This window comes from Vipera berus (assembly GCF_964194415.1).
Source record: "Vipera berus genome assembly, chromosome: 3".
In the NCBI taxonomy this organism is placed as follows: domain Eukaryota; kingdom Metazoa; phylum Chordata; class Lepidosauria; order Squamata; family Viperidae; genus Vipera; species Vipera berus.
In genome coordinates this window covers 22483728-23630832 of record NC_138204.1, presented here as the reverse complement: position 1 = coordinate 23630832, position 1147105 = coordinate 22483728, and the positions used below count along the sequence as shown (strand labels likewise).

General features: G+C 38.5%; 6 protein-coding genes across 30 annotated transcripts; 4 read left to right on the top strand and 2 right to left on the bottom strand.

Moving 5' to 3' along the window:
• The first annotated feature begins 4004 nt into the window (after positions 1–4004).
• Positions 4005–25997, top strand: SLC2A10 (solute carrier family 2 member 10). The gene is made up of 5 exons (XM_081322175.1): positions 4005–4440; positions 14314–15696; positions 23361–23483; positions 25145–25280; positions 25416–25997. Exons 1-5 carry the CDS (start codon positions 4437–4439, stop codon positions 25513–25515), a joined length of 1746 nt encoding a protein of 581 aa, XP_081178301.1. The 5' UTR covers positions 4005–4436; the 3' UTR covers positions 25516–25997.
• Positions 25998–184130: 158133 nt separating this feature from the next.
• Positions 184131–311670, top strand: EYA2 (EYA transcriptional coactivator and phosphatase 2). 9 transcript variants are annotated; one of them, XM_081322131.1, is made up of 17 exons: positions 184657–184797; positions 222749–222803; positions 236108–236226; positions 240982–241030; positions 242811–242953; positions 248325–248441; positions 268575–268642; positions 270715–270892; positions 271502–271626; positions 273175–273258; positions 286641–286730; positions 295597–295655; positions 297763–297923; positions 299483–299597; positions 303332–303453; positions 307239–307339; positions 310425–311670. In XM_081322131.1, the coding sequence occupies exons 3-17, from the start codon at positions 236118–236120 to the stop codon at positions 310503–310505; spliced, it is 1602 nt and encodes a 533-aa protein (XP_081178257.1). In that variant the 5' UTR covers positions 184657–184797; positions 222749–222803; positions 236108–236117; the 3' UTR covers positions 310506–311670. The 9 variants fall into 9 exon arrangements, 8 of the variants coding, with proteins under 8 accessions (XP_081178255.1, XP_081178254.1, XP_081178258.1 ...); XM_081322129.1 differs by lacking the exons at positions 184657–184797; positions 222749–222803 and adding an exon at positions 184131–184234; XR_014025723.1 differs by lacking the exon at positions 222749–222803 and having other exon boundaries at positions 184569–184797; positions 303332–303341; positions 307245–307339.
• Positions 311671–326605: 14935 nt separating this feature from the next.
• ZMYND8 (zinc finger MYND-type containing 8) lies at positions 326606–431610 on the bottom strand. Of its 6 annotated transcripts, XM_081323902.1 has the most exons (23): positions 431452–431610; positions 425756–425828; positions 388448–388518; positions 378321–378469; positions 364554–364772; positions 362060–362173; positions 361103–361195; positions 359859–359946; positions 358602–358657; positions 357543–357620; positions 355202–355317; positions 353511–353992; positions 350486–350626; positions 349810–349962; positions 348969–349466; positions 343491–343868; positions 342271–342461; positions 340669–340749; positions 338336–338414; positions 337687–337926; positions 337430–337587; positions 335897–335986; positions 326606–327989 (listed from the first exon to the last, which is right to left on the bottom strand). In XM_081323902.1, exons 2-23 carry the CDS (start codon positions 425761–425763, stop codon positions 327888–327890), a joined length of 3585 nt encoding a protein of 1194 aa, XP_081180028.1. In that variant the 5' UTR covers positions 425764–425828; positions 431452–431610; the 3' UTR covers positions 326606–327887. The 6 variants fall into 6 exon arrangements, with proteins under 6 accessions (XP_081180028.1, XP_081180027.1, XP_081180030.1 ...); XM_081323901.1 differs by lacking the exons at positions 425756–425828; positions 431452–431610 and adding an exon at positions 408459–408519; XM_081323904.1 differs by lacking the exons at positions 335897–335986; positions 425756–425828; positions 431452–431610 and adding an exon at positions 408459–408519.
• Positions 431611–431806: 196 nt separating this feature from the next.
• LOC308666027 (translocating chain-associated membrane protein 1-like 1) lies at positions 431807–473776 on the top strand. The gene is made up of 11 exons (XM_081324485.1): positions 431807–432055; positions 439960–440020; positions 440445–440563; positions 456149–456265; positions 456359–456417; positions 457183–457267; positions 457649–457719; positions 458272–458376; positions 461536–461679; positions 462608–462765; positions 470170–473776. Exons 1-11 carry the CDS (start codon positions 431936–431938, stop codon positions 470241–470243), a joined length of 1113 nt encoding a protein of 370 aa, XP_081180611.1. The 5' UTR covers positions 431807–431935; the 3' UTR covers positions 470244–473776.
• Positions 473777–499480: 25704 nt separating this feature from the next.
• NCOA3 (nuclear receptor coactivator 3) lies at positions 499481–609926 on the top strand. 9 transcript variants are annotated; one of them, XM_081326040.1, is made up of 24 exons: positions 499556–499611; positions 524503–524546; positions 565618–565669; positions 565928–566025; positions 578427–578528; positions 579616–579788; positions 580915–581015; positions 585749–585923; positions 587011–587199; positions 587332–587433; positions 588603–588740; positions 589600–589747; positions 591467–591852; positions 592142–592998; positions 593631–593769; positions 594089–594283; positions 594909–595145; positions 597179–597305; positions 601476–601647; positions 602776–603075; positions 603721–603825; positions 604412–604637; positions 605819–605993; positions 606672–609926. In XM_081326040.1, the coding sequence occupies exons 5-24, from the start codon at positions 578437–578439 to the stop codon at positions 606862–606864; spliced, it is 4230 nt and encodes a 1409-aa protein (XP_081182166.1). In that variant the 5' UTR covers positions 499556–499611; positions 524503–524546; positions 565618–565669; positions 565928–566025; positions 578427–578436; the 3' UTR covers positions 606865–609926. The 9 variants fall into 9 exon arrangements, 8 of the variants coding, with proteins under 8 accessions (XP_081182172.1, XP_081182171.1, XP_081182170.1 ...); XR_014026208.1 differs by lacking the exons at positions 565618–565669; positions 565928–566025 and having other exon boundaries at positions 499481–499611; positions 606672–608213; positions 608523–609926; XM_081326046.1 differs by lacking the exons at positions 565618–565669; positions 565928–566025 and having other exon boundaries at positions 499481–499611; positions 606672–606813; positions 608523–609926.
• A 4958-nt stretch (positions 609927–614884) lies between these two features.
• Positions 614885–922848, bottom strand: SULF2 (sulfatase 2). 4 transcript variants are annotated; one of them, XM_081325671.1, is made up of 22 exons: positions 922646–922848; positions 785837–785977; positions 707823–708068; positions 697693–697932; positions 680568–680719; positions 677803–677972; positions 672807–672957; positions 670307–670482; positions 663808–663936; positions 662549–662614; positions 660351–660480; positions 645768–645975; positions 629576–629837; positions 628086–628182; positions 626626–626720; positions 622647–622706; positions 621161–621330; positions 620937–621079; positions 619283–619406; positions 618462–618492; positions 617989–618045; positions 615916–616144 (listed from the first exon to the last, which is right to left on the bottom strand). In XM_081325671.1, the coding sequence occupies exons 3-22, from the start codon at positions 708013–708015 to the stop codon at positions 616114–616116; spliced, it is 2685 nt and encodes an 894-aa protein (XP_081181797.1). In that variant the 5' UTR covers positions 708016–708068; positions 785837–785977; positions 922646–922848; the 3' UTR covers positions 615916–616113. The 4 variants fall into 4 exon arrangements, with proteins under 4 accessions (XP_081181796.1, XP_081181797.1, XP_081181795.1 ...); XM_081325670.1 differs by lacking the exons at positions 615916–616144; positions 785837–785977; positions 922646–922848 and adding exons at positions 614885–615904; positions 726523–726924; XM_081325669.1 differs by lacking the exons at positions 785837–785977; positions 922646–922848 and adding an exon at positions 726523–726924.
• Positions 922849–1147105: the final 224257 nt, after the last annotated feature.

The following is a 1147105-nucleotide window of genomic DNA, read 5'->3' as shown; positions in this document are numbered from 1 at the left end:
GGCTGTGCAAGACCTCAGATTTGAAGGGGAAAAGATGCTTCAGTGTGCAAAAGATCCATAGCTGATCCTTGTCTACAACCACTAAATGTAAATACATCTTTTCTTGGGATCATCCTACAGTTGCAGACGGCAGCCATGTGATCTAGAAGATTCAGCAGCTTTAAGCAATTGCCAACAGATCTTAATCAGCACACACTGAAGCACCTTTTTCTGTGTGCATCAGAGTGCCTTTCTTTGTCTATTTTAAATATGTTTTAAAGCTTCACTGGGTATTTTAAGAATAAATTATCCACTTCATATTATTCCATGGATAATTGTATCATATATCTTAATGCTGTCCCCCTTTAATAGCGGTTCTTAGAAACTAAAGAGTTGCAAATGTTCTAGCCTAGTACATATAGTATTTCTTTGTAATAACTGTGTCATGTATTTATCAAGCTTGGCCAAGGAAGGCTGAAATTACTCATTACTGTAACTCTTACGTTTAAATGCCTCTCCAGTTCTTTCGTTGTAATGGCTGCTTCACAAATGGGTTGCTAACATTAACATGATTCCTTGGGGCAGCGGGGGGGGGGGGAACACCTTCAGTATATCTTCTGAGTCTCCATTCTCTAAGCAAGATCATCCCCATAGTGTAGCTGTGGCTTATATAGCAAACCACAATGAAACAAATCATGACTTGGCATTTTGAATCAAGACTTCAACTACAATTCAAATCAAGGAAGCATAGTTACTCTCCAGCAGAATATATATATTCTACTTTTCTCTAATTACCATTCAGAGATAAGACATATGCATCCATCCTGATTAAAACACACAGATGCGTGTGCACACACGTTACTTGTTATGCACAGTATTGTATACTGTGACCACTACTGGTAAAGGGTTTGGGAAGTGACATGTTTGCATGTTTGTTTGATTTCTATAGCTGCCCATCTTGGCAAACAACTTGGGCAGGTCACAATTCCAAGTTGGAATTCTGTTCAGGCTAATAACAATTTGAAAGTTTAGATCAGAGGTGGGAAACTATGGCCCATTTATGACTTGTGGACTTCAACTCTCAGAATTCCTGAACCAGCCAATTTTGGGGAATTGAAGTCCACAAGTCATAAAAGGGCCTTAGCTTCCCACCCCTGATTTAGATTTAATTCCAGGCAACTTTGGGTACAATCAGGAAACACCAGCAGAGTATTGTTATGTCAAATTGACTTAAGTGGCTGAATTCACATGTATCATAAAGTCAGAACTTCGTTCTGACCAGTCAGCTAGCTACAAAAGGCCTTCTAAGGTCACCTGAACACCCATGTTGGATTGTGGTTTACTTGTTTGGGAGCAATTATATAAGAGATGAATGGGTGCAATGCAATATGGGAAGGTTTCTGGATTTAAAGTTAATGTACAAAAAACTAAAATTGTGGCCAAAAACATGACAGCATCGCAAAAGACCCTTTTAGAAGGGTTAACTGGATTTGAGATTGTCAAAAGGGTCAAATATTTGGGGGTGCTTTTGTCGCCCTCTAATACAAAATTATATAAAAATAATTATGAAAAATTATGGGGAAAAATCCAAAAAGAAATGGAGAGTTGGGAAACATTGCAATTGTCTTTGTTGGGGCGAATCGCAGCAGTAAAAATGAACGTCCTGCCTAAATTCTTGTTTTTATTCCAAATGATACCGATTCTTAAGAAAGATTCTAACTTGGAAGAATGGCAGAGAGGTATCAATAAATTTGTTTGGGCAGGGAAAAGGCCACGAGTCAAACTTAAGATCATGCAGGATACTCGTGAAAGAGGTGGTCTTAAAATGCCTAATCTTAAATTATATTATGAAGCTGCTGCGTTAGTAGGTATAAGTGATTGGATTAATTTGACACAAGAGAGATTATTAAATCTTGAGGGCCACGACCTGTTGTTTGGCTGGCATGCATATTTGTTGTATGATAAGAAGGTAGATAATGTGTTTAGAGTGCATATTTTAAGACAGGCATTGCTGAGAGTTTGGAAGAAGTACAGACATAAGCTAGACTGCAAGATACCATTGTGGGCAATTCCAAAACACGCAATAGAAAATATACATGCTGGTTTCAAACATGATGTGACTACATACAAGGAGATTCTAAATTTGGAAAGAAATGTCTGGTGTTTGAAACCATATAGTCTCTTGCGAGATGAGAAGATTGTTCAGAATTGGTTTCAATATACTCAGCTACGGGCCAGGTGGAAAGAAGATCAGAAAAATGGTTTTACAATGACTGATGAAAATCTGATAAAGCAAATCAGAAATCAGGGTCCAGCACATATTAAACGGATATATCTTGCATTGATAGAGATTGACTCAGAAACAGAACTTGTTAAAGATTGTATGATAAAATGGGCCCAAAATATTCAAGAAGCTATTACAATGGACACGTGGGAAAAGATTTGGGTGAGGAATGTAAAATTTACACAAGCTCAAAATCTAAGAGAGAACTTTTATAAAATGTTTTATAGATGGCATTTAGATCCTAAAAAGCTTACAAGCATGTATCCGAATTATCAACCAAAATGTTGGAGGTGTGGTGATGAAGATGCAACATATTTTCATGTATGGTGGACTTGTAAAAAGGTTAAGGCCTTCTGGATAAAAATTTGGTGGAATATGCAGAAGATTTTCAAGCAAAGGATAAAGTTTTGTCCGCAATTCTTCTTGTTGGGAATAATTACAGATGCTACGGTTGTGGACACTAAGCTGATGTTGAATTTAATTACGGCAGCAAGACTCTTAATAGGTCAGTATTGGAAGAAAGAGGAATTGCCGACTATAGAAGAATGGACTTTAAAGGTTTCCGACCTGGCAGAGATGGCAAAGATTTCGGCTTACTTGAAAGATCACTCGCAAGAACGTTATATTATGGAATGGAGAAAATGGGTTGAGTACATCCAGAACAAATATAGGGTTAAGAAGTTTCATGTAGCATTTGAATAAGTCTTCCTTCGCTTTTTCTTTCTTTATTTCCTTTTTTTTTCTTTTTTTCTTTTCTATATATATTTAATATCATTAAGGTTTGTATTATCCTGTATAAGCTAGAGAGTGATGGATTTTAGAGTTTATGGTTGTTAGTATATGGTTGTTTATGATTGTTTTTTTTCTATACCTTGTATTTAGCTCTGGGAAGTGGGGGGGGAGGGGGAGGGGTAGGGAGGGAGAGAGAGGGGAGGGGGAGGGGGGACTCTTAAAGATAAACTGTATGTTAAAACTTTTCAATAAAAAAAAAGAGATGAATGGGTGCGTTTCCCACTCTTAAAACTGACCACAACCTCCCCTGTCAAGTGTAAATCACCCCTCCCCAATCAGCCTTTTTGCTGCCAAAGTTAAGAGCAATCATGGTGCTCTTAGAAGGCCACGGCTGGACGCCATGGAATCTCTGTGGACGTTGGTCACCTTATCCTGCGTTAAGCCAACTTGCGATTCATTTCCTACTCCTTTAATGTGCTGAATGGAGCCATTGCAGTTTATAAAGAGTGCCTATTAGACACGAAATCACGGGTGAGAAAGTATGGCTTTAGAGTGAAACAGAAATCAAGCAGCTACCCAGGTGCCAAAGCCGCTTTTCACGATACTTGGCTCTTCCTAACAATCGGTAGTTGACTTCGCAGACCAGAACCGGCGGCGTTTAGTCTACGCCAGCGTTTCCCAACCTTAGGAACTTGAAGATGCGTGGACTTCAACTCCCAGAATTCCCCAGCCAGCTATGCTGGCTGGGGAATTCTGGGAGTTGAAGTCCACGCATCTTCAAGTTCCTAAGGTTGGGAAACGCTGGTCTACGCAACATCTCCGGAATGGGACGGGATCCAGCACACCTGAGCGAGGGGGCCCGTTCTGCTGGTCTCCCTGCTTTCCCGGATCCCACCCGAGCCACCCAGGCCCTGGAAGAACGATCGAGATCGCGCGCCTCTTTCCCCAGCGCCGCTGATCCATTTCCCGTTTCTGCGAGGGGTTCCCCCTCCCCGCCGCAGTAAGTAGGCAGGTCCGGAGCAACGTGGCGCTCTTCAGTCCCGTCTGCCGACGACGAAAAGGGGGAAAAAAACAACCCCCCCCCCCCAAGACCCAAACTTCTGTGCGCTTTAGGGAAAGTTAAGTTCTCGCGGGCCTGCAGCTTCCCGGGGCTTCCGAAGGAGCGACATTTCTGCTTCTGCGGCGGTGCGAGAGCATCCAGGATGCGATCCTGGAAAATCGAGAGCTTTGCCCCGGGGGCCTCCCAGCCGCGAGCCCCCCCTAGCGTCGGAATGCTGGACGTCTCTTCATTCTCGGCGCTAAAGCCCGTAGCTGGGAAGCGCTTAAATTGAGATTTCGATCCCTGGGGGCTGCCGGGCCGGGCTGGGCTTTCTGTTTTCGTCCGCTCTCGAATTGGGAAGTAAACTTTTTGGGGGGAGCCGCGTACGCCACTTCCATCAGCATGGGTGAGTTCCTTGCAGGGAACGGGCAAGCGGGGCGGGGGGGGGACTTCTCTCTCTCTGGATGGATTCGGTTGGTTCTTTGTAGGGATGGAGGGAGAGAATGCAGAGTTGACTTTTCCTGTAAATTAAAACAATTAGCCCAGGGGTCTTCAAACTTGGCCCTTTTATGACTTGTGGACTTCAACTCCCAGAATTCCTCAGCCAGCTTTGCTGGCTGAGGAATTCTGGGAGTTGAAGTCCACAAGTCATAAAAGGGCCAAGTTTGAAGACCCCTGAATTAGCCTTTGCAGTTGGCTTCTCTGCTCCCAAATCTCTGTCCTGTGTTCTCAGTTGTTTTCCTCTGCTAGAGTAATGAGTTAATATCCTATATATGTGTCTATATCGTGCTTTGCCAAACGCTTTTAAAATTATCTCAAGAAAAAGTGGTTCTTTATCTTGGATTACACTATTAGGTTTAGGAGCAGAAGCACTAATTTAGGCATCTTCTGTCTGATGCCCCTTGGAAGCATTGAGTTATAGCTGACCAGGGATTATAGGAGTTGAGGTCAAATCGCCAGATTGGGGGAACTGGCTTCACTGAAAGGCAGGAATTCCATTATTAAGAGTGGCGATGGCGCTCACTTTCCTAATCAAGCTGCATTCTTTTACCCTCTCACAGTGCAGAGTTGATAGGATTGGGTCGCAATGCCACAGTCCATTGTGAACCTAAGCAAGTAGTTCATCAGACTGCTGTCTAAGACTTGTTTATAGTTCTCTTGGCGCAATCAGCAAACTTATCAACTTGCCAACTACATTTTAGCCCAGCGTATTCTGTGAACGGATCCCATGGGATTAATTTACATTTCAGTATATTGTGCAATTCCAAAAAATTGGTTTCATGGAATAATTTATAAGAAGGCAGGGCATGAGAATATAGTCTGCCTCTGATATTCAGATGGCCTTTTGTTGTCATTCATTAATAAATGTTACATGCTGGCTCAAGAATAAGACCTGCTCTATCAAATGGGTTTTGTTTACATGGAAGGCAAGTCCGTTCCTAATCTTTCATCATCTACAGAATGAAACACCTTGCCAGTTATTTCCCCAATTAAATGTGGCCCCTAGTTTAGTCTACCTCTCTAGCACAAATATGCTAATATCAGGAAAACATTTAGTACAACCATTAATGATAGTTCAGTTTGAAATCAATTTGCTCCTGTGTATCAGTTTTCAAATTTTATTTCTGTTAAAAATTCACATGGCTTTCTATCCTTTTTATAATAGGATGGTGAGGTGCTGGGCAGGGGGAGAAATTGAAAGTACTTCAAAGAATACAGGATTGCAACTGTTGACACAATTTTCAATTTTGATGTTTGAAGGTTAAAGTTCACGGATTACACCAGGCCTTGGTTGTTGAATAAGGTAGGATGGCCCAGTTCACATGTAAACTGCAAAATCATAGTTTTCAAACTTCATTGAGCTAACTCTAACCCAAGCAAACCACATACATGACCCTTAGGTAAAGGAGAAAAAAGTACTTCTTTTTATTCAGTTACCCTCAATCTTTGTAACAGATTGGGCTATAAACTCAATTATAAAATAAATAAAATCTGAAAGCTTTTCAATAGGCATAGAGAAGGGAAACAGCTGTTTTAATGAATAATAGAGGCATTGTGCTTGCATCAGGTCTGAACATTTCTTCCAAAACATGTTTGAAACATGCCTTAACACTGTTATGTCTGTTCCTTTGTTTCTGCTTTGAGCAATTTCTGGATTAACATATGAATTTACATATATGTATACCACAACTCTATTATATATCCCATGACTGATCTGTCCAATCTCTAGCTCCAAACCTTCTGGTTACTTTATTTATTAAAAGTTGCAATATTCAGTCTCTGAGCTGTTATTCCTAATTCCAGGAATATACACTCCATTAAGTGTTTCAATTCGTTCCTGCATTCAGACATTTATTTTACAAGTCTTGTGTACAGTTCCAACTCTAGGTAGATGATGATAATAAACCAGCACAATAAACTAGATAATCAATAAACTGAGTCAGTTTAATACAGCACTTAAGGTTCTGAATTAGAAACCATAAGACTGTGACTTCTAATCCATCCTTATGCATAACAACCATATAGGATTAGGTGACTTTGGGCCAGTCTCCATATCTCTCCCCCCCCTCTCTCTCTCCTCCGTTCACCGTAAAAGATTGCTGTGGTGAAAAAAGGACGAGGGAGAATTGCACAAAATAAAGGTGGATAAAAATAAATATGTAATAAATCTTTAATCATAAAAATAAAGCAACTAAAGTTTTAAAAAGTAATTAGATTCAGCCATTAACAAAAGGGAAGGAAACAGCAAACATGGCTAAGAGTTCTTATCTTTAGTTTTTCTTGTCAGTCTACGTGTTGCATACTAAGTTTAGAACTTAATGTATTTAAATATAGGCCTAGTCCTTCACGAGTTACGGTCCAGTTGTCTCAGTCCAAAGCTGGAAGTAATTTTTGTAGAAATGAATGCTCCAGCAGACCAAGAAATCTTTCATATGGAAAAAATAATGCAACAATGAAAGTTCTGCTCATTTATTTTCTCTGGTCTACATGTTGTCAATTTGGGGAGGGCAGAAGCAAAGTTCGACACTGAAAGTCTACTAACAATATGAAGAGATGCTATACAAGAATAAGGTTTTTAACAGGAATTTTAGTAGCTGAGATTTAAGTTTGGGGCTGTTGGGGACGAGAGAGTATTTAAGAATTAGACTAAGACATGAACTCCTAGAAAGCCCAGTGACTCTCCTGCCAATTGAACCGTCACCTCATATACAATTTACCAGGTTACTGGTATCCTCACCTGAGTTCTCATCTACTTTTTTAATAAATTAACTGATTGGAAACTAATCATGGAACAACTTGTCTCCAGATGTGGCTACTCCAGCACTGGAGGTTTTTAGCAATAGCAATAGCATTTAGACTTATATGCTGCTTCATGGTGCATTATAGTCCTCTCTAAGCAGTTTACAGAGTCAGCATATTGCCCCCAACAATCTGGGTCCCCCTTTTACCGATCTCAGAAGGATGGAAGGCTGAGTCAACCTTGAGCTGGTGAGAATCGAACTGCTGGCAGTCAGCAGAATTAGCCTACAATAATGCATTCTATCCACTGCTTCATGATGGCTCTTTAAGAAGAGATTGGACAACCATCTGTCTGAAGTGGTACAGGGTTTCCTGCTTGAGCATGGGGGGTTGGACTAGAAGATCTCCAAGATCTCTTGTTATTCTGTTATTACTTATTTTTATTACTCTATTATTATCATTATAAAGTCTGTAATTTTGTTGTTCTGTTATTCTCAGCTGTCTCAATTACAACTCACCACCTTTGGAAACTTCTTTCTCCAAAGATGTGTTTATGATGTTGTTATCTTCCTGGTAATGAGTAAATGTTCCCCAAGCTAGAAGAATGGAACCAAATCTGACCAAAGGACTGAATCCTCTCCCTCCATATACTTGGCTGATATAATGTGAACAGAGGGCTTTTTGGAAGAGAAACCCCCTGGGGTATCTGCAGGGAAATAAAATAAACATGAGCCCTTTTTCACATGCATCACAATAGAATAGAATAGAATAGAATAGAATAGAATAGAATAGAATAGAATAGAATAGAATAGAATAGAATAGAATAGAATAGAATAGAATAGAGACTTCTGGTTTTGTGCCTGTAGTGCATGGCCGTGCGAGAGCAGACCTCTGCTCCCCATGGCTAGTTTCATCCTGCCAGGGGGACCCTAGATGGGTCTGAAGTTGCCCTGAAGAGGTGACCGTGAAGAAAGGGCAGTCACTTCATTTGATCCAGGGGAAGCCCTCCAAACCCGACAGGAGAAAAGCTAGCCGCATGCCAGCGTCTAACCCTAACCCTAACCTGCAGCCAAAGTCCAAGAGCACTGACCAGAACAAAGGTGAACAGCGTGCTTGGAATTGGTGAGAGTATTTGATCTTCTCTCCCTTATTTTGCAACTAAGTCCCTGGAAAAGATCCCCAATACAAAAAACCTCTGAAAGTAAAGGGAGGGGACATATTCCCATTCCCCCATAGACAGCAGCGGCGAATTAACATTTAAGGAAGAAAGAAACATATTGAAATTAAATTTAAAATACTACAATCTGATCAAACTTAGAAACTAAAACAAACTGCTAAGTTTATATTCTAAAGGATTTTGATGAAATTATAAAAAAGAAAAACAATAAGAACTTCTTACCTGAAAGAGCTGAAAAACAAATTTTGCTGACATTTAGTGGACAATTAGAATATAGCACATTAAAGACAACGCCCAGAAATAAAAAAAAAATCTGTTCCCATGAACTCTAATAACCTTTAAGAAGATAGTTGCCAGGGAACAAAGAAGAGATTGTACACTGGGCCAGCTATAAGATTAGAAAGTGTTTGAAGGAAAATAAATATTTTGATTGTGGCCTAAACTTATGAATTGTCTAAAAACTTTTATTTGTGACTAATTTTTGAGAGGGAAAGTTGCAGGAAGGATTTAAGGTGGCTAAATATATTGAATCACAATTCTGACTGGTTGACAATTGACTCCTGAAAGAAAGAATTGTTATAAAAATTGATTTTACTGAAACCTTGACAATTGAAAATTACAGTGGATTATAAAAATTATATATAAAGACAAGAACTATACAAAATTGGACTGTTTGGATTTTGAGTTCTCACCAGCTTGACAAGGCTAATTACAGAGACTATGGCACTTATGACAGATTACTCAAAATGGGGAGACAACATAGATATGACATATTCATCAAAAATGATAGAAAGCTACACTTAATATCTATTCTTGAAGGATTCAGCCGGAAAGATCAAAGACCTCTAGAAGCAACATTTCAAGACAAGACAAATACTTTTGAAGAAGAAATTTATGCAATGCTACAACAGATACAAATCACAATAGCTCTAAACCACGAGGAGATTAAACACAACTTTGATAACATAAATGAATACACTTCTAATTTAAATCTACAATCAAAAAACATTCAAAGAATGATGGTAAAGAATGAACAAAGAAATCAGATAACGGAATGTGAACTAGAAAAAAATGACTTAATTGGCAAAGTCACAAATGAAGGGAATTATAACTTAATACAAACAAGAAAAATCTCACAAGATTTGGATACAACAATAAATATGGAAAAGATACCTTATGCATTAGAACATCAAAATAAACCTGAGAAGAAAGAAGACTTAACAAAATGGACACTGCTAGGAGAATCACTGTTTTGGGAGACAAAAAGCATATATCTTACGTATTATGTGTCCTCTACACCTAACAACAACTACAAAAATACAAGAACTGTTTGACAAGTCAAAAATACTAATTTGGAAAACAATTTGGCAAAGGAAGAAGATTAGAGACGGGCTTAAGAGACTCGACTCGCCCTACCAGATGGAATATTATATGAGCAAACACTTGTTTGAATATGGCTAAATAAACAAATAACTGGCTATAAAGGGGCTTTAGAATAAGTGGGATAAGAGATATAAGTAATATGGTATTTTTTGATAAGATACAAAATGTAAAAATATTGGGATGATGAAAGTGAAGGAAAAGTTTGAACTTTAAAGACAAATTAAATTTGAAAAGATTTAGGATTAAGGAATGATTGAAATATTGAGGGGAAATTAGATTTAATAAGAACTTTGAAAAAAGGATATATACTGATTTAATTAATTTTTACAAATAGAAGTGAAATATAAATTGATTAAAAAAGATGTTATAGGTAGATTTTATGATAGATAAGTAGTATAGTATTTCTATAATATATGAAATGTGAAAATACTGAGATGATATATTTAAGTGGAAAATTTGGATATTTAGATGTTAATTATTGAGAAAATTATGATTGATAAGAATTGTTTGAATATTATGGAGAAATTGAGTTTAAACAAGATTTATGAAAATAAGATATATGGTGAATCAGTAAGATGACTTTTATGAAAATAACGTAAGTTGATAAGAAAAAAATGCTATATATGGATGCTATTGTTGGTATAAATATAGAAGAATCAGGGCTTTGATTGCACAGTCCCGGCCAACTTGATTTTTTCTGCCATTCCCTCTGATGCCCCTATAAGGCCCTCACTTCTTTCTTCCATGCTTTCTTATAATTTCAGTCAGCAATTCTATACCAGTATTTCTCAACCTTGGCCCCTTTAAGTCACATAGACATCAATATGTTGGCTGGGGAATTCTGGGAGTTGAAATCTATGTATCTTAAATTGGCCAAGGTTGAGTAACACTCCTATGGACACTTAGCGGGGAGTAAATCCCAGTACTTGTATCTCAGGGTAGGTATGTACAGAACAGAGAAATGCAGGCCTGGCTGCAAAGACACCATCAGCGCGGAGAGTCCTGGCTACAAGGTAATTGGGTACGGGGTGCATGGGGCAGCTCCACATCCCCACCCCTACCCTAGCTTGATTTTTAGGTGTGTGCCTTGCCCCACAAAAATCAAACTAGGGCTTATTTTCAGGGTAGGCCTTACTTTTGGAAAAACACGGTAGTTGTTTCTAATAATAAAGTTTCTATTTAATGCATAGTAAAATTGAAAGCAGCTTGGGCAGCTATACAAATGGTAGGGTTTTTCAACATAATATTAGAAGGGGAAAGCCAATAAAGGTGATGCACTAAAGGTAGCATAATAAATGCATTTTTAAGATATGTTTATTATTTTTATTTATTTACTTATTAAGTTTGCCGCACATATTTATTTATTAGTTGAATTTATATACTGCCCTATTCCCGAAGGATGCTCATTTCTTCAATTAACAAAAAAGTCAAACAAAATTATCTAGTTCCGTAAAACTAGATAATGTTAAAATACCTGCTTCCTTAACCTTTGATAGAAAAAAATGAAGATATGCAAAAAAAAAAAGGTATCACTTCATTGTTGAAAATTGGGTATAGCTTTATGCATCTAGTGTATAATGCTTTAAAAAATTCAAGGAGCACCCATAAAATATAGTATGATAAGTTAATTGATGATGCCAAATGTGTAAAAGACTGGTATAATCATAACCATTGGGTGTGCTAGCTGAAGTCTCTGGTATAAGAATTTTAGATCAACAAGTTGACAGTCTGGAAAGCATCTGGTTGCAATTCTTTGATGTGATTTCCAGCTGGACAAGTACATTCGTGCTGTGGTTCATGTTTATAGGATGTTTACTTGTCTGAATATTTTTTTAAAAAAAACCCTACCATGTTGAGTTGAAAAAGCAAGATTACTTTCCAGCTTCTTGGTTTTCTATTACTAAAAGATCCAGTTTGATCTAATGGATAAGGCACCAGGCAAGAAAGTGGGAGAGCCCGAGTTCTAATTCTACCTTAGCCATGAAAGTCTGCTGGGTGTCCTTGCGCCAGTATCTTTTAGCCCAACCCACCTCACAGGTTTGTTATTTTGGAGAAAATAGGAGGAGGAAAGTGTGATGGATATGTTTGCTGCCTTGATTTGTTTGAAAAAATAAATCAAGGATAAAAACAAACAAATTAATTTGTGAGATATGCTTGAAAACAAATATACATAATGTTGGGCTGTAAAGATTGGGTCTAGATCAAGTCAATTGCTCTAGTTCCAGCATACTGAATGTTAAAAGTTAGTTATTGCAGTGTTTCTGCTTATTGCATGCAGGACAGTCAGAATAGAGTTTGGATCCAGAATTAAATTATTTTGTGAATGAAAAATAATGTTTTATAAATATTCTCTCTAAAACAGAAACCTTGATTCACTAAACAGAGTCCTCTGGTACTGTGACATTCATTAGTATGACACTAACATGTCAGTGGCTGTTAGCATGCTAATAGGACCTGAGGTGTTATGTTATACTGTTCATAATAACGTATAGTACACATTGCCCTGCTGGATTGGGCACCTATCCCATCTAGCCTAGCAATCTGTTCTCTTAATGACCAACCAGCTACCCAAGGAAGCCCCCCTAATTTCCAGCAAATGGCTTTCACAGGCAATAACACTGTTTTACAATCTGCTGCTAAGGAATTTGAAATTCAACTTCTGCACAACACTAAGGGTACATCCATCACAGAGACTAGAAGGTTAGACCAAATCTACAAATATTCCCACTCAGCCCTGAAGTTTGCCAGGAGACAGTTCTTGTCTCTCTGCCCAGCCTATTTTACAAGATGGTTGTGAAATAAAATGAATGGTTACAGTGACCGCATGTCCTTCAGATTTACTTAAATTTCAAACATTCACATTTATCTTTTATTTTGGTCATTTAACTTTTATCATATAAATGGTACCACTTAATGCCCAAGCTTTCACATTCATGTGAAAAAAATAGGAAACTGAATTCTTTTTTAAAAATAAATGTACATATATCTTTGATTTTAAATATTTTAATATGCATTTTTGTAGCTTTTCTTGGTTTGCTCTTGAACTTTCCCTTATAAAGCAAACATAAGCAATGAATAGTTTTTATCTTCATGAACCTCTTTCAGATTTGCCCTTTTTCAGGCTTGTCCTTGTTTTCCCCAAGAAAATATGTTCACTATAATTATGGTGAGATAATTGCTACTTTCTACTTTTACAAGAAGGTCACAGTATAAATAAATGGTAAATACAGATTTGTAGTTATACAGAAGGAATCCCTTCAGAGCAAAATATGCACCCAAGTAATATATCCTTGTTTTTCCTTAATATGTTGTTATGCTTATTTTGATATAAGAAATGCTGCATGTTATCATAATCTAGGTACATGTCTATGGAGATTCTTAGTCATTCAGATCATGGTTGTCATGCTTTTTTCTCTTTGAAGTTGTTTTGCTTCTCATCCAAGAAGCTTCTTCAGCTCCGACTGGATGGTGGGGAATGGAAGGATTTATATTTGCAGACAGCTGGTCATTTGCATTCTTTTAATGAGTTGTTGATGCCATCTGGAGGTTTATCTGTGTTGTCAGGGTCACCTGAGTGGTGCAAATGGATGTGGAGCTTTCTTGGAATTGTTGAAAGGACTTATGTTGTAGACTGAAGATAGATGATGTTGTATCCCTCCCTCTCTGTTGAGAAAAGGCTGTTCAGTTTTGACATAGATGGCCTCTTTGACCCCTCTTTCAAAACAGCGGTCCTCTCTGTTCAAAATGGGACAATCTAGGTACAATTTCAGGTTCAGATTGAGGCCTAGAAAACTTCAAAACTCAACTTTATTTATTTTTAATAATTTGAAAATAACGGCCACATTTCCAGGAACCAATGGGATGTTCAAAATACGTTGCACAGGAGAATGTATTAAATCTGGTTACGGTACTGTTTTCTGCCCTAGCAGGTTTTCCATGTTTTTCAACATTGAGTCATATTTCTGTGACTCTTGCAAAACTCTTGTTTTACTGGGCTGTGACATAGGTTCTCCTAACACCACTCTTCCCCGCAAAAGAGTATTTTGCATTTCAGAAAATTCTGCCATTTCTGACCTCAGAACATTGACATTCAGATTACCTTTAGTAGATAGGGGAGATAGGTAGGATCTTAAAAAATCACAATATCATTATATGAACATGCTGATGTATTGGAGACTATTATTCCTGGATTGACTTTATATTTAAAACAATATTAACAAAGTTAGCTTTAAAATGTGATGTAGTTTATAACAGGGGTCTGCAACCTTGACAACTTTAAGACTTGTGGACTTCAGTTTTCAGAATTCCTCAGCCAGCATAGCTGGCTGAGGAATTCTGGGAGCTAAAGTCCACAAGTCTTAAAGCTGTCAAGGTTGCAGACTCCTGGTTTATAACATTGAAGTTATTCCTTGTAAGCTATACCAACTTAAAGAAGAAGTTCTCTCAGATCTCACTGTTGTTCTTATTCTCAACTTCCAGGACAAGCATTGTTCATCCTCCTGTTGACATCAGCAATCTCACTCCTTGGAGGACTGATCTTTGGATATGAACTTGGAATCATCTCAGGAGCACTGTTGCAGCTGCAGGTGGTTTTCCATCTTCGTTGTATTGAACAAGAAGTCCTCGTGAGTGCCTTACTCATTGGAGCTCTCATAGCTTCTTTGGTTGGAGGAATCTTTATTGACCGGCAGGGAAGACGGAAAGCAATATTGGTCAGCAATGCTGTTTTGTTGTGTGGCAGTCTCATCCTGACACTTGCTAGGTCACTTATTTGGCTGGTGGGTGGGCGACTGACTGTAGGTTTTGCCATTTCTTTATCATCTATGGCATGCTGTATATATGTCTCTGAAATGGTGGCTGCCCATCAGCGAGGGCTATTGGTATCCCTCTATGAAGCTGGCATCACCATGGGCATCTTACTTTCATATGCACTGAATTATATCTTTACTGACACACCTGAGGGATGGCGATACATGTTTGGCTTGGTTATTGCCCTGGCAGTCATCCAGTTTGTCAGCATCCTGTTCCTCCCCAACAACTCCAGGACTTTCAAGGTACACTACAGTGTGACTCATAGTAACCTCATTCAACCTTCTAAGAATGAAGATGGTGAAGACATAATATTGCCACGCCCCATGGAGAAGAATTATTCCCTTGTAGATCTTTTCAGATCAAAGGACAATATGAGAAACAGGACTTTCATTGGCCTAGGATTGGTCCTCTTTCAGCAGTTCACTGGACAGCCCAATGCCCTCTATTATGCATCTACTATTTTCCGTTCTGTGGGATTTCAGACGGATTCCTCTGCTATCCTCGCCTCTGTTGGTCTAGGGGTGATGAAGGTTATTGCAACTCTGTTTGCCATGTTTTTTGCAGATAAGGTTGGCCGAAGGGTGTTGTTGATGGCTGGATGTTTGGTGATGGCTTTTTCAGTTATGATTATTGGCCTGGTCAGCTGCTCTGTTCCGTTAGATATGGTTAAAGACTGTGAAACACTCATAGATTCAAACAATACTTCCTTCGGTTCACCTCATCTCCACATAAATTCAGTGTCTCCCCAACCAGATGCTTCCTATTTCTTATTGACGAAAGATACCAGTGAAATACAAGTGGAATCAACTTTTGCTGCCGTGAGACCAGCAGTCAAAACGCTTACCAATAATAAAAGTAGGGGGGAAAGGGCAACCATTACATTAGAAAATGAGCAAACCCATTTTCTCACCCAGCCAGTGGAAGAAAAAGAAAGGGATACCAATTCTTCAATCAGTGGGGCATCTTCCAAGGGACACATGCTCCTAAACTGGATTACACTCCTGAGCTTGATGGCCTTTGTAAGTGCATTCTCAATTGGATTTGGACCAAGTAAGTATCTTCCTGGTTTCGTATTTCTTATCCTAGGTCCCTCTTACATAAATGGACCTCTCTATGCATGGATGTGATTTGAGTCTTACTAAGTAGTTTGTTATGTTTGTTTGTTGGGCTTCTGTGCTGCCCAATCGGTTTGGCTCTGAAATGACCTACAATTACTCCTTACAGTATTATAATTAGAATATAGTTGTGTATGCCATAATGGAATAAGTGCAGTAAGACCTTTGATTCACAAATCTATACATGCAAACCATAAATGCATTTGTGGTTTCAGCAGGAGTTCCTATTCTTCATTAGAATACTCCATAATAAAAAGAGTCAGGAATGGGGGAAAAGAGTGTTCATTTTTAAAAAAAAAATAAGCCAGGAAAAGAACTGTTAATTTTCAGACATTAGCCCCCTTAATTATATTTTATAGGGCTTATTCCGGCTAAACATGAATAGGTTTCTGAGTGGATAATCTTCTGATCTTCCATAGCCACTTCACTTCAGAGCTGATTTTAGACCAGGATAGCAGTCTTGTGGCCAGGAGCTTCATTTAGAAACAAAATAAAAATGAAACCCTTGGCTTCCAAAGGCCACAAGGTTTATGGCAGGTAACATGAGAAGTTTGGGGAGAGGGTTATATTAAAATTACATTACTCTGCAGAAAGACAAGCAGCAAGTTTGTCCAATTCCCATTCTGGATATATTTTGGGAACTGAAAGAAGTTGGGATGGGACACATAATGAATCCATGGTTTATGCAGCTATTCTTGGACTACTGCTCTATCTCACTTTAAACTGGACATGCTAACGACAAGCTTTCTCCTATGCTTTGCAGCTAAGCTAAGTGTCTAGTTTTGTTCCATTCAGTTACTGGAGTTCTACACACACACACACACACACACACACACACACACACACACACACACACACACTCTTTCTGAAAGAGTTCCTTTTACCTATCTGTTCCAGGAAGTAAGCACTGTGTTAAAATGTTATTTACATACCCAGTTAAGCAAACATAACTATGGAAAACATACATTTGCCAATTTATAATGCTACAGTTTGCAAATAAAACGTCAATATTATCAGTTGAGGCATTAATACTAGAAACAGTAACCCCAACATATTTTGTATGCCTGCTTCAAATACTTAGAAGTTACCTGAACGAAAGAGGAACCTGTATTGGCCAGTTAGAAGCCCTAGAAAAGATTATTTAATCAGGTGAGGTTTGCATTTGATTAAAAGAACAGTATTATTTTAAGAAAAGTTGAAGATCAGACTAGCTGGTTTTTATTGACTGACAATTTAATTGATTAATGTGATTTCTGAGTATTACTACTCTTCCTTTCAGAAGCAAACAGAATGGTTTACAAAAATTTTAAAAACAGTCTTAAATAAAGCTGTCATAATAAAACCAGAAATGTTTAAAAACCAATAAATACAAACTTTCAAACAAATTTAGTTTTTAAAAAAGGAATAAAAACACTGGTCATCTTACAGTGAATCTATTCCTAGAGTAATTGTTATCTCATAAATTGTTGGGTGAATAGACATGTCTACAATTATTTTGGGAAAGATAACATAGGAATCAGCTGAACATCTTTTTGAAGTTCCATAATTGGAATGCTATAACTTAAGTACTATAAGTGCTGCTACAAGGCCTTGAACTGATCTCATGGGTGGAACCACAAATAGGGCTTTTATCTTCATTATTTGGGCCAAGAAATCCCACAAAGGAATTGATATAAATTTCAGTTAATGAATCTTATATTGACTTGTACAATATTTTATACTATTTGTCAGTTCTTCCATCTTTCCCTCGATGCCTCACTGGCATCCTGCCATCAATAGCTAAGAGGGAGAGAGGGAATAAATGGGCAATAAGCATGTATTGAGCTAGTGCTGGAAAATTGGGAGGAAGGATTGACAGTTGGGGAAGAATAGGGATGCTTTAAACCAGTGTGCCAATCTTCAAGGACAATGAGAGGCCAAAGATGCTTTGGAATGGAATGCCGATTGCTCCAAGCACTGAACACTCCCAAAGCACCTAGCCATTCACCCATTGTCTGGAAATGGACCGGTCAAAGGGGGGAGGGTCAGATTGAGAGGAAAAGCTGTATGCTTTTGCGCAGGAAATTTAGTTCTAGTCTGGCTTTACTGCAACCAGCACCCCTTAGCAAAAGAGCCTATCACTTCAAACCCAATGGAGTCAAGGGTCTTTCTTTCCTTAGAGGCCATCCAGCTGGGGTAGGCCTGACACTGTTCATTAATTCAACCATTTACCATGGTCAGTTTGTTGATCTTTCTCTTGGTAATTTCCTTTGAAAGGAAGCAGGATATTCATGTACTTGACAAAGCAGCCTTTAATCCACAGGTGCACTCTGGTATAATGCATTCATTGGCCCAGCCTTGTTACTGGTGTTCTCTAGAAGAGGGCTGTCAAACTGCTGGCCCGCAGGCAGGTTGCATCATATGGAGGCCACACCCACCCCAGCTCCGGCAATGCAAAAAAAGTCATGATAAGTTGTGACACGTCACGTGACGTGGCAAGTTGGACACCCGTGCTGTTGTGTATGGTTTTGGGTTACAACATAGCAACAGTGCTATTTATACCACCAGGCGGCGCTGTACCGGGACTGATGTGGATTGGGCTATTTTTTCGGCGGGAATACCAGGTTCAAATGGATTGGCCAGGTGGATACCTGGCCAGGTATATATAAGGACTCAAGTAACCCCAATCCCCAGTACAGTCCTACCCACAATAAAGAGCTGCTATGCTGTACCCTGTGGCCTGGCGTCTTCCATGCGGTCTAAAACCCACTACACAATAGTGGCGACAAGGGTGGGATGCTGCTTCTCTCAGAGCTGAAGTCACTAGGGTCAGAGAAAGAGGCATCTTTCCCCAACTCCTTCACCTAAGCAGATTCCACAGGACCGGACACGCCATGGCACAGTTCGGCCAAATTCTGGCGTTTGACATTCGCCATCCCAAGAGATGGGCTTCACACCTGAGCCAGGTCAAAGGGTTCCTACGGGCCAACCGGATCACTGACGACAATAAAAAAGCAGCAGTTCTGACCTGCATGAGCGGGCCAGCGATCCATGATCTGGCCATCAGCCTGTTCACACCAGAAGCGATCGAGACTGTAAAGTATAAGGACTTTGCAGAGAAGCTAAATGCACATTTCAAACCGCGAATGTCAGAACTGGCTTGGCGAGGCCAGTTCGAACAGCGTTTCCAATAGCCAGGAGAGTCAGCCACTGAATTCATTGCAGCCCTGAGAGAGGCCGCTTGCCTGTGCAAATTCAGCAACTTAGAAGAACGGCTTCACGATCACCTGGTGTGTGGTCTCGGAGACAAAAAACTACAACAACACCTATACGCCAGACCCGACATCACACTCCAAGATGCTCAAGATGAGATCTTGGCTAACGAGGCCACTGCAGGAGCAATTCGTGCAACCCATCATTCCCAACCCAGCAGCCCAGGAGGAGCCGTCCGTTGTGGGGAAGCTGCGAACAGCGGGAGCAGTGAAGTGAGTGAGGAGGCAGAGATTGATGCTGTACATCAAAGACAACTGCAGCGCGACAATCAAGGAAATCAGCAGAAGCCAACAATGGCCAGCAAATGCAACAAATGTATCGGCTGCAGTTGCAGAGATTCCGCCCCAAAATGTGCTGGCTGCGGGGGGAATCATGCGAGAGCGGTTTGCAAATTCTGAACTGCGAAATGTTGGGCATGCGGCAAGACAGGACACATCGCAGCCGTTTGCCAGAATCACTCCCAGGACAGCCTGCACGAACTGCAACCGATGGTCATGTCGCTGACAGGTATTAAGACCCCCCCCCCAGCACATCACCACCATTTTTTTTGAGACCCAGAGGGCCGTTTCCCACATGGGAATCAACCGGCTAATCACTGCCAAAATTAAACTAGAGGTCCGTTTGCAAGGTGTACCTTGCAAGATGGAGCTCGACTCTGGCTCTGCTATCTCAATAATTTCTTATGAAATGTTTAAAACTGTTTGCGGCTGGAGCAAGCGGTGGCCTCGACTGAGACCTACCAGTTTAAAGTTAACTGATTTTCAACATGCCCCGGTAAAAATTAGGGGGGAGACTACTCTATCAGTGGGTTTTCTCTGGGCACTTGGATGTTCTCGTGGCCGAGGGCCGGAGGACTAGTTTAGTGGGGTTAGATTGGTTTGAGGCTCTGGGTATAGGGATCTCGGGAATCCATAGCACCCAGGCCAGAAGCCTCGAATCCGTCTGCAAAACGTTTGCAGACGTATTCGACGGAAAATTAGGCAGGTACAACGGGCCCCCCATTAAATTTAAATTGAACCCAAATGTGCTACCTATGAGAATTAAACCCCGGAGAGTTCCCTTCATCCTCAAGCACAAGATTGAGAATGAATTGGATAAGTTAGTAGAGCAGGGGGTGTTGGAACCGGTAGAAGGGGGAGAGTGGGAGACCCCCATTGTCACCCCATTGAAAGCTAATGGGGAGGTGAGAATTTGTGCGGATTATAAGGCTTCGGTAAACCAGGTCCTCAATCCGCACACTTACCTGGTTCCAGCGATCAGCCACATCCTCTCCTCCTTACAGGGTGGCGCCATCTTTGCAAAGCTAGACCTCGCGCAGGTGTACCAGCAACTCCCGGTTACCAGGGAGACAGCTGACACTCAGACAATTGTAATACACAGAGGAGCTTTCAGAGTTAACCGTTTACAGTTCGGTGTCTCTGTAGCTCCAGGAATTTTTCAGGAGGTGATGGAGAGGACTCTGAAGGGCATTCTGGGGGTATGCCCTTACTTTGATGATGTCCTCATTGCTGGGGATTCAGAAGAAGTACTGGCTGAAAGGTTACGGGCAGTTTTAAGTAGGTTTCGTGCTGCAGGACTCAAACTTAAGAAGGACAAATGTCAAATTGGGGTTGCATCCATAGAATTTTTAGGGTTCAGGATCGATGCCAAAGGGATCCATCCCACTGACTCCAAGGTAAGGGCAATAAAAATGGCCCCCACACCCAAGAACAAAGCAGAGTTGCAAGCTTTTCTGGGCTTGCTTAATTTCTATCATGCATTCTTGCCACACAAAGCAGCCATTTATTTTATTTATTTTATTTTTTATTTTATTACATTTATATCCCGCCCTTCTCCGAAGACTCAGGGCGGCTTACAAGCTGAGCCTTTACACAGACTATTAGACAAGAAAGCTATTTGGACCTGGACCAGGGTTCATGAGCAGAGTTTTCAAGCCCTTAAAGAACTACTATCCAGTAATTCCACTGTCACTCATTTCATAGAGAAAAAGCCCATCTGCATTGCGTGTGACACTTCTCCCTATGGAGTGGGTGCAGTTTTAAATCACTTAGAAGAGAATGGAGAACAAAAACCTATTGCCTATTATTCCAGGACACTGCCAGGACAATCCAAGTGCTCAGGGGTCTCTTTGCCACGCATGGCCTTCCTGATGTGTTGGTCTCGGATAAAGGCCCACAATTCACCTCTGTTGAATTCCAGGATTTCATGAAGGCCAACTTGATTAGGCACGTCACATCTGCGCCCTTTCACCCATCGACCAATGGATTAGCAGAATGCATGGTGAGAACAACAAAAGACGCTTTGAAGCGCATCATCAGTGGGGACTGGCATCATAGGTTGGCTCAGTTCCTACTGGCTCAACATTCCACACCTTGCACAGCAACAGGGAAGAGCCCAGCTGAACTGCGTTGGAGCAGACGGCTCATCACCAAGCTGGACAGGCTACACCCTGACAGGGTGGCTGCAAAGACAGTGCAACCCAACCCAACTAGGGAACTAAACACAGGTGAACTAGTCTGGGCCAGGAACTATGGGCCAGGACATGCGTGGATTCCTGGCTTGGTGGTTGACAGAACAGGGCCCTTGTCCTACATTGTAGGGGTGGAGGGGGACCGTCCGATCCAATGACACATAGACCAAGTTAGGAGACGGGTTCCTGAAAGGCCACTGGAAAAAAATCAACAGGAGAGCCATTCCTCGCAACCAACAGACCAACATGAAGAACCTGAGCTGGTGGAAGACTTCAGGGACCCAGAACTGTTCCTGGAGAGACTGGGTCAGCACAGACAACAACCACCTCAGGACATTCAGGACAATCCAGCCGCAAGATCTGACCAGGGGACGAGTCAACACGAGAAGCCCAACCAAGCCATATCCACTGACCCTGCTGTCCAAGTCAAAGGATGATGACCTAAGGCAGTCATCACGGGCAAATAGGCCTCCAGCCTATCTGACTGACTATGTTTATTTTATATTTAAATTTATATACTGCCCTATTCCCGTAGGACTCAGGGCGGTTTACAGGGAAAATTAAAAGTTAAAATACATCATATACAATTAAAAACGATTAAAACTAAGATTAAATTAATCCCTGAACTTAACTAAAACCCCATTAATTAAAAATTAAAACCCCTCATGTTAGGTCATGAGGGGGCGGAATGGCACGGTAGGATTGACATGTAATGGTTAAATTGTACTCAATGTATTTTAGTGTGTAGTTGTTGTGTGAATCATTATTGTTTGTTCTTAAAAGGGAACAGGTGTTGTGTATGGTTTTGGGTTACAACATAGCAACAGCGTTACTTATACCACCAGGTGGCGCTGTACCGGGACTGATGCGGATTGGGCTATTTTTTCAGCGGGAATACCAGGTTCAAATGGATTGGCCAGGTGGATACCTGGCCAGGTATATATAAGGACTCAGGTAACCCCAAATCCCCAGTACAGTCCTACCCACAATAAAGAGCTGCTATGCTGTACCCTGTGGCCTGGCGTCTTCCATGCGGTCTAAAACCCACTACACAATACGTGTTCTAGAAGATGGATTAGAACTGTACCTCCCAGAATTTCTAGCCATTGGGGTCCTGCTTAGTTTTTAAAGTTACATGTATTTACTAATAATGCACCTAGTAATATGATTTTCCAGAATGAAGAGCAAAGATAAAATCTCCCCTAACTGGAATTGACATCTGAAGACTACCTGTCCTTGTCCATATTGTTTTATTACCAGTGTGATGGAAGTTATTTTGCATTACCTTTTAATATGTTTCATTAGTTCCCAGTCCACTCCAGGAATTGAATTTACTTACAAACTACTTACTCTGCTCAGCTTCTTTAGGATGAGCCAAATTCATCTAGGTACTGCAACCTATTGTAACAAGTAATGGAGAAGCTTCTTTTTTTGTTTTTTGTTTTAATTCTTCCATTCACTTCACCATTCAGTGAAAATGTCTGTCTTGTCCACTCGCAATCCATATACCTAGAATTTTCTAAACAGTATATTATCTATCTTTCCAATGTTTCTTGTAAAAAAGTAATATGCATGTCCAAATATGTATTTCATATGTGAGTTTAAAAGTCTGTTTAGGAGCAAGAGTAGTAGTGGTAGTAATCATTATAATAATAATAATAATAATCCTCAGTATGTCTCTTCATATCTTAGCTAGTTATTGAAGGATTCATTGTGTTTAACTGAAACTTCTGAATAATTGCATCTTCCAACTCAACAGTTCAAGCTTTCTTTCTATAATCCCATTCTAGTTTCTTCTTACGGTTGTACAAAATGTTGCTTATGATTTATTAATTTCTCCTGCCTAATTCCACACGCTTTCCTTTCTCCTCCTGCAGTGACATGGCTGGTCCTCAGTGAGATCTATCCAGCTAGCATACGAGGAAGAGCTTTTGCGTTCTGCAATAGTTTCAACTGGGCTGCCAATTTACTGATCAGTCTTACATTCCTTGACCTCATTGGTATGTATAATATTGGCTTGTTGTTGACATTCTTTGCTGCTGATAATCATAGCGGAGCTGATAATAGGGTGTATTTAGACCAGTGTTTGTCAATCTCAACAGGTATAAGATGTATGGACTTCAACTCCCAGAATTGGGAATTCTGGGAGTTGAAGTTCATATGCCTTAAAGTTGCTGAGGTTGAGAAACTGATCTAGACCCAACAAAGGGTCACTGCCTTTGTTTGAGGATCTTGTCTCCTATTTATTATATCATTTCTGGAGTCACGATCAGCCATATATAGTCGCTAGAATGTTAAATTTAGACTGAAGGAAGCCAGACTCAAATCTCTGCCAAAGCAGAAAACTCAGTTCAAGGCAGTCTTAGTCTACTCTAAGCCAGAAGTCATGGTGCTTCTCATGATTTTTATGGATGGACAAAATTAACATTTAAAAGAAGATAACATAATGGTGTTATTAGAAGGAAAAAAAATCCAAAATCCATAGCTAGATAATGTATTTATTAGACAATATGGTATTTTCTTAACAAAAGAGCAAACAAATGTTTATATGCTCCAGAACTCAGCATCAGAGGAGATAATAGGCTGCAGAAGAAGGGGGGAAATCCAAAATTACACCAGATGTTGTGGTTTGCCATTTAGTGTCATTCACAAAAGTGGGATTGCAGACTGAATGTATTAAGTCACTAGTTACTATTAAACTAAAAAATTACAACTAGTAGTCTGAAACGAAGAAACAGCTGTTGACTCAGACTTATGCAACCCCAGGTCTGAATTTTAAAAAGCCAGTTGTTTCCTATTACAATAATAAAGACAATTCTGAAGCTAATATGAAGCTACTTTTGAAGCTCACTTGAAAAAGTAAGATTATAATCTATCTGATTTTATGAGGTCGATGGAGATTGTCAATCATCCAGGTCATGGTTGAAGAAGAAACTATAGAAGCAAAACATTTTCAAAGAACTAAAAAAACCAAGAAAATCCAGTTGGCTTTTAGGAAAGCATCTTTCAAAAAGTATCTTTGGAAAGGTTGTATTTCTTCAGTTAATTTAGCTAGTTTAGACATTTTTTCTTTCAGAAGTTTTTAGAATTATTTTTGTGTTTGGGTAATATTTTAAAATATTATCAAAATATTTCAAGTATTGCCAAATATTTTAATCCCAGAAATATTATGTCAGCACTCATTTGTAGCCCAGATATGTATTAGCCTGTGTGTCATAGAGAAAAGCCATCTGGTTCTGCTGTTAATAGTAAAACCCATCCGAAAAGTATTTATGGCAATTGTCCATCTCCAAGATACTAAAGGTGGAGAAATACTGCAAAACCATGCTGTTAATGTTTTTAAAACCTTTTAATTATTGTTACTACCTCATCCTTGAGAATGTTTGCAATCAAAATGCTATAAAATGATCATTTTAACTCAATTTAATTAAAATGACTGGCACCTTTTACTATGCACCCATTATTGAAATAATGTCCAGATGAAACTTCTGATCTTGCTGAATGCATGAGTCTAATAAAATGTAAATTTACTTTTGAAAGGAAATTTTACAGCTCCTTTTAAGTAGCCTTTGGTAAGCTCCTGATTTTATGATAGCCTTTATCTATCCCAGCAAATGTGGCATTATGTCATATGTTGATTTTGTAATGTTTCTCTATACAGATGTCATCGGCTTGTCATGGACCTTCCTTTTCTATGGACTGGTAGGATTGGCGGCTGCAGTATTTATTTATTTATTTGTACCAGAAACCAAAGGACAGTCTCTGGAAGAGATAGATCATCAGTTCTCAAAAAAGCGGTATGTCCTAGAGGGCTTTGGCTACAATAGTTGTCACTGCTAACATTGAACAATGCAGAAGTATTTTGCCCATATCATAGATAATTTGAAGCAGGGCATGGTAAATCCATATTGATCTCTTCCTTGTTTTGGCAGGTTGCTGCAAAGGAATATATGCTGGCACAAACTATGGAACAGAAGAGAAATTTATACACGTGTTCGGTATCAAAGAATAGACCATTCTAATACTTCCTGAAAAAGGAGCCATAATTCATGACATGACACCATGGTTACCTATATCATGCTGGAAGTTTTATGGTGACTTTGCCAAAGGAAGAAATTCATGAAAATCTTGTATTTATGTATTTAGAATAGAATAGAATAGAATAGAATAGAATAGAATAGAATAGAATAGAATAGAATAGAATAGAATAGAATAAGAGTTGGATACTTTTATATATTTTATAAATATTTTATAAATAAAGTATACTTGAGCCTATTTGATTGGATAGTTTGATATGAAGTACTATTTTTTTCAACTTGATGGATTTTGGAGGAGATGCATTTGTATCTCCAATACCATTTTTTGGAGAAAACCTCCTCCCTCATCTATTTTCCAATCCCTCTTTCAGTTATGGGTGAGTAGCATCCTCCCTCTCCAGACAATCCATTGTGATCTGATTATGCAGCTAAAGAGTAAGGAAATGCTGATTTTTTAAAAGAAATCAGACAGTAGAATGTCAGAAAAAAATCACAAAAAATTATAGAATCATCTCATTGCTTGCATAGGCCACATCTGATCAACACTGTGATTATATTTTTAATTTCCATAGAAACAAAAATAAACACTAACTTCACTTTGCTCTGCATTCCATCTCAAAATGAGCTATTATTACCACTTAAATATAAAAAAAGAGTTCCTGCACTTTTTAAATTCATTTCTGACTAATGTAAAACATTAACCAGCCTGCCAAATGTATTTCACTATATTACTTTGTGAGTGAAGGAGTGGCTTAGATAGTTATGCAATCAGGATGAAATGGTGCAGCTCAAATTATGGTTTATAGCAGCCAGCATGCAGCATGGTGACAGAACTTAGCAAAGTCCTGGTTTTGTCTTTTGCTGTTTGGTCTATTCTTAGCATCCCTGGTCAATCCATGGGGCCAGGTAACTCTAGTGTGTGAGATGCTACTGATTCTGGACCCTCTAAATCTATTGAAGTAGGATAATTTATTTTAACATATAAATCTGGCAGTCATCATGTAGGATTTTATGTTTATTTTATGATTTACATTTCACTGCTTTCTATTTCTGGTGAACTTTTATTTGTAATTAGATTGGAGAAGGTTGATGAGGATTTCTTTGCATCTCTAAGGGATCGATTCTCCTCCTCCTTCTGTACTAAAATGTACAGAATCATTTTATGGTGTTTATGGGTAAATAATAAAAGCAAGCTGTATTGGCTGTCATCCCCAAGCAGTTCAATAGCTTGCACTTTTAGAAACTCACTCTATGAATAAAGAAAAAGGGTGGTGACAGCCTATTTCAGTGTCTAAATTCTATGCTTCTTGGCATATTTTACAGAAAAATTGAGACACATTAAAAAATCTCCCTCTTCGGTTACCTATTGACTAGCAATGGGATACAAATTAAAGGTGAAAAGCTAGCCCAAAATTACTTTGGGAAGAAGTGAATGCACACCTTCATTAAAAATGGTTTTTCTAGCTAGAACAGAAGCTGAAGAAAACATGATAACTGGATGATACAGCCCTAGAGAAGGAACAGCAATCAGTGGAGAAGTTGAAATTGTTGCCATTTCATCCATCCCTCAGAATGACCAATTTAAGCCACTTTTAACAACATAATTTGGTTCAAATACATTCTCTGTTAAAATTGCAATCAACTAAGTAGCCTTTATCATACAGGGAACATAACCAATGATAATATCAGAAAGAAGCAATTGGCATGCATCTAGAATTCAAACTTTAAGAAAGCAGAACATTCTTTTGTGATTTAAGCATATGTGGGAGGTGAAGTACCCTTTTTGTTACAGATGTTAACAGAAGCATTCATTTGCCATGAACTTCAAAAAATAACTATGAATACACAAAAAATGGGATCTGAGAGGAAGTGGCAGCTATCTTGTATCCAGTATTTTTAAATAAAAAAATCAAAAGCAACTGGAAGATTTCCCAGGGGGATAATATCAGCCTTGGTTGGGATTTTTTTTAAAATCCCATTTATATCCCGCCCTTCTCCGAAGACTCAGGGCGGCTTACAATTTAAAGCACAAATCTATGTGCTTAGCAATAGCCTTCATTCTATGTATACTATGCCTGCTTATTATTAGGGCTTTCGCCCCCCCCCCCCCAAGCGGCATTATTACAACGTTTATTGCCCCCAACAATCTGGGTCCTCATTTTACCTAGCTCGGAAGGATGGAAGGCTGAGTCAACCTTGAGCCTGGTGGGATGCGAACCTGCACTAATTGCAGGCAGCTGGTGTTACTTAAGGAGGCATTAGCCCACTGCTCCACCAAGGAATTGTGTTTTAGAATTTATTTTTCTAAAACCCAGAAATCTGCTGGGTGCAGATTTCTAAGATAAGGTTCAGGTTCTTTTTGTCATTCTACTTTCTATGTTATAATCTCTGCCACAAAGCTTAACTTCGGTTGTTGTGTCCGGTCAGGCGACAGATAACACGGAGACGGTTCAGGGTTTAGACTGTTTATTTTAGCTGCACGTGGTAGAACTGAACCCACATGGCCCTGTGTTGCTTATATGTCCGGCAAGCGCCGGACACTAGCCAATCCGCCGACTGGAATCTCCCGCCTTGCCTCAGGCACCCAACCCGGTGTCCAGGAATTCCAACCGGCTGGATTAGCCAATCACGAGGCTGTGCAGTTGTGTACAGAACACCCCTTCCCCCCAATTGTGAACCCCCTAATACCCAGGTCTCCAAGGTCTCTTTGATTATTTCCTTACATAGTCGCTTAGATATGCCGGAGGTCTATGTTCTCTGACAGGGTATCTCCCTGGTGGACTGTCCAGCCTAGTCTCTCTCTCCTGGATTGGCCTTGTGGGCTGTTGCAACTCCCCCCTCTGCTGGTGCCCCGCTGGTTGCGATGTTCCTGTGGGATCCCTTGGCACTGTCTCTGTGGCTGGCTCTGTAGGCTCTGACCCCCTTGTAGTGGACCTTGGTGATCCGGCCTCTGTTGGTCCGGCCCTGCCCATTGGGTTACGTTGGGGTGTAGACGTTGTATATGGGAGTGGTTCGTAGTGTGTGTGGCTTTGCGACGGCTGAGTCTCTCTGGGTGCCGGTGGGGTGTTCTCAGGGGCTTTTTTCCTGAGTTGGTCAATGTGTCTCCTGACCTGGCATTCCCCTTCCCCCTCTATGATGTACGATAGCGGCCCCAGCTTGTCTATTACCACTCCCTGTGTCCACTTATCCCGTTGGCCGTAGTTCCTGGCCCACACTAAATCCCCAATGCTTAATGATCTGGCCAAGCAGTCCTGTTCAGTTTCAGCTGTTATCTGGGTTATCTGTTATCCTATCTGGGTGGAGTCTATCTAATTTGGTTGTCAGTCTCCTGCCCCACCTCATTTCTGCTGGGCTTTTCCCAGTTGCTGTGCACGGTGTTGTGTGCTGTGCCAGCAAAAACTGGGCCAGTCTTTGGTGCCAGTCCCCAACAATAATCCTGCGCAGTGCGTCTTTGGTTGTCCTCACGTTCCTTTCTGCCAATCCGTTGCTGGAGGGGTGGAAGGGTGCCGATGTTGCGTGCCTAATCCAGTTGGCCTTGAGGAAATCCTGAAATTCAGTAGATGTGAATTGAGGGCCATTGTCAGATACAACTACATCAGGTAACCCATGAGTGGCAAAGAGTCCCCTCAGGACCTGTATTGTCTTTGCTGATGTCATGCTCTTAACAGGCACTATCTCTAACCACCGGGAATAGCTGTCTACTACTATTAAGAATGTCTGACCCTGGAAAGGCCCCGCATAATCTATATGTATTCAGGACCAGGGGTTGTGTGTCGCCTCCCACCTGTGTACTGGTGTGTGGGCTTGTTCTGGCCTTGACTTCTGGCATTGATAACACCCTGCTACCCTTTCCTCGATTGCCTTGTCTAACCCTGGCCACCACAGGTGACTCCTGGCCAGAGCTTTCATGCGTACGATACCCGGATGCCCTTCGTGTAATTCGCAGATGACCTTGTCTCTAAGTTTCTCTGGCACTATTACCCTGTTCCCCCATAGTAACCCTAAGTGTGATGACATTTCATCCCTTCTCCTGAAATACGGCTGGAATTGTGGATCTGGGCTTTCCCTTGACCACCCCCCTTGGACCCATGCTGCTACTCTGCTTAGTACGGGATCCTTGCTGGTGGCACTGGCAATATCTTTGGCTGTTAGTGGGCATTCTGGGAGTTCTTGTAATGTGAGGATTTGTCCCACTGGTGCTGGGTCTGTGTCTGTGTCAGGTAGGGGTAGCCTGCTTAAGGCATCTGCATGGCGCATTTCTTTCCCCGGTCTGTAATTGATGGAAAATGTATATGCTGATAGGAATATTGACCATCTCAGCATCCTTGGTGACATTATCTGGGGGGTCTGTTTGTCAGTTCGGGGCCTCTCTCGGTGATTTGTGCAGTTGCGGTGGTGGTGGTCTCCTGGGACGGTCAGCGCCTTCCGATCGGGTTGTCCTCACCGGGATTTTTCCGAATCTCCAGGTGATCTCATCGATGTCCGTCTCCCACGGGTAGTCCTCCACCCCACCGTCCACAAGGCACTCTTGGTTGATGGCTCCCGCTGCGCCATTGCTGTTGTGGGGGGGGGTCGCGTTGCCCCGTGGCTTCGTAAGTGAGTAGTTCGTCCAGAACTTCTTGTACGTTTCCCGTGGGCTTTGCGATGATTCTGTTTTGCAATTGTTCATCGCGTAGCCCTAGGACCACTCTGTCCCTAATTCGCACCTCCAGATTGTCATATTTACAACGGAGTGCGGCTTCCCTCACTGCAGCCATGAATTCTGTTATGGATTCCCCCGGCTTCTGGTTCCTTTTCTCGAAGATTCTTCTCCAGAAAAGCTCCGATCGTTTGGGGGTGAAGTGCTCTTTGAGTTTCGCTAAGAGCTCGGCATATGACACACTGGCAACTGCGGCCGGCTGGCACAAGCCAACGGCGGCCCGGTAAACCGGTGTACCGCTGATTGTCAGTAGTGCGGCAGCCTTCTTCCGGTCTTCGGTTATGCCGTTCACTAACATGTACCCCTCGACCTGGCTGACGTACTCCTCCCAGTCTTCCAGGTGTCGGGTCGAATTCTCTCACCGAGCCGACTTGAGCCATTCTTGCTTCCCGTCCGTGATTCTGTGCCGCTGGGCTGAAGACTCGTTGTGCTGCTGATGGCTATTTGAATTTCCCGCTCCGCGCGCTTCCTGCTCACGCGTCCTTTTCTCCGCTGTTCTGCCGCAATCCCATCCTCGTCGCCACTGTTGTGTCCGGTCAGGTGACAGATAACACGGAGACGGTTCAGGGTTTAGACTGTTTATTTTAGCTGCACGTGGTAGAACTGAACCCACATGGCCCTGTGTTGCTTATATGTCTGGCAAGCGCCGGACGCTAGCCAATCCGCCGACTGGAATCTCCCGCCTTGCCGGCTGGATTAGCCAATCACGAGGCTGTGCAGTTGTGTACAGAACATCGGTTATTAAGGGAAATGCAATGTTATGCAAACTCCGTATTCAAAGTTTTACTATATTTCTGAGTAAAAGTGACAAAAGGAATAATCTGAGAAAAAAGAATGCTGCTTTCTATACTGAAAGCCTCTTTTGGGTGATTCTGCAGAAATTGAAAAGCAGTGGTGACTTTACAAGGCAACTTTTTGCTTTTTTGGCTTGTGACACATGGAATACTCATCTCCCGCCCTTTCATATCCCACATTTAAGGCATAGGACATACTTAATGTATAATTTACTATGAAACTTTTTTATTTCATGCAGGGTAGGGAATCTAAACCTTCTAGATGTCCTGAGCAGTTCTGAGCATCTCTCATTATTAACCATGCTGGCTGGGCTTCTGGAAACATCTGAAAGATCATGTTTCCCACCTCTACTTTAAATACATCAGATGCAAAAGAGAACCAGAATGTTATGCAGTTCTTATTTCCTAATTAATGAAAAGTTGTAAGAGAGATACTTTTAAAATTTGGATTCCTTTTAAATGAGTAATCCCTGAAATATATGATCCTTCTGTAATACTTTATTCGTAAGAACAGATGTAGAGTTAAAGAGCAATATTTAGAATAATGCTTTTTTTAGGTACTGATAAATATTTATTTATTTAAATTAATTTACATGGCTCCTCACATTACGCTAATGATTTAAGGTGACCTCTACCCCATCCTCTGTGAACTGGAAGAAATCATCTGAAGCTCTGTAGCCACCAATCATGTGCAATCATGTAATTAAGGAGGCAAGAAAATTGGGGGAAACCTCTTTAGCAGAGCTAGTGGATGCAACACTAGACTGCAAAGAGAGACAGCTGAACAGTGCCTCCTTTGTTACTATTGAAATGCTTTTTATTAGTGGAGTATCAATGGATGCCATCCTAAGGCATCCACATTCCAAACAGATTGCTATACATCTCAAGCATTACTTTCAAGGAATAATATATCTACTACACTTCCTAACTCATTAATTTGAAATTTCCTTAATAAAAATATACAGCCTTTACTGGTTTGGTACAATTAGCACTCTATCCACATTGTTCAGGCAAAATATTGGTAAAATAGCCTAATGCATAGTGGATTAATTCAAGATGAAGATTTCAACTCCATTCTTCTGATCACTGGTCTGCTTCTAGTAAGCAACTAGAAAGCGTAATCAACTTTTTCTCTCAGGGACAAAAGAACGGTACCTATTGTACATTTGACTTTTGGGTGATTAAGCACATTCTCTAAGATTGGGAAACCAAGATTGTTTTGGACTTTGTTTCTTTTGTTAATGAATTTACTGGAAGTTGGTATGATTTAGTGGACAGAGAGTTAGATTATAATAGGTTCAAACTGTCTACCAGTAATAAGCATGAATGATAATTCACAGGATTCATACAAAGGTTGCCTTATAAGGAAAAAGTATATTGCAAATATATTAGAGTATTCTTAATATATTGGGAATTCAGCAGGCATAACGTATGATTCTACTATGTATTTAATATGGCACTACTATGTATTTAATAAGGCACAAAGCCATGCCTTAATAATTATTACTGATTAGGTAAAGGTAAAGGTTCCCCTGCACATGCGTGCTAGTCGTTTCCGACTCTGGGGGCCGGTGCTCATCTCCGTTTCAAAGCCGAAGAGCCAGCGCTTGTCCGAGGACGTCTCCGTGGTCATGTGGCCGGCATGACTAGACACCAAAGGAGCACGGAATGCTGTTACCTTCCCACCGTAGTGGTCCCTATTTTTCTACTTGCATTTTTTATGTGCTTTCGAACTGCTAGGTTGGCAGAAGCTGGGACGAGTAACGCGCTCACTCTGTTACGCAGCACTCAGGATTCAACCCGCCAAACTGCCGACCATCTGATCGACAAGCTCAGCGTCCTAACCCACCGAGCCACCGCGTCCCTTTTATTACTGATTACATCATCCCAATTGGTTTTAGTTCATTTGGTAGCATTTTGAACTGGAGTGCAATCTGAGGTTACTAATCTCAGTTTAGATGAAAACCAACTCTGGGTTTCCCAAGATGTTACACCCTAAGAATTCTTTTACTGAAGGACTGAGACTTCCCTTAGGTTGCCCAAAATGTAATGAAAATAGTGAAGTAGGATGTGAAAAGTACATTCGAAAGGAGTTCCGGAATGGAATGTGGGGAAGAACACGAAAGGAGTGAAATAAATTTCTGCTAATTCTCAGAGGCAAATGATATCAAGAAGAAAGTGAATGAAAGATTAGGATACAAGACCCTTGACAGCCTGGTGGGAGAGTTTGTGTTGTTATAAATATCCTTTGGAACAATGCATTGAAGTTATTGTTGTTTTGGTCGTGACTCCTGGTCAAAAGAACAATTACAATGTATAATATTATTTTTATCTTGATTTGTATTGTTTGTTTTAATTCCAATTACTTATTGGGGAGTAATATACATGCTCAGAGTTGACTGACTGGAATGGCTTATAAGCACTATAAATAATTAAACAAGCAAACGATTTCAAGCATCACACTAATCCCAAAGTAATTAGACATGCTCTAGCATGTTGTGTAAATCAGGTTTGCTTGTTTTAGAATTACACATTTAATTCCCTTATCCTTTGACAGAACAAATCAACCCATATTTCTCACTCGACACACAAATGACCAGACTGAAAGTATCCTACTTTGGACCACTATGCAAAGACCCAGATCTTTGGGGGGAAAAACCTAATAGCTAGAAGGAAAGTGAAGAACGAGAGTGGCCAGCAGCAAGGTGGATGGACTCAGTTACAGAAATGATGAAACCAGGTTAGGGAGAGACAGAGAAAAATCTATGTGTTGTTTGAAAATGATTCAACAACGTATCAAATCTATCTGTAATGGCAGGTAGCAATATTTTAAAGGTTTGCATCTCAGCAAAAGTCTCACAACTGCATCTGATACTGTTCCTCCTTCTTTCATAACTTGGGAAATTTTTCCTAATTCCTGACTGAATGTAATTCTGTATCCTCTTTCCAATTTTCCCTGGTCCCTACAGAAGTATATATGGTTGCTATAGAAGTAACAATCATGATAAGGAGCAGTCAGTGAAAGCACTATCAATGGTCCAACTGTATTGTCCTAAGCACAATAAAGTGGTAAAAAGCAGGTCTTGAAAGTGTGATTGCAATTTACTTGGAGTCCCTGATCTGAGTTGCAAAAACTGTGGGTAACCAGTAGACCAGAGTTGATAGCAGCCACTATACACCTGACTATGTGAGGACATCACTCAAGCTGGTTGCTTATTGAAACAAGCAAGATGCATTATTTAAAAACTTCCACTAGATGGCTCTTGGGGATTAAAGAATCACATCCTTTGCAATTCACTTTAAAAGGCTGATTTTCTTTTGTCTGTTCAAAAGAAGCAAACAAATACCGTATCTTCTGTTAGGAAGTGAGTTTTTGCCCTAGCACAATTTCCTATGTTTATAATAAGGCCTAAAACAGCATTTCATTAAGTGCTGATTTTCCCAAAAAGCTCCAAAAATGACTTTCTAAATTAAGATCAAGAGTCATGGTAAGAAGCTATACGTGATATTTTCCAAGAGGGTTGTTTGTGTATATGTCTGAATGTGCTTATGAAAAAGCAGCATATACTTAATGTTAGATGTCATTGCCCTACTTTTTCAACACAAAATCTCAGGGTTGCAAATGAAAAAAGAAGAAGACAGAAACAAGTGTAAGAAATTGGTGAATAGATTTGAAATTTGGAAACCAGAAGCAAGGAGCATCTAATCCAGTTTTCTCAACTCACCATGCTGGCTGGGGAATTCTGGGAATTGAGGTCCAGCAATCTTAAAGTTGCCAAGATTGAGAAAGACTGATCTAGTCTCAGAAGCTTGGAAAGATGTCAATTTTGAAGCAGGGAAGAGAAGACTTCCGTTCCCATTATGTTGCCTGAAGTAACACAGGCATTTCCTAGTCTGGCACCCCTGGAGTTACAATCTCAAGCCTCCAATGCAAACTCCCTTTGCAAGTCAACCTTATAATAGGAGCATTTACCAATTACATGTAGTTCTCAACTTATGACCAGTATCTTAGTAACTGTTCAATCAATCAGTCCAACAAGGGGGACTCACAACCCAGATTTGAAGTTTCAATGGTCTATCCCTGTCTGCAGTCACATGACCAAACTTTGAGCACTCAGCAACTTGGCAGCATTTATGGCTGTTTGTAGCATCCTACTTGTCAGTGTTTTATGACAGTTTTGCACTTCCAGTTTTCAGTAAAACCGTGACCATAGCAAACCATTGATTATTAAAGATTGCAGAGTTCATTTAACCATCGCAAAAAGCATAGTAAAATAAGGTTGACCACTGACCATTATAACATATAACCCCGTTACAGTCGTAGGTCTAGAACTATCTGTATTCAGAAAAGAGATAAAATTCTCCACTGAATGTGTCCAGGCAGTGGTTAGACCAACCATCCATTGGAGTTGCCTTAATTTGGATTTCTGCATTGAAAAATGGTTATTGGGAGCCTCCCTATTAAACATTTCCATGAAGTAGCCAACCTTTGAACCACAAGTTGGCTAATTTACATTTTAGCTTAGAGTTTTATACAAATCCAGCCTGTGCAATCTGATTACAGTTCTGGATGTCATGAAAAAAGAATCAGTTAAAGCATGTTTGTTACCATAGGTAAGCTATCATATGTGGGAATATAGTCATAGTGAGTTCTTAACCTTATATCTTAAAAAAGATAATAGCTATTTTTTCTGTTTAGCTAGATTCTATATTGTATTTGAACTTTCTCATATGACAGGTAGCTAATGAGACAACTGTACAACAATCCAAAACAGAGGAGAGGATAAAAAGGAACAACTCGAACTAATTATAAGTTTATCTAAGTTTGAGCAGAAGTCAGACAGATTTTTTACATTTTTTTCCCTAAAGGCTGAGTTTTTCAGCATATGACAAACACTTTTTTCCCCCTGCCAGATATATTTGAAGAGGATACTTGAAAAAAGCAAGATCGTAAGACCCTTAGACTTATTACACAGTTGTTTGGGTCTCAGCCAACATTTTGTAACAGACAGTAATAATCAAAATGATAATTTAATAATAGACAGAGGTAAGTAATAATTTTAGTTCAGTTTCCTTCAGTTTCCGCTCCCAAAGTAGTTTTCAAAATGGGGTCCAGGGAGATCCCTTTGGGGCAGGAAAGCCGGAAACTGTTATGTGAGAAAAGATCAATTCTCACCAGACATCTGTTTGCTTAAGAAAGGGAACCAAGCAACATTCTTTCTGCTATATCCAAACCCTGAGCTGGTTGCTTAGCGAAGAGACATCTTTTGTAGTCTGGGGTCCTTCAGATATAATGGAACTGCAACTTCAAAACTGGCTGTTTGTGAATTTGGGGAGTTGTAATCCCCACACATCTGGAGGGCATTAAATTAGAGAAGACAGAGGTTGAGCAAATCTGTTGGGTTATTTAAAAAAAATGATGTAGATCTCATTTTGAAGAATATTTCTATTCGATGAAAAACGTCCCTGGTTTCCTTTATACAGTATAGGAACTGTAGCAGAATTATTGACATATAAACCCAGTTAAGGTTAAAGGTGAGAACATAGGAGTATCTGAGGGGGATCAGAAAAGTAAAGATGGTGGTTTCAGTTACATGTTCAAGGCCCTGCCCCTTTTGTATAGTCATTAGCATCACATGCATGTTTAAAGGGGCAGAGCTTCCATTTTGTGGTTGATACTACACGTGTCTTCTCTATTCTCAAATTATACCCAAGGACCACAAGAGAGGAAGCAAATCAGGACCAAGCTGAGGTTAATACAATGGATTTTTATGTGTGGCAGCTGAACCAGCCAGCAAACCACACTCTCTGATGTCAAAGTGCTGATCATGATATCTAGTTTGGTAATCAAACATTTGCAAGAAGAGAACCAGGCTGAGTGAATACTAAGATCTCACTATCTTAACTGTGAGTTACACATGCTCTCCATTCTTGCCGCACAGCAAAGTATAGGCCTTGTTTAGCATCTGTTCATGGTTATGAGTGACAGTGATGAAAAAGTAACCAGTCCTCATATTTATTATTTATTTATCTATCTATTTATTTATTTATTTATTTATTTATTTATTTAATTTATATACCGCCCTTCTCCCGAAGGACTCAGGGTGGTGAACATATTGATGATCTTTCCAGTCTGTAAAGCAAAGGAACGAAGAAAAAAGATCATAAACACAGTCACAGTTTCATTTAGTGACTGTTTCACTTAATGACTGAGTTTCAGATCCCAATTGTGGTCATTAAATGGGAACCAACTGTATCTCATTTGGGAAGTTTACAATAGGATCCAGTGGCTTTTGTTGGTCCTTGTTTCAGTATTTAAAATAATTCATGTCCATATTGAGGAAAAATCATGAAACAAAGCCCATTTGAGAACAGAAAGGACATTTTATTTAGGGAAATCTTAACAAAAAGGAAATTTTAAAAAATTGAAATGATACACAAAATAGCTATTAGTAAGCTTTGATGAAGATGGTAGAGGACAGGAAGGCCTGGAGGAACGTTGTCCATGGGGTCGCGATGGGTCGGACACAACTTCGCAACTAACAACAACAACAACAACAACAACAAAGCTTTGATACTGGATACTAATTTAAAATTCTAAATCATTAAATTTCAATCAAATCCCTCACTGCTGTATGCATGAATCATACTCCAATGAACCTAGTTACACCGAGAAGGGGGATATTGTTGCGCTTGATGTATGCTTTTCTCCTTCTGTCCATCTCCTGTGTAGTTATGTACAGGATTATATCTTTGTCCTACTGAGGGATTACTAATGCATGTCATTCACTTGGTATGCAGGCAAAAATAATGAAGGAAGAAAGTCTGCTGGCAGATTTTGGAAATGGTTTTAAAAATGTGGTTCCCTTCTAAGAGAATATATAGACGACCTTTTTTGGTGAGAACAGATACCCTTCCTTCCAGGAAAAGTCATATGTAGTTGTGGCCACTGCAACCCACAACCTGCTATCTTTCCTCACACCTGAAATATATTAGCAATCAGAACACGTATACATTTTTCTCCCCAATAGGGTGGAAATCTTTGTACAATTGGGGAAGGATGTCGGAGGATGGCCTGCATAAAGATTTTCTGTTACAAATAAATCTTCAATTGATTTTTTTTTTAAAAAAAATCCTTTTTCTTTGTTTTCCCAGCCAAATACTTCCTAGGGAAAGATTTTTAACATCTTTTGAGCTGCAGTTCAACATCTGTCTATATCAGAAGGCTATAGTAATAGGGTTTGAAGTCAAATCCAAAACCTCACCAGGGAACAATATATGAAGCATTAGCACTCATCCCACTCCTAACTTCAGTCAGAGTTTCCTTCCCTTCCTTTCTCCTTCAAATTTGTGTCATTGCCTCCACCTATGCTATTTTTTTACATTATGGAGACAGGATATAACATACATCAGCCCATGAAGACCAAAGCTTGGGAAACTCCATTACATTCATTACAATAAAGTATGTAATTCCAGACATGAGCAGGGTCTAAAACTGTTGAAATAATCTTGGTGCATGTCGAGATGTAGAAATGCAAATGACTCCCAGATTGTAATGTTAATGGTTGCATAAGATTGTGTTGCAGGCTAACTATCCCTACCAAATAATCATTCCCATTTTAATCCTGCCTTACTTCCAAATCTTCTCTTTGAGATCAAGAGCTGTGGTGGTACAGTGATTGGAACACAGTACTTCAGGCTAACTCACTGCTTACTGTCAGGAGTTCAGTTCTGACCAGCTCAAGGTTGACTCAGCCTTCCATCCTTCCAAGGTTGGTAAAATGAGGATCCAGATTGTTGGGGGCAATTAAGCTGACTCTGTAAACTGCTTAGAGAGAGCTATAAAGCACTATGAAGTGGTATATAAAACTAGGTGCTATTAATATTAGCAGCAGGGTGTTCTTTGCACTTGAAACCATTTTTTCATGAATAATGCCTGTATCTGGAAAGATTATCAAAGCTGTGATGTGGCAAAGAAAATATAGCCATACAGCACCAGCTTTAGTGTTGTAAAGATGTTACAACCACAATTGACTTACAACCATAATTGAGGCTAAAATTTATGTTGCTAAGTGAAACATTTGTTAAGTGAGTTTGCCCTATTTTACAATTTTTCTTTTCACAGTTGTTAAGTGAGTAATTGCATTTGTCAAGTTAGTAACATGTTAAGTTAACATTGTTAAATGAATCTGGCTTCTTCCATTGACTTTGCTTGTCAGAAGGTCAAAAGGCTGATCACATGACTCCAGGACACTGCAACCGTCATAAATATGAGTCAGTTGCCAAGATTCTGAATTTTAGTCATATAATAATGGAGATGCTACAATGGTCGTAAGTGTGAAAAACGAGAAGTCATTTTTCAAGTGCCGTTGTAACTTTGAACAGTCACTAAATGAACTGTTATAAGTCGAGAACTACCTGTATGTTCTTCAGGAACAAGTCAGCCGAGTATAAAGTTAATGTTTCCAAGATTAATTGCGGGCATGGGAGATTATAGCAAAGAATTAACAGAGCATTGCAGTGAATGACTGATATAAAATCCTTTTGTCAATCATGTTTGACAACCTAATGGCATCCCTCAAAGGCTTGAGAGCTGAAATGCAAAAATGAGGGAGGGCAAAGGGAATTCAAATAAATTGTATGCCAAGATTTTTGCAAGCATTCCTGAAAAATCATTGAAAGACAATTTCATTGGCCCATGCTTCCAATTTGATCATAGAACTTCTTCACATTATTCATTTGATTTTTCATTTAAAGACATGATTTACAGGGGATTAATCATCTCATATTTAAAATATTTGATTAGGCCTAGGAGAGTGAAAAATAGATATTAAGTAGCTGATATAGCTCAGCTACCTTAAGGGGATGCACTTTCAACAAAAAAGGGTGTTATGTACAAATATACATGAAACAAAAAATGTGAGAGAAAATTAAATCACAGGCTGTATAAATGAAAATGAAAACATACATAATGGAGAATTCCTATTTGGTTGGTTGTTTATATTCCATGGAACATTTTACAGTTTATGAATCTTCTTTAACACCATTAGGGGGAGCCCTAACATCTTCAGACACCAAGACAAAGTAAAAATAATAAAATACAGTAATATCAATTACTGTGGGCTTTCTCAAATGCAAGTTTTCTTGTTCAGATATTTATGATAATTCTCCAGGCTGTTTACTCTTATGCCTATGTAACTGAAAATCTAAGTATTTTTCCTGGTTGCTTTCAGATAAGCAAGAGAATGTGTTCCTTACTGAATGCATAATTCTTAGTATTGGTTGGATAGAATCATAACATTTTGGTGTGAAAGCTCCACATGGACCATTTTGGCCGGTGTCACCTGTTTCAGCATTTCTCCCTTGAAAAGTAGCATATCATGCTCATTTTCTATAACAGGATAAGCAAATATTCTTACTACTTTATAGAAGCTGACTACTGAAGATTGTGACGGTAGGAATAATAATAGAGATGAAATTGTGTAACAAAAGGAGCAGATGATGAGGATCACCTTCCATGCTTTTTAATTTGGATTTACTGAAGACAGCTGCTGTTTGTATGGTGGTAGAACTCGACTGTGAGTGATCCAGGAAGCGGTCTCTGAAGAGGCCATTGAAGGAAGAGAGTCTTTGGCAAGAGTCCAGATCATGCAGTCATTTGGAATTAAGTACTAACATATGACAAGGTTAAAGGTGGAACCAGGAAATTTAGGAAATAAGGATGGCATATTTTACACAGGAAAGAATGAAGATGAGAAACGTGGAGAAATTAAGGGAAATACAGAGACTAAAAAATAGAAGTGGCAAGCTAAGGATGTGGCCCAGATGCATGTGAATGTCCAGACCTGGCTCACTTGGTAGGGATGAAAAGGTAGGCAAGGCTCAAAAATTGAAGGAAGTCACACATTTCTAAGTCTCCAGGAGGAAAAAAAGTGAAGTTGAGTGTCCCTAAGGCCAATGGGAAAGAAAGAGAGGGATCAAACCGTATGTATGCATATTCCTCTCTCTTAAGTCAAAACAAAACAATCTTTGTGTTTCTTTTACAACTGCTTGTGAATTTGATGGAGAATTTATGAAGATTTAAACAAATAAACAAACAAACATTTCCCTTTGCAAAAAATATCTGGAGCACCAGGTAAGTGTCTGAATAAGCAGACTGCATCCTGTGATTTGAGAAATTTGCAAGCTTTATACAGTTCAAACAACAACAACAATTTTTCAGAACTACAGCCAAACAGGATAGGCTAGAGCAGGGGTAGGCAACCTTGGCTCTTTTATGACTCGTGGACTTCAACTCCCAGAATGAGCTGGCTCAGGAATTCTGGGAGTTGAAGTCCATGAATCATAAAAGAGCCAAAGTTGCCTACAGCTGGGCTAGAGAATAACATGGTTTTCACAATAACAAGCTATAACAATACTAGACAGCAATACAAAATGGTCATAACAAAAAGTACATTTCCTTGGCTCCACCTGGTTGTTAGGAAACATGTATTCATAAAATGTTCCTTGTGTAATGTATTGGGATTTCTTTGTTAAGGGAACACCACGTGGTATTTGCTGGAAGGCTGTTTGAGCAGGGAAGCTAGCTAACGGCTCCCAGCTCCTCAGACAACCCATCTCCAGCGCTGCTATTGGTTGCCCCTAGGGCAGCAATAGGTTGCTTCAAACCTATTGGCCGCCGCCTAGGGGCCAGGGTATAAATTGCTGCATCTGCAAGCCCAGTTCTCTAGTTCAGATCCTGCAAGCAATAAACCATGATCTTGCTGAACTCACTCGCCTTGTCTTCATTCCTGCAGAATGAACCCAGTACACATCACTGGAGACGAAGGTGGGATTCTGCTTCTCCATCAAAGCTGAAAGTCACTAGGGGAGAGGCAGCGCACGCTTGGCGGGAAAAGCAAATTCCCTCCGCACAGTCAGCTAGCTCAGCCACGCTAGCGACCATGCACTCAGAGGACCAGTCCCTGGGCAACAGAGGAGCAGGATTCAAAGACGCTGAGAACCAGCCACGAAGACCAGCAGAATGCCTAAGGTCGGAAAGCTGAGAGAATTCAACATCAAGCAGCCAGAAGAGTGGCCCTCATACGTGTCCCAGGTCAAGAACTACCTTCGAGCAAACCAGGTCTCTGAGGTCAGACTGAAGGCTGCCACGCTACTCTGTGTGTGCGGCCCAGCAATGTTCGACTTGGCCAAAAACCTGTTCGAGCCAATGCTGCTGGAGTCCGTATCTTACGCAGACTTGAAAAAGAAGCTCGGAGAACATTTCCAACCAAAGATGTCAGTGATTGCATGGCGCTACACCTTCGAGCAGAGAATACAGCAAATGGGTGAGACTGCATCCGAATACATCACGGCCTTGAAGCAGGCCGCACGCCTGTGCCAGTTCTCCGACGTCGAGGAGAGATTACGGGACCAGCTTGTCTGCGGCCTTCGCAACCGTAAGCTGCAGCAGAAGCTTTTCACCCATGAGGTCCTATCATTTTCAGATGCACAGAAGGAAGTCATGGCGGACAAAGCCACCGGCAGGGCTGTAAGAGCCATTCAGCCAGCCAAAACGGTGCAACGCGAAGAAGCCGTCCACCTCAAGGACACCAAGCACACAGAAGACCCCAAAGAAAACACAGAAGTCAACAAATTACACAGACAGCCCGACCATCAGCGTCGCAGCAACAAACAGCAAGAGACTACTTACAAGACAGATTCTCTTACCTAGATGTCCAGGTTGTGGCGGCCACCACGTTTGAACTGTAGGTTCTGGACAGCCACGTGCCAGGCCTGCAGGAAGACTGGCCACATTGCATCCGTCTGCAGAGGTCGCCAGAGGGATCGGCCAGTGAATCACCAGTTGGAAGATCTGACCAGGAGAGGTAGTGTGGCCCCAGGGCCGTACAGTGTGGGGTTTTGCTCCAGCCGCAGGAGCGTTTGCCATACTGGGGCCCGCCGCCCAATTAAGCCCAAGTATAGGCTTCAGGTGGAGCTGCAAGGGGTCCCCTGTAAGATGGAGCTGGACACAGAATCTGCCATTTCTATTATTTCCCTTGAAACGTTTAATTTCATTTGCAGTTGCAGTAAGAAATGGGCCAAGCTGAGGCCCTGACATCATTCTAACTGATTTTCAGAATGCCAGAGTTGCAGTCAAGGGTGAAGCCATTCTAACCATTAAATTTAAGGGGTTTTCAGGGCACCTGGATGTTGTCGTAGTAGGGGGCCAGAGAACGAGCCTAATTGGGCTCGATTGGTTTGATGCGCTAGGCATCCAGGTAACTGGAATCAACCAGACACAAGTCACGAGTCTTGCGACAATATGCGAGGAATTCACAGATGTATTTGATTCAGCTCTGGGAACATACACGGGCCCGCCCATAGCATTCAAGCTAGACCCAAATGTAGTGCCAGTCAGGATTAAGCCTCAGAGGGTCCCATTTGCCCTCAAGCACAAAATAGACACTGAATTAGATAAACTTGTGGAACAGGGCATTTTGCAACCAGTAGATGGTGGGGAGTGGGAAACCCCTATTGTAACATCACTAAAAGCCAACGGGGAAGTCAGAATCTGTGCAGATCATAAATGCACAATTAACCCGGCCCTCAAACAACACACATACCCAGTCCCAGTGGTAAGCCACATCCTGGCATCCTTGCAGGGTGGCACCATTTTTGCAAAATTAGATTTGGCTCAAGCCTATCAGCAACTGCCAGTTGATGAGGCCATGGCCGCAGCACAAACAATCGTAACCCACGGGGGGCATTTAAAGTAAAGCGCCTGCAATTTGGAGTCAGTGTAGCCCCGGGAATTTTTCAGGGCATCATGGAATGTACACTCAAGGGCATTCCAGGGGTCTGCCCCTATTTTGATGACATGCTTATTGCCGGAGAACCCACTGAGGGGCTAGCAAGGAGGCTTAGAGCTGTCCTGCAAAGGCTGCAAGAAGCAGGCCTCAAACTTAAAAAGAGTAAGTGCAGTATTGGGGTTCCCTTAACTGAATTCTTGGGGTTTTGCATTGATGCTGATGGCATCCACCCCGCTGAGTCTAAAGTAAAAGCCATTCAGATGGCACCTAGCCCTAAAACAAAAGGAGAGCTACAGGCATTCTTGGGCCTCCTTAATTTTTACCATGTGTTCCTTCCTAACAAGGCCACAGTGGCGGAGCCACTTCACAGGCTCTTAGATAAAAATGCTTCTTGGAAGTGGACTAGCATCCATGAAAAAAGTTTTCAGGAACTGAAGTCACTTCTGTCAGTCAGTTCCACCATCACTCATTTCAAGGAGTCTAAACTAGTTTGCTTAGCATGTGACGCGTCCCCATACGGGGTGGGTGATCTTGATTCTATCCCTCTGTTAATGCAGCCTAGCACTGTGTTGGCTTTTTTGGCAGCTGCAGCACACTTTTGGCTCATATTTAAGTGATTGTCCACTAGGACTCTGAGATCCCTCTCACAGTTACTACTATCGAGCAAGGTACCACCTATACTATACCTGTGCATTTGATTTTTCCTGCCTAAATGCAGAACCTTACTTTTTTCACAATTGAATTTCATTTTGTTAGATAGTGCCCAGTGTTCGAGTCTGTCCAGATCCTCCTGTATTTTAAGCCTATCTTCTGGAGTATTGGCTATTCCTGCCAGCTTGGTGTCATCTGCAAATTTGATGAGTTCCCCATCTATCCCCTCATCCAAATCGTTGATGAAGATGTTGAAGAGCACTGGGCCCAGAACAGAGCCCTGGGGCACCCCACTACACACTTCCTTCCATGTAGATGCAGTTCCATTGAGGACCACACGCTGAGTACGGCCTGTCAGCCAGCTACGAATCCATCTGGTGGTGATGCTAACTAACCCACATTTTTCTATCTTATCAAGTAGTAGGTTGTGATCTACTTTATCAAATGCCTTACTGAAATCCAAGTAAATTATATCTACAGCATTCCTCTGGTCCACTAGATTTGTCACTTGGTCAAAGAATGCAATAAGGTTTGTCTGGCACGATCTGTTTTTGACAAACCCATGTTGGCTTTTAGTGATAACTTTGTTCGCATCAAGGTGTTTGCTGATTTGTTGTTTGATTATCTTTTCCAGAATCTTCCAAGGTATTGAGGTCAGGCTGATAGGTCTGTAGTTTCCTGGATCTATTTTTTTCCCTTTTTTGAAGATGGGAACTACATCAGCTCTCTTCCAGTCCTCTGATAGTTCCCCAGTGCTCCAGGATCTTTGAAAAATATAGTTCAGTGGTTCTGAGATCACGTCTGCCAATTCCTTGAGAACCTTGGGGTGTAATCCATCTGGTCCTGGTGATTTGAACTCGTCTAGGCTGGACAGGTGCTCACGTACCATTTTCTTTTCTATCTTAACTTGCATTTCTATTCTGTTTTTTATGGCACTGGTTTTGGTAGGTTGGACTGTTTTTTCCCTTTGTGTAAAGACAGATGCAAAAAACGAGTTAAATAGTTCTGCTTTCTCCCTGTTGCTTGTCACCTTGTTGCCACTTTCCCCCACTAATGGACCAATCATTTCCTTAACTTTTTTCTTGATTCTTATATGTTGAAAGAAGCTTTTTTTGTTATTTTTGACTTTGGTCGCAAGCCTTAGTTCATTTTGAGCCTTAGCTTCCCTCACTTCACCTTTGCAGGCACGGGCTGTTTGCTGATATTCTGCCTTAGTTATGTGCCCCTCTTTCCACTTATACTTGTCCTTTTTATCTTTCAGTTTATCAGAGAGTTCTTTATGCAACCATGCTGGTTTCTTTTGAAAGCTGTTATTTTTCTTCTTTGTTGGTATTGTGCTAGACTGGGCCTTTATTATCTCACTTTTCAAAATTTCCCAAGCTTCTTGAGTTGTTTTCCCCTTTAGGATTCTCATCCATGGAATTCTTCCCAAGGTCTCTCTAAGTTTATTGAAATTAGCTCTTTTAAAGTCCAAGATTCTAGTTTGGCTGTATTCTATTGCTTGTGCTTCCATAATGTTGAATTCCAATATTGCGTGATCACTTCCCCCCAAGGTTCCTGTGGCTTTGACACTTTCTATCATTTCATCTCTGTTAGTGAGAATTAAATCCAATATGGCTAATCCCCTAGTTCCCTTCTCTACTTTTTGGGAGAGAAAGTTGTCTGCTAGGTTTGTCAGGAATCTGTTAGATCTTCCACTTGGTGCAGAATTTGTCTCCCAGTTGATATCAGGGTAATTAAAGTCCCCCATTACTATTGTGATGCGCTTCCTACATACCTTAGTTAACTGACTAGCAAAAAGTTCATCTATTTCCTCTGTTTGGTTGGGCAGCCTATAGTATACACCTATGGCAATGTCATTTTTTCCCCTTTTATATTGACCCAAATACATTCAAGTTTACAGTTTTCATCATTGTTGCGCTCTATTTCTGTAGAGATAAAGTTATTTCTTATATATAGAGCAACTCCACCTCCTCTTTTGTTTAGTCTATTTCTTTTAAATAATTTAAATCCCTCTAGCTGTGTGTTCCATTTGTGGGTTTCGTCCCACCATGTTTCTGTAATGGCAACAATATCATATCCGCCCTCATTTACCTGAATTTCTAGTTCACCCTGCTTACTGTTCATACTCTAAACAGAGGGTCTTGGCAGATGCCATGCAAGGGGCTAACCCTATTCAAAGTTTTCCAGCACTTTGGCATCTGGCATCGAAACAAACTAATTTTTGTATCAGGTCAGTTATAATTTTTTATGGAATCTGGACTCATCCAGTTTACTTTCCACTGGGATTTTACATCAAGTTAGCATAGTGCAGCTGCTAGGCAAGTACCAGTGTGGGGTTCCTGGATTTAAGCCTTAAATTAAGGTTTAAACCCAGTCAAAATAAGGTAGTTTTAAGCACTTCATGAGAAGAAGGTGAGGACTTTCTGCATCCTTGTAGTATTCAAAAAGGACTGCCATCTACCCTAACCGTAATCCTAACCCTAACCATATTTTTTTCTGTCTCTAGCCTTCAAAGGCCATATGGTTTTGCCTTCTTTGATTCTCTGCTCCACTACAGCATCTTTTTGTGTTTCTTTGTGCAATTGTAAATAAGGCACAGATCCCTTGTCAAGTGACTAGCCATATAGAACTGATGAAGATAATGGAAAAAATAAATAATTTCTTCCATCAATTCTACTTAGATTTTCACATTCTTATTTTTCCGTTCTTCTTTTTAAGGTTTGAAATACTAGTCCCCACCAGTGGGTCAGGAATGGTTTCTGTAGCTTTTCAGCTTGGCATATTTTATTTTCCAAATCAAACGTTATTATTTCTAATGTGGTTCCTTCTGACTGAATCTGGATGGAAAATAATAATATTAAGACTATTCCAAGAAGGTTGGGATCTTCTGGCTAGCTGCCAGAATGAGAGGGGGAAAAAAACTGAACTCAAACATAACATTTGATTCTTTTTTCATCTGATGAGCCTGGGAATAATTTAGGTAAATAGGAAAAAAAAGTGAGAAGTATTTGGCCCAATGGGAAAAAAATTACAAAGAGAAGAAAAACTTTGAAAAGATAGGATTTTTCCCCACTTACTTCACAGGGTTTACTATAGCTTCTAATTTCAACTGAGTTGTTAGGAAAGCTCCAGATTTGTGGCATGTGACAGACTCAATACAGCTGAGTCTATGGAACATAAAATTATAATTCTACATGCCATACTTGGATTGTGCAAACTTTGAAAAGGCATGACCAGATGAGAAGCCCTTTTTTCAACCAACTCTTCAAATGGATCAGAGACATAGAATTGGATCAGGTGCCTTTGAATCACTTCAGAGAAATCTAATAATGCTTCAGAGGTTTGATTGATTTTTTTGGTGCTTCTTTTATTTGCATAATCTCAAAGATAACAGCTTTCCATCTACATATCAACCAAAGTTTGGAGTTGGTTGGATTGTTTGGTGGACTCTTTGATACTGACATGAGTGGCCAGTTCATGCATCTTATCACCTCTGCAAAGGGGTAAATCAAACAGATGGACCAAGAATATTGTTTTGCTCTTTGTGTTCCCAACTTATTAATGGCCTTGGAAGGAGGAAGATTCAGATTTGTCATCTTGCTTATTTATATCTCCTTAGTTCTTCTTTATGTGATCCTTTGTCTTTTCTAAAACCATCACTTTAACCCCCAGTATATTTTTCTGACATATAGCATGACTCTTGTTATCATCTGTCCTGATGTTTGTGTCATCTTCATCATGTTAATGCAACTGAAATAGTATGCTTACTAATAAATTATTGCATTTATTATTGGAGACCATTTATTTACAATGTAGGCAATTTGATATGCAGGCATGATAACACATAGAGTAGACACTTCTCAGACTTAAAAACTTTTTTTCTTTTGAATAAATCACACATCATTTCTAAAGGAGGTTAATCATGTCAATAAATTGTAACCACAAGCCTGCCAGTCTGGAAAAAGAATTAAAAGACAACAGTTACTTAATGTCTTCTAGAAACTTTTTAAAACTAGACTAGGACACCTTCCGCATTAGTTGAGCACAAATTTATCCATAGACCAACTTACTGTGCTTTATTTCCTCATCCCTGTATATCTTCTTTAGGTGCAAGAAAGTATTTCACATGTGTAGAGAATTAGTTAGGAAAACCTGCTCTTGTTACTCATTCAGCCTATTCAGGCAAGCAATGTACAGTAGTTCAAGCAAACCCTCATATATACTCAAAAACTATCTTTACTCACTTTTGACATACATCAATGTTTTTGTGTTTCCTTTATCAAAATGCAAGTAAACTGAAATCAGATGATGCAGCTGGAAGACGTTTTAACCAGGATTTGCAAATACAGTTTTGGGTGACTGCATATGGCCCTCTAGCTAGAGGTAATTCAGCAATGAGACCACTTTGTCTTCAGTTGTGAAACATAGCTTCTAATTGACTACTTTACACTTCAGCAGTTTGAGATCAGCAACAATGCCTTCCAATCCATTAGCCCAATAATCCCTTTCCAATCCCATCTGAGCATTCTCATGATTACTATGGATAGAGATATAAAAAGGACTGGTACTTCATCAGCATCTATTACTGAGGTTACCATTATCGATAAAGCTCCTTCAAATTGCTCTGGTTGAGGACAATGTGCACCAGCCCTATGGGTTCCATTGTCCTTATAGACTAGAATAGAGCTGGAAGGGACCTTGAAGGTCTTCTAGTCCACCACCACCACCACCCCCGCTCAAGCACAAGAATCTATACCATCTCAGAAAAGTGACTCTCCAGTCTCTTCTTAAAAACCTCCAGTGATGGAAGGCCCACAATTTCTGAAGGCAAGCTTTCCACTGTTAATTGCCCTCACTGTTAGGAAGTTTCTCCTTAATTCCATGTTGCTTCTCTCTTTGATCAGTTTCCCACTATTGTTTCTTGTCCTGCCCTCTGGTGCTTTGGAGAATAATTTGACCCCCTCTTCTTTGTGGCAGCCTCTCAGATACTGGAATACTGCTATCATGTCACCCCTATTTCTTCTTTTCTTTAGATTAGCCAAATCCAAGTCCTGCAGCCGTTCTTCGTATGTTTTAGTCTCCAGGCCTTGGATCATCTTAATTGCTCTTCTCTGAACTTTTTCCAAGGTCTCAACATCTTTTTTGTGGTATGGTGACCAAATTTGGTTGCAGTATTCCTGGTGTGGTCTCACTAGTACTAATTAGTACTAAGCGGTACTAATACTTCATGTGATCCTGATTCTATGCCTCTGTTTATACAACCCAGGATTGTATTAGCCTTTTTGGCTGCTGCTGCACATTGCTGATTCATAGTCAAGTGGTCGTCCACTAGGACTCAAAGGCTATTGTTTTTGAGCCAGGTCTCACCTAATCTGTACTTATATCTTTGATTTTTCCTGCCTAAATGTAAAACTTTGCTTTTCTCCACATTAAAACTCATTTTGTTAGACAGAGCCCTTTGTTCAGGTTTTTGAATCCTGAGCTTATCTTCTGGGGTGTTGGCTATTCCTGCCAGTTTAGTAGTACTCCACTGTCTTACTCCTCTCCATGTGGATGTATTACCATTGAGGACTACTCGTTTGTCAGCCAGCTACAAATCCATCTGGTGGTGATGTTGTCTATTCCACATTTTTCTAGTTTACCAAGCAATAGATTGTGGTCTACTTTGTTGAATGCCTTACTGAAATCTAAGTATACTATGTCCACAGTGTTTCGCTGCTCTACTAATTTGGTCACTTTATCAAAGAATGAAATAAAATTGGTTTGGCATGATCTGTTTTTGACAAACTCATGCTGGCTACTGGTTATAAGTTTGCTTGCTTCTAGTTGTTTGCAGATCTGTTTTTTTATTATCTTTTCCAGGATCTTCCCAAGTATTGATATTAAACTGATTGGTCTGTAGTTTCCTGGGTCTGTTTCTTTTCCTTTTTTGAAGGAAACACATCAGCCTTTTTCCAATCCTCAGATACTTCCCCGGTGCTCCAGGATTTTTTAAAGATATGGTGCAATGGTTCTGAGATAACATCTGCCAGCTCCTTCAGAACTCTGGGATGTAATCTGTCAGATCTTGATGATTTATATTTGTCAAGGTCGGATAGGTGTTCTCTTAACATTTTTTTATGCATGGAGGTAGTTGATATTTTTTCAAGCATTCAAAACAGTGTGAATTGTACATCTTAAAGAGAAAGTTGGAAGAAATATATTAAACTGTTGTTCCCTTCTCACCTGTTTATTTGCAGAAAGAACCAATTCTGTCATTCTTCAGCTTGGCACCTGAAGGGTCTTTTTGGATATGATACAAAGATACCTGGAGGATGCTGGATAGAAGGAAGGCTGCCATACACCATAGAGTTTGAGAATCTGATTTGCCAAGGTTTTTTTTTATTTTATTTTTTATTTTAATTCCATTTATATTCCGCCCTTCTCCGAAGACTCAGGGCGGCTTACAAGCTTAGCAGTAGGTTGTGAATTTCATGGAGATTCTCCGTGGATTTAGGGGATTTTCTTCAATTTAGAGAGCTACCTTCCACACCCAGAAGACAGCACATGGGTTGGTTATGTGCTTGTTCCCCGTCCAGTTTATATCTCCCTTACAGGTATAAATTACAACCTTTTAAAATACCCAGGTATAGCTACAAAGGTATAGCTACAAAGTCCTCCGCCAAAGAATTGAGGCCTTTGAACTGTGGTGCTGGAGAAGACTCCTGCGAGTCCCTTGGACCGCAAGGCGATCAAACCGGTCAGTCCTAGAGGAGATCAATCCTGACTGCTCTTTAGAAGGCCAGATCCTGAAGCTAAAACTCAAGTACTTTGGCCACCTAATGAGAAGGAAGGACTCACTGGAGAAGAGCCTAATGCTGGGAAAGATCGAGGGCAATAGAAGAAGGGGACGACAGAGAATGAGGTGGCTGGATGGAGTCACTGAAGCAGTAGGCGTGAGCTTAAATGGACTCCAGAAGATGGTAGAGGACAGGAAGGCCTGGAGGAATGTTGTCCATAGGGTCGCGATGGGTCGGACACGACTTCGCAGCTAACAACAACAAGAAAATACCCAAAGAAGACTGAAGCTATTGAGAACACACACCTAAAGCATCATCTGAAACAGCCCAAAGAGATAGTTCAAGGTGATACACTACAGGTGAAACTCAAAAAATTAGAATATCGTACAAAAGTTCATTTATTTCAGTAATGCAACTTAAAAGGGAAAACTAATATATGAGATAGACTCATTACATGCAAAGCAAGATAGTTCAAGCTGTGATTTGTCATAATTGTGATGATTATGGCGTACAGCTCATGAAAACCCCAAATCCACAATCTCAGAAAATTAGAATATTACATGCAATCAATAAAACAAGGAGTGTACATAGAACAATATCAGACCTATGAAAAGTATAAGCATGCATATGTACTCAGTACTTGGTCTGGGCCCCTTTTGCAGCAATTACTGCCTCAATGCGGCGTGGCATGGAAGCTATCAGTCTGTGGTACTGCTGAGGTGTTATGGAAGACCAGGATGCTTCAATAGCGGCCTTCAGCTCTTCTGCATTGTTCGGTCTCATGTCTCTCATCTTCCTCTTGGCAATGCCCCATAGATTCTCTATGGGGTTCAGGTCAGGCGAGTTTGCTGGCCAATCAAGCACAGTAATCCCACGGTCATTGAACCAGGTTTTGGTGCTTTTGGCAGTGTGGGCAGGTGCCAAGTCCTGCTGGAAAATGAAGTCAGCATCCCCATAAAGCTCGTCTGTGGAAGGAAGCATGAAGTGCTCCAAAATCTCCTGGTAGACGGCTGCGTTGACCCTGGACTTAATGAAGCACAGTGGACCAACACCAGCAGATGACATGGCTCCCCAAATCAACACAGACTGTGGAAACTTCACACTGGACTTCAAGCATCTTGCAGTTTGTGCCTCTCCATTCTTCCTCCAGACTCTGGGTCCTTGGTTTCCAAATGAGATGCAAAAGTTGCTCTCTTCAGAAAAGAAGACTTTGGACCACTGAGCAACAGACCAGCTCTGTTTTTCTTTAGGCCAGGTAAGACACTTCTGATGTTGTTTGTTGTTCAGGAGTGGCTTGACAAGAGGAATACGATATTTGAAGCCCATGTCCAGGATCCGTCTGTGTGTGGTGGCTCTTGATGCACTGACTCCAGCCTCAGTCCACTCCTTGTGAAAGTCCCCAACACTTTTGAATGGCCTTTTCCTGACAATCCTCTCCAGGCTGCGGTCATCCCTGCTGCTTGTGCACCTTTTTCTTCCACACTTTTCCCTTCCACATAACTTTCTATTAATGTGCTTTGATACAGCACTTTGGGAACATCCAACGTCTTTTGCAATTACCTTTTGAGGCTTTCCCTCCTTATGGAGGGTATCAGTGATGGTTTTCTGCACAACTGTCAGGTCAGCAGTCTTCCCCATGATTGTGATTCCTACTGAACCAGACTGAGAGACCATTTAAAGGCTCAGGAACCCTTTGCAGGTGTTATGGCTTAATTAGCTGATTAGAGTGGGACACTTTGAGCCTAGAATATTGCACCTTTTCACAATATTATGATTTTCTGAGATTGTGGATTTGGGGTTTTCATGAGCTGTACGCCATAATCATCACAATTATGACAAATCATGGCTTGAACTATCTTGCTTTGCATGTAATGAGTCTATCTCATATATTAGTTTCCCCTTTTAAGTTGCATTACTGAAATAAATGAACTTTTGCACGATATTCTAATTTTTCGAGTTTCACCTGTATGCTTTCTGTGGATAATGAATGGTCTATGAATGGAGAAGTTGGCAAATGGCTGCATAGCATTACTTTTAAAATTATAATGAACACAAAACATTATGTTATGTAACAGTTTTCAACCCTGCATAACAGCTATATAAACTAAAAATATTCTACTACAAAAGTCCTCAGTTGTATCACCTAATCTGTGCAATCTACAATGCTCTTACCGCTTTTAAGCAAGGGATTCAAATGTGTCACTAAATAACCTGTTGCCCTCCATTAATCACAAACTTTGCTGTTATGAGTTATTTGGGAAATAAAAATCAAATTACCTGGGTGATCATGCAAGGATAAGGTGTTTTCAAACCCAACAAATTGGGCCAAACTGGTGATGAATTGTAATGGTAGTTGGTAATGAATTGTAATGGTAGCTTATGTCTCCCCTGAGTGCTAATAAGCCATAAAATGCCCCATTGACAGAAAAGCTGTTGAGTAACTCTGAGTAATAAACAGCCCTCAACGATTCATGACATCAGTGTAAGTGTAGCTGCATTAGATGGCACAGTCTTTTTGGAAGAGAAATATTTTGCTCAGTTACTCATTTCTCACATACTTTTGTTTACATTCATGCATGGCTCTATGCTATGGTTACAATAAGAAGGTTCTTCTAATATAAAAATGAAGAAACCTAAGCAAAACTAACAAAAGAGGAGCAAAGGAAAAAGAAAGGAAAAAGATAAACATGAAATGAACAAAACAGGAATTATAACAAAAACAATCATATTTTTTTAAAAAAATATCATTTTTCTTTAATATAAAAGTCTAAATTATGCATTGATACAAATTATTACAACTCAAATTTTAAATACTGAGTTAAAACAACACTAGCCAGAAGCACAATCACGCTTTCTGTTCAATCATGCCTTTCTGTGAAAACAAAACTCATTTAAAGACTGCAAGTTGATGAGCTTCACTGAACCAAAATTTACAAATGGATTCAGAAAATATTTTTAGGACTGCAGTATCACCTTCTTGGCTGTAGTGCAGCCATGATTTATCCCAAGTTCTTCATAAATTGATACATTAAATGCAGACCATTTAAAGATGTAAGTATGTTTCATAAAATAAAATAAAATAAAATAAACATCTTTAATGCAGCAAAAATACTTTTTGGGATTTATCAGAGTCCTCAAAGAATGCTCAATGAAGTTTGGCTGTCATCCTTTTATTTTATTTTATTTTTATTTTATTTTAATTCCATTTATATCCCGCCCTTCTCCGAAGACTCAGGGCGGCTTGCAAGCTTAGCAGTAGCCTTCATTCTATGTATATGCCTGCTTATTAGGGCTTTCATACACCCCCCAAGCGGCATTATTACAAAGTCAGCTTAATTGCCCCCAACAATCTGGGTCCTCATTTTACCTACCTCGGAAGGATGGAAGGCTGAGTCAACCTTGAGCCTGGTGGGATGCGAACCTGCACTAATTGCAGGCAGCTGGTGTTACTTAAGGAGGCATTAGCCCACTGCTCCACCAAGGCTTTTATGCTGGAATATATTTTAAGGAATTCTTGTGCTTCTTGGTTGGTTGTGCCTAAGAGCAGTTCCTTGCTGAATAAATATTAAGAACCAGATTTTTGGTAGAAGCAAGACTCAAAGAGATTAGCATGTTGTTTGGAACAATGTTAAGGTCTAGAATGCATTCTATTAGAATTACAGCATTTCTACTAGAAAGGTGCTATGATAGAGAAAGCATCCTTGCTAGGTGCCATCAGATGACATTTATTTATTTATTTATTTATTTATTTATGTATTTATTTATTTATTTTATTAAATTTCTATACCACCCTTCTCCCAAAGGACTCAGGGCGGTGTACAGGGCAATAAAATGCAACATACAAAAGTTAAAAAGAAAATTAAATTAATTAGCCCTAACAATAGATAGATTAAAATAAACTCAAACCCTTAGCCCAGGCCGGCCTGTTCAAACAACCAAGTCTTCAGGTCACGGCGGAAAGATCGAAGGTTGGGAGCCGTCCAGAATATGCCCACTTTGTTGGCTCATATGGGGATGGAAAGATATTGTGTGAGAAAAGTAGTCCCTCAGATAACCATTAAGTGAGGCAAAGCATGCAGCCACAAAAGAAAGAGCCTTTTCAGAGGTGTTCCCCATTTGTAGAATACCCTCTAAAAGAAATTCACCTGGCATCAATTTTATGGCTATTTCAGTCCTGGGTAAAAATTTCCCTTAAATTGTTTGCTCAAACTATATCTTTATCCCATATAAAAACAGTCATTTTTAAAAAAATAATCAGTGGGATTCAGATATATGAACAACTGGTTCTCTGTGTAGAAGTCCATTGTGGGCCTGGGCAACAAAAAAATAGCTACTGGTTCTGCTGAACTGATGCACAGTGGCTGAATCCCACCACCGATTTTAGTAAATGGTGAGCAGAATTATATTAATTATTGTCACCATTCAGAAACCTGGATATTGTTGAATTTATCCAAATCTCTTGATATTATGATAAGACAAATATATATCTCCAAATGTAGTGCCAGTTACAAATTATTTTCTATATGGTCATGCCTCTTATAACGAATGAGTGAAGGTTTAAATATCTTGGGCAAATCTGTAATAAAATGCTATCTTTACCTGTATAGACATTAGGTTTTCTGAAACAGTAGTGCATATATTTGGAATTAATTATTATCTAGTCAGGAAATTTATTATGTTTCAGTTTTTGAAGGTATCAGGTAAATATACATTAACATAAACCTCAGTTTGATGAATGATTTCAGCAATTATTTTGGCAGTGCTATAGAAATATTTTGACATTGTCTTCTTCAATGATATTTTTTTTCCAATTTCTAGTCTATGAAGAGCCCACAAATTCACAACTAGACCCCTATGCCTGTGTTAACCAAGGCCGACCTTAGTTAGGTTCTGAGATTAGGCAAAGTCAGCTTGGTGTTGCCAATTGCTGAGGCTTTTAGTTTCTACATTTGTATTATTTTGAGTCACCGTCCCTGGAAAAGAAGGATGGGCAACTCAAGTGTGGTCAACCTCAAATTCCTTTCCTACACTGTCTAAACTTCTCTGATCATTCCTGCCAAATATGAATGCATGATTTAATGCTATTTTATGGAAAACATGGTAACCCTAGTTAGTAAAACAGATTTTAAATTATGTAAATATTTTTTACATAACCCTCTCTCTCAAAACTCAGTAAAAATTTTGGCTCCACCCTTATGCATCATTGCTCCACCCACTGTGGCTAATTACAACCACCTACTGGAGCCTCAAATAGTTTCCGTAAAAGAATATTTAAGTTACAGGAGTGAAAGATCCTTTTAGTTTTTATGATGGCTCAAGAGGAGATTTAATGTGAGTGTCCTATGGACAAGAAGGGGAAAGTGTATATTAAAATAGGGGAATGGTGGCCGAGTGGTTAAGATGCTGGACTTGTCAACCATAAAGTTGGTAGTTTGAGACCAAAGACCACATGATGGAGTGAGCTTCCATTACTTGCCCCAGTTCCTGCCAACCTAGCAGTTTGAAAGCATGTAAATGCAAGTAGATAAATTGGTACGACTTCAGTGGGAAGGTAACAGCATTCTGTGTACCTTCAGCATATAGTCATGGCAGCCATTTGACCACAGAAGCATCTTATGTCAATGCTGGCTCTTCAGCTGTGAATTAGAGAGGAGCACCACCCCTTAAAGTCAGACCTAACTTGCAAGGAAATCCTTTGCCTTTATATATTCGAACAATGAACAGGTAATAATGTAAAATTGGGAAATTTAGTTGATTTTGCATATTTCATTAAGAGGCTTCTGATTTATTCTACAAATCAAGGCCGGGGGTAGCTTAAGAGGCCCAGTAGACTTCAGATGATGCATGTATGCACAAGACTTTTCTGCAAAGAAGTACCACATAGATTTAAAATCTAGACCCGTAGTTGATCATTCCAATTTCTTCTGCATGAATAAACATTGAAGAATTCACTGATCTGACCTCAAGCAGTGTGCTCCTTTAGATCCTGCTTTGTTTTCAAACATCACAGGCAAATTCCAAGTGGGACAATCTCTTGATAATCTGGCTTTGAACTGAAGGAGTGTGAATTGAAAATACTGGGGAAGAAATGGGAGGGGCAGAAATCTTGACATTTGAAGTTAGATATGAACGTTGCCTTTGAGAAACGTAGCATTAAAACAACAAAATCTTTCAAACTTTTGCACTGCAGGAGCCATTGGCTTATTTTCCCTGTTTTCTTGACAATGCGCCAATACTGAACACTCTAACTGCACTTTGAAAAAAAACACTCATGACAGCTCATTTGTTTAACTTGGTTCAGCTTTAAAGTTCTGATGAAGCTTAATCTTCTGACCTGTGTTTATCTTGGCTCTGGATGTCTTTTCACACAGGCACTTCCTATCCTTTCTAATCTTCTCTGCTGGGGGAAAATGTGTTTTAGGGAGCAGAGTTGGAAAAAGAAGCCACCTAACTATGTGGTGAGAGAGAACCACAGCATATGTACTTGTCAAGTAAGTGAAAGAAAAGAAACTTTATATGTGACTAGATTAGAAGAAGCCATGAAAAGGGGAGTTTGCCACTGCAGAAGCTGCTAGTAGAAAAATGCATCCAGGATTCAGTATATTTTTAAAGCTTAATGCCTCTGAAACAGTTGGTTTTCCCCAGCTTTGGCTCTTGTGTCCATCCTCCATGGCTGAAGGTACTATTGATGATGAAATACAGTCTAAACTGACTATGCAACCAACCAAAATAATAATGGCTCTTCACAGAAAGTAATTGCGTTAACTTTGTCTTAGCTTTCATTGTGGACTTACTATTTATTTGTTCTGCCCCCGGCATCTTTTGGGACTACCATTCTGGCATGGAAAGCAAAGACCAAGTGCAGCTTTTTGCTCAAAGAAAATAATGCACACTTTTGTGCTGAACAATCCATGTTAATCAGTGGGCTTTATAAGCAGATACTCTTATGATGAATCCATCTTATGATAGCCTGGAAGATAGCTGATCCAAAAACACCTTTGGGAATCCAGATATCTTTATCTCCAGTCCAACTTTGATATAATTTATGGCAATAAGTTCCAGGTGTTTTGGATTCTAATTCTAATCATCTCTACCAGCAGGCATGATGGGCTTGCTTGTTGGACATAACAGGACTTAGAATACATTTGATATTCATAAGTTGAGAAGGACCAATCTATGATTTTCCACTTTCTGTCAGTTCAAGAAGGGAAAAGAAGTCTAGGCATCCATTTCTTTTTCAGAAACTGGGAAAACTTAATGGAAAACAGGAGAATTACTTTGGTTTTGGACTCAGCTCTTTGGGAAGCATGACAGAATGTTACAAGGCTGAATCCCCTTCTCTCTCCTTATCTATCCAACTGGGGAGTTTTAGCCCTTTTAGCACGGACTTCTCTTTGGGCCCAGCTCTGTGAAAACTCCTAATTCTGTAAAGGTAGTTTTGATCTTCCTCCCCACTCTTGCTCTCAAAAAAAATGTTCCAATTATAAAATGGAAGATGTAACTGTGTAACTACAAAGTGTGGTGTGTTCAGAAGTTTTTTTAGGAGTAATGCTTTTCTAAAGTCCCAGTAACCACAGGAGGTGGGAGTGGCAAGAGAAGGCAAATGAAGGCAATATTGTGCTGTTGCATAAACTCTGTCCCTTTTGTACATGTGTCATGACATTACACGCATGCTAGAAAAGGATAGTACTGTTTCATAATGCCACGACACTTTTGTATCATTTTGATAAAGCCTCTGATCCTAGGAATGTCTCTAAAAAAAGATAGGAAAAAGTCATGTTATTTGGGAAGACAGTTGCAGTGAGGGATGCTATTTTATGTATGATGTTTTGGCTTTAGCCAGTAAATCAAAAAGTATCAGAAACTGAACCCACCTCCTAATGACCCATGATGGAATTATAAAGATACAATCATTTGTTTTCATCAGTTCTGAATTTATACTGTATAGATGGGATTTTGTAATCAAGCTTTTTAAAAAAAACAAATTGGAATATGTTGGAATCTCTCGGTACGGGATAGCAAAATTATGGAGCATAACCCAGTAGAAAACAGATGCTTTTAAAATGACATATTTGTGTATTTTTGCAAATAGTGAAAGAGGACCAAATTAAAACTTTTGCTCTTTGGAAAAAAACTGATTTTGATACAATTAGAATTCAATGATTATACTGAAAACATCCAAGCTTCCTCTTTCCAAGAGTTCATCTTAATTACGGTTTTGTCTAATAGGACTGCAACTGCAAAGCTTAAAATACTCTGTGAAGCATTTTCAAAGGAACCCTGAGGTTCTCTAGGGTATTTATTCTGCCTGATAGTTGGGATCATTGCCATCACTCTGCTTCTTGGAGCAATAGGCATAAAATGCAGCCAAACTACTTATTAAAGCTGTGGTGGCAGAGTGGTTAGAATGCAGTACTGCAGGCTACTTCTGCTGGCTGCCAGCAATTCGGCAGTTTGATTCGCATGGGCTCAAGGTTGACTCAGCCTCCCATCCTTCTGAGCTCAGTAAAATGAGCGGGTCAGTGAATGAGCCTGATTGGGCTCGATTGGTTTGATGCACTAGGCATCCAAGTAACCAGAATCAACTGAATGCAAGTCACGAGTCTAGCAACAGTATGCAAGAAATTTGCAGATGTGTTTGACTCAGGTTGGGGGACGTACACTGGTCCGCCAATAACATTTAAACTAGATCCTACTATAGTGCCGGTCAGGACTAAACCTCGTAGAGTGCCATTTGCTTTTAAACACAATATAGATGCTGAACTAGATAAACTCGTAGAACAGGGGGTACTTCAGCCGGTAGATGGGGGTGAATGGGAGACCGCAATCATCATGCCACTAAAAGTCCGAGTCCCTTCGGAGAGGGGCGGTATATAAATCCAAATAAATAAATAAATAAATAAAAGCCAATGGGGAGGTCAGAATCTATGCTGATTACAAATGCACAATTAATCGTGCACTCAAACAGAATGTGTACCTGGTACCAGTAGTGAGCCACATTCTGGCGTCCTTGCAAGGTGGTACAATTTTTGCAAAATTAGACTTGGCTCAGGCCTATCAACAGCTTCCTGTGGACAAGGCAACAGCCACGGCACAGACAATTGTAACCCACAGGGTGGCCTTTAAAGTAAAACACCTGCAATTTGAGGTCAGCGTAGCCCCTGGCATTTTTCAAGGCATTATGGAGTGAATGCTCAAGGGCATTCTGGGGCTTTGCCCCTATTTTGATGATGTGTTCATTGCTGGTGAGTCCACTGAGGTGCTGGCAAGGAGGCTTAGAGCCGTCCTCCAAAGGCTGCACAAAGCAGGCCTTAAGCTTAAGAAGAATAAGTGTAGTATTGGAGTCCCTTCAACTGAGTTCTTGGGTTTCTGTATTGATGCCAATGGCATCCACCCTGCTGAGTCAAAAGTGAAAGCCATTCAGATGGCACCCAGCCCCAAAATGAAGGGAGAGCTTCAGGCATTCCTAGGCCTCCTAAATTTTTACCATGCATTCCTTCCTAACAAGGCCGCAGTGGCAGAGCCGCTACACTGGCTCTTGGACAAAAATACTGTGTGGAAGTGGCCCTATTGTCCGTCAGTTCTACAATCACTCACTTTAAGGAATTGATGCTGGTATGCCTTGTGTGTGACGCGTCCCCATACAGGGTGGGGGCCGGTCTAAGTCACTTGGAGAGCGATGGGACTCAAGCCCTGATTGCTTTTTATTCCAGGACACTGTCCTCCACAGAGCGTAATTATGCACAAATTGATAAGGAGGCATTGGCCATAGTAGCTGGAGTAAAAAAATTCCATGACTACTTGTATGGCAGGGACTTCACGGTCTTCACAGACCATAAACCGCTATTGGGGTTATTCACTACAGACAGACAGACACCCCACATCTTATCCCCTAGAATGTTAAGATGGTCCATTTTTTATTGGCTTACAGCTTTAAGCTAATTAACAAACCCGGCAAGGATATGGGCCATGCAGATGGCCTAAGCAGGCTTCCACTGCCTCAAATCGAGCCAGATCCGGCCCCAGCAGACCACGTTTTGTCCATTCAGAACTTGCCAGAGTTTTGCCTCCACGCAGGGGACATAGCCGCAGAAATGGCAGCAGACAAGACTCTAAGTAGAGTGCTTTCTTGGGTCCACATGGGGTGGCTAGAAAAAAGCCCTGGACCTGAGTTTCAGAGCTTACTTCACAAGGAGAAACGAGCTCTCAGCTCATAAGGGTTGTATTCTATGGCGGAACAGGGTCATTGTTCCCACCTCATTAAGGGACAGGGTATTGCAATCGCTTCATGAAGGTCATCTAGGTATTGTTCGTATGAAAGCTTTGGCATGAAGCTATTTATGGTGGCCAGGATTAGATAAAGCCATTGAAGCTCAAGTACACGGGTGTTACACGTGTCAGCAGTCTAGGCCTGAAATGCAGCATATTCCTGTCCATAGATGGGAGGAGACACTCCCCCCTGGTCGAGGATCCATATAGACTTTGCTGGGCCCTTTCAGGGACAGCTATTTCTTATAGTGGTCAACAGCCACACTAAATGGCTGGAAGTTATACCAATCACAAATATGACTACTGCTAGGACCATCCAGGTGCTTAGGAAACTCTTTGCAATGCACGGGCTACTGGACGTCTTAGTGTCCAATAAGGTAAAGGTAAGGTAAAGGTTCTCCCGCACATGCGTGCTAGTCATTTCCAACTCTAGGGGCCGGTGCTCATCTCCGTTTCAAAGCCGAAGAGCCAGCACTTGTCCGAGGATGTCTCCGTGGTCATGTGGCCAGCATGACTAGATGCCAAAGGCGCACGGAATGCTGTTACCTTCCCACCAGAGTGGTCTCTATTTTTCTACTTGCATTTTTACGTGCTTTCGAACTGCTAGGTTGGCAGAAGCTGGGACGAGTAACAGGTGCTCACTCTGTTACGTGGCACTCGGGATTTGACCCGCCAAACTGCCAACCTTCTGATCGACAAGCTCAGCGTCCTAACCCACTGAGCCACCACGTCCCTATAATGGGGCCCAATAATGGGGCCCAATTCACTGTGGCAGAATTTCAGGCTTTTCTGAGGGCAAACCTCATTAGGCATGCAACATCGGCTCCATTGCATCCATCTAGTAATGGGCAAGCCGAATGAATGGTGCACACTACGAAAGAATCACTGAAGCGCAAAGTGACTGGGGACTGGCACCACAGACTGGCCGACTTTTTGCTGTGCCAACATTCCACACCATGCACGGCAATGGACAAAAGCCCAGCAGAGCTGCGCTGGGGAAGGCAACTAATCATGAAACTGGACAGGTTGCACCCAAACTGGGTGGCAGCAGAGGCCTCTCACCCAAGACCCCCAAGGGGGTTGCAAGTGGGCGATGGGGTGTGGGCCCGGAACTATGGGCATGGGAACTTGTGGGTGCCAGGGAAAATCACTAAAACATTGGGCCCTCTCTCATATGAAGTGGGCCTAGAGGGAGGGCGAGTTGTCTGTCGCCACATCAATCAGCTTAGAAAGCATTTTCCAGAACAGTCACAAAGTGAGGACTTCATCCCAGGTCCCATCCACGAACCTCAAACTGGCAGCCAGGCTGAACAATCCACATGCTCTGAGGTCCCAAGCAGTCAGAGTAACAGGGAGGTGGTCATAGAGTGGCAAAGCCCGGGAGTGCAACATGGGGCCCCTGATGGAGAAAGTCAACCAGAACACTACAGCCGCTGTGCTAACTCTGCAGAAGGATTAGACTCTGGGGTGGGCCGACCTGGAATGGTCGGCCAGACAATTCTGAGTCAGCCAGACTCACTTGAACTCATGGACCCTGATCTACCCAGCCCGGCGGGGCAAGCTGGTAGACCGGGAAATGCCCGGGTCTCCCAGGCATTCCACAAGGGTTCGCAAGCCTCCTGCGTATTTACAAGATTTTGTTCCAAAATAACTGAGCTATAATGTTGTATGTGTCATTGAATTGCTACTAGCCAGGAGAGCCTCTGTATTAGCAAAATACGGAAAGACGTGTACTTTTTGCATACTACTATTGTATCTCTGTAAACCTTGTAATTGCTGTAATCATTCCCTTTGTTATTATAATATGTGTACATTCTAGGGGGGAGGGGTGTAATGTATTGGTTTTTGTCTTACTAAAGAGTATCATGTGGAGTTAATGGCTGGAAGGTTGTTTAAGAAGGGAAACTGGCTAAAGGCTCCCAGCTCCTCAGACAACCCGTCTCCAGCAGCGCCATTGGCTGCTTCTAGGGCGGCAATAAGTTGCTTTAAATCTATTGGCCACCACCTAGAGGCCAGGGTATAAATAGCTGCATTCACAGCCCTGTTTATCAGTTCAGTTCCTGTAAGCAAATAAAGAATGATTCTTGCTGAACTCACTCACCTCATCTCTTCAATCAAGCAAAGAACCCAGTATATAACACATGACTTAATGGAACTTCTTCCCTATTGTTTGTAATAGTGCTGCTCAAGTATACTAAAAATAGATGCAATGCACTGGATGTTCACTTGCATAAATGTAAACTGGCCTTAGAGTTCAAGGGAAAATACATCATTTATAATCTGTGTACCTATCTATATCAGATACTATCATTGAAAAAAATGCATTTTTTCCCATATTCTAACATTTATCATCATGTAAAATTGAAACATTTAGTAGATCTTTTGTGTAAGAATTGCTTTCAATTATTATGGGGAGGACAACAAAAGGCCTTGGGTAGGGTAGGTGCATGTTATGTAGGATAGGCAGGTGAATGAGGAAGGTGCTACAAAGTACTGATGCATAGAATTAAGGAGAAACTTCCTAACTGAGGACAATTAATCAGTGGAACGGCTTGCCTTCAGAAGTTGTACATGCTTCATTACTGTAGGTTTTTAGAAAAGACTGGACAACCACCTGTCTGAAATAATATGGGTCTCTTGCTTGAGCAGAGGGTTGGACCAGAAGTTCTCCAAGAAACCTTCCCGCTCTATTCTGATTGATTGATTGATTGATTGATTGAGGCTCCTCAATCAATCTGGAGAAAAAGCAGCAGAAGCAACATATTGAAGCTACTTGTGACTTTCCATGCCAGCTTCCCCATTGATTTTGTTTGTGGGAAAGGTCACAAATGGGGATCACATGACCATGGCTCACTGCAATGTCACAAAGATGAGCTGGGCACCCAAGTTGATGGGAGGAAAGTAGAATATTTACTTCAGCAAAAATAGTGATTCCTTTAGCAAAAATACTGATTTTTCTGTATTTTGACTGTGCTGGAAAACATTATTTCAGTGAGTTCCAGAACTCTAGAAAACATAGTACATTACACCAAGCATATTGAGTTTATTTTCCTACTACATCAGGAAGCTCAGGTATTGAAATATTTGCATTCATATAAATTGATTTAAATCAATTTGGTTAGTTTTACCACTTAATGAATTAAACACAGTATTGTTTATTATCTCCTCCTGCCTAACATCTCAATTTGTCTCTGGTGACTATCCATAGTGATTCTAAAGATATTCAAGTGATTTCTTTGATCCTATCCACCCAGCTTATTTGCTGGCATTCCAGAAGGCCACATAGCAACAGAACATATCTTATCTCATTAGTATAAGCATCCTCTGAAGAACATATTGTAAATTATAAAGTATAGTATTAATTAACATCTCTCCTTTTTTCAAGAGCCAAGGTGGCTTACCCAGGAGGATATCTATTTTATTTCCACATAAAATCCTGTGAAGTAAGCTTGGCTAAGAGAAAATGAGTGATGTTCCATGTTGAGGATAGACTAGAACCTGGGTCTTTCTAATCTGAGTGCAACGAGTGAACTGTTACCCCACATTGTTTCTCATAAAAGGAAATCCTGCATGATTTCATTATTAAGTACTTTGCAGACTAATAAATGCAAAAAGGTTTTCTCATGAAAACTCACTACAAGAAAGGTTCACTGAGAAGAAGACTTCTGCTCTTGCACACTTGGAATCTTGTAAATAAAAGTGCTGCCTTATAGTGGGTGAGGTCATTGTCCCAACTATTTTGGTATTTGTTTTGCTTCTCAAGAACTTTCTCAAGGTCTCCCACTGAATGTTTTTCAGACCCTGCAACCTTAGATCTTTTAATTGTCTAGAGATGCCATGGATGGGGTACTTCTACAGGGAAGAATATGCCCTATCAGTAAGATATCTGTTGAACAGCAGCCACAATAAATAAACAATTTATATCTGCATCTCCTCTTCTCACCACTTATCTATAATCAATTACCCACTTCTAATCTACACCATCAGCAGGTGATGAACTAATCAAAGGGAACAATGTGATCTTTTAAAGCACCTTGATAGTGCATAATTTGCACTTTGCTTTGTAAAACGATAATGTTCCCTCTGAATCAGAAAGGGTGCCAGAGAAAGTCATGATTTAATATTATTGTTTACGGTCACCTACACTTCTTTTTTTCCTGGCCCATGACAGCATGATATGGGATACTGCAGGAGAGGGCATAGTGCAGCAAATCAATTGCAAGCTGCAGTGCTATGGCTATTAGTGAACAAGCAGACCATGACCTTATGAAAGTCTTTTGCATGCCTCCTTGCCTCTGGAAAGCATCAAGGCAGTTATCTTCTTTTGGAGTCTAAAATATCAGTAGCTCCAAAGTCGCAGAGAAAAGAAAGGGAATGAACTCAAGTTAGCAGCATGAAATATCACATCAGAGCATCTTCTGGCAGAATATTTGTATCGTTCTTTAAGCCTTCCATTTATCTAAGCCAAGAACTTTCTGCAGTCAGCCCATTCACCTTGTCCTGATTGTGGATGGGCTGCGGTGAGATGGAGAGGGGAGGAAAGATTGGGGAAAGGAAAGAGAGAGAGAGACAGCAAACCATTGAGTTTCTGTTTACTCCATTTCTTGATTAAACTTTAAAAAGTACAGAACTGGGAAAGGCCACAGAATAACACCATAATGATAGCATGATCAGACCCTGCAGAATTAAACAGAAGCTGGATAAACAGAAGTGCTGCCCTGCAGACAGCATTAGAAATCTGTCAGTGAGCTGGCCTGGCCTTCCTGTTTGTGTTTGTGAAGACACCTCTCTCCCACTCTTGACTGCATTGTGTCCTTGCCAAGTGATGGTGTTTGGTGACAGATGGCTTTTGGGGAAAAGGCCAATGTCTGCCAAAACAGCTAAGCGATAGCCATAGGCAAGCATCAATTTTCTGCAAAGGTAGATTTCAAATCCAAAGAACTGAGATATTTTACAAGTTAACTTGATGTTATAGCAGATGAGTTTTTTCCAGGGACAGTTGGTGGCATGAACTAAATAAGCAATAAAAGCACAAAAATTGTGCTGAAATAGAATTATGATAATTCCCTACTAGCTTTAATTTAAGATCAAAGTTAGAAGAAAACTGCTGCTGAAAAGAACCCCTGAGCTGCAAGCCCTTCTGTTCTCCACAAATATTTCTTGGATCTTTGCAGGGGAATAGCAACCATGTTTTGAGCGTGAAGCTCTATTTAAAACGCAGCTGAAGCAAAGGTTCAAAACAGAGACAGGAAAATCAATGCAGATACATTGAATTGTCCCCATTCCCAATAGTTCATGTTTCCTTAGCTTTTTTGGTCTGGTCTTTCAAGCACAATCACAATCTTTAGATATTACAAAAATTGAACATTTATGGAACGGTGGGCAGCATGACTCAAGATTCAGATCTATCATTTGCTTAACAAAAGAAAAAAAAGAAGCTAAGGGAGGGTAGACAGATTTTCTTGGATTTTCCTGTAGTGATGTTAAAGATACTACATTATTAAAGTATTACAATTTATTACAAGGGTTTGTATTATACTAATTGATCCTATGATAGATACTTTAAAAAGCAAGAAAAACTGTTGAAAAGCACATTGCAAACTTTCTATGATTATTGAATTGGAGTATCAGAAAAAGCATTTAAATGGCAATTTACTCAGATCACAAAAACTAAAATATTGCAAAGCCAACAGAAGCTTAGCTTAGTTCTTTTGGTGATTTAACCATTTCTTCTTGAAAATTATACACAAAATTATTTTATTAACCTTAAGCATTATTTTAAAGTAAGAATTGGCAAATGACAATCCATCTGTCATTTATATTAAACACAAGCAAAATATTTATAATGCATCATTTTCACTTACAGATCTGGCAAGACAAAAATATAATGACTGCATACAGTCTGACTTTATCAACTATGTTTATATAGAAATCTGTATATATTTAACAGGTAACACAATCAGGTAACCTCAGGTAATTAGCAGTTAGAATATTTGCTAAACAAAACACAACTGAGTCCAGTTCCAATTATTATAAGGGATGAGGTGCAAAACAGTACTTTTCCAGGCAGTTTTAAAAACTGGAATTGCTTAGAAGCTATAAAAGCCTCCATGATAAAATACAGGAAACCAAGCAAGTCCAAGCTGCCATTTGTCCACTGAGGCTGTTTGTCAGTTCTGGTGGTATCTTTTGAAAATATTGTTCCTCCGGGAGTAGGACCAGGCCTAAGAGACCTCCACATAGATTGAAGAAGGCCGTGGCCAGGAAGATTGTTGCCCAGAACAAATGGTGTTCTAGTTGTGTTCCTACCTGCAGTGGAAGCATCTATTAATAATGAGTAGTGTTCTTGCACTACGCATTGAACTGTTACTATTCAGCTTTCCTTTAAAGACCTCTTATTTTAAAAAACACTGGAAAACTAGTCGGTACAAAATTCAGAGCCCTGCCTCTTAAAAGACACTACATGCCAGGAATGCATTATACTGCAAACCTATTCATAAGCATTGCTTATGAATAGGTTTGCAGCTGTAAAGTAAAATTCTGGCTTTGACTAATGAAAAGGCTGAAGTAATTTCAGAACTGCCATCTCCAAGTAGAATGATCTCATTTGACACAGAGACATTGCTTGGGATTCCTTACATGGGTGAAGCTAAGGGAAATTTAATTTAATTTAATTTAATTTATTATCATTTCTATACCGCCCTTCTCCCGAAGGACTCAGGGCGGTGTACAGGGCAAGAATAAAACACAGAAATTTACAAAAATTAAAAGATAATTAAATGCATGCCCGATTAAAATACAATTGATACATAGTAAAAACCCCAATAAGAATGATAAAAAACCCCACCAATCCCCCCTCAGGCCAGGCCGGCTTGCTCGAACAAGTATGTTTTCAGATCGCGGCGAAAGGAGCGCAGATCGGGCGCCGTCCGGAGCTCAACCGGTAACTGGTTCCATAGCTCCGGGGCGCCCACAGAGAAGGATCTCCCCCTGGGGGCCACCAGACGGCATTCTCTGACCAGTGGCACCCTGAGGAGGCCCTCTCTGTGGGAACGCACAGGGCGCAGGGAGCTTGATGCCGGCAGCAGATGTTCCCTGAGGTACTCCGGCCCCATGCCATGGAGGGCTTTGAACACCATTACTAGCACCTTGAATCTCACCCGGAAGACAACTGGCAACCAATGCAGCTCACGGAGCAGAGGTGTCACGTGGGAGTATCGGGAGACTCCCAACACAACTCTCGCGGCTGCATTCTGTACCAGTTGGAGCCTCCGGGTGGTCCTCAAGGGAAGCCCCATGTAGAGAGCGTTGCAGTAGTCTAGACGAGAGGTCACGAGCGCGTGAGTGACCGTGCATAAATCATCCCGGCTTAGATAGGGCCGCAACTGGCGCACCAGGCGAACCTGGGCGAAAGCCCCCCTAGTCACGGCCACCATGTGATCTTCCAAGGTAAGCCGCGAATCTAGGAGGACTCCCAAGTTGCGAGCCCTATCTACGGGGGGTAATAATTCACCCCCCATAGAAAGAGATGGAATATCCGAATAGACCCGGGATGAAGGTATGCAAAGCCACTCGGTCTTGTCGGGGTTGAGTTGAAGTCTGTTCCTCCCCATCCAGACCCGAACCGCCTCCAGGCAACGGGACATCACGTTGAGGGCATCACTGGGGTGGTTTGGGGTAGAAAGAAAAAGCTGGGTATCATCAGCGTACTGATGATACCCAACTCCAAAGCCACGAATGATCTCACCCAGCGGTTTCATATAGATGTTGAACAGGAGAGGCGAGAGGACCGACCCCTGAGGAACTCCACAAACGAGAGACCTCGCGGTCGACCTCTGCCCTCCTGTCAACACCGACTGTGAGCGTCCCTGGAGATAGGAGGAGAACCACTGTAAAACCGTGCCTCCCACTCCCAATCCCCTGAGACGCCGCAGCAGGATACCATGGTCGATGGTATCGAAAGCCGCTGAGAGGTCTAATAGGACTAGAACAGAGGAATGACCCCTGTCCCGAGCCCTCCAGAGATCATTCACCAGCGCGACCAATGCCGTCTCCGTGCTGTGCCCGGGCCTGAAACCCGATTGGTACGGGTCTAGATAATCCGCTTCATCCAGGACCAAAGGGAGCTGATGCGCCACCACACTCTCAACAACCTTCGCAAGAAAGCGAAGGTTGGAGACCGGACGAAAGTTGTTCAATACAGCTGGGTCCAAGGCAGGCTTCCTGAGGAGGGGCCTCACCACCGCCTCTTTCAAGACGGCAGGGAAGCTACCCTCACTCAAAGAAGCTGATATAACTGCCTGGAACCAGCTGCGTGTCCTCTCCCGGGCTGCATAAACCAGCCAGGAAGGGCACGGGTCCAATAAACATGTGGTGGAGCTCAGTCTCCCCATAATCCTGTCCACTTCCTCCGGAGTCACAGAATCAAACTCCTCCCAAGTGATATCGACAAGACCACCCGCGTCCTGATCGCCAGACTCTGCCCAGTCGGAGTCCAGACCGGTCCGAATCCGAGTGATTTTGTCTGACAGATAATTGTTAAACTCCTCGGCACGACCCTGCAAGGGTTCCTCCCTCACCTCCTGATTAAGGAGGGAGCGAGTCACCCTAAACAGAGCGGCCGGGCGATTATCTGCGGACGCGATAAGGGTAGCGAAGTGATTAGACCTCGCCACCCTTATCGCAGCGAGATAAGACCTAATATGGGTTCTTAGTCGCAATCGGTCGGATTCGGATCGGCTGGACCTCCAACCGCTCTCTAGGCCCCGTCTCCGGCGCTTCATCTCCCGGAGCTCCGCGGAGAACCATGGAGTTCGACGGGATCTGCATCGGGTCAGGGGCCGCAAGGGTACAACTCGGTCAAGAGCCTCAGTGGCTGCCCTTTCCCAAGCTTCCACTAAGGCATCTGCCGAGCTGTGAGCAAGGGAGGCAGGTGGGGACCCCAGCGCTGCCTGGAATCTCGCGGAATCCATTAAGCGTCTGGGGCGGTACCATCTAACTGGTTCCACACACCCACGGCGGGGGGTGGCAAAATGGAAGACCAGCCGCAGGAGATGATGATCGGTCCATGACAGGGGCATAATAATTGGGGAGCCCCCACCAAGATCATCTAACCACCGACAAGATAAGAAAACTAGGTCAAGGGTGTGGCCTCCCTCATGAGTCGGTCCTGAAATTACTTGCGTCAGGTCCATGGCCGTCATGGAAGCCATGAACTCCCGAGCCAACTCAGATGATCCTCCCAGAGATGGTAGATTGAAGTCCCCCAAAACTATAAGTTTCGGGAACTCAACCACCAACCCAGAGAGGACATCAAGAAGCTCAGGCAGGGCTGCTGCTGCGTGACTAGGCGAAAGGTACACCAGCAGGAAGCCCAACTGCGCACCAGGGCCGCATCTCAAGAAGAGAGACTCACACCCGACTATCTGCGGAACGGTGGCCTCCCGCGGAGCTAAGGTCTCCCTCATAACAACAGCCACTCCCCCACCCCTACCCTGAGCCCGAGGCCGGTGTAGCACCCGGAAACCTGGTGGGCAGAGATCAGCCAGAGGAATACCGCCCTCTGGGCCCAACCAAGTCTCCGTGATGCAAGCCAGGTCCGCCTGCTCACCCTCGACCAAGTCACGGACGAGAGGAGCTTTATTAACGACAGACCTGGCATTCAGGTACACCAGCCGGAGCTCAGGAGGCTGCACATCCTCACTCCCGGGACCTCGGGGTAGAACAAGAGGGTCGGAACGCCTCACCGCTTGCAAGTAGCGGAGAGGCCTTCCCTGAGGTCGATACGGCCCTCTGTTCCTGCACCTGCTGCCATTCCCTAACGTCGTGGGAATAGGCATTCCCACGACTTGCCCTGGAGCTCCGGGGGCGACCGACCCCCGCTCCTCCCCTCCGCGATCAATCCCGGCCCTGGCCTGAACAGTGGTTGCTGGACTGCCCCCCATATCCGAACAACCAAAAGAAGTTCCCACCCCCCTCCCTAACCTCCTAAAAAATTTAACCAAAAAACTAACCAGGGGCCTCCTATTTGGCTTATATCGGAGGCCCCTACCCATGCCCAGCCATCTCTCAGGGTCCCAACACTCGGGCCCTTCATCAAGAGGAGGTGTAAAAAGTAAGGCGGGTCGCTCCCAGGATGGGGGGGCCCCCCTGAGAGCGTATAAGGTCGTGCTCGAATAAGTCAGACGCATGATCTTAACAAGTCCGACAAAAAACAGCAAGGCATACCAGATCAACATGGGAGGATCTCAAAATAAATAAATCGAAGGCAAATGACCAGAGAGCCAGCCCAGCTCCACTGCCACTGGAGCTGGGAAATCCTGGGACAGATCGAATCCCGCCCTCTCACGGCGGTCAAAGCCGGGGGGCAACCTGGTACATACAAACCGGGGGAGCAATACCCCCCAGAGCTCTCACCTCTGGGAGGCAGCAGATGTAAAAAACTTAACCACTCTCCCACAGTGGTTACAACCCGGGCCTTCTATTATAGGGGAGGGGGGAGAAGGGGAGGGAGTTAGAGCAAAGAATCTATGAAATACATCAAGATTAATAAGCCGGCATGGTCACAAAATGGTAGGAGAGATTCTGGTTACATAAGTCACTTCCATGTTGCAAAAAAGACTGGATGATAGTCAGTCAAGAAGGGAAACCACAACATGGTCCAATGATTTTCTGGCGGCGCAGAGATTAAGTTTTGCCTCACAAATGTCCGAGGCAACAGCGTCCGCGTTCCACCACCAGGCCAGGTCACCATATCAGAGAGGCCCACTCCCTTCACCGTCAGCCATCTCGGAAACCAGCTAAACGACGTCTCCACCACTCCAGCATTTTCACGCCCCCGCCGCTCCAAGCCGCGATTCATAGTCATTCCAGCGACACGCGGCTCCCCAAGCAGCAGGAAGGCGTTCCGGAGCATCACCGAGCTGTAAACAATTAATCCGGGCATCACAGATCTCAGGAACACCACCAGGCTCCGTAGAAGGGGTCTCGGGACCTCCGTTGCACAAACGGTCAGCCGGTCGGAGCCACGCTAAGCGGAGCTTCAGCAAAAAATCAAGGTCTTTCCAGGCGCCTCAGCAGCCTCCGCAGTCTCCCTCGGGGCTCCGCCCAGCTCCTCCGCCTCCAACAGCCTCCATCGGAGTTCGCCGGGTCCCTGCGGAAATGAGGTGAGGAGGAGATACTTCAGTTTCCTGGCTTCCCTACTATGAAATAGCCTTCCACTGGAAGCTTTGCTTGTCTGGTTCTGATGCTTTTTGGAAGCAAATTAAGATGAAGCATTTCTATTTAGTAGTCTTCCAAATTTAGTTATGATGATACACAGTGCTTTTTTTGTAAAAGAAAAAGGTGGCGGAACTCATACATTGCATACAACCCGCCTTGCCTACTCTACAAGGTTCCATCCAAAAAAGGTGCCGGAACTCCGTTCTGAGCATTCTATGAGGAAAAAAAGCCCTGATGATACAATCTTGTGGGGAGATTTGTCATACTTCTCTATTTTTAATGATATGTTGGTTTATTTTTTATTGTTATTCTTTTGTACTGTGGTTGTTTTATGTCTTTCTTTGTGTCCTGCCAAGAGTCTTATGATTGCAGAACACTGAGAGCATCCTGTCATACAGCATCACAGTCTGGTTTGGAAGCATCACTGCTTCAGACAGGAAGGTGGTTCAGAGAGTGGTGAGGATGACCGAAAAGTTCATTGGCAGTTCCCTCCCTCCCATCCAGGACACAGCACAGAAACATTGCTTGAGCAGGGTCCGTAAGATTATCTGAGACACTACACATCCTCTTCACGACCTGTTTTCCTTGTTACCTTCTGGGAGGAGGCTTTGTGGTATCTATTATGTCGTGGGCTCTGATGAGCAGGAACAAGAACACACAGAGGAGTACAGACAAACACATACTTTATTTAAGCAGAAACTGTACTGAGAGATTGGAGTCACCCTGCCTCAATATATAGCCAGGCCCTATGGTATTAACCAATCGGATTGAAGCTATACTTGCCGCCCAAAGTTGACCAATAGCAGGACTGGAGACGTCCTGTCTGAGTTGCTGGAGAACCATTAGTTCTCCAGCAAACACGTGGTGATATTCCAAAAGCCCAGTACATAACAGTATCCATAGCAGAACATTCAGATTCAGCCATAGTTTCATTCCATACAGCATTAACCTTGTGAACTCTCAAGCTTCCTCCTTCCATCATATATTCAAGATGGACAGTATTTAATATTTATTTGTTATGTATATGTTGTATATAGTATGTTTAGGTATGTGTCATGTATGTCACTTTGACAGTGGGCAACTAAATTTCATTTTTGATGTGTGCCATTGTGCCCACAGTAAAAAAATGACAATAAAGGTTAAAAACAAAAACAAAAAAACATGCATACTTTAATAATACATACAGTATTTCCAATAAATTCGGACAACAATGTTTTCTGTTGCTCCCCCCGTACCAAGTCAAAAGCCAAAGTCAAACCAGTTTAAACAACCACATTCTACTTATATGGAGAACCAGTCCAGCTCTTCCATATTAACATAATGTGATCTTAATTCTTAGATGACTAGGTTTGCATGAATTGAAAGTTCAAGATTTTCTTCAAATGTACCCCTCATACATCATATGAGCCTTGGTGGAGCAGTGGGCTAATGCCTTCTTAAGTAACACCAGCTGCTTGCAATTATTGCAGGTTCGTATCCCACCAGGCTCAAGGTTGACTCAGCCTTCCATCCTTCTGAGGTAGGTAAAATGAGGACCCAGATTGTTGGGGGCAATAAGCTGACTTTGTAATAATGCCACGGGGGGGGGCGAAAGCCCTAATAAGCAGGCATATACATAGAATGAAGGCTATTGCTAAGCACATTTGATTTGTGCTTAGATTGTAAGCTGCCCTGAGTCTTCGGAGAAGGGCGGGATATAAATGGGATTAAAATAAAAGTAAAAAAATAAAAATATTGTATTAGCCTAAAGATGAGGTGATGGATCATTCTTAACAAGAGCTGGAAGGGACCTTGGAGATCCAAAACCCCCTGCTCAAGCAGGAGACTGTATACCATTCCAGACAAGTGGCGGTCCAGTCTCTTCTTAAAAGCCTCCAGTGATGGAGCATCCACAACCTCTGAAGGCAAGCTGTTCCACTGGTTAGGTGTTCTCACTGTTAGGAAACTTCTCCTTAGTTCTAGGTTGCTTCTCTCCTTGATTAGTTTCCATCCATTGTTTCTTGTCTTGCCTTTTGGTGCTTTGGAAAATAGCTGACCACCTCTTCTTTGTGGCAGTACTTCAAATAACAGAATACTACTATCATGTCATCCCCATGCTGGGTCAGGAATTCTGGGAGTTGAAGTCCACGCTTCATAAAAGAGCCAAGGTTGCCTACCCTTGCCCTAGTCCTTCTTTTCACTAGATTAGACATACCCAATTCCTGCAACCATTCTTCATATGTTTTAGCCTCCAGCCCTCTAATCATCTTTGTTACTCTTTTCTGCACTTTTTCCAATGTCTCAACTTCTTTTTTACAATATGGTGACCAAAAGTGGATGCAGTATTCTAAGTGTGATATTACTAAGGCTTTATAAAGTGGTACTAATATTTAAACATGATCTTGATTCTATCCCTCCTATATTGCATTATTTTATATCAATCTTGTCAGATTGAGCTATTCAGGAAAATGCCTGACTGCTAGAGTAGTTTTGCAAATGTGTCTTTGGCATGCATTGCTTTGTGAAAATCCAGTTATCATGCATGGATCATCAACCATCCACCATCAAAATTTAAACCTGACATTTTAGAGGGAGAAAAACATCTTCCAGAACATTTCTCTCTGCAACCAGATTTTCCACTGTTCAAAAATCAAGTTATCCTCATTTAGTTTTACCTTGTTTACTACCATCCAGCCTTCATCTATCCTGTTTCTAAAATTTAGGCCTTCAATTTATTTGCAATCTTTGGGGAAAGAAACAGGGTGATAGTAGATATATAGCCAGCTGATAAATGTAAGTAATTGTATCACACCACTTTATTGTATCATACCTGTTTGCTAAACTGTAAGCCACACAGATAGTAGTTGGAAGAAATATATGTGAATCTTAAAGTTATTATCTTTCTGAGTACTCTCCAGGAAATGCAGCCATGAATATAAATCACTTAATGACTGGTCAGAGCCATGTCCATTTTTGAGCTATTTCCAGTTCCTCTATCCTTCAGCTCAAGAGCCATTTACATTTCACCACTTTCCTAATAGATCCTGTATGGCCGGCAATTGAAACCTAACACAGAGAAGCAAGGGGCAGCAACAGGTCCCTCAGGAATCATAGTCCCAGGCTTGATTAGGGAGATGATGACACATAAATAGCTTGAGTTAGGACTTGCCAAAACAGGCAGACAAACAGAGGAAATGTGTATGAATTGTGCACCTTTCCTGGCAAGGAAACTATTTCAACAACTGTTCTGCATCTCTAGATCCAGGCTTACTGTATCTGCTTGCCATCATTTGACTTGCATTACTGAAAATCTTGCATTAGTGATACGACTGTGCAACTCTCGTGTTTTGGAAGATCCCCTACTATCACTTAGTTTCCCTACAAAAACTGAACCTGTCAGCCATGATTTATCAATGTGCCTCCCTTTAGAGTTGCTTTGGGCAGTAGCACTCAAAATGTGAAGAGAGCCTTGTTTCAGAAACATGAAATCTTGTCTCCAAAATACCTTGATGTCCCTAATCACATAAACCAAGAAGCAGAACACTGATACTCCAGTAGAATGGAAAATATAATATAATGCCATAATCCTGGGATTGTTTCCCCCCCCCCATTTTATAACATTTGAATTGGGAAATTGCAATGAGTATGCCAGAGATTTAACTTAATTGCCTTTAATTTACCTACTTCCGAATTTAAGAAGACAAATATATCATTAAGGCCCAATTATAATAAGGAAACTAGCATGAGCTAGGCAGATTTCATATCAAAACAGAAAAAACTGAATTTACCTTTTAATTAATCTACGTTTCAAATATCGCAATCTGCATGAGGACTGAGGGATAAATCTGATGTTGACAGATCTGCCCCAACTTAAACATTTAGGAAAGAAAGACCCTCGATTCCATTTGATTGAAGTGATAAGTTCTTTTACTAAAGTTAAGTGGTTGCAGTGAAAGTAAAGCTAGATCTGAATATCCCTGCACAAAGGTTATACTTTCCCCCCTTTCCTTGGCCCTCCCCCTTGACCAGTCCATCAGTGTCCAATAGTATGCATTTTCGATGTTTTGGAAACAGCTCAGATGTTTGGCACCTCTCACTGCAGTTTCTCATTCAATTCCCAGGCCAGGTGTCCTTGGCAGCTGGTTTGTTCTGATTTGGCACCTCTGGTTCTTGTCAACATGTCTCACCTCCTGCCATTTGTCTTCTCCTTCCCAGGCCCACATATTACTATCCCAAATTCCTCGCTTCCCTTGTGATTTATGGCAGGATGCCAGCTACACAAAGAAGCTGAAGATGGCAGAGGGGAAATTCCATTCATTTTCATGTAATTATCTTCATTATATCTGCAACTACATGCTTGTGTTGAGTGGATATATACCCATACAATCATATACAAGAGAATAATACAATTGTATTATTTGCAGATGACACCAAACTGGCAGGAGTAGCCAACACCCCAGAAGACAAACTCAGGATCCAAAAAAGATCTTGACAAACTTGAACTTGAACAATGGGCCCTATCCAACAAAATGAGTTTCAACGTAGAGAAAAGCAAAGTTTTATATTTAGGCAGGAAAAATCAAAGGTACAAGTACAGACTGGGCAAGACGTGGCTTAAAAACAGTAACTGTGACAGGGACCTTGGAGTCCTAGCGGACGATCACTTGACTATGAGCCAGTAGTGTGCAGCAGCCACCAAAAAAGCGAATACAATCCTGGGTTGTATAAACAGAGGCATAAAATCAAGATCACACAAAGTATTAGTACCACTTTATAAAACCCTAGTAACACCACACCTGGAATACTGCAGCCAATTTTGGTTACCATATCACAAAAAGATGTTGAGAGTTTGGAAAAAATTCAGAGAAGCGCAACTAAGATGATCAAAGGCCTGGAGACTAAAACATATGAAGAACGGCTGCGGGACTTGGGTTTGGCTAGTCTAAAGAAAAGAAGAAATAGGGGAGAAATGATAGCAGTATTCCAGTATTTGAGGGCTGCCACAAAGAAGAGGGGGTCACGTTATTCACCAAAGCACCAGATTGCAGGACAAGAAACAATGGTTGGAAATTGATCAAAGAGAGAAGCAACCTAAAATTAAGGAGAAACTTTCTGAAAGTGAGGACAATTAACCAGTGGAAGAGCTTGCCTCCAGAAATCGTGGGTGCTCCATCACTGGAGATTTTTAAGAAGAGGCTAGACAGCCACTTGTCTGAGATGGTATAGGTTCTGCTGCTTGAGCAGGGGGCTGGACTAGAAGACCTCCAAGGTCCCTTCCAGCTATATTCTATTCCAGCCTAAACAACTTGCTATCATCACAAAACTCTTGAATTCATATACAATGTGTATATGTATTTCTTGTTCTCCTTGATCTACAGTAATGTATTGTAAAGACAAATATCTTAATAGTTCTATAGCTTATTTGAGGTATAGGAATACATTTGGATATATTTTATTTTATTGTTTTGTGTACTGTATTCTATTAGTATATTTCTATTTTTATTACATCAGCTGTCCAGTGTTCCTTAAGCAGCCATGTAAATCTACCAACAACTAACTCTGCTTTTCATAAAATAAAAAGTGTACAGAAAAGAAATGCCTAAAAAATTCCATAGATTAATTTATAGGAAATGATTGCTTCAGTACACATTTAAGAGGTAAGCAAAATTTCTTGTAATTTATGCTGGGGAGATGTATTTTAAAAAATACATTTACAAATAAAATTATTTTTCTACCAGCTTTGGTCCTTCTGATATCTGACTTCTTTCCACAAGAATTCTTATTATTTCATTTGTATCTCCATCAGTGCTAAAAAAAGTTATTTTACACAAAAATATTTGAATAGGAAGCAGCACAATTAAATTATAATTAGAAGTGTGGTGTAACAATTAAGATGTTGAAGTGGCACAATTTTGATATCTGTAGGTATAAACACATCATGGCATTTGTAAGGTATTCATGCTGCTCTACTAAGTGCTAGCCTCGGAGTATTTCTTTTACTGTTGATGGTTGATCCTAAAAGGCAGAAGCTGTCCACCACTTTGATAACTTCATTGTCAATTCTAAAACCAATAAATATAGCAAGGATCAATACAGTAGAGCTGAGTATAATCAGCATAGTTGAGCACCAAAACTTCAGAAGCCTTTTCCCAGATTTATAGAAACAAAATCAATCAAAATAGTCAGTAGTATCATATTTTTCCTATCCTGTTTCCAGCAAGGCCATCCACTTAGGCAACTAAAGTTGTCAGAATTGCATATCTGAACTAAAGCTCTGAAATGTCCATCTGTCTGTCTTTCTGTCTGTCCATCTATCCATCTATCTATCCATCCATGCATGCATCCATGCGTGCATCCATGCATCTATCCATCCATCCATCCTTCTATATTATCTATCTATCTATCTATCTATCTATCTATCTGTCTGTCTGTCTGTCTGTCTGTCTGTCTGTCTGTCTGTCTGTCTGTCTGTCTGTATATGTATATATATGTATGTATGTATGTATATTGTTCATTTTGCTTTCAGTAAGGGGCAAACAGGGCACTGCTCTCCTTGATCCTACATGCTATGAATACCATTCTTCAAGCGGTCATGACATCTTGCCATAATCCTCTGTGTATCCATTTTATCCTCATTCAATATTCACTGACTTGTGCATGAATGGTTTTTCCCTGGTTTATTATTTGTACATCAGTCTGTACAGGCATGAAAACAATCTTTTGCACTCTACCCAGATCCCATCTCCATGTCCCCACCCCCCTAAAAAAATCAGTGCAAACAGAATTTTGATCCTTCCATGACAGAAAATTAAATATTATCCTAAACCAGAATGTAATAGGCTGGAGATTTCTGAAATACTATTTTCTATGATGTGGGCCTTTTTTGGCATCCACATTATTGTTTCACTGGACCTAATTATTAACATTCTCTCATTCCACACTGTTCACATAAACAAGTACACATTTTTGTATGTGTGAATAAAAGTTTAGATTTGGGCAAGCTCTACTCTTGTGTTTTGAAGTGAAGGAGTCAGAATATTATAGACATGCAGCTGAAAATGCTCCAAAAAGAACAAAACACATCAGGGCTGTTTATGAAAACTACGCCAACAAGGAACAGGCTTTTAAAAAACCAGACAACCTGAAGATTCACTTAAACGGGAGCTGGACAGCATTTCTTTTGTTCACTGCCAGCCCAGCCAGTCTCTGCCTTGTCACTCAACTTTTTCATTTTCATGTTTGCTTCCAGTTTATTCCTTCCAAAAATCTTGCCTTAGGCCAGGAAAAATTGAAACAAGGAGCCAAGATTCCTTCTTTCTCCCCCTTCTTGGTTATGGTCCTTTATGAAGACCAGTGAAAAGTTGGCAAAGATGGATATTTTGTTCGGCTCCTTCTAGGCTTTGAAGTTTCGTAAAGTTTTGCAAGAAGTCTCGCCTTCCACTCACATCTGCTTTCCATGAAGCTCTCTGATTACACTTAAGTTATGCCATTATTCAGAGTTTTCAAGAGAGGCATTGAATAAATAAAGCAGGGATATTTGGGGAAAGCACAAATATGAATTGCATCATTGGTGGAATAAACTGTGGATTTCTGGCGACTATCTATCTGGGAAAGGATTGCACCATGATAATACGAGGCTGAAATAATTCTGAAATCTAGGCATCAACTAGAAAAATCTATGTGGGTGAGTGGGAAGGGACTACAAACCTTGATTGGATTATAATACAATGACTATTATATCTGCATAACTGAAAGCTGAAAATATAATGTTTCATAATAAAATTAAGGAATCAGATAAAGCTTCACAGGGTCAATTGCATGACATTGGAGCTGATAAGACATCATAACATAGCTAGCAAGATAATAGATCTCACCAGTGAAGAACAGCCAAAATATTTATTCTGCAAATAGGAGGCCATGAATGTCTCATGCCAAGGCTTTTGTAGTTATATGATTTAGACAACAGGTTTGAACAATGTCTGCTCCCTATTATTTATAATGAAAGAAAGGAGGATAATGACATTCATGCTGCTGAATTTGGTGCTATTATATTAGAGATTCACAAACCATTCCACCAGAATGATTTTTGTGCCAATTGTAATATTTCATAAAAATTGACACCATATGTATGAATGTTAGCTTTCTAAAAGATGGGAGAGGAGAGGATTGGAGAAAAGAGGGAAGGGAAGGGAAGGAGAGGGGAGGGGAAGAGAGGAGAGAGGAGAGGAAAGATGTATAGGGAAGATCCATAGTTGAGAAGCTAAGCACAAACTTTGGTTCTAAGATCAATATTCTGCATCTTCCGGTGAAAGTAAAAACATACAATCTTGGAATGATATCATAAATCACTATATGTTAGGTAATAGTGAATCTGTCAATTTCAGTCTCTAATCCCTGGATATGTCAATTTCATTGCATAATTGCATAATTTCTTGTTTTTAAATCATAATAAAATTTGTATTATTTTGGCGCACCTTCATTTGGTGCATATACGTTTTCATTTGCATTATTGTACTAAATAAAATAATTTACTAATGAGCACTCTTTTATAAAAAAAAATTACAAAAAGAATTACAAAAAAATTGTAATTTCTTTTGTAAAAATTTACAAACTTTTATTTAAAAAATTTAATTTTTCATAAAATTTTGTAAATTTTTACAAAAGAAATTGTAATTTTTAAATTTTTCATAAAGGTTTGTAAAAAATATAAAGCATTTTTGTAAATTATTTCAATAAATACATCATTTTTATGCATACATTCCTCCTGTATGCGTATCAGTGTCACTATATGCAAATCAAACCATGAACTGCAAATTTCAGATAATAACTAAGGTTTGGTACCTGTATTGGTTCTAACATATTAACAAATCAGTTTCTCCACACATCCCTACTGTACACTACTGTAATCTAAAAACGTGTTGCCCAACTTGGTAGGAGGGAACTTCCTTTCTCTCTCCCAAAGACTGAATATCATCTCAGTCAGAGATGATATAGTGGATGTAATGAAATAATATTAAATAGCAATAGCACTTAGACTTATATACCGCATCATAGTGCTTTACAGCCCTCTCTAAATGATTCACAGAGTCAGCCTATTGCCCCCAACAATCTGGGTCCTCATTTTGCCCACCTTGGAAGGATGGAAAGCTGTGTCAGCTTGAGCCAATGAGGATTGAAACGCTGGCTGTCAGCAGAAGTAGCCCGCAGTACTGCATTCTAACCACTGCGCCATCACAGCTCTTAATGCCAAGTTTAATTTTATTTGTCTGTAAGGTTAAGTTAAACCTACTTATAGTCAGAATAATATTTTCCTGATCAGCTACTTTTTTATTAGGCCATTTTGAAGGCAATTCCCCCTTTTTATTGGAGAGTCAGAAAATTCAAGTTTATTTCTGCCTTCAGTGCACTTAATTTAATTACAGTTTCTTGTTCTGAAATAAGATTCAAGTATTGGATACAGGATTTTGATATGCTATATTTAAAGGAATAGTCAGAGAGAGAGAGAGAGAGAGAGAGAGAGAGAGAGAGAGAGAGAGAGAGAGAGAGAGAGAGAGAGAGAGAGAGAGAGGAAGCGGGTAGTGACAGCAGTGTAAACTCCAAGATACAGTTACCAATAGTTTTCAACAATCTCAATTTCTTTTTAGGCAGATGTCAAGATTCAGAACAAAATCAACTGAATAACAAAAAGTGAGATAGATATCTTCCTATAACATCTCAGTTAGCCAATTAATATCCCTTGGAGGCCACATTTAGTGAAAGGAAATGAAAACAACAATGACACAGATCTTTTTAGGTACTATTCCAGAGAGCAACGGTTGTTGAGAACAGTGTTAACTGCAAGAAGTTGCAGTTAATACTATAGTTTAAACTACTATTTAAGAAAAACAGATGAGCCCAGCAAAACGACTGTGTGATAGCTTGAATAAAAAGTCCCACTATTAGTTAGCCTGGACTGCCCATTATCCATTAACTTATGAATGAATTTTCACCAGAAAATAAGGAGTAAATCAATATCTATGGGTTTTTTTCCTGACAAAAGTTCATTTTGCAAGTGGGTTTTTTTTCTTATTCCCTCCATCTTGTTCACATCAATATTGCAAAGTTGCTAAATTCTTCCTTAATCTTTCATTCCGTGCATTTGTAAATATCCTGATTGTATTCTCTTGATTGACAGAATTAGAATGGATTTAGTAGGGATTACAGAAAGGAATGATGAATAGGCATTTCCATGGTCAATAACCCTGTAATAAAAATACAGTTTTGCCCTAACTATGTAATCTAATTAACAGGGCTGTTTATATATTGAACATTTTAAAAAGAATTCTTAATAAAAAGAAACTTAAAAATACAGACGCTTTAAATGGAGTGAACGTATAGATTTTCAAAATAAGCCTTTGGGAATCTCCCTATTAGTTTTAAAAATAAATATTACTCTGCTTTAATTCTGACCATTATTACAGAATTTACAGGGAAATTGTATTGCGGTCTCAAAATTCAGGATTAAGAAAGCCTGATTCTGTGATTGAATAGTCATAGTAAAAATGTGTTGATTTGCATATATTTACTTGTACAATTTACCATTTATTTTTTTCTAAAGATCATGTTATTTTTTTTCCTTTTCTTCTTCTTCATCCTCTTCTTACAAGGATTGGGGAAATGGAAAACAGTATTGGGGAAGTAACAGTGTTAAAAAAAATGTAATAGAAGCAAAAAGACAGGTATGACCTAGTTTATAAAGCAGACAATCATACTCCGAACTGGGTATTTTCAACTGGGAATTGTCATTCATAACTGTTAACTTCTCTTGAATACTACTAGAAAAAGACATCCTGAACATTACCCTAATCTATGTATTCACATCCACTGCCTACTAGAAAGGTTGAGAATTACTGATCCAAAATTACACAGTGATCTTCATGATTTAAACCTGATCCACCACTTCAGTGACTCCACATGTTTCAACTATGTAGCCATCTTGGCTCCAACATATAGCAAGAACTTTGGTAGTACATGCCCGTCAGACTACTTTCTTTTCCTACCTGTAGTCTTACAGCTTCTTCTTCCTTCTTTCCCCCCTCCAAGGGCTTATGAAAAATGTGAATGAAGAGAAAGAAAGAAAGAAAGAAAGAAAGAAAGAAAGAAAGAAAGAAAGAAAGAAAGAAAGAAAGAAAGAAAGAAAGAAAGAAAGAAAGAAAGAAAGAAAGATCATTGATCAGCAGTTTGATCAGCCATTCCTTAATTTCAACAACCTGTTGAAACTCCAGAGCAGAAAATTAGAACACCTTAAGTTCTGATCTCATTCAAACTATCAAGATCAGAGGAAGTCTTGTATCATACATGGTGTGGATTTGATTATTTATATTTTTCCAATTTCAGATGTGGCTTATTTTGTTCTAATCCATTTCTGCATAATTTAGTACAGAATAGTGTACACAATTTGAAGAAACCTGAATGAACTTTCAGATATAAAAACAATTTCAATGCACTTTTCTGATCAATGTGTGTTTATAAAGATAGGTTATCAAGATATTTTTAAATATCTTGTTTAAATATACTTTTTAAATAACATTTTGATACAGTCGGGTTTTTTTCAGCTGTAAAATTCACTAAAAAAAGCAAAATTCAAAAGATAATTATGTTTCAATCCTCTCATTAGTCTGGGAGATACAGATCAGGCCAGTTTGTTTCAGAATTCAGAAAGATCAAATTACCCAAGCATCTTTAGTGCAGAAAGATCAGTGTCAACTGTGGGCATCAGAATATACCCTGAAGAGAAAGTAAGATTGAAAGTTATGGCTGAAAAATTACTTAAATGCAGACTATTACACGTAAGCAATTAGACAAGCTAAAAATCTTCTACTGAAGCCCTTTAGCTTAATTTATTTATATTTGTAAAAGGAACCAGAAAGAACATATGTCTGTGTAAATTTTAACCCATGAATGTTGAATTTATGTCTACTTTTTCTTCTTTTTTTACTATATTTGGCTGTATGAATATTCTTTAAAGATATACTGGCAAGGGTTGCCAAGGACTAACTTTCAAGTAAACATAAAGCATATGGATTAAAATGTGCATACTTTAGCATTAGAACGTTTTTTAAATAACCTTTTAGAAAACATTGTCAAATGTGGGTTTTAGAGGAATATTTTTGATGTTGTATGTATATATAGTACTAGGAATCAGGATTACTGAAGAATATAGCCACACATTCTTCAGTTGCTAATGAAAGTCAGTAAAAAAATCAAAACTTTTAACAATAGATCCACCTATATTATTTACAATCATAGCCAATCTTCACTACATATTATGATATCAGGGAAGTTGATGCTTGCATATTTTTGGGAAAAGGCATTCAAAAAACTGGAGCTATAAAAAACAGTCCTCTCTTGTACTGAAGTATTTCCCACCAAGAATCTTGAATTTAGGCTAAAAATAGGCAATCCATGCAGCTTTTTCAGGACCAGTCTTTACATGGCTCCTGACAACTGTCCTTGTTAGTATCCCAGTAGCAGCTTTGTGATCCAATTATAATTTCTAGATCATGTTCAGACAAATTACATTGCAGTGATCCAATCTTGAGATTACCAGTTTGGTCAATATGGCCAAACTATTTCTATACTGGAATCATTATAGCTATTATACCACCTATAGTTCCTATACCAGTACTAGACTAGGACAGAAAAAAGCCAATGATCTCCATTCTCAACCATGGAAATGTGGCAGGTGATTCCAGGCTATCCATTCTCTCTCCATTCACAGGTAAGCTGCATTCACTATCAAACATGTAAGATCCACTCCCCCTGCTGCCTCCCCCAGCGGCTTAAAGTACCTTTGTAAGAAAACAAAGAAAACATTCATAGCAGGCTAAATTCCTTCTGAGCGGGAAGACCTGTGGCCAGTAAACCAAATTGATTCTGTTCACTAACCAAATCTCATTCATAGCATGGCAAGCACGCTAAACTAGTAGAAAGGTATAAATAATAATAAGGTCACACTGATGGCTTTATTAAAAAAAACATTCCAACATCATGTTGTAATTTACACCATGTCTGCCTGTTTCTTTGTCTTGCCTTTGCAATGTAGTAGGCCAAGAGTATATACAGTGAGCTATAGTTCTGCCTTTGTTCAGGGCCACTCAGCAAAGTGCCAATGCGTTGTTGGGAGTCCAATACATACTGTGTGATTATGTTGTATCTTCAAAGTAATTTGATTGTTTTAGGTGAAGCAGCTTTGGGCCACTTCATTTCACAAGGTTATTGCTGTGGAAATAAGATGGAGATCAGTTTCCATATAAGTTACCTAGAACTCCCATTAACATATAAATAAATAAACTGTGCTATGGCATCATTGCCCACACAGGCCACCTAAGGCCCAGGAGCAAATTTGGATCAAAGTTTACCTCCAAAAATGTCCTTCAGTCAGAAGTTATAGAATAAGGATCTCCAACCCCTGGGCCATGGCCCATTTGGAACTGGCCATGTGAGCAGTGGGCTAGCATGTGCATGCGCGCATGCAGCTCCATTTGTGAGAGCAGTGGACACCTGTGTGTGCGCAGTTCCATTTGCATGAGGAAAGGGCGAGCATGCCCGCTGCTTATGCAAATAAACTTGCACACATGCATGCACATACCACCACTCACACAGATCCATCCCCTACCCCCACCAGTCTGCCAAGCAAGAAAAGTTGGGGACTGCTTTTATAGAGCCTGTTTTTACAGAGATTGTGTTTTGCTAGGATTTTATTTTTTACAATGAATGTTACACTCTGTATGTTAATTACATATTTTTTAAAAAATCATGATGTCAACACTATGGCGAGGGCCAAAATAAATATAAAAACAAAAAGACAATTCATGCATATCACTGCACAGCAGAGAACAGAAGCAGAAAAATATTTCAAAGCAGACCTGCAGAAATGTAACCAAAGTTAAGGACTGAGTTTTGACCTACAGCTTCTATGGAATTATTTCTTCATTGTTTTAAGGCTGGGAGAAGGGACTTGTTTGTTTATTTTTCATGGTATGCTTTTGAATTATTCTCCAGAATTTACTATATTCACAAATCATCCCTTCTCATAGGATTCTAGAATTACATTTTAGCTTCACAGATTTCCTGGTAAATAGACTGATTGGAGTTAGGATTTGAGTCTCAATCTCGTATGGCTTTCTCTAATCATTGCAATACATTTTACAAACCTAATTTTGTCTCTAATAGATCTAATATATTGCCACCCTAAGTCCCTTGTTTGAGATGGGCAGTTATACTGAATGAATGAATGAATGAATGAATGAATGAATGAATGAATGAATGAATGAATGAATGAGTAAGTAAGTAAGTAAGTAAGTAAGTAAGTAAGTAAGTAAATAAATAAATAAATAAATAAATAAATAAATACATCTCATCACTCCCAATGTATACAAAGCCTTTTCAGTTAACATTTCAACATTTCTACCTAAAGTACATTCAGTTAACATTACATATTTCTACATATAAGACACTCAGGCAGAAACCAGGAGACTCTGAGATCTAGTGCCAGCTGCAGACTACTTATCTACTGATTTTGGAGATTGTTCTTTTACTGCATATGACCGAAATCATCTCTTAAATTCTCAGTCATCCATTTCATGGTTGTCCCATAGTTGCTTTTTCAAAAGGCAATTGGACTTGGTTTTTCCTTGAAAAAAAAATCCTCTCAGCAATTCCAAGAAGGTCCCATGCCCAATTGCATTATTCAGGTGACTCTGAGCACACAGAAAAACTTCTAAGTGGCCTCAGCGACTTTCAGAGAAAGTGCTAACAACCAGATGACCGCAAGGAATATAAATCCTTCCATCCTCCATCATTCAGTCAGAACTGAAGAAGCTTCTTAGATGAGAAGCAAAACATCTTCAAGGAAAAACAAAGTCCAGTTGCCTTTTGAAAAAGCATCTTTGGGACAATGGCCATGCAGGATGGGAAATTGTGTGAGTTGAAATTCATATGTACCTAGGGTAGGAAAGGCTGTTCCAGGGACCCTTGATCTGGTAGACCAGTTTCTATTTTGAGGTTGGGCCACATTTGAAAAAATATTTTAATTAATAAATAATACTTTAATTGTATTAAATTATAATTTTAAATTTTAAATATTAAATCTCCTTTGTATAGGATCTCTCAGGACTTGTGTATGACCTCTCAGGGCTTTCTCAGTGATAGACTGTAAAACTCCCAAGTATAATAATTCTATTTCTATTATTTTGTTGTTGTTATTGTGTTTGTTGTTGGCTAGTGAAAATATTTTACCCATGTTAGCTTTTGTTGACATGTAACCATAGTAGTTTTGAATCTGATAAATGCTAATATTATTTTCTTATTGGAACGATAACATCTTCATTGATTAATTTCATGTGTTAACTATAATTTAAATTATAATCATAATAGTGTGACTATGTGTCTATTATTGTCAATCATTGCCACATTTAATAAGTACAAAAACAACACCTTATTCATAAATGTCTGCACAGTATGCAGTTTGTGCTTAATGGGGTAGAATTGTTCAACTGTGCAATGTAAGGATGTCTGTACTTTTCTTTTGGTGTCTTTGTGTGTGCAAGGAAAGATGGGAGAGGTAGAATAGCTATGTATCATAGCTGGTTGCTTAAGGGATCTTCAAATCACCTAGCAAGTAGAACAAATATGCCCATTTGCCAATAAATGGCAATACGTTGAAGTAACATCATGCTTTTTCAGAATCAGAAAGATGAGCTTATTTTTTCTGAAGAATTGATTGATCTACTAACATCATGGTGCCAGTTATAAAGACTCTGAAAGCAGTTGACCATTGCACAGCTTCTGAACAACCATCTGTTGGTTCGATTGTGTTCAAGAATAACAAAAACCTCAGCTGTTTTAATGGTAGGCAAAAAGGTCAGATTATTGACCTGTGCTTCAGGGATATCGGTTACTATTCAATGTCAACATTCCCTACTGACCAACGCAGCCTTCCTTACTCTTTCTAAATTTAGCAATTGATGAAAAGGTCTTTCCTTTACATTTAAAGATACAGTATGTAGCTTAAAGCAAACAAATGAACCAGCACAATAACAAAATACGAGTTGGATTTAATGGTATTTTAGAGATGATCTCATATTTACAATGTACTATGTACAGGATTAGTGTTGGTTCAGTTAGTATTTGTTCAATATGCATATAATCTTAGAGTTTATAATGCATATAATGACTGTTAGAATACAGATATCACTTCTTACCACCATGCTCAAAGCAATTAAAAATTAAAACCCCAATATAATTAGCAGTTATGTCTCCATATAATATCATTTCCCTTGTGGGAAATGCAGAAAAATAATGAATTCTAAGAAGTCTTAGAATTAAAATAATTAAGAGTGGAAAATGAGTTGATTTTCTTTGGTTTATTTTGAAAGAAAGAAAGAAAGGCAGAAGGAGGACAAATATTCCTTTTCTTAAAAAGAAATCCTTTTAGATATTATGTGTTCCTCAACAACCTCAACAGGTGGCAGCTTCTGACTGAATTTCTTTCACTCAGAAACTATGCTAGCTAAGGCTTGGTTAGCACTTGGATAAGAAGCCCCCAGGAAATACCAGGGCTATAGGTTAGACTGAGAAGTCAAAAACCCATTTCAGTAGAAGGCTGTGGCAAATATTTTCGGTACTATTACTGAAAAACCCACAAATATATGTCCATGAAGTCACCAGGAGTCCAGCTCAGCTCATATCTCTTTCATCCTTCCTTCTCCTCTATCGCTTTGAGTGATTTTTTTTTCTTTTTCAAGGAATAATCAGAAGTGATTCCCAAATCATATAATGAAAGAAGCATAAAATGATCAAAGTGCTGTTTTTACAGTACACAACAAATCAATTTTATTTACATGAAGTCAATGCCGATTGTCCTCAACTTATGTTGGCAGTGGGGTTGGAAATACTGAAATGGTCATAAAGTAGGACAACATCACTTAGTAAAGACAATCTCTGCAGTCCTGATTTCCACTGTTAACCAATGGTCATAAGGTTAGGCAACATCCTGCCGTTTCCATAACCAAAATCAGTGGGGAAGCCTGCAGGAAGTAGCAACTCCCAGGAAGAAAGGAAAGTAAGTGGTTGCTGCCAGATAGGGAGTTAAAGAGTGTGCAGGGATATGTGGGAGGCATGGTGAGGGTTAAGGGGTGCATAGGATTGCAGCATGGGTCAGAGAAAGAGTGTGAGAATGTGCGGGTCTTCATGAGTCATCAGTACAAACCAGTTGCTAAGTGCCCAGATCCCAATTATGTGATCACGAGAATGCAAGGATAGACAGAACTTTGAGAAGTGGTTTTAACCACCATTTATTCTTTGAAAGGTGATTGAATGAAGGGTCCTATGGGTCAAGGACTACCTTTAGAGAATGAAGGCAGTGTAGCCATGATTAGTCACTTTGATGATTTCAACCAATTAAAAATTACATGTAATAATAAGATGAGGAACTAAAAAGCCTCTTGTTGTGGGTGAAGAAGGAGAGTGCAAAAGTTGGCTTAAAACTTAACATTAAGAAAACCAAGATCATGGCATCCGGCCCTCTCAGTTCCTGGCAAATAGATGGGGAAGAAATGGAGGTAGTGACAGATTTTATTTTCCTGGGCTCCAAGATCACCACAGACAGGGACTGCAGCCAAGAAATTAAAAGACCCTTGCTTCTGGGGAGGAAAGCCATGGCAAATCTAGTCAGCATACTAAAAAGCAGAGACATCACCGTGCCAACAAAAGTGCGTATAGTCAAAGCTATGGTCTTCCCAGTTGCAATGTATGGCTGTGAAAGTTGGACCATAAGAAAGGCTGAGCGCCAAAGAATTGAGGCCTTTGAACTATGATGCTGGAGAAGACTCCTGCGAGTCCCTTGGACTGCAAGGCGATCAAACCAGTCAGTCCTAGAGGAGATCAACCCTGACTACTCTTTAGAAGGCTAGGTCCTGAAGTTGAAACTCAAATACTTTGGCCACCTAATGAGAAGGAAGGACTCATGGAGAAGAGCCTACTGCTGGGAAAGGTTGAGGGCAAGAGAAGAAGGGGACGACAGAGAATGAGGTGGCTGGATGAAGTCACTGAAGCAGTAGGTGTGAGCTTAAATGGACTTCAGAAGATGGTAGAGGACAGGAAGGCCTGGAGGAACGTTGTCCATAGGGTTGCGATGGGTCGGACACGACTTCGCAACTAACAACAACAATAATAAGATGAAAGCTGCCATATATATATACTACCAAATTCATCTGTGATATGATATCACTGAAACAAATGAAGTCACTTAAAACCACATGAGACTTGCAAGGGTAGTAAATGGCTTTGAATATTTGACACATGTAAAACCAAGTAGACTGGAGACTTAAACCTATAAAGAACAGTTGCTGGAATTGGGTATGTTTAGTTTAATGAAGAGAAGAACAAGGGGGGACATGATAGCAGTGTTCCAATATCTCAGGGGTTGCCACAAAGAAGAGGGAGTCAAGCTGTTCTCTAAAGCACCTGAAGGCAAGATAAGAAGCAACGGATGGAAACTAACCAAAGAGAGAAGCAACCTACGGAGAAATTTCTTGACAGTTAAAACAATTAATCAGTGGAACAACCTGTCTGATATGTTCCATTTTCTTTAAAAGCTGAGATGACAGTTCATTAGGTTAAAATTATAACAGTAAAATGTAATGGAGATATATTAGGAACAGTTCAAAACAGTTACCATGTTTTGAAGCGTGCTAATGACTTCAGCCTATTTTTTCTTCTTTCTTTCTTTCTTTCTTTCTTTCTTTCTTTCTTTCTTTCTTTCTTTCTTTCTTTCTTTCTTTCTTTCTTTCTTTCTTTCTTTCTTTCTTTCTTTCTTCAAATTTCTGAACCACCGATGTGCCTCAAAGAACTCTTTTTCCATTTTATTGTATTTCTGAGCTATTCAACTAATGAGGCTCAATGACTCAGTGATTAAAGACACTGAGCTTGTCAACCGGAAAACTTGCAGCCTGGGTTTGAGACTGAATGCTGCACAGCAGGGTGAGCTCTCATTACTTGTCTCAGCTCCTGCCCACCTAGCAGTTCAAAAGCATGCAAATGGGAGTAGATAAATAGATACCACTTTGGTGGGAAGGTAACAGCATTCTGTGCGCCTTTGGCATATAGCCAGGCTGGCCACATGACCATGAAAATAACTTTGGACAACCTTGGCTCCCCTTGTAAGAAAAGGAGGTGAGTACTGCCCCTTAGAGTTGGATATGACTAGACAGGGAAAACCTTTATCTTTACACTACTCAACTGCTAAACAATTTAATTTAAAAGTAAAAAGTAAACCATCTACAATAAAAAAGCAGCACAATACAGTAAAATAGACAATAAATTGTGACACATAATTTGTAATAAAACACTCAGCATAATATGCACATTTCTAATTTGAGCCAGTATACATTACAAGCCTTTTTACTCATATTCACCCTCCACAAAGCCCCTACATAAATCAGAAAATGTTAGATAGATTAATATGCTGCTTCAACCTAAGATCATTTCCAAACTAGCATAAGTTACAATCTTACATATTCAGATTTGTTTTGGGGTGGGGGGAGGAGAAGGATAGGAAGAAAAATAAAACCCAAACCATTATTCTAGGTCTTGACATCATGATGAATTATACCTTTTGGCTTTGTTTATCCACCTGTGGAAAAGTATGAGAGAACCAGAAGCAACCGGGCTATGAGCTAAAATACACTGTTTTGCATACATATAAATATAGCCAGCATACCTCAGGCGAGAATAAAATAATATCTTCCTCCTAGCTTTAGAGGAAAGAAGGGATACAAATAGCCTTGAAAGTATGTGCAGATATCTTTTCTGGGATAGGGCAGAATATCTGGTACCTCCCTGAGCTGGCTCATTCACAAGAAGACAGCTGAAAGATGATGCTAAAGGGAGGGAATGTCATTCAATACCATCTAGTGCAATATGCAGTCCATAATCCTTGTTTGGACCTGTCCTTCAGCATTTTGCCAATAGAAACGATTTATGAGAATAGCCTACTTGAACAAGCAGCAACTGGTTCAGTTTCTCTTCTGAAATGAGAACAAGGCTAAAGGATTTTTCCTCCTCTCTCCTTTTGGAAATCTAGATAAAATCTGCAAAACACTACATGGCTAAGTGAGAAAGTTTGGCTTCTGCAAGACATTTTTTACATTCCCACATGTCTCAAATGTCCACAACTTAAGCATAAACAGAATCAGTGGAGATTAAAAGATCCCAAAGCCTGTATTCTACTTGTCTTTGTTCAAAACAAAGAACCAAGAAACCACCACTAAGAATTCTGGCTTTGTGCCTTTTTTTTTTTTTTTTTGCGGGAGGGGAGGTCACCTCTCTTTGGATATTAGCCAAATTACTCGGGGCACAGGAAGTATTCAGTTCATATCTGATGAAAAAAAGCACCAAGAAAAAAAATTGTCAAGAAGTTTAAATAATGCTGGGTTTTCTTCCTCTGTGCTCACTAGAATTGAGAGGGATCCAAGTGCATTTCCTGATTTCACTGCATTTCTGAATCAAATCTCAATCTTTCATTAACATCTGTGCTTCAGTTCTTCTTTCTTAGGGAGTGTGATGCAACCCACTGGCTCTTTAAGAAATGGACTACAATCACTTTTTCTACTTGAGGCTCCAGCAGTGAGAGTTCCAGTTGTTGGTTTTGTTATATTAATACAATCAGTAATAGTTTATCTACCTGTTTATAGTGAAATATATAAAGTATCTGCACATACTTTCAAGGCTATTTGTATCCCTTCTTTCTTCTAAAGCTAGGAGGAAGATATTATTTTATTCTCACCTGAGGTATGCTGGCTATATTTATATGTATGCAGAACAGTGTATTTTAGCTCATAGCCCAGTTGCTTCTGGTTCTCTCCTACTTTTCCATAAACACAGCCAAAAGGTATAGTTTATAATTGAGAATCTGCAGGCCAACACCCCTAAATCAGAATTAGAACACTGTGATAAGAAGGTTTATAAATGACAAAAATCAAGATCTGAATCCTCACTCATGTTATATTGTCTGCTATGATTTATTCTTGATTTTGCTAAACATCTTTCAATTTTATGAGCAGGATCATATTGCCATAACAAATGAAAACCTAAGACAAAAGCTAGCACAAAGTATATCTCATTTGCAGCAAACAAGGAACTGATTCATAAAGTCAGTGACTCAAACTTTATGCCAGAATTGCAGTGTTGAAGAAGATCAACACAGCTGATGGTCCAGGATAAGATACAGCAAGATAATCTTTATTGTCATTTTTTACTGTGGGCACAAGGGCACACATCAAAAATGAAATTTAGTTGCCCGCTCTTTGTAGTTTGTACTTAGCAATACCACTCAGAATTATATATTGCTCCATAGTGCTTTATGCCCTTCCTAAGTGGTTTTCAGAATCAACATATTGCCCCCAACAATCTGGGTCCTCATTTTACTGACTTCAGAAGGCTGGAAGGTTAAGTCAACCTTGAACTGGTGAGAATGAACTGCTGGCAGTCAGCAGAATTAGCCTGCAATACTGCATTTTAACCATTGTCCCACCACAGGTGCTTGAATGTCAGCATGGGCCTAAACCAAGGGTATCAAACTGCCAGCCTTCAGGCCGGATGCATCACGTGGAAGCTGCGCCCACCCCATTGCGGGCAGTGGTAAAACAGTCCCGATACGTTGCGCGACGTCACGTGACATCGCAAGTTTGACATGTCTGGTCTAAACCAATATTTCCAAAACAAAAACAAAAAGCCATTTGTCTTGCTGAATTGGGGGGGGGGTGGCAATTCTATGCTTGAACACATTCTCTGTTTTAAGAGTAGTTCCAAGCCCCAAAAGTTATAATTCGATCTATGTAGCCTAGAGAGGTGTTCTACAAGGCTAAACTGATCTTTATAAACCATCAGAGGCTTTAAAATTCAATTCAATTCAATAGAATTTGATCAAACAAAGAAGTGAGGGCCGAGTAGTGTAATGTAATAGTAATAAAGTTGGAAGGAACCTTGGAGGTCATGTAGTCCAACCCCCTGCTCAGGCAGGAAACCCTATACCATTTCAGACAAATGGCTGTCCAGTCTCTTCTTAAAAACGTCCAGTATTGGAGCATTCGATTCATTCATTCCGGAGGCAGGTCATTCCACTGATTAACTGTTCTAACTGTCAGGAAATTTCTCCTTAGTTCTGGGTAGCTTCTCTCTTTGGTTAGTTTCCATCCATTGCTTCTTGTCCTGCCTTCAGGTGATTTGAAGAATAGGTTGACTCTCTCTTCTTTGTGGCAACCCCTGAGATATTGTCACCCCTAGTCCTTCTGTACATTAAAGTAGACCAGGGGTAGGCAACCTTGGCTCTTTTATGACTCATGGACTTCAACTCCCAGAATTCCTGAGCCAGGGGTTGCCTACCCCTGAACTAAAGGTAAAGGTAAAGGTAAAGGTTCCCCCGCACATGCGTGCTAGTCGTTTCCGACTCTAGGGGCCGGTGCTCATCTCCGTTTCAAAGCCGAAGAGCCAGCGCTTGTCCGAGGACGTCTCCGTGGTCATGTGGCCGGCATGACTAGACACCAAAGGCGCACGGAACGCTGTTACCTTCCCACCGTAATGGTCCCTATTTTTCTACTTGCATTTTTACATGCTTTCGAACTGCTAGGTTGGCAGAAGCTGGGACGAGTAACAGGCGCTCACTCTGTTACGCGGCACTCGGGATTCGACCCGCCAAACTGCCGACCTTCTGATCGACAAGCTCAGCGTCCTAACCCACTGAGCCACCGCGTCCCTTACCCCTGAACTAGACATACCCAATTCCAGCAACTGTTCCTTATATGTCCCCTAATCATCTTTGTTGCTCTTCTCTGTATTCTTTCTAGAATCTCAACATCTTTTTTATATCATGGTGACCAAAACTGGATGCCTTAACATGTCACGTGATCTTGATTCTATCCCTCTGTTCACAAATACTGTGAAATTTCTTATTGTCCACATTTCTTCTGGCTCCTGTGAGTCTGAAAAACACCTGTGATTTACTCCTTTGCTTTTGCTGCTGGGGTTGTATAGACTTCAGATATTTATGTATTTATGTTTGTCTTAAAACTGTTATAATTGCTTTTGAATATTGTAACTTTCTAAATATAGTTTGGTTAGCTGCATTGGGGAGTTTTTCTGGTGGAACATCAGCTTAATCAGAAGAGTTTTTTAAATTTCAACTGCATGTTCATTCTTTAGAAGAGAGTAGCAGCATCTTAGCCGAGATTTGCTGGTATGTCACAACAGACAGCAGCAGCTAGCAGATCTTGGCCAGTCTCAAAAAAAATTAAGGAGTGTGGAGTTTCATTAACGAATGGAAGACCACTGGGAAAGGCCAAGTGTGTAGATTAGACCAGGAAGCTGGAAAAAAAACATTCCAGAAAAGACTGTTCATATTATGCTGGGAAAGCTGGCCGTATCCATGATGGGCCAAGGTGGATTAGAATGGGACATTTATTTATTTAGATACTGTATAGGGCTGCCCATTTTACTTACTAATTCTGAGTGACTTTTTTTTTTATTAAAGAGTTTTACAATATTTTACAATATATCCCCAAATCCCTCCCACCCCAACCCCCCCACTTCCCAGAGCTAAATACAGGATTATAGTTACAACAATCATATTCTAAATAAAAATTTACACAATATACAATCAACCAAATTCGTACTGCGCTTTAACTCTCTCTTAGCATAACTACTAACAATAACAATATCCCACTAAATTCTACTCATAAGCTAAATGGAACTTTTTGGTCCCATATTTGTTTTCAATATAATTTATCCATCTCCTCCAAACTGAAATATATCTCTCCTGTGAGTGATCCTTTAAATAAGCAGAAATCTTGGATATTTCTGCAAGATTAGAAACTTTAAACACCCATTCTTCTACCGTGGGCAGATTGTCCTTCTTCCAATATTGTCCCACCAGTAACCGTGCTGCCGTTATCATATTCAACATCAGATTAGTCTCTTTGACATCACAATTTACAACAATACCCAGTAAGAACAATTGCGGGGAAAACTTTATCTTCCTCTTAAAAATCTTTTGAATGTTCCACCAAATTTTAATCCAGAAGGCTTTTATGTTTCTACAAGTCCACCACATGTGGAAATAGGTAGCTTCTAAGCTACCACACCTCCAACACTTAGACTGCAGATTAGGATACATGTTGGACAACTTCTTGGGATCCAGATGCCATCTATAAAACATTTTGTAAAAATTTTCTCTTAAATTTTGAGCCTGGGTAAATTTAATATTTCTAACCCAAATTATCTCCCAGGTGTCCAACGAGATTGGTTCCTGAATATTTTGTGCCCATTTTACCATGCAATCTTTAACCAATTCCGTTTCCGAATCCAATTCAATTAAAGCATTATATATCCTCTTTATATGTGCACATTTTGAATCTCTAATTTGCTTTACTAAATTTTGATCTGTAATTGTGATACCAACCTTTTGATCTGACTTCCACCTAGCTTTCAATTGGGTATATTGAAACCAAGAGTAATTTATGTTTTCTTGTCTTAACTCCTCTGCTGATTTAAATTGCCAATCATTCCCTTGCAATTTGAGTAGTTCCTTATAAGAAACCATATCCATACTCACTCCCATAGATACACCCTCTATCGCGTGTCCAGGAATTCCCCAAATTGGTATTTTATAATTTAACTTATTATAGTACTTTTTCCAGACACGCAGTAAAGCACTTCTAAGAATATGGGATTTAAAAGCCCTGTCTACCTTCTTATCATAAAGCAAGTATGCATGCCATCCATATACCAAATCCCATCCCTCAAGATGAAGTATTCTCTTGTTAGTTAAATTAAGCCAATCACTAACCCAGGTCAAAGCAGCCGCATCATAGTACAATTTCAAATTCGGCGCCTTGAGTCCCCCTCTTTCCCTGGCATCCTGTAAAATCTTGAATTTAACTCTTGGTTTTTTCCCCGCCCAGATAAATTTGTTAATACCCTTCTGCCATTGATCAAGGTTGGCATCCTTTTTCAGTATAGGTATCATCTGAAACAGAAAGAGGAACTTTGGTAGAACATTCATTTTAACAACTGCAATTCTTCCCAGTAGTGATAATTGTAATTTTTTCCAATTATTTAAGTCCCTTTGTACCTTCAACCATAGTGTTTCATAATTATTCTTATACAATTTTACATTTGAGGCTGCAATATGCACTCCTAGATATTTAACCTTCTTCACTATTTCAAAACCTGTTAAGTTAGATAACATATCCCTTTCACTCGTAGATAAATTCTTGAATAATATCTTAGTTTTATTACTGTTCACCTTAAACCCAGAAACCTTACCATACTGAGTTATAATTTCCATCAAGTCTACAACCGACTGTAGCGGTTGGGATACTGTCACAACCAAGTCATCAGCAAAAGCTCTCAGTCTATAATCATTCTGTTTTATTTTAATTCCCTTTATCAAAGAGGACTCTCGAATTTTAATTAGTAAAATCTCTAATGTTAAAACAAACAATAATGGTGATAGGGGGCAGCCCTGCCTTGTACCTTTTTCAATTCTAAAAGTCTCTGTTAGTCCCCCATTAACTATAATTTGTGCAGTTTGTTGTTGATATATAGCTTTAATAGCATGTAGAAAACCTTCTCCAAAATTCATCTCCTCAACAACTCTTAATAAAAACTGCCAATTCAATTGGTCAAAGGCTTTCTCTGCATCCAAAAATATCAGTGCTGCGGAGACTTGGTTGTTCTTATCCAAATATTCAAGCAAGTTAACAATTTGTCTTACATTATTTTTCATATACCTCCCAGATATAAATCCCGATTGGTCACTATGAATCATTTGTTTCAAAACTTGCATTAATCTATTAGCCAATACTTTCGCAAAGATCTTATAATCTGTATTTAAGAGGGATATAGGTCTATAATTTTTAGGTTGGGTAAGATCTTGATCCTCCTTTGGGATCAACGATACAAAAGCTGTCCTCCATGATGGAGGAACTGCGCCTCCAGTCTGAATTTCATTAAACAAAATCTTTAAGGGTTCAATCATTTCAGGCAGCAACTTTTTATAATAAATTGCTGTTAATCCATCTGTTCCTGGAGTTTTGCCCAATTTCAACTGTTTAATAGCTAAAGAAATTTCTTCTGGTGTAATTGGGCAATTCATCTCAAGTTGTTGTTCTTGTGAAAGTCTTGGGAAATGAGCTCCCTGTAGATACTTATCTATATCTAGAGCTTGTATATTCTCTTTAGAATATAATTTCGAGTAAAAATCTAGGAAACTCCTCTTAATCAAATTTTGTTGGTAGACTTCTTTTCCTTTATATTCTATTTTGTCTATAGTACGTAATTTCTGTTTCTTCCTTAATTGATAAGCCACCCATCTACCAGGCTTGTTGGCGTTACAGAAAGTATTGTGTTTGGCATAACGCAAATTAGTTGCTACTTGATCAGCCAATAGCATATTAAATTGTTCTTTCAATAAATGTATTGAGATCTTTAAATTATTATCCAATGGATTCAAAATAAACTTTTTCTCTTTAATTTTAATCTCTTCCTCAATATCTAAACGTTTTTGCACTTGCTTACGCCTATAAGCATTATTCATATAAATCAAAACCCCTCTCATATAGGCCTTACTAGCATCCCAAACCATTTCCATCGAAGTACTTTTATGCATATTCGTGACAAAAAATTCTTTCATATGTTCTCTACATTTCTGCAAGAACAAGTCATTTGTAAATAAGTTCTCATTCAGCCTCCAGGATCTCCTACTAGTGTCTTCAGTAAAGAGCTCCAGCCAAACAGGACTATGGTCAGACATTGTCCTAGGGAAAATCTTAACATTCTTAACCGAGGAGGAAAGGTCAGTAGTAATAAAAATGAAGTCAATCCTGGAAAAAGATTTGTGTCTATCCGAAAAAAAAGTAAAATCCCTGTCTCTCATATTCCTTTCCCGCCATACATCTCTTAATTCCAGATCTTCCTTCAGATCAAAAAAGGCTTTAGGCAATTTTGAGTTACAAAGGGTTTTAGAAGACCCCTTCTTGTCTTCAGATGGCACCAAGACCCCATTCCAATCCCCCATCATAATAACAGATTTGTAATCCAGTTCAATTAGCCTTTGGTGTAAGAATTTAAATTTTTTTTGCTGTTGTTGATTTGGAGCATATAATCCAATAAGAAGAACTTTCTTTCCTTGTAATATTAATTCAATACTAACATATCTCCCTTGCTTATCTGATTCAATCAACCTTGCCGAAAAGTCTTTTCTTAAGTAAATAACCACTCCAGCCTTCTTGTCCGGAGCAGAAGATGCAAAATATGTTCCCAATCGGGAATTAGTCAAATATTTTTGATCTCTTAATGCAATATGTGTCTCTTGTAAACAAACAACGTCATTTTTATGTTGTTTCAAATAAAAAAATACTTTCTTTCTTTTCTGTGGTGAATTTAGCCCGTTAACATTCCATGTCAGGAACTTCACCATCTCTGGTGACCATAAGCCTTTGGAACATGGCCTGAAGATCAGCTGTTGCTCTCTTAGGACGTGCTCCTCCCACGGGCTCTAAAACAGTCGCATCTTGCGTGGCTGAACCAGTTGCAGACTTCTGTTTTTGTTCCTTTTCCATACGCTTATGTGCAGCTCTTGTCATCCTCTGTTTTTTTGGATCTTCCTTTAATATCAAATTCTGCTCTATGGCCTCCGGTTTCTGGATCTCCTCAGGGGGCAGTAACATTGCCTCTTCACTCAATTGTTTATCATCTTGTCTAGCTTCTGTTCTCTTAATTCGGGGAGATGGTGGTAAACCTGCTTTCAGGACCTTAGTGTAGAAATCTTTTGCTTTTAAGATTGTATCCAGTCTGTATCTGGTCCCTGCATAATTTACCACAATCCCAATAGGAATTTCCCATCTGAACTGGACTTGTCGTTTCTTAAGCTCATCAGACAAAAAGGCAAAGTCTTTCCTCTTTCCAAGAATTTTTGAAGGTATCTCCTTTAAGATCATAATATCTTGGCCTGCAATCTGGAATTTTTCCCGATAAAAGGCCTGGATAATAGAATTTCTAGTTGATCTCCTGGAAAAATAGATCACTACATCTCTAGGTAGACTTTTTTGCCTAGCAATCCAGGAGTTAACTCTAAATATCTTATCCATTTCCTTAAGTAATTCTTCAGGTTCCCATTTCAAAACAGGAGCCACTGCTTGTGCTATTTCCCATTCCAGATTTTCTTTAGGATTCTCTTTGAGGCCTCTAATACGCAAAGCAAACTCCATGCTCTTATACTCTAATATAATGACCTCATCCCCTGTTCTGTCAATCTTGGCCTCTGCTCTATCAACCTTCTGCTCAGCATCAGTAATTTTATTTTCCAAGTTCTGCACATACTCCATAACTGAGTCCACACGAGCATCCAGGCGTTCTATATGTGCTGCTAAGCCCTGGAGTGCAAGCACTATATCTTCCCTCATCTGGTTGTTTTGATTCTTTATTTCTTGTTGCAGAACTTGCGTTGACTGCGTCACAACTTGCTGGATGTCTGTCAGTGTAAATGCAGGAGGTGGGGGAGAGGGTGGTTGTACTGTAGGTTTCATCGAAGTCTGCCCTGCAGTTTGTGGCATAGGTGAGGAGATAGCGTTCTTAGAAAGCGGGGGCCCTCCCCCACGTTTCGCAGCCATCTCTTAAGTTTCAATTTCCTCTGTCACCCAGCAGAATCAAAGTTCAGGAAGAAAAGGGGGGAAAAAAGTAACAATTCTCCCAGAGTTTTTAACTTTCAATAAGAAGAATAGGGAACAGGCTTTCAAATACACAAAATCAAATACACAAAATCCAATACTGAATAGAGTCAATTGCGAGTTGTGTCTCTTGCTTTGTAGCAAAATATAACACTTTTCAAACACAGTCACTTCACACAGGAGAGAAAGACTCCAGCGCCATTTTCACTCCATTTCACACTTGAAGCTTGAAGAAGATAATGAAACTGAGTTAAAGTTAAGATCCAGTTTAAAAATCCAGATCTTCCTGCTTTGCTCTGCCTGCTTTTCAAAATACTCACAGTCCTCTCTAAGCAGCAGGTGCAGTTGTCGCGTCTTGTTCCACTCCTTTTGGAGCGAAGACGTCCTGGGAGCGGAGAAAGCCTGGGCTCCGAGGGAGCTCACCCTTTTATCCCCCAAACTACTTGGGAGGATCGTATGGGGGCTCTACCTCTATCCAGGCAGGCTCGCCTCTCCCTCTTCTCCCGAAGAAGAAGCTCCAGTGCCGCGGAACAGCTGGTTTTGCTGCCTCCGGGCGTTTTGACGCTTCCCAGGATCGGGCGGCTTCAGAACGCTGCCATTCGAAGCGGCAGTGCTGCCGGAAGTCCCCGAACATCAGCTTAGAAATACTTTCAGCAGTGTATAAATGATTATATTTAAAGAGAAAAGATTTGTAAAAATAATGAAGCACACAGGGGCCTTGAAGCTTCCCATCCGGAACTGATTTCTGGATAGTCAAATGAGTAGAAGCTGGGTTCCTTAGTCCACTGTCATCCATGACAGTTTATAATTCTTGTTAAATTAGCACTTGTTTCTATATTTGCATGTGGTCACATGTGTTAAAATATGCACAATTTTATGACAATAATTGTTTGCTTTGGGATTGATGTATTTCCTTTTTTTCCACCCAGCAGAAGTGGCCACTTTCAAAAAAGTTGTTTTAATTCTTTGTACAGGCCAACACTGAGCACAGTCCATTTTAAAAGCAGTATGTACTCCAATGCATAAAAGATGGAATGCTTCTTTTTAAAATGGTAAAAGCCATTTCCAATTTTTATAGCTTTACAAAAAAAGTTTTTGCCGCTTTTTAATTATAGGTGTATTTTTGATTAAAATATTACATTGCAGTCTTTTACACCAGCAGCCCCCAACCTTTCTGGCTCCGTGGACTGTCAGCAGCAGCAATGGCAGTGGGGAGAAAGGGTGGTTTTGCATGTGTGCTCGCTGCTTGCACAAATGGAGCTTCAAGTGCTTGCCTACCACATGGCAGCATGGTTCCTACAGGGCCACGGACCAGTACCAATCTATAGACTGGGGGTTGGGAACCTGTTGTGTACTGGGTTCATTGTGCTGGAATGAAGATGAGGTGAGTGAGTTCAGCAAAGATCATGGTTTATTGCTTGCAGGATCTGAACTAGAGAACAAGACTGCAGCTGCAGTAATTTATACCCTGGCCCCTAGGCGGTGGCCAATAGGTTTGAAGCAACCTATTGCCACCTAGGGGCAACCAATGGCAGCGCTAGAGATGGGTTGTCTGAGATGTTGGGAGCCATTAGCTAGCTCCCTGCTCCAGCCGTTACCACGTGGTGTTAACAAGCAAGCCCAATACATAACACCCCTCCCCCCTTAGAATGAACATCATTATAACAACAGTAGAAAGTAATTACAGCAATACACTTTAAAAAGACTTAACACTGGTGTGAATAGGTTCCACCTAGCAGCACAATAAAGTACTTACACATTATAGCTCCATTGTCCATTACAATCTTGTAGGTCAGCATTAAATACAAGGGTATATACAACATTATAGTTTTATTATTTCAGTACAAAATCTTGCAGATAAGCAGGAGGTTTGCGTGGCCTTGTGGAATGCCTGGGGGATCCAGGCATGTCCTGGCCTACCAGCTTGCCCGCCAGGCTGGGTAGACCAGTGTCTCTTAGTTCAAGTGATTCAGAGTGGCTCGGTGCTCTCTGGCTGGCCTTTCCAGGTTGGCCCACCCCAGAGTCAGTTTGTTCAGCAGAGTTAGCGCAGTGGCTGTAGCCATCAGGTTGGCTTTCTCTGTCAGGGGACCCATGTTGCACGTTCGAGCTCCCCTCCTCTATGGCCAACTCCTCATTGCTTGGGCTGTGTGAGCCTTCAGGCACTATGCATGGGCCGGCCTGGCTGGCGGTTTGTGGATCTTGGTAAGGACTAGTGACGAAGTCCTCGCTTTGTGGCCATTCTGGGAAACGCTTCCTAAGCTGATTGATGTGGCGCCAGACAACTCGCCCACCCTCCAGCCCCACTTCATAAGAGAGGGGGCCTGATGTTTTACTAATTTTTCCAGGCACCCACAACTTCCCATGCCCATAGTTCCTTGCCCACACCCCATCGCCCACTTGCAGCCCTCTCGGGGGTTTGGGGCATGAAGCTTCTGCTGCCACCCTATCTGGATGCAACCTGTCCAGTTTCATGATCAGTCACCTCCCCCAGCGCAGCTCTGCTAGGCTTTTCCCTGTAGCTGTGCAGAGCATGAAATGCTGGCAAAGTAAAAAATCTGCCAATCTGTGATGCCAGTCCCCTGTCACTATACGCTTCAGTGACTCTTTTGTGGTCCAGACTATGTGTTCAGCTTGACCATTAGAAGAAGGGTGAAACAGGGCCGACGTTGCATGCCTGATGAGGTTTGCTCTCAGGAATGCCTGAAATTCCGCCGCTGTAAATTGGGCTCCATTGTCAGATACTAGCAACCCATGTGTGGCAAAGAGTTTCCTAAGCACCTGAATGGTCCTAGCAGTAGTCATGTTAGTAACTGGAATTACTTCAAGCCATTTAGAGTGGCTGTCGACCACTATAAGGAAGAGCTGTGCCTGAAAGGAGTGTGAGTCTCCTCCCACCTGTGAACTGGAGCGTGCGGCATTTCAGGCCTTGATTGTTGGCATGTGTAACATCCATGCACTTGGGCTTCAATGGCCTTGTCTAAACCTGGCCACCATAAGTAGCTTCTAGCTAAAGCTTTCATATGGACAATACCTGGATGACCTTCATGCAATGATTATAAGACCCTGTCTCTTAGTGAGGTGGGGACTATGACCCTGTTCCCCCATAGGATGCAACCCTTGTGAGCTGATAGCTTGTGTCTTCTAGTAAAATAACTCTGAAATTCAGGGCCTGGGCTTTTATCCAGCCACTCTGTGTGTACCCAAGAAAGCACTCTACTTAGTATCTTATTAGCTGCTGTTTCTGCAACTATGTCCCCAGCGTGGAGGGGAAACTCTGGCAAGTCCTGAATGGACAATATGCAGACTGCTGGGGCTGGATCTGGTTCGATTTGTGGCAGTAGAAGCCTGCTCAGGCCATCTGCATGGCCCATTTCTTTGCTAGGTTTGTGAATCAGCTTAAACGTGTACGCTGATAAAAAAAATAGACCATCTCAGCATTCTAGGGGATAATATATGGGGTGTCTGTTTGTCTGTGGTGAATAACCCCAGTAGTGGTTTGTGGTCTGTGAAGACCGTGAAGTCCCTGCCATACAAGTAGTCATGGAATTTTTTAACTCCAGCTACCATGGCCAATGCCTCTTTATCAATTTGAGCGTAGTTACGCTCAGCAGGGGACAGTGTCCTTGAATAAAATGCAATGGGAATTTGGGTTACATCTTTCTCTAAGTGACTCAAGACTGCACCCACCCCATATGGGGATGCATCACATGCTAAGCAGACTGGTTTAGACTCTCTGAAATGAGTGATAGTGGAACTGACCGACAGAAGTGCTTTCAGGTCCTGAAAACGTTTTTCGTGAATGCTGGTCCACTTCCAAGAAGCTTTTTTATCTAAGAGCCTGTGAAGCAGCTCTGCCACTGTGGCCTTGTTAGGAAGGAACGCGTGGTAGAAGTTGAGGAGGCCCAAGAATGCTTGCAGCTCTCCTTTTGTTTTAGGGCTAAGTGCCATCTGAATGGCCTTCACTTTGGACTCAGCTGGGTGGATGCCATTAGCATCAATGTGAAACCCCAAAAATTCAGTTGAGGGAACCCCAATACTGCATTTGCTCTTTTTTAGTTTGAGGCCTGCTTCACGCAGCCTCTGCAAGACGGCTCTGAGCCTCCTTGCTAGCACCTCTGTGGACTCCCCGGCAATAAGCATGTCGTCAAAATAGGGGCAAACCCCTGGAATGCCTTTGAGTGTGCGTTCCATGATTCCCTGAAAAATGCCCGGGGGTACACTGACCCCAAATTGCAAGCGCTTTACTCTGAAAGCCCCCCTGTGGGTCACAATTGTCTGTGCTGCGGCTGTGGCCTCATCAACAGGTAGTTGCTGATAGGCCTGCGCCAAATCTAATTTCACAACAGTGGTGCCACCCTGCAAAGATGCCAGGATGTGGCTCACCACTGGGACTGGGTATGAGTGCTGTTTAAGGGCCCGGTTAATTGTGCATTTATAATCTGCGCATATTCTGACTTCCCCGTTGGCTTTAAGTGGTGTTACAATAGGAGTTTCCCACTCCCCACCATCTACTGGTTGCAAAACGCCCTGTTTCACAAGCTTCTCTAGTTCCGTGTCTATTTTGTGCTTGAGGGCAAAGAGGACCCTGCGAGGCTTAATCCTGATGGGAACCAAGTTTGGGTCTAGTTTGAATGCTATTGGCGGGCCCATGTAAGTTCTTAGGGCTGAATCAAATATGTCTGCGAAGTCCTCACAAACTGATGCTAGACTCACGACTTGTGTCCGGTTGATACTGGTTACTTGGATGCCTAGTGCATCAAACCAATCGAGCCCAATTAGGCTCATTTTCTGGCCCCCTACTACGACAACATTCAGGTGCCCTGAAAACCCCTTAAATTTAACGGCCAAGGTGGCTTCACCCTTGACTACGACTTTTGCGTTCTGAAAATCTGGTAAAAGTATGTCAGAGGGCCTCAGCTTGGCCCATCTCCTACTGCAACTGCACACGAAATTAAATGTGTCCAGAGAAATAATGAAAACGGCGGAGCCTGTGTTAAGCTCCATCTTACAGGGGACCTTGCAGTTCCACCTGAAGTCTATACTTGGGTTTAAGGGGGCATTGGGCCCCGGTACAGCAGATACTTCTACGGCTTGAGCAAAGCCCCATGCTGAATGGCCCCGGGGCCCCAGTACCTCTCCTGGTCAGATCTTCCGACTGGCGATTCAATGACCGGTCCCTCTGGCAACCTCTGCAAACTGATGCAATGTGAGAGATTTTTCCAAGGCCTGGCACGTGGCTGTCTGGAACCTGCAGTCTGAGCGTTGGTGGCGGCTGCCACAACCTGGACATCTAGGCAAGAGATCTGCCTTGTAAGTAGCCTCTTGCTACTTGCTGCTGCGGAGCTGATGGTTGGGTTGTCTGTGCAACTTTTTGACTTTGGCATCTTCTTCGGAATCCTCAGTGAGTTCTGCGTCCTCGTGGTAGATGGCTTCTTCACGTTGCATCATTCTGGTGGGCTGGATTGTTCGGATGGCTCCACCGGCAGCTTTGTCTGCCATGACTTCATTCTGGGCATCTGCGAACGACAGGATCTCTCTGGCAAAAAGTTCATGGCATGGGTCCGGAATACCTCAGGGAGCACCTGCGGCCGGCATCAACTTCCCTCCGCCCAGTGCGCTCCCACAGAGAGGGCCTCCTCAGCGTGCCACCGGTCAAAGAATGTTGAATGGTGGCCCCCAGGGGGAGGGCATTCTCTGTGGGCGCGCCAGATTTATGGAACCATCTTCCGGTCGAGCTCCGGATGGCGCCCGACCTTCGCTCCTTCCGGCGCGATCTAGAGACCTATCTGTTCGAACAAGCCGGCCTGGCCTGATGGGTGATGGGTTTGGGTTTTATTCCTTTTTATGTATTTTAACTTATTGTTATAGTTTTTGGGCATCTTGTTTAATCTCTTTTAATTTTTGTATTCTTGTCTTTTAACATGTATTGCCCTGTTCACCGCCCTGAGTCCTTCGGGAGAAGGGCAGTATACAAATAAATTATTATTATTATTATTATTATTATTATTATTATTATTATTATTATTATTATTATTATTATTATTATTATTATTATTATTATTATTATTATTATTATTATTATTATTATTATTCTGCTGAAGCTCTCTGTTGCGGAGGCCGCAGATGAGCCGGTCTCAAAGTCGCTCTTCGACGTCTGAAAATCGACACAGGCATACAGCCTGCCTCAAGGCCACAATGCGGTCTTTCCCGGCTGCTGTATTCATTGTTCGAAGGTGTAGTGCCATGCAATCACCATGCAATCACCAACCCAGTGATGCCCTCGATGTGATGTCCCGTTGCCTGGAAGCGGTACAGATTTGGATGGGAAAGAACAGGCTCTGGCTCAACCCAGCCAAGACTGAGTGGCTTTATGTACCGACATCTCGTTTAGTCCAAGAGGTTCCATCTTTGATTATAGGAGGAGAGATGTTACCTCCCGTTGATAGAGCACGCAACCTGGGCGTCCTCCTGGATTCACGAATCGGTTTTGAAGATCATATTGGAGTCATGGCTAGGGGGGCATTTGCCCAGATTCGCCTGGTACACCAGTTGCGCCCCTTTCTGGACCGAGATGCCCTACGTACAGTCACCCACGCACTCGTTACCTCCCGTATAGACTACTGCAATGCTCTCTACATGGGGCTGCCCTTGAAGACCACCCAGAAGCTTCAACTGGTGCAGAGTGCAGCTGCACGGATAGTGATGGGAGCACCCCGATACTCCCATATTACACCCCTCCTGCGTGAGCTGCATTGGCTACTGGTTGCCCTCCGGGTGAGATTTAAGGTGCTGGTACTTACCTTTAAAGCCCTACATGGCTTAGGCCCGGGATACTTGCAGGACCATCTGCTGCCGGGAACGAATTCCCATCGCCCAGTACGCTCACACAGAGAAGGCCTCCTCAGGGTACCGTCGGCTAGACAATGTCGGCTTGCGACCCCCAGGGGAAGAGCCTTCTCTGTGGGAGCGCCAGCCCTGTGGAACCAACTCCCCCATGAGCTTTGGATGGCCCAAGATCTCCAGTCCTTTTGCCGCGGCCTCAAAACACTCCTTTTCCACCTGGCTGACCTGGACTGACAGGGATTTTAATTATGTTTACAATTTTAACTCTAATCTTTAATTTATTTCAATTTTAAATTTTAATTTACTGTACAGAGACCTTTAATTTTTGTTGTTGTTAGCTGCCCTGAGTCCCTCGGGAGATAGGGCGGGATATAAGTCCAATAAATAAATAAATAAATAAATAAATAAATAAATAAATAAATAAATAAATAAATAAATAAATAAATATCTTTGGTTGGAAGTGTTCTCCAAGCTTCTTCTTCAGTTCGCCGTAGGAGACAGATTCTAATGGCATGGGCGCAAACAGGTTTTCAGCCAGATCGAAAGTCGCTGGGCTGCACACACAAAGCAGTGTGGCGGCCTTCAGTCCGTCCTCTGTGACCTGGTTCACCTGAAGGTAGTTCTCGACCTGGGACACGTACGAGGGCCATCCTTCTGGTTGCTTGATGTCGAATTCTCGCAGCCTTCCGACTTTGGGCATTCTGCTGGTCTTTGTGGCTGGATATCAGAATCTTCGAATCCTGCCTCTCCGTTTCCCAGAGACTGGTCCTCTGAGTGCGTGGTCGCTAGCGTGGCTTAGCTAGCTGACCGTGGGGGGGGGGAATTTGCTTTTCCCGCCAGGCGTGCGCTGCCTCTCCCCTAGTGACTTTCAGCTTTGATGGAAAAGCAGGATCCCACCCTCGTCGCCAGTGTTGTGTACTGGGTTCGTTGTGCAGGAATGAAGACGAGGCGAGTGAGTTCAGCAAAGATCATGGTTTATTGCTTGCAGGATTTGAACTAGAGAACAGGGCTGCAGCTGCAATAATTTATACCCTGGCCCCTAGACGGCGGCCAATAGGTTTGAAGCAACCTATTGCCGCCTAGGGGCAACCAATGGCAGCGCTAGAGATGGGTTGTCTGAGAGGTTGGGAGCCGTTAGCTAGCTCCCTGCTCCAGCCATTACCACATGGTGTTAACAAGCAAGCCCAATACATTACAGAACCTGTTGTATACAAGTATCTGGGAGTAAGTATCGTAGAACGTGATGGCTTTGCATAGTGACATAACCATTAAGAAGTTAGCTGAGCACTTACAATTGAGCTTTTAGATCGGTGTTTTTCAAATCTGGCAACTTTAAGAGGTATGGAACTGCTGCTAAGTTTGAAAAACACTGTATGAGATGAATCAATCTAATGTAGAAAGCTGTATAAGATGAATCAATCTAATGTAGAAAGCAAGGAATAATGGATCCCAAAATGGGATTTGCAGGCAGTATAAAATAAGATCATCACAGGGGGGGAAAAACCTTGCTTGCTTTCTATTTCACTTTATAGTAAACAAAATCACAAGCCGTGGGGTTATTCTGAACCTCAAATCCAAAGAATTAAAAACAAAATGTGAAGGCCTAAGGAGAAAGGCCATTCAGTAGAACAGCAGCAAAGGCCTTTTCTTCTAATCTCATACATTTGGAGACTTGGGGGTTAATACTGTCTTTTAGGTTTCCACCCGTAATTGGATCCTTTGTATGTGCTTTCTGCTGTAGGAATCAACTTAACATTGACATCCTCGTAAAAATTTCCATTAGACTGAGGATAGAATGCTTGCTAAGGCACTGCATGGCTTTGCAATTGATTCACTGAATGGAATCTTATCTAAAATCTTTTTATTTTATGCTATTATAGACATGGGGGAACAATTCTTTTTTTAAAAAAACATATGTACACACTTCACTGTTTTCTTAATGCACAGTGCTATTTGAAAATGGCCTTCCAATTGCTTAAAGAAATGGTCTTTCCTGTTTCCACTATTTTGTTTCATGTTACCAGTAATTGAAAATGGTCTCATTTGTTATGGAATCACACACCTATATTGACACCTTAAATTCAGTTCAGAATCTTTATGTTTCATCAAAGATGAACCAACTACTCTCTAAGACGAATGTTATGGAAGAACACTCTAGCTTTTATAAAAATGGAATTTACAGAACTATAAAAACATAGAAATAAAAAAAACTTGTGTGATGAAATCAAACTACTTAAGAAAGCTGGGGCAGAACTACGTCATATAAAATACCCTCAAATCATTCTACTGACATTATTTTGCTTCACAATAAATGTTTCCACCCCTCTGGCTGTTTTTATAATGGCTCTCTTGTGCTAAGATACATGACTAAAATCTAAAAGGCTTAAGTCTTGATTGAATCGTGTCATTTTTATTAGCATTAGTAGAAACACTTCCATAAAAAGTTTTCTACCACCCTGTTTTCTCTCTGGAACATTCCAAATGAATGTAGCCTTAGAAGTTTCCATAAAAAAATCCGCAGCATTTTTAAAATTTCAGAAGTTTGCAAAATGCTAAGCCAAGCTAGAATTTTTGACTTTTTTATTTTATTTTGTTTTTATTTGCAAGCATTACAAATAAATACCTTTTTTTCTTCCTCTATCCATTCCTCTTTTTTCCCCAAGGATTCTTGAACTTTATATAAGCTACAACTACTTGCTTAGTCTTGCCCCTTTTCCTTATATATAGAGTTTACATGATTTTCAACATAACTGAAAAGAGTACAGTTGGTGAGAGAAAAGGATGTTCAACAGGAGTAGGATAAAAATAAGGCCAGAGAAATTATAAGAGTTTTGACTCTTGTCTCAGTGGATTTACAGACCAATCTCAAAAATAATCCTACTGATGGGATTTCTGATCAGGCACGGGATACCTCGAGGACCACCTGCTGCCGGCGTCAACTCCCCTCCGCCCTGTGCGTGCCCACAGAGAGGGCCTCCTCAGGGTGCCTCCGGTCAGGGAATGTCGACTGGTGGCCCCCAGGGGGAGGGCCTTCTCTGTGGGCGCTCTGGCGTTATGGAACCAACTGCCGGTTGAGCTCCGGATGGCATCGGACCTTCGCTCCTTCCGGCGCGGGCTGAAGACCCACTTATTTGAACTAGCTGGTCTGGCCTGATGGGGAACATTAGGGTTTTTTAATGGGTTTTTTACTGTTTTTATTGTTATTGTATTTTAATTGGGCATTTGTTTAATCTCTTTTTAATTTTTGTATTGTTATTTATATATGCCCTGTTAACTGCCCTGAGTCCTTCGGGAGAAGGGCGGTATAGAAATTGAATAATTAAATTAAAAAAAAATTAAAAATAACCACAGAATAGTCATGGACAGGAATCTGGTTTATGCATTCATTGGATCACTGTTGGTATGGTTTGTTCTGGAATGCCTTGGAAATCCAAAACAAATGCTTAAAGGCATCAGAGAAGTTGTTGCTTTTTGTTCAGTGATAACAAGCTATGTCATCATTAGCATATAGCTTTAATTACATTGGAAATATTACATTAAACTATTTTATATATTTAGATTTCAGAGGAAGATTCTTTACTCTTGAAATCTCCCATCAACTTATTGTGGCTCAGATTCTTGGGCCAAATCCAATTAGACATTGCAAACTTCATTTCCACTGAAATGCAATCAATTGTAACTTATTTTCAAATCACACAGCTTTCTCTAATTGTTAGCACCAGCCTCTCCTGAATAGATGGTTAAGCAAATTAGACTATCTTGGATATGAAAATTGCCTATTTAGGTTGGCAGCTTTTTGCACTGCTGATGAGGTTGTTTGAGCTAATGGGATAATGAAAACGCAAAGCAGATTTACCTTTCTTAATAAGAAGGAAAGATAATGAACTAAAATTAAAAATGAAACTCTCATGTGATATAATGACAAGATTTCCTTCTTTTTCTAAAAAAAAGTAGCAACATTTGAAAAATTAGGGCTTTGTTTTATTTTTAAATCCAGAGCCTTGTGCCGTAAAGCACTGCTTTGTTTTCTTAGTTGATCTTGCTGTGTGGTGTCAGGTAAGGTTTACTTTGTATGGGATTGAGCTGATGGTTGAATATAATATTTAAATTCTGTTTTGTTAGTCCTCATCTCAGCAGGCCAAAGCACCTGGCTGACCATTTTGGTTGGGTGCCAAATATGGTGGAAAACAGTCTAGTTAAATGGAATGGTAGTAGGGAAATCCAGAGCTGCAGGCCAACCTAGCTGAAAAATCATTCTGGAAGAATTTGGTACCCTACAGTAGAAAACCATTGTTGCCAAAAGAATTACATGGCTTGTTTCCATAAAGTCACCAGGTATTGAGCTAAATGTGAAGGAAATAAATCTTACTTTTAAAGATAGCATCTTGTTCTATCTCTTGAGTCCAGCTAATGCAGAAAGCCCTTTGCTTTGTTCAACTCCTACTCTCTTGCTGTTATCATACTGTAAATGACTTGCTTCTATAAGAACACTTAACATATCTGAAAGAAATACTCTTAGATTACTTTTGCTTGACTTATTCAGAAGTAGTAAATGCTATCATGACATTGTATGTCTGAACCAAATGACCTATGATGGAAAATACCTAACTGACTTCTTCACAACATTTGCCAAATCATTGAGAAAAAACTGATGAGTCTTCTTGAACATTCTTTGTTTTCTTTCTGTCTTCATATATGAAATGAAGTTGGCTTCATAGCTTAGTGCTGATCCAATGTGACAACTCAGTTAATCTAGGAACTGAAAACTCTTTGTGCTTTTCATGTGAGTATTCATTGTGATGAAATTTTCACCAAATTCATCAGGGTAGCAGCTTCCATTGACATTAAATTTTCCTTCCAGTATAAAGAACAGCTTGAGAGATAACTTATGTTTTATATGTGATCTTGGGATACATTTTGTTTGAGGCATATACTTCAGACTAAGTATGTACATACATACATACATACATGCACATATATTGAAATAAGTAAATGAAATGTTTTCATTAAACTGTAAGAAATTAACTTTCCCGTTTCTATTCTAATTTCAACATCTGTTCTTGCACCCCAGGTGTCAAACTCACCACATCACATGACCTGTCACGACATATCGTGACTTTTTTTGCATTGCCGGAGCTATGGTGGGCACGGCCTCTGTTTGATGCAACCGGCCAACGGGCCGGCAGTTTGACACCCCTGATTTACAGTATACCAAAATAAGATTTCCCTTAGCTGAGTGCAAATGCTAGGCTATATAGAGAATTTCATTCAGAAATGTAACTTTTATAGACTTGTTATGATTTACCCCTGATTCTAAACAAATGGAGAGAAGTTTTCCCTTTTTTAAATAACTGTACAGTTTTAAATTATGTTTAAGCTACTAACATTCTTCCCTCTGTTAGAATAATTGCTGTAGCATAGCCCTTTTTTTGTCCTTTGAAGGATCAAGCTTACTTGATAATTGGAGGTTGACTACTTTTAATTTTCCATGACTGCCTATAATCTACAGGATCTCTTTTGAGATGTGCAGCTACTGTAGTACTTTTTTAGGCAGACACAGAACATTTATTTTATGTACCATATTTATATTAGACATCACTAGGGAGGAAATAAGTTCATATATATTTATAGAAAACATCAATAGCCTCAATTTTCAGTGCTCAGTAGCTTTTGGCTGACACTTCTGAATGGAACTTCTGATGTGTACATATTTTTGGTGATGGAAGCCAATGGCACAGGTCAATATTATCTCCCAAAGGATGCTAAAATTAAAGGATGAAAGATAAAGGATTTTTTTTTGAAAGATGCATCCCAGTCTGGAAGAAGATAAGATGATATTGAAAAGTTTTAAAGTTTACATTAAAATATGTCAGCCTTTTGGTACATTATTCTCCAGAAACATGCATTACAGTTGGTAAAAAAAAAGTAATCTACACAATTTTTGCAGACAGTTTTTCCTAATATATTTTATATGTTGCTTTTTATACAAAATGTTGTAGAAATTTTGAACTTAGGAAAATGCATTGTAAAAATCCATAAACTATGACTTTCAAATAATTACTGGATTACAGTTCCTCTGTTTATTTAAAAAATGTGAAATCAGATGCAATCACATTCAACTACAAACTAAATGAATTTCTTTGCAGCTTGCTGAACATATTTTAACGTATAAACAATCTCTAGAGTTATGTCTGATACTCCCATGCCTATCATTTAAAAGGTGTTTATTAATAAGAAATGTAGCCAGACCGGCATCAATGCAAAAGAAAATATTTCTCTAGTAAAGACCTCTGCTAGGAAAATAGCAAAACTTACCATGAGGCTTATTCTTAGGCTACTATAGGAAGGCAACTTTATTTCTCCCAAGTGTTTTACTACATTAACTAATATTCACAGCAGAAATAGAAAACTATACATAATGGAATACAGGTAGTCCTCGACTTACAACAAATTCATTTAGTCAGTGCTTCTTTTTTTTGTAAAAAAAAAAGGTGCCAGAACTCACGCACAGCTTTGATGGACTGGCGGAAGCCTCTAGCATGCCGCATCCCACTCCAGTTGAAAGCCCTTTATGGAGCGGGGGGGGACCACTTTAGGGAGCTTCCAAAGCGCAGATCACGTGAGCAGCATCAGCTGATGGATGCCATTGCCGCAGCTTTTGAGAGGGCACTTGTTCGGAGCCAGGATGTCTTCTGCCACCTCGTCCTCCTCCGCCTCTGATGACAGAGGCTTCCTCCGGAGCCAGAGTGATCAAGGCAGTGGCGGCGCTGCTGTTTTAGGAGCACACCTGGTCCCTCGAAGAGATTTGCTCCAGGAGCCCATCCTTGTCCCTGGCAGCCAGCGCGGGGATAAGGACAGGTGGCAGAGGCGGGGGGAACCCCATGAACCAAGCCAGAGAAGAGGATTTGCTTTCAGGACTGTGGAATGTTTCCGGGTCGACCTTCGATGCCTCCGATTTCCCCAGGCACCTTCCTTTCACCGAGCCAGAGCTTTACTTGCACTGGCGGCTTAGAAGGAACCGGTTCTTCTCTTCAAAAAAAGGTGCCGGAACGCATTCTATGACAAAAAAAGCACTTAGTGACCATTCGAAGTTACAATGGCACTGGGAAAAGTGACTTATGACCAATTTTCACACTTCCTATGGTCACGTGATCAGAATTCAGACGCTTGGCAACTGACTCATGTTTATGACCATTGCAGTGTCCCAGGGTCACGTGATCCCCTTTTGCGACCGTCTAACAAGCAAAGTCAATGGGTAAACCAGATTCTCTTAACAACCATGGTACTAACTTAACAACTGCAGTGATTCACTTAACTGTGGCAAGAAAGGTCATAAAATGGAGCCAAACTCATGTAACAAATGCCTCACTTAGCAACAGAAATTTTGGGCTCAATTGTGGTCATAATTCAAGGACTACCTGTATAGAATCCAATCAGGCCTGCACCTGGCATAAATAGCTGCTGTAAACCTACTACTGGTTCTCCACCTCTCACTTCACTGAAGCCAGGACAAGACACTGTGAATGAGTGACTATTGTACAGTAGTTGCCATACATGTAACTGTACTTATAATTCTGAGAACAATGCCTTGAATCCAGACATAGTCATACTTAGAGTGGGCTGAAGATTAATGTTTCCCATTGATGTCAATAGACATGCTTTGGCCTTGAGTCCAACCCTGTGAATCTAGAATTAATTTCTCTCAAATGTGTTTTTGCACAGATAAACAAGCCTTCATCTGTCAAATTTCACTTTCAAGAAAAAGAAAGAACTTAAGAAAGCAGATTTCTGGATCTTGCTTTTGTAGATAAAAGCAAATGTAGAGAATTTCCTTTCCCCCTCTCATGTCATCTTTTCTCATTCTTCTCTTCCCATATGCCCATCGGCCCCCCTCCCCATTCCTAGGTCACTGTCTAGACAAAGATCTCTTGGGGCGAACTAAGAAGGGAATAGGAAAAGAAAATAGAAAAAAACCATGAAACTCAAGCTAACAATGATCAGATTTGTGATAATGCTAAATTCAATAATGATGATCCAGCCTATTCAGGAAACTGTTTTACACTAGCTGATCTTGGCAGATGTCTGGAGTGAGAAAATTGCCCTATATTTTTATTAAACTATGTTTCCAGGTTTACTAGAACAATTATTTTTCTCTCCTGATATCCAGTGTATTCAGCTTTGATTATTGAAGCAAACAGGTTTGTTCTTACCTAGCACCTGCCCTTCCCATCAACTCTTCCTTATAATTAGAGAGAACAAAAGCGTATTAAAGACCTACATCATAACATCGGCCTTTAAAAGGTTGCTAAGCTAAAAGGTGCTTCCAGGTGTTATGTCACAAAGGGATAACAAAGCAATCAGTCTGTTGCAACAATTGTTAAAGCGTTCTCTTAGGGCTGATTTATATTTTATATAACAAGTGTGTTTGCCATATGTGCATTTGTGTTTGCAAAGCTAATCCTTTGAAAATGCCATTGTCCCAATCTTGTTGCCCATATTAAGGCTCTGAACAAACATTTGTTGATCTCAAAAATTATCTTACATGCACCGTACATAAACAAATGTGCAATTGAAATTATTAAAATAATTATATGACATGACCTTTTAAGTGTAGATTGCCCTCTCCCCAAATCTAGTTTAATTATAAACAGATGTTCTCATTGCTAGTGATGATACTTGAGAACTCCTTGACTAACCAAAGTAGGTTCAATAAATAATATTTTATACAGGGCAAAATAATCTATTTAAAACAAAACAAAAAAAGTAGATTTGAAACCTATTGCCCTAAATTCTTTTAACATACAGGAGCGTCCCCTTCAGAATGTAAGCTAACATTAGAAATGAGAAACAATTTAGGAGTTATAAATAATATTACTATATATGTAAGGCTGCAAATTACTACAGACGTCCCTTAAAAGTGATGGTTTTTGACATACAATTTACCAATTCTATGAAAGTATTTCCTGGCTGTCCATATTTGGGTACCCAAGACATTCTACAACTGTAGATCATTGTAAACTAAAAATATCATATGGAAAATAAAGCAAAGATCAAACTATAATATGTATTCTAGGCATATATTTGGCTTCTGTGCAGGGACATGTGAGTCTCACTTCCTTAAAGGCAGTAAAGTGGAAGTATATTTAACAATGTGATGGCATATAGATATATTTTAATCTGCTTTTCATATTCATAGTATATTATATGATCAATCATTTTAATCATGATACTCTGAATTTGGAATGCTAAATTGTAGGTTTAGCTCCTCTCCTGAAAGACAACAAATGAGACATGGATACAGCTGTGAGGAACTTATTCATTTCTTTATATTTATTGGCCACCCAACTCCAGTGGACTCAGAGGGGAGGCAGCAGGTTTACAAAAATCTCAGTGAACTTCAGTTTTTCCCCCTTATAAATATAAATCATTTTCTTCCATGCATTCCATTGCAGGAAAGAAGTAGGGGCACCTGGCATTCTAGGTGGTCAATCAGTTGAACTACAGGTAGTCCTCAACATACAACCATTTGTTTAGTGAACATTTGAAGTTACAACCCCATTAAAAAAAAGTGACTTACAACCGGTACTCCCAGTCAACAATGGTTGCAGCATCCCCATGGCCACGTGATCAAAATTCAGGCACTTGGCACCAGCATGTATTTATGACAGTCACAGCATCCCAGGGTCACGTGACTGCCATTTATGACTTTTCCAGCCACCCTCCAACAAGCAAAGTCAATGGGGGAAACCAGATTCACTTAACAACTGGGGCAAAAAAAGTTCATAAAATTGGCTGTGACTCATTTAACAACTGCCTGGCTTAGCAATGCAAATTCTGATCTCAATTGTGGTCATAGGTCAAGGAGTATTTATATACAGGAAGTGAAACAGAAGCAGTTAGCAACCCAGTTGCAAGTGAAAATCGTAGATTTTCCTGCACAAGAGCTTCCATACTGTATCCAGGGAAGGATTACTGGCTGAGGCACACAAGTACAGTGGAGGAGCCACTAGTTCTGCATATGTCATGTTATCATAAATTATTTATTATTGTCCCTTGTTTCAGTGCTTGTGTTACTTTTCATGAATTATTTCACTATTTCAAACTGATAGGTAAAGGTAAAGGTAAAGGTTCCCCCGCACATGCATGCTAGTCGTTTCCAACTCTAGGAGCCAGTGCTTATCTCTGTTTCAAAGCCGAAGAGCCAGCACTTGTCCGAGGACGTCTCCATGGTCGTGTGGCCGGCATGACTAGACGCCAAAGGCGAACGGAACGCTGTTACCTTCCCACCGTAGTGGTCTCTATTTTTCTACTTGCATTTTTACGTGCTTTTGAACTGCTAGGTTGGCAGAAGCTGGGACGAGTAACAGGCGCTCACTCTGTTACACAGCACTCGGGATTCGACCCGCCAAACTGCCAACCTTCTGCTCGACAAGCTCAGTGTCCTAACCCACTGAGCCACTGCGTCCCTGATATTCTGCTTCAAACTGATATTCTGCTTCAAACCCCGCCCCCCCATAAATGGCACGCAACTCAAAGAAATGAATGAAAATAACACCCATTAAAATACAATAGAAAATCATGTTCAAATGTATCAAAAGCACACACAACAAACATGTATTTAGTTGCTAGCTTGACTACATATAAAATACAGAGTTCCAAAGCTGGAAGCAGGCAAGGAAGTCCAGTGGTCAGTGATCTGATGACATAATTCCTCTGCCTCAGCTTTTATTAGTGACCCTCTTGCCATCATTTAAATTTGTTAGACACCCAACCCATTTAGTTCCTCACTATTCATGAGGTCATTTCTGCCCCCAAGAGCTGTTGCCTTACACATTCATTCATTTGGAATGTTTTTCATTAAAGAAGGAGCAGTTAGCCAAAAGAGAATAAACCACCCATGTTTCTGTTGCAATACAAAGTTCATATGTTATCACTTGCCCCCATTGACTCCTTCATTAACATGAACAAGTTAAGCTTTGCAAAAATTCAACAGTAAACGAAGCAGGCTTGGCAACAGATCTTTTTTAAAAGACATTTACTATTTACCTTTGTAACTGATGGCAGTATAAAGTTTCCTGGGACTGGGCAACATAATTGCTTACTTCAACTGTGAAAATTATTGCTGCCAGTGAAGGGCAGCATCCACATGCAGTACCAATCTCTCAGTACAGTGAATATTCATATACACCAGCTCAGAAAGATTTTCATTTATCACTTCTCCATCCCACTGGAAGAGGAGAATTAATGGAGAAGCAATTGACATTGGAAGAATGGGATATAAGAATGTAATCAGAGTGGATGGGGCAGCAGAAAAGTCTGTGGAGAAAGTCAGAGAAGAAGGAAGTTGGAAAAGATAGTGAAGAACTCATAAACAACTGACAATCAGTACAACTACTAGACAGGAGGATCAGAGAACTTAATTCAGAATCATCTCTTAGACCAGCTTGGTCTCATGCATTGTCTGGTTTTAAGAACTGATGGAATTTATTAGTGGCTCTGCACCTGCTTGTTTGAATCATTACAAACCTGGTTTTTCTGTTCAAATTGTTGGATTTCTGCAGGATTAATGGTTAATCTGTTTTCCCACAAGCAGAAGCTTTTACCTCACCTTCTTCTGGGTTCAAGCAAGCCATTCTTTATTCTCCCCAACTTCTGCCCTACCCCATAGACTTGTTGCAGGCAATAGCTAGAATGTATCTTGGCCTCTTCCCATTAAAAGCAATGAATCTTTCTATCTGAAAACTGATCCTTTAATATAGTAATTACTTTAAAAATAAATCCTTGAATCAGAACTGAATCTGATTTTTATAATAATAATAATAATAATAATAATAATAATAATAATAATAATAAGAAGAAGAAGAAGAAGAAGAAGAAGAAGAAGAAGAAGAAGAAGAAGAAGAAGAAGAAGTAGTAGTAGTAGTAGTAGTAGTTGGAAGGGACCTTGGAGGTCATCTACTCCAACCCCCTGCTCAGGCAGGAAACCCTATACCATTTCAGGCAAATGGCTGTCCAGTCTCTTCTTAAAAACCTCCAGTGTTGGAGCATTCACCACCTCTGGAGGCAGGTTGTTCCACTGGTTAATTGTTCTCACTGTCAGGAAACTTCTCCTTAGTTCTAGGTTGCTTCTCTCCTTGATTAGTTTCCATCCATTGCTTCTTGTCCTGCCTTCAGGCGCTTTGGAGAATAGCTTGCCTCCCTCTTCTTTGTGGCAGCCCCTGAGATATAGGCCTGCCCTTAGCAGGAGTCTAGACAAGGAGCTTGAGACCCTAGAGTTTGCTGAAGAAGATTTTTTTAAAATTCTGTCTCACCTAGAATATTTATTGTTTTATTAGATTGCCTTATTATTTTACAATATTGTGTACATTGTTTTGAGGTTATAGAAATTAAAATATACAAGAATTCTATAAATATTAAAATGAAGACTTTGGGAAAGCAGCAAGGGACATTGCATAAAAACACACATTCAATTGTTTCTTTGCTCTTCCACCACAGCACTGCATCTGCAACTCTTTCCCACTGTTTTCTCATTGACCATTTTATTAACTATTCCAGTTGATACCTATGATAGTCCAGTTTTAACCTCAACCAGTATCTTCTAAGAATAGGTTAAGGCAGAATATATCATGGAAGGTCCAATGCATTTTGTACATCATGTCGTTTAAAAACATGCTTCCCCTCCAAGAAATATCTACCCATTTTTTAACATCTCAGATAAGCTGGTTCTGTTAATTTTAACTTGCTTTAAGACTTCTCCCTATGAACAAGCATTTTTTCCTTGGCTTTCAGAGCTTTAAGTCTTTGATTAATGGATGGATGACCTTCAACCTAGGGGACCAGTGGAAGTCCATTTTGTGTTCCTTTTATTTGGAAGAGATTGAAGCATCAATTCTGAGTTAAAGGTGGAGTTTGATTGGCAAATAAACAACTATAAAGTACAATAAATTCTACTGAAGAGCTTCAGTCAAAACATCCCAATGAACAGCTAATGCTGCCACAATTAAGTCCAGATGTCTCTGAAATGTCTGGCATAACTTGTTGACTTGCCAAATAAGGAACAGACTAATCTAGAGGAGAGTCCTGATGCATCTTACAGGAAGAGCTGTGAAATGCAAATTTGCTTCAATCTAAAGTCACCATTTGCTTCAGCTGTCCCCCTTGCAAGAAAACAAGGTGCAAAAGTTTTTCCATTGTTCATCAATAATACCTTCATCTATGCAAGTGAATACCATAGCTAAACTGAGGGTATTATAAGTGGTTGGGCATGGATGGGTATGCACAGGTGCAAGTGAAGGTGCAAGTATAATTATTATATACACAACAATGGGAGATCACAACTGCCAGTTTTTAGCTGGTGTTGGCCTTCGTGCACATCAAGTTCTTCCCAAGAACTGAAGATTTCATAATGTATATCAGTGTAGTATATTTGCAGATCCAAGCAATAAGGCCTTTTGTAATGGACAAATGAAAATTTTATCAATATGCAGATTTTTTAAGTGCTGTTCAAGTTTTTTTTTGTATGGCTCCTATATGCCAATAACCACTGGGACCACCAAGGCCAGTTTATGTCATAATCTTTCAACTTCCATTTTCATCTTGATACTTTTTGATCTTCCCCAATTCTTTGTCTTCTGTTTTACTATTCCCTGGTATTGCCACAGGAATTATCCACACTTTCTTCTTTTTCAATCACAGTTAAATCTGGTGTGTTATGAGCCAAGACTTGATCAGTCTGTATTTGGAAATCCCAATATATTTCAGTCTGCTCATCCTCAACTACTTTTTTAAGTATATGTTCCCACCAATTTTTCATTACTGGCACATGGTAATTTTTACAGATGTTCCAGTGAATCATTTTGACGCCATGTTATATTATTGTTTATAATCAGTTTGTGCAAATTTTTGCATGAGCTGAGTATACTGTATGATAGGCTTTTTCTCCTGCTTCTTCGCACATCTGCATTTAGAGTTATTATTTAAATATATATGCTGTCTGACTCCCAGTAAAGACCATACATGTACATTTTTTTCAGTTTGTGTTTTGTATGGCAAAACATTGATTTGGAATCTGGAATCTGGAAAAGTAACTTTTGTGACTTTATCTTCTTGATATCTTGCAATCATCCCATTTTGAGCAAGTCTGTTCTGAAGAAGAAAGATTACCATGCTGCCATCTGTTTCCCACAAATCAGCATGACTGACCTGCTTTTAGATAGATTTAACTACATTCTAAAACTCATGAGCCGATTTCAGGGATGGTGAGGTGAACATGGTATCATATCTGGAAAAACTTTTTCTTACTTAAGTTACATTTGCCAGATGGCACATTCAACCATGAACCATCCCTATGGACAGTACAAATGAGAGTAATTCTTTTTATTTCATAACATTTTAATTTTATCCCTTGACTGTCAGTCATCAGAAGCCTATCTAGATGTTGGAAAATTCAAATGGGGAATTTTATAGCAATTTTATCTTCATTCAGTATGTTTTTACTGACTATTGTACACTGCTCACCCACAGTCACTTTATTATGAAATGGGCAGCTATATAAATGTGATTAATAAGTAAATATTTCAAGGATAGGATTGCATTGTTAGTTGTTTTTATGTAGATTAGAAAATAATAATTTTATATATATATATATATATATATATATATATATATATATATATATATATATATATATATATATATATATGTGTGTGTGTGTGTGTGTGTGTGTGTGTGTGTGTGTGTGTCTGTGTGTCTGTGTGTCTGTGTGTCTGTGTGTCTGTGTGTCTGTGTGTCTGTGTGTGTGTGTCTCTGTGTCTCTGTGTCTCTGTGTGTGTGTATACACACTGTAAACATACTTATACTCTCTCACACACTCAAATCTGAATTTGACAACAGAATTAACTGTTAAAGGACATTGGGAAGACTGAAGTAGAATTCAGAAGTAAATGGGGAATGATAACTTAAGAGTTAATGAAAATAAATGAGAAAATCCCCTCTGATCCCTTATAATCCTCATGGTTTGAGTGCAGCTGTCAATCATTAGCAGAAACTCTTTTCTAAAAAAAATTTCCCAATGAGTAAGGTATTTTAAATACACACACATTTTCCAGCAGAAATATGTTGGCAAGAAAATTTCCAGTTTCAATGGGGGGAGGGGGGAATCTGACTAAAATCTGATGCATATATTGAAAAAACTATCGTATTTCTTTTTGCAAGTGCAACAGTTTAGATTGTCTATTTAAGCTCATTTTCTTTTTTCAACTATAACAAGAGTAAATGTATGTATGTATGTCTATGTATGAATGTATGTATGTATTCTGACTTACAACAGACATATACAATGCTATTGGTACAAGCAATGATTCCATAAAGTATAAACTCATGTATTTTAACACACCATGTACAGAAAAGAACAGATTATAAAATCTTAAACATTATTTATTTATTTATTTGTTTGTTTAAATTTATATACCGCCCTTTCCTGAAGGACTCAGGGCGGTTTACAGGGTATTTAAAAGAAAATCAATACAAAAGTTAAAAACAAATTAAAAAAGATTAAATGAGACCCTGAAAAAAACAAAAACCCAGTTAAAATTAAAAATTAAAAAAATTCTAATCCTATTGAGAAAATTAGACATAGGAAATTATTTTAGTTAAAGTATAAACATTTATTTTAGTATAAAAATCAATGTTGGGCCTGCACAAAAGACTAATCTGCCAGATATGTTAATAACAGTTTATGGATACATAATCACATAATAAAATATATATGAACACATTACTGGTAGGCTATATAACCTGATGCTTTCTGATCTCTTCTTGTAGGTGCTGTCATCTACCTCATTAGGCATCAATCCAGCACAGCAAGTTGCAGCATTCTTCTGGACTCCATTGATCTGGAAAAAGCAGTATCAAACCTGAAGAAAAACCACCAGGAAATCCCAGAATGGCAGGTTAGATTGTGAAGCCTAGAAAAATAACTTCCATGCTATTGTAATCATAAATTCTATTACTATTGTTAAGGAAAGTACATGGACCAAAAGTGAGCTTGATTCAAGAAGACTTACCTTTACCATTCCTATATAACAGTTACCTGTCCCCCTGGATTTGGTATTTTCTGTTGCTAACAGTCATGTTTTTCTTTATTACTTTTAGTTACTACTGATATCCAGTGCTTTTTTTGTAAAAGAAAAAGGTGCCGGAACTCACACATGTCATACAACCCGCCTTGCCTACCCTACAAGGTTCCATCCAAAAAAGGTGCCGGAACTCCGTTCTGAGCGTTCTATTTTCCAACAACCCACGTCCCCTCCAGTCTGCGGAAAAACCTCTCTTCATCGAACCGGTCCCTGATGCCCCAAAGGTTGGAGGCCGCTGGCTTAAAGTACCTCAAAAATAAAAATATTTTCCTACTCAATATTTTTTAAAACAAAATAATGCTAATTTTTAAAACGTTAAAAGAAACATATAAAATGGGTTAGCAGGAAACCATTTAAATTTCAAAAATGGTGAGAATCTTACAGGATTTCTATAGACTTACACTAAAAGCTTCATATGTATTTGCCTTAGAATCTTGTGAAATCTCAGGCAAGAACAGTGAATTCTCATGACCGGCGACCTCAGCTATTTCAATATTTTTAAAAATAATTTATACTTTTTATTTAATTTGGAATAACTTTTGATGCTATTTACAAAATATTAATGCTTTGTTATCCATGGGCCCTACATTGCTTACTCTGGAACAAAGTAAGTATACATAAATTTATACAAAACATATACAAAATAAGAGCATTAAACAATTTTGACCAGGTCCTCTGCTATTCTTTTGATGATCGCATTCCTTAATGGAACTGCTTCAACATACCAAATGACATAGTCACAGACAACACTGAAATGGTATAGGGCCTCCCCATTGCCGGCAATGGGGAAAAAGTCGCGATATGTCGCACGACGTCACATGACATTGTGAATTTGACATGCCTGGCTTACAATATCCATAGCTACTTTAGAAAAGGGAATGGAGACTAAAGTTACTCTTTCCAAAGGAATTTTGTTGTGTTCCCCTTTTGACTTTACCAACTGACACACAAGGCTGGTTTTACAATATTGGGCCCCTCTCCACAGTTCCCTGGCCAATATAACCTATATAAAATTCTGTAAGTGGTCCTATCTCTACCCATATGTCGGAATCCACAATTTCCCCTCAAATCCCTCCCATATGGATGTTGTGGCTCCAAACACTTATCAATTCTGACCCCAATTGATTGCATCTCTTGCCCCCCAAAAGCTGCCCACTCCCATTTTAAAATAAAAAGCAGGAAAAATCAAAGATATAAGTACAGATTAGATGAGGCCTGGCTCAAAAACAGTAAGTGTGAGAGGGACCTTGGAGTCCTAGAAGACAATCACTTGACTATGAGCCAGCAGTGTACAGCAGCAGCCAAAAAAGCCAATACAATCCTGGGTTGTATAAACAGAGGCATAGAATCAAGATCATGCAAAGTATTGGTATCACTTTATAAAACCCTAGTAAGGCCACACCTGGAATACTGCAACCAGTTTTGATCACCATACTACAAAAAGGATGTTGAGACTTTGGAAAAAGTTCAGAGAAGAGCAAGTAAAATGATCAAAGGACTGAAGACTAAAACATATTTATTTATTTATGAAGAACGGCTGCGGGACTTGAGTTTGGCGAGTCTAAAGAAAAAAAGGAATAGGAGTGACATGATAAGCAGTATTCCAATACTTGAGGGGCTGCCACAAAGAAGAAGGTGTCAAATTATTCTCCAAAGCACCAGAGGGCAGGACAAGAAACAATGGTTAAAAACTGATCAAAGAAAGAAGCAACCTGGAATTAAGGAAAAATTTCCTAACAGTGAGGACAATTAACCAGTGGAACAGCTTGGCTCCAGAAATCATGGATGCTCCATCACTGGAAGTTTTTAAGAAGAGATTAGACAGTCACTTGTCTGAGATGATATAGTTTCTCCTGCTTGAGCAGGGGGCTGGACTGAAGACCTCCAAGGTGCCTTCCAGTTCTATTCTATTCTAATATTAACAAGTTAAATTCTATGGAGATGCTTTGCAATATTTCTAGCTCAAAGAAGAAGCAAATGCTGCAGTGACTGGTTGAGTGATGTTATTTATTTATTTATTTATTTATTTATTTATTTATTTATTTATTTATTTATTTATTTATTTATTTAATGAAATGGAAATATTCTATAGAATCAATCGGGACAACTAACAGATAACATTAGTACACAAAGTTATTTAAATAGATAAGTAAAGTAGGGTAAAAAGGATTAAGAATTAAGGCCCTTTGTAAAAGGTGATTTAGGGAAAAAATAGTTAGATACAGTAGATAATATATTTAAAAGTCTGTTTGTTCGTGGCTGTAAATACCCATGGCTGATTTTGTTCTTCTTTTGGCTTTCCCTTCTCACTTTAGGTTGACTTGTAAATAAATCCCTCCTGCCTTCTACCCCAAACTTTGGAGTGTAAAAGAGAACCTGTCTGCTGGTGCTATGGCCTGCAGGCAGGATTAAAGTGTTAGCTCAGTGTCTATCAATCTGTCACTTAAACATTTACCAAACTGCTGACCACTTCCATTGAAAGACCATTAAACAGGGATTAGGCTTTTTCCTGGGTTAAAATGCTAGGAATGTCACACCCCTGCCAGTTCAGTTTATGTGCAGGAAGAATTGAAATTATATGTTTATTGACTCCTTGGTTCTATCCTCTTGTTTGCATTGTCAACTTTCCACTTCCCAAAGTGATATCCAATTACGTCTTACTCTTTAAAGCTTCAGGCAAGACCGACACAATTTGTGACTTGACAACAAGACAAATTCAGTCTACCAGACCTGAATTGTGGCTTGTCAGATACTTGCCAGATATGGAAGCAGAAGAAATAAACTATGGTCTGTTGTCCATGAACAGGAGCTGCATTTGGCTTGGTGGATTAATAGTTAAGCCTATATGTAAGCCTCTGTTGAAATAGGGTGAATACAGTATTCCCACATGCAGTTTGTATCAGACAAAAATACCAATTTGCAAAGAATTCTAGGTAACATAATATGGCAGTGTCACCACATTCTAAATAGCATCCATGAGACCCCCAAACTAAATAGGAATTTATTATTAAGGTAAAAGAGTCCCTGCGGATTTTACTCTGCTAGTTATTGCCAACTACAAGGGGCGGTGCTCAACTTTGTTTCAAGGCCATTGAGCCAGCGCTGTCTGAAGACATTTCCATGGTCATCTGGCCAGCATATGCCATCACAGAGTGCTGCTGTTTTTTCACCAAAGTGGTACCTATTTATCTACTTGCATTTGCACAGTTTCAAACTGCTAGGTTGGCAGGAGCTGGCGCAAAGATGGGAGCTCACGCCATCACATGGAGCTCAGGTCTCAAACCCGGGCTGCCAGTTTACCATGCAACAAGCCCAGTGTATTAACCACTGAGCCACCACAGCACCCTAATTAACAATTATTGGATGTATTAAATTAAAAATACCTGCTATAGTTAATATATTAATAATCCCCCAAATCTCAAACTATTGGTGATCTTGCAAGAATCAGAACCATTTAAAAACAATATAAAAGCAACATACACAGCAGCCAAGGAACTGAACCAGTTGAGACAAAACAATAAGCACATCACAGGTTCCCTCTAATATTCTAACCCCCATGCCTGGGAACGTATCCATGTCTTAAGTAAGTCTAATACGTTTTGTCCATCTCTAATTTCTATTATCATTGAGGAAATACAAATTGTAGTTCCAGGAGAAAGAGGATTTCCAACTGAAAAGAGACCTGATTAATTTCACCTGATACTTTAAAAAGGCTTTTATTCTAAAACAATTGAAATAAGCTTTTGATCAGGTGGGCATTCAACTTGCAATTTATTTTGCGATCAGTTTCATAGCTTATATTTCAAGTAGGAAAACTATTATCATAGGACAGGGGTGTCAAACTGCCGGCCCGCTGGCCAGAACGTCACAGAGAAACCGCGCCCATCCCATTGCCGGCAATGGGAAAAAGTTCCGATACGTCGCACGACGTCATGTGATGTCGCGAGTTTGACATGTCTGTCATAGGTGCTTAGGTTTGGGGGGAAAAAACTGGCTTCTCTACCAGCATTTGGAGACAATACAATTCTCTCTCTATATATATATCTACAGAAAAATAAACTCCATTGAATATAATGAGGCTTAATTCTAGACAGGCAGGTACGGATTTGCTTTTTGATTACTTTTGCAACTTGGTCTATTTCTGGCATGTATTCTGGCTATTGTTTGTCTTTTTTTATAAATATATATTAAATTTCACACTACTTTTTAAGCCACAGTGAAGCCCACAAAACTTCACTATAATGTGGGACAACAGCCTTTTGATAAATAAAAATGATGATGGTTTACAATACATGTAAAGTATTTGAAAGTTGTGCTTTGCAAAGCACGTTGGTTGACCAAAGGAACCTACTTTTGAAATATTAAAGTGGCCACATCACTTACAAGGCTTCCATGGCAGAAGGCACCATGCCTGATTGTTTTCTGTTATACAGCTTTTCCTTGTTCCCTGGGTCTCTGGGAACTCACTTTCCTCACTTTCCTTTAAAAAGCCCATGGGAAAAATCACTTCATGATTAAACTCTTAAAGATTTTATTGAAGCATGAAAAGCCAAGCTGATTGCAGGCTAGTGGAAGGATGGCAGTATCATGAATGACAGGACATTCACATCTACCTCTTGGCTAATTAGTGGAAAACCATCACATTCCATCCATCAAATTCTGTCTTCCTTTAAAAGAAATTCCAAAAGCAAATTTAAAGTGCAGAATAATCTTTCTTTACAATGCTAATTTTAATTATGAAACTTTAACAGAAATCTTTGGTCTGGCTCTTATAAGTAAGGTAATACGTTTTTTAAAAGAGACAGGGGAGCTGTCTCTTTGGAAAGATTACAAGTATTAGGAGTCTGGGTGTAATCCACTGTTACTTGAAGATACGTAGTGGCACCTGATTTTTGTATTTCAGATCTTGTAAAGGTAATACCTCCTCATTTCCTTAACTTACCCTCAGCTCTTTAATCTGATTGTCTATTTAATTTAAAGCAGTTCTTTGCTTTTGAATCTCTGCCTCCTGTTACATCAGATTTGGATACCTTACAGTGGAAGCCAAAAACACATTTACCACATTGTAGAAGCAAAGAACAAAAATAAAGAAATTTCTTAAACCATTCTTTTTTAAAAAAAACACCTCATTCCAATGTATATGATCTGCCCCAACTGAAAAAATAAGTAAAATATGCATGCAGCAAAGACAATATTGGGAGAGGGAAAAGCATTCAGCAGCTCAGCAAAACAGAAGAGTTTTAAAACTGTCAGAATGGCTGTTACATGGGGGTGGGGGATATTCAGAGTCATTCTGGTATTTGATCAATTTCATACCCTTGACCTGCTTCACTGATGGATGTTATCAAGTGAAAGTGATCCAAGTAAATAGTACAAGATCTCTTCTTCCTCCCATATGTCAAACTTTATTTCCTTGGTTAAACAAGAAGCCCCCACATTAGCTTTTTAGAAACTATTTTATTTTATTTTATTTTATTTTATTTTATTTTATTTTATTTTATTTTATTTTAGTTTTTAGTTTAGTTTAGTTTAGTTTAGTTTAGTTTAGTTTAGTTTAGTTTAGTTTAGTTTAGTTTAGTTTAGTTTAGTTTAGATCAAAATCTGCTTCAGGCTGGCATCCTAACTGAACTTCTTCTATTTATTTAAGAAATTTATATAGCTATCCAACTTACACTTAGGTGACTTTTAACATTATATATCATTGAGCAAGTGCAAAATGTACAACTCAGTTAGAATTCTCTATAGTACACTGTACAGAGCAGCTCTATTGGATGGAACATTTTCACACACTTATTGTTACTAAAAAATATTTAAACAGTTGTGCAGTGCTTTGCTCTCTTGAAGTTGCTTGATGCACTCAGGAGCAACTGTCACTAGCTGACTAAAAAGTGTTGCATTTGGGTTCTAGATTTGCATTTGTATGTACTTCAAAGCACCTTCTGGGAACTGAAGTGCTATGGTGACAATTATTAATTTGTGGATTAATCCCACTAAAATTTGAGGAATTAAGCTGACTAGATTTCTAAAATGAAAAATTATACAAAGCCAACAATTTGTGTTAAGAACAAGAAAGCACAGTCAGAGGCCATAGGAATGTGCAAGCCCTTCTCCCAAATCCTATGTACAGCTTCAGTCCTGTTCCAAGAATTATAATCAAATTATCATTTTCAATATGAGCAAATGGGAAAGAAAAAAATGTAATACATTGAAAATAATTCCGTTCAATTTAATGTAGTTAAATCAGTGTTCGCAATGTTTATATACTAGAATTGGTTCTGTCATTTCAGTGTACAAGCATAGCACTTACACAATGCTGTTTTAGAGGAACCACGTTGACATGTGCAATCCAAACCTGGATGTAGATATTTTTTTCAGTAGGGTGAGCTGAGTAGGAATCCATCTAATTTTATTGTGTAAAATTTATGACACTGTTAAACCTGTTTCTTTCACAGTTTTTGTTTGTTGATTTGTTTTTATTACTTGTGAAGACTTGAATTCCTGAGTGAAGACCTGAATTCATGAATACAAATAACATAGCATAAATCATATGAAGGGAAGTTCACAAGTAGTATATTGTGATCCTACAAAGTCCCATGAAATAGGCTTGATTTACATAATACATAAAAGTTGAACAGATGTTTGCTTTTTTCAATACAAAAGTTTAAAAGACACTTAAGTATATTTGATGAATCTGCCTATAAATGTTAATTTTATGCGGTTGCTATGCTTGGCACTTTCTTTTTAAATATTTTCTGATTTGCATGTACTCACCTTGTCTATTTTATCTTGAAAAAATATCTGCTGGGAGGAAACAGCTGATCATCAGCTTAAACGTTCATAATACTAGCCAAACATTTCAGCTTAAAGGTTCATAATACTAATTTTGAAAAATGTACAGTATTGATGATATGCATTTGTTTATGGTATCCAAAGGATTCCCACATATTATGAAAACCTTTGCCATCTTCTTCTGTAAAGCAATGGCATAGCATAAAACTCTTATAATTAATAGTATTACATTGCCAAATCCTGTTTAGCACCCAAGTGTGCTTTTGAATGAAAAATGTAATCATTTTCATATTTGATATGAAAGCAGATAAGAATTTATATTTTTCATTAGTTATATTGGGTAGGCAAAAAAAAATGAATGCTACATGTCGTGAAAATTTTAACTATTGCCTCACTCCTCTGTGCTAGCTAAAAATATCTCCCAACATCAAATGCAAGTAGAAAATGTTGCCATTATTTCCATTTCTATTTGCATCCCTTTAGTTCTAAATAGATACATAATCTCATGAAGAAAAATGTCAGCCTCCAATTAAGGAAGGTATGTGGTACTTGTCTTTAAAACAATCATTACTTTGGACTTTCTTAGAAATTCAAATCCATGAATTATTTCAGGCATGAGTTAGGTTAGATTTGTTACCTTGCAAAAGCCATTAATGGGAGTGAAAAGAGAGTTTGCAGGAGCTGGAGGGAAGACTGGCAACATTACTCAGAAAGATTCTCATGTAACATTTTTTACTATATTCACATATTCGCATAATAATAATAATAATAATAATAATAATAATAATAATAATAATAATAATAATAATAATAATAATAATAATAATTTTATTTGTATACCGCCCTTCTCCCGAAGGACTCAGGGCGGTGAACAGGGCAAACATATAAAAATACAAAACTACAAATATTAAAAAGATTAAACAAAGTGCCCAAAACTAACAACAATAAGTTAAAATGCACTAAAACAATATTAAAATCCAAACCCATCACCCATCAGGCCAGGCCAGCTTGTTCGAACAAGTAGGTCTTCAGATCGCGTCGGAAGGAGCGAAGGTCGGGCGCCATCCGGAGCTCAACCGGCAAACGGTTGCACAAATCCGGCGCACCCACAGAGAAGGACCTCCCCCTGGGGGCCACCAGACGACATTCTCTGATCGGTGGCACCCTGAGGAGGCCCTCTCTGTGGGAGCGCACAGGGCAGAAGGAAGTTGATCCCGGCAGCAGGTGATCCCTAAGGTATGCCATGTAGGGCTTTAAAGACCATTACCAGCACCTTGAATCTCACCCGGAAGACAACTGGGAGCCAATGCAGCTCACGGAGCAGAGGTGTAACATGGGAATGTCACCATTGCTAGGTAAGAGTAAATGCCATGTAGAGCAATTCATCAAGACTTGAGCTGGTTCTTTACCGATAGGTATCCTTTAGAGTCTTTATCCTTCAAATAGTGAAGACTGGATAAATGTTGACAAACTAGCCTCAAAAATTGTAACGCATCCATGGAACCAAAGCTGCAAGAGAATGAAAACAGTCTGAAAACCTACAGCATATATACAATTAACAGGAGCTTCCTTTTCAAACTTGATTCTCCCTAAGTCACTTTTCAAATCATCAGTGTCAGTGGAAGGGTTTGCTACCATAAGGTTTCTACTTCTTTTTGTCCAGCATTTAATTAAATTATCCCATAATGAAATCTTTCCCTAATGAACCAGTTCTGAATAATTTAGTAGCTATTGAAGCCATTCTAGGAGTCTCATCAATTATGTATCGGTACAACACCAGGCACTTCCAATCAATTCCTCTCTTTTTTTCTTCCTACAAATCCCACTTATGATTTGCTTCATTAAAAGCAACTTTGGGCTTTATTGTCCAAGGTTAGAACATTGATGCATGATGTCAAGGGCCTACCAAGAGATTATGGATTAATTTGTGCAAAACAGAGAGAGAGAGAGACCAATTTTAACAGTTCTATGTCTAGTTAAATGTATCAGTATGCAAGGTTTATCTTAGAAAGTTATCTATATAGAAAGATATATTTTGTATTTATGTGAATTACTTTCTTCTCACACATTAAAACACAAAGCTGTTAAATGTCCAGATATTGACAAATTCATTTAAAATATGTTTGCATGGAAGTTCTTTGTTTATACTTCTTGTCAGATGTTTTTAATTTATATTATGATTTGGAGTCTAACTTTTTAAATGTACATGTTCACTTTCAAGGAACAGGTTTCGCCTGGTTTTCCCTTCAGGCCTGCAGAAAGTGCAGCACTTTTAAGGGAGAAAGTCAGTGTGATCAGTTGTTGGTATTGTTACATTGTCTAAAGATCATTACAATCCCTTGCTTAGTTTACTCACTGTGCCCTACTAGACTGTATCTCACTGTTTTGAGTCCTTCAGGACTTAATGTGGACATCTTGAGACAGTGGCAATCCGTCTCAGTATGTTCCCACTACAATTAATCCTATGTATTGATTTGACATCCCATTCCTTGCTAAAAAAAATTATGCTCAGAAAACTATTGTTGAGAGTTTGTTCCTTCTATAATCAACATCTTCGTCAATGATTTGGATGAGAGGATAGATGGGGAACTCATCAAATTTGCAGATGACACTAAGCTGGAAGGAATAGCCAACGCTCCAGAAGATAAGCTTAAGATACAGGAGGATCTGGACAGACTTGAACATTGAGCACTATCTAACAAAATGAAATTCAATGGTGAAAAAAGTAAGGTTCTACATTTAGGCAAGAAAAACCAAATGCACAGGTATAGTAGGTAGTACCTTGCTCAATAATAGCAACTTTGAGAGGGATCTCGGAGTCCTAGTGGACAATCACTTAAATATGAGCCAGCAGTGTGCTGCAGCTGCCAAAAAAGCCAACACAGTGCTAGGCTGCATTAACAGAGGGATAGAATCAAGATCACATGAAGTGTTAATACCATTTTACAATGCCTTGGTAAGGCCACACATGGAATACTGCATCCAGTTTTGGTCACCACGATGTAAAAAAGATGTTGAGACTCTGGAAAGAGTACAGAGAAGAGCAACAAAGTTGATTAGGGGACTGGAGGCTAAAACATATAAGGAACAGTGGCTGGAATTGGGAATGTTTAGTCTAATGAAGAGCAAGACGAGGGGTGACATGATAGCAGTGTTCCAATATTTGAGGGGCTGCCATAAAGAAGAGGGAGTCAAGCTATTCTCCAAAGTAAGAAGCAGGACAAGAAGCAATGGATGGAAACTAACCAAAGAGAGAAGCAACCTAGAACTATGGAGACAGAACAATTAATCAGTGGAAAAACCTGCCTCCAGAAGCAGTGAAGGCTCCAACACTGGAAGCTTTTAAGAAGAGACTGGACAGCCATTTGTCTGAAATGGTATAGGGTTTCCTGCCTGAGCAGGCAGTTGGACTAGATTAACTCCAAAATCCCTTCCAACTTATTATTATTATTATTATTATTATTATTATTATTATTATTATTATTATTATTATTATTATTATTAATAATAATAATACTAATAAAGTAATAGCTTCCATGCTGTTAATATAATTCTGCAGTTTATGAAAGAGCAGCCTATTTTTGCCTGCTCACTTTTGAATGAACTATTTCTTTCCTTTCTTTCCTAGTTCTTTCTAGTCACTTGCAGAAATCTTCCATATTTTACAGGAAATAAGAAGGGAGTCAAGAAAAAAGAAAAAAACACAGTTGCTATACTGTAACTGATCTTTTCTTGGGTATTCAAGGCATGATGGATCAGACATCAGAACATTTTAATTACCTTTAAGAAAACCTAGCCGAACGTGTATAACATAGACTATGTATGGAGTTTTGCTTTATTGTGAGACCTTATTTCATTTACTGCTGAGGAATTTAAATAACCCAGCCTCTGATTTGGTAGATCTCCATAAAGGTATTATATCTATGCTGTACAGGTAGCCCTTGTCTTACAACCATTTGTTTAGTGATCATTCAAAGTTACAATGATACTGAAAAGGTTATTTATGACCAGTCCTCACATTTACAACCATCGCAGAATCCTTTGGGCACTTGGCAACCAGCATGTATTTCATAGCCAACTTCCAACAAGCAAAGTCAATGGGAGAAGTCAGATTCCCTGTAGCTGAAACAACTGCAGTGATTCACTTAACAATGGTTACAATCAAGTTTGTAAAATTGGGCACAAGTCACTCAACAAATATCCTGCTTAGTAATAGAAATTCTTATTCCAGTTGTGGTCATAAGCTGAAGACTACCTGTATTTAAATTGTCTTGAATAAAAGATTAATACAGAGGCAGTCCATATGGCTATATATTCAATTCTTAGGCACCATTGTTCCTTTTGTTGTATTGTGTGATGTTGTGTGGTGTATTCCTTATTAAAAATGTGCGCACACCTCAATCCCTCTGCATTGTCTTTTATGCATACCTTTAAGCCCATTGTGTTCTCCCTACCTTAAACTCTCATTATACTTCATCCTTAATCTACTAAAAAGTTTTAATTTTCATCTATTTGAAAAGAAAGGGAAAATTTGCTGCAATGTAGAACACTCTGAATGCTTTGAGCTGCAAAAATTTGGACAACCACTAGATGGAAGCAAAGAATTTGATATTTCTATATTTGTCTGCTGCCATCTAGTAGTTTTTTGGAATTTTGCAACCTGGATCTGATAGCTCTACTATGAAGTGATGTCACTAGTCTTAGGTAATATGGTTGCAGTGAAATTGAATTACCCCTCCTTGTCTCCCATGGCCAGTTGCCAGAAGACTTTCTGCTAGGATTATGTGTCAACATCACCACTATGTTATTAGCTCTGCTGGAAATGTGAGAGATCAGTGAGATTAGATTTGTCCTTTAAAAAAAGCCTGAAAAACAAGTCTCAGAGCAAATCAGAGTAAAGAAACTTGAGGGCTGGTGGGGGGACTGAGGGATGTTTATCATCGGTATTCAGATACCTTCACTTCACACTGTGGAGAGTTGTGTGGATCACAACACACTACAAAAACCTCACCACAAAACAGCTCTTCACACAGTGGTTACCATCTGGGTATAGGTAGTCCTTGTCTTACAACCACAATTGGGACCCTAGTGCCAGGGGTCTGCAACCTTGACAACTTTAAGACTTGTGCTGGCTGAGGAATTCTGGGATCTGAAGTCCACAAGTCTTAAAGTTGTCAAGGTTGCAGACCCCTGACCTAAGCAATGAGGCCATTAAATGAGTTGTGCCTCATTTTGCAACCTTTTTTGTTGCAGTTGTTAAGTGAATCTGGCCTTCCTCTATTGATTTCACTGGTCAGAATACCCCTGGGAAGGTCGGACTATTGCAACCATTGCAAATACATGCTCTTGAACTTTGATCACATGACTGTGACGACACTGCAATGGTCTTAAGTGTGAGGACTGATTGAAAGTCACTGTTTTTCAGCACTGTCCTAACTTTGAACAGTCATTAAACAAATGCAAGTAAGCCAAAGACTGCCTGTATCTGAGTGTTTGCAGTGACATAAAACATAATTCATAATGAATTCTATGTAAGTCATCAGTAGATTCATACCTGTGCTGGTAGGAGCTACAGAGCTGGCCCAGAGTTCATTCACTATTTCAAAAGAAGGTTTATTGATTTCCAGCAAGAGCTCATGTACTGCTTTCTATACAAACTATTTCTTCCACACCCAATAAATTAAGAACAGAACAAAAATGGTTCTTTGGCATGCTTGTATTTTTGGCATAATATTTTTTTCTTATGTGGGGATATTCCACATTAAAACCAATTAGGAAGACTAATAAATATATATCCTATTCTTTAAAGAAGAAAAAGCCTAAACTCAGTTACACCTGCCCATTAACTAGAGCAGTACAATGTTTTCTAGCAAACTACATAGAATAATGCTAAGCTTTTTAATGTCCTTTTGGACTAAATCCCAAGAGTGAATGTCTCATTAGCTCTCGTTTGAGACAGGTTAGCACCTGCTAATATCTATGTCAAATAAATTAGCTTACGTCAGCTGCTACTCACATTTAAGGGTCTGTCCCTTTGAGACCTTAGTTTTCCCTCCTTATCCAGGCCTATGCAGATGGTTGTCACCCAACAGCTGTCTCCTGAATTAGTGGCCCATGGGCAGGACAATGCATGCAGTATGCTAAGTTGATCAGGTTGTGTATGGCGTTTACTCAGAGCTCTACACCTGTGCTGTACAGATGGCAAAATGTGGTCGTTGCTCCCAGATATGTGGTGGGGGATGGAAGAGAGCCCAGCTTTTTAGCATTTCTATTTGTCAGAGGAATAATCAAAGCTGGAAGGTATAGAATGTACAAGGCAGGCTTGAATGTTTTGGAAAACCAACTGAAGTAAAAGAAAAGCATCTGTTTTGTTTACATATACTGTATGATAAAACGGTTACTTTTTCAGGGGCGAAAAATACCAAAACATAGATCAGCAAATTTTATGAGTATATGGAATAAAACAACTAACCCTAATTAAGAGGTTTTTTTGGCTGTTGGGGTGTTTTTTTTGTACTAATATTAATGTGTTAGTATGGTATTAATAATCAGTGTCTGGTGCTTGTTTTGTGCTGGTTTTTGCCATCATTTTTCTTTGTACGTTGGAGTCTTCTAGATCATTTTTCTTTGTACGTTGGAGTCTTCTAGATTAATTAAGGACTCACTTCTGATATCTGTAAGCTCCTATGAAATCTCTGATGGAAATCTGAGGAAATCTGATCTGTCATCCCAATCTTCAAGGGATAGTTATTCAGAATATATTTAATGAAAAATAGATTGGGCTAGGGTCTACAAAGCATGGCAGTTTTATCTTTTGGAGAAAAATATGATAATTAACCGCTCCACAAAAGAGCTCTCTCTCTCTATTGGATTAGCAAATTAATTTGTTTTATTTTTAATTTTTAGAAGGAAAGAATCCTACCTAGTTCCTGTCTAACGATCCAAGCTGAAAATGGGCATTTAGGCTTTAATTTAGAATTGGAATTGCCAGTAAAGCATCTGCTCTTCCTATTAGGAAGTTTTCCTGACATTAAACCTGGAATCTGCTTTCCTGTAACTTAAAACCATTATTCCTTGTCCTCTTCTCTGGGGGGACAGAGACCAAGACTTGATCTTCTTATATGTGATATTTTTTTCAGATTCTATTATACAGCCTCTCAGTTTCTCTTCTAAACGCTTTTCCAATTCCTGCCATTTCTTTTGACAAGACAGCTTCTCCTTTAATGAGACTTCTTGCTGCCTTTCTCTTCACCTAGTCCAGTTTCTCTGAGTGAAACAGGATCATGTATTTCAGATGGACCAATATAAAACAAGGTGAATAATTACTTCCTATGATAAGGAAATGACCATAACATTGGTTCTGTTGATGCATCTGTAGCGCCACCCCCATAGGGAATGCTTAAGTCCGAGCACCCCCCAACCTCCCCTCCAAATGGCCACCAGCCCAAAGAGGTCTCTCACGTTGGCGCCTCTGCCTAACAGGGCATGTAACATGGGGGTATTCAGTCACGATCTGCAGCCACGCACATGGGGCGGTGATGGTTGCTCTCTCTCGACAGTGACTCACTTGGGATGATGGTGGTTGATTTCAGGCAATAAGAACTTAAAGGGAAGATGGTAGTCAATCTTTAATGACAACAACTTGCCCAGAACGATGTTAATCAGCCTCTGTTGACGGCATCTTGCCTAAAACAATGGCAATCAGTCTCTGGTGACAGCAACTTGCCTAAAGCAATGGTAGCTAGTCTGGTGGCAGCAACTTGCCCAGTACAATGTTAATCCGTCTTTGATGACAACAACTTGCCTAGAACGATGCCAACCAATCTCTAGTGCTAGCAGAGGCCTCCCTTGTCCATTCTCCTCACCCCTCTCTGATCTCACTCCATGTAATCCCTTTTTATCTCCCCCAGCTGATCCTATAAAGAAAAACCCCTTACCTCCCACTAAAAGATGTATGTCAAACTCTTCCCTAACTCTCCCTCTGCCTAACTTACTCCAACAAGGGAAAGGAATTTAAACTCCCCAAACTACACTCTCTCCCTCTCTTTGTCGGGCCTGCCCGCAATGAAAGAGAAAGAAACAATAAAACTTCACCTTGCCCCATCTCTCACTCTCTTTCTGCCTGGCCTGCTTCAAGCAAACAGCTCCAACCAGCCACTCTCACCCTTTCTCTCTCTGTCTGGCCTGCTTCAGGCAAACAGCTCCAGCAAGCTCTCTCTCTGCCTGGCTTGCTTCCAGCAAACAGCTCCAGCAACTACTCTCACCCTCTATCCCTCCCTGATTGGCCTGCTTCAAGCAAACAGCTCCAGCAAGCTCTCTCTCTGCCTGGCCTGCTTCAAGCAAACAGCTCCAGAAACTACTCTCACTCTCTCTATCACTCCCCCTTTCGTCCAGCTTGCCCGTAATGAAGCAAAAAAAGCAAACACAAAAACCCCAGCTTCTTACTCTCTCTTTGATCAGCTGGCTCAGAATGGCAAGCTCCACCAAGCCTTCTCTCTTCCTCCTCTTCCATCGCTTCCTCCTTCTTTTTCTTCCCTCCTCCAAGCCACGCCCCGCCACCAGACCCATGGCAGCTGCTGGAGCTCCTCATCTTCCTGCCTAATTGGCAGGGCCACTGCAAAGCCTCTCAGCTGGCCCCATTCTCACCCCAACTCTGCTACACATCCTAAGGTTATATTTTCCTTTTTGGTGACACACCACTCAACCAGTAACCAACTGTTATTCCAAAATCTTTTCCACAAATATTTATTATTTGTCTTCAGATTCTACCAACAATTCCAAAAAGCATTTTTGTCTTAGTATCCAAACTGAAGATTGAAGTAGTAACAGGGATTTTTTTTTTCTTTCTTTCTTTCTGTAAAGCACATATTCTATTTGGCTGCGACATCTGTCATCCCTTTAATTACCAGGATTGATTGGGTTTATCTGGCTGGTTAGGTAGATATTTCTCCCTCACCTCTCCCTGTGCATCCATCCTGAATCTTTGCTCTTGTGGAAAGAGGATGACCATTCTCCGCATGAGAAATGTGTTGTGATTCAGGGTCAGCCTGTGGGTTCGGCAGTTGGGTCGGATGACTCAGAGGAGGAGGGGGGGTGTTGAAGACCTTGCTGAGGGGGTTGAAGACCTTGCTGAGGGGGTTGAAGATCTTGCTGATGAGAGCCCTCAGCCAGGCCCCTCCCACTTGGTCACCACGGTGACCCAGCTGTGTGAGCCTGACAGCGTGGATGAAGATGACCCACAGCTGGCCCTGTTCAAGGACGCCTGACGCAGGAGGCAGTCAATTAGGAGTAGACAGAGGAAGGCAATGGGGCTTCTCGGAAGGAGGCAGAGAGAAGCCACGCCCTGAACTCTATATAAGGGGAATGTGTGGGGAGGGCTGGTTTGCTGAAGGCAACCGCTTGGATAGTTCGTGTTTCTTAAAGCTCCGGTTTCTTGGTTCGTGTCTTGTTTGTTTTTGTAGTAATAAATTTGGCAGGCGTAATTCCAGCCTCTTGCCTTATTGTAAAAGGGGTTGTCCCTGCCTTTTCTGCAGGGCCGGTAGCAGGCTGGTACAGAACAAAATGTACCATTCTCAGGGCAATATATTGTTCCTTGGTATAGATGATACCAAAGTACCAACTGTACTTTGCTATATATAATAATGCTAGACTCCCAAAACATACCATGTTATGCAAGCTACAGAAGGCTATCAAATTAAGTGAAAACATTTGCTTGCTGAGAAATTAGGCAATAAGCATTGTGCTCACTTCAATAGACAAACTGGTTTCCATGACTGCATGAGCTTATCCCTCTATGGAATTCCAGATTGGTTGACTTTTCTTCAAGAAAAACCTTCATGTGTCAAGAACTGCAAAAGAGGGACTTCAGGTAAAGAAGCAACTGGAATTAGTTGGCAAAAAGCACAAGAAAAAAACCCCAAACCAAACTAAGGAGATTCATAAATATTTCCTTCACTTAATGCCTGCTGCAACACTTTAGCAAAGTCTTGCTTAATGCAATAAATGGACATCATTAATGCCATTAACTATCTATTGATTAAAATCAGCTTGCCTTTTATAATTAAACTTATATCTGAAAGGCCTAGTCAGGGGTCTTCAAACTCGGCCCTTTTATGACTCATGGACATCAACTCCCAGAATTCCTCAGCCAGGCACACTGGCTGAGGAATTCTGGGAGTTGAAGTCCATGAGTCATAAAAGGGCTGAGTTTGAAGACCTGCTATTGCTTAAATATTAACATTTTGGCTGCACATACGGTTTTGTTCTTATATTCAGGTAGTCCTTGAACTTACAACAGTTCATTTAGTGATGGTTCACTTTTACAACAGCACTGAAAAAAGTGACTTATGACTGTTTTCACACTTCAACCATTGCAGAATTCCCATGATCACATGATCAAAATTCAGATGCTTGGCAAGTGGTTCATATTTAAGACGGTTGCAGTGTCCTAGAGTCATGTGATCAGCCTTTGTGACCTTCTGACAAGCAAAGTCAATGGGGAAGTCAGATTCACTTAATAACCATATTACTAATTTAATAAATGCAATGATTCACTTAACTACTGAGGCAAGAAAAGTTGTAAAATGGGGCAAACTCACTTAACAAATGTTTCACTTAGCAAAATAAATTTTGGGCTCAATTGTGGTTGTAACTCAAGGACTACTTGCAGTGGCGTAGCGTGGGGGGTGCAGGGGGGGCCGGCCGCACCGGGCGCAACATCTGGGGGGGCGCCCATTAAGCTCGCCGGAGGGGGACGATTCTGCTTCACCGAGGGTCGGAGGAGCGAGCGAGTGGGCGGAGCATAGAAAGCAACCGCATTCGCTGCGCCCAGCTAGAGCGGGATCCCGTCCTCTCGCGGCTGCGGATCGCCTCCTTTCTCGGGTGGGGGTGGGGAGGCTTGGCGGCGTCTCGCCTCCCTCTCTTTCTCCCGCCGCGGCTCTCCTCCGCTTGGCTCTCAACCTGCAAGCCCGCCCCCCCCGACCCAGCTCCCGCCCCCGTCTCCTCCTTTCCCGGAGGTAAAGGTAACAACTGCAGCCGCCGCACCTGCGGCTGCTTGCTGCTCCTCCTCCTCCTTCTCCTCCTCCTCCTGCCGTATTGACTCTCTGTGGCCACTCGGTTCCCCCTGCAGGAGGCGATCAGGACGCCCCCCCGACACACGTCGCCAGCAGCGAGAGTTTCCAGCCAGTCCGGCGAATCTTTGGGGCGAGGTGCCAAAGAGAAGGAGGCGGCTTGGCTTGGATAAGCAGCGTCTGGGCAGAAAATAGGTCAGGCGCCACAGCAAGTATGAACTCCTGGGGTTCAGCCTAAGCAGGCAAAGCTGCAGGGTGGGTTGGTTGGCTTTTCCGGCTTTGGAATAACCTTGGGAAGCTGAGGCATTGTAAGTTGGAAGTCATTGTTTGTTGCCTAACATGTTGGGTCACCCCACACCACATACTAAGCCATAAACCGTGGTTGGTATCCAGGGTTTAGGACAAGATGGAGAAAACTAGCCAATTGTGGGATCATAAATCTTGATGAAGCCCATCATCGCTCCATGTGATGTATGCACTCAATCTACAAACGTAGTCCAAACCTATTCACATCTGTTGTAAGGTCATTCTCTTGTGGGGTTTATCTTGACATCCACTAAGAGTGGAACAAACATGCCCCATTAACCATTTTCAACGCCATGTCCTCTCTTTGTCTCATCCTAAATCACAGCTGAGGCACCTTAAAGTTGCCTTGTTTCAGTTTTAAACTAGCATTTTCCCTCTTCTCCAGAGACCCTTTTTTGCCTTGAACCTAACTCAAGGGTAGGCAACCTTGGCTCTTTTATGACTCATGGACTTCAACTCCCAGAATTCCTGAGCTAGTGGAAGAGACTCGAGTGCTAAAATCCACGGGTTAGGGGGCGCAAATTACTTGCCTTGCCCCGGGTGCTGACAACCCACGCTACGCCACTGACTACTTGTAATTTAATAGCATGAGGACAATGTGTATTCTATCTGCTGAATGGGTCAAAAGAAACATGGAATTCTTTAGAAACTCTGTTTGCTGAAGTATTCAATCTCATATGATGGAGAATATTTGAAAAGAGAGAGACACAAAGGTTTGTAAGCGCCATCCGTAGTATGTCACTGTGGTTCAGTATATTCAGTATATTGTAATAGGATTTCCATGTGGTTGAAATAATTTACTATCAGGAAGGAAACGATAACATGTATTTCCTCCTTCCATCACACATACAAAAACACAAACATACATATCTATACAAAGTACTACTACTTCATACGTCACATACACTGTTAAGTGAGTTTAAACATCTGACTAGAGCTAAGATTCATGTGTTTAATTGTTTCCCCTGTGTTATCATTACAAGCACTCCTCATTTAGCTACTGCCTCATTTAGAGACTGATTGCAGGTACAATATCAGTGAAAAAGTAACTTCAACCAATCTTCCCATTTACAACCTTCAAAAGTCTAAAACATGAGCCAACAATGAGCTGTAGCAGCCAAAAAAGCTAATACAATCCTTAGTTGTATAAACAGAGGCACAGAATCAAAATCACCTGGAATACTGCATCCAGTTTTGGTCATTACATTATAAAAAAGACGTTGAGACTTTGGGAAAAGTGCAAAGAAGAGCAACTAAGATGATTAAAGGCCTAGAGACAAAAACATATGAAGAACGGTTGCAGGAATTGGCCAGTCTAGAGAAAAGGTATGGCCAATCTAGAGAAAAGAAGGACTAGGTGTCAGGTCCCCTTCAAGTGCCCTGCCATTTTTTGAATGGAGGAGGAGGAAGCTCTGGGGGAACATTCTTTGCATGTTTTTGCTTTTGCTGTAACCATGTGGGAATTAGGGAGGGAGATCGTCTTCGGAGATGGGATAGACTCCCTCCCAGTTCTAGCCTGACTCCAAGGCTGCTGCACCCTGAGGATGACCTGCTATCTCTCCTGTACCTCAGCATTCTCAAAACAAACTTGCACCACTGTATTGTCTGCCAGTGGACTGGCCAGGGGGCTTGGGTTTCAAAATGGGAAGAATACCTTGATGATTTGCACGGAAACATTAGATTCCGCCTGACCTTATTGGAACCACTGTTTCTCAGTAAAAGTTACTTTGATTAACCTCTTGATGTCAAGAGTTGTGCTTTCATGAGAGGACTAGTTGGGGCAGGTCCTTACACTAGGAGTGACATGATAGCACTATTCCAGTGTTTGAGGGGCTGCCAAAAAGAAGAGAGGCTTAACCTATTTTCCAAAGCACTAGAAGGCAAGACAAGAAACAATGGATGTAAACTAATCAAGGAGAGAAGCAACTAGAACTTCCCAATTGTGAGAACAATTAACCAGTGAAACAGCTTGTTAATTATTAACTGTGAGAACAATTAACCAGTGAAACAGCTTGCCTTCAGAGGCTGTGGGTGCTTCATCACTGAGGTTTAAAAAAAAAGATTGGACCTCCACCTATCTGAAAGGGTATAGAATCTCCTTCTTGAGCAGGAGGTTGGACTAGAAGACCTCCAAGGTCTCTTCCAGCTCTATTCTAATTAAATTAAGTCAGTAAAGCAAAGGAATGCTCAAAGCACCGTTGCTATTTCACTTACTTAACAATATAACTTCTGGTTCCAGTTATGATTGAGGGTATCTATATTTGTGAAAGGGACGCGGTGGCTCAGTGGGTCAGGACGCTGAGCTTGTCGATCAGAAGGTCGGCAGTTTGGCGGGTCGAATCCCGAGTGCCGCGTAACAGAGTGAGCGCCTGTTACTTGTCCCAGCTTCTGCCAACCTAGCAGTTCGAAAGCATGTAAAAATGCAAGTAGAAAAATAGGGACCACTACGGTGGGAAGGTAACAGCGTTCCGTGCGCCTTTGGCGTCTAGTCATGCCGGCCACATGACCACGGAGACGTCCTCGGACAAGCGCTGGCTCTTCGGCTTTGAAACGGAGATGAGCACCGGCCCCTAGAGTCAGAAACGACTAGCACGCATGTGCGGGGGAACCTTTACCTTTACCTTTATATTTGTGAAATAGGGTCCATTACTACATTACCTATGAGTGAGTGAAATAGAGTGAGACAATACACAGTGGATCTGTGTTTTTCTTTCTAGGGAGACCTGGAATATCTGGAAAATTATTAAGTCATATTTTAGTCTATATGTTCTTGTATGGCTCTTCATAAAGTAAGAAACTGAACAGAATTTGGTTCAGTAATATATACAGTAGAAACTGCTTTACACTGATCAAAGATATAGGTATAGTCTCTGTTCTATATAAAACCTCCAGAATCAAATTTGGTATCTCAGTCTATTCCGCTGCTGTCTTTAACTTGTTTTTGTGTCTGCAGAGACAGCTCATTCCCATGAATCTGTGCTAAGTCAGTTGGCTGCCTTTGAGGCATGCTGAACTTCTTAGAAAAACTCTTAACGTTGCAATTGGTCTCAGTTTTTATTATATTAAAACAGAAGGCAATAAATCTGGGAGTTCCTGAGATAACCAAAGGCTCATAGAAATGTTCAGAAATAAAACTAGAGGTGACCCCACTGTTATTGATAAAGTGTGAATGTTAAGGAAGTTGCCTTAATTTTCATTAACAAACATATTTTTTCATAATTAAGACTAACATTTCTAAAATGTAATGTTTAACTTTTAAAGGTTGTGATGTTTCAGAACCACAATGCAAAATAGTTCTTCCAGTCCATGTTGTTTCTTGTCTTTAAAAAAAAACCTTTCTATCTTGTAAAATGGTAAATTATCTGATAATACCTGCAAGTTGATATTTTAGTATTATTAAGAAAAATATAATAAAAATATAATAAAGTACAAAAGTTAAACTGTTGTGGTGTTTCAGATCCACAATGCAAAATAGTTCTTCCAGACTATGTTGCTTTATTGCAGGGGTGTCAAACTCAATTTCATTGAGGGCCGCATCAGCATTGCGGTTGCCCTCAAGGGGCCGGCTGGGCGTGGTCTACTGGGTGGGCGTGGCCTACTGGGTGAGCGTGGCTAGAGTGGGTATGGCCTACTGAGTGGGCGTGGCCAGCTCTACATCGTTCGCATCAAGGGTGCCTATGGGGGCCTGGGCAGGAGTGGGACAGATCTGGGGGTCTCTGGCAGAAGGAGGGTCTCTGGGCCAAGGCCAAGGCAGTGGGGGCCGTTCCCTCACTGTTTCCAGGATGGCTTCGCGGGCCACATGAAACCACTTTGCGGGCCGCATCTGGCCCCCGGGACTTGTGTTTGACATGTCTGCTTTATTGTATCAAAAAACCTTTCCATAATTATCTGTTAATATCTACGTTGAAATTAACAGCACTGATAGTTTTAATAATATTAAGAAAAATATAGTTAAAATATAATAAAAGACAAAAGTTAAACATTGTATAGAAACCCCTTTTGCTCAGTTATTTTGGAGATCAGAAAGAAAAATGCAATTATAACAATGTACTTCAAATAAGTAAAATTGCAGGTCATAAGAAATTGAAATTAAATGTTTAAATAGAAACATTTATCATTGTAAATGCAAACAGGTTGTTCTTTTGTCACATGATTACTCACTTCAACATGGGGTCTATTCTTAGGGTTTTTCAGATCTGTCATAATTTCCTTCAACTTTTACTTTTATAGCTGTGTCATTAAATGCACATTGGATTGTTACAGCCAAAATGTTTAAAACAGATGTGGCTGTTAAAGTTACATTATGAATTTTACAACCTAAGGTTTTTTATGACACTGAACTCCAAGCCACAAAAACCAAACTGGGGGTTGAAATGGGCTGTCTTGCAGTGACATATTACTGCACCACCAAAAACATAAAAGCAATCAATGTGAGATCTACCATCCACTGCAAATAAATGTAGGTGGAAATTATTCAAAATTAAGAAGCTAATGAATAGGCAAGAATGAGACATGTATTGAAGCTATATTTTTGACTCCTCAAAATCCCATCTTTTTTGGTATAGACCAAATCCTGTTTCTTGGATTTTAATTTTTATAGAGTTTCCTTTGCCAAATAGTTTGAGTGATAGTATCTACATTTAATACCTAAATCAAATTATAAAATTTCCCCGCTTTCAGTTGGAACTGCTGAAAATATCCATTGCTTTCCCCTCTTCCCAGCTTACAAAAGACTAAAAGAAAGAAAAAGAGGTTACCTCATGTTGCTGCAAATTCTTCACTTACAAATCTGTTTTATGTTAGAATGCCTGACTTTCAGAGATGCATTTAAAGAGCGATGGGATTGTATTTAACCCCACCATAAATTTACTTCCTATGTAACTTCCTTTAATAGAGATATTATAGCACAGCATTTTTTAAAGTTCATAAAGAAATGTGGGAGCACATTCAGTTTCATGCTGTGCAGCATTCATGCTCCATAACATTTCTTTATCTTCAGACTCAATTATGGTGTCTGCACTCTAGTGATTTTAATTGCTGAGGAATTATTTGTGCTAACATTTTATTCTCATGCAATTGTTCATTGGTAGTCACATGTCTGGCATATTTAAACCATTTTTATTACAAAAAGGGGATAAAAGCCAAGAACACTAGCAACTTCTTACATTTTCAAAATTAGTAGCATTATTTTCCTTGGGAAGACAAATACCTATTAGACTTCACTCCTGCGAGTATCTCTCCCACCAGGATACATACGAGTGAAAAAACACCAATTTGCTCTTAGCAATATCAAACCAAAATCTGTTTACACACCTACTTGATCATCAGTAAATCAATACTGTACTGGTTTTTGTCCTGTTATTGAGCAATTCCTTCCAAATAATTCCTTCTGAGTTAATCCAATTTAATGACATGGAAGAAATATTTCAAAGCCAGTTTTGCAAACTAAACATTCCAACCCCAACCCTAATCATAATTTCCTCTTGTTTCTAATATGGGGAAACATTCACATATGCAATTTTTCATTTACAACTTACAGTACAGTACATTTTGAGAAAAAATAGACTGGATTTTTGTATTGCATATAGAGTTCAGTACTAAACTGGTGGACTTTTATGTATGTCTCAATAAATTCATTCCCAGAGCTTGCTTTATTCATCTTTTCTGTGTCATTAGAGATATGCAGTATGTATTGTGTTGGTTTGTGATGGCTGGAGATTAAACTAGATAACAGGAGATTTAAATATTATGGTGCTTTGCTTTTTGTTTTAATCTGGCTGTTATATGCAAAGAACATATTTTACAGTTAATTTATATGATGATCATGATCATGATGACATTGAGTCCTAATATTAGGTTATGAGAGAAGTAAAAAGAAAAGAAAGCAAAAATATGTGTGAATCAATTTCTTAATGTAAATAGAACTACTAAATTGGATTTTATATATAAATATTTGTTCCAATGTTGAAACTGTATTTTAATAAAAGTAAATATAACTTCAAATTAAGTTTGACTCCTAATGACTGAAACCATTCCATTTTCTTGGAAGCAATTCAGTAATTGCTGAAATGAGATGCGGGGATATTAGCCAGGCTTTAAGAAGCCTTAAAATAATACTAACAATGACCTGAACCTATTTTTCTCACTATTATGAATTTGGTTTCAGCCCTTTGGTTGTTGGGAAAGGAACTCATCGGGTATAAGATACATCAGAGAGAATAGGACATAACCTCAGGGACAGAATCGTGGAATGTCTGCATAAAGCCATAGCAGCACTCACGTTGAAATCCTACACTGACAAATAGGCTTGCCCTATTCTTCTATCAAACCCCATCCAATCCCAGTCTGGAGACATTGCTTTGAAAAGCTACTCTAATGGAACTCCCTGAGAGAAGCCTGCAAAAATAAAAAAGGCAGCCTGAAAAACTCTACTGCAGGAATACATAAGCCCTATATTCTCCTATTCCTTCTTGGCTATGACAAGCAAGAATGGGCCTTTTCTTGAGAGGAAACTCAAGTGTCATAGTAAGAATACCAATTATCTCCCAAAGTTTTATCTCACCAAGTTTCTATTTAAAAAGAAAGGTGCAGTTGGAGAAAAAAATTACAAGGAAAAAATAAGAATCAATTGCAGACAATGAGCTAACAAATAAATATATAATCTCTTAGATCTTTGCTTAGTAACTAGTTCATTGTTTGGGACTATAGATGTGTTTACATCCTTGTTGCTTCTGTACTTAACTGCATTATCTGCTAATTCTTATTTCTAAAATTCCATAGTCTAAACTATTATATTTTATTTTATAAAAGTTATCTTTTGTGAAAAGTTATGTTCAAGTCAGTGCTATCATTTTCAAATTACCAAATCAAGGAGTATTGCAAGGAGTATAGCATTTTATTGTGTTGACAAATATTTACTAAATTTACTTTTTTTTAGGAGTGCTGAGAAATTTATTATGATGGAGTTCTAAAAATCTGCATTAAATGCTTTGTTGTGACCAGAGCTTGCTTTGATTATACAATTGATCTCTACCTTGTGAACTTTGGCTCTATGAAATGGCAAGAAAATCGTATATAAAATATTAGGAGACCATGGATGCTCTAAAGATGAAGTCTTGCTATGTTAAAAAAGTGAGATAAAAATTCACAGTGATTGAATTCAAGCAGCATGTGAAACGCTAACCTCAGACTGACAAAATGTGATGGTTCTGTTCATATAAAATGCTATGCCCAAACCACTAAAACATAATATGATTTAACATGTTTGACATGGTCTGCTTTAACAGCATATTAAAACAATGTCCCACAATGTAAAACAAATGCTAGGCTAAATTCTACTCAATTCCCTTTTATCCTAGTCTGTCATCCACTGTGATAGTGTCATTTTTCATCCAAGCTTATGACAGAATGTTGAAATTCAGAGAAGGAGAGTACAATGCCAAGACATTACAGTAGAGATATCCAAGTTGTGGGAAAGTAGAAAGTGTGAGGGGAAAAACCCCTCAAAACAATTCAGTCTTGATGTTGTTAGATGTAGGTTGAAGTAGAGAGGGGTTGTGACAGGCTTTCCAGATTCTGTTACAATACTCTAATTGCATTAAGCTAGGTGCTGAGACTTCTAGTAACTATTGTTTCCTGGCTTGCTAATCTTGACTGGCTAACAAAGCTTTATATATGACCAACATTATCACTGATATGTAAATTAAAGAATTAGTTGAGATGGAGGTTTTGCTGCACTGGATCTTTCTTCCCCAAGATATTTGTTTATATACATATGATCAAAAGATAAATGGCTACAGAAATGTAGGAGAAATGACTACATTGGGATGGATAAAAAGAAGGAAAATTAACAAGGAACATAGCTATCTGTTGAAAAGGTATGTGACCTGTCTCCAACTGGAAAATTACATTTTCCAAAGTGGCATCATGTACATCTATGCCCAAATGATGCAAATTAACATCTGTAAATTATTTGCATCAGGACATGACTGAGATAAGTTACATAATACATGTTATTTGCATAGTGAATCATGATGTCCATGAAATCTTTCTGGCTTCTACCAGATGTCTTTCAGCTGGAAAGGTATATTAAAATGAGAGGAAATTATATTGGCTATAACATCCTTTTTCTCACTATCCATTGCTTTTGCAAAATTGTGCCTTTTCTGCAGCATCTCCTTCATAGTTTATTTTCTCACAAATGACAAACACAAAGCCTTGCAGGTGGACAGATCACAATTCTTCTATTAGCCCAGTAGTAGTCTGCTACTGACAATTCAGCTTTCCTTCCCACTCCAACCAGTAGCAGTATTAATGCCTTTTGCCATCCCAGGAGTTGGAGACAGGTCATTCTGCTTTATTCAACACATCCATCAATCTTGCATGTGCACTTTTACCTTTGACTCCACATAAAAATTTAGTATTGTTAGCAAATGTAGAAGAGCCACCCAGCCATGTTATGACATATGGTTACAAAACATTCAATCCTCACTTAGCTCCTGATTATTTCATTCTGATTTTATCAGTATGTTTTCTCACAATATGTAAATTCTACTCTTCTTCATTAGTGATAGAGAAACGTGGCCTAATTTATACCCACATTACCATCTCAATAAACTCATAGTTTAGGTCAGTCATCCCTTCCTTGAGTTGCACATAGAAAGTCTTTGGCATACTCCAAAGTATGTCCTAACATTGTTGGAATTCTACATTTATGCTTCTCCATTGTAATCCTATTTCTTTTCTATATGTTTGTTGTAAAAACAACCAGCAGCTATGACAGAACATAGCAGTATTGCAATTGGTGGTGGAAACTTCGATAGGTTTTAGGGAAACAACTGTCTGCTTTCCAGCAATAGCAATAGTACCTAGATTTATATAGTGCTTCATAGTGCTTTATACAGTAGAACTCTCCAAGTGGTTTACAGGTTCAGCATATTGCTCCCAACAGTCGGGGTCCTCATTTTACCAACCTAGGAAGGATAGAAGACTGAGTCAACCTTGAGGTGGTCAGGACCAAACTTTTGCAAGTGGGCAGAGTTAGCCTTCAATATTGCATTCTAACCACAACACCACCATGGCTTTTCCAGGGTAACGAATATGTATTTACTATCTGAAAGAAGATTGGAAATGGGAGGTGGGAGGGTGGGAGATGTTGACAAAAATATAGTTTGTCCAAGAAGACTAAGGAACATATTTCTAAGATGTATTGAACATTGAAAAATCAAATGGAGATGTAGATAGCAGATGAAACTTACAGTATGATTGTCAGTTCTAGATTTGGTCTACACAACTATAAAATTGTGTAACTTTTTTCTACCACACAGTTATCCTTAACATTTCTTGCACACATGCATAGACACAGATATACATATACACACACAGAGTGCTTTTTTTGTAAAAGAAAAAGGTGCCGGAACTCACACATGTCATACAACCCGCCTTGCCTACCCTACAAGGTTCCATCCAAAAAAGGTGCCGGAACTCCGTTCTGAGCGTTCTATGACAAAAAAAGCCCTGCACACACAACTAAAACAGAGGAGAAATTATTCTCAGTGCCATGATTTTAAAAAAGCAAGCAATTAATGCCTTTTACATTAATATGTTGTTCTAATCCATGATTGGTTGAATAAATCTCTATTATCTCAATTTGCTTGACACAAAGCATAAACCATGCTTCTCAAATCACAGTGACTGGAATTTATTTATTTATTTATTTAACAAATTTATATGGCTGCCCAACTCACACACAGTGACTACAGATGGATCACAACATTAAAAACCCACAGTATAAAAACCCTATTATCACCATGCCCATATCTTAAGAAAAAACATGGGTAACTTGAGATTTCAAGGAAATGCAGATATTTTTTTTGCAGCTCTAAAGTTTCATAATTGCTGGAAAACAGGGGCACACATTCCAAAAACTTTGAACATGAAAATATAGTATATTTTTAAAACTTATTATAATCTTTAAAAGTAAAATAATAATAATAATAAGTTGGAAGGGACCTTGTAGGTCATCTAGTCCAACTCCCTGCTCAGGCAGGAAACCCTATACCATTTCAGGAAAATGGCTGTCCAGTCTCTTCTTAAAAACTTCCAGTGTTGGAGCATTCACCGCTTCTGGAGGCAGGTTGTTCCACTGGTTAATTGTTCTAACTTTCAGGAAGTTTCTCCTTAGTTCTAGGTTGCTTCTCTCCTTGACTAGTTTCCATCCATTGCTTCTTGTCCTGCTTTCAGGTGCTTTGGAGAATAGCTTGACTCCCTCTTCTTTATGGCAGCCCCTCAAATATTGGAACACTGCTATCATGTCACCCCTCACTCTTCTCTTCGTTAAACTACACATACCCAATTCCAGCAACCGTTCCCTATATGTTTTAGCCTCCAGTCCCCCAATCATCTTTGTTGCTCTTCTCTGTATCCTTTCTAGAGTCTCGACATCTTTTTTACATCGTGGTGACCAAAACTGGATGCAGTATTCCAGGTGTGGCCTTACCAAAGCATTGTAAAGTGATATTAGTACTTCACTTGATCTTGATTCTATCCCTCTGTTAATGCAGCCTAGCACTGTGTTGGCTTTTTTGGCAGCTGCAGCACACTGCTGGCTCATATTGAAGTGATTGTCTACTAGGACTCCAAGATCCCTCTCACAGTTACTACTATTGAGCAAGGTACCACCTATACTATACCTGTGCATTTGATTTTTCCTGCCTAAATGTAGAACCTTACTTTTTTCACCATTGAATTTCATTTTGTTAGATAGTGCCCAGTGTTCGAGTCTGTCCAGATCCTCCTGTATTTTAAGCCTATCTTCTGGAGTGTTGGCTATTCCTGCCAGCTTGGTGTCATCTGCAAATTTGATGAGTTCCCCATCTATCCCCTCATCCAAATCGTTGATGAAGATGTTGAAGAGCACTGGGCCCAGAACGGAGCCCTGGGGCACCCCACTACACACTTCCTTCCATATAGATGCAGTTCCATTGAGGACCACACGCTGAGTATGGCCTGTCAGCCAGCAACGAATCCATCTGGTGGTGATGCTATCTAACCCACATTTTTCTATCTTATCAAGTAGTAGGTTGTGATCTACTTTATCAAATGCCTTACTGAAGTCCAAGTAAATTATATCTACAGCATTCCTCTGGTCCACTAATTTTGTCACTTGGTCAAAGAATGCAATAAGATTTGTCTGGCATGATCTGTTTTTGACAAACCCATGTTGGCTTTTAGTGATGACTTTGTTTGCATCTAGGTGTTCGCTTATTTATTTTTATTTATCGTATGGCTGGTCACACACAGAATTAAAAGCACTTCATATTTACAAGTTAGAACAGTTAAAACATTTTTTTAAAAAAAGAAGCAATTATAAAACCTATTCCTGCACTCAAGTGTCTCAATCATGGGAAAAATAGAAAATCAGATTCTGATGACATCATATGTGATAATTGCATTACTGTTTTGCCCTCTGTGGGCTCTGGCATCTAAAAAATATTTACTGGAACACCCAATCATCAGAACATCATCCAGCCTTGAGCTAAGGCAAAACTGAGGAAACTTCAGTTTCTTAGTTTGATTATGAATCCAGCAACATCTGTGTCCCACCCGCACTATGTTTAGAATATATATTTAAATTCATTTCCTGCAGAAAATAAATCATGTATAATCATGTCCTGATAATGAGGGATATCCTTGAAAGATCCTGGGAATTTAGAACCCATGAATAAATCATTAAATAAATGTATCCATAATAGGTTGCTAATTATAGATGAATTTAACTCATTTTTCCTTGATGAAATATATGGATCTCAGCAGTGAGTAGATTCTGTTTGCTATTTAGAAATTGACTTAAGATTTTCATAATGACTCCCTCATTTGCAACTAACCATAGTATGACTCTCACCTTTACTCATCCACAGCCCATGCATGAAACTTAAGTCACCTTTAGCTTTTCTGGTGTTAAAGCATTGTTTTCTTTTAAATCAGGAGTGTCAAACTGCTGGCCCGCAGGCTGCTTGCATCATACGGAGGCCGCGCCCACCCCAGCTCTGGCAATGCAAAAAGTTGTGATATGTCGCAACACATCATATGATGTGGCGAGTTTGACACCCATGCTTTAAGTCAACAACCAGTAACAATTTGAAATCTGATTGCTATTCGTACCATGGGCAGTCCACTCTGGTGACCCATACAGAACAGGATCAGCCTGGCTTTAGGCCAATTTAGATTAGGGTGGGCACATCTCCAGACTCTGGTCTCCAAGTACTTAAACTAACTTTGAATCTTCCCCCCGCCATGTGGAAAGGGCTGGAACAAGTGCCAGATGTTGAAAAAGGCTTATGAGGTCCCTCATTTTGAAAGAGTTTTCTTGCTTTACAAGTGCAGACTTAGTACGGGCACACACCCTTCAATAGTTTTCATGCATTTTTTTCTACTACTACTACGCTGAAAAGCTGTGTTCTTCTTAGCTTTTTCAAATTCTACAGCTGGGCAAGTTGGTTCAGTAAGCTTGTGAAAGTGTGGAGTTAACAGTGTATTGAATTCATACTTTTCTGAGAACAAAAGCCAAAGGGTTTGACTATCTTTTAAAATTCGTCCACAGCAACACAGGAAAGAGGATGGTTTAAGACTTCTGTCTAAAACTTGTCATCTTCCCAAGTCCATCCATCTATGCAACATGGATGGCTGGGTACTGGCTGATGATTTCCCATCAGCTGAGAATATTCTAGATGCTTAACAAGTTATTTTGTTTAACACAGAGTGCATTAATAAAATCAAGATCCCACCCTTTGATAGAAAGCCAAAACATTGGGACCAAATACAATACCCCAGCTCATCATGGGACAACTTGCTGCTGGACAATTCAACAATTCAATTCAAGTATTTAAACTAATTAAAAATATTTTAATTTTTGTCATTCTCATTTTATTTTGTCCCTTCTTTTGCTTTTTTCTTTAATGATTCTGTTCCACCATTTCTTCAATATTAGTGTATTAACTCTTGTCCTGCAGCAAATTGTCCATAGCAAATTGACCATGGCAAGTTGGCTGAGTAAGTTGGCCATGCTGAGTTGGCCACGCCAAGCCAGCTTACTTTTCTGTTGGTGAAGCTAACAGAATTGGTGAAAAGCAGTTTAATCAGGGAGCTTGGAAAAACGCTCCAAAACCAATGGGTTCGGAGCATTTGTGTGATCCCACTTAAAGCAATATTTCTTGAGTATCATTTTTCCCTCTTCAAGTCATTCAACAATAGTATTTCATTCAACATGAGTGATATATGGAAGAAAATAAAAGGTATTTTCTGGGTGCTAGTTGGGTAAGAAGTTGGAGGATGAAGTTCAGAGTTGAGAAGTTCAATCAATTGTAATTCATAAATGTTTCCAAACCCAAACAGAAACCCAAGATGCCATTTGCATCAGTAATGACTTAATTTATGGCAGATGCAAAAAAGGAAAGAAGAAAAAGACCTTTTATTTCTTCTTCCGTTCATATTGTAATTTCAAAGAGAAAAAAAATTCAAGAGTGTTTTCTTGTCTTGCTATTCCCTTCAGGGATAAGCATCCATACTTAGATGTTCTGTTGAGAGCAACTGTAGATTGAATAGTGTTTAGCAGATTTTCTGTAAAGCTGTTGTTTTCATTTCAAGCTTTCATATACTGTATACTTTTCTAATATTGTAGCCAAAACACAGCACATTGCACAAAAAAAGAAATGGTGTCAATCTTTGCTGCAACTATGGTAACAGAATGGCAGGGTTGTAACAGAGATTGGCTAAGTCAGTAGGAAGGACAGTAGACTGAGAGCTTCTGAAACAGCCAGCTTTAAGAACACGTTTGGATCTGAGAGCTAAATACATGCTGCTTTTACTATACACATAAGATCAGTGTTTCTTAGCCTTGGCAACTTGAAGAAGTGTGGGTTCAGCTGTCAGAATTCTGAGAGTTGAAGTCAAGTCCACATCGCTTCAAGTTGCCAAAGTTGAGAAGCACTACATTAGATATATTTTGACAGATCTTCTGTATCTAATTGTGTTAGTAACTTGGAGGTGAATTGGAAATCTACCACAGGATTTCTCATTGTGATATTTGCTGGGATGCTTGTGGTTCATTTAAAAATAATGCTGACTCCTCATATAGATATTTGTTTTGGAGTTTTCAATTTGGCTGAGTTTATGGACAAGTTGATTATAATGGAGAGGAAGGAGGACAAAAAAAAATCTTGCACAATAATCCCCAAGAAAACATTTGCTCATATCCTGCCTTTTTGTTTCATCTTGACTAAATTACACATATTGCTTCTTAGGACTTAGCAGTTTTCCTTTAAAAAACCATATAAAAAAGAATAAATGAGGGCAGGATTTTCCTTCAGCTATCCCTCCTCTATTATTTTCACATTTTCCCCAGAAGCTTTAATTGACATGACAAGGAGGAAAAACTGTTTATGTTTTTAGGTTTCTTTAATATAATGAGACCTAATAGGCATTCTGTGTTAATGGGAATCTCATAACCAGCACAGTCTCATATATGAGAAAGTGATTGTAATGGCAGATATTCAGAATCTCACACAAGAGTCATAATGGTAAAATATACACCAAGCAAGCTTTGGACTTCTTTCTACTGATTCCATACTGCTGTTAAAGCAGAGCAGGAGCATCCACAGATAAGACCAAAAAGTACAAGATGGCAACTGTGACGTGTGATTGAAACCTTGCCTTCTTTTTATGTGCATCTGCATTATACATGTAAAAAAGGTGGGAGTTTGATCATGTAGTTGTGGCCACTTTCTTGATTTTTTTTATTCTCTTTCCCTGGATGCCCTTGATTGAAAGCCATTTCTGCTTGTCTCAGGAGCAACTAGCACACATTCCTACTAGAGGACTTCAACACAGCAACCAAGAGAAGTTCCTGTGTTTTGAAGCTGCAAATCAATGCTGTATTCTTCTCTTGAGAGAATGAAATGGATTATATTGCATTATCTTTCTCCCCATTTTCAGCAGCAATTGTTAAAAATACACAAGCACATGTGCATTTACCAAAACATATCCCCCTATGTGCATAGCACCTCTTGAGTATAGTAGATACCAGAATCATTTTGAAAGTACTCAATTCATTTCATAATAGATAGCCAATTGATCGCATAGTTCACAGTAATCACAGTAATAAGCAGCATGGAGTAAGGAACATATATCTTTTATTTATTCATCAGATTTATTTATTTGTCATATTTCTATGGTTGCCTATTTCACAAACAAATAATTCTGCAAGGTGTACAACAAAAATCTATATATACAAAGCAAGTGAATAGCATTATGCTTTTATGCCCTTGGTTTTCTATTGCTTTCGATGTCAGTTTAAAAATTAAAAGCTAGAAGAAAATGAGAATGTATTTCAAAGTGTCTACTGAGAACTTGGCTATTACATAAATGTATTTTGTTTTGTTCTGAGATGAGCAAATAATTAGGGTAAGCAATCATCGTTGCCAGTAAATGTGTTATCAGGTCTTGTGACTCTCTGTGGGATCTACACATTAACATAGTGCAACATTTCTGAAAAACAGTTTTGATGGCTTTGTACAGTGAAAGTCAAAACCAGAACGCCAAACACTTTTCAGCAATTTCTCTTGCATGACCAGAGGTGTAGATTTTATGAGCATGTTGTAAAAAAAGAACTCTCCAATTTGCAAGTGGTATGATGGGTCACAGTAGGGAAGAAAAGTTGAAAATGTTTTTCAAATGAATTAAACAGTATACCTGTGAGAATAATTTTCTGTTTCACGCAGAGATTGTATATGCTCTGATGGCTTTAGTGAATTAAGTATATTATTTGAAATATTTCTTGGAAGCATAGCGTTTATATCCTAGCAGGAATTTCAGAACTGCTAAACATTACGCAACATTTAACATAAAATGCACCAATGTGAAAGGTTTATGCATAGGAACTTTTAACGCTTTACGTGTTGCTCAGGAGGTTGGCATAACATGGATAATACACACAGCATACATTTACACAAAGTGTTTCATAATTCTTTGTACAGACCAGATACATTTGTTCTTCCCTTGCAGTATACATTTCTTTCATTATTTATACCAGGGGTGTCAAACTGCCAGGCCGCAGGCCGGTTGCATCATATGGAGGCTGCGCCCCCCCCCCAGCTCCAGCAATGCAAAACAAGTTGTGATACGTCGTGACACATCAAGTGACATGGCAAGTTTGACACCCGTGATTTACACCATCTCCCAAATACAGTGCAGAAATGCAATATTACTACATCTTGTGATACCTTGTATTTAACTTGTGTTTTTCCCCCTGCCATGTAAAGATAAGATGAGACGAGACGAGACGAGATGAGACAAGACAAGACAAGACAAGACAAGATAATCTTTATTGTTATTTTTTACTGTGGGCACAATGGAAAAAATGAAATTTAGTTGCCCGCTCTCAAAGTGAAACACATACATGACACACACCTAAAACATACTATATACAACATATGTATAGACTCATATCCCTACATATACATAACAATAAAATATTAAATACTGTCCATCTTGAATATACAATGGAAGGAGGAAGTCGGAGAGTTCGCAAGGTTAATGCTGTATGGAATGAAACTATGGTTGAATCTGGATGTTCTCCTACGGATACCATGAAGCTTCCTCCTAGAAGGTAACAAGGAAAACAGGTTGTGGATGAATAGTGTCCCAGATAATCTTACGGACCCTGTTCAAACAATGCTTCTGTGCTATGTTCTGGATGGGAGGGAGGGAACTTCCAATGATCTTTTCAGCTTAGATATATGCTTCTGCCATTGTTAAATGGTGCATCAGTTGTCAAAAGAGATATTGTTTAAAATAAAAATAACATTCACAGAAATTCTCCCCAAAAATCACAGCAGTACTTTCTCCATATTAACGTATCTTTGTAGCTTCATTTCAAGTTTAACATAATTGTTTTGAAATAACATACACTCTGAATTGTCATGTGATACCTGGGACCTTATTCTCAATCTTAAAACCTGTTTTATTCATCAACTCAGTTTGATCTTGTAATTTCATACTTTTTTAACATATTTGTCTTCTGTTTATTAATCTTAAAACCTACTAGTGTCAAGCACTGGGGAAATCAGGAGATTCAGGCAGTTCATGTGGTATAAAGGTTTATTACAAGCTTAAGCTCTCTACAAGAGTCTGACCTACTAATGATCAAAGGAAATAAGTGGGAGTTAAGAAGAAATTCAAAGTGGGCTGGACTTAGATCTCTTTTGGACACATAGGGACTCAAGACTGATGACAGGCTTAACCCCTCCCTCATGCTCAACCGACATCTAGTGCACCAAATTCTTTTTAATTTACCCATTAATTTCATTTGCCTTTAAATGATCTTCAAGAACCAACACCAAGTTATCTGCAAGTGCTCTTGATTTATAAATCTCTTTAATCTTTATGCTCCCAATCCTCTCATTCTGGTTTATTTCTGTATTCAATATTTTAAGAACTAAAATAAACAGGAGAGGGGACAGTGTCAAGTACCTTGTCTTGTTTCTTTTAGTATCTCACATGGTTGGTTAGATCTTCATTAGTAATTAGTTGTGTTTTCTGTGAAGTATAAATCATGATATCCTGCATTTTCTAAGCAGATTACATTATTTTGTTCCAAAAATCACTTTTTCCAAGATATCACACTGATGTTCTTGTTAGTTGCAAAGTTGTGTCCGACCCATTGCAACCCCATGGACAACGTTCCTCCAGGCCTTCCTGTCCTCTACCATCTTCTGAAATCCATTTGAGCTCACACCTGCTGCTTCAGTGACTCCATCCAGCCACCTCATTCTCTGTCATCCCCTTCTCTTGTCTTCAATCTTTCCCAGCATTAGAATCTTCTCCAGTGAGTCCTTCCTTCTCATTAGGTGGCCAAAGTATCTGAGTTTCAACTTCAGGATCTGGCCTTCTAAAGAGCAGTCAGGGTTGATCTCCTCTAGGACTGACCGGTTTGATCGCCTTGCAGTCCAAGGGACTTGCAGGAGTCTTCTCCAGCACTGTAGTTCAAAGGCTTCAATTCTTTGGCACTCAGTCTTTCTTATGGTCCAACTTTCACAGCCATACATTGCAACTGGGAAGGCTAGAGTCATGACTATATGCACTTTTGTTGACAGGATGATGTCTCTGCTTTTTAGTGTGCTGTCTAGATTTGCCATGGCTTTCCTCCCTAGGAGCAAGTGTCTTTTAATTTCTTGGCTGCAGTCCCCATCTTCAGTTATCTTGGAGCCCAGGAAAATAAAATTTGTCACTACTTCTATTTCGTCCCCATCTATTTGCCAGGAATTGAGAGGGCTGGATGCCATGATCTTGGTTTTCTTAATGTTAAGTTTCAACCCAACTTTTGCACTCTCCTTCTTCACCTGCAACAAGAGGCTCTTTAGTTCCTCTTCACTTTCTGCTATTAGAGTGGTATCATCTGCATATCTTAGGTTGTTGATATTTCTCCCGGCAATCTTAATTCCAACTTTTGATTCATCTAGCCCTGCCTTTCTCATGATGTGCTCTGCATATAAGTTAAATAGGCAGGGTGATAGTATACAGCCTTGCTGGACTCCTTTCCAAATTTTGAACCAATCAGTGGTTCCGTGTCCAGTTCTCACTGCTGTTTCTTGACCTGCATATAGATTTCTCAAGAGACAAATAAGATGGTCTAGTATTCCCATCTCTTTAAGAACTTGCCACAGTTTGTTGTGATCCACAATCAAAGGCTTTAGCATAGTCAATGAAGCAGAAGTAGATGTTTTCTGGAACTCCCTAGCTTTCTCCTTGATCTAGCGTATGTTGGCAATTTTATCTCTAGTTCCTCTGCCTCTTCAAAATCCTTGGTGGAGCAGTGGGCTAATGCCTCCTTAAGTAATACCAGCTGCCTGCAATTAGTGCAGGTTCACATCCCACCAGGCTCAAGGTTGACTCAGCCTTCCATCCTTCCGAGGTAGGTAAAATGAGGACCCAGATTGTTGGGGGCAATTAAGCTGGCTTTGTAATATTGCCGCTTGGGGGTGTGTGAAAGCCCTAATAAGCAGGCATATACATAGAATGAAGGCTACTGCTAAGCTTGTAAGCCGCCCTGAGTCTTCGGAGAAGGGCGGGATATAAATGGAATTAAAAAAAAATCCTGCCATTACGTCTGGTAGTTCTCAATCCACATACTGCTGGAGTCTAGCTTGTAGGATTTTAAGCATAACTTTACTAGCATGTGAAATGAGTGCAATGGTGCGATAGTTTGAACATTCTTTGGCACCGCCTTTCTTTGGAATTGGAATGTAAACTGATCTTTTCCATTCCTGTGGCCACTGTTGAGTTTTCCAAATTTGCTGGCAAATTGAGTGTAGCACTTTTACTGCATCGTCTTTTAAGATTTTTTTTTTTTTTTTTTTTTTTTTATTGAAAAGTTTTAAAAATACAGTTTTCCTTTAAAAAACCCCCTTCCCCCTCCCTACCTCCCCTCCCTACCTCCCCCCTTCCCCCCCCTCCCCCCCTCCCTCCTCCCCCCCCACCTCCCCCTAACCCCCCTCCCCCCCCCGGACTTCCCAGAGCTAAATACAAGGTATATATATATAAAAAGGCAATCATAAACAACCATATACTAACAACTATAAATTCTAAAATCCATCACTCTCTAACTTATATAGGATCAAACAAAACTTAGCATTATTAAATATATATAGAAGACAAAATAAAAAAAGAAAAAAGAAAACGAAAGAAGACTTATTCAAATGCTAGATAAAACTTCTTGACCCTATACTTATTCTGGATAAACTCAATCCATTTTCTCCATTCCATAATATAATGTTCTTGCGAGTAATCTTTCAAATAGGCCGAAATCTTCGCCATCTCTGCCAAGTCGGAAACCTTTAAAATCCACTCTTGTATAGTCGGCAGTTCCTCTTTCTTCCAATATTGACCTATCAAAAGTCTTGCTGCCGTAACTAAATTCAGCATCAACTTAGAGTCCACAACTGTAGCGTCAACAATTATTCCCAACAAAAAAAATTGCGGACAAAACTTTATCCTCCGTTTAAAAATCTTCTGCATATTCCACCAGACTTTTATCCAAAAAGCCTTGACCTTTTTACATGTCCACCATATGTGAAAATATGTTGCCTCTTCATCACCACACCTCCAACATTTAGGCTGATAATTCGGATACATACTTGCAAGCTTTTTAGGATCTAGATGCCATCTATAAAACATTTTGTAAAAGTTCTCTCTTAAACTTTGAGCTTGAGTGAATTTTACATTCCTCACCCAGATCTTTTCCCACGTGTCCATTGTAATAACTTCCTGAATGTTTTGGGCCCATTTTATCATACAATCCTTAACAAGCTCTGTTTCTGAATCGATCTCTATCAATGCAAGATATATCCGTTTAATATGTGCTGGTCCTTGATTTCTAATTTGCTTTATCAAATTTTCATCAGTCGTTGCAAATCCATTTTTTTGGTCTTCTTTCCACCTGGCCTGTAACTGAATATATTGAAACCAAGTCTGAACAACCTTCTCTTCTCGCAAGAAACTATATGATTTCAAGCACCAAATATTCCTTTCCAAACTTAAAATTTCCTTGTAAGTAGTCTCATCATGTTTGAAACCAGCATGTATATTTTCCCCCATAAAAATAAAGGATTTATAATCCAACTGGGTAAGCTTTGTATGAAGTAAACTAAAAAAGTCAGCTTGTTGTTGATTTGGAGCATATAATCCAACTAAAAGCGTCTTTTTACCTTCAAACAACAGCTCGATCATAACATATCTTCCATGCTTATCTGCTTCAATTAGGTCCGCTGTTAAGGCACTTTTAACATAAACAACCACTCCATTTTTCTTATTCTCTGCAGAAGCAACAAATTGCGTACCCAGCCTCGAGTTCAATAAATACTTTTGATCCAAAACTCTAATATGCGTTTCTTGCAGGCATATAACATCTATCTTAAATTGTTTTAAATATTGAAAAACTTTCTTCCTCTTCTGCGGTGAGTTTAGTCCATTAACATTCCAGGTTAAAAATTTAGTTGCCATGTATATCCTCGAAAAGCTCTTGGACCACAGCTTTGATAGGACTGGTTACTTTAGGCCGTGCTCCTCCCACAGCTTGGCTATGAATGCGATGTGAAGAATCTGAAGACTTTTGCTGATCTTGTTCTTTTATTTTCTTTGCTCGTTTTAAAGCAGCACGCGTCACTCTTTGCTCTCTAGGATCATCCAAAGAGATTGTAGCTTGATCTCCTCCAGCACCATTTTCCTCTGTTTCCTCCTCTTGTTGTTCTTCTTCTCCAGATCCCTTTCCAGCTTCCAAGAGCGTTAATGAGGTTGCTTTTAAGACATTATTGTAGAAATCACGTGCTTGTTTCACAGTAGTCAGCCTATACCTTTTACCTTCATACATCACCATCAGCCCCTCTGGAATCTCCCATCTGAACCTTATATCTCTTTGCTTGAGCTCTTGCACAAGAAATGTATAGTCCTTTCTTCCCCTTAAAATCCTTGGAGGAATTTCTTTTAAAACCAAGACTTCTTGTTCAGCAATCACAACCTTAACATCATAGGCAGCTTGTATAACTTGATCTCTAATTTCTCTTTTTGCAAAATAAACCACCACATCTCTAGGCAACTTTCTCTGTCTGGCAATCCATGAATTCACCCGAAACACTTTATCCATAGCTGCTCTTATTTCAGATGCTGGCTGGTTCAATACCCCTTCGAGAGCCTCAGAGATCAGCTGCTTTAAATCTTCTTTAACATTCTCTTTTAAGCCTCTAATTCTGACAGCAAACTGCATCTGGTAATGTTGGGCATGGCTTAACTCCCTTTCCAACTTGCCTCTTTCAATTTCATTCTCCCGTGCTTTTACTTCTAGTATAGCATTCCTTTGAGCCAAATCATCCACTTTTTCATCTAAATCTTCCACACATTCCGCCACTTTATGCACTGAAGTCAAAATGTCTACCTTCATCACGCTGTACTTCTGTTCCATCCTCTCTTCCATTCTTTCCTCAAATTTCTCCAATTTCTCCTCCATCTGTGCAAATTTATCAGCAATTGATTGATTAATTGATTCCAAAAGTACCTGGGCATGTTTATCCAAGGCATCTCGCAAATCCTTCGATGTCAGCACTTCAGGAGGGTGCAATGCCTGTAGTGATGATTGTTGCACCGGCGAGGATCCTCCACTCCGAAGAGTTTTAGAGGGAGGTTTAGCCGCCATCTTTTAATCCTCAATTATGACGCACTTTCAATTAAAGTTTAAAAAGTCCAACAAGTTAGAGAGTACAGTAAAATAGTCCTCTTCACCTTTTCCTCTTGTACCGCTCTGCCTGCTCCTTTAAATCATAGTCCTTTCATCAGGCAGGGCTGGTTCGCAGACGCCTGGCTCTGCTCCAGGAAGTTCGGAGCAGAGACGACGGCCAGCTGGGAGCAACCCAGGCTTCGGGGGAGTTCGATCCTTCAGCCGCCCAAGCTCAAAGCTCAGGCGGCCTCGGAGAACTCTACCCCTACCTGGGGCCTCACCCCCTCCTCTTCTCCCGAGGAGGGGGCTTCAATTTCGCCCGAACAGCTGATCGGCGCTGTTTCAGGCAAAAAAACAAACAGCTGAGCCGCGGGCAGCCAGGGGAGGCTGTCTTCAGCGCCGCGCCGCCAGCGGAAGTCCCGTCTTTTAAGATTTTGAATAGCTCAGCTGGAATACTGTCACCTCCACTAGTTTGGTTGTTGCTCAGCTTTCCTAAGGCCCACTTCACTTCACATTCTAGGATATCTGGCTCAAGGTCAGACACCTCATTGTGGTTATCAGGGATCTTAAGCTCGTTCTTGTATAGTTCTTCTGTGTAATTTTGCCATCTCTTCTGCCTCTGGTCCTCCCTATTCTATTCTATTTCTTTGCACTGTTCATTTAAGAAGGCATTCTTATCTCTTCTAGCTATTATCTGGAATTTTACATTCAATTGGGTGTATCTTTCTTTTACTCCCTTGCCTTTCGCTTCCCTCCTTTCCTCAGCTATTTGCAAAGCTTCCTCTAACAGCCATTTTGCTTTCTTGCATTTCTCTTTCTTTGGGATGGTTTTAGTTGCTACCTCTTGTACAATGTTGAGAACCTCTGTCCATAGTTCTTTAGGCACTCTGTTTATCAGATCTAATTCCTTAAATCTATTTGTCACCTCTACTGTATATTCATCAGGGATATGATTTAATTCATACCTGAGTGGCCTAGTGCTTTTCCCTACTTTCTTCAGTTTAAGCCTAAATTTTGCAACGAGAAGCTCGTGGTCTGAGCCACAGTCAGTTCCTGGTCTTGTTTTTACTGACTGTATAGAGCTTCTCCATCTTTGGCTGCATAGCACATAGTCAATCTGATTTCTGTGTTGACCGTCTGGTGATGTCCATGTGTAGAGCTGTCTCTTGGGTTGTTGGAAAAGAGTGTGTGCTATGACCATCGTATTCTCTTGACAAAATTCTATCAGCCTGTGCCCTGCTTTATTTTGTACTCCAAGGCCAAACTTGCCTGTTATTCTGGTTATCTTTTGGCTTCCTACTTTAGCATTCCAATCCCCCATGATGATAAGGACATCATTTTTTGGTGTTAGTTCTATAAGGTGCTGTAGGGCTTCATAGAACCGGTCAATTTCATCCTCTTCAGCACCAGTGGTTGGGGCATAGACATGGACTACTGTGATATTGAATAGTTTACCTTGGATTCGAACTGAGATCATTCTGTCATTTTGGGGATTGTATCCCAGTATTGCTTTTCCTACTCTTTAATTGACTATGAAGGCTACTCCATTTCTTCTGAGGGATTCTTGCCCGCAGTAGTATACCTGATGGTCATCTGAATTAAATTCACCCATTCCTATCCATTTTAGTTTGCTGATTCCTAAGATGTCAATGTTCAGTCTTGTCATCTCTTGTTTGACCACGTCCAGCTTTCCTTGATTCATGGATCTTACATTCCAAGTTCCTATGGAGAAAAAATCTTTATAGCATCGAACTTTCCTTTCACCACCAGATACATCCACAGCTGAGCGTCCTTTCGGCTTTAGCCCAGTCGCTTCATTCTTTCTGGCGCTACTAGTACTAGCCCTCTGCTCTTCCCCAGTAGCATATTGGACACCTTCCAACCTGAGGGGCTCATCTTCCAGCATCATATCTTTTTTTCCTTTTGGTACTGTCCATGGGGTTTTCATGGCAAAGATACTGGAGTGGGTTGCCATTTCCTTCTCCAGTGGATCACGTTTTGTCAGAACTCTGTGCTATGACTTGTCCATCTTGGGTGGCCCTGCACAGCATAGCTTATAGCTTCATTGAATTACACAAGCCCCTTCACTAAGAAAAGGCAGTAATCCATTAAGGGGATCATACTGATAGATATTATTATTGAAATCTTTTGCACAGCCTCATTAGAACCACTGGCAACTCCATGCTTGCCAAACAGAAACAGAAGCTGCCATAATATAAGGTTACAAAAATAAGGGTCTTATCTGCTGAAAGATGGTGAGATACATATAACTTGAAGTAGGTGGGAAAGAGGTGAAGAGGGTGCAACTATCTAATGAATCAAGCTACCTAATGCTTTGGCTTTTTCTCATACAATATGCTTCAGTTCAGAGTTTAATCTATTAAGAGAACACTAAAAAAGAGTCAATTGACACAGTCAGTTAACCCCATAGGGGTTAAATTTAACTCAAACAGACCCAATCACACACAGAGTTTTAAACTAACTCTACTCAATCAGTTGCATTGTAGAAACACGCATAAAACTGATTCATTTTCTTTACCTATGGTAGCTATCCAAGTCAAAGAATTGGAGATTTTAAAAAAGGCTGGAAATGAAATGTTGCCCATTGACAAACCATTAACAAACTCACTGCCTCCTGAGACTGAGAATTATTATATTGTGCCTTTGTATCACTGTTGATTTCTGGCAACTGGGCAAATCGCTGTAGTTTTCTTGGAAATATTTTTGGAAGTGGTTTGGAAGCCATTTCCCCCTTCCTAGGGGGAGAGAGTATGATTGGCCCAAGGTCATCCAACTTTGTGCCTAAGGTGGCTGGGTTTGTGCCTAAGGTACAACTAGGACTCAGGATCTCCCTGTTTCTAGTATATACCATACTCTTCCATGTATACAGATCTAGTATATGAGCATCTTGCAGGTAAGAAGGGCCAAATAGTTTAGTTTAGTTTAGTTTATTAGACTTATATACCGCCCTTCTCCCATAGGACTCAGGGCGGTTCATGTTAGATGTTTTTGTGCCAGCCATGGCAGTTCCCCAAAAAGGTCATCAGATGGGAGCAAAGAGGCATCTTTGCTCCCACTGGTGGGTCAGGGGTCCCCGGCCCCTGCAGCCCCATTGGAGAGAGTTAATTGGTAAGGGAGGGGCTGAGAAACCCCATAAAAACCTCTGCTCAGGGGCTGCTCTCGTGTGCTCTCTTTGTTCTCTCTTCTGCTTGCTTGCCTGCTGATCCATGAGCTCAATCCAGGCATGGATGCCTCCATGCCAGGGAACTCTTTCTATTTACTTTATCGTTAAATAAAGCTTTGACTGATTGCATCCCTGCGTGCTGCCTTTTACTTGGAAGCACCTTAACGAACCATCGACCTCGTGAGGCCATCTCACAGTTCACAAGGTTTTTTAAAAGAAACAATACTACAATTACAAAAGTTAAAACAATTAAAATGATTATATTAAACCTTGAATATAAAAAACCTAGTTAAAACCAGTTAAAACCCCAAATAATACCCTCAGTCCAGGCCAGAAAGCTCAAAGAGCCAGGTCTTCAGGTCCCGGCGGAATGAACGGAGGTCAGGGGCAGTCCTAAGCTCTACAGGCAGCTGGTTCCAAAGGGCCGGCGCACCCACAGAGAAGGCCCTCCCCCTGGATATTGTCCGCCGGCAATCTCTTACTGGCGGTACCCTGAGAAGACCCTCCCTGTGGGAGCGCACAGGACGAAGGGATCTTGATGCCGGCAGCAGGTGCTCCCTCAAATATCCCGGACCCAAGCCATTTAGGGCTTTATAGGTCATCACCAGCACCTTGAATCTCACCCAGAGGGCAACCGGGAGCCAATGCAGCTCGCGGAGCAGAGGTGTTATGTGGGAGTATCGGGAAACCCCCATCACAACCCACGTGGCCACATTCTGCACCAGCTGAAGCCTCCGGGTGGTCCTCAAGGGCAGCCCCATGTAGAGAGCGTTGCAGTAGTCCAATCGGGAGGTCACGAGCGCATGAGTGACTGTGCGTAGGGCATCTTGGTCCAGATAGGGCCACAACTGGCGCACCAGGCGAACCTGGGCAAAGGCCCCCCTAGTCATGGCTCCTATATGGTCTTCAAAACTGAGCCGCGAATCCAGGAGGACACCCAAGTTGCGTGCCCTATCGACGGGGGGCAACACCTCACCCCCCCATCATTAAAGATGGAATAGGCTGGTTAGTCCGAGATGCCGGTATGCACAGCCACTCAGTCTTGGCAGGATTGAAACAAAGCCTGTTTCTTTCCATCCAGACCCGGACCGCCTCCAGGCAACGGGACATCACGGCGAGGGCATCACTGGGTTGGTTCGGGGTGGAGAAAAAAATTTGGGTATCATCTCTATCATCCATATTCTGTGTGGAACAGTCTGTTTATGTGCATCAGTGCACATGAAGAATTCTTTCCCCATTCTGTTTGCAAGTACTACAGCTGAGCTGCTAATTTTGTATTCTGGGACCACCAGTATACAGCCATATGCTCATGGACCATCTAGAAATGCCACTCAACAAGAAGTGAGAGAAATCTTGGACTGAAGGCAGCGCTTTTCCACAATTACCTATATATTGTAGAATACATTGCCTTCAGAAGTATATTGTCTGATCTTTAAGGTAGGCCGTGGCAGAAAACAGATTCCACACATTTGACTAAAACTGTACTTTATTGACATAGACCAGAACAACAGAATTTTGAAAGACTGACCGAGTCCCTTCTCCACCCCCTTATATTGTAATCAATTAGGGAGGCATCAGTCTTAGTTCCTTCTGTTTTCTTTGCTTCTTGGGCTTAAAGCATGTTTAAACAACCTTTGTCTCTATGTCATTTCCCTAAGGATATTGTTTTGGGTATCTACATAAACTGAGCTCTGGCTTTTCTGATGTTTGAGAAGATATTTTAGAACCATTCTTTGTCATTTTTGCTCATAACAAGGTACTATGATAACTTTGGCATTTTAATATGAATTAGAGAGCTTAGTTCCCATTTTGTTTGGTACTGTGCACCACCAAGAATCTGTCAACTGAGATGGTACGGTATATAAATATGGTTGAAGGAAGAAAGAGTGAATCGGTATTCATCCTGGCAGCATTATTGCAATGTGCAGGCATTTTAAACAACGGCTTGCTCCCTCTGCCTTTTCATAGTATTCTAGTCATGATCAGTCCATTTAGTGACAAATGCTTTCTTAAAATCTCACACAAGGAAGCAAAAAAAAAACCACAACTTTTTTCTCCTGCTAGAAGAGATATAAAATTACACATCAAGTTCTTGATTTAGATGTAATTATACTGACAATGAGGAATAATCTGATCTAACAAAGAGGCTGAAAGAGAAAGAAAAGAACAAGAAACCTTCTCCATTATTATCATCAAATGAACGGGATTAGCTACAATCCATTGTCTTCCTACCTCATATTTGAAAGATATTTGCTCTCTCAGCTAAGGATTCCAAACCTGTAAATTTTAATAATGACATAGACAGCCTAAGGGGACAAATTACTTGCCTTTATTCAACATGCTTCAGTGCTTTCAAGGCATAGGTCTGCAGGGGAACAAAAATAATACTTTCCTTAGTAGGCTTGGAGGGAGCTTTTCAAAAACAAGCAATACCAAGATATGAGTAAAGTTCATCTTAGGAGCAACATGAGGACAACAGGCTGGGAAATTGCATCACCTTGGTGGAAAATGATCAAGAACAGAGTTGACTTTGGGAAAAGGATTTTGCAGAAAATTTGGTATTTTTCCCATTGCATTGACAAACACTCTGGATTTCCAAGAAAAGAAACAAAAACATATTGTAAGCCCAGTCCCAAAAGACAGTTTGTGTCCTGTGCATGAACTTTGTGGGTATCTTAGAATTTGAGCTCAAAGCTTTCTGGTCAAATCACTGGTGGCTTTTGCAGTAAGTACTGTGCCCCCTGCTCCTATGGATTTTTACTCAGCAATAAATTGCACTGAGTTGAGTGTGAACTGAATTGTGTGAATTGAAATGAATGGATGAATTTTGAAGGGTTAGGGTTAGGGGAGTTTATTAAAAACTTCCAAAGTGAAGACTCTGTAAGGAAGGGAAAAAAATTAAATGCCCTCTCCCCTATCCTGATGTTTTAAAACAGTCCAGCCTTCTAGGTACTTACTTTCTATATATCCCAAACCATGTGCTTTAATAGTTCTTTCTTAGTTCCTTCTCCTATCATGTTTGGACTCATTTCTCAAATTATATTCCTTGATCCTTAATGGAATTTTTCCAGATCCATATCAAATAATGAGAATGGAGTCTTCTCTGGTTTCATTATAACTGAAACTAATATTTTATTTATAAACATGTCTATAATTTTGAATGGATTCTTGAAAACCATGTAGGAATGGCTAAAGCTGGATTACAACTCCTCTTATATTTATGTTATGTAACTATTTAAATTACTAAAAATGTGGATTGGGTTGTAAATGGAATATTGCTAAGGTCCACTGTACTCCACATTCAGAGCTTCTTGGTCAATTCACTAGCGCACTTTTCATGAGCTATTGATGGCTGTGCGGAGCTAGGAAAGACTTATTGTGCTGCCAGGTACAGGAGTCTAATATCTTCTAAATCTGATGGGACTGCAACTTCCAGCCAGCTTGACCACAGCACCCAGTCCTGCAGGGAGGAGGAATTAAGCATACAGTTAGCCTGGAGTCACTGCACAACTACAGAAGGACTAGAACTGACCTCCTCCCACCAAGTTTCTTGTAGCCTTATCTAATTGTTGCCAAGAGTAGGCTGCCAGACTGGGGAGATTCTTGTATTAAAGGCAGAACATAATGAAGTAGTTAGCTTGCCCTCTGCACCTGTGGGTCTGGTTGTTCATGCTGACAACCACTTACAAGTTTTTGCTCTTTTAATTTTCCTAAAAGGAAAAGATGAGGGATGGCAGAAGCAGATCTCAATGTGCAAGAATGGGGAACCTCCATCCAAAGTATCTTAAATGGGTTGAAACAAAGGAAGAATTACTACACTTTCTTCTATAGCCTCAACAATCTGAGCAACCTTTCTAAAAACAAATATTAACTTCTGTAAGTATGGCATATGGTATGAGCCAATCCACCCCACCAAATGACACGTTTTCAATATAGGTTAACTAGGCCAACATTCATCTCACGATTATTTTTTATAAATGTTGAACAAGAGCATAATTAATATAATTTATCTCAGTTGCTGAAAGGAGAAGTACCTCATGCTTCAGGAATGAATCAGAACAGTCACAAAACCACTCCACCACATATTAAACAGTTTTTCAGTTTGTGATATTACTTACCACAACTCTATTGGTGACATATTAAGCCAAGGATGAAATACCTTTTAGAGATCAAGAAAAAATTTAAAAGTTTAGCTCGTTTTAGAACTGCAATGAGTGAGAAAAATAATGTAAAATAGGCAGGGCCAAGAGATCCATATTGATGTTAAGGCTATTTTAGCATTAATAGTGTCTATATTTCTATTTTTGAAATTGGGGGAAAGCATGATTTTTCTGCATTTGTAGTTACATGTTCCAGGAAATGTAGAAAAAGAGGTTCAGGAGACTAGAAAACTTTCATTGCATGGATGGAAATGCCCTTTTGACTTTTGGGGGGCACACCCCACCCCTTCCAGATGCCCTGAAGGAGTGCATATAATTCTGACGTTTCATGCTTCTGAATACTCCAGCTGCTCACTTTGTGCAATCAATCATGTTGAATTCACTAAGAATCATTACAAAATCTTTCTTATTAAAAAAAAGTTTTGTGAGAAATGGATTTCCCATTAAAACAACAAACTTCTACAACGGTCAGACAATTTACTGCAATTTGGCTCTCTGTTTTAAAAGTGAAGATAATGCAAGCAGAAACTATGTGCAGCTGTTCAGAATTGACACTGTTTCCTAGGCAAAGATTCTAAAGAGTTTCCAGTCCTTTAGAATAATAAAAATGATGAACAGCCTTCTGCTCTGTGAACCAAGCGTTTTGAAGTGTAACCTGCTACTTGTAATATAGACACTACTTCATGACCTGTATTATATTTACAATCTGGCTCACTGCAAGTTGCCCTGTTGGGCAAGGTGGGAGGGGAAGGCAAGTATAGAACCAATAGAATGAAATTAATGGCTAGATTGAAGCAATTATTTTTAAAAGCACAGTTGGTAATGCCTTTTGCAGACCTTTTTGAGAAGCTGCACTCTGGATTTTTAAAACATGTTTTTAAAATACCACGAATTGCATGTCCTATTGTTGAGGTTCAACAAACAGAGTGTGACAACTTTAATTCTTGTCATAAAAATATCGTAGCATTGATCTGATTTCTTTGGATGGTTTTAAGTGAAAAGAGGACACACATTTCAGCATTCTTTCAAAGGAAGTCTCTGAGGGCTTATGGAATTTTGCAATAGAATTTATTTATACAGGCTGGGCATTGGATGAATCATATTTAAATAATTCAGCTCCAAAATATAACAGTGATAGAAAATCTGTAGCTTTCTAGATACTGCTAGTCTTCCATAAGTCTATTTGGAATGGCCACTGAGGAAACATACTTTAATTATACTTACATTGATTATAATTTATACATTTACATAATATATATGTACTTGATTATAATTTAGTTTATAGACTAAACTTTAATTTTGAAAGTGGTATTCCCATTGAATGCCAAAGTTACATTTATATGGCTTTCTGTTTTACTATTTGTGACATGCATCAAACTTTAAAACATAATTGATCCACCTTCCCCAGCTTGATGTCCTTCAGTTGTCTTAGGACTGCAGTTCCTTGCATACCTAGCCAAAAATTTCAGAACACACCAGAAACAGTTTTTTGATAATGTTAATCTAGATCAATGTTTCCCAACCTTGACAACTTTCAGATGTAGGGAACTCATTCCCCAGCCAGACTGGGAAACACCATAATCTCTATTGATCGGCAGTAGTTAAACAGAACGGGCCTAGATTATACGTTCCCTCAAGAACACTCTGACACTGGCACTCTATCATCTTCTCTACAATGTTTCTTAAAAGTTGGAGACTGGGCAAGTCCTGATAAACTATCAAATCCAGAACTGGCTTCTGGATGATAGGGCTCAGAAGCATTCTTGGTAGTAAAGATTGCACTTGATGCTTTCACTGTGCTGCAACATAATTATTTCCCTTTTTTTTTTCTTCCTTAAGTAAAAATAAAATCAGATAGAACAGGGAGGAGTCTGGTGAATCCAAAGAGAGGTAGATGTAGGCAAAACATTGGGAACTAAACAACTCCTTAAAAATAATACTTGGAAGGACTTCAGGATCAAGCTGGAAGAGACATTTCCTTATCTATTGACTTGCAAAGGGATGAATAGGGACTTGTTTATGATATGTATTCTCTATAAACTCTTGGCAAACATTAACCAGAAAGAAGGTTCTCTCAGGATTTTGTAGAGAAACAATACCAATCTGACTACTGATAGCTGCATATTTATGAAACATACATATTCTGAAATTGGCTCTATATTGGTTTTCTTTCAAACCAGCCCAGGAATAACATTTTAGCTTTATGAACCTATCTGTAAGCTGTATAAAGGAAAAGAGAACACATTCATCACTCAGTAATTTTAAAAATGCAGGTGTCTGATGGGTTTTCTGTTAAAAATGGGGGAGGTGTCCCCAAGTCTGAAGGAAAGCATCAATATTATCAATAGCTATGGAATCTTCCTCTCAAATTACTTTTTACTCCCTCATTATACTAAGTTTTAATAGCTAACATACATTTTGCTTATGAGCTACAAATGTTCTGAACAGTAAAAAGCCAATTAATGCAGTTCTTAGTCATTTCTCTTTACTGACTCACTGAACTCATCTCACTGTTTATGTATGTTTAATGCGACCTTCTCCAAAGTGGTGGTCTCTGTATATTTTGGACCTGCAAATGGCTGTACTTAGTTGAATATTTTATAGCTAGATCAATTTCGTAAGAAGTAATAATACTAAAATCAAGCATGCATGAGGACCTTATAAAATCCATTGTGGGAATCAGTTCAGAAGTGAAAGGGAAGAGTTTAGCACACATTGAAGTAATTATAGTGTCCTCCTTTACAGAGGGTGAGGAGTAAGGTGGCTTGAGTGTTTGGGATGCTGGGGAGAAGGTTAGCATTTGAGACTCACGTTTGAGAACTGAGAGCTATGTGGGACAGGGTTGATGTCACTGGCTAATGCTTTCAACCAGGAAGCACCTCAGTGCTTCTGACATGAGTGTATACAAAGGGTGGTTTTGTAACTGAAGATGTAAATTATTTAATCCAAGCCCATTGTAAAGGTAGAAACACAATAGAACTTCGACCTTGAGATTTCCCATTCATGAACGGCAATTTCACTGCAGACTAAGAAGAAACACAGGACATTTGGTGAGCTTCATTTTTGCCAGGGAATATATCATGCTTCTGTTTAAATGACAGGAATAATTTTTGCACCTACATCTATCTCGTTAGCATCAATTTTTTTAAGAAAATTTCTTCCAAGCTGGATGCTATACATTTTATAAGCAAACAATAAAAAAATGTCCCAACCCTGTTGTTTTGCATTTTTGTTAATAGCATTAAAAAATAAAATCCAGCCACATCTATTTGTCTTTTTCTCTTATTTACACACACACACACACACACACACACACACACTTAATTTGTACCACAAATATTACCCATATAAATGTGTAATGAATGATGATATCTCTACATGATACATGAACCATCCGGCCAATTTATGAGTATGTTGGTAGTTTGTGAGCTTAATCCTTTTCCTGTGTGACAGTTGACTGTATGCATTTCTCTTCCTAACATCTAGAATATCCTTTAGACAATGTGTTCTTTTGAGAGAACAGCCACCAGGGATTAGTTTTTCCTTTTCTTTTTTTTTCTAGGAGAGAATAAAAAGCAAGCCAGACTGGCAGATACATGACCCATCCTAGATATTGTAATATGAATGAGTAGGTCTTAGACTGTACTGAATATTTTCACACATGTGTACCTCATGTACAACTTGCATCTGATATTTAAAGAGAGGCAGGAGGGCCTATGAAAATGAGCACACTGGGATTTAAAGCCTATGCTGATATATTGTTCACTTTTTTATGTTTAGGTTTCTCACTTACAAGTCCACAAGATCCAATACTTTGACCAACATGTCAAAAACCATGTCACACCATTGCAATGTACGTTCCAGCCTTTTCCTATGCATATGTGATATCACCATATACATGCAAAAAGGCCAATGTTTGTAACACATCAACACAACACTGCTTCCATCACCAGCTTCTTTGGACTCCTATAAACAACTGTTATGGGGAAATATACAAGAACAAATGGAAGGTGATACAATAAAGGAAATTGAACGGCATGTTAAATATGGTTGGCAGACATTCAGCAACCTAATTTTCAAGAACAACTGCCCCCTGTGCCCGAAGAGAAAAGTTTTCGATCAGTGTGTGCCAGTGAAACATGGACACTAACCTCACAATAAATACAAATGCTATGAGTGGCACAAAGAACCATGGAAAGATACATGCTCGGCATTACAAGACAAGATAGTAAGACCTACACATGGATTAGAGAACAAACAAAAGTATACAATCAAGAGAGTAAAGGAATTGAAATGAAAATGGGTTGGTCACAAAGCAAGAACTGATGGCAGGTGGACCAAGGCAGCATAGAATGGATCCCACTTGATAAAAAGTGTACACAAAAGAGACAAGATTGATCAACAACATCAGCAAGTATTGTGGACCCAACTGGCAAAAGAAAGCTCAGGACCGTATTGGTTGGAACCATGCGGAAGAGGCCTTCATCCTGTAGTGGATAGACAATGCCTAAATGATGATGATGATGATGATGATGATGATGATGATGATGATGATGATGATGATGCAAGAACAAAAATGACATTTACTTGACAATCTTTGGGAAAACTCTCTTGTGCCTATGTTTGAAACCCCAACAGCACATTTTTATCTTATGGCTTCCCAGAGTCCCACAAGGGCATTAAAGGGAAGATAGTAAGCACCAATTAACGAAACTGGAAGCTGTTATGCACTCTCTCCTTCTATATCTTTTTGATCTCTTAGCCTGGATTAGTTTCCTCTCCTTGCACTTAGCAGCCCTTTTTGCGAAGTGGTTAAGGATTGGTGTACCAACCTGTTTTTAAATCCTCAGCACATACCTGCCAAGAGCTGCCACTTCAGATATGTAATTGAAGAAGAAAGGCAAAGTTACAGCCTGAACAACTGTAGACATAAGCAGCCTGTTATGAAGGATTACTGTACAATTATTTTAATCCAGTGCTTTAAAATGAGACCTGTTGGATGAAAGAAGCCTTCCCAGACATCACATTTTCTCTTCTCCTGTACAATTTTCCACTGCCTGTCACTGCAGAGCCACGTGGTCCCAAAGGACAATTTTTCCCCTTTATGTTTTTAAATTAAAATACTTACCCTTATCACCAGGTATATTCTGGTGAAAATGTGTTTCAGGAATATTCATCTGGACTACCATTTGCAAAGTCTACACCAAGCCTATTGCCAAAGCTATAGGGCCAGCATTATAAACAAAAGTCTGGGCTGAATTTTAGCTTCTGCTTAGGCAGATGCTCTCTGCCCATACCAGTTCACTTAAATCTTGCTAAATATCATTTTGCCCAGTGGTCTGGATGTGAAGGCTGAACTCCCTGATGAGCAAGCTAAATTTGCCAACATGCAAAATGAGGACTTGCTAATCTGCAAATGTTAATTCATTTCTAACAATTGAAGGAATAAAATGGCTTATTGCCTGAAAGTAAAGCTGGGTTTTTAAAAACTTGGATTGAGCATGTAGAAGCAGATGACTAAAATCCAGCTGATGTCAGTTCAAGGAGGAATAGATTAGTGCTAAATACAAAAAAGAAACAGCAAAAACTCTTCTGGTCTTTAAATCTCCATATATTATATTAGTTTCAAATCTATTATAGTACCAGGAATTGAACTCATGAGCCATTGCATTTTAAGGGATGATATATATTGTGTTAGCCTTAGGAGCTATCCATATCCTGGTGCTCAGTAAAGTTACAAGAGGGAAGATTTAGAATGTATGTTTAGAATGGTATATACAGACCTTCCTCTTAAGCTCTCAGACCAGAGAGATATAGATGGGACATGACCTCATGTAGATGTTTTTACAGTATAAGACTTCAATATCCCCTCATATAAGTCATGGGGGGGATTCTTGTTTTAACACAGGTAAATATCCCGTGTGGTATTTTACACAGACACTTGCACGCACGCAGGTACACAAAACCAGTTTTGACCTGTTCAGGACTCATAAAGCATGCAGTCATATGACTCCATGAATTCAATTCCCAGTAGAGAGTCTGAATTCTATAGAAAGATCCATAGCTACACAAATGGAGATAAGAGTAATAGAAAATATGACTTCTGCCCCACCCACCCCCCACCCCAATTCCCAAGGGCTCCTGGCTTGTCTTTGCAATTTTTTATTTGTCTCCTAAATTCTGTGATCCTCTTTAGCATAAAATTATGGCTCAAAGCATGGTTAATGTATTTCAGCCAGCAAAAAAGATTACTCACTGTTCCAGAAAGGTTTTTCTAGGAAAGTTAAAGAACTGGCATTCTTATAGGATTATTACACAACAGGGTTTACAAGACCTTTAGACTAATTTCCAAAGTAGCTGCAAATAATGAGCAATCTTTCTCAGGTACCGGTTTAAGGATCAGGTAAAAACACACAGCTGTTTCTTATGCCTGAGCTAAAGTGCTATCCAGCAACCCTTTAGGCGGCAGAAAATTATACTAACATTAAGTACTTGCCCTGTATTGACAACAACAAAGTTCCCTGTCTCTCTTTTATACCCTGCAAATTAATTGTAAACAAAAAGCAATTTGTTAAAGCTACCAATGACCTTGAATGGTGTTCCAAGAAGCAACAACTCCATAATATATCATGCAGCAGACATTCTAGTTTACATGCTATCTGACTGGAAGACAAAAATGCCTTTTTATGAGAATAAGGGCACCTGGAAACGATATTCTTCAGTACACTATTGATAGAAGCAAGTGGTGGGAATGCATCTCACTTTCTAGAGAACAGTCCTCTTTTAGAGACATCCTTTATTCAACATAAAGATGTTGAGACTCTCAAAAGAGTGCACAGAAGAGCAGCAAAAATGATTAGGGGACTGGAGGGAAAAACATATGAAGAATGTTTGCAGGAAATGAAAAGGAAGACTAGGGGTGAGATGATAGCAGTGTTCAACTATCTAAGGAGTTGTCACAAAGAAGGTGTCATCCTATTCTTCAAAGCACCTGAAGGCATGACAAGAAGCAATGGATGGAAACTAAGCAAGGAGAGATGCAATCTAGAACCAAGGAGGATTTTCCTGACAGTTAGAACAATTAATTAGTGAAACAACTTTCCTCCAACACTAGCGGTTTTTAAGAAGAGATTGGACAGCCATTTTTCTGAAATGATATAGGGTTTCCTGACCAAGCAGAGAGTTGGACTAGATGACCTCCAAGGTCCCTTCCAACTCTGTTAATTCTGTTATTTCAGTTTTTCTTCATCTTGGTATCCCTTGAATGAGTGGACTTCAATTCTTGATAATTGTCACATTACTGAGTGTTGTAAGCCACCTCCCAGCAAGCTCCAAAACTAGGTAAGTGGCTGTTCTGTCTGATCAAAGCTGAATTAGGAGAACCATAAGAAGGAAAAATTAAAGGTCTCAAAGTTGCTCATCAATCCCATCTATTAAACAGAGTGAAGTACATAACTAACCTGCTTACAATCTTCACTTTTCCTTTCGCATGTATGTATGTGTGCGCCTTCAAGTCAGTTTGGCTTCTGGTAACTACTTGAAGAAATCCCTGGAGATTTCTTGGCAAGAGTTTTCAGGACTGGTTTATTGCATCCTTCCTAGAATGAGGGAAAGTGATCGGGCCACCAACTTTGTTCAAGAACTCATGATTGTCTGTTTTTTATCCAATGCCTTAAACCACTACACAAAACCTGCCCCCTATTTTCCTTTTACCTTATAGTAATTATTAAGATGTTGCATGAATAGAAAACCTTCAGATTTGTTTTGCTTTGTACCAGCACATCTTTCTGCTTTTAATTAAAGTAACCTCACTTTTTTCAGACTTCAAACAGAAAAGGCTGTACTGCCATAACTGTATGTGAATTAAGCTGTTTCTATTCTATATATTTTAACAGGGCACATATAACCAACTGATATAGTTATATTCAGGGCTTTTTTCCTAAACAAAAAAAAGGTGCCGGAACTCTCATCTTGGCGGGCGCAGGAGGCGGGGGGGCGGCACTGCTGCGATCACGGGCGCGAGGGGTGTTAGCGTCGGGCTGCTACCCGGGGCCGGAGCCGGCACAGCTGGTGCTGTGGGAGCAGTGGGGCCCGCTCTATACGGTGGGGCTGCGCAGGGCAGGCAGTGGAGGTGGTGTGGGCCAGGCGATGCAGGGCAGCCACTTAGGTGCGCAGGGCGAGGCGATAGTGGCGCAGGTCCAGCACTGGGTAGGCCACCAGCCTGGCTGACACGGGTGAGCACAAGGAAAATTGCACATGGACTCTGCAGAACCCACCTCCCACTCCTTGTCCTCTCTTACTTACCTAGTTGAGATGGTGTAGTTAGGCAGCACGGAGGGATGCAAAGTTCCTGCCAACTCACCTTCACTGCAGACAACTTGCCGGTGCAAAATTTGCCGGTCAGGTCTTTTTGGTGCACTTAGCAGCAATTCCTATTGGCTTTTGAAAGCCAATAGGCTTTTGAAAGCCAATAGAGGGAGTAGCATAGCTTGTGCAAAAGCTTTTTTTTGTGCAAAAAAAAAAGGTGCCGGAACGCCATTCTGAGCGTTCTGTGAGAAAAAAAGCCCTGGTTATATTAGAGTTCGTTCACATATAGGCTATGTACAAAAAATAATACTTAATTTCAACAAACTTCAGGTGTCAGTTGAATTTTTAAGAATGCAGTTCCAAACAATACTTACCCCCACTCTTTAACAGCACATTTAAAAAACAATCAAGATTTCAGAAAATGTAAATCTTATCATTATACGATATAGAGTAGCATTGTGCAATGATCTGGATCTGAACGGGATACTTTCGAATGGATGTCAACAGCTAGGTTAGTTGTCAACAACTAGGTTAAAATTTGCATCTTTTTCTAGAAATATTTGTCTGATTTAAGGAGATGCTCAATTGCCAGATGTCATATGAATGTTCCCAATCTCCTTTTACCAATGAAATCCAGATTCATGGATCATGGATCATAATTTAGATGCAATTCTGGTAATAAAAAGCAGTAATAACACTGCAGGATCCAAATTGGGTCGGTCACTGGGACAAGAGGTTTAGTCTTCTGAGCTTTCGGACTTCTTGTTCTGGAGCCCCCATCCTCAGGGAACTTCTCTCTAGCAGAATGTGTGCTGTTCTGTGTATATTATTTATAGTGCCAGATTGGATCCTGCAACATTATCCTGGGGCACATATATTCACTTTCATCGATAGTAACACTACTTCTAAGAATTGAACACTGGCCTCAATTGTGGATTTCTTGACTCACTGTGATTGGGTTCACATATCACAATATGCCATAATGATAGAGCGTGATGGCTCATACAGTTAGAATGCTGGACTGAAAATTGGCAGGCTTGTGTTCGAGACGTGGTGCTGTGGCTGGGCTGGGTGACCTCCCATCACACATTCCAGCTCTTGCCAACCCAGCAGTTTGAAAGTGGGTGACTACAAGTAGATAGATGAGTACTTCAGGGCAACTTAACAGGGATATGAAAGGAGCCTCTAACTTGGCATCCCCTGGGCAACGGTGATGTCACTATTCAATCCTTTCAACCCAGAAGCCCTTCAGTGCTCCCGACACAAATACAGTAATAATATCACACAAACAGCTTTGGTTTTGCCTTAGTGTGTTTTGTGAAGCCAGCAATTGTAAATGTGAAAAGCATAGTTTATGGTTTTGCATTATATATGAATCAGGCCACTATTATTGGTTGTCTACAAATTATGGTTAAAATGAATTCAACTTTATAGAACAATGTGTTCAACAGTCACTATTGCAAAAGAAATTTTTGCAAGAATTTGTGTAGAAATGATGAAGCGAGGATTATGCCAAAATATAAGTAAAATGCTGGCCAACCTCTTAGTGGATGATGCTAGGGGCTTACTTTCTTTTGGGGCACATTTGGGATTCAAATGTGGGATAACAAATGATAGCAAAACCAGCTGCCTGATTAAAACTAAGTTTGCATTGCATTATTAGAAGCTGAAAGGAAAACTTGAGGAGGGCTGATTTTAGGTTTTGAATTCAGATGCTTCTTTGTGGTTACTTTTTTTCTAAAAGAGATTTCCATATTCTATGTTCAACTGCTGCTTCTTGTAACAATATTTTTATTTTATTTCATTTTTAGGCATCATGACTTCTTGGAAAGATGTATATGAAGCAGAAAGGATTGCAACTAAAGAAATGCCATTATCATTTCTTACAAAGCCTAACACTTTAAGAACTGTGAGCCTGTTCATCAAGAATGCTAACAGATCTAGATATCTTAATATGTTATGGATAAAAATGCCAAACCCATCTGAACATTGGCTGACTGTGCAATGATCCATAATAATAATGTGTACAGCAAGGATGAACATTGTTCTCAAAAAGACAAACAAACAAAAATGTTTGGCGTATGGAACTTGAATAAACATATGATACTTATTCAAGCATCACCATGTATCCAATTCAGTGATTCAAAAACATTAAATTACTTTGAATCCTGAGAAGGAAGGCAATATAGAAAATTTGAAATAAACAATAAAATAAAATAAAAACAACGTATTCAAGGGGTTGAGTCCAAATGTCCATCTATTTTTCTTGGGAACAATACAGATATTATTGGCTACCACCTTCTTCTAGAGGTGTTTAATTTCCCAGACTAGGCAACAGCTCTGGGATTTTCTGGTACTGTCCCACACTAGTATCAGCTAAGTCCGATCCTCCTTATTTTAAGCCTGTAACCTCATATGACATCTCAGTTTCTCTTAATGACAGCTTCAGTTTCATAAAGCAGTGCTTCTCAATCTCGGCAACATAACTGGATTTCAGCAAAATGTATGGATTTCATCTCCCAGAATTTCCCAGCTATCATGTATATAGGTATATACATATGTTGTATATACATGTTGTATAGTTGTATACATGTTGTATATAGGAGGTTTACATGTGTCATGTATGTGTACACTTTTGAGAGCAGGAAACAGAATTTCATTTTCAATGTGTGCCAGTGTGCCAACAGTAAAAATGACAATAAAGGTTATCTATTTCCTATTTCCTATCATGCTAGCTAAGGAATTCTTGGAATTGAAATCCACAAATCTTAAACCTTGCTAAGATTGAAAAACACTGGCAAAAAGGAAGGTATACTATATACCGGTAAATTATATACCACAACTGGACAATATTAACTACTACTGCCATTTTTAGATGTAAAGGGATTTCATTACACTTATTTGTACAGACCACATGTGGGATTGCAGTATAAATTGTGGAACTTAATAGTGTAATTATCTCTGCTGCAATGAAAATATGCTAAACACAGGTGACTATTACATCATGAGATGTGCTTTTCTCCAAAACTGATATTCAGCACTTTAATAGCATTAAATACTACAATATTTATATTATTAACACCTGAAGCCACCTTTCTACATTTTTAAAAAGTTAAATATTTCGTTACTGGACTGGAAAAAGACAAAAAGAATGTAATGCTTTTGAACTTAGGTGTTGAAGATGACTCTTGAGAACACTAAGGACAGCCAAGAAAACAAAAGGATCATTGAACAAATCACCCAGAATTTTTATTTGAGGCATAAATAATCAGGTTAATTATCATACTTTGGCCACATTATGCAAAGGCCTAATGTGAGGAAAGGTGGAAGCGAATACATTATAGTAATAATAAGCTATATCCTGTACACATGTTACAAAACTAAATCCCACTGATTTCAACAGGGCTTATTCCCATATCATCTGTATAAATAATATGGTCTTCATATTATGGTTTCTGCAGTCTTCAGAGGTTGCGACTTTCAAATTTGAAGAACTGACTCCCATGCGCTTTCAAATACTGGGCCAAATTTGGATGGGTCCCGCTCTACACGCGAGGCTACCCAAGTTAATTCAGAAAGGAGCGGATCTGCGTTAGAGGCGCACGGAGCGAGTCCAGCGGAGCGTTCGTCCACCCCTCCGAAGCTCTCGTGTTTCTTGCGCGAGGTAATCGCCCAGAGAAGCCGCTTCGGGTTACAACACAGCGAAAGGTAACTGGAGATGATCCGCATGTGAGCAAACTCACCAGGGGACCCTTGTTGCCCCCCCCCCCGGCTTTCCGTCCCCTCCACCCCGAAACCCTTAATTGCAAGACGCCTTCCCATTGACCGAGGTCTCCTTTTCTTTCCTCTGCCTTCCTCTGCCTCCTCCTCCTCCCTTGTACACCTACTATCCACTTTTATGCTTCCTTAGACCCTCCCGCCCCCGCCCCGACGGTTCCCTTCCAGCGGCCGCAGACTCTCGCCTTCGGGGTGCGCGCGAAAGCCGCTGATCTTTAGGTGAAGGGCAAGCTAAGGGCAGGGCGGCAGCATCTCGGTCCTAAATGGGCATGTGCAGAGCTCGCGCGCACATGCTCACTGGGACCTCGTGAGGACTTCGGAGGGCACGTTTCTCGAAGGGAAAGCGAATCGCGCCTTTGCCGGCTGCGGACTTTCAAGCCCGAGAGCGGCGGCGGCGGCGGCTGCCTTTTAACGCCGGCAGGCTCGTTCCTTCGCTCGAGCGCCGGCGGAGTCGGGGAGCTCGGCGGCGCCTAGACGCTCAGTAGCAAACTGTGGTGAGTGGACGGGACTCGGGAGCCCCCCTCCCCGCTTCCCTCCATCCCTGTCTGTCCCTCCGACGCCGCTTTTTCTGGTTCAGGTCCTGGATTTTGAGAAGCGCCTCCGGGCAGCGATCGGCGGGTTGCGCGCAAAGGGGCACCGGGCGAGCGCACTTGTCGAAAGGGCTGGCGGGCGAGGTGGTGGTCAAGCCTGCGGAACAGCTCCCGGCCGAAGGACTCGGGGGTCTGCGGGCCTTTTTCTGCTCTGGTGACGGTATGCGCGTTTGATCCTCCGCAGGGAGATTATTTTGCGTGTCTTTTGACTTGGGGAGGGGGGTTGTTAGTTTAGGTCTGGTGTGGTTCCCGTCCCGTCTTTTGCAGAAGAAGGGGCTTTTTTTCCCCTTCATGCCGCCGATTCTTCTGGTCAGCCCTAGAGCCTGGCCCCAAAAATGCCCATCCAAACTTAAACGAGTGGTGCGTCCCAGGTTGCGTTGGAGATTTTTAAGGGGGCTGCCAGATCAGCAAGCGAATGGTGGTGAATTACCACGGTTCCTTCCCCTATCTTGTATGCTTTTCAGAAAGTTTTATTAATTTTGTTAGTCATTTGTTTAGCAAATCAACTGATGGGTTAACCCTGTGTCACTCTTTTGAATATTTTCCAAAATGTGAAAAAAAAATCCAAGTGAACGCTTTTTCCTGGGTAGATTTTGTTTGTTTGTTTTCACTATGGAAAGATTTCTCAGCATTTTGGATGGGTTTGCAGAAGATATAATAAACCAGTTGTATTACTTTGAGTAGGTGAATATTGAACCTTAGTCCATATTCATTTCTTTCATATTAAGGTATGGAGGATTTCTTGTGGAGCATGCATTATGAAAAGCTATGTGTTTGTGTGTGTGTGTATGTGTGAGAAAATTGCCAGTTTAAGAACTATATATACTTTTGATGGAACAGATATTCAGTGTATTTGCCATGTAGATAATTGACATTACTTTCCTGTCAATCTTTAGCAGATCAATGTCCATAATATTCCTCTTTTTATATTCTGGATGAAGTGTTTTGAGTAAGTAAATTATTGAAAGCTCAGTAATGGCCTTGTAATTTTAACACCACTTTAATTTTAAAGAGTGAATATTATTGAAGCTATAAATGTGGCCTTGGGCATCTGCTTGAAGTTTTTAATGTATGAACTCTAGCATCTACTTCAAAGAACCCCAGGAAAAGAACATTTCTCTTTAAAATATGAAAGTAAAATTGGAAGTGAATGGCAGCTTGCCCGTGTATTACAGTTATCAGCAAAACACAGATGTTTTTTGTGGTATAAACTATGAATTTTATTTTACCTTAGGGTCTGATATTTTAATCTGTGTTTAGTGTTAAAATAATTTTTGCTCAAAGCATAAAAAGAATATTGAGTTTTTTGGGATCCTATTCCAAATCAAATTCAGTTTGGGATTCAGGTTTGTTTAGAAGATGTGACAAAACCTCCCTAAAAGAAGGTTTCATTAGAAATCAGAAGTTGATTTGTTTTTTGGAAAAGAAAAATCAGTACAGTGTTACACATTTTTGAGTGTGATACTAAATACTGGTCCCCAAAGAAAGGCTCCCGTAAGAAATTAGTCATCTACAGGTTGTGTTGGCTAACAAATATTTTTAGATTAATAAATTTGAATTGACTATCCTGTTTGCCTCAAAATTAATAGGGAAGAATCTGAAGCACTGCTTTTCACATCTGGGTTTAGATACTTTTATGTGCTGATCTTGTTTAAACATAATAATAGTCAAATAGTATATTCTAGATCTAGTTTCTCTGGATAGTTTTACGTTGTGTAGTTGGTTGATTTTCTTCAACGTATGCTGTACCGCTTATGCTGTACTGTTGGCACACTTTATTTTCTTCACCTTCTTGTTTTTAAATCTATAATTCTGCATATATCTGTTTTGAAATTGTTAAACATTTATTTCTTTTTCTTCTTAATAATCTCTGTACCTAAGTGTCATAAGTTCCATTTATAGTTTACCTTGAGACCTCAATTGTTAACAAGCGATAATATATGTTCAGGATGTGTGCTGTGAACACTTAATGTGTTGCACAACTGAACTTCAGAGACATCATAAATCAGCTATGCACAACTGCTATATTTCAAAGTGCTGTGTTGTTCAGTTTCACCATATTTCCCTTCTTGCTATTAAATTTCTAAAATACAGTGCTGACTGCAGGAATCTTTACCAGAATACCAAAATTGCTTCTCCAAACTGCATTAGAATGATTCTGTATTCACAAATGAGCATGAATGTATTTACTATATTGTCCCAAGAGTATAAAGAGAAAATGCTAAATGCTTGAAAGGTTTGTGCATCAGCCCTCTGGACAAAATATTTTTAAAATTTGCACTGGCCAATTTATAATTAGTGTGATAATTGAGAAATATTCTAGAAAAGTTAATGTTGATCAAGTCTACTATGCTGTGCAAATTGCATCATTAGATCTTTAGCTGACCTGGTCATGTGTGTTATCTGTACACAGCCAAAGATATCAAACCACAAAGTGGTTTGGTGATGTCACAATGTATCCATTCCATATCCCTAATATCCACATGCATTAAATAGAGATGGAATCTAACACAGAATTGATAAATCTGAAAAAGACTTCTCATATTATTTAATAGTCAACTTCATCTTCTCTCACACTGACTTTTCTTGGACTGTCTTCTGTTCCTCACTGCCATGTCTTCCGTGACAAAAATCACCCAGTTGCTTATATAACAAGGCTTAGATAAACAAGGTTTATTGCTTAGTGCTCCAAATGTCCATTGGTTCAAATAGAAAGCATTTTCTTATCTGGGCTGTTATAGGAATGATAATTATACCCTATAAAAAAGAAAGTGTTCCTTCTAACTTCCTTGACTACATTCCTCACATCAAATATAAACGGAATTAAAATAAAAATGAATAAAAAAAATTCCCCCTGCAGGGCCATTGGTTTAGTTAATGGGAAAAACCCTGTAACTGGGACCAGTGGACATTCAGACATTTCGCAGAGAGATTCATCCATTCATGCCAAGAAACATTCCCTTAAATCCATTAAGGTTTATAGCATAGACATTAGTATCTGAGATCTGCCCTCTCTCCTTACAGTCACTAGTTAATTTCTTTGTGATCTGATTATAATGCCCATTAAACCTCTCCCACACTTTTTAAAAAGATGTGCAGTGTCTTCTACTGGTGAAACCTGAAAATATTGTAGATTAATCTTTCCTATAATCTCCTTGTGCAGTAAATTCACAAGCATCTTAATAAGAAGTTTGTTGACAGAATTTTATTTGGAAGGAACACAGTGTTTCCAAGATATTTTGAAATTAAAGAATGTAATTGCATCCATGAGCAATATGTTTCCGTCCCTATGATATGTTATATTAGTAAGTATAAATGAGATTATTCAGAGTAATGCTACAAGTGAAACTTAGTCAAAACATGTATTTTTATGTCCCATTAAATTCAATGAAATAGTTAAGAAAACATTTAACTCCTTCCTATTAAATTCAGTACAGTTAGTTTATGCCTTCTGTTTTAAAAATACAAGTATAAAATATAAGCAGATTTTTAAAAAAACAGTTTTATTTTGAGGAAAATCATAAGTAGTGATTTATTGTTGATTTAATTTGGCGTTTTGTAAAAGAATACTCAAAATTCCATCTTCTAATTTGGGTGGATAAATGGAATAATAGAAAATATGTAGGTGCTGTATTTTATTGTTTTATTAGTTACACTTTTTAAAAATACTTGATTTTCATGATAAGTATATTTTGCCCTATAAAATCACAAACACATTCTATCAAGCACATATTATTTCACTTCTAGCTTTGCTCCTTCCTTTCATTTTACAGCTGAAAATGTAAATAAATACGACAAGAAGGGGTATATCCTCTAAAATGTATTTCATAATCATTTATTTTCTTTTTTCCTTATCTTTTTTGTTGAAAAGAGAGTGCCCACTGAGTAGGAATAAGATTGGGAACTAAACAAACACAAAGCAATTAACAGAAGAGAACTGCCCTTTTCTCTTTCACCTTTTTTCTTTCCTCCTTTTTCTTTCTGAAACAAAGTCTTCCCAGGCCTGCTTGATCCTTGTTTACAATTATTACTTCAAAGTTCCATTAATCAAACTGTGAAGATGCTGCTATATATAAAATCTTTATTTATAGATTTTAATGCTTCTAATGATCTTTAACAAACACCCTGTTTTAGGTGAGGTGTGGATAAATCCCACAATTAAGTGACTCAGTACAGCACCTTGATGACCGTGCCTCAGGGGCTTAAAGCAGTGACCAGTTGCAGGAAGGCTTGTGGGAGGGCAATATTGCAAGGAAATGAAGAAAAAGAACTTTTTGAGAAGTAGTTTCTTTCTTAAGAACAAGAGCGTTTAAAAAATAAAGGCTGGCTGTACAAAGAGAACCTAATTGAACTCTGTTGCATGGATGTAAATAAAATCTTTATGTTCACCAGTAGGTGTGAATGACACCACTATAACTTTGATAACTTCAAAGCATAATTACTTAATAATAATCCAGTAACATTTAATAGGGACAGATGAAGAATATGGAGGAGGTGAACTAGAGGAGGTGAACTAGAATATGGAGGAGGTGAATATGGAGGAGGTGAACTAGGAATTTGTAACTAGAGTTACAAATATATGCTACTAACTTCTGCTTTGAATATATGAGATGGGTTCTATAGCTTTTGTTGATTATATAACTTTTGCCATAATTGTGCCATTAACTTATGCTAAAGAGACTTCTAATTATGCTAATTTCAATAGATTGTTAACAATAAAAGATGGCAGAGGAAAAACTGTACTGAAAATTATCATAATTGGATAGAGTTTCATTGGTGACCATATTTAAATTTTAAATGTATTCAAAATTGGATAAACCAATCTCCACTCCATTCATCTAGTGAGTATATGCAGTTTTGATTTGTTTCTGTTGAATAACTATTTACTGTACAGCATTTTATTCTTCTTTATTATTCCCTTATAAGCAGCATACAAGAGAAAGAAGCAGTTTTATATAAAGAGAGCAATTAATGCTATAATTTTGTTAAGTTATGGATTTATTAGTGTTTTTTTCTCAATGTTAAACGTTTTGACTCAAATAGATTCTAAATGATTAGTTTCTACTATAGTAAAGACCTGTAGAACAAGTTGCTATCCTGTTCGCATTTTTGTGCTTTAGTTTTTGAAAATGGATACAATCCAGTGAAAGTAATGGATTTTAATAACAACTGAATTAACAGGCATTTAATTGACAAAAATAAACAGTACTGTATACTGCATGATTGCAAAGCTTTCAACTGTAGATACAAATTATATTACAGCCGTAGCAGGATGGTATGCATCTGAATACTATTATATTAATTTGCTTTTAAAGTACCCAGTAGTTTGCTAGATTCTACCCAGTTCTCTTAACTTCTGCTCTAGTAAAAATGGTTATAATTTCCTTACTAGTCTAGATACAGTTTTAAAAGCTGTTAGTCTAGTATAGCTACATTAATATGAAGAACATAATCTCTTATTTTTCTGCAGAGCACAGAATATGAAGATTGGTCCTGTTATTAAATTACCATCACTAGTATATTTAATTCTTGAAGACTATTTAATTAATATCAACAGTGCTACTGTTTCATTTTGTACATGTTCTAATGGATAGGAAAAAGCTAAAAGAAATATTTTGCTTATCCCTGGCCCGTTAACTTTACACATTTGTTGTTCTAAACAGCTAAGCCAGTTGTCTTTTCTGTTCATCCATGCATGCTGCAAAAACATTTCATCAACTGCTGCACGTGCCCCCAGAAATTGCTTGCTATGGTCTTGACATGTGTCTATTCATTTCAGTAAAAAATGTACAGAAAGAGTTCCTAGCAGAAATATACTATAATAAGTTGTGGTTTTACAATTTGGGTCCAAAAAGCCTTAGATGTTGATCTAAAAATAGGTTTTGTCTTTTTTATACAAAGTATCTTATTTGTATCAGATTTGCTTTTGGCATTAGCAAAATTAGGTTTTGCATGCGGTGAGGTGGGATGTACATATAACAATAAATAACAAAAATGCAACTTGCAAACCCAGTAGAATACAAATCAAGCACGTTAAAAAAAACATAGCATATCATTATTTAGAACAATGAGATTTGAACAATCTTACAAAGCCCCTAAATAGCCCCTGAATGTTCTTAGCTTCACTTGACATTGGACATATTAGGGTAAGTGTAACTATATATTCACATCCCACAGATAATTCACTCAATCTGAATAGATACACAATGATCTGTTAAAAGGATAAGAGTGGGTGATACCTATTAAAATCACCAAGGAGTTGTTCTCTTGACCAGAACTGTGAGCATGCAAAATCCTTCTTTTTATGCTACTGATAACTCTCTTGAAAAGATACAAAACTTATTAGCAATACTGTGGAATAATACAAGCCTTTGCTTTTATCATAACATTTAAAGTACAGATAGTCCTTACTGCCACAATTGAGCCCAAACTTTCTGTTGCTAAGTGAGATAATTGTTTAATGAGTTTTGCCCTATTTTATAACCTTTCTTGCCACAATTATATGTTTACATTTTTAAAATTTACACAGTGAAAAATCTACAGAGGTGCAGGATTTTTGAAAATTTCATAAATATTTCAAAAAGAAGTCAACACAAAAGAAAAAACCCATTAAAACTGTTTAAATCATTTTTAAATATCTTGTTTCCCATATATTTAATTTTTTTTCTTTTTTCTTTCAGTGGAAAGTAACTTTATATCTTTTCATTCTTTTTCCATTGCTACAGGCTATAAGATTGTGTGTATCACTTCATTAAAATACATACAAACCAATTCCTGTAGATTAAAATCCATATGTTTTTTCAAAAAGTAGTTCTATGTTGTGGTCTTGAAATTTGATCTTAATATTAATTTAACAAAATGTTTGTAGAGTATGTTTGTAGAATCAGACCTTGTGGGCTTAATTGCTTGATTTATACTTATTTCAGAATAAATGTATAAATGTATAAGGCTGAAATGCACTGAAAGTCACTTTACAGTTTTTCAAAGGATGAAAGTGTAAGATACTTTTTTAGAGAAAGCTAAATTTAAATGTGAACTGGTTCTTTTACAATGTGTTTGTGAAGTTCTTTTTTAAGTTGCTGAAAATTTTGGAGGTGTGTATAGAACAAGCAAATACAGCATGTTATATACATGTAATGTACAAAAAGTCAGGCATTATAGACAATTTATTGTATAAATTACATTAAATGTTAGAATTGTTTGCCAATTTCTTTTAAATGCTTGTTATATGATATTTGAGCATTCTTAAGCACAATAACATTTTTTCTTTAAAACTTTAGTTAATAAAATTAATAAAATATAATGTGATTGGTCTATATGGCCTGACTTCATATATTTTAAATATAATTATATGCAGTAGGCTCCTTCTGTACATACAAAACAAAGAATCTTGCTGAGCTTGCATGTTTTTAAAAATATATCATGAGGAACTGCTTGTTTGTCTAAGAAATTGAATCCTAATTAAAACCATTTCAATAAAACAGAGAACATGAATTAATTATATAATTCAAAAGTGAAGTAGTTTTTTTAAGTTAAAGTCTATGAAATTATATTGTCTTTTGTTAATTGGTGTCCTTGGTTAGAATAGAACAGCTTTAATAATTATGTTTGATTGGGAAACTTTGTGACTTTTCTAGAAATAAGTACTATTATTAAATAGTGCAAAATCTTTGTGAAGATGAAATAATTTAAACACTTAGATGTGCATAAGAGAGCTTGAAAAAAAGTTGGGAAGAAAACATGATTCAGTTGTGTATACAGAGATAGATAGATAGATAGATAGATAGATAGATAGATAGATAGATAGATAGATAGATAGATAGATAGATGACACACAAACACATATATACAGAATATCAGTTTTTGATTTGGAGATGATGCTATCCTAGATCTTCCTTGATTGGCTGAATAAAAATAATTTTAGTCTTTCTTTGGAGTTGATTTCTTGGCATGGTCTATCTGGTGGGTTTGACAATCTGTCATGTCTGATAATGGAAGTCAACTATATTTTTAACCATGTCTTATCTGGGCAAGGTTCAAATTTCATATCTGTTTTACAGAATGTTTGTTGCATTAGAAGTGCAAGAATCTGGTTATTATTATGGGTTATAGAAGAAAAACATGTTGGTCCAGCATTCTTCAAGACTGGGGGGGGAAGAAAAATTTGAGAATGACTTGATTATGGTCCCTGGCAAGTGGTCCTTCACAATCCCAGAGTTGCTGAGGGTAAAGAGAGAACCATCATTAATTTTGAAATGCAAGAGATAAATACCTGCAAAGGTAAACTCAGAACAATGAAAAAAGTTGTCCTGCTATTAGCTGCTTTTGTAATGACTGAGAGAAGATCACTTTCCCAAGATCATCCAGGGTCTTTTTAACTTTAGGACAGGAAAAAAATGTGGCAGGATGGATGGGGCTGCCTTGTTAAAATGCTCACCTTATTTTCATCCAAGGAACCAATTGAACTCACTTGCTAAGAGTTAATATAGTGAGTAAGTACCTACACATTGTAAAACAAACATTTATTTTATTTATTGATTTATTCATTGATTAAAAAAAAATATGGACAGCTTCCCAACTCAAACCATGTGACTCTGTTTGCCTTACAAGAAAAGGATAAACAATCAAATCAATAATAGTCAACCTGGCTTATATTCCAGGATGACTTAGACCAAATTTTAAAAAAATGTTCACAAAAGACAGGTTAAATATTAGGGCTGTATAGATTTGAAAATTAGTCAAAGAAGTGCTTTAATGGACCTTGCACAATGTATCTTTTGGTTATTCTTTAAAGCAGCAATATCTTTTTTTTCACACTTCTTTGGACTAAGCCTCATTTTCTGGTGACTGCATATAGGCATGTCTGTATAACTTTCTTGGCAATGTCTCAGAATTGGCTTAAATTGACTTCTGGGTTGTTGACATCCCAGTCTTGCCTATATAAATCTATAGGCTGAGGGAAGATGATCTTTTAGGCATTTTGGCTATGGTGGGGTCCTGATTTACTTTTTAAAATTTTGTTGGCTATGTTTACCATTTATATTTTACCTTTCTAACTATGTTTTACCATTTATATTGTGCTTTCCTACCCTCCCAAGATATCTAACAGTTTTGAAAAAAATAAAGAGAAAGAGATGCAAGTTAAAAGAATACATAAAACCTAATGCAGCACCACTATCTCCATTTTCTTCCAGTACATTGTGTTTCATACAGCCTGCCCTAGTAGGTACCCCAATTCTTATGAGTAGTTTTGGGGGAGATTGTTTTGTTTATTAGAATTAGAATGTCAAGGCAAAATATCTGGCAAAGATCATCCTTTAATGGGGAAGTAAATCAGAAAATCAAGGTGGTGAACATGACCACATGATCAAAGCATGCATTACAGACATAAAAAAAGATGATGGGGCTTTTATTATGTGTCTACCATCTTGACCTCTTTTAGGTATCAGATCCCCATGATATGAAGCAGTATCATTTCCATTTTTTCAATTTTCTCATAACAGCAGTAGCATTTAGACATATATAGCCCCATAGCGCTTTATAGGCAGTTTACAATGTGGAAGCATTATTTGCACATTGCCCCCAACAATCTGGGTCTTCATTTTACTGATCTCAGAAGGATGGAAGGCTGAATCAAGCTTGAGCTCTGTCAGGATGGATCTTAGGCTGAGGGCAGACTTTGTCTGCAATACTGCATTTTAACCACTGCGCCACCAGGATTCACCCTGTAGAGTAATTGGACAGAAAGAAGGTGGGCCAGAATCATCAGCTGAACTTTCATAACTAAAGATGGACTTATTCCGGGATCACTGTAATCCTGTTTCTAAACACTAGACCCACAGTAGGAAGAGAAGCTAAGGAAGGCTCTTTGGCTAAGTAAAGATCCCACTTGTCCTTCTCAGGATCCAACTGCCTCTCTTTATTTCTAATAATATTTTCTCAAACCCAAGAATGCTATTTCGTCCTCATCAGGAAGGATATTGCATGCTCGTGTAATCTTGCCTTCCAGTTGTATACTGACATCTGTCATGTTCATTAAAATGACATTCCCATTTCAATTGCAGGCATGTGAGCTACGTGCCTCTGTCACAGGATACGACTCATTATAGACACATAGTGTAGCTATGATCTGGCCTAAAAATGGACTCTGCCACTGAGCAAGATAATTTTTTTTTATAAAAAGACAGATCTATTCAACCAATTACTTGACTTTTTTATCAAAATTGTTCTTCCCTGTGTTGCTTCTCTGATTTCCTTACAATAGCAACAGTTCCCTATTTGGTGATCAGTCTCAACTAGAATTAAATTCACACCTCATTGGTCCTCCAACCACATTGGGTTGACATCTTACACCTGCTTCTTCATGACAGAAATGTGTTCTTCCTTCTTTTGCTCGGCATCTCCAGTTACAAATATTAGTCCAAAGCCCAGTTTAGGGAGGGATACCAGCTATCCGTTGCTGGAACTCTGTATGGGTTGCATTCAGCTGGTGGGAAATATGACCATGTCTTATGCAGACAACAAAAGTAGATAGAAAGCCATTGGACAACTCCATATAATATTAACTGTGATATAATATCCCAGGAATGACTTGTGGGATTGTTAAGTATCCTTCCTCTTATTCTCCTCTGATTGTAAACAGGAAGGAAACATTTTGCTTTTGTTATAATGTTATAATTCAGAACTAATCAAGTTGCATTGCGATCACCAAGGAATGATGAGTTCCTGTAACTGCTCGAACAGATACTTGATGGCCAATTCTCAGGAATGTTGTAGTAGTGAATTCCTGCACTAGCAGTAGGTTGGACTAGATATTTCACCAAGTTTCCTTCCAAACTGTCTCTATGATTTAAATTATGTTTCACCCTAATTAACTAGTGTTAGAAGACATTGCCACTTCACATTTTATTCTAAACTGAAATTTTCCATCTGTGCAGCGAAATAGGTCTGAGTGCGACATTTAAAAATGTCTGGCAATGTGAAGGCATTAGTTATCCTGAGCAATCTCTTCATCTGGATATCTATGGAGATTCTCAATCATCCAGGTCATAGTTATCCCAAAGGTGCTTTTTCACAAGGTAACTGGACTTGCTTGTTTTTCTTTGAAGATGTTTTGCTTCTCATCCAAGAAGCTTCTTCTTTTTAAGGTAAAATATAGTATTCCTTCGCGGTGGCTCAGTGGGTTAGGACGCTGAGCTTGTCGATCAGAAGGTCGGCAGTTTGGCGGGTCGAATCCCGAGTGCCGCGTAACAGAGTGAGCGCCTGTTACTCGTCCCAGCTTCTGCCCACCTAGCAGTTCGAAAGCACGTAAAAATGCAAGTAGAAAAATATGGACCACTCCGGTGGGAAGGTAACAGCGTTCCGTGCGCCTTTGGCGTCTAGTCATGCCGGCCACATGACCACGGAGACGTCCTCGGACAGACGCTGGCTCTTCGGCTATGAAACGGAGATGAGCACCGGCCCCTAGAGTCGGAAACGACTAGCACGCATGTGCGGGGGAACCTTTACCTTTACCTTTTTATAGTATTCCTTGCTTCAGTTTTGACTCTTCCCCCCCCCCCAGGCAGTTGGGCTGAGAGAAAATGATTGTCTGAAAGTCTCCAAGTGGGTTTCCTTTGTGGCTTTGATGCTGGGTCTCTGTGCACTGAAGTCTAGCCTATTAACAGCTGTTTATTCCTCTAGCTTCTTACATAATTTTAGGTCCCCTGGCATGGTCAGTGGCATTCCTCATTAATTGGGAATTCAGCATTTTGTTCTACAAGAATAAGCAAGCTGCCAAGAATCACTGTGAGATGGGCAATCATATAAATTTTATTAAAATAAATAAATAAGTGTAAGGATGCAATAAGCATGATTCTTTGCAGCTTGATTTTAACGTGAGGCATATAAAAGAAACAGCCAGGATCATATTAAATGAGTGCCAGTTTATTTCAACAGCAGCATTTGCAAACCAACATGGTGGGTACTTGGTATAGGAGCACTGCATTTGCAAAGGCTGGCAACCCACGTATGCCAACTGCTGAACTCCTTGGAGAAATAGTAGGATAAAAAAAAATACAATCTTTAAGACTGAGTCACTGTATACATCGCCCTTGGGGGTGGGGTGGGGGGTTCATTTACATGTCAAGTGCCAAATGAGGACTGATAAAAATAATTCAGTGAAATTAAGTGTTCAATAAGCTGTAGATTTCTTAAATAGGGTGTGCGTGGCATAACATGCTTAGTTACAGTTCTTGATGCTTCTTCCTCATCTCTCATTGCTCATTATGCTTGCATAATTCATGTATATATGCTGCATCTTCCTCTTAGAATTGAATGACATGATCTTCCTTGATTATGTACAAGCAACCATTGAGAAGAGGGGATCATATTCATGCGATGTATAGATAATTTAGTAGAGTCCTATTCTATTCTATTCTATTCTATTCTATTCTATTCTATTCTATTCTATTCTATTCTATTCTATTCTATTCTATTCTATTCTATTCTATTCTATTCTATTCTATTAGAACCTCAGATTACCTAACTGCAAGAAACTTTTCACTGTAATGAAAATCATATTATAACTTGGCTTTTGATAATACTCCCAGTTTATTTTTCCAAATTTCTGTCAGCAGCTGCCTTAGAAGGATAGAACAGTTGTAATAAATGAAACATTTTGGCAAGAAAGATGGAAATTCTTGTTCTAACCAAGGTTTAGAGGCTGTTGTCATCTGTATGGTTTATTTTAAAATACTGCTACCTGGCATAAGCACTTTTTACTTCCTGGTGAAGCCTGGATTAATAACGCTCATTTATGGTTTTTATAAAAGTTTGCAAGTGCATGGAAAGTAAAGCAACATTTATTATTCAAAATGAGAAAAGAATATTCTTTTGCTCAAAGGTAGCTTTATGACATGATCATCATGTAGCCAAATATGGCAGAAATATAAGATATATTTTGTTATCAGAAGTAAAGACAGTGTATTCTTTTATCCCTCCAAATCAGTTTTCTAGCCGTGATAAACAACCATGGAATATAAATCTTACAAACTATGATCAAAATGGCTAGCAATCAGAGGTTATTCAAATTGCGCTCCAAAATCCTGGCAAGCATCAAATTGTTTACTCTTGATACTGTATAAAGGTAAAGGTTCCCCCGCACATGCGTGCTAGTCGTTTCCAACTCTAGGGGCTGGTGCTCATCTCTGTTTCAAAGCCGAAGAGCCAGCACTTGTCCGAGGATGTCTCCGTGGTCATGTGGCCGGCATGACTAGACACCAAAGGCGCACGGAACGCTGTTACCTTCCCACCGTAGTGGTCCATATTTTTCTACTTCCGTTTTTACGTGCTTTCGAACTGCTAGGTTGGCAGAAGCTGGGACGAGTAACAGGTGCTCACTCTGTTACGCGGCACACGGGATTCGACCCACCAAACTGCCGACCATCTGATCGACAAGCTCAGCGTCCTAACCCACTGAGCCACCGCGTCCCTCTTGATACTGTATACAGAACATGTATTTGTTTCTGGGATCCATAACGTAGCAATTCCATGCATAAAGGTTGAATATAAGTATTTTAAATAATTATAAATATACAATACATTACTTCTGAGAACAAATGGATTATCAGACTGGTTGTTAAATGATATAGCTTATCTTGTAACAGACATTATCATAAAAGAAGCAATTCGCTCTATTTAAAAAATTCAAAGGATGTCTTATACTAAGAAAGTGCTACCATATTCCTTACATGCTTATAGTAAATGTAAAGGTAAAGGTAAAGGTTCCCCTGCACATGCATGCTAGTCGTTTCCGACTCTAGGGGCCGGTGCTCATCTCCGTTTCAAAGCCGAAGAGCCAGCGCTTGTCCGAGGACATCTCCATGGTCATGTGGCCAGCATGACTAGACGCCAGAGGTGCACGGAACGCTGTTACCTTCCCACCGTAGTGGTCCCTATTTTTCTACTTGCATTTTTACGTGCTTTTGAACTGCTAGGTTGGCAGAAGCTGGGTCGAGTAACAGGCACTCACTCTGTTACGCGGCACTTGGGATTCGACCCGCCAAACTGCCGACCTTCTGATCGACAAGCTCAGCGTCCTAACCCACTGAGCCACCGCGTTCCATGTGCCTTTGGCATCTAGACAAGCCGGCCACATGACCATGGAGATGTCCTCGGACAAACGCTGGCTCTTCGGCTTTGAAACGGAGATGAGCACCGGCCCCTAGAGTCGGAAACGACTAGCACGCATGTGCGGGGGAACCTTTACCTTTATAGTAAATGTAGCAGCCAATAAAAATGTATTCTGTGATTTATCATTGATAAAGTATTAATTTGATGCAATTTCTTAATTGGACAACAGAATTTACTCTTCCTTGTAGTAAAGTCAATGAATATGAACCCAGGTAGTCATCAGTGAGAATGATGCAATCTGCTGTACCCTACATGCATGAAATTTTGGGCAGTAGTTCCAAGAGATTTTTGAAACATGCCACCAATATCATTTTTAATACACAAAAGAGAAAACTATTACTTACCACAGCATAATAATGTTAACTGCATTTAATGTTAATGACATAGAATGCAAATTGCAATTGCAAATGAAAATAAGTCAAGCTTAATTTTTTTGCATCTTTTGTGGATTGCATCCTAGCAGTCAGTCAAAAGCTAAGTATGAGCCTTATGGAAAAAGTGGCCAGTTCTCCTGGACGCACTTCTCTTAGAATTTGTTCTGTCAATGATAATTGGTAGATAAACAATTTGGAGGGCTGAGGACACATTTGGGATTTTGAGTAATGTGTTGTAATCATGCACAAAACGGAGACTTGGTTACTTGCAACATGGCTACTCTGGTGGTGTGATCACTCATCAGAATGCAAATGGAGCTTTCTGGAGAAATGGAATGTTCTCTCTTCATGGAGTTCCAACGCTTTGATGCTAATAGACCCTTGCTACTCATGCTAAAGATGCTTGACTCCTGTATTATGCTTTTAATTAAAAGAATCTTTAAGTCAGGTGGGATAGTGAGCTTTGTGAGTACCAAGGTGTTGTTTTTTTTAGGGATGTGTTATTAGTTAATATAATAGGAAAATAGAGCCATCAGGATAAGAGAGAAAAACTGAATTTATAGTTCCTTTTTAATTACAGTATATTTAAACTTTTCTCTGGAATCACCTGTGTTCCCCCAAACTTCCCTTCTCTTCATGTTCTTTACTTGCCTACTTAACTACTTATTTATCTTTTAAATGGGAGAAAATATCTGTAGCTCAGGTTGTAGATGTTGTCTATCTGGAAATGCAAATTGCAGCCAGCCATTTAACCTTAGGATATATTGTCATCTTATACGAACTGACTATGATTAAGGACTAAGAAACAGATAGGTACAAATATTATCCAGCAAGCTTAGGACAGGATGGTGAATTTTTAGGTGAGATCAAAGGTAAACTAAATGACAGCTAAATGAATGGTTTTACACCTCTTTTTTGTTCTAAGGAGACAGTGTAATCACTGTCAATATTATTAATTAATGTTATTAGAAAAGAGCCCAGGGGCTTCTCTTTGCTGTCATAAAAAAGGCAGTAATTGTTCCAGAGTGTAGCCATCAATTTATACCTTTGGAGACTCTCGAGGGGTATGAACTAGATAACTGTGAGATGAAGTCAACAAATTAAAAATTAGTCAAAATGTAATATGTTGCCTGGCAAAATGCATTCCAGGTACAAATGAAACAAACTGATTGGTTTCTTCTCTGGATGATGTGCATTGAAGATACCAGGATTCTCTATATTGCCATTTAGTTTCTTCACTAGGTTCACTGCAATATTTCTTAAATTCATAGAGGAAATTTAATTTTGTAATATTGATTGAATAATCTCAGTTTAATATGTTTACTGTCACTATGATGTATTGGAGCATTGTTGTTGTTGTTTGCAACAAAACAACAAAACCTCTAGAAACATGTATCCATGAATTGAATTTTTGTCGTGTTTTCTTAGGGAATTCTGAATCTTATGTTTGATATCCACATTGTATGTGTTCACTGCAGAAATATCAATATTATTCAGGAATCACAGTGGTTACATACAATGAAACAACTTACAGGGAGCCAGTCTTAGGCTGAAATAATACTGAGACCAAACTGTTTTTAGATATAATTATAAATATTTTTATGGTAGAATTCTGGGAAGTTCTGTTTCTTATTGAGGGTGAAAGGGTTTAATGTTTCCCAATATTCTGTGTGTAATAAACTTGCACAGTAAACTTGCTTTTATGGAACCCATGATGCAAACTTTCCTTGTAGGGGACCAAATTTGGGTTGTGACTTATGTCATATCAGATAAATTATTACAAAATTTGTGTCATTTGCATGAAGTATTATATAAATCCCTACAGTGTCATACTCACTGCCTCAATAGACTTTCCTCCATAATAGTTTTCCCATTCCCCTGGTTACTCTGTTAAACGTTTTCCCTACACATCAATGATAAGAGTAGAGTTCAGTCTTATTCCATGGTATGCTTCAACAAAGAAAAGAATAAAAGAAAAAATACATCAAAGGAGTATTAACATGAAATAGACATTCAGAAATGATATGTTGTACCGGCATTCTGCTATGGAGATCTCTTTAAGGTCATTGAACACCTGTTTGTGTGTATGCTCTATTTAAATGTTAGGGAGCATCTGTTTGTTGTTCTATGTATTTGAGGTCTTACAGTACATAAAACATTTTCCCTTCTTTCTATGTGTTAACATATTCATAGTCTGAAAGAAGGCTTAATTTAACCTGATACTGTTTAGGCATTCGATACATTGAAGACTCTGTTTAACTTGAATGTTGGGTTTTGATGATGATCTCCATATTTTTTCTCATTGGCGTTGAAATAGGTGTTGAAAACATATTTCTTCTTCTTGTGCCATATACATTACGAAAGTTGGCGATCCTGGTTTTATCAGCAGCCACACATAAACATTTAGATGCACCATTTTGTCTACACCAATATCTTCTGTGGGTTAGGAATTGATGCCAATGTGCTTTGCAGAAAGCAAAATAAAAGAGTTTATGATGAGATCAGTGTTAACTCTTGAACAGGCATTCAGAATTTCTTAAGAAGGCTACAGTGGCAAGAATTTACCTTTAAGCAAACTACAAGATAAGGTCTGTGGCCTCCATATATATTCAGTCAGCTGAGAGGAGTATGGCTATATCTCCATGGACAACAAAATGGAAAAAGTCAATACATACAGTGTATTCATAAAAGAAAAATTGAGCCTTTTTTGTCTTGTCAAAAATATCCTGATAAGACGAGTATGCCTTTAAATGGAGGAATTATCAAAAGAGAGTTGCAAACTCTCTCTGGGAGAAATGTGGGAATATGCGCTGAGTAGAATATAATCTGGCTAGAAACCTGCAGAGAAAAATGAATTGAAAAGACATAAGTAAAAAAATAAATCCCTGTTCTATAATATTTATTCACAGTTAGGGTGGAAAGAGCCCTCTTTTTTCTGATGCTTGATCTATATTCTCCACAGTGGTTTTCTTTTTTATATGCACAATGGGAATTGCAGACTTTTTAATCAAGCTGCTGTAGAAAAATGTTGTCTTTATATTCACTGGGGAAGACGGTAATAAATTAAAACGGCTTCCATTAGTCTCCTTACTACTTAGCTCAGCCACTTAAAATTGCTTTGGACTCTGCCCTCATTTGACCTTTTCAACTTGGCTCAGATGTTACTCCTTTCCAAAACACAGCAGTACTATCAGAGTCCTCAGAACTTGCTTTTGTTTAACAAAGTCACAAATCAACATGGGGGAACAAGAGAGAGTAGTGGTGAGGAAATATAAAAACTGAGAGAATTTGGAGTTCAAAACGTTGATTACAACTTGATTGGCTGATTATAGCTGCAGATATTTCTGTCTGAAGCAATACATTAAATGTGGAAGTTGTGTGATATATGTATGTGTGTGAGTGTGTGTGTGTATGCATTTTTTTGTATTTATCATTGTATGCTTCATATCTTTAAATACCGGTAATATATAAAGCAGGTTGCAATCAGGTTAGAAGAAAAATATATAAATATAATATTTGAAGTATTACTAGGCAAAATGAGGACCCAGATTGTTGAGGGAAATTTGCTGAATCTGTAAACTGCTTAGAGAGGGCTATAAAGCACTACGAAGAAGGATATAAGTCTAAGTGCTATTGCTAGTACAAAAATGATGAAAAGACGTGCTATAAAATAATGTTTAAAATTATGCAAGCTCACAATTATTTGTCAGGGCAGATACGATCAAGCTAAAATTATCCTACCTTCAGACCCATTATATGAAGACCTAGTTCTCTGGAAAAAGCTCTTCTTTGGTACCTAATTTTTCTATCATAAAAAATACTACCAGTCTACAATACTTTTTAAAGAAGAAATTACAAAATACAGCTTTCCAACTTCCAGCTTCAAAGGAAGTGTGAAATAGTGATCCCCTGCAAAAACTAACTTCTGCTCAGTTACTGATTTCCACTAATACTAATAGTTCCTGCTAATCCTGCTCAGGATGAAGTCAAGTACTCTACTGCAAGTAGCTGTTGTAACTGTAGAAATGCTTCTGAACAACTACAAGTTGAGTTCATTTCAAAGAGGTTGGACTATACTCCTATGAGGAGGAATGGAGTTTGGAAAGAAAACACAGACTACATTGTTCACTATTTTCATTTTAAGGTGTTAAATATCTCTTGCACTCACTTTAAAATATGAGATGAAGGTAGCATGCCAAGCAGAGCCTTATAGATGTTCCAAGCCATATTCACTAGATAATGTAGGTATAGAAAGTTCAGGAACTTTCTACTATGGATGTCTGTTTGTTTAAATAGAATTATTTAAATGGCTTAAATGGTGCAATAACCAGAAGATGGCTGCTTCTAACAATTTTAGGAGGCCAAGTAAAATAGTTTGTAAATCTGAATTCTGATAAATGAGTTATCATAGCACAGATACATATTATTGGTGACAAGTATCCTTAATCCTCAATTTAACAACCACAATTGAGCCCAATATTCCCATCTCTAATCAGCCCCTTGCTGAGTTTTGCCCTATTTTATTACCTTTCTTGCCATGGTTATCAAATGTATCACTGCAGTTGTTAAGATACTAACATGGTTATTAAGTGAATTTGACTTCTCCATTGACTTTGCTTTCAGACGGTTGCAAAAGACGTTCACATGACCATGAGACACTGCAACCATCATCAATACATTCCATTTGCCAAGGGTCCAAATTTTGATCACATGACCATGGGGATGCTGCAATGGTCATAAGTGGGAAATATGAGCATAAGTCACTTTTCAGTGCCGTTGCGATTTCAAATAGTCACTGAACGAATGATCGTTAAGTCGAGGACCTGTATGGTAATTGACTTCTAGATTTTGCAATTACTTACAGTTTTGGGATTCCAAACATAGGATGTTTTTCTCTGCCACAACCCTTGGTTGCATTTGCGACCAGGAAACAAAACTTTTTCCCCAGTAATGTCAGTATTGCAATCTGGTAACATTTTTAATGAGAAGGACCATTATAGTTAAAAATTAGCATGCTAGAAGAAGTCTTTGGAGATGGAAGCACTGTACAAACTATTTTGTAGGTATCTGATGGTTCAGTGGTCAGCAGACAAAACTGAAAATGCAGTAGATCTCAAATTGCTGGTAGAAAACCAAAATACAGATAGTCTTTTACTTACAGCCGTTTGTTCAGTGACTGTTCATAATTACAATGGTGCTGAATGAAGGGACTTACTGGCTTGTGCCTGAAGTTATAGTCATTGCAGCATCCTGTGGTCACATGAAGAAACGTAAGGTACCTGGCAGCCTATCCACAGTTATGACAGAAGGGGCACTGCAATTCCCTCCACCCACCTTTATTCTTGCAATCTCAGCTGGCCTTGGCCAGCTAGGCAGCCCACCAGCAAAGCATCCCCCTTACTTTTGTGGTTTTTCTTCAGTTGCTGATAGGCATGTCCAGCCTATATGAAGTGACCTTCCTACCAAGGCCACCTTGTGCAAGTCTCCAAGTAGGCTCCATTATCACAATCCTTCAGAAACCTACTCCAAATTGCTTAATTAGGGGAGTGCAAGAACTGGTTGTTATCTGAAGTCTTGTGATTCTTTGGAAGTCTCTTTCTCTATTGGGACATTGAGAAATTCTGAAGCTATGTATAAAGCTTGATTTCTGTATTCCGTATTAGGAATCATTGCTGTGATGGTATGTACCATCAGTCTCATTCTTAAGTCAGATTCCTGCAAAACATTATTACCTATCAGAGACAGACTTGGTATGCTTAAAAGAAAAAAAAACTGTTAATGAGAACTTATAGAAAGGCTTTATCTGCCCCACCCCTCCACCTCAACCACATTTCTCTTACTTTTTGCTGAAGAAGAAATAACATCCCACAAGTTTATGTTGGCCAGTTTTTGTACTATATAGCCATTTAGAATTATTGTTTTCTGATTTCTTGGAATGACTGTATGAGGCATACATTTTGATATTAGAAAGGCTTTCAATCTGTTTTGATTGAAAAGGGAAAATACTTAGCTATTTCAGTAGAAATTTGAACATGCTAAAGATAAGAACATGCTTTCATTCAACTTATGAATCATATTTTTATGAGCTTCTAGATCATCTTTTATTAGGTGTTTGGGTAAATTGGTCATTTACTGAGGATTCTGTAGTCCACACTAGACAAGCCTTTAATGCCTTTGTGATTATGATGGATACACTCAGACATTTTATTTATTTATTTATTTATTTATTTATTTATTTATTTATTTATTTATTTATTTATTTATTTATTTTTGGGACTTATATGCCGCCCTATCTCCCGAAGGACTCATTTTGCAATATTTAAAATTATCCACTTTCTTTTCTGTGATTTTTGGACATTTTAAGGGGAGAAACCAAGCTTATGTTTCTCTTTGACATCACCAACAAACCAGGTAAACTGTTATATTTGTGCTTTCCACAGATCCATTTGCACGTGGTTTATTTGAACTTTTTTTAAAAAAAGAAACCCTGTTCCATCATGTGTAATGGTTGTAGTTGACTTGTTCCTGACATGGTGTTTGGTCTACTACTGAAACAGCGCGTCTGTTTGTTCCACTTTCCTGAAGTCACAATCTGCTCAATCTCATTTCTGACAGTGCCACAAATTCACGGCATATATTTTGGAAAACTCTGTTGCACCTACTGTAACCAAAGCTCCACCTGTTCTCTGCCACATAGCCGGATGGAGGAAACAGGAGGAAAAATGTCACTTTAGAGCAATAACTTCATTGGTATGTAAACTACCAACCAATTAGCCTGATCCTTCACCAGTGACTGGATTCATTTATAATATCTCAGTTATTATGCTTCTGCTCAGATATCACTATTTCACACCACCTACAGGTACCACCTGCTCCTACTGCCAAATCCTTCCTGACCTCCTCCATATTCTCCAGGAACTAAGCTTCTTAGCATCTTTTCAAAGGTTAGTAGGATTGTGCTAAGGACTCCTACAATCACTCTAGAGGACCTTCCCATTTTTGTTAGGACCATATTTGTTTTTTTACCAGATTTTTCCCTTAACTGATATGCTGAATGCCATGTTTAATTAAATCATTGCCTATAATTAAATCGATCTGAGTTTCCAGTTAGATTGAAAACACCAGCTTTTCCACTAGTTCTTCTTGACTACCCTCCCCCATATATTAGCATAGTGGTTTTCAACCTTGAGAATCGGTAGGCAGAATCCTTCAAATCCAAAAACATGAACCATCTTACTCTCCCTTGAATCTGCAGCCTGTTAAAAAGTGCTGTATTACAATAGTTTTGTTCTTATAGAAATGTCTAGTTTACTACTCTCTCAGCCAGCAGCCTCCAACCTTTCTGGATATGGCAGCAGTGGCAGGGGGGGGAGAGGATGGTTTTGTGTGCGTGCCTGCTACTTGCACTAATGGATCTTCGCATGCTCATGTGCTCGCCCGCTGCTTGGGCGGCCCAGTTCCCCACAGACCATGGACCAGATCCAGACCGTAGACCAGGGGTTGGGGACCCCTGCTTTAAGCGGTTTACAGAGTCAGCATTTTGCCTCCAACAATCTGGATCCTCATTTTACCAACCTCAAAAGGATGAAAGGCCGGTGTGGTTGGATACAACTTAAAATTCTGTGAAGATTAAAACAAAGCAATTTTCAGTACAGTACAGATGATTCCTTCTGCTGTTATCCAGCAAGCTCAGCTGTTGGACAACTGCCAGTAACTGAATTTAGAAAACTCCTTTGAAGGTGAAACTCATTAAAATTTTATAGAAAAAAAATAGGAATGGAGGAAAAAAGGAAAAGGTGGTAAAAGGAAACTTCAAGCCTAAGAATAGAGGGGAGAAAACAAATGATGCTGAAAACAAATGAACGCTAAAGCTGCTTTTGAATTGATTCCAGGTGACCTCATGGAAACAGGGAAGAGAAATAGTTGATTGCCCATTCGGTGTTATTGGAACTCTTCAATAAAAAATACAGAAACAACACAAATGATTTATGAATGCCTTTACAGTACAGCTTGAATTATGATTCAAACAATTCTATAAAAGCATTTAATTCAGTATGATTCATAATTCAAATAATAGTATTCATAAATATAAATTGTGTGTAATTGTTATTAATTAAATTGTATTATATATTATAGAAAGCCTTATAACAACTCAGTATCAATCCCATTTTATACAGGAAAAAAATCTGTATGTAGTCTTGCATACTAAGAAGCCATTCTGATACTCTCCAGATGTTTTGGACAATTTTCACAATCTTCTGCCTTTGGCAGTGCTGACTGAGGCTGATGGAAGTTGAATGTCTGAAAGTTATCAGGTTGCCTACCTCTGCTACTAGATATACCCTGCTGAATTCAGTAACCCATTCTGCTGAAAACACATAGGATTGGTATGGGTAGTTCAACAGTGTTATCATAAATCCTTCAATATACATTGATCTCTAAAAAGAAAGAATAGTGGCCATAGATACAGTATAATCAATGTCTTTTTTAAAAAAAATATTCTGCAGTATTAAATTGAATCTTTGCCTCCAATTGATTAGTTATAGATATCTATTTGATTGTTTCTGTTTCTAATTTTTCCATTGTGATGAAGGTTCTTTTAGTTGTTCATTGTTATTGTTGTTGTTGTATAACCAGGCGGGTTATAAGAACGGTTAAATAAATAAATGCTCCATACTGTAATATATTATCTCTACAGTCCTTCTAAAACTCTATATATTTCATTGGTAATATTATTCCTTTAGGAGGATTATGATGGATTAAGTTACTTTATTCAAGCTCACCTGGAAAGTGTATGAACTGAGGCAAACTAAGAGCATGTTTGCACTCATGCTCTTAGCCACTATATTTCCTAGTAGAATATAATAGAGAACTTGATATAGGAGCTCCTGAATTTCATTCAAAAATTTAATTTTATTGTTTGACATCCAGAATAAACAAAGAACCAAAGAATATTTCAGATGTTGTATACTGCTCTAGCTTTAAGGCATCCAGCATTCATTTTATGTTCTGGAAGAAGTTGGATAACTCTATATAAATTTCTCCATAAATCCACTGAACTGTGAGCCAACCACTTAATTTTTAATATCAGGCCCCCTACCTTCTCTCTCAGCAATATATTAGTCAGTGCCAGTGAATTCTACACCTAATGTTTCACCCAGCACTGGACAGATCTTGATAGAGCTGATTTGTCATGCTTCATAATGTATAATATTAATTTAAACAGAAATAGGACTCTTGTTTCTTTTTGGCTCAGGAAAGTTCTGCACTATTGTAGTACATTTTAAATTATATAGAATGGAAGTAAAGAAGAAATAAAGTATTGCAAAAAGAACAAGAAAGATAAAGATAATTTGGGTGAGTTGGGATGACCCAATAAATCAAAACTAGTTGATTTTTTTCCTAGAAAGTTGAGTTAACTCAACTGTGTGGTTACCCTGCATTGTGTTGGTGAACCCTCAAAGTTGAATAGCTAATTGAATACACCACAGTGTTGTGTGCTTGCATTAACAGAGGTGTTAATTCATAATGTAAATATAACACCAGTTTTATCATTTTAGATACATATTCAGAGGGCTATGATTACAGAAGTATTCAAAAACAGGGCAAAAGCGGCTTCCGGTTTGCGCGCACGGCACTTCCGGACGTGCAGGAACAGTCTGTTTCCTGCCGTCTGTTTCTTTCTTTTTTGGAGGACCCTGAAAAGGGTCAAAAATCACCCTGGAGGGGCGATTACCGAGAGAAGGACTTCCCTGTGATCGTGGAAAGGCGGCAGCCCTCCGCTGGAATCCAGGATCATCTCCTTGGGCCTGAAGAAGAAGAGACCGTCCATAAAGATGGCCGATCACTAAGCCGCTGCCTGCCAAAAGCCAAAATTACTACCTAGCACTAAGAAGCAATCTGGAGGACCAGGGTGAGCTTTTACCTTTCCTATTCCCTTAACCATCTTCTTGCGGGACTTTCCTGAAAATCTCCTTCCCCATTTTTTGAGAAAATGGCGAATATCTATTTTGGGAACAAATCTTAAAGCCTCAAAGCTACCAAAGAAATTCAATTAATTCAGCAAAGAATTTAAGCAATTTCATCTGTATTTACTAAAAAGCTTCTATTTGTTGCTTGGGATCCACTATCCTATCCTCTTTCTAAGCTGTAAATTAAAGAAAAAAATTGGACTAATCCTACAAAAGTTCTATATTAATTTGGAAAAGAAAAAGAAAAAAAAATCTTACATTGCATGTTATTGATGACATCTTGTGGCGAAACCTGGTACAGCAAGTAAATTTTCTTTTTCTGTTGTGAGAGCTGACTGAATAACAGAGCTGTCCTTGAAACAATGCTTAAAGATAAGTGTGGGAACACCTGGCACTGAATACAACTCTTCAGGAGGTGGAAAATCTGTGACTATTATTAAAACAGCCTCCATGGAAGATTTAACTGCAAACAACAATAAAATGGATGAATATATCCTACCACTTGATTATAATAAACTGATACTGGACACAATCTTGGCAATGACAGAGCAAATTAAAGCCAAACTTCAAGGAAAATCTGACAACTTAAAGCCACCAAATCAAATTCTGACTGTAAATGAGGAAAAGATTAGGCCCGGGATACTTGCAGGACCATCTGCTACCGGGAACGAATTCCCATCGCCCAGTACGCTCACACAGAGAAGGCCTCCTCAGGGTACCGTCGGCTAGACAATGTCAGCTGGCGAACCCCAGGGGAAGGGCCTTCTCTGTGGGAGCGCCAGTCCTATGGAATCAGCTCCCCCCTGAGCTTCGGATGGCCCAAGATCTCCAGTCCTTTCGCCGCGGCCTCAAAACACTCCTTTTCCACCTGGCTGACCTGGACTGACAGGCATTTTAATTATGTTTACAATTTTTAATTTATTTTTAATTTTTAATTTTAATTTATTGCACAGATGACTTTAATTTTAATTTTATCTTAATTTCTGTACTTATTATATGTTATTGTTGTTAGCCACCCTGAGTCCTTCGGGAGATAGGGCGGGATATAAGTCCCATTAATAAATAAATAAATAAATAAAATAAATAAAACCAAATAGAAGAAGTGGAAACTAACACTAAAATAGGAGATTTCAAAGAACAACTACAAAACTTACAAGCCAAAAAGCAACAGCATCTGAAGAAAACAACACCAAGAGTGAAGACACTAAAGGCCTTCAAATACACTATATTGAGAATTCAATTGATCAAATGACAACCATAATACCAGTTACTACTTTCTACCTAACCCAGATAGAATTGGAAGAACAAAAAGATTTGACTGATTTAATGACAATTATATCAACCACCAAAAACTGAATTATTAAAGCAAAAATACAATGGTTACAAAGGGGACATTTTCCTTGCAAAAGTGACATTTGGATACGCTCCTTGGATTCAAATAAGGGGTATAGGAAGAAAGGATACTACATTTGAGGATTTAAAGATGCCAAGAGGGAAGCATGATTGGCACAAAAGGAAGGCAAGAGTTAGATTTAAAAAACTGGACTTGTTTCTCTTGGGATTCCTAAAGATAGACTATAAAAATATCTTTCTATAGATTAACGGGAATCTCTAAAAAATATCACTGATTTTACATTTAGCTTTTAGATCTGTAAAGGAAAACAAAAGTAAGCTTTTAGAATATAACTCCGAACTATATTATAGAATTTGGAATGATATATCAAAAGATAGTATTTTAATAATTGATGTATGGTCAAGATGACTTATAGAATATTCAGTGGTTACTTTTGAACTATAATATAGAATCTAGAATTTTATATATAAAAGATAGTATTTTAATGTTGAACGGTTAAGGCAAAAAATATTTCTAATAACTGGTGATTTGTTAAGATGAAAACTAGACTTTAATGGTAAAACATAAAAATGTTTTGTAATGAACAATATAAGTTTTGTAGACAAAAGAATTATTTTTTATTGAAATAGGGAATTGTGGGTTACCCCAAATTAAGCTTTTTCCTATATACTATAGGCTATGCTAGAATATCTTATTGCAATTAGATAAAATTTAAAAACAGGATATTGATATGTATTACTGAAAATATATTTTAAATTTTGTTGATTGACTAGGTGATAACTAGAAGTGTACTAACTTGCTTATTTTGACTATGTAATCACTAAGGGAATTAGAGAGGGCATTTCTGTTGATGTAACCTGAACTATTTACAACTGATTATTTCTTATTTTAAATACCCAACCACCATATTGTTTCACAAGTACATGTCTATGTAAATATTAAAAAATCAATAAAACTTGTTTATAAAAAACAGGGCAAAAGCAAGGTTAGTAACATTCATTTGCATAATATATCTTGAATCTAAATTTACTTACGCTTAGAATATGATTAAAGGACCGTAGCTTAAGAGGACAAGGCTATTTCAATGTAGATGTTCTGCAGAGTTTGAAAGGAGCACTTGATTCTTGTATTCCTACAACATAGTGCATGAATTCTGCTCTGTTGCATATCTGACTCAGTTGATGTATTGTTAAAACTGCTGAAACTAATAGCAGAAGGGAGGACATGGCTGTTTCCCTTTTGGGGAAACTCGTTTTTCACCCATCTGTTCTTGAGAAACATGTCCAAAAAGGGTAAGCTTGCTTGACAGCTTTGTTGTTCCATCTCAGTAGCCCCGAAAGAAGGAAAAGATATAAAACTGACAAGTGTTTTGTCAATTTCTGTCATTATTTCCTGGTGTAATGAGGTAGCCTCTAGTTTATTTGATTAATTGATCAACACTCCCCATCACATATAAGTGACTCTGAGTGGCTTGCAAGTAAAAAAAATGTCCCATTTCCCAGTCTTCAAAAGGTTGTGTGAAGACGCACGCACTGTGCAAAGAAGGAGAGCAAAGGCAAGAGAAGAGTAGTTTCATATAGAGGCCAGTTTGAATTAAAAACTGGACAAGTTACACCTAAGTTTGGCATGATCCAGATTTATCATCATGATGTAGTCCAATCATTGATTGACAGTATCATTCCAGCCTGTGTGCTGGGTCAGTATGAGAAAAATTGGGAATACTGTAGCATGAACTAGTAACATGGCCCAAATACCCCAAACAACTAGCAATAAATTTTAAAGTAGGTTTTAATGAAAATGAAATATTATCTTCAATTACATGGAGCATTGTCCTGGGAGTGAGACTTACATTACAGTTTACTCTTTTGAGAGTCCAGTAATATTACCCTAATTGGAAGCTGCACCATATATGAATGAATTCCACATGTGTGGCAGAACATTTCCAATGCTTGAAATGGGTCATTGATTCTTACTTGAGTCCTGTGCCAGCAAACAAGCAATATAAGCTGTGATTCTCTTAACCTCAGGAATTTTTGATAGCTATAGTTACCTGATTCCATTTTAGCTCTGAAGCTAAGTGCTGAAAACTTTTCTTCATCTCCACTGAAATGCTTGCTTTTTTAGTTCAGATTTATGTAGAAAGCAAGCCAGGAAACATTTCTTTTATTATTCATTTGAAGCACCATCTCTCGTTGTCTTGCAAAAGAGGACATACCTTACAAAAATGGAATTATGTCAAGCACAGGTGTATTTTAAAAACAAAGAGCTTTTTATTTCCTTCTATGCCGTCATAGTCAGTTAATTAAAACTTGTTATAACAAATTGACTTTGTTTTTTTAAATTTAAATAAGCCCTACTTTTCAGAAATCTTTCTGTGCCAAGAAATAAAAAAAGCATTTTATGTCCCACAGAATCCAGTACTGAGGACATGCAGTTGACTCAGACTTGACTAAAGAGTAGAAATGAATTATTTCCAAACATGGAACAGACTTCTCCCCAAAGGAGAATCTGTCACTCTTCATGTGGTGCTATCTTCAGGCAATGGAAACAGCCTGAAATTCCATTGCAACCATAAATATGTTCAATTGGCAGTTCAACAGCAAGCATACCAACTAAGTGTTCCGTTTAGCAGAACTTTAAAAGAAATCCACAGAAAGAAAATCCTGTAAGGACAAAACTATTAATAGAAGGCAATGAGTAATCAGGAGACGCAGGAGTTTGCGGTCCCTGCTGCAGTGGACTCCTACAGGCTTTTCACATTAAGGTTTGATGGATGATTGCATATAGTTCAGACACTCAAGCTGAATAAATATAAGATAGTGGCTTTGAGCATAATGTCAGAGGCATCTTTTCATACTTATTCAGTTGCTACCTATTTCAGTAAACCTTACTTCATTAATTGTCCTTCCATTTGTGCAAAACTCCCAAATAAAATGGATGTGTTAACCTGATTGACTTGACAGACTTTATATTTTATGATCTATTAAAATTCTCCTTTTTCTAAAAGGAGAAAATTGTGGTCCCATTCTCTCTAGTGACATCAATGCCACATCTAAATATTTCTGAGTTCCTTTCCTTCCAACCTCCCCCAAAAAGTTTTGAAAAGATCCAGACTGCAAAATTGACCGTACCTATTGTAGAGCCCTGTTGCCTATGGAATCTAGAATCAGATTACAATGAAAATAAAGTTAAATTGATTTTGATCATATTAAGGAAATTTGATTAGTCAGTGCTTTTATAACCGATAAGTATCATTTTTTTTATTATGTGCCATCTAATCAGTTTCAGCATTTAAAACCAAATAGATAAATGCTCGCCATGATGATGATCCTTCAGGTCTTTCAGTTATATACCCATCATCGCTGTAATTGAATCCATCACCTTGATTCTGGTCTTCCTCTTATTCTTTCATTCATCTTTTCCAGCATTATAGTTTTCTCAAGGGAGTTGATTCTTTGCATAATGTGTTCAAATTAGGATAAACTTCAACATCTTCATTGTCAAAACTTTTAACCAAGACTAACATATCTAGCCTGCAAAACTCAGGACAACTGCTAGATAGTAGGGAAGGGACATAAAGTCCTTATCTGACAGTTCTGTTTAAAGTTCTGTTTTTTTTCCTCTGTAAGGATTTGGCTTAATGAGTGCTTTTTAGGCATGATGTCATTTTTTTTAAATTTAAGAACTATATTACTGAAAAGTAAATTCTCACCACTGCTGCCCCTAATTTTATAGATAACAAGCATGCAAAAGTCAAGTAGAAACTTTTACTGTATGCATTCCACTGAGATAGATAGAATCTCTGCAGAAACAACAATTTAACATTTTCAGTCATTTTGGTAAAGTCTTGGCATAAAACACTTCTATTAAATTGTGCTCCAAAGTATAAAAAACAAGTTGCAAAAATTTGCTAACTCAGTACAAATTGTTAATAGTTTTAATGTTTTATGGTTTCTGAAATTTTAAAATTTACATAGTAATGGGAGAAACATCAGACCACACCTATTGGTAGTGTTTACAAATTCATTTCAGAAAAAAATGCTCATTTTCAGATATAACGTCAAGCATGCAGCTGCTTACATGATTCATAAAGGAAAATCTGGCTGTGCCTAACTCGTGTGCCCCATTTTCCCCTTTCCCATATATTTTTTTAAAAAAAATTTTTAAAGGCACAGAAACTCATTTCACTTGCAACAACAGGCTTGATATTTGTTTTTAAGTTGTGCAGTACTGGCTGAATGCTAGTCAAATCTGGATGGGGAAGGAATTGACTTTGACTTAACCCTGGCAAGACAAAGTGGCTTTGGGTTTTTGCCCCCCTTCCCCAGTCCAGATGATATTTCATCTTTGATTCTGGATCCAATATGTATCTTTGAAGGAGCAGGTAGAAACCATGCCTTAGCCCCCTCTCATTTGGATTACTGCAATGCACTTTACATGGGACTGCCCTTGAAGACCATTTGGAAGTTACAGCTGGTCCAAATGTGGCAGTATGCATACTGTTGGATGCTCTTAGGTTTACCCATGTAAAACCTCTTTGGCATAAGCTGCACTCTTTCAGTTTCCTTCCAAGTGCAATTCAAGATGCTGGTTATTATCCTTACACCTGTGACACAAGGCCAGGTTATCTGTCAGGCTGACTTTTCTTAAAGATATCTCCTGCCCTACCTGATTAGATAGGATAAGTCTGCTTCTAGTCTCTTCCCTTAAACATTGCCATCTTGTGGGATCTAGGAAGATGCCTTTTCCATGGCAGTCCCTGCCCTATGTTACACTCTTACCCCAGATGTTTGGCAGGCCTCAACTCTCCTAGCCTTCCGAAAAGCTTTGAAAACCTGACTTGTCCCTCAAACGCTGGGATAGGATGAGATGACTCCACATTGCAAGTTTAACTTGGGGCCAGGTTTTTGTTCCTTGTTTTTAATATTTATGGCTTTAATAGATTTAATATGGTTTTATGCTATTTTATTACCAATACTGTTTTAATTCTTGATCGGGAGCCACCCAGAGTTTGCTATAAGAAGGGCAGCTATATAAATGTTTTCAATAAATAAGCAAATATGCATTAGGTATACTAACTCTGTTTACATATTTCAGGAAGTTATGGGGAGCTTGAACTGCTTGTTGTGTTTATGATTCATATCAAACTTGAGTTTACCATTCTGAAATGGCCTCATTCATTGTTTGAACGTACAATTTTGGTTATTCTTCCACTGTGAGTTCCCAGAATCTCTTGTTTGGCTGCTAAAGTGCCTCACTTTTTCACATGAAGATTTCAGACCTACAATTTAGGGTATGAATTAAATCAGCAGTGAGTGTTATAAAGTCTGTGGGTTAATTCCAGTCTGTTGAGGCTTTTTTGCCCAACCACATACTCCTGTGAGATCTCTATACAGTGCTGCCTATTTAGAGGAGAAAAGCCTGAGAACATGGAAGAATGCCACAATTGGGTCATGTTGTTGTCTCATCTAGTTCAGTGTTGTCTATGCTGGCCTCTAACACATTTGAAAGACATTAGTGTGGAGAAAGCGGGTTTATGCAGAGAGGCATTGAAATCTCTCCAGAGTTTCAAGTAAGAATTTTCCCCCTAATAAGGAAATCTGGGGTCTTTTACAAGTAAATCTGGCTTTCTGCTTCTAATGTATTCCTTCCTGTTAATACCTTAGGTTGGTCAGAATAATTCATTTCAAAACACATATAGCCCCTTTTTATGTTTCTATAAAAGTTTCATGTTGCTTTGTCAGACAATGTAATATCAAAACCAAGCCCCAATAGTGATATATACAAGAACAACAAAATGAAAATATAATAGCTGCCTTAAGAAGACTAAGTTAACAATCAAACTGTAGCCACTCTCATGGGTTATTGCAGTAGAATTAAGAAGATTTGATTATTCTTAAAATGTATCTAGCACCTTTAGGGAGTATGTTTTGCAAGAAAAAACTTGTTGTCCATAATGCTCAAGAAGGCATCTGAAGACATAGGTATTTGAAATGGAATTCCAGTTAACTTACATGGAAGGGGTGCATTATACTGATGAGGCTCTCCCAAAATTATCAGAGATGATGGTTCAGTGATCTTGCAACCATCTATTTAACTATACTAGTTTTTTCCTGGCCAGATTTTAAACTGCAGCTCTTGAAATTCAAATCCACAATAACTTGAAGTGAGTCATCTGAAGAACTGAGTCTCATTGCTCATAACTAGACCTTTCTTCCCTTTGGGAGAATAAATAAACAAATAAATAAATAATCTGAAAATGTTCCATTCCAGTGTTTTGCTTTTTAATTCTTGTCCCATAGGAAACAGCCCAGTCTATTAAGTTATTTGTTGTTTTCCACTTTTGTTTTTTCTGGTACTTTCACACAACTGATCGCACTCCTTACTACAACTATCCTTGAGATACCAAGAACTGCAGCACTCCTTTGACCTAGTTCAAAGGGAATCACAACAATTACCATTCTGCCAGCACTTTTTGCTCCTTACTCTGTGTTTCCTGGGTAATTTCAGAAAAACAAAAACTGGTTGTTGTAAGCTTATAATGGTCTCTAGATCAATATCCTTGAGAGATAGGAGGAAAAAGAACAGAGCAGCCATGAAGCCAATTGAAAGCTACTGTCTCCAAAGATTCAGCTTCAAAACTGATCATGATTTTTTAAAATAATTTTTCCCAAACTGACACTGATCAGGAAGCTAATCAGCTCAGCTACTCAACAAAAATAACAGCATGAAAATATAGTACCATAATCCTGATCTAAGGACAGGGACATATGGAAGAACCTTAAGGAATCTTTGATTGTTGACTTTGGAAGTAAATGCTTCAAAGGCACCTGGAAGGTGACTACATTAGGAAAGGATGCAGTATAATCTATTCTATTACCAGAAATATTCCTTAGATTTCCTGAGGTGGTGGAACCTCCAACTAGACAGGAAGGAGGTGTTAAGAGAGAGACAAGCTTAGAACCCTTGCACTGCAGAAAGTGGAACAGGCTTGACCTCCCCCAGAATCCCTGAAACCTTATCTGACCTTTCCCAAAGAGAACACTATCAGTCTGGTAAGATTCTTGTAACATAGGTGACCAGCAGTAAAGCTTCTGTCTGAGACTATTCATAAGTGGTTCTGGTTGCTTGTGCCTCCCTACTTCTAAGAGGTTTTATTTTCTTCCTTTGGTTGTGTATTAATTCAAAGTAGAGTTTAATACGTTTATTAAAAAAATAAATCCAGAATATAAGAGATGCCTGTATTAAATTGTGTTTCTCTATTCAGGAGTAGCAGGAACTTTGTTTAATACGTTTATTAAAAAAATAAATCCAGAATATAAGAGATGCCTGTATTAAATTGTGTTTCTCTATTCAGGAGTAGCAGGAACTTTGTATGCTGGTCACAAACAAGTTCAAGTAATACTTCAAAAACGTTTCGCTGTGCAGTTGTTCAGTTACTTCTATGAAGTAACACGGGTGGTTTGCTGGAGCCTCAGACTGCTTCATTAGCCCCCCCCAACCTTTTCTGATATAATCTCTGAATTATTGCCAAATCTATAAACGTTGCCTAAGCCCTGATAAATACCATATTTCTTAAACCTGAAAACTTCATTATAATTAGTAAAAAAAAATATATTTGTGGCACTATTGAAAGATCCAGCAATTTCTTCCTTCCTGGAGGATAAAGATCTTTCAAAGTAAGATCCAGTGAGATCATATTTTTTTTCAAAGCACTTTGCTCACCTTCACTTCCACTTTCCGTGGAATTAATTCACCATATTGGTACCCCAGCACAGTGGGATTTCACTCTTCTAAAATTCAATTTCAGTCCAATTTTCACCTTTTCCACCCTGTTTAAGGATTAGTTACAATGTACTAAGCCAGATTCCAAAGCCAACTCTCCTTCCCAACCCACCAAGTTTTTCTGATTACAGAAGTGCTGGTTCAAGAGAATATGGGGAAGGTGGAAGGGTAGAGTTTATTTCCTTTTTGTTGATTTAAGGTGGGGTTTTTTTACATTTTATTCATCAGTGTATAAATTACATACATGAAAATGGTAAACACAGCAACAGCCAAAGCCATGCAGCAATAAAATAATACATAATACAGTCTAATAAAGCATACAATTACACCTGCAAATGCAATTAATTACAATACAGTTATGATTGTATTCTAGAGCTCCATAACTCTTAAATCTCGAAGAGCTTCTGGAACAGCCAAGTTTTTACAAGCTTCCAGAAGCCAGAACAGTCAAGGGACAACCTGTTTCAGAGGAAGGGAGCCCCATGGAGAATACCTGCTTAAGGATCATTCCTGTGATCCCTTTCAATAGGTGAGGATCCTCAACAGGCATTAAGTATGTCCTTGGATTTGGCATGCAGAATCTGTGCACAAAATACTTTGAAGATACCCAGGATCTGAGCCAAGTAAGGTTTATAGGTGGTAGCACTTTGAGTTGCCTATGAAAATCTATCAGTAGCAAGGGCAGCTCCTGCAGCACTGGGTTTACATGGCAGTATGAAGCCTGGCCAATGAGCATTTTGACCACTTTGCATTAGTTATCAATGCCTACCTGTGCAGGTACATGTTTTCACCTTGCTTATCTAGCAGAAGAATTACTTGCTGAGGTAGGGTAGGAATTATCATTGCACCAATAAGATCTTAGTTTTGCTAGAATCCATTCCCTGACCTGAATAAAGCCCAGAGAGACATAGCACAGAAATTGAATGACTGAGCAGATTAATAATCTCTAAAAGCATTTGCTTTTTAAATCCTTACTGTCAGAAGTGACTGATATTTATAATTATTCTTAAAGGGCTATGCTTCATTTATGACACAGTGAATTGTTTCAAAGATAACGTTGTATCACAGTGCTGAGTGTTCTTACAATGAGCCGTAGAGAATTAGAGGTTTGCTTGCATTTCCTCCCTACTCTTGAATGATTGCTTCTATTTTTATCCTAACCATTGCTTCTTATCCAAAAGAAAAATAATTCTAGTTGCTCAGAGCATTCAGGCCCTTTTAGATGTTTATTGGTTGCAATGGCTGGGTGGAAATGAGGACAGGTGTTTGGAAGCAGTAGGAATAAAAGCCTTGTTTCCATGGTCAGACTATAAAAGTGAACTGTCAAGGCTGGTAAGAAGGTGGAGAAGGGGAATCTGAAGTCATCCTCTCCTGTTTTGCATCCTCGGGAGGAATCCTGTGCACAAACAATGATGTCACCACCTCTCACAAATGATGATGCAGTTAGCTCTGCATCATGCCACTAACTAGGGCAACCCTAACCCTTCATCATTTTATGTCATCTTCCTATCCTCACTTCCCCTTGTTCTTTGTGGACTGGGCACAGCTGCCAAAGAAACATGAGGTGCCAAGCTGTGAATAATGTTTTAATTATGGTGAAATAATTTGAAACCTGATCAACAAAGCTGCCCTTTTCCTATTACCCATATTTAAGAATAAGCATGTAATACTCAAACCTGAAGCCAGTTGAAAGATTCCTGGAACAGCTTCTCCCCCAAAGATAAGGATGGCGCCTTCTCTCCTCGGGTTCCGGAAAGCTTTGAAAATCTGGCTTTGATTCCAGGTCTGGCATTGATGTTTATGATTTTTTTAAGGCCTCTGTTTTGTTTTGTTTTGTTTGTTTTGTTGATTTTGTTGTTTATTGGATCATTTTAATCTGGGCTGTCTGTCTGATTTAATGCTTGTAACTGTTTTCATTTCTTTTTTTTCCTAATTTTGAACACCACCCACAGTCCCAGAGTTGGGTGGCTAAAAAATTTAACTAAATAAAATAATCCCAGTGATCACTCTCTTAAGGGGAAGAGTGAAGGAGAATACATACATTCAGAACTATCTGCATCTTGTTCTTTTAACAGTAAACTAAACTAAGACTATGGTTTTAACAGCATTTCCAAGCAATTCCAAAATTTATAAAAATTTGGTATGATGTATACCACAGGTGGTTGGAAATATACCTTAAGTTAGTGGAGATAGATAGATTGTAACCACTAATGGTATACTGGTTCCAGTTAATGATATATGGAAGAACAAGGGCAGACTTATAATGAAATAAGATTTGTCTTAACATAAGCTGAAATCAGGGGTGAGCAACATTTCTTTGCCTTAGGCACTGTAATGTTTCCTCTCAACCAGCTGGCCAGAGGCCTTTCAGTGATGTGGTAACAACACCAGGAGTTGTGGAGGTCAGACATTTTTGTCTCATTTTGAATGTGTTTGGGGATTTTAAGGATAAGAATAGGAGTTATTCACCTCCCAAAAAAACATGTGAACCAGAAAATACATCTTCTGTAATTTGAGAACCAATAATAATTATAATAATCTCTTTTCTTTAAGACTAAAAGTTCCACATCTACATCTTTGGATGTCATTAAAAGCTAATCATTTATCTAATAAGGAGTAAGTTTAATATTTATTATTAAATTTGTTTGCCACCCATCTGCCTGTGAGGCAACTCTGGCTCAAAACATTAATAGCAATAAAACCATGTATGTATGTATGTATGTATGTATGTATGTATGTATGTACTGTATAAAATCAAGATAAAAATGCAGTTAATATGTTACTTCATGAAAGTTAGTGAAAAAGGCTGAACTTGAAAAAAACAACTTTGCTTTATAAAGAAGTGTCTTCCTTGTTGCCCCACAGAAATAAATGGCAATTGAGTTCTTTTGCCCATTTGTAAGAATAAGTGGTAATGAAAAAGGAGGGAACAGGTACCACAATACATGTGAACATCTCTGTTTCAGTTGCCAGGACCTTGCTTTGCCCAACTTAGCTGATGTGGTATAAAAGGCAAGGAAAACACATCAACTTTATTTTCAAAATGACTCTGGCCCCCACTTATGAAGTGTTTTATTTTATTTATTATCACAGAAAAAAGTGTAACCTGGAATGATAGGCAACATCCTGAAAATGTAAGGGTGATGGTGAGAATCATTTGCATCAGATAGTCTTCTGATTAATTAATGTTTTCTGATTATATACACTGTGATTGTCGTTTTGTGACAGTGCAGTATTCCCTGGCTGGGTCCTTGTTGCAAATAAGCTAGACCAGTGTTTCTTAAACTTCTTTCTCTCACAAACTCTCCCCACTTTTAAAAATTATGTACCCCAAAAGCTTCTGGTTCTATGGGTTCTATTCATCAATACTTTACTCTATAAAAAAATAAAAAATTCATTCACTTGCTGCTGCCACTTCTCATGATTGTTTGGTTGTATTTTAATATTGTAGTATTTTTCACTATTGGCTGACATATAATTTTGATTTTGCATACCCCTAAGACAGTCTTCAGGGGCACGCACCACACTTTGAAAAACCCTGATCTAGAGGTTGGTTAGCAGAGACACCCCAAAAAATGGACTTTTCACCTGTATTCCATGTCCCCATCCCACCCAATGTTATTGTCACATATTTAGGTTCTGTTTAATAGACTCACCTTTCCTACTCCCCAAACATAATTTTCTTTGTTAATTTTATTTTTAGATGATGCATGACATATAGTGCCTAATGTCCCAAAGGTGCTTTTTCGAGAGGCACCTGGACTTTTTGCTTCTTATTCAAGAAGCTTCTTCAGAACTGGTTTGGATAAGAAGCGAAATGTCTTCAAAGAAAAACAAAGTCCAGGTGCCTCTTGAAAAAGCACCTTTGGGACATCCATGACCTGGATGACTGAGAATCTCCAGAGACATAACGCTTCAAGTTTTCAGCCAGTTTCATTCTAGCTCATTGTTTAAAATATACACAAAGTAGCTTAGATACATCCAGCATGGAATATCTATTTGAATTTTTATACTAGTGCTTATTGAGGATAATGTCAAGGTTTTATTTTCTAATCTTGTTCTTTCACTCCTCTCATTTCTTTTACACATTAATTTAATCTGGAGAAATTCATTGAAATGAATCCTGCGGCATTCTTGAGGAATTCTGAAAAAGTGCTGAGACTGTTTTTCCAACTTTCTGCTCCTTCTTCCTGTTGTAGGATCTGTTGCTGACCCTGAGTACTGAATATGGCATTAACAATGGAGTTCTCAAAGGTTAAAAAAACCACCTGATTTGGTCATATAAATAATAGACAGTTAATGCTCATGGTCTCAGGGGAAACAGCTTGGGGAGAAAAATATTTTGCAATTAGATATATATTTCGTTCTTGTAAAGGGAGCCTATTTCCAGCTTTGGCATGGTTTTGCTTTTTTAAAAAAACCACCATAAAGGAATAGCTTCTAAAAACCTATCTGAGGAATAAGTCAAACTTTACATGATAGATGTTTACATGGCACCTACATACACAAATAGGGACAGTTCACTGCTCAGTGTGAGATCCAAAATTCGGTAACTTTCTCCAAATTAGGATGAGAAGGACTTCTATGTGAAATGCTGAAGAACTGCCAGCAGCCACTGTCTACAGTTGCCTTACCATATCTGAAATATAGGAAAGGAAGGAAGTTAACAAAATGATCTGGACCTAGATTCCCAAACTGTTCATTTGCAGCTACTTCTGTTTGTATATTTAGGGCAACCGATTTTGGGGGGTTATCTGAGGTTAGCTGTCCCCACCCAACCTTCAAGTCAAGCTCAGCTGCTAATGAGACATCTATGTAGTCTACTTGGCAGTGTTATGAGTTGTTTACCTTTGGGGGAAAACATTCTTTCAGCTTTGTAGTCTGGCCTAAAACTCAGCTGTTCTTTGGAAATCTCCCATCAAATGTCTATTCAGGCTTGGCCCTTAAACTACCAAGGTCTCATCCGCCGTATTCAAGATTTCAGTGATTTTATGTGCATTTCTATAGCCATCTGTGATAAAATATCCTGGTATATGTATTTAAAAATTATTTGCATATAATTGTTTTCATTTTCATCCAAAGAAGTCAAGGTAGAATGAATGTTTTCTATGTTTCCCTATTATTTGATCCTCATAGTGAGGCTAGATTAAGCTGAAGAAATGTCAACTGGCATGTTTCATGGCTGAAACAGGACTTTCCATGATAAATACTAATTAAAATTAAAATTATGCAAGCCTGATGGTTAAAATAAAGGAAATGTACTATATGCAATGATCTTTGTATAATGTTGCTTCCTTGACTTCAAAGCATATGTATCATTCATTTATCTCTGTCCAGAAAAAAAAGTCTTTGAATATCTCACATTAAAGTGAGAAATTGAAGGGATATTTCCTGTAAAACTTTCCATTGAAGAATCCATCATAGACTATTTAAAATTCTATTATAATTTACTTTTCATACCATGATAAAGATAGTTAAAGCCTTAAAAATTTAAGCACTCCAATCTGTATTCTTGTAAGAACTCCATAATTCCAGCATCCCAGTTAAGTGGTCAGTAGTTAAAACCTCTAATGTGAGAGAGGGCATTATATTCAGAGTCCAATTCATGGTCACAGTATTCCTGTCAAATCAAAACATATTATTGATTTGGTAATTTGATCCTGTTAGTTTGGGTCTTGGAATCAGAAAACAAATCTACTCCATCAACTATGATAGACATTCAGATATTTAGAGATGTTTATAATAAATATGCACTTCTTATATCTTCTCAATTGTCTCTTCCCTAGATTAGATTCTTTCAGTTCCTTTAGGTTTTCCTTGTTTTCTGTGGATTTCTTGTTATAATTGTTGCGGATCTTTGGATATATACAAGTTCAATTCTACCTTTCTTAAATTAGAATAACCAAAACTGCATAGATTAGTTTTTTTAAGATTTCATCAGGGTCAAATAAAGACATACCTGAGATCTTATGTTCTGGATACAATCCTCTGCCTTAATGTTTACAAAGAAATTTTTGGTAACTTCAAAATTTAGGGCCCTTCTTTGTCAGTCCCTAAATAAACTGCCACCTGAAATTAGAATTTGAAGTTGGTTTCCTAGTTTCCATTAGTTAGACGAGTATAGAGATAGCATCTAGGTTTGGGCATTAGTTTATTAGTTTAGTTAAATGCCACGTCTTCCTCATGGTGAGCATTATATCATCAATAAAAAAATGTTGAAGATTGCATAAGCCAGATGTTATTAATGCAGTATTCATAGATACCAAGGCATGTATACATTAAATGTAATGTAAAGCCAGATGACCCTAACTTTAACATTGTTTGTTTGTTTATTGCATAATACATCCCTATTCTGGAAGATTCTAGTCAATGTATAGCAATATGCAAAGTAAACATATATACTTATACCACTCAGAAATCAAATACAAATATGAATGTTTCTACTCAGGACCATTAGTTAATTATTTTTAAAACAATTTAATATTTTAATTTTAAAATTAATTTTAATTAGTTTTTAATTAGTCAGACTCTTGCAAAATCCCTTGAGATTTTTTCATCTGAAATTTTGTGAGATTTTAGAGCTTGAAAAAATATTTTACTTATATTTTGGTACTGTGCCACAAACTATTAATAAAAATAAAATGATAGGCTGATACCATTATATACTCAAGGTAGCATAGATGGGATCACATCTCATTCTCACAAACAAGAACCTTGAAAGCTAGATTGAATAGAGAAACAAATTGTTAGATTTGTTCCTGTTGATGTACTTTTCACAAATAAGTATTTCCATTCTAGAAATACTGGAAATTCTTCTGAATATGACCAGGAATTGATGGAGCCTAGAATTGTATAAACCTTTTTAACTGACGTATTATACTGCTGACTCATGTTCAGTTTGTTGTGGTCTGTTGCTATTTACTTGTAAGAATTATTCTGATCTCTTTTTCTTTGTTTTTTTTGGGGGGGGAGTTTGCATGAAAAAATTCAACGAATGCATAAGAAATATATTTTAAGCTTCATTGAGTTGTGCTTTAATATTAGTAGCTTGGGTTGGTAATTGGGTTGTTGGTTTGATCTCTGAGCTTGGCAATTTGGCTGTAGCCAAATCTCCAAGCTCAGAGATCAAACCAACAACCCATATTTTAAGCTTCAAAGTGATTCTTTCCCTTTTTAAAATTGCTTTAGTGGCCTATTTAAAATGATATTCTCCAATAAATATATCAGAATAACTTATGGTAAACTATTGTTTAGAACCCACATTACTTTAGTAAAAAGCAATAGTTACCATCTATGTAACTCTCTCCTACTCTTCCTGTTTGGATTAGAGAGGGTGTAACTAATAAGCTCAGTAATTAAAAACGGACCAAATTTAGGGTTACAGGGCACGACTGTTATTTTTTGTAAAAAAATACTCACCCAATCAAAATTACTAGTGTAGTTAGAGAAAACCTACAGCCCAATCATTCATATATGAAGTAGGTCCTATTGAAATCAGTGGGAATTACTGATTGATTGATTGATTGATTGATTGATTGATTACCAGCTTCCTCAACCTTTTGGTCATTCTGGGTCTTCTGATGTACAACAGGTTGGGAGAAAGTTGACTATAACATGCAGCCCACTAATTTGGGGCTAAAATCTTAAAACTTGGAATTTTGGAGTACAACTCTTGAACTATTCTGGCAAGGAAATATAGTATTTAGGATATTTGATATCTAAAACTGAATCAGAAGCTACTAATCTGGCCCCTTTTTCTCTACAAACCATGATTTACCAAGCATAGTTGGATAATTCATATAACATGCTAACCAGAATTTATGGTTTATTGTAATCTGTGAGCCAAGCCGCAGTTTTCTCAAACTGGCAGCTGTAGTAATTTGTAATAATAGAAAAATAATTAAGGAGTAAAAATGCTGGAGCCATTTAGAGGGATTTTGGAAGAAGAATTAGAATTTTCTATGAATTTTCTGAATTGAAGGCAAACTTCTAATGACTGCTCCCTCCCATGATTAAAATGTGTGGTACTCAATAGAAAATTCCTAGGGATTACAGAAACAGAGTTGGAAGAGACCATTTATGCCATCAAGTTCAACTCAGGGTAAGGATCTAAAGATTGAGATGGCTTTGAGTTTCTACAGCCAAGGAAGTGAGCATCACCTTCCTGGAAATAGTTTCCACTGCCAAACTGCTCTCTCTGTTAGGAAGTTTTATTAGATATCAGCTCTCTGATATCTAATAAAAATTTGCCACCCTGTAACATAAATGTATTATTCTGGATTCCTCCTTTCTTCTACACAAGATCCTTTAAGGAATTTGAAGAAGTGCTATCATATTCACAGGAACACGGTGGCTCAGTGGGTTAGGACGCTGAGCTTGTCGATCAGAAGATCGGCAGTTTGGCGGGTCGAATCCCAAGTGCCGTGTAGCAGAGTGAGCGCCTGTTACCCGTCCCAGCTTCTGCCAACCTAGCAGTTCGAAAGCACGTAAAAATGCAAGTAGAAAAATAGGGACCACTGCGGTGGGAAGGTAACAGCGTTCCGTGTGCCTTTGGCGTCTAGTCATGCTGGCCACATGACTACGGAGACGTCCTCGGACAAGCGCTGGCTCTTCGGCTTTGAAACGGAGATGAGCACCGGCCCCTAGAGTCGGAAACGACTAGCACGCATGTGCGGGGGAACCTTTACCTTTATCATATTCACCTTAGTCTGTGCTTCACAAAACCAGACATGCCCAGGTTCTTCAGTTTCTCTTCATGGGTCTTAGTTTCCAGTACCCTTATCATCATCATGGCCCTTCTCTGAACCTTTTCCTATTTCTCTGAAACCTTAAAATGTGACACCCAAAATTGGACACAGGAATTGAGGTGGCATCTGACCAAGGCAGAATCAAGCAAACCAATTTATTTCCCATATTTTGGAAATTATACTTCTTTTGATAAAGCCTAAAAATTCATATGTTGTTTTTTTGCAGCTACATCTCCCTGCTGGCTCATATACAGTTTGTAATCAACTACTATTCCAAGAACTTTTTGCAAAAGCTCTTACCAAGCCAAGCATTCCTCATGATATATCTCAATATTTGATTTTTCATTTCTTAAATAAAGAATCTGGGACTTTTATCTGTAAAATTTCCCTTTGTCATTTTTAGCCCATTCTTCTGACTACAGTACCAAGATTTTATTTTGTTCTTGTAGAGTGTTACCTATAAAATGGCAATATTATGCTATTTGCTAATCTGGTAAGGATTCTCACCACTTTTCATCCAAATCATTAGGACTGATCCTAATGTCATCATTTATGTTTCTTTGCAATTTGATGAGGAATCATAGATGGCCCTCTTGGGGTAGCCACTTATAAGATATCTGTTTAATTGTCATGCCATCAAGCCCACACTTAATTAATTTTGCTAATCAGCATTCCTTTGATAAATGTTTTGCCAAAGTAAAGATATCTTAGCCTGGCAAGATTTGATCTTGACAAATCATTGCTAACCTGGTAATTAGTGTACTATTTTCAAGCAGCTTACAGATCTTTGTGATTTGCCCTCAAATTTTCCCAGATATTTATTACTCTATATGTTGTCTCAATATTGATCTTAAAGTGGTTTATAATTTGTTCCCTCATTTTTAAGATATGGACAGTATTTGCTATCCTTCAATAATCAAGCACAGGATAATATAGCCAGACCATTTCTTCAGTACCTTCAAGTGTAGTTCATATGACCACATAAGATTTTGTTAGAAAAGACGAACAAAAACAGCAGTTGAGAAGTCCTGTCTTTTTGTTACTCAACTTTGGACATATCTAAGGATATCCTTTTTGTTACTCTTAGCAGATTTGGTTAACTTCAGCTTATTTTGAGTTTGAATACTCAGTACTATCTCAGCGTTCCTAAGTTACTGAGTTTTACTTTTGTTTCGTGACCTCTTCCCATTTCTTTCATCTGTCTTTTTGGGTTTTCAGATCTTTCTCAGTTTTTACATAGTTCTTCATTTTTCATACTCACAGTTTGCAATAGTGCTTTTAACATCTCTTCCTTAAGGAAGCCCATCTTGATCTACTTTTTATATTAACTTCTCCTGCCCATGGATCTTATTTATCATTATTCTGAATTTGTGTTTTTAACTATGTTCTTTTTTACTTTCCTTAAGAACTCTAACACTACAAGGTCACTTCACTCGCTATTTTTGCTACAGTACTTTTTACTTTAGTCACTAAATCTTCCCTATTGATTACTATTAGGTCAAAGACAGCTGATTCACTTGTATCTTCCATCAACTCTGGACATAACATTGTTAGCACACAAAAATCCAGAATATTTAATCGGGATGCTGTCTACAGTGTTGTAAAGTTCATTCTTGCACAGTTTACCAGTTCTCACTGTTTTCAACAGCACATGTACAAGTCCTCCCTTTGAGAAATGTGTATAATGTTACAATGCATATATAAAAGAGGCAGGACTTGTGTAATGATATAATGATATATATATATATATATATATATATATATATATATATATATATATATATATATATATATATATATATATATATATATATATATATATATATATATATATATATATATATATATATATATATATATATATATATATATATATATATATATATATATATATATATATATATAAAGTTTTTTAAAAAATTATGTATGATTTGAAAGCTGTTCCTGTTCTGATGTTTGTAATTATTATAGCTCTGGCACTGAAATAACCAAAAGATCAGTTCTATCACCAGTCAGCTCTATCTGAATTGCAAGATATAAAATAATTTAAATATATATTACTCACTTCAAATGTATTAATTTTCTTGGTAAATATCATAGGCTGACCTTTAATAATGGCACCACAATATATTTACTAATCTCACAAAGTTTTGTAGTATTTAAAGAAATAATGTTTGGGAAATGTTTGAGATTAATTTCCAGTTCCGTTGTTGACTCTGTGTGACCTGGGAACAGGGTATTTCTAGGCAGTATTCTAGAGCCAAAGGCTAATCATTTTGTACTTGCATATAAATTATGTAGCTTAATGAATCTAAATGAAACTAGATAGCAGAATGCATCTGAATTCAATTAACTACAAACATAATTGTTCGCAATGGGATATATACTCATATCTACCACTTTACATTTTATGTAACTGTTCATTGTTAATTTCCACAGTAACTTAAATCAAGAGGGTTCATATTTTGACTCACTTTACTCCATCAAAGTGTTTACCGTTATTGTGTAGGTTCTGCTAATGCAGCTTTCTCTATTCTGGTACCTCACATATATGTTGGACACCTGTCCCCATAATTCCCAGCAAGGTTGGGGAAAATTGTAATACCAGATCTTCAGTTTTAAATTAGAATCTGATTTCAGAGCATTTATAGACAATTGTGCTCTCAACACACATGACAGCATGCTTGATTAAGTACCAATCAAAAAACATAATTGGAAATAGACTCTGGGGGCATTTTAATACTCCTTTCTTGAATTACATTGCTACTTGTGACTTTAATTACATTATATGCCTGTGGATTCAATGGATGCAGATAGAACTGTAATCCATTTGGAGTTTTGTACAATTATAGGCTGCGTGTGATGAATGCATTGGAGAGTACCGGTATTTTTATGTAGGGTAAGTTGTTGGTTATGTTAAATTCTTCTTTGAAAACTTGGAAGCATGGCCATTACCTTAAAAATCTACAGTATATTGCTGAACATAAGCAGCAGCTTTTCTGAAGGGCAAGAGCTATCAGAGTGAGGAGGGATGGGATTAAGAGCCACTTTCCATCCTGCAATCCAGAATCTAGTTGTCCTCTTTCTGAGTTTTCTTGTAAAGAGACACTTGACCATTCATAAGCATGAGATGCAAGAACAGACAGAGAAGTTGCCTCTCTTTTGCACTAAATGAAAATGTCTTAATGCTGGGCTTTCACAAATGCCGACATAATTAACGTTATCACAGCTTAGGAAGTTGCCATTTACCAAGCCAGGCCATTGATCCTTCTAGTCTGATATTAACTATGCTGGCAGAGTCTCTCCAAGGCTGATTTCCTGACTGTGTCTGTTGATGCAGAAATATTAAACTTGCTTTCTTGGAAAAAGGGCACACTGTGTCCATTTCAGATCAAGCCATATGCTAGGGGAAAACAGCAAATTATACTTCTCTTATTACATATATTAGCAAGCAGAGGCTTCCTTCTATAGGTTAGGTGAGCTACTCTCATATACTGCATCCCTTAAGTCAGTGACTTTAACCTCAGTAACTTGCTCTCCCCTTTGTCATTTCCTATGGTCATTGCCATGCCATCTGTTACCTTTCTATGCTGTATCTTTATCTCACAGCCTAGGTAGTCATCTGCAGCTTAGGTAGCTGAACAAAGGCCCACAAGGGTAAATCAAAAGGTGAGCTGGTTCAGGGCCTACTTGGAACCTTCCATATGCTTTTAATCCATTAGCAGCAGTAGGAACCTTTTGAAGTTGCTCTCCTCCCTTTCCCACTTCCCAGCTGTCAGCTCCTAAGTTCTGCTCCTTTGCACTGCTGGGGAGTACTCTTCTAAAAGCACAGTCATGCTTTTGCCTTAATGTTGCAGCCCCAGGGGATCTAGAGTGACGACAGGTCTAACAAATGGTGCAATCTGCTCTGTACAGCTGTAAAACAGAACATTAGATGGGATGGGTTATGGAGGGTGGGGAGGATACATATTTTCCTGTACTGCTTCAATTAAATATATCTGTATGACTGCAGTGAAGATTCCTGAAGTCGACAATGCAAAATAAAGAGATCCACAAACAATGAATTAATTTTTCTATGGGCAGAATTGCTGCTGAAGTCTAGTTAAGAAATAGATAGTTCTTCATATGAAGTTACTTATGTAGCCTATATTGAATTTTGGACCTTTTTTAAAAAAAAACACGAAATATCTCTTCAAACATGCAGAGTGATGCTTTTCATTGTGGTTGAGTAGGTAGTTACTAGAAGATGCAGTATATTTTTTGAGATTGAGAGTCTGGAGAGAACAAAGTTCTCAGGCTAGTGTGTGTGTGTGTATGTATCTCCTTCATTTTCATCATACATTTATCTCAGTAATATAAAGAAGAAATCTGGATAGGTTAAGAAATTATTAATTTGTCTCTCATACTAAAAAAGGCCATTGCAATTTCAGTATGAAGTGTAACAGTGCAAGAGGAGAGGAGAAACTACAACATTTGTCCCCATCACATGATATGACCAAAGTCTTTTTTTTTATTTAAAAAGTTTTACAATACATTTTGACTTTAATCCCCCCTCCCCCACCCCCACCCAACCCTCCCTATCCCTTCCCCCCATTCCCTCCTCCCCCCCCCACTTCCCAGAGCTAAATACAGGGTATAAAATCAAAAAACAAACATAAGCACCCCTATGTTATCAGCAATAAACTATTAATTCTATCTCCCTCTAGCTCATGTAAAATGTATACAAACAATATTAATATTACAAATAAAGTAAAAAAGAAAAACAGATCCCAGTCCTTATTCATATTAATTTCAAAAAAAAACAAAGAAAAAAACAAACTTTCACCTACTATTTACATTCTCCAACCTTTCTCTAATTTCTAAACAAATTCTCAGTTACGCGCCAAAAGCGCCTATCTATTAACCTTAATAATCTCCAACCAAACTAAACCATAATCAAAAATAATTCTTGCATGTATCACGCCAAATGTCTCGCAGTTCCAAGTCATCCTTGAGTTCAAATAAAAAGAGTAAAAAAAAGGTTTAAGCAGTCTGTAAGACAACTTGTTGTTAATTAGGAGCTTGCATACCCATTCTTAGTTCAACACATACTTTTAGTCCATAACCCTAATATACTTTTCTAACAAGCAAATAACATCCATCTTAAATTGTGTTAAATATTAAAAAAAAACTTTCTTTCTCCTCTATGATAAATTTAATCCATTAACATTCTAATTTAAAAATTTAATCAGCAATCTTCGCGGCGCCGAAGACAGCCGCCTTCGGGCTGTCCGCTCCGCAGCTGTGTTTTTCCATCGTAAACAGCGTCGATCAGCTGTTTAGATGGATTTGAAGCCCCCTCCTCGGGAGAAGAGGAGGGGGTGAGGCCCCAGGTAGGGGTTGAGCTCTCCGGGGCCGCCTGAGCTGAGAGTTTGGGCGGCTGAAGGATTGAGCCCCCCCCGAAGCCTGGGTTGCTCCGAGCTGCGCAGCGCCCCTGCTCCGGGATTTATGGAGCAGAGCCAGGCGTTAGCAACCACCCCTGCCAAAAGGAAATACTTTTGATTATCAAGATGCAGGCAGAGCGGTACAGGAGGTCAAGGTGATGTGGACTCTTATCTTTACTCTCTAGCTCAATGGATTTTATAGCTTTAAAGTGAAAGTGTGCAATAAGTGAAACTGGGGGAAGATGGCGGCTAAAACTTCTAAAGCTCTTCGGAGTGCGGGGTCTTCCCTGGTGCAACAGACCTCATTGCAAGCTTTGCTTCCTCCTGCACCTCCTCCGGCATTGACGCTTAAGGATTTACAAGATGCTCTTGGAAAGCATTCACAATTGATGTCTGACATGATGGATGAAAAGTTGAAAAAGTTGGAGGAGAAAATGGAGAAATTGGAGAAGAAGATGGAAGAGAAGTTTAGAGCAATGAGGGTGGACATGTTGTCTATGATTGAATCTGTAGCTGAATGTGTGCAACAGCTGGATGTAAAAGTGAAGGATCTCAGTCAAAAGAACTCTATATTAGAAGCAAAGGTATTAGAAAATGAAAATATAAGGGATAAAATGGACGGAGAATTGAGCCTTGCTCAGTATCATCAGATGCAGTATGCTATTAGAATCAGGGGTTTAAAGGAGAACTGTAAAGAAGATTTAAAGCAGCTGATTTCTGAGGTTCTGGAAGGGGTATTGGGCCAGCCAGCATCTGAAATTGAGGGAAATATGGACAAAATTTTTCGTGTAAATTCATGGATTGCAAGACAAAGGAAGTTACCCAGAGATGTGGTGGTCTATTTTACAGAGAGAGTAATTAGAGATGAAGTCATTCAAGCTGCTTATGATACTAAACTGGTAGTGGCTGAGCAAGAAGTCTTGGTTTTAAAAGAGATTCCTCCGAAGATTTTAAGGAGAAGGAAAGATTTTGCATTTCTAGTACAGGAACTTAAGAAATGTGATATTAAGTTTAGATGGGAGATTCCAGTTGGACTGGTGGTGACGCATGAAGGTAAAAGACATCGTCTAGTTACTGTGGCCCAGGCACGTGATTTTTATAGCAATGTGTTAAAAGCAACCCCCCTATCATTTTTGGAAGCTGTAAAGGGATACGGCGAGGGAAAGCTTCAAGATGTTGCAGACAGACAGATAGAGGACAATGGTGTTGGAGGGGATCAAGATACAGTTTCATCGGATGTTGCAGGAGGCCAGAGGATGACGCGTGCCGCCCTAAGAAGAGCGAGACGAGAGCAAGAGCAAGACCAGCAGATAGTTATGGAATCTCCAAAGTGTACTTACAGTGAAGCTGTGGGAGGGGCGCGGTCCAAAGACGTTTTTGGGGTCATGACAGACGTGCTCCAAAAGCTTTGGGGCGATATGACCAAAGTCTTGTCCTCTGTTTGCTATGCCATACTGGTCCTTTATTCTGCAGAAGTAGACCTGAGTGGGATGCAGCTAATACCATAATTGCTTTAGCAATATGCTGTTGTCTGTAGAGATTTTTTTCTATATAATTTGGGCTTTGCATGAGTGACTTCCTTGATGCTCAGTTATGTGGATGGTGAAAGGGAGGAATGTATACTGATTTTCTACAACTGTATAAGCATCTTCAGTGCTCAAACCTGAGCTGATTTTTTTTCCCAAATGACTTTGTAGGAAACATGTTGTTCTCAGTAATCCCTTTGTCTCTTACTTAATTGCAGATGTGTTAATCAAATTTCTGAGGAACTATGCATCCTTTTGAGCTATCAGAGTTTTTAAAATAATCAACAAAACTTGAGATATCTGAAAAACTCAAGCAGTAAATATTAATATGTATTTTTAAGATATGAGAGCCAGTTTGATTTAGTGGTTAAAGCATCCAACTAGAAAATTGGAGATGTGAGTTCTAGGCACAAAGCCATCTGAATGACTTGGGCCAGCCACTTTCTCTCAGTCCTAGGAAGGAGGCAATGGCAAACCACTTCTGAAAAACCCTTGCTTAAGAAAACTGCAGGTAATTGTCCAAGCAGTTTTCAAGAATCAGACACAATTCAATGAAAGAAAAAAAACATTAAAATCTGCTTGTCTCCTTGTAAGAAAATTATAAATGTTATAAGGAGACATAATTTGTCGAGATTGGGGGCAGGGGAGTTGATGGATTGAATTTAAAGAACCCTTCTCTTTCTCTAATACTGATTGCATTTAGAGTAGCTTGGATAGTAGTTAGGCAACAATAGAGGAATAGACTAATTCAGTAATTAAAATGAATATATCAAATGTAGATTCATAAAGAGTAAAAACCTTGGTGATTTACATGGTCATGACTTATTTCTTGATAAAATTATAAAAATGATTTCCAGTCTTATCTCCTGGGAGATTTTGCAGTTTTTGGTCTCTCCTTCAAGGAAGTTCAGTGACTTTTGTACCTAGTTGGGCTTTTTTCAGATCACCCAGGAATGCTGTTGACTTTACTAAATATTTCAGCAGCTTCACCAAATTTGCAAAGCATCATTACTTAGTGTTAGCATGGGAATTTGTTCAGATCCATCCCTGAAAATGCTGCATGTTGTGTAGATCCCATTTACTATTTTTTGAAGAAAAATATGATGAAAGCCAATCAGTTAACATTAGAAATTGTGTCTAATTGACTTGACATTAAATGTCTTGATCACAGAAAGAATTTTTTTAAGGGAGAGTCTAGTACAGTATTTCTCAACCTTGGGAACTTTAAGATGAGTGGACTTCAACTTCCAGAATTCCCCAGCAAGTACGAATGTCCACCCATCTTAAAGTTACCAAGGTTGACCAACACTGGTTTATTTGTTTAAACCCAATTCTACAAAAAATAAAGTCTTCTTAAATCATATTCATCCCAGTAATAAATTGATTGGGCATGTTAACCTGGATCTTTCCCATTTAATGATCTCCTCTTTTTAAATCCTCCATAACAGCAGTGCTCTTAAGAACTTGTTTAAAACTGTGTGATGACTTGCAGTCTTCTCTAGATAAAATCATGTGCATTGGAAAACGATGGTAATACTAGAAACTGTGCCTTGCTCCTTGTGGTATTTAAGCAATACATAAATGTAATCATCTGATGGCAAAATCCAGGATGTACAGGAAAATATTTAATCAAATATAGCTGTAATCTCCGAGGAAAGTTAGTGCTTGATTTTTAATTCAGCATTTTCCCTTGGACGAAAACTTTTTTCGTGAATGTTGTTTATGTAGAATTTATATGAAGGCTGGGTTTAAGTAATCAGCTTTAATATGTGTATTCCTAGGGAAAAAAGTGGAGTCATTAGCAAGCGTGCATAATTAATGAATAAATTATCTGGGTTCCCCCCCCTTTTGATTTCCTCCAGGTATAAGGAAATGCTAGATCTAGTGACACCACCCAGCTTGACTGTAAATAAAGAGTATCCTGACATTTTGAAGCTTAACCTTTCTAACACTTATGCTACGGTTCCAGATGACATAGAAGGTAAGTTGACAGTTCTCCTTCAACTTCAGATGCCTAGCTGTGACTGCATAGATAGGGTTGTAAAAGGCAGAATGAACAAGCATATGGCCTAGGTTTGTATCAGTCTTTTTCTTTGAAGTAGGAAAAAAACCATTTCTGCGGATTGTTCCTAATTGTGGTTCTTTTCTGAATGAATAAGGTGTATAGAAGATGCTCTACTTTTTGATTGCGTGGAAGATCTTTATTATTCCAAGTCCAGCTCCTTCTCACCCCAAAAGCATTTCAGCTTTTCTAATTTATAGACCATTGGGTAAGAAGCTCTAGATAAAGCAGAGATATAGCTGGTCAGAATTGAGAATACTAGGTTGAGATCAAAGAGGAGTTCAAGACTGGCTTTTGTTTGGTTGTTGGTTTTAGGGCAGTTAAAGGACAAAGCAGAAAATGTCTGAGGAAATATTTTTATTTAAATGTAAAAATAATGAGATTTAATATGCCTGCTATGAGTAATTGAAAGCCTCTTGTAGTATTGCATTTCTAATGTCAACATTAGCTCAAAGTTATTTCGGTTATTATCTGATGTTAGAAAAGTAGCAGATTTTAAGAATGCATTTATTCTTGTTGGTTACTCTGATTTTGGCCTTGGGCTTTGTATGCTCTAGCAGTCTCTAAAAAGAATGGTACTTTAATTTCCAGTCTTCCCTGCTTTAAATATTGTTCCTAATTTTTATTTGGGGAAGATTCAGAGGATGCCTTAAACATTATTCCAAGTTGCTCCAGTTTCAGTTCTCCTGCTACGTGTTTCTGCATTTAGAGTATGAGTATACATAATCAAAATTGACTGTTACACATTTGCAAGTAAATCCATAAATACACTTCATCTTGCCAGTTCATTTGCTTCAGTATATCCCATGCATGTGAATATTCTAAAATGTTGAATGTGTTTGGATTTCAGTTGTTCCATTACATTCATAGAAACCCATTATAAAATGAAATCTTATACAATATTACTGTTTTTGGTCGTGCATAATTTAGAGGCGATATGGACAGAAGAAAGAATGGTGCAATGGTCTTTTGAGTGATTCCTGTCTATTGCAGGATGTACTGATGCTGCTCTTATAATGTGGCTTTTTTGAAAGATCAGGAATCCAAGGCTGACAGTGTTATAATTACTTTTCATTCTCTTTCTTTCACACACGCATACACAATCTTCTTTCCAAACTGCGGTCTGAAGTTTCATGCTTGGCAAGTGTTAAGATACATTCTTTTGGCATTTGAGGTTAGGCAATGGAAATTTATCTGCCTTACTTACCCCAATTCCCATTTTCTGTCTTCACTTGGACAGTATGAAAAAATAATGGGGGTAGGAAAAGAAGATGGAATGTTAAATCTGTTTTTTAAATTATTGGCAAATGATGTTGCTGGACAAGTTTTTGCTAATAGAGTTCTAGCTATTGTTTGCTGGAATTAAAAGTCCAGCTATCTGCCTATTGAAAGGGAGATGATAGAAGCTCCTTGCTTGTTAAGTAGAATGATTAATTTTTGGTGTGCAAATATGTCTAATCCTGCAACCATAATATATTAGACAGAAACTGGATCACAATCTTGCTTGTAGATTTGAAAATATGAATAATTTTGAGCAGGCATTGTCTTGTAAATTGCTGCCATGACTTCTACAGTAATGTGTTTTGTCCTTTCCCCCCCGAAAGAAAGTCCAAAGCTAGCTTATCTGATGAGACTACAATTCTAACCTTATTCAATTTCCATCTTTGTGCATCAGTAAGCCATTACTTGGAGATCCTGGATCATAGATAGATACAATAGTTGTACTTTTAATACTGGCAACATGGCATCGGTTGCTGAAATGCATGAGTAAATCTCACTGGATCAAATGAGAAATAAATATTTCCAGATGAACTAGTCACCTATCTTCCAGATTTATTTTTTGATCTATTTCAGTCCCTTGGACTTACAAGAGCAATAGAAGTTAGAGTTACCTTGTAATGGCATCAAAAAGAAAGCTGGCTCAGAGAAAAAAATTTGTACCATCAGTGAGATAATATTATTGAAATGGAAAAACTGTAAGCTAAACTTTCATAATTAGCATCTATTACAAGTGGCTTTTTAAAAAAATTAGTAGGTTTAAAATAATATTTGATAATCTGAAATTCCAAAGAACTTTTTAGTTATTTTTATTTTGTTTCCTTTTAAAAAAGAAAACATCAATATGTTCAAATTTAGCTTGTAAGAGAATACGAACTTTCATCCCGGTACTTATAAATCAGGTATTCCTTGGCAGAGAGGGGAAGGTAATTTAAAGCAAAAAGGAACCTTAAAAAATAGTTGGTTGAAATTGTGCTTCCTGGATTGAAGGAAAGATTAAAGCAGAAATCCAGAAAAAAATATTAAATGGTGGAATAATTAAAAGGAAATATCTGGAGAAAGTAGAAAACTGTCCATGCTAATAAGATTCCTTATATTAGCATTAGTTGTGTTGAGCCTTAATATATCAAAATGCTAATTTACCATATTAAGCACATTCTTATTCATTTAATATTTGCAAAACAAAGGCAGCTTGTAAATGGAAGGCTATTGTAAATGGGATATCCATTATCAGTTAATTAGTCTGCTAATTAGCATTTTGAAGAAAGTAAACAGTCCAATTTAAAAATGCAATTGAGATCAAACTATAGTAGAGTTACAAGTTGCTTAGGAATCGAGCTCTCTTTATGTTTTGCTTTTGTTTGCTGCTTTGACAAAGCAATCACCATTTTATTTCAACTGCCTTATCTTCTGCCTTCAAAAGGTAGCAAGACATGAGAAAAGTGAAGCGAACTCAGAGTGATGTAATAATCTGAGAGAGAATTATTTTTACATTGCAACACACATAACTGATCAACGAGGGATTTCAAGAATGAATACCTGCAATCAGACTGGTTAATGGAAATTATACATTGTGCCTTGCCAATGCTGAGATATAGTTTGAGTTGGCCTTGCAAAAAAGATAGCGGGAATCATCATCATCATCCTTAATCTAAAGCAGATTTCTTTGTATATTTTTAGATACAGATTTACAGTGACCTGAATTATTTGCAAAGAAAATTTTTGATGGAGAGGTGAAATGGCTGAGAATATTAAAAGCCTCACTTCCAACCATTTAAAAGCTTAAATGGTTATCTCACTGTTTTAGCAATACATTTTCAAACATGTCTTCATCCATGCCAACTGGAGACTTTGTTTTGTTTGGGAAACACAAGAGAGGAGAGGGGAAGGGACCTTATTTTTAGTTTTTTATTGATTTTTAATGTTTCAGATTATTCTGAGAGTGGTTGAAAACTAGGAGCCTTATTTGGTTGCAGTGTGCTTAACTGTTGTGAATAAGTATTGAAGCTGTTCCCAACAACTTACAGCTTTCTGAGAGCCCCATCTTGCTTTAACATCTGAATGACAAAACTATAAGCCATATATATGGATTACAGAATGATGACAATGATGCTATCCTGTCAAACCTGACTCGACTCCATAGTTGCCTGCAACTACTTTCATTCGCAGCTTTGCCAAATAGTGAGGGGAGGAGGGTGGTAAATTCCTAAGGACAGGGGAGGCTATGGAATGCAAGTGAACCTTCTGTTGTCCCAGAGACGTTATCAACCAAGGCCAAGTCATGAAGAATGTTTGACCGGAGCAGACAGATTTTCCCAAAGCAAAAGAACTGAACTCAGTTGGTGAACTATGAACTGCGGGTGGCCCAGAGAGGAAAAGGGGAGTTACCTATGTGAGTTTTTGTGGGGAAATCCCAGAACTGACTTTGCTTCTGCTGTGCCTAGGTGCATTTTCCAATAAAGCTACACTCTTGGTCAAGCTAAAGAGCCAGGAGCTTCTTTAGTTGAAAGTGCCAAATGCGATGGTTGACATATCCTATCCTATCTGTGCCTGAGCTGGAAATTAGATCATACCAACTAGCTTTTGGCAATTATCTTGGCTGTTGACAATGTAAGAAAAGAGCCTTCAGATTTAGTACTACTTGAGTGACATCTATTGTGCCCAGAAAATGAATGTAGGTTTATGCATGGTGACTCTTCTTTAGTATCAGTACAAAGTACAAGGTGTGTAGGGCAGACGATCACTTGATATTGTCTTAATCATATGTTGGTACAACACATGAGTGCTTTGTCTATGGTATCTTCAAATTAGAATTGAAAAATTTAATTAAAACAAACTTTTGAAATAAAACTATAAACTAATGACTATTGTCCATTTTATCTTACAACAATCTAACAAAATTGTTTGGTTTTCTGAATGGTTAAGGTAGAGATGCCAAAAAAGATATTGAACAATTTCCTAAGAATTGTTCAGTGTATTTGTTAATAGCTCTTAATTCTGTCATGCTAGACTTTTCTAGGCCAGAGATGGATATTTTCAAACCCTTGAGGGATAAGTAAAGTCTAATGGTTTGATATCTCTTTGAGAATGCTGATGACTTTGTTTCCTCATTTTACTAAATAACTTATCTAAATGTTCTACTGCCATTAAAATGTCCCCTTCAAAGAACAGTGCACTTATCCATTGTCTCTCATTTGAGTACTAATACTTTCTTTAGCTGGATCCAGATATGTTGTATTAACATATCCCATAACCTTGAGAACAATTATGAATGTGATTATTATTTATGTACTGCAGTTATTCACAGATCTTGGCAAGCAATTAACAGAATAGTATTTCATTGGCATTAATATACAGGTAGTTGATGGCATTAACTGTACTAATTTTGTTTTATAGGCAACAGGAAATCTGCACCTCAACATTCTTTTCATCTCTACACTACCAAGTAAGAGAGCTACATTGAATGATTGCTGTGAGAATAAATCATTTGTTTTTAGGAATTGTCAGCCAATTATAGAAATATTCCACTGTGATATGAAGTACATTTTCTTTACACATTTCTTCTGATTTCTCTGAGATTAATTCTGAGTAGAAATGATAAGTTGATGCTAATCAGTATAAGCATAAATAAATGAATATATATATACATACACACACACAAACACGCAGAGAGAGAGAGAGATTCTAAAGGCAAATTATTATTTTGATAATGTGTACATATCACAGCAAATATTAAATCACAAGAAGCATTTGGCCTTTATTGACAAACAGTCTTCCTTTATCTGTTGACTATTCAATAGGTTGGGATAAGAATCCCCAGAATTTTTAGTCTCATTATAGTTTGATGATGTATGCTGGAAGTTAGGGGGAATTGCAGTCTGGTGTGTGTAATTGGCATCAAATTGTAAAAGAGTACAAAAGTACAAAATATGATGTCATCTGCCATGTGTTTAAACTAATTCAGATTACTTAGCAATATTATTCTATTATTGAATTAAATGTACCCAAATTTCGTTTCAAGCTTTCATAGGTTAGTCAAGCAAATGTTGTAGCACCTAATCATTTTTATGAGGGGTTGGTCCAAACTTTCTTAAATGAAGCAGTAGTAATATCACTACTGATTTGGACATCTCCATTTATAAGCCTAGAGTCGGTGTCAAATTTTGAGCATTTAATTATTTATTTATTTTATTTTATTTTTATTTTAATTCCATTTATATCCCGCCCTTCTCCGAAGACTCAGGGCGGCTTACAAGCTTAGCAGTATTACTGACCAAATCTACCGGTATGTTCTTTGGAAGAAACTGATATTTATTTCTGAATCCATTTTGGTTAGGGGTCACAGCTGGTTATGGCAGAATTGACTGCTCTGCGAGAGAAGTAAAGGAATGATATCTTGCTGATTTTCTTTGACCTTCGGTAGCTTTGATATAATTGAACCAGCTGTCTTTTTTGGATAGGTCATGACACAATTGCTTTGTAGGAGTTCCATTCTAATTGGATGTTTTTAGAAGGCAACTCTGTGTGCTTTGACTTTAGCATACATAAATCCCATCGTCTGTTTAAAATCCATCAGGAATTGCTGCATGAAATCATTCAGAGTATGAAGGGCATTACCATCAGCATCTTTTTTTTCATCCTATCCTCTGCTTTATGTGTCTTTGTTTTTGATAGAATTCTACTCACCTGTGGTAATGACTATTAGACCGAAGCACTGTCAGGCAAAACCAAGATATTGCTAATACTTGGTGGTGATCCTATAACCGTCGCTATTATGGCCTTTATGGCACAAAGTTCCTTTTGGACAGTTTTGATTGATATTCCAATCACAACATTTTTCTAGAGTTGGAAAGCTGAATTACCTCAGTGGATTGTAATAGAGCTGCCTCTGAGAGTGCAGGCTACAGTGCAAAATATAGATCTGAAATTTCAAAAGATTGTAATAGAATTACTGGTGTAATACCAAACATAAAATGTTTATCCAGAGGAAAGGTGGCCATGAATTTAAAATAACACCCTTTCCGAAACAGAAAATTAGATTAAAGAATTTTTTTTTAAAAAAATCTCTCTTAACTCTCCGTTACTATTTTTACAGAAAATATATACATTATTTGAGGGAGGAAAAACTAGTTTTCCTTTCCAATACATGCATTAACTATTCATATCATCCCATAGTCATTGCCAAAAGTGATCAACTGATGTAATTTTCTATCTTTCTTAATTAGACATTATCCCCATATAGTAACAGTTCCATCCTTTGCAACAATGGCTACTTATGGGCAGACTCAGTACACTGCAGGCCTCCAGCAAACTGCTGCTTATACTGCATATCCACCAACTGGACAACCATATGGAATACCTTCCTATTGTAAGTAGTGTACAGGTTAATAAGAAAAACTTGGCTTTCTTAATTGTTTTCATTACAATTTAATTTACGATTATCTGGATTGATATAGTTGAACTGCATCAAGTCTGTAAGTCTAACTCATCAATATCTCTTGAATTGGAAAAACAAAAGATTACTGCAGTGAGTTATTGAGAAGACTATCTCAGAAAAGTACCTGAATGGTTTAGTTCAGGATTTTTCATACAAAGGAACTTGTTCTCAAAACAATTAATTGAGTGATATAAAACTGGTAATAAAACAAAACTTGTGATTGTTGTAATTTATTCATTTTAATTTAATTAAAATTTAATTTAATTGGAGTCATTTGATTTTTCCCTCTATTTCTTATGGATCTTCCTCAAGTTCTTATGGAAACCTAGAATTCCACAAACCCAGTTTGAAAAGTCCTGCTTTAGTTGATGCAAGATTCAGCAGCTAAGCTGCTCACCAATTCATGACACCAGAGTCATATTTTGTCTGTCTTAAAATATTATATATACAATATTGTTGCCAATACTTGTACCACTTCAGTAGAAAATTGGGAACAGCTCTGATGCCCACCCAAAGCTCTATTATATTTTACATTTGCCTATTTCCCTTGGGGCAAAATTGCAGAGAGTAGGTACTTGCTTTGAATCTCTGCCTAGGTTTGCCTTCAGAAGTGGTGGGTGCTTCATTAATGGAATTTTTTAAGAAAAGTCCGGACAACCATTTGTCTGAAATGATGTAGGGTTTCCACTTGAGCATGGGGTTGGACTAGGTCCCTTCCAGAATATGACCCTAGTATCATGAGTTGGTGGTCAGCTTAGCTGCTGAAACATGTATCAACTAAAGCAGGATTTTTCAAACTGGGTTTGTGGAATTCTGGCTTTCCATGAGAATTTGATGGGGATCCATAAGAAATAGAGGGGAAAATCAAATAACCCCAATATATAAATTAGCATAAATAAATTACAACAATCACAAGTTTTGTTTTATTACCAGTTTTACATTACTCAATTAATTGTTCTGAGAACAAGTTCCAGTGTATGAAAAATCCTGAACTAAACCATTCAGATACTCTTCTGAGATAGCCTTCTTAATAACTCACTGCAGTAATCTTTTGGTTTTCCAATTCAAGAGATAATGATGCAGTTAGACTTACAGACTTGATGCAGTTCAATTACTTCTATCCAGATAATTGTAAATTAAAATTCTCCAGAGTGTAAAGAGCATGGTATGTGTGTTAAAGCAAAATAACTGGCCCAAAGGTTGGTCTGTGCAAATAACTATATTGATCCACTCAATTTCCTATGTATATGCAAGTAACTCTGCATATGTTATTCTTCCTCACCAACCTAAAGTGATTGTAGGCTTACACTGACTGAATGAGTCACACAACATAAGTCAGCATGTTCATTTTATATACTGTTCCAAGACCTAGACCGTAAAAGTTTCCTGATACTGAATCTAAATTTAAATTGCCAACCCAGTTCAGTTTCAGTTTATTTTGGCATGACTGGTTTTGTGGTAAATTATAGGTAGCAATATCAGATTCCAGAAATTCAAAATGGATTGCTACACATACTAACCCACTGCATTGCTTCTTAATTAATCTTATATACACATTTAGGTTTTTTAAGACATCCTTTAAAGATTTTGTAATTTTTTCACAGTGGTTGCCCTTAATCAGTTCTTCAACATTCTAGGTCAGCATTCATATATACGTAATTTAAAAGAATAGAAATAAGGAGCTATTATTATAATTGAACAGTGCAAAGATAAAGTTAATTATTAAATGTATGTTATGACTCATGACACATTATATTCTTTTTTTAATCAAGCATGAAATAAAATGTAATACTTGGCCATGAGAGAGGTTCAAACATCGAACATTTTTGTAATCTGCCGAGGCTTTTTTATGCAAGTGTTTGACATGTTTAATTCCTCACCCTTGAAATTCTGTACTTTCTTCTCACAGAGCTTACATAGACATATATTCTATAGGAACTCTTTAAGGTAAAGGTAAAGGTTCCCCTGCACATGCGTGCTAGTCGTTTCCAACTCTAGGGGCCGGTGTTCATCTCCGTTTCAAAGCCGAAGAGCCAGCGCTTGTCCGAGGACGTCTCCGTGGTCATGTGGCCGGCATGACTAAACGCCAAAGGCGCACGGAACGCTGTTACCTTCCCACCGTAGTGGTCCCTATTTTTCTACTTGCATTTTTACGTGCTTTCAAACTGCTAGGTTGGCAGAAACTGGGATGAGTAACAGGCGCTCACTCTGTTACGCGGCACTCGGGATTCGACCCGCCAAACTGCCGACCTTCTGATCGACAAGCTCAGCGTCCTAACCCACAGAGCCACCGCGTCCCTTTTAGGAACTCTTTATGATCCATCATATATCCTGGATTATGATTTTTGAAACATAATAAATTGACACTGACTTTTAAAAGATACATAACTTTAAAAATTTAAATGAGTTCCTGGTCAACTAAATGAGTAAGAGAATTTAAAATCAGTTCATAAACAACCTAGTGGACGATCACTTGACTATGAGCCAGTAGTGTGCAGCAGCAGCCAAAAAAAGTTAACCCTAGTAAGACCACACCTGGAATACTTCAGCCAATTTTGGTCACCATATCACAAAAAGGATGTTGAGAGTTTGGAAAAAATTTAGAGAAGAGCAACCAAGATGATTAAAGGCCTGGAGATTAAAACATACGAAGAACGGCTCCAGGGCTTGGGTTTGGAAGAAATAAGGGAGACATGATAGCAGTATTCCAGTATTTGAGGGGCTGCCACCAAGAAGAGGGGGTCACGTTATTCATCAAAGCACCAGAGGGCAGGACAAGAAACAATGGTTGGAAACTGATCAAAGAGAGAAGCAATCTGGAATTAAGGAGAAACTTCCTGAAAGTGAGGATAATTAACCAGTGGAACAGCTTGCCTCCAGAAATCGTTGGCGCTCCATCACTGGAGATTTTTAAGAAGAGGCTAGACAGTCACTTGTCTGAGATGGTATAAGTTCTCCTGCTTGAGCAGGGGGCTGGACTAGAAGACCTCTAAGGTCCCTTCCAGCTCTATTTTATTCAATCTTTCTACAGTGGAAAAACAGGACTATTTTAACAGGATTATAAAAACAGGATTATTTTAATTGTGGTGTCTTGAGAATTTTTTTTCCCTGGAATCATACTTATATACTATATGTAAGGTTATATTAGCTGGATAAAAGCCAAGAAAAACACTAATCAGTTGTTATTAACAGCAAGTGAAAAGTAGTCTTTTGGTGGCTAACTGGTGTCTTTGGTCCATTATGTTTTTTAAAAAAAAAATATTTATCTATTTATTTATTTATTGCATTTGTAGAGCACCACCATCCCAAAGGACTTGCAGTGGTCCACAAAGATATGTAGTTAGGGCCATCTGCCTGTCAGGTCTGCATTGTTGTTACATACCCTATAAAGGTAAAGGTAAAGGTTCCCCCGCACATGCGTGCTAGTCGTTTCCGACTCTAGGGGCCGGTGCTCATCTCCGTTTCAAAGCCGAAGAGCCAGCGCTTGTCCGAAGACGTCTCCGTGGTCATGTGGCCGGCATGACTACACGCCAGAGGCGCACGGAACACTGTTACCTTCCCACCGTAGTGGTCCCTATTTTTCTACTTGCATTTTTACGTGCTTTCGAACTGCTAGGTTGGCAGAAGCTGGGACGAGTAACAGGCGCTCACTCTGTTACGCGGCACTCGGGATTTGACCCGCCAAACTGCCGACTTTCTGATCGACAAGCTCAGCGTCCTAACCCACTGAGCCACCGCGTCCCTCCTTACATACCCTATAGATTACCTATTTACATCTTCTGTACAATAATCTCTCTTCTTTTCCCCCCTCCCTCTTCATTACACCCACCATGCAATTCTGTACATTCTGAAAAATCCCACCTGGCAGGCAACCAAGAACAATGAAGTACTATTCTTTTTTGGCTAAAAAATAAAACTATCCCAAGTTCCTAGACAAAACGGAGAACTATGTGGAAATTAATTTGGTGCCAAGTTATTTCTTTGTCTGAAACAGGCTTCCAGAAAGCATCTGTCACTGAAGATTAATTGTGGTCAAGCCTATAATGTGTTGAGTGTTCTGCATTCAAGTTGCCGATTGCAATCAGAATATAAATGTCAGGGAAACAAAAACATTTCTTCCTACCATATACCCTCAAAAGTCCAGTTCAGATACCAACAATTATGGAGTCGGCAGTAGTAACTTATAATCACTCATGGTTGCTCAAACAAATTAGCTTGTTTTTGGCATGGGAAGTTTGTTTATTTAAAAGATTTCTATAGCTGCCAATGTTATGGCAACTCACAAACAATAATCAAGTAGTAAAAACAGTAAAGAGTATAAAAGCCAATGAAAAACCTCCTGGTGCCCAAATGCAACATATCTAGAATAATATTTAGAGCTTCCCTGAGCCCCAGACTCATACTACCCCAAGCTTTGTGGGAAAGCCAGGCCTTTACAGATTTCTGGAAGGCCAGGAGGATAAGGTGCCAGATCTGGAGGGCAGGGAGGGTGTTTCAAAGGGAAGAGTTATGTACCATGAAGGTGTGCTATCTAGGCCATGCTAGGTGGCAACATTTAAGGGATAGGATGCAGAGAATGCCCATATCTAGTACAACAGACAGATGTTCTCATGAGGAGATGATTTTGCAAATAACAAGGTTGTGTGCCATTGTTATCCCATGAAGAAATTTGCTCCAATTTTTAAATAGCTGCAAGAGGCAACCATCAGTGTTATTGGGCAGACACTCAGCTTGCAGTGGGCTCTCTTCTATTTTAAAGGTGAAATGTGATTCATATGGTGTTCTCCATACATTTCTGGCTTCCCCCTGCAATTAATGTCTACAAGCTAAATGTTGTACAAAAATTTCTAATTCTGTTGAAAGGCCATTAATAGAACCTTCCTTATTATCTGAGACAGGGGTGTCAAACTGCCGGCCCACGGGCCAGATGCATCATGGCAAAACCGCGCCCACCCCATTGCCGGCAGTGGAGAAAAAGTCACGATACATCACGACACGTCACGTGACGTTGCGAGTTTGACACCCCTGGACTAAGATATGAATAAGAGTTGGAATTCAAATTGCCCCCTGCCTTTGAACAATTCTACCTACAGTTTTCCTTCCCTTTCTTATCCAGAAAATGTTGTCATATTTCCCTTTATTTTGGAAATTGTTCCATCTTCTGCTGGATGAATTAGAGGTGGGGGAGAAACACTAAAATAGGAACAAACACGACTGAAAATGATCTTAGTGCATCAAATATTTGTGCATGCTTCGTATCAGCTTCCTGTTAATATATATTCCTTCTTCTTTGTCTCCTAAGCCATCAAAACAGAAGATAGCCTGAGCCATTCACCTGGTCAGAGTGGGTTTCTTAGCTATGGATCCAGCTTCAGCACGGCAGCATCAGGCCAGACACCTTATGCTTACCAAATGCATGGTTAGTATTCAAAATCTGTTGCAGCTAAGAACAGTTACAGGAGTATCAATGTGTCTTACTTGAGCATTCTTCTTTGTTTTGTTGGAACAATTTTTTTAAACAGCATACAGAAAGACATTGCAACTTTGTGCTGCACAGAAATGCCTACTCTGTATTGCAGGGGTAATAAACAGTGCTCACTGACATTCAATTAAAGCATTATTTGTTTTAAAAAAGTAAAAGATCTACATTTTGCAAAATTGGTAAAATGTTATAAAATCATTATGTTCTTGCCTGAAGGCCCAAAACATTTGAGCTATTTCAGCTCTGTCTCATACACAAACACACACACTATAGACACACACGAACACACACACACACACACGTGTGTGCACACGAATATGCTATATGTGACTGAACAGATACAGATATAGTCATATAAAATCATGTTGTTTCCTGAAAAAATTGCTGCTTCTGTTACATTGTTTCTCATAGTTATTTGCTCAACATTTTTAGAATACAAATTGCATTTAAAGAAGAGTGAATGTCCATTTAGGTCATTATATTTAAATCCCCATTTGTACATAATTCTTTATTCATAGATATTAAATACTTTTGCACCCTGAATATATATCAGCATGCTGCCTGTACTGTAGATCCTACTTATGGGATGCAGTCAGCAGCATGTTAGGTTGAATGGTGGTCTCTGGCTTAGAGAGCCTAGCTTATAAGGAATAGCATGAACAATTTTGGGGTGGAACTGGAGTGTGGTTGTGCTTATGGCATATTCACCAGGATGTATTAAAACTGACTATTATCTAACCTTAAAGTTAGAAATAAAGAAGATGAATTAATGAAAGAAAAATATGTCATGTGCCTGATTTAAGATGGAATAGAACTGAACTAGCAGTCTGATCTTGTGACATTGGATAAATAAATATATCCCAATAAACTTAATTATGAGTAAAAGGGCTAAAGTGTATATCAGCAAAATATAAATTGGTGCCTTCTATATTATTATGGGTACATCTCAAAATAGGAGTCCATAAATTGGCAATATACTAATCTCCAATGAATGGTGATATCAGAAGACCTAGAGATGAGTTTTGAGGAAAATTATGGAATGAATGTAGTCCATAGACAAAAAATATTCTAACTCAGGGGTGTCAAACTCAATTTCATTGAGGGCCGCATCAGCATTGCGGTTGCCCTCAAGGAGCCGGGTGGGTATGGCCAGGGTGGGCGTGGCCTACTGGGTGGGCATGGCTAGAGTGCGTATGGCCTACTGGGTGGGCATGGCCAGCTCTACAATGTTCGCATCAAGGGTGCCTATGGGGGCCTGGGCAGGAGTGGGACAGATCTGAGGGTCTCTGGCAGAAGGAGGGTCTCTGGGCCAGGGCCAAGGCAGTGGGGGCCGTTCCCTCACTGTTTCCAGGATGGCTTCGCGGGCCACATGAAACCACTTTGCGGGCCAGATCCGGCCCCCGGGTCTTGTGTTTGACATGTCTGTTCTAACTGGTGACCTGAAGTTGATGACTGAGATGAGTGAATATGGAAAAAGAATGAATGAGGATGGTGACTGATAGGTAACTGCTTAGAAATAATGGGGTAAAATGTGGTTTCAGCATATGTCTATTCATATATATACATGCTAAAGCAATGAATATAAATCTAAGATAGTTTTGATTATATACGAAGAAAGACTGACAGAATTAGTGAAGAATGCAAGGACAATGAGAGTTTCTAAATCTGGAATGGGCCATTGTTTGGGGCATTGTCACAGAGAAATTTTGAGAAAAACTGGATGTGAGGTAAAAAAGAGAAGCAATAAAATAAAAGTGAAAGTAGAATGCAGTAAAAGAAATTAGTGTACCATTCTTATATAATAATAATTTTGTTGCACTGTCATCAACCCACTTTAAGTCTTGGATATCATGAGCTTTCGCTTTCTGAATTTCTCAACTGTACGCATGAATCTGATTTCACAATTTTTCAAATTCTAGCCTCTAATATAAATTTTTCCCACCAGTTTAAGTAGATTCTCATTTACTCAAAGGTTTTCAATAGTTGGTATATGGTGCTCTGGCTTCTATGCTGCTAATCCTGGTTTGATTATTGGATTCTGTGAAGCAGGAGACCCGATATGTGTGTGGCAAACCTATGGTATGCATGTCAGAGACGGCATACAGAGCCCTCTCTGTGGGCACGCATGCCATCACCCCAGCTCCCCTCCCCCCACGGCACCCTCCTCACCAGCAGCCCCCGGGAGGAGAGTCACCCCCAAGCATGGCCCGCACAGAACAATGCAGCCAAAGATATGGCAGCCGGGCAGCAGAGACAAGACTCCGCCCTCACGCCCTGTCGCATGTAGATGATGCTGCGGGGCATGGGTGGAGGGCATGACTGCCATGGCGCTGCAGTGCCGCCTGGGCAATCTGCTGCAGTGGGCCGTAGAGGTGGTAGGTGGCCCGGCGGGACGGGAGTGGGGTGGGGTGGGGGTGAGGCGGCAGGGCAGGGTGGGATGGTTTTGGGGCATCTTGTCTAAAAGGTTTGCCATCACTGCCCTATACCATTTCAGACAAGTGACTGTCCAGTCTCTACTTAAAAACCTCCAGTGATGAAGCACCCACAACCTCTCAGTTCTGACACCAACTTCATTCCAAACACCCCACTACTCTTGTCCTAAACAATCTCATCTTTTTTGTGAAAATGTGAGTGATGAACATTGTTTTCCACATAGAGGTAATCTTCATTGAGGAATTAAGTTGGGAAACCCTTCAGTTATTTTCCTTAACATTAAAAGAATCAAAGACAGCTGCAATCATGGGTAGAATAGAGCTGGGCAACCAGAGCAAAATGTTTTACATGGTCTAAGCAGCCTTCTTCAAACCACTGCCTTCCAGCCTGGTGGACAATAACTCCTACTGGTGAGAATTTAATCATATGGGAGACTGTCATATAGGAAGGATTGTTATTCATGATGAAAAGCATCCACAGGAATTAATCTTAGAACAAATAGCAATGGTTCTCAAATTAAATAATTATGGTCATAGACTAGCATAAGAAATGGCTCTATTTTGGCAAAGGTCAATTTTTCATCTTCTCTTTTTAAACCTTGGGAAATTGTATTCTGAGCAATATGTTATTTGTTTTATTTTATTTTATTTCATTTATGTATCATAGGGTTCCAACCAATAAATCAGCCAATCGTAATTAGGAATAGAAATTGCTGTTTCCAGCTTTCTTTGATCAGAAACCTATGCACATAGGAGCAAAGGCAACAGTTTATTATGAAAAACAAATGGAAAAGACTGGCTTGGCCTCAACTGAGATGTTAATAGTCTTTCAGAATAGGTAGGATTATCTTCCAAGCAGGGGCAAATGTCCTGGACAAAAGTAAGGGTTCTCAGCATTTGTATCCTGAAAGGCTTCCAAAGTTTTCCTGAACAGCATTTCAGTGGAAAACTCAAAAAGATTGTTGTATCTTTTCATCCTATCTGTTGACCACTTGAAACATCTGGCTGGCATCTGACTGGCCTTAAAAAAGGGTGCCAGACAAAATGACCTTTGCTCTGATGCCATCTGACACTATTAGAGCTATTCCTTACCTAGTTCTGCTGACTCACAGTTGATAACTAGACAAATATGAAGGGGCTCTTATAGTTTTGCAAACCTGATTCCTGATTCAGCAAACCTGAAATGTTCGGATGAATTACGAAACACCATTCTGATTAACTCATTTACACTTGGCCTTATTTAAATATCCTGAAGTTTGGGTTCACTGTCACTTTTATCTCCTGTTCCTATCTGTATTACATAGGCTTGGTGCTCAAAACAAAAAAAAATAGGTGAAGGTTCTCCCACCAAATTTAATTATCCGTTCCAGTGAATTCAAAACTGTACACCAATCGCTGCCACTGCCTCTGAATGTTATACTCACAACAGTCCTGTAACAGAGGCTGAGACTCAGAGAAATCCATTCAATATCATCCTTTTGTCTGGGTGGGGTTTTGAATATATTGCCGCAATCTCCCCATCAGAAAAAAATATGTATTTGGTCATGATCTATTTTAACACCCAAGAGTGGATACCTGGTAGAACTGCCAGCCTAGAAATGCAGATCCTAAGTACATTATATGGATATAGAAACTCACTCATAAATACAGGTTGTCCTCAACTTATGACTGGTTGCTCAGTGACCTTCTGAAGTTACGACAGACCTCCCCAAAAGTACTTATGACACAATTTCGAAGTTCTAGTGAACACAAACACACACACACACACACCACAGTCATGTGATTGGCATATTGGACTCTTGGCAACTAGCTTACCTTTATGGCCACTTCCTGTATCATATAACTGTGTTTTTCAATTATGGCTGCAAGATGAGGATTACTTGTAAAATAAATCTGCGCTGCCAATAGCAGTGGAACTTCAGCTGCCAGAATTCACCTCCTTCAGAGCATAATGGCTAGAAATGATACAAGGTTTTGTCTCCCTGAATTTTATAATTAATTACTTGAGTTGGGCGAAACTGTTCAGCCACTTAGGGAGCCTTGGTGGAGCAGTGGGCTAATGCCTCCTTAAGTAACACCAGCTGCCTGCAATTAGTGCAGGTTCGCATCCCACCAGGCTCAAGGTTGACTCAGCCTTCCATCCTTCCGAGGTAGGTAAAATGAGGACCCAGATTGTTGGGGGCAATTAAGCTGACTTTGTAATAATGCCGCTTGGGGGGTGTATGAAAGCCCTAATAAGCAGGCATATACATAGAATGAAGGCTACTGCTAAGCTTGTAAGCCGCCCTGAGTCTTCGGAGAAGGGCGGGATATAAATGGAATTAAAATAAAATAAATAAAAAATAAAAATACTTTGGGATTAAACCATAATACTCTTGTCTGTCATTAGAACGTGTTTTTTTTTAAACTGAAAAGCAAGAGTTAAATTCCTAATCCTATACTTACCAAAAAAAAAAAAAGGACAAATGCTTTGCAAGATTCCTATGCCCATTACAGACTGAGACTTTAGGGCAGGGGTGTCAAACTCAATTTCATTGAGGGCCGCATCAGCATTGCGGTTGCCCTTAGGGGACAACCAGGGTGGGCGTGGCCTACTGGGTGGGCGTGGCCAGAGTGCGTATGGCCTACTAGGTGGGCGTGGCCAGCTCTATATCGTTGGCATCATGGGGGCCTGGGCAGGAGTGGGACAGATCTGAGGGTCTCTGGCAGAAGGAGGGTCTCTGGGCCAGGGCCAAGGCAGTGGGGGCCGTTCCCTCACTGTTTCCAGGATGGCTTCGCGGGCCGCATGAAACCACTTCGCGGGCCGAATCCGGCCCCCGGGCCTTGTGTTTGACATGTCTGATTTAGGGTATTATGATATCTTTGGGGGCAACAGACTGGGGGAGATACCTTTATGACAGTTTTTGAAAGTTAATTTATGAGCACTTCAAAATAAAACTGGTGCTATTTCTAAAAGAATAAGGGTATACCGTTAGTCCTCAGCTTATGACCATAATTGAGCCCAACATTCCTGTTGCTAAGCGAGACATTTGCTAAGTGAGTTTTGCCCCATTTTATGACTTTTCTGATTCTAAGGGAATTACTGCGATTGTTAAAGTGAATCTTGTTGTTAAGTGAATCTGGCTTCCCCATTGACTTTGTTTATCAGAACGTCGCAAAAGAGGATCACATGACCACGGGACACTGCAACCATCATAAATATGAGCCAGTTGCCAAGTGCCTGCATTTTTATCACATGACCACGGGGAATGCTGCCATGGTGTGAAAAACAGTCCTAAATCACTTTTTTCAGTACCGTTGTAACTTCGAACTTTCACTAAGTGAACGGTTGTAAGTGGAGGATTACTTGTACTGTTTCATATCTTAGAGCTCACCTCCACACCATGATTTGTGTGCATGCTAGAGCTAAGCACCTTTCCTCTTTTTTTCAGCACTTAAACAACTTAAATTCAGGATTGGCAGTTTTAGGATTTATACTAAGGCCCTACCCAAAAATTACCTAGAACAAGGCCTGTTGAGGCAACTACCAGAAAATCAAAACTGGAGAGCTCTCCAGTTCACTCGGTGAGGGAGGTTTTCACAGTACCAGTGGCACATACAATTCCCACTTTGTGCATCCGGGCACAAAAACCCATAGCTGAAATGATCCAGAGTGATTATTTTCCTTGCCTATGGATATTCTCAGTTATCTAGGTCATGGTTGTCCCAAAGCTGCTTTTTCAAAAGGCCAACTGGACTTTGTTTTTCCTTGAAGATGTTTCACTTCTCATCCAAGAAGCCTCTTGGATGAGAAGTTAAACATCCTCAAGAAAAGAAAAGTTCAGTTGCCTTTTGCGTGAGCATATACATTCATAAAGTAATTTTAAGGGTGGAATACTACCCAGAGACTCAAAATTCTTTTCCAGCAAAAACAAATTAATCTCAGCTGCTTAAAAGAAGAAAGAGTCCACCCAACCATGTTTTTTTAATGTCTTTAAAAAAGCTCTTTATCTCTGGACATTATTTACCTTTCCAAAGTGCTGATGAAAGCTCTTCATGGGATGCTCAGAACATTTCCTTCCTTCTTTTGAGGAATGTGCTTTTAGAGCTTTCCCACACTTCATACACCTGGGAGGGCAGGCTGCCGTTTTTGTTTCCCTCCCTTCTATTCCCCAACTTTCACAAGCCTCTTAAAGGAAAATAAGCACTTTCCCCCCATGCATCTTGTAAGGCCCCATTGCCTTACATTAATGGTCTTGTTGGCTATACAGCAGAGTGCCTTGATCTAACAGAGCGGAACAGCTGCAAATGCAGTCCAGCCTCCCCCCCAGCCCCTCCCCCCATGCTTTTCAATTCCAATTGAGGTGTTCCTTATACTTGACTCTGCAACCAAAGAAAGAGATGAATTCCCTTGGATCTTCTGGCATTCCTCATAACAAGTAACCTGGTCTCCTTTCACTGGCTGCCTGGACATGCTTATTCTGCTGGCAACTTTTAAATACTGGAGTTGTGTCAGAAAGGACCACTCAAATTACTAGGGGCCTAGAGCATAGAGGCAATCCCAATAATAGAATCTAGAGCTCTTTAACTTAGAGGGAGGTTAATGTGATAGAGGCAGGGCTTTTTTTCTCATAGAACGCTCAGAACGGAGTTCCGGCACCTTTTTTGGATGGAACCTTGTAGGGTAGGCAAGGCGGGTTGTATGACACGTGTGAGTTCCGGCACCTTTTTCTTTTACAAAAAAAGCACTGGATAGAGGTATATAAAATTGTGCATGGCAACACAGTTTTGGCCTTGTGATTTATCAGACTCTTTAGATTCTTGCAGTATAGTGAATTATAAACTTACAGTGATCTGTACCGGAGCTGAGAAGTGATTAGTCTTTTGTCTTATGACAGGTGGAATTGGATGTCTTTTTGCTATACACCATATACCGTACTTGGAGTTGTATCAAAGAAATTGATGTAGAAAAGGACAACAGCTACTTGTTCTTTTCTATAAACTCAGGGATTTCTCAGGGTAAAATGACATATGTGGCAGTTTTCATGCTAATGCTTATGGAACAGTTGCATAAGCAGGAAATCATCTTAGTTTCACTCCTCTCAGAGAATGGTTATGTATGATTAAAAACTACCCTCTTTTGAATCAGAAAGTATCAGTCCTATATTTTGATTCAAGCATTTTTTTAAAAAAAAAGTTGGCATAAATGGCACAATGGAAGGGAAAGTAACTCAGAGTCTCCTGTAAGAGATATTTGTGCATTTTATAGTTTTTGCACAGAATTGCATGTAAATAGGAAGATAAGCATAATATTTTATTTTATTAGAGGGATCCACTTTCTTTTTTCCTAAATATATTTTAATAACTCCTGGGGCAAAAAGAATTAGAAAAACCAGATCATGCCCTTTACACACATGAGGCAGTTAGCAGTGCATGTTGCTGAAATATGCCAGCATGTTATGTAACTGTGATACTGTTTACTGACAAACCAATACAGCATCATCAAACTACTTTTCTGTGCTGATTGCATGCCCTAAGCAAGCAAATCTCAAAGGATTTAACTAATGCTGGCATGAGAATCCCTTTCGTTTACTAATCTGAATGGATAGATACCTTCAGTGTGGTAATATCAGTTGGTAGGAAACTTGTGTAAGAAAACAGATCTGCATTTTTGTTTTCCTTAAATGTTCTAGCTAGCTTCTGGTCAGAAGCAGTGGGAATAGAATACTGGATTAGAGATCCTTTGATCCAATAGGGATCTTCTTTGGTATGTTTCTGACTTCAACAAGGTGTTACAGGGCTGCTCCATGACACATACTTTCCAGTTCTTCATCCTTCCAAAGCAATGTTTCTAATCTGGACAACTTCAGATGTGTGGGCTTGATATTATCATTCCTGAGAATTCTGGAGTTTTTATTCATTCATTTATTTAGTAAATTTATAACCCACCCATCTCACTGTCGAGCAACATCACAAAAACAAAAATATAAAAACATTAAAATGTTTAAAACATTAAAATTAACCAAACTGAGTAATCTAGGAATCAAATACCAATGGAGTGGAGGTTAGGGTATTCTCAGTCCCATAACCACCTCCAGCATCAGAATCCCAATTGGCCAATTGGTTTTGACCCCACAGGGATGGAGTAGATCTCACCTCAAAGGGCACAATGCTTCAGAGGGCAGGAGCCATAGCAGACAGAGTCTCTTCCTGGAACCTGCCAGGTACAATTCCGTGGCCCTTGGAATCTGCAGCATTCCCCTTCTGCCACAGTGAGTGGGATGAGTCAATCCCACTGGAATTTGCCATGACTGGGAAATACTGCTGCAAAGCATATTGGACCATTACTATTTTCATTCTTGTCCATCTCAGGATGCTGATAGTGGGCAGGGAATACTTGCCAGCTGGTCAATGGCAGATTGCAAAAATACTCATATTAATTTCTTGGTCCTTTAGCTATGCACCTCAGAGTAACAAAAATGTTCTCACTTTATGCAGAAAGGGCAAAATGAAATTGCTTGCTTCTCCTCTGTCCTTCCTCCCAGTTTGGCGGTTTGTAAAACATCTCAACTGTTAGTACAAGGAGAAAGGATTTATGTTCCTCCAATATATAAATCCCATTAGAAGCTGTGATGATAGCATAACACTAAGGTTTGCAGTCAGTGATTTTTGTCAGTTGCTGCAACTCTGTAGATTGCAGTTTAGAGTGACTGTGTGTTGGGTGGGGAAAGGAAAATAATGGCTTGTTTGAACTCAAAGGCTGGAAGCAGTTCAGGAATTAAATGCACAGGGCAAATGAAACCTGTGTGTGTGTTTTTTCTCCTTCAAAATGCAGAAACTGAATGACTAGAAGGATTAAGATTTGCTTAGCTGATAAGGTTGCTTATAAAATCTGTTAGAGATTTCCAAGTTCAAGTAAGGAGAGGTGGAGGAGTCAAGAATTCTCCCAAACTCTTTTGCAAGTTGAATTGCTCTACAACCTTGCACATGAGTCAGAAGATAATCAGCTCAGCTTCCTGAGGAAAATGAGATTGTAATAATGTGGCATTGGTGTGGCTTTGAAACTGGGTCATCCAGAGGAGCCCAAGGTCAGAGTATGCTAGCAGGATGGCATTTCTGGTGAGTATCTAGATCAGCTTTCCACACCCTTGTGCCTTTGAATGGTAATTATTTCTGATAATGAGAAGTTGCAGTCCAACACATCTGGAAGGCAGTAAGTTGTGGAAGGCAGATCTACTTTTTTTTTGGCTTGGGGAAGATGAAGGTCAAAGAAGATCAGTCAAGTTCTCACTTCCAGGAAAGAAATGGAGAACTGAAAACAGTTCCACTGAGGGTAGAGTGGACAACAATAGGGGAATGAAGAGCCAGTGAAATGACTGGCTCTTCAGGATTTCTCTCCAGGCAAGGAGAGGACTTGGGATCACCCCCAAGTGTTCCAGAAGTTGCTACTCATAGTGGGTTTAGCACTCTGTGAGACAAGGAAACACTGTCTTGGCCCAAGCTGTAGTAAGCACTTTTATGGAAACATGGTTTAGATACTTACTTTTCTAACCACGTTTGGAAATTCCTTGTTAACTGCTTTTTAGCTGTTAAGAACTTTTGGAATGACAAGTTTTACAGCACTGGATGAGTTTCCTCCAGTCCTTAGCAAAAGAAGTTTTAAATATATGTTTAAAGACTTTTTTTAAAAAAAAACCTGGAATAAACAGGAAAAGATTGTTAAAATTTTGATTTTTAGAAAGTTACAAATAAAGAATCCAAATGGATTTGAAATAAGACTTTGAAATTAATTACCGTATAATGATCCTTCCTGTGAAAAAATGCTGTTGTTTTAAATTCTTTTTTAAAATAAACATGAGAAGATGGGACTTCATGACATAAAAAGAATTCAAATGCTAGGACATTATTAAAAGGAATTAAAAATTAAGACTGTTCCCAGTAAAAGGAAAGAATATAACATTGGATTATATGATCATGGTTAAAATAGATATGTTGTTATCTCTTATAACCCTTAATGGATTTTTGCTGACATCAGGACTGAAATGACAAGGGTTTAAGGATTTGTTTGCAGATAAGAGATTGGATTTATGGGAAGAAGAAATCATTTATTCTCTCAGTTACTAATGGAAATGAATTACTAAAATAGTTAATTCTTGTGATGAAGGGAGAAGTAATTTGTATATTTCTGTTCTTTTTCTCTGTGATATTTTTATTTTCTCTTTTTTATTTTTTGTACTTATTTTTTCTTTTTATTTTATTTGCCTTAGTTTGTATTAGTTTTTATCTTTTTAATTATAATGCTTAGTAAAATTGCTATTGCTATCAATTGATTTCTGTACCCACAAGAATACAAAACAAAGAAACCCACATTGATGAGCTTCTGTGGCTTGTGGAATACAGATTGCTTAAACTTGGATACTGAGCATAAATCTTCTTTTACATGTTAAAGTATGGATGACAGTATTTATTGTACATATTAGTGGTGGTGATTTAGATGTCTCATTGACACAGCCTTTGGTATTTGTTACAATATTCCTTCGGGGGGCCTCTGAAACTTGCTTTTGCGGTACAATTTTCAGTACTTTCTCAAGAAATGTAAATTACTCTGCATTGTAAAGCTTAGCTAGATCTAGCATTGTGGAAAATACAGGAGATGGAGAGGCGGTGTTTGGCAAACTGTCACTGCAATGCTTCAGCTTCATAAAACTAAAACCTAACATAGAAATGTAGTTGTCCCTTTTCTCCCAAGCTTCTCTCACAGCTGGTTTGCATTAGGTGCAGTTTAAGACTGCGGACAGAGTTATGCATCACATCAGCATGAATGCAAGAGAGGCCTCTGCTCAGGACAGCCTTGCAGGAATAGCAAAGGCTGCTTTTTTCAAGACCTACCAAACATGAGGTTTCCTGTGCTAAATGTGCTATGATTTAAAAACCAGTGTGATATGATAGAATAAGGGAAATACACCAGCCAGGAAATGAAAAGGAATGCTGTGGTCCTGTCTAAAGGAAAAGCCTGTTTTAGACACCTCTAGGTTTGTCATTGCCTTTTCTGTGGCAGCCCCTGCCCTGGGGAACAAGATCCAGATGGCCTGCACTGCTCTTGTTAAAAAGATCTGTAAAGATCTAGTTTATCACCTGGGCCTTTGGCAAGTGAGAGTGACAACCCTCACTGCATCACACTTTCCATCTTTTTTTTCTTTATGTTTTATTGCAATTTCTTTTATTGATGTGAGACGCCCAGAGTTGTTGAGAGTTGGGTGGCTTACAATTTTTTGTAAATTATTATTTATTAGGGACAATGCTGTCTTTATTGCATATGATGCCACCCAAGAATATAGTCTGACTATTGACTGCAAAGGAACATTTGACCAATGCCGAAATTACAAGTTCTGTATTATGAGTACTGATACTCATTTAATGACCAATAAGCAACCATTTGAAGTTACTACAATACTGAACAAATGGCATTTATGACCAGCCCATGCAGTTGTAGCCATCACAGCATCCCCACAATCACATGATCATGATTTGGGTATTCAGCGCAGGGTAGTAATCCATGGTGATAAAATCAGCATTTGCTACCATTTCTACTGGCTTTCAACAAGCAAAATCAGTGGGGAAACCAGCAGGAAGTCAGAAAAGATGACCATATGACACTGTGGATTCACTTAACAATACTGGGTTGGCAATACCCAGTATTGTTGGCAATACCAGGTTTCCCTGAAAATAAGACCTGGTCTTTTTTTTCCTCCAAAAGAGGCACCAGGTCTCATTTTTGGAGGATGTCTTACCTGCTTACCTTAGAATCACCACCGCCAAGCCTCCCATGCCCCGACATGTGTCGCGTCGCTGCCTGAGTTCTTCTGTGACCACTTGTGGCTGGATGCCGCATGGCCCATTGTGTGGCTCATCACACCAGTGCCGCTGCTCTAGTTTTGGGGTGAGGCACATACGTAAAATTCAAGCTAGGGTGCGGTTGGAGCTGCCCCATGTACTCAGCACCCACTTAAGACCACTGCAACCAGGCCTCCCATGCTCTCATACCTGTTGTGCTGCTGCCTGAGTTCTGCAACCAGAGGCCACAAGGCGCTTTGCACCGATGCTGACACTCATGGCTGGACGCCGTGTGGTGCTTTGCGCCGGTGCCGCTGCTTGCAGCAGGCCGTGTGGTGCATCAAGCTGGTGCTGCTGCTCATGCATGCCACAGCAGCACCAGCACAATGCGCCACACAGCAAGTGGCCGCAAGCGGCCACAGAACAACTCAGACAGCAGCACGACACGTGTCAGGGTGCAGGAGGACTGGCTGCAGCAGTCTAAAGTAAACGAGTGGGGAAGATGGGGCAGCTTCACCCCCCACTCTAGCTTTTTTTAATGCATGTGCCTCTTCCCAAAACTAGAACTTATTTTGAGGGTAGGGCTTATATTAGGTGCACGTGTAAAAATCAAGTTAGGTCTTATTTTTGGGATAGGTCTTATCGGGAAAACACAGCCGCATCACAATTATATGATGTGGACACATCTGTGTCAGCGATGGACATTCTGGTCCCAATTAGCATAGTTCAGCAAGGGCTAACTGTAGTTTAATATCATTATGTGTAAACAAGTTGATATTGCAATTTGTTATTAAATAATACTTTTAAAACAAAATGCCAAGGATATATGGACAAGAAAGGGGTGCTTTGTTTTGTTTTTACAAAATTATATGTGAATTTAACATCCACCAATAACTGGCTTGTGCAATAATCTCGTCCCACTGTTATTCCCATGTTTATTTATCCTTTTGCTTCCCTTTCTAAGTAGTCCCACTGAAGTCTTCCATGTGGAAGGAATTGTGGGAATTTACGTCCATAGGTCAGAAAGGGAACATAGTTGCCCCCTCCTGTTGTATTGAGTTCAGGTAAAGCTCAAATAAATCTTAATCTGAAATCCCATCTAGAAAACCTGTTTATTGTTGTGTAATGTGGTTTCCTGGGATAGTGTATATGTAAATGGAAATATGTGCATAAATGAGAGCTAATCATGAGCATGAACATGTGATCAAGACTTAAAATATTTCTCTTTCTGCTGCATCTCTTAAGATTCCGAATTCGAATTAAATTCAAACTATATCACAAAGCATTAGCTGAAGTGTTTGGAACTTATGGAAAAGGAATTCTGCATTTAGTCTAAAATGAGCAGCTGCCTCTTGTTCATACATTTGACCAGAATGGAGTGCAGTGATAGCCAAAAGAAAAATACATGTGTAAAACTTCTCACATGTGAAATTCATCTTTTCTCTTAAACACCAAGAACCTTGAACCAATACATTATGGGAAAGGAAACAATTTCCATTACAGAATTTAATTATCTAGAATGGCTTCCAAGCTGGCAACTGCAATAAGCTGAATCCTGAGACATAATAACCTAAATATACCAGGGAAACAGACACCTCAAAATGTATTACACCTTCCTTTTGCCATAACTTTTTCAAACTGTTTTTAAATTAGGAAACATATCATAGGACAAGCTGAAACTATAAATTATGGCCCACAGAATCAACCACACGTATATGGGAAGCCAGAATCTGGACAAGAATCCATATCATGCTACCTCTGTTCTTGGGAATCTATTATAGGTACTATGACCAATAAAGCCAGTTTGGTGTAATGGTTAAGGCATCAGGCTAGAAACCAGAAGACTAAAATTTAATTAGTAGATTAGTAGTTTTCCACAGAGACTCAAACAAAATAAGAATTTTACATGAATTTAAAAAGCAATTATTATATATTTTAAAATAGTGATTATAGTGAACAATGAGCATTAATTGTATCAGATTTGGGTTATAACATTAAACATCTTGTTGTGCTTGCTTATTTCAATATATAACTCATACTGAAAAGAAATGCATTGATATTGGAGGAACTTCTGTAGATTGTAAATGTAGCAGTTTTCCTACTAGCAAACTAACAGCATTGGCCAGTGGAAAATTTTAGACTATTAGCAATTGCTCAAATTTCAATGACATGTACCCAGGCATGAGTGCATAGACAATACCTTGGCTGCAACATTTTTAAAGCATATTAAAATATTTAAAGTTGAAACTTGCTTAGCCATACTTACTTTTCTGAAATCCAATTCTCTCATGCTTGACAGCCTTTCTCTACTGCTATGCTGAAGTGCCCTACATCCATACTTGAGCTGGCAGAAAGCTTGTAAGAGCACGTACGTGACTGGCCAAATCCAAATGCCAAATACCGCTTCAGTTACCTCTCTTTCAGGTCACTGCAAACATGTCAATAGTGGGTGACAAAATCAAGGACAGGTCAGCAACTTTCTCTGTAGGGGCCAGAGGCCATTGCTGCCTTTCTCATTTCCAGAGAATTTGTGGCTCCACCCACACCAAGGTAGTTGGTGAAGCCAGTGTCAACATGGCTGTCTGAGGAGGTAGCAAGTGCTCTCTCCGTCTCTCTTGTGTGATGGGTAAATGTCTTTTGGGCAGCTCACCAGTTGGATGATTTCAGGTGAAAGGTTGAAAAAAGATTGCTTTTATATTAGGGCAGTTATGTTGAAATTACATGTAAACTTGCAAATCCAGTATGATTAAAACAGAGAGAAAAGATCTAGTTGCACCCTTAGAATCTGAACAAAGAACTACATTTTGGGGGACAATTAGGAAAAAAAATCAGATTTCCACTAATGAGCTGCTACTTTTTATAATATTTATATAAAAAGAATATTAAGAAAGCAGAAGAAAGAGTGTTAGTCCTAGTGAATGAGTGGAAACAGGTAGAATACTTGAGCCGGGCATCTGATTTTTGCCAAGCACAAGTACATGAAAGAAATGGTAACGTCAAGAGCCCAAATGAAGGAAAAACTTTTCAAACTTTATGTAGTATAAAATAGCATGTGTGTTGATGCATCTTTTGAAAAAGACTTGATTCAAAGTATGATAAGTAGCTCTCCATCTGGTTCCACTTTTAAAATTATTTGTTCATTTAACTAGAGCTACAGTACAATATTGAGTACAGCTGGAACTTGATGATCACTGATTAACTGTACCTTCAAATATAATTATTAAATTGCTTATTGATGAGGGTATTATATATCTTGATTAAAGTACCTCATTAACTGATTATAAGAATGTATATTGGCTGATTTTTTTAAAAAGTAACTTTTCTAGCTTAGGGCATCTTTTTATATGCTAAATATATTATGCATAGAAACAATGTAACTTCCCAGCATTTAAACATTTGCATAGCATTGAAGGCTCATTTTATATCTAGCAGTTTAGTTTTATTGGGTTGGCAGAGTTTTTCTTCAGTATTTTAACAGATTGGGTGGTCAAAAGGGTCTTCAGGCTATTGTTGAAGTAGAGCCACATCTGTGGTTCAACGATGGGCACACATTTTAAAAAACATGAAAGAAATTGCAAATGGAATCAGTTTCTCATGAAAGGATGCAGATTATTTCATTCATGGGCTTACTAATGGTTGCTCTTATATATTCAGATGTCTCATTTCACAATCCATCATTAGGAAAGTCCATAGAGCAAGGTCAATTTTGAGTGTTCCTACTGAGCACCTACCAGTACTGAATATCCAAAGAGCTGTTCTCCTCTAATATCTAAGTTGTTTTATTACCAGCTAAATGTTCTCTGTGTTACCTGTGAATGAGGGCATTGTGACATTTTAGCAGCTGATTTGATTGAACACAGATGTGAACTATGCTCCATGTGGAGAAGATCCAGAAGGTAAAGATCTTGGCGTGCGGTTCTCATTTTAAAGGAATACATATGATTGAATGGAAGCCGAATGTCCCAGACCCACCACCAGAATAGGTGAATAAATGTATCATTTACCCATCTGCCCTTCCTGTTGCAAAGGTCAGAAGCACTAAAAATTAGTAAAGAGTCTGAGCAGCTTTGTAGGCATACTGTTTATGGAGAGCTACCACACAGGCATCAATTTGCATTAGACTTACACAAGCAACTTGTACATTTTCCCCCCTGTACAGGTTTCACATCAGACATTCCAAAAAGTGCCACCAGCCAGAAGTTAACTTCCTTTAGATGGATGTGCAATCCTTCAATAATTTCAGGAGCTATTCTGAAAAATGTAACTGTTCTGAAGTTTGTATAATTATTAAAAACAGCTAGGCCAAAAAGAAAGAAGACCAACAATCAAGGGCAGTATCTCTGGAAAGAAACAAAAATTGTAAGCAGAGAGACATATTTCCATTTTCAGTTAGGTTATTCGGATACCATGCTAAGCCATCCTTTGTTTTAAATATTATTTCCTATACTGCTGGGTTAGGAAGTGTTTTTTTCTAATTTTATGACAACAAAATCTCCCTTTCTGTAACTTAAGTTATTCCCACAATCTGGGATGATAAAAAACTCATCAAGTGAGAATCCTTCAAGGATTACAACATTTAAAAAGTTTAAAAATCCATCATATAATAAAATTGTTTTTAAAAACCCTAGCCCATTCCCTATGGCAGCAACAATACAATCAGATTTGTATACAAATAATACAATCTGATTATATGTACGTGCATGTATGAGTGTGTATGTTTACAGGGGGGGTGTATTATTTTGAGAGCAGGCATCAGAATTTCATTTTTTTAATGTGTGCCAGTGTATTTACAGAAAAAAGTGACAATAAAGGTTATCTTATCTTAAAATAGCCACTTGATTAAGTCCTATTTCCATTTGTGGTCTCCAGGCCTGCTGACAAAGCTACATTTTGAGGGCTTTTCAGAAAAACAGCGGGCGGGGGGAAACATTGTACCTTGGGGGGAATCATGTTCCATAATGGCAAGGCCACCACCAAGAAGGCCATTTTTTCTGGTTCCACCAGATGACAATCGCTAATCTATGGGACCCATAACATGCTCTGCTTCCCATCCTGGTGGGCTGAATAGATGTAATATGATAAATACCGGTAAGTAAATCAGAACAATATTAGGTCAACCCATAATAAAAACAACAGAAAACAGTAAGTTTTACTTTTTCTCCAGCTGGTCTGTTTTGCCTGTTTATCATTTGTATTGGTTTTGAAAATTCCAACATGAAATATAGTAGGCTTTAAAAGACAAATAGAAAACATTTTGAATGCAAACAGTACTGACTTTGTACTAGCACGTTTCATGTATTTTAGTATGTAAATCATTGGTTTAAGTCCAAGGGATGTCTATTTAGTCAAGGTAAGCTCTGAAGGCATTACAGGAGCTACCACAATTCTGACCTGATAGTTCAATAATTATGCAAGTTCTTTTGAAGCACTCATCAAAGTGTCTTTGTTCTTTCCTACTGCTTGGAAGATCTCTCATAATTTGTAAATGAAGTGTGTCCAAAAGTATTTAAGGAAGTAAGGCTTTTTATGAATTATATGTCTATAAGACTAGACAGAGGTTTTGAGTGTGATATAATCTCTTGACCCCCAAGCCATTCATCTCACAACTAGAGACAAAAACTCAATTCCTGTGGTCTCCTCATGAGAAGTAACTATGCAAAGCACAAGTGGACAATTTCCTAACTCTCCTTTTCTGGAGACAATTTTGTCAGCCAGAACCTGCCACCTGGCCACTGATCTTGGATAGACTCACAGGGACATTTAATCCGCTATAGGCCCTCACCCCGAAGCCCCCCAAATCCTGTTTAATTCCCATTCCATTGGAAGTCATTGCCTACTTAAACTCTCTCTCTACTGTTATAAGTTATTTAGTTCTGCACTGAAAAAGAGATTCTTTGTTCCTTCAACCAAAACTAGGACAGCTGCTGTAGTTTTTTAAAAAATCCTGTTTTTCATCTTTAGGGAAATATTTTACTTGATTTTTTTTTCTGGTGGAACCAAATAAACTACTATTTTGCCTCCGTTGTGTTGTCTTCAGTTTATCTAGCCCAGCTCTCTGAATATACAAGATTTTTCTTTCAGGTGCTGAGCATGCTTAGACACTATTTTGTTTACTTGTTTCTTTGTTTGTTTTTCACAAAGGTTTGAAAATACAAAGTTGTTCACGGTTAAATAATGTCTGTGATTTATCTCCTGGACATGAATTGTTCAATAAGAGTTTCAAGAACTTTTGGAGGAGATAATGGGTTTGGCTTCCACCCTAAGGCAGATTCCATGTTGAACGATATTAGCTCTTGACCCAGCCTCTGCTTTTAATCCACCCCACCTCCTTGTAAAAAAAAAAAAAAGTTTTTAAAAGCCAGATGTGATGGCAAATTAGTTCTGGAAGCAGATTCTCTTCCTTGAGTGGTTTGATTTGGTTGTGGGCTGAGATTTATTTCTCCCTGTATGTACTTTTGTGACTGTCTGTATTTGGCGAGCTGCAGTTTGTTCAGCTGTCCATTCTCCTGCTTAATCTGGGGTCTTAAAATAAAAACAAACAAGCGGATATTCAGAAAAAGGACACAGCATGGAGACATCAAGAAGTATTTGTTCCTGCACTTTAGCTAAGAGAAAACTTCACTGGTCCCATGCACTGATTCTCTCCTATGGTTAAAAGAGCTGGCCGTCTCTGCAATTAAAAGAAAACTGCATCAGGGGATGTATTGTTTGAGTTCTAGTTACCCAAAATAAAGCCAGCTAATTCATGCTCAATACACAGCCAGGGATCCAGAACAAAATTCAGGAACAGTAGAAAGCTTTGCCTTAGTAACAAAGTGTAATGTGTAAAAACCATCAGAGACTTCCAATGTGTTTCTGTACATATGAGTATTATGAGTTCTAATTTTGTTCACTCCAATACATTTTTAATAAAAGGAACCCACAAAATGTTGAAGTTTCTGAATTTTAGCATAACCATGCACAGAAGCAAACCTGCCACAGGGATGTAGAACATCCCCTTTATTACTTATGTACAAATCAAATTTGTAATATTGAAAGTAGCAACAGAGGCATAGCCTCTGAGAATCATTCCTTCATTTGCCACCCTCTGAAAAATGATTTCCTATTTCTGGGATCAGCAGGCTGTTTTTATGAAGAGTTTCGAAGCTATGTAGGAGAGATGCAGGAAATCCTCATATGAGTTTCAAATAATTAAAATTCAAATGACTGAAATTCAGGATAGGTCTTGAGATCACCTTGTCTTATACTGTATCAGTAGGTAATTTAGTTAGCCATATCTAAGAGGCATATAAATGTTTATTATATCCAGAAAACACTAAGTTCAACCTCAGCTTTTCCACTTGCTTTTTTTAAAGGTAGTAGGTAGTGAGTAAGACTGAATTCTTAAAATAATGCTAGCTAGAGTGGACAATCATGGGCTCAGCCTGCTCTTTTTGTGATAAAGTTTATAGCAGCAGATTCCTAAGAGCGGAAACGGGTGAGTGACATATAACCCTAGGGCCAAAAAGAATCTCTTTTCTGGGAAATTGGAACTGTTTTTCACTCTTTTAATACATGGAAATTATAATGTAAGCCCTACAAAAGGCTAAACATAATTTAAAATAAAAATAACAATGAACCAAACCAATTTTACATGTCTCATGTAAACATGTCTCATTTACCAAGAATTCACAGGCTCTCCAAGGTTTAACTTCACCCCTGGCCACAAGTCCTGATCTAAAATTTTCCTTTCTGTTTGTCAGATGGTCCATCAAATCTGTTTAGATTGTTCCTACTAATGTATCATTTATCTTCTCATTTGTTTTTTCTCTGCTTTTTTGGCTAGGTACCTCAGGGATCTACCAGGGACCTAATAGCCTGACGGGTTCTGCAGGGTTCAGCACAGTGCACCAGGTACAACTTCAGTTTTTTTCAAGTATGAAAAGATGGTTCTTTTGTATTGAAAATATTTACAAGCTTCCTTTCCTTTCCAGTCTCTTAAGTTGCTATCAACTAGTCACTAGGAAAATGAATGATAAAATATCTTAGATTATTCAGCTCAGCAAAGTCAAGCAAATTCAATTGGTGAAAACGACAGAAAACTAGCAACATATTAAAACTTACGTATACATTGTTGGTCCAAGAACAGGCTCCAGACTTTCTTTTAAAAGATTGACAGGTTGAAAGAGATGAAGATAGTTCTTCTGGCAACTTGGTCCTAAGCCAATATGAACTTACCAGCACTTGAATGTGGTCCTAGAAACACACTGCCAACCTGTGTAATAATAGAATTGGTGTAATAAAACAATTGCAGATTCTGGTCACTTTACTCCCATCACGATCTGGATTGCACTAGTTGAACTTCCTGATAAAATTTAATAAACTGTCTTTATATTATTAGAGCTGTTGTAACTAAGATAAAGCTTCTTCTACTCTGAATAGGAGCAAAAGATCAGCCAGAACAGATGTCGTCATTTCTATCTGAATTTTCAGATCAGTATGAGTTTCAAATTAGTATCAAACCTAAGTGATCAAACTGTACACTTAGCACTGTAGAAAGAATGCAGTTGCATTTAACAGTATTACAGTATTAGAGATCTCTGTCTGAAGTCGTCTACAGTACAGTGATTCTGTTTGACTTAATAAAAATTATTTCTTTGGTCTTATGCATATATCAGTTCAAAGGGTCATAACTCTATGGACAGAAGGTAGAAATGTGTAATGATTATATACATGTTAATAAAACTGAAATCAAAATCTCTTGCTGGTTCTGTTCTCCTTATCAATAGCTCTGTGTAGTAGTTGTTAATATGAGTGACAAACAGAGCTCTGAAAAGTTCTGTAAATCAAACATTGAGACAAGTCATCTAGTATCACCTTCTAGAAGTCATTGTTCAGGAAGGACTGGAGCCATGATAAAATGAAAGTTGACATTACCATACTTCCTTAAGATTTTGTGATTCAGATAATAATTTATCATATCTTGATATTTGGAGACCAAAACATGCAGCATGCCTGTAGACACTCACAGAGCTCAATAGCTTGACCGAAGAGTTAGCAACAATTGCTCTCAAAATTACTTCCTTCTCTTTCCCCTCCCTCCACGTCCATCTTTCCTTTACCTTCTCTTCCTACTCTGGCCAGCCTTGGTCCTTGGTCAACATTCAGTTGCAATGATGAAAGCATTTTACACACACTACTGTATGAACAGCTTAAAAAGAAAAACGAGCAGTTTCCATCATCATATAAAATTGTTTCTTTGCCATGCTTGGCTTTAGTTGGTTGGTTTTGTTTTGCTTTTGTTTTTGTTTTTTAAGCTTTAATGTATCACATGGCAACTTTTCTGAATATGAAACAGGGAGGGAAGATGATTTTCCTGATTTTGTTTTCCTTTTACCAACTACGTTTTGTGTATGTTCACTCTTGTATGTGTAAATCATATCTATAAATAAATGGTTTTGTAAATACATTATATTTAGAAAGGCTATATGACTGCTGGTTAAGTTGATGTAGTCCACATATGAAATCACTTCTCTCTTTTTTTTCTTCACACAAATGCTGAAATGAACATTCAAGGCTAAATTCAAGTTCTATGGGACATAGAAATGTTTAACAATTACACTCTTAAATTCCTTTTTCATAAGCTTTGACAACAGTTTCCTCCTGGGCGGAAGGGGGTGGGAGATTTAGTCCACGGAAGACTAATTAAAAAGATGATTTCAAGAAGAAGACCTCTGCCTGATCTCTAGATCTGAGTGAGCAATCACCAGCCCATGGGCTGAATACATTTCAGCATCCTAGATACATTTTTGCACACACCCCATACAGAGTGCCAGCTGATCTGTGAATTTGTAGTTCAGCTATGAGAGATGACTGAATAGAATTTCTAAAAATCTGTTTCATAAATGCACAATTTTTATATATTGGCTATGTACCGGTTGTTTTGCTTGTATAGAATAATTAGAATTATGTCTCTTTTTTCAAAGGAGTATTCTTCCTATCCCAGCTTCACCCAAAGCCAGTATTCACAGTATTACAACTCTTCCTACAGTTCATCATATATGTCTCCAAATAACATTAGCCCATCGAACATCCCAACATCACCTTATTCTCTCCAAGAGTCATCACACAACGTTAGCAGTCAGAGCACTGAATCACTTCCTGGTAAGGGCTTCAAACTAGAAATGTATTTTTCATTATTGATACTGTAGTGTAGATTAATCTCTTAAACCATAATTTCAACCAGGGCTTTGGTGCAGATCCTATTTTTAGGGGCACGCAGGACTTAATTTTGCTATTAAGAATAACTATACGCAAAAGATTTTTGTTTGTAACATTTGTTTGTGATTTTTTTAAAAAGGTAGAAAAATTATATTTAGTTTACTTTGTAATTTTCCCTAAAACAATAATTGCTGTATTTCTGTACATATTAATATATAATAATATTATTTGGAAACCTTACAACAGTCTCAGTATTATGGTTGAACTGCAGTAATGGTGATACCAGGCTAACATTACAAAGTATAAACAAAGCCTTGGTCATTCACTAATAATTATTCTATACTTAGAAATAATAGGAAGAGCTAAAGAATTGGCAAAAAATATGACTTTTTTATCCCTTTCAACAGAGAAAAAAATCAGAAATATTTTACAAACTTACGTCTCTAATTTATGCTGTTGGAATGAATGTTGCTTTGCTATTTTCGGCACTTTGTTGAAACAGCCTAAGAACAATAACTTAGGATGTTACTTTAAGTCAGATTCCTGTTATAGGTGAATATACAACACCTGTAAAAAGCATAGAATCTGACCGGCAGCATAGAGGGACCGATGGAAAACTACGAGGACGATCAAAAAGAAGCAGTGATCCATCCCCAGCAGGAGACACTGATATTGAGGTAAGAATAATGTTTTTTTCTTACTCCTTTCTTTGGTGTTTAAATCTGGCATCTCCAACATGTTATTGTGAGGCACTAATGTGATCCCAGATTCTTCATTATGCTGACTAGGTTCACTGACCCACCTGAATTTTAATTTTTCTGAAACCTTCCTTTAACTCCAGAGATGAAAAACTAGCATGTTGCAAAGCAAAGTGGCCTTCTCCAGCATCAGCTTCACTTCCAAGAATGCTTGTGGGACCTTTCTTTAAAAATGCTACAGTCCAATGCTTGCTTTAGAACTGCCCAAGAAAAAAATGTTAGAGAAAACCAGAGGTAGAATTGTCCTTGGGGGCGATGGGGAGGTATGGCAGGTAGCATTTTGGGAAATCAATGCTTCATAATTGCTTATGTCCCTATGGCAGCTGTTTTGTGAATGGGCATGTGTCCTCCCCACTTTTGGAAGAACACCCACAACCATATTATTAAGATTTATATTTGCCCACCAGCTTAAAAAGTTAGAGATTTTGCCTGAAATAAAATGTAATACTGTGAGTGATGAATGCCGAGAACAGGGCAGTGAATGCCTGGTTTATGAGGAACCATTGAAGGTGGTTGAACATGTTTAGGAAAGAAAAAGGTGAAGAGTCACATAGTAGTTGTCTTCACATGTCTGAAGGGCTCTCATAGAGAAAGGGAGGTAGATTATTCAGCATTGTCCAAATGTCTATAACATTCCCAATCTTCAAAAACCCAAAGAAAATATGAATAACTTTATAAAAATAAAGGCCAATTTATCTTTTTCTGGGCAGCTGGCCATTTATTTTCAATGAAATATTTCTAGAGTGACTTGGCATTAGAGAGTTATGCTTTGCTTTATATCATGCTAATATTACAATTGAAAAGGAATTTATGAAAAGGATAGTGGCAAACATCAAATGAGATGCTTATTAACTTTGGGGAGACCATTGCATTGCAATGGGATTCCAAACATATTTGACGGCAGCCTTGTCTTCATCTTTCTATTTTAAATGAAAGAGAAGGGAATGCATCTAATCTAAGCCTCAATTGGTTTTAAAAAGTAATACATTATTTATTGATGTGACACTCAATATTCAAAGAGGCTAATCCTTTAAAATAGTCACAGTGAAAACCAGAGGGAAAGTGAATGAAAAATAGTCAAGGAAAAAAGTGAAAATTTCAGAAGCATTGGTGCAGTTATAATAGTATATTGGGACTAGGAAATTGTTCTAACTACTTCAAAGAAAAGGGTGCTTTTGTTTGTTTGGCCTTAGATTTTGGAACAGTTTAAAATAAATAAGGGAGGCATCTCAAGGAAGCATTCTTCTGGGACTCTGACAGCAAGAGGAAGCTGGGACGGCAAGAAAAAAGGGTGAAATATTTTAGGAACAGGAAGTTTTCAAATAGCTGAGGTAATGCCCCACATAAGCATGATCACTGAGAGGAAACAAGGAGGTTCTTATTTACATAGTTATTTAATTCAAAATTAGTATATTTCTACCAGTAATTGGTATATTTTTTTTCTCTATCTTTCCACTCCTATGACAGCGTGTGTTTGTATGGGACTTGGATGAGACGATAATTATTTTTCACTCCTTACTCACGGGAACTTTTGCCTCCAGATATGGGAAGGTACTGTTGAGTTCACTTGTGTTATTTTCCAATGTTATTGTTTATTCATTGAGAATTGTAAGAGTAAAGGCATCAGAATCCTAACCAATGTTACTCATCTATATCAGTGAAGACTCTCAGTCATCCAGGTTGTCTGAAAGTTCAGTTATGGCAACTGAACTTACTTTAACAATGCACTTATACTTAAGAGTTGTATTTGAAAAGTCAAGTTCATAGTTTGAACTTAGTACTGGATTCCCCTTTAAACAAGAATACCTGGATGTCAGCAATGAACAGGAACATTTGTTTTTTTTATTTATTTAATTAATTATTAAATTATGCCCCCATCTCGCTGATACAGCAACTCTGGCTTATAATATGATAAAAAGTAAAAAAAAAAAGTCGGACAATTAAAATAGAGGAATTAAATTAAAAAAGCTAAAAAGAAAATGAGATGATGGGTAGCCTGGGTGTGGGCATCTTTTCTACCCAGTCAACCACCCCCAATGTAGCAGACCCTAGTTGGGGTCCCAGATGAAGCAGAAGAACCAAATTTTCAGAGTGTGTGGGGCGAACTTCTCTGCCAACAGGAGAAGGTATTTCTGCATCACTTTTTTGAAATGCCTAAAGTTATCCTTTGTAATGCTAAGGAGGTTGGACATGTTTCTAAATGTACAATCTCTACAAGTTTCCTTTCAATTTTATAGAAGAACTCATTCCGCACCCATCCAACTATTCCGCACCTATCCAACATTACAGTGAGGCATATTAAAAATATAACTCAAGTTAAAAATTATTACACTTTTGTCACTTTTAGAATCTTCCTGCAAAGATTTACCAACATGTCTAAAAACTGTTTCACAATTGTTTGTTTTTGAAAATTGGATGTTGACAACATTGTGTAACTTCAGGCATATTCTTTGCTCCCATATATCAGGTGCAAACTTGGTTTTGCCACAAAATAATTGCATTTTTCCATGCAACATTTAACTAGAGGGTTTCTCTGCAAATATTATAATGTGCATAATTCACAGATTTTGCACCTCTGCAAGCTCCACAAATTACCTAGAAAAAATAACAGAACTCTAAAGTAAGCAGGTATTAACTTGTAGAAAACTTTTTTTAACCAATAAAAAAAATAAGCTTGTATTCTTTTGATATTAGATCATGTTGCTTCTTTCATGTGGTATGGAGAAGGCTGTATTTGCCATTTATTAGAATGGGATTACTAACTTGGCAGTTATTTAAATAGACTTGACTATTGTAGCAATGACTGCAGAAATAAGATTTGACATCATTTTATGATTCTACCAGCTGCTGTTAACTTTATGATGGCTACAACAATCAGGATAAGTAAACCAAAGCTTAGATATATTGCCCTCTTTAAAGTTTGAACTCATGTAAAAAGATCCAAAATGTCGATGATACAGAAACTTTCTGAAGCCTCCTTTCTAAACGCTCCAGCAACAGCTACAAATGAACTACTGGATATTATGCATTTTGTTTAATATAAGTACAAGTATTTCTTGACTTATGTTCACAATTGGGACAGGAATTAATTTATTTAAAATATTTATATTGCTGCCCATCTTGTAACCAATTCTGGGAAGCCCAATCAAAAATCTGAGTCATTAAGTAAAACAGTCATTAAGTGAGATTTCACATGACCGTTTCTCTCAAAACCCGCAATTCCAGCACCCAATTGTGATTAAGTTATGTGGTCATCTAGGCCAGGGGTATCAAACTGCTGGCCTGCAGGCCGGACGCATCGTGACGAAACTGCGCCCACCCCATTGCCGGCAATGGGGAAAAAGCTCTGATACGTCGCACAACATCATGTGACATCGCAAGTTTGACATGTCTGATCTAGGCAGATGGAGTTTGAGATAAGGAGTGTGTTGATGCCTCAGGAGAGTGGAGGAGACCAGCATTAAGCTCATTTCATGGAAGTGACACATGAATGTTTTACTGGATAAAATTTTTTGAAGAGCTAAGGGGAAGTTCTGCTTTTGGATCCAATAGGCAAATCTCATGTCAAGCTTTTCCATTAGAACTTATTAGGCAATAAGTACTAGGAAATTGTTTTCACACAAAACGACCTGGTAAAGATTATGCAATCCATTTTAATCACTCTATTGAAAAGCAATATTTCTTCAGACAGGTTGTTAATGAGAAAAAAATAAAGTCAAGGTAAAAGATTTACATAATGATAGAAAAACAGAGTTAAGGCAGAAATAAATATGCAAAGGTAAGAAATGAATATAGCAAGCACTATGTTCTGCAGGAGATAATTAGCTATCAGTCTTAGAGTGTAATCAAAAGGAAAAAAACATGAAAGACTTTGAAAAAACTTCTTATGTAGTGATTTTTCTCCCCCATACAAATAACTGCATGCACTCACCTTCCCTTTGCTAATTGTGGAAACAATGAACTTATATTAGTTGTGCTAGTTCTCATACTCTATACTCAGTAGGTTTCCCATGCAAATCTTGCAATATACGGTAATCCATCATTAATTACACATGACAGGCATTAGTTCCCCAGTTGCAAAACCAGTGTATATTAAAACAAAATCTCTGGACAACTGAGGTCAGCACAAGATCTGCGAACACCTGGTGTATTTTGACATTGTTCTAAGGTTGTCTTCTTTTCGCTTTTCTAGCTTTTTGATCTCAACAGGTGGTCTAGAAATGGGAAAGTACATTACGCTAATATTTTTTTGGTACTAAGCAGCAGAAAAGGAAACATAATCAGAATGAAGTAATGATTTTCCATGGGAGAAAAAAATCACCTACTAGCTTTTAAAATAGTTTTTCATGTCCATAAGAGACTTTCATTGCTGGAATTTATCTCTTGTTCATATCCTGAGCTCTTTTGTTCTAGAATTACTTTACATGAAAGTTCTAGAAACTTCTGAAGTTTTACCTGGCAGATATTTCATAGTTAGTGATGAGCCACTAACTTCACATATATTAGTGGTGTGCTGAGAATGCAGAAAGGCAGGATAATAATCAAGTGGTATTAAAATAATCAAGTGGTATTAAATAACTCAGTTATTGTTTGCTGCCATATTGTATGGTTTCAATCAAAATTGGCAATTTGTGGACTTTCCAAAGTCTTGCAATACATGGGATATGCCCCAAAGTACAGATTTTAGCTTGTTTCTTTAAGGTATGGCATATATGTACATTGAAGATTGGTTCTGCCAGTCTGGGCCCTTATGAGGGGGCTGACAGTGCTTAAGGGCTCCTATTCTCATCAGTACAATGAGACCAGCTGTCAGAACTTGGTCTCTCATTGGCCGGCTTTTGAGCCTGTTTGGTACTAGTACTCTGTGTCCAATTTCATGGGAAAGCTATACTGGGCCTTTAATCACCCATGCTGGTGCTTTGGGCTTTGCTTAGGCCAGGGGTAGGCAAGCTCGACTCTTTTATGACTCATGGACTTCAACTCCCAGAATTCCTGAGCCAGCCAGCTGGCTCAGGAATTCTGGGAGTTGAAGTCCATGAGTCATAAAAGAGCCGAGCTTGCCTACCCCTGGCTTAGGCTATCACTGTCATCAACATTCTATTTTACCACCAACATTCCCTTCCATTGTCTATGAATTGCTTGGTGTCTTCTTTGAAACTTCAGCTCTCAGCTTCTTCTGTCTTCTTTCTTGGCTTTTTCCTAACTCTTCCCTCCTTTTGGTCTTCTCCCTCAATGATGCACAACCAAGCCCCTTTTAAAAGACAGGCTTGCAAATTTGAAAGAGTAGGGGCCTGTGGAAAAAAAACGGAAAGGAAAGATGAAGGCATGGGCATTTTCCACCAGTACCTACCCTTCTCTTTATAAATGCTGAAAGTAGAATAACAGAGTTGGAAGGGACTTTGGAGGACTTCTAGTCCAACCCCCTGCTCAGGCAGCAAACCCTATACCATTTCAGACAAATGGTTGTCCAATCTCTTGTTAAAAACTTCCAGTGTTGGAGCATTCACAACTTCTGGAGGCAAGTTGTCGTACTGATTAATTGTTCTGTCAGGAAATTTCTCCTTAGTTCTAGGTTGCTTCTCTTTTTGGTTAGCTTTTGTCCATTGCTTCTTGTCTTGCCTTCAGGTGCCTGACTCCTGAAAGAATACCTTGACTCCCTTTTCTTTGTGTCAACTCCTGAGATATTGGAACACTGCTATCGTGTCACCTCTAGTCCTTCTCTTCATTAAACTAGACATACCCAATTCCCAAGTTTCTCAGCAATAGCAGCACTTGTCTACACCTAAGCAGTCTTCAGGCTAGATTGGAAAGATAGAAGCAAGAAGTCCAAGAGCCATAACAGAGAGGTTCTGCCACCTATATAGTAAATACCCTATACAGTCTTTTTTGTTATATTCTTACCAGGCATGTATTTGAACTTGACAAAGTAGTTGTCAACGCTTCTAACATTGAATGTTATTGCTTGACAAGAGATGAAGAAGTAGCCGTTTCATATGTTAAACTTGTGTATTGCTTTAAGACGTGTATTGTTTTAGTTTAAGGTTAGGAGGGGTAATGAGTAGGATTGCACTTTTCAAGGCCATTTTTCTCCCTAAAGAAGATAAGGCTTTGGCGGTCTTCTAACGGAAGGGAAACTGATTTTTTAAATTAATTGGAGAATATGATTAATGACAAAATTAGAAAGGTGGAGAATTGTGTTTTAATATATTGTGCAAGGGGCGGAGATTTCAGATTCCAGCTTCCTTCGAGCAAACATTGCTGGTGTATTAGGCTAATAAAGGACTTTTAAGGTAAACAATGCCTCAGAGTCACTTGAAAAGCCCATACTTTGGGAACTTGACAGTAGTGCCTTTTTGTGAACTGTATGAGTTAAGAATACAGTTATATTATGAATAATTACTTTCTTAAACACCCTTTTCAAATACTTGTTTTCCTATAATATACTTTACTCAAAAGATAAAGCAGGATGGAATACAATTTGTCACTGGATCATTCATGAAAAATTCTCATAAAAATTAGCAGAGCTGAGATTTAATATAATTTTAATGTAAGACAAAAGTAATTTTGTCTTAAAATTAATACCTTACCCCAAAAGCAGTTGAAATGTTGTTTGTACTTTTACTAGCTAAAACTTTACTTTTACTATTTTTGTACTAGGAAGAAGTAAAAACTGGCACTTAAAAAGTTAATTGTAGAGGGTCAGAGCCACTTGTTTGGTTTGTAAAGGTTCTCATTGCTTGAGTTCAGATCAACTATCTGCTTCTCCCTTGACCTCTGTTAGCCAATTTGGGTATTCTTTGCTTTGTTTGGGAATTTGCCTAATAAGTATGGGCCCCATCAGTGCTGTACAGGCATCTGAAGAGCCCTCTATTCCTTTGACAAACATGAGGCAAAGTGCTTAAGAGCATCTGTTTATTTTATTTCTTTAATGAGAAAACCCTCACTCTTCCTGGTTCAGCTGTGTTTATTTACATTTTGTTACTCGTGTGCACTGGGTACCTTGGAATATTAAAAGCCACTGGAGCCTATGATGAGACACCCTTCTTGAAAAATGAAAGTTAGAAGGGAAAAGGGCAGAACAAGCCCTTCAAAAGAAAGACACAATTCTTTGGAATTCTCTCAAATAGATTATAAAAACAAATAAGCTTTAATTCATAAGTGGATGGATTAACTCAATATGAATGAAATTTGGAAAGGTTTTTTTTAGGAAGATGGAAATATTTGCTTAAGGCAGATGGAAGCTGAATCATATATTCAGTGCTAAATAATGAAAGCATACAATGAATGCAGGCAGCTTCAAGAACATTTTGTCATTTGCTGTGAGGGTACAGCAAGAGAACTGGAATAGTGTGTGCTATGACTGTGGAGCAATCTGGAATCTAAGACAAAAGTATGATTTCGCGCATGCATGAGCACCTCTTTGGCACCTTGGTGAGCCTTGGTGGAGCAGTGGGCTAATGCCTCCTTAAGTAACACCAGCTGCCTGCAATTAGTGCAGGTTCGCATCCCACCAGGCTCAAGGTTGACTCAGCCTTCCATCCTTCCGAGGTAGGTAAAATGAGGACCCAGATTGTTGGGGGCAATAAGCTGACTTTGTATTAATGCCGCTTGGGGGGGGCGAAAGCCCTAATAAGCAGGCATATACATAGAATGAAGGCTACTGCTAAGTTTGTAAGCCGCCCTGAGTCTTTGGAGAAGGGCGGGATATAAATGGAATTAAAATAAAATAAAAATAAATAAATAAATAAACCTCACATGAACATTTTAATCCAAATGCATCTCTAGCATTGTTTGGCCAATGCACTGTCCCAGAAAAAGATGGAGCTGTTTTATGTTTCAGACACATGTTCATCCTCTTCACATTTTATTTCTCAAATCTGGCTCTTCAAATCAAGAGATACAAATATTAGGGCAACCTTGATGTTTGGATCTCTTGATTTAAAAAAAGTATGGAAAAAACTTAAAAAAGGAAATGTTAGAATATGCAGGTAGTCCTCAACATACGACCACAACTGAACCCAAAATTTATGTTGCTAACTGAGAAATTTGTTAAGTGAGATTTGCTCCATTTTACGACTTTTCTTGCCACATTTGTTAAGTGAATCACCGAAGTTATTAAATTGGTAACATGGTTGTTAAGTGAATCTGGTTTTCACATTAACTTTGCTTGTTAGAAGGTTGCAAAAGGTGATCACATGACCCCAGGACACTGCAACTGTCATACAGTAACTGTTAGTCACTTGTTAAGTATCTGAATGTAAATTACGTGACTGTGGGGATGCTGCAACGGTCATAAGTGTGAAAAATAGTCATAAGTCACTTTTTTCAGTGTCATTGTAACTTTGAATTGTCACTAAGTGAACTGTTGTAAGTCGAGGACTATCTTTATTTGTCTTTCATGGGTTGACATGAAAGTAGAGAAGGCAAGGCATGATAATTAGAGTCGTTGCTGTTATCTCCATTACTGATGATTAAAATACAAGTTTTCATTTGTAAATCCTATCTCTTCAACAGGATTTTCTTACTTAGTCTTTTCTTCCTTGCCATCTCCCAGGCCCAGGTTTACTTTTAGCAGCTGTTGTAAAATCCACAATGAGTAGTTGATGAAATTATCTTTGAAAATATGTGGATTAAAAATTATTAATAACATAGGGATTGCCTTTTCAAATAGTGTGCTTTTTGTGTTCCTTTTGTGGCCAGTGTGCAGAGATGCACATGGGCTACTTTCCCCCCTCTTTGGAGCTCTACTCACAAGTGAAAAGACTGGCTGAATAAAGATACACCTTCGTATATGTCTGAAGGTCTCTCCTCCCTTGCACCTAGCCGGGATACAAACGTGCCCTGCCAATATTTTGTCACAGCTGTGTCTCCTAAGAGGAGATGCAGTTCCAGACTGTGAGCAGAGAAGTCTAAAGTCACCCTCAGCTACATCAGAATTAATAGAGTTTTTTCTCCTTTACTCTACCACTGTCCAAGGGCAACCTCAGCTTGTATAAAATCTGTTGGACTGTTACCAGCAAAAGAAATCAGTGGATAAATACAAAATTGTAGAAGCAGAATAGGAATAAGGAACGGGAGTGACAAATTTCTTAGTATTAGTTTTGTTAGTTTCACATTTATTTAAATAAATATAGGTGACTCTAGGCAGTTTACATATTAGAGCCAAAATAAATAAGAAAATAAGAATAGTCTAAATGACCAAACTATGAACAACAGTATCCAATGGGGCATTCAGGAAAAGAAGAAAATGAAGCCCAATCATGATCACATGTCAGAAATCCAATAAGACAGTATGAATTATAAATAAATAAACCCACCAGACCCAGGGCATGTTAAAAGATTTTTTAAAGATCTGCAAGATCACAACAGGGTTGGGACCCAATAGACTTCAAGGGAGAAGAGCCACTGGGATGTTTTCTGCCAACTCAAGGATGGTTGGGTAGGCCTCCAATTAAGGGTGGAAAATGCCTAACAAAAACAGACAAGCCCTTTTCTTCATGCATATTGATTAGATTAGATTTACTAGAGCTGTCTAATCCGAGAAAGTCGCTGGGTGGCTTAGAGGGCATAATTAAAACCAGAACTAAAACATCTTGATTGGACTACCCACAGCATTCTCAACATTCAAAAACCGACTCAGCAGGGACAGGCCTGGAAGTGGGATTTGTACCTATCTTGAGAGAGGCAGGATTTATACATATCAGAGGGAAGGGTTTGCAACAGAAAAGACATGGAACATTTCAATGACAGGAGTTGAAGGGCATCTACTCTGCTGGAAGGCACCAGATATGCAATAGAATAGTGATTCGCAGCCTGTGGTACACAGATACCTAGGGGGCCACAATGTCATAGGAAGTGCACAAAGTCTTGAAGAACTGTTATGATTTAAATCTTTTTTTTTTTATTGAAAAGTTTTAAAATACAGTTTTCCTTTAGAAAACCCCCCTTCCCCCTCCCTCCTCCCCTCCCTACCTCCCCCCTATCCCCCCCTCCCCCTCTCCCTCCTCCCTCCCCTGCCTCCCCCCCTACTTCCCCTCCTCCCCCCCTCCCCCCCCCCGACTTCCCAGAGCAAAATACAAGGTATATATCTAAAAAGCAATCATAAACAATCATATACTAACAATTATAAACTCTAAAATCCATCACTCTCTAGCTTATATAGAGTAAACCAATCCTTAATAATACTAAATATGTATAAAGAACTAAAATAAAAGAAAACTAGCGTCATTCCCATCTATGTTCTTCCACAATTCACTATTTCCTAAACATATTCTCATTTACACATCACAAGCACCTATCCCTATTAACCTCTCTAGCCAAAATAGGCTATAATAGATAGTTCTTACACAAATTAACCCACATTAACCCACAAAACTTTCTTGCTCTTCCTCTGAAGTAAATTGTCCATTAATTCCAAATTAAAGATTCTGTTACCATACATATCATCCCAAAACTCTTAAAAACACAACTACCACTTGACTATCAGTATGTTGTGGAAGTTCCATAGATTTCTACTGGTCCTATTTTCTTATCTTTTTTAAGCGTTTTAAGGCAGCACGCGTCACCCTCTGTTCTCTAGGATCATCCAAAAGAGTTGCAGCTTGATCTCCTCCTGTACCATTCTCGTCTATCTGTCCATCTTCATCCTCTTGATGTTCTCCTTCTCCAGATCCCTCTGCAGCTTCCAAAAGTGTTGATGGGGTTGCTTTTAAGACATTGTTGTAAAATTCATGCGCTTGCTTCACAGTACCCAAACAGTACCTTTTGCCTTCATACATGAAGCTCAACCCAGCTGGGATCTCCCATCTGAACCTTATATCTCTTTGCTTGAGCTCTTGCACAAGAAATATAAAGTCCTTCCTTCTCTTTAAAATCTTTGGAGGAATTTCTTTTAGAACCAAAACTTCTTGACCAGCAATCACAACTTTAGTATCATAGGCAGCTTGTATAACTTCATCTCTAATTTCCCTTTTTACAAAATAAACCACCACATCTCTAGGCAACTTTCTCTGTTTAGCAATCCACGAGTTCACACGAAACACTTTGTCCATGCCTTGTTTTATTTCAGATGCTGGATGGTTCAATACCACCTCAAAAGCCTCAGAAACCAGCTGCTTTAAATCTTCCTTAATATTCTCTTTTAGGCCTCTAATTCTAACAGCAAACTGCATCTGGTAAAATTGAGCCAGACTCAGTTCGCTATCCATTTTGTCTTTTAAATCTTCAATTTCCAATACTTTTGCTTCTAATATAGCATTCTTTTGAGTCAGTTCTTCCACTTTGTCATCCAGCACCTCCACACATTTAGCTACTTTATGCACTGAGGACAAAATGTCTACCTTCATCTCTCTGAGTTTCTGTTCCATCCTTTCTTCCATTCTCTGCTCCAATTTCTCCAATTTCTCCTCCATCTGTGCAAATTTAACACCCATTGACTCCAAAATTAACTGGGTATGTTTTTCAAGATCCTTCGATGTCAATACATCTGGAGAATGCAACGCCTGCAGTAATGATTGTTGTTGCACCGGAGAATTTCCAGCACTCCGAAAAGTTCTAGGGGGAGGTTTAGACGCCATCTTTTACTTACAATTGTGACGCACTTTCACTTTAAGTTTTAAGCAAAGTCCATCAAGCTCGAGAGTAAAATAAAATAATCCTCTTCATCTCTTCATCTTTCCCTCTTGTACTGCTCTGCCTGCTCTTTTCCTTTCATAGTCTCTCCTTCAAGCAGGGATGGTCGCAGACGCCTGGCTCTGCTCCATGAAGTCCGGAGCAGAGACGCTAGCCAGCTGGGAGCAGCCCAGGCTGCGGGGGAGTTCGATCCTTCAGCCGCCCAAGCTCCAAGCTCAGGCGGCCCCGGAGAACTCAACCCCTACCTGGGGGCTCACCCCCTCCTCTTCTCCCGAGGAGGGGGCTTCAAATTCGCCCGAACAGCTGATCGGCGCTGTTTCGGGCGAAAAATCACACAGCTGAGCGGCGGGCAGCCCGGGAAGGCTGTCTCCGGCGCCGCGGAGCCACCGGAAGTCTTGTTATGATTTAAATCTTGAGTGAAGTCTTGGTGGGCTGTGGCCATGGGCCGTGGCCACAAAAGGTATTTAAAGGGGCTCTGTGGTGAAGAAAAGGTGGAGAACCACTGCAATAGAAGATACAAGCACTCTTGTATATAGCATTTTCTTCCATTCAGTCTGAGGCAATAGTGTTTGGCATAACTGGGAGGAAAAACACCATACATATTCCTAAGGCAGCAAAAAGACTTTATTTTGTCTCATTAAGCCACCCTGCTATATAAATGGTTGCCTCAATTTTTGGTAATTTATATAAAACAATTGGTATGATTTTTTTAAAAAATCTATTTTAAACATTTGAAAGTATACTGCATTTTCCGTTCTTCTGTATACAAGAATCTTATATTAATCCTGTGTATGCCTGTGCCTCCTGGCAACCATTGATTTGCCATTATATGAATTTGTTTTATGAAAAGATTCATGAATGCTTATTAAAAAAAACAGTTGTCAAAAGAGACCCAGTCTGACTCTTTTATTGACATAAATGATTCCCTTAAGCAACATTTTAAAATAAATAATTAGAGAAGAATGGAACAAACGGTATGGTGGAGAGAGGTAGAATTTGTTCTGGAACTCAAACAAACTATACTAAGTGGTATAATTGCTTTCTTATATTCTCATCAAGGCATAACACTCAGACAACTAAAGAATAAAGCTAGCCTATCCTCACTCAGGCATGTGGCACACTCTCTTTTCTCCCCCTCCCAATCTCCTTTCTTTCTAGTTAATACAAGCAAACAAACTGGTTCCATTTCCAAGTAATTAAACCAAATTAAAACCATTAAACTCTTTGGTGACAACTTTATTATTAAAAGCTAACCACAAAGATGAGATTTAACTTGGAGGGCCTTGCATTGTGTAGTAATCTGCCTTTCACCTTTGGCTGACACCTCCAAGAGATAACCCCCCTCTCCCTGTAGAATGGAAATCTGACAAATACACTTAATTAATGCTTTCTTCCTGGTGGAACAGTCATTATTTGTTCATGGCATCAGCAAGTACTTGGCAGGAAGGTAGAAAAGTCTGATTGTTTCAATACAAGAGTAGCTGGTGCTTGCAGCTTTTTGTGTGTGTGTGTGTATGTGTGTGTGTGTGTGTGTGTGGCTTGTTTTTTGAAAAGCAAAAGAGATGTAGAAGTTCATGACACAAACATTTGGAATGTCAGATGAATTGACACCTGGGTAAGATGGAAGAGCACTCAAGCCCTGCCCGTTCACAAATGGCAGCATACAAGTCTTAACAGTTTACCACTTAAAACCTAAGCCTAACTGCGAATGATTTGGAAGGAGAGACTGAAAAGACAAAGGGTGACTTGCGTTTGAGAGATTGCCAAAGATAAATTTGCCTTCAACTTCCTGTTACCATTTCAGCAAGGGCTCTACTGGTGACGATGGAGGAAGGGGAGTTGGGGAAGAATTGCAAGCAGAAATCCAGCCAAATTTATAGGGGCAGACAGTTGAAAAAAATGGAGAGAGAAATCACTAAATACATTTTTAAAACAAGTCTAAGGAAATGTTTGTTTGTTGTCTGTTTTCAAAATAAAACTAAGAGCCAGTGTTTCAGAGCCTGAAGTGAATTTTATTTTGGGACAGTGAGTTTCATAGTCATGCTAATAAACACAAGGAAGGAACTCCAACAGAGTGTAGCAAACAGTCCTTTCATGCACTCACATTCCTTAGTTCACATTCACCTTCATCTGTGCAAGGGTCTTTCAGTGAGTGGAACAATTTTTCTTTTTTTTTTCAGTAAAAAGGAGCTTCAGGAACTTAATAAATGTTCCCATTCAAGCTAGCATCAAACAGATTATTCTGTTCAAAGCTTTAACTCTGAATATTTATTACAGACCAAAACACAGATTGTGGAGGATAAACTAAGTGGGACCACATGTGTAAATCTCTGGCAATAATCTTTCCTATCTACCACCATCCTGATCAGTATTGAGGTCACAAAGTGTGACATCAGTACTACTTGACTTTCATGGTGATGTTGCATTTTTTGAAGATAGAAAAGCAGGTTGAGCTGCCCATAGATTCCATTGCATTTTATTTGCACCTGTATCTGTATGGTGATCCTCTAATAAGATCAAAATCATATTTTTAATATCACAACAACCTTCAACATTAACGGTGATTTGAACCTCTTCTTCTGATCTTAATGTCTATCGTTAAAATTATTGCTTTGGAAAATAAGAAAATGAATTAGGATTCCTATGAGAATGAGCAGTGCAGAGATGGTACTGTGGATTCTATATGAAAAAGTAATAGGGTCACACAAAATCAGGGCTTTTTTTCTCATAGAATGCTCAGAACGGAGTTCCGGCACCTTTTTTGGATGGAACCTTGTAGGATAGGCAAGGCGGGTTGTATGACATGTGTGAGTTCCGGCACCTTTTTCTTTTACAAAAAAAGCACTGCACAAAATTATTCAGATGAGCTCATCACAAAGCAAGTGAAGCTACTACTTAAAGTGGTTAGGCCTATTCTCACTACATGGAATTATTTTTGAAACAAGGGTCCTGAACCCTTGATCAGGGCTCAAGCATTTCTCTTGATTAGTTTTGTACACCCATAATAATTACTGATAACACCCAGCAAAACATAACTTCTTATGTACAACTTCTAGCTTATAGGCATATAGGATGAGATTTTTATCACAAACAAGGATATGCAAGGTTTGCAAAACTTTTAGAAGTGTTTCAGATGTGTGAACACAATCACACTTATAGCCTATTCATCAAAATAATCCTTCTACAGCAGAAATTGTCCTTTCAGAATTAAAGCCCATAATATTTACTTTTCTGAACTTTCACTCTGAGAGTCAAAACTGATTGGTAGAAAAACATAAATAGCTTTTATTTTTCCCCAATAGGACACTACTACGTCAGTTCGGATAGGCCTTATGATGGAAGAAATGATTTTCAATCTTGCAGATACACATCTGTTCTTTAATGACCTGGAGGTAGGTACTAATTTTGTTTCATTTTATTTCTTCTATCGTCTAACTGGGAATTATGAAAACTGGAGGGCATTAGATCGGAGGTGCTGGCTCAAACAATTATCATTTGCTTCTTCCTTTTATCAAGAGAAGCAAAAAATTCTAAATAAGGTTCAACTTAATCACAGCCTGAGGCTTCTCCACCGAGGACTACTTTGAAGGTTGCAGATGATTCTTGGTTTATGTCCCATGTACCAAAGTGAGGAAAAGAAAACTAAAGCAGATTTGCATAAATTTTTGCTTCAGTAATCTTCCTGTTACATAATACAAGTATGGAAGTCACTAAGCTAGTTAATAATAATAATCAAATGGAGATAATTATCACAAGAACTGCAGTGAAGGTGCTTCCTCTTATTTGGCATGTTTGCTTTTTTGTTTCATTTAGTAACAATATTAACAATTTTACTGCTTCACATCTAGGCATTTGCTGTTTCTAAATAAATCTTGCACCATCAAACCCATCTAAAGAACAACATATCTGTGGAGTCCTTGGTGCTGTTTTCTTGCAGATGTTTCATTACCTGACTGGGTAACATCATCAGTTCATTGATTAGTGCACTGATGATGTTACCTAGTGGGGTAATGAAACGTCTGCAAGTAAACAACCCAGCTCAAGAGAGCATCAAAGACTCCACAGTTCAACCCTGAACTACACATATTCTCTTCTATTAGAATAATATATCTATTATGAATACCATAGCAACCATGCAAACAAAATTATCACACTCCCAAATTCTAATATAGTTAGAGAGAGAAAAAGTTGTCTTCCCTCCACTTAATTCATTTCCACATAATAGGAAATTTTTATTTTTTATTTTTTTATTTTAATTCCATTTATATCCCGCCCTTCTCCGAAGACTCAGGGCGGCTTACAAGCTTAGCAGTAGCCTTCATTCTATGTATATGCCTGCTTATTAGGGCTTTCACACACACCCCAAGCGGCATTATTACAAAGTCAGCTTAATTGCCCCCAACAGTCTGGGTCCTCATTTTACCTACCTCGGAAGGATGTAAGGCTGAGTCAACCTTAAGCCTGGTGGGATGCGAACCTGCACTAATTGCAGGCAGCTGGTGTTACTTAAGGAGGCATTAGCCCACTGCTCCACCAAGGCTCTTTAGGATTATGACTTGTGGTATATAGTTCAAGACTGCATATTTTCTCTGTAAATTATGCAAACTGCATACCTTATGTAAACATTAGTTGATCTGGTCATTCAGCAGACATCAGCTCTGTTCATTCATAGTACAGGCACAAAACCAGGTCTTTAAGGTCTTATAAAAGGCCTTCAGGGTTGGGAGCCAAAGAGAGAATTTCCACAAAGTGGGTACTACAGCAAAAATAGCACATCTTCTATGGGGTGGGTGGGGAGAGAAAGAGAGATTTAATGACCCCTCAGCAGCACCTGCACAGCAAGTTACACTAGTCCAAATGCAAGGTGACAAAAGCCTGTGACTATTGCTAGCATATATGCAGTAAATCAGCCCCAGCTGAAGTTGAGTAAAGGCTTGCATGTGTTCCTATATTAGGAGACATAGGTCAAAGAGACCCTCCAGAACAGAGGTCTGCTTCTTCAGGAGAGTGCACCATCATCCAGAACCAGATAAAACTATCCTGATACCAGATTGTATCTGGATTAGTAAGCACGCCATCTTTCTGGCATTATATTTAAGTTTAGTACTTCCCATAGAGTCCCTCACAATCGTAGACACCAAGTGAGAACTTCCATCAGATTACCTGTTTGGCCACGGATGGAGATAAAAGCTTGAGTGTTATCAGGATAATTTTAAATATGCTCTTTCTTTCTTTCTATTTTACCATTCTGAGGACTGAAGACAATTTTAAAATACTTTAGACTGTTATAGTGTTTTACTAGATTAAATAATAGCTAAAGTTTAAAATGTTAAGCACAAAATTTAACATCTGTGAGCTATGTATTAAAAAATCTGGGCATTTCTAGTATAATGACTCATGTGGCAAACTGGGTCCTCTGACTAAAATAAATGTGCTATACACAACCACAGAATAAAGTTACAGAGCTAAAATTATACTTAGTTTAGTTTACTAAGCTGAATGGAGCAGTTTGCGTTGTGTTGTGGTTGAAATATCCGTGAATAACATAGCATCCTTTTCAACAGGTAACCAAAGAAAATAGACAACTTTATAACATCAATTTATTTTCATAAATATTTATATTGCACCCATAATTATTAGATTCTACTTATTAATAGTAATTTCCACCTATTAATACTTTTAAGTCAAAATTCTGAGTATTTTCAAAGTAAAATATATGCAAAGGTCCCAGTGTGTGATTTTTATTAGCATTCACACAGTATAATAATAGTATACACAGTATAATAATACAGTTAATTCAGTTCAATTGGGTTATTTCATGATGGAAATGAGTGTGCAGATTTTCCCAAAACATGTGGTTTATTAATTCAGTCATTTTAAAAAAGTTTAAATAGAAACTATGAAGACCCTTGATCAGGATTGTGCTAAATGGGGGGAAAAAACTGAACCCCCCCCTCTCTCTCTCTCTCTCTCTCACACACACACACACACACACACACACACACACACTACAGCATACAGAAATCATGGGAAGGAAGAGAGACCTATTGGTCCTGATGTAACTGCACTGCCCCTGTCTGGAGAATTTTTTTTTCCATTATATAGGGGTTATTCTGGGAGTTGAAGTCCATACATCTTAAAGCTGCCAAGATTGAGAAGAGAATATTTCATCCCCTCTCTTTGAATTATAGCTCCATTCCTAATTGTGTCGCCTTAGTGACTGCTATTTATAGTTAATAAAAGATGTACAGTTGCAAGAAAAAGTATGTGAACCCTTTGGGATTACGTGGAGTTTTGCATGAATTGGCCATAAAATGCGCTCTAAATGTCATGTAAGTCACAACAATAGAAAAACACAGTCTGCTTAAAATAATACTACACAAACATTAGCTGTTGTCATGTTTTAATTCAGACATGTCAAACACAAGGCCCGGGGGCCGGATCCGGCCCGTGAAGTGGTTTCATGTGGCCCGCGAAGCCATCCTGGAAACTGAGGGAACGGCCCCCACTGCCTTGGCCTTGGCCCAGATACCCTCCTTCTGCCAGAGACCCTCAGATCTGTCCCACTCCTGCCCAGGCCCACATAGGCACCCTTGATGCGAATGATGTAGAGCTGGCCACGCCCACCCAGTAGGCCACACCCACCCTGGCCATACCCACTCGGCCCCCTGAGGGCAACCGCAATGCTGATGCGGCCCTCAGTGAAATTGAGTTTGACACCCCTGTTTTAATTGAACATAAGATGGAAACATTCACAGTGCAGGGTGGAAAAAGTATGTGAACCTTTGGACTTAATAACTGGTTGACCCTCCTTTGGCAGCAATAACCTCAACCAAACATTTCCTGTAGTTGCAGATCAGACCTGCACAACGATCTGAAGTAATTTTGGACCACTCCTCTTCACAAAACTGTTTCAGTGTAGCAATATTCTTGGGATGTCTGGTGTGAATCGCTCTCTTAAGGTCATGCCACAGCATTTCAATCGGGTTGAGGTCAGGACTCTGACTGGGCCACTCCAGAAGGTGTATTCTGTTCTGTTGAAGCCATTGTTTTGTTGAATTACTTGTATGCTTTGGGTCATTGTCCTGTTGCATCACCCATCCTCTGCGGAGCTTCAGTCGGCGGACAGATGGTCGTACGTTTTCCTGCAAAATGTCCTGATAAACTCTGGAATTCATTTTCCCATCAATGACAACAAATCTGGCCAGGCCCTGAGGCAGCAAAGCAGCTTCAAACCATGATGCTCCCTCCACCATGTTTTACAGTGGGGATGAGGTTTTGATGTTGGTGTGCTGTGCCTTTTTTTCTCCACACATAGTGTTGTGTGTTTTTCCCAAACAACTCAATTTTGGTTTCATCTGTCCACAGTATATTTTGCCAGTAGTGCTGTGGAACATCCAGGTGCTCTTTTGGAAACTTCAAACGTGCTGCAATATTTTTTTGGACAGCAATGGCTTCCTCCGTGGTGTCCTCCCATGTACTCCATTGTTGTTTAATGTTTTCCTTACAGTATTGTAGATGTGTCAACAAAAATGTTAGCATGTGCCAGAGATTTCTGTAGGTCTTTAGCTGACACTCTAGGATTCTTCTTTACCTCATTAAGCATTATGCACTGTGCTCTTGCAGTCATTTTTACAGGACGACCACGCCTAGCGAGAGTAGCAACAGTGCTAAACTTTCTCCATTTGTAGACAGTCTGTCTTACCGTGGACACATGAACATCAAGGCTTTTGGAGATACTTTTGTAACTCCAGCGTCATGCAAGTCAACAATTCTTGATTGTAGGTCTTCTGAGAGCTCTTTTCTGTGAGGCATGGTTCACATCAGACAGTGCTTCTTGAAACCAGTAAACCCAAAACAGGTGTGTGTTTTTAAAAGGCAGGATGGCTGTCAGCAACACATCCAATATCATCACACTGATTGGAGTCAAGGTTGGCTCACTCCTGGCTCCAATTAGCTCTTGGAGAAGTCATTAGGCTAGGGGTTCACATACCTATTCCACCCTGTACTGTGAATGTTTCCATCTTATGTTCAATTAAAACATGACAACAGCTAATGTTTGTGTAGTATTATTTTAAGCAGACTGTTTTTCTATTGTTGTGACTTACATGACGTTTAGAGCGCATTTTATGGCCAATTCATGCAAAACTCCACGTAATCCCAAAGGGTTCACATACTTTTTCTTGCAACTGTATATCATATTATTTGGCCCTTAATTCCATGCTAATTAGAGGCTTAAATCAAAGATAATTTGGCTCAGAGCTTGTGATTTTGGATACTAAAACACCAGGGGCAGTAGAAATTGGACAAATACATATCTTCTGATCAATGAGGATCTACAATTCTTTAATTGCAAATATCAAAAGGTTAAAAAAAAGTCCTTTTTTCCCATTTCAGCGAAGAGCCAGTTTGGTCTAGTGTCTAAGGCACCAGGCTAGAAACTAGGAGACTCGGAATTCTAGTCCTGCCTTAAGTATGAAAGCCAGCTGGGTGACTTTGGGCGACTCACTCTTTCTCCACCTCATAGGGTTGTTGTCCAGGAAAACAGGAGGAGGAAGAAGTATTATGTGTGTTTGCTTCCTTAAGTTTAATGTAATAAAGGTGGCATAAAAATCTAATAAATAAATAAATTGCTTATCAGTAAAAGACATGGACATTAATTAAAAAGTTGTGCGTCAGAATCTCATCTCCTTTTTTCTTGTCTGTGTCAAAAGAATGTAAAATTCCCCCCCCCAAAAAAAACCCTCTCATTTCTCACCTCTTAAAAATATCACAGGGAGTGTTTTGAGGCCACGGCGAAAGGACTGGAGATCTGGGGCCATCTGAAGCTCAGGGGGGAGCTGGTTCCATAGGGCTGGCGCTCCCACAGAGAAGGCTCTCCCCCTGGGGGTCGCTAGCCGACATTGTCTAGCCGACGGTACCCTGAGGAGGCCTTCTCTGTGTGAGCGTACTGGGCGATGGGAAGTTGTTCCATTCATACTGAAGTTCCTCAAATTCTGAGCCAGGGAAGTAGTCAACAGTCCCAGTTCATCTGTTTGGCAGTTCTACCGGAGGAAATATTTGGTGAAAACCGATGCCCAAATTCTGGTTACAGTGGATCTCTCAGGATTCAAACTGGATGAGATGTAGGAGACAGCATAGACAGAAATACGTGGGCTAAAACTGAAGGAGAACAGAGCATTTGATCAGAGTATTAAAGGACATGGAAGTTTTTTTGTTTGTTTTTTGAGGGTCATTTTACTGAGCAAAAGTGCTTTCCCCATCAGCTTGCTTTTACTCCTAAAGGATAAATGTATATTTACCTAGAGGAAGAAATGCTTCTGGGAACTTTTGATCAGAGGAAATGGTGAGAGTTCATTAGACTGGTAGACCTGCACTATAATCTAAAAATAAAACAGTGCATTAGATGCTCTGAAGTCCATCAAATCTGGCCTAAAGCAGGAAAGATTTTTGAAAGAAGAGAATACTAAGCATGAAATACGTCACACCACCATCAAGTGGTTTAGGAAGGGATGCACAACTGATTTTATCCCACAAGCACAGTTGTATATTAGTATGTATGAAAGAATTATACGATTGTATGATGGGGATAAGAGGCATCAGATTAGGTTTTCCATCCAGCTCAGATGGCAACATAATCTTTTGTTGTTTCAGTTGTACAGGAAGTTCCTTCAAATATAATCTCAACTTGGTTTTGTATTTTTTTAAATCCCAGTTGACATATTAACTATTTCATTAGTTAAATCAGTTTGCCTCATTGGAATAAACTGTGTTTTAGTTAAAAACAATACTTTAAATCAGGGCTGGAGAACCGACCCATTAATTCTTTGTAGGTCCCCCCTCCCCCTCCCCAGTACTTCCCAATTCTGCAAAAGAAATTCAACAACATATTGGTCTTGTTTTGGTGGTGTGGGGTTTTTTTAGTTCTTTTGACTTTTTTACCTCTGGAAATTTCATCCTTTGGGATTTCTGCAGATTAAAGTTATTTGAATTTGAATTCAAATCCTTTGGGATTGAAACAGCCTAGAAATAATGTTAAGTAAATAAAATTAATAAAACTTAAGTAGGGATCTCTGATCATATTATATAATGGTGTATTTGCTTATGTCTGCACATCTAATGTTTTGTTAAGTCCAGTAAATTATTTAACTAGCAAATACAAAATTTACTGTTTGTGATTGATACCATTGAAATCATTCTGATGCTTGTTAGTTGAATCCACAGTTTTATGGTTTTCTTCTTTCAAAATGTTGATTTGAACCTGATAAATTATTTGAATTTGGTTAACCTATGATTCCTCCTTATTGATAAAATCCAAGGTTTTATCTGAGTATACGCTCTCTCTTGTTGAGTTACTTTCATTAATTCACATTTGATTACCCAATGAAATGCTTTAAATATTAAGACATAGTAACACATGCTTTGGGAGACCACAAGTAGTATCTGTGGTCTTAACTGCCCACGTGGCCAGCATGAGGTCCACTAATCAAATAATTCTGTAAGATCTTAGCATATCAACCAAAGCTAACAGATGTGAATCCTGCACGTGGAAATAACTTATTACCACTCTATATTTGAGAAAAACTTGAGCTTTACATTCAGTCACCCAGATGTTCACTTCTTCCTGCCTTCCTCAACAAGTCTCAAAAGCAAAATCTGCAAGAATGAAAAATTAGTCTGGTAACATAGTAATGGAGTAAAACTATGATCTGCTTACTTACCTTGTCCAGTTTTGCTGTCTTTTGCCCAGTAACATGATAGTATCAATCAGCAGTGGACTATGAGGTAGTGTCTCACCAAGTGTCATGGTACTTTATTAAGTCAGAAATGTGATCGCTACTTTTGTCAAATTTTAGCATAGAGAACAGTTCATTCACAAATGAAAAAAACAGATCTTCCTCAAATACCTTTCCCCTGACCGAGCTGTGCTGCTCAGAGCAACTGAAGTTGAGTGGGCTGCGACAATATTGTTTCAATGTGGCTTACATATTTCATATGAATGGTTGTGAATGGTTTTATCATTTTGGAAAGCCTGGGAGCGTGATTATAGAAATGTGCTTTTAATTGTCTCAAAAGTGCTTTTAATTCCATTTTGTCAGGCCAGGTTTGTACAGTCAGCCCTGACTTAATATGCAGCCTGAATGAGATTGAGGAAGAAAGGAACTATAGATATAACAATCAGTATAGAATTGCTGTGTCAGATTTGCTGTGACTTAATATGCAGCCTGAAAGAGATTGAGGAAGGAAGGAACTATAGATATAACAATCAGTATGGAATTGCTGTGTCAGATTTGCCCACAGCAAAAACATTTTTATCTTTTAAAGTGTGTGGTAGAACTAAAGTGAATTTTGAGTTTTTAACACAGAGAATTCTCTAAGTCTTAAAATGTTTCTAAGAAAGTCCAACAAGGTGCACATGTAAAAGTACACCGTTTCTCTGAATTAGAAATTGTATGTATATGCATATACAGTATAGTACAAGTAGTCCTAACTTACCAACTGCTGTTGGAACTGGCAACTCTGTTGCTAAGCAATGGAATCATAAAGTGAAAATCACATGACTGTGCCTGACTTACAATGTTAATTCATCAGTTCTGGCTGAGACTGTTAAGTGAATCATTAGGGGTCATTAGGTCTGATATCACCTGACCATGACTTGCAACTTCTTGAAGTCTTTTCCATTGACTTCGCTTCTCAGAAGCCAGCTGTGAAGGTAGCAACCATCAGAAATACATACCTGTTGCCAAGTGCCTTAATTGCAATCATGTGACTTGTAGGGATACTGAGATGGCTGCAGTTTCAAGGACTGGTCATAAAACATCTTTTTCAACAGTGTTGTAACTTGGGTCATTGAATGAGTAGTCAGTAAGCAAGGACTACCTATAACGGCAGTTCTAGCATCATAATTTCTGTTCTATCCCTATTCTCATTCTTTAGCATGTTATGTGGACTCACCCACTTGGGCTTGTAAAACTGTGTTTTATATAGAACATTTATATTTAAGTTATTTTATTTATTTTCTTGTTCTTTTATTGCATGGAATGAATAGAAAACAAGTGACTTTATTGTATATGAGAATTATTGAGTTTAACCATATAACATTACAGAAATGCTGAATCTAAATGCTGCTTGAAATCTGATTACTGTAATCGGAACAGAAATCTTCTCTCGGCATAGCTTCTATTGCATTAAAACACTCCATTGTTGTTTTTCATAATGCAATATTTGTTTCCTGACTATTTCTGGAATGATTTTCAGGACTGTGACCAGATACACATAGATGATGTATCGTCAGATGACAATGGACAAGATTTAAGGTAAGACATTCCAGTCTTGAAGAATTCAGTGTTACTAGCCTTATATACAGTATTCCTGCCAGGAAGAAAAGTCATGGCATAAATTCATGTTGGGAAATCTTTTGTTTTTGAATATTAGAATTTCTATATTGTGATAAGAAAATTGTTATATTGTGGTCAACAGTGAATTGGTTCAGAAGTGAAATGAATATATCCCTTATATTTTGACTAATCCTCTAGAGTTTGAAAAGCTAAGCAGAATTAGATGATTAATTCTGATAGGAGCCCATCAGGAAATGCCAGCACTACAAACTAGACTAGAAATGTTTTTAAAAAATCCCAGAAGAAGGCAATGACAAACTACTTACATATTGTTTCCCCAGTAAAATGTACAGAATCTCCATAAAATTAGCAGGAGTCAAATGTGACTTGAAGATTTGAGTAAAATGACTATTTGTTTTATTTTATTTATTTTTATTTTATTTTATTGGATTTATATACCGCCCTTTCCCGAAGGACTCAGGGCGGTTTACAGGGTATTTAAAACAAAAATCGATACAAAAGTTAAAAACAATTTAAAAAGATTAATCAAATCCCTGTAAAAAATAAAAACCCCAATTAAAATTCTCAGCCTGGGCCAGAAAGCTCAAAGAGCCAGGTCTTCAGGTCCCGGACGAAGGTCGGGGGCAGTCCTAAGCTCTGTGGGCAGCTGGTTCCAGAGGGCAGGCGCACCCACAGAGAAGGCCCTCCCCCTGGGTGTTATCCGCCGGCAATCTTTTACCGGCGGCACCCTGAGAAGGCCCTCCCTGTGGGAGCGCACAGGACGAAGGGAACTTGATGCTGGCAGCAGGTGTTCCCTTAGATATCCCGGACCCAAGCCATTTAGGGCTTTATAGGTCATCACCAGCACCTTGAATCTCACCCGGAGGGCAACCGGAAGCCATTTGCTTTTAGTGTGGGTCATATAATGGGAATATTTAAAAAATAGGACTAAAGAGTCAACAACATTGGGACTACTGCGCAATTAACCTTCATTTTTCAAAGCTCAAGACTTGAGCAAGAGTTTTTGAAAACTCATATTTCACTGGCCTTGCACAAAACAACTTACCGTATATACTTGAGTATAAGCCGAATTTTTCAGCCCACTTTTTGGGCTGAAAAATTCCACTTCGGCTTATACTCCAGTCAACGAAAAAAATCTTACCGAGGACTTGTGCGCGGCCGAGGCTTTGGTGCTTCCGGGATCGCGCGCACCTTTCCCAAGCCACCGCCGTCCAGAGACCTGCCGAAGTTTGGGGAGGTTTGGGGAGGTGCGCGCCTCCCCAAACCTCCCCAAACTTCGGCAGGTCTCCGGACGGCAGCGGCTTGGGAAAGGTGCGCGCGATCCTGGAAGCACCGAAGCCTCGGCCGCGCGCAAGTCCTCGGTAAGCTCCAGGCGGTCACTTGCTTCGCGTCTCCTGAGGGAAGGGGGGGCGACTGGAGCGGGCGTGTTTCCTCGCCTGCTGGGCGCCGCGATTTGCCCGGGGAACGCGCGGGCCCCGGATGGCAGCGTGGAGCGAGGAAGCGGACAGCCAGGGCTTCCCCGAGAGCCGCGGCCACACAGAGTATTCCTGTGTATTCAGGCTTGCAAAATGGCGGATCGAGCCTCTGCTGGCGGCAGAGGCTTGCAGAGCGCGGATCCAGCCGGCGGCGGAGGCTTGCAGAACGGCGGATCGGCTTATACTCGAGTCAATAACTTTTTCCAGTTTTGGGGGGTGAAATTGGGGGTCTCGGCTTATACTTGAGTCGGCTTATACTCAAGTATATACGGTACTAGTAAACTGGAATCTTTGTCTTATTGTTTCTTTTTGTCAAATTTGGAAATCTGAGAAGCTTACTGAAGATTTGATACCCTGTACCTACAGTGCATTATGGTACATCTGTTGACAGCTACATCGCTGGCAAAGACAGAACAGCTAGGAGAGAGATGGGAAGGGAAAAACAGCATGAGATTTTTTTTCCTCCTCCGTCCTTAACTTGGCAACGTGTCTTAATTTCTCTTCATTTGTCTTTGCTAGTTTCTCAATCCTAATGGAAAATTAGGTTATTATTTTCACTTCTTCCCCTTCTCTTCCTTCCTTTGCCACAGCACATATAATTTCTCAGCAGATGGTTTTCACAGTTCAAATGCTGGATCAAATCTCTGTCTGGGCTCCGGAGTTCACGGGGGAGTTGATTGGATGAGGAAATTAGCATTCCGCTACCGGAGGGTGAAAGAACTCTACAACACCTACAAAAACAATGTTGGTGGTAAGTGTCTCCTCAACCCATCAGGGAAGTCAGCTTCTCATCTCCCTAAGAATCTGCTTTTCTGTTCTTTAGAGCAAATCAAAGAACACTACGTAATTTAGAGAGAGATGGAAATATCAAAGGAGAAAAATCTTTTATGAATGTCTACTTTTCCTGTGATTCATCTAGTAGAATCAGTGGATTTTTATCATGCTTTCTGTGGTTTGAATATTGGATTGGATTGAAACTAAAGGCTCATGGCTCTCTATTGTGCCTTTTCTTATAAGTTGAAAATGGAGAGATTTAGTGTCTTGAGAAACACTACAAAGTTTTGATTGACCAACACACTGATTGAGCTAGCTAACACAGTACAATGGATAAGTTCACTGAACATGGTTAAACACAATATGTGAACTAGTTCTTAACATTCCCGTTTCTTAAAAAATGGATAAAGCTCTCTGTGTAAGACCTTGAAGATCTTTTTTATTTTCATTGATATTGTTTGTAAAACAATGTAAACTGCTACGATCTTAAAAAATTGTAGATAGTGTACAAAGAATAACAGCAATGAGACAGATAAAATCATATTAAAATTAAATTGTTAAATATTATATTAACAGTTAAACTAAATTGTCTCTTTTTGGTTATACACCAGCATATCAAACTAAAATTATATTAACAATTTCATACCAGTGGCAATAATTCCCACCAATCAGAGGAAAACACCATCGTGGGTTATATTAACAATATCATAGAATACATAACATGGGAAGTAATTATTCCACTTTGTTCTGCCTTGGGCAGATCTCACTTGCAATACTATGTCCAGTTCTGGCACCATGGGCAGTTACAAAGTTGAGCAACTTCTGAGGAGGATGAAGGATCTGGAAAGCAAGTGCTATGAGATGGTTAAATGATCTGGGTAATGTTTAGTCTACACAAAAGACAACTGAGACAAAATATGATAGCAGTCTCCAGCTATCTTAAGACTTGTCTCATAGAAAAGGGAAGGGTGTTATTCTCTGTTTCCCCAAGAACAAACCCTAACAAATGGGCTAAACCGCCAAAAAAGGAGATTCAGCCTAAATATGAGGAAGAATCTCGTGACTGTACAAAGTGTAATCCAGTGAAACAGACTGCCACATTTAATTGTGAGTGCTGCTTTGCTAGATGGTCATCTGTCAGCTAGTCTAATGGATCCTGCACTCAGCCAGAGGTTGGACTAAGGTCACTTAAATTGTATGATCATTATCAAGTATGACTATGCATATATAGATGTAATCCTTGCTTCCTCTCTTTATCAGTGCCATTGTGGGACTTCAGCAAATCACCTCCAAAGTGGATGCTACAGACAGGAATATTATTCCCGTGATCAATTTTATTTCCATTACTGTATTACTCTTGAGATAATTTTTATTTTTAGCCTGTTTTAATTTTAACATTATTAACGTTGGATGACTGGGCCTTTTCCTTTTGAGCTCAAGTTTTCTGGTTCATTCCAACCTGTGATTCCAGGCTTTGCAGAAGCCGTGTACAAGAGATTCCCATGGAACTAGCTACACATATTGCTTCCTTTGTAGGTTTAATAGGAGCTCCTAAGAGGGAAACCTGGCTGCAGTTAAGAGCAGAACTGGAAGCACTCACTGATCTCTGGCTAACACATGCTTTGAAAGCATTGGATTTGATACATTCCCGGTAAGAGTGGCTTAACAAGTTGTTCCCAGGCTGCAAAAGTTTCACTTCTCTCCTGTGTTCTCCAAAGGCACATTAATTTCAAGGACATCTTCATCCAAATTTATGGACATGGGTGGAGGAACTAGTTCCAAAGGTCCCATTCCTGGCTCATTACTTTCCACTTTCTGTGAAAAGCAGGAAAAGAAATAAAAGAAACTGGCTACCCCAACAGGAACACAGTGTCAATGCTATTGAAGTTTTACACCGTTGATATCCCCATTGTGTAATTAACTATGACATATTTCAGTTTCAGACTAGTTTGAGTTCTACAAATTACACAGAGAGAAAAACATTGAAAAGTCTAGTCACTACTACCTGTGTTAATCACTGATTTCATTTGTTGTTGTTGTTAGCTGCGAAGTCGTGTCCGACCCATCGCGACCCTATGGACAATGTTCCTCCAGGCCTTCCTGTCCTCTACCATCTTCTGGAGTCCATTTAAGCTCACGCCTACAGCTTCAGTGACTCCATCCAGCCACCTCATTCTCTGTCGTCCCCTTCTTCTATTGCCCTCGATCTTTCCCAGCATTAGGCTCTTCTCCAGTGAGTCCTTCTTTCTCATTAGGTGGCCAAAGTATTTGAGTTTTAGCTTCAGGATCTGGCCTTCTAAAGAGCAGTCAGGGTTTATCTCCTCTAGGACTGACCGGTTTGATCGCCTTGCAGTCCAAGGGACTCGCAGGAGTCTTCTCCAGCACCATAGTTCAAAGGCCTCAATTCTTTGGTGCTCAGCCTTTCTTATGGTCCAACTTTCACTGCCATACATTGCAACTGGGAAGACCATAGCCTTGACTATACGCACTTTTGTTGACAGGGTGATGTCTCTGCTTTTTAGTGTGCTGTCTAGATTTGCCATGGCTTTCCTCCCCAGGAGCAAGCGTCTTTTAATTTCTTGGCTACAGTCCCCATCTGCAGTGATCTTGGAGCCCAGGAAAATAAAATCTGTCACTACCTCCATTTCTTCCCCATCTATTTGCCAGGAATTGAGAGGGCCAGATGCCATGATCTTGGTTTTCTTAATGTTAAGTTTCAACCCAAGTTTTGCACTCTCCTTCTTCACCCGCAACAAGAGGCTCTTTAGTTCTTCTTCACTTTCTGCCATTAGAGTGGTATCATCTGCGTATCTTAGGTTGTTGATATTTCTTCCGGCAATCTTAATTCCAACTTTTGATTCATCTAGCCCTGCCTTTCTCATGATGTGCTCTGCATATAAGTTAAATAGGCAGGGTGACAGTATACAGCCTTGCCGGACTCCTTTCCCAATTTTGAACCAATCAGTGGTTCCGTGTCCAGTTCTCACTGTTGCTTCTTGACCCGCATATAGGTTTCTCAAGAGACAAATAAGATGGTCTGGTACTCCCATCTCTTTAAGAACTTGCCACAGTTTGTTATGATCCACACAATCAAAGGCTTTAGCATAGTCAATGAAGCAGAAGTAGATGTTTTTCTGGAACTCCCTAGCTTTCTCCATGATCCAGCGTATGTTGGCAATTTGATCTCTAGTTCCTCTGCCTCTTCGAAATCCTGCCTGTACTTCTGGTAGTTCTCGATCCACATACTGCTGAAGTCTAGCTTGTAGGATTTTAAGCATGACTTTACTAGCATGAGAAATGAGTGCAATGGTGCGATAGTTTGAACATTCTTTGGCACTGCCTTTCTTTGGAATTGGAATGTAAACTGATCTTTTCCAATCCTGTGGCCACTGTTGAGTTTTCCAAATTTGCTGGCAAATTGAGTGTAGCACTTTTACTGCACTGTCTTTTAAGATTTTGAATAGCTCAGCTGGAATACTGTCACCTCCACTAGCTTTGTTGTTGCTCAGCTTTTCTAAGGCCCACTTCACTTCACATTCTAGGATGTCTGGCTCGAGGTCAGTGACCAACTCATTGTGATTATCTGGGACGTTAAGCTCATTCTTGTATAGTTCTTCTGTGTAATTTTGCCACCTCTTCTTAATCTCTTCTGCCTCTGTTAGGTCCCTGCCATTTTGGTCCTTTATCATGCCCATTTTTGCATTAAACGTTCCCTTCATCTCTCCAATTTTCTTGAAAAGATCTCTGGTCCTCCCTATTCTATTGTTTTCTTCTATTTCTTTGCACTGTTCATTTAAGAAGGCATTCTTATCTCTTCTAGCTATTCTCTGGAATTCTGCATTCAATTGGGCATATCTATGTTTTTCTCCCTTGCCTTTTGCTTCCCTCCTTTCCTCAGCTATTTGCAAAGCTTCCTCAGACAGCCATTTTGCTTTCTTGCATTTCTTTTTCTTTGGGATGGTTTTGGTTGCTACCTGTTGTACAATGTCGCGAACCTCTGTCCATAGTTCTTCAGGCACTCTGTCTATCAGATCTAATTCCTTAAATCTATTTGTCACCTCTACTGTATATTCAACAGGGATATGATTTAATTCATACCTGACTGGCCTAGTGCTTTTCCCTACTTTCTTCAGTTTAAGCTTAAACTTTGCAAGGAGAAGCTCATGATCTGAGCCACAGTCAGCTCCTGGTCTTGTTTTTACTGACTGTATATGCTTCTCCATCTTTGGCTGCAGAGCATATAGTCAATCTGATTTCTGTGTTGACCGTCTGGTGATGTCCATGTGTAGAGCCGTCTCTTGGGTTGTTGGAAAAGAGTGTTTGCTATGACCATCGTATTCTCTTGACAAAATTCTATCAGCCTGTGCCCTGCTTCATTTTGTACTCCAAGGCCAAACTTGCCTGTTATTCCAGTTATCTTTTGGCTTCCTACTTTAGCATTCCAATCCCCCATGATGATAAGGACATCATTTTTTGGTGTTAGTTCTATAAGGTGCTGTAGGGCTTCATAGAACTGGTCAATTTCATCCTCTTCAGCACTGGTGGTTGGGGCATAGACTTGGACTACTGTGATATTGAATGGTTTGCCTTGGATTCGAACTGAGATCATTCTGTCATTTTGAGGATTGTATCCCAGTATTGCTTTTCCTACTCTTTTATTGACTATGAAGGCTACTCCATTTCTTCTGAGGGATTCTTGCCCGCAGTAGTATACCTGATGGTCATCTGAATTAAATTCACCCATTCCTGTCCATTTTAGTTCGCTGATACCTAAGATGTCGATGTTCAGTCTTGTCATCTCTTGTTTGACCACGTCCAGCTTTCCTTGATTCATGGATCTTACATTCCAGGTTCCTATGGAGAAAAAATCTTTACAGCATCGGACTTTCCTTTCACCACCAGACACATCCACAGCTGAGCGTCCTTTCGGCTTTGGCCCAGTCGCTTCATTCTTTCTGGCGCTACTAGTACTAGCCCTCTGCTCTTCCCCAGTAGCATATTGGACGCCTTCCGACCTGAGGGGCTCATCTTCCAGCGTCATATCGTTTTGCCTTTTGGTACTGTCCATAGGGTTTTCATGGCAAAGATACTGGAGTGGGTTGCCATTTCCTTCTCCAGTGGATCACGTTTTGTCAGAACTCTCAGCTATGACCTGTCCGTCTTGGGTGGCCCTGCACGGCATAGCTCATAGCTTCATTGAATTACGCAAGCCCCTTCGCCACGACAAGGCAGTAATCCATGAAGGGGACTGATTTCATGGGACTTAACAAACCTTACATGCTATTTCATTTAATATAAGATACCGTAGAAAAACAAAAGTGCTTGTTCCAGAAAGGAAAAGGCACACTGTAACCGATTTTTTTGATGCTGCTTCCTGTCCTGCAGGCCTAACTGTGTAAATGTTTTGGTGACTACAACTCAGCTTATCCCAGCACTTGCAAAAGTTCTGTTGTATGGACTAGGTGTTGTCTTCCCCATCGAAAATATTTATAGTGCAACCAAGACAGGTAAGAACAGTCTAGGGAAAATACAGGTTTGTAACTATTGTTTTATTAATATTCAACATTGGACTGTCAATAGTAATTTGATTTTAAAATTATAGGAACAATGACATCCATTCTCTTGCATAATTTAAATCCCACCTCAAGTACTATATCCTGGTATTACAGGTTCAAAGAAGGGCAATGAAAATGATCGTGGATCTGAAAACCTGTGAGAGAACTGGATATGTTCAGCCATGAGTACTGCTGATTGTTCAGAGATTTATTTTATTTTATTCGATTTAGGCACTGTCCATACTGTTCCTGGGCACTGTACAATAAAAGCTAATAAAATACAAAACAATATAGTACATTAACAAAGGAATAAAAAAGGAAATAAAGAATGGATAGTAAATCCCGCTAACAACCTTTACAGCCCCAGACATTTCCATCACAGGTTCAACTAACCTAACTCAAGGCTTGAGAGAAGATCCAGATTCCCTCTCTCTCAATATATGCATTTGGGATATAGTTCTCTGAGTACAAGAAGGCCAGAATCTATTCTCTACTGTTCCAAAGTGCAAGATGTAAAATAATAGTCCTTTTACTAGTTACTGGATAGTTGGTAAAAGCTAATAATATGAGCAATGGAATCAATTATTTAAAATAGTACAGGTAGTCCTCGACTTCTAACAGTTTGTTTAGTAACTGTTCAAAGTTACAACGGCACTGTAAAATGTGACTTATGACCGTTTTTCATAGTTACGACTTTGCAGCATCCCCATGATCATATGATCAAAATTTGGATTCTTGACCACTGGTTCATATTTATGACCTTTTTCCCAGGAACATGTGATCACCTTTTATGACCTTCTGACAAGCGAAGTCAATGCGGAAGATTCACTTAACAACCAGGTTACTAATTTATGAACTGCAGTGATTCTCTTAACAACTGTGGCAATAAAAGTTGTAAAATGGGGCAAAACTCAGTTAAAAATGTCTTACTTAACAACAGATATTTTGGGCTCAATTATAGTCTTAGGTTGAGGACTACCTGTATTGGATTCTGATGTCTTGAAGGCTTTCTAGCACAGTGCAGATAAGTATTTGTTGATGGTTCTTAATCAGGCTACCTGAATGAAATTGGTATTAGTGATAGTCCCTTTTACCCAGATGATTTGGGAATTTATTGTTCTAGTTATGCAGATGCAGATTTTCAAAATTATTACACAACACTTCATTATCATTATACAATTTAGATACCTCTAGCCAATGGCGCAGAGCTTGCAGTTGGCGAGCCAGAAACCGGTGCAGGACGGCGGGAGGGTGAGGGTGGCAGACAGGCCGAGGCAGCGGCAGGCATCGCAGGCCAGGCACTCCAGGGCGGCTATGTAGGCGCACAGGGCAAGGAGGCAGCGGCATAGATCCCGCACCAGGTAGGCCACCAGCTGGCCCAGCCCGTGGAAACTCAGCCACCCGCCATGCCCCACCTCCGGAGGCCGAAGCCGCCCTGCCAGCGCTGCCTTCGCCTGCCCCGTGCAGCCCCACTGTCTAGAGCAGGCCCCATGACTCCCACAGCACCAGCCGCAATGCACACAGATGGTGCAGAGCTTGCAGTTGCCGAGCCAGATGCTGGGGTGGGGTGGCAGGAGGGCGCGGGTGGCGGACAGGCCGAGGCGGCAGCAGGCATTGCAAGCCAGGCACTCCAGGGTGACCACATAGGTGCACAGGGCAAGGCGGCAACAGCGCAGGTCCAGCACCGGGTAGGCCACCAGCTGGTCCAGCCCATGGAAGGTCAGCCGCCCGCCATGCCCCATGCGTGCCACCTCCACGCCCAGTGCCTGCAGCCACCCTGCCAGACCCATGTAGAACGGGCCCTGCAGCTGCCACAGCACCATGGCGTTGCCGTTCCCGTCTCCTCCAGGTATCTTCAGGACTACCGTTAAAAAGAGGTGGAGAGGGAAATCGTGTCCACCAGGGTGGACTTGACAAATGCGAGTTATTTGAGGAGGGGGTCTCTTTGCCACTGGGTTTTCTCCTTCTGACTTGTGGTCAGCCTGGCTGACACGAGGTGAGCACGAGGCAGGCGCGCACATGTTTTCCGTGCTTTGGTGCCAGGCTCTCCATGCCGCAGTGCGGCATGGAGAGTCTGGCTGATATGGGTGAGCACGAGGCAGGAGTGCACATGGACTCGCTTTTTCAGCAGGTCAGAATTAAGTGCTGCTCCCCACCTCCCACTCCTGGTCCTCTCTTACTTACAACTAGGAGATGGTGTAGTTAGGTAGCAGGGAGGGGTGCAAAGTTCCTGCCAACTCGCCTTTGTTGCAGACAACTTGCATGTGCAATGTTTGCCAGCTGGGTCTTTTGGCGCGCTCAGCAGCAATTCCTATTGTCTTTCAAAAGCCAATAGAGGGAGTAGCACAACTTTTGCAAAAGTTGAAAAAATCCATCAAAAAAAGGTGCCAGAACTCCGTTCTGAGCGTTCTATGGAAAAAAAAAGCCCTGCCTCTAGCAGGGCTTATAATGGTGGGACTCAGAGTTGTTACTTTTGCTGTCCCTTTGTAGAGACTCCATTATTTGCTCAGGCTTAAGATAGTATAAAAAAGCAGCAGTTCATATGGATGATAGTTATATCAGACAGAGATAAATAATGTGGCATAGCTAATTGCTCTCATTTTGGATGAAAATATGACTAACAATAAGTAATACATAGAATAACAGTTTCAATCCACAGTTTGTTTAATTGGTTAGTAAATAATTGGATTGTAATTTATGTACAGAAATATTGACAGGGCTGTGTATCAAAGGTTTTATTTGAATCTTCTTTTACAAGCAATATCTATCTTAGAGCGTCTCTTCTTCCTCTCATTTCCATTTGTATTTTATTATGGAAATATATGGGATCCCATCCTTTGATGCAATGAAAATAGATGCATGAGCCCATCCCTGAAAACTCATGGAAAGAACAAACAGTTGCTCTAGAAATTTATTTATGTATTTTATTTATCTTCCGCCTTTATTTTTACAAGTAACTTAAGGCACCTACCTCCTCCTATTTTACTTACAACAATCCTGTGAAATGAAATTGAGCCAAGACTGACCCAAGACTAGCTTTCATGGTTGGGGGGACTTTAACTCACTGACGCTTGCTTTCTAGTCTAGTGCCTTAACCCTTAGACCAGGGGTCCCCAACCCCTGGTGCATGGACCGGCACTGGTCCGCAGCATGCCAGCAAGTGGGCAAAGCCCACATGCAGGCAGCACATGAAACCACGTCCCCTCTGGTCCACGGAAAAACCTTTCTCCGTGGAACTGGTCCCTGGTGCCCAAAAGGTTGGGGGCCACTGCCTTAGACCAAACTGGCTCTTTTTGTCAGAATAGAAAGGCTGATATACATTATTATTTTATTATTATTATTATTATTATTATTATTATTATTATTATTATTATTATTATTATTATTATTATTATTATTATTAATTTAATTTGTATACCGCCCTTCTCCCGAAGGACTCAGGGCGGTGAACAGGGCAATACATAATAAAAACAAGATACAAAAATTAAAAATTATTAAAAAGTAATTAAACAGCAATGCCCGTAATAAATTAGTACAGATTAAAAGTTAAGACCAATTTATAAAACCCAACCCCATCCCATCAGGCCAGGCCAGCTTGTTCAAAAAGGTGGGTTTTAAGATCGCGCCGGAATAATTAATAATTAATGAATGAAGCAATCAAAGAAATAAAATCAAGGCTTAGTTTTAGCTCTCAATTCTGTTGCAAGGATATTTAATGCTTGTCCTTTCTTATACAGGGAAAGAAAGCTGTTTTGAAAGGATAATGCAGAGGTTCGGGAGGAAAGCTGTGTACATTGTAATAGGAGATGGTGTTGAAGAGGAACAGGGGGCCAAAAAGGTATAGTTTTCCTGCTTAGAATTTCAGTTTATTTAAAAAAAAAGAATAACTTACCTGAAATAAGACAAAAATTCCTTCTCCTTTCTAAGGTATTTGGAAATATTCAATTTTTCAAGTTTGAAAATCCAATAAAGCATTCTAACCAATCTCCGACTGTATATCCTGCTTTCATTTCCCTTGGCATTTATTGAAGCCTTTCCAACAATTTCTGCCTGTTACAGATACTACTCTTGATTAACAGCACCATTGTTGAATACATAAGGTGCAAGATGTATAACCTGTCTTTGCTCATTTCTGCTGCATGATTACACTTCTAAAAGCAAGTGGGAAGGACGATTAAATATAGCACCATGAAATGGAAGCTAGCAAAGTAATTTCATAAGACATTAGTTTTCTCTAGTATGCATTATTTTCTTTCTTTTTTCTTTTAACTTATCTGCAGTAACTGAAAAATAACACAAATGGAGACTGAATTTGTGTAACAATACACACACATACACACACATGCAGAAAAAAAATTCATATAACACAAATGTAAATATCCAACCATGATTGGCAGCAATTTCCACAAAAATAAAACAGATGAATGGTGGATGGTCAGAGTATCAGTGGAGGACATAGTTGGACAGCATGATGGAGGTCCAAGATCTGATCTTCTAATTTTTGAGATGCTAGAAAGTGAAATAACTTTCACAGGGCAAACAGTACCAAAGGAAAGATTTGGATCACTAGTAAAGTACCGGGTAGAAAACTAGAAGAAAAAATTGATACTGTTGGACTTTGGTTCACTCAGTTCACTTCTATTAGAATAAAGAGAAGGAAGGAAGTTATAGAGAAAAAGAGAAGAGCAATTACTTTTCCTTCTCATCCCTCAATTTCAGTCCATCTCCATATTGTTATGAGACCCTGAGAGCTCAGGAAAACTCATTCCTTTGGTGGTCTAATGATCCACAGCTCTATACCATTTTGAAACTCTGCACCAATCTCTTGGGACCCCTTTCTCCCATTTCTAGTTTTCTCTATACCAGATGTGTAGATTTCACTTTCCTCAGTTTTCTGTCTTTGGCCACAACAGTGTTTTACGATCCAGGCATTTCTCAAGCAAATGTAGTGGTTCACCAAGAGTTAAAGAAGGTCTACAAGGGATAGATGAAAAGTGGATGATAAGAGTGAGGCCTCAGACGGCTTCTTTGGACTTCAGAAAGCAACTGGGTCAGTGCACATGATTGCATCAAAGGCCACCAGGCCTTAACAGAAGAGTTAAGCAATACCTTTTGCAAGTCTGCTCCAAGAGGCCCCTTTGCTGGTGTCGCCTGCTTTAAGCCTCCTTCCCATTAACAGGAAAGCATTCTTCACTGGATCTGTCAGGGCCTTTGATTGATAGTGATCATTAGCACGGTGGCTACACACCTGAGCTTTATAAACCCATGGGAAGGGAGGGCACCTTTCACTGCCTCCCCAGCAGCACTGATGGTATCTCAGCCTGAGTGAGTCATTTCTCTTCACCTGTCGCCCCTATGATAAATTGATAGCAACTAAGTAGCAGGTGTGGCTGAACTGCCAACATCTCCTCTTTTCAGAGAAATTAAAATAGATATTTTAAAGAGAAACAAAGCCACATGGAAACAGCAGATGAGTGTATGGATGAGATTCACCCTCTTTTTTTTTAAGCAAAAGCTGTTTTCTAATCATTCTTTTTATGTTATCACTCACCAATTTCATCTAACAGATTATATGAAATTATTTCGTCTTACCACCACCATCTACATCAGAGATCCACGTACCTGAGCAGAGATTTGATTTTCCTCAGTCTAAGTTGAACATTCTTCTTTCTGTCTAACTAGTTTCCCACTTTTTATGAATTAATGCATTGTTATGCAGTGGCAGCTCAGGTCAACGAACAAGAATAAACTGATTAATTGACATGAAAATTCTGTGGTTCAGTCATGAGTAAGCTGGCTTTAGACTTGCTTTAAATGGTGCATCCATTGCTGAAATTGACACAAAATTCAGTTTTGAATTGTCCTGAGACAATAAATTCCTTCGTTTTTAATAAGTAGATAATATTAGTGTGCATCAACTGGCCCTTGCATAATAAAGTACAACATGTACATGTAGAGTACAACAATTGGACCAGTATTTTTCAACTTGTTGTTAACTACATGTGCTAAGATTATTGCTACCAAAATTCAGTTATGAACCCTGGATGCTGTAAATCCAGTACCTCTGGAAGACATCAGATTAGGGAAGGCTGGTTTTTATCCCTATGCAACAAGCATATAACAGGTCAAAGCTAATATATAGTTAGATCTACACATTGCTTAAATGGTTTGTGATTTATCTACCTAGCACTGAAAGAGGTGAAACAAAATGCAATACACACTACTTGTTTAGGAAAACTGAAAGCTGAAAACAAAAATGAAACAGTTGTTTGCCAAAGTTCTGTATTTTGATAATAGGTTCCAATTGGTCTCCTGTACCTTACTTTGAAATTGTAGTAGAAGGGTCAAGTGTTTTCCAGGTAGATTGGAACAAATGTTGGTGTACGTATTTAGGACATATTCTCTTTGAAGTTAAAAACAGCTTGATCCTTCTGCATTTGGCTTTCTCAAAATGTCTACAAAACAAGAAATCAAGGCCATCTTACAATATATTTACCCTTACCCCAAAAGATAGCAATTTGCAATTTGGTATTAGAATTCTCTACTTTTTTGTCTTAGGTACCAAAATGCAGCTCTGATGCATGTAGTAGGAACCTTTTCAACCTGACCTGTTTCACATGGGGCTCAACAGTAGAGGAAACATTTCTGAAATCACTGAGGGATATGTTGTATGAATGGGATCTGAGAAAATAGTTTCATTGTCTTTTTATAGATCATTAAAGTAATTCATGACAATTGGTCTTGTTTCCTTCCACACACACCTCTGTACATTATTATTTTCTGTTTCTCAGATTGCCTTACAATAATCATGTAATTCCACATGATTTAAGTTTGATTATTATATTAAGATTATGACTATTTGACTAATCAGTCAGAAAACATATTCTGAACTTCTTTCTTCTTTTTAAAATGCATTGTTTTAGCACAACATGCCTTTCTGGAGGATCTCCTGCCATGCTGATCTCGAGGCTCTACGGCATGCACTTGAGCTAGAATATTTGTAGCAAATCCAGATGTATCTGCAGCAGCCTTCTGATCACTGAAGACGCCATCTATTTTATTGGCATTTTATGCTATCCATTTCTGGAATGGAGAACCTTCAAATGAAAAAACCTGCATCAGAAGCTCAGAATATTCACATCCTCTTTTGAACAATGGAGGAAAAGCATTGAAATTTCTTAAAAGCTGGATGCTTATAACTGAATGGAACTTTTGCATTGTACATAGCTCCTAGGCATGCAGAAGACCAGCTGTTGGTTTATTTGATAGTGGTTTTTTTCTTTCTTTAATAAATGGATAAAAGTTGGGAAGACATGACATGGAGTTTCTACACAAATAGGCTGGACAGTTATCAGTCTGAATCAGTTTCTGAAGGGGGAAAAAAGATTGAAATGTGTGGGTTGTTTTTTTTTTGTATTTTTAATTTATGAACTAATACTATTACTCCAATGTTAAGCTCAATATTTGTGTTTGTATCTACTGGGTTGGATGGACTCAGCCCTTTCTAATTTAATATCTTTTTTCTCCAGGGTAAACTTTGGGGGGGACAATCATAATAGTGTACATTTGAAATGAGCACATTTGGGATTGTCAGTCTAAGAAGTAGAGCTAGTTATAGAGAACAGTGGCATGTAGTCTTCACACATGCCTACATAGGCTACCACCTGATTTTCTCATGTTTGAGAGGAGAAATTACCTTATGGTGAGCGAATGGCAATAAAACTATGTTTACAATATAGGGCTAAATGTTGAGTTTTTGATATGGGTTACTGATTTTCTAGTTTTTTCCTCTGGAGAAATCCTTGTAAAGGTCTGCTTAAATATAGCCAGTAATTCCATAATAATTGTTTAAACAATGATGTAAATTTTAAAACCAAAGGTTTTCTAGAGTTGTTTGGGGTTTAGAATCTCTACCATCTAAATCTTGAGCGAGCTCCCATACTTTCAAGAATTCTGTAAAAAAAAATCATCTAGTGCAGAGTTCCCCAAACTTTCCAGCTTTCCTGACGAATGGGGGAGGGGAGAGGGGATGGTTCCACATACACACACATGCAGCTCCATTTGCATAAGCAGTAGGGATGCTTGCCCACTGCTCATGCAAGTGGGGATGCAGGTGCATGCACATCCCGCCACTTATGCATCCCGGTTCCAAATGGCTCACAGTCCAGTATTGTGCCACGACCTATGATCTAATGCAGCTTTTCCCATTAATATAACAGCAGTAACTGAAAAAAGTGTCAGGCAATTCCCTTCTATAGTTTTAGAAAAAAAGGAAGCTATATATTAAATGGAAAATAAATGCTAGAACACCAAATACTTTATTCAGATATTAAAACAAAGTCTATTTAACCAAGTCTTATTTCTTCAATAACTAATCAGAAGTCTCTTCTGTGACAGAAGACCATGCATGCTTTTCTTTTTTGGAACCATGCTAAAAGAAGTAGCCTCTTATGGAAGCACCAGCATAGATTCAATTATTCAACTCAACACTTCTAAGTTAAAAATGCATGGAATGTGTTCTATTAGCAATAGCAATAGTACTTAAACTTATATACCACTTATATACCATTCGTAGCTGGCTGACAGGCCGTACTCAGCGTGTGGTCCTCCATGGAACTGCATCTACATGGAAGGAAGTGTGTAGTAGGGTGCCCCAGGGCTCTGTTCTGGGCCCAGTGCTCTTCAATATTTTCATTAACGATTTGGATGAGGGGATAGATGGGGAACTCATCAAATTTGCAGATGACACCAAGCTGGCAGGAATAGCCAACACTCCAGAAGATAGGCTTAAAATACAGGAGGATCTGGACAGACTCGAACACTGGGCGCTATCTAACAAAATGAAATTCAATGGTGAAAAAAGTCAGGTTCTACATTTAGGCAGGAAAAATCAAATGCACAGGTATAGTATAGGTGGTACCTTGCTCAATAGTAGTAACTGTGAGGGGGACCTCGGAGTCCTAGTAGACGATCACTTCAATATGAGCCAGCAGTGTGCTGCAGCTGCCAAAAAAGCCAACACAGTGCTAGGCTTCATTAACAGAGGGATAGAATCAAGATCAAGTGAAGTACCAATACCACTTTACAATGCTTTGGTAAGGCCACACCTGGAATACTGCATCCAGTTTTGGTCACCACAATGTAAAAAAGATGTTGAGACTCTAGAAAGGGTACAGAGAAGAACAACAAAGATGATTGGGGGAATGGAGGCTGGAATTGGGTATGTGTAGTTTAACGAAGAGAAGTGACATGATAGCAGTGTTCCAATATCTCAGGTGCTGCCACAAAGAAGAGGGAGTTAAGCTATTCTCCAAAGCACCTGAAAGCAGGATAAGAAGCAATGGATGGAAACTAGTCAAGGAGAGAAACAACCTAGAACTAAGGAGAAACTTCCTGACAGTTAGAACAATTAACCAGTGGAACAACCTGCCTCCCAAAGTGGTGAATGCTCCAACACTGGAAGTTTTTAAGAAGAGACTGGACAGCCATTTGCCTGAAATGGTATAGGGTTTCCTGCCTGAGCAGGGGGTTGGACTAGATGACCTCCAAGATCCCTTCCAACATCATCATCATCATCATCATCATCATCATCATCATCATCATTATTATTATTATTATTATTATTATTATTATTATTATTATTATTATTTTATTACTTCATAGTGCTTTATAGCACATTCTAAGTGGTTTTACAGAGTCAGCATATTTCCCCCAACAATCTGGGTCATCATTTTACCCATCTTGGAAGGCTGAGTCAACCTTGAGCTAGTCAGGATCAATCTCCTGGCAGTGAGCAGTGAGTTAGACTGCAATACGGCATTCTAACCAGCTCTTGCCATACATTAACCTTGCTACTGTACTTGAGTTTTCAGTACTTAATTGGCTAGAGATGATTTGCACACTCCATAGTGTTAGCTAGATCTACCTTGCCTCGAGGATGGCAATTAAAGTATTATTCTGTGTGGGATTTCTCCATCACTCACTATAGTTTACTGCAGCATCCCACAATCTTGTTTCCTCCAGATGTATTGAAATAGTAACTCCCAAAATTTGCAGCAAGCATTGTTAACATACTGTATCTGGAAAATATTTATCCAGTTAAACTTAACATAATTCACTATTATTTCCATATTATCCTCTGTTCGAGACTAAAAATTTGAAATTTTTTTTGTTGGAGAAGTAAAAGAAGAAAACTTGAGTTACTCCAAGCATCAACAGGTGGAGTCAGCTATGCCATTTCTTTGGGAATTATCAGGTTTTGGGAACCCGGTTTTACTGAAGACAGGACAATGACATTAAAGAATAATTATATGAGTTGAACAGCATACAAGTTTAATAAATTATTATTTTACTATGGGGAAAAAAACACTTCCAATGGGGTTTGAGCTGTTAGAGAAAAGATTTGGGAGACCTTTCAATACTGATACTGGGTGATCACTATGATAAAAGATCCAAGTATTCTCCCTGACATGAATTTAGCAGAGTTATTCAAAACACTTGACACAGTTGGATAAGAATCTGCATATTAGAAGGAGGCCCTCTGGGACAATGAAAATGATCACAGAGATACAAATCCTTCTCTACAAGAAAAGATTAGAACATTTGTAGCTCTAGTTTGTGGGGGGAGGAAGCAATTTGTGGAAGGGGAATGTGAAGGTGTATAAAGAAAATGAGCATGATATAGAAGAAGTAGACAAGAAAATGTTTTTCCCCATCTCAGAGTAAGACCAGGAGTTATCCTATGAAGCTGATTGGAAGAAAGGATGAATAGTTTGCACATAACATAATCTATGGAATCCATTGCCATAGGATATGGTGATGGTCACTAACTAACTTGGATGACTTTAAAATGGTACTGGATACATTCATGGAGGGCAGATTTATCAAGGGCCATTGGGGATGGTATCTTTGTTATTTTCTGGTGTTTTGTTTTTCTGCAGGGGGTGGGTGGGTTGGAGAAGAACCATCTTCCAACTACCAGTTGTATGGGAACAATGATAAGAGACAGTTGTGTCTCTGTTGTAGCATGGGTGACTGTGTGGAGACAATGAAGAGACAGCATTGTACGAAATGCCTTTATTGATTACAAGCTGGAACTACTTACCCCCCCACCTCTGGTGCCCCTTATAGTTACTGCAACCCCAGAAGCCAGCCAACCCGGTTGCCCCGTGTTCCCACCGGCCAGGTGACACCCAACCCGGTGCCTTATATTTCCCGCCGGCCAGGATGACCAATCAGGCCGCCTAACCAATGCCACCTGATGTTAAGGTGGCATACACAACACCCCTTCCCCCCAATGCGAACACTACTACTCTAAATTCTAACTACTCCTTGTAAGCCACTCCCCTTCAAGACCTCACATAGTCCTTCAGGTATTCCAGGGGTTTGTGAATCCTAACCAGGTACCTTCCCAGATTCTTCCCAACCACTACTGCACTACACTGAGATGCTTCTACAGATGTTGGCTGACCCGCCCCCTTGTGTCTGTTCTATGTTAAGCTCCAGCTGAGGCCGTTCCTCTGGTACAGAGTCATTGTTGGCTTCCATTGGCACTGTTGGCATTGTTTTTGTAGGTGTTGGCCTTGCTGCTTGATGAGCTGCTTCCGGCAGTGGTGGTTCCGAATGATCTTGGAACGGTTTTACCCGCCGTCCCTTGGGCTTCTGCTGTGTATAGCCTTCTTGTTGTTGTTGTTGAAGTTGCGGGAGGTTCTCCGGTGCCCTCTTTCTAAGCTGGTCAATATGTCTTCTTACCAGCCGGTCCCCTTCCCCCAACAACGTATGACAACGGCCCAATTTTGTCCACCACCACCCCTTGCATCCACTTCTCTCCCACCCCGCAGTTTCTGGTCCACACTAAGTCCCCTACAGATAATGTCCTGGCTGTGTTGGGCTGTTCTGTCTCAGCGGCCACTCTGTCTGGGTGAAGTCTGTCCAATCTAGTTATCAATCTCCTTCCCCAGCGCAACTCAGCTGGGCTCTTACCTGTCACTGTGCATGGTGTAGTGTGTTGAGCCAACAAGAATTGCACTAGTCTCTGATGCCAATCACCAGCTATAATTCTTCGCAGTGCGTCTTTTGTAGATCTTACATTTCTCTCAGCCAAGCCATTACTGGACGGGTGGAAAGGTGCAGCCATTGTGTGTCTAATAGAGTTGGCCTTGAGGAAGTCCTGGAATTCGGTAGATGTAAATTGAGGGCCATTATCAGATACGATTACATCACGTAACCCATGTGTGGCAAAGAGCCCCCTCAGCACCCGTATGGTCTTAGCGGACGTCATACTTTTCACAGGAACCACCTCTAACCACCTAGAGTAGCTGTCAACAACCACTAAGAACAATTGTCCTTGGAAAGGCCCAGCGTAGTCAATGTAAACCCTGGACCATGGGTTGTGAGTGGTTTCCCACCTGTGCACCGGGGTATGTGGTTGCTCCAGTCTGGATTTCTGACATTGATAGCACCCCGCAACCTGTTGTTCAATGGCTTTATCCAGACCAGGCCACCACACATGACCTAGCAAGGGCTTTCATGTGCACAATTCCCGGGTGATCCTCATGCAGATCCCTTAAAACCCTATTTCTGAGTTTGTCTGGCACTATCACTCTGTTTCCCCATAACAGACATCCTTTGTGTGAAGACATTTCGTTCCTCCTCACAAAGTATGCCTGAAATTGTGGCCCCGAATTTTTTCTTGCCAGCCTGATTGTACCCACATTGCCACTCTGCTGAGCACTGAATCACTTGTTGTGCCCACTGCAATGTCCTTTGCCGTGAGTGGGCATTCAGGGAGTTCTTGTAGTGCTAAGATTTGGCCTACTGGTGCAGGATCTGGTTCTGTTACTGGTAATGGCAATCTGCTTAAAGCGTCTGCATGACCCATCTCCTTACCAGGTCTGTAAACCATTTTATATGCATATGCAGAGAGGAATATTGACCAGCGTAACATCCTTGGGGACATTATTTGTGGTGTTTGTCTGTCAGTTGTAAATAGCCCTAGCAATGGTTTGTGATCAGTGAAAATGGTAAACTCTCTCCCATATAGATAATCGTGGAATTTTTTAACACCTGCCACAATTGCCAACGCTTCCTTATCAATTTGAGCGTAATTCCTCTCTGCCCTAGACAATGTTCTGGAATAATATGCAATGGGTTTCTGTTCCCCATTTGCTTCCAGATGGCTGATTACAGCACCCACCCCATAAGGGGATGTATCACACGCTATACAGATTGGTTTATCCTCAATGAAATGTGTTACTGTAGAGTCACTAGACAGCAACTGTTTGAGGTTCTCAAAACTCTTTCAATGGACCTCCTTCCAAACCCATGGTGTTTTTTTATCAAGTAATCTGTGTAAGGGTTCGGCTATTGCAGCCTTATGTGGCAGGAATGTGTGGTAAAAATTTATTAACCCCAAGAATGCCTGCAGTTCAGCCTTATTCTTTGGGGCTGGGGCCAGTGTGATTGCTTTGATTTTTGAATCAGTGGGGTGAATACCCAGAGCATCAATTCTGTAGCCCAAGAACTCTGTGGATGTCACACCAATGGAGCATTTCTCCCTTTTAGCTTCAGGCCAGCTGCTCTAAACCTTTCAAGTACAGCCTCTAGCCTGTTAGCCAAAATTTTCTCATCCTCCCCTGCAATTAACACGTCATCAAAATAAGGGCAAACCCCAGGTATACCTTTTAAAGTTCTCTCCATCACTTCTTGGAAGATACCTGGGGCTGCTGCTATGCCAAATTGCAATCTGTTGACTCGGAACGCCCCCTTGTGGGTAACTATCGATTGAGCCTCTGCAGCCTCTTTACTTACAGCTAATTGCTGATACGCCTGCACTAAGTCCAACTTAGCAAAGATGGCGCCCTTCTGTATCACGGAGAGGACATGTTTCACCATCAGGACGGGGTAAGCATGCGGATTCAAGGCCCTATTTAATGTGGCCTTGTAATCAGCACAGATCCTAATTTCCCCGTTGGATTTGAGGGGGGTGACGATGGGTGTTTCCCAGGGCCCCCCTTCCACCGGTTCTAACACTCCCTGGCCTACTAACTTTTCCAGTTTGCTCTCAATTTTCTGTTTGAGAGTGAAGGGGACTCTCCTAGCCTTAATTCTAATGGGGAGTACCTCTGGATTTAAGTTAAATTTGATTGGGGGCCCCTTGTACTTGCCCAATGTCCCATCGAATACATCTGCAAATATTTTGCAAACATATTAGAGATTTTTGGTTTGAATTGAATTTATTCCCCCCAACCAGATTCCTAGTGCCCCGAACCAATTTAACCCTACTAAACTAGCTCTCCTCCCTTCAGTTACCAGCAGTTCCAATGGGCCTTTAAAATTCTTAAAACAAACTTCTACGGTTGCCTTACCTTTAATTTTGATTGGGGCCCGTTGGAAATCTGTTAACTGAATCAGGGTGGGGTTTAGGTGGATCCGGCGGCCACTCTTTTCCTCAATTGTGGACAATGCTTCCCCCAAAATTATTGAAACCAAAGCCCCCGAATCGATCTCCATCTTGCAAGGAATTCCTTGCAACCGGACATCGATTCTAACTTTAGGACCTAAAATTTGGTTGATTGTGGCATGGCCTGCAGATCTCACCCCCCCTCCCCAGTTAGAAGTACATGCCTGAGGCCAAAGGGGCTCGGTGCCGTGGTGCAAAGGGTTTTCGGTACCTGGTGCCCACGCTTCTAAGTCGTGGAGGCTGTCCTGGACCTGGCTCCTGCAAATAGCCTGGATGTGGCCCAACTTGCCACAGTTCCGACACTTTTCATTGCGGAGTCTGCACGATGCTCGGGAATGGGTTCCCCCGCAACTGCTGCACCTCTGCTCCGTGTCTCTGCGCCTGTTGTTCGCGTCTCTCTGGAATCTGGTAGTTGTGCTTGTTGTTGGTCTCCTTTGTCTGTCTGCGGTCTCTCGGTGGTCATTTCTAATGGGTGTCCTCTCAAATCTCTGCGCGACTTCATCTATCTCCGTCTCAACATCGTAGTCTCCCACCCCACCGTCCACAAGGCTTTCTTGGTGGATAGAACCGCTCGCACCATTGCTATTGTGGGGGGAGTCGCGTTGGTCGGTTGACTCGTGCGTCATTAGGTCATCCAGGACTTCTTGTAGAGTCCCGGTGGGCTTCGCAATGATCTTGTTCTGTAGCCATTCATCTCGGAGCCCTAGGACCACTCTATTGCGAATCCGGACATCTAAGTCATCATACTTGCAGTGGCATGCGGCTTCTCGCATGCCTGCCACAAAATCGGTGAGGGATTCGCCCAGTCGCTGGTTCTGTCCCTCGAATATTCGCCTCCAAAAGAGCTCGAAGCGTTTGGGCATGAAGTGTTGGCTCAGTCTTTTATTTAGCTCTGCGTATGACATTGAGGTGACCCCATCCGGTTGGCACAGTCCCACAGCTATTCGGTAAACCGCCGATCCACTGAGGGACAATAGAGCCACTGCTTTCTTATGGTCCTTGGTGACGCCATTGATGAGCAAATATCCTTCAACTTGCCCTACATGATTCTCCCAATCTTCAGGGTGGCGGGTATCGAATTCCCTCACGATTCCTAACTTCGCCATTTTCGTTCCGGCTTTTCAAATTTTCCCGCAGTGCGCAGCCATCTTTCTGCCTTCAGTGGCAGACGCTATTCAGCTTTCCGGGGTCCTATTTAAAGCGCTTCACGGAATCCCACCTTCATCACCACTGTTGTAGCGTGGGTGACCGCGTGGAGACAATGAAGAGACAGCATTGTACGTAATGCCTTTATTGATTACAAGCTGGAACTACTTACCCCCCACCTCTGGTGCCCCTTATAGTTACTGCAACCCCAGGAGCCAGCCAACCCGGTTGCCCCATGTTCCCACCGGCCAGGTGACACCCAACCCAGTGCCTTATATTTCCCGCCAGCCAGGATGACCAATCAGGCCGCCTAACCAATGCCACCTGTTGTTAAGGTGGCATACACAACAGTCTCCATCCTCTGCTTGTGAGTACTCCATAGTCAATGGCTGGGCACTGTACAAAAAAATATGCTGGGCTAAGATGGGCTTTGCAGTTTGGTAAGACTTTTCTCAGTTTTTACCAGTTTTACAGAAGTGCTCAATTACTAAAATCTTTAAAATTAAGCATATATTATTGCTCTGCTTTTGATTTCCTACTTTTAAGATGCTCAGCTATAGTTCCCACCAATCCTATGCAGCTTTAGTTAATCATGAGAAATGTTTGGAACAAATATGCAGTAACATTTACAGAGCATCAGATTTCTCACCCAAATTCTGAATTTTATATTATGATTAAGAAATATTTGTGTTGCAAATTACCTATCTTGCATACAGTTGAATTAAAATCTGTAAAGACATCTTCCCTTTACTAGTTGCATATTAACAGTTAATTTAAGAGCTCAGGTTTCAGAAGAATTCACTGCAGGGATGAGAGGATGGCAAGTGATCAGCTGGACTTTCTGCTTGGACTTTGTTAGGCAGACTCTTCTTTTTGCTACTGTTTTGTTACTTGGTCTCTCTCTATTCAGCATTAGTCCCATAGTTTTATAGAAGATCAAAGCCAGCCTTAGGGAAAGATTATTGCTTTGCTCAGTAAATTGAAAATGCCCATTATCTGAAATAATGACTTTTTGCAGCAAACAGAAAAGCACCTGGTAGTTGAATTATAAAAGAATTAATTTATTATCAATTCTGTCTGCCATTACATTAAAAAGATTGTATAAGAAATTATATAAGAGATTATATAAGAAATTATGTGTATTCAAGGCTCCTCAATATTTATTTATTTATTTTATTTATTTATTTGTTTTTATAAACCGCCCTTCTCCCGAGGGACTCGGGGCGGTGTACAGAGTAAGGTAGGCAAACATAATGAAACAGTACTGAAAAACAATAATCAAAACAAACTGGGACCCCAATTAGAGCTATCAGGCCAGGCCGGACTGCTGGAACAGGTAAGTCTTTAAGTCGCGCCGGAAGGTGCGGAGGTCGGGGGCCATCCGGATTTCAGTTGGTAAGCAGTTCCAGAGGGCTGGCGCACCCACTGAGAATGCCCTCCCCCTGGGGGCCACCAGCCGAGATTCCTTGAGCGGTGGCACCCTGAGGAGGCCCTCTCTGTGGGAGCGCACAGGGCGGTGGGGTGTTGACATTGGCAGAAGGTGCTCCCGTAGGTAGTCCGGACCCATGCCATGTAGGGCTTTGTATGTCATTGTTAGCACCTTGAACTTCACTCGGAAGGCAACCGGAAGCCGGTGCAGCGCACGGAGGAGAGGTGTGATATGGGAGTTCAACTTGCCCAAAAGTTTGTGCCCTAATCACAAGATATGTGTTTAAAAATGATATAAACAAATAACAGGCTTATATGAAGCATTATGGATGCCATTGGATGAAATCTGGGCAATGAAATGAATTGCACTAACTCTTGTTGGTTTCTTGTGACTTTGTCCTGGATAGCAATTCCAATTCTCTGGAGATTCGTAAAGAGTGATGCAGCACCTAATATTGTTTTGCTTTATTTTTAAAGTGCAGTGATCACATTTCCCAAACCATGATTCATGGGGAAAATTATAAGAACTAGCCCAGACTTGCATGTTTGTGTTTTGTCCTGGAAGCTATAATTCAGCTGGTGGCAGAAAGATGTGAAGATTGATCTCCTGGAAGGGTGTGACTATCTGTTCCTCTCTCCTTTTCCTAGCAACACAGATGCCAAGGGGACTGCAGCCAGAAAGCTATAATTATAAAGGAATAAATTGCTCTTGACAAGATGCATCTTGCAATGCTGCAAGGCAAGCCGTTTCCAAGGGAATGAACTCTCAGCACTTTCCCCCTTCTGCTCCAAGAGTGCTTTGCTGCCCCAGCCCTTTTCTCCCTTGTGCTCCATGGGAGTGCCCTCTGCAGTTATCCTTTGTGGTAGAAAAGATACAGGCAAAAGCCATAAATCAGGCAGATGTCTTGTGCAAGCATGGATGTGATCATGGCTGCCTATCTCCTTGGTAGAGCACAAACCGAAGAAAGTTGCCTTGAGTGATATTAAGAATTGGATAATCCAGGGGTCTGCAACCTTGACAACTTTAAGACTTGTGGACTTCAGTTCCCAGAATTCCTCAGCCAGCATAGCTGAAGTCCACAAGTCTTAAAGTTGTCATGGTTGCAGACCCCTGGGGTAATCCACTTTGGAATAGTTTGGGAGAAAGCTGTTCATGATTCTCTAGATTCAATGATCTTGAAAATGGTTAAATCATATAGTAAGTTAAATGCATAGAGAGAAAATAATTCAATGGATGAACTGTCACTTTGAGGTGAAGGATCTGCTTAGCCAGATGTGTTCTGGGAGAAACTAGACAACCATCTGTTGGGGATACTTTAATCTGGATTTCTTAATGGAGCAGGAGACGAGATCTGACCAAGACAATAGCCACAATAGTAAAATCGAAGCTCTACTTGTTTCTTATGGGTTGTGTATTACTATTAAGCAAAAAGACTTATAAAATAATATGTCAGCTTTTGAGTTCTCCATGATTCTTTATCAGGTAAGATATTAAAAATCGGGAAAAAAGTAGAAAGAAGCTGAAAATTTAAATATTTCAGCTATAATGTCATCAGTTCAAAATTAATCTCAAAATTATGATCTCAAAATGCTCTAAAACTTCAATTAATCTAGTAAAGATATTGCCTCTTTAGAATTGTGATTTTGGACTTCTAATCTGAAAAAAAATAGTCTGAACATTATTGTTCAGAGATAAAGTGGTCTCTCCCGCAGATCCTGAAAACTCAAAGGCCATCAACGCCCAATCTTGTTTTCTGCCAGAATCTTAGCCTGAGAACAAAACACAAAGTTTCTATGTCCATATTGCTGAAACATAATTTTGAGTGGCATACAGATAATTCTCGACTTACGAACACAACTTTGACTGAATTTCTGTTGATAAGCAAGGCAGTTGCTAAGCAAGTTATACCCAATTGTATGACTTTTTTTAACCAAAGTTGTTAAGCAAATCACTGCAATTGTTAAGCGAATCAGAAGGTCATTAAGCAAATCCAGCTTCCCACACTGACTTTGCTTGTCAGAAGCCAGCTAGGAAGGTTGCAGATCACAATCTCAAGAACACAGGATGCTGCCACTGTCATAAATACAAATACACAAGTGCAAAGTGCCTGAAATTTGGTCACATGAATACGAGGGCCGTGCATAAGTCACCTTTTCAGTCCTGTTGTAACTTGGAATGGTTGCTAAATGAATGGAAGTAATTCAAGGACCATCTGTACTTGGAAAAGGGAATTAAGACAAGTCATAATTAGTAATATCTAGTGGCGGTGGAGAACAATTCTTAAACTGCACAAGCCCTCCTCAGGGTGCATTGAATAGAGGCTGAGAACTGAGAATGACATACGCCCAGTGACAAACTATCATGAGTTGAGGAACATGCAAAAGCAGCACAAAGCAGATGTACTTCATTTTTAAAAGTCATGAAAATTAGTCATAGTGGCTGAGGAATTCTGAAAGTTCATTTTATTACTCCAGAGGTTGGGCAACACTGTTAGATCACACCTTGCACATGCCCTTAGTGCTAATTTTCTAATCTTCCCAAATGTGAACACACGAGGGCAGCAAATTCTAACAATTCACTCTGAGCCAGCAGGATTCTTCACCTTGATCTACATTACAATATGTTTTGTTTTGCACTAGGGCAGCAGGTGTAGGCAACCTCGGCTCTTTTAGGACTCATGGACTTCAACTCCCAGAATTCCTGAGTCAGCTACCCCTGCACTAGGGCATAACAGGCTATTTTCTTCATCCACCCAAGGGGAAATTGAAACAGCCAACACAGAAAATGATTTCTCTTGAAAAACATGATTTCCTGCTTCTTATATGGGAGACTGTATTTCCCCAAAATATAGACCATAGTATTTTATTTATTTAGCATATGGCATATCATACATGAATTAGCAATATATATTAACATTTCACCTAGATTAGTAAAACACAATAAATATGTTTAAAAGACTATAGTAAATGTGCTGTATTTGCGAAGAGACTCAAGATTCATTGTTTGGAATGACAGATTAATGTGATTAAACAGTATTTCTCAGTCTCAGCAACTTTAAGATATGTGGACTTCAACTCCCAAAATTCCCCAGCTAGCCATGCTGGCATATCTTAACATTGCTAAACTGGCTGGTTGGGGAATTCTGGGAATGGAGGTCCACATATCTTAAAATTGCTAAGCTTGAGAAACACTGATCTAGAAAAATTTAAAATTTCACCGGCAGAATCCTAGAATCCCTACCTTTGTATTGCAATTGTCTGGCACCAATTAGGCTCAACTCTCAAGGTGCCCAGACCTGTCCTGATGCACCCATCAGTGCCTCATGAGAAAACATGAAGGCAGTGGTGGGATTCAAATATGTGAACAACCGGTTCTGTGTGTGGATGCCATTCTGGGCTTGGGCAACAAAAAATTAGCTACAGGTTCTGCAGAAGTGGTGTGAACCAGCTGAATCCCACCATTGCATGGTAAAGGTAAAGGTAAAGGTTACCCCGCACATGCGTGCTAGTCGTTTCCGACTCTAGGGGCCGGTGCTCATCTCCGTTTCAAAGCCGAAGAGCCAGCGCTTGTCCAAGGACATCTCCGTGGTCATGTGGCCAGCATGACTAGATGCCAAAGGCACACGGAACGCTGTTACCTTCCCACCGGAGTGGTCCCTATATTTCTACTTGCATTTTTACGTGCTTTCGAACTGCTAGGTTGGCAGAAGCTGGGACGAGTAACAGGCGCTCACTCTGTTACGCGGCACTCGGGATTCGACCCGCCAAACTGCCGACCTTCTGATCGACAAGCTCAGCGTCCTAACCCACTGAGCCACCGCGTCCCTTACCATTGCATGAAGGTCCATTAAATCCTTCTGATCAAAACCCACAAATACAAACTTAACAAACTTGCTCTATCTTGTACATGGGGAAGATTTTGGTAAAACATTTCCGTGTGAAATCAAGGGAACCAAACCACTAAATATTTTAAAAAGAATTCTATCCACAGGAGATTGTAAAGGGGAACGTAAGGATAAAAGCGGAAGCATGTCATCCTGCTGCATGCATTGTGATGTTACACTCACGTGTGAAATGGGCAGAACTTGAGGCACAATGGAGGAAACATTGCTTTCATATTTTCATGAAAGCAACAAGATATTGTGGATGCTCAGTTTCAAATGAAATCAGGCTAGCTCAGTGATGAACCTTTTAGGATGAGTAGCAAAAATTCATAAAATATCTAACTTGGCTCTGCTGGCATCCCCAAACAAAAGATAAACAAATCTTTCATATTCATTCATTTTTTTAAAAAAATACAGTCCAATCACCCTTGTGATCCCCAAGATCTGCTGTTTACATTGAGACAGTGTTCTCTTTCTGCTGACAGGCACTTGTGGTCTACCTGAGGCTGTTCTTAAGTCATACAAACCTTTGTCCTTGAAGCAGCTTTAAATAATGTTCTTCTGCAACCTTTGCAGCCTCTATAAACCAGGTGAAAGCAGACATTTTATGCAGTTTTCGGAGGTTCCGGAGAACATGGAAGAGCACAGCCTTGCACAACTTCTAGAAAGTCTGGAAGTTGTGTGAAAGCATATCCCATTACTGTGTAGCCTTGGCAGCCTTCAAAAATTGTGCAAGAACAAGGCATGCCTTTGAGAAGATTTGTTGCTGTTATTGGTAAACGCTTTATGTCACCAAATACACAGATCGTCACCTCTGGCTTGTGTATCATAGGTTTGCCATCACTGGCCTAGCTAAACTAGTGAATCAGTACCTCCTTAATAAACTCTTAAATTTTGTCACAAATTCTGAGTTCATAACAAGGAAACTGTTGCGGCTTCTGTTTGGCCATGGCTTTTGTCTTTTGCTTTCCTTCAAACTGTTCTTCATTCTTGAAAACTAGTCATTATCAAATCAACAAGAGCCAAAAACTAAAATTGTTCCATTTTTTCCCTGGGATAACTTTTAGCTTCTGTCTCAGTTATGCTGAACAATGTGATCTAAATTTATCCGTTACTGATAACATTGAGCAATTTAATTCCCACCCTTTGTGTTAACAGAATTATAGAGGAGGGGCTTTTGCTGTGGGGTGGGAAGAAATAAAAGCAAAATCCAGGTCACTCAGCATGAGGTTAATATAATTAATTGACTTCTAGACAATTGCGGTTGCGACTCTAGGCAACTTTAGAGTATAGAGAATTAGGAATTGCAGAGTCCACAAGTACACATCATGGTAAAGATCTGGCAGCAAATATCTGACAAGTCCCAATATAGGATTAAACTAGTCGTGTACTGTCTCCAGGTGGTTTAAGTAAAAATACCACACAGAATATACACTGCGTGAATGATACACAGAAAACAAAATATAATGTAAAATTTGAGCTTTAAGTAAAATGGACATACATGTAGGTTGTTACTGTTAAGGAAACTACCTGGACATATCCCATAGTATTTAAATGAGCTTCACTTTGACATTTTACTAGACTAATTTTCGTTAAATTTCATCTCATGGGTAATAAATGACTTCTGCTTTAAAACTGAAGCTTTTCTAGTGATATGTCAACTTCTATTTCTCTCTACAGTATTTGGAAAAGCAACGAACAGCTGAACATAGTAAATTTCTTATCTTTTTTTCTTAATCGATTTATGTGTCATCAGGTCAACGATGACTCTTAGCGACCACATAGACTTTCTTCATGATGATCTGTCCCTAATCTTTAGGTATTCTAATAGTGCACCAATCGTTACTGTTACTGAGTAGTTTCTTAAATCAGTACAGCATTTGCAAACAGAAAAAAACATCTTATTTTCTTTAATAAAATAGTTTTCTGTATTTAATGACACGGGGAGGATATAGTGCTTTGAGGGTTCTTCTCACTAACCATCTGAGAGTAGTTAATTCAGAAGCTAGGATGAGAATACAAATGCAACAAAGAGAAGCTTGAAAGATACGTGTTCCAGCCTGTCACAAAAAAATAGTAATCTAGTCTTATGTTTTATTTAAAAAGAACCCAAAGAACCCAGACAAAAATGGAAGCCCCATAGTTTAGTGTGCCACCTGTTTTAGTCACAAAGAAACACAATAAGCAAAAAAGATATTTAGTTTAATACAAATTTTATACAAAGAAAATGTGAAAAAATACTTCCATATGCTAAAAGCAATTATGCTTCACAAATAAGGCCAGCTAGGCTATCTTTGACACAACTGCAATTCACAAATAGTCTGCTCTTGATTTTTTTTCCTGTTCATTTTTGTTTTCTTTTCTCTAATGTGCATACTAGCTGGAGACTGTACAGACTGCATTCTTTATAAACAATGGGAGAAATCAATTATGACTAAAATGTACAACAAAATGTACTGGAATGATATCATACAATTAAATTTGCTCATATACATACATCATCTTGCTTTGTTCAATGCTTTTGTTTACACAACATACAAAATGATACTACAGTATAAGTGTAACAGACAGTGTTTTCATGGATTACTTTCTCTCTCATACTGTACTGCTTCATGCTCACATAAAAACATAAAAAAATCCCATAATACATGCTCTAGCCCAGCATCAATGTCTTTTGCCCATTTTTCCAAGTGACCTGCCCATTTCTTATTCTTGTGTTCCCTTTTTCCAAAGTCCTCCAGAAAAGCTTGTATGGATATGTATGTGTGTGTAAACCCAGTAGGAAGGATATCTCCCAAATCCACTTGTGTCCAAAATATTTGATTACTGTATTGCCAACTGCTATTAAGGTTCTTGTTTCCTTTTCCTTAGTATTAACAAAACTTTATTTTTTGTAAACATTCTCTCTCACATTAAATACGCTACACAAAATTTGCTGTTTAATGTACTTGAGATCCAAAGATTGAAAATTATTTTTTTAAAAAATTGCCAGTACTAATTTCAGTTGCACACCCAAAGCATTGTCTTCTTTTCCAAATACTCCAGATCTTTTCTTCTTTAAACTCTACAGAGGAAGAACGGTTTCTATGTGCAACTGTCATTCCCAGAAGATCATTCCTCTTGATGACATTTGTGGCAAGCCTGATTTAGTCTTTCCTTCACAAATTTCCAACATGTGCTAAAGTCAGTACAAATATAAAAAAGGGATGGCACTCTTAATGTCATCCACATATTGTACATAATTTACAACAGTATAGATTTATCATCAATTTTATCAGTCCTGTGGCTTTTTAAAGCCAACACTAATGCTTTACATTAATGTAGTGTAGTTAACTGCTTTGTACACATGTACAAAAGTAAAAGTCTCAACCTTTGAGGTTAATCCAAAAAACTGTAGGCATTTTTTCACATTTCTAATGAAGAGATTATTCTTCTTCCAACAGTTGCCTGGTCTCCTTTATTAGCAGTTAGACTCTTCGTACTTGGACAGGCATGGTCGTTTGAACGTACTGAACTCCTGTTCTCATTGCCACGGTCCCAGCTGTAGGACTTACTACTACCGGAATGGTCTGCAGATTTAAAGCAAAAAGATACATCATTTCAGAAATGCAGAACTCTGTCATGCAAAAAGCCCAAACAGGCTATCATCAAAGACTTCATAACACACCGCTATTGTAAACTACTTCTGTAATGATACAAGACAGAGTATTTATTGCTAGTGTTTTGTTCCACAATATGCATTCTCAAGCCTGCAAATAAATATTTTTCAATATATTTACAAGTAATTCATTAACAATAAGACACAATGGAGCAGGTGTTTAATGTTTTGAAGATATCAACATGCTGACATTTAATGAAGAACAATGCCCTATCCACTATTTAAATAATACTTTTAAAACTCAGACAAAATAAAAATAGGCCTTCAAGAGATCAAAATCAAACGCTATTAATTCATATGTGTGTTAGACAAATAGTTACACTGGTTGTCAGGACTATTTTATAATTCCAGAAATTATTTACTGGAAGTACTTCCAAAATAAAAAATGCCAACATGGGAGTATATAATCATAATTTCAATGGTAACTTGTGTGCATAATATAGAAAATGATGTAAAAAGCAGTTGTTCAACAGAGGTTATCAACTACAATATTTAAATGCAACCTATATCAATACAGATTTTCATTTTGGTTCAGTAATTATGTAATTCAATAATTCAAACTGATGGTTAGTCAAACATTTTTTATTCATTTGATTTATGTTTTTCTTATTCATCAAACTTTGCATAGCCACAGCAAAAGAATTTAAAAATAATCCTGACAGATCACAAAAATGTCACTCAGTCAGGTATAATACACTAATTCAAAGTATTTTTATAAATAGTATCAATTCACTGAATTAGTGGCCTGCCATTTATCCATCTGAATAGTCATTGATAATTCCATCCCCCAAAATTTCACCATTTTTTCTTACAGTTACAACCAAACTAGATTTGGAATAAACACTTTTGTCTATTTTGTTATGCTGCAGCCTGATTCTACAGTTGTTGAAATTCATTTTTTCTCATTAATCTACACTCATAATGACAAAGTGAAAATAGAAGTTTAGAAATGTCTAAATTTATTAAAAAGAAAAAACTGAAATATCACATTGGCATAAATATTCAGACCCTTTGCAACAACACTTGAAATTTAGCTCAGGTGCCTCCCATTTCTCTTGATCATTGCTGACATGTTTCTATACCTTGATTGGAGTCGACCTGTGGTAAATTAAATTGATTGGACAAGATTTGGAAAGGCACACACCTCTCTATACAAGGCCTCACAGCCTTCTAAGGAACAGATACTCTGGTCTGCTGAAACCAAGTTTGAATTCTAAACGTTATGTCTGGAGAAAACCAGGCACCGCTCATCACCTGCCCATTATCATCCCAACAGTGAAGCATGGTGGTGGCAGCATCATGCTGTAGGGGTGTTTTTCAGCAGTAGGGACTGGAAGACCAGTCAGGGTTTAGGAAAGCCTTAATGGAGCGCAATACAGGGATATCCTCAATGAAAACCTGTTCCACAGTGCTCAGGATCTCAGACGGGGCTGAAGGTTCATTTTCCAATATGACAAAGAGTAAACAGCCAAGATAACACAGGAGTGGCTTAGGGACAACTCTGTGAATATCCTAGAGTGGCCCAGCCAGAGCCCTGATTTGAACCTACTGAGTATCTCTGGAGGGACCTGAAAATCCCCCAGTCCAGGGGTTCAAAGCTTGTTGCGTCATACCCAAAAAAGACCCGAGGCTGTAATTGCTACCAAAGGTACTTCAACAAAGTACTGAGTGAAGGGTCTGAATATTTATGCCAATGTGATATTTCAAGTTTTTTCTTTTTTAATAAATTTAGAGACATTTCTAAAATTCTGCTTTCACTTTGTCATTAACGGGTACTGAGTGTAGATTAATGAAAAAATGAATTTCAACTACAGAATCAGGCTGCAGCACAACAAAATGGACAAAAGTGAAGGAGGGGGTCTGAATACTTTCTGAATGCACTGTGTATGTGTGTGTGCGCATATATGTACGCATGCACACATACACACACTATTAGAACTACTTTTTATTCTTCAACACCTCTCAGACAAAGATGTGTTTTTGAGGACTGCAAAATATTTCAAAACCAAAACTTTTCTAGCTTTTAAGTTGAAACTGTTGGACTGTTCTGACTATAATAAAAATGTTTCACTTTAACTAAATGTGGATCAGCCTGTTTCAAAGTCTGAATCTGAAATATTTACATATCTTTACTGTTCCCTATTCTTGCTGCTGGCAGAACTGAATTAGAAGAGTAGAGTTTCCTTATATATATTATAAATAAAATTCTTTTCTTCATTCTGAGAAGTGCAATGGAGATGAGCCCACATGATAAGTTTATCAGCAAACTCAATGTGCATTCCATAATTCTAGGAGTATACAACTAAAATCAATAAAATATTTTTAGTATCTACAGAAAAATAATTCATGAATTTGGGCATGCCATGGAGCATATGAATATCAATATTATGATGACATACATAAGAGTAAATGTATATGCTGTATATTTGGAACTACCAGTGAGAGATACATGTTGATATCAGCCAAGGTCTCTCTACCAAATTATTTTATTTACAAGAAAGTACAGTTCTTGTCTACAGTCATGGTCAAAATTGTTGGCACCCCAGAAATTTTTCCAGAAAATCAAGTATTTCTCACAGAAAAGTATTGCAGGAACACATGTTATGCTATACACAGGTTTATTCCCTTTGTGTGTATTGGAACACAACAAAAAGGGAGGGGAAAAAGCAAATTGGACATAATGTCAAACCAAACTCCAAAAATGGGCTGGACAAAATTATTGGCACCCTTTCAAAATTGTGGATAAACAAGATTGTTTCAAGCATGTGATGCTCCTTTAAACTCACCTGGGGCAAGTAACAGGTGTGGGCAATATAAAAATCACACCTGAAAGCAGATAAAAAGGAGAGTTCACTTAGTCTTTGCATTGTGTGTCTGTGTGTGTCACACTAAGCATGGACAACAGAAAGAGGAGAAGAGAACTGTCTGAGGACTTGAGAACCAAAATTGTGGACAACAATCTCAAGGTTACAAGTCCATCTCCAGAGATCTAGATTTGCCTTTGTCCACAGTGCGCAACAATATCAAGAAGTTTGCAACCCATGGCACTGTAGCTAATCTCCCTGGTCGTGGACGGAAGAGACAAATTGATGAAAGGTTGCAACGCAGGATAGTCCGGATGGTGGATAAGCAGCCCCAAACAAGTTCCAAAGGAATGCAAGCTGTCCTGCAGGCTCAGGGAGCATCAGTGTCAGCGCGAACTATCCGTCGACATTTAAATGAAATGAAACGCTATGGCAGGAGACCCAGGAGGACCCCACTGCTGACACAGACACATAAAAAAGCAAGACTACAGTTTGCCAAAATGTACTTAAGTAAGCCAAAATCCTTCTGGGAAAACATCTTGTGGACAGATGAGACCAAGGCACAGCTTTTTGGTAAAGCACATCATTCTACTGTTTACCGAAAACAAAATGAGGCCTACAAAGAAAAGAACACAGTACCTACAGTGAAATATGGTGGAGGTTCAATGATGTTTTGGGGTTGTTTTGCTGCCTCTGGCACTGGGTGCCTTGAATGTGTGCAAGGCATCATGAAATCTGAGGATTACCAAAGGATTTTGGGTCGCACTGTAGAGCCCAGTGTCAGAAAGCTGGGTTTGCGTCCGAGATCTTGGGTCTTCCAGCAGGACAATGACCCCCAAACATACGTCAAAAAGCACCCAGAAATGGCTGGCAAGAAAGCGCTGGAGAGTTCTGAAGTGGCCAGCAATGAGTCCAGATCTGAATTCCATTGAACACCTGTGGAGAGATCTTAAATTGCTGTTGGGAAAAGGCGCCCTTCCAATAAGAGAGACCGGGAGCAGTTTGCAAAGAAAGAGTGGTCCAAAATTCCGGGTGAGAGGTGTAAGAAGCTTATTGATGGTTATAGGAAGCGACTGATTTCAGTTATTTTTTCCAAAGGGTGTGCAACCAAATATTAAGGGTAATTTTGTCCAGCCCATTTTTGGAGTTTTGTTTGACATTATGTCCAATTTGCTTTTTTTCCTCCCTTTTTTGTTGTGTTCCAATACACACAAAGGGAATAAACCTGTGTATAGCAAAACATGTGTTCCTGCAATACTTTTCTGTGAGAAATACTTGATTTTCTGGAAAAATTTCTGGGGTGCCAACAATTTCGGCCATGACTGTATATTCACACCTGCACTCCTGTTCCTTCCATAGCAAAAGGTGGAAGCTGTCACATGGCTTCCTTGGTATGCCAGACATAGATAGTCTTCAGATTATGACAGCAATGGGAACTGGAATTTCTGTCGCTCAGAAATGCAGTCGTAAAGCATGACAGCACATGACTGTGTCACTTTTCCTGCAATCACAATTGCTGACATTAAGTGAGACCACACAGTTCATTAAGCAAGGACTGCAACCTCTGACTTTCTAGTGACTTTCTTTTTGAATTTGCTTGTGGGAAGCAAGCAGGTTGACCATAGTTCATTGTGATGTCGTAACTGTGAGCTGGGTGCCTGGATCATGACCATGTGACTGAGGGGATGCTGCGATGGCCACAACTCCAGGGACCAATCATAACTACCATTTGTTCAGCACATTGTTAAGTTTGAACAGTCACTTAATGAGTGGTCATAACCTGAGGACTGCCTGTATTGTGATATGATTTGGTATCTAGGGCATTTACAACCCCTCAAAGATTGGGAGTTACTACTGTACAGGATATGGATAAATCATATTATGATATGAAGAGGTTTATCAGGGTAATGCTTTTATTTTAAAGGCATTACTCTCTACTTATTGAAGGTTGTCCTTTGTACATTGCAACAAAAGCAGATAGAATGTGATACACTATAATGGAAGGATACTGCAGTTTCAGCACCATAAGCATGTGAGATAAACTGCAATTCACAAAGGAGAAAGTCCAAAATCAAACCTGACTGTTAAATGCAACTATTTTATCAATGAAAAATGGTGACCTGATTGTCAAACAAGGCCAGCAATGCAAAGCAAAACATATCTGCTAAATAAATTATTTTGATTTGAGTTTATATAACATGGTAGACTTAATATAGTTGGCTAGACTGAATTGGTGCATTCCTTATCCCAGTCAGTCTGGTCAACAACTGAGTTAAGAAAATAAACAAGTAAGCATGAACAGGTAGTCTAACAATAGTTAAGTTACTGACTAATTGTAAATTGCTAACTTATGACAATCAGTGCTGAAAAAGGAGCTATGACCTTGAAGTTGCTGCCACTGCAGCGTCCTTGTGCCCATGGGATCACAGTTTGGATGCTTGGCAACTGATGTATGCTTATGATGTTGCAGCATCTTGTGGTCATGTGATTGCCATTACAACTTTCACAGTTAGCTTCTGACAAGCAAAGTCAATGGAGGAACCACCAGGAAACTGCAAGTTATGATCATGTGATATTGCACTTAATGACCAGATGTTGGCATGGTCATAGGACATTATATAATGATTGTGCTGTTTAGCAATGGAATTGTTAATTGCAATTGTGGTTGGTAAATTAGGTCTACCTATAGAACAAACACAAACTTTAGTTGAAGAATGCTGCATATTATCATTTTCCAATCATAGTATAAAGCAGGTCAAATTTCAAGTTCTCAGTACAGGATATTTCCAATCGTCAGCCATCACCCCCTCCCATAGTTCCTGAGAGATTTCATTATTTCTCTGGATTCCTTTGTTAAGCATGAAAAGATTTTGGGAATAGAGAAGCATCAGCTAAAAAACTGAATGAAGTTCATGCTTATTATGGAACAAAGACATAATTCAATGATAGGCAACCTCTTGGGTTAATGTGGAATCTGATAGGATATTTGTTCTCTGATAGGGCTAAAATATTTTTTTATTTCTGGAGGACTGGGGTTTTCTGAATCTTAAAACAACTGTTTTGTCCTTACCATCAATGTCATCAAAATGCAAAACAGCCTACATCATACAACTCTGACACTTTCCAACACTCCCTGAATAATAGATGGAACATAAACCAAATTGTAACCCTGGCCTAACCTTAAACTAAGAGCATCATTGCCCATGTCAAAGGACATTTCCAAATATTCTATTATGTCTCTATCTACCTTTTAAACCACTGATTGACCAAATTTCTTGGATATACCAAAAAAAGTACTAGCAATTTAAAGTATTCAGAATATTTAAGAAATTAATCAATGGTAAAATTCAATGCACAGCGTTAGTGGTTAGTAGGAAGCACAGATGATCTTAGTGGATGGTGGGAATCTTGTAGGAGGAAGCATTCTGTAATGTGACCTAGGACCAATCCATGTAAGGCATTCAAATAATATGTAATACTTTGTACTATACCTAGAAATTAACTGACACCCAATGTATCACAGAAAGCCATGGAAAGTTCCAATTCCAAATTCAGAGACTGAGGGTTAATTAAGGGTATTAATTAAACATTCATTTATTAATTTTAATTGTCCCACAACTATACAAGAATATTTAGATACGATGTATGCAACAAAGTATCACTTTCTTCTGAATAAACTGCTACAGTACAGACTCTCAAATGACCTCTATGTTGTGCCTTACTGGTGTTATAACAGTGTTAGTGTTCTAGCCATCTTACTTTCTTCTTCATTCCACGATGCTCTTCCATGAGCTACATATTATGATGGGACTTTAAAAATGGAAGATGGTCTTCATGCAGTTTTGTCTACCACTCTAGTAAATTCCCATTTCTAGAACCCAATCAGGCATTATCTGAATTGCCTGCAGAATCTATTTTAAAACACTGTTATGACTCCTTGGAAAAACCAGTAGATCCAAAAAACTGTTTGGAAATGCAAGCTGACTTTGTCCTCCACTTCTACACAGATGGAGAGTGACTGCAAGTTCATTCATGACAATGGGGCATGATATGGGAATTCACCCATGAACCATTCTTTCAGCTGAATAAAAAACCAACTGAGTGTGACCAGCATTCTGATTTGCCCCTAAGATCCAAAGTCATAAATGTCACAGCTGCTGTGAATTCCTGAGTCATACCAGATAGCCCAGGCTGAAATTGATGCGGAAGTCTCCTAGCACCTAGAATTCTATAAGCCACTTAAGACTTACTTAAGTGATTGGGTAAGTATATAAACAAATCAGTGAATTAGCTAATGAGGTGGTTGTTATACACAACCACATTTCCTCTCCATCTAACTCAGAAATCCCCAACCTTTCCAGCTTGGTGGCCCAGCCTAGGGATGTGTGTGTATGTGAATGGCAGGCACATGTGTGTGCACACACTCCACTCATGTGACAACAAAGTTGCCAGGTTAGCTAGAAAAAGAGACTAATTGCTAATTTCACTTTCTATCTAATAACATATTGATTTGCAACTTCTACCTTCTTATTCCCTACCACCATCAAAATACTAGTCCTCTTGACAAAACCCTTGCCACCAAGTTCATTACCCATTACTGGCCCCTAACACTTCTTAACCAAGCAATTAATTAGAGCACAAGACAATTTCTAAGTTTAATGCAATTTTGAAATTTAAAAGGGTTTGTTGTTTTTTTTTACAAAGGAAGAATTGTCTGAATGTGCAATCATTTTTACACAAAACACAGCAGCTGAAGAATAGCATAGCTTTTCCTAAACTGCTTCAGAAAGTATGATAGAAATATAGAATTTAAAATCAATAAATAAAACTTGAATCTTTTATTGTCCTCTATGACAATGTATGGTGTAAAAGAAATGGAAATGTATAGCAAAATAAAGCATTTTGCACAGCAAATTGAGTTAAGACCAGTGAATTCATATTGTGGTAACACAGGAGAAAGCCCATCCTCCCTCCAAAATAAATGAGCTGTTTCAATGCCAAAAGCAGTACTTACAATTGTGGGTTGAGTAGTTGGTATATAGGTAGTGGTCTGCGGTACCTGGACCAACTTTATAGGCTGGCTGCTTGTCACACCTGTTGCTATCTGCAGAGACAGCACAGGTAACCAGAGTGAAAGGTTCAGTTTTTATGTCAATGTCACCTATTTATTAACATGGTTTTGGCTTTAGATCTTGCTTTTCATAAATGGAAGGACTCCCTCTGACTGCTAGGGGAAGAGGGGAAATGATTTTTATAGATTCCTCCTCTCTGCTGCATCAAAAGCCCCCATCAATCTGCTATGGGGGACAAAGAAGTGTCGAGAGATCTTCGTGAAGCATGAGAGATAGGGCTAGATATTGTGATAGATGAGAATCAGCTAAAAATTGTCTTCTACCCATTTTTTTTGTCCTTAGTGAAATATGCTCACAATTTTTTCCCCATTTGTGAAACCAAACTCTGGATTTAACCCATACAAATGTCAGTGCTTGGCATAAAAAACCCTTCCATTTTAATGAATTCACAGGTTATATTTTTATAAATAAAAGCAAAATTTAAAATATGAAAGTGAGCAATGCATACAATTTGATGTTTCAAACAAATATAACAATTATGTGAATGCAATTTGAGATTTCCAAAGCAGAATATTTCATGATAAGAAGCTTATCACAGAGCACAGTACAACTACAAGTAACTGGGTAGCTATTTAGCCATTCCTTGTTAAGATATATAGTATTTTTCAGTGTATTGAATACTAAATATGCTCTGGTCCATCCTTTCTTCTTCTCTAAAAGGCACTAGACCTATGACTTTTTTTCCTTAGAATAAAGCAAAGCAATTAAATTATATAGTTTTGTAAGAGATACCAACTTCTTGAGGTTGAAACCCATATAAAATCTCATGATAAAAGAGTTTCATTTTTTTCAACAGAATGTACTATTGTGCTTTAAGAAAAACTAATAGGGATACAAGAATGGATAGAAAACAGAAATGTACTTATTAATAAAGTTTTAGTTTATTGTAACCGCTAGTATTGTTTTAAAAAGAAAGCAAGGACCCAGTTTTGACCCATACAAGATAAAGAATAATAATAGTTATCTATATAGGGTTAGCAATTCTAGTGTCTGTTATTCTGCAGAAGAGTCAGGATACTGAATTAAGCAAAGATGTGGATAAATATTTTCAAAACTCAGTTTTCAGTTCTTGACAAAAGAACTGGGACATGATACCATACACATTCCACATTTCAAAATAAGAGAAGACCGAGGGATATTTGTGATGAACCTGAGCAGTCACTACACCCCCAAGTGGGTGGAGCCAGGGCAAAATCACCTGAGAATTCATCATATTATGCGATGAAAAAAAATATGGTAACACATACAAGATTAGATACATCCTGAATCCTTAAGAACTAACTCTGTAAAGGTAAAATTTATTCCCTTTAAGGTATTTCACCAGCCCTCAATAAAATAAAATAAAATAACATGTATTGCTTTGTACAGCTTTGAAAATAAACCTTAAAGGATGCACCAAAGGAGGACATACTTACCGTAACACTTTCCTTGCTTTTTTCCACAGCTGCCTCTTTTTCTTTTGGAGCACTGGTTGTTTCTGTAGGTGCAGGCTGTGCACTGGAACCAGGTTGGGATGTTTTGTTTAATGTTTCTGAACTAACTTCACTATCTGTCTCTTGCTGTGTTGCAGTAGCTAAAATTAAAACCAAGCAAATTTAAAAATGGAGGTCATATTCATTCACAAATAGATTGAAAGATAAATAATGTAATCATAGAAACACTAGCCAATTACCTGATTGTGTACAAGATTTCATATGTTCTGGCCAATGAGCTTGTTGGCAAGGATAGTCACAATAGCTGGTATTCCAGCAACAGTAAAAAATGGCCTCTTTTTTGCAGTTGGCACACCACTGCTTCTTTTTGGTCTCATCCACAGCTTGCTGCTTTTCCAATTCCAGTTGTTTCTTCACTTCTGCAATTAAACGATCTCTTTCTTGCTCTAAGCTTTGTCGCATTTCAGCCATTGTGAGTTCTAGGTAACAGATGAACAGCATGTAATCTAACAGTACATAAATAGCTGATCTGTAAGTAATAATGGTACACTACCTTAAAGGGAATAAAACACACTAATTTATTACAATCAAGGTCGACAAATTTGCATTATAATGTGTATACTTATATATGTAAGCTTATTGTATAAGGTCGTAAGAACTTCCATGTTTTTTATTTTTGAACCGATCCACTATTTTTAGGTGTCATTCAAGAAATAATTACCAATCAATTTAAGAGGTTTATTGGCTATCATGATGATGTACTGTGACAACTGAGCTGGACCACTATAATTGATTATACATATGAAAAACAGATCAGCACAGATGTTCCATTACATACCAGACTTTGAACCACAAAAATATTTAACAAAAATATTGATATTTTTATACCCAGATTATGTTTCATTTCTGAGAGCTCTTGCTGATGTAACCACTGAAGCTTTTCAATTTCAATTCTCAGACGACGAATCTGAAATATTAAAAAACAGTAACAACAGGAATGTCAGTCAAAATAGAATAAAATCCTTCTTTCTCTTCTATCCCCACATTTATTACTTAGGGGGACTCTTTAAATCAGATCTGGGTGATAGGGAAGAAGGAGTGAGAGAGACCATGAATGGAAATCCAACTGCACTGGATGAAAATCTTTATTTAGAAACTAATCACTCTTATGAAAAGATATCTCAGAATAAATATGCTTTCTATAAACTAGGCAAAATAAATAATGCACCTACTCTTTCTCCTAGTGGAACAGAAAGAAAGGGCAAATGTGCATGAACCAAAAGGTGAAATAAAGCTCTTCCCAAAGATATATACTTGTTTCTCCTGCCTTATAGTAGATACTATCCCTCTCAACTCAAATTTTAAGTTGTATTGTATTGTATTCACTACACAATCCGATATAATGATATTGTGAATTAAGTACTTCCAAACGTCAGCTGGATCTTAGATAATTTGTACAATAAATAGGCTGTGCTATCTTTTCTGGTAGAGGTACTAGAAAAATCTTTTAAAACTGAATTTGCTGTACCAGTTATGAAGCAGTGTTATTATATTGTTACTTTTGGCATAGAAGTTCTTATCCATATGAGATAAATTCTTTATTTTACTGTGCTCTCTCATGCACATAACACCCAATTAATAATTTCAAGAGTTGACATAAGAACAGAGACAGGAACAAAATGTTTAAAATAGGGATGTGCAACTTTCATCAAGCCAAGGGCCATACTTGGCTATTATATTATTTCTCAACCTTCTAGTTCGCTCCAGCATAGATTACTCTGAATGGCTTACAAGACTTCATACTTAAGGTGAAAAAACATAACAAAAGCACCACCTCCAGGTAACATACATTTAATCTGCAATATACCTGAAAACATATGACACTGTTCTTTTCAGGAGCAGTGATAAGCCTTCCATTCCAGATGTTAATGGCCCTCCAAAATGTTAGTAAGACAGGCCTGGTAATTTATGGAGGAGAACTTCCCCAAGACGGGGTAATGTTCACAGTCAGAGTAGCAACTGCTCAGCAAGGCCTGGCCTTCCTTTTGGATTTCATTGGATAGATGCATTCCGTATGAAGTAGAGTATTGTTAGGCAATAAAGAGCTTTAAAGTTTGTTACCAACACATTCAATTGCAGAAGGCCAGTGTAGCTCCTGCTGCAGAGGCATTATATAAACAAACTAAGCTGAACTTGTTACTATCTACACTATGACATTCTGGACTGAACTTTCTGGATGGTTAAGGATAGCCCTCTGTAAAACCAGATAGAACAGCCCGTTATGTGCCAAGGCTTGCACTCCCAAGTCAAACACATACAATGGACTATTCAGTTAATATGGCTGCTCCCCACATATTTAAGTATCTCCCTTTCTATCACATTAAAATTTTATTGATTACAATTCTGGAGAGAGTCTAGAGCAGACATGTCAAACTTGCGACCTTGCACAACGTATCAGGAGAGTTTTGCCATTGCCAGCAATGGGGTGGGCGTGTCCGGCCTGCAGGCTGCCAGTTCGACATCTCTGGTCTAGAGATTATAATCAAGACTTTTTAAAGAACTGCCACTGGTCCTCAAGCCGTAGGGCTATTCTGCTGATTTAGCACACACATTAAATTTTAAGGGTAAGATTTTTAATTACAACTTAAATGCAGCTTCAAAGAGCAGCTTACAAAAACCTATCTAGCAAGAGAACAAAAACAATATATCAAAATATATTACAAAAACCTAAGTATTACAATACATTCCAAGCTAGAGGAATATCAAACTCCAAATTCATACCATAGCAGGGTGTATCTCCATTTGTCACACTTCTACCTTATAACCAGATTTTAACAGCTTTCCAGACAGCTAGAAGTGAGAGAGCCAGTCCAATCTCAGGGAGGGATAGGAAGCAATGCTGTTCTAAAGAAGAGGGGTCAACCCTTTAGGAGAGGTACCCAAAGACAGCCCAGTCTACTAGATCTAATTGGATGAGCAAAAACCATTGGAAATAGTGGTTCCAAAGACATCCTGGTCACAAATCATGTACAGTTTTATTAGTAATATATAGGACCTTGAACTGAATCTGGAAAGTAATTAATAATATATAGCAGTTATGAGAGTTGAAGTAGGAATAATTAGTGGCATATATCACTACTCAAGCAACTGTCTTCTTGATCAGTAGTAGCTTCTTGGTGACTTTCAAGGGCAGCCCCATGTAGACAGTAAAGAATACTAACCTCAGCAATTGTGCTTCCAGTAGTATTTTTTGAAAGGTCATTATATATTTCAGTCATTGTTCCTTTTATAGCATCCATCATCTGTTTAAAAGAAAAAATATAGAATTAAACATTTATTTACTGGGAAGAGCTCCCTCAGTTTTGTTTACACCAGATATATGAAAAGGATACTAGGATATAAAATGGTTATTACAGATTTCATACTTTACATTAATTTACCATTCCAGAGTTAAATGCTACTCTCAAGCAACTGAGCCTGTTGAAGAGCAATGAATATATTCCCATCCCCAAATTTAAAGCACAAACATTTGTTTAAGCAGGATCCTCCTCACTTCCAAGCTTACCACTGCTTTCGCTTGATAAACAAAAGTAGCAGCTCCATCTCCAGCAGCTACTAGCAATGTATTCCATGGAAAACCACCTGGCATTGCACCTTAACTTCTGTTCACAAAATTATAGAGAAGAATTGGCGAAAGTAGACACTATAATCTCTTTGCTTGGTTTAAAATCTGTATCTGGGTATCATGCCTTTTATATTCAAGTAGGTAATACATAACCCAGGTCAGAGGGAAGATTAAAACATTATATACTTTTCTCTTGCTCTTCAAGTGAAGAAATCTAGATAACTTGGGGGTTATCATTCACTTTGCATTCTAAACCTTTTTTCCTCAATGCTATAATCTAACCTCTATGAAAGACTACATATCAATTCTGCAATAAGACTTTGAATTAGCTTTGAACATTCGAACTTGCATGTTCCTAGGAAGGACATATGCAAGGGAAATTTGACATCAATCCACTGTTCTATGGGGACCAGTTTAAAATCTCACCATAACATGTTATTTGTGTCAATGGGATAGGTATGTGCTGAAAGAGAAGGTGAACTAAGCTGAGTGAGCATGTGTGTGTCTGTGTATACATATTAAGTAAATGAGATAGAGGGGGAATGGAAAGGATCTGTGTCTGCTCTAGGCAAATGAAAGCAGGAAAGTAGGCCTGCCATGAAAGGCCTTGTCCACAGTTGTTGTATTTATATGGATCTTTGACCATAAAATAAATCCTCCATCCATCTTCTAATGTATCTAATGACACACACATAAATAGCATAGATAGATTTAATAGGGAGAACTAATTAACCTATGTTGTGCATAAAAATGTAAAAAAAGGATTTATTTGAAACAAGTTTTACTCCTGGTGACTTTACAGACATGTCCATATAGTTATTTTCAACAACAATATGGAATCCCTTTTTGTTTGTCTGTTAACTTCTTAGTATAGTCTACCCGAGATCTCCAATGCAAGTATTAACCGCGCCTAACCCCATTTAGTTTCTCAGCCTAACAATGGCTGGCCAGGTTATTTTGGCTAATTTTCCCTTCTATTCTTATCTAAAAAACATAGAACAGGGGAAAAAATTACACATCTTCTGGGTGTACGTTAGGAGCCAACTTTAAATGTTGCTGTTAAATTCTTCTGCGATTTCAAATGTTAATCCTAATCCATGAAAATAGTGAAAATAATCAAGGAATGATGAACACTTTGTACATGTTAAAAATGCATTAACTGAAATCAGGCATTAAATACACTTTTTTAAAAGCTTACTTTACTAGTATACTTAGCAATATCTGCAGCCACATCTGCTGAAGCTGTTGCTATTGGCAAGTCTGTATTAACTGAAGATGAAAGTGTATTTGCTGATCCAGAACTGGTTACTATAGAAACAGGCTGAGTGCTTGTAACCAGGGTGATAGTTGACGTTGAAGTACTCTGAGTAATTTCTTTTTGCTGTACAGCTGGAATACAAAACAAATCTGAAAATGAGTTACTATATATTTCAAAGCATTTAGAAAATTAAAAACAAACCACCTCTGCTTAGTTACTAGAACTATACGATTTAATTTGTGGATGATATTATTAACAGAAAGCCTTAAAATCAGACAGGAACATAAGACATATTTTCGTGAGTACTCATCCTGATTTTATCAATTGTAAAATGCCCTCTAGGGATTCACACATTAATAAGGCATTATGTTTATTAGGACCAGCTAGAACATTACAAAATCATTTAAAAGGTTTCAGTGTAAAACCAAAGTGGCAGTGGAAAAAAGGAGGTGGTGGGTCCAAAGACTGCAGTTTTTAAAGTTCTTAAAACAAAATACAGGCAATATTAAGTAGATTTAAGTAAATTTGTTTTATTATATCCTATGTATCATAATATACACTATTATATCATAAATATTCAAGTTATGTGAAAAACTGCCAATACAAATACAATAACTGTTCCTTAATATACAATATGAACTCAAGCAGTTATTCAGAGATTTATTTAAAGAGAGTTCAGCCCACGATCAAAAAAGGAGATAGAGAGATCCAGTTTTTTCTTTCTCCTGCAATCTTTTTTTTTTCTTTCAAAATGTCGCTGTGAAGGGCTCAGGAATGATTTGTGAAAAGAGGATGGTCAGCAAAAACAACGACTTCATCCTGCATAAGGGAAACATCTGCTGGTTCCAAAAGACTTTCATATTTGAGAAGAAATTTTCCTTTTATAGGCTGGCCTATCTAGATTCAACTTATCACAAACAACAGTGTTGTTATCATAACAACCTGTGTTCTTATCTAATTTTGATGTTAAATCTATTAGGTTAATTGAATCATCAATAAAAAGACTGGACATTTCATATTCCAACTGAAAGGCTTCTTACTATATACAGTGGTGGAAAGTTTGGTGATTTCCTCATTTTTGTGCAATTCATATTTGAGGTCTGGGCACAACTACCGCGAATGGATTGCAATGAGCAGACATTAGGAAAGGTGGGCAATACCTTTCACTGCTTGTCTTGTCTGGTATCTTGTTCCTTGGGAAGACTGAGGCTGCTGCTGATGATGATTCTGCTGCTGCTGCTGCTGCTGTTGCTGCCTTTGCACCTTTTGCATATGCCATTTCTGGGAAGAAGTCTGAAATTTGTTTGAAGAATTCCATACTACCCGCTGCACAGCTGGGACGGTTTCCTTTGGTAGGAGAGGTCTCTGCTTTTTTACTGGACTGCCAGTAGCTGCAGCTGGAGTGCTGACAGCAGAAGCAGCACTTGTCGTAGCTGTAACACCGGCTGGGGGTGTCTGGGATGCTGATCGAGTAAGCACGTGTGTTTCAACTGGAGGCTGACTGTTGACACTTGAAGGAACTGGGGTTTTTGCTGCAGCTAACCAGGTAAAAAAGCAAGAACAAAGATTTATTGGAAATTCACTGTTAGAAGGGAGTATGATAAAACATTGATTTCCAAGCATTTGATTCTTTGTTATCAAGTGAAAGTCTACTGTTTTAGATTTAGAAAGAAATTTACAAGGGTTTGCAAAAGCATTATTTCACCCACAAGTACAATTAAATGGAAGTAAATAGCTACCGTATTTTTCGGACCATAAGACGCACTTTTTCCCAAAAAAAAGTGGGGGGGGGGAAACGAGGTGCGTCTTATGGTCCGAAGGTAAGCGAAAACTTTTGTCTCCCATTCAGTCAACGCCATCAGCTCCATTGGAGAGATGTGATTGAATGAAGATGTGGAATTCTCCGCCCCTCCCCACGCGCGCCCATTTTCTTCCTTTTACTTTGCCGCTAAAGAAATAGTTTTTGCTAAACTAAACCTCATAGGCCAAATCCCAATAATTCTCCGGTTTCGTATTGCTGGCGACTTGCCCCAGCAAAGCCGTGAGGAGTTGTCTCTGCAGGTTTCTCGGCGAAATTTATTGGAAGTGATTTCCCATTTGCAAGAGTAATAATTGTTTGAAATTGCTTTGGTGTCTTAGAAAACCTATTCAGGGAAAAGAAACTATTGGTACCTTAAATTTTGGCCAGCAGCTGAAGTGCGTTCAAAACCCCTGCAAGAAAGCAGCTTCTCATCCTGGCAGGGTGGGGGAAGGGCGGCAAATAAGTTCTTTGTTTCTAATGCATCTTTTCTTCCTTTCCCCCCCCCCGAGCACTTCGCCCCCCCCCACATTCCTCGCCTCTCCTCCTTCCTCGGCTCTCAACGCAGCCCTGCTGCGTATACACGTGCACCGAGACACACAACCCACTGGGTGGAGGGTGAGGGTGGGGAAGCCGGCACACTGAGCTGCCGACCAGCCAATAGAAATGCAGGTTCCTGACGCGGCGAGGGCAGGGTGCGTAGAGAAAGAATCATGAGGGTGGTTCTCGTGCCGCGGGACAAGTGGGCGTTCGAGGAGAGCTACCGGTAATTCACACGTTTGCGGGCTCCCAGCGGAAAAGAGCAAGACGGATTCTTTCTTTCTTTTTCTTTCTTTCTTTCTTTCTTTCTTTCTTTCCTTCTTTCTTTTTCTTTCTTTCTCTCTCTCTTCCTTCCTTTCTTCCTTCCTTCCTTTCACTCTCTCCCTTCTTTCCTTCCTTCCACTCTCATTCTCTCTCTTCCTTCCTTCCTTTGTTCCTTCCTTTCACTCTCTCTCTCTCTTCCTTCCTTCCTTTCACTCTCTCTCTCTCTCTCCCTTCCTTCCTTCCTTCCTTTCTTCCTTCCTTTCACTCTCTCTCTCAAAAAATGTCGCATTAGCAATGCCATAGATGGAACTGAAGATAATGTCATATATGAAGATAGCGAAGAAAGCGATATAGGTGATTGTGAGCAACAGAGCTTCATAAATTCTGACACTAGTGATGATAAGTTTTTAGGGTTTCCAGGAAACTAGAAAAGTGCTTGAGCCTCTAAGTCTTTCCTCATTTGTTAATGGAAATGATGATGGTTCTTAACACCACTGTTGAGTTTACGCTGTTAAACATTACGGTATTTTGCTTTATTATAATAAATATTTTAGTATACTGGTACTATTTGGTTCAGAATTTTTTTTCTTGTTTTCCTGCTCTAAAAACTGGGTGCGTCTTATGGTCAGGTGCATCTTATGGTCCGAAAAATACGGTATATATAATTTGCTTTGGAGTTTCAACTTTTTGTTTTGACATTTCACTACTGTACTCCTCGAGTAAACCTCTGGTCCCAGTGACTGATCCAGATTGGTTCTTGCAAGAAAAGTTATGTCCAAATTTGCATAATACTATGTAGACCTTGAGTTATAATCACAATTGAGCCCAAAATTTATGTTGCGAAGTGAGACATTTGTTAAATGAGTTTGGCCCATTTTACAACTTTTCTTGCCACAATGATTAAATGAATCACTGCATTTGTTAAGTTAGTAACATGGTTGTTAAGTGAATCTGGCTTCCCCACTGACTGCTTATCAAAGGAAGTGCAATTCTTAAAATATTTTTTAACCTACCTTTATTGGTTTTTTATAATTAATTCAATGTGGCAAACATAATGTTCCTTCTTTTCCCCACAACAACAATCTGGTGAGATAGGTTGGACTGAGAGAATGATTGGCCCAAAGTCACTCATCCAGTTTTTCATGCTTAGAGTAGGACTAGAACTCAGTCTCCTGGTTTCTAAGCCAGCGCTTAATCACTGTACCAATTATAATATGCTTCTTACGCTTCTTAGATTTTAAGAGAAAAATGTGATTCAAAAATGTCTTAGAAAAGTGAGAATAGCTGAAGGATAACCATAAAAAAATCTTTCAATTCCATTCTATTCTTCTTATGGTAAGCAATTTATAAAATGCAACCAATATTTCCTTGACACTATTTGGATTAAACAGTCAAAATTTCCTGCTTGCATATGGCAAATAACTATCAAAAGTATGGATTCCTTATGTTAACACAAGAGGTAAATTCTGTCACACATACAAACACACACATACTCCCGCCCTGAATACATTTGAGCCTTATCAAGTCTTTCCTAGGCAAATCTGCTAGTCTGGGAAGATTCCTGTGAAATTAGTATACAGAATATTAAAGTAGCTAGTTTGGATTCTACAAGTTCAAATTGCATGAATTGACCCCATGGGCTTTCTTACCAATCTCCAAGCAAATAGACTTCTCCCTTGCAATCTTGTTTAAAGAGAATCAAATGCTTAGAAGATCCCATTCTATTAACTCCACCTTCTTTAAAAAATATTTCTAAACTAAAAAGTGGGTTTAATCAGAACTGACATTTGTGGCTGTGAATCAATATGTATATTTACTTATTTTAGGGATAGCACTGCTATATTTCTTTAGGTGTACTTCTCTGTGTCTCACATGTATTGTGCCAGTCAGTGGCTAACTGGCCAGAGTTGCCTATTAGCAAGAGTCAAAGATATATATTGCCATACCTCTATAATGGTTTTTACTGTAAAATCAGGATCAGCTTGATAGAATAACAATTAGGGCCTCAACTCAATTTCCAAAACATTTTAAAGAAATGCTGCGTTGTATTTCCAAGAATGTGTTTGAAATGTTATGAAATCATGAAAGATATACTTTGCTTGTGGTAATTCTCTTTAATAGTTAGTTATAAAGCAGTTCTTTGTTTAGGATTTTCTGTGCACACAAACTATCCTTGATTACTTTATTATGTAACATCTATACAGCTTTGTGGTTCTTGCTGTTGCCATTACTGGGGCAAGTGACCAGTAATTGGCTGTAACCTGCTAGCTCTGAATTCATAAAATTATTATTTGGATCCTTTCCAGTTTGTTGGTTTGCTAAGTAATTTTTTAGCCATGAGAATGTCAATGCCGCTTGGGGGTGTGTGTGAAAGCCCTAATAAGCAGGCATATACATAGAATGAAGGCTACTGCTATGTTTGTAAGCCGCCCTGAGTCTTCGGAGAAGGGCGGGATATAAATGGAATTAAAATAAAATAAAATAAATAAATTGAGAAGTATGGGAATTTTTTTCTGACTGGAAATCCAAAGTGAGCCAAGTCCCACTACTGTACTGCAATATTGGGAAATTGATGTAACTTATTTTCTTTACCCTCTCCATATATTTGGTTTAATGACTCCAGCTTCTTTTCTTGACTCATTCTGAAAAATGAGCCAGAGTCGCTTGTTTGAGTAACACCTAAACAAGCCACAGTAGGAACAGTTTATAGTTTCTAAATCATGCCCATTTATTGAATACTACAGTACAGTTAGGTTTTCTACACCACTTCACCCAATTGGCCTATACTGTTTCCCTTTTCACATAATTCCCCTCTCTAATGCCTTTTTCTTTTTTCTTTTCCTACACAGATAGTCCATGATTAACTACAGTAACTGGAATCAGAATTGCTAAGTTATGTAGTTGTAAAGTACAACATGATATGGTCACATTTATAAATGATGGCAAATTCTACAGTTCCCATTGCGTTTCTTATATAAAGATCACATATTGTTAAGTGAGGACCTCCTCGCAACTTCCTACCAGCTTCTAAAAAGGAAAGTCAGTGGGAAAACTGGCAAGAAGTTGCAAGTCCCAGGCACTTTACAAGGAGGTTGGTAGGAAGCTAATTGGCTGCAGCCCAGTGAGGGAGGGTGCCTGGGCGCCTGGCGAGGTACAGGTGGGTGCAATGCAATGCAAGCATAGCAGGGCTGATGGAGTGTGTGTAGTGCGAGCACAGTGGAACCAAGGGAAGGCATGCAGGTGGCTGGCAAGGCATAGGGGGGGGTGGCTGCTGCTTAGGTGAAAGAAGCAATGGGTGCAAGGGTGGCAGACAACATGCCATGGGATATTGGGGCAAGGCACCAGAACTGTGGAATTGGAGTATAGCTGGCAAGATGTGGCCAGACATGGCTGTTGCCAGAAAGAGGGTGCAGTTCGCCAGCAAGGTGTCGTCCAAGTGTAGAGGGGCTGGTGTGTGTGTGTGCAGGTGGCTAGTGAGGCACAGCACAAACGCAACAATAGTGGGTCAGGGTGCAAGCAACCCCAGAGCCACAGTGTGGCAAATCCCAAGAGTCTCATGCATGGCTGGGATAGTTAGAGCAGTGATGGAGAGGCGGACAAAGATGACTAGGGGATAAGTGGCCATCATAAATGTGGGCTGGCTGGCTTGAATTTTTATCCTGTGACTATGAGGGCACTGCAATTGGCTGGAAATCTATTTTTTCAGTGCCATCATAACTTTGAACAGTCACTGAACAAATGGACTTTAAAGAAGTAACATTTTTTATATTCCCCAAGTTTTTTTTCCTTGCATATTTTTGTACTGAAAGACATCTTTGGATTATCTTGAGTTTTCCAACTCCTTAAACATAAGTTTCTCTTATGTAAAAGTCATATAGTTTTGGTTGCAGAAAATAACATAACAGCTCAATTTTTAAATAGTTTTCATCAGTGTAGAAATACAAAAAAAATTCTTTCATTAAGGGCTTTCGGGACAGCTCTGAAAGTGGTATTCAGTATTTTCATGATCAAAAAAAAAAATGTTAAAGTATCCTACCTTCTTGTTTAGGAGGTGATTCCTTGGCTTCTTTTTTGTTTTTTCGTCCCTCACGACCACACTGGTCTTCACCTAGGTCAATAACTAGCTCATTTTCTGAATCAGAATCTAGACCAAGATGCACTGTTGGAGAGTCCGTCTCCTCTTTAGTTTTCAGTTTTTCCTTCGTAGGATGTGACAAATTTTTCACTTTTTCTGAAAGCTCTTTATCAGAGTCTACTTTTGCCTTCTCTTTGGCAGGGCTATTTATTTTCTCGACTTCTGAGCTTGTACTTTTAATTTCCTCTTTTTCTTCTGTTGGTGTTGGTGGCTTTAATTTTTTTTTCACAACTAAAGATTCTTTATCATTTCTTATACCTTCTTTTTCTTCTTCTTCCTGATCATTTTTGGACTTCTGTTCATCATCACTGATATATTCACTATCACTGGAGTCTGACTTTTCAGAATCCTCTGAGTCACTATGCTCTACTGCAACATCTTCAGATATTTCATTGATTCCTAATCATAAAAAATAAACAATTTTTTACCCCATTTATTTCCAATAGCTTATAGTTTAAAGATAAAGCCATGTGAATCAGTGAACATGCATATCACAGATCTATTCATAGCAGACCACTGATTTTAAATCTTACAAAAATTCTGTGAAAGAAAATCTTTCATATTTTAATACTGTATGAAAGTACCATTTGCTTGTTCAAAAATCAGAATACAAAGGGTTCTGAATCCTGGCTTTTTTGGATAAAGGGCTAATACTCCATTATCAACTATATTTATGAAGTATTGGTAAAAAGAATGTTTCTCAGTGCTTATACAATCAATCATATCAGATGCATACGGATACCTAGTTGTGCTTTACAGCTCTCTATTGTTTTGTCAAGATTCAGCTGGAATCTGCTGCGAATTTGTCGTTTTGGTGAAATCAGTGGCACAGGAGTAGACTGCTGCTGGACAGATTCACTCAACTCTTTCAGATCCATTTCAGCTTTACTACGATCTAGAATATTAAGTTAAAATATTTCCATTAAGTAATTGAATTTAAGCAATCACAAACTAATTTAATTACCTTTATTAAATATTATTGATTACTACTGCAAATATTGGATGTACGGTTATAAACTTATAATAGATTATTTTAGGACAGGACAGAAATAGATAATAATTATGCATTTAATTATGGATTAAGATAGTACCTAATCAACACTCCTGAGCATTTCTTGTGCTAGTGAATAAATACTGAATAGGACACAAACAATTCTTGGCTAAGTTGATACCAAAGTTCCATATACTAGTATAATATAGTTGGTCCAATCTTAAATCAGTGCTCTCACAAAAATCAGCCATCATATTTAAGTAAAACTGATCAATTTTTTTCAGTGGCACTTATTGCATTTAGGCTGAAAACCAAGAGAATATTAATCCAAAATTTAGTATCAGCACTTGCAGGCAGGTGTGTCCTCTAATTACCACTATTATATATAAATCTCACATCCATTACTGCACGGACAACTTTATTTTACCAAGATTAAGATTAAGAATGCTGCCTGGAGTAGATGTTCTTTCTTGCTTTGCAGCTGTAGGAGTTGATGGTTGAGGAGAGAAAGGTTTGGGACTACCCGACAGGCTTCCAGTTTGGCCTGTCCTTGTTGGTGCTGGAGAAGCTGAAAAAGAATGTAATTGACACAAAGTAAATTTCAACTATAAACTGAGGTTATTTAGGCAGAGATAAAGGTCAAGTCCGTCTGTGTAACTTGATTCCCCTTATTTTTTTGAATAGTAACTCTCTATAAAGTATCACAAAGTGCTTTTGAAACTGAGAGCAAACACTTTCTCCCATGAAGGAAACAGGCAATAAGGTACCTATGAAAAATCAATTGAAAAAACATAGATAAGGGACATGCAAAAGTAGTTCTTTCGTATGTTGGCCATGGAGTCAAAATTAAATGATCTAATGTCAGAAAAGAAATAAGAAGCAAGATATAAAAGTAGTGAGAAACTTCTTCAAGACTTCCAATAAAACATGCATTTATAACCACTCTCTCTAACTCTTATCACTTTTTAAAATTCATTTAACCAATATTCAGGGGAAACTGAACATAGAGGGAATGCTTATATAAATCAAGAATTATATAAAATATGAATTTGTTAACTCTTTCATTTTAGAACAGGAATATTTAGTTTTGGAATTCTTTCCTTTTTCTATCCATTTAAATTTCTAATTTTTCTTGCAGTAAATTTCATAATTAATTAAATATGAACCTTATTTAATAATTAACCATATTTAATGGTTATTTTTTCTTAAAATAGCTAATTCAAAGCAAAAAGACTCTTGAGGCATGATTAATTCTGGATGACTACTGCTCTATGTCTATGTAGTTTCTTTGGTGTCATTGCTATCTTCAGGGATTTTTCAATATCCAATCTACCCTATGGTGCTGGTATTTCCTCATGGTCTTTCACGCAAGTGGCATCTAAGGTCAGATCATTCTTAGCTTTTGAGGGATGATCCAAGAACATTTATATGCTGTCACTTAATTACTCAGTAACTACTTAATTACTTATTAACCAAGACAATTCAGATATAATGACTGGCAAAAATAAATCATATTCTAACTGACTCCTTTGGTATCAAGCTAAGCAAAAAATGTAGGATAACATTTATGTTATAAAATACGTTTTAATATGCTGTTTAGCCTTTAAATGCAAAGCCATGAGTAATCTTTTGTTTTTTACATCACTTCTTCTAATGCAATCTAATGTGGTTAGTACAAACTGTTGTGGCTAAATAATAGTCAATTTGAAATAAGGAAAAATTTATCTACAGAGACCAGGAGAATGATCAGGTCTGCAAAATAACAATAATAATGTGAAAAATCTATCTGAAGGCATTAGGTGAGAAAAGACAAGCTAACAAGAACCACCCAGGCAGTCATAAGCAAAAGCCATGAAGCATTGAATGACAAGACTCAAAAAAATCCTGGCTGATCAATTTTTTTCTCAACAGAACATATATTACAAACCATTATACTAGGAATATTTGAATGAAAATAAGTACTGCATATATTCCCAATACTTTTATTTTCTTTCCATAGAATATCTATGAAATATAAATGAAATGTGAGCAGGAGTTCAAAATTCGGTGGGATATTCAATCCTCTTAAGATTTTTATGACTGTGTGTGTGTGTGTGTGTGTGTGTGTACATATAACAGGAATATCATAAATATACTAAAGGACAATTTAGAACCTCAATGTCATTGTTCAAACAAATGAGGCACAATTTATTTTGTTCAGTTCTATTTAAAAAGTGTTATTAAAGCAAGAATGCATAACAAATAAAAAGAAATTATTCTGAAAAGTTTAAAATGTGCTTTCCATAGGTGAACTGCTAAATAACAGAACAAAAATAATTATTTTTTAAAAGGTACAAAGTACAAAGATATCTAGACTGGATCCAAATGAAGTAACATTTACTTCTTTGCTCTATATCAGAAACAGCCGTACATCAATATTTAGGTGGTCTTCTGATGTTATTTGTCATTCACCTAAGGAATTCAGTGCAAATTAGTATGTTAAGGATAATGCTTGATATAGAATAGCTGAGCTTTCCAAATGGATTATAATAATTATAGCTGGCTTATAATAGTTTATTCTGGTTAATTGTAACATTTGGCAAGCATTGATTTTTAAAAAAGAAAGCAAATTCTGAGTTTGTTCAAGATCATATTATTTTTTATCTGTGGCCCAAATTTCCAAAAACATAAAATGTTAGATATAGTGCTGCTGACATAAATAATCCTGAAACAATAAATTGATTAATTTTGTCTTAATATTTTTGCCTATGACTGTAAGTCAAATCTTGTTTCAGAAAGATAAGTACTTTTTTCCTATAACCCCAAGAAAAATGTACAAAAACCTATTATCTACTTATCATTTCAGTATTCTCTGAACTCTGATTCTGTTTCATTATAATTTAGCAGCTGAGGACAACCAGAAATTATTTTTTATTTTAGAATACTAAGTTCTTTTAAATTAGGGGTGTGATCCACAATGATGTAATATGATATAAATCTGCAAAGCACTAAGCAGCCACCTTGCTGAAAAATTATTGAGTGTATAGGTTATTAATGGGAGTGAAAGTCCAATTAACCCTGAAGACTACGAAGCATTTTTGTATGTACTAGTTTGCTTGATCCAAATAACCATATCATGCTCCTCCTCTTGTATGAAGCCCCTCTAATGTAATATCCTTTGTTCAATAACTCATGGCTCTTCCCTACATTACAAATTCTTCCCAGGTGACTGACCTATCACAATTTACCCTGTTATTAGTGTGGGAGACAACCTTTATGCCTCTACCCTACTCTTATAATTGGTCCCAAGAACATTGGATAGACGCTTAGGAACACTGCCGCACCTGAGTCTAGTAACACATCCTATAAAGTATTAGACAAACTTTCCTTCTAGTTTTATAAAATTCCCTGCACTGGTTGATGTTAAAGTTCAAATACCATTTGATGCAGCAATTTTGTTTCTGTATTCTTACCTGTACTTTTATCAATAAAATCCATGGACTCTTCACTTGCACTAAAGTGACTAGAGGTTGCTTTTTTCTCTCCATCCTGTTCACCATCAGATCCAGTGTGTACTGATGAATTTGTACTCATTGGTGAACGTGGCATGTCTGTTAGGGAAATTCTTCGTCCAGTACTGCTACTTAGCATAGGTTTGCTCATTAAAATCTTGGGTGATGCTGTCATATCAAAATTAAGTTTGATTTTCTCTTGTTTATCTGTCTTAGCAGTTCCAGCTCCAGGATTTGAAGGGTCTAACAACATTTGGTACTGATTGTTGGGAGTATATGGTGTCCGGAAAGGTGCATAATTAAATACGCCAAACTTTCTACGAATGTTCTCCACATAAACCTCCATCTCTTGCATTGCACTGTTGAATATGCTTTTAGTCTTTTTCACAGAAAAAGGAATTTCTTTAGACATGAGGTAGCAATTATTTACTGGAACCCAGGCTCTGCAAATAAGACAGTAAAAGAAACCATATAAATGGTACCTAATTTTTATTTCATTGTAAAAAGCAATTCTTACACATTTCAATGGGTATTTGATACATGCTTAAGGTAGAAAGTTTATTTAGCACCTACTTGTAAACTGAAAGGTCAATTTAATCAGTCTCCAGCAAAAAATAATAGTTCTAGAAATACATCTTTCAAAACAATTCATTAAAAAAATCAATTAAGGAAATTCAAAATCCGACCTTCAAATATCAGGTGATGTGCAAAAGACTATATATTGCAATTCAAATTTCTTAAACTGAATGTGATACAATAACAAAGAAATAACTGTTAACTTCAGAGTTATTCTTTTATTGCACAGCAAATCATTTTGCAATATTATGCTTACATTATCATTTAGTCCACTCTATATATGTGGTGATTCCTTAGGACTAAGTTGATCAACCAAATACTATTAGTATATATAAATAATTCCTTTTACTGTTACATTTGGTGGCCACCTCATACTGACCAACAGGCCAGTAAAAGAAGATCCCACCATAATAAATATAAACATTTCTACATATTTGAGGATACTGCTCAAAATCCAGGAAAAAAATTACTTTCTTCATAAAAATAAAAACCCACATTTTAATTTGCTCTCTTCATGAAATCTATGTATACGTAAAGTTTCCTGTTAAAATAAAGAACACTAGAAATAGTTAGAAATCCTATAATTGTATCAAAGAAACAATAGCAGTGAACAAAAAGGCTTTTTCTGTCACTTGAACAAATATCATATCTTTCAAACCATGTGGGATAAATCCTTCCCTCATGATTTACACTGAGGTTTAGAGCTTTTATGTAGCCAGCCCTGAAAATTCTTCCTTTTTACAGCACTCAAATTAACAGTCCACCATGACCATTTCTGAACAAAAATTCCTTTTACAAATCCTAACTACAATGGACTTTCTAATTCATAATTCTGTCATGTTTGGTTACGTAAACATCAGTTACCAAATCTGACTAAATGTATCCCCTTCAATGGACAAAATTATGTTATCTTTTTAGATTTTTTAAAACGAGTTCTCCCAATGTGCTTCTTATATTCTGTACAAAAAAATCACTATTTGCAGAATGTTAACATTTTAACTAATGCAGCTACCACCTAATCATTCACCAAAAAGGAATGATCTGAATTATTCCATCATTTTTTGATTAATTCCCACCTGTCATGTTGACCAAAGAAACGAGCATCAACTTGACCATCTTTATCTCTCAGTGCTTTAGCCGGCCAGAATGGGAAACCCTTGAGTTTAGCCCAAACCAATGGGTGTGGATTGCTCTAGAGGAAAGTGCATAGTGACCACATGGTGAGAAAACTATTTTAAGCCATGCATTATTTTTTAACTGCTGACATGCAAGACAATAGTTATTTATATGACTGAGATTGTAAAAATGTCTCAAATTTACAACTTTAAATGAAGTCATTCTTTGTCCAGCTACTGTATGGCTTTGAGAGGTTTCCTATCTTATTAAAACTATTTTTGTCTTCTTTTAAAACCTGTTCTCTCTGTAGCAATTAGTTGCCAGTGATCTTTTGCCTCATTCTGATTACTGAAAGATAACTTCAGAACAATAATTCAAACATCGAATCAATTTAAACTAATCTGTACAGGTAGTCCATCCTCAAAATACAATATTCATAATTTTAATTAAAAATCAGAATATTACCATTGCAATACTTTAGGAAAACACTTACATTTGGGCAGTGTAAATAATGCTTCTATATAAAAAGGTAAAGGTTCCCCCGCACATGCGTGCTAGTCGTTTCCAACTCTAGGGGCCGGTGCTCATCTCCGTTTCAAAGCCGAAGAGCCAGCGCTTGTCCGAGGACATCTCCGTGGTCATGTGGCCGGCATGACTAGACGCCAAAAGGCGCACAGAACGCTGTTACCTTCCCACCGTAGTGGTCCCTATTTTTCTACTTGCATTTTTACGTGCTTTCGAACTGCTAGGTTGGCAGAAGCTGGGACGAGTAACAGGCGCTCACTCTGTTGTGCGGCACTCGGGATTCGACCCGCGAAACTGCCGACCTTCTGATCGACAAGCTCTCTCTTTTCACAGAAACATAGAAAACTGATGGCAGAAAAAGATCTAGATCTGCCTATGAGTTTGTTTTTTAATTAATTAATTAATTAAGATTAGTTATTTAAATTATCTTTATATTTTATTTATTTTTATTTTTTATTTTTCTGGATGATGGACATCTGTTTATCACAAGCATTTTTAAACTCAGTTACTGATGATTAACTTACTACCTCCTCTGGAAGTTGGTCCCAAGCTTACATTAGTCTTTCTGTGAAGTAATTTTTTCTAATATTACTTTTGAAGTTCCCCTCATCAGTTTGAAGTTAAATGTAAGTATAGTATTGTTATTTTAGCTTTTGTAAAATATAGAATGTAATGTAGCCCACCACACATAGATATAATATATAGTTTATAATAATAAAATAAGAATAATAAAATCTGTTGTGGATTTTTTAGTTTAAAGGCACCATATTTTATATTATGATGTGATGATTAACTGTAATGTGTTACTGTTTCAATTTTTTTTAATTCCATGTCTATGCTAGTTATAAGCACAAAAGAAATAAAACATCTACTATCGCTACTTAAAATACATGCATATATGCATATGTCACATCATTATGCTATCACTCCCAAATAATTCCCCTACTAAACAAGCAGTCTCCAGTTTAAGAGCAAGGTTCTGTTCCCAAAGTCTGTTCTTAAATCAAATTTGTATACAAGTTGGAACATTATTATTGTATATTGCTGTATAAGTAGTACTGAGTAATGAATTTCAACCACTGCATATTTAACTTGAATCATTATGTTTAACTTGAAATCTGATACAATAGGCTCTGTTCTTAACTATGGGTGTCCTTTACCAAGAGTGTTCTTAACAAAGGGATTTGGTGTATATTCTCCAAACCATAAGAAATCCAGAGATCCATTGTGTAATTAAATCTAATGCTGTATAGAAAAAAAGTAATGGCTTCTGAGATTTGATTTTTAAAAAACTGGTTGTTAGTAGATTTCAAGAGTTTCAAAAAAATTATATTTGAATGCATTGAGGCTTCAATGTTTCATTACAGGTGACAAAGTAGGGATGAGACAATGGAAGAGGCTTTATCTCAGAGCTGAATTGTGATTCTAGTATTTATGTAACAACTTCACTTAAGGTTTGTCTTACCCATTAAAATATATGTCCATTTGCTCATTTATTAAATTATTATTCTATTTAAACCTGAATAATAGTGCCAGATGATTTTAGGATTTGGAACTATTAACCAAATCTAGATCACTTATATTTTCCATCAGAGGTGCTTGAATGAAGGAAAGACTAACTATTCAATTTCTATTATCAATCAGCGGCAATGTGTGGGTTTGGGGCAAAAACAGAAGATTTTTTATTTAAAGCAGTATGCATAAAAATGAAATTCACTGCGCTTCTATATATGCTATTTATCATTTAATATCCCCCCCCCTTCCTTTTTTACTTACACAAGGTTCACAAAACCAATTTTCTCGTTTTTGGCAAGCAGCTAAATAACATTCTGGACATACTTCAATTTCATTCATCTGTAAAAACAAACATGAACTATTATGGAGTTGGAGCATAAGATTAAATGTATTTACAATTCTATTCAATCCTGCAATCAAGAGTAACATGGCAGTCATTTATAATTTTCTACTCCAAATAATTATTTTGCCCGTGTGCATTCAGGAATTTATGCATACTAATTTTTGCTGCTTCATAAGATTCAACATCAGCCTTTTATTATACAGTAAACAAAGACAATATATAAATAAATGAAAGTATGAAAACATTGTGCTTGATAGCAACACATAGTTTTGCATAAGAAAATCTTAATTTAAGCAATAAATTTAAACGATGCTGGCATATTGAGTTTTTATAAGATCATTAGACTTTTTATGCATGGCATACAATTTGCCTTTATCTGTTGATGGAACAATATTTATCAGCAGAATCTGTTAAGAATTCTTAAAGGATTATTTTGTGAAGATTTTGGAGGAGAGCAGAAGGAAAAAGGCTGCAGATTTCCACTACATGTTGAAAAAGTCAATGTACTTTAGACATAGCCTGTTATCTTAATAAATACTTTCAAAGGTATTTTCAATTTGGCAATGCCAATTCTAGATCCATATCTTTCAAAACAGATTTTTATAAAGTTAGTATGTTTGAGTAATGCTATAACAAAATTACTGAAAATAATCTAGTCTGATTTATATATAATCTGAAATTATAATTTGATATTTATGACTTCAATTAGTTAGTCTATATGCTTAATAGGCACAAGTATTCCATATATGTCTATGCAGAAATACTTTATTTATAGACTTTGTTCTTTTAGATACATGAGTAGAGGATTGCAATCTAAAAACTGGAATACAGATTATTCAGTTCCTGAAATTTTGAAATTCTACTTCATTTTATGTAATAAAAATACTCAAACTATGATTTCTAGTTTTCTTAGCATTACATAAAATTGTTGGTTAAATTAGTATAATAAAAATAAATGCTAACTTGGAAATACATACCTCATGTTCACAGATTTTAATTATGACTTTTGCTGTTTGTGTCAATTTGTGATTTCCTGGGGAAACAGGGAAATACAGATGTCTAATTAAATCTGTTACAAAAGATGCTTATTATTTGTATTATCTAGAGTGTAAACATATTCAGTTTGACATGCATGTTTCAAAAGGCGAAATTAATTAAATATAAATCTTGAATCTAGCCAGTAGAAATGGCAAGTCATAAAAGTAAATCATTCGTAAATCCAGATGTAATAGAGCCACATTTCACAAGTATTCATTCTTATTGAACTTATAATTATTAGGTAATGTTTTCTTTAGTGTTACCTTGTAGCATTCCCAGAGAAATCATTTTGAATGCACCTTTTCAACCCAATTTTAAAAGAACATATCTTAATAGTTATCACACCTGATTTTATTATTTAGATTTGCAAATGATAGCATTATTGTAAAGGAGATATAAAATATTTCAGTTTATACATTAATATAAGGCACACACAGGATTAATCTCAATATAAAACCTCAATGTGAAAAAGCTATTTTCAAAGACCTGTTTATAGAATCTCAACTAAAAATAATAAATATTTATTGTCCCATCTTATCTAAAAGATTCTTAAATTGAAAGAGAGAATGGAAAGGGATACATTTAACTCTTAGGGCTGTATTCAACTTGTTTCCTTCTACTGATAGAGGATTTTATGATGTGGGGAAAAACAGATTGATTTGGGAAAGTTTTGCATCCCAAAAGCCTATTCTTTTTCGGGAGGGGGGAGGGGGGAACGTGAGGAAAACACACTACTTTCATTACTAAATATTTGAAAAGATTTGTGTTCTTTCTACTTGAAACTTTTGGGCCATTTACTTCCATTTATTGTATAAAAATTAATTGCAAGTTTTCCTTGCTTATTGACTGCCTTGTTTAATGACTATTCAAAGTTAGAGGAATGCTGAATAAGTAACATTACAATTGGTCCTTGCATTTATGAACTTTACAGCTTCCCCAGGGTTACATGATCACCATATGTGGATTTCACAGCCAGATTCTGACAAGAAAAGTCAACAGAGAAACCAGCAATAAAATCACAAGTTATGGTCACACGATACCTCATTTAATGACAACAGAAGTGAAGTCACAAGTTTGTCAGGTTGACATGACATCTTCCTTAATGACCGCATCTCTTACTAGTGGAGTTACTGGTCCCAATTGTGGTCATTAAGTGAGGACTATCTGTACCTTCAAGGAAATACGCATATACATACCCCCATTGTAAATAATGCAATTGTGCAAAATCCATTTGGCATCAGCCAGAAAGGCTTCAGTGCAACCATACATCTTCTTTTTAACATTCTGAAAAAGATAATATAAACATTGTATTAAAATGAGGAAATAATATATAAATCCAGAAGCTATCTACTATATCTAATTTTCTTAATACTTTTATTCCAAATAAATGAATGGAAAGATTTCAATTGAAATAATCATGAACTGGGAGTAGACGTTAGATTCAGGAATGAGTTTTCAAAAAGTTAGATATTATAAACCTCAATATAATCAATTAGGTGCCATTTTGGCTACCAACGTTGTTGGAATATAATTACAGCATATCAAATATAATTACTGAAACTTGACCAAATTATAGGAATTTTGAAACATATTGTTATGGTCATTTCTTTCTTATACATGAAAATCTACTTTGAACATGGAACAGAGTACCATAATACACTTGAGGAAAAAAAGAATCACACATACTTTCTTTTTAAATTATGTCACTTAAAATATAAAAATGTTCACAGGTAGCCAGCCTCAAAATTGATTCTATGAAACAGATATTTGAATGCCCTCTATAGTTAAATTAAATTAGGCAATTACTCTTTGCCTCTCCCACTCTTAGAAACTTTGCATGCACTTATTTCCAAAACGTAATAAAAGCAGAATGCTCTTTGATAAAAGCAAAAATGATATACTTCTTGAAACTAAACAACTAACTGCCCCTAGGTTAAAGGTTCTAAGAATGTTTGTCCTGCAAAAGAGACAACTGTGGGGACATATCACAATAATTAAGAAGACTTCCACATACAGCAAGAAGTGGACATTCTCTATTGCCCCATAAGGCAGGACCAGAACCAATGGATTGGTATAAGAAAGGAAATTGAGGCTAGATGTCAAAGGAATATTTTTTTATTTATACAATCTGTCAACCAGTGGTATAAGTTGCTACAGGAAGTGATTGAGTCCCCTTTGGAAGAGATCCTTACTAAGGTCTTGATCATTAGTCAGAGATGTCCAAACAGAACCTCCAAATCTAACCCAAAGGGGTTAGATTAAATGAACAGTAAACTAAGCTCCCTTCCAACTCCATATTTTCACTTAATGAACTTCACACATTTGAAAGAGTCCTTATTTATCACATCAACAAAATCTTCACTGTTTCTGTGAGAGATAAATTGAAAAAAATTAACAATGATCTCATAAAGCGGAATAATCTCCTTCCTGTCTTACAAACCTTTTCTAACGTACAAAGGTCCATTGGATGAAAGATGTATTCTGCATAATCTGGATGCTGGTCCAGTGAAACTGGCTTTTGAAATGGCTCTGTCTGTTTCAATAAACACAAAACAATTACAGTTACAATATAAATCTTTCTAGAAACAACTATATTGCTTAAAAACAAATAATGTGTCAAAACCAGGGTGATTATGTTTGCAATCTAGCTAATCAATCAAATTGAGCAAGAATCATTTATTTAAATTTAATCAGGTAAAAGCTTGAAAATCAGACTTCAATATTATAATCACTAGGCATTCACTAGTCTCAATTCATGGCCAAATGAGAACTTACTGCACAGGTAGTCTGCTCTTAAGAACTAGCCAGTTCAAAATTACAAAAGCACTGAAAGTTACTTTTCAACCAGTCCTGAGACATATGACTGTTACAGCATAGCAAAGTTACATGATGATGACCATGTTGCCAGTCCCAATTATGGTTGTTAAGTGAGGACTCCCTATAATTGTCACATGTTCATATATGTATTACAAAATTAATGCAACTTTAACACATTCATATTTAGAGTCTCTCCCAGGTCTATATCTATGTGTTTTAAAACATTGTTTTAAAACAATGTTTAAACAATTTAAAACAATGTTTTAAAACATTGACAAACAAACAGCAGACAATGCTCTTCCTCTTCATCTTGGTCAAGCCAATTTTAACTGAATTTTAAATTTATTTATTTATTATTTATTATTTATTTTTTAATGTTTTATATGGTATTTTTACTGAATAAAGTATAGGCTGTCTAGAATTGCCTCAGCAAGATGAGCAGCAGGATAGATAGATGATAGAGACAGACAGACATTGTACAATGTTAACACATACTATATAACTAGATATCTAAAGACAATTTATTTTCAAACAAGCAATAATACACAGAAGAGTCAAATATCAACAGATATCTTCTTACCCCTGGCTGTTTCATTTTTTGTAGTGCAAACTTGAGCAAGTAGGATAGCTGTTCAATAGTGAGCATTGTCATAGCTTTACTCTGTGTTTCTATGCATTCTGCTACAGTAATTTTCTAAAAATAAAAATCAAAAATACTGAAAATTCTTAATAATAATTTTTACATGCAAAAGCAAACACTGAAATTTATTTTACATTATGTGGAATTATGAATACCAGATATCCATGTTCATGAAAATACTGTGTTATTTCTCCAGGGTGGAGCGTAGATGTTTTGTACATGGATGCGTCTGACCAATATGAAAAAGCTAAGTAGGGTCTCATCTAGTTAGTATTTGGATGGCAGACCACTAGGAAAACTTAAAACAGTCTATAAAACAGACTGGGAAATCAAGAGTGACAAGCTACTTGTTTATTCTTGGCAATAAAACTACAGGGATGATCCATCACAAATCTAGCATGACTGGAAGCAGGCAGGCTTCACATTCACTTCATTATCTTCCTGACTGATTTTAAAGGCCCATAAGGCAATGAATTATATATACTGAGATGCATAGCCTTAATCTATATTTGATTATGTTGAAATCAGTGGAACTACTACCTCCTTAAATCTTAGTAGTTTCAATGAATATTTTAAGAGTGATCACGTCTGGATCTAATCAACTTATTATCCCAATCTAACTTTCTTTCTTGAGCATGTCCATGGCCTAGAATTCTTCATTGTTTGTTTTTGGTAAGTGGAAGATACAACATGTACAAAATAAATACAATACATATAAAACTGAATTTAAAATAAGGTAGCATAGTTGTCTATATAAAGTGGAAGAAAATGCTTGATTGGCAATATCAATTCTTTGACTCATGTCTCACAGCATATAAACTTAAACAGAAATCAGGGTCCAGCACATATCAAACGGATATATCTTGCATTGATAGAGATTGACTCAGAAACAGAACTTGTTAAGGATTGTATGATAAAATGGGCCCAAAATATTCAAGAAGTTATTACAATGGACACGTGGGAAAAGATTTGGGTGAGGAATGTAAAATTTACACAAGCTCAAAATCTAAGAGAGAACTTTTATAAAATGTTTTATAGATGGCATTTAGATCCTAAAAAGCTTGCAAGCATGTATCCGAATTATCAACCAAAATGTTGGAGGTGTGGTGATGAAGATGCAACATATTTTCATGTATGGTGGACTTGTAAAAAGGTTAAGGCCTTCTGGATAAAAATTTGGTGGAATATGCAGAAGATTTTCAAGCAAAGGATAAAGTTTTGTCCGCAACTCTTCTTGTTGGGAATAATTACAGATACTACGGTTGTGGACACTAAGCTGATGTTGAATTTAATCACGGCAGCAAGACTTTTAATAGGTCAGTATTGGAAGAAAGAGGAACTGCCGACTATAGAAGAATGGACTTTAAAGGTTTCCGACCTGGCAGAGATGGCAAAGATCTCGGCTTACTTGAAAGATCACTCGCAAGAACGTTATATTATGGAATGGAGAAAATGGGTTGAGTATATCCAGAACAAATATAGGGTTAAGAAGTTTCATGTAGCATTTGAATAAGTCTTCCTTCGCTTTTTCTTTCTTTATTTCCTTTTTTCCTTTCTTTTTTCTTTTCTATATATATTTAATATCATTAAGATTTGTATTATCCTGTATAAGCTAGAGAGTGATGGATTTTAGAGTTTATGGTTGTTAGTATATGGTTGTTTATGATTGTTTTTCTTTTCTATACCTTGTATTTAGCTCTGGGAAGTCGGGGGGGGGGAGGGGGGGAGGGGGAGGGAGGGAGAGGGGAGGGGGAGGGGGGACTGTTAAAGAAAAACTGTATGTTAAAACTTTTCAATAAAAAAAAAAACTTAAACAGTCGATAAATACAAGAACCCTAAATGTATTTTTTCTAAAATAACCCTATTTATTTTTAAAGATAGTGGCAACAGCAGATTTTGTATGAGGCAAATTATTAGTCATATCTAGCATGTTTTGAGAAAATCTATTATGTTGTTCTCTGTTCACATTCCTTATAATCTTACAAACTCAACAACTTAAACTTGTCTTTTAAATGGTTATTTTAAATGTTCTGGAAACTACTTTTTTCTGAAATGTTTTCACACTGTACAATATACACTTAATACACAAAATGAATATTTTCAAAATAAAATTATGAAAATGCCAGAGTAAATCATTTTATCATGATAGCATGTAATCTTAATATCCTATCCTCTGCTTTCTCATTCACATGCTGCCCTTCTCCATGGTATCTGACAAAGCAAATCCAATGAGCCTAAAAAATAAATTGTGAATAAAAACCAACATCATAACAAAACATAAAACTGCTAAATATGGTAAAGGCCTTAATTTGTATGATTATTTACATTTAGCTATCTTTTCAAGACATGACTACACAGTCAAAGTCAATGATAAGAGAACCATTTTCTAGAAAGTGAGAAATTAGGAGCAGGGAAACAAATATGGGCCTCATACCTCACATTCTGGGCAAAACCAATCCCCCTCTGGCTCCGCTGTCAGTTTCAGACACTTAGCGTGATAAACCCGAGGGCAGAGTTCACAGCAGAGGACTTGGCCTTCCCGATGACAAACCCAGCAATAGAAATCATTCCGTCCATCCTGCGGTACAACATCAACAGGGTCTGTGGTGAGTGGCTGCTTCATATAGTAAAACGGACCATGTCTTAGTTCTGACTGAAATGTAGGCAAGAAAGACAGGTTTGGTTTCAAAACAAATTTGTATTTTAAAATTAAAATAAGCAAATATGACCAATCAGCCCCCACCTAATGTTTATGTAGTTCCAACTCTCATTCAGCACACCACGAGTTTTTGAAAACAAAGCTTATATTCACTAAAGTAAATACTTTTTTTCCAAATCAGATCCACTGGATCTTCAACTAGAAGCAAATTACATGAACCATTATTCATTTGCTTAGAAATTTTGCGGCATTTTAAAAAATAATCAGTATTTAGGGATAGATGAAGAGGTCTTTATTCTTTATACTATGTAGAATTGATCTGGATCAGAAACTTCTATAACTGACCACACGTATAATTAAATTTCCTCTCAATGTGAAAAGTGGCCACTGGAAAAAGATGGAGCCAGCGGTTGTGAGATGGATTGAAATAATTATTTCAAAGCAACGTTCACAATGAATCTTCTTTTAAAATATTTACTGAGACTAAAGCTAGTTACAAGAATATTGCAGCTGAACTATTTTTCTCTGAGAACTGATTTATCCCATAATACATTAGGAAAGAGACTTTCTTAATTTCTTCCTAATTTCTTTCCTGAGAACTGGCAAGGAAACGATTTTTTTCAAGGATAAAAGGAATAACTTTCAGCTGGCTGTCTGCACAACCATCTCCACTCTCCTTATCTGTGAACTGGCAAGGAAGCAATTTTTTTCAAGGATAACAGGAATAACTTTCAGCTGGCTGTTTGCACAACCATCTACAGCCTCCTTATCTGTGCACCCAATCTTACAAATATATTAAATCCAGACTACGTGTGTGTGTGTGTGTGTGAGAGAGAGAGAGAGAGAGAGAGAGAGAGAGAGAGAGAGAGAGAGAAAGTGACATGTGCTATTCCATTGAAAATAGGAAAATACAACTGTTTTTCCAAACAGTATGCATAATTAGGTAATGTTTTAAATCTAACAACCTCTATTACAGAAATCCAGAAAGCCCAAGCTGTATAATTTATTTAGCTGATTTATCATTCATGTTTCTATAAGTAAAACTCTTTTACCAAAGGAATTGCACAGTTAGATGAATTGCTAACATATATCATAAGCACATAATAATGATACATTGGCTTCCTTTTAAAAGACAAAATATATTTAGAATTAGTTCTGTTAAGAGAACATAATTATATTGAATACTACAGTATTGAGAAATTTGTTTTGTTTCAAGGAACAATTGAAGAATCGCTACAGTATCACTTACTTCCTATTAACAATAAGGTAAAGGTAAAGGTTCCCCCGCACATGCGTGCTAGTCGTTTCCGACTCTAGGGGCCGGTGCTCATCTCCGTTTCAAAGCCGAAGAGCCAGCGCTTGTCCCAGGACGTCTCCGTGGTCATGTGGCCGGCATGACTAGACACCAAAGGCGCACGGAACGCTGTTACCTTCCCACCGTAGTGGTCCCTATTTTTCTACTTGCATTTTTACGTGCTTTCGAACTGCTAGGTTGGCAGAAGCTGGGACGAGTAACAGGTGCTCACTCTGCTACACGGCACTCGGGATTCGACCCGCCAAACTGCCGACCATCTGATCGACAAGCTCAGCGTCCTAACACACTGAGCCACTCAATATTGGCTGAGATGAAATGAGCCTTTAAGTTTTAGTTTCTTAACCACGGTTCCTTAGAGACACCACAGGAGGCCGTTTGCCTCGAAGAAGGCTATGCCACAAATCCTAGTTTCCAAACCACAGTGGCTGAGTTCAGGTGGGGGGGGCAAGTTAGTAAACCTAACTCTGGTGGATTCAATTAACTGAGTTTCTCTGTTCTCTGCTAAGTGTCAAAAATTAACCAAGGTTCAAACCCAAGGAGCCGAGTTTAAACAAAGAGGTGCAGGGATGGATGAAGTGGCTAGAGTTGTACATATACATAGAATGAACGCTATTGCTAAGCACATTGATTTGTGCTTTAAATTGTAAGCCGCCCTGAGTCTTCGGAGAAGGGCGGGATATAAATGGTATTAAATTAAAATTTTAAAAAAAATAAATTTAGCCAAGTTAATAGCTCAACATAATTGGTAAGACTGTCCCCTCAAATACACTTTTTACTTACAATCCTTTCCAGAAGTACTCTGACAGCTACTCTATCATCTACTGAAAGATAGCCCAAGTGTGAATACTGTATGCAGCAATGTCTTGCACCATTATTTTAAACTCTAGATTTATACAGTTTGCCTACAATGTAAAAATCTATAATCTGTTATAATTTAGCTTATAGTGATCTGGCAGAAATGGATAAATCTATAGGTACCGTAGTACCTTCTGATAAAATGAGGACCTGCATTTCAGATAAATTGGATGTGTTCTGTTGACAGTAAAATGACTTTTTGAGTCATTTTTTTTTAAATGCCCTCCCTTTACTCTTAGCATCTTTTTTTAGAGATAATCTGAACTCAAGGTTCCAGCTTGATCACGCAATATTTTTATGTATTTATTTATTCAATTTCTGCAGATGCCCATCTCAGTCAATGATTCTGGTTGGCTTACAATTTAAAAAAATATTACAATTAAAACGCTAAAAACATTTTAAAACAATAAAATAAAAAAATAAAAACATCATACATACATACACACACACACACACACAAATAAAATTTGGTATTTGCGGAAATAACCCGACCTTCACTCCTTCCAATGCGACCTAAAAACCTATCTGTTTGAACAATCTGGCCTGGTCTGATGGGTTTTGTTTTAATTATTGTTTTAATGTAATTTATCTTCTGCATTTGGGCACTAGGGTTTAATTTGTTTTCAATTTCTGTATTTGGGCATTTTGATATTTATGTCCCTGTTCACCGCCCTGAGTCCTTCGGGAGAAGGGCGGTATACAAATCAAATCAAATAAATAAAAATAAATAAAACCCGTCTTCTAGGTCTCATGATTTGACACCCTTTGGCTGACAGGATCTGCAGCATGTCCACTCTGCTAAATCGGGTTGAACCCTTGGAAAAAGAGGTACCCCAGTCCCAAGGTATATAGAGCTTTAAACGTGACAACCACCACTTTGAATTGCACCTGGTATACCAGTAACCAATGCAGCTCAGGCAGAAGTGGTACTATATGGGCTGTACATCTGGCACTCTTTACTATCTATGCAGCCATATTCTGCACTAGAAGAAGATTCTGAATGTTCTTCAGGGACAGCCCCATGTAGAGTGTGTTACAGTAGTCTAAATGAGAGGTTACAAGGGCATGAATTACTGTGAGCAGGGCCTCCTGGTCCAGATATGGGTGCCACTTGCACACCACCCAAAGATGTGCAAAGGCTCTCCTAGCCATGCCTGCCACCTGCTCTTTAAGCAGGAGTGGTAGTTCAGGAGGGCACCAGATTGCACACAGGGTTTGTCTCGGGTAGTGTAACCCCATCCAGAACTAAACATGACAGAACCTTGTCTCCTTGTCCCAATACTCACAGCCACTCCATTTTGCCAGAGTTGAGTCGGAGTTTGTATCACCCATCCAGTCACCCAAAGCCTCCAGATACTGGGATAGGACATCCACAGCATCTCTCAAAGGCCCTGGGATAGAGATATAAAGCTGGGTATCATCAGCATATTAATATCTCATCCCAAATCAATGGATCACCTCAACAGCGGCCTCATGTAAATACTAAATAGAAGGGGAGAGAAAACAGAACCCTGAGGAAGGAGGAAAACTATCACAATACAGTGCCACACACCTTCAATTCCTGAAACCAGTCCAGAAAGATATCATGATCAATGGTATTGAACACCGCTGAGAGGTCCAGAAGAGCCAGGATGGATGCACTACCTCCATCTCGCTCCTGCCAGAGATCATCCATGAGTACAATCAATGCCTTCTCAGTCCCAAACCCCAGTGTGAACCCCAACTGAAAGGTGTCTAGACAATCCATCTCATTCAGGGTTTTATGAAGATGTTATGTGACCAGTCTCTCCACCAGCTTGCCTAGAAAAAGGAGATTGGAGAACGAACGAAAGCTGTCAGGACAACCTGGGCCAAGTGATGGTCCTTTGAGGAGGGGGCCCACCATTGCTTCTTTAAAAGTTAATTCTTAAGGAATTGCCTATCACTTAGACCCACACAGATTTAATTAGCTAAGAGGAGCACGGATTTAACACACAAGTGGCTGAACTACCGTGTTTCCCTGAAAATAAGACCTACCCCCAAAATAAGATTTGGGGGGTTGGGGTGTGTATAAGCCCTACTCTGAAAATAAGCCCTACTTATTTGCTAAGACATGAGATGAAGCGGGGGGAGGAGGAGCTGCCCCATGCACCCCAAACCCGCTTACTGTGCTGCGGGGTTCCTGCTGCTGCCACAAGGCATGACATGCTGCCGTTGCCATTGCAAGATGCATCCCACTGTTGCCGCCACTGCAAAGCACATCTTGCTACCATGAGGTGCATCGCGCCACCGTGGTGTGTTACACTGTTGCCACCACGGCAAGGTGCGTCCCGCCATTGCCCCTACCAGCATGAGGATGTGTCTTATGGTGGCAATGGCAACAGCAGCAGGACGCACCTCACGACAGCAGCGTCTGCAGCACGGCAAGCCTCGTGATGGCGCAATGCACCTTACTGCTGTGCTGCTGTGGCAGTGGCAGTAGTCCTGCGGCATGGTAAGTGGGTGTGGGGTGCATGGGGCAGCTCCTGGAAAAAAAATAAGATATCCCCCCCAAAATAAGACCTAATGCCTCTTTTGGAGGACAAAAAATTATAAGGCCGGGTCTTATTTTCGAAAAAACACAGTAGCAGCTGAGCAGGTTCTGTCCACTTCCTAAGGTTCCATGGGCTCAAACTATGCGTGACATAGGACCCACCACCTCCATTTATTTTGTTACAAAGCTAGAGTCCAACATTGAACAAATATGACCGACTTTGCATAGCATATTCTTCACAGTGACACTTTAGATGAAACTCAGTATTGTTCCCTCCGCAGAGCAACCAAGTCACCCAAATACAGCCACTGGGCAACAAGGGCAGAGAAATAGTTATATTTCACCACCCCAACTGCCACAAGGTAGGTCCTAATAATGGCTCTGGTTCATGTGCAGCATATAGTTTATTATTATTTTCAAGTTAGTCTGACACATATCGTCTTCTACCCAAAAACAAATGAAAGTCATAAAATTAATACAGAATAAGCAGTAGGTGGAAGGAATATCCACGAAGGAAAGAAAAAGTGGGAAATTAGGCAGAAATGAGGTCAGGAAAATAACAAGAAAGGAAAGAAAAGGAAAGAGAATAAATAATGCTATTTAAGCATTAGGAAAAGGATTACATTTACCAAACAGCTTATCTGAAGCATCAACTAATCTCCCCAGCTAATCTTCCAATGCATCCATACTTTTCCATAGCCATTTGCACCATTTGGTCATTTCTTTCTTATCTGTGCTTTCAACTATGTAAATCTCCTCCAAGTGTATTAAAACCATTTTAAGAAAAAAAATCTTTCTTGTACATGCTGTATACTGATAGACATAGCCCAAATATCTGGCTAATAACCTCTTTAATTTCTTTCATCTTATAAATTATCCAATCAAATAAATAGGGTTATTATTATTCTGCTCACTTTGAGAATTTTATTACTATATTAAATTATTCTGCTGCAGTACTACTGAGATTCTGTTCTTAACTTGGAACTACCAGTACAGTTTATACCAGATACCTAAAATTTAATTAAAGAATTGCTTTACCCATGATAATCCGAACAGTTAACAGCAATTAAGTGGTTGGAATGTAAAAGTTCAAAAAAAAAACCACTCTTAACCACAAGCAATATTTTTACTGTCATTAAAGGAAATCAAGTTCCATCCACAATACGCAGTAACTTATATTTGGAGGTTTTCTTTAAATGATTATGAATTTGTTGCAGAGAAATCCTAAAGCTGCTTGAAGATTAATTGTGAAGAGTTTTCAAGGAAAAATATCCCTCAAATTTTTTAAACTAGATAACAGATATCAGAATCAATGGGGACATAATTGGATCACTGTTCAAAAATATGGTGTTGGATACTTTTTATTTTGCTAAGATAATCACTCTAAACAAGCTCTTGGATGATCTAACTGCTATTAATTGCCAATGGTAGCCTTGCATTCATAGTCACTAATGAATACTCACAAGAGATTTAAAATTCTGGACCTCAGAATTTCATAGAAATAGCAGGCTTTGCACTGGCATCCAATAAGACTCCATTTCAAGTCCATAACTTCTTTATGGCTTAGCTCTTCCAGTACTTTCAGGACTGCCTTTTCAAAGTGCAATCTAATTAATCCATTATGGTCATTATGTGAGCAGTTGCTCAGTCTCTCATTTTCAGTAGCATTTATGGCCATTTGCAGCATATTGGGGTCATGTGACTGTGCTTTACATTTTTGCCAAAAATTGTTTTTTTGGGGAAAAAAGCCCCACGGTGAACAATTGGTTTGCTTAATGACTGGACATTTGCTTAACAACCGTCACAAAAAAGGGGCGTCAGTCACATGATGACCTGTTTTACAATCATCACAACTTATGATCATAATGGGCAGGTTCCATTATGGTCGTAAGTTGAGGACTACCTGAATTACTTTTTAAAGGATAGTAACCTTACACTCACATATCAGGTGGACAAATTATCTTAAGTCACAGAATTATGCAAAACTTTTAATTTGATATGCTGTTTTATTTTCCTATTGTTCCCCCACTCCATAACAAATTGCTATATTAAACTAATTCTTTTTTAATGTAAAAGTTGCCCAAAGACTGGACAGTTGGTAAAGCTATTTGAATTTGAGTGAGGATATATTCCAACCTCCCACTATCATTTCATTAGCACATGAAATTCCTTTTACATATATATATATATGTAAATCATATACAAGCAGAAAATGTACACATTAAGATTAATAATGCTTTTAGGAAATAATACAATAAAATATAATCCTAGCAAAAATAATCTTTAGACTGTCATTATTTTTATCATATGGCATTCCAAAATATGGTAGAACTTCTAAAAACGTACTCTGAAATAACTAGCAATAGTGGAGAATAGAAAACTGATAAAACTTTGATAGAAGCCTTGATCAAGCAGCAGTAAAATAAAATGGTCCAATTTTATTCCAATTAAAAGAAACTCCTAATTAGTCTTTAGAGGGTTCCTCATTCACATTATCTTCAGCAAAATTAAAAGATCACACCTGAGATTTGACATATTCAGCTTTTCAAGTAAGAAAACAAGATAGAAACAGTATCCAACATCTCTTACATACTTCCAGTCTTTTTAACGCAATGTAATCATCTAATAAATTGCATGATTGTTTAAATTGCTACAATCCCAATACCTAAAATTATATTGGATTAAGTTTAAAATGAACCTTGGGAAATCTGTTCAACATTACTATTGTTTTATGTTTCATCTCAAAATAAATGACTATATTAGCCACTGGAAGTAGGCAGATGTTATCTTCATTGAAAGATGTATCAGATGTGGACATTGTAACTGATATCTTTAAGTTACCTTTCTATATGCTTTAGGGACTGCCACTGAAAAGTGTCCAGAAATTTCAGCTGATGCAAAATCCAGCAGCCAGAGAGTTAAGTAAAACATGTTATTGAGATATTATCTGCTCATACAAAGAATCATATTGGCTTAAAAAATACTTCTGGGTGCAATTCAGATAGTAATCTTGATTACCTTTAAGCATTCAATCAGTGCTGCTAGTGCCTGTAACATGGCCAACTTGTTTTTTTTTTAAATCTTTTTTTTAAAAAGTCTCTTGTATCTCCTGCCAATTTTTTAAGTTTATCTAATGGAAATAAGAGGGCACCTTTTTAACTGTGAAAAATTCAATCTGAAGATGACTATAAATAAAACTGACAAAGAGATATTTTTTTTCAAATGTATGGTACCATACAGAGTATCATGTAAGGAGTTGCAATCGTTGGACTTCAAAAATGCTGTAAAGCTATAATATGATGAAAAATGTAACTAAAGTATAGACCCCAAAAATATTATGCAAAAAGGTTGCAATGTTCCAGACAAGCTTAGAAAGAGAAATAAAAATAAATAAGGACAAGATGACACAATAGTGTAGACTTATGAGTTGGGTAGTTAAAAGACTGAAACATTTTTCCTTTTTTTTGTAATATTAAAATTTGAGAACTAATGAAGATAAATGTGACAGATAACAGGTAGTATTAATCTGACTAGGTTAATGTCATTATTTATTTAATAAATTTATATGTCCACCCATCTTACAAACATGATTCTAGGGAACTAACAAAGTAGAATAAAAAGCAAGAAAAATATTGGAAACAACATAAATAAAATAGCTGAGAATTATCATGACATCACACTTTCAGTGTAACAATGACCAAGAAACGGGTTCAGCCATACTATTAGGGTTCCAGGCTTGATGGCAAAACCAGGTTTTTAATTCCCTGTGAAAAGCCAGCAGGATTGGGGCTAGTCTAATCTCTGGGGGAATAAAATCCCACCTCGTCCCACTTCATCGTGCCCTTCCCACATGTCCTTAGATTTTAAAGGTTGAATTTATTTATATTTTAATGTATATTTGTAAACATATTTTAATGACTGTAATCCACCCTTATTGTAAGGTGGGCAACCAATAAATTTTAGGAATAAATAAAAAATACCTCTTACTGGATCTAACTGGATGGGTAGACACCATCAGGAAGAGACAATCTCAAGTAGGTAGGTCCCGTAAATTATTTTTAGTTTTCCTTGTTGTTTTGCATAGCTTTCAAATGCTATGGGCATGATTCATAAAGACTAGCATATAAATATTGCATAAACAATAGTTACCCGACATTAGTGGACAATGGAGACTTCCCATGGCAAATTTTAACTTTATACTACAAGTTGCAATTATTATATGCTGCTCCTTCCATGACACTCTTTTTAAAAATATCAGTAATAGTGTACTATGAAGAACTAATTCATCATATTCCGGCACATATGAAAACACCAGCTCCTTTGGTAAGTCTATAATGTTGGGAAGGCTGGAAGGAGTCACCTTTGGCCAGATGGGTGGCATACAAGTTTGATAAATAAATAAAGGAAAGAGAAGAGGACAATGATCAGCAGCAAGATGGTTGGCACTCAATTACAGTGATAATGAGTGTATTGTTAGAAGGACCCGAAGAGTCAACTTGGGGACAGTTTGTTCTGGAGCCTATGGAGTCACTAAAAATCAATACCAATTTGATGGTACACAATTAAGCAGAGAATTAAGAGTCGTTTGATTTCCAAATGTACCCAAAAGTTTTTCCCAGAAAATCCCAATTTGCTGTGAAATAAAGTATATGGCATCTACCATTCTTTAGTTCATATGGTGCACACTTTGGGCAAAGGTTGAGGTATTCTTTGGTGAAAAGTTGAGGGGCACTAATACTTTTGGCTGTACCTGAACCTCACCATATATGGATCCACATACAAAACCAGATGGGCAAAGCATCACTGTAACAGTTAGGTTTCATGGTGGGGACACTGTTGCTTGTTTCAGAGCAGAAACAGCATCACTAGTACATCCAGGGCTTGACAGCTGGCAGGGGAAGGAACATTTTGCATTTCTCAGGATTGGGATATTTTTCAGATTTTCTGAGGACACATCAAAGAAATAAAGTGGACCTGTGCAGAGAACTGGATTTGAAAAACAAAATATCTTTTGGTTCATGAATGTAAGTACAAGTACCACCTGTTGGAAATATCTTAAGCCAAATGTGCATTTACCAGGGATTGCATACTACGTTTTGGAGGGCAGGCACCAAACTTAGGAAAAGATGCAGATGTGTTATGGTGTTCTCAAGAAGTGACGTATAATGTACCAAACATATTCTATCCTCTGAAGCCAGGTATCTGTATAGTTCTAGAATGAAAGAGCCCTTGAGTCCACCTGATCCTATAACAGTTTATTTGTTGATCCACAGCCTTAAAAATTATAGATGATCCAACAATGGTGCTCAATTTTTCTACTAGGGCACCAAGTAACTAGTTCAGCTCTCTTGCCCAATATTTTAATATTAGTTTAATATTAGTTCTACTATAACAAGTAACATATGCAGCTTCAGAATGGCTTTATTAATTCATTCAGAATAAAATACTACCCTTAGCTGATTGGATTGCAAAAATGTAAAAATCTTGATCTGAGTTTAAATTAAAAATCTATACTTGCATTTTTGCAAAATCATTGATCATTTTTATTGTCCAGCAATGACCCTGAGGCTAACCAAAATGAATATTGCACATACATTCTTGATAGTTATTGCTAATGTGTGTTGAAGTATAGTGAACTACGAACATATTGAACTTTTGTATTACGGTACTTTATTTTGTACACTATCTAGATCATTAGAGTGATAACTTTATTTAAAAAACTTACCATATGCAATAGCATTCCTCCTAAAATCCACACAGATCCAATCTTAATATAACTACCTCCTAAAGTCCACACAGATCCAATCTTAATATAACTACCTAACTTTTTCAGCAGAACCAGGGGCAGGGTAATTTGTGATCTCCCCCCAGGTTCTGATATTGATTTTAGCCAACTTGTTTTATAAGTTGCAAAATTGCTGTGTTAACTCTAATGTGGGCTAATATTTTTACTGTTATTGTCAGACTGTTTTAATTTCTATTAACTTAATTTTAATGCTTTTAAGGAGGATTTAAAAATCCAATTCATTCAATGAAGCAGTCTCCTTAGTAGTGATAGCCAAGAGCTGATGCTGAAAACGGCAAAAGGGCTGTTTTAAAATTTTATTAATAAAGCTACTATGTTTCCCCAAAAGTAAGGCCTACACCAACAATAAACCCTAGCTTAATTTTTGGGGGCGGGCCTAATATAAACCCTATCCCAAAACTAAGCCCTAGTTTTAGAGCGAGGCACAAACCTAAAAATCAAGCTAGGGCGCGGGTGGGGGTGTGGAGCTGCCCCACCCGCCCCACACCCACTTACCTTGCAGTCAGGCCTCTCCTTGCCGGCCCTCTTCTTCTTCTGAGGCTCTTCTGCAGCCAGGCCTGCATTTCTCAGTCACAGGGCTTTCCGGAAGGCCTGTGCAGCCAAGAACCGAGCTATGGATTCAATCCATAGCTCAGTTCTGCAAGGCCTCAGCAGCTGAGCACCAAGCTATGGATTGAATCCATAGCTCAGTACTCGGCTACTTAGGCCTTCTGGAAAGACCTGACTGCAAAATGCAGGCCCGAATGAATGCATTCATTCATTCTGGTCCAGAAGAAGTGGACCAGCTGGGTGGGGCTGTTGGTGCCAGAGGTGAGGAAATGCCTACTCTAAAAATAAGACCTGGTGCCTCTTTTGGAGGCAATAATAATAACAACAACAACAACACCCGGTCTTATTTTTGGGGAAACATGGTAGATGGCAGATAGATTTAAGATTTTATAATTGTACAGTATTTTCATTTTGATTATAAATTTTTCATGGTATGTACTAGCTTTGTTCCTTTTATATATTTTTAACTGCTGCTTAATTCTAATATATTTATTTTTATTGTGGTTGGTTTGTGCCATGGTGATTGTACACATTGTAAATAAACCCGTTACATTCCTGTCTGTTGCCTAGTTTCTATGGCAACTGAGACAGTTTGAAAGTCAAAGAAATAAGCATTTTAGCATGCTTTAGCATCATGCTAGATCATGAACCATATATAACAATTGCAATATTCATATGACACACTAGCAATTCATACATAATTTATGTATAACATATATTTTTGGACTAAGTCTCCTCATATCTTGCTATTGATTATATTTATGAAAACTGAAGTTCTTCAAGATTTAAAGGACATCACATTCCCCAGCCTTGTTTTATGACATAGCAATTGAAGTGATAGAGCACAAACTGTTCTAATAATTAAGTTAAATATAAACCAGTGGTGAATATATTACTATACACATAAACATTGCTTAATAAACCTGATTTTTATAAATCAACTTTATAAAGCAATTTTTATCAACGCAATACAGTTATTACTATGGAAATTCCATTCCATTATTCTGAAAATTCTGTTCTACTGTTTTCTTTCAACTTAAATAATTAACAATTTAGAATAGGATAATGCAGAACTCTGTCCAAGGTTGACTGATTAGCCTGGAACTACGTATTTAGCTGAGTAAATAACAATTGTCAGCAATTCTAATATCTCACTGAATCCCCTTGCTAAGCTTATTAACAAAGTAACTTTGTTATATACTGAATGCATTATTATAAATATAAAATTTACTAAAAGAGCACTGTAGAACATTACTACAGATATTAACCAAATATATGCTAATCTTTAGATTAAGATATATTTCTTCAAATGATGGTTAGATTTTACATTTTACAGTTTTAGATTTTACTTCTACACGTTTGCCATAAATCATACTGCTCCAGAACTGCCCAGATCTTGCCTACAGAAAAGTCTCTTGGTAGAGCATCCTTGAAGGTGACTGCTCTCTTAGACTATATGGCATGAAAGCTTTGATAGGGGGAATCTGGCCATTAGTTCTGAGAATTCTAAGTTGAATAATAATTAAGGCTCATTTTGCAGGGGAGATGGGTAGCATAATAATTTAATAAATTAAAGCAGGTACAAAGAGAAATAGCAATATGGGCTTCTCTCTTTAGGAAGTTGGAGCCTTGGCCTGCTTCACTGTTTTTTGAATCTGGCTTTCTGCTATATACTACCTACTAGAACTGTTTTTGGTTTACTGACTTATGATAGGAATCAGAGGGACAAAAAAGATCCTGGGCAGCTACTAGTCCAAAATGGATGTGATGGAGCATACTTCTGAATGATGAACAAGAGTAGTAACAATAGCGCTTAGACTAACGTACCACTTCACAGTGCTTTGTAGCCGGCTCTAAGCGATTTACAGAGTCAGCATATTGCCCCCAACAGTCTGAGTCATTTTACCAATCTCGCAAGGATGAAAGGCTGAGTCAACTTTGAGCCGGTGAGAATCAAACTGCTGGCAGTCAGCAGAATTAGTTTGCAATACTGCATTCTAACCACTGCACCACCACGGCTCTTCAATTAATGTTTGGCAGATTTTACATTTAAAGGAGGAACCCTATCCAGATATCTTGCTTTAGGGTTTTCAGAGTCCAGCTGACACTCAGGAAGCAGAATTATTGGACAGATAAGTCTATAGTTTGATCCAGAAGGTTCTTATAATGCAATTTGTTTGTTCTGCTGCTGAGTTGTTCTCTGTCCCTCTCTCTATTCTATCTATTTATGTAGGTGTGTGTGTGTGTGTGTGTGTGTGTGTGTGTCTACTCCATCTATATGTGTGTGTTTGTGTATATACTGTATGTATTTACTTATTTTTGCAAAATTTACTTATTTTTACAAAAAAAAATCTTAGTTGAATGAAAAATTAGAAATCAAGAAGCAACTTTGCTCTTACACATTACTGTCAAAGACATACTAGAGCATTTAGATACTATCACAATTTCATTTACAACATTGCTGTTCAACATACAACATTGCTACATAGTCACGACTTCTATTACCTGTTCTTTATTATTGCTGTTCAATAAGCCAGGTTTCTTTTTCTTTTTAATTGGGCTTGTTGATGAATCTTCAGGGGAATGACCATTAGAAGAGTGTGGTGGACTTGGAAACTTCCTTTTTTGAGCTGTACGTTCAGCAGAGCCAGGATCTTTTTAAAAAGATTAAAGAATTACAACACTGAAAAATTATAGGATATTATTACACTTGCACTTTTTAGTAATGGACACAACAGCATTTACTTTTGGAAATTTAAAAGTGAAATGGATTTTAAAAATGGTTTTAATTAAGAATCTGTATGTCATTTTTCCAAACAGAAATCTTGTGCCAAAAAATCCGTACATAAATTAATAGCAAACTAGTGATATCTAAAAATACATCCAACTCAGTAGAATATATTTGTCAAAGACCCATTAGCAGAAGCAACAAAAATAAAATGAATTAAACACCATGGTGCAACATATACATAAAATGTTAAAATTAAGCTTAAAAGGCCAGAGAAAGGTTAAAAAGTAATCCTAGAACTGAATTGACATCTGAATAAATGCTCTGAGAAGGATATTCCAAAGCAGAGCGCTCATGGAGTTTTCATTTTCACGTTCAGATTTAACTTTATTTGTAATGTGAAAAACATTGTTTCCCTAATATACTGCATCCAAATGTAGCAAAAAAAAAAACCTGGGTAAAAATTTACCTCTCCATTTTATCTATTATCCAGCTGTAATTAAGAAGCCAAGAAAAATTAGAAAAAATATGAAACTGAAGTTAAGAGTAGAGTTATATTACTTTAAAGTTCTATACAGTTTCCAATAACAGTATGGGCCTAGTGAAGGGGATATATAAAATCCAGCATCACTGTTAAACACAACTGTGAAAAATCAATAGCTTAAAATAAGTTGTGTTTTTTTAAAGCATTTTAGTTCTGCCACTGATATAAAAGCAAGTGCTCTAGAAAGGTTCTACTGCCAATATAAAGCATGCCCAGAAATCTTAAATTAATTTTAAGGTTACATATTCACATGCAAATTTTTCAGTAGTGTGTGTATGTCAGTTATCACATCAACTCACATCATATCTATGTTTATGTTAATCATAAAATATATCTGCTGACTCTTTCCCCAACTAGTATGGCTAGCCAACAATCAGTGCTGACTTAAACTGTTGCTTAAATTCAAGATACATGAACTATACAGCCAAAATTAAACAGAGATTGTATGAAACAGGCTGGTTTAAAGCTACATTCATTGGTCAACTGAGATCAGGAAAGGTGTACCTCCTAAGTTGGATGAGAGTAAGCCTTATGTGAACAAGCAATAGCAGTATAAAAGCCATAGCAATTGGGGACGAGTCAGAAGCATAAACAGGCACATGCCTTGTTTAAGTATAAACATGATATATAAAAGTACCAAAACACCTAACATCAGCTTCTATTTTAATTAAATAGCTAAGAGCAGTTTCACAACACTAAAATAACTTAAAAACACTAAACAAAACACAGTAACTTCATGAAACTTTATTAATGCAGGTAAATTATTAGAATTCTGATACTGTCCAGTGTAATAATTCTTCATCTAGAATGTTTCCTCAAAATACTCCTCATAATATTCCATTTTAAATTATTATTCCCACATCGTGGTGTTCCTAGACCAGGGGTAGGCAACCTTGGCTCTTTTGTGACTCGTGGACTTCAACTCCCAGAATTCCTGAGCCAGCATGGTTCAGTTTGGAAACCTCTCCCTTTCCCCTCAGCATTGCTGGCTCAGGAATTCTGGGAGTTGAAGTCCACGAGTCATAAAAGAGCCAAGGTTGCCTACCCCTGTCCTAGACAATTAGTTTTATTACTACGAACAAAGATTAATGACCAGCAACCCTTCATCTGTAAATTTAAGAGTTGCAAAAACTACATACAAATCTTTACTCTTTGCCCAATTTAAAATTGTAAACAATTAGGCCAGCGGGCCTCTTGTGGAACTGGAACAACAAGTTCTGAATCCTTTTCCATAAGTAAAAAAAAATGACTGGATTTTTTTTAGTTTATGTGTTTCTAAACCACAATATTCCCCAACACCTTATTATGTTAGTAACATGTGGAGTAATGTAAATACAGTAATCAAAATGCATTAAATGAATAATATGTATTTTTCATAATATGTATTTTTTTTTCAAACAGAAAAGAATACTGTGCTCTGGGAATTCAGTCCATATCCTGGACCAGCCCATTTGAAACATAACAAAATCCCACATGTGAAAGAGTTACAACCATTCCAAATAAATGAAATAATGTGGCTAAAAACAGATTTCTTGCCTATAAAAATCTGGATGGCCACTAAACGAAAAATCTAGCTACCGTATTTTCCGGCGTATAAGACAACTGGGCGTATAAGACGACCCCCTACATTTCCTGTTAAATTATAGGGTTTGGGCTATACTCGCCGTATAAGACTACCCCTCTTCCAACACACACCAAATAAAAATTAAAAAACATCTGATTTGATTTTAATATGGTAATTTTAATTCAAATGCTTGACATGCAGATACTTAGTAGGAAAACTGTCACTTATAAACATAAGGCTGTTTGTCATCAAACATGTAAACATAAAACAGTGCAAGTGGATTAAACTTAATAATAATAATAATAATTATTATTATTATTATTATTATTAATAATAATAATAATAATAATATATTATTATTATTATTATTATTATTAATAATAATAATAATAATAATAATAATAATAATAATAATAATAATAATAATAATAATAATGTTGGAAGGGACCTTGGAGGTCATCTAGTCCAACCCCCTGCTAAGGCAGGAAACCCTATACCATTTCAGACAAATGGCTGTCCAGTCTCTTCTTAAAAACTTCCAGTGTTGGAGCATTCACCACTTTGGGAGGCAGGTGGTTCCACTGGTTAATTGTTCTAACTGTCAGGAAGTTTCTCCTTAGTTCTAGGTTGCTTCTCTCCTTGACTAGTTTCCATCCATTGCTTCTTGTCCTGCTTTCAGGTGCTTTGGAGAATAGCTTGGCTCCCTCTTCTTTGTGGCAGCCCCTGAGATATTGGATCACTGCTGTCATGTTACCCCTCACCCTTCTCTTCGTTAAACTACACATACCCAATTCCAGCAACCGTTCCCTATTTTCCTAATTCACTTTTTCACTTTTCCTAATTCACTCTAAAGCTTTCCCTGCGCAGAGCCTTAAGTAACACCAGCTGCCTGCAATTAGTGCAGGTTCGCATCCCACCAGGCTCAAGGTTGACTCAGCCTTCCATCCTTCCGAGGTAGGTAAAATGAGGACCCAGATTGTTGGGGGCAATAAGCTGACTTTGTAATAATGCTGCTGGGGGGGGGGGAAAGCCCTAATAAGCAGGCATATACATAGAATGAAGGCTATTGCTAAGCACATTGATTTGTGCTTTAAATTGTAAGCCGCCCTGAGTCTTCGGAGAAGGGCGGGATATAAATGGGATTAAAAAAAAAGACCAAATGGGAGATCCGCTCCAGGTTTTCCAGCCAGCCCGCCCAGTTCCTGAGTCAAATATGTCCTTAGAGCTAAGCAGCTGCTCTGGCTGCGGCATTCCCCACCTGCCTTTCAAGTTGGGATAAATTACAGCTGCTCTTCAACTTTAGAAGGAAAGAAGCCCAGACCCCAGCCTGTAAAAAATCACAGACTGCAGCTTCTTCTCCAATTGGTCCCGCTTTCCCTGCGCAGACTAAATGGAAGATCCGCTCCAGGTTTTCCAGCCAGCTCTGTCCCTAAAGTACGACCCCTGACTTTTGAGAAGATTTTCATGGGTTAAAAAGTCATCTTATACGACGGAAAATACGGTAGTTGCTGCTGGTTAACAATTATTCCATTTTTTAAGAGTCCAGATGTGGTAGACTTCCTCTTAGTTTTCTGTCAACTAAAAAAATAATTTGCTCTGGATAGTATCTTAATTAAAAAGATTAAGAGGAGGGATAAACTGCATTCATCTGGCACATAAGACACAACCTGTTCAATCAATTACCTCTTCCATGGCAGAATATACAAAATAAATTCTAATTAGTCTACTAGGGCTACTTTAAAACAATGCTTTAAAGCAAAACTTCAATCTCTTAATTTGCTTGTTGTCCACCTAATCTTGAAGCCCTCAACTCTTTACATATGTAAGATTCAACTACAGATTACATTCCCTCCACCATGGCTGGTTTTTACAAACAAGTAAAAAGGAAAATAATAGCCGTTTCTTTCTGTTTGTGAAGAGGAATCAATTAGTAAAAGGAAAGAAAAACCTTGGAAACATACCAAAGACACCCGTCTCTGCCTGGCTGTCAGCATTCACATCTTGAATGAAATTGCCTTACATTATTTACAGTACACAGTGTAGCACAGAACAAAAAGTTATTCATGAATCCTACAGGCAGGATCAGAAAAGTAACTTTACATTTGAAGTGCAAAACAAAAACTGCAGCAGACAAAAAAAAACCTCATATAGGTTCAAGCATGCTCCTGTAGCAAAGTGCACCATGGCTTATATCAATTGTGCACAATAGCATGAATAGAGACTAAATACATACACATAAACACACAATTCTATGATTACTAACTTAACTAGCAAAGTAGTTTTTACATTTTTAAACACATTTTAAACACTCCACAAACGGCTAAAAAAATAATGTTGTACAATGACCATAAGGTAGATGTCCCCAACCTTGGCCACGTTATGACTTGTGGACTTCAACTCCCAGAATTCCTCAGCCAGCCATGCGGGTTGAGGAATTCTGGGAGTTCAAGTCCACAAGTCATAAAATGGCCAAAGTTGGGGACCCTGCCATAAGGAAAAACAAATGGCACCAAAGCCCAAACCTGCAAGAATCTACCCAATTCAAGCAAGCCATCAACACAGAAGGGGGGGGGAAAGGAAGATAAATTATTTTTAATTCGTTTTGATAATTGAATTATCATTTTATCTTTACTCACTAGTTAGATGAGTGGCTATAAAAATGTTTAATTTGAACTGACCAAAAGCAGGGCATAAAGGCTTCTGATTTCAAGATCCAGAGGTTCCTGACAATGTACAGAGCTTCTATTCCAAGTCCAATACCCAAAAAATGGACACCAGCCAGAAGGGGGGCAGGAGGGGTCTAGTTGGTGTCAAAAGTACTGGGATGAAATCCAGAGCATCCAGGAATTTATCAGTAAGATAGCACCCAAAATGAGAATGTTTGAGGCAGCAGTAAACATGGGAGGAATATAAAGAAGAGGAAGTGCTATGGCAAGACAAGACCCTGCATAGGACGTAACTTTGCAGATCACTGAGGTGGTTAACACTGAAAAATCTATCAGTGACTGAAAAGCACTGGGCAAAAAAATAACACTTGATTATAGCAGCACAATAACAGGCACTAAGAATTAGATCCATACAACAGGGATCTACCACGACAGAACCCGAGATGCAGATTGTGCAGAATACATGGAATACATGGTGGCAATGCGTAAGATGCAAGCAGGAACAATACAGACTGAATAGCAAAATCTAGGAGCCAGCATTGTATGTAAAAACATCAGCACAGTGTATGGACTAGACCAGGGGTAGGCAACCTTGGCTCTTTTATGACTCGTGGACTTCCAACTCCCAGAATCCTGCTGGCTCAGGAATTCTGGGAGTTGACCTCCATGAGTCATAAAAGAGCCAAGGTTGCCTACCCCTGGACTAGACCCTCCAAGTCCAGATGGGAGATTCCGCAGAAGGACATGGAGAATAAAAGGGTTAAGATCCTGAGGGACTTCCAGATCCAGGCAGATTTTGATCTATCAACCAGACACCGTGGTAATAAATCAGAAAACGACAGTGGTGATAATGTAAAAGTGTCAAGGGACAGCAACATCAGGAAGAAAAGAGTATAAGAAACTGAGAAGAATCAGAGAGGAACTAGAAAAGATGTGGAAAGTAAAGGCCTAAGCAGTCCTAGTCATGGTAGGAGCACTTGGGGCAACGGCTCCTACACTGGCAGAATGGCTTCAACTGGGATTCCTACATTCAGACATCCATAGCTTAGCTTTCTTACATTTCTCTTTTCATTTCTCTATATGTATTCATTAAGTCCACCTCTCAACTTTACCAATTCTTCTACACCTATTACATCCTCCTTCTCTCTTTTAATTACAGGGATGCAGGGTGTCTATTTTTTATTTATTTCATTATAATTTATGCTCTTTGATTCTATAATTTAGAAACTGAATGCAGGTGACCAAATATTGAGATTAAAAAAACTGCATATCAAGTTAGAAAATAACTGTAACCATGCAACTGGTTCTTAGCTATAGTTCTCCCTCCCACAATAATAATTATGGCCTACCTTACAGAGTTATTATTAAAACTTTATTGTTTGCCTAAGGCAGGGGTAGGCAACCTCGGCTCTTTTATGACTCATGGACTTCAACTCCCAGAATTCCTGAGCCAGCCAAGCTGGCTCAGGAATTCTGGGAGTTGAAGTCCATGAGTCATAAAAGAGCCGAGGTTGCCTATTCCTGGCCTAAGGGAATAGTTAGAGCAGCCATTTCGTTTCCATTTTTTAAAAATACAGTATTGCAACAATAAGCACATTTCATTATCTAACTAGCAGAAATCAACTCTTAAATCTTCTAATTTTCTATACACGGTATATAATGAACCACCAAAAGACTGAAAGTAAGTTATAATATGGATTACCGGTATGTTCTGCAATGCAGAACTTTGACTTTCAATCTAGGAAGAAAAACTAGCATAAGTTGAACCTCAATCACTACGAACAACTGAGGTAGATACCTTCTCTTCCTCAAATATAGAGATGAACCATATGCATTAAATCCATTAATATACTATCATGGTCATATGATTGTGATTTGCAACCTTCTGTGCCAGCTTCTAGCAAGCAAAGTCAATGGGAAAGTTGCTAGTTATCGTTACGCAAGGTTCTTCCTTAAGGACCCACACAGGACTGCAGTAACTGCAGTTAGCAGCATTTGTATTCTTTTGATTAATAAATGTCTGTTAACAACGGGAGTTTCTAATCATTAGCATCATTAAGGCTATTATACCTGTATTATAACCAAATAGAAGGCAGAAGAAAAGGAAAAAGCAGAAGAAACGAGAGCTGAATGTGAATAAATTCAAGAGAGGTTTTACGATATATTATTTCCAGATGGCAATCAAGAATTCTTAGATCATTGAATCAAGTTTAATAGTTAAGTAGTAAAGTTTCATAAAAACAGTAGATCTTAGAAGTTTTGTGGCAAAAAGCATAAAGTATAAATTGGATATAATTTAAGCAACAATAGAGAAAGTCAATGAGAAACAGGAAAAAAAAGAAGCTCAGACTGATAAAATTCAATCAGTGTAGTTCATACTATACACTAGGATTCAAGTGCAATTCAATAGCAATATTTATGAAACAGAGATTATACAGAACTTTAAAAAAAAACAAAAATAATCTGCAGTAAATACAGGAAATTGAAAACCAATGTGAACATGCTTAATAGTAGTTCTTCAAATATTTATCTGTCTGGGTTTTTTGTTTTTGTTTTTGCAGATATCCTTATACAAATGGTTCTATTAAATGGTTCTTCTGTGAGGAAGTCTGCAAACCATTCTGATAATCATGCTTTCTGGAATACTAAACATGTTAAAATGAAGCTGCCCTATCGACATAAAATAGTATAGCACAGCAAACATCAAGGACAATAGTATTTGACTTTTGGATAAAGAAACAGAACAATAAAACAATATTCTGAGTCAAAAATCTGTATTTTTAATTGTTTTATCTTAGTATCAGATTTTCTAAGCTGCCAGAGTTCTGTTGGAATAGATGATCATAATAAATGTAATGACACAACTGAATAAATGAATAGAGAGAAACTGATATCTAGATGCAATACCCAATGAAAGGCAGTATGGTTGTCACTTCAAGGACAGACTGTAAGTCACTTTTTCCAACCATCTTCAAACTTCAACAAATGGTCGTGAGTCAAGGTCTATTTTTAGATCCTTATTGGACAAAAGATTCAAAGTCTTCCAAACAGCAAAAAGCATTGATATGCAAAGCTTTGATAGTACTATAATGTACGCCCCAATTCCTATTAAAGATTTATCTATGGTTACAAAGCAATTTGCCAGCAGGTGGAGCCAAAACAGTCAACTGATGCACTTTATCCTCTTCATGAACTTCTTTTTCTTCCTATTAAGGGTAAAGCCAGAATTTTGAGAATGTGTTGGGTTTCCTTAAATAGTTCCTAAGTAAAATCCTGGCCACAGGGAAGAATAGAGAAGAATTTGCAAAAGTCGAAACTACTGTTGATGATATTACAATGGATGGTGCTGTAAATGGATTGACTCAGAAGACATGTAAGGCAATGTGCTTATTGATGAATGGTATTTCAAATTAGCCCTCAGTATGTAGAGGCATTTGCTAGTTCCAGTGCTGTTGAATATGACACATATGCTCTTAGGGTTCTTAAGTTGAAAGTTCTGTTATGACACACTACTCTGTAAAGTTCTGGAAATGAAGACACAAAAACGAAATATGTAGTTATCTAATGAAGGTAACTTATTTCTCCAATTTCATTTCTTGTGGAGAACAGCCTTTATAGTCATAAATTGCCAAAGTGTATGTCAAAGAGATGGATAACAGAACAAGAATTGTTCAAACAGAAATTTAACCCCTGTCCAGAAAACAATAATAACATTCAGACCACGTTTGCTTCATGAAGAGAATAAATGCTATTTCAACAGCAATAAAAAAGAACTGAAGAGAATTATGGTTAAGTCCTAGAAGCATACAATGTGAGATACTATTTTCTAGCATAACACGCTAAAACTTCTGCACATAAGAAAACATATGTCACAAAGAAGTGGGGAATTTTTCTGCATGACTTCAAGATAGAGAAATACATGACTTTGGCATTTCTGGTGATCTCCAGATGTATTAGACTACAATCACCAACATTCTTAGTAAGCATAATGGGAGTTATAATACAAAACACGAGAAGGCAATAGGTTTACAGAGGTTAAGCTAAGACGGGGGGGAAAGGAACTATAGCAAGAGAATTGTTATAGCAAAACATGACCTGACCAAAAGCAAAGATGTACAATGAGAAATAATATACAAAATATTGTGAATTAGTATGTTTGTGAACCATAGTTAATGGTATATATCTAGTCAAATGTGCCTTAAGTATTAGTGTGTTTCAGGAAATTAGTACAGATAGTTCTCAACTTACAACCACAATTGAGCCCAAGATTTCTGTTGCTAAGTGAAACAAGTGTTAAGTGAGTTTTGCCCTGCCTTAGTTGTTAAGAGAATCATTGCAGTTGATAAGTTAGTACTTGGTTGTTAAATGAATCTGGCTTCCCCACTGACTGTGCTTGTTAGAAGATCACAAACGGTGATCACATGAGCTTGGGACACAGCAACAGTCATAAATATGAACCAGTTATCAAGCATCTGAATTTTGATCACTGATCATGGGGATGCTGCAAAGATCATAACTGTAAAAAATGGTCATAAGTCAATTTTTCAGTGCCGTTCTAACTTTGAACAGTCACTAAATGAATTGTTTGTAAGTCAAAGACTACCTGTATAAGGAAAGGCAAAATAAAACTTTTAAAAATACAGCAATAGCAATCACACTTAGACTTATATATATATTGCTCCACAGTGCTTTACCGCACTCTCTGAGCGGTTTACAAATGCCAGCATATTCCCTCCAACAATTTAGGTCCTCATTTTACTGACCTCAGAAGAACGGATTTGAGTCAACTTGAGCCGGTCAGGATCAAACTTGTGGCTGTGGATAGAGTTAATTACAATACTGCATTCTAACCACTGTGCCACCACGGCTTTTCAAATTTGCCTTATTAACTTTCAGTAAAATAATATACAAAATAAGCTCATTACATATTCAGACTGAATTATTTACAAGAGCAAAGGAAAAACTAATTAACTATATAGATGTTATTAAGCAATACTCAAGTTTTTTATTGGCATCGAAAGCCTCAAGGAATAAAAGAATTATTAGCTGATAGTTGTAAGAAATAGGGACAAAACTGTTTTTATCCTTAGAACAAGTAGAAATGTATGTTTAAAATATGTTTTTACACACCTTTGGATCGAGTGGAGATATCCATCCCTTCCACTACGTCCTGCTCTGCTTTTATTTCTTCTTCAGCCAAGCTGTAAGAGTACAGAGATTTTGATGTTCACATATTTATATTGATTACAGTTTAGAAATGAAAAAGACAAAACAATAAGTACTGTAACATGATCTAGCTTTCCTTGTGTTGCTTTCAGTGATGTTATGATTTATAAGTATGAATAGCCTGATAAACATGTCTAATTCCCAATACATATTGGCTACCATTATCATAACTCTAGGAGAGATGATGAGGTCAATGCTATCACTGTGCTGATAACATCAAAATCTATTTGTTGTAAAATTTTCAGGAAATAGTCTATCTCCTTTGAATAATTAAATATTAAATTGCATAATGGATAATACATCGAAGCTGAAATCAGATGATATGCATGTGCTCATTTATAAGGGCAGAATTCCAGAGAAATTATAATGTTGCCCATACCCATGCGTGCTGGATGTCTTTGGGATAGTTATTCTATGTCAACCAGCCTACTGCACAGGATTATTGTGGGGAAAACAGAAGGAGGAAGCATTATATATGTCATGTTGAGCTATATAAAATAAGAGGCAGAAAATAAATTCAAATCCCATTAATGTATACTTAAAGCTTGCCTATTTCGTGCCAACATATGTTCTTTTACACTTGCTCATATTAAACTCTATTTGCCATTCTGAAACACATTTACCCAGTCAGAAAGTATCTTTTGGAGCTTTTCAATTTAGTTTTACTATCTTGAACATCAAAAAACACGGTCACTTTATCATTCAGCCCAAACTCTAGATAATTGTTATATAATTCAAGAACACCATTGAAATTCTGTGGTTACTTCTTTCAATATTTAAATTTACACAAAAGTACTGCCCAAAGATATTTAAATTTAGAATCAAAGATTTACCATCAGCTTATCAGGTATTAGGAGCCAAGGACTTGACAGCACAAGGAAACAATAGCCAATGATTTAATAGCAGCCATCGACACCAAGTCAACAACTAAAAAGCCACACACAATCAGGCACCACATAAATACAACACATAAAATAGCTCAAAGCAGCGAGAGGTTCTCTGAGGATGGGCTTCAGTGTGAGTCTGAAAGCAACTAAACCTCTGGACACAGTGACTGACCCAGATTGGATCCTGCAACATTATCCTGGGACATGTATATTTTCCTTCATTTATTAGAATCATAGAATTCTAGTACTGGAAGGAGCCATTTAGGCCAACAAGTTCAAACCCTTGATTGGTACAAGAATTCAAATTAAAACATCCTATTCTAAATTAAAGACAGAGGTTTTAATGTAAGGGGTTAGTTAGATCACTCATCTGAATAGTTAATATCAAATTATTACTGCTGCAAAACTTTTCCTAACATTCAGTCAGAATCTGTCTTCCTGTAACTTAAATTCTGTGTGTCCTGCATTATGGAATGAAAAAAAAACCTTACTATGTGACATCCTTTCAGCTATTTGATGACCATCATACCCTCCAAATCATCTGTCTTTTTGAAGGTTAAACACACTCAGCTCATTCAGTTGCATTTCACACTTGATTTCAAGTCCCTTGATAATATTCATTGCCCTTTTGTGAACTTTTTTAACATCTCATACGTATAAAGAACAAGATACAATATTTGAGCTGGGGTCTAACAAAAACCTAGCATAATAGAATAATTTGCAATAGTGGTGAATATCTGTAGCTCGGGTGTAGGATGAGGGTGAAGGCTCATTGTCTGAGCTTGTGGGTTGGTTCCCAAAAGTTTCATTACCAGGATAGCTAACTCCACTGAAGATGTTACCTAGCCTGGTAACGAAATTTTCAGAAACCAATCCACAAGCTCGGAAAATGAACCTTCACCCTCATAATAAAATAATTATTTCCTATGGAAATTACAGTTTCCATGATACAGTCTAAAACCACCAGGTTCAGGTGGCTCTCACTCTGATGATGTTCCAGAAGTCTTTAAAATGTAGCTCTTAGGACAGGGTGGCTATGGAGCCACTATGAACCGTGTTTTATGGTATATGGACTGGTATATGATTATTAATTATTGATTTCTGTTTTTAATATAACCTGCCCAGTCTTGTTCTAAAATCAGGTGGCCTCAAAATTCAATAAATAATAACGATAACAGCAACAACTTTATTTTCTTGGAGCCAATCACATTGCTGGTTTTAAATAAGCTTTTACAGATACAATTATCAAGTCAGGTTTCCCCTTCTTATAGCTTAAGAATTTGATTTTTTTGCATCCTTAAGCAAATTTTGCACCGACATTTTAAAATTCATTGTTACTTGCAAAATTATCAAGATCATTTTGAAATTTGCTTAGGATATTGGCTATCCCTCTCAAATTAGATCTTCTGCAAGTCTGAAAATTATTTTCTCTGCCTCCTAATAAAAATATTTAACAACAGAGCACCAGGAACTGTTCCTTGCAGTACACTAATTAGTATATCTTGGTGATGACCTTTGAGAAGCACTTTTTGAGTACTGTTTCAGAGCCAGTTATTTTTCCGCTCATTCCAACCAGTCCACAATTCAGCACCTTGCTAATCAGCATGTCATGAGGCGTTTTTTCAAAACATTTCACTGAATTTTTGGAATTGGCAAGATTTTTCTTGACAAACCCAGGATGTGTTCTGTCTGTGTTATTAACAAATTGTTTTTATGGTGCTTACAAATTGATTTCTTAAGATTTGAAGCTTCACAGGTATCGATGTCAGACTGACAGCTCTGTTACTTGCTGGATCTTCCTTTACCCCTTTTTTTTGAAGACAGAGAGAACATCATCTCTCCTCCAGTCATCTGGAGTCATCCATTCATCTACACTATCTATTGTGTAAAAATCCATAAATCTAAATTGAAAAACAAATAAAAAAGAAATTTTCATCTTTAGCAACCTGCCTTCCAGATCAATAGTTTAAACTTAACAAAATAGCTAGAAATATCAAGTATTAATTGATACTGAAGGTTTGGGGAAGCTCAAGTATTAGAAAACATAATTGGAAAATGTCTATGTGGCTGATAAGGCTGTCTAAATGTCATGAAAAGAAACATTTACACAGTAAAGTGATTAAAAACACAGAAGTAACACATAGCAGGTATATTAAAAATCATGTCATAAAAACTAATTTGCTGCATTTAATAAAAAAACAGACTTCTCTATTTAGGATCAGTGAGCTGAATGTTTCTGGAAAGCTCAAAATAAGTATGTCTGTACATCTGCTATGGCTTCATAAATTATAGCTTATTATTTTCCCGCTTTAAGGAAAATCAACTTTAAGATGTTCAATTTCCCCTTCATATATAATGGAGAACTCAAAGCTATCATAACCAGGACTTTTACACAAAAGCTGGTTCTGGAAAAAAGTAAAACAATGGTTAAGAGAATAGACGCTTTCTATAATTCTGGGAAACCATAATTCTGAAAGTCCAAACAAACTCCCAATATAACAGCAAGGACAAATACGGTTTTGTTTTCATTACCCTTTCTAATATGTTCTTAATCATTACTGCTAATAAACTATCTATTATAATCCCCATTTTTGTAGAAACAGCATATAAAATGACTGAAGTATTATATACACTGTATTAGAATTATTTTGCTTAGAGCAGGGGTCCCCAACCCTGAGGCCTGTTAGGAACAAAGCCACACAGCTGAAGGTGAGCAGCACGCGAGCGAGCAAAACTGAAGCCATCCTTCCTCCCCACCCCCGCCCCATCCATGAAAGATTGTCTTCCATGAACCAGGTCGCTGGTACCAAAAGGTTGGGGACAGCTGGCTTAGAGAATACCATATTACAACTGAATTCATTATTACCTCACTTGGTATTCTGTAATCAAAGGAACACTCAGGTTCTTTTGGAAAGTACGTAGTTTGTTTCACATTTTATCATCCCACATAAAATAATTTTATTTGCATTTTTAAACAATTATGAGATTGTTCGTGAGTATATTAAATTATAAACACTATCAATCTAATAGAGAATCATGGGGGGAGTAGATTATGGAAGGTAAAAAAATGTTTCTAAGAGGTTACTGGTTTGTATCGGCCTCCAAACTTCTTGTTTGCAGAATCTATGTACTAGCATTATTTTACCGTGTGTGTGATATATTCTAAATTAATTTCTGATATATCTAAATGTTTTTTTAAAATAGTAAGTGTGCTTTGGAAAGGGGGACTGATATAATTAATCTACTCCTTTTTAACCTCCTACAGTGTTCAAAATTATGAAAATTCTTATGTTTCAAAAAGAGCCATTCAATTCTTTTCAAGAGATAATACATATCATTTTCAACTATCAAAACAAAGACTTCATAATAGAACCAAATGAATGCAAGACCAGAATTGGTTTCACATCTATCTTATCTTTGGTAAATAAGTTGACTAGAGCCAAAGGAGGTACAAATGGGTTACCATGCTCTCCAATATACGTGTGGGGGCGGGGATATGGTTAGCATAATGCAGAGGTTCCCAACCTTTTGGGCACCAGGGACCGGTTCCATGAAGAGAGGTTTTTCCGTGGACTGGAGGATGCATCATGGGTTTCTGTGCTGCCTGCATCCCGTGGATGGGGCTTTGCTTGTTGTGTGGATCGATTGGTGGCATGCTGCGGCCCGGTACTGGTCCACGGACCGGTGGTTGGGGACCCCTGGCATAGTGGATATAGTGTTACCTTTGATGTAAGACAGAATTCCCCAACCTTTTGGGCACCAGGGACCGGTTCCGTGGAGAGAGGTTTTTCCATGGACCGGAGAGTATGTAGTTTTGTGTGCTGCCTGCATCTCGCAGATGGGCTTTGCTTGTTTGTGCAGACCTGTTACTGGTATGCTGCGGACCAGTACTGGTCCACAGACTGGGGGTTGGGGACCCCTGATGTCAGAGACCAAGATTAGAATCCTGGCTGGTCTTTGGGCAAAGGTTCTCTAACGCTTACCTGCAAACCTGCAAATGCTGGGGACTAAAACAATCTAATGATAAATGGGCTACTGGAACAAACCATACATAAAAAAGATAAGAGAACTCAGAAGTGATGAAATGCTACTACAACAGTAAACCTAATTGTAGGGGATATATGAAATATATGAGGGAATTATGAATCAACAGAAGGCTTATATCCACACTAACTCAGAAACAGCTAGTTACTCAACCCTTCAACAAAGTGAAGTGAAGAGGAAGTGCTGGGGTCCTTGGTGTTCTCTGAGCTTGGTTGTTTTCTTGCAGATATTTTATTGTCAAACTAGGCAACATCATTAGTGTTAGTTAGGAATGGGGTTTGCTCTCATTTTATATTCTAATACCTTGCCCTGTCAGTGTTAATAGGAATGGTTTTCCATAGGACTTCCCACAGAGAGCCAAGAAAGAATCAGATAAACTATCATACCATAGACCATTTGTGGAGTTCCTCAGGGGTCGGTTCTCTCGCCCCTCCTGTTCAACATCTATATGAAGCCGCTGGGTGAGATCATTCGTGGTTTCGGGGTGGGGTATCATCAGTACGCTGATGATACCCAACTTTTTCTTTCCACCCCGAACCAACCCAGCGATGCCCTCGCCGTGATGTCCCGGTGCCTGGAGGCGGTCCAGGTCTGGATGGGGAGAAACAGGCTTTGTCTCAATCCCGCCAAGACTGAGTGGATGTGCATATCGGCATCTCGGGTCAACCAGACTATTCCATCTCTAACGATGGGGGGTGAGGTGTTACCCCCCGTTGATAGGGCTCGCAACTTGGGCGTCCTCCTGGATTCACGACTCAATTTTGAAGATCATATAGGAGCCATGACTAGGGGGGCTTTTGCCCAGGTTCGCCTGGTGCGCCAGTTGCGACCCTATCTGGACCGAGATGCCCTACGCACAGTCACTCATGCGCTCGTGACCTCCCGTTTGGACTACTGCAACGCTCTCTACATGGGGCTGCCCTTGAGGACCACTCGGAGGCTTCAACTGGTGCAGAATGCGGCCGCGCGAGTTGTGATGGGGGTCTCCCGATACTCCCACGTAACACCTCTACTCCGCGAGCTGCATTGGCTTCCGGTTGCCCTCCGGGTGAAATTCAAGGTGCTGGTGATGACCTATAAAGCCCTACATGGCTTGGGTCCGGGATATCTAAGGGAACACCTGCTGCCGGCATCAAGTTCCCTTCGTCCAGTGCACTCCCACAGGGAGGGTCTTCTCAGGGTGCCACCGGTAAGAGATTGCCGGCGGGTAACACCCAGGGATAGGGCCTTCTCAGTGGGGGCGCCTGCCCTTTGGAACCAGCTGCCAGTGGAGCTGAGGACTGCCCCCGACCTCCGTTCATTCCGCCGGGGCCTGAAGACCTGGCTCTTCGAGCTCTCTGGCCCAGGCTGAGGATTAATTTATTTTAATTGGGGTTTTATTTATACAGGGATAAATTTAATCTTTTTTAAACTTGGTTTTTAACTTTTGTATTTTTGGTTTTTAATTACCCTGTAAACCGCCCTGAGTCCTCCGGGAAAGGGCGGTATATAAATGTAATAAAATAAATAAATAAATAGACCAGAAAATGAGAACAAACCCAATTACAAAAAGAAAGTCCAAGCTATTCTTCACCCTACCAGCAGACAAATGCTGACTCACTGTTATCATGGACAGATCACAATTTATATAAAAAGCAAAGGAATTAGTACAAGACAAACTTACATCCCAGTGAACACCAATCCAATGCAAAAACTAGAGAATGGATCAAGAGAATTCTTAGCAACCTCTCCAAGAAAGGTAAAATCACCAAACCAGTGGCGGATGAAAAGTAGCGAACTGTCCTCCCATGCTTCCACGGATGTCCCAAAATGCACAAGCCAGATATACTTCTCCATCCAAATGTATCATTACTACTGGACCCCAACATACAACATCACCAAAGAATTAACAAAAAAGTTTGGACACTTCACAGAGGGAAGCAAATAATTAACTCCCCACTACACTGCTTCCAATCAAAGATGTGATCATAAAGATGAAATCAGGATCTCACTTGATGTCACAGAACCTTTTACATCCATAGGCCCAGAATTAGCCAAAGAATCCATGGCAGCACAACACACCAGACCTAACCAAATATATCAAAATTTAAATACCTAGAATCATTGATCTTATCAATCTTTGCCTAACTAACACACTTTCAGTTCAATGGACAACTATAGCCACATATCAAAGGAACACCCATGGCATCACCACTTTCAGGACTAATAGCAAAGACTATAATGCAATGCTTAAAATCAATAGCAATCCCATACATACAATTAAAGTATGGATCCGGTATGCAGATAACATCTTTGCATAAAGAACCAACTAGAGAACACAGACAAAACCATCAACATTTTCAAAGGAATAAAAATTCACAAGGGAAGGAAAAACAAAACACACTATCCTTCCTGGATATCTCCACCAGCAAAGGCAGTGATGACAAATTATAAACACAACTCTTATCATAAAACTACCCGTACCAATCAGGTGTGCCACTACTACTGAACATCAGAAAAAGAAATAGATCATCTACACATCTTCCAAAAAACGGATATCCACCTAACTTTATCAAAATGTGGCTGACTACTCAATTCAATATAGCCACAACCAATGCAAGCTGTAAAAAAGATAACACTGCCATATATTAAAAACTTCTCAGAAATCTCCAACTTATTACAACCACATGGCATCACCATAGTATGCAAACCAATTAAAGCCCTCCAAAACATCCTGTCAGTGATGGCGAACCTTTTAGAGACCGAGTGCCCAAACTGCAACCCAAAACCCACTTATGTATCATCGGGTACTGGGTGGGCGTGGCCCATTGGGTGGACATGGCTGCAATGGTAATGGCAGACTGGGTGGGACTAAAAGGTTCAATCAATCAATTCCAACTTTGCGAGATCTTTTTTTTCCCCCGCAAGAAGTTGAAATAGATTGAACTTTTTTTTTTTGCACACGGTGGCGGAAGCCTAAAGAGAAAAGGTTTTATAAAACCCAACTGAAGGCCTAGGACTGGGACAACAGCGGCTGTGCCCACAGAAAGGGCTCTGTGTCCCACCTGTGGCACCCGTGCCATAGGTTCACCACCACGATCCTAAGTAAACCAAAAGACCCAGCAGCCCTAGAAGGAAAAACGGAAGTCATCTACACTATACAGTATGAGGACTGCAACAGCCACTATTTGGACAAACAGGCAGAAGACTAGCCTTCCAAGAGCCTTGGTGGAGCAGTGGGCTAATGCCTCCTTAAGTAACACCAGCTGCCTGCAATTAGTGCAGGTTCGCATCCCACCAGGCTCAAGGTTGACTCAGCCTTCCATCCTTCCGAGGTAGGTAAAATGAGGACCCAGATTGTTGGGGGCAATTTAGCTGACTTTGTAATAATGCCGCTTGGGGTGTGTGTGAAAGCCCTAATAAGCAGGCATATACATAGAATGAAGGCTACTGCTAAGCTTGTAAGCCGCCCTGAGTCTTCAGAGAAGGGCGGGATATAAATGGAATTAAAAAAAAGCACATCCAGTAACATCAACTAGCAGTCAGAAGACATGATGAAAACTTCTTAATGTCACAACACATGGACAGACGTAAATATAATTTTAACTATGAGCATCCTAAATCAAGCAATGTCCAAAAACACTAGATAATTCCTGGAAGCCTGGCACTCAGCCAAATTGGCCATCAACAAGCACAAACATAATAAACAACAAACATACCATTCAAAAAAGACAATCCAAAAAGAAAACAAAAAGGCCAAAACACCTCCTTACCAGTAATCAACACCAAAGGAGCAGAAAGTAACACCAAGATTAACATTAGACCAACAATCAAGAAGCAAACAATACCCCAATCAAGGAACTGCTAAATAAGCTAACAGTAAACAACAGCCCAATTAATTAAGAAACTACCAAAACACTTCCACTGACAGGGTAAGGCACTACAGATAATTCTTGATTTATGACCAAAATTTCTATGCTAAGCAAGGGAGTTGTTAAGTGAGTTGCACCTCATTTCATGACCTTTTTTACCACAGTTGTTAAGCAAATCACTGCAGTTGTTAAGTGAATCATGCGATCATTAAACAAACTTGGCTTCCCCCTTTGACTTATTGCTTGTTGGAAGATTACAAATGTAATCAATCACATGACCTGAGAACAGTGTAAATGTCATAAATACATGCCAGTTGCCAAGTGACTGAAGTTTAATCACATAACCATGTGGGGATGCTGAAACAACCATACATGTGAGAACCAGTCGTAAATCACTTTTTCCAGTGCCATTGTAACTTCAAATGGTCACTAAACAAATGGTTGTAAGTTGAGGACTACCTATAGAACATAAAATTCTACATTTAGGCAAGAAAAACAAAATGCACAGGTACAGTATAGGACGGTGCTACCTTGCTCAGTAGTAGTAACTGTGAGAGGGATCTCGGAGTCAAAGATTCCTCATCAAGGAGATGTATCTTTTCAAAGAAGATGGTCAAGATCTATTCTTTCCTGATCCTAGTATTAATACTGGTTTGTAAAGCCTTAGTATAAGACCACACCTAGAATACTGCATCCAATTTTGGTCACCATACTACAAAAAAGATGTTGAGACCTTGTAAAAAGTTCAGAGAAGAGCAACTAAAATGATCAAAGGCCTGGAGACTAAAATATATGAAGACCGGTTTGGCTAGTCTAAAGAAAAGAAGAAACGGGCAATATGAGAGCAGTGTTCCAGTATTTGAAGCGCTGCCACAAAGAAGAGGGCGTCAAACTATTCTCCAAAGCACCAAAGATAAAAAAAATAATGGTTGGAAACTGACCAAAGAGAGAAGCAACCTGGAATTAAGGAGAAACTTCTTAACAGTAAGGACAATTAACCAGTAGAACAGCTTGCCTTCAGAAATCGTGGCGCTCCTTCGCTGGAGGTTTTTAAGAAGAGATTAGACAGTCACTTGTCTGAAATGGTATAGGTTCTCCTGCTCGAGCAGGGGGCTGGACTAGAAGACCTCCAAGGTTCCTTCCAGCTCTATTCTATTCTAAAGAAAATACATCTGAAGATGCCAGTAGAGCCCTCACGACAATCCCTACTACCACCATAAATCTATGCAATAAACTGATATATGCTACAGTTGCTTTAATCTTGGGGAGATGTTACACAACCAGAAGAACAGCAGAACATAATCCCCCTGGAAAATGAGATTGGAGACTAAAATCAGGACAACTTGGAGAGAAGTTAGTCAGCTGGTAGAACTACAGAATGGTGTAAAGATTAAGGATAAGCCTTGGCTACTGAAAAAAATAGAATGTCCTGACTCTATCTGAAGCCAGAGAGATTGCTAAACTAAGGCTCACAGCATTGAGACTAAGGACACACAGGCTAAGGCACAGGTCTGCAACCCGCGGCTCCGGAGCCGCATGTGGCTCCCAGTCCTCTGCCATGTGCAGTCCAAAAAAAAAAAGTGGGACTAAAAAAGTTCAACCAATCAATTCAAATATGCAGGGTAGGTCCATATCTCGCCTTGGCTCCACTCTTCAGTCAAATCCTGTTCTGCGCATGTGTGCATGTACGCGCATGTGCACACATTTTTTGCGGCTCCCAGTTTTTCCTTTTGTGAGGGAACCGGTTCCGAGTGGCTCTTTCACTGTTTCAGGTTGCTGACCCCTGGGCTAAGGAGACACAATGGAGAACCAGAGGTTATGAAGATAAATGCCCTGTGTATTCCCAACACAGTGTACTTCCAAAGTGTACTCCCAACACAGTAACAACTAAAGAGAAACCGAACAGTACTGGAAGAATGTATGGGAGAAAGAAAAGACACATAACAACAGTGCAAAATGGCTGAAAGATCTGAGACAGATCACAATACTCTCCCAGAACAGGAACCAGTCACCATCATAGTGGCAGATATCCAACAGCAAGTCAAAAACATGAACAGTTGGATAGTATCTGGCCCGGACATGATCCACACTTACTAAAGAAACTAACAGCACTGCATGAATGCCTAGCAGCACAGATGAACCAGCTGCTGGCAGCAGGATTCCCACCCAAACTGGCAAACACAAGGAAGAACAGTGCTGTTAATGAAAAAACCTTGTGAGAAAACACCACTATTCATATACCACCAAATAACCTACCTCACAACATGGAAAGTGCTGACAGGTTGATTTCAAGCTGTATGCTAAGAGTGAATCAGACATCAACTCGCCTGTGTCAGTGGAGACATTGGGATGTCATTTGAATTGAAGAATTGTGACCGGATGATATACAAAAGAGGCAATAAAATTAAGGCTAATGGGATGAAACTATCAGCAGGCCACACAGCAGACATATGTGGCTTGCTGGTAGTTACAAGTACCTAGGTATCCCACAGTCACAAAGAAGACAGCAACATCCAAGTACCAACAAGGACAGGGGTGTCAAACTCAATTTCATTGAGGGCTGCATCAGCATTGCAGTTGCCCTCGGGGGGCCGGCTGGGTGTGGCCAGGGTGGGCGTGGCCCACTGGGTGGTCGTGGCTGGAGTGCGTATGGCCTACTGGGTGGGAATGGCCAGCTCTACATCATTTGTGTCAAGGGTGCCTATGGGGGCCTGGGCAGGAGTGGGACAGATCTGAGGGTCTCTGGCAGAAGGAGATGGGACCAGGGAAGTGCCCAGGCATGGTCCACCGGAGGAGCCTCACTGTTCCTCTCAGGCCATGGGGGGGGGACTGGACAGTGGCGTGGAGGTCAAATGCCTAGCCCAGCCCTCAAGCACCCACGGCACCAAGCCCACCCCCACTTCCCCAAGGGGGGTGCCCAGCTGCATTTACCTCCTCCTCCTCCTCAAGGCTGCTGCTGCTGTGCTTGCTCTCCTTAGCCAGGTTCCTCATGATGGGTACGAGGGCAAAATCAAGAGGGAGGCCCATTCCCTCTCCATGTGAGGAGACCTGGCTTTGTATCCAAAGCTTCCTTACCAATAGGGAGACCCCCCAGCATAGGCCAGGAGGAGGGGGCAAGGGGATGGTGAAAGGGCAGCAGGGCAGGACTAAGGTAGGACTTCCCTGAGACCTTCCCTCTCCTTCCTTCCTTCCAAAGAACAGAGTGGTGGGAAAATATTTGAGATGAGGGAGGGAGAAAAACAGGCAAGAAACACAGCTGGGGAAGTGTCATCCTTCGTGACGAATGAAGAAATGCACCATTGCCTGGAAATGGCCAGCACATGGCCCTCGCCTACTTCACATATACGGCTTGGTGGGCTCTATGGGAGGGGATGTCATGAGCAGCGTGAGAGTCGATGTTACCTGCACAATGCTGCCCAGCCCCTAGCCTGCCCGGTTTTGGCAGGTAGTGGGGTGCTCTACTCACAGTGCCGAGAGGCTGAGCCGGGTGGCATGAATCTAAAGAGAAGCACAATGCTGCCCAACCCCTAGCCTGCCCGAAGTAGGTAGGGCCATGTGCTGGCCACTTCCAGGCAATGGTGCATTTCTTCATTCCTCACAAAGGGTGATACCTCCCCGGCATGCGCCGAGGGGGCAGTGCTGACACGGCATGGGCCGGTCCCTCGCTGTTTTCAGATGGCCTTGTGGAGCTAAGACTGAATGTATTTCAACATAGATGACCACCACAAAATTGTACATTGGCTCCCGGCCAGCCACAGCCAGGGCCAAGACAGCGGGGGCCGTTCCCTTACTGTTTCCAGGATGGCTTCGCGGGCCGCATCCGGGCCCCGGGCCTTGTGTTTGACATGTCTGAACAAGGATAAAACAATTCCTGAAGAGTCAGTTCAATGGGAAGAACAAGATCCACACTATCAACACGCATGCCCTACCAGCCATTAGATACCCTGCCTGTATAGTGAGCTGACCAAAGGGAGACAGAGACTGAAGACTCAGAAGCTCCCCACAATGTGTGGAGGTTTCCACCTCCCAGAAATTGCACATCAGCTACAAGATGGGCTGCTGAGAGAATGGCTGCGACAGCAGCAGACTTGGGAGGAAGATCAAGCAGAAAAGTGCCATGGCAAAACAAGACAAGACCCCGCATTGGATATATCTCAAATAGCTAAGGCAGCCAACATTAGGAAACCCTGGATTGGGTTCGACTGAAAGATCCTGAGACGCTGATCATAGCAGCCCAAAAACAGCTACTAACAGATCCATAAAAGCACACTATATAGAATCAAGGGTACAGACTGTGCAGAAAGGCCTTAGAGACAGTCCATATAGAGGCAGATTATAAGATGCAGGCAGGAACAGGATACACTGAAATGGCATAACCAAGTCTGGCATTGTATACAGGAAGATAGGCACAGTGTGTGAGCTGGACCCTACCAAGTCAGATAGGAGATTCCACAGAAGGCCATGGAGAATAAGAGGACTATGTTCCTGTGAAACTTCCAGATTCCAGATGGACAGATCCAGGCAGGTACCAAGCAATCAACTAGACAGCATTATAGAAAGAAGACACAGAAGAACTGCTAAGTGACAGCAACATTAGGAAGAAAGAATATGAAAAGCCGGAGAAGTATCAAGGCCTAAATGAGGAACTACAAAGGATGTGGAAAGTAAAAGTAAAAGTAACTCCAAAGCTGGGACAATGGCACCAACAGGTTCCAGGAATTTATATTCAATATAAATTCAATAAACATCCAAATCTCTCTCTCCAGAGGTGTGCAGTGCTACCATCAGCTAAGACACTGCAGAGGACCCCCAAACTTTCAGATATATGGTTCAGGACCTCAGACTGAGGAAACACATACCATTCATAGGAGTGAGAAGGAATTGCATCTATCTAATTATTATTCCAAATTAGATCAAAGAAATTTTGGAAACCATGTAGAACAAGGGATGAGATGCAATAGAATGCAGAGAAAAATGGAGAAATATCTTTTTCTTTTGAGCAAGATACTGTTGAATTAAATGGTTTCTTCAAATATACTTCATTGTAACTGAACATTATGTAACAGGATGTTACATGTTGTTTATCATATAGATTTTAAGGCTAGGTAAAACTTGCATTTTGACTGTGGTAAACAAATATTGGCTTTTTGTTTAGAGAGAAAAGAAACAGAAATTAAGATATGTATAACTCACACATTGTACATAGTTTTTGCAATTTATTCTTTCCAATTAAAATTTCCAAAATGTTAAACCATTTGAAAAGCAAGGTTCAAACTTAAAAGTGTTTGTGCTAGGCTTTGATATGCAATAAAGGAGTTCCACAAGGATATAAAACTATTTTTCTGTATGAAGCTATCATTGGAAAATTCTGTAACTAAGGTTTATTTTATGGCTTGAAATAAATTTTCTAAGAAAACTAGATAAAACAAAAGTTAGAAACAATGCAAAAATATTTTGAAATATCAGAAAAAAATAGGAAAATACTTTACTTTTGAAGAATTTCATAAATTCAATAAAATTTTTGTTTCTGCCTAAACCACCATAGCATATTTTTTATTTTATTTATTTTAATTCCATTTATATCCCGCCCTTCTCCGAAGACTTTCACTGATGGCAATGAAAGATGGATAGATATTCAGAATATCCATGCAGAAGATTAATATTTGTTTAGGGTAACTTGTTCTTTCTAGATTCAGTAGATTTCAAGTGTGTGCTTTCCATCCATCATAATTTATTTATAATCTGTCCCAAAAATATTTTAAAAGGGAAAAAACATTTCCCAAATAACTGCACTTTAATATTATTTGCAGTACTTTTTCTTAGCAGAAAGTAAATATTAAAAGACCAGAAGGATTAAAGGATCAAAGTGCATCATCTTGATATCTCCCATATTGTAAAGTTTTTCTTCCAATTGTAATAGCCTTTAAAATGCAGTTAAGAAAGTAATTGTTTGGGATTGTACATATATACTATTAAATCTGGTAAACACCTGTAATACATATATTAATATTACAAAGAACATTTACCTTGTTTTCTAATACTGTATGATTTTCTTGAGAAGGCAGACATAAATGTTTATATTAGTAAACTTTTGCCAAATACAATATGAAGTGACTTGAATTTATATTCACCCCCAAACTTATCTCTGAATTTATCAAGTGCGGTAAAAAAAAAAAACCCTGCCCCCAAAGCCTCAAATCTTAAGAATGAAACAAATTTCTTGCACAAAGACTTTAGACCTTTGCTAAATAAAAATTTTCCATACTCTTTTTCAGATGACATCTAGGTACTGAATGATACAAATGAACCCAAGTATCAAAAATGTTTGCAGTGTATATTTTATATAACTAAAATATTCTTTATTGGTAAGGAATTGTGGTTTGCTTTTTAAAAAAACTTGTATTTTTCACAAACAAAATACTGTATGTTAAGGACCACTCTTTACTGCAACATCATTATATAATGAAGAACACCTATGCTTTCACTAATCTAATTATAAAGAGAAAAAGTTGTAAATGAACTGCTACACTTGACATTTAGATAAGAAATCCAAAGATAGAAAACAACCAGACAATACTGGCCATAATGTAGTCTCACTAATGAAATAACTTACTATCAAGACACATACATTTGGGCAAAATCTTTTTTAAATAAAAACAATGCTCAACCCTCTAAGAACTAGACTTCAATTTTATCTTCAAAATAACTGATGCTTCTACAGTACAAGTAGCAAGCATATAATAAAATGTTTAAAACTGCATTTCATAAAACTGAGATATTATTTTGCTTGTCATAACTGAATAAAGAGCATCTGTGTATAAGCACTCACCTATAACAGTCTCTTACTCATCGGTAGCTATGCTATTTATGCAGGATTCCTAAAATGGCGTCTGACAGCACTGCATTGCCTCATTCCTATACAGAGGCTAAAATGGTAGCAATTTATTCAATAACTGACCATTTTTAAGCAGTAAGATTTTTAAATAGCAAAATATATTACAAGATGATAAAATATCCCCCAATAGTAAACTAAAATGCCCAAGAGTAATTTGTTAAGGAAATCCTTAGATTCTAAGAACTGATTCTTTTCCAATTACCCTGCAAAGCCTAGTGTATTTTAAGATTAAAATAACTACTGATCTGGTGAAAGTGAAAGGAACTAAATGCTGTATGATAAGATTTAAGATATTTATTTTTAAATATAAGAAGTGTACAATAATGTTCACAAATATCAGAATTCATCAAGCAATTATGTATCAACACTTGGCTAACAAATAGCAACACTTCAATCCCTGGAGAAAGGGGAGTGTTTAAGTCAAATGTTATCATAGAAAGGAACTACACAATCCCAAAATATAGCTTGTTTTAACAAATCTTCTAACTTTGTAACCAATTCTTAGGTAGTGTCACAAATGTTACCTTAAAGCTTCTGATCATGTTTTAAATAAATGTATGAAATACTGTAATTCCTAGGGTTGATTCTTACAATTGTTAATAGCAGTCTGTAGCAAAAGGTATTAAAATCTGCAGTATGTAGCAGTCTGTAGAAGAGATAAAATTCTGAACCCCTCACTCTCAATCCCCAATCTGATTACATATTATAATTTATATTGCTAAACTGTCCCATAATGCTGAGATGCTATGTAGGATTTTAATCTGCCACTCTTCACCCATCATACTCTAGGGCACTGACATTACTTACTGCTTACTACTATTATATGCCTGCAAGGTGGCACCTGCTTTACAATAAGTTGAATTTCTTGCCAAGAATAAAACAAATGTTTTATTGAAGAGATACAAAAGTGATATTGAATGGTATTAATGAGATTTTATTTCTATACATACACACAATACAACATGCATGCATACACACAAGCACACAAACAAGTGTCTCTCTCTGTGTGTGTATACACTAAACACTGCAACCTGGGTTATCTTACAATAAAGAGAACTGATGTGTAATAAATGAAGATTATGCAAAATGTTAAATTTACAAACAGTATTTGTAGTGAAAATGTGCCAGAAACTTCTAAAAAGTTCTTCCAAAATCAACAAAGTAGAAGTGTTAGTGTGTGTGCATGTGCACATGGGTGATGGAGGGAAGGGAGACAGTAGGATATTTGTTTTGAGGTTCACAACACTGTAAACAGCCTTCTAGAAATACAAGTTATTTTACCCATTTCTATTTGGTTCTCAAATAATCTGCACACTGATTGAAAGGCATGTGCATTTTAACTCATTGTTTTAATGAGTTTACATGTTGCTATCTGTGCTATGTTATTGGAATATTTAATTTAAAAAGAGTGTGGGGGCTAAATTATAATGGTAAATTGAATTTATGTTGACCAAAATAAATAAATAAAAAGCAATATTGTGCCAAAATAATTATTTCAAAGGAGCATATATCAGCTATGTTATTCAGTGAAATTACAATCAATATTTAAATGCTCTAGTTCAGTTCTGTTAGGACAGGAGACTAAGTGTTCATCTAATTATATAGTCACTGTTGCTACAGCAAACCTGCATCATCTTGCTTAAAGCAGAGTGTGATTCTATGCATACCATTCTTAAATGTGACAAACCATAAGAAATCAAAGGTGATTAATGTTAAAAGCATACAATTATGGAACACTTGAGCTTGGCTCAGTTTCTGTACTTAAAATGGAACAAAGATGGGAGAAATTTCTGGAAGGCCTTTCTCAGCCTTGCTATAATATCTGTCAATCTTTAACCTATTCTGTTTTTATTGGTCAGGCTTTCAACAGAGCAACATGATTGGGCTGATCCGGGAACAACACTGCTGTCTCTCCTTGCCTCAAACATCTTGCTGCAATGCAGACATTTATATATTGTGAACTAAGAAAGAATTAGTGTTCAAATAATTTAAAGGGGTGAACTTCGGGGAATTTATGATGCTGTGTTTCATTATGTGCACAGGGATAGTCCATTCAAATAGGCTTTCCTTTGTCAGCAATAGCTCTGGAGATGCAGATCTTGAGACACATCTTTCTTCAATAAAACCTAAGGGAGCCATTTTAATTCAAGCATTCTGAGTTCAGCTCACTTTCCTCCTGTTCCTTCATAAGACAGCATTTTCTCCTGTTAAGATTCCACACCCAGCTGCTAGTGTGTAATGCACTTCTGCAAATACTGTATATGTGTCTGGCCACAATTTTGACAACCAAAGCAGTAAAATGTATTTCTCAACTATATCTTGGTACCATTTATATATATAAATCAGCTCTATAACAGAGAAAAACTGGGTAAGTAACTTTAACTCCTACAGAAACAGATTGCAGGGGGAGGGGAGAGGAAATATAGTGATTAGGCATTTTTAATGATTTGAAGGATCCACTTTAAAACCATCCATAAACCTGAGTTAAAGACAATAGCAAAAGGGATACAACAACTAGATTACAGTTTATCAAGTCCATGATATCCCTGAATAAGCTGTGACAAGGAATTATTTCTCAAGACTTATTTGTGCCAGAGCACAAGCTGGATTGCTACAAAATGGTACACAAATTGAATATACAACAATCTGCAATGTGAGAAAATGTCTACTGCAAAAACTGTTAGATGAGACATGCATATAAAATATCTTAGTTTTAGATTTTAAACATCAGTAACTGGAAGTTATTCTAAAACCAAAAGTCATATAAGGTAATAAAAAGGCATAGGTAACTGAAGGATAACCATATAACAATGTAGTAAGATTACTTTGCTGAAAACTAGCACATTCATCACTCAAAAGCCAGAGGAAGTATGAATTGGGCTTTAATCTGCAAATGCATTAATTAAGAGCCCATGTGAACAAAGAATAAGCAGAATGTTGTTCTCATAAGAAAACAGGAAGTTTATATTTCAAGTATAACAGAATATTGTGGAAAAATAAAATAAAATTGGCACACAGTTTTTAATAAATTTTGAAAAAACCAACATTTGGTTTAGTTAATTAGCAAAAGAAAAAAGAAATCCCCTGGATGTATTACATTTATCCTGTTAAAAGCAAAAGATTAAAAACTACTTAAATTTATTAGAGAATAGCAGACAAGTTTTACTTACCAAACATTCAAGCAATCATCTCATTTCCCCCAATAAATAAGATACAACAAGCTGGGAGATTTGGGATTGACCAAAAGGAAATTTTTGAAATAATTACGTAGCATCATGCCAAAAACCAGAAAAGCCCAAAAAGAAGAGAAAAAAATGAACATGTAATACTCTCATGAACCACACATGATTTTTTATCACTCCACCTCAGAGAACTCAGCCTGTTACATTGCAAAACAAAAAAAGCAGTTAAGTCCATTAGGTTTTTTTGTATTACAGAAAAGGTAGATAACAGTTCAAAAAAGTGATGTCTTTAAATAAATAAGGAACTGAAACAGATGCATAGCTATGTCTGATAGTTTCAGACCTAGACCTTAACTATTTCTGAAATCTACAATAAGAAAATCATTTTTAAAGAGACAGTTTTAAGGGAATATACTTCTCCCAGAAAAATACACACACCCTGCTTCTACAATCCTCCTGTAAGAAAGTATCCATTTTAAGTTAATGTAAAACTGCACAAAAACATGATGCAATAGCACTCCACTACTTAGGCCCAGTATCTGCAATCTGCCATTATTACTATTTACTGCAGGCTAAGTGGCTAAAAATCCCATATTTTATCAGGGGTAACTTAGATTAGCTCTTATTTTTACTGTTTGAAAAGGTAAACTTGCCTGTTCTGCTGTCTGCCATTATCCCTGCTTGTCTCCCTGTAGGGCAGTTAAATGCATCTGCTCCCTAGCTTCCATTTTCTCTTCATCAGGCATGTGACACAACAGACAATAGTGCAGGCAAACTGCTCAGACACAGAAAGCTGCTTTGGAAGAGCAGTACCTTGACAAACTCTAAAACCACCATCCCCTTGTGAAGAATATGTATGCAAACGTTTTGCCAGTCTGTAAAATAAAGCTATGGCTAATGGCTACTAAACCATGTGACCCAAGAAAGCAATTTTAAACATTTTCAACTTAATAAAGTGCTGTGGGGTGAGTTTTGCGCAACAGATCACAGAGAATCACACTGTTAAGCCACAACTCATAGGTTTCAGAGAAAAAAATGTAAAAAAGCAAAGCTTACCTCTGTGGATGCATTGTTAACACAGTGTTATGTCAATACTTATAAAACATGGAGGACAGGCTCTCAGTACTCAGACAGAAAGGGCTTGGCACTTCAGCTTGATGATCTGTCTCCCTAATAAAAGCTAATCCTGGATTGGCTACTTTGGAAAATCTGAATGTAAAGCTTCAGGGGATTGGCTGAAACACTTCCTGAGCGATTATCTTTGTGCAGCTCTGGCAAGCAGGAGCCATCCTGTGCACAGAGAAGACACAGGCTAAACTAGGCCTGTTTTAGTAAAAGAAACTTAAAAGGAAAGCCATACATACACAAATTCCTTGCAGAAAACAGATTTTCAAACAGAAGAAAGTGAATGCCAAGTGGCAGACTAAAAGACTCTCTCAAACCACATCTGTTGCTTTTGCTTGAGGCTTTAATAACCTGCAGGATTTCCCAGGTCACAAAAGCTGTCCTCTAGAAGCAATTCAGAAAGAAAACAAGAATGCCCTGATAGTAAGTGAAAAAATGTTTTGAAACAATACATGTTTGCAGCACAATGTATGTAGTTATGTGCTATAGTTATCTAAGATCTATGTTGCTCAAAAAGCACATTTGATTCTTCCAATTATATAAGACTGGTGAACTGTGAGAATTCACATTGTGAATTTTAACCCCCACACGTATGCATTGAATTGAAGTGGGAACTCTTTTCCTAATCAGCTGCAGTGCTATCTTCCTAACAGAATAGATGCAAAAAATACATTTTTCAGTAGCATGGTGTTTGATGTTTTCACAAATTTCTCTTATCCTTCAGTCTTCTAAATTTGCCAGTTAAACAACAATCTCACCTGCTTCTTAATCTGCTGCAGCTTCTTAACCATTAACCCTATCACACTCAGCTCTTTTTAGGAGGAGGACGTATGAAGAGCCGATTTTCAGTGTGTGGGAAAATACCAGTGCTCTTTTCACACAGGGAAGAACAATGAAGTATAATGTAAATGTAGCAAATTTCATCTAGTTGTTAAATGAAGATAAAAGAAGGAAGATAACTTTGAACTGTGGCCATTTCTTAAGCAAGGAGAAACATTGAGATATTTTAGTTCTCTCAAGCGCCTTGTATTTCAGCTTACAGTATTTACCACAGGCCTACACTGCTAAGCTGCAGAAGAAAAAAAACATGTACATTTATGTTGACTTTTGGTTATATTTACAAATTTACCTATATTTACAAATATAGGTAAAGAAAAACTATAAAGGCAACTAAAATTATAATGTACACAGAAGTGCATGACAACAAAATGAAACTATACATATGAAGAAACAGACTGAAAGCAAAGTTGGCCACAAACAGTATGAAAAAGTAAAGTTCTGAGTGGATATCCCAAATAGCACATGGATATTTATTTATATCCTGCCTTTATCATTTTTACAAATAATTCAAGGTGGCGAACATATCCAACACATCTTTCTCCTTAAACTATTTTTATGATGCTATATAATATGTAAGAACAGAGGGAGGAAGGATCCACTTAAGACTGGGCCTTGAAATCAATAACCAAAATAAAGTTCTTAATGCCTTTCTAAAATTCTTGTTTACAATCACAATAAAAGCTAGATAAAATACTCTAAATTTACTCTACTGTAAATTGATACAGCAAGTAGTATGATGAAAGTTCATACATATATAGAAACAAACCTTGGGTAGAGTCTGCATAATCCAATACAAAGAAATAATAAAAGGCTATCCTATCTTGTACTGTGGCTGTTTTGTGTGTGTGTGTTCGTTCCCTGAAATCACAATCATCTTCAGACTTTGCAGAGAAATTTTCATGCTATGAAGAAGCTGGGTGTTCTGTCAAAGCTGTTTTTCAGCCTATACATGTCAATTAAACCAATGCTATTTTCATACACAATTTTGCTGTACTTTCTGCTAAGAAGACATTTCATTTTTTTAAATTCCAGTCAGAGACTGTTAAAACTCTAAATGCATTTTGACATTTTTTGTTCTCCTTTTGAAATGCAGCAGGAAGTTGTTTATAATAAAAGAGGGTAGGTACAAACCAAAGGCATGAAAAACAGAAGGCAAATTCATGGAATCCATCTATTGTCTGATGAGTATAATACAAATGGCCCAAATAATAAACTACTTGTGTTAATGTCAGAAAGTTCATCTCAGTAAACAAAGCAAAAAACCCTGCTACAATTGCAACTCCAAAGGCAAAACAGAGTAATCAAGCAGTTTATTTCATTGCTGTTTATCAATGAAATGTTATTCAGTGGCAGAAACTGCTGAATAATAAAGCCCATGATCTAAATTCTGATATTTATTTCTGAGAGTTAAAATCAACACCAATAGCTTCATATATTACAGCTTCTAACACACTGCATATTTTAAACTGAAATAGTCTAGTAAATATGTTTGAAATATATGTCTACTTTCATTTCTTCTCCCACATCTAATGGCTCCACATGATACCACATAAACAAAGTATGCTACGTAATCTTAGAATAATCACATTGTAATCCAGTACTTAAAATAACAAAACAGATTAAAATCCTCACTATTTTTTGATATCAAAAGATAAGAAAAATCCAATGATTCATTCCTGTTTTAGCAGCATGATCTAGAAAAGATGGTTTAAAAGCTTTAGGAAATAACTCATATGATTTTACATTGATTTTTAAGAAAAGTTTTTTCTCCAAAACAGATAGAAACATACTAACTTGCTTTCATGTCCCAGAAGGAATTTGAACCCATATCTCTGAATTACGTCATTAAATTATATTACTGGCTCTTCCCCCTCCCCCAAGTTTGATTACCTGCCAGTCCAAATGGCAGAACTCCAGTTTTTCCTTTCCCCGGACTGTTTGAACATGTAGTTTGCTGCATGAAGAAAACCCCACCCATCCACTCTTCCTGAGTCTACTGGCAATGAAGTAGACTGGAATCATGTAAATCATGGTCCAAACAACGCAACCAATCTCATTCCATTGTCAACTTGCCACCGAGTTGCTTTATTTTCAAATTACTACTTTTTAGGGCACGTGTATACTAGTGTGAAGCTTAGGGAAAACTGGACCAATCCTATAAGAGAGACACTGCAAACACAGATCTGAGACAATGTTCCTATAAATAGGCAACTATAAAAGGAATGTAATGGTGGGCAATGGGATGAGAGCACAGAGAAATAGGATATATTGTTGCACCATCTCAGGGACTAACAGGAAGGAGTGAAGGAAATGCTTTTCAGCTTTCCAGTAAATTAAACAAATTGTATAGCTTAGAAATACTCCAATACCATTTCATTGAGGACTTGTAATGTTTGTACGACACTTAAAAATGGTAAAAATGAAAAGACAGAAAATGACATTTATGAAAAAGATAAAAGTTTCAACTCCATAAAGCAAGGAAATGTAGAGCTAGGTATAGTACTCAGAGCATGTGACCAGAATGATAGCTTTTAACACAATCTTGCACTGTAATGAAGAAATGAGCCAACCTTAAGCATCTGTCATCTATTTTATTTTTCACTAGAGTCCTCAGACTTACTGAAAGGAGCTAAGTTTAAAAGACGGAATAGACTTTAAATAAAAAAGATTCTGATTGGATTAATAGTACATAAAAGCCTATTCTTGATTAATTTCTTGTCCTCCCAGATAAGTAGAAGACAATTCATTTGGTTGTTTCTACTCTTGCACAATTAGTAAGAACCACATAGACTATAACAGTAGAGCTCATAATTGAATTTATAAAATTTAATCACTGATTAAATTATCCTATATCTTCCCTATATTTAGATTTTAAAAAAACCCAGTAAATTTACAAAAATGAAAGCATCCTTAAAAATTTTTAAATGATATCCATAATAATTTAATTCTTATGGGGAAATAAAGGAATAATGCAAATGTGTAATTTGTGATTGAACAGAGATAATTCCAAGCAACAATTGCCAGCATTCACATTACTATCAAAATATCTTCCAGTGAATGGGGATCCTTTCTGATTGAAATGCTGAGGGAAAAACCCATAAAAGCCTGCAGAGCCCCAATTGGATTGGGGGCCACCAAACTCAGAGTGGGGGAAGTGAATCCTTTCACCAGCTCCTTTGTTTGAAAAATAAACTGCTCACCCATAGGGAGGGGGGGAACAAGCAAAATAGGAGCAGCTGGGTCACTGTTGCAGAAGTGGCTCTGCCTGCAGTCACTTTCATTTTGCTTCTTAAACTACAATTTATTTGAGAAGAGTGGCCAGACCATGAGTACTTCATACAAACCATGGGTAGAAACTGCATTTAAAATAACCCGCTTTAGTCACAAATCCTTGTATTCTGGGTCTGACAGTAATCCAAACCACAATATGGCTTAACTGAGCTTGATGCAGAAACCTAAGTGACCATGTGGCTTATCCAACAAACTATATTTAAGCAAATCAAGATTTAACACAAACGTGTGAACTTAACTACCAATTATTGAATTATTCCTTTGTTGAAACTAGCTGGGTTTTCTTGTGCTGGTGATTCTATTTCCATATTGTTCATATCAAGAAGAGCACTCCCAAACAAATACAACTAAAATCTAGTTGATTCTCTGCGGGAAACATGTCTTGGCTCTGGGACTGTAACAGCACTGATGGTGGCTGGGCATCCAGCCAAAGTGACATACTCAGTCCCTCGAGAGATGATTTGGTCATATATCAGACAGTAATTTAATAGCAGCAATAACTAGAGATCAGGCCTCAGAGTTCTGCTCTTTAAATCAACAAAATGGTTTATTGAACTAAAAGTAAAGGATCTGAAGTACGGGCAAAACAGAGTAATTGGAGCTTCTCTTAGGTAATCTGAATTGTTTTGAATGTAAGGAGAATTGTCTTGCTATGGTAAACATATTATTTAAGTATTAATAAAAATAAAAGTGCTAAAAAAATCTTGGAGCTTGATCATTCCTAACCTGGAATTATCTTGCACACTATTCCCTCAAAGAATGAAAAGGAAAAGGAAAGGAAAAGAAAGTACCATTTTATTGGGGAAAAAATATGTTACTGAGAGCAAGCAAATGTTCAAGCCACAGACTAAAGCAGCTGAAAGAAACCCCTGCTGCAATCAGTGAATGAAGTCTCTTATCCTGTAATAAAAGGCAATTAAAATGCATGGCCTACTGCAGGCTGAGCCAATTGCTTTTCCGGGGTGTGGTTGTTTAGGTGGAGAGAGGGGTAAAAAGGAGAGGAAAAACAATGGAATAGGGAGAACCGGAAGGCAGAAATAGATTAAAGTAAGAGATGTTAATCAGCAGCTGTCTGAAGAAATAGAATAGTGAAGGATAAGTATGGGGGAATATAAAAAAGAGGCCAATACCAATCACAACCTCATAAAGAAATTAGAAACTTTTCCCATTGTTTTCTTTAAGGAGATTTTCAAACACAACACCTACTATATATTATTAAGATGGAATAATATTTATAAAACACATGCCTTTGATAATGGCAGAGTCTATTCCTGCTGTATTAAGTCCACTAACCCACAGTTGAATACAAAATATAAACACAATTTATTGGTTCAATAATTTGATGAGATTATCAGATCTAATTCAGCTCATAGTCCTCTTAATATAAGAACAGACCCTGCTTTCTTCATTTCACCAATTTAATTTAGTGATATACAAATAGTTTTTTTAACTGAATATATAATTAGCAAGCCTCAATTATCTGTGACTTATGACCCAGCACTGCAAATCAGAAATCCCCTTCTATAACATTTATCCTCTGACACATAAAACTGAAGATTATTCAAGAAATGGTGATCCTGGCTCAAAAGACAGAACCATAATTGCTAAGCTACACTAGGACAGAAAGGAAAGAATTGCACAATAAACAGAAAACAAAATATGAAAAGAGGAAAAAAGGTTACGTACATAAAATTTGACAGTTCAAATTTGTATTCTACAGAATAGCAAGAAAATTGCTGCAGATGGTTTACTACACCAGATGGAAAAACATGAAGAATGTTTCTGAAAGAAGGGAACACAAAATGCATCCAATGTTGACAGACAAAAAAACAGTATTTCAAAACTAAACAGTAAGAAAAAAACAAAGTTATACTGAATGACTGGAAAAACTATACATTAGTATGTGCCAACTTCAAGATATAATTAATTTGCACAATGAAAAAACAAAGTAATTTTTAAGCAACACACAGGTAGGAAGATGTATTTCTTGAAAGATAACATTCTCAAATATTACAGTGACTTTCTGAAAGTTAGTATAAGGGAAATCAAAAATATAATATCAAGAGTATCAGTCTTTGTTCCTAAAATTTTATGTTTTGCTGTAAAATTTCTTAAAAAAAGGTAAAGACATGGATACAAAACTGAATGTAACTGAAATGATAAACGAATAAATAATAAAGATACTATCTATATCAATCCAGGCTCAAAAGCAAGAGAACAACAATGAATAAACAAAGTAAGAATGCCAAACAGCCTTCACCTATGTCAATCAGCTTGAGAAATAACATCAGCCTTGTTTGTATATAGCAGTAAAAAGGATAACTCATTTACTAATAAATGAACATTACTTTTTTGGTCCCTCAGCAGCTTCCAATTTTTTTCATTAAAAAAACTTATTATTAAAAAAATATGCCAAAGGAGAGAGGGAGAAAACAAACTCAGGCACTTAATTCTTAATTAGAAAATTCTGCTATTATAGTGTATTGTTTTTTGAAGGAAAGGTGTAGGAATGTTTCTGAATTTCTTCTCTTGCCTTTATGCAAGAGCAAAAATTCCCATTATTTTCTTCTTGGAAGGCAGGAAGCAGGGACAATACAGCCTTATAATAATGAAGATTTTATATTTTATTATCTACATTTTAAATGAGTATATTCCAGCTTCTGAAAACCTTCTAGTAGTCCAAATTCAACAGCTGAATTTCACAGCTGAATATGAAGATATTTCTTTCTTGCTATCTATGTGTGCATAATTCAGTGGTAACTGCAGCAACCTGCAATGATGCCAAGATGTAAATGCCATCATTGTGTACTTGAATTCTAATATCTCACACAAGTATGTAAGTCTGGGCATTTGTATTCTTATACTGTCAAACATATTTCATCATTTGGTCCTTCTCTGGACAACCTTTATATCATTTGAATGGTGATCAATGGTCTGAATTAATATTACAATATTGTAATAGAAGAAAACAGCACAAATCACACCTACACAAAATGCCACAGTTTTTTCTCACTTGCCAGGCTGGAGACCACTTAGCAGTTTTGGAGGAACAAAGGACAAAGTATGTGGAATGATAATGCTGTACTTAGGGACAGGATCAGGATTTTCTATTCTTTCTCAGAGTTTGATGGACAGGAATCTTTTTACTTTTATTTTTATTACATTAAGTTTTAGGCCTGAGAAAACTGGGTCATTGTTTTTTTACCAGCAATGGTTAAAAGAGGATCCAGTAGCTAAAAGCAACAATATAACATTTGAGGACCTACATGCTGTCTACCCCTTGCCCTGACAGAGCAGCACATATTCAAATCTTTAATCATCCAGCCTGGGGTAAGAGCCAGGAAACAAGGAGCAGCTTCAGAGAATGAAGGTAAAAGACACATTGGGGAAAAAATCCTTCCAAGTTCTGGCCTGCTATGCTAGCCAGAATCAGATGCATCAACTTTGCTTGTGTTGAGAGATAACAAAGCTACATGTATCCTGCTAAGTCACAATAGTTAGTCGAATAAGCTATGGTGACATGAAGTCAGTCATATTGAGGCTTTTCTCCAGCGTGAAGAGGGCATCTTTCATATTATACATACATGAATACATGCATACACATTTCCTCCCAATAATCTGTTTGTCCTGAAGCAGACTTCTTCCTGATTTTTAATTTACAAACTTAAAAGAACCTTAGAGGTTTACCCAAATATACATAAACTGCAGTACTATATAATTTTAGATTATTGTATTTCACTTATAAACTGATAAAGGACCGACCATATAAACATACAATTAGAAAGAATTATATCTTGCACAGAAGAAAGCATTAAACTATTTCTGGAAAAAGACTTAAGATTCACATTTGATAATGGCACATAGTATAATTGAAGCAGAAACTGAAATTGCACAATTTAATTTAATTTAATTTAATATTTGCATTTGTATACCGCCCTTTCCCTGAGGACTCAGGGCGGTTTACAGGGAATTAAAAATCAAAACCTACAAAAGTTAAAACCAATTAAAAAGCATTAAATTCACCCTGTACATTAAAACCCCAGTTAAAATTTTCTCCTCAGCCTGGGCCCGAGAGCTCAAAGAGCCAGGTTGAAGGGTTGATTAAGGTATGGTACTCAATAAAATATTTTTCCCCTCTTTCTCATGCATCTCACGAAGGGAGCTATAATCTTATGACTTCAAAAACATTGATAGTTGGAAAAGATGCTCTCAATTTTTTGTCACTGCAAACCAACACAGCTGTCTCCCTACTATATCTTGATATCTTGCATATTATACATGTAGTAGTGACAACCAGTATACAGGTAGTCCTTGACTTACAACAGTTCATTTAGTAACAGTTTAAAGTTACAACGGCATTGAAAAAAGTACGGTAACTTATGACTGTTTTCACGCTTACAATTGTTGCAGCATCCCCCAGTCACGTAATCAAAATTCAGACACTTGGTAACTAACTCACATTTATGACCTTTGCAGTGTCCTGGGGGCATGTGATCATCTTTTGTAACTTTGACAAGCAAAGCCAACAGGGAAAGCCAGAGTCACTTAACAACCATGTTACTAATTTAACAATTGCAGTGATTCACTTAACAACTGTGGCAAGGAAAGTCATAAAATGGGGCAAAATTCACTTAGCAACAAACATTTTGGGCTCAATTGTGGCTATAAAACCTGTATCTTACACTTGACGCATACCAACAAGCCTGACAACCCAGAAAAATAAGTACAAGAACGTAATGCACTTCATCCAATCTATAGTGAAGAAGTACTTTTAGAATAGTTTTTGAAAAGTATTTTTACATTGGACACTTTCTGTAATAATTCAGCACTATTTCACAATAGTGAAATTTTTTATGTAAAGTGTGGTGGGCAGTGTGTTATACAAATGGAAAGCTTCCTTTAAATTGAGTTTGATTCTAGGTGACTTCGTCAACATACTGTATTCAGGAAGTTTTCTTAGCTGTAGTACAGAAGTGGTTTGCCACTGCCTCCAGCTTATTTTTTTTTAAACTTTCAAGTTTAGTCTAAAGCTCTGGTGTTCTCTGAATGGCCTACCAAACAAATGTTAACTAAGTTTGATCTTTAGCTCCCAAGCCTAGAAAAGACAAATAATTCATTGTGCTTCAAATCAGTTCAAATCAAATTTGTCATCTTCTAATTTCAAAAGTAATTGAAACATGCCACTTTCAAAACTCAAATGAACTATAATGCATAGATTCCTACCGGACCATTATCTGTCATGTATAAATTGTAGTAACACACAGTACTTTTCCACAGAATTTCATCAACCTTTGTTATGACACTAGTTAAACCTCAAACAACCTACTTTGCTGAGAATAAACCTAATGCTTTTTCTAAAGGAGTGCTCTGGGTATTTCCTTCCTTCCTATTTCTGTATTATCTAATGATATGTTGTGACATTACATTGTATTCTCTTGTCATTGTACTATACCAGTTTTACTTAGGATTAGCTTCTTTAATGGCATTCCCATATAGAAACATACATTCTCAAGGAGAGTGCTAATTTGGAAACTTTCTTTCTGATGCAAATCATGATTTTCAGGTGCACTGCACACTGGCAATTGTAACTGGATGTAGTGACTGGATGAGAAAAAAAAATGATTACAAATTGAGACTATAACATCAAATCCTTTTCTCTTGTATTGTTTCTCCTTCACAATCTCTTCTTCCCAATTCTTTTTCTTCAGGACAGGGTATGAGGGAAAACAGAATGCAAAAATGTTCTATTTAGCCTACTTAAAATTACCCACATTACAGCAGTGTTCCTTAAGGTGACACAATCACTTTCAAATACATTAATCTGCAGCTGCTACCGCATGTATAGTTTGCCTTTGAGTCAAAGTAAAAGGACTTTTTTTAATATTGACAAAATAATTTTCTAGTTTCAAAATTTATTTATTTATTTATTTAATAATATTTATATACCGCCCTTCTCCCGAAGGACTCAGGGCGGTGTACAGGGCAAGAATAATATTCTGCTTGCCATAAGCACATATCATTGAGTTTTTAATTGCTTATTTCATACAATTTATATGTCACCCCAATAACAGATTCTGGTATCAACCTCAAGTTTGCAGTTTGCAATAGCCATATGACGTAGCTGTTAATAGAAAGCTCCTGCTGTCTCTGCTAAAACCAATCAACCTATATAAGCAAAAGAAATTTTGTATCAATAGTCTCATATACCAAAATGTTAGCTATTATCAGATCTTATATAAATACAACCATTTTGAGTTTTATTTTATTCCAAACATGTCAAACTTGCGACGTCATGTGATGTTGCGCAACATATCGGGATGGTTTTGCCATTGCCACCAATTGGGTGGCTGCGGTTTCTGGATGACGCGTCTGGCCTGCGGGCCTGCAGTTTGACACCCCTGCTTTATTCCTTGTAAACACACAAACTGCTTTTGACTGTGTATGCCTTATAGAGCTTATTTGCAGACTTAGCTCTCCCCTGGTAAATTCATGGAGGGATTCTTTATAGGTGAAAAGGAAATTTAATGCTAAAATTTTTGGATTACATTCAGTTTCTCCCCCTCCCCTGATGGAAGTATTTTATATCAAGCAAGGATTTTGCTCCATTCAGCAGAGGACGAAGACATTTTTAGCAATTTCTTCCTTGTCTTTGTAGCCTGTTCAGTAGTAGAAGGTTGGTAGATCCTTTGAAATATCATGGAAGAAAAGTCCTTTCCAGAATTCCAACCTGGAAATAAAATACTTTGTATTTTGCTTAAGACTGCTTTGTTGCAGTCTTTGTTGCAGAGATTTTGGTCTCTTTGTATGGTGGAACACTGTAATTTAAAGCTTATTCCATAGAAATTAGCATTATCAAAAGAAGCAATTTTGTCTGACTGACCTTTAAATAAAGCAAAAACATGCTATCTTTTATTTAATTTTCACATGCATAAAAACAATTAATTCGCTATTGCAATTATTTGCTGGTCTATAATTCATTCCAGGCTAGGCATGAAGTCACATGAGATCATGGGGCTCAGAACCTTCCAATCTTGGCGCAAAAAGTATTTGCAAGCAGACCAGACACTGGGAGCCAGGCAATCTACTTGCAAATGCATTTTGCACCGAGAGTTCTGGGGGCGTGATCTCGCACGACTTCAGGTACCCATTCTCTGCAAAAGTGGATGGGTCTCCGAAGTTGCGTGAGATCACGGCCCCAGGAACCTTACACTCTCGGCACGAAAAGCATTTCCAAGCCAAATCTCCTCTCCCTCAAAAGCAAAGAAACCGCGCAGAAAGGAGACAGATCTTTCAAGGCGAGTCTGGCACGGCAGGATGGGAGGGGGAAGCAGTTGTGAGGAACCGGGGGGAATAGAGTGAATGTTGCAGAGCCTCTGCGGCCATTCATAAGGGTGAACAACTGTCGTGTTGCTACAACATTTGTAATTTCAGGAGGCTAGGGGATGCTTATCGTGTAACTTCAAACCGGTGCTAAGTGAACATTCGCAACTTGGGGATTTTCTGTATTGTTCTGATAAATTAAACATTATTTCTAAGTAAGCAAATCTAGGATTAAAATTAAAAAATATTGTACATCCAAGATAACGCATGAATCAGCATGCTCACTCTTGGTATGATGGGCCTTTAGGATGCAGTACTTAAACTTCAATTAAATTCAAGGTTAAGTCACTTCTATCATATGGACATATATACCAAATAAAAGCATTAGACGGTTGTTATTTAAGTGTCACCCTCTGTTTTGATGCTCTTTGATAACCAGTATTTCAGTCATGGAACTAAGTAGGCATAAAGATACTCTGAGGATTAGAAGAGTATTAAGGGTTTTAGAAGTTGCTTCGTTTCCTCTCTTTAACAGAAATGTAGCACCCTCTAGTGTTTAGAGTTTAAATAAGAGCAAAGGCAATGGAATAACATTTGAAACGGGCTTCTGTAGAATACTTAAAAGAAAATTTGTGTTCTGTGGAGAATAGCTAAAGAGAAAATCATCTATGTACCCAATACAAATGATGTAATGTATATCCTACTTTTAGAAAGGCTGAACTATTTTGAAGTACACCACTTAGATTAGGAACTGAATACTTGTTGACATTTGTTATATTTGCACTTATTTAAAAAAAGGTAAAGGTTCCCCCGCACATGCGTGCTAGTCGTTTCCGACTCTAGGGGCTGGTGCTCATCTCCGTTTCAAAGCCGAAGAGCCAGCGCTTGTCCGAGGACGTCTCCGTGGTCATGTGGCCAGCATGACTAGACGCCAAAGGCGCACGGAACGCTGTTACCTTCCCACCGTAGTGGTCCCTATTTTTCTACTTGCATTTTTACGTGCTTTCGAACTGCTAGGTTGGCAGAAGCTGGGACGAGTAACAGGCGCTCACTCTGTTACACGGCACTCGGGATTCGACCCGGCAAACTGCCGACCTTCTGATCAACAAGCTCAGCGTCCTAACCCACTGAGCCACCGCGTCCCTTTTTGCACTTATTTACAAACACTCAAAATCGGCAAAACTGGAGACATAGCTAAAGCATGACAAAAAGGCAACCAAAACTATTGGTCCAGTATCAGATCAACCAAAATTAATGGTCCAGTATCAGATCCCTAAGAAGAAATCCAGATTACCTTATTATACTCCTATCATAATATAACAAACACTTCCTTAATATCAGTCTTGACTTCTAGAAGTTCCACCAATATATTCATGTAGTTTGCCTGGCAACATATGGAAGTGTTTCCTGTGCTTTTTTTGCCAGGGTATTTTTTAAGCTTCCAAGTCTACCCTACATAACACATGCAAAATTCCAGTTATCTCAAATTCAATCTGACATTTTCTTTTAACATGGAGGATAGGAAGGGAAAGCACTATCTCCTTTCCTGAAAGCTTTCTTTTGTTTTCTGTTCAAAACATTATTAATGTAATCCTGAATATTTATATTTAATTCCTATGTCAACATATCACCATTAATTTACAAAAACAAAGAATGTGCAGTCACCAGGATAGGCTAGTAGTTATATTAGCTTATAACTCTTGTGTTGTCAATCTTCCAAGGCATACAGTGAGTATACTGTATATAAGAAGGAACTATTGCAATGCAATTATTTGGAAGACATTACTGCTAAATGTTATGTCTACTCTGCTTCCTACGAAGTTTTCAACTGCAATTCTTTAAAATTTAAAACTACGTAGCTATTTTTAATCACAGAATTTGAAAGTATAATATTGAATAAAAAAAAATCAGTGGCACATTAACCCAGTCTTAGTAGAACTTTTTTTTACTATTAGCATAAATTGAGAATTAACCCACTGAGGGTTTTACATTTCATGATGTTCTTTCTCATTTTTAAAGCCTGGTTTGAATCTATCTGACTACTGTAAGTCTAAAAACAAATATACCTGATGCATCTTGACAGTTTCTTCTTGCAAGGTAATTAGATACATTTTTCAAGGTAAAGTGTGAGGGAGCATACTTTTACTCTGTTTTAAGCATAATGTAATTAGTTTCTGCTACACTCAATTTGCCAGCAAATTTGGAAAACTCAACAGTGGCCACAGGATTGGAAAAGATCAGTTTACATTACAATTCCAAAAAAAGGCAGTGCCAAAGAATGTTCAAACTATCGCACCATTGCACTTATTTCTCATGCTAGTAAAGTTATGCTTAAAATCCTACAAGCTAGACTTCAGCAGTATGTGGATCGAGAACTACCAGAAGTACAGGCAGGATTTCGAAGAGGCAGAGGAACTAGAGATCAAATTGCCAACATACGCTGGATCATGGAGAAAGCTAGAGAGTTCCAGAAAAACATCTATTTTTGCTTCATTGACTATGCTAAAGCCTTTGATTGTGTGGATCATAACAAACTGTGGCAAGTCCTTAAAGAGATGGGTGTACCAGATCATCTTATTTGTCTCTTGAGAAACCTATATGCGGGCCAAGAAGCAACAGTGAGAACTGGACACGGAACCACTGATTGGTTCAAAATTGGGAAAGGAGTCCGGCAAGGCTGTATACTGTCGCCTTGCCTATTTAACTTATATGCAGAGCACATCATGAGAAAGGCAGGGCTAGATGAATCAAAAGTTGGAATTAAGATTGCCGGAAGAAATATCAACAACCTAAGATATGCAGATGACACCACTCTAATGGCAGAAACTGAAGAGGAACTGAAGAGTCTCTTATTGCGGGTGAAGAAGGAGAGTGCAAAAGTTGGGTTGAAACTAAACATTAAGAAAACCAAGATCATGGCATCCGGCCCTCTCAATTCCTGGCAAATAGATGGGGAAGAAATGGAGGTAGTGACAGATTTTATTTTCCTGGGCTCCAAGATCACTGCAGATGGGGACTGTAGCCAAGAAATTAAAAGACGCTTGCTCCTTGGGAGGAAAGCCATGGCAAATCTAGACAGCACACTAAAAAGCAGAGACATCACCCTGTCAACAAAAGTGCGTATAGTCAAGGCTATGGTCTTCCCAGTTGCAATGTATGGCAGTGAAAGCTGGACCATAAGAAAGGCTGAGCGCCAAAGAATTGAGGCCTTTGAACTCTGGTGCTGGAGAAGACTCCTGTGAGTCCCTTGGACTGCAAGGCGATCAAACCGGTCAGTCCTAGAGGAGATCAACCCTGACTGCTCTTTAGAAGGCCAGATCCTGAAGCTAAAACTCAAATACTTTGGCCACCTAATGAGAAGGAAGGACTCACTGGAGAAGAGCCTAATGCTGGGAAAGATTGAGGGCAATAGAAGAAGGGGACGACAGAGAATGAGGTGGCTGGATGGAGTTACTGAAGCAGTAGGCGTGAGCTTAAATGGACTCCAGAAGATGGTAGAGGACAGGAAGGCCTGGAGGAACGTTGTCCATAGGGTCGCGATGGGTCGGACACGACTTCGCAACTAACAACAACAACAATTAGTTTCATATCTTATTTAAGTCCCTGCTTTTTAAAGTTGAGTTTGGGGTTTATAATTACATCATGGAAAACAGAAACAGTAAATGCTATAGTTGCCATTGACTCAGAGCAGGAACAGAATACTTGCTGTAATGCAGATCATTTTAAATATAAATTAGGATTAATAAGAATAAGAGAAAGAATACAATCTTAACACTGCCATTTTACTGACAAAGGAGTCCAATATAACTTGATGTAACTGATTTCTAATAAAGTACTTTTAGGATGCCAATGTAACAAACTGATCTAATTATATGATTTGCTGAAGACCTCACAAATCTTATTATGCTAGAAAACTGAGATTTGCAGCTGAAAAATTAGCCATATACACAAACCACCTTTTTAAAAAATCAACTAATATAGCTATTAAATGTTAAAAGAAGTCCCTTTTATATCCAAGTACAAATATTGCTTCAAATCTCTCTTTCTCTATTGAATTGTGAAAACCCATAAAACATGAATCTGCTGATGCACAGATTCAGAATTACCAGAAATGCTCAACTGGTGATATATTTTGTTATGCAAATTTTACATTTATGGAGGCTCACTAATTTCAAGGAAATTACTTAGTTAAGTAGTTATGGCTTCAGGGATTTAGAATTGCCAAGCAATTATTAGCTCCAGAGGCAAAATATTAACCAATGGTGATAGGCACTGTTTAGCCAAGGAAAGCCTCAACTCCCAAGATTTGGGGCTTGATGGCTCAGCAGTTAAAGACTCTGAGCTCGTCAGTTGGAAAGCTGACAGCCCAGGTTCAACATCTGAGTGCCGCATGAAGAGGTGAGCTCCCATTACTTTCCCCAATTCCTGCCCACCTAGCAGTTTGTAAGCATGCAAATGCGAGTAGATGAACAGGTACCACTTTGGTAGGAAAGTAACAGTATTCTGTGTGCCTCAGCTTTATAGTCATGCTGGCCACATGACCACAGAAGGGTCTTTGGACAACACTGGGTCCTTTGGCTAAGAAACAGAGATGAGCACTAACCCCTAGAGTCAGACTCAACTGGTCAGGGGAGCTTTTAAATTTGAACTGACAACTGATAGCCTTACAGTCCTGGAATCACCTTTCTAAGACTGCCTTGTTAAAATTCAGCACCAAGATATAAAACAACAGTACTGTAATATTATTTTGTATTATTTTGCCTGGAAATTAATTAAGTCTCCAAATCAAGTAATTCTTTAAAACAAAAGAATCTCTTTCTCAAAAAGATTGTAACAGGTGCTACATTGGTTGTAGTGTTGCATTAAGAGTGGGAAGAACCAAGAACCAAATTCTACTCCATCCTCGAATATGATTCTCTCAGTCCAACCTACATCACAAAATTATTCTTTTAGGAGAAAACAAGAATATGGATCACTCTGTAAGTTACCTTAAGGTCCTGAATGAAGCACAAGGTAATACCTGACCCTAATAACTAAATCATAAAAAACTGGGTATTTAGACTTAGTTAATACTTTCATGTAAGATTATCAGAAAATTCTGGGCTTTTGATTAAATTGGGCAGTAGACAATGGTAATCAATTTTGCTGTCAAGAATACTGATGTCAAGAAAACACAAGGACACATCAATGTAATCAATAGGAATTCAGATTGACTTAAATTACTCCTCTTGGCAAACTATGAAACAAAATATAGTACAAATTGAGCTAAATACCTGGCCTCGAACTGCCACTATGCCACTCTATGTAAACCATGGATAAAACAACAGCTACAAAGCTACCAGATCTGATTTGCCACAATCTAGATAAGCATCAGAGGATTACAAGTTCAAGAAAAAAAATATTTTCTGCTATTTAGTAGTCTTGTTTTTTTTAACAGTCCATTTCCAGTAATCCTATTGAAAAGCATTACATGTAAATCAAAGAGCAAATTATATAAAAAAACACTAAAATAAGCCAAACTTTCCCTTCAATTGGCACTTTAGACCTTTAGTAAACTATTCTTCTGAGTTTGGGTATCAAACTTGTTATCCTTATTTACACCTATTTTGCAGTTAACATAAATTTATAGATTCACAGTTTGAGAGTGAATGCTTCAGATATTTTTATACTAACGTGTGTGTGTGTACTGTTATACATCTATAATACAAATATACAATAATATATACTTTTATCCTTTAATATCTTAGTTTTGGTTATTTTAGGATAGTGGTACTTACCCCATCATGACAACCAAGTTCTATAATTCTCTTTTCGTCTGGAAGGCAGCCTGAATAAGTATGTTTTTAGATTCTAGATACAGAAAAACAAAAATCAACAAAATTCAGCTAATTTTCTTCATTGTATAGTCTTACGTAGTAACATTCAAATAGGCAAAACTATTGCTAAGGAGACATATAAAGGATTGTAATCTTTAGAACCGAAAATAATCACAGCAATTGTCCCTTTGCAATAAGGATAAAAAGCAAAGTAAATGGCATATAATTTCTTCTGTCTCTTAGTAGATTTCATTCATTTCCTTTTGTTTATACTGTAACTAATTTAAAAAAGGAATGTGAGCAAGAGTAAACTGCTCACTTAAACTGCTAAATGCCTGCCCCAAAGTTGCAATCTTTTCTTTCCCACATTTAGATAAATTCGCAAGATGCCTATATTCCAGATTTTTTTTAAAAAAAAATAGAATGCCTGATTAAATGGCTATTTATGATACAAATTTATATAGCTGCTGGGTGGGATATAGCAAAAAGTTTAAGTTTAATCCTCCTTCAGTGTTATTTATGGGTTAACTGATGAATTAACAATTCTTAAATGGGCCCTACTTGCTATGTTTTTCTTTCATTATATTCCCTTTTGAAAATACAGACGAATGCACTTATACCGTGTTTCCCCGAAATATATATATTGCCTCCAAAAGAGGCACCAGGTCTTATTTTCAGTGTCTTTTCCACTCACCTTGCAGCAGCAGCATCAACAGCCATGCCCAGCCGGCCCACTTCTTCTATGGCCGAAGGAGCACAGCTTCATTCTGCAGCTGAGAATGGAGCTCAGCCTGCATTTCATAAAGGCCTTTCCAGAAGGCCTATGCAGTCAAGAACCAAGCTATGGATTGAATTGAATCCACAGCTGGGTTCTTGGCTACACAGGCCTTCCAGAAAGGCCTCTGACTGAGAAATGCTCAGCTCCAGAATGAAGCTGCTCCTTCCAGTGAAGCAAGTGTCGATCCATGGGAAACCTGGCTGCAATGGTAAGCTCCACGCCCCCACCACTATTGCTTGATTTTTAGGCATGCGCCTTACCCCAAAACTAGGGCTTATTTTTGGGATAGGGCTCATATTACGCCCATTCCCAAAAATCAAGCTAGGGCTTATGTAGTTATATAATGTGTAAAATCAATCGAAGTAGAAGGAACCCAAAATCCAGCACTGCCAAAAGTTAAATTGTATGCCCCAGCCCCCTTACTCTCATCTTTTTATTCTCAGTGAAAAGAAATAATAGCCTATATACCTAGAATACATAGAAGTGTTCTTAGTATATGTAAAAGAACAAAGATGAACATAATAGTCAATATGAAACAAATAAATAGGTACTCCAAAAGGCTGCATATTGTATTTACTGTAGTCCCTTGGGGTGAATCCTACTAACTCAAAAAAGTTTATTTCCGCATAGACTCATAGATTTGCAGTGTACACCACAATTCTGTACTGTAGTCAGCCGGGTAGCTGATGTTTCCTCAGTTTTTAAGCTTTGAGAACTGACAAGCTACTTCATATGAATTATCGGAATAATCTATCATTATATTCTAAACAGAACCACTGATTGGTTCAAAATTGGGAAAGGAGTCCGGCAAGGCTGTATACTGTTGCCCTGCCTATTTAACTTATATGCAAAGCACATCATGAGAAAGGCAGGGCTAGATGAATCAAAAGTTGGAATTAAGATTGCCGGGAGAAATATCAACAACCTAAGATATGCAGATGATACCACTCTAATGGCAGAAAGTGAAGAGGAACTAAAGAGCCTCTTGATGCGGGTGAAGGAGAGTGCAAAAGTGAGCTTGAAACTCAACATTAAGAAAACCAAGATCATGGCATCTGGCCCTCTCAATTCCTGGCAAATAGATGGGGCAGAAATGGAGGTAGTGACAGATTTTATTTTCCTGGGCTCCTAGATCACCACAGATGGGGACTGCAGCCAAGAAATTAAAAGATGCTTGCTCCTGTGGAGGAAAGCGATGGCAAATCTAGACAGCATACTAAAAAGCAGAGACATCACCCTGTCAACAAAAGTGCGTATAGTCAAGGCTATGGTTTTCCCAGTTGCAATGTATGGCAGTGAAAGTTGGATCATAAGAAAGGCTGAGCGCCAAAGAATTGAGGCCTTTGAACTATGGTGTTGGAGAAAACTCCTGCGAGTCCCTTGGACTGCAAGGTGTTTCAAATCAGTCAGTCCTAGAGGAGATTAACCCTGACTGCGCTTTAGAAGGCCAGGTCCTGAAGTTGAAACTCAAATACTTGGCCACCTAATGAGAAGGAAGGATTCACTGGAGAAGAGCCTAATGCTGGGAAAGATTGAGGGCAAGAGAAGAATGGGACGACAGAGAATGAGGTGGCTGGATGCAGTCACTGAAGCAATAAGAATGACTTAAATGGACTCCAGAAGATGGTAGAGGCCAGGAAGGCCTGGAAGAATGTTGTCCATGGGGTCGCTATGGGTCAGACACGACTTCGCAACTAACAACAACATCATATTCTACTTACAAACGGTTGTTCAGATATATTACTTTCAAGCACTTTGAATATTCTAGAGCACAGGTAGTCCTCAACCTACAACCATAATTGAGCCCAACATTTATGTTGCTAAGCGAACCACTGTAATTAAGTTAGTACGATTGTTAACTGAATCTGGCTTTCTCATTTGACTTTGCTTGTCAGAAGTTTGCAAAAGATGATCACATGATCCAGGGACGCTGCAATCATCATAAGTATGAACCAGATGTCAAGCATCCAAATGTAAATCCCAGACCATGGGGATGCTGCAATGGTCATAAATGTGAAAAATGGTCATTCGTCACTTTTTTCAGTGCTACTGTAACTTTGAATAGTCAGTAAATGAACTGTTGTAAGTTGAGGACTAACTACTTTATACAGTAACCGAATATTACCTACCATTTCATTTCAGGCGTCCTCCTGGATTCACGGCTCAGTTTGGAAGATCATATAGGAGCCGTGACCAGGGGGGCTTTTGCCCAAGTTCACCTGGTGCGCCAGTTACGGCCCTATCTGGACCGAGATGCCCTACGCACAGTCACCCATGCGCTTGTGACCTCCCGGCTAGACTGCTGCAATGCTCTCTATATGGGGCTGCCCCTGAGGACCACTCGGAGGCTTCAGCTGGTGCAGAATGCAGCCGCCCGAGTTGTGATGGGAGTCTCCCGATACTCCCATGTAACACCTCTTCTCCACGAGCTGGATTGGCTTCCAGTTGCCCTCCGGGTGAGATTCAAGGTGCTGGTGATGACCTATAAAGCCCTAAATGGCATGGGCCCGGATTATCTGAGGGAGCACCTGCTGCCAGCATCAATTTCCCATCGTCCTGTGCGCTCCCACAGGGAGGGCCTCCTCAGGGTACCGCCGGTCAAGGATTGCCGACGGGCGATCCCCAGGGGGAGGGCGTTCTCTGTGGGCGCGCCTGCCCTATGGAATCAACTGCCAATGGAACTCCGGACTGCCCCCAACCTTCGTTCATTTCGCCGGGACCTAAAAACCTGGCTCTTTGAGCTATCTGGTCTGGACTGAGGGGTTTTAATGTTTTTAAATTGTGATTTTAATTTTTTGGGGCTAGACTTAATTTAATTTTAATTTTATATTGTATTGTTTTTAAATTTTGCCTTGTAAACCGCCCTGAGTCCTTTGGGAGTAGGGCGGTATATAAACCGAATTAATAATAATAATAATAATAATAATAATAATAATAATAATTATTATTATTATTATTATTATTATTATTATTATTATTTCTAAGAGACAACAACCCTCCAGTTCATCAACACAAGTCTCTATTATTTATCAGACTCAATATCTTATAATTGTTTGCTTTAATATTCACAGAACTGAACCTGGGATTTTCTCCAAGGAATCTTGGAAGGAGCTAGTAGGCCAAAGCAGCAAAGACAATATTACAGACCAGCTCCTTATCTATTTTTATTTATTTGTATCCTTCATTATTTTTACAATAACTCAAGGCAGCAAGCACAACCAACACATCTTCCTCCTCCTGTAACCACATATTGCCCTTTTCCTTCCATGTGAGCCAAGAGAACATCCTTATCACATTCTCACATTATACTGTAGCTTTATTACTGTAATTTGATTTTTTTTCCTATAATCCTACATTGATGGTCATTTTCCATCTTGACAGGTTTAAAAAAATCTGTGCAAAAATAAATCCCTAGAAAGGCCCTCAAGTTCCTGGCAATTGTATCCTTAACTGCTTTCTTGACTTTCTTGTACAGAAAACTTTATTTTTTAATTGCAAGCTCATTAACTGTGATTTCATGGTTATGTCAACCACGATTTACAGAATTTACCCAATTGGCTGGGTTTGTTTTAACCAATGAACCATAAACTAAGCATAGAAGTCATACTTGCATAAGACTAAGCAAGGTAATCAGTTAATAAAGCCACAAGTATCATCTGAATTGGGACAAAACACTGAATAGTTATGATGGAAAATCTAAACCACACTTTGGGAGGTGGGTAATGATAAGCAACTTACCTCCAAAATAGCCCTCTCTTCTAGGTTTAGAGAGAGCTGGAAGCATAGGGAACCTTTTGAAACCCTCTCTTCCATTCTTCAGACATGAAGATGGGAGGCTAAGGTAGCTACTAAATGGAATTTCTCCAACCCCAATGTTATAGAAACAGAAAAGGGATGAAGGGAGTCAAAGTCTTCCTTACCCTACCTACCATCAGGCCAGAATAGAAATATTTTTAACTGCAAAAAAGTAGGTACTGACAGTCATAAATGTGTCTGGAAGGCCAGCCTAAGACGGCCTCTCTCAGTATAATCAAAGCTGAAATTTGATTGTAGTGCTCTTTAGTTTTGTTCAGTGCTCTATACCTGGGCACATGTTTATTCGTAAATAGTACTAAAATAACTTACAAATGGTAACCAACAATGGCCATTGATTTCTGGAATTGAGAATGATTGGAGTTTCCTCAAAAGGTCATAGCTTCAGATTGGCTGAAAGTTTCAATAAATGGCTAACAATTTTGTTGGATGTTTATGAATAAATCAATTAGAAATTTTATTTCAAACTATAAGTGTAGGGGGGGGAGATCCAGACTTAAATAAAAATAGCATGTGATCTTAAATATAGTAGGACCTTAAACTTGCTCCGACTAGCAGTGATTTCCTTAGGTTGCGAGCAAATCTCTTTCCAACCTTGTCAACACGCGTGTATTTTTTTCTCTCTCTCTGCCGTTGGATATGCTTATTCTCTCCCCTCCCCAAGAGCATAGGCCATGCTTTGCTACTACGTTAAGGATTCGCCGTTTTAACTGGAGTCGGGTGATATATTTTTTTTTCAAAATGAAGGGTTCCCCCAGACATGCATTTTGCTTCGATTCAGGAGGCGCATTCACTCGCATTTAACTTCACCTCCTCTTACATAGCCTAATTATTTAGGTTCAGACGCTGCTGAACCATAAAGGCATTGCACGGGTAGAATTAATTCAATATATCAGACTAAAATGGGATTGATTTGCTTAGAGTTCAGGATGCCGTGCAAAAATACCCACGAAGTGTTCTTTTGAGAAAGCATCTTAACCCCAGCTGTGGAGCCAGAAATCTTTCTTGAAAGTTTTCCCTGCATACTCGAGAAACCTGCGGAATAAAAAGAAAAAAAATCCAATACCTGATGAGTCTTTCTCTTCCCGTGCAGAACTTGCAGGACCTTGTTTCCACTACAGCCATAGACAAATTAAACGCAAGTTCAGGGAACCTGGTAGGTCCCACCTCTAGGGGCCTCTGAATGGCCGTAATCCACGCCACTCACACGCACCCTCTCTTTCCCCTCCCCCGCTGCCGTTTCGACCGTTGACCAGCCTCGGAATCTCTTCGGAACTCCACCCCTAGAAAGCTTGCTTCCCAGTTTAAGGCTGGCGATTAGCTGCCGAACCTATCACTCACTTTTATCCCGCATGTTGATTGGCCAAGCGTGGAAAGCAGGGCGGATAAGAGTTGGGGGGGGGAAAGGGACAAGAGTCGCTGGTGTTTACTGGGCGTGAGGTGAAGAGCGAGGGCTTGTTGAGAGAGTAGAGGAGCTGCAGCTCTTCATTCCGTACTTCACCCTCAACTTGGGTCCTGGAGTTTCCCCACTTTCGGAAACCTCTGCCGCTATGGGACTGCGGAAGAAAAACAAGAGTCCGCCAGTCTTGAGCCATGAGTTCGTTATCCAGAACCACGCGGATGCCGTATCCTGCCTGGCCATGGGCCTCCTGTTGGGGCTCATGTTCGAGGTATCCTTACTATATGCAGGGCCGGGGAGGAAGCGGCAGCGCGCGGGCTCCAGGCACGCCCCCTTTCCTCCCCTCCCCCCCCCGGTTCAAGTGCGGCCCCGCCCTTCTCTCGAGCTCTGGCGCTTCCTCCTCTCCTTGTTACTGTTTTCCCTTAGGCTGCTAATTCTCACGGTCGCGCTCCCCTCTTACGTGCTGACGTACATAAGAAGGAGCGGGCGTATCCTGTGCGATGCTTGTTGGCAAGGCTGGTCCTCAACGTCTAAGACCCCCAAACTATAGCCCAGGGGTCTTCAAACTTGGCCCTTTTATGACTTGTGGACTTCAACTCCCAGAATTCCTCAGCCAGCTTTGCTGGCTGAGGAATTCTGGGAGTTGAAGTCCACAAGTCATAAAAGGGCCAAGTTTGAAGACCCCTGCTATAGCCGCTAGGCATCCTGGCTGGGTTTTCTCTTCCCCGCCACCAAAGAGCGGGGGAATTAAACTGGCAGTCTCAACTGAGAAGATAATTTGTGTCAGCCGGTCAAGCCGCTTTCAAAGGCGGCGGGGGGGGGGAAGTAAAAAATAATATATCATTGACCAATTTGCGATCCCTGTAGAAAAAGAGTTAAGTCTTTCGTTATTCCATAGAGAAAAGGAAGTGGGTCTCTCTTAATATCGTACTAAATCATATGAAATGGGATGTACCAGTGGTCTTTTCCCACTTTTGTCCTCTTGTTTCCCTTTAGAACTGGTGACGGTGTTAGGACTCGGTCCTAGTACTAATTTTCAGCCCTTGAGTACAATCCGGATTTCATATAAAAATGAAATGTTCTGGGAAGATGAAGAATGATTTCCCAAAACGGGTGGGAGGCTGGTTTAGGAAAAGTTTATAGATTGTAAGTTAAGTATCATAAACAGTCTAGAGTCCTTCGGGAAAGGGCGGTATATAAATGTAATAAAATAAAATAAATAAATAAATATTGCTCCTACTGGGCTTATGTGATTATGCTTGGGGTTTGGTCCTTACAAATAAGCAGTAGCATTAGGCGTACTGCTGATCTTAATTGGTTTGATAGCTACTAGTAGTAGATAATTCCACTGGTGGGTTTGACTATATTTGGAACAAGATAAATCTCTTACAGACCCAATGGTGTATAGGAGAGTTAATGCTGATATTAAGAATTAAGTGGACTATTTTTGCTTACACATTTCATTGGCAGAGAGTAATCTTGACAGCAAGATACAAGATGAAGGGTACTTATCCAATTGCATCTCCTATGACAATAATAGTCTCATGTCTTGCTGATGAGCTTATAAACAGTCAAGTCTCAGGGGTGTCTAAATTTACATAATGATATTCACTCCCTGAGTCATCAAGCCACAGAATGGAATTGGAAGTTTAATACCTGAATATTAAATATGGACTGACTGCCACAAGTATAAATTTGTTTCTTTAAATAAAAAGCTGTCATAAGTGATTAATTACAAATGAAGCCTTGAACAATGCTAGGATTTATAGAAAACAGGAAGATAAATATACAATAAATTTGGTTTATATATAAAACCATGTCTTTTTAAGGCTTTCCCTGAATTGTGTTTCCCCTTTCCTCCACTATTAAATTGAAACTTGTTGCATTGTTTTAAGTTGCTTTGTCATATTGTTGATATTCTTCTTAAAATGCAAACTGGGCCATACCTGAACTAAAGTAAAATTGGTGCTAAGAAATCCACAGATCAGTCTGTTGAAAGAATTAAGCTTACTGTAGGAAGAACTGAAATAATGATATAATTGGAGAACCTAATAAAATATTTGAAGAATTATCACAGGGATTGGCAGTCTTTTCAGATGCTGGCTCTTGTCTATATAGAAGGTAGAGCAAGATTCTGACAGAAAGGGATTTTGATGCACTTTAGAATTTCCTGACCCAGGTTCTTCAACAGTGGAACAGGTGGCTTTGGCTTGCTAGTAGAATATCTTTTGTTAGACATTTATAAGCGGAAACTAAAAACAGTCTTTCCTAATCCAGACATAGTTAATTGTATGAACTTCCCAGAATTCTCAGCAATGGCTACAGTTGCAAGAAAAAGTATGTGAACCCTTTGGGATTACGTGGAGTTTTGCATGAATTGGCCATAAAATGCGCTCTAAACGTCATGTAAGTCACAACAATAGAAAAACACAGTCTGCTTAAAATAATACTACACAAACATTAGCTGTTGTCATGTTTTAATTGAACATAAGATGGAAACATTCACAGTGCAGGGTGGAAAAAGTATGTGAACCCCTAGCCTAATGACTTCTCCAAGAGCTAATTGGAGCCAGGAGTGAGCCAACCTTGACTCCAATCAGTGCGATGTTATTGGATGTGTTGCTGACAACTGTCCTGCCCTTTAAAAACACACACCTGTTTTGGGTTTACTGGTCACAAGAAGCACTGTCTGATGTGAACCATGCCTCGCAGAAAAGAGCTCTCAGAAGACCTATGATCAAGAATTGTTGACTTGCATGAAGCTGGAAAGGGTTACAAAAGTATCTCCAAAAGCCTTGATGTTCATGTGTCCATGGTAAGACAGACTGTCTACAAATGGAGAAAGTTTAGCACTGTTGCTACTCTCCCTAGGCGTGGTCGTCCTGTAAAAATGACTGCAAGAGCACAGTGCATAATGCTTAATGAGGTAAAGAAGAATCCTAGAGTGTCAGCTAAAGACCTACAGAAATCTCTGGCACATGCTAACATTTTTGTTGACACATCTACAATAAGGAAAACATTAAACAAGAATGGAGTACATGGGAGGACACCACGGAGGAAGCCATTGCTGTCCCAAAAAAATATTGCAGCACGTTTGAAGTTTGCAAAAGAGCACCTGGATGTTCCACAGCACTACTGGCAAAATATACTGTGGACAGATAAAACCAAAATTGAGTTGTTTGGGAAAAACACACAACACTGTGTGGAGAAAAAAAGGCACAGCACACCAACATCAAAACCTCATCCCCAGTGTAAAACATGGCGGAGGGAGCATCATGGTTTGGGGCTGCTTTGCTGCCTCAGGGCCTGGACGGATTGTTGTCATTGATGGGAAAATGAATTCCAGAGTTTATCAGGACATTTTGCAGGAAAACGTACTGCCATCTGTCCGCCGACTGAAGCTCTGCAGAGGATGGATGATGCAACAGGACAATGACCCAAAGCATACAAGTAATTCAACAAAACAATGGCTTCAACAGAACAGAATACGCCTTCTGGAGTGGCCCAGTCAGAGTCCTGACCTCAACCCGATTGAAATGCTGTGGCATGACCTTAAGAGAGCGATTCACACCAGACATCCCAAGAATATTGCTACACTGAAACAGTTTTGTGAAGAGGAGTGGTTCAAAATTACTCCAGATCATTGTGCAGGTCTGATCTGCAACTACAGGAAACGTTTGGTTGAGGTTATTGCTGCCAAAGGAGCGTCAACCAGTTATTAAGTCCAAAGGTTCACATACTTTTTCCACCCTGCACTGTGAATGTTTCCATCTTATGTTCAATTAAAACATGACAACAGCTAATGTTTGTGTAGTATTATTTTAAGCAGACTGTGTTTTTCTATTGTTGTGACTTACATGATGTTTAGAGCGCATTTTATGGCCAATTCATGCAAAACTCCACGTAATCCCAAAGGGTTCACATACTTTTTTTTGCAACTGTATGTTGACTGAGGAATTCAGGAAATTAAATTCATGCATTTATGTTAGGAAACACTAAGGTATAAATTCCTACATTTGACAAGAGGTTGGTATAAATGGTTCTTAAAACATTTTAGTATCAGGACCTCTTTATTTTCTTAAAAATGATTGAGAACCCCGAAGAGCTTTGACTTTGTGCATTATATCTATTCATATTTACACTACTTGGAATTAAGAGTGAGTCATTTTAAAATATTTATCTGAAGATCTACAGAACTCTCCAGACCACATATTGAGAACCACTGATCCAGATGAATCCAGTTCTATGTTACTCCAAAAAATTAATTGTTTTTGAGAGGGAACTCAAGTTGGCATAATGGGATATATCTTCTACTTTGTTTCCACAATAATAAACATGGTAAATTTGGATAAGAGAATGATTGACCCAAAGTTATTTTATGATCATCTAATATCTTAACCAGTAGACTGTATTGGTTTCAGTCATAATAAAATTACATTATCCAAAATGGAACTTAGTACAGGTAGTCCTAAATTTATGAACAGAATTAGGCACAATATTTCTGTTGCTAAATGAGACATTTGTTAAGTGAATTTTGTCTCATTTTACAACTTTTCTTGCCACATTTGTTAAGTGAATTGCTGCAAATGTTAGTACCACAGTTGTTAAGTAATCTGGCTTCCCCATTGACTTTGCTTATCAAAAGGTCGCAAAAGGGGAATCACACGATCCTGGGACAATGCAACCATTATAAATGTGAATCAGTTGCAAAGTGTCTGAATTTTGATGACGTGACTGTTGGGATGCTGCAATTGTCATAAGTTTGAAAAATGGTCATAAGTCATTTTTTTCAGTGCCGTTTAACTTTGGTCACTAAATGAACTGTTGTAAGTTGAGGATTAACTATATCAGTTGATACCACCTTTAATGCTCATTGATCACCTTGGCCCTTCCAACTTTTTTATTTTCAGAAATTATTTTAATTAAAAGAATAATTGGCATGTCACAACTGATTGAAACTTTATTGCCACTAATGCTTCTGGGCCATTTATTTAAAAATATCACTGAAGGAGCTATAGCTCAAAGCATTATACGCAAGCTGTGCAGAAAAACAATGTGAACAATAGTAGCGAAAAGCACTTAGGTAGAAGGGATTGCAAATAGTTGTCTTAATTGCTTCTTTTTCCTATTACTACCGTTTGAGAATGAGAAAACCTTTTTATTTTTTACTTTTACTCATTTATAAGATGGGTATATGACCACCCATCTTAACACTGGAACTCTGGATGGCTCACAACCGTTGCATTTTTATGTACTCTAAATTATATTTATACACACTATGTATTCTTTCAGTTCTTTTTTCTCTCTTATTAGCCAATAGTATTGTGTTACCTGATTGATTGCATGTATATATATGCATATCAAATGTTATTCTGAAAAGAAATAGGATCATTTTGATACCAGTGAATTAACTGGATATTAACTGGATATATATGAAACAGTTGAGATTAAGGATAGGTGACTTCCAGATAATTCAACAGATGACTTAAATATTTCTCAGTAGTTCCAAATCAGAATGTGTGTGAAGCTCAGAGGAGGAGTTGAAAGTTAGTAGGTGCAATGGGGTAGATGGTAGAGTGCAGGCCAGCAAAAAGGCAGAGATTGGGGGGGGGGGGGCGGCAAGTATTGCAACGGCTATAATTTCAAGGATCCACTGTAACTACCATTTTGTTCAGCACTGTTGTAACTTTGGTCACTGAACAAATGCACAGCCATCAAACCAAGGGCACTTTCAAACAGAGGGCCTTCCGTATGGTGCTTAGGTTGACATAGAGACACTTGCTAACATCAAGTCCTTAAAATGATTGGCCTAGAATAAAAGGCTTTTCGACTAGACAAATACCCAACAGAGATTTGAGCTCCTGGATTCTATTGTAAAACACAGGCAATTCCATTAAATGCATTAAAATATCACACATACAGGTGAAACTCGAAAAATTAGAATATCGTGCAAAAGTTCATTTATTTCAGTAATGCAACTTAAAAGGGGAAACTAATATATGAGATAGACTCATTACATGCAAAGCAAAATAGTTCAAGCCGTGATTTGTTATAATTGTGATGATTATGGCTTACAGCTCATGAAAACCCCAAATCCACAATCTCAGTAAATTAGAATATTGTGAAAAGGTGCAATATTCTAGGCTCAAAGTGTCCCACTCTAATCAGCTAATTAAGCCATAACACCTGCAAAGGGTTCTTGAGCTTTTAAATAGTCTCTCAGTCTGGTTCAGTAGGAATCACAATCATGGGGAAGACTGCTGACCTGACAGTTGTGCAGAAAACCATCACTGATACCTTCCATAAGGAGGGAAAGCCTCAAAAAGTAATTGCAAAAGAAGTTGGATGTTCCCAAAGTGCTGTATCAAAGCACATTAATAGAAAGTTATGTGGAAGGGAAAAGTGTGGAAGAAAAAGGTGCACAAGCAGCAGGGATGACCGCAGCCTGGAGAGGATTGTCAGGAAAAGGCCATTCAAAAGTGTTGGGGACTTTCACAAGGAGTGGACTGAGGCTGGAGTCAGTGCATCAAGAGCCACCACACACAGACGGATCCTGGACATGGGCTTCAAATGTCGTATTCCTCTTGTCAAGCCGCTCCTGAACAACAAACAACATCAGAAGCGTCTTACCTGGGCTAAAGAAAAACAGAGCTGGTCTGTTGCTCAGTGGTCCAAAGTCCTCTTTTCTGACGAGAGCAACTTTTGCATCTCATTCGGAAACCAAGGACCCAGAGTCTGGAGGAAGAATGGAGAGGCACACACTGCAAGATGCTTGAAGTCCAGTGTGAAGTTTCCACAGTCTGTGTTGATTTGGGGAGCCATGTCATCTGCTGGTGTTGGTCCACTGTGCTTCATTAAGTCCAGGGTCAACGCAGCCGTCTACCAGGAGATTTTGGAGCACTTCATGCTTCCTTCCGCAGACGAGCTTTATGGGGATGCTGACTTCATTTTCCAGAAGGACTTGGCACCTGCCCACACTGCCAAAAGCACCAAAACCTGGTTCAATGACCGTGGGATTACTGTGCTTGATTGGCCAGCAAACTCGCCTGACCTGAACCCCATAGAGAATCTATGGGGCATTGCCAAGAGAAAGATGAGAGACATGTGACCGAACAATGCAGAAGAGCTGAAGGCCGCTATTGAAGCATCCTGGTCTTCCATAGCACCTCAGCAGTGCCACAGGCTGATAGCTTCCATGCCACGCCGCATTGAGGCTGTAATTGCTGCAAAAGGGGCCCAAACCAAGTACTGAGTACATATGCATGCTTATACTTTTCAGAGGTCCGATATTGTTCTATGTACACTCCTTGTTTTATTGATTGCATGTAATATTCTAATTTTCTGAGATTGTGGATTTGGGGTTTTCATGAGCTGTACGCCATAATCATCACAATTATGACAAATCACGGCTTGAACTATCTTGCTTTGCATGTAATGAGTCTATCTCATATATTAGTTTCCCCTTTTAAGTTGCATTACTGAAATAAATGAACTTTTGCACGATATTCGAATTTTTCGAGTTTCACCTGTATTGTATTTGATTGCCAGCTATACCTCAGCCAAAGGGCAGCATTTAGAGCCACTAATCAACATGACAGCTCACTTGGACTCCATCAACAGGCTGCCTTACTTCTTTCAAGATACACATGGTGGGCAGTCAAAAAGACTGACAGGTTTATAGCTAAAGTCAATTCATCAGAGAACTTCTTAATTAGATCACTTTGAAGTTAATTGCCAAGGTGATGATCTTATTTCAATATTTTACTGAACAGCTTTTCTGTGTCCTGATATGTTTTATTTGTGTATCCTGATGTATTTATTTTACATTGTATTTTATTACATAAATATATTGTGATTCAGTATGATTGCTTGATTAATCAATAAACAAGGAAAAATATGCAACAATTTGTATTATTAGTCTTGATAATTACACTTTCAAAATTTTCAAAACCTATGTCTCAGATCTGATCCTTTAGTAGTCAAGATCATCTCCAATCTTGTTCTTAAATTGGCAGTTTTTTTAGGCTATAGAAATGTCATCACTGCTGGGAGGAATTCTACAACAATGAAACTTAAATAGTTGCAATCATAATAAATATAAATTTTAATAGCAACTTCAGAAAAAGTGTATAGCAAAGAGATTGATAACTTATTTTTCTCTGTTTTAAATTTTAGGTTACATCTAAATATGCCATCATGTTTATAACTGTACAATACAATGTTACGTACAACATAGGTAAATATAAAATCTGTTCTATGTCTGGTTTTCATTTTTAAAAATATTTTTCAGTAATGTCTTCTACATATTTACTCAGACACTCTGTATTCACCTCGAAATGTATATATGTGCATGGGTAGATGTGCCAGGTTATATGTAGGGTTGCAGTCTTAAATAATTTTGCCTAAATGCTGCTGTATAGCCTGATTCTCTGCATTTTTATTACAAAATTCTGTTGTGCTGTTTTTCTTCAAATAATATGCTATAAAAACATATTAAAGAATGTACAACATGAACTTACAGATTTTAAAGCAGAATTTATTGCAGAGATGTAAGGGAAAAACACTGTTGAAAATTTGTTTTCTGCATGTTCTCCTGATGTATAATAGTATTCTAAGTATAGCCTGTACTGCTATTAATAGTAAAATATTGTGCATTTCAGATGATGGATCTGACCCAGTTCATTTCTATGAGTATGGTCCAAAAGACATGGCCACCATCTTCTTCTACATGCTTATAGCCATTATTTTGCATGCAGTGATTCAGGAATATATACTAGATGTAAGTTTACAATTATTAGATAAATGTGAATATGTGAAATCAATTCAGTTCCAATTTCTTGAAGATGCATTTATTAAATAATATGCTCTACTATTGGATATGAAAGATATAAGATCCCATTTAGTATAGTAGTTAAAGTACTGGACTGAAAATTGAGGTAATAGAAGATCTAGTCCTCTCTTAGGCATGAAAGCTGATTGAGTAACTTTGGGCCAATCCCTTAGCTTCAGTTCAACCCAGCACACAGGGTAATGGTTGTGGGGGAAAATAGAAATGTGAGCATTATGTAATAGTGCCTTGAATTCTGCAAAATACATACACACACTATCTATATACACATACACACACACACACATGTTTAATAATATCTAATAAACATCTCCCAGATTTTTTCATTATCAACTATGTATCTACATTACAGAAGGATATTTCTTTAGAATGAATAGTCTACCTGCAGATTATGAATAAATTGCTCTGGATTGCATTTTTTCCTAAAAGTAAATGGGCTGGTATGAATTTTGAAAGCAAGTTATGCAAATTTTCACAAAGTGGCATTCAAAATTTACCAGAAAGCAAAAAAGTAAAGATGTTGCCCTTTATATTTACTTATCAAGAATATTGCCTGCCATTATTATTTCAGCTTTCGCTTTTTGGAACAAATAGACATACTGTCCTCTTTTATTTTCTGATAGTGGCTAAGAGACCTACATGATTTTGATTCCCTACTTTAAATCCTACTAGCTTCCTTTTTTTTAAATAGAACCTAAAATGTTTAAAAAATAAGAAAAGACAAGAACCAAGACATAATTAAGTATATCTGTTATGGCCACATGTGTTACGATATTTGTTACCTGGTATTTGACCAGGTTTTTTTTACTATATAGCATTGAATATCATGGCTTTATAATTAGTCAAATATTTCACATACTCCATGTCAATTTATATTTTGGATAGTAATTCAGAATTTGAACCTTTCCCAAATTTTGGACCAGAACTTAATATATGGTTCTTCTCTGAAAATTGGCACATGGGCAAGATGGGTAGCTTTTAACATGTTGAATCCCTAATCAAATTATACTGGATTATGGAATATAATGGTACTTTCACTAAAAATTATATACTACACTATGAATTTCTTGTGAAATAAATAAAAATTATATCCATCAATGAATGGATTCCTTATTTCTTCAGTAATTCAATATTCAAGTTTAACTTGGCAATCTGCTGATAAAGATAATTTCATTATTTCTCTATTATATATTATGTTAAAATCTGACACACTGCTTTTTTTTCTTTTTCTTTTTTTGTTGCTGTTTTTATTTTAAGTATAAAGAGTAAAGTGTTAAATAAAAATTGTATTCTGCTATATTATTAAAACATGGCATGTTATTAAAACATGGCATGATTGAAAATCAGCCATTGTCCAAATACAAAAAATGTTCAGGCAATGAGTCTAATGTAAAAGTTTGGGCATGGTTCATATCTTTCTACACTAGGATAAAACTACAGTGCTTGCTTTTTCTGTGACTGCATTGCAATGTGCAGTCAGAAATTTAGTCATAAAAAAACCACTGAAAGACTCCTTGGAAACTTCACTTTCTGTTTTGTCTTATCCTCTACTCTAGAATGAAAACAATAGCTCCCTTATATTTTGTATTGGTTAATAGATTTGGGGTGTGTTTATATATATATATATATATATATATATATATATATATATATATATATACACACACACACACACACACTCATATATATATATATATATATATATATTTGTTTTCGTAGATTCTCGCGGGTGTCTGTATGTGTAGATCTAGAGTCTCGGGTTTCTTCCCGCGTTCCTTTCATCTTCAGAAAGTTGTGGCGACGTTTCGACGAAATCCCATCCGTCATCATCAGGCCGGAGTGTTCCTCCTGCTGCTTCCAGGAGCAATGCGTGGTCTGGCTGTTCCTTTCCTTCCAACTGCCGGTGGGGCTGTGTTCTGACTGGGTGGAGGCGTGGCTGCTTTCTGATTGGGTGGGGGTGTCCTCCGATTGGGTGGAGGCGTGGTTGTCTTCTGATTGAGTGGAGGCGTGGCTGTCTTCTGATTGGGTGGATGCGTGGTTGTCTTCTGATTGGTTGGAGGCGTGGCTGTCTTCTGATTGGGTGGGGTATGTTCTGAATGGGTGGGGTTTTTTGTTGTGTTGTAATATCCTGAGTGTTGTGATTTGGTATCCTGAGGAGTGGGCTGTGTAGTGGCCTCCAGAGCTTTGGTTTGGCTCCGAGTTCGAGGACCTGCTATGTATCTCTGGTATGGGTCAGTCAGGTTCGTGTGTGCGTTCTTCTGCTTGGGTGATGGCACTTTTGCTTGACTTGTTCTGTCTTCTGTGTGGGAGAGTTTTTGTTCTGGGTGTGGATGAGTCTTGCTGGGGCTGGTGGCATTTGGGGTTGTTTGTTGGTTTTTTAAATCCTTGTTTGCTGAAATTCGTTTCTCTATCAATGCTGGTTTCCAAATGGCATGTAGGCGGGAGGTGTCGTCTCGCTTGTTCATACTGTCTGGGTGTTTTTCTATTTCAATGGCTTCTCTGATTATTCTGCTATTGAGATGTTCTATTTTGGCGATTGTTTTTGTACCTTCAAAATTGATGTTGTGTCCCGTAGTGTTTATGTGTTGTACTAGTGAAGATGTGTGATCTTTCTTCTGTACTGAGTTCTTATGTTCTTCTACACGTACCTCTATTCTTCTGTTAGTCTGTCCGATGTATGTTGCTGGACAGGAGGCGCATGGGATTTGGTATATGCCCTGGTTTTCCAGTTCTATTTTGTCTTTGGGATTTCTCAGGATGGTTGATATCTTTCTGTCAGTATTAAAAGCGGTTTTGATGTTATGTTTGCGTAGTACTTTACTGATTTTGTCGGTTGTTCCTTTTATGTAGGGCAAGATGGCTCGTCCGTTGTTCTGTTCTTCTTCTTGGATGTTTTTCTGTTTTGGAGTCCCCTGCTGAATCATATTGGTGATTTTGTTTTTTTGGAACTTGTTTGCTGTCAATATGTCTGTCAGGGTGTGTAGTTCTGTTTGTATATGTGTTTCATCTGCAAGGCGTCTGGTTCTTGTTATTAGTGTTTTGGCTACTGAATTTATTTGTGCTGGGTGATGATGTGATTGCGCATTGAGGTAACGGTTGGTGTGTGTTTTCTTTCGGTAGACTGTGTGTCCTAGGGTGCCGTTTTGTTTTTTGTATATAAGTACATCCAGGAAAGGTAACTGGTTGTTTGTTTCAATCTCCATGGTGAATTTTATTTTGGGATGTAGGCTGTTCAGGTGTGTTAGGAAGTTTTCTAGCTCCTTTCTTCCGTGGGGCCAGATCACGAAGGTGTCATCCACATATCTGAGCCACAGTTTCGGTTTGTTTGTAGTCTTTTCCAGAGCGTTAGTTTCAAATTCTTCCATGAAAAGGTTGGCGATAACTGGTGAAAGAGGGGATCCCATTGGTGCGCCTTCTATTTGTTTGTATCTCTGGCCTCTGTGTATGAAGTATGTGTTTGATAAGCAGTGTTCTGCTAGTTCTATAATATGGTTTGGTGGTTGGTATTTGCTTCTTATTGTTGATAGAGCTTCTTGGACTGGCACCTGGGTGAATAGTGATACCACATCGAAGCTGACTAGCAAGTCTTTTTGGTCTATATGTAGATTTTTCACTAATTCTATAAAGTGGTATGAGTTTTGGACATATGAAGCTGCCATTTCTGCTTGAGGTTGTAATTGTTTTGCTAGGTATTTAGCTAAGTTTTGTAGTGGTGAGCCTATAGAACTTACTATGGGTCTTAGTGGGATTCCATCTTTGTGTATTTTGGGGAGGCCATATAGTTTTGGGCATCTGGATGACTTCTCCCTAGGAATGATTGTTTGTTGGATTTCTTGGCTTATAGAAGTTGATTTTATCTTTTTCTTGGTGGTCTTTTCTAGATAGGTTGTGGGATCTCTATATATAGGTTTGTATGTAGTTTCTTTGAGTAAGTTGGACAGTTTCTCTTCATAGTCTGATGTGTCCATTACCACTGTAGCATTGCCTTTATCTGCTGGTAGTATGATTATGCTGTTGTCTTTTCTTAGGTTTTGCAATGCTACTTGTTCTTCTTTTGTTCTTCTTTTGTAAAATTCACCATGGAGATTGAAACAAACAACCAGTTACCTTTCCTGGATGTACTTATATACAAAAAACAAAACGGCACCCTAGGACACACAGTCTACCGAAAGAAAACACACACCAACCGTTACCTCAATGCGCAATCACATCATCACCCAGCACAAATAAATTCAGTAGCCAAAACACTAATAACAAGAACCAGACGCCTTGCAGATGAAACACATATACAAACAGAACTACACACCCTGACAGACATATTGACAGCAAACAAGTTCCAAAAAAACAAAATCACCAATATGATTCAGCAGGGGACTCCAAAACAGAAAAACATCCAAGAAGAAGAACAGAACAACGGACGAGCCATCTTGCCCTACATAAAAGGAACAACCGACAAAATCAGTAAAGTACTACGCAAACATAACATCAAAACCGCTTTTAATACTGACAGAAAGATATCAACCATCCTGAGAAATCCCAAAGACAAAATAGAACTGGAAAACCAGGGCATATACCAAATCCCATGCGCCTCCTGTCCAGCAACATACATCGGACAGACTAACAGAAGAATAGAGGTACGTGTAGAAGAACATAAGAACTCAGTACAGAAGAAAGATCACACATCTTCACTAGTACAACACATAAACACTACGGGACACAACATCAATTTTGAAGGTACAAAAACAATCGCCAAAATAGAACATCTCAATAGCAGAATAATCAGAGAAGCCATTGAAATAGAAAAACACCCAGACAGTATGAACAAGCGAGACGACACCTCCCGCCTACATGCCATTTGGAAACCAGCATTGATAGAGAAACGAATTTCAGCAAACAAGGATTTAAAAAACCAACAAACAACCCCAAATGCCACCAGCCCCAGCAAGACTCATCCACACCCAGAACAAAAACTCTCCCACACAGAAGACAGAACAAGTCAAGCAAAAGTGCCATCACCCAAGCAGAAGAACGCACACACGAACCTGACTGACCCATACCAGAGATACATAGCAGGTCCTCGAACTCGGAGCCAAACCAAAGCTCTGGAGGCCACTACACAGCCCACTCCTCAGGATACCAAATCACAACACTCAGGATATTACAACACAACAAAAAACCCCACCCATTCAGAACATACCCCACCCAATCAGAAGACAGCCACGCCTCCAACCAATCAGAAGACAACCACGCATCCACCCAATCAGAAGACAGCCACGCCTCCACTCAATCAGAAGACAACCACGCCTCCACCCAATCGGAGGACACCCCCACCCAATCAGAAAGCAGCCACGCCTCCACCCAGTCAGAACACAGCCCCACCGGCAGTTGGAAGGAAAGGAACAGCCAGACCACGCATTGCTCCTGGAAGCAGCAGGAGGAACACTCCGGCCTGATGATGACGGATGGGATTTCGTCGAAACGTCGCCACAACTTTCTGAAGATGAAAGGAACGCGGGAAGAAACCCGAGACTCTAGATCTACACATACAGACACCCGCGAGAATCTACGAAAACAAATATCATACCTCTACGGGGAGGACATCTACCAACTAACCAGGACTTACGAAAAGTCAGAAGTACGAAGAGCAAGAATACTAAGTGACATACCTTTCCTATGCCAATGTCGAGACCAAAATATAAGACCAAATTGTTTCAAATTGAAATTCCACATCAATACCACTTCAACCAAACGCATTCTAAGAAGAACAGAAATGGCATTACTAAGAAATGAACTCCACAATAAAAGATTTCAATTAGACCAAACAAACAACGACCTACTAACATTACATCTCAAACTCAGCAACATTATTCACCCGATACTATGGGACAAAGTGAAACAACTGGCGGTTTGGAGAGCAGAAACAGAGACCATCTATAAAAACAACAGACATTCAAAGAAACTCAAACAATTAGAGAACTACAACAACCAAACAACCACATCACAACATCTACAACAAGTAGTGCATAACATCTCCCACAGAAGACTAACAACAGCAGAAACGAACGTCCTAGCAAAAGGTTTCAACTTCGCTGTTGCACCAAATAAAATTCCCACAGAAACCATCATATGTGGAGTTGAAACCAGCTTAACTAAACTCAATGCAGATGAAGCAGACCAAGTCAGACATGAAGTCACCCACATCCTATGCACAAGCAAACCACCCAAAAGCAACCTAACAAAAGAAGAACAAGTAGCATTGCAAAACCTAAGAAAAGACAACAGCATAATCATACTACCAGCAGATAAAGGCAATGCTACAGTGGTAATGGACACATCAGACTATGAAGAGAAACTGTCCAACTTACTCAAAGAAACTACATACAAACCTATATATAGAGATCCCACAACCTATCTAGAAAAGACCACCAAGAAAAAGATAAAATCAACTTCTATAAGCCAAGAAATCCAACAAACAATCATTCCTAGGGAGAAGTCATCCAGATGCCCAAAACTATATGGCCTCCCCAAAATACACAAAGATGGAATCCCACTAAGACCCATAGTAAGTTCTATAGGCTCACCACTACAAAACTTAGCTAAATACCTAGCAAAACAATTACAACCTCAAGCAGAAATGGCAGCTTCATATGTCCAAAACTCATACCACTTTATAGAATTAGTGAAAAATCTACATATAGACCAAAAAGACTTGCTAGTCAGCTTCGATGTGGTATCACTATTCACCCAGGTGCCAGTCCAAGAAGCTCTATCAACAATAAGAAGCAAATACCAACCACCAAACCATATTATAGAACTAGCAGAACACTGCTTATCAAACACATACTTCATACACAGAGGCCAGAGATACAAACAAATAGAAGGCGCACCAATGGGATCCCCTCTTTCACCAGTTATCGCCAACCTTTTCATGGAAGAATTTGAAACTAACGCTCTGGAAAAGACTACAAACAAACCGAAACTGTGGCTCAGATATGTGGATGACACCTTCGTGATCTGGCCCCACGGAAGAAAGGAGCTAGAAAACTTCCTAACACACCTGAACAGCCTACATCCCAAAATAAAATTCACCATGGAGATTGAAACAAACAACCAGTTACCTTTCCTGGATGTACTTATATACAAAAAACAAAACGGCACCCTAGGACACACAGTCTACCGAAAGAAAACACACACCAACCGTTACCTCAATGCGCAATCACATCATCACCCAGCACAAATAAATTCAGTAGCCAAAACACTAATAACAAGAACCAGACGCCTTGCAGATGAAACACATATACAAACAGAACTACACACCCTGACAGACATATTGACAGCAAACAAGTTCCAAAAAAACAAAATCACCAATATGATTCAGCAGGGGACTCCAAAACAGAAAAACATCCAAGAAGAAGAACAGAACAACGGACGAGCCATCTTGCCCTACATAAAAGGAACAACCGACAAAATCAGTAAAGTACTACGCAAACATAACATCAAAACCGCTTTTAATACTGACAGAAAGATATCAACCATCCTGAGAAATCCCAAAGACAAAATAGAACTGGAAAACCAGGGCATATACCAAATCCCATGCGCCTCCTGTCCAGCAACATACATCGGACAGACTAACAGAAGAATAGAGGTACGTGTAGAAGAACATAAGAACTCAGTACAGAAGAAAGATCACACATCTTCACTAGTACAACACATAAACACTACGGGACACAACATCAATTTTGAAGGTACAAAAACAATCGCCAAAATAGAACATCTCAATAGCAGAATAATCAGAGAAGCCATTGAAATAGAAAAACACCCAGACAGTATGAACAAGCGAGACGACACCTCCCGCCTACATGCCATTTGGAAACCAGCATTGATAGAGAAACGAATTTCAGCAAACAAGGATTTAAAAAACCAACAAACAACCCCAAATGCCACCAGCCCCAGCAAGACTCATCCACACCCAGAACAAAAACTCTCCCACACAGAAGACAGAACAAGTCAAGCAAAAGTGCCATCACCCAAGCAGAAGAACGCACACACGAACCTGACTGACCCATACCAGAGATACATAGCAGGTCCTCGAACTCGGAGCCAAACCAAAGCTCTGGAGGCCACTACACAGCCCACTCCTCAGGATACCAAATCACAACACTCAGGATATTACAACACAACAAAAAACCCCACCCATTCAGAACATACCCCACCCAATCAGAAGACAGCCACGCCTCCAACCAATCAGAAGACAACCACGCATCCACCCAATCAGAAGACAGCCACGCCTCCACTCAATCAGAAGACAACCACGCCTCCACCCAATCGGAGGACACCCCCACCCAATCAGAAAGCAGCCACGCCTCCACCCAGTCAGAACACAGCCCCACCGGCAGTTGGAAGGAAAGGAACAGCCAGACCACGCATTGCTCCTGGAAGCAGCAGGAGGAACACTCCGGCCTGATGATGACGGATGGGATTTCGTCGAAACGTCGCCACAACTTTCTGAAGATGAAAGGAACGCGGGAAGAAACCCGAGACTCTAGATCTACACATACAGACACCCGCGAGAATCTACGAAAACAAATATCATACCTCTACGGGGAGGACATCTACCAACTAACCAGGACTTACAAAAAGTCAGAAGTACGAAGAGCAAGAATACTAAGTGACATACCTTTCCTATGCCAATGTCGAGACCAAAATATAAGACCAAATTGTTTCAAATTGAAATTCCACATCAATACCACTTCAACCAAACGCATTCTAAGAAGAACAGAAATGGCATTACTAAGAAATGAACTCCACAATAAAAGATTTCAATTAGACCAAACAAACAACGACCTACTAACATTACATCTCAAACTCAGCAACATTATTCACCCGATACTATGGGACAAAGTGAAACAACTGGCGGTTTGGAGAGCAGAAACAGAGACCATCTATAAAAACAACAGACATTCAAAGAAACTCAAACAATTAGAGAACTACAACAACCAAACAACCACATCACAACATCTACAACAAGTAGTGCATAACATCTCCCACAGAAGACTAACAACAGCAGAAACGAACGTCCTAGCAAAAGGTTTCAACTTCGCTGTTGCACCAAATAAAATTCCCACAGAAACCATCATATGTGGAGTTGAAACCAGCTTAACTAAACTCAATGCAGATGAAGCAGACCAAGTCAGACATGAAGTCACCCACATCCTATGCACAAGCAAACCACCCAAAAGCAACCTAACAAAAGAAGAACAAGTAGCATTGCAAAACCTAAGAAAAGACAACAGCATAATCATACTACCAGCAGATAAAGGCAATGCTACAGTGGTAATGGACACATCAGACTATGAAGAGAAACTGTCCAACTTACTCAAAGAAACTACATACAAACCTATATATAGAGATCCCACAACCTATCTAGAAAAGACCACCAAGAAAAAGATAAAATCAACTTCTATAAGCCAAGAAATCCAACAAACAATCATTCCTAGGGAGAAGTCATCCAGATGCCCAAAACTATATGGCCTCCCCAAAATACACAAAGATGGAATCCCACTAAGACCCATAGTAAGTTCTATAGGCTCACCACTACAAAACTTAGCTAAATACCTAGCAAAACAATTACAACCTCAAGCAGAAATGGCAGCTTCATATGTCCAAAACTCATACCACTTTATAGAATTAGTGAAAAATCTACATATAGACCAAAAAGACTTGCTAGTCAGCTTCGATGTGGTATCACTATTCACCCAGGTGCCAGTCCAAGAAGCTCTATCAACAATAAGAAGCAAATACCAACCACCAAACCATATTATAGAACTAGCAGAACACTGCTTATCAAACACATACTTCATACACAGAGGCCAGAGATACAAACAAATAGAAGGCGCACCAATGGGATCCCCTCTTTCACCAGTTATCGCCAACCTTTTCATGGAAGAATTTGAAACTAACGCTCTGGAAAAGACTACAAACAAACCGAAACTGTGGCTCAGATATGTGGATGACACCTTCGTGATCTGGCCCCACGGAAGAAAGGAGCTAGAAAACTTCCTAACACACCTGAACAGCCTACATCCCAAAATAAAATTCACCATGGAGATTGAAACAAACAACCAGTTACCTTTCCTGGATGTACTTATATACAAAAAACAAAACGGCACCCTAGGACACACAGTCTACCGAAAGAAAACACACACCAACCGTTACCTCAATGCGCAATCACATCATCACCCAGCACAAATAAATTCAGTAGCCAAAACACTAATAACAAGAACCAGACGCCTTGCAGATGAAACACATATACAAACAGAACTACACACCCTGACAGACATATTGACAGCAAACAAGTTCCAAAAAAACAAAATCACCAATATGATTCAGCAGGGGACTCCAAAACAGAAAAACATCCAAGAAGAAGAACAGAACAACGGACGAGCCATCTTGCCCTACATAAAAGGAACAACCGACAAAATCAGTAAAGTACTACGCAAACATAACATCAAAACCGCTTTTAATACTGACAGAAAGATATCAACCATCCTGAGAAATCCCAAAGACAAAATAGAACTGGAAAACCAGGGCATATACCAAATCCCATGCGCCTCCTGTCCAGCAACATACATCGGACAGACTAACAGAAGAATAGAGGTACGTGTAGAAGAACATAAGAACTCAGTACAGAAGAAAGATCACACATCTTCACTAGTACAACACATAAACACTACGGGACACAACATCAATTTTGAAGGTACAAAAACAATCGCCAAAATAGAACATCTCAATAGCAGAATAATCAGAGAAGCCATTGAAATAGAAAAACACCCAGACAGTATGAACAAGCGAGACGACACCTCCCGCCTACATGCCATTTGGAAACCAGCATTGATAGAGAAACGAATTTCAGCAAACAAGGATTTAAAAAACCAACAAACAACCCCAAATGCCACCAGCCCCAGCAAGACTCATCCACACCCAGAACAAAAACTCTCCCACACAGAAGACAGAACAAGTCAAGCAAAAGTGCCATCACCCAAGCAGAAGAACGCACACACGAACCTGACTGACCCATACCAGAGATACATAGCAGGTCCTCGAACTCGGAGCCAAACCAAAGCTCTGGAGGCCACTACACAGCCCACTCCTCAGGATACCAAATCACAACACTCAGGATATTACAACACAACAAAAAACCCCACCCATTCAGAACATACCCCACCCAATCAGAAGACAGCCACGCCTCCAACCAATCAGAAGACAACCACGCATCCACCCAATCAGAAGACAGCCACGCCTCCACTCAATCAGAAGACAACCACGCCTCCACCCAATCGGAGGACACCCCCACCCAATCAGAAAGCAGCCACGCCTCCACCCAGTCAGAACACAGCCCCACCGGCAGTTGGAAGGAAAGGAACAGCCAGACCACGCATTGCTCCTGGAAGCAGCAGGAGGAACACTCCGGCCTGATGATGACGGATGGGATTTCGTCAAAACGTCGCCACAACTTTCTGAAGATGAAAGGAACGCGGGAAGAAACCCGAGACTCTAGATCTACATATATATATATATATATATATATATATATATATATATATATATATATATATATATATATATATATATATATATATATATATATATATATATATATATATATATATATATATATATATATATATATATATATATATATATATATATATATACATATATACATATATACAGATAGATAGATAGATAGATAGATATAGATAGATATAAATATAGATAGATAGATAGATAGATAGATAGATAGATAGATATAGATATACATATAGATATACATACACACACACACACACACACACACACACACACACACACACACACATAGTCATGGCCGAAATTGTTGGCACCCCAGAAATTTTTTCAGAAAATCAAGTATTTCTCACAGAAAAGTATTGCAGGAACACATGTTTTGCTATACACAGGTTTATTTCCTTTGTGTGTATTGGAACACAACAAAAAAGGGAGGGGAAAAAGCAAATTGGACATAATGTCAAACAAAACTCCAAAAATAGGCTGGACAAAATTATTGGCACCCTTTCAAAATTGTGGATAAACAAGATTGTTTCAAGCATGTGATGCTCCTTTAAACTCACCTGGGGCAAGTAACAGGTGTGGGCAATATAAAAATCACACCTGAAAGCAGATAAAAAGGAGAGAAGTTCACTTAGTCTTTGCATTGTGTGTCTGTGTGTGCCACGCTAAGCATGGACAACAGAAAGAGGAGAAGAGAACTGTCTGAGGACTTGAGAACCAAAATTGTGGACAAATATCAACAATCTCAAGGTTACAAGTCCATCTCCAGAGATCTAGATTTGCCTTTGTCCACAGTGCGCAACATTATCAAGAAGTTTGCAACCCATGGCACTGTAGCTAATCTCCCTGGTCGTGGACGGAAGAGAAAAATTGATGAAAGGTTGCAACGCAGGATAGTCCAGATGGTGGATAAGCAGCCCCAAACAAGTTCCAAAGGAATGCAAGCTGTCCTGCAGGCTCAGGGAGCATCAGTGTCAGCGCGAACTATCTGTCGACATTTAAGTGAAATGAAACACTATGGCAGGAGACCCAGGAGGACCCCACTGCTGACACAGAGACATAAAAAAGCAAGATTACAGTTTGCCAAAATGTACTTGAGTAGCCAAAATCCTTCTGGGAAAATGTCTTGTGGACAGATGAGACCAAGATAGAGCTTTTTGGTAAAGCACATCATTCTACTGTTTACCAAAAACAAAATGAGGCCTACAAAGAAAAGAACACAGTACCTACAGTGAAATATGGTGGAGGTTCAATGATGTTTTGGGGTTGTTTTGCTGCCTCTGGCACTGGGTGCCTTGAATGTGTGCAAGGCATCATGAAATCTGAGGATTACTAAAGGATTTTGGGTCGCACTGTAGAGCCCAGTGTCAGAAAGCTGGGTTTGCGTTTGAGATCTTGAGTCTTCCAGCAGGACAATGGCCCCAAGCATACGTCAAAAAGCACCCAGAAATGGCTGGCAAGAAAGCGCTGGAGAGTTCTGAAGTGGCCAGCAATGAGTCCAGATCTGAATTCCATTGAACACCTGTGAAGAGATCTTTAAATTGCTGTTGGGAAAAGGCGCTCTTCCAATAAGAGAGACCAGGAGCAGTTTGCAAAGGAAGAGTGGTCCAAAATTCCAGGTGAGAGGTGTAAGAAGCTTATTGATGGTTATAGGAAGCGACTGATTTCAGTTACTTTTTCCAAAGGGTGTGCAACCAAATATTAAGTTAAGGGTGCCAATAATTTTGTCCAGCCCATTTTTGGAGTTTTGTTTGACATTATGTCCAATTTGCTTTTTTTCCTCCCTTTTTTGTTGTGTTCCAATACACACAAAGGGAATAAACCTGTGTATAGCAAAACATGTGTTCCTGCAATACTTTTCTGTGAGAAATACTTGATTTTCTGGAAAAACTTCTGGGGTGCCAACAATTTCGGCCATGACTGTATGTGTGTGTGTGTGTGTGTGTGTGTGTGTGTGTGTGTGTGTGTGTGTATGTATGTATGTATGTATGTATATGTAAATTATTCAATTTGCTAATAAAGATTTTTTTAGGGAGGCTGAAATGATCATTTCGAATTTATTAGCAATTTGAATAATTTACACAAATAATGAGCTGTCATAAGTTGTGACTATATCCTGTGGATAGCCTTGAGTTAGGCCAAACAGGAAATTATGCTTATCAGAACACACAAAACTAAGACTAAAACCAATTTCAGATTGTGTTTCAGAGCCTGTTGTGTTCCAGCATGCAAACTGTGATCCGCTAAGAAAGATAATGTGAAAGCATAGTATAGAGCAGTGGTGGTGAACCTATGGCATGTGTGCTAGAGGCGGCACTCAGAGCCCTCTCTGTGGGCATGCGTGCCACTACCAACAGCTCGCACAAGTCTGTTAGGCTGCCGCCGCCCAGAGCAGCAGCCCCACCCAGCACAAAGGAGGCAAACCAGCCAGCTAGCAAGCTCAAGTAGAGGTGGCAGAGCATGCCCACGCCCAGCAGGCAAAGGGCCACCCCGAACAGGGAAAGCCAGATCCCCATTGGCATTGTGGCCACCCAGGCCCAGCACAGATGGGGGGAGGCATGCAATCCTAGGCGGGACTGGGGGGGCATGGCACCTATGGGGATCTGGCTTTCCCCGCTCGGGGTGGCCTTTGGCTTGCTGGGCGTGGGCGTGCTCTACCACCTCTACTTGAGCTTGCTAGCCAGCCGCTTCGCCTCGTTTGTGCTGGGCAGGGCCGCCATTCCGGGTGGCAGAGGCAGCCTAATGGACCTGCATGAGTTGCTGGCAGCAGCGGGCCAAGGTGCATTGGGTGCGCGAGGGGAACAGGCTCCATGCATGGGCCAAGGGCAAGATCTGCAAGGGGGCCAAGATAACCAGCAGCAACCTGCTTTCCAACCACAAGCAAAAACAAATGGGACGGAGTAAGCGCGTCTGGCAGTCTGCATCAAATGCCTCCCCCCTCACTCCACCTGCTGCTGGGGCCTGGCCTAGTATTGGCAGCGGGCTGCGGAGCCCCAGAGTGCGCCGGTCGAGAGGCTGGTAGGCTGTGGCTGCTGACGGACACCGTCCCCCATGCGCTCACTGGCCTCTGTGTGGAGGCCGATGGTGTCAGGCAGCAGCCTCCCTGCCTCGCCTTACCTTGTGGCAATGTCACCCCTGTTCCGCCTCACCTCACCCCGCCTGCCCACCGCCCCACCTGCCAGAGACCCCCTGGATTTCCCCCAACCCTGCCCGGCCCCCAAGGTGTCCACCCCACAAGCAATATCGAGGTGGCCATGCCCATCCCAGCCACACCCACCCAGTCTTCTGTGACCATCACAGCCATGTCCACCCAGTGAGCCACACCCACCCATCCCCCTGAAGGCACCACAATGCTGATGCAGCCCTGGCACTTTGTGACAAATAAGTGGGTTTTGGATTGCGGTTTGGGCACTCGGTCTCTAAAAGTTTCACCATCACTGGTATAGAGCACAAGTGTCAAAATCGCCACGTCATGTGACATGTCACAACGTATCATGACTTTTTTTGCATTGCCGGAGCTGGGGTGGGTGCAGCTGGTATATAGATAAAAAACCAAGACAAATTAAGATCTAAGACAAATTCATTTGGAGCATATAGTCTTGGGTTCTAGATTGGACTGTGAAACTCAAATGCCTGTGTGGCACAAAGAGTGGTAATTTGCTTTATACGTAGTTTGTTTTTCTAACACTTAAGCAGCAGCTATCAAAGGGCTGGTCTGTCGATTATTACAGTTTGTGGGTCATACTTTAACGTTCACTTGCCTAATAAGAAATATGAAGGGAAAAGTCCAGCTTAGCATTTTGTAGTATTGGGATATAAATGCTGGACTAGAGATAATTTGGCGTTATTGTTGGGGAGGATAACATATTCACTAGAAAAAAATTGAACATGATTAAATTAATACTTCTGATGTTATTTTTTTCCTAGAAAATTAATAGACGTCTCCACTTGTCAAAAACAAAACATAGCAAATTCAATGAGTCAGGACAACTAGCCTTTTTCTACTTGTTTTCATTTGTATGGGGAGCAAGTATTTTGTCTGCAGTAAGTAAGTCAAGTTATCTTTTTGGAAATTAATTTAAATGAACATTTGCCTAAATTATATCAAATCCTTTAACCTTATATTTTTCTCCTTAGGAAGAATTTACAACAAATCCAACTTTGTTATGGAAGGATTACCCTCATTCTCATATGTTGTAAGCTTTTTATTTGTTCTTTTATTTGTGCTTGGCATTTTGCTTGCTTGTTCAAATTAACAAACATATCTAGGTTATTAATTCCCAGGCATCTGAGTATTAGAGATGGAACATGGGCAGATCTATGAACCAATTATCAAGGAACTATTTTTAAAGCATTTATATTAGGATATGAATGTTTTTAGACAGTGAATTCTACAAAGTGTTAATTAGTATTAGGCCCTTTTGGCATGTATATTTATGTATAAAAATGTATGTGTAAGTTTCAACTAGTCACCTGTACATTGTTCTTCCAATTGCTTGCTGCAAAAGTCTTTACAGTTAGTATCTTATGTCTCTTACTGTTCTATAACTATTCACATACTTTTATCTTATATTATTTTCTTTAAAAATCCTTCAATTTAAATGCAGATTCTAGTGATATTCACTGTGTGTTTAATTTCTAGTCTTGACCTCCTCCTCTCTACCTCCCCGTTCCTTGTCCAAAAAGAATGGATTTTTTTTCAGTGTTAACACTTTCTTGAAAATGTTTGAAATGCTTTATTGAGGCTTAAGTTTAGCCATTCCAAACTTCCCTTCCAATCTTAGATTACAGAGGGAAAGTGGAAGCATAAAAACAATTTATGAAGTTGTTTGAACAATTTTGGCTTACCTAAACAATTTAAAATTGGGTTCATAGCTTTTAATTCTTGTGACGATTTGAATGGCAATGATAATTATTGAATACTATGTATACAGCTTTTATACATATACTTTTCTTTTTAGTTTTCAGGTTAAATTCTTCTATATTTCCCAAATTGCCTATTGGCTCCATGCACTTCCAGAACTATATTTCCAAAAGATAAGAAAGGTATAAATGGTAACTTTAATTCAGGCATTATATTTCTTTTATTTACTTTCATTTATAATGCTATAGTATGATATTTCAAATAAGGAAAAGAAATAATAATGGAGAGAAAAGTAATTCCACCAACTTGGTAAGAGATTCATACTATACAGGAATATATTGTTGAATAGGTAAGATAATGCAGTATATTATTTTGGCTTTTAGTTTGTTTATGCCCTTGTTAATAGTGCTTTTGAAAAAAAACAACTGAAAAACTTGCTTTCAATAAGAAAGCTATTCATAAATTACAATGCAAAACTGTACAGAACAAGGAAAACTAACACATATTAAAATGTTTGCTTTTATTTTTGTAACATGTTTGTCTTTTCCATTCTGTATTTCTAGGAAGATGTTCCAAGACAGTTGCACTATATTTGTCTTTATATTGCCCATATATCTGGTGCCTATATCTTGAAGTAAGCATTTATTTATCTATTATTTATCATATTTCTAAACTTCCATCAAGGATTTATCTTTTATATTGTCCAAAATACTGTTTAATATATTACAGATAGTCCTCAACTTACAACCATAGGCTTAGTGAACATTGAAAGTTACAACAGCACTCAGAACAGTGACTTGCAACTGTTCCTCACACTTATGACTGTCACCAAAGCCTCCCAGTCATGTGATCAAAATTTGGACACTTGGCAACCAGATTTGCTTAACAATCATGGCACAAAAGGTTGTAAAATTGTGTGTGACTCACATAGCAACCAAAATTCTGGTTTCAGTTGCGGTTGTAACTCAAAAACTATTTGTCAATATTCTATTAAGAAAAAATATTTAGTATTTTTGTGTCGTAGTTAATCTATCAGATTTGATCATGTCTTAACAAGCCATAGAATGCTCATCCTGATAGCACAACTAATTCTCTGATATGTAAGATACACTGAACCTAATTGTTGTTGAACATTGTTAATGAATGAATACTATTCAGAATGAAATATTTACTTTTACTGTTTCAGCCTTCAGCGCTTGGGTCTAATTTTGCTGATACCTCATTATCTTGTAGAGCTCATTTTTCACGCTTCACGTCTTTTCTACTTCAGTGATGAGAATAAACAGAAAGGGTAATCTTGTTTTTTATATTTTCCTGTTACTGTCAGATAATTAATTTAGTTTCCTTTTTTACAGTTTTCTTAGTCCATATCAGCCTGTAGTTTATTATTTCTTTTACTATATTTGCAAAAATGAAAAACATTTTAGAATCAGATTACTTGAAAAACTTGTGTTCATTTAAGATTGGTCTTAAAGGTTTTGCTTTTAGTATATCACCAAGAAAGATCATGACTTTTCACAAATAACTAAAATGATCTCTACCTATCATCCACACTTCATTTTCAGTGGAATTTCTAGAAATTTTTCCTCCAAATTTAGTTTCAGGCCCTGTTGAATAATTTTGTATCAACTACTTATTTAATCCATTTTATGATTTCACTAATAAGCATTGTTTTGCTAATGTAAGATATTTATAGTGCCAGTAGGGTGTTTTCTGTTTTTTTTTGGGGGGGGGAGGGGAAAGGTTGAAGTTTCCAATATAATACACAATCCCAAAATTTGAAACATAGAATAAATATAGAATAAAGAAATTTTCCTTTTCCTTTTGATTTTTTAAAATTTTGTTCAAAAAGCAGTTAGCCTTCCAAGGCTTCCGGTTCGCACGCACGGCGCTTCCGGATGTACAGGGACAGTCTGTCTCCTGCTGTCTGTTTTTTGTTTGGAGGACCCTGAAAAGGGTCAAAAGTCGCCCTGGAGGGGCGATTACCGAGAGGAGGACTTCCCTGCGATTGCGGAAGGGCGGCGGGATCATCTCCTTTGGTCCAAAGAATAAGAGACCGGCCATAAAGATTGCCGATCACTAAGCCGCTCCCTGCCGAAAGCCAAAAGTACTACCTAGCACTAAGAAGCAATCTGGAGGACCTGGGTGAGCTTTTACCTTTCCTATTCCCTTAATCATCTTCCTGTGGGACTTTCCTGAAAATCTCCTTCCCCATTTTTTGAGAAAACGGCGAATATCTACTTTGGGAACAAATCTTAAAGCCTCAAAGTCACAAAAGAAATCCAATTAATGCAGCAAAGAATTTAAGCAATTTCAGCTGTATTTACTAAAAAGCTTCTATTTGTTGCTGGGGACTCACTATCCTATTCTCTCTTTAAACTGTGAATTAAAAAAAAATTGGACTAATCCTACAAAAGTTCTATATTAATTTGGAAAAAGAAAAAGAAAAAAACCTTCTTACATTGCATGTTATATGTTATTGATGACATCTTGTGGCGAAACCTGGTACAGCAAGTAAATTTCTTTTTTGTGTTGTGAAAGCTGACTGAACAATGGAGCTGTTCTTGAAGATAAGTGTGGGAACACCTGGCACTGAATACAATTCTCCAGGAGGTGGAAAATCTTTGACTATTATTAAAACAGACTCCATGGAAGATTTAACTGCAAACAACAACGAAATGGATGAATACATCCCACCACTTGATTATAAACTAATACTGGATACGATCTTAGCAATGACAGAGCAAATTAAAGCCAAGCTGCAAGAAAAATCTGACAATTTAAAGCCACCAAATCAAACTCTGACTGTAAATGAGGAAAAGATAACCCAAAACCAAATAGAAGAAGTGGAAACTAACACTAAAATAGGAGATTTCAAAGAACAACAAAAGCAATCTACAGAAAACCTTAAAGTCCAAACTTTAATAGCAACTACAAAACTTACAAGCCAAAAAGTAACAGCATCTGAAGAAAGCAACACCAAGAGTGAAGACACTAAAGGCCTTCAAATACACTATATTGAGAATTAAATTAATCAAATGTCAAACATAATACCAGCTACTGCTTTCTACCTAACCCAGACAGAATTAGAAGAACAAAAAGATTTGACTGATTTAATGACAATTATATCAACCACCAAAAACCGAACTACCAAAGCAAAAATACCATGGTTACAAAGGGGACATTTGGATACGCTCCCTGGATTCAAATAAGGGGTCTAGGAAGAAAGGGAAGATACATTTGAGAATTTAAAGATACCAAGAGCGAAGTATGATTGGCACAAAAGGAAGGCAAGAGTTATATTTAAAAGACTGAACTTGTTTCCTTTTTGGGATTCCTAAAGATAGACTATAAAAATATATTTTTATGGATTAAGGGAAATCTCTAAAAAATATCACTGATTTTACATTTAATTTTTAGATTTGTAAAGAAAATGTAACTCCGAACTATATTATAGAATTTGGAATGACATATCAAAAGATGGTATTTTAATAATTGATGTATGGTTAAGTTGCCTTATAGAATATTCAGTGGCTATTTTTAAACTAGTATAGAATCTAGAATTTTATATATCAAAGATAGTATTTAAATAATTGTTGAACGGCTAAGGCAAAAAATATATTTCTAATAACTGGTGATTTGCTAAGATGAAAATTAGACTTTAATGTTAAAACATAAAAATGTTTTGTAATGAACAAAATAAGTTTTGTAGACAAAAGAATTATTCTTTATTGAAATAGGGAATTGTGGGTTCCCCAAAATTAAGCTTTTTTCTATATACTATAGGCTATTCTAGAATATCCTATTGCAATTAGATAAAAATTTAAAAACAGGATTTTGATATGTATTAGTGAAAATATATTTTGAATTTTGTTGATTGACTAGGACCTGGTTATAACTAGAAATATATTAACTTGCTTATTTTGACTATGTAATCACTAAGGGAATTAGAGAGGGCATCTCTGTTGATGTAACCTGACCTATTTACAAATGGCTAGTTCTTATTTTAATTACCCAACCACCATATTGTTTCACAAATACATGTACATGTAAATATTAAAAATCAGTAAAACCTGTTAAAAAAAAGCAGTTAGCCTTCCTGAAAACTTCATACAAACATACTGATTTTGCAGAAATTCTTCACAGACCTAGATTTCTCACTTGCATGTTTGGTTAAGAGTGCTTTTGTTCAACTAAAATTAAGATTTGAATTTTATTTGTCTTGTGCTTTTAAAGTGATTTGCTTTCTTCTTTGCTTTTTATTCTATGAGGTAGTTACTGTTTTTAAAGTAACGTTTTCTGTTAAAATGCATGATGTCATGGATATGCTCTTACAATGTCTAGCAAAAGTATAAGGTTTTTTTTATTGGTCATACCCATGATACAGCTGTGCTCATATTACTTAGTGATATAAAGCAACTGATAGCGAAATAATTGTCTTTTTTTTCAGATTTACCCTTTGGGCACTTTTATTTGTAATGGCTCGTCTTTTAACCCTGACTTTGTCAGTTCTCACCTTTGGATTTGGTCTCACAAAAGCAGAAAACTCTGGCTTTTCTGTAGCAGAAGGAAACTTCAACATACTCACAATTAGGTATAAGTTTTTATGGAATAGCTTTTTTAGAATATTCTTTACATTCACAGATCCAAAAGTAGAAAATTGTGGCTAGGAAAAATAGACTTTCTTTATTCTTATTACTATTTGAACTACCATTTATTTTGGAAGATAACATGTAAACCTATCTCAGGAACTTTAAGTCTATTCTTGTAATGTTGGTCATATTAAACAATCATAAGAATGCATTACTGTATTCTTTGTAACATGTGAAACTTCAGCATTTTTTGTGCCCTAATAGCAAACAAGGTACCACTGTAAAGTTCATAGCTATCTTCTATTTTTCCAATACGTGCCTTTTTTGAGGGCAGGAAGGATGCCCTCCGATAATTGTTGTTTCCTGACAACAGTCTAAACTAGCAGTTTTCTTGGCAACATTTTCAGAAATAGTTTGCCATTCCTAAGACTGAGAGAATGTGGCTGATTCAAAATCATCCAAGTGGCTTTGTGCCTAGGTCAGGATTAAATTTCAAAGCCTCTTGTATCTAGCCTGGTACCATAACCTCTAGACCAAACTGATTCTCAAATGCATTCAAATATATATATTCATGTTAAAGTTTTATAAATAAAACAATTTCAATAACAAAATCCATTTTTATATATCATCTATTCATATACTTTCTGCCTTGAATGCTTATTGGAAAAGAAATTTTCAGCTATTTGATACAGTAAATTGGAGCAATATTGATGCAAAATACAGTTTCCAACTGTAATAGCCATGATCTTAAACATGTCATAGTATCTAGAAATCTATGCTCTTTAAAGACATGTGATATGTGCTAACGTATGATCAGAAAGCATTTGGATTGTATGAGTAACTATTTTTTGGATTGTCCATCTTTAGAGATGATCTCAAAAACCATAACACTATTATTCTAACTATAACTTTTTATGTTAAACTAATTAGAATTAGCTGTCTGGCTGCAATTTGTTTGACTCAGGCTTGGATGATGTGGAAATTCATCAATTTCCAGTTAAAGAAATGGAGAGAACATGCACAGAATCAAATTCCTAAGAAAAAACCAAACACAAAAATTAAGTCAACAAAAAAAGAGTCCTCCAGATGTAAGTATAGCCCTCATATTTATACCGGTATCAAAACCACAAATGTACATTACTAGAGTGACAGTTGCTAGTTAAATTACACACTTTGTTTCCTTTTTAAATATTGGATGGGGAATTGTGGTATAGAATGTTATTGTTACCTCTAAATGATCAAAAGCTGACATGATTTTTATATAATTCAAAGTTAAACGTTTATTTACAGATGTTCATTTTTTAACAACCACAGTTGGGACTGACAACTCTGCTACTAAGTGATGCAATAAGGTTCTGCATTTAGGCAGGAAAAATCAAATGCACAGGTATAGTATAGGTGGTACCCTGCTCGATAGTAGTAACTGTGAGAGGGATCTCGGAGTCCTAGTGGACAATCACTTAAATATGAGCCAGCAGTGTGCTGCAGCTGCCAAAAAAGCCAACACAGTGCTAGGCTGCATTAACAGAGGGATAGAATCAAGATCACGTGAAGTACTAATACCACTTTACAATGCTTTGGTAAGGCCACACCTGGAATACTGCATCTAGTTTTGGTCACCACGATGTAAAAAAGATGTCGAGACTCTAGAAAGAGTACAGAGAAGAGCAACAAAGATGATTGGGGGACTGGAGGCTAAAACATATAGGGAACGGTTGCTGGAATTGGGTATGTGTAGTTTAATGAAGAGAAGGGTGAGGGGTGACATGATAGCAGTGTTCCAATATCTCAGGGGCCGCCACAAAGAAGAGGGAGCCAAGCTATTCTCCAAGACACCTGAAAGCAGGACAAGAAGCAATGGATGGAAACTAGTCAAGGAGAGAAGCAACCTAGAACTAAGGAGAAACTTCCTGACAGAACAATTAACCAGTGGAACAACCTGCCTCCAGAAGTGGTGAATGCTCCAACACTGGAAGTTTTTAAGAAGAGACTGGACAGCCATTTGTCTGAAATGGTATAGGGTTTCCTGCCTTAGCAGGGGGTTGGACTAGATGACCTCCAAGGTCCCTTCCAACTTCTTCTTCTTCTTCTTCTTCTTCTTATTCTTATTCTTCTTCTTCTTCTTATTATTATTATTATTATTATTATTATTATTATTATTATTATTATTATTATTATTATTGACATCATATGGCTTTATGACCTCTCTTTCACCACACCTGTCAAGCTACCTGTAGTTATCCGCAGTCATCAAGCAAGACCTAATTGTGACTCACAATGTTACTGCTGCCTTCTCAAATTGACTCTGTTAGTCGCAAGATTATTGTAAAGCACACAAATTATGATCATGTGTCCATGGAATGCTGCAACACTTGTGAGCACCCACCGGCTACAAAGCACCCAAATCTTGATCGCGTGACTGGTTACACTGCAAAAGTCGAAGGAACAAAGTTACTTTTTCAGCACATTCATAACGTGGAACAGTCACTAAAGCAGACAGTTGTTAAGTGAGGACTACTTGTATTAATTTTTTAAGTAACGCTGGGCAGTGTACAATGTTAAAAATATTACTAAAACTACAAGCAAAAAAACACCAGAAGGCCAGAAGACAATACTGTACATGGGTCCAATAACACAGTCTAACCTAAGACCCAACTGGGAAAGAGCCATATTTTAAGGGCTTTTTCAGACAGGTTTGAAATAGATCTCTGGGCAAATGTTCCTTCAGAGGGTAGGGACGACAACAGAAAGGTGTGATTCCCAGTTCTAATTCATACCATTACTTATTGGATGGGATCTGGAGCATGCCAGCTCTGCCCAATTATACAGGAAAGACATAAAATATGGAAGGTGACATCTTTCTACAAATTTGTATGCAGATTTACTAATTATATGCAGTTGCATACTGATTCAGAAAAAGTGACCCTTTCAGATTATTCAGGTAGTATTATTGATAGTACCCCAAAAGTAATTTGGTCGTTGATCCAGGGAGCCTGGCAACGGCGATGGCGGTGGCGGCGGGGCGTCTCCAGGCCCCCCCCTGGCCATCCAGGAGGGGCCGGAGGCTCTGCTCTGCCCCGGCCCCCCCACCGGCTCCCGGGTGACGGCGGCGTCTCCAGGTTATCAGCGGAGACGCCGCGGACCAGCTGGACCAGCTGGGTGGCGGAGGCGGAGGCATCGGCGGCGCCGGAGGTGAGAGACCCGCCCCTGGACCACGACAGCCGTCGCAGCCATCCAGGAGGGGCCGGAGGCTCTGCTCTGCCCCGGCCCCCTGACCGGCTCCCGGGGACGGCGGCGTCTCCGGACTATCGACGGAGACGCCACGGACCAGCTGGACCAGCTGGGTGGCGGAAGCGGCGGCAGTCGCCGATAACACCCAGTGGCGTCCCATCCCTAGGATGGTGGGGAATGGCAGAAGGTGCACAGACAGAGGGCCGTATCGTCACCGGGAGTGTCATCTCCGCCCTGTACAGGCGGTGAGACGCTCCGACCCTCTGTTCTCCCCCGGAGGACCCGGGAGCAAAGGTGCGCACCCTCCCATGCTAAGGCTGGTCTACCTGAATGCAAGGTCCGCAGCTAACAAAGCTCACCTCATTCGTGACCTAGTGGAGAGTGAGCATGCGGACCTGGCCTGCATCACGGAAACCTGGCTGGGCCCAGAGGGGGGTGTTCCTCTGGTTGACCTCTGCCCGCCAGGTTTCCAGGTACTGCACCAGCCCCGGGCTCATGGGAGGGGCGGGGGAGTGGCAGTTATCATCAGGGAATCCCTTAGCCCGCGAGAGACCACCGTCCCTCAGATGGTCGGGTGTGAGTCTCTCCTACTGAGATTCGGCCCAGGGGCGCAGTTGGGTCTGCTGCTGGCGTACCTACCACCTAATCGTGCAGCGGCGGCCCTACCCGAGCTACTCGATGTCCTCTCAGGGTTGGTGGTTGAATTCCCAAGACTCATGGTCTTGGGCGACTTTAATCTACCGTCCCTGGGAGGATCGTCCGAACTGGCTCGGGAGTTCATGGCTTCCATGACGGCCATGGACCTGTTGCAAATAATTTCTGGGCCGACTCATGAGAGAGGCCACAACCCAGACTTGGTGTTCTTGTCTGGACGGTGGCGCGATGATGTCGGTGGGGGTGCCACAACTATTACGCCCCTGTCATGGACCGATCACCACCTCCTGCGGCTAGACTTCCCCCTTGCCACTCCCCACCGTGGGTGCACGGTGCCAGTCAGATGGTACCGCCCTAGGCGCCTAATGGACCCTGATAAGTTCCAGGCAGCGCTTAGGGACTCGCATGCACCCCCTGCTCACAACTCGGTGGAAGCCTTAGTGGAAGCCTGGGAAAAGGCAGCCACGGAGGCTCTGGACCGAGTTGTACCCTTGCGGCCTCTGACCCGACGCAGATCCCAGCGAGCCCCATGGTTCACCGAGGAGCTCCGGGAGATGAAGCGTCGGAGACGGGGCCTAGAGAGCCGTTGGAGGTCCAGTCGATCCGAATCCGACCGATTGCGACTAAGAACCCTCACCAGGTCTTATCTCGCTGCGATAAGGGTGGCAAAATCCAACTACTTTTCCACCCTCATCGCGTCCGCAGATAATCGCCCGGCTGCCTTGTTCAGGGTGACTCGCTCCCTATTAAACCAAGAGGTGAGGGAGGAACCCTTGCAGGGTCGAGCCGAGGAATTTGGTCAATATCTGCTGGATAAAATCGCTCGGATCCGAACTGGTCTGGACTCCAACTGGGCTGAGATGGAAGAACAAGACTTGGACAGTCTTGTCGACGTCATCTGGGAAGAATTTGATCCTGTAACTCCTAAGGAAGTGGACAGGATTATGAGAAGGTTGAGCTCCTCCACATGCTTACTGGACCCGTGCCCTTCCTGGCTGGCCTATGCAGCTCGAGAGGCGACACGAGGCTGGTTCCTAGCGGTCATCTCTGCTTCTCTGAGTGAGGGTCACTTCCCCACCGCCTTGAAGGAGGCGGTGGTGAGACCTCTCCTCAAGAAGCCCACCTTGGACCCATCCTCTTTGAATAACTTTCGTCCAGTCTCCAATCTTCGCTTCCTTGCGAAGGTTGTTGAGAGCGTGGTGGCGCACCAACTTCCTCAGATCCTGGATGAAGCGGTTTATCTAGACCCGTACCAATCGGGTTTCAGGCCGGGCTACAGCACGGAGACGGCATTGGTCGCTCTGATGAATGATCTCTGGAGAGCCCGGGACAGGGGCCATTCCTCTGTCCTAGTCTTATTAGACCTCTCAGCGGCTTTCGATACCATCGACCATGGTATCTTGCTGCGACGCCTCAGGGGACTGGGAGTGGGAGGCACGGTTCTGCGTTGGTTCTCCTCCTTTCTCCAGGGTCGCTCGCAGTCGGTGCTGACAGGGGGACAGAGGTCGACCCCGAGGCCTCTCGCTTGCGGAGTCCCTCAGGGGTCGGTCCTCTCGCCTCTCCTGTTCAACATCTACATGAAACCGCTGGGTGAGATCATTCGCAGTTTTGGAGTAGGGTACCATCAGTATGCTGATGACACCCAGCTTTTTATCTCAACTCCTAACAATATCAGTGATGCCCTAGACGTGATGTCCCGCTGCCTGAAAGCGGTCCGGGAATGGATGGGGAGAAACAGGCTTCAACTGAACCCGGACAAGACTGAATGGCTGTACGTACCGGCAAGCCAGGAGATTCAGAACGTCCCACTGCTTAACATTGGGGACAAGTTACTTCCCCCTGTTGATAGGGCCCGCAACCTGGGTGTCCTCCTAGACTCGCAGCTCTCCCTGGAAGACCACATTGGAGCTGTGACCAAGGGGGCCTTCTCCCGGGTTCGGCTAGTTCGCCAACTACGGCCTTATCTGGACCTGGATTCCTTACGTACAGTCACCCATGCCCTTGTGACATCTCGCCTAGACTATTGTAACGCTCTCTACATGGGGCTGCCCTTGAGATCCACTCGGAAGCTTCAACTGGTGCAAAGTGCGGCGGCACGGACACTCTTGGGAGCCTCCCGATACTCCCATATCACACCTCTCCTCCGTGCGCTGCACTGGCTTCCGGTTGCCTTCCGTGTGAAGTTCAAGGTGCTAACAATGACATTCAAAGCCCTACATGGCATGGGTCCGGACTACCTACGGGAGCACCTTCTGCCGATGTCAGCACCCCACCGTCCTGTGCGCTCCCACAGAGAGGGCCTCCTCAGGGTGCCACCGCTCAAGGAATGTCGGCTAATGGCCCCCAGGGGGAGAGCATTCTCAGTGGGTGCGCCAGCCCTCTGGAACACCTTACCAACCGAAATCCGGATGGCCCCTGACCTCCGTACCTTCCGTCGCGACTTAAAAACTTTCCTATTCCAGCAGGCTGGCCTGGCATGATAACGTTAATTGGGGTTCCAGTTTGTGTTATTAGTGTTTCTTATTATTTTATTGTTCGGTCTGTATACCTTCCTTCCTCTGTACACCGCCCCGAGTCCCTCGGGAGAAGGGCGGTTTATAAAAACTAATAAATAAATAAATAAAATAAATAAATTGCCTTGTTAGGCATATAATTAGCCAGGAAAGGTATCGTCATTGTCAAAGGTGCTTTCGTTCTGAGAAAATACATTCCTGGGGTGAACAGTGATTAGAAAATTTCTTACTGCTTCTACCTTTTCATTATCAACGACTTTTCTCCCTCGTACACTAGCCCTTTGGGAAACCATTAGAGAGTTGAGGGGGAAATCTTCATCTTATGTGGGCTAAATACAGAAAGTGAAGCCAAACAAAAACTTTGGGAGTCAGTATTTCAGCCAAGTGGAAATAGGTGCTAGAAGGCCATTGGTCATCCTGGAGGTGGCTACTGGATTAACTAGAAGATCTCACCTCCACTTTTATTATATATCACTCCTACATCTTAGCTATTTCTTGTTAATTTTAATGTATTTATTGCTTCATTGTTGTATTGTTTTAATTTTTATACTACAGTTTCATCCAATGGTAAACCGCCCAGATTTACATGACAGCAAGATTGACAGCAAATAAATTTAATAAATCAATAAAATAAAAAATAAAAAAACTGGTTAACTCGTTAAAAGTGTTAAAAGTGCTAAAAGAAAATTAAGTTCAACACAACACATTTTTAAAAATATAAAATACAGACAAAACTAATTAACTAGTCTTGCCTAACCCCTTATCTAAGACTTATCATTGACCGTCTCCAATCCCACCCATCTTTTCCTGATCCAAAACCTGACAGAACCCCCTTCTTTTTCTTTATTGGTCTTCAGGGGATAGGTGATTATTCCTTGGCTCATGAGGCCGTTTTCTGATTTAAATGGTCACTTGCTCCCCATGACATGTCAAGCAATTCCACAGGTGAAAGTATATCATAAGCCTTCCAGCCTCTCAAGATGTGGATATTGTTTAATGGACTCTGCTAAGCAGGTTTGAATTTGAACACAATTCTCTCAATATAGGAATCTGTACAGATATTTTTTATAAATGTTTTCAGCTAAATAAGAATCACTGATAAATAGAAATTACACAGAACTATTCAAGGCAAGAAATACGTTTTGGAATGATGTTTGTGGTCCTCAGATGATTTCTGAACTAAAAAAGTTCTGTAAGGGAGAGTGGGGAAGTATATTCAAAATCCAGAATAAAAAGATTTGGAAACTATCATTTCTACCAAAAGAGTTATTATAAACTGTTGTCTGAAAAGATATGCAAATTTCTGCACCTGCCCCCCTTTTTTAATTTGAATCTGCAATAACAGCACATAAATACCACACACACAAATTTGTAAAAAGATGTTATTTTTAACTTTGTACCTTGTAGAGGTTGTGTCAGGTTCCATCCAATCACAGATTAAAACTATTTGTCCATGGATGCCTAAATTTCTGCATACAACTATTTGCTAATCCACTAATGTGGGCATAAAGGAGTGATGGCTAACCCACAGTTTTCCCAGTCTTTACTCATGTTTTTGTGAGATTTAGGAGTAAAATGTGTACCTTACATTTGTGCAAGCTTTAAGGCCTTATTTTGTCATTACAAAACAATATATTCCTGCACATGATTTCTTCCATTTCCATTAATTATGTTTTCTGTTAACCTCAGGTAAGAAAAATGTGAAGACCTGATCCTGTTAATCATTGCCCATACCTTATCCAATATTACATAAAAAGACTGACTTCACTCTACTCCTTGTGTAGAGTAGGTTATAGAAGCAAGATGAAGCAGAAGCCATTAGAAAAACATTATTTGATATAATCCACAAAAAGTATTAGCATTCCTAACTTAAATATTGCTAAGCACATTGATTTGTGCTTTAAATTGTAAGCCGCCCTGAGTCTTCGGAGAAGGGCGGGATATAAATGGGATTAAAAAAAATGTATGTGTTAAATATGTTTAATTTGCTAACTTATACTTCTGAAATAAAAGCATTGTTTATTACGTGTATAGCTATTAATACCACCTATCCCAATCCTAATATTATGTTTATCTTTTTTTTTTGTACTATAGCTAACTTCGTAAATGGAACAATAAAATCTGAAGAGGGCATATCACCTAGGAAAAGAAGATCAAAATTTTTGTGAAGAGCACAGATATAGAGGACACTGATTTAATTGAAGACTTTCTCACCTTAAATAGAAAATCTGCATTACACTGACCATAGAACAACTGTATTTGGCTATTTGGGCTAAAGAACATTGGTTAAAATAATATATTTTTAAGTGTATGTTCATCAAAACAAACTTACAATGACAATATTATTTTAAAATCATTTATTTAACACAATCATCTTGAAAATAGGATATTTTATTATAGCCTGACCTCTTAATTACAATGCTGTAATATTAATAGAACAGCATGGAGGAATCTAATAAATCACAGTTGTCTTTTATTTGGAACTTTATTTCATTGTATAAAATGTAATTTTTTTCTAAATTTTCTATACACCTTAGTAAAATGCTTGAAATTCCTTTTTAGGTTAGAGGACAAATTATTTATTACCTCTCCATTTGGTTAAAGGAGTTGTCATTAGAACATCAGTTAATACTATAATTTGAGAAAATCTCAGTTTAGCATATCCAACAATGTGCTTTCAAACAATTCCCATCATGTAATAATTTAATGCTTAATTTTGAAGAATGGAATCCTTTTTAATTCCAAAAATCTGGTTTTATATTAATGGATTCTGAAGTATTTGTAAAAAAAATATTTGAAACTACATGCTTTTTCAGTATGGTGCTAAAAAGTGCTGGTTTATTTAGAGATCCATGAAACTGTTACATAATATTTAATTTGCAGAACTAAAAACATTTTGAAATTATTTTCCTAGAGTGAAAAAATGTTAGGTTGTAACGTTAGATACTAAAAAGACATTCATAAATCCTGCATTTTTGTCAGAAAACAATATTAAAAATACCAGGCCCTGCAATATAATTTTGCCATTTGGTCTGATCCTCCATCATACCAAAAGATTTTATTACCAAATAATAGCTTTCCTTGGATGCTTATTGTAATAGCATAAATACACATATTTGCTAAGTAACAGGACATTTTTGATTGTGCCAAAATCTCCTGATATAATTCTTTCAAAAGGGTAGGACAACTGGTGCCTTCCAGAATTAACCATACTAGTTAGAGGTGACAAGTCCAGAACATCTGAAGCAAACCAGGTTTTCTTCCTTCTTTTGGAAAAATTGTACTTGAGATAAACGATTGGAATTCAAAACTATACAGCGTTTTGGAAATTGCTTTTATTACCCTTGTAGACACTGCAACCTGGCATGGAAAACATTCATAGTGGATTTTTTAAATATATGTCATGCCACATGATTTACTGGACCTACTGTTAGAAGTTCTACTGGATTCATAGAATCGAGTTCATGATTCTTTGCATTATGAATATAGACTTCTAGATCTAAAACAGTTGTACTATTTTCAAATTTCTATTTAAGGATTTTGTCTTCTGCTTTCTCAGGTTATCTGGAGTAGTCTTTGTTTAGTTAAAGTGGGATTAGTCTGCAATTATGAAACTAGAGTTCGAACTCCATGGCTACTTTATAATTCACAATGAAACAATTAGAATCTTGTCAGTTTGTAAGTCTTGTAGCACCAGCTGCTAATCAAAGAATAAAGGCCATGTAGATTTAATTATTTTTCCATCCTTGTTTGAATTTCTAAAAGCTCCAATAATTGCTTAAACCTAAATGAATTCTACAAGTGGCTATTATCAACCTGCCATTATCCCTATGATCTCAGACTCTGGTTTCCAGAATTTCTATCAATTTTATTTTTTATTATTATGGTAGCTGGGATATTTTGAGTTATAGTTCCAAAATACCTGAGGAGTGCCTTTTGGAAAAAGGATGCTGTAAAGACTATAGAGAAGTCTTCACCAATAGAATCTTTGGGAGTCTCTCAATATCTCTTTAACAACGGGATGTTAGGAAATATAGTCTTAAATATTTGTAGGTCATCGGATCAGAGAAGGCTGATAGTCTACATATTACTAAAATTATATTCGTTATATACCTTATTAGTCTGATGCTCATCTTTGCAGGCATCGCCATAATGTAACAAAATTCTACTCAGTTAAATTAGGGATAGGAAGTGAAGTGAAAGATGTTGGGGGCTGCAATTCAAAAATATAACTTGCATATTTTTCCAGCTCATGCTACACGTACAGTAGTTTTCCCTTTCCTAGCACTTTCAGATTTTTGGATTGCTAACTAAAGCCAGCATGGCTACATTGCCATAGAGAAAATGAATTGCCTTAACATTGCAATCGGGGGTATTCTAGGCATCAGATTTTGGGTTGTTGTTTTTTTTGACAACTAGGTACCATAAACATTTCACAATGTAATATTTATAGATTCATCACTGGGAGCACAAATAGCAGAAGTGCCAAAGATGTCTGTTTTATGTGGACACAGACTGACTGTGTCTATTACATTCTCCATTCTAAGTACCTTAATTATAACAAGCTATTGTTTTTTACGATTTGCCATACTTGTTAATAATATTTGACACTTAAAAGTACTAATAAGAGTTAAAAATGGTTTGGAAGTCAAAATAGCTGCCTCACAGTCCATTGTGAAATTACCTTGCCTTGCCTCCTGACCATGTTCCTGTGACAAACAAGTGACTTACATTTTTTAAAAATTTATCAGTAGCATTCAATAAATTCACGTGTATTTAGATGTTACCATATAGATGAAATCGTTCTTTTATTATGTGAAATGGGGGGGGGATTTGTATCAAACATTTTAGTGCAAAATGCTATTCCAGATTTGATTATTTTCTTCATTTGTCATCTGTATATCAATTTGTTTTAAGATTTTTATCTGCTGACCTCATAATACCCATTTTGCTGTAGAATGAGCATTTTTAATCTTTTTGATGGAAATTTATTTATATAATCATTTCATTTGATAGAACCTTAATCTTCTTAGCCGTTTTGCTTTAAAAAAAAACCCTTCTGATTATTTTTCATTGTACTTCTTGTCAGATGTTGCTTTCTCTAGTCACATATATATGTGCTTCTGGACTTGTTACAAATAGGACACTGGTTATATCTTCATCGTAATCATGAACGCTTGTGTTCATGTAAAGTGATTTATGTTACTAATTTCAAATAAAAGAAAATGGAAAACTCCCTCTCAAAGCAGAATACTCTAAGATTTATCAGTAATAAAAAATTTTAGGAAATAGATGTGGCCTTTTATCCCATGGAGTCAATTTGTTCTGTGGCTAGAATTACATCCTTATAGAAGATCATAGTTCAGCTATTGTATTGCTATGAAAATTAACTGTTTAACTTAGCCTACAATCTCTTCTATCCCTGTACACTTCAGAAATTTAATTTCCTTTTTTAAATTCTAGAAAATTAAACTGAAATATTTTAAAATGTATGTTACCTAAAATATCCTTGAAATGCAAACATTTTGTATGTGTGTGTGCGTGCGTGTACACCTTGTTTCTTTGAATTAAGTAAAAAAATCTGCAGCATGGGAGCAATATAAATGGAATATCATACTGTCCTGTGTCATTACACTTGATTGCACAGATGGATGTTTTATGTACTATCAAATGTTAAATAAAAGGTGGCCCTGTGCCTTAAGCTTGTTTTGTTATGTTCTAAACAATATTTGCAAATACTGGATTATAAAAAATGATTCACAGAAAGTTCGCTATTTCTAACAGACAAGATTGTAATTTAAAATCAGTTGATAGGATAAAAGGTAAGAGTTAATTAGTTGTATATACTCTATATAGGAGCTGAAACTCTTCAGGAACCAAGACTTGAAGTTTAAACAATATCAGGGATTGTCTACATTTTCATGTGACAGTACCTCTGTGCCTTTACTACAAGCATTTGTAGCCAAGATCTAATGCAGTTCTCTATATATTTTTTCTCATTATAAGTCTGCTATTCATCAGAATATTCCAAAATCTCAGATGTGATCTCAAGGCACAAGTTGTAACAAAATTATTGTAAACTAAACACACGGCTTGGATTCTACGGAAGGAAAATATATTGAAATTACATTCAGGATTGGAGTTCTGGTGGTAGAACAGTGGTTAGAATGCGGTATTGTAAGCTAATTTTGCCCACAGTCAGGAGTTTGATCCTGATGGGCTGAAGATTGATTCAGCCTTCCATCCATCTGAGGTTAGTAAAATTAGGACCCAGATTGTTGGTGGCAACATGCTGACATTTGTAAACTGCTCAGAGAATGATCTAAATCACTGGAACATTATAAACTTATATAGTATAAGACTAGCTAGGTGTATAGGCTAGCATTTATATAGAAGCCTCTTTAAATTGAATCTAAAAATATTAGTTGAAGTGTGAAGCTTGCTGTGCACCAAATGAAATGATAAGTAGCATACTGAAATCGCACGAGAACTCAATTTCTACAATGTCTAAAAGTTTCATCTTAAAATCTAGCAAATTTATTTTTTCTTCTATGATTTTTTTATTTGTAGATATATTTCCCAATATGATCCTTAATATGATTACTCAGAAATCAAGCTCTATGGTCTTGGACAGAGAAAAAAACAACCTACAACCAACAGCGAATGCGTAGTCAACATTTAAACTGTGAATATTTTACATTCATGCAGGCTAAATATCTGTTCAATCAAATTAGCTTTCAGAACAGTGTACATTTTAAAAACATATAATTTAAGAACAAAATATATTAGCAATTCCAATCCAACCTAATAGGCATTTCTGATGTTCATGTCTTGCTTGAATGGCCATCTATGCTGCCTTAGCCATGGAGAAATAAGATTCATTCCCAACATAAATAAGCTCTCTTAACCATTGTAATTACTGACCATATAATAATTAAGAGTATTGTTAGAAATGTTAATGGTGTGTTACTTTTTATAATCTCTTATAATTCATGGGTAAAGCTTCCTATACTTATAGCATCAGTTTATGCTTAAATGCATACTGTTTTTTAAAAAAACATCCAGGGGAAATAGCCATATTGTTTTAGCATATTTTCTTGATGCATTTTTAGGGAGTGAAGTTATTTAATTGTAAAGCATTGCAACTAGTGTGAAATGATAAAGCTGTCATTTGCTTGGTAATGTGCCCAGAAGATGACCTTTCCCTGTAGAACAAAATGTTTTGTGTTCCATAATTGTTTGTTCGAATATTATGTTCACTGTGGTTTATTTTGGTAACATTTAAATCACAAATTCCTATGCTTTGAATCATAAAAATTCACAAAACTAACTGCATTTAGAAAAGTAAATTAACATTTTAGATGAATTTATGAACTGAATTTTTGAAGAGAGTTTAAACAGGATTGGAGACGTGCCTTATCATTTTCATGAGAAACCAAGTCATTGGTGGGCTTCTTTCAAGAGTTTACCCCATAAAACATGCTTACCAAGACTGACCCCTGACAGATGCTGAACTGTCTGCATGTGGGTTCTTAGATCTACACTAAATATATCTCCAATCTATCTTTTTTTTAACATTACTGCTTCATTTTTACAGAACATGAAAGGTAAATAAAAGATAGTCTCAAACAAAATCCTCTATTTCTAATATAGGAAAGCAATCTTCAGCTAATATATTATGACCTTACCTCTTGAGTCTGAATACTGTGTTGGGGCAGTAAGGTGGACCTTAAAAGTTTTGTTTGTATGAGTTTCAGTATGCTTTCCTTTATATAAAGTTCTACCTGGGCTCTGAATAGCAAAGGTTTTAGCTTCAAACCATTTTAATGCTGAAATATTAATTCCCTTCATTTAATGTAAAAGAACCTGTAAAAAAACACTGATAATTTTAAAGCTGCTAGAGCTATGCATTCCTGGGAGCCTTTCCAAATCTTCTGTACATAAAAGTGTACTCTCCCAAATACGTGAAGGTACACACCTGTTCATTTTTATTTTATTTATTATCCATCTGTATTGCTGTGGCTGTCTTGTGAATACAAAAAAAATAGATTTTTTGTAAATTTTTATTTTATTTATTATCCATCTGTATTGCTGTGGCTGTCTTGTGAATACAGTACAAAAAAAATAGATTTTTTGTAACTTGCATTCGGCTTATTTCTTTTTTCCTTTATGGCCCTTCTAAGTCCAATGGGAGTATGCAAGATGACTGGTGCATCATCCATATAGAGAAAAAGGGATTCTGTGCCAGAAATGTTAGAAACATAGAAGTCAGGATGATTTAAGCCATCATCATGAAGCTAATATAAAAATTAAACAGCCTCTCTCTCTATGCTTATGAGTCTGAATAGCTACCCAGGCAAGTCACACCTCTCTTTAAGGTATCCAAATAGCTTTTCTAAATTAGAGAACAAAGATATCTGTCAATATTTGTGTCCTGAAGCCTTTCCCACAGGATTATCCATGAAATGGAATTAATCCAGCCTTAAAAGACAAGAAAGGTCATGCACAAGAGAGACTTTAATTTGTACAAGTACTTATGTATAACATGGTACAATTAAAAAATGTGATCCATGGTGGAGCACTTTTGGAATCCAGCTTATTCTTGTTCTGATCTTATGCTGTCTTAAAACTTCTAATTTAGATTCTTAGTTTATAGTTTACCTAGCACACTTAGTAAACTGATGGGTCTATAGTTAGTTGGGTCTTCACTGTTCCCTTTCTTGTATATTGAGATTGTATATGGCCAGCCTCCTAGTCCCTGGGAATATGTCATGCCTAATCAATGTAAGTAAAAAGAGATGCACCATGAACAATGGATTTAAAATAATTTAGCTACAATATAGTCAGTGCAAATTTTGGACCAACTAGTTTCTGGGTATTCTTTAAGGTCCTGAATCTTGACCCTAAAGAGTCCAGATATTCACTTCATCCAGAGTGCTCCATCACTACTATCTCAGCGACTTTACCCAGCTGCCGATAACTTGGTAGTTATTTAGCTTCTTTGGATCCAGAGATAGCTTCTTCAGAAGAAGGTATCCACAACAAGCAAGGCTTCTGGATACAGCCATTTGATGCATTAAGGTAGGAGGAGTTAAGCACACAACATCCCTCTTATTGCTGCAGGATCCATACCCATGCTCAATTGGATTTGCTTTTAGAATTCTTCCACTAGCATTCCAGTCATTGTTTCTGATGCTTTACCTCCCCAAAGGGTCTTGATAAACCAATGGGACCTCAGAGATCAGCCCGCCAAAAGAGGCCACCAGGGTGACCATAAAAGAACTGGGAAATTATCTACATGCCTTTTGGAAATCAATTTAATTCATTAGGTACTCTGGGTAGACCATATAAATTAGTTGTACTAACCTGCAGAGGACCTGGAAGGTAACCAATCACAAGTGAACCAGGTAATATTAATTGAAAAGTATCACGAGAAAGGCTTTTTAGGTGTAATTAATTATATTTGTTTAATGCCAAACAAATAGGATCGTGGCATCAAATACTAAAATATTTTTGGTAGAAGTTTCAGAAGATTCTGCAGTTTTATACTATATTAACATCTGGGAACGTCAACCAAGAAATATTAAAAGTAAAATTGGCCTTTCCAAACTAAAAATTAAAGTCTAGTATTTGTAATGTAGTACTGATCATCAAAACATGGCAGATTTTTTCAAATTATTGATTAGATCAGTGTTTCTCACAAAGTGCATGTATTTTAAAGTTGCCACAGTTGAGAAACACTGATCTAATTCCCCATCTAGCCGTTGAAGTCCATGTAACTTAAAAGTTGTGAAAGCTGAAAAACACTGGATTAGACATTAAAAGCCATTTTAGAAGGGGCATATTTTTATTTTATTTATTTATTAAATTTCTATGCCACCTGTCAACCCTACTACGTTATTCTGGCAGCTTACAAATTATAGAAACAAGTAAAAAAAATTAAAAGATTAAAATAAATCAACATTAAAATATTATTAAAAACTGCTAAAACAGGAGCCAAGAGACAGATAGGGCAGAGATGAGATTGTCTTACCTCTTATCAGTCACCTCCAGTTATGTGTGCCCCACTCAGGGCCTTACACCTTGCTTTAATTCTAACAAAACCCAGTAGATGCCGAGTAGCACAATTCAGAGAGTTACTTTCAACCTGGATCAATAGTCCATTTATTTTCCCCAAGTGCTGATAGAAATACATTTCAGATCTAACAGTATTTATGCAATCATCTCAGCCAACAACTGAGAACATTAATGAGTATTTGGGTTATTAAAAATTATGTAAACTAATTTTTGATAGCGTGGAAAGGTTAACTTTCCTTGCTTATAAAGAAAAATATTTTTATGTAATCACAGTCAGCTTTCATTCTTTTTCCTTAAAAGTGTTTGAGAAACATATATGGATTAAACTGTTAAAAGCCTTGAGTCTAAATCCTTAGATTCAAGCAAATTGATTAGTCTGTTGCTGTGGTACTCCAAGAAACTAGTATAACTCTTAATGGTGTCCTTTTTAGATAATTAAATTCTGACTTTAATGTAAAAGTTAAGTTCATCACATAAAGGAAAGTTATGAAGAATATAAAAAGGGAGTGATATAGCACATAGGATTCAATTTGTCATCCTACTTATGTAGTGATAAAATATATACTTATATGGACCCACCAGGATACTGGTTTATAGATGGAAATGTTATGCATATCTAAAGTCTTTGTGGGTTTTTTTTAAGAATAAAAGCAGGTTGTTTAAATGAGAAAGGGCTTAATTTGGTCTGGAGCTTTCATGCTAGGGAGAGTTTATACAGGAAGTCCTCGACTTACAATAGTTCATTTAGTGACTGTTCAAAGTTACAATGGCACTGAAAAAAGTGACTTATGACCGTTTTTCATAGTTAAGACCTTTGCAGAATCCTCATGATCCTCATGTGGTCAAAATACAGATGCTTGGCAACTGGTTCATATTTATGACCGTTGCTGTATCCCAAGGTCATGTGATCACCTTTTGCGACCTTTTGACAAGCAAAGTCAACAGGGAAGCCAGATTCACTTAACAAATGGCTTACTAACTTATCAACTGCAGTGATTCACTTAACAACTGAGGCAAGAAAAGTCGTAAAATGGGGCAAAACTCACTTAACTTAATGTCTTACTTAGCAACAGAAATTTTGGGCACAATTGTGGTCGTGAGTCGAGGATTACCTGTACTGCACAATTCTCTTGTGATTCAAATTTCACCTCTCAAGCTATATTTTAATCTTTGGGGAAAATGGATACTGATACAAGTTGCTAGGGGATATCCCTGAGCATATGCAAATGTACATATATATCTATAAAGGCAGCTAATGGAAACAAAGGCTTCTTTTCATTAATGTAGCTCAATTTATGCATTGTTCAATTGATTTGTGGAATAGCTACTACAGTACTAACTTGGGAGGTGCTTAGCTAACTTTGTTTGTTACTTATTTGTATCCCAACTTTATCATTTTTTACAAATAACTCAAGGTGACGAATATACCTAATACCTCCTCCTCCTCCTATTTCCCCTACAACTCTGTGAAGTGGGTTGGGCTGAAAGAGTATGAGTGGCCCAAGGCACCCAGCTGGCTTTTATAGCTAAGGATGGATTTGAACTCATGGTTGTTCATATATATATATAAAATAAATGGCTATTCAGCAAATAGAGAATAATTGTTTACGCTCATAAGTATTTGACAATAACTCACATATGCAAGTACTCAGACTCAAAAAGCAGATAAATTTATTTCAAATATTTAGGAAACAATACAAATTATATATTTCTTCCTCTTGCAGAGGAAAAAATGGTTAATTGTTACCTTTATGCAAGTGATCAATGTAGTGCCTATGAGATTTCTATTATCCCATCGCTGCTGCTCATTACTTTAGCTATTTTATATGATTGTTTCCTAAATGAGAAGCCAGCATGCTGCAAAGCAAACCTTACAGTATTTACAACAATGCCTCTGACTCTTACAGAAGTCCCACAAGTACTTTTAGGAAATAAAACTATCAATGGTTTCAGTTTATTGCTTTGTTTGAAATTGTGCCAACCTGACTGCCAATGACAGGGTGGGAAATGTAAAGAGAATCAAAAAACAAAACAGAAAGAAACCAGGAAGTAACATCTAATAAACTGATGTTTTGTAACTGCCCTTTTCATTGTTTATGAAAAAGCAATCCCTAGCAGCCATTTTAAGACATTATAACTTATTCTCAAACTTCCAGATAAACCTGTAATCCAAAAATATTGCCTATTTCTGCCCTAAAAAAAATCATAAAGCATTTTGAATAAACATAACTTGAAGATGGAAAAGTTGAACACAGAAGCAAGGGTATGTACCAAAGAACAGAAATAAGAAGTATTGTATAGAACCTATGACACTGGCCTGTCACATGATCAGAGAAAACTAAGGTAATAGTGAACTGCTAAAACAAAGCTGATCAAAGACAGAAAAAGATTATTCCAGGAAAAGAAGGAACTATAAAAAGAATTTAAACATTAGTGAACTGCATAATCTAGCACTGATTGGAACTGGTTTCAGAACTGGAAATAGCCAAAGAAATTGACTCACAGACAACTAATTTTGGTAATGAGAGAAAAAACAACGAAGCCATTACAAGGGACTCAGGGCCTATAATTTAGTTTTAAAATAGAATGGAAAGGTAGTTCAATTACTACATATACCTAAAAGTCTTAAACAGCAATTTTCCATGAGCTCTAGGTTCCCTGTTTGACTAAAGTTATGTTCATACAACAAACTAAATCAAACTATGGTCTACAAGCTGCAATACGGGTAGTCCTCAAATCATGACCACAATTGAGCCTAAAATTTATGTTGCTAAGTGAGACTAAGTTAAATGAGTTGCTAAGTTATGTTTGTTAAGTGAGTTGTGCCTCATTTTACAACCTTTCTTGCCATATTGGTTAACTGAATCATTGCAGCTGTTAAGTTAGTAACATGGTTGTTAAGTGAATTTGGCTTCCACATTGACTTTATTTGTCAGAAGGTTGCAAAAGGTGATCACATGACCCTTGGACACTGCAACTGTCATAAATAGGAGCCAATTGCCAAGCCTCTGAATTCTGATCACATGACTATATACATATGATGCAACAGTTGTACAGTAAGTGTGAAAAAAAGGCCATGTCACTTTTTTTAGTGCCACTGTAACTTTGAAATGTCACTGAATGAATGGTTATAAATCAAGGACTACTTGTACTAAATTAAAACCAAACTCCCAATGCTGACCTATAGTGTAGAATAGCTGGGTTTTATCCTTCCTGAACAAGTTGACCCAATTTTTAAGATGCTTATTGGGAACTGATAAGTACTCTGCCCCTGCAGTCAGGGTAGAAACAGATATCCATTCCATACAGTCATTTAATAATTAAAGTTTTCATATACCAGCAGAAGATCCACTTTATGGACCCTGTATGATTTTCCAAAAGATGCTTAGCAGAACAGACAACTATGGCTGAGCCCAATTCCTGGATGAGCAGATTTATCAAAGTTATTACACAGTATAGGTTTTCTACACAGCATTTACTCTCAACAGCTTCCCAGGCAAGAGACGTTTTAAACACAGACACCTAGATATCAGTGCTCAAACTGACATGCGGTTATTGGCTAAAAACAAATCTTTAAGTTGGTTGGCTAAGCACCAAACTATTTTCCAATCTGCACCAAATTATAGATTATTTTATTTCCTCCTGGGGTCTAATGTATACATTGTAAGAAGAACTGCTAACTTTTAATTAAGGCAATTGAGCTAATCTTCTTCTTGTTGTGCCATATCCATTACTGGACGTTGGCGATCATGTTGACGATCCTGTTTTTTTAATAATAATAATAATAATAATAATAATAATAATAATAATAATAATAATAATAATAATAATAGCAACAACAACAACAAAATTGGAAGGGACCTTGGAGGTCATCTAGTCTAACCCCCTGCTCAGGCAGGAAACCCTATACCATTTCAGACAAATGGCTGTCCAGTCTCTTCTTATAAACTTCCAGTGTTGGAGCATTCACAACTTCTGGAGGCAGGCTGTTCCACTGGTTAATTGTTCTAATTGTCTGGAAGTTTCTCCTTAGTTCTAGGTTGCTTCTCTCCTTGACTAGTTTCCATCCATTGCTTCTTGTCCTGCCTTCGGGTGCTTTGGAGAATAGCTTGACTCCCTCTTTGTTGAAGAGCACTGGGCCCAGCACGAAAAAATTCTGTTGAGTTAACCAGTCCCTTAGATTTTGAAGCCATGATGTTCTTCTGCCTGGACCTCATTTGCCTTCAATCTTTCCCTGGAGGATTAAATGGAGTATGCCGAATTTTTCTGGGTGTCGCATCACATGTCCGAAATATTCTAACTTTCGTTTTTTAATTGTTTTGATGATTTCCCTTGGCTTTCCCAGGCGGCTTATCACCTCCTCATTTCTGATCTTGTCAACCCAGCTTATATGTAACAGCCGCCTGTAAATCCACATTTCAAATGCTTCTAGTCTCTTCAGGTGGCCTTCTGTCAGAGACCAACTCTCTATTCCATAGAGCAGGATAGAAAAAATATAACATCTGACAAGCCTGATTTTCAGTCTTAGGCTTATGTCATGACTGCAGAAGACCTTTTTCATTTTGAAGAATGCTGTTCGAGCTTTTTCTGTCCTTGTCTTTACTTCAGAGATCATCTCCCAGCTTTCATGTAAATTAGAACCGAGATGCATGACCCTTTCAACTTTTTCTAATGGCATTCCTTCCGAATTTATTGGTGGTAAATTAACGGGTTGTTTGCTGACGACCATGATCTTGGTTTTTGAGATGTTAAGATTCAAGCCGTATTTTTCAGATATTTCTGTGACTCTGTTGATGAGGAACTGAAGGTCTTCATGCTTACTGGCAAGCAGAACTGTATTGCCAGCTTATCTTAAATTGTTGATTCAAGCACTGTTTATTTTGAGGCCAGCATCGATGTTCTCCAGTGTGTCGTTGAAGATTGACTCAGAGTAGATATTGAACAACAGTGAAGACAGAATACATCCCTGTCTGACCCCCTCTTCATATTTCTGCATCAGCTGAGTATTTTTGGCCTAGCCTCACATTTGCTACCTGATGCCAATATAGATTCTTTATGATTTGGATGTCTTTGTCATCTAGTCTCCCTTGTTTCAGGATTTCTAATAGTTTGCTCTGTCTTATTTTATTAAATGCTTTTTCAACCCAAGTTTTGGGTTTATCATGCTTCTAGCGAGCCTGGAGATTCTTAGCACCCCTGCCCCATTTAAGGGGTGCCCGTACTCGGGGCCATTGTTAGGTTTTGCTGCCATTAACATGATTTTCCTGGGAAATATATAGTATAGTAGTCTTCCCTTTGCTTTCTACACCGCTGTGCACACGCTGTTCAAGTGGCTGCCACCACACCGTGTGCTGTTCTTCTGAAGCCGTTCCAACCAATATGGTCTCCGCCTTCAGTTGATACTGGGGAGCCAGCTGCCACTCACCAGGCCTGTTGGTCCACGGGAGGTATTTGATTCCCTCCAACCCGCCATTACAGCATAAAAGCCATAATGGGTAGGGCTACCCGGGGACTCTTAAGAGAGTTGAGCTAATACATTGAACAAATTGGGGTATACCATAAGGGAGATTAATTTATAAGATTACTAACTTATTGTATTATCACATATGTATTTTATCACTATATTAGCTTCCAACTATTCTGGAACTTGATTATGTACATTATTTTCCTTTTAACTTATTGATAATGTTGAAAGAAAAATCTTCATCAGGGTCCAGTCCAAGCTGGGAATAAACAAAATAGAGACTGTTTTAGAAAGAAGTTTGTAGTTTATTGAAGAGCAGAACCACAAGACATGTGGCTCTGGAGCAGCTGACCACATGTTGCTGGGAGTGGTAGGTTTTCATACCTTCTTGGGCTTTTGTGTTTGGAGTTGTTCCTGTGGCATGAAGTTTGACCTGAGTTTCAGTGTGCCCTTTTAGTATTCTAATGGTGGTGGGTTAAGCCTATTATGTCCTGCTTCCCTGTGGCTGTGGCTGATGACTATGTCCTGTGTTGGATGGGTGAGGGGTTCCTGGTTCTAATCCCATCACTCTGCTATTGTTAGTTATCGGTTTTGCTGCAAGGGATTTCAAAAGGTCCTGTCTTGAATGGATTTCTGCAGGTAATATTTGCTCATGAATGGGGCCTCAGTCTTTTTGAATGGGATTATCAAATCTGTATTTCTAAAAGGTGGTTTCCTGAGTTTCTACTGGGTGCTATTAAGAAAAACTGGGCCTGCTTTTCTGCCTTTTTAATATTCCCCAAAATATTTCTTTCTCTGGGGGGTGGGTGCTGTCCTCCTACAATAAGGTTGCAAGATTAATCAATTAATAAACTATTCTATTCTAAAACTAAACTGCCTTATATCTTACAATGCTACAAATCAAACCATCCTGTTTCAGCACAATGTGATAGTTACTTAACTCAAAGTGTTGTATGAAGACAGTCACTGTGATTTCTTAATCAGGGTTTTTAGTTTAGTGTGCAAACAAAGCATATGAGAACCACTGCTTGAAAGATAACAAATATGAAAATGTATTTTTCACCAGAATACCAGGAAAAGATACAAAACAGCAAATAATAAAAACTATACAATCTACAGATCCAGACTTGGTAGTTTACCAGGAGAAAAAAAAATGTCTTTGGACATTCATGCCAACCAGACTTCCTTAGAAGCAAGGAACCAAAACCTGCAAAATGTTAGGATTACAACCTCATCATTCCTTGCCACTGGCCATCTTAACTAGAAATGTTAAGAAGTGAATCCAAAACTTCAGAAGGCCATGAGGCTGTCCCCTCAGTCTCCATTTTCCTGGGCTTCAACATTTCTACAGACTAGAATTGAAGAGACTACCAACGAAGTCCACACTCAATCAGGAAAGCTCACTGAGTGGCCTGTGGATGGTCAACATCTTTTTCCCTAACTGATCTTACAGGGATATTGAAGAAGAAATGCTGTAGAGTTTGCCTTTTGCTCCAAGAGACATAGATGAGCTATAAAACCAATGAATTTGAGTGCAGACAAAAGAAAAGGTGGTTTTCAGATTTCATCCTTATTCCATTTATCCCACAAGTCTGACTTTAATTAGAATTTCAGGGCCATGGACTTAAAGGAGGAACAAGGTCAGAAGATGACTGGGGCTGTTTTTGCTGCATGTTTAACCACGATTACTCAAACCATGGCTTACTGTATTCCATTAATCCACTATTCCTACCATGCGTCTCCCCTGGCCCAAGTACTGCATTTAACTGACTTATTCCTTCCCTCACACAAACGCAAGCAGCTCTCTTCCCAGCTGCAGGTGCTCATTATGGACCCGACTTTGGGGGAGGCAGGGACCGCACTCTCCCCTAAAGGAGATAGATGCCAAACGACCGAGACGGAGCCTCGAGAGGGAGAACCGCGATCGCAACTCTCCGCCTCCCTCTCCACTTTGGGGGTTGCCACGGTAACCGAGGAATGAGGGGCGGAGCAAGGCTTAAAGATAAAACGGAATCCGCGCTACCCTTCGTTTCCTGTCAGAAAGCGTTCGTATTAGGGCTAGGGCAGTGTCATAGTACCGTATTATCCTCCTTTCTGTTAACCATCCTGAACGCTGGAAACGGGAAGAGAGAGAGAGAAAGAAAGACGCACGCGCGCGCGAATACACATGCTTTCTTTTCTCCTATTCCAGGGGTAGGCAACCTTGGCTCTTTTATGACTCATGGACTTCAAGTCCCAGAATTCCTGAGCCAGCTATGCTGGCTCAGGAATTCTGGGAGTTGAAGTCCATGAGTCATAAAAGAGCCAAGGTTGCCTACCCCTGTCCTATTCAGACCGTTGCAGAGCGATCAGAAAAGGGTATTGAAAGCGCCATCAGCAATCCCAGGCTAATAATTTTCATTCTAAATGCAATTCGTAATAACAGAGATGGCGTAAGGATAGAAGGGGGGGGGGGAAATCAGGGCAGCCTAGCTCCTTTTCCGACTGACACATTTTATTCAAGGGCTAAGGATTTTATGAACTTTTCGGGGGGAAAAACCTGATGCTTTTGAATAAAATTTGTTGGAGGCAAAAGCTACTATCCGATTCGTTTTGATGTTTTTGCTAGTATAAATGAACACTGCTCTCTTCCTACACTGTCTATAAGGATAGAGGATCTGCCCTGGGAAGCTGGAGTGAAGTGTTTGTGTAAGGGGTTTATAAGAGAGCCAGTTTGTGTAGTGGTTAAGGCACCAGCCTAAAAATCCAAAAAACCTATACTGTACTATAATCTATGAGAGTGGGATTGTATAACTATAATGTTTGTGTATTATCTTTCATGGTGGACAGGAATTACACTTTATTAAATAAAAGGGAGGCAGTGAGTTACTGAGGCTAGTCTAGAACTTAATGTACAGGATGAAAAAAAAAGGAAGAACTTCAGAAGAATATCTGCAGTGGACCTTAGCAGGTAGAAAAATCCTTGCTTCCTGTTTATGTTGTCAGCTCAGATGCTGAGCAACCAGTTGAAAACTGAAAATGAAGACAACCACATTATACAGCAAAGAGATGCAGAAAACTCCTAACTCTTTCCTCCCAGCTCCAATCTTCTGGGACCACCTATGAAAATATCAGCTCCACATGTGACTGTAATTGAAAAGGCGTAACTCAAAGGACACTGAAACATAAGTTGGAAACAATGTGCATAATACTTTGAAAAGATATACAGATAGTCCTCATTTAATGACAGTAATTGGGAAGTAATTTCCTATACTAAGCAATGCAGTTGTAAAATGTAGCAATGGAACTTCTACATTTTTCTTTAGGTTACCATTGTTAAGTGAATTGCACAACATTGTGAAGTGCAATGTCACATCACTATGTGCAACCTATGGCTGGTTTTTCTATTGATAGGATGCTGCAATGTCATAGGCTGCCCAGAATTACCTTGTGGTAAGATGGGTGGCCAATAATTTTTTTAAATAAATAAATAAAGTAATTATGATCATGTGATTGTGGGGATACTGTGACCATAGTTTATTTGTCCTGGTGCAGAGAATGAAAGGGCCAGAAATATCCCAGAATTTTTAGTTTTCCTTTTTTTAAATTTTATGTTCAAAATAGAAATTGTTCTATTACCTTTCTCTGATATTGCCATGATTACCACCCTGCCACCCAAAAACTCTTCCTATATTTGCTGGCAGATGGCATCAATGGAAGCAAAGTCAGACATAGCTAGTACTTGGATGATCCAGGAAAATCCAGAGCTAATGGCAAGACTGTGAAGTTGAACAAATATCCTGGAAAAAGACTGTGGCCAGTCATATCAGTACTAATGTCAGTAAAACTATGGGGAACTCTTAAGTCACCAGGAATAAACCTTGAGTCAAAGGAGATTTTTCTATTGATTTTAACATCATTTTTATAATGGTTAAATACACCTGAAATCATCAGTATGTTGTACAAAAGCATACCAGAAGTATAGCTACCCTGGAAATGATTGATTGACTGAGAGACAAAAGCCCACCCCTGAACCATCCATGTTGTTGTATTTTATTATTTATTTATAAAATTTATAGGCCACCCATCTTACCTCAAGGTAACTCTGATGTAAACTCTTTTTAACATTTAATTATTGCAAATTTTAATTCTATAAATGCTTCTCTATTTAAGCTTCTATATTATTATAAGCTGCTAAGAGTCACTCTGAATAGTAAGGTGGGCAGTTGTTGTTGTTGTTGTTAGTTGCGAAGTCGTGTCCGACCCATCGCGACCCTATGGACAACATTCCTCCAGGCCTTCCTGTCCTCTACCATCTTCTGGAGTCCATTTAAGCTCACGCCTACTGCTTCAGTGACTCCATCCAGCCACCTCATTCTCTGTCGTCCCCTTCTTCTATTGCCCTCGATCTTTCCCAGCATTAGGCTCTTCTCCAGTGAGTCCTTCCTTCTCATTAGGTGGCCAAAGTATTTGAGTTTTAGCTTCAGGATATGGCCTTCTAAAGAGCAGTCGGGATTGATCTCCTCTAGGACTGACCGGTTTGATCGCCTTGCAGTCCAAGGGACTCGCAGGAGTCTTCTCCAGCACCATAGTTCAAAGGCCTCAATTCTTTGGCGCTCAGCCTTTCTTATGGTCCATCTTTCACTGCCATACATTGCAACAGGGAAGACCATAGCCTTCACTATACGCACTTTTGTTGACAGGGTGATGTCTCTGCTTTTTAGTGTGCTGTCTAGATTTGCCATGGCTTTCCTCCCCAGGAGCAAGCGTCTTTTAATTTCTTGGCTACAGTCCCCATCTGCAGTGATCTTGGAGCCCAGGAAAATAAAATCTGTCACTACCTCCATTTCTTCCCCACCTATTTGCCAGGAATTGAGAGGGCCGGATGCCATGATCTTGGTTTTCTTAATGTTAAGTTTCAACCCAAGTTTTGCACTCTCCTTCTTCACCCGCAACAAGAGGCTCTTTAGTTCTTCTTCACTTTCTGCCATTAGAGTGGTATCATCTGCGTATCTTAGGTTGTTGATATTTCTTCCGGCAATCTTAATTCCAACTTTTGATTCATCTAGCCCTGCCTTTCTCATGATGTGCTCTGCATATGTTAAATAGGCAGGGCGACAGTATACAGCCTTGCCGGACTCCTTTCCCAATTTTGAACCAATCAGTGGTTCCATGTCCAGTTCTCACTGTTGCTTCTTGACCCGCATATAGGTTTCTCAAGAGACAAATAAGATGGTCTGGTACTCCCATCTCTTTAAGAACTTGCCACAGTTTGTTATGATCCACACAATCAAAGGCTTTAGCATAGTCAATGAAGCAGAAGTAGATGTTTTTCTGGAACTCCCTAGCTTTCTCCATGATCCAGCGTATGTTGGCAATTTGATCTCTAGTTCCTCTGCCTCTTCGAAATCCTGCCTGTACTTCTGGTAGTTCTCGATCCACATACTGCTGAAGTCTAGCTTGTAGGATTTTAAGCATGACTTTACTAGCATGAGAAATGAGTGCAATGGTGCGATAGTTTGAACATTCTTTGGCACTGCCTTTCTTTGGAATTGGAATGTAAACTGATCTTTTCCAATCCTGTGGCCACTGCTGAGTTTTCCAAATTTGCTGGCAAATTGAGTGTAGCACTTTTACTGCATTGTCTTTTAAGATTTTGAATAGCTCAGCTGGAATACTGTCACCTCCACTAGCTTTGTTGTTGCTCAGCTTTTATAAGGCCCACTTCACTTCACATTCTAGGATGTCTGGCTCGAGGTCAGTGACCACCTCATTGTGATTATCTGGGACGTTAAGCTCATTCTTGTATAGTTCTTCTGTGTAATTTTGCCACCTCTTCTTAATCTCTTCTGCCTCTGTTAGGTCCCTGCCATTTTGGTCCTTTATCATGCCCATTTTTGCATGAAACATTCCCTTCATCTCTCCAATTTTCTTGAAAAGATCTCTGGTCCTCCCTATTCTATTGTTTTCTTCTATTTCTTTGCACTGTTCATTTAAGAAGGCATTCTTATCTCTTCCAGCTATTCTCTGGAATTCTGCATTCAATTGGGCATATCTATGTTTTTCTCCCTTGCCTTTCGCTTCCCTCCTTTCCTCAGCTATTTGCAAAGCTTCCTCAGACAGCCATTTTGCTTTCTTGCATTTCTTTTTCTTTGGGATGGTTTTGGTTGCTACCTGTTGTACAATGTCGCGAACCTCTGTCCATAGTTCTTCAGGCACTCTGTCGATCAGATCTAATTCCTTAAATCTATTTGTCACCTCTACTGTATATTCAACAGGGATATGATTTAATTCATACCTGAGTGGCCTAGTGCTTTTCCCTACTTTCTTCAGTTTAAGCCTAAACTTTGCAAGGAGAAGCTCATGGTCCGAGCCACAGTCAGCTCCTGGTCTTGTTTTTACTGACTGTATAGAGCTTCTCCATCTTTGGCTGCAGAGCATATAGTCAATCTGATTTCTGTGTTGACCGTCTGGTGATGTCCATGTGTAGAGCCGTCTCTTGGGTTGTTGAAAAAGAGTGTTTGCTATGACCATCGTATTCTCTTGACAAAATTCTATCAGCCTGTGCCCTGCTTCATTTTGTACTCCAAGGCCAAACTTGCCTGTTATTCCAGTTATCTTTTGGCTTCCTACTTTAGGTGGGCAGTATAAACAAATAAATAAATGATATTGCTATTCATCTATTTTGCTTCGGTTTCCTCCAGCATAAAGCAGTGTGATCCGCCAGGAAACTGTGAAGAGCAAGTCTAAATTGCAGGACTTAAGCTTGACAATGATAGCAGCTGAATATATCTTCATTATGAATTAGTTTAAATCTCTAAGATTCTAAAATTTTAGCAAAGGAGCTTTCTAATGGGCAAGCCCTTAGGCATTATTTTTTAAATCCTAGAGATCTGATTAAGTCCTACATGGCTGAAGAAAGCAAATATTATCCGTATCTTCCAAAAGGAAAAGAAGGAGTTGTCTGTCTGACATTACCATTGTACTTGGGAAGATTCTAGGGAAGGTCAGAAATAGATCAGTCTGTAAGTATTTGAAAACAATGTGCTAATATCAGAAATCATCATGGGTCTGTCAAGAACAAATCTTTCCAGATTAATATTATATTTTGCCTGGGTAAGTTTCTTAGGGTTAGCAGGATTGGGGGATTCTGTAATTGTAGTATATATATCTTGAGTTCAACAGTTGACACAGTATTCACTGATAGGATCATTAGGGTTAGTTAAGTGGCTTTATAACATGGCAATTAGGTAGAAACTTTTCACTTCAAAATTTATACTAAGGCAGAATTCCCCAACATTTCCATCTTTGTGGACTGGCAGGGGGGACAGGACAGGAATGGTTCTGTGCAAGAGGTCGGCAAGTCTACAATCGTGTGCAACTCCATTTATGTGAGTGGCATGTATATGGTCCTGCTGCTCATGCAAATGGAGTATGCGCTCATGCACTCACCGGCTGCTCATGCGAGGATGCGCGTATGCACACTCACCAGTCAGTTTCATGGCCCGGTTGCAAAACTCTCATGGCTCACTAGCAGGCCATGGCCCACAGGTTGGGGACCCCTACACTGAGGGAATGCTCAATAATTTTTCCTCACCAAATTGGAGAGAGGTATCAAATAGCACATCAAATGATTATTTGTTAGCCCTCTGCTCTTCAGTATTTTCATTAATTGTTTGGATAAAGAGCTGGAGGAATTAGATAAGGCTGTTGCAATCTGAAATAAAGCTCAATAAAGGGGTTGCAAATGGCAGAATGATATTTAACAGTGTCAAGTTTTTAATTTAGGAAACAAAAATCAAATGCACAGATATAAGTTGGGAAACTGAAAACTACTGTATGATACAGTGATGTGATGTGATTGCAAAAAAGGCAAATGCAGTTTCAACGGAAGCATAATTTCCAAATCATGAAAAGCAATCAGTTCACTCTGTTCTACTTTGGTGAAACATCACCTCATGTATTGTGTTTAGTTACTAGTTTCACACATTAAGCATTCAGAGAAATTGAACAGGTTTAGAGGGCAACAAAAATAATCAGGGCATTAGAAATATCTCTATGAAGAAAGACTGAAGTATGCTTAGTCTTGAGAAAACACAACTGAGATGAAGATGATAGTTATCTTTTAATATCTGAAAGGATGTTACACAGATAAAGGTCAGAAATATTGTCTCTCATGCCACATGTAGCACATGGAATAATGAACATTGTCTCAGCCATTAACTTTCACAGTTTTAATTCTAACTTAACTTCTGTGGTCCTCACTCCATGTTTAAGAGATCCCTAAAGGGGCATGCATAAGTGCACTGGCATGCCTATCGTCCCTGTCACATTTTGATTTTCTTATTTTATTTGTTAGAATATGTATTTTTTTATTTGATGAATGAAAAAAATGTAAATTACAGGTAGGAAGCTTCTGATTATTTATTTTATTTATTAATTTAATTTATATACCGCCCTTCTCCCGGAGGACTCAGGGCGGTGAACAGGGCGGTGTTCTCCCGGAGGACTCAGGGCGGTGATTAGAAATTAGGGGAAAGAAAACCAACTAAAGTGGAACTAATTATCTAGGGTGGCAGTGGACTCCCCTTTCCTGGATGTGTTGAAGCAAAAAGTGGATACTATTGGTGTGAAATATTTTGATTTGGTTTACTGCACTGACCAGGGAGTTGGAATCTGGGTCTCACTCCCACAACCTCCAACTCTATGATTCTGTGCCAAGTGCTTTAAATATAATATATCTTCTTCAGAACACATAATAGGGGACATTGATATGTATTACAAAATATTTCCTGATAAAGTTTTTCATATCTAAGAAAATAGGGGAAGCCAGGCACCACACAAGTTATGCAGCAAATAAACACAGGGTCAGTCATAAAGGACTCAAATGTCTATACACCAATGCACAGAGTATGAACAGTAAGCAGGGTGAACTAGAAATTCAGGTAAATGAGGGTGGATATGATATTGTTGCCATTATGAAAACATGGTGGGATGAAACCCACAAATGGAACACACAGCTAGAGGGATTTAAACTATTTAAAAGAAACAGACTAAACAAAAGAGGAGGTGAGTTGCTCTCTATATAAGAAATAACTTTATCTCTACAGAAATAGAGCACAACAATGACGAAAACTGTAAACTTGAATGCATTTGGGTCAATATAAAAGGGGAAAAAATGACATTGCCATAGGTGTATACTATAGGCCGCCCAACCAAGCAGAGGAAATAGATGGACTTTTTGCTAGTCAGCTAACTAAGGTATGTAAGAAGCACATCACAATACTAATGGGGGACTTTACCCTGATATCACCTGAGAGACAAACTCTGCACCAAGTGAGATAATAAAGGCCCAGTCTAATACAATACCAACAAAGAAGAAAAATAACAGCTCTCAAAAGAAACCAGCATGGCTGCATAAAGAACTCTCTGATAAATTGAAAGATAAAAAGGACAAGTATAAGAATTGGAAAGAGGGGCACATAACTAAGTCAGAATATCAGCAAATAGCCCGTGCCTGCAAAGATGAAGTGAGGAAAGCTAAGGCTCAAAATGAACTAAGGCTTGCGACCAAAGTCAAAAATAACAAAAAAAGCTTCTTTCAACATATAAAAAACAAGGAAAAAGTTAAGGAAATGATTGGTCCATTAGTGGGGGAAAGTGGAAAGAAGGTGACAAGCAATAGGGAGAAAGCAGAACTATTTAACTCGTTTTTTGCATCTGTCTTTACACAAAGGGAAAAAACAGTCCAACCTACCTGATAAGTTGTGGGATCGCAAAACCAGTGCCATAAAAAAACAGAATAGAAACGCAAGTTAAGATAGGCAAGAAAATGGTAAGTGAAAACCTGTCCAGCCTAGACGAGTTCAAATCACCAGGACCAGATGGATTACACCCCAAGGTTCTCAAGGAACTGGCAGACATGATCTCAGAACCACTGAACTATATTTTTCAAAGATCCTGGAGCACTGGGGAACTACCAGAGGACTGGAAGAGAGCTGATGTAGTTCCCATCTTCAAAAAAGGGAAAAAAATAGATCCAGGAAACTACAGACCTATCAGCCTGACCTCAATACCTGGGAAGATTCTGGAAAAGATAATCAAACAACAAATCAGCGAACACCTTGATGCAGACAAAGTCATCACTAAAAGTCAACATGGGTTTGTCAAAAACAGATCATGCCAGACAAATCTTATTACATTCTTTGACCAAGTGACAAAATTAGTGGACCAGAGGAATGCTGTAGATATAATTTACTTGGACTTCAGTAAGGCATTTGATAAAGTAGATCACAACCTACTACTTGATAAGATAGAAAAATGTGGGTTAGATAGCATCACCACCAGATGGATTCGTAGCTGGCTGACAGGCCGTACTCAGCGTGTGGTCCTCAATGGAACCGCATCTACATGGAAGGAAGTGTGTAGTGGGGTGCCCCAGGGCTCTGTTCTGGCCCCAGTACTCTTCAACATCTTCATTAACGATTTGGATGAGGGGATAGATGGGGAACTCATCAAATTTGCAGACGACACCAAGCTGGCAGGAATAGCCAACACTCCAGAAGACAGGCTTAAAATACAGGAGGATCTGCACAGACTCGAACACTGGGCGCTATCTAACAAAATGAAATTCAATGGTGAAAAAAGTAAGGTTCTACATTTAGGCAGGAAAAATCAAATGCACAGGTATAGTATAGGTGGTACCTTGCTCAATAGTAGTAACTGTGAGAGGGATCTCGGAGTCCTAGTAGACAATCACTTCAATATGAGCCAGCAGTGTGCTGCAGCTGCCAAAAAAGCCAACACAGTGCTAGGCTGTATTAACAGAGGGATAGAATCAAGATCAAGTGAAGTACTAATACCACTTTACAATGCTTTGGTAAGGCCACACCTGGAATACTGCATCCAGTTTTGGTCACCACGATGTAAAAAAGATGTCGAGACTCTAGAAAGGGTACAGAGAAGAGCAACAAAGATGACTGGGGGACTGGAGGCTAAAACATATAGGGAACGATTGCTGGAATTGGGTATGTGTAGTTTAACGAAGAGAAGGGTGAGGGGTCACATGATAGCAGTGTTCCAATATCTCAGGGGCTACCACAAAGAAGAGGGAGTCAAGCTATTCTCCAAAGCACCTGAAAGCAGGACAAGAAGCAATGGATAGAAACTACAGTAGTCAAGGAGAGAAGCAACCTAGAACTAAGGAGAAACTTCCTGACAGTTAGAACAATTAACCAGTGGAACAACCTGCCTCCCGAAGTGGTGAATGCTCCAACACTGGAAGTTTTTAAGAAGAGACTGGACAGCCATTTGCCTGAAATGGTATAGGGTTTCCTGCCTGAGCAGGGGGTTGGACTAGATGACCTCCAATGTCCCTTCCAACAACTACTTCTTCTTCTTCTTCTTCTTCTTCTTCTTCTTCTTCTTCTTCTTCTTCTTCTTCTTCTTCTTCTTCTTCTTCTTCTTCTTCTTCTTCTTCTTCTTCTTCTTCTTCTTCTTCTTCTTCTTCTTCTTCTTCTTCTTCTTCTTCTTCTTCTTCTTCTTCTTCTCCAAAACTCTTGAACAGGACCGCACCAATGGCTAATAGCTCCTTATCCTTTGCAGTATTCCAGCATTTGCTTGAAGGTAAACTGGAGGACTATATTAACAGAATAACAGAGTTGGAAGGGATCTTGGATGTCTTGTCCAACCCACTGCTCAAGCAGTAGACCCTCGCCTATACCATTCCAGACAAATGGTCGTCCAATCTCTTTTTAAAAACCTTCAATGCTAGAGCACCCAAAATTTCTGAAGGCAAGTTGTTTCACTGAAGAATTATTCTACTGGAATGGTCAGGAAATTTCTCCTTAGTGCTAGGTCGGTTATTTCCTTTATTAGTTACTATCCATTGCTTTGTGTCCTACCTTCAGGTGCTTTGGAGAACAGGTTGACCCCTCTTCTTTGTGGCAGCCTCTCATATGTTGGAACCCTGCTATAATGTCACCCCTAGTCCTTCTCTTCATTAAACTAGACCAGGGGTAGGCAACCTTGGCTCTTTTATGACTCGTGGACTTCAACTCCCAGAATTCCTGAGCAAGCATGGCTCAGCTTGGAAACCTCTCCCTTTCCCCTCAGCATGGCTGGCTCAGGAATTCTGGGAGTTGAAGTCCACGAGTCATAAAAGAGCCAAGGTTGCCTATCCCTGAACTAGACATACCCAATTCCCGCAACCGTTCTTTGTATGTTTTTGCCTTCAGGCCCCGAAATTATCTTTCTTACTCTTCTCTGCACCCTTTCTAGAGTCTTAAATCTTTTTTATATTGTGACAATGCAAAACTGGATGTATCTTAGAGCTTTTTTTCTTGATTGATATATTGATACAGAACAGCTGAGACTGAGCAAACAGCATATCCTTTGGTGCTTGTGGCCAGCAAAGCCATATCCCCAACTCCTCCTGATTTATCTCTTATACATAGACTAGATTCATACTGTATGTAGCTAAAGACAAATTTGGTTTTTCTAGTTTTGGCTTAATACGTTGTGCAAATCTTCCAGTTATGGTTTGTTAAATGTATGAGGGCTTAACCTGACTTATAAAACCCAGGAACTGTTGTAGCTTTTCTCTCTGCAACATTTCCTTCCTTGTTTCTTTTGTCAAGGCCAAAAGGTTTGATCCAAATGCAGGCATATCCTGGGTAAGCTGGTTGAAATCAAATGAGTCACGACTAATTAATTCCTCTTGGTTACAGTGTGTTTATTTTTAGTGTTACCAAATCTGAATCTATATCTTTTTTTGGTCTTTAAAGAGCAGGAGATGCTTCCTGGACATCAGTCATTAAGTGGAGAGAAGTAACTGCCTCAGTCAGTAGAAATTGTCAGCAAAAGCAGCCCCTGGAGAGGTTTTCCCTTAGACTTCATTCCAGTCTGTCAAGCATGCCACATGGTTTGTCTTGCCTCACCTAAACTAACCTGCTATTTTTAGGTGCAGACAAGAATACTGTCCTACCTTCAGCACTGGAAGTAAAATAAAACTGTTACCCCATTTTGCTTATGTAAGTGGAACTGCGTGGGTGCAATCTTATCTGCTACCTTAGGTTGCAATATCATACTTGATTAGAATGCAATTCTTCTCTCCATTTACATATTTATAAACTTCTGTCATGTTCCCTTAAATTACCCTTTATTTTTTGTTAACCAGCACTCCCTCCAGGATACTTCAGCTGAATGCTCCCTCCCCAATTGCTTTTTCTTGATACAGGTAATCATTGACTTAACAACCATTCATTTAACAACAATTCAAAATTGCAACGGCACTAAAAATGTCACTTACAACCAGTCCCTGCACTTACGACTATCACAGCATCCCCACAGTCATGTGATCAAAATTCAGGAAACCAATATATATTTACAATAGTTGCAGCATCCCAGGATTATGTGAACCCCACTTGCAATGTTCCCAGCTGGCTTCTGGCAAACAAAGGGGGGCTGGAGTAAAGCCAGATTCAATTAACAACTGCCTGATTCACTTAACGGCTGCAGTGATTCACTTAACAACAGTGGTAAAAAGGTCACAAAACATGTGTATTAAGACAGCAACATTAAGGAGCCTTAATTCATTGCACCCCAAGCAAAGTTTCCTGTTTATTTTTTTAAAGTTAGTATGCTGAACTACAAATGAATGGGTTTTAACATACATTTGTTTCTTATAAATTTGTATTGATGTTCATTGCATGCAATTGATTAGTAAGTATATTTATGATGGTGAATTTAGAATGTATTGATATATTTTGAAGAATCTAATCAATCTCTTTTAAGGGAATGTGGAACAAAGGACCTGTTATTAGTTCAACAGAAAATAAACTTGACTGAGGGGAAAAGAAGTTGGGTTCTGCATCATGATTGTCCTTAAATTTTTGCCCATCCACAGCTCTAGACTTTTGGCTGTGATGGCTGGTAATTCTTAGCTCAACTCCTGGATTTGAAGACTAACAGTTCAGAAGGTTTTTTTAAAAATGTGAAATCCATGGCAAATGATGAAATCTGCTGATGGGCTTTCATACTTTCCCAACGTGATGCATTCTGGCTGGGAATATTTGAAGATTTAATCCATGTATATGTGGAGTGGTCAAGGTTGGCTATTATAGGAATCTATGACTTGCAATCATGTTTTTAGAGTATATCAGTGCCATAAATTGTACAGTAGTGGCCAAAATCGTGGAAACCTTTTGGAAAAGTGTATTTTTGAGGTTTGATGGCTAATAATACCACTTTTTTTGGAGTAGTACCATAAAACAGAGCCTTGGTGGAGCAGTGGGCTAATGCCTCCTTAAGTAACACCAGCTGCCTGCAATTAGTGCAGGTTCGAATCCCACCAGGCTCAAGGTTGACTCAGCCTTCCATCCTTCCGAGGTAGGTAAAATGAGGACCCAGATTGTTGGGGGCAATTAAGCTGACTTTGTAATAATGCTGCTTGGGAGGGTGTATGAAAGCCCTAATAAGCAGGCATATACATAGAATGAAGGCTACTGCTAAGCTTGTAAGCCGCCCTGAGTCTTCGGAGAAGGGCGGGATATAAATGGAATAAAAATAAAAATAAAAAAATAAATAAAATTGTATATCAATAGAAAGATAATTTAATCAAGAATGTAATGCAACAAAGTTTGTTCAATTATCTGTACTGTATTCTATGAAAAGTTATAGCCAAATAACCAGAAAAAGGAAGCACAACTTGCTTAGTTTAATATCAGGTAGCTTTACTTCATCTGATTGTAGCCAATGAGCATGAATGTTTACAGTAGAGAGCCAGTCAGATGTCATCTTGTTTTGGCAATGAGCCAAAATCACAGTAGGATTCAGTTATTGATGTCATGTATTGAAGCTGAGAGGAGTACGTTTGTCAGTGTGTTATGTGATCGCTATCAAGTTGGTTGGTTTTTTTTTTGTATTCTTTCATTTAATGAGCTTGTAAAACATAATAAAATTAAAGTAATGGTGCAAAGAGTTGACTGGTTGCCCAGAAAGCGATGTAAAATAGTATTATTAAGTGAACAAGGCTACAGTTATAAAGAAATTAGAAGAAAAATTGGTGGAACCTTAACTAAAAGGTGGCATTTCTACTGTACACTTTTCCCAAAAGGTTGCCACAATTTTGGCCACTACTGTATAGTGCAACCTGAGATTTTGATGAGATTTGATCTAATTTTACTTGTACTCAAGGTAAAAAGAACTATCAGGACTATCAGAATTCATCCCTAATACAATAATGTAGGTGCTAACTGTGAATTAATAGTAAAATTTGGGGAATATTTGTTAATTTATATTTCACCTTTCCTCCAAAAGCCTAAGGTGATGTATAAAACATTTGTTGGACTTCTTTCCATACCAAAAATGTGAACAGTCCTATGAAGTAGGCTAATCCATCACCTTAACCACTAGATAGTGACTCTGAGATATCCAGTGTGGAAATAATGAAGATTCGTGAATCTTTATCTGATAATTTGAATTTAGAAATTTTTAGCTTTAAATTTGATATTAATATTTAGTTCTATAAAGGTATTTTAATTATGTTAAATTTTTACTTTCACTCCAACGCAGACCTCTTTTAAAAGCCTCAGGCAGCTGACATTTTCAAAATATGTAACCAACAAATTAATTTTGGCGCATGTCCAAGAACGCAAAGGATTAATTCGCACGCTTTTCTCAAAGCGTTTTTTACAAAGATTTGGAGAAGCCGGGACGAACGTTATTGCTTAGTGACTACAAACCCCAAAGGGCATTGCGGCGTGAGAGAACTCAGGCGAGACAAGGCCAGTCGCAGAGGCTTTTCGAGCCGGGTGTCCCTTTGGTGCGGAAACTGGTGAACTACAAGTCCCAGATGACTACGCGCTTGCCGGACTGGCTCCAGCTCTTTGAGGAGGCTGGTTCCTACTTTAAATCCAGACAGAGATCAAAATGGCGGCCGCGAGCTGAGTGTGAGCTGGGGGAAGGCAAGAGAGACGCGGAGCAGAAGGCGCGCTCGGCGGCTTTTCCCGGGGGCGGTAAGTGCATTCCCTCATGCAAGGGGCGGAGAGGAAGTAGCGGGTCTCCAGTGAGGAATGCTTGCTTCTTCTCAGTGAAAGAGTTTGCAGGGCAACCTTAGTTCTTCCGACCCTGGACGTGTCGCCTCTTCCACAGGGGGGCGTCCTCGGGCTCGAGGGGGGTTAAAGTGGGGCTTGGCGATGAGAAGAAAATGTGTGTGTGTGGGGGGGGGGGAAAGCTGCCTTGTCCCCAGGAGATTGTGCCGGGAAAGGGCTCTGTGTCTTCCCGGACGGTTCGGTGGGGTGTGTAAGATGCCCGCAGAGGGGCGAATAAAGGAAGGGCTTTCTTGCAGCCAGGAGGGGCTGGTGTAGAGAATTTGGCGCTCTCCGGTGGCGGATCCGAAGTCCTCGGGGTGGGTGTTTCACCGATGTCGGGAGCGGTGAGAAAGGAGCCTGCGAGTTTCTTTTTGGTGGCTGTTTCTGGAGCGACGGGGCGAACGCGGGAGATGAAGGGCGGGGAGCGGGCTTCTTCGCCATCGGGGAAGTTGCAGGGCGAGGTGACTCCGAAGGAAACTCAAGAGCCGCTTTCCAGCCCCGCTGCCTCTTCGGCTTGTGGAGTTTGGAGCGTCTCCCAAGAAGTCGCCCGAGGACTCCGGGCATGACGATCCTCGGGGTCTCGGTCCGCTGGGTTGTCTTCTCTCAGCCATAGCCAGCGAGCGAGCGAGCGAGCAAGCGCTGGGCTTGGATAGTGGGGCTTGGAGCGGCGGCTTCCGCTTTCCTGCTTGTAAACAGGGGTAACAGCCACTGCGAAGCCAAGTGACGAGGGGAGAGGGGGACAGCCTCGGGGTATGGGAGCAGTTTATACCCAGATGCATTTATTTCTAACCATGCCTGATTACTTATTATTAAAAGTTTGAAGTTTTCCCTTGCTTCTGTGCAAGGTGCTGGTTGGCTGTGTTTCAGGTGTGTCTTTTGGCTTTGCCAAGTTTCTCAAGAAAAAACATGTTTCCAGTCTGGTTTGTAGTGTGGCTAGCCAGGCTTTTATTTTTATTAAAAGTGATTTTTTTTAAAAAAAGATATCCTATGGCTATAATATCTGAAAATGAATAAAAAATGTATTTTAAAATGTATACACGACATAGATAAATAGCAAAAAATAATGTTCTTTTGGCTGTTTAACAGTCTTAAACTGATATTGTCAACAACAATAATAATAGGTATGTCTGGTCTTTGATATATGAGATACCATGTGAGGTTCCCTTTCCATGACACTGATATTTTCTGTGGCTTGGTTAGTGAAATGAAAAAAAAGCATTTGTAATGGATGTAGATATTGAAAAGCATACATTCCACAAATATTTGACAATAGGACATGGGGTGCGGAATACTTCATTCATTTGTCTGATCTGTTGTCATAAGAACATTCTACATTGTAACATTTTTTGTTCTAACCCCTAATTATATGTTACTGCCTATAATATTTATACACAAATTTATTTTTTATAATATATAATCTATTAATAGGTCAATAGGAATGTTGACAGCTAAAAACTATGGTTTCTACTGAATCACTACAGAAAATTTCAACAACCACTGGAAGAAGCTTTTCATACTTGCTATTTCAAGCCTGATATTAGCTGCACAATATTTTATTTTATTTAAATATTAATAAATTGAATATGGCTGGATTGCATGTTTTTAACTTGGAATTTGTCATTGTATATTAATTTGCTTATCAGTTATACACCAGATAGCTAAAGAAGAAAGCTCTGATCACAATAGAATCAAAGGGAATACTATTCCTTTACTGTATAGAGCTTAACAATGTAGATTGTATGTATTAAAATATTCAGCAAATAAAAAGCCTGATTTCCTACATACTGTATATTGGAGAAATCATAAAAACACATTAAAACACTTGATGAAAGAATATATTGTATGTAAGATGAACTCTGTTACTATGTCTCAAATGATACTGGATACTAGTCTGACATTAGAGGTTGCTTCAGGTCTTGCATATAAATGAGCAATATGAGCAGTAATCGAAGATCTTATTTTTGCATTGTCTTGCAGTGCTGCTTAAGACATGCTGTTATTCTGAATACAAGAAGAGAACACTACCTTTAGCATCTAAATTATCGTGTGCAGAAATTACAATATAATGTGATATTATATTTTTAGTATTTGGTTAAAATAAGCAATTATCTGAATATTTCAAGTGATATGCTTAGAATAATTTTAGTAAAGGTAAAATGGATTATGCATAGAGTAGATTTTAAACATTGTAACAAACCCATGTCAAAACTGCTAATTTCAATCAGAATTACTAGCAATACTCCCCAAAATTATTGGAACACAACCATTCCAATAATATGGCATAAATAAAATAATTTATTTAGAAAATAAACACATACAACATAATTAATATAAATCTGCGGATAAGTCTACAAAATTAGACAGGACATATTTTTTAGAAAAAATGGCTAATTGTTATTACAGTGGCTCTTTTCTTAATTTTTCTTTTATATACAATCAAGATGACAAAACTACAGTTTAAGTTGTTGAAATAGCATGGGATTGGAATGTATCATTGTAGGAGGTAGATAGGAGCAAGAGGATTGGATGAGGAGAGTTCTTGACCAGGAACTGAGCAAAGTCCTCTCCTTCAGGAAACTTTCTATTAATGCCAATGTTCAGCAGGAAAGCCTGCTATGCTTCAAATCCATTTTTAAAGGGAATTTTCTTCACAAGAAATTCAAGATCCCTGAGTAAGCTGCCATGAATCTAACAAGCAGTGGGCTTCCTTTTAGATGTAAAAAGTATCTGAAAAATAGATTAAATGAATGTCTTGTAGAGGTTAATAATTCTTACTCCAGTGTTCAGGAATACAGTTACTGGTGTAAGTTGGTCATTCATAGTTGTTGCTGTGGGTTCAACACAGTTCAACCCTGAGCTACAGATATTCTCTTCCATCAATATTTGTAGCTTTATTTAATCATACTGCCTCTGAAGATCATTCAGAAGTTTTAATAGTTTTAGCATTTTAGTTTCACCAATGCAACACCACTGCTGTAGGAGCTACAGTGGCTTCCAGTCAGCTTCTGGGTGCAAATCAAGATAATGGTTATCACCTCTAAAACCCTACATGGCTAAGGGCCTACTTAGCTCCAAGAATGCCTTCTCTTTCTACCTGGGGAGTAAGAGGAGATCTCATTGAGGGGGATTTGCTGAAGTCCAAGATATAAGGGAATGCCATCTACAGGAACGCCATGCTGAGAGAATTATAGATCAGTCTCCAGTGAGTGACTGGGCTTCAACTACAGCGTGCTTTGGATGCGATGGATTATCTGGATCCTTTCAAGTTGAGTTTCAGGTCTGGGTATAGGATGAAGATCAGTTCTATATAAAAATCAAAGCTCTATTCAATCCTACTCCCACCAGTATTGGTAAAATATTTAGTTTCATGTAGTAGACAATCACAGATACATCTTAAAAGTAGAAAAGCCATTGAATATGAAGTTAATGAATTCAGGACTCAGAATTAACAACTGGCAATCTTCCTTTGTCTAGGGGCCAGAGGCTATGCTGCCATCACTATTTGGGGGGGGGCAGTAGTTGTTTCTCACATGCCAAAAGGCTGATGAAGTCATTGTCAAAATGGCCATCTGAGGAAGTGGCAAGTAATCTTCCCTCTTGTGAGCCTGGATGAATATCATTTTGGAGGGAAACATGGGCTGGATGATTTTGAGTGGATATCCAGTCTATGGTTGTAGATTGCTGACTCCTGTTTTAAGAGATGATAGAAATGGTGATACATGAAAGGAATTCCAATGTATTTAGTAGATGTTCTTAGTTTTCATTCAGTCAAGTCTTAAACTGAGCTTTTTGGTTAAAAATAATATTCATACCAGATAGTATATTTAGGCAGCCTGTGTATTCCTTTCTCTTATTAACTTTTCTTCATAAGGTTTTTATTTTTCATCACTTCCAAGTATATATGGGTTTCTATCTGACATTTTAGCTTTCCCTTGTTTTTGTGGATGGTAGAGAATGTATACTGTATATGACAGTGATGGCGAACCTTTTAGACACCGAGTGCCCCCAAACCGCCCCCTCTGCCTCCGCTTCACCCCCCCACACCATGCCACGCCCACCTGCAGGGCCACCCACCGCCTCCACGGCTCACTGCAGGAGATCGCCCTGACGGCCCTGCAGCACCATGGTGGCCATGCCCTCCGCTTGTGCCTGGCATCATCTGCGCGTGACAGGGTGCGAGGGCAGAGTCTTGTCCCCACTGCCTGGCTGCCATGTCCTTGCCTGCACTCCTCCACACAGGCCACGCCTGGGGGTGACTCTCCTTTGGGGGGGGCTGCTGGTGAAGTGGCCATGGGGGAGGAGGGGCTGGGGCAACAGTGCGTGTGCCCACAGAGAGGGCTCTGCATGCTACCTCTGGCATGCATGCCATAGGTTCACCACCACTGGTATATGACCTTCAGTCCATTTTTGCAGATGTCTCAGTTAATGTAGGAACAGTGTGAGACTTGGTTCAAGGAGAAAAGCAACAGAATAGATCAGTGATGGCGAACCTTTTAGAGATCGAGTGCCCAAACTGCAACACAAAACCCACTTATGTATTGTCAGGTGCTGGGTGGGCGTGGCCCATTGGTTGGGTGTGGCCCATTCGGTGGGCGTGGCTGATTGGGTGGGCGTGGCTGCGGTGGTAATGGCAGACTGGGTGGGACTAAAAGGTTCAATCAATCAATTCCAACTTTGTGAGATCTTTTTTTTCCCCGCGAGAAGTTGAAATTGATTGATTGAACCTTTTTTTTTTTGCACATGACAGCGGAGGCCTAAAGCGAAAAGGTTTTATAAAACCCAGCTGAAGGCCTAGAACTGGGGCAGGTGTGTGTGCCCAGAGAGAGGGTCCTGCGTGTTACCTGTGGCACACGTGCCATAGGTTCGCCACCACGGGAATAGATGTTCTGAGTCTTCTGGAAGCTTATTCAACCTATTTTGCTTACTGAACCTATTTTGATTACTGAACCTATCTTGCAACAGCAGCAACCACTCTCCCAAATTTCAATATACTACCTCCAGTAACATTATTGTTACAGTCTTCAGGAGCCAGAAATATGGTGTTTTTTAAAATAAAAAATGTATTGCTTTTGGCTTCAGAAACAGTGCCTTCCTGCTTTGTTGATACTGTTTTTAAACCTATTTCATTCTTGTTGGGATCCTCAAATGACATTTTCCTCGTAACACTCATTTTGCTAGAAGAATAGGAGGAATAGGACCTTCAATCCTTATCAAAGAAAGCTGATAACACAATTTGAAGATATATAGGTCCCATGAACCCTACACTAGTTGATTCAGGTTGTTAGGTTTCTAGTAAGTTCCTTATTACCCACACAAAATAAATACAACCACTGAGAATGTTACTACTTCCGTAGAAAGTAGAGATAACTTTGATCATTTGTGCAAGTGTATACAGGTAGTCCTGAACTTTTGACTGCAGTTGGGATTGGAGTGAAGTCATTAATTGAAACATCAAGTGACTGAACATATGACAGCTTCACTCAATGATAGCAATCCTGGCTCATCTAATTGCATTCATTAAGCAATTGTGTGGGGCATTAAGAGGAGTGTGGAAATGCCTTTGGATGGGGGAGACTTGGGCTTACCAGCATGTGGAAAATTGCTGTGGGCTAGAAAGTATTGGCTGGCTACAGAACCTATTGGCACGCCTGAAGTTGCTGCAGCCCTGGAAGCCTTTGGCCTTTTCCCCAGCCAGCTGTCCAACCATGTGCAAGAACCTTTGAGTGGTTCCAGGGGTGAAACTGGGTGTGGGGGGTGGTGAAGCGGAGGCAGAGGGGGCGGTTTGGGGGCACTCGGTGTCTAAAAGGTTCGCCATCACTGTCATATACAGTATACATTCTCTACCATCCACAAAAACAAGGGAAAGCTAAAATGTCAGATAGAAACCCATATATACTTGGAAGTGATGTAAAATAAAAACCTTATGAAGAAAAGTTAATAAAAGAAAGGAATACACAGGCTGCCTAAATATACTATCTGGTATGAATATTATTTTTAACCAAAAAGCTCAGTTTAAGACTTGACTGAATGAAAACTAAGAACATCTACTAAATACATTGGAATTCCTTTCATGTATCACCATTTCTACCATCTCTTAAAACAGGAGTCAGCAATCTACAACCATACAACACGTGAAACTCACAGCCTTGAGATCTTAGGGTTTCTCACCACACAGCAAGACATGGAAATCTTAAGCCAATTGCAGGATTTACTGGCAGCACTGGCCCGTTTGCACATGTGCAAGGGCGCTAGCACTGCCGTGAGTGCTCTTAGCCCACTTGGACATATGCACAGGCACTAGTGCCTCCACTGTGTGTCCACCCATTTTACGCATGCATATGAGCACGTGTACATGCACATGTACATTTCCCTGTTCCTCCCTTTCCCTCTGGGCCTCCAGCTTGAAAAGGTTGGGGAGCCCTGCATTAGGGCTTATTTCCTGGTTAGGTCTTATTTTCAGGGAAATACGGTACTAAATGCGTCTGGCCAAAAATCTTAACTGGGGCTTATTTTTGGGGTAGGGCTTAAATTACGATCATCTTGAAAAATCATGATAGGGCTTATTTTTCAGTTAGGTCTTATTTTCAGGGAAACATGGTATTTTGTCTTCACTAATTTATCAGAGATTTTGTAGGATTTTATATCATATTTTTTATGTTTGTTTCTGTTGTTACCTGATTATTCAATCTCCCTTTATCCCAATTAGTTTTTTGTTTTGTTTTAAACAGCTGTAGTTAGGCTTTGCCACTGACAGTTACTCCTTCCTCAAAGAAATTAATCTTTTCCTATGAGGTTGCAGTCTGTTGACCAAAAGGATGTTTATGATAAGTATGTTCTCCTTAGTCTAAATTTTCACTGGTAACACTTAAAATTTGTTTAAAAGGACTAACTGATATAAATAATGGTTTTTACTAACATAGGCAGATAGTACAGCTGGGATTTCCCTTGGCTGAAGATAATCTAAACTATTTTAATGTGTGGTTAATGCAGTATGAAAACTGTAGTATTTTAAAATACGTTGGCTAGAATTTTAACTGGAAAGAGGGTTTTTTGGAAATACATTTTGCTGATTTTGGCAACTGGCTGGATAATTCCAACATATATGAAAGATACCAGTCTAGAAGAGTCTAGTTTTGGAGTTAAAAACTAAGAATAATTAATAGCATGTGGCTTAATTGGTACCTACTGGCCTTTTACTAGCAATGTGCCAATAAGAAAATTGCATCATGTTTCATCAGTTTATGAATTTTGGTAACTGGGACTATGCTGGTGATGACCTATAAAGCCCTACATGGCATGGGTCCGGATTACCTACGGCAGCATCTGCTGCCAGCGTCAACCTCCCTCCGTCCAGTGCGCTCCCACAGAGAGGGCCTCCTCAGGGTGCCTCCGATCAGAGAATGTCGACTGGTGGCCCCCAGGGGGAGGGCGTTCTCTGTGGGCGTGCCAGACCTGTGGAACCGCTTGCCGGTTGAGCTTCGGATGGCCCCCGACCTTCGCTCCTTCCGACGGGATCTAAAAACCTATTTATTTGAACAAGCCGGCCTGGTCTGATGGGTTTGGGGTTTGGGTTTTAACATGGCTTTTAACTATTGTATTATATCGGGCATAATTATTTAATCCTTTTTAACTTTTGTACTTTGTATTTTGATATTTATTGCCCTGTACACCGCCCTGAGTCCTTCGGGAGAAGGGCGGTATAAAAATTTAATAAATATAAATATAAATATAAATATATGCAAAAGATTAGGAAGTGACTTTATTATACAGAGGAGAAATAAGTAGAATAAACTGACCTTGTCATACCTCCTAAACCCATAACACAGTCAGAAATTTTTTACAGCTATTGGCACATTGCTAGTAAAAGGCCAGTAGGTACCAATTAAGCCACATGCTATTAATTATTCTTAGTTTGTAACTCCAAAACTAGACTCTTCTAGACTGGTTCTTTTTTTTACCTCCATGGCCCCTAAATATATGTAAGCCACTAGATATCAACAGTTTGAATTTTTGCAGTTGGGTATCTAGAAAACAACACTGGTCAATATGAATCTTTAATATAAAACAAGTTTCTTCTGTGGCTAATGCAGTTCACTTGGACATTAATTTTACTATTTTCAGTAGGTCTTCCAAAACACTATTCATTGGATTTTAGCACAAGTTATCTTTGAATAGTCAATGCCTTCATTGCTTGTGTGAAAAGAATTATTTAATGATAACAAATATTGATAACAAATATTGGACGAATCATTTTCATTTAGCTGTCAACTCATTCCTTTTTCTATGTAGTAGGCTGGAAGGGACCATTCTAATACCACTTTAAAATAGTTGTACTATGTTAGGTAATGTGACTGTGTGGAAAAATGAACAACTAAGATCTTGGCTATTATATTAGCCAAATGTAAGAGTTTAAAAAATCCTTAGTATTTTTTGTATTATTATAGTTTCTGTTCATTAAGATCTGAGATAATATCTTTAATTTATATGCAGCATTTTATGGAAATTTCTCCTAGATAGGATGTTTGTCAACATGATATCTTTCAAGTATTTTAGAATGCAATAAGTGGCTATATTGATTAAAAATGATGGGAAATGAAGACTACCTCACAGATTGGGGATGGATTGCTCTTGCCTATAATATAAGATCTTCATTCTAAGAAGAGTCATATAGTTCAAATCAGACCAAATGTTTTTCTAGTCAGCATTCACTTATCCTGTTTGTGGATATGTAGACTGGGGAGCTTGAAGGGAAAATGGCATTAGAGTAGCCATGGAGCTATTTTGTTTTGTTTTGTTTTATTGCTTTATTTTATTTTATTATTGGTGTCTTGAAAAGCAAGAATGGGTTTTAAGAAATAGCAGTGGACTTTGCCAGAATGCAATAGTCTTCAAGTAGATACGTTTCTATGCACAGAGTTCTTGAGAGCATTATTATTACATTTGTTACTAGCAACAAAGACTGCTTTAGACCAACAACTTCTGAGTCTGAGATGGGAAATGAAAGATAAGGGGACCACAGCTTCTTCTTTGAGGTAGAGTGAGCTGCCAGAAACCATTTGAAATCTTTACAGCAATGGTTTCTCTGAATTCTTACAGAGTAAACTTTTCTTCTAATGGTGACATATTCAAATCTGTTTGAGAAAATATCTTAAGTGGACGAAAAGATAGAGAATATGAAATTAAAATTGGGCAGGAAAGCCTAATTGGTAGCTGCAGCAAGATAGAAAATAGCACATAAGAGGGTTCACATCGCATGCATCACTCCAAATAAGATCAGGATGTAATAAGAGAGTAGCAATTTATTCTTTATTCTGCTACTTTGTATAGGTGGTCCTAGAGTCTAGACTTAAAAGCAGTTTGTTTAGTGACTGTTTAAAGTTACAGTGGCATTGAAAAAAGTGGTGTGTGAAGGTTTTCACACTTACAACCACTGCAGCATCCCCATTGTCATGTGAACAAAATTTAGATGCTTGGCAACTGACGCATATTTGTGACAGTTTAAGTGTCACTTTTTGCGAGCTTCTGACAAGCAAAGTCAATGGGGAAGCCAGATTCACTTAACAACCATGTTACTAACTGAACAACTGCATTGATTTACTTAACAATTGTGGCAGGAAAGGTCATAAAATGGGACAAAATTCACTTAACTGTCTTACCTAGCAACAGAAATTTTGGGCTAAGTTGTGGTTGTAAGTCGAGAACTAACTCTATTATACATCATCCCATTTAAATATTATTTTGGTTGCCAAATACAAGATTCGTAATTACCTTTGCCAAAATTCAGATTTCAAGAAGACTCTTACATATTTGTATTTATTTAGCCATATTAAAAATCTTTGCCACCAAAATTTTGCAAGATGATTCCTCTTTTTCCTGCGTAGTAGTTAGGTTAAGGAAGGTATAGGCAGATTTCCAAAATACCATTGAGAAGATAAAATGTGGATCAACAGAGTAGTCCAGGCAACCAGCCAAAAATAGTGTATCTTTTGATAGGAAAACTAACCTAATAATTCACATAGCATTTGGCTCATCATTGCTGTGAAAGGAGAATATGTCCTTGGTGAGAATTGTTGCATAAATTCAAGAAATGAATGTTCATAAAAGATACTCAAAATATACAAATCAAAGCGTGGGATTTGTTAAATTTGAGGAAGTTATTCATTGTACCCAATGAAAGAAAATACATTGATCAGTGTTCTCCCAATGATTTTATGTTTCCTCTGAAATCCTTTTACGATGTAGATGAAGTTATGGTAGATGAGTTACTTGAAGGCAGCAACAGGAAGAATTGCAGTCCAAATCTCATAGATTGACCAATTAGTCTGTTAGAAAGACTTTCCTTATTTGCTCCCATTGCTTCCTCTCAGGCTCAGAAGAAATCCTCCCTAGTTTCTCAAGTTGTAAAGGAGAGGAGAGGAGAGGAGAGGAGAAATGTACTTTCAGATTTATGTTGGCCTCATAAGGTAAACCCGATAAGTATCTGTAATGGTATGTGGGAATGACCTTGGGAGATGGAGAAAGAGATGCTACCGAAGGAACAGTCAAATAAGAGAAAGCATAACGGACAGAATTATGCAATTGCATAATGGACAGAAAAAGAGTCACAGAAGGACCCCACTGTTGTGATTCAGGGTCAGCCTGTGGGTTTGGCAGTTGGGTTGGACGACTCAGAGGAGGAGGGGGGTGTTGAAGACCTTGCTGAGGGGGTTGAAGATCTTGCTGATGAGAGCCCTCAGCCAGGCCCCTCCCACTTGGTCACCACGGAGACCCAGCTGTGTGAGCCTGACAGCGTGGATGAAGATGACCCACAGCTGGCCCTGTTCAAGGACGCCCGACGCAGGAGGCAGTCAATTAGGAGTAAACAGAGGAAGGCAATGGGGCTCCTCGGAAGGAGGCAGAGAGAAGCCACGCCCTGAACTCTATATAAGGGGAATGTGTGGGAGGGCTGGTTTGCTGAAGGCAACCACTTGGATAGTTCCTGTTTCTTAAAGCTCCTGTTTCTTGGTTCGTGTCTTGTTTGTTTTTGTAGCTATAAATTTGGCAGGCGTAATTCCAGCCTCTTGCCGTTTGTAAAGGGGTTGTCCCTGCCTTTTCTGCAGGGCCGGTAGCAGGCTGGTACAGAACACCTACAAAGCTTGCAGGTTGTAAAGGAGATGGTAGAAGATTTGTATTTTCAGAACTGAAGGGTTCTGTTAATGTAGTCTTACAATAAAATAGAATTAGCTCATCTAGTTGTGTTTCCTGTTGGGTCTACTTGGGGAAGGCTGACAAAATTGCTAATTCTGTTTTATTGTAAGGCTACATTAATAGAAATTAGGGAGGGATCTTCTGGGCTTCTTGCATTGCCAAACACTCAGCTGTGGGCCATGACGACTCTTATCTGATTGATCCCTTGGCAGTGTCTCTTTGCCCAATCCACCAAGTTCTTTCCTATATACAATTGCAATTTATGATTGGTAAGTTCCTGGCATAGGGATCATCAAGTAGCAAACTTCTTTTTAACCCACTGAGGTTGTCTATGGCAAAAGTCTCCAACCTTTCTTGGTTGGAGGACCAGAGGGAAAGGGAGGGGGAAGCATTTTATGTGTGCACGCACACAAACTGGGCTGCGAGCACACAGGACGCAAACGGGGCAGTGCTAGTGCCTGCATGACACTCACTAGCACCGCCCAATTTTTGCCAGATGGGGCTCTAGTGCCGCCCCATTTTTGCTGTGTGGTGTCCCATTTTTGTTGCGTGGTGCCCCATTTTTGCCATGTGGCACCCCATTTGCATAGCAGCGTGTGTGTACTTACTGGCCAGCTTGTCCCACGGCCTGGTGGCCAGTAGGCCATGGCCCGATAGTGGGCTGTAGCCCACAGGTTGGGGGCCCTGATCTATGGAAAATTCCTTCGATGAAGATCCAAGATGTGAACAGATACTAAATAATGTCTGTAATGTTAATACCTACAAGTGAAACATGAAGTCTTTATTTTTACCATCAACCTTACTATGTATCTTGAATCAAGATCACAAAGTTTAAAATTGCCCTCAGCATAAGAATTGCTATAGAAAGGAATTGTAGATTTAGCAACTCCTGAACATAGCCTATAAATCATTAGTTAAAGAATTACAGGAAGTCATCTATCAGAAAGTTTTAAAGCAATCTCCTTCTGTGTGTCATGAGCACTTACATTTGAATAATTTAATCCAGCAGGTAGCCAAATAGGATTCCTGTTATATTATTGTAGAATTCATTTAAGACCTCTATTTGGAGCCTTCAAGAGAAGACAATCTTACAATCTATCTAGGGTGTGTTTTAATACTTTGTCTTCAGCCATCCTAGAGGGCAAATTCAAGAATATTCCAGGGTCACTTGAAACTAGGTCGCATAGATCAGATTTGGGTAGTCCTTGACTTACAGTCATTCATTTAGTGATTGTTTGAAGTTACAGCGGCACTGTAAAAAATGATTGATAACCCATTTTCACACTTAGGATTATTGACATGTGATCAAAATTCAAATGCTTGGCAACTGGATCAATTTATGATGGTTGTAATATCCTGGGGCCATGTGATCATCTTTTGCAACCTTCTGACAAGCAAAGTTAATGGGGTAGCCAGATTCACTTAACAACCGTGTTACTATCTTAATGGCTGCAGTGATTCATTTAACTGTGGCAAAAAAGGTTGAAAAATAGGGCAAAACTTATTTTACTATTTCGCTTAGCAATTAAATTTGGACTCGGTTATGGTTGTAAGTCAAGGACTACCTGTAGTATTGAGTTTGTGGAGTATTTTTAAGTTGTTGCCTTTTATTTTGATTTAAGATGACAGCTATTCCAGCCATTTAAAATAATCTTAACTGCACTGAACAATTTTTATATGGCAGACAGAAATAACAATGTCACCTCTGTGGCAAATTTTACTAGTTAGAGAAAGAAAAACATTGTGGAAGGAACACAATCACCAGAGGGAATATAACCTACAAAGGTAACCACATAATAGTTTATTGAATAATTTATTGAATTCCTAAGAAAATCCTAAAAAGAACATCTAACATTTGGTTTATTTGAAAGAAACTAGAAGCATACATGGGATACAGGTCATGCCAGACTAATTTTACTGGGATTTTCTTGACAAAATGAGCCGATTAGTAGAACAAGGGAATGCTGTAGATAACAGTGTACTTAAACAGTTAAACTTAAGGAAATTAAATTTCATGCAACTTGCTTGTCATAAACATATAAACAGAATGGGAAAAATTGACAAATAACAGAATGTCAGTACTGAAAGGTACTAGTCTAGCCAATGGACTTCACAGGTATTTATAAAGTCTCTCACACACCCCATGTACCACTCATGCACCCCATGCATCCCCCTCAAGCCTTACCACACCTCCCTTTTGCTCTTTCCTCACCTGGCAACAGCCACCCCAAGTCTTTCCAACTACCTCAGCAGCAGCTGCTTATTTGTCTGCAAGCCTGCTTGCAAGTTGCCTGGGACTTGAAACTTCTTGCTGGCTTTTCCACTGATTTTGGTTGTGGAAAGTTGGCAGGAAGTTGCAAGGGGATCCTCCTCAAACAACGACTGCTATTCAGTTAATAATGGCAATTGGGACTGCAGGGATTGCCGTTGCTGAGTGATGCGGTTGTGCTTTATGACTACATCATTTAGCAATGAAAATTTTTGTCCTAATTGCTGTTGTAACTTGAAGACTATCTGCGTAAGAAAATAAAAGAAGATACAAACCTAAAAGGACATACTATATGTGAATTTTGATTTAAAATATGACATTCCCTAAAGCTAATAATAAATCTAGCAATTTCACCATTTGCTTCCCTTTCAAATGGTTTCTACTGTGGAGCAGTTACAGCAAAGAAGTATAATATGGTGCAGATATGGTACAGATATCGCCTGCTTACTGTGTATTAAGTTCCAGGAAAAAAATTAAAGTCAGAGCAAAGTGGATAGGAATCTACACATTCCTGGAAGAGTAAAAAGAGATCTTAGAAAAGAAGGGGAAGTTATTAGATTTTATTTATTATGTTGGACTCCATACTAAAGTCTGTGCTATACTACCAAATGCTTATTAGTTGTATTATAGGCATCTTTTTCAAATACTTTGGCCACCTAATGAGAAGAGAAGGAAGGACTCACTGGAGAAGAGCCTAATGCTGGGAAAGTTGAGGGCAAGAGAAGAAAGGGACGACAGAGAATGAGGTGGCTGGATGGAGTCACTGAAGCAGTAGGTGTGAGCCTAAATGGACTCCAGAAGATGGCAGAGGACAGGAAGGCCTGGAGGAACGTTGTCCATGGGGTCGCGATGGGTCGGACACGACTACGCAACTAACAACAACAAGACATCTTGTTGATGATAATAATAGTAAGAAAAAATAACGTGTACAAAAATTAGGAGAGAAAGGTGATTGCAGTCCCAAAAAGAAGGAAAGAGTAAAAATGAAAGTTATGAATAAAGCCGCCCTGAGTCCCTCGGGAGATAGGGCGGGATATAAATCCCATTAATAAACAAACAAACAAACAAACAAACAAATAAATAAATAAATAAATAAATAAATAAATAAATAAATATATCGGAAAGTATAATACTGTACGTTTAATGCATTTTGTGATTTAAGGGCATGGATTTTTCTTCTAGCTGTTGTAGGGATTGATTGAATTCATATTGTGATTTGCACCGCTCTTTCAGTGTTTATAATGGCAATGTAATAGCATGTAAGATCATGTCAGTAATTTTTAAAAATGCTTTCCTTTATTAGAATAATAATGGAAAGATTTAATATATTTTTGCCAATGATATGCTTGAGATTTCTACAAAATGTGAATATAGAGAGACATGTCAAACTCGCAAGGTCACATGATTTCGCACAACGTATTGGAGCTTTTTCCCCATTGCCGGCAATGGGGTGGGTGTGGTTTTGTTGTGATGCGTCCGGGCTGCAGGCCGGCAGTTTGACACCCTGGATATAGATGATCTTATGTACTGCACCTATGTAAAAATAGTAGCCTATTTCTCAATGCAGTTCTATGTGTTATTACTATATATGCTGTGTATCTATTGTATTACACTGATGCCTGCAGGAAGAAAAGTATCAGTTCTTACATTTCCTTTGTTGGTTGCTTGGAAGAAATTCTCCTATATTACAAATGAACAGTTACTAACTAATTACATGTTTGCTAGAAATGAAATGATTGCAGTTGTGATGAAGGATTACATTCTTCTCTGACATTATTCAATATAGATATAATCGGGGTATTATCCTCTATATTTAATAGTGTAGGTTTAAATGGTCCATTGAAAGAATTTCAACAACTCATCAGATATAAACAATAATCGTGTTACAACAAGACTATTCTTTATATTTGTGGCATTGTTGATGTGCTTATAGTGGATAATTTAAGTCTATTGAATGCAGGTAATGTAAGCTTTTGTGTATTGCAATCCACTTTATCACTATAGTGCTTAAAAAGGAGTGTTGTATATGTTCTGCCTCAAAGTGATTGAATTAGCCTCAGTTACTGAGTGGAGACTATAACTTGTAGCAAGAATACAGTTTTCCAAATGATTTTAAAAGCTATAAAATCTTTCAAAATTTCCAAAGCATATTTGAGATCAAAACTTAATTGGTGCATTGTAGAATAAAATGTCAAAATGTTAGGATGTTACCTAGTTTTAAGTACACAGTTTTAGGATCTTACCTAGTGAATTTTCCAACCTTTTCAATTACACTGGAAGTACTTCCATCGTGTTTACATTGCTGATAGTCTGCTCAGCAGTTTTCACTCTGAATGGAATGTTAAGCTATTCAGTCTGTCATATACAGGCAGGTAGCAGAGTTTTAGTACTGAAAACAAACTTCAGCAAAGGAATTTAATATTTTTATGTTTTTATTATTTAATCAGTTAATCATTGTTCAGATCGACTGATGTAAGTTTTAGAATACTGTATTGTAAATAAGATAAATTCGTACAGATTCATTCTTAAGCATGTACATTAATGCATTGAAGTATCTCTTTTTTAGAATTCATATTCCATAGCGGGTCACTTTCAAGACAACAGTGAAGACACACACACACACACACACACACACACACACACACACACACGGCTGTCACATGGAAGACAGTGTAGATTTACTCTCCATGGCATCTGAGGGCAGGACAAGAAACAATGGGTGGAAGCTTGTCAGAGGAAGATTCAACCTTGAAATTAGGAGAAATTTCCTGACAGTGAGAATGGTTAATGGAACAGTTTGCCTCCTGGTGGGTGCTCCTTTGCTGGAGGTTTTCAAGAAAAGATTGGACAACAGAGATTAGTCATTTAAATATATTTCCTACTAGTATAATTGCGTTTTACTCTGGGACCCAGTCTGCTGCAGGGCCACATATCCTCCTAACACTGCCTTGTAATCACAAAAACTATAATTTGATAAAAAATCAGAGCTATCTTTTAACATGTTAACGTCTTAATGGTATCAATGCTTTAACATGATAATAGCTTAAAGAATATCCCTCTTACAAAGAATAATTCTTCATCATACCAGACTTGTTTTTTTAGTATAAAAACTGCTTCATCCCAGTAGTTAGACTGTAAGCATACTTGGATAATTAATGACTTGCTTGATATATGGCATCTTCATGAATTATCCACTCTCTGTATCAAAAATACATTACTATTTATCAGGATGCAACAGTACTTCATCATATAGTAAACATAGTCTTACATAAACTTATATTTGACTCATAAGTTTCCCTCAAGGCAAGCATGATTTCTGGCAACTTCCTAGATACAACTGTTTAATTTTCTTGGCAATGCCAGTGGCTCTTTTTTGTTGTTGAAAGTTTTAAGAAAAATTTTGTTTATTTTATTTTATTTTAATTCCATTTATATCCCGCCCTTCTCCGAAGACTCAGGGCGGCTTACAAGCTTAGCAGTAGCCTTCATTCTATGTATATGCCTGCTTATTAGGGCTTTCACACACACCCAAAGCGGCATTATTACAAAGTCAGCTTAATTGCCCCCAACAATCTGGGTCCTCAAAATGATAATAAATATTACAAATTAAATTAAAACAGAAAAAAGTGAAAAAGAAAAGCTAAAAGGGCAAGAAGAAAATAAAATAAAGTAGAAAAAAGAACAAGATATAAAGGGATAGAGAAATAGCTTTCTATATTTATAGCAGATATAATAAGTAGTTATTTATTTATTTTTTTAAAATTTGTTTACTGCCTGTCTCACCCAAAGGCAATCTGTCTAACATTGCATCATGTCTCTCTTCTTTCTATATTCTATCCCTGAGGTCCCCAACTTTTTGGGCACCAGGGACCGGTTCCGTGGAGAGAAGTTTTTCTGCGGACCAGAGGGGGTGTGGTTTCATGTACTGCCTGCATCCCACAGATGGGGCTTTGCTTGTTTGCGCGGCCTGGTTTCTGGCATGCTGCAGCCTGGTCCATGGACTGAGGGTTGGGGACCCCGCTCTATCCTATTATCAAAATAATCAGGGCTTTTCAACGTTTTCATCCATTGTACCACTTTTAGGATATGGCAACATCCGAGTACCACCAGTCGCCTAGCAAGGTGCCAAAAACTTGATGACAAAAAAAAGGAAAAAAGTAATGAAGTACAGGTAGTCCTCGACTTACAACAGTTCGCTTAGTGACTGTTCGAAGTTACAATGGCACTGAAAAAGTGCCCCCTAAGCCACAGCCGAGGAACACACCTGCCTGCCCACCCGGCGGCGCTCTTCCTCCTGTCCGAGGTTTTCATTGTGAGCATTTCTGTTGAGGATTGGCAGTGGGGGTGGGGTGGGGGGTGTTTAGTTTTTATTTTCACCCCCCCTCTTCTGGGTGGTTGCAGCAAGTTTTGGTCACTTCACATGACCCTGGGACACTGTGACCGTAATAAATATGAATCAGTTGCCAAGCATCTGAATGTAAATCAGAAGACCCTGGAGATGCTGCAACATTCCAGCTGATTGGTGCTTCTTCTGGGCTCAGCAGAAGCGCCAGGATCAGCGCGGAGCTCCAGCTGGAGCCTGGCACTGATCCTGGTGCTTCCGCTGAACACTGACAGTCCTGCAGCTCCAGCCAACTCTCACTCAGGCTTGTACGGTGCTACCACTGGTTCAGCTCATTCCCCTCCCCCGCTACCACTTTTCCAGGATGGCCACGTACCACCTGCTAGGTGCCAATGTACCACAGGTGGTACCCGTACCACTGGTTCACGGGTCGGCAACCCGCGGCTCCGGAGCCGCATGCGGCTCTTTGAGCCGTCTTCTGCGGCTCCCAGCCGCCCGGTGCGCGCGCACCTATCCAAATGGAGAGTGGCACCGCCCATTTGGAGAGGTGCACGCGCACCTCCCCGAATGGGCGGAGGTGCGCGTGCACCTCCCCAAACCTTTGGAGAGGTGCGCGCGTACCTCCGCGCGAACGGGCCGTGGCGTCGTTCTTTGAGGAAGCTGCCGCGGCCCGTCTGCAAAGCTGCCGAAAGCGGCAGCTTTGCAGATGGGCCACGGCAGCTTCCTCAAAGAACGACGCCGCGGCCCGTTCCGAGAGGTGCGCGCGCACCTCTCTGAACGACCGGAGGTGCGCGCGCACCTCCCCAAACCTTTGGAGAGGTGCGCGCGTACCTCCGCGTGAACGGGCCGCGGCGTCGTTCTTTGAGGAAGCTGCCGCGGCCCGTCTGCAAAGCTGCCGAAAGCGGCAGCTTTGCAGATGGGCCACGGCAGCTTCCTCAAAGAGCGACGCCGCGGCCCGTTCCGAGAGGTGCGCGCGCACCTCCCCGAATGGGCGGAGGTGCGCGTGCACCTCCCCAAACCTTTGGAGAGGTGCGTGCGTACCTCCGCGCGAACGGGCCGCGGTGTCGCTCTTTGAGGAAGCTGCCGCGGCCCGTCTGCAAAGCTGCCGAAAGCGGCAGCTTTGCAGATGGGCCACGGCAGCTTCCTCAAAGAGCGATGCCGCGGCCCGTTCCGAGAGGTGCGCGCGCACCTCTCCGAACGACCGGAGGTGCGCGCGCACCTCCCCAAACCTTTGGAGAGGTGCGCGCGTACCTCCGGGCGAACGGGCAGCGGTGCCGCTCTTTGAGGAAGCTGCCGCGGCCCGTCTGCCGTCGGGCAACCGGGAACCGGTTCCATCTCACTTTTTAAAACAATGGCAACCGCGTGCGTCCGCGCATGCGCAAAACATTTTTTGCGCATGCGCGTGCATGGACACACGCACGCGGCTCCCAGTTTTTTTAATTTGTGATGGAACCGGTTCCCGGTGGCTCTTTTCCTTTTTTAGGTTGCCGACCCCTGCACTGGTTGAAAAGCCCTGTAATAGGAGGCTTTTGTTTGATAGTTGATCTCTTTCAATGGTCAGGTGTTAAATGTTTCTTTTCCATGGGCTTTCTTTTACAGGTATTGATTAATATGAATAGTGTTAGTAATACAACAACATTACATATTGGGGCTCTAAAGCACATTTCATCTCAAATGTGCTGTATGCAACTGTACCTGAGTACAACTTTTTAAAGCACTTGGTTCTTTTGCCCCAAGCAGCTGCTTCACAATCTCAGGAAGAGACCTGGTTGCTTTAGAAAGTTGCAGACAGATACTATATTTGTACACTTGTGTGATGTGAAGCATTTTTGGAATTAATCTGAGATATTAAAAAGCCCTGTTATGTATGGCTACTTTCTAAGCTGAAGTGTTTTCTAACTTGAAATAGAACTTCATATTAGGCACTTTTACAAATGAAGAGTTTATGGTAAATAATACCCATGGTAATTAAACTTCTCTCATCTCTTAAAACTTGAGCTCTAACTTCTAACAATATAGCAACATCAGCTAATATTGTTCCTAAAAGGAAATTTAGCAATAGATACAGAGCAGCAAAATATTCTTCAGCAGGCATATTTGAACACAAAATTTAACTTTGGGAACCTGAAAATCTTCCTTAGAATCTTAGAAATTTTTCCTTCTTGATACTGATTTATTATTATGTACAATATTTTTCTGTGAATGCTTTTTTTAAAAAGAAATCTGCCTTTTTTCTAGTAAATTGATGTAATCATCTTTCAGATATAGTTATGTGATAGCATCAGAAACAAAATTGTGCTTTATCTTAACACTTTTTGCCTTACAGTCTTTTCTTTTAGCTAATAGACAGCTTTTTCTCCTACCTCTTATTTCTTTTTCTGTAATTGTTCAGTAATTTCAGTTCCCACATATGGGACAATTATTAAATGACAAGTTAAGCACTGCTTATTCTGTTGTTCAGTTCTGAATGAAATAAATGCTTGTTGGGTCTGAAAGTATTCCAGAGAGTATTCAGTGAAAATTATTATTGTTGCAATCAATAAATATGAAAAACATTTAAGTACAATGTTAATATATTCAACCTGATCCTTCTTAAGCACTTGTCATGGTTTTGAATGAGATGTTTATTTATATACTATATCCATTAGACTTCAGAAAAAAAATAAAAAAAAAATCTAACACTGCTGTGCAACATTGAAAAATTAAAATGAAAACAAATGTTCATGGAAGAAAAAATACAGAGAATATTAATATGGATATTTTATATAATTAAAATTGCTTTTATGTACACATGGTTATTTATAGCATAAGGCCAAATTTTGTTTTCCAGATTTATGTCTTGTTTTATTACCTGAATCAAACAAACTGTGATATATTTCTGGTAAAAAGATCCTAATTTGAAACCATATTATCAAACCAACTTGGATTAATATCCTTTTTATAAATATAATTTATGTCTGAACCTAGAATCTTGGCTTTTTCTTGGTTTGATTATGTGTTTCCTCCCATTCATCAATTCTGAAAGGTCCAAAATAAGAAAATCTAGAAATATATTCATAATTCCAGAAGTGGAATTCCTTGTGCTGCTTGACAAAACAGGGCCTAATTTAGTAATGACATTTGTCATATACTCTCACGTAACATAGTAAGAAAACTTCCAAAACAAGAGGCTTTTTTGTTATTGTGCATAAGATTTGACATTCAAATCATAAAAAATATGGGATATATTATCCAAATAATGTAGTGTAATGAATTTTTGGAAGTCCTGTGTTAATTACATTTTGTAGAAAGAAGAAAATACAGGTATACTAAATTATACAAAACAATTTAACTCTGCTACTTCTATTTGAAATGTACATTACAGTTTCAGCAACACTACAGAATAGTTGTATTATATCTAGCAACATATGATGCACCAGGTTGGTATATGTTGCAAAGGATGAGCCACTTTTGTGATAATGTTGCTATGGCAACTACCTTCTGAGAGCTGCCTCAAGGTCACTCATCAGCCATAGCCTAGTGTGCTTGGATTTTAAGCAAAATACAAATGCATAATATGTAAGGATGTTTCCTTTTATTCCTTTTCATGTTAAATACTGTACTGTGAGGTATGTGAATAAACACACAATTATTTACATCAGTTAGATTTAATAACATTTTAAATATGTATCATAGGCACAGGGGATGGGCAAATTAATAATTCCACAACTGTGCCAGTAGTTTCTGAGTATTACTTATATTACAAAAGAACAAAAAAGGAGTTCAGGAATGCATTATCTCTGAACTGTTTATTTGTTTTTATCTATTAATCAAATTAATCCATATCATAAGTAACTCTGGGCTATATAGTTTTATAATGTTTTATAGTTTTTATAAGAAATGTTAAAAGGGAGTTTGTTATAATATTACTTAAAATATAGGCAGATATATCTCAAAATTAATTTTGCAATACATTGTTTTAATTGTAATCAAATATAAAAAATAGCAGTTAAAATATTTCAACCATCACAACTTACTATCAGCCTGACTAGGTAGACCAGACCAGGAAATTCCTTAGGAACACTAGCAATAGCAACAGTACTTAGCAACAACCCAACCTCCCATAAGAGAAGCTGTGTAAGGACTTTATTTAAACGAGCCCAAACACACTACAGCAGGGGTATCAAACTGCTGGCCCGTGGGCCGGATGCATCATAGCAAAACTGCACCCAATACATTGCCAGCAATGGCAAAAAAGTTCCCTTCATCCAGTGCGCTCCCACAGGGAGGGTCTTCTCAGGGTGCCACCGGTAAGAGATTGCCGGCAGACGACACCCAGGGATAGGGCCTTCTCAGTGGGGGCGCCTGCCCTTTGGAACCAGCTGCCAGTGGAGCTGAGGACTGCCCCCGACCTCCGTTCATTCCGCCGGGACCTGAAGACCTGGCTCTTCGAGCTCTCTGGCCCAGGCTGAGGATTAATCTTATTTTAACTGGGGTTTTCTTTATACAGGGACAAATATAATTTTTTTTAAACTTGTTTTTAACTTTTGTATCTTGGTTTTTAATTACCCTGTAAACCGCCCTGAGTCCTTCGGGAAAGGGCGGTATATAAATGTAATAAAATAAAATAAAATAAATAAATAAATAAATAAATAAATAAATAAATAAAGTCACAATACGTTGCAACACGTCATGTGACGTTGCGAGTTTGACCCCCCCCCTGCACTACAGCAACCTAGAACAGCAGAAAAAGGAAATGAAGCATCTATACAACACATTCCAACAAAATGGATACCCAAGCAAATTTATCAAAAAGTCTCTGACCACTCAACCGAATACAGAACAACCAACACAAACCCTAAAAATAATTACACTGCATCAAGAATATTCCAGAAACCACAAATAGACTACTACCACCACATGGGATCAGCGTAGCCCACAAACCAACTAAAGCCCTTCAAAATATCCTGAGCAAACCAAAAGACCCAGCAACCCCAGAAGAAAAAACAAGATTCATCTACAACATACAATGTAATAACTGCAACAACTACTATGTAGGATAAATAGGCAGAAGACTGACAGAACGCATCCATGAACACCAGCTGGCAGTCAGAAGGCATGATGAAAATTCTTTAATTTGACAACATATAGACAGACTTAACTATAGTTTCAATTGGGAAAATATGATAATCATAGATCAGGCCAAATCCAAAAATGCCAGGGAATTTCTGGAAGCCTGGCACTCTGACAAATTAGCCATCAATAGACATGTAAATATTAACAACATCTATAAACTATGCAAAAGAGATAATCAAACAGTTCAAAAGCGGAAAAAGACTCCAGCACCTCTCCACCAGTAATCAGCACTCAGATCAGCATAGATTAACTTCAAGGTCGCCTTCAGACCAACAATCAAGTAAGCAATACCTCAATCAAGAAACTCCCACAGAGTCATTAGTAAACAGCCCAACCAAAAAATCCCTAAGACCGCCCCCACCCACACAGACAGGCAAGACACCAGAATATAAACTGACAGCAAACAGTACTCCTTACTAGTACTGATGATGTTACCTAGTTAGGGTAATGAAACATCTGCAAGAAAACAAGCAAGCTCAGAGAGCACCAAGGACCTTTCATTTCAACCCTGAGTTACAAATATTCTCCTTTATTGAATAGCACTTAGACTTATATACCACTCCACAGTGCTTTACAGCCCTCTCTGAGAGGTTTACAGAGTCAGCGTATTGCCCCCAACGATCTGGGTCCTCATTTTACCGACCTCGAAAGGATAGAAGGCTGAGTCAACCATGAGCCGGTTAGAATTGAACTCTTGGCAGTGAGTATTGAGTTAGACTGCAATACTGCATTCTAACCACTGCACCACCATGGCACTAGAAATACTTTTATTAAAATTGGCTATAATAACAGAATGTTGCAGGTCTGGTTATACTGTATATGCTTTCCCATTAAATTCCAATTAATTATTGAGACAACTGGCTAGGTCTTGCTAACAGTTCTTGCATATTTCCATCAAGGTCATCTTTAATCTCTGCACAAGGGAGTAAACTGCTACAGATAATTTGATGAAGTGCTTTGTTCATAATTTCAGCTTCCATCTGGATCTCTGTCATGAAATGTGAAACATCTGTAATTACTCAAATGTGCAACAACCTCAAGGTCTTCTCATGGCCTTCTGGACAAAGCACCTGTGGAGTTTCTGATAGTACTAGCTCATTGTTAGAACTGCTATTTGTTGCATAATTATATGTCTTGGAACCTGCCTTGATGCAGAAGCTGATATAAATGAATGGTAATGATGTTGACAGGATTTGTTTTAGAAGTCAAGACAAAGAATTCAGTATTGCAACCATGGTTTAGAAGGCTGAGAAACTAAATCTTATGAAGTCTAGAAAAAATCAGTTTCTGAGAAATCAAGCCACACATTGAGAAAACATGCTGGTTCAGAAGTTATTTGGCTTGTATCTGTTTTCAGACAAAAGCTGTTAATAGAAGATCTTTGTCTCTACCAATATGCCTCTCGTGCTGACTAGAGCTGATTGCAGAAATTGTGCTAATTAGGAATAATAATCTGAGCAGATAATTACTCTTTAGTAGATCATTTTTCTAAGTAATATATTCATTTAGACATAAATGACATCCATTTATTTAGAAATTTCTATAGCTACCCACCTCAAACAGGTGGCTCTGGGTGGTGAATAATCATAAACAATTAAAAATAGTTACAAAGTAATAAAAAATTAAATACATCTCTGGCACATACCCACACACCCTTTCAAACCCATGTGGCACCTCTCAAGCACTCCCACATAGCTTTAGGATTTTAAAGATTGTTGCAAACAATTTGTATTGTGTCCAAAAGCAGTGCAACAGTGCAATCTTTGTGGGATCAATATTATAAAAAAGAGGACCTTGCTTTGTATCATAAAAAAGCAAATATATATGGATATGCTTTTCTATATATCTGATAAACTATTTTAGTTTAAGAGCTAACTAGTGTTTTGTAATTTTCTTTCTCTAGGTAAAGATGGTGTGTGAATGTTACTGACAAGAATACATTTCCAAGTAAGTGTTCAATATAATAATGTTAGAATATATTTGATCATGGACAGAGCATTCTCTTCAGAGTTGCCTGAACCTCATTCACCTAAACTATGAGATGGTGGCAAATAAATTTGATAAATAAATCCCAGTTAGTATTGTAGAAACTAAGTGTAGGTTGTCCAGTATTTTATGGTCTTAATAGCTAATTCCAGGCAGGAAAGTCAAGCCATTACTGTTTTTTCTATTCTACCAGAAAAGTAGCATTAATAGAAGAGAAAATACTTATATTAGATAAGGAGTCTAGAAACAAAAGGATCTAAAATGTTCTCTGACTCAGACTTCCCTTGAGCCACTTTTATTTTAGGACCTCCTATCATATAAAATATCACCAATAGATCTATGGCTATGGAAACCTCTGTATGTGTGCTGGAAGTATCATGTTTGGCCTTTTCCAGCCTTTTCCAGTCACTGGATCTGAGATTGGGAGGGCATTTGTACTAAATACTCAGTGAAAATATAGGAAATAGTCATTTTGGGGGGAAAAATCTGTTTCCTTTTTTTCTTACTTCACATGTTTAATCTTTTTACAGTAAGAAAAGTCTTGGTTTCCTGTTACAGTTCCATGGAACTTTAGTTTAGAGAATAATATTGTATTTTTGTTTCAAGCATTACTTACGCTTTGTGACTTGTCAGCAGTGTACGGGAGTTACAAGTCCTCCTGCCTTCTTCTGTGCTCCTAAAATGTCCGAAGTGTACATCTTGCAACGCTGGAATAATTTCCCTGATTTATACCCCAAGTTGGCAAGGGTGCCAAAATGTGCTTGCTGTGATCTGAAAAGAAACCCTTTAATATTGTTTCTTGGATCCAGAACAATATTTTAATATAAAAATAAGCCAAATGGTTTCTAGAAAATGCCTTTGAAATATGCACAAAGCTTTTTATTATACTATTTCTTTTTATGTTGAATTTAAAGGAAATTCAGACCAGTAATTTTATAGGCTTATAATATATTCCCATACATGCATGCTCTGTGTAAATGTGAGAAGAAATAGCAGTGGTTAAAATTCAACAGAATATTCTCCTGGGCCACTGGGTATATGATTGCAACCTTAGACTCTATCTTAAAAGTTTCCTTGCCATTGGTAGTATTTCTCTGATCTAGAGAAAGACATCAGGTTCCCATAAAGAACAACCTCCCTCAACAAACAAAAACCTATCCTCCCCAACAACAGTGTTGATGTGTACATTCAGAAACTATTTTATTCCTTCCATTAACCTAGCTATTAGAAGGTATTATATTTAATGTTGCTGAATTGGTGTTAAAAACTGCCATCATGCATGCCCATCCCCCAGTCTTAAAGTACTGTACAGAGAAGACTGGTTTGTTTGCAGCTACAGTGCTGCATATAGTTCAGGAAGTGACCTTGACTTGTATTAATCAAATTCAGAATATACAGAAAAGCTGTTTGGTTACATGCCAATTTGCTACAAACCAACATTACATTTTCATTCAAAATGGGGTACCGAGGAGGAAAAAAACCTCGAAGTGCTTTTAAAGAAGCTATAAGGACCTTAAAGAAGAACCATGATAAGGGTTAAATTTAAAGTTAAACTGACTTATTTCTTAAAATATAAAAATCAAACAAACAATGTAGCATTTATTTGATTCTAAATACAGCTAGCATTTATTTAATTAGCTGATTTGTATGCTATGTACAAGGAACTCATGCGCCTAAATGATCACATAGAAGCTTCATTATTGTAAGTGGGAATTATTAGTGTAGTGTATATTGGTGGATTTAATAGCTCTGACAAGAATTTTTCTATCATGTTGACAAATTCCCCTGATCAGGACCAAGCAGTAAATAACAAATCTCCTGACATTTCATGGCTCGCTCAACTTTTCTGCTGGACTTGATGGAAGACTCATAAATATTATTTAGCTAGATCAGGATGTTTATTGTAGACAATAATGAAGAATGCAAGAATGAAGAATACAACAACCCATTGCTCATTGTTATCAGAACATGTAAATATTATAGCTCTGAGGTTTAAATTTGTGGTTTCTTCTTTTTCCTAGTTTTCCAGAATAATGGGTATTTGATGTAATGCTTTACTTGGTGGCCTTGAAGCTGAGCTGGTGTATGTTTACATAACAACTGCTTTTGGTTGGGAAACTGTTGGTTCCCATCTCAACACACCGATACGTGCTCATAAATTATTTTGCTTTTATTGCTGTTTTATTGTTATGAATATGAAGTAAGATGGCATTATTGTGAAGATATTGTAATTTTAAAATAATGTGTTTATCATTAACACTAATGCTAAAATGATATGTGATCACACTTGTTAAATTGTTGTGCTATTTTGCTCGTCTATGTAAAAATCTATTTGTTGCCTTACAAAATGTTAGAATTAAGCCTTTCAAACATAATATTGGATAATATTTTCAAATTATTTTAGTTGCCAGTAATTTAAATACATACATTTTGTACAGTCTTGCATCGGCATGGATTTTAGGTAAATACAAGTCTGAGATATTTTGATGATAAGATATAGGTATAGCCACCCAGAGTCACTGTTAGTGAGGTGGATGGCCATGTAAATTTTCTTAATAAATAATTAAATAATTTGAGGTCTGACTTTTACTGCAATTTTAAGCGTGTTTAATTAGAATTAATTTTTATGATATTCAATTAAATTTACAATTGAAAAAAACAAGTGAAAGGAACCATGCACCCATAGTTTAGCCTACCATGTTTTCTGCATGTGGTGATGATTTTTTTTCAAATAAGCCAAAAAGAGAATCCTTCCTTTATTATCAGCTATTTTCTGGATAATTTCAGAATTCTTAATCCCTTGTTTGGATCTCATTGCAACGTAAGAAATAATGAAAGAAAGGAATTTTGAAGCAATATATCCAGTAGGTTAGAGCCCCTTCCCCATGTATTGGCAGCAGAACAATTTTTATTTATGAACATATTGTTCAAATATGTTTAAAATAAGATTTAATGGGCAGAGAATGTATTCCAAGTTTGCATATCTGTCTCTCTTTGTTCTTCTGTTCAGTTGTATTTGGTTGTATAGAGGCATAGAATCAAAATCACGTGAAGTATTAGTATTGCTTTATAAAGTGTTAGTAAGGCCACACCTGGAATACTGCATCCAGTTTTGATCACCACGTTATAAAAAAAAGATATTGAAACTTTGGGAAAAAGTGCAAAGAAGACCAACTAAGACGATTAAAGGCTTGGAGACCAAAACATATCAAGAATGGTTGCAGGATTTGGGTATGGCTAGTCTAGAAAAAAGAGGGATGAGAGGGCTCATAATAGCAGTTATCCAGTATTTGAGTGGTTGCCACAAAGAGGAGGGGGTCAACTTATTTTCCAAAGCACCAGAGGGCAGGACAAGAAACAATGGATGGACACTAAACAAGGAAAGAATCAACCTGGAATTAAGGAGAAACTTCCTAACAGTGAGGACAATTAACCAGTGGAACAGCTTGCCATCAGAAGTTGTAGGTGCTTTATCATTGGAGGTTTTTAAGAAGAAACTGGACAGTCACTTGTCTGAAATGGTATAGGGTCTCCTGCTTGAGCAGGGGGTTGGACTAGAAGACCTTGAAGATTCCTTTCAGCTCTATTCTGATTGATTGATATTTGATTCTTGGATACTATCTCAACAAGTCCCTGTAGTTTCCTTCGTAAGGCTTTTCAGAGAGGGCTAAGAGAAAGTGACTGGTTCAAGGTCACCCAACTAGCATTGTGCCTAAGGCAGGACTAGAACTCACAGTTTCCCTGTTTCTATCCTGATGCCTTAACCACTACAGCAAACTGGGTCTCAGATATCTCTAGAAATAGTTAAATTTAAGCAAATTAAAACATCTTAATTAGTTTTAGGAACTGTTTAAAGATCAAATAATATTTACCTTTGTCTGGTTTCTACTATTTTACTTATGAAAAATTAGCTGAAACAATAAATTATTTTTATTTCAGACAAGTGCTTTTTGTCACATTGTTATGTCATATGTCTTTTCCTATTCTTACCTTTGTCACATTTATGTTTAGTTTTTTTATTTTTATTTGCAGCTCCAAAGATCCACAGCAAATAGTTGACTCATGGACTATATTATACTTCAATATATTTCTAGATGTTTTTTTTTCTGTCAAACTTCATTATCTGTGGAGATTCTCAATCATCCAGGTCGTAGCTGTCCAAAAGATGCTTTTTCACGAGGCAACTGGACTTCCTTATTTTTCTTTGAAGACGTTTCGCTTCTCATCCAAGAAACCTCAAAGAAAAAAAAAAGAAAGTCCAGTTGCCTTGTGAAAAAGTATCTTTGGGACTTCACTTGATTGTTGAGTTTGCTTATTCTTCCTTGGTTTGTTTTGGAATCTCTTTAGATTTTTCTCTATATTTTTTGTTTTGCACATCTGAAAAAATAAGTAGCATACTGATACTTTTATATGATGACATTTTTTTCTACACAAGGACTGGATGCAGAAAACTGAGATAACTATTTGAATACATATTTTAAGAACTTACGTTGTTTCCAAGTCTGGCAAAAGTGCTTTTCCCTTCATAATCATATTGCCAAGATCCCCTTTTAATAGCTTGTTAATTTTTTTTTACTCCTTGTGCAGGGTATCATGACATACTATTAATTTTTCTTGGTGTTCTGCTACATTGTTGTTTTTATAGCAAATGACTGAAAAACCTCTGTTGGATATTTTTAAACTTTGGCTATGTATAATAAAACTTTGTCCATTCCAGTGAAGAACATCTTATTGTTTGAATGTTGAAACTTTGCAAGGCATTTGGCATAGAAAATCTATTCTTGCAAATTTCTAAGTGACGAATATATTACTATGGACATATTTTTTCTTTTTTTCTGGAACTTTTAGAGTTGATAATTATTTAATCCTTCAACTTTAAAAAGCAAGGCTTTAAAATGTCAATTGCCAATGTGAGTTTCCTACAACTTAGACATACATTATTCTTGTATGAAAAGTGGATTATGGGTGCTATTATTTGGGATGTATATCCAATGAGCCCTCTGGTTAATCTTTCCCTATGTTGATGTTACTCTAATGATACTGTCTTCTTACCAGCAGCTCCATGTTTAGTGTGAGATTTTGCATGAGGAAAAGCCTTTACACATATGGCTGTGTATGCAGAAGCTTTCCTTCTGCAGACATGCATTGAATTTATGAACATCTGCAGATGGTATTTTTATTAGAACAATATTGGAGACCCAAGGAGGAGTATCTAATAATAATAAAAATAAAGTTGGAAAGGACCTTGGAGGTCAACTAGTCCAACCCCCTGCTCAGGCAGGAAACCCTATAGTACCATTTCAGACAAATGGCTGTCTAGTCCTTGTGGCAAATTGGACACTGCTATCATGTAACCCCTTGTCCTTCTCTTCATTAAACTAGACATACCCAATTCCAGCAACCATTCCTTATATGTTTTAGCCTCCAGTCTCTTAATCATCTTTGTTTCTCTTCTCTGTACTCTTTCTAGAGTTTCAACATCTTTTTTACATCGTGGTGACCAAAACTGGATGCAGTATTCCAAGTGTAGCCTTACCAAGGCATTGCAAAATATTAACAATCACATGATCTTGATTCTATCCCTCTGTTAATGCAGCCTAGTTCTGTGCTGGCTTTTTTGACAGCTGCAGCACACTGCTGGCTCATATTTAAGTGATTGTCTACTAGGACACTGAGATCCCTTTCATAGTTACTATTATTGAGCAAGGTACAACCTATAGTATACCTGTGCATTTAGTTTTTCTTGCCTAAATGTAGAACCTTACTTTTTTACCATTGAATTTCATTTTGTTAGGTAGTGCCCAATATTCAAATCACTCAAGATTCTTCTGTATCTTAAGCCTATCTTCTGGAGTGTTGGCTATTCCTGCCAACTTGGTGTCATCTGCAAATTTGATGAGTTCCCCATCTATCCCCTCATCCAAATCACTGATGAAGATGTTGAAGAGCCCAGGGCCCAGAACAGAGCCCTGAGCACCCAACTACACACTTTCTTCCATGTAGATGCAATTCCGTTGAGGACCACATGCTGAGTATGGTCAGTCAGCCAGCTACGAATCCATCTGGTGGTGATGTTACCCACATTTTTCTATCTTATCAAATAGTAGGTTGTGGTCTACTTTATCAAACGCCTTACTGAAGTCCAAGTAAATTATATCCACAGCATTCCTCTGGTCCACTAATTTTGTCACCTGGTCAAAGAATGCAATAAGATTTGTCTGGCATGATCTGTTTTTGACAAACCCATGTTGGCTTTTGGTAATAACTTTGTTTGCCTCTAGGTGTTTGCTGATTCATTGCTTGATTATCTTTTCCAGAATCTTCCCAGGTATTGAGGTCAGGCTGATACAATCTGTAGTTTCCTGGATCCATTTTTCCCCTTTTTTGAAGATGGAACTACATCAGCTCTTTTCCAGTCCTCTGGTAGTCCCCAGTGCTCCAGGATCTTTGAAAGATGTAGTTCAGTGGTTCTGAGATCACATCTGCCAGTTCCTTGAGAACCTTGGGGTGTAATCCATCTGGTCCTGGTTATTTGAACTTGTCGAGAGGGACAGGTGCTCACTTACCATTTTCTTGCCTATCTTAACTTGCATTTCTAATCTTTTTTACAGTACTATTTTTGATAGGTTGGTCTGTTTTTTCCCTTTGTGTATGTTTTTTTCTTTTTCTTTTCTTTTTCCCCCCTACAGATGGACACATCTTTTTTCTAAGGAGAGCGGACTATCAGAATCCATTTATATCATATTCATAAATGTATGTTTCAAACATTATTCCATGGATTCTGCCATCTCCCGAAGAGGAGGGAATGGATGTGTATTGAACCGGTATTAGGCATTTCAAAGGGAAAGAGAAGCCTTTTGAACTGGGGGAACAAAAGGGGGGGGGCTAGTATCTGGCTTGTGTCACGGAAGAGAGAAATAAACATAAAAGGTCCTAAGTTCCTTTTCCCACGAGAGGGATGATACGAGGTAAACCGCCCTGAGTCCCTAGGGAGAAGGGCGGTATAGAAATCCAATAAATGAAAATGAAATGAAATGAAATGATGGGGGACTGAACAAATGGGGTTAAGGGGGGGTTAAACCGGGAACTCTTTATAAGGGTTTAGTTCGTGGAACAATATTAAGTCCTGTCTTGTATTCCTACAACCAAGCATGACATAGTAAAGATTCTTTTTGGACTAGATTTGACTCCAAGAGTTTTGTCTTCCTAAGACGTGGTTTGGGGTGGCTCCAGACATTAGACAGGACTTGCACTGGAAGTCTACCTGGAAGGAGAAACCTTGCCGGGGGACTTTGCAAATAAATATGATGTCTGATGATGAAGCAAGAGAGGAGGGAAGCCCCACGGAGAAGGAGTCTTCCAGCCGAATTCCCAGAAACATTGGGAAGCTGAAGCATCATATTCCTCCTGGGAGGAAAGGGTGGAGCAGCACGAATGAAAACCCCGGTGGTCAATGGGCGTTGGAAGGAAAAGTGAGTGGGAAAAGGCTTCGGGAGAAGTGACCCTGAGACGGAGCGACCACCAACCGGAATGGAAACAAGAGATGGAGAACTCCCTGCATGCCAGTGAGGAAGAGCGGATTCTGGAAAAAGCTATTGACTTGATGAAAGCAACCCTGAGCTCACTAAGGGAGGAGAGAGCTGGAAACCGCAACCGACGCAACACCTGGGGTTGCAACTAGAGGGGTAATGGAAGGGATCCAACACCTGAAACCCCAGGGCCGTCCAATGGAACAAGAGTCGCTGACTCAGCGGAACCCCCCCCAGACCCACAGATGGGGATCGAGATGAGGAGCGATACCCTCCGCGGCGCAGACAATGCTCCAGTCAAAGATTCCCGCCCCTGGAAGCAAAGTTCAAGGGGGAGCCATCACGACTGGGATTTTTCCTAACCCAAGTCCTCAGCTACATGGAAGAGTACGGACGGGACATCCCCAGTGACAAAACGTGCATCCGAATTGTGCAGTCTGCCCTGGACGGGACGGCTGCAGACTGGGTGCTGAACCTGCATGACTCCAATGCCCCAGAACTCAATGACTTCAACCGATTCATGTCATCCTTGAGGCGACGATTCGAGGACCCTTTGGCTGACCGGAAGGCCCGGGAGAGAATCAAAACGGTGAGGCAGGGCAGGCGAACAGTGGCCGAATATACCCAAGAATTCCGAGCCATTGCCAGCAAGCTGAACTGGCCAGAAGACATCCTCCTCAGCCATTTCAAAGACGGTCTAAACTACGACCTGTATGACGCTTGCCTGCCTCGAGGAGACCCCTACCATCTCGACGACTGGTATGTCCTGGCAGAGGAAGTGGAAATACCTATTGAAGAGACAACGCAGAGGAAAGCCATGGGGCCGCCTGCCACTCGAACAAACACATGAGGGGGAAAACCCACCGGCCACGGCTAAAAAATCAAAGGGATGTTTCAATTGCGGGAGAGAGGCCACCGTGCTGCAGAATGTCGTTTGAAAGCCCCTCCACGCAAAACAGAGGCATCATCTTCCAAAAAGCTGGGGAAGTCTCAAGGCAACCCAAAAGAATCTTCCATGAAGGGGACAGAGGCTGTAGAGTCCACAATTCCTGCCAAAACCTGGGATTGGACTCCGGCCTACACCGCAGGGGCGGTGGACACCTCGGAAGACAGCTCAGAGGGAGAACCATTGGTAAGTGGACCCCTTCCACCCATACTTAAGACAGTGACTATATTAGCTTCCTTTATACCTAAAGCCATCGAAATAAAGGCTCTGATAGACTGGCTGCATCCGCTGCCTCATCAGCCCAACACTGGTGGAGAAACTGAGCATCCCAGTGAGGAGGCTAAAACAACCAATCTCCTTCAGTCAATTAGATGGATCTATAGCAGGGGGGGACCAGCTGCCCTAGCCACTTTACCAATCCACATGTCCCTGGGGTCTCATGAGGAAGACATAACGTTTATAGTGGCCCCAGGCATGGAATGCCCAATGATTTTAGGACTGGAATGGCTGAAGAAATGGAACCCAGGGATAAACTGGAGGACAGCAGAACTCAACTTCCCAAAAGGGAAACAGGAAAATGTAAAACCCCCAAACACCCCCCCCCAACCCAAAGGGAGGACACAGCAGCAGTGGGGAAAGAGAAGGGGTTACCAGAGATACTGGAGGAATACAGGGACCTGGCTGAGGTTTTCAGTGAGGAGAGGACAGGTGAGCTTCCCCCCCACTGCCCCACAGACTGCACCATAGAATTCAAACCCGGAGCAAAACTCCCAAAACCCAGGATGTATGCCATGAGCCCAAGGGAAATGGCAGAAATGGAAAGATTCATAAAGAAAAACTTAGAAAGGGGATTTATTGAGCCTGCCAAACCCAAAGTGGCCGCCCCGGTTTTGTTCAGGGAGAAGAAAGATGGTTCTTTCCACTTGTGTGTGGATTACCGTAATCTGAATACAATTAGTGAATGTAATCTGTACCCTCTTCCCCTAATGAAGGATATGCTATCCCACCTATCGAAAGGAAGGATTTTTACCAAACTAGACCTGAGGGAAGCATACTACCGTATTAGGATTAAGGAAGGAGATGAATGGAAGACTGCATTCAACTTCCCAATGGGGTGCTACCAATTCAAAGTATTGCCATTCGGACTGCAAGGGGGCCCCGCAGTCTTTATGCAATTAATTAATGACGTGCTGAGAGAGCACCTATATAAGGAGGTCCTGGTTTACCTCGATGACATTCTTATCTTCACAGAAACCAAAGAGGAACATATCAAACTAGTCAGAGCAGTCCTGAAAAAGTTGCGAGCTGCCCATTTATATGCTAAATTATCGAAGTGTGAATTCCATCAGGAAAAAATCGACTACCTGGGATATCACATATCTCCAGAGGGCATCGAAATGGACCCTGAGAAGGTCAGGGCAGTATTAGAGTGGGCACCCCCCTGCACACGGAAGCAATTGCAAAGTTTCCTGGGGTTTGCAAATTTCTACCGCCAATTCATCCCCACATTTGGCCAAATAGCCATGCCCCTCACAAATTTGTTGAAAACGAAGGGGGGGTGTCCCCCGTGAAACCCAGCCAGCCACTAAAATGGTCAATGGAATGTCAAGCAGCATTTGAGAGGCTAAAGAGACTCTTTTCTGCTGAACCTGTACTTAAACACCCAGATCCCAACAAACCTTTTGTAATACAGGCAGATGTGAGCGACGTAGCAGTCGGAGCCGTATTACTACAGGAAAATGATGAGGGGGCATTGCAACCTTGCGCATATACATCCAGGAAACTTACAGAAACTGAACAACAATGGCCAATATGGGAGAAGGAAGCATTCTCATTAAGGTGGTCGTTAATAACATGGCGCCAATTTTTGGAAGGAAATAAAATACCTTTCCAGGTCTGGACTGACCACAAAAATTTAGAAGCACTAAAAACGCCCAGGAAACTCACTCCTAAGCAAGCCTGCTGGTCCCAACACTTTCACCGATTCAATTTCACTCTCAAACACTTGCCGGGGGGGAAGAACTTCCTGGCAGACGCATTATCTCGCATGCCCCAATATAACAGCACACGGGTAACTGACTTTAAACCACTCATACCAGAACAACAACTGGCAGCACCAGTCACCACCAGGGCACAAGTAAAAATGAAGCCGAAAGTGGATAGCCAAACCGGAATAGAATTCCGAAAGTCCTTGGAAGGGGACGAATGGTTCCAGAAAAATAGGCATGTGTGCACTATTAAAGATGGGTTACCTTGGGTGGGTGAGAAGCTATACATACCTGCCACCCAGAGGACCAATTTCATGCAACTGTGCCATGATACAAAATCAGCAGGACATTTCGGGTTTGTAAAAACACTACACTTAACTAAAAGGCAATTTTGGTGGCCATCTATGAAAAAAGACATAGAAAGCTATGTGAGCAGTTGTCAAATTTGCGCAATGGCCAAGAGGTTACAAGGGAAATCGCCAGGACTGTTACAACCGGTGGCGAATCCCTCAGCCCCATGGAAAGAAATAGCCATGGACTTTATCGTAGAACTACCAGAAAGCAACGGAAACACCGTTGTCTGGACTGTCACTGATCTGTTCTCTAAGCAAGTCCATTTCATACCTTGCCAAAAAATTCCAACTGCAAAAGCATTAGCAAAACCTTTTGTACAGCATATTTACAGATTGCATGGGGCACCACAACGCATCATATCTGACAGGGGGGTGCAATTTACCTCAGCATTTTGGAAGGAATTTTTATCCCTGTTAGGAACTACCCAAGGACTGACATCTAGTCATCATCCTCAAGGAAATGGCCAATCTGAACGGTCTAATGCAGTACTTGAGCAATATTTAAGATGTTATATAAGTTTCCAACAGACGGACTGGGCAGACCTACTGCCTTTTGCAGAAGTGGCATATAACAATGCAGTTCACTCCAGCACAGGTTACACTCCTTTTCAAGTAGCTACAGGCCAGAGCTTCAACCCCATACCTGATCTAACCCCAAAAGAACCGGTAATTCCAGAACTAAAGGAATGGATTGCTCAGTTACAATACACCTGGCCTATTGTCAGAAATGCGTTAACAGAGGCTAGATTAGCACACAAGACACAGGCAGACAAGAAAAGAGCCGATCCCACACCGTTCAAGGTGGGAGAGATGGTATATCTGTCTACAAAATACCTTAAGTCTCTCCAACCCTGTAAAAAACTAGGACCAAAATACATTGGACCTTTTCCAATTAAAAGAATCATAAACCCAGTAACAGTTGAATTAGGACTACCTAAAAATCTTAGACGAATACACCCAATCTTTCACTGCAGTCTAATAAAGAGAGAACAACAATCTCCCCTACGAACAAAAATTCCACCACCACCACCTCCCATCATGGTGGAAGGGGAACAACATTTTGAGGTGAAAGAAATTCTGGATTCCAGGAAACATCATGGAACGACCCAATATTTAGTGGCTTGCTAACACCTCCCCTCCTCAGAAAACGAATGGGTCAGCAAACGCCACGTTAAAGCACCAAAGCTGCTTAAGAGATTTCATACAGAATATCCAAACAAACCGAGTTAACATTTACATATGTTTTTTTCTTTTTCTTTTCTTTTTTCCCCTACAGATGGACACATCTTTTTTCTAAGGAGAGCGGACTATCAGAATCCATTTATATCATATTCATAAATGTATGTTTCAAACATTATTCCATGGATTCTGCCATCTCCCGAAGAGGAGGGAATGGATGTGTATTGAACCAGTATTAGGCATTTCAAAGGGAAGGAGAAGCCTTTTGAACTGGGGAAACAAAAGGGGGGGGCCTAGCATCTGGCTTGTGTCATGGAAGAGAGCAATAAACATAAAAGGTCCTAAGTTCCTTTTCCCACGAGAGGGATGATATGAGGTAAGAGTTTTATCTTACCTAAGACGTGGTTTGGGGTGGGTCCTGACAGTTCTGCTTTATCCATGTTGCTTGTCACCTTCTTGCCACTTTCTCCCATTAATGGACCAATCATTTCTTTAATTTTTTTCTTGTTTTTTACATGTTGAAAGAAGCTTTTTTGTTATTTTTTACTTTTGTCACAAGCCTTAGTTCATTCTGAGCCTTAGCTTTCCTCACTTCATCTTTGCAGGCTTGGACTATTTGCTGATATTCTGGCTTAGTTATGTGCCCCTCTTTCCACTTTTCATACTTGTCCTTTTTTTCTTTCAATCAGAGAGTTCTTTATGCAGCCAGGCTGGTTTCTTTTGAGAGCTATTATTTTTCTTCTTTGTTGGTATTGTGCTAGACTGGGCTTTTATAATCTCACTTTTCAAAATTTCCCGAGCTTATTGAGTTGTTTTTCCCTTGAGGATTCTCATCCATTGAATCCTTTCCAAGTTTTCTCTAAGTTTATTGAAATTCGCTTATTAAATTAGTTTATTAATTAGTTTATTAAATTGGCCTATAGTATACACCTGTGGCAATGTCATTTCCCCCCCTTTTATATTGACCCAAATGCATTCAAGACAGTTTTCATCATTGTTGTGCTCTATTTCTGTAGAGATGTAGTTATTTCTTATATAGAGAGCAACTCCACCTCCTCTTTTATTTGGCCTGTTTCTTTTAAATCATTTAAATTCCTCTAGCTGTGTGTTCCATTTGTGGATTTCATCCCACCATGTTTCTGTAATGGCAACAATATCATATCTGTCCTCATTTACCTGAATTTCTAATTGACCCTGTTTATTGCTCATAATCTATGCATCAGTATATAGACATTTGAGTCCTTTATGACTGATCCTGTGTTTACTTTCTACATAACCTGTGTGGTGCCTGTGTTCCCCTATTTTCTTACCACCTGTTTGATTACTGCACTTGGTGTGGCACTCACTATTAAAAGCTTGATTTTGCTTGACAGCAAGGTTGATACCGTATATACTTGAGTATAAGCCGACTCGAGTATAAGCCGAGACCCCCATTTTCACCCCCAAAAACTGGAAAAAGTTCGTGACTCGAGTATAAGCCGATCCGCCGTTCTGCAAGCCTCCGCCGCCAGCAGAGGCTCGATCCGCCATTTTGCAAGCCTGAATACACAGGAATACCCTGTGTGGCCGCGGCTCTCGGGGAAGCCCTGGCTGTCCGCTTCCTCGTTCCACGCTGCCATTCGGGGCCCGCGCGTTCCCTGGGCAAATCGCGGCGCCCAGCAGGCGAGGAAACACGCCCGCTCCAGTCGCCCCCCCTTCCCTCAGGAGACGCGAAGCAAGTGACCGCCCGGAACTTACCGAGGACTTGCGCGCGGCCGAGGCTTCGGTGCTTCCAGGATCGCGCGCACCTCTCCCAAGCCGCCGCCGTCCGGAGACCTGCCGAAGTTTGGGGAGATTTGGGGAGGTGCGCGCGCACCTCCCCAAACCTCCCCAAACGTCAGCAGGTCTCCGGATCTCCGTGCCTTGCCTGCCTGCTTCTTTCGCTCACCCGTGCTTTCTCTCCCCATCGCTCACCCGTGCTTTCCCCCCCCATCGCTCACCCGTGCTTTCCCCCCCCATCGCTCACCCGTGCTTTCCCCCCCCATCGCTCACCCGTGCTTTCCCCCCCCATCGCTCACCCGTGCTTTCTCTCCCCATCGCTCACCCGTGCTTCCCCCCCCATCGCTCACCCGTGCTTTCTCTCCCCATCGCTCACCCGTGCTTTCCCCCCCCATCGCTCACCCGTGCTTTCCCCCCCCATCGCTCACCCGTGCTTTCTCTCCCCATCGCTCACCCGTGCTTCCCCCCCCATCGCTCACCCGTGCTTTCTCTCCCCATCGCTCACCCGTGCTTTCCCCCCCCATCGCTCACCCGTGCTTTCTCTCCCCATCGCTCACCCGTGCCGCCCCGAAAATGCCGCTGCCGCTCGCCCGCTTGCTCGCTTCCTCGCCCGGGGACCAGCACCAGCCAGCCAGCCCGCCGGCGAGAAGCCCGGCCCGGAGGTGAGGGGAGGGAGCGGAGTCGCTCACCCGTGCTTTCCCCCCCCCATCGCTCACCCGTGCTTTCTCTCCCCATCAAAGATCCTTGGAAGTAATGGTTGGAAAAGTTTGCAAGTCTTTGGGAAAGTTCAAGAAGTGAAAGGAATACCCTCCTCTTGAAAGACCAGATAAGGCAGACAGGGAGATGAAGAGTTCAACCGAGTTTCCTCTTTTGTTCAGGCATCTGCACCCGCTGCTTTTAAACTCGCCTGGCGCTGCAACGGCACCCGTTTTCCCCGGCGAGTTTTCCCTACCTGGCCCCTGCAGAATCGCGGCGGCGCCCCCGGAGAAGCCTACCCCGAGGCTGCGGCCGATTTTTCCTTCTCCTAGACTCTGCCGCCCAGAGCGTTGTTTCTCCCCCTCGTGCGTGCATGGGATGAGGCGAGAAACCAACAGCCTGCGTCCGTCTCTCTTTATGTATATTTCTGTATATATCTTATCTCGGGATCTAGACCTTTCGAAGGAGAAGGGGCGGCTGGAGTTCGTGAGTTGCTGTGGGACCCAAGGGTTGGGGGAAGAGAGATGGGAGGGAAAAGGGGAGAAACCTGCCGCTGGCTAGTTCTTTGTCTGATCGGGGAGCCTGAACAAAAGAGGAAACTCGGTTGAACTCTTCATCTCCCTGTCTGCCTTATCTGGCTTTTTGAAACGCACCACCGGCTGCTCCGTCCAGAAGCCCAGATTCGGGAGGGCTGCTTGGCTTCCACTTGAGCCCATCTATGTCCGCGGGCCCCCCCCCACTACCCCTAGACCTCCGCCGCCGGCGGAGGCTGGATCCGCGCTCCGCAGCGGCAGGGCGCGGATCCAGCAGAAAGAAGCAGGCAGGCAAGGCACGGAGATCCGGAGACCTGCTGATGATTGGGGAGGTTTGGGCACCTCCCCAAACCTCGGCAGGTCTTCGGATCTCCGTGCCTTGCCTGCCTGCTTCTTTCTGCTGGATCCGCGCCCTGCCGCCGGCAGAGGCTTGCGGAGCGCGGATCCAGTGTGGGGGGGGGAAAGCCCTTTAGCAGGATTTGCCTGCATGCCGGCGGAGGCTGGATCCGTGCTCCACAAGCCTCTGCCGGCGGCAGGGCGCGGATCCAGCAGAAAGAAGCAGGCAGGCAAGGCACGGAGATCCGAAGACCTGCCGAGGTTTGGGGAGGTGCCCAAACCTCCCCAATCATCAGCAGGTCTCCGGATCTCCGTGCCTTGCCTGCCTGCTTCTTTCTGCTGGATCCGCGCCCTGCCGCTGCGGAGCGCGGATCCAGCCTCCGCCGGCGGCGGAGGTCTAGGGGTAGTGGGGGGGGGGCCCGCGGACATAGATGGGCTCAAGTGGAAGCCAAGCAGCCCTCCCGAATCTGGGCTTCTGGACGGAGCAGCCGGTGGTGCGTTTCAAAAAGCCAGATAAGGCAGACAGGGAGATGAAGAGTTCAACCGAGTTTCCTCTTTTGTTCAGGCTCCCCGATCAGACAAAGAACTAGCCAGCGGCAGGTTTCTCCCCTTTTCCCTCCCATCTCTCTTCCCCCAACCCTTGGGTCCCACAGCAACTCACGAACTCCAGCCGCCCCTTCTCCTTCGAAAGGTCTAGATCCCGAGATAAGATATATACAGAAATATACATAAAGAGAGACGGACGCAGGCTGTTGGTTTCTCGCCTCATCCCATGCACGCACGAGGGGGAGAAACAACGCTCTGGGCGGCAGAGTCTAGGAGAAGGAAAAATCGGCCGCAGCCTCGGGGTAGGCTTCTCCGGGGGCGCCGCCGCGATTCTGCAGGGGCCAGGTAGGGAAAACTCGCCGGGGAAAACGGGTGCCGTTGCAGCGCCAGGCGAGTTTAAAAGCAGCGGGTGCAGATGCCTGAACAAAAGAGGAAACTCGGTTGAACTCTTCATCTCCCTGTCTGCCTTATCTGGTCTTTCAAGAGGAGGGTATTCCTTTCACTTCTTGAACTTTCCCAAAGACTTGCAAACTTTTCCAACCATTACTTCCAAGGATCTTTGATGGGGAGAGAAAGCACGGGTGAGCGATGGGGGGGGGGAAAGCACGGGTGAGCGACTCCGCTCCCTCCCCTCACCTCCGGGCCGGGCTTCTCGCCGGCGGGCTGGCTGGCTGGTGCTGGTCCCCGGGCGAGGAAGCGAGCAAGCGGGCGAGCGGCAGCGGCATTTTCGGGGCGGCACGGGTGAGCGATGGGGAGAGAAAGCACGGGTGAGCGATGGGGGGGGAAAGCACGGGTGAGCGATGGGGAGAGAAAGCACGGGTGAGCGATGGGGGGGGAAGCACGGGTGAGCGATGGGGAGAGAAAGCACGGGTGAGCGATGGGGGGGGAAAGCACGGGTGAGCGATGGGGAGAGAAAGCACGGGTGAGCGATGGGGGGGGAAGCACGGGTGAGCGATGGGGAGAGAAAGCACGGGTGAGCGATGGGGGGGGAAAGCACGGGTGAGCGATGGGGAGAGAAAGCACGGGTGAGCGATGGGGGGGGAAAGCACGGGTGAGCGATGGGGGGGGAAAGCACGGGTGAGCGATGGGGAGGGAAAGCACGGGTGAGCGATGGGGAGGGAAAGCACGGGTGAGCGATGGGGGGGGAAAGCACGGGTGAGCGATGGGGGGGGAAAGCACGGGTGAGCGATGGGGAGGGAAAGCACGGGTGAGCGATGGGGAGGGAAAGCACGGGTGAGCGATGGGGGGGGAAAGCACGGGTGAGCGCGCACGGGTGAGCGATGGGGGGGGAAAGCACGGGTGAGCGATGGGGGGGGAAAGCACGGGTGAGCGATGGGGAGGGAAAGCACGGGTGAGCGATGGGGGGGGAAAGCACGGGTGAGCGATGGGGGGGGAAAGCACGGGTGAGCGATGGGGGGGAAAGCACGGGTGAGCGATGGGGGGGAAAGCGGCAGCGGCATTTTCGGGGGCAGCGGGTGAGCGATGGGGGGGAAAGCGGCAGCGGCATTTTCGGGGGCAGCGGGTGAGCGATGGGGGGGGGAAAGCGGCAGCGGCGGTTGTTGGGGGCGCAGCAGGCGAGGCAGCTTCTCTCAGCAGCCTGTTCCGAACGAACGGACAGTTCTTTTTTTTTGTTGACTGGAGTATAAGCCGAAGTGGAGTTTTTCAGCCCAAAAAGTGGGCTGAAAAATTCGGCTTATACTCAAGTATATACGGTATTCTTGTCCATACACACATCTATTTTACATGCACTGATAACCCTATAATTTTTAGGTTGCCGGGGACAGGAATGTTCTGTATCAATTAACTCACTGTCCCCGATGTTCAGTTTAAAAATTTCTCCAGAAAATCTGTGAATTTATTTCTGGAATATTCACATAATGAATGCTTTGAATGGGACTAAAGTAAGGGTTGTAATGGGAGAAACACTTTGAGGAGGGTTCAAGTATACAATTTAGAACAGTATATAGATGTGATGGAAAGAGGTTTCTATAGGTGCTGGATGAGTAAGAGGACTAATTTTATAAAAAATGTCTAAAACCCTTTTAAGCTGAAATGAAGAATGCATCCGTAGTATTTTGAAATGAAAGCAGCTGAGGATGCAAAAGTTTGATAATATAAGTCATTTGTTAAGATTTCACATTTTTAAAAGAAACCTTTTCGGCAGAGAAGAAAAATTAAACTCAGCATTTAATTTTTACAAAGGAATTCTATTCTTCTAGTGTACGGGTGTCAAACTCGCCACATCACGTGACATGTCATGATGTATCTCAACTTTTTTTACATTGCCAGAGCTGGGTGGGTGCAGCTTCTGCATGATGCAACCGACCTGCGGGCTGGCAGTTTGATACCCCTGTTCTAATGGTATAAGATTAAACTGAAGGGGAAATGCAGAGGAATTTGTGGGTTGATAAGAATGCATCGACAAATAATTGCATTGAGTGAACTCAGTGGTTTTCAAACTTGACAATTTCAAGGTGTGTGCTGGGAATTGTCTGCTAACAGCATGCTGGCTGTGGAATTTGGAAAGTTGAAGTCCACACATCTGAAAGTTGCCAAGTTTGAAGAATTTTGAGCTAACAAAATTACAAGGTAGGGAGCTCCACCTTTTAAGTTTCTGGAAGAGAGAAGAAAAATGGATTGGGGTGGGAAGAATGAGGGAAAACTACATTGTAATCTCTCATCGGTAGCCTATTTCTCTATGGAAGCTTTCAGGGAAAAAGCTTTTCTTTTAAGCAAAAGTTTACTGAATATATTGTTGCAGTTTGGAAAAAGGAATCAACATTTGTAATTGATAGGTTTTTATTTTTTAAAGGGATTTAACTTAACCAAGTCAGGTACTCAGTGAGTTAATTTTTCCTTTGTGGCCAGAGGATCGATATGCAATTGCTGTTTTCTCATTGGTCGCTAAAAGGTGAAATTGAAACCACTGTGAACTTTTGAACCCATAGCAGTGCTTATGGAATGCCTTCCCTGCCCAGAGAAAAAGTGGCTTTTTGCTTGTCTTCCTGTATTATTCTGTTTGATGATGCAGCACTATGTGCAAGGTTTTGGAATGGGGTGAGGAAGAAGAAACACAGGCATATTCCAGTAACAGCAAAGTTGGCATTTCCTCTCCGCTTAGCAACACCAGCAATTTAAAAATGAATGGCAGCCCGAGAATGAAATTGTTAAACAAATGGACAGTCAGCTTATAAGGGCGACTCTCCCTTTCTTTGTTTGATGACTTAAATCTGTGTGCAAAAATTATAAATGGATGGTGATTGTGGTAGTTAGAAATCTGATAATTTATAACTCACAGGTGGGCACTTTCATCCTGCATGTTAGTAGTGCTAATCTTTTTAGAGATTTTAAGGGCTTTGAAAGTCTGGTTTAAAAGCCAGTCTGACTTGTAGCTAATAAAGTATTTTTGTATACTTGCTTCATTCTACTGAAAATGAGCAGCATTCCATTTAGTCTCGAAATAACATCTCAAAATTATTTTCTTGGTTACTTTAAATTATAGTTTTAGGGACTGTGGAAAATCTGAACCCACTAGATCAGGCATGTCAAACTTGCAACGTCACATGATGTCGTGTGACGTATCATGACTTTCCCCCCATTGCTGGCAATGGGGTGGGCGCGGTTTCAGTATGATGCATCCGGCCCGCGGGCTGGCAGTTTGACATGCCTGCACTAGATTGGATCTCCTATGCCATGGTCTATGAACTTAATATTGCAGCTATAGAGGGACAGATCAACTTCTTCAAGAATATCCATGAGGTTCTCTGGCAATAATTTGTTTCTTTTATTTCCTAACAGAGCTATCTCTGATATTTTCTGGAGGTCTTCAAGGTTTACTTCAAAGCCAAGGCTGAGTTTTAAGATGGTTTTACAGAATTGATGAAGTATTTTTGCAGATCATATTTGGTATCCATAGACTGCAGTATATATAAGTTCTGGATTGTATCCAGAAAACACACACACACACACACACACGCCTTTGAGAGCAAAGTTAGTTTGTTGCATCCTAAATATGTTTTATCTAGTTCTATTTTATTGATAAGCTCATCTGTTTTTTCACCAGATTTTGCTGTCATGAGTACAGGATTGTATTAATTAAGCAACATTAAATTGGTAACTACTGGTTTTGTTTATTATTTTGGCTCATTATAACATTTGCTAACATTTTTGTAACAAATCTCAAGCTAGATTTAAATACATATAATTTAAGTATAAATCTTTATACTTACGTATAAATCTGTGGGATTATTTTACCCCTAATATTGAGAATACTGTAATATCATCAATTGATAAATCTCCTGCATCAATTAACAATTCCCCTAACCATGAATGGAGATCCTTAGCTTAGTATTCTAACCATGTCATTAGTATCCCAAAGATTTCAATTAAATCAAAGTTTTGTCATCCAGTTTCTTGCTTTGGCCTTAATTCAAAGAAAATATGAGATAATAATAATAATCATGGTAATAATAATAATAATAATAATAATAATAATAATAATAATAATAATAATAATAATAATAATAATAATAATAATAAAGTTGAAGTTGGAAGGGAGCTTGGAGGTCATCTAGTCCAACCCCCTGCTCAGGCAGGAAACCCTATACCATTTCAGGCAAATGGCTGTCCAGTCTCTTCTTAAAAACTTCCAGTGTTGGAGCATTCACCACTTGTGGAGGCAGGTTGTTCCACTGGTTAATAGATAGAAATGTTAAAAGCCAAATGTGTTAATTTCTAACATAAAATTTAGAAAGAGCTTATGTAAAATATAGTTTGCAATAGTTATTAATAGTTATTAAATAGAATATCTTTCTGGTAATTGTTATTTATATTTAAAAATTGTAAAACGATAAGGGTTGTAAGTACAAACTATTACTGTAATGTTTATCTAAAATTTGATTGGATAGTTGAATAGGTAGATTCCCCTTAGAGTCTATCAAACACTATTGAAAGAACAATGAAGTTAATATGACTAATAACAAATTTCCATCTTTATTTCTGCAGTTCCCCTTGAGACAATAAAAGCAAAATGGATTCAAATGATACTTGGTAGCCTCCTGTTTGTTCAAATCAGCTATTGTATGTTTTTATTCTTTTCCTTTATTTTTCTGCAGATTGTTTTACAATAGGCACCTTGTCTGTTTTTTTCCTCATACAAGATATCTTTGGATTTATTCTGTATTTATTTTAGTACAGCATACCAGGTTTTAAACTGAATTACTGTGCCAAAGATTGAATTAGAAATAAGAAGTCACTGTCAAATGAATATGTGATATAATGATCATTATGGTGAAATATTTTTGTTTTTTGAAATCCAGATTAAATTGGTTTCTGGCGTGAGTGGTATGCAATAGTTTTAATAAAAGTTATGATGATTAAAATTGTAGCACAAAGCATATTTTAAAACATTCCTAAATATAGCTCCATTTGCTTGTGCTTGAGGTCACACTTGTTCAACATATTATTTGCTATGTACTTTTTTCAGTTGGGGTATTTCGTTGAAGAAATTATGAGTAATAGCTATAGCAGCATCCTCTCAATTTTCCACCTTGGCCCATTGTTTATCAGTTTTAGAGTTTTCAACATTTTTTTTTAAATTATGAATAGTTCACCAATTTCATGCATATGGCATAGGAGAGACTGAAAAATCAGTACAAATGTATCCTAGTATTTTAATAAGGAGACTGTCTTGTGTTTGGGAGACTTGATGCTCAAGAATAGCTAATTATATTCATTTCTTAATAGTTGCTAATATCTGAGCTGTACTTATTGATATATGATGATTTTACAAATGTACTAGCAGATAACAGCAAAATTTCTATACTTCATCCATCCTACTTTCAGAGGGCAGAACCACAGAGCCACAATTTTGAGTTTAGCACATAGAAACTAAAATATACAGAAATACATTTTAGACAAATATTCTCATAACAGCCTTTGCCAACTTTGGTTGATCTTTGCTATATTCCTTAAATGAAAATATTTGTATATGAAATTATTTGTCATACTACCCCAGTCAAAAAAGAAATTTAATATTAAGTATGGGATTTTAGGATTCCTAGAAAGTTTTTTGATATCCAAAGACATCATCTATGTACAATTTTTGGAATTTAACTTTTTCATTGCTGAAAATTGAGACCCACTTCTTCATAGATTTCAGCTCTGCAACAGGAATTCTGTATGCATTTGCATTAATCCTGCCAAAAGAATTTAATAAATTGAAAACATATTCCTCTTTATCTGGGATTGCAATTTATTTTTAATGCAAAATCTGCTATCTCTTCCTGTTATTTTAATCTTTACACTCAGATTTTTGTGGTTTAAACAGTTGTTTCTCCCATTTTGTCTTTTATTCCAGGATAAAATCGATAGCTGGCAGTTCCACAGAAACATTTTTGAGTTTATGAACAAGAACAATACATTATAAAAAATTTGATAAAAACACAATGATTGATAACAAATAACTACATAAAACATTATAATGATATCAAATAGAATAATAACTTTAAATAAATAACATATACAACGTAACAAAAGATATGTAACAGCTGCAAACATTGTTGTCTTTAATTTAGGTACAGCTTGATATAGAATAGGACCCATCCAACAGCGTATTCATTTTTAAATGAATCACAATGTTTATAGCAGAAGTGTGATTAGTATTTGTATAGGAACCAGCCAAATCTGGATTCAGACTTTGCTCCTAGTTTTTCAACTCAAAATCTGACTTTATTTTGTCTGCCTGTCATGTCTATCTTTCTCTTAAAATTGTTTTACTGCATTTAAAGTGATTAATAACATAAATAAAATTTAGTTCAAATCTATCAGAAATACAAATATTGTTTTAAGAGCTACTATGATCTCATTTACCTACTCCTTGAAAATTCTTCTATTTGAAAAAAATCCTTTTTCTACAAACATTAAAATGAATGCCTTCTAAAGGGTTCATTTGATATTAAGTATTTCAAATAGAAGACCAGTCCTTCTAAGCACTGCTATTTGTTGTTGAAAAGCAATTGTTGTTAATCTCTAAGCAGATTTACTTCAAAATGGAATAATTACAGCTGATACATTTTCTTGCTTCCACAAATAAATGAATAGTCCCAGTATTTGGATGAGATAATTGTGCCAATCATCAAAATGGCTCCTCTCAGGGCAGAGAAATTAGATCTTTCTTTGAGAATAAGCATTTCAAGACACCGATTAACCTTTGAATCACATGCCCTAGGCCCTATTCTCAATATCATGGAAACACATAGATTATATTGTTGTACTAAAATCTAAATGATTGTCCAACCTTCACCAGAGGAACTGTAATGGAAAGAAAAGCACAGAGATATCTCTGCTCATTATTATGGTTGAATCCTGGCATCAGTGATACTCACATCTTTGAGGCTTCCCTATATCTACCAACCTGACTTACACTATAGTTAGAAACATCATCTTTAGTGTCAAGACTTTCTTGAAAGGCATTCTTTGGTGACTATCTGACCATCTGTTGCCCTGCAATCATACTTTGAAAAATGCGGGCTTAATATAACTTTTTTCTACAAAGGCCCCCTTTGAAAATACTTGGTTTATTGAATGCCGCTGTGATTGGCCCTCCATAATAAGGGACAGTATGGATGATCTTAATAAAATCAATACTTTAGAGCAATTATTTGGCATTGTATTTTCATGTGTTCTTGCTGACAGATAACTTGGTACCATACTAGTACATTAAAATAGGACATTACACCAATCAACTTATTTCAAGTCAGTGTGTTCTACATATTAAAGCAGAGTTCCCCAACCTTTCCGGGGGAAAGAGGAGATGGTTTTGTGGGAGGGGCAGGTGTGTGTGTGAGAGAGAGAGAGACAGAGAGAGAGTGTGCGCATGCACGCACACAAGCACCCATTGCTCACGTGAGTGGAACCGAGAGCACCTGGGATACTCTTGCAAGTGAGGCCCCAAGTGCCCACGAGGCTCCTGTGAGACCAGCTAGACACTCATGCAACCTGGTTGCAAATAGGCCACGAACCGGTAGTAAGCCATGGCACACAGGTTGGGGACCCCTATATTAAAGCTTGACTTACCACTATAACTGCAGAAAGCTAGTCCAAAAACAAAGCAATAAAAATAGAAACTCAAAGAAACTGTCCAGCTGCAACACAGTTAAATAATAGAATAATGTTAATATTATGAATTGAGTTCTGTAATTAAATTGTGTTCTGTTTGTTTAACTCAGTAAACTCTTTTCCCATCCATACTTAATATCTAAGCTTCTTACTTTTGCTTCTTTTTTTTCCTTTCAAAATTGCTAAGAAGACCTCTGAAAGTTTTCAATATGGACACTTTGAACAAACCTTTCTCAGTGCCATATACATATTTAAAAGCTTTTAATCTTTCGCATTCTTCTAAGGATACTCAATTTTATGTATTTTACTACATAAGAATAATATTATGCACAAGTTTGATATATGAGGGTCATTAAAGTTTTATACTTCCAGTACACTTCAAAGCTTAGACACAGAGCACACGTGTTCAACACATGTGGTAGATATCCTAAGTTTGCAAAATTTGCTTTAAAATGAGAAAATTTAAAGTCCTGCTACTCTTGATAAATATCAGCTGTCCTGTAGTTCAGCCACTCTTGCTTTTCATATACCAGAAATGTAGAAAAAGTGATTTCTACTTCAGCAGCTGTATGTAATGCATTATACATGGGAATATCAACCTTCAGTCAAGAGTTTAGAGGTTTTATTTCAGTATGGTAAAAGCTATTTTTCTAAAAATAAGCCATTACTATCTCTTTAGTAGTAAAGTGATTACATTGCATACAAGCTATTGAGGTAATCTATTAGACTTGACCTTATTTTACTACTATGCCTCAAAAGTTGTGCTACCCTTTGAAAGGACACACTGTTCTTTAGAGTGGATTAAACAGAAATAAATAATGGCTTATGGGCCGAGTTTATTTTCATCGCAATCATAACTCATTTTTTAAAACAAAAGAAAGCTACTTGTCCTGGCCTACGCAAAGTAAATCTTAACAAACAGGAGCCATATGTTTTCCCGTGTTTTTATAATGGATCCCAACACTTTGGTTTTCTTTGTGTATAAAATTTTTCCCAATGAAATAAAAGTGAGTACTACACACCACAACACTCCATTGGCAGTTTTATCAGGAAAAAGTATTAAGCTACTGCTATATGGAAAGATAATGTTTGTGATGTCTTAACTGCAGCAAGACTATGTTCCATTTATTCCAAAGCAGGCTAGCTTAAAAAATCAAATCCCATAAAGAGTGGTCAAAGATTCAGACTTTAAAAATGTGTTGGCATTTACTTCAGCTGGCTTGTTAGTTTCAGTTTGTTATTCTGGATGTTGAAAGAATAATGGTCATGAGAAGTATTAAATATTTGCTGTCTTTGGATAAAAAAGAGCACTTTCTAGAGCTTCGTGTCTTCACAAAGTAGAATATGGATCTTTATTATTTAGTGTTTATTATAGAATATGAATCAAGGAAACCAAAGTTTAATTTGTATACTTTTGTGAGGAGGAGTTATTAGAACTCCTGGTCATGATAAAGATGTAATGCCTAACCCACCAAACTGTTTGCCAGTTTGCTGAGTGGAAAGGGAAGAAAGGCAGGTGCAGATTGCAATGAAAATTGCATTCTCTTCTTCCCATCATGGTATGACCCTGAGGGTTCCGCTCTGCCAGCCTATCAAATGCCAGCATCCTCCAGCTAACTCTACCTCACCAGCAGGCATCTGAGCTGCTTTCACATCCTTCGTTTACTGTCTAGTGCCACTGAGACATTTCAGATTTCAGCCTCTGTTCCAAAACAACCAATCAATTCTTGCCCATCAACCCTTGCTGCTAGCCAATTTGGCACAGCAGTGGGACCAGAAGCGACTTCTGACTTCCTCCTGACTTCCCCATTAACTTGCGTTTAGGAAGCTTGCAGGCAGTGTCAGAAATCACTCCTCTTCCTTAGCTGAACCACCTACCACTTTTCTGGTGGAGAGAAGACAAAGGGAGCTCTAGACCGCAGGGAAAACTGCACCCCCACGTCCTATCCCAGCATGTCTCTAAGGGCCCTCTTCCTCCAGGGAGAAAGGAAACTTACTCATTGACCACCCATGCCCCCCAGCCAGCTCTACCTCAGCAGCAATCATTTGAATTGCTTCTTGTCCTTTACTTGCTGCCCACCACTGTTAGGAGATTGTACACTTTAATCTTGATTCCAAAGCAGCCAATTGGTATTAACTTGGGGTTTATCACCTGCCAATTGGGTTCAGGGTCCAGAGAGAAGGAGGAAAGTGGGTGGGGATACAGCTGTCAAGTGCATGAAATCACTAGTCCAGGCAGTTCAAATAAATATATGTTTATTGAATGCTAATCTTCTCTACAAGAATCTGAACTACTAACAGATAAGAATAAATGGGATTCAAGATGGGCTGTACTTAGATCTCTTGTGAGCGTGAAGGACATACTTGTTCTAAAGGATTTTGATGAAATTATATATATAAAAAGAAAAATAATAAGAACTTCTTGCCTGAAAGAGCTGGAAAACAAATGTTTGCTGACATCTAGTGGACAACTAGAATATAGCACATTAAAGACAATGCCCAGAAACAAAGAAAAATCTGTTCCCATGAACTCTAATAACCTTTAAGAAGATAGTTGCCAGGGGACAAAGAAGAGATTGTATACTGGGCCAGCCATAAGATTGGAAAGTGTTTGAAGGAAAAGAAATATTTTGATTCTGGCCCAAACCTATGCATTGTTTAAAAACTTTGATCTATGACTAATTTTTGAGAGGGAAAGTTACAGGAAGGATTTAAGGTGGCTAAATATACTGAATTGCAATTCTGACTGGTTGACAATTGACTCCTAAAAGAAAGAATTGTTATAAAACATTGATTTTATGAAACCCTGACAATTGGAAATTACAGTGGATTATAAAAATTATATATAAAGACAAGAACTATATAAAATTGGACTATTTGGATTTTGAGTTTTGGCCAGCTTGACAAGGCTAATTATAGAGACTATGGCACTTATGACAGATTACTCGAAAGGGGGAGACAACATGGATATGATATATTTATTAAAAAATGATAGAAAGCCACACTTAATATCTACTCTTGAAGGATTCAGCCAGAAAGATCAAAGACCTCTAGAAGCAACATTTCAAGACAAGACAAATACTTTCCAAGATGAAATTTATGCAATGCTACAAGAGATACAGATCACAATAGCTCTAAACCATGAGGATATTAAGCATAACTTTGATAACATAAAGGAATATACTTCTAATTTAAATCTACAATCAAAAACCATTCAAAGAATGATGGTAAAGAATGAACAAACAAATCAGATAACAGAATGTGAACTAGAAAAAAATGACTTAATTGGTGAAGTCACAAATGAAGGGAAGTATAAATACAAACAAGAAAAACTTCACAAGATTTGGATACAATAAATATGAACATATAACATAAGTTGATAAGAAAAAATGCTATATATGGACACTATTGTTGGTATAAATATAGAAGAAAATGTTTTTATTTAATCATTTATATATGAATAATATTAAATATCAAAAATTATATTTGTTTAATGCTGAAGAAGGAGAATACTATTGGGAGAAGAGGTGATCAAGGAAATATATCAATTGATATACTAATTATGGAAATATAAAAATTAATTATTACTGACTGTTAATTAACTATTATTGATTGTAAAAAATATATATTCATGAACCAAGACAACACGCTGTACACCAGGCACTAAGGTTGTTATTGTAAAAAATAAATAAAACTTTTACAAAAAAAAATATCCTTGGAAGCGTTAGACTGAATATCAAAAGGTTACAGGAAATCTCAGGATGGATTTTTAATACCTTGGAACTGTTAATTGGTAAGATCTGTCTCAAACATAACCTATGCCTACATTTCCAATCTCTCTTTTTCCTTTCTACCTCACCTCACCCTAATTTAAATCCTAATCTAGCCATGCTATGCATCTGATGAAAAGAGCTGCAGCTCAAGAAAATATAGGTGTTTTAATAAATTTATTATATGGAAAAGAAGACATCTTCTACTAAGACATCTTCTGCTTTTATGTTTACCATTTGAACCCTGCAGGATTCTTTCTCTTCTCTTAACACAGTTTAAACAAAGCACTAAACGGCAACCACTCACTAGTTTCTAAAAACTCCTGAGATCTATATAAGACTGAAACATTCTTACAAATGATGATGGATGCTGGTGCTTTGCTTTACGGCATACAAAATTCCTATTTATTTATTGTTTATAGAGTGTGAGGTTGGGCAGAGAGATTGACAGGCTTAAAAGAGGTTGCAGGAACATTGGTTGCTTAACACCTGGGTTCATTGTGTGAATAACGCAAAACTGTTTTATTTGTGTTGCTTTTTAAACCAATAGTAGTAAGGAAGATCATAGTGACTTTAAATAACCAGAGGAGAAGATTTATTTGGTTTTTTTAAAAAAAGCTTTGCAAAGTTCATGCTGCAATTATTTTTAAAGGAAAAAAACAGCAAAGTTCTAGAAAATCAAACATGTTTGTATTCATGTTAGGATACAGTTCATCAAAAAAGAGGCAGGAGAGAATAATAAGTGTCAACTGCTTTGAGGTTCCTACTGCTGTGTTTGGATATTATTTGAATTTCCCAGATCCTTGATCTGTTTACCACTATGAGATCATGGAAGAAACTCTGATCACCCACACAGTTTATTTGGATTTAAGTTTACAGATTTCTTGACATGTATTTTTGTTCCTAGTAATGCATATCTTCCCTGTCATATATATTTCTGTGATGACATGTAACCTCTGAACAAACAACAGAATATGAAAACTTTATAGATTGTTTTCTTTTACTGATACATTTTTACTGGAGGTATTGTAACGAAAATGTTGGATAGGCACAGTAATTACTCGAATAAAACAGTTCCAGATGTAAAACTTTAAGGAACTGAATAAAAAGCCCTTTTGGTGGGGGGACTTGAAGACATTTGATTCTTCAAATGTTCGTTAACTCTCTGACTATATAACATAATCTAAATTACTAGGCATACATTGATGATCGTGTTATTTTCTTTGCCTTCAATTGAGAAACATTTGAATTGCAAGAATTATTTCAAGAGTGTCTGAATGAGGAAGTCTGGTATTTATTTTCAGTATGTTGTGTCTTGAAACTAGGCTAAGTTGGAATATTTTCCAAAGCTGCTTGGAGGCTTCAGATATTTGTTTCTAATTCTTGTTCTTATGCTGTTAATTAAAATGGTCTGTCATTGGGAAGTGGGTTTGTTATCTTTGCCTCTTTTGTATTATATTTCAGTAACTGATAACATGCTGCTGTTTCTTTGATCAAGTAAAATCACTCACATCACAATTCAGTGTAATTTATCAGATCTTTTAAGTCCCTTAACATAAGGGATAAATTTTAATACTTTTCTAGAGATGTGTCACATTATTGAGAAATCAAGGTAATCAGTTTCACAATTCCTGATAGCATGAGTTGTATCCTAGTAGAACAAACTAATACAGATAGAGATGAGGTCTGTCTATGCAAGCTTTTAAAGCAGAGTCTAGATGGCCAGCCATGCAAGATGCTAAAGTACAGGCAGTTCTTGCTTAATGACCAGTCACAAGAGAAGTTTGAAATTAAGAGGGACCCCCCCCAAAAAAAGCCTCTTATGGCTCAGTTTGGAGTTTCAACTGCTGCATAGCCGCTGTGGTCACATCACCACATTTCAGGTGCTTGGCAACCGGGCTCACCTTTATCACTGGAATTAGTGGATTTGCTTAATAACTATATTGCTTGCTTAATGACCACTGTGTTTGCTTAATGTTCACTTAAAAAAAACCTCTTGCAACATAAGCCATAAAATTGGGTCCAACCCCCTAGATGCTTTGAGTTACAATGATTGGCAATTCCAGGCTTCCAAATTACATTACTTGGCTGAGGTACTAGAAAGTGCTTTTTTATATTTTTCACCTAGGTGGTATTACCTGAATAGATATTAAGTCTTTATTTTGTATTTGGTGCCCTTTTTCATGTTCTCCACGTTATTTCCCCTTCCTTTGACAGCATTGGTGCCTCCTCTGGCCCTCTGAAAGGTCAAAAGAGATAAGCTGCTGACTCCTCAGATGTTGCCCTCCCTATGATTGCTGTAATCTGTTTTCCAGTTTCTTAGGCAGGATTTCTTAGCCAAGAAACTTGCTCGCAAGGATGGAGCATGGGGATCAAAAAGCTTTAGGGTGGTTAATTAAAAATGGGAACAAATACTTTTGATTTCTTTACATCTGTGCTATAGACTGGTCTACAATTCTGAAATGTGACAGCTTAAGAAATCAGAGTTATATAATTGAAGCTAGGCATAGGAGGAGGGAAGGAAGAACAAATAGATTAATGACTCATTCTTGGATTCATTCTTGGACTGAAAGCTTGCTATTTTGGGTTGAAATGTTTATACTTGGCATAAATAAAGCAATAGAATCGGAGTGGATTTTGTACAATTTAAGGATGTCAAAATAACATAAAATTCAGTTTCATAGTTCAGCTATAGTTTCAAACCATCTACTGTGTTTCACTTCAGTTTTGTTCTTTGTGTTCTCTAATTATGTTTAGTCTCAGTTTAGATGTCATACTTCATCTCATATCACAAACTACTACTTGATAAGATAGAAAAATGTGGGTTAGACAGCATCACAACCTGATGGATTTGTAGCTGGCTGACCGGCCGTACTCAGCGTGTGGTCCTCAATGGAACTGCATCTACATGGAGGGAAGTGTGTAGTGGGGTGCCCCAGGGCTCTGTTCTGGGCCCAGTGCTCTTCAACATCTTCATCAACGATTTGGATGAGGGGATAGATGGGGAACTCATCAAATTTGCAGACGACACCAAGCTGGCAGGAATAGCCAACACTCCAGAAGGCAGGCTTCAGATACAGGAGGATCTGGACAGACTTGGACACTGGACACTATCTAACAAAATGAAATTCAATGGTAAAAAAAGTAAGGTTCTACATTTAGGCAAGAAAAACCAAATGTACAGGTATAGTATAGGGCAGGGGTCGGCAACCTCGGCTCTTTTATGACTCGTGGACTTCAACTCCCAGAATTCCTGAGCCAGCATAGCTGGCTTAGGAATTCTGGGAGTTGAAGTCCACGAGTCATAAAAGAGCCGAGGTTGCCGACCCCTGGTATAGGGGGTACCTTGCTCAATAGTAGTAACTGTGAGAGGAATCTCGGAGTCCTAGTGGACAATCACTTAAATATGAGCCAGCAGTGTGCTGCAGCTGCCAAAAAAGCCAACACAGTGCTAGGCTGCATTAACAGAGGGATAGAATCAAGATCACGTCAAATGCCTTACTGAAGTCCAAGTAAATTATATCTACAGCATTCCTCTGGTCCACTAATTTTGTCACTTGGTCAAAGAATGTAATAAGATTTGTCTGGCATGATCTGTTTTTGACAAACCCATGTTGACTTTTAGTGATGACTTTGTTTGCATCAAGGTGTTCGCTGATTTGTTGTTTGATTATCTTTTCCAGAATCTTCCCAGGTATTGAGGTCAGGATGATAGGTCTGTAGTTTCCTGGATCTATTTTTTTCCCTTTTTTGAAGATGGGAACTACATCAGCTCTCTTCCAGTCCTCTGGTAGTTCCCCAGTGCTCCAGGATCTTTGAAAAATATAGTTCAGTGGTTCTGAGATCATGTTGGAGGTCCAGCCGATCCGAATCCGACCGGTTGCGACTAAGAACCCATATTAGGTCTTATCTCACAGCGATGAGGGTGGCGAGGTGTAATTACTTCTCTGCCCTCATCGCATCTGCACATAATCGCCCGGCCGCCCTGTTCAGGGTGACCCGCTCCCTCCTTAAACAGGAGGTGAGGGAGGAACCCTTGCAGGGTCGTGCCGAGGATTTTGGTCAACATCTGTTGGATAAAATCGCTCGGATTCGGACCGGTCTGGACTCCAACTGGGCAGAGTCCGACGATCAGGACACGGGCGGTCTTGTTATCTGGGAGGAGTTTGATTCTGTGACCCCTGAGGAAGTGGACAGGATTATGGGGAGGTTGAGCTCCACCACATGTTTATTGGACCCGTGCCCTTCTTGGCTGGTCTATGCAGCTCGGGAGGGGACACGAGGCTGGTTCCAGGCGGTTTTATCGGCTTCTCTGAGTGAGGGTAATTTCCCCACCGTCTTGAAGGAGGCGGTGGTGAGACCTCTCCTCAAGAAGCCCGCCCTGGACCCAGCTGTATTGAATAACTTTCGTCCGGTCTCCAACCTTCACTTTCTTGCGAAGGTTGTTGAGAGTGTGGTGGCGCATCAGCTCCCCCTGGTCCTGGATGAAGCGGATTATCTAGACCCGTCCCAATCGGGTTTCAGGCCCGGGTACAGCACGGAGACGGCATTGGTCGCTCTGGTGAATGATCTCTGGAGGGCCCGGGACAGGGGATATTCCTCTGTCCTAGTCCTATTAGACCAAGTGATCAAGTGAAGTACTAATACCACTTTACAATGCTTTGGTAAGGCCACACCTGGAATACTGCATCCAGTTTTGGTCACCACGATGTAAAAAAGATGTCGAGACTCTAGAAAGGGTACAGAGAAGAGCAACAAAGATGATTGGGGGACTGGAGGCTAAAACATATAGGGAACGGTTGCTGGAATTGGGTATGTGTAGTTTAACGAAGAGAAGGGTGAGGGGTGACATGATAGCAGTGTTCCATTATCTCACGGGCTGCCACAAAGAAGAGGGAGTCAAGCTATTCTCCAAAGCACCTGAAAGCAGGACAAGAAGCAATGGATAGAAACTAGTCAAGGAGAGAAGCAACCTAGAACTAAGGAGAAACTTCCTGACAGTTAGAACAATTAACCAGTGGAACAACCTGCCTCCAGAAGTGGTGAATGCTCTAACACTGGAAGTTTTTAAGAAGAGACTGGACAGCCATTTGTCTGGAATGGTATAGGGTTTCGTGCCTGAGCAGGGGGTTGGACTAGATGACCTCCAAGGTACCTTCCAACTTTACTATTATGATGAGAAGGAGCTCTTTTTTGTTTGCTTCTTCACTTGACACTTTCAGTATATCTGTTCTGACTTGTTAAACTATAGTCTCACGTATTATCTAAACTATTTGCAAAGATATTAAATCACAATATGATGAAACTGCTTACTGAACTTGTCTTGGTCTCCGATTAGTTGTGACTAGGTAACAAAATTATGAATTGATGTTGTTGCTTGAATGTGTAGATCAGGCACAGCCAGAAGCTACGATCATGCTTTAACCTTATATAATGAATCCTTTCTTTATATGTTTGAAAGTGGAATTTTTTACAAGCAAAAAATATAATCTGGTTGTAAGAAGGGATTGGTGGCAGAATCTGAGAGTTTAATTTGCAATAGCTCATGTATAAAGTTGTTGTTGTTAGCTGTGAAGTCATGTCCGACCCATCGCAACGCCATGGACAACGTTCCTCCAGGCCTTCCTGTCCTCTACCATCTTCTGGAGTCCATTTAAGCTCACGTCTACTGCTTCAGTGACTCCATCCAGCCACCTCATTCTCTGTTGTCCCCTTCTTCTATTGCCCTCAATCTTTCCCAGCATTAGGCTCTTCTCCAGTAAGTCCTTTCTTCTCATTAGGTGGCCAAAGTATTTGAGTTTCAACTTCAGGATCTGGCCTTCTAAAGAACAGTCAGGGTTGATCTCCTCTAGGACTGACCAGTTTGATTGCCTTGCAGTCCAAGGGACTCGCAGGAGTCTTCTCCAGCACCATAGTTCAAAGGCCTCAATTCTTTGGTGCTCAGCGTTTCTTATGGTCCAACTTTCACTGCCATACATTGCAACTGGGAAGACCATAGCCTTGACTATACGCACTTTTGTTGACAGAGTGATGTCTCTGCTTTTTAACGTGCTGTCTAGATTTGCCATTGCTTTCCTCCACAGGAGCAAGTGTCTTTTAATTTCTTGGCTACAGTCCCCATCTGCAATGATCTTGGAGCCCAGGAAAATAAAATCTGTCACTACCTCCATTTATTCCCCATCTATTTGCCAGGAATTGAGAGGGCCGGATGCCACGATCTTGGTTTTCTTAATGTTAAGTTTCAACCCAACTTTTGCACTCTCCTTCTTCACCTTCAACAAGAGGCTCTTTAGTTCTTCTTCACTTTCTGCCATTAGAGTGGTATCATCTGCATATCTTAGGTTGTTGATATTTCTCCCGGCAATCTTAATTCCAACTTTTGATTCATCTAGCCCTGCCTTTCTCATGATGTGCTCTGCATATAAGTTAAATAGGCAGGGCAACAGTGTACAGCCTTGCCAGACTCCTCTCCCAATTTTGAACCAATCAGTGGTTCCGTGTCCAGTTCTCACTTTTGCTTCTTGACCCGCATATAGGTTACTCAAGAGACAAATAATATGGTCTGGTACTCCCATCTCTTTAAGAACTTGCCACAGTTTGTTGTGATCCACACAAAGGCTTTAGCATAGTCAATGAAGCAGAAGTAGATGTTTTTCTGGAACTCCCTAGCTTTCTCTATGATCCAGCGTATGTTGGCAATTTGATCTCTAGTTCCTCTGCCTCTTCGAAATCCTGCCTGCACTTCTGGTAGTTCTCAATCCACATGCTGCTGGAGTCTAGCTTGTAGGATTTTAAGAATAACTTTACTAGCATGTGAAATGAGTGCAATGGTGCTATAGTTTGAACATTCTTTGGCATTGCCTTTCTTTGGAATTGGAATGTAAACTGATCTTTTCCAATCCTGTGGCCACTGCTGAGTTTTCCAAATTTGCTGGCAAATTGAGTGTAGCACTTTTACGGCATCGTCTTTTAAGATTTTGAATAGCTCAGCTGGAATACTGTCACCTCCACTAGCTTTGTTGTTGCTCAGTTTTTCTAATGCCCACTTCACTTCACATTCTACGATGTGTGGCTCGAGGTCAGTGACCACCTCATCGTGGTTATCAGGGACGTTAAGCTCATTCTTGTATAGTTATTCTGTGTAATTTTGCCACCTCTTCTTAATCTCTTCTGCCTCTGTTAGGTCCCTGCAGTTTTGGTCCTTATCATGCCCATTTTTGCATTAAACATTCCGTTCATCTCTCCAATTTTCTTGAAAAGATCTCTGGTCCTCCCTATTCTATTGTTTTCTTCTATTTCTTTGCACTGTTCATTTAAGAAGGCATTGTTATCTCTTCTAGTTATTCTCTGGAATTCTGCATTCAATTGGGCGTATCTTTCTTTTTCTCCCTTGCCTTTCACTTCCCTCCTTTCCTCAGCTATTTGCAAAGCTTCCTCAGACAGCCATTTTGCTTTCTTGCATTTCTTTTTCTTTGGGATGGTTTTAGTTGCTCTGTCTTGTACAACGTTGCGAACCTCTGTCCATAGTTCTTCAGGCACTCTGTCTATCAGATCTAATTCCTTAAATCTATTTGTCACCTCCACTGTATATTCAACAGGGATATTATTTAATTCATACCTGAGTGGCCTAGTGCTTTTCCCTACTTTCTTCAGTTTAAGCCCAAACTTTGCAACGAGAAGCTCATGGTCTGAGCCACAGTCAGCTCCTGGTCTTGTTTTTACTGACTGTATAGAGCTTCTCCATCTTTGGCTGCAGAGCACATAGTCAATCTGATTTCTGTGTTGACCGTCTGGTGATGTCCATGTGTAGAACCATCTCTTGGGTTGTTGGAAAAGAGTGTTTGCTATGACCATCGTATTCTCTTGACAAAATTCTATCAGCCTGTGCCCTGCTTTGTTTTGCACTCCAAGGCCAAACTTGCCTGTTATTCCGGTTATTTTTTGGCTTCCTACTTTAGCATTCCAATCCCCCATGATGATAAGGACATCATTTTTGGGTGTTAGTTCTATAAGGTGCTGTAGGGCTTCATAGGTAAAGGTAAAGGTAAAGGTTCCCCCGCACATGCATGCTAGTCGTTTCCGACTCTAGGGGCCGGTGCTCATCTCCGTTTCAAAGCCGAAGAGCCAGCGCTTGTCCGAGGACGTCTCCGTGGTCATGTGGCCGGCATGACTAGACGCCAAAGGCGCACGGAACACTGTTACCTTCCCACCGGAGTGGTCCCTATTTTTCTATTTGCATTTTTACGTGCTTTCGAACTGCTAGGTGGGCAGAAGCTGGGACGAGTAACAGGCGCTCACTCTGCTACGCGGCACTCGGGATTCGACCCGCCAAACTGCCGACCTTCAGATCGACAAGCTCAGCGTCCTAACCCACTGAGCCACCGCGTCCCTTTTGTAGGGCTTCATAGAACCAGTCAATTTAATCCTCTACAGCACTGGTGGTTGGGGCATAGACGTGGACTACTGTGATATTGAATGGTTTGCCTTGGATTCGAACTGAGATCATTCTGTCATTTTGGGGATTGTATCCCAGTATTGCGTTTTCTACTCTTTTATTGACTATGAAGGCTACTCCATTTCTTTTGAAGGATCCTTGCCTGCAGTAGTATACCTGATGGTCATCTGAATTAAATTCACCCATTCCTGTCCATTTTAGTTCGCTTATTCCTAAGATGTCGATGTTCAGTCTTTCATCTCTTGTTTGACCACGTCCAGCTTTCCTTGATTCATGGATCTTACATTCCAGGTTCCTATGGAGAAAAAATCTTTACAGCATCAGACTTTCCTTTCACCACCAGATACATCCACAGCTGAGCATCCTTTTGGCTTTGGCCCAGTCGCTTCATTCTTTCTGGCGCTACTAGTACTAGCCCTCTGCTCTTCCCCAGTAGCATATTGGACGCCTTCCGACCTGAGGGGCTCATCTTCCAGCGTCATATCATTTTGCCTTTTGGTACTGTCCATAGGGTTTTCATGGCAAAGATACTGGAGTGGGTTGCCATTTCCTTCTCCAGTGGATCACGTTTTGTCAGAACTCTCTGCTATGAGCTGTCCGTCTTGGGTGGCCCTGCACGGCATAGCTCATAGCTTCTTTGAATTACACAAGCCCCTTTGCCACGACAAGGCAGTAATCCATGAAGGGGATGTATAAAGTAAGGAATTCTATTTTATAGTACTGTCTGAAGTGGGCTGTAATTTCTTGGCTTCTAAAGGTATCAGATTTGTATATACAAAGGGATTCCACCATTAAACAAATGAGACAACTTGCTCATAGTCAGAAGTTCTGTATACTTGTATGAGTACATATAAATTTCTAGATAAAAATGTATATTAATTAAGAGTAACAGACAACTAAACAGTCATAGATCTGTTTAGTAGTGCTAGATAGGATTTCTTTTCCCCTGCTTCTTGTATTTGATCAGCTGGAGAGCCAGTTTGGTGTAGTGATTCAGGTCCTGTTCTAGAAACCAGAAGACTGAGTTCTAGGCTTCTTTTAAACATAAAAGCTGGCTGGATGAATTTGACCGCCCCTCAGCTCACCCCATCCCAAAGGATTGTTGTTGTGGAGAAAAGAGGAGACGGGAATATTTGACATGTTGCCTTCTTGAGTTTTATATATAGAAAAGATGAGATAAAAATATAATAATAACAAAAATGACAACAAAAATTGTTCCCATGTTGTATGGCAGATGATTCAGTTTCAATAATGGTTTCCTAGTATATAACATAAGAAAATGCTGTTCTAAAACACACTAATATCTTGAGCATGCCCAGAAATCATGTTATGGTTCTTTGTACAATACAATACAAAACAATGCAAATGCAATACAGAAATTACAGATAGAAAATTAAGGGATTTTCTAACTTATGCAAATGCTGATTCTTATAGAACTTTGCTGTAGTTTCCAGCTGCTAATTATATGATTAATGAAACATGTCTCGACAGGATCTGTTCTTTCATCAGTTTGCATAATTGTATTTCTTTTCAAAATTACTTAATCATAATAGAAAATAAGATAAAAGTTTTGACTGAGGTATATTTTTAAAAAGAAAAAGGAAGAATTACAGGTTTAAAATATTAACTTCATTATTTTTATTGAAGGATACTATACATTAAGCTATACATTTTTTTATAAAGCTATTAACATAAGCTATGGCTCAAACTACCTGTTTCAGTATTATTAAATGTTTTTCTTGATATTTATGTATTTCTAATTAATTACCAAAGGCTATTTAGTTGACTTCAAAAGATGATATGTTGATTATTTAAGAAGAACTAGTTAGTAAGAGCAAATAGTAATATATCCAGCACTTTGGCTGTTGTAAATCTTGTAGTAGTTTGCGCTTTTGAAGTTAAATCAATCGGGTGTTAAAATTGTACAAAATACAGTAGGCTTCTTTGCATGAGCATTCTTGCACTGCTTCATTCACTGCCTGTTTTGGCTAAAGTCCTCTTTTTTAGAATGTACAAATATTTGGGTATTGTACTATTGAGCCTATGTAATTCAGATTAAATCACTTGTTTCCTGCTGCATCATGAAACTGGAATGTCTATAGTTGTGAAAAAGAAACTTCAAAAAAATGAGCTGCCCTCATCAAATAGAAATCAGCAATGACAATTGGAGTAACTGATTTCCCTATTTATTTGTACCAATCTTGATTATAACTTCAATGATATTAATTGCTTTATGGTCTTCATCTTTAAAACTTAAATCATTCTTTGCTTTTTTAATTATGTGCATAATTATCACCTGGAAGGAATTATAGCCACCTTCTCCTGTCTCCTTAAGGCAAGGTGATCTAGGAAGAGTTTGAGCCTGTTGAACTTGAGGAAGTAATGTCTCAACTGCTAGCTCAGCCACTTATGTATTAGATCTGTGCCCCTCCTGACTAATGAAGGTCTTGCAGGAAGGAATGTGTGAGTGGAAATGTTCCCGTCAGCTCTTAAAGAGGTGGTGATGTGCCCCTGCCCCAAAGAACCATTGCTCGACCAAGCTAGCCTGGAAAGTTTTCATCTCATCTCCAACCACCCTTTTTTTTAATCCCATTTATATCCCGCCCTTCTCCGAAGACTCAGGGCGCCTTACAATCTAAGAAGCACAAATCAATGTGCTTAGCAATAGCCTTCATTCTATGTATATGCCTGCTTATTAGGGCTTTCGCCCCCCCCCCCCGGCGGCATTTTTACAAAGTCAGCTTATCGCCCCCAACCATCTGGGTTCTCATTTTACCTACCTCGGAAGGATGGAAGGCTGAGTCAACCTTGAGCCTGGTGGGACTCGAACCTGCACTAATTGCAGGCAGCTGGTGTTTAAGGAAGTGTTTAAGGAAGGTGGTGGAGAGAATGATTGCATGGCAGCTTCAGAGAACTCTAGGTGAAGCAGATTATCTAGGCCCCTCTTAGTAGAGATTCAAACCAGGTTTTGTGACTGAGACAGCATTGATCGTGCTCATGGGTGATCTCTGGCAGGAGCGGGATGGAGGTAGTACATCTGTCCTAGCTCTCTTTGACCTTTTAGTGGCATTTGATACCAAAGATCATGGTACCTTTCTGGGCTGACTCTGGGAACTGGGGATGAGTGGCACTGTACTGTGCTGGTTTTCCTCCTTCCTCTGTGGCTGGTTCCAAATAGTGTTGATAGAGGGAGAGAGATCTAGCCCATAGCCCCTACTTTGTGGCATCCCTAAGGACTCTATTCTCTCTCCGCTTCTATTTAACATTTACATGAGGCCGCTGCTTAAGGTGATCTCTTTGTGGTGAGATATCATCAGTATGCAGATGACACCCAGCTTTATATCTCTACCCCAGGCTTCTTACATGATGCCATGGGCATCCTGTCCCAGTGTCTAAAGGCTGTTGGGGACTGGCTGGGACAAAATGGTCTCTGACTCAACCTTAGCAAGATGGAGTGGCTATGGGTATTTGGACTCCCCAGAAACAAGGTTCTTCTGTGTTTACTTCTAATGGGATTGCACTGCCCCAAACAGACCCGCTGTGCAATCTGAGAGTCCTCTTGTACTTGTGGCTCCTACTTGAAGAGCAGGTGACAACTGTGGCTAGGAGGGCCTTTACACATCTCTGGGTGATGTGCCAGTTGCCCCCATACCTGCACCAGAAGATCCTGCTCACGTAAATCATGCTCTTGTAACCTCCAGGTTAGACTACTGTAACACACTCTATATGGGGTTGCCCTTGAAGACCATTTGGAAACTCCAACTTGTGTAAATTGCAGCCATGTTGGTAGAAAACGATGTCACATAAATGGCACAATAATGCCACCCCTACATAAGATGCCCCTGGTTACTGGTGTGTTTCTGGGTACAATTCAAGGTGCTGGTGATTACCTATAAAGTCCTACATGGCTTTGGACTGGGGTACCTGAGGGATTGACTTTTTTCAAATCTCTACCTGTCCAACTAGGTCAAGCAAATTCAAATTCAAATAACCAGCACAAACAAAAAAAGTGAACAAAATAGTTTTCAAATATCCAGAACATAATAACTAAGAACATAATAAATAAATAAATGAGTGATACATTGAAATATATGCTAAAAAGCTTCATTCTTATTATTTAAAACTATCATACAATCTAGAATTACAGAGCCCCTGACAAATTTGAGGAAGGTATGGGACAGTAGCTAATATTTTTTTAAAAAAATGATCGGTGGGTAATGCTGAGGCAAAGCCATTTCTTACTCAACAAGTTCAATTGCTCTTAATCATTGTTTGTCTAATTTTGTATGCCACCACACAGAAGCTGGCAATCTTATATATTAAGATTAATATCAGAAAGTAAGAATTGCTTATACTACTGGCTACTGTGTGATCCTAAGAAAGGTTGCAGCTTATTTAAGGAGGCTTCAGCAGCTGGATCCAAAGCACCTTTCCAACCTGAGTTATAAGAGCTGCACATCCCTAGATATAATATACTTTGATTTTTTTCAGCAAAGCATTTGACAAAGTATTTGATGGCATGCTGACCAGCAAGCTAATTAAAAGTGGGCTAGATAGTATGACAATCAAATGATGTTTAGTTCTCCTAGTGTACTTAAAAATCTTTAGGAAAGAGGAGCTGCCTGATGTTAAGCTAGGTGCTAATGCTATGATTTCTATGCAGTGAAATGGGGATAAATTTTTAAGCCCCCATTTTATATGTTTTGCAATAGTAGTATGAAACAGAACAATACATGATTTTGAATACAGAACCAAGAAATGTTAGTGTGGTGAAGTTATAGCTATGTAATTAATGTAAGTGATTAATTTGATTAATTAATCATAGACTTTAAAAGCACACGTGGAGGATAACCAAAGGAAAGCAGAAGAGGTGAAAGGTATGATTTAAAATTTATCTGGTATGGATTTTAATTGTATGGTTCAGTCAATGATAAAGGAGGGCAGCATAAGTTTACCTTGTCTAACGTGACAAAATACCTTCAGCTGGCAGGGAGCACTTAGAGAGAGAATGTTGCATTAAATGCCATGCCTTATCTTGATTCAGAGATGCAATCCTGAAGGTTCTTACACATGAATGCAGTTGTATCCTTTAAACCAGGGCTTTTCAACCTTTTCGCCCATTGTACCATTTTCAGGATATGGCAACATCCGAGTACCACCAGTCGCCTAGCAAGGTGTCAAAAACTTGATGACCAAAAAAGAAAAGAAAAGAAAAGAAAAAAGTGAATTACAGGTAGTCCTCGACTTACAACAGTTCACTTAGTGACTGTCTGAAGTTACAATGGCACTGAAAAAAGTGCCCCCCAAGCCACAGCCAAGCAAGACACCTGCCTGCCTGCCCGGCGGCACTCTTCCTCCTGTCCGAGGTTTTCATTGTTGTGAGCATTTCTGTTGAGGATTGGCAGTGGGGGTGTGATGGGGGTGTGTTTGGTTTTTATTCCCCTCATCTGCTGGGTGGTTGTACAAGGTTTTGGTCACTTCAAATGACACTGGGACACTGTGACTGTCATAAATATGAATCAGTTGCCAATCATCTGAATGTAAATCACAAGACTCTGGAGATACTGCAACATTCCAGCTGATTGGTGCTTCTTCTGGGCTCAGCAGAAGTGCCAGGATCAGTGCTGAGCTCCAGCTTGAGCCTGGCGCTGATCCTGGCGCTTCCACTGAGCCCTGACAGCCCTGCAGCTCCAGCCATCTCTCGCTCAGGCTTGTATAAGGCTGCCATCGGTTCAGCTCATTCCCCTCTCCTGCTACCACTTTTCTAGGATGGTAGCGCACCACCTGCCAGGTGCCAATGTACCACAAGTGGTACCCGTACCACTGGTTGAAAAGCCCTGCTTTAAACCTCCAAAACCCTCCATAAGCTCCCTTCCATCCATAGCTCCTCAGAAATTCTGCAGTAATGTTTCTTATTTTATTACAAACTATAAGTAGGTGAAATACTTCCTGCTCTCTGTAAAGGTTTGTAAATAAGCAACACACAAAGATTTCCCAGATTTAGAGTGTGGAGATGGTTTAATTGACTGTAGGTCTGGTTGAATATGATTATAACTTCTACTTGGTACATTCAATCCAAGGTCCTTAAATTTCTTGAACATGAAAAATGTTTTAAATAAATCTTCAGCCAAATTATAATATCAGGTTAGAATCAAGACCTGTCTTAATGTTTAGAGAGTAAGGAGTCAGCATGCACTCTTAAAATCAGACTCACTTGGGAACACTGCTAGATGGGTGTTCATGAAAATAGTGCTTTAATGATGCTAGATATATATTCCTCAAAAAATTCACTAAGATATATTTTTATACAACAGAGATAGAAATGCAGAACTAAACAATATATTTTGGCAAGATAAGAGCCTGGTTCTGTTTTATGAGCCAGATTGTGTATGCTTAGCTGATTATATGTCCTGTTTTGAACAGGAACATAACTGCTCTTCGTTCCTGAAAGTGTTAGAATGATGTGTCCTGTCTTCAACATTAAAGGGATAGTTATAGCAGCAAACACTGGCAAACTGCTCTGAAACCAAATATAAGACTTGCATACTTTGGTAATGTTGCCTCATTTCTTTTAAGGAAAAAATGTTTTCTTAGCTGGTAGACTAAAAGGTGAATGTTCTAACATTCACTTCATGTAATATATAAAAATATGTTGTAAGCATTAATAACTTCTAATGTTGCTATGTTATAAGCTTGTAAGCCGCCCTGAGTCTTCGGAGAAGGGCGGGATATAAATGGAATAAAAATAAAAATAAAATAAATAAATAATAAAAATGTGGGGGGAAAAACCTGTCTTTGTTGCAAATCCTGATAGTTTTACTATTTCTTTTTTGCTGACCTATTGGACAGAATCTCTGTCCATAAATAAGACTAAAAAAGATTTTGACATTGCTTTCAATTTAGGCTCTGCCTTGCTTGAGAGAGCAACCATGCTTATTTAATCTACCAAGATTTGGCAGATCTTCATCTCGTCCATTTATTTCCAATCACTCTTCTTGGGAATAGCGTTCATCTGAATATAAAAATGTCAATTTAAACTTGTACATAGCTTTTTGCTGGGCTAATGATAATTTACGTTTAAGTGGCCTTAAAAGAAACATCAGTTTTGAAAATCTGAATTTTGAATGAAACAGTAGTGTATGCTTTTATATATTTGTATATTTTAAAAATATTTTCAAAAAGTTATATATTAAATTTTTAGAACAGTCTGTTTTATGCAATGCTTTTATTGGTTGGTCTACAGTAAATCCAAAGCAGGGCTACCAAGATGGTAAAATGACTGGTGACTAAATCCCATGACGAATGGCTAAAAGATCTAGTTATGTTATGTTATGAGAAGCTGGAAAGGGGATATGATAGCTGTGTTCAAGCTTTTGCATTCTAGAAATTTCAGACTTATTCTCACTTGCTCCAGAGCTAATGGGATTAAACTTCAAGAGGTAATAGGATTAAACTTCAAGGATATACAGTAGATACAGAATCAACATTAAGAATATCTTGACAGTAAGAGTTATCAGTCAGGGGAAACCATATGGAGTAGTTCTTCCCTTTCACGGGAGATTTTCAAAAGAGGCTGAACTTGATAACCTCTTAGGTTATTTTTCATTCTATGTTTCTATAATTCAGCGATTCAGAATAAATAAGATATTATTAGAAATGCAACTGTAACTTTCTATGACATATTAATAGTCTACCTTAACTATAGGATTTCATAATATACCTTTTACAAGTTATGTTATAAAACAAATTAAACTCCATGTGAAACCTCAAAGGTGATGTAGAAAAGAACTTGTCAATATCTTTGCCTATCTTGTTTTAACAATAGACTTATTCAGTGTTGTTATATAGTAGCTGATACAAAAGTTATTTTATGCTGAGAAATGGATTATAAAAACTAATTTTTTGCAGGTTTTCTTATTTTTGAAATATCCCATTAAGAGTTTTGTTAATTCCATTAATAAGTTCCAAATTTACATTAGAAAATAATCTTTTAAGATGGATTTTTTTTTTAAAAAAGGCAAGCAGGATCTAATGAGATCATCTTGAACACATGAAAAGCCATGTTGTTCCTCCCATAGGTATTTCTTATTTTACTTTCTGCTTTAGTTAGTCTCCTATTAGAAACCTACAAGTGTGGCATGTTTCTCTCAGCAAATGTTTCAAGAGGCACATTCATGAAAATTTGCAGGATTTTGGTGGGCAGCTTCATGATAAGATGTAACGGGTACGCTTAACACCAATGGCTTTGCACATGTGTCCAGTTTTCTTGTATATGCGCTATTGATTTTTTTTATCAGTATCTTTTTCATATGTTTGGCAACTCATAATATGTAAAATAAAATAGCTGCCTTGTACTGATCAGGTCACTCTTTATTTAGCTCAGTATTTTCTATGCTAAAATGGGAGCACTCACTAGAGTTTAATTTGGAAGTCAGAATAGAACAGAATAACAGAACCCCTTGCTCAAGCAAGTCTCTCCTATTTTTTCTGGAAGGATAGAATATAAACCTGAAAATGTCTACATACAAAGCAGATTTTCTAAACTGTTCCTTTCATGCAGATACATTCATGTATATATAGGGCAATGATTGACAGGTCCAGTAGGTGGTTGACTGGAATCCCCTCCCCCATGGACATGGCTGAGCTTATCACTGCTTCAAACTTCAATTTCAGCTTTAGCCTTAGTCTCCTGTCTGCCTGGTAATGGTTTGGAATATAATCTTGGGAGAGAAGCTTGATATAAGTTGAATAAATATTTTCCTTTCCTTTCTTTAATTAAGAAATGCTACTTGATCTAATTCCAATCCTCACCCCAAGTGATGCTGTGTAGTAACTGCTAAAACCTCCACATCTTGATAATACTGTTCTTTACACAAGAAAAACTAATTCTTGAGCAGCTATATATCAAATCACCCTAACACGAAGAAGACCTCCACATACAGGAAATAAGAGAAAAGAAAACAGCTTTGCATTTACCAGAAGCAGCTCTAGTCCTTTTTAAATTTTATTTGTAGTATAATTTTGGACTGCATCTTGAATCTCCTATTTCAGTCTAGCATATCAAGAGGCTGAGTTACATACCCATACCACAAATAGGCACAATAATAAACATTTACCTTGTATGGCTGCCCTAACTATCACTATCATGTTTCAGACACTTAATTATTTTTAAAAGATCTGCATTAGAAATGCTATGAATTCCTGCTTTTGTTCCTGTTGCCCAAACTCAGCAATACAAATAATCTGATATTGAGGAAAGCAGTAACTACAATATATCTCAGTTGAGAAGATACAGTACATATGTCGGTCTTTATAGTTCATTCATTGGCTAAGAATGCCAAAAAGGAGGACTAACTTTTAAGAGTCACTGTATTTCATTTATTTATTTCATCAATCAATCAATCAATCCTGCCATTATTTTTATAAATAACTCAAGAGGATGAACATATCTGATACTCCTTCCTCCTCCTATTTTCTCCACAACAGCTCTGTGAGGTGGGTTGAGCCAAGAGAAAGTGAATGGCCCAAAGTAGTAGTAGTGGTAGTGGTATAATAATAATAATAATAATAATAATAATAATAATAATAATAATAATAATAATAATAATAATAATAATAATAATAATAATAATATAGGGTTGGAAGGGACCTTGGAGGTCTTCTAGTCCAACCCTCTGCTCAGGCAGGAAACCCTATACCATTTCAAACAAATGGCTGTCCAGTCTCTTCTTAAAAACTTCCAATTTTGGAGCATTCACTACTTCTGGAGGCAGGTTGTTCCACTGGTTAATTGTTCTAACTGCCAGGAAATTTTTCCTTAGTCTTAGGTTGTTTCTTTCTTTGGTTAGTTTCCATCCGTTGCTTCTTGTCTGCCTTCAGGTGCTTTGGAGAATAGCTTGATTCCCTCTCCTTTGTGGCAACCCCTGAGATATTGGAACACTGCTATCATGTCACCCCTAGACCTTCTCCAGCCAGCTATATGATTGGCATTAGATCTTTAAAGGAAAGCCAAGAATATGAAAATTATACCTCATTAGGGGAGAAAGATAGTCCAATCTGTTTTATCACAAGCTCTGATGCAGATCCTATAAGTCTGGATCCTGCTAGGTAGCAACTGTGAATGTTACATTGCAAATGATCAAGCAGAGTATAATTTGAGTAAGACTGTACCGAATATTAATTTATAGTAAGACAAATTGATGAATATTTTAAAGCATCCCACCAACCCCTATATACTGGTCTGGTTTTCTAACATTCTTACTTTGTACTGTGATGATCAGTTTTTGAGTATTTAGAATTTTATATATTACTCCTGGGTTCCATGTGTTCATATAGTTGCTGTGATCTGCTAAAATAATTTGGGTGATACCTCTCCTATGAATAAAATTTACCAAGACTTTAGAAGACTATTGGACGTGATCAGCTGGCACAGCCCTAGTAAATTTAAGATGAACCCTTCAACAAAAGAAAACACCCAGGGACACACATTCTGTGCAATTTCTTCCATTTATTGTCTACCTAAGTTTGTTAAAATAAGCTGCCCATCATGGATGTAAACATGGGAGCAGTGCCAAAGCATGTGCAGGCCAGCTGTATGGGCAAAAGTTTACAATGACAAAAATGTTTTCATCAGAGCCACATTGGAAAATATGGAAATTTAATAAGGGAATACCAGTAAATATTATGGCAATGATAATATAATGGTGATGGTCAAAAAACAAAGTACACATTAATCTTTCTAGAAGTCATAAATATTTTTCATGTATATTAGGGCAGAGAAAATATCTTCTCTCAGCTCCATTATGTTCCCAATGATCCCTATTCATAATAATGATTTTTGGGAGGTGGGGGTGGGAGTATGTAGTCTCTATTTTTAACCTGTTCCTAAGAGGTTGTGGTTTTGTTGTGTCGTCGTCGTCATCATCATCATCATCATCATCATCATCATCATCATCATCATCATCATCATCATCTCTTGGTATAAGAGGCAAAGAAATTACTGTAACAAAATAAAACCCAGGAAGTTAAGCCCAGATACCTCTTTGTGTAGAAATGCTTCCTTGCTCTGTTCAAGCAGTATAGTTGGTATGTGACTGGTTGCAGCCTCATTTTTGCATCAATGTGGGCTCCGCCTCCCTGCTAGCCTTTTCTGGGCAAACTTGTTGAGTCTGTTTTTAGCCCAGCTCACCTGAAGAAGAAGGCGTGTACTACTGGAATAACTCAGTATAATCTTTATGGGTTGAAATATTTTGAATCCCGGTTCCAGCAGGCTACATTTTAGTAACCCTTCAATATTAAATTTCAATATTAGTTCTAGATTTTGAAGTAGACTTGGGACCTGAGAGGCAATGAATGGTTTTAAGACAATTTGGAAAGTTCAAAGTAGAACTGAAATTTGAATTAGGAATTTTTCCCCCTCAAAGAGACAGTGTTCCTGAGTTTCCTATTTGTAAAATAATGGATTGCACACCTGTTGTGGTGACAGATTTCCTATGGTTCCATTCCATAGTTTCATTTATTTAATTATTTATTTTTGTACTGGAAGCATTTTTTCTGATTATCTCATTAATCTAATACATCCAGTGAAGCACATTTTTAAAAAAATGACACTAAAAATAAACTAGTCCACATTTGAAATGCCACAAGACAGTTATTATTATATCTTGAACTGTTGTGCTTTCCGTTTAGGAGAAGGAGTTTGCCAGCTGCTAAACTTTACCTTGGAGAATTAAGGAACTTTCTTTTGTAGCAAGATCAACTCAACAATTTTTAGGTTTTTCCATCTAGCAAAATTTGATCTCAATTCTGTCTGAAAATTTCAGCAAGTTACCGTAGTTTCCGGCGTATAAGACTACTTTTAACCCATGAAAATCTTCTCAAAAGTCAGGGGTCGTCTTATACGCTGGGTGCTGAAAATTTAGGGACAGGGCTGGCTGGAAAACCTGGAGCGGATCTCCCATTTAGTCTGCGCAGTGAAAGCGTGACCAATTGGAGAAGAAGCTGCAGTCTGTGATTTTTTACAGGCTGGGGTCTGGGCGTCTTTCTTTCTAAAGTTGAAGAGCAGCTGTAGTATATCCCAACTTGAAAGGCAGGTGGGGAAGGCAGCAGCCAGAGCAGCAGCTTAGCTCTAAGGACACATTTGACTCAGGAACTGGGCTGGCTGGCTGGAAAACCTGGAGCTGATCTCCCATTTGGTCTTTTTTAAAAAAATCCCATTTATATCCTGCCCTTCTCCGAAGACTCAGGGTGGCTTACAATTTAAAGCACAAATCAATGTGCTTAGCAATAGCCTTCATTCTGTGTATATGCCTCTTTATTAGGGCTTTCACCCCCCCCCAAGCAGCATTATTACAAAGTCAGCTTATTGCCCCCAACAATCTGGGTCCTCATTTTACCTACCTTGGAAGGATGGAAAGCTGAGTCAACCTTGAGCCTGGTGGGATGCGAACCTGCACTAATTACAGGCAGCTGGTTTTACGTAAGGCTGTGCGCAGGGAAAGCTTTAGAGTGAATTAGGAAAAGTGAAAAACTGAATTAGGAAAATAGGGAACGGTTGCTGGAATTGGGTATGTGTAGTTTAACGAAGAGAAGGGTGAGGGGTGACATGATAACAGTGACCCAATATCTCAGGGGCTGCCACAAAGCAGAGGGATCCAAGCTATTCTACAAAGCACCTGAAAGCAGGACAAGAAGCAATGGATGGAAACTAGTCAAGGAGAGAAGCAACCTAGAACTAAGGAGAAACTTCCTGACAGTTAGAGCAATTAACCAGTGGAACAACCTGCCTCCAGAAGTGGTGAATGCTCCAACACTGGACGTTTTTAAGAAGAGACTGGACAGCCATTTGTCTGAAATGGTATAGGGTTTCCTGCCTTAGCAGGGGGTTGGACTAGATGACCTCCAAGGTCCCCTCCAACTTCTTCTTCTTCTTCTTCTTCTTCTTCTTCTTCTTCTTCTTCTTCTTCTTCTTCTTCTTCTTCTTCTTCTTCTTCTTCTTCTTCTTCTTCTTCTTCTTCTTCTTCTTCTTCTTCTTCTTATTATTATTATTATTATTATTATTATTATTATTATTTTATTGTTATTGTTATTATTATAGTTTAATCCACTTGCACTGTTTTATGTTTACATGTTTGATGACAGCCTTATGTTTATAAGTGACAGTTTTCCTGCTAAGCACCTGCATGTCATAAGCATTTGAATTAAAATTACCATATTAAAATCAAATCTGATGTTTTTTAATTTTTATTTGGTGTGCGTTGGAAGAGGGGTAGTCTTATACGGCGAGTATAGCCCAAACCCTATAATTTAACAGGAAATGTAGGGGGTCGTCTTATACGCCCAGTCGTCTTATACGCCAGAAAATACGGTATTCCAAATGCATCAGCTTTAAATAATCATAGAAATTAAGAACTACCTTTTTGCCCTGGCCTCTTTTTATTCTGCATTCTGGTCTATTTTTATTATGTGCTGCCTTTGATTGGGGATTAAATATTAAGATTAGACGTAAATACTGAAGCGGTATCTTCAACACCGTTCTAAAGATTATTTTAAAGCTTAAATTGAGAACTTGAAGTCTCTCAACAGTGTATGCAGTCATTGTGTACCATTTGAGTGAGACAGTGATATACTGCAAATAAGTCCACAGAATCACATGGAGCAAGAAGAACTAGAAATATTGCCTCAGTCTTGTGCCTCTTCTGGAAACTATTCCAGAAACAAGAGTTATGTGCGAACCCTTAAATCACAGGGACTGATACCGAACTCATTTGTGTTTGGAATATCATCAGTGAAGAGTACTGCGAGAAAAATGCATTTTTCAAAGTACCTTTTATTGAAAGATGCCATGCACATCAGTTAATAATAAGAAATTATATTTTCTCTTATAAAGATAGTCCTCGACTATCTGCAGTGAATCACTGTAGTTGTTAAATTAGTAATATGGTTGTTAAGTGAATTTGGATTCCACATTGACTTTGCTTTTCAGAAGGTTGCAAAAAAATGATCAGGTCATAAATATGAGTCAGTTGCCAAGGATCTGAATTTTGATCACATGACCATGGTGATACTGCAACAAGTGTGAAAAATGATCCTAAGTCACCTTTTTCAGTATTGTTGTAACTGTGAACGGTAACTAAATGAACTGTTTTAAGTCAAGGACTACCTCTACTAATAATATATACGGTACTCGATCAATCCATTTTTTGCAGAAATCTTTTTCATGTGAAAGAACATGTTTCTGTAAAATTGCAACTTTCTTAAATTACACAATGGTTTTATATTTCACCAGTCTATTAAAGAGATCACAAGTTTGGGGGAAAAAACATGAAAATCAGTACCGTATTTTCCGGCGTATAAGACGACTTTTTAACCCATGAAAATCTTCTCAAAAGTTGGGGGGTCGTGTTATACGCCGGGTCGTCTTATACGCCGGAAAATACGGTATTTCTGCAGCTTTTTTTCTTAGCTGAACTGAACTTTTTGAATGCCATGCTGTCGCTGCATCAGAGTGCTATGATGTTGTCACATTTTTCAAGAAGAGTAATTCTCATTTCATCTGAATCGACCACAGAAAAACTCCCTGGTTTGAGATGGGTGGCTCTACAAATTGAATAAATGAATAAATAAATCTTTAACCATTCTCTTTTGTAATCTAATGAATCAAAATCTTTGCTTTAAATTCAAAAAGTTCTTTTTTATATCAGTAATGTTTTTATTTCCAGAAATTCTGTCATTCTAAAGCACAGGAAAGAACATTTAAAGTGGTAAGCAGCTCCACACTGCTCTTTCTTATTGAAAGATGCACAGTAGATTTCTGGGTAGACCCAAAATTGATTTGTCTGCTGAGATCCATAATGTTACCTGAGATATACATATGAGAACTAGAATGCTGGAATTATTCTAAAGAGACCTTTTGTTTAATGAAATAGTTTGAAATCTGGAATAAATGAGAATGGTGCTTTCATATTTCCATGAAATACTAAAATTATGCAAACTTTATTTTTAAAAATCTGGATAACCCATACTTCATTGGGTTATTGTTTAAGATTTTTTTTAACCTATACAAAGAAACAGAATGACCATGGGTGGGCAAAAAAAGCTTCCCCATTCCTTGTGGGAAGTTGGCAGGGAGCACCAGAAATCTTCCCTTCCCTTCCCTTCCCTTCCTGCAGATAAATGGCTGCTGGAGGGGGGGGGCAGAGAATGAGGGATTGCAAGACTGGCTGGGAAACTGTCAGGGAATGTTGAAAATGAAGACCAGTCTAGCAGCAACCAGTAGCACTTAAGCAGTTAAAACCTATCCATGGCACCTGGATTTTGGGCATGTTCTGTAAGTTAGCCAATTTGAGATACTTTGATTAAAAATGGTTGTCATATGATGCACTGTTTTACCTAGTTAAAAGTCATGACAATTCCAAACACATGCAGGAAAAAAAAATGAAGGAATCATATCCGTATTTCTGTAAGCTAACTTTATTGTAGTATTTTTTAATGAATTTTTTTTTGCATTAATAACGCTTTGGCTAATTGGCATTGTAGTGACAGTATCTTGCAGCACAAAGGAGTTAATGTCATTAAACATTTTCAGCATAGGGTCTTAGGCAAACTGATGGCATAATTACATTACATTGCAAAAAAAAGGAAAATGATATAAGATGGGACAGCACTGTTGCTAGGGTAAGACTGTCAGCTTTCTTTTATTTAAAGGTATCTATTGTACAGTGGTCTGGTTTCTTGTAAGATGTTTTTTATTTCAGACTTAACAATTACTATGAGAAACAGGTAGAATCGGAGTTACTAACTTTTATTTAAATGTTCTCCTCCTTTAAGTATATTTCAAAGAAAGAGAAAAAAGCTTAGTATAATATAGAGGAGATGGACTAATTTTCTGTTATTAACAATTGAACCATATAATTTTCAAAGGCAATATTCACTGTACATTTTCCTTCTGAGAAAGTTATTGTTGTCCAAGCTGAAAAAGCTTTTTGTTTAGGAGCTCATTATAGTGCTAATATTGTTTCATGTTTAGAGAAATGGTATACAAAATGTGACTTTTTAAAAAAGATATTGGGGCAGTTTATTCGCCGTAGTAAAATGCTTGTGGGTTTTTGATGTATTTATTTGTCTTCATATTTCCTGAGCTTTTCTAAGCCCCTTTATCTTGGTTTTTTTTGGTACTTCCTGTCTCTCCCTGACAGTGTTTAGTGCTATAAAAATATGTGCCTCTTTAGAAATGGAGTTTTGTGAGAAACAAATACTGCCATCTGAACTTCTGCTTCAAGATTTGAGTTTTGTTATAAAAAGTCATGCATATGAGACATAACTGGCCACATAAAAAGCGTAAGCTGATGCTCTAATACAGCCAACATGTGTTTTTTTGCATGAGCAAGATACTTAATTTTGCCTTTTCATTGAAAAACCTGCCCTTTAGTGGTTTTCAATCATTTTAAATGGCAGTTGTCTAGTTCTTTAATGTTGATCTGCCATCTAGTGGCATGAATGGGACTCACAATTTGTTTTTCTTAAAAAAAATCCTGATGGTTGTGTGCATCAATTATTTTTAAACCTAATTTATTAGAACAACTTTATATAACATTGCAAAGAAAAATGTCAGCAAGAAATGCCACACATAATTATCCACAATAAATCTGAGGAATAGTTTGCTTACAGAAGTTGTCGATGTTCCATCACTGGAGGTATTTAGAAAGAGTTTCGACAACATTTCTCGGGAATGATATAGGGCCGTGGTGGCGAACCTATGGCACGTGTGCCACAGGTGGCACGCAGAGCCCTCTCTATGAGCACACGCGCTGTCACACCAGTCCTAGGCCTTCAGCTGGGTTTTATAAAACCTTTTCGCTTTAGGCCTCCGCCGCCGTGTGCAAAAAAAGGTTCAATCAATCAAAAAAAGATGTCGCAAAGTTGGAATTGACTGATGGAACTTTTTAGTCCCACCCAGTCTCCTGTTACCACTGCAGCCATGCCCACTCAATGGGCCACACCCAGCCAATGGGCCACGCCCACCCGGCACCCGACGATACATAAGTGGGTTTTGGCTTGCAGTTTGGGCACTCGGTTTCTAAAAGGTTTGCCATCACTGATATAGGGTCTTCTCCTTGAGCAGGGGTTTGGACTAGAAGACCTCCAGGATCCTTTCCAACTTGCTATTCTGTATTCTATCTATGTTTGCAACTAAAATATTTGAAATATGAGTGAAATAAATCAGGTGTTCTTTTCCAAATAGCAGAAATCCAGGTGGATTCCATTCAGAAATGCTTGCCTGTTCATGGGCATATAGGTCAGTTTCCCAATGAACTGCTGCGCTTCATTTTACCAATTTGGTTTCAGATTGTCTATACTGTTTAAATGAAAACTGGACCTACACACCTATTTAAGAGTTCAGCAGTCAAACAAATGTGTACCATAGCACATTGATAACATTGAAGTTTGAAAATCTCACTGACTTCTTTGAGTTTTAAAGTTGAGTTTTAAAACATCAGTGGATGAATAAACTGAAAGCCATTAAAGTACATGATCATTAGTTGTTCACAATCATGTCATTCTGGAATGTTTTTTTGAATGGTTTACCTTTTCTTCTTAAGCAAAATTTTAAACGTGATTACTGTATTCCTTCAGCTGCTGATGCATGATCAGAATGAGTGGATTAGGAGAGAACATCTTGGACAGTATGAACAGTGACTCAAGAAAACGCAAACCGTGTGATATCACAGGATCAGGGTAAAGTATTTCCATGTTTTTTAAATATTGTGACTATAGAACAGACATGTCAAACACAAGGCCCGGGGGCCAGATCCGGCCCGCGAAGTGGTTTTTTGTGGCCCGCGAAGCCATCCTGGAAACAGGGAGAGAACGGCTCCCACTGCCTTGGCCCCGGCCCAGAGACCCTCCTCCTGCCAGAGACCCTCAGATCTGTCCCACTCCTGCCCAGGCCCCCATAAGCACCCTTGATGCGAACGATGTAGAGCTGGCCACGCCCACCCAGTAGGGCATACGCACTCTAGCCATGCCCACCCAGCAGGCCACGCCCACCCTGGCCATACCCACCCGGCCCCTTGAGGGCAACCGCAATGCTGATGCGGCCCTCAATGAAATTGAGTTTGACACCCCTGCTATAGAACATTTACAAAAATGTGTGGTAATTTCAGAATTTAAAATTGAGTTAATATTTAGAGTTTAGTTGATAGCATACTTAAAGGATTAAAATGAGGTAAACCCATACTATTGCAAGAAATAAATTATTTAGGAGGAGGAACAGATTATTAAGTATTTAAATCAGGTCCATGTTGTTTAATTCAATAGAGTAGGACCAGGCAGTCATTTTTCTGTCAAGGACTTGATTCTTCAAGGGTAATCAAGGATTATATAGTAGACAGTTGAAGCAAACTGAGAGTTGAGAAAAGCCAGTAGCAGATCTCCTTTCCTCTCCTCTCCCCTCCTCTCCTCTCCCTCCATCATTTGCATTCCTGTATTGATTTTTTATTCAACCTTGAAAAACGTTGTAAGTTCCTACTCAGAAATAAGTTTTCCTCAAAAAAACTGTAGCATTCAGCCTCTTGACACCCAGCTGGGAAATATCAGTGTGGCCATAGTGGGGAAGAGGGTGTTATCATTCCCAAAGGATTAGATGTGACTTACTGAGTTGAAGTTATTTAATGTATTTATACTATGTGTATACTTTGGCCAGGATAATAAAAATCAAAACCACTTTTAATTTAGCAGTTTGGTTAATACATTTTATAAAAGGAAATCGTATGACCAGAAGCCTTAACTTCATAAAAACCTCTGTATCTTTTTCTCTTTTAAGTCTCGTATGTAGTGGAGAGAAGCGGCGACGTGAGCAGGAAAGTAAATATATTGAAGAATTGGCTGAACTGATATCTGCTAATTTGAGTGACATTGATCATTTCAATGTCAAGCCAGATAAATGTGCAATTTTAAAGGAAACAGTTCGACAGATACGTCAGATAAAGGAACAAGGCAAGACTGATTCTTAATCTATATAGAAAGTCCCTTTTATCTAAAAGTCATGTTTCAGTAGGTATGAATCTGATTTTAGCTTTAAAACAAGAGATACATTTTATTTTCTGTTAAAAATTTGACTGCTTAAACTAACATTAACAACATGGATGCTGCAAATAAAATAATTGAAGGATTGACTAACGTTTTACCAAATGAATAATAAATTTACATTTATTACATTGTGTTAAGAATCAGTAAAATAACAGATTGGTTACATCCAAGTCATTTTATTTGTTTGTTTGTTTGTTTATTTATTTATTTAGTGTATGGCATATCATACATGGACTAGCATGTATGATAGAAGAGCCAAGTCATACTGCCATAGAATCAAGAGCTGGAAGGAACAATTTAAATCTTTTCCACAATCATTTTATTGTTGTGATAGAGAAAGTAAAGAATATAAAAAAGATCATGGAGGAAATATGTAGACTTCAAGCTTTCATAACACAATTCTGGATTGTTTTTTCTCATTTAAATACTTCTCCAGTCTTTATTATCAAGGGCGGTGTGGTGGTTCAGCAATTAGGATGCTGGGCTTGTTGGCTGGAAAGCCAGCAGTCCAGGTTCAAACCTGAGCACCACAAGAGGAATGAGCTCCCATCTTTCCCCACTCCTACCAAGCTAGCAGTTCGAAAGCTTGCAAATGCAAGTAGATAAATAGTACTACTTTGGTAGGAAGGTAACGCTCCATGATATCATGCTGGCCACATGACCACAGAAATGTCTTTAGGCAGTGCTGACTCAATGGTCTTGAAATTATAAGGGAGCACCATCCCTTATAATCGATAACGACTAGCAGAATAAAATCCACAGGGACTCCATTATCTTTTATTTCATTATCAAACAATGTCATTGTTAAGCTGCATTTATATTTTCTGTATCTCCAAAGAAGCTTTTCTCCTTTAGTATGGAATAAAGATTAATATTGTATATGTTTCGGTACTGTTTTTTTCAGCAGTTTAAATTCTCATTAAATATCTTTAAGCATTTTAATAATAAATATTAACAGTTAAATCTGTATATATTCAGTGGCAAGCTTACATATACAGTATTACCTTTTTCAAGACTTGCTTTTTAATTTCAGGAAAAACAGCATCTAGTGATGATGATGTTCAGAAGGCAGATGTATCTTCAACCGGACAGGGTGTTATTGATAAAGATTCACTGGGACCACTCCTCCTACAGGCAAGTATATAGGCTAGTTAGTGTTAATATTGTTAGAATAGCTTAATTCTGTGGAGTCGTTAGCACAGCAGAAAGTTCTATGTTTGTTACTATATTTGTAGTTATTAAATAGCTATGTTCAGAAGATTCTATCAGCTCTCAATATTTTTACAGTTCAAAACCTGTGAAAATTCAGATTCTTTCTCCATTCCCAGAAAATGAGTACAGGTAGTCCTCAAGGTACGAACCTAATGGAGCCTGGCCATTAGGATCATAAGTCAAAGAACTCATCAAATGAATCAGACTCAATTTTATATATTTTTTATATCAAATGCATGAATTAAATCAAATGGGCTGTTAAATGAACAAAGATCTGACTTACTATTTCGTCCAATAGCTGCCATGTTAACTGAACTGGGAGGGTTTCTCACCAGCCGCCCATCAGCTGTTTCTGGTGCCGGGTTCAGGAACTAAATTGCCTCCAAGCAGGGCTTGCAGCCATTAAAGTTATTTTTTAAAAAACAACCACTGCTAGCCAGCTCGAGTCTCCAGCCAGGCACTCAGAGGGAGATGGGGGAGGGATTTGCAGAACTCTCTGCTTGCAATAGTAACCGAAATGGAATGGACCTTGAGGTCATTTAGTCTAACCCACTGTTCTCATAGGAGAGAACAATATTTCTGATAAATGCCTATCTACTCTCTTCTTAAAAGCTTCCAGTGATGGGGCACCCACAACTTCTGAAGGCAGTTTAAATTTAAAACCTACAAACTACAGTAATATATGCTAATCTGCAAAATAAAAGCTGAATAGTTTGCAAGCACAATAGCTTGCAAAGTACAGTACTTAAAAAGCAGAGCAGTTCCCAAAGTGCTTGCAAACTGTTCGTTGCAAGCACTATAGAGTAACAAAAAATTATTTTAAAATACTTACAGTAGCACTCCAGCCCACTCAGCAAAAGCAAAAGCAAAAACAAACTGGCCCCTGATTGGCTCTTGTTTGGCCATGTGACCAGGGACCAAAAAATCACCCCCAAAACCTTACAGTTTTTCATAGGCCTGAACGGCCCGGGCAAGTCAGAGACTTAAAAATGGCAGCCGTTGCAGCAGAGCCTTAATCCAAGCCACATGGCTACAGAGGCCTCTTTTTGATCACAATTTTAATTTCTAATGTACCGTATATACTTGAGTATAAGCCGACTCGAGTATAAGCCGAGACCCCCAATTTCACCCCCAAAAACTGGGAAAAGTTGTTGACTCGAGTATAAGCCGATCCGCGCTCTGCAAGCCTCCGCCGCCGGTGGAGGCTGGATCCGCGCTCTGCAAGCCTCTGCCGCCAGCAGAGGCTCGATCCGCCATTTTGCAAGCCTGAATACACAGGAATACCCTGTGTGGCCGCGGCTCTCGGGGAAGCCCTGGCTGTCCGCTTCCTCGCTCCACGCTGCCATTCGGGGCCCGCGCGTTCCCCGGGCAAATCGCGGCGCCCAGCAGGCGAGGAAACATGACCGCTCCAGTCGCCCCCCCTTCCCTCAGGAGACGCGAAGCAAGTGACCGCCCGGAGCTTACCGAGGACTTGCGCGCGGCCGAGGCTTCGGTGCTTCCAGGATCGCGCGCACCTCTCCCAAGCCGCCGCCGTCCGGAGACCTGCCGAAGTTTGGGGAGGTTTGGGGAGGTGCGCGCGCACCTCCCCAAACCTCCCCAAACGTCGGCAGGTCTCCGGACCTCCGCGCCCTGCCTGCCTGCTTCTTTCCGCTGCGGAAAGAAGCAGGCAGGCAGGGCGCGGAGGAACGGAGACCTGCCGACGTTTGGGGAGGTTTGGGCGCCTCCCCAAACCTCCCCAAACGTCGGCAGGTCTCCGTTCCTCCGCGCAGACCTGCCGACGTTTGGGGAGGTTTGGGCGCAGGTCTCCGTTCCTCCTGCCGACGTTTGGGGAGGTTTGGCGCCTCCCCAAATGTCGGCAGGTCTGCGCGACGTTTGGGGAGGTTTGGGGAGGCGCCCAAACCTCCCCAAACGTCGGCAGGTCTGCGCGGAGGAACGGAGACCTGGGGAGGTTTGGGGAGGTGCCCAAACCTCCCCAAACGTCGGCAGGAGGAACGGAGACCTGCCGACGTTTGGGGAGGTTTGGGGAGGCGCCCAAACCTCCCCAAACGTCGGCAGGTCTGCGCGGAGGAACGGAGACCTGGGGAGGTTTGGGGAGGCGCCCAAACCTCCCCAAACGTCGGCAGGAGGAACGGAGACCTGCCGACGTTTGGGGAGGTTTGGGGAGGCGCCCAAACCTCCCCAAACGTCGGCAGGAGGAACGGAGACCTGCCGACGTTTGGGGAGGTTTGGGGAGGCGCCCAAACCTCCCCAAACGTCGGCAGGTCTCCGTTCCTCCGCGCCCTGCCTGCCTGCTTCTTTCCGCTGCGGAAAGAAGCAGGCAGGCAGGGCACGGAGGAACGGAGACCTGCCGACGTTTGGGGAGGTTTGGGGAGGTGCGCGCGCACCTCCCCAAACCTCCCCAAACTTCGGCAGGTCTCGGACGGCGGTGGCTTGGGAGAGGTGCGCGCGATCCCGGAAGCACCAAAGCCTTGGCCGCGCACAAGTCCTCGGTAAGTTTTTTTTGTTGACTGGAGTATAAGCCGAAGTGGAATTTTTCAGCCCAAAAAGTGGGCTGAAAAATTCGGCTTATACTCAAGTATATACGGTAAGTACCCTTTCTGAATTAATTCGTTTTTCTGAAAACTCGCTAAATAAACGTTTGTACCTGGGGGAATTACCTGTAATGTACCCTTTTTCTAGTGAGATGTCTACATGATATATGTTTGGTCCACTTTTCCGGAATGTATTGGAGGACATCAAGTTTGGAAATGAGGCATTGAGTTGGGCATTGCTTCTGATAATAATTTGCTTAATAACTGGCCATCAGCAGCCTAATCAACAACTAAAAGCCACACACAGCCAGGCACCACATAAATATTATGCATAGTATAGTCCAAAGCACATAATCTGTTGGGAGAGAGGTTCCCTGAGCATTGGCTCCAGAACAAGTCCAAAAGCTCAGAAGACTAAACCTCTGATCCTAATGACCAATCCAGATTGGATTATGCAACACATATTAAAGCAAAGATATATTTAATTTGTGTATTAATTTTTTTGCATTTTTGAGCTGCCAACCTCCCTTTATTTCATTTAAATGAAAAGTATATGTTGAGAAAAAGAATAGATATAGTTAAAATTAATTTATCAGTAAACAATTTATTATATAGATGGATCTGAACCTAACTGGTCGCTTAGCAACTGTACAAATTACAATAGAACTCCCCAAGACTACTTATGACCTTGATTCAAAATTCTGACAGCCGCTGTGGTTTCACACGACCAAGATGTATTACTTTTTTTTTTTTTTGCTGAAAACCGGTGTTTACTTCCAATTTCTGGTAAAAAAAAATCCACCTGTAGTAGACAACAGATTTGCTTAATGACCAGCGCATTCACTTAACTGTGGTAATTCATTGTGCAATTCTGGGTTCAATGACATTTGCAAGTCGTGGATGACCTGTATGTCTTCATTCTTTTTTTTTTGTTTTTATAGACATTGTTCCTTTCAGCACATCCATATACTGCCTTATATATAGCCCTTTTTCCTTTAAACTTTTCATCATCTTCTTTATGGAGACCTCATCAACTCCATCCATCCATGACATCCTGAATCATCCCATATATCTCAAAGCATTTGCTGTTCCTTTATGTATGTTGATCCTCATTCATTCTCTATGTATGACCCAGTCTCCTGTATCACATTCATTCAGAATGCTACACAATTTTTCCTCCAATCTCATCTCCAGTTTCCCATTGTCACTATTCACTGGAGTGTAACATACAATCTTTATCAATCTATGGATTTTAGCTGTCATAAGCATCCATGATAACTTATGGATACTTCATGATGTACCTTTTCATTCTTTTATTCATAATTAAACCTATGCATTCACTTCCCTATAGATATTCACACCACAGGATCAGACTATTCCACTCAGTTCCATTCTTTTCTTTTTTTCTTAGTTTCACAGATATGAAACCTATCTATTTTTTTCTTTAATGCATTAATTCCCTGCCCTTTTAGGTTTATTTCTTTTACACCGCATAGTACAGCCTTCTGTATGGGTTGGACTGGTCCAGAGATACTGACCTGTGCTGCCCATTATCCCTTTGATATTAATCAAGGCTTTCATGTCATGTTTTCAAAATACATTACAAAGAGAAAGAAGATATAGACTAATCATTTTCATGCCAGAGTGCAGCATTCCTGATAAAAATAAAGACAAATACTGATCTATTTTGGCACATTTTGGCCAGCATCATTCAAGAATAATGGAAGTCCAGTTTTATTCCAAGGATGTTGCTGCTAATCTATCCAAGCTAGAATCTAGAGACTATGTTGTAAGCCAATATAATTTTGCCCACAACCTATCAACTAGGAGGCATATGCTGTGTATAGACATAATGGAAATATAGGATTATAAATGAATACAATAGATGTTGTGTTGCTAATTATAGGATTATAAAATACTGATAGAAGAGAATATTTGTAGCTTGTGGGTGAACTGTGGGGTACTTTGTGCTCTTCTGAGCTTAGTTATTTTCTTGCTGATGCTTCATTACCAAACTAGGTAACATCTTCAGCAACATTGATGTTTATTTCAGTACATAATAACTGTTAATATATATGTGTATTTAAATGTCTTAATACTAGCTTTCCATAACTTTATTTCTAGGCATTAGATGGCTTCTTATTTGTAGTAAATAGGGATGGAAACATTGTATTTGTATCTGAAAATGTCACTCAGTATTTGCAATATAAACAAGAGGACCTGGTTAATACAAGTGTTTACAGTATCTTACATGAGGAAGATCGAAAAGATTTTCTTAAAAATTTACCCAAATCTGCAGGTAAGAAAGCTTTTCATAATCACTTGGTATGTCAAATGTGAAAAATTGACCTTTCCTTAAAAAAAAAACTTTTATATTTAACTTTAAACTATAGCATTAACTTTAAAGTATGTCTTCAAACTTTCATTCACATTGTACCTTAATATCAACATTTTCCAGCAAAATTCAGTATTTAGCCAAATTATGCTTGGGTCTTTGTAACTTCTTGAAAAAGAAGTTACCGGTATGTAATTTAAATGGTTATCCCACATATATACATTTTCTCAGCCCACCTCACAGGGTTGTTGTGAAGTTAAAATTTGGGAATTCCTTCATGTAAAATGCCTTGAGCTGTTATAGAAAAAACAAAGTATATATGCAGTAAGTAAACACACACTATTCTCTGTTAATAAAAATTGAAGTATTGCTGTTCAGTTTATTTAAAATATACTATTGTTTGGATTCTGTTAAAATACTGACTTCCATTTTTACCAAACTTCAGTGAACATAATATCAAACAAAATTTGTTAATTTTTTGTAATAGATGTCTATTACCCCATCAAAATGTTTTAAGTAAATTTGATGTTTATTATGATGTTAATCATAACAAAATATTAAGTATGAAAAGATGCAAAGTCAGTTGTGGCCAATATTATTAGTTCTATTAGAGTTAGGTTTTCTCTCAACCCAACTCACCACACAGGATTATTGTTGTGGGGAAATAGGATGAGGAAAGTGTGTTGGATATGTTCGCAGCCTTGAGTTACTTGTAAAAATTATAAAAGTGAGATATAAATAAATAAGTTCACGTTGCAAATACTGATGGTTGATATTAGAAGAGTCCTCTACCTTTTTCCACCCTTTAATAGATAAATCTTAATAGATTTATAACCGATTTTGGTTTTTGCCTGCCTGATATATGATATCCCATGCATTAAGTTAGGTTTTTTCCTTTTGTGGATAACTCTTGGCAGTACATAAATGTTACATGCAATAGGATGCTCTAACCCTAAGCTCCTCTGTTCTAAATAGCCAATGTAGCTGGATAAATACAGAATTAAAGTCATCATTTGTTTTCTACCAATTTAATGAGAATTTTTTTTTTAAGTGAATGGAGTTTCTTGGACCAACGAAGCACCGAGACAGAAAAGTCATACATTTAATTGTCGCATGATGGTGAAACCATTAAATGAACTTCTAGAAGATATAGGGAGCAGTCAGGAATCACATCAAAGATTTGAAACCATGCAGTGTTTTGCTTTATCACAACCAAGAGCTATGCTAGAAGAAGGGGAAGGTAATGGCAAATCATCCATTTATTTAAATGTATTCCATTCATTTATACTGCAGCATATCTTGCACATTGAATGGCTAAATGCTACCAATTTTACATAATTTTAAGTATGCCATAAAATATTTTTTATTGCAGATTTGCAGTCCTGTATGATATGTGTCGCGCGTCGTATCTCTACAATAGAGAGAGTATTTTCCCCAAACACAGAGAGCTTTGTTACTAGGCATGATCTTTCAGGTGAGAATTCTACTTGAAAAACCCATCAAATATATTGTTTAATGCAAACTATAGGAATAACATGGTTTATGTTACTAATTGCCCTCAAGCATATTATTTATTTATGAATTCATTCAATTTATATGGTTGTCCATCTGACATACACAAGTCTGGGTGTCACACAATTTAAAATAAATAAAAAGTGCAATTGCTAAAATAAGATAAAATAAAAATAAAGTGAGAGCTGTCTTGGTGTAGTGGTTTGGCCATCAAGTTAGAAAACAGGAAATTGTGTGCATTTTAGTCCTATCTTAGGCACAAAGCTAGTTGGGTGGCATTGGGCCAGTCAGTCCCTTAAGTCTAGGAAAGAGGCAATGGTAAATCACTTCTGAAATTTTGCCAAAAAAACTAAAGCAACGATGAAGGTGGGGGCCAGCCTAATCTTACAAAAGATGATGTTTCAGAGGACAGGTATGATGGCAGAAAAGGCACTTTTTCAAGGCCCTGCTAAGCACACACCACTCGCCCAACAGTACCCAGAATGCACCTCCTGCTGGATTACATTGAGACAACGATGAGATGATGAGACGGTCATATAAGTAACCTGGCCCAGATCATATAAGTCTTTAAAGGTGACTACAGCATCTTGAATTGCACCCAGAAGCAAACTGGTAACCAATGCATATCACAGAGCAATGGTTTTATATGTGCCAACTAACTGGCACCATTAACTGTTCGCACTGCTGCATTCTGCACAAGGTTGGAGCCTACAAGCCAATTAATATTTCAGAATATTTTTCTTGTAGTGCCAATAGTTTGCAGCATTTGCCTATTGTTTTCTGGCTGAACTGAAATTGTTTCAAACCTTGAATGAACTGTCTGTCTGGTTATATGAACTAGTTCACCTAAGGCCCATTCAGAGATGACTGTGTTCTATATTGCTCCTAAATTATCTTTTCCCCAGAACTGCAACGTCCCTCCATTCTTTTAGATTAAAGTATGAATAATTTTTATTTGGTTGATATTCTCAACTTGTTTCCAGTATTTTATTCAATTAAGGTTCCATGCTTTTGTTTTTTAATAACATTGCAATGCATATTATTTCTATAAATTCTGCTCACACAACTTTCAGCTAATTAAGTATAAATATATCAAGGTAATTTCCAATAGTTTCTTTTTCTATTTGGCAGGTAAACTTGTTAACATAGATACAAATTCTTTAAGGTCTATGAGACCGGGATTTGAAGATACAATCCGCCGATGCATTCAGAGATTTTTATGCCAAAATGAAGGTCAGCCCTGGTCAAACAAGCGGCACTATCAGGAAGGTAAAATCTGGAATTTCAAAGCTGTTGAGGGGTTAATTTTAAAAACGGGGATATTTATTTTTAGGGCCAATTTGAAACAAATACAGTGAATTGTTGTCTTGGATGTTCTAAATGGATCAGGTATTTTCATAAAAAAATAAGTATCAACTGATGTCTAATTATGTCATGTATGATAGAGAAATAAGCCTTTCTTCCATTCTTAAGGGGATGACAAGCTTAAGACACTCTTTTAGATCTTACTTGCTGTCTTGCTGCCACTGAATTTCCCCATTGCTGTATCATGATGCTTTGTGTTCATAAAATGGTTGCTGGGAGATGGCATATGCAAATAGTTCCTGCTTGCTTTAATAAAATCCTGAGCCTTCCAATTGAGAGGCTATATTTCTGCAGGTAATGATTATTACAGTGAAACCTGGGCAAAACAGAATTAGCTCTGTTACTTTTTGACATTTCCCACAACGTACAAATTCACACACACAAGCTATATAGATTTTTGTTGTTGTTGTCTTTCATGTGTATGCATTTTAAGCACAACTTTGTAGACACCAAACTTGATCTTTTAAAATACCGTATTTATCGGCGTATAACACGCACTTTTTCTTCCTGAAAATAGGGGGCAAATGATGTGTGCGTGTTATACGCCGATATAAGCTACCCTTATTTTGCTTTAAAGTTATTTATTTGAAATTTAAGTTTTTTTCCTGAAATTTCCTTTTTAAAATGAGGTGCGTGTTATACGCCGGTGCGTGTTATACGCCGATAAATACGGTATCTATCTTACTTTGCAAGCCACTGTTTCTGTAACATGAAATACAAACAGGAAGGTGCTCTTTTAATAAAAATCTGTTTTTCTTAACAGCTTACATGCAAGGCATTGCTGAAACTCCACTCTACCGGTTCTCTTTAGCTGATGGAACAATAGTGACAGCACAAACAAAAAGTAAATTATTCCGAAATCCAGTTACCAATGACCGACATGGTTTTATCTCTACCCACTTTCTTCAACGGTAAAATTGCAATTATATTTTAGGATTTCCAAAGTATAAACTTGTGTTAAATGTTTATTTGAGCAAAAGTTGAGATATTAACATTGCTATGTGACATGTTTGTATAGCCTAATAACTATTTCAGATTCAGATGATGGTTTTCATGGAGTAAGACTGGTTTTCTGTTTTGTAAGCCAGGACAGGAAAACAAGATGATCAAATAAGTCGTGCTAGAGAATTCACTGTTTCTTTTTAACATATTGTCTGAATGACAAAAAAATGAGATGGTATCTTATTTCAGAGTACAGCTCATGATTACTCATTATGCAGGTGATTTTTATTGAAAATTTCTATCCCTGAGTTATAGCTTTGGCTGTAACCTAGTAGCTAGTTCACCAAATGGATAGGTAAACAACTGAGTTTGTTCATATCTTGTGATTAAAAGAATTAGCAGCTGAATTTATGGAAAGTAGGTTCGCTCCATGGCGAAATAAGTAATGTTACTTATTACCTTCCAAAGGAATTATTTTTTGTTATGGTTTTGCTTAAAGATAATAAAATGGTAGTCCTATGTGTTATTTCAGTGGGCATAAATGTTGGAGCTTCTGCAGTATCTGAGGCTCAGTTGAGCTAATCTCAAGAGGACAGGAATGAAGAAGAAAAGGTGTTTATTTTCTTCCTTAACCATTTTCTGAAAACAGAACTTCCTGAAATTGCTGGCTTGGATAATATGTCATTTGTGGCATAGAATATAATCAGGGTTTGTTTTTAATGGAACTAATTGAAGTGACACAGTGTAGTTTAGGATTTGTGTGGGGGAAAAGGGTGATGAAGACAATTCCTTAATAGCTCCCAGATGATGCAAGTAGTTGCTTTACTTTGGTAACATTTCTGTCTATAGATGAGGAACAATAGGAGGAAACTGCTTAGAAGGCTTTCTAATCATTTCTTAGTTTTTGGACTTAGACAGACACCACCAAAGCATTTAAATAGGTTACAGATAGTTCTTGGATAACAATAGCAATTGGGACCAGAATTTCCATCACTAAGTGATGCAGTCATAAAACATGAGGTCATATGCCTGCATTGCTTAGTGAGGGCGATCCTGGTCGTCCTGGCTGCTGTTGTGATCTGAGGAGTACATGGTTCATAAGATGAAACTTCACATGACTGTGACATGGGAAGAGGTTAGAATCCAGGCAAGCAGACTGGCAAGTAAGTCTAACAGGAGGGCGGTAGATCTTTTTCCATTTAAAAAATTAATCATATTAATGATTTATTAGTTGCAATTAGTCTTTTATTGAATTAATACCAGTGTATTTGTCCTTTCCTGTTATACTTCCTTAACAATTTTTTAAATTAAACAGATTAAACAATAAATAATGCTGAAAAACAATCCATTATCTTCGGCACCAAGTAGTAACTACTAACCATAACAACCTTTCCCCTGCAGGCAGGATCATTCTGATCACATCAGACCCCACTCCACCCAAATATTGTAATGATTATCAATATGTAATCAATTTTCATTTTTAAGAAGGACAGGAAAGAAGCTTGGTGATTTTGGGGGAGTTATGCCATATTTTTCCAAACCTTTTTTCTTTCCTTTTTTCTTTTATTAATGTTGAGATATTGAATTACATTGTTCGCATGTATATTTTTCTTCTGTGTGTACTGTAACAAAATTGAAAAGTGGATTTGGAGTCTGATTTTATTGTATCCCTTTGTTCAACTTTTCAGAGAACAAAATGGGTATCGACCAAATCCTAATACCGTGGGACAGAACATAAGAGCTTCTACAGCTATGAGCACCAATTCATGTGGAGGTGTTATGAATATGATACCTGGGCAAAATGTACCTCTTCAAAACAGAAACTATGGCATGGGAGATCCTAACATGATGGGGCAGATGAGTGGTGCTAGGTATGGGGGTCCAGGAAATATGGGATCAATGACCTCTGGGCAAGGAATGCAGTCTTTTCCTTACCAAAATAATTATGGATTAAATATCAGCAGTCCACCACATGGCAGCCCAGGCTTGAATGCCAGTCAACCAAATATAATGATATCGCCTAGGAATCGTGGGAGTCCAAAAGTGAATTCACACCAGTTTTCTCCTGTACCAGGTAAAGGTGGCTTTCTAAGTAATATTTCATTTCAATGTAAGATACCCATTTATCTACAGAGTATTACTTTTTCATTTTTATTTATAACCCAGTCTTTAAAAATATTTACTGTAATGTATTGAAACATAAACCTAGACTGAGTTTACTCAAATTAATTATATCATTATTCTCTTGTGAGAAACCTTGCAAGGAAAACAGTTCTGCATTGTTTTCCTTTTTTCCTGTAGTTCAAGTATTTATGAACTATAAACTATGAAATAGTTTATTAAAGTATGAACTTTTTTTATAGGTGTACACTCTCCAATGGGACCGGTCAGCAATTCAAGCAGCAACAACTTTTCAAGCAGCTCACTTAGCGCTCTTCAGGCCATTAGTGAGGGAGTTGGAACAACTCTCCTATCCACCCTTTCTTCACCAGGTCCTAAACTGGACAGTTCTCCAAATATGAATGTTCCTGCGCAAAGCAAAATGGGAAGTCAGGAGTCAAAAAGCCCTCCTGGCATATTTTGTGAGCAGAATCAAGTGGAGAGCTCTATGTGCCAGTCAAACACCAGGGACTCAAATAGTAATAAAGATAGCAAAGAGGAGAGCCTTGAAGGTGCTGATCAGAGGGGACCAGCTGAAAGCAAAGGACATAAAAAACTTCTTCAATTGCTAACCTGTTCCTCAGAGGAGAGAGGACATTCAACACTTTCAAATTCACCCTTGGATTCCAGCTGCAAAGAATCTTCTAACAATGCTACAAGTCCTTCATCTGGTGTTTCATCTTCTACATCTGGAGGAGTTTCTTCATCAAATATGCAAGAGAAGCATAAGATTTTACATAAGTTGCTACGAAATGGTAATTCTCCAGCCGAAGTAGCAAAAATCACAGCTGAAGCTACTGGTAAAGATCCATTTCATGATACTAACACAGTTTCCTGTGGAGAAGTAGTGAAACAGGAACAAATGAGTCCTAAAAAGAAAGAGAATCATGCTCTGCTTAGATACTTGCTTGATAAGGATGATGGAAAAGAGCCGCTTTTGAAAGACGTTAAACCTAAAATTGAAACTGTGGATACCAAGATGGGACAGTGTTGTAGTTCAGCCATACCTACATCAAGTAATGAAAAGGAGATGAAAATAAAAACAGAACCCACAGAAGAGGTAGAGTATGAGTATTCAAGTGTTAAGCAGAATTTCTGTTAAAAAATTCTTTACTCTTAGTTTCATTCCACAAACTTATTTGATAAGCAGTGTCTTGTTAAAAATTTTGACAGTCCATGGACAAGTAAAACTCCAGAGGGAGTTGTCTTACATTGTTCAGCTTTAGTTCTTAACTCAGTTATATAATAGCAAATTTCTTTGTTTTTAGATTTTACATGGCTAGTTCCAGGTGAGGCCAATTCTGAAGAGGCATTCCTTCCTGTAGGAGTTATTCTGGAACAACTCTTTTAAGTTATAAGATTTAAAGAACTTAGTGGTTAATATTTTAAAAGTTTGAATATTTTAATAAATATTTTAAAATGATTCCATTAGGCTAAATAAATGAAATGATGAACTAAGCAATTACTGTTTCTTTTTTTCCTGAGTTATCCTTTAAATGGGTTATGTGTATAAGGTTACAGAATAGTTGTTTTTATTCTTCCTAGACAAAAACATACTCTGTGTTTATTTTATTTAGTCCATTTGTTTTTGTTGTTTTAAGTCTTGGAGGCATATGTTTTGAGTCCATACTAGCTTATAAAATTTGTTCTAGAAATTTTAAAACCTAAATTATTTAAAATGTTGTTTTGCAGATAAATGGCAATTTGGTGGATAATTTAGATGCAATTTTGGGTGATCTAAATAGTTCAGATTTTTGCCATAATCCTGTACCTACAAATGGAGTTAGTATGGGGAATAAGCTACCTCTGTGTCAAGGAAATACATTAATAGGTAAGGAATTATTTGCGCACTGATTTTATTTCACAAAATAGTTTATGTTTATAAATCAGTGAAATCAGTATAGTAGTTCATTTTTAATGTTAAGTTTTTACCTTTTTTATATTGTATTGTATTTTCCTGACCCTTATAGAGTTGAAAGTGCACAGAGAAGGAGAAATATTGTATTAATTTAATTTCACACTGGAATATAAGATCTTCTTGAGCATTTTACTATATTTCTTTAATACTTTCTTTAATAATAACTGAATACACATTCAGACAATATTTTTACAGATGATGCATTTACAATTCTATTTTAATTTTTCAATAGGTGTCAGAAGTCCCCTGTCTAGGCAGACCATCCGCCCACCTTTCAACAGAGCCATATCTTTAGATAATCCTATATCGGTGGATTCTGTCTCATCAGTGAGAAATGCCAGTTCATATTCCATGTTACAGAAGCAAAATATGATGGCTGAGAGACCACGAATGATTGAAAGTCAAGAAAATTTTGGAGCCAATATGGGTTTGTTTGTAATTCCCGTCTTTACCTGAATCAGTATTCCAAAATTTTAATAATCTGTATCTGTGTGATCAAAAGATGATTTGCTATCCTTCAACAAACAAGTATTGTAAACAGTAGGTTGGTTTGGTTTGCAAATTTTGAAACTTGAAACCACAAATGATTGACGTGACTGTTCTGTACTTTAGAGCCTAAAATATTTGATGCATAAGTGTAGAGTGGATAAAAAAGCGAACAGAAAATCTGAAAGATGGATTCCATATAAGTTCACATGTTACATCCCCACGTTAAAAAGTTTAGCTCTTCTGGTGGAAATTGCTGCATACCTCAAAAAATGCTCCTATACAATAGTTTCTTGACTTTAATATGTTGTGAATACAGTTGGAATCCAGAGGCAGAAAAGCCCTTGTGTAGTCTTTTCCAAATCGGTAAATTTTCAGTAAATTGTAGTTCCCATATATACCAGGATGGAAGAAAATACCTTAATATATACAGTACTTTCAGTTCTGGCCTAGAATTATAATCTGAATATGAGGAGGAGCAGAAATGCCTACTTTAACAAAGTGAATTGTATTCCGTATTTTTCAGTAATGAAAGTAAAATGCTTTAAATATATCAATTCTTCCAGGGTTATGTAACAGAAACATCTCAGTGAATCAGCATTCAGCAAGTGATTGGAGTCTACAAAATTCAAAACTGAACAGGATGGAGCCTACAGCTTCTGGTTCAATGGCAAGGGCTGGGTCAGACTGCAGTTCTTCTCTTGCTCGGTCTTCCATGGGAGGATCCATGCCTGGCTTGCCCATGAGGTCAAATAGTATGCCTGGCACCAGATCAATGCTCCAACAGGAAATGATCCATATGAGTGAGTTATTACAATTATTATTTACTGAACCCTTAGTATTTCAGATCTTGGGCACAACCTTAAGTCCCACTCTCCCTTCCATATTTTTCCCAGCTATTCATTGGCACTTGCATATTTTTGTACTTTACTCTGGACATTATTACTCATTTCTGTTTGGATCAAACTTTGAGACTTGTTATGATTCATATCTAAATCAATTTCTTCATGAAACATGCTGCCATAATCAATATTGTACTGTCCATGTTCAAAGGAATATAACTTCAATTATTTATTAGTAACTACACTGTGTGCACAACTATTAGGCAAGTTGTATTTTGGAGGATTAATTTTCTTATTGAACAACTGCAATGCTCTTGGTCAATCCAAAATGTTAATAAACCTCAAACCTGAATATTTAAAAAAGTAAAAGTGAGGTTTTGACTTTCTTAGGAGAATATCTATGTGTGCACAATTATCTATCAACTATTAGTGTGCAGAATTATTATGCAACTAAATGAAAATTTGCCCATCTCATTCATTTATTTGCATCTGTTAAAGTGAGAATAATAAACAAACAGTTCAAAATATAGAAATAAACTTTTCTAACATTTTTTTTTAAAAAATCAGTGACCATTATAGCCGCACTTGTTTTCAGTAACAGTCATAAGCCTTCCATTCATGGAGTCTCTCAGTTTCTTGATCTTTTGACGATCAGTGTTTTGTGCAGCAGCAACCACAGCCTCCTAGACACTGTTCAGAGAGGTGTACTGTCTCCCTTCACCATAAATCTCCTGTTTAAGAAGGGCCCACAAGTTTTCAGTAGGGTTTAGGTCAGGTGAGGAAGGGGTTCATGTCATTATTTTTTCATCTTTAAGGCCTTTACTGGCTAGCCATGCTGTGGAGTACTTCGATGCATGCAATGGAGCATTGTCCTGCATAAAAATCATGGTCTTCTTAAAAGATGCAGACGTTTTCCTGTACCACTGCTTGAAGAAAATGTCTTCTAAAAACTGGCAGTAGGTTTGGGAGTTGATTTTGAGTCCATTTTCAGCCCCCAAAGGTCCAACTAGCTCATCTTTAATAATACCAGCTCATACCAGTACCCCACCTCCACCTTGCTGGAATCTGAGTCGAAATGGAGCTCTGTGCCCGTTACTGATCCAGCCATGGGCCCATCCGTCTGATCATCTTATCAGTCCATAAAACCTTTGAAAAATCTGTCTTCAGATATTTCTTGGCCCAGTCTTGCCGTTTCAACTTATGTGTCTTGTTCAATGATGGTCAAGTTTACCTTGGCCATCTCTCTCAGCACTGACACCTTGTACTTCTGGGCACTCCAGGTAGGTTGCAATTCTGGAATATGACAGCACTGGAGGATAATGGGTTCCTGGTAGCTTCATGTTTGATTCTTCTCAGATCTTTGGCAGTTAATGTGCATTTTTTTTCTCAACACGTTTCTTACGACCCTGTTAACAAAACAAAACATTTGGTGGTTCTGTGATCGTGCCCCAATATCTTAGCAATTTCAAGTGTGCTGCATCCCTCTGAAAGACTTTTTACAATGTTTGACTTTTCAGCTCCGTTAAACCTCTTTTTTGGCCCATTTTGCCTGAGGAAAAGAAGCTGCTTAATAATTATGCACCCTTTAATATAGGGTGTTGATCTTCTTAGGCCACACCCTCCCTTATTATACAAATACATATTACCTGATATACTTATATGCTTATATCCACTAAGCATTATGTAGCTTGGAAGTGGAAAATATGTATGACCAGTGCTTTTTTTGTAAAAGAAAAAGGTGCCGGAACTCACACATGTCATACAACCCGCCTTGCCTACCCTACAAGGTTCCATCCAAAAAAGGTGCCGGAACTCCGTTCTGAGCGTTCTATGAGAAAAAAAGCCCTGATGACAATGATATGGTCAAAATACCCACTTGCCTAATAATTGTGCACACGGTATACTACTACTTTTAAAATATGGTTACATTACTGTTCAAGATTTGTTGCTCCTGCAAATGAAACAACCGTGGATTTTCTTTCTTTTTTTTTTAGGGACAAATGAGAATAATGTAGGAATGGGAGGGAGTCCTTATGCACATCCAGGACCACCTAACCAGCCAAATGTATGGCCTGACAGCATAGTCTCCATGGAACAAGCACCTCAAGGCTTGCAAGACAGGTAATATTGACTAGTTAGCTGATTATTTTATTGTTTGGTCACAGTCAAATAAGAAAAATATTTTGGTCAAACCAAAAAGCATCAAATATTGCTTTTATGTTCTGTTAAGTTCAAGTTTACTTTGACCATAACCACATCTTCTGCATTAGGGGTTGGAATTTGCACCAGCTTATTAAAAGCTGTCTGTGAAGTTTAATTAACATTATTTTGTCATTGACTGGATTGTATTCTCTTTACTATAACTGTACTGAGTACGAAAGTAGTACCATTCTTTCTTTGGTTTTTGTGGTCTGGGTAGAAAACAGTATGATTTTCTGATGGAAAGTATCCAGTTCCAGTTCATTTTAATTTGCTAATACCTGAGATGCTGGTGTTTAATTGACTGATGCCTGATTGGGTAGTTCATTTCTTCCTTCACCTGGTTGAGCTTTCTCATATTCACACATTTATAACTTTCCATGTTCCAACTGTAATTCTGCCTTTGCCACTTTGGCTTTTCTTTCCTGTATGATAACATCAACAACTAGATATCTGGAAAGCTGTTGTCTAGCCTCATCATACCCATAATTATAACTTTGAAAGATTCTCAGCTTTTTTAAAAAATAATATTTTATTAATTTTCCAATTTTACATCTAAGTATTTAAAAAGCAACGTGGTGGCTGGGTTAATCAATAGTTCAATAACATACAAAAATCTTTAGTACAAATCTCAAGTTACATCAAATATTTACTCTTTTTCCTATAATATCTACTATCTTGTATTTAAGCTAATACAGTTCTTATTATATCAACTAAGTAAAAATATCATTTATCAGTAAATTTTTAGCTTATACATATCTTAATTACTTTTACATTCAGTCTTTAAAGACAATCAATGTCCTGTTATTGATTTTTTCCCAATTTTTAGTTTCCCATCAATATTAAAATTTAACATTTGATATTTATAATTTCCTAGGCTTTAGGTAACCAAAGTTTCCCTTATCTCAATTCATAATAGAATCTAATATTCAAAATACACATCTTATCTATTTGAATATAGTCTTGTTCTATTTTCTAAAAGTTATCTATTTCCCACCATATTAAATAATCTAATTAATAGTACAGTATCCTCTTTAATAAATTAAAACCATTATATATATTGTATGGTTTAATCAATAAATCAAACATATTCATATTTTTTTCTTTTGGGTCTAATTTTTAAATATGAAACAAATAGAATCCTTATTTTCAACTAGTTTCCAAATATTTTAAATTTAATGACCAAAATTCCCCTTATCACTACTTCTCTCTTTAACCCTCTAATTAGTAATATGAAATCCCCTCTAATAAATCAGAACCCCAATTTTCTTCAGCCTTATTCTGGCTTTCTTCCTTTGCCAATTAGCCTTCCTTGTCAGTGCTTTTAGATCATCAAATACATCTCCCTCTATTATTATATATATATTATTTGAAATAAGAGAGACCATTTAGTTGCCATTTTTTTGGAAGGGCTAACGGCATGGCTGGCTCAGGAATTCTAGGAGTTGAAGTCCATGAGTCATAAAAGAGCTAAGGTTGCCTACCCCTGGGTTAGCCCATTTGTATTCATTAAATTGTCTCCCTGTTATTCCAATTCCCCATGATTGTCCTGATATGTTTATCTTCCATTCAATCGGTTCTTGTTTCTCAAATTTCTTCTGATTTATATAGAAATTTTTGTCCATTTTCAGTGTTGTCACTCCCTTTTCTGGATTTTCCATTAACTGTATTTGTTGGTCAATTGAGTCCTCTGTCTTAGTATTTGATTGTTCCACTTCTTCTGTTATCTTCTGCATTGTTAGTTCTTTGGTTGTAGTCCAAATTTGGGTTTGTGTATCTTTTTTATGTTGGGTCTTATTTTGTCAGAAGCTGAAAGAATGGTTTCATGTATTGCTTTCAACATGGAATGGAAAGGATCTTTTCCTGGTCTTCATCAATATTTCCTTAATAATGTGTTAAGTTGAGGACTTTAAAATCAGATGTTAAAAATAATTTTATAACTAGGTATGGGACCTCTATTTCACGTGTTTATAGGTAGTCTTTATAGTAGAAGTTGTTAAGTAAAATTTTGTAGTCTAAGTTATTTCATCATCTCATATAATAACCAATGTTCCTCAAATAAAGAGATAGCAAAACAATTCCCCACATATAACTCTGAAAGTCAGTAAAGGTTTACACTCATAGTTCAAGCAGGCCAGTTATGCTGCCCAGAAGTTCTCTTTACAGCAGAGTTTGAAGGTCAAAAGAGTTTTATCTGAAGTCTCTTTTAAGCATTAACAAGTTGTAATACCAAATTTCGCCACAAGATGTCACTGATGCCGTTTAAAACTTTTTAAATCCCGTTTTTATAATAGTTTTTCAAAGTTTATTTCTTTTCTTTTTAGATAAAAATCAGTGTATCCAGTAGAAATAGGTATAAGAAAACTTTTAGGAAAACTTTTTAGTCCCCAAATTTCAAAAGTATATGCATCAAATTAGATTAAAGTTGTTTTTATAATTGCTTTGTTTCCCCTGGGTAGCCGCTGTTCTTAGAGAGTGGGGTAGGAATTCCCTTCCCTCTCTCCTCACAGTGGGAAAAATACTTAGGGCAGCTTTTGCAGGAAAGATATTTAGAGTTTTAAAGAGAAGATCAGATCTTACCCAGTTTCATCCGCGTTGCTTTAAAGGTGCTTGGTAGTAATTTTGACTTCGGCTGTCAGCAGCTTAATGATGAGCCATATTGCTATGGCTGCTCTTTCTCCTGCCGGTTTGGAGAGCTGCCCCGGATCAAGTGGGAGGGTTGCTGCCCTCCTGCGATTAAGCAGGGATCCCCTCCTCGCTCATCACCCCAACAGGGCGACTTTCGACCCTTTCCAGGATCCCCCAGTGTGAAGAAATCGGATGCTGAAGACTGAGTTGGCCTCCATGCGTCCAGAGGCGCCGATGGGAAACCGGAAATCTCAGCTTTTCTTCAGTAGCATATTGTGCCATCTGACCTGAAGGATCCACCATCTGGTCCTATGTGGTTAATCATTTTATCTTGTACTGTATATCCATCTAGTTTTCTTGGTAAAATGGGTTGGGGCCAAGTTATTTCAAGGACTGCTTCTCTCCAGTTACATCTACTTAGTCAGAAGGCCAGATATGTTATGTCCTATCGGGGAAATAGATCTAGTAGGAACCAGAAGAAGGTCCTTCTCTGTGGTGGCTCCCTCCTTCTGAAAAATCATTCCCTCTGAGATAAGATTAACACACACACCCCACGCTGATATTTTTCCAAAGGCTCTGAACACACGGTTCTGTCAGTGGGCCTAAAGACCCCAGATTGTCACAGAGCTGATCACGTGGCTGGTATGATTATGCTTGCTGCCACTTCAGGGGTGGGAGTGGAGAGGGTTAGAGGATTTTTATATTGCAGAATTTTAATGTAAGCCTCCTGTATATGAGACAGGAAACCAAATAAATGTCTTTAATAAATAAAATGCAGGAATGGCTTATCTTTGCTTTCTTTCACACACTATGATATTATACATTTGCCACCTTTGCTTTTGTCTCCCTACCAGGATTACTCTCCCCCCCTCCCCCCAATGAAACAGCATAGCAGGACATAGGGCAGCTGGCTAGCTAAAAGAATTAAAAGCATCAAAAAGGAAGGAAATTGTTTGAAAGTATAGGGCAGAGAAGAATATACCATTTTGTTTTGAATTGTAACACTTAACAATTAAATAAGATGGGATGAGCAAAGCTACATTATGGTTCCATTGGGCTTTGCTGTCCAGCTTCTTTAAGTTCATTTGTTATCCTGATAAACACAGAAGGGTGTTATTAGTTTTTTTAAGGGAGTATGTTCAATATGTTTGACCTCAGACAAGTTAACATTAAATCATAAGCACAAAAAACAATCTGGAATGTGATTCAGTGGGACAACTGGATATGCCAATCTTGCATACATTCACTGTATAATACTTTATGCTTATGTTTGAATCAGTGGGTTGGTTTAGAGAGACCTTTTTTTTCAGATTCAGGATGACAAATTCTTATATGTTGGTACCAGTGTCTTTACTGTCTTCATCTTAGATTTTCCCCAAGGACTCTTCAGAATTAATCTTAGCAGAAAAGTTCTTGCTTTCAATATACAAGATCCTGCTCATTTTCAACATTTGTCTTTCCTAGGCAGTTAGTTAGAAATTCCTTGGATGACCTATTATATACTACTCCAAATGTAGATGGGCAAAGTGATGAAAGAGCTCTACTAGATCAACTGCATACATTGTTGAGCAATACTGATGTTACCAGCCTTGAAGAAATTGATAGAGCCTTAGGAATTCCAGATCTTGTAAACCAAGTAAGTAAATGATCCTCTTAAACTCTTATTTTTGGGTTAGCTCAGTGGGTTAGGACGCTGAGCTTGTTGATCAGAAGGTCGGCAGTTTGGCAGGTCGAATTCCGAGTGCCGCGTAACAGAGTGAGCGCCTGTTACTTGTCCCAGCTTCTGCCAACCTAGCAGTTCGAAAGCATGTAAAAATGCAAGTAGAAAAATAGGGACCACTACGGTGGGAAGGTAACAGCGTTCCGTGCGCCTTTGGCGTCTAGTCATGCCGGCCACATGACCACGGAGACGTCCTCGGACAAGCGCTGGCTCTTCGGCTTTGAAACGGAGATGAGCACCAGCCCCTAGTCAGAAACGACTAGCACGCATGTGTGGGGGAACCTTTACCTTTTTTTATAAGGTTGCTACTGAGGAACATCCTAGTACAGTTCTTTTTCTGCACTATTATAGATATTTCTCTTCTATGAGAATTGTTTTTAGATTGTATACACCTGTTACATCTCACCTTCTCCCCAAACTGAGCATAGTTCAAGTTCAGTTTATTGTTGCTCAGTGGGAATTTTTTTCAGTTCTAAGCATACATTAAAAGGAGAAGGTCAATTAAGCTGTTGATAACTAATGATACAAAATACTGCACAAGATACTGTAGTGCCACAACCAAAACCTGCAAAATCGTAGTGAGAAAAAAGCTCCATTTAATAAATTAAAACAAATTCTTTCATCTAAAATTGTTTTGGTTCTTAGTACTTTCTCCATTATTGTACATAATTGTAATTAGGTATGTACATACTTTTTCTATATTAGCAAATGTAACACTATACCATTTTACTAATCTAAATGAATGATGCCAGATTGCCAAGTGGATGACAGATACTGTTAACATAATTTTGAATGGAAGGAGTCAGTGGAGCTAAGGAATGAGGTTTCTAGATTATGTTAGAAGATCACCTAATAATTTTCATAGAAGTGCCAGAAGAGATGTCAAATTATGCCTTTCCTCCAATAGCCATTATCATCTCCAGGTATATTCATTCTCTCTCTCTCTCTTTCTCTCAAATGCAGCATAAAATTATTCTATTGTGCCTGTTAATATACATAATATATTATTGCAGAGAGTGAATTAAGTTCCCTATTCTTTTGAAGGGACAAGCTTTGGAATCCAAACATGAAGCATTTCATGGCCAAGATTCTACAGTCATGATTGATCAGAAGCCTCCAATATATGGCCAACCCTACCATGGGCCAGGAGCAGGAATGCCCAGTGGGTTTAGTGGCAGCATTCAGGGCCAACAGGCAGCCTTTAACTCGATGATGACTCAGATGAACCAGCAGAACAATTTTCCAATGCAAACCATGCATCCCAGAGCAAATGTTATGAGACCGCGAAGCAATACACCAAAGCAGCTCCGTATGCAACTCCAGCAGAGGCTTCAAGGACAGCAGGTAATATGTTCTGAAAAAGTAGGATTGTGCCAAAATGTAACATTTGTGTTGTTTTTTCCCTCAGATTGGAATGTTTAATACCCACAGTAATAATTCAGTCTTCATTGCTGTACTAATCTGCTTGGTTGTTTGTCTGGTGTATTCCTTGCGTATCTGGCTGCTGGAGAGGATGTTGATTGCTGGAAAATTGATGTTGATTCCCAAAATAACAATAAAAAAGCTAAGAAAGAAACAAAAGGACCAAATCACATCCTCTCTAACAGCCAACTCCCAGATAAGCAGGAATCAACACCAGACAGACAATCTAGCAGTAAGCAATACCCTAATCAAGGACCTACTAAGGAGAAAACCCCATCAAATACTGGCAGGGCAAGCTACTGTATATAAGCAGAGAGCAAACCCCCATTCACTAGCAGAGGGTTTGGCAACCTGTCGTAAGTGCAAATGAGGTTGCAAAGAGCCCAGATCACAATCATGAGTCCACGGAGGCACTACAATAGTAACTTTAAGCACCCGTGATAAGTTGCTTCATTCAGCACCATTGTAATTTTGGTTGCTGAACAAAAACAATAATAATTCTAGAACTACTTACATGATACCTTTTTATACAGTTCTTTTACAATGTATTGCTTCCTTTTTCTTAAGTTTTTGAATCAGACTCGTCAAACGCTTGATATAAAAATGGAAAATACCAATCCTGGTGGTGCATCGGTGATGAGACCTGTTCTACCTCCCCAGATGGGATCACAAGTGAGTCATTAAGGATATTGTCTTGGTCAACATGTGTTAGAATCAGACTGTACAAGGGCATCCCATTTCCTGCTTTATTTTGCATTTTTGTTCCTCTCTATCTAATCACATTCCCATATTTTATATTTGGTCATTAATACCTTTACTCTATCAGCTGCTGAAGCTTTAAATAAAAAGTTAAATGTTCTTCAGATTGACCCTGAATCCTAGTGATTACATAGGCATATTTAATTTTTTTGTTTTTAATTTATAACAACACATAAGTGGGATACTACTCGAAGATGATTGGACTTGTCAGTCAATCCTCCAGCCCAGATGATCATCTGTTATTTCATATTATTCTGTCCAGAGTTTGGGCTAGCCTAATACTGCTCTCTTCTGTATAGTGTGATTTTGGCTGCATAAATAGAGCAGGCAGACAGTGAATTTGGAATTATCATGTACTAGATCATGATATGTGTTTTCACCGTAGAATTGATGTACATCTTCCATCAGAGTTAATTTATTAAATAAGTATTATGACAACATATTTAATATTTTTATGGTGAATGGCTTATTCCTTATCCTCTTGTTTTGGTGTTAACAGCAAGGCTTCCTTAATGCTCAGATGGTGGCACAACGCAACAGGGAGTTAATAAGTCATCATATCAGACAGCAAAGAATGGCCATGATGATGCAGCAGCAACAGCAACAACCTCCAGCCTTCAGTCCTCCCCCAAATGTAGCTGCCTCAGGAAACATCGATGGTGCTGTTACAGGTTCTCTGATGGCTCCTGTCCCACCCCAACAGTTTCCGTACTCTCCAAATTATGGTACTCATTTCACTGATTCAGCTTTCTTCCTCTCTCTTCTGGACCCAAATGTTGGCCTAAATGAAGTACCTGTGATCTTAAGGACAAAAGCTGAATATAAATAAATATAAGCAGGAAGGAGATTGGCAATTTTCAAATGATCTAAAATAGAATTGTCAGAGTGAGGCTTAAGATTAGATGGCATTTATCTTTTCATTTAATTCACTTTGCAATTATGTTGATTGTAGGGCTTTGATTTCGGTTACTGCTCATTTATTTCTTAATTGCTCAAAATGATTCTCTTCTGTCAGTGAAATGGTTCAAGAGCATACAAGTATCTTAAATTTGTTGCTTTGGTTTCCTACATTCAAATTATTTCTCCTTCATTCCAACAATTTAAATTTTTCAGAATTAATTCAAATTAGCCAGTCTGATCACATTGACTGATTGATTATGTACCATCAAGTCATTTTTGACTTCTGGCAACCACATAGATATACTAGGTGAATATATGTTCTATATCCATGTTGGCAACCTGCAAAATTGAAGAAACTACATAAGTTCGGTTAGTGTCTGAATCCATCAGAGAAGAGGGAGTCTTGACCTTTTAACATTGATACAGAACTAAAGATGCAGTTCTCTTGAGTACTGTGGTTCTTCAAAATGATGCTTTCTTCTACTATACCACTAGGTTCTTTATTTAGTAAGTATTTGACTAAATCAGATGAAGAGAAATTCTGCATGCTTGAAAACTATTTTCTATAAATTCTGATAAAAGCAAAGGGCAAAACATTCAAATTGCATGTTGTTGCAAGTCTTTTACTTACTAAAGGAATAATACATTGTGGATTAGATACAGCCGACTTAGCAACAGCACAATGAGCAAATATATTTACATGATACATACATACATACATACATACATACATACATACATACATACATACATACCAGTAGGAGAACAGTGTTGTGTCAGTAGCTAGTTTTATATGATCAAGGATCTGTTAAAAATGAGCGAAACTCAAGACAAATATAGGAAATCCTTTCTAGGGTCCATGTTCTGAACTATATTCAGCATTGATTATTATCAGAGTTCAGTGTTGATTCAACTACATAAAGACATCATAATGCATTCCTTTCTTAAACAAAAGTATATTGAATTAGAAATAACGATCCAACTGTTATCTTATGTCCTTTTCAAGGAATGAGCCAGCAACCTGATCCTGCCTTTAGCAGGGTATCAAGTCCTCCCAATGCCATGATGGCTCAAAGAGTTGGACCTTCACAAAATTCAATATTGCCACATCCCCAGGCTTCACCAATGTACCCATCGCCAGAGATGAAGGGATGGCCTTCAGGAAACATTGCCAGGAGCAGGTGAGAGAAAAATCTTGGCATTTTCAGAATGACAATGACAGCACAAATGCATGTTTTTCAATAACAGGGAAAATAATAGAAAGAAGCCTTTCTTTTGCCTTTTTTCTACTTTTGCCTCAGATTTTAGTTTACCTGTAGCTTGATGTATCAACTGTCAGCAGAACTTTAAAATACAAATAGCTAAAAAAAATGGAAACGTTCTGAAAAATCTGCTCCAATTGCTCATTCCTTCCAGTGAGGTTCCACTCATTTCCTTGGGTATAATGCTCTCTGCATGATTGAGACTATAGACCATGTGGTCTAATTATTGTAACTTTTTATCTAGATCTTAACCTGAATATGTTACTCTGCTAGATATAAATTAGGTTATTCCTACGTATATTTAAAATAGGTAGAGTGTTGTGTTCAAATAAAAGTTAGAATATTTGATTTTAAAGATGTAGAACTTTTTATATTGCAGACTTTAGATATCTTAAGAAGTATAAGAAAAATAGGAATTAAAATTAATCAGAGTCCCTTGCTATCCATCATCTTTTACTTGCTCACCTTGAATGACCTGTGCCATTTTTAAAGCCACTTCGATATTGATAGTATTGCTACCATCTCCTATTATGTCTTGTGAAATTGCAATTATATTCAGTAATTTATCTTTTTTTTTTGTATTCTTGTCTCCCGTAGTTCTTTTCCACAGCAGCAGTTCAGCCACCCAGGGAATCCTGCAAGTTACAATATGATACACATGAACAATAGTGGAGGCCACATGGCCCAAATGAATATTAATACTATGCCTATGTCAGGAATGGCCATGGGTCCTGATCAGGTAAGTGGCATTCAGTTTCTACAGATCACCAGCCCTGATCAGCTCCTTTAAGTACTTTAAGGTAGAAATCTATGGAGATTCTCAGTTATCTAGCTCATGGTTGTCCCAAAGGTGCTTTTTCCAAAAGGCAACTGGACTTTCCTGGTTTTTCTCCTTTAAAAACATTTCGCTTATCATCCAAGAAGCTTCTTCAGTTCAGAACTAAAAAAGTACCTTTGGGGCTACTTTAAGGTAAATATTCTCAATATTTTCAGGTCTGATTCATAAATTAGATATACTTGGTCTGCTTGGTCTTTTTCTTGTATATTTTCTTTTTTCTCACAGATTTTCAATTCTGTTTTATTCCAATAGATTGCCATTAGCTTACTGCAAGATGAAAAATTTGTAATGGGAAAATAATTATCCATTATCATTCTAGGATTGTACTGTATTTTCCGGCGTATAAGACGACCCGGCATATAAGACGACCCCTGACTTTTGAGAAGATTTTCAAGATTTTTCGTCTTATACACCGGAAAATACTTACATGCCAGTTGCCAAGTGTCCGACACAAGCCCGATTCAGATTCAGCCCCGTCTGATGCAAATGGTGCAAAGCCACGCGCTCTTCCAGGCCAGACTCTGCAAACAGCACGCCAGAAGCCGCAACCACCGCAGGAACTCTGAGTCCCCACCTTTCGGCAGCCTGCACGGCCAAGCGCGATTCGGCTTTGAGATAGCATTTGCAGACGGAGCAGCTGCCGCGTCTGGAGCCAAGCCCCGCCCAGGAGACGGTTGGCTAGGCGGGCCCGGAAGATGCGCTAGAGAGCCGGGCTTGGGGCGGACATGCCGAGGCCGGCTGGCAAGGGCCGCTGCATGGTCTGCGGGCAAGAGGGGCGCCAAGTACTGCTGTTCCGCACTCCGTGACCAGGCAAGCGATTCTTCTGGTCGGCGCGGGTCAGGCAGTGCCTCGGCAGGAGCAAAGGTGCTCCCTTCCTACTGTCTGTCGCGGCCTACAAGCGCGACATTCAGCGGGGCCCCCTTTGCAGCACGCTGCACGGGCCTCACCCGTCTCCCCATGGACGCGCCTCCCTCGCTATGGGAGCCACCCCCGCCATCCCTGCACGCTACAGACGCAGGCCCACCTCGACCCGTCGTGAGCCTGCCTTCCACGCGTCGGCTGCTTCTTCCGACCGTCCGACGCCGCCATGGAGATCTCCCGGCAGCTGGCCAGTGCGCGCACGTGCAGGACAACTCTGCCGGGTCTCGCCCGGTGCCAGCAGGCTCCGCGGTGTCCTTGACCGGGACCGGACCCATCCGGGCTGCAGTGCCTAGACGCGGTGTGGGCTGGGAAGTTTGGCGGCGACATGCTGGCTGGGAGGCGGCTTCGGAGCGCGTTGCCGGGGACTGCAGATCAGAGAGGTGAATAGTATTTTCCGGCGTATAAGACAACCCGGCGTATAAGATGACCCCCAACTTTTGAGACGATTTTCATGGGTTAAAAAGTCGTCTTATACGCCGGAAAATACGGTAACTCTGGGATTCTGTTCTTGGGAATATAGGAGTTCAAATGTAATTGACATCTCTCCATCAAAATTCATTCTGCAGTGTTCCAAGCATTAATTGCCAGTTAATTTATGTTTATATGCTTAATCTCTAGAATTGCAATATTACTTTCATTATATTCTAGTGTTTGTTTCTCTTATATTTTTCTATTGTCCTTTTCTGCAGAAATATTGCTGACATATCCTGCCAGAATCCCCTAGCAGGCTGATGCCATAGATGTTGGTGAACTGTATTACAGAGAAGTGCACAAAGTATCATGTCAAACATGTAGCCTTATGGAAAAAAACAACACTCCCTTTCCATGAAGATATCCTAAGTGACTTTATAAGTTATGAAGTTTGCTTGTGATGGATAGAATCAAAATGTCACTGTATAATGTTACAAAAGGGTCAAATATTACTTTGGCATTCTACCTATAGGAACATAGCAACAACATTTGAGTAAGTGCAACCGGCAGATAGTTTGTATACTAATTCTATTCAAAGCCCATAACCACAGGCAGACCAAAGTGCCTGGAGAAATCTTGGTAATAATCTTGAGTTACATAGTAAGAGCCTTTGATAGAATGTAGCTCTTGGCCTTGATGTAACCATGAAACAAAGCACTCAACTGTCATGCTGCTGTTAAAGTTGCTTCCATTTGTTGGAATTTGGATCTGCATATTACAACTCATACACGTCATAGAATCCAAATTGTGCTTTTGATGCCAAAAGGTTTGAGGGAGATACGTATAATTATGACAGAGATCTCCACCCTGATGTGCAGGTTTGTGCACTTTACAAAATGATATATGGAAATGCAATATGGTTAAGAATGATTGGATGGAACCGCTCCCTTTTTAAGATCATTCTAAATTGCAGTGTTTCTAATCATGGTAATTGAAGCAATAATCACAGTTCCTGAACTTCACATAAAACTCAAAAAGACATTGGAGTTTGAAACAAAACTGTTTGTGAATATGTTTTGTAAATATCTTAAGATGTTGTACGATAAATATGACTTTTGTAGGTCACTAACTCATTTTTGCAGAGTTTGTGAAGCTATTTAACAGAAGATAATTTCTGTAAACTCAATTTAGTTAAGAGTCGTCCAAATAGGATTTTTTTTATTATTATTTAAATGGTTTTGGAGCTGGGTAACTGTAGCCCTTGTTGTCTCTTGGTTTCTGACAATTATTTAGAAAATTATGTACTGGCTTTTTAAGATATTTTGGGCATATTTTAGTGGTCTTAAATTTTTCTCTATACTTTAAGTGTGCACTTTGTTACTTTTTTTTAATAGAGAGCAATTTGATGACAAAAAGGCTCATTATAGCTGTTAACAGTTTGTTGAATTTTTAATATAATCTGCTTTTTCAACAAAAGAGCCTGTGCTCCAGGCCACTTGGCTAACTTTTAAAGAAATTCAGTGTTACTCAGAACATGTTTTTGTGTGTGTTAAATGTCTTCTGTCATCTGGAGGCCAAATCTCTTGTGTAACTTACCCAGAATCTTTTGTGAATGGCAATTAATCAATTATATTACACCTTATTGCAATATGGGCAACAAATAAATTTATTTTTATGCATTACCCTTCATATCATTATCTACAACTTTAAGGCTAGAGATGCCATAGTTTTTCTTTCTCTTTATGAAAGTCTGTGTATTGCCTTTTTTCCAGGAAAATAACTGTAGTGATTCAGAATGAACTATTTCAAAAGGTAGATTAAAATGTCTGAAGCAGTGTAGTGTGTAGTTTCATTATTCCTATTATATTTTCAAATTAGTTCTTCTTGAATATGTAAACTGGTAATTTTGATTGCAGTATTTGATTTGTATTGGAAATTTATTTTAATTTTTGCAGAAGCTTTGCAATTTTATCCTGAGAGATAGAATTTCTTTGCTCCCTCTACTCCAAGGCTGCTGTATTGTGAGCACACACTGAACTATGGCCTTTTTATATAGTTCACCCAGTGATTGTATTACATTTTCTTAAAGTTGTCTTTTAAATATTTGAATTTTGATCCAGAGTTATGTGTATTCTGATGTGCATATTTTCCCTGCAAATGACCAGAAGCTTCCTGATCCTTTTACTTTTTCTGAAATATCAGTTAATCTGTAAGTTAATGAATTATATTTAATGTTTAAATTGTACTAGCTTTGAGTAATTAAAGCGTAATTCAGATGAAACTCCACATCTCATCACATATTAAAACCTTAATAGTAAATAATTGAGGAAATATGTTGCACAGATTCCTATCACAACTTCTGGGCATTCAAGGTGCCTCTGAATTGAGGTTTGTTGTGTTGTAGACAAGTCATTTACTGTGTTTATTACAGTAAAAAAAAGCTTTTTAGAAGCCATTTTAAGTGCAAAGTTCAACCTCATGGTGAAAAGCTAAAAAGCAGATATGTGCAAAACATTATGAATCCCAAACTAGTTTCAAACTTGAAAGGGGCTGTTCTGACATCCAGTGAAGCATTCTGCAATATGAGAACTCTTCCTATGAAGTTGGAACAGTTGGTAAAATTTAAAGTTTTATAAGGCTTGAGGATTTTGGTAACAGCTGTGAGCTCAGTTGCTTTATAAAGTTTGGTCTATCATCTGACACAGTTTCTAAACTCTGGTTTCGTTATTCCTATTACATTTACAAATTAGTTCTTCCTGAATATGAATGAGTATTCCTGAGTATTTGTAAAATCTGGTATTTGCTGTCCACTGATTCTTTTCCCTGTTGCTACTTCTTTATTGATTCCAACAATTTTAAATTAAATTTTAAGTACAAAAACAATCATACATTTCAAAAGTTGCATTTTGAATCGCTACTAAGAAGAAGAGTCTTAAGTACTGTTCATTCAAAATATCAACTTTCCGCCACAATTGGGACTGGAATTTTGGTCACAAGTCACAATGGTCATAAATCGAGACACCCAAGTGATTGGACCTAATTTTAGACAGTAATTAAGCGAATCACAAAATTATAAATGGGAATCATGCGGTTGTAAAGTGAATCACACAATCATAACAACAGATCAGAAACTGGCAAAAAAGCTGCACACACTGGTCACATGATCATGGGATATTGCAGCCAGTCATAAAAGTAAGCTAATTGCTAAGCGCCTGGAATGTAGTCATGTGATCATCCCTAGCACTTATGCTTGCTTGGATAATGAAACATCTGCAAGAAAACGATCAAGCTCAGAGAGCACCAAGGACCCCCTCATTTCAACCCTGAGCTACAAATACTCTCCTTTAAAAAGCATCCTGCTGCAGTATATTTAGTAGTTGTAGTGTTGGATTGTACAGCATTTGGATGGTTTATTACGGCAAAAAGATTAGAATGTATTGGTGCCTTTTAAAATTATCTCTGTAATAAGTCTGTTCTCATCCACCCAATTTATTTGCTGGGCTGCATTACATTTTTTTTCTTGGTTTGTGCTTGGTTAACCAATTTAGCTACTTTCTATCTAGTCTTTTTTCTCTATGCTTTTACTTTAGTAAGACCTTTTTCAGATAAAACCACTTGAATGTTGCACAAATTAGCATAGACAATTTAGTAGCAGACTGTCATGTGACAGGCAATGTTGAAATATTGAAATCCTTCAAATGAAAGCAATATTCCTTGTCTCAGGAGAAAGGCCTACAGCAGGGGTGTCAAACTTGCAACGTCACGTGACATGTCGTGACGTATTGCAACTTTTTTTCCATAGCCAGCAATGGGCCGGCAGTTTGACACCCCTGGCCTACAGTATTTAAAATAATTCTGGAATTAGTTTACACTTAAAATGACTTGTACAAGTGATCTTTACATCACACAAAGCCTCCGGTGGGCACTGGCATTTTAAACAATGGGGGCCTGGAATGTGGTCTTGTTTATATGGTGTTAATTTGTTTTGTTTGAATGTGGATAATAATGTAAATAAAGGTTTCTATTTGAAACTGAACTTTGGTGGCATGATTAAATCTTAAATTGCAAGCACTATATACTTTCACTTACATTTTTACTCCTCAGATTCTGTCCTAATATAATTGACTAATATAAGTTAAACTTCCAAAATCAGGTGACATATAGAGTTGGATACAGTGCATAAAGGAAACATTTCATTCAGAAAAAGCCTGAATATAATTGGTTGATAGTGTTTAGTTGCATAATTGCCTGTTACACATTTGATACTAGGTAAAAGTTTCAACATAATGGTTCTATAGAATGTCTGCACTTATAATTATTCCATAATGTGATAAATATAAAAGAGCCAGTACAGACCAAATTCTGTGGTTGCCACTTAAAGCTAACATTGGCTGTAAGTAGCCCTTACTCATATTCAAATGGAAGCTCCTTTTCTCTATGCAGTTGTTTGAAAAACCAGAGTCAACACGATTTTAAGCTTAGATATATGCATAATTGTAGGCCACATGACAAACTTCAGCGTAAATACTGATATTTTGGGCATCTCCCAGTCACTGCAATATCACTCATCTTGAAATAGGTGATGTTGTCTCTCTTTAGGAAGCCATTACTTGATCTAACCATCATAGATTACTATAGTCCTGCCACCAAATTCTCTCTTTTTTAGGAAAGAAAGTAGAGAAAGTGGTAGGGTGGCAACTAAAAGGGTTTCTGGATGACAATTATCTAGATCCCTTCTATTCTGGGTTCAGATTTGAGAATGAGATGGAAGCTGTATTTTGGAGGCTATGGCATCTCACTTTTTGTTACTGGATCACATAGCAGTCTATGATATTAAACTTAGATACTCATTTGGGTCACTTACAAGGCCTTGGGATTGGGGAAAATGTGTTATAGAGATTTTGCTCCTTAAACAGATAGTTCCAATTGCTGGTGGGAGAGAAAAGGTCAAGTCCTTCACTATTTCTATTTTGGGTTTTAAAAAGCTCAGTCTTTTAATTTCCTCAATGTGCCATATGTGAAAGTTCTGATATTACAAATTAGTATCTTTGAGAAAGATAATATGTCACCTTTGGGTGAGACACTGGTACTATGCTAATAGGGCCCAACATTGTATTTCCATTCATGACTTTTACAGGAGTTGTAGAAATTTTGACTTTTGAGGAACTGACCGGCACAGTATAGGCTCAGAATGAATCCTACTAAGAGGAGTTCCTGTTTCTGCAGAGGCCTTCTGGTACCAGCAAAGCTCCATGCTTAGCTATGGATAGGATAGCTCTCCCCTGAAAGAGAGTGTGTATGGGGGCTCCTCCTGGAATCACAGTACCATCTCACCTCACTAAAGCAACAGTTGTGGCAGGAGAGCCTTTTCCATCTTCCATTAATTGGCCGGTTGTACTCTTATCTGGATCAGGTTGTGCTAACTATAATTTCTTCTCCCCTGGTTATCTCCTAGTTCTGTTGTTACAATTCACAACATGAATCTACTCTGTAAGACAACTTGGGAGCTGGAGCAGAATGCCGTCACCTGCTTTGCTCAATGATAAAAGACGACATAGAAGAATGATATAAATATTACCAGTGCTGGCTGACTTCTAGGTCTTATTTACTAGTTACCTATACAGCTCTTTATGGATGAAATCCATGCTAACTTCATGACTATGGTATCTGCTCCAGATGTATACGCCATTATGATGAGGCTGAGAAAACAGGCTAAGAGGTCTTCCCCTTACTGGGAAATCAGTTAGCAAGAGTGACCTCCTTTATCTGCAGCAGCTTGCTACTGAATGGCACCTCGTTAAGAAGTGCTTCCTAGAAGCTTTGGAGAAGTCTGTTTTGTAAGGGTTGGGGTTGCTTCATTACAGTTTATTACTGTGTCTGTATTTTTTTCACAGTTGTAAGCCATCTAGAATTGTGTCGAGAGGGTTTTGTGAGTGTGTGGTATGTGTCACAAAAACAAGAGAGGTGGTCCTTGCTTGACCTTTCTTAAGTGGGGCTAGCAACTTTGCTAAGCAAAGCGGTTGCTAAGTGAGAATTCATGTGATGCCTAACACATCTGGGGCTTCCAGCTTGCATGATTGTGTTGCTTTCAATGTGCAGCTCACTTTCTTGCAAACCCTTTATTGCCAGTCAATCTCTCTGCAAGGGGGGAAAAAGAAACAAAAAACCTCACAGGTCAGCCACAAAACAGTGTGAATTGACTGCAATGGTGACCATGATTGAGGGATGCTGCCTCAGAAGATAGTACTGGTCATTAATAGGCCACCATTTTTTTCAGTACCACTGTAACTTCAATGAATGGCTGGTAGGCAAGCACTATGACTATATAAAGAACAACAACAAAAAATTTCTCAATGGCAGAAGATGAAATGTGTAGTAGAAAAACAATGAAGGAAATTGAAGTTCTGTTTTTGATGTGTTCGAGTAATGAAATAAGAGAAATTTATATGAGACTGAATTTGGAAAAAAGTTCAGTTTTTAAAAAGTAAGGTCTTATTGGGAAAAGTTCTCTCCCATCCTCTTAAGTTATGTTTGTAAATTTTCAGAAATGTATTTCTTCTAATATACAGGTTATACAAATTCATCTTTTGGTAACAAACTAGAATTAAATTGCTTGTATATTGATCATAGAATTATCTTTTTTAAAATGCTCCAAGTATAAAAGTAAACAAGTACTTTTTTATAGTAATAATTTTGGTTTTTTTTAACATACAATATAACCACAAAGACTTAATACAAATCCAACTTTGTTAAAATTCAAGACATACATCAACTGCTTTTAATTTTGCAGTGGTTTTTTTTAAAAAAAATGATGAATTCTAAAGTTTCATTATGCAGTGAAATGACATTTTCAGAAATGATATTGGGGCATGCCAATATTTCAGTAACAAAAGTCTTCTGGATTGGATTTCTTTTGAAATGGAACACTTGAGTATTTACAATACAGTGCTGGAAAGGTGGTTTCTCTGAGTGAAGGTTTATTTTCTGTTTCTTCTGTCAACCTCAAGGAAAATGTGAAAACTGCGAACTAAACTGCATTTTGTGGTAGACAAACAAGTGACAATATTACAGTGCTGAATTGGTGCTTCTTTTCAGTAATATCCTTTGCAGATCCTAGAATCCCTTAGCAGATTTTTTTATCAGTGCTTCAAAGTTTAAGTTGTCCAAGCCAGAAAGAAAAAAAATGTGTTACTATCTTCATTTGTCTTTCCAATGACTTAATTTAAAGAAAATATAAAATTGTCTTCTGCTGAAATGTGATCTTCTGTGCTTTTGGCTTTCAGGATTCCAATGGTTGCCATGTTTCTCTGCTGTCCACTTTTGGAATAGTATCTCAGGTGATTGACCGAAATAAAATAGCTTGTGAAGCAAGTGAGGTATAATCCAAAGCAAATGCGAATAAACTAGTAGGATACAAGATCTAGACAACAGTAGTCTCCAGAAGATAACTGCATCATTTGGGACTGCGTAAAAATGCAAATATCCTATTTACCTTAGCACAAAGTTCATCCAGTCCTCCAGGCTAAGATTATAATTCTGTCTGAAATCATACATACTTTATTAAGTCTGTACAAGAATTCAAGTTCCGGCCAGTTTATATCCTCATTGAGGTCCAGCAGTTCGGGAAAATTACCCCTCCCAGCCTTCCCAAAGTTGCCCTCTGTGAAATAGAAATAAAAGACATAACATTAGTTCATTGTCACTGTAACCAATCGGACTATGAAATAGAAGTCTAATTTTACTAATTTCACACAAGGAAAAGAATGTGAACCACAGGGGCTACATGTGGAACTTCCTATAATAGTGGAGATCATCATCTCCCTTACTTAGCAGTTTATATCCTCATTGAGGTCCAGCAGTTCGGGAAAATTACCCCTCCCAGCCTTCCCAAAGTTGCCCTCTGTGAAATAGAAATAAAAGACATAACATTAGTTCATTGTCACTGTAACCAATCGGACTATGAAATAGAAGTCTAATTTTACTAATTTCACACAAGGAAAAGAATGTGAACCACAGGGGCTACATGTGGAACTTCCTATAATAGTGGAGATCATCATCTCCCTTACTTAGCAACTTAATTTTTAGAAGGAATTTGACATCTGTATTAAGAGCTGTGGTGGCACAGTGATTAAAATGCAGTATTGCAGGCTAACTCTGCCCACAATCAGGAGTTTGATCCTGAGCGGCTAATGGTTGAGTCAGCCTTCCAGCCTTCAGAGGTCGGTAAAATGAGGGCCTAGATTGTTGGGGAAAATATGATGCCATTTGTAAACTGCTCAGAAGGTAAATCTAAGTGCTATTGCTTTATTTCTAAATTTTTTATTGTCATGACCTTTAACTAGGCAAAACAGTGTATCATAGGGCAACAATTTTTGAGTGAGGTACGGAACGAAGGGAGGGAGGGAGGGAGGAAACAAAGGAAGGAAGATCTCGGCCACATAAGGTTCTCTGTCCTAATATAATATTTAAAGATATTTAAACTTGGGCTCAAGTTTGAGCTCCAGCTTTGCTTTAGATTAGCACAGCTGGAAGGCTATTGATACATTTGCCTTGTTGTTGTGAAGTCATGTCCGACCCATCGCGACCCCATGGACAACGTTCCTCCAGTCCTTCCTGTCCTCTACCATCTTCTGGAGTCCATTTAAGCTCACGCCTACTGCTTCAGTGACTCCATCCAGCCACCTCATTCTGTCTCGTCCCCTTCTTCTCTTGCCCTCAATCTTTCCCAGCATTAGGCTCTTCTCATTAGGTGGCCAAAGTATTTGAGTTTCAACTTCAGAATCTGGCCTTCTAAAGAGCAGTCAGGGTTGATCTCCTCTAGGACTGACCCATTTGATCGCCTTGCAGTCCAAGGGACTCACAGGAGTCTTCTTCAGCACCATAATTCAAAGGCCTCAATTCTTTGGCGCTCAGCCTTTCTTATGGTCCAACTTTCACAGCCATATATTGCAACTGGGAAGACCATGGCCTTGATTATACGCACTTTTGTTGGCAGGGTGAACATTTGCCTAATGCACTCCATACATATAGTTCTTGACTTATGACCACAATTTGGAGCCCCAAATTTCTGTTGCTAAGCAAGGAAGCTCTTAAGTGAGTTTTGCCCAATTTTACGACCTTTTTGCCATAACCGTTAAGTGAATCACTACAGTTGTTAAGTCTTCCCCCATTGACTTTGCTTGTTGGAAGTCGGCTGGCAAGGTTACAAATGGTGATCACATGATACCAGAACATGCAACTGTCATAAATACATGCCAGTTGCTAAGCATCTGAATTTTGACCTCATGACTGTGGGGTTGCTGCAACAGTTGTGTGAAAAAGTTATAAGTCATTTTTTTCTGTGGTGCTATAACTTTGAATGTCACTAAATGAATGTAAGTCGAGGACTACCTCTATATAAGCATTATAAGGCAGCGTTCTACTTTGATTAGCAGGCAAATTCAGAATTCAGACAAAAAAAATCTTTTCTAAATATTGGGGCTCCCTGATACAGTAATTCAACTTTGAAGGTTCCATCATATTAGTACTGAACCCAGTAAACCTTTTGCTAGAGACTCGAAGTATTAGACTCCAAGAATTCTGTCAACCTATCAACCTACTCTCTGTGAAGATGGACTAAATGCAGGATATATGAAATTGTGTGTGTGTGTGTGTGTGTGTATACACACACACACACACACACACACACACAGTGAGCAAGAAATAAAATAAAAAAATGATTTACATGAATAAATTTCAACTCACAGTGACTTGGAAGATGAAGACCTTTTCATTTCTGGCCATTTTCGACGTTGAAACTGCCTAATTTTTGAGACACAATAGGAGAGAAAAATTAGATATCTTATAGAAGAAAGAAAAGAAAAGAAAAAGAAAAGAGAAAGAAAGAAAGAGAAAGAAAGAGAAAGAAAGAAAGAAAGAAAGAAAGAGAAAGAGAAAAAGAAAGAAAGAAGAAAGAAAGAAAGAAAGAAAGAAAGAAAGAAAGAAAGAAAAAGAAAGAAAGAAAGAAAGAAAGAAAGAAAGAAAGAGAAAGAAAGAAAAGCAAGCAAGTATGCTGGGTACGCAATAAAATATTGAACATTTATAACATTAAAGTACCAAAAGGAATCCAATGTTTTGCCTTCCTCACCATAACCTAATTCTATCTGCCTATGGATTATTTCAATATTTAGTGTAGATTTACTTCTGGAGATGGGGAAACTTATTGTTAGTAGTAGTACCTGTATTGTTCATAGCTTCCATCTTTAAGACCTAAATAAAGAAAACAATATTAATTAACAAGAGTTTATGGAAGCAAGGGGGGGAAGCATATTGTAAAAGCAAAATAGACTATCAAAAGTTTATTTTAAGGACTGTGGCACCTGCTAAACACAAAGGTTTGAGAGAACAAAACCATATCAGCTGCATGTAGAATGAGGCAGCTCAATCTACCCATTCAAGTTACATTCCCATTAATAAATGCAAAGCTGGTTCACATTTATTATGCCCCTACTTCAGCTTGACACATAAGCGAAGTGATGGACTACTGAATATAAAAAAAGTAAAGTAAGTAAAGTCATTCTCTGCACTTTTTTACACTGCTATTCCACAGACACATATAGCTATTAACTAATATTTTATCACTTGAAACACAAGTTCCCAATCTCTGTATTCCTATCTTACCAGTGTAATACCTATGATAATTTCTAGAATTTATTTATAGATTCATACCACACCTTTCTTAATTAGAATTGGTGGAATTAATGAAGACCCTTCCCATAACATCTGTATGAAGTTTAAGTGTGTGATTAAAATCTATCCGTGATTTAGATTTCCTGTTTAAGCTACTTAAAGGTATATACAAGTGACTTAAAATAGTATCATTTAAATCAGGGGTCCTCAACCTTGGCAACTTTAAGATTTGTGGACTTCAACTCCTAGAATTCCTCAGCCAGCTGGGAGTTGAAGTCTACAAGTCTTAAAGTTGCCAAGGTTGAGGACTCTTGATTCAAATTATTTGAGCACACTCCTCTTACCAAAGTGAAATAAAAACTGAACTTACCAAGCTCCATGTTTCGGGTCCTTGGGTTGCATTGTTTATGGCCTTTGCAACTTCTCAGTTCCATCAGCTGCACATGCAGTTGGTTGAGAACATCTCTATGTAGTGTGTTTACTGCATTAATTAGCTGCACATAGACACAATTTTTAAATTACTGCGGGTATTCAATGAGCAGAGTAGAGATTGTATCAATTTTTTTCAGTAAAAGTATTTTTATTTTTTTAAAAAACGAGTTGCAGGAATAATCAAGGGGCAGATTCTAGCATTCAGTTCTAAAAACCATACCACAATTGTGTGCAGAAGAAAAAAACAGACAAACGAACTGAAATGAAAGGTTTATGTGGAATCTCGCTATCTAGACAATCAACATGTTTTTTTTCATGAAAGAGACCCAGTGAATGTTTAAATAAATGCAGTTCAGGCCAGTCTGTTATTCTCTATGAGGAGAGCATATGAGTTGTAACATTCACACACACACACACATCCACGTCCACCTGAGATAGAAGGCTGAGAGAAAACAATTTTGCACAACAAAATTAAACAGTTCTATGTGAATGATTATAGAAAATCTGGTGGGGTTTCCATATGTTCTAAAAACACTCCAAATCTAAAGCAATTACATGTCCATTTCTGCTTTTCTCTGGACAGAAGAGGGGTTGGCAGAGGGAAAGGTGGACTCCTGTCAGTATGCTGGGAGGTTGTGTGATCACTCCCCCCCCCAAATTGGATACAGGCACTGGGATTCCTAACACTCAGATGTAGATTCCAATACTTCCTGGAAGGAAAAGGTACTAAGACCCTTTTCTTGTTCTGAAGAGATGAGATTTTGGTGGAAAAAAAAGATAGTAGTAATGGAGGCAACTGTAGAATTGAACTTCATCCTCACCTCATGAGGATGCTAGTATTATAAGCTCTCATTTGTAACAATGTCACAGGTCCTTTTTACGTGTACCCAGGTTAGTGGCTCCAAAACAAGAGAGAGCCAACAAAAGAAATATGATCCCTAGTCAAAACACACACACACACTGAAAAGGCTTATATTGCCCTTTACCCCATTCTTACTTTCTTCATACTGCACTTCCTATTGCTCCTCCAACTATTACTCTTTTTGAGACCTACGCTGGAGAACCTTTTGGCTTAACCATTGCTCTGCTGGCTAGGGAGAGCCTTAAAGCAGGAATGTCAAATTGCCAGCCCTCAGGCTGGATGTGTCACGCCAAAATTGTGCCCACCTCATTGCCGGCAATAGGGAAAAAGTCCCGATATGTCACGCGATGTCACATGACGTCACGACTTTGACATGTCTGCCTTAAAGGGATGGTAACAGCAGGTGTTGGCCATTTTATAGGCAGCCTGTCATCTCACAAACATCAATACAAACTTAATACAAGTTCATTATGGAGACTAAATTGTGAGACCTGCAATCTGAAGACATCTAGAAAACATGAGGTATGGAAAAGTTGATATATATGAAAAGGTTTCCTGCAGCCAACATTGGTAGTTATATCTGACCCACTGCAAAATGTAGTGTGCCAATTGATGTTATGAAAAATGGTAAATTCAGAACAGAATTTTTAGGGTTTTTTTTGTTGTGTATGGATCAAAGAAAGTTGATCATATGCAAACTTTGAACCTTTGGTTGTTTTTTTAAAATTACCTGGTAAGGGTCGGTGTTCAGGTCAAAGTACTCAAGGAAGCCAGTAGCAAATTCACAGAACAGAAAGTTGTGTGTCTCATTGATTGTCCTCATACACCAGTATGTGTTGTTGTTTGCACTGGTACAGGCACAGAAAGGACCCACTACAAATAAATGTTAACATTTGACAACAGTTGTAATTTCTAAATAATTTAAAATGCTTTACATGCACAGATATCTCTTACATGTCCACAAGGGGGCAGTCTGCCAGTGTTGGTTGTCATGTGTGAAGCATGTCAGGCCTGGCATGCTACATGTGTCATTGTTTTTTATTCTTTTGAGCAGCTTCCTGAGTTTCTTCTTTCGCCTCTGTTCTCGGAGGAGCCACAGTTTATCCTTCTCCTGAAAGCTTTTCCTGAACATAAAGATCAAGAATTCATAACTCACAAATTGCCTCATAGATAAAACCAACTGCTTTATAGACCCAGAAGTCTGGCAACAAGGCAGAAGGCTATAACAGACAATCTGAGAAGGGATTCACCTCCCATCTCATTCCATTTTTATATAATAGCAAAGTTAATTTTGTGATGCTAACTTTATCTTCTTTTTTTTGTATCGAGTGAGTTTTGAGTTCTGGTAAGTGCCTGGACTATTCCCTGTAGTTTTCTTGACAAGATATTCTTTGGAAATGATTTGCCACTGCCGGCTTCTTAGGGCTGAGAGAGAGAAAGACAAAGCCACCTGCTGACTTTGTCCTTAAGGCAGGAATAGAATTCACAATCTCCTGATTTCTAGTCAGATGCCTCTTAATTATATACCAAACTGGGCTCTTAACTTTACTTACTCCTGTTTGTCAGGACTACATTTGTTTGTCCTGTTTGTCACCTGGCCATCATTATGCTTATATGTGTGTAAAATAGCCTCCAAGTCAATAATCCAAAATCCTTAATGGTAGAACTCTACTGAGGTAATAAATGTGTGGCCATGAGAGAAATTTTCAAACACCATGCATAACAACACTCATCCCCAATCTCAGATTGTATACTGCTACTTTTCTTAAAAGTCTGTGTGAAATAAGAGTTATATTAAGTCCAAGTCCCTGCAGGACTCTCCACGAAAGCATCTATGATAAATGGCTGTTTATTCCCTGCTTGCCTTGAAGATGTCCCGTAAGAGGAATCCACCACTTTTGTATTAATGTATTAATACTTAATACACTAAGTATTAAAGAGTCAGAACTGAAGAAGCTTCTTGGATGAGAAGTGAAATGTTGCCTTGAGAAAAAGCACCTTTGGGTCAACCATGGCCTGGATGACTGAGAATGTCCATAGACATTATTAAAGCTTAGCCTCCATGTTCCTATCTATGCTATGCTAGCTAACACAATCATACAGTTTCTTTTTATTTCTGTATTGCAGGCACCTATAAAGATAAGACACTTTTTCTGAATACTGAAGTGGTTCAGTTCAAAATTATATTACCTCCTCCTGCACAATACTGTCTTCTTAAAAGCTGATTTAGTTTGTAGATGAAAGAAGTTACTTTGAAAGTCTCATTATATGCACAGCTAAAAGAGCACAGTTTTCTATAAGGATCCCAAATAATTGTAAACCATGGCCAACACAACAGATTACATTCATAATTTTCTCATACTTCTTGATTACCAAGCCAGAAATAGTAAACTGGAACTACTTCACATTTGTTGTCAGTTTAAGATGATTCTGCACTTACTTGAAAGGATGGAGACCAGATCCTTTGTGCCTTAGTTTGCCTTTGTGTTTTGATTGGAAGCTGAAAAACAAATATCCCAGTTCTACAATTATCAAAACACAATTCTTTATATTTTTATACTTGTGCTTCCCCCACTCTGAAATTAGGGGCAGTTTACAAAACTGAGAAAACAAGGATAATTACATAAAACACAGTCCTCTAATTGGATACATGATCCATTCAAAACCTTTGTTTTAGTTTGCTGAAAGGTATTTGGCTTTGGTTTCCATGCAATAAAGAGAAAATACACAACAAACTCTAAAACAAAGAGAATCAGAGGGTTTCTCCAAATTTGTTCCCCTCCAGCAAATAAAGAAATAAATCTCTATATTACATCACTTAAGGCTACAGTTTAAGAGTTTCTTGTAACTGTCTAATTGAAAGAGGAGGAAACGGAGGAGGCAGCAAGAAAGCTAACTAGATTCTACTTTTCTATTTTGAAGGACTATTTTTTGTATAGGGGTTTATTGGTTTTAAAGTAAAAAAAAAATGACAGACATTAACATGAAATAAAAGCTGGATGATAAGTTGCTTTCCTACTCTGGCTGGCATGCTGAATTGCAACATGATCAAGTGAAAGGGCTCCACTGCCCAGATCAGGCATTATTTTACACTTTGACCTTTATTAGAGGTAGACTATTACAAATCTCAGGATTGCACTAAAACTTACTCACAAGCACTGAAATGCAGAATGTGAAGTTAGAAAGAAGGCTGACACAATGTCTGAGCGTGAGGATATAACAGTTGGAAACATTTGGACCAAACATTTATTATATTGTAAACCAGGAAGTGGGTCTCATGTCCTGCTTGCTAGATGACTTCAGATAAATAGTAGCACTAGTTGGGCTAAAACAGAAACTGATATTCTTTCTTTTCTCACCAGCAGTAGCAGCTCCTACCATGCTGCTGACAGTGGCGAAAGAGGGGACATAATTACAGAAGTCACTAAGGAAATGTCTCTGATAAGAGAAATATCCTGAGAGCAGAAGCAATGTCTTATGCTTTCTTCTTGAAAACTTATCACTATAATCTATTTTTCTGCAGTGTCTGGCAGTGGGAGAACAAATATCAGATCTTTTATGCTTCTTTTGCCCAGCTTTTGCCATGCATGGAACAGGAAATTTCGGAGCTTCTTTGGCGATGGTGCCAGGTAGGGATGTGCAAATAGTCAGCTCTGAGCTTGGAAATTATTTTTAGATCTGGTGCAACCATATTCACTGTACTCTTAAAGAAGCTGCAACTTTTCTTGCTCATTTATTAGTTACATAGTAGCAGAAAAACTTTTTACAATTTTGAGTATAGAAGGTCTTAAGGAGGAGGCAACAGGAGCCACAAGCTTCTTCAAGGTACTACCCACCCACCCGAGATTTGTCGTAACTTCATCACCTCAGAGATGAATACTATAGATCTCTGTTCTTAAGTTTAGGCAATGAATGGGAAGCTGTGGTCACAAGAGCATCTTGACTGAAGGGCATTTTGGCCAACTCTGTGGTAAACATTTGCTCTCTGTTGTTGTTGTTGTTGTTAGCTGCGAAGTCGTGTCCGACCCATCGCGACCCTATGGACAACATTCCTCCAGGCCTTCCTGTCCTCTACCATCTTCTGGAGTCCATTTAAGCTCACGCCTACTGCTTCAGTGACTCCATCCAGCCACCTCATTCTCTGTCGTCCCCTTCTTCTATTGCCCTCGATCTTTCCCAGCATTAGGCTCTTCTCCAGTGAGTCCTTCCTTCTCATTAGGTGGCCAAAGTATTTGAGTTTTAGCTTCAGGATCTGGCCTTCTAAAGAGCAGTCAGGATTGATCTCCTCTAGGACTGACCGGTTTGATCGCCTTGCAGTCCAAGGGACTCGCAGGAGTCTTCTCCAGCACCATAGTTCAAAGGCCTCAATTCTTTGGCGCTCAGCCTTTTTTATGGTCCAGCTTTCACTGCCATACATTGCAACTGGGAAGACCATAGGCTTGACTATACGCACTTTTGTTGACAGGGTGATGTCTCTGCTTTTTAGTGTGCTGTCTAGATTTGCCATGGCTTTCCTCCCCAGGAGCAAGCGTCTTTTAATTTCTTGGCTACAGTCCCCATCTGCAGTGATCTTGGAGCCCAGGAAAATAAAATCTGTCACTACTTCCATTTCTTCCCCATCTATTTGCCAGGAATTGAGAGGGCCAGATGCCATGATCTTGGTTTTCTTAATGTTAAGTTTCAACCCAAGTTTTGCACTCTCCTTCTTCACCTGCAACAAGAGGCTCTTTAGTTCTTCTTCACTTTCTGCCATTAGAGTGGTATCATCTGCGTATCTTAGGTTGTTGATATTTCTTCCGGCAATCTTAATTCCAGGTTTTGATTCATCTAGCCCTGCCTTTCACATGATGTGCTCTGCATATAAATTAAATAGGCAGGGCGACAGTATACAGCCTTGCCGGACTCCTTTCCCAATTTTGAACCAATCAGTGGTTCCATGTCCAGTTCTCACTGTTGCTTCTTGACCCGCATATAGGTTTCTCAAGAGACAAATAAGATGGTCTGGTACTCCCATCTCTTTAAGAACTTGCCACAGTTTGTTATGATCCACACAATCAAAGGCTTTAGCATAGTCAATGAAGCAGAAGTAGATGTTTTTCTGGAACTCTCTAGCTTTCTCCATGATCCAGCGTATGTTGGCAATTTGATCTCTAGTTCCTCTGCCTCTTCGAAATCCTGCCTGTACTTCTGGTAGTTCTCGATCCACATACTGCTGAAGTCTAGCTTGTAGGATTTTAAGCATGACTTTACTAGCTAGTTACCCTAATTAGAAACATATAAGGGCTGTGTAATACCACTTTGAATTCAGCTTGACAGTAGAGAATTTGCTTTTAAAATTTCTTTCAAAGGAGTAGAGAATTTTGAATAAATTCTCATGGGTAGTGCTCTTGTATTTATTTACTTAAGCACAGGGTAAATGTTTGAATATCTTGTTTTTTTCATAGTATAATAGTCTCTACAACAGGCAATCAGTTAGTTCACTGATTTCCATTGCTTCACTGAGTTACCAAAGGATGTGATCATAAGGATCCCCATTCAGAGGCTTTTTCCTGGCGGGAAATCTGATCAACCAGGGAGGCTTCAGAATGATTGAAAGATGTGTAACATAAAACAACATATCAGTGGTAAGTATTTCCAGTTCTTCCAATAATGAATTTCAATTTCAAGATAATTTAAAAAGCACTGGGGTATAAATCCCAGGGCCTGTGTATTCCAAAGAAGTTGAAGATCTTTAATTTGTACTTTCCAAGGTCAAAAAATTTCAAACTTGGAAAGAACTCCCAAAAGAGAGTAGGGTGTTAGCTATGTGAAGGTAAGAGGAACTGGCCTGAAATGTTATTTTTGTTTTTAATAGAAGAGTGTGATGAGACGTGAATGTTTTTTGGTTTTCTTTTTTTGCCTTGCTGGACTAGACACAATAAGGCACTGGAATTATCAAGGCATTGGAGAACCTGACTTTAATAGGATAAAATAGTCTTGTATCTTATAAAGGTAAAGGTTCCCCCGCACATGCGTGCTAGTCGTTTCCAACTCTAGGGGCTGGTGCTCATCTCCGTTTCAAAGCCGAAGAGCCAGCGCTTGTCCGAGGACGTCTCCGTGGTCATGTGGTTGGCATGACTAGACGCCAAAGGCGCACGGAACGCTGTTACCTTCCCACCGTAGTGGTCCCTATTTTTCTACTTGCATTTTTTACGTGCTTTTGAACTGCTAGGTTGGCAGAAGCTGGGACGAGTAACAGGCACTCACTCTGTTACGTGGCACTCAGGATTAGACCCGCCAAACTGCCAACCATCTGATTGACAAGCTTAGCGTCCTAACCCACTGAGCCACCGCGTCCCTATCTTGTGTCTTATACTCTGCCTAAATTCATTAAATTCACTTCCTCCTTACTGCAGTTACTGACTACAAAGAGAAAGTACCTTATCTTGTTACAATCACATTCCTCGGGTCGCTTCTTCTTTAGATGTCCTCTTACCTCTCGCAGGTTTTTAATTTTGTTTTGTAAAGTTTCAATCTAATAAAAAAAAAGAACAAATGGATGGATGCAAAATTGATTGATTTGGCTGTCATTCAACTTGCCTATATAATAGGCATTAAATTCCTTTCTTTAAAACCTCTCTGTATCCCAGTTATTTTATTTTAACATGTTTTTTTTGAAAAGAAGAGTTTATGCTAAAATTCCAAACTTTAGCCAGAAATCCAGATTATTACTACAATTACCATATATTGTTAGCTACACAGTTCACTGGTGGAAATTTGGAAGAAGCAGCCAGGACATTTTCTAGCAAGGAACATAATTTGATTTTTGGAGGAAGAATTCCTAACTGCTGTAATTACAGCAGAGGTGAAAGAAAGAAAAAACATCTATCACTTTTCCTTTATTTGCAAGAAAACCTTGGCAGGCAATGAGAAACAGCCAAGGGAGGGCAATTTATACTAGCACGTGAAAGAAACTAAAAAAATTTGGAATGAGTTTTTTCCCCCAGACTATGAGATGACTCATTTTTTGTTTTATTGCTTTTTTTTTAAGTTAGGGGTTATTTTAATTGATGGTCAACAAGTAATTCCCATGCATCATGTATCATGAAAGTTCAATGATCTATGGGGAATTTAATAAAAAAATCTGGGGCAAATGATGTGCATTTCTGTCAATTTCTGAACAGTCAAAAAGTACAACTTTAAGGTACTCTATGTTTATACGTGCACTTTGAGGGCAAGAGGAAAATAGGAAAAACAGGCCAGTTATGAGTCTTTAATATACTGTTAATGCATAATTTTATATCCACTTATTCAGAAACTTCTTATCCATATGTTCCCTGTGCTGCCCTTTTAGGATATTAAATTAGCTTCAACAATGCCCTTTTTCAGAAGGATTGGGGACTGAGCAGAGGCCTCCACAAAGAGAAATATTTTTCACATCCTCTGGCTTCCTCTACCCCTAAAATCATATCCAGAGGAGTAAGATTCCTTAAGGCAACCCAGAATGTGGCAAAAAGGAAAAACTGATGATTATGGCTTTGTTAAGGAAAACCATGTTAAGAAGATGTTCACCTTTGTTAAGTTCTTCCAGAAACAAAAGGGAACTATTATATGCAGCCTATTTTGGTCAGCAAAATTGCCTGAATCACAGGCTGCTAAATTGATAATCAAAAAGCAGCTCTATTCTCCACAAGACGTTCTTATTTCAAAGTCAATCCAGACTTCAGCCAAAGCTGGTATCAGACATTCTGCCTTGCTGTCATTAAACACTGATCTTTTTGGTGGGGTCTGACAAGGCGATAACACTGAGATCGTGCCTGTGAGAGTAAAGCCTGACAAAAAAGTCCACTCAAGGTTCCTTGGAATTTGGAAATGTGATTCAAAGGGCATAAACACTAACCTCATGGTCTATATGAAGCTTGTGGTCCTTCCAGGCTTGCAATGATTTATATAAGTCTGTGTCACACTGAACAGTGTCATTCTCTAAAATGTAGCATCTGTTCAAAAAAACAAAACAAAAAAAAGGAAAAGGTCATTATACTGGAGGCAATGACTAGCTGTTGGAAACAGACAGCATTACATTCATGAAGATCATTTTTTTTGAGCTAAAGAAAGAAGGGCAATTCCCCTACTGCAACCCAAGTAAACAATCTGTGCAATGGAAACTGAAGTTTGTTGTGAAGCTGAAATGCCAGTAGAGAAAACTAAGGGTGCTGTCTTGAATTACTTGGAGGAAAAAAAATACTATAAATTTTTTTTTTAAAAAGTAAAATCTTAAAAAGAAGCCTAAGTATAAACACAAACGCTGGCACTTAGACATGTTTGTGGTCTTGAGAATGCATTCCCAGAATGTAAAACATTTAACAAAATGTATTAGGCAACCTTGTTCTTAGGTGTAGCGATCCTACAGGTAGTCCTCTACTTACGCCCATTCATTTAGTAACAGTTTGAAGCGATGATGGCACTGAAAAAAAGCGCCTCTCACCACCTCCCACTTGCAATCATTGCAGCATTCCTGCATTGCCGCATTCACTGACCACAATCCGGTGCTTGGCAACCAGTCTGCATTTACAGTGGTTGCAGCATCCCAGCATCACGTAATGGCCATGTGACCTTACCAGCCAGCTTTTAGGAAACAAAGTCAATGGGGGAAGCCAAACTTGCTTAATGAACGGGGCAAAAATGGTCATAAAATCACTCACCTGGTGACTCACTTAATAACTGCATTACTTAACAACAGAAGTTCCAGTCTCAACTATATGGAAAAACTCTTAACACTTATATAGTGTATGTTATATTATGTTTAATTGTTAAGTGGACACAAACAGGACCTTATTTGCTGGATTATGAAGTCCTCTTACTATGGGGATTACACAGTGCAGTTAAGAAAATATACATCTAGCTCATTGGGTTAAGCCTGGTGTTTTGCTTGTTTGTTCCCCTATATTAAGGCAGAAAAGAAGCATGGCACCTTCCTCTGTAGAGCTCGTGGTGTTCTCCAAGCATGCTTTTTGTCATTTCATTACTAGGCTAGGTAATATCATCAGTGCATCGAAGAATAGAATGTCCTGCTTGTTTACATGTAGCCTTGACTGGGGTACGGTATCTTTCTTGATTAGAGCGTTGTTCTTACTTGAACCATTACATTCAGAGAACACCAACAACCCAACAGTTCAGTCCTGAGCTACCTATATTCTTTACTGTTAGATCTGTAACTTGCAATTTTTCCTCCTTTCTTGTCTATGATGCAATGTACAATGTCCCGATAGATAAAATGATCCCAATACATAATGCTATATATGTTTGTATATGCATATAATGTTGCATATATATTCAAGTATATAAAAAATAAAACCCACAACCTACTAATTAATCTCTTCAAAGACTTACCGGTGTGTCACTTTTATTAAGTTTGGCGCAGTGTTCTCTAAAATGCCGCCAGTGCCACTGTATTCCTCCATATCCTTAACATCATCAACTTCTCTTCCCCCTCCTTTTCCTCCACCTGATTCTTGATCATTTTTGTGTTTTGTGATATTCCACGGTAAAACAGGTTGATAGCCATCCTCCAAATCCAAATTATACACCTTTCCATCAAGCTCAACAGACACTGAACGAACTGAACGACTTCGAATGTAGCTCGTTTTGTATTCTACATGAGAAATGAACACAATGTATATGTATTTAGCAGATCAGATATGGATTGACAGAAAATTTATTGCTGAAAAAATGGTTAGATCAGAGATGGAAGAATTTTTTATTTCCAAAAATAATTATTTTTTTCAGACAGTGATTTAATTCTATGAAAAGTAATCAATTCCTATATACATTATTCAAATTTTATTATAAATTTAATACTACTAGGATAGACCTTACAGGAAACATATCTTTTACTATAATAAGGGCACATCATTTGCTTAGTTCTTGTTAAAACTTCTATTTTTCATATAATGTTATGATTTCAATTTTTGACAATGTACTTCTAAATATACTGTTGACATTTTATTGAAAATTTATGGAAAAATTTATTGTAACTTACTAAGAATGACCAACCACAACCAGCTAAAACTGAATGCATGGATGGATGAATCGATGTAAAAGCCAAAGGAAATGAAACTGCAAAAATGTATCTTGCTTTATATGAACAGCTGAGAATAATTTTATTTTATTATTTTTGGTAAGTTTTAGAAAAACTAAATTAACTTTGGACTAGCTTTTCCTGGCGTAAATTATCTTCCAGCTAGAATGAGATCATAGAGTTAGAGAGCTGATATGTGCCTGCTGCAATATTCATTGCTCTAGGATTGAGTTGGCCTACAGAAGATCTTTAATGAAGATTTTATATGGCCTAAATTTAAGGAAGTAATCAAATAGTTTTTAGTGTATGTTCTTACAGAGGGAACATACATTTACTGAAATGGTTTATTTCTACATTCTTGCCATGTGATGGCAGCAAAAGTTCAGAAAATTAGAAAAGAAGTAAAAATAAATGATGCTCAACGTGAATGTTTCATGCATTCTAAAGAGCCACAGAAGAACTTTTATTAATGTTTCATGGTGCCTTTTGCTTTCGATTTCCTTTGAAACTGCTTTCCCATCTAGAGAATTCAGAAAAACAGCAACTGAAGACTATTACTCCATATTTCTCATCTCTAGTTACTCTCCATTTCAATTTTTTTTCCTGTTAACCCAGCAAATCCCCCGCTCCTTAAACTCCAGTTTCAAGCTTTGTTGCATTCTATTTCTCTTGCTTTCCCTTTCACAATTTACCCATTTGAGTGAAACTCTAGATGGCAATTCCTCTTCCTTCTGGTCATGAAACCCCAGGAACTTCTCCAATTCGAAATTCTCTCTTTCAATTCCCAGAAATTGCCAGCAGTTTCAAAGCTCGCTAGATGGATTATTGGAAACTTAACTGGATTGCTTTACCCTCGCTTCTCAGACTCAGCAGCATTGGGTAGGATAATAGTATTGATTCATATAGAAATCTATAAGAAGGAGTCACTGTTTGCACAGCATTTAGGAGTGATGGGCCTGTAGCGTTATTCAGAGTATTCACAGAGTACAACAGAATTATTCACCAACCTGGGATTCTGAATTTCCACCTCAGGCTTAGCCAGGTGAATCATAACTTTAGGGGAAAAATAGGTTCTAATTTATGAAACGCTTGACTAAAATGAGGAAACTCCCTTCCGTTTTAACACTAAGAGGAAATTCTAAGAAGTTACACCCAAAAAGAAGAAACTAAAAAGAGACTTTCTCAGCAAGAATCTGTTTCCTTTGTTATGAATCTTGTGTTTCCATTTGCTGGTATCAAAAAATACACCCCATTGTAAAATCTGAATAGAATATAACATTTATAAATGCTGAACAATTTAGAAACAGCAAACAACTAATTACCAAAAATGAATCTGTTGCACTGTTTGTCTTTTAAATAAGAGATTTTAATATAAACCACACAGGAAGTGGTGTTTTTCAATGAAGAAGCAAATGCTTTTTTAAAATTTTTTGACTGATACTGTGGGTGCTCAAAGATTTGTGAACCCTTCTGAATTTTCAATGTTTCTGCATAACTATGATCTAAAATGTGATCTGTTTACCACACAATTTCTAAAACTAGATCAAGAGAACCAATTAAATACATGGGTCAAAACAGCTTATATGTAGCTAGTTGGTCAGAGTTAGACACCTAAATAAAGATAAATGAAAAATAAATCACCTTTGGGAACTTTTCATGACTTTTTAGACCCTAAATTGATAAGTATGCGCTTCTATAAACTGAAAAAAGGGCTCATTAGATTAACTCTCTCACTAATCAGTTTTTCAGCAGCAGACTAGGGAAAGGATGGGATGATTCTGTAGTTTGTTATAATATTGCACTGCAGCACTTGGGACAACTGCAATAATTGCAGAGAAAATGAAGTAATGTTTTCTTAGAAAACCATAAACTTTTACTTGCATAAGTGCACTAGCATTCAACTTATTATCTATTTTTAAACTCTTACCATTCACAACTGAACACTAGTTTCTACCTGCTCAATTAGTATTCATATCTGAGTTCACTGACAAATAATATTTTTCTCATGAAATACCATTCATGAACAATGGGAAATGAAACCCATGCAGAGATATTTTATTCCAAGTTGCTGCCGGAACCTTTTCTTCTTGTGTAAAACAGAGGAGAAATGGGCTGCCTCTAATGAACAAAAAGTGGAGATGATCGTTTTTCACTAGTTCTCATCAGCAGACCAGGTGCTACAGATGGTGGCAGGCCAGGGTCTACAGACAGCAGCAGACCAAGTGCTATGGATAACGGTAGACCAGGGCCTGCAGACAGCAAAAACCAAAGAGAGGGATTTTCAAACAACAAACTCATGGAACAGGTGACTGATACTATTATGGTATGCAATACATGTTCCATGTATGTGCTTATGCCCAAAGAACACCCAAACTATATATGCATTAGATGTAAACTATGTAAACTACTGGAGGAAAAAGTAAGGAACTTAGAGGCAACTCTAGCTAAACCCCAATCTACGAAAGAAAGCTATACCCAAACCGAATCAATTAATAAACAAATAACTCCCAGAGGATTTGACCCTACTGATAAACCCTTGAAGACAAGTGGAGGTATGTCACACATAGAAGAAAACACAATACTCAAAGAAAGAAGCAGCATACAACTAACAAACCCCTTCTGCCCAATCCAACCCAAGCAGAAACAGCACCATTAAAACTGAGCAATCAATTTCTCCCCTTAGATGGAAACACACAGACCCACAACCTCCCCCTCAAAGAAAACATGCAGACACCTAGTAAAGAAACAACTTCAAATATCCCTAAAAAAGTCACATCAACAAACACACCAGAGATAAACAGAAAAGTATCCCAGACTGCAGCCCCCCAAAAAGGAAGGCGAGTGTTCGTAATAAAAGATTCTATCCTCAAAGGAATGGAATCATCCATCTGCAGACCAGACATACAATCCAGGGAAGTATGTTGTCTCCTTGGAGCAAAAACAAAGATGTGGCTGAGAACCTAACCAAAATAATTAGGCATACCGATTACTACCCTTTCCTCCTCCTCCACATTGGGATGAATGACACAACAAAGAACTTGAGTACAATAGTGAGAGATTACAAACAACTAGGCAATAAAGTTAAGAGGCTAGGAGCACAAGTAGTGTTCTCATCCGTACTCCCAACTTAAGGCCAACACCCATTGAGGGAAAAAAGAATTCTAGAAATAAACCATTGGCTAAAGCCATGGTGGCAAACCTATGGCACGCGTGCCACAGGTAGCACACAGAGACCTCTCTGTGGGCACGCGTGCCATCGCCCCAGTCCTAGGCCTTGAGCTGGGTTTTATAAAACTTTTTTGATTTAGGCCTCCGCCACCATGTGCAAAAAAAAAATAAGGTTCAATCAATCAATCAATTGCAACTTCTGGTGGGGGAAAAAAGATTTTGCAAAGTTGGAATTGATTGATTGAACTTTTTAGTCCCACCCAGTCTGCCATCACCATTGCAGCCATGCCCACCCAATGGGCCACACCCACCCAATAGGCCATGCCCACCCAATGGGCCACACCCACCCAGCACCCAACGATACATAAGTGGGGTTTGGGTTGCAGTTTGGGCACTCGGTCTCTAAAAGGTTTGCCATCACTGGGCTAAAGGGTTGGTGTTGCCAAGAAAACTTTGGTTTCCTGGATCATGGACTGCATTTCCTACACGAAGGACTCCTGGCAAGGGATGGGCTGCACCTCATGAAAACAAGGAAAAAATGTACTCGGAAAAAGACTGGCCCAACTCATCAGGAGGGCTTTAAACTAAAATTGAGGGGAGAGGGTGCCAATCTTTAGAATCTCTAGAATGCAAAACCAATCATAAATCCCAAGAAAACAAATCAAACAATGAGGTAGGCAGAGATGAGAAAAAAGAAAAACCCAAACAACAATCAGGAGATTCCAGAAACATGCCCATGAACAGGCATTAAATGCTTATATAAAAATGCTCAAAGCTTGGGGAACAAACAGGGTGAACTAGAAGCAACAGTACACAAGGAGGGCATGACATAGTTGGCATTTCGTCCTTGGTGGGATGAAACCTGTGAATGGAATGGACTGATGGATGGATACAAATTGTTTAAAAGAAACAGGTTTACAAAAAGTGGAGGGGAAATTGCATTATATGTAAGAGAACACTACATATCTACAGAAATGCACATGATCCAAGATAAAATCTCTCCAGAATGTATATGGGTCACTATAAAATAGAAACAAAAGTGACATTACCATAGGTGTATATTACAGGCCACCCAACCAATCTGAAGAAATAGATGAACTCTTTGCCAACCAGCTAACAATTGTATGTAGGAAGCACACCACAGTAGTAACGGGAGACTTCAACTATCCAGATATCAACTAGGAGGCAAACTCTGCAGTGAGTGGGAGATCAAACAGATTCTAACCAACCTAGCCGACAACTTTGTCAGCCAAAAGGTGGAGGTGGGAAATAGACGTAAAGCTATACTGGACTTAATTCTAACTAATAGAGAAGAAGCGATAGAGGGAGTTGAAGTTGCCGGAACCTTGGGCGAAAGTGACCATGTCATACTAGAATTTAATATAATGCAAACACTAGCACCAGAAAACAATCCAATCTCTGTCCTGAACTTCAAAAGAGCTGACTTTAACAAAATCAGACAGAACCTAGGAAAGATCCCATGGATGAAAATCCTAAAGGGGAAAACAACCGAAGAAGCGTGGGAAACTCTGAAAAATGTGATCATAAAAGCCCAGACCAGCACAATACACTGAAAAAGAAAAAAAAAAGAAATTCAAGAAGAAACCAGCATGGCTGCACAAAGATCTCTCTGACAAACTGAAAGACAAAAAGGACAAATATAAAAAATGGAAAGAGGGGCACATAACTAAGGCTCATTATCAGCAGACAACCAGAACATGCAAAGATGAAGTCAGGGAAGCAAAGGCCTCAGAACGAACAAAGACTTGCAACAGAAATCATGGATAATAAAAAAAAGTTTCTTCCAATATATTAACAAGAAAAAAGTCAAGGAAACTGTAGGTCCACTAAAGAGAGAAGATGGCAAGGAAATAACAGGCAACAGGAAGAAAGCAAAGCTGCTTAACTCATACTTTGCATCATTCTTCACACAAAAAGAAACTATAGCCCAACACACCAAAAAAAACCACTGCAAAAGACAAATTAGAAACAAACATTAAAATAAGCAAGAAAATGGTAAGAGAACACCTATTCAACTTTGACAAATATAAATCACCAGGACCTGACAGATTATATTCCAGAGTTCTGAAGGAGCTGGCAGATGTTATCTCAGAACCACTGCACCACATCTTTCAAAAATCCTGCAGCACAGGGAAACTACCTGAGGATTGGAAAAGGGCTGATGTGGTTCCCATCTTCAAGAAAGGAAAAATAGCTAATAAGCCAGGTAGATGGCTAGCTTATAGACTAAGGAAAAAGCAAAGGGTTTCTAATATAGATAAAATTGAACATAAGGGAAAGGTTGTGTTTCAACAGGATCTTATTAAGGAAGCCTTTGTGGATTTTTATTCTAAATTATATGCTAAGGAAAAGATTAATGAAAAAGACATTGATGTATATTTGGAGAATGCTAGCATCCCGGTTCTTACGCAAGCACAAAAAGAGGAGATTAACCAGTTGATAACAGAAGAAGAAATTCTTATAGCAATTAAGGAATTGAAGTTGGATAAAGCGCCAGGTACGGATGGTTTGACTGCGGTTTACTATAAAAATTTACAAATGGAGTTGATAAAGCCGTTAAAGGAACTGTTTCAGACAATTCAGAGAGGGGGAAAGGTGCCTCCGTCTTGGAGAACTGCTTTTATCTCTTTGATTCCGAAGGAAGATCAAGATGCTACTCAAGTTAAAAACTATAGACCGATATCACTTTTAAATACAGATTATAAAATATTTGCTAAGGTGTTGGCTAATAGATTGATGAGGGTTCTGCAACAGGTGATTCATGGGGATCAAACTGGGTTTATTAGTGGTAGGCAAATGAAAAATAATGTGAGGCATATAGTTGACGTGTTAGAGTTTTTGGAAAGGAACAACCAGATCCCTGCGGCGCTAATTTTTTTAGATGCTGAAAAAGCTTTTGATCAATTGAATTGGCAATTTTTGATGAAAGTTTTAGATAAAATGAATTTTGGGGATAAATTTTTGCAACCAATTAGGTCATTATATCAAAAACAAACTGCTCGAATAATAGTTAACAATAGTTTGACTGAAGCATGTAATATTGAGAAGGGCACAAGGCAAGGGTGTCCGTTATCGCCTTTACTATTTGTGTTAACATTGGAGATATTATTAGTAAAAATACGGAGTTCGGAAAGAATTAAGGGTATACAAATTAGAGATCAGGATTATAGATTGAGGGCGTTCGCAGACGATCTGGTTGTTACAGTGACCCAGCCAGAAAATTCTGTTGTGGACCTGATGGAGATAATAATGCAATATGGGAGGGTTTCTGGATTTAAAGTTAATGCACAAAAAACTAAAATTCTGGCCAAAAATATGACAGTATCGCAAAAGGCTCTTTTAGAAGGATTAACTGGATTTGAGATTGCTAAAAGGGTCAAATATTTGGGGGTGTTTTTGTCACCCTCTAATACAAAGTTATATAAAAATAACTATGAAAAACTATGGGGTAAAATTCAAAAAGAAATGGAGAGTTGGGAAAAATTACAATTGTCTTTGTTGGGAAGAATCGCAACAGTGAAAATGAATGTCCTGCCTAAATTTTTATTCTTATTTCAAATGATACCGGTTCTTAAGAAAGATTCTAATTTGGAAGAATGGCAACGGGGTATCAATAAATTTGTTTGGGCAGGGAAAAGGCCACGAGTTAAACTTAAGATTATGCAGGATACTCGTGAAAGAGGTGGTCTTAAAATGCCCAATCTTAAATTATATTATGAAGCTGCTGCGTTAGCAGGGATAAGTGATTGGATTAATTTGACACAAGAGAGATTATTAAATCTTGAGGGCCACGACTTGTTATTTGGCTGGCATGCATATTTGTTGTATGATAAGAAGGTAGATAATGTGTTTAAAGTGCATATTTTAAGACAGGCATTGTTGAGAGTTTGGAAGAAGTATAGATACAAGTTAGACTGTAAGATACCATTGTGGGCAATTCCAAAACACGCAATAGAAAACATAAATGTTGGTTTCAAACATGACGTGACTACGTATAAGGAGATTTTAAGCTTGGAAAGAAGTGTATGGTGTTTAAAATCGTATAATTTCTTGCGAGATGAGAAGATTGTTCAAACCTGGTTTCAATATACTCAATTACGGGCCAGGTGGAAAGAAGATCAGAAAACTGGTTTTGCAATGACTGATGAAAACTTGATAAAGCAAATTAGAAATCAGGGTCCAGCACATATCAAACAGATATATCTTGCATTGATAGAAATTGATTCAGAAACAGAACTGGTTAAAGATTGTATGATAAAATGGGCCCAGAACATCCAAGAAGTTATTACAATGGACATGTGGGAAAAGATCTGGGTGAGGAACGTAAAATTTACACAAGCTCAAAACTTAAGAGAGAACTTTTATAAAATGTTTTATAGATGGCATTTAGATCCTAAAAAGCTTGCAAGTATGTATCCGAACTATCAGCCAAAATGCTGGAGGTGTGGTGGTGAAGATGCAACATATTTTCACATATGGTGGACTTGTAAAAAGGTCAAGGCTTTTTGGATAAAAATTTGGTGGAATATGCAGAAGATCTTCAAGCAAAAGATAAAGTTTTGTCCGCAATTCTTTTTGTTGGGTATAATTACAGATGCTACTGTTGTGGACACTAAGTTGATGTTAAATTTAGTTACAGCAGCAAGACTTTTAATAGGTCAGTATTGGAAGAAGGAGGAACTGCCGACTATAGAAGAATGGACTTTAAAGGTTTCTGACCTGGCAGAAATGGCAATGATTTCGGCTTATTTGAAAGATCATTCGCAAGAACGTTATATTATGGAGTGGAAAAAATGGATTGAATATATCCAGAAGAAATACGGGACTAAAAAGTTTCACTTAGCATTTGAATAAGTCTTCCTTTCTATTTTCTTTTTTTTTTCTCTCTATATGAAATATTAGTATTGTTTGTAGTTATCTTATATGAGCTAGAGAGTGATAGATTTAAGAATTTATTGTTGGTAGCATATGGATGTTTATGATTGTTCTTTGTTTTTATACCCTGTACTTAGCTCTGGGAAGTCGGGGGGGGAGGGGGGAAAGGGGGGGGAGGGGTAGGGAGGGATAGGTAGGGGAGGGGGAGGGGGGATTGTTAAAGATAAAATGTATTTTAAAACTTTTCAATAAAAAAAAAGAAAGGAAAAAATAACGGACCTAGGAAACTACAGACCAATCAGTTTAACATCAATACCTGGGAAGATCCTAGAAAAGATAATAAATAAACAGATCTGCAAACAACTAGAAGCAAACAAAGTCATAGGCAGTAGCCAGCATGGATTTGTTAAAAATAGATCATGCCAAACCAATCTTATTTCATTCTTCAACAAAGTGACTAAACTAATAGACCAGCGAAATACTATGGACGTAGTATACTTAGACTTCGGTAAGGCATTTGATAAAGTAGACCACAACCTACTCCCTAGTAAGCTAGAAAAAGTGGAATAGACAACATCACCACCAGATGGATCTGTAGCTGGCTAGTAAAATGTACTCAACTAGTAGTCCTCAACGGCACTACATCCACATGGAGAGAAGTAAGCAGTGGGGTACCACAAGGTTCCATCTTAGGCTCAGTACTCTTCAATATCTTCATCAATTGACTTAGATGAGGGAATTGGAGGGGAACTCATCAAATTTGCAGATGACACCAAACTGGCAGGAGTAGCCAACACCCCAGAAGACAAACTCAGGATCCAAAAAGATCTTGACAAACTTGAACAATGGGCCCTATCCAACAAAATGAGTTTCAATGTGGAGAAAAGCAAAGTTTTACATTTAGGTAGGAAAAATCAAAGGTACAAGTACAGATTGGGCAAGACCTGGCTTAAAAACAGTAATTGTGAGAGGGACCTTGGAGTCCTAATGTAGTGGACAATCACTTAACCATGTACCAGCAGTGTGCAGCAGCAGCCAAAAAAGGTAATACAGAGGTATAGAATCAGGATCAGACAAAGTATTACTACCACTTTATAAAACCCTAGTAAGACCACACCTGGAATACTGCAGCCAATTTTGGTCACCATATCACAACAAAGATGTTGAGAGTGGAAAAAATCCAGAGAAGAGCAACTAAGGTGATCAAAGGCCTAAAGACTAAAACATATGAAGAACGGCTCCAGGACTTAGATTTGGCTAGTCTAAAGAAAAGAAGAAATAGGGGAGACAAGACAGCAGTGTTCCAGTATTTGAGGGGCTGCCACAAAGAAGAGGGGGTCCCTTCCAATTCTATTCTATTCTATTCTATTCTATTCTATTCTATTCTATTCTATTCTATTCTATTCTATTCTATTCTATTCTATTCTATTCTATTCTATTCTATTCTATTCTATTCTATGAAGTGAAAGCTAAGTTTTTAACTTAACAGATTTAATATCCTAGAATAGAAATAAGGCTCATTGCATGTGGGGCAAACCAGTCCTATCCTGGAATTGCTTGGTAGACTGTTCTTATAAATTCTTCCCTGATCCTCTCCGCTGGAAGCAGATATATCATAAAAGTCCATGGAGATTCTCAGGTCATCATCATCCCAAAGGTGCCTTTTCAAAGTCCTAGTGGACAATCACTTAAATATGAGCCAGCAGTGTGCTACAGCTGCCAAAAAAGCCAACATAGTGCTAGGCTACATTAATAGAGGGATAGAATCAAGGTCACATGAAATATTAATACCACTTTACAATGCCTTGGTAAGACCATACTTGGAATACTGCATCCAGTTTTGATCATCACGATGTAAAAAAGATGTTGAGACTCTAGAAAGAGTACAGAGAAGAGCAACAAAGATGATTAGCGGACTGGAGGCTAAAACATATAAGGAACGGCTGCTGGAATTGGGTATGTCTAGTTTAATGAAGAGAAGGACTAGGGGAGACATGATAGCAGTGTTCCAATATCTCAGGGGCTGACACAAGGAAGAGGGAGTCAAGCTATTCTCCAAAGCGCCTGAAGGCAGGACAAGAAGCAACGGATGGAAACTAATCAAGGAGAGAAGCAACCTAGAACTAAGGAGAAACTTCCTGATAGTTAGAACAATTAACCAGTGGAACAACCTACCTCCAGAAGCGGTGAATGCTCTAACACTGGAGGTTTTTAAGAAGAGACTGGACAGCCATTTGTCTGAAATTGTATAGAGTTTCCTGCCTGAGCAGGGGGTTGGACTAGATGACCTCCAAGGTCCTTTCCAACATTATGATGATGATGATGATGATGATGATGATGATGCAACTGTACTTTCTTGATTTTCCTTGAAGATATTTCACTTCTCATTCAAGAAGCTTCTTCAGTTCATTTCAGAACTGAAGAAGCTTCTTGGATGAGAAATGAAGCATCTTCAAGGAACAACAAAGAAAGTCCACTTGTCTTTTGAAAAAGCACCTTTTGGACAGATGTATTGTAATGTTAGGGCTCTTCTGTAAGGATAAGATAGGAAATCAGAAGGCACCCATAACTGCAAATGACATGTCCGGTCCCAGTCAGAGAGCTACTGGCAGGCCAATTCAGTCTCCTACTTCAAGATGGAAGGGAAATTCTAGAAATACCATTTAGGCTGCATTAACAGCAGCTTGAAAACATACCCAATTTTCTCTGTCCCAGCTTATACTAAACAAAAATGAAGTCTGGGTTTTTTTCCTCAAGCTGATTTCAATCTCTGGACTGTGTAATCTCTTCTCCATGCCTTCTATTAATGGCTTGCTTCTTCTTTCCCTCTTTAACCTTTCTTTTCTCCAGAGTCAGCTCTAAATTCTTTTACACCTAAGCAATTTTCTGTGGATGGCCCATATTGCCATTCTTCTTTTAGCCATCAGGATCTAAATATACCTGCTCCTCTCTTTTTGTATGATTCTTATACAATACAGTATATTTTCAGGGAATAGAGCTGGCATTTTAATGAAGACTGCACAGTTATATGTGAAGAACCCACCTTTCAAGAATGTTTGTTAAAGCAGAGGGTTCAGATGAGGAGTGCCCCAGCTTTAATAGGGAGAACTGAGCTGTTTCTTCCTTAACAATTTTAAAAATGGTTTGAGGTACATACAGGGCACAATTACTGTGAGCTTGGGAGTCCTGTACATTTCAAACAGAGGGAAAAGTCTGTATGGTATCTTAAAATAAATTTAAAATTGATTTACTTTGCCATCCATTTTGGATTCTGAAATTTCATACAAGGTTTAAAATAAATGTGAAAATAGTACACATTGCTTAAACATTATGTGGGATATAGAGCAGCAAAGTCCCTCAACTGTTGTCTAAAAGTAGGTGAAGTCTATGGAAAAAAAGAGCTATGCGCTTAAGACATTATCTAGAAATCTACATTTCCTGGGCTGTGTATTTTTAATGAAATATTATCTAATGCTTCAGATAAATTAGAAAAGTGATGGTGCTATAAATGCAGCCATTGTTAAAGGACACACATCAATCTGAATCATTCCTATATATATTTCAATATGCTGTTCAGCTAAACGATTGGGGTAAATCTGGATTTCCAGACCTATTATTAAACCCTGGTAAGACATTCCTATGAATTTTGTTTCTCCTTCCATGGTATACTGAGATTCCTTTCATTTATTATTTGCATGCATTGTTACTCAAAATAGATGTAATTAATACATGCATTTTGTTCCTTCCTTTGTAAAACTACTACAATTTATGGTGCATAATGTATTTTAATGTATGTCTTGAAAGGATATACATTCTCAATGTTTCTGTTATGGCCAATTTTATATCTGGATCCCATCCCTGTTCTCCTTTCTTTAAAATGAATGCTGGGATTTTTTAAAAGAAGAATGTTGAAAAGGGAGTACATAGAAATAAACATAATAAGATGTCAATGTAAATTCATTTGTAGTTATTTTACAATCAAAAATCTAAATTATTGAGAGTCAGATGACATACTTGTTTAAGCTGCCACGTTACACAGGATGGAACAGTAAAGAATGGCAGTTAACATCACAAATTGACCACAAGATTTTTATTTGTTTGTTTGTTTTTGCAACATACAGAGAAAACATTCACACATCCATGTACAATTTATAATTCTGCTTCTTTTCCAAACAGCTTATGGGACCTTATGTTGAAATGAAACTCTAGAAATGCAATAACAGTAATTGTGAGAGGGACATTGGAGTCCTAGTGATCAATCACTTAAACATGAGTCAGCAGTGTGCGGCAGACTTAATATGATCTGTGATGCTTTAGGTCAACTTCAGAAAATGAGGAATTTCTACCTCCAACTTCTACGTGAAAAACAGGAAAACTAATGTGTAAATATTTGATGTTGTCTTAGGAACAGTGGAAGAGGAAGATCATTAAGGGCAAAACAAAGTCTTTGTGCTCAGAAGATCCCAAGTTCAGTCCTGGATATATCTAGGTAGAATGAAAATACTATCTAACTCAAATCTCTATATTTTCTATTGATGAATCAATAGAACAGCTTCCTATGCTCCAAAGAAATTTACGCCACTTAACTTTTGTCATTTTCAAAATTCTGAAATAGCTTCATCTCGGTGCCTATGCAATACAGAATAGTTTGTAATCCTTACACCCTATGGCTGAATGGCCTGCAGTCATTTGCTAATGTGCATAAAGTAGCTTGTTGCATCTAAAATCAGAGATGCAGTTTGGTCTCAAACTATGACATGTTCTCTGAGAATCTCTCCAGTTTCCGCATGCAGAACAAAGTGGATAATATCCACTCTTTCTCCTCTTAGTTTTATTTGCTTGTGAGAGAAATAAAAAAGAAGAAGGGAGAAAATCTCCCCTCCAGCACCAAAACTTGACATTTATGTATTGGAAAATGTTCTGTCCCAGACAAAACATTAACTACCTGGAAGAAAAACATCTGGATCGTGTACAGCAAATGAATTCACTACTGTGCATTTATTATGTGAATGGAAGATTATTTGGAAAGGCCCTCAGGTTTCTGATACTGAAGACTAAGAGACATAATTGCACAGCCTAATTGGGATGCCACAGGGATATTTGAAAAGTTGCTAATAAAATTTTTGTGGAGTTCTTTATCTGGTTTAAATTTTATAAGTGGAGTTCAGATACCTTCAGCATAATGCAGCAATTTTATTGTTTCTGTATCATGTTATGCTAAAATTATGAAATGAGTTACCGGTATATTTAGGGTTATAATTTTTAAACAATTTAACTGAACCACAAGCTTAAGCATTATTTAAAGATTTTGCCATGCAATCTTGGCAGTTGCCTTAGCTGGTGGTTGTACCTGAGAACCAGTAATTTTATTCACCTAAAAATTAGCTTAGAAGTTACTAATCAGCTTGCAAGGCAAATATATAGGAAGAAAATCGATTTAAACTCCCTGTTTGAAGCTTGTGCCAGGTCATTACTGAGAAAGTCTAATCTGCTAAATAATTAAAGCTCTGCACTTGTGAAGCGAGACGAAAGCAACTTTACAGACGAATAATAATTCTGAGCTGCTGTTGGGCTCTTTTAATCTATAATTAAACTATGCACACTTCAAATGCATGTCTGTGCGTTTGTGTGTTGATTTTCAGCTGACTCAAGTCAAAGAAGAGCCTGTAGAATAGGTTATGCCACAAAGCGCCTGAGCCTTGCCAAAGAAAATCAGCAGTTTTTGGAGCCAACTCCACTTTAATGTGAAAATAAAATGTTGTATGGGAGCAACAGCTTTGGAACAACATCTACCTCTGCTCTTATTATGGATAAATAATGCTCCAATACCCTGAGAACTAGTCAAGTGCAGAACCCAGGACAATTGTAGTTTCTAAAAAGGAATAATGGATATTACCACTGCCTACTTTTGAGATGTACAGATACATATAAATAGTTACTAATCCAGCATTTATCTGGATGCTTAAATAAGTACCCATTTAGTTGGTACTGATTTAAGCACCCTGATAAATGCTAGACTAACTTGGCCAGAGAAGTTACTGTATATAAACAGGGAACAAACCCCACACTCACTGTACTGGTGATGTTACCTAGTTTGGTAATGAAATGTTTGCAAGCAAACAACCAAGCTCAGAAAGATCCAAGAACTTCACAGTTCAACCCTGACCTATAAATCTCCTCCTGATTACAAGATGCTGAGAGTGACGGCATTAGAGGAGGTGTGAGCAACGTCCAACAATCCATAACTGAAAATTGACTACTGTACATAATTCTTAACTATGGTGGCTGAGTGATTAAGATGGTTGGGCTTATCAATCAGAAGACTAAGCACTGCCCCCATTTAGCTTGAAGGTAAATGTTGATTGGGTAGGGCTACTTGTGTAGGGCTACTGAGCAGACTTTATCTGATTGTGAAAAAAAGCTAAACAATATCAGACCTAATTAGCACCCAGACTGGAGACAATCAGGAAATCCTAGAGTAGAATGATAGACTGGAAGTCAAAAGCGCCTCCAGGAAGAGAGAATGGCAGACCACTGTAACATTGTTTATGTAGCCATTAGGAGGCAAATTCAGTTTTAGTGAGATGTTACTTTTATCTAGGTCTGCAACAGATACTTTGCATTGAATTCAATTATGACCGTCTTCTGAAATTAGATCAGTATAGATTCTCCTTTTTAGCATCCCATGAAATCTGCTGTTAAATTTTGAAGGTTCTCTAGAGCAGGGGTCCCCAACCCCTGGACCATGGACCATTCACAACAAGGTTGCGGAAGTGACAGGCAAGCGCGAGCACAGTTCCATTGCACACTGAGTGGGGCACACAAAGCTCCATTTGTACAAGTGGCGGGTATGTGCTCACGCAAATGAAGCTGCATGAACATACTGCTCACACAGAACCATACCCTCTCCCCCCCCCGTCCACAAAACCAGAAAGGTTGGAGACCGCTGCTCTAGAGAGCAGGGGGAGAAAGAGGGCAGGGAAGATCCACTGCAAAAGTCAACATTCACAAGTGCAACATTGGATGTGGTCCTCTGCTTTAAATTTATTGATCTCTAAATCTAAGCAGGCCTATGTTTTTTATATGAGACTGCTGGTTCACTGAAATCTATGAGAGATTTTTTCCCCCTCTATCAAAGAGTGGCTTGTGAAGAGTTTGGAAAAAGCATTTACTATGGTCAATGCACTGCAAACCTTTCATTACTGTGCAAACTTTTTTGGTTGATGGGTGTGTTATTTGCTAAACCCTTGAAAAATGAATTGTTGCTTACTTTATTCACTACTCTCCCAAGTTTTAGTTATTTTGTATTATTGAAACATTTTTAAGTTGGAGATTTTTTTAGTGTAAACTTTGCTTAATTTCTTAAATATATAGATTTTAACAGGTTAGTTATTCATATTTTTTTCTGCCATCACAGAAACCCCCAAGAACTTCACTTACTCTTCTTAGAGAATAATTTCTTTCGCCGTCCAATGGGACTCAGCTTGTATTCATTCTCATCACAGCTGCAGTCCTCATTATTCTTGCTGTAATACTTGGGCAGAAGATTGGAGTTTCCTTTACTACTGTCTGGAGCCATAAGGCTAGCCAGGCCTTTGCATTTATACAACTTCAACTTCCCATTGGCATCTTCCACACACTGCCATTTCTGGAAAAGCAATAAAAAAAGAAATAATGGAATAGTAAAGAACATATTCCTTCCATATACCTTTATATTTGAAATTAGTTGGTATTATTACCAACTATTAAAAAGGTGGAAATATAGGATAGTGGAGAAAATCATGCATGAAAGAGAACTTCCTTATATTTGTGAACCTGTGGTCCAGATCGTGTGAGGTTTTCTGCAGCCGATCAAAAAAACATAATAGAGCAGGATATGTTCCTTTCTCAAACAACAACTTTCTAGAAGCAGTATCAGAGCAGAAAAAGCACTCTTCTAGAATAGAATGCTTCTGGTTCAATTAAATACCTTGCGATATAGAGAGTTGTGCTTTCTATTTGGTTTCCTCTCTCTAATCTACTAATTCTAAGTAAAGAGGTGTCAGATCTTCCATTTTCGGCTTGGTGCCTTGCTGGCATCCTGCCATCAAAGGCTAGGAGGTAAGTGTGGGGAAGGAGGACAAATGGGCAATAAATATGTATGGGGATGTGATGGCAAATAGGAAGGGCAGGGGGGGGGAATGACAGCTTGACAAAGACCAGGAAAGCACAGAACCAGTTTGTGCCAGCACTCAAGGCCACGCACCCTGAGATTGGAATGTAGTCTACCCCCAACATCTCAGTGTTCTCAAAACACCTAGGCAGACTCTTCATTGGCTGAAGATGAACTGGTCATGGGGGGGAGGGCTGGGATGAGAGAAAAAAATGTGTAATGTTTTGCATGGGAAATTTAGTTCTAGCCTGACTTTACTGCAGCCACCAGCCTTTAGTAAAAGAACCTATCACTTCACCAAAATGGAGTTGAGGACCTTTCTTTCTGAAGGGACCTGACTAGGGCAGGTCTGACATGAGGAACAGTTGGTTGGTATTATAAAACATGAACACTGATCCCAGCAATCATGGAAACCAGTGCAAGATGTATAGAGCCAAAATGTACATGGGTGCGAAAGCATGCACATGCACACCCTCATATACCAACACATGTTGAAGACAAACACAAATCAAATAGTAAGAAACTAAAAAAGGAGTCTAAATGACCACAACCAAACCTTGTTTTTAAAAACAAACAAGACCTTTCTTGTAGTTTGGTTCAAAACTGAAGTCTGGAAGTATGAACAAAAGGGAAAAAAAAAACCATTGTACCACCTCTGCCGGGAGCAACTGATGAGTAAAGATGCCAATGATTATAGAAGAAACTGAACAAAGCATCACTAAGGTAGCACTCATCAACAACTGCAGTTGTTCTATTGTGAGGCAAGAACAATGATGCCATCTAGTTATGTTTTTCAACAAGTATGAGCTTGTAAAATTTTCTGGAGACAATTCATGGTTTGTAATGAAAAAGGTTAAGAAAGCAAAGATAATTGGGGGAGGAGGGTTATAAAATACAATTGTTTAATTTTTATTTTAAAAATCAAAATAACAGTGGTATAATAAAACTGTAGGATGCTTCTTCAAATGGATATTACATCAAACAAAAACAAAGGAAAAACATGCTTTTTTTAAAAAAAATCCCACTTACTGCTACTGTAATCACACTATAATTTTAGAATGGTAGAAAATTTAAATTCACAATAAAAATGGAAATGGAAATTTTCCTTTCTGAGTTTTTATAGACCTTCTAGATTTGGATCTGTATTAAATGGTAGTTATTCTGCACCCCCTATTGAAAGATACCAAAACTTCAAGTGATCCAATAACAAAAGAGAGTGATAATTCAGAAATGGTAATTCTCTCCCCTCTCATCCACCCAACCACCCCAGTGCATAGGTTATAGAATAGAATTCATAGAATATGCAACTTTATGTTGTAATGATAGCCATCAACTTGGAAAGCTTTAGAAAAGGATTAAACAAATTTATGGAGGATATATTATCATCATCACCATCAAGTAATAATCATCATCAAGTAATAATTATCATCATCATCAAGTAATAATCACAATAGCTACACAGTACAACTAAGCATTGTAACAGCTACGTATATTTTCTCAGAGACTGTTGGGGAATATCCTTTAGCACTGCATAATGTGAAGATGAGCACCGGCCCCTAGAGTTGGAAACGACTAGCACGCATGTGCGGGGGAACCTTTACCTTTACCTTTAATGTGGAAATACAATAGTAGACTAGATAGCCTTTGGTCTTATTGAACCCAGCTCTTTATATTTTGCTATGACCAGCTGTGAGAACTCAATACTCGATATCATACCTCAATGAATAGAGTTTGCAAAGGAAAATGGATCCTATGATTCTGTTCTTAGCAAAATACGTATCTTGCAAAAATGATACACTGGTCTCCTCTATATGCAAAAGACCTCAGATAATCTAAACAAGTCTGTTCTCCCAGTCAGGGTGGAGAGTATTTTACCTATTTTACTGCCACAAAATTCCCCTGAACATGGATGCACCCACACTGTGTTCAGTTACATTCATTTTTTGCTTTTCACCACCATAAGTTTCATTTCCTGAAGTCCTTTAGAAAATTAAGATAACCCTATCATTTGAGATTCAGGAGAAGCTGTTTGGTGGCAATTTCATTTAATGGCCAAGTCACCTCTGAACTCCAGAGTGCAACCAGATATGCAGTGGGACTATTTATGTGAATGCCCCCAAGTGCCCTCAGGAAATCATCTGGATCCATTAGGCACCTGGTTTAGACTATCTTAATTGGCTATCACCTCTGCAGAGAACAGGCAAAATGACTGTGCACCAGTCATAGGCAGAGAACTGATGACACCTTTTCATCTTCAGATAATAGTGCTTACTGCTATAAGGTAAATATATATAGCTTTTGGATTCTCAGTTACTTTTCAATTAGATAAGAGTAAGTAAGCTGTTACTATCCAAACCACCAATAATTTTTGAAAATACAACCAGAAAAAAAGATTTTTCATTATTTGATTGGCATTTAACTATGAAAAGTAATATCATAGTACAGAGCAAATATGGCAGCTGTCCTCTGATATACCGGTAGCTTAGATTCTGTTAATTAATATGCAATATTTAAGGCAAATAAACCTGAAAGAACTGTCTCCTGCTAGATCCCCAGTGAATTCCTGCCATAAATAGTATGAATGACAGAACTCAGCATATTTACTTAATAGTTGTTTAGTACTGCTAAACAGGCACAGCAACCAGAAGGTTATTATTTAACGAAATAATCAATTGTATCTTGACAAGGGCAGGGAGAAAGGCCAGATGGTGCAGTTCATAAACAGAGATTATGTCAGTTGGTATGTTCCACTGATTAAATCAAACTCTGCTTTCAGCTCTGTTAAATAATATTTTTAGAGCAGTATAAAATTCAAATAAATGCACCAAAAGAGAATTTAGACTACTATCACAAAGGGCAAGGAATAATTTGGTTTATATTAGTTAGCATGCTCATGTTGTTAATATTACAAGAAAAAAGCTTTCCTTTTTTCAACTTTATTTTTGTATTAATGCTTTAATATTCTACATTACTTATAAGAGAAATCTTGCTTTTTTAAAGTTTTAACTTTCCCCTATATTTTAGTAACAAAGTTATTTAAATATGTCCACAGCTGTATGAAAAAATAAAGTGAGTAATATGAAAATATTAGTAAGTAGGAAGAATTTTCACCAACTAAACTATTTCTGGGAAAATCTTAATGATGTCACTTTGAGTTTTACTTTTTAAGTATTTGAAAATCATACAGTCAAAATCAGTGGTGGGATTCAAATATGTGAACAACCAGTGCTCTGTGTGGATGTTGCTTCCAGAAGTCCATTCTGGGCCTGGACAAGAAAAAATTAGCTACCGGTTCTGTCAAAGTGGTGAGAACCGGCTGAATCCCACCACTGGTCAAAATTCTAAAAAGATAATTTTTAATATATAGAGTACTTATTGTAGCAAAGTACAGTTGCACAGAAATGGGTAGAAATGTTACTCTGCAAATATGTTCATCTAAGCTTTGTACCTCAATCATATTAGACTTTAATGACACATTGTACAATTTCATGTTATTATTGGAAATAATACAACAGCATTATCAAACAGATTAATGAAACCAAAATTTGCTTACAGATAGGCTTGTATGAGCAGAAGGCTATTACATGCTAAAAACAAACAATAATTGGGAACCGTAGCATGAGAAAATGAGAATTTTACTTCCAGTTAAAAGAAACTTTCCTTTTAAAAATGTGAATATACATGTTAATTTACCTAAAATAAATAAATTCTTTAAAAAATAAATTCTTTTTAAAAAATTCTAAATAACCTCAACTTGTTAGATACCCTTGAAGCAACATGCCCAGCCACCCTTTTAAAAAAAGGTCTCAGACCTTACTTTCATCCTTATTCCATTCCTATATCCCTCCCAGCTGCTTTAGTGCAATTTTCAAGGCTACAGTAGATTACTTTGGGAATGTGTCTATGGAGATTCTTAGTCATCCAGGTCATGGCTGTCCAAAAGGGGCTTTTTCAAGAGGCAACTGGACTTTCTTGTTTTTCCTTGAATATGTTTTGCTTCACATCCAAGAAGCTTCTTCAATTCTGACTGAATAGAGGAGGATTGAAGGATTTATACTCCTTGCAGTCATCTTGTCATTAGTACTCTTTTTGAGAGTCATTGAGGCCACTTGGAGGTTAGTCTGTGCCCTAAAGATCACCTGAATAGTGGAAATGGGTGTGGAACTGCTGAAAGTTTTTGGGAAGAAGTATCAGTGGCCATTACACTTCATATTGTTGACGTGAGCTGCCCAGAGTTGTACTTTAAGATGAGCGACCATGCAAAGGAATAAAAATAAACTCATGCCTCCATTGGACTTAGTTCCTTCCATTGTGCTGACATCATGCTACCTTATTTGTTTAGACAGTTTTATGATGATGTTCATGTTGGACTTTCTCTATGTTGGACACATTTGAGATTTCTAACTTTTATTGAACTTTTTCTATAGCTATGGCAATTATAAGTTGACTGAAACATGATCTAATAAGAGATAAAATAACTGTGACCTTTCTATTATTGGATGTAGCTCACTTGTTTTACTCACTTTATGTTCAGATATATCCTTAGAAAAATATCAGTGAAAAAACCTGCACAAAGACTTTTATAAGTTTCAGTGTTTTTAATATGTGGAACATTAGATTACTCACTTTCTTCTGAATTTATCTGAAAAACAGTGCAACCTGAACTTACACTGGGGTGGAAAATTCATCTTTTAGATATGAGGCCACACAAAGTCTTTCTTCTAGGTACACTGAGGCCAATCAAGATAGGATCCTCTGGGCAAAACACAGAATTTAATTACAGTACTTTACTACACTTATAGAAGAGATAAAAAGAACTGGTGTGATTTAATTATGTGTAATCCAAATCTTAAATTTCTATAGTTTGTACATGTACATATATTCCAATGAGTTGCTTTTCATTATCTTTAGAAAATTATAGCAGTTTTTGTCTATAGGAGACCCACATTTTTTCTCCAAGTGGAGCACCAACAGTCTTAATCTATTCAAATTTGGGAGAAGGGATTTATTAAGCTTTTATTCTTGTAATATATATTTCCCTATGATTTCCTATTATTATTATTTTCCTACTGATTCCAAATTCAAGTTTTTAAGTCAAGAAAAAATTATCTCAGGACTGTAATGAAAGATTTAATAAAAAATATTCTATTTTGCTCATAGTTTAAATCTTTCTCTGTTCTGCACATAGGAGAGAAATATCAAATTGTAAATTCCATGCTTATCACCAAGCATTTACTTCTAATTCTTATACTGATTAAAAATCAATTCAGGTGAATTGGGAAATAAAGTATATAAATGGATTGACATATATCCTGCACTAGGTTTGTGATTAATTCAAGCAGAATACAATTAAATTCCAAAGAAAAAAATCTGTTCTCACTTAAGATAATGTATAATAATGTATAAAGTTATAGGCCATACAACACTGTCTACTGAATGAAAAATATTCCAAAATTAAATTTATCACGGTAAATGCAAGAGAAAAAATGGAGCTGAGTAAGAAGAAGTTTAGAGTGTGCTGCAAGTGGTGAATGCATTAGAAATATTTTATATTTGATAGGGCTGAGGAAAGCAGAAGAGAAGAAATAAACATGTTAGATAAACAGGATTCAACTGAACATCAGTGGAACTGATTGACAGATAGCAGTCACCTAATCTAACACCAAAATAACATAGGTTGGTTATGATATGGTAAAGGTTTTCTAGCCAATTCTATGAATACTTTCTGAAAAGAAAGTCTAACTGAATGTATCCTACATATAGATGCATATCCAGAACAAAAATAGCAATCACAGAAGCTAAAGGTCCATTAGGTTGAAAAGGTCTGATCCGTAGCATGTTTATACAATGCTCAAATGGATACAAGATAAGCATAGTGATCCTATAATAACAGCAACTGGAAACATTAATCCCACATATTTTAATATAAGGTATTAAACTGCCATAGCAAAATTAAGGGAAATTGGATTGTATGTCTTTGAACATTGTATCACAATGGCATAGCACCACAGCTATTTAGCCTCAAGGTTCATGAATATATTTCCTCTTCTGTTTGTATATATGTGGGTATATCTGTGGGTGTTGTTTATGTGCACACAAGCTATTGGGTGCATGTATCTGCTAGCTGAGAATAAATATTATGATATGACAGTCCTACAATTCTGTATAAATAATTTTATGAAAATAGATTTGCTGGCATTTAACATGCCACAAAACTCAACTTGGGGTGGGGATTAAAAACTAATCTAAGAGACAAATCTCCAAAGTGCAATGAATATTTCATTTGAGGAAAGTGGGAAAAATATTTTAAAATGCTTGCCACAGTTCAAGTAAATCAGTCATTCCCAAGAGGAATATACTTCGTATTTCCTATTCTGGAAAATCATGTTCTCTTTAGATTTCTCAGAACATAGTTAATGGCTTGTTACACACACACACACACACACACACACACACACACGTATACAAACACACAGTGTTGATGGGAGGAATGTCAATTATTGACTGAATCCAGCTTGAACTGCCCAGAAACTGCAAAAAAAGTTGGAGTGAGTATCAGAGATTTCTGAAGGATAAATCAAAGCAGAGGACTTTCAGTTATTACCTTGAATCCCATTTACAGGAATTATTGGGTCCAATGGGATTTAAGGGAACTCTTACAGAATCAGATCTTTGATTTATTGAAAAGAATCTTTCATGTTTAAAAGGAGAAACTATTGTACAAGTATTAGTACAAGTAGTCCTTGTTAGCAACCACAATTGGGATTGGCAACTTGGTCATTAAGTAGATAAAATTGGTTTTAAATAATGGAAAATTAATTCAAGGAAGAGAAAAAAATATCTGTAAGTTGTATTTTAGCTATAGGGAATCCTTGTTTAACAAACAACTGGGAATGGCAATACAGGTAAGTGAAGCAGTTACTAAGTGAAAACACAACTGTGCATATGATCTTACTTTAGCTTTTCTTTGCAGACCTGTGAAGCTTGTAAATGCGAGGATTGGTTGTTAAGTTACTTTTTCCTCACTATCATAACTGCGAATGATCACTAAATGAGGAGTACCCTTTTTTTGTAAATTACAGCCATAAAAATTGCTTAAATATTTCCTAGAAAATTATGCTACTTAAAATAGTTTTTAAAGAGGCTACAATATTGATGAGCTTGAAGCTAATATATCTTCAGAGCAAATTACTTGTCAATTGACTTCAATTTTCATTTGATGTTTTGGGTAATGATATTTAGTGAGGGGCATGAGGAAGATTCACTGCACTGATGACTATTATGAAAAATAAGAGAGATTATGTACAATAATAGAACATAAGAGTTGTGAGACAGGATTAGGAATTGAAGCAAGTCTGAGGGTTGAATTGTATGGCTCATCCCTCCTGTTTAGGCTAGATGATAACAGGCAATAGGGCAATAGTAAGATCTGTCTTGTTTCCATGAATTTATATCTTTCCTATTTGGGTTTAAGGTAGACAAAATAATATCAGCAGTCACTACAGCAGAACTTGTAAATGAAGCACTTGTCTTCAACAATTATAAGAATAAAAAGCAGAGGGAAGGAGGAAGTTAAAGGTCTGCAAGAAGACTGCAAGTTAAGTCAGGACAACTGGCTGAATGTTTCATTACATTTTGATATGAAACGGTATGCTTTTTTTAAAACTGTGTGATATCATATGGTTTTGTTTTACCTTTAGTACACTGTCTAGGATTGCCCTGGTGAGCTACGCAGCTACAAAAATTATTTGGGTAAATAAATACGGTAATAAAATTACTCTTATATACCAGACAAAATTCTCTTCTAAAAGTTTTCAATTGAACAGATGTATTTGAACAAACAAACGAATCTGTATAAACATTACAATGCTATATAAATGTTCTGACCAAAATCTAATGAAATACTAGAATTGCAGTCTGCTGCTCCCAAATGTGTTGGCTCTGAAATTCACATGATGCTCAGCTGGCCATGTTTCTAAGAATCTGCCACACAGCAGCGCTCTTAGTGAAATTGGTTTCTTTTTTTTAAAAAAAAAGAACATATTTATCTCATAGACATTATGCTGCAATATTTGTATGATAGGCTGTAGAGCACTGAAAACATAGAAATTTGTGAAATAGAGCTATTAAATAATTTTAAGACATGAATTAAAAAGTAATTCTTCTGGATATTAGGAAATAATACTATCTATTTCAATCATCACCATTTTAAGTCACTTAAATTATATTAGTTATTAAATTTGTCATCTGAGGCTATATATATTCTGTCCTGAATCCAGTAAGTAAAAGTAAATATATAAATAATGATTTTGAAAAACAGGGACAATATATTTAAAATTTTGAAACACTATGCATTATGCTAATTTGATATTGCCAGATACTCAAGCTAACAGCACAGGACAGAAGGGATGTACTGTCATGTTTCCACAATAGGTAGAACCTTATTATCTAAAAGAACGAAGGCCCAGTGTGTTTTAAAAAGAATAGCAAAAAGCACATTTTCTTATGCTCCAGAGTCTCATCATATTTCAAATGAGAAGCAGCAGGGACAGAAATATGACATCCATTTTGATATACAGGTAGTTCTCAACTTATTACCTTTTGTTTAATGATCAAAGTCACAACACTGAAAGGAGTGATTTACAGCTGCTCCTTATGAGTTTCACAGCATCTCTAAAGTCCCATGATCAAAATTCAGGCACTTGGCAAACAGCATATATTTACAAAAGTTGCAGCATCCTAGGATCATGTAATCACCCTTTGTGAACTTTCCAGTGACCTTCTTGTTATGTATTGGGCTTAATTGTAACACTACATGGTAAGCTGGAGCTAGCTAACGGCTCCCAGCAACTCAGACACCCATCTCCAGTGCTGCTATTGGCTGCCCCTAGGCGGCAATGGGTTGCTTTAAATCTATTGGCTGCCGCCTAGGGGCCAGTCTATAAATTGCTGCAGGCTGTAGGTCAGTTCCTCAGTTCAGATCCTGCAAGCAAATAAACATGACCATTGCTGAACTCACTTGCCTTGTCTTCATTCCTGCGCAACGAACTCACTACACAACACTGGCGACGAAGGTGGGATCCTGCTTCTCCGAAGGAGCTGAAAGTCACTAGGGGAGAGGCAGTGCACACATGGTGGGAAAGGCATTTCCCCCCCTACTACAGTTGGCTAGCCAGACACGCTAGCAACCACGTGGTCAGTGGATCAGTCCCTGGGCATCGGAGAAGCAGGATCAGAAGACACAGGAACCAGGCGAGAAGACCAGAAGAATGCCCAAGGTCGGACGGCTGCGAGAGTTTGACATCAAGCAACCAGAAGGATGGCCATCGTACCTGTCCCAGATCGAAAACTACCTCCGGGTGAACCAGGTTGCAGTAGATGGACTGAAGGCCACCATGCTGCTCTGTGTGTGCGGCCCAGCAATATTCGATCTGGCTGAAAACCAGTTCGCGCCAATGCCGCTGGAATCAGTCTCCTATGCTGATTTAAAGAAGAAGCTCGGAAAACATTTCCAACCTAAGATGTCGGTGATTGCCTGGCGCTACGCCTTCAAACAACGAATACAGCAGCCCGGTGAGACCAAGTCGGAGTATATCGCGGCCTGAAGGCAGGCCGCATGCCTGTGTAAATTTTCTGACGTTGAAGAACGACTTCAATGCCGACTCATCTGCGGTCTACGAAATCGAGAGCTGCAGCAAAACCTTTTTGCTAGAGCTAACCTGTTGTTTACTGAAGCCCAGGACGAAGTCATGGCAGATGAAGCCGCTGGGGGAGCCGTCCGAACAATCCGGCCCGCCAAAACTACACAGCGCGAAGAAACCGTCCACAGGTGGGAGGAAACACAACTCCCTGGTCTAGAATTCACACCGACTTCGCTGGGCCCTTTCAGAGACAGCTCTTCCTCATAGTGGTAGACAGCCATTCTAAATGGCTTCAAGTAATCCCGGTTGCAAACATGACTACTGCTAGGACCATCCAGGTGCTGAGAAAACTCTTTGCCACACATGGGTTGCCAGATGTCTTAGTATCAGACAATGGGGCCCAATTCACTGCTGCTGAATTTCAGACTTTCCTGAGAGCAAATCTCATCAGACATGCAACGTCGGCCCCATTTCACCCGTCCAGTAATGGTCAAGCTGAACATATAGTAAGGACCACAAAGGAGTCACTAAAACGCATAGTAACTGGGGACTGGCATCACAGATTGGCAGATTTTTTTACTTTGCCAGCATTCCACGTCCTGCACTGCTACTGGGAAAAGCCCAGCAGAACTACATTGGGGGAGACGTCTGATCACAAAACTGGACAGGTTGCATCCAGATAGAGTGGCAGCAGAAGCCTCTCAACCAAAACCCCCGAGGGGGCTGCAAGTGGGTGATGGGGTGTGGGCTAGAAACTATGGACATGGGAATCTGTGGGTTCCTGGAAAAATCACTAAATCATCTGGTCCCCTCTCTTATGAAGTGGGGCTGGAGGGAGGGCGAGTTGTCAGACGCCACATTGACCAACTCAGAAAGTGGTTTCCAGAATGGCCACTAAGCGAGGACTGCGTCATAAGTCCCTCCCAAGGTCCCAAAACTGGCAACCAAGCCAGCCCATGCATAGACTCTGAAGACTCTCACAGCACAAGCAATGAGGAGTTGGCCGTAGAGGAGGGGAGTCCAGAAGTGCAACATGGATCCCCTGATGGAGCAAGCCAACCTGACTTTCACAACCACTGTGCCAACTCTGCTGAACAGTCTGACTCTGGGGTGGGCCAACCTGGAGAGGCCAGCCAGAGAGCACCAAATCCTTCTGGCTCAAGTGCATTAAAGGACACACTGGTCTGCCCGGTCCGGTGGGTAAGCTGGTAGACCAGAAAGTGACTGAACCCCTGAGGCGTTCCACAGGGGCACACAATCCTCCTGCTTATTTAGCAGATTATATAGTAAAATAAAGGAACTATAATGTTGTATGTACTTGTGATAATTGTTGACTATGAGACTGTACTAAAACAATGATGGAGATATAATGTCGTTAACTGTCTTATTATATTGTTAATGGAAACCTATTCATACTATTGTTAAATCTTGTAATTTGTTATTTTCACGCTTACTGTTGCTATGATGTTTGCTCATTCTAAGAGGGGAGGGGTGTTATGTATTGGGCTTAATTGTAACACCACGTGGTAAGCTGGAGCTAGCTAACGGCTCCCAGCAACTCAGACACCCCGTCTCCAGTGCTGCTATTGGCTGCCCCTAGGTGGCAATGGGTTGCTTTAAACCTATTGGCTGCCGCCTAGGGGCCACTCTATAAATTGCTGCAGGCTGTAGGTCAGTTCCTCAGTTCAGATCCTGCAAGCAAATAAACATGACCATTGCTGAACTCACTCGCCTCGTCTTCATTCCTGTGCAACAAACTCACTACACAACACTTCTGACAAGCAAAATCAATGGGGGAAGCTGGATTTGCTTAATGACCACATAATTCACTTAACAACCACAGTTATGCTCTTAACAACTGTGGCAAAAAAGATTGTAAAATCAGTTGCCTTGCTTAGCACCAAAAAATCTGTTCCAACTGTGATCGTAAGTCAAGGACTCTAGTGATCTCAAACCTGATCATATGTTTACCTTTGTATCCACAGAAACAAGAGACCAAAATAGATAAAAAGTAATTAATATAACATATGAACACTTAAGTAGCACCTGAATGCATTGGTGAGCAACTCATGAGCCATATGCAACCTCATGGATGATTTAGTGTAGCAACTACTACTACCCTGATTAACCTGTATCCACCTGAAATGCCTGTGAAAGGTTATTCCATATAAAAATAAAAAATTATATGAACATTTCAAAACTTTAGGTACAAAATGTATAATCAGGCTTTAGGTACAAAAGGTATAATCAGAAACTATATGATCAATGCACATATAGGAGTCATTTATAAATGTTTGAATGAATGAACAGATTGGGGCTCATCCTGATTAGCAAGTGTTCTATATATCAAGGATTTAGAATAGGATTTAGAATTCAACTCTGAGAAGACACCACATTAGATTATGGAATTCAGAGTTTAGCTTAGTATGAAAACAGTCTTACATACCAACAGCTTGCATTTGGCACATATTTTTAAGACCATGAATGAATGAGATAACACTATATATTGAAAGAGCAGTACGACACATTCATAACAAAAAATACCTACCATTCACAGATTTGGCTCATTTTGTACAAATATATTGTAAAAAGCTTTTGTTTCCTGACACATTTCCATGCCTAGACATTTATTGTCTAGACAGAACAACAGGTGTAGGCCAGTGAGTCAATGAATGATGGGAATGGTCACTATTTGGAAATGTGCTCTGACTAATCAACTCGATGCCTGCAAATTCTGTTATGTTCTTTGTTGCTCAGTTTTATCCTATGCTGTGGTGCCCAAACCAATTCATGCTGAAATGCTTCAAACCATTCTTTGGTTCCTTGACAACAAACACATAGGCGACAGCAATTTCATCATTTCTTCTCTACTAGCAGTACAGCCAATGGAATTTATGGGTAGCTATTCACTTTTTGTAGACACTGCAGAAAGATTTTATTACCTCTTTTAAAGCAAGAAAGAGAAAGGGCAAAAGGTATGTATAATGTTGTTTGGAAAGCTGCTTACTTCAAGCAGCCTGTAATAATCAGAGGATAAAGCAGGGCTAAAATAACCATTTACAAAGAGTCATCTGAAGGATTAGTCATGGTCTTTAAAATATTTTTCTAGACCTTGCTGCATAACAGAAAACTGCAGGAAAGGGAAAAGCTAACGAGATGTTTTTCTTTCTCCATAAAAGTATCAACATAGAGAGATGGTAGAAAAACAATGCAACAATACCATATAATGGCATCAGTTTAGAGTAAAAAGAGCTATAGAAGTGGTATTTTTTAAGATAGTGGTAGGGCTCTTGTATCCTCTTGATATTTAGTTATGTCATAAAATGAAAAATTAAATCAGCATTTATTTCTTTATATTACTTTTGTACTGCCTAATTTCTGAAGAAATATTTATAAAAAAGAGATGATCCTACAATTTTTTGGCGAGGGGGCCTTCATGTCAGTGTTGACTCCTGGTGACTGCCTAGACACCTCCCTGCAGTTTTCTTAGCAAAATTTTTAGGGGTAAATCTGCACAAGAAGTAGTCCCCAGGAAAGGATCAATTTTCTCAGAATGGCTGGATTGATATTGCTATAGTCTTTGTTGTTGTTGTTAGTTGCGAAGTTGTGTCCGACCCATCACGACCCCATGGGTTGGACACGACTTCACAACTAACAACAACAACAAAGACTATAACAATATAAAGCTATAGTCTTAGAGACAAATAAAAAACTGGAATGTTCTAGGAATGAACAGCAGAACTTTCGCACATTTCTTAGAAATAAGGAGAAATTTCCTGACAGAACAATTAACCAATGGATTGGTTTGCATTCAGAAAATGTGGGTGCTCCATCACTGGAGGCTTTTAAGAAGAGATTGGACAATCATTTGTCTGAAATGGTACAGGGTCGCCTGCTTGAACAGTGGGTTGGACTAGATTTCTTTTTTTAAAAAAGAGACAAAGCATACATATTTTTTATTACCTCTGGAATTTCCAAATGAAAAATTATATGAAAGTTTGTTTAGCTGAAAGAATTTTTTTTAAAAAGGAGGACTATTTCTTAGTGTTCACTCAAATTCCACACTGTACTCTCAAATACATTTCCTGCCACTGCAACATAAGCAGAAGGAAAACTTACTCTGTTAACTCTGGCAATTTCCACCTGGAAAATCAAAAGAAGGGATCTCTAAGCCTTTGTTATGATACTTCAGTCTCAAGATGCTGAATATTTTTGACAAATGGTTCTCACCTGTCCAAGTTGTTCACAAGCAGTTTGATATTCAGCTCTCTGGCAGAGATCTTTTACTCGTTGGTACTTGGGCAAAAAATTTGCTTCTTGAGCATCCATTTTTTCATTGTCTCTTTTGTGCAACAGCTTACTGGAAAAGAAAGATGCTTTTTTGCTTATGGAAATACAAGTACCTTCAATATGTAAAGAAAAATAATGAAATTGACACAAGAAATTTGCAATTTTGAATTAATGTGTACCTACTAACAAATTTTCTGTTACATACAGCCAATTGACAACATTAGCTACTTGATTATTCATATTTTATTTCTTGATCTCACTACTTCTTGTGCATGCTTCTTAGCACATTATATAAAACAAAGCTGAATTCCGTGACTTGTATGGAGAATAATTCTCTTACTTTTTGTAATATAGGACTTTGAAAAAAAACACTACATAATTTATGATGGTTTGTCACAAAAGTACAATACTGAAATCTTACTACCAATCACAATAATGAGGTTGGATTGAACTCTGTATTCATTATTAAACTCTATGCCTGTTTTCTATGTTTTCGTGGAATCACTATTCTTGCACACACTAATATGTATCACTTATATATTGTGTTTTCATGAATGAACAGCATAGGGAACTGATACTTTTGTTAGGTGCTGATATACTATCAGGACAAATTTAATAATCAGTTGAATGCAGTTGAAATATGGTATTTAGATAATCTGTCTGATAAAATCAGAAGGCATGGCGCTAAGAGTGAATAGGTGATAAATGATTTTGGACTGAACACAAAAATGATTTACTAACATGAAAAAACCACACTGCTGTAGTATGGACACGTAAGGAGAGAGGATGAAAACTAAACGTAAAACAAATATAAAGGGAAGATTAAATGGCTTGAAAATAAATGAACACCAAAACAGTGTTGGTTGCCTGGAACTGCTGATATTCTCGAAAAAGAAAAGTGGAAATTGAAAGAATAAAAGGCAATTACAGATGGTTCTTGGTTAACAATTGCTTGATCAGCAATTGTTCAACTTACGATGGCGCTGAACAAATGAAACCTATGGCCAGTCCTTAAAGTTGGCGACCGGAAATGCCAGAACTACCATTGATAAACAATGTAGTCATGTGATGCCATGCTTTATGACTGTATTGCTTAGTGATGGAAATTCCAGCCCTAATTACTGTCATTAACTGAGGACAACCTGTGTGTATGGTGGAAACAAGTATAATTTGCAAACATACAGAATTATGGACAAATATAATGAATGATTTGATGTAAATTAGATCAAGCTATACAGGCAGTCTTTGACTTATGACCACAATTAAGCCCAAAATTTCTGTTGCTAAGTGAGACATTTGTTAAGTGAGTTTTACACCATTGTACAACCTTCCTTGCCAGAGTTGTTAAGTGAATCACTGCAGTTGTTACGTTAGTAACATGGTTGTTAAGTGAATGTGGCTTCCCCATTGGTTTTGCCTTTCAGAAGGTCACAAAAGGTGAACACATGACCCTCGGACACTGCAACCATCATAAATATGAGCCAGTTGCCAAGTGTCTGAAGTTTGATCTCATAACCATGGGAATGCTACAGTGGTCGTAAATGTGAAAAGTGGTCATAAATCACTTTTTTCACTGCTGTTGTAACTTTGAACTGTTGCAAGTTGAGGACTACATGTATTTTCTTTTCCTTTTGCTTATTTCATGCTTTTAGTTCCTTTGATTTACTACTACTTATTCGGAGACAATGTGATTCTAGACAGCAAGTATTGAAGAACTAAGATACAGGAAGAATGCCTTTATGCTTTCTCTGGAAATCCTGCAGAATCCATCTGGATGGTTATAAAGGAAGCAAATTGCTCAACTAGATAGTATGATTCAGTCTCTAGTTTTAACAATAGACTGATTTCATTAAGTATGGCAAAGAACTATCTATCTCATTAAAAACAATTAGCTGAGATATTATGGTGATCAAATTCAACTGTATGTGTTCTTACTGTATAATAGCTCCATTAAAAATCAATCTACTAATAAATTCATTTTTGTTAGTAAAGCAACTTCCCAAAGGAAAAATATAATATTGCTGAAGAAATTATATAAGTTAAGATAAACAGCTAACTTCGACTATAATAATTCTAGTAACTTGAGCTTTAAGCAATGAAATCTCTAAAAAAATAAAACAAATTTCAAAGCTACTTACCCTCGTTCCACCAAAAATGAATCTCTCCAAACTTTCATTTTCTTTTTCAAATGGAATCTGGAAAAACTGAAACATAGGTTTGAATCATATTTAATTATGACTAGTACAAACGTTTTGTTTTAACTCTGGTTAAGATCCCAAACATTTCTCTGAAACCAATTTTACCTATCTAAATACTCAGAAAAGTCTAATTATTTATCAGCTTTTTAATCAGTCAGGTTGGAGCTGGGTTAGCAAATTTTACAGATTCTGGTCAGAAGCACCTAGTCTAGTATTATGGCAGAATTGGGACAAAAATGCTCCAAATTGTGCCAGATTGTCAAAGCCAATGAAATTTTGGTGAATTTATTGAAAGATTCCATGAAATCCTGGTTGATAAACTGATTTTTTGTACAATTCTTACTGTCTCTCTCTAAGATCACCTAAGATCTTATATATTAAAATCTTGGAAAATCTGACAAATGTGCAAAACTTCTATTGTTTAAAAAATTATGTGTAATTGTGAAGGTTGTGAATACTACCTTGAAATCAACAGTACCTTGGTAACCATGTGTGCCTCATTATTAATCTTTGGATAACAGCAACAGCTATTCAGGTTAGGTAAATATAAATCTATTCATGATTACGGCAAATAATTTCAGAACATTGTTTATTACCAATAGTCTCTCTGTCTGTCTGTCTGTCTGCCTGCCTATTTATTGTCCATCCATCCATCCCAAATATTTATTGAGGACATTAGTTTCATTATAGGATTCCTTATATCTCTCTTATTATTGCTAGTTCTGTAAAAGGCCCATTTATCGAGATTCTATAGAATAGTGAAGCACATTAATAGGAATAGAAATTTTCAGAATAGGAAGATTAGTGAACAGGCTTTGATTATATGTAAAAAAAGGACTAAAACCTCATTCAGTTGACCTTGGTTACTCCATTTGGAGTTGTATCAAATTGAGAAAAACAGAAACTGCTTCCCGCTCATGCCCCCAGATCACATGAAAATTCTCAAAACTTTGCCCCCTGCATCAGGATAAGAGAGGACTATTAAAAACAGCACAGATACCACGAGGAATGATTTCTTATATGTGTGTGTTTCTCCTTTCCCCTAAGAATTTCTATGTAACATAAATAGCATCGATATAACAAGACACAATGTACCATAATGTTCTATTTAATAATCAAAACCAGTGTTCCCATAACTTGCTCAAAGAACAGTGCATTGCAGTATATGTAATTGTACTGCATTTGTTTTGCACCCTTACCTGTTGACCAGTCTTTCAGAATCCAGCAGTTTTAGTATGGATTTCCCATCCATGTCAGGTGGAATGTCCAGGCCAGCAATATCTAGAATTGTAGGAGCAAGATCGATGTTCAATACAATGTGAGGATTCCTGAAAAGAAATATATATACACAATCTTTACAAGATAGCTGGAACAATAATCCCAGCCTAATCTGTAATGGAAATAGAATTACACCATGTACTCTTCTGAAGATCCAAATGTTTATCAATTTGGGGGAAAAACTAGTAATAATTTAGAATTTATATTGCATTGGAGAGTATCAAGCTTAAGTTACAATAGCTTGTAACTCTTACAGCCATTGTGTTAGCATTATTTATTGATAGATGAAATCCATAAAAATGCTGTATAAGATATGAAATCTTGTGCTGTATTATTAATTGTATGTAATCCAGATACACTAGGTTTTGCTTCTTCCATTTTTGTAAGGAAGATATGGTTGGCTAGTTTTAAGCTTATGCAAAAATAGATTTGGAACAGAATATCTGTAACTCAGAGTTGAACTGTGGGGTCCTTGGTGCTCTCTAAGCTTGGTTGTTTTCTTGCAGACATTTCAATGCCAAACTAGGTAGCATTATCAGTGCTAAAATGGAGCGGGGTTCTCATTTTATATATCAGTGGCTTACCATATTGTTCTTGGTGGGAGAGATCTTGGTAGCTAGAACTATCAACTCAGACAAACAAGCTAACAGTAAACAACAGCCTAATCAAGGAATTACCAAGACCACTCCCACCAACATTGGCACTGTCCCTCATGTTTTCAATGCATTTAGGTTAAGGTGATTAAAGGGCAGTTCAGATATAGATATAAAAATAGATATTACAGATCGGGGGGAAGACAGTTAAAAATGGGATTAAAAAGGGCATTTTTTCCAAGGCCACCTAGTTGAGTTCATGGAAGAGGTAAGATTAAAAACAACAGGAATTGATTCATAGATCATTTTTAATCATTATATTACAATAGCTCCAGCCAAGATGCTTATTGAAACAATCAAGAAGTGCAAATCAAGAAACTAAGCCTTGGAAAAATGATTACAGGGATCTTCTGAGGACAAGAACATACTTGCCATAATTTACACAGAGAAATTACAATTCAAAGTTAGTGCCATATGGTTAGTTTTCTGCTCTTTTGCAAATTTCCAGCTTAGAAACACAGCAAGATAGCAATATGCTAATTTGCAACAATGAATGAATCCATTTGTAAATTACTGGATTTGAAAACAAACAACGACAAGAACCAAAGATAATACATTTGTTTATTTGCTTGACAAGTGCAGCTCAATTTTAATTACCAGTTAATGCAGTGTAACATTTCAGGATAGAAGTAATGAACCTATGGTAATGAGGCCTCACTACAGCAATGACTGTTAAATCAGGGATGATAAGTGGGTGGCAGTCAGCGATTAATTTAGGTAGATGCAACTGGCGTTAGCAAAAATATCGCTGTGGATGTTTCTCTCTGTATGGAAATAAGAACACCAATTGAGTATCTGACAAATCACCTCGTCAAGTGGATACAAGTTCCCTTTTTACCATTTTCTCTAATGGGATGAACTCTGATTTACTGGGTCATTTTGATTGACCTATGGGAGCATTACAAAAAAATGAATTTTGATTCTAAGAAGACTCTGAAATGAAGTATCCTGTGCAACGCAAATGGCAAGCAATTTAAAATGCTACACTCTTCGGATGTTCTGAAGAATCAAGGTTAACAATACACAGGAATGGATGCTCCTTTAATTGGTTCTAGAACATCACACACACACACAAACATGACATGTCTTTTATAAGACATAAAAGAGGCAATCTTTACTATTCCTCTCTCCTCCTGTGCCTTCTGAAAAGCTGATCTGAAGAACTGGGGGACTGTTGGCAGTAGCATGAAAGCTGATGCAGGGGAAATTGGTGAAAACAATATTCCTGCCCCTTCCTCCAGTCAAGGTTGTGTTGGAGTCTTTAAATCCCTTAATGCTGGCATTTTCAAACTCTTGGTTGGGGAATTTGAACAAATTTGATGGGGGTTGCAAGTTTCCTGGGGGATTTAGACTGAAATTTGATTACCTAGGGTGATGGATAAGCTTACTTGCCTACCCCAGACCAAAATCATTGATTTTGTTTGCAGGGTAATTATCTGAGTTCTACATGGGAGGGAACGGGGTTTCTTGATGTCATTAAGGCTGTGAACTTTCCATTAACTTATGAACTTTAAAATCTTTGTATGAGTCAGAACTATCTTGACATAGGGTTTTGTTAATTTTGAATTAGTCAAGAGAACTTGCAATTCAGGGTACAAGATTTCTCACATTGATTAAAAAAGAGCTCTAGGGTAGTTAGAAAACTAAATCAACTGTTTAAAATGAGGCGTATCTGCTTACACACACCTTCCCTAAGTTGGTACTGTTTAGACATTTTGATCTATAACTCTCATCAGATTTGATTATTCATAGAATTTGGTGTCCCTGGACTGAAGAGGGCAGATCTCACAAAATGCTCAGTCAGAAGACTTTGTTTTAACAGACTAGGTCAAGCTTATCAAATTATTCCAAGCCTCTCTCTCTCTCTCTCTCTCCCCACCCCAGCGAACAATTATTGCTTACCAATGTGGCTGATACTGTTTCAGTCACTGAATAACATTCCTTACTATACATAATATACATAGTATCAGATGTTGGCTAAGAGGATAGTATCAGTGATCTTAGAAGTATATGTCTAGAACAGGGGTCAGCAACCTGAAACAGTGAAAGAGCCACTCGGAACCGGTTCCCTCACAAAAGGAAAAACTGGGAGCCGCAAAAAATGTGTCCGCATGCGCAGAACAGGGTTTGACTGAAGAGTGGAGCCAAGGCGAGATATGCACCTACCCTGCATATTTGAATTGATTGGTTGAACTTTTTTAGTCCCACTTTTTTTTTGGACTGCACATGGCAGAGGACTGGGAGCCGCTGGAGACGGCTGAAAGAGCCGCATGCGGCTCCGGAGCCGCGGGCTGCAGACCTGTGGTCTAGAACAATATTTAAACTGCCAGAATGAAGCCATTTTCTTGGCTTTGTCAGCCCAAAATAAGTCATTATCGGTAGCAGCCGACATACCAGCAGATGGGCTGGGTTCTGTGTCTCTCCATATTCACATAGCATATTGTTATCCTCTAAGAGCCTCCACTTGAGCATATTGAAATGACATTTAGGCACCCCAACTCTCAACCTATTCAGAGTCTTCCAGGTAGTATAAGGGAGGTCAGATCCTTTAGCCATATCTTCCTTTAATGTTATTTCTTGCTCAATGGTCTCCTTGCTCCATGTTTTAATCCAATTTTGTTCTTGTGTACCCTCAAGAATGTTTGTTCTTGCCATAAAGCTGTTCCTATATCTGAGTTAGCAGGCTTGGGGCATATATTTGTTCAGAGGATATTGAGGATCAATCTTTTGCTTAGATCTTTTGGCATCTGCCGCTACTTAATTTAAGTTGGACTTAACTTTCATGATATTCAATAAGTAGAGTCACTGGATAAGAGTTGGAGAAAATTAGCATCATCTTATTAAGCTTTAGATAGTCCCTAATAGAGTTTTTAGTATATTTTATGTTATAGGCATACTATTATTTTGTTGTTCTTGATCTGTTTTTTTGCCTCATGAAATTCATTTAAATTGAAAATTTTGTGAATAGTCAGTGTGGAGATTTTATAGATAGAATTGTTGCTGTTTTGCTATATTTTTCTTTCTTCATATTAAAAAGAGAGAAAGTGCAACTGCTACTTGCATTAATTCATGCATATCGGTATATATTCATATTCATACACACAGAGAAATTCATGCACAAACTATTTTAGGGTAGAAATAATTGCTACCTTGCAAAAATTAAGCACTAAAATAATTTGCAGATTCAATCTATAAGTAATGTGAAATTCTCTCCTCTGTCTTTCTAGTTCGCTTATAATCCGAACGTAAAGGAAATATTGCATAATTCTGCTACTTTACATAATCACTTCCTGATGATTTCTGTCTACTAGAACAGTTAACTTTTTACAGTATCTTTATTTAGAAATCTGTCTTTCACAGTCTGTTACCCTAAGGATGATAAGAATTGGTCTGGACTGTTAAAAATTTACCCTTATTTCATCACATAAATACTAGAATTTCTTCACAGTTTTCAGAAATGAGGTTTTTATTTTTCACCTAGCACTTGGATTTATAAAGAATGAATTTTAGAAAATTTTATTTAAGCTACATGTGTAAGCAAACTAATTAAATACTTTAGAAAATGGGTTTTCAGAATACAACTATCCTTTGGGTTGAAAAGTATTCTAAATTTTGTGAAGCCAAAGAATAAGCTTTATAGCAGCATTTGTTTCAAGTCATGCTAATTTATGATTACTGAATTTTTATTTTTACAGAGAAAACTTGTTTAAGTTTCCTACCTCAAGCAACAAAATGTTTGATTGGAATTTCAAAACTTCATTTTAAATTTAAAACATCTCATTTCAAGCACAAAATCTTTTGATTTGAAGAGGGAATGGGCATTTCAAGCATCTTAGATTTTTGCAAGATGTTTGAGATAGTCCATTATGCACTCAAAACAGCATTTTATCATGTAAAGTGGGGCATTTCAGATTCAGTATGGTTTGATTTGAAATGTACGATGCCTTATTTTATTGCCTTAGGTAGGCTATTATTTCGATACATGTTATTTGTTAATAAGCAGTCAAGGTGGCTTAAAACAAATCCTAAACAATCAAACATTTTTTTTCTGCCATTTTGCTACCTAGGGGAGTGGGGGTCAGATGCTCCTTCTTAGGGAGAATACTCTATGCAGGAGAAGGCCTCTTCCCTGCGCCAGGCAACTGAGTTTTAGGAAGCAAAGGCATCTTCAAAAGGGCCTCTCCTGATGATCTAAGTCATGGGTGTCAAACTCGCCGCATCACATGGCATGTTGTGACGTATTGCGACTTTTTTTGCATTGCCAGAGCTGGGGTGGGCGCGGCCTCTGTATGATGCAACCAGCAGTTTGACACCCTTTATCTAAGTAACCAGGTCCATTTAATAGTGGAAGTGGCTCCTTAAATTAATGCTTCTCAACTGCAGCAGCTTTCAGATTTGAATGAACCTTTATTGTCAAAGTACAACCATGTATACATTGAGATTGACTGAATGAACTCCCAGAATTTTCCAGCCAGCAGATTAAGAAACACTGCCTTAAAAAGTTAGAACCTCAAGGCTTGAAAGGTTAAATTGGGCTTGGTCAGCATGCTTATTTTTCAGTATAGGCATCATGTGATTCTTCTACTTAATATTGGTTAATATACATTTTGCACCAGTTGCAATTTCCAGTAATCAAGAGGACTGTAACCAAGACATGGATAGCTGTTGCAAAGTAATTTTTGCAAAACATTCTTTGTCATGGACATAAACTGCAAATCCTGTGGAAACTGGGGTCAAGGAGAACTCCCAAATTATAGATCTGCCTTTTGTGGGAGGACAATCTCAATCAAAACAAGCTTAATTTAACCTTCACTGAACATCTTGGCCTAACTATACATTTTAATTGGAAATATGAGAAAGATGAGTAACACTGAAATGTGTGGTTGGAAAAAAATGAAATCTGATGAATAGATCTGACACTGAACATGTGCAAAGTGAATGGATGAAAAACTGAGTCATTTATCCCTACATGGATGGAGAAGAAAATTAGTCTGGAAGGCTGCTGTGCTTTGCACATTCAGACATTATCCTTTAATTAAGGACATATACTGCAGTGTAAAGGTTTTAAAATCTGGGGGAAAATATACCATCCACAATTCTGTTATTCCTTCCACATGCTTCTGGCTTATTAAGAACATACCTATAACAGAATTTAAGGAAACTGGCACTAGGAAAATCAATTAAAGAATATTCAGTACAATGTTGCAACTTCTTTTCTTAGTTACCACTCTTGGAAAAATAACCCCTGATGAAAAGGTAAGCTGAGGGGAAGAGGAATGGCAGCTTCAAGACTGTATAGTAGATAGTACAGAAGTAATGGTCGCAAGTGGATGAATTTCAGAGGGGATACATAACAAAGAGGAAACACATAAGGAAATATATTACCTTTCATCTTATTAAAGACAGATATTTTGAATATTGCTTGAATGCCATCAAAATATTAGTTTTATGCAGATATATCCTACATCCAAGAAGAAGTAAAGTAGGAAATAATGTTGGCACATGTAAAAATTCTTCGTTATTACATTTAGGTGCCTGACTGTCTCATAGATCTTTGGATATTCAATAGGAAGATCTTTACCTGGTTTCCTAGCTTCTTTACTGAGTTTCCTGACTGCTGAAGCCCTAAACACATTTAACCCATAACAAAAATCTTTGTATGAGCCTATCCTGATTCCAAGCACTCATGCAGAAGTACATTACTCAATGCAAAATTAATCAGTTGATTCAGCTAACTCCCCTGTAGAAACCAAGCACATTAACTTACAAGGATCCAGCCTCCACATTTGGACCACGTATATAGAAAGGAACTCTGATGTCAAATTCATATGGCATGGATTTTCCTTTCACCAGTCCAAATTGCCCAATATGATAGCCATGGTCTGCTGTGTATATTACATAGGTATTTTCCAGTTCACCTGTTTCAACTAATGTATTATAAATCTGAAAAATAAAACAAACACATTAATAAATAAAATAAATACATTCATAGACACTAAAAAAAGAATAATCCCATTGTTATTATGTTATATGTAAATAACACTGAATATGGACATTTATTCCATCGGTATTAAATGCTATTGGAAATGATACAAGTTATTGTCTAGCTCTTCTGGAACATGCAACATTATGGAAAGCTAATATATTATGCTGCAGAATATTCTGTCACTTAGCAAACCATGTAACAATTTACACTCCCTCCCAACTCAAAATGCACATTTATACTTTAAGCAGGTGCAACACACTAAAAAGAACATGCACTAAACCTGAAACAGTATAAAACTGTAATTATAGGGGCCAACACAAACAATTTCTTCATGAAATCCACAAGCCAAAGATTACCCTCCTGTTTGACCAAAATATGTTCTCAAATCCTTTAACAACACTTAAGGGGGCAAGTTCAACTGTTCTGCGTCTTGTTACTTGAAATTGAAAACAATAGAAGGGATTTGGATTCATGTTACTAAATATGAAATCTCTTTTCTACTATGCCTAATTTTACCCAGAGATAATTAAAAAATAGGAACAAAACTGTATGATTCTCATAACCATCACAGTATATAGCAGGTTTTTTTCTCCCCAGACTTATATATATATTTTTAAGTTAGTTCTCAAAATTCTATAATAGGGCTGAGGTCCAAAATGGATTAATGATTTCTCAGTTCATAATGTTTTTGGTTATTTAAAAGGTCAGCTATCTTCAACTGAGATGGACTATCCACAGATCAAATTGTTATGATTTATTGTATCAATGACTACATTTTATGGAATTATGCATTCTTAATTCTGCTTTGGTTAATGTATCCTAGGTGAAACGTTTTCCTTCAAACTGTATTTCTTGTTTTTATAAAAGACTGTTCCTTTAGCTAACAAGGAATGCTAACTGTAACATTTTATGATGACCCAGATACCTTCATTTTTTTATACACAAAAGCAGGTCAAAGCATAATTATTTTTAGAGTCCATCTGTGATAAAACAGAAGATTAAGTCTGACTGACTGATAGGATTTTAAAAATGTATCATCCTTATTTATAAGTATGTATTTTATGTCAGCAAATTTACTAGGGATTATTTTCAGGCATAATAGCCACTATGATAAATTGCAAGACTATTATTTTCTCAAATGTATGCAGTAGTATTAACAAAGATTATAACATCCTAGAACAAATCAGTGATAATGTAATTGCAAATAGCCTCAATGTAATCTTAATCTTCACTGTCATGGAATACCTGTGTTATATGTAATCTAAAACAAATTACAAGAAGGCCAAATAAGCAGCAGTAAATTGTTTTTTTCCTCCATGTTTATCTGGCAGCTATATAAACTTGAGAATAAGATCATCAATTTTCACAGAAGATACCAACTAAGGCTTCCAACTGAAGATGGCTCTGCTAAAACTGGAGCTGGCAACCATATCAGAATGGAGAGTGAATAGTGAATAGATCAACTCTTTGTAATTCATCTCTGGCAACAAGAGGACTTGAGAACTCCTACAAGTGAATGTGTATCCCCATTCACACACTGCTTGAGACATTTGTAGTCTTCCTACACAGAGCTTCAGGAAAAAAAACCTCCTATGTATTGTTAACATATTGTTAACGTATTGTTTAGAAAAAAAAAGTATTTAAAGGCTTTGAAGTGCAAGACCAGTTTTCCTCATTTCTAGAGCAAGGAAGTTAAGAAACTTCATCCCTTCCCCCCACAATGGCTTCTTCTAGAATATTTCAGGAAACTAGAAGAAATAGCATCCCTTTCTTCTGTTCAAGAGCCTCCGCTGATTGGATCTCTTCACTTGTGTCTGTGTGACTATGAATATAATTGTAAGAAACAGTCTAGCTTCCAGCTTTAATTATTTAGGGATATTTCCAGATGTTTGCTGAATAACCTCTACTCAACATACATCAATATCAAAACACCTTTTATTTCCTGCCATTTCATCTAAAAGGACTGAAATACTGATCAAGGGCTATTAAATTTCAGAGCACTAATGCAGACTACTTTTCTTATTCCATTTTTACATGTATCTCTGACTACAATTATAATGGATACTAGAAAATATTTGCTATTGTAACAGTTTTATAATTTAGTGCCTCTGTTCTTCCTAGACTCCTAGAGCAATGCAACCTTATAAACCCAAAGAAGAAACTTGAATTTCTACAGTTGTGAAAACCTTGGATTAGTTTCTCAAAGCTTGACTTGCTTCTTGAATGGTGAGGAACTTAGGGCCTAAAATTAAGATTTGAGGAATGAGATTGTAAATCTTACCGCCTCCATAGAATCATCCACAGACATGAGTGTCTGAAGTCGCTTTTGCTGTAGCATATTGGTGAATTCCATGTGAATAGGCTTCATAGGACCTGTATATCTCATTATCCAATGTTTGTCTGGGTTTGGAGCATAATTATAACTGGGTGTGCTAGAGAGACAGAAATAATTAACAGCCAATAAAATAAACATAGCGTGCCGCCCATTCCAAATATTTTGGAGAACACATTGTGACTTGCAAAAGTCTTGCAAAAGTACCATGTCAACATTCAATGTAGAATGGAGATTCAGTTCAGCATCAGTTGAACTTTTTAAACTCTAGTTTCAAATCCTTGTAGACATTCATTCCTAAAAAAGTTCCTCATTTCTATTTGTTCACCATCTAGAGTCACTCTGTGAGGGAGATGGGAGGTAATTAAATATGATATATAAATATGTAAAAAATATGTCGAGAGTCTAGAAAGTGTACGGAGAAGAGCAACAAAGATGATTGGGGGACTGGAGGCTAAAACATATAGGGAACGGTTGCTGGAATTGGGTATGTGTAGTTTAATGAAGAGAAGGGTGAGGGGTGACATGATAGCAGTGTTCCAATATCTCAGGGGCTGCCACAAAGAAGAGGGAGTCAAGCTATTCTCCAAAGCACCTGAAAGCAGGACAAGAGGCATCGGATGGAAACTAGTCAAGGAGAGAAGCAACCTAGAACTAAGGAGAAACTTCCTGACAGTTAGAACAATTAACCAGTGGAACAACCTGCCTCCAGAAGCGGTGAATGCTCCAACACTGAAAGTTTTTAAGAAGAGACTGGCCAGCCATTTGTCTGAAATGGTATAGGGTTTCCTGCCTGAGCAGGGGGTTGGATCAGATGACGAGTGTCATCCCTATGAGAAAGACCAGATCAGGAGAGTAATCCCATAGGAAAGAACACTAGAACGCTAGGTTATTGAAATAAGCTATGGTAACATATTGCCACTCTTCCTTGGTTGTCCCTTCCGTCCTCCTGATATTCTAGGAAGTCAGAGAGAAACTATTCTGAAAGGCTTCTCTCTATAACAATGGACAGGTATGTTTCAACCAATGGCCTGAACTGATTTCCCACAGAAAGGTTTTGAAATGAGTCCAACACCCAGGCCCACGTGCACCTACAGAATGACTACTACTGTCACTGAGGGACTGGGTCAATCAGAAAGCCTGTTTTTTAAAATATAATTCTGCTCTCCTTGAGGTAAGAAAGTAGGATGCAAGTGATGTTTGGACTACTGCAACATATTCTACATGGGGCTACCCTTGAGAAGTATCTAGCAGCTTCAGTGGTAGAAAATGAGACCGCACAGGGCAATTCTGGGCACCCACAGAACAGTGCATGTGACACCTTTGGTGTTTGAGATGGATTGGGTGCCAGTCTGCTTTTGGGTCCAATTTACAAACCCTCTTTACAATATTTGTGAGTTGAATATTTAGTAGAATTTCAATATGACTCCATAAGTACCGTAGATTCCGACGTATAAGACTACTTTTTAACCCATGAAAATCTTCTCAAAAGTCAGGGGTCATCTTATACCCCGGGTGCTGAAACGTTAGGGACAGGGCTGGCTGGAAAACCTGGAGCGGATCTTCCATTTAGTCTGCGCAGGGAAAGCGGGACCAATTGGAGTAGAAGTTGCAGTCTGTGATTTTTTACAGGCTGGGGTCTGGGCTTCTTTCCTTCTAAAGTTGAAGAGCAGCTGTAGGCAGGTGGGGAATGCAAGAGCAATTTGAAAGGCAGGTGGGGAATGTGTAGCAGAGCAGCAGCTTAGCTCTAAGGACACATTTGACTCAGGAACTGGGCGGGCTGGCTGGAAAACCTGGAGTGGATCTCCCATTTGGTCTTTTTTTAAAATCCCATTTATATCCCACCCTTCTCCGAAGACTCAGGGCGGCTTACAATTTAAAGCACAAATCAATGTGCTTAGCAATAGCCTTCATTCTATGTATATGCCTGCCTATTAGAGCTTTCACCCCCCCACAAGCAGCATTATTACAAAGTCAGCTTATTGCCCCCAACAATCTGAGTCCTCATTTTACCTACCTCGGAATGATGGAAGGATGACTCAACCTTGAGCCTGGTGGGATTAGAACCTGCACTAATTGCAGGCAGCTGGGGTTACTTAAGGCTCTGCGCAGGGAAAGCTTTAGAGTGAATTAGGAAAAGTGAAAAAGTGAATTAGGAAAATAGGGAACAGTTGCTGGAATTGGGTACGTGTAGTTTAATGAAGAGAAGGGTGAGGGGTGACACGATAGCAGTGATCCAATATCTCAGGGGCTGCCACAAAGAAGAGGGAGCCAAGCTATTCTCCAAAGCACCTGAAAGCAGGACAAGAAGCAACGGATGGAAACTAGTCAAGGAGAGAAGCAACCTAGAACTAAGGAGAAACTTCCTGACAGTTAGAACAATTAACCAGTGGAACAACCTGCCTCCAGAAGTGGTGAATGCTCCAACACTGGAAGTTTTTAAGAAGAGACTGGATAGCCATTTGTCTGAAATGGTATAGGGTTTCCTGCCTTAGCAGGGGGTTGGACTAGATGACCTCCAAGGTCCCTTCCAACTTCTTCTTCTTCTTCTTCTTCTTCTTCTTCTTCTTCTTCTTCTTCTTCTTCTTATTATTATTATTATTATTATTATTATTATTATTATTATTAAGTTTAATCCACTTGCACTGTTTTATGTTTACATGTTTGATGACAAACAGCCTTATGTTTATAAGTGACAGTTTTCCTACTAAGTACCTGCATGTCATAAGCATTTGAATTAAAATTGCCATATTAAAATCAAATCTGATGTTTTTTAATTTTTATTTGGTGTGCGTTGGAAGAGGGGTAGTCTTATACGGCGAGTATAGCCCAAACCCTATAATTTAACAGGAAATGTAGGGGGTCGTCTTATACGCCCAGTCGTCTTATACGCCGGAAAATACGGTAGTTACCATGAAAACAAGCTATATTAAATTCTTATTTTTTATTGCAAAATGAGCCAGACTTGAATAAGCTTTTGTAAGCCATGTTCTAATCCTTTAAACTGTGTAATTTCCACTACCTCCAGCTTGCACAAGTTCCATGCAATGATTCTCCCTAAATGCTTAGCAAAATTTGCATCCTACCCAATGACAAAAGCAAGAAAGAAGTCAGGTACATCTGGAAGAGGAAGCTGGAAAGAAGCTGGGGTGCCTGGCACAGTGGAATATTGGAGACTATCCTGGCTATCAAGTCTAAAGCAGAAATATTTCAAGCAGTCGTGGTGAACTCCCTATGGCTTTGTGCAGGCATGCCTGAAAAAGACATAGAGGAATAAATGCTGAGCCTTCCGATTTTTCTAAGCCCAGATTTCTGGAAAGAAGCAGTCAAGACTTGTAATGACTATGACTCCAGGTGCTATTTTTGTGTATCTTTACAGCCTGAGCTTTACTAATATATCAGGATTACGTGCAAATATCTTATGCATTTATTTGTTTGAATAGAGGCGATAGGCAAAATGTTTAGAATAGGTTAAAATTAGTCTCTGGTTTTCCAGCATCCTGAATGGGCTTAGAAATTTGTTTAATGGTGTTTCAGCGAATGGAATGCTTTGATATAGGTTTTCTGATTCAGATAGTGTTCAGAGAAAAGGAAGAGAGGTTTATTTTTTTCAAGGAGAAAAGGTTGCTTATTATTCTCTTACATTGCTAATGTTCCCTCTGATTTCAGAATGTTATTGAGACAGGATAATGACAGCGTTGCTTTGAAAATACTGATGGTTATGGAAACTGTTGCTATGTAATGCCCTGAATGAATATAAAACACTTGGTAAATTCCTTTTCCTATATCCTTTGTGATTTCCTGGCTCATCTGAAGCCTCCCGCTGCTTAATCCATCCAAAGTCTACAATCTTCTTTGAGTACTACAAATGCAACCCTCTTATGCTTAAAAGAATTGTCCATGTTATTTCTAAATACACAACATATACCAGCTTTGGAATTTGAACAAAAATAACCACTTCAAATCCATTCAGAAATTTGAAGTGATTAAGATTGGGAAGAAATCCTTTGCTCTACAAATCCTCTATATCTGACCTTGGAGAAGCAGCCAAACTACACAGTTCACATCTGCAGCTCTATGTGTCTTATAAAAACTATCCAACTATGGTGGAAGAAGATTTTTAGAGAATGCAAGAAATCTAAATAAAACTTCATGCAGAAATTGAAATGAGGATTTATTTTTATACTAAAGTTATGACTTTACATATTCTAATGCAGACTCTGGTTTCTTTCAGCAAAATAGTTAACCCTTCAATATGCTCTAAGAAATCATCTCAATATGGACTCACATATTTCCTCTCTTCCAATATTTCAGTGAATTCTTTATTGGAATTTTGAATCTGTAGCTCTTTATTAAAACATTATTTATATCTTTCAAATAATACACGCACACTTACATGCTGTACCTCATCTACAAAATAAAAACAATATATACAATTAGTAGGGGCAAATTTCTATTGCTGTGTTTATCCAACACACCTAACCAGTTAAAGACAGATTTGCACATTTTAAGCTTTATTTGGGTAACTATTATTTGATGGTTTGTAGGTTAATCTATTTGCAAACCAAGTCTGTCTGTGGTCAATAGGCCTGATGTCTAGATAACCATACTTAATATTACAATTTAAATCTTAGCCCTACCCTATTATCTACTGTTAACCTATGCATCTATTTTTCCAATTATTTTTCAGTCCTTGACAATATTTTTGCCACACCAAAAAGGAAACTTTGCATAACTACACATTACTCAAACAGCAAATAATTACAGAGTTTGGAAAGTTGAAAAATATACTGAATTATTCTGTTTTTGCAGTCAGGATAAAGTAATGACAAGATACAAATAATCTGTTAATTATTTCCCAGAAATGTATTTAATTTATAATAAATATTAATTACTTTATTTTGGAATTACATAAAATTGATGTGTATTGTTTTTGTTTACTTACATGTGTTGGGAAGCATTGGGGAAGAGATGAGAATAGTGAGGGGCTGAATCTTCTGGACCATGTGGGGCTGCATGACTAAGAACCATCAAAACTGGCCGATGGGGATACATCTTCTTTGAAATTCGGAAAAAGCTAATACTGTCATTGGTGATCAAGTCAGTCAGATAGTCCTGAAAGGATGAAATGCAGATAAGGATCACAACAGTGGTTAGAATATAGTATTGCAGTCTAACTCTGCCCATAGTCTGGAGTTTGATGCTGACAGGGCTTCAGATTGACTAAGCTATCCATCCTTCCATTCTTCGGCAAAATGACAACCCAGATTGTTGGAGGCAATATGCTGACTCTATAAACCACTCAGAGAGTGCTGCAAAGCACTATGGAGTGGTATATAAGTTTAAGTAAAACTTAAGAGAAGCAAAATAAAAGTATAAAATTATCATTTAAGAATAAAGAGAAAATCAATAGTTATTTTCAGTGCTTGTACAATACACAGACGTAACTGCTCTACGTCAAATGTATTTTCTTAAGTACATTGTTCTGAGAAAATGTATTATATTGCTTGAAAACCATCTGTTCTTCCACCAGGTTCTTAACCATTTTGGTTCTACCTCACTTGCATACTAGGGATCAAACTAAGAAAACAGATTATTATGCCATGTTTGGGAGGGACTGTGGAAAACAGAACAGTTGGAATAAGCTGGAAAAGTAAGTATAGCCATGGTATTTTCAGCTTTGACACAGCTGTTATGACACAAGGAAACACACAACTGTCTTGTCACCTTAAAATTACAGAGAATATGTTACACTCATAGGACCTATCAAAACAGGAGACCATATGCTGTGAAACTCACTGCTTTAGTAAAAATATTAAATCTGAGTTCTGGATATAAAACTGTGGTTTAAAATTATAGGTGTGCTTAGATTTGCAGAAAAACACTGCATTTCAAAAGATTAAAGTAAACATAAAGCTTGACTACTGCTTTAGAGGTTATTATGGCTAGGTCAAACTTGGCTCATTGCCAGTAACTGTGAGACTTAGTATAGTCAAACTTGGAATATAGTCACACCTGGAATATTGCATCCAGTTTGGGGCACCACAATATAAAAATGTTGTTGAGATTGTGGAAATAGAACAGAGAACAGCAAAAAAGATTAGTGGGCTAGAGACTAAAGCATATGAAGAATAGTTGCAGGAATTGGGTATGTCTCATCTAGTGAAAAGAAGTTTAAAATTTAATGATGTATTGTGAAAAGACAAAAACTGAAAAGGATCACAGTTCAATGTTGAAACCCATTTTTAAATTTAAGAAACTGCAATTCATATTGTGTTATCTCATGGCTGTTTGGAAAAGACACCTTCCTGGAATCTTGGACCAGTTGTCATTGAGCAACACTGACCAGCTTCCAACACCCTTTAACAATATTGTCTAGATATGTTAGGTTACAATTCTAATAATGTCTCTCTCATACAACACATCTAGATGGCACTAGGCAGAGAAGATTTATTAATAACATTTATTTACTGATGCATAATATAAAACTATCTGGAAAGCAATCTAAATGTGATTGTATAACAACAAAGTAAATGCAAACAGAAGCTCTTAAAATGAAAAGCATAAATTTATAACCATACCTTTTTTTCAAATTGAGTCTGAGGCTATATGCAATGTGTAAAGGGCCTTGGAACTGAAAAGACCTCAAGAATACTGCCAAGTAAACGACTCAAAGGGGACTATTCCATATCCAAAAATGTTCTTCTATATGGTAATAACCTACCTCAGTTTATTTGATTGGCTCTAAATAATGAAGCAGAGATTCTGAAGATTTTAAAGATCAAAAACAAACACAGAAGAAAAGGTAACATCATCTCAAACCACTTAGGTTTTTAAATATTAAAATTGGCACTTTAAATTGAGCTCAATAATACATTGGGAAACAAGAGAGTTGCATTAGAAGATGGATTTTTAAATAGGTAGACAGATTCTTATTTTTTTTGAAACTAGAGATAGTTTTAAAAATAGCTTGTGATGCACCCAAGGGAGTTGCTATTAAAAGAAAAAAGGTCTCTTTACGTGATAGAGAATCAGTTGATTTTAAAAGCACTCCTTTATTAATTTAACATTCTTGGTTGAAACTTAAGATTTGTTCACTCTATTAAATCTGAATATGCATACAAGAATATACCCATTCCTGTTTTGCTACTCTTAATGAATAATAAAAGAACGCAATACTATATGAATGTTACATTCCAAAAGATTATTGTAATTAAGAGATTATATAACAAATCTCATTTTCATAGCCCTGTAACTAAATATTGAATTTAGGGATTAGTGACAGATTTAGAATTGACCAACACCAGCATCTCCCAACCATGGCAGCAATGATTTTGCAATAAAAGAATTACAGGCATACAGCAGTACACAATATAACCCTCTATGTTAATTAAAGTAGAGAACACCAGCCAAAACAGTATGAGTCAAGCTACAATCAAATCTATTTCTCAGCTGGTAAGCATATTGGAATGTTTACCATCTCAGGAATTGCCTGCTGTCACTAAATAAATTTTAAATCATATATCCCTCTAGAAGTAAAATGATAATGTACAGCCTAAAGAGCAGGTTTATGGATTACAGTTTATATTACCAGCCGTGCCTCTCAGCTATAAAATAAATACTTTAATTAGACTAAATCCATAATGTATCTGGGGTGATCTCACAGTTAGGGTCAAGGGGATGAAATTAAAATAAATCAATAGGACCTACCCTAGCGTAGTCAGATCCGTGTTTTTCCTTCATTCCATTTCTACAGAGTGTGTAGTTGTAAAAACGAGAGTTCTTAAGTAATCCAACCCATTCTTTCCAGCCAGGAGGCACATAGGAACCATTATATTCATTTAGATATTTCCCAAAGAAAGCTGGAAGCAGAGGATGACAAGATAGGTAAAGAGAAAGCAATACAAAAACATGTCTCAGATATCATCTGCAAGGTGTTTTTTTCATATAACCCAGAAATATGAAATATGAAAAAGATGTGTTAATATGTACTTTCATAGGAGTAAAGCAGAATATAAAATACACATTGATATTGTCCCAATAATACTGTATACAATAATGTTTATGAGAGTCACTAATCTATTGTTGAGGGGGAAGTTATATTAGGTTGCAATCAGTATGATTAAGACTGGAAGCCACTTCTTTATCATAGCCTTTGTTTTCTTTCGTCTATTTCTTTTACTTTCTCTTTTTTCTTTTGCACTTTTTAAACTTCTTTCTTATTTTCCTTTTATTATTTAGTTTAGTTTGTATTTTTGCTATGTCTATTAAAAACCTCTATGCAAATTATAATTTACAAAGTCACTAATATATTATTAATAACTTTAAATGTTTTGATCCTGTCAATTTTTGACAGTGGCTTAGTTGGTTCTCATTTATAAAATATAAAAATAATAATAGAAAATACTAAAGAAAGTATAAAAATATTTAAACAACCTTTTGATAGAGGCAGCAATGCATATTGATGGCCTTCAAATAAAAAAAAGAGAGAGAGAAAGAGCAGAATATTTTTACTGATTTCTGTAATCTGGCTTTTGTAAATGACTTCCAGATTTTAGATACAGTCACTGAGAATGTGCTGTTCCTGATCATAATAAGAAGGATCTCACTGGTTTGGGGGATTTACAAGAAGGTGGTGTGGTGTGACTGTGAGTAGGTGGAGTCACACACTGTGGGCTTCTACATACATTAATTTTGCCTAATGAAAGGCATACAGGGCGGAGATACAAAAACTATCCATATGGTGTTATAACAACAACTTGCACCTGAACATCGGCAAGACTAAAGAGATGGTGCTAGACTTCTGGAGGAAAAAGGAGGAACCTGCCCCACTTTACATCGGGGAGGACTGTGTGGAGAGAGTTTCCTCCTTTAAATTTCTGGGAGTCTACCTCTGCGAAGATCTTACCTGGAAAGTTAATACAACCCAGGTGGCCAGAAAGGCCCAACAGAGACTTCACTTTCTCAGGATCTTTCAGAAGAACAGGGTAGAACAATGGCTTATGACCCTTTTTTACCGGTCTACTATAGAGAGTGTCCTCTCATATGGTATTGTGGTTTGGTATGCTGGTCTGACAGCCGCGGATAGGAAGGCATTACAGGGGGTGGTGAGCACAGCACAAGACATTGTGGGCTGTCCCCTGACACCACTGGATGACATCGCCAGGGCTCGCTGCCTTGGAAGAGTGAGGAAAATTCTCAGGGATGACTCACACCCTGGACGGTATTTCTTTACTTTCCTACCATCGTGTAGGAGATATAGGAGTATAGCCAGCCATACCAACAGGCTGAAGAACAGCTTTTATCCATGGGCTGTTAGGCTTTTGAACGGGAAATAATTTTATAAACTTTATGCATGATTGACTTGCGAGGCCGGAGTGTTGTGCAATTAGCTCACATGGTGTAATAAGATGGAGGGTTTGTGTCACTGTAAATTGGGGGTGGGGGCACGAAGGGAGGCTCAGCCAATCTCAATGTATACATGGTTGTACTTTGACAATAAAGGTTCATTCATTCATTCATTCATTCATTCATTCATCATGATTTTGGGTCATCTTGCATAGATTGGTATATAGATTTTACATAGTTGACTTCTAGGTTCATGCAGAGTCAGAGATATACTAATACATTCCAGTTCCATCAATTTAACCATTAATGTCCTTTAATTAGGTCATCTTCATAGTCCTTCCAAAATGACAACAAAATCTAAACAACTGTGATTAAAGCAAAGACACACATAACTAAACTCAATAAAAGGCTGTGAAACCTGAGATGGTCTCCCAAGATAGATTGCTATCTGACCACTTTTCATATTTAGAGAGCAAAATACAATCCACAATAATGTGTAGGCAAGTGAACAAGGAAGCACTGTTCTTGCCCTGAAATCTAGGGGATAATGGATTAAGATACTGATTCTTATCCAGAGAAACAGGTACACAAACATCTAATGTGCCTTGTCATTATGTGTAATGATACATGGGAATGACCTTGGGAGCTGGTGGTAGGAGGAAGAGATGCTGCCAAAGAACAATCAGATAAGACAGGGCATAGTCCACAACTGCATAAGCAAAGAAACTCAGAAAGGAACCTCCCTAACTTCTCAGGCTGTATAAGGGACAATGAGAGATGTCTGAGGAGATTTTCAGTCATTCAGGTCATAGTTATATCAAAGGTGCTTTTTCAAAAGGCAACTGGACTGTTTTTTTCTTGAGGAGGAAGTAGTAGTAGTTCTGGCAGTATACAGTAGTGGGGGCTATGGAGGGATTAGTTCTGACAGAATTTTGGGGGAGGGCAGCGATTGGAAGGCTCATACCTATTTCTTTCCAGCCATCTGGTCTTAGCCCTTGCTCTGAGAGCTCTTGAGAAGATAAGACCTCAAGTGGCCTCAAGAGCTCTCAGGGAGAATGTTAAGACTGCAAAGAAACACGTTCCTTCGTCAAAACTAATCCCTCCATAGCCCCCACCATACTGTTAGAACCGATGAAGCTTCTTGGATGAGAAGCAAAACGTCTTCTTCTTCCTCAAGAAAAAAACAGTCCAGTTGCCTTTTGAAAAAGCACTTTTGAGACGGATGGTGGGAGATTTGTACTACCAGATTTCCAAGACTGATGTCAACCATCCCAGTACCCCAGAAAGGAAACATGACAAGATGAGATAATTCTGCTTTGTTGTAAGATTAGATTAACAGAATCCTGCAAGTTTGTTTGAAGACATTTATTTTGCTGTAGACTTTTCTCTCTTTTATTTTATTTTTACTCCCTGACTTATATAAAATCTGTAGTTCACAAGGTCTACTAATTAGTAAAAAAAAAAGAATCTCCACTCTGATGACTACCTCATTTCCACGGACAGGGATGTTTCTTCTTTCCTCAACTATTTTCTTGTGTTACTTACCCAGAATTACTGTTTTAAGAATATTTTATGACTTGATACATACTGGATGAGTTTAAAGTCTAGCTTTATATGTCATTACACTGCTCTCTCTGGCTCTCTTCTGTGTGAGTTGCTGAGACCAATAGATGGTAGTCACACAAGCTATATGTGCATGAGATCTTAGAATGTGTAATTTGAGTCCATTTTTAATTCTACTTTTTAAATGCAATTGTTGTTCCTAAGAATTTTGTGTCTGTTGTGCTTTCTTTTTCAGGCAGTTTGCCAAATGCAAAATATGCATTGTGCATGAACATTATACATGATGTTGTTACACTCCTGAGCTTTTCAATTGCCAAATGCAAGCAATGTGCATTATGCAATGTTTTTCATTAGAAAAACAGTCTCCATTATGTTGTCCACTGGATACTTTGTTGAAATATGTATTGTGAATTTACTTATGTTTGCTTATTACCATGAGATCTGAGAGACAACCATTTTTTGTGCCAGAAATAGAAGTTTTTCCCCAAAGAAATGTTCATTTGGATTTTTACAAAACAGAATCCTATCCTATTCCATCTTATCCTATCCTACTCTATCCTATTCATCCCATTCATATATACTGATATAATTTACAGCAAAAAAACCAATAGATATGTGAAAGTTACTCAGTTTTTAAATTTTCATGAATATCTATCATGAGGCAAATAACAAAAAGTGTGTTGCAACTTTGTGATGCAAACACTTCTCTTGTGGAATTGTGATGTCACAATTAATTGCAAAAGGCCAATCTTGTGTCATGATATCCCATCAGTTTTGTCATGTTGGGATTATTGTTGCTAACTGCAGATGCTTATATCCACAAAGAACTGTACTCATAAATCAAAAAATAAATTCAAGCTTTTGTTACATAATTCAATATCACATTAACATCTTTACACATTATTACTCTTCCCAAAATCTTATTAACATTACAGCATGTATTAGAAGAAAACGGGGTGAATATAGAACAAGTCCAAATAATGTCCCTCTATTTCCTCACGTATATTATAACTATAACAAAGACTGGTATACAATTCCCAGAGGTATGCATTCCCAGAGCTGGTAGTCTTACTACTTTATCTGGTTACTAGACTCTGTTCTGTGATGTAAAAGTATACTTAACTAACGCAGGTAATTTTTGACATGACCCATTGTTTAGCAACTATTTGAAGTTATAACAGACATCAAAAAGCTACTTATAACCTGGATTTGAACTTCTGGTGGTCTAGCCACCCTTTGCTCTCATGTGATCACATTTTGGATGATTGGCATCCAATCTACACTTATGGCTATTTTCAGCATCCCATGGTCATGTGACTGCGATTTATGATTCTTTTAAATGGAAACCAGTATTTATTTCAGCAAACACACACAAAAAAACCCCCCACCCATTGCGGAAAATGGCTTCACTTAACAACTGTGGTGTTCACTTAATGACTGCTCCAAAAAATATTGTAAAATCACGTCAGTCAGGTGATGACCTGCTTAATGATCAGCACTATTTTCAACCATAACTTCAGGCTCAGTTGCAGTTGTAAAAGAATGCTTTTGTTTTGTTTGGTTTAGCAATAAATTTGCATGAAGAATTCAGAAAAACATGGTTTGTAAATAAACAGACAAAGAGAATGTACAGACTCTTATTAATAATCTAATTAAGAGAAACATCCCATCCATTAAAAGTCTGACTTTTCTAACCACAAATATGCTATTCCCCCGACACAAGGAACTGTAAGATTCAACTGTGACATTTTAAAGTTTTGAAAGAAAGAAAAATCTGTTCTGTTAAAAATGCTGGTTGACATTTCTGTTTGAGAAATATAACCTTCAAGGTTTTGTAAAACACAGTGTGAATGAATTATAAGGTGACCAACCAGATTCCTTCATAAACATGGTGGACTTTTACTCCTTGCTCCTATTAGCTGGTATTTAGGAATGTTGCTTGCAATTCCAGAGGTAGTAAATTACATTCAATATTAGAAGGCCCTAATACTGAGATGTCAGACCTAAGGAATCAGAGTGACATTGTGAACTGATCAGAGTTACTTCTTTATTGTAGCCTACCTATTTATAATAATCTCACCAAACTAACTATGTTCTCTTGGGAAAAGCCAAAACGCCTTCAGGAATTCTCGGGGTTGGCTTCTGGCCTTTATTGCTTCTTTCCCTGCCAGGACCACAAGCTTGCCAGTCTTTTCACTCCTCTCCACCTTTCTAGCTGGAGATTCCACCACACTTCATACTCCATTAATTTGTTCCCCCTTTTGGAACAGTCAGAAGCAATGAACTCCAAAGTTTGATTGTGTTTAGTGTATAAAAGTATTTCCTGTCTTTGGTCCCCAAGTCCCATCACAATTAGCTTTAACAAGTTCTAACATTTTGAGAGAGAGGAAGAGGCTGCCCCCTTCATATGTTTATACAATGTCTAATCTTATATACAGTATCTCTGCTATATCTCCAATTACTTGCCTTAGCTCCAAGGTAAAAATTCAGACATCCCTCATGAGGGGAATTGCTGTAGCTCCCCTAAGTCATTTTTGTTTCCCTTTTATGTGTCTTTTCCAGTTCTAAAATACCCACTTTCCAGATATGGTGGTCAGAATGGTACACAGTACTGCAATATATACATGGTTTTATTTTACAGCAGCTATGTACTGTGCTGACATTTACATCTACCATGACCCCAAGATCCCTGATCTATCACTGTCAGCACAGATCATATCCTATCCTATCCTGTCTTGCTGCTGCTCATATTGAACTTTATTCGGTAGTTTAACTCCTAACTCATGTAACAGGTAAGACTTCTCAGCTCTCTGCAATCCCATTTTTATTTTGCTTTTATTTTCCAACACTTTGGAATCAACCAACCTAAATACCTTAAATGGGTTTGCTTTCTGAAAGCTCCACTTAAGAGGTGGAAGAGCTATGAGAAGAAGTCCCACAAAATCTGGTGTCATCAAAGCCTATATAGTGTTAGAGCTATGTCTCTGCTGGTTATTGCTGTATAAGAAGCTAAACAAATTAAGAATTAATGCTTGCATTTTCTTTTTTCAATCTCTATCCATTTTCCTCTTTTTATGATTTTTTTTCAGACCGTAACTAGTCTTCATTGCTTGGTAAGATGCTTGGTAAGATGCTCTATGTATTCTCTGTTAGAATTTGTAGGATTTATTAACTTTATTTATTAACTTTTTTTCTCTGATTTTTGAAATCTGAACCTGAACTGAGTGCCAAACGTTGCAGTCCATTTTACTGGGTTTGAGGCTGGTCACAGATATTTATTTTATTTTTATTTATTTTTATTACATTTATATCCCGCCCTTCTCCGAAGACTCAGGGCTGCTTACAAGCTTAGCAGTAGCCTTCATTCTATGTATATGCCTGCTTGTTAGGGCTTTCTCACACACACACCCCCAAGCGGCATTATTACAAAGTCAGCTTATTGCCCCCAACAATCTGGGTCCTCAATTTACCTACCTCAGAAGGATGGAAGGCTGAGTCAACCTTGAGCCTGGTGGGATGCGAACCTGCACTAATTGCTGGCAGCTGGTGTTACTTAAGGAGGCATTAGCCCACTGCTCCACCAAGGCCTCTGATATGACTTCAGCTTGTTTACAACAGGATGAGTTCAAAGCAAGGGTATCTTCAGGGTAGTTAAAATAAAAGATAGCAGCCAGGATTGCACAATCATCATTATCTCAACATATATGATGCACATAAAAATAAGAGGGGTTTGGATCACATGATCACACCTATCTTCTTAATATTATTGATCCCTTCCTCAGGTCAAAAACTTGTTTTGATATGAAAGACCTAAACTAACAGTTCCAACAATATTTAAAGAAAGAGAACTCATCTTAACTTGTTTGTTTTAAGTTTAAACAAGCTTTTAATTTATCATAATTTCATCTCAACATTTATTTTTCAAAACTATTTTACTTTACAATTATTACAATACAATTGTAACACTAGGCCTTACTGTTTTTCTTGGTGGTAAATTGTTATTTTGATTGCTACCTTCATGTTTTGTAAACCACCCTGAATATATTTTTCATCACTGCTGAGCTCCATTGGTCACATGAATGTTCCTAAGTCTGTTGCAACCTGTTTCTGAAATTTGATTTTTCTAAAAGAAAATGTAAATCAGGTTGATTCACATACAGATCTGGTAAAATCCAAGATGGTGAGGGCACAATTATATAGTCTACATATTGTAATCTTTGATTCTGAAAGATAAAATTTCTCTGCAGTGATGGTAGTTTAAGATACTATTTTTCTTTGTGGTATTTTTTTTTGTTGAATTTCTTTCCTAAACTGCTACTATCAACTAAACATGGTAGGAGAAAGCAAGTGCTTTCCTTAGTGCGAAGGAAGGACTTCTCCATAGAAAAAGATGAAAAGGATGAGAAAAAAAACTATTTTTTCCCAGTGGGTGCATTTTATAACTGTACCTCAAAAGACTAACAAGAGCCTAAATCTATGACCTGTACAGTTTGGCTCCTAACATCCAAATGAGAGCAGAACTGGGAATGTGTGACTTATTGCAGATGGAGAATTTCGAAGCACATTCTTTTTTAGGGAATATATATTATTCTTTTTTAAAGGCTCAAGTTCAATAATCTGATAAGTTTTTTTTATACTGATGTGGTATTTATAGGATTGAAATTTATCATGGACTGTAGAAGGCCTTTGATAAATTGTCCACCTAGGTTCTTGTTTTGAAGACTTCAAGTTGATTACTTTAAAAGCAAATCTCAAACTAGGTATTATTTCTTGGCTGAAATGACAAATCAATACGACAGAACATTATTTTTTAAATGCAGGTGCTGGCATCCCCTCAGAACAGTACATTAGCAAGGGAGAAAAAAGGAAGAGCCTTCTAGAAAATAGACAATTTAAAAATGCACCAAACTTTATTTTTGTTAAAAATAAAGAGGGAAAACAGACATATAATGGTTTCAGGAAAACACAAGGGAGCATTAAATGTTTGTATTGATTCTTCAGCTACATTTTATAGCTATATATGTATTTTGGCTGGAAAGAAAGAAACCTGCCCAATAGTCTCAGCGTGACTACTTCTATAGTATTTCTATAGGTTCAAGGTTGACTCAGCCTTCCATCCTTCCGAGGTAGGTAAAATGAGGACCCAGATTGTTGGGGGCAATAAGCTGACTTTGTAATAATGCCGCTGGGGGGGGCCGAAAGCCCTAATAAACAGGCATATACATAGAATGAAGGCTATTGCTAAGCACATTGGTTTGTGCTTAAATTGTAAGCCGCCCTGAGTCTTCGGAGAAGGGCGGGATATAAATGGGATTAAAATAAAAATAAATAAATAAATAAATAGTATAATCATATACATGATACTAGGCAGAGCAAAAAGCACTAGAATTATTATTTTGAAGTTCTACTAAAATCTCCTTTTTTCTAAGTCCATATGGGGAAGGGAGGATGAAACAAGAATGTGAATGTAAATAAACACACATACATCTTGAATAATCTCAGGGAATGTTTGTAAAATATCATGTAAAACTTTGCTGAAACTAGGCTAAAAAAAGTAAGGTAGCCTCACTCTGTAATGAGTGGACACACATTCAACTTTGCAGCTACTAAGATTGCTGGACGAGCAGACAGAAAAACAGCCAGGGAAGTGATTGAAGCCTGGGAAACAGGCCCCTTGTTAGTCAGTCAAGTGCAGATTTACCACCGGCTTATCAAGTACTTAAAAAGTGGGGGTGGGCAACACAAGCAAACAATAGTCAATTACTTAAAAGCTAGCCATCAACACACCCCAATCAGCATCTAAAAAGTCATATACAACAGGCACCATATAAATGCTACACCCAGAACAGCACAAGCTCTGCTAGAGAGAAGTTCCTTGAGGATGGGGGCTCCAGCACGAGTTTGAAATATCGGAAGGCAAAACCTCTGGTCCCCGTGACTGACTCAGTTTGGATCCTCCAGCATTATCCTGGGAAACGCACGTTCACCTTCATTAGTAAGGTTAAAAAAAAAGCATGAATCTGGTCCACAGTTATCTAGATGATATTCCACCTGGGAGTTCTACGCACAGCATGGGAGCATGAGACAAAATATAATTGTTTCAGTAATATAATAGGGCTGGCAAGGTGTTGTTAATAAAGAACAGGAATGAAGTCCTGAAGATATAAATGCAAATCTCCACCTAGTCATAAAGTTCACTGAGTGATCTTGGGCCAATGATTACCTCTCAATCAGATTTCTTATGCACCTTTAAACACATCTCTGATGTTTCAGAAACTGCATCTTTATAGAATCACTAGAGTATTATTCAGTGTTATCCTAGGTCCTAGGAGTATCTTCTACAGCAGAGGTCCCCAACCTTTGGGCACCAGGGACTAGTTTCATGGAGAAAGATTTTTCCGTGGACTGGAGGGTGCATGGTTTTGTGTGCTGCCTGCATCCCACGGATGGGGCTTTGCTTGTTTGTGTGGACTGGTTGCTGGTCCAGTCCATGGACTGGAGATTGGGGACCCTTGTTCTACAGAATAACTCATCCTTTTCTTAATTTAGAAGAGAACACTGCCTTTTTCTTTTCAATAATATATGCAATATAACCTGAGAAGACTCAGTGGGAAGCAACCTAGTTTTAGTGGCTAGGAGTCAGCAAACAGAACTGTGATTTAGAGAGCAACGTCCCTGTGCTTGGCTGTGACTTATTCTGCAACCTCAGATAATACAGTTCTGCTGTCTATACTTTTGATCTGTTTGGCTTTGAGCAAAATTCTTCCCTATGCAATCAGATTGCAATACAATTTTACCATTTTTACCTATTTTTGTCAGGCACAATTAACAAGTCCACTTCAAAATAGTGGTATTCTGGAGAGTTGTTTTAATGTAGGCATAACATATAGTAATCTGTCACCACACACAGACATACTTGATGTATGCACGTTTTCAGTTATGAATTATCAGTGTCTGGAATCCATAGAAAAGTTATGATAATGTTGACTCTTTGCTGATTCAAGTTACAACAAGCAAATCATTTACCACCATATGCAGAATATGGTTTTGAATATGCAGAATATGATTTTTTTTAAATTCCATTTATATCCCACCCTTCTCTGAAGACTCAGGGCGGCTTACAAGCTTAGCAGTTGCCTTCATTCTATGTATATGCCTGCTTATTAGGGCTTTCACACACACCCCAAGCAGCATTATTACAAAGTCAGCTTAATTGCCCCCAACAATCTGGGTCCTTTGAATACACCTTGTAGTAACTCTTCTTAAAAAAACTTCCAGTGTTAGAGCATTCACCACCTCTGGAGGCAGGTTGTTCCACTGGTTAATTGTTCTAACTGTCAGAAAGTTTCTCCTTAGTTCTAGGTTGCTTCTCTCCTTGATTAGTTTCCATCCTTTGCTTCTTCTCCTGCCTTCAGGCGCTTTGGAGAATAGCTTGACTCCCTCTTCTTTGTGGCAGCCCTTGAGATATTGGAACACTGCTATCATGTCACCCCTCACCCTTCTCTTCATTAAACTAGACATACCCAATTCCAGCAACCATTCCTTATATGTTTTAGCCTCCAGTCCCCTAATCATCTTTGTTGCTCTTCTCTGTACTCTTTCTAGAGTCTCAACATCTTTTTTACATCATGGTGACCAAAACTGAATGCAGTATTCCAAGGCATTGTAAAGTGGTATTAATACTTCACATGATCTTGATTCTATCCCTCTGTTAATGCAGCCTAGCACTGTGTTGGCTTTTTTGGCAGCTGCAGCACACTGCTGACTCATATTTAAGTGATTGTCCACTAGGACTCCAAGAACCCTCTCACAGTTACTACTATTGAGCAAGGTACCACCTATACCAGGGATAGGCAACCTCAGCTCTTTTATGACTCGTGGACTTCAACTCCCAGTATTCCTGAGTCAGCATAGTTGACTTCAACTCCCAGCATAGCTGACTCAGGAATTCTGGGAGTTGAAGTCCACGAGTCATAAAAGAGCTGAGGTTGCCTACCCCTGACCAATACTATATCTGTACTGATTGCTTGACCTTTTGTTCTTATCTATTAAAGCACTGTCTATATTTTTTTTCTGCTCATTAGTTCATTAGCTTCATGGATATGTAAAACTCTAGTCAACAGAATCATATAATAGATGAGATGTAATAAATATCACAGTTTTGCATTGTCGTATTTGTTAAGAGAAAATAAAGTTGCGTAAGAGTGAAGACATTATATAATGTATGCCATGACTTTATTTATCTCAGTAGTCAGTTCCGTTTTGCTGAAATATCTGGCAATGCAAAGGAAAATATTTTTGAATAAAATGAAGGGATACTTTTTTGAAGCTACTAACAACTTTTCAAAACAGTAGATCTGAAATCCGATTTACTGTCAATATTATTTCCTGTTCAATATATGTTAAATTCTAGTATATATGTTTACTTATTTCAAACTGTGCTATGTAAATACAGTTTCTTCTTTGCCATTTATATTCACAACTATAAAATGAAACAAAAATATTCTAACAGGCATGTAGGTCAATAAAGGGAAAAAGGAAGTCATCAGTCCTTTATAAAAAAGTGATCTTTACAAGAAAGTAATCATACCTAGTGCATCTATAAGCCTGCAAATGGAGCTGCAAAGGGGGGGGGGAGCTGAGCTTCATTTTCACCCCAATCAAAATTAATATAAAAACAGCATTTCTAGAGGGATTTGAGAAAACAAGCACCACTCCCTCATGTTTGTCTTCTATAACAACATTCATCATTTTAAATGCTCCCTCTTGGAAGGAAGTTGCACCCAATTACGAAAAAGCAAAAGAGGGAACATTTGTTTTGTAATTGTTTATACAAGAATCTTTCTTTGGTTTCTGATACCAAGAAACCACTACTGTAAGAATCCTTTCTTTGTTCCTCAATTATTTTTATATGCTTTTGATTCAAGAGTATGACCAGCCATTCTTTTTTGCAGAGGTGATTCAGCCACTGAGTGGCAGAACTTCCTCAGATTAATCCTTCAACTAACATGACATGTTTACATATAATGTCTTCCTGCCTAACTTCCCATTCCGTGTAATAAAAGCAAAGATAGGAAACTCCCCTTAAGAACAGAGCTGTTATGCCTACAAGATCTCTGTCTCTTTTGGAATAGATGCATATATGCAACAATGCAGATTTAATATCTGGTTACCTCAACACTGACATTTCCACATAGTAGTCATATTCATCATGAAAAAACAAGCTCTGAGGAAAATGTGTATGGATTCCTACATTCAGTAATGGAAAAACGTTTAGACCAGCTACTCTATGGAAAGCTATTAGCTGATATTTGACCAACAGAACACTTTCAAGATTTGTCCTGATCAATCACAGCCAATACAGAGGGAGTGGCAAATTTTCTTTTGTATGCAAACAACAAAGAGGTAGGCATTTTGTCTTTGCACGTAATAATGGAATACAAAGGTAAACAGGAGAGCTAAGACTCTAATTGTGCATATAGCACTTGCTAGAAACACCTTAAAGCATCTGCATCTTTTCCTGGGGCTTGTGCAGTTGCCCTTTCCAACTGACATACAATTTTGGGAAAAGACATATTTAGTTCAAGGTGTTTCTGACAGGCACTATCCATGTACCCACATATGTGAAGGCTCAAATTTTATATTTGTAATCTGGATCTTCACACTCATAGTGCATGGTTTGACACATAAACATACAGACATATAGATAATATTGGATTATGAAATATTGATAATATGACATATTTATTTATTCTGCATAGAAGAATATGACTATATACTTACAGAGTACCAAGTTTCTAGTAATATTGGTGGATCATTAGCAATATAAAATGTAGGATTCTGCAGTAATCCAGATACAAATGGAAAGAGATGATTTACAATGCACATGGGTGAGCATGTAGCATCTGCTGGAAATATGTCATAGTGTCTAGATCACATGAACTCAGGAAAAAAATCAGAGATTCTTTAAGAAGTTTCCCTATGTGCTACATGAAGACATGCATTCTAAATCACCTTTTACTTTTCAAATCCATACTTTTTACTTTGCACATCTGTAACAAATTCTTCTGGAATTGCATCCATTTGGATATTTTTACATCCCTTTTGGTCTCATGGCTGCCAAGAAAGTAATCTTATAGTACAAATAAAACAACCCCTTAAAATAATATTTTAAAGTAGAGACAAAATATCTGCAAACATCTATTAGAATGAGGCAGTGGAATGATGGAAAGCAGAGTGGAGCAATCTGAGACAATACAAGACAAGACAAACCCTTCTTTATTAGGAGGATGTTGTCACAAAATCAGATGCAGAAAAAGAAAAACAAATACTGTTTAAAGGAACAGTTTATGCAAAAGTTGATTCAAATGTATGTTTTAAAATACAAAAGTCAAAGATCTATCAAACAGAAAAGAAAGACTAGGTTGAACCAATGAGGCCTATGACTCATTTTCCAGCCTTCAACCACTGATCAGCAATTGGGAGCCAGTGTGATGTAGTAATTATTTATTTTTATGTATGTATTAAATTTATATGCCACCCATCTTCTTAAGAGGTGTTTAAGGTGGAAAAGCTAAGTCCTTGTCTTTCACTAGGCAAGAAACCAGCTGGGTGATTTTGGGCCAGGCATCCTTTTTTGGCCCGAGACTGAGAAGTCGAAAAACATCCTGTTAGTAAGCAATGGCAAACTACTTCCAAAAAATGTTGCCAAGGGAACTGCATGGACCTGTCCATTAAGTCACCAAGAGTTAAGACTGACTTGAAAGAACTAAATAAATAATTTTATTTTTCATGATTTTATGCCTTGCCTTTCTGTTTCGATGATCACTGAAGGCAACAAAATTCTGAACAGGAATAGAAAAAAATAAGATTACTGATTAAAGGTAATATAAAATAAATATCAAAAATGTCCAACACAAAGTACAATCTTTATAACCAGGCACTTGTTAGAATAAAATGGCTTTACACACAGGAACTCTTTAGTTCCTTGAAAAAAGTGTAGAATTGAATTGTTATAAGAAATACATGGAGGGTAATTTTTGAAAGTCATTTTAATTATTTAATTATTAATTATATCTAATATATGGTTAATCTATTAACATTATAGTATATAAATATATATTTGATATAATATAATACAATTATAATTCATAATTATAACTAATTATAGTAATTACTTAATTATTATTAGTTTAAATAATAGATAATTGTCCTTCCAGCAATTTCCAGTGATAGAGTTGTAATTTGCTTCCTATGGGAATCTAAACATTGCTTTTGTTTTATTGATCAAGAGAATTTTGCAGGTACCGGTATTTGAAATAAACCTGTAAAACCTACTCAATAGAGACAAAAGTCAAAACAGCATATACATTATGTGACCTTTGATGTACAGGACAGATGCAGGATCACAGTTAATAGTCTTTAAGAGCAAAATATGAAAAGTAATCATGTGGTGAAGAAAAAGAAAAAAACAATATATCACTGTTGTTTGAAATAGTGGTTCAATAATTCTCTTGCTAACAACTTATCCTTTTATAATCAACTTCTAGCACTGAACATAGTTAGGTGTACCAAACGGACAAAGTAACAAAAGCAAAACACATCTTGATCTGTGTCCTTGCTCACGCCAGAAGTGAATGATTACAGCAGTTCTGATACAGCACCCATTCAGTCCATTACTATGTTCAGATGGAGTCCATGATTTTATAAGACAATCTGTTGCATTGTTAAACAACTCTTAGTGTCCCCCAAACATGTGTAATGTTTAATTTAATTTTCTTTTCTTCTAATCTGAATTCACTGGTTTAATATTGTATTTGAAAGTAAATTCTCATAGTGAAAACCATCTGCATCAAAAACTATGCTGGGATTGCAGCCCCTTAAATTCTCAGAAAACATTGAATTAAATTGGGATTTCCTGATAATACAGGGCCAATGTATCTGGTCTGCAAAAATCCAGGCAAAAACTAGTTAGCAGCAAAGTGATACAAAATAAATATCAATTATTGGTGCTACCTAATAGATAATTCAGGCTTTTTGTAGCCTGTATGCGATGATACTAGCATTTACAATGGTTCTTCAGGAAAAGGGCCACCTATTTTAGTGTCTCTCACCTGGCCTTTCCTCTGCCTAACAGCATTCAAGAGAACTAAATGCTTATGCCTGCTTTTAATAAGTGTAGTAATGCTAGTCTCTCTGCCAGCTCCCACTTTCCTGGCAGCTTGCTGTAGGCCTGCATGCTACTTTATAATACATGGCTACTTTTTATTACTTCTTGAAGATAAATATGCCTGTTTGCAGCCTAGATGTTAGGCTGCAACACAGGGCAGATGTTAGAATGCTCAGACCTTCTCTTCAGCCACAATTTTCTCCACATCCTTCTCTTTTAGGGTTTAAATACATCTAAAAAGTTTAAAACCAATGCATGGATAGTTGTAATGTTTATTTCAGAAGAAGTGGCCATGGACAAGTAAAATTAAAATTATTCTGGCTACCTAGAGTGATCATAAACTGGATTGGGACCCTGAGCATCTATGTTTAAGGAAAAGCTAAATAAAACAAGACAAAGTGACATGTTGTACAGTTAAAGTAATTTAACATTAAGAGCCAAGCAAGATGCACCTGGGCATCTTTACAAATCAGGAATAAATATCCAATCAGTGTACTGTAGGTAGCAAAAGAAGATAAGCCTGTTGTCCTTTTCACTTTCTTTTCTGGATCAAGTCTTTCCCCTCTCCCCACCCTCCAGCAAAAAGGCTGAATTATCAAATCTCTGATGATGTATGCAGCAGGAACAGTAGCAATAGGTCAGCAATACAGAAGTCAAAGTACATGACTAATATAAAATTTGTTAAAAGATAAAAGTGGAGTAAGTGGTATGTTGCAGTCAATAAATAGATCATAAAGAAGGAACAAAATCCTGGCAGGATAGATAGGGATAGATATCTTGACTTTAAAAATATCAAGTTCTATTTCAAAAGCTGTAGGAAATAGGCTTAAAAGATTTGGAACCTGGAGTTGCAGGAGCAAAACCCTGATGATTGCAGGCCTGCTGCTGAAAGAACAAGGGCAAAATGCTAAAAGAAACATGAAATATATGACTGTTCAAAGTCTAAACATTGTTCACCTTTACCATCAAAATCAAATTTTAGTGAAATATATTGGATGAAACTCTTGGATAGCTGTGATTTAGACCCCTTTTGTTTTTGCATTGAATAGTCTTATTTTCCAAGGTTGTCCCAAAACATGTTTGGTTTCCATGGCAGAATTTAAATACCACCCTTTTCCACACTTACGGACAAAAATGAGATGTAATACCCTGGGAATTTGCCTTTCCCAGTTACAAGTATAAAATTAATGGAAGTTGTGCAACTGCATTACTAGATCCTTGCATAATTCTCATTCATTTCAAAGAAAAACTTCCTGGTGATTTGAGTAGATCTGTCTTCAAGTCAAATCCTTTAATTGTGCTTAACACCCGCTTCATTTTATTTCACACTAAGGAAACTTCCATTATCTTTTCTTATCCATAATGTGATTTATTTATTTATTTATCATTCATCCATTTTCCAAGCCACTTAAGACAGTGTTCTAAGCACTTCCTCTTCTAAATTTCTCCCACAATGGAAATCTTTGAGGTCAATTGTGTTGAGAAAGAGTGAAAGGTTCACAGCAACCTTAAGCTTTGATGATTAACAGCAGACATGAATCTTTGATCCCTCTTACTCTAGACCAAAATATCAAAGTTGATGCAAGTTCTAGAAGATGAAGTATAAAACATTGGCAGAGCAACAGTTTGGGAGTGATTATTTTTTTAGCATATGTGAAATTCAGTTTTATATGGCAAGTATAATACATACATTTTCAACCTCATCACTAAAGCATGGGTCTGAATAAAGAAGCCAGCTTTTTGCACTGATCTTACCTGTCCTATACCCTGTGTTGTTGAGGTATACTGCAAATGTGCGAATTTCATGCTGGGCTTGCCAGGACGGAGATGAGCAGTTTTCATTGTTGGTGTAGGTGTTGTGATTGTGGACATATTTCCCTGTAAGAATAGAAGAGCGGGATGGACAGCACATGGGTGTTGTCACAAATGCATTGATGAAGTGAGCACCTCCCTGTTCCATAATCCGCCTTGTTTTATTCATCACTTGCATTGAACCTGAAGAAAGACAAACGATATCATGTAGAAAAAGACAAGTTTTATCAGATGCAGAAGTTTCATCCTAAGTATCAAGTCAAAGGAGCCAATCACGACAAAGTCATTTAAGCAAAGGAAAATTGGTGACACATTTGTTATTTATTCCTGCAAAAGTATACATTTACTAAAAGCTTTGATGTTTTAAACTCTTTGAAGGTTTAACAAACAAACCCAAACAATCCAGTATTAACATTCAAGCTAACAGTATGCTACAGAAATAGCACAACAGCATGTCAGTTCCAAATTGTCAGCAAGTTAAGCTTGAAGCTTTAAATCTAAAGAAGCATATCAGACACAAAGAAAAAAAACCTAAAGAAACAAAACAAAATAATCAAGCAAGACAATCTCAACAGATAGAGCTATTCTGTTTCCTGAAATGTGATTTCATAGATAAGATTCATTATCACTGTGAATCTTTAGTGACTATATAAATAAATCTATTTTAAGATGATCTGTCTCCAATCTGGTGCTTCACATCTTCACTTCCTAATCAAGTAGTAGAAATGTTGCTCACGTTCAAGCACATCCAAGGAAAATGCCCATCAGATTTTTTCATTTAGCAAAGATCAACTATTGAGCAAGAGGAAAGGTCATGCCCATCCCCATTTCCAGCTCTTATTGTAACTGTAGTGTACAAAATACATACTATAGCCAAAGAAATTGGTACAATTAAAATCCATGCCACTACATTAATTAAGCATCATTGAGTTCATGGTGAATGACTATCTATCAAACTCTTAAATTATAAACTAAAAATAATTAATAGACTATAAAAATGTTCATCATTGACTATTTCCTGTGATTTCTAGGCCACAATTGTTTGATCTGTAGCAGTTGTACTTCAAATTTTAATTTGTCCTAAAGATTTTTACAAATGCATGTGGTTGATTAGTTTCTATATTCAGTATGGTGTACAAATTACTGATAAAAGGAAAAGTTCATTTCCAAAAGAGTACATTTGCAATGGCAGTGAAGGACTATTTCTCAACTGGTTGTTCATTTTTAGATATATTGTACAAAATATCCAGACCAAAAAGGAATTCATGCACGTATACATTTTGAATTTCATTTGCCTAAACTCTTTTTTCCCCCCAAACCTCAAAATAGACTACAAGATGAAAGTTATAAACTTTGGAATTTCCAAATGATCTCTTAGCAGCAACAGACATTGAAAACAGACAATAGTATAAAACAGTATATCCTGGATATAAGTTGAGTCACATCTGCTATACACAATTATTGCCCAAATGCAAATTAGAGGAAGGGCCATTAATTATAGTGATACCCAGAAAAATTCATGTGAAGAATTTGCAATGGAGGAAACAGCTGAAAAGGATTTTCCTGTTCTTCTTATTAGATACTATGTTATTAACTTATTTACAATGCCTTCTTGGGCAAAAAGTATGTATGCTCAAATTTATCATACAATAGAAAGTAATTTCTGAAATGAAATAGATTAAGTCCATGTTAGTTTTTATTGATTTGTTGTGTTTTAGATACTGCCAGATTCAATACAAATTTTTCCCAGTGGTTTACAACATAAAAACATAGTAAAAATCTTTATGTACTTATGTACTTATTTCCTGTTATTCCATCCTCTTTTAAAAATGCAGCAGACATTTTAGGTGAAATTTTATAATTAATTAAACTATTAAAAGGTTAATCTCATAATCTTATCAGCTCTGCCTCCTTCCTCTTTAATGAACCAAGGTTTCATCAATCTTTTGTTATTCTATTATTAAAACATAATTTTAATAACCCTTTAAAATGACAAAGTCATTTTTATTGAAATAATACAACGTGTTATGTCTCCCCTTGCGGACACTAACTTCTTTTAATAAATCCCCTGTAATGACAAGAGCCTACAGATCAACAGTCCTTAGTTCAGAAACCTATAATCTTTCTAGTTTGAGAGCTAATCCAAAGGGGAGATTAGTGAAAGGTAAACATTCCCTTTTGTTACAGTCTTAAAAAGACTGGCTTTAAATATTTTAAAACAATGGCAACTCATCCAACAAAAACTTCCTTCCTTTATCCTGTCTCCCAAGACAAGTGATGCAAGAGGAAATAAAATCTCCCAAACAGCTGATTCATTCCTTTTGTGGAACATCATTACTTATCTGTTAATTGGGCACACTAAACTAAGCAAAATATTTATTTCTGAAAGAGACAAACTATTCCAGACAGTTTAACAGTTATGTTGCAATGTTTAGTAGTAATGTTATATTTAAACCATATTTATTTTTGTATATCATGAAAAAATGGACATTACATAAGATTAATAGAATTTAAATCATCCAGATATTCTAAATATGCTGGGATCTTATGGGACTCTGTAGGAGATGAAAAGCTGCTTCAAGCTTCTGTAATCACATCAAATTTGCTGTGTTTGAGATCTGAACAAATTTTTACTCATTTTGGTTTCTTAACTTAAATAACCTGCCTTATTACTCCTTCTGGCCCCCAACCTCCTAGTCTTTCAAGAAGAAAGGTTGCTTGATCCCTTTCAGCTTCCCATAGTAGGAATCTCTTAATTTCTTTGTGTATGACCACAACAAATGCATACAACATATGTATGGATAAGCATGTGTATCCAATTAATTCTATTTTCTTTTTGCACATAGTATGGAACTAGGCAAGAGGCATTTTTTTCTTATTTCAGAAAAATGTTGGAAACTTTGGGTGGAGTTTTCTTTATTTTGAGGTTGGCCCAAATGGAAATTTTTTTAAAAAAATTCCATTTATATCCTGCCCTTCTCCGAAGACTATGTATATGCCTGCTTATTAGGGCTTTCACACACACCCCAAGCGGCATTATTACAAAGTCAGCTTAATTGCCCCCAACAATCTGGGTCCTCAGTTTACCTACCTCGGAAGGATGGAAGGCTGACTCAACCTTGAGCCTGGTGGGATGCGAACCTGCACTAATTGCAGGCAGCTGGTGTTACTTAAGGAGGCATTAGCCCACTGCTCCACCAAGGCTCAATTTCAAGGTTGTCTTCAAAATGTTTTTAATGCATTGGAATGCACTGGAATGGAAGCAGTGCCAATATGCAAGGGATGATGCTTGGTCTCTTGGTTCCCTATAATATATTATACTAGGTAACATGCAGACATTGCACTGGCATCCTGTTCTGTAAAGTGGAAAAACAAGAAATTTTCTATAAAGAGGTTAATGCCTTACATACATGAAAAGTTTCTACATCAGTCTTGCTTTCAAACACATATACATTGAAACTTGTTTATGTATATATTATACATATATACATATGTATATATTATACATATTCTCACTCAATCCTACAATGCAAATTCTCCATAAAGAGAAAACATGGTACATATGTCTGTTATACAAATCTTATTCTTTCATTGCAGATCCCAAAGAAAGATAAGAGTTATACACTGAAATCTCTATCTACTACTTAATTCTATGAACTCCTATAGAGTTGTGTCTGACTATTTTAGGATCTTAGGAGGCATTTTCCATATATTCTTGCAGTCTTAATAGCAAGAAACGTGGCTTAGAAGTAAAGGGAAAAATCTAGAAGCAGAATTATAGAGCAGGATATTTACAGTAGTCACCCTTCTGCCCATTTTGTTAAAATGTCTGCTCTGTTTTTTACCACTTTTAGTCTGGAAATGATGAACGGTCAAACAGAAACAAAGAAATTTGCTTTGCTTTAGTTGTAATCCAATTCCAATTGTTATAGTTTGTTAGCAACTACAAATTACATAAAAGAAAAACTTTCACTATGAAAGATATATTTTGCAACATAGCAATTAATTGTAGAAGCTCTGTATTTTTCTAGACAAACATTATAGGAACTTTTCAAATTTCTGAACCAGCATAGTCTGAAAATGTCTGGATTTGGTTTGGGAGACAGAAATTTAGCATGCAATCACTAAGAGGCTCTGATAGCCCCCAGGATATAAAATTCTCAGATTTTCCCAGTCCCACTTTCCACAGTGAAATCTGAGCATATTTAATTGGTATGATTTCTAACTTATGGAAAGCATTTCATACATTACAAAATGAAACAAGAAAACCTTTTGTGCAGTACAGATTTAATGGATATGTGACACATTACAACCTATAATACTAATTATTGACCTCCATTGAGCTGGTTTTTTCACCAGGTTGCATTGTATTAGAGAAATCACACCATTATCACCAACTCTTGAAGAATCTGAACTGAATGAATGAATTCTGGAGAATAGAAACTAGTAGTTTTATTATATATAATGTATAATAAAATTGAAGTTTTGTTATAAATATAAATTATATACATATAATTATAAACATATATTATTATACATAATACACACACACACACACACACACACACACACACACACATATATATATATATATATATATATATATATATATATATATATATATATATATGCAAAACTATGCTAATGGCAATCTAATAGGACAGTGATGGCGAACCTTTTAGAGACCGAGTGCCCAAACTGCAACCCAAAACCCACTTATTTATCGTAAAGTGCCAACACGGCAATTTCATCTGAATACTGAGGTTTTAGTCTAGAAAAAACAACTCATACATTAGCATCTTTTGTCTTAAAAGAAAAACACAATAAGAAAGCTTTGAATGATATAAACAACTTTTTACTGAAAGGTAAAGGTTTGCATTTGGCATTCTTTTGAACAATTAATACAATTTTTGCTGTTGTATGCATGCTGATAATTTATCTAACCTTGGTTTATACTTTGTAAGTTTGAAAGCAACATATGCAGCACTCAGGTCATCTGTTAGTCTGTTTCTGGTGTCAGATTTGATATAATTCAAAGCTGAAAATAGCGTGCTTACTCCAGAGGCTTGTTTTGGCTAGGAAAGGGTTTGAGAAATGGCTTTCATGCGAAAACTTAGCCAAAGAGCGAGGCGCACGTGCCCAAAGAGAGGGCTCCAAGTGCCCACTCTGGCATGTATGCCATAGGTTCGCCACCACTGTAATAGGACATAAAACATCAACATGTAGCTGATATAGAAGCTTGTATAAGTTTAATGCCTAAACAGAAAATGGGTAATCTATACCTTTGGAGCTCTTTTCAATCATACCAATCCTAAACAAATTTCTGGAACATTTTTTTTGGGGGGATTACTGCAAATATAAAGTAAATCCTATAATTTTTTTAAAAAAAATAAGTGGATATAAAATCTAAAAAATATCCTTTTTTAAAAAAACAACACAAAAACCAAAATCTAAAAAATCTTGATGTGTGTGATGTACAGTAGTAGCAAATATCAGTAGTTCATGTCTTTCAAATGTCTGCTATGGTTTTTTAAGAATAGCAGTCATTGGTTTCAGCTGAAGAAAGTGGCCCTGTCCAGTTACCTCTATTTTGTAAATTTGAAACAAACCCACCTTATGAATATGAATAAGGATTAAAAGGAATTTTATGTATTTGAACAAAAATTTTGAATACCAATTTTCAGCTATTTTAAATACTCCCCCAGAAGACAATAGGAGCTTATTGTTCTTCATTGCCACAGACAAGCAGAATAACAGTATATTTCTTTTCAGTAAGGCAGAACTAGATTAAAGTTGCACTCCTAAATATATTTATTTTAGTAGAAAATTTAAACATGGGGTATGCCTCCAACATATTGTAATTGTAGCATTCAAAGCTTTTCCAAAATTAGGTGGGATTGAAGATTTCTATACTTTGACAGGAGTCCCAAACGCTCTGGCTATCAACCTAAATTTTACATTCTCCCAAGAAAAAATAAATTCATACCTAGTGGCTGTGGTCCAGCATTTATCACAACATTTTGCACTAGACATGGGTCATATACAGCAAGGGTCTTCAACCTTTCTGGCTTGGTAGACTGACAGAGGGGCAGGGGAGAGGGGACAGTTTTGCATGTGTGCACTCACCCACCACTTCCGTGGCCCAGTTCTGAATGGACTGTGGCCTGGCACTGGGTTTTGGCCTGGAGGTTGGGGACCCTTGATATACTGTAAAGTATATTGGTGTGCTATTTGTAGAGGACAAGGCTTGAAGAATGCTTCTCTAATTGTAGATTATTTATACATATATTTTAGGAGTTATTGGCACAGCATTACTATACTGAACAATGCCTGGTGCCCTAACAAACATTGGGCAAGCCTTTCAAAGGTTTAAAGAATATATAACATAGTCCTTATCCACTTTTAATGTAACATACTGGAATATTGCAACTAAGTGTAACTATATCTTGCAAAGACTTGTATGGATGTGATGCTATGCCATCTCATAAAGACCAATCAGATCATTTAAGTGTATAGTTTGTGATAGTGAATTATTTATTACTGAGATTTGGATTTTTGATTTGGAGTTACCAATCTAGTCTGCAATGTATTTTCTTACTCATTTATACTTATTTTTCCTATTAGTAATACAGTGGCAGCATTGTTCAACCAGAAATGACACTGACTTTGAAAATATTATATTGGAGAGGGGACAAACTATCCAAAACTGTCTGTTTACTACTTTACCTCTTTTCCCTTATGTGATTGTGATTATATATAAAACTATATGATCGCTACATATTTGCTATCTACATATCTTGGGTGAACATTTCTTGTTAAAAATTTATTTGGTTATTTACATGAAGACTGTTTGCCTTTAGAGTAAAAGCAAGATATTGCCTCCTATCCCAATTTTTGCTCCTTACTCTTTAACCTCTTTAAACTTGTAGAGCAGTACAAAATTTTTCCAGATTTTTTATATTTTTTCACATATAACTAAAAAAATGTATCACTGATTTCAGAAGGGCTGGGGAATTAAAAACACTAAATATAAGTTGTGCATTGTTATTGTTGAAAAGTAGGTATTCTTTGTGCCATTCTTTGCTGTTTAACATGATTTTATTTGTTAAGTATTTAACTGCAAGATACTAATTGTAGTGAACTGATCTACTGATATAGTATTTTATTGATACGTTAACTTCATAGAAATCAGTGAATTACAATGTTATGCCTGCAACCTTTAAGAATGTATCCTCAGAAGTTAAGTTCAGTAATATCTCAGTATTACCCAATATATTGTTTAAAACCCTGGGGTTCTAACTAAAACAACAGACACTTATTTTGCCTTTCCATGTAATAGTTCTCTGATCAATATTCTTCTCAATTCCATCCCTGCAGCAAGACCAAAAAATGAACACTTTTAGAACTGTTAGTTTACTTCTATTTGAAAGAGATCCAGACTGCAATAGGAACTTGTATCCATCAAAATATATATATCCATTCAGACAAATGAAATTAGACACAGTAGCCTAAAGCCAATTTTTAAGCACAATTCGTATTCTGAAGCACTATATGATCTCACAGATGGCTTTGTCAGATGCATTTTGTCCAGCAGATCTTAATTTGTTTGGACACATGAGCCATTGTGCTTGAAATCAGCAGAAGTACAACAGATTATTAGAGTAAGGAACTCTACTGCTCAGAGAACTTGGCCAATTGCATCAGAGACAAGCAGGCAGGCATAAAACAGATCATGATAAATTTTTAAGGACCACCCTCTGAATTTTAGTCACAAGAGACTGTGAGATAATGTGCAAAGCTTTTTGGAATATGCATTATTAAAACAGGTCTGTCTAGCTCTGAGACACATAAGATTCTCACCCAAAAATGCTTCATTAAACTAACATTTCCCTCCTTGATGCAGTAGATATATTCTATGACTTAAGAATTTAAAAGGAAATGTAAATAATTTTTATGATTTTAAATCATGTTAAAAAAGTAACATCAGCAAAATTAACAAGCCACCCATGAATAACTATGACTCTTCTTATAGTATTAATGAAAGTGTTTTGAATTTCTATTACACAAAAATAAATAGTTTTATTGCAGTGCTCCTTAGGACAGCTCACAATGATTAATACCATGTTTTTTTTATATGAGTCTATTAAAAACATGAGAGAAATAACCATTTCTAAGCTATTCACCTTGCAAAGTCCAAAGCTGTCAGTTTTAAAATGTTTATAGTATAAACATTTTGAGTAACTTTTACAGCATCTCCTTTACTTTTTACAGAATTAAATATAAATGCAATGCATTTCAAACGATGCTCATTTGGAAATTGGAGATACACTAGTATTGGCATTATTTGGGGGATGGTTTCTGGGTTCTGTAGAGCAGGGGTGTCAAACTCAATTTCATTGAGGGCCGCATCAGCATTGCAGTTGCCCTCAGGGGGCCAGGTGGGTATGGCCAGGTTGGGCGTGGCCTACTGGGTGGGCATGGCTAGAGTGCATATGGCCTACTGGGTGGGCATGGCCAGCTCTACATCGTTCGCATCAAGGGTGCCTATGGGGGCCTGGGCAGGAGTGGGACAGATCTGAGGGTCTCTGGCAGACGGAGGGTCTCTGGGCCAGGGCCAAGGCAGTGGGGGCTATCCCTCACTGTTTCCAGGATGGCTTCAAGGGCCACATGAAACCACTTTGCGGGCCGGATCCAGCCTCCGGGCCTTGTGTTTGACATGTCTGCTGTAGAGGCTTTCAAAAGCTACATGAAATTCTGGGGCTGAGATTTGGCACCTCTAAATTAGACATATGGCATAAATCTAATAAAAATATTCTGATATTATCATAACTAATTACCAGTACTTAAACAATTTTGCAAAGATTAAGATAATCATTTCTACAAATTGTTACTGTAAGAACAACATAATTAAACTTGTTCCTCAACAATTAAATCTTCAATTAGTGAAATGATCCATCTTCGTCAGAAAGATGGCAACCTGACATTAATTCTTCTAGACAAGTAAAATATTGTGTACACAAAAGAAAAAGTGACTTTTTCAGCAAGAAAACTAACCAGGTCTTCTTCCAACTTTAATTATATGACATATAATTAAATGTGTTTTCTTGTCTTACTGCTATTTCCATGTTATCCTTTGAATATTTATTTGTGGATATGTATGTAAGTGTGTGTGGCAACAAACACAGCCCTCTTTAGTACACTTATGATGTGCAATGAAGACAAAACTAGAGCTTGTGCCAGCCTGACCTAATAATGTGAAGCTCTAATTCCTTTCTCAAAGTCTGCCTCATTTCCTAGAAATCTAGAATCAAAGAAACAACAGCCTATTTTATTATTAAGGTATGTCCCTATCAATTCCAAGCATTTGAACAAATGATTTAAACAAATGACTTTGCTTTGTGCTTTGATATCTACTAGATGTTAGGAAAGGCAGAAAAACACACTGCACAAACAGAAATTCATTTGTGTAGCACAGAATGCACTTCATTTAACATTAGATAGCAATTTGTGTTTTTAATGCAAGTTCATTCCCAGATTGTTTTAGTTTACACATGAATTTTTACCTGGATGAATGAAGCTTGAAGCATCAATACTACATCTTGCCCTTCTGAAGGCCTGTAGAAGGTCATCCAGAAATGGTATGATGCACTGGAAGGAATTGGTCTTTATTCATGTTTTGAGAAGGATAAAAGATGGAAGTGTGGGAAGCTTTGAAGAGCCAAACCACTCTTATTCCCATCCCTGAAAACCGCTCAGAATACTTCAGAAATTAAAATATAGAATTCGGTTGTTTTGCTTCCATATTTTAATGATATAACATGGCAATGCTGGTGGCTTCAAGTGGAGCACTCTAGGACTCATCAACTCTCATGTTGGCTGGATAATTTTGGATTCCATAGATTTTAACATTTGCCAAGGTTCAGAAATACTGATATAGACCATTGAATATGGGTTCCTCATCTCTGATCTAGACAAATTTATGTACCAGCAGAAACTAGCTAAAGTGAACTCTAGGACCGGTGAAAAGTATATCATATTTATTAATTAGTATCATACAACCCTTTAATTCTTACCAAGTTCTACATCCTGGTCATCAGTAAGAACAAGAATGATGTTTGGGCGGATATTCCGCCGGTCCCTTTGAAATCTTCCCTTCAGACGCTGATTCAACAGGAAGGCTGAACTGTCATCCAGCAAGGATAAGAGAGTCATTATGAATAATCCCATGGCAATATTACGCTGTGCCATATTGTTCTGATTTTGCATGCTCTTCGAGCAAAGTTGAAGGAGTATTTTCTGGTTCTTCTTCAAACGCTGATCTAAGAGGGAGCAAATTTTTTTAAAATGTAAAAAATATGCAATAAAAATATAGACATATTTTCCAAACCATTAATTTTAAATACAACAAAGTTGCATTAAATTTTAATTTAATTAAAAAATAGATTCTCCTTTAAGTGGGAAAACTATGCAGCCCTTCAGATTCAATTCCAGAACAGCATTTTAGAGTACAGCAGGATATACAAATAGCACTTATTTGCAGCTCTATAAAAAGCTGCATTTTTTTGTGCAGCTGTCCTCCATAATTATCCTATGATCCTGAGAAAAAATGTGGCTACTTTAAATGGGTGCATTTGCTACATTTGCAACACTGCATACTCTGAGGCATCTTTCTGAAGCTGAGTATTTCACAAGGGTTGTGAAAGCACATTATATGGCAATCATAGCAAGTAGCAGAAGATGTGCATGCCTATAAAATCTGAATGAACATATACAAAATAGCCACCCATAGCCTTCATTTCCAATATACTTCCACTAAATCACTTTGGCTTGAAGATAGTTATCTCTCTTTGACATTTTAGATCAGGGGTCTTCAAACTTGGCTCTTTTATGACTTGTGGACTTCAACTCCCAGAATTCCTCAGCCAGGCAAGCTGGCTGAGGAATTCTGGGAGTTGAAGTCCACAAGTCATAAAAGGGCCAAGTTTGAAGATGCCTGTTTTAGATGGTAACCAGAACAAACAAGGTATTATTTACAACAGTTAGAATAGGTAGGTAGTTGGTAGCTAGACAGACAGACAGACAGGCAGACTTCAAATTATTGTTAACTTGGTTAACTGCCTGGAGAAGTCCCTGCCATTTTCTTGGCAAGATTTTTAGAAGTGGTTTGCTCTTGCCATTTTCTTCCTAAGGCTAATAAAGGAAGACTGGTTCAAAGTCACCAAGATGACTTTGTGCTTAAAGCAAGACTAAGATTCAAGGTCTCTGGTTTTCAGTCTAGTTCCTTAACAACTACACCAAACTGGCTCTACTTTCATAACTTACCTTAACCACAAAAACCAAAACAAAATGAAATGAAAACCCATAAATAAGATCAGATTGGTATTAAAATTAGAAAAGGACACTCCAGGATAGATTTTTAACATTTATTTAGTCATTAAATAAAGAAACAATCTGTTGAGTGGGGTTTACAGGTAAAAGTAGTGTTAGTCCATCTTTCTGGGTTTTTTCCCCTTAACAATCCTTTTTATACTATGGCAATATACAGAAACTATAGAATTAACATTTTAGGGCAAGGTAGCAATAAGTTTAAATTAATTCTATAAGGTAATCAAAATGGTAACTTTCCTCAAAAATTTAATTGCAGTAATTCTCTCAAAGCAATGAAAAAATGTATGCTTACTGACATCACAATTGAATTTCTTTCCATGTGTCTGACAAATGCAGGATTAATTTAGAAGAGTGCTATAATTAATTCTGAACTTTCTAAACTTTTTGGCTGTGTGGGTAGATATTCAGTGTTATGTCAAGAAGATTGGGTTATTATTTTAAGTCAGTGAGTTTGTTTTAAAAAGAGAAAAACAGGCAGGTTGCTGGACTTGTTTTAAAAAGGGAAAACAGAGAACCCGTTCTTTTAAAAAAATCATAAGCTGCCATACATATTTTTAGTTGACATAAATCAACAGCCAACAGCTTTTCTTGTCCAGAATTTAGTAGAACTGTCATATTCTTATTTTATTATTCACTGAATTTAGTATACCCAAGAAATACAATTTGCAAAGGTGCACAGCTCAAAATTCTCTAAGCACCTTTTATTAAAAATCACCATCACCGGCAAAGCAATGAACTACAAATTTTATACTAATTTTTATAAACTGAGATTTCATTTCATATTATGCAACTTTATCACAACCATACTGTAGGAAGAAAAGTCTTCATCATGGTTCCTCCAAGCGGGGAATAAACATGGCAACTGCTTTGGGAAGAAGGTTGTAATTTCATTGCAGAGGAAAGCCAGACAGAAAGATGGATCCAATAGAAAAAGAAGGGCTGAGCACATGTGGGTAGTGGGTTTTTATACCCCCTGGACTCTATTGTCTGGAGTTATTTCCTGTTTCAAGCTTTGTATTTCCTTTGTCACATATTCTGTCCTTAGCCTAGGTGTGCCCCTCTAGGATTCTTGATGGTTGTGGGTATGTCCTATTATGTCCCCTGCTTCCCTGGGGCTGTGGCTGATGTTGACTCTAGAGATCTTTCTTCCTAATCCCAGTTTCCTGACAAGATTATCACATCTGCATTTCTATAGAGTTGGTTTGTGCTTGGGACAGAGAGACTTGGGGGCAGGGTTGGTTTCTGCTTTTAAAATCCTTTAAGGAAATATATTCTGTCCTTTTAATATTTCCTTCTCTGGGGAGCTGACTTCCCACAGTCTTGATCAAACTTCTGTGCTGCCAATTTCATTTGCCCATGGCATCTTATAATTATTAAAATATTCACAGTACAGTCTCTCTCTCTCTCTCTCTGACACACACACACACACACACACACACACATACACATACACACAAACAAACATACCCCTTATCTCATAAAAGTGTGGAATATTCCCAGTAAATATATCTATATATTTTACTTTTACTTCCCAGTAAATATATCTATACATTTGTGCCAAAATTCACTTTGCTCAGATAAACCTTAACTTAAAAATTTCTTAAGCTGTGGCAAACTACAGGCCTAAAACAAAAGGATCAGGTTTTGCTACAACTAAAGGTAGAAAACCAGGACAACTATAATAGTGAACCTGCACATATATTAGCTGAGCATTGGTATAAGAAAAATAACCCTCAAATGCATTTACTAGAGTCATCAAACTGGAAGAGGCCATTGAAACTAGCTGCCTATTCTGTGCAAGAATCCAAATCAAACTTTGATAGACAGCTGTCCACCTCTCCTTGAGAATGTCTTCTAAACCCACTACAGATTTCAGTAATTAATTCCATTGTTAAACTGTTTTTATTCTTAAGAAATTACTGCTAGCATTTCACCAACTCTTCCTCCTGTAACTTAAAATTTATTATTGTGTATCCTAGGATTATAGAAAAACATGATATAACTTTCTTTTGTTCAATATTTTTTCAGATATATCAAGCCAACCTTCCAAGAATCTCTCTTTTCTTTCACCAATATTTACGTTTGTAGTCCCAGATCTTCTCTGAATCTGATTTTGACCAGACCTTTTTAAAAGTGTAAGGCTTAGAACTGGACAAAATCCTCAAGATGCCATCTGACTACTAAAAAATAAATAATTAGAAACTGTAACTTCTGTTAAACACTGTATTGTTCAACTGCTGCTAAGCATTCTTTTTTCAACCTGTTTGGCACCCACTGTCAAGTAATCCACCTCAAATTTAACTAGATTGCTAATTAGAACATCATTAGATAATGTGGCAATTGCTTTGCAGAAATCACAGTAATTTATGCTTACTGAAATCCTGACCTAATTAAGGAGGTTTGCTGGATTTTCTTTGCTGGTCTTTAGGATGATAATAACAATTTGTTCTTCACTCATCTGATACTTTTATTCTCCAGGATTTCACAATGTCAACACAGTATATCAGCAAAATCCCAGTACTCTGGGATGAAATTCATTCAAAGACAAAGCAAAATAGGATTTGAGTAGTTCTATTTTCTCTTGCTATTGTTAAGTGTTAATATTTGCAATTGTAATTATGTACTTTTTTCTTCTTTTTACTTTGAACATATCTGAAGAAGCCCTGGGTTTTTTTTATCTTAACATGTTTCATCAGCCTCGGTTCATTCTGACCTTTAGCTGTTCTCATCTCTTCTCTGTAATTAAGAACTGTCTTTTTCTTGGTGATGTGATGTCCTTCCACCTCTTAGGTTTTGTTTGCTTCCTTGATTCTCACTAAGTTTTTGTGCAGCTGTATAACCTTGTTTTCGAGTCATTTCTTTTCCCCCCCCTCCTTGCAATTCTGCTTTCATTATCTTTTTTCAGGAACTGCCATACATCTTGAGCTCTTTTTTTCTTATTTAGTTACTTCTGTCATGGAATCATTTGTCTGGTTTTATTTATTTAAAAAAGAACACTTAGCATTCCAAAATATATGTTCCATTATATTTATCTTTAGTTTTCCTTAACTTTAAATAATCCAGGATTATGTGGTCAGTGTTGGGCTCTTGGGCAGTTGCCTAAACGCAAAGTAATTGTTTTCTAAACATCAATCTCACAGAGTCCTCTTTAGTAAAAATTATTGCAGCCGATGGAATTCTTAGTATATCATGGAAGAGGATTTTTGATTTTATTTCTAACATCTTTCCTTTAAATCAGTGCAGTCAAATTTTTTAATAACAAGGACATTTGCAGCTGGTTGTATATGTAACACTCATATCTCTAACAAATGTGAGAACTACAGGTAGTCCTCGACTTACAACCCTTCGTTTAGTGACTGGGGTTACAATGGCACTGAAAAAATGACTTATGACTGTTTTTCATGCTTATGACTATTGCAGCATCTCCACTTTCATATGATCAAATTTTGAATGCCTGGCAACTGGTTCATACTGATGATCCCAGGGTCACGTGATCACCTTCTGCAACCTTCTGACAAGCAAAGTCAACTGGGGGGGAGGGAGCCAGATTCACTTAAAAACTGTGTTCCTAACTTAAAATGGAAGCAATCCACTTAACAACTGTGGCAAGAAATGTTGTAACATGGGGCAAAACTCAATTAGCAACTGTCTAGCTTAGCACAAAAGTTTTGGGGTCAATTGTGGTCATAAGTCAAGGACTACCTATAACTCTTACAGTTCCTTTCTTGAAAGACAAGCTGATAGATTTCTTTGGATCTTTTGCTGGTGAATGGATTGATGATGTTACTTACTTGACTTGCTTATTATGAAGAAATGGGATGAAGAATTTTGTATCTGTCAGGAGGTGTTGAGATGAGGGAATCGTATATACCTGAAGTGAGGAGCTGTTCTTAGTGGGTGAGAGTTTCTTTCCTTAATACATTTATCTGTTTTCATATTTTTCCTCTTCTAATGTGTATTATCTTTCATTATTTTATTCAAAACTTTAAATAAAATTAACTGAAAAAACATAAGCTGGTAGTCAACAGTTCTTGATCCAAAGTTGATAGTTATGCAAGCAGACAGCTTCAAAGCTATCATGTCCCTTACAAAGAATCTGTTAATCTGTAGAAAGGATAGGAAAGAAAAAGAGTTACATATTTGAACTAGCATGAGTATAAGAGCCACAGAAAACACACTTTTACTTTGGCAGTGGTCAATCATTTATTTATTTGGATTCATTTACTGAGCTATCTCCATAAGACTTTTCTCAAGTCCTAACCAAGGACATCAGTTTAACTGTGTAAAGCTAAGAGCTGAGGTTTACTGTTGTTGTGGAAGTCTAAAACCTTTGGCAGACCACTTCAATAGAAAGCAAAATTTTCTTTGAGTCTCTTTTGACATGAATTGCGGAATAAGAAAAGGATAAGGTTACAGAAAATGGAATGCTTTTACTTTAGAAGTCAGTTTTTCTCTCAGCTAGTAAATGTGGGATTTCCCCCCACTAATGGCATCTGTGTGAACTGGTGAAGCTGTTGTGTAAGAGAAGAATGTCCAGGTGGCTAGGATGTGAATCATTCTTAGGCTCTAAGTATACCACTATATTGGAACTTTTCCCCAATGTTCCTGTCATGTCTACTTTATCAACTGCGTTCCATACTGATTAGTCTCAAATCAAGGTTTTCTGATCTTATGCTTTCCCTTTTCCTCTAAAGGAGAAAACTGTTATTCTTTGCATCTGCAAAGGCAATAAGCTAGTTTACATTTCACACTGGCAGGTTCATATACTATACTAAACCATATTGATAAAACACAGAATAAAATACAACTGGATATAACATGTTACATCCAAAGAAATAAATAAAATTATTGGCTGATCCATTTAGTACACTAAGGGAATAATTAGGTTTCCATAACTTCCTGAATCACAAACTCTCTAACTTTTAACTTGTCTAGCATGTTATATGAATCTGTATTATACAGAAGTTCGTTAACAGGTAAATTGTTAGTAGGCATTTCATAGGAAGTTCTAACCTGACCAATTGTCCATTCCAAAAGAAGCAGTTATAAAGCAACAGTATAAACTTAGGACATCCTATGAAGAATTAAATAAATGTTCAGACTGAATTGCTTTGTTTTTGTATAAATTGAATAAAACAATCTCAATCTCTTTCTCTGAAATTTAAAACCACTGCTTCTTGTCCTTTTCTGATATAAAATAAGTTCTTCTTTCAGTAGCCATTTAAATATTTACATCTAATTTGTCACCTACTCTTATACTGATAGCTGTCTTCTTCATTATTCTTCTTTCAGAACTGAATATCAAGTAGTATTTATCACTTCTATATGTTACTTGCTGTTGATTCCAGGGCTATGACATGCATAAAATGAATTAGATTTTTTAAAGTGTTTTCATTTTCCCCCTAAAATTATATGTTTACAATACACTCTTGCCCTCTGCAACACTAGAAGTTACAACATCCAGTTTGAAACAGATAATAGCAATAGTTACCATTCCTATGATGCCAGTGAAAATATTTTTTTAGAAAGTGGGTTGAGTTAAACTAGCATGAATGTGAATTGAACAACAAATTGAACACAAGGTTAGAGTACTTGTCAAGCTTAGAACTGATTTATTCTCTTCACATTCTCTCAATGGCATTTAGTTGCATGGATAAGCACTCAGTATTTTGATCTGACATAGTGCAGCATTTGCTAACTTCGATAATAACTGGAAAAAATCCCAGAATTCTGAATTCTATGATATCATCTTGTTCATACAGCAGTATTCCAGTATTTGAGGGGCTGCCACAAGGAAGAGAGGGTTACTTTGTTCACCAGAGCACCAGGGGGAAGGACAAGAAACAATGGTTGTTAAGTGATCAAAGAGAGAAGCAACCTTCCTGACAGTGAGAACAATCAACCAGTAGAACAGCTTGCCTCCAGAAATTGTGGATGCTCCATCACTGGAGATTTTTAAGAAGAGACTAGACCAGGGTAGGCAACCTTGGCTCTTTTATGACTCATGGACTTCAACTCCCAGAATTCCTGAGCCAGCGTGGCTCAGCTTGGAAACCTCTCCCTTTTCCCTCAGCATGACTGGCTCAGGAATTCTGGGAGTTGAAGTCCATGAGTCATAAAAAAGCCAAGGTTGCCTACCCCTGGACTAGACAATCACCTGTCTGAGATGGTATAGATGGGCTGGGGGCTGAACTAGAAGGTCCATTCCAGCTTTATTCTATTCTATACTGTATCTAAGGCTATCGTCCAATGCCATTTTTATGAATTATTGCAAGGTGTTAAATACATTTTTCAGCAAATGTAAAAGCTTTTAGAGAACCTGTCTCTATGATACTTATACACATTTTCAGAAGACATAGTAATTTTTAAAAATCATTTTTTTACCAAGTTATTATGTGCCGAATACCTTCTGATTGCAGGCTTTCAGACAGCTATAAAGAGCACTTATGAAGAGTAGCTATTTTGATAATGAGATAGATGTAATGTGTGAAAATAGTTTAAACATCTATGTAGGAAAGTCAGCTGTAAAGTAATTATTTTGGGAAAGAATGTTTGAAAGCAAACATGCTGCTTTATGCTCACAAAAATAAGTTATTTTATAGCTATACATATATATAAGAAACTGTAAGCAAAACCATTTGAATAATTTTTGTATTCAATAGGACTTGAACAAGAAATTCTACTTTATCAAAAATATGAGCTGTGTCTCAATAAGATTACAATATAATTTAAAATGCAACAGAAGTGGAGGATGAATTAAAAAAACTGTAAGTTGATCAAAGGAAAATGATCTCAAAAGTGAGATGATATAATGCAGTAGAATTTCATTTTTTGTTTTGAAAACATAATGAGTATGAACCTACTGCACACTCAAGGGGAGACGGAAACATGGGCAAACAATGAAGATTAAGAGCTTAAAACCTTGCTAGTAGCAAATGTGGTTCAACTAGCTAATACTAGACCCAGAGAAACATCTATGTATTCTTAAATAATATAATCATTCAGCTAGTAAACTTTCAAGAAAGGGGACAATTACCGGTAACCTACATTTTCTGCAATAATATTGCTTGTTAATAGGGAATTTTATCAACAAATACACATCTGTCTGATGCATGAATTTATTTTATTAAATTTACATGTTCCCTACTGAATATGGAAATGTGATGTTCAAATGGACATCTCAATATACACTTAATTATCTCCACAAAAATGAAGTAAATTGTCTAAAACATCCCTGAGTCATGTGAAAATCTATCAATTTGATTGTTAGTTTCAGACCTCTCCTGGATAATTAAAGCTGCCTTTGAGATGACCTGTGGGTTAAGTTCTACAAGACTCTGGAGGAAGTAGATTATCTTGTCCCAGTTCTCTTGGTGTTTATGATGGACACAGCATTAGTTGTTCTTACTGATGACAGAGCTGTGATGGAATGATGCATCCATCTTGGTGTTCTCTGGCTTCTCAGATGCTTTCAACAGCATCCACCATGAATATGACTGGGTTATATAACATTCTGCATGACATGCCAAAAGTAGACAGAAGTACAGTTTTCTTTTTTCAAACCACTGGGACTTACTGTATATTTTATCTTCATTCAAGCATATACAAAGAATAAAGGTAAAGATGTTAAACATAAAAACTATGAAGAGTTTACTTTGTAATAATTTTATTCAACAAAATATTCCATTTCCTTCTCTGGAAGAAATAAGTACACTCTTGGCTCTGCCATTCGGTATTGTCTGCCCCCTTTGCAAGAAACAACCTCAAGTAGGCTGGAAGAGTTTTTCCCCACTTCTACCTGCAAAATTTCTTAAGCTATGCAATGTTTGCATGTATTCAGATCACCCCAAAGCATCTCAATGGGATTTAAATTTGGACTTGGACTTGGACATTCCAGAACTGTCCATTTCTTTTTTTCTTCATCCATTCCTTGGTGGATTTACTGGAATACTTAGGGTCATTGTAATGTTGCGATATCCACTTTTGCTTGAGCTTCAATTTTCTGACATGGTCTCATGTTATCTTCAGCATCCTCTGATATAATGAAAAATTCATAGTGGATTCTATGATGATGAGTTGCTCAGGCTCTGATGCAGCAATTCAGTCCCAAACTATAACATTTCCACCACTGTGTTTTACAGTTGGTATCAGGTTCTTCTGATGAAATCTGTATTTGATTCTGATGCTGGGGCCAAATAACTCTACCTTTGCCTCATCTGTCCAGAGCACATTGCTCCCCAAAGTCCTGGTCTTTGTCTAGGTGTTCATGGGCAAACTTTAGTCTTTTCCTCCTGTTTTCTTCTGTATAGCAAATCTTTCCTCCTGGCATACCTCCCATTTGTTCAGCTTCTTTCTAGTGGAAGGGTCATGCTCTTCCAAATGAGCAGCACATACTAGGATTGCTTCTATTTAAGAAGAGCAGTGAGCTCATGTCTCTCTGTTGACAATAACAACCATTTACTCAGACTCCATATGCCTTGACTCTGGACTTGAAACCTTGTGACTTTGAATTGGCTGACAATCTTTCTACAATGTTTGGACCCTTGGACTTTACTTGACCACTGCTCTGTCTGCTGTTTTGTATCTGAAACTGTTTCAAGCCAAGCTTGTTGGATTGTGGGGGATTTATTTCCCCCAAAATAAATATGTACACCTGTGTGTTTGCATTCACATTTCTTTTGCTGCTTGTTTATTTGCTCCATCATCTTCTCAGTAAAGTTTGCAACCACCTCTCTCTGTGTTTGTGGAAACAGGACGTTTTGCCTAGATAACAGTTTATGGTTATCCCCATCAGTATCCCCTTACTACTGTATACACTGTCATACCATGTTGTTGTTAGTTGCGAAGTCGTGTCCGACCCATCGCGACCCTATGGACAATGTTCCTCCAGGCTTTCCTGTCCTCTACCATCTTCTGGAGTCCATTTAAGCTCACGCCTACTGCTTCAGTGACTCCATCCAGCCACCTCATTCTCTGTCGTCCCCTTCTTCTATTGCCCTCAATCTTTCCCAGCATTAGGCTCTTCTCCAGTGAGTCCTTCCTCCTCATTAGGTGGCCAAAGTATTTGAGTTTTAGCTTCAGGATCTGGCCTTCTAAAGAGCAGTCAGGGTTGATCTCCTCTAGGACTGACCGGTTTGATCGCCTTGCAGTCCAAGGGACTCGCAGGAGTCTTCTCCAGCACCAGAGTTCAAAGGCCTCAATTCTTTTGCGCTCAGCCTTTCTTATGGTCCAACTTTCACTGCCATACATTGCAACTGGGAAGACCATAGCCTTGACTATACGCACTTTTGTTGACAGGGTGATGTCTCTGCTTTTTAGTGTGCTGTCTAGATTTGCCATGGCTTTCCTCCCCAGGAGCAAGCGTCTTTTAATTTCTTGACTACAGTCCCCATCTGCAGTGATCTTGGAGCCCAGGAAAATAAAATCTGTCACTACCTCCATTTCTTCCCCATCTATTTGCCAGGAATTGAGAGGGCCGGATGCCATGATCTTGGTTTTCTTAATGTTTAGTTTCAACCCAACTTTTGCACTCTCCTTCTTCACTCGCAACAAGAGACTCTTCAGTTCCTCTTCACTTTCTGCCATTAGAGTGGTATCATCTGCATATCTTAGGTTGTTGATATTTCTTCCAGCAATCTTAATTCCAACTTTTGACTCCTCTAGCCCTGCCTTTCTCATGATGTGCTCTGCATATAAGTTAAATAGGCAAGGCGACAGTATACAGCCTTGCCGGACACCTTTCCCAATTTGGAACCAATCAGTGGTTCCGTGTCCAGTTCTCACTGTTGCTTCTTGGCCCGCATATAGGTTTCTCAAGAGACAAATAAGATGTTCTGGTACTCCCATCTCTTTAAGAACTTGCCACAGTTTGTTATGATCCACACAATCAAAGGCTTTAGCATAGTCAATGAAGCAGAAGTAGATGTTTTTCTGGAACTCTCTAGCTTTCTCCATGATCCAGCGTATGTTGGCTATTTGATCTCTAGTTCCTCTGCCTCTTCGAAATCCTGCCTGTACTTCTGGTAGTTCTCGATCCACATACTGCTGGAGTCTAGCTTGTAGGATTTTAAGCATAACTTTACTAGCATGAGAAATGAGTGCAATGGTGTGATAGTTTGAACATTCTTTGGCACTGCCTTTCTTTGGAATTGGAATGTAAACTGATCTTTTCCAATCCTGTGGCCACTGTTGAGTTTTCCAAATTTGCTGGCAAATTGAGTGTAGCACTTTTACTGCATCGTCTTTTAAGATTTTGAATAGCTCAGCTGGAATACTGTCACCTCCACTAGCTTTGTTGTTGCTCAGCTTTTCTAAGGCCCACTTCACTTCACATTCTAGGATGTCTGGCTCGAGGTCAGTGACCACCTCATTGTGATTATCAGGGACGTTAAGCTCATTCTTGTATAGTTCTTCTGTGTAATTTTGCCATCTCTTCTTAATCTCTTCTGCCTCTGTTAGGTCCCTGCCATTTTGGTCCTTTATCATGCCCATTTTTGCATTAAACGTTCCCTTCATCTCTCCAATTTTCTTGAAAAGATCTCTGGTCCTCCCTATTCTATTGTTTTCTTCTATTTCTTTGCACTGTTCATTTAAGAAGGCATTCTTATCTCTTCTAGCTATTCTCTGGAATTCTGCATTGAATTGGGCGTATCTTTCTTTTTCTCCCTTGCCTTTTGCTTCCCTCCTTTCCTCAGCTATTTGCAAAGCTTCCTCAGACAGCCATTTTGCTTTCTTGCATTTCTTTTTCTTTGGGATGGTTTTGGTTGCTACCTCTTGTACAATGTTGCGAACCTCTGTCCATAGTTCTTCAGGCACCCTGTCTATCAGATCTAATTCCTTAAATCTATTTGTCACCTCTACTGTATATTCAACGGGGATATTATTTAATTCATACCTGACTGGCCTGGTGCTTTTCCCTACTTTCTTCAGTTTAAGCCTAAACTTTGCAACAAGAAGCTCATGGTCTGAGCCACAGTCAGCTCCTGGTCTTGTTTTTACTGACTGTATAGAGCTTCTCCATCTTTGGCTGCAGAGCATATAGTCAATCTGATTTCTGTGTTGACCGTCTGGTGATGTCCATGTGTAGAGCCGTCTCTTGGGTTGTTGGAAAAGAGTGTTTGCTATGACCATCGTATTCTCTTGACAAAATTCTATCAGCCTGTGCCCTGCTTCATTTTGTACTCCAAGGCCAAACTTGCCTGTTATTCCGGTTATCTTTTGGCTTCCTACTTTAGCATTCCAATCCCCCATGATGATAAGGACATCATTTTTTGGTGTTAGTTCTATAAGGTGCTGTAGGGCTTCATAGAACCGGTCAATTTCATCCTCTTCAGCACCGGTGGTTGGGGCATAGACTTGGACTACTGTGATATTGAATGGTTTGCCTTGGATTCGAACTGAGATCATTCTGTCATTTTGAGGATTGTATCCCAGTATTGCTTTTCCTACTCTTTTATTGACTATGAAGGCTACTCCATTTCTTCTGAGGGATTCTTGCCTGCAGTAGTATACCTGATGGTCATCTGAATTAAATTCACCCATTCCTGTCCATTTTAGTTCGCTGATACCTAAGATGTCGATGTTCAGTCTTGTCATCTCTTGTTTGACCACGTCCAGCTTTCCTTGATTCATGGATCTTACATTCCAGGTTCCTATGGAGAAAAAATCTTTACAGCATCGGACTTTCCTTTCACCACCAGACATATCCACAGCTGAGCGTCCTTTCGGCTTTGGCCCAGTCGCTTCATTCTTTCTGGCGCTACTAGTACTAGCCCTCTGCTCTTCCCCAGTAGCATACTGGATGCCTTCCGACCTGAGGGGCTCATCTTCCAGCGTCATATCGTTTTGCCTTTTGGTACTGTCCATAGGGTTTTCATGGCAAAGATACTGGAGTGGGTTGCCATTTCCTTCTCCAGTGGATCACGTTTTGTCAGAACTCTCGGCTATGACCTGTCCGTCTTGGGTGGCCCTGCACGGCATAGCTCATAGCTTCATTGAATTACGCAAGCCCCTTCGCCACGACAAGGCAGTAATCCATGAAGGGGTGTCATACCATAGGTTCTAGAAATTGGTAGCAACTTTTAGATAGCTCTGATGAACACATCGAAGATTAGAAACTATATGTGACCTTGAGAACTTGAGCACTTAGTCCTAAATGTCAAGAAATCCTATATTCTCCATCATGGTATGTTTAGGAGGGTAGTTGTTAACAAAAGGTTAATAGATATCTGGCTTGAAAATCATACTCTAAAATTACTGATCCTCAACATTGCCTCATCACACTCAGTGTCGGTATTGAATGAGGTGCCACAAAGTTCATTCCTAGGCTCTCTGTACTCCTGAAGATGTTTATAAATAACTTAGAGCAGGGGTGTCAAACTCAATTTCATTGATCAGCATTGTGGTTGCCCTCAAGGGGCCAGGTGGGTATTGCCAGGGTGGGCGTGGCCTACTGAGTGGGCATGGCTAGAGTGCATATGGCCTACTGGGTGGGCATGGCCAGCTCTACATCGTTCGCATCAAGGGTGCCTATGGGGGCCTGGGCAGGAGTGGGACAGATCTGAGGGTCTCTGGCAGAAGGAGGGTCTCTGGGCCAGGGCCAAGGCAGTGGGGGCCGTTCCCTCACTGTTTCCAGGATGGCTTCACGGGCTGCATGAAACCACTTCGTGGGCCGGATCTGGGCCCCGGGCCTTGTGTTTGACATGTCTGACTTAGAGGAATAGAAGGAATGTTTATTTTATCTTCAGATGAGATAAAACTGAGTGATATAACTATTAGGTTAGAAAGCAAAAATAAAAACACTCTTAAGAGAAATAGAGAGATGGCTAGAATAACTTTCTCTGTAAAATGGAAGCCAATGAACCAATATATAATGGGGAACATCTGCCTGGAGAATACTATTCATGATTAATTAATAGTAATTAATTGCAAACTAAATCAGCAGCAGATGCAATTTGAGGCAGGAATAGAAATATCATTTCCAAATCATGGGGAATAACTGTTCATCTGAACTGCATATTGGTCAGACCCTAACCTGAGACTAGTTCTGACCACCATACTTTAAAAAAAAAGGATTCAGACAAAGATACCATAACAATTTAGAAAAAGGCAAGAAGGATGATTTGGAATATGAAACTAAGTGGAACTAAGTTCATGGACAAATAACTGGAAATGCACAATTTCAAAAAAGAAGAAATACAAGAGAAATTATCTTTTTTTTTTCAATTAACCTGTAAGGATGTTGCATAGAGGATGATAGGGCAGATATAGAATAATGGATTTAAGTTATAGAATAAAAGAATCTTGTTCACTGTAAGAGCAGTTTGATAGTGGAACCATTCTCCCAAGAAGATGATGGGCTCCCCTTTACTGAACATTTTCAAGCAAAAGATAGGCGACCATAAATGGTAATGTTTTAATTTGGATTCTTACAAAGAGCACTGCATTGGGTGTTAGATTTTCAATAGCCTCTTTCAAGTCCAAAATTTTATAACAAATTCTTAGCATCCCATATTGTGCTATTTTTCTGATACTTTGCAAAATATATCAGGGCAGTTGTTATGGAGAGTAGCTTCATAGCTGAAGGGTTAACATTCTTCTTGCATTTAAAAGTCTCTGGTAAACTGTAATTGTGAATTATAGCATGCTTGCATTTTTTTGTAAGTATGCTTTTTTCCCTATTAGCTTTAATAATGGTTGCACAATGCTGCAGTGACTTGAGAGGGGAAAATACATCCTAACAACATTTACAGGCAAACATTAGAAATTGGAAAGGGAAAAATGAAAGTAATTATTGTCTTGAGCCCAGTAACCAGAATCTTTAGTGAGGCAAGAGCTCCAGTAAATTGGGAAATGACCATTTTACAAGCAAGATGAAGGTTCAATATTACCAGGGGAAAGATGCAGATTTCTTCTAAATTGACATAAGTCAACCTACTATCTAAATCAATTCTGTGAGTATATACAAATTTGGAACAGTTTCTGAACTGCTGTAAGATGTAGACATTTCCTAAGAGCCTTTATTTAGGAGGTTTATTTATGTTCATTTCTTGGAAGAGTAAAAGATGTGACAGAGTCTTGTAATTTAAGACTGATACTGATCATTTGGCAAAGTGAACTGAACAGCAGGAATAAAGCCTAGGAAGGTAAGTTGAATGTATGAGGAAAATAAATCATTATTTGGGCTACTATCAAGAAATGAATTATAGCAAAATAAAGTTTGGGCAGAAGGATCCATTGAAATAGATTTTTCAGAGCCACAAAGTAAAAAAAGGAATATAATAGAATATTATGGAATGCTCATCCATTAATCAGAATAGTTTATATAGATACAAATTCAAACACTAAGAAATATCATACCCCTCAAATACCATTGTGGATGCTTACTGGACTTTTTTCATTAGAAAATAACATAAAACTTAAGTTCTCTCTTGAATTCCCCTTTTATTTTAAAAATCAAAAAAATATATTAATGTACACAGCTAAAAATAGCAAACATCTACGATTCTATGAACTTAACTGAAAGCAAGTGTTATGTAGTTCCAGAAAGCTGATTTCAAGTAAACGTATTTATAATTGGAATGGAGAGAAATGTAATTAAATCAGTAGCTGAAATACAGAAATAAAATGGCAAGTAAGACTGACGGACAATAGTAAATTTGGAAATACATGGTACTAGCAGTAGCTTGCACCTGCCAGTGACACAATATAATTGATAAATTATGCCAATGAGTTTTTAAGTGGATAAAATTGCATAATGCATCTTATATTTCCTATTATTTAAAAAATCCCCATGATTTCACTCCTTAGCAATTGCCCAATAAAACAGGTATGATAATTATATCAATCCTGCCTTTTTATTTGAGATGTGTATATATTAGTATACAAGTACTTCTGTTCCATTCCCTTGATCTTCATAGTTTTGCTCTAGTATAGACTGTTTTGAATTTGAGATTTTCAGAATATACTAAAACTCCCATAAAACCAATTGTAACTTTAGGGGGTACTAGATTGTCACTAAGGTTAACATTTTCCACCAAGATGGCTTTCTTTCTATCTCACTAATGTAAAATGTCATTTACTTGTTTCATAAAATATTCCTGTTGGAACATAACATGTATTATAAATAATATTTCTACATTCTCTCTCTCTCTCTCTCTCTCTCTCTCTCTCTCTCTCTCTCTCTCTCTCTCTCTCTCACACACACACACACACACACACAGAGAGAGAGAGAGAGAGAGAGAGAGAGAGAGAGAGAGAGAGAAAGTACAAAAGAGTTTTTTTACCTTTCTAGACAACTCTAATACTGAAATATAAAAGAGAATTAAAGTTGAAATCATGTCTATGACAGCTAGATGTTCCTCTAATAGAACCAATTTACATAGTTGAGCTATTTGGAAAATTATACCTTTTGTTCACATGTCTAAGTTTTCATCAAAAAATAAGAAACCATTCCAGGCACTTTTTTAAACAAAAAAATTATGTAACAAGTGTTTAAAAATGATTTCTCCCACTGAAGTCTACAATGGCAACTATAGCCAGACTTCCTACAATTTCTCTTACACACAAAAACATACATTTTCCTTACAAATATTCTCCTACATACATTATTTAGCATCCCCTCAAATATGTTCCCTACTTGCAGTGAATTAAAATAACAGAAAAGGAAAACTGAAACCTTATATATCTGTATCTTGGAGTAACTGTTTTTGATGAGATGGGTAGCTATGCAAATTTGATAAATAAATAACCAACTTTTCACTGGAAAAAAGGGAGATGCTTCCAAGTACCTATATAGAATGACTACAATCAACTCTAGAGGTAAACTGCATTATTATAGAGCAGGAAAAGCTCGTCCTTCTAGACAGCTTCACCTTTATTCTGATTCTTAGTCCAAAGACTTCAGAAGTAACAAATAATAATTTTTAAATAAAGCTTTCAGAAGTTATACTGAGTAATTTTCCAGCTAACAATAAGCACCCAAACAACTCACAGATTTAAAGCTTCCAAGACAGAAAAACCCAGGGACACCTAGCAGCTGTGCCCATAGGATCACTGGATCTTAAGGGACTGGATAGTCCTAGGCTAGCAGGACTATTTAATCCTTTAAGACAGGATGCTATTTCGAACATAATATCATTTTTTAAAAGACCTCAGGATAATTCTTACTTTATCTGAAGTACTTTTGTTCAGTATAAAAGATACAATTTTCTACTCTTGTCGTTCAAGCTGGTCTAACAAAAGTGTTCTTATATAGAGAGAAAGAGCTGTCTATTCAATTTCTTTCACTTGTCTTAGGAAATGGGGGTTACTCACGAAAGCTGTTGTAAGAGTGGAGATTTTTTTTGGGGGGGGGAGAGAGAGAGAATGGACCGTTCCTATCATGCCAGTGAATTAACGGTCTTTACGGATAGCGAACACAATTGCACGTTAATTGTTTCATTTTCTAGGACCATTTCCTAAGAACGGTTCTACGTCGAAGAAATTGCAAAAGAAAGTAACTTGAAGCCACTCGCTTCGAGGGTAGCGAAGCCTAGATGGAGACTCAAGATTTGTCTTCTGAGGAGGACGAAAGTGGGGTGGGGGGGGAAGAGAATACTTCTTCTTGAGTAACTGTCGGAGAACCTTCATCTGTGAAGGAGCCTCCCACCGAGACGCCAATCTAGACACATTATATTTAAGTATAATAAGCCCACACGCTTCATAAGCTTTCACTACTATGCGACCAGCCCTCAAGTTTAAAAAAAAAAAAGCATACACGCGTCCATCGGACAAAGCGCTGCCGCCAGAAGTAGAAAAGCAGAAAGGCAAATAAAAACTGGCCCCTCCCGAAAAACCTGGCGGCTTGTCCTGGGAGCGGGGCGGCACAGGGCGACCGGCTGAGCCTGCCGAGGGCAGCGCCTGTCGCCGGCTTCACCCGTCCAGTCCTCCCCCCTCCCTCCCCCCCAAAAAAAAACAACAACACCCGCTAAGTTGGACCTCTAGGTCAGCGTTTCCCAACCTTAGGAACTTGAAGATGCGTGGACTTCAACTCCCAGAATTCCCCAGCCAGCATAGCTGGCTGGGGAATTCTGGGAGTTGAAGTCCACGCATCTTCAAGTTCCTAAGGTTGGGAAACGCTGCTCTAGGTTCCCCGGCGAGCCTCTCTCCAGCGAACGGAAGTTCCCCCTCCCTACCCGGGTGGGTCACATCGCCCCACGCGCGGGGCCAGGGAGGCCGGGCCCGCCAGCCTTCCTTCGGCTTCAGCCGCCGCCGCCGCCGCGGGGAGGCGAGGCAGGCAGCCTTCGCAGAGCCCCCCCCCCCGCGCGCGCGCGAGGCTCCTGGAGGGAGTCCGGCGTTTCTTCCGTCAGGGTCCGGCTGATCCCCACCCCCGTCCTCCCCACTCACCTGGGAGCGGCTCCATGGCCCTCCGCCCTGCCCTTCAGGAGCACCTCGCCCTTCGCGCCGCTGCCGTGGCTGCAGCCGCCGCCGCCGAGCCCGGGAGGACGCGCCGGGGTCGCATCTCTCCTTTCCTCTCCGGCTACTTTCGCGTTGCCGCCGTTTTGCTTGTCCCTTTCTCGGCTCGCTCGAGTGCTTCGGCCCCGGTCCGTTCTTCCCTGGCGGCTTTAGTGCCCCCCCCCCTAAACCCTCTTGGGGCTCGGCCGGTCGTCTCACGCAGCGCGGTTTCAACGCAAAATGCCAGCCAGGCTCACCCGTGCCCGGGCGAGGAGCGAAGGAGCTTCTCCTATCGCTCCCGCCGGTGCGGATCCAAGCACGAGAGAAAGCGATTATGTCCCGATAAAAGGCAGCGGCCAGATCCCATTTCAAAACAGAGCGGGAGGGAGGAGCGGGGAGAGTGTGGGACGGCTTTTTTTTTTAAGTTAATTTATTTCTAGGAGGATCCTCCTCTCCAATCTTGACGCAATCCCCAGGCGGCTCAGAGGAGGTGGAAACCTGTTCCATCGCCGGCGGCATTTGTCAAAAGGCCGAGGAAATCTGTCGCGATCACCCCCTTTTCCCCCCTCGCCGCAGGCATGGGTGGGCGTGTAAACTTCACCCCGCATGCAAAGCGGTGTTCAAAAACACTCTGACCCTCAAACTTTAGCGTGTGAAGACGTGTCTTTCTACTCCGTCTCTCCCTCCCCTCCTCATACACCAATTTCTCCCATTGCCAGAAACGTCAAGTTTTTCTTTCCATGATATCTCTGTCTAAGAACTCCAAAACGAACCAGACTCACTGAACCAAGTGGATTGTGTAAACTGAGGCACTGTGCTTACTTTATGTGTTTTACAAGCCGAGGAAGCTAATTCAGTCCATTATGGTTAAGGAGTAAATCTCTCATGGGAATAGATAAAAGAGAAAGCATCTGAACTCAAGGCAAGAGATGAAGGTCCTACTTTTTTTCATGGAAAAAAAATCCCTACACTGATCTTCTTCAAGGCTTCCCTGTGGAAAGCACTCTTCACAGACAAAAACAACTTTGAGCAAATACATCGGGCATTTCAATAGCTGGAAGACCAGATTGATGGTTGCAGTGGTTACAGGTTACTCTTTAAGGAGAGTTGCTGAGAAAAAAAATCAGTTTCTTTAGGAAACTAAATAATATAACATACAAATACAAGATTGTGCCCGATATTGATAGGAACTTCTGGGTCTTTGTAAAATAAATATATAGCAACCCATCAGGTTTGATCCAGGAAATAAAACCATGGGACATGAAACTGAAAATCTAAATGGCATGTGCTATTTTTTTCAAATAGCTGTCTGTCAGCAAATATGTCATTATTTGCATTATTATTTGCATTATTATAGCAGTCTGAACATCTGCTAACAGTCAACCAGATGTTCAGACTTGATTTGGCATTTTTATCCACCTATTGAGTCCTTCCCAAGGACCTTGGATAGGAGATGTTGTTTGATGGTGTTAAAGATATTTTTGCAGGATGTAAGCTGTTCCGGATAAAGCTGACTTTTGCAATTGACTGATGGTGATTTTGTCAATGCTGATGATGCTCCAGTTGCTTTGTGGTTGCACCCAAGGTGCCTATTTCTATTGATACTATCTTTGCTTTTTTGCCACAGGGGTTCTATGTGATGTTATTATTGTTATTATGTTATATTAGTACTGTTCTGGTGGTATTGAAAAAAATGAAACTACAATCTGGGTGTTCAAAATGCCCAGCTCACATTACAATATCGCAGTAATGTGATAATTATTTGTTTCTTTCCCTGTTGCCTTCCCATAAGCAAAGTCAGTGGAAAAGGTGGAAGGGAGTACTTTGGTAAGTGACTCAGGCATGTCTTGTGCTGACCCTCTCCCTAGCGTCCCATGATTTGCATACAGTCTGAGTTGGCCCTCCCATAAGTCCTGCCCCAGCCCTTCCCAGCATCCCCTTGTGGGCATGCCTGTGCTCTTTACCTCAGACTCCTGCCTCTTCACACATAATCACCCACACAGCACTGCAAGTCTTGGGGTTACATCAACTGGGACTATCCAGGATTGCCAACATTAAACAATGTGATCGTGTGAAATTGAGCTTTACGACCACATCACTTAATAATGGCAATTCCAGTCCCAATTGCTGTCTTAACTCAAGAACTACCTCTATGTAATTGGAATGTCCAGGTTGGATGACAGATCTTACTTGTAATTTGTTGGAGTGTTAGTTAATACTAATATAATTCTCCTAATTTATTTTAAAGGTAAGATATTATTTCAGGAACAAATATATACAGGCATGGCCAAAAGTATTGGTATCGTTCCATATAGATTCAGATATTTTCTACATTTTGTAGATTTTCTCTCCCACACATACACTCTCTCTCTCTCTCTCTCTCTCTGTGTGTGTGTGTGTATATATACACACATATATATTATAATTTACTTTATCAATCCTTTTGAAGAAAGCAACTATCCTATTATGGTATTCCCCCCTCCCCAACCCTTATTGAATAGTTCATGGCTAGATGGAAACCTTTTTAATTAATACCTCATAAAGTACTCGTATCAGTTGTGAAAAATAGAAAGAAGAAATGAAGTCGGTGAATCGAAGTGAGTATTCTGTAAGTATGCTATTGGAGCAGGACAAATGAAGCAATAAAGTTTTAAATTGGATACATTCTTGATGATATACCGTAGGATTTTATAATCAAATTACTTGTACAAGAGGTTTTTTTTAATGGCCCACAAAGGCATAGTGAAATACTTTTTTTTAATGTTTAAAAGAAAATATAACACTCCAACAAATTGATTTTAAGTCATGGAAAACTGATAATGGGGAAAGAGAAAATCTACATTGTATTTCGTCCAGAGATAGTCCTTGTTTACTGACCCCAGTTGGGACTGGTGACTTGGTTAAGTGAAGCTCCAGAAGTTATGGGTGCTATATCACTGGAAATTTTTAAGAAAAGATAGGACAGACATCTGTCCAGAGTACCATAGGTTGTCCTGTTCGAGCAGAAAGTTGGACTAGAACAGGGCTTTTCAACCAGTGGTATGGGTACCACCTGTGGTACATTGGCACCTGGCAGGTGGTACATGACCATCCTAGAAAAGTGGTAGTGGGGGAGGGGAATGAGCTGAACTGGTGGCAGCACTGCACAAGCCTGAGCGAGAGATGGCTGGAGCTGCAGGGCTGTCAGGGCTCAGCGGAAGTGCCAGGATCAGCGCTTCTTCGGGGCTGTCAGGGCTCAGCGGAAGCGCCAGGATCAGTGCCAGGCTCCAGCTTCAATCTATCAATGAAGTTGCTAAGAGTGAACAACAACCTGATGGAACATAATTAATTAATCGATCAATCGACCAACCAACCATGTCATTAAAAATTGTCACAAGGGAACTTCCATTTTATACATTGTATGAGCAAATACATAAAAATTCCAGTCAAGGTTGGTGGAAATTATAAAAGTGCATAGAAAGAATAACATATCCCTTGGTTGGCAACAAGCTTGCAAAGTAAATAGACTGGTTGGCATTGTGTCAAAAAAGCAATGAAGTTAGTTTGCTTCTCTAGTGAATTGGAAATAGATTTAGAGAAAACAAATGTCTTATGAAATATATAGAAAAAAAACATAAGTGAATATGTCATGTTGCTTCTGAATGTAGAAATTCATATGCAAAATATGCACTTCTAGTGATTGCTGGAAACTGTTAAGAATTTACATTCCAGTCATAAAAAAGCTCAGCTTTAGCTATTAGTCAGGTATTAAACTACAACTCCTATTTTTGTCCAGCCAACATGGTCATAGCTTATAATATTTGTCAGGACCTCTCCTCCTTTTTAGAATTCAAGTTATTATTCTCTTTAAACCACATTTAATTGGGCAATCCTTCAAACCGAAGAAATGTCTTCTGTAAATTGGATGTGTGACACCCTCCTGTATCCTTTCTTGTAACTTGTTTGTACCGTTTCTACTAATTTTACCAATACAAGAAGTCTTTGTCGTAAGACAACAGGGACCATAATTTCCATTGATAAGCAAGATCGTTGTTAAATGATTCAAACTCAATTTTATGACCTTTTTTGCCATGGTTGTTAAACAAATCACTGCAGTTGTTAAGTGAACTTTCTGGATGATAAGCAAATCTGGTTTTCCCCACTGACTTTGTTTCTTGGAGCCACAAATAGCAATCATATGATCCTGGGTTTCTGCATCATCATAAATACATGTCCAAATTTTGATCATGTGACTGTGGAGATGTTGCAACGGCTGTAAGTATGAAGATTGGTTTTAAGTCATTTTTTCCAGTGTTACTGTAACTTCAAATGGTTGTTAACAACTGGTTGTAAACCGACGACTACCTGTAACCTATTTCAATTTCAAGCGTATACTCTATTTCTCTTTTGAGCCCCACCAAGCTTCATTTCAGTGCTGGGCACTTCAGATCCGCTTTCTAGGTTTTAACAAAATGAAAGTACTTATTAATCTCAAACTGTAAAATGGGTAGGCATGTGTGACAGCATATGCAGACTGTTATGAATTTTGTGGTCAAAATATTACAAAATGTAATGTCATCATGTTCTACATAAAAATAACCCCTACTATTCAATCTGTAGTTTTGGAGGTGGCCCCGGTAAAAAAAAGGCAGAATATCTGCATGAAATCCACATATCACCTTAATAACTCAGGATTAAACCTACATGTTGTACTGCTATTGAAGTTCTCATTTTACATCACAGGTGGTGACAGAGTTCAGATAGACTAAAGATTTAGATTAAAGACTGGAAAATGAGCAAAATCACTATAGGCTAATATACTGTATAATACATAACATAATATAAAATAAAAACTATAAAGTGACATTTGTTAATCTATTAGACTTATATTCAATATTTTCACCATCAAAAACAAAATAATAAACAAATAAAACATGACCTATAATTAAATAAACATGCACACACAGCAATACATTTGTCATAAATGAAAAGATGAAACAATAGAATCAAATGTAGAACAAAATATTTGCTTAACTGAATATACATGAAGTAATGGCATTAACCATCTGCTAATACCATAGGTGCAATTCTATTCATTTGTACAGGCACTTATCTACAGAATATATCAATTTCCACATTTCTTTACAGAGTTGCATAAAATGTTTGACAGACTCAAACACTGGGTCCAATCCAACAAGATGCAGTTCAGTATTGAGAAATGTAAGGTCCTATACTTAGGTAGGAAAAACCCAAATTCATGGATACAGAATAGCTCAACAGTAGTATCTGTAAGAGGGATCTAGATGTCCTAGTGGACTATCACTTAAGTATGAGCCAGCAATGTGCTGCAGCTATCAAAAAGGCCAATGTAGTCCTAGGACCGTGGTGGCGAACCTATGGCACGCGTGCCACAGGTGGCACACAGAGCCCTCTCTGTGGGCACGCGCGTCATCGCCCCAGTCCTAGGACTTGAGCTGGGTTTTATAAAACCTTTTTGATTTAGGCCTCCGCCACCATGTGTAAAAAGAAATGTTCAATCAATCAATTGCAACTTCTTGCAGGGAAAAAAAGATCTTGCAAAGTTGGAATTGATTGATTGAACTTTTTAGTCCCACCCAGTCTGCCGTCACCACCGCAGCCATGCCCACCCAATGGGCCACACCCACCCAATAGGCCATGCCCATCCAATGGGCCACAACCTCCTGGCACCCAATGATACATAAGTGGGGTTTGGGTTGCAGTTTGGGCACTTGGTCTCTAAAAGGTTCGCCATCACTGTCCTAGGATGTACAACAGGACAATGTCAAGACAAGTGATAGTACCGCTTTACACTGTGCTGGTGAGACCACACTGGTCACCACAATACAAAAAGATGTTGAGGCCTGAAAAGCAAAGGAGAACAACAAAGGATCTGGACACTAAATCGTAGGACAAACAGTCAAGGGGTCTAGGAATGTCTAGCTTATCAAAGAGAAGAAGCAAGGGAGACATGAAAACTATCTTCCACTGCTTGAGGGGCTGTCAAAAAGAGGAATGGGATTGACTTATTCTCTAGGGCACCAGAGGGCAGAACAAGAAGTAAGAGAAGCTTGTCAAAGAGAGACAACCTTCAAATAAGGAGAAATTTTCTGGCAGTAAGAGCAATTAATCAATGGGATAGCTTGCCTCCTGGGATTGTGTGTGATCCATTATTGGAAGTTTTCAAAAATAGACTGGACAACCATTTGACTAGGTGGGTATAAGACTCTTGCCTTGAGCAGGGGTTAGACTAGAAGATCTCTCATGTCCCTTCCAGACCTATGATTCTATGTATTAGATCCCACAGTAGGATTTTATACATTTATGCATTTGATGACAATAATTCAGTGTAATGTGTATATTTTTCTTAAGTTGAAATAATTAAATACTGAAGATGATGAATTTGGATTATAGCAAAACTGGTATTAAATTACTGTGATAATATTGATTAATGTCCAATCAGCTCCCTTGCCAATGATTAACATATAAATACATCATTATTGCAATGAAAGTACACAACTGAAATAAGAAACACAAATATGAAAAGGATTCATATGGCTCACAAGGAACAAGTGAAGATCAATATAGAAAATGCAAAAGTGGACAAAGAAAAATGTATCCAAAGAAGGAAATTTAAGGTAGTTCTTATTTACCTTTATATTTATCAGAATATACTCTACATATACTGTACCTTAAATAAAGAAATTATAATTACAACAACAAAGTAGATTAATCTTTACTTGGAAATACCACTGAATTCAAATGGGATGATTTTTGCCCAATAATTTATCAGTATGAGGGGAGGGAGGGAGAGAGAGAGGGAGAGAGAGAGAGAGAGAGGGAGGGAGGAATCTTGTTTTGGAAGTCTATGCAGTTTGTGGGATGGGAAGGCAGGAAAAACTTTAAATCATGTATCTGTCCATTAATCAGTTGATTCTTAGACAGCAGACTGAGCATGCATAAAGGTTATCTCATCACAACACTCCATGATATATTACATTGTCTCTCTACACAGTAGTTCTTTCTAAGTGGCATCTATACACATAAATTAATCTTTTCATTTTTCATATAAATATGCTGTTATATATTTACTTTTTTGAATGAGATGATCATGTTGTTTGCAAAGGATCAAAACTTTATTTCTAACTTTTCAAACAAAATTTCACAAACAGCCTTGAGTGAAAATGAACATGAACCTTGAAATTAGCTTTCTTTCTCTGGGTTACAGTCATGAAAGTGGGAAGAAGCTTTGCAATAGGAATGTGACAGGAAGGCCACATCCCACTGGCAGCAACTCCTATCTCAACATCATACATCCCAATCCCCTGAAATATGGGTTAAAGTTTCAGGGTATCATACAGCCCCTAATTTTTGCATTCCCTCATTTGTCTGTTGGAGAAAGTGCTAATGGCACTTATGGAGTTGGGAGGAGCTTAGAGAGAGAAGATGGACACCATATATTTGAAGATTATTAGAAAAGTTTGGAGAGTGGAAATAGCTGCTGTATGGACAGTGTCCTAACACTAATTGTATTGTTTCTGCACAATTCATTTTAAAGCTTCTAAAATGGAGATTCCAAGCTTTGTCTTACATTTTATTTATCTTCAAAATGTCAAAAATATAGATAAAATGATAAGGAAGTTATAATACAGATCATCTGGCTCTTTTATAGTAATCTATAAAAAAGCTGATAAACCAATACCAGTACCAATGAAGAGAAAAATAAACAAAAATTAATTTTAAAATAAAAATGTTTCCTTGTGTATTTTTTCATCATGCCTTTTAAAATATATTTTTAAAAAGCTAAAAATGAGTTTTAAAAATAATTCCAAGGATAAATTTCAGAAAAAGCAGGTAGTGTCTGCATTTCTTCCCAGTAGTATCTAGCAATAGCAGGGCTGACTCATTTTCCCAAAGACTATTGGTAGTATTTAGCAAGCAATGTTGAATTTCATGCAGATACAAGTTTCTCTTGAAGATATCTGTGGAACAAGATGTCAACGCTGCTATCATCGGATGTTCTTGCTTTTATTGGGAAGCACCAATATGGGCTTCATCTCTTAATTCGATCAGGAATAATTTGCTCTTAATAAACTGCCATGTTCACTGGAGAGATGTTTCTTTCTTTCTTGGAATTTATTGTTTTGTCTGGGCAGACATGAAGAAAGGTCACTGTCCTCATTCAAGGCTTGTTACTTGTAAATTGCAGACCAAGAGTCTTAAAAATAATTTGTTGAATATAGTTTTACATTTGAGGAATTTCAAGCATTCAACTATAGCCTGATCAATTTGTTCTACTGACTCCTCTCAGATGAGTGAATTTGGCTGAAATATGTGTTTTCTGGGAAGCATTCAACAGGGTACAGATTTTTTAACCAGATCTGCTAGAAACTATTGAGGACCTTAGCTTGTCATCTCTCTTGGTTTGCAATGTATTTATTTTGTGTGGTGATACTTTGGACAGGATAGAATACAAAACAGAGCAGGTATGTATTGAAGCAAAAAGAAGCTGGAAGGAACACAGAAGGAAGATTGCTGATGTAGCCTTAGATTAAGATCTTAATGGCTAACAGCAGCAAAATAGTTCATTTGCAATGTTTTGCTTTGTCACTAGATGGCACAAGACAACATTTTCTACAGGAGAGATAGAATCAGGTAAGAAGCATGGAGATTAGTCTCCTTTAGTATAAATAATATTGAACATATATGCTCATACATACATACATACATATATATATGTGTGTGTAAATTACTAACAAAGAATTAAGGGAGACTTTGTTAGTACTTTACACAAATATATGAACTGTCCGGTGTGACTACAGCCTGTTCGATGGCCTTCAAGATAGGCTGAAAACAGGAAATAAAGATTTGCCCCATGTTTGGGGCCTAGCAAAGTAATCTAAATAGTTAACATTTGACACACACATACACACACACACACACACACACACACACATATACATACGTATGTACACAGATACACCTGGGGGAAAAAATCAAAACTGTATTCTAACAGTTTTCCAAATAGCATGTCATACACAGACATTTTGGAAAGAATCAGGAAAACTGCCAGTGGAAAATGTTTTGTGAATTGTACATAGACTAATACTTCTTTAAAATGCTGCAATTGCCTCTTACTTTGGTCCTTTCATATTAGGTTTTGTTGTTAGTCTATAGTTGCCATATATAAGCATTATTTCCAGTTTTTATGTGATACCAAATTTCTGAAGAAATATGTAATGGGGATGGGGGTTTAGACCAACACAGCAGATCTTGCGCACATTTACACTGAAAAAAGGTTTAATTAAAAAAAATAAACACTGCATTAGTGTTTATTAATGCTTAGAAAAAAGCACTCCCCACACTGTCCTTGTAAGTGCATGTCTTCCAACATGGCTCTTTGACAATTCAACTGGGTTCCAGAAAACAAATACCTTAAGCTTTTGCTCAGATTAAATTATTTTTTCTTTTGTTTGCTACAATTCCACTGAGAAAATTAAAGCATGTCATACAAGTAGCACCTAAGATGCATTTATTATTTTCTGACAACCTGTTATTTTCCAGCATAGGTTTTCCACAATATTTACATTTACTCCATTTTTCATACATTTCCCAGAGATGTGTTTTTCCAGTCACTAAATTAATCTTCTTTTCAGTTTTCTCCAGTGGATCATTTTCCCCCAGTCTGGTGTTGTCTAGACATATTGGTCTATAATTCCCAGAATTTCTAGTTTAGGGAACTCTGGATAGAGGAAGACTGATATACAGTTTTATATAACACAAATATGTTAGCCTTCAAGATGTTATAGTGGCCACTGTTATGAAACCTACATTTTGTCAAAATAAGCAAATTTGGTGCCTGTTGCTTACAAAAGAAACTCTGTATGGACCAGGACTCTGTACGGAAGTCTCTTCCAAATTTTCCCTCTAGGTTGTTATGGGCATTAAGATAATCTGACAACCTAAGGAAGGAAAGTGCAATAAATAAAAAGTCCCACCAGTGATGGTGCCTTAAAGGAGAGACCTGACTGTACACTTCTCCTTTGTAATGCTTATGGCATGCTCCAGCATAAAAACAATTTGGCAAATATATGCAGCATGTGTAAGCTTGTAGTAGTCCTTGAAGAAAAAGTCAAAGGATTAAAGCAGTAAGTGGCCACGCTTCAGCTTCTAAAAAAAAGGGAAATGATTTATCAGAGCAAACAAAACAGGTCCTGCAACCAAGAGAGAAATTAACTTTCCATGAGGAACAGAATCAAACAAGTACAGTGCACAATATTCTACAATACTGGAATTCAGAAACATCTCTGAGGTCCTTTCAGAAGAAACAATCTCTAAGGAAGAAAAAGGGATTGTACTAAATAGAGAGAGAGAGGAGAGAAGAATCTTTAAGAGCAGAGAAATTGCAGCTGCACTCTGCAAGGCAACAAAAATAAGAGTAAGGAACCAAAACAAATGAATCCAATGGCCCAGGAAGTATGCCATCTATCAGGAGTACAGATTAAGGATGTTTCAGAACAACTTCCCAAGTATATCAACTTCACTGAAGATTATTCATTTCTGCTCAAACCCAACTTGGTAACATCATCAGTGCAAGTGAGAGTGGGATTTGCTACTTATTTATATGCAGTAGCTTGCCTGCCAGTTTTGGTAGGAATGTTTTAATTTCCTTCTAGGTGGTTCCTTTATTCCGAACAACAAAATGCATTCAAAATGGACATATTTGAAGGAGTAGAGATGATGTAGCCAAGTCAGACTGGCAATAAATGGTGAGCAGCTTCTAATGTGCTGAAGCCTGCGGAATGCTTCTCCAGGGGCACTCACTCGCAGTGTGTGCTCTTCTGCTCACACTGGAAGCTGCTGGATGTTTGTCAGGCTTTGCAGGAGGAAGGCTGGGTTAAGAGTGAACAGAGGGCAGGTGGGTAGTTCTGATAATGTTGGCTTGCCTCCATCCATTGCTAAAGCCCACAGATTTTTCAGCACTTCCAACAGAGCTGCAGACTGCTCACTGCACCTCCAGGAAGCCTGCATCCTTCCACTTTCTCCAATTCTGCTGCTACCCACAAGAGCCCTTTCCACACATCTTCCACCTTTGCCTAGGGCACTGCTGCTGGCTCTCCCGCCACGCCTGGCAATGTAGAGTGACATGTCTCATCCATCCCACACTTTCCTACCCAAACGGGCCTAGTAAGTACTTTTTTGGCAGATGAGGCTCTGCTGCTGTGCTCTACTCTTCACACACATCCCAGAGATGTATTCTTTCTCAGCGCCTGGATTCTGGGTTGTCAATAGGAGGACGATGGCATAGGTTAACTGGGGGCACTAGCAGAAGGCAGCAGAGCTATGTAGTGGAGTGCAGGGCATCCAAAAGGGCAGAGATTGGAAAAAGATAGGTGGTGAGAGAATTGAAGCACCCTTGTGATCTTATGTATGGACAGGCTACCAAGCACCTAACTTTTGTATACATGGCCATGACGGTGCTGCAAGGAGGGTAACTTTGGGAACATGTTGCAAAGTCCCTTCATTCAGTGCCACAATAGCTTTGAATGGTCATTGGATGAATGGTTATAAATCAAGAACTACCTGTGGTCTGAACCTAGGTGGACTGAGGTTTATTAAAGATGCTAAGGACAACAACAACATCTGAAAATCTTTTTCAGATACATACAACATATAAGGAAAAGGAAAAATTCATATGTCCAATGAGGATGGCATAATCTTTATATATCATAAAGAATGTGGAAACTGCAACTAGTCCAGAATGCAGTGGCATAAGTAATTATGGGCATGCCTTGGTACACCAATTTTATACCTTTGCTTCATGATTTCTCAAAAGGTTGATTCAGTTTTCTCCAACAACAGGAAACTGTTAAGAACAGGATGAGGGACAAGCTTGAATTTTTTAAAAACATGGTCAGGGAACACTATTTTAAATGAATTTAAATCTTCAAGGTCAAATGAATTTTATTTGAGGGCAATAAAAGGATTTGGTGATAATCTGGTCTAATCTTTATGCTTTGTGTGAGAAGTACAAAGGGAGTGATGGAAGGCCAATGTTATCCTCATCTTCAAATTGAGGGAAAAGGAAGGTCCTATAGGAACTACAGGTCAATCAGTCTACCACTATCAGTTGATCTCTAAGTACCTAAAAACAACAAGGTGATTGTTTAGAAGTGATCATTGATACCTGATCCTGACCTGCTAAAACTGACATGCAATAAATCAGCCACACTGGGAAGCAAATCTGATCTTTAAATTATAAAGTAATTCAGTTCAAATTCATTCTCAAATTGTTCTAACAAGGTAACAAAAACACAGAAGGACAAAGCATCATGGAGGTAAATGGGGGTCCCAGATTCTGGATAACAAAATGTTAGGATACCAATCTGTTGTGGAAAAATAATAATCTATCAGGTTCTTAAATTCCCCCACATTCTCTCAGCCTCCACACAAGCATAGCTGATACTATTTATGTGTGATTTCAAGGGTCTCATTCTATACAGCCTCAGCAAGTCCTCAGTGTTTTGCTGTGTATTGGAGAATTCCATTTTCCTTCTTACAATCAGCAGCAGAGAAGCTTTCTTCACATATACATTAAAGAAATTGCACAAAGAGTCCATGAGGAAACCATAACCCTATTTTAACAGTTCTCCAGTTACACCACCAGCCTTACTATTTTGAACATTCTTACAGAATTTATGGTTTACTTGTCATCACTTTCTTTCTCAGACACTAACATTTATAACATTTGCTTCCCTACCACCCTTCAGCCTAATATTCCCATTATCATCATAAAATACTCCTTCCAACACTCCCTCATTAAAATTTCATCCCAAACTATTTCATCCTTTTTACTTTTAACTCCATTCACTTTTGGGAGGAACCTTGTTTAGCACTTTTCATCCATTTCCAAAATATTTTTTTACTTCCCTCAAAACTGTTCTGTAATTTCTCTCCCTGTTTTAATTGTTCCTTGCTCTGTTTGACAATAATCTCTGCAACTATTCTTTTCTCTCTCTACACATTATATCTCTTTTCACCCACCACCTGTTTGATTTCTTCATTCCACCAAGCATCCTTTTTTACATTTTCTGCAATTCTGTGGCACCCTGAAATATAATTCTTCTCACTCTGTTCCAAGCAGCTTCCATATCTTCTTTCCTTTACCAAATTTCAGTCATTCTGTTGGGGGAGTAAACTATCTTTTCCTATGTTTTCATTTAGGACAAGTTCTTTTTCTTCCTGCAGTCATTCCAGTTTTATTCTCTTTGATTTCTATTTTCCACTACCATTTTTCATCCAAGAGTCATATTAATACTGTCAAATAATAGTCTGCCCCATATTCAGAACATCTCATTGCTTTTGTAACCTTCACTACTGCTCTTAATCTTCCATTATAAACAGCCATATTAATCATACTTTTCATAATTCCTTTCCCATACATATGTATCAGTAAATGTACTTAAACCCCTTATTTGAAACAGACCTTTCCTAAGTAGATGCTCATCTGTCACTGTTCTTGTTCATTTTTGGTTCTTAAAATGGCTCTGTCATTTTTTTACATTTTTACAGTATTAGTATAGTGCAATATATTTATTTGATAGGCACTTATAGCTATAAGTTCTACTTTCCCCCACAACAGCAATCCTGTGAGATAGCTTGGGATAACAGAGATTGATTGGTCAAAGGTCATCCAGTGAGCTTTTGTGGATGAGGGTGGACTGAATCTGAGTCTCCCATTTCTAGTCCAACATCTTAAACACACCTTTAAGTAGAGATGGTAAATTAGAGATGGTGTAGAATAGGCTACTGACTCTATCACATGCAGCATTCTCTGTTAATAGTAAGGACATTATCACAAATATAGTCCAGACTCAGTTTTATCCCTAATATGCTCTTTTATTTCATGAGTTCTGTGAATGGAAAGGTAGCCAGGAAATTATCTTGCCAGATTACCTTGCCAGGTAATATTCTGCTGTCTGAATACTACCAGCTTGGGAGTGAATGTGGCATATTAATACATATCCAAAGTACAGTTTCTGGGTGCACATGTGCCTTTCACCCAGTTTTGGCTTGTGGTGGCTGTCTGGACAAGTCACTGAAGTTTCTCCGGTAAGATTTTCAAAATGGTTTGCCACTGCTTCCTTCCTAGAGCTGAGAGGGAGTGACTGGCCCAAGGTCATTCAACTGTCTTCATATATAAAGCAGGACTAGAACTTATGATCTCCCAGTTTTTAGACTGATGCCTTAACCACTATACCAAATTGGCTGTCTATACTGTTTCTAAATCTTGGGGACTAATAGATCATTTTATGCTGCACTAATTGGACTTCATCTTGAAGTCACCTTGAGTTTAATTCTTGGCACAGATCAAGAGGTTCATAGACCAGTGATAAAAATGGTCAGGAGACTGTAAACTAAGTCCTTTGAAAAACATAGTAAAGAACTTGAACCCTAACTCACCCTAACGTTTTACAACTAGATTTCCAAGTAGATGGTGGGTCCTGAAAGAGAGGACAGACAACTTCTACTATAGATTCTTGCATGGGCCTACCCAGTGCTTTTTTTGTAAAAGAAAAAGGTGCCGGAACTCATACATGTCATACAACCCGCCTTGCCTACTCTACAAGGTTCCATCCAAAAAAGGTGCCGGAACTCCGTTCTGAGCGTTCTATGAGGAAAAAAGCCCTGGGCCTACCTATCCCCTTCTAAGTTTTTGATTTTGATTGTATGATTACGAAACAACTCCTTTGTGTTCATGTTAATTTTTATCTTGTTAATCATCCTAAGGAGGAAAAAGTCAGGAAAACCACAGCATTTAAAATCATAAGTATGAATAGACTAATGCTAAATAAATATTATGTTACTATGTATTCTTACTCAAACTATCCACAATCATGATAATTAGATAATTAATCCTAGCTCCATTGCTTGCAGATAATTAAATATAGCTTTAGTCTACTGTAACTAAGTAACTCTTGGTTGTGAGCTGCTCAGACTTTGGTACAAGGTAGGCATCTGTATATATGTTTTAAATAAAATAAACAAAGAAATCAGAGTTATTTGACATTCTTCAATCTACTGCTTCAAATAGAATTCCATTAATATTGTATACTTTCCTAATTTCCACAGCATTGTCTTATGTCTAAGTGCATTTATCCTGTATTATATTACTATTATCCTTCTCATCTTTCTACTACCTTCTCTTATTGGTATTGTTATTATGTATTATTACTCTGTTGTTTTGTATGTACACCAAGATCTTATGCACAGGACACCAATTCCTTGTGTGTCTAACCACACTTGGCCAAATATAATATACTGTTTTATTCTGTTCTGTTCCTATTCCTGTTCTTAATTCTACTCTATTCTACTCTACTCTACTCACTCTATTCTATTCTATTTTATTTTCTCATCCTGATGAAAGCATATTCTATATTTTATTATTGAATTATATAAATGTATACATTTACACAAGACAATGAGTACATGTAATGACAGTTTACAACTGGTACATACTTCTAAAATGAAATAGGTGCAGAAACCTTAGTGTGATTAACTTATTTCTAGCTGATCCCTGAGATTTGCAATCCAAAAACATCTGGAGGGCATCAAGCTGGAAAAGACGATTACAGTATTAAATCTGACAATGGAGGTAATAGAGAAAAGGAGAAAAAAATGAAAATGAGGCAAACAAGGGAAGCACAAATATTTACTTCAACTATTTGGGCTTAAGATGCTTCACTATATTGTACCCAACTGGAAAATGTATTCTGCAAAAAGTTTATTTGAAGACTTATTTGCTTTTAGTCTCAAATATTGTACTTTTTAATCTTTTTTACATATATTTTACTCTCCACTTGAAAAGTATTCAAAAGGCTACTTAAAATCAGGCTGGTTTTTTATTACTTTATATAACCAAATCATTTCTTTCTCATTAGTTTTTATTAAGTATCTGTACAATAATAGCTATGCTGCTGCCAAAGCTGTTCTAGTAGTCTCCAAGAAAAGGCCAGTCCTGTCTCCATTAGTCTCAAGATTGTTTTTTTATTCAGCCAGCTTTATAGATTGCTATATTCTTGAAGTTCTTCATTCATTTTGCTTTTAATGACTAAGTAGTTATCATTATTAGAAAATATACTTCTACATTGGAAATATTTCTATTTATTTATTTGTATCTAGCTTTTTCTCCAAAAGCTCAAGCCTTCTTACATGGCATTCCTCTCATTTTATCTCCCCAACAGCAACTTGTTGAGGTAGGTTCGGCCTCACAGGGTAGGTCTGAAGTGAAGTGACAGACCCAAAATCAACAGTGAGTTTGCATGGCTCAGTGAAGATGTGAAACTGAGCGTGGATGCAAACTTTGCCCCAACATCTTAGTTGCGAGACTACACTAGTATTACACTACACTAGTATTTTTTTACCAGTCTAAGTCTAGTCCAGGCTGATTCCTCACTTGACCCCTCCTCTCAACTGGGATGATTGCTTTCCAAGACCTAGAAAGTTCTTTTACTTCAAGACGACTAAACAAAAAACTGCACAATCTTTCCTCTTCTTTCCTATGCATTTCTTCATACACTTCTCATCATAAATTACTGGAAGGGGAAGGGAATGTTCTAAATAGGCTTAAAAGTTACTTCAGGAACAAAAATACTTATTTATATATTCCTATTAATTCATTTCCATATCCTCCAACTCTCTCCTTAGCAAACCCAAAAGCCACAAATAATATACAGTAAAAAGATATGCATTAGCAGAATAGGTTAATTATAACAACAGTAATGATAAATCTATGGCTGATTCCCGGAAGAAGCCATTGCAAAAATCCACTGAAAGTCAGTTAGAATCTTCTCCTGCTCCTGAAATATTTAGCAGGAAATAAAGTTTTAGTAGCAGAGTGGGTAGTCTGTGCTTTTTCACCACTGGGAAGTTCATATCATCATAGCTTTTGTATGTATTAACTGTGCAGTGGATTCAGGTTAATTCTTACCCAAAATTAGAAACTGTATGCTCCCAAGTGGAAGGGATTTAAATCTGTACAACTAAACATACTTGGATACTTGTCTTAGTCCTTTGCAATGAATGTATCAAGACTTCTTCAGAAGGGAATTTTATATATGAGGTCTGAATACAGGGTTCCTATAAATGCCAGATTAAAGAAAGAAAGAAATTCTCATGTTAACTCCCTCTTTATATGGTACAGAATTAGTAATATAAAGATGTGCAACATCTTTTTCAAAAATCACCTAGTGAATTCAGGACTAAGTTAGGATTTGAACTCATGACTTTCTAAGTCCCATTCTTAAATCAGCCTTCAGATTAAAGCACAAGCCAAACTGGAGTTTCATTAATAATTTTACATTCCCCAAGAGAACACTTTTAATATTTTCATTCTCAGTTTGTCCACAAACTTTTTCGTAAATTAAATGCAGTCAAACTGTACATTATTAGCAAAGTAAAATTATCTTTGTTATCTAATATGGAGTATAAATAAAATAGAATACTGTGTCATGGAGATTTGGATAAGAAAGGGGTGATCAGCTGAAGAGAGATGTTCTTGTAGAATGGGCAGAAAAGGATGACATGGGACGACAAGTAGAATTCAGAATAACGCTCCCTCCCAACATGTTTTTGCCTTTACTGTGTTACGAACAAGTATTTACAGTTCAAATATATACAAAACAGAGTTAGGTTGCAACCACTTTATGTACACCGTGGCATTTATGTTTCTTTTCTTTACAACCACAACTGCACGCCTTACTAGAATTGATGATGTTACCTAGTTAGGATAATGAAATGTCTGCAAGAAAACAAGAAAGCGCAGAGAGTATCAAGGACCCCCCCCTTCTTTACAGTTTTCATGTTTGATAGCAGTTGGAGATAATTACCTTGTAATCTGACTTCACTAGTATTGGGGGGCTTTCAAAATAATTATTTTAGTTTCAAATGCTTACAATACTACCCATTTGACTAATTTTGATTTTACTTGATTTTATTAATATAAACTATACTATAAACTCCCAGCTGGGCCCTTTTCATCATTCCACATAGCCATATAATTATTAGATGTTTTAATTTCTCTCCTTATTTGACAGGGTAGAAGAACACTTTCTTATGCTTCTCTAGTCCTTTTTATTTACCATTTTAAAAAGAATTAATGAGACTGAGCAACTATATTAAGCAAAAAACAGATTAATACTGATTGGGACTTTAATGTTTTTGCACATTCAGGTTTTCCATTCATGTATTCATTATAGTTCAAGGCAAAAGGTTAGAGAGGATGCTATCTATAAGCATTAAGGTTCAAAGGATATTGCAGAAATCAAAGAAGAGTCTTATGGAAGTGTTAAAACTCTGAATTCCTATCTTGGATCAATTTGCACTTTCAAAATGAGCCAAAAATGCCAAAGCCTTAATCCAAGGAAAACACAATCTTAGGTAACCTCATATCTTTGCAGTTTGTGCTGATTAAGATGTGAATTGGTGGTGTAACAGTATACCTATCTAATTCAATTAAAATCCAACTAAAAGATTTCAGAATGAAAAAACCCCATAAAGACAATCCCTGAAGTTTTTCATCTACTGATCCAGCGAATGATGATCTTCCCTTTCCCTTTCCCCTTCTTGCCACAAAATTTGTACACAAGCTGTACAGGGGAGCCAAAAGCATAAAAAGAAATACAAGAAACTGTAATAAAAGTATGTTCTTCTCTCAGCTAAACCTGTATCTCACTTCCAACTACTTGTACTTTTGTACTGTAGAAAGAATAGAATAGAATAGAATAGAATAGAATAGAATAGAATAGAATAGAATAGAATAGAATAGAATAGAATAGAATAGAACAGAACAGAACCACGGAGGTCTTCTACTCCAGTCCCCTGCTCAAGCAGGAGAACCTACAGTATGTTTGTTAATAAACTGTTAACAAGGTACTATGCAACGAATGGCTCTATATTGAAAAGTAATTCACTAGGATACACTGAACCAATGGTTCTCAACCTGTGGTTTGTGGACCTCTGGGGATCCGCGATGTCATCACAGGGGTCTCCGAAGGCTTGAAGAAATGTTATGATTTAAATCTTGGGGGGGGTCTGTGGCCACAAAAGTTATTTAAAGGGGGTCCATGGTGAAGAAAAGGTTGAGAACCACTGTATTAGACTTTATTATATATATTATGTCAAGTGACCCTAATCTTCTTGCCTTGGTAGGCATATTTGGAATTTTGAGAAGACATTATAGGCACTTATGTGAAATGGATGCAAAGAAGGTTTGCTCTTTCCAACTATACCATTGAGGGCAAAACCAATCCCAGAAGGCTGATTTTGCATACTGTTTATTTATAATCCTTCTACATACCTAACTCTGAACTCTTCCTACTACTTCTGCTGATCCTTTCCTTACTTCTGGGCAAGTGGCCACATTGTAATAGGTTGCAAATCCCATCCACACTCATGGAACTCATTTGGATCCTAGAAGCTTTCTTGGAAATAAATATGATGTGGAGGTTTGCCACCTTATTTTATAGCACACCAGTTTTCCATTTATTTATTAATTAAAACCATAATAATTAAAAGTCAGCCGGGCAGGGAGCCTACAAAGGTCTATGGTGATTTCTGTAGGGGCCAAGATGCTATTTGGGGAACCCTACATTAAAGAGTTAGCAGTTTATGATTATTGATAAGCATGTTATTACAAAGCAGCATGTTTTACATTCAGAATGTTATCCCTATGCATTTGTGAATGTGTTTGCTGTATCACTAAACATGGAGATTACGCAAAGAGAGAATTTTATAAGAGTTGACACAACTATACATGTACCTGCTTGACTTCTTTCATGGTAATGCCAGGTACATTAAAAGCAAAATGCTATTAAGAGTAATTTAATGCCAGGCTCTTATTGGAGGACTGTTAACTCACCTAAGATAGTGATGTTAGTTTAACATTAGCCCTGTTTTGCATCAAACCACCAGATTAAAATGATGTAGCAATGATATTTTGGAGCTGAAGCACTTATTACATTTATAACAAATTGTTAATCCTCCAGACAGTCTGGAACTAAACGTCTGGGATTGTTAAGAGTCAAATACTGGATGATTCAACAAAATTCTCCAGATCTCAATGTGGAACCACAAAATCTCTCTATGGATTCTGGGATGGATAGGTAGAAACTACAAATTAACAAAATAGCAGAGCAGCTTCTATATTTAAATGAATGATGTGCCAACCTAATCCATCCAGGAACCACTTCAAAGGCAAAGATCAGAAGAAGGAAAGCTAGATAAAAAGATAAATTGGTAACTTTGGAATGCTATGCAGAATTACACTCCCTATGCCATAATCTGTAACAGATACCAGTACCCAGGGTTCTGTCATAAATTCTACCTCTGCAGTAGATAACTATATCCTTTGGCAGGCTGTATTAAAAAAATGATCAAAAGGCTTATTTGGGTTAATACTACGCCCACAAATGCAAACGGATGGCAGTAAAACTCTGCCATCAAGTTAGAAATGTGCTAAAATATGAAGTAAAAATCTATATTTCACTAATTTACTATGACTCCTAAAGTCTTTCAAAATGTCAGTGTGATCAAGAATTAATTTTATTTTTATGACTAAACTATCTCTCTGTAAATAAGTGCTGGGGTTTCTCTACCACAACATGATACCTTAAAGAGAGATCCATCATATCCAAAATTTTAAGCAGCTTTCCTAAAATTGCTAATGCATCTCATGTAAATGGAAGATACAAGCAAAATTTCCATGTCACTGATTTTGCAGATTTGGGGGTATTTGCACAGTTACGTTTCCTCTTTTATATTCCTTGTATCTATTATTTAATTCTCTTCTGTAGTGAATCCATATGCTTATGGGAATGTTTCAGACATAAATATTAAAATCACTCAGCACTTCTATGAACTGTGAAAGTTTTTTTTTTATTGAAAAGTTTTATCATACATTTTATCTTTAACAATCCCCCCTAGCCCTCCCCTATCCCTCCCTCCCTACCCCTCCCCCCCCGACTTCCCAGAGCTAAGTACAAGGTATAAAAAACCAAAAAAAAACCAATCGTAGACATTCATATGCTAACAACCATAAACTCTGAAATCCATCTCTCTCTAGCTCATATAGGTTAATTACAAACACTATTAATATAAAATATATAAAAAAAAAGAAAGAGAAAAAAAGAGGAGAAAAAAAGGAAGACTTATTCAGATGCTACATGAAACTTCTTAGTCCCATATTTGTTCTGGATATACTCAATCCATTTTCTCCACTCCATAACATAACGTTCTTGCGAGTGATCTTTCAAATAAGCAACTGTGAAAGTTTTTAAGGCGGGATGAAAATGGAAAAAATACTTTAAAAAATGAGTTTATATGTTTGATGCATAGGGAAGGTTTACACTATAGAGCAGACATGTCAAACACAAGGCCCGGGGGCCGGATCCGGCCCGCGAACTGGTTTCATGTGGCCCGCGAAGCCATCCTGGAAACAGTGAGGGAACGGCCCCCACTGCCTTGGCCCTGGCCCAGAGACCCTCCTCCTGCCAGAGACCCTCAGATCTGTCCCACTTCTGCCCAGGCCCCCATAGGCAGCCTTGATGCAAACGATGTAGAGCTGGCCACGCCCACCCAGTAGGCCATACGCACTCTAGCCACGCCTACCCAGTAGGCCACGCCCACCCTGGCCATACCCACCCGGCCCCCTGAGGGCAACCGCAATGCTGATGCGGCCCTCAATGAAATTGAGTTTGACACCCCTGCTATAGAGAACACACATATATCTCCAAACACAGCAAAGAGAGGATATAAACTGAACAAATCAATGAATCACGGAATGAATGAATGAATTTCTGAAATTAGGCTGAAGAAGAGGATCCTATCTTATCCTTAATTGCTTGAGACGTCCTTTCAATTTTTCTTGGTGATGTTTTTGAATTCATTTTATTACTGTAGGTGACAAGCATTGTGTTGCACAGCTTCCTCTCATTCTAAAATTCACTTGGATAACCACACTTCCCAATATAAAGTTTCTTTTTTATGACTTCCGCTAAAATTTAATAAAAGAGTGGGAGGTTTCAAATTGCTGGACAAGTGATGGTGCAGTGAAAGATATAATAATTACATACACACAAACCATTGGTATTTCTTATCCAAGTTACAAGAATACTTTATTCCACCTATATCTTTTCACCAAAATTCTTCTTTGAAAGACATTTCAGGGCCAAGATCTCTTCTATGAAATTGAATTAGAAGGGTAAAAAAAAAGATGGGAGATTTTTCCTTACACTATTAATCAGAAACCAAGATAATAACATGGCAAATTGCTTTGTTATGGTTCAAACTCTTACATGGACATGGATTCTTATTGTGCAAACAGCATCGTCCAGGGAATTTAGGACTACAGTACTCAAAAATCCTAATAACATTCTTCCCCCCCCCCCAAGAAGTGGAAACAAAGGCAGCACATAAATTTCAATTTATAAAAAAACCATGACTTGTGAATTTTGTTTTACAAAAGACCCTAGTGAACCTAGGCTTAGATAAAAAATGGTAAACTGGGTTTAATTAAAAATGGGTAAAAGCTTTCAAGTTTCCTTTCAAGACATGCTAGAGAAAGATGTGGCAGAAACTTGTATGTCTATTTGAGGCTTATTGTTGCTTGATATGAATCACAATAAGCCACAGTTTATTATAGCACTCCAGCATTTCTATATTTGATTAACTGATCCCAGGGAATTGCTTGGGGACAAAAAGTACATATCAAAGAAATGTCACCTTGAGCTTTGGAGGATAGAACACATGTAAATAACAACTTCCTTTTTTATTACTACCTATATTGTGATAAGGAACAGGTGATAGAACTGACACAAGCTAAAATCAAGCACTGGGTAAATTATAGGATCAGCTCAGCTCACTGAGAAGACCTTATCAAATATACAGTAACGATAGAAATACATCTTTTTAAAATTTATTTTTAACTAATACTTTAAGGGGCAAGATTCTTAATTCTTGCTCTGCATTGAATCCATTCTGAATATTTTAATTTGTTAATATTTATTTATTTATTTTATTTTATTTATTTATATTATATATAATTAATCAATCTGAAATCAGATAGAAATGTAGCAATGTGAAACATAGTAGGGAATATCGTTGTTTTTTTAAAAAAACCAAGATGTTAACTTGTAATGTTTAGCAGCTCAAAATTAAGTTATTAATTGCATTCACTAATATCCTGTCTTTATAATCAGTGTTAAAGAATTTGTTGTGCAGAGGTCTCCTTGTGCTACCAAAGAGTTGCACAGACAAGGAAGGGCACTGAGAGCAGTAAAAGTCACACACAGAAATACACTGAGTTCTAAAAGCAAAAAGTATTTTACTTTGAGGTGGTGTAAGAACAAAAATGCACAGTCAAAAATAAACAGTCCAAGTAGCAATCCAAAATACAAAGTCTTCTTACCGGTCCAGAGGTCAATACACAGTTCAGCTTACAACAGTAGTAAACCAACAGCAGAGCAAAAACAGTAACAGTAGAGAGCAGTGAATTCAGAGAGAGAGAGAAGCTACTTTCCTAGCTTCCTCTTATGGCCATGAGAACACTTACACACCCATTGGCCAATTAACTTCTTAAAGCCATAGCATTATGGTTAATATATTTTCAACCCAACATTGTAGGCTAACACCATATGCCTAACATTCTCCCCTTTGGGTAGAATAATATATAACTCTTACAATCTTATGCACATTCTTTCACAATTAGCATTGTGTTTCACAGCACTTTGTACCTTCGTAAAATGGTCTGCAATATTTACATCAGATGGACAATACTCTAACTGTATTAATTTATCTTTGACACATTGTCTGACATTTAAATAACGAAGATCAGTATGTTTAGATCTTGTTCTTACTGCAGCATTATTAGCCATCTTTATCGCAGCTTGATTGTCCTCATACACAATAAATGGATCATTTACATTTAAACCCATATCTAACAATAATTGTTTGTACACTAGCAGTTCTGTACATAACACTGATAGACATGAAAATTCAGCCTCCATTGTAGATAAGCTTATGTGTTTTTGTCTAATAGACTTCCATCCAATCAAAGAATCACCCAACATTACAGCCAACCCTGAGGTAGATTTACGACTGTTTGAATCAGAGGCAAAACTCGCATCTGCATATGCAGTAAGGATTAACTCACGATTTGGCTCTAAATATAACGAGTAGTGAATAGTCTGCTTCAAATACCTTAATACTCGTTTAGCTGATTGCCAGTGTCTAACAGTAGGATTATTGTTGTACCTAGCTAATTGATTTACACAGTAAGAAATATCAGGTCTAGTCCAATTACTCAGATACATAAGACTTCCTATCAAAGATTGGTACATAGTCTTATCAAATACAGGACTCTCAACATTAGTGTCCTTAAAATCCATAGCCATCGGAGTTTTTGCTGGTTTACACATTTCCATATTGTATCTCTTTAATAACTGAGATATCTTACTGGCTTGCGACACCTTAAAACCCCTATTCGTTTTCACAATATCTAACCCCAAATAGTGGCTAATTTCTCCAAGATTTCTAATTGTGAATTTAGTTTGCAATCTTGAAATGATAGTTTGTGCTTCTAACTCAGTTTTTGTTATTATTGCAATATCATCTGTGAATAATAAAATAAAAGATAATGCTCCGTTGTGTTCCCTTCTAAACAAACAAGGATCAGCATTACTGGCTACAAAACCTATTGCACTTAACTCATTTACTATACATTTGTTCCACTCATAGCCTGATTGTTTCAATCCATAGAGGCTTTTCTTTAACTCCCAACAATCATGGTCTCTATCACTGGTCAATCCTGGTGGTATTCTTAAATAAATAGTATGTTGCAATGGAGCATGTAGATATGCAGTTTCAACATCTACATGATTAACCATATATTGGTTTTTAGCCGCCCATACTAAAGCTGCTCTTAAAGTAGTTGCCCTTAGACTGGGTGCAAACACCTCGTCATAATCCTCAGTAGTTTGGGCAAAACCTTGTGCAACCAAACGTGCCTTATGGGTTATAGTTCCATCTACTCCCTTCTTTATTTTATATATCCATTTACAACCTATAGCTTGCTCACCAGGTGGCAGTTTTGTTTTCTGATAAACCTTAAGATTCTGCAAAGACTTCAACTCCCTGTTCATTGCAGCTTTCCATGATGCTTGTTCTTTTTCAGGATACATCCTGATCTCATCATAGTTAGAAGGCTCTACATTAACTTGACATATACTAGCTTCATAGCGATCAGGTGGATGTCTGATGCGTGTTGAACGCCAAGGAATTACAGGGCTTTGAATTTCTGTCTCCTTTCCTTCCTCTGATTCATTTTTTATCTCCCCTATCTCCTCTTCATCTTTCATATTTACAGGAGATGTATTATCATTACTAGTTACGTTATCAGAGGAGTCCTCAAACACTAGAGGATCAGTATTAACAGCTTCTTGCTCTAACCTATCCCAACCAACGTGCTCAAGGAATTTTGCACTAGCACTGTTATATACATTAGTTGTGCCTCGTTCCCAGAAACGATAGGATCTGTGATTAGCTTCATAACCTACGAAGTATAATTGCCTAGCCCTATGTTGGCCTTTACTCCTGAGTTGTGCAGGAATGTGGACCCAAGCTGGGGTGCCAAACGTGTGCAGGTAATCAAGGTTTGGTCTTCTACCATGCCATATAGTATATGGTATTTTACCAGTAGAAGTATTAACAACTATATTCAGAACATGGTTTGCACATTTTGCTGCCTCCCCCCACAGTCTATCTGTTAAGCCTGAATCTTGTAACATGGTTCTCATCATGGCTTGTAACGTTTGCCCACGTCTCTCAACAAAAGCATTATGTTGAGGTCTATAAGGGGCTGAACGTTTATGCTCAATGCCAGCTGATTGTAGCATATCAACAAAACACTTATTTGTAAATTCAGTACCATTATCAGTAATTATGCACTGAACCTTTCTCTTTGTTTTTCTCTCCACGAACTTCAGCCAGTTTGCAAATTGTTGGAAAGTATCTGCCTTTGACTTAAGCAGATAACAAAAACCATATCTAGAGTAGTGGTCCAATATACTTAAAATATAACATGACCCTCCTAAACTTGGTTTCATGGGTCCAATTAAATCAGCAAACACAACTTCCAAAGGTACAGTTGTTTTGAAGCTGTTTATCCTGTTTGCCGGACTTGCCTTACTCTTTTCCTGATTACAGGCATTGCAATTCAAATACTTACTACATGGCTTCAGTTTAAGTCCGTCTACTAATTCAACTGTTTTACGTAGTGAGTTAAAGTTTACATGCCCTAACCGCCTATGCAATAAATGTATACACTCATCATGTGGCTTCTTGTTCTCACATATTGAGTTAGCTTTAACTGTACTAACTTGGTTACTTGTGAGAACGAATAAACCATTTTTCAAATTAGCAGTTACACAGGTTCCATTCCTCTCAATAGTGCATTGCTCCCCTCTGAATGTTACCACAAACCCAACCTTAACCAATTCCCTTACAGATAACAAGTTGAATCTTAGTTTAGGTATATATAACATAGGTAACTGTTCATCAATGCATGGACAATAGGAATTACCTTCACCAGAGGCCTTCATCCTCCAACCATTTGCTAGTGAAACATATTGGTTGCTGTTTTTCATATTAACAAACCTCTTTTTCACTTTAGTAATGCATTGTGAAGCCCCACTATCAACAACCCACAATTCATTATTTCTGGATGTTGATTCACCAGAAATAGCCAAACCAATGCCCTTCTTAGCCTTCCCACTGCTATTCACATTCTGTTTTTTACCCTTTCTACAGAATTTGGCTATATGCCCTCTAGCCCCACAAGAATAACATTTCTTGACGTTGTAAGCAGTGGTAAATTGCTGCTCCTCTCGTGGCTGTGTCTCTCTCAGCTGGTCTCTGTCACGCCTCCTTCTGGACTCTTCCAGCAATCTCCCAGTAATGTTAGTCAATGTCAGTTCCTCTCTGGTCAGGACTTCCAAAGAAGAAACATATCCATCATAACTCTCATCCAAAGATGACAGAATAATGTAGACCTGATGCAACTCTGAAAAAATCAGCTCCTTTTCATGAAGCTCTTGAAAAGTTGCCTTCATATAATTTAAATGGGTCAGCATATCTCCATTCTTCTGCAGACGAGTCCTAAACAGCTTACGTGTAAGGTGTATATGTGCACCCACACTGTCACGAACATAAAGCCTTCGCAAAACATCCCAACACCTAGCAGCAGACTCCTCACCACGAATATGGACAAGCTGCTGGTCATTCAGTGTTAGTCCAATAATGCAAAGAGCTTTCTCGTTGCTACGTTTAAAGTTGTCTAACTTCTTTGCATCCTCTTCGTCATCTGGATCCCAAGCAGTAGTATCTGGTGGGTTATTTACAACAGTCCATAGTCCTTCCTTGCACAAAAGCAAGCAGCATTTTGTGGACCAGGAAACATAGTTTGTCCCATCCAACCGGGTTATCCAGGAGATGCCTGACAACTGTTCTTGTGCCATTTTACACCAAATAGCTAACACAAACTCAGCTAGGAATATTGTGTGTACTAACTCTCAGTACAGGCCTGGGCCCATAACCAGTGTTAAAGAATTTGTTGTGCAGAGGTCTCCTTGTGCTACCAAAGAGTTGCACAGACAAGGAAGGGCACTGAGAGCAGTAAAAGTCACACACAGAAATACACTGAGTTCTAAAAGCAAAAAGTATTTTACTTTGAGGTGGTGTAAGAACAAAAATGCACAGTCAAAAATAAACAGTCCAAGTAGCAATCCAAAATACAAAGTCTTCTTACCGGTCCAGAGGTCAATACACAGTTCAGCTTACAACAGTAGTAAACCAACAGCAGAGCAAAAACAGTAACAGTAGAGAGCAGTGAATTCAGAGAGAGAGAGAAGCTACTTTCCTAGCTTCCTCTTATGGCCATGAGAACACTTACACACCCATTGGCCAATTAACTTCTTAAAGCCATAGCATTATGGTTAATATATTTTCAACCCAACATTGTAGGCTAACACCATATGCCTAACAATCAGAAAAAAATCAAGTCAACTCAGTCAATGAATATAAAGTTAAAGTATCTAAACAGAACAGACTTCGTTCCATTCTCTCCTGTAGTGAAGTAGCCATTCTACTAACGGGGATAATGCTAGCAGAAAGATTTTCATTTTCTACTTCATCTCTCCTTCTGCTAAGATTATTTAAAACGCAGAAACACAAACAGTTGGAGCTCAGTTTTCTGGACAGGGTGTTGTGCTCTGAATTAATTCCACAAATTTGCTGAAGTGACTAATTAAACCCTAAGGTATCTTCCAGTCTGAACTTATGATCTATTTAATTCCCAAGAGGAAGATCCCAGTTGAGATGAATTAAGGTGAATTAAAAGAGTGAGTATCCTGGGGTTTCTTAAGCTGAAGTTACGGTGGAGAAACACCACCTACAACGTTTTAGCAAAGCGGCTGTGACAGACTTAATTACATTAAATAAAAACTGCATTTTCACTACAAATGTTTTCTATTCATGCATATGAAATATCCCCAATTTTCCTTTCCTGAATATCATAAACACTGACTTCTGGAGCAGTACCTTTATTTAACACTCCTCAGACACAGGGACTTTTCTGTTCTTCCCCCTGAAAAAAGCTACAATATCACACAGAATGCTGTATAAATTTTATCTATGTGCCTCTGCAGTTGTGCTCATGAAACCTTGGATTATGTTTAGAGATGTAATAAAAGTTAAGGTAAGAATAACTAGGCTCAGTAGTTTTCACAACCTGAAATGTATTGCTGCTTTAAAATGGGCATTCACTCCAGTACATCTGTGTTTGCAAGACATTGGTTACTTCTGTAATTTAACCGCTGAAATATTTGGCACTTACCCCCAGACATTATCATAAAGTCTACGGATTATGAGTTGGGCAGCTATTTCTAGAAACATAACATTAGCTACATAGGAAACTAATGGTGAGTAGATACAATGAAACATTATGCTGTTTTGGGGTTCTGGTTTGCCAAGTCAGCTGACATAGACGTCTGGAGGACGGCTCTCGTCTTCCATGTCCAGTTTCGCGTCTCTGGGGGGTCCTAAAAGGGCCGAAGAGCCGCCTTGGAAGGACAACCAGATAGAAGGGGCTTTTGCAAAAACACGGGGGAGCCGCAACCCCCCCGTTATTGCCTGCATTCCCTTTGTACCGGTGGACGAAAGACTGGCCATAGTATTATGGCCAGTTACTAGGCTGCAGACAGCCGAAGTCAAACTTACCATCAGGCAACATTAAAGCAGCGTGGAAGAGACGAGGGTAAGATTCCTCTCTTATACCTTAATCTTCTTCTTTTCACCTAAATAAGCTGCTAAGTACCTTCCCCCCTGTGGAGAGGGAGGGGGGAATTCAACCCTCCCTTCAAATAAGCGGTGAGCAAGCCCAGGGGTGTTTTTTTTAAAAAAAAAGTTGAAAAAAGAAACGGACTAAAAGAAAAGAATTTTCAAAGTACTTGGGGGACACCCAGTGGCTAAACCTGAAATTGCAATTTGACTTTCTCTTTAAAAAACTCAAGAAAATATTTAAGAAAAATAAGATAAGATTAACCTTGAACACCAGATGTGAAACTTCACTATGGAAGAGTTTCAAAAACAAATCTATGCTATGTGGGAAATATCTTACCAAACGTATCAGTTCCTTTCTTCAGCTGGCGATGAAATAAGAGCTTTTGGAAAAGAACTAGAAAGCACCTCGAAGAAACAAACTCAAACTGTGACTACAACTATTATTTTATTGGGACAGAACTTAACAGAAGAAATTGAACAATCAAATACATTGGCAGAAGAATTAAATATTCAACAAATACAGACTTTTGAAGATTATAATGGAAAAAAAATCTGTTCAGACCAGGACAATTATATCAAGAGGCGAAAATAATGAGAAGATTTGGTGCTGTTAACAGACTCCTCAATCCTTCAAAAGTGGAGACTGGAGGGACACTTCAATATGATATAACAATAGAAGGATGCTTTGATGATCCTGAGGCAAAGAAGCGAAAAATGACATGACAAAGGAAGAAAGCAAGAATAAGATTGAAGAAATATGGACATTCTTAAGAGGCCTGAAATAGATAATACCAAAATAGACAGGATTGTACTTGGATTACGATTGTTTTGATGAGTAGATAAAAATACTGACTAATTAAAAAAAATAAAAATAAAACACAGATGTATAAATACTAACATTGAAATATTGAGTTCCTTAAATGATATGGATTAAGATGTATATATGTTAAAAATGATAGAATGTAACTAATATACTTGGATGTAGTGACATGAGAGGATGTATTAAATGTTGAAACGGAAGAAATTTTGGTTAATTTTTAATATGTGGAAACTATAAATGAGAAACAAGAATATTATACTGTATTGTCCTCCTCCTCTTTCTCCTCCTTGCAATTGGTATTCTAATGATTACAGGTGAAACTCAAAAAATTAGAATATCGTGCAAAAGTTAAATTTATTTCAGTAATGCAACTTAAAAGGGAAAACTAATATATGAGATAGACTCATTACATGCAAAGCAAGATAGTTCAAGCCGTGATTTGTCATAACTGTGATGATTATGGCGTACAGCTCATGAAAACCCCAAATCCACAATCTCAGAAAATTAGAATATTACATGCAATCAATAAAACAAGGAGTGTACATAGAACAATATCGGACCTCTGAAAAGTATAAGCATGCATATATAGTCAGTACTTGGTTTGGGCCCCTTTTGCAGCAATTACTGCCTTAATGCAGCGTGGCATGGAAGCTATCAGCCTACGGCACTGCTGAGGTGTTATGGAAGACCAGGATGCTTCAATAGCAGCTTTCAGCTCTTCTGCATTGTTCAGTCTCATGTCTCTCATCTTTCTCTTGGCAATGCCCCATAGATTCTCTATGGGGTTCAGGTCAGGCGAGTTTGCTAGCCAATCAAGCACAGTAATCCTACGGTCATTGAACCAGGTTTTGGTGCTTTTGGCAGTGTGGGCAGGTGCCAGGTCCTGCTGAAAAATGAAGTCAGCATCCCCATAAAGCTCGTCTGCGGAAGGAAGCATGAAGTGCTCCAAAATCTCCTGGTAGACGGCTGCGTTGACCCTGGACTTAATGAAGCACAGTGGACCAACACCAGCAGATGACATGGCTCCCCAAATCAACACAAACTGTGGAAACTTCACACTGGACTTCAAGCATCTTGCAGTGTGTGCCTCTCCATTCTTCCTCCAGACTCTGAGTCCTTGGTTTCCAAATGAGATGCAAAAGATGCTCTCATCAGAAAAGAGGACTTTGGACCACTGAGCAACAGACCAGGTCTGGTTTTTTTTAGCCCAGGTAAGACGCTTCTGATGTTGTTTGTTGTTCAGGAGCGGCTTGACAAGAGGAATACGACATTTGAAGCCCATGTCCAGGATCCGTCTGTGTGTGGTGGCTCTTGATGCACTGACTCCAGCCTCAGTCCACTCCTTGTGAAAGTCCCCAACACTTTTGAATGGCCTTTTCCTGACAATCCTCTCCAGGCTGCGGTCATCCCTGCTGCTTGTGCACCTTTTTCTTCCACACTTTTCCCTTCCACATAACTTTCTATTAATGTGCTTTGATACAGCACTTTGGGAACATCCAACTTCTTTTGCAATTACCTTTTGAGGCTTTCTCTCCTTATGGAGGGTGTCAATGATGGTTTTCTGCACAACTGTCAGGTCAGCAGTCTTCCCCATGATTGTGATTCCTACTGAACCAGACTGAGAGACCATTTAAAGGCTCAGGAACCCTTTGCAGGTGTTATAGCTTAATTAGCTGATTAGAGTGGGACACTTTGAGCCTAGAATATTGCACCTTTTCACAATATTCTAATTTACTGAGATTGTGGATTTGGGGTTTTCATGAGCTGTAAGCCATAATCATCACAATTATGACAAATCACGGCTTGAACTATCTTGCTTTGCATGTAATGAGTCTATCTCATATATTAGTTTCCCCTTTTAAGTTGCATTACTGAAATAAATGAACTTTTGCACGATATTCTAATTTTTTGAGTTTCACCTGTACTATTCTAATATTGTACTACTAATATTGATATGGAAATGAGATAAATAAGAAGTGTTTTACATTACTAGGTATTGGAGAAAATTATGTAAAGGCAAAGGAGATTATTTAGCAATATGAAAATGAGAAATTTTAAACGTTTAATTTTAATATCAATGTAAAATTAAAGCTAGAAAAATATATGTGTTTGATGTTTTAAAGATGGAATGTTAAAATATAAAATATACTAAAGTATTGATAAATATAAGAAAACTATTAAATGACTGATGGATAGCAATGAGAAGTATGTTAATTTAGATAAGAGATAGTATGTATTAAAGGAAAAAAGAGAAAGGAAGTATTGGTTACAACAATTTGGAGATTTGTAATAATATGTATTTGTCTGAAATGGAACTATTGTAACCCAGACACCACATTGCTTTTTAAAGATACTATTGTAATATTGGAAAACTAATTTAAAAACAAAACAAAACATTATGCTGTTTTGCTGTGATAGTGGAGATATCAGCAATCATTTTGCTGAGATTTCTGCTGTAAAAACAATAGTAAATGGCTTAGATAACTATCTAAAAGTTTGGAGATGGAGAAAGGTTCATAAATAAAAAAGTAAAAATATCATTGTTCATGATCCACCGGATGCCCAAAGTCAACTGAAACTTTTACAAAGTAGTGATTCTGATTGCTCCCATTAATTTAAATAAGAATGCTGCTGTATTCAACGTTTTCTGAGCCAGTGGTTGTATTAAAAAAGTAGTGAATAAGGCCAGGATGAAAGCCAAATGTGATTTAATTTCACTTGCATTTATATTTAATTAAAATTAAATTTAGCTAGTATGACTACTCTCTAAACATGTGATTAATGGTTTTACTTCAATTTACAATTAAGATTCAGTAAAATCTTCAAAGATATTTAAGGGCCACACCCCAGTTTTCAGAAGTGTTTTAAAGTTTCATATAGAACACTGTTGGTACATAATTTTCTAGTCAATTTATTTGTTTACTCCACTCCAACCACTACTAAGCAATGTGTAAATCTGTGCATCTGTAAATCTTATTAAACACATAAATGTAACAAATAAACCTATCAAAACATATAAACTTAATAACCATAAATAAAGACATAGAGCATCACTTAATATACTAAAAGACAAAATCCAATGATAAGGAGAAACCTATTACAATATAACCCCCAAGGTCTGTGGAAATAGCCAGGTGTTAATGACTTCAGAAAAGCCCTATGGTAGGAACCATTCAGATTTCTGGGTAGATGCTGTTCCATTGAAAAGAAGTGATGGAGCCCTGGTGCATAATTCCTACTGGGAGTAGTGAGTCTCAGAAATAGTTAAGTCCTGAAGGGCTTTAATCACCAGTATTTTAAGCCAGTGCAGGTTACAGGCTGATATAGGCAAATTGAGATGCACCCATAATTACTCAAGTTACAACTATTGTTGTAAAACAGTGTTGGGAAACAAACAAAACAAACAAACAAAAAAGCTCACTTGTAGGATGTAGCTGATAATGCATCATTTTATTTATTCATTGATTTATTTGTATCCCACCTTTTTATTTTTACAAATCATTCAAGATGGCAACCATATTCAATACATCTCCTTCCTCCAATTTTCCCAGAACAACCATTGAGGTGAGTTGGGCTGAGAGACAGTGACTGGCCCAAGGTCACTCAGCTGGCTTTCAATGGCTAAGGTGGGACTTAATCTAATGGCCTCCTGCTTTTCTAGCCTCATGCCTTAACCACTAGTCCAAACTGACTCTTACCAGATCCTTTCAGGATAAAACTAGTAATGCCTCAGGAGTACATATTTTTGCTCTCTTTTGTGTTACCTTATGCCTTCTCTGTTTCTATTCCCAAAATTTCCAAATGCAAAATTTATGTATTATTATGTATTACCCGCATATCCAACAAGAACTGTTCTGTGTCTGTAGTGCAAAGCACTGCCTTCTTAACAACTTAATAAATCTATTGTAAAGCATCTTTAAAAGCTTGCCTAACACCTTTGATATCTGCAGCCTTATTAATGTTTCGTTTTATCGCTTCAGCTTAATTGTTCACATGGGAATGTTCTTATCAAGAGATTAAAGGTCAAGTATGTAGTTAACATCTATTCAGGAAAAGCTGGATGAGGTTTGTTTGAAGATGTTATTTTGGGTTGAAACATTTCCAAGGATTTGTTTAATCAATGCAATTAAAGCAATTTCTCAGAATTTTATAGTGTTACAAGCAGCATGCCCAGTAATGAGTTTAAACTATATTTACTGTAAATGAGAACTAGAGGAAACAAAGAGGAAAAGGTAAGTATATTTGCTAAGTGCTGGATGATACTGCTTGAATCTGTGAATGATGATTTTTCACCAAATAATCCGAAGGCTAATAAAATGTGATAATTTTGTGCGATTTTGATCACTTTAAGCATTAATTCACACATCTGTAAAAATACTCATACACGCACACATTGACTTGACTTATAACTCTTCCATGTTAAAGTACAGGTAGTGCTTGAGTTATGATCTCACATTTAACAACTGTTTGAAGTTACAATGGTGCTGAAACAGGTGATAAATGACCATTCCTTGCACTTATGACCATTGTAGTGTCCCCATGGTCATGTGACCACAATTCGGTGGCTTGGCAATGGTCATGTATTTACAATACTGGGATGTCTTTTTCACTTTCCCAGATGTCTTCCATAAAACAAATTCAATGGGGAAAGCCAGATTAGCTTAACAACTATAGTGTTAAGTTTTAATCACCATGACAAAAAAGATCATAAAAATGCTCACTGAACAATCACATCACTTAGCACCAGAAATTTTGGTCCCAACTGTGGTCATAAATTGAGGACTACCTGTACTATTTCCCATTTCTTGAATTAGTATAAAAACATGGCAGTATATATTGTGTATCCCTAGCACTGATTCCTATTCCACAGCAGTCAATAAGCAATACATCACCTGTTGCAAATCAAATTAAAGAAAATGGTTTCTAATAGGGAGTGGGGCCACACTGAATGAGTTGAGTACTTAGAATGGACAACTGTCAAGCTGCCTAACAGGTCTCAAGCATTGAGGGATGTATGGAGTGAAATGAGAAAGCTGAAGCACAGCCCTTCTTCAGTACCTCTGCCCCTTTAGACATACTATTTCTAAACATTTACCACCCTGTGTGATGATGGATCACAGGTGCAGAGGATGGGTGTGAGATGAAAGTAGAGATGATGATAATGAGCAACTTCTATCCTCAGCTAATGCTATAAATGCCAGTGAATGGTCTTGTTCAATGGATAATAGCAATGATAAATCATCCAGATAGAAAGCTAAGTATTTTTCTAAAGAAAAACATGATCCTAAAGATGAAGCTTGTAAGCATGTGTACGTGTGCAATATGTACGTATGTGTATGTGTTTATATAGAAATAATTCCCATGAAGCTCAGTAGAGCATATTCCCCAGCAAAGATTCAGCCAATAGTTTCCCTGATCCTTCAATTGAAATCCTTAATGCTAATGTTCAAAGATCCAAATATTGAATGCCAGTGCTTATTTCATGAGCATAAATTAACTGTACATTGGTTTTTACCAGTGATTATTTTATATAATCACAATATCAATAATATGCATTCATGGTTATCACTAAGAAATATTATATCACTTGCCTAAAATCATAATTTGAATTCAAACACAGCAAATATAGGGAATGGTTGCTGGAATTGGGTATGTGTAGTTTAATGAAGAGAAGGGTGAGGGGTAACATGATAGCAGTGTTCCAATATCTCAGGGGCTGCCACAAAGAAGAGGCAGTCAAGCTATTCTCCAAAGCACCTGAAGGCAAGGCAAGAAGCAATGGATGGAAACTAGTCAAAGAGAGAAGCAACCTAGAACTAAGGAGAAACTTCCTGACAGTTAGAACAATTAACCAGTGGAACAACCTGCCTCCAGAAGTGGTGAATGCTCCAACACTGGAAGTTTTTAAGAGGAGACTGGACAGCCATTTGCCTGAAATGGTATAGGGTTTCCTGCCTGAGCAGGGGGTTGGACTAGATGACCTCCAAGATCCCTTCCAACTTTCTTCTTCTTCTTCTTCTTCTTCTTCTTCTTCTTCTTCTTCTTCTTCTTCTTCTTCTTCTTCTTCTTATTATTATTATTATTATTATTATTATTATTATTATTAGTATTATTAGTATTATTAGTATTATTAGTATTAGTATTATTAGTATTATTAATTATTAATGTTAATCTAAAATAGCTTTTAAATGTTTGATAAGGTAGGACATCTTGTGATGAGTTTCACAAGACACCTCAAAAAATAAGTAATTCCATTTGTAACAAAGCTTGCAAAAGGATCCGAGTACCACATTTTAGTTCAATCAATTTTTAAAAACAGACAGGTCTGTGCTATACTGAGGGTCTTTTTTGCATCCAAAGAATTTATTATTTCTGAATGAGTAGCAAAAAAATCAGTTAATAGTCTAATACAAATGTTTGTTGACCTTTTATAAAATCAGATTATGTGGGATGGATAATCATGGGCAGTAAAATTTGTAATCTACATGGCAGGGGAGTCGTCAATTTTTTAGCATGAATATTGAATAAGGAAATCAGATAGTGACTTGCAGTCAGCAGAATCTTTATTAGTTTTCCAAATCTAATATAAGCCTCACCAAGGGTCACTACAAACTTCACTAAGATAAACTTGGTAGTACTAGACTGCAACCTAATATATTTTATACCCTTAGTTTGGATAGCAATCAGGACCAGAAGCTTCTTCTGCTTTTGTAATTTTAATACTATTATTTTTTGAAGAGAAAAAGGTACAGTTAGAATGACAGTTTCAATAATCACAGGAAGAGCTTTATTATTTAAAAATAATTTCTTCCTCATTTACAGCTGATTTAATGAATTATATAATGAAAGATATCAATAAAAAAACTTATTAAATGATAAGAAATACATATTTTACCCCCAGCATCTTTGATCTAGAAATAATGCTTTGTATTAACTATTTCAGTCAAGATGTAGTAGTTTACCAGGTCTTTTCCTTTACAGTAGTACCTTGGTACTCAACTGCTTTGAAACTCATTGAATTTGGTGCTCAACACATTTTGACATGAAAATTTTGTCCCAGTACTCATCGTCTATTTGGTACTCAATGCACAAGCTAGAACTTGTTTGGTATTAGCTGCCTTGTTGACTCACTATATTATTCTTTTTGAGAAAAAAAAATTTGCTCCTCATCTCAATTCCCGGAACCAATTAAACAATTAAGGATGAGTACCGAGATATCACTGTACTTCTAAACCTTTGTTTTATTTGACACGATGATATTCTGTATCAGGTCTATAGTGAGAAAATATAATTTTTATTTATGGAGAAGCAATGTGGTGGAGCATTAAACTGTTGGGACCAGAGTGAGAAAACCCAAATTATTATCACTGAGTGACTTTGGGGTCACTGCTGTCTCTCAGCTCAATCTATCTGACCCAGTGGTGTTTGTGGGAAGAAGTAGATGAGAACTTAATCTTTTTCTCTTAGCTTACTTCACTAAAAAGTTACTGCTTCGGTACCACCTGTGGAGGCAGATATGGAAAAATTAAGTTAGCTGTTTTGCTTTCTATTCAAGAAATCCCACTTGCCTTGATAAACAGAATATACTTCTAGACTCTGATACCATAAATATCACAACACTGGAAGAAGGTTTTTGAATTAAGCAAATGTAAAAACCCACATTTACAATGAAAGAATCTGCAATGGTTTGTGATAATGACCTGTGAAAATTGGTGGAAGCGCTGCAGTCTGAGTCTATAGAAGGAATGTGGGTGTGACAAGCATTCCAGAAGGAACCTTCCTTAGTTTCTTATAAGGGTGAGGGGCAAGAAATGTACTTTCAGACTCGCAAGATGTTGATAACATAATGTTCTACAATAAAGTTAGAGCTAATACATCTTGTCTGGACTACCTCAAGAGATGTCAGCCCCATTATGTAGACCAAACCAAGAGATCAACTCCACAGAAGACAAAATTATTTTTATACTTAGTATAAAATAGAACAAGAATTTGCAAACATGCCTGACTTTACTCCCCCTCCACTTATATTCATTTGAATTAGGGAGGTTTCTGCCTGAATTCTCTAGATCTTCAGATCTTTCTCTCATATATGCAGGCACACATACGCACACACACATTTCCAACCTCCCACCTTCTGTTACTGAACAGAGAATCTGGATACAACCTAACACAAGGTTATGTGTAAGTATTTTAGTTTTTCCTTCTTAACTGACTCATTATGGAAAGAAAAATGAAATGGCTGCAGCAAAATGGGATTCTTTCATAGGATTACTGATGTCTGGACTCTTCATAAAATTATGTGACTAAGGCAAGAAAATTAGATAACAAAAGCAGTGCAATGTAGTGGCTTTGAATTTAGTAGACCAGGAAGATTGATGTTCAAATCCTACTTAAGCTTGCCTTAAGCTTTCAAAGGAAAAAAAAAGAATATAAATGCAATAACAGCAAAAACATAACCACTACCACCACCAATGGCATCCATATAAACGTCAAAATTGGCAGACAGAGAGTTGCAATGCAAGCCCCACCCCTTTAGGATGTTCTGTGATGTCACACATTCAGATTCACAGCCGTGTCTGCCATGCTTCTGATTTGGACTCCCCTGCCAAGACAGGGAACAAAAAAAACATTGAAGCATCCTTTCTCTAACAACGCAATTCACCTGCATATTCTAACACTTCTTACCATGCTGTAGTTACCTCAGTAGTAGAGGAAGGATTCTTCTACCTCCTTTTTGGATTTGTTCAGATCTTCTTTCCTTACCTTCCATCTATTAACTAGTAAGATTAATTTCACTACTATAGCTTAAGTCTTCTATTTTTTTGTATCTGCTGCCAACTAACCCAAATTGTTGTTGCACTAACTGAATGGAAAGGGGCAAACCCAATTAGGAAAACTAAGTAAGTAATAGAGAGACGAACAAAGTACAGTAGATAGATGGCACCACTAAAAAAATAATTGGTTGGACAACTTGGTTAAATTGAAGTGCCCCATTATATAATACAATATAATATCTGTATAAGCAAAACAATTAAAAAGTTAGCTTTTCTAAACTTAAAACTATTATTTTATATTCTACTAATTCAACCAGGTTGCTGTGGAAGTGTCCATTTTCAGAACTTAAAATTACTGGTTGCAACCATTCCTTCATTTTATGAAACAGTTCTTTCTACAACACAAAACAGTTTTTGTCAATTATTCAAACACCAGCCACTTTCCCTAATTTATAACCATTATTTCCCTGAATCGTTCTGTAATGCTTCCACGAGGAAAAAACCTGTGTATATATGAACTGCCTATCTTTAGGAAGAATATAAAGTGAGACAAAACATTTTAGCACAAAGCAGATTGTGTGTTCTATGGTTATAATTAGTATTTTATTTTAAGTACTAAAATTTATTTATTTTATTTATTTATTTTTGGGACTTATATGCCGCCCTATCTCCCGAAAGACTCAGGGCGGCTAACAACAATAAAAACAACAATACAAAAGTTAAAAGAAAATTAAATAAACAGCCCCCAAAATTAACTAAACAATTAAAAATTAAAACATTTTAAAATTAGTGCAGGTTCGCGTCCCACCAGGCTCAAGGTTGACTCAGCCTTCCATCCTTCCGAGGTAGGTAAAATGAGGACCCAGATTGTTGGGGGCAATTAAGCTGACTTTGTAATAATGCCGCTTGGGGGGTGTGTGTGAAAGCCCTAATAAGCAGGCATATACATAGAATGAAGGCTACTGCTAAGCTTGTAAGCCGCCCTGAGTCTTCGGAGAAGGGCGGGATATAAATGGAATTAAAAAAAAAACATCGTCAATCCAGGTCAGCCTGATGGAAAAGAAGTGTTTTAAGGCCACGGCGAAAGGACCGGAGATCCGGGGCCATCCGGAGCTCAAGGGGAAGTTGGTTCCATAGGGCTGGCGCTCCCACAGAGAAGGCCCTCCCCCTGGGGGTTGCCAGCCGACATTGTCTAGCTGACGGCACCCTGAGGAGGCCCTCTCTGTGTGAGCGCACTGGGTGATGGAAAGTCGTCCCCGGCAGCAGACGGTCCTGCAAATATCCCGGGCCTAGGCCATGTAGGGCTTTAAAGGTAAGTACCAGCACCTTAAATCTCACCCGGAAGACAACCGGTAACCAATGCAGCTCACGCAGGAGGGGTGTAATATGGGAGTATCGGGATGCTCCCATCACTACCCGCGCGGCCACATTCTGCACCAGCTGGAGCCTCCGGGTGGTCTTCAAGGGCAGCCCCATGTAGAGAGCATTGCAATAATCTATCCGAGAGGTAACAAGTGCATGAGTGACCGTACGTAGGGCATCTCGGTCCAGATAGGGGCGCAACTGGCACACCAGGCGAACCTGGGCAAATGCCCCCCTGGCCACGACTCCAATATGATCTTCAAAACTGAGTCGTGAGTCCAGGAGGACGCCTAAATTGCGTAAAATATCATCATAAGTTATAAATCCGTTTATCTAAACAAGACTATTTCATGCAACACCAAGGAATAATAATAATAATAATAATAATAATAATAATAATAATAATAATAATAATAATAATAATAATAATAATAATAATAAAAGTTGGAAGGTACCTTGGAGGTCATCTAGTCCAACCCCCTACTCAGGCAGGAAACCCTATACCATTTCAGGCAAATGGCTATCCAGTCTCCTTTTAAAAACTTTCAGTGTTGGAGCATTCACAGTGTCTGGAGGCAGGTTGTTCCACTGGTTAATTGTTCTAACTGTCAGGAAATTTCTCCTTAGTTCTAGGTTGCTTCTCTCTTTGACTAGTTTCCATCCGTTGCTTCTTGTCCTGCTTTCAGGTGCTTTGGAGAATAGCTTGACTCCCTCTTCTTTGTGGCAGCCCCTGAGATATTGGAACACTGCTATCATGTCACCCCTCACCCTTCTCTTCGTTAAACTACACATACCCAATTCCAGCAACCATACCCAATTCCAGCAACCATAAAGTCATAAAGGTGGGGAAAGAAACTATCATCAGTATAATGATTCTTGTTGTAGTTGCAACTCTAATGTAAACACTAATAATAGTTCTACTCTTAGTATAATGGACTCCACCTAACTGTCTGGTAACTAAAATCAGCATCCCTATCTGTGTAATAGATAGAGGGGAGGTTGTAATCTACAAAAAAAACGTGCCTCTTTTAGTTATAAGCAATGTAAAGCAGATTGCTTTTCTGCATTCACATGTTGGGTATAAAACATACCAAGACTTCAAAACAGGAACCCAATACTGATATCTTTACGTCAGTGTAGTAAATTGACACCAATCCATCTATCCTCCTATCTTCTTTTTCCCTACTCTGCTACTAATATCCAAGTGCAATATACCCCATTAATTTGCCCAACCCATCCATACCAACACTTTTACTTCCCTCCTTTTAGTTACCATTGATGTTCAGCATGACAGTTATGATGGACTCCCCAAAAGCTACTTATGAAGTTCCAATGTTTGCACCATGGTCATGTGACTGCATTTTTGACATTTGCCTCTTTTATGGCCATTTGCAGTGTCCCACATGACTGTGATTTATGTTTTTGCCAGAAACCAGCATTTACTTAGGTTACTTTACTACTTTATGGCACTTAATCATCACCACAGAAAAGGTCATAAAATTGGGTGTGGTTGCGTAGCTATCTACTTTACAACTGCCACAACTTATAACCAAAATTGCAGGCTCAATTACAGGCAAAAGTCACTTGTAAAAATAAAGACACCTTTGTGTATCTGGACAATCACATACTTTTCTTAACAATACAGAAATGGCTTGCTACTGCCTTATTTCAGGCTATCCTTTATATTTTCTTAGTTTAGGCCACATTCCTGGAATTGCTGGTATCCAACTCTGTTTGATTCTTTTGGGATTAACCAAGATAAGTTAAGTACTGCCACCTGTGCTATGTAGCCTATATTTTTCTGGGCTCAGAATGGTTCAACTGACATGACTGAGTTCTATTTACTCCTATAAGTACCAGTAGGATACTACCGCTGCAGCTCCTACTCAAATCTCAGTCCAATTAATTCTTATTTTTTCAAAGGATCAGTTATTCTTTTCACAAGTTGTGATCTTATGTCTATAAAATTAAAAGTGTCGGATGGTGAAATGGATACCAGTCTGTAGACACCTAATAATATAATCAACCTTTTAGTATTTAATGGATTGCAAGATTCCTTGGTGTGATTGCTGCAAAAGACTAACAAAGCAACCTACCTGGAATATTAACTATCTCATTTATTTTAAAGCAAATTTGCATTACAACACATATGACAAATATCAGGGCTCATTGGAGGGAGGAGAAGGGTAGGCTTTTAGAAACTTATCTGACATTTGCACTGAGCCACAGTTTTTTGTAAACAAATGTCACCTCATTATGTACTGTCAGAATGAAATATAGCATCTACAGGCCCATTTTGAATTTCAAAAGAAATATATTGTAGCAAGCTTAATAAATATCTTTAAAAGTTTGTGCATGTGAGTGGTCCGATGCTGTATAAAACTTATGCTGCCCCAAAGCAAACAAAGTCAGCCACAATAGGCACAATGGAATCATCAAGGAATGCAAATTACCAATATTAGCATAAAAAGTATAATCATAAAGGATGTGTGGAAACCAGTACTCATAATAGCTGCTAAACTCTATTACTTAACCAATGAAAAGAAGCATTTGAATTATGATAGCACCAAATGTGTTCCAAAGTTTCCACTTTGAAATATTTTCAAAGCTTCATATTCATCTAGCTTATCTATACAAATACTGATTTTAGAGAGACCATGATCTGTTTTATATTTACCTCATTGATAGAAAACAGATTATCATGGCTTTATAGGATTTTTTTTAAAAAAGCAACCTTGGAAAACCTAATATAGAGATCAATCTTCATATGCTTTACATGTATTGTATATTTTCTTGAAGCTTGCGAAGTACAAATCTTGATTAGAAATGGGGGAGGTTTTAAACAATATAGTTCAATACTTCTTGTTCTATCCTTTGGTGACTGAGTTGAGAACTGAGTTAAGCAAGAGAATAACTGATCCAAGAGTTATAGCCACAGTGTTTACCAGGTTTTTAGGACAAATATCAAGAAACACAGTAAGTAGGTGGGTCACAGAAGTCTAGAGATTTAAAGTAATTTGAAATTTTAGGCACTGAATGATTAGATAGGTGGCTTAAAGTACTAGTCCAATTAACTGCCTGATGAATCAAATTATCTACAGGCTGTCCTTGTTTAGTGACCATAATTAAAACCAGCAACTGAAATGGTCACTAAGTAAACTTGTTACTGTGCTTACAATCTTACTCAGTTCTCCTTTGCTTTATAGACCTTCAAAGATTGTAAATATGAACCCTGGCCACAAAGTTACTTTTTCATCACCATTAGAGCTGCAAATGGTTGCTATCTGAGGCAGTTCCTAAATGAGGAGTATCTGTATTTATACCAATTTCCCCCCTGGTGCTGATCATAGGAAGCATATTATCCTATTGGAGACTAACCCAACAACCTTGCCCTTCTCTGCCATTCAAGTCACAAAGCTTCCACACAACTGTGAAAAGGGCATTATCTACTTGATCCGAAGTTTCCTCTAATTCACTGGACATAGATAGTTAAAAGTTCTGATGCAAACTGAGTTAAGATTTCCATCTCCAGTAGCTTTTGACCCATACCTCATTCTCTAAATCTCAACATTTCCCACATTCAGTGATGGAGAGGGACAAATGCCATTACATATAAATCGAGAGCCTTTTAGACATGTGCTGTGGCAGTCAAATCCATGCACAAAATCATCTTTTGTGGGTAAAAGCCGAAGTGGCATAGTGGTTAGAAGGCAGTACTGCAGGCTATATCTGCTGATTGCCAGTTGCCTGCAGTTTGGCAGTTCAATTCTCACTCACTCAAGGTTGATTCATCCTTCCAAGGTCAGTAAAATGAGATTGTTGGGGGCAGTATGCTGACTCTGTAAACTGCTTAGAGAGGGCTGTAAAGCACCGTGAAGAGGTGTATAAGTCTAAGTGCTAAGTGCTATTGTTACCTTTGCACAAGCTTGATTTCACTAGTACTTATGAATTGCTTTATGGAGTTAGAAAGCTTCGGTCACATTATTTTTCCCAGAAGCCAATTATAATCACTTTTCCAATATAGGTAGTCCTTGACTTATGACCACAATTCAGCCCAAAATTTCTGTTGCTAAGTGAGACAGTTTTTAAAGTGAATTTTTCCCCATTTTACAACCATTTCACAATTGTTAAGTGAACCACTGGAGTTGTTAAATTAGTAACACAGTTGTTAAATAAATTTGGCTTCCCCATTGACAGCTTGTCAAAAGGGGATCACCTGACTCCAGGAAACTGCAACTGTTATAAATATGAGCCAGTTGCCAGGCATCCAAATTTGATCATGTGACCATGGGCACGCTGCAGTATTTGAAAAATGATAAGCCACTTTTTCAGAGCAGTTGTAACTTCAAATGGTCACTAAGTGAATGGTTTAAGTTGAGGACTACCTGTATTAAATTTGAAGGAGTACTGAAGCTGTCTCACTAGGTTCTTGATAAGCAAAATCAGACTTCTATAAAAGTTTGCAGGTGAGTTTGCTAGTTAGTGTTATTTTCCTCTTCTTTTTGGTCGGAATCAGAATTCATCCAGGACTGAGCAGAACTGAGTTTGCTGAGATTTTCTACAAAGCTAATTGTAAAGGCAATGTAGTCTGTAGTTTTGTGTATTTGGGCTTGTCAATCAGATAAATAGAACAGAATTAGCATGGAGTAAGATATTTGCTGTGCAGAGATTTAAGAATGAAGTTCAGATGCTGCCAGGAAATATATCTGATAAATATAGCAAAACGCAAATGTGTTACATCATAATATGCTGCATTGATTCTAATTTGATTTAGGTATTGAATCTGTACAGAGGAGATCCAGCTGCTAGGCTTCCCTCAGACACAGAAGCTCACTAAGTTAGGTTGGATCAGTGTCTCTCTCTCTCTCAGCTCATATTACCTCAATGGGCTGTTGTAAAGAAAAATAGGAAGAGGACGTGCTCCTTCGAGTTCCTAACTGAGAGGCAGGTTATGAATCTAACAGTATGCTTTATATAACATACATGTGCACACACTGAAGTAGATTAATATGTTCATATTCAGCTCTGTCCCAGGTGTTGAAAACAGTGCCCTTCCACTTAATTACTTTTCAATATAAATAATAATCACTAGGATTAAAATAGTCATATGCAGATCTTACCTTCAATACTCTCTCAGCACAAGTACTTGTTGTGTGAGCAAGGGGACAGCCCACATCAAACAGCCTTTGAAAGAAACCGATTGTTCATTTCTGCAAATTTTATTCCATACCAACACTGAATTTTTACACAACACTGTCAAGCCAAAGATAGCTTGCAGCTATCCTAATTGAACTGATTCATGCATGGCCTGTCCATCAAAACATGTGCTTTGCTATGAAGTATCAGGGAGCTTTAATGATTTATTTATTTCATGACATCTGGTAGTTTAGCAGGACAGTCAAATGCCATGCTTTAAAATGATTTTTTTCTTTAATTATTTAAGCGTATGAGTTTTTTTAACGTGATATACAGCGTAAAAGGGTAAAATACTCAGTGGATCAGGATTCAAGCTAATCATTATTATTACCATAATCATTTCAAGAAAAATGTGAAAGGAAGCCAAGATGATATTGTATTTATCAACACTTAACAGCTGCCTAAGCATCTATCTTTTCTTTCTATATAAAGTACTAGGTCACTGAATATATTTCAAATCATGTTTCATATCAACTCTCTTTACTTACAGGATAAGTATACTTTAATGATGATTCCATTCCTTCTTTTAAAACATCATCTCTTTCCAACAATTTGATGTTCGTCTATTCTTTTGTTTAATCAATTATGCTTTCAATTTTAATGATCAGTTCTCTGGGATATAGGTGACAAATATTATCGTGAAGCATGTTACCTTTCCTCAATCTGGTACCCAGATGTTTTGTAGAAATTTATTTTAGGTGGATTCCTGTATAAGCAATCTTTGCTAAGTGACCAGTAATACTAAAAAGAAGAACTAGGGGTGACATGATAGCAGCATTCCAGTATCTGAGGGCTGCCACAAAGAAGAAGGTGTCACCTTATTTTCCAAAGCACCAGAAGGCAAGATGAGAAGCAATGGATGGAAACTAATCAAGGAGGGAAGCAACCTGGAACTAAGGAGGAACTTTCTAACAATGAGAACAATTAACCAGTGGAACAGGTTACCTCCAGACGTTGTGGGTGTTTCATCACTGGAGGTTTTTAAGAAAAGACTGAACAGCCACTTGTCTGAAATGGTATAGGGCAGGGGTCTTCAAACTTGGCCCTTTTATGACTTGTGGACTTCAACTCCCAGAATTCCTCAGCCAGGCACCCTGGTTGAGGAATTCTGGGAGTTGAAGTCCACAAGTCATAAAAGGTCCAGGTTTGAGGACCCCTGGTATAGGGTCTCCTGCTTGAGCAGGGGCTTGTTCTAGAAGACCTCCAAGGTCCCTTCCAGCTCTATTCTGATTGATTGGTTATTAATCTAAGAGATTGCTAAACCATTAAAAACCAGTAACTGCAACTCTGCTTACAATTTTACTTCAGCTTTCCTTTGCTTTAGTGTCAAAAGGCTAGAACCCCAAATAAGTGGGTGAGCCCAATGGTGCATTCTGGAACTCCACTCATGAGTAAGCTAGGTAAAAGAGGAAATCTTTTAGGTCCTTTCCCCCTTTTAGCCAGAAAAAAAATATGATGGTTGTATTTACATTCATTGACTATGAAGAAATTATAAGAGAGTAAGCAGGCATACAGTGGGTGTGGGTTGTTTGCCCAGCACTTTAGGAAGCAAACAAAAATCTTTAGTGTCAAACTGACAGGGGCCTTGTCAGTGTCAGCAAACAGCACAAATTGGAGGGGTCTAATCAATTAATTAAGGTTGCACAGTTAGCTTGTTGATTGGTAAGCACTGTTTAGGGACTCATAGACTGCAGAAAAAAGCAGCTCAAGAAGAGGTTATGTGTTTGTTGCATTGTATTTTTTCAGGGTTTTTCTTTTGTTTTGAAATGTACAGGAACAAAGACTGCAAGATTCAAGTTCCAAAAGATGCTTCAAAGTTTATATAAGCATGAACATAGCACCTATCTCCAACACCTTAGTCACACTCTTTCCCAAAATCACATAGCAGCATGATCACAGGTAAAGCAGCAGCTGCTTTAGGTAATGGAGATGGGTACAACACTTGCATTCTTACCCTTCATCTGGTTTTAGGAAAAGAAACGGCACTCTAATAGGTATTCCTTTGCTATTTTCAGCAGTGGCATGCTTATTAAGGCTTCTGTGTGCAATCCTAAAAGTGAAGGCTACCAATTGAGATGAACACAAAAGAACCATTATACATTTTAGTTTATAACCATTAATAGACTTGTCCTACACAAATCTGTCCAATTATTTAATACAGTGATATTTAAACTAGTAATGGTTAGCCTAATCCTAAATATTAGTTTATGTATTGTAGATATTTATATTATAGCTTGCTTTTCTGCCACAGTAAGCGGCATACATGATGCTTGTAAGATCTCCCAGTCATGGGCAAAGCATGTTTGTGCAATGTGGGTGAGGTATAAGTTGGATATTGTGGGGTTTCCATCATCTGGTTGCACTTGCAATTTTGAAGCCAGTGATTGTTGCTGCAGACACCCCTACTTCTACTTCACTTCTGCAGAATTGATACATCACTGTGTGTTCAAACAATGTGTGGCCTGAAATAGAGATTTGTGTTACCCAGTTAAGAAGGCACTCTATCTGCTGCACGAAGACTTAAAAGTATCAAAGTCATCATCAAGACATTAAGATATGTTTACTGGACCTTAAGGAGAAAATATAGGTTTGCACTGATGGCTCAGTAGCTTCATACTCTTCACTGCTCACTGTTTATAACATAAAAATAACATAGCCAGCATGCGGTATTAAATGAAAGCCTGTTCAGAAATCAGATTTGTCGTAAATAAAATGCTGCTATCAGAAAAATAACCCATATTAAAACCATACCTTTACAGTTAATCCTCGAGTTACATCAATAGTGGAGTCTAGACATTACAACCGTAAGTCGTAATGGTTATGAAACCATTTAAATTTTAGGATATTTTTGTGGCGGTTGTTAAGTGATCTTCAGTCTTAAGTGCAAATGCCATGGTGATTAAGCAAACCCATTGTTCACTATGGTGCGGTTTTGCCAAAAAACCTGAAAGTGGTGGTTTTCAGCAAAACTGTCAAAAAATGAGGTCATGTGACCATGGGACACTGCAAACAGCCATAAATGCAACCATGTTGCCAAGTGCTTAAGTGCAGTCATGTGACCATGGGGAGGCATGACCATTGGACCCTTAGGTCTGGGTTGTAAGTCCCCTTTATCAGGTAGGTCGTAACTTTGAAGGGTCACTAAGTCAAGGGCTTCCTGTTTATCACAAATTAATGCATTAGCTTTCAAATTCTCAAAAACTATCAATTAGAAAAGAAAATTCTTAAAAGAAGTAAATAAAAAGAGAAGAGAGAAAACATGACCAGTGTTCAAGCTGCACTTGCATTATGATTACAGTTAGAATCAAGGAGCAGACTACAGACATGCAAATTGATCCTATCACATACAGAGGTGGCGCCTGGTTGAACCCAAGACTTCACCATGTTGTTTATACAATAAGGACTTCCCCCCATGCGCCAAAGTTAAAATTTAAAATTCACATCTTTATTACAATGCCTAATGAGGGCTTCTTAAGAACTGCCACAGTATTTTGTAATAGAGAGGTTGCATGTCTTTTTTAAGTTTACATATTATGGAAGTCTTTCTTAATGTGTTGCCTCAAGATCCCACTGCTTCCTCTTGTACAAGGGTAAAGAAAAAAGAAGAAGTTAGCGTGCGAGGTTACTTGGGCACTTTTTCCTCCCCTTTTCTGACACCATAAAAATACACAGATATTTTTAAGAAAAGGGAAGAAATAAGAATATAAATTGTGAAAAACAATTCCCGGTAGCCAGGATTATTTGAGGAAGCAGCTTCACAAGTGGTTCAGTAAATGATGCATAACAAGAATATGAAAACACTGTTTGGCATGTTCTCAAAATTCTTGCACATTCTGGCTCCAGGGAGAAGGAAAGCACTTACTTCTTAATGCTTTTTTAAAACACACACTGTAGTTATGCTATATTACCACCTGACTAACCAGTTTTCTTTAGCTCGTGTGTTAATGCTTCTCAGTGGGCTATTCAAATGTGCATAACTGAAATAAATACATGCAAATAAATAATGAACTTTTTTTAGACTATGGAAGAAGCATCCACTCTTATCATCTTAGAAATGAACGAGAGAGCTGTAAGTAGTTTCAGCTGTTAGGGAAATAAAGAATGGTAAGATTAAAAAAAATTAAGAGTAATTTTTTTGACAAAGCATTTAGTTATAAAATATGCATGTGAAATTTTCCATTTTTAGATATGAGATATGTAAAAAATTAAATATACGTTGTCTTAATGCATTTTTAAAAAAGAAGAAAATGTCGGAACAGCATGAAAAGTACCTAGGAACAACAGATGGTTCATAGACAAAATCGAGCCAGAAGATTTTAGCTAAAAGGCATGCATTTCCATAGCACAGTCTGTGACAGCATCAATATTATTATTCTTTAGTATTGTGTCACAATGCATTTATAGGAGCATTACTGTAAGAAACTAATTTGTTCATTTTTTTTCAGTACTTGTCAATGAAGCAACTATATTACAAGGACATTCATATAATGATATGATTAGTCTTTCAGCCCTTCTGAATTCAATTTAAAACAACTGAGATATAATCGGGTGACTGTGTCTATTTTCAGATCAATTGGGCATTAGGATGCTATTAACACAAGGACACTTACATATTACCAAGGCTATAGAGGTTTCAGAGAACCATCAGCCAATCAGGTTTTGCTCTTTCTGGTTAGTAACAGAATATAGACAATTGTCCACTTGCTGGTGGCTACTGAGTACCTCATACCAGAATTTTAATCCCTTGTCCAGATATATTGGCCTCCTAGGAAAGAGCAACACTACAGTAAATACAGTGTCTTCAAACCTCATGATCAATACCACTGAGAAGTCAGAGAGGACTTTCATTGAGAAGTGTCAACAAAGGTCATCCCTCAAAGCAACAATGCCATTTTCATCTGAGGCCCAGGTCTAAACTCTGTTTGAAAGGGATCCAGATAATCCACTATGGTACTCTGGAACTGAAATTCTATGACCTTCTTAAAACCTTCCCAAAAAAGGAAGATATAAGATAAGGTCATAAAGTTCCATTATAAGTAGACCCAAGAAGGCTTCTTAATAAGATATACTACCACGTCCTCAAAGACTTGTGGTATAACTCCCATCTTCCTATCATTAGTCTTCCTTCCTTCCTTCCTTCCTTCCTTCCTTCCTTCCTTCCTTCCTTCCTCCCTCCCTCCCTCCCTCCCTCATGGAAATTTACCAGTTTCCATATTGTTGGCATTTGGAATTATTTCAGAATGCTTTTGATATGAAATATTGCCATTGATTTTACTATTTTTCTGTACAGGTAGTTCTCGAGTTACGAATGTAATGGAACTTGCCTATATGAGTGAATCTCGTACGTTTAACACGATTCATTTCCAGCTTTCATCCATGCATTCACTAATTTAATGCATGGGTGAATGCGTGACTCATTAAGTGAACATGACGTATCTCACGGTGGGGAAGGCCATGGGGAGCCTAGTGATGAAATAGGCCACCTACTTAAGACCACCCAAGCCCTACTGAGATACCTCATGCTCCCTCCCCTGGGGTCCCCACAACTACTCTCCCACCCAATCATGCTGCATGGGTCACTTACCTTGTGAAGATCTGTCTCCTTTCCAGCCTTTCTTGTTTCTTTCTCTGCTCCCAGCAAGAGCAGAGGGAGACCTGTGAGGCCCACAATGGACCTCCAGAGGCACGTGGTTGCTGCCCATGGCCTCCGTTCTGGGCCTCCGAGGCCTCCTCCAGGCCTATGAGGCCCAGAAGAGATCTCTGGAAGCCTGCAGAAGCATTCCCCAGCCTTTCTGGGTGGCAGTGGTCTGGAAAAGACCTCTGAAGTCCAGATTGGAAGCCCACGTAAGCCTCCCCTGGCTTCCGTTCCATTCTCTGTTGCAGAGAACACAGGGCTATATTATGGTGAGATCATGCGAGATCAGTAGCTGTAGGCCTGGAGCAGCCAAGAAAGCAAAGGATCTCTCTATCTTCATAAGGTGAGTATCCACAGGCCTACTGGCTAGGGAGACCTGGGGGGGGGAGGGAGGGAATAGCCAGGGTGAATGTTGCAGTGCCACTGCGGTCATTCATAAGGGTGAACGATTGCCATGGAACGGCAACATTTGTAATTTCGGGACTTTTTAATAAACACTAGGAGGCGCTTATTGCATAACTTGAAATGTTCGCTAAGGGAACGCTCATAAGTCAGGGATCACCTGTAATTGTTTATATGTTAATGATGGTCTACTTATAATACATTAATTTTTAACCATGTATTATGGGTATTTTATAACTGCTTTGATTTTTATTTATGATTTTTATCTATGATTTTTATTTAGTATACTATGGGAATTTTATTATACCGTTTACAGATGTACTGTATTATAAGCCACCAAGAGCCTCCTTGATCATGGCAGGCATACAATGAATGAATGAATGAATGAACTATTTTTATTACTTAAGATCAGAAGAAATGGAGACCTTTCAATGCACTTTCTACATATACACACACACACATAAATACGCACATACACATAAATACATTTTATTACATCATGTCTTGTTTATTTCTGGACACAAATGGCAACTTCCCCCTTTTAATTAACTCTTGGTTTTTAGATTCCTTCTTAAGTGGTCAGCCAAAGAATTAAATATGTAGTAGCAATAAGCAAAATTTCTATCATTAAGTAAATTTTTCATTTATCAGATGTTAGGCTAATATTTAATTATAGTCTTTGCTTTTTTGTATCTTCAGTAGAACAAAAAGTATTACATAGCTTTGTCTTCTAACAGGTGTGCTAAGTATTCCTTATTTTAATCATCTGTCACATATTTATTCAGTGTTGCAACTAGGTAATTTTAGATACTGGACATAATTTTTCTGTAGAGATGGAAGATATGGCGAGCCATGTGGTATTTCTTTAGTTGTGAAGAAATTGCTAATTTAAGCGAACCTCTCCCTCTCACCAGCCTTCCATACCTTGTATTCATGATGCGTTAAAAAATAAAACAAAAAAGACGATTAAATCTGATTTAAAAACAGATACATTTATATATGCATTTTTCTATGTTATACTCTAAAACCAGGGCTTTTTTTTCATAGAATGCTCAGAACGGAGTTCCGGCACCTTTTTTGGATGGAACCTTGTAGGGTAGGCAAGGCAGGTTGTATGACATGTGTGAGTTCCGGCACCTTTTTCTTTTACAAAAAAAGCACTGTCTAAAACCATAGCAGACTATCCTGTTAAAAAAGTGTAAACAGGAGAGTCAAACAGTCTATGGTATCTATTTCAAGAGGAATTCATACAGGAATTTTATGGAATTCAAGAGGAATTTCATATAGCATTGACATATGGGGAGTACCTTTTAGCCTTAGCATCTGAAACTCTTGAAAAAGTAGGATAAGTAGTTTCTTTCTTTCTAATACTTCTGACCAATACTAGTTGGAGCAGATGGTCTTTTAGTTACCCAGATGTCAAGCCATAAAAGGTTTTATAGGTCAATACCAGCATCTTAAATAATACATGGAAACCTAACAGTAACCAATGCAAGGCCTGCAGAATTTATGTTATATGATGAGAGCTAGTAAGCACACAAGCTATTGTGTTCTCAACCAATTGCAGTTTTCAAGTAGTCTTTTAAGGGCAGCTCTATGTAAAGTGCATGGCAGTAGTTTTGCCAGGCAGTGGTAAGGGTGTAAAACAGTAGTTCAACCAGCTTCCCCTGCCTTTTCCCACTTTTCAGCCATGGTTTGTACATGTTGATCTAGTACAAGAGGACCACAAATTGTGACCTTTACAGGTAAGGTAGTGCTTGCCTGCCAAAAAGCAATCCAGGTGGTAATCGAGAGTTCTGATGGTCAAACAGCAATTCCTTCTTACTAGGCAGCCATGTCACCATCCATCTAGACTTTTACAGTTTACAGGATTGAGAAAGGACATTGGCAGCATCTTCCTTACAGCCTGGGAATAAGCAATATACAATTGAAAAAGAAGCTGTTACAGGTAATCCTCGATGTACAACAGTTCATTTAGTGACCATTTGAAGTTACAACAGCACTGAAAAAAGTGACTTACAGCCATTGCAGCATCCCCACGGTCACAAGATCAAAATTCAGACATTTGGCAACTGACTCATATTTATGATAGTTGCAGTGTACCCGAGTCATGTGATCACCTTTTGTTACCTTCTGACAAGCAACATCAATAAGGAAGCCACATTCACTTAACAACCATGTTGCTAACTTAACAACTGCAATGATTCACTTAACAACTGTGGCAAGAAATATCATAAAATGAGGCAAAATTCACTTAGCAACTGTCTTGCTTCACAACAGAAATTTTGGGCTCTGTTGTAGGACTACCTGTACTGAAATGTTTCATACCAGCCAGGACCTTAACCTGGCTTAGAGTCAAGCTACAAGACTGAAGTAGCTTAAATGGTAAGTGTGGATAATTTTCTTTGATCAGTGTCGAACAATTCAATTGGTGATTATTCTTTCCAGCCAAAGATTACTTTTGCACATCATGTTTTATATATATATATATATATATATATATATATATATATATATATATATATATATATATATATATATATATATATATATATATATATATATATATATATATATATATATATATATATGTGTGTGTGTGTGTGTGTGTGTGTGTGTGTGTGTGTGTGTGTGTGTGTGTGTGTGTATACTTTTCAGAAATCAAACTTTTGTCTTATATTTTGTAAATCAAGCGTTCAGAACAGTGGTGAATTTAACTAAAGCTAGCTGTTAATTTATGAAAAATATTCAGTTAGTATATGAATGTCCTCTCTTCATAGCAAATTAATATCTTTTCAATAGATAATGACAACTATCAAGGATGAGGTGGTAAGATTTCTTTCAATGCTTTTAAAAGTTACTACAGTGAATGCCTTTTTTTAGTCCTTGGAAGATTGATGATTCCATTATTTGTAGGACTCAGCAATAAATCTCAGAGTTTAGGCTAAAGTGAGCACTTTCCCCTACTTTGCGTCTTCCATTACACAGTTATTCATCATGTTTAATCATTCATTTACCTCTGACTGCTACTGTGCTCAGGGAGGACCAGTAGATTATTGATTTTTGACTTTTAGCCTTTAGAAGCTGGGAAAACGGCTTTATGACTGCTTAATCAAAAGTGACATGCTATGGGTGAAATAAGGGGATGAGAAAAGAAAGTTGCAAACCTTAAAAAAATTGAAAGCTAAAGGATAGTTTGTTATGATGGAATGGGATTAAGAGCATACAGAGATGATTATAGCAAACTGCAAATTAAAATAGATACCATCCATGAGAAGAAGAAATTTGCCCAGTTGGAAAATATTTCCAAGAATAAGGAAAACTACACTGTAAATTTATATCTTCAGCTAAAAGAAAAATAAACAGGCCAAATTTGGAGGCATCTAATAATTAAATATAGGGACGCGGTGGCTCAGTGGGTTAGGACTCTGAGCTTGTTGATCAGAAGGTCGGCAATTTGGCGGGTCAAATCCCAAGTGCCACGTAACAGAGTGAGCGCCTGTTATTTGTCCCAGCTTCTGCCAACCTAGCAGTTCGAAAGCACGTAAAAATGCAAGTAGAAAAATAGGGACCACTACGGTGGGAAGGTAACAGAGTTCCGTGCGCCTTTGGCATCTAGTCATGCTGGCCACATGACCATGGAGACATCCTCGGACAAGCGCTGGCTCTTCGGCTTTGAAACGGAGATGAGCACTGGCCCCTAGAGTTGGAAACGACTAGCACGCATGTGCGGGGGAACCTTTACCTTTACCTTAATAATTAAATTCAACTGAATAAATGCACCTTCTCAAAACTCGAGGACCAAAACTGAATAAAATATAGTGCACAGAAATCCAGAACAAACACAAGGAAGAATTTCTTCACAAAATCTTTGAATCCTATAATATTCAACACTACAAAATGTGCTATTAATCACTAATCTGTATTATTTTAAAAGATACTGAATCCATTTTTGAGAGCAAATCATAACGATTCAAAGATCTGTGCAACAAGCATGCTTCAAAATCTCAGCTAGAGGCAAACAATGGTGTGTTTTTGTGTGCAGCCATGTATATGTATATGTATATGTATATGTATATGTATATGTATATGTATATGTATATGTATATGTATATGTATATGTATATGTATATGTATATGTATATGTATATGTATATGTATATGTATATGTATATGTATATGTATATGAATATGTAAGGACCTGCCTCCATTTCTCTACCAAGAAAGCAGAACTCTTGAAACTAGCATCATTTCAAAAGGAACTTTTATTGGCAGGTACAGAAAGCAGGAAAGCTAGGCAGATTTGAGGACTTCCTGCCGAAATCAATAGGTTAAACCCACAAAACAATAACCCCACCCCAACTGTCCATCCAGACAGTTCAAACAGGCCAATCCACAGGTGACATCGAGCTGTGAGAAAGCAACCAATAAGGCACCTCTCTCAAGGTTATTAGGTCTTCTCCACTTCCTCCCTGCGCACTGAGATAAGGAAGATGGCTCCGAGGCATTCCTTTCACACACCATACAGCAGGGGTGTCAAACTGCCGACCCATGGGCCGGAGCGTCATGGAGAAACCGTGCCCATCCCATTGCCGGCAATGGGAAAAAGTTCCGAGACATTGCGCGACATCACATGACGTTGCGAGTTTGACATGTCTGCCATAGAGGATACATCAAAGCAAATAGAGGAAATGGTCTATGTGCAATACAAGCCCTCGGCCAGCCCCCTCTCCCCATAGGAGAATTGACAGAACCCGATTAACCTAAACCCAGAGAATATGCATGATCAATAATTGAGGGTTCTGACAATATATGTATGTATGTATAGGCAGTCCTTAACTTATGCCCACAATTGAGCCCAAAGTTTCTGTTGTTAAGTGAGACAGTTATGAGTTTTGCCCCATTTTATGACCTTTCTTGACACAGTTGTTAAGTGAATCACTGCAGTTGATAACTTAGTAACCCGGTTGTTAACTAAATCTTGCTTCTCCATTGATTTTGCTTGTCAAAAGGTTGCAAAAGGTAACCACATGACCTTGGGACACAGCAATGGTCATAAGTATCAACCAGTTGCCAAGCATGTGAATTTTGATCAAATGATCATGGGGATGCTATAAATGTCATAATGTGAAAAAATGTTCATAAGTCACTTTTTTCAGTGCTGCTGTAACTGGACTACCTGTTTGTTTGTATGTATGTGTATGAATGTGCACACCTAATGTATATAACTATTTCTGCTTTTGAGCACATCAGCTTCTGACTGGCCACTGTGAGAAGTACAATGCTGGATTATATGGGGCTGATCGGCAGGACTATACTTAGATTCTTATGTAAAGACATCTCCAAAGATTATTCTTCTAGACAACCAAAAGCCAGTAAGCATTTATACCTGTTCACAGTAGTCATCCAAATGTTATTATCAATATAGTCATTGGAAACATCTTTATATCTTTATATTTATTTCCTAGGAATAAAATGAGTAGTGTTACAGCAGTGTGATGTTCCAGTAATATATTACTAATTAGACTACATAGGAGCAGTTTATGTGCAAAATGTGGCCACATGAAATACTGGCTGGGAGTTGAAATCTAACATAGGAGAAAAGATAATAGGCTGGAAAACACAGTCCAATATGCGTTTAATAATTCTACACTCTCTAAATGCTCAACAGCTGACAGTAGAAGATGTTATAGGAACTTATTTTTCATATGAGATTTTTGGTTGTTATTTTTCCCCCTGAAAATCTGGGAATCATGAATACGAACTCCATTTTCAGAAAAAAAATATGGGTGGCCATATAAATGCACACAATGGGTAAATAAATAAATATATTTTAGTTGCTAATACATATATGCAGTATTAGCAAAGTGAAGTAAGGCTTGAGGTAATAAGTCTTCACTGATGCTGTTAACAATCAGGTGCTCATAGTCCAAAGTAATCACCTGTCAAATCATTGTTTATGCCAGAACAAGTCTAAAGGAGGAAATTCATGTTATTTGCCCTGGCCTACCCTGATGTCTCCTTCTAGAGATTAAAGCCAGACATTTTGGCAGAATCCACCTGCAAATTATACAGCAGAAAAAAATACTTTTGACACGATTCAGATATTCAAGAGCAAAGTAAGTAGAAGAAGGTATGTCAGCCTCTGGAAATGAAAATTTGGTTCTATAATGAAAAGTTAAAAGTGCTTAGGAAATAATGCTGTTCAGAAGATTGCTAGGTTACTGAGCAATAAGATAAATAAACATCCAAGTCAATTCATATTTATGCAGTAAACATTTCTGCTAATGTATTAAAAATCTGCAACAATAATATGACTTAGATATGATACAGCCAGCTGATGGAAATGGCAAAATCCTCAGGGCAGATGGGCACTGTTACTTCAGGCTGAAATTGGAAGGCACCTTTTTAAAACACTTTTCTTAATCTTACAAACATCAGAGACTCCATATGCCATTTTTCAAGGCAAAGTCTTCTCACAGCAGTTTAGTAAAATGAAACTCATAGAAACATTACAGATAAAACACAAACTGAATTAAAACTCCAAACTCAACTGAGAACAATAACAGTTTAAAGCCCAGCAAATAACCACCCCAACAAAGCAAAAACCAAAACACAAAATGATTCTATTTAAAGGGAGCTCTTGAGATGACCATGTCTTACATATGGCTTTCCAGAAGAAACCAGAAGCAGAGTTACTGTTAAAAAAAGACTCTATTTTTAGCGCCCACTATTCTGATAGCCCTTGTTTCTGGTCAGCAAGAGGAGTCCTGAGGTCTATAGTAAGGCTTAACCTTTTTTCCATGTATTAGTTCACATAACCTGATTTTAAAAAGGTTTAAATAGGGATTTTAGAATAGGAGTGTCCAACCTTGGCAGCTGGCTGGGGAATTCTGGGAGTTGAAGTTCACAAATACTAAAATTGTTAAGGTCGGACATGCCTGGTTTAGAACATTAAATGTCAAAATTAAAGATGTACTAAAAATGAAAGAAGTACTAAAACTTTGCCTGAATTTTCATAGGTTCAATTATTCAGCACATAATGAGGAGCTCTTATTCACTGGTTGCCCATCCCTATTTTAATAGTGACTTTGGACACATGTTCAGAATTTCCACCACAGTCTTAGAAGTAACAGATAGAAAAGAGAAGCATTGTCATGACCTAATGATAGTTAGTAGCATAGGGGAGATGTGTTAATAGCCACCAATAGGAATAAAAGCTCTTCCTTGAGGGTTTATTTCACAAGAAAGGCACCATAATGCTGGGCTTCTAAATTCCATCCAGTAGTGAAGAATACAAGTTAGAAGAATAGAATTCTGCTCTCTCCTGTGCCAATTCATTTAGGACTAATGCGCTACCATTTTTCTTGCACAGTAAAATTCTGTGTTCCTAATGGGGATATACTCTCTCACATAGCTAATAAATAAGTACTAAGGGAAAGGCTAGTTAATAAAGCCTATAGTTTCTTCACATGAGTGATCAAGACATAAAAAGTTGTAATTTTATTTTTAAATGCAAAAGAGTGGAGGCCAGGAGACTATTTTTCAAAGATTAAATTAGTGTTACATATTCATATACGATTCATATTTATTATCAATTAATATGTAAATTAATCTGTACATTTTTTTAAAAAAGTGACAATAGTACATTATCATATGACAGTAACCAAAGTCGCATTTTGAACATACCTTCAACATATGGAGTTTGTACTGGCTGCAGCTCCACACAGTTCAATTCTGGGTCTTCTACTTGTCACTTTTTTAATAACTTGTACAGAGAATGTGGATCAAATTCCAGAGGACACAAAATTTGGTGGGATATCCAATGACCTAAAATACAGATATGAAATTAAAAATGATCTTGATAAAATAAATCAGTTGGCTGAAAGTAACAGAATTATACTTAACAGAAACAAGGACAAAATTCAAAAATCAAGGAGAATAGCAACTCAGAACTAAGGAGAAATTTCCTGACAGTTAGAACACTTAATTAGTGAAGTGACTTGCCTCCAGAAGATGTGGAGGCTCCAACACTGGAGGTTTTTAAGAAGAGATTGGACAATCATTTGTCTGAAATAGTATACTGTTCCTTGCCTGAGCAAGGGGTTGGACTAGAAGACCTCCAAGGTCCCTTCCAACTTTGTTTATTTTGTTATTCTTCATTTAGGAAACAAAAATCAAACACTCAGTTATATTGACAATACCTAACTTCATAGTCTTATTTGTGGGGGGAAAAACTTGGATAAGAGTTGATTGCAATCTGAGTATGAAATCAATAAATTAAAATTAAAATTTAAGGCTGGCACTAATAGAAGTGTGAATTACAGATTTCTAATAATACAAATGTTGTTTTATCTATTTTAGTCAGACTGTACTTCAAATGCTATGTCATATTCTGTGCCCCATATTTTAAGATTTTGGAAATTGGAGTATTGACAGTACCAATCAGTAAATGGGGAAGGAGAGGTCAAGTGTCTGACTGCTCCTGTATGGAATCCCAAAGGAATTGCCCCTCTCCCCGCCTTTTATAATATTTGCATGAAGATGCCAAAAGAACAGTGAAGTATCAACAGGTTGATACAGGTTGATAGCCAGAAACCACCAGGTTCCATGTTAATTCTAACTAGCCCAGGCAAGGTTGCACATCCTCTGAAGCTGCATTTGTATTTGCAACTTCTGCTTGGCAGCCGGTGGAGGTCATGACTAGGACAGCCTTTGTTCAGCTGCAGCTGTGTGTGCCAGATAAGGTAGGACTCCTTGGCTGAAGTCACTCATGCCTTCATCAATTCACATTTGAAATACTGCCATGTGCCATAGCTGCAGCTGCCGCCTCTGAAGACTACTTGAATACTGTAATGGTGACAAAACTGGCAGCCTGCCTACTGATAAATGAAAGTTCAACAGATTATAATCTCTGTTGCAGATTCCACATTAGTCATCAATAGGTTTTGGATACAATTCAAAAGGCTGTTCTATGGGAATGGAAGATTTGTGTTCAACTAGGGGTTTTAACAAGAGGGGGAAAGAAAATGTATGGGGTCTGGGACTTAAGAGAAAGTTCTTTTTCAGACTGAAAAATCCAGGTGATCATTATGTAATGAATCAGCTGCAGCCTTCCACTATCAAGTGGAAAAAGTCTCTTCTCCAGTGTACTATTTATTCATCCATCCATCCATCCATCCATCCATCCATCCATCCATCCATCCATCCATTCATTCATTCATTCATCACATTTCTATACTGCTTATCTCACCTCAGTTACTGAGTGGTTTACAGTGAAAAAGGCTGTTAGAAAAAGATCATCAAGGCTCTGCCTTGTGTACCAAAATATATTAAGTCTAAACTGAAAATAGTTCCATTTGCCAGAATTTGTATACATTTATATCATTTCAACTTAATAAATCTTTTTTCCCCAACTTAATAAATCTTGATAAAGGCAACTCTATTAGAGTTTGGAAAACAATCACTTTTGGTTACCATCAAATACTTGATCCTATCTGTTTGGAATACTTTGATTGGATTATTGCACAAGTATTTGATGGTAACCAAAAGTGATTATTTTAGATTAAATGATTCTAAGCTAACTTGACAATATGTTTCTAAAAGGATGCATAGGTGTCCAATTGATTCACAATAATAATTTTGGACTTGGGGTTATAAGCCCATATCTAGATTTTAAAAGAATTAACTGAAGATGCTGCCAACTCTGCACTCTTTGTGAAATTATATTTCAACTTTGTAAATTTAAAAATGTCAATTTTTAAATTTATTTTATTAAAAATTTTAAACAGAACACAAAAAAACAAAAACTAATACAGAACAAAGACAAGAAAGAAAAAGAGAAAAGAAAGGAAAAAGACAAAAAATGCAAAAACAAAATGTACTATCTCTTACTCTTATTTTGTAATGATTACAAAAACTCCTTTTTTCCTATTATATAATTTTCAAGGTTTCAAGGATATCCAAATCAGAAAACAGATTCAACAAGAAGACTAGAACTAAGCTTTATTGAGACAGTGACAGAAACTTGCAAATCTGAGTCTGTTTCTCCCCCCTCCCTTATACCCCAGGGAGTCACAGAGGATCCAGCCATGTCCTTTGCCAAGGCTCAAGAAATCTTTCCCCCTCCCTAATGGCTTCAAAATATTGCCTTCAAGGCCATGACTGTACCAAATCAGTGGATTAATCGGTATTAATCAGAGGAACAACCGACCTCCAGAAGCTGTGAATGCTCCAACACGAAGTTTTTAAGAAGAGAGGGACAGCCATTTGTCTGAAATGGTATAGGGTTTCCTGCCTGAGTAGGGGGTTGGACTAAATGATCTCCAAGGTCTCTTCCAACTTTATTATTATTATTGTTATTGTTATCATCATTATTATATGATCTGATACTAATTAATTTAAAGTATACCCTCTATTTTACCAAAAAGCAAAGTGTTGTCTTAAAAATTACAGTAGTATACCCAATACTACTATACTTAATAGTATATAATATACTATATACTATAGTATAGCAGCATTATTTTGTATGTACTGATATCTTAATGCAGTTGTTCTTAGCATTTCTCCTTGTTCATTAGATGATCCATCTTTTTTGCACTGAATTTGCCTGGTTTTCACAGCAAAATTGTCAAAGCACGAAGCAACAAATGGTTTTGTTTTTCACCCAGTGTGTTGCAGAGCCTGAAGCAAGTTAGGCTGAGAGAAATCACAAGTCAATAAGCTGGCTTCCGAATCTAATGGAGAAGGACAGGAGATGAGGACCTGGAGTTCTGTGCTCCTAATTTACCAGTTTCATCACTCTTCTTACATCTAACTGGACTACAAGACCTACTTGCAAGTTTGGATTCTTAATAATTTTATTAAGCATGATCATAATAATCCTTGTTATTTGTATGATTTTGATTTTATTTCACTTTTATGTTTTATTATAACCGTCTTATGTTTTTATAATTTTGAATTGTAATTTTATATGATATTTGTAATGCAATAAGCCCTGAATCCCTGAGACTCAACTCTGTTGTAAACATATTATATGAATACATCATACATATTTACATAACAATGCATACATATATCACCCTGGTAGGAATGTCCTACTTTCCAGTTTAGTTGGAACCTAACAGCCACCAGGCTATCAGGAATGTCAAATACACCTACTGTATTTCAATGTAGTCAGTGCAAAAACTGCCCTTACCTAGAGGGAGAATATGCCAGATATCCTAAACTTAAATCTGGAAATTTAAAAACTGTTTACTACATGACACATGAGTAGGAATGGGTGAACCAACTTAATGAGTGGCAGCATACTATCTATCAAAGACACAGTTTGATTTTGTTAATAAGTAAATTTTAAATTTTGATTAAGTAGTTGGCTAAAAAAGGTGCATAATCCAATTAAATAAATAAATAAATAAATAATCATTCAACCCAGATTAATTAGGATAAACATACTAAGTTGTAATAAAAATTGGAAATTTTTTTTTTTACCCAAGTCCTATATCAGGCAAACAAAATTAATAATTTGGTAGCAGATTCAAAACAAAAATGTACTCTTTAACACAACAGAGCCATGACTTTTAGCGACAACATCTGAGGGTCAATATAATGGCCAAAAAAAATAGTTAATGGGCAAAAAGACAATTATACCGTACTTTAAATCATCTCATTCTTAATCAATTACATTTCCTGAATGTACAATTGAGCTGATTCGTTAGCTGTCTGTGAGATTATTCATATTTTTAAATCTTTGAGGTTTTAAATCTACAGTTAATTTTTATTTGCAGTTGAAAGGTTGTATTAAGATAGATAATGGGTAATTTGCAGATAATTTAGAATAATGAGCCACAATGTCTTGTTTTAATAAATCAATGGGTTACAACCTACAAAAACATTAAATTAGTATTCTGTTATCTTGAAATGAAATTATTTTTCAAGTACACTGGATATCTCAGAAGATGTGGATTTTCAACCTCTGTGTATTGAGGTATAATATATTAGAAGAAATTGTGTCTTATATGTTTTGGTCCTATTCTATGGTGATACCATCTTGGTTTAATATTCTTAAGATTGTAAATGGGTGCCTGAAAAGGAAACCAAGGTCAAACAAGTGAACACTATTGGTAATAGATGCGGCCTATGATTTCATGGGGTTTATGAGTCATGGTGGCACAGTGGTTAGAATGTAGTACTAAAAGCTAAGTCACTGCTCACTCCAGGTGTTCGATTCTCACCGGCTGAAGGTTGACTCAGCCTTCCATTCTTCCGATGTTGGTAAAATGGGGACCGAGATTGTTGGGGACAATATGCTGACTTTTTAAACCGTTTAGAAAGGGCTGTAAAGCACTGTGAAGCAGTATATAAATCTAAGTGCTATTGCTATTTATGAGAGTGTCTCAGAACAAAAAGAGATCTTTTGGGTTTTAAAAAATTGTTCTAGTTAAAAGTACATTAAAGCTTATTAAATGAGAACTATAAGTTGCATTGAATTCCATTGCAAATTATTTCTCTCAAGCTTACACTTTATATATACTTAAATTGAAAAGTGAAGAATGTTTCTCTCCTGGTACAAGATTAAACAGTCTAAGGCATGTAATCATGTATGTATGTATATATATGTTCTCTCTTTGTCTCTGTCTCTCTCTGTATGTATATATTTGTACACACACACACACACACACACACACAGAGAGAGAGAGAGAGAGAGAGAGAGAGAGAGAGAGAGAGAGAGAGAGAGAGAGAGAGAGATGCACACTCGTAATTATACTTGTGGTACTCTGTTTCTAACCCTACCCCTCTTCCTAATTTTAGAATGAAGGAAGGGCTTACACAGATGGGGGGCATTTTTTCCTCTCTCTGTCAATCAGTCTAGCAGCTGCATTTTTGCTCTGGCTGTTAAAACCTTTCATCTTCCACCACTCTGACCGACTGATCTCCATATGTGTTGGGTAAATTTCCCCTAAAGGTGGTCCCAGCTGTTATTTCAGGAGGCAAACTGCTCTGCTTCATAGACTTTGGACTATTCTGGAATTAACAACCCTGCAGCTGTATAAAGAGATCTAATCCAACATAGTTTTGCTAGCCAACATTTATTTACTTTCTGATCAATCTCTTATTTGCTATTTGTATTATTTTCCATTGTTCTACGTGGCTATTTCTTCTGTTTGAAAAAATAAAAAAGTTTTAAAGCAATATTTTTAAAAATAAAGAATTCCAAGATATCATTGGAAAATATGCATAAAGAACTACCTACTTTTCTGTTATAGCTACAGTATAAGGAACTTTGGAATTTCTTTGCTACAGTTCTGAAGAACAGAATGTACAACCATACATTTCTTTGTAAATTCATGTTAAGGACATCATTTTTTGGTGTTAGTTCTATAAGGTGCTGTAGGGCTTCATAGAACCGGTCAATTTCATCCTCTTCAGCACTGGTGGTTGGGGCATAGACTTGGACTACTGTAATATTGAATGGTTTTCTTTGGATTCGAACTGAGATCATTCTGTCATTTTGAGGATTGTATGCCAGTATTGCTTTTCCTACTCTTTTATTGACTATGAAGGCTACTCCATTTCTTCTCAGGGATTCTTGCCCGCAGTAGTATATCTGATGGTCATCTGAATTAAATTCACCCATTCCTGTCCATTTTAGTTCGCTGATACCTAAGATGTCGATGTTCAGTCTTGTCATCTCTTGTTTGACCACGTCCAGCTTTCCTTGATTCATGGATCTTACAATCCAGGTTCCTATGGAAAAAAATCTTTACAGCATCAGACTTTCCTTTTACCACCAGACACATCCACAGCTGAGCGTCCTTTCGGCTTTGGCCCAGTCGCTTCATTCTTTCTGGCACTACTAGTACTAGCCCTCTGCTCTTCCCCAGTAGCATATTGGACGCCTTCCGACCTGAGGGGCTCATCTTCCAGCATCATATTTTTTGCCTTTTGGTACTGTCCATAGGGTTTTCATGGCAAAGATACTGGAGTGGGTTGCCATTTCCTTCTCCAGTGGATCACATTTTGTCAGAACTCTCTGCTATGAACTTTCCGTCTTGGGTGGCCCTGCATGGCATAGCTCATAGCTTCATTGAATTACACAAGCCCCTTCGCCATGACAAGGCAGTAATCCATGAAGGGGGAAATAAATTATCTCTCTTTATAAATCTTGAATAAAAACATTCATAGGATACTTCAGAAAGTGAGGCTGTGTCAATAAGACCAGCTCTTCCCTGTAATGATTGCAACTGAGTAATAGAATACAATTAGATAGTTATGGATTGGGACACTACTAAAATGTGCGATGATAATAAGAATTCTGGACAGAGAGGACAGAGTATGCCTGATTTCAGCTATGGAACAGCTTCATAGAAATAGTGTTGGATTTATGAATTGACAGAGCTCTTCTGGTCTCCAAAATACATTGAAGAGTTACTGAAATGGAAGGTTATTTATGGAAATGGAAGGGAAGAAAAAGGGAGGATAGTCTACAAAAGAACACTTGGAGTTTGGTATGCACAAACAGAGATTTAAGAAAGAAAACAACTGCCTTTCTACTTTATAGTTCTGAACTGGGATAAGATCTCTGGCCATTTTTCCATGTGAAGGAAAGATTACTGTGCAAATGGAACTTACTCATGCTTGTTGTTTCCTGTTAAGTTTCAAAAGAAAAGTTAGGACTCTGTGATAAAATGTACTTTGAAATCAAAAGCAAGACTCACAAAACTCTTGTGGCAACTTCACCACAACACTACCTTTTCAACAATATCTGTAAAGTTTCAGGTCCCACAAGTCTCCTGCTCCCACATTTGCAAGACACATAGTATACTTTGTTAATTTCTACCAGTAAGAAATTCATGTAGAAAAAAACGGGACATCATTATAGACAATTTATTTTGACAGAAGCACTTAAACTGGGTCACTGGTACACTGAGATTTTCTCCATATAGGAAAAATGACATTGATTCTGCAATATGTGGGGGATATTAAAACTCTGTAGTGTTTTAAGCCACTGTAGAGATGGTGAAGACAAATATTCCCTTCCTCTGCATTTGGCAGAGCATATGGTTGGCTATTTTCATAATCATGTCAGCCCTTCAAGGTAGTCTAGACAAGAAACCAAAAGCACGAATACTAACACTATTTTTACTGCAATGTTACAGTAACAGATGCTTTACTACAGGGGTGTCAAACTGTTCTGTACCAGCCTGCTACCGGCCTTGCAGAAAAGGCAACCCCTTTACAGACGGCAAGAGGCTGGAATACGTCTGCCAAATTTATTACAAAAACAAACAAGACACGAACCAAGATACCGGAGCTTTGAAACACTATCTGAGCGGTTGCTTTCAGCAAACCAGCCCTCCCCACACAAGTCCTTTATAAAGAGTTCAGGGCGTGGCTTCTCTCTCCCTCCTTCCGAGAAGCCCCATTGCCTTCCTCTGTTTACTCCTAGTTGACTGCCTCCTGCGTCGGGCATCCTTGAACAGGGCCAGCTGTGGGTCATCTTCATCCACACTGTCAGGCTCACACAGCTGGGTCTCCATGGTGACCAAGTGGGAGGGGCCTGCCTGAGGGCTATCATCAGCAAGTTCTTCAACACCCTCCTCCTCCCCCTCATCTGAGTCATCCGACCCAACTGCCGAACCCACAGGCTGACCCTGAATCACATCACAAACTGCTGGCCCACGGGCTGGATGCATCATAGCGAAACCGTGCCCACCCCATTGCCGGCAATGGCAAAAAAGTTCCGATATGTCACGACACGTCATGTGGCGTTGCGAGTTTGACACAAGTTTGAAAGTATTTCTCCTCCCCCTTGCTTTTATTTTCCAGAGAAATGGGAAGGGTCCTTTGTGAGATGTTTTCTCCACTTCCATTCCTTCTCTGGGCTGAAGTATCTCTTGACTGATTATTGTTTAAGTTGCAGAACCTCCTACTGTTTCCCAAAGTTATTCTCACAGTCCATTACAGTAACTATGCTTCTCCATATTTAATCCTGACATCCTGAAGAGATCATCAATTATGCTGTCCCTGTCCCTGTAATTAGTCGTTTAAAAATAATTGTTCCTTTAAAATAAATTCCAATTGAACACATTGTTACTATGGGGGAGCAGGTTTAATGGCACCTGCAGAGTCATAGTGTTTTGTGTCATTGCCTGTATCTTTAGTCATTTGAGGTTGTGAATGCCATCAAAGGCACACTCCATCACTTTGAGTGCTTAGGTATTGACATTATATCTCTTGTAGGCTGTTTGCAGCCATTAATGACTATGCGAATTAATAATGCATTTCTCTCCCCCCTCCAGCTCACTTTAATTGCTATAATTTATGTCCCTTGAAAATATTCAGACTACACATGTAATCCATGCCTCTCAAGACTCAGAATATCATACACCCAAGGCCCCAGAAAGTAAACAAATGAATTCTAAGTTTATAGACATCATCTGAACTTGATATCAGTTATTGTCCTTGGAAAAGAAGTCATGGTATTGAAGGTAGAAATGGAAACATAGTAAGCTGCATTTATTGAAGCTCTGACACTTAACTGTAAAAAAATGGATTTACAGAGAGAACACCTTCCTAACAATGGAAAATCCAGTAATTTAACTGGGGAGGGAGAAAGCAGAGTTATGCAAAGTAAACAATTGAGCTTAGGTAGTCCTCAATTTATAGTCATAATTGGACCAGAATTTCCATTGCTAAGTAAAACAGGCTGTGAAAGTTGGACCAGCTGTGACCATAAGTTGGACCATAAGAAAGGCTGAGCGCCAAAGAATTGAGGCCTTTGAACTATGGTGCTGGAGAAGACTCCTGCGAGTCCCTTGGACTGCAAGGCGATCAAACCGGTCAATCCTAGAGGAGATCAACCCTGACTGTTCTTTAGAAGGCCAGATCCTGAAGTTGAAACTCAAATACTTTGGCCACCTAATGAGAAGGAAGGACTCACTGGAGAAGAGCCTAATGCTGGGAAAGATTGAGGCCAAGAGAAGAAGGGGATGAGAGAGAATGAGGTGGCTGGATGGAGTCACTGAAGCAGTAGGCGTGAGCTTAAATGGACTATAGAAGATGGTAGAGGATAGGAAGGCCTGGAGGAACGTTGTCCATGGGGTCACGATGGGTCGGACACGACTTCGCAACTAACAACAACAACAACAACAAAGTAAAACAGTCATAAAGCAAGATGTTAAAGCAAGATGATTGCACTACTTAGTAACTATAATCCTGGCCATCTAGCTCTCATTAAGGGAGAATAATGTCTTGTTAAGTGGAAAGAGTCCCAGATAAGGAATAGGAGGGGTTCTGCAGAGAAGCAGGGGAGGCTCCTGGAAGGTCCAGGGCATCAGTAGCATATATCAAAACATAAAACTGTGTTTCAAAATAAACTAAATATTAGCACGCTGCTCAGAAAACACATCTAAAAAACAATGGCTTTATTTTATTTTTATTTTTTAAAGCAGATTAGGTCTGGGCAGTGCATGAAGGCTAACTGTAACAGTGTAAATCCTACCTGTCCCACAGTCCAGTCACTGAACTGAAAAAAGAAAATCACAGTGTTTTGACAAGCAACAGCTGGTGCTGTAAATAATTTCATTTTAGTCACCAAGCTTTGTGGTGAATTGCAATTTGCCAGGTGATTGATTATGAATGAGCTCAGTGGAATGGTTACTGACTCTTCTTGAACTGCGTTTCTAACAACTATGGAGGAACAATTGGGAGGGCAAATTTTGCAGTAATGGGAAAACAGCTTTTAAGTTCTTCCTATTCAAAATGCTTCATTACAATTTCCATTTGTATCTTCTAGAATCAGATATTTAAGAAACAAAATAGATGCAAAATTATTCTATTTGAAAATAGTATTATTGGATATACTCTTCAAATGACCCATAAAGCCCTAAATGGCATGGGTCCGGGTTATTTACGGGAGCACCTTTTGCCGGTGTTAACTTCCCATCGCCCTGTGCGCTCCCACAGAGAGGGCCTCCTCAGGGTGCCGTCGGTCAGGTAATGTCGACTGGCGGCCTCCAGGGGGAGAGCATTCTCTGTGGGCGTGCCTGCCCTCTGGAATCAGCTTCCGGTTGAGCTCCGGATGGCTCCCGACCTTTGCTCGTTTCGCCGCAACCTGAAGACTTGGCTATTTGAACTTGCCGGCCTGGACTGAGGGACTGGGATTTTAGATCTTAAATTTTAAAAATTTAAAATTTTAGAATGTTTATTGTTTAGGGCTATTTGATTTAATTTTATTTTAATTTTTATACATTATGTGTTGTTTATAATGTTTTAATTGCCCTGTACACCGCCCCGAGTCCCTTCAGAGAGGGGCGCTATATAAATCCAAATAAATAAATAAATAAATAAATAAATTTATCTCTAAAATGTTTAAACTGTTATAACCAAAAAAATCTATTAATAAGCCCAACATCACACTTCACTATAGTGAGATGAAAACAGCTGATACAATATTTCTTATCAAGTATCTTCTTATCTGATTTAGGAGGTAATTAGAACTGGTGAAATATGCAGGATGACAACTAGAATAAAAACAGTAATAGTTAGTATGATGAGTTCATACAACATGGTAGGCGAAAATAAAAGACAATTCACTGAAGTTTAAGATGATCAAGATACTGAGTCAATGTGTAAACATACTATTATGGCTGCTCGGTGGCTAAGTTGTTAGTAACTAGGTCTGTGCAAATCTGCCCTGATACAATTTGGAGCTGAACATTTGAAGCAGGCATTTTTTAAATCATTGTCTATAGTCATAATGTGAAATGACCACTCACTTGCCCTTCTGGTGGATTCTCTGATCACTTTGTCTTCAGAGTTGGCTGGCAAGCTTGGGTTTTTAGGAACCATGGTGGTGCAGTAGTTAGAACACAGTATTGCAGGCTAACTCACTGCTCACTGCCAGAAGTTTGATCTTGCCTAGCTCAAGGTTGGTTCAGTTCAAGGATGGTAAAATGAAGAACCAGATTGTTGGGGGCAATATGCCAACTCTATAAACTGCTTAGAGAGGACTGTAAAGGACTGTGAAGCGGTATATAAAACTAAGCGCTATTGCTATTGCTATCACTGGATTTGGTGGGATACTAAGGGCACACTGACATTTTTTGTGAAGTTTTGTATTTGACAACTGGTTGGCAATGCTAGAAGACAAGCTTATCTTTGTTTGGGAAGACTTCCTTGTTGCTGTCAGGATTTGATTATGCTAGGACTGTGATTTGCTGGCAGTATCCTATGTTAAGTGTGAGAGGCAACAGACTCATGTATCATTTTCTTTTACAAATGTGCATTGTACAAACAGGACTTGTAGTCTAACTATGGTTGTGGCAAAGAAGATATAAATCACAGTTTGCCTGTCCCAGAAGAGACTTTATTATAGTGGTAATACATGTCATGAACACAAACAAAAATTATCGGTAAAATTGAGCTGTTCTGAATTTCTGAGAACCCTTAAAACCATATATTCTGAGGAGAATGTATATACAGTAGGAGTAGGTTTGAGTTATCTGAAGCCCCATGAAGCATCTTTTGGTGGCTGAGGAATGCACTTACGAATTTTAGGAAGGTTGAGTAACAGCGGATGGGGCAAATTATACAAAGCGTGCAAGATCATTTCACAAATTTATAAGTGGAGGCTGAGTATTTAATTTCCGTCTTGAATATGGATTTGTTTTGCTATGACTTTTAAATTATTTTAAGCTTATCTTAGGGCTTAGACCACTTTTATTAAAATGGCAGGGATTGCTAGCAATTTTTGGTTCCTGTCTCAAAAAAAATTCTTGAGGGCTTCATGGTACCCTCAGATTGCCTACCATTACCCTTCTATGTGAAACTCAACCTTTAGTAGCAGCAATACAAATTTTACAAAGCCATCTTCCATGGAGGGTGATTTTCCTTTAGCATTAATCACACAAGAACTAGATGGGTTACAAAGGTGGCTTACCTCTGTCACACTGAATGGACCACCACACATCTTCACTGTGAATGTTCAGATGGGCTCACTGGCTGTGGCTGATACGCTCTCCTATACCAAGACATGCAAAAATGCCCATGTTTCAGTTCTGATCTGAAAGCTTCAAGAAGTGCAACATAAACTGTTTTCTGATCAGCAAATAACTGAGTATAATTCTTTTGGTCTATGACCGTATATGCCTTAATAAACCAATACAATCACATATCAATGACCTAAAATTTGGGGGAAAGTGAAGAGCTAGAAGTGGGCAAAGCAATTTGCAAGCTTTATTCCCAATCTCATCAACTGGAACTGAGAAACAGCTGTGTTTCATTCTAGATAGCTCTTGCCTTATCACACTAAAGAAAAAAGTCCCACTGAATTTGGAATAGTGGGCACACTTGGAACCTGAAATACATGTGATGGGTGCTCTCACAAAATGACCAAGGCTTGCTGTTCACAATGGGGTTGCTATGAGAGATACAAAGCACTGACATAAGATACTTGGCATCCTTGCTCTCAGCTATTTCTCCATTGACTTTTTCTTCTTTTAGGAAGATGCTTCTAAGTCGGTAGTTGTCCCACACTTTTACTGTCTCAAGACAACTTCTGGTACTTTTAGGAAAGTCCATCTTGTTTTTGCTCCTACTTAACACTATTAGGTACTAAGAATTAACTGCATTTCTATATAGATTAATTGAAAAACAAAGCATATGTGCTTGTTAAAAGATCTAAGAAATAGCCATAGAAAAAGGGATGGATTTGAAGATAAAAGGAGAAGATACTCTGGTGTTCATTTGATCATGTGAAAGGAAAAGAAGACAAGTAGAAAAGTTAATGTAATAGAAATACAATTTGCTTTCCATGAGATATGAGGCTTACATATTTAATCATGTGAAAGGAAATATTTTAGTTAACTCTTAAAATTAGTGGCAAGCTTAACATCTGTGATAACAGCTGTTAATCCCACTATTTATAACACCCTATAGGTCTATCAAACTAGGATATCTATTATGATATTCTATTACACTGGCCACTTATAAAATATATATTAGAAAAATGCCAGGCAACCACACCACTTCTATTGATAAATTATATAATTAGACTCTTAATTTAAATTCATCTAATTCAGGGGTGTCAAACTGCCGGTCCACAGGCCGGATGCGTCATCCAGAAGCCACGCCCACCCCATTACCGGCAATGGCAAAACTCTCCTGATACATTGTGCGACATCACGTGATGTTGTGAGTTTGACATGTCTGATCTAATTAGTGACACTAATATTGGGAAAATGTTTTGTTTTTATTACTTCATCAGTCTTTTGGGACCTACCAAAAGGGAGTAAACACTGGACAAGGTAAAAACATACACACATTCAAAGGTATCAAAAATAAAGATGGAACTTTCAGAGAATACAATTTACATATAAACCATATGAATAACTCAAATTTCTGCTGATGGAGAAATAAATGGCTCACTTATTAGGGTTATCATATTGATGTTGCACTAAATGACAGCAAAGAGTATCTTTCTATTCTAATGGTTCTCCCAATTATTGCAGCTAAGCAGTAATATAATTTAGCATTATTTTAAAAGTAATTGAAATATCTTTTAATCTAAACTGCTATGCATCTAATTCTTCTCAAAATGTATCATGTTGAACTTGCAATTTTTAAATGGAAGCCACTTTTATAGTGAAGAATCGATGTATTAAATTATTATGTAACAGACAACAGCCTGGAGGAATGTTGTCCATAGGGTCGCGATGGGTCGGACACGACTTCGCAACTAACAACAACAACAACAAGACAATTTTAATGTACTAGTAGTAAGAAAGGCATATACATTAAAATGAATGTTTATTAAACAGCAAATGATATTTTTATAGCCTCAAATAAAGAAGCACACAATGTTATTATATGCAAGAAAGTATTTTTAAAATGCTGGAAATAATCTTATATAGCTTCTAAAAATCAAAACCTTTTGTAACATTCAGCATTAAACTGGTTAAAACATTTACTTATGATGAATTTCAACTTAGAAATGCTGGTGAAGTGATGAAGAATTGGTTCTGTTAACTAATTCATCCTAAAATATTTAAAAGTCATTAGGACAGCAGTATAAATCAAAACTCTATCTATATTTCCTATTCATCATACACGAAACACCAGTTACAGTCAGTGGCATTAATTGATTTTTGCACATTGTAAAATAATATTATGTCAGTCTAGAATAATGTTTTGTAATTTTTCAAAAAAAGACATAAAATATCAAAGCAAAAGGAATAATAGATAAGATAATGTAGTAAGTAGTTCCCGAACTCATGACAACATTGAAATAAGGATTAACATTTTAAGCAAAATCTGATTTATAAACATTTTTCATTTTAGCCCTGCCTTCAGTCATACACCAAGTTGGAATGTCACCTGATATTTAATTCTCTCCTAATGCCTATCATAATACATAAGATACAGTAAAAAGATGGGGTTATGATTTATCTTATTTCATTAGTTGTAAGGTTTTTTGACAGTGTATTACTCTGCCTTTTTTACACCGACGTAAGTCCCACTATATTAATAATAATAATAATAATAATAATAATAATAATAATAATAATAATAATAATAATAATAATAATAATAATAATAATAATAATTTTATTTATATACCGCCCTTCTCCTGAAGGACTCAGGGCGGTGAACAGGGCAGATATATAAAAAATACAAAAATACAAAAGTTAAAAGAAAATTAAACATATGCCCAACTAAAAACAGTAAATACATATATTAAAAATGACAATAAAAACCCAACCCATCCCCCATCAGGCCAGGCCGGCTTGTTCAAATAAGAGTGTCTTCAGATCGCGATGGAAGGAGCGAAGGTCGGGCACCATCCGGAGCTCAACCGGCAACCGATTCCATAGCTCCGGGGCGCCCACAGAGAAGGACCTCCCCCTGGGGGCCACCAATCGACATTCTCTGATTGGTGGCACCCTGAGGAGGCCCTCTCTGTGGGAGCGCACAGGGCGGAGGGAAGTTGATGCCGGCAGCAGGTGCTCCCTAAGGTACTCCGGACTCAGTAATATTGCCTTCCAAATAAATATACTTAGTTTCACAGCCTAAAATTGCTACTGCTACTGGACCTCGATTTTAAATTAAAATGGATAGATTTCCAATTAGTTAGGTTGGCTGCAGTAAAACAAGATTGTAATTAACCTTGTTCATTGGCTAAAATGTGACAGTATCCCTTTGTACTGGTGTCCTTGACTTATAACCATTTGTGTAGTGACCATTCAATGTTACAACGGCACTGGAAAAAGTGTCTTAAAACCAGTATTTGCCCTTATGATCATTGCAGTATCCCCACCACCAATGATCAAAATTCAGGTGCTTGGAAACTAGCATATATTTATGATAGCTGCAATGTCTTGGGGTAATGCAATTGCCATTTGTGGCCTTCCCATTCAGCTTCTGACAAGCAAAACCAGGTACTCCCCACGTGTTAATTGCTTTAATGATGTTTCCACCATTTAGTTTTCATTTCAAAATGTTCTGAAATCACTTAATAAGTTTTGTAAAACTATTCCAATATCTTTATTGAATTTTTTGTGCTTTTTAATAAGAAATCTAGCGCAGACTTTGTTTTTCCAAATAATTTTAAATCATTCATGCAGAGTAAATACAAAATTTTACTCCTTTTTGGCCAATTCATATCCACGGTTTTAACTTGTTCAAAACTGTTGTCAGTGGCCATTGATAATATAAAGTGTAATTATGAGCTGCCTAGGAAAATTCCATATTTGATTTTGACTTCTCCTATCTGTTTTCTATTAGCCATCAACTTTTTTCACCAAAAATTCATTGATGTACTCATAAATTGCTGAATGTTTCTGTTGACTCCAAATATTTGAAACATTTCTCAATCCAGCTATGTGAAACAGAATCAAATGCCTTAAGATTGATCCTAGCCTTAAAAAAATTGTTCTTCCTTCTTTTGAATTCTTTAAAACCAAATTGTCAATTAATAACTAATCTTCTTTCCTCTCAAATTTTTGCAGCATCCTTTTTGTTTTACAGAGAGTCAATCATTTATTTTCAAATAGCTGTAGATTTTATTTGTAATTATGCCCATGTTGTTGTTGTTAGCTGCGAAGTCATGTCCAACCCATCGCGACCCCATGGACAATGTTCCTCCAGGCCTTCCTGTCCTCTACCATCTTCTATAGTCCATTTAAGCTCACGCCTACTGCTTCAGTGACTCCATCCAGCCACCTCATTCTCTGTTGTCCCCTTCCTCTATTGCCCTCAATCTTTCCCAGCATTAGGCTCTTCTCCAGTGAGTCCTTCCTTCTCATTAGGTGGCCAAAGTATCTGAGTTTCAACTTCAGGATCTGGCCTTCTAAAGAGCAGTCAGGGTTGATCTCCTCTAGGACTGACCAGTGTGATCGCCTTGCAGTCCAAGGGACTCGCAGGAGTCTTCTCTAGCACCATAGGTCAAAGGCCTCAATTCTTTGGCGCTCAGCCTTTCTTATGGTCCAACTTTCACTGCCATACATTGCAACTGGGAAGACCGTAGCCTTGACTATACACACTTTTGTTGACAGGGTGATGTCTCTGCTTTTTAGTGTGCTGTCTAGATTTGCCATTGCTTTCCTTCCCAGGAGCAAGCGTCTTTTAATTTCTTGGCTACAGTCCCCATCTGCAATTATGCCCATAAGTAGTGATATAATGTTGGTAAACTGGTTATAGGTCTGTAGTTTCCAGAGTCATTTCCCTTCTTCTCCTTTGAATTAGGAATGTCCTTCTAGTTGTTAGCCATTTTTTATTTTCTGGTTCTTCCAAAACCTTGTTCATCTTTTTTGCCAACCTCAAGTGTAAATTTGTCAATGATTTCAACCTGAATCCATGGAGCTCATCTGGTCCAGGAACAATCCAGTTGTGGTTTACAAATGTCAGCATATTGCCCCCAACAATCTGGTTCTTGATTTTACTGACCTCAGAGAGATGGAAAGCTGAGTCTACCTTGAGTCAACTTTGGGCCAGTCAGGATTGAATTCCTGGCTGTGGGCAGAGTTAATCTGCAATACTGCATTCTAATCATTATGCCACCATAGTTCATTTGGGTACTTTCCCTGCATTTTCAACTTGCTTGAAAATCCATGTTGTATTCGTGTTTGGTCTGCTATTTCCCCCCCACAAACCTTTCCAAATTCTAAGGTGTCTTTTTTGATAGGCTTTTCATTATCTATGGTCTATTTTCAAGGGTTTTGTATAAATTCTGCTGGAATTAAATTATTTGATTATCACATCACTTGATCTTCTCTGGCAACAACCATGACCCTGGCTTGCAATTCCTTTATTCTCTAGGTTGCACTTCACATACAGATTAGTTTTGATTTTCTTATTTTTCAAGTTTCCTTCACTCAAATTCTTCAAATTGCTCAAATATATGCAAATTTTCTTTACTTTCAATTCCAATTTCATTTTCCATTAAGATTTTACTTTCTTAATAACTTCCTTCCTTCATATTTTAAGCCTCAGTTCTGCAGTGGTTAAACAAGTGGGAGAATATATCAATCAGCTCATTTGGAATCAGTTTAACAACTTCATTAATTATTGTTCACTGTTTTAGCCAGAGTTTTCTTGTTAATTTGATTCAGTGTTGGCAAACGTGTTATTTCAGCTCTCGTTCAGTCCTTGATTTTCCCAACTAGTTCTGGATTAACAGTTTATTTATTTATTTATTTAATAATATTTCTATACCGCCCTTCTCCCTGAGGACTCAGGGCGGTTCACAGGGCAAGAATAAAATACAAAGTTACAAATATTAAAAGGAAATTAAATAATTGCCCGATTTTAAAACAATTGATATGTTACAATTATAAAACCCCAAAGATACAATATTAAGAATACAAGAATAAAAAACCCCACCAAACCCCCATCAGGCTAGGCCGGCTTGTACAAACAAAAACGTCTTCAGGTCGCGACGAAAGGAGCGAAGATCGGGCGCCATCCGGAGCTCTACCGGTAACTGATTCCATAGTTCCGGAGCGCCCACAGAGAAGGATCTCCCCCTGGGGGCCACCAATCGACATTCTCTGATCGGTGGCACCCTGAGGAGACCCTCTCTGTGGGAACGCACAGGGCGCAGGGAGATTGATGCCGGCAGCAGGTGTTCCCTGAGGTACTCCGGATCCCTGCCATGTAGGGCTTTAAACACCATTACTAGTACCTTGAATCTCACCCGGAAGACAACTGGCAACCAATGCAGCTCACGGAGCAGAGGTGTAACATGGGAGTATCGGGAGACTCCCAACACAACTCTCGCGGCTGCATTCTGTACCAGTTGGAGCCTCCGGGTGGTCTTCAAGGGCAGCCCCATGTAGAGAGCGTTGCAGTAGTCCAGACGAGAGGTCACGAGCGCATGAGTGACCGTGCATAAATCATCCCGGCTTAGATAGGGCCGCAACTGGCGCACCCGGCGGACCTGGGCGAAAGCCCCCCTAGTCACAGCCACTATGTGGTCTTCCAAAGTAAGCCGTGAATCTAGGAGGACTCCCAAGTTGCGAGCCCTATCTACAGGGGGTAATAATTCACCCCCCATAGAAAGAGATGGAATATCCGAATAAACCCGGGATGAAGGTATGCAAAGCCACTCAGTCTTGTCAGGGTTGAGTTGAAGTCTGTTCCTCCCCATCCAGACCCGGACCGCCTCCAGGCAACGGGACATCACGTCGAGGGCATCACTGGGGTGGTTTGGGGTCGAAAGAAAAAGCTGGGTATCATCAGCATACTGATGATACCCAACTCCAAAGCCACGAATGATCTCACCCAGCGGTTTCATATAGATGTTGAACAGGAGAGGCGAGAGGACCGACCCCTGAAGAACTCCACAAACGAGAGACCTCGTGGTTGACCTCTGCCCTCCTGTCAACACCGACTGCAAGCGTCCCTGGAGATAGGAGGAGAACCACTGTAAAACCGTGCCTCCCACTCCCAATCCCCTGAGACGCCGCAGCAAGATACCATGGTCGATGGTATCGAAAGCCACTGAGAGGTCTAATAGGACTAGAACAGAGGAATGTCCCCTGTCCCGAGCCCTCCAGAGATCATTCACCAGCGCGACCAATGCCGTCTCCGTGCTGTACCCGGGCCTGAAACCCGATTGGTATGGGTCTAGATAATCCGCTTCATCCAGGACCAGAGGGAGCTGATGCGCCACCACACTCTCAACAACCTTCGCAAGGAAGCGAAGGTTGGAGACCGGACGAAAGTTGTTCAATACAGTTGGGTCCAAGGCAGGCTTCTTGAGGAGAGGCCTCACCACCGCCTCTTTCAAGACGGCTGGGAAGCAGCCCTCACTCAAAGAAGCCGATATAACTGCCTGGAACCAGCTGCGCGTCCTCTCCCGGGCTGCATAAACCAGCCAGGAAGGGCACGGGTCCAATAAACATGTGGTGGAGCTCAGCCTCCCCATAATCCTGTCCACTTCCTCCGGAGTCACAGAATCAAACTCCTCCCAGGTAATATCGACAAGACCGCCCGTGTCCTGATCGTCAGACTCTGCCCAGTCAGACTCTGCCCAGTCAGAGTTGTTTAGTAACTTCAGTTTGTTCTTCTTGCTGTTGTTCATTAACATCAATAGTCTCGTCACTTTCTATTGGTAGTTGCTCAGTACTATTACTGTTATTAATAGTATATATTATACTATTATTATTATGAGAAATATTTAAGTCTTTTAAACAATAGTCACCAAATCAGTTTGAAAAGCATACAGTACCTAGGCTGTAGAAATCTAGATGATCACTAGTTAGCAACAAAAATTTAGAAAGAAATTTTCATCTTTGAAGACTAGATATGGTAGCCATGAGTATTATTACATACAACTTAAAAAGCCTTTACAACATCCACCAGGTAGTTTTTGCAATCTGCACCAATGTTTGAGCAGCTCTTTATTTACGAAAGACACTTGTTTGATGGGGCATTAAAATATTATGAAGATTATGAATTGGAGCCTTTGTTTTGCTTTATTTATCTCTTGTGTCTTTAAGATGGTAAGTATAATAAGCTTTCAAGTAGTGACAATCTTCTATTTTGTTTCCACACAATTCAATTATTGGTTCTCATCTAAAAAGGCTTACATAATTTAGCACAAGGACAACTGAAGGAACTTTGTTTCATTATGAACATACATTGATTTGTGATCATCACTGGCAGACCAGATTAAATTTTTCAGTTGGGGAAAGTCACATAAACAAACTGTAAACTTCCTTGTTTTAATAAAACTAAACACAGATCTGTAAATCTCCACATTAGGACCGAGATACCATTTGTTGCAGAGAGAAAAACAATAGGCAGCCAATTTCCAGAACTATACTCACCGAATTAAGCTATTTGTTTTTGTCCAATAAAGGTAATTTATAATTAAATATATAAACTATTTACATGGTAACTTTGGAGGCACAATATGATTGTATAAAAAATAATGACCATTTCCTCCTTAGCTTTTCATCTGAGAATAAATCTCCTAACATCTCACAGAAAGAACTTGGAACTCAGCCATGGTATCCTCTTCACACTTTAGGCAGTTCGTGGATCCTATTTCACGGCTCATTCAAAAGACAGATTAGGAAGGGTTTTTTTCCATTTTGTCTTTTAAATAGTTTAATTCACAAGGGACTAAAGTCAACAGAAGTCTCTCTCTCTCTCTCACACACACACACACACACACACATGGGGGGAGAGAGAAAGAGAGAGAGAGGGAGAGCGAGAGAAAATGCACAGAGACACCAACATGCTTCCCAGGTAAGTCATATTTTGTCATCCTGACTATAACATGACATATCTGTATGGATAAATTTATAATACATCTTAAAATATTTCAGAAATAAATGCATAAAAGATTTTTACTCAGTTTTAATGCGGGGATAACTATTTTTAATTAGAAAAAATGTATTTTTGATTGACATAAGAAGGGAGTGTTTTCTTATGTCAATCAAAAAATATGTATCTGTCTACCAACCACACAGGAACCTTCAATGAAGAGACCTTCGTCCTGCAGTGGACTGATGCAGGCTGGCACTCTTGCAGCCTGACATTCCCCCCCCCCCCCCGCTTTTCTCATAGAGCATATGAGTGCAGTGTGTGATAATCAGACACACAGATTCACATAAAAACACTGAAAACATTGCCTAGCTCCATGGAGGCTTTAAAGTACTGCCTCAAATGACGATCAAGCTTATTGGAAAGATCTCATGAAAGAAGAGAGCCTTAAGGCAACCAATTTACAAGACGTTTATAATGTTAAAAGGTTTATAATATTAGCACCCTGATTTGAAATGTCAAGGGTTCAGTGAATTCTTGGCATCAACTTAATTGGGCTTAGCTGGTATTGAAGAACTAGACAGCTCTGAACATATAACATAACTCCAAAGAATTTTAAAACTCAACTGAGACCAGCCTACTTTTTCCACTTACCCTACTTACCCAACGTAGCCCACAGGAAAAAAAAGCCTTATAATAGTTCTCTGCTCTGGAAATTAGCATTAGATCAATTCACAATGACTGTATCTCTCATTTCTTGATTAGTAGACAATGAATGTAAGGGAGGACCTGGTTCTGGAACCTGACTCATGGACTTCTTGTCTCTAGGATAATTAGTTCAGAAATTAGTTCAGGATACAACTTATCTTCAGTTTGTTGATGAGTTAAGCTTTTGGTGTTGCTATAATGATTCACATGGTTCATTTGTGTCAGTGACTCCTAACAACAGGGTTGTAAGGAGAAAAGATACATGCCACATTTCTACTTTTACTACTTGGGTTTAAACGTCACACTCCAGGCAGTTTGTGGATTGTATTTTCAAAACAGATGAGCTTAGCACATTTTCCCACATTTCTTTTTATATGTTTTAATATAAACATATGTTATGTACATTTGTGTTTGCAAAAAATATTTAATAAGTGATTCTGAAAAAACACATTATTGTTTGGTGGCATATCATAAAAAGGTAAAAATTGTTTAAGAGATTACAGCTTGAAGTAACTAAGATAAAGTTGCTTATAGTATTCTTTAGCTAGTGTTTCTCTCCATGTCAGTTGAACTTTTCAGCATTTAATAGCAGCTTTTTTGCTTTTAAAAAACTGTTAAAAATTGCATCAGAAAATTATGGTAAATGTTAACAAACTGATAAATTAATGTTTGCTATTAGCTTCTTCTGTGCATTATGCTTGACTTTTTATACTAAACTTGTAAAGCTGAACAGCAATTTTAACATAATTAAACATTATTTTATACCTAGAATGAAGCTATAACCCACAATCTGTGTTCATCAAGAGAGACATTGTTCATGAAGTTGTACTGACATGGTAAAGCAGGAAGTAGTGGGACTAGATTAGATCTTCCCTTGTTTTCTTTTACTGTGTTTCTGGATAAGAGCAAGTTAAGGCAGATAATAAGTTGATGAATCAGTTTCCTTATAGCTTGCTATCATGTTGTCTCTTGTGTAAATAGACAGACAACTGTAAATGTTCACACAAGGTTTCTTTTCTACATATCCAGCAATTAAGAAATAAATAAATATACTTATTTTCCTTTTTCCCATTCCAAAAGTTCCAGTAACAAAGTGAACCACATCCAAAAGCCAAGGAAAAAGTTTCAATATCCTATTTTCACTTTAATTCATTTCACTTTCTAAGGAAGGATGTGACAAACAACAATATAGGATTGTAGGAGAATGAGTTCCCTAAAGGGGATCATTAAAAGCACTTTGGGCCTATTCTAGCAAAGAATAGCATGATCAGGTGAAGCAGTGTCAGTATGTGACCTGAATAAATTATAAGTCTACAGACTACATCTGATTTTTAGTTGACTTTGTGCCAACAGTTCAGCACTGGAATGAATCCACATGAGAATTTATTTTGTACTAAGCAAGACCTACATACCTGGTAACCTATGAAAATTAAATGAATCCCATCTGCCATGTTCTATTGTCTGCCGGATGGTTCACAACAGTAGGTCATACAGAAATTCTCCTGTGCCACTGTTGTCCTTATTTATCCAAAGATTCAGAACACATAGAGTGCACCAACAACTCTTCATGAATACTCTTCCTCAATAGGAAACAGGTCAGCTTAAACAATGCCACTGAGCAATGGCCCACCCAATTTAATAAAGAAGGATAGGTATTGATGTCTTGATACCCTAATTGGCAAGTGGGCTCAAATAGAAGGTCCTATCTGTGTTTGATCATATTCATTACAATTCGCCTCCAGGCATCTCTTAACATCCATCTGCAGAGTTCCTCGTTGAACTAAGAAGCTGCCTGGGATTGTCAAACTGAGAAGCCACTAAGCAGCAATAAGCTTCAGTGCTCTGGCCACCTATGAATTCCTAACTTTGACCAAGATGTCAGCAGAACGGCTTGCCAGATTGTGAGGGAAGCACACCCATCCAGATCCATAACATACTTTATGGTCTGCAGAAGTCATAGTTAGTGATGAGATTCATCTGGATCATTTAGAGATCCATCTATTACTAATATCCTTTGTAAAAACGTCCCAAGTAAAATGAGATCTAAAGTATAGCTGCCTCTATGAACTGGGATACAATTTCTGAGGAAACCTCATGCTTGTTATTGAGACCCTGAATTTCCTCAGCATTACCAAATCGCACCCCTCCCTCAGGATATGGTGACTGAAATCCTTCAACACCAATTGCTGATGGAATAGAAACAACAGCCTAACAACAAGGTTGAGGAGCCCAGGAAGGGAAATAATTGAGCAACAGATTGAACAATAAATTGAAGACATTCCAGAAGTCAAATTTCAGATAGGACCATGTTTTGTTTTGTTTTGTTTTGCTTGCTCATCCATGACTTAGGTTGTGAAAGAGAGACATCTTATTATCAACCTATTTCACACCCTTACCCTTGATCACTACCGAACTATGAATCCTGTAAATTATTAAATGCTTCCATACCAGCCAAAGTCCACTTTGCCTCGGCTCATGTAATAACACCCCTGTAGGTGATGACCAGACTGACCAGATTAAACGCATCATCAGTCTCAAGTCTCTTCGCGCCCACAAGAGAACTAAGTCCAGCTCACCTTGAATTCCATTGACTCTTATCTACACCAATTTGCTTTGGCCATTAGTAGTTCAGATTCTTGTAGAGAGCATTAGCGTACAATAAACCTATATTCATTTGAAATTCCTGGACTCCTGATTTCCTGCACTTGACACCCCTTGTGTTTTCTCTTTCATAGGGAACCAGTCACCATCGCTTACCATCTTTCATCCAAAATACAAATTGCTGTGAAGTAGAACATCAATCAAACCTGACTAGAGACAATGACCCAGGTAGAACTCCATGGTCCCTTCTAACTTCCAGCAGGGCTCATGGTCATATATTTAAAAATGGCATAATATACATAGCAATGTATATGAAAACTATATGATAATAACTACCTCTCTCTATGTCACTCACGCAAGCTGAGGCAGATAAAAAAAGTCTGCCTTTTTCTTTGCTTTTTGTAAATTACTTTAAACTTTTAAGATATAAAAGCAATATAAATTTTTTTTAAAATTCAAGGCAGTTAATTTTTTTTAAAATTATTCAAATGCTCACAGCACTTAAGATTCCAGATTAAATTTTCAGTCTAAATGTTTAAATTCCTCGACTGTACTTACATAAATGAGCTTGAAAAAAAGTATCCTTAATGATTTTTAACTAAAGTCCAGCAAATGTACAAAGCAATTTAGAAGGAAATTTACCCATTTTTTTCAGATCCTGCCTGCAAGAAACAATGAAGAATATTCACTCATATAGTCCTCTCTCTAGTTGGAGCATATTCTTCTACCCATTTGAATAAAAGCCATGCTGCCCAAGAATATCAAAATTAACCACAGTCATTTTGCCTGAAAGTTTCTCTTTTCTACTCTGAATTGTTCTAAATTATGCCAAGAGTCTGTACTGACATGAAGGCCCCCTGCTGCAAATGGTAATACATGGAGGGCAAAAGCTGTGCAAAGCTGGAACAATTGTTCTTGATCTCTTTCTTCCTGTGCTCATTATGTATAGAATTAGTCTTGTCTAACTTGGGGTCGTGTCATTTCTGCTGAATCAAATATGAGCCGTGAAATGATGGTTTCTCAACAATTTTGGGCTGACTGATATTTTCAAGTTTCCAAAAATACTTTGTCAGGTAAAATGGTTACAAATCCAGAGAAAAAAGGAGGAGAGGAGAGGATGAAGCTGATCTAACTCTGCTCAACGGCTACAAACCTTATAAACTATTGGCCTAATAAAACAGTGTTCTCAATAAAGATTTTAGATATTTCTTGGTACACTTTATAAATACAGAGAGCAAGTATCCGGAGGCTGGCATTTCATTTTTCAGTATTCTTGTTGAATGAAAAATTCAATCTTTTAAAAAACAATACTTTTGCAGTAACTGATAGAAATGTTTGTAGTACTCGTGTACTAAAATGGGAAAGGCAGCACAAGTGAAGAGTTCAAAGAATCATTTATTTTGAACTGTTATCTGATTTTAACCTTTTGTTCTTATTTTAAATATTAGACAGGCAAATTGATTTCAACATAGATATTGCCAAATATTTTCCACATGTGTTATCATGAATGTATGAATGTATGAATGCTATCAGATAAATCTCACTGTACCAAGGCAGAATGTTCTTCTATTAAAATCAGGAACTAAAAACAAGGAAATCAGAATCTCAAGCTAAATCAACATTTATGAAGAGTCAAAAACTAATCCCAGGGTAAAAAAAATGATCTCAATATTTCAAAGAAACTAAGTAAGATTAAAATGGTAGGTTCAAGGCTTATAAAACCAGAGCTCTGGAATTTTACTCAGGCTTCAGTTTGTCAATCATTTGGAGAAAGTTTATCTTCTGATTTAGTCTTTATTACTGTACCATCAGAAGCTACATCTCTAGAACTACTAGAATATCTACACATTTTCAGGCTTGGTGGATTTTTAATATAAGTTTTTGAGGCAAGCAAGGGACACATTACTTTGTGGAGTTCTAAACACAGGCTTTCATCTCTGGTCTTCTAGATGACATTTTAGGCCAGTAAGAAGCCAGCTTCAGGTCTGATTATTCAATTCTGATACAAAATCTTCAACGAAATGTATGACAGCTTTGGTCAAAAATAAGATGAAATAACAACAACTAAGAAACTCCCCTATGTAAATTAGAAGATTTCATTAACAATTAGCATTTCCTAATTAATTAATTTATAGGTTTGGGAACTACTTTATCTCAAAACTAAGAAAATCATAGGTTGGTAGCAGTATTACTTAAAATGTGATGGAAAGCATGACTTGTAGATCTGGAAGTATTTATTTATTCAATGTTATATCATTTATGAAACTATGTAAAATGTATACTCCAGATCCTTTAATTTACTAAGAATAAATAATGCCAATTAAATGAGATTTAGAAGTGCTGTATTAAAACACTGGGGTGCAGGACAAAAAAATACTGATACTGGAATGCCATAGCAAAGATAGACAGTTATTCTCCAAATAATTGAGTTACTGAACAAAACTTCTAATCAGCATGGACATTATGGTGAATATGAGAAGTCAAAAGGTTGGGGAAGGCCAGAATATTATATTGTGCCAGAAGAACAGAAAGTCCAACTAGTTATTTTTTTTTGTTCCTAAAGTACACCTTGCACAACTTCCAGGAAATATACTACTAGACAACAATGAAATTAACTACTGAATGTATAACCTATTAGAAGTGCATAAAAAATACACGATGAACATTTTGAAGTAATAATTATGGTAGGTATATGTAATTAAATTAGCTAATAGCGAAGTATTGCAAAACATTCGGTGGATACAGGTCCAGCCATGGTTAACTTTTCTGGATTTTTTAATACTTACATTCACAGTTTCCCAGATCAAGCCAATTTACAGCCTTATACTTTTCTTGTCCTGAAGAATTAACAGAATAACCTTTTAAAGGGTAATAGTTACCAGAAATGAAAGTTAAACATATTTTTCTCTTTCCAGTAAGTATTACTAATCTAATACAGGAAATAAGTTGCGATTTAGTAAGAAATATGCTCAAAATTCCAAATGGCTACATTAGTTGGATTATTTTATAGTTCTTGAAAGCCAGATGCCCTGGTTTGTACTGAAATGAATGTCACTAAAATATTGACATGATATCTGAAAAGATAGGAGGGACATGTGCACGCAATGAAATACACCTTGGCTGGTTTCACTATAAGCCATATTGAAATATTTCTTATATTAGATAAGAAATAAAAAAACCCAAAAGAAATCACTTGTGTGAAGGTCAGTACCCTAATGGGAACAGCTTGAGAATATATTTGCATGTAAGCACCTCTTCAAGATTATAACCAAACTTTGAAGAAAGACATCATTGTATTGCTTGTCACAGCTCTCTTATAAAAATTATACACTATGAATTAACTAATCTAGCATTTGCAATGTGAGCTTAAGAGCAATGATTGTCAACAGATGAATTCCCTTGATTCAAGTGCTGCAGGATATAACATGCTTAGTTTAGCGATATAAAATATAAGACACTAATGAATTCCCATTCTCTACTTGTATGGACAAAGTCACATAGCAAATCAAATGCCTCTTGGGAAGCCTACAATCAAGATAGGAAAACAACAACTGCCTTTTTCTGGCAAGAACTGATATCCCACACCTAACATAATCTATATCTGTAGTAATTAATAGCCACTGATACCAATCTCTTCCTCTTGTAAGAGTTTCAGTTGGCAACTTACATCTTGATGCAGTGAGATCTATAATGTAATTAGACTGTGTGAATAATTGGAGCTGTATCCAGTCAATTTTACTGAATGATTTTTAGTTATTAATTAAAAAAAGCAGAGAGGGAAGAGATTACTTTTAAATTCCACATTCTTTTTGAGAAAGAAACCCAAAACTATGCATAATGTATAAGGATAAAATATAAATGGCAATACAGTACAGATAGTCCTCGCTTAACAACTTCTTGTTCAGTGACTGTTTGAAGTGATGCCAGCATTGAACAAGTTACAGCTAGCCCAGGGTCTTAAGGTTGTGATTCAGGTGCTTAACAACTGGCTCACAACTGCAATGATTGCAGTGTCCTATGGTCATGTGATCACCATTTGCAACCTTCAGTGTCAGCTTCTGACAAGCAAAGTCAATTGGGAAGCCAGCTGGGAATCCCAAACAGCAATCATGTGATATCATACTTAATGTCCATGCAAGATTCACTTAAGAATAGCAACCAGAACTGCCACAATTGCAGTCATGTGACATGCCACCTTATGACCTCCTTGATTAGTAATAGAGTTGCCAGTTCCAGTCACCATTATTAAGCCAGGACTCCCAATGTTATGTGAAACTTTTCCAACATCAAGTCACCATATAAACTCTAAAAGTTGTAGCCAACTTATTGTAAAATGGTGCTGTACAGAAGTGCATTTATTTATCCATTACTTTACCAGTTATATCTTTAATCTACCATTTGGAAAGCAGCTTAAATGGCACTCTCCCTATTTTCCTCATAACAACCAGCCTATGATACTGATTGGGCAAAGAGAAAGAAAGCAATTAGTCTAAACACATACACTGAGTTCCATAGTGGAAACTAGCTCGGTAATAGATTTTCATAATAAACTTTTCTGAATTTAAAATGCCAGTTTTACTAAATAGTAAATATATTAATTGTTCATATGGCTCTGAAAGTCACCAACCTAACCTATAATTTTAATGCTTTCTGGCATATGAGTGATTGTATATGCACTTTAAATCTTCTCTTAAGAGAATATTTAAGTCCTTTGATTCTTCTCTTAAACCAAAGGCTGTTGGAACCTAGTCTTTTTTAATCTTGATCAGGAAGACATATACTATTTATGAAAGGTCCTGAATATAAACCAAACTGAGTCCTAAACATTAGCAGCCCTGAACAAGGTTACTTGAGGTCTTGACATCCCAGCTTCTGCTAACCTAGCAGTTCAAAAGCACGTAAAAATGCAAGTAGAAAAATAGGGACCACTATGGTGGGAAGGTAACAGCGTTCCATGCACCTTTGGCATCTAGTCATGCCAGCCACATGACCACGGAGACGTCCTCGGACAAGCGCTGGCTCTTCGGCTTTCAAACGGAGATAAGCACCGACCCCTAGAGTCGGAAACGACTAGCACGCATGTGCAGGGGAACCTTTACGTTTACCTTTACTGACTTATAAAGAAACAAACTCTTTACACAAACTTCTGCCTGATTCCCATTCTCTGTCTCACACATGCACTCTATTAATATTCTCCAATATACTCCTATTAGTATAGATCACCTTATTTTTTTCAGACAGAAATGCTCTGTCCAGGACTATTAAATAGAATGTAAGATGGTATGTTGTTTACCAAGTTATTATGAAGTTTTCAATTTTTAAACATAGAATGGATTTTCTTGAAGAATAAAATCAGTACAATTTTCTTAGTATTTTGTTAACTTTTAAGAGAAATGCAAATGGTAAAAGAAGAGTTACATATGAAAATCGCTGAAAGAGAAGTAGACAGTTGAAATAATGTTGCCTTAATTATTTATTTCAAGAATGTGCCTGCTTATATAGCAAATATTTCATAGAGTTGGGGCAAATTACCCTGATTCTATGATATTAGAATTCATGGGACAAATCTTTATTTCCTGTTTCGGCCTAACCGAAGGCCATCCACAGGCAGTAGTCACAACAGTGACAGCTCATATTTGTGTAAATTTTAGATATATATATGCTGGAATAACATATAAATTTCTAATTTACAGTTTCCTCAATAATTCAAAAGGAGGGATGTAAAAAGAAATGTCACAGCCTTAAAATTGTTTCCAGAGAGCACTGCATGTTCTTATGATTATGAATGAAGAACCACAAATAAGCAAAAATGGGGAAATGATGCAATAAGCTTACAATTTTTGTACATTGTTGGCTTATCTATAAGTACTGCAGTTACTTTAGGACAAGAAAAAAGGACCATTGTCTTAGAAGATTAATAGTTTGCTGCATGAAAGAACAAAGTTTAGATAAATAGAAATAAACATGCATTTAACACTGTCTCCTCTGTGTCAGCTAAATCATTCTGCTAAAGGGAAAAAAGAAAGAACACTGTACCAGTAGAAACAATCACAAATACATAATGTCCATAGCATGAATAAACAAGAGAAAAATTACATAACACCTATATTTCCTACTTTAATATATTTCATTAAAATGCTTTCCAACTTCTAAAATAAGCAATTTAATTAGTACCAGAAAAGTTAGTAAGAATAGTGTTAATTTTTTAGATCATACTTATCAAAGGAGATGAAGTGCAGTCTGAAAGACAATTTAGCAGTAACATTCAGACTGAGTCATTAATGTAATTGGTGTAATTAATTCTTGTTCCTCTTCTCTTCGTTTGTTACAAGGTCCTGTGAGATAACCAATGAGTTGTCCTTAATGGTCTACCAGACATACACACAACAGATACTCTTTTAAAATATTTTTTATTCAGAAAGGAAGCTGTTTAAATCTTTTTTGTTAACACTAGTAAACTAGAATTTCCAGAAGCTAGCTGAATTCAAAAATGGGATGAATATATTGGAAATCAACCAAAGAAAAATAGTATACCACTGATATTCCACTGAAATCCACAGGGTTTACTTCCAAGAGGGATAACCTGCATCTTATCAAGGGCGGTGAAACTGTCCTAACAAGCATAATTGGCATTCCATCTCTGCTATCTGTAAGTCATTTCAGAGTTAACCAGTATCCTAAAATGCAGGGTAGAGGAGATGAAAATGGTAATTACTGGATTAAAAGGTTGATCTCTTCTGAAAGAGGGTCAATTTAGGTAGAACTGTTCTGCTCTAATTTGAATCATTACACTCATTTAAAATGTCAAGTCAGTTCAAATCAGCAATCAAATCTAGAAGGATTTTAAGTCCAATATAGTTATATTGTTCTCTTTTGATAATATTTAATGGCTACTATTGTAAATATTCTTTAAGAGATGATACAGAAAGATATATGTTAAGCACCTTCTGGAAAAAACAAATTAAATCCTCTGAATAACCATTCTTTTCCTGTAATATTCCACAATGTTCAGTGTAGGAGGGTTGCCTGAGTAAATTATCATTTTTATCTTTGCACTGTCTCTCTGGTTCCAAGTTTTTTGTTTTTATACAATGATTTCTGAAATCTCTAATTTCTAGAATCAAAGTCATATTCTGTTGTGTAGAATGGTTATTTTTCTGCCTACATGCTGCTGTGCAAACACTTTATGTGATTTGACACTGATTTCCAATGGCTCTTGCCTTGTGAGACATTTATTATAAATCCACTGCAATGCTGTTTGAAGATTATTCTGGTTTCCATTCTTTTATCATTTCAGGTAAAGAGTATCTGTATAACTCTATTAATAAAACTTCAGAAGCAGTGCTGAGTCAATCACTCTTGTTTTGCACTTATCACTTACTGAAAGCGGTCCAGAAAGGCAGTCTTTTACAAGGTCAACTATTTTGTGGTAATAATGCATTACATTTATAATTAAATTGACATTTATAAATAAACAGATAAATATATGTGAAGAAAGGTCTACATGCAAGTTCCAAAATACAGTAATATTCAGTCATCCTCTATAAACATTTTAGAAATTATATTTGTGAACTAGGAATAGCTTTTTCCCCCTCAACTAAACTAGTATTATTATTAGGAAGGGTTTTTTTCTGATATTATTTCAAAAGTGTCTTTGTGTAACTATTAAATATAGTATTCTTTGTCTTGTTCCCTAGGATGATAAAATATAGGTAATGTATAGTAGTTGAACAATGCTACCACATCTCCACCAAGTTATCTCTACTCAAGGCTAAATGTGGTCTACATTCTTTTATCTCATATGACTTAGTCACTAATCATCCCAATCATTTTCGTTGCCTTTCACTGGATTTACCTCAATTTCTCTGAAACCTTAAAGGAAGCCCTGGTGGTGCAATGGTTAGAATGCAATATTGCAGGCAAACTGCCCAAAGCCAGGAGTTTGATCCTTACAGGCTTAAGGTTGATCTTACCTTCTGAGGTCAGTAAAATGAGGACCCAGGTAGTTGGGGACAATCTGCTGACAATGTAAACCGCCCATAGAGTGCTGTAAAGTACTATGGGGCAGTATATAAGTCTAAGTGTTAGTGCTATTACTAAAAGGTCAGAATAGAGTCACTACTCAAGATAGGATATGATCAATCCAGACTATAGTAGAACAATTAGTTAGAAAATAACTAGAGGAACAAATAGTTAAAATTAATTAGAACACTATTTAGACTATCTTTTCAAATGTATACAGATTCCGAAACTAAGCAGGAGCAGTAGAAGGTATGGTAGCTGATTCTGCTACTTTATCCAGTACTTTCTTTAGAATATTGTGTTCTGCACTACCTTTTGTCCTTCATTACTAACTACTGCCCATCTTAACATCCTGGTAATCTCACAGGGAGGCCAAAAATAAAGCACTCAGTCTGTAGAGTACCTTTCTGATTCCCCTCAAACATGTTGCTACCTTTTATGTGAAGAGTAACAACAACCCGTAAACAAAACTGTGTTACAAAACCATCTTCTTGACAGCTTACTCAATCAAGACAAAAATTCTCTCTTGCTCTCTTTTATCAACAGACTTATTAATGGACAGTTTTATCAACTACTTACTTTCCATTTGTTTATTGAAGTTTCTTCTGTGATTGATTCAGACGTTTATATACCTCATTCAGACCAAAAAGAATGTGCAGATTTAGCCTCTTTAACAACAGGTGAAAGTTGCTGAAAGTTGGGAAGAACATTGATCCAACAAGTCTAGTCCTATTTAATCCAACCAGAATAAAATGTTCTTTCCAGATGGAAGCTTAATATTCTTTTAAACTGGAGATAAATTAATTTCAACTAATTAATTTCAATTAAATTAATCCTTCCATTTTTTCCTATTTTTTATTCCTTCCTTGTCTTTGTTTCTGTTTGGCAGAAGCCACAATAATGGAACAATTATATATAACATCAATTATATATAACATCAAGGGCTAGTTCATCAAACTGCTTTTAGGAATACCCCCGGATATAATTTGTCTCCAAGAAACGCATATTAAGAGACAACACTATAAACTGTTGGAACAACTTAAAATCGGGAAACTCCACTTCACACTAGCACAACAAAAGAAAAGAAGAATAGCTTTATATATTAAACAAACCCCAAAGAAATCTATATAGATGAAGAAGGAAGAATATTAATAGTGGAAATAATGATAAATCAAAAACAGATACTGATGCTAGCAATATATGCACCTTATAACAAACAAAAATTCTATCAAAAATTACATAAAAAATAGTGGAATTGCAATATCAAAATATTTGCTTAATGGGAGACTTTAATGCAATTGTAGACGGGAAGCTGGATTACAGAAGTAGTAACATAGGGAAAAAAGGAAGAAATGTACTACCTAAGACTTTCTTTAAAATGGCAGAAGAAATCTGTATACAGGATATGTGGAGAGAAAACAACCCCCCAAAAAATCACAATATACATTTTACTCAAACAGGCACAAATCATGGTCCAGAATTCATATGATATGGATATTCCCTGAATTAAGCATGATTATACAAGAGATCAAGATAGAAACCAATCTATGGGCAGACCATAATCCGATAAAGATGACTTGGAGAGTTGCTAAGAAAAAACTAAGATGGTCTCTGAATCAATCTTTACTGAAAGAGAAAGAATTTATACAAATAGCAACAAAGGAAATGAAATTTTTCTTTAAAATAATAAAAAAGAAGATCGCTTCAAAATGTGTGGGATACAGCTAAAGCATACTTTAGAGGTTTAGCTATAACTTACATGGCGAAAAAGAATAAAGAAAAAAAGCAACACAAATGAAGTTAAAGGAGGAAATTATAAAATTGGATCAGAACTACAAAGAGATCCTCAAAAGAAAACTCTTAAAAAGCAAATGGAAATAATAAAACATAAACTAAACTTAGCAGAGGCTGAAAAAATGTCCCAACAAATTAAAAGGACAAAACAAAACTTTTTTTGAAAATGCTAATAAACCAGATAGGTGGTTAGCATACAAACTGAAAAAAGAAAGAAAAAATTGATAAATAAATTGCAAGATAATAAATTACAATTTCAAAATGACATAATTAAAAAAATAATCAAAGAATTTTACGAGATACTTTACGACACAGAAGAAACTTCTCAAGAAAAAATAAAGCAATATATAAAAAAGATGATTTATCAAAAATTTCAGAGAATATCCAAAACATGCTAAATGAAAAAATATCAATGATGGAGGTAGAAGAGGCTATAAAAAGGCAAAAAAAATGATAAGACTCTGGGCCCAGATGGCCTACCTACAGAGTTTTATAAATGCCTACAAGATACATTAAGCCCATTAATGAAAGAACTGTGAAATGAGGTACTTTTAGAGGCCAAAATACCAAATAATTGGATAGAAACCAACATTACTTTAATACCCAAAGAAGATTCTGACTTCACACAGATAAAGAAGTATAGACCAATATCTCTATTAAACGTGGACTATAAAATTTTTGCTTCAATAATAGCAGAAAGATTAAAGAGATTTTTGACTGAATTTATACAGAGACCAAAATGGATTTTTACCTAAGAGACAAACAATAATAATTTAAGAATGATTTTATATACTTTGGAGTACTATGAAATGCACCCAGGGAAGCAGATGGCGCTAATATTTCTAGATGCACAGAAGGCTTTTGATAACATAAATTGGCAATTTATGATGCAACAACTAAATGAAATGGACTTTGTAGAAAACTTTATAAATATAATTAGAACAATTTGTCATAGACAAATAGCTGAAGTAATTATAAATGGAGATTTTACAGAAAACTTTAATATTAAAAAAGGCACAAGACAAGGATGTCCATTATCCCCATTAATATTCATATTAACGCTGGAAGTATTGAATAGAAATATTAGGCAAGACTCAGAAATTAAAGGAATGGAGATAAAAGTTGAAAAATATAAACTACAATCATTCACGGATGACTTGGTTTTTATATTAGAAGAGCTGCTTGAGACAAGCCTCAAGCTTTTGAAAAAGATAGAAGAATTTGGAGAAGTGACAGGACTGAAAATAGAGAAAAGAGCAAAGTGATAGCCAAAAACCTTACAGATAAACAAAAAAAATCAACTGTCAGAAAAAACACATCTTCAAATAGTTAAAAAAGTTAAATACTTGGGGATATACTTAAAGCAAGATGTGCAACAATAAAAGAAGACAACCATTGAAAATTATTAAAACAAATAAAACTAGACTTGGAAAAATGGAAAAATCTACAAGTTTCAATGCTAGGGAGAATAGCAATGGTGAAGAAGAATATTTTACCAAAATTACTCTTTTTATTTCAAACAATACCTATAAAACTGAGGAAAACATTCTTTGCTAAATTAAATACAGTGCTCTTGAAATTTATTTGGCAAGGAAAAAAAGCCAGAATTACATTGAAAATGCAACAAAAAGTGTAAGAAAATGGAGGATTCGGGCTGCCAGATTGGGCTTTATATTATCAAGCATCTGTATTAACTTGGCTAAAAGAATGGATAACTCTTAGACATAAAAGATTATTATACCTAGAGGGAGATGACCTACAACTCGGAGGGCATGCCTTCCTATGGTATGGAAAGAATAAAATCAAAACCGCTATATAAGAAACGCACTTCTTCTAGAATGGGAAAAGGTAAAAGCGAAAAATTACATAAAAATACCTGGATGGCTTTCAACAATGGAAGCGTTTGTTCACCCAAACTTAATTAACTATGAGAAAATTGTGACTTATAAAGACCTTTCGAATATTGAAGGGAAACTAAAATCTAGACAAGAATTGGAAGAACAGAGCATTGATTTATCATGGGGCCAAACCTGCAAATTCAAACAAGACATGAAAAAGATGCTAAAACATCTGGATTTTATAAAGAACAAAGAGAATTTGACCACATACTATTGACATCAGATGAAAAATTGTTTAAGAAACTGTACAAATATATGTTGAGTTTAAAGATGGAAGAGGAACAAGTTAAAGAAACAATGATAATATAGGCAAAAAACTTTGGGCATAACATAGAGTTAGAAAACTGGCAAAGCCAGTGGCTTACAAAGAAAACCTATATAAAATGTTTTACTGATGGTACCTAACACCTTATGAGGTTAGCAAAAATGTTCAAAAATATGTCTAGCAACTGTTGGAAAAAACAAAACAAAAACCAGGCACATACTATCATCTTTGGTGAACATGCCCTTAAGCCAAAAGATTTTGGTCAAGAATACATATATGGTTAGAGAAAATAATAAAAAAAACATGTAGATTTTAAGCCAGAATTATTTTTGTTGGGCATAATTGTAGGAAATTGTAAGAATGTGTATATTTAATGTTACATGTACTAACTGCAACGAGAATTGTATTTGCTCAACATTGGAAAGATGAAGAATTACCAGTGGAGGAAGAGATAATTAAGATAATTTTGGACTGTGCATAAGTGGACAGATTTACACTGAAAATGAAAGAAGATCCAGAATACTTTAGAACATGGGTTACATTTTATCAATGGCTAGAAAAACAAGGTAGAGAGAAAGGAGTTTAACACGTATTGGTAAGCTAAATATTGGAACCCAGACAACATGTTGCTGATAAAATATTAAGAATTTGTGATTACAAAAAATTAATAAAATATTGTTTGTTTTAAAAAAAGGAATATCCCGAGACTGATTCTTTAAATACGTTTCACCAATGCCACCACCTTCTGAACATTTTATCTATCCCTGCAATTGTTTTATTATTTCCAGTTCTAATGAAAAAAAGCCTATTTGTTAGTCAACTGGAAGGTAACTGGAGATATACCAGTGTAACTACTTCTATTTGAAATATTATTTAATCCACAACTTTCTTAATTTAGAGAATGACAATCATTTTAAGCCAATAATCGCTTAATCATGGCTTTAAGATGGCGGCGCCTGGAATGGCTGCAGCTGCATTGGCTCTTGAAGGCAAATAGTTTTGGGAGGGATAGTAAGGGCTATAGGCCACATGATCAGGAAATTTTAATGTGTTTGAGCAACATGGTGGAACTAAGGTAACATACGACATACGACCGACAATCTTTGCTGGCATGGTGAGTTTCTAGTTGTTTTGGAACTGTTGGTGAGACTGTTAAAAGTCGTTGGCACTGTTTGAATTTGTTCTACCAGCAGCAAGATCTGACTGCTGGCCCAGTGATGGATTGTATTGCAAATCAGGGCTGTTTCCAGAGGAGGCAGAGGAGGAGAGGACCTGGAGCTTATGGAGCAAAGGAACTGGATAAGGCTGTCGGCAGGCCCAGAGGAAGAGAGAGAGGCTTTTGGAGGAGTTGGTGGCGGCGGCAGCATGCTCCAGGGGCGAAAAGAAGCAAGGCCTCTTTAAGGAAAAGGTGGAAGAGTCAGGATCAGAAAAAGGAAAGAAGGCGAGGTTGTCAGAATACAAGCAAATTTGAGGGCTAATCCACATGGAGCACCATTTCCATCTGTCCTGTGTGCCATCGTTCACTCCCTAGAAACTAAAATGGACAATGTGAAATTTGAGCGGGCCACGAACAAGAAGTACCGTATATACTTGAGTATAAGCCGACTCGAGTATAAGCCGAGACCCCTAATTTTACCCCAAAAAACTGGAAAAAGTTATTGACTCGAGTATAAGCCGAGGCTGGGAAATGCAGCAGCTCACGGTAAATTTCAAAAATAAAAATACAGGTAGATAACAATAAAATTGCTTTAATTGAGGCATGTGGAAAAGAGGGTCAACAAAAACAATATATTATCAGTATATTCAACAAAAACAATATATTATCAGTATATTCAACAAAAACAATATATAACATTAAAGTATTAACAATAACTTTAAATGTACAAAAACCTTAACTCAATAAGCAACTAAGCTAAAACACAAGCATCAAAATCCTTCAAAACTGGATTCCTCCTCCTCATCTGTATCTGCAAACAGAGCTTCAGCTGTAGCTGGTGTGAGGTTATCATCATATACATTGTCACAGAGTTCGCTGTCATCACTATCACAGCTGTCGTCCTCATACAAAGCAGTGTCTTCACTGCCATCCATAGCATTACTTATGCCACATTTCTTGAAGGCGTGCTTCACCATGTCCTCTGGAATCTCTTCCCATGCATCACGAACCCACTTTGCTATCAGTTCTATGTCAGGCTTCATCATATTTCCACCTTTTGTTAGTCGGGCTTGACCAGATGACATCCATTCGCACCACATCTTTCGCACACGGTCTTTGAAAGGTTTATTTAAACACACATCTAAGGGCTGTAATACAGATGTAAGCCCACCTGGAATAACGGCTAAAGTAACTTGAGAAGACTTTGCCAATGTTTTTATGTCATCAGATGTGTGGGCTCTGAACATATCCCAAACTAGCAATGATGGTTTTTTCTTTAAGGCTGCTCCTGGTCGTCCATTCCAAACTTCTTCCAGCCACTTTTTTGTTCCATCTTCATCCATCCAGCCTTTAACATGTGGGCGCACTGTAATTCGTGGTGGGAATTTGACCTTTTTAGGCAAGGTCTTTCTTTTAAAAATAATGACAGGCTGCAGCTTAGTTCCATTAGCCAAACATGACAGAACAACTGTAAAATGGTTTTTCTCATTACCTGTGGTTCTGAGTAAAACAGTTTTGTCTCCCAAACTTGCCACGGTTCTGTTGCTTGGAAGATCAAAGGTCATAGGTGTTTCATCCATATTCCCAATATCTCCCAGGTCATAGTTATGGATCTTTCTTTGTTTTATGATGAATGAATGGAATGACGTCACTTTTTCATCAAGGTCTTTTGGCAACTTCTGTGAAATCTTTGTTCTTTGCCGCAAACATAGGCCATACCTATTCATGAAGCCAGTACACCATCCTGCTGACGCAACAAAATTTTCAATGCCTGGTACTTTTAATTTGTCATCTTTAGCCATTTGAAGGGCACGTAAGCGAATTCCCATGCGTGTTACGCAGTAACCATTTTGACGACACTCCATAACCCATTTATGCAATTCAGTCTCTAGAGCCCCATATGGAGTTGTTAAACCACGTCGAGCTTTTTTTGCCTTTGGAATCTTTTCCAACTCAGCTTTCATTTTCCGCCACTCCCTCACTTGTTTTTCATCAACACCAAATTCCCTACTTGCAATACTGTTATTGCTTTTTTCTGCTCTTGACACAACCTTTAGTTTGAAAGCAGCTTTGTATGACCTGCGTCTTTGTTTTGGTGCAGGATTAGAAGTACTGGGATCCATTTCTAACAGGAATGGGGAGGTCTGCTAGGGAGGCGGCAGTCAAGCGTTGTTTCCCTCCTCGTGCATGTGTGTGTGTGTGTGGGGGGGGCAGTCAAGCGTTGTTTCCCTCCTCAGTCAAGCTTGTTTCCCTCCTCGTGCGTGCGTGTGTGTGTGTGTGTGTGTGTGTGTGGCAGTCAAGCGTTTCCACGTGGGCCCCGGGCGAGCGAGCGAGCGAGCGGCGGCTGGCTGTGGCTTTGGGGCGGCGCGGGCGAGGCAGCGAGCGAGCGGGCGAGCGAGCGGCGGCTGGCTGTGGCTTTGGGGCGTCGCGGGCGAGGCAGCGAGCGAGCGGGCGAGCGAGCGGCGGCTGGCTGTGGCTTTGGGGCGGCGCGGGCGAGGCAGCGGGCGAGCAAGCGGGGGAGCGAGCGGCGGCTGGCTGTGGCTTTGGGGCGGCGCGGGCCGCTTCTATTTCCCTTCTATTTCCCTGTCCCTTTTACACACTGTGATCAATTACTGCAGTAATGGTAGCAGAAGACAATCTTGGAAGATAGGAAACAGACTCCTTTGTTTTCTAAGGAGTTTAATGGGCATATGTGGAGTTCTTTCCTTGGTGACCCGAAAACCAGGAACCCCCGCTTAGCTGAGAATTGTAATAACGCTTGAAAGCAGCTTGGCTATCGCCTGATTAGCTCACCACAAATACCCTCACGTAAAAAGTCACGCCCCCAACCTTGTGGAGGCTTTTAGACACCCCCTTAATCTTCTCCCTTCCTTCCCCCCCGGAATTCAGCATTTCTGCTTTTTACGGCGCAGACCGCAAAGCAAGCGACAACCTCCCCTACCACACACACACACACACACACACACACACACACACGCTCTCTTCTGTGGTACCTAGCCAGAAGCCGGGTGGGATTCTACATTCAAATAATGCATCATTTACACACGCAATTCTTGGCAATTGCGTACCTGTCCTTGTTTTCTCAAGAGAAGCCCCCTGATTCAGCAAAATTGTGGGGGGGGGGAGGGAAAGGAGGGAAGCGCAGAGAGCCAGGCAAATGGGAAGAAGGCTCAGGAGCTTCAGCCTTGCCTCAAGGACAGCGGAGTCCTCTCCGCAGCAGCCGCGTCCCCGCCCCCTTCTAAGCCGATGCCCCCCACTCCGATCCCCAATTCTCCCTTGCCATCAACAAAGCAGCTAGGGAGGCCTGGGGGGCGCAAAGAGACGCACCCCTTCCACCCCCAAATTCACTCCCCAGCACGCCTGGAGCTGCCCAAAGCCGGGAGTAAACGGAAGAACTGGAGACGGTTCGCTCCCGCGGCCTCGAAAGCGACCCGCGGAATTCTGCCCCGCCGCCCAAGCTCGTCCGCTCGTTCCTCTGTCAGCCCCCCCCGCACCCCGCTCTTCTTCTTCTTCTCCCCTCGAACTTGGCAGCGACGCCGGGAAAGCCGATGGGGAGTTTGGGGCCAACGTGCCGGGAGAAGGCAGGAAAAACCGCGGCGAGGCTGGGGAGAGAGATGAGGGGTTTTTTTTACCTCTCGGGCTGCTGTCCGAGAAATACGGCGGGGCCGTCGGAGTCACATTGCCCGAACTGGGGGCTGACAGCAGCGGGGACCGTTCATCCACCCCGTCAGCAGCCATGACTCGGGCACTAAGCGGGGAGCGAAGGGAAGGGACCGGCTTCCTTTCAGCCCCACTGCGCCAGTGTGCGCGTCGCCAGGCGGCGGAGAGCGGGGGAGGGAAGGTGCCGGGCGGAGCGCTGCCCAAAGGGGAGGGAGGCGGAAAGGCCTGCGAGCAGCGGCTGGCTGTGGCTTTGGGGCGGCGCGGGCGAGGCAGCGGGCGAGCGAGCGAGCGGGCGAGCGAGCGGCGGCTGGCTGTGGCTTTGGGGCGGCGCGGGCGAGGCAGCGGGCGAGCGAGCAGCGGCTGGCTGTGGCTTTGGGGCGGCGCGGGCGAGGCAGCGGGCGAGCGAGCGAGCGGGGGAGCGAGCGGCGGCTGGCTGTGGCTTTGGGGCGGCGCGGGCAAGGCAGCGAGCGAGCGGGGGAGCGAGCGGCGGCTGGCTGTGGCTTTGGGGCGGCGCCGCTGGTCCCGGGCGAGGCAGCAGGCGAGCGAGCGAGTGGGCGAGCGAGCGGCGGCTGGCTGTGGCTTCGGGGCGGCACTGAGCTGCGCGGCCGCCCTCCCGCCCTGCCTGCCCCCCGGCCGGTGCCTTCGCCCCGCAAGCCCCCCCGACTTGCCCGGAGGAAGCGGCGGCGGCGCGGCACTGTGGGCCGGGAGGGGAGGGGGGCGCGGCGGGGGCTGCCCCTCCTGCCGAGGAGCCGAGCCCGGCGGCGTGTGTGTGTGTGTGTGTGTGTCAGACCCGCAGGAATGGCTAGTAAAGGTGGCGGCAGTCCGGCATTTGCGTTTCTCTGTGTGTCAAGCCCCGTGGGCTCGACACACAGGAAGGGGGGGAATGCCGGAATGCCGCTTCCCTACCAGCCATTCCCGTGGGTCTGACACACACACGCACGCACGAGGGGGAGAAACAACGCTGGACTGCCGCCAGCTCTGCAAGGCTCTGCCGCTCCCTTCTCTCAGCAGCCTGTTCCGAACGGACAGTTCTTTTTTTTTGTTCACTGGAGTATAAGCCGAAGTGGAGTTTTTCAGCCCAAAAAGTGGGCTGAAAAATTCGGCTTATACTCAAGTATATACGGTATATATCGGAGGTGGTGACCCTTATGAGAGCTGTATGCAACGAAATTTCATTTTGATGTATGCCGATTGGTGTACATTCAAAGTGACAATAAAGTTATCATTATCATTATCTATGGAATACACTTATTAATATTTCCCTTCTTCCTGTTTCCCACAAAGTTGTCCATGCAATTATACAACAAATTTTTTTAGTAAGGTAATGGAGGGTATAATTGTGTACACTACCTGAAAACCAATCTAAGCTATCCTTCAAGTGGAGAACACTGCCCTATTCAAACTGCCAGGCTTATTCGACAATAAAGAATAATTTAGGTAAGAAGAACTTTAAGCTGGACTGCAAATAAATGTAATGGCATTTGAATACTGTATATGTATCTCCTAGTACCATCTATTGAAAATTACAGTCAACAAAAATATGCCCTGGAAAAAATAACAGGTCTCAAGTGTTACATTGGGGTGCTCAATATGTTAAGGTTAATTTTGAAAAAATGGGAAGTTGGCATATTGTATCACATTTCAGCATTATTTTTATTTCCAATAAATTCTTTTGGGCTCCGTAATGGCCTCTGTGTGTTGATATATTTTTTAAAAAAAAGAAATTATAGCTAGTACTCTGGATGTGTGTTTGTATGCCCTATAAAAGGACAATGTTAAACAATATTAGGACGACCTAGAAAAATGGATAACTAAATATTCCGTAACTGATTGTGTCTCCTAAGAGGTCCACACTGTAAGATTATACAAAATGTGTTATTAAAATTCTAAATATTGGAGACACTTAAAATAAACCACTTTGTGTAAATGTTAGCCTCAGGCACAACCTGATTTATTTGTAAATCTGCTAGGCTAGGAATAGCTGTCTGTATGAGCTGAAATAAAGTTAATTATGGCTTTTATTAGAGACAATGGTTCAGCTCAGCCACTGAAGATATGAATGAATGAACCTTTATTGTCAAAGTACAACCATGTATACATTGAGATTGGCTGAGCCTCCCTTCGTGTCCCCCTCCAACTCAGTGACAACAAATTCACCATCTTATTACACCATGTGAGCTAACTGCACACAACACACCGGCCTTGCAAGTCAATCATACATAAAGTTATTTCCCATTCAAAAGCCTGACAGCCCATGAATAGAAGCTGTTCTTCAGCCTGTTGGTATGGCTGGCTATACTCCTGTATCTTCTACCTCATGGTAGGAGAGTAAAGAGGTACCGACCACAGTGTGAGTAGTCCCTGAGAATTTTCCTCACTCTTCCAAGGCAGTGAACCCTGGCGATATCATCCAGTGGTGTCAGGGGACAGCCCACAATGTTTTGTACTGTGCTCACCACCCTCTGTATGTTACTAATTGAGTTGATGGAGAAACCAGTTGGTCTAAAAAATTTGTATTCATTTATTTAATTTGTAGCTCCCCAATTCTGTGTTAGGGACGCGGTGGCTCAGTGGGTTAGGACGCTGAGCTTGTCGATCAGAAGATTGGCAGTTTGGCAGGTCGAATCCCAAGTGCCGCGTAATAGAGTGAGCATCTGTTACTCGTCCCACCTTCTGCCAACCTAGCAGTTCGAAAGCACGTAAAAATGCAAGTAGAAAAATAGGGACCACTACGGTGGGAAGGTAACAGCGTTCCGTGCGCCTTTGGCGTCTAGTCATGCCGGCCACATGACCACGGAGACGTCCTCGGACAAGCGCTGGCTCTTCGGCTTTGAAACGGAGATGAGCACCGGCCCCTAGAGTTGGAAACGACTAGCACGCATGTGCGGGGGAACCTTTACCTTTTTAATTCTGTGTTGCATTATAACACCTGAAATGGTGCAAAAAAATTTATGTTACAGAATGTTAAATTATTTGCAACTTTAAAAAATAGAATCAATTTCCCTGACTGATGCAAAACCAGGCCAGAACCAACTGTTAGGGAAATGAAAATCTGAATGGAAATTGACAGATTCACCCATTCCTGATTTAAAGCCAAGTCAGAGTAAAAACATATCAAAGAGTTGGATCAATGCTGAGTCAGAGTAAATTAGGTCACATAGCTCATGCATCTGGAGTCTAATTAGGCTTGTTTAACAGCTCATTTCCTCAAAGTTAGCTTTTAAGCTTGCAATAACTTCATGCGTGATAGATCAAAAAACAAACTTAAAATTCAGCATTATGTCTTAGGACATTTAACAAAGTATGATTAAACAGAAAACAGGATATTTTAGCAGACAAAATATTTAATTTTAAATTTGTTGGGACTACTCATTTTTTGTTTCTCTCTTTTTGTAAAAAAAAATGCATATTTAGCTGGTAAAAAGCAAGGCACATGCTTATTTATACAAGTGTTTCTTCATTCACAATCCTTGCCATTCTGCACTAAGCACAAGTAAGTCATTTATACTTCTACTATATCTTCAATTTATTCCTGAGGGAAAAATTGATCCATACTGGATAGAAAAGCATTAAAAGCAAATTGATTTTTCCAAATTTGCAAGCTGGATAGAAAGTGCAAAACGTTAAAAAAGTTGCATAAGATAGATCATACAAATATATGGCAGTGCTGGAATGGCTACAAGCCCATCTAACTTCATACCCTTTCTCCAGATTGCTCAGACAGATGCAATGGAGTATTTTAAGGAGTGGCTCCACAGCTAGACTCTATGCTTAAAAGCAATATTCTTCTACAGCAAAACAGTGACATGAAATGATCTAATCACTATGGAAACATCTTTTTTAAAAAAATAATAATGTGCATTTATGTTAAAGGTTACAAAAAAGTAATATCTTTTGATCAGGGATGGTTTGCTATTTAGCTCAGTTCACCTTTTAACAAAAATCTATGAAAAGAAGTATGAACTTCAGTACTTCAAGTAAAATTTAGTACATTCTCATCAAGATAGTCTATCCTTTTTATAAATGTTTGTCACATTTCCCTTTAGATGTTTTTTAAAAAATAAAATAGAAAAACCATTGTTCTATGGAAGATTATTCAGGACACTACTAATAAGTGCTACATGCTTAGAGCGCAAAGCATTGTTAGAGACCCCACACACCCACTTTATGGTCTGTTTCTGTTGCTCCCCTCTGGGAGGAGGTTTCGAAGTATTTCCAGCGGGACTACGTGATTTTTCTCGCCATGTACAATGTATACATCTGAACTAGACTGTTGTTTCTCTGTGTCACAGAATATATGTGGGTATATGCATTTTTTTCATATTTATGTAGTGTATATTGGAAGTGGTGATCTTTCTGAGAGCTGTATGCAGCAAAATTTCATTTTAATGTATGCCAATTAGTGTACATTTAAAGTGATAATAAAGTTATTCTATTCTATTCTATTCTATTCTATTCTATTCTATTCTATTCTATTCTATTCTATTCTGCTCCTGTTCATTAATTAATTTAGTTCATTTATTTAAAAATAAATTACCTCCAGTCTTTAATCAATTTCACAAGTCAAAAATTCTTTAGCAGCAGTTCTTACCATTCCTTCCAATTCCAAATTATATTAGGTCATTATAAAATGAGCATCGAGTAATTTAGATAGTTTTAATTTTTTAAAAATGAAAGTCATCAATAAAGCATCAAACTTGACAGCAGGAAGATCAGTATTTCTGCCCTGCAACTGACTCTATACAATTCAGATACTGTACTCAAAATAAAGATGAAGTCTTTAGTCAACAAACAGGAACTCCATCTTGCTGAAAATCAACATCATCTTGTTTTATCTCATGCAGAGCTAATCCCAGCTTCCAGACACTGGGGCAAGACACTGATGCCATCTTGTTGATTTATCTCCTGGAACAAACAAGCAAAATCCTGGGCTGGTGTTTGATGTAATTACCAGGTAATTTTTAAAAAAATCATTACATTTGTATGTCGCCCATATCATAATAGAGTAACTCTGGGTGGCTGACAATTTTTAATCAACTTTTGTACTATCTTAAATAAATGGTATTATTTTATCCTCCAAATATGCAACATCCAAAACATATGGAATGTCATTAAAGTAATTCAAGTAATTCATTAACCCAGTCCTGTATTTTCTGATGGATAGTACAGTGAGCACTGGGCTGAATCCCAGAACATCTCATTATCCTCAGGATAAAACTATATATAGGTCAGGAAGCCACAGTAAGGACAGAACATGAAGAAACAGACTGGCTCTATGTTGGCAAAGAAGTGGGACAAGGCTTATTTATTCAATCTGTAAGATGAATTAAGGGTAGCTGGATTGAAAGAGGAACTTAATTTTAAAACTGGAGGAAGAAAAAGCAATTACTTGCATTATGTTGATGACACTATCCAGGTAACCTAAAGTGCAAAGATTCTGCAAGCCTTGGTAATAAAAGACAAGGAGCACAGTACAAAAAAAGCAACTGAAATTAAATATAAAGAAAATCAAACTGAGAACAACCAGCCTTAAAACTGACAATGAAGACAAAATGAATGCAATTTTGAAGGAACAAGGAATATACTACAGACTAGCAGTCAGTAGAGCAGCCATGAAGACTGGAAAAAATATTTAACTTTTCCTGTTGTCCTCTTTTCCCTTTTGGTTTTAATTTTGTATTTTAACCTTTTACTTTAGAAAATAAAAAAATTATCTATCTGTCTGTCTATCTTCAGATGTCTATACTTACAAAGGTCACAATTATGCAAGCAATTGTAATCCCTGTGAGTAGTCTATGAAAAGTTAGACTTTGAAAAAGCAAAACAGAAAGAATATTGATACTTTGGAACTTTGATGCTATTTAAGATGCATGTAAATACTCGATTCCTTTGAGAAGTCCGCAGAGATGGTAAGGATGAAAAGAAAGAGAAGAAGACAACTAGCAGCAAGATGAATGGACACAATTACTATGGTAATGGGTATACTGTTGGGAGATCTGAAGGACTATGTGGATGATAGATCGTTCTGGACAAGATCCTATCTATGCATTCACCAAGAGTAAATACCAACTTGATGCCACATAATTAATCAATACCTGCTGTGTATCTGTAAATTAATATGTACCGAAGATGCTTTTAAATCTATTTCAGCAAACTATCAGAGACTTTGATCAGAAATATTGTCCATATATTTATGCCTAATACATTTGCACTGCAAAAATCAAGATAATCACTAGCAAAAAATATACCTTAGATTTTGGCAGTCTAAAATCTGCTAGCCCTAGCAATATTATACTCTACTAAAACTAAGTTGTACAGATAGTTCTCAACTTACAACCACAATTGAGCCCAAAATTTCTGTTGCTAAGAAGTGGGTTTTGCCCCATTTTGCAATTTTTATTGGCACATTTGTTAAGAGTATCATTATAGTTGCTAAATAAGTAACATAGTTAAGTGAATCTGGCTTTCTTACTGACTTTATTTTGCAAAGATTGCAAAAGGTCCTCATATGAACTGGGCACTGCAAACATCATAAATACAGGCCAGTTGCCAAGCATTTGAATTTTGATCATGTGACCATGGGAACGCTGCAATGGTTACAAATGTGAAAAGCAGTCAAAAGGTACTTTTTCAGTGCTGTTGTAACTTTGAACAGTCACTAAACAAATAGCAAAAACAGTAGCACTTAGACTTATATACGGCTTCGCAGTGCTTTACAGCCCTTTCTAAGTGGTTTACAAAGTCAGCATATTGCCCCCAACAATCTGGGTCCTCAGAAGTTGAGGACCACTTGTACTAAGTTCCATTTTTCTAGCATATATTAAGGAGGTGTGTGTGTGTGTGTGTGTGTGTGCATATTTCTTTTTATAAAAAAACAACCCCAGCACTATTTAGGTATAAGTACTACTATTGGTTATTGTTCAAATATGGCAAATTGCTTTGATTAAAAAAATAAAGAAACTTTTCATTGTTTAAATAATGAAATTACTCAAAATTCTCTTAATTATTTATTGGCAATTGAAATGATTTTCATAATATATTACCTTTGGATGAATAAATGTAATTCTAGAAAGAAATATTGAATAAAGTTGTTACACATGTTTCACGCACAAACTAAGTCACACATAATACAGTATGATGCTGATTCTTGTGCCTCAGGGTAGTTACCAATAATAAAATATTAAAAACAAAGTACAGTAAATAAAAAATAATTAAGATTGATTAGTAAGCTACTAGTGACCCTTAAAAACATATAATGGAGTCAACCCAGTTTTGCACCACTAACTTACAAAAGCTCTATGGAACAACTCTTTGACTGCTTTATGGGAAAATGGTAGAATAAGTGTCATCCAAACTCCAGGGAGAGACTATATTACAAAGCAGAAGTCCCCACAGGAACATAGCTGTCAGACCCCCCCACTGATACTTCCATAATAGGGAACACCAACATTTACAAATGAGATGAGCACACTGGATGGGTTGTTCTGCTTGAAGGAGACAGTCCTGTAATCACCTTGGAGCCAAGCGCTGTAAGGCTTCAAAGGTTAAAGTCAACACCTTGAATTATGCCTGGTAACCTGATGGAAACCAATTTCTCTTGATATATAGGTGTCACATATAACAGCTCTTTCCATCATCACAAAGGCAGCTACAATTGTAGACCCATTGCAGTTCACAAGTTACCTTCAAAGACAGCCCCAAGCAGAGCAGATTGTAGTAGTTTAGTTCCTTAGAATACCAAGAAGAGAAGTTACAATTGCAAAGAAGTCATGCTCCAAAGGTCAACAACTGGCTCACCGACTGAAGCTGGGTAATGCATCTCTTGGCCACTGCCTACATTTAAACTTCCAGGAGTAGCTATATATACTGGGAGGATAATTAAGTCACAAATCTGCATTTAACTTGATGGCATTCTGTACAAACAGTAGCTCTTAATCCAGTAGTTTAACAATACGTTGACTTCCCAGGTGTTCCCAGCTCAGCCCAGGAGACACCTCACCAAAAACTAGCATGGATATTAGAAAATAAAGGAGAGAAGAACAACCCTCATGGGACCCTGTAGAACAGGTGTGTCAAACTGCCGGTCGGCGGGCCGGATGCATCATAGCGAAACTGCCCCCACCCTATTGCCGACAATGGCAAAAATGTTGTGATATATCGCGACACATCACATGACGTTGCGAGTTTGACACCACTGCTGTAGAATCAATTGGAATAATCACTTAACGATAGCAGAGCTGGTATAAAGCAATGCTTGTTAACCCTAACCCTTACAAGTGATTCAGAAGTAGACCACAGCTGTTGAGGATATTAAATTATGCTGAAAGATTAAGTACGATGCGGAGAGAAGCACTCTCCCACTTTATACTCTGATAACAATTATCTATCAGAGCAACTAATTTCATTTTAATCCTCTGCCAAGGATCCTGACTGGGAGATCCAGAAAAACAGCTTCTTCTATGGCACTGTGTATCTGGAGCTACAGTTGTGTCTCAACAACTTCTCAATAGAGGATGGAAGCAGATATAGCCAGATCTAGAGAACCCTTCTTCACAAAAGCAGCTTCCTATGAAGTGGTATGGAGACAGGTCTCTTCAACAATGAGGACATTTGCAACTTCCTTAATCTCAGATTTCCCAGCAATTGCTCTGAAGCAAAAATGAGGTCTATAATATGTCCACCTGTGAGTTCAACCTATGACTGCTTGGGACAAATCCATGGTTCCCATGAGGGCAATGAAATCCTGAGTCTTGCCCAGCCTTGCCCCACATAGCATGAAAATGGTTCCCTAGGGGAATTCCAATACTATTTCAGCGACAAGTTCAAAAATCTAAGAAGAAATTTTGCTAACCAGCATGAGAGAGATGCACATGTCTCAACATGTCTCTAGGGCTTTACTATGCTGTCCAGAGTTGCCTTGAACCATGAGATGGGCAGCATATAAATTCAATAAATAAATAAATAATTTTACTTTGTATACCAGCGTTCACATCCCATCAGCTTAGAAGCAGAATGCTTACTCACAGCAAGTTATCTCTAAAGATCATCACAACCTTATTTCTCTTCCTTTGGTATTGAAACCAGGATAGGACACAAAAGCCAGATAAATTCTTTCATTTAGCATCAACTCATGAACAAATAAGGTTTTATTACTGATGGAAGGTCACCCCAAACTCATATCATATCCCAGATTCTGGAGTTAAGAGGATCAGCAAAAAATTGAGAACCAATCTCTTTTTTCTCTTAATGATGCTCCACACTTCCTTCTCTACATCCCTTCCCCATCACAAGAGGAATCTGATTACCTATCTCCCTCTTTTAGGAACCATCACCATTAAAATGCCACTCAGATAATCTCCCACAAAAGTGTCAAGTGGATGTTTATATCCAGACAAATTACTCTGAAGCATCCACATTTCTCACAAAATTGTTTTCTAGGCTACTAGAACTAGAATTTATTTTTCTGCAATTGTGTCACTATTAGGAAAGCATCCATGCATTGAATTTGAGATGAAATAACTTCTTGGGGATCACTTAAATCAAGGAAATCTCAAATGAGTGCACACTCTTTGTCCAACTGAATGAATAAAATGCTTCTGAAATTAAGTCAGAGTTCTTAAAACAGACTCTTCACTTCTGTCTAGACAGGGCAACTCTGAGGATTCCCATATGATATATTTTGTTTGTAAAGAAATTACACCTACAAGATCTTTTTTAAAAACACTACTATCAGACATTTTATTCTTAGCACCTCCTATACTGGTATTGTCAGTTATGAAGTTGCCGGGGATGAAGGAGATAGTAGCTAAATGTGACAATCTTTCCAACAGTATAAATTAAATAAATGAGATTAATATCATGCCATCCCTCTCTCTATTCAGGGTTCATGGATACTACAAGCTCTAATAATTATAAATAAAACAATAGATGCAAGGTCTTGAGATTTACAGAGCAAGCATCTATCCAGGCTACAGCAAGAACAGATATTCAACCTCAGTACTTCAGTTTGTGGACCAAGCTGGCATTCCAAAACTGGCATCTTTCTGATACATTGGAAATACACCCTATTACTAAGAATTCTTACAGGAGCGGTCACAAGTACCAAGCTGGGAAACCTGGGTTACAAGAAAGTCAGAGTGTCTCATATTTTAAACCAAGAGTTTAAAATATAACTCTTGGTTTAAAATATAATAGACAAGAGACACTTGTTTATTTTGAAATTATTCAAAATAAACAAGGTTAAAATTTGATATGACATTTGTGAATCTCCACGTTTTTTCAGCTGTTTTAGAACTTTTACAAATTTATAAACTAATCTAAATTTATAGCAAGTTGAAGGATTTAATTATTGCAAACAACAACAAATGGGTTATAATAGCATATAAAGATTAAAATAAGAATATAAGCTCTTTTTAAAGGGGTTCCTTCAAAATCAAGGGTATTGTAATACCACTGGATAAAATTTTCAAAGAAAATAATAGGCTGCCCTAATCTTTACTGCTTTGGAACAATATCAGTAATTTAGTGAAGACAGACAATGGTTGCTAGGGGCAATGATGGCTTTGCACAGGTTTCAGCACTGCAGAAACCTGTCAGAAGAATTATTCAGAAAGAACTTCCGACTCCGCCTATTTAAAAGGCATTGTAACATTTTTCTCACTATTTATATAACTTCTGTAACTTTGACTAATAATTGTACACTAGCTGTCAGCTAGGTAATCACATATACAATTAGCCCATGCCCTCACATGCTGTAGCTTGAATTATCAGCAAACAAAACTATTACACAAGCCTTTATTTGAAAAAGAAAAAGAAGTTTATATAGGTACAGTTGTTCTTAAAATCCTAGAAAAAATATCTGCAATCTAAAACTAACAGATTTTGAGGAAGAGTGGGCTTCATATTCTTTGGCTCTTTAAATTTTATAATTATCTCCTCTATCTGTAACCTAATCTTCCTATTGTCCTTCATCCCAGTGTTTGATAATAAAGCCAGACAAACTATGAATTGAATGTGTAGGTAATAGATTGATGATTATTACCCTTCTTTCAAGTACCTTAAACTTTACTGATTTGAATAAATGCACACTAAGTACAATTAACTTTTTATCCAAATTTATATTACCATGTTGTTCTGAATATGATTTACAGTAATTTGAGTCAATGTCAGCAAATGCTGCTGATGTTTTTCTGTTAAGAATTGGTCCATTTTTAATCTTGAGAGCAGAAAACTCCATCTTTTTCTTAGGTTACATACCATGGATTCTTAAGTATCTAAGGCAATAACTTTTGAAAACTGTTATCGGACCAATAAATTTTGTAAAAAAGTACAAAGGAGTTTTGATTAGGTTTCAAGATAGATATCTTTGTAGCAATTGAAAGTAAAGCCTATTTCAAGTGAATCCAAACACCAACAAATGGATGATTAACAGACTATGATTTGAAGTCTGGATTATATTACTTCAGGGTTTAACTTTTTGTTTCACCTCACTATCTCTATTTGGTAAATAATCTAAAATGCAATATAATCAGATTCTGTGTGGTTGCATATAAAATAAGACATATAGTAACTAATAGGACCTAAATCTGATAGAGCCTGGTTGGCCAGATATGATTTATTCTCAATATTAAGTCAAAAATTGATTTTTCCCATACAATTTTATCTGTAATGTATTGTATTATAATCCTCACTGAGTTTGTCAGAGGTTTAAATTCTTTATAGATGGTTTTACTGTTTCATTCAGGGGCACCTGTGTCATTTTTTAGTGTTAATTTTAATTTAATTTAATTTTTATTAATAAAAATAATCACAGTGTTTTTATTCCTAATATTGTATGTACCTTCCTATTTCTTTTAAACTTACTGGTCTGGCCTATAGATGTATGGTTTTATGTACCTTATGATTACTTTGCGCTGGTAAAAGATGAAATAATTTTAAACTAGGGCTACAAGTCTTGATAATTTTAAACTGAATTTTACACTAATGCACTATGCCTTCGTGTCTAATCCTAATATTAAATTAGTATAGAACTCAACAGCTGTTGATTTCTGAAAAATTCAAAGAGACCATGTTACATATACAACTTGCTCCATATTATCTGAAAGACCTTTTTTTTCTCCCTAATCCTCCTTACTGAAGTAATCTGAGAAGGTTTGCTTGCAGCTGCCATCTGGAAAAAAGATGTTTGTTCTGCAATCAATGAGATTCTGAAACAAACCTTGTGCTAAATTGAACTGACCTCTGTCAATTCTTTTTAAAAAAACCTTTTAAACATACTTTCAGACAAGAGTGATACTTCTAGCTTTAACATCAACTTTGCATTTTTATTGGAACCTGCTGTCAACAGTTCTCTATCATGGAGCCTTTTTTTGTGGAATATATAAAGGCTAAGGTTTCCACGCTCCACTTGCCTCCAACTCTAGTGGGTGGTGTTCACCTCTGTTTCATCTCTCTCAAGGGAGCTAGCATTGTTCAAAGATGTTTTCCATGGTTAAGTGCCCAGCATGACTATGAAGCGTATGGAATACTGTTACCTTTCCACCGAAGTGGTACCTATTAATCTACTTGCTTTTGCATGCTTTCAAAGTGCTAGATCGGCAGGAGCTGGCGCAAGTAACAGGAGCTCACCCTTTTACGTGGTGCTCAGGTCTTGAACCCAGGCTGTCAGCTTTCCAGCTAACAAGGTCAGCATCTTTAACTACTGAGCCAGCGCGCCCCCTTCTGTGGAATATATAAAGGAATATAAAGTTTCCTTCAGGTCTAGCTCAGCACCTGGAGATTTCTAGAAAATCCATATATGGTTGGGTTGTTGTTTTTTTTGGCAAATACATAATATCTTTTGCTGTCTTCCTTGGGGAATCTTCTTTTACTTCAATTGGGAAAATACTCTGAATTAAACAACTAGTAAGCTGCCAAGGATAAACAGATGAACTGTTATTTTTAAAAAAATGGAACAATAATCAATGGGCACTCTTCCAGAAAGGAAAAAGTACTAGAGAAGAAACAAGACCAAATATATATGATCCAGTTGACATGTTCATTGAGTTTTCATAAAATTCATAAAAAATAAAGAATAGCTGAGCAGGTTTACATCATAAACATGAGTACCTCTGTTTTCAAGTTTTCTTACAGCTGCCTACTGCATATACATGTTTACCTTCAGAGAAGATAAGAACTAGTTTTTCCCTGTTTAAGGTTATAGTAGTTGCACTAACTCATAAGGTTAGCTAGAGTTCAATTAAGGTTATTTCTTCCAGGTTGTCTAGTTCTTGCCTGCTACTCTTTGCATGTTTTGTTTTCTTCACATTTTTCCTTTATTATCCAAGCTCCCTCTGTACTTCTTGGCATAGTCCATAGGCCTAGTATTCCTGGTGATTTCCCATTCAAGTATTACACAGTTCTGATCAGCTTGTTGAGAGTAGAGAGAACTATTTTCCAAAACTAAAGAATAGCAAAACCCTGCATTTGAAAGTAAGAATTGAATTGGTTTGTATTAAAATATGAAAACAAATCATTCCTTCATCCCTGTCCCAAGATTCTATCACAATACTTCAGCATAACCTTTTCTAATTTAGTTCTGTCCAAATATTTACAACTCTTCCTCATTTATTAAATGTAACGCTGCATCTAAACTTATCTCTATTTCAATATTATACGGGATATGATCTAGGATAGCCAACTTGGTATAGTGGTCAAGTCCTCTTTTAGGCATGGAAAATAGCTGGGAGATCTTCGGCTGCTCACCTTTTCTCAGATCTCAGAGTCACTCAAGTTCTGAGACAAACTGGCTGAAAAATCCATTTAATCATCCTTGAACCATGTGAGACAAATGAAGAGCAAGGGTCATATGATTTACTCTAGAATTACTAGAAACATAATATGCATTAAAAATTTTGTTCAGTGCAGTCTGCTCTGTAGGATAATCCTGACAACAGACATTACTAAATGAATATGCCACTTTTCAGAATTTAAATTGTTTCAACCATACATGTCTTAGATATATGTACTTTTAAAAAGCACATACATTCAGGAACAAATATGCAAATCAAAGCATTATATACGTATTTAGGTAAATGAATGCAGTAGATAAACAAATTCACGCACAAGCATTCCAAAAAAATAATCTGCAAGGTTTAAACTTAAAAATCTCCCAATATGCAGCTACTACTGATATTTTACAACAGATAACCAAAGGGAAAAAAAGAAATAACTTATTCATTTTGCCTCAGCTGATATACATGCAAAGTAGAAGCACATAAAAGTAACCTATAATTTAGTAACATGTTTATCTTTAAAATTAGTGTGTATAGTAAAATATTATATATAGCAATTAGCTGACAAAGCATGCCATAGCATTTAAATGCCAGATGTGTTAAATTAAATGTCCTAAGAGGCAAAATCTCACATTTCAAACACATAAGAATTTAACTATTAATTAACCAATCCATTAAATTCTCAAGTTAGTTTATGCAAAATTGACAAAAGAACCTGGATTTTCATAGCACAATAGTCATGTTCAATTTAATCAGTCTTTCCCAGAAGAGATACAAACTTGCACCAAGAACATTTTTTTTCTCTTAGTAAATCAATAAAGAATTTTAGTTGATGGCAACACAGGAAAAAATCATGGAACTCTAAATCATTTTTGGCAGTCTTTTGATTTTCTGAATTAAATTTATTCTGTTAAATGCATTACTTTACTTAAAGCACTGTTGACATGCTAACATAATTATAGCTTAGTGAACTGTCTTGAAATTAACTGAAAGTGGGACAAATATTTTATATAAATTATAAGCTTTGCATTGTTTTGTAAATAATAAACCTTTATTGTCAAAGTACAACATGTGTACATTGAGATTAGCTGAGCCTCCCCCCGTGCTCTCTCCCCCCAACACACAGTGACAACAAACCCTCCATCCCACCACACTATGTGAACCAAACTACACCACACACCGGCCTCCCAAGTCAATTCTGCATAAGATTATGTCCCATTTAAAAGCCTAACAGCCCACGGATAAAAGCTATTTTTCAGCCTGTTGGTACGGCTGGCTATATTCCTATATCTCCTACCGGATGGTAGGAGAGTAAAGAGATACCGTCCAGGGTGTGAGTCATCCCTGAGAATCTTCCTCACTCTTCCAAGGCAACGAGCCCTGGCGATGTCATCCAGTGGTGTCAGGGAACAGCCCACAATGTCTTGTGCTGTGCTCACTACCCTCTGTAATACTTTCCTATCCGCGGCTGTCAGACCAGCATACCAAACCACAATACCATACGAGAGGACGCTCTCTATGGTAGACCGGTAAAAGAGGGTCATTAGCTGTTGTTCTACCCTGTTCTTCCGCAAGACCCTAAGAAAGTGAAGCCTCTGTTGGGCCTTTCTAGCCACCTGGGTTGTGTTAACTTTCCAGGTCAGATCTTCACAGAGGTAGACTCCCAGAAATTTAAAGGAGGAAACTCTCTCTACACAGTCCTCCCCGATGTAAAGTGGGGCAGGTTCCTCCTTTTTTCTCCGTAAGTTTAACACCATCTCTTTCGTCTTGCCGATGTTTAGGCGCAAGTTGTTGTTACTACACCATATGGATAGTTTTTGTACCTCCGCCCTATATGCTGTCTCATCCCCACCTGTAATAAGACCCACCACAGTTGTATCATCTGCGAACTTGATTATCGCAGTGGATGGGTCAGATGATACACAATCATAAGTGTATAAAGAGTACAGGTAGGGGCTAAGCACACAGCCCTGTGGCGTGCCGGTGCAAAGCTTCAGGGGGGTGGACAAAGCAGACCCGACCCTCACTGTTTGTACCCGATCCCTAAGAAAGTCTTGAATCCAATCGCAGATAGCGGGGGAGAATTTCAAGTCAGTCAGCTTCTCGATGAGAATGCTCGGCAAAATGGTGTTGAAATCCGAGCTGTAGTCAACAAAAAGCATCCTGACGTAACTTCCAGGTTTCTCGAGATGACTTGCTACAGAGTGTAAAGCAGTAGCTATGGCATCGTCTGTCGACCTATTTCCCCTGTAGGCAAATTGATGTTTATCAAACAGAGTTATAAATAATTGTTTTGAGCCATAATATGATTTATGTATTTATTATAAATATATTTGGGTATGTATTACTCATGATCAAATATTTTACACCATTCTTCAATATAAATTCATATAAAAGAAAATGTAAGAACCATTTAGACGGCTGTATGTCACCTTTCTATTTATAGAAAATTTAAGGGGCAAATACAGTGCTTCCAACTGAGTACATCCAGGAACTCAACAGAATCAAGATATGCTGAATTTAAGCATAGGCAATGAAACATCTGGTTGTGACAGATGAAACTCTTCAAAAGAACTTTGAGGCATTGCTTACCTTAAAGAATCTTTTATTCAAGAAACAAAGTATCGGCACTACACAGTTGAAACCATCAACTTAATTCCCCTCCCCTGGATACAAAGTAACAAAGTGCAATTCCCTCCTCCAATAAACAGTGATAAACCACATTCCCCATTTAGCTTGAAGCGCAGGCTTTCTCCCCAGCTCTCCAGCCCACCAAAACACTATCAGCTCTGGGCCCAATGTCCTTGGGTTCCCACAACTAAGTTATTATTGTTATTGTTATAGCTGGATTCTCATCCTTATTCCCCCTCCCAGCAACAACTAATTTTAAAAGCAATAGAGAAAAAGGCTGCATGTCCATCTGTTGTCAAAGCAAGAACATCCGATGTTAGCAGTGTTGGCACAAATATTTTATACCATTCTTCAATATAAATTCATATAAAAGAAAATGTAAGAGCCATTTAGACTGCTGTATCTCACCTTTTTATGTATAGAAAATTTAAGGGGCAAATATAGTGCTTCCAACTGAATACATCCAGGAACTCAACAGAATCAGATATGCTGAATTTAAGCATAGGCAATGAAACATCTGTCCTCTTTGGTACATTTCAGGCTACATGTTGGAATATAATTATAATATCAACTGAATCTAAACTCATGTTACCCCATAAAGCTATAGAATTACAGATTCAGAAGATTCTTCTTTCAGTCGTTACCTTGATTGGGAATTGAGTTGAATCCCAAACATCTGGAGGGCAATGAGTTGGGAAAGTAGCATATAAAATTACCTTCCAAGTCTTTTTTCTACATTAAAATAGTATGCATTCAAAACAGGAGCAAGTATTCCCAAGACATGTCATGGTGAGTGATAGTGTCTTCCATGTGCTCGCCACAGGCAAAAGAAAGCATCTTTGTATGCTTTCAATCACTTTGATGGAGACCAATTGTATATACTATGCCTTTTAATTAGCATATGTCTGCAAGGAATGTAATATTAGCCAATATATCTTTCTGTTACAAGCTGAAAAGAAAAGAAAAACCATTAATTAGGGTCCTAAAGGGCTTTTTTGTTTGTGGAACATTTATGTTTGTTTCTCTTAAAAAAAACAACTGACAAAACTTGATCCACCAAATGTGAGTAATTACTGAGATACACCAAGCAAAATAAAAGCTGAATGGAAAAATATTCAAATGTGAGCTAGAAACAACATGAATAACAAAAATATTATGATTTTATGCATATTACAGCACATTAATTTGACTGATAGGAAAAGATGTTACCCTAGTCTTCATTCCAATGTTTATCTGGTTCCATGCAACTAATTTGGTTACCAAAGTCACCTATTCTTTTGGATTTACACATTATAATGAATGACCTTAATTAGCTTAATTAAGAATGCCATGGAAAACCAGCCTTTTTGTATTAATAGAAGTGTTTTTTTATCCAGGGAGGGGCCTTTCTATTTGATTTTCACTTATGCACTGTAATAATTTAACCTAAAAATCAATTCAGAACCCGAGGCATCTTGCACCCATTTGTTTCACCTCTAAGAAGTAGCTATTTACATATAGTCCTTTCAATGACTCAGCATTCATACCATGTAGTAAAGTATGTGCTGAAAGTTTTATTCTTAAAATACCCACTTTCTTAGCCTCAGGCTATTATTGATAGTGGTTTACCATTAGGAACAGCACAGTAAAAGATGATGACTGATTTCCCCTGTGAGGCATGGAAAGATTGCTTAATAACTTTGAACTACACTAGGAACAAAAAGTTTCCCTCTTGACAGTTTTCAATTAATGTGTAATATTTCTGTCCCCTTTTTCTCCTCAAAGTGTAGTTTTAAATATGAATTGGTGGTTCTCATATTTTGTTCTTCACAACCAGTCTGATTATTGCTTATAAAAAAGATGTTGACAACTATAGCCCAAAGGAGAAAAATAATCACATCCACTATTAATAGCTATCATGTGCAACTCATATTTCATTTGAGGGAGGAGAATATATGCTTTTTTTCCAAAGTTTTTAGAGATTTTCCTGCAATATAAGGTATTGTATATTCGGTTCTTACAGGCATTGAGCAAGACGGGAGGTTCAAACAGCAACAGGCTTTATTTAAGGTCAAAACATGACAGAAGCAAACTAGGAGCTGCTGCGCAGCTATTTATACGGTTGGCCTATAGGCAGTGACCAATAGGTTTAAAGCAGCAGTTTCCTGCCCAAAACCTTACTTAACTGGCTGGAGACAGCCAGTCTAGGCCAGCCCAGCAACTGTTACAAAACATACACATGAATCCAGTCATTAGCAAAGAGTTCAACATAAGCAAGCACTTATAGCATATAAGGCTAATACATTACATAAGGTATCAGAGGTTTGCATGATATTAGTATGTTTCAGTAGGAGTAGAGAACCAGGTGTTTTCTGTTACCATTTTTGTTGTCCTTTCCACTATGAGCAAATGGAGAGCTGTAATAGCAATGAGAAAAACAATTCTCTGAAAACATCTTGCCCTAAAGTCATTCAAAATCTGATCATGAACATGAAAGAGAAGATATTATAAGCCTTATTTGGACAAAGTCTTCCCAATATAGGATATGGTTTATGTTTACATATGATTATAGGGAAAAAAAGCTTTAAAGGCAAAATCTAGCAGGAACTTTTTGCCTCTATGGCCAATTCTGATACAATTCCTTGAGTGTTGCAAAAAGGCATTAAAATGTTTTAAAAGGAGAGAATGCTACTGTTTAAAACTCATATTATGCAATCTAAACATACTTTAAGGGTACGTTGTGCAAACAGAACTACTATAATGCCACGTCTCCCATTCAAACCTGGTGCAACTGATCCAGAGGTATAATGTGACTGATGCGATTGGAAGCTGCTGAAAGATCATGTCTAGGCTCCAGCGTAGATCAACAAGTGCAATCAATGCTTTCTCAGTACCCTAATCAAATCTGAATCCCAATTGGAAAATGTCTGAATAATCTGCTTCTTCCAAGGCCTCTGTAACTGCAACCTGGTAACCTTTTCAACAACCTTTGGTGAAAAGTAAAGTTGGAAATTAAACAAAAACGATCCAGAATGGTTACATTTAATCATGGTCTCCTAAGAAGGGGCATGCTACATCCTCCAAGGCTGGTGGAACCATTCATTCACTCAAAGAGATGAAGAACCACCCCATGCTAGGTCATGCCTATATCAGTTCAATCACATCACACCAGTCAGAGTTCAATTCTGAGCAAATCTGAGCAATTTTATCCACCAGATCCCTTGAGTATTCTTCAAGGATCTTTGGGCCTGTCTCTTCCCAACAAGGAACAGGTCATTTAAAAAGTGCTGCTTGATGGTTATTCTATGGATGGGGATAACAGCAGATGAGTTGGGTCAGATCCATGATGGCTATGTGGTGGGCTGTGTGAATAAACTTGCAAAACATTAGAAGGAGCTAGAGGACTTCCGGTTTTGCATCGTAATGACACAGATGGGGGATTGGGGAGCTCCGCACCCCATAGCTGGTTTTACCCTCCCTAGGGACCTTAAATGGATCTAATGTCGCTGCAGAGAGGCAGTGAAGAAGGGGCACCCCAATGATTGCAGAATGATGGCGGTTGATCCCTTTGATCTGGGGGAAGCCTTCCAATCCAACAGGACAAAGGCTAGCTGCACTCCAGTGACTAGCCTAAGCTATTGACATCCAAAGTCCAAAAGCACCAACTAAGAACAACTGTGAACAGGGAGCTGGGTGAGAATATCGATCTTCTCTTCTCTATTTTGAAACTGATTTCCTGAAAAAGATCCCCATGAAGCAAAAAATCCTCCGAAAGTGAGAAGGAATAGGACTATAACCCCACCCTTCCATAGATGGAAGCGGCAATTTAATTTTTATGTGCGACAGAAATACATTGAAATGGACTAATGTAAAGCTATAATTCGGATAAAACTGAAAATTATGGAAATTGTTAAGATTTTCTACTTAAAAGGATATTGTCGGAATTACAAGAATAATTGTTTTGATTTAAAAGCTGGAAAATAAACAGACACTGACATCTAGTGGTGGAACAGAGTATAGAATTATTGCCGTCTTGCCTCAGAAACTGGCAAGATGCCCAGAAACACAGTACTTTTATCTCTTTGATCCTCGACTCTTAGCCAAACAAATAACAGCTGGGAATATAAGAAAGAAAACACACTGGGTTATCTATTACAGAATGAAAAATATAATTATTTATGAAAACTACTGACCTTCTTGGATTATGAATACTTACTCTGTGGTATTTAATTTTAAGAATAGTCTGCAGAGAAAGAAGAACTTTGACCTTTTCGCTATTCTCCTAGGGGGAAATCACTGGATGGTTTTTAGATGACTGATATATATAACTATAGTGTTTGAATTTAAGACTGGTTTGATGAAAATGGAGGTTGCATATACAACTAAAAGTAGTGAGAAACCACATGCAGTATTCTTTTCTAAAAACCCCAGTCTGGAAAATTAGAGATCTGCAGGAGAAATACTTCAAGATAAGGCAAATATTTTCCAGGAGGAAATGTACGCTATGTTACAACTAATTCAAATGACAATGGATTCAAATCATAATGAGATTAAAAATAACTCTGATGATATAAATGAACACACTTTTTATCTAATCTTACAATTAAAAATTCTCAAAACATGGTGACAAAGAATGAACAAACAAATCAGATAATAGATCAAAAACTAGAGAAAATTATTCAAAGATGGCGGCTACAAATGAAGAAAACCACAACTTAACACAAAGAAAAATTTACAAGATCTTGCTATAATATTGGAAAGGGAAAAGACATTTCAATTTTCAGAACATCAAAACAAACTTAAAGACAAGAAAGAAGATCTGAAAAAATGGACAATAGGGTAGTTAGGAGAACCACTAGAGTCTGGGAGACAAAAAATGGAAAGAGAAATTGAGGGAGAAGAAAAGTAAAAGTAAAGGTAAAGGTTCCCCCGCACATGCGTGCTAGTCGTTTCCGACTCTAGGGGCCGGTGCTCATCTCCGTTTCAAAACCGAAGAGCCAGCGCTTGTCCGAGGACGTCTCCGTGGTCATGTGGCTGGCATGACTAGACGCCAAAGGCTCACGGAACGCCGTTACCTTCCCACTGTAGTGGTCCCTATTTTCCTACTTGTATTTTTACGTGCTTTCGAACTGCTAGGTTGGCAGAAGCTGGGACGAGTAACAGGCGCTCACTCTGCTACGCGGCACTCGGGATTCGACCCGCCAAACTGCCAACCTTCTGATCGACAAGCTCAGTGTCCTAACCCACTGAGCCACCGCGTCCCTTAGAAGAAAAGTAGGAGCATCTTAATGAGTATAAATGGGCAAAATTCCCCCTCAAAAGCACCTTACTCAGTTTGTCTTTCCCATTCTTAACAACACCTACAGTATAAAAAGACAGGAAGAATTATATAAGCTGAACATACTGACTTGGAAAGCTGCCAGGCTCAAGAGGGATTATTTGACCTATCAGATGGAGTACTACATGACTAAACACTTGTTTGAATATGGTTAAAAGAATAGTTAAGTTTTGGATATGAATGAGTTCTATAGTAGGAGAGATGTAATTTATAAGTAGTATAGTATTGCTTTATGATATGGGAAATGTAAAAATAATATGATTTAAATGAATGAAATGTTTTGCATATTCAATTGTAATCAACTTGGAGAAAATTATAACTGATAAGAAATGTTCTGAATACTGAAGGGCACCTAAGCTTAAATAAGAACAGGTGAGAACTAGATATAAGAGAGATGACTTGACATACCAGATGGAATATCATATGACCAAACATGTGGTTAAATATAGTTAAAAGAATAGTTAAATCTTGGAAATGAAGGGGTTTTACAGTAAGAGAAATATGATCTATAAGTAGCATAGTATTTTTTCTTTCTTTTTTATGATATGGGAAATGTAAAACTATTGGGATAATTTAAACGTATAAAATATTTTGGATATTTAAATGTATTCAATTTTGAGAAAACTATAATGGACAAGAAATATTTTGACTACTGAGGGGAAACTAAGCTTAAATAAGAGTTTTGAAAACAGGACCTATAGTAATTTACATAAGATGATTTTTTGCAAATGAACTGTAAAATAAGACATTTTACTGATGCAAAAGACATTACATACTGATGTTATTGCTAAATATTAAAAAATGTTTATATTTAAATCTGTATGTATTGATAGTGTTAACAACTATATTTGCTTAATGTTGGTAAAAGGAGAACCTATTGGAAAAAGAGAGGACCAAGGAAAAGTATTTCTAGTTAATATGTTGATTATGAAAGTATAGAAATTTACTACCATTCACTGTTAATTAATGAACCCAGACAATACAGTGTTTGCTAAGCACTAAAGATTATCATTTTAAAAAAAATCAATAAAATATACTTTTAAAAAAACATTAGGAGGAGCTAGAGCAGGCATGTCAAACATGCGGCCCTCAGGCCGCATGCGGCCTGTGTGGGCCATGCCCATCCTGGCTCTGCAAGGGCAAAACAAATCCCAACACCTCACAATATGGCTAGCGATGTGTTCAGGTTTGACACCCCTGAGCTAGAGTTAATCTCAACCACTGATCTTGAGATTATTACATATGTTAATATAATCCTGAGGAAATAATAGTAAAAACAAAAATGAAATATATACTTCACTCACTTGGAATTTGACATTTTGTAGATTTATCAAGCCTGGGGTTTTGCACAGATGGGAAGAAATGTATACTACTAATGTTAAAGAGCACATTCAAGAAGCTGTGTTCTTTATTAGTTCTTTAATTTTTAAGTTCTTTAAAATTTTATTGTATTACCATTACCGTATTTTTCATATCTGTTATATTTTACAAAATTAAAAAATGAAAAAACTTTTGGGTTTACACCTTTGCTTAGTCTCTTGAAGACAAGGAACTGAACGTATCCCCTCTGAGCTGATTGAACAGAATTGATACAATCCCTCCAGAGAACATTTTCTCTCAGGTATCTTGGTCCTAAGCTATTTAGGTGATAAGGAGCACCTTGAAATCCACCCAGAAATACTATTATTATTATTAATTTTATTTGTATACCGCCCTTCTCCCGAAGGACTCAGGACGGTGAATATAGCCAATTCAATCCAGTTATATAGCTGAATTTTGCAATACAATCTAATTTATAAGGTCAAAGTGCTATCAAACTCACGAAACCTATTAAATGAATGTTGATCTTATAACAACCATTTTTAAGTAGCTGCCATAGCATTAGTGTTCCTGACCATCTCTCTCATTTCTCCCAGAGGCCAAGTTACTCCTGTTCTGACAATGAATGTAGTCACCGTATATACTTGAGTATAAGCCGACTCGAGTATAAGCCGAGACCCCCAATTTCACCCCCAAAAACTGGGAAAAGTTGTTGACTCGAGTATAAGCCGATCCGCCGTTCTGCAAGCCTCCGCCGCCGGCAGAGGCTGGATCCGCGCTCTGCAAGCCTCTGCCGCCAGCAGAGGCTCGATCCGCCATTTTGCAAGCCTGAATACACAGGAATACCCTGTGTGGCCGCGGCTCTCGGGGAAGCCCTGGCTGTCCGCTTCCTCGCTCCACGCTGCCATTCGGGGCCCACGCGTTCCCCGGGCAAATCGCGGCGCCCAGCAGGCGAGGAAACACGCCCGCGCCAGTTGCCCCCCCTTCCCTCAGGAGACGCGAAGCAAGTGACCGCCCGGAGCTTACCGAGGACTTGCGCGCGGCCGAGGCTTCGGTGCTTCCAGGATCGCGCGCACCTCTCCCAAGCCGCCGCCGTCCGGAGACCTGCCGAAGTTTGGGGAGGTTTGGGGAGGTGCGCGCGCACCTCCCCAAACCTCCCCAAACGTCGGCAGGTCTCCGTTCCTCCGCGCAGACCTGCCGACGTTTGGGGAGGTTTGGGCGCCTCCCCAAACCTCCCCAAACGTCGGCAGGTCTCCGTTCCTCCTGCCGACGTTTGGGGAGGTTTGGGCGCCTCCCCAAACCTCCCCAGGTCTCCGTTCCTCCGCGCAGACCTGCCGACGTTTGGGGAGGTTTGGGCGCCTCCCCAAACCTCCCCAAACGTCGGCAGGTCTCCGTTCCTCCTCCCGACGTTTGGGGAAGTTTGGGCACCTCCCCAAACCTCCCCAGGTCTCCGTTCCTCCGCACAGACCTGCCGACGTTTGGGGAGGTTTGGGCGCCTCCCCAAACCTCCCCAAACGTCGGCAGGTCTCTGTTCCTCCTGCCGATGTTTGGGGAGGTTTGGGCGCCTCCCCAAACCTCCCCAGGTCTCCGTTCCTCCGCGCAGACCTGCCGACGTTTGGGGAGGTTTGGGGAGGCGCCCAAACCTCCCCAAACGTCGGCAGGAGGAACGGAGACCTGGGGAGGTTTGGGGAGGTGCCCAAACCTCCCCAAACGTCGGCAGGAGGAACGGAGACCTGCCGACGTTTGGGGAGGTTTGGGGAGGCGCCCAAACCTCCCCAAACGTCGGCAGGTCTGCGCGGAGGAACGGAGACCTGGGGAGGTTTGGGGAGGCGCCCAAACCTCCCCAAACGTCGGCAGGAGGAACGGAGACCTGGGGAGGTTTGGGGAGGCGCCCAAACCTCCCCAAACGTCGGCAGGAGGAACGGAGACCTGCCGACGTTTGGGGAGGTTTGGGGAGGCGCCCAAACCTCCCCAAACGTCGGCAGGTCTGCGCGGAGGAACGGAGACCTGGGGAGGTTTGGGGAGGTGCCCAAACCTCCCCAAACGTCGGCAGGAGGAACGGAGACCTGCCGACGTTTGGGGAGGTTTGGGGAGGCGCCCAAACCTCCCCAAACGTCGGCAGGTCTGTGCGGAGGAACGGAGACCTGGGGAGGTTTGGGGAGGCGCCCAAACCTCCCCAAACGTCGGCAGGAGGAACGGAGACCTGCCGACGTTTGGGGAGGTTTGGGGAGGCGCCCAAACCTCCCCAAACGTCGGCAGGTCTCCGTTCCTCCGCGCCCTGCCTGCCTGCTTCTTTCCGCTGCGGAAAGAAGCAGGCAGGCAGGGCGCGGAGGAACGGAGACCTGCCGACGTTTGGGGAGGTTTGGGGAGGTGCGCGCGCACCTCCCCAAACCTCCCCAAACTTCGGCAGGTCTCGGACGGCGGTGGCTTGGGAGAGGTGCGCGCGATCCCGGAAGCACCAAAGCCTCGGCCGCGCACAAGTCCTCGGTAAGTTTTTTTGTTGACTGGAGTATAAGCCGAAGTGGAATTTTTCAGCCCAAAAAGTGGGCTGAAAAATTCGGCTTATACTCAAGTATATACGGTATATCAGGAGGCTCTTTCTTTTCTCAGCTCTTGCAAGCCCTGAAAATGAACACCTTACGCTGTGAAGCATGAGATTTGTTATAAATTAGTCACATTGTTATCAATGATTATAAAACAACATAGTTTTTAAAAAGTCAGATGCATTTCGTGGCTTGCTAACTTCTCTTACAGTTTTGAATGCAAGACATTTGGAAGACTCCAATTTATGCAGAGATACACCTGTATTTCTTGTTCTAGCAGTAGCATTAATCTGAAATCCTTTTATTTATTTTATTTTATTTATTTTATTTTAATTCCATTTATATCCCGCCCTTCTCCGAAGATTCAGGGCGGCTTACAAGCTTAGCAGTAGCCTTCATTCTATGTATATGCCTGCTTATTAGGGCTTTCACACACACCCCAAGCGGCATTATTACAAAGTCAGCTTATTGCCCCCAACAATATGGGTCCTCATATTTTATGAATTTCCTTGAATACAATAGTAGATAAATTCTCATGTTAATTTTATTGGTTAATTCCTCAGCATGCATGGATCAGTTCAGATGATGCTTCCAAATAACAATGAATAAATAAAATAAACAGATTACTTACACAGGGATCAGGCAATTTCAACATTGATTTGAATTACAGACATGAACAACAGTATCTATTTGTACAAATTCTGGACAACCATTTGTTTGAAATGGTATAGGGTTTTTTCAGTGGTGGGATTCAGCCAGTTTGTACCACTTTGGCAGAACCGGTAGCTAATTTTTTGTTGCGCAGGCCCAGAATGGACTTCTGGAAGCGGCATCCACACAGAGAATTGGTTGTTCACATATTTGAATCCCACCACTGTGTTTCCTGCCTGAGCAGGGGGTTGGACTAGAAGACCTCAAAAGTTCCTTCCAACATTATTATTATTAATTATTATTATTATTATTATTATTATTATTATTATTATTATTATTATTATTATTATTATTATTATTATTATTATTATGTTACAATATCTATCTATATATCACTATCTATCTATATATCACTATCTATCTATCTATCTATCTATCTATCTATCTATCTATCTATCTATCTATCTATTAATGTAGCATTTACTAAGAGGATTTACAACACTATTCTAAAGAATCAAATATTTACCCTTCCTTTTTTGTCTCCAAGTGGGATTATAAGGCCAAGCATTTACTTTTAATGATGCTGCAGATCCAAAATGTCAAGCCCTGCAAATGAACCAGTTACCCTTTCCTGTATCTAACAAATGGCTCCTTTCTGTCTCAAGCTGATAAATCATTGCTTCACATGGTTAGTGATTGCAAAACTTTGGCAATTCAGAGAGTCATCATCTGAATAAATTGCTCAAAAGGAATGAGATGCTTAAGTCAAACAGCTGGTTCATGTTCAAAATGCAGACACCCTGCCCTTAGCACTGAAACATTCTACTTATGGAACTACTGGCTTTCCATCCATAACAGGATTTAGGAGGGAAGGTAATTAGGAGATTAGAAGAATACAGGATAAACAGAGATCATTAATTTCCTGGAAGAGCTGAAGCATTGCCATTAATTTTCTTGCAGTAGAAATAAACACAAGCAGAGACTTAATTAAATTTAATATAAGTTAGGAAGCACACTTGACTGAGATGTTCCGAATATTTATTTTTACATTAATATATTATATAACATGTGCAGCACAAGACCAAATCTTGTTTCAGAATTGTATTTTCAAGTTTGAAAAAATTACTAATACTGTATTATCCTATTTTCCAAAGCCAAAGTGACCATTTTTTTACATGCAGTACATTCAAGTTAAGTTAAATAAAATCTAATCAGTAATTTTATCAGAAATTTTAGACATATGTACTGATGCCAAAATTATATGTCTAATTTAAATGTAAATTATATAAATCCTTGGAATCTGCATACCTTCCTGTTAGAATCTTAAAGAAAGAGGTCTAAGACATAGCCAAAACCCATTATTTTTGTTGGAGTTTTATAACATCAATATGCTGATGATGCCCACATATACATCTCTAGCTCAGGCTGGAATGGGACAATTTGCTTTGGCCAACATGCCATGGCCAACTCACCACAGGACAATTGAACATGGGATAGCTCAATAGAGGGACAAGTAGAATTGCAGTTCACCCTAGCCTCGAGGACTTCTAACTTGAGAAGGTTCAAAACTAAAGCAAGATAAGACCTGCTGCAATTCACTTGTCCCTCTCTTGAATTATCCCATGAGTTGTCCCATGGCAAGTTGGCTGTGGCAAGTTGTCGACTGGACGAGACAGCTGTGGCAATTCAGCTAGGATGAGTTGTCGTAGACCCAGCTCAGGCTGTCTTAGTTCAGTTGAGATTCAACCCTAGCAAGGCAGAATGGCTATAGGTTCAGAAGCCATCTGTCAGGTTCCAAACATCAAGAAAACATATAGTTACCTCTAAGCAATTTCCTTCTTTGTTCCTCACCTATTCAGAAATCTTGCCAAAACTAAAGCAACCACTTGCATCATTAAAGATATACTCAGAGAATTTCTAGGGAAGAGCTGTCTTAACTCTCTTTTTCCCAACACAACTAACTACAATTTGCTGTCTCTTAGTCCTCTGCAATACAGTCCCTTCTTCCTGGAAATCTAGATTATATTCCACCATGCCATTTAACCCTGGGACAATACCAACCTAAGCTCTAGATGGGGTTGAGCTCCCCATCTCCTGAACTATAAGCTTTTGCAGGAAAAGCAAGTGGAAGCTGGGGCTAGGAGGCTTTTGCCCAGCTTTGTTTGGTGTCAAATGAATCTATTCTTGGAACAGAAAGCAACAGCCATAGCCACTCATGCCCTTCTCACCTCATGAGTGGACTACTATAATCACTATACATGTCTTTGAAGACCACTCAGAAACTGCAACTAGTACAACCAATGCTGTGATGTGTGCATAACATATGGGAGCTACAGTATGTTGGTTGTCAGTTCAAGGTGCTAGTGATTACCTTTAAAGCTCCACATTGTTTGGGGCCTGGTTACATTGCTGCCTGTTTCAAATAGAATCTTTCTGCAAAGGACTTATCTGCCAGAGAAGGCTTGCTGGCTATTCCTACTCCTTGTAAGATGCAACAAGAAGGGACTTGGAAACTAGTATTCTTTGCAGAAAGTCCCCTCTAGGGGAAAGTTATCCCACCCAGAGCTTTCACTCCCATTCCTAGTAATCAGAAAGATTTAAACACATGGTTCTTAAAATCAGCATTTGCCAGAATTCAAGCTGCATGTATCCATAAACTCCTTCCATTTAAAATTGCATTCTGTAAACATTCTTCCCTCCACAATTTTTTCTGTGTATTTTACCATCTTGCCAATGAAAAAACAAAACTTTATATTCAATTTTCTAATTCACTGGATCTCTTCTGGTATGATAAGCATTTTATACAAACATTAACAAAAGTTAAAAGAAGCAGATGATATGTTGTCCAAATGGGTCTGTTACAGGATAGGGCTTTCTATGTCAGGAGAAACATACACAGCACTCAAGTTCTTGTCATAAACATTTTACATTTTTTGCCAACCATACTATCACTGTGCTTTGTCATGGAACTTGTTAACAGACAACACTGCTATCAGTCTACAGGTAATTCCTGAGTGGTTATACCAAAAGAAATTGAACTGCTCTTAACTTCTTAGAGCAATGAACAACTCACATTTACTTTTCATAAGAAAAATGCTTTTGTTAAATTGTAAGTGACTGCTATGTCAAAAATTAATGGACTGCAGAAACAGAAATCATTGTGCTGAAATTTGTGATACTAGGTCATTTTCCTCCCCTGAAACAGCAGTACAGGTAGTCCTCGACCACAATTAAACCCAAAATGTATGTTGTTAAGTAAGACATCCGTTAAGTGAGTTTTGCCCCATTTTAGGAGACTAAAAATAAACAAAAATTTTAAAAGGACTTAAAAACATTATTTTCAACAATATTGACATCATACAACTATAAAAACTATTAACTTTTTTATTGTTTCTATGTGTGCCTAACTGAAGCAGTAAGTCTTCTGCCTGTCTGTCCTAAATGCTGGCTGTTATAGAGCACATACATGAATACCAACTATTAATCAGAAAATAGGATGAAAATTCCTTAATCTCACAACACATAGATAGATTCAACCATAATTTCAACTGGGAAACTGTGATCATCTTAGACTAAGCTAAATTTAAAAAACGCTAGCGAATTCCTGTAACCTTCACATTCAGACAACTCAACTATCGATAGACACACAAAGATCCTTGCTAAGGATAGAATGACATCATCCACACAGACTACAACTTCATGTAATACATGGCTAAAGGCTTTAGTATTTTTATATAGTAAGGGACGCAGTGGCTCAGTGGATTAGGACGCTGAGCTTGTCGATCAGAAGGTCGGCAGTTTGGCGGGTTGAATCCCGAGTGCCGCGTAACAGAGTGAGCGCCTGTTACTCGTCCCAGCTTCTGCCAACCTAGCAGTTCGAAAGCACGTAAAAATGCAAGTAGAAAAATAGGGACCACTATGGTGGGAAGGTAACAGCGTTCCGTGCGCCTTTGGCGTCTAGTCATGCCGGCCACATGACCACGGAGACGTCCTCGGACAAGCGCTGGCTCTTCGGCTTTGAAACAGAGATGAGCACCGGCCCCTAGAGTCGGAAATGACTAGCACGCATGTGCGGGGGAACCTTTACCTTTACCTATTTTTATATACTGAATTAAAGTTTATTTTGTTTGTTTTTACCAAATTATTTAATTATTTTAGTTTATTTTATTTTGTTTTCTATGTTATCTGTTACTACTTGGCTATTCTCTTGTTCTCTTGTTTTTCTATAACACTATATTTTTTTCTCCCCTAACATCTCATTCTAAGATGAAAGCTTAACTCTGAAAAAAAAGACTAGGATGTGGAGATAATGAAGCACATTCAAATTCTTGAAAAGAATTATACAGAAGGCCAAGATCTATTCTTCAGAATACCAGAGTGCAGCATATGAAATAAGGGATATAAGTTATGGAAAGTCAGATTCCATACAGGAACCAAATGTTGTTACTGAAGATGAACAGGTTCCCTTGAAGATAACTGAAATGGACTTTAAAGTAGACTTAACAACTATACCAGGGCTTTTTTCCTCATAGAACGCTCAGAACGGAGTTCCGGCACCTTTTTTTGATGGAACCTTGTAAGGTAGGCAAGGCGGGTTGTATGACATGTTTGAGTTCTGGCACCTTTTTCTTTTACAAAAAAAGCACTGACTATAACCTATAAGAAAGAGATGGAAATACTGGATTTACAAATGGAATTGGATGATTATTTAACAATTAAAAAGGACATACATATAATGTACCAAAAGAGTGATATGGACTATTCTTTAAATTGAAATATAAGAGATCTACTGGAATTATATGTAAATTACAAATGGAATTGGATAAAGATGATAAGAATATCAAGAGATGATGCAAAGATTGTAGAGTAAAACAGGGGCCTCAGTTTTATCTATGGGACTCAAGGATGGCCAGAAGGAAGAAGAAAATACAAATACAAAATTGCTTTATTTGATTATGGCTAAATAGGTGATATCTCTGTTGATGCTTAATGGTTATCTTGATTGGATAGGGTTTTTTTAAGGAAAGGAATGTTTAATGGGGTTTAATGAACTAATTTGCAATATTTACATCACTTTTGTTACCTAAATAAAGGATTAATATTTCTGATAATATTTAATAGTTTTTATTTTTTTGGAATATTTAATTGTTAATTGGAATTAGATTTTGATTATTAAAGAGAGGGATGAGGGGGATTTTGGCAAATGGAAAGAGGATTATACACTTAGGTTGTTACACATTTCTGTTAATTTTTACTGAACCTTTGATTATTCATGAGAGTTGAAGACTTAGAAGTATGGAATGAAGATGTATTCGGTTGTATTTAATAAACAGTGACAAGTTTTTAATGTTGTGCTTTTTAATAAGTTCTTTGGTGGATATTTCTCCTCTCTTCCAGACTTTTTATTTTTTTTTCTTTTTTCTTTAGTTTCTATATTTGTTTTATCTGTTTAATATAATTCTTAATAAAATTATTGAAAAAAATAAAATCAGATTCCAAAGGAAAGTTAGAAAAAAGTAAGAGCCGTTTGACAGTGGAATCCACTTCATAGGAAGGTGGTAACCTTCCCTTTACTGGGGGTGTTCAAGTGAAAGCCTAGCAACCATCTCACAGAAATATTTCAATTTGGAATCTTGCACATTAGCAGAGAATTGATCTTGATCTAAATGGTATTTTCTACCTCTATGATTCTGTGATCCTTGAACCATATGTATTTGTATTACCTCTGAGAAAAATTGGGAATAAAAAATGTTTGGCAGGATTTGTATTTACTTGCAGAAACAAAATTAAGTTCTCTGCAGGTAGGCTCATAAAGAAATCATGGGATTTACAGAACATTTTTTAAATGACTGCCTTAAATGTTTGATGCTTTTCTGATATCAAGAGAATGTCATTTGATTAATTTTAATTATTGTTTTTTCTTTCCATAAAACATTCTGCCTAGCAATAAATGCTGCAATTAGTATACATATTTGTTACATGATACAGGAAAATTAGTGCATGGAGTAACAATGCCTGGAAGTATCCCAGCATCATTCACAATTTATTATTATATAAGCAAATAAACAATATGGTCGAGAACATTTGCATTTTATTGTAAAAACATGTTGCGTATGTATTTATCTATTGCAGAGGCTACCAACCAACTCAATGACATATTGAAAATCTCTCATAAAGAGGGAACACCACTCTTTATGGTGTAGATTACATGCTTTCCCTGTAGAAGTGCCCTAGTATAATTCTTGGGATCTCCAATCAGTGAAAAAGACTTTGTTGGTCTATTTTCCCAGAAAACTAAATATTCAAAAGTTGGACCAGGAACTTTATTCATAAGAAGTATTCTTACGTTAATAGGTGTCAAACAGAGATTCAAGGCTTTATGAATTTTACTATGCAGTCTAATTTGTAAGTCAGTTTCTGTAAGGACTAGAGCAGGAAATCAGAAGCAAAAGGCCTGAAACTAGTCTTGTCTATTACAATAACAATGCATAGGCATTAAGTGCTTCTCTTGCTAAGAAACATGGCTTTTAGTTATGACTAAAGGGGGAAGAAAGAAATATAAGAACTATTGTCTGTTCACAGCTTCTTATATTTTCCTATATTGCCTGATCCTATTCCCTGAAATAAGCTAAAACTGATCTGCTCTGAAGTGCCTTTAAGAAAAAAAAATGCCTGAAGGAAAGTCCTAATTAGGCCATAGTTTTAACATAATTCCATCAACTGGAGAACAACTTCAGTTCTGCCACTAAGTAAAGATTTATTTCTTTTCTTTTTGGATTTCTATTTCACGCTTGGATGCAATTATTATCTGTATCTGTTCTTCTTCCCCTGAAGAGTTCATTTTATATTTTATTTTTAAGAAATCTTTTGTTAAAAAAAACTTGATGAGGCTTTTGTAATAAAAAATTAGCTAACATTAATTCATAAATAATTTATTATGGTAACAACTTCAGTTTTACTTGTAGAGCTAATTGAGCAAGGACTAAGAACAGCTCCTAATCAGCCAGCAGGTGCTGAAGAAATTAAAAGAAAAAAGTTAAAAAAGGGAAATGTTTTAAGTAGGGGTGTCAAACTGACGCGTCATCCCAAAACAGTGCCCACCCCATTGCTGGCAACGGAGAAAAAGCTCCGATACATTGCACGACGTCATGTGACATCGCGAGTTTGACATGTCTGGTTTAGACATTGAGAACTGAAATGGGAAAGAAGCATCCCTTCCCCTTTTACCATGGCTTCTCTCTTCATTTACTGTCCTAATGGCAATGATTAGAATGCTGAAGGCTACAAGGAAATAAAGGGAAAGACATCATTTGCTTATTATTCTTAGAATACAAGCCAGTAAGTCTTTTACAAATAATAGCAATAGCAATAGCACTTAGACTTATATACTGCATCATAGTGTTTTCAGCCCTCTCTAGGTGGTTTACAGAGTCAGCACATCGCCCCCAACAATCTGGGTCCTCATTTTACCAACCTCAGGAGGATGGAAGACTGAATCAACCTTGAGCAGGGGAGAGTTGAACTGCTAGCTGTGTTCAAAGTCAGTCTGCAATACTACATTCTAACCACTGCCCTACCATGGCTCTATGAATGCTTTTCTTGTGCCTTCTAAACATTCCAACTATTCCCATCCATATGTGAACTTATAAAAATTCACTGATTGCAGTTCTGCTTTGAACACATTGAGCAATTAGTAAATCAACATTCTTTGACTATAATGCTCTCTCATAAAATGTCTCTCATAATCATTATTTGGGGGACATAGCTTATGATGGATTTACTGCACACCAAACCGAGAAAGAGCAGATTGTGACTTTCTCCTGAAAGGAAGAACACCCTGTGTATTCAAGAAACTCTTATTTGGGGGAAAACAATACCTGCAAATTCTGACTGAAACTTGGCAATAAGAAACAATATATGTAATCTCTTTCCTCTTGGAGATAGAAGTTAGGGAGGGCAGCTTCCTATTTAAAAGCAGTGATTGGGTCAGAGAGGGATTAATTTTAGGTGCACATTCACTGAGAGGTGGACTCTTTAACTGGCCTCATCTGAACATAATTTAAATGTCAATTTGTGAATTTATCTGTGACCAAAATGCAGGTGTTCTGTGGAGGGGTGAACCACAGGCCTTTAAGCTGCAATGGGGAATGCAGCTTCACACATAAACAGCATTCAACAATAAATCAACAAGATATAAGTTTTTATACCACTCTTCTTTAAAAGAGTGATGAGCACCTCTGCCTATAATTGGGGTTTTCGACTACAAAAGTAAAATCCGCAGGGACTCCTTTACCTTTACCTTTACCTTTACCTTAACACTCTCTTCCGTACAAAGAATCCCAAGTACCAAATATCCAGCAAAATTCCAATATAAATAGACCAATGGAACAGCTTGCCTTCAAAATTGTGAATCCTCCATCACTAGAGGTTTTTAAGAAGAGATTGAACAGCCATTTGTCCAGAATGATATAGGATTTCCTGCTTGTGCAGGGGGTTGGAGTAGAAGAATCCAAGGTCCTTCCAATTCTTTTATTCTGTTATAACTGCCAATATTTGCAAAATGGCAGTAACTCCATTGACATCAGTAAAAAGCTGAAGTCCAAAGCTGCAGCAAATGGCATATTTATAGTTTCCACCAGGACTTTTTTTCTCATAGAACGCTCAGAACGGAGTTCCGGCACCTTTTTTGGATGGAACCTTGTAGGGTAGGCAAGGTGGGTTGTATGACATGTGAGTTCCGGCACCTTTTTCTTTTACAAAGAAAGCACTGGTTTCCACTGTAGGCACACAAAATCTATTTTCCACAAAAGTATAAAAATTCTTTGCTGATGCTCACTATCATTACTGGGCTAATTAAATGCATGGACAATACATTCTACATCTGGTGCAGAAACTGAACAATTCAGAAGGGCAATGAAATAAATATTATGCAATACAAGCAAATGCCCACTCCTCTCTTTCCAGCTTGTTTTTTTTTTGTAGGACAATTTCTCTGAAATTGTTGCACACTGACTCTTTAAAATGATCTCTGAGGTAATGTTGTTGGAGGAGGAAGAGGAAGAGGAGAAATGACAAAATAACAACAAGGAGTGAAGATGCCAAGAAATGATGACAAACCCTTGAGAAAGACTTGGAAAGCTCTAGAGAACTTGGCAACAACACATAAGGCAGCCAGGGAGCCAAAGGTGGCAGTATTAGTGGGCCAGTGAAGTTAAAAGCCTGAAAAAGACCTGGGCAAGCTAGACTCTCTTTCCAAGACAGCCAAGTGCAGGAAAGTCCACACATTGACAATAGGATGGCCCAGGATACTGAAACAGAGAAACAAAGTGATCTAAGTACACAATGCCAGGCTAAAACATCAGCCTAGCTGGCAGAAGGGTCTGCTAAATCTTCAAATCGTCACTCTTTTCAGCCAACAGCAGGCCAATCCATGGCACCAGACCAGGACAGCAGCAGCCAATAAAAAAGGAAGCTATAAAGAACAGCAGCACAGTTCTGGCAATATAGTCTCAGCCACAAAACATACTGCAAGCATCTGTGTGTACAACGCAGAACGATAAAATAAGAATGTAGAAAGAGAATATAGATATATGGTATAATATAGTAATATTGTTTATAAATGTAAGAAATATGACTAAAGAGATAGGAAACTAAGGTAGAATAGGTTAACTTAAAATAAAACTATAGAAACCAGAATGTTTCTATAAAATATGCAAATAATAGAAAAGAATAAGATGGAAGGCAGAACATGAAGCATAAGGGTGCAGAAATTAAAGGAATGAAAATGTACGGATAAATTATACAGCACTTAAAAGATAGGTTACGAAGTTATAGATGTTATAGTAAAAAAAATAAGATATCTACAAAATGTATTTTTGCAGCAAAACCTTTTACTTTTCACAAAATATTTTGTAATAAAATCCCCTAGGAACAGACACTCAAATGCTTCTTATCTGAAGCTTGAAGGAGCTTCCCTGAGGAAACAGGCAATTAACTGTAGCCCCCATCCCACTCAATTACAACATATAGTAAAAACAGATGTCTGAATTAAATATTATGTCCTTTCCTTTTATTATTTTTCAGATATGCATCCAGAATCATAAAAGAGCACTGAAGTGCAGATACTTGCCTGTTTAAGAATTAAAAACTTTCATCTTTAGAAATGTTCTTTAAAACAAGGAAACAAGGACAGCAAATACCAAAAACTGTTCAGAGCCCAAGGAAGTAGTTATCAAAATGAAATTTATGTGCTGTAAACTGCTCACAGTTCCATCCATCAAGTGTGAAATTAGCAACTGAGAAAAGATTTCACAGGAACTTAATCTGAGTGCCGCGTTGCTGCAAAAGGATTTGCAGTTTCTATCTCTGTGCCAAATATTTTCTATCTTTCAGTCTTGGAGTTATTCATATAAGAAAACAGATAAACATATACTGAAAATATATATCTTTCCATTCCCCAGTCTAATATATTAGGTAAGGCCAGATCATATCTGAAAAAAGTGCTTGTGAAAAATATTTGCTGTTTAGTAAAATCTTCTGATATCACTGCTGTTTCAAAACAAATAAACAACCCCCCCAAAAAAAATTCAGCTTCAAGAAAAGGAAAATATTTCTGTTGTACAAATTATGCACAAACACAAGAAGCAACTCAGCCATAACTGCACAATATTTATTCATAATGCTGTTTTGTATCCCAAGATAATATTTTGTGTATGTCAACCTTGGCATCAACACGTAAGAAAAATATTAGAATGTAAATGATATATTTATGGAAGTATCAAATTATTAAAATACTGCTAATTTAACTAATAGACTTTATAGGCAGATATGGGGGTATGAAATCTATAATGACTACAAAATCTAACAAATACAAAAAAAGTTTTATGATACACATTAAGAATATTATGGCTTTCATCCTACTATGCCCAAGAAGAAAGCAAACATAAAAAGTACAACAGAACAGAAGCATGTTGGCTTCTATTTTCACATAATTAAACCAGATTTCTTTAAGGATTTTCTTAGGCTTAACAATCAAGTATATAATTATATCTGTTTTCTGCATAAACATAATATTGCTTCAAATAGTATGAAAGTCCTCCCCTACAAAGAGAATTTTTTTTTACTAGGTATGCACACTGCTATGTTGTGACTCACAATCGCTGCTTCATTAGTAAAATTGCCAACTGTGTGTTTTTCCAAAATACAAACTTTGCATTTGCCAGGAGAGCAATCTGATCATATACAAATCCAACTTCTAATGAATTGACTCTATGACTGGAATGTTTAACCCATATAATGTTGAGGTGACTATATTTTGGCACCTGAAGTGTTTTAAGAGATTTGTAGTCATGCTAGTCACTAATTTTGCAGGCAACATTTGTTTATATAAATAGACAGAATAGTTTTTATGCTACTTTAAAGACTAATATATACCACAAAATTCTATCTTTTTATACAAATATTTAACATGATTACGTCTCTGGAAATCTACATAGTATATCAGAAGATAACATTTAGTCCAGACATGTCAAACACAAGGCCCGGGGGCCGGATCTGGCCCGCGAAGTGGTTTCATGCGGCCCGCGAAGCCATCCTGGAAACAGTGAGGGAACGGCCCCCACTGCCTTGGCTTTGGCCCAGAGACCCTCCTTTTGCCAGAGACCCTCAGATCTGTCCCACTCCTGCCCAGGCCCCCATAGGCACCCTTGATGCGAACGATGTAGAGCTGGCCACGCCCACCCAGTAGGCCATACGCACTCTAGCCACGCCCACCCAGTAGGCCACACCTACCCAGGTCATACCCACCCGGCCCCCTGAGGGCAACCGCAATGCTGATGCGGCCCTCAATGAAATTGAGTTTGACACCCCTGATTTAGTCCATAGAAACTACTTCTCCTCCTGCCTAAAAGTTGCTATAATTTTATTGGCATTCTGGCCTTGATCGCACTAGAACTGGCAATGTACACAGCCCAATATTTATATACAAAATCACAATATTGCAATTTTGATGTTTCATGGACATTCTATAAAGCTGAAATTTATCTCCCTTGTATTTTAGTAGGTCTGCAACACAGCTTGGTTAAAAAAAGCCTACTCTATTATGCAACAGACCTTTCCAAAGGATTAGTGATGTGCAAATCCCTCTTCAAGGCATCTCATTTTGGCTCCTATTTATACAAACAGAAGGCCCCACAGGCATATTATTAGTAGTGTTCCAGTCATCAATTGGCTATGAAACAGGGAATAATGCAATTTTAAATTCACTGTTCCCTCACAGAAACCTACTATTTCTGCTAGACAGCCCTATGATGACAATGGTTAAATAAATAATGGCTCAACACTCCACACCTCACTTTAGATGGTAAAATCCAACCACTTATATTCCGTTTGAAAGGAAACAAAATCAGCATCATTTTACAATGATGTGGGGTGGGAAGAAGATGGCTCCTTCAATTCAACCATTTAGTTGTAATATACTTTTTAATAACCCTTTATTCAGGCTTGTTACTTTAAAACAGGGGTGTCAAACTCAATCTCACTGAGGGCCGCATCAGCACTGCAGTTGCCCTCAGGGGGGCCGGGTGGGTATGGCCAGGGTGGGCGTGGCCTACTGGGTGGGCGTGGCCACAGTGCGTATGGCCTACTGGGTGGGCGTGGCCAGCTCTACATCGTTCGCATCAAGGGTGCCTATGGGGGCCTGGGCAGGAGTGGGACAGATCTGAGGGTCTCTGGCAGGAGGAGGGTCTCTGGGCCAGGGCCAAGGCAGTGGGGGCCATTCCCTCACTGTTTACAGGATGGCTTCGCGGGCCACACGAAACCACTTCGCAGGCCGGATCTGGCCCCCGGGCCTTGTGTTTGACATGTCTGCTTTAAAAGCTAAAGGTGGCTGTTCTGTATGAACATTTGCAAGTTCTCCATCACTAAAATCAGCACAAAAAACGTGCATGAAGGAATTACAAGCTGTAATTGAAGACTTTTTAGTCAGACTCCCTACCTCTCTATACACATTTGGAGGTGAAAAGAGGAAAGGAGACCCAAGAGGACCACTAGCAAGTATGAAATCCTGTTAAACCTCTAACAATACCAAAACTAACAGACCCTGACACAATAAGCTGATAAACTGGAACAGGGGTAGGCGTTGGGGAAGAATTAGCTGCACTGCAGGCAATGGGATTTTGCAGACCACAAGCTGCCAGGAACTCCTGTTTTAAAATCTGCGGCAACTCGTGATATATTTTTTTAAAAAAGTAAAAATTGTTTGGATTTGGGTGATTACTATCGCTAACAATAATAACTGGGGAAATTAAAAGAGAGTTAAACATCACAACATTAGTTTTAGCCCGATGATTTTAATCTCACATAAGGCTGCAATTAATAAGCCACATGAAGATTGCAGTGCACTGTAATTTTTAATTTATAAACATTATGCATAGACAGAATTTATATATAGCTACTTCCTAAATCATCCTTCTACAACCTGGGGACCTTCTGATGAGTGGGGTTGTATATCAGTAAGGAAAAAAAATATGTTGCAAGGTAACTTTGATATATTTCATCCAAAAATGTTAGAATCTACAAGCAACAAGTACAGCAAAGAGCATTATACCTAATCCCAATACAAAGTCCAAGAGAATCCCTGCTTCAAATTTGGGGAGGAGAAATCATGCCCAAGCAGTCTTTATTTTGTCCTTTGTAGCACAAGCAATCTGGCCATGGCTTTCAGTTTCATTTAAATGAAATTAAGTTATCAAATTCAGAACAAGCCAAGACCTAATTCCATGACTTTGAATCTTTGGTAGTTCCAGTCCAATAACCATAACTTCCCACATAGATTTCCAGGCTGAACTGCAGTTTGCTCATGCCTATAGATCTAAACATTTTTTTTAAAAAACTGTATTTCCCACATTTAAGGGAAAACACAAACGTATTTGCTGAAAATCACTAAACAGGCTTTCCATTTATAAAATACATCAAATATGAAAAACACAGTATTGTGCAATTGTCATACCAGACTTTTTTTTTCTTACTGTGCATATCAGATATGGCATTAAACAATTGTAAAATAGGAGGCATGTATCATCCTGACAGATCTGATGCATGGTATCCAAGAGACATTAACATGCTGATAAGTTACTTGCTGCCCTGCTGTGAGAACTGGTTGCTGCATTTAATTCTTTGGGCGAAGGCAAACTAAATTAAAACTGTGGTGACCTATATTGTGCTTTAGCTAATGACCCAGTTAACCTCTGGTTAATTTTTTGTCTTCTGGTGTCCTGGGAACAGGGAAATGTTCATTTCGGTGGTGACAAACCTTTAGAAAAGAACCACTGCCTTTTTTATTATTCTGAAGCTCTATGTTTTAATAGAAATTAGCTAATGAACCATGGGGGCTCTGAAGAAGTTGTTGAATGCCAATGAGAAGCTTTCTGTCTGTTCTCCTCCATCCTAATTTACATGACTTAAGCTTCTTCCTTTAATTTTTTTTAAATTGTCCTTTTTTTCTTGGCTATTGATCTATCTCCTGGGGAGGAAGGAAACCATTTGTTTAGTGGAGGGCATTTCTTTTTGCAGCTTTTCTTCTACTTTCCTTGTTTTGTAATACAAATTAATACCAAAGAGACATAGATGTTGGCAGGCAAGATGCAGACGTAATGTTGCTTTTTCTTCCCAACATAGCTGTTATGAAAACAAATGGGAATCTAATTGTAAAATAATAATGTTGCCCTTGGTAGAATGAAGGTCTGATTAACCAAAAGAAATGTAAACCTCCAGCGGGAATAGGAAATTGCTTCCAGTGAGGCAATACACGTTGCTAGAGTCTCCTTCAGGAAAGTGACGTACATCTGATAACAGACAAAGCAAAGGACAGGAGAAGGGTAGTCTTGTGAGCTAAACAACGTTTTGCTTTTCATAGTCCTGGTAGTGGGGTTTCCAGAGCTGGGTGCACTGAAAACTGTACACTCTGGGGAATTATATCCCAAAAATTCAATTTCCTTATTTTATCCTCTTGGTATATCCATTTAATGTGTGGCTGTTGAACTCATATGGCTCTGGGCAGCCAATAGTTAAAATCAGAATAAAAACATACTAAACAAACAACATTAAAACCAGCTAAAGTAACATAAAATAACAGTCATTTAATATAACCATGACCGAAAAATAGGCTCACCCATGCTTACTATGGTTTTCTCCACTGTTTCTCCAGCACTTTGTATCTTTGCTATATCACATCCTTTATCTAAGCATTCCTGTCACAGATACTCTTTTTCCCATTCACTCACATTAATTTTTTATTTCTGCTCTCTCTTCCACCGTCCTCTCTATTTTCATCTGTGGTCTTACATCAAGCTCACATTCTTCCCTTCCGCTCACTCCCAACATTCTCTTTCTTTTTCATTTTTTTCCTTCCCTGCTGATTCTCTTGCATACTTTTTCTGCAAGAAACTGTGTTTTTAAATCTTATATATGAATTCAGAGTGAATCAAGCCAATTATTTAATTCTTCCTCAGTGTCTATTAACTGATCTAGAAGTCATCTGGAGAAATTACAATCTCAACTTCTATGGATACTCATTCTTTAGTAAATAAAAACTGTTGGGAAGAACACATATAATTAACTTAGTACTGCACAGATTACCTGTGTATGATCTCAATACTTCCCTATTTCATGCGTCTTGTTAAATTTTGCAGTTCTAAATATATATTATTGTCTATTTTCCATTTATGTTGATGTATACAGTATATCAATAAAACAATGCAACAATTAAAACACTTTAAACAGTGGTAATATTAAAAATATAAAGTGATTCAACTGAATTTTTGAAGAGTTGTCTACGGTGTCACTGAAAACATGCTTCAGAATTACTACATTCAAAAACAGTCTTGATGCAATGATTATTCATGATTGATTTCAGTCTCTCATGTGTGCTCTCTCTTTCTGTCTCTGAGTCATTTCAAGTGCGTTTTCAATTTATCTAATAAATTGTGTTTATGGATCATTTATAGAAAGTGCCTTTTAAAAGTTGAATTGCTCCTTTGGGCATGGAAGATGCTGTAGAGATCAACCAATCAATCCCACGTATAATGAACCTTTGCTAGAAATTATTATGAAAATGAGATCAGTAAATGTCTAAAGCACTGATCATTTTCAAAAAAACTGCTGAAGGCAGCTAATATTTGTCATTATAGATAGTAATCTATAATGACTGAGAACATCTCCTATTTAACATCTTACATCAGGGGTGTCAAACTCACAACGTCATGTGATGTGTCGTGACATATCGTGACTTTTTCCCCATTGCCGGCAATGAGGTGGGTGCGGTTTCGGCATGACACTTCTGGCCCATGGGCCGGCAAGTTTGACACCCCTATCTTACATGAAGCTACAGGATAAGGCCATCTGATGGTTTGAAGTAAAATATTGTCAGTATGCTCCAGGCCACCTGATGATGCTTTGGGGGTTCTTTCTTAGTGTCTGGAGGCTGTAGGGGCCTGGATGAGGATCAACAGGTTTCAGTTCAAACTAAGCAAGACCAAGGAGTTTCCTGGTTCTGGGGATCTTCCATTTTTGGTTCTGGCATGCCCCATTGCACAATCTTAAGGTCCTTCCCATAGCTTGAACAGCTGTAGTTAGGAGAGTCTTTGCCCAGCTTAGGGTGGTCAGGTAACGTGTTCCTTCACCAGGGAAATCACTCCATGGGCTTGTGACCTTGAGCTTGATCTACTACAATATGCTTTATGGGGCTGTCCTTGAATAATATTTGAAAGTTCAACTGGTGCAAACTATGGTGGCACAGGCAGTTACTGGTGCCAGTTACTTGGCGCATAATGATATCACAGCTGCCCAAGATGCACTGGCTTCTAGTGTGCTTCTAGGTGTAATTCAAGCTGCTTGTTGTCACCTTTGAAGCCCTTTGTGACTTAGGACCCTTTGTGACTTAGGACCATCTCTACCCAGTTATTTCTACCTGTTCTATCTGATCTGGTAGGACGGGTATGCTCCAGATACAATTAGCTAAGGAGTTCACATGGTAGCATCGAGGAGAGCCTTTTCTGCTGTGGCACCCATACTTTGGAACGTGATTCCCCCTGAAATCAGATTGGCCCCATCCTTGTTGGCTTCTCAAAAGTGTTGAAAACTTGGCTTTGTGCTTGAGCCTGGGGCCCTGGCCATGAGATTCCATTTTCTGGTTACATGCACAATAGGTTAAATCAATCCTGGTTACTATGTGCTTTTATTTTTGTTTTATGTTATGTACTTTGCATTTTTATTTGTTTTATTATAAGTTGCCTATAGTCATGTAAAAATAAAACAGGCAGTTATATACAATAAATCAAGAAATAAATAAATAAGTAAACAAATGTCCATTCTTTGAGCAACTGCAGGGTTTTTTCATTGTCTTTAATTATAATTTCAGAGATACACTGATTAATCATGGGCTCAGATGAGGAATATTACTTTGTAGTTATTGTTTTATTTGTAGCAATAAACAATTCATTTATTATGTAACAAAGATTCCAATGAAAAAGCATATGTTGGTTATCAAAATAAATTGTATTCCAGAATATAAAATAATTTTTATTGTTATGGCAAAAGCTAGAAATGTAAGATGTAACACAAAACTGCAAATAATAACAAGTTAATACAAAATTACATAAAGGCATTACAATGGTTAATACATACAGTAGTGGCCAAAATTGTGGAAACCTTTTGGGAAAAGTATATTTTTGAGGTTTGATGGCTAGTAACACCCCTTTTTTTGCAGTACTACCATAAAATTATATATCAATGGAAAGATAATTTAATCAAAAATGTAATGCAACTAAGTTTGTTCAATTATCGGTTCTGTATTCTATGAAAAGTTATAGCCAAATAACCAGAAAAAGGAAACACAACTTACTTAGGTTGATACCAGGTAGCTTTCCTTCATCTGATTGTAGCCAATGAGCATGAGAGCCAATCAGGTGTCATCTTGTTTTGGCAATGAGCCAATCAGTTCACAGTAGGATTCAGTTATTGATGTCATGTATTAAAGCTGAGAGGAGGACATTTGTCAGTGTGTTATGTGATCGCTCTCACGTTGGTTGGGTTTTTTTGTGTTCTTTCATTTAGTGAGCTTGTAAAACATAATAAAATTAAAGTAATAGTGCAAAGAGTTGACTGGTTGCCCAGAAAGCGATGTAAAATAGTATTATTAAGTGAACAAGGCTACAGTTATAAAGAAATTAAAAGAAAAATTGGTGGAACCTTAACTAAAAGGTGGCATTTCTACTGTACACTTTTCCCAAAAGGTTTCCACATCCCTAGAACGCTTCTAATATATTCTCACACTCCTTACAAAAATTCAAAATAATGGCAATGAGTTATGCATATACACTATAATTTTGAAAACCCAAGTTTCACACCCTCCAGAATATCATCTCGTTCCCCCAGGGGTGCGAGCACCCCTGGTTGGGAACCCCTGGACTAGGGGAAGAGAAGGCACTAGGCCCTTTAATCAGTAACTCTGACATTTCTCAGAAAGAAATGAGATGTTTTCTTGGTCCCAAAGAAATAGTGAATTTCAATCTGAAGCCAATTTACCTACTGTACTATGAGGATTCATAAAGGAAAAGTGAAGATGCCAGTTTTCTTGATGCTGAAATAAGGTGAAATAAAGAAGGGCTGTACGTTAAGAAATTGCCCAAAGTGCAAGAAATTGCCCTCACTAGATTCATCATTAATGAATCTATTTCTGAATTAGTAAGACTTATTTCTATGTAATAGAAAAAACAGTCTATAAATGCAAGACATTGTGGAGAAGCTAGGAGAAAAAAATGAGAAAATAAACATAAACAACCAAGAGATAGAAGGTAAATAAGTTGGCAGTTTATATGATAAATGACAACTTAGCCTAGGTGGCAAGAAACCTGAGAAGAAACATTTCAAATCTTTCAAAAAGTTAACGAACTTAATTAACTTACTACAAATCAGAGTGGGAAATTTCTTTTACAGTTTCTAAGATGTACTTATATCAGGTTAGATTAAAAGCAGTTTACTAAAATTTGCATAGCTTGTGCTTCCTTGAATTTCCTCAATGGTGTAGGGCTTGACAATAGCATTATCTGTAGCTCCGGAAACCATCAGCTCTTAAACTATATTGTACAGCCAGCCTTAATTGCTGGATGCCTCCCTTTCAGAGCTCTAGAAGGGAATTGAATCTTTTCCTGACAAGTGAGGTTTTCAAAATGCCTTCCCAATTTACATACATAGCATATCCCGGTTGATTCAGAGCAAGGAAGTTTAGCAGGACACCCTCATACAAAATGACCTAAAGTCTTGCAGTACAGTACAAATGAAAACCTTTTGAGCAATGGCGATATTTTTTTGCAGTTATCTATGGGATATTATAGAAGGGGCACAGTGGCCTAGCAGTTAAGAAACTGGGCTTATCAACCAGAACACTGGCAGTTCAAGACCCAAGTACTGTGTTACAGGGTGAGCTTCCATTTTTGCCCAGGGCTCCTGCCAACCTAGCAGTTCAAAAGCATGCAAATGCCAGTAGATAAATAAGTACCACTTTGGTGGGAAGGAAACAACATTCAGTGCACTTTGGTATATAGTCATGCCAGCCACATGACCATAGAAGCGTCTTTGGACAATACTGGCTCCCACAGCTAGGAAACACACCGCTCCCTAGAGTTGGACACAACTGGGCAGGGGAAATCTTTACCTTTTTATGGGATTATGTTGGTGCCTAGTTTCTTCTGAAAATTCTGCTGAGTAGACAGAGAAGAAATGAGAAAAAGTAATTGTATCTTTCCATAGCATACCTCAGTTGTTTGAGTTTTTTGTTGTCTGATTAGATGGATTATCAAAAGCAGTTTTCAGCCTGGTCATAAGGTTAACATTAGAGAGTCTAAATGGTGGTCTTCCCAGGTCCAGTCAATAATTTAGATCTAAATCCTACCCTGTGGGACAGTGATCCCCAATCTTTCTGGCACCAGGGATTGGTTTCAGAAGAAAATTTGTCTTCCACGGATGTAGTGGGTAGGGGGGTAGGGAGTGGGATGGTTTCACACGCAACCTAGATCCCATGCATGTGCAGATGAAGCTTCACTTACTCACCCACTGCTTTGTACAGCCAGTACCAGTCTGCAGCCTGGGGTTTAGGGAAACCTGCTGTGGGAAATTCCGGATATGATGGAGCTGCTGTTTCAGGGTAAATGAGTGAGATCTTATTTCTCTCTGGATATTTATCCAGCAAGGAATCCAGAGTTCAAAGCAATATAGTCACAAAAATGCCAGGCAATTGCTAGGTTTGTCCTATGTCTTATGTTAGTTGGTTCACAGTTGGAGTCAAGAGGTCAATCTGGGCAATGACCCAGTTCTAAAACTGAGTACACAAGCACAGTATTACTGACAGTAGCTACTAATATGGCAAGGTCTGGGTCTAGAAGCAGTGAAATAAAACCTGTCTTCCGTGTAATAGAAATAAAGAAGTTCCAATGACTGCTATGTATGACAGCCAGTTTGGTTGAGTGGTTAAAGTACCAGGCTAGAAACTAGAAGGCTGTGAATTCTAGTCCTGCCTTAGGCATGAAAGCCAGCTGGATGATTTGGGACCAGTCCCACTCCCTCAGACCAACTCAGTTCATAGGATTTCTATTATGTAAAAATAAGGACGGAGTACTAGGTATGTTTGCTACATATTTTCATTATAGAAATAATAAGATAAAAATAAAAATAATAAACAAACAAACTCTATAATACAATCACTATTCGGTTTCTTTCTCCTGCCCATTTTACAAGAAGGAATAAAAGAAATTCTCTTTTGTGCAAAACATGCAGTTTTGATCTGTTCCTGGTTTAGGAATACCCAATATTGGCCTGATCTAGTATCAGCTTGCTTACTTTTTACCACGTGAGAACATATTTTCACAATCGTCAACTGTAGGCATTTCAACTGAAATAATTCCTGTTATAAATATTATTTAAGGGCAAAAATCTCCCCAAGGTGATACACATATAGTGAAAGGAACAGGACATTAATAAAACCACCCAGTCCAAAAGACCTTTCTCAAACTCTAATCTCTACCTTCCAGCTGCAACACCAAATAAATGAGTCTTTAGGGTTTATTAAAAGCTGACATGATAAAGTGTAGAGGTTGCTATTTGTAACCTTAGTGTCAAACTCCATCTGTTTGATATGTTCACAAGCTGCATATTCTGCTGAATGTCTGGTGCCAATTAAATCAATCTACGTAATATTAATTATGTTTGTGATATGACCTAAATAAAAAAAACCCTACAAACTGTTCCCTTATTTCTACAATGGTAAAAGAAAGGTTAATACAAGTTATGTGTGAGTGTGTCTATAATTCTACTAATCTTTAATAAGTAATTTTGCAGATAAAATCCACCAATTTTCCACCCGTTGTAGTATGCAAATACATGTAAGGAAGGAATACGGTATCAGCTGCTTACAATCAATTTTTGATGGATAAAATGTCAGCTGTACTATTCATTCTGCAAGTTGATGGGTTACTCTTCTATTCTTGGTTTTTATTTTTGATAGAGTTGAAAAGAAAATCAACGATAGAAACAAAAGAAAAAAAATCGGTACAAAAGGTAAAAGCATAGTGAAAAGCTTATGGCACAAGTCAATACCAAATGCTAGTATTTCAGATGAACTTAGAATGACATTTTGATGTGAACCTATTTCATATTTTTAATCAATATACAAATTGAAATTCACTAATGTTCAAAATAAACATTGCTATCAATTTTGCAGTGCAGTTCTTTGTACAATTGTTATTAAGCAAAATCTTGCTTCTTAGTGAAAATAATGCACTCAAATTTGTTTAATAAAACTTGTACAAGAGGCAAATTTGTAGTAAAGAAGGTCAAGTATAAGAAATGTGTACAAGAATATTTACAAAATTTAATAGCCTTTTAAAATAATATTAAATATTTTACTGAATTAACACAAACTAGAATTCACAGATTTGTAGCAATAAGAAAGATAAATTTATCCACCTTCAGCACATACATTCAACTGTGATAACATCTTCAACATCAAAGCTCTTCACATAGAAGCCAAATTGCCATTCTGAAATGGAAGCAATTCTGGGAAATGTCTGATTCCCTCCAATTTATACTAATTATGATAGAATGCAAAAATAGAAATAGATCAATTTTTTAATATAGATTTTATTAGTTTTTATAGGGTTAGGAATAGGATGGGGTTAGGGTTGGGATTTTGATTAGGATTAGGTTTAGGGATGGGGTTGGGGTTTTTCAAAATAACATTTTCAATATTTAGCAAATAGCGTAATGTCTGGGTTCATGTGTTTAACAAACAATAGTAGATACAGTTAATTATCATAATATGTTAATTAACCACTTAATAGCCTTCTTCTTGCTAATATAAATTCAAAATTACATATTACATTCCTTTCTCTCTGCCTCGCTTTTCTAACCATTGATAGAAGTTATCCCATGTTCTAAAGTACACCGAGTCTTCTTTCTCTTTAATCTTTAAAGTCAATCCAGGAAATAGATCATTTATAAGTTATATAGTAGGAATGAGTTCTTGGTTACTGTCTTGTTTAAAATTATGATGTAAAAAATCAGCTTTGCAACCAGTCCACACATTTACAACAGTTGCAGCATCCTGTGGTTATGTGAGCATTATTCCTTCACAACTGGCTTCCAACAAGCATTGGAGAACAATTATTGGAGAACACAGAAGAAAAATTGCAGTCGCATATTAACATATTAACTTAACAATGGTGTGATTCAGTTAATAACTGAAGGGGAAGTAATGTCATAAGCCCACTGCAGCCATGTTAATTTCCATTTAGCAACTGCAACATTTAGCAACAGTGTTGTTGGTTAGGGTTAGGGTTACTTGTGGTAACTAAGTGAGGTCTACCTTGCATAGCAATTACAATGTGTAGATCAAATCAATAGGGTGCTTTCCTTCTCTTATTCCAAGATGTAAGGAAATCCAATTCCAGTTTAATCAAACCAGGGAGTAGAAAAAAGAGGATTCAAATACTTTCAAAGAATTTTTAATGGCAATACCGATTAAAAACACACTCATAAATACTCAATTTCAAGTAACAATGCAAAATCCAAGCTGACAGTATCTTCTAAAGAGCAGTTAACATTGCAACCCATTAGCATGAAACAAAGATTTTCAATTAATCATTGTTTTCACTAATCTGATTCTGAATCAGACTCAGAAAAAACAATGCATCCTCATTATGCAAATTGCTTAAAATATTTTATGTAATTCTGGGAACACACAACAAGGCCTTTCATCCATCTGGACATGTTAATAATCTTCAGAAAGATATAAATAGATAGGATGCTTACTCAGAACACTGGCATTACAAATAAAACTATTTTAGTGCCAAAAAGGACAAACAGTCTTTTAAGGATGGTTTTCAAGAGAACACATTCCAATTCAGAGAAATATACATAGAGTTAAATCTATCTGGTCTGGTAGAACCAAAACGATTCTGAATGACTTTTATTATATACAAAAGTACTAACTTTCAAAGACTCCACCTAAATAAAATATTTGACCTTTAAACAAGTGTTATGAATTTCCAACACTGATCATCTCTCTGGAAACAGTGAATTATTTCTATATAGAGCTATTTTTTTATCTTTAGTTTTCTACAGACTGTACAGACCTTTATCATTAAATTTATGAAGCTGCTGAATCCATATACTCCATGGAGTATATGGCAAGGTTGCACCATTATCTCTAACCTGACAACTGAATCTCTTCTACAAGCATACCACTAATGGAATAAGAATTTCCATTTTCATGAAAGAAGAGTGAAAATCCTTGTGAATACAAATGAGAAATCAAGGCTCTGCATTACATGCTAAACTATGTTCAGCTGCCATCAACTGGTTGGGTCTAAATTTCAATTATGAGCACCTTCTCACATAATGGAAACTTGAGAAATCAAATCCTATCAGCACTTTTCTTCATTCAAAGAGATCTGATACTTAGGCTCAAACCTGGATAGGCCTACAAATTCTTAGGGAACATCATGTGTCTTCAGATTAGTTAGACATCCAAAATCACTGTCCAAACTATGTAGATATTGGAAAGATTGATATGCCATTTCTACTGGTGTTTTCAATATTGCTCAACTCTCAATAGACTTTAGTCACACAGCATAGCAGTCTAATAAACAACCTTATATAGATGGAACGGACAGCTATATTAAGAAGGTATCTTAGTGTTTCTTGGTTTAGACAGTTTTTATTAGGTAAAGGTAAAGGTAAAGGTTCCCCCACACATGCGTGCTAGTTGTTTCCAACTCTAAGGGCCAGTGCTCATCTCTGTTTCAAAGCCGAAGAGCCAGCGCTTGTCCGAGGACGTCTCCTTGGTCATGTGGCCGGCATGACTAGACACCAAAGGTGCACGGAATGCTGTTTTATTAGTTTATGTTATAACATACAAAAAAATACAAAAGCAAAAGTAGGAAAAATAGAGAAAGGAAAAGGGAAGGAAAAAGTGAGGAAAAGAAGGGGAGAAAGGGTATCTCAGCGTCTCTTGATAAGCTACTAATAACATTCCTTGTAACAGAAATGACAAGGAATGGGGCGTTGTCTTACCTGAATGCCTTTTCTCAGCATGATGATGGAGAATCCACGAATGGGTTAACTCTGTCTTCCTGCCCAATTAGACTAAGTCAGTCAAACTTGCCATGCCTCTCCTGGGCCAGGACACCTCCCAGTCATGATGAAAGCGAAGCAAATGACAACAGTCCGACGTGTTGGCTCCCATACCCCTGACACAGGACCTGACGGACACTAAGGGGTGGGTGTGGATTCTCCATCATCATGCTGAGAAAAGGCGTTCAGGTAAGACAACACCCCTTCTCCAGCATGATAGATGGAGAATCCACGAATGGAACATATCAAAGCTGCCTTGTCCCTATGGGAGGGAATCAGTCTGGGCCTGTGTCCCACCCTGTGGCACTACCTGTTGCAGCACTCTCCAACCAAATGAGGCATCTGCGGAGGCAAACCTATCCAGTTTATAATGCCTCACGAAAGAGGAAGGCAAGGACCATGTCGCTGCCCTACAAATGTCCTCAATGGACACCTGTGTCGCCCAAGCCTCAGAAGTTGCAGCACTAAGAGTGGAGTGAGTAGTGATATGCCTGGGAACTGACAGGGAAAGAGATTGGCACACCCTTGCAATACAAGCCCTGATCCACCTGCCTATAGTGGAGGCAGAAACGTTTCGCCCCATAGTAGAGGGTTGAAAGGAAACAAAGAGGGCTTCTGACTTGCGAAAAGATGCTGTCCACTTAATATAGTGGTGCAAAGCCCTGTGGACATCCAGATTGTGCCATTGCTGTTCCAAGGCAAGAGATGGATGAGGACAAAAATCTGGCAAAATGACTTCCAGTGCTGTATGAAACAAGGTATTGACCTTAGGAATAAAGGAAGGATCCAATTGAAGGACCACCCTGTCAGCATGAAAAACACATAAGTCCTGTCTGACAGAGAGAGCTGCCAATTCAGAAATGCGTCTAGCCAATGTGACGGCTATCAAGAAGGCCACCTTAATTGTCAAGAACCGCAGAGTACAGGTCCTGATGGGTTCAAATGGAGGAGAGGTAAGGGCCTGCAAGACCCGTGACAAATCCCAAGAGGAATACCAGTGAACCACTGGAGATGTGGTGTTGGTTGCTCCTTTGAGAAATGAGCGTACCATAGGATGTTGAGCCAATGCGTCTGAATTGCCCCAAGTAAATATGGTGGAGAGAACTGCTACTTGTCAGCGGATGGTATTGGGCGCAAAGCCCTTGTTAAGCCCCTCCAATAAATAGTCCAAGATCCTATGATAGTAATAGCCGAAAGATCTAACTGGTTCTTATCACACCAACTACAGAAACTTTTCCAAGTGGAGTCATAGATCCTGTTTGTTGTAGGCCATCTGGAGGCCTGAATCATCGTAATTACCTCCAATGAATAAGACTCATGTGTCAGGAGCTGCCGTTCAAGTGCCAGACGGTCAACTGGAGCCACTGGGGTTCTGGATGATGCAGAGCTCCCTGGCTGAGTGGAATACAATCTGGAGGAATCCTCCACAGGGGAGAGATTGACAGACTCACAAAGTCGGCAAACCACGGCCGTCTTGGCCAGTGTGGTACAACAAGTATCACCTCTGCCCGTTCTTGCAGTAACTTGCAGATGACTGCCGGGATCAGTGGGAGAGGCAGAAAGGCATACTGCAAGCCCCCGGGCCAAGGGCTGCGGAGGGCATCCGTCCTCACTGCCCCCAGAGAGGGGAACCGGGAGGAAAACATCGGGAGCTGGGAATTCACCGGAGAAGCGAATAGATCCAGTACTGGCCGACCTAACCTCTCCGATATCTCCTTGAAGAGACTGGGATGCAGGAGCCATTCAGCATGAGCCACTGTCGACCTGCTGAGAAAGTTCGCCTGCTGATTTGCCTCCCCTGAGATGTGCTCGGCCCTGAGTAATGAGAGGTTGGTCTCTGCCTAAGAGCCCAACAGTTGGGCCTCGGCCTTAAGGGACCTGGAACGGGTACCTCCTTGCCGGTTCACATGGGCTTTTGTCACTACGTTGTCTGTGAGGACCAGGACATGTTGTCTTGCCACCCTGTTGTGGAAGTGGCATAGGGCCAGATGTATGGCTCTGAGCTCCAACCAATTTATGTTGTGCTTCAGGTCAGACCGGGACCACCGGCCCTGAGCCAACTGAGACCCTAGATGCACCCCCCAGCCAAACAGGCTGGTGTCTGTAGTCAGGGTGATCCGAACGGGCTCCTGGAACAAAGAGCCCCTGGCTACCGCTGGCAAGGTCCACCACTGGAGGGAGTTTAGTGTCCGAGACGGAACCCTTACCCTGTTGTGATTCAGTGTCAGCCTGTGGGTTCGGCAGCTGGGTTGGACGATTCAGAGGAGGAGCAGGAGGAGGGGTTTGGAGAGCCTGCAGAGGACAGTTCTGAGGCATCACAGAGCTCTTAGCCAGGCCCCTCCCATCTGGTTACTACTCAGACCCAGCTGTGTGAGCCTGACAGCTTGGATGAAGATGACCCACAGCTGGCCTTGTTCAAGGACGCCCGAAGCAGGAGGCAGTCAAGCAGGAGTAAACAGAGGAAGGCAATGGGGCACCTCAGAAGGAGGCAAAGAGAAGCCACGCCTTGAAACTGTTTAAAAGGGGAATGTGTGGGAGGGCTGGTTGCTGAAGGCAACCGTTTGATCAGCTTCTGTTTTAGTGGTTCGTATTTTGTTTTGCTCAGTTTGCTCTGTTTTGGATCTGTTTTGTGTAAATAAATTTGGCGGGCTTACTTCCAGCCTTTTGCCTTTTGTAAAGGGGTTGTCCCTGCCTTTTCTGCAGGGCCGGTAGTAGGCTGGAACATAACATACCCTTTGGTTGGTGGAGCTGGTGTCCAGTCTCTGAAACAGGAGCAAAAACCATTGCAGGTCCCTGGAATGTAGTCTGACCCATGGATCTATTCCCATGCAGGAAACCAACTTCCCTAACAGTTGGGAAAGAACAGCTAGGACTACACACTCCCTCTGGACCTGAAGGACTAGGCCTCTGATGCTATCCTGATGGTCCTTAGATAAACAGACCCTGCACAGTTCGGTGTCTATGACCGTGCCCAAATGAAGAAGGCGGGTTGAGGGAACTCTCTGGCTGTTTTGAAAGTTCACCAAGAACCCGTGGTCCTGGAGAGTCTTGATAGACAAAGCCAGGTCCAATTGAGCCACCTGGACTGATAGGGACTGGATGAGAATGTCATCCAGATAGCACTGGATGCTTACGGGGACGGTCAGCACCACCAAGATCTTGGTAAACACTCTTGGGGCCTACTAAAGGCCGAACGGTAAGGCTCTTTACTGGTAATGGTGAGCCTTGTAGCAAAACCTGAGGAACCTCCGGTGGGCGGGAAGAATGGGAATGTGAAGGTATGCTTCCGTGAAGTCGATGGACGTCAAGAAGTCTCCCCTCCTGATGCTGGCCAAGATGGACTGTAGTGTTTGCATCTTGAACTTCTTGTATGCGAGATGAGCGTTCAGCCCCTTTAGATCGAGTATTGCCCTCCATCCCCTTCATGGATTACTGCCTTGTCGTGGCGAAGGGGCTTGCGTAATTCAATGAAGCTATGAGCTATGCCGTGCAGGGCCACCCAAGACGGAAAGGTCATAGCAGAGAGTTCTGACAAAACGTGATCCACTGGAGAAGGAAATGGCAAACCACTCCAGTATCTTTGCCATGAAAACCCTATGGACAGTACCAAAAGGCAAAACGATATGACGCTGGAAGATGAGCCCCTCAGGTCGGAAGGCGTCCAATATGCTACTGGGGAAGAGAAGAGGGCTAGTACTAGTAGCGCCAGAAAGAATGAAGCGACTGGGCCAAAGCCGAAAGGACGCTCAGCTGTGGATATGTCTGGTGGTGAAAGGAAAGTCCGATGCTGTAAAGATTTTTTCTCCATAGGAACCTGGAATGTAAGATCCATGAATCAAGGAAAGCTGGACGTGGTCAAACAAGAGATGACAAGACTAAACATTGACATCTTAGGTATCAGCGAACTAAAATGGACAGGAATGGGTGAATTTAATTCAGATGACCATCAGGTATACTACTGCGGGCAAGAATCCCTCAGAAGAAATGGAGTAGCCTTCATAGTCAATAAAAGAGTAGGAAAAGCAATACTGGGATACAATCCTCAAAATGACAGAATGATCTCAGTTCGAATCCAAGGCAAACCATTCAATATCACAGTAGTACAAGTCTATGCCCTAACCGCCGGTGCTGAAGAGGATGAAATTGACCGGTTCTATGAAGCCCTACAGCACCTTATAGAACTAACACCCAGAAATGATGTCCTTATCATCATGGGGGATTGGAATGCTAAAGTAGGAAGCCAAAAGATAACTGGAATAACAGGCAAGTTTGGCCTTGGAGTACAAAATGAAGCAGGGCACAGGCTGATAGAATTTTGTCAAGAGAATACGATGGTCATAGCAAACACTCTTTTCCAACAACCCAAGAGACGGCTTTACACATGGACATCACCAGACGGTCAACACAGAAATCAGATTGACTATATGCTCTGCAGCCAAAGATGGAGAAGCTCTATACAGTCAGTAAAAACAAGACCAGGAGCTGACTGTGGCTCAGACCATGAGCTTCTCCTTGCAAAGTTTAAGCTTAAACTGAAGAAAGTAGGGAAAAGCACTAGGCCAGTCAGGTATGAATTAAATCATATCCCTGTTGAATATACAGTAGAGGTGACAAATAGATTTAAGGAATTAGATCTGATAGACAGAGTGCCTGAAGAACTATGGACAGAGGTTCGCGACATTGTACAAGAGGTAGCAACCAAAACCATCCCAAAGAAAAAGAAATGCAAGAAAGCAAAATGGCTGTCTGAGGAAGGTTTGCAAATAGCTGAGGAAAGGAGGGAAGCGAAAGGCAAGGGAGAAAAACATAGATATGCCCAATTGAATGCAGAATTCCAGAGAATAGCTAGAAGAGATAAGAATGCCTTCTTAAATGAACAGTGCAAAGAAATAGAAGAAAACAATAGAATAGGGAGGACCAGAGATCTTTTCAAGAAAATTGGAGAGATGAAGGGAACGTTTAATGCAAAAATGGGCATGATAAAGGACCAAAATGGCAGGGACCTAACAGAGGCAGAAGAGATTAAGAAGAGGTGGCAAAATTACACAGAAGAACTATACAAGAATGAGCTTAATGTCGCAGATAATCACAATGAGGTGGTCACTGACCTCGAGCCAGACATCCTAGAATGTGAAGTGAAGTGGGCCTTAGAAAAGCTGAGCAACAACAAAGCTAGTGGAGGTGACAGTATTCCAGCTGAGCTATTCAAAATCTTAAAAGACAGTGCAGTAAAAGTGCTACACTCAATTTGCCAGCAAATTTGGAAAACTCAACAGTGGCCACAGGATTGGAAAAGATCAGTTTACATTCCAATTCCATAGAATGCAGTGCCAAAGAATGTTCAAACTATCGCACCATTGCACTCATTTCTCATGCTAGTAAAGTCATGCTTAAAATCCTACAAGCTAGACTTCAGCAGTATGTGGATCGAGAACTACCAGAAGTACAGGCAGGATTTCGAAGAGGCAGAGGAACTAGAGATCAAATTGCCAACATACGCTGGATCATGGAGAAAGCTAGGGAGTTCCAGAAAAACATCTACTTCTGCTTCATTGACTATGCTAAAGCCTTTGATTGTGTGGATCATAACAAACTGTGGCAAGTCCTTAAAGAGATGGGCATACCAGACCATCTTATTTGTCTCTTGAGAAACCTATATGCGGGCCAAGAAGCAACAGTGAGAACTGGACACGGAACCACTGATTGGTTCAAAATTGGGAAAGGAGTCCGGCAAGGCTGTATACTGTCGCCTTGCCTATTTAACTTATATGCAGAGCACATCATGAGAAAGGCAGGGCTAGATGAATCAAAAGTTGGAATTAAGATTGCCAGAAGAAACATCAACAACCTAAGATATGCAGATGATACCACTCTAATGGCAGAAAGTGAAGAAGAACTAAAGAGCCTCTTGTTGCGGGTGAAGAAGGAGAGTGCAAAACTTGGGTTGAAACTAAACATTAAGAAAACCAAGATCATGGCATCTGGCCCTCTCAATTCCTGGCAAATAGATGGGGAAGAAATGGAGGTAGTGACAGATTTTATTTTCCTGGGCTCCAAGATCACTGCAGATGGGGACTGTAGTCAAGAAATTAAAAGACGCTTGCTCCTCGGGAGGAAAGCCATGGCAAATCTAGACAGCACACTAAAAAGCAGAGACATCACCCTGTCAACAAAAGTGCGTATAGTCAAGGCTATGGTCTTTCCAGTTGCAATGTATGGCAGTGAAAGTTGGACCATAAGAAAGGCTGAGCGCCAAAGAATTGAAGCCTTTGAACTATGGTGCTGGAGAAGACTCCTGCGAGTTCCTTGGACTGCAAGGCGATCAAACCGGTCAGTTCTAGAGGAGATCAACCCTGACTGCTCTTTAGAAGGGCAGATCCTGAAGCTAAAACTCAAATACTTTGGCCACCTAATGAGAAGGAAGGACTCACTGGAGAAGAGCCTAATGCTGGGAAAGATTGAGGGCAATAGAAGAAGGGGACGACAGAGAATGAGGTGGCTGGATGGAGTCATTGAAGCAGTAGGCGTGAGCTTAAATGGACTCCAGAAGATGGCAGAGGACAGGAAGGCCTGGAGGAACATTGTCCATAGGGTCGCGATGGGTCGGACACGACTTCGCAACTAACAACAACAACAACAATTGCCCTCCATCCTCCAGACGTCTTCGGAATGACAAAGAGGATGGAATAGAACCCCCTTCCTAGCTGCCCATCCAGAACTGGTTCTATGGCCCTTATTTCTAAGAGGTGCTGAATAGCCTCTGACATGAAAGCCTTCCTGACCGCATTTTTTGATAGCGGACAAGGAATGAAGTGCTCTGGGGGAACGGACATGAATTCTAGGGACAGACTGCTCCTGATAGTGTTGAGGACCCAAGCATCTGTGATGGTGGTCTCCCATTTTTGAACAAATAATGTCAGTCTGCCAATTGGGGAGACTGCCCTGAAATCATTTAGACTTTCTGAAGGGACGGCCCCCCATGCCTCGAAAGGGCCGCTTTGCTTGGAATTGTGACCTGGGTCTGTGTCTGGTTCCCAGTCGGTCGAATTGACAGTCAGACCTGGGAGGGAAGGAATGGGGGGGCTGAGCAAACTCCGATCCTGACCCTGACCGGAAAAATTTTCTGTGGACATACGGGGTAGGCCCATCTATCTGTCCGTCTAAGAAGATGAGACATCACCTTATGGTTGCCCTTGTTTATCACCAAATAAGGTGTCAAGGCCTCCCCAAAAAGCTGACCACCACGGTAAGGGGCAGCCACCAAGTGCCACTTGGATTTAACATCCACTCGCCAGTGTTTGAGCCACAGGAGTCTGTAAGCAGTAACATTGGAGGCTATGGCCCTAGAAAAGAACCTGGTGGCATGTAGAGATGTATCCGCCATGTACTCCGAAGCAGCCACTAACGTGGCTAAGTTCTGGTGCATTCAGACTTCCTCTGGGGGTACTCTGGCCAGGGAGGTTCTGGCAAAGAAAGAGGTGGATGTGGCCGCCCTCACCGCCCATGCTGAGGCCTGGTGGGTCCTGTGGAAGGAAAGTTCAGATTTCCTGTCCTCCACCTTCAAGGTCTCAGCCATATCACTGGACACCGTGGAGGAGAAGAGTGGAGTCAGAGATTCATCCACAGAAGGATCCTCTAGCACTTCCGACAAGGCCGGGTCAACATTAAAGAGCTTCTTGTCTGTCCCCCCTGGAGGGAAAAGTGCCAGGTGTTCCCCATTGCTTCTGTACCGTGTTGAGGAAGAGAAGGGGACATAAGATGTGACGCTCAGTGACCACATGCTCTGAAAATACTGGCCTTGCATCTTGGCTGGTGGACGGACCAGGATGGGGAACCTGGTCAGGACCAATCTTAGCAGTAGTGCTGGCCTTATGAAGCAGAAATTTAAAGAGCGCCGGATTGAATAGACCAACAAAGGGAGGAGGGTCCAGAGTAAGATCCTCATCCTCCGAGAGCAGCATTTCCATCAGGTCGTACTCCTTAGAAAAAGGTACTCCGCTGCGAGGAGACCGGGTGGGAGAAATAGGGTCAGAATATTCTGGTGCTCCCAACTGGGGGAGATAAGGTGGTGTCATTGAGGCCACCAATTTGGGTGCATAACTTTGTTGATGTTGTAAGGCCAATCCCTGGGCAACCGCCTGGGAGGTCAGAGCCTAAAACTGCTCTGGCGACCACACTCCCTGTGCCTCTGAGGGCCAAAGCCTGGCTGCTGTGGGCATAAAGGTGGCCTCGGGTGTGGACTGCGTTGCTCTTGGGACTGCAGGTGTCAGTCGGATACCTGGTCCCTGGGTAAAGAAAACCATCTGCTCCTGCTCAGCCCTAGGAAGCTAAGGTTGGTCATCATCATCCCTCTCCGGAGACCAGACCCTCTGGGCAGACGAGGGAGGAGAAGCAAGCCGTGGCCCAAATACAGATTCCTCTGCCAAAGGAAAAGAGACCTGTTCAGCGCCCATCATGCCCTGTTTCTGGACCTTGGCAAACTGCCTAAGGCCTGGTGCCTCCTGCTGGCCTCTTTCTCTGCCGCCTTGGAGGACCTTTTGCCAGAGATGGCCTTGGCATTGGCCTTGAGCTTTCCAGCAGCCTCTGGTTTGAAGGACATATGCTTTGATTGTGCAGGAGTGTTGGAGGCACCATGTGAAGCCTGAGGTGCAGTGTTGTCTGCCATTACAATTGGGAGATATCTCAGTGGAATACTGAGAGGGATCTCAAACAGAGGAGCAGAGTACTGATCTGAGGCTGTGTGCCACTCCCAGGGATCAATAAGTACTCTATGGCAATGGTGGCTGCAGGACCAACTTAATGGACAACCGGCACACCTGCAAAGCTCCTGATGGACTTAAGACCAGTTGAAGCACCTTTGGAGCACAGGCCAAGTCTACTGTGGCGACGGATCACCTCGGTAATAACAGCCAGCTCACATGTAGAAACCTAGTGGAGACAGATCACCTCGGTGATAACAGCCAGCTCACTAGTCCTAGTTGGTGGCAGCGAGGCCAAGAATGGCACGGCCAGCACACATCTTCTGTTGGAATGGACAATGAGACAGCTAGGTTGAGACCTAGAGCTATAGTTGAAGCCTCCTGTACTTGACCATCCACTTTGAAAGGTTTGGGGCAAGGCAAACAATGATTGTGCTACAGTCAGAAGGGATCTGAACTCAGAACCCTCTGCAATGATTGTGAGAGAAGCCTCAAAAAGGACCCCTGCAAACTGACCAGAGGTTCAGGGACCAACTTCCCTGAACTGGAAGGCAAGGTAAACACCTTTAAAGTCTGGCTTTTTGGGGGGGAGGGGCTGAAATCTCCCCCCCCCTTCTCAGAAGCTATCAAAGAAGGCTGCATAAGCCTTTTCAGAGGAAAAGCAATGCAATAGTGGCACCCAAAACGGCGGCCACTACTACTGATAGTGAAAAAAGAGAAGCAACCTGTCCTTCCCCCTTAATTCAGGAGAGAAGGCAGACAGTTCTGACAGTCTTCGCGTGCCTCTGATGCTATCAGCATGCTTAAAAAGGCAGCTTAAAAAAGGCTTTCTGACGAAGAGCCTCCTCTTGGCCAGCTGCTGGTAAGCTGGAATTCAAAATGGTGGCCGCAACTAGTGTGCCGCGAAAGAACAGCCTGAAGTTTGTGAGAGAAAGATAAGATCCTGAAAAGAACTACAGCAAAAGCTATCTAACTGAGAAACCTTCCCCATGGACTTGCAACAGTGAAAACAGTTGAGACCTCCGGAAGACAAACTCAATCCTGAAAGGAACTACAGCAAATGCTATCTAATTGAAGAATCCATGAAGGGGAAAAAATATATACGACCTCTCTTAATTACTCAGAAGAGATGACTCCGCAAGATTCTGGGAGCCAAAATTACCATGTCTATTCTGGGCACAGACTAAGTCATGACTGGGAGGTGTCCTGGCCCAGAAGAGGCGTGGCAAGTTTAACTGACTTAGTCTAATTGGGCAGGAAGACCCATTCGTGGATTCTCCATCTATCATGCTGGAGAAAAAAGAGTTCCCAAAGTAGGTGACACAGGAGACACTGTGATAAACACTATGTTCTTCCTCCTCTGACCAGATGATACAGGAAATCCATGATCTAAGCAATGCTGGTTTGAAACAATTTGAAGGGACCCTTTTTGAGAAAATCTGACCAAATACTTATGTAGAACCCTAGAAAATAAATTCATCCATAAAAATGGTGGGTTTACTTCTTTTACTCACAATTCCAGCTAACAAATGCATCAACTAACAATGAGCTTGAGATGAAAATGAATGTCTAGCATCCATGAAAACTAAAAAAAGCTAGACTTCTTCATTTGTAAATCAGGGACGTCTCTTTCAGAACTGGCCCTGAAAAAGTCAGTCAAGTGAAATAGGTCTCAGATGTGGATTCAACAACTTTACAGGAGCTTCCTGTAAAGCAGAGGTCCCCAACCTTTTGGGCACCAGGGACTGGTTATGTGGAGAGAAGTTTTTCTGTGAACCAGAGGGGACCTGGTTTTGTGTGGTGCTTGCATCCTGTGGATGGGGCTTTCCTTGTTTGTGCGGACCGGTTTCTGGCATGACGCAGTCCAGTACTAGTTCACAGACTGGGAATTGGGAACTCCTGCTGTAAAGCATGCTCCTTATAATAATTGCTATTACTGTACATATTTTTACTTTATTTTTTTAAAGCTATTATGTATTAGCTTTACTTTACTCAGTGTGCACTGAATCCAGCTTCAATGTATTTGATGAACTATATATACAGACCAGATGTAGCTAGGCAAATTTTATAAAAATATATTTCAGGCCAGATGTATCCCTAGCTAAGAAAACTAAAAAAAATTCAGAAGTACATAAGTGTCTACCTATACCAGGGGTGTCAAACTCAATTTCACTGAGGGCCGCATCAACATTGCAGTTTCCCTCAGGTGGCCGGGTGGGTATGGCCAGGGTGGGCGTGGCCTACTGGGTGGGCATGGCTAGTGTGTGTATGGCCTACTGGGTGGGCATGGCCAGCTCTACATTGTTCTCCTCAAGGGTTCCTATGGGGGCCTGGGCAGGAGTGGGACAGATCTGAGGGTCTCTGGCAGAAGGAGGGCCTCTGGGCCAGAGCCAAGGCAGTGGGGGCTGTTCCCTCACTGTTTCCAGGATGTCTTCACGGGCCGCATGAAACCACTTCGCGGGCCAGATCTGGCCTCCAGGCCTTGTGTTTGACATGTCTGACCTATACATATACATACAGAGTTTTATGGAACTCTCCAAATTTGGAAAAGAGGAATAATTCACTTCTTCTGTGGCCTGCTTCGATTTTATACTGAGGGAGAGCAATATATCATACATTACAGACATGCTCCTAGGCAAAAATCCAAAGAAAATTTGAACAGATGCCACAGTTGGCTAGCAATGAATTCAAAATAGCTAATTTTATTTGTTTTCTGCTCAAACATCAAAATGCAATACAGTAAGATATTATTATTATTACCTATTCACAACAATGTGAAGTTACAGCTGTCGTTTATTTAGCCTGTGTTGGCCTTCATACACATTGAGTTCTTCCCAAGAACCATCATACTGTAACGTATCCGCATAGTTTACATGCAAATCCAAGCTGTGTGATCTTTTGCAATTGACAGAAGGAAATTTTGTCAATGCGCAAATTTTCAAAATGCTGTCTTTTACATAATCAGCCAATACACTCTTCTTCTTCAACAATCTGTTTGACTTGTAGTAAACAACTACCTTGATTTCTGCAGGACAGGTATAATCTATCAATGATATTATGGGGATATAATGAATAATCATAGTGAATAGCCATCAATTTTCTTGTTTTTTGATCTAAACTGTCCAATTCAGCTTGTACGTAATAAATAATTTCAGCAGTGTATTATATCACAGGTATGGTGATATGATATTTTCACTGTTCAATTAAATTTTATCTGTAATTCATTCATAAGGTCAAGATTTAAATAATTAAAAATGTTTTAAACAGTTTCAACATTCAATTCCCATTCACTCACTCTTATGTACCATCCCACTACCAGGCTGATCAGGCACTGATTAGGCATTTTGGCAATAGATCAGCAACCTGGGTCAGAAGTCTGACCTTCATAACTCCATCCTTCTTTTATAGCATGCACAGATTCATGAACATGGCCCCTAAGTAAATCTTCTCTTCTCCAATAGAATTTACTGTTAAGCAGTTTGCCTTTAAGTGCATACTCCATTTTCTGATGGAATGTGGTGTTATTTCTAGATGCCTACTCACCTAGATGTTTTCCTGTTTCTCACTGTCTTACAAAGATTGCTCTTCTATTGATGTACCTTCCAATAATCACAAGTGGTATTTCAGGTCATTTATAACAAACTCAAATATCTTGATCTTTAACTGATTGATCTTTAGATTCATACCCTTCATTGCATTATACCATCAAATCTTCATTATAAATTTTTGAGTTTTCAACCAACAATATGGCAGTCTTAATACAAAATAACATGTATTTAAGATTCCCCTGCCAACCCTCTTATCATAAGAACTTATTTATTTTTATTCATTATCACACATATACTACTGTTGTGTATGTGCATCCTGATCTGACACAAATAAATATTCAAGGCATTTCCATGCTAATATGGTCATATGCTTTCCATCATTTGCTCTCCATTGCTCCCATGAACCATATTCATGCGAACACTCCATAGTTGAAGCCTATTCACTCAGCAAACATACAAGCACAGTTCTGTATAACCTGAAGAACAAACGTTTGGTCCATGTGCCTTTCACTAAACATAAATCATTTTCCAAATTTACTCACTGTCAACTAATTATCAGGATAAAGCATCAAAATCATATTTATTTGTCCATTTATTTATTAGATTTATTTGTCATCCATCTCATTTCAAAGCGACTCTGGGCTTTGAGTGACTATTAGTATACTATGATTAGAATTAGAGTGGCTATAATCTTTGCCAAGTATATAGAAGGTTGCTGGTTTAAAACCTGCCAGAAAGAGTTTTAATTTCTATTTGCCTTTTAGCATAGTATGTTCATGCTACTTAAGTATATACCAGGGTCTTCAAACTTGGCCCTTTTATGACTTGTGGACTTCAACTATCAGAATTCCTCAGCCAGCGTGGCTGGCTGAGGAATTCTGGCAGTTGAAGTCCACAAGTATAAAAGGGCCAAGTTTGAAGATCCCTGGTATATTACAGTATTCTGACACACGCCAGGATAAACCAATACAAGTGTTTTTTTTTCTTAATTTAATTTATTTTAATTTAAACTATTCAAGATGCTGTTTCATTCGACTTCCGGTGGCTCCGCGGCGACGGAGACAGCCTTCCCGGGCTGCCCGCGGCTCAGCTGAGTGTTCTTTCGCCCGAAACAGCGCCGATCAGCTGTTCGGGCGAATTTGAAGCCCCCTCCTCGGGAGAAGAGGAGGGGGTGAGGCCCCAGGTAGGGGTTGAGTTCTCCGGGGCCGCCTGAGCTTGGAGCTTGGGCGGCTGAAGGATTGAACTCCCCCGAAGCCTGGGTTGCTCCCAGCTGGCCAGCGTCTCTGCTCCGGATTTCTTGGAACAGAGCCAGGCGTCTGCGACCACCCCTGCCTGAAGAAAAGACTATGGATTAAAAGGAGCAGGCAGAGCGGTACAAGAGGAAAAGGTGAAGAGGATTATTTTATTTTACTCTCGAGCTTGATGGACTTTTTAAACTTTAAGTGAAAGTGCGTCACAATTGAAAGTTAAAGATGGCGACTAAACCTCCCCCTAAAACTCTTCGGAGTGGTGGATCTTCTCCGGTGCAACAATCATCGTTACAGGCGTTGCATCCTCCTGATGTATTGACACCGAAGGATTTACGAGATGCTCTGGATAAACATGCCCAGGTACTTTTGGAATCAATTAACCAATCAATGGGTGATAAATTTGCACAGATGGAGGAGAAATTGGAGAAACTGGAGGAGAGAATAGAAGAGAGGATGGAACAGAAGTGCAGCGTGATGAAGGTAGACATTTTGTCCAAAGTGCATAAAGTGGCGGAATGTGTGGAAGATTTGGATGAAAAAGTGGATGATTTGATTCAAAAGAATGCCATATTAGAAGCAAAAGTACGGGAGAATGAAGATTTAAGAGATAAAATGGAAAGGGAATTAAGTCTTGCTCAATATCACCAGATGCAGTTTGCTGTTAGAATTAGAGGCTTAAAAGAGAATACTAAGGAAGATTTAAAGCAGCTGGTTTCTGAGGCTCTTGAAGTGGTACTGAATCAGCCAGCATCTGAAATAAGAGAAGGTATGGATAAAGTGTTTCGTGTGAACTCATGGATTGCTAGACAGAGAAAGTTGCCTAGAGATGTGGTGGTTTACTTTGCTAAAAGAGAAATTAGAGATGAAGTTATACAAGCTGCCTATGATGCTAAAGTTGTGATTGCTGATCAAGAAGTCTTGGTTTTAAAAGAAATTCCTCCAAAGATTTTAAGGAGAAGGAAGGACTTTACATTTCTTGTGCAAGAGCTCAAGCAACGAGATATAAGGTTCAGATGGGAGATTCCAGAGGGGCTGATGGTGATGCATGAAGGTAAAAGGTATCGGCTGATTACTGTGAAGCAAGCGCGTGACTTCTACAATAACGTTTTAAAAGCAACCCCATTAACACTTCTGGAAGCTGCAGGGGGATCTGGAGAAGGAGAACATCAGGAGGTTGAAATAGAGGAGAACGGTGCTGGAGGAGATCAAGCTATAACTTCTTTGGATGATCCTAGAGAGCAAAGGGTAACGCGTGCTGCTTTAAAACGAGCAAAGAAAATAAAAGAACAAGACCAGCAAAAGTTTTTGGAACTTTCACAACGTACTTACAGCCAAGCAGTGGGAGGAGCACGGCCTAAAGAAGATAGTCCTGTCAAAGCAGTGCTCCAAGAGCTTTGGGAGGATATGCATGGCAACTAAATTTTTAACTTGGAACGTTAATGGACTAAATTCACCACAGAAAAGGAAGAAAGTTTTTCAATATTTAAAACAATTCAAGATAGATGTTATATGTTTGCAAGAAACGCATATTAGAGTTTTGGATCAAAAGTATTTATCGAATTCAAGGTTGGGTACGCAATTTGTCGCTTCTGCAATGAATAAGAAAAATGGAGTGGTTGTTTATGTTAAAAGTGCCTTAACAGCAGACTTAATTGAAGCAGATAAGCTTGGAAGATACGTTATGATAGAGCTGCTGTTAGAAGGTAAAAAGACGCTTTTAGTTGGACTATATGCACCTAATCAACAACAAGCTGACTTTTTTAGTTTGCTTCACACAAAGCTTACCCAGTTGGATTATAAATCTTTTATTTTTATGGGGGATTGGAATGGTGTTTTGGATGTACAGATGGACAAGGCTGGAGCTTTTAAGCGCATTCCAAGTCATGCTAGACTGCCTAAATCTTTTTTTGAAATGAAGGATGACTTGGAATTGCGAGATATTTGGCGTGAGAGACACTTGCAGGAAAAGGATTACACTTTTTATTCTGATAGACATCAATCTTTTTCGAGGATTGATTTTATTTTGTTGACTAATGATTTTTTTTGAGGACTAAAAAGGTGAAGATTTGCGCAAGAACTATCTCTGATCATAGTCCAGTTTGGTTAGAGATTGATAAGGAGAAAAGGGATAGGCGCTCGTGGCGCGTCAATGAGAATTTGTTTAGAAATCAGAGAAATGTGGAGGAATGCAAACAGCGGATGAAGGATTTTTTTGAAATTAATATGAACAAGGGTACCTCTATGTATAAGGTCTGGGATGCTAGCAAGGCCTACATGAGAGGGGTGTTGATATATATGAATAATAAACATAGACGTGCTGTGGAAGCTAGGAGGAAAGAACTGGAGAATGAAATAAAGGAAAAAGAAAAGGCTTTGATTTTGAACTCAGAGGATGTGAAGACTAAGGAGGCTATTAAACTGTTAAGAGGACAATTTGATAAATTAATGGCTGACCAAGTGGCAACCAATCTGCGGTTTGCCAGGCATAATACTTTTTGTAACGCCAATAAACCAGGTAGATGGTTAGCTTATAGATTGAGGAAAAAACAAAGGGCTTCTAATATAGATAAGATTGAGCATAAAGGAAGGGTTGTGTTTCAACAGGATCTTATCAAGGACGCTTTTGTGGATTTTTATTCTAAACTATATGCTAAGGAGAAAATTAATGAAAAAGACATTGATATATATTTGGAGAATGCTAGCATCCCGGTTCTTACGCAAGTACAAAAAGAGGGGATTAATCAATTGATTACAGAAGAAGAAATTTTTACAGCAATTAAGGAACTGAAGGTGGATAAAGCACCAGGTACGGATGGTTTGACTGCGGCCTATTACAAAAATTTACAATTAGAGATGATAAAACCGTTAAAGGAACTGTTCCAGACAATCCAGAGGGGGGGAAAGGTGCCACCGTCTTGGAGAACAGCTTTTATTTCCTTGATTCCGAAGGAAGACCAAGATGCTACTCAAGTTAAAAATTACAGACCGATATCGCTTTTAAATACAGATTACAAGATATTTGCTAAGGTTTTGGCTAATAGACTGATGAGGGTTCTGCAACAGGTGATTCATGGGGACCAAACAGGATTTATTAGTGGTAGGCAAATGAAAAATAATGTGAGGCATATAGTTGATGTGTTAGAGTTTTTGGAAAGGAACAACCAGATCTCTGCGGCGCTAATTTTTTTAGATGCTGAAAAAGCTTTTGATCAATTGAATTGGCAATTTTTGTTGAAAGTTTTAGATAAAATGGATTTTGGGGAAAATTTTGTGCAACCGATTAGGGCATTATATCAAAAACAAACTGCCCGAATTATAGTTAATAATAGTTTGACAGAAGCATGTAATATTGAGAAGGGCACAAGGCAAGGGTGTCCGTTATCGCCCTTGTTATTTGTGTTAACATTAGAGATATTATTGACTAAAATACGGAATTCGGAAAAAATTAAGGGGATACAAATTAGAGATCAGGATTATAGATTGAGAGCATTCGCAGATGATCTGGTTGTTACAGTGACTCAGCCAGAGAACTCTGTTGTGGACCTGATGGAGATAATAACACAATATGGGAAGGTTTCTGGATTTAAAGTTAATACACAGAAAACCAAAATTTTGGCCAGAAATATGACAGTATCGCAAAAGGCTCTTTTAGAAGGATTAACTGGATTTGAGATTGCTAAAAGGGTCAAATATTTGGGGGTGTTTTTGTCACCCTCTAATACAAAGTTATATAAAAATAACTATGAAAAACTATGGGGTAAAATTCAAAAAGAAATGGAGAGTTGGGGAAAATTGCAATTGTCTTTGTTGGGACGGATTGCAGCAGTGAAAATGAATGTCCTGCCTAAATTTTTATTTTTATTTCAAATGATACCGATTTTTAAGAAAGATTCTAATTTGGAGGAATGGCAGCGAGGTATCAATAAATTTGTGTGGGCAGGGAAAAAGCCACGAGTTAAACTTAAGATTATGCAGGATACTCATGAGAGAGGTGGGCTTAAAATGCCCAATTTTAAATTATATTATGAAGCTGCTGCATTAGTAGGAATAAGTGATTGGATTAATTTGACACAAAAGAGATTATTAAATCTTGAGGGCCATGACTTGTTGTTTGGCTGGCATGCATATTTGTTGTATGATAAGAAGGTAGACAATGTGTTTAGAGTGCATATTTTAAGACAGGCATTGCTGAGAGTCTGGAAGAAGTATAGACATAAGTTAGATTGCAAGAGACCACTATGGGCAATTCCAAAACACGCAATAGAAAATATACATGCTGGTTTCAAACATGATGTGACTACGTACAAGGAGATCCTAAGTTTGGAAAGAAATGTCTGGTGTTTGAAATCATATAGCCTCTTGCGAGAAGAGAAGGTTGTTCAAAACTGGTTTCAATATACTCAGTTACGGGCCAGGTGGAAAGAAGACCAGAAAAATGGTTTTACAATGACTGATGAAAATTTGATAAAGCAAATTAGAAATCAGGGACCCGCACATATTAAACGGATATATCTTGCGCTGATAGAGATTGATTCGGAAACAGAACTTGTTAAGGATTGTATGATAAAATGGGCCCAAAACATCCAGGAAGTTATCACAATGGACACGTGGGAAAAGATTTGGGTGAGGAACGTAAAATTCACACAAGCTCAAAATCTAAGAGAGAACTTTTACAAAATGTTTTATAGATGGCATCTAGATCCTAAAAAGCTTGCAAGTATGTATCCAAATTGTCAGCCTAAATGTTGGAGGTGCGGTGATGAAGACGCAACATATTTTCACATATGGTGGACTTGTAAAAAGGTTAAGGCTTTTTGGATAAAAGTCTGGTGGAACATGCAGAAGATTTTTAAACAGAGGATAAAGTTTTGTCCGCAACTTTTTTTGTTGGGAATAATTACAGATGCTACAGTTGTGGACACTAAGTTGATGTTGAATTTTATTACGGCAGCAAGACTTTTGATAGGTCAGTATTGGAAGAAAGAGGAACTGCCGACCATAGAAGAGTGGACTTTAAAGGTTTCCGACCTGGCAGAAATGGCGAAGATTTCGGCCTATTTGAAAGATCACTCGCAAGAACGCTATATTATGGAATGGAGAAAATGGATTGAGTTTATCCAGAACAAGTATAGGGTTAAGAAGTTTTATGTAGCATTTGAATGAGTCTTCTTTCTTTTTTTCTTTTTTTCTTTTAGTTTTTTTTATATATATTCAATATTACTAAGGTTTGTTTTATCCTATATAAGCTAGAGAGTGATGGATTTTAGAGTTTATAGTTGTTAGTATATGGTTGTTTATGATTGTTTTTTTTTATATACCTTGTATTTAGCTCTGGGAAGTCGGGGGGGGGGAGGGGGGAGGGGGGAGAGGTAGGGGGGAGGGAGAAGGGAGGGGGAGGGGGGGTTTTAAAGGAAAATTGTATGTTAAAACTTTTCAATAAAAAAAAAGATGCTGTTTCATTCTATTATACCTCAGCTAGTCTTAATCTATTTATAAAAGATTATATAATATACATTATTTTACTATGTCTACAGTTAATGAAAGCAAAGCCTGTAGTGAAACTAAATGTTTTATTACTTTAACCATAGAATTTAAAACAGTATACTTTTAAGAAATTGGTTGCTAAAAGAAAGAATAACTTACTTTAAGGAAAAAGCCACATTGTTCCTTTGTTATTTCCAGAAATGTTATATGATACATACGGACCTTAAAATAAAAGGAGAAAAAATATTTAACTATATTCTAACTATACTGTTAATTTTATTATTACTCTAACACCAATTTCTATTATTACTTATTTAATTCTGGTATTAATTTTTTCCACTTTTTGAGACTGGTTTCCTGTGGTAGCAGCTAACTAAGTTTATCTGATTTTGGAAAGCAAAGGAGGGTTAGTTTTGGTTAATATTTGGATGAAAGATCATCATAAAATTATAGGATACGGTAGTTAGGTAGACTGGAAAATCTCAAAAAGATTCTAGAATAATTCAGTTGCAAACTACTTCCATTTTATTATCAATTAATCGATTTGGATGTATCACCAGAAGTCAGGCTCATCTCAAAGAGAACTTGACTTTATTCTTTTCTTTTGCTGATATTGGTTTAAGAGTTATATTCTTTAAAATAAATATTCAGATATGACATAAAATAAGAATTCATCAGGAATATGAAGAATGCAAGGCTGCAGAAAAACCAAATTTTTACATAACATGCTTAAGAAATACAACCTTAGCATCTTTTCAAATATCGCATAAGTGAAATGGAACTACAAAAAATAGAACTTCAGTTCTCTGCCTCCATTTACTTCAATCATTTTAGATTTTTAACATTCACAAATAATGACCAGGTGGTATTTTATAATGCAAACCTCTAATGTCATATTTACTTCCAAGAATGCCTCTGAATCACAAAAAGGCTCCATAGGCATTCTTTAAAATATAAGTGCATTGAGTTATTGGACTCCCAACTTTTTTTTTGTTTGGAAATAAGAAAAAGATGAAACTGAAGGCAAGGTAGAACTCTAAGGGACAGAAGACAGCAATTTCACCCATCTGTTCCTTATATTTTGTAATTATCATTCGCTCTGATAACTATACTAGGAACTCATAATTCTCCCCTAAGATGTCTGTAGCATGCTACCTGAGTAGGAAAACACCATTCAGGAGGGGGGGAAAAGACTGCACATCCACAGAATCCTCTTTTAAATATTGGAACTATTGGAGAAGCTACGTGAAGCAGACAAAAGGACGAGGCAAGTTGCTTTATGATAGTTTTGAAGAACTACAATACTTGTCAAAGCAAAGACAAGTAATTTGACTTAAATTAGATCGCTAGTCTCTTTGAAGATATATCTTTGTAGGGGTTTTTTTGGCAATGATACAAGTCATTTGACATTATCTTATTCCAAAATTGTTTTTAAGTTCCTAGTCAAGCCTATATGCCTTGTAATTGCCCACCCAAGTATTAACCAAGATCAACCTTGCTTAGCTTCTGAGTTTATACAAGTTTAGTCAAAACAAAATCCAGTGTTTTCTAAAATACAGTATAAATAGAAGAGAGTATTGCTAAACCAGTTTCTTCTTATAATTGTAAATTAGTTTAAAATTAGTTAGATTTGACGATGATGAATCACAATATCCTACTTATGGCCTCAAGATTTAAAGACTGCTCATAAAAAGAATCTGAAAGGTTTATAGAAAGTCTCAGTCATCCAGTCATGGTTGTCCCAAAGAGATTTTTTCAAAAGGCAACGGGACCTTGTTTTTGCTTGAAGAGTACTAATGACCAGATGACTGCAAAGAATATAAATCCTTCCATTCTCCACTATTCATTCAGAACTGAAAACGTTTTTTGGACGAAAAGCGAAACGTCTTCAAGCAAAAGCAGGAAGTCCAGTTGCCTTTAGAAAAAGCACCTTTGGGACTCAAAGGTAATCAGCATCATATAATAAAAACCATTATTAAAACAATCCAATACTAACTAATTAATATTTGATAGTTGTTCTCCACCTTTCGCCTACTATGTGAGACAGAAAATGAAGCATAGGGATAGGTTTAAGAATTATTATTATAATTTTTGCCTCATTCTTGTGAAGAAAAAAAATCCATAACAGCTGAGAAATATTACTCCTGCTTTCAGGGTAATAATTTAAAAGACATCAGAAAGAAGGCACGCATACAACGCATACATTTTTGTGAGCAGTTCTTATGAAACATATTTGCTGATGTGACAGTATATGAGATTTGAGGCAGTATATGTGACTTTCAATATGATATATCAGTGCGCTGACTTATGACTTCAATTCATTCCCGAGTTACATAGCAAGCTCCTTACCCTTTGAGTGCATTACTGCTTAATGGAAAACTGAAAACCTCTCCTGGCCAGTGGTGTTATGCATTTGATTTATTATAAGTCTGGAATTAAGAAGATACAGAAAAACAAGATCTTCCCCAACCCCTTGATCCCTACAGATAGCAGTCTGTAGAGCTGGCAGCAGACCACCTGATAGCTTCAATTTAATTTTCCTAAGGTACAAAAGGGAAAAGAAAACCAAACAGAGCTTTTCAATGCTTTGAAAGCTTCTTCCCATAATATATGGTTTCCTAGGAGAACTACATTTATGCAGATGAAAACCCGAGTGGGTCATCTAATTCAGAAATTTAATAACTTAGAGATTTGCTACTTTAGATGAAATCGTGATAGAACTGAAAATATTTACTGAGAACAATTTAAAATTCTGATAAATAACTCGCAAACAGAGATGGTAAATGCTTTGAAAATAAACAATGATATTCAAGATGATCCTACAGGACCTGTAATATAGAAATAATTTCTTTTCTAAACTTACCCTGTGTCACTGAGAAAGATCAGCCCAAAGCAACTTTCATGGAAAAATTTATACTTGAGATTTTAACATTACAGCAAAATAAAAGCTTGACTCTGAAGCTGCACATCACGTAAGTTTTGGGTTCTATTTAGCTCAAAAATGTATTTTATTCCTGAGAAATCTACAGTAGAAAATCATATTCTGAATTTGTTATGACAAGTGGAAATTCATGAAAGGAAAGAAGGTTAGATTTTCTACATTTCCTCCATAGACAGCTGAAAAGCAAAAGCTATTCAGTAAAGACTAACTGAACAAAAAGGGGTCAAATCATTTTTTTCCTACTTTTAATAAATTTGTTGTTTAACTCTGGATATTGGAAATAAAGGTTTAATACCTAGCTGCTTCGAAGAAACATGTATTACCACTGAATTAAATGAATTCCTATACTCTGATTTCAGAAATCTGAATCATTTTGTTAAAAGTTTTCATTTATATTTTTGCTTTATGTTTTCTTTTTTTCATCTATCAAGCCATTACATAAACTCATAAAAGATTTCCTTTATGTCCTTTTAATTTTATTTTAACCATTGGGTTGCCTTATTAGACAAATGAAAGACTATTAAGCTATAACAGTGCCTGGAGCTGAACACAGATTATTACTATATAGCAATAGCACTTCATAGTTTCACAGTGCTTTACAGCCCTCTTTAAGCGGTTTACAGAGTCAACATATTACTTCCAACAATTTGGGTCCTCATTTTACCAATCTCAGAAGGATGGGAATCTGAGTCAACCTTGAGCCAGTGAGGATCGAACAGCTGGCAGTCGGCAGAATTAGCCTGCAATACTGCATTCTAACCACTGCACCACCACAGCTCTGTGGTGATGCTACATTACATTTTTTGATAACTATATGTGTTCTATGCCAAAATATATTGATATTGTTCCAACACTTTGGTAATTTAGCAAGTTATTACTTGAGTAAATCTCATATATTTCTTACAGACACCAATGTTTCTATGTAGGTTTTTAGTAATTGGACTTTCACTTGTTGCTTGAATTAATTTACATATCTTAGAATAGTTATTAAAAGGAGACTTATATGCCATAAATTAGTCATTCTTATGTACCTACAATATAATACTGAGCTGATGAGTTCAGTTCATTTACTGGAAAAAGATTGCTCTTTTAAGGGACAGAATAAAGATTTCCAAACTAACCAACCAACAGTTGACAACTTCTCAGCAGCAGAACTAGGAATAATAGCAATCAGATTTAAGAGCTGATGTGACTAGAGAAAAAAACTGAAGTAAATGTTGAATCAGAATATTTATCAGTTTTTGCAGATAAACTATCCACAAGCCTAAATACAATTGCACACAGATAAACTTCTTCCTCTCTTCTGAAGCCTCCTCCTCCTCCCAAATAGCTACTAAAACATCCCGGAGGGCCCAGGAGGCTGCAGTGGGAAAGAAAAATCCATTTGATCAATAATGTTCATTCAATGAATGGATAGATTTTTTAGAAATGATTCCCTGTAATTGCACAACTAGAGCACAAGATCAAAAATGGTTTCCTTTAGAAAACCGTGGATATGACTTTGGTAAAAAAAAGTTTAAAAGCTGTTACGAATGTTGGTATAGGGCTGACATTTCCTCATATCTACCCATGAAGGTTTTTTTTAATTAAACACATAATATAGAAACAAGTCCAGTGCTTTATCAGCATTAGTGACTTACATCTAAAATTTGAAGATTTCCCCCCTCCTTCCCTGAAAACCCCTGCAAGCAGTATACATTAATTGATTGGGTCTGGAACATGAAAACATAACATAATTGACTGACAGTTCTTATTATGTGTAGCCAGCACAATTTTAAAAATTTTCTACTGTTTCCCTTTGGATCTAAGACTTAACTAGATAGGAGCACTGTAGCTTGTGTGGTTAGGACACTGGGTCGGAGGAAGCCCATGTTCAAGACCAGAGTACTGCTGAGGAGCAGGGTAAGTTTGCTCCAGTTCCTTAACAAGGACATGGAAGGAGCCCCCCATGGGCGTAACCTGGGGAATAATAATGTCACCAGCTACTCCTTTTAACCTAAAAGGTAAAGGTAAAGGTTCCCCCGCACATGCGTGCTAGTCGTTTTCAACTCTAGGGGCCGGTGCTCATCTCCGTTTCAAAGCCGAAGAGCCAGCGCTTGTCCGAGGACGTCTCCGTGGTCATGTGGCTGGCATGACTAGACGCCAAAGGCGCACGGAATGCTGTTACCTTCCAACCGTAGTGGTCCCTATTTTTCTACTTGCATTTTTACGTGCTTTCGAACTGCTAGGTTGGCAGAAGCTGGGACGAGTAACAGGTGCTCACTCTGTTATGTGGCACTTGGGATTCGATCCGCCAAACTGCCGACCATCTGATCGACAACCTCAGCGTCCTAACCCACTGAGCCACTGCGTCCCTTCCTTTTAACCTACAAGCTCTTTAAATGGTGCATCAGACATGAACGGGAACAGAAACGGGAAGGTAGATTTGAACAATCATATTTTATTTAAAGGCTAAGACAAAATCTCATTCTGTAATCTAACATGTAGTTATTTAACCATACATTTGGCAAATGATTTATGGCTGTTAATTCAAACATACATATATACATACTTAAATACATACAGGAGGCAGTTCCAGAATATAGGAATTGATTGGAATTGTGGTATATCTTTCTGCACAGAACAAAACCATGACAAATCCCAAGTCAACAAGAATGCTCAGCAGAAAAAGTAAAGAGGATAAATCAAGTAGGTAAAATAGTTCCAGGCATTTCTTACTGATGTGAAAAAAACACTATAATAAATGTTTTTTTGCTCTCTATTGCCTAAAGGAAGAATATTTTATTCTTTTCAGAATACAAATTCACAAAGAATACAGAATATATTTTGCTGCAACCTCAAATTTTTCCATTCATCATTTGCTAGGATCTGAAGAACATGTAGTGTATGCAATGTTGGCATATGCTTAATGATCCTTTTACCAAACAAATGTCTTAAATTCAAATGAAGAAATTAGTTAATATTGATGATGATGCTACTACACTAAATCCATTAATATCACAGTGTTTTTGAAATGTGGTGCTTTCAAAATAGTAATTTAAGAGTGCTTTTTAACATGCTGAAGAAAGATTTTAAGTTAAGAATGGCAAAGTCTACTCCTGACCCATGTTTTTAAGATGTAAATATAAAAGTAAAAAGATTGCCCTAACTTAGGAATAGGATTTAATATGACCAAACCATTTAAATATAAGCAAGTATTACTATATATTTTACTGCAAAAATCCTAATTTCACATACAATTTGGGATACAAGATGATAATAACATAACATAATAAGGATCTTGAGTCTGTGATGAAAAACTCTTTGTACAGTTGCCAAAAAATTAGTAACCGGAGAAATTATTTGTCTCATATATACATTTAGATGTTTGAATGTACAAAACTATATCATGTGTTTATTAAACTTCAAATCTGAGAACATCTAGAATATAATGTATAATTATAGTAAACACCAAAATGTTCAAAAGGAAGACTTTCCTTATGAAAAAATATTACATTTGGTGAGTAAGTTTAGAGTTTAGATGAGGCTAAGAACATGATTAAAAAGATAAGGTTTTGTTACTATACATGACCTTTTGACCAAATATGGCACATTATTTAGCATTATTTAGCATTAGTCAGTATGATCTAGTGATTAAGGCACCAGGCTTGAAAAAGGGAGACTGCAAGTTCAAATTCCACCATACCTTGAAAGCCAGCTTGAGTGACTTTGGGCCAGTCACTCTCTCTCAGCCCAAACCACCTCACAAGTTGTTGTATGGAGAAAAACAGGAGGAAGAAGGCATGTTGGATATGTTCAGTGCCTTGAGTTTTTGTAAAAATAATAAATGTGGGATACAAATAAATACATATAATGTGTTAACCTTTCTTTACTTTAGGTTACTGCATTATATATTGCTCCTATTTTTCTATCTTCCTATTTTATGAAACGACATTTTCTTTTGTGCTAGAGAGAATAAACTTTGTTATACTGAATTTGGTTTGATTTACTGACTCTCTAGGTCAGGGGTCAGCAACCTGAAACAGTGAAAGAGCCACTCGGAACCGGTTCCCTCACAAAAGGAAAAACTGGGAGCCGCAAAAAATGTGTGCGCATGTGCATACATGCGCGCATGCGCAGAACAGTTTGACTGATGAGTGGAGCCAAGGCGAGATATGCACCCACCCTGCATATTTGAATTGATTGGTTGAACTTTTTTAGTCTCACTTCTTTTTTTGGAGTACACATAGCAGAGGACTGGGAGCCGCAGGAGACGGTTGAAAAAGCCACATGCGGCTCCGGAGCCGTGGGTTGCAGACCTGTGCTCTAGGTCAAAGGACCCAACTGCAGATCAAGGCTAATGCAAAGAGTCTGCTCAGCCTGGATTTGTTCTTAACAGTATTACCAGAGGACTCTGTTGCTCTGTACTTCCGAAACAAGTGTAGCTAGTCAAATTCTTTGTTATTGAACTCACTTTGTTTGTTGAACAATCCTTTTGCTAACTACCCAGTCATTTGAATTAGATCTTGATATTGTTCGTTAACCTGCATTTTGTACAAGTGGCACAAGGCTACAACAGGAGCCAACAGTAAAAAATGCATTGTTGTTTTGGTTTGTGCAAGTCTCAGGTACCCTGTACACAATATTGCAAATCATTTTAAGTAAGGAGAAAAAGGCAGGACACACAACTGGCCACAGTAAGTATGTGTCCTTACCTTCCCTGCCACTGTTTTACATTTCTACTACAAAATCTCTTGAGGTCAAATGATCTTACTAAGACTAGAGAAGACAAAAGGGTTTTGCCATTCTTTGCCTTGAAGGAAGCTCACTGCATGTAGTTTGAGAGTATGTGTTTATTCTTCACAGAACATTTTAACAGATTTGTTCAAAACTGAGAGAAAGCTAAATGGTAACAAGAACACTTTACAGAGTCACCTTCAGCAACATTCTTGTCATTTTCAACAATCACACAAAAATGAAAAATGGCTTTGCAATGCATGAATTAAGCTTGTATCAAACTCACCAGATGTATGCTTTTTCTATTGTTCTCGTCCTATCTGTCTCCCTAAAATCCCCAGAGTCTTGTACTATTTCGCTTCTGAACTGAAGGGGTGATGTTTGAGAATCACGTTTTTCTTCCTGGTCCTTTTCAGAAACAAGTTGCTAAATTGCCAGCAACTGAAAGCTTTAGTGAATACAACAGAGTAACCCTGTATATTAGGAGAACCAATCTTGGTGCAGTGATTAAAGGCATCAGGTAAGAAATTGAGAAAGTTCTAGTCCTGCCTTAGTCCCAGAAAACAGCAGGGTGATTGTGGGCCAGTCTCTGCCCCTCAGCCCTAGGATTAAGACGATGCCAAGATATTTCCAAAAATACTGCCGAGAAAATTGCATGATTTGTCCAGGCAGCTGCTGGAAGTCAAAACATTAGGTGAGGCAATTATTTTGTGACATGAGAGCTGCATTGGCTTCTAGAGACACTTTCTACCAGCAATGGTGGACCAAAGCTAAGCAATCAGGGTTAATCCACTCACCTCTGATTGATATAAACTCAATCAAACCAATTGTTTGTTTGTTTTTTCAAGAAAGGCTCCAGGTACCTTGAAATGATGGTTGCTCCCGTGGGCTAGCTTTCTGCAATTCTCCCCAGAAAGAAAACCCATTAAGAACACTAGCACATCATCGAGAATTCTGGCTTCCCATGAATGAACAAGTGTACTAGTACACAATCCTCTGCCAGTTCCATTTAAACAACTAAATAAACCACAGAAAGCATTTGCAAGATGTCTTTGGAAGTGCAAATGACTTCAACAGCCATTTAAGTGGCTTCCATTCCAAAACACTTTTTGGGAGCATAAACAGTGGTTAGAGATGCACAGAGGCGGTCAATATCTTATACTTGACAGATGGCAGAACAAAGAGAAAGAAGTGATGCATGGATGAATTCTGACCAGAAGGGCAATATAAATTAATATGTTTTTGGAGATATATTCAGGACCATGAACATAATAAAGATAAGGTACAAATTGGAACTGATTACATACTTTCGAATTTTGACAAATGACAAATACACTTGTTTTATACAGACGGACAAAATGTTTAAAATCACTGAGTGTGGGAGTGAGTGCAAAGAAATTTATTTATTCATAAATCAAATGTATAGGTCACCCTAGTCAAAGAAATTCTGGGCAGCGTATAAAATCAAAACAAAACATAATGCAGACACAAGAAAGGGGTTGTGCGGAAAATAGGAAAAAGGAATATTATGTATATTCACCCCTTTGCATTACTCTATAAAGTAATAGAGATGGGATAAAGATCAAATAAATAAAGAACCCTGAGATTAGCACACCAAACCTATTAATAAAATTCCCAAAACTGCTGATACTTCCTAAAGCAATGGCTCAAGGAAAAGCCAAGTCTTCAAATTCACTTTAAAGCACAGTGTTGGGGCAATTCAAACTTTTTGGGATATACTATTCCAAAGGGTATACCATCTAATTTTCATTAGATAATATTATTTTAAAGATCTATCATATCTTAATGAATAGAAACAATGGGAGAAAGGGGGTCCTTCAGACAGCCAGATCCTATACAACAAAGGTCACAATAATACCCTGAATTGCACTGGTATATAAATTATGTTTCATAACAATAACTGTATGAGGGGTACGTCTTCTCTGAGTTTGCTTGTTTTCTTGCAGATGTTTCATTACCCAAGCTAGGTAACATCATCCGTGCTAATATCTTAATATCTGTATGCCTTTTGTCAACCGTGATATATTCAATTAGCCATGATTAAGCAAACCATGATATATAAAATGAATTACTGTCTCTAATTTCTATCACTATATAAATTTAGAATCCTCTCTATTTTTGAGCAAGAATAAGTAGCAAAAACTCTTTAAAAATTTTTAAGTATTCCATGGGCTTCATACTTTTCTAAAATTTGAGGCCTTCATCCTGCAGTGGATAGACAATGGCTAAAATGATGATGGTGATAATGTATCGCTTTAAATTTCTCTATAAAAACATATTACATTGTTTTATTTTTGCAAGATTTAGTATTATATTGTATTATTTTCTATAGATATGCAAACAGAAGAGATCTTTGTATAGACTGAAAGTTATTTTGTATAATGTAATGTAATAATCAATATATAAACATAAAAATATAAAATATAATCAATACATAATATAAAAATAAACAAGATAAGCAAGCTTCAGCTTCCAAGCGTTCACGTTGCCAAGAGCATCTCTGAACTTCAAACAGCAAGAAACAGAAGCCATTTGAGGCAAATATCGGTATTGTAAACCCTAAAAAAGCCTTAAAATAATATCCCCACCCTCTAAAATATAGGATCTCTACCATCAAAATATTATCCATTCCTAAAATATGCAAAATTTTCAGTGAAAGTAAAAGTAAGTAAGGTTTCTATACCAAGTTTATTATGGTTTTCATTTAGCCTAGCTCAGGGGTAGGAAACCTTAGCTCTTTCATGATTCGTGGATTTGAATTCTCAGAATTCCTGAGCCAGCCATGCTGGCTCAGGAATTCTGGAAGTTGAAGTCCACGAGTCATAAAAGAGCCAAGGTTGCCTACCCCTGGCCTAGCTTCTAACAAAACACAAACACACACAATGTTCTTCCGATGTAGAAGACTGCTTCCACATGCACAACACAAAGAATTGCCAGTCAAGGATAATTTCCATCTTCATTGGAACACCAAGTTTCTAATCATGTGGGAAGGCCTTGTGAGATTGGGATGAACCAACAATAACAATGTCAGTTTTCAGTTCTAGCTGATTACCTTCTTCCCAGGAATTGGGTAGACAGATCACAAGTCACCTTGGATTCATTCTGCTATTGATAAATGCAGAATCACGTACAAGTCAATATCCTTCCAATATTTTGTGATAGACAAACATATAGACATACAATATGGAAAATGTTTGTATGAAGAAAAGAATGCAGTGCTGTCAAAGATTTGCCCTCCTGGATTTTATGTGCTCTAGCACCTACAATGCCTAAGTTGGGTAAGTGGCATAGAATCAGTTAATCTCTGGATTGTGTAAGCAACAAGGATGAGATTGCTTCTGAGGGACTTCTAGAAGTCCAAGAAATGAAGTAACACAAGTGACAGTGGCAAAAAATGAAGCGTAAATATGACTGAACATGGTTACATGATGACATTTGGCAATATATCATATCAACAAGAGCAGTAAAGCTCTGCTGTTACTGGATCTGCAGATTCTTGATCAGGAAACCTGTTCAGGGATGATAATAATAATAATAATAATAATAATAATAATAATAATAATAATAATAATAAGAAGAAGAAGAAGAAGAAGAAGAAGAAGAAGAAGAAGAAGAAGAAGAAGAAGAAGAAGAAGAAGAAGAAGAAGAAGAAGAAGAAGAAGAAGAAGAAGAAGAAGAAGAAGAAGAAGTTGGAAGGGACCTTGGAGGTCATCTAGTCCAACCCCTTGCTCAGGCAGGAAACCCTATACCATTTCAGGCAAATGGCTGGCCAGTCTCTTCTTAAAAACCTCCAGTGTTGGAGCATTCACCACCTCTGGAGGCAGGTTGTTCCACTGGTTAATTGTTCTAACTGTCAGGAAGTTTCTCCTTAGTTCTAGGTTGCTTCTCTCCTTGACTAGTTTCCATCCATTGCTTCTTGTCCTGCTTTCAGGTGCTTTGGAGAATAGTTTGACTCCCTCTTCTTTGTGGTAGCCCCTGAGATATTGGAACACTGCTATCATGTCACCCCTCACCCTTCTCTTCATTAAACTACACATACCCAATTCCAGCAACCGTTCCCGATATGTTTTAGCCTCCAGTCCCCCAATCATCTTTGTTGCTCTTCTCTGTACCCTTTCTAGAGTCTCGACATCTTTTTTACATCGTGGTGACCAAAACTGGATGCAGTATTCCAGGTGTGACCTTAACAAAGCATTGTAAAGTGGTGTTAGTACTTCACTTGATCTTGATTCTATCCCTGTTAATGCCTAGCACTGTGTTGGCTTTTTTGGCAGCTGCAGCACACTGCTGGCTCATATTGAAGTGATTGTCTACTAGGACTCCGAGGTCCCTCTCACAGTTACAACTATTGAGCAAGGTACCACCTATACTATACCTGTGCATTTGATTTTTCCTGCCTAAATGTAGAACCTTACTTTTTTCACCATTGAATTTCATTTTGTTAGATAGCGCCCAGTGTTCGAGTCTGTCCAGATCCTCCTGTATTTTAAGCCTATCTTCTGGAGTATTGGCTATTCCTGCCAGCTTGGTGTCGTCTGCAAATTTGATGAGTTCCCCATCTATCCCCTCATCCAAATCGTTAATGAAGATATTGAAGAGCACCGGGCCCAGAACAGAGCCCTGGGGCACCCCACTACACACTTCCTTCCATGTAGATGCAGTTCCATTGAGGACCACATGCCTGTCAGCCAGCTACGAATCCATCTGGTGGTGATGCTATCTAACCCACATTTTTCTATCTTATCAAGTAGTAGGTTGTGATCTACTTTATCAAATGCCTTACTGAAGTCCAAGTAAATTATATCTACAGCATTCCTCTGGTCCACTAATTTTGTCACTTGGTCAAAGAATGTAATAAGATTTGTCTGGCATGTATCTGTAAGATTTGTCTGGCATGTACGTACGTACCTGTATCTTTTGTGAACAATGTGAGAAATGAGTCTTCAACAGGTTGCGACCACACATTTGCAAGACTTTGCAGAGGAAATCATTCATATTCATACTAAACTGGATGTGACTGGAACAGAATTTACTAAAGTAACTGGCACACCTTGAAAAGTCATCCAGGACAGAAACACCAACCTATATTCTGGCACATGTAATGTAGGTATAGGTATTTCTTACAGGCTAGCTTCTCAGCAGCTGGGGCAAGGCAAAGAGGAAAGACAGAAAAGGGGAGGGAAGAGAGAGACATCAAATTCTTTGTCCCCTGATTAAAAGAAAAATATAATCCAAGGCCAAAGAAAGAGAAATGCTGGAGGAGGAAACAAGCCTAGAAAATGTGCATTGTTTGGAAGTTACTGAATAGCTGAGTAAGCTGAATCCATATTGCCTAGCAAATAGTGCATCATTTCCCATTAACATGTAGAGGCCTTTCCAGCCTGATGGGGCTGGGCATTCTAAATTAGTGATGGCAGACCTATGGCTTGCATGTCAAAGGTGGCATGCCATGACATTCTGGATGACACATCAGCGTTCACCAACAGCTGACACTATTCCCAAAAGCATGCCATGAGGTTTTCAGACTCTGTGGAGGCCACACAAGGACAGGATATATTCTTACGCAGCTTCTGGAGACTCTGGAAGTCATATGAGAGGGCAGTCCTGTCGCGAAGCCTCCAGAGCCTCTGCAAATCATGCAAGAATGGGGTGGACTTTCACACAGTTTTGGGGTATGTGTGCAGAGACTGTGGAAGAGTATTCTCTAAAAATGCTTCAACAACAAAAGCCTCAGGTGACCTGGAGCTGTCTCAATTTCTCTGCATTAAAAAAAAACACAAATGAACACAGGTAGTCCTCAATTTACAAGCACAACTGATCCCGAAATTTCTATTGCTAAACGAGAACTTGGTAAGTGTTAAGTGACTTTTTTTCCTTTATACCTTTTTTGCCACAGTTGTTAAGTGAATCACTGAGGTTAGTAACAGGGTTGTTAAGTGAATCTGGCTACCCATTTACTTTAGCTTGTCAGAAGGTCACAAAAGGTGATCACATGACCCCAAGATATCACAACTGTCATAAATATAAGTCAGTTGCAAAGCATCTGAATTTTGATCATGTGACCATGGGGATGCTACAAAAGCCAAGTGAAAAACAGTCATAAGTCACTTTTTTCAATGCCATTGTAGCTTCAAAGGGTCACTAAATGAACTGTTGTAAGTCAAAGACTATCCGTAGATAAAGAATTGTTTCTCTTTTGTTCGGGGGAAGGATTTTTGATGCATTCACTATCACTGCTCTAAACCAAACAGCAACTAAAATAAGCAATGTTCAATGCAAGCCTTATGCTGATATAAACAGCAAGCATAGCAATTTGAAGTTGGAGAGCTTTTATTGGACAAGTTATAAATCTTGAGGCAAGCAGAAAGGCTGGCTATTTAGTCAGCGAGAAAGAAGCAAGAGAAGTTGCTTGCCTTGTAATTACATCTACTGCAGCAAGCTAGGAGAGTTCGGAGGCAAGAATACTGAGTTAATCGTTCAAGGCAATCCATAGGCTAAAGCACCAGAAAGTTCCATGAAAGCTGATATCGAAGTTGAAAGGTGTGATTGCAAGGCAAGAAGCAGAAAAACATCTGGAGCAGAGCATTAAAGGAACACAGGTCTGGAAATAAGAATGGATTCAATAAGAGAAGAGGGTCTGGAGCATACTTTTAAATAGCCACAGTTCCTGACTGCACTTAATTAGAGTTAATGCCCATTTCCCATGAGAAGCCTCTTTAACTGGTGGTGTGATTTAAGATTTGGCACTCTTCCCAAAGTCTGCTTCTGACTCCTTACTACTGAACTGGAATTAGGAGTGAGCTGTGTTGAGTCAGACCTATCACAGGTAGACCTCAAGTTACAACACTTCATATAGTGACCATTCAAAGTTACAACCACACTGAAAAAAAGTGACTTATGACCATTTTTCACACTGATGACTGTTGCAGCATCACCACAGTCATGTGATCAAAATTCATATGCTTGGCAACTGGTTCATATTTAGGACAGCTGCAGTGTTCTGGGGTCATATGACCCCCTTTTGCAACCTTCAGACAAGCAAAGTCAATGCGGAAGTCACTTAACAACTGTGTTCCTAACTTGACAACTGCAGTGATTCTGCAGCCGCAGCAGAAAACAAAGCCAGCGTTGGCCGCTACCCGCAACCAACGCTGCTATATACATGCTCAGAGCACCCACCCATACTCCACCCAAACATGCCTATGCCCTCCCATTCCCTATATCCACCCCACCCCTCCCCGGCAAACCCTTTCACCCAGCGCCTGGTCAGGTAAGTCCTCACCCGTGATCCTCCACCACCGTGCTCCACCCCCACACCCCCTCCCAGCCGCACCCAGCTCTGGTCCCTTCCGTGGCCGCCGGCGGCCGGCCCCCCCAGCCACCCGGGCACCGCGGCGGGAACAAGCCCGTCCCCCAACAGGCACGCCACGGGGCTCATCAGCGCCTGGGCAGAACCGTCCTGCGCTTGCGGTGTCCCGTCCCACGCTCCGGGCCGCTCCGCCGGAAGTGGACCCGTCTGCCAAAGCACCCCGGCAAGCCGTGGGAGGGCTGGCAACAAGAGGTGGGCTCCCGAGGCAGCAGCCGCCGTGCCAGCCGTTCCGGTGCTTCCGCCGGTCATGCCGTCAGCTGGAGTGTTCTGCGCAGGCGCGGCGTCGAACGGGGACAGCAGCGGTGGAACGGCCGCCCAACGAGCCTCCGGAGCCTCCCGAGCCGCGCCAGCCGTTCCGGTGCCTCCCCCGGTCATGCCGTCAGCCGGGGTGTTCTGCGCAGGCGCGGCGTCGAACGAGGACAGCAGCGGTGAAACAGCCGCCCAACGAGCCTCCTGAGCCTCCCGAGCTGCCGAGGAGTAGGGTGGGTCCGGCGAACCGTCTATGACCCCAATGCGCAGGTCAGGAGGGGCCGGAGGGGCCCCCCCTTGAATGTCGGCCCCACGGGGCCCGACAGACACATCACGTGATGTTGCGAGTTTGATACCGCTGCTCTACCCTCAAGAAAACTGGAAATTTTAATTTGGAAACCAACCCACAATGTGATCATAAACAGGATATTTGCCATAGATTTTAGAACAGACTTGGATGGCAATGGGTGTTCTCACGCATACAACAATGTTGTTACATTTTCTAAATGTATTGATCTAATGAATTCCTTATTTTCAGAAGCTATTTATCTAAAAACAGAAGGGTATGCAAAATTAATTTTTCTCTCTCTACTTACTTAAGTTTTAAATTATTCCATGCTCAATGCAATTACTAAACATTATGAGATGCCATTCAAAGCCTATAATTATTTTGGGTATTCATGCTTGAAAAAAAGGTACACATTTATCATTGCAAACCTTAAACTATAACATTGTGAAACTTAAGTATTTTGCTCATACAGGTTTATCTGGGTCAAAAGGCTGAAATACCATTGTACTGTAATGCATAATATCTATCTATGAAATTGTAACATCAGCGTATGTTTTTATATGCATGTCAGGCTTTGAAATAATTATCAAATCTTTGAAATGTGTGAGCTATAGTTATTTAATCTAGATTCCAAGTTTTAAAGCTGTAACCTTAAAAATCTTCATTCTTTGCTCCTAACTACAAGAGAGGACAGTAGAGTATTGTAAGGGAGAACCCCAATAACTGCAAGCCGGAGGAGAAACTGATGCAAAACAGCAGCAAAGAACAGCCTTTTCTTGTGATTTCCTCTTCAACATCTTTTCCAATGCACTTTTTACTTTTTCTACTTTGGACAAAGGGATTTAACCATACCATCTTGGATTAATTTGTCTTGTTATGCTGAAATTTGATTCTTTTCTCCACCTCCTAAGTATTCATTGCAAGTCCTGATCTGTTTCATTTTTTTTTAATTTTCAATATAAGATTGAAACCCACTGGACACATAAGTCATATTGATGCTCTTTTAGTACAGCACTGATGTCTAGTATTAAATAAGATGGGGGATCAATAATTATCCTGTAAAATGACTAAAGTGCTTAAACATTATTAAGTAACATTAACATTAGATCTTCCTATGTTTTATTGAAAAGTTTTAACATACAATTTTTCTTTAAAAACCCCCCTCCCCCTCCCTTCACCCTCCCCTCCTTAGTAATATTAAATATATATATATAAAAAAACTAAAAGAAAAAAAAAAGAAAAAAGAAAGACGACTTATTCAAATGCTACATAAAATTTCTTAACCCTATACTTATTCTGGATAAACTCAATCCATTTTCTCCATTCCATAAAATAGCGTTCTTGCGAGTGATCTTTCAAATAGGCCGAAATCTTCGCCATCTCTGCCAGGTCGGAAACCTTTAAAGTCCACTCTTCTATAGACGGCAATTCCTCTTTCTTCCAATACTGACCTATCAAGAGTCTTGCTGCCGTAATTAAATTCAACATCAACTTAGTGTCCACAACTGTAGCATCTGTAATTATTCCCAACAAAAAAAGTTGCGGACAAAACTTTATCCTCTGTTTAAAAATCTTCTGCATGTTCCACCAAACTTTTATCCAAAAGGCCTTAACCTTTTTACATGTCCACCATATATGAAAATATGTTGCATCTTCATCACCGCACCTCCAACATTTAGGCTGATAATTCGGATACATACTTGCGAGCTTTTTGGGATCTAAATGCCATCTATAAAACATTTTGTAAAAGTTTTCTCTTAAATTTTGAGCTTGTGTAAATTTTACGTTCCTCACCCAGATCTTTTCCCACGTGTCCATTGTAATAACTTCTTGAATATTCTGGGCCCATTTTATCATACAGTTTTTAACAAGTTCTGTTTCTGAGTCAATTTCTATCAATGCAAGATATATCCGTTTAATATGTGCCGGTCCCTGATTTCTAATTTGCTTTATCAAATTTTCATCAGTCATTGTAAAACCATTTTTCTGATCTTCTTTCCACCTGGCCCGTAACTGAGTATATTGGAACCAGTTTTGAACAACCTTCTCTTCTCGCAAGAGACTATATGATTTCAAACACCATACATTTCTTTCCAAACTTAGGATCTCCTTGTACGTAGTCACATCATGTTTGAAACCAGCATGTATATTTTCTATTGCATGTTTTGGAATTGCCCACAGTGGTATCTTGCAATCTAGCTTATGTCTGTACTTCTTCCAAACTCTCAGCAATGCCTGTCTTAAAATATGCACTCTAAACACATTGTCTACCTTCTTGTCATACAACAAATATGCATGCCAGCCAAACAACAAATCATGGCCCTCAAGATTTAATAATCTCTTCTGTGTCAAATTAATCCAATCACTTATTCCTACTAATGCAGCAGCTTCATAATATAGTTTAAGATTGGACTTCATAATATAGTTTAAGATCTTCCTATGTTATATAGCATATCAGGCAGCAAGAAATTTCCAGTATTTTCGGTTTTGGGTGAGTATTTCAGCATCTTCCCATGTTTAAAGTCTTTAAGATATCTATGAACGTTCTTCAGCATATATTTTGAAAACATTATTTATATTAAATATTAAATTCAAGGAAATCTTAAAGACATCCTATGGTTTTGAGAATTGATACAAATATATGAAGGATGTTAAATCAGTACCATGTATTCCTAGTGATTCCTGGAACTGGCATGATGCTATCTTTTCAGTTACTGCCACAATGAACTTTGAGTTGGGAACAAGGTAAGTGAAGCTCAGAAAGTATCAGGAAAGCATAGACTGCTAAAATCCAGATAAAGTTCAGCAGATTTACTGGCAGACCTAAACTAAGGACCAGTGACTCCCAACAACTGAGGACTGAATCTAAACACCCCTAAGAAGCATCAGAATTAAGGACTCTTAAGGATTCATACAAGTAGTCCCCTAATTATGACCACAATTGAGCCTAAAATTTCCATTGCTAAGGGAGTTAGTTAAGTGAGTTTGTCCCATTTTACAACCTTCCTTGCCACGGTTGTTAAGTGAATCACTGCAGTTGTTAAATTAATAAAACAGTTGTGAAGTGAATCTGGCTTCCCTATTGACTCTGCTTGTCAGAAAGACACAAAAGGTGATCACATGACCCCAGGACACTGCAACTGTCATAAATATGAGCCAGGTGGCAGACGTCTGAATTTTGATCACATGACAATAGGGATGTTGCAATAGTTGTGTGAAAAACGGCCATAAGTCACTTTTTTTCAGTGCCACTGTAACTTCAAATGGTCACTAAATGAATGGTTAAGTCGAGGATCACCTGAACTTGAGACAAGAGAAAGACCTCAGGCAGGAGTAACAACTAGTAGTTTTGCCATAAAATACTGCAAACCAAAAAGTTGTTTCTTAAAAATTTTGTTCTTCACAGAATAAAGAGGCTTAGTTAAGTAAGTAAGCTGAGGTATGCTTCAATTTAGCTCACACTCTGAGTGATCTGTAGATAAGATAGCAATAGAATAAGAGCAGCTTTACCATTGTAAATTACCATTTACTAATACCAGGGCATAGTTACAGGATTTCAAAGACTACAATCACACAGGCAGAACCAATCATAGTAGATGTACATTATCAGCACTAAACTGAAAGATGTTAACTGGATGGCAAAGGTCATGGGATTCATTCTACCTCCACCATCGACATTTTTAAAATATTACAGCAAGGCTTTTGTGCACATAAAAAGGCAATTTCTGTAAAGCTGCTGATTAAAGGACACTCTTTTTATGTCAAAAGAATCCTATCAACTGTCTTTAAGCTGCTCCTGCTCCTGGAACTTGAGTTCCTGTTTCAATTCTAAATGTACAAGTACCCTCTTGAAACCAATCATGAACCTTGCTGCTTGTTCTCAGCAAGGTTTTTTAGGCATGCATCCAAGGCACCATCAATTCCATGCTGTACCAGAACCGAACAATGATTAGAAACAAGCATGTACCTGCATGAATTACCCTTTGCCATCTGAAAAACATTTTGGTCAATATCTCATTTGTCCTTGAAAGGACTACCAATATAGAACCTCTTATTATAGACTCAACTCAAGGTTTTTGCTGCAGATTTGGCTCATACATTTGTTCTATTCTCTATGATTTGTGTTTCAACAGGGAGCAAATTTTTTAAAACAAATCTCTATACTGCTTCTCATGAAAGTAATCCTGGAGAGACAAACCCAATTAAATTAATGAAACCACAATAAAAATTATTGTATTGAAAGTGAAATATTAGAAAAAAATAGTGGCCAATACAGTACAAAAATTTGGGGATTGAACCGATTAGTACTGGGAACTGAACTGAGGAATGGCAATCAGTCTGCAGGGTGTGGCAACATAGAGAGGACTTTCCTTTGGGTCACCACTATGTGACAATCTGTAACTGCAGCTTAGAAAGTTGGACTACCACTGGAGTGTAGGCATCTGAGTAAGTTAGTATCTCAGTGAATGACAGCACTTGTTGATCTTTTCAGAAGCTAAGAAGAGTTAATCCTTGCTAAATAACAGGTATCCAAGAAATTCCAGATTGTAGGTTAGACCGGTAAATCAGAAAAAAATATCCTAGAATTACTGTATGGCAAACTACTTCTGTATTGCTGACAATGGGTTCATGAAGTCTCCAGGAGTCAAACTTGTCTTGAAGATCACTTTACCATTTTACTAGGGTTGTATTTACAATCTCAATCGTAATTTAATTTTACCAGGCATAAGTATTTCAAACTTTGAAAAAGTTAGGAGACTGGATAACTAGAGTTAGAAAGTAAACATATTACATTATAAAAACTACAATACTTATAATCTCCTACTTTGTAAGCCAATGTTACTTTAGTTCTGAAGCAATACCGACCACTGATTTTCATCTCAGACACTCAAAATAAATAAATGTAATAAAATAAAAACATAGAAGACTGTTGTATACAGGTAGCCCTCAGCTTATAACAGTTCATTTAGTGATTGTTCATAGTTACAACAGCACTGACAGAAAAGTGACTTATCACCGTTTTTCACAGTTATGATCACTGTAGCATCCCCATGGTCACGTGATCAAAATTCAAATGATTGGCAACTGACTCATATTTATGACGGCTCAAGTATCCTGGGCTCATGTAATCACCTTTTGTGACCTTCTGACAAGCAGCCAACGAGGAAGCCAGATTCACTTAGCAACTGTGTTACTAAGCTCACTTAATAACTGTGGCAAGAAAAGGCATAAAATGGGGCAAAATTCACATAACAAGTGTTTCGCTTAGCAACAGAAATTTTGGGCTAATGATGATGAAGTTGGAAGTGACCTTGGAGGTCATCTAGTCCAATGCTCTGCTCAGGCAGGAAACCCTATACCATTCCAGAAAAATGACTGTCCAGTCTCTTCTTAAAAACTTCCAGTGTTGGAGCATTCACCACTTCTGGAGGCAGGTTGTTCCATTGATTAATTGTTCTAACTGTCAGGAAGTTTCTCCTTAGTTCTAGGTTGCTTCTCTCTTTCGTTAGTTTCCATCCTTTGCTTCTTGTCCTGCCTTCAGGTGCTTTGGAGAATAGCTTGACTCCCTTTTCTTTGTGGCAGCCCCTGAAATATTGGAACACTGCTATCATGTCCCCCCCTCATCCTTCTCTTCATTAAACTAGACATACCCAATTCCAGTAACCGTTCCTCATATGTTTTAGCCTCCAGACCTCTAATCATCTTTGTTGCTCTTCTCTGCACTCTTTCTAGTCTCAACATCTTTTTTACATCGTGGTGACCAAAACTGGATGCAGTATTCCAAGTGTGGCCTTACCGAGGCATTGTAAAGTGGTATTAATACTTCACATGATCTCGATTCTATCCCTCTGTTAATGCAGCCTAACACTGCGTTGGCTTTTTTGGCAGCTGCAGCAGACTGCTGGCTCATATCTCAGTGATTGTCCACTAGGACTCTGAGATCCCTCTCCCAGTTACTACTATTGAGTAAGGTACCACCTATATTATACCTGTACATTTGGTTTTTCTTGCCTAAATTGAGGATAAATTGAGAATTATCTATACTATATCAGAAACTGAATATGAAATATCTAGGATATGCTGATATTGTTTTATCCTCAAGTGAAAACCATAAACAATGTCTAGGGTGGGTTACATCCTGTGCCAGTTCTACAGGAAGGATGGCTATTAATATATTATCAAGATTCATATCAAAGATCTAGACTACACTTTGGAGCTAGAATTATCTATGATCAATCAGCAGAGTAAGCAGGGCATTAATGTCTGGATTATTTCATTCTCTGTTTGTGGGGTTCCCTGTTCTGTAGAGACTAAACATCAATCCCACTCACAAAAGAAAATATCATTGTCTTAAGGGTAATGTAGATACATAAGGTTTTAGCCACTGCCACACTTTATTGCATCTGTTTGTCCCTTTTGTTCTATTAAAAACAGTGAGGAAAGTAAGCAGAATCAAACATTGCAACAAGAAAAGCGAATCAGATGGCTTATAGGGATTTTTTTTTAAAAAAGTAGTTCTTAGATACTGGAAGGTTCAAAATGATATGGAACAAAATGTAGTATTTCTTCTTGAGTTAAGGCTAGAACTCTAGTACACATAATCTTCACCCACCCAATTAAAATTTCACACATCCCTATTTACTAGAGCTTAATCCTAAAAACTGTACAAAGAAGAGCTATTCTAGAGCATGGCATTACCTGCTATAGATGTCAGTGAGCTGAGAAAGAGGAAACCAACTGCTCAGATAGACTGAAGGTTGGGATTGGCAATTCATCTTGCTTACCAAATTTGCCTGTGCTTTATTGTACATGTAAAAGAAATGACATAAAACTCCTAACAGCCAAGGAACATAGTGTTTTCACAAGGACTATGGATTTGATTCTGCAGTCCTAGAACTAAATTGTCTCCATTTCTTGGAGCTGGTGCTCAAAAGAGCTGTGCCAGGTATAAATAGTACAATCATTGCCATGAACGTCTATTATACTACAGTATTGCAACATGCTCTAGAGGTCATTTTCTTGGAAAGTATCTGAAAGTTGCAACGGGTATAAACTACAGCCGCACTATTAATAGGCATACAGTACTGGAATTACATTATGTTATAATGAAATTCTGCATTGATTGCTAAGTGCTTATTGGCTTATACGTATTCTACTACTACCTGCATATTTAAGACTTAAAGCTTAATATCTAACCATCTAAGGGAATTACCTTTATGGCTATTAAGATCTACATAAAAAGTGTTTTTTGAAGATGCGTTCAGGGCAAAAGTTCTGATTTTCAGGCATTTGCATTACTACTCTTTTAATATTTAAAACATCCTGTAATATATCTACACTACATTCTTAAAAGCAATTGGAATTACAGTATTCATTTTATATGTTTGATAATCTGTAGTGTGGTTCTTTAAAAAAACAATTATCTTTAGTGTTAATTTGTACTGAAAAGTGGAATATTAATTGAATAAATATCAAATAAACAAACTTCTGCGAGGTAAGAAGAAACTCCACCTTGCTGTCTGCTTAAGTGAAATTTATGATCAGGTATGCCCAGCATGGTTCCTATGTTATGACAACATTCACAATGCATTCAATATCCCAATATTTGAATTACTTGCACCTATTTCATGGGCTTATTTATACACTGCTTTTAAAAGTTGCATCTATTATTTCACTATAGAATACAGTCTTATCATAGTTCCATTAGAATGTTTTGAACTACAGTTCCCATAAGCACCTCCAGCATTGTCAAAATGCAAACAATGTTGAGATTTATAGCGCAAAATATCTAAAGGGCTTCACAGTGTGGAAGGATACAGTACATTTATACACATTCTTGGGGTACGTTTGCTAACGTCCTTGACCATTTGTAATAAAACCTATGATAATTTTGAAATGTAATATTCATCTGAGTTGTGATTGAGATCTAACCTATTTTATTTTGTTTCAAATCCCAAGTTTGCTTTCCTTACAAATATTAAAAGCATTAAAATTAAGGCCCTAATTCTTATCCTCAAAATTATACATAGATCGTATAGTGGCATATCCATTATTAAACAGCTAATTCTAAAAGCTGCAAAAAGTGCAGAAATGACCCAATGCCAGTATAATTCATACTTCTTTGCTCTTGGTATTTCATCAAACGAAGAATACAGTACAAGAACTGCCTGCAGAGTATATCTTTGTGAGTTTGCATCCCTTCAAAAGCGTTCAGTTTCTTGTACTGACTGAATGCTATATTTTAAAAATATTAACTATATGGTGTGAATCCTGAAATACACTTTAATTCTCCTTTTCTCACACTGATTGCATTGCAAACAATTATCTTAGCATATCTGCATGTTCAAAAATATATTTTTATAAAATTTTCAAGAGATCAAAATAGATTGTTACTTTGATAGGATTTATACTGTCCGAGTGAAACCAAGATCTTTGTATAGTTTTTGGTTCTATGATTTACTTTCTTACTTTTACTTATCAATATCACAACAGATACTATTAATCCTTCCTTATACAACACTCTATACAGTATAATAAAGCATTATAACCATTATCTGTGTTTTTGCTTATAAGCAATTATTGTTAACTGAAATGAATCAATTCAAGAGAAATATCTTTTAAGGGGTGATGAGGAAAACTTCGTTCTTCAGCATTTTATTTGTATGGCTTCTTTCTGCTTCATTAATCTTAATAAAGCAGGCAACCAGACACCCAATGATATCACGTGCAAACCAACACGAATATTAGAACTGGCTGAATGAATCACTTATATGAATCCTTTGGAAGCAACATGATTATAACAAGTGCACAAACCAAGGCAGCAAGAACCTTTTATCTGTTCCAATTAAGGGGCCGATTGGGTGTTTTTGAATTTATCTCCCTTGGCCACACTGACTAGGAATTAGGAGATTTGAGGACAATGCGTCTGGAAGGCACAGAGTTGGGGAACTCTGCATTTAGCCCAAGTGCACAATATAATGAAATAACATGGAAACTCTTAAGTTTATCATTAACAGTAGTTGCTTTCAAGTAGATCTATGAAAGAATCCTTAAACACTGCAATGTTGAAAAGACCATATTATATGGACAGATCCATTAAGGAAACCTTGGGGGATTATGAAATCAGATTCTTGGATCAAAATTAATCAGTTTTTTCTAACTAAATGTCACTCCTCTCTCACTCAATTTACTCCTGTCAAACATTCAGTAACTAATGTCAACTGGGATGTGATTGATTATCCACACCTGTTACTACACTGAAGCATGCAGTCCACATGCAAGCTCACACCAAAGAATGACATTCCAATTCTCTCAAAACAAAGGAAGTGTGAATGGGTCAGCTCTTTAGCTGTCTAAAATAAGGAGCCTGAAGAAGCATGGTGTTTAAGAGGCAGAGCTGTTGTGTCATGTGGTCTGCCTTGTACTACCTTGACTTCAGATATGGTGGAGCTCAGCAGCCCATCAACTGTCAGTTCAGTTGGCTTTTGCAAACGGTATGGAAAGCATCCTCTTCTCTTAGTCAAAAGGTTTCAGTGCATCTAGCCAAAGCAGGTTTCATGCAGCTGCTCAAGTTTTAACAGGGATTGAAGCTTCAACATTAAAGAAGCACTAATTATTCTGCACATACTCAGGCGTTCCCCCCCCCAAACACACACACACACACACACACACACATCCTGCTTCATACATTATCTGGTCTTCCCAGCGTTCAAAATACCCTGAAAACTGTTCCAAGCGTCAAATGAAAGTCACTGGAGACAGACTCAGCCTACTCTCCCATCCCTTATTCCTCGTGAAAGCAAGAGGATCTTACGGGACTTCTGGAGAAAAGATACCCACAAGACCGCACGCAAAGTTACAAGGGCAGGCTTCTCGCTCGAACCCCCCCCCCCCGCCCCCGCTGGAAAACAAACACAGCGCCGCCGGGGTCGGCCAAGCAGCAGCAGCAGCAGCAGCGAGATCCACCTTTTCCCATCCCCGCACTTCTAAAGGCGGCACCACCCTCAGCGACTCTGTCCTGGCGCGGGTGCCTCGGATGCAGAAACAAGGTCGAAATTCCAAAGCTGCAACGGGAGGGAGGCGGGTGGGAGAGAAACGGGGGTGGTTTCCCCTCTCGCCCCAGCCCAGGGAACTTACCGCAGGCAGCCAGACCTTTCGGCTGTAGGCAAGCGCGCTTCTTTCCAACGCGCGCGCGCACAAGGGCCGAGGCGGCACCGCTCTCGGCTCACCGAATTCACCGGACCCCGGGAGGAGACCGAGGCGGAGCGGGCGCTCGCCCTGGCAACAGCGAGCGAGCGAGCTGCGACCCCGAAGCGGCGGCCGCGGCAGGTCCGCCAGCCAGCCGTGCAACGGAATGGAAAAGTGGCGCGCGCGCCCTGCAAGACCACACAGCCGCTGCTTGGCCTGGGTCCCGCCCTCCTTCGGTGCGCCGCGCGAGGGGCTCCCGACGGAACAGCCGGCGAGCAAGGCAGGACCGCGCCGAGGGGAGGGAGGGATGCCTGGAACCATCTGTTGCAAAGCGCCGCTTTGGCTTGTGGGGTTGTGGAAGAGGCAGCGCGTTTTTCTCTTCCTCAGCCTCTGTTTTTTTGTGTGTGTGTGTGGGGGGGAGAGATCCAAGACGAGAAGATTATCTGCCGGAAGGCCCAGCTGGAAGCTCAATCAAGTCGCCCTTCACTGTCTCCATCCTCACCTCTTGCTTTTGACGTCTCTCGCCCTCTTCCTAACTTTTGCGTCCACCTGCTAATTCCTGGTTACTTTAGTTTAGATTGTTTGAAGAGGTTGGAAAAGACCAGCACTTCCTTTATCCATGCAGCAGCAACTACTGAGGGAGTTGACATACTTTGGATCAACCTGTTGTTTGCCTTCTGCCATTGTGCCTTTGTTTATGGCGTGGTTGATGAATCCAGGCAATTGAAAGTTCAGGCTTAGCATTACATCAGAATCCAGCCAAATCAGACTGTTAGCATGCACAATACTGAGCTAGCTGGATTAAGTGGCACTGCACTTGGAAACACTGGAATCAAAGGTTGGAACTTTTGCTCGTAAAGAAATGGCTCTTGTCAGTGAAGTGGCAATTCCTCCAATGCCTAGCCCGATTTAGCTCCTATTAAGTATTGGTTGCACTTTCAAAGTTATCCATTCTTTTCTTTTCTTTTTAAGATTGGTTCAAGTTACTAACTTTGGCTGAAAACTAAGCAGGGTCCTGAAATATTTCTTGAATTGAAGGCCAGGAAATCCCAGAGCTGGTAGACTACACTAGGAACTCAGGGAAAAAAATATATATCTTGGAAGAAGGTAACTGCAAACTCCTGTTGCCAAGAAAACTACATGGGCACCATCATGAAGTTGTTAGGAGTCAATGTTTTCCATTAGCTCACTATTTATCAAACTTGGCAACTTCTAAGATATGTGGACTTCAGCTCCCAGAAGAGAAAAGTAGTCAAGTTTTAAGAAACACTCCCTTAGCTCAACACAAAAGAGAATTCATACCAGAAGACAAATACTATATGTTGCAAGATAAACCATTGGAAAGAGATGTTGTATAAGTGTAAATAAGATATCTGCATCTGTCCCCGTAACCTATGGCTGAAACAATTTTGTCTAGTCATTTTTCAGGCACATACCTCATATCCCAGTGATTTTTAATAACAATAAAGAAAAGGACAATTATGGAAAATGATATATAAAATAAATTTTAAAAAGGTATTCTAGCATCTCCCCTCCTGCTATATGTTCATTCTCATAGTATGAAGGGTTACTGTGTATTTTTCTTCAGATAGTAAGTTTAATTCTGTATTGTCACTACCAACTTATGTTCCGTGTTTCATTAATTCTACTATGGATTCTCCTGTGAACAAACTTAGTGCTTCATTTGAGGTGCATGACTAGGGCACTGCCAGCAGATGTAATGTCTTTCCCCCCATAAATAATATTTGGTAGAAAGAAAAGATTGGATTATTTATTTTAATGTAGAAAGTGGCCATCTTCTTCCAACTTCTGAAAATGTCCCACTCGTAGCAGTATGGCATAACAGAATGGTCATTTTTACCATTTTGGCTGTAAAGGTAAAATGACAAAACTTCTGTCAATTTCACATAAAAAAGACAGATCCCTGTTCCTTATTCCTTATTTCAAGTTCACTGTAAATTACTGAACTTGAAAAGATCTTGTAATGGCAGTGATTGGAGGCAGAGGTTGATGTTCCTGCCACTGAACAAAAGCCAATTGGAATGAAGGCATTCAACTACAATGAAATGGTACAGTATACAGTAGCAGGGCTTTTCAACCAGTGGTACGGGTACCACCTGTGGTACATTGGCACCTGGCAGGTGGTACGCGACCATCCTAGAAAAGTGGTAGCCAGGGAGGGGAATGAGCTGAATCGGTGGCAGCACCACACAAGCCTGAGTGAGAAATGGCTGGAGCTGCAGGGCTGTCAGGGCTCAGCGGAAGCGCCAGAATCAGTGCTTCTTCGGGGCTGTCAGGGCTCAGTGGAAGCACCAGGATCAATGCTGGAGTTCAGTGCTGATCCTGGCACTTCTGAGCCCAGAAGAAGTGCCGATCAGCTGGAATGTTGCAGCATCTCCAGGGTCTTGTGATTTACATTCAGATGCTTGGCAACTGATTCATATTTATGATGGTCATTTCCTCTCAGGGTCACGTGAAGTGACCAAAACCTGCTGCAACCACCTGGGGGGGGAGGGAATAAAAACCAAACACCTCCCACCCCACCCCCACTGCCAATCCTCAACAGAAATGCTCACAACAAAGAGAACCTCTGACAGGAGGAAGACCACCACCGTGTGGGCAAGCAGGTGTCTTGCTCGGCTGTGGATTGGGGGGCACTTTTTTCAGTGCCATTATAACTTCAAACAGTCACCAAGTGAACTGTTGTAAGTCAAGGACTACCTGTACTTCATCACTTTTTTCCTTTTTTTTTGGTAATCAAGTTTTTGACACCTTGCTAGGCGACTGGTGGTACTCGGATGTTGTCATATCCTAAAAGTGGTACAATGGGTGAAAAGGTTGAAAAGCCCTGCAGTATAGAACAAAATAACACTGCTTGAGCTGGCCAAATGTTACAGTAAGTACTTTTGATGCCTGGCAGAAAAAAAATGGATGGAGGTTGCCTTTCTAGTGGTCTGGATATTGGTAGAGGACAACATGGTGAGGTTTTGCTCTCAAGAAATGCTCAGTGGCCTGTATCTGATCTGTAAAAAGCTAACCATGCAGATTTTTTTTAAGATAGAAGACCCATTGCTATATATTTAAAAGAGCGTGTCCAACTCTGGTTTCAGAAAAAAAATATTTGAAATATTTTTAAGTAGATTTTTAAAATAAGCATATAGGGCAATGTTTTTCAAACTTGACAACTTTAAGATGGGTGGACTTTAACTCCCAGAACTAATTCTGGGGGGTTGAAGTTCAAGCATTTTAAAGTTGTTACTATAAGTTTGAAAAACGTTGATGTTGGGGAAAAGAAACCTGACTGGAAATTCACCCCTTAACTAAAGAAGATCTACTTTTGTCCAGGGTCCATTAATCTCTGAAATAACCAGGATGCCACTACTGAGCAGGTCTTATGCCCAGAGGTAACATGTCTGACATAATTTATTGTTTCTGACACATAGAAATGTTTCTGTATCTAAAGAATTTGAAATGTTTAAAATATTAAATAAAATAGAGAACAAAACAGACAGATTTATCCATTCCCTCCCATGCCTGAAATTACGTTTCAGAGCATCAAAAAAATTGATGAATACTTAAAGAATATAAGGCCCTTGGAAAACAGACAAGCAAGTTTTGGATTAATGAAAAGCACTAAAACTTTAAATATGGCAGTTGGGCTATCGAACTTTTGTGATATTACCTAATCCTTTTTTTAAAGTCATCTGTGACTATCACCACAGCATTGTTCTTAATAAGAACAATTCATCCAAACTTATGTTTCAATGGAATAGCTATTCCAGATAATACATATTCTTTGATATTTCTTGCCATTTGTACTCCCCCCCAATAATATGTGGTAATCTGCTGTGAATCTTCTGGAGGGAGTTGACTACAAATTTAATAACAGAAAGAAAAACATCATCTTGATTATACAGTATTGCTAGTCCAAGCACAACACTCTGACTCAGAAAGCATACATTATGTAAACTAAATACTTATTCAGGATCTCATTTATTTTGACTTCTTTAAATTTATCTTTCTAAGAATTAAAATGAGACAAGTTATGCTTAAATGACAGATGACAGGACTAGAAATGATAATTTTAATTTGTTTAAAGACATGTAGTATATACTAAAACCCCTATTCTCTGGCACTAATCACTGTTAAAGATAGTAATTTCTATATTATTTCTCGGTTCATGCTAAGCAGTAGATTTTTAAGAAACCATTTATTTAAGAGTACTTAGTGCTGCAGTTGTATGCACACTACACTGGAGGAAGCTCCATAAAATATACTGTGACATATTTCTGAGTAAACATGCATATGATTATACCAAGCTCAGCAAATACCAAGATCTCTACATTTCCTTTAGATATGCTGCATGTCTAAAAAAAAATTAGAATAAACTGAACTGAAAGGCATGTCTAGGTGGAAACATTTAGGATAGATTGATAAAATAGACAAGTAAACTTTTAATCAAGTAATTGATTAACATTCAAAGTAACATAGAGATAATTTCCATGAGTCAATCTTGACTTGAAAGAGCAGCATGCAAAGTCCACATGACAAAATATTGTCACAGACAAAATTTACCGTTAATACGGAAATACGTAACTGGAAGAACATGATACAGGAAAAATCATTCAGTATCTGGAATTATATAATGGAGAATGAACAAATCATTCTTTAACAGAATTTATTCATTTACCAAACTTGTATGCCACCCATCTTGCCAAAGGCAACTCTAGGCAGCTTACAGATACTGAATCAAATGCAGTATAACATATCAAAACAATAAATAATTATCTTAAATTTAAAAATTCAATTAAAACTAAGCAGAGTGGAGAGGGATGAAGCAATGTGCACACAGAGAGGAGGTGTGGTGTTCTCTATTCCATCAGCCATTGGGGCTCCAGGTTAGTTGGCATAGCCATGTCTTCAAGGACTTTTGAAAGACAAAAAGGTGGCTATGGATCTGACCTTGGGGGAGCAAGATGTTTATCAAATTTATTGGCTGCTCATCTTACTCTGGGTAGCTTACAATCTTCCAATTGCAATGTTCCAGAGGAATGATATTGAATATTATTCAATTAACTTCAGTTTCTGTTCTATGTCCACATAAGGCAATGTAGGCATCCTCAGGGCAATAAAAGTGCATAAACTACACTCTGTATCCATAGTTTGAGCTTTAATGAAACAAAATCAAATGTTGGGAGAGGTGTTCAAAAAATTCTTATAGGAATTCAACATTAAGTGTTCATAAATCACTTTAAAAAATAGCCTGCTCATGACTTTTTTGCAGATATTTAAAAAGTTAATTATATCCATCAGGCATGATAATTCAGGGTTTTGTAAAGGTCATGTCCTCATAGAATGTCCCATTTTCCTTAAATCAATTGATCTCATTGTACTATGGTTGCTACTTTCCTTTTCCCCAGGCATCTATAAGATTAAATGAAATTAGACATCAGCTTTGAGGGGCCCTGAATTCTAAATCTAAAGGCAACTTTGAATTTTTAAGCATGCTAATTTTTAAAATAAGAGAGACACTGACTCCATTCCAACTACCACAACACTAACTATGCAGTTATGGAAGAAAAAGTAATATCACACAGCATAGACAGAAGGAATTTGATATGTTCAGAGCTGGGATTAATTATTTCATGCAGATTGCTTTTGAAATTAAATGTCTTTTTAGGCCCTGTACTGTTTATTTATTTATTTATTTATTTATTTATTTATTTATTTATTTATTTATTTATTTATTTATTTATTTATTTGTTCTTGCTTGGTAGAGGTAAATTTACATAGACAAGTGCAATAAATATTAGTAATTATCTCTGTGGCTGCAACATCCTTTTGCAAATATATGATTTTAACCTCGTAGGTATCAACAAACCAAACTGTTCTATAAATTGCATTGAAATAAATCCATTGTGTTCAATGGGATATACTTGCATGAGTGGGTATAACATTATTGCCTACAACATAACAATCACTAGAAATTATGTTTCTTTACTTCAAAGTACTCTGAAAGCACAGTGCATCAGTGATTGCAATCTGAACATACAGATCATGTGCAAAAAAGAATGAGATTTGGGGACAAGATGAGCTCTGCCAGATAGTACAGATACAGTACAGTACAGATACCTGTGATTTTCCCAGGATGGGTATTCCCGGTAGTTTTCAACTAAAACTCCATAATCTCTGATTAGTGGCCATGCCACATGAAATCGTTTGGAATTGTCTGGATATTGTGGAAGACAGAAAGCCCTAGCATACTTTTTCTCACTTGGACCATCACATGTATTCATGCAGTGAACAACACTTAACTTCGTTTGGCCATTGTCTTCTTCATTTCATTACTTGTACAGACCATTATACATGCTACTTTTCATCTAGATGTTTGATTGAACTGTCATAGGTAATAGCTATTGAAAGATTGATCTCTCTTGAATGCACTTGGCCATACTTTGAAACCATCCAAATTTCTCAACCAGTTAGACTTTAAATTAAAAACCCATGTTGCGAACAGGTAGGTCCTTTGTCTCTAAAGGACTGCCAATCAATTTAGCTGGGCAATTATAATTCTGTTGGCAAGTGAGATGGAGGAGGGAAACTCAGTTTAATTTCCCCATGTCACGTGTATTTTTGCAAAGTTTTATTATATATCTTCCATTAGAAACTTTTTAGAAAATAAAAACCAAATTAACACTTAGTTTCTTCCCCCCAAGAAAAGTTAGTCATCTTGCTAGCTCTGTAATTTTATTTTAAATACACTTCCATTCTTTGGATATGTGGAAACTGTAGATGATGATGATGATAGAAATAGAAGTGGTTCCATTCATAAACTATTCTCAGACTTAAGACTTTGAGTTCCCTTCACAAGAATCCACTGATAAAATATGTACACGCAAAAAAGTAATGTGACAAACCATTTATAAGTTTTCCTGTATTTTATTATTCCATATCATGTTCATTCCCAATATTGCTTTCAGGTAATGTGAATTTCAAAATGCATTGCTCACACTTTAGCTGTACGTGGCCTTCAAAGAGCCTTTTTGATATGTGAAGTTTAATAACTGCTAGATTTCCTGTCAATTTTAGTGAGGAGGAAAGAGAAGCACATGTTTAATACTAAGTAGATGGCAGCATTTGATGGTTAATTAGATTAGTTGGATAATCTTGAAAAAGAAAGTAGGTTAGGCCTGGTGAGTAATTAATGAGAGGCAACAAGAAATCTCAGGATTGTAGGCTAGACTAGGAAATATATAAAATATGTCAATAGAAGGCAATGGCAATCTGCTTCCATTTTATTCTCTTCCATTCTATTTCCATTTGTTTAACAAGTTGTATAAAAATGTTACCTGTCACTAAAGTCACTAATAAGAAAACATTTTAAAAAATCATCTCCCCAATTTGGTTTTGGTTCACCAACAGAAATTTAAATTTGTTTATTTGTTTCATATTTCTTTTTTCTTTCCAACCCAATGAAATGTTACAAATTATGTAAAAAGTCTTAGGTCTCATTCTGTCCATCTGCCTGTCAGCAAGATAATTTTCAGAAAGCAGAATGCGTCTAAATTTAGAATGATGAGCTGGGGGGAAAAAACCAAAGCAACCCAAAAAACACACAATTGAAAAATGAACTAGATCTGCAAAGTTTGTTTTTTTCTCTTTCCACGAAACCCTCTGAAAGCAGCTGGGTGGTGTTCAAAATGCCTCTGCTTGCTCCATTTTAAGTCCCTTTCCTGCCTCCCTTCTGGTCATGTAACTCAGAGTAGATCTTGAGCAGCCTGGACTGCTTCCCAGTGTACACATACAAACTTACAGAATATAAAAAGAAAGCATAAACATGCACATATCATATTACTTTGTTAGCAGATTAAAATAAAAATGCCTTCTACTACTAAAGATGCTAGTAAAGAAATTGGGAGGAATTCATTGTAAGATAGGGTTTCCTGCCTGAGCAGAAGGTTGGACAAGAAGAACTCCAAGGTCCCGTCCAACTCTTATTCTGTATTCTGTGTACTACAAACACAGCACTGTATCATAGCAGTGATAACAAAATTGTGCATATTGTTGGCATTTGGCTTCTGGTTCTTCTAATAAAGATTGTTAGTAAATAATTTTGTGAGAGACCTACTGTTTTCATGCCGTTCATCAGAACTTCTGTGGGGTAGAATATTGTAAGCCAGGGTTTCAGTACGTTCCAATTTTTTTTTTTGCAGCTTCCTTTGCTTATTTTGGTGTACAGCCTTAATCTGTAGTGTAGGATTAGTGTTATTTAGTGGGAAAATATTGGCTGTCGGCCAAAAAGGAAGAGAAACTCCCTGCCTGGCATTTCAGTTAGTAAGAGAAAAGGCAGGCCTCAATACTCTGCATTACTGCCCACTGAATTCCAGCAATCTTTCCAATAGAAAGACAATTAGAGCACAAATGACCCTCAAAAGACTTGTGTAAAACCTACCAGCATTCCTTCATCTCTGTTATCTCGCAAAGATATACTTTGCAACACACATATCATTTCTTTTTTAAGTATTCACTTTATACAAGTATATAAAAAAATGGCACACTTCCCTAATTATCATTGAAATGAGCATCAAGAAAAATTCATGAGTCTCACATGCAGGGTTAGAGAGAATAAAAACATTTGATTGAAAATAACATCAAATATGTTGCAGACGTCTTAAATGGAATATCAAATCTCTGCATTGTTGCACATACATGGAATAGACAATTTCATATATTTTTTCTCAAAATGGTTTTTGAAAGCTAAAATGCAATAGAAGGAAAGGAAAGAAAGAAAGAAGGTAGATAGAATGTTTAGCCCAAAATAATGTTTTTTTCTATTTGCATTTTATCAAAGCAAAATTCAACCTTTAACTAAAAATTGCAAAAGCAGCATTTTAATACAATTCAGTGCTACTTTCAGAAGGATAATAGCCTATATACTATGTGTTAATAAGCAATTGTAAAAGTTTAGCCTTGCATAGACTATAAGGTTTGATTGGCTTCTGTTGACTAAATTCTACAGCATATGTATTCATTGTATATTACAGACCTCTAGCTAATTTGATTGCTATGTATTATTACATGTGTTCATTTTAATAGTGAACATAATGTGACAGTTATAGGAAAGCTCCCACTAACTTGCTTCCAATGCATCAGAATCAGAATCAATCAAAAAGATGTCATTTGATCTAAAATTATAATGGTAGTCATGAGAACTAAATGTGGGATATTCAGACTCTAATCATAGTCTTCAAAGTTATGGCAATACATTACATTACTTGATTAAAAAAGTTATAGTCCCTTAATGTGCTTTGCAGATATCATCCTAACATGCTGCCAGGCTCCCTGTCCAGCTTCACTCTGTAATCTTTTAAAAGATCATGTTAATGAAAAGGAATTGGGAACTGGTATACTTCAAATTAAAACATCAACCTTTCATAGCAGCCTTCTTTTATGGAATGTCTCTTGGACATTCAGTGTGATGTAAAAGCTAAGTTCCTGGGTTAGCTGTTGGGTTAAGTTTGTGAAGACATGGCTTCCCCCTCAGCCATCAATGCTCACAGGGTGATTTTGGGTCAATCAGTGTCTCTCACCTTAGTCTTCCTCACAGGAATCTTGTAATAGAAATTAAACAAGGCAACATCCCTATGTGAGTTACTTTGAATTCCTGAAAAAAATATGGATATAAATTGAACAAAGTTAATAAACACAGGTGTCTTAGGCATACTTATAAAGTAAAACTGGGATAGCTGTAGTCTTGTGCCTTATTAGAAGTGTGCCTCTCCCACAGGAAAAAATAAAGGGTTATATGGTGAAGCACCCTCATGAATTTATTGTTTGGTGAACAGTATTTTATGACTAGTCATGCTGTCCTTGGCAGACATACTGTAAACTGACAAAAATCCACATGCATGTTACTCTAAGTCTCAATAAGTTCAATAGGATTTGCAAATGTATACTACACACACACACACACACACACATTTTACAATAAAAACGATGACGATGATGATGATGATGATGATAATGATGGAAGGGACCTTGGAGGTTATCTAGTCCAACCCCCTGCTCAAGCAGGAAACCCTATACTATTTCAGACAAATGGTTGTCCAGTCTCTTCTTAAAAACTTCCAGTGTTGGAACATTCACAACTTCTGGAGGCAGGTTGTTCCACTGATTAATTGTTTTAACTGTCAGGAAATTTCTCTTTACTTCTAGGCTGCTTCTCTCTTTGGTTAGTTTCCATCTGTTGCTTCTTGTCCTGCCTTCAGGGGCTTTGGAGAATAGCTTGACTCCCTTTTCTTTGTGGCAGCCCCTGAGATATTGGAATGCTGCTATCATGTCACCCCTCATCCTTCTCTTCATTAGACTTGTTGTTGTTAGTTGCGAAGTCGTGTCCGACCCATCGCGACCCTATGGACAATGTTCCTCCAGGCCTTCCTGTCCTCTACCATCTTCTGGAGTCCATCTAAGCTCACGCCTACTGCTTCAGTGACTCCATCCAGCCACCTCATTCTCTGTCGTCCCCTTCTTCTATTGCCCTCAATCTTTCCCAGCATTAGGCTCTTCTCCAGTGAGTCCTTCCTTCTCATTAGGTGGCCAAAGTATTTGAGTTTTAGCTTCAGGATCTGGCCTTCTAAAGAGCAGTCAGGATTGATCTCCTCTAGGACTGACCGGTTTGATCGCCTTGCAGTCCAAGGGACTCGCAGGAGTCTTCTCCAGCACCATAGTTCAAAGGCTTCAATTCTTTGGTGCTCAGCCTTTCTTATGGTCCAGCTTTCACTGCCATACATTGCAACTGGGAAGACCATAGCCTTGACTATACGCACTTTTGTTGACAGGGTGATGTCTCTGCTTTTTAGTGTGCTGTCTAGATTTGCCATGGCTTTCCTCGCCAGGAGCAAGCGTCTTTTAATTTCTTGGCTACAGTCCCCATCTGCAGTGATCTTGGAGCCCAGGAAAATAAAATCTGTCACTACCTCCATTTCTTCCCCATCTATTTGCCAGGAATTGAGAGGGCCGGATGCCATGATCTTGGTTTTCTTAATGTTAAGTTTCAACCCAAGTTTTGCACTCTCCTTCTTCACCCGCAACAAGAGGCTCTTTAGTTCTTCTTCACTTTCTGCCATTAGAGTGGTATCATCTGCATATCCGGCAATCTTAATTCCAACTTTTGATTCATCTAGCCCTGCCTTTCTCATGATGTGCTCTGCATATAAGTTAAATAGGCAAGGCGACAGTATACAGCCTTGTCGGACTCCTTTCCCAATTTTGAACCAATCAGTGGTTCCGTGTCCAGTTCTCACTGTTGCTTCTTGGCCCGCATATAGATTTCTCAAGAGACAAATAAGATGGTCTGGGGACTATGACCCTGTTCCCCATAGTATACAACCCTTGTGAGCTGATAGCTCGTGTCTTCTAGTAAAATAACTCTGAAATTCAGGACCTGGGCTCTTATCTAGCCACCCTGTGTGCACCCAAGAAAGCACTCTACTTAGTGTCTTATCAGCTGTGGTTTCTGCAGCTATGTCCTAAGCGTGGAGGGGAAACTCTGGCAAATCCTGAATGGATAATATGCAGGCTGCTGGGGCCAGATCTGGTTCAATCTGTGGCAGTGGAAGCCTACTCAGGCCGTCTGCATGGCCCATTTCTTTGCCGGGTTTGTGAATCAGCTTAAACGTGTATGCTGATAAAAAAATAGACCATCTCAGCATTCTAGGGGATAATATATGAGGTGTCTGTTTGTCTGTGGTGAATAACCCCAGTAGTGGTTTGTGGTCTGTGAAGACCGTGAAGTCCCTGCCATACAAGTAGTCATGGAATTTTTTAACTCCAGCTACCATGGCCAATGCCTCTTTGTCAATTTGAGCGTAATTACACTCAGCAGAGGATAGCATCTTCGAATAAAATGCAATAGGAACCTGGGTTCCATCTTTCTCTAAGTGACTCAAGACTGCCCCCACCCCATATGGGGATGCCTCACATGCTAAACAGACTGGTTTAGACTTCCTGAAATGAGTGATAGTGGAACTGACTGACAGAACTGCCTTCAGGTCCTGAAAACCTTTTTTGTGAATGCTGGTCCACTTCCAAGAAGCTTTTTTATCTAAGAGCCTGTGAAGCGGCTCTGCCACTGCAGCCTTGTTAGGAAGGAACACGTGGTAGAAGTTGAGGAGGCTCAAGAATGCTGGCAGCTCTCCTTTTGTTTTAGGGCTAGGTGCCATCTGAATGGCCTTTACTTTGGACTCAGCTGGGTGGATGCCATTAGCATCAATGTGAAACCCCAAAAATTCAGTCGAGGGAACCCCAATACTGCATTTGTTCTTTTTTAGTTTGAGGCCTGCTTCATGCAGCCTGTGCAGGACAGCTCTGAGCCTCCTTGCTAGCACTTCTGTGGATTCTCCGGCAACAAGCATGTCGTCAAAACAGAGACAAACCCCTGGGATGCCTTTGAGTGTATGTTCCATGATTCCCTGAAAAATGCCTGGGGCTACACTGACCCCAAATTGCAAGTGCTTAATTTTGAAAGCCCCCCTGTGGGTCACAATTGTCTGTGCTGCAGCCGTGGCCTCATCAACAGGTAGTTGCTGATAGGCCTGTGCCAAATCTAATTTTGCAAAAGTGGTGTCACCCTGCAAAGATGCCAGGATGTGGCTCACCACTGGGACTGGGTATGCATGCTGTTTAAAGGTAAAGGTAAAGGTAAAGGTTCCCCCGCACATGCGTGCTACTCGTTTCCAACTCTAGGGGCCGGTGCTCATCTCCGTTTCAAAGCCGAAGAGCCAGCACTTGTCTGAGGACGTCTCCGTGGTCATGTGGCCGACATGACTAGACCCAAAGGCGCATGGAACGCTGTTACCTTCCCACCATAGTGGTCCCTATTTTTCTACTTGCATTTGTACATGCTTTTGAACTGCTAGGTTGGCAGAAGCTGGGACGAGTAACAGGCGCTCACTCTGTTACGCGGCACTTGGGATTCGACCCACCAAACTGCCGACCTTCTGATCGACAAGCTCAGCATCCTAACCCGCTGAGCCACCACGTCCCGACATGCTGTTTAAGGGCCCGGTTAATTGTGCATTTGTAGTCTGCGCATATTCTGACTTCCCCATTGGCTTTAAGTGGTGTTACATTAGGAGTTTCCCACTCCCCACCATCTACTGGTTGCAACACGCCCTGTTCCACAAGCTTGTCTAGTTCCATGTCTATTTTGTGCTTGAGGGCAAAGGGGATCCTGCAAGGCTTAATCCTTACGGGAACCACATTTGGGTCTAGTTTAAATGCTATTGGTGGGCCCGTGTAAGTTCCTAGGGCTGAATCAAATACGTCTGCGAAGTCCTTACAAACTGACGCTAGGCTCGCGACTTGTGTCTGGTTGATACTGGTTACTTGGATGCCTAGTGCATCAAACCAATCGAGCCCAATTAGGCTCGTTCTCTGACCCCCTACTACAACAACCTCCAGGTGCCCTGAAAACCCTTTAAATTTAATGGCCAAGGTGGCTTCACCCTTGACTACAACTTTTGCGTTCTGGAAATCTGTTAAAAGTATGTCAGAGTGCCTCAGCTTGGCCCATCTCCTACTACGACTGCACACAGAATTAAATGTTTCCAGTGAAATAATGGAAACAGCAGAGCCTGTGTCCAGCTCCATCTTACAGGGGACCCCTTGTAGCTCCACCTGTAGTCTATACTTGGGTTTAAGGGGGCATCAGGCCCCGGTACGGCAGACACTTCTATGGCTTGAGCAAAACCCCGGCTGAATGGCCCCGGGGCCCCGGTACCTCTCCTGGTCAGATCTTTTAACTGGCGATTCGATGGCCGGTCCCTCTGGTGACCTCTGCAAATGGATGCGATGTGGCCGGTTTTTCCGCAGGCCCGGCACATGGCTGTCCGGAACCTGCAGTCCAAGCATTGGTGGCAGCTGCCACAACCTGGACATCTAGGCAAGAGATCTGCCTTGTAAGAAGTCTCTTGCTGCTTGCTGCTGCGGAGCTGTTGTTCAGGTTGTCTGTGCAACTTGTCAACCTTGGCGTGTTCTTCGGAGTCCTCGGTGAGTTCTGTGTCCTCGTGGTGGACAGCTTCTTCACATAGCGTCGTTCTGGCAAGCCAGATCAGACGGCTCCACCGGCGGCTTTGTCCGCCATGACTTTGTTCTGGGCATCGGCGAACAACGGGACTTCTCTTGTAAAAAGTTTCTGCTACAACTCTCTGTTGCGGAGGCCGCAGATGAGCCGGTCTCTAAGTTGCTCTTCGATGTCTGAAAATCGACACAGGTGTGCGGCCTGCCTCAAGGCCGCAATGTACTCGAATGCAGTCTCTCCAGGCTGTTGTATTCATTGTTCGAGGGTGTAGCACCATGCAATCACCAATATCTTTGGTTGGGAGTGTTCTCCGAGCTTCTTCTTCAGTTCGGTGTAGGAGACGGATTCCAACAGCATGGGCACAAGCAGGTTTTCGGCCAGATCGAACGTTGCTGGGCCGCACACACAAAGCAGTGTGGCGGCCTTCAGTCCATCCTCTGCAACCTGGCTCGCCCGAAGATAATTCTCGACCTGGGACAACCTTGGGCATTCTGCTGGGCTTCGTGGCTGAATTTCAACGTCTTCGGCTCCTGCCTTTCCATTTCCCAGGGACTGGTCCTCTGAGCGTGTGGTCACTAGCGTGGCTTAGCTAGCCGACCGTGGGGAGGAGGAAATTTGCTTTCCCGCCAGGCGTGCGCTGCCTCTCCCCTAGTAACTTTCAGCTTCGACGGAGAAACAGGATCCCACCTTTGTCGCCAGTGTTGTGTACTGGGTTCATTGCGCAGGAATGAAGACGAGGCGAGTGAGTTCAGCAAAGATCATGGTTTATTTCTTGCAGGATCTGAACTAGAGAACAGGGCTGCAGCTGCAGCAATTTATACCTTGGCCCCTGGACAGCGGCCAATAGGTTTGAAGCAACCTATTGCCGCCTAGGGGCAACCAATAGCAGCGCTGGAGACGGGTTGTCTGAGATGCGGGGAGCCGTTAGCTAGCTCCCTGCTCTAGCAACCTACCAGCCGTTACCACGTGGTATTAACAAGCAAACCCAATACATTACAGTACCCCCTTATACTAAACCTGTACATTTGGTTTTTCTTGCCTAAATGTAGAACCTTACTTTTTTCACCATTGAATTTTATTTTTTAGATAATGCCCAGTGTTCAAGTCTGTCCAGATCCTCCTGTATCTTAAGCCTATCTTCTCAAGTGTTGGCTATTCCTGCCAGCTTGGTGTCATCTCCAAATTTGATGAGTTCCCCATCTATCCCCTCATCCAAATTGTTGATGTAGATATTGAATAGCACTCAGTCCAGAACAGATCCGTGGGGCACCCCACTACACACTTCCCTCCATGTAGATGCAGTTCCATTGAGACCACACGCTGAGTATGGCTGGTCAGCCAGCTACGAATCCATCTGGTGGTGATGCTGTCTAACCCACAATTTTCTATCTTATCAAGTAGTAGGTTGTGATCTACTTTATCAAATGCCTTACTGAAGTCCAAGTAAATTATATCCAAGTAAAGTCCTAGTAAATTATAAATTAGATGATGATGATGAGGAGGAGGATAGATACATGAAACACAGGTTATGGTAGAATTACCACATTGCTACTAGCTCCCTGGCAACATTCCTGTGTTTCTGTGTACATATATTCTTTTAGAAGTAATGTTATTTTGTTTGCAGAGAGATTAAATTATGCATTGAATTGGTTTGTTTCTTTTATATTTTCCATTAGCAAAATTTCTCCCACCCCCTGTTGTTATCTTTTAAATTGCAAAGAAGCTAATCATAAAAAATTGGAAAACTACATATTGTATTTGCATGGCACAAACAACATTGTGTTTGCATGGCCCAGTATATTGTCTCTTTTTTAGCAAACAGGAAGAATGTATGACTGAGGAATGCATGAGGACTGACTACAAAAATTGACTGACCACTACAGCACTGAGGTGGTTTGAGAAGAGAGAATGAAGATTGAATTGCAAAACAAAATGTATAGAGAAGTTTGAATCCAATAAAGGAGAATATTTGTAGCTGGGGGTTGAAATCAGGTTGGTATTCTCTGAGCTTGGTTGTTTTCTTGCAGATGTTTCATTGCCCAAATTAGGTAACGTGCCAGCAGTTAGAAGAGTGAATAGGCTGAGAGGAAAAAGAGATTAGATACATTTTCTTTCTTTCTTTTTTCCATGCCTTTAATTCCTTATGCTTATTATTTCTTGCCTCTTTTCAGAGGTCCACATGACATGCTTACACTGAAAGCAAACATCTGAATGTGCATGTGTATAGCATGACATTTCCTGGCCCTCAGATAAAATTCTGTGAAAGAACAAAAAATGTCTAGACAGACTTCTATTGCTGTTTGTACCAAATATAGGTAGTTCTTGACTTACAATCATTTGTTTAGTCACTGAAGTTACAGTACAACAATACTGAAAAAAATGAGTGACTGGGCCTCACACTTCCAACCATCACAGCATCCCCACAGTCATGTGATCAGAATTCGGGTGCCTGGCAACCAGCAAGTATTTACAATGGTTGCAGCCTCTCTGGGTCATGTGATTGCCATTTGCAACCTTCTCAGCCAGCTTCTGACAAGTAAAGTGGAAAACTGGATTCACTTAATGCCTGTGTGATTCACTTAATGACTGCAGTGGTTTGCTTAAGAAAGGTAACAAGTAAAGTCGTAAAATTGTGGTACCAATCGTGATTGTGAGTTGATAGCTATCTTAATAGGTACAAACATAAGATCTGCTTTAAAGTTTCTCTTTAAAAAAATTATCTCATTTTGTACCACATTTGCTGCCTTCAAATCCACAAGTTTTCAAAGCTTACAAGAAGCATAAAAACAAAGTACAAAATATAACATCTCTCTCTCTCTCTCTCTCTCTCTCTCTCTCTCTCTCTCTCTCTCTCTCTCTCTCTCTCTCTCTCTCTCTCTCTCTCTGTGTTACATAATCCTTTGGCCAATGGACGTCAGCCCCAGGAAACGGTTGTATAATAGGACACAAACATAAGAATCTGAACATTCATGATTTCAGCAGAAGTATAAACTTTGCCTTGAAATGGAGCTATTTCTGGAATGATAAATCTATCGTTTCTTCTAGATGACAGATGCTTCCAGACAGCAGATATATTTACAACTTGTCCCAGATATGTTAGGGGATTAGCACAAGGTGGATCCTTTATTCTTCCTGCCAGAGAATAGTGCTGCAGTACATGCATATGTGTACATACCACATTTTCAATTAGTGTGGTTATTTGCTGCATTATTTGTCTACTGTTACCTTAAATTGGATAAAAAATATTGCTTAACCTGCTTTTAGCATAGTGTGTTATCTGAACCCAGCCCAGAAATCATGATTTCTGACTTAATGCATAAATTGAACTCATCAATAGTTTATTCAGTAAATCATGATTAAATAAATGTTTAACTGATCAGTGTCAATTGCTAGTAGAGAATGGGACACAATTCATGGAGTGATGGAGTTATTTTCCTACCACACTTAGGACACAGCAGCAGTCTATCTAATTGTTCTTTCTTTGGTGTGGAAAGCAGGAAATTCAGGTAGTCCTTGACTTAAAACCATAATAGAACCTTGTTGTAAGTTGTGATAGTTGTAAATTAGGTCACTCAACCTTTTTTGCAGTGATGGTGAAGCGAACACCATAGTCATTAAGCAAACCAATGGTTCATTAAGGGCTGGTTTTGCTGAAAAACAGAAATGCTGATTTTCAGCAAAATCAGCCCTCAAAACTTTGGAACCAGGTCATAAATACTCCTTGGTAAGTCCGTTGTAATTTCAAACGGTCACTAAATGACAAGTTGTAAGTCAAGGACTACCTGTAAAGTAAACACAAGAAGACAGAATGATCTTGGCCTTTATGTTCCATCAAATCCAACCCAGTCAATTTGAGGGAGTCTTTACCTTTTTAATCATAAGTTGATGTACCTTTTTCTGCTCCTTTTTTCTTTACTTGCACCTTTGAAATTTTCCATACATATTGAAGAAACGACCTTAGTCATACTGAAGAGCAGTAGAGCTAATATAGAAAAGAGGACATAGTGAATAGATTAGGAAACAGCTATCCTAACTTTCTGAAGTTTTCCTGCATGGCAAGCAAAGTGGCAGCCGGTCTTTGCTCTAGTTAATTAACTGATTAATCAATCAGCTAATAAACAGAATAGTTAATTGACTAATCAGTCAACAGCTTGCTCAGTTTCAATGAATTGTTTTAATTAAAGATGAGGGAGGGAAAATGCATTAAAACTCTGAACCAAAATGTAATACAAGCCCCTTAATAAAGTCTATTAAAGCAGTATAATCCTAAAAATACTTTGCAAGAATAGAATAAGCCTCATTGAGCACAGTGGGACTTTACTCTGGAAAATAAAATGCTTAGGACTGCATTCTCAGTGCCATGTAGCCTAATACCCTACAATTTTCAAGAGATGTAACTAAGTAAATAAATCAGTTATCAAGATTTGTATCCCAATTTTCCATTAGTGTCCAAGGTGGGGTATTTATTTTAAAGTTCTTTTAAAAGGGTAAATGAAACTGAAAATCCTATAGTTCAATAATATTGGGTCTCTGATGTTGTAATTTGACACTCACGTGCATAGACTTCAATCCCAGTTTTGAACACAGATATACAATACTAGGTGAGGAGGAATAATTTTACTGAAATCTATGATTCTTATTCTGGATAATTAAAAGTAAATAGAGTTTTCTCTGTGGGTATAATTTGTCGAAGCGGAGCCTGCGTTAGTCACTTGAAAGTTCACTTATGATACAAAAATGAGTTTGTATCCTTTCAGTTAGTCCTAACTCCTGATGACATAACAATGTAGTTTTCTTGTTCATAGTACTGTGTAATGTTTGTTTTTGGGGATGTTGCTTTGGTTTCTCAATTTTGCCTACAGACCTGGGATCTTCTAGATGTCCTGCCCAAGTAGCAATAGCTCTTAGATTTATATACCCATTCACAGTGTGTTATAGCCCTCTCTAAGCGGTTTATAGAGTCAGCATAGGATGGAAGGCTGAGTCAACCTTGAGCTGGTCAGAATTGAACTGCTGACAGTCAGCAGAATTAGCCTGCAATATTGCATTCTAACAACTGCGTCACCACAGTAGTAACAAGTGTAATCTGCTTAAATAATAAGTATTCGCTCCATTGAGTTACTTGTAAAAATAATAAAGGTGGGATATAAACAAACAAATACTCACAGAAGAACAAATACAGCCTCTGCAGCTTTTTAGGTAACTTTATCTTTTCCCAGAATTAGAATAGAATAGAGCTGGAAGAGACCTTGGAGGTTTTCTAGTCCAGCCCCCTGCTCAAGCAGGAGAACCTATACCGTCTCATACAGGTGAATGTCTAGTCTCTTCTTTAAAATCTCCAGTGATGGAGCGCCCACGATTTCTGGGGGTAAGCTGGTTGATTGTCCTCACTGTCAGGAAGTTTCTCCTTAATTCCAGGTTGTTTCTGTCTTTGATCAGTTTCCAACCATTGTTTCTCATACTTCCCTCTGGTGCTTTGTTGAACAACCTGGCCCCCTCTGCCTCTCGGATACTGGAACACTGCTATCTTGTCTCCCATATTTCTTCTTTTCTTTAGATTAGCCAAACCCAAGTCCCTTAGCCATTCTTCGTATGTTTTAGTCTCCAGGCATTTGATCATCTTTGTTGCTCTTCTCTGAATTTTTTCCAAACTCTCAACATTTGGCTGCAGTATTCCAGGTGTCTTACTAGGGTTTTATAAAGCGGTACTAATACTTCGCGTGATCTTGAATGCAGGGCTGCTGTCTGCCATTCGTTTATGATCCTAGGAAAAGATACATTGCTTTAAAAAGTTGCATGCAGATATTACAATCATGTTCCAAAGTGCATTTTTGAAAAAAATAAAGTAGCTTAGTACTGCCCTGACAAACAAATGAATACTTCAACAAGGTGAATACATCCCCACTCAGCAGTGTTCTCAGCAATGCTTAATTTGCAAGAAGAAAACAGCTATGTTGTAATGAATGTAATAGAATTATAAAGCTTTAAAAAACCTTGAATAGCTGAAAGTAAATGAGATCATATTTCATACATGTAGGAGGGTTGGATTATTTGCATTTTAAAAATGCAGACTAAGCTCTAAAATAGGCACACATTTTTATTTTCATGTGTTTTTCACTTCACAATGGCAATAAAATGATACTTTTCAATTTTCAGAAGTCATATTAATAGGAGAGAATCTGGAGCTTATGCAAATCTGAAGCTATAGGTTGCCCACCACTGATGTAAATCAAGATTTGCTCATGCAGAAACTTCAAGCTAAAACATTCTCAAAAGAAGTGGTCCATTCTTTGCTTTGCCAAATTCTGGTAAGGGTAGAATGAAAAAGAGGACTTGGATAAAGAAAAGAGACATATTCCAGGAAATTTCAGTTTGCATTTCTTTTCATTGAGAGAACTAGTTTGGACTTCTGTGCAAAATACAGAAAAGCAAACAGATGCAGTATCCAGGAAAAAGTTCCCTCCTTTATTCCAAGTATATGCACTGACTGCTGTTAGACGACATTAAGTAATATGAGTATATTAATCAAGTTATTGGATTCCATCAACTAATTAAGTGTTTTAATGCTAAATGTTACCAGTGTTAAGTGGGTAGCAACATACCATCATTTGCCTTATATTGAATACTTTCTCATACTTTTACAGATGCAACAGCTGTTGTATTATTTATTTATTTATTTATTTATTTATTTATTTATTTATTTATTTATTTTATTACATTTATATACCGCCCTTTCCCGAAGGACTCCATGAACAAATATGAGCCATCTATGTTCCATTATGTCAAACATTCATATATTAGCTTCTATGTCCTATAAATACCCACCCTGCAGTTGAGGTCAATTTCCTGCCATTTACACCTGCAAGCTTCTTTTTGCTTGAGAAAATCTTGGTATGTACTAGAACAGCACATAGTTTGAAACTCAAATATTTTGTAAAAATTCACTCGTTTTCTTTTCTGAATAAAAACTGCAACCAATATATGTAACTTGAGTTGTTCCTGCACAAAGCCCTTTAATGCTGTTGATTGATTTTCTTCAACGAGCCTCAAGGAGAACTATAATGGAGGTCCTATATACTGCCCTTTCCCATCACTGAGATTCTTACATAATGTTTATATAGACGGTGTAGAAAGGTCACATTTAGCATAAAATGGCTGCACATTTAGCATTAAAATTGTGTGGTTTGCAGATGCAGTCTGATTTGTCTCCAGATTTCTAGTAATCTCTAAATACACATTTTAATAGTTTCTTGTTCCATTTCATTGGCTTATTGTTGACTTTTTTCCTACTGGGAAGAGCCAAGTAGAATTTAATTACTGAAGCCTTCTTCAGTTTAAATTATAGAAAATAAAATAAAATAAATACTTTAAGTACTGTACTGTCCACTGCACTTCCTTCCACAGAACAGAAACTGACTCTGGAACCTATTAGAGAGGCTACATCAGAGTTGGAAAATTAATAGTCTATTCATCTTAAAACCACAATCAAAAGCAATAAAATGTAAATTAGCAAAGAAGTGTTGCATTTAAAGTCACAGGAGTCATGAAATGCTTTGTCCAAATCAGTGAAATGATCACACACCCCATACAGAGTGCAATGACATAATTTTCATATTCTGTGAAAAACAGATCATCAGAGATCAAAAGTTTATGTTTAAGCAGATGCTGGGTACATGGTACAGTCATGATAATGTAATTATGTGATTCTTGTGTTGAATAAAGGTTGGATTAATTGACCTTCATGATTTCTTCCAACTGCAAAATTCTGAATTTAATTTTAGAGATAAATTTACAGCAGCATAGAGGAAACCTTCATTCAAAACAGGCAATGCAAATGATATATTGTGAATTCAAAAGAGAATCAATGAATTACAGTACTGTATTTCTTTATACAACCAATCTTAAACCTTTTTAATCCGATCTAAACATTTACCGGTAATTATAAATTCTTTAGGTTTGGGTAGAGTATCTTATTTTACCAGAAGCTTTAAGTTCAGTATGGACATAACAGTGCTATGTTATGCTATGTGTATTGCATTACATTATGTTGGTGAGACCGTTAAAAGTCGTTGGCACTGTTTGAATTTGTTCTACCAGCAGCAAGATCTGACTGCTGGCCCAGTGATGGATTGTATTGCAAATCAGGGTTGCTTCCAGAGGAGGCAGAGGAGGAGAGGACCTGGAGCTTATGGAGCGAAGGAACTGGATGAGGCTGTCGGCAGGCCCAGAGGAAGAGAGAGAGGCTTTTGGAGGAGTTGGTGGCAGCGTGTTCCAGGGGCGAAAAGAAGCAAGGCCTCTTTAAGGAAAAGGTGGAAGAGTCAGGATCAGAAAAAGGAAAGAAGGCGAGGTTGTCAGAATACAAGCGAATTTGAGGGCTAATCCACATGGAGCCCCATTTCCATCTGTCCTGTGTACCATCGTTCACTCTCTAGAGACTAAAATGGACAATGTGAAATTTGAGCGGGCCACGAACAAGAAGTATTTATCGGAGGTGGTGACCCTTTGAGAGCTGTATGCAACGAAATTTCATTTTGATGTATGCCGATTGGTGTACATTCAAAGTGACAATAAAGTTATCATCATCATTACATGCCTTTTTTATAACTTGTTTTTTCAGTATTATACCTCTTTGTGAAACTATTTTTCACATAATAGGTATTCCTACATTCCAAAAATTGTCCCCATGGTAATCTTCCAAAGTATGATCTCTATCAGGTTGTATAGTTATATCAAATGCTGCCAACCATCCAACCATCAAAGAATTTTAAGAAGCATTCCTTCCTCCCTTCACAAATCCAGTAAGAGATCCAGGATACTCTTATAATTATGAACAAACAGCTTTACTACTTTATTTGAAACCAAAGTTAAGAACAGGTGTTTTACCGTTTGCATATAAGCAATACCAAATCTACAGACAATACATACAACATTAACTTTAAACAATAGTAGCTCTTGTATTGAAGTCAATCAGACTGACCTCCTCCCCACCCTCCCCGCAGCCAGTCTTAAGAGAGCAGAAAGGAGAATCAAACACAAACATATTCACAAAGTTGATTTCTCCTGTTTTCTCTTTGCTCAGATTGCCTTGCAAAGTCTCAGAAAAGTTTTCACTCTCACTGATTTGGTTTGGTTTAATTTCCCCTCACATAGTTTCTTTGCTGGCTCAAATAGCTGTCACGCACTGGGTACCTCTTGTTCTCTTGGGTGCAACCCTCCCTCTGACCAACACCTTTGTCTGGTAGGCAACGCATCTTCCTTGTAACCAGGCAAGCAAGCAGGACATATGCATATAGGCAAAAACCTCTATGCCTTCTCATCTCTGACTTATGAGCAATCTTTCTGTGATTAACTGGAATATTTACCTTTTGTCTTCCTTTTGTCTCCTTAAGTTATCTGATTCACAAGTAATTTGGCTAAGTATTTTGGGGACCATTCTATAAACCAAGAATGGCACCTGTAAATAATAATAATAATAATAATAATAATAATAATAATAATAATAATAATAATAATAATAATAATAATAATAATAATAATAATTAATAATAATAATAATAATAATAATAGTAATAATAATAATAATAATAATAATAATAATAATAATTAATAATAATAATAACAACAACAACAACAACGAACTTTCCGTCGGGGCCTGAAGACCCACCTGTTTGAAATAGCTGGTCTGGCCTGATGGGGGATTATGGGTTTTTAATTGTTTTTAAATTTGTATTACTGTTTTAATTGGGCATGGGTTTAATCTTTTTTAATTTTTGTATTGTCTTTTTTATATATGCCCTGTGAACCGCCCTGAGTCCCTACCAAGGAGAAGGGCGGTATATAAATCAAATAAAACTCTAAACTCTAAACTATAATAATAATAATAATAATAATAATAATAATAATAAAGTTGGAAGGGACCTTGGAGGTCATCTAGTCCAACCCCCTGCTCAGGCAGGAAACCTTATACCATTTCAGGCAAATGGCTGTCCAGTCTCTTCTTAAAAACCTCCAGTGTTGGAGCATTCACCACCTCTGGAGGCAGGTTGTTCCACTGGTTAATTGTTCTAACTGTCAGGAAGTTTCTCCTTAGTTCTAGGTTGCTTCTCTCCTTGACTAGTTTCCATCCGTTGCTTCTTGTCCTGCTTTCAGGTGCTTTGGAGAATAGCTTGACTCGATCTTCTTTGTGGTAGCCCGAGATATTGGAATACTGCTATCATGTCACCCCTCACCCTTCTCTTCATTAAACTACACATACCCAATTCCAGCAACCGTTCCCTATATGTTTTAGCCTCCAGCCCCCTTATCATCTTTGTTGCTCTTCTCTGTACCCTTTCTAGAGTCTCGACATCTTTTTTACATCGTGGTGACCAAAACTGGATGCAGTATTCCAGGTGTGGCCTTACCAAAGCATTGTAAAGTGGTATTAGTACTTCACTTGATCTTGATTCTATCCCTCTGTTAATGCAGCCTAGCACTGTGTTGGCTTTTTTGGCAGCTGCAGCACACTGCTGGCTCATATTGAAGTGATTGTCTACTAAGACTCCGAGATCCCTCTCACAGTTACTACTATTGAGCAAGGTACCACCTATACTATACCTCTGCATTTGATTTTTCCTGCCTAAATGTAGAACCTTACTTTTTTCACCATTGAATTTCATTTTGTTAGATAGTGCCCAGTGTTCGAGTCTGTCCAGATCCTTCTGTATCTTAAGCCTATCTTCTGGAGTATTGGCTATTCCTGCCAGCTTGGTGTCATCTGCAAATTTGATGAGTTCCCCATCTATCCCCTCATCCAAATCATTAATGAAGATAATGCCATGACACATTGAAACCCGCAAGATGAAGTTTGCAGGACACCAAAACATTTATTTAATGTAAAAGAACCACCACCCCATGGGTAGGTGATACAGAAGAATGCCTTAGTCATTGGTATTCAAGGCTGCAGAGTCCGTAGAACAAGGAGTGTGAACTTTCTCACCTAGGTCATGAAAAAATAAGAGCTACTATATGCCTGAGTGCAATATAAGAACTCAATCTGAAAGAGGCTTTTAGATACCAGGTCCTAGAAAATATGCTTTATTGCTGAGCTTTCCCTTGGTATACAGTTGTGCACTCTGGAAATAAAATACCTAACTAGATGGGTTTTGTTTTGATCCAGCAAAGCTCTTCCTAAGTATCAATGCTCTTATTATCCCACTTTAGATCACACTAGGGAATACTTATTGTCTAAAACCTTTAAAAAAATTGCAAGTAGTTGAAGCTCTGGACTGGGGAAAAAAAAGAGGCCTCCCCCTGCTCTTGTCGTATTAGCATTCAGAATACAGATTCAATCTAAAGGAAAAGGTGGAAGGATAGAGTGGAAGGATACAGGTTACGGCAGAAGAATTTAAGTGCTGTCTCTAAACTGTATTTTCTTCATTATCTTGAATAGTTCTTGTCTCGAATCACATTTGTAAAAAATGTATTAGTATATTATTTTCAGTTGCATTGAAAAATCAGATTTTAATAAAACAATCAAGAACTGATGGAATCATGAAATAAAGCATTAGCAGAACTAGATGGTATCTTCCTCAATTTGCAATTATTTCTTTCTTTGCAGTATTTCACAATATCACCCTCCTTTGAACTGTCTTCTGAGTTTAAAAAATATCTATAGGTATGAGGCACTTGCTAAAGTGTCCCAATCTATTAAATATTTTATTACTCTTATTTAAACCAAATAACCATCTTTTTGATTAAACTACTTCAAAGTCAAGTAATCCTAGAGAGAAAACTGTATGGCACATTTTGTCATTGTCAGGTCTTTATATAGAGAGAGTATTATTCTTTACAATTACCTAACTGGAAGCATTTTATATTGCTTTTTCAGAACTGCTTACTGAAAAATGGAAAAAGGAAAATATTAAATTTCTAAATTAATATCTATCTTATATTTCCATATCCTGTATGTTTATATTAAACACAAACATATCCTGTATGTTTATATTAAACACAAACTTCAAAAAGGTACCATAGAGATCAGCTAGATTCATATTCAGCTTAGAGCTAGATTTGCAATGCTACAGCATCCACTGGCTGTTCAGTTGGGTAGAATACAGTGAAATGAACAGAATACATTCTCCTCTGCCCTCGCCAGACCCCATTTCTAGGCATCACAATTCAAACAGGACAATGAGAAACTGGAGCACGTTCAGAAGAAAAGCTACCAAGATAATGAAAGAGATGGAAAGATCTGGGTACATTTGACCTACAAAAAGATGATTGAGAGAAGATATAAAAGAAGTCTTCAGAGATCTGAAGGATTGTCTGACAGAAGATTTGAGTGGATTTATTCTCTATTTCACCAGAGGACACAAGTAGAAGCAATGGGTTACCATTAAAGGGAAGGTGCCGATCAAAAGTCAGAGATATTTTCTGATTGTGCAAACTGCCAGCCAATGGAACAGGTTGTACAAGCTGTCAGCCAATGGAATTTGGTTGAAGGTCTTTGAAGAGAGTGTTGATTGTCATCTATTAGAGATGCTAATGGGCTGAGAGTAGGGATGCGGTGGCTCAGTGGGTTAGGACACTGAGCTTGTCGATCAGAAGGTCGGTAGTTTGGCGGGTCGAATCCTGAGTGCCGTATAACAGAGTGAGCACCTGTTACTCGTCCCAGCTTCTGCCAACCTAGCAGTTCGAAAGCACATAAAAATGCAAGTAGAAAAATAGGGACCACTACGGTGGGAAGGTAACAGCGTTCCGTGCGCCTTTGGCATCTAATCATGCCGGCCACATGACCACGGAGACGTCCTTGGACAAGCGCTGGCTCTTCGGCTTTGAAACGGAGATGAGCGCCAGCCCCTAGAGTTGGAAACAAGTAGCACGCATGTGTGGGGGAACCTTTACCTTTATAATGGGCTGAGAAGGAGGTTGAATTAGGTGTCTTCTAAAGTCCCTACCATGTATATAATTCAGCAAAGACATTGGATATCCAATTGTCTACAGTTTTGCAGCCATATTCAGGAACCCCTTTCTTTCCAATTTAATGATTCTGTATGGTAATTGTAGTATTACTTTGTGTAACTTGGACACTATGTTCCTCAGCATTTTAGAAATTTTACCATTCTTTTACTCCATATTCCATTTGTTGGAATATGAAGATGCTATATTCTTTTTCCATATAATTTTTCTACATACTTTTTCCAGTTGCCTCATTTTATATTTATTTTTAATATAGATTCATGTAAATATATGTGTATATGTATTTGTACTTTAATTTAAGATTTTAAATTTATCTCTAAGAGCCTTCGTGGAGCAGTGGGCTAATGCCTTCTTAAGTAACACCAGCTGCCTTCAATTAGTGCAGGTTCGCATCCCACCAGGCTCAAGGTTGACTCAGCCTTCCATCCTTCCGAGGTAGGTAAAATGAGGACCCAGATTGTTGGGGGCAATTAAGCTGACTTTGTAATAATGCCGCTTGGGGAGTGTATGAAAGCCCTAATAAGCAGGCATATACATAGAATGAAGGCTACTGCTAAGCTTGTAAGCCGCCCTGAGTCTTCGGAGAAGGGCGGGATATAAATGGAATTAAAATAAAAAAAATAAAATAAAATTCTGAATCTGCATCAAAATGTTCTTTTCTGCTATTAATTATCCTTCCTATTTTCATATCTTCTGCAAATCTGAAAAGCAATAAAAGGAATATCTTCCCGGTAGCATTAAATAGGGTGGAAAGGTACACTAGGCATTGTTTCGTCATATGGAATCTTAATTATTAACGTTCATATTTAATTTACTGAAAGTGATACTAACAAAAATATATTAAAATAAGTTGAATATAGTATTATATTGTATTTACTTCATATTTTATTACTGTTTAACAATTTAACTGTTGTAGTTATGTTATTGAAGGACAAGAAAAAATTAAAATTCATAAATGCATAGCAATTGCATAAACAAGAGAGTTAATGTGTGTCTGGTATGGTGATATCTCTGCACCCGTATTGAAGGGCACACATATCTGCAAATGCAAATTTATTTTCCAACTGAAATAATGCCTCCAAATAAAAAGCAAAGTTGGACTATCATACAAATAATAGTATAATCTGCACAGACAGAAGGAATATATGAATGTTTAGACATTATTTGCATTCTTATTCATTTTTTCATATGATGCCAAGGAAATATGCAGTCAGACTGAGCAAATTAATTCCACAGTTCATTTCCAATTTATGTGATGTTTTGAGTTACTCTTAAGAAGGTATCCACAAAAACCACAACTATGACATATTTGAATAAAAATGGAAGAATGCTTATATGTTAAGAATAGGTAGGTGACAAGAATTGAGTACTGCATTGCTTTTGCTAAATTTATGGTAGCAAAATCAATTCACTATAGTAGTAGGACAGTAGTGCTACTACTGTCCTAATTTTATTGGAATAATAATAATAACAACAATAATAACAATAATAATAATAATACAACCAATAATTGTATTGGTATATTACAGGGATAGTTTATCACTGCCTTTTCCATATTAAGCTATAAACTTAAACCTTCTGTATCCTAACTAGACTGATCCTGATTAGCTTTCTAGACTAGCCATAGCTGCCACTTGTTGAAGAAATAAGTAGGGCAATTATTGCTTCAGAACTGTCTTCTTCCTGGGACTGACAGAGAGAGACCCGTCTAACATCACTCAGTCAGCTTTATGCCTAAAAAAGGACTAGAAACCCCCAGGTGCCTTTAAACACTACATCAAATAAATTTAAAATCAGTTGCTGATTCTATAAAAACAAACATAAATCAGATAAGGCTTCCTAATCGGTTTACTTCCAAAGACCAGCATTGGAAATGGACTTTGATTTTCCTTTTAGGAAAATAAAACTGCTGGATATGAATAGTGAAATGAGCCAAATCAAAATTTCTGTCCTTTCACCTAATGCAATTATTATTCATGTACACATATGTTTCCAATACATTTATATAACTATCATGGGTTTTTTTAAAGCTATTGTGTTTCCTGAAAATGAATCCCATATTTCATTACATTTGTCTATACAAAGTGGACATCCATTCATAGATGGCAAATGCAATTATGTCCTCAATCCATTGAGTGAAAGGAGCCATACATTCATTCAGCCTTTGACCATAGTAAGGGCATGGAGAATTCATTTATGCTCTTTGGTTGTCAAATTCCAAGTACTAGGTAGTTCAAAAGAGAATCCTGGGAGAATTTTAGCTATTGTTGCACCACCATATTTAAATATTTATATAAACAAATACTTTCTCTCAAAATTTGATAAGAATAGAACACAGTACAAATATATCTTTTTAAAAGCATTATAACATTTCCAACAAAATACTGTTTTTGACAGTCCATTACTATACAAACGTAATGGAGTCCAAAACATTCTAAATATTATTTGTTTGTTGTATGCGGAAAGTTAAGACACTCCCATTTCAATATAGGAACTTCCAATTCTTTATTCTACTCATTTCTTAATATCTGTATATGAAATTTATTTATGAATAATAAATATCTATAAAAACTAATAGAAGTGTTTTCATTTTAAATGAATTAGCAAATGGTTCTAGTCAGTGGTGGGATTCAAATATGTGAACAACTGGTTCTCTGTGTGGATGCCGCTTCCGGAAGTCCATTCTGGGCCTGGGCAACAAAAAATTAGCTACCGGTTCTGCTGAACTGGCTGAATCCAACCACTGGTTCTAGTATCTTAGGTGTCTCAAAAGCTGAAAATACCATTTGTGGACTTTCTGTGTGCTAAATACAATAACAGATAGTTAACATAGAGATTTGAAGACTAGTGTAATATTTGGGCTAACCTGTTGACTGTTTTTTTTAGTTTTTTTTTTCTTTTATTTTTTATGTATATTAGATGTTGGACTGATTCAGTAATTAGATAGAGACCTCCACTTCTAAAATATTTTTATATGTTTTTCTTGTTAAATAAGGATGAGAAAGTTTATAACTATTTATGTAGTTATGTAAGACCCATTATATAAGAGTAGGAGAATTTATCAGTTTTTTAAAAAAAATTCTTTTCAGCAACCAACCTGGGTGGATTTTTTTTATATGTTTAATACTGGATGCTTGGGTTATTTTTCCCCCTTTTATGTACACATTTTTTGTTGTTGTTACTGTTGAATGTATGTTTTTTCTGTTTTGTATTTCTGTTTTATGTTTTATTCCTATTGATAAAATAAAATAAATATATACATAAAAAAGCTGAAAATGCTGCTTGGCCAAATAATATTAACAAATACTGTAATTGTAAATATTGCCATTGGGTTATATCTGATACATAATATTTATCTCTTCCCCTTCATGGATTACTGCCTTGTCGTGGCGAAGGGGCTTGCGTAATTCAATGAAGCTATGAGCTATGCCGTGCAGGGCCACCCAAGACGGACAGGTCATAGCCGAGAGTTCTGACAAAACGTGATCCACTGGAGAAGGAAATGGCAACCCACTCCAGTATCTTTGCCATGAAAACCCTATGGACAGTACCAAAAGGCAAAACGATATGATGCTGCAAGATGAGCCCCTCAGGTTGGAAGGCGTCCAATATGCTACTGGGGAAGAGCAGAGGGCTAGTACTAGTAGCGCCAGAAAGAATGAAGCGACTGGGCCAAAGCCGAAAGGACGCTCAGCTGTGGATGTGTCTGGTGGTGAAAGGAAAGTCCAATGCTGTAAAGATTTTTTCTCCATAGGAACCTGGAATGTAAGATCCATGAATCAAGGAAAGCTGGACGTGGTCAAACAAGAGATGACAAGACTGAACATCGACATCTTAGGTATCAGCGAACTAAAATGGACAGGAATGGGTGAATTTAATTCAGATGACCATCAGGTATACTACTGCGGGCAAGAATCCCTCAGAAGAAATGGAGTAGCCTTCATAGTCAATAAAAGAGTAGGGAAAGCAATACTGGGATACAATCCTCAAAATGACAGAATGATCTCAGTTCGAATCCAAGGCAAACCATTCAATATCACAGTAGTCCAAGTCTATGCCCCAACCACCAGTGCTGAAGAGGATGAAATTAACCGGTTCTATGAAGTCCTACATCACCTTATAGAACTAACACCAAAAAATGATGTCCTTATCATCATGGGGGGTTGGAATGCTAAAGTAGGAAGCCAAAAGATAACTGGAATAACAGGCAAGTTTGGCCTTGGAGTACAAAATGAAGCAGGGCACAGGCTGATAGAATTTTGTCAAGAGAATACGATGGTCATAGCAAACACTGTTTTCCAACAACCCAAGAGACGGCTCTACACATGGACATCACCAGACGGTCAACACAGAAATCAGATTGACTATATGCTCTGCAGCCAAAGATGGAGAAGCTCTATACAGTCAGTAAAAACAAGACCATGAGCTGACTGTGGCTCAGACCATGAGCTTCTCCTTGCAAAGTTTAGGCTTAAACTGAAGAAAGTAGGGAAAAGCACTAGGCCACTCAGGTATGAATTAAATCATATCCCTGTTCAATATACAGTAGAGGTGACAAATAGATTTAAGGAATTAGATCTGATAGACAGAGTGCCTGAAGAACTATGGACAGAGGTTCGCGACATTGTACAACAGGTAGCAACCAAAACTATCCCAAAGAAAGAGAAATGTAAGAAAGCAAAATGGCTGTCTGAGGAAGCTTTGCAAATAGCTGAGGAAAGGAGGGAAGTGAAAGACAAGGGAGAAAAAGAAAGATACACCCAATTGAATGCAGAATTCCAGAGAATAGCTAGAAGAGATAGGAATGCCTTCTTAAATGAACAATGCAAAGAAATAGAAGAAAACAATAGAATAGGGAGGACCAGAGATCTTTTCAAGAAAATTGGAGAGATGAAGGGAACGTTTAATGCAAAAATGGGCATGATAAAGGACCAAAATGGCAGGGACCTAACAGAGGCAGAAGAGATTAAGAAGAGGTGGCAAAATTACACAGAAGAACTATACAAGAATGAGCTTAACATCCCAGATAATCACAATGAGGTGGTCACTGACCTCGAGCCAGACATCCTAGAATGTGAAGTGAAGTGGGCCTTAGAAAAGCTGAGCAACAACAAAGCTAGTGGAGGTGACAGTATTCCAGCTGAGCTATTCAAAATCTTAAAAGACAATGCAGTAAAAGTGCTACACTCAATTTGCCAGCAAATTTGGAAAACTCAACAGTGGCCACAGGATTGGAAAAGATCAGTTTACATTCCAATTCCAAAGAAAGGCAGTGCCAAAGAATGTTCAAACTAGCGCACCATTGCACTCATTTCTCATGCTAGTAAAGTCATGCTTAAAATCCTACAAGCTAGACTTCAGCAGTATGTGGATCGAGAACTAACAGAAGTACAGGCAGGATTTCGAAGAGGCAGAGGAACTAGAGATCAAATTGCCAACATACGCTGGATCATGGAGAAAGCTAGGGAGTTCCAGAAAAACATCTGCTTCATTGACTATGCTAAAGCCAGACCATCTTATTTGTCTCTTGAGATATCTATATGCGGGTCAAGAAGCAACAGTGAGAACTGGACATGGAACCACTGATTGGTTCAAAATTGTGAAAGGAGTCCAGCAAGGCTGTATACTGTCGCCCTGCCTATTTAACTTATATGCAGAGCACATCATGAGAAAGTCAGGGCTAGATGAATCAAAAGTTGGAATTAAGATTGCCGGAAGAAATATCAACAACCTAAGATATGCAGATGATACCACTCTAATGGCAGAAAGTGAAGAAGAACTAAAGAGCCTCTTGTTGCGGGTGAAGAAGGAGAGTGCAAAACATGGGTTGAAACTTAACATTAAGAAAACCAAGATCATGGCATCTGGCCCTCTCAATTCCTGGCAAATAGATGGGGAAGAAATGGAGGTAGTGACAGATTTTATTTTCCTGGGCTCCAAGATCACTGCAGATGGGGACTGTAGCCAAGAAATTAAAAGACACTTGCTCCTCGGGAGGAAAGCCATGGCAAATCTAGGCAGCACATTAAAAAGCAGAGACATCACCCTGTCAACAAAAGTGTGTATAGTTAAGGCTATGGTCTTCCCAGTTGCAATATATGGCTGTGAAAGTTGGACCATAAAAAAGGCTGAGCGCCAAAGAATTGAGGCCTTTGAACTATGGTGCTGGAGAAGACTCCTGCGAGTCCCTTGGACTGCAAGGCGATCAAACCGGTCAGTCCTAGAGGAGATCAATCCTGACTGCTCTTTAGAAGGCCAGATCCTGAAGCTAAAACTCAAATACTTTGGCCACCTAATGAGAAGGAAGGACTCACTGGAGAAGAGCCTAATGCTGGGAAAGATCGAGGGCAATAGAAGAAGGGGATGACAGAGAATGAGGTGGCTGGATGGAGTCACTGAAGCAGTAGGCGTGAGCTTAAATGGACTCCAGAAGATGGTAGAGGACAGGAAGGCCTGGAGGAATGTTGTCCATAGGGTCGCGATGGGTCAGACACGACTTCGCAGCTAACAACAACAACAACAACAATTTATCTCTTAAGACAGAGTATACTACAGATTCATCTTCATCACCTTTCAGCTGGTCCAAACTCAATATCCTTGCTTCCATCCAATATTTCCATATCACAATTTGTCTTCCAATTTTAATGATAGATTTCCCCATAATTATATATATTGCCTTCAGGTAAGCCTCATGATATACTTCCATATTTGGAAAACTGGATCTTCCTTCATAATTGGTAATTGCATTTTTTGTAAAGATACTCCTGGAACCTCATAGAAATATTTCAAACAAGGAATTTATTTAATGAAAATATTTTCCAGATTTATAAACTGGAATTTCTTCCTTTAATTACTGTAAATTAATCTGGGAATAATATTGAGAGTATTCACCTTTTCACAAAGGATTAGGTTTAGTGACTCCCATCAATCAATATTTGAAGAAACCTCTCAATATTTTGATATATATCTATACACCAAAGGATATAACTCATTTAATAACATATAAATGAAATACATAGGGATATACACATACATACATTCACAAACATTTAATGGATTTGGTGCAAAAGTGAAATTTATATTTCTTAAATGGATGGTTTTTTTCCAAATAGCTTTAGGAAATATATTTTTAAAAATACCAATTTCAAGGCTTAATACTAAAAGCTTAATGGGACTGCTACTATCTCTTTTCCAGTGACTCAGCAGTTCAAACTTCAGGGGTCTGAAAATAATTGCAAAATGCAAAATAGAAAACTCATACCAGTGCAAGGATAAGCATTAAGCATATTTTGCAATATAAAATGCAGGTCTGGATATAAATTATCCTGGTTGGGCACTTAAATGTCTGGATAAAAAAAATCATACGCAATGTCATGCAGCAGTAAACTCTCTTAGATTTTATATTAAAAGATCCACTTCTATTACATTATACTGGCACCCTATCAATACCTACTGACATTGAGTCTGAATTATGAAATGACACTTGAGTGGTACCCTAGAGAAAAATAATGTGACTGAAGAGATATTAGATACAAAGAACAAGGAAACTGTTATGTTCAAAGGAATTGCTATCACAGATATGACTCTTTTTAAGAATCAGGAAATACAAGTGATCAATCTATTCATCTTCCACTGTCTTCCAAACAATATTTCTGGTTTAGTTTTAAAACACAGTATAAATATTGAGGAACAAAGAAAATGAAAGAAACTGGTAGAAGAGGAAGAGGAGCTAGAGGAGAAGGGGGAGGGGCAGAAGAGGAGGAGGAGGAGGAGGAAGAGATTGAATTTTTAAAGTAGCCCTAGATACGCAGAAGTTACAAAGTTTTGATCTTATGTAAAAAAAACCCAATAATTTAGTGTTTAACTGCTGTGTTTGGAATGCTTAACATCTTTGCAGATAACTCTTTGCCCTTATATTGCATCTTGTTCAGTCTGGTATGCTGGAAACATGCTAGATTTAAAGTCCCCAGAATTCTCAACATGACTAAGATCTCCATGTAGATCTACGTTTTTGCTACTGTATAAGAACTTAGTAAGAAAGTACCATGTCGCTTATCTTGCATGCATAAGATTCCAAATTTATTGTTCAATATCTCTAGAAAGCTCTAGGAAAGTAAGACTTTTGGAAAAGAACTTTGGTTCTTTATATCGTGTTTTCTGCCCAGTTCTCTGGCAAGAGACACTTTATACATTATTCACTGAACTATTTTAGCCTCACTGGCTGAAAAAGAACAATTTGATGGAAGAACTCCAGTCTAGCATCAATTCAACCAGCAACATCATACCCAGACAAAAGGGAGAGGAGATTAGAATGATGAAAGTAGCATTGCAGCATCCCAGTTGTTGTGATTCAGGGCCAGCCTGTGGGTCCGGCAGCCGGCTCGGATGTCTCGGATGACTCAGACGAGGGGGAGGAGGAGGGTGTTGAAGACGAACTTGCTGATGATGGCTTGGAGGCTTCGCAGAGCCCCCAGCCAGGGCCCTCTTCTCAGCTGCGCGAGCCCGACAGTGCGGATGATGATGACCCACAGCTGGCCCTGTTCAAGGACGCCCGACGCAGGAGGCAGTCAAGCAGGAACAAGCAGAGAAAGGCTGTGGGACTCCTCGGAAGGAGGCACAGGGAGGCCACGCCCTGAACTCTAATAAAGGGAGTGTTTGGGGAAGGGCTGGTTGCTGAAAGCAACCGCTCCGTTTGAGGATCACAGTTCCAGTGTTTTGTTTCTTGTTCTGTTGTTTGTGTAATAAATCTTGGCAGACGCCTTCCAGCCTCAGACGCTCTCCAGCCTCTGCCGTTTGTACAGGGGTTGCCTTTCTGCAAGGCCGGTAGCAGGCTGGTTCAGAACACCAGTGTAGAACATGCTCCTTTCTGCACACATTCCCCCAAATTATTGCAGAGCTTCTCTTGGCTTGTTGCTATAACATCTCCTCTTGTCCCTTTGTCTGTGACAAATTTTCATTCATTGGCCTCACCATTTGCTTTTTATTTTATTATAACAATCATTCTAGCCATTGTCTATCTACTGCAGGATGAAGGCCTCTTCCGCATGTTTCCAGCTAAAACAGTCTTGAGCTTTCTTTTGCCAATTGGACCCATAATTCTTGCTGATGTCATTGCTCCATCTTGTTTTAGGTCTCTTTTGAGCAAGTGGAATCCATTCAATGACTGCCTTAGTCTACCTGCCATCAGTTCTATAACAATAAAACATCTTTTTTCCAGAAGAGCAAACAAACAAATAAAATAGACCTCACTACTGTCAGGTACTTTGTAAAGGTACCTTGATATTTCATCAGAACTTCTGATGTTAACTGCGCAAGTGCTCTTGATCACTGTGCTAATACACTATGCTAGTTTGAGAGTCAGCTTTACTGGGATGATATATATCTGTCCTGCCTCAATGAAAGTAGCCATAAGGTGAGGAGAGTTTGTCTACTATTAGAATAAATCTACATTCCCCAATTGGAATAATATAGTTGCATACTATATAAAGTTAAGTGCCAATGTGGCTAATAAAAGGCCCTTGTGTTTTATGCATCAGAAAGTTATGGCTGAAATCCAGATGAGTTTACAAGAGAAAGACTAATTGCAGTTAATGGAACTTACTCCAATGTAAATGTATTTAGGACTGTGCCTTGCCCAGTTCTTTTGACTTGGCTCTTTGGACATCCTATTCATGTTTCTTCCAAAGCAAGCCTCACTGAATTCAGTGGAATAAATATGGAGATATTTGCTTTCTAAAAGCTAGGCTTCAGCTTAATTCAATTCCTTTAGTCTCACAAAACTCTTTTGTCCATTTGAAGTATGAATCATATCTCCTCAACAAGTATTGAAAACAGCATGCCTTTATCAAACATAATAAGCAGTATGTTCAGTTACAGATCATAATTCTGTGCTGAGAAAGTTCTAATTCTTAACTTTTCATCTTTTTTTAAAGCATGAATTTTGTAAACCAACAATCCAACATTTCATGTCCATATGCTAATTCCTTCTTGTAAATATTTTAATTATACTGGCCTCTGTATGCAAGAAGAGAGTTCTCTAAGGAAAGTAGAAAAGATTACATAGGGTTTTTTTTTACTCAAGATAACAATAACTTGTTTTGGAAACTATTTCAATATTTGATGGTAAACTATGTTTTTGCCAGATTCCTACTAGTTCTGATCAGTGCTTTGTAACAACTTGACAAAATAAGAAAACTAGAGGGAATGGCATTCAAAGGATTGAAGTTGTGAAGTAGCTAATCCACAGATGGATTACCTGATAATTTTTAACACTTGAAAACAATACAATAGAGGTGCTGTGGAACTTTTATAAATCTACAACTGCAATTAGTTGATAATTTAACTTTTGATTTGAAATAGTGAAAACTATTGAAATGTTCAAATTACTTCCTTAGGCGCCATCTAGTCAGGTTAACTCCTGTAACTGAATGTGTTCACCATTTTCACCTGCCCTAAGGCAGTGTTTTTCAACCTTTTTTGGGCAAAGGCACACTTGTTTCATGAAAAAAATCACGAGGCACTCCACCGTTTTCCGCACCGTTGGACCTCCCCACGGTCGCTACACGAACGGTCATAAGTCGAGGATGGCCTGTGTTCTCAAGGGGTTGGACTAGATGACCTCCAAGGTCCCTTCCAACTTCTTCTTCTTCTTCTTCTTCTTCTTCTTCTTCTTCTTCTTCTTCTTCTTCTTCTTCTTCTTCTTCTTCTTCTTCTTCTTCTTCTTATTATTATTATTATTATTATTATTATTATTATTATTATTATTATTATCCTCTTTATTTTATTTTATTTTATTTTATTTTATTTTATTTTGGGGCTTTTGTTTGTTTTTGCTGTGAAGGAAAAGGAAAGCTTGCATTTCTTTTTAATTTATCTTTCTGTATTTTCTTTTTTCTCTTTTCTTTCTTCCTTCCTTCCTTCCCTCTCTTCCCTCCCTCTCTTTTCTTTCTTTATCTTCCTTCCTTCCTTTCTCTCTCCCACTTTCTTTCCCTCCCTCTCTCAATTTCTTGCTTTCTACTTGTTGTGGAAATTGGAAGCTACTTGCATTTCTTTTTAATTTTTCTTTCTGCATTTTTCTCCTTCATTTATTTTTCTTTCTTTCTTTCTTTCTTTCTTTCTTTCTTTCTTTCTTTCTTTCTTTCTTTCTTTCTTTCTTTCTCTCTTTCTTTTCTCTTTCTTTCTATCTTCCTTCCTTTCTTTCCTGCCTTTCTCTCTCCCACTTTCTTTCCCTCCCTCTCTCAATTTCTTGCTTTCTACTTGTTGTGGAAATTGGAAGCTACTTGCATTTCTTTTTAATTTTTCTTTCTGCATTTTTCTCCTTCATTTATTTTTCTTTCTTTCTTTCTTTCTTTCTTTCTTTCTTTCTTTCTTTCTTTCTTTCTTTCTTTCTTTCTTTCTTTCCTTTCTTTCTTTCTTTCTTTCTTTCTTTCTTTCTTTCTTTCCTCTTTCTTTTCTCTTTCTTTCTTTCTATCTTCCTTCCTTTCTTTCCTGCCTTTCTCTCTCCCACTTTCTTTCCCTCCCTCACTCAATTTCTTGCTTTCTACTTGTTGTGGAAACTGGAAGCTACTTGCATTTCTTTTTAATTTTTCTTCCTGCTTTTTTTCCTTCCTTCCTTCCTCCCTTCCTCTCTCTCTCTCTTTCTTTTCTATTCTCCTTTTTTTTCTTTCTCCCTCCCTTTTCCCCTTCCCCCTTCCTCCTTTTTTCCCTTCCTTTTTTCTTTCTTTCTCACCTTTACCATCAAAAGCACTTCACTCCAGAGGGGGGGGAACCCCAAAGTTTTTTAATTGCTTTGGTCCAAAGGACATTTTATTATGCAACGTATCAAAAGGACAGGTTAAAAAAAAATCAGCCATGTAATTTTTCAGACGCAAGCGAAGCCTCCAAGAGCGAAGCGGTCAGATCCCTCTATTTCGGGCTGGGGCGAGGGGTCGCGGCGAGCAAAGAAAGCGGAGCCAGGCAGCCGACCAGGCGGGAGTCTCGCATCCTCAGCCGCGCGGGGAGTAAGGAGTAAGCGGCGCGTGCTGGGGAAGAAGAGCTTTTTCGAACGTTGCAGGCAACCAACCACGCGACAGCTCAGGCGAGCCGGGCTGGCCGCCCGTCCGTCCTCTTCCGATAAGCGAGCCGGTCGCCTCTCCCCAGCTTCTCTCTCTTCAGCAAGAGACCCTCCAAAGCCAAAGAAGGGGGCGGAGCTACGCTGCCGTGGAGCCCTGGTGCCTAGAGAGGTCGAGCCCACTTCTTTTCCCGGGCTTTTGCTTCCAGCGAAGTAGGGCCGTCAGCTTAGCCAAGGCTCTGGTGCCCAGCGCTCCCCGCCAGAGAGTCTTGCAGTGCCGCTCCGCCCGCGGCTGTTCCGCTGTCTCCTAGGTCAGTGTTTTCTCAATTTTTCCCACGGCACACCAGGCAACATCTCACGGCACACTAGTGTGCCGCGGAACAGTGGTTGAAAAACACTGCCCTAAGGGACCCAAATTGCATTATCTTGCTTTGTGCCTATATCACACACTTCCAGGTTTTGTTATTCTCAAGATCATGAAGCAGAAGGTGAAGCTATTTCTGTGATAACAAACAGTAATCATGAAGTGGTAATGAGTCACTGTTACAACAGAATAATGAGAAAGTATAAGACATAGAAGATATCAAATTATTTGGAGATAGTCTCTAAGAGTTTCATCAGCTGTAAGAATCAGTCAGTCATGGAGTAAATGAAACTGGCTGGTCCCTTGATGCATTGATCAGCACGTAGAACCTTAGATACTTTGGACATTTGATGTGAGCTAATGTTTGGCAAGCAGACGAAGGGAAAGAGGACAAATAAAGTGAGTAGATGGCATCCAACGGATAATTGGAATGCTTTGAATGGCCTAGGTAAAAGAAAACTATTTGAGCCTAAAAAGAGCATGGCAAAAGTTTTTGGTAGTCTGGCATGCCTGGAACAAAGTCAGCTGTTTGTAGATTCATAAATACTCTCTGCAATATGCATATTTATTCAGAAATAACAATGTTGTACAGCTTATCCTCCAGTAAATAAGATTATAATTACGTTCATAGTGTTAAGTGTGTTAAAATCATTTTTATGTGACTAGAAGCCTCAGCTGTTTGAGGAGTATCTTTTCTATCTGAGCTGGTTCTCTAAATTATTATTCTCTGTCTCTGTCCCCCCCTCCCCATCCCTCCCCATCTTGTCAGCAAAATCATTGGAGCTCTTTTTGACTTGTTGCTATGTCATCTTCTCCCTCCCTTTTTTTCTGGGATAAATTTTCATTAACTGCTCTTGCCCTTTGCCTTTCATTTTACTATAACAATAAAATATCTCTGTTTCAGAAAAAAATAGACTTCATAACTGTCAGGCGCTTTATAAAGGCAACTTGACATTTCTAGGCAGAACTTCTGGCATTGGCTATAAAGCATTCTCCGATTGTACTCAGCTTGCTGGAGTCACTCCTCTCCATGGGGAAAAGGTAAAGGTAAAGGTTCCCCCGCACATGCGTGCTAGTTTACTTTCTTAATAAATAGCCTCCACCAGAAAGATAATTTTTAACTACGTCAGAAATGGAGGACGACTTCCAGATTCGGGATATGTTTAAACCTATAATTGAAGCTCTTTTTCTAAATATTGACAAACTTAAAGCTAATTTGAAAGACAAAAGTGTCACCTCCAGAAAGCGAAATCCTGATTGCAGCTAGAAAACTACTAACCCAAAAAACAACAGAAGTGGAACAACTGAACGCCAACGCAGAGGGCTCTACAGAACAACAAACACAGTCTACTGAAAATCCAGATAATGACACAATAATTTCAAAACTGGAAGTAACTTTTGAGGAAAACAAGAAGAAGAAACCTGAGAAAGAAAAAGACCAGATTGAATTGAAGACAACTATACCAGAACAAACATGGGGATCTGGGAGATTAAGGCGACTTAATGATTATAAATGGGCCAGACTTCTTAGAAAATTAGCAACTAGATGGTCTCCTTTAATCCACATAATATACACAAGAATGAAGAGAGACCTATCTGATGATTTAAAAGCATTGATATGCAAACCTGGCTGGCAAAAGAAGAAAGCTAGAATTAGGTTGAAAAACTGGGGGCCCCTGTTTTATTAGACAGGATCCTAAACAGTCAGTTAGTGGGCTGAAGGGAGATTTTGAAATAAAAGGAAATTTGAGTACTAGATTTAAAATAGTGAGAAAGTAGTAAAAAACGGGATTAATTGGTTGAATATTGAAGGTTTAGATTAACAAGGGAAATTTAAATTAACTATAAGAAAATAGGTGTCAGGTTTCCGATGTATGGGCTTTTCAAGTGACTCTGAGGCATTGTTTACCTTAAAAGTCCTTTATTAGCCTAATACACCGGCAAATGCTTGCTCGAAGGAAGCTGGAATCTGAAATCTCCGCCCCCTTGCACAATATATTAAAACACAATTCTCCATCTTTCTAATTTTGTCATTAATCATATTTTCCTATTAATTTAAAGAATCAGTTTCCCTTCCATTAGAAAACCCGCCAAGCTCTTATCTTCTTTTGTTTCAGATGGCCTTGAGGAACAATCCTCCTCTTCCCCCCTCCCAATCTCTTAAAGCAATACACAAGTTTAACATATGAAATGGCTTCTTCATCTCTTGTCAAGCAATAACATTCAATGTTAGCAGCGTTGACAATAGTTTTGAATTATTGATTAGCCCAGTGTATATAGATGATGGATCTGAACTAATAAGATACTCTATTATTAAGGCGGTCATCTATTAGGATGGGAAGTAGAAAATGTTTATGGAATAGAATAAGAAGATATTTAAGTTTTAATAGGTGTATTTTAGATATTATAATTTTTATGAAATGAGATAAAGTAAATTTGGGTTACCTGAAATACTATGGGTATTAAAGGTTAAATTGGAATACTGTAACTAAAAATTAAAATTGGTAAAATTTTATAACAGGACATCGATTGTCTATTGAGATCTATTAACATATGTATAAGCAAAAAGAAAAAAATTGTATTTATAAATGAGATACTGAAATCTTTACTGAATTTTGATATAATTAGAAATTTATTAGTATAAATATGAAATAGCAAATGTCAAGGGAAACTGAGGAAAAATATTTGATGGTGTAACCTGAGATACTCACTAATGATTGTATTACTGACCTATTGTTTAACCCAATTACCACATTGCCTTCTAATATGTTATTCTTAACCCTATAAAATCTAATAAAATCTTTTTTTTTTAAAAAGAACTAACTCCCAGATTTCAGCTGCAAGGTACAGAATAAAATAAATATTTTAAATATATGCTGCAAGGGGATATTTGATACTTTCAGTTGTCTGAGGATTATTATTTATGCCACAGAAGTATGAACATACTGTAAGAGTCAATCTACTCCGCTTGAATTTAATTTGATCTGAGTCAGGGAAGTAAAACAAAAGTGGGTTACTAATCTGAATATGCAGTCAGAAGAAGCTTTGCTTATAATGGACACTTTATTTTTGTTTGAAAAAGTGACAGGAAAATCCCATAACCACTGGCCTCTTTTCAATGCCTTGCTTTATTAGAAGAATCTTTTAAGAAAGACTTAAAGTAATTAAGTAATTAAGTAACTTAAGTAATTAAGTAATTAACAAAATGAGGAGGGAACACAGCCTTTTCTTCTTGCCCCAAAATAAACTAATATGTGACAATGCTGTTTTCCTGTAGGTTCCCTCAACTTTTCAGCAAAATATTGGTTCTGTACTTTCCCATTTTAAACTCGCAACTACTTTCATATCACTATTGATCCTATTTTTCATGCTTAATTTGGTACTATTTGAAATGGAACATTCGTAAGAGTTAAAAACTACTGATTTGCTGCTGTCAATTCCATGAGAATTTGCATTGGATCATCCAAGTATGATGATGATGATTTATATCTTGTTATATTCCATTACTTTCTGGCAATAAACTGGATACAGGCAAGTCAGCATATTGTCCCCATAGTCACAAATACACAGCCTTGTTTTGATATTTTAAAGAAGCCTACCTAAGTACAGGTAGTCCTTGACTTACGGCCATTCATTTAGCAACTGTTCAAAGTTACAGCAGTGCTGAAAAAAGTGACTTACAAATGATCCTCACACTTATGACCATCAGAGGATCCCCCATGGTCACATGATCAAAATTTGGGTGTTGGCAACTGGCATGTATTTATAACAGTTGCAGCATCCCAGGTTTGCATAATCACCGTTAGTGATTTCCCAGAGCAAAGCCAATGGGTGAAGCCAGATTCACTTCCCAACCATGTGATTTACTTAATGTCTGAGGCAGAAAAAGTTGTAAAATTGGGCACAATTCACTTAACAATCATCTCACTTAGTGATGGAAGTTCTGGTTCCAATTGTCATTGTAAGTCAGGGACTACTTGTAGGACAGATTAAACTGCAGGTTTTTTTCAGGAATCAGTGTTCCGTTCAGCTCTCTTTCATTGTTTTGAAAAAGCTATGTCCTTGCTCAAGCCCAGAGGAGAATCAAGTTTTATCTTTTCTTTCTCCATTAAAAGTACACAAATGTATTTGAAAACAAAATTAGTTTCATTATACCATCTTAGAGCAACTCCATTTTTTTTATTTTTCTAGTCAGAGGCTAAGTTGGGTGGAGCTAATGAGAACTGGAATCCAAGTGTCCCATTCTGTTTTACTATAAGCTTATCTCTGAGGAAAATATGATTTATAAAGAATGAAGGTATAAATACTTTTGAATACCAATCAAAGGTAAAAAAATGTCGATCTGGGGGCCACACATTGCCCACCAGCATCCCTTTTGCAACCTGATATATTATTTTTTATTTTTTTTATTTTAATCCCATTTATATCCCGCCCTTCTCCGAAGACTCAGGGCGGCTTACAATCTAAGCACAAATCAAATGTGCTTAGCAATATTGAGATATAGCTGCTATGCAAAGCCCAGTATGGCTCTTAGCAGTGGTGGGATTCAAATATGTGAACAACCGGTTCTCTGTGTGGATGCTGCTTCCGGAAATCCATTCTGGGCCTGGGCAACAAAAAATTAGCTACCAGTTCTACCGAAGTGGTGCGAACCAGCTGAATCCCACTACTGGCTCTTAGGCTGATGGAAGTTGCAAATTCCTACAATGGGTCATGATAACTATAAGGTAATTTGAAGAAAGATGCAGTTTCTCTTTCTTTCTGCCTTCTTGGTGGTGGCATGGTGGCACAGTGGTAATAATGCAGTAATGCAGGCTAAGTGACTGCTCACTCCAGGAGGGGCTCAAGGTTGACTCAGCCTTCCATCCTTCTCAGGTCAGTAAAATGAGGACCCAGATTGTTGGGGGCAATATGCTGACTCTGTAAACCACTTAGAGAGGCATATAAAGCAGTATACAAGTTAAGTGCTATTGCTTCATGTTCTCTCTCTGTTTTTGTGCTTAGGTTGGAAGCTTCCAAATTACAGTGGAGAATGGAGTCCTAGGTGTTAAAGAATTCATATATTGTGGGTACAATAGAATTCTTGTGGAATTGAAAGCCTTATGTTTTAACCAAATTCAGATTGGAAAAACAAGGCCAGGCATACTATAGGAAGTTCATTCTGCACATTAAAAAAGGCCATGTAGTATAACAAACCCCAAAACTCAGAATGGGTGAGTAATTTCTCAAGAGTAATTTAGGAATAAGGATCTTTCTGATCAAAATGCTGACTGGGCTGATCTTATGATGGGAAAGGAAATTAAGGAGTCATGTAAAAGAAAAAAGGTTACAGGATATTGTGACTTCACTTAGCCTGATTGTCTGGGTAAACACATAACTTGATCATGACAAATGTGTATATCCTCCAGAAATTGAAACTTATCAAAAATTGTTTGACTTTGAAAGAATACATTTCTGAGTTATGGTTTGATAAAATGAAGGTTGAAAAGGGAAGTCAAGAGGATTAAACAACTCCAGAACAAAAAGGAGATTGAAAAGGAAAGTCAAGATGACTAATGATCAGCAGAACACTTGGAGACTATTCAAAACCACAATTACAGAAGCGCAACTAGAACATACAGTGTACGTTAAAGAAAATATAATCAAATCCAATAGGCCGCTAGCTTATCTAACAAGCAATATCAAGAATTCTATCTGAGGAAAGAAAACTTTCTTCAAAAACAGAAGTCATGTCCCAAAGCAGACAATTCAAAAGAATCCAAACTTTCTTCAGATAAATATATATGCTTGACTTATAATTACATTGGGACCAGAATTTCCATTATTAAGCAGGGAAGTTGTTAAATGAGTCAAGCCTGACCTTTTATGCCATGGTTGCTAAGTGTGTTATTAAGTTATTAAGTGAATCATGCAGAATCATCCAGCTTACCCCACTGACTTTGCTTGCCAGAAATTGGCAGGGAAGGTCACCAGTGGTGATCACATGACCTCTAGGATGTTGCAGCCATCATAAATTATGCTGGTTGCCAAGTTCCTGAATTTTGATCACATGCCTGTGGGAATGCTGCGACAGATGTAAGTGCGAGGACCAGACGTCGCTTTTCTCAGTGCTGTTTTAACTTTGAATGGTTGCTAAATGAATGGTTGTAAGTCTGTACAGTTAATGTGACACAAAAAGGGAAAGAGGACAGTAGAATATGTTGCTAATAATTTGATATCTATTTATTTGTTAACCTATCTGTTTTATGTAGATAGGCCAACAAAAGTTAAAACTAATAAAAATTATCCATTAAAAGAAAAACACAAAAATACAAAAAGTCTATCTAACAAATGCAGTAGCATACTACAAATAAAATTTACCACTGCCAGTGAAATGACTGTCTTCTTAAACAGGAAAGACTTAATTAATCTGGGAAAGACCACCAGAGGAGGTTTCAAATCTGAGAGTGCAAACAACTAAAGCAGGAAACCAGTTAGGGATGCAGTTGGATCCTTGGCTGACAAGCAAATGAAAAGGACCAAGAGACTATAAAGTGATGTAAGTGAAGCTGAATAACTTCTTTGCTTGCCTATTCACTGCAGGAGATACAGTATATGGCCTACATTCTACATCATAGGCAGGTGTATTTATGCCTGAGTTGAAGAAACTGACAGTGCTAAATAGCAAGCAGGATCGAGCTTGCCACCAAATTCTTGACTGCCTGAAGGGAAGGGAGAATAATGATGGCAGGAGTGGGGTGGGGTGGGATGGCGGTAGAGAATTAGGATTTATGATTCTAGCATTGACATACATTTTCCAGATGCATAGAAATATACTCCATGCCATTTTCATGCTGCTGTAGATGTATTTGAATGAATATAGTTCACAGAAATTATGTCAATTTAAACATCACTACCACTTCTCACCAGTTTAGCAGTACGTCCATATAAGCTCTTTCGCTGTTTCCCCTCTCTTTGAAGAGTTTTCATCTCTTCATATTCTTCCACTCATAATGTTTAAGGCCTTTAAGAAAGTAATATTTTCTCTCTTTGGCTGTATAGACTCTGAGTGTAGTCTCATTCCTTCCTAAAAATAATAAGACTTACCTCCCCACCCCCAAATTATTATAACAATTACTCTGATCCAGCACTACTGTAGTAACTTAAAGGTTATTCAGATATGATGAAGGAGCAGGGGCCATATCAGTGGTGGGATTCAAATATGTGAACAACTGGTTCTCTTTGTGCAGGGGTCAGCAACCTGAAACAGTGAAAGAGCTACTAGGAACCGGTTCCCTCACAAAAGGAAAAACTGGGAGCCGCAAAAAATGTGTGCACATGCATGTACATGCGCAGAACAGGGTTTGACTGAAGAGTGGAGCCAAGGTGAGATATGCACCTACCCTGCATATTTGAATTGATTGGTTGAACTTTTTTAGTCCCTGTTTTTTGGACTGCACATGGCAGAGGACTGGGAGCCGCAGGAGACGGCTGAAAGAGCCGCATGTGGCTCCGGAGCCGCGGGTTGCAGACCTGTGTCTTTGTGGATACTGCTTCCGGAAGTCCATTCTGGGCCTGGGCAACTAAAAATTAGCTACCGGTTCTGCTGAACTGGTCCAAACTGGCTGAATCCCACCACTGGCCATACTTATGAAAAAGGAAGGATGAAGGGAAACCATTTGCCTATATTTTTTTTTGTTTCTTCTTCAACCTTCTGATGTCTAGAAGTATTTAACCTACCAAAAATCCCTGCAACATCAGCAAGACCGGAAGGTGCCAGGTTGGGATGTTTAGTTTGTTATGCCTGTTTCTGGACTGCTCAGTTCCATTCCTAAAGGGCAGCATTTTAAAAATGCATGAACATGATATTAAAAGTGAGAAATACACTTTTCAAAAAGAAAAGGAAACATTAAGTTTCAATATTGAAACAGGAAAGGGGCATTCTGTATAATGACCATAAATAAAATGCTGCAGGCATGGAGGGTAAATCAGTTATCATCACTGACATCACAGATACTATCCAATATGAATAATGTGCCTTTAATTAACCATGAGTAACTATGCCTCATAACCACATATATTAATTACAGATTTATGAACATAAGCCCTGTTCCACACTTCCTTAGAAATTAGCTAACAAAGAGTCTTTCATTGTAAATTATTTACAGCATCCATCAGAATGGTCTTGCAACCCCAATTTTACCCTGCCCTATGATGTTGACTTTGCTTTATTCCTAGAAAATGATTTATACAGGGCTAGCCCTCTTTTTCCTTCCTGCAAAATATCCAGCAGCAATAAAATACGTAAGAAAGTGAGGACAGTTCTCATTATTCTGTTGGCTCTTTCTCTTGTTCCAATAAGAACTGGGCTTTGCTAAGAGTAATTCAATGAGAAAAGCTGAAGTATAAGTTCCCTTATATCATGTGAATAAATGTACTGTGATTTTTTTCCATACTTTTATGATAAAATTCATTTACATATGAATATTATTGGGTAATGTATGTGGAAAACCCATCTCTTCCTATTGTGTAGTTTTGATGAAAGCCCATCTCTTCCTACCGTGTAGCAAGCATCCTCTGCTATCATTTATGAAGTTTGATATATGGTCTGTCAGGTGATACACAATGTATTTGCTTCATTTTCCTCTAGGATAATGAGACATATAAGATTTCTAGGCAAGAATATGATGGAGCACTTTATTTACAAAAAAATTGGCAGATGACTGGTTCTCAAAAAATTGCAGAGAACATATCTTTGAGGCTCATCACAAGGAGCATCTTTATCATTCTTCCTCAGACTTATCTACTAAGATATAGAATCATTCAGTTAAACAGATTAACTTCCTGCACATTTTCCAAATAGGATTTTTGCAAACTTTTAACAGAACTCAGCATATGTGAGGCTTAAAAGTATGGTGGGAGTGGTACGGATATCTATGTTCTTATCTTCACCATGCTTTTAACCTTCACAAACATAGAGAACACTTATACCAGGTTTGTATCCATCTGCAATTGAGTGGATTTATTTATGTATTTATTTAGCAATATTTATAAGCCATTCAAATCCATATGGACTCTGGCCGGGTATAATTCACAATACTTTGTGGCAAGATCAAGGTTTTTTTAAAGTTGCAAAACAGAGAAGCTGCTGTTTTCAGTCATGAATGATTTGTTGAGGGAAATTCAGCAGTAATAGACCAGATTCAAAGTTTAAGTACACCAGTGTGAGGAAAAATGGTTCCACTCAATAGCATAAAAGCAATTTACAATAGCTAAGCATCTTTCCTGAGGTTTTGTTTATTGTTTGTAATCTATGAATGAAAACATAATAACTGATCTGGATGTGATTTTAAATAAAAAGATTCCAAAGGGCTAGTTATTATGCAATCATTAATCACTAATAAGCTTGTTCACTTTATTGTCCGTGTTAAAAAAGCTGTGTTCTGCTGGGTTTTTTCTTTTCAGATACATGAGTAGAAATTAATATTTAACAGAAAATTATCAAGATCACAGACAAATGAGCCTTGCTAAAAATAATATCCCCCTTGCTTCCCCAATCTTCTGAACTTTTGTAGAAAAGATAATCCAACAAGAATACTTTAAAAGTTTTCTGGTTGTTCATCAAAGTTCTTGAGAAAAACTTACAGTAAGGAAACAGATCTTTTCATTATCTGAGAACATGGAGCAGTAAATAAGCAACAAATAGATTTCCTCAAGAATTAGGGTTGTAGTCAGTATTTTTAAATAATTGTGTTAATGACCTGGTGTTATCGGTGAGCAATTAAGTTGTTAAATTTGTAGAAATTATTCAGGATGGTGAAACAAAACAAGAAACACAAGAGTTCTAAAAACCTCTGAGTGGAACTAAAAGGACAACTAAAATTCAATAATTAAAAACAAACCCAGGATATTTTTAGATTACTTCTAGGCATACCATGATTCAGCTGAAAATATATGGCCACCAAGTGGCAGCAAAGAGCTGGTTTTCTGTGTATCTTAGCTGCCATCCAGTGCTTTTCTGGATGTTTGCAACCCATACTTACTTGTGAAGTAATCCTGGTTTTTGCATTTGCACCACATGCTCAGTCTTTAAATGATCCAGTTAAATATCTTGCATAATCCCAGCCTGTGTATGGCCATGTTGGACCCGACAGATTACATTCCAGAGTTCTGAAAGAGTTGGCAGATGTTATCTCAGAACCGTTGCACTACATCTTTCAAAAATCCTGGAGCACTGGGGAAGTACCTAAGGATTGGAAAGGGGCTGATGTGGTTAGTCTAGATTAGTCTATAGTTTCTAGTTCCCACAAAGCATCACTACCAGATGGAAAACAATCACTCACTGCTGTCCTAATATGTAGCAGGATGCAAAGAAGCAAATGTAGGAGGGTGCTTCAAATGGTAGGTTTAGCCACTTGACAAGTTGCTAAGAGGCTAAAGTTGTGGAGATGGACCCATAACCTTCAGCCAATTTCTGAATATGGGCACAGCGCTATTTTGAAAGAGTGTTAAGTGCAAACATAGCCTAACAGGTCACAGGAATGGAGAAGGGGTAGTAAAAAAGCAGGTAAAAGCGCTTCTGCTTCTGTGTCACATCAGGTATACTCACCATTTGCTCTTCTGTGCATTTGGTTTTCTTGCATAAATGTGGAACTTAACTTTTCTCACCATTGAATTTCATTTTGTTAGATAGGATCCAGTGTTTGAATCTGTCAAGATCCTTCTGTATCTTGAGCCTATCTTCCAGAGTTTTGGCTATTCCTGCCAGCTTGGTATTGTCTGCAAATTTGATGAGTTCTCCTTCTATCCCCTCATCTAAATCACTGGTGAAGATATTGAAGAGAACTGGGACAGAGGTTTGGGGTACCCCACTACATACTTCCCTCCATGTAGATGCAGTTCCATATTGAGTGCGGTTGGTCAGCCAGTTACAAATCCATCTGGTGGTGATGCTACGATAAATATCCTCACAAACCTTGAGGAAATACTTAACCTACTTTTTGTTTCCCCTACAGGAGACTCTTTCTTTTTGAGAGGGGTCGACTGTCAACTCTACAAATGAGCATGGCTGCAGCCATTTTCCTTCTCATTCTAGGTTGCCACATAGAACGGAGGGAGGAGATTGCCCAGGTGCTTCATTATTCAAAATAATCTTTTGTCCCTTGGGAACCGAGGTCATCCGCTGCTCTGGCCAAATAATCATATTGGGGGACATAGTTGCTTGCATATTTTTATGAGTAGGACATTTAACTTTGTATTGGGAAATTGTTACGTGTGTATCCAGACTTGGTTTCACTCTTGACCACACTGATACTTTGTAACTAATAAAGATGTTCTTTGAGGAATTTGCAAGCCTTGGAGTTCTGCTTTATTCATCTCTGACTGTCAGAACCATGACAGTTTAACCCACATTTTTCTATCTTATCAAGTAATAAATTGTGGCCTAATTTACAAAACCATGGTGGTGCAGTGGTTAGAATGTAGTATTGCAGGCTAATTCAACTCACTGCCTGAGTTCGATCCTCATTGGGTCAAAGTTGACTCAGCCTTCCATCCTTCCATGGTTGATAAAATGAGGACCCAGATTGTTGGGGGCAAAAGGCTGACTCTATAGAGAGTGCTGTAAAGCACTATGAAGCAGTATATAAGTCTAAGTGCTCTTGCTCTTGCTATTATCAAATGCCTTACTGAAGTCCAAGTAAATTATATCCATAGCATTTTGCTGGTCCAGTAATTTTATCACTTTGTGTCCCCCCCTTTTTTTTTTGAAGATGGGAACTACATCAGCCCTTTTCCAGTCATTTGTTAGTTCCCTGGTGCTTCAGGATCTTGAAAGATGAGAGGACAAAATGGTACCCCTATAGCAGTAAGATCAGTAGAAAGTATGACCATGTGAAACATCTTGTTGGTAGGAGGCAAAATGAACATAATGGTTGGTGACAGTATCTCTGAAGAAATCAGGTGGTATGTGCAAAATATAAACTAGACAGATCCTAACCTTTATGACCTCATCATGAACCTCATAATTGCTGAAGTATTCTAATTCATATATAGGCAAGACTTGTGCCAGGAGAAGATGAAAAACAACCAAGTTGCACCCATTGTCGGCTAGAGATGAGACAAAAACTAAATATCCTGTGGATGTGTCCTTTAAAAATGGTTAGCAGAGTACCTCCGTGCCATAGAGACAGTGACATGAGAATGAGTCCTTTGTGTCTCCTGAGAGTTCTTGATATAAACTCATTAATCCTCTGCCATTTTGGGGAGATACACAATCACCAAGTGATAGATCCTGTTAAACATAGCCCATAAACAATGTGTCATTATGTACGATTCTAATTTGGTACTGAATATGATTGCAGTGGAAATCCATATTTTAAATATACAGAACTTTCTTTCTTTTTCCTAAGGTGTTATTCTCCAGGCCTTAGATTACCTTTCCATCTTGAGTGTCATTAGGGAAACTAAATTGGATTAGCTAAAGTTTTATGCAAAACTTCAGTATTCAGGAAATAACTCCTGAGATGAGCTGTTTTTCATAAATTACAATCCTCAGGGACCAAACAGACTGTTTAAAATATGCCAGCTGCACATGTTAGAGCATTTAGCCATTCTCCAAATCACATTAAACAGCTACCACAAGGCTACACAAGCTCTTCTTTAACCATTTGTGCAATTTGTTTCTCGTGATGCAACCACCCTGTTAAGTGTAGCTTTGCATAGCTTTAATTTTTCTGTTGTAAGATGAATTTTGCAATCCAGTAAATTCTGAACAGAAGATTTGGTTCAGATATAGACAACTTGTCCATAGCACATGGGCTACAGCATCTTTTTTTGCACCCCTAAAGCCTTCCTCAAGAGGAAAGAGGCAACATTTTAGTCTTTTTCAGTTTTTGGAAGATGTTGAATGGCTTTAAAAGACTAATGGTTAAGATAGATACCCCCAATAACTGAGAAAACAGGTTCTTTTTGTTGTTGTTCTTATGGTCTCCTTTGAATCTCCTGAATCATAGGCTAAAGAAGCAGACAAGCTGGACAATCAGCCTGCAGAGCTGGCTAGCAATAAAATATCTGAGAAAGCTTCAAGACACATTGAATCTGGGCAAGTGAGGGCTGATTCAGAGAATGACAGGGCAAACTCTATCAGAACACTTAGTCCAAGAACACACTGCAAGCTATGAAATGCAGAGCAAAACCAAACAACTGTATCTTCTAGGGGGAGAAGGTAAAATGCCCTAGAGCTACAGGAAAGCAAATTCCATTGTCTGTCAGAAGGATATGTCATTGGTTTACATATTTACAATTGAAAGAAAGATTTAAATTAGATAAAAAGAGTTATGGGTTTGATTTTGTTAAAAATGAATTGGAAATCCTACTGTGTGGTAGTGATGAACATATTATTGCTAAGGTCTATAAAATAATATTGAATTCCAATTTGGAAAGTGAATATGTAAAACATTGTATGCTTCAGTGGGCAAGGAACTTTGGATATAATGTAAAGCTTGAACAATGGGAGAATATGTGGATGAAAGGTTTAAAATTTACACTAAATTACAATTTAAAAGAAAATTTTTATATGATGTATCGTTGGTACATCATATACAGTAAGATAAGAACATCAGATAGGTTATCAAGAATACACTGCATAAAGGTATTTCAAATGAATGTTGGAAATGCAAATGTAAAGAAGGGACTTTTTGTCATTTATGGTGGACATGTGATAAAGCAAAGAAATATTGGAGTAGAATTCATATTCTAATACAGAAGATTCTTAAAGTGAATATAAAGATAAAATCAGAAACTTTTCTTTTGGGTTTAATAGAAAAAGACTTGGGGGAAAATGGAACTTTAATGTTATATATGTTGACGGCAGCAAGATTACTTTATGCACAAAATGGAAGGGCACTTTGATCCCCACAATGGATGAATGGCTGCAAAAGTTGTTAGAGTTAGCAGAGATGGCTAAATTGATTGCTTTGATAAAGAATTAAACACAATTACTTTTGTCCTTGGAAACCGTTTCTGGACTTTGTGCTTAAGGCGGGGGGGAAAATGAAACTTTGATTTTGGGTTTTGCCAGTTAGGTATATTTATTTTTATAGAAATGGCTAGTTTATCCAATTATGTAAAAATAAAAAGTTGAGGTCTGATGTTACTAACTTATTCTACTGCACCAAAGGGAGTTGGAAGTTAACCCCTTTTCTTTCTTTTTCCCTTCTTTTCTACACTTTCCCCTTCCCTTTTCCCTCCCCTATTTTTCTTATTATTTGTTTTTCTATTTTTCTATTTTATATTATAAACTAATAAAAAGGACAACTCTGAATTGTATCTTCTAGGGGGAGAAGGTAACAGTGCCCTGACTTGAGTACATGCTAGTACCTGGAGCTACAGGAAAGCAAATTCCAAGACCTTGATTTTGGAAGCCACTGTCTGCCTCTGTATTTATATTTCTGTTGCTCTTGCTGCTTGCCCTGCATTCAGACCCTGATATTTAAGCTGGGTGTAGCTCTAGAACTCTGATTCTAGAACCCTGGGCTATTATTGACAGTGTTTATATTTCTTCCTTGGCCTTTCTCCTGTTAGCTGATTGCTGATCGTTGAACTGGAGGACAAAACTTAATTACTTTTTGGCTACAGACCCTCCTGCCACTCACACCACTCAAGGGTCATGATTCTCAAATACTCACAGGAAGTTTATGGCCTGTCTATAAAATCTTCAAATTCATATTTTCCTGGCTTTCTGTTTTCATCGGCTGGCATAAGGCAATTTTGTTCTTGACTCCCAACCACCCCAAGCACACTGAAAATGTTGGTCCTGCCTATCTTTGATTTTTATTTGATTATTGGCCAAATGATTTGCATTTCCTCCCCAACACTTCCACTGTGACCACCAAATGCAAGAAAATTCCCTATAGAATTATAGCAGGACAGTTTTCCTTTTCAAATCAAATTATTGATAGACATTTTGTTAATCAAATTCTTCCATTTAAAAGAAGTAGAAAAGCATAAATGATTTTTAAGGAACTGCAAATTTTATTTCATTTAGTGTCATATTCATTTTATAATTGAAACTACTGGGTCAAGATAACTTTATGGATAAAGTGCCAATAGCTTTATATGGCAATTTAATCATTTTAATCTTCATATAAAATTGGCCAATTCATGGGTTACCTTATTCATGAATGTAAACTCAATTCAATTATCCAGAAGGGGAAAAATAATTGATCCCGGCTAGTACAATAAATTCCCATTAAATATCTACCTAAAGGACAACTATCCTGCTCTTTGCCTCAACTGTGCTCTTTAAAACAATAAATGGATGTGTTCATTTTGATTGCCATAAAAGAAATGCATGAAATGAAAGTTGTACATCTTATGAAAAAAGTTGAGAAATGGTAAGATTGCAGGTATAGATAGGATACCAGAGATACAGTATCTTAAAATATAAAGATGTTTGTTTATGGAATGTATGTGCAATTTGTTTAACAAGTTGTGAGGATTCCATCTGTGACTAACCTTTGGAAGAATGCTTTTTATTGTTCCCTTATGCAAAAGAAAGATAGCAAGAATGACACATCTACATGGGATTTAGTTTGTTTGGCATACCTAGGGAGATATCTGGCAGAATTCTGATTGAAAAGGTATAATAAATGGAAATCAGCTGTATTTGGAAAGTGTCCTGAGGGTTTATTCTAGGTAAAGGTTATATAGACCAGAAGGTCACTGAGAAATATATGACATTCCAGTTTTCTCCTTAGAACAACCACACTTTATATCCGTATGTGTACCCAATGTGCTTGTTACACTTCAGGAAAGAGACCCTGAAAACCAGCTGTTTTGTGCACAGAATGGTTGGTACTTGAATTGATTTCCCGCTTTAGGTGGGTTGCCTTAAAATTTTAGCATGTCCATTAGATGACAGGAAAAATGTGCAACTTTGCTGCCATCTAACTGTCCTCTGGATTTTTGCAGTCCAAATAAGGGGCAACAAGATAAACTGGAAACAGGCATGTGAAGATACGGAGCTCTCATAAATATTTATTATAGAAAACATAATGGAGCTATTATGAAATATTTCCAGTGATTGCTGTATATGAAATGCAAGTCCTACCGTGTTTTCCCAAAAGTAAGACCTATCCCTAAAATAAGCCCTAGCTTGATTTTTGAGGGTGGGCCTAATATAAGCCCTACCCCCAAAATGAGTCCTAGTTTTGGGGTGAGGGGCACGCCTAAAAATCAAGCTAGGACAGGGGTGGGTGGGTGGAGCTGTCCCACATGCCCTGCACCCATTTACCAAGCCTCCCATGAATCTACACCTACCTCTCCTCGCTGGCCCACTTCTTCTGCAGCGTCCCCTGGCCTGCATTTTGCCATCACAGGCCTTTCGGAAAGTCCTCTGCAGTCGAGAACCAAGCTATGGATTCAATCCATAGCTCAATTCTTTGCTGCAGAGGCCTTCTGGAAAGGCCTCTGATGGCAAAATGCAGGCCGGAGCTCCATTCTCATTCTCGCATTTCCTTTGACCGCAGAAGAAGTGGGCCAGCTGGGCGGGGCTGTTGCTGTCTCCACCACGGGTGGAGTTGAAAAGAGACACCCCCCCCGCAAAAATTAAGACTTGCTGCCTCTTTTGGAGGCAAAAAAAAGACCCAGTTTTATTTTTGGGGAAACATGGTATTTATAGAGAAACTAAGATCTTAATTCTTGCATCCTATCCCTATGGCATAATGAAGATTGACGATATTCTTTTGGACAGGAGAGGTGGTTTCCACCTGCCTCTTGTTTTGGCGTTACTCTAGTCTAATTTCAGGCTTTCCAGTTTTGATTATGTGAGAACTGTTTCTTCAAGTAGATGAGCCAAACTTTGGAGGCAGTGTGCAGTGATTCCATGCAATCAAAACTAACACACTTCAAGAATCCATTAGCAGGGTTATGTTTGGAAGAGATGTTTCACCAGGTCTTCAAGCAATTAGTCCCATTTGCCCCTTGTGAGTTTGATCTGGTTATTTATAACCTAAACTTGCCTGTGAGAAATACTTAATGTATTTTCATGCATCACAAATTAACAAAGGTACTCAAATAATGTGTGGTGCAGGCAGATAAATTAAGAATCAAGATGACTGTATAGTCAAATTTCTCTTCCCACATGAATGACTTTTGATTAGTGCCTAGTCAAGAAAATAATAAACAAACAAAAATCATGAAAACTTGATTTAAAACTGTCTAATTAATGTGGCTGCAGATATATATTAAAACAATTTTTAGACCTGCTGGGCTGGCTTTTAGCAAGCAGTATTTCACCAGCTTTAATGATATTAATGAAGCACATTCTCCTCCTTTGTTAACTCCATGGACTAATGATTATTGGGATGAAAATATTGCCTATAGTTTAAAAAAAAATACAGCCCTGTCTTTGGCAAATGCTGTCTGTTTTTCTACCAAAAATTGAAAATGGATTTGGGAACCCTCTAAAGGGAATTATACAAGGGAAGAGCAGCTGGTTGTTGGCTCTGTTTTTTCAAGATGTTTGCAAATTAGCTCTGGAGTTAGTTTAATACACTACATAGAAACAAAAAATTATAGGCTTGCAAGCAATTAATTTGAATGCTTTAAACAACTTGTTTAATTGGAAAGTGTTTTAAAACTCAACCTGTCTCACATTTGCAGCAAGAAATTAGAATGTATTTTCTATTTTATGAGGAAGAACGAAAGTAAATAATATTGGAGCTGAGCAGGTATTAAAAGTTCTGGACTCACACATTCAGGTCTAATATTCTTTCCAGTGTTCTTTCCCACTAAATGTCCACTAAAAATTTCCTGCTGAAATTAAGGGACTTATAAAACTAGCTACCTTTTGCTGTCCTATTCTCTGATTATGGTGTTGCATATTAAAGAGAACATTGTGCCATCTATTTGCCAAATTTCTGGCAGTGAGAGATTCCTTCTTGGACCCTGTAATGTGTTCCAAGTCATTTGGGTAGCTCTTGTGGCAATTATTGATATTGTAAGAAATACATGTTAATTACCTACACACAACTCAGGCAATGACCATTATGCATTTATTTCAAAGATTTATATTCTGCCATTCACTGATCAGAACTCACCCTGCTTATCAATGAATAGTGGGGTTTTTGGCAGATATGCTCAGTGAGACAGTTATGAATACAAACTTATTAGGGTTTTTTTTAAAATTGTACCAAAGTCATTTTGGGGACTTTGCTTTTAATTTTGAGTGAATACTTTTCTGTACAATCATTTGAGGCTAAATTGCAGAGCTTTCTTTGTTCTGCAATAATTTTGAAACAAGAACTTCAGAGCGTTATTAGTATATAAGTGCATTCCTGGAAGTCACCAAGCTGGGAAGGATAATGTAATTCTATGTTGCAGTCCAGCAGAAAGGAATCACAGAATTTGTTCTGGCTCTCTTAATATATCACCCTGGACCATACATACACAAATACATGTCCATCCACTAATATTTTAAATCAGGGTTTCCCAATCCCCAGTTCATGGACATGCCAGAAACCAGATCATTCAAACAAGCCAAGCCCCATCCATGGGATGCAGACAACATGTGAAACCATGGCTGCTCTGCTCTGCTCCAAGGAAAAACCTCTCTCCACGGAACTGGACCCTGGTGCCCAAAAGGTTGGGAGCCACTGTTTTAAATGGGATATTAATATGTATTCAACCTGATATGCTGTTTATACTATAGTATATATTCCAGAGCCATGGTGATGCAGAGGTTAGAATGCAGTATTGCAGGCTAACTCTGCCAACTGCCAGGAGTTCAATTCTGACTGGCTGAAGGTTGACTCAGCCTTCCATCCTTCCAAGGTTGGTAAAATGAGGGCCCAGATTGTTGGGGCCAATATGCTGACTCTGTAAACTGCTTAGAGAGGGCTGTAAAATATTGTGAAGCAGTATATAAGTGCTATTGCTATTACATTTGTAGTGTAAATGGGATCCTGCATTTTTTATTGCCGGATTTATATTTTTTAATAAATAACAAATATGTCAAGATTACAGCTTTGTACTGACTGCCAATAATGTAATCATTCCCATAGATTTTCTACCACCTATCAAGCTATCTTTGGACACTTTATTTATTTATTAATATTTTTATGCTTTCATGCCTAAGATGTGACTAGAACTCACAGTCTCCTGGTTTCTAACCTGGTGCCTTAACCAGTACACCAAGCTGGCTCTCAATATACTGAGATATCTCAGTAACATTATGCAGAGATCCAGCTCTCTGGAAAATGTCTTAATTCTGGGAAAGGTGGAAGGAAAGAGAAGAAGCTGACCAGAAGCAAGGCGGAGGGACTCAGCTATAGTGGCAATCAGTGTATCACTGGGTGATATGAAAGACCAGCTTAGGGACAGATCATGAAGGAAAACAAGCTATGTGGTTGCTAGGAATCATAAGCAACTTGATAACACATAATCAAGCAATCAGTCAACCTCTGAATAACTTGTAGCTGGTGTCTCTTCCAAAATTAAATTTCAACTTCTTGGGATTTGGGAAATGGTTGATAATTCCTTTCAGTCTGCCTGTTAAACAGAGTCAAATATTTTTGAATATCCATGTGTCCAACTGATATCTTTCTTCATGACATCATATGACTGGGGCCAATGAGAAAAACATTTTGGGTTGCTTACATCCATACTAAATGGAGAGAAGTATAGGATACAAATTTGAATTATGGTCATGATTATAAAATTTCAATTTACTTATGCAATTTCAGAAATACTTACCAAGAATTCATTTTGCTGTTTGTTTTCTTTCCCTTAACACAAGACAATGGGCCTCTTGCTATCATCTTTAGGCACATTTATATCTTTTTCACTAAATTAAAAGAAGGGTTTATTCTTAAAAACAAAATGAAACAATTATTGAATTTCAGTTGTTTCAGTAAAAATAACTTTTATCATCATCACTCTTCCTAAGCTAAAAAAGACGTAGCAGACTGAAATCTATTTCCTGGAAAAAATAACATTCAAGCATTGCAGATTTACCTAGTCTTCAACCACATAAATTCATGTATTGTCCTTGGCAAGTGTCAGGTGTGGATATGAGGATAAAAGGATAAATGTACACATAAGCAAATAATTTTATGTCAGCTTTGGATCTGCTTTATGAAATATTTCAAGGGCAGTGTTCTGTAACTGCTAGTTACAAACAAAGTAGTATTTTATTGCCATTGTCCTTGTACCAGCTTATTCCAAAAATCCTATCTGTCATTGTAAAGTATTCATTTATCCCTTAGCTAGAAGCGGGAAAGAATTGAAATCTAGATATCTGTTTAGAGGTTTTCACAGAACCCAACACTTTCATCTAAATCTGGGGTGGGAAATTATGGCCCCATTATGACCTGTGGACTTGCTGGCTCAGGAATTTTGGGAGTTGAACAAGTCATAAAGGGCTATAGTTCCCCACCCCTGATCTAAATGAAGAAAAAATTTAATGTTATGTTGTAAGTTCCACCCTTTTGTACATGAAGTGGTGTCCCAATACATGTACAAGTGGGATGGTGTCTGTGTCACAACAGCATGATGCTGATTTTGTCATTTGGCTCCTCTCTTTAGATACTTACAGTGCATATTTCTACAAATAAACATAGAGCTGGAAGAGGCCATACAGACCACTGAGTTCAACATTCTGTTCAGTGCAGAAATCAAAATTAAAATACTTTCAACAGATTGCTGTCCAGCATAATTTCAATTATTCAGATACTTGCCTCTTAGGACTGAAATCCAAAACTGATGAAGAGTGGTCTTGAAACTCAGGCAATCTTCATTTTACTGCAAGTTTAATTTTAAATTGTGAAGAAATTCCTAAGAAATGACAAGTGGTAGAGACAGGTGGAGATTGAAGCATGTAAAAATGATTAGGATACTACTGCAGTTGCTGTACTGAAAGAGTGTCTATGGAAGTTTGGGTTATGGTTGTCCCAAAGGTGCTTTAAAAAAAGGCAGCTGGGATTTCTTGATTTTTCTTGAAGACATTTCATTTCTCATCCAAGAAATGTCTTCAGTTCTAAATAACTAGTGGGGAATGGAAAGGATTTATACTCTTTGCAGCCAGTCATTAATGCTCTTAGCAGATGGACTGCTGAAGTCTGTCCTAAAAACAGAAGCTAGTCCACCCAAGGACAAAACACCCAAACACAAACAGAGCAATACTGTGTATGCAGTGCAGTTCAAATGCAGGCAAGTTAGGACAAACTTTTTTCTTAAAAAACAAAACAAAAAACCCTCAGATATTCCAATGGCTAGTGCTGGGGCATATGACACCAGCTCAAGACCATCCTGTCGAAGTAAGAAATGTACATCATATAAATTAATGCTAAATTATTGGGACGCATAACAGTTTTTAGGATGAGACAGTTTCTACCATGACAGAAAATCCATTAGAAAGAGAATTAATTCCAAATAGGATAGTATTTGCATAAAGATGAGGACACTGATTAAAATCTCTTCCTTCAAGATGGCTGGTTGGTAGAAATTACTCAATTTTAATGTCACCATTAGGAAATCTTATTATTGAGCACTTTCAGAGACTCACTCCAGTAAAGGAGGTCATTGCTAACTTCCTCTATATATATCAGACATGTCAAACTCACAACGTCACGTGACATCGTGCAACATATCGGGACAGTTTTGCCATTGCCAGCAATGGGGTGGGTGCGGCTTCCGCGTGACATGTCCGGCCCAGAGACCGGCAGTTTGAAACCCCTGATCTACATATTCTAGTTCCTTGCTGTCACTGTCTATTTACCTATGCTGGAAAAAAGGAAAAAGAAAAGTGATTGATATTTGTTTTGCCTTTTGCCCCTGCCTGGTTACCAAGCGTATGAGTGGTGGTAATAGGACATGAGAATGAAGGGTATCACTGAAAACAGGTATTCTGGTGAGGCCATTTTTTCTTAGTTCAAGGTAGAGTTTGGGCAACCAAGGTTCACAGACTATTTATAATCTCTGTGAGTCATTTTCACAAACTTTCATGCTCCAAAATTGTGCTGCTGAAATTCCAAAAACAAAAGGTGAATAATGGTATTCCAATACTTCTTGGCTTTTTGGATAAGACTGTAGTGTATGCTGGGCTGGCATACATGTGTAGCAGCCACATCAGGAGGCGCGGAGCTGGACAGCTCCGTGCAGGAGCTGCGTTCAGCGGGAAAGCCAGATTTAAAGGGATTGGCTGCCTGACCAGCGGGAAACCCAGGGTTCAAACCTATTGGTCAGGCATTCACCTGGGCAGGTATAAAGCATGCCCAGGTATCCGTTGTCCAGTTGTTCAGGCCACGCTACCAGCAATAAAGATCATGCACACACCAACGCCTGCGTCTCTTCCATCCGTGAATCCGACTTAACAGTGGCGACGAAGGTGAGATCCTGCTTCGATCAGTGGTAAGACACCTGCAGTCAGCAGCAGCCGCCAGGTATCTTGCCTGAAGTCGAAGTAGGATCAGTCGGATCGGATGCAATGGCTCAGGTCGGTCAGGCTCCCGTTTTTAACATCGCTCAGCCTGAAGAGTGGGAGGCATTTGTGGGGCAGCTGGAGTTCTTCATGAAGGTGAACCGCATTACTGAGGATGGCATGAAAGTTGCTGCACTGCTCAGTACTTGCGGAAAGGACATTTACAACCTGGCAGTGGGGTTGTGCTCACCGACGGCCATCAGTGCTGTGACCTACGGTGACCTCATTGCCAAACTGAACCAACACTTCAACCCGCACATGTCAGAGGTAGTGTGGAGGTTCCAGTTCGTGAAAAGAGATCAGCAGCCAGGTGAATCGGCAGCCGCCTTCATAGCCGTAGTCCAGCAGGCGGCTCATTTATGCAACTTTGAAAACCTAGAGAACAGGCTGCACGATCGAATCGTTTTTGGACTCAAGGACTGGAGGTTGCGGCAGAAATTGTTCACCAAACTGAACCTGACTCTCAAGATGGTCCAGGAAGAAGTACTGGCCTGGGAACTAGCGGAGAAACCAGAGATGGGTGAAGCCAGCCACAGCAGCCCGAGCTCCACCGTGCATCAGACGAGTGGACCCGGAAGAAGCAGCGAGGACGGACTGGCGGCAGAGGTAGATGCGCTACACCTGAAGGCAAACCAACCATCGGAGCAGCGTGATAGCCCGAGGGGTCAACAGTCGACAGCCACCACCACCTGCCAGGAGAAGAAATACTCTGGATGCAAGTGTGGGGGGTCTAAACAAAGATGCACTGGGTTCGGAGGAAATCATAACCGACCCACCTGCAAATTCAGGTCAGCCAAGTGCAGAGCGTGTGGCAAGACGGGACACATCGCATCCGTCTGCCGGAGCCAAAACCGCAACAACCTGCACAAGGTGGACGCTGAAATTCACCTGCTGACAGGTACTGGGGCTCCAAATCATATTGCGCCCATCAGCTACACCGAGAGCAGATGGGCAGTTTGTAACACGGGGGCTCGTCCATTCCTCACGCCCAAAATCAAGCTTGATGTGCATCTGCAAGGGGTTCCCTGTAAAATGGAGCTGGACTCCGGCTCATCAGTCTCTGTCATTTCTTCTGAGACTTATAAATTAATTTGCAGCCGGAACGGCCAGCGGGTCCCCTTAAGGTCATCTAGCATCACCCTAACTGATTTTCAGAACACCCCAATACAAGTCCGGGGGGAGGCTACCTTCTCTGTGTGGTACAGGGAGTTCCAGGGGCCATTGGACGTCCTAGTGGGTCAAGGGACAAAGGACCAGCCTGTTAAGGTTAAGCTGGTTTCAAGCGCTGGGAATCCGCATTATCGGAATTCACCAGACCCAGGTTCCCAGCATCGAGTCTGTGTGCAAGGCATTTGCAGACGTGTTCGATGAAATGCTGGGAAAATACACAGGACCACCAATCGCGTTCAAATTAAACCCCAACATACAGCCCATCCGAATCAAACCCCAGAGAGTACCATTCACATTAAAACACAAAATTGAGCGGGAACTTGACAAGCTAGTCACGCAGGGGGTGTTGCAGCTGGTCGAGGGAGCTGAGTGGGAAACCCCCATTGTGACCCCAATCAAAGCAAATGGTGAGGTGAGGATCTGTGCTGACTATAAATGCACACTCAATAAAGCATTAAATCCACATGCATACCCAGTGCCCACGGTCAGCAGCATCCTCGCATTGCTCCAGGGCGGCACAATCTTCACCAAACTGGACCTCACTCAGGCTTATCAGCAATTCCTGGTCAACCCAGAGACCGCAGATGCACAGACTATTATAACCCACAAGGGGGCGTTCCGGGTAGACCGGTTGCAGTTCGGAGTTAGCGTAGCTCCAAGCATCTTCCAGGAGGTGATGGAGCAAACGCTTAAGGGCATACCGGGGGTATGCCCGTACTTCGATGATGTTCTCATTGCAGGGGACTCAGAGGAGGTTCTGGCAGAATGGCTGCAGGCTGTTTTAGGAAGATTTTGTGCTGCTGGCCTCAAGCTCAAAAGGGAAAAGGGCAGCATTAGAGTGTCAGAAACAGAGTTTTTGGGGTTCAGAATTGATGCTCAGGGGGTTCTCTCCGCAGCATCTAAGGTGCAAGCAATCAAGGAGGCCCCCACACCTAAAAGTAAGGCGGAGCTGCAAGCTTTCCTGGGGGGCCAATTGTACATAGTTATGTTGGGGAAAAGATTTTGGGGATTGTGAACTCAGGGAGTGTTGTCTATTCTTATGGGGGAAGGGCTGTAGTGTATGCTGGGCTGGCATACACGTGTAGCAGCCGCATCAGGAGGTGTGGAGCTGGACAGCTCCGTGCAGGAGCTGCATTCGGCGGGAAAGCCGGATTTAAAGGGATTGGCTGCCTGACCGGCAGGAAACCACAGTTCAAACCTATTGGTCAGGCATTCACCTGGGCAGGTATAAAGCATGCCCAGGTATCCGTTGTCCGGTTGTTCAGGCCACGCTACCAGCAATAAAGATCATGCACACACCAACGCCTGCGTCTCTTCCATCCGTGAACCCGACTTAACAAAGACTGAGTGCAGAATATGTTTTGAATCAGTTTTCTGACAGGATATTCTGGAGATGGGCACTTAGTGAATTGATTAATCATAAGCAAATTTAACCAGGAGTGTTACATACTTTCTGTGACCCTCATGTGGCACAATTCCTAAGATAAACTGTTTTTAGGTTTGCTAAAAAGTTCCTTCCAGGTCTGATTAGTTTGATACTCTGCCAACAGAAAAAAAGGAAAACTTACTGACATCCAGAAACCTCATATTTTAGTTCTTTCAGCTCTATCTACTCGCCTTGTTACAATTTTCATGCAAAAGTCAACAGACAATGCATACCTGAGCTTCCTTTATAGCCGGGAAGGAATTCTATTTTGTTAAATTGTATATACTGAGAGACTGCATGCTTGAGTACATATCAAATCTAATCACAGAGCATGATAGCTTTGCTTTGTAAAAGTAGAAAGGATTTCCTGGAATTGTCCAGCCTTTGCAATGAAAATATACCCTAGACATCATTTTTTCATTACTGAGACTGTTATTGTGAAATAAAGTTTAATGCAGAAGTGATACTAACAGAAAGGTCACACATTATAATACAGAAATTTCATTAAAGAAGTAAAGAAGTTGCATATCTATCATGGATATGTTTCCATGATAAAAAAAAGCTTAAGGAAAAAATCTCATTTATGATAAAAAAAAATTGCATCTGGGCTTGATTGGAAGTTGACCTCAAGGATTTTAAGCTGTAGAATATTCTGAATTTGCTATATTTTGAACAGGGCTGGCAGTAGCAGCTATTCTGTGACAGAAACTTCTAGAAAGTCTCATTGGTATTATTCCATGGCTCTCCTACTTTAGCTGGATATTATAGTGCAGGAATAGTCAATCTGGACTCTGACACATGCTTTGAACAATAATTTCCACAATGCAGTGATTATTGTCTATATTATCTGGATCTATTAGGAGTTGAAGTCCACAACTTCTGGAATGCAACAGATTTGTGTCTGACATAGCACTACTCCAGAACATTTTGGAAAAAGTAAAATAAAAGTTGGCTTCCCACCTTGGACCAGCTATTACTATTAGGGAAGCTCAGATTCAGGACAGCAAGTGAGTCATTTTGTAAGGGACATGTGCATGAAGGCCTCATGGGGGTGAAGATCTGTTTAATCTGTTGACATTCTTAGATTTCCTAGCAGTGCTTCCATTCTATCCATAAATAGAAGGGACATTTATGCAAGGTCATAAGACATAAGTCATAATAGTAAAGTTGGAAGGGACCTTGGAGGTCATCTAGTCCAACCCCCCTGCTCAGGCAGGAAACTCTATACCATTTCAGACAAATGGCTGTCCAGTCTTTTCTTAAAAACTTCTAGGGTTAGAGCATTCACCACTTCTGGAGGCAGGTTGTTCTACTGGTTAATTGTTCTAACTGTCAGGAAGTTTCTCCTTTCTTCTAGTTTGCTTCTCTCCTTGATTAGTTTCCATCTGTTGCTTCTTGTCCTGCCTTCAGGTGCTTTGGAGAATCGCTTGACTCCCTCTTCTTTGTGGCAGCCCCTGAGATATTGGAACACTGTTATCATGTCACCCTTAGTCCTTCTCTTCATTAAACTAGACATACCCAATTCCAGCAGCCGTTCCTTATATGTTTTAGCCTCCAGTCCCCTAATCATCTTTGTTGCTCGTCTCTGTACTCTTTCCAGAGTCTCAACATCTTTTTTACATCATGGTGACCAAAACTGGATGCAGTATTCCAAGTGTGGCCTTACCAAGGCATTGTAAAGTAGTATTAATACTTCATGTGATCTTGATTCTATCCCTCTGTTAATGCAACCTAGCACTGGGTTGGTTATTTTGGCAGCTGCAGCACACTGGTGGCTCATATTGAAGTGATTGTCCACTAGGACTCCAAGATCCCTCTCACAGTTACTACTATTGAGCAAGGTACCACCTATACTATACCTGTACATTTGGTTTTTCCTGCCTAAATGTAGAACCTTACTTTTTTCACCTTTTAATTTCATTTTGTTAGATAGCGCCCAGTGTTCGAGTCTGTCCAGATCCTCCTATATCTTAAGCCTGTCTTCTGGAGTGTTGGCTATTCCTGACAGCTTGGTGTCGTTTGCAAATTTGATCAGTTCCCCATCTATCCCCTCATCCAAATCATTGATGAAGATGTTGAAGAGCACTGGGCCCAGAACAGAGCCCTGGGCACCCCACTACACATTTCCCTCCATGTAGATGCGGTTCCATTGAGGACCACACACTGAGTATGGACGGTCAGCCAGCTACGAATCCATCTGGTGGTGGTGCTGTCTAACCCACATTTTTCTATCTTATCAAGTAGTAGGTTGTGATCTACTTTATCAAATGCTTTACTGAAGTCCAAGTAAATTATATCCACAGCATTCCTCTGGTCCACTAATTTTGTCACTTGGTCAAAGAATGCAATAAGATTTGTTTGGCATGATCTGTTTTTGACAAACCCATGTTGGCTTTTAGTAATGATTTTGTTTGTCTCTAGATGCTCGCTGATTCGTTGTTTGATTATCTTTTCCAGAATCTTCCCAGGTATTGAGGTCAGGCTGATAGGTCTGTAATTTCCTGGATCTATTTTTTCCCTTTTTTGAAGATGGGAACTACATCAGCTCTTTTCCAGTCCTCTGGTAGTTCCCCAGTGTTCCAGGATCTTTGAAAAATATATTTCAGTGGTTCTGAGATCACATCCGCCAGTTCCTTGAGAACCTTGGGGTGTAATACATCTGGGCCTGGTGATTTGAACTCATCTGGGCTGTATAGGTGCTCACTTACCATTTCTTGCCTATCTTAACTTGTGTTTTTATTCTGTTTTTTATGGCACTATTTTTGATAGGTTGAACTGTGTTTTCCCTTTGTGTAAAGACAGATGCAAAAAACGAGTTAAAGAGTTCTGCTTTTTCCCTGTTGCTTGTCACCTTCTTGCCACTTTCACCCACTAATGGACCAATCATTTCCTTCACTTTTTTCTTGTTTTTTACAAGTTAAAAAGCTTTTTTTTATTTTTTACTTTGGTTGCAAACATTAGTTCATTTTGAGCCTTAGCTTTCCTCACTTCATCTTTGCAGGCTCGGACTATTTGCTGATATTCTGACTTAGTTATGTGCCCCTCTTTCCACTTCCTATACTTATCCTTTTTATCTTTCAATTTATCAGAGAGTTCTTTATGCAGACATGCTGGTTTCTTTTGAGAGATGTTATTTTTCCTCTTTGTTGGTATTGTGCTAGACAGGGCTTTTATTATCTCACTTTTCAAAATTTCCCAAACTTCTTGAGTTGTTTTCCCCTTGAGGATTCTCAACCATGGAATCCTTCCCAAGCTCTCTAAGTTTATTGAAATTAGCTCTCTTAAAGTCCAAGACTCTAGTTTGACTGTATTCTATTGCTTGTGCTTCCATAATGTTGAATTCTAATATTGCATGATCACTTCCTCCCAAGGTTCCTGTGGCTTCAACACCTTCTATCATTTCATCTCTGTTAGTGAGAATTAGATCCAAGGACATATGTTAAATCTGAAAATCACTGGGAATTTTTTTAAAAAATATGAACTACCCAAATTCTTGTCACTGAACACAGAAACAAGCACATGCAGATATACATGCAAAACTCACTTAACAAATGTCTCACTTAACAACCAAAATTTGGGGCTCAATTGTGGTTCAGGACTACCTGTATAATAGAGGTTGCTATGAAGGTCTATCACAATAGCATACTGTGCCCTATCTCAGACAATTACTTAGCCTTCTCCAGCACTTTCCTGCATTATTAATGTTCCTTGTTGCTTTGCATAACATTTAGTTCTTGAATCCACACCCGTCAATGCTAGTAGCCGCTTGGTCGATTTTGATGACAAAAATAACAAATTAGAGGTATAGCTTTTGTTTACACGGAGCCCATTAGAGGATAGTTATCAAATAAGAACTGTATTACCACCCTAAATTACATTGAAAATAAAATCAATACCTTATTTAAACACTGAGCAAAACTTCAGAACAACACACAAAATATTGCCTCAAGAAACACAGCAACAACTTTTAATAAGAAAGTATGAAGAGTCCCCAAAATAATTCCCAAAAAATAAATACGGGGCAGGAGGAGAAAATAAGGATAGCTTTAGGAGAGCATACTTATTTTTAGATACAATGCATTGTTATTTTTAGTTAGGCTGGTTTTTGACATATGCAAAAGCAGTTATTCTATTCAAAATGCCCCTTAACTGTTTTCATCTGAGAAAGGATTTTAGGTTATAAAAACTCCACTTGGTACCAGGTAGACAGACAGTTCATCAATAGCATGGCATAGTCAATGAAAAAAGTGCCCCCCCATAATTTAGATGTTATGTTAAATTTCTGGTCAACTTCATCCCATCTGTCCCTTAATACCTGTCATTTGAGTCAATAGATTTTGTTAAAATTGACTTGTACATAAATGTTTCTAGTATCAAACAGGAATATGAAATAAGTTTTATAGAAACAAATCTGATCAGATTACTAATAATAATATATTATGTTGCTGTGACAATTGATTTAGGTTAATCTTTCTCTTTGTCTCTCTCTCTCTGTATGTGTCTGTACGTTGTTAAATTAGTTACATTTACTTACTTAACTTAATTACATGAAACTTATATTCACTTTCTGTTATCAATTTTTTTTAGCAACACAAAGATATTTTACAGATACTCCTCATCTTATGACCATAGTTGGGACAGGAATTTCCATCGCTAAGTGATGTGATCATTAAATATGGTCATTTCTCAACCTTGACAACTTGAAGAGGTGTGGACTTCAATTCCCAGATTTCCCCCAGCCTGCTTTGCTTCTGGAACTTCTGGGAGTTGAAGTCCACATCTCTTCAAGTTTTCAAGTTTGAGAAGCGCTGGTCTACAGAGTCTCTGAATAAGCATGACAGGGTTTTTTTTTTTGTTCGTTTTTTTAAAAAAGTCCATTAACTTTTTTTCAGCTTTTTATACCCTGGATGTAATTTTCAACTGACAAAGTCTTATCTAGTTCCTAATTGATTCTGATAGTATAGCAGTAGGATCTATCAGCACAATGTCTATAGCTCTTGATTATTATCTTTAATTGCATAAAGTGCATCTGATGAAAAAGATTAATTAGGCCAAATGAAACTGTGGATTGTTATGGTATCAAGACACGCAAAGGACAATTGTTCTTTTATAATAAATTAAAAATACGGTATTAACATTGAATGTCCTAAGTGTTTATGCATATTGGGATGCTCTCATTTTCAGGCATCTGAGAATGATGTAAAATAATACAACCAAAGTTCAGTTCTTTATTTGCATAGATGGTATAGACAGAATCTTGCCAGATTAAACTTATACTACCCTAACATACTGGATAAATCCTGGGACACACTAGGGAGTGGCTATCCTAAATCTCTTTCTCTTCTCATGATCCATCTCTGGACTGTGCTGTCTTTTTTCTTATCCTCTTCCTTAGAATGTGTTTCCTCCTTCCTGGCTGCATTACTGTAGTCCATATTGATAAAAAAGGTTGTTAATGAATTGCCACTTCCTAATATTTTTCAAGACAGCTTCTCTCTACTTATTTATTGTAATTGTGGTAAAGAACAGGAGAACTGCAGCACATCCATCCATACTTCAGTTTATTTCCATTTTGTTCCTGGGTAATGCATTTGAATAACTGGAAGTCTAAGGATCAGTTGGAGAGGGCTTATTATGAAGTAAACAAAGGTCCATGCCCTTGACTGTGATTCTATAGACTTTCAAAATAGAATGCAGAAAATGCCAAAGAATTTGATCCTGGTATTTGTTATAGGCTAGCTATACATGCCTAGGCCTTTGAAAAAATGTGAGCAGTGAAGTTGCTTGTTATTTTGTTGCACAAGAATTGATGATGCTGGTGGTTTATTTTGCCAAGGGACAGAAATAGGGCAAATTGACACATTGGGTTATGAGCTGATTATGTTAAGCCAGAGACCAAAAACATCTATTAGCATTGATCAAACTAATCACCCCTTAAAAGGGAATAATATCTTGCTTTTTTATCTACCAAGGCTATGCTGTCAAACAAGATTTGAAGACATCATACTACTATACATTGGCATACTACTATATTACTATACACAATGAGAGAACACCCAAGGCTATGATAGTAGAAAATGTTTGATGTTAAAAATAGAATTTAAACATAGTAGATGTTAAGATAATTAAGATAGGCAAAAAAAATGGTAAGTGAACACCTGTCCAGCCTAGACGCGTTCAAATCACCAGGACCAGATGGATTACACCCCAAAGTTCTCAAGGAACTGGCAGACGTGATCTCAGAACCACTGAACTATATTTTTCAAAGATCCTGGAGCACTGGGGAACTACCAGAGGACTGGAAGAGAGCTGATATAGTTCCCATCTTCAAAAAAGGGAAAAAATAGATCCAGGAAACTACAGACCTATCAGCCTGACCTCAATACCTGGGAAGATTCTGGAAAAGATAATCAAACAACAAATCAGTGAACACCTTGATGCAAACAAAGTCATCACTAAAAGTCAACATGGGTTTGTCAAAAACAGATCATGCCAGACAAATCTTACTACATTCTTCAACCAAGTGACAAAATTAGTGGACCAGAGGAATGCTGTAGATATAATTTACTTGGACTTCAGTAAGGCATTTTATAAAGTAGATCACGACCTACTACTTGATAAGATAGAAAAATGTGGGTTAGATAGCATCACCACCAGATGGATTTGTAGCTGGCTGACAGGCCATACTCAGTGTGTGGTCCTCAATGGAACTGCATCTACATGGAAGGAAATGTGTAGTGGGGTGCCCCAGGGCTCTGTTCTGGGCCCAGTGCTCTTCAACATCTTCATCAATGATATGGATGAGGAGATAGATGGGGAACTCATCAAATTTGCAGACGACACCAAGCTGGCAGGAATAGCCAATACTCCAGAAGATAGGCTTAAAATACAGGAGGATCTGGACAGACTCGAACACTGGGTGCTATCTAACAAAATGAAATTAAAAGGTGAAAAAAGTAAGGTTCTACATTTAGGCAGGAAAAACCAAATGCACAGGTATAGTATAGGTGGTACCTTGCTCAATAGTAGTAACTGTGAGAGGGACCTCGGAGTCCTAGTAGACAATCACTTCAATATGAGCCAGCAGTGTGCTGCAGCTGCCAAAAAAGCCAACACAGTGCTAGGCTGCATTAACAGGGATAGAATCAAGATCAAGTGAAGTACTAACACCACTTTACAATGCTTTGGTAAGGCCACACCTGGAATACTGCATCCAGTTTTGGTCACCGCGATGTAAAAAAGATGTCGAGACTCTAGAAAGGGTACAGAGAAGAGCAACAAAGATGATTGGGGGACTGGAGGCTAAAACATATCAGGAACGGTTGCTGGAATTGGGTATGTGTAGTTTAATGAAGAGAAGGGTGAGGGGTGACATGATAGCAGTGTTCCAATATGTCAGGGGCTGCCACAAAGAAGAGGGAGTCAAGCTATTTTGCAAAGCACCTGAAAGCAGGACAAGAAGCAACGGATGGAAACTAGTCAAGGAGAGAAGCAACCTAGAGCTAAGGAGAAACTTCCTGACAGTTAGAACAATTAACCAGTGGAACAACCTGCCTCCAGAGGTGGTGAATGCTCCAACACTGGAAGTTTTTAAGAGGAGACTGGACAGCCATTTGTCTGAAATTGTATAGGGTTTCCTGCCTGAGCAGGGGGTTGGACTAGATGACCTCGAAGGTCCCTTCCAACTTCTTCTTCTTCTTCTTCTTCTTCTTCTTCTTCTTCTTCTTCTTCTTCTTCTTCTTCTTCTTCTTCTTCTTCTTCTTCTTCTTCTTCTTCTTCTTCTTCTTCTTCTTCTTCTTCTTATTATTATTATTATTATTATTATTATTATTATTATTATTATTATTATTATTATTATTATTATCATCTCTAGTTTTGAATAGCTAGGTAATTAGAAAGAACCCCTTCCAAATTTAGCCTGTTTTATGAAGACTTTCCTTGTGTGAGAGATAGATTCAGTGAAATCCATCTTTGAATAGCAAGCAAAATTGCTAGTTTTACTCATGTATTTGCTGGGACCATATGTAGGCTGGGCTTTGTGCATTATCTATAATATCAGTTATGATGGCTCCTAAGCCATGACATGTAGTGCAAATGTTGTGCATATCTATCCATGTGTGATTCTACTAATGTAATTCAAGGGAAATAATTTGCTAATGGATGCAAAGCTAGATATACAAAACATGCCTCTAAATAAAAGACAATCTAGTAGCTTCCAGTCATGCTGAGTGTAATTAAAAGATAAGAATGATGGGACTTTTGAAACTTCTGACAATTGCCCAACAGTCATTCTATGCCAACTTGAAGCTGAAATTTAGCATACAAAGATAACTTCATTTTTATAATGATTACTTTATTTTCTAAAGGTAGCTGATAACAAAGCTAGTAACATTGAGTCACTGGGCTCCTGCACCCAGATGATCCAGGGGAAAACACCCAAGATGACATAGGCTTGACATAGAATGTTGATCAAAGATAGTTTAAGCATGGACAAACACTAGAAAGATTTAGATTTAGATTTTATTAGATTTATATACCGCCCTTTCCCGAAGGACTCAGGGTGGTTTACAGGGCATTTTAAAATCATACCAATACAAAATACAAAGTTAAAAGACAAATAAAAGATTAAATTATCCCTGAAAATAAAACCCAGTTAAAATTCTCAGCCTGGGTCAGAGAGCTCAAAGAGCCAAGTCTTCAGGTCCCGGCGGAATGAGCGTAGGTCAGGGGCAGTCCTGAGCTCCACGGGCAGCTGGTTCCAGATGGTAGGCGCACCCACAGAAAAGGCCCTCCCCCTGGGTGTTATCCGCCGGCAATCTTTTACTGGCGGCACCCTGAGAAGACCCTCTCTCTGCGAGCGCACTGGACGAAGGGAGCTTGATGCTGGCAGCAGCTGTTCCCTCAAATATCCCGGACCCAAGCCATTTAGGGCTTTATAGGTCATTACCAGCACCTTGAATCTCACCCGGAGGGCAACCGGAAGCCAATGCAGCTCACGGAGTAGAGGTGTTACATGGGAGTATCGGGAAACCCCCATCACAACTCGTGCGGCCGCATTCTGCACCAGTTGAAGCCTCCGAGTGGTCCTCAAGGGCAGCCCCATGTAGAGAGCGTTGCAGTAGTCTAAATGGGAGGTCACGAGCGCATGAGTGACTGTGCGTAGGGCATCTTGGTCCAGGTAGGGTCGCAACTGGCGCACCAGGCAAACCTGGGCAAAAGCTCCCCTGGTCACGGCTCCTATATGATCTTCAAAGTTGAGCTGTGAGTCCAGGAGGACGCCCACGTTGCAAGCCCTATCATTGGGGGGTAGCACCTCACCCCCCATCATTAAAGGTGGAATAGTTTGGTTAGCCCGACATGCCGATATGTAAAGCCACTCAGTCTTGGCAGGATTGAGACGAAGCCTGTTTCTCCCCATCCAGACCTGGACCGCCTCCAGGCAGCGGGACATCACGGCGAGGGCATCGCTGGGTTGGTTCGGGGTGGAGAGAAAAAGTTGGGTATCATCAGCATACTGATGATACCCCACCCCAAAACCACGAATGACCTCGCCCAGCGGCTTCATATAGATGTTGAACAGGAGGGGTGAGAGAACCGACCCCTGAGGGACTCCACAAGTGAGAGGCCTCAGGGTGGATCTCCGCCCTCCCGTCAACACCAACTGCGAGTGGTCCAAGAGATAGGAGGAGAACCACCATAAAACGGTGCCTCCCACTCCCAGCCCCCTGAGCCGTCGTAGTAGGATACCATGGTCGATGGTATCGAAAGCTGCTGAGATATCTAATAGGACTAGGACAGAGGAGCAACCCTTGTCCCGAGCCCGCCAGAGATCATTCACCAGCGCGACCAGTGCCGTCTCCATGCTGTGACCGGGCCTGAAACCCGATTGGTACGGGTCCAGATAATCAGTTTCCTCGAGGAACAGAGGAAGCTGATGTGCCACCACGCTCTCGACAACCTTCGACAGAAAGCGAAGGTTGGAGACTGGACGATAGTTATTTAAAACAGCCGGGTCCAGGGCAGGCTTTTTGAGGAGGGGTCTCACCACCGCCTCCTTCAAGGCGGCGGGGAAGATGCCCTCTTTCAAAGAAGCAGTTATTACTGCCTGGAACCAGCCTCGTGTCCCCTCCCGAGCCGCATAAACCAGCCAGGAGGGGCACGGATCCAACAAACAAGTGGTGGAGCTCAGCCTCCCCATGATCCTGTCCACATCATCAGGGGAAACAGGATTGAACTCAGTCCAGATAACATGCTCAGGATCGCCCGATTCCTCCACGTCAGACTCCACCCAGTCAGAGTCCAAACCGGCCCGGATCTGAGCGAAAGGATCTGTCAAGCATAGGTAATCAGGAGTCCAGCCAGTTAAAAATATATAGATTTATTGTGTGCTAAAGTTCTCTACAAGAATCTGAACTATTAACAGTCAAAGCAAATAGGTGGAAGATAAGAGTCAACAGAATTCAAGATGGGATGCAGTTAGACCTCTTGTGGGCATGAAAGACTTGAGACTGATGATCGTTTGACCCCTCCCTTAGGCTCAGCCTGGTCATCTCCTAGAGGACCTCTTTTTCTTCTTCCTAGCATTATTCCCATGCTATGGCAGGGTCTGCTTAAACTTCTTTTTACAACCCTCCAATCTCTTAATTCAGGGTAGAGTCAGGGCAACTGGATGGAGCTGAGCGTTTACTTCCAGACACCATGTGAAGTTTGCAGCAGATATTTTTTCTTTACGCCCTAGGAGAGAAATATCTGCCATTACCTAGGATTGAACTCTCAATCTTCCAAGTGGGAGGTGAGTGTATTCACCACTAGGCCACCACGCCACTCAGCCTGGTCATCTCCTAGGGGATCCCAAACACAGAAATAATTGCTTTACAAATTAGGAATGATACAGGTGACAGAAAGGGTAAAATGGGTATTATTCCAAGTGTGAAGACACTATAGAAGCATTCTTTGAAATGCATCAGAGCAGCCTTGATATACATGGGTTGCCAAGACTCTAATTCTCTATGGAGATTCTCAGTCATCCAGGTTATAATTATCCCAAAGATGCTTTTTCATGAGGCAATTGGACTTCCTTATTTTTCTTTGAAGATATTTCACATCTCATCCAAGAAGCTTCTTCAGCTCTGACTGGATGGTGGGGAATGGAAGGATTTTTATACTCCTTGCAGACAGCTGGTCATTTGCATTCTTTTAGAGAGTCATTGAGGCCACCTGGAGATTTATCTGAGTCCTCAGGGTCACCTGAATAGTGCAAATGGGTGTGGAGCCTTCTTGGAACTGCTGAAAGGACTCTGCTGTAGACTGGAGATGGATGATGTCGGATCCCTCCCCCTCTGTTGAGAGAGGGCTGTTCAGTTCTGAAATAGGCCTCTTTGACCCCTCTTTCAAACCAGTGGTCCTCTCTGTCCAAAATGTGGTCTTCAAAGAAAAACAAGAAAGCCCAGTTGATTCGTGAAAAAGCACCTTTGGGACAAGACTCTAATTGTTATTCGGACAAGTTGCCTCTATTGCAGAAGGAGAGAGAGATAAATAAGAAAAAAGTATTACACATCCGTCAATCAGGAATCTCTTCTAAGAGCACACATTGTATAGATATTTATATCATTGACACCATATTGGCACAATTATAAAATTCCATTCAATATTTAAAAGAATTATGTTGTGCTGCTGTAATAACTGACTATATTGGAGTTTCAGCACAAAGACAGGCACAATTTTGCTCGGAACTTCAGTGAGCTTGCAGCTATCCTGTTTTCTTCCCACTTCATCCTGTTGCAGAGGTCTTTTATTTATTTTACATGCTGCTTCAATTTAGTTATCTCTGTATTCTTATAGAAAGATAAATATTAATCTTAACCAAGAAGAAAGGAATTTATAGGTGGGCTTGGGGAAAATATTTTTTTTCTAGGTGAGGTCAATAGCTGCATTCTAGATTCCTCAAGATTCTGAGGCTATATAAATCATTGTGGAAGTAAATGTCAGTTGATTATCCCAGTTTAGTTCTAAACACATTTATTGAAATCCTCAACCTATTTAAAGTTTGGACTTACCAGATTTACTAATTTCATTTATAACCCCAAACTATCAAATATGCTTAAAATCAACCCCTGGCATATTTCCTTTCCTAGCAAACACACACAAATACCTACATATACACACATATACATAAAGAAAGTAACACAGCATGTAAATAAATTTGTTATACCAAAAATTTACAATGTTATTTCCAGAGTTTAAGATTATCCATAGAACAATGCATAGAACAACATAGGCAAATGGAACTTTTTTTCCCCAAGTTGATACACAAAAGATCTGATCTCTGTCAGACTTCCCAACCATTCTGTCTTTGTCTTCAGAGTAACAGTAGATGTTTCTAATGTTATGCTGGGAAATCTAATAGCTATTGAAGGTCTCCTAATACTGTGATGACCATTAGCTCAATTTTGGAGCAGTGGCTTTGCATGCCTAAAATCCCAAATTCAGTCCATATGATATCGAGTAATCAGATTTATTTTAGCAAAGCAAAGATATACCCCCACTAGAAGAACTTGTTATATTAATACCAGAAAGAGTATCAAGGTTAGAAAGACACATTCTGTTGCAGTGGTTCTCAACCTTTTCTTCACCATGTACCCCCTTTAAATAACTATGGACCTGTTCTGTACCAGCCTACTACCGGCCCTGCAGAAAAGGCAGGGACAACCCCTTTACAAAATGGCAAGAGGCTGGAACTATGCCTGTCAAATTTATTGACATAAAACAGAGCAAACAGAGCAAACAGAGCAAACAGAGCAAACAGAAACACGAACCATGAAACAGGAGCTATTCAAACGGTTGCCTTCAGCAAACCAGCCCTCCCACATATTCCCCTTTTAAACAGTTCAAGGCGTGGCTTTTCTCTGCCTCCTTCCGAGGTGCCCCATTGCCTTCCTCTGTTTACTCCTGATTGACTGCTTCCTGCGTCGGGCGTCCTTGAACAGGGCCAGCTGTGGGTCATCTTCATCCACGCTGTCAGGCTCACACAGCTGGGTCTGCGTCGTAACCAGATGGGAGGGGCCTGGCTGAGAGCTCTGCGGAGCCTCAGGGCTATCCTCTGGAGGCTCTCCAACACCCCCCTCCTCCTCCTCTGAATCGTCCGACCCAACTGCTGAACCCACAGGCTGACCCTGAATCACAACAGGACCATGGCTACAGACCACCAAGACTTAACTCAAGATTTAAATCATAACATTCCCTCAAGCCTTTGTGGACTCCCTGTAACAGCATCACGGCCCCCCAGGCATCTGCGGATCATAGGTTGAGAACCACAGTTCTGTTGCATTTAAAATATTATCACTATGTATAATTAAAAGAGCCTTGGTGGAGCAGTGGGCTAATGCCTCCTTAAGTAACACCAGCTGCCTGCAATTAGTGCAGGTTCGCATCCCACCAGGCTCAAGGTTGACTCAGCCTTCCATCCTTCCGAGGTAGGTAAAATGAGGACCCAGATTGTTGGGGGCAATAAGCTGACTTTGTAATAATGCCGCTTGGGGGGTGAAAGCCCTAATAAGCAGGCATATACATAGAAGGAAGGCTACTGCTAAGCTTGTAAGCCGCCCTGAGTCTTCGGAGAAGGGCGGGATATAAATGGAATTAAAATAATAAATAAATAAATAAATAAATAAATTTAAAGTATGTTGGTTCTGTAGAATTTTCTGGGTCTCTTCAAAATGCTTCGCAACGTTTTGTCTAGTGCATGTTGACTTGGGTTTCAGACTTGAAGATTGTAGTCTTGAGCTTGCTTACTTAACTAGGAACCATTATATAGCATCCATAGCCATTTATCACATTATTGGAATTAAGAAGAAAAGAAAAAGAACATCCAATATTCCTAGAAACAGACAATGATAAACAGATGAATTGGTTAATTTGGTTTTTTTTTAATTTCTCATTATTGTGAACATGCTATTTGTTTTCCTCCGTTTTTCATTTTTTACAAATATGTCTAGATTTGGTTAATGAATGGCACTTTCTAAAGTGTATACACATGGTTTTCATGCACATTTCTCCTAACACATGCATTTTGTCTGAATTTGCACCTAGTCTTTATACACATATTTCCCCTTACATTAATGAATATGTGCCTTCTGTGCAGATGTTCATCTAATATGCTTTTCTATTGTTGGTGAGCTATGTTATAAAATTCTGGCAGCTACAAATTTAAAAGATGGTTTGATATATAGGCTCAAATGAGAACTGTGTTGTGATTCAGGGTTAGCCTGTGGGTTCGGCAGTTGGGTCGGACGACTCAGAGGAGGAGGATGGGGGTGTTGAAGAGCTTGCTGATGATGGCTTTGAGGCTCCGCAGAGCCCTCAGCCAGCCCCCTCCCACCTGGTGGAGACCCAGCTGTGTGAGCCTGACAGCGTGGATGAAGATGACCCACAGCTGGCCCTGTTCAAGGACGCCCGACGCAGGAGGCAGTCAATCAGGAGTAAACAGAGGAAGGCAATGGGGCACCTCAGAAGGAGGCAGAGAGAGGCCACGCCCTGAGCTGTATTTAAGGGGAATGTGTGGGAGGGCTGGTTTGCTGAAGGCAACCGCTTGGATAGTTCCTGTTTCATAGCTCCTGTTTCATGGTTGGTGTCTGTTTTATGTTAATAAATTTGGCAGGCTTTATTCCAGCCTCTTGCCGTTTGTAAAGGGGTTGTCCCTGCCTTTGCTGCAGGGCCGGTAGCAGGCTGGTACAGAACAAACTGAATAGACTTCTTCCATAATATAGGGCAGAATTTAAAAATGTGGTCTTTTTGGAACCTGGCAGAGAAACCAACCAGCTTATTGCCTTGTTCCATTGGACTCAATCTACATTAATTCTGAGGGTGCTTGGAATCATAGCATAAGGGTCTTATTTTATAAGTGCGTATGTGTTAGGGTATTTACTGATGTATTTGCCATCAGGCTATTCAGCGTGATTATTTGTAAAGTCTGGCAGCCAACAGTGCCTCACAGATGCCTAAGTGTGCATACAAATGAATTCTAAATGGAAACTTGAAAAAAACCCACCCATTTTTTATGTCTCTGTTTACCTTTACCAGGCACTTAGTTTACTTGTTTTGGCAAGAGCAAAGCTGCTGCAATCAGCATATTTTTTTTAAAAAAAACAAGCTGTTAAAGAGGACAGGGTGCTGTAATTTTACTAGCAGACAGTTTGTTAGTTTGTGATGGAAGAAAATACTGGCTAATAAAATATACAAGCTCCGTTAAGAGGAAATAAAAATCAGAATGTCTTGGACTGTGTATAGTGATGTGAAGACTTTATTCAATTTATCCTGATGAGAAAGAGGATAGCAGGACTCAGAATAACTTTGAGTTCAGAGCCTACGGTCATATCCCATCTGCTCAATAATGCTAGCAATATAACTATCCTAGTGATAGTTAAAAGTAGCAATATAGGAGGCTAACATGAGTAAAACTAAATGAGATCAAGGCTCCCTGTTTGCTTTCTAATCCAGCCTTCTGTTTTCCAGTAAGGAGTTTGGGAGCCAAACAGAATGTATAGGTAGTCCTCAATTTACAACCACAATTGAGCCCAAACTTTTTGTTGCTAAGTGAGACATTTGTTATATGAATTTAGCCCCATTTTATGAACTTTCTTGCCACAGTTGTTAAGTGCATCACTGCAGTTGTTAAATTAGTAACAGGGTTATTAAGTGAATCTGGCTTTCCCATTGACTTTGCTTGTCAGAATGTCGCAAAAGGTGATCACATGACCTTGAGACACCACAACAGTCATAAACATGAGTCAGTTCCCAAGCAGCTGAATTTTGATCACGTGACCATAGGGTTGCTACAATGGTTGTAAGTGTGAAAAACGGTCATAAGTCACTTTTTCCAGTGCCGTTGTAACTTTGAATGGTCACTAAATGAACGGTTCTAAATCAAGGACTACCTGTAGAATATTTATGTATTTATATATCAAACTTCATAAGCCATTTCCCTCATAGAGAGGCTCTATTCATAGATCCCAGCAACTTGCATTTTAAACCCTGGTATCTCCAATCTACTGCCAAAACATAGCCATCTTGATTAGTAGTGATTTATATTATCTTTCATAGGTTTATGCTATATGCTTACATGTAGGTGAAATTACTTTTTCCAGCATCAGAAAGAGTGTTTTTTTTTCAGTCTCAGGCATATGCTGGAGCCAGTTAAGAGGCAAAACTCTTTAGAATGTAACTGATTAAGGTCTTGTCAACTTCAGGCAGCAGTGCAAGCCTGCTGGAGGGATACTAATCAACATTAAGATCACAGATATGAACTGGTTAACTAGCAGTTGGTACTTATTAGGGAAATACTGCACAGTAGAGAAAATGCTGCTCAAGGAGAGATATTGTGTTTTTAAAAACATACAGTTGATGTCAAGTGCCTGTCAGATGGAGGACACTATGACAAAAAGGAATACATGTCCTGCTTTCTCTTGACATCTGGTAACACCAGGATTGGAGGATCGAAATCTAATAAACGCAATCAGGTTAATGTAGGACTACCAAATCTTGTTGGGCTGAAAAAAATTCAGATGATAATTAAGTGTAGAAAACGGTTTTCTCTATCTCTTTTGCTGCCATCTAGCGGTCATCTAGATTTTTACAGTCTACATTTAGTAACCCTAAATTAATATAGGATGTTAGCTTAAATATGCACATATGTCTTGACATTTTAATAAATATTTTTATACTTTGAGAAGAATTCTGCACTTATCTCTGCTAATTTTGTTGAAATAATTCTAACCTTAGAATTGGGAAATATAAATAATGGATGCATGAAAATTGCCCAGTCCTAAAGATTTTAAGTGTCTCGGCACAATGAAGGGTAGAATAATAATTAAGAACCTTGTAAAACAGATACTGGATTATGTGGAACTTTAATGAAAAAGCTTTCCAGTGCCCTGCAAACTGCTCATAATATGCATTGGCTTTCGCATATTGTCAAAATTCATTAGTGAGTCTAAAAAGATTGGGTGGCTGCCCAACTGAATTGCTTATAAACTTCACCATTTAGAACCTAAGGATGAAAGGCAGAGAGTCAGAAAGTGCAATGTGAAGTAAGCAATTAAAGCTACTGGAATGTAGGTCTTAGCAGCTAATTGCTCATAAAGAGAAACAAAGATAATTTGTGTATAAGATTTGTTCCTGCAACAGAGATTTCAGTAAGCCTAAAATAAATAGGAAAAATAAAACGCTCCAAGGCAGTAGTTTAAATATCCAGGAAAGAAGCGAGCAGGAGGTGGGAGAACATTGCTAAATTAATTTGAGCAGAATACCAACAGAGTTGAGTAAGTCACAATTCAATAAGCATCTGCAAATCTCACTTACTGTCAGCTGAGTCACCGTATGAACAAGAAAGGAGCAATTGAATCAACACCTGCTACTTTATATAGCAGGCAAACTGAATGCCTCTCCGGGCACATAGATTTCAAAACAAGCCTGCACTTGTTGAAGAAAATTGGCAAAGGGATAACTCATTGATGAAAGAATAGTCCCATCTCCCTGGCTTCCTGTCTCTTGTCATTAGCCTTGAAGACCTCTGAGTTGCTGAGATTCCAATTGATATAACAACAACAACAACAAGACAACAACAGTAACAACAACAACAACAACAACAACCAAGCAGTTCAACAATATACTACAAGGGGGAGAAACTGAAAAGTAGCTAACAACTGGGAAAACCTACCTAATAATGAAAAATCCAACAAAAGGGGCAACACCAGGCAACTACAGGCCAATTACCTGCTTACCAACAACTTTTAAATTGCTAACTGGTGTGGTAGCTGATGCAGTACAACAGCATCTAGTTGAAAACAATCTCTTTCCACCTGAGCAGAAAGGAAACCACCCCAATAGCAGAGGAACAAAAGATCAACTCCTAATAGACAAATGATTTTGGAAAACTGCAAGAAAAGGAAGACCAACCTGAATGTGGCATGGATTGACTACAAAAAGGCATTTGACTCTCTGCCACATGACTGGATAATCAAGTGCCTAGAAATAACAGGAGTCAGTAGAAACATCAGAAAATTTCTGCAAAGATCGATGACACAGTTGCAGGTCAATGGTGAAAGACTGGGAGAGGTTAATATCAAGAGAGTAATATTTCAAGGAGATTCATTATCACCACTACTATTTGTTATTGCGCTGTTTCCTCTGTCAATACTGAATAACTCAGGACATAGCTATCAAACATCAAAAACATCTGCCAGACTATCCCACCTCCTTTACATGGATGATCTGAAGCTGTATGGAAAAACATCATCTGAAATAGAATCGCTGCCAAACACTGTCCGTATATATAGCCAAGATATTGCAGTGGAGTTTGGCTTGGACAAATGTGCCACACTTACTCTCAAACAAGGAAAAATAGTGAAAACTGTCAGAATCAAGATGTTCCATGAAAATAAGATTAAGAATCTGGATGAGGAAGATTACTACAAATACTTGGGGATCCTTCAAGCTGACTACATCAAGCACACAAAGATCATCACGAAAAAGATTAGAGGTGAATAGATCAAGAGAGTGAAGATCTTAAAGTCCAAACTCAATGGAGGAAATACCATGAAGGCAATCAACACCTGGGCAATTCCAGTCATTAGATACACAGCTGGAATAGTGGACTGACTCAAGAAGAACTAAAAGCAAAGGATAGGAAGACCAGAAAAATAATGACAATGAATGATGCCCTTCATCCATGCAGTGACATTGACAGACTCTATCTACCAAGGCAAATAGGTGGACATGGAATGCTTCAAGTACATCAAGTGGTTGAAGAAGAAAAAATGGCTTTGGAAGAATATCTGAAGGACAATGATGAAGATGCACTGAAATTAGTATATCAGGAAGGCTTACTGACTACTGGAGAGACAAAACTGGCCTACAAGAAAGACCAAATGAAGAACAGAATAGAGGCATGGGAAGACAAAGCACTACATGGCCAGTACATTAAAAACATAGCTGGGAAAGCAGATAATAACATTGCTCTTAGCAATGGCTAAGAGCAGGAAAGTTGAAGAAAGAGACCGAGGGACTAATTCTAGCTGCACAAAACCAAGCCTTAAGGACAAATGCATACAAAGTCAAAATTGAGAAGACAGCAACAGACAGTAAGTGCCGCCTATGCAAAGAAGCTGAAGAAACAGTGGACCACCTGGTAAGCTGCTACAAGAAGATCTCATAGACTGACTACAAGCAGTGGCATGAGAAAGTAGTAACAATGGTGCATTGGAAGATCTGCAAGAAATATCATTTGCCTGTAAGCAAGAACTGGTGGGATCATAAAATAGAGAAAGTCATAGAAAATGATAAAGTTAAACTGCTCTGGGACTTCACAATTCAAACAGACAAGCACCTGCAACATAACACCCCGGACTTAACAATTGTCGATAAGAAAGACAAAAAAGTCTGGATAGAGGACGTGGCAGTGCCTGGAGACAGCAGAATAGATGAGAAAGAACTGGAGAAGATAACAAAATACAAAGACCTACAAATAGAAATAGAAAGACTGTGGCAAAGGCAAGCAAGGGTAGTACCAATAGTAATAGGCACCTTGGGTGCAATCCCAAAACAACTGGAGCACCACTTGAACCCCATTGGCATTGACAAATTTGCCATTAGTCAATTGCAAAAGGTAGCCTTTCTAGGAACTGCTTCCATCCTGTGACGATATCTGTAATACCATCAAACATCCACATCTGCCTATCCCAGTTCCTTGGTAAGGACTCTATAGGTAGACAAAAATGCCAAATCCAGTGTGAACATCTGGCTGACTGTGCGATGATCAATAATAATAATAACAACAGCAGCAGCAGCAGCAGCAACAACAACAACAACAACAACAACAACAACAACAACAACAACAATAACAATAATAATAATAATAATAATAATAATAATAATAATAATAATAATAATAATAATAATAATAATAATAAAAAAGTTGGAAGGGATCTTGGAGGTCATCTAGTCCAACCCCCTGCTCAGGCAAGAAACCCTATACTATTTTAGACAAATGGCTATCCAGTCTCTTCTTAAAAATTTCCAGTGTTGGAGCGTTCACAGCTTCTGGAGGCAGGTTGTTCCACTGATTAATTGTTCTAACTGTCAAGAAATTTCTCCTTAGTTCTAGGTTGCTTCTCTCTTTGGTTAGTTTCCATCCGTTGCTTCTTGTCCTGCCTTCAGGTGCTTTGGAGAATAGCTTGACTCCCTCTTCTTTGTGGCAGCCCCTGACATATTGGAACACTGCTATCATGTCACCCCTTGTCCTTCTCTTCATTAAACTACACATACCCAATTCCAGCAACCATTCCTTATATGTTTTAGCCTCCAGTCCCCTAATCATCTTTGTTGCTCTTCTCTGTACTAGAGTCTCAACATCTTTTTTTACATTGTGGTGACCAAAACTGGATGCAGTATTCCAAGTGTGGCCTTACCAAGGCATTGTAAAGTGGTATTAACACTTCACATGATCTTGATTCTATCTTCAATGATGACATTGAAAGTTTAGTTGGTCTCAGACTAGTTTGTTGTTTTCATGAGTACAGAGATACTTAAGGCTCTGTTCATACAACACGTTTCACCAGCTCACGTTTCACACACATTTCTACAGTGTGTTAACCCAGAGAATGGTTAATTCAATACCAAAGTTAAGCAAGTTGCATGTATGCAATTTAAAGCCACATCCCTTCAATCTGGTGCTCTTCAGATGTTTTGGTTTTCAGTTCTGTCACCACTATAGCTATGAGTGCTGTCTAAATGTGGAAAAACCAGTAATTATCCTTGGTTGAAAAACATCCTGAGAATGACATACTAGCATAGAAGGACAGGACAAGACATAATGGGTGGAAGCTTGTTAAAGAGAGATCCAACCTAAAAATTAGGATTTTTTTTCTGACAGCGAGAACAATTAATTAATGAAATACCTTACCTTCCAGAGTTGTAGGTGTTACATCACTGGAGGTTTCAAAATAGACTGGATGATCATTTGACTAGAATGGTGTAAGGTCTCCTGCCTTGAGCAGAGATTGTACTAGAAGACCTTCAAGATCCCTTCCAGTCCTATGATTCTATATTCTATGTTCTATGAGGCAGTTCTTAATTTCCTTTATCCTATGAAACAACTCAGAGAGGTGAGTTGCTTCAATCTACAAGGCATTAAGTGGAACTTAATTGCCTCACAGTCCACTGATGTATGTCAATGGAAATGAATTTTGCTATCTCAGTGATGAATGGAGTATTACAGCTCTTCAAGTATTTGAAAAAGATGCTTTTTTAACCACAGAAATGAAGTACTCTTTTGAAGATTCTCACATATTGTTGATGTGCCACATTGTCTAATTTGCAGCAGCCACATGTTTTTTAAGATGGCAGCCATATAAATTGAAATAAATAAAGAGATATAATTATTGCAGCAGTATTTTAAGTTATATGCATGTCTCAGGGCAAGGGAATGTCAGTCTAAAATTTTATTAATAATGGGAAGCCAAAATCTGTTCTGTTCTTCAGCCTTCAGTAATGATGGCTAATTATCTTGTTAAACAGAACTTCATCTCAACATTTCTTAAAAAAATATTTAGAAGTGCTGTAATAATATAGTAGATAATTAACTGAGAATGCTCGAATATAAGAATATTATCTTCAGAGACTAATCAGTTTTAAGGCCTATGTAATATTTCCTTATAGGGACGCAGTGGCTCAGTGGGTTAGGATGCTGAGCTTGTCGATCAGATGATCAGCAGTTTGGCGGGTCGAATCCCGAGTGCCACATAACAGAGTGAGCGCCTGTTACTCGTCCCAGCTTCTGCCAACCTAGCAGTTCGAAAGCACGTAAAAATGCAAGTAGAAAAATAGGGACCACTACGGTGGGAAGGTAACAGAGTTCCGTGTGCCTTTGGTGTCTAGTCGTGCTGGCCACATGACCACGGAGACGTCCTCGGACAAGCGCTGGCTCTTCAGCTTTGAAATGGAGATGAGCCCTGGCCCCTAGAGTTGGAAACGACTAGCACACATGTGCGGGGGAAGCTTTACCTTTTAAATATTTCCTACATTTGGGCAGGCACAATCTATTCAAGGCACATATACGTTCCCATCCCAAAGTTTTCTTTTGGCATAAACAATCATTTAAATCCACACACAAGAGAGCTTCTAAGGCAAGAAAAGTCCAGAGTTTCCAAGTCATGATTCAGTTCCAAACACGGTATCAATCCAAAGGCAGGAATCATGATCAGAAAACACACAGCTAGAAAACAATGCCTCCATCTGTTTGCTGTGATAACTAGCCAGTTTCTGGTGCAGCCCATCAAGACAGGTGGGGATTTCTCCTCTTGAGTAATCTGGCTGACCTTCTCTGCTCCTGCCTTTTCTCTACCCTACATGTTCTCAGATCAGATGTAGAAGGCAATTCCTCCTCCTCTTCGCTGTCTGTCTGCCACTGCAAGCTTTGTCCAGTTGCAGCCTCGGCCAAATCCATTCAGTTCCTAATGTGCCAGGAATCAGCTCATCCTCCCCCAAGCTGACATCTGAGGTATCTGGGGAATCGTCCAAGGGACTCATCACACCTGGTTTCTAGCCTGGTACCTTAATCACTACATCAGTGTTACATTTCAGGAGTAGGTTTTTACATTGCTTCTGAATGATATACTTTTTATAGAATCAATAGCAATAATTGAACATAAGATTTGCAGTCCTGAATTATTACATACTGTATATGTATTTATATACTAGATGCTAACGACGATGATGATAATAAAAATAGAATATATTTTGTAGGGATTCTTTCAAAAGTTGTATAATGCTATTGCTAATTAACACTGATAACTTTTCCCCCAACTATGTGATTCCAGATGTAACAGATATCTTGGGGAGTGTAGTCCGAATGCACCTAAATTGGAAGTTTTCAATTCAGGAAAATCATGGATAGCCTTTAAAGTGTTAAAAGGGAAACTTAAGTAGTCAAACTTTCTAAATAGGGCATTGGGATACATGATTAAATGGTATTCAGAAAGAACCCTCTGTTTTACACCTTATATTCAGTTAAATTTTGCTCCTTTGGACATTTAAGTGTTGACTAATGTTTACCATATATACTGCAAAAGTTTAATATTACTTTACCAATCTGTCTTTGTAAAATAGCCTGAAAGTTTCTAGTCATATCCTTATTTCAAGGGCACACTTGCCTTAACATATCCTTTAAAAGAAGCTTAAGGATCCTCTTTTAATAAACAACAAGAACAAGGAACTATGATAAGGGCAATAATATAGCCACTCGGTTTATTAGTTATCAGACTCTTATTTTTCTCCTTAAAACTCTCCACAGGTCTTCTGTGGTTTATTATGCTGTCTTTATCAAAATCTTCTCAAATTCCCTTATATGTACACCAGATGCATTGCCTATGAATGCATTTAGCTTTCTGATATTTCTTATTTATTCTTTTGTGTCTAGCCCAGAGTCATCTTTTCACAGGCCACTGCATACTTGCTCAACCATTTCCAGATTTTATGCATAAAAGAAGGAAAGGAAGACTGAGTGTGCATGGATTCATCCTTCCTTTCCTACTTTGTGTTCTCCAACTCAGTAACCTAAAGCAAGGGTCCTCAACAGCAATCATTCAGAAAATCTACTATCATAGAGATAAACCACATTTACATACCAATCAAAAGAGACAGTAAAAAAAGCTAAGAAGGGAACAAAATTCCAGAACACATTCTCTCTAGCAGCCAACACCAAGGATTTATACCAGAGAAACAGTCAAGCAGTATACTACCCTAATCAAGGAACAACCAAGGAGAAAAACCACATCCCTACCAAACCTGGGAGAACAGGCTATTGTATATAAACAAGGGGCAAATCCCACACTCATTAACACTGGTGTTCCCTAGTTGGGTAATAAAATATATGCAGGCAAACAACCAATGTGAGAGAGTATTGAGGACTTCACTATACTTGCCTTGGTGGAGCAGTGGGCTAATGCCTCCTTAAGTAACACCAGCTGCCTGCAATTAGTGCAGGTTCGCATCCCACCAGGCTCAAGGTTGACTCAGCCTTCCATCCTTCCGAGGTAGGTAAAATGAGGACCCAGATTGTTGGGGGCAATAAGCTGACTTTGTAATAATGCCGCTTGGGGTGTGTGTGTGAAAGCCCTAATAAGCAGGCATATACATAGAATGAAGGCTACTGCTAAGCTTGTAAGCCGCCCTGAGTCTTCGGAGAAGGGCGGGAAATAAATGGAATTAAAATAAATAAAATAAATAAATAAATATAATATTGTGGATCTAAGTAGCAAATTTGGACAACTACTATCCATAGTTTGGGCAAATTTGGGTTTTATGGCAGTCTTTCTGTTTTAATATTTCCACTTGCAGTTTATGTTTTCCACAGACTTATAATTTATGATTTATAATTTCTTGAATTTTCAATAACTTTTATAGGCTCACTCAGTATAACAATACCTATGTTTACTTTAAGGAAAAAGCTTGTTTGTTCTCTCTATTACTTGATTTTACTAACAGTAAAATTAATACCTGATGAATGATGTGACGACATGGCTTGATCATTATTAGTATGCCTCATCCCATAAAGATTTTCTTTCTCCCTAAAAACAATTTTTTTTGTAAGAAAGCATAACCTTTGTTAGGCTTGAAGGTGTGTCATTTGGAATCTGTAATAAGCTGATGCAAATAGACAGCAGCAGTGAACGAATTTCAATCTATCATTCAGGTTAATTCTAATGAGAACAGTAAGATGTGAATAAATCACTAAAAACATCTGCAGCAAACTCCATTGTAAGTTAGTTCGATAGAACATATGCACAGTTCAGGTGACATAATCATATTGTTGGGTGAAAGAAGATTAAATGGATAGAATCAAACTTCAACTCCCAGAAGTCTACATATCTTAAAGTTATCAAGGTTGAGAAACACTGGTTTAGACATTTTCAGGTTAATTCATTATTACCAAGCAAATTGCCAGCAGCAGCAAATTGATTTTAAAAAGTGAGGGGGAAAAATGCTAGAACTGAAAATCTGTCACTCAACACATTTGCTGCCTTCCCCAAAGTCTTGAAGGGATTACCTATTGGTAGTTTGAGACTTAGGACATGGGATAAGGGCAAGTAATAGACACACTTTGTGGAAGCTAAGGAGGTTTTAGTGCCTGAATGTGAGACCTACTTGGAAATACCCTATGACAGTGTCATGTGACGTGTCATGACGTATCACCACTATTTTGCCATTGCTGGCAATGGGATGGGCGCAGTTTCACTATGATGCATCCGGTCCGTGGGCCAGCAGTTTGACACCCCTGCCCTATGACCTTTCTACCGGTCCTATAAGAATCACATTGTCCTCTCAAACAGAGAGTGCCAATTTCAGGGGTCATGGAAAGATGCCTTTTCATTCATTGCTGACTCCTCTTCTGGAACAGCATTCCCCAGATAACACAAACCCCTCCCTTTTGATTTTTAGAACATTAGACAGAATCTGGTTACTTTAACAAGTCATGATGACTGAGTTCTTTATAACTCTTCTCCAGATGATAAATCTGTTTTTTTTTTAAAAAATCATATTGAATACGATTTGTGCTTTTTAGATCTGACTACAGTATATGTTCTATTTTTAAATATGGCGATTTGTTTTTTAATCCCACATTATGTATTTGAAGTATTACATACTGCTCAGAGTTGGCTGATTGGATGAGCCTGTAAACCCTGCAAATAAACACATAAGTCTAAATGCCAATTTTAGAGATACATCTAGTCACAGTCTGAGTTATGCCATGAGGTTGCCCTTGTTCTCCTGCCAGTAGAGCAGATTTAAGCTTCAGAACAGAATGGGCTAGTTGTCATCCGTTAACTCCATTGTGATCTCCTGCTCTTATTTTGGTGAACCCTGAATTGCTTTCCTCAGTTGCATTGTCACAATTCTCTGAATATTTAACTGAATAAATAATTATCCAAAGAATTTTTGTACTCAACATTGTATCCAATCATTAATCCTCCTTTTATAATAAGAGGTAATGTGGTGCAGTGCATAATATATTGGACTACAACTAAGGAAACCAAAATTAAAATCCATTCTCAACCATGAGATTATTCTTGGCATAAAATACAGAGAGATCTCCAGGTAAGATGCCTGGAGCTTCTAAAGAAAATGTGTGTCTTTTCCTAGATTGGGGGACTGTCAGACAGTCACTCAAACCCCAGTCTCCTCATGGCATGGTTATTGCAATGTGTTCCACATGAGGCTGCTCTTGAAGATCACCAGAAGTTTCAACTGGTCCAGAGTGCAATGGCATGGCTCAGTAAGCCCATATGACAATTCTGCTTTGTGAGTTGCACTGGTTGTCAGTTTGCTTCCAGGTGTTGTTCAAGGTGCTGGTTGTCATCCATAAAGACTTACACAGCATAGGACCTGATTACTTGAGGGACCATCTATCTCCCATAGTATCTGCTTCACAAATCAGTCCAGCAGCTTGGCACTCTCTGTTTTGTTTAATTAAATAATGTCATCCTTTGGAGCTATGGAAATGCACCTTCTCTATTGTAATACTTGCCTTCTGATACAAGATCAGGGTGGACTGCACCGTACTAGTGTTTCAAAAGACCTTGAAGATGTAGCTTTTCACCCAGGCCTTGACCAAGGTGATTGAAGCCCCTGTTGAGATGTGTAAGTCTGTTTCTTTTTTGTTTCTGTCTGCTTTTTGTCATCTTTGCTGTCTTTATTCCTCTGTTCTATTTTTTTATTTTATTTCTTTCTTGTTTTTTAATTTTATTTTATTTGTGAGCCACCCAGCGATATTGGAAGTTGGATGATATATAAATGTAATAAAATAAATAAATGGTGGGGGATATAAAATAATAATAGTAGTAATCATCATCGTATTGTTTATATACCATAATCTCAATAGAAAACATAGTTATTTAAATGCATTTACTTAGTATATTAGTCCACTTTTAAGTTTTTATTACATTCTACATGTTGCATTTGACTACATTCATGGGAATCAATTCTGAGTATATCAATGAATGAATTAAAAAATGTATGAGTTCTGAATGTACAGGTGGTCCTCAACTTACAAAGGCAAGTAAGTCTGGAATTTCCATCATTATGTGGTGAATATAGTTATAAAATGCAATCCCAATTATCATTGTTAACTGAATCCCACAATTGTTCTGAAACTTTCAAAAGTACCTCTCAATTTTTAGAACAAAAAATGTTTGTTGGATACCTTGTTACTTTCCTGTGAACAAAGGGTCATTTAAAACATTTCCTTGAGGAGGAAACGAAAACATTTTTAAAAGGAATGAAATGAACAGATGTATTCGGAGAAGCTAATCAATTTCTCTGAAAAGAAATACACAGGATATACAAAGGATACACAGTCAATTCAATTTCTTTGTTGACACAGTAAGAGCTTTTGGTCTGTCCTGAATACTTAGATTGCTATGAATATGTGAGGAGAGATAATGCTATGCATTTTCTGCCATTTGAGCAGACATAAGAAATTACCGAACTACACTGGTTAAAAAAGTAAGATGTAGTTTACTCTGAATAACTTTGGGCAACCTGCATCCCTGTACAAATGATTCATTGAGAACTATGAAAAGGGAACTCAGCCCTTTTCTTAAAAACCTTCTGAAGACCATGTACATCACATACGTCATGTTTGCACACGTGTAATTTATGGACCAAATCTAGCATATGCAAGCACTATTAATTTAATGACTAGATAGTCTTTTGCAGATGAAGAATGGTTCAAAGTATGTGTTAGTTAAGTTCTCTACAACTTATTCCTGTACTTTAAGGGTGGTTTATACACACAAAACACACACAAAGACAGTTGATATATATGTATCTAATGAGAAGCAATTGAATGTGCGAAGAGGATTCATTGAAAGTATTCTGTGCCTAAGGTCATGGAGAATATTTTAGTCACGCTTTGCTGTCACACTTTTATACAGATGTGTCATAATGTAGTATCTAGTTGTCAAATGGCCAATGTACATGTGTGAACCAGGCTTTGACAACTGGAGGTAGCAAAATGTGTCAACTGATACCACTGACAAGAATGATGCTTGAGGTGATTTGAGGAGACATAAAGGTTCTGCCTGTTGTGTTGTATCTGTGACAGTCCAATCATGCCTAAATCTTTTGTTTGATGCTTACTGCATTCTTCAACTAAATAAATATATACATAGGATTTTTTTTTAAAAAAAGAAATTGTTTTAACTTATTCTTTCACCCTCTCTCAGGAAAGAAAGAAGCAAGCAAGGTAACAAGGACTTATAGAGAATAGGTACTAATTGTGAACATTTGAAATAAAGCTAAAGGTGAAATTGCTTCTTGTCAAATCATTATTTTATATATGTCAGTTTTGACTCCTACATGTAGAGAATTTAAAAGCACTAATTCATTCTAAAGCTGCTGAGTGGTTTATGGACATTGTGCATAGCATAATGTAACTAAATTATGTATATAAACAGAGTTCAAGTTTGTATGCTTGTGTGTATATGCAACTGCATGATATTCTTAAATGTATTTGACAATCTATCATAAATGTAAAAGATAAAGTTGCAGCCTGTTTGATTTTTATCCCTGTATGACTTTATAAGTAACTCAAGGCTGTGAATACTGTATACATAATACTCCAGCAAAATAGTTAATAAAGTTCTCTATCTCTTGGCTGTCCCCTAGGGTTCATCTGTTTTTTTCCAGCTCTGAACCACTGTCAAGGCTGTGACTTTCAACCAGCACCCTGTGGCCAAGCAGATTCATGCCTGCTGTTCATTTTTGAAAACCCATTTTCTACAATTATCCTGGTATTTATTGATAGCTTTCACTGCTCCAGCCATATCTAATTAAAAGACATACTGTGTAAAATTTTAATTAGGCTTCATGTTACGCAGAGTAATGTTTTTTTTTAAAAAAAAACTTTAAAAAAAACTCAGAGGATGGAACAAATGTCTTTGGCACTGAGTAAAGGGAAGGAGCGGGGAGATGTTTATTTACGACCTGCTAGTTTGACATTTGAAGGGTTTTATTTTGCTTCTCCTGCTGCTTCAAAACAATGGAAAATAACAGAAGAATAATGAGGACAAGTGGCAGCTTGAGATTTGTACCATAAGAATGACTTTGGTTATAAAGAAAGAATCATTCTAGGCTTCATTTGCATGCAATATTTATACTGTAAATATATATATTGTGGTCTTCTTTTAAAATGTAGGATTTGCTGACATGATTTGGGCTCTAATTGCTAAGCATCAAGGCTGCTGGATGGTCCTGGAGAGAGAATGTGTTGGTTTGCATGGTGAATTTTTGGAGTGGATTCATTAATCTGCATTATGCTAAGGTTTTCTATCAATTAAATAACAGCAAGAGAGGTACAAAGCATTACCCCACAATTGATGGCCAGGTAAGTGAGTTGATTCAAAGCATAGACAAGTATCATTAAGCTGAAAAACTCATTATTTACAAGAAAAAGATCAGCTCCCTATTCCTGTTATGGCCCATTTAGAGCGAAGAAGGCATCCACTTGCCCCATTATGTGAAGCTAAATACATTCAATTTTCATGTTTAAGCTGCAGAGATTGTCATCACTTTGGGATTGCAGAAAAAAATATTTAACGATTTAAATTTCAAGCTTGATGGAGTTTTCCCAACTTGTAAGCATTTTTTAGTGGCAATTCAAGGGTGAATATTCCCCCTGGTATTTGGCAATAGAAGTCACTCACTTAATTCAAGCTTAAGTCACTTGTACCAAGTTCTCTCCTAATATCTGCATGCTGTGTTTCATTACTGGTGCTTGATAAAATGAATGTACCTTAATATTGATATTCTGTTGGAAACTGGACTGGAATAATTAACAATTAGCACAATGTTTTGCAAGGTGGGAATTAAGCCATTAAAAGGGCACTATTTTAATTGCTTAGAAATCTTACCATTGACCAAAATCATATTTCCTACTACAGATTCAATGTGAGAAAGGTGATCTGATAGCTATACATGCTTTGTTTGCATTTGTGTATTTCTGTGACACAGAAAACTTTGTTATCATTTATGTCTTGTCTGGCATACATCCTTCTATGTGGATGTCTGTCTGTAAAAGAATATTTTGTTTATTCATTTATTTTGTGTGTGTATGCATACTATACTGATCTATGGCCATAATAAATATTTGATTTGATTTGATTTAAGCGTTTTATATAGACACTCATGTCACAAAAGTGCACAGTGGATTAAAAAAACCCAAACCCTATCAACCTAAAATCAAACATCCAAAACAATAGTCATCATTGTCATCATCATCATCACCATTACCATCATTATCTCACATGCCCACATCAAATGCCCATGGTCTGAAAATTATCTCATTTTCAAGCAGTAAAGTCAGAAACAGATAGGTCCTCCTGGCTGATTTGGTTTCCTGGTGCCTAAAGGAATATCCATGTTTTAAATATCTTATTAAAAATCTTCCTCTTTGTTTTAGTTATTGGGATTGGGTGGCATATCAATTTATTTACTTATTTATTTAAATTTATATGCCACCCATCTCACTGTCCAATTTGGTTAATAAATAAAGCCAGGAGGATCAGGGCCATCCAGATCTTGGTATGTGGAGGGGGGGGGCACTGTTGCATTGTGCAGCTGTGGAGGCAGATTCCTAGGTTTTACAGGATGAGCTAGGGTGAATGGAAAGAATTAGAGAAAGACAGTCCTGCAAACAATCTGATCATGTGCCATGTAAAGTTCTGTAGGTGAAAATCAGCACCTTAAATTACACTCAGAAGTCCACTGGAAGAAGCTCTAAAGGTCCACTCTGAAGTCTTATGGGAACCAGTGAAGCTCACAGAGCAGAGCTGACATGGAAAAATATCATGGAGCATTCCAAAACACTATCTTCTGAATCAGTTTTAGATTCTGAATGAATCATAGAATCATAGCATTATGGTGTTGGAAGGGACTTCAAAGATCTTCTAGTCCGAACGCTCAAGGAAGAAGTCTTACACCATCTCAATCAAATAGTTGAAAACCTCCAGTGATGGACCACCCACAACCCAAGGACCCAAGCTATTCTATTGATCAATTGTGCTCATTGACAGAAAATTTCTCCTTACTTCTAGTTTGTATTTCTCTTTAACAAGTTTCCACCCATTTTTTTCCTGCTCTCTGGTGCCTTTTCAAGGGCAGCCCTATGTAAAGAGCATTATGACCATCCAATTGGATGGTACTAAGGCTTGAATAAAGTTTTCTGGTCCAGAACTGGTATAATTGGTACATAAAATGAAGCATTATTTAAGGAAGTTTAAATGTCAGATTTTGACTACAACATAAACTGAACTGAACTGAACAAAGAAAGTGAGCTAGCTATGCATGGTAGTGGCTACTGAAATTCACCTTGGCATAGCAACAAATTATGTAGTCAATGTGATTCTACCAATGGTAATTCACTAATTTGGGTACAAAAGGGCATGCAAAGGTATCTACAAGATCCTCCATTCCTTTATCTCCCTGACAAGTTTAAAAAAATATGCTTCTGAAAGTTTGAGTTCTTGAAGTGACATACATAATAAGTTTCCAGTAAGAAGCGGAGTGGGGAGGAACAAGAAGCTCCTGTTTTTTCTACAGCAAAGGTCAAAATATGATTCTTGATTGTACAATAAATCAAGTTAAAATAAAGATAACAGATGAAAGGCAGATAAAACAAGCAACACAAAAATAATAAGACAAAAAGAGCCAACTGTACTTAATCGACCTGTGCTTTAAAATTCCTACTAAAACAAACAAGAACAAGTTTCAGAATGTAATATTCTCCTGTTGCTAGTTGAAACTGATGGGAGTTATAGACACAAATTTGGGACAAACTAGTCTAGAATTTCCATAGAGCTCTATCATATACATTTGTAAACTAATGAAGGAACTACTGATGTAACAAATATCGGATATGCTCCAATAAAAGAACAGGGGTGATTAACAACCCAACAATTCCATCGTGACCAGTTTACAAATGGTACTATAAGTACTCTGTGATGTTGCAAATGCATATATGATCATGCAAGTTTCTTCCAAAAAGGACAAGCCAAATAATAACGTCAAGAAATATTACTGGGTGTGTTCAGTAATAGAGGCAGACTTCTGTCTGTGAAAACTAAAAATTTCTAGCTTAGATGAATCCCCAACCACATTGCAAATATAAGATTTTTTTTCTTTTCTAAGTCTAAAATGTAAACTCAATTCTTTCAGTTGGTTTATGATTCAATGTATTGTGTGACCTAGAAAACAAATGAAGTGAATTAAGTACATTATACAAATATAGCCAGGAAGACAAACCATAATTTCTAGTATATTGGCTTAAACTGGTAATAATTCTACAGTATCTCAAATGAAGCCATCTCTAAGTCCAACTTCTTGACATTCAACAGCAGGAGATGCCAGAGTCTGAACTGGTCAACTATTATTTCAACCTTTAAACAATGCCTTTCTTTGTTCACATGAGATCCCTATTGCTTGCTACAACAGATGAAACTCCATGGATGCAGTAAACTGTACCTCCTTCCCCTGACACAGTTTAGACAAGAAGAACATTTTAGACAATCAGAACAGAAGACAAGTGAGTACCATGGCTTAATCTGTAATTTCATGGTGTCCTTCTTGTGAAAAGCTTAGTTCTGCATCAGGTTCCTTGTTTGCTGACAAAAAACATGTTATTCCCTTTACTCATCCTATAAATTTGTAATCTGTTCATTTAACTAGATACAAAGAATTGTATACTGATTGCAATCATAAATGCCCACCTCATTTAGTTACATAGAATTACTACATCTTGGTGTTCAAATTGGTTAACTGAATGTGCAAATAGGTAATTAAGCACAAGCATTTGGGTAATTTACCTGATTTGAGTATAGCATTATGCTAAATAAATGAGCAAGCTTGTGCTCTGAAACTGGCAAGTGACATAAGCAAAATCACTGCTGAAATGAAGTCTGGGTTGAGGTGCTTTGTTGCAGATCCTTTTGCACTAGAAATCTGTTAAGATTCCCACCTTTTCTTTTCATAACTGCAAGGAAAGGGAACAATTCCTTCTGCATTGCCAAGGATCAGTTAAAACTCTATTACAAACATAGAAAGAAAACATGTAGAAATTCTAAAATATTCTTAATCTGGTTTCTTTGGGAAAGGTGGATGTGGCTAAAGTTGAATGGTAAAAGAAAAGGACGACCAGCAGCAAGGTGGATAGAATCAGTTACAGTGGTGATTAGTGCACTGAAGGACGAGGTTATGGAGAGATCATCATGGAGAAAAATCTACTATATGTATGTAGTTTGCTAAGAGTGAACAATTTGATTGAATGAAATCTGTCAATTAATTATGTTCAGAAAAAGAGATGGCCTATTTAGCCGGCCAACAAACTATGCACTTTTATATAATTTTCTTATTCACACAACCTATACTCTTGGGAGCAGGAACGTATAGAAAACCTGCTGCCTCACCTCTCAAGATTTTTGTCCCTGGTGGGTGCAATCATTACAGAAGTCAACAGTATGCAGTACAACAGTTATATGGAATCAAAGCTTGAATAGTAGTCCTTTTTAATAAACCTCTCCATTCCAACACAACTAATTAGAGATGGACATTATTAATCAACAGTTTTCTTAACTAATATAGGCAGAGAGATAGTTATCAGATAGTTACCAAAAGTTGTGTAGTAGCTCCTGAATCCCCTTCATGGATTACTGCCTTGTCATGGCAAAGGGGCTTGCATAATTCAATGAAGCTATGAGCTATGCCGTGCAGGGCCACCCAAGACGGAAAGGTCATAGCAGAGAGTTCTGACAAAACATGATCCACTGGAGAAGGAAATGGCAACCCACTCCAGTATTTTTGCCATGAAAACCCTATGAACAGTACCAAAAGGCAAAACGATATGATGCTGGAAGATGAGCCCCTCAGGTCGGAAGGTGTCCAATATGCTACTGGGGAAGAGCAGAGGGCTAGTACTAGTAGTGCCAGAAAGAATGAAGCGACTGGGCCAAAGCCGAAAGGACGCTCAGCTGTGGATGTGTCTGGTGGTAAAAGGAAAGTCCGATGCTGTAAAGATTTTTTTCCATAGGAACCTGGAATGTAAGATCCATGAATCAAGGAAAGCTGGACGTGGTCAAACAAGAGATGACAAGACTGAACATCGACATCTTAGGTATCAGCGAACTAAAATGGACAGGAATGGGTGAATTTAATTCAGATGACAAGAATCCCTCAGAAGAAATAGAGTAGCCTTCATAGTCAATAAAAGAGTAGGAAAAGCAATACTGGGATGCAATCCTCAAAATGACAGAATGATCTCAGTTCGAATCCAAGGCAAACCATTCAATATCACAGTAGTCCAGGTCTATGCCCCAACCACCAGTGCTGAAGAGGATGAAATTGACCGGTTCTATGAAGCCCTACATCACCTTATAGAACTAACACCAAAACATGATGTCCTTATTATCATGCGGGATTGGAATGCTAAAGTAGGAAGCCAAAAGATAACCGGAATAACAGGCAAGTTTGGCCTTGGAGTACAAAATGAAGCAGGGCACAGGCTGATAGAATTTTGTCAAGAGAATACGATGGTCATAGCAAAAACACTCTTTTCCAACAACCCAAGAGACGGCTCTATACATGGACATCACCAGACGGTCAACACAGAAATCAGATTGACTATATGCTCTGCAGCCAAAGATGGAGAAGCTCTATACAGTCAGTAAAAACAAGACCAGGAGCTGACTGTGGCTCAGACCATGAGCTTCTTGTTGCAAAGTTTAGGCTTAAATTAAAGAAAGTAGGGAAAAGCACTAGGCCAGTCAGGTATGAATTAAATCATATCCCTGTTCAATATACAGTAGAGGTGACAAATAGATTTAAGGAATTAGATCTGATAGACAGAGTCCCTGAAGATCTATGGAAAGAGGTTCGCAACATTGTACAACAGGTAGCAACTAAAACCATCCCAAAGAAAAAGAAATGCAAGAAAGCAAAATGGCTGTCTGAGGAAGCTTTGCAAATAGCTGAGGAAAGGAGGGAAGCGAAAGGCAAGGGAGAAAAAGAAAGATATGCCCAATTGAATGCAGAATTCCAGAGAATAGCTAGAAGAGATAAGAATGCCTTCTTAAATGAACAGTGCAAAGAAATAGAAGAAAACAATAGAATAGGGAGGACCAGAGATCTTTTCAAGAAAATTGGAGAGATGAAGGGAATGTTTCATGCAAAAATGGGCATGATAAAGGACCAAAATGGCAGGGACCTAACAGAGGCAGAGGAGATTAAGAAGAGGTGGCAAAATTACACAGAAGAACTATACAAGAACGAGCTTAACATCCCTGATAATCACAATGAGGTGGTCACTGACCTCGAGCCAGACATCCTAGAATGTGAAGTGAACTGGGCCTTAGAAAAGCTGAGCAACAACAAAGCTAGTGGAGGTGACAGTATTCCAGCTGAGCTATTCAAAATCTTAAAAGTGCTACACTCAATTTGCCAGCAAATTTGGAAAACTCAACAGTGGCCGCAGGATTGGAAAAGATCAGTTTACATTCCAATTCCAAAGAAAGGCAGTGCCAAAAAATGTTCAAACTATCGCACCATTGCACTCATTTCTCATGCTAGTAAATTTATGCTTAAAATCCTACAAGCTAGACTCCAGCAGTATGTGGATCGAGAACTACCAGAAGTACAGGCAGGATTTCGAAGAGGCAGAGGAACTAGAGATCAAAATGCCAACATACGCTGGATCATGGAGAAAGCTAGAGAGTGCCAGAAAAACATCTACTTCTGCTTCATTGACTATGCTAAAGTCTTTGATTGTATGGGTCATAACAAACTGTGGCAAGTTCTTAAAGAGATGGGCATACCAGACCATCTTATTTGTCTCTTGAGAAACCTATACGTGGGCCAAGAAGCAACAGTGAGAACTGGACATGGAACCACTGATTGGTTCAAAATTGGGAAAGGAGTCTGGCAAGGCTGTATACTGTCGCCCTGCCTAGAGTACATCATGAGAAAGGCAGGGCTAGATGAATCAAAAGTTGGAATTAAGATTGCCGGAAGAAATAGCAACAACCTAAGATATGCAGATGATACCACTCTAATGGCAGAAAGTGAAGAAGAACTAAAGAGCCTCTTGTTGCGGGTGAAGAAGGAGAGTGCAAAACTTGGGTTGAAACTTAACATTAAGAAAACCAAGATCATGGCATCCGGCCCTCTCAATTCCTGGCAAATAGATGGGGAAGAAATGGAGGTAGTGACAGATTTTATTTTCCTGGGCTCCAAGATCACTGCAGATGGGGACTGTAGCCAAGAAATTAAAAGACGCTTGCTCCTCGGGAGGAAAGCCATGGCAAATCTAGACAGCACACTAAAAAGCAGAGACATCACCCTGTCAACAAAAGTGCATCTAGTCAAGGCTATGGTCTTCCCAGTTGCAATGTATGGCAGTGAAAGTTGGACCATAAAAAAGGCTGAGTGCCAAAGAATTGAGGCCTTTGAACTATGGTGCTGGAGAAGACTCCTGCGAGTCCCTTGGACTGCAAGGCGATCAAACTGGTCAGTCCTAGAGGAGATCAACCCTGACTGCTCTTTAGAAGGCCAGATCCTGAAGCTAAAACTCAAATACTTTGGCCACCTAATGAGAAGGAAGGACTCATTGGAGAAGAGCCTAATGCTGGGAAAGATTGAGGGCAATAGAAGAAGGGGACGACAGAGAATGAGGTGGCTGGATCGAGTCACTGAAGCAGTAGGCATGAGCTTAAATGGACTCCAGAAGATGGTACAGGACAGGAAGGCCTGGAGGAACGTTGTCCATAGGGTCGCGATGGGTTGGACATGACTTCACAGCTAACAACAACAAGCTCCTGAATTCATGTTCATGTCCTCAATCTTGATGCTTTTATTCATCAGTCATCTCTGCATTTTCTCAGTCCTCGTTGCTTTAGTCCACCCTGCATGCTGTTGCATTTCCATGCAACTATGCATTCAGATGGACTCTACTCTATATACTTCATTAAACTGACTACTCTTTATACAATTAAATTAATTATTTCATAATACAGTTAATTAAGATCACTAGCAAAAGTCATTTGCTAGACAAGGCAGAAAAGAGTTTAGATTCTGTTCAAAACATGGGTTCTTTTTGGTTTGGCTAGCCATTAACTAGCTGAACTCTAGTATTATTTCTCTTACTGTTCAGCACAGCCTGAGCAACTTCAAAATGATACCACAGTGTACTGTGAATGAACAAGGCACATTGATAATTCATACTTGAATTACCTTTTCTTTATAAATGATTACTGTTTAAAATCACTGGGGACAAATGTTGCTGATCAATCTGAAAAGTAGCAGCAGTGGTGGCACATTCTTTTCACATTTTGCCTTGAATGGAATAGGAGATGTGTTTCTATGTGAATGTTGAAATCTTATTTTCTCCTCAATTTGCATTTGCAAAACAGAGAAAGTCTTTATTTCTCCCAGTTTGTCATCAAGTTTTGCAATGAGTCAAACATTTCCTAATGCATGGCTGAATTTGCAGTCTGCAGAATGCCAGAAATGGGTAATTATATTCTGAAATAAATTTCTTTGTATCCAATTCTCTTTGGTGCAGCCCCTCTGAAACTGAAATGGCAAAGGTTTTTTCTAGTCTGCCAGTCTTCTTACAATCTAGTCGCTATACTACTAAAGGTGGGCATGGTTCCTACTTTTAAAGGATAGTTCTCTATTTGAATATGTCCTCTAGTTGAAGGACAGTCCATTCCAGGCATGCTTGAACAATAAAAGGAGAGCAGAAGAAGTCTTGATGTTGCCCAGAAGCAATTAATATGATAATACAGATTACCTCTTCATAATCTTCCACTGAGTGGTGAAGTCCCACTTATATCCACAGTTATTTCTCAATGTACATCTATAGGTAGAAGTTTGTTCATACAGATTATGTTTATTGATTTGTGTATTTTGCCGTTTCAAATTACAAATACTGTAATGTAGGAATTTTGGGGCCTTCTTTCTTTTTCCTTTCCTCTCCCATTAAATACTTACCTTAATTTGGTCCACTCAGTCATTCTTCTCAAAGCTATTGAACATTGTCTTAACTGAGATAATTCTGCAATATGACTAGAGGTCTCTTGGAGATACTTGAATAGTGGATTCAATGGAGGTGGTCATATTTTCATCATACTTCTTATCCTTTCCTCAGTCTTCCCTCTCTTCTGGACCATCAGAATCTTTTCTGTTCACAGCCTCGGAGTCTGCAATTATCTTTGCACCCATTTACTAATTTTAAAACTAGGATTGCTAATTTTCATAATTTATAAGATCCAGGTTTTTCTGGCAGAAGTGATTACAGTTTTACAGTTGCATGCCTTAGCTACTTCACCTTCAGATTACTGCAATAGCTTCCTGATCAATGTTCCTGATTCCTTTCATGTTCTGTGAAATAAATTGGATGGGAAAGAACCATCTCTGACTTAATCTTACCAAGACAGAATAGCTGGGAGCATTTGGGCCATCCAGATCTGGGGATAAAGAACATATTACGTCCTAAGTATGACCAAGTCATCTGAAGAGGACTTCAAATATGTCTCTCCTGAATGTTTCATTGCTTTTGTTGATGAATAAAATTATCTAGCAATCAAAACCAAGAAATATAGCAAGGTGAACATTGGGGAACCGTACATCATAGTTTTTAACATCTCTCAGGTTAGAGATCTATATAAGATAGCTTTTCTTGCACAGACTAGGTGCAGTTCTTCAGAATTCTAAATAGACATTATTCTGAACCAAACTAAGAGATGGCAAGTATAGACAATGTAGGTGCATTATTCCCCTAAATCTATCTAGAATAGAATAGAATAGAATAGAATAGAGTAGAGTAGAGTAGAGTAGAGTAGAGTAGAGTAGAGTAGAGTAGAGTAGAGTAGAGTAGAGTAGAATAGTTCTTTGTTGAGCAAGTGTGATTTGTCTTCAGTGCATAACCTCTCAGTGTACAAGCAACAAGTGACAAATCATGATCATCATAATAAAATACAATCTTAATCATAAGATACAACACTCAGTGATAGTCATAGGATACTAAATAAAGCAATCAACATAAATCATAAGATACAAAGATGAGAAAGATAATAGTAATAAGCCCGACTATGTGGTTTGACATTCTAGGGCATAAGACAGTGTTGTGGGAATTAGTTGTTTAGCAGAGTGATGTCATGGGGGAAAAAACTGTCCTTGTGTCTAGTTGTTTTGGCATGCAATGCCCTATAGTGTCGTCTTGAGAGAAGATGTTGAAACAGTTTATGTCCAGGACATGACAAGTCTGCAGAATGCACAGCTTACCTGAACCTGTAAGAATAGTCACTATGGGGTAGCTAATTCAAGTATTTTATGCAAAGAACAGAGGCTAATATTTTTGCTTCAAAGGCAGATATTTTTCAGTAAGTAGTGCTGAATGTTCTGTAACAATTTTATGATCTTGATTGGGGTCTAGGGTCTCAAAAATGATATCTTTTTTCCCCAACTCACATATTGGCCTCAAGCCATGGTTCACAGGTCATGCTGATAATTCCAAATGATTTTTTTCTGTTTCCATTAAATTCAGATGTCAGATTCTGGAATGTGTAAAAAAAAAGTATTAACACATCTTAAATAGCACAGCTAAGTTTTTGTAGGAATAGTAATCATATGAGGGAAAGGCAGAATGTTAAGCCATTTTAGGAACTTTAAGGCTGTATAAGCCCAATGAAACAAAATGTTAAAACTGAGCAAGTGCAGTGGATATATTTCAGCAACATTATCAATGGGATTGTTTCCCAAATAGAAATAAAAATGACAAATCAAGAGATGCAGAAGGACCTCGGCAATATTTTTGGATTTACAAAAAAGAATTTCTAAGGTTGAAGAAATCTTTGAAAGGGAAGATTCAATTGCATGAATTAAAGCAACTTGATCAATTAAAGATTAAGTTCTTAAAAGCAACAATAATTATTATAATAAGTATTCTGCAGTGAGGCACTACCTTCATGCGATTGTGGGGCTGAGGAAGATGTTATGCCAGAGGTTCAACCATACTGGACAGGTCTCACCAGAGGAGCCAACAAAGAGTGTCTCTCCCATAAAAAAAACATGGTGAGAAGTAAGTTATAGAAACACATTCTGGCATGATTATCACCCAGGCCAACACGGACTCTGCTAGGTGTTGAAGTTTCTAGACATCTGGTGGAAAACAGGATGCAGGACTCAGGACTGTTGGCTGAGCAGCTAAGACCAGCAGCTCCAGAACTATTGGAAAGAAAAGTGTTTACCGCATCAAACATCAACATCTGCCTATCCCAGGTCCTTGGGGTAGACTTGACAGGGAGATAAAAATGCCTCTTTGTCACTATGTGACAAACCATAAGAAGTATATAAAGTTGATTTGTTTGATCAGGGATAAAATAAGAAATACTTTTATAAAGTTCTGAAAACTCTTTATGGATTTTTTGCCAACATTTGGACAAAATTGTCAACAATTCCTGGATTTGTGAATAAATGGTGGGTTGTGGGAAGAAGTGAACCACATATGTAATTTCATAGAGGGTGTGGAATTATTAATTTGCCCATATTTTTGCAAGGAATATCAGAAACAGAAGAATATCTCAACATAATCTTTTTCTGACTCTTTTTTTGCATATTGTACTCTTTTTCTATTCTTTTCTTCTCTTGCTGATATCAGTTTGTATATCTGTTAATATTGTAAAACTCTTTAATTAAAAGTATTTAAAAATAAAGTGGTGTGTTTGGAAGTCAGTATCACAAAACTCTAGTACATAGCCTCTACTGGCATCATTTAAACTTAATTACAGGCATGTGAGATGATCAGGTATCCATTATTAGGAATATGCTGACTGTCTCCAAAGAACCTGTCCTCTTGGCTTTTCTCTTTGATTTTCCCCATATTCAAGTCTTCCACCTCTATATTCATTCATAATTCAATGATCTCTAGTCATGCTTTTCCTTGTTTAAATTTACCTCAATGTACAGCTATAAAGTTATTCTCTGATTGTGATTAATTTAGTATCTAAGTACAAGACAGTTAGAAAGGAATATCTTATTTGTCCAATTTAGTATGACCAATTTGAGTCAACCTCCACAGCATATCAGGGAGATACTGGCTTGCACTCCATGTAATTCAGCAGGTTTCCTTTGAAAGCTGTATTTAATTTATATACTATTCCATTTGTTTCCTGAAGGTTTTCTCTCCCCTGCCAACCAACTTTATAGTTCTTCTGTGTGAAGAATTTACAACTCTAGAAATCATATAATTTAAGGTTAAAGCCTGAATTCTTAAATTTCTGTCTGTTTTTCCCCCTCACCATTTCCAACAAATGCAAATACTTTTTCACAATAAGCCTTTAAACAGTTTCTGCAATCCTGCAAATATTAAAAAATGAATCTGAACTTTTTCTGAAGTTTCTGTGATGATCTAATACAGGAATGCATATTTTTTCAGCTGAAGGTCACACTAAGCAGAATGTCATTCCCCATGTAGTTGATATTCTTCTACTATCTATCTCATTAAAATTACAAATGTGATGGCAACTTTTGGAGGAGCTTGATGGGGTTGCATCCAAAACTTGAGGTTACAGATGAGCTGTTTAGTCTCAGTGTGTATAACAAGGGCATCTGTGAGGGGTGAGAATTTTTTAAAAAATCAAGATGGCATATGTAACTGCATGATCACAGTTGCTATCTTGGCACTTCCATACCACACATAGATGACCCTTATGTGCAACCTTGACCTCATGCTTCAGAAAGGCTTCCTTGAGGAAAGTTGTGTTAGAACTAGAGAAAGCAAAAATGTCAGATTCTGCTAACATTTGAAATTTTAATATCTGAAATTCTTTGTATTATTGTACATGAATGAATAAATCTGTGAATCTGATATAAGAAAACAAAAAGACACATATAAACCCATTGAACGTCTGTGGAGATTCTCAGTCATCCAGGTCATGCTTGTCATATAAACCAGTTGTATTGGCCAAATACAATACCCATTGTATATCTATTTCCTGCATGAGACAACCCCATACAACCCCAGTTTCATACACAGGCTGAAACTGTGTATGATGTAAATAAGTTGTCTGTTGGAAAAAAGTTACTGGTATCTCCATTTTTTAATACATATACAACATACAGGGATACAGTATGTTCTCAGACTTAAAGTGAGAATATTATTGCAATGCAGCTGTAGTAAATCATTCAATGAACACCAAGAAAGGAACTTGGCTCAGTGTTCACAGCCTTCATTCTCTATGTACTAATGGTCATGCTAATACAGTATGGGAAATAAACAAGATTAACTTGAACTGTCAGTACGAGAAGGAAAATATGACTTAATAGAGATAAATGAGAACTGGTGGAAAATGGATAGTTTGCTTGAATGAGAGAAAGCAGTAGAAAGAGAAGGAAAATCTGCATTTCATGGTACAAATGGACACACAGAATTCTAACTAAATTAACCTGGTAATACTGTAGAGATTATCTGTGTGAAAATACATTGAAGACTTAATATAGGAAATACAATTGCTGATAGCTATTATCTCCTGTCCAATCAAAGGGGCAATATGGCTTATGCTTTCCAGAATGAAACTGCAGATTTTCAAATAGGTATGAAGAAATAGCACCAGAATATAAACTCACTCTGAAAATTCCTGACTTTTTTGCAGACTCTTCTCCTTCAGCGACCGATGAAGGAATCAAAAGCTTTGTTATTTTTGACTGGATATAGATCAATAGGGAAAACCTAATTAAGGAAGTGGAAGTAACAGAAACTGTCAGTAAGTGTGCAGAGGTCTCCTTGAACTAACAAGAAGTTGCACAGACAATGAAGGGTACTGAGAGCAGTAATAGTCACACAGTAACCACAAGAGACACTGAGTTGTAATAAACAGAAAAAATATTTTACTTTGTGGTTGAAAAACAAAGCACGGTCAAAAATAAACAGTCCAGATCATACACAATAGTAACAGTCCAAGTAGTAATCCAAATACAAAGTCTTCTTACTGGTCCAGAGGTCAAAAACACAGTTGTTTAGGTTTAACACAGTAGTAAACCAACAATAGCAGTATCAGAGTAACTAACAGTGAAAAACAGCGAGAGCAGAGAGTTCAGAGAGAAAGAAGCTAAGTTCCTAGCTCCCTCTTATGGCCATGAGAACACTTACACACCCATCAGCCAATTAACATCTTAAAGACACAACATCATAGTTTATATTTGCAAATTGAAAATACAACCACGCAATAATGGAATTCTTGATTTTTAGGGGAACTAAAGCTGATTATGCATATCTGGAATCTCAAGAAAGCAGCTTTTAATAAAGTTGTTAATTATAAATATTTTTATGACAGATACAAGAGGCTTAAGGTCAGTGGGAATCCTTAAAACAGAATTGTAACCAATTCCAAAGACAGAAGCAGCAGAAGTCAACATGGTTGCACAAGAAGACCTGAAGACAAAAAAATGCACAGCTGGAGATGAAAAGAGTCATTGAAAAAGAATATATATAGTCTGGAATTATAAACTTTATGGTCAGGAAAGCTAAAAATAGACTGAAGTTGATGAATGGATACTAAGATTTCAATTACCATGATGTCTTTTGGAGATCCAACTTTTTCTGATAGGTTCATTGTCAAAAGTAGACCTAAGTAGACCCTCCCCAAAAGTGGGGAGGGTCTATTATCCTGGAACTACTTCTTACCAATTGAGAGGAACTGACTAAAGAAACAACTATGACTGGAATCGTAGGAGAAAGTGACCATATTATCCTTGAGTTCATGATACCAAAGAAAATAGGAACAGAGACTTGTGTCCTGGATTTTGAAAAAGTGTTTTTGGTGAACTTGGATGGTAGATCAATCTAATGATTTCAAATCTTGTAGGAGAAAAATATTCAGAAAGGACTAAAAATCCAGTTAAATGCATTATTTAGAAGGAAAAGTGTAGAAACACAAAGCTTCTTAAAACACTGAAAAAAAACCCATTTAGATAATAGAAGGGGGATTGAACTATACAATCAAAGAAAGATCTAGAGTATTTACCAGAGACTGTGTTAGAAAGACTAAAATGCAGAAGGGGCCAAACTTCAGGAGAAATGGCAAAAACAACAGCAACAAAATGGAGTTATCAAGATATGTTTTTGAAAAGGCAAACGAATTGTAGGTCTGTTGCAAGGAAAAAGTGAATTGGTAACAGGTGACAGAGAAGACAAACTTTTAATTTACACTTTATATATGTCTGCTCTTAGAAGGCAAACAAAGTCTTAGATATTCTACCAGTTGTGGAAGGCAGGAACTATAGCATAATTGTCAACATCCAGCTTAATGATCCAAATAAATCACCAGGTTCATTCCATTCTGAAAATCTTACTGTTTATTGAATGCACAGCATGATACTGTTGAAGCAAAATTAACTCTGAAGTTCCCAGACATCAACTCATAGAATTAAACAATAATCTCTTTGCCCAAAGCCCCACCCTCTCACCTAGTCTCTGTAAACAATTTCACTTTGTTATGGGAACTTTCTGCTTCCCCACACCTGCTGCAGTGTCCTTGGAAATGTTTCAGGTTCTCACAGTCTTCAGAGGAATCATAAAGGTTTCAGTTCTCCAGCAAAACACTTCTAAAGCAACACCTCCCCCTCCCACAACTCTAATCGCAAGTCGAAATGGAAGAGGCACGTAGCTGCCAAAGTTTTATTCTTGACAATAATATAGGCAAAGAGAAGGCAAATGGACATTTAGGAAACATAAATTAATTCAGGGTGAAATGAACTACATTGTAGGGTACTGAAAGAATTAATGGAGGTGATTATAGAACTGCTAACTAATGTTAGAGAAACCCTGGAGAATGGCTAAGAGCCTTTGGAGAACTGAAGGAGAGCAAATGTTACATCTTCAAAAAAGGGAAAAAGGCAGACCAAGGAAATTTCAGACCTGTCAGCTTGACATTTATGTTGGGCAAGGTTCTCAAACAGATTATTAAATAGCATTTTGTGTGTACTTGCATATAAATGCAGTAATTAACAAGAGACGACATGGGTTTATCACAGACAATAATACCAGATTAAGGTTTCCTCCCTTCTCACAAGTTTCCAACTTGGGAAAGCCCTTTAAACTAGCATATTTTGACCTCAGCAAAGCATCTGACAAAATCTCACATGATACCCTCATTAATTAAATGATAAAATATGGGAAACAACAGATGGATGCATAATTGGTTGAATCACTGTAGCCGGAAAATATCCACAGATGGCCCCTGTGGTGGAAAACTCTTCCCACACCTCACATTAGACTGGAGAGTAATACTGAATACAAAACTCTGTCCTGGGCCCTCTGATGTTCATTACTTTTATTTGCAACCTGGATGGAGCAATTGAAGAATGATTATGGAATTTGTAGATAACATGAAACTAGCAGGAGTGGCCAATACTCAGAAACTAAACATTCGAAAAGATTTAGACAGATTTGGAAAGATTTCCAATCCCAGGAAAAGCATGTTAAGGAATGGAGGTTGTATAACCCTGAGAAGTCTTCAGTGAGGGAGGATATAACAATAACAACTTCTAAATAACCAAATGGATGTTTCACAGAAAAAGTCCAAGATCTGTTCTCTATTATCTCAACTGGCAATACATGGAATAATGGATTTAAGTCACAGGATGGCAGATTCCAGCTGAGTGTTAGAAAATATTTCCTAATAGTTCAACAGTGAAACTAATTATTCAGAGGGTGTGGTATCTATTTGACAGGAGTGTTTTAATTTATATGGAGAAGGAACTGGCCCATTTCAACTTTATTGTTCCAATACTCACCCCTTCTGGTCCACATTTCATTTTTTAAAAATCTCAAATTCTTTCCAACTTATTTAATGTGCAAATGTTGGTACATTCATATCAAAACAGTTATTTATCTCTGCTTACAGCTTAGGTTAATTTAAAATGTGTTAGTTTTTACCTTTAAGTATATATCTTTCAGCATAAATTTGATGTGTGGATTTGTTGTTGCTATAGAAACTGTAATTGGCAAATTAAAGATATTTATTTATTTTAAGAATGTTTGGCAAGAAGACACTGGGAAAGTTGGGACCAGTTCTGAGGTGAATTTTGGCATCCAAAGGATTCCTTGCAAGTTATGCATGCTTTCATGATATCTGAGGAGGGAAAAATAGGGCAAGAGGCTTTTTGGGAGACTTTAAAGAAGATCTTGGAAAAGATATTCAAATAGTGTGACATGTTTTTTACCTACAAAGATCAGAATCATGCGTGCCATGGTATTTCCTATGATACCCTATGGAAATGAAAGTTGGACTTTGTGGAAACATAACAGGAACAGTATTAATACTTTTGAACTTTGGTGTTGGAGAAACTCCTGAGAACAACACGGACAGCCAAAAAAACAAACCAATGGATCATCAAACAAATCAACCCAGAACTGTCACTAAAACATAACTGACTAGGCTCAGGCCATCCTATTTCAAACACATTATGCAAAGACCCAGCTTTTTGAAGAAAGCTCCAATGCTGTGAATGCTGGAAGGAAAGAGAAGAGGATGACCAACAGCAGGGGGTATGGAGTCAGTTACTGTAGCAATGAGTGCACTGTTGGAAGACCTGAAAGATCAGATTAGGGATGGATCACCATGGAGAAAATCTATATGGTTGCTAAGAGTTGACAATGACTTGATGGCACACAATCAAAATAATGGGTTTGTGGATAAATTAATCTAAGTATTACAGCACATAAAATGGTGCATTTGACCAAGCCCTCCAACACCCAAACTATTGCAGTTGTAGGAAACATCCTAGCAGCTTAAAGCCTATGTTGTACAAGCCAGGAGCTGGCCATGTGAAAAAGGACTGAACTATCAACTGCAATTCCTGACAGCTATCTCAACTTTTAAAAAATACCTCCTTGAAATCCCCTGGAAAAAATAAAGGGGAGCACCAGTGACCATAAAGTTCAAAGAAGAAACTGAAAATCTAATGAGAGAAGATAATATTCTGTAAAAACATAGAACAAATGAAGGGGTTTGTTTCTACTCCTAGTATGGCATAAGGATACAGAGATAATGATCTCTTACTGACCAACTTTTTATTTCCGTATCCAAGAAATTTAAAGAGGAAAGATAATTCCTCTCCCATTTTTCTCCCTTCTTCTCTTCTAATGCCTTTGTTTCCCCAGTTCTGAAAAAGACTCAACCTATTTCATGTATTATTGGACTCAACCCAACGATAGTATTTTTAACCCCACTATTTATCTTTTATCTTACTTTAATGTTTCTTAATCTGGTTGGCTGGCTGGGGGATTCTAGGAGTTGAAGTTTAAACATCTTAAAAGTTGCCAGGGTTGAGAAATGCTCTCTTAGCCTGAAACCAAGGACCATCTCTCAGTTTAAAAGACATGATACACAGCAAAAGAGGTTAAGAGGCAGCAGGACAAGTAAAAGATCTCACTTATCAGTTCTTCTAGTTGCATATCTTGTAACACCCAGCTGAGATTGCATAGTCCAGGCAGCTGCTGGCTGATAGTTGGCATCTTTTGAGCCTCACAAACATTAATAGAAAAAAAGCTTTCATGAACTATAGTCTAGTAACTAGACTCTAGTTCATCAGATGCATCTACTTACACGCAAAGGGGCTACTAGGCTCCTTCTGATTTTTAGCTACCATTAACTACAGTAATGCAACTCTCTTTCACAGTGTTGGACCTGCTAGATGGATGTTCAGCAAAGGTATGTTGCTTTGCGCCCTCTCAGCTCAGTTGAAGGGTATGTATGAATATGCATGAGAAAGCAAGGTAATGACAATGATATTAATGATTATTTATTTATTTTATATCTCTTTTGAGGAATGGAGGATCTTAAGGTGGGATATGTTTAGTACGATAGACTCCCTTTAATCAGTCACAGGGATTTCAGCACTGTCAACATAATAGACATCAATCATAAAAATTACTTTAAATCACCAACTTTCTTAAGGAGGTGACAATGCTGTCTTGAACCCTTCATTAGTCTGATAAGTTACCAGATGGACCTTGTTTTCTTGCTCTCTATTATCCCACAGTACCATCACTCTTAATAGACCTAGATGGTACTGCAGCTACTAACTCAGCTAAACTCAAATGGCTTAAGAGGGCCATTTGGGCTGCAGGTGATCCCATTAAGCCATTAATACTAAACTATCTGCTAGTCTGAGCAACTCAGTAAATTAGTATAGATTAAGCTGTTCTCAGAAAGATTTTTCTTTTCTTCTTGCCTCCGGAACATCAGTCCAATCAGTACTTCAAATATTCTTAGTGAGAATGCAAATTACCCTGTTAAAGGATTCATGCCAGCTCACCATAAATTAGTTCCAGGCTGGCTTCTTTATGACTTGATTTAAATATCACATTAAAGGCATCATCAAAGAATATTCTGTTTGATCACATGGCACGCATGTTCTACACACCCATTGTTCTATCACATGTAGCTATGCAATAAACGTCTTTCTCAGTTTTCCTCACTATGGGATAATGCATGTGTTATTTTTAATTGAAAGGAGAGGCATGCAATTTGAGCCCTCATTTTCTGTACACTCACTTTTTACATGTAAGTCCAATTTACTGAGTAAGTGTAATTTAACTAGGATTCGTTAAATGGATATAAAGAGCTTTTCTTTACCAAAGAATGTCCCTTCGTGCCATAGGCCACTGGTATTATATATAGTCACAACTTTCATAATTATCTTTTATTCTTTGGTTCTTTAGTTAATTTTGAGTAGGTTCAATCCATTCTCAACAGAGCATGGCATGAAATAATGATGCTTAATAGCACACTATTGAACAGTTACTTCACAAATATTTTAAGAAGCCTCTTTTTACTGCAATTGTAAAAGAAACATATAAAATCATAATAATGGCCTAATTTGGAGGCTTGCTATGTCAATAAGTAACATTTAAGAATTAAATATACTACTGTCATGCTTGCAGAGTTACAGATATTCAGAATACAAGAACACTAGAGGGATGAGGAAAGACCTACTAAATTAAAAAGCTCAGAAGTAGTCTAATATTCTGTTACCCAAAGGAGTCTCTCACCAAAATGCAATCTCATTTTTTTCAAGTAATAAGTCACTGTTCCCTTTAGACTAGGGGTCCCCAACCCCGGTCCGTGGACCAGTACTGGGCTGCACCATGCCAGCAACCAGTCTGCATAAATAAGCAAAGCCCCATCTGCAAGATGCAGGCAGCACACAAAACCACGCCCCCTCTGGTCCACGGAAAAGCCTCTCTCCACAGAACTGTTCCCTGGTGCCCAAAAGGTTGGGGACCTTTGCTTTAGACCTGCTGGCTGCCAAATCCAAATGCAGATATGAAATTTACAGACATGTAGAGGAAAAATTAGGATAGAAATGGATATCCTATTATCACACAGCTGCATATGGCCTTTAAAGTTCTTTTTGATGACTTTCGACTTCTTTCCACTTGCAGACTGAATGTTTGTCTCATGATTAAATAAAAGAGGCAGTCAAATATTTTCATTGTAAAGCAGAAAATGCACATAGAGAATATGTTTAATGCAGCAGCTTTTCCCATAATCAAGAAAATAAAAAAACGATAGCCCTCTCCACAAATACAATATAATACTGCCTGTTTTGCATGTGTTGCCACAGTAGCCCTGCTTATCCATAAAATGCCAGTTGAAGCTTCTAGCCCCTAACATATTGTCTTTCCTTGTTTCATAAGCTATAAAATTCCAACTTCAACTGCTTTATGACAAACATTCATGTTTCATCAACAGCTTTTTTCTAGCACTCTTGAGTGCCTCAAATGCTTTTTCCTTTCCATAAAAACAGAGGTATACTGCTCTGACACTGTAAGATCATATATCCGAAAAGCTGAATGCTTTAAGTATTTCAAAAGCTGGATTTAAAATGGATTTTAATCCATCAACCCAAAAATTATTGTGCACAATAATAAGACTAATATCTGCCTTAAAATGTCTCAATGCAATCTTCATTTTGCCTTATTCTCAGGACTTTTTAGAATTTCGTCATGTTACTGGAGATAGGTTAAATTGCATTATTCAGTTCCATTATTCAGCTCTATTGGAGGAGTTCTTCCATCATGTTGTGATGTCCTCCCATCAAATTTAATGGAGAGATGTAGAGCCAAGGAAGCTGCAAATTGCTAGAGAGATGCCTGCATAATGAAAGATAACACAAGCAAGCATCTCATCACTAAACAAGGACAAGAATGCTACTGTCTACCCATAAGCATCTCACTGAAATTTGTTTCTCCTTTGAATTTTCAAAAGCAAGTTTTCTTTCATCAAATCAAACTTACAGAAAAAAGCAGTGTTCAAAGCAGAATTATAATCCTCTTAGGCCGACATTCATCCCCAATTTACACATGGATGCACATTCCATGTTAATTATACCAGCAATGAATTTGACGGCTTTGGTGGAACTTGATCTGATGTTTCTCTATGTACCCTTTTTCCAGACTGTTGAATACGTGTTTAATACTATGAGCTATATTTATGTGCTTAATAAAAATAAATATGAAAGATTAAATGTATATGAAAAGTCATTATTAATGAATAATGATGTGTGCATGAATTATTATTATTTATAATACTGTTTGGCCTTTCCCACTGAGGACATATCATAGAAAAACAGAAGTTATCTGACCCTGGAAAGCAACATTGCTTCTCCTACTATCTCTGACTGTGGACCCCCCAAAATAAATAGGATACTATATTACTTGGTGAAGTAGTTGTGAGACTGTGGCATGGCAGATTTGCAATTCCATCAAGCAGGTGAGTCAGACTTTTAACTGTGAAGCACATTTTTAAAGCTCTGTTGCTTTGAAATTGTTACTATTCTGGAAACTCTATACTCTGAACAGAGCTTCCACTCTTAACAAGAAAGGAATTATCATAATATAGTGCCACCTGCCAGCTGGATCAGACTTCCTCAAAATCTGCATTTGAGAGGATTTGTGCAGGCAGCATCTGGAAATTTGCAGCTCTGAAATCACCTCTGAAAAAGGACTAAGGTGAAATTGTTCTCTCTGCACAAGCATTTCTTGTGTCAGTATATCTGGATGATCTAGTAAATATCCATTGTTCTGAGAACTGGCTATTAGATGCTATTAAACAGCCATTGCAGACTACAGTGGCTGAGAAATAGAGAATAGCAGCCAGGTGATGGATGACAGCCATTGTCAGGCTCTTGGTCAGATTGCCTAAACTGAAAGTGTTCCCCCCCCAAGCCTGATTTTCTTAGAGTTCTCTTTAGCAAGATTTATTGAGATGGATGGGATGGGCTTCCAGCCATTGAACTACTCTCAATTTAGAAAACAAGTTGTTGTTGTTGTTAGTTGCGAAGTTCTGTCCGACTCACCGCGACCCCATGGACAACATTCCTCCAGGCCTTCCTGTCCTCTACCATCATCTGGAGTCCATTTAAGCTCACACCTACTGCTTCAGTGACTCCATTCTGCCACCTCATTCTCTGTCGTCCCCTTCTTTTCTTGCCCTCTACCTTTCCCAGCATTAGGCTCTTCTCCAGTGAGTCCTTCCTTCTCATTAGGTGGCCAAAGTATTTGAGTTTCAACTTCATGATCTGGCCTTCTAAGGAGCAGTCAGGGTTGATCTCCTCTAGGACTGACCGGTTTGAATGCCTTGCAGTCCAAGGGACTCGCAGGAGTCTTCTCCAGCACCATAGTTCAAAGGCCTCAATTCTTTGGCGCTCAGCCTTTCTTATGGTCCAACTTTCACAGCCATACATTGCAACTGGGAAGACCATAGCCTTAACTATACGCACTTTTGTTGACAGGGTGATGTCTCTGCTTTTTAGTGTGCTGTCTAGATTTGCCATGGCTTTCCTCCCGAGGAGCAAGTGTCTTTTAATTTCTTGGCTACAGTCCCCATCTGCAGTGATCTTGGAGCCCAGGAAAATAAAATCTGTCACTACCTCCATTTCTTCCTCATCTATTTGCCAGGAATTGAGAGGGCCAGATGCCATGATCTTGGTTTTCTTAATGTTAAGTTTCAATTAGAAAACATACATCCCTGTATATTTGGGTAGAGTCTTTCTGATTCTTTTCCTCACAGTCTTCCAATGAAATAGTAAGAAGGCCTCTTACACTGATATGTATAATGAAGTTTGTAGCTAATTGTTTATGTAATGGTCTTTTAAATTTCTATCATTCTGGAAGCCAACTCTTACAAGGCTTGTTGAACTACATGGCTTGCCCTCTTCTCTCCAAACTGGCCTGTTTCCCTCAAGCATGAAGTCTGTCCCATTGTGAGACTTAACATAATATTAAACTTCCAATCAATCTGGTCCTTTGTTTTGGGCAGTCCATATTTCTGGCTATATTTATTTACTAGGTATATGAAAAACATTTGTCTAAGATGCTTTGCAAACCATTTTAGGATAAGTGAAATGTTTCCCCTCAAAGAATTAAAGCAGCTGAATCATCTGATTTGGCATGGGTGTTTTCTCTGGCTATATATGCTTGTATATCCAGTCTTTAGTATTTGTGTAAAAATAGGTGCTTCATCATTTTCTATTAACCACTTGCTATAGCCCCTGCTTTATGAGGCAGGTATGGTTTAATCACATTTAATTTAGTTCGTATTTTCAAGGGGGTAGATTTACTTTATTTTTATTCCATGTCACTTTAACATATTCCATACATAATTCTGTTCTATTTTTCATTTTCAGAGTACAAAAATAGGTATTAAATAATATTTAATGTAAAGAGTTTTTTCCTGTAAACTATTTTTAGTAAGAATTGGATAGAAATTTTCAGAAATTGATGAAAATTGATGAATAATTAATTTTTAATAGTTTGGTTAAACATATTGAAACCTAGAAGCCTACAATAAAAAGGTTCTGCCTGATAAACTTTACCCAATAAAAACATGAGATTTATTTATTTTGCAGAATTCATTTTCTGTGTGACAGATACTGTTGAAACTCTGGTATTTATTGTGTTCATCTTGTAGGATTTGACACAATCAGCATACCATACCAACGTACTCAGAAACCTGTCATTTGTTGAGAAAGAGTATTAATATTCAATATGATAATTCCTATGCAATTCTTAAATTATTATTTTTCTTTAAAAAAGCTAAAAAATTCTATCAGTAGCCTTATTCATAGACCAAAATCATCTTAAAGAGATGTATTCTCTATTGCCAGAGCAAAGTGCGAATTTTGCACGGACTTTGGATAGTTTTCAGAAATCCATCCTGGAAGGAACTAGAATAGAATAGAATAGAATAATGTCTTACCAATATTTCAGTGATTATCGTCCTACATATATGTATGTGACAAAGTCCACACATAGAGACAGATAACAGAGCCAAGGAAGTTCACAGGAGCTCAGATTAAGGAAGCCCGTGAGAGAATAGATCCACATGATACTAGGCAACAGTGGTTTATATGCTGATGTCTCAAAGACAGTGAGCCAACCAAAGGACAACAATCAAATCCCACTGAGCTGTCTGCTATGTCTAGTGTAAGCAGCATATCAGCAGATTTTTCACATTCACAAAACAACCTTACTTTAAGTCAGGGGTCTTCAAACTTGGCCACTTTAAGACTTGTGGACTTCAACTCCCAGAATTCCTCAGCCAGCCACAAGTCTTAAAGTGGCCAAGTTTGAAGACCCCTGCTTTAAGTGGTCTGCTGCATTTTGTTCAAAAAGAAGCCAGAAAGCACTTGAATGAGAATGAGTTCTCAAGTGGTCACCAAACCATTAAAACAAAAGACAAGTTAAAAACTGTCCCTCCTTCCCAAGAGAGTGTCTTCTGGTTAGTTACATTGTCTGGGCAGAACAAAGCAGTGCAAAAATTTGCATTTGCTATAAACAGGTTTTATATTTAGTACACTACAGTCAGTAGAATTCTTTTGGCATGATTTTATCAACTTTTCTACAATAAATTTGATCAGTGTTTTTGCATCCTTGGAAGTCTAATCTTACAGCTTCTTGCCTAGCAAGTTGAAAGAAGCCTGAAAACTTCAGAAGAACAAACTTCCATTACATTATCTGTTGTAAATAATCCCAGATGAAAGCTGGCAGGAGATGTGAAAAACCTTCCAATAGACAATGCAGTTTTCTATTTACCTACCTGTTATATCAAGCATAAGGTGAGGTTGAAGCAGGCAGCTTTGTTTGTTGGTAGTTTTCCAGTTCCTTGTCTCAGTCAAACTCTATTTCTATATAGAAATATTTCTATATTTCTCTGATTCTTATAATTGGATGGTATGGAAGCTCAGATTAATTGCAACAATCAATTCACTCAATTTAAAATATTTCATTTTAACTTTATTTCCACCACAGTTAACATTTCTTTCTCACTGACTTTAGGAAACACAAGAATGTGGGGTTCCCCCCCCACTCCCTTTCTAACAATTGCCACATTTGGTATATACTGAAAAATAATTTGGAAAATAAATTCCCACATTCTCATTCTTCAGATACTTCCCATTGCTAGAGGTTTAATTGTCATCGCAGCCTTTTTTTTAATTAAAGGCATATCTGCCATTTTAAAATAATACTTTAAAAAGAAACTAACGTTATGAAATGAAATGCTTTCCATGACACAAATTAATTACGGTGCTCTTTCCATGTAAAGCATTGCCTTGTCATGAAATTCCTCAGTAAAATTCTCTGAAAGGCATCAAATGCCACACAAACAAGCTGTGAAATTACTAATAACTTTGGCTTTTATCAGCTACTCTGTCTCTGAGGAAGTGCCCTTTTAGCTGCAACCTGGTCATACATCAAAGAGAGCATCAGACCTACTTTAGCAATCTCGGATTGCAACATTTTCAAAAAGTGCACCCGTAGTGCACTTTCTTTACTGACTCATTAAGATAATTGTGAATATGGATTCTGTTGATTCTTTTTAACTACAAGATTTAAAGAAAGTTCACAGTGTTTAGACGAGGTAATGTAATAAACAACAGAAGTTCCATGGAGAATCTGTTAAAAATAGAAAGCTTTTCTTTAGGAAACAATACTGGTTTCTTTGAGAATTGAAGACAACACAGTTGGGATAGTCCTTCTAGCCATAGCCCTGGAGCAATATTACAGATTGAATTTCTGCAAAAATGAGAAGGAGGAACAAGGGTAATTTTTCTTTAGAAGAAACAGGAACATAGCAGCACCTTTTGGCTTAGGATAATAATTCTGACAATCATTCTGCCTGTTGGTTAATGCAGAGCTGATCCCAAACTCCATTGACCTGAGATTAGCATGAGGTGATCTCTTAGGGCAGTGATGGTGAACCTTTTAGACCGAGTGCCCCAAAACTGCCCCTGCCCCCCAGCCTGCCCCTGTTCTGCCCCTGCTCTGCCTCACCTTGCCCCCAGCCTGCCCCTGCTCCGTCCCTACCCCGCCCACCCCAGGGCTACTTACTGCCTCCATGGGCTGCCACAGGAGAACCAGCAGCACCATGGTGACCGCGCCCTCCACCCATGCCCCACAGCATCAACAACTCATGATGGGGCATGAGGGCAGAGTTTTGTCCCCCCCTGCCCAACTGCCATGTTGTTGGCTATGCTGCTCTGCATGGGCTGCGCTCAGGGGTGACTCTCCTCCAGGGCGGCTGCTGGTGAGGAGGGGGCTATGGGGGAGAGGGGGCTGGAGCAATGGTGCACGTGCCCACAGAGAGGGCTCTGAGTGCTGCCTCTGGCACATGTGCCATAGGTTCACCACCACTGTCTTAGGGGGAAGAAAGTCAGGGAAAGGCAGTTGTAGCCTATTTGCTTTTGTGCACTCACATTATTCATCCATAACCTACTTACCTTCTATTTGCTGTCCTGCTTGGGTCTCCTGCATTTCTGACATTTAATACATCTGTACCTGCTGCAATCTCCTTAAATTGACTCTCCTAGAAAGCATCTCTTCAGTCTCAGTGTTATGTAGCTTCTGATATTACTTATAATTATAAATAATCTTATCCCATTTGGGATATTTACTGCACAAATATCCTGAAATCTGCATTCCAGTTTCTTGAACATTTTATTTCTATGTGAAAGAGAAATTTCATTTTCTCCCTACCCTATTTTTAAGAAGCTTCAGAATTTCTTCCATGTTTCTCTTGGTGATGTTTTTGAGTTGCTTTATTGTTGGAGTTAGTAGAGAGAGCTTCTGGTCATACTGGTTTCTACTATATAGGTTTCTATCATCCTAAAACTTCCCTGCTTTCCTATATTTCATTCTGAAATAGAACAATTGGAAGATTTTCCTTCTGATGTCTTCTTCTAGTATTTCACTGAAAGATGATTACCTAATGAAATAAACATACAAATACCTCACAACTGAATTTTACTAATTTGGAATGAGAATGGAGAGATAGTGCAGAATATAGAATGATTTCTAGGACAGGATACTTCTGAACATCTGAAGTAGCTGAATCTTTCTAAACACGGACCTCCAAATTTACAGATAGGTGTGCAGGGATATTTGAAGAGATTATACTGAATTAGTAGAAATAAATGAATATCTATTCCCTACTCTTAGGATATTCATATGTATATTAAGCTGGATTCTGCCTCTGTTTTGTAGAATTCTTTCCACCTGTTAAGCCCACTGATTATGATCTCTTTCTCCTCTTTTATGTTGCTTCATCCTCTGATTTCTGGTTTATTTGTTCATACTTTATAGTCGTTGTCTGGGAACTTTCCAGTTGTAGCTTCAATTTGGAGATTTGGTCATTTATATCATCTAGGTTATTTTTAGTCTCATTGTGGTTTCTTTTTATGTCCTCTTTATGTGCAACAATTGTTTGATGAATTAGCTGTAGCATAGAGAATATTTCCCTCTGAAAGGTATTTGTTTTTTCTTGAGGCATCATTTCAAGAAATCCTCTAGTACAGGGGTGTCAAACTCAATTTCATTGAGGGCTGCACCAGCATTGTGGTTGCCCTCAGGGGGCGGGTGGGTGTGGTCTGGGTAGGTGTGGCCTACTGGGTAGACGTGGCTGGAGTGCGTGTGGCCTACTGGGTGGGCATGGCCAGCTCTACATCATTTGCGTCAAGGGTACCTATGGGGGCATGGGCAGGAGTGGGACAGATCTGAGGGTCTCTGGCAGAAGGAGATGGGACCAGGGAAAGTGCCAAGGCATGGTCCACTAGAAGAGCCTCATTGTTCCTCTCAATGCAGGGGGGGGGCTGGATGGTGGCGCAGAGGTCAAATGCCCACCCCAGTCCTTAAGCATACAGTGGGTGGGGCCAACTCAGCAGGGGCTGGTCACTCGCTGTTTCCAGATGGCCTTGTGTAGCTAAGAGTGAATGTGTTTCAGCATAGATGGCCACCAAGAAATTGTACATTGGCTCCGGCCGGCCTGGGCCAGGGCCAAGGTAGCAGGGGCTGTTCTCTCACTGTTTCTAGGATGGGTTCACAGGCCACATGAAAGCACTTCGCAGGCCGGATCCAGCCCCCAGGCCTTGTGTTTGACATGTCTGCTCTAGTATCACCAGTCTCAGTAAGTGTGGAATAAAGTTTCCTCTGTTTTTCTGGTCTTTATATGTAGCCTTTATAATCCAGTCCTAATGGCAATATTTTATAGTAATCCTTTGTCTCAAGTATCCTGAAAATTATCAGTCAGGCAAGGTTGTAATCCACAATGTTCCAAGTGTTCAAAATGTCCAGCTCCCTGTAGCCAGACATATTCAAAAGTCATTTCTCTCTCTCTCTCCCACTGGCTCTTGAGATTAAAAGTCCAAGCTCAGTTGGTATTTATAGTTCAAGAAGGTCAGGATGATAAATATGCTAAAATATTTTCCTTTATTGCCAGCTGTTCTCCCTTAAGCTGAAAGTCACCAAGCAGCCAAAGAGCTAGTTATAATGCTGTACTCAAATCCACCACTAGATGTCATTCAAAGTCCATTTTCCACTCTTAAAGTGTTGTTTTCTTATATTTCTTATATTTCACCTCAATGATTGTTTTCAAAGAGAAAATCTTAACAATTATCTCAGTTCTCAAATTTATCAAAACTGTAGCTTTGTATACTTTCACTTCAGTATTGTGTATTTCTGTCCCCCATAAAAAAAATTAAAATGCTGTTTCTGTTCACATCTGGACGTTTTTAGCTTCTTGGGAGCCTTTCCCAGGAAATTCAGTTGTAAAATAGTAAACAAAAGATCAGTATTCTCACCCAGTTCCAAACATGCTGTTCATGATGTGCTAATTGAAACTTTTGTTCTTCAGTTGTCAGTAGCTAATGGCCGGCCGCAGAGGTGTGGCTGGTTTTTCTCCTGCCTGTTTAGAGGGCTTTCCTTGGATCAAATGGAAAGACTACTGTCTCTCCATGATCAACAAGACAATGATCAACAAGACATCCCTTCTTCTTCATTGCCTCTTCAGGGGGACTTTAGGCCCTTTTCAGGGCCCCCAGCGTGCGGAAGGCAGAGCCCTGCCTTCCTGCATCTGTATTGTGGCAACGCAAAAACTGTTTAATTTACCTGTTGAATATGATTGAAAATAGGACAACAAAATCTTGCTGATGATGTTCTCTAGTCTGGGAATGAAATGTTCAGAAATTAAATTGAAGCAAGCCTGGAGAGCAAACCACTGCCAAAATGGAAAAGTATTTCTATCTTGGGCAGGAGGTTGGACTAGAAAACCTCCAAGGTCCCTTCGAACCATATGATTCTATGCTGAAGAAGTTGAGGGTAACCTGCTTTAAGATTATTAATGAGAAGCATTTAAATAAATGCAGAAATAATTAAGAAGGAGGCTATACTGATTCAATAATTTTCTAAATCCTGGAATTGGAGAAAGTGAGAATAAAGATCATTAAGGACATGTTCAGCCCAAACTCCCATCTCTAGATATCTTTAGAAAGAGCAGTGCCAATTTAAACCATTAAAAATAGCATGACATTATGCTATACAGCAGGGATGTCAAACTGCCAGCCCGTGGGCCGGATGCATCATGGCAAAACCGCGCCCACCCCATTGCTGGCAATGGAAAAAAAAGTTGTGATACATCGCGACACATCACGGGAAGTTGCAAGTTTGACACCCCTGCTATACAACATAGATATGATGTCAGACCTCCTAGGTAAATTAGACAGGAAACCTGACTAGATGATTCTACTTTATTGTAAGGCAACATTAACATATACCTTCAAGTCTGAAGGTAAAAATCTACCACCATCACTTTTAACCACTCAATCAATTAGGGTTGGTCCTTCCTAAGTTTATTTTTATGACTGTTAAGCCTCTGAGGGGTCCACCCCCCACTCTTGTTTAATCATTTCCTAGGCAATATCTTTTGCAATAGTGGCAAATATCTGTAGCTTGGGTATAGGATGAGGGTAAAGGTTCATTCTCTGAGCTTGTGGGGTGGTTTCTGAACATTTTATTACCAGGCTAGGTGACATCTTCATCAGAGTTTAGGATACTCCACTGAAGATATACCTAGGCTGGTAATGAAATGTTCAGAAACCAACCCACAAGCTCAGATAACCAACCTTCAGCCTCAAAATCTTTTGCCATCCAGAACCCAGTCTCTATCTATTTTTGACATTTGTACAAATATCTGTTGTTTAACTGTGAGGGCTGTTCTATAATGTTCTACGAATGCATTACTGCAGGACTGGGAAGAAGGCAAAGGAAAAAGTCAGAGAAAGGTAGACAAAGAATAGATAGCAGAGAGAAAGAATCCATTTTCTTGAATCTTTTCATCTATGCAAAATAGCATAAAAGAATCAAATAGACATTATAAACATTTTCTAATATATTAGTTGTAACTAACAGATGGGAGGGAAGCATATAATTGGCAAGCAAGTTGTTTTTAATACGGTTTAGTTTTTTTTACTTTGTTAGATTTCTTATCTTTTTCCCTCTTTCCTTTTTCTCCTTTTTTTGAATATCGATATTTAAAAGGAAAAAAAACTTTCCTTTAAAATAATTTATCACAATTTGTAATTTCACAGTTTCATTGTATTCTCCATATTGTGTTACTTGCATCTCTTGATATTCATATTCTGCATAGATTTTAATAGTGATTTTTGGAATCGAAGATATTCAGGTATTTTTAATTCGTTACCAAGGTAGAAAAATCATAACTTTGTCACATTTGTAACTTTTTTGTTAGTTGCCTAATTTGACTCCTTTTTTTCTTTTCTGTGTGCATGTATGTATATATGTATACATATGTGTGTCTGTTTCTCCTATCTTAAAATGTTCGATTTTTTTTGTATGTGTTAGAAAAATCAATGTATCTGAATGCCTGAGGACTAGAAAGTGGATAGCAGATGTTGCTGTGATAGACCCTCATCCCCACCTAAAATCAAGCCAGATATCTTTAAAAAAATGAATTCCACTCTTATTTGTTTGAATATGGGAATAAAATTCCATAAGGTTTAATAATGCATAGGGAACGTTCCCTTTATTGAAATGGAAATAAGATTACATCTCCTTCAGATCTCCCAGCTGAATATGTAGGAGACAAAGAGTTATCAGAGAGTAGGGTCAACCTTTAACTTGTCTCAGGTGCAAGAGAAGAGGCTGCTTCTTTCCAAAGCTTTCTCTGGTGCCACTTACTAAAATCTCTAATAACTTCCCTTGAAGAGTAGGACACCATCAAATTGGGAAAAGTCTCTCCAAGCTTGCTACCAATCAGAGAGCAACATCATGACAAATGAAAAAAATACAATAAAGCAATATCTGTAGATAACATTTTTGACAATATAAGTAATCAATACAAGCGTATTATATATTCATTGTAAGTCTCACGTTGGGGCCTTTGAAAATAAATGTATTTCATTTAAAAAAAGAGATGAGGGAAGCTTTTCTTTTTATCTCACAGTGATAAGAAACATTAAATCCTATACCCAGCCATGTGGAAAAAAATCATTGTTGGTTTTTGATAATGCCTATGGCTGAAAAAAGATCCCCCCCTAAGAATTCAATCCATAGCTTCTTTTTAAGAGCTGCCTGAATACCTGAGAATAGCAAATTTGATGGCTTTCTTATCTTTAGTGAAGGGCCCTCTTCATTAGTTCTTTCCTGCGGTGCCTTCACATCTTGTTGCCTGTCCATATCTAAACTTTTGAGTATCTTATTGTCTGCCTGTATCAGAATACATAAGATACACAGAAGGATCTCATTATCTGCACTCTTGGCTCACATTTTTAAAAAATATAGAACTCCCTTCCCCGGCACCTGTTCTAATAGTGCATTTTACAACAGTGTAATGGCTTTCAGAATTATTCCCATGTGTGCATAGCTGTGAAAATGATCGAAACAGATCATTTATGCAGCCAACTTGTGGTATAAACCTTGAGCTGGTAACTGGGAGCATTTTATCAATTTAAAACAGGGCAAAGAGGGGACTTAACAAATGGCCTTAAGGACGAACTACAACCAATAATGATGGATGCTGGGAGTTGTAGTTCAGCAACATCTGAAGGTACAACTTAAAGAATATTAGGAGGTTGATTTTTTAAAAATCTAACTCGATATCTCCATTGCCATCAGCAGTGTGCATATGGCCAACTTGTTGACAAACTAAAAACATTTATGTTCATCATATTTTCTTCTTTTCTTTTTCCTTTTTCCTTTCTTGCTTCTGTTGGTTTCTATTAGCTTTATCTTCTTGTTTAAAATTTTTAATACAAATTACATACATGGGTGTATGAATGTAAACATTGATTTAGAACCTAAGAAATATTCTTACATTTGATCAGCCAATAGTATCCTAGTACAATCTATTTCAAGGTCAGTAGCTTCCAGGGCCTAGGATAGAATTTATTTCTTATTACCTTGTATCTGATTTTTTTTAATAGGGTTTGCAGGCACTGAAACAGGGCTCTTTTCTTATGATGTGCTATTGAAAGTATTCCCAGTCACATCTTCCTCTATCTCTCTTAAGAGACGTTACCCTTTTTAAATATTATGGTGCTGTTTTAGCAATCTTAGCTTTTAGTTCTTTTATAATTGAACTCTGACAAGTTTCATTATTACTATTAAAATGGGTGTAATTTTTTTCTGAATGTATTTTATGTTGGCCTATCAGCAAAATAGAGATCTGATTGATTGATTGATGATTGAAGTATTCTGCTATTCTTTTTCTAGCTTTACTCAGACAAAGACCATAATAATTCTAGAAGTGTGCTTTATTCCAGACCAAGGAGCCTGAATATGTCGCTCAAGGCAAGATATAAATTGGAGGTGGAAGGCTTTTGTGTTTTCAGACAGCATCACATCTTCACATTAGAATGACTTTGAACTGTAGGCTGTATGGTTATAAAATCTGCCATAATTCTTTTGAATATTTCTGTTTTTTCCTATCTCATGACTGTTATAGCATTGTGCTGAGGATGACATCTAAAGCACTTGAACATGGTTTTGTGTCCTTTTGGTTTGTCCTAAAAAAGGTTTTTCAATTTGTGTCATTAGCCTGGCTATTATTGCTTTCTTCAATTTGTGTCATTAACCTGGCTATTATTGCTTTCTACTGAACCGGAGCTTCTCACCAACAGCTATATATTATTTTTAATTGATCTAACTCAGGGGTAGGCAACCTTGGCTCTTTTATGACTTGTGGACTTCAACTCCCAGAATTCCTGAGCCAGGAATTCTGGGAGTTGAAGTCCACAAGTCATAAAAGAGCCAAGGTTGCCTACCCCTGATCTAGCTTGACTCTAAAACCCAAACTTTCCCAATAGTCCTTAGAAAGTAGTAAATAGTAGACATTGGGAACTGTAACTGGCCTTGGTTATTAAGTGTATTTTCTATTTTTAAATATAATATTTAAGTGAGGTGAGGCAAGATATACAAAGTATATACAATGAAGGGAAATTGAAAGATAGACAAGATTTACAAGAACAAGATATTGATTTATCATGGTGGCCATACCTGCAAATTCAAACAAGATATGAAAAAGATGCTAAAACAATGGGATTATAAAGATATACAAAGTATTTTCATTTTAAAATCAGAACCAGCCAACAATTTCTTTTTGTTTTCTAACATATTAGGAAGTTAAGGCAGAACTGGAACTCACAGTCTCCTTATCTCTAGCCTGGTGCCTTAACTTCCAGAGCAGGCATGTCAAACTGCTGGCCTGCAGGCCAGATGCGTCACACCGAAACTGCGCCCACCCCATCATCAGCAATGGGGAAAAAGTCCCGATATGTCGTGCAACGTCACATGATGTCATGAGTTTGACATGCCTGCTCTAGACCAAACTGGCAGGATTGTGCATTGCAGCAAAACAAATGTAGATTAAATATATGTAGCCAAACCATTAATGACAGAACTAGACATGAAGGTATGACTTTCAAAACTCAGACTCCTGATGCCGTTACTAGCTGTCTTAAAATGCACTAGGCTGATTTTCATTCCCTAAGGATCCGCATGTGTATGAAAGGTCAAAGGAAATCAAAGGGAATGTGATTTTACAGGGATCAAACCAACAAATGGCTATGTCTGGATGCAACTCAAGTTTTCTAAAATTGTGCTAGAAGGTTTTATCTTCTTTCTTCCCAGGTCAGACATCTGAAGCTTCTTATATCTGAAAGAAAATGAAGGGGTTTTTTGAGATCAGAATTAATACATTTGTACAACTGTAATGTAATCTTGCTTATGAGGACAAGCAATTCAGCACTATAACACTTATTTGTGGATGCTGCACTAGCTTCCAGGAGGTTTCCAAATATAATTCAAATTGCTATTTTTAACTTATAAAGCCCTACATGTTGAGACTAGGGCACTTACAGGACTCTGGTAGGTCTGGCCATTCTCCTCAAATGGGCACGTTCTGGGTGCTTTCAGTTTGGGAGATGAAAGGGCTGCCAGAAAGCAGTTCTGTTCTCTTGATGCCTCAATCCTCTGGAGTAGCTCAGCTTCCTGCTGAGATCTAGCTTTTCCTGTCTTGGACTCTGCTAGCAATCTGCTTGGCAGTGGGCTACTTTATATTTTACTGATTAATTTTTTGAGTTGTTGCAATGTCTCTATTTTTAAACATTTTTAATGGTTTAATAGTTTGATCTGCAAACAACATAGAGATGTTTAATTGTAGCAGAATAGATTCTGTCTATATCTTATCTATCTATCTACCTACCTACCTACCTACCTACCTATCTATCTATCTATCTATCTATCTATCATCTATCTATCTATCTATCTATCTATCTATCATCTATCTATCTATCTATCTATCTATCTATCTATCTATCTATCTATCTATCTATCTATCTATCTATCTACCTACCTACCTACCTACCTACCTACCTACCTACCTACCTACCTACCTACCTACCTACCTATCTATCTATCTATCTATCTATCTATCTATCTATCTATCTATCTATCTATCTATCTATCTATCTATCTATCTAATCTCCCTCTAGAAATGGGACTCTATTGTACTTGCTTCTTGTAGTTCATATCCTTGATAGCCTAACTAAATAAGATGCCAATCATACAACTGACAGTTGTATAATAATCTTTTAAACTACAACAAAGTATCTGAAGCGCTATCTGATTTGAATTCAAACTTTGTGTAATGGAGTGAAGAGTAGTTAGAAGACATTTAATCTCAAAAATTCCCGTTAGCACCAACAAGTTTTTTGTTGTTTTTTGTTTTACTGAGGCAAGTTGCAGGCATGTGAATAATACAATGGAAACAAAGTTTTAAACCCTCCCACTCTCTGCTTACCATACCTGCCCTAGGTCCTAATCCAGATTTGATTCTTGTTTCCAGCTTGCAATTTGCCATTGTAAAACCAATCAATCAATACAACTCTTATTGCTATCTTGTCTGATCTGGCTTACTTATTTGTATCAGATATTGCAACACGCATGTAGTTTTTATATCATGGTGCTATGAACCAGATGCTTATGGTAACCAACACAGTTGTTCATGCTGACCTCAAAACACTGATGGTTATAACTAGTTATAGCCAGATACAAAACAGTAAGGGACATTGGAGTACTCATGTTATATCCATCCTTATTGTCTACGATTGTCTTAAAGCAGTGTTTCTCAACACTGGCAGCTTGGAGTTGAAGTCCACACATTTTCAGGTTGCTGGAGTTGAGAAACACTGCCCTAGGGTCTTGATTGAGAGAACCTAGTCTTTTATGTTCAACCCAGCTAAAGCAGGAATGGAGATGGAAGCACTCTGTAAATACTAAAAGTGGGATTTGAGTATAATTAGTTCTTCCCTTAAAAAAAATAGTTTCAGCTCTAATTTTTGCCTACAACTCAAGTGTGGCTCCCATATAGTTAAGCAGCTATCCTTTTCCTTACTTCTTTTGTTTTTAAAACATTTCTACACTATTTTATGTAAACGGAAATCTCAAAATAGTTCACAATGACATTTAATTTAAATTGCAATAAACTTTTATTAGAATTCACAGCTATACTTCCCATCTATTGAATATTGTCCTACTCTCATATTAATTGTTGCAATTCAGCTGAAAGAGCTCAGGAGGAATCACCCAAAGCCTTCAAGGCCAAATGCAGTCGTGGGGCTTCAAACTGTGCCCCCAGAATAAAGACAACTATCCATGTTATGGGTGGATTTTTCATCCCAAGATAAAGGGCTGAAACATTGTTTTCAGAACTTCTGCCATTAATTTTGTTATTCTAGATTTGGCCATTGCAACTCCTAAAGCAGAGTTTTAGCAGTTGGAGCAAAGCATTGTATGTTCAGTTGGCTGATTGATTGGCTTATTTCTAATCTGGCTAATAACCAAAGTTCTCTGGGTAGTTTACCAAATTACTGAGATAATTAAAAATGATTAAAACAATAAAATACCATCCCAGATGGTAGGGCCCTCTGGAGCATTTTGCAACACGAACTACACAGGGCTGCCTCAGCCTTCCTGTTTTCCTTTGTGGGTGGAAGGGAAAAGCTACAGCCACAGCTGTTGCTTTCCCAGTAACCTTCATTAACAAGGTCTTTTTTTTCTTTTTGGCTCGAACAAGCTTAAATTGCCCAACACAACACATCTATAGTTAATATTAGTTTATTTGAGGGAAATCAACTGCATATAATTAAATGAACTTTATAAAAAAATTAATGGAGCACAATGTATGGTCAGGAAATAGATTCACTTCTTCAACAGCAATTTTATTAAAGCATGAAGATTTGGGCACCGCAGAATAATTGGACTTCTAACTGATGATAGTTTGTGATTTTTGTAGAATCAATTGCTATTTTAGTAAGGTAAAAATTAAAAGCACGGATGCTATAATTAGCCTATTTCATTACTGTGCTTGTGATACAAGTTTTTATGGTTAACATTTGAGTTACAGAGATGGCTGGCTGTTTTCAGCATATAAATAAATAAATAAATAAATAAATAAATAAATAAATAAATAAATAAATAAATAAATAAATAAGTGAAATGTGTATTTTTGGATCAGGGAGCTCTCCCTTTTTAATATGTTATTTTGTAATTAATAAAAATTTGATTACAGAAATCTGATATTTGCTGGTATTTATCTGAGTAGTGATAATATGTGAATGTGTATCACATCATTGCTAAACAAGAGTCAGTTATTGGCAATGTGAGGTGGGCTGTTCCCTATGATGGCTATTTGTTTTTGAAATTAACCCATGAAATAAATTAGATTAGTATCATAAACCAGTAGAATTTTTAAAAACAGGGCTGAATTTCAGTTGTGCTGTCTTCTCTTTATTTATGTTTAAGTTTAAACTTTTTTGTAAATGATTTTATGTATTTGATTCTTATTTAAAAACATTTTGGAGACCTTTCTTACAGTGTAATGTTAATAAAAATGTTTTTAGAAATAAGAAAGTAATAAATTGGGGTACAAAGACATAAGTTGTCTCTCTCCAAAGTATTATTCTAAATATCCACCCTTATTTTTGGTATTAGTTCCTGTGGGCATGGAAAATAGTTCACAACCGTCTTCTCTGTAACTTCTTATTATATTATTACCTGAACACTTTTATTGTGTCTCCCCCAAGTCTTTTCATGAAACATCTTAAGGTCTTTCCCCTTTTCTATGAACCTATTCTAATTTGTCAAAATCAGTTTGGAAATGTGGCTGTCAGAATCATACAGAATATTCCACTTGTGGTCTCCTCATTAGTTCAGAATAGAAGGGAATAAATATTTCTGTTTCTTTGATATGATGCTTCTTCTGATATAGCCCAGAACTCTTGTGCCCTTCTACCATATGTGTTATACGGCTGATTCATGTCCAGCTTATTGCCCAGTTCAAGTTCTTCTCTGATCTAGTGTTTCCAAGTTGTAAATCAAGAAGGGCTTAAATCAATCGCAGAAGAATGTAGGAAAAGCAGTTTCTTCAGCATTCAAATTTGAAAATAACTGGTTTCAGTTCAGACTAATAGAGATGAAATCTGTACTATCAAACATCCCATTCCCACTAACTTCTCATTACATTTTTCAGTACTAAAGTAAGTTGCTCAATGCAGTCAATTTAAAAAATACACCCATTATAATAATGCTGTTAGTTATTTTAAGATCATGAAAGACTAAACTTTTAATGAGGATTACGCACACCTTTTAATTTTAAAATAAATAAATGTAGCATTGAAAAAAAACATTTCTAACAATAGCTTTTCTTTTACAAACATTAATGATTATGAACATGCATATGATTTTTTCAATGTCTGAAGTGTGATTCTTTAACAATATTTTAGAATTGCTACAGTATTCAGTCTATTTTGATATTTGATTTTAGTTTAATGAAAAGACCTCATAACAATGTGTTGAAGGAATAGATATTAAGGCATCAATGCCTTTAAAGGAGCTCACAGAACATCTTCTAGAGGATTGGGATGCTCCATGGAACATAGTTTAAGAAATCGTTATTCTACAATATCTATTGTACAAAAAGATATCACCAATGATCGCTTTCAGAAGTTTTAAAGTGTGGACCACTATGCCTTTCCCCTTTAAATTCCCCAATTAATTTTACCTACCCTGGTCTTGATTAAAGTTTTATGCCCAGATACAAATTCCATTCTTTATGATCAACTCTCTTTTAAACATCCTAGCTACTGCCTCATAAAATGTTGTGTCTTAAAACCTACCCTGATTTCAGATCACATATACATTCACCCTTTCCAATTCCAAAGTTGTTATTTTACCCAATGCTCAGTATAAACTTTATGTTCCCTGATGGGCATAAAGTGAGAGACCATCACTCAAAATCTATGATAATGCAGCTTGAAGTGATTGCTCTTCCATCCATTGTTTTTCAGGGTCAAAGTTATCTACAGAAGCAGTTTATTACTACTATCTGCTTTAGCTGCCTATTATTGCTGTCTAGAGCCATTGCCTCAATGTTGTTTATCACTATCTTGGTTTTGTTGGACAACAAGATTAATTAGATGATACAGTCTAGATTAGAAAGCTAGTTCCAGGAAAGCAGGAATCATACTTCACAATTGAATGATATATTAGTTCCATAATTTGCCTGACTTTCTGGTATTTCTACTTAATAAAGAAGATATTTCTGTAATAAATATGAATGTGCACTGATGTGTATAAATATACAACTAAATAACAATTCTTCTGAGAAGGTCTGCTAGTGGAGGAGGACAGAAGGCTGAAACTTTAAAATATGGATAAGATTAAACAATGATATGCACAGTTCTTGATTTAAATGCACATCTGAACATGTGGTTAAATAGCTTTGCTTCTTGAACATTACTAATTTTGTAATTTATTTAAAAATTTAAACTGAGATTTATGCTATACTTTTTGGTTTCAAGCATCACAAGGGGACATGGTGGTGATTTGGTGATGTACTAACAATGGGCAGGGCTAAAAATTCTGTCTGCCTTTAATTTTTAATAGTTTTTTTAATACACCTATCATATTGCCCCAATCATCTTTTAAAGGAAGATATGGTCTCCCCAATTCAAGATAAATGCTGAGGAACTGGAAAAAGTGTAAAAACTGTGAAGGGCTTGGAGCCTAAATCTTATGGCTAATGGTTAAAAGAATCGGAAGACTGATGCCTTAATCACTATACCAAACTGGGGTCTCTTAATGGGTTCTAGGAGATAGCTAAATTGGAATGGGTGCATGTGAACCATTAAGCCATGGAATGCCACTCTGGCTTAATATGATTGGTGAACTCATGCATTGTGACTTAGTGTAATGTGTGACCAGACCATTATGATTTGTTAAATACATTAATTCTGACTTTGCATCTTCCTCCCTAATTTAGCATAAAATAAGGAGTAAGTCTATTGAACTCAATGAGACATGTTCCCAGGTAAATGTATAAAGAGGACAACAGCCATCAATAGCCTGCTCAGTAGGAAGGCGATGGCCCAGTTATGCTTGGAGAAGGGAGTACTGTTGTGAAGCCATTTTAACTTTCAGCAGTAAGAGAAAGGACACTGTGTCCTGTTTTCTTTTCATGATATCAATTAAATGTTGGGTGCATTGTGCCCAGACTTTCCAACTGTTAATGTAGCAATGCTTTGGAACCTGTAGCTTGGGGCCTTTATTGGTGGAAATGATAGCCCAAAACACTGCACCATGACCAACTACTACAACATTCAGCTGAATTCTCTCTATCCTGTCACTGAAATGTTTTAGCATGAAATAATAATGTCTTTCATTCCTTTCAATTATAAATTCTGTGCAGGGTGCTTTCATCCTTCACAAGAAAGCAGATGTGTTTATACTGTCTCCATGGAGACCCAAAGCAAAGGCAGTATTTCACATTTGGATTTCCTCTCTTGCAAAAGAGGGTGAGAGAAATGGTGGAAATATTGCTGGTTTTCTTTTTCTTTTTTACAATGAAACCAGACAGCATTCTTTAGAGATTTGTCATCTGTGTGTCTTTTGAGTGAAGCTATTTTGTGCAAACTTAATTGTAGGGCCAAATGAATTGGTCCATGTCAGGGTTTCACAAATTCACTTAGATGTCTCTACATTACCATCCAATTTCCATGTCAACTTAATTAAGAAAAAACAAAATACCAACATGAACATTTCTTTTTTTGTATCCAGCTTCCTATCGCATAAACATGTCTAGCTTCTCTAATCAGCATTGTATTGATAATATTCCTAAAATACAGATGTCTAAATAGTTTCTCTACTACCAATTTCTTATTTATTTATATTCTTCTGTACTTTCTGACAATTGAAATATCTTACAACAATAAATGAACAAATTAGTATCAATAAAAACCATTCTCCTTTTACATCTTACAATAAATGCATTGTTAATGAAAATCTTGACATAAATGCTATGTTTTAACTAACTTCCAAAACAGTGGGAGAGTTGGGGACCAAGGACACTTTATGAAGAGTGCCTTTACAGCCTGGGAGCCATACAACTGAAGTTCCTAATAATCAAATAGGTTCTTACTGGGAGAGATATTTCTGCAGATAGCCAAGCCCTAAGCTGTTTTGCATATTTTCTCTGACACTTGGCCAGATTTTGTATGTTGTTGACCAGTTTCCAAAATGTGCTGCCCTAATAGCTTTTGGGGCTGCCTCCTGGTTCTGACCTGCTCCTTCAGAATTGACTTTCAACCCTGATTCATTATTTGTTCATCATTACTGACCTGTACCCTATTTCTTGCAACAGGCTATGGGGACAATAACTCTTAACAGTGATCTGATCTGATCTGATTATCTGTAAAGGGATTTCTTAAAATTAGGTCAAAGGCCAAATCAAAGTATCACAAAAGCTACATTAATCCATGAATTATGGAAAGGAACACCAGTTTTACATAACATAAAATGCCATGGATTATTAACTGAGATTTATTGAATAATTTATCATTGGCTAGATTTATACACTGCCCAAAACTAAAGCCAGAACAGTCACTTTTAAATTTAGCTTCTTATGCAAATAAAGCTATAATCTTGCTCCACTATCTTGAGATGTTATATATGTGCTATGGGTTATTATCTGATTTTGTAAAGGACATGACTAGTTTTGAAAGATAAGCAAAGCACTATGCATGTGTTAACACATGGATGTCAAACTCGCCGCTTCACGTGATGTGTCGCGATGTATCGTGACTTTTTTTGCATTGCGGGAGCTGGAGTGGGCTTGGCCTCCGTATGATGCAACCAGCCAGGGGGCCGGCAGTTTGACGTCCCTGTGTCCCTGCTGCAAAATGAGAAAAATTGTTGCTGGCATTATTGTTTTGATTTGGATTTGTGTTTGTGTTGAACACAAGCATATCCAAATAACTACCTGATGAAAGATACCTTCTATCTTCAAGCTGTTCAAGCTGTATCCTACTGAAAAGGCTTATCAAGACAAACGTTTGGAATGGGATCATCTAAATTACAAGCCACTTCTGATTGATAACAACAGCAACAGCAACAGCAACAGCAACAGCAACAACAACAACAACAACAACAACAACAACAACAACAACAACAACAATAATAATAATAATAATAATAATAATAATAATAATAATAATAATAATAATATAGAGTTGGAAGGGACCTTGGAAATTTTCTACTCCAACCCCCCTGCTCAGGCAGGAAACCCTATACCATTTCAAACAAATGGTTGTCCAGTCTCTTCTTAAAAACTTCCAGTGTTGGAACATTTACAACTTCTGGAGGCAGGTTGTTCCATTGATTAATTGTTCTAATTGTCAGGACATTTCTCCTTATTTCTAAGTTGCTTCTCTCTTTGATTAGTTTCCATCCATTGCTTCTTGTCCTGCTTTCATTTTTCATTCTCATTTTTTAAAAAATATGTATGACAACTTAGTACATTTGGAGAGTACAAAGCTAAGACCTACTATGGCTGTTTACTGAGTGTACACTGGATTGCAAATTCAAATGTACTGCTGGAACAACCCCCAAGATGCTTCAAAAGATTGATTCTAACAACATCTCAGGACATGCCTCCCACTGTTTTTTGATAAACATCAATTTGCCTATAAGGGGAATAGGTCGACAGATGATGCCATAGCTACTGCTTTACACTCTGTAGCAAGTCATCTTGAGAAACCTGGAAGTTATGTCAGGATGCTTTTTGTTGATTATAGCTCGGCTTTCAACACCAGTTTGCTGAGCATTCACATCAAGAAGCTGACTGACATTCTCCCCTCCATCTGCGATTGGATTCAAGACTTTCTTAGGGACCGGTTACAAACAGTGAGGGTTGGGTCTGCTTTGTCCACCCCCCTGAAGCTTTGCACCGGCTCGCCACAGGGCTGCGTGCTTAGCCCCTACCTGTACTGTTTGTTCACATATGACTGTGTATCATCCGACCCATCTACTGCGATAATTAAGTTCGCAGATGATACGACCGTGGTGGGTCTTATTACAGGTGGGGATGAGACAGCATACAGCGCGGAGGTACAAAAACTATCCATATGGTGTTGTAACAACAACTTGCACCTGAACATCGGCAAGACAAAAGAGATGGTGCTAAACTTCCGGAGGAAAAAGGAGGAACCTGCCCCACTTTACATTGGGGAGGATTGTGTGGAGAGAGTTTCCTCCTTTAAATTTCTGGGAGTCTACCTCTGCGAAGATCTGACCTGCAACGTTAATACAACCCAGATGGCCAGAAAGGCCCAACAGAGGCTTCACTTTCTCAGGGTCTTGCGGAAGAACAGGGTAGAACAACGGCTTATGACCCTCTTTTACCGGTCTACTATAGAGAGCGTCCTCTCGTACTGTATTGTGGTTTGGTATGCTGGTCTGACAGCTGCAGATAGGAAAGCATTGCAGAGGGTGGTGAGCACAGCACAAGACATTGTGGGCTGTCCCCTGACACCACTGGATGACCTTGCCAGGGCTCGCTGCCTTGGAAGAGTGAGGAAAATTCTCAGGGATGACTCACACCCTGGACAGTATCTCTTTACTCTCCTACCATCGGGTAGGAGATATAGGAGTATAGCCAGCCGCACCAACAGGCTGAAGAACAGCTTTTATCCATGGGCTGTTAGGCTTTTGAACGGGAAATAATTTTTATAAACTTTATGCATAATTGACTTGCATCAAGTCTGTGTTGGAGATATTTTGTTCAGACATTTGGCTGGAATTTCATATCCATGTTATTTGTCCATCACCCTTCATCCTACCTTAAACTTAGGAACTATGGCAAGAATAAATTGCCTGCTTTACCATTTATGTATATTGTAGAATAGCTTATCTTTTTAGGTTTCCCGCATGCTCCAAGAAAAGCTGGAGAGCTTATTTTGAAGTTCACCTTTTTGTTCTGGTGCTGTTCCTAATCAGAGTGGGAATGAAGGACTCTCACACAAAGGAAAAGATGTCATTTGGAACATCTTTCTACCATCTAGTAGTAATTTTCCATCGAGTTTTCAATTGATCTCCTACTGCTTTTTCATACCAGTTTCAAATTGTTGCACTAAAGGGGATTGGTATGTGATTTTACTTCCTAAAGCTTTCCTGCAATCTTGTACTGCCTCCTCCCACTCCTCCTTTTTATTTTTTGTACAGAGAAAAAGAGAGTATTTGCTTCAATCAAGCTATGGATAAAAGTGGTCTTAGAAGCTGGTCTATTATCTGCAGTTTGGGGCATAGAATCCCACTTATAATAAGTGGATGCCAACAATTGGCTATCTATGAAAATATGTAGTTAGCTCGAAACTAAAATTTAACCTACTCCCAATGTTCTGCATTAAAGTTGTAATTGGCAATATTAAAGCAGAGAATTGCCTGGTGTTCTCAGAGCTTATTTACTATCTGGTTTAGATTTAGTATTTATTGACTGAAAGTGTTCCATGAGTATGTGCTAAATACTTTTGGGACCTGTGAATGATGTAAATACAGTGGATAAATGTATTTTGTATATACAAAATTTTGTATATATAAAGGAGTGGCACGATGAATCAGTGGATGCTGGACTTGTCAGCTGGAAAGCAATGGGGTGAGCTCCTGTTCTCACCCTATCTCTTGCCAATTTGAAAGCATGCAAATGAAAGTAGATAAATAAGTACTGCTTTGGCAGGAAAAGTCACTGTGTTCATACTTTCATGCTGGCCACATGATGGAAACTACTCAGACAACACAGCTCCCTAGGCTGAGAATTGGAGTTGAGCACTGCCCCATTGAGTTGATCACCACTGGACAAGGGAAACTTTAAACCTTTTTATATGTAAGTGCATTAGGAATTATTTGCATTTGGGATGGGTAGTCATTGTGTGGAGAACTCAGTATATGGCACTGGGCTCATTAGTACTTGGATCTAAATGCTTACCTTGATGATGTGAGGTAGTCACTACACATAATACAATTCAGAGTGAGCTAAAGTTGGTGAAGGATGCTTGAATAACAAAAAAATAATCTTTAAATACATTCAAAATGACAACAAAGAAAAAGTCAATAGACAACACTTGTTGGTTCAATCTTGTCCAAGAAGGAAGTCTATGTTCCATCAGGAAATTATGAGGAATAGGAAAAAGAGGCAGAACTGATGCTTGGGACAGATAGAAAAATAACAAGGAACTAGTGATTTTTACTTGGAACAAATTTAAACCTTAGGGGTGGGAGAGATAAATTGCATCCTAAGAGAGTGAACTAATGAAGTGATGATCTCTGAGAAATCCTGGAAAAATGATGAAGAAGCAGCTGTGTAAATATAGTACTGACTTTTGAAAAGGGAGAATAGAAGAACCAGGAAACTATAGAATCAATTCTAGAGAAGGTAACAAATTATTATAGCTATAAATATTAATTATGTTAAAAGAGGGTAATTGTTTTAAAAATGTATTTATTGAGGATATTTCTATTGTATGAAGTATTGTAAGGCAATGAGGGTCTGGAAGTATTTGGCAGAATAAACCTTAAATTTAATTAAACGAGTGCATTTAATTCATGTGTTTGACAAAGAACTATCACAGATGTAGAGCAGTCATTTTCAACCTTGACAATTTTAAGATTTGTAGACTTTAGCTTCTTGATTTCCCCAGCTTATTGCCAAGGTTGAGAAACACTGATTTAGAGGCTTAGAGGCTGATTGCTGACTGTTAAATGGCTTTTGTAAGGTTTTGTAAGGCCTATGTAAGGTTTCTTAACTAGTCTTCAAACATTCTTATTGCTTCTTTACTAAGAATCTTTAGATTCATATTGAGTTAGTCTTGTGATTTTTACATATCTATATCAATTTCCTGCCACTTAGTCATGACCTGACAATAGGTGAATCTGACTGTTTCAGTTTTCTCAGTCATCTGTAGCCTTCTGGACAGCCATTTTCTGAAATGGTATAGGCTATGCTGACTCAGGAATTCTGGGAGTTGAAGTCCATAAAAGAGCCGAGATTGCCTACCCCTGGTATAGGCTCTCCTGCCTAAGCAGGGGGGTTGGATTAGAAGACCTCCAAGGTCCCTTCCAGCTCTATTCTGAACTGAACTGAATTATCACTGTCAAAATCAGGGCAGAGCGGCTGTCAGTCTGAAGTCTTTATTAGCCAGAACTCTGGTTATACTGCTTTTGAATTAACTAGAATTCCAAACTAAATAACAGAAACAAGATGAAAGACCTAAGAATATGGAGTTAGAGCTTCAGTGAATATCTTTTGCATTTATTTTCAAACATAATGTAGCAATTTTCATGTGGTGCAAGCTTTTGTTCAGGTAATTGAATGTGAAGGTAATATCTTTTCTGCTATCTAAATTGGTTCCATTGTTTTCATGTTGCTACTATTACTTTAGCACCAGTTCTTTTCCCTTAACTGCTGTTGATTTATTCATATTATAGACAATCATGCAGTGAGGTGTGTAATGCTACAGCACTGTATGGTCAATTAGATTGGGCTATGAGATGACATCACCATGTAAACAGGAATTCACGTATACATAACATATTTGTCACACTGGAAAATGTGAAAAGCATCGAGTCAAAGAGAAAAAAAATCAACTCAATTATATTGCATACTGCAGAATTGAGCAAACTTTATTTTTTATTCTTTTTCCTGGGGTGGGGGTAGTGTTGGTTCCTTCACCACCATATTTTTATATTTATGAAAAGTTTGAAATAAAAAGAATGGCAAAATAAAAAGTGTCCGACACCAGATAGAGGCCAACATCAAATCACTTTCCTACATATTATTGATTCCAAAAATATCACATTGTTTTTCAGTCTTATATACTGTAATTTAGGCAACCAATAAGGAAACCTTACAGATTATTGTATTTCCTCTCTCTGGCTAAAAAAAAAATGCTTTAGCAATACAAAAGAGTTAAAATGCTTTTAGAACTAAAAGAGCTGTTTTGAAATTATTTCACTCCTATTCCATATAAACAATGGAATTCACTTCCAATTGAAAGAGTCATGCTTGACCAGGATGTTATAACACAGGCTTAAGTTATGTCTCCTGCCAGTAATGCAGAATTTTAGACATTAAACTGTTAGCTGAAGTGCTGCCTCTGCAAATTTGCATGTCCGCATATTTAATGCTGCAATATACCCATGTTCATTGCTGTGGTCATTTGTGAGGCAATTGGGAGACAGTACAATCAAATGGTTCAAAAGAAATTGTGTAATTGAGTTCAGTCTTTGCCTTATATTGCTTCAATATTTTTTTTATGAATGGCTAGGGATATACAATGAAGGCTGCCATTGCTCCAAAAATTGTTATTTTATGCGATTCTGTCCCACTCTTCCATTCGATTTGAGCACTCAAGGCAGCAAGTAGTCAATAAAATACAGAGTGTAAATAACCCCCCTCAAAAATTCAAAGATGTACATTAAAAGCTACGCAAACATCTATTAATAATTAAAAGAAGATACATCTTGGCTACTCTTTTAAAGAAAAAGAGAAGGGCTTAACACAAATTGTAGTAGAATTGGAACAGTACCAAATAAAGCCTCTCGAGGGCTGGATTGTCAAATCTCAAGCAAACAAATTTTCAAAGAACCGCTCCTGAGGACCATATTTGGATCCTAAGACATAGTTAGATCCTAGGACATTTAGGATTTTTCATCATATTATTTTGTTCCTGATAACCAATGCATAACATTGAATTTATAGGATTGGAAAAGTCTTTTAAGTCCAATCCACCCCCACCCTCCCAGAAAAATCTTTGCATGAAGATCACTAGGGATGAAACACCCACAATTGCAGGAGACTGCCTGTTTCATTGTTATTAGGTCTCACAGTCACAAATTTTCTCCTTGTTTCTGAATTGGAACTCTATGTGACGTTTTCCATCATTAGTTTTTGCCTTACTCCTTGGCACTATGGGGCATAAATGCACACTCTCCTCTCTGAGATAGTATTTCAAGTATTGGGAGATTGCTATCATGTCTCCCTTTTAGCTTTCTCTTCTTTAGGCTAAAGATATCCAGTCCTTGTTTTTGATTATATTTGGTTTCCAAGCTGCTCACTATCATTGTCTTTCTTCTCTAGACTCTTTCCAGTTCTTTAACATCCTCCTTGTACTGTAGCAACCAAAACTGGAAGTGTCATTCTAGGTGCAAACTGAGCAGTGCACCGTAGCATGGAACTCTCATCTCCTACAATTTAAATCCTATGCCTCCTTTGGTGCAGCCCCATATTGCATTACAGGTAATCTTCACTTAATAATGGTAATTGGGATTGGCAACTCCATTCCTATGCAATACAATTATAAAGCATGATGTCAACTTACAATGGCAGTTGCAGCAGTCCCAGTTACTGTTGTAAAGCAAATCCTGCTTGATTGCAGGGTCCTGTGGTCATGTGATCATCATTTGCAACCTCCTGCTGGCTTCCCTGTTAACCTTGTTTGTTGGAAACCAACAGTGAAAGTCGCAAATGTGACTGCGGGATACTATGACATCATAATTGTGAGCTGGCTTCCAAGTGCTCAAATTGCAATCACGTTACCATGGGGATATTGCAGTAGCTGCAACAATGAGAACTCATCGTAAATTTCCCTCATTCAGTTCAGCCATAACTTTGAGCAGTCGCTGAACAATTGGTTATCATTTTTCAGCTAGCTGTGAATGCACCTGATAGTGAGATCATCCATCCAAGTTTTCTATTTTATTAATTAGGAGGCTTTGGTCAACTTATGAAACTTAAGCGCACAAAATCTATATCATTTCATTAGTCTAATACTTTGTCAAAAAATCAAAAAACAAAACCCAGAAAGATTTGTTTGGAATGATCTGTTTTTAATAAAAGCATGCTGAATTCTAGTAATCCTCCATATGATCTCTATTGCCTGCACTGGTAAGCATTTCTTTCCATTCCCATGGCGAGAGGCCAATCTTTGCAACAAGCCAGTGAATTACTTAAAAATTCTTAGACTTATTCTCCAAAGCACCTAAGGGCAAGGCAAGAACAATGGGTGGAAGCTATTAAAGAAAGATCCAACCTAGAAGAAATTTCCTGACAGTGAGAACAATTAATCAGTGGAACAGCTCCTGGAGTTGTGGGTGCTCCATCACTGGAGCTTTTCAAGAATAGACTGGACAACCATTTGTCTGGAATAGATTACAGTCTCCTGCCTTGGGCAGGGGGTTGGACTAGAAGACTTCAAGGTCCCTTCCAGCCCTATGATTATGTGATTATATGAAATGATACTTAGAACAAAGATCTTTTTAATATATCAGTTAAGTCCAGAATTTGAATTTGTGTCTCTTCCTTTTGTCAGAAGTCCTTACTTTTTCTGTAAAACATTGCTATGTCCCTGTCTCCCCTTTTTCAATTTATTCATAGACAGCATGGCTACCTAGCATGATCCATGAACATGCTATTATTTCTTCATATCTTTTCCCAATGTCCTATTTATGATCCATTAACTGAAAACAACAAACCAGGCCAAAACCACTCGCTCTGGATCATAAAACTATGGCTTTTGTGCCCCATTGTTCCAGTGCATTGTCACCTGCTACACTTAGAATGTTCTAGGATGTTCTAGTATAGGCACAAAATATCTGCTAACTGTATTTCTGAGGTAAGGAAAATATCACATTAGATCTACTGTATTAATTATAATCAGGACTGATAATAACATATTGCAGTGTGGAACACTTAAGATTGCAGCCAGCCACCCAGTTAGTCCCATTCCATTCTATTCCATTCCATTCTCTATCTCTCACTCACCCCATCTCAGATTTGTTTCTCCTTCCCCAACAAGCACAACAACCATTTTGCATCCTCTGAGCCTGTTTAAGCTGGACTGTTATTTGGGATAGGGAAGGAAGACATCCTTTTCCTAAATATTTACTTATTTATTTATGTATTTCCTTTAGGTTGGTGAGGTCACTTGGGTTTATGGTGAAATAAAATCAAAATTAAAAACTGAGATATTAAAAGCAATTAAATTCTATAATTAAAATCAGTTAAGCATACAGATGTTCTGTGGATGGAAAGTTCTAAAGAACATTAGAATTCTCCATCCCCCAGAATGGTATATTTTGCATATCCCTCATTAAAACCTAATTTTAAAACATGTATTTTGAGGATATATCATGATCCAAGCCTTGAAAAAAGGAGAAAAAAGGATACTGTCAGTCCCCAAACCCTTATTCCTTTTCTTGCATATATACTCTATTTTTGGGGCCTGCCATTCTGCTTGGGGGAGGGGGATCTTTGCATTAGCTTGGGATCACTTTTGCTTTCTACTCTTTCCTCCTGCCATCATCCCTTTGAGAAAGGAATGTATCTTCCTTATCAGGGAGATAGTTACGGAGAAACGAAACCGGAGAATTCCTTGAGATGTGCACCAACGGTGCCAGTTACCCACTCTTCAGACCACCTGTGGATTGGCTGGATTTCAAATGGACATTATGACTTTGGTGGGAAGAGGAATATTGCTTGCTTAGCTATACTGTTTTGGCGGGCTTTTTCCCAGATCTTGCTTTGACTTCTCTACTGTCACTGACCCCTAATAAAAGTATCCTTTTGAGACAATGCTTGTTTCAAGAGTTCCGCTTTCCTGGGTGGTTAGTTGAAGTGGGTCCTTACAGATACATTTACTCTGTGGAATCCATCAGTTTCCCTCTTCTGTACTTCCTTAATATCAAACATATAATATGTGTCAAAATAGATTAGGAACCAAGAGATTCTCTCCTGGAATATGGTGTTCACTCTGCAGATTTATTTATAGCACTGACTATTCAGCTATCTCTGCAGTTTACAATGAAACGTATGTTCAAAACTGAAACCACAAACATGTACGAGTAAAACCACATTTTCTTAAACTTCTAGCCACACCTCATTTTTCTTCTCACCTCCATTTTCTCCTATATTAAAGTCTCTTATCTTCAACATACTTAGCCCACACTAGCAACAGCTAAGACAGCTATTATGGACTACATATTGGATCTCTGCACTAATCAAACAGAGCTGTCTTATGAATCAAATATTGTTACAGTCAAAGACCAGCATAAAGCTCTTTTATGTGTCTTGGTAAGAGAAGAAGGAATAGAAATGTTTCTGTATCTTCTGTGATATGATAAGGCAATAAGGCTATTTCTGGGACTTTGCCTGAGGTCAGTTTGGCAGTTTATAGTTTGGATAAATTTTGAACTCATGGATTCAGAAAAACAAGGCATTACTTACTCTCTCCACATCTGTTTTTTCTTTAACTATTTGTCTAATAAATCACTTTTCTATTCAAGAATACTCAAAGCAGTGAGCAATAAAAATACAAAATAGAAACCATAAAACAATAAAACGCTGCAGTAAAAACAGATTCTGGATGATACCATACAGCAATATAAGAGCAGCAACAAATTCACTGAAAGCCAGTATTGGTTAGATGTTTCCCCAAAGGTTTGAAAGACAAGAACCTAATCTTGGCCAGCTTGCTTTAAAGCCTGTTGAGTATTCCTTTAGTATTCGTTTATTCATATATTACTAAGTGTATTGAAGAAAGATGAGTCATAAATCTACCAGTATAAGAATGTACATGAGTTGAGGTCCGCAATACTGGAAAAGTGAAGCTTTGATTTCCCACAGATGGGAGCCAACTCCTGAGGAGATCAGGTTACAGATGAGGAATTATCATGTTCCAACACATCCCCAAAAATGAGTTATATGCCTGAAAGGAACCTGATCCATGCTCAGAGATGGATGGAAAGCTGTGAAGATTTTAGAACTTAAGGTATGTTAATTATGTCTAATTAACATAATCAAGAGTATCTTTCAGGAACATGATGGTCCCCACATGGGCTAGAAAGCAACTTCTATCATTTCAGATGATCGCAGCAACAATCTACATAATACTGAATAAATGATACAAATAAACTAGCAGACCATCCCAGAAAAACCAAACAAGAGGAAATCTGAAGTCTAACATTAAAAATACACTAACCGTAAGGAAAAATTTATCCCACAATCTATAAATGTTAATTAACTGAGATACCTCTCTTGCATGTGACCACACTCCCAGGCCACACCTGGCTCTTTTAAGCACTCTCCCCTCTCTTACCTGAGGATGAAAAGACTGCCAGTGTTCTTTCCAGGTTTACAATCACTCAAAGCTTTAACACATGCCTCCAATATTCACACAGTTTGATTGGGCTGCAAGTTGAAAAGACGGAGCAGGATTACAAATCTCTGGGAAGGATCTTTTGAAACTGTTACTGTATAACGCCTAGCTTTTGAAGCACTCATATAACATTGCCACATAACATTCTTCCTAAATCCCTGTGAGCCTCTAAATCACTGCTTTTGAACTTGACAACTAGGATGTATAGAGTTCAGCTCCCAGAATTCTCTAGCCAGAATGCATGGGAGTTGATGTCCACCCATCTTAAAGTTGCCAGGTTTGAAAAACACTGCTGTAAACTCTTTGTAAAATTATATCTTAAACTATTCTTGGAGTAGGGGTAATTCTAATGGGAATATAATCTCCCATTTAATGCTTTTACTTGTGGTCTCCTCTAGTTTGAAGTAGGACTGGCCCATTTTATTTTTATTTATCAAATTGATCAGTGAATCAAATGGGCATTTGATTCACTGATCAATCTGATAAATAAAAATAAAATTGGCATTTGATTCACTGAGTGAAGCAATACTGTATTTCACCTTGAGTACTTTTTAACAACTGGTCCACTTAAGCTTTGCATCAATAAATAAATTTATTTATTTATTTATTTATTTATTTATTTTATTGATGCAATAAAAATATTTTTTTTAGAAAATAACCTTCTACCTTTCCAAATGTTTGTCAGTTGGGTCAATCTATTTCTAGGTTAATTAAAATAGATGGTTATTGCAAAGAAAGGAGAAGGGACAAAAGAAGGGGGGGATTAGAGTCCTGGACTTTATATCTCTTATTGTGTCAGTGTTAGACAGAAAATTAGCCAACATTTCAAAAACAAATAGAGTATTTTTTTTAGAATCTCTTTGAACCGCAAGAGAGGGTGGCTTTTAAGTCTGTTACCCATATTCCCTTAAGAAATTAAGAGACATGACTTTCCTTTGGAAACATGCATGAAACCTGTCAGTTTGATTATGGATTTATACATAAGGGCTGCACTCTTTATTCTTTTCTGATGAAAGGGAATGATTACCTATGGGAAAAAAGAAGAAGAAGAAGAAGAAGAAGAAGAAGGAGAAGGAGAAGGAGAAGGAGAAGGAGAAGGAGGAGAAGGAGAAGGAGGAGGAGGAGGAGGAGGAGGAGGAGGAGGGGGATGGGCTTGCTTGAAAGCTTTACCAATTATGAAGTCTGGGTCAGTTTTTAAGGTCTAGAAATATAACCAATATAACCATAACATCCCCAGTATAATTGTTGAGGATGAGGTAGAGTAGAATTCCTTCAGAAGGATTCTTTCTAAAATTCCACTCTGGGTGAAGGAACTGTTTTTGGTGAGTCAGAAATGTATTTATTAGAATCCCGATTGGTTGTCTTACACTGCTAATCTTTATAAAATTTTCCAACAAGAGATGTGTTACTTCATTTTGTATTTTATAGGCTGGAGTGTGCATTCTGTACTATAGTAGTTCCAGCAGAAAGTTAAGTTTAATGAAATCTGTGTTTTTGTTGAGTAAGAGTGTGCAGCATTTAGTAAAGTGCTAAACTGGCAATTATTTGAGTTTGTTCCATTGAGAGCCAGGTTAGTACTTTCAAATCCATGTGTTTAGACATAGGAGAAAGAACATAAAACTAGGTGAAAATTCATTCAGGTTTCATGGATTTCTTAAAACAAGCAAGCAAACGAAACAAAACTTCTGATCCTCAACATCTCCTAGCTCTGGTCCAATGTAGAAATGTACAACCTGCATTTTCAGGATTATATATGGCCCAAAGCAAATGTGTACAAAATCTGAAGTCAAAACAAAATAAATGTTAGGGTTGAAATGATTAAATATTCAGGGGAGTTACTGTACTAACTGTATTTCATTTCTTTTAATTTTGATCAAGTTAAAGTGGAACTTAAGTTTTGAATTCCCCCCCCCAATGCAGAGGTCTTCTCCCTTGAAAGTTGTACGCAGCATTATTTTCACTCCTTAAACCCTACCAACTGATGAATGTTCTCACTGCAGCCAATACTGAAATGCTAAAAATGCAAAATCATCAGTCTGGTCCATTTGAGAGTGCACAAGAAACAATGCTTCGTTCCCATTGACCTCCAACTAATGTATTTGTTTTTAAAGTCAGTGCTTCCTATGAAGAAGAATTGACAAGGTACTCTATTCTATTAAAAGAAAAATTGTTGTGAAATGGAAGGATTAGTAACACAAGCTTAAAGCTCAGGAACCAGGAGGTGGGTCTTCCAAGAATGGGAAACTGCCTCATTCCCAAGCTTTGCAGAACTCCATTGTCGCAACAGGAAAATGGAATAAATGACTTCCAGTGAGCAGGAAGTAAATTAGCTTAGTTGCCCAGCATTCACTGCAGCATAAGATTAGAAGACAGTGGCACCAATACACAAGCAGTGCCAAAAACCTATTGTATGTAGCAGTGTGCTTTGAAAGTGCAACTTTTACCTGTAGGGCAATTGAAACCTAGCAGTGCTAGGTGTGGATATGCTATACCATATGCTGTAGATATCCGTATATACTTGAGTATAAGCCGACTCGAGTATAAGCCGAGACCCCCAATTTCACCCCCCAAAACTGGAAAAAGTTATTGACTCGAGTATAAGCCGATCCGCCGTTCTGCAAGCCTCCGCCGTCGGCGGAGGCTGGATCCGCACTCTGCAAGCCTCTGCCGCCAGCAGAGGCTCGATCCGCCATTTTGCAAGCCTGAATACACAGGAATACCCTGTGTGGCCGCGGCTCTCGGGGAAGCCCTGGCTGTCCGCTTCCTCGCTCCACGCTGCCATTCGGGGCCCACGCGTTCCCCGGGCAAATCGCGGCGCCCAGCAGGCGAGGAAACACGCCCACTCCAGTCGCCCTCCCTTCCCTCAGGAGACGCGAAGCAAGTGACCGCCTGGAGCTTACCGAGGACTTGCGCGCGGCCGAGGCTTCGGTGCTTCCAGGATCGCGCGCACCTCTCCCAAGCCGCCGCCGTACGGAGACCTGCCGAAATTTGGGGAGGTTTGGGGAGGTGCACGCGCACCTCCCCAAACCTCCCCAAATGTCGGCAGGTCTCCGGACCTCCGCGCCCTGCCTGCCTGCTTCTTTCCGCTGTGGAAAGAAGCAGGCAGGCAGGGCGCAGAGGTCCGGAGACCTGCCGACGTTTGGGGAGGTTTGGGGAGGCGCGCACCTCCCCAAACCTCCCCAAACTTCGGCAGGTCTCCGGACGGCGGTGGCTTGGGAGAGGTGCGCGCGATCCCGGAAGCACCAAAGCCTCGGCCGCGCACAAGTCCTCGGTAAGTTTTTTTGTTGACTGGAGTATAAGCCGAAGTGGAATTTTTCAGCCCAAAAAGTGGGCTGAAAAATTCGGCTTATACTCAAGTATATACGGTATTAGATATAAGTCTCTGTGTACATATATGTGTACATACATACATACATACAACTATCATATAATATAAATCTGATCTTGGGAAATATTTTGCACAAATACATGGGTAAATAAATAAGTAGTTTTCTGAAACTAGCCATAATTCTCCAGGGCCATAATAAGGGCATAAACACCAAGAATGTATTTTTCCTCTCTCTCTCTCTCTCTCCTTGGCATGTACAGATAAAATAATAACCGTAATCATTAAAAACACATCAACAGCAGCTGAGGTCACTAACTTTTTAATCTAAACACCTGAGGAAACAGCCATGTCTTCAGCAACTTGGAAAAAGATAACAGGATTGGAACCATCTGGATCTCCAGAAGATGCCAGGTGCTGCCACTGAGAAGGCATGACTCCGGGGTCCAACATGTTTAATGGAAGGGATCCAGAACATGCCTCCCTCCTAGATCTGGTGGGCTGATCAGAGAGAATGGGAGAAAGGTGTTCCTGCAAATAGCCTGGTCCTATGCTGTAAGTCTTTATAGGTGATAACGAGAACCTTGAAGTGTACCTGGAAGCCTTCTGAGAGGCAAAGCAGGTCGCAGAGCAGGAATGTTTTATGGGCATAATAAAAACATCAGGATTTCCTATGTTCATACATACTGGACCAGCTGAAACTTCTAAGTGCTCTTCAAGGCAGTCCCATGCAGAGTGTATTACAATACTACAAATAGGAGGTAATTAAGGCAAGAATCACTGTGGGCAATACCTCCCAGTCTAAGAATGTATGTCATTCATATACAGTCTGAATCTGAATCTGAATCCAAGTCAAGAAAAATGCCCAAACTGGACACCAACACTGATTGTGGAAGCATATCCCCCGGCAGAGCTAAAGACAGATCTCTGGAATCCCACAACCACTCAGTCTTGCCAGAATTAGTCTGAAGTCTATTTCCTATATCTGAAATCACAGGTCTCTCAATATAGCTTGCTGAGTAATAATACAAAAGGATCATAATGAGGTTTTGATTCAAGCTGTTTTTGATTAGCCACTTTTGAAATATCCCAATGGACTGATTTTTAGAAATAGCTTGACTGATCTTAGCTATCATCCATTGAATCCATCATGGTGGTTCTTATGTCTTTGTGTATTCTCCCAAACAGCCGATTGTACACAGAGAAATGTAATCCTTGCAAGCAGAGTATAGGCAGTCCTCATTTAGCAGCCACAGCTGGGACATGAAACTCAGTCATTATGTAAAATGGTTGCTAAATAAAATCAAAACTGTGCCTTATGGTCTTATTTCAGCTGTCCTTTGCTTTACACATTTCAGCTGTCTTTGGTTTATACCGTTTGCTTTATACACAGGACTACCTCATTTGGTTTTTGAAGTACATTTTGGTCTACTAGCAAATGAGTAACCTTCCTTTTTATACCATAGGAGTATCTTAATTTACATTAATTAATACAAATATGGTATGTAGAGTAGCATCCAGTGAATCAACTTAGTATGGTATCAATATTGTCCCATACATCCCATTGGTCATTAGATGGTATTACCCAGGCAAGTCCCTTTTGACCTAGAACTCTTTCTGGTCTTTGCAGATCAAAGGTGTAGCCAATAGAATCTCTGTACTCGCCTACAGATTTGTCCTGAAGTTTAAAATTATATCAGAGTCCAGCTTTGCCCAGAAACATTTGATTTCATCTCCTTTAATTTCCAGTCATTGCCTTTCCAAACTTGCTTCTCGGTTATCTGTAATATAACATCTATCCTCTAAAAAGAGTATCTTCATATGGCAAAGAAGTACACTGAGAATATTCCCAATCAGAATAATAATAGAGTTGGAAGGGCTGCCACAAAGAAGAGAGGGTTCAACCTATTCTCCAAAGTACCTGAAGGCAGAACAAGAAGCAATGGATGGAAACTATTAAGGAGAGAACCAACCTAGAACTAAGGACAAATTTCCTGACATTTGGAACAATCAGTAGAGTGACTTGCCTCCGGGAGTTGTGGTCGCTTCAACACTGAAGGTTTTTAAGAAAAGATTGGACAATCATTTGTCTGAAATGATATAGGGTTTCCTGCTTGAATAGAAGGTAGGACTAGAAGACCTCCAAGGTCCCTTCCAACTCTGTTTTTCTTTTATTCTGAAGGAATCTTGGACATCTTCTAGTCCAACACCCTGCTTCAACAGCTGACCCTATACCATTCCTGGCTGTCCAATCTCTTCTTGAGATTGAAGAAAAGGGTCTTCTTGATGTATATGGATATAGATTGGCTTGTGGCAAACAGGGACAAGTCAGTCAAAGAAAAGAAGAAAATACAGAAAGTGTCAAGATAAATAATATAACCCCAATCCAGCAGGGTTACTGATAGAATGTTGAACATTTTGTGTAGATAGACATATAGGCTTGATTTTTACATGTTTAGGAATTGAACAGAAATTGGAAAAAAGAAAAAGCAGCAACCCTGACATTAATCTGACCTCTATGGTGGTCAGGGCCTGAACTCAACCCAGCCTGTTCAACGAATGTTTGTTCTTTTGATTGATTTCATATGGTTTTATTTTCCAGCATAGCCATATAGAAAATTTCATTTAGGAACACATTGTTCAGTTTGATTTTTGTACATTTTTATTTGCCTTGTGTGTAGGGGAGTGTTTGTTGTTAAAAAGTACATATATAAAAATCTTTTAACGATGCAAGTTTTAGAACTAAAATTTATAAGTATTGAATTTCAAAGCAATAAAACACTGTTAGTTGTGCCAGTGGTACAGTCTCTGACCTTTCTTGATTTATCTTCTGTTGTCAACAATTGTTTGATGTGGTAAGGGATTGTGATTTAGAACTCTAGTGGAGTTAATTTGCCCTGGTGAATTTGAATGTAACCTCAGGCTTCTTTCAACAATTTCTTCTAAAGAATTTAAATATTCGAAGAATACTAAACTTAGAATAAAAACAATGTTCTGGGTGTGCTTTGTGGCATCAAAACCAACAACGACATTGGATCAAAGAAATAAATAAAATTGGATTTGCATGTGCATGTCTCATTTAATTTTTCTTCCTTTCATTTTATCAACAGTTCCACTGTAGCCATTCTTTTGGACTTGCCATCCAAAATCCAAAGGTTAGAGAAAAAATGCCAAGATAATGGAAAAATGGGTGCATTAGACCTTGCATGTCTAATTATGCTACCATTCATGGTGGGCAATGATCACATTAGGTATGCACTGTGTTCATCCCACTGTTTCTACTCAGGTATAGAACAGAGAATAATAGGGTTGAAAGGGCACCATGGAGATCTGCTAGTCCTAACCCTTGCTCAAGGAAGAGACCTTATATTATTCCAGACAAATAGCTGTCCAGTCTGTTCTTGAAAACCTGCAGTAATGGAGCAGCCACAACCTCTAGACATAGGTTGTTCCATTAATTAATTTCAGTCAGGAAATTTCTCCTTAGTTCTAGGTTGCTTCTCTCTTCGTTGATCTTCCACCTGTTATTTCTTGTGCTGTCCTCAGATGCTTTGGAGAATAGCAATATTCTCAATAGGGTCTCAATATTGTTTTTATATCATAGTGATCACAATTGGATAAAGTATTCTGTAGGATTATACAGAATATATACAGAATATGCAGTATAGCTGTAAAAAGGTATCTGAAGTTATAACTGGACTTCCTGTTTTCTAATAAAAGACACATAAATGATTCACATAAGTATTATATTTTCTCTTACAAGGAAGAATCCCTTGAAAATATTTGAGATACTGGAAATAGTTTAACTTCAGTAAAAATCTCAATATGCATTATGCCTGCAACAGTAGAGACTGTCGTAGCTTTAATGGGGCAAGAATACTTTAATCATGTAATCATTGCTTTTCTGAACTTCAGCAATTCAATCATTGAAGTTCACCAACTATTTTCACCAAAATTTGATAGAAATTATGATATGTCCAAAAAACTGGTATAAAAAAGGGGAATGGTGCCCTTTTTCAGCGTTATCTAGCTTTTTGCATTGATATCTATGTTTATCTGATTGACTTGATAAGCATACAGTTAGTCCTCAGACAGATAGTATATGCCAAGATTACAATTATTAGTTCAGAAGCTGCAAATTTAAACATATGAACTTTAAACCACATAATGATACTTTACTAAGTCAATTTAATTACTAGAATATTTGAATATTTCATAATTTTCGTTATAGAGCACCCTCAAATGCATAATTTTCTCCATCAGTTTGATAGGAACAAAAATTAAAATAGACACCTTTTTAACTTATAAATTTCTAACTTTCAGTTATGCTGTTTTTCTCTTCTGCAGAGATTCCCAGTGACTAGCACTTCAGAAATGTGAAAGCAATACAAAACATGTGGTGTTTATTTTTTAGGAGGGAGTAACAATTTCTCAAAGACATTCAAAGTTAAATAGCTCCAAATTTTAGCTTCATTCCTATTCAGCAAACCACTGAATCCACTTGAAAGTAATATTGTTAATGAGAATCACATTTGGGGAAAGTTAAAACAAATGACATTTATACTCTGTATTACTGCCTATTTCACCAAATCCATATGCAAATAATTATTTCAATGGAGATATGCCAAATATTTTCTGACCTTTAAAAGTCATTTTTAAATTTGGATTTAGATGTATTAGAAATCATACAAATGAATTGCTTAAATATTTTCATCAACTCAACCATCATTACAGTCTGGTGCCGGGAGTCTATTAATTCTGCAGAAAGTTCAAAAATCAATTAAGATGAAGTGAAATTCAAGCTACTTATTCAATCCACAATTTATGGAAATTGTAATTCTTCAGTATAATAAGAATCTTATGTAGCAGCCTACCATCTCACAGAACTGAAAGATCAGACTAATCCTATGGTGGTCAGAGAAGAAAGTAAAAACTGAATATATATATAATGTCTGTGTGTGTCTCTCTCTGTGTGTCTCTTTGTGTCTCTGTGTGTCTCTGTGTGTATGTGTATGTATATGTATATATATAAAATCTTCTTTTGTTTATTGAGTAACGCCCATTGACTTCACCAGAAAATATTGCTAATCTACTTTATTTTGGATCAGAACAGAAGCCCTTGTCTTGCTTTGCTAATCTAAAATGTCACCATGGGATGATGTATCACAAGTATTCTGATTATAACCAGTTATATATCTCTACCCTGGGTGAGGTAAGTGATGCTGTGGACATTCTTTTGCAGTGCCTGGAGGCTGTAAGGAGCTGGATGGGGAACAGACTTCAGCTGTATCTTGGTAAGACAGAGTGGCTATGGATGGGTCCTCTCTGTATCCAGGAGTTTTTTTTTTCATTTTTGGTCTTTGATGGGGTTGTACTATGCCAGATGGACCCTATGTGTAATCTGGGGGTCCATCTGGACTCATGGCTCCTGCTCAAAGAGTCGGTGGCAGCTGTGGCTAGAAGGGCCTTTCCTCAGCTTCATATTATGGGCCAGTTGTGACCTTTCTTGAATAGGGAGGCTCTCCACTCTCCACTCAGTTACTCATGTCCTGGTCATCACCCATTTGGACTATTGCAATGCACCCTACATGGGAAGACTTTGGAAAACTATCCAGAAGTTTCAGCTGGCACAGAATGCAGCTTCATGGACAATTTCAGGTGCTCAAAAAATGGTGCATGTAACACCTCTTCTTTCCTGAGCTACATTGCATGCCAGTTTGCCTCCAAGTTCAATTCAAGGTATCGGTGCAGACCTTTAAGGTCCACATGGCATGAGGCCAGGTTACCTATAGAACCGTCTTTGTTCCATTACTTCAGCCCATCCCACCCAGTCAGGCAGGGAAGGTATGTTGAGGACCCTGTCAGCCAAAGAATTCTGACTGGTGGGGTCCAAGAAATAAACTTTCCCCAGAGGCAAGGCGCCCCCCCCCCACTTTCTTAGTCTTCCATAGAAGCATGAAAACATGGCTCTGCAACCTTGCTTGAGGTGCAGAGAACTAAGGGGCTGGTTATCCCCCTGAAACCCTTCCCACACCTTTAAGTTGGTTTTTAACATTGCTTTTCTCAATTTGAAAATTTGATAAATAAAGAAAATGAAAATGAAATCCCCTTTTAAAATACAGATTCAGCCATTGGAGACAAGAACTAAAACAAGCTGTTTGTTTTTAAAAAAAAATCAAAGTATAAACAATCGAAACTATTTGCCTTCCCCTCCTCCGCCATCTCCACTACACAAAGTAAGGTCCTCGTGTAAAATGGGAATCCTGTTGTGCTATTTTATCCTAAAACATAAAACAAGGCAAATTTGTGCAATGCAATGTTATGAACATAACAAATGGTTTGATTCTAAGAACCATAGTTAAAAAGATATACTATCAAACATTCACATTTTCTTAAATGCCTGTCACAATATGACTATATCAAAGTTGGCCTCAGTAGGCACTATAAAGATTCTAAACTCTCTGAGGTACTTCATTGAGGTCTTCTTACATAAATCGGGATTGCATTTGTGATCAAATCATTCGAGAGAAGAAGAAAAAAAATAGAAACTCTTTCCTCTTTGAACTGCTAAACCTATGCCACTTTATATCTTGTGTGAATCATTCCCTGAACTTGAGAAGTTAGCCCAAGGATAGCTTAAACTTATTTATTTATTTAGGAAGAAAGCATATATTAAAGTGCTTGAACTGTCTTCTGAGCTGTCATGGTGTTTATAGCACTTCAGAGTATGGCTGTTCTGTGCCTGACCATTTATTCCTATCACCTTGACAAAATTTTCCTGAAAAGAGAGTTGTTTTGCTATCCAAACAGAATTTTTGCTATCATTGTTATTGCTGTCTAGTGGATAGACCATTGTCCCAAGGCAGCATAAATTAAATCTTATTTTCAGAAACAAATAGCTACAGTACTGAGCTGACTGCACTGCATCTGTCCAGATGGACTGAGAAAGACAAATGCTCTAACAAGGAAATGAACAACGTACTTTGAACCAACTTGTTTTTGGCTTGTTTGGCCAACATTTTTTTTTTAAAATATGTTTTTTGACAAAGTGGCGCAGAGATCACAGGGCTGGGGGGGGGAGATGACAATGCAATGGTGTCCACAGGACTAGGGAACTAGAATCGTTCTATTTTTTATCATTTGGAGCATTTTTTAAAATTGAATTTTATTTTTTTATTAAAAAGTTTTAACATACAATTTTTCTTTAAAACCCCCCCTCCCCCTCCCTTCTCCCTCCCCCCCACCTCTCCCCCCTCCCCCCCTCCCCCCCCCCGACTTCCCAGAGCTAAATACAAGGTATATATAAAAAAAACAATCATAAACAATCATATACTAACAACTATAAACTCTAAAATCCATCACTCTCTAGCTTATATAGGATAAAACAAGCCTTAGTAATATTAAATATAGATATATAAAAAAACTAAAAGAAAAAAAGAAGAAAAAAGAAAGAAGACCTATTCAAATGCTACATAAAACTTCTTAACCCTATACTTATTCTGGATAAACTCAATCCATTTTCTCCATTCCATAATATAGCGTTCTTGCGAGTGATCTTTCAAATAGGCCGAAATCTTCGCCATCTCTGCCAGGTCGGAAACCTTTAAAGTCCACTCTTCTATAGTCGGCAATTCCTCTTTCTTCCAATACTGACCTATCAAGAGTCTTGCTGCCGTAATTAAATTCAACATCAACTTAGTGTCCACAACTGTAGCATCTGTAATTATTCCCAACAGAAAAAGTTGCGGACAAAACTTTATCCTCTGTTTAAAAATCTTCTGCATGTTCCACCAAACTTTTATCCAAAAAGCCTTAACCTTTTTACATGTCCACCATATGTGAAAATATGTTGCATCTTCATCACCGCACCTCCAACATTTAGACTGATAATTCGGATACATACTTGCAAGCTTTTTAGGATCTAAATGCCATCTATAAAGCATTTTGTAAAAATTCTCTCTTAAATTTTGAGCTTGTGTAAATTTTACGTTCCTCACCCAAATCTTTTCCCACGTGTCCATTGTGATAACTTCCTGGATGTTTTGGGCCCATTTTATCATACAATCCTTAACAAGTTCTGTTTCTGAATCAATCTCTATCAACGCAAGATATATCCGTTTAATATGTGCTGGTCCCTGATTTCTAATTTGCTTTATCAAATTTTCATCAGTCATTGTAAAACCATTTTTCTGATCTTCTTTCCACCTGGCCCGTAACTGAGTATATTGAAACCAGTTTTGAACAACCTTCTCTTCTCGCAAGAGGCTATATGATTTCAAACACCAGACATTTCTTTCCAAACTTAGGATCTCCTTGTACGTAGTCACATCATGTTTGAAACCAGCATGTATATTTTCTATTGCGTGTTTTGGAATTGCCCACAGTGGTATCTTGCAATCTAACTTATGTCTATACTTCTTCCAAACTCTCAGCAATGCCTGTCTTAAAATATGCACTCTAAACACATTGTCTACCTTCTTGTCATACAACAAATATGCATGCCAGCCAAACAACAAATCATGGCCCTCAAGATTTAATAATCTCTCTTGTGTCAAATTAATCCAATCACTTATTCCTACTAATGCAGCAGCTTCATAATATAGTTTAAAATTGGGCATTTTAAGCCCACCTCTCTCACGAGTATCCTGCATAATCTTAAGTTTAACTCGTGGCTTTTTCCCTGCCCACACAAATTTATTGATACCTCGCTGCCATTCCTCCAAGTTAGAATCTTTCTTAAGAATCGGTATCATTTGAAATAAAAATAAAAATTTAGGCAGGACATTCATTTTCACTGCTGCAATCCGTCCCAACAAAGACAATTGCAATTTTTCCCAACTCTCCAATTCTCTTTGAATTTTCACCCATAGTTTTTCATAATTATTTTTATATAACTTTGTATTAGAGGGCGACAAAAACACCCCCAAATATTTAACCCTTTTAACAATCTCAAATCCAGTTAGTCCTTCTAAGAGAGCCTTTTGCGAAACTGTCATATTTCTGGCCAAAATTTTGGTTTTCTGTGTATTAACTTTAAATCCAGAAACCTTCCCATATTGTGTTATTATCTCCATCAGGTCCACAACAGAGTTCTCTGGCTGGGTCACTGTAACAACCAGATCATCTGCGAATGCTCTCAATCTATAATCCTGATCTCTAATTTGTATCCCCTTAATTTTTTCCGGTAGGGACGCGGTGGCTCAGTGGGTTAGGACGCTGAGCTTGTCGATCGGAAGGTCGGCAGTTTGGCGGGTCGAATCCCGAGTGCCGCGTAGCAGAGTGAGCTCCTGTTACTCGTCCCAGCTTCTGCCCACCTAGCAGTTCGAAAGCACGTAAAAATGCAAGTAGAAAAATAGGGACCACTACAGTGGGAAGGTAACAGTGTTCCGTGCGCCTTTGGCGTCTAGTCATGCCGGCCACATGACCACGGAGATGTCCTTGGACAAGCGCTGGCTCTTCGGCTATGAAACGGAGATGAGCACCGGCCCCTAGAGTCGGAAACGACTAGCACACATGTGCGGGGGAACCTTTACCTTTACCTTTACTAATTTTTTCCGAATTCCGTATTTTAACCAATAATATCTCTAATGTTAACACAAATAACAAGGGCAATAACGGACACCCTTGCCTTGTGCCCTTCTCAATATTACATGCTTCTGTCAAGCTATTATTAACTATAATTCGGGCAGTTTGTTTTTGATATAATGCCCTAATCGGTTGCAAAAAATTTTCCCCAAAATCCATTTTGTCTAAAACTTTCAACAAAAATTGCCAATTCAATTGATCAAAAGCTTTTTCAGCATCTAAAAAAATTAGCGCCGCAGAGATCTGGTTGTTCCTTTCCAAAAACTCTAACACATCAACTATATGCCTCACATTATTTTTCATTTGCCTACCACTAATAAACCCCGTTTGGTCCCCATGAATCACCTGTTGCAGAACCCTCATCAGTCTATTAGCCAAAACCTTAGCAAATATCTTATAATCTGTATTTAAAAGCGATATCGGTCTGTAATTTTTAACTTGAGTAGCATCTTGGTCTTCCTTCGGAATCAAAGAAATAAAAGCTGTTCTCCAAGACGGTGGCACCTTTCCCCCCTTCTGGATTGTCTGGAACAGTTCCTTTAACGGTTTTATCATCTCTAATTGTAAATTTTTGTAATAGGCCGCAGTCAAACCATCCGTACCTGGTGCTTTATCCACCTTCAGTTCCTTAATTGCTGTAAAAATTTCTTCTTCTGTAATCAATTGATTAATCCCCTCTTTTTGTACTTGCGTAAGAACCGGGATGCTAGCATTCTCCAAATATATATCAATGTCTTTTTCATTAATTTTCTCCTTAGCATATAATTTAGAATAAAAATCCACAAAAGCGTCCTTGATAAGGTCCTGTTGAAACACAACCCTTCCTTTATGCTCAATCTTATCTATATTAGAAACCCTTTGTTTTTTCCTCAATCTATAAGCTAACCATCTACCTGGTTTATTAGCGTTGCAAAAAGTATTATGCCTGGCAAACCGCAGATTGGTTGCCACTTGGTCAGCCATTAATTTATCAAATTGTCCTCTTAACAGTTTAATAGCCTCCTTAGTCTTCACATCCTCTGAGTTCAAAATCAAAGCCTTTTCTTTTTCCTTTATTTCATTCTCCAGTTCTTTCCTCCTAGCTTCCACAGCACGTCTATGTTTATTATTCATATATATCAACACCCCTCTCATGTAGGCCTTGCTAGCATCCCACACCATATCCATAGAGGTACCCTTGTTCATATTACTTTCAAAAAAATCCTTCATCCGCTGTTTGCATTCTTCCACATTTGTCTGATTTCTAAACAAATTCTCATTTACGCGCCACGAGCGCCTGTCTCTTTTCTCCTTATCAATCTCTAACCAAACTGGACTATGATCAGAGATAGTTCTTGCACAAATCTTCACCTTTTTAGTCCTCAAAAAAAGTCATTAGTCAACAAAATAAAATCAATCCTCGAAAAAGATTGATGTCTATCAGAATAAAAAGTGTAATCCTTTTCCTGCAAGTGTCTCTCACGCCAAATATCTCGCAGTTCCAAGTCATCCTTCATTTCAAAAAAAGATTTAGGCAGTCTAGCATGACTTGGAATGCGCTTAAAAGCTCCAGCCTTATCCATCTGTACATCCAAAACACCATTCCAATCCCCCATAAAAATAAAAGATTTATAATCCAACTGGGTAAGCTTTGTGTGAAGTAAACTAAAAAAGTCAGCTTGTTGTTGATTAGGTGCATATAATCCAACTAAAAGCGTCTTTTTACCTTCTAACAGCAGCTCTATCATAACGTATCTTCCATGCTTATCTGCTTCAATTAAGTCTGCTGTTAAGGCACTTTTAACATAAACAACCACTCCATTTTTCTTATTCATTGCAGAAGCAACAAATTGCGTACCCAACCTTGAGTTCGATAAATACTTTTGATCCAAAACTCTAATATGCGTTTCTTGCAAACATATAACATCTATCTTGAATTGTTTTAAATATTGAAAAACTTTCTTCCTCTTCTGTGGTGAATTTAGTCCATTAACGTTCCAAGTTAAAAATTTAGTTGCCATGCATATCCTCCCAAAGCTCTTGGAGCACTGCTTTGATAGGACTATCTTCTTTAGGCCGTGCTCCTCCCACCGCTTGGCTGTAAGTACGTTGTGGAAGTTCCAAAGACTTTTGCTGGTCTTGTTCTTTTATTTTCTTTGCTCGTTTTAAAGCAGCACGCGTTACCCTTTGCTCTCTAGGATCATCCAAAGAAGTTATAGCTTGATCTCCTCCAGCACCGTTTTCCTCTGCTTCATCCTCTTGATGTTCTCCTTCTCCAGATCCCTTTGCAGCTTCCAGAAGTGTTAATGGGGTTGCTTTTAAAACATTATTGTAGAAATCACGCGCTTGCTTCACAGTAATCAGCCGGTACCTTTTACCTTCATGCATCACCATCAACCCATCTGGAATCTCCCATCTGAACCTTATATCTCGTTGCTTGAGCTCTTGCACAAGAAATGTAAAGTCCTTCCTTCTCCTTAAAATCTTTGGAGGAATTTCTTTTAAAACCAAGACTTCTTGATCAGCAATCACAACTTTAGCATCATAGGCAGCTTGTATAACTTCATCTCTGATTTCTCTTTTTGCAAAGTAAACCACCACATCTCTAGGCACCTTTCTCTGTCTAGCAATCCATGAATTCACACGGAACACTTTATCCATACCTTCTCTTATTTCAGATGCTGGCTGCTTCAATACCACTTCAAGAGCCTCAGAAACCAGCTGCTTTAAATCTTCCTTAGTATTCTCTTTTAAGCCTCTAATTCTAACAGCAAACTGCATCTGGTAATATTGAGCAAGACTTAATTCTCTTTCCATTTTGTCTCTTAAATCTTCATTCTCCCGTACTTTTGCTTCTAATATGGCATTCTTTTGAATCAAATCATCCACTTTTTCATCCAAATCTTCCACACATTCCACCACTTTATGCACTGAAGACAAAATGTCTACCTTCATCACGCTGAACTTCTGTTCCATCCTCTCTTCCATTCTCTCCTCCAATTTCTCCAATTTCTCCTCCATCTGTGCAAATTTATCACCCATTGATTCCAAAATTACCTGGGCATGTTTTTCAAGAGCATCTCGTAAGTCCTTCGGTGTCAATACATCAGGAGGATGCAACGCCTGTAATGATGATTGTTGCACCGGAGAAGATCCACCACTCCGAAGAGTTTTAGGGGGAGGTTTAGCCGCCATCTTTTACTTTCAATTGTGACGCACTTTCACTTTAAGTTTAAAAAGTCCATCAAGCTCGAGAGTAAAATAAAATAATCCTCTTCACCTTTTCCTCTTGTACCGCTCTGCCTGCTCCTTTTAATCCATAGTCCTTCCTTCAGGCAGGGGTGGTCGCAGACGCCTGGCTCTGCTCCAAGAAATCCGGAGCAGAGACGCAGCCAGCTGGGAGCAACCCAGGCTTCGGGGGAGTTCAATCCTTCAGCCGCCCAAGCTCCAAGCTCAGGCGGCCCCGGAGAACTCTACCCCTACCTGGGGCCTCACCCCCTCCTCTTCTCCCGAGGAGGGGGCTTCAAATTCGCCCGAACAGCTGATCGGCGCTGTTTCGGGCGAAAATCACTCAGCTGAGCCGCGGGCAGCCCGGGAAGGCTGTCTCCGGCGCCGCGCAGCCACCGGAAGTCCAAAATTGAATTTTATTAAATACTTGCTAAAAATTTTGAAAAATTCTTCAGTATTATTTAAATGGATTACTTGGAGACATTATGACCCTCCCCCAAAAGGGATGCAGAGGGTGCAGGCCATGACTCGTTAATTCTAGACTATTATGTCTCCAAAGTTTGTGAAAAGGAGGTTCTGTTATTCAGCCTCTTATAGCACAATTTACCAGAGAACATCCTAATTAAAATCTGTTTAAAACAAATGTTAGTTCTACTGTTATTTAGGAGGTTCAGTTTCTTTTAGCATGGAAAAGGGTAATTTATAGCATCTCATCTCATCTCATCTTATTCCATATCATATCCATATACTGAAAACTTCCAAAAATGTACCTCAGGGAGAATCAGGAATTCATCAGCTTTAAATTCAGCTTCATTAAGAATATCACTGAAGTAGACACTTAAAATTTGGAGAAAAACTCCATAATCACTCCTAATTAACACTTTCCACACTGTGAGGTGTTAAAGAAATACTGACAGTTATATACTGTCATATTTTTGCATGCACAAATTCCCCTTTAGGAAATGAACTGATCATACTGGCCTATTCACACAGGAATAAGTTTTAACTATCTCCTTTAAAAGAATAATAATCTGAGCCATGTTCTTCCTTTCTGGATTTAATAACCTGAAATAGGCAGAACAGTAAAGCAGACAATCCCATGACAATCTATCCAGCATATCCTCTAGTGATATTAGTCCTGTTTTTATTGGAGGAAAATATAAGATTACTTACAGTTTAGCATCTATTCTCTGTCGGGAGAGATCCTCTCCTCCCCTCTCCTTCATTCAAAATATTACAATAAGTCCAAAATTAAACAAGCCTGCACTTTATTTTATGACTCTCAATGATGAAGATCAGTTGTTGCCAAATAGTGGGATACATAGGTTAGATTCTCTCCTTATTCTGAAGTCCCCAGGATTTCTGTCATTGAATTTTGGTGGCAAACCACTGAGAATTCACAGCATAATTTACCGCAGGGGTTTTGTGAAAGAAAAAGGAAATGGAAAACAACAACAAACCAACAACCTTCAGCCAACCCTATCTCTTCCCCACTTCAAATAAATTGTGCCTTCCCCCAAATCAACTTTCAGCAGGACCTATCTCTGCTTATCATGCCATTGTAATCTGGACTATTGCCTTTGGTTGACCCAATAGATTGAAAAAAACAAGGTCCTGGATCTATACCTATTTCACTGATGTAGCACTGATTTTCATACTGTAAAATCTCTTGGGATTATGATTCATTTGAGACATGTTGTATTTTAAGTCCAACAACTTCCTGGAATTCAGGATGTTGCTTATAAGCACTATATGCTTAGAGCTCAAAGCATTGTTAGAGACTCCACACACCCACTTCATGGTCTGTTTCTGTTGCTCCCCTCTGGAAGGAGGTTTCAAAGTATTTCTAGCAAGACTACCAAATTCTGTAATAGCTTTGTTCCCTATGCCATCTGTCTGGTAAACTTGCAAGATTTATTTTTCTCGCTATGCACATGTATACATAACTTGAACTAGACTGTGTTGTTTATCTGTGTCATATAATATATGAGGGTATATGCATAATTCTGTATTTATTTATTTTTGTCATATTTATCTAGTGTATATTGGAGGTGATGACCCTTTGAGAATTGTATGCAAGGAAATTTCATTTTAATGTATATCTTTTAGTTTACATTCAAAGTGACAATAAAGTTATTCTATTCTATTCTATTCTGTTCTGTTCTATTCCCTAATTTATTTGCAGTGTGGTAATCGTCTAGCCCTTTCCGAAAGGAGATGGCTATGCAATGATGTTGTATATACAAGCCAGGCTTTATTTCAGCTCTTTGCTCAAAAGCTTTGAACTCTCTTAAGTGATAGCTCCCTATCCTCAAGCTGGTTTGTAAAAGGTCATTACAGATGTCACATTGTCAGGACAAATGCCCCCAAGGATTGAAAGCAAGCATAGTGGTTCCTTTCTGCTTTGCTTGGTTGCTTGTTTGACATCAAAATGATGGCAGTTGCCATCAGTAATTACTCAGCTTAAATTAATGCAGCTATATCTATTCTACTGAGTCTTAACATTCAAATTGAGCACTAACACTTCTCTTTATCACAGTAACCTACTGACCTATCAATGATGGTGGAAGAAGAATGGCGATAGACCATTGATTTTATTAAAAAAAACCTGTTGCTGTAAATTTTTTGGGAGAGGGAGTTGCCAAGACTATCAGCACCATTTAATTCTTCTAACTGATCCTGTTTGTCGAAATATCCTTTACTATCTCTTTAGCTTTCTAGAATTCTATCTGTATAGGCCCTCTTAACATAACACCATAAGCAGAGCCTTGCTGGATCATGCCAAAGGGTTATCTAGCAGCATCCTCTGTAACATATTGGCCAAACAAATGCACCTGAGAAGTTCCCACACATGGACTAGATTAGAAGAAACGATAGCTCTTCTTACATTCATTACTGCAGTTCACAATCAAGAAAGCAAGTTCTGGGCAGTTCGTTTTATTGCAACAGAAAAAGAGGTTGCAAAATCATGGAGACCAGATATAGATAATTTGGTGCTCGTTTCTCAGTATATTAAAAGGGTGATTGTCCTTATTGCCTTTGACCTTCTTTCTGAGTCTTATAGGAAAGGATGTTAATTGCCTCTTTGATATCATCCAAATTTCAATCCATTCTTGTTTTGCACTATTTTAAAAATATCCATTTTCATTTCTAGGCTTAGAGAAATCCATCAAAGCTCTTTTCTATTGTTGCTTTCTATCAGCTTATACTTAAGATGCAACATTGGTGATTCTAGAATTAAAGCTTTTACAGATAAATTTGAAATAAGATCTTGAAATTAATCATAAAGAATACTTCTCAAGGGAAAATGGTTTTGTTCTGAATTAACTATATATATATATATATATATATATATATATATATATATATATATATATATATGTATGTATGTATGTATGTATGTATGTATGTATGTATGTATGTATGTATGGTAAAGGTAAAGGTTCCCCCGCACATGCGTGCTAGTTGTTTCCGACTCTAGGGGCCGGTGCTCATCTCCGTTTCAAAGCTAAAGAGCCAGCGCTTGTCCGAGGACGTCTCCATGGTCATGTGGCCGGCATGACTAGACGCCAAAGGCACACGGAACGCTGTTACCTTCCCGCCGTAGTGGTCCCTATTTTTCTACTTGCATTTTTACATGCTTTCGAACTGCTAGGTTGGCAGAAGCTGGGACAAGTAACAGGTGCTCACTCTGTTATGCGGCACTCAGGATTCGACCCGCCAAACTGCCGACCTTCTGATCAACAGACTCAGTGTCCTAACCCACTGAGCCACTGTGTCCCTATATGTATGTATGTATGTATGTATGTGTATATATATATATATATATATATATATATATATATATATATATATATATATATATATATATATGTGTGTGTGTGTGTGTGTGTGTGTGTGTGTGTGTGTGTGTGTGTATGTGTATGTGTATATGTATATGTATATGTATATGTATATATATGATAAGACTTGAAACATTGGACACTAGAGAGAATTAGAGAGAACTAAGAATACCAGATAAATAAAACTTTAGGGGCTTGTCCAGGAAGTTGTCAGGAATCAACACTGACTTGAAAGTAGGTAAAGGTAAAGGTTCCCCTGTCCAGTCATATCCAATCCTAGGACATGGTGCTCATCTCAGTTTCTTGGCCAAAGGAGCCAGCATTGTCTGAAGACATTTCAGCAGAGCTGAAGAAGCTTCTTGGATGAGAAGTGAAATGTCTTCAAAGAAAAACAAGAAAGTCCAGTTGCCTTGTGAAAAACCATCTTTGGGATATACTAATCTTGTGTCTGCAGTCCGAAGTAGTACAGTTCAGTATCAGGTATTTCAGATGCAATTGCTGATCAATGTTCCTTCTTGCTTCACATGGTAACCTAAATAGCCAGCTGAAATTCTCAATTCTGGCTTTATATACATTTGTTCTTAAGGCTTGGTCTTGTACAATTAGCCTCTCTGTCTCTTTCAATTTTCCTGCTCTTAGCCATTGCCAGATCTTGTTATCTGCTTTGTCTGCTAGTTTTTTAATCTATCAGCCATGTAATACTTTGCCTTGCCATGTCTCTTTTCTATTCTTCATTTGGCCTTTCTTGTAGGACAATATTTTCTCTCTGGTATTCAGTGAATCTTCATGGTTTATTAGTTACGGTACATCCTCTTTACTGTCCTTCAGGTATTCTTCCAATGCCCTTTTTTCTTCTTCAGCCATCTGATGTATCTACAGTATTCCAGGCTCCCATATGCTTCTTGGTTTGTCAACATCACTGTTTGGACGGAGAGCAGGATTCCTTGTAATTATTTTTCAGGTCTTCCTATATAGGGCTTTTAGTTCTATGTTAATCCAGTTCACTATTCCAGCTGTGTATCTAATGAGTAGAATTGCTCAGGTGTTAATTGCCTTGATTGTATTTCTCTACTGAGTTTGGACTTAAGACATTTTTCAGTCTCATGCTATATTCACCTCTAACCTTCTTCTTGACTTCAGTGTGCTTGATGCTGTCAGCTTGAAAAATGCCCAAGTATTTGTAGTGAACTTCTTCATCCATACTCTTAATGTTATTTCCATATAGCATCTTGATTCCTGCAATTTTTACTATTGTTTACCTGTTGATGATAAGGGCAGCACATCTGTCCAATCCAATCTCCATTATTATCATTAAGGAATATTTAATTCTAAATCCATGTGTTTTTTTTAATGTGCCCTGCTAACTGAAACAGAGGAAACTATAACTCATAGGAAAATCTTAACGTCTTCCATACAACCTTTATGGGCTGTGGCCTCAGCTCTGATTGCTTCCCACCTCCTTCCTCCATGGCTGTTATTCAAAAAAATGAAAAATAAAGAAAGAGCATGTACGGTATATAACTTTATAAATTCTGAAGCTATAGTGCCAAGCTGTGAAGAGTTTTGGAGCAGGGGTATACATTCTTGATTTATATCAGATAATGTAAAAAGAACATCTCGTGACATTTTCAAAATGTTGCAGTCAATATTATATGGCCAAAATGTTAACTTCTTTTTTTTCCCCTGGATGTCATGTATTTGTTATGTCAGTTTCCTTGAGTTTTAAGATGTTCTTGGACTCTTTTTGCTTGGAACACATACAAACAAAAAACCCATTATTGTTAATGGTAAAAACAAGCAGCAGTTTCAGGAATGGGGGGAAAATCACTTTGTCCTTTGGATTATATTTCTTTTCATTATCAGTCCAGGATGTGCATTTTGAGTTCTATTTCCAAGGGCATGAGGTTCTTCTCAATTTAACTGGAATGTAACCTTAAATGTGGCATTGAGATGGATACAGGTTTACTGATTTTTAAAAATGTCATTGGAATCAGCAGGAATTCAGTATAAATAATGCTAGTTTCAAATCAGTTCTGATAGGCCTATATTTAACTATAATCAAGTGCAGTTCCAACTCATTGTGTTGTCATTTTTTTAGAGTGAAATGTATGTTTAAGGAAGCAATTTTAAAGTCTTTATTCTTGTTACCTGATGTCCTTTGTTTCATTTTCCTGCTTGTAAGGAGTGAAATACAATTATGCATTCATTGGCTTTCAGTGTCAGATACAAACCTAGACAGACAGAGACTTTCATGAGGATTATGTTGTCAGTATGTTACTTAAAACAGCCAAACACTGTCCAGGGAGACAGGGGGAGATTAATCTCAATGGATTTCTGTTTGCTATTTGCCCTATCCTGAAGGGGATTTTATTTTACTACTGTATTACGCTGGGTTTGTCCTTCCCTAGGATAAAAAGAAGAGAGTTGGCCAAATAGACTGAAAACACATATGCTTGTCCTGAAAGTTGTGAGGTCATGCTTCACTTAGAGTTCTTCATTAACTAATTCTTAATAATTTAGTATTATTTTTTCTAAAAACCAGTATGGTACTGGTTGGGTATATGGTATGCAGTTCAATGATGCTATATCCTCTTTCACAGTGCACTATGGCATAGTCATAATCATAATGTTTGTTATGGTCACAGACCAACATTATACATAAGAAGCATTATTTATTTATTTATTTTTAAAAAGGCAAGATAATATATTACAATTAGAGGTGGATTGTCAGTAGGCCGTCAAAGTCTGCCTAATTTTGCAGACAGTATAACAAAAGTTAACTACATTCAAATAAACTACCATGTATTGATCTGATAACAGCAATTGTACATAAAAAAAGTTTGGTGTTTCCCAGGCATTTTATCAGGTGTTGTGAGATGAGTCTGTGAGTACTTATAGAATGCACAGTATAGTAGGACGTGAGCTGTATCCACAATGGCAGACTGTGTACACTTAAAGGTGAAGACTCTGGAGACATTTTTTTATTACTTGAAGGGCTGTCAGGGCCACATTTGAATTGGCCATCAGCAGCACTCTTACCCACAGCATGGTAATAAATGTCTGTCTAGAAATTCAGCCAGCATTTCAAAGCTATCAATGGAAGAATCAGAGATGAGGCTAAGATGGGTAGGTTGCTTTTATTGCAGAGACAACAAAACCTAGCCTTGGAGAAGAACCACTGCAACAGGCTCTAGCAACTGACACTATTCTATGTAACAGCTGAAGGGCTTAAATTTCATATCTTTTTCTCCTGCCTGTATATCTTAACACTTGTCACTTGTTCCTTGCCTTTGGATGTAAAGGCACCTGCACCATGTTTATATAAGTTTCATTTCTAAACCCATGTTCTTTGCTTTCAGCCTTGCCAGCTTCAACCATCAGGGTACCTCATCTTTCCCACTATAGTGAGATGGATTGCATTTCAATTAAATTATTGAATTACTATTTATTATTTTAATTGAATAATTTAATATTATTGTTGTTGTTGTTAGTTGCGAAGTCGTGTCCGACCCATCGTGACCCTATGGACAACGTTCCTCCAGGCCTTCCTGTCCTCTACCATCTTCTGGAGTCCATTTAAGCTCACGCCTACTGCTTCAGTGACTCCATCCAGCCACCTCATTCTCTGTCGTCCACTTCTTCTATTGCCCTCAATCTTTCCCAGCATTAGGCTCTTCTCCAGTGAGTCCTTCCTTCTCATTAGGTGGCCAAAGTATTTGAGTTTTAGCTTCAGGATCTGGCCTTCTAAAGAGCAGTCAGGGTTGATCTCCTCTAGGACTGACCGGTTTGATTGCCTTGCAGTCCAAGGGACTCACAGGAGTCTTCTCCAGCACCATAGTTCAAAGGCCTCAATTCTTTGGTGCTCAGCCTTTCTTATGGTCCAGCTTTCACTGCCATACATTGCAACTGGGAAGACCATAGCCTTGACTATACGCACTTTTGTTGACAGGGTGATGTCTCTGCTTTTTAGTGTGCTGTCTAGATTTTTTTATTTATTTATTTATTTTAATTCCATTTATATCCCGCCCTTCTCCGAAGACTCAGGGCGGCTTACAAGCTTAGCAGTAGCCTTCATTCTATGTATATGCCTGCTTATTAGGGCTTTCACACCCCTCCCAAGCGGCATTATTACAAAGTCAGCTTAATTGCCCCCAACAATCTGGGTCCTCATTTTACCTACCTCGGAAGGATGGAAGGCTGAGTCAACCTTGAGCCTGGTGGGATGCGAACCTGCACTAATTGCAGGCAGCTGGTGTTACTTAAGGAGGCATTAGCCCACTGCTCCACCAAGGCTCTTTGCCATGGCTTTCCTCCCCAGGAGCAAGCGTCTTTTAATTTCTTAGCTACAGTCCCCATCTGCAGTGATCTTGGAGCCCAGGAAAATAAAATCTGTCACTACCTCCATTTCTTCCCCATCTATTTGCCAGGAATTGAGAGGGCCAGATGCCATGATCTTGGTTTTCTTAATGTTAAGTTTCAACCCAAGTTTTGCACTCTCCTTCTTCACCCGCAACAAGAGGCTCTTTAGTTCTTCTTCACTTTCTGCATTATTATTATCCAACATAATTGTAATTATAATTATAATTGTAGATATAATGGCATTGTACTTTCTTATTTTACAATGCTTCTCCTATTTTTTTAAGAAGTGTTTAACTAATCATTCTAAAGCCAAATCTAGCTAGATGTTGAATGAGGACTATCTACAACAGTTTAAAAAAGAAAACTTGGAAACTTATCAAAGCTTGATAATAAGAAATAAAGCTGTCTTTCTCCACCTGAAAGGATATTCAGCTATGCTAATAATGACAGAGACTTAGTTCAACAGTAAAGCACACACAACTTCTAAGATTAGCCTTTAGCAATCAATGTCAAGTATCTTGGGTGGAGACCTGACTTCCCTGGTAGGAAGACTCGGCAATATGTCTGAACTTATAAAGTAGCTGTTTATAGCGGATATATTCTAGGAGCTTGCTGCATTCATCAGGAAGATGGATGAAAATCAATAGACTAAACAACACTGCCTCCAAAGTGTTGTGTTTCTAAGACCAGGGACGTTTCCAGTGCCCAGAAATTTTATAATATATGTGAGGAATCACTTCATTGTCAGGTCGTTAGGCAAAGGGTTTCCAGAAGGCAAGAAATATGAAAAAGAACACTGTTATGATATTATTGTGATTTGACTGTATCAGAGTATTACATACTGAGCAAATCAGAACCCTGTTACAGTTATATGCCATTTTGAAAGTTCACATATTTATTATACTGCCTCAATGCCTCACGTGTATGACTAGAACCTCATAACTCTAAAACCAACTAATGAACTTATAATGAGTCCTTGGTTACAATATTTTTTTTTACAATTAGGAGAAATCTTATATTCACAAAAGAGAATACTATCCTTACATAAATAAAAAACCCCTCCCTTTTTATGACCCTGTAATCCCTTAATTCGGGGTAGAGTCAGGGTGATTGGATAGAGCTGAGCATTTACTGGCTGAATTCCCTTCCTGACTCCATGTGGAATTCACAACAGATACAGTATTTTCTCTTTGCGCCCTGAGAGAGAAACATCTGCCACTACTTAAGATTGAACTCTCAACCTTCCAAATGGAAGCAAGCATCTTCACCACTAGACTACTACACCACTTATTATCCTTACATGAATAAGGTTGGCAGAACTCTTGCTCCAGGGCTAGTTCAACCCAAACCACTAACTGTCATCTTCAAAGGCCATTAATGCTGCTTTCAAAAGGAATAATGTATGAAAAATTGATTAGGGGAACTTCTGTTGTCAATCTCACTTCTTATCCAGTGACTGGATAGTTTACTTAGGATGGTTTGTTGAGAGGAAGAACTTTGTTAAAAGCTTTTTGAAAGTTGATGTAGCGTCTAACATTTCTGTCCACACATTTTAGTACTTTCAAAAACTTCAAAAATGTAAATAAATAGAAAAAACAACCACCACCAAGCAAGAGCAAAACAGTCAGCTTTCAAAGTGTTACTGGTTGAAATATTGTAATGTAATACCACAGAATGGGAACATTCTTTTATAAAAGGAAATAGCAAACGTTCCTAGTCTAATTGTATAAAACTGAGTTATGCTCAACAGATGCAACCTTGCAAAGAAAATTCTGAGTTTAGTGTTGCAAATTGGTAATCTATTATTGAGTGACATCAGGAATGGCAATCGATTTGTTATGTGATCATCAATCTCAGGTTTATCTTTTTCATTTTTAAGACAGACACAGGAAACCTGTTCTAGACTGTCATTTGGGCAAGAAATGGCTCTTTCTTTTCCCCATCAATGTTTCCCCACCCAAAATCCTTTGCACATAAACAATAAGTTCAACAAGAACAAATGAAAGCTTTGCAGACAAAGAGAAGCTCTATATGTGTGGAGACAATCACTTTTCAATGGCAGCTTATCACACGTCTGTCAGAGTTCAGGGCACTTTCCGGCACTCCATAATCCCATTCTAAACTGGGCCTGCCATGGCAGCTATTTCTTTTTTAAAAATAAACCCATGGGAGTTGGTGACAAATGTGTCAACTAACAGTCAGCTTCCTATCTGGGCTTGTCTGGGATTCTGTTTATCTAGTTCTTGGAAATTACACAATGGTGCTGCCAAGGTCAACAGACGGATGGAAAAACACCTCTTTTATTTTGGATCTCATCTTTTACAAAACATTCTTTTAGAAATCTGAGCCTTGTAACCAAAACTGACCTCATAAACTGACATAGAGCCAGTTGAATAGCATTAGCAGTTTTGATTTCTTGTAATCTAATAGAGGGTACACACATTCTTAAGGCTGGAGGATAAGTTTCTTAAATCTATTATTTCAGTTGCTGACAACTGTGGGGTTACAATTGGGATACACTGGCTTCTCTGGAAGAGGTGAGACTAGAAATCTTTGGGCTGTTTTTAATAATGTGTGAGAGTCATTAAAAAAATAAAATTCATGTGTTAAACGTATTAGATTGAACATATTGATGTTATTTATATTTCAACAGTGGATATCACCATAGCCAAAGTTGGATAGGGTAGCTTCTCCATGTTGAAGTCTCCCCCCCCCCGCCCTTTCTCAAGCAACTGAAAGTTGCTCTATGAGAGAGATGAATGATTTCTAAATGTGATATATATATGTTTTTCCCCGCGTAGAACTAAAGGTGTAGGGGCGACGTTTCGACGGAATCCCATCCGTCATCATCAGGTTGGTGGCTTCTGCTTCCTTCTTCTGGGAGAAGCATGCCACATGCATGCCACATGCTTCTCCCAGAAGAAGGAAGCAGAAGCCACCAGCCTGATGATGACGGATGGGATTCCGTCGAAACGTCGCCCCTACACCTTTAGTTCTACGCGGGGAAAAACCCGAATAACCAAAGATCCACATACGAACACCCGCGAAAACCTCAGAAAACATATATATATATATATATATATATATATATATATATATATATATATATATATATATATATATATATATATATATATATATATATATGCCTAAATAATTTTATTTTCTGATACTGTCTTCTCTGAAGCTGAAGGGAAGTGAGACAGGTCTTGTAAAGGGATTTTGAAATTAGGCCAAAGGCTGCAAGTAGCCTAAGGGTCATAGGTTACCCATCCCTGACATTGTTTCTTGTTTTCATTAGTAGGCAAAAGGCTGCAAACTTTGAGGAGAGTGTTGACAATGTCTCATGAATACCAGTTTATTCAACCAGATGATTTCCCTTTGAGATTGGCTCAGTATTGTTATTTTACATAATGCAGAGGAAAAAATCAAATCTGAGCTGACAACCCACTTGGATTGTCCAATAGTAGGTTTCCCCTCCTTTCCCCTCTGAAATTGAGAATGCTGCCTTTTGCCTAGCAGATTCCTCTGTTTGGGCAGAGATTTGAAGTATCTGAATCCTGAACCATACTTATTTTTAGTTAGTGATTTATTACTTATTTTTAGTTAGTGATGACTTACAAAGCCCTTCATGGCATGGGTCCGGATTACCTATGGCAACACCTGCGGCCAGCGTCAACTTCCCTCCGTCCAGTGCGCTCCCACAGAGAGGGCCTCCTCAGGGTGCCGCCGATCAAAGAATGCCGATTGGTGGCCCCCAGGGGGAGAGCGTTCTCTGTGGGCGTGCCAGACCTTTGGAACCGCTTACCGGTTGAGCTCCGGATGGCCCCGGACCTTCGCTCCTTCCGGCGCGATCTCAAAACCTTCTTTTTCGAACAAGCTGGCCTGGTCTGACGGGATGGGTTGGGTTTTTATAAATAGTTTTAATTTTAATATGTATTAATTTTATGGGCATAATGGTTTAATGGCTTTTTAATTTTTGTATTCTGTTTTTTATTATGTATTGCCCTGAGTCCTTCGGGAGAAGGGCGGTATACAAATTAAATTATTAAATTAAATTAAATTAAATTAGTTATTACCTTTGATGTCAGTCATAAGCCTAAGGATGTCAGCTCAAACCTTATGGAAACAAACCACCAATGATGGAGAAATTGTATCAAGCTGACAGTTACACTCACAAAGGGACATAGCTTTTCCTCTGTAAATTGTCATGCGAAGGTAAACATTTTGCTTACACAATATTTTGCTTACCTGCTAATGAGGGTAATCAGAAGGCCATATTAGCAGGCAGAAGGTGAATGCAAGGGGTGTAGCTGGCATCCAAAGAGGCAGGGACACCAGGCAATTAGAAATAATTGTGGGTGATGATGGTGATACACAATGAGATAAGCACTGCCCTGTTTTACAAATGTCAGAATATTTTCTCTAGCTGCCACTAGAATATATGGGGACAATATAATCCTCTGTATTCTTAAATGCATTGAAACTACTGCCTATTTTCAGGGGGGTAACTGTTTATCCTGTCCATCCATCTAAATCACACTTCCCAGGCATGCGGCAGTAAGACCTAAAGGGAAATAAACTTTTTAATCTCTTTCAGAAACTGGAAGATTCTTCACATCATAAAATACTTCAGGTATGAAATGAATCACTTCAAGGTTTCCTCTCCAGCATATTGCCAAGAACACAAAGAAAACTGTTCCTGGGGCTTTTCTCCCCCTCCCATAATATTTAATTTCAGGCTACTTTGGGTATTTGTGATAGAATACGTAACACTTCAAAAATAAAATTTGCAAACAAAAAAAGCATAAGAGCTGTTATTGCAGCCTTTCCCAGCTTGGTGTCAGCTTACATTTTCCATTCTCTTTTATGAATCAGGACAGGTAGATACACCAAGTTGGGAAATTTCTTCTAGCTGATATCGCTTACCATAAAAAGGAAAAGAGAGGAAAATAAAGAATTATCCAGGCCTTGAATAATGAACCATCCTTCTGCAAAACTTCCTGTCAATTAAGCCCTGCCAATCTCATGTCCAGGTAGATGCAAGAATAAAATATAGGGTTTCTATGTTTTATTATTCAATTATTTGTTTATTAAATAGATCATGGGCAAGATCTTTCAACAATTTACAGTTAGACATAAGGACAAAATTAAAATCAGCAGTAATTAAAAACAATTAAAATCAATACTTAATATTCATTTTTAAAAGTTGTGTTTCTAGAGCATTTCTAGGAGCTATCAAAGTGCACTCTACAACAAACAGAAATGGTTTTTCCCCCCCCTGTGGTTCTGCTTCAAAGGAACTCTTTGTTCTTAACTCTGATGAAGTAAATTGCACCTCTGAAGTTCTGCATAGCCCTAAAAGGAAAAAAAAGAGACAGTAATCGCTCAGCGTGTTTACTTCAGAATAAGGACCAACAGAAAAAATTATATGATTCCACATAAATGCTTGTTTTGAAATATTGCTCAGCAACAACAACCACAATGACAAGGAATGTTGTGGCAATACGAATAGGTCTGTATGTCAGAATGTCTGTTTCAGTTGCCACAGAGTGGAGACTAGTCAAAAGATTTTATCTAATTCTCTTTTTAAAAAACTAGAGTTTGTTTTTTACTAGACTGTCTTATATTGTTTGAATTATATTGTAGGTTTCCCTGAGAATGCAAGATTCAGAGACAGAATGGCCTTGTATAAAAGTTATTTTTCTAAAAAAAAAATTCAGTTTAAGACTGCTGTCTTATACTATAATAGTATTACAGCAAAAATTTCTGGAGATTAGAAAGAAACAAAACAAAACAAACATCTAGCAGTATAACTCTTTACATTTATTTGGAAGTAAGTGTCTTATGTCCAGTGATACTGTCTCCCATATCTATGGGAATTGATTTTATATAAAGTTATCCAATGTTAGCTGAATATTTACAGTGGTTGGGTTCACACAACACACTTACCTATAGTTAAATTAACTGAGGTTTATTTAATTTAACCCAGTTGATTTACTCTGGACCACAAATTAACCACACACTGCATTCTCACAACACATCATACTAAAATGTGTTTGACAAGTTATGGGCTAACATGTCACACAAACACAGCTGCTGTATATCTTACCATGACTATATTTTCAAGACTTCAGACTGAAATAATTTTTGGAGAGGCCAAGCAGGAAACTAAGACTTTCTGTAGTTCAGTGTTATGTCCCTTCTCTTAATATACCTTAACTGAATTATACTTTCACATTTCATTAGTTTTGCTGTCTCTTCCTAGGGCTATGAAACTGTCTCTGTGCTAGTCCTCCTCTTCTCCATTTTTTATTCTTTTGACTGCCTCTATTCTGAGGAAATGGAGAAAAATGCTACTTTAACCAAAGTAGCCTCTGGGCAGGATTTTAAAAAAATAAGAATAAAACCTCAAAAATGTGAATGATTTTCTCTTGATTGACTTCATTGTTATTAAAAATTGAAGTACCAAGGGCTGATTGGGAGACTGAAGGCCAGCATTCCAACCTGGGGCAGTTTGTGTCAAAATTAACATTGCTGCGTAGTGAGAACTGGTCTCCTCTAAATATGGATTTCAATTTTCAGATGATAAACATTAAAAAATCCCAGCAATGTGGCGATTTTAGTATAGCTGTCTCTAGCCTTTGTGCCTTCCCCAGTGAGTTGCAGTCCCAACACTTTAGGAAGAGATCAACTGAGGACAATAAAACAGCTCCATTTTAAATAGGAATAAAATGGGCACGGTATCCTTCTGCTTCTCAATTGCTTTATTTGGCAAATAGAACACATTAAGAAAAGTAAAGGAATTGTTTTAAGATCAATGGCTTTTTAATTTGTGTTTATATCCTTCCAAATGCTCAGGCATTTTGGCTGGGGAATTCTGGGAGTTGAAGTTCACACATGTTAAAATTGTTAAATTTGAAAGACACTGCCCTATGCACAGTTTTATAAACAGCTATCAGGTTTAACATTCTGCCGAATAATCTACTTCTTTCAGTGATGGATGTTCTCTTTTCTCTGAATATGGAAGGATATTTACTCCACTTCTGGTATTTATTTTTTTAACATGACAACCTTATGACACACTATGGTTTGTGACAAGAGCCAACCTGGTTTCATTCTGAGTTTGAATTCGCCATTTTTTTTCTCCCTTTGGCAAGGAAATAAGATCTTTTCCTAAATTTTAATTAATCACAGGTCAATGTTTCATTTTAATTTAACTTGGATAAATAAAAAGACCAGCTATGGGGCTGGTAGAGGAGCAGGAGATGAAGCTATAGCTGGGAAGAATTATGTTGAGCTTTAAATTGATAACAGCTCTATTTAGGGCCCATTAACTTCAGTATGGATCATAAACGTTGGTTAGTAGATGTGCACAGAGGGAAAGTCTGCACTCTTCCATCACATATGCATAGCAATAATTCAGGTAACGCTACAGAATTCCAACTGAGTTTTGCAGAATTCAGAAGTATTCATAGGTTCTGTGTATCCATAACTGTTTACTACAACCATCACCAATGAATATGAAGAAAAGCTGAAGATAGTTATTATGATAATTAATCTGCTTAAGAGATAGGAGGCCTGTTGTATTTTGCATCTAGTCATCCACCACTCCAGCCGGACTCCTTTCTTTCCCATTGAGTTTCTATTTTAGTTCTATTTCTCAAACTGTGTTAGAACTTGCTGGGAAATAATTATCATAGCAGGAAATAATACAAGTGTCAAGTTGCCAGAAAATGGGCAAAATGGGTGCCAATTCCTGCCTGGTTGGGAGTCTCCCTCCCCCTCTCAGTTTCTAGGGATTCTGTTCTGGCTAGTTTCTCACCTTGGAAGAGAGTTAAATCTGGCTGGCAGCCATGCTATGAGCTTGAAATGAAAATGTCCTTCTCTTTCTCCTTGTACTACAGAATGCAGAAGAAAAGAAGCCAGTAGATAATCAGTCTGTCTCAGATGTTGCAGCAGCATTTCATAGCTAAAGAAGGTCTATACAGTAGCTGACTTAGGTTGACAACTGATTTATGCATTTTAATATTAGACAAAACTTTGCAAAAAGAAACCCAAGAAATCTGTATGTGTGTTAAATTTCTATGCTGTCATACTGAACAACCTTCCAAAAGGAACTTTGGAAATTTTATAGATGTTCTCCAAAAATATTCTCTGCTCATTCATTCTGGCAGAGACAATTTAAACAGCTAAATGTTTAGATGATATCCTGCAATACTTTGTCTGTAATTTCAGTTTGACTGAAATGTTTAGGTGGGTATTTAAAATATGAGAGCACATCTACACTTGTACACACAAGCAGGCCACTGATAATGCCAAAATAATGGCATGTGCAAAATGATGTCTTGCATTTAGCTGGCTTTATGCAAGATGTTTAATCAGATCAGATAAATATCTAGCAGCCATGCTCACTCAACATTCAAAGATAATTAAAATGGGGCTAGGCAATTTGCAGGATTGCCTTTCCTTGGTTGCATTTACCCCAGAAATGCAACAGAAGGGAGATGCTCCATATCCTTTCAATTAAAGAAAGTCATCTTATGATGCTTTGGAAGTGGGTCTTTTCTGTCACAACATTTGCCCTCCAGAACACTATATCCAGCATGATCAGATTGGCCCCAGCCTTACTGGCTGCCTTTAAAGCACTGAAAACCTGGATGTGCTTCAGGTCCTGTAGGTCAGATGGCCTGTTGAGAGGTTTCTGCCTGTTGTCTTATTGGGTTCATCCTTGATTACTATTGATAGCTTTTTATTCTGTAAATAAAATTCTGTAAAATAAAAGTCAAGAAATCCACCACTCCTCACAGTGCTTAAGCTGCTGGCTGAACATCAGAGCACTATACAAAAGTGGATGGAAGCATGGAGTAGCTATACCTCCCAAGATATTTCTGAGCATATTAATCCTAATAGTATACCTCCAGGATTTAATCTACCCCGACACATATGGGTGACATACAATAGAATTAGAACGACTCATGGGGTGTGTGCCGATTCTCTGTATAAATGGGGAAAGACTTCTTCAGCACAATGTGATTGCGGGGCTCCCCGACAGACTATCCAACATATAGTGAGGGAATGCACTAATAGAAGATACCCAGGAGATTTTAAGGACTTCCTCTGCGTAAAAACGGCAGCTACTGACTGGATCTCCAAACTCGACATTAAACTCTGAAATGTTATTTCTGTTTTTCTCTTAGGTTTTATAATTGCTTCTTTTTTAAAAAAAAATTGTTTTAACTGTTCCAACTTGTAAATATGAAGTGCTTTTAATTCTGTGTGTGACCAGCCATTCGCTAAATAAATAAATCTGTAAATATTACTTCTTATTGTTTAAATATGTTGTTAGCCACCCAGAGTCACATTTGTAAGATAGCCCCCCCTATATAAACTAATTTAATAAATGAAAAATAATTTTACTCTTCAGTTGTTGTGAGTATCCAACCAGCTGCATGCTTAATCCTGGCTTTAACCTTCATTATTTTTAAGACTGTTTCCAAATGCAGATAAGGCAATGTTTTGGATGTCAAGGTCTGCATGTAGCATCAGGTTTTGCCTTTCTGGATCTCTCTCTCTCTCTCTCTCTGTCTCTCACACACACACACGCACACACACACACACTGTCTCCTTTTAGTTCTGCTTGTTTTTCTCCTTCTTTTCTCCTTTCTTCCCAAGGTTTTTTTTGGTCTGCATCTTTCCTTTCTACTTCCTTTTCCTTTCTTTTAAGAAATGAAGATCAGTGGTCAGTTAAGAGCCCAGAGTGTAGTGGCATCACCATCAATGGAGCTGTTAAAATTGGCACATAGAATGAGATACGTCAGTATGATAGTGGAGGAATCTAGAATCCATTTAGATGGAAGAGGCTGATATGAAAATGAATGAATGAATGGATACATTATGACCTTTAATATGATAACACTGGGTCATGGATCACATTCCTGATCAATTGTGCCATTTTTTCCATAAATTGAAACTGAAAAACTGAAAAAAAACCCCACTCTCATTTATTAGAATGTTTACTAATAACATTCATCCCAAATCTCAAGTTTAGTTGTTGCTGAGTTAGATATGCTTGGTATATATTTGGTGAAATGATATGTAAGAGTTCCAATATAATGAATATTTTATGTGTAGACACTTTGAGAAAATTTATGCAAAAATGGATTCATCAAGAATCAAATGGAATTTGATTACCATTGTAGGTTAAGACCTCTCTATTTTAATCTTGAACTGAATGCATATTCAATATTTTATATTAACATTAGTAAGAAACATCTGCTCTAATTAAAGTTGTTTAGCTAATCCCAGTATATCTGTATCCTCAATTGTAAATTTCTTGATAAAAAACTAAAAGTTATCCAAATTTCTAATTTTTACAAACTTGTATTGTGTTTATCCTATACTTAAAGCATTATAATTAATGTAAGTTATAAATCATTGTTTGTAAGGCAGTACTGTCTCACATGACATTTCACTGTTATAAGTCTCCTCATGGGCAAGGAGATCGAATCATGAAATGTACAGGTAGTCCTCTACTTACAACCACAACAGAGCCCAAAATTTATGTTGCTAAGTGAGACATTTGTTAAGTGAGTTTTGCCCCATTTTATAACTTTTCTTGCCATATTTGTTAAGTGAATCACTGCAGTTGTTAAATTAGTAACACAATTGTTAAATGAATGTGGCTACCCTACTGACTTTGCTTGTCAGAAGGTCACAAAAGATGATCACATGACCCCGGGACACTGCAACAGTCATAAGTATGTACCAATCATCAAGCATCCAAATGTAAATCATGTGCCCATGGGGATGCTGCAACAGTCATAAGTGTGAAAAATGGTTATAAGTCATTTTTTTCAGTGCTGTTGTAACTTAGAACGGTCACTAAATGAAGTATTGTAAGTTGAGGACTATCTGTATATAGGTGTGCAAATCAAAGTCAAGATACCAGTATAAATAAATAGATTGGATTTGTGTCAACATACATTTTGTTATTTTGTTATTAGAATGATTTGTACTTATATGCATTGTTATATGCATTGTTTTAGACCCACTCTACTTAAAATAGGATGCCAAAAGAATTAGCACACACACACACACACACACACACACACACACACACACACGGCAGGTCTTTTATTTTGTTAAACAATTATGGAGAAAAGGGTATTTAACACATTTAACAAGCCCTCATATGTATTCAAGATCTGAAACACTGCCTTCTTCCAACTGAATTAAAGTGAATGGCACAACACTGAGTAAACGAACAGCCCATTTCACAATTTCTGTGGATACTTCAAAAATGTTTTTTTGCCTTTTAGGATCAACCATGAACAGAGAAGGAAAAAGCAGCCGAGAAATATGCTACAGACTAGTACTTGGTAAAGAAGCAATGAAGACCTTAGATAAGATATTCAAACGTCATGATGTGTCTATACCTACAAAAATCAGAGTTATGAAAGCCATGGTATTCCCTGTGACATTCTCTGGAAGTGAAAATAAAAAGAATATTGATGCTTTTGAACTTTTGGTGTTGGAGAAGACTCTTGAGAATACTGTGGACAGTCAAGAAAATAAACAAGTGTTCATCAAATAAATCAACCCAAAGTGCTCACTAGAGTCACAAATGTACAGTTTCAAATTATCTTTCTTTGCACACATCTATATAAGTGGAATCATGTACATGATGTCCGAAATAACTATGCAGTGTGTTCTTTAACAACTTTTCAACTTTGCAGAAATCTGCCATCTGAGAACCAAACAAGGAATTATGATTCTTAACAGCCCTGATGCTCTGATTTTTCTTGTTCTGAGCTTCATAGATGCTACTAGATACCTTGAGGCTAAAAAAAATGTCCTATGACCTAATATTATTTTTTCTTAGAGATTTTATGTATCTCATGCCTTAATATTCTCATCCTGTAGAGACTAAGGAAGATAAACTTGACAGAAATATGCAAAAACTGCTGCCTAGGCAAAGGGGAGCTGTAACATTTTGTAACCTCTGAAATAAACATTTTGAAGTAAGTCAAGCAAATGCCTCCCTGGTTTACTGGAGCATAAGAAGGGGAAAACTAGAGCAAAATCAGACTGGCAAGTTTCTGGTGCCATGGTGGTACAGTGGTTAGAATGCAGTACTGCAGGCTACTTCTGCTGACTGCTGACTGCCAGCACTTTGACAGTTCGATTCTCACTTGGGCTCAAGGTTGATTCAACCTACCATCCTTCTGAGGTCAGTAAAATGAGGACCCAGATTGTTGGGGGGCAATATGCTGACTCCGTAAACTGTTTAGAGAGAGCTTAAAGAGGGTATATAAGTTTAAGTGCTATTGCTATTCTGTTGTAATAGTCAGTCTAAATAAAAGTAGTTCTAGTCTTCCTATGGAATGGATTTCTCGGTCTGATCTACCTAGCAGGGCTGATACATCCAAATAATTACATTCTACAAGTGGTACTTCATTTATCACATCTTTGCTTAAAGTGGCGTTGAAATTATTTTAGCACACAGGTTTGGGTTTTCATGTATTTTCTACCTCAAATTAATGGCACGCTGTTTTGCTAAATTCAGTAGCATGAGAGGGAGTGGGTCTTCAGCCACAAAATATGGGACTGGGAGTATATTGAAGATTGTCCCAGTAAGTAATCAATTTCTGACCCATAAGTAAATTTTTTATTCTGTCCCCACATCTTTTAGTCTGAGACAGGAAAAATTAAAGATTGGTGCAGGAGTATGAATGGATTTCCAGAAAACTTTGCAGACTGCAGGAACCATTTGCACTTCAGTTTGAGATGCAGGCAACACAGGCTTATCTCCAACAGCCTGTGCCTGTCTTCAACAGTGAAGGGACATAGGACAGAACACACCCTGCAGCCAAGAAGGCTCCACACACATTTGTGCTACTCAAGTGATCCTGAGGACACAAATAAACCTCCAAGTGGCCTCAATGTCTCTCTAAAAGAATGCAAATGACCAGCTGTCTGCAAGGAATATAAATCCTTCATTCCCCACTATCCAGTCAGAGCAGAATAAGCTTCTTGGATAAGAAGCAAAATGTCTTCATAGAAAAACAAGAAAATCCAGTTGCCTCATGAAAAAGCAACTTTGAGCAGTAGTGGGATTCAGCCAGTTTACACCACTTCGTCAAAACTGGTAGCTAATGTTTTGTTGCCCAGGTCCAGAATGGACTTCCGGAAGCGGCATCCACACAGAGAACCGGTTGTCCCAAAAGGTGCTTTTTTTCAAGTGGCAACTGAACTTCCTTGATTTTTCTTAAAGACATGTCACTTCTCCCCAATCTTCTTTAGTTCAAACTAACTGGAAGCATTTATATTCTTTGCAGTCACCCAGAGGACTGGCGATCATTGAAACCACCTGAATCAGAGTGCAAATGTGTGTGGAACCATCATGGGACTGCTGAAAGGGCTGCATTATAAACAGGAGGTAAGTGGTCGCATCTCTTCCCCTCTGTTGAGAGAGGGCTGTTCAGTTTTAACACAGAGAGCCTCTTTGACTCCTCTTTCAAACCAGGGGTCCTCCCTATCCAGAATGTAGACCTGCTGTATATATATATATTCAATTCTATACACCTTCTCCATGCATTTTCATTTGTGTATACACTTTGTGCAAGTGATTTTTCCTCAGGGCAAAAAGACAGATGTGCTTTTAGTGTATTTGGAAATATGAGGCCTTTGAAATGACAACAGCTAAAGTAAAAAGCGTGTTTCCATGGCAGAAATAATTTCTTCTCTGCCATATCCTGGGTAATAAATTGTATTTTTGTTGGGCCTGGTTTTATATAGTAGCTCCAACAGACATGTAAAATAAAGAGGTAGTTATTGGATACTTTACCTACAAAGATCAGAATCATGCAAGCAATAATATTTCTGTAGAAAGGGGAAAGAATATTGATTATCCTGAGAATACCATCGGCACCAAAGAAAACAAGCAAAGGATCATCAAGCTTATCAACCCAGAATTCTCACAAGAGCCACAAATGATCAGGCTCAAATTATCCTTCTTTGCAATATTTATAGGCCTTTCAAATGCATTCAGTTAGTAGGTATAAGACATAATCCGTACATATCCATGATATTATTTTATAACATTGCCTATCATAATGCCCTAGGATTGACTTGGGAACTGAATGTTGCCATCTTGATCTCTTCTAGTTGTGATCTCTTATGCATTGGTGCCAGGTCTTCATGAGGGAGGTTTAGCAGTACTTTAGCAAGTTATTAATATAAAGACATTGGAACTGTACTTGCTTATGATTAACCTCCTATTACTCTTTTCTCTCTTTTGTCAAGTATTGTCAAATTTTTAATTGCAAGCTGCCTTTTAAATAGTATTTGCAAATCATACATAAAGCAGTAAGCGAGGGGGCACATGCTCAACAAAAACTCCTGACCAAAGTTAACCAAGCTTAATATGTTGTGTGAATATATCTCTAATCTGATTAAGCATGTTGGGTGCATATAGCTTTTGGATGAACATTATTACGATTACTGCTATTGTTATTTTATCGCATTAATAATACTAGATACATAATGTTTTGACTTTCTAAAAAGCCTTGGATATGCTGAGCTGCTGCCAATTGGTGACACTCACAAAAAACTACATATATGTGAACAATAATGTTAGATGCACAAGGCATTTTCTCTTGGGAATATAAAAACAGATCAAAATAACAGTTTGATAGCAGTTACTTTGAAAGGTAGTAACCTCCCCGCCACCCCGCCAAAATGAGAATGGGTGAAACAAAAAGAAGCTGAAACCTGGAGCTCTGTCCCAGGAATAGGTCAACTGGTTATGTGCTGCAAGAACTGCTTGTTGTAGATAGACATCACAAGAGATTTTGATCACTCTTACCTGTGATAAAATTTTAAGCCAAGAGGTGAAGGAAATAAAACATTTTCGGAACTGTCAAAAAGATTGGGTATTAACTTTAGTTTTGTAAGAAAACCCTCCTGTCAAGCTATGATTGATGCAACCATCTAGTTTTGTGTCACAGTGGAACAGGAATGCAAAACTTGCATGAACGAGGAAAAAAATGTTTTTTGTGAAAAGCGGATTCTGGATTTAGAGTCATGGCTCTTATTCCTGAAAATAAGCTTTTACATGAATTCACTTCAATCTTCTCATTAACATTTCACCTACTTTAAACTGCTACATGTTGTGTCATTCATGCTGATAAAGAGCTTGCTGGTAGAGCTAGGTTAAAAAAAATCAAGTCATCCACTATATGGCAGCTAAAAGCTAACGTTTTCTCTGTCTTATTTCTGCCATCTAGATGGTTGCATCTGTATTTTTGTGGGAAAACATGAACCTTTGAAATGATAGGGGCTAAAATAAGAAGAGTTCCCTTCTACTATGTGTAGTCATCTGAGGCCAGCCATTATAATCTGGTCTGCAATATATTTTCTGATTACCAAAGATGGATTGTCTGAAGTCTAGAGTCAGCTGAAAGCAGAGTACTAAGGTGAGTATAGATACCATTAATTCTTATATTATTCCTTGACTGGTTTCATGAATATGTGAAACAAAATCAGAAATGAAATGCTGAGATTCAGATGAATTATTCTCATTCTTTGGAGGTAAACCACAGTATTAAAGTCTTCCCCAGTTGGAAGTCCATATGGGCATCGGTTACATTGCGAGCAACATACAGAAGTGCTAAATCCTATTTGTCCAAGCTTTGACATTCTGAACTGTGCATTCAAATGAATCCTCTTGAAATCTATCAGAAAAGCAGTTCAACAAATAATAAAGGAATACAGATTTTAGCCATCAAAATCCTGTGATCACTGAACCTGGGACATAACCAAATACACCCTTGCCCCTTTCCTTACCTCAGCACTTTCCATATCAAAAGCTTCCCAGATAATAGCATTCCTGAGAATAATTAGGAAGATACAAGGTTAAAAAATTGCTTCAGCTCTCACCTACCTCAACACTGACAACATTAATTAGTCAAAGTTTCCCAGGGGTTTAAAGACAAGTTAGAGATTACACGGTTGTTGAAACAGTTGCCTAGAAGCACAACCTGTCTATGTTTATTTGGAAATGGATGCCACTGTGTTCAGTTATAGTGGCTCCTTTGATTGTTTAGGAACATGAAAACTACCTTCTGTAGGAACTCAGAAGAGTCCAGTGGCATTTTTTTTCTGATTTTATTGAAAGTGTATGCCTCTTAATAAAATCTGTTATTGAATAATGGGCTACTGGATTCCTTTTGCTTTTTGGCTACCAATCTAACACAGCTGTCTTCCTACAATGATTTCTACAGAATTAAACTCCTTGGCTTCAATCGCTGAATTATATGTACACTAACTGGAAGCAGTTTTCCAGAGTCTCAGACTAGAAGCTCTTCAAGGATTATCTGGAAATGACCAAAGCTGAACGTGAAACCATCTGTATGCAGAACATGTTCTTTGCCTGATAGTGCAACAACCCAACCTGGTGATGAATTGTATCATCCAGCCATTGTTATAGTGACACCTCAGAATGTTTTATATTGCCACAGCAATGGGTGGATGTTACTATAAATTATTAGAATGGTATATGCAGTTGCGGTGCACTTGGGAAGTAAATGTTTATACAACTAAACAGAACTCTGTAAAAAAGTATCAATGCCTACTATACTGGCATTTTTAAAAAAAGTAAATCTTTTCTTATTGTGTGATATCCTTGCAATCTCTGAAAGTAGTGAGCTCTCAATCTTCAGAATGCTCCTTTATTAATGCTTACACGATCCATTTAGTTTCATTTAGTGCCCCTTCATGGATTACTGCCTTGTCGTGGCGAAGGGGCTTGCGTAATTCAATGAAGCTATGAGCTATGCCGTGCAGGGCCACCCAAGACGGACAGGTCATAGCTGAGAGTTCTGACAAAACGTGATCCACTGGAGAAGGAAATGGCAACCCACTCCAGTATCTTTGCCATGAAAACCCTATGGACAGTACCAAAAGGCAAAACGATATGACGCTGGAAGATGAGCCCCTCAGGTCGGAAGGCGTCCAATATGCTACTGGGGAAGAGCAGAGGGCTAGTACTAGTAGCGCCAGAAAGAATGAAGCGACTGGGCCAAAGCCGAAAGGACGCTCAGCTGTGGATGTGTCTGGTGGTGAAAGGAAAGTCCGATGCTGTAAAGATTTTTTCTCCATAGGAACCTGGAATGTAAGATCCATGAATCAAGCAAAGCTGGACGTGGTCAAACAAGAGATGACAAGACTGAACATCGACATCTTAGGTATCAGCGAACTAAAATGGACAGGAATGGGTGAATTTAATTCAGATGACCACCAGGTATACTACTGCGGGCAAGAATCCCTCAGAAGAAATGGAGTAGCCTTCATAGTCAATAAAAGAGTAGGAAAATCAATACTGGGATACAATCCTCAAAATGACAGAATGATCTCACTTCGAATCCAAGGCAAACCATTCAATATCACAGTAGTCCAAGTCTATGCCCCAACCACCAGTGCTGAAGAGGATGAAATTGACCGGTTCTATGAAGCCCTACAGCACCTTATAGAACTAACACCAAAAAATGATGTCCTTATCATCATGGGGGATTGGAATGCTAAAGTAGGAAGCCAAAAGATAACCGGAATAACAGGCAAGTTTGGCCTTGGAGTACAAAATGAAGCAGGGCACAGGCTGATAGAATTTTGTCAAGAGAATATGATGGTCATAGCAAACACTCTTTTCCAACAACCCAAGAGACGGCTCTACACATGGACATCACCAGACGGTCATCACAGAAATCAGATTGACTATATGCTCTGCAGCCAAAGATGGAGAAGCTCTATACAGTCAGTAAAAACAAGTCCAGGAGCTGACTGTGGCTCAGACCATGAGCTTCTCCTTGCAAAGTTTAAGCTTAAACTGAAGAAAGTAGGGAAAAGCACTAGGCCACTCAGGTATGAATTAAATCATATCCCTGTTGAATATACAGTAGAGGTGACAAATAGATTTAAGGAATTAGATCTGATAGACAGAGTGCCTGAAGAACTATGGACAGAGGTTCGCGACATTGTACAACAGGTAGCAACCAAAACCATCCCAAAGAAAAAGAAATGCAAGAAAGCAAAATGGCTGTCTGAGGAAGCTTTGCAAATAGCTAAGGAAAGGAGGGAAGCGAAAGGCAAGGGAGAAAAACATAGATATGCCCAATTGAATGCAGAATTCCAGAGAATAGCTAGAAGAGATAAGAATGCCTTCTTAAATGAACAGTGCAAAGAAATAGAAGAAAACAATAGAATAGGGAGGACCAGAGATCTTTTCAAGAAAATTGGAGAGATGAAGGGAATGTTTAATGCAAAAATGGGCATGATAAAGGACCAAAATGGCAGGGACCTAACAGAGGCAGAAGAGATTAAGAAGAGGTGGCAAAATTACACAGAAGAACTATACAAGAATGAGCTTAATGTCCCTGATAATCACAATGAGGTGGTCACTGACCTCGAGCCAGACATCCTAGAATGTGAAGTGAAGTGGGCCTTAGAAAAGCTGAGCAACAACAAAGCTAGTGGAGGTGACAGTATTCCAGCTGAGCTATTCAAACTCTTAAAAGACAGTGCAGTAAAAGTGCTACACTCAATTTGCCAGCAAATTTGGAAAACTCAACAGTGGCCACAGGATTGGAAAAGATCAGTTTACATTCCAATTCCAAAGAAAGGCAGTGCCAAAGAATGTTCAAACTAGCGCACCATTGCACTCATTTCTCATGCTAGTAAAGTCATGCTTAAAATCCTACAAGCTAGACTTCAGCAGTATGTGGATCGAGAACTACCAGAAGTACAGGCAGGATTTCGAAGAGGCAGAGGAACTAGAGATCAAATTGCCAACATACGCTGGATCATGGAGAAAGCTAGGGAGTTCCAGAAAAACATCTACTTCTGCTTCATTGACTATGCTAAAGCCTTTGATTGTGTGGATCATAACAAACTGTGGCAAGTTCTTAAAGAAATGGGCGTACCAGACCAACTTATTTGTCTCTTGAGAAACCTATATGCGGGCCAAGAAGCAACAGTGAGAACTGGACACGGAACCACTGATTGGTTCAAAATTGGGAAAGGAGTCCGGCAAGGCTGTATACTGTCGCCCTGCCTATTTAACTTATATGCAGAGCACATCATGAGAAAGGCAGGGCTAGATGAATCAAAAGTTGGAATTAAGATTGCCGGAAGAAATATCAACAACCTAAGATACGCAGATGATACCACTCTAATGGCAGAAAGTGAAGAAGAACTAAAGAGCCTCTTGTTGCGGGTGAAGAAGGAGAGTGCAAAACTTGGGTTGAAACTTAACATTAAGAAAACCAAGATCATGGCATCTGGCCCTCTCAATTCCTGGCAAATAGATGGGGAAGAAATGGAGGTAGTGACAGATTTTATTTTCCTGGGCTCCAAGATCACTGCAGATGGGGACTGTAGCCAAGAAATTAAAAGACGCTTGCTCCTGGGGAGGAAAGCCATGACAAATCTAGACAGCACACTAAAAAGCAGAGACATCACCCTGTCAACAAAGGTGCGTATAGTCAAGGCTATGGTCTTCCCAGTTGCAATGTATGGCAGTGAAAGTTGGACCATAAGAAAGGCTGAGCGCCAAAGAATTGAGGCCTTTGAACTATGGTGCTGGAGAAGACTCCTGCGAGTCCCTTGGACTGCAAGGCGATCAAACCGGTCAGTCCTAGAGGAGATCAATCCTGACTGCTCTTTAGAAGGCCAGATCCTGAAGCTAAAACTCAAATACTTTGGCCACCTAATGAGAAGGAAGGACTCACTGGAGAAAAGCCTAATGCTGGGAAAGATCGAGGGCAATAGAAGAAGGGGACGACAGAGAATGAGGTGGCTGGATGGAGTCACTGAAGCAGTAGGCGTGAGCTTAAATGGACTCCAGAAGATGGTAGAGGACAGAAAGGCCTGGAGGAATGTTGTCCATAGGGTCGCGATGGGTCGGACACGACTTCGCAGCTAACAACAACAAGTGCTCATAATGTAACTAATGTCTAATTAACGTGCCACAATATACTTCCAGCTGCTATCTAGCAAAATATTTTCCCCCTTTTTACACAAAACCATCATGATTTTTTTCCTTCTTTTCTAACTGTTTAAAAGTGTTCACATTTGGAACTGCTTGAGGAAAGTAACTGAGAAACAGTGTCAAGTTTTACAAGCTATAATATTCTTTTCCAAGAGGCTGGCAGGGAAAAACACACACATGGTTCCTAGTTTTTGCCTGGATTATAGTGGCCCATATATATGAATTTATGTTGCTGCAGCTGATGTGCAGGTGATATACAGCAACATTATTTTTCAACCCCCCTTCAATACAACACACAAGATGTTTAGCAGTAAAATCCGCAATGTAAAATAACAAAGCTCTATAGAAATTTGAAAAAGGACTTATAAAATAGCATATAATCAAAACATGTTAAGACCTAGAATAACAAAGAAAACAAATTAACTGACTAGTCAAATAATTATGTATAGGAAAAGTTTTTTGTACTGGATTGCAGGCTAGCATGAGAGTCTCTATATCACACTGTAATATATATTGCTAAATTATATACTTTGATTTTTTCCACAATACTCAAATCAAACTGATTGTGATTCCCTCAGTCCTCATTTTATGTTTTATTGAAGAAACAGATTTTGTTTGCCCTGCCTTTTTCAGGATTTCTCAACGCTAATATGTAAAGGGTTCAGGTAAACAATTAGTAAATTGCAATCCAACTGTTCCTTGAGATTTGAACTCATTCAAGACATTCCACCAGCTAGATAAGGTGGGCATGCACCAGGCCCCTGCCTTTTGGAATACCCTTCTCTGTCTCCATCAGTTCATGTTGATGGTGTCACTAAAATCCAGGGGTCTTTAAATTTGGCCCTTTGATGACTTGTGGTCTTCAACTCCCAGAATTCCTTAGCCAGCATGCCTGGCTGAGGAATTCTGGGAGTTGAAGTCACAAGTCATAAAAGGGCCAAGTCTGAAGACCCCTGCTGTAATCTCTTTCACTGAAGATTTCCCTGAGGACAGTGCAAATATCTGCATGAGAGACAGTTACTTTGTCACCTTGAATCTGAAACTGCAGGGTTGAGTAGAAGCCTTTATTGGAGAATAAGTTGATAGGATCTATCCAAATTTGTGTGATCTCAAAAAGCTAAGCAAAATTGGATCAGATTAGTAAATTGAAGAGAGACAATGAGGAAATCCAGAAGCTGTGGGAGTACCCCTGGAAGAAATCACCACCAACAAAAAAGTTAATTAGTATTTCTGAAAAAAAAATACACAAAGTCACTAGGAATCAACATGACCCCACAGAGACTTTGTTCTTTTATTGTTCAGTTTTCCAATAAACCACAGAAAGAAAATTTGGATTCTACCATAAATATAAATGAGCATATAACTCTTGCTGCATTTTCATGTGAATTTTAGGAATGTAGTTGTTTGTTGTTATGATCTGAAGGCCAGGTTGTATGGATGGATCTATTTAATTACTTAATACAATGCCTTAAAACAATAACAGGCAAGTTACTAAAAACAATAAAGTATTACAAGACCAATAGCAGAACAAATAAAAAACTGAGAGATAAAAACATGAGTCATTGTTCTTGAGTATTGATTTGCCATTGCTGAGCAGAGATTAGGTCTGTAAATAATGAAAATAATCGATAACCTTACCTTTGTCTTTTTCCTTCTCCCAAAGAAACAACCCAGTGAACTACAGCCAACAACAAAACCTCACAAGATTGAAAACCATTTTTCAGGAACCTATAAAGTTTAAAACATTAGAGCTAGTTCTAAGCAAGGCCAAAACTACCCCATGGTTTTGAAGGAAGGAAGGAAGGAAGGAAGACTTTTGGGAGTGTGGGAGGAAAATGTTATGTTTATCCCTTAATCTGATGAGCCGTATTTCTAATTATACAGTACTTCTTAAGACAGCTAGAAAGTGTTATTCTTCAAATATGACAATACATGTTCAGGATACTGATGCAGGTCTGAATATAACTGTCCCGTCAGATTTGTCAGTAGCTGCTTTTTGATAAAGGATTTCCTTAACAGTTCATAGAAACACACACACACATTATTCTGTGGCACAGGGAAAAAAAAATCTGCTTTAGTTTGCCCAGTGTTTGCATTTTCCTGAAATGACATTTTGGGCTCAGTGCAGCATGACTAATGAGTTACTCAAAATTGCCTGTAAATAAGAGACGTCAGAGCAGGCGTTGCACAGTTGATTTGGAACAGGTAGCGCCTCCATTTCTTCACCACCTCTGTTGTTTTACTGTCAAGGCAAACGCATATTAAGCAGGATTTCAGTCCCATAAAACAAACAAACTAAAGTGGGCAGAGATGGGATGGAATATATTGTGTGGCATTTGCATGAATTAGCTTATCGTAAGTAAACTGCCCAACGTGTATAATGTTTCCCTTGGATTTGAAAGCAAATGGACTGTGTGATAAATTTCTTCCTCAAAGATCTTTTTATTCCTGCAAATGTTGGAGGTGATTAAAGACATTAATTTCACTTTGGAAACCTCAGGGGTGTTCTGGCTTTGCATGGGCATTCACGTCCAATGTATCTCCTAATCCTTTTGGTTTCCTATCCAATCAGCAAAGTACTGATTCAATTCATTGGAATTAGAGCTGGTCACAAATTCCTATCTGAAAATTCCACTAAATTTATATACAGAGAAAATGGATGGACAATTTTCTGAACTACTTACGAGGAAGAGGAAATTGTCTAACAGTTCTATAAGGGTAGCACTCATCCCTTTTAATACTATTAAGGAGAGGTTGTGCAGGGAGAACTGCCCTTGGGATTTAATGGAAGTGTGGGAAACCAGCAAACTGCAGATCTCTGGAAAAATGATGCGCTACTAAAAGCTAGGACATTCACAAGCACCTCCTTTGATCATCCTGCAAATGATCAAAGAGTAGAAAAGGGCCATTTAGACCAGAAATCCAAATTAAATCATCCTTAACAGTCAGCTTTCAAGCCTCTCTTTGAATCCATCCATAGAAGGGAGGATAACCATCTGTCTTGTCAATTGGTCCCACTGTCCCAATTGTTCAGATTATTAGAAAGTTTTTCCTGACATTCAGCTGAATCAGCTTGTAACCTGAGAGCATTAATCCATGTCCTCCATTCTGGGTTAAGGAAGAACAAATTCTGACCTTCTGTGTGACAGCTTGTAACACACCTCCAAGGAAGAAAACAATAGTCAGGCAACTGGGATGGAACTGATGCATTTTGGCTGGACTGGAGTGGCTTGGGGTTTTTTTTAGTTTTTTTTAATGATGATGATGATTTGGCAACTTGCAGCTGAGAAGGAAAGTTTGGAACAAAACTAACGCTATTCTTATTTAAAATGGCAACAACAGTAATAGTATGTGAACCTGTGTGGAGGCTGGGCAGAGATGGAATTGCACATCAGAAAAAAAAGGTACAATTGATAGGTAGTAACAGAAGTTGCAAAAAGAAGTTTCCTATTACACAGACTACTACTGAAAGAGCAACACAAAGTTGGATCTATTTTAGCAAGGGCCCTTGACTTATCAGGCATCAGTCAAACAGCTCCATTTTAGAGCTGGGGAATCTAGTTTGATGTATGGGCCTGCTACTGTCACTGTCTCCCCAGGAATACAGTACCTGTTAAAACTCTAACTTTCTCTTAAACTATTTATAAAATGTTTTATCAACTATTTATAAAATGTTGATAAGTACTTACGAGAGTGTCAATCAATAAGTGACAGTTTTACAATGCTTGCAGGATTGCTGGTTCTCCTCACTAAGAGGAAGTAGAGTTAGAATAGCCTTTACCATCATTTCTAACACAAGCTTTCAGATACTTGCAACATGGGATCATATTACCCCTCAGTGATTTTTTAATCAAAGCTAAATATAAGGTAAATCTCCATTTGGTTATCAATGACAGATACATAACTTTTATTATGCACATTAAAAAACTACAACATTACATTACTTTTTGACATAATTGCAGTGGTGGGATTCAGCCAGTTCACATCACTTTGGCAGAACCGGTAGCTAATTTTTTGTTCCCCAGGCCCAGAATGGACTTCTGGAAGTGGCATCCACACAGAGAACCAGCTGTTCATATAATTGAATCCCACCACTGCATAATCGCCATTCAAATTGAGTCACTTCTCATAATGTCTTACAAGGTTTGAATTCCGTAGTAGTAGCAGTAGTAGTAGTAGTAGTAGTAGTTGCTAGTTGCGAAGTTGTGTCCTATCCATTGCGACTCCATGTACAACGTTCCTCCAGGCCTTCCTGTCCTCTACCATAGTAGCAGTTGCTCAGTGCCAAATCTGGGCTATGGGTCTCTCTCTCTCTCTCTCTCTCTCTCTCTCTCTCTCTCTCTCTCTCTCTCTCTCTCTCTCTCTCTCTCTCTCTCTCTCTCTCTCTCTCTCTCTCTCTCTCTCTCTCTCTCTCTCTCTGTGTGTGTGTGTGTGTGCATGTATGATGAAAAACATCCCAATGGAACTGCTTCAAAAGTTCTTGGGTGCATCTAGTGGTGTGCAAACGAGCATTATCATGAAACAACACCACACTGGAAGTGGTGCCATAGAAAATCCTGCCAAATGTGAAGATGCCAAAGAAGTACTGCTAGTGAAGTTTATGGACTTTTGAAGCAGTTCCGTTGGGATGTTTTTGATCACCCTCCCCCCCATAGCCCAGATTTGGCACCAAGTGACTACTACTAAGAAATTTCAAACCTTGTAAGACATTATGACAAGTGTATCAATTTGAATGGTGATATGTCGAAAAGTAATGTAATGTAGTTTACTAATGTGTATAATAAAAGTTCTGTATCTGAGAGTATCTGTTTGTTGATAACTAAATGGAGGTTTATTTCCAGATTGCCCTCGTACATTCAGATCCCTCATCCTGTCCTTATCAGACAGTTTCTAATTCCCTCAAGATCCTCACTGTCTTCAACTTGTTTCTCTAAACCATTTTTAAAATCTGGTGCTCAGAACAGTATAAACTACACCATGTAGAACAATTACTGTCCATGATTTAAAAACAGTGTTTATTTTAATTTGCCAGTGAGGTCTGCTGCTCCTAGTGGTGCCTTTTGATACTGCTCATTCACCAGAGCAGTGTTGAACTGGACACAGACCATACCAACATCAGGTCCAGGCGACAAACTGGGCAGTCAGTTTTTGTCACAACCCGTGGATCTACAGCCATCTCTGTCAAAATGCAGACATAACCTGGAAGCTGTGTTTGATCAAGCAAAATGGCATTCATCAATCTGGGAAACAGACCCTGCAGTTGCGGGAATAATGAGATGATGATGGTTTATTTTATTTTAATTTGCCTTTTTGCATTTGGTGATGAATCATACTGCTGATTCATGACCTAAAATACACCATTACTAAAACAGGTTTCTCATTCTATACCTGTGAGCTTAATTTCTTTTCCTCAAATTAAGAATTTGTCTCTGAATTTTCAGAATGTTCTTAGGAACACAAATTTCAGAATAACAGAGCTGGAGGAGGCCTTGGAGGTCTTCTAGTCCAACCCCTTGGTCAGGCAGGAAACCCTATATAAATGGTTGTCCAATCTCTTCTTAAAACTTCCAGTGTTGGAACACCCAAAACATCTGGAGGCAAGTTGTTCTACTGATTAATTGTTCTTTAACCTTATCAAAAAATGATCCTGAATTTTGTTTCTAGAGCACTAGCTATTCTATCCAGTTTTGTATCATCTACAAATTTGATAAACATTCTTTCCCCCTCCTCATTCATGTCTTTAATGAAGGGAACCTAGTCCAAGACTAACCTTGTGGAACACCACTTGATTGCTTACTATAGTTTGGTGAGGAACTAGTGATAAGAATTCTCTCAATATGTGTTTCAAGCTATCAGTGAAGAATATATATTTTATTTAGTTCATGCTTGCATAATTTATTAATCAGATTGTCATATAATGCTGGACCAAATGTTTTGAGGCAGTCAGGATGTATTATATTCATAGCACACACACAATCAGTTGAAGTTAATTAAAAATGAAATAATGTTTGCCTGATAGGACATGCTTTTAAACAAATCCCTGTAATCGTTGTATTATAGTTCAATTGTTGTGAAAGTGATTTCTCTATGGTTCTTTGAGTCTTTTTTTTTAACACAGAGAGATCATTTGCTTTCTCCCAGTTATCTGGCACTTCATCTGTGCTCCAGGATTTCTCAAAGCTAAAAGTTTAGCCAAACAATTAGTGAAATTCTTTAGCAATCCAACTCTTTATTGAGATTTGAAGTCATTCAAGGTATTTCCTCTTAAGCATGAGTCGTGCCTCTGCTCTTTAATCAGCATTTCACAATTGCACAATGCAATGTCTATTTTTTTAACCTGAATTAAAATAGGCTTTGAATAGGTCTGCCTATTCTTTGTTATCTGTAACTCTTTTAATATCTTGAGCAGTAGTACCATACATTCTTTTTAAAAAATATTTTGAACTTATCAAAAAGGACTCTACATAAATCCCTTGCCAGTTTTGAGAAAATGATTCTGAGCTGCAGTCTTCCTAGAGAATATCTAAAAACCACAATTGAGCCCAAAATTCCTGTTGCTAAGTGAGACATTTGTTAAGTGATTTTTTTCAGTGCTGTTGTAACTTTGAATGAATTGTTGTAAATCAACAACTTTCCCACAGATCCAACCCCTTTGCTCTCCTGCTTTATATTTATTTTTATTTATTAATTTTATTTATATACCGCCCTTCTCCCGAAGGACTCAGGGCGGTGAACAGGGCAATAATGTTAAAAGACAAAAATACAAAAATTAAAAGAGATTAAACAAGTGCCCACAGCTCTTACAATAGGTTAAAACACATTAAAAGTAATAAAAACCCCCAACCCATCCCATCAGGCCAGGCCAGCTTGTTCGAAGAGATACGTCTTTATATCGCGCCGGAAGGAGCGCAGGTCGGGAGCCATCCGGAGCTCAACCGGAAGATAGTTCCATAAATCCGGCGCGCCCACAGAGAACGCCCTCCCCCTGGGGCCACCAGTCGGCATTCTTTGACCGGTGGCACCCTGAGGAGGCCCTCTCTGTGGGAGCGCACTGGCCGGAGGGAAGTTGATGCCGGCCGCAGGTGCTCCCCAAGGTATTCCGGACCCATGCCATGTAGGGCTTTGTAGGTCAATACCAGCACCTTGAACCTCACCCGGAAGACAACTGGAAGCCAATGCAGCTCGCGGAGCAGAGGTGTAACATGGGAGTATTGGGAAACTCCCAACACAACTCTCGCGGCTGCATTCTGTACCAGTTGGAGCCTCTGAGTGGTCTTCAAGGGCAGCCCCATGTAGAGAGTGTTGCAGTAGTCCAGACGAGAGGTCACGAGCGCATGAGTGACCGTACGTAAGGCATCCCGGTCTAAATAGGGCCGCAACTGGCGCACCAGGCGAACCTGGGCGAAGGCCCCCCTAGTCACAGCAACTATATGGTCTTCTAAAGAAAGCTGTGAATCTAGGAGGACTCCCAAGTTGCGAGCCCTATCTACGGGGGGTAATAACTCACCCCCCATAGAAAGAGATGGGATATCCTGAATATCCCGAGATGCCGGTACGCACAGCCACTCAGTCTTTTCAGGGTTGAGTCGAAGCCTGTTCCTCCCCATCCAGACCCGAACCGCCTCCAGTCAGCGGGACATCATGTCGAGGGCATCACTGGGGTGGTTTGGGGTCGAAATAAAAAGCTGGGTATCATCAGCATACTGATGATACCCAATGCCAAAACCATGAATGATCTCACCCAGCGGTTTCATGTAGATGTTGAACAGGAGAGGCGAGAGGACCGACCCCTGAGGGACTCCACAAGCGAGAGGCCTCGAGGTCGACCTCTGCCCCCCTGCCAACACCGACTGCGAGCATCCCAGGAGATAGGAGGAGAACCACTGAAAAACCGTGCCTCCCACTCCCAATCACCTGAGACGCCACAGCAAGATACCATGGTCGATGGTATCGAAAGCCGCTGAGAGGTCTAATAGGACTAGGACAGAGGAACATCCCCTGTCCCGGGCCCTCCAGAGATCATTCACCACAGCGACCAATACCGTCTCCATGCTGTACCCGGGCCTGAAGCCCGATTGGTATGGGTCTAGATAATCCGCTTCATCCAGAACCAGAGGGAGCTGATGCGCCACCACGCTCTCAACAACCTTCGCAAGAAAGCGAAGGTTGGAGACCGGATGAAAGTTATTTAACACAGCTGGGTCCAAGACAGGCTTCTTGAGGAGGGGTCTCACCACTGCCTCCTTCAAGGCGGCGGGGAAACTACCCTCACTCAAAGATGCAGATATAACTGCCTGGAACCAGCCCCGTGTCCCCTCCCGAGCCGCATAGACCAGCCAGGAAGGGCACGGATCCAATAAACATGTGGTGGGGCTCAGCCTCCCCATAATCCTGTCCACTTCCTCCGGTGTCACAGGATCGAACTCATCCCAGATAACATTGACAAGACCACCCGTGTTCCTATCGTCAGACTCTGCCCAGTCAGAGTCCAAACCGGTCCGAATCCGAGTGATTTTGTCCAACAGATGTTGACTAAACTCCTCGGCACGACCCTGCAAGGGTTCCTCTCTCACCTCCTGATTAAGGAGGGAGCGGGTCACCCTAAACAGGGCGGCCGGGCGATTATCTGCGGACGCGATAAGAGTAGCGACGTGGTTAGACCTCGCCACCCTTATCGCTGCGAGATAAGACCTAATACAGGTTCTTAGTCGCAATCGGTCGGATTCGGATTGGCTGGACCTCCAACGTCTCTCTAGGCCCCGTCTCTCTAGGCCCCGTCATTTGTTTGTTTTTTTTATTGAAAAGTTTTAACATACAGTTTATCTTTAACAGTCCCCCCTCCCCCTCCCCTCTCCCTCCCTCCCTACCCCTCCCCCCCTCCCCCCCCAACTTCCCAGAGCTAAATACAAGGTATAGAAAAGAAAAACAATCATAGACAAACATATGCTAACAACCAAAAACTCTAAAATCCATCACTCTCTAGCTTATACAGGATAATACATATCTTAATGATATTAAATATATATAGAAAAGAAAAAAGAAAGGAAATAAAGGAAATAAAGAAAGAGAAAGCGAAGGAAGACTTATTCAAATGCTACATGAAACTTCTTAACCCTGTATTTGTTCTGGATGTACTCAACCCATTTTCTCCATTCCATAATATAGCACTCTTGCGAGTGATCTTTCAAGTAAGCCGAGATCTTTGCCATCTCTGCCAGGTCGGAAACCTTCAAAGTCCATTCTTCTATAGTCGGCAGTTCCTCTTTCTTCCAATACTGACCTATTAAAAGTCTTGCTGCCGTGATTAAATTCAACATCAACTTAGTGTCCACAACCGCAGCATCTGTAATTATTCCCAACAAGAAGAGTTGCGGACAAAACTTTATCCTTTGCTTGAAAATCTTCTGCATATTCCACCAAATTTTTATCCAAAAGGCCTTAACCTTTTTACAAGTCCACCATACATGAAAATATGTTGTATCTTCATCACCACACCTCCAACATTTTGGTTGATAATTCGGATACATACTTGCAAGCTTTTTAGGATCTAGATGCCATCTATAAAACATTTTATAAAAGTTCTCTCTTAGATTTTGAGCTTGTGTAAATTTTACATTCCTCACCCAAATCTTTTCCCACGTATCCATTGTAATAACTTCTTGAATATTTTGGGCCCATTTTATCATACAATCCTTAACAAGTTCTGTTTCTGAGTCAATCTCTATCAATGCAAGATATATCCGTTTAATATGTGCTGGACCCTGATTTCTGATTTGCTTTATCAGATTTTCATCAGTCATTGTAAAACCATTTTTCTGATCTTCTTTCCACCTGGCCCGTAGCTGAGTATATTGAAACCAATTCTGAACAATCTTCTCATCTCGCAAGAGACTATATGGTTTCAAACACCAGACATTTCTTTCCAAGTTTAGAATCTCCTTGTACGTAGTCACATCATGTTTGAAACCAGCATGTATATTTTCTATTGCGTGTTTTGGAATTGCCCACAATGGTATCTTGCAGTCTAACTTATGTCTGTACTTCTTCCAAACTCTCAGCAATGCCTGTCTTAAAATATGCACTCTAAACACATTATCTACCTTCTTATCATACAACAAATATGCATGCCAACCAAACAACAAGTCGTGGCCCTCAAGATTTAATAATCTCTCTTGTGTCAAATTAATCCAATCACTTATACCTACTAACACAGCAGCTTCATAATATAATTTAAAATTAGGCATTTTAAGACCACCTCTTTCACGAGTATCCTGCATGATCTTAAGTTTGACTCGTGGTCTTTTCCCTGCCCAAACAAATTTATTGATACCTCTCTCTGCCATTCCTCCAAATTGGAGTCTTTCTTAAGAATCGGTAGGCCCCGTCATTTGTTTAAAAAAAATTCAGTGTTGAGCTTTTGTACAGCCTTATTGACTCTTACCATTTTCTTCCATTTCCCTCCCATCTTCTAAACAAATTCCACTAAGTGCAAAAAACACCACTTTCTTCCGATGATGATGATGATGATGATGATGATGATAATGATAATGATAATGATAATGATAATAATAATAATAATAATAATAATAATAATAATAATAATAATAATAATAATAATAATAATAATAATAATAAAGGTGGAAGGTGCCTTGGAGGTCATCTAGTCCAACCCCCTGCTCAGGCAGGAAACAGACAAATGGTTATCCAGTGTCTTCTTAAAAACATCCAGTGTTGCAGCATTCACAGCTTCTGGAGACAGGTTGTTTCACTGATTAATTGTTCTGTCAGGAAATGTCTCCCAAATTGTCCCCCAAATTCTAGTTTCCTTTGAAATAATTTCTAAATCAAATTCTATTTTATGAGTTTGAGAGATAAAATATAATGAATCTTCTGTTGTGTTTCTTCCCCACTTTTTTTTTGGGGGGGGGAGTACTTTGTATTTTACTGTTTCAAATAAAAATGAAATTTTTAAAAAACACAGAGAGAGAAAATATAAAAAGGAAGAATTTTGCCAACCAATACTAATTAGAATGATTAGAGAGAGAGAATATTTACTTCTAGCTCAGAATATTCTACTTGAAAAGCAATTTTAATAAATAAATAAAAGCACATGCACCACTACCACACAATTATCCAGAATCCAAGATACATTATTGTTATTATTTAAATGTCTATGGAGATTCTCAGTGATCCAGGTCATGGTTGTCCCAAAGGTGCTTTTTCAAAAGTCAACTGGACTTTGTTTTTCCTTGAAAATGTTTCTCTTCTCATCAAAGAAGCTTCTGGAACTGAAGAAGCTTCTTGGATGAGAAGCAAAACGTCTTCAAGGAAAAACAAAGTCCAGTTGCCTTTTGAAAAAGCACCTTTGGGATATTACTATTTAAATATTTATGTCCTCTGACTCCCTATTGACTCCCTATTAGGAAGTTTACAAATTGTTCAAAAAATTTAAAATAAAACAAAACAAAAAGATTAAGCATAGTAAAAATGCCAAACTGTATGGGAACAAAGAAAAGCTACTATATAATTCAATTTTTTTCTTCTAGTTACCTGGCTTGAATGTTAATTCTACATAATTCTTTGTGATTTCATTTACCTTTATAATATGCCTTCATTCAACAACAGAGAAGGAAAGCAGATAATAGATTTGCATCCTATTAAAAGTATGTGCTATTGTTTGAATGAGAGCATTTAGTTATTTGCAGAAGTCTCTCGGAGTTTTAAGGTTTTCTAATAGCATAGAGAGGTTCCTTTGAAAATTTGATGTGGCTCTTCTGTGTAGCGCAGGCCCAAATAGGACTCCTGCCATATGAAATCTGGCAAATAATTTTACTTTACATTTGAAACTCAGTAAGGAACTCCAAAATCAGGGCTGATTCTAATGAAATCCTTAAAAGCTGGATATCGTGATGTGCAATATTGCCAGGCTCCAAAAGCCAAGAAACACTGATTTTTTCTAAGTAATTTCCTTTATTGGAAGGAAATCTTGCCAACTATAGCAAACTATTTCCATCATCAAAGATGTACTCTGAGAACCTCTAGGGAGGAACTGTCTTGAACTCTTCCTCCCAATCAAACTATCTAAACTTTGCTGTCCCTTGCTGTCCCTTGCTTTCTCAGAATCCACAAATACTAATGTCTGCCAGCATCATAGACCAGGGGTGTCCAATCATGGCAGCTTTAAGACTTGTGGACTTCAATTCCCAGAATTCCCCAGCCAGCATGTTGCCAAAGTCAGAAATCTTGTCATAGACAATAGAAGTTACCCTAGAAGTTCTGTGTTCTTTACAAAACGGTTGAGACCATTTTTTTAAACTTAATATACCTATAATATAGATATTGTTTACATCTTTAGCCTGATTTTCTTTATAGAAGCCCCATTTGCCACCTAAATCTGCCTTCTATTTTAGGTTCAATCAAATCAGAATAGAGCTGGAAGGGACCTTGGAGGTCTTCTAGTCCAGCCCCTTGCTCGAGTAGGAGAACCTATACCATTTCAGATAGGTGGCTGTCCAGTCTCTTCTTAGAAACCTCCAGTGATGGAGCGCCTACGATTCCTGAAGGCCAGCTGTTCCACTGGTTAATTGATCTCACTGTTAGGAAGTTTCTCCTTAGTTCCAGGCTGCTTCTCTCCTTGATTAGTTTCCATCCATTGTTTCTTGTCTTGCCTGCTGGTGCTTTGGAAAATTAGGCTGACCCCCTCTTTGTGACAGCCCCTCAAATACTGGAATACTGCTATCCAATATTTCTTTCTTGGTTGTTTCTTGCAATAAAAGATCATATCTTCCTCTATTATCTCACTAGAATCATAGATCACTTTAGCAGTACCTTGGGTCTGACTTTTTGCCTTTCAAATTGCTTCCTCCTGTTCCACTGGAATTCCCTTCCACGGTTGAAGTCCTTAACTAGGAGGACCTCAAACTAGACAGCATAGACATATAGAACAGAAGGAAACCACTCAATTCATTTGACCCAGGAGTGGGCAATCTTTTCTTAGACATGGTGGGTGGTTTGCACTTATCATTTCGTGAAAGCCAAAAGCTGCAGTGGGCAGGGAGATATTATAAAAAGCACGAGGCTGCAATTTTCTGTCTCCCCTTCCCCTCCCCCCCTATTTTGAGGGGGAAATCAGTGTTTCAGATAAGGTAGTCCTCAACTTACATAGTTCATTCAGTTACAACAGCACTGAAAAAAGTGACTTATGACCCTTTTTCACACTTACGACCAGTGGTGGGATTCAAATATGTGAACAACCGATTCTGTGTGGATGCTGCTTCCAGAAGTCCATTCTGGACTTGGGCAACAAAAAATTAGCTACTGGGTCTGCCAAAGTGGTGTGAACTGGCTGAATCCCACCACTGCTTTCGACCTTTGTAGCATCCCCATGATCATGTGATCAAAACTCAGATGCTTGGCCACTGACTCATACTTTTGACCATTGCTCTGTCCCAAGGTTATGTGATCATCTTTTGCGACCTTTTGACAAGCAAATCAATGGGGAGGCCAGATTCATTTAACAACCATGTTACTAACTTATCAACTGTGGTGATTCACTTAACAGCTGTGGCAAGAAAGCTTGTAAAATGGGGCAAAACTCACTTAACAAATGTCTCACTTAACAACAGAATTTTGGGCTCAATTGTGATTGTAATTCAAGGACTACCTGTACTTCTTTGTTTTAAATCTACTAAAAAAGACAAGAAGAAGCAATTAGTGCATTAATGGAAACCAGCAAGATTTGAAAACTTGCTCTTCTGTTAATTAGCCCACAAATAGCCTAGTGTTTTCCAGATGTTTTGACTACTGTCCACATATGGTGGCTATAGATCACCTCATTTGCAGCAAAATAGTCATTGTACTAATTGACACTGATGTAGATTTTTGCATGACTTCACTCATTAACCCCATGTTTAGTTATTCTTTCTTAAACATTAATGCCTTTATACAGTATGTCTTTATATGGAGCTGCTAGCAAAACAGAATTCAAATTGAAATAAAAATTAAAATAATTAAACACAACAATAAAAGAAAGAAACCATTAAAATCTGCTTCGCAAATCACATTGAAAGTCAAGTGCTTCTTGTGTAAAAGCAATTTCTTTCTGTTACAATGATAATAGCAATCAAGCTAATCTAACCTTTGTTGCTGGCATATTTCAAAGTTTAGGATCAGCCATCAAACTAGCTTTCTTCATTATGCTTTTCAAATGAAGCTCTAATGATAGTGCGCCTAAGTGTTGGGTGTGTGTGTGTGTGTCTTTTGTGAATCTTAGAAACCAGGCAGGATCATTTGAGGTTATATACTGTATATAAAAACGCATGATTTAAGGGTATTCAATTGCAAAATATAAATGCCTCTCAAATGTTGTTGTTGTTAGTTGCGAAGTCGTGTCCGACCCATCGCGACCCTATGGACAATGTTCCTCCAGGCTTTCCTGTCCTCTACAGGAAAGCCTCTCAAATACATATTTTTAAATATATCCTATGCAGTTTTTATATCCAGGGCTACATCTGAACATTCAAGGAACATGAAAGTTTGTGGGGAAACTCCATTCTGATCAATGCACGAGTCAAGCAAGTGAGTTCACTTTGATTCTTACTAGAATTCACCAAGTCCACAGGTCTGCAACCCGCGGCTCCGGAGCCACATGCGGCTCTTTCAGCCATCTCCTGCGGCTCCCAGTCTTCTGCCATTTGCAGTCCAAAAAAAAAGTGGGACTAAAAAAGTTCAACCAATCAATTCAAATATGCAGGGTAGGTGCATATCTCGCCTTGGCTCCACTCTTCAGTCAAACCCTGTTTTGCACATGCGCATGTACGTGCATGTGCACACATTTTTTGCGGCTCCCAGTTTTTCCTTTTGTGAGGGAACCGGTTCCGAGTGGCTCTTTCACTGTTTCAGGTTGCTGACCCCTGACCAAGTCTGAAGTCTGAATTCCTAGGATCACTGGACTCTTTGCCTGAGATGATAGCAGAATCTGTGTCCTTCAGTATTTTCTGTTTTTCTGTTTGCACAGAGGATAAGGAAAACTTGCTTGTCTGGCCAAGACAAAAGATAGACTAGGCCAGCTTGGGTTAAAGAGGGTTCTCATCTGTTACAATACACATAGTTCTTGACTTACAACCACAACTGAGCCCAACATTTCTGTTGCTCAGTGAGACATTTGTTAAGTGAATTTGGCCTCATTTTACGACCTTTCTTGCCACAGTTGTTAAGTGAATCACTGCAGTTCATAAATTAGTAACACTAATTTGTTAAGTGAATGTGGCTTCCCCATTAACTTTGCTCATCAGAAGGTCGCAAAAGGTGATCACATGACCCCAGGACACTGCCACCATCATAAATATGAACCAGTGACCAAGCACCCAAATTTTGATCACATGACTCTGGGGATGCTGCAACGGTTTTAAGTGTGAAAAATTGGTCATAAGTCACTTTTTCCAGTCTTGTTAATCTTAATTTTGCACAGTTATTAAGTGAACTGTAGTAAATTGAGAACAACCTGTATTACCTTAAGATTTAACTCCTACTGTGAGGACAGAAGGCAAATATATTGTTTCATCCTTTTTAAAATTATGTGGAAATAAAGCAACATGTGTTTGGTCAGGTGCCTCATTTTTCTTTCAACAGTTAATTTGCAGAATGCACATGCTGCAGAGTGATTATTTTCTGATGGTTTATATTATCTAAGCTCTTTTCCTCCCAATAAATCTGATTTGTATGGATTGGCAGTTCAGACAACGTATTTTCTAGTCCCAGGAGACAGCGTATGGCTCACTTTTTGGATTTGCAACTTGAAAAGATGAATTGATTTGCATATTGTAAATTGGAGGTGAAGGCTGTTTTTGACTGCAATGTTGCAAACAAAATTAGTGAGATAAATACAGAACTAAATTCATCTTCTCTGAAAAGAGCTAACCTGATTGGTATGCAAAATACCCTTTTATTTGCAATCTTGGTGCTTCCTAAAGTAGTTAGCAATGCACACGGAGGCATTCTGATTTGCAGCTTTAAAAAATTCCCGAATGAATAAAACATGGAATTAATTGCCAACACCAAACCTTTGCCAGCCAGTATGAGATCAGCTCTGCTGGATGAAAGTGCTAATTGTGATAGACTCCTTGCCAGTCCTAGGGGAAATGATGCCAATATAGGAAAACGTTATCTAGGGTACCTCATCAGTTGCAAAAGGCTGTCTCTTTCCCTTTCAGAGGCAAACGATTGGTGATATATTGGCTGCATCTTTTACTTTGGGTTTTATTTCCAGGCTATTTTCTCAAGTTTGGACTCAGTTTCTGTGTCACATGCAGTTGGAATGTGATTTGACAAGAGTTCCTTATGAAGCAGAGGAGAGAACAATGGATATTTTAGATTTTACTGATAATCCTTGACTTATTAGCCCAATAGGAATGGGAATTTTGGTGTAAGTCAGGCAGCCATTATTAGTATAAACACAATGTTACCTAATATAATGGAGCCTAGGTAATCAGGATTTTATTTCTTTCCAACATCAGATGATATTTGATATCTACCCAGTAATATTGGATGATCTTGACAGGGAAATCATTGGGGTTTGTTCTCCTTCACAGAAGCCTAAATTTGTGGGAGAAAGGGTTCCATGATACGGGTGGCTTTTTCACATTTGTTGTTGTTGTTAGTTGCGAAGTCGTGTCCGACCCATCGCGACCCCATGGACAACGTTCCTCCAGGCCTTCCTGTCCTCTACCATCTTCTATAGCCCATTAAAGCTCACACCCATGGCTTCAGTGACTCCATCCAGCCACCTCGTTCTCTGTTGTCCCCTTCTTCTACTGCCCTCAATCTTTCCCAGCATTTGGCTCTTCTCCAGTGAGTCCTTCCTTCTCATTAGGTGGCCAAAGTATTTGTGTTTCAACTTCAGCATCTTTTTTCACATTTCCAAGAGGCAATAAAATAAAATCAAACAAGTTTGTATTAACACATAACGCCTGTATATATTCATACATCTCATAACAGCAATTAAAAATTGAAAAGAACTAAGATTCACCTCATTGTTAAGTTTTGAAGATGGTGAGCAGAAGACTTGTATGTCTGTTGACCCTATTGCCCAGTGCTCAGTGTTGTTGAGCAATCTGCAAGTTCTCTGTTCTAGATTCCAGAATGTCTTTACCTTAAATCTGGAGCTGAACCGGTAATTCTTTCAACAAAGGTCCCAAAGGTGCTTTTACAAAAGGCAACTGGACTTTCTTTGTTTTCTCTTGAAGGCATTTCGCTTCTCATCCACAAAAGTTCTTCAGTTCTGATGTGAGAATAATATCAGATTGAGTCAGAATTGAAGAAGCTTCTTGAATGAGAAGCGAGGAAGGAAAAACAAAGTCCAGTTGCCTTTTGAAAAAGCACCTTTGGGACAACCATGACCTGGATGACTGAGAATCTCTGTAGACACCTTTCAATAAAGCATGCCTTTTAATAGATTATTGTCCTCTGACTACTCTTAGCTCCAAGGTAGGCTTTTGAAAAGTAGACTATTAGCCATTCTAGTGGTAAAAACAGCTCAATAATTGTATTTATGTGGGGAGAAAATTTTGCTTTTACACAATTGTAAGTTTTGAAGCTCCAAGGCCATTCAGCAGAATAACCCCAAATACTATAAGAGATATTTGAAAAAGTAACCTTTTTACTGAGCACATTTTTTAAATAACCAAAAACAAAATGTAACTATAAAATCTGGGTCATTTGTCATAACATTCCCCACGGAGCATAAACATGGGCCATTTTATAGCTTGCCTGCAAAACTGTAACACGGAGCCTCTCTTTTCAACTCATTTTGACAGAAATCAGTGTTAGCATTTTCATTTAATTTTATTACAAGGACTTTAAGCCCTATTTCTCCTTCAGAATGAGCTTGCTCTACTCACCATATATATATAGCAGAAAAGTCAGTTCATGTATCCCCAAGCCCCATGCCCCACTTTTCAAGGTGACAGCTTACGTGCTCTTAAGTTTACTCTTCTTTCTGCTTTATAAAATTGCAAATGTATTTTCTTTGCTTGCTTCCCTAGTTGGGAATGTCTGAACAGATGGCAAAGGCCTACAGCCTTTCTGGGGTATTCGAAAAGAGCCTGTAAGAGACTTAAATAGCCAAGTGGAGGAAGAACAATTTTATTATGCTTTTAGAATACCCCATGGGGCCGGCAGAAGTATCTTGAACGCTATCATGCTTCAGAGATTCTCATTAGACACGTACAGGTTTTCAGGAACGAATAAATGCAGGCAATTTGACAGCTGCAGCACATGAAATTAGGAAAACTCTATGATGGCTTAATTATTCTGTAATCAAAATTGATGGTGAGACGTGGTCAGACATTTTTTATGCAAAATATATATATCAATTTCTCTAGGTGCTATTCATTTCTGTGTCAACTGTAGGGAAAAAGGAATCTTTATAAATCTTTATAAATCCAATCATGTGAGCATCTGGCAGAGAAGAACATGGAACAATTATCCTGAAAGAATAGCAATGGATTAATACCCTTTCAAGGGGTAGCAATATTTTTATTTCTTCTGTTAGACAGAGAAAGAAAGGGGGAAATGGCAGTGCCTTTTATCAATATTTATTTGTTTTTAACATCTTAGAATAGCTGATGTTATCTCACAATTTTTGTCAAATAGTTATTCTCCTTGGTGGGGGGGGTATTACATTTGGCAGAGTTGCTCATTTCATTTCCCCTTTGTAATTGTTTCTAATAGTTCTTCAGTGCATAGAACTATTGAGCTAGCCAGAGACACAAAAAGGAATAAAATCTAGGTATATCATATCCATACACAGTTGTATGTACCTCACATATGCACTGAAAGAGACAGACAGAAAGACAGACAGACAGACAGACAGAATCTCTAAATGGCTCCTCAAATAAGATTTTTTTAAATATCAGATCAGCTTTTAGGGCAAAGTGTGCTATTATTTTATCTAACTATTTCATCAACAGGAATACAATACTTAGGCTATGTAGATGCTGCTGCTAATAAAAAGAGGTTTGAATTGGGCAGAGAAGGGGGGGGGAAACCAGAGACATGGAAGCCAGAATTTTCTTGGAAAAAATACATATCTGTACCTTGGCTTTGTGTCCCACTTATAATTAACTAGAATTTGCGACCTTTCACATGCAAATGAAGTCAGAGTCTGAAAGGGATGTCAGCTGTAATTCTTTTTCAGTTTGGCTCAGAAGCTGTGCAAATGTTCTGGCAACACTTCTTAATTGATTGCAATCAATATCTTCTCTTTTTATGCAACATGCACTGTGAGGGGACTGGGGACATCTCCCTTGTCGCATTCTTTTCCAGACTGCCTAAAAGCACCATGGCTAATTTATTTTGATGCTTAACTAATAGATAGGCACCCTGAAAACATTTTAGGAAGACAGCTAATGAAAAAAGTATAGCCAAACAAAAGCAGCTTGCATTACAATGAGCTGCCATAGAGGGAATAGATTTTTGAAGAAGCCAATGATTCTCCCTCTATGTTGCTGTTTTATATCCAACATTATTATTGTTTTTATTTCTGAATTTTTCACCTTGGCTTGCTGTGTCAAATCATGAAAATAATATGATCAGGGGCTTCTATGCCCAGTTCAAATTATGCTTTAGAGAAACTTAATTGAAAACTGAGCAGAACTTTTTGATTCTATTTAAAAATAGGTATATATTGGCCACTTGCAATAGGATGTAGGACGCTGGGTAAATCCTCTTCACATTTTTTTTTCAACATGTGAAGGGGGAGAGTAAGCAAGAACAAGAAGGCAAGATAAACCTTGATGTCCACATTTCCAAGCATTTCAGAGTTCCCCAAATTAGAAAGTGAGAATGATTTGTAATAAATTTGTAGTGGATCCTGACCATCCTTTAAATACCTTCTCGAAACCAATTAATGATATAGTTAATAGAGTTTTAAGAATGACTACACTCAAAGTTCATAGCTCACAAACTTTGGCACTATCCATTAGCACAAATTGTCATCTGGGTCCTTTGACTCCCCTGCACTTTTTTACATGTTTATTTGTTAGGATTTATGAAAAATGTTCCATATAACATAATATGTTTTAAGAATTGTTTTAAAAAGATCCACAAGGTATGTAGAAAACTAGTTGATTGATTATACGTCATTAAGTCTTTGTCAATTCTTAGCAACAGTGTGAAGTTTCTCCATGATTATCTGTCCCTAACCTGGTCAGTTAGGTCTTCCAACACTGCATTCATCACCATTGTAACTGATTCTATTTACTATGCTTCTGATCACCCCTTTTCTCTTTCCTTCCACCTTTTACAGCATCAGAGCTTTCTCTAAAGAGCTAGCTAGATAATTTGTCTGAAATAGGATAATTTGACTCTGGTCATTTGTGCCTTGAGTGAGAACACTGAATTGATTAGTTCAATGACCCATTTGTTTGTTTCCTTGACTAGAAATCTTCTCCAGTTTCCAAGTTCAAAGACATCAATATTCCTACTTTTTCAAAATCTAACTTTTGTTTCCATAGAGTGCCACAGGAAATGATTGCATGAGTGTGATCTTTATAGGTATAGACACTTCACAGCATTTGAATATTTTTCTGAGGTCTTCATGGCCACTGTACCAAGTGCTATTCTGTGGCTAGTCTGTGGCATATCTATGCAGATTCTCAATCATCCAGGTCATTTTTAAAAGGTAATTATCCAAAAAGAAAAAGTCCAGTTGCCTTTCGAAAAGAACCTTTGGGACAGTCTGTGGCATATTTCTCAACTGCTTGTTCCTTTACTGTTGATCAGGGATCTTAAAAGGCAGAAACTATCCACCATGTCAATATCTTCATTAACAATTCTATGTCTGTTGTCAGTAGTTAGGTCTTCTTAACATTTGCTTTTAATTTTTAATTTACTTTTAATTTTTCATTGTTTTCCTTGACTTTTCTTACTAGGACTTGGAGATTCTTTGTATTTTCAGCTATCAGGGTAGTGTCATCGTCATACTGCAGATTTTTTTATGTTTCGTCCTCCAATTTCTTTACTCATCTTCTTCCAATCCAGCTTCCTTAATATATATTGGCATAAATAAGGGGAGGGTATACAATCTAGTTACACTTATTTGCCAAACAATGGAACCAATATGTTTTACCATGTTCTGATTGTACCTACCTGTATACAAGCTTTTTATGAAGATAATGATGTTCTCAATGAGATTCCTATTTTTCTCACACATTCTATAGCTTTGGCTTTCTTAATTATCTAGCATGAATCAACAATAATGTCTCATGTTCCTTGGTCTTTTCTATAGGTTGACCATCTGCATGTCTTTTTCCTTGTAGTATCTGATATGCATTCTATGATCCTAAGCATTATTTTGCTAACATGTGTAATTAAGAGTATGAACATAAGCATGTATATTATTTAAATATATTTAATATAAATATAAGCCAAAACCTGTAAGAATTGCCAGTTATGTGTGTCATATTTTAATTAGTTATTTTGTTAAGTGCCATCAAGCCATGCTCGTGTTTTGGTGACTACATGGAAAACTGTTTGCCATCTTGATCTACTATGGGTAATAACTTAAAATGTCTCCAAGGACAGTCTTGTAATTTGTTTGAAGTCATTCATCCACCTAATTTATTGTCTTTCTATTATATTCTACTTCCTTAACCTTGCCAACTGTTGTCATTTTTTCCAGTCCATCATTTGTTTGTGTCACATGTCCAGTTTGTTAGTGTCTGCTTGCTGATTATTGCCTTAAGGAAACAGTCAGTCTTTATTTGCTCAGGACAGATTGACTGGTTCTTTTTGCAGTCAATGGCACTCTTACGGACCTCCATAATTCGAAAGCATCTGTCTTGTTACCCTCATTCTTTTCCAATATCTAGCTTTCACAGCAATATAATATAATGGACAAGAACATTGTTGTAACTATTCTAAACTTTGCTGGCATAGAAATATCCTTATAACTTCATGATGTTGTCTAAATTTGTTGTTGTCTTCTTCTACAGAATTGATCTATTTATTCTCCAGGGCAATGGCTGTATTTATTCTTAAACTCAAGAAAACAAAACAATCCATCACCTTCAGATTTTGGCCTTCAGCTATAAGTTCACTGAGCATGCTGTTGACATTTCCTATGTACTCTTAATAATGGAATCATAGAATGTAAAGATCAGGAGCCTTGGAAATCATTTAGTCCAAGGCCATGCCCACTGCAGGTATTTACTACTCTAATATCCCTGACACCTCCAATAAAGAATCTCCTAAGGAAGTATGTTACTGGCAGGACGTTTTTCCTCATCACCAACCAGGATCAGCGTCACTTAAGCCCACTGATTCTAGTCCTGTCTTCTGGAACAAATTATCTTCAACATGATAGCCATTCAATTACTGATAAATGGCTATCATGTTTCTCCAAGGTATTCACTTTTCCAGGTTAAGCATACTTCCATCTTACAAGTTTTCCGTGTAATTTTTTTCCTTCCAGGTTCCTTATAATCTACTCTGGGTAGTTTCTCAATGTCTTTGCTACACTATGGCATCCAGAACTGCTCTAACAAACATAAAATTGAGAAGAATGATGACATCTCTTGATCCTGACACTCTGTTAATGCAGACTTTGATTACATTTGTTTGTTTCACAGCTGCATTGCTTTGCTTGGTCATGTTCAATTTAGTCTTTGTTTAGGCTCATAAAGAGTTTCTGATCTTTTTTTACATGTATTAGTGCTCAGTATGGTTCCCTTTCCCCTACACCAGGGGTAGGCAACCTTGGCTCTTTTGTGACTCGTGGACTTCAACTCCCAGAATTCCTGAGCCAGTTATGCTGGTTCAAGAATTCTGGGAGTTGAAGTCCACGAGTCATAAAAGAGCCAAGGTTGCGTAACCCTGCCCTACATTAAATATATAAGTTTGATTTATACTACCTATTTGTCCCTACTGAAATTTATTTATCTAGTTATTGTTACTTAATAATGGTCACCCACTCCAATACAATTAAGATAGTGAAAAACATAGCAAAGCATAGCATCCTGCTTTAAAAGCAACCATAACAATAAAAGCAACCATGACAATAAAAAATCACAATAGGGGCTCTACGCTAACAGGCCTGGGAACAAAGCCACATTTTAAGGGCCTTTTGAAACTCCAGTAGAATGGATGCCGTATGTACCTCTGGGAGGATACTGTCCCAGAAGGCAGGAGCAGGGACACAGAAGGCATGCTTCATTCATCCCACAAAATGACAATTGCTGGAGTGCATGCATTCTGCCCAAATGTACTGGGTAGGTAGAAACAAGTTTTCCCCATCCAGATCCAAACAGTCTCCAGGCAAGGGGTTAGTATATTGACAATGTTAATTGTACAGCCTGGATTGGGATGTAGAGTTGGATATCATTGGCATACTAACGATACTGAACTCCAGACTGATGGATGATCACACCCAATGATATTATACAGGAGTTGAATAGAAGCAGGAGAATATTGAGTTCCATGTTACTCACAAGTAAGCAGCTGCAGACACAGTCTCTCCCCTTCCATCAAACTGGCTGGAAACAGCCACTGAGGAAGGAGTGAACCACTACAGTACAGTGCCTCCTATTCCCAATCCGTACAGCTGCTCCAGAAAGATGCCATTGTCAACAGTAGATGAAAGATCAAGGAGCACAAAGATGGATGCACCACCCTCATTCTGGCTTCACTAAAGGTCATTGACAAAAGCAGGCTCCAAACTGTATCCCAATTTGAAACCTGACAGAATTAAGTCTAGAAAATTCATTTCTTCCAAGAACACTTTTGCTATCCAACCGCCTTTTCCATAACCTTCCCCTAGAAAGATTGGAAACTGAATGGTAATTGTCCAGAATTGTCCATCAAAGGCCTCTTGGAAAGAGCATATATCACCACTTTCTTCAAGGCTAGAAGAAAAAAAAGACAAAACCACCACATGGACCCACTCCTTGAGGTGGGAGGAGGAGGAGGAGGAGGAGGAGGAGGAAGAGGAAGAGGAAGAGGAGGAGGAGGAGGAGGAGGAGGAGGAATACTGACAACATTCAACTCTCCTCAGAACTAAATATCCTAAAGGGCAGAAACTACTCAATAAACAGTCAACAACGATTTTTCACAGGAGGTAAGAAATGAGAAAAAGAAAAATCGAACTGAGGTTCATGAACAATCAGTATTTTGTACCATCTCCAATTTCTAAAGTACTCCGTGGTTTGGGGAACATGGGTTAATGAACTATGGAGTAGTAACTGTGGAAAAGCTTTTCCATTTTGTACCGCTGCATTCCAGTGCTAAATAGTGTTTCTGGTCAAATTACATTTCCCCTAAACACAATGGATCTCCCATAGGTCAGTCAAATAAATTAGTTTACCATATTGATAATCCAATAAATGGGAAGCCAATGTAATAATTCCTAACAAAAAGCTGTATTGGCACTGTGATCTGCTCCTTTGAATTAGAAATCCTCTGTTGTTAGCTGAGTTAACTTTGATTTATAGCAGCCTTGGTAGCATGCAAAATAAGCCTTGCTAAGTATTGGCACATATAATACGGTGTCAAATCTGCTCTGTTGCTTTTCGTTCACTTATTTATTTATTTCAAAGCTTTTCTCACTCCACTGTCAGTTCATGCTTGAAACAGTTAATCCTTTCTCCATGGATTCTCTGTTCTCCATTGATTTGACAGGTGGCATAAATATTGACCTGGAAGCTATTTTCTAATTGAGGCTTCACTTTTCTCATTCTTCAGCATTTTGTTTTGGAATCTCTTTTATTTTACTCGGCTCAGCTTCTCAGAAGTGGCACAGCTGTACAAATGGTATGAATGTAGCAGCAGCAGCAGAAGGGAAAAAAATCTGTAGGGAAATCTCAGGCGCAGAATGCCCACAGAATAAGCTTTAAAGCATGTACAGCATTGATAGGAGACACAGAAATGGAATGGTAATTAAGAGTCTCTGGCAAACCCCTGTACATATTGATTCAAGATTAATGGAAGTGGGAGACATCAGTGCTGGCTCTTTTCCACTTTTTCAATTTCTTGCTGTTTTCCATTCAGTACTGAAAATGCAGACTTCATGCTAATTAATCACCCAAAGAGGATTATGAAAATTAAAATTTCAGTGTGCACTTCCCATTGTTGACTAATTTCTTTTCAGCTTGCTTATGATGGGAGGAACTACTGTAGTCTCTCAAGCTGACCTTTAATATCTAAGAAGTAGCAAACAATAGAAATAAATAAATTTCTTTACAGAAATAGAGCACAATAATGAAAACTGTAATCTCTACAGAAATAGAGCACAACAATAATGAAAACTGCAAACTTGAATGCATTTGGGTCAAACTCTGCACCAAGTGAAAGATCAAACAGATTCCTGACAAACCTAGCAGACAACTTTGTTACCCAAAAAGTAGATAAAGGAACTAGGGGATTAGCCATTTTGGATCTAATTCTCACTAACAGAGATGAAATGATAGAAGGTGTTGAAGCCACAGGAAGCTTGGGAGGAAGTGATCATGCAATATTGGAATTCAACATTATGGAAGCACAAGCAATAGAACACAGTCAAACCAGAGTCTTGGACTTTAAGAGAGCTAATTTCAATAAACTTAGAGAGAGCTTGGGAAGGATTCCATGGATGAGAATCCTCAAGGGGAAAACAACCCAAGAAGCTTGGAAAATTTTGAAAAGTGAGATAATAAAAGCCCAGTCTAGCACAATACCAATGAAGAGGAATAATAACAGCTTTCAAAAGAAACCAGCATGGCTGCATAAAGAACTCTCTGACAAATTGAAAGATAAAAAGGACAAGTATAGAAAGTGGAAAGAGGGGCACATAACTAAGGCAGAATATCAGCAAATAGCCCGAGCCTGCAAAAATGAATTGAGGAAAGCTAAGGCTCAAAATGAACTAAGGCTTGCGACCAAATTCAACAATAACAAAAAAAGCTTCTTTCAACTTGTAAAAAACAAGAAAAAAGTGAAGGAAATGATTGGTCCATTAGTGGGTGAAAGTAGAAAGAAGGTGACAAGCAACAGGGAAAAAGCAGAACTATTTAACTCATTTTTTCCCATCTGTCTTTACACAAAGGGGAAAAACAGACCAACCTATAAAAATAGTGCCATAAAAAACAGAATAGAAACACAGGTTAAGATAGGCAAGAAAATGGTAAGTAAGCACCTGTCCAGCCTAGACGAGTTCAAATCACCAGGCCCAGATGGATTACACCCCAAGGTTCTCAAGGAACTGGCAGATGTGATCTCAGAACCACTGAAATATATTTTTCAAAGATCCTGGAGCACTGGGGAACTACCAAAGGACTGGAAAAAAGCTGATGTAGTTCCCATCTTCAAAAAAGGAAAAAAATGGATCCAGGAAATTACAGACCTATCAATACCAGTGAAGATTCTGGAAAAGATAGTCAAACAACGAATCAGCAAGCACCTAGAGGCAAAGAAAGTAATTACTAAAAGCCAACATGGGTTTGTCAAAAATAGATCATGCCAGACAAATCTTATTGCATTCTTTGACTAAGTGACAAAATTAGTGGATCAGAGGAATGCTGTGGATATAATTTACTTGGACTTCAGTAAGGAATTTGATAAAGTAAATCACAACCTTCTACTTGATAAGATAGAAAAATGTGGGTTAGACAGCATCACCACCAGATGGATTGGTAGCTGGCTGACCATCAGTACTCAGCGTGTGGTCCTCAATGAAACCCCATCTACATGGAGGGAAGTGTGTAGTGGGGTGCCCCAGGGCTCTGTTCTGGGCCCAGTGCTCTTCAACATCTTCATCAACGATTTGGACGAGGGGATAGATGGGGAACTCATCAAATTTGCAGATGACACCAAGCTGGCAGGAATAGCCAACACTCCAGGAAACAGACTTAAGATACAGGAGGATCTGGACAGACCTGAACACTGGGTGCTATCTAACAAAATGAAATTCAAAGGTGAAAAAAGTAAGGTTCTACATTTAGGCAAGAAAAACCAAATGTACAGGTATAGTATAAGGGGTACCTTGCTCAATAGTAGTAACTGTGAGAGGGATCTCGGAGTCCTAGTAGACAATCACTTCAATATGAGCCAGCAGTGTGCTGCAGCTGCCAAAAAAGCCAACACAGTGCTAGGCTGCATTAACAGAGGAATAGAATCAAGATCACATGAAATATTAATACCACTTTACAATGCCTTGGTAAGGCCACACTTGGAATACTGCATCCAGTTTTGGTCACCACGATGTAAAAAAGATGTTGAGACTCTAGAAAGAGTACAGAGAAGAGCCACAAAGATGATTAGGGGACTGGAGACTAAAACATATAAGGAATGGCTGCTGGAATTGGGTATGTCTAGTTTAATGAAGAGAAGGACAAGGGGGGACATGATAGCAGTGTTCCAATATCACAAAGAAGAGGGAGTCAAGCTATTCTCCAAAGCACCCAAAGGCAGGACAAGAAGCAACAGATGGAAACTAATCAAGGAGAGAAGCAACCTAGAACTAAGGAGAAACTTCCTGACAGTTAGAACAATTAACCAGTGGAACAACCTGCCTTCAGAAGCTGTGAATGCTCCAACACTGGAAGTTTTTAAGAAGAGACTAGACAGCCATTTGTCCAAAATGGTATAAGGCTTCCTGCCTGAGCAACTTTATTATTATTATTATTATTATTATTATTATTATTATTATTATTATTATTATTATTGTTGTTGTTGTTGTTGTTGTTGTTGTTGTTGTTGTTGTTGTTGTTGTTGTTATTATTATTATTATTATTATTATTATTAATATTATTATTATTATTATTAAAACTTTGTTAACCTACAGCTCTGGTTTGCTTTTCTGTCTAGGCATGGCTTCTCACAATGAATAGGTTGTCTTTACTTTTCAGAACCCTTTTGTGAGTTTCTGCTTTCGTTGCTTTAGTTACTTAGGACTCTATATAGCAGTCTGACCATTGGCTATTGGGTCATAGAATATTTGAACATTCCTTTGTGTATCCTGAAAACAAAAATGCATACCTCTCAAGGAAAGAAATTTGACGGAGGGAAGGGTGTGTGGTTTTTCTTACAGATATGTTTTCTTCCATTTTATCATTTTTCTGGTTCTATGGTTTTTTTTAAAGGTTTGCATGCCACTTCAGTGTAGACTTGGTTAATTTGAAAGTCCAAAGAGTTGCTGCCAGTCTACATACATTGGCACCACTAGCCAACTGGTAGCCAATAGGTTCCGAGATTTGAAGACTACAGGCTCACAGCAGAATAAATGCAAAAGAGATCTCAGTTTATATGGGTTAAAAGAGTTATTGAAAAATAAATAGACAAGTCAACTTCCCTTAGCTTACAAACCCATCCTTCCAAAATGATAGTGGATAAACTCCTAAACGTCTGTTGGTTACTATAATGCAGGGGTCCCGGGCTTGGAATGGCACTGGGCTGTGGTGTGCCAGAAACTGTGGGATGCAGGCAGCATGTGAAACCACCTCCCCTCCACAGAACTGGTCCCTGATGCCCAAAAAGTTGGGGACCTCTGCTATAATGCATCATCCTGGGATGGCAGATCCACTGCAAGGTTCTGAACTATGTGGGGGTCTTTTGCCACCTTTACACTTTTTCAGAGGTTGGGAGTGTAGCTAGCACAATACAGGTAGTCCTTAAGTTACGAGTGTAATGGAGCCTGCACATTCCACTCGTAACTCAAAAACCCGTAGAGTGAATCTCATACCTCGAATGACATCACTCTCTTGCTCATTAAAATGCACATCTCTCGTTAAGTGCACATGAGGTATCTCAGGGTGGGGAAGGCCATAGGGCACCTAGTGATGGAACAGGCCCCCAAGGCCTCCCCGACCCACTAAGATACCTCATGCTTCCCCCTCCCTTCTTGCCGCACCGGACTTACCTTGAAAAGTTCCATCACCTCTCTGCCACAGTTCCTGCTTTTGAGGGACAGGAGAGTCAATGGAAGACCCTGGGTGCTGTAATATCACATGAGTTCAGGCACCCATCTTCTTTTGCAGAGGATGGGTGCCTGAATTCTCGTGCTGTTTGCAGTGCCTGCCTCCTGCTTCCCCCCAACTCTGGAGCCACGTAGCTGCCTACCCCTGAATGAAGATCGGGGGGGAGGGGGGGCTTCTGCATGCCTCCAGAGGTTGGAATCCCACCACTGCTTTGCACCCAAAAATGAGCTTCTGGAGGTTGGATCCAGGCCTTGGAGGGTTCTTCCAATCTGTTTGCAACAGGAACAGAGTTTGAAGGGGGGGGGGGCAATTCTGCATGCCTCTGGAGGTTGGATCCAGCCCTTGGAGGACTGCTTCAAGCTGCTACAATCCAGAACTGAGTTTCCAAGGGCTTGAAAGATCCCTCCAAGGCCTAGATCCAACCTCCAGAAGCTCATTTCTGGGTGCAAACCAGCAGCGGGATTCAGTCGGTTCACACCACTCGGCAGAACCAGTAGCTAATTTTTTGTTACCCAGGTCCAGAATGGACTTCTGAAAGCAGTGGTTGTTTACATATTTGAATCCCACCACTGGTGCAGATGGCTTGGAGGGCCCCTCCAAGGCCAGCATTGAACCTCTGGAGGCATGGAGAAGCCTCCCACAGTTTCCATTCCAGGTCGCTTGGAGAAGGTGTTCAAGGCTCTGGGGTCAACAGGGTCACTTTCTCCCCCAGTGCGATGAGCTCCAGTGGGCTGGATGCAGGTGGGAGGGGCCTGGCCTTATCCCTCAGTTGAAGGCTTCAGGCCTGCCCTAAGGCAGAAAGGAGTTGAGTTCGCATAGGGAATGAAAGTTTCTCACATCCATGATTTGGTGCAACTTCAAATACTCGTGCATATTCACAGACTCCAGAATCTTCCATTCTCTGTGAGAAAAACATTTCCAAGCCAACTATCCTCTCCCTCAAAGGGAAAGAAACCATGGCAGAGAGGATTTTTGCAAGGTAAGTGAGTCTTGGCACAGCAGGAAGAGTGGGGGAAGCCGTTGTGAGGAGTGAGGGAGAATAGGGTGAATGTTGCAGTGCCACTGAAGTCACTCGTAAGGGAGAATGACTGCTGTGGTGCTGCAATATTCTTAATTTTGGGACTTGATCATAAACACTAGGGAGTGCTCATCACATAACTTTGAATAAGTATTAAGTGAATACCCGTAACTCGGGTATTACCTGTACTTGGAGATGACCTGGTGACATATCTTACCAGTGACCTGGTAAGGAAGATTTTTAACATGCTGCTGCTCACTTTCCTCTATGTAATAGGTTGATTTACTCTTTTTATCTTACTTGTTGGAAGTTATAATACAGATGGGGGCTCAAAAGTGAAAATGATTATACAATAGTCACATACAATTTGTAACTCTTGCTAAGTAACTCTTTCCAAACACAGGTATAGAGGAATCTAACTTATATGTGCAAAAAAGTCAAAAGTAGAGCATAGCATTATACCTCTGTGCCATTTCTTTCACCATATCCAATCCTACAATTCCAGTGAAACTGACATTGTGAAATGTGGATGTTCAAATGATGCCTCAGAACCCCAACTTCTATAATATATTACACTTGGAAATGAGTGTATATGATTAAAAATGCCTGGCTTTTTAAATGAAGGTACTATTATGGGCATAAGTGACATTTTGAAATTCTCCACTAAATCTGTGGACAAGTAATTGGATGAATAGGTTTTCCAAATTTCTCCAGAAAAAAGAAATTATCTCAATACAGTTCTAAAGGGCAGGATATCCCTTTGGTGGCATCAGAAGCACGGTTGCTGGAAAAAGAAAGGAGTTCTTTCATGATGTCTTCTTTCTGAATTTATTTGACATATGGAAAGCACAGGAAGCTGTAGAAGAGCTGTGCAACAAAAGACAGAGTCTTCTTGTAAAACCTTGAGGCTAATAATTATAAAAATTCAACAATACATCACAGCTCCCATGAATTTCAGTCCTCTTTTATCGGTCTGAATGACAATTACTAGAAGAAAATACAGGACAATTACTCTGGCACTTGAAAAGCCCTTCCACTCCCAACCACATGAAAGTCCTGACAGCATGAAAGCTGCCAGGTGAATTTCCAAGTAGGTATACAGATTTATGGAGATATTTGTTATGTAGGTCTCAGAAAATGGAATTTTAAATAGGATTCCTTCTGTAGATTTCATACTTCACTAGTTATATTCTGCTGTGGATTCATCTAACAAATTGTTTTTTTTTAATGCCAATGAGTCACCATAATGTGTCAGTGCTAGCTAAAAATCGTCTGTCAGGGATAGATCACTGTTTACTGACAAAGCATCTTCTTTTCTCCCCTCTATAAAATATTTGTACTGTTAAATTTAGACTCTTAATAACCTTTTAAATTGATAAAAGTTCTCAAGTAATGAGTTGCAGAGGTTAAAGAAAATAAGAAATGTCTTTCTTAATGAAAATCAATTCAAAAATGCGCAAAACTCACTATAGGCAAATTTCATCTGGATGATTCAGAGAAGGAATGCCAAGAAAGAAATGCATTTGAAGCTAATTCAATTATTATATATCAGGATAGAACAGACCTTTATGCAACACAGGACTGCAAACATCACAAAATTAGAATCAGAAAAACAAAGCCACATATCAAACAGGAGTTGGAGTATAAGTTATTGAGCTTGTTGAGTAAAAGGATCCCATAATCCAAAACTTTTCCAATCATTCAATTTCCTTGGATAATAACAGAATGAGATAGAGGACAGAGATGAGAGGGGAGGGGGTGAGGTAGGTGGAATAGGAGTTGGTTTGAAAACTGTTATACCTATTGCATGTCAAAGGTCAGAAAAGCCCCACTGACTCATTAATTCACAATAATTCAGAAGTAGGTTAGGACGCTGAGCTTGTCGATCAGAAGGTCGGCAGTTTGGCGGGTCAAATCCCGAGTGCCGCATAACAGAGTGAGTGCCTGTTACTTGTCCCAGCTTCTGCCAACCTAGCAGTTCGAAAGCACGTAAAAATGCAAGTAGAAAAATGGGGACCACTACAGTGGGAAGGTAACAGCGTTCCGTGCACCTTTGGCGTCTAGTCATGACCATGGAGATGTCCTCAGACAAGCGCTGGCTCTTCGGCTTTGAAACGGAGATGAGCACCGGCCCCTAGAGTTGGAAACGACTAGCACGCATGTGCAAGGGAACCTTTACCTTTACCTAATACACCATTATAACAGTTACAAGTGAGAACAGTTAACCAGTGGAATGACTTGCATCTAGAAATTGTGGGTGTGCAATCACTGGAGGCTTTTAAGAAGAGATTGGACAGCCATTTGTCTGAAATTGTATAGGGTCTCCTGCCTGAGCAGGGGATTGGACTAGAAGACCTCCAAGGTCCCTTCCATTTCTGTTATTCTGTTACTTTTTTATGCCTTCCCAGCCAAAGAATATAGATCTTTCCCAGCTGAGTAAATAAAAGGCTATGTTTCACAATTTGGCAAGCATCTGAAGTTTCAAAAAAAGGCAAATGGCTAAAGACTAGAGAGAGCAAAAATCAAGTGTGGAACTAACAGATCACTTGCACCACAGTCTTAAAAGTCTCATTGGGTCACAGACAGCATCTCTTTGGTTCAACTTTGTTCAACAATCCATAGCCCTCATGCAGGGAACTCTCCAGGGTCCTGATATTGCCAGAGCCTAGGCTTCTACTCTGTCAATATTCGATGTCAACGGGCATCGTTGGAGACTTCAACTAAACCATAGATGACTGAATTGCAGTTTTTGTGAACAGATGATAGCAAATGATTGCAAGTAGAGGATGATACTATGTAGATGCAAGTCTTCTTCTTCTTCTTCTTCTTCTTCTTCTTCTTCTTCTTCTTCTTCTTCTTCTTCTTCTTCTTCTTCTTCTTCTTCTTCTTCATCTTTTTCACCATGGCTCTGAATTTATCATTTTCCTAAACCACATGTAACTTAACAGTCAAGCTTTTAAGTTCTGTTCAATAACATTAGAGTTAACATAAAAAGACACACAAATTAGCTTTCTATGTAACATCTCAAATCAAGCTAGGATCAAATGTTCAACTCCATTTAGTCTTATTTGCCATGTTATGGAAATTCTCTCTCTCTCTCTCTCTCTCTCTCTCTCTCTCTCTCTCTCTCTCTCTCTCTCTCTCTCACACACACACACACACACACACACACACACACACTTATATATTAAAGAATTGTGCTCTTGAAGAATATCCCCCATTGCCGAATTGCCCCTCCTGTACCTGAATGAAGTTTGAAAATCTGGATTGATTTTCAAACTTTTTAGCAGGATTTTTATTGTTCCTTCTAGCTGATTAGCATTCTTTTCTATGACTTTGTGATGTTTCTAGCCTTTAAATTTATAATCCACCCAGAGTTGTTCTGGAGTTGGACAAGTCTAGAAATTTGAGAAACATATATGCATGTTCTCTGTTGCCTGGCTAAGAGCAATCTATCAGTTTCCAAGTGGAGATCAAAGTAAATGCACAACAAAGCTACCAAGATGAAAGACTGTAAATCACCATAATCTCTGCTCCTTCTCATAGTGCTAAGATAGGGCTTGAATATGGAAAAGTGGGAATCAGATGCACTCGTTTTTTAAATCAGGAAATCGGTTTAAGAAAAATAGGACTGATATGAAGATGGATATAAGTCTGTAAAAGCACTGGCAACACGGTGTGCAGGTCTAAATTTATTGCATTTGATATGCTGTTTAATAGGCATCTCACAGGTAATCAAATTCTGTTTGAGTTAAAATAGGTTAATTTGGCCAATCTGAGATTGGCACTATCTTTTCAGGTGTGTGCCTAGGGGTTCCACAGAACTGCAAACAATTTATGGAGAGGGAGAGAGACATAGGGAGGGAGAGAGAGAGAGAGAAAGAGATGGAGGGATAGAGAAAAGAGGGAAATGGGGGGATAGTAGGACAGAGAGGTAGAGCGATATATAGATAGAGATGACATAATGTTTTATTTTGCATTTTTAGAAGCAGATTATGTGATGGCTTGCATGGTGCAAATTCTCTCCAGGAATCTTCATGCTGGTGTTGAGCTGTGTTTTGTATTTGACTTTTATACAGA

What these genes read in the sequence shown, in the direction of transcription:
- SLC2A10 (XM_081322175.1), top strand. An exon ending in CTCAATTGGATTTGGACCAA is followed by an intron (nt 15,697 to 23,360) that starts GTAAGTATCTTC and finishes CTCCTCCTGCAG; the next exon opens with TGACATGGCTGGTCCTCAGT. An exon ending in CATCAGTTCTCAAAAAAGCG is followed by an intron (nt 25,281 to 25,415) that starts GTATGTCCTAGA and finishes TTGTTTTGGCAG; the next exon opens with GTTGCTGCAAAGGAATATAT.
- EYA2 (XM_081322129.1), top strand. Translation starts at nt 236,118, where the DNA reads ATGCTAGATCTAGTGACACCACCCAGCTTGACTGTAAATAAAGAGTAT. An exon ending in TGTTCTTTAATGACCTGGAG is followed by an intron (nt 286,731 to 295,596) that starts GTAGGTACTAAT and finishes AATGATTTTCAG; the next exon opens with GACTGTGACCAGATACACAT. An exon ending in GACAATGGACAAGATTTAAG is followed by an intron (nt 295,656 to 297,762) that starts GTAAGACATTCC and finishes CCTTTGCCACAG; the next exon opens with CACATATAATTTCTCAGCAG.
- ZMYND8 (XM_081323901.1), bottom strand. An exon ending in TTGCATTATTTACAATGGGG is followed by an intron (nt 358,658 to 359,858) that starts GTATGTATATGC and finishes CTGTTTCCCCAG; the next exon opens with GAAATCACAAATTGACACAA. An exon ending in TTTTATTGATAAAAGTACAG is followed by an intron (nt 350,627 to 353,510) that starts GTAAGAATACAG and finishes ATTCTTTTTCAG; the next exon opens with CTTCTCCAGCACCAACAAGG.
- LOC308666027 (XM_081324485.1), top strand. Translation starts at nt 431,936, where the DNA reads ATGGGACTGCGGAAGAAAAACAAGAGTCCGCCAGTCTTGAGCCATGAG. An exon ending in TTCAGGAATATATACTAGAT is followed by an intron (nt 440,564 to 456,148) that starts GTAAGTTTACAA and finishes TTTTTTTCCTAG; the next exon opens with AAAATTAATAGACGTCTCCA. An exon ending in AAAAAAAGAGTCCTCCAGAT is followed by an intron (nt 462,766 to 470,169) that starts GTAAGTATAGCC and finishes TTTGTACTATAG; the next exon opens with CTAACTTCGTAAATGGAACA.
- NCOA3 (XM_081326039.1), top strand. Translation starts at nt 578,437, where the DNA reads ATGATCAGAATGAGTGGATTAGGAGAGAACATCTTGGACAGTATGAAC. An exon ending in CCAGTTTTCTCCTGTACCAG is followed by an intron (nt 591,853 to 592,141) that starts GTAAAGGTGGCT and finishes CTTTTTTTATAG; the next exon opens with GTGTACACTCTCCAATGGGA. An exon ending in TCCGTACTCTCCAAATTATG is followed by an intron (nt 604,638 to 605,818) that starts GTACTCATTTCA and finishes GTCCTTTTCAAG; the next exon opens with GAATGAGCCAGCAACCTGAT.
- SULF2 (XM_081325670.1), bottom strand. An exon ending in CAACACAGGGTATAGGACAG is followed by an intron (nt 680,720 to 697,692) that starts GTAAGATCAGTG and finishes CTCTGCTTCCAG; the next exon opens with CTTTCTTTGGGAAATATCTA. An exon ending in TCTTCATCTTCCAAGTCACT is followed by an intron (nt 615,905 to 617,988) that starts GTGAGTTGAAAT and finishes TCTATTTCACAG; the next exon opens with AGGGCAACTTTGGGAAGGCT.